This window comes from Bufo gargarizans, chromosome 3 (genome assembly GCF_014858855.1).
Source record: "Bufo gargarizans isolate SCDJY-AF-19 chromosome 3, ASM1485885v1, whole genome shotgun sequence".
NCBI classification, from domain to species: domain Eukaryota; kingdom Metazoa; phylum Chordata; class Amphibia; order Anura; family Bufonidae; genus Bufo; species Bufo gargarizans.
Genome location: NC_058082.1, coordinates 298527911 through 299616396, shown reverse-complemented (window position 1 = coordinate 299616396; position 1088486 = coordinate 298527911). Strand labels below are relative to the sequence as shown.

At 42.7% G+C, this 1088486-nt stretch overlaps 2 protein-coding genes across 16 annotated transcripts in view; both read right to left on the bottom strand.

Moving 5' to 3' along the window:
- Nucleotides 1-210294, bottom strand: part of COL16A1 (collagen type XVI alpha 1 chain) — a 226071-nt gene extending 15777 nt beyond the window's left edge. The window contains exons 1-70 of one of the 7 annotated variants that reach the window (XM_044286553.1): nucleotides 210100-210294; nucleotides 190765-190873; nucleotides 185026-185094; nucleotides 158460-158577; nucleotides 156485-156608; nucleotides 155476-155751; nucleotides 155301-155381; nucleotides 141207-141350; nucleotides 110824-110868; nucleotides 106258-106293; nucleotides 98110-98136; nucleotides 72793-72855; nucleotides 71944-71985; nucleotides 71711-71755; nucleotides 69126-69170; nucleotides 68976-69038; nucleotides 68394-68438; nucleotides 56957-57052; nucleotides 55861-55899; nucleotides 55215-55259; nucleotides 52340-52375; nucleotides 52143-52256; nucleotides 51561-51596; nucleotides 50052-50087; nucleotides 48562-48642; nucleotides 47006-47050; nucleotides 42589-42624; nucleotides 41589-41642; nucleotides 41366-41485; nucleotides 40831-40866; nucleotides 40300-40407; nucleotides 39179-39301; nucleotides 39054-39107; nucleotides 36826-36867; nucleotides 36649-36684; nucleotides 36284-36328; nucleotides 35430-35498; nucleotides 32506-32559; nucleotides 32071-32097; nucleotides 31301-31342; nucleotides 30807-30848; nucleotides 27974-28027; nucleotides 23919-23972; nucleotides 23642-23680; nucleotides 23360-23467; nucleotides 21112-21138; nucleotides 20932-21003; nucleotides 20809-20853; nucleotides 20058-20102; nucleotides 15752-15805; nucleotides 13269-13322; nucleotides 12978-13031; nucleotides 12104-12148; nucleotides 11967-12020; nucleotides 10151-10186; nucleotides 9101-9163; nucleotides 5985-6056; nucleotides 5849-5902; nucleotides 4656-4700; nucleotides 4476-4520; nucleotides 4316-4369; nucleotides 4175-4228; nucleotides 4042-4092; nucleotides 3870-3959; nucleotides 3234-3269; nucleotides 2447-2491; nucleotides 2177-2368; nucleotides 1778-1844; nucleotides 1494-1670; nucleotides 918-995 (exon numbers count right to left, since the gene is read on the bottom strand). In XM_044286553.1, coding sequence (XP_044142488.1) covers nucleotides 918-995; nucleotides 1494-1670; nucleotides 1778-1844; nucleotides 2177-2368; nucleotides 2447-2491; nucleotides 3234-3269; nucleotides 3870-3959; nucleotides 4042-4092; nucleotides 4175-4228; nucleotides 4316-4369; nucleotides 4476-4520; nucleotides 4656-4700; nucleotides 5849-5902; nucleotides 5985-6056; nucleotides 9101-9163; nucleotides 10151-10186; nucleotides 11967-12020; nucleotides 12104-12148; nucleotides 12978-13031; nucleotides 13269-13322; nucleotides 15752-15805; nucleotides 20058-20102; nucleotides 20809-20853; nucleotides 20932-21003; nucleotides 21112-21138; nucleotides 23360-23467; nucleotides 23642-23680; nucleotides 23919-23972; nucleotides 27974-28027; nucleotides 30807-30848; nucleotides 31301-31342; nucleotides 32071-32097; nucleotides 32506-32559; nucleotides 35430-35498; nucleotides 36284-36328; nucleotides 36649-36684; nucleotides 36826-36867; nucleotides 39054-39107; nucleotides 39179-39301; nucleotides 40300-40407; nucleotides 40831-40866; nucleotides 41366-41485; nucleotides 41589-41642; nucleotides 42589-42624; nucleotides 47006-47050; nucleotides 48562-48642; nucleotides 50052-50087; nucleotides 51561-51596; nucleotides 52143-52256; nucleotides 52340-52375; nucleotides 55215-55259; nucleotides 55861-55899; nucleotides 56957-57052; nucleotides 68394-68438; nucleotides 68976-69038; nucleotides 69126-69170; nucleotides 71711-71755; nucleotides 71944-71985; nucleotides 72793-72855; nucleotides 98110-98136; nucleotides 106258-106293; nucleotides 110824-110868; nucleotides 141207-141350; nucleotides 155301-155381; nucleotides 155476-155751; nucleotides 156485-156608; nucleotides 158460-158577; nucleotides 185026-185094; nucleotides 190765-190843 — 4582 coding nt within the window. In that variant the 5' untranslated portion in view covers nucleotides 190844-190873; nucleotides 210100-210294. Of the gene's footprint in view, nucleotides 1-917; nucleotides 996-1493; nucleotides 1671-1777; nucleotides 1845-2176; nucleotides 2369-2446; nucleotides 2492-3233; nucleotides 3270-3869; nucleotides 3960-4041; nucleotides 4093-4174; nucleotides 4229-4315; nucleotides 4370-4475; nucleotides 4521-4655; nucleotides 4701-5848; nucleotides 5903-5984; nucleotides 6057-9100; nucleotides 9164-10150; nucleotides 10187-11966; nucleotides 12021-12103; nucleotides 12149-12977; nucleotides 13032-13268; nucleotides 13323-15751; nucleotides 15806-20057; nucleotides 20103-20808; nucleotides 20854-20931; nucleotides 21004-21111; nucleotides 21139-23359; nucleotides 23468-23641; nucleotides 23681-23918; nucleotides 23973-27973; nucleotides 28028-30806; nucleotides 30849-31300; nucleotides 31343-32070; nucleotides 32098-32505; nucleotides 32560-35429; nucleotides 35499-36283; nucleotides 36329-36648; nucleotides 36685-36825; nucleotides 36868-39053; nucleotides 39108-39178; nucleotides 39302-40299; nucleotides 40408-40830; nucleotides 40867-41365; nucleotides 41486-41588; nucleotides 41643-42588; nucleotides 42625-47005; nucleotides 47051-48561; nucleotides 48643-50051; nucleotides 50088-51560; nucleotides 51597-52142; nucleotides 52257-52339; nucleotides 52376-55214; nucleotides 55260-55860; nucleotides 55900-56956; nucleotides 57053-68393; nucleotides 68439-68975; nucleotides 69039-69125; nucleotides 69171-71710; nucleotides 71756-71943; nucleotides 71986-72792; nucleotides 72856-98109; nucleotides 98137-106257; nucleotides 106294-110823; nucleotides 110869-141206; nucleotides 141351-155300; nucleotides 155382-155475; nucleotides 155752-156484; nucleotides 156609-158459; nucleotides 158578-185025; nucleotides 185095-190764; nucleotides 190874-208588; nucleotides 208726-210099 lie in introns of those variants that run through there. The other 6 variants (XM_044286551.1, XM_044286552.1, XM_044286554.1 and 3 more) reach the window with 6 other exon arrangements.
- A 282201-nt stretch (nucleotides 210295-492495) lies between these two features.
- On the bottom strand, nucleotides 492496-1001676 carry ADGRB2 (adhesion G protein-coupled receptor B2). 9 transcript variants are annotated; one of them, XM_044285131.1, is made up of 30 exons: nucleotides 1001261-1001676; nucleotides 829751-829864; nucleotides 764780-765518; nucleotides 678328-678414; nucleotides 648773-648937; nucleotides 618315-618479; nucleotides 617260-617424; nucleotides 613951-614052; nucleotides 613579-613685; nucleotides 558013-558207; nucleotides 553607-553675; nucleotides 551114-551222; nucleotides 546249-546395; nucleotides 545991-546169; nucleotides 545753-545796; nucleotides 540039-540165; nucleotides 536048-536151; nucleotides 530828-530930; nucleotides 524510-524660; nucleotides 520116-520185; nucleotides 519796-519862; nucleotides 514441-514526; nucleotides 505686-505857; nucleotides 502607-502702; nucleotides 500866-500944; nucleotides 498989-499626; nucleotides 498637-498708; nucleotides 498388-498483; nucleotides 495103-495159; nucleotides 492496-493303 (listed from the first exon to the last, which is right to left on the bottom strand). In XM_044285131.1, exons 3-30 carry the CDS (start codon nucleotides 765501-765503, stop codon nucleotides 493142-493144), a joined length of 4338 nt encoding a protein of 1445 aa, XP_044141066.1. In that variant the 5' UTR covers nucleotides 765504-765518; nucleotides 829751-829864; nucleotides 1001261-1001676; the 3' UTR covers nucleotides 492496-493141. The 9 variants fall into 9 exon arrangements, with proteins under 9 accessions (XP_044141066.1, XP_044141064.1, XP_044141067.1 ...); XM_044285129.1 differs by lacking the exon at nucleotides 1001261-1001676 and adding an exon at nucleotides 955762-956074; XM_044285132.1 differs by lacking the exon at nucleotides 829751-829864.
- Between the last annotated feature and the right edge of the window lie 86810 nt (nucleotides 1001677-1088486).

Genomic DNA, 1088486 nt, shown 5'->3' with positions numbered 1-1088486 from the left:
TTATACTGCCCTGGCAATTTAGGGGCCCAAATGTGTGAGAAGTACTTTGCAATCAAAATGTGTAAAAAATGGCCTGTGAAATCCGAAAGGTGCTCTTTGGAATGTTTGCCCCTTTGCCCACCTAGGCTGCAAAAAAGTGTCACACATCTGGTATCGCCGTACTCAGGAGAAGTTGGGCAATGTGTTTTGGGGTGTCATTTTACATATACCCATGCTGGGTGAGATAAATATCTTGGTCAAATGCCAATTTTGTATAAAAAAATTTGAAAAGTTGTCTTTTGCCAAGATAAAATTTATATATGGATGTTGTTTTTTTTGCAACATTTTACAGCTGAAAGTAAAAAATGTCATTTTTTTGCAAAAAAATCGTTAAATTTCGATTAATAACAAAAAAAGTAAAAATGTCAGCAGCAATGAAATACCACCAAATGAAAGCTCTATTAGTGAGAAGAAAAGGAGGTAAAATTCATTTGGGTGGTAAGTTGCATGACCGAGCAAAAAACGGTGAAAGTAGTGTAGTGCAGAAGTGTAAAAAGTGGCCTGTTCATCAAGGGGGTTTTAGCTAGCGGGGTTAAAGTCGTTAACGGTGCTGGCGTCACGACAAATAACACCAAGGGACCCAGCCGCCACAAGCACCCTAAACGCCGCTGCCACCAAGGGCACCTCAACCTCCATCTAGGCTGGTGCTTCCCTACCACAGAGCGTGCCCCGGAGGATTTCGTGCTGTCTTCCTCAACACTGTGCTGCCAGCGCAGGGAGGCTTTCTGCTAACCGCGAGTAAACCGATGAACTGTGTGATTATTTGGCCCCTCATCGGCCCACCGTGCACCTCACTTGTTGCCCCTGCGGTTCTGGCTGGCTGCACATACAGTTTGTTGTGAATTATTTACTTTTTCCGTCCAGCAAAATAATAGTACCTGGTGGCCCGGGTGGACCCACGTCGCCCATGATGCCAACGCCATTCACACCTTTATCTCCCTTTGGTCCTGGTTCACCTAGAATAATTAAAAATGTGTACAATTAATTGAATATGCATGAAACCTAATAGTTTTGCCAAATAAAAATATGATTGTTACCCTTAATCGTATGTAAAATATACATATATATATATATATATATATATATATAAGCAATAGCTTGGATGCAGACAGCAGAAACTGTGTCTTGTCCCTGGAAGTAGGGTTCCTACCCCTTCACATATAGCTCAAAATTACTCCAGTGACACAAATAAATCTTCTTGAAAGTGATTGTTTTATTTTCATGTGACTAAGTTGTGACGTTTCGTTACGTCACAACTTAGTCGCATGAAAATAAAACAATCACTTTCAAGAAGATTTATTTGTGTCACTGGAGTAATTTTGATATATATATATATATATATATACATATATATATATATATATATATATATATATATGATATTAAATTCAGGTTTATGAGAACAAGATATATTTTAGATCTATATCAATTCAATATATACATAATTAACATACCTCTCATTCCAGGGACTCCTGGTCTTCCTTCACGTCCAATCTGACCTGGAGATCCTGGTCCTCCTGGCATACCTGGCCTACCTGGTGTTCCATCCTTTCCAGGAGGACCTGGTCTTCCCGGCATGGCAGCCATTTCTACTGGCATCTGCATTCGTGTGGTATAATAAGCCATCCGTTCTAGTAAAACAACCAGCATTTGCATGATATAGAAAGGTTTTGCTTTTAATCACTATGAATAATGACTGAAAGATAGTCTCCTTGTCAACATGCAGATTAGACCATACCGTCAAAGAGTCTCAGCATCTCCTGTCGAATCATTCTTTTAATTTCATCATAATTGATAGGGTCTGGCTATAAATAGGAAATAGTAGAGTTTATTATTCACAGGGAAATGAGAAGTAGCGTAAGAGAAGTTAATGGCCACATTCAGTAGTGTTTTATGACTCATGGCCTATTTTTGCAATAAGCCACCAATGTGTAATTGGTGGGAGTTTGACCCCAGGGACCCCACAAATCAGGAGAACAAAGCAAGTGCCCTCAATGCAGTGGCCACACAGTGCTAGACTTATCTATGTGGCATTGTCCATTTAATTGCTCGGAGCTTAGCTGAAGTACCAGATGTAGCTTAAATTGCCTGTGTGTTGATTAGTCGCTGGCCTACAATCCGACAAGCTATTGCTTACCGTTATTCCAGGTGATCCTGGAATTCCTGGAGGACCAGGTTGTCCAGGAGGACCACTAGATCCTCTCTCTCCAGGAGGTCCTCTAGGGCCAACAACTCCTGCAGGTAAACTCTTTCCATAACCATTTCCAGGTGGTCCAGGTCTTCCTCTCTCACCTTGAGGGCCTGCTGGACCTGAAGCTCCACTTTCACCCTAAAATAAAATTGTAAAAGAATTTAAACATGTATCCAAATGCAGTGCCAAACATGATACACGTCAGACACATCTTACCTTTTCTCCTGGAGTTCCAGGAATACCAGATTTACCAGGAGAGCCCTATTGAAGAAACAAAAAACAAAGATACAAAACTATATGATTTACTGGCGAAACGGCGTTGGGTCAGGAGTCGGCCGAGAGATCTTTGCACCACTCAGGGTATGTTTAATCTTGTCCTTGTACTTTAACCCCAATCTCTACAATTGCCTCCTTTGCACTATGTTTGGGGCGTTGCTGTCATGAGGTATGCTTTTTTAGCTAGCATTCTTTTTTCCCTGTTGTTATTTTCGTGCACTGATCTCCTGGCCTCTCCTTGGGTCCTGCTCCTCATCTGTGTTTCCTGCCTTGTGCTGCCTTCTTTTATCATGCATGTATGTATTGTTTATATATTTTTTATAATAAAGTCTTTTGGATTTTCATATATACGAAAGTCAGCTTCATTTTTTGGTGATTATTATGACTCCTTGGGGGTCAGTTTTTTCGATTTATTCGATATTTATTCTGTCCGGTTAATATTGGTTGACCACAACATGTATGCACAAAGCACGTACATGCACTTTAAACTTTAAACTCATATAGTCCTTCTCCTCCCCTCTTCTGTCCATTTGGATAGAACTGTCAGAATCAAGTTACAATAGTCATAATAAGCTTGGTATTTTAAAGGGCATGAGAGGACAAGGGAAGGCAGAACCTCCAGATGCTCTCATTGTGTCCCTTCCATATCCCTACCTAAATGGGCAAGTGCCCCACCTACTCCCTAGCCATATTCCTGCATATAGTTTAAAGTACATACATTACATACCTCTTTACCTGGTAACCCATCTGCTCCAGTTTCACCCTAATGAAAACAAATAAATATTTTTGTCATGTGTACTTAACATTACCTTGACTTTGCTCTATTAAAGGGAAGCTGTCATCAGTTTTATGTTGGCCTATCTAAGGGCAACATAAACTAGTGACAAAGAGCCTGATTGAAACACTGGCTCACTTAATTTTTCTGGTCCAGTCATTTTCTCTAATACTTGCAGTGGGACTCAAGTGATTGAGTCTCCATATTAATAAGCTCTGGCTCTCCTTGTCTTCCTGTGGAAGATTGGCAGCTTTCTTTCTACACCTTATATAGGAAGAACGCTGCCAATCAGCGATGAGAGGAAGGTGGGGCGGTGAGAGCTGGAAGCTCATATATTGCATTGAGCAGACTCTAGCGCTTGGGTCCTGATGGAGCTTATCACTAAAGATTTTAAGAAAATTACTTGGCCGGAAAAAAAAAAGTTTGTGAAGTGACCCAGTGTTTCAGTGAGGGTCTCTGTCACTAGTTTATGCTGCCCTCAGGTAGGGCTGCACGAAAGTGGTGATTTCCTTTACCACAAATTAAAGATTCACAACCTATACTGCTCACAAATCGCTGGATGATAATTGTAATCATTGTGATACTCACAACAGGGCCAGGATGTCCTGGAGTTCCTGGCTCTCCAGGAAGACCCATCAAACCTCTCTCACCAGGGGATCCTCGTTCACCCTTCAAACCCTAGAAAGAAAAAAATGAAATAGTGAAGACTAACATACAGATTTTTACATTGTCTAAAGATAAAGCAGTCCTAAGACCTTACCAGTCCTGGAAGTCCTGGGTTGCCTGGTTGTCCTGGGCTTCCTGCAGCTCCCTAGAAGTAAAGTTGAAAATGCTACATAAAATGGAGATTATAAGTGTGTATATTGCCTTGGAAATGATATTGGGTTACTTACTAAGTGACCTGGAGGACCTGGACGTCCCTGTGGACCCATTGGACCAGGATCACCCTAGAAACAATTTATATTTATAGCATTTTTCACAATAATAGATCACCTACAGCTTTTAGAAGCTGATGAATTAAGTTGCAAGCTTACCTCTGCTCCTGGCCTTCCTGGGGTTCCTTGAGGTCCAGAAGGCCCACAGTCTCCCTGAAACAGAGATTGACAAATGAAAATGTGTTTATTACGGTAGGTAAAATAAATGTGTAGTTATATTCAGATCTATAATGATAATTAATACTGTGAATAATTGTACCTTTGCTCCTGGCAGGCCCATGTGTCCTGGTTGTCCTTTAAATCCCTATAATAGGTTTAACAAGATTATTATAAATTTATGGAACACAATTATGTACAAATACTAAAATGACCTATAAAATGGAGCTGATATTTCTATCAGATAACAAAGTTACAAACTTGGGATTATGCTTTAACTCACCGGAATGCCCTTATGTCCATGAAGACCTGGAGTACCTGGTTCACCCTGTAAATAAAAGACAAGACAAAATTTTAAAAGCAACTTGTGTTTAAATAGGAAATCACTTAAATTTTAGCTTCAAACCACAAAAAGAATTACACACAGGTCTAAACTTTATCAAATAATGTTTTTGCTATTAGCACCAAATGTTCTATAAATATGAGCAGGGCCAGGATATGGTGCGTGTAGGATAGGTGACCCCCTATGGCGCCATCAGAGACTTCAGGTAAGGGTGCACAAAGTAATGATTTAAAATATGCTGCTCCTTTACATTTTTAATACAGTGGTGCAGACACAGGCCCAGATTTACTAATCCTATAGATCAGTGTTCCTCAACTCCAGTCCTCAGGACCAACCTGCCGGTCATGTTTTCAGGATTTCCTTAGTTTTGGGCAGGTGATATAAGTAGTGTCAATGCATCAGGACTTACCACAGGTTTTCATTCTGTGGGATATTCTCAAATCATGACAAGCTGGTGGGCCCTGGGGACTGGAGTTGAGGAACACTGCTATAGATGGCATCTAGACCTGCACCAGATTTATCACAGCGGCTCAGGTCAGATGGTATATGTGGTGCAGGGATAGACGCTTTCGTCAATCTCTATACCAACTATTGGTTGGCTTACTTTAAGACAGAATTGTACGCCAGAACTGTGGTGCAAATTTGGTGCAAAATGGTGCATCTTAGACCATGCCCCTTTCTATTGAAGCACCATTTTTTTTTATAAGTCTGAAAAAAGTGTAGGAAAAGACAAATTAGAAAATCTGCCCCACTGTGTACAAGTGGCTCAAAAAGCTGCAGGCGTAAAGAACAATTCTCAGGCACCAATGGCAGAATAGCAGCGCAATGCTGAACCTACAGTCTCCTCAATTAAGTTGTATCTGACACCATAATAAAGGAGAAGCATGCAGGAAGTCAGAATAAAATGGGTCAACTATACAGACATGCAAGTCATCATGTATATGTAAATAGGGCCAAATGGGCACGCTACTGGGAAAATTTGGGGTGATATTTGTCAATATGACATTTATCATGAGGAATCTTGGGGATTGAGATAGCAATATTCTGCTTTGCACACCAAGAGAGCTTCTCAATCCTCTTAATATGAGTGATAGAATTCATTTTACAACTATACATTTTAATCTGATACATACCCTTGAGCCAGGTTTCCCATCTTTTCCATCTAGACCCTCAATGCCAGGTGGACCCTATATATATTAATACATAATTATATTAATGGTATTCTAGTACATCACACATTCATTCTCTAAGAAACACCTGTATTTATACCTGTATTCCGGGGGACCCTGGAGGTCCAGGTGGACCACTTAGTCCAGGAGAACCACGTTGTCCCTCTGAACCCTTTACAAAGATAAGAGCATAAGAAAACAACATAACGCCATGAGTTTGAAAACAATAAAATAAAACCTTTACACAACACTGGATATAATGTACTGCATAACTCTCTATAATCCAACATAATTCGTTTTACATATCCATATTCAACAGTTGGTTTGAAGGGGTTGTTTCCTTTTTAAGGCTACTTTCACACTAGCGTTCGTCGGTCCGCTCGTGAGCTCCGTTTGAAGGGGCTCACGAGCGGACCCGAACGCAGCCGTCCAGCCCTGATGCAGTCTGAATGGAGTGGATCCGCTCAGACTGCATCAGTCTGGCGGCGTTCAGCCTCCGCTCCGCTCGCCTCCGCACGGACAGGCGGACAGCTGAACGCTGCTTGCAGCGTTCGGGTGTCCGCCTGGCCGTGCGGAGGCGTGCGGATCCGTCCAGACTTACAATGTAAGTCAATGGGGACGGATCCGTTTGAAGATGCCACAATGTGGCTCAATCTTCAAGCGGATCCGTCCCCCATTGACTTTACATTGAAAGTCTGGACGGATCCGTCCGAGGCTATTTTCACACTTAGCTTTTTTTTTGCCATTTTAATGCAGACGGATCCGTTCTGAACGGAGCCTCCGTCTGCATTATTATGAGCGGATCCGTTCAGAACGGATCCGCCCGAACGCTAGTGTGAAAGTAGCCTTAGAACACTGCCTGTGAGCAAGAGTGCTCTGTACCTGACCTGTCCATGTATTGCATGTCCATTCATAAACCACTGCAAGTAAAATGATTGGCCAAATGTGCCTTCTACCAGACTCAAGGGTTTGAGAATGCTTAGTGATAACCAGATAATGGTCAATCGGCTTTGGTTGGACAGATTAGGAATAACCATGGCTAGACTTACTCATGTTTACTGTAAATGCAATTAATTGAATGATAGGTAACAGAAATGTATATTACATCTGTCTAAGGATATTCTCACAGCTGTCAAAGTGCACAGGCATATACATCAGGAGCTGTCAATTAGTGGTTAGGGGGCAATAAGCCGAGAAGAGTTTGGGAGGTTGGGCAAGCTTCATGCTCATGCATACAGTGTACAATTATTTTCTGTACTTTCTTCTTGGTTCTTATTCTTGGCAATATTTTCATGCCATTTGATATAATGGCTCAGCAGACCTGTCAGGATAATATGCTGTTTTTAAATAGTGAAGCATATTTTCAGAACAGATTCGCTTTAGCAACACATTTTATGCATAATGCAGATAATAGTTCTAATGTCCTTTTATTTCTATGATGTATTTAAGTAAGTCAAAGCTGAATTAATGAAAGTATAGCCCTGAAGTGATTGTATGTTAGATAAAGCAGTGTTTTGTTACTGAGAAATGAGCTCTATAATAACTTTATGCATTTTTTAAATGTTATTTGCAAGTTCACATTCATAAATAAATAAAAAATGTTTTTAAAAGGGTTCTCACCTGTCTACTGCTGCTCCGTTCCCAGCCACTTCCAATCCCCGGAAGACCAGGAAGTGGCTTGGTCCCGATAACAGGTCTCAGTGGTCACTTCTGCTTGAACGCTGTGAATTTAGTGTTTAAGCAGATGTGACCGTTGAGGCCTGTGATTGAGCACATCATCAGCCATGAGTGGCTCTTCCAAATGGATTGTGGCTTGACAGGACAGTATCTTTACTGCAACCAAACTTGAAAAAGAAGCCCTAGAGCTCTGATATGCGTTGCCTAACTGAAGTTTTAGCCTTTAATAAAGAAGTTTCTTCACCCACCCAATGGTCCTGTCACTGCACCAACAAATAGCTGTTCAGCATCATACCATTATGGTCTAACCATCTAACGTTTTTTCCTAGCAAAGGTCGGAGATGGAGGGGAACCATTTATGTGTTTTCACAGGTGTGGCGGTATACTGGTAGATAATTTTATATGAATTTTCTTACATTAAATGGGAATGCCCATGTGATCTAAGTTATTAGAGGGGTGTAAAGTGAGGTGAGAGGGTTCGTAGATGATGGGACATATGTTTGACCTATGTGCAAATCAACTTAATTTTTCACTAGGGTCAGAATTTTAGAAATGCTTGCAAATTTAGGGAAAACTCTAATTCCACATGGACAAAAGTATTTACACCTGTAAAGATCCTGTGTGTAGATGCGAGAAATCTCCAGAAGATTAACCATCACTGCAGCATTCCATCAATATGGGCTTTATAGCAAAGTGGCCATAAAGAAGCCTCTCCTCAGTAAAAGACACATGAAAATGCACCAGGGATTTACAAAAAAAGCACCTAAAGGACTGTGAAAATCAAGATTCCCTGGCCTGATTAAACCAAGATTAAACTTTTTGGCCTGAGATCTAAGGGAAACCAGACACTGCTCATCACCTGCCCAATACTATCCCTACAGTGAAGCATGGTGGTCTCATCGTCATGCTGTGGGGGTGTTTTTCAGTGGCTGGAACAGGGAGACTGGTCTGGGTTGAGGGAAAGCTAAAAGGAGCAAAGTACAGTGATATTCTTAAGAAAACTTTAGGCTCTGGTCCTCAGACTGGACCGAAGGTTCGCCTACCAACAAGACCCTGTGACACTAAGCACACAGCCAAGACAACAGAGGAGTGACTTAGGGATAACTCTGTGTATGTCCTTGAGTGGCCCAGCCAGAGCCCTGACTTGAATTAAACATCTATGGAGAGACCTAAAAATGGCTGTCCACTGACGGTCCCCATCCAACCTGATCTGCAGAGATGAATGGCAGAAAATACCCAAATCCAGATGTGCAACCTTGTGTCATCATACCCAAGAAGACTGAAGCCAAAGGGGCTTTAACTAAGTGCTGAGTAAAAGGTCTGAATACTTATGTCAATGCAATATTTTAGATCTTCCTTTTCAATAAATTAGCAAATATTTCTAACATTCTGTTTTCACTTACTCATTATGGAATATTGAGCACCGAATGATGGGGGGAAAAATTATATATATTTTTTTTATTTTAGCAACATAACAAAATGTTAAAAAAATTAAAGGGTCTGAAGACTTTCCAAATGCATTATATGAGTAAAACTTACCTTCTCAGCAAGTGGCCCAGGTGGTCCTGCTGAGCCTGGTTTTCCTGGAAATCCGGGGGGTCCCTGAAATTAGGATATAATTAGATATCTTGATCTCATAGTCACAAATACAATACAAATACCATACTAGTTCCTGGGTGCCCAGTCAAATTAATAAGAAATTACTTTACATCAAAGGGTATTAGAAATGTATAAAAAGGGAATACACCGCAATATGCAGTATAAATATTTTACCACCATAAACTCTTTTAAAAGGAATCTGTAAGCAGTTTTGACCGTGTCAAACTGCTGACAGCACTAGGTAAGGGCTGTACAGAACAGTTAAAACATACCCTTTATGGAGCTTTTCTTATCTGGAGTAGTGTTAATATGAAGTTTTATTCTGCTAGATTCTGCTATTGCATGTGCCCAAGGCAGAGTTTAACTGTGAAGTGCTCTCTGAATTGCGTTTCAAACCCTCCCTGAGGGGAAGGACTGTGAACCAGCTCAGTTCAGAGGGCAAAGTGCATTTCACAAGCCTCACCTTGGGCACTTACAGAAACAGAATCTGGCAAAAGAAAAAAACTATATTCACAAAAAGGTAAAATTAAAGATATGCTATGCTATTTAGTTTGTACTGCTCTCCCCAGCCTCTACCTAGTGCTGTCAACAGTTTAGCATGGTCAGAAGTGCTTACAGACTCCCTTTAAATAGACACTAAAATCCACTGTTCACTATATATGAACAGTCAGGGCATGTTCACATCTGCTTTGGAGACTTCATTCGATGGCCCTCTTTTTCAAATTCTATACAAAATTTAGAAAAAATTCCTTTTCTTTGCTAAAAAAAATAGGCTCCTATAAGAAAACTGAATGGGCCCCATTATAGTCAATGGTTTCAATCTGTCAATCTTTTTTGACTTCTTTGAGTCAATTATGTGCCACATCCAAGACTTCAGTTATTTTCTTTGTTATGCTCCTCTAATGGAGCAAAACAACGGTAATCATAATGCTGGTCTGAACTCAGCCTTACAGACCTATTAGAAAAACAAGTTTATTTGTAATTACTTACTTGAAGCCCGGGGAGTCCAGGTGGACCTGGGAATCCCTGTGATTACAAAGAAAGAGATAAGCTACAGTAAAATTTATTGTGAATGACTTGTCATAATCCTCATACCCATTCTAAAATTGCCCTTATCAATGCTAAGAGTTTGTGGTTAGCAGGTGAGACCCCAGGGAGAATATCTGAAAATGTCTGGAATAAAGGTTAATGAAATATGTTGCATACTGGACTAGCTATATGTATGTAATGATATGATATAATTTATTGAGATTAGGGCTGCATGGATGCAGATATGCTGGGACATTGCATGGTGCATTTGTAGCCTTGTTTTGTAAAACTTAGATCAAATCCAAAAAGAGTGGCAGGTTTTGTTTTTGACGGTGGTTGTGGACCCACTGTACCAACCAACCAGCTAGGCTTTGGGCTAACCCTAATGACGTTATCCTGGCAGTTCCCAAGTATTCACCCTTTAACCACTGTACAGGGATCTGGACTTTGCTGTGGGGGAACTACCAGGCCACTACCTCCTAAGATATTCCCATTGCTGCTGACACATTGGGGCCAGAGACATTGGTGCGAAGCAGGAATGAGGCAATATGTGTAGTGAAAGCAGACGGCAATGGAGTAATATGGTTAACAGGCTAAGGTCAGGACAGGTGGTTAGAAGTCAGGGTCAGTTGTCAGGCAGGAGTACAGAACACAGGTAGTCAGGCAGAAATTCACACCTTTGCTGGTATCTAGACTAGGAAGATAAAGTAATCAAGGACTGACAGACATAGGCTGGGGTCCGAACTGGACATGCATGTGCTGGTCCTTTTAGAGGCCAGGAGCGAGCGTGCAAAGGAACAGGCCAGGAGGCCTGCAACAGGATTCATTGGTAGCACCAGCGACCGGAACTGGCGCCAAATAGGGAGAAACAGAGTGTGGACCCGGACTGTCAAACAGAAGGAGAAGCAGGCTGAGTAAGTAGTGTGCCCATGCCCACTAGGAGAAGCAGGACAGCGGTGGGCAAAGGATGCCAGTGACACAGGTATAAAGCTCTAATCCCAGTTTTTTTTAAACATTGTAGGAAAATGTAACTGTTATGTGAAGAGGAAAATTTGGTCAGAACATGTACTTCAACAGTGTTGAAGATAATGGATATACATGCCAGTTAAGAGATAGCTAAACAATGAGACAACATGAGATAAAGATGGCAGGCACTACTAGAATGTAAGATTTAAAATAAAGATTTAAAGGGGTTTTCCCACAAACACTAGGGACCCCAGTGTTCGCCAGACTCATGGTCTCAGAGTTGCAGCTGTGCGCATATGTAACCACCACTTATATGGGACTGAAGAAACTAGAAGCAAGCACTTTCTTCATCAATCCAATAGAATTGAATTGGACGGTGGCCATTGCATGTGGTTTACTGCTCTATTCACATAGGAATTTAGAGACCTCCATTCTCATGATCACAGAGGTTGGAACCCCCATGGATCATATTCTTATGGGATAAGTGTCTCTCCTCACTGCTGAAGATAGAAATGGACAAATAAAGTTTATATTAAAGCCATCTTCATTTTCATCTTCAACAGTGGGGAGAGACTCAACTAACCCTTCTAACTCCTCGTTTTAGAAATGGGCAGAGGTCTCAACTCTCAAACCCCATCCAACAAAACATTAATATGTCTCTGTGATCTATCAAATGTTTTTGTCAAATATAGTTACTCTTTAAATAAACATTGAGATCACATTATGTCTATCTTAGCACACAATAGTGCAACATATCCAGTACAAAAAAAGACAATAGAGGGGCAAACCATTCAATGTAGCAGCTACTTACCTGATCACCTTTCTCTCCAGAGTTTCCTGAGAGTCCTCTTTCTCCTCTTGGTCCCTGAACAAGTATATTACAGTCCTGTCACATATTTGATTATTATTTGCAAGCACATGAAAATAAAATTAGAATTAAGATCTTACCGCTGGTCCAGCAGGCCCAGGAATGCCAGGAATACCAGGAGGACCCTTATGTTTTAAAAAGGAAAAAAAATTATAAAGATGTAATATTTTTTAAAATGCTTGGAAAATATTCCTAAAAGAATATACAGAAATTTAATAAGAAATAGAGATGAGCAAATCCACTCTAAACGGACCAAATTCATGACAAATTTTCTCAAAGCTTGGGTTTCCAGTGAACCCGATTTTTGGAGGATTTGTCCCGCATAAATCTCACAAAATCGCAACCACCATTTTACAGGCCAGAAGATAAAGATAAAGAAGTGATAAAGGCAACTTCCACCAAAATGGGATCATTTTTGGATCATTTTGTACCCAATTTATTCGGACCAAATTGAACTGCACTCTGTGTGCTGTCCGTATCCTTTGCTCCGTTCCGTGGCCCCGCTAAAAAAATATAACATGTCCTATTCTTGTCCGCGCTTATTATAGGCTGTCCGTGCCGTTCCGCAAATTGCGGAACGCGCACGGACACCATCCGTGTTTTGCAGACCGCAAAACACACCACGGTCGTGTGTATGAGGCCTATCTCTAATAAGAAATCAAGTAAAAGTAGTTACTGAGATACAATGCTCCAGTGCAATGTCTTATTCGTACAAGCATGCACGTGCATAACAACACTTAACTTTTTTTACAGATTTGACAGAGCTCTAACAAAAACTATATTCAGTTGCCATCTGTTATAAAGAGTCTATGAATATAGTCAAATTTACCTCCAGATAATGCACCTAACTTGATTGCATATACTGCCATTTGTGTGTAAAACATCAAGCGAATATTAGGGAGGTCTTGTCTGTAAATTTAAACAAATCTGTACAGCATCATCATAATAACTTACCGATTCTCCTTTTTCTCCTGCTGGTCCAGTGTATCCTCGTTCACCCTTACTACCCTGAAAAGCATAAGTTGGGTGCATTCAGCCATATAACACCACATGAGAATATATTTTTTACCTGATGCACTAAAATCCCAACATAATGTCTTGACTTGACATTTTATCTTGGCACTGTCTAAATGAAAATTATTAGTAGTAATGTTGCATAAAACAAAATATATAACCTTGCAATTTACATATGGATCGAGACATGTTAGGACAAAATGTGACTGTTTTATGGTTTTATCTACTTACAGGAAGTCCTGGCGGGCCCAAACTTCCAGGATATCCAGGAAGACCAGGGGGTCCCTAAATTAATAAAAGAAGCAAACGTAAGCCTCATGCAGATGTCCGTGGAACATGGTCCGTGAGATACCGGACTAGCATCCTCCTGAGTGCAGGAGCGCACAGCGTCATTGGTTGCTATGACGCCGTGCGCTTCGTTCCCCCGCTGCTGTACAGTAATACACTGGTATGATCTATACGAGTGTATTTCTGTACAGCAGTGGCGGCATGAAGCGCATGGCATCATAGCAACCAATGACGCCATACGCTCCTGCACTCAGGAGGATGCCAGTCCGGTTTCTCACAGACCGTGTTCCACGGTCTGCATGAGGCTTTACACAAGTATCTGAGTGTGCCTTAATAAAACAAAAAAGTGTTCCTTATACATTTTATGAGATTTTATGAGAGAAATATAATTTATATTCGTCAATTTTTTGATGGGCTATGAAGTGCTAAGTGATGTATCAGACCCAAAATGCATAAATTATGAGGGAACAGTCACTGTGGGTCCAAACAAGGGGTATCTTTCTGGCAAGTGTTTGTTGTGATTTTACCCCCTCTCCCTCTATCTGTACAGCTTTTCTTTCTCTTCTTCTGTCCAGTTATGCAGCTCTAGAGATTTAAGATATGGTCACACGTTTGGGTTTCCTGATAAAGTTTTGGAAGCCAAAACCAGGAGTGGATTATAAAAGTAAAGAAAGTAATAAAGAGGTATTCCAGAAGTTTGAAACTGATGACCTATCCTCTGAATAGGTCATCAGTATCTGATCGGTGGGGTCTGCTGTTTGAAAGGCACCAGTGCTTACAGTAGCACTGTGGCCTTTTCTCAGCAAACTAAGCACAGCACCGTACATTGTATAGCAGCTGTGTTTAGTATCGCAGCTCAGCTCCATTCACTTCAATGGGATTGAGCTGCACCTAGGCCATGTGACCGATGAACATGACGTCACTTGGCCTAGGGAAGGCTGTGAGAAGGTCGAGACTCTACTATGAGCATCAGTTTCTTCTCAAACAGCTGATTGGCAGGGGACCTGGGTGTCAGACCCCCACCGATCAGATACTGATGACTTATCCAGAGGATAGGTCAGTGTGAAATTCCCAGAAAACCCCTTTAAGCACAGATATGACTTCTCCTTCCGGAATTCACTCCTGGTTTTGACTTCTGCATCTTTGCTCTTTGTAAAGTGAGTTGTATATTTTGCATATAGGCAGCTTTCTATACCACTAGTTGCAGCTTTACTGTAGTTTGTTTTTATTATGTAAACCTCAAATATATTTTTCTGTTCATAGCATTTAAATTCTTAAATGCTATATACACCCTCGGAGGCAAATTTTTGTTTATGATTGCATTTTACTCATTTTTGGCTAAAAATCATATTTTTAATTGGTCTTTATTAGAAATAGTCAGCCATTTTGCCACCAATGGTTAACAGTTTATTTTTTTTGTGTAACTGGTACTTTCACTTTGTGCTGGTAATCGAATAATCCTTATCTCTAAACTACTAAGAGGTCATTAACACTAATTTAAGCCACATTCTTGTCAGTAAGATAAGGATTGAGCTTTGAGGAGTGTTTATAATGTCAGAGAGCAGAGATAAGGAGCCCGTCAGCTCCCCAACTGACTGAAAAGAGAGAAAATCCAGAGGCTGCTACCAAAGCATCTCAGCTATGTACACAAAAAAGGATTACATATTTTTAATAAAGACTAATTGGAAAAATGATTTTTATCTCAAAATAAGTACAATGCAATAATAATAAAAATAGCCCTCAAAGGTGTTCATAGCCTTTAATGTCAAATATAATGTTGACTTTTTTAATCTCTTTGTATGTTTATAAAAAAAATCTAAAGTTAATAAAACTTTTACTGCAAAAAAATATGGGGACACCCCTTGTTAACATAGATAAGCATCATAGTAACTTAAATGGATGATAACAAATGTTACAGATTTTTGGCTTGTTACCTCTATAATGTAAATTATTGATGCTAGTAAAGTACTACTTTGCAATAAAAAAATGATAGGTACATAAAATTAAGTATTTCGATATTTGCAGTATTTAAATAGCAATCATGTAAGGCTTATTCAAGCAGTGCATCCTTTTCAAAATCCAAACAATAAAAATGTTTTATTACTTTAATTAGGTTCAGAGTTTTGGAGACGGTACTTTGCATAAACATAATCATAAATGATCTGGCATGTGAAATGTGAAAAAATGCCAGTATACACATGAAACCCACATCATTACAATCTCAAGACTACAATTTCACCTTTATACTGGTGTGAATACTTTCTTTAGTCGTTTCCCTTTATTTTTAAAAATACTGGCATTTTGGTCAGTATTTGTAAGCCAAAACCAAGAGTGAAACCTACAGAGAAGTTTTGGACTTTCTCTTGGATTTGGCATACAGGTTCTGATACAAAATGCTGACCAAAATCCTGTCAGTAATGTCTTACCTGCTCTCCTTTTTCTCCATAAGGCCCAGGTGGTCCTCTTTCCCCTTGCATACCCTTTAAAAATAAAATAAATATAGTATATATTTATTTCTGATGATTTTTCCTAGAAGTAAACCCCAGATAATACCATTAATCTGGAGCTTATTTCCCAGTGTTTGGAGCAGAATTAAAGTGGTTCTCCGGGCTTTTAATATTGATAACCTATCCTCAGGATAAGTCATCAATATCAGAACGGCTGGAGTCCGGCACCCCCTCCGATCAGCTGTTTGAAGAGGAGGTGCGCGCCGTGCCAGCGCTGCCTCCTCTTGACTATTTACCTACTCGCCGTCGCCTCTGCAGCGGTGAGCAGGTGTAATTACAACTAAGACGTCCCATTCATTTCAATGGGACGGATCGCTCCTATACAAGTGTATGGGAATGATCCGTCCCATTGGAATGAATGGGACGGTTAGGTGTAATCACACCTGCTCACCGCTGCAGATGCGACGGCAAGAAGGTAAACAGTGAAGAGGAGGCAGCGCTGGCACGGCACGCACCTCCTCTTCAAACAGCTGATCGACGGGGATGTCGGGTGTCGGACTCCCGCCATTCTGATATTGATGACCTATCCTGAGGTCATCAATATTAAAAGCCCGGAGGACCACTTTAATACTTACCCATTTTCCATGGTTAGGGGAGGGTACCTTACCTGGAAATTTGATTTTGATATTGACACTTGCTTACAATGACACATGATTTTAATCAAGTGTAGGTGTTCTATATGTCACAATATTTTTTTAAACTTAGAAGAAAACTTTTATAACAATTTGAAGAATGCACCTTCAAGTGGAAGATATTCTGGTATTTGGTACAGCTATGTATTGTCATTTTCATCTTAATAAAAAGTCAAGATTAGCATCAGGCTAATTATTGGTTAAATAGGTGAGAAGTTAGAGATTCAACCAGAGAAGAATATCAGTAACACAAGTGCGGGGTTGTACACTGTACATAACACCAGTTACAGTTACAAAAGGATGGAGGGATATGTATCAGGCTATACTTAATTGGGGTAGATAGCATATTATGTTTTAGAATATTTAAGTCCTGGTGCCCAACAACAGCTGTAAGCTGTTTCAATCAAATATAATATTGGAATGATTCAAATATATTCCTACAGATGCACTTTTGAGTTCTACATGACATATACATGAAAGTCATTGAGTTAGAACTCCTAGAACAGATTAATTAAATATCCATCTGCCAATGGTTTTTAGGCAGGTGTTATCATAGCCCGTTTGCTTGATACAGACCCCGGATATATGGTACAGTAAAAGCTACACCAAAGATGGCACAATGAAGGAATCCCATTCACCAAAAACAGATGCAGAAACAGCTAGGTTAGGTCAACAAACACATGTAGAATTGACTAGGACAATAAGACATTGGGCTCACAGGGACACATAACATGGGAGGACAGGATGGTGCTATAACATTACAGTAGTGACATAATGCTTAGCAAAATGATATATAGGTGGGGTAGGACGTTCATGGGGACATACAATGTACTGTAGATACAGTATGTAGTGGCCGAATCTGGCCCTCATGGTCTACCAGCAGATCTCACATAGGCTACTAGGTACAGTAATACATCTGGGCATTTTCTATTTGTCTAAGAAGCCCATACTCTATAGTGATGTTGAGGACCAAATCTATGGCCATTACAGGATCCTGAATGAAACTTCATACAAATCCATACAAAAAATTGTGGGTAATATGGAAAAACATTACTAAAAAGTAGCAATAGAAAACCTGACACATTGAAAATAGTACACCTCAACATTGAAATTGCAACACCAAGAAGAATAAGCAAAGTTTATGCAAATCGAGGAAGTAGCTGGTGTTGTTAAGATCTGCAGATGATTACATTTTCAAGCACCTGGCTCCAATCTGTCATATGTGGAAAGGGCATAATAGCCAAATTGAAAGCAAAGTTTTATACCCACATGAAACCTCAAAAATCAGATCAAGTTGTGTGGGATGATTGTGCAATGCCTCCTGTTCATCAACATGTCAGTTATCATCACTTGTCGCAAAGTGAGAGGGACAGAACCCTTGAACTGAAAAACCTTGGTTTATCACTCAGGCAGAGCATTATACGCCTTGACTGAGATGTCATCACTGTTCAATGGGGCATCTCCTAGTGTTTGGGAGAACTAACTAACTCACTCGAATGACAGAAAAAGGTCCACAGAGGCGACACTCTGCATGGATAGATCGTCTAATTAGAAGAATGGTGCATAGTGATCCATTCCGTACTGCAAGTGAAATTGGATGTCACATTCCAAGCCTAGGGCTACAAGCATTGTCTACACAAACTATTCTAAGGTTTTTGCATGACATCAGGCTATGAGCCAGACATCCAGCAACAGCTGATCCATTGACCTCATAATCCACTTCAGCAATGAGTCACAGTTTTGTCTTGGACACAGTGATAGCTTGGTCTGGAAACCATATGGTCAGTGCCATTAAGAGGCCTTCACAAAATAACATCATACTGGTCCTACTGCCAGGATTATGGTGTGGGGTGGCATAATTTACAATAGCCAGACCCTGTAGTCTTCATTTTAGATACCATGACATCTCAGCGTTATATTGATTTGGTCATGGAACCAGTGGAACAACCATTTCTTTAAAGTGTCCCATGCATTGTTTTTAACAGGACAACACCAGGTCACATAGTGCTCATGCTACTGTGAGCAGCCTTTGTGTCCTAAATGTAATACGATGGCCTGCAGCATCTCAAGACTTGTCTCCCATCAAGCACATCTTTCTTGATCTTGATGATTTGCATGCCCAGGTGCATTAAGCATTGCAGAACATTTCTCAGAAAACGATTAATAATCACATTAATAGCATGCCAAGGTGTTTGTAAATTTGTGTATTTCTGTGCGTTTTGCTCAGATTCGATACTGAATAAACTGGGATGTTTGGAATATTTTAAGGGTAATTTATGAAAGCTTTTATGCCACCATTGTGGCGTGAAAAGGTTGCTAATTATGGCAAGCCAAATATGCACCATAATTTTACGTTTCTTGACACTTTTCTAAACTGTCAATGAAAAGGGACCGGGCTTTTCAGGAGGGAGTGGGGCTTAGTACAGCCTGACGGATTTAATTTAACTTATTCCAGAAACCGGTATAAGTTATAGCTCAAGTATACTTCAGCCCCTGGCTGGTGTACATTTGAGTTCTTGATGCATGGAGTGCCAGAGATGCAAACAGGCATTTGCCTTTTAATAAACTAGGCGCATCTTATTCCAGCGAAGGGTGATCAAAACTGGCGTATGGGAATACCATCCTTGATAAATTGCCCTCTTTGTTTCCATTTTTTTATCTTTTGCATATCATTAACATATCTTTTGATCCTGTGATTTCCATAATTCCACACATTTTCCTCCCTGGTGTTGCAATGTCAATGTTGAGGAGTGCAAATACGATCTGCAGAAAGCATGTTATAGATCAGAAGTAGCTGAATAGTTTTGATATTTAGATTTGTGGGAAGAGATTCAGTATAACAGTAGAGTATATCTGCTAATAATGGGTGTAGGATTCCAGTGGTCCGTCCTACTAAAGGATCGACAGCCTTCCCTCTATTACTATGTATATAGAGATAGCTGTTAGTCACTTAGTAGGACCTCCCACTGGGCTCCTAATTCCAGAGTTAGGAGATAAATGTTTTGCTGAACCTTTTCCCACAAAACTATAAATCAATCTGCTCAGCTCTTCCTGCACTATAACATGCTGCCTGCAGACTGGACTGCACTTTCATTGTGATGGCTTCTGTTCTGTAGATCCCATCTGAAACCTTCAGTGGAAATCTAAAACTCATCATGAAGTTCAAATTTCTAATACTCCCGATTTATGTAAATGGCTTGGCTAGCTTTTAAAACCACTATGTGTAGACTGTTACACAAAAACATTCTTACATCTCTGATCTACTTATAATACCTTATCCGTTCTTGTATTGTTTCTTGCTATTCAGTTCTTTATCTACACACACCTACTTGTACCTCCAATATAAGCAGACAAAATAGAATGGGAATGTGGCAGTTTGAGAAGATTTTCAGACAAAGATGGTGAATTTTGAAACACAAGGGAAAACGATTGTCTCACAAGTGATAAGACTTTGGGCACATAAGGGATGAAATTTGAAGTCGCATCAAGGGTGGCACAAGAGGTGAGCTTATTGGCACAGCATTGGTGAAGTTATGTGCATTGGGAATTGAGGATAAGCGAGCGAGCAGGTGGGATGAGAGTTATATTCTTACAGGTAGTCCGGGGGAGCCAGGAGAGCCTGGGAAACCTGGGAGCCCCTGAGGGAAAAAATAGGGGTATCACAATCCAAAAGCCACTGTCATTGGAAGGAGGAACAAGAGAACCCTGTTTCCAAGAAAGTGACACAACCTAACCCTCTGAAGAGAGGAGCATCAACACTATTATTAATACTGTTAGCGTTGTTAAATGTTACATTTTGAACTTGATAGCATATTTTCCTAAAGAAATAACCCAGATAACATTATTTAGCAATTTTCATGTATGATTTCATAAGATTTCTCATATTCTCTCAGTTATTCTGTCTGCAAACAACTCACATCAGTGACCCAATGTGATCTGGCATCAATACTAGAGAAACACACTGTCTAATAAAATATTTGCATTATAATCTGCTCAAAATAGTAGAGTCTAGAGAAAATTGAAAATACAATTAAAGGCTTATTGAGGAAATATTCAATCTTGTTTTCCTTTAAAGAGCTCGATGGCTTCTCTTAAGGTGGGAAAAGCAAAATGCTGCACATGAGCTGTGTGGATTAATCTTTACCTGATCTTTTATGAAGTGGAACAGCTGTCAAAAGAAGATGCTTTCGAGGGAGTATGAGGCAACAAACATAAATGTGCATATCTCATGATCTCTCCAATGTTGAACAAGCAGTTCATTCATATTTCTCAATGCTACCACAATAGCATTATATGTGAAAAGTATTTCCATTTGTTGTATGTTGGTAAAATGTGATTACTTACTGGTGGTCCTGGAGGGCCAGGAAATCCTCTTGCACCTGGAGATCCCTGACAGAGACAAATCAAAGAAAGAGATTAAGAAGATTCTACAAATATGTCATCTACAACAAAGTGCCGATTCCTTACCTCTTCACCCTTTACACCAGGTAATCCTGGGTTACCTGGGTGGCCTGTACATCCAGAATCGGGTTCATCTCCCTAAAGTGTGGAATATTTTGAGATTTTTGTGTGGCCTCTGGATTAAATAATATAATGTATGTATGGCACAGGTAGCTGATCAAAAATAGTACTCAGTAAAATTCTTACCACTTCCTCATTCTTCTCCGAAAGGCACTACAAAGTGCAAAAACAAGTATTAGGAAGATTATTTCATAGAAAGGAAACACATATTATAGGGTTAATTTAATTAGTTTACAACCACGGACACTTGTAACACAAAAAGCTCATAACAGCATTGTCTTTAAACATAGAAGGGCATTTATTAAATCTGCTATGGCAGTTTTGTGGCATAAAAATGTTGCAAGTGATGTCCACGTGGAACATTTGGTACATATTTTTGTGACATTTGGTCAAATTGTGCATCATTTGGTGAGCCTCACCAGTTTCAGAAGTGGTATAAAAAGTAGGTTAGGATTTCAGATTAGAACACCTTTAAGTCTCCTTTATGATGTGCGAAAAAGGTTGCATCTCTACATCAAGCAGCCTCCTGGTGTTATTTTACAGACATAGGTGTACACCACATTGCTCTTGCGCCAAATATATTATTACTGTGTTCCATTTCATAAATTTGGTGCACCCTCACAATGAAAAGACAGACTAAAACTGGAGACCAAAACCACCACAAATGATAAATTCCCCCGATAATCTTTAAAGATCCAATGCTTGGTTAGATGGGTACTATACAGAAAATCTGTGTGCTTGTTATTTTTTAGCTTCAAGAGTAGTATTACTGAAATTTAATTAAAAAACCATACCATAGTAATACCACATACAAGCGTCATAGTTTAGACAGAGAGAAGGGACTGAACAGTATATACATTACTATCATTCATTTATTCAAAGTTACATTGCTTGGACAATTGGACAATAGTCATTTGTTGCAACATTAACAAACACCTTTAGAAACAATGTACTAAAGCAACATGGCATATATTACATCTGTTATGCACATATATAGCTGCAATACACAAACACAGCTACAACTCCTTCTGAAATGCCATATAACCCTGTCACACATCCACACCACTTTATCATACAGCCCACTCTTTGTCTTAAAGTCGTACTAACCAATGCCAGTTTATTATTTCTCTGGAATGTGAGGCTGGAAATGTGAGACTAATGCACAGTTCTGCCACTTGAATACATATTTAAAGTAAGGGCACAAAATGCATTTTAAAGGGTATGAGCACAACTGCGCTAGGAATGTTTCTGAAATATTGATTTATGTATCTTGAGAAAATAAAGATCATCATATATTTTGTATGTATATGGGGAGCTCACAACTCTCTGCCAACAGATGTTATCAAGGAGAGAAGGATCAGGAGAAGTGAATTTTGTCTTCTAATCCTTTTCTTTTCCCAAGAGGTAATCCGCCGTCAGAAGTGAATGGCAGTGTCTCTCTCTTTTCTCCCCATTGACAACATATTCACACTCAGCCAAAGTGCATGGCGGAGTTGGGAGAGAGAGCTGATGGTGCACCAATTGGGGCAAGCCTGTCCATGGTGCACTGAAGGCCTTATTTGCATTAAAATTTAAGGAAGCATTTCTCCGGATTTGCAAAAAAAAAAAAGATATGGTTATTTTTCAGGGCACCTACCCTACATAGCCATTTTCACAGTGTCTCATACTGGATGATGTATTGGGACAATGATTAGACATTTTTGTCTAAATTTACATCACCTTTTCGGTTGGCTTACTTTGCAGCGAAAGTTTGAGCCACAATTTTGGCATTTAAGCGTACTCTCTCTCCCTCTCCCTGCTCTCAATACTGTGTGCCTCTGTTTTATACTTTTCCACAATGCTACAAATATTATAGCTGTGATTTTTGTGCAAAAATGAAGCTCACAAGTCTCTTTGATGATCTGGCCAGAACTACAAAGGAAAGCACCCAAACCTACAGTACTCCTCACTGTTGGGTCCTGGCTCCTTCAATCCCTGGCCATGGCTACCTCATTAGGGTCCCAACAGTCAACAGCTGCTTGATGCCTCAGAAGCCAGTGGCTGGTGGCCTGTCCCCCCTATGTCACGTGACTAGTTGACATGACGCAAGAGGGTCAGATCACTGCTGCGGTCAGTCATTGGCTGCAGCAGCGTCAACCTGGATGCTAACAACAAGAAGGCTGGAGTTTGAAGGAGTCGGGACCCAGTGGTGAGGAGCAAATAAGTGTGCTTCCCTTTTCAGGTCTGACCAGAGGGAGAGGATTTGTAAGAAAAACAAACAAAAGGTGGCCAACCTTTTTAAAGTTAAATGCATTCTGGGCATACCTCATAAAATTCCTCTCAATGTCAAGCATCAACAGAAGCAAATCACACAAACCCTCTCACATCTGCATACCCTCTCACAGTCCTCTGCTCCAGGAATCCCAGGTTTGCCTTGTTCTCCTTTTTCTCCTTTCATGGCGATGGGAGTGTTCTGCCCATTGGCACAGTCCCCACAAATATTCTGTATGAAGCAGGGCGATATCAGATAAACTAGATCACCCCTATAAAGTGTCTGGTCCTTTGTTCCAAGGATTTCCCACTAGACACACAAACTTCAAAAACAGGCCACTAAATCAAATTAAACCTTTGTTGTAGTCTCACATTCTTTTTTTGTCTTTCCCTATGATATCCTCACCTTTAGGATATCAATGGTTCTCTCTGCAGCCAGGGCTTCCTATGAAAGAAAAGAAGTCGGTTAGATATTTGTATGGGAGGTCTAAGACACATGGGACACACATAACTGCACAGTCACCCTGCAAAGCAAAATGGCACGATGGCAACACCAGAAAAGTGGAGGGAAGATGTGTACATGTCACAGCTGCCCTACTTCTTCTGTGTGACAGGGGTTAGGGGAACATGTAGAGAGCGTGGCACTGACACACAGCAGAAGCACACCAGCGCTCTATACCTACCAGTTCTCCTGGCAATCCAGGTCGTCCTGGCATACCATTTTGTCCGGGCAAACCCTACAGTCAAGGAAGAAATCTGGGGCTAAAGCATGTGCCATCATCTGCAATGTGTGCCTCCCATACATCCATAACAACGTACTACCAATTCCAAGAACAAAGTGCTAGAAGGACACACAAGGCAGAAATGAAGGGGAACATTGCTGCCCCCATATTTAGGTGACAGGCACTGCATATGTTCTAAAATACTTGCAAATCTCTACTCTGAAAGGAAAAGTATATGCTATGCAGAGATTGAGGAACTGTGTCATTAAGTCCTTGAGTTATACTAGAAAAACCACAAACATGTGTGGTGAGGGCTTGAGCTAGCCATAGACATTAGATAGGTGTCAGCCGAAAGCTCTTTTGGCTTATAGCTGTACATGCCATTCACTCCTTACACATATACTCTTGGAACAGCCAAGTGTGCATGTGTTCTGATTGGGGTGAGGGGAAGAAGCCATTGCCAGACACCGAGGCAGCTTAGTGAGAACGAAATTAACGGGCATGATGAAATGCAACAGCCAGCACCTTCTTTCCTCCATCTGCCATCGGAGAAAGTCAGAATATCACCATACAACTAATATGGTTGGCTGGTCACAGAATAATCAGCAGCTAACAGTACTCTAATGTGTATGGCCAGCTTTACATTGTAACTGTGTACAATTCTTTGGATATTCTGTTGTCCTTAGTGTACACAGTTTGCATATTTTCATATAAAGTGCCACTCAAAGAGGTTCTGCACTTTGTTTAAACTGATGATCTATCCTCTGGATAGATCATCAGCATCTGATCAGCGGGGGTCCGAAACCCGGGACGCCCGCCGATCAGCTGTTTGAGAAGGCAGCGGCGCGGCCTTCTCACTGTTTACCGCAGGCCCATTGACGTCACGACTAGTATCACTGGCCTGGGTGCGGCTAAGCTCCGTTCCCTTGAATGGAGCTTAGCCCCTGCCCAGGCCAGTTTATACAAGTTGTGACGTCACTCGGCCAGCGGTAAACAGTGAGAAGGGACCAGGCGCTGCTGGAGCGCCGCTGCCTTCCCAAACAGCTGATCAGCGGGGTCCCGGGTGTCGGACCCCCGCCGATCAGATGCTGATGATCTATCCAGATGATCGATCATCAGTTAAAACAAAGTGCAGAACCCCTTTAATGTTCTCACTACTTTTACTTAATGGTGTAGCGTAGATGAACAAATACGCTTCATTGTATTCATGTTACGAAGCGAACTGATACCTTTTCTGAAATACACCTCTATGCACATTACAGGTGCATCTCATTAAATTTTAATTTAATTTATTTAAGTAATTCAGTTCAAAAAGTGAAATTCACATGTTATATAAATTAATTATACACAGTGATCTATTTCAAGCTTTTATTTCTTTTAATGTTTATGATTATGCTTTACAGCTAATAAAAACCCATAAGTCAGTATCTCTGAAAATTTGAATATTGTGAAAAATGTCAATATTGTAGACTCATGGTGTCACACTCTGATCAACTAATTAACACGAACACCTGCAGAAGTTTTTTAAGCCTTTAAATGGTCCTCAGACTGGTTCAGTAAGCTACACAATCATGGGAAAGACTACTGACTTGACAGCTGTCCATAAGACAGTCATTGACAAAAGGGTCATTGCTAAAGAAGCTGGCTGTTCAGAGTACTGTATCCAAGCATATTAATGGAAAGTTGAGTGGAAGAAAAAAGTGTGGTAGAAAAAGCTGCACAGGAACTGTGGTCTTCAAAGGATTGTCAAGAAAAGGCCATTCAAGAATTTGGTGGAGAATCACAAGGAGTGAACAGTCGCTGGAGGCAGTGCTTCAAGAGACACCACACACAGATGTATCCAGAACATGGGCTACAACTGTTGCATTCCTTGTGTCAAGCCACTCATGGCCCAGGACAACGTGAGAAGTGTTCTATTTTTAGATGAAAACAAATTTTTCATTTTCCAAATCAAGTTACCAGAGTCTGGAGGAAGAGGCACACAATCCAAGTTGCTTGGGGTCCAAATGTGAAGACACCACAGTCACAGTCCAAAGTTAGCGCAGTTGCCTACCAGGAAATTTTAGAGCACTTCATGTTTCGTTTGCTAACAAGCTTTATGGAGACACTGATTCCACTTTCCAGCAGCACTTGGCACCTGCCACACTGTCAAAACTACCAATACCTGATTAGTGTTGATCACGAATATTCTAATCGCAAATATTTAAAGCAAATATTGGCACTTTGAAAATTCGCGAATATCTAGATTTTTTTTCATCAGTTCCAATGATCCATCACTGCTTCTTGCTTGTGGGCCAATGAGAAGGCTGCAATATCTTTGACTTTCGGATTAGTGTTGATTGAAAATTTTTGCATTGCAAATTTTTTTTATTGAACATTTTTATTATGAATTTTCTGATTGCCGATTTTCACAATCAAGAAAATTATGACTGGAGATCACGAATTATCGAATTTGCGAATTTATGGCGAATATTCACCCAAAAATTCACTAAATATTTTTTTTCATTGGTTTTATATAATATTGTAGTTTTCTAAGATACTAACTTTTGGGTTTTCATAAGCTATAAGCTTGAACTAGATTACTCTGTATGTAATGAATCTACTGTATATAACATATGAGTTTCACTTTTTGAATTTAATTACTGCAGTAAATTAACTTTTTGATGATATTCTAATTTATTGGGATACATCTGTATACTATAATTCATAGCCTCTTTATATAGACAAAACTGTTTTTTTTTTGTGATAATGATAAGAACAGATTAGGGGTATCAAAACTGGTGCAAAGGAAAACTGGCTTAATTCTCTGTGGCAACAAGTGTTGAGCAAATCGGGTTTCAGATTGCTGTATACAAACCCGATTCTTTAAAGAAATTCGTTAAGAATATCGGCACCATCCTACTGTAAAATGTATGGCCTCCGTGGAAGTCTTTCCGAAGTTTCTGCAAATATCGCAAGACTTACTTTGTCTCGCCTCTATTATGTGTCACATTTTTTCTTTGCATAAATTACTCTATAAAAATACTAATCCAAACTCGGCTTTGTGCCTTAATAACTTTGTGTCTCATTTCTTCTTTTTAAAAGAATCGGGTTAGGATACAGCAACCAATGCGATTCCATTTTTCATTTTCCAAAGGACATCTGAAAATTAAAAGGTGGGATCTGATTGATTGCTATGGGCCACTGAGCCAGTATTCCCTTACACCAGTTTTGCTAAATCTCCCCATTATCTTTACACTAGGCACTCACGCCCAAATTCCAAAACCTGTACATTTTGGAGTGACTGCAGCAAACCTCAACATCTCTGTTCCCTCTATGTTACACTGAAAAAGGTCCGGGATGATAAGATTTGTAGTTTTTGTTAGGTAACTCACATTAGAGAGCCTGTGTGACACAGGGAAACCCTGTGGCCACAGGTAAATTTTTAAAAGAGGTTCTTTAAGGTTGACAGCAATCTCTTTGATCCCCCACTATTTTGCCACGGAAAGAAGAATAACTAGTAACAATAGGAATATCTCTGTCATTGAAAAGCACAGGGCTAACCAAAGAACCCCACGACAAACAGTTCTTCTCAGCTACTGGATATTGGAGTTAACTGCAGTCAAAACGTTAATTTTTGGGTTGAATTAGGCTTAAATATAAGCATATGTATGGTGCTAGTGCATTTTTTTTGCCATGCAAACATTATTTTTTCAGATGTATTTGCCTTTATAGGCTAAAATTTAGGAGGATTCTTTGGTAGTTACATCACAGCTCTAGCTTATTCTATAATATCCACCTAAATTAGGCAGTCTAGGCATTCGCTTAAACTCACCTGCAAATGGGCATGCAAAGTCATGCATCCTGGTGATATCTTCTGTATTATATCTATTCAGGACCCTGTGTGTTCAATATCTATTTCATGCTGGCTGGAAAATGTTACTAATCATAGTATCATCATCATAAAATTCCCAGTATGGATTTTGAAGGGGGACTCAGTGCTTTCCCTTCCTTCCTAAATTAAGAATACGGCTCACCTGGTGACCGGGTAATCCAGGAGAACCGGGAGGTCCGGGTGGTCCTGGTGGTCCCTGAAACAAAGCAGATATTTAACAGAAAACATATATGAGTAGACTGCAGACATCTGTGGATTGATATACAAAAACAGATCAAGCACATTGGAGATGTCCAGATTCCCCTACAATGCATTGTTCTCAAAGTCTTTAGTACCCTACAAATTCGTAGCAATTTTGTTTAGTCATGAAATGAGATCTACATTGCATGTTGGTCAGTAAATGGAGATCAAAGCTGCTGAGATGTGAATTCTAGTGTAATCGCTTCTGTAAAGTAACAAACCATTTTTTGCACTAAATGAAGGGCAGTATGGACAGTTTTGTAGGAGGTGCAGGCATGGCTTGAGCGACGAATGCTGTAATATAGAGCAATGGCAATTTATCTTATTTATCTTATTTTTTTAAATGAGCCATGAAATCTATTACACAAATAACTAAGTGCCCCAATGACTGCATTGGTGGCTACTGGAAAGATATCATTAGAATTATATATACAGGTAAAACTAGAAAAATTAGAATATCGTGCAAAATTTCATTTATTTCAGTAATGCAACTTAAAAGGTGAAACTAATATATGAGATAGACTCATTACATGCAAAGTAAGATATTTCAAGCCTTTATTTGTTATAATTTGGATGATTATGGCTCAGCTTATGAAACCCCAAATTCACAATCTCAGAAAATTAGAATATTACATGAAATCAATAAAAAAAAGGATGTTAAATAGAAAAATGTAGGACCTCTGAAAAGTATAATCATGCATATGTACTCAGTGATTGGTTTGGGCCCCTTTTGCATCAATTACTGCCTCAATGTGGTGTGACATGGATGCTATCAGCCTATGGCACTGCTGAGGTGTTATGGAAGACCAGGATGCTTCAATAGCGGCCTTCAGCTCTTCTGCATTGTTCAGTCTCATGTCTCTCATCTTTCTCTTGCCAATGCCCCATAGATACTCTATGGGGTTCAGGTCAGGTGAGTTTGCTGGCCAATCAAACACAGTAATCCCATGGTCATTGAACCAGGTTTTGGTACTTTTGGCAGTGTGGGCAGATGCCAAGTCCTGCTGGAAAATGAAGTTACCATCTCCATAAAGCTTGTCTGCAGAAGGAACCATGAAGTGCTTCAAAATCTCCTGGTAGAGGGCTGCGTTGACTCTGGACTTAATGAAACACAGTGGATCAACACCAACAGATGACATGGCTCCCCAAATCAACACAGACTGTGGAAACTTCACACTGGACTTTAGGCATCTTGCATTGTATGCCTCTCCATTCTTCCTCCAGACTCTGGGTCCTTGGTTTTCAAATGAGATGCAAAAGTTTCTCTCATCAGAAAATAGGACCTCGGAGGACCACTGAGCAACAGACCAGTTCTTTTTTTCTTTAGCCCAGGTAAGACACTTCTGACGTTGTTTGTTGTTCAGGAGAGGCTTGACAAGAGGAATGCAACATTTGAAGCCCATGTCCAGGATCCGTCTGTGTGTGATGGCTCTAGATGCACTAACTCCAGCCTCAGTCCACTCCTTGTGAAAGTCTCCAACACTTTTGAATGGCCTTTACCTGACAATCCTCTCCAGGCTGCGGTCATCCCTGCTGCTTGTGCACCTTTTTCTTCCACACAAGTCCCTTCCACATAACTTTCTATTAATGTGCTTTAATACAGCACTTTGGGAACATCCAACTTCTTTTGCAATTACCTTTTGAGGCTTTCCCTCCTTATGGAGGGTGTCAATGATGGTTTTCTGCACAACTGTCAGTTCAGCAGTCTTTCCCATGATTGTGATTCCTACTGAACCAGACTGAGAGACAATTTAAAGGCTCGGGAACCCTTTGCAGGTGTTATGGATTAATTATCTGACTAGAGTGTGACACTTTGAGCCTAGAATATTGAACCTTTTCACAATATTCTAATTTTCTGAGATTGTGAATTTGGGGTTTTCATAAGCTGTAAGCCATAATCATCCAAATTATGACAAATAAAGGCTTGAAATATGTTTATGTTACCTTTTAAAGGGGTTGTCCAGGTTCAGAGCTGAACCTGGACATATCCCCATTTTCACCCCGGCAGCCCCCCTGACATGAGCATCGGAGCAGTTCATGCTCCGATGCTCTCCTTTGCCCTGCGCTAAATCGCGCAGGGCAAAGGCATTTTTCTGAGTTCCGGTGACATACCGGGCTCTCTATGGGGCTGACAGGCAGCCCGGTGACGTCACCGGCACTGATGGGCGGGATTTGGCTCTGCCCTAGCCAGTAAAACGGCTAGGGCAGAGCTAAAGCCCGCCCCTCAGAGCCGGTGACGTCACCGAACACACTGCTGGGCGGAAGTTACCGCCCGGCCGTGTGTTATTGAAAACACAAGAGCCTGTGCCCTGCGCGATCTAGCGCAGGGCACGGGAGCGTATCGGAGCATGAGATGCTCCGATGCCAGGCTCAGGAGGGCTGCCGGGGTGAAAATAAGGGTATGTCCGGGTTCAGCTCTGAACCCGGACAACCCCTTTAAGTTGCATTACTAAAATAAATAAACTTTTGCATGATAATCCAATTATTATTATTTTTTATTTTTTTTCAAGCATGACAATACAGAATATCCTTCATACTCATAGATGGAACTTTAACTTAATTTCCAAAAAGTTCCTAGATTTAAATAAAAAAAATGTATTAAATACATATGGCTATAGGTTAATGGCTGTTAACAATGATTTTAAAAGTTAAAAAGAACCGGTAACAAAAAAGGAGAACATTAATCAATAAAACACAATTGTGCAACAAAAAAAAAAATGCAAAAGAAAACAGACCTGAATTCCATAACGCCAGAAATCACCATTCTCAGCATTACCCTGGGGGAAAAAACAAACTGGGTCAGGCTGGAAGGGAACTACATGCTTACTCACACATCAGTGAGTCACGGACATGTGCTTTCCGTATTCTCCATGAACAGCACATGGATCCATTGATTCTAACGTGTTTATTCACACATCCAACGGAGACATGCATCACTTTGGTCCATGATGTGGACCAAACACGTCCACTAAAGTCTAAGGGTCTGTTAAAACCACTGATAGAACACGGATGGCATCTGTATTCTGCCAGTTTCAAATGCTCTAGAAAATCCTATTTTCAGCCTAGCAGTAAACGTGGTAAAGGCATGACTCACAGAGCATGACAAACGGACATACGTACCAAAAACTGACCCTTCGCAAATGACAAACTGACAGTCTCGTCAGAGACATCATCACGGACACACACATTTTAATATGTTCTTAGATGTATATTAATAGTGAAAAATTACCATCCATGATCCAGGAGGACACGCACATACTCCCGCTTCCCCCTAAAATTAGACAAACATTTAGCTGTGAAAATCAAATACATGGTCCAGGTGAAATTTGTCTGTGTATGGTTTATGCTTGAGCTATGGCATATCTACAGAGTTATTGATGAACTAAGAGTCAATAAACCAATAATGCAACAGCAATGATCCCATTACACGTAATACATACAGTAAGTACAGCCTTTTATTTTACAAAAACTTCAATATATGCATAAAAGATGTACAATATAGATTTCACAGGTCCTGCACCAACATTTTCTTTGTCAGGACCAGTCCTAACTAGTAGAAAACATCCTATTAAAAGGCACAGCATAACAATAAAGGTGGAGATTGGTCAAAACTGGTGTAAAGAAAAACGTAGTTGCCCATAGCAACCAATCAGATTCTACCTTTCATTTTCCAGAGGAGTTCTGAAGAATGAAAGGTGGAATCTGATCGGTTCCCAAGGGCAATTACACCAGTTTCAATACATTTCCCAGATAGTACTAGCAATACTAGCCTCTTTTCACACTATATCGTGGCTTCCTCTAATAATAGGGCATGCCAGTTATGTCTAATTGTTTTTTTAAATGGGTACTGGAGAATATTGATGGACACTAATGACTTCAATGTGTTCTGTCAGGGTTCTAGTATAATTTATGGCAAAAATACCAGAAACCTCAATAACACCAATGTAAATGGAGCCGTATTTCTTCTCTCCGCGTGATTATAAATAAAAATGGACTTACTTTTTCACCTCTGTCTCCCTTGTCACCCTAGAAAGGAAAAAAATTAGAAGTAATTTATATGATAAACTATAAAAAGCATAATGAGAATGTGATGATACCCCAAAGATGAATCTACATTTTTATTCAGCGTTTTTGTGTTAATAGTATGACCCTTTGAATGGTATGGCTAACTGTATCGTAGCAGCACTTTTACAAGTACAAGGTTGCATTGTAGAAGAAGAACCATGGGACTGTTCATTGAGAAGAACAACAATCTAAAGCTGTTTGTTCTGCACAATTAGTAATGTAACATCACATAAAGGCCGAAGAGTTTTTCTGAGAGCATCCATGGTCTAGGTTCTAGGAGGTCAGTCCTTATGCCTACCAGTGGGTCAAGGGTCTTGACAGCAGAAAGAAAAAAAAAGTTAATGAAAAATCTTTAGGTCTATAACTTACTGTTCTACCATTACTTCCTGGGTATCCTGGTTTGCCTGATGTTCCATCCTGTCCCTGTTGGGTAAAAAACATATTTAACTAATGTTTGTCGCTAGCGCTTCTTTAGCCCAAATATATAAAATATACAAACTTCTCAATCCAAAGAAAATACCATGAGAAAGTAATAGTGAATGTCATTACCTTACATTTTTTTTTTTACATATAGATATTACTTAGCTTAAAAAGGCAAGTTCATAAAGTTCAACTTTTGTCAAGTCAAAAAGTATATTGTTCAGTGTTAGGCTACTTTCACACTCGCGTTTGGTGCAGATCCGTCATGGATCTGCACAGACAGATCGGTTCAGATAATACAATCGTATGCATCCGTTCAGAACGGATCAGTTTGTATTATCTTTAACATACCCATGGCGTCCGTCTTGAACACCATTGAAAGTCAATGGAGTACGGATCCGTTTTCTATTGTGCCAGATTGTGTCAATGAAAACGGACCCGTCCCAATTGACTTACCTTGTGTGCCAGGACGGATCCGCTTGGCTCTGTTTCGTGAGACGGACACCAAAATGCTGTAAGCATCGTTTTGGTGTCCGCCTCCAAAGCAGAATGGAGGCGGAACGGAGGCAAACTGATGCATTCTGAGAGGATCCTTTTCCATTCAGAATGCATTAGGGCAAAAGTGCCCTGAACGGATCTCACAAACGGAAAGCCAAAACGCCAGTGTGAAAGTAGACTTAGATTACTTATCACTCGTCTCGATACCTTTTGTGTCTGGAAATACTCATCTAACAATTTTTAGAATGCTGACATGATATCTGTCATTACTGCTTCTTGTGGTAGGACCACTTTGACTAATAATTGTAAGAAACATTATGTTGTGTCCAAAATGCCTTTCTTCCACATGTAAAAAATATACTCTTTTCTTTTATATTGTTCTAGAAACATTTTTAACTGCACTGTAATTCATCCCAACATTTTTCTTTTGGACCTTATCTTCATTTAAAAAAATGTCCTAATCTGAAGCACCCATTCATGAAAATAAGATGGTCACACATTTACTCTACAAGCGGTTACCTACAGTAACAGGACAGTCTCTATACTTTATAAACAGTTGCCGGTAGTAAAACGACAGTCTCTATATGGAACAAGTGGCTGCAACTGGTAACACGACTGTCTCTATCCTCAGCAACAGTAACAGGACAGTCTTTATATTCTCTGGCACAATCTTGGTTACTTCTGCCTGACAGTTTCTCTTAGTAACAGGTCAGCTTCTTTCTGCAGTGTACTTACAGGAGGTGTAACAGACAGTTACCACTAGCAACAAAGGCCACAGTGCGTCTCACGGTATGCATTGGCAGGGCCACCATACAAAATCCTCACTACAAGTACAGTGGGTTATTGCGGGGCCTAGCACCCTGATTAGGTCACAGGTTGTGGGAACCAGCTAACTCCACAGTATCAGGTTTGGGCCTACCACGTAACAGTCTCCAGGCCAGAGGTGGTCTGAAACAACTTATGTTATCTAGGGCAATCTCCTCTTTGTGGACAGGCATCCACTCAGGTCGCCCAGTCAATTGCAGCAGTCCAGAGTGGGTTTAGGCTGCGATCCTTAACCCCCGATCAATCTCAAGGTCTATTCCTCTCTCAGCAATCCTCAGTGATCCTCCTCACTAGAAACCAGTTAGCAGCAGATGTACTCTCTAAAAACTGACTACAATCTGGTGTTAGCTTCTCCATTTTATGACCTAGCCCCACCTAGAATGCTGCATCCAACATGTGCCGACCCATACAGTCTTAAATCTACACATCTCTATCATGTGACTATTTGTAATGGAAGTACAAAGTGGAAAGTTGCATCCACCAGTAGTCAAAGAACTAGACATAAACTTGCATCTAGTGAGTAGACTTGGGGGAGATTAATCATAGGTAGTGTAAAGGAAAAAAACTGGCTTAGTTGCCTATAGCAACCAATCAAATTCCATCTTTCTTTGATACATCTCCCCCATTGTATTTAAAATGATTTGTCATTAATGTGGGGCTCGGACCTCTGGGACTTAAGCATTTAGTAGAACTACAGAACCTGTTAACTTATAATGCTATACAAACAGAAGTGACCATGTAGCTCACTATATGTCATCAATTTGGTCCCAGATAGACCATTTAAAGGGAACCTGTCATCAACTATATGCTGACCTTACTGAGGGCAGCATAAAATAGTGACAGAAATGCTGATCTCAGCGGTGTGTCACTCATGAGCTAATAGTAAGTGGTTGCGGATAACCAGCATCATAATCATTGCAGCCCAGGCCTTGAAGAGTCAAATCTACCTGAGAAGAGTCATGGTTATTCATAATCTCCTGCCCTCTCACCCATCTCCTAGAGAGATAGGGAGAAAACTAGGTAGAAGACTGTCAATCATCAGCAGGTGGGCAGGAGAGCAGGAAGTCATGAATAGCCATGCCTCTTCTCAGGTGGCCGGGACTCTTTTCCAGGCCCAATCTGCAATGATTGTCATGTTGGTTCGCGGCAACCACTTACTTTTTACTTATAAATGTCTCTACTTTATTCTGCCGTTAGAATGGGCAGCATAAAGTTTATGACAGGTTCCCTTTAAATGTCCAATATCAAACCAAAGCAGGGGCGGACATACAATGTGTACAACCTGTGCAGCTGCACAGGGGTCCAGTAAGTAAGGGGGTGCTTCCACCCTAAAAACTTTTATTCCCTTTATTAGATTGTAGGTAACGGACTGCATAATTGATCTCCATGACTCATAGTAACTGGTGGATTGTAAGAGAGACATAAGGAAGATTTGTGTAATGCACTGTTGGAGATAAAAAGGCCCATATAGCATTCCTGCATGGGGGCCCTCTGCTGTCTATGAACCAAAGGTTTACATTACATTACATATTATTATCCTTTGTACTTACCGGGGGTCCCATGGCTCCTAGGCCAGGCATTCCAGGAGCTCCTGTCGCTCCTTTTTGTCCAGTATTTCCCTGCAGAATTTATTCTCCATTAATTTAGTTCCAAGACAGCAAAATATTTTGTTTCATTTCTTATGTTATTATTATGTTATATTGCTTTAGTCATAATGTTTTCACATATTACATATGGATATAAAGGAATGGTTCAGCATCAGGCATAGGATATTTAAACATTGTGGGTTGTGAGATTTTATATTTTTGCATCAGCAGAAAATTTGAATAGCTGAAATGGGAAGATCAGCTGCTAAGAAAGTACATTAACATATAGAAAGAAAAAAAAGGGGGGGCAGTCAGCACATCCCAATGCGCAGGTGCACGTTGCCGTGGCTGAAAACACAAAGTAAAAAATACAATGCAACAGCACTCTGCAAACCAAATAAAGTACAAAAAAGTATTCTAATGCTAATGCTATGCTTATTATGTAAATTAGAGATGCTTGGCAAATACATTTTGTACAAAATTATTTGGGCCCGTCTGCTACACGTCAAGGCGTATAAGACGGGAACCTAACACTAAGTTTTACCTGTTATGTGCCTTGACGGCTACCATACAATTCAGGGGGTGTATTTGCCAAGCATCCCTAATTTACATGATAAGCATAGCATTAGAATACTTTTTTGTACTTTATTTGGTTTGCAGAGAGCTGTTGCATTGTATTTTTTACATTTACCTATGGATCCCTTATCAATACTAATTATTTTAGTGGGTTTTTAACCTTGCTACATTTTATAATAGAATCCAAATAATCTAGCATTTAATCAATTTCCTGTCTAGCATAATTTTGACTCCATACTCACCTTATCACCTTTAAGGCCAGTAGGACCTTGGGGGCCTTGTGGTCCCTGTAATTATAATTACAACATACATCATTGGCAAAACGATGTATACATTTAATCAATACATTAATAAATCATGGTCGAGTCATTCGCACATGACTGCAATCTGTGATACTATATAGCTATACTCAAGACCCCATACTGTACCGCAGCATGCCTCTGATTGTACATGGAGGCTTATGATAGTTTCTTCTCATGGGTTAGTTGCAAATCTGCAGGAAAATAACTCTGTGTGTATCTCTGTACTTGCAGACAGAGGTGCAATATGGATTCCTGAATATGACCATGTGCATGAATCCTACATTCAAGGTGTGCATAATACTCACAGTTTTTCCAGGTAGGCCAAAATCTCCTTTTTCTCCCTAAGAAATAGACCCAGTTGTTGTCAGTATTTATATCTGATTATGAATACTATACTTTCTGACCATTTACTGTTCTTTAATAATAAAATGAAATATTTGTTTCTGCAAATTATTTTAAAAAGTGGTAGTTTTTATACTTGCCGGTGGCCCTCTTTTTCCTTCTCCTGGAGGCCCTGGGTCTCCCTAGATGGGAAAACACGTGATACTTATATAAAGACATAAAAATACCAATGCAAAATCCCAAAAGTAAAAAACTGTCTTAGGATACCTGCACACAAGTGTAGGTAAACGCATATAAAATCCACACACATATTTCTGTGTGGATTTCTGTGCGTTTCTACACTGAAATCTGCAATTTATAACAGCGTTTTTTTGGTGCAGATTTGATATGGTTTTTCCCCAGTGATCTTGGTCACATGACAGGTTGACATTTTTTTCCACAGAAATTTCTATGGGAAAATGCCTATAAAAATGCCACACCCAGAACATTCTGTGATTAAAAAAAGAAAAAATATATAAAATGTGCATAATATTTTTGGGGGTTCATGGGTTTTATTTATTTCCTCAACTGAGCCAAAGCTAAAGATTATTGGACAGCAAGGCCAAGTATATTTGTAAGCCCCACCACAATCTGTCCAGTAATTCTCAGTATGTGGCACATCTGCATTAGCTCCACCACTTTTGAGGTCCACTTCCGGGAACAATCCTGAAAAAGCTATTACAGGTTTATGGGCACCATCAGACCAGTGGGAGGAAACCAAAATAATTGGAGAAAACCCATATATACATGAGAAACATAGAAACATAGAATGTGTCGGCAGATAAGAACCATTTGGCCCATCTAGTCTGCCCAATATACTAAATACTACGGATAGCCCCTGGCCCTATCTTATATGAAGGATGGCCTTATGCCTATCCCATGTATGCTTAAACTCCTCCACTGTATTTGCAGCTACCACTTCTGCAGGAAGGCTATTCCATGCATCCACTACTCTCTCAGTAAAGTAATACTTCCTGATATTACTTTTAAACCTTTGCCCCTCTCATTTAAAACTATATCCTCTTGTGGTAGTTTTTCTTCTTTTAAATATTCTCTCCTCTTTTACCTTGTTGATTCCCTTTATGTATTTAAAAGTTTCTATCATCACCTCTGTCTCGTCTTTCTTCCAAGCTATACATGTTAAGGTCCTTTAATCTTTCCTGGTAAGTTTTATTCTGCAATCCATGTACCAGTTTAGTAGCTCTTCTCTGAACTCTCTCCAAAGTATCAATATCCTTCTGGAGATATGGTCTCCAGTACTGAGCACAATACTCCAAATGAGGTCTCACTAGTGCTCTGTAGAGCGGCATGAGCACCTCCCTCTTTCTACTGGTAATGCCTCTCCCTATACACCCAAGCATTCTGCTAGCATTTCCTGCTGCTCTATGACATTGTCTGCCTACCTTTAAGTCTTCTGAAATAATGACCCCTAAATCCCTTTCCTCAGATAATGAGGTTAGGACTGTATCACTGATTTTATATTCTGCTCTTGGGTTTTTACGCCCCAGGTGCATTATCTTGCACTTATCAACATTAAATTTTAGTTGCCAGATTTTTGACCATTCCTCTAGTTTTCCTAAGTCCTTTTCCATTTGGTGTATCCCTCCAGGAACATCAACCCTGTTACAAATCTTTGTGTCGTCAGCAAAAAGACACACCTTACCATTGAGGCCTTCTGCAATTTCGCTGATAAAGATATTAAACAATATGGGTCCCAGAACAGATCCCTGAGGTACCCCACTGGTAACAAGACCATGGTCTGAATATACTCCATTGACTACAACCCTCTGTTGTCTGTCCCTCAGCCACTGCCTAGTCTGTCCCTCAGCCACATTTAGACTTTATGAAATCCTTTGTCTGATTTGAACCCTGGATCATAGTGCTGTAGGGCAATAGTGCTAACAACTCAGCCACTTCTTGTAGAATATAATGGAGCAGATTTATCATAGCCTGACAAAGCATACCAGACTATGATAACCAGGTGTGCTGCCAGATGCTGTGCCTAATTTATGATGAGGTGTACACCTTGTCATAAATTAGGCGTAGCATCCAGCAGTCTGTGCACCTGAACTTAAAAAACACGCCTGAACACTGGCATAGAAGATGTGAATGTGGCGGAGCCACTGGCCCCACCCCTCCCTCTCCGTGCCCCCTTTTTGGGAAAGTGGCAAAGTTGAGAAACTGGATTTGTGTAAAAAAATTTGTGCAAGTACCGTTGAAAAAGTGGCAATTTTAATGATAAATGCGGGCCATACGGTGCTATAAGCTATAAAAAATATAGAATAGCTGAAGAAAAGTGAGAAACTGCAAGGGTCAGTTTGTAACTTACATGGGCTCCCTTTATTCCAGGTGGACCCTGAACACCACGTAAACCAGGCTGACCCTAAAAAAAAGACTATATTAGGAGCAATGTACAGTGAGGTATTGCAGATATTTGAATGCAGTGTAACTTACAGGCCTTCCTGTCTGTCCCACTCCTGGAGGTCCTTGATCTCCTTTGGCACCAGGATTTCCAGGTATGCCAATAACATCTGAAAGTTCACTTATTTTTACTGGACAGGTGTCACAGGCATCTCCCTGTAAAGGATGTGATAGTGCTGGATCAATATGTATCTATTTAATAGTCTAACAGCTATACAATAATCTTTCAGGCTACATTCACATCTCCGTTAAGGAGATCTGGCTGCCTGATCCGGCACAAATGCCAGCCGTCACCTGGAGAAAAAATCATTCCGGCTGAAATCAGGCATTTATGCCCGAAAATGGCCGGATCACTGCCGGACCTTATTGTGAAGTACAGCATCCAGCAGACTGCTGTATGCCAGAAGAGCCTGCTAGATCTCCTAATGGAGATGTGAACGTAGCCATACTTGAGTGAATGGGTCTGAGCTGCAATACCAGAAACAGTCAGTGAAAAAGAATGGTGCCGATCTAGGAAAACAAAATCTGAATGTATTTTTGTAATCTTGAAACCACTTTCATTGTGACAACACTGTGTAGACAGAATGCTATCAATTACTAAAACTGGAACTGTGTAGGTAATTACAAGTACAGCAGTATCATCAAGTATCATTCTCCTGAAAGTTTTTGTCAGTAATCTGCCTTATGGAAACGCACTCTACAATGTATGATTTATCTGATCTGGGGTAGATTGGCTGGCGTGTTTTTTGTAAGGAAAAAAGGACTTTATACACATGTTGCATGTTTGCAATAAATTAGACAACCCCAGCAAAAGGGGAAAATATGATTCACAAGGAAAACATGCAGGATCCTCAGAAGATACTTGATGGAGAAAACGAGTGTCATGGTGGGAGGTGATGTTTAGGCAATACTACTGTAGGTGTATAACTATTGTTGATCCACAGTGTGGAGATCCATCTTTGGGCACTGAATTTGAATATGCATAAAAGGCCACCTCATGCTTTTTACATATTGAACACTTTCAAATACATATTTTAGAGACCGTTTATAACATTTTCTAAATGTCCACCATGCAAGACACAACGTAATTCTCCTTATCAAAGGACAACTGAAATAATTTTGTGGTCTGTGGCTGTGCTGTAATACATGCTCACCTTTTCACCTTTAAAGCCAAAAGGCCCCTGGATTCCGGGTTCACCGGGCAAACCTGGTACACCTGCTTCTCCTGGTATGCCTGAATCTCCTTGAGAGCCAGCCTCACCCTGTTTTACAATGAAATATTATGATATAACAGTTTAGGACTATTAACAGGACTCAATTAAAGCTCAACTAAAGGTGTCCATACACAGAAGTAAATAAAGTTGTCTGAACTCGACAATTTTGATTCAAGTGATTGACTGCTCTTGTATATGGGGGTTTACCAAATCTCCCCGACAGATAATGAAAGATGGAGCACATTGAACTAAACACCTGATCCTTTTGTTCTCAAGGGAGAAAGGCTGCCACCTGAGGTGTCTTGCAGCAGTTTACTCACCTTTCCCCAGTGAGAACATATGCATGCTCAACTAAGTGTATGACGGAGTGGATAACTACAGCAGACAACCATTGAAGGTGTGTGGGCACCTTAAGCGCTTTTTAATAGTGGTCTGGTAATTTCCATCTTTCTTGCAATTTTGAAGACTTACCTTTTGTCCTTTCATGCCAGGCCCACCTGGAATACCCTGGAGATTAAACACATAATGGACCAGTCAAAATAACAGTTTCAAATATATAGTTAAGGGTTTTTCCGGCAGTAGAATATCGATGACCTATCCTCAAGATAGGTCTTCAATATCTGATTGGTGGGAGTCCAACTACTGAAACAACCACCAAATGTTTTAAGAGGCCATGGCGCTCCGGTTACTGCTGTGGTTTCTTCCTAGGCCACTGACGACACGTTCCTCAGTCACAAGGCCTATTTTCAGCTGAGTCACATTCAAGTGAATTGAGTTAGGCTGCAATCTGAAGAGCAACTGAATCGCTTACTGGGTGTTGAATGTTGGACCCCCACTGATCTGATATTGATGACCTATCCTGAAGATAGGTCATCAGTATTCTACTCTCAGATAAATCCTTCAATGTACAGAACAGACTAAAATGATTTCAGAGAAAACCATATGAACAAGTCATCATATTTTCATGAGTTGTACACCAATTGGTGCATGACATTTCTGTACTTACATTTTTCCCTGGTAATCCAATCCCAGGTTCCCCTGGCTCTCCTTTCTGTGCTGGGATTTCAAAAGTAGTCTCATGCTGTACTTGTTCAGCTAGAACTGGACATATGGTGCAAGATTCTCCCTGCAATGGGAAACAGATTAATGAGTGAGATAGAACCATGCTCTATAAGGACAGACATCTAGAACATACTGTAATAGCCATGCATAAATGAATATTTTCTAACCTTTTCTCCTTTTGGTCCAGAAGGCCCTGTATTCCCCAGTCCTCCTATTGGTCCCTGTGGGATACTCAAAGTACTAAAGTTATTGATTTTTAACACAGTGATTAATATAGGCCTTTATGTTAAAAGTTCCTTAGTGAATACTAAAGTACTGCAGACCAATGGAGCAATCAACCGCTATAATGTATGAATAATGTATTAATTCTTTTACTCTGGTGTTTTTTTTTGGCCTACACTTTTTGTGACATTTTTTATGGCCTTATTTGCACACAGTGCTCCAGATTTACTAATCCTAAAGATGGCATAAGCTTAGACAGCTGTGTAGATCTGCACCAAAAATCATATAGGCTCAGGCTGAATGATCTCTCTGACTCCATACCAACCAACTAATAGTTAGCTTACTTTGAGAGAGACTTTTATGCCAGAATTGTGGTGCAAAATACACATCTTAGGCCTGCCCCTTCCCATGATGCCCCACCCCTTTCTGCTAAACCCCACCTCTTTATCGAGCATTTCTGAAAAAAGTTTTGAAACTCTAGATACACTAAATTGCTCCAATTTGTGCCCCTTTTTAGACAGAATTTCGGCACAAACACATTAGTAAATCTGAACCACTGTGTCTGACCACTAGCATTTTCTTCATGGCATTTTTCCCCTTCAAAGAAGGTGTTGGCAAAATGCATGAAAAAAAAAATACAATAAAAAAATGGCAAAAGGTATAGCATGTTGTGTTTTTTGTAAGAAGCAAGAAAGATAAAAATATGCCACCTAAAATCCAGGAGCAAGGAGCAAAAAGAAAAAAAAGATTGTGTGTCCTGGTATTTCATATTTCTCATAGACCTTCAGACCTGGTGTTTTTGAAGCAAAATAAAAGGTTTAAAAACACAAGGGCAAACAAATGTCACAAAAAATGCTAAAGTGCAGAAAAACACCACTTAAAAACCAGGTCCCCTAAATGTGCACTTATTTCATGCATGAATTAGCTATGCAAGGTTCTACTCACTGCTATCCCAGCTGGCCCTTGTTCACCACGATCTCCCTATGAACAGAATTTCAAAGCATCACACATATAAATGAGTTGATCAATGCGTTAGAGACAACTTCACTGCACTAATAATACAGAACCGCTAAACTTCTGCTTCCAATTTATTTTGCAATTAGTTTGCCTAAATTAAATAACCAAGTAATACAATTAATAGAGAAACTTTCCCAAAGATTCTAATTACACAAATTGTACATAATGGTGAGTTAAGAGATAGCTGTAATGTTCTCATCATTATTACAAGATTTGCACATAGACTACTAATGCCCGAACTTCACTACCAAGAAGAGTGATTATTGTCCAAGAGTTAAAGAAATTAAACTAGCTGCAGGAAAAGTTCTAAAATAATAAACTATAAAATAAAATAATACTCATTAAATCCCCTGCCGTCCCAGTGCCAATGTTCCTGTGGACACTGCCAGTCTTACTTTCCTGGAGCGGTGACATGTCAGCCTGGCTGTAGCCATTAATCTTGCTTGTTATAGCATGTAAACCTGAGGCCAGTGATTGGCTGTCAGGGTCAAATGCCGATTTAGCACATCAATGCTCCAGGAAAATTAAGGAAAACATAGTCCGTTGGGGACCACCGGAGCTGTAGCACTGAAGCGGCAGAGGATTTAACAGATGAGTATTGTTTGTGTTTTCATTTTTAAAAACTCTCAGACAACCCCTTAAATACAGAGCTATATCAAAAGATTGGGATTACACGTACATAATTAGTATATAAAATATTCCTGTACATGGTCATTAGACAAGAGATAGCTGTAGTATAATGATTGCCTTGAGTCATAAGGATAAACCATGTATGCAACCTCAAGGTGACTGGCACACACACTAATCTGGTTATAAGGCCAAAAAGTATATTGTATATATTAGTAGTAGTGTGTATTAATCAAATAGTAGGAAATAGAAAACCAATATATAAAACTCAATAAGTTACCATATAATATCACTAGTAGAGTGGGTAAATGACATCAAAACATAAGTAAAAAATATAAATTTGTGGGGTCCTCGCAATAAGAATCAAGATAAAAAGTATCTAAATAGTCTATTAAGGGTACTTTCACACTAGCGTTATTCTTTTCCGGCATAGAGTTCCATCCTAGGGGCTCAATACCAGAAAGAACTGATCAGTTTTAGCCCCATGCATTCTGAATGTAGAGCAATCCGTTCTGGATGTCTTCAGTTCAGGCTTTTTGCCTTTTCACGACGGATATAATACCGCAGCATGCTGTGGTTTTATCTCCGTCCAAAATTACGGAACACTTGCCGGAATGTCGGATCTGGGATTTTTTCCTATTAACATGCATTAATGGCGAATCCGGCCCCCATGTTCCGGCAAAATGGAACCGGCATTGCGGTCTGCGTATGCTCAGACCGCAAAAAATTTGAAAAAAATTAATGCCGTATTCGTTTTTCCAGATGACACCGGAGAGACGGATCCGGCATTTCAATGCATTTGTCATACAGATCAGGATCCTGATCTGTCTGACAAATGCCATCAGTTTGCATGTGATTTGACGGATCCGGCAGGCAGTTCCGGCGACGGAATCCTCTGCCACAAGTGTGAAAGTACCCTAAGAATCCATATAAAATCCAAAAAAGTCCATGCAAAGCTGGGGTTGTATGTTAACAAGATGATGGAATCACATGTATGGATGTGAATATACCAATTAAATATTGCTTACTGCCATATATCAAAGCAGCTGTTTAATTGGAGATATTTGTTGGCACGGTGGACTATAGTTTGCACTCTCCTTATGGCCATTAGATTTACATGTTACGGAAGCCAGTGATGAGACTCAGCAGAACAGTCTTGCTCTGCAAGCGCCCAGGTTGATATGTTAGATATATTTGCTTGCCAGCACTATGGATAAGACGTATTAATATAGTTTTCACTCTCTTTCTGGCTATTATATTCACATATTATGGAAACCAGTGATGTAACTCAGCAGAACAGTCTTGCGATACGAGCGCCTTACTACTGGTTTGCGGGTGTTCGGCGTGCAGCTGGTGAAGTTAGCGTCTGACTCATACATCTTATCCACAGTGTCGGCAAGCAAATCTAATGTATCCACCTAGGAAAGACTGTTTTGCTAAGTCTCACTACTGGCTTCCGTAACATATAAATGTAATGGCCATACGGAGAGTGCAAACTATAGTCCACAGTGCTGGCAGACAAATATCTCAGATTAATCAGCTGTATGGCAATAAGAAATATTGAATTAGTATATTCACATCCATACATGTGATTCAATCATATTGTTAATATACAATCCTTAATAGACTATTTAGCTACTTTTTATCTTGATTCTTAAGGCCCATGCACACAACGGTATTTTCTTTCCGCGTCCGTTCCGTTTTTTGCCGACTGTATACAGAACTATTCATTTCAATGTGTCCGTAAAAAAAGACGGCAGTTACTCTGTGCGCATTCCATTTCCGTATGTCCTAAAAAAATAGAACATGTCCCATTATTTTCCGCATTATGGACAAGCATGTTTTAATAGGGGCCAGCTGTTCCGTTCTGCAAAATACGGAATGCACAGGGACATCATCCGTATTTTTTGCGGATCTGTGTTTTGCGGACTGCAAAATACATATGGTTGTGTGCATGAGCCCTTATTGCGAGGGCCCCACAAATTTATATTTTTTACTTCTGTTTTGATGTAATTTACCAACTCTACTAGTAATATTATATGGTAACTAATTAAGTTTTATACACTGCCTGTCCATCTGGATTTAACTAAGCAAATAGTTATGAGCCTCCTATTAGATAATTACTGCGATTATCATTACAGCTGGCAACAAGTTATTTAACCCCAACTGGTGCAATGAGTTGCTTCTCATTTCTTAAACAACTATGTCGAAAGACACATCTCGTGGTCGTGGAAAAGATATCAGTCTGTTTGAGAAGGGTCAAATCATTGGCATGCATCAAGCAAAGAAAAAATCTAAGGAGGTTGCAGAAACTACTAAAATTGGGTTAAAAACTAGAAGGATAGTGGGGACCCATTGTATTCGAGGAAGAAATGTGGTGGGAAAAAAATCCTGAATGATCGTGATCGGGGATCACTTAAACGTTTGGTAAAATCAAATCGAAGAAAAACAACAGTAGAACTCAGGGCTATGTTTAATAGTGAAAGTAAGAGCATTTCCACAATCACAATGTGAAGGGAACTCAAGGGATTGGGACTGAACAGCTGTGTAGCCGTAATAAAACCACTAATCGGTGAGGCAAACCAGAATTAAGGCTTCAATTTGCTAGGGAGCATAAATATTGGTCTCTGGAGCGATGGAAGAAGGTCATGTGGTCTGATGAGTCCAGATTTACCCTGTTCCAGAGTGATGGGCGCATCAGGGTAAGAAGAGAGGCAGATGAAGTGATGCACCCATCATGCCTAGTGCCTACTGTACAAGCCTGGGGTTGCTGCAGTTGGTCAGGTCTAGGTTCAGCAACAGTATGTGCTCCAAGAATGTGGTCAGCTGACTACCTGAACATACTGAATGACCAGGTTATTCCATCAATGGATTTTTTCTTCCATGATGGCACGGGCATATTCCAGGATGTCAATGCCATGATTTATCAGGCTCAAATTGTGAAAGAGTGGATCAGGGAGCATGAGACATCATTTTCACACATGGATTGGCCACCACAGTGTCCAGACCTTAACCACATTGAGAATCTTTGGAATGTGCTGGAGAAGGCTTTGCGCAGCAGTCAAGACTCTACCATCATCAATGCAAGATCTTGGTGAAAAATTTATGCTACACTGGATGGAAATAAATCTTGTGACATTGCAGAAGCTTATCGAAACAATGCCACAGCGAATGCATGCCGTGATCAAACCTAAAGGCGGTCCAACGAGTGTGTGACCTTTTTTATTGGTGGCGACTTTTTTTTGGGACAGTGTATATATATCAGTGATTTTATTGCTGTTTTTCTATTTTCTGCTATTTGATTAATAAACACTACTACAAATATACACAATATACTTTTTGGCCTTTTTAACCGGACTAGTGTGTGTGCCAGCCATCTTGGCGTTTGAAATAACCTTTTGTATGGTCTCACGGATGACCATTAAGACTGAGCACCTGCTATTATCCACAATATAACAGTTTTATCCATATATTCAATCTTGGCAAAGGGACCAAGTCGATAGGATTGAATTCCATGAAAGGCACTGAGCTAATGAATTACATGGCCCATGATTAATAGGTGCAAGTTAGAGAGACATATACTATTCTTGTATGGGAGTTCTCTGCTGTTCAACCTGCCTCAATCAATATGTCCATGATCAGATAAATCAGAAACTTCCACTTTATAATATATGCCACTATATGGTGTTTAACAATTGATGTTGTACATTTATAGTACCTTTTCTCCTTTTGTTCCAGATGGCCCAGTTGCACCAGGCACCCCCTGTTTCAAAAACAGATTGATTTAGACTTGGGTTAGTCACATATATTGCCATACTACTGGAGAGCTGCACCATGCTCAGCTATGTGTTCTTGAGAGATGCAGCTTGGAGGCTATATCATGCAGGCACAAATGTAGCAGAACTTAATTGGTCGTGTAACTATAGACATTATGCAACATAGTAAAATAGAAATTCACTGAGTTAATAAAGACTCATTGCAGGTAGTTTACCAAGCCATGTATGCTGGTTTTCATAAGGTTTTGGCATGTTCCATTTTTGTGCAAAAATTAGCAATTTTTGAAATTTTTACACTGCCCTTGCCACTTTGAGAAGTGTGAAAGTGAGTGTGGCAAGTGGGTAAGATCTGTAGACAAAAGTGTTATTTTTAAAGTATGCCAAATTTGTCATACAACGTGCGACATTTGCTAATTTTGAGCAAATTACGTCAAGACCTACTCAGCCAAAGCTGACTACAAAAATTCCCGTCCTGATGACTCTCCACCATTATCTTTACCACTTGCATGAAAATAAATGTTGGCAAATTACAAAATTTGCTCTGATATATCTTTGAACAGTATCTAGAAAGGATAGTGAGAGAAAGCTGTCAATCATCCTGTGTGGGCGGGGTAAGGCAGGACTCTCACTGCCTCCTAGGAGTCCTGTCGACATTTACTCTTTACTCAGAAAGCCTACTTCAATTCACATAAACCTGTATATTATGGAGCTTGGCTTCTCTCCTTCTGTCATATCCCTCTCTCAGATAAGGCAGCAGAAATAATCTGACAGGTTCACTTTACAAATAATATAAAGATTTGGTGATGGAAGGCAGGTCTGATTTGAATTTTTAGTTTTGCAATTGAATCTGATTGTAAGTTATTCATGATCATTATAGTGATTTATGAGATAGCATTAACCCTCTGTAGGAATATTACATTACTCATTTTCCAAACAGTCATGTAGACAGCTACCTTTTTTTCTGTTTTCAAACTGTCTATCAGTGATGGTTTAACGTCTTTTTCATTTCACAAATGCAGTATAACCAACCAAAGAAGATCATCTCTTTGGTTGAGTCTGCATTCTAACTCGCCAACTTAAGAATAATTTATTAATGGAAATGTGTCACCAGGATCTTGGACTACTATCTGCAGTAGTACATGAGTACTGCAGATAAGGAGTCCATATTGCTATTTTTTTTTTCTACTGCCCCATTTCCCTGATGTCAGTGTTTAAAGCTGTGTTGAAATACACTGTTGGGACTGCTGTGCATGCGCACAAGAGTCCTCTACATTGTGTTAGCACAACAGTCCAGACTGTGCATTTCAGCGCAGCTTTGAGTGCTGACAGTGGAGTAACAGGGGGCAAAAAAATAATAATGGAAAGTGTAGATCTGGACTCCTTATGTGCACTCCTACTCATAATACTTCAGATAATAGTCCAGAATTGTTGTGACAGATTCCCTTTAAGAATGCAATCAAAATGTGTTCACATTAAAAATACAAAAAGAGTTACAAACCGGTAGACCAGTTAGACCAGATATGCCACTTTGTATACCATGTGGGTTTGAAATTGCTGGGCAATTGGTACATGACTCCCCCTGAAACAGAAAGATAAGAGTGCAAACTGTTTGAGATCGTGGAGATATAAAGCAAAAGCATAGAAAGACTGAACTTGAAAGGGATGTTCTATAAGAAGACTAGATAAGATAATTATTTTAACTTATATTTCAACTTAGCTCTATAATGTAATATACACATGTAGAAGGGAACTGCATTTTTATGTGGCTGCCATAAATAGGCCCACATTATCTTTCTTCATAGTTGGTATAGTTAGTACAGCAGGATTTGTATACCCTATGGATGCTGCAATAAATGGAAAATTAAAGTAATATTCCAGTGAGAAACATTTATCACCTACCCCCCCCCCCTTCCATATACTTCACATGTATCATGTATGTGGTACAGAGGATTTTTTACCAAGTAGCAGTCATGCATATACACTGCTGCTCCATGCAATCTGTATGGGAGTTACATAAACAGCTGACTCTCACAGAGTTTGTTTGGCATGGCAGTGCGTCCACTTGACTGTCACTTCACACAAACTTCAGGGTCATAAGGCTGGAAGGGATAGGGATCCAAAAGATTGATAAGAGATACCAGCGATCGGCTCACCACTAATTCATTGCACATCCAGTGGATAGTTGATAAATACCCCTTTAATGAAAATGGAGAAATGACTCCGGGAAATAACTGACAAAAGCACTTTCTCCCAGGAACAAGAGAGTGACAGGAGGATGCACACAGAGCCTGTATGCACTATATAGTGTACTAACATTAAATCCCCTGCCCTCTGCTCACTCTGCCTCAGTCTACACAGCAAAGCTGACAAGTAAGCTGCTGGAAGTAGATCGGTGTGTGTTGCTACAGTTAAATTCTTAAAAATATATTTAAAATAAAATAAAATATGATGATTTAAATAATACAGAATTTCATTGTTTCTTGATACATTTCCATTTATAGGCGTTGTTTCATCTGTGCAATCCTCATTTAATTTTCAGCTTCCACCACGACAGGCTGATTGGGTGGGAGGGGGTTTCTCTTGATAGAAGTAGTGTACAGCTGGCAAACTTGTGCATGTACAATACAATAGACTGCTAAGCTGTAACAGGAGCTGAGATCTTAGTAATGTCAGTGAGCTCCATTATTTGGAACAGCTTACATTTGGCTCTTAATCTTGCATCTAATCCTCAGCCAGTTAGTCCTCAGCCAGGCTTAGTTTAACTGACCACAAATTTCTAGCCAAAAAGAAAATCATTCAATGCATTTTGACCAAACCTGTAATTTTTTGTAATGTAACATACTGTACTATTTAGTTGGGCTCTTTGTGTTCTCACGAGTCAACAAAGATTGCATAGCACAGTCGCTTAGTTACTTTTATGCTGACAGAATCACATTTTTCATTCATTTTTGTAACCCAATTGATATAAGACAATATTTAACATCTTACCTTTTCACCCTTCAATCCATTCATTCCTGGGGTTCCCTGTATTCAAACAAGATGGAAAGACTTAATGTATTATGCTGATTGTTTACATTATTAAAAATAGTCTCATAAAATAGCTAAACTTTTTGTGCACATTTGAAGAGATTAAAGAATAGGACCCTTTCAAATGCCGTAAAAAATCATTATTGCAAGTGCTAATTTCTAAGAATAGGCCCAAATAGGGTACAATAGCTAGTGGGTGAAGTGGACATGTCTCCAAAGTCCTGTATATATCTGGTGGTGTCTGACATCATAGAGCAGAACCGGTCATATATCAGTACCAGCACTTCCACACGTTGTATTTAACATGGGAATACTGTATATTCAAGTGCATCCAATGAACCAGATTCACTATTGACACTGTGCCTCGATTTAATATCTACAACTTTGACAAGGGGGTTTGGCAGTAGCGGGGAAGGGAGTGTGGCCTAAAATGTAACTTTGTGTGTCAAAATGTGCCAAAATTTCTGTCAGAAAAATCTAAAAGAAGCTCAGACCTTTAGACAGTCTATAGCTGATCAGTTTCATCATACAACCTGTGCCATTGTTATAATTCTAGCATATTTAAAGACTTGGCAGGGGGAATATATAATTGTGGTATGCCAGAAGACGTAGAATAGTCACAATTTTTGGTGCAAGTGACTTTTTTGTCAAAATCTGTGACTCTTTACCTTTTCTATCACCCTTGTCACTTTTACAAAAAGTAGATGGGGCCTCCATGGGCCACATTAAAAAATGTGTGCACCAGAAAACTGGCACACATTACATCTGAAATCTACTCCAGCTCCTTGTTGGTGTAGAGTTCATTTTCTGGTGCATGAACTTCCCAAGGATGCATGAAATTTATTAAGAGACGTACCACTTAAGTTTATTTCACTGTATGCCAACAACATTTCTTATTAATGGGGTTGTCCGGATTCCTACAATGATGACCTATCCTGAGGATACGGCATCAATATTTGAAACCAGACAACCCATTTAAAAAGTCCTTTAAATTAGCATGTATTTTTGTTAAATCTACAACAGGGTAAGATCAGCTACTCTAGCTCCCGGCTAAATGACTCAAGGTTTGTGTATCTATCTCACCTAACTATATTTTACTTGCATTTTTTTTCAGATGCTTTTTTTTGTATAGAAAAGTCTGTGGGAAAAGACCTGAAAAAATGCCACATCTAGAACATGCTGTGATTTAAAAAAAAAAAAAAAACACGGAAGGACAAAAAAAATCACTGCCAGGTCTTAAAATGTCATTCCAAAAAGGCTGCTTGTAGGATGCTTTATAATTTCCTAATGGCCAGCATGTAACATCTGGTTGCAGCGTTTTTACTCCAGATATTACATTATAAGAATAATTTTGTGACAGTGTAGCGCCATTACAGTATGACACCATAACTATGAAGGTCTACTTGCACAATAGAAAATATGCAAGACTGAATTGATTGTTAGTCCTTCTCTAAGTCATGCCAGGTATACCTGTTCACCTTTTGGTCCTGATTCACCTTCCGGTCCCTGCAGAAAGAAAAATATGTCAGACGTATGATGGGCTATTTAAACCTCTATGAGTCCCTAAACATTTACAGAATTATGTAACTGGTCTTTCGTTTAATTTTTGACATCTTGGTCTACACCTGTCATCGACTACTTCAACCAAAACTTCAAGATTGCTCCCATTGCTCCTAGAGGCTCATTTGCATATATTAAAACTTCATTTTTCCCAGCAATGTGGGCACATATGAATATGGGACTGCCTGCCCAATTTGCTATAATTTATGCCAGGATCTAGCTGGCATAGATTTGGCTTTCTAGCGTGTGGTGGGCCAGAGATGCACCTAATTTATTAAGAGGCACCTCTTAGATAAAAGCTAAAAATCATCATATCTTGGGAACGTTGTAACCTACAAAGATAAATAAGGTATCTTTTAACTCAGCACGATCAACCCTACCTGGTTTAATAGGATTGGTCCTGCTGACAGAGACTCCTTACGCCCAATGATCAGCAATGGATGTTCATTAAACATTACTATATGAATTAGCCATTCTGTATTCATTACTCACTGGTTTTCCTGGCTCTCCAATTCCAGGGCTACCCTTCTGCCCTTTAATACCTGGCACATTGATAACCTGTGTGCCATCAGATTTGATCGTTGGACAAATTTCACATTGATCACCCTGCAACAAACAAAACATATCAGTTCTCACTTTGTATTCTTACTGCAATAAAATAACTAGAGGTAAGGCAGATGCCAGCTCACCTTTTCTCCCTTCAGTCCAGGGATTCCTGGTTTTCCCTGTAAAAAATAAAAAAATAACACTACAGACAAATTCAACTTTTGTTTTTATAAAAAACAAAAAAAAGTTAAAACAAAACATATACATAGACATCCGTTTGTAGCAAATCTAAAAGTATACATCTGTCTCAGTGAATGAAATGGGAGAAAGGTACAGTCCTGAGACTATACAGAACTATTTGATATATGGATACAAATTTAGAGTACATAAAAATAATATGCTGTGTGCAATTCTATACAGTTTTTTACACACATACTTCAAGACACTTTATTACTCTCAATGGCCAAAAAACTGTCACCTATACACTGCCAAACATAAAAACAGAATACACACAGCCATAAAACACCTTCTAGAAAAAGCTGCGAGTCTACTGTGTCCTGCCTTAAACCATAGTTCACTATTACATTTTAGTTTATTTACAACCTTGTGTATATTTTGCTTTATGCCTTATTCAGCTGGCTGTACTAGAGCCTTATGTGTATTTAGTTCTGAAGATAGGATTTATTATTGCCCGGACAATGCTGGTCAACCTTTCCCTCCATTCTTCTCTCTTCTTCCCTTAAGTATTTTTGTGTGAAATTTGATCATCAGAATATGTTACTATGTTTAATTGTTTTCATATTTTTTATATTATTTTTATATTTTTTTATGTTTTTTAATGTCAAGGACACAAGTCTAGCTTGTCTTTTTTTTTTCTTTTTTTGGTCTCAGTATTTCAAAAGCCAAAACCTTTCTTTATTTTTCTGATTACATAACATATGCAGGACAAATTTTTCTTTTGATGGCACCATTTTGGGGTACATCAGGTGAATTGTGTAACTTTTCAAACATTTTTAGGTCGACTGTGTGAAAAAGAAAAACAATGCAATTCCCATTGTTTTTATGGTTTCATTTTTTAGGATGTTTAGTGCATGGTAATAATGACATTTAATTTTTTTTCTATAGGTTAGTAATGGAGATATCACTTTTAAATGGTTGTGTTATGTTTAAAAAAAATAAAAAATATTGTGAAACCAATATTTTTTTTAGTTTTCTGATAACCTAGCTGTGTGAGGCCTAATTTTTTTTAGCAGGGTGAACTAATGTTTTTATTGATACCATATTTTGGGATACATTGGGTCTTTTTTTTTTTAGCATTTTTGGGGGAGGGAGGGAAAATACAGTTTCATTAAACTGGCACATGAAACATATACAGCAGACAAATTAGGCTGGGACAACACACTGGCGGATAAATTTTGTAAACTGGATTCTTTAAAACATAACCTTTACTTGGTCATTTAAAATATATTTCACACTGGGTGAGAGACAAAAATAACAAAAACAACCTCCACTATATCACATAAAACCAATGAATACGTGAAAAAATGGGTGGATCTCACCTCATCCGAGCAGGATCCACAATCGCAGAGGGTGGTCCTGGCAGTTGGTGGTGCCTGTGACCGGTGTGACCAGGGTGCTGAATTCGTTATGGCAGTATTAAGCCTCCTACTCAACCCTATTCTGGCTTTCCTGCGTACCTAGGGGTAGGGGGCTGTTCTTATCACCTGCCTACCACACATGGAGCACCCGCCCCGATAGGGGCGACCCCACACCGAACCTTACCCTCGGTATGGGTCTAGTGTTCTATATAACCCTATTACAATGCCCTACATGCCAAGTTTCCATCTTTTATTACAGACATCATCAGGGGACTTCACATGTATTCAAGGGTGATCAGAGATCAGGGTGGTTTTAGCCTCCAATCAATCAGAGATCAGGGTGGTTTTCGCCTCCAATCAGTAGGATAGTTGGTGACTCTTATCCTCTCTGGAACATGGGAAGTGTCCCATGTCAGTACATGTCTCACCCAAACTAACAATGATCTCACATGGCTCACCCAGATCATTGTTAGTTTGGGTGAGACATGTACTGACATGGGACACTTCCCATGTTCCAGAGAGGATAAGAGTCACCAACTATCCTACTGATTGGAGGCGAAAACCACCCTGATCTCTGATTGATTGGAGGCTAAAACCACCCTGATCTCTGATCACCCTTGAATACATGTGAAGTCCCCTGATGATGTCTGTAATAAAAGATGGAAACATGGCATGTAGGGCATTGTAATAGGGTTATATAGAACACTAGACCCATACCGAGGGTAAGGTTCGGTGTGGGGTCGCCCCTGTCGGGGCGGGTGCTCCATGTGTGGTAGGCAGGTGATAAGAACAGCCCCCTACCCCTAGGTAGGCAGGAAAGCCAGAATAGGGTTGAGTAGGAGGCTTAATACTGCCATCACGAATTCAGCACCCTGGTCACACCGGTCACAGGCACCACCAACTGCCAGGACCACCCTCTGCGATTGTGGATCCTGCTCGGATGAGGTGAGATCCACCCATTTTTTCACGTATTCATTGGTTTTATGTGATATAGTGGAGGTTGTTTTTGTTATTTTTGTCTCTCACCCAGTGTGAAATATATTTTAAATGACCAAGTAAAGGTTATGTTTTAAAGAATCCAGTTTACAAAATGTATCCGTATATTTTGGGTGTAAATAGATACCACCACATTTGTACTGTAAGTGGCGGTATAATATAATTTTTGGTACAAAGGGACAACACACTGACTAGCCTATCTGTATAAGTCATATTTTTACTGCAACTCTGAAAATAAAATCAATCAATTGCTATGGATGGAATCCCTTATTTGTCTTTTGCACCTCTTTTTAATGATGGTAAAATTGAAACATTAACTTTTAGTGGCGGATGGTTGCGATAACATGTATTCTCCTTAGCAATTGTATCAGTTGTAAATTATTTATAAGTGCATCATAGTATAAATGGCATTAGGCATACTGACTGGTTTTCCCACAGATCCATCTTTGCCTGGAGTTCCTGGTTGACCCTGGGGGTGGAAAAGAAAATGATTGGTGTTAAAATACCAATATGAGCTATATAAGTCACCATTCTGTAATTACTTTGTTCAAAATGGCCCAGGGAGTCCTCCTTCCTCCCCTCCCTTCTGCTGGTGCTACTTTATGCTACTGCACCTTTCACTACTTGGACCGAAGTTTACTGTCCAAGACCTCATAACAACCTTTGTCTGGCCCTATGGCTGTTACCTTGTTTGGGGAACCGTGGTCAGTGTATTGTAGAATTAAGCTAAGATTTTAAGAACCTGTATTGACTGTCTCTATGAAAATGTACCCCATGTCTTACATTTAGAGTATATCACCTATCTAGATCCTATCTATCTATCTATCTATCTATCTATCTATCTATCTATCTATCTATCTATCTATCTATCTATCTATCTATCTATCTATCTATCTATCTATCTTATATCTATCTATCTATCTATCTATCTATCTATCTATCTATCTATCTTATATCTATCTATCTATCTCATATCTATCTATCTATCTCTCTCTATCTATCTTATATCTATCTATCTATCTATCTATCTATCATCCGTCTGTCACTTTACAAATGTTGCAGGCTCTTACGTTCTCTCCTGAAAGACCAGGTGGACCACCAGGATTACCCTAAAATGATAAAAATAAGGATAAACAAGTTTACTAGTAAGATAAAATGTGAATATTTAAGTTTTTACATTTCAGAACATGTGCAAATGTAAGGCTTGTATTTCCTGTTCTCTCATAGGAACTGAAAGACAAAAATCCCAGCAGGGCTGGATCCGTAACATAACAGATACCAGCACCAGACAGAGTCCATTGAATATAATTGGGACCATCAGGTTTCTCTAATGGTGTCTTTTTTACACGATCTGAAAAAAAATACTGTAACTATTGTAGTACTGAATTTACCAGAAAATCCACGCGCATGTAGTTTTATATTATTTAGTTCAGACAATGTTCACATCTGAGTTTCAGTTCTGTGATTTGGTCAGTGTTTATATAACTTATGATGGCAAGAACAGTGCAGCATGTGGCATTAGGCCTCATTCACACGTCCATGACAACATCAGTGACAAGATGGTCAGTGTTTCATGTCTGTGAAGAATCCATGTTTTGTCCGCATGTCTGTTTTATGCCCTCTGTGTGTCATTTCCAAGCAACAATCCATGGAATAGAGATGCAACACGGATGCCATCCATGTTTTGTCACTGACCCATAGACTATACTGGGGGTGAGGGATTCATGATTACAGACAAAAATAGAGCATGCATCTGTGACGTAACCCCGACTCCATGGATGGTGAAAATTCATAGATGTGTGAATTAACACATTAAAATCAGTGGGTACTTGTGCTGTCTGTGGAGAACAAGGTCTTGAATAGAAACTATAGCAAATGCATGAATAGAACCTTTGCCTTCTACAAATATAGTATGGGAATAGATTACTTGCTTTTATTAAACAACATATTGATCAACTCTAATATTTGCACAATTAAACTTTTTACTTATTTTAGAAACCCCATAGATCTCAGAATTATCAGGTCTTCAAAGACCAAATGGCACTCTTGATCAAGACATGCAGACTACAATCCTATCTGTCAACACTGAAGGATTGGGTGGATTATACCATGGCTTGATATCAACAGAGGATTGTCTTCAGCTTCCAGAAGTATTAAAAAACTCACCGGTTTGCCTGGTATTCCAACTCCTGGAAGTCCAGGTTTTCCTGGAGGTCCTGGTTCTCCTGCAAGGCCTTCAGGACCTACTATTCCAGATTCTCCCTACAACAAAACAATCAAATAACAAACTTCATGATTTAAGAAATGGCTAACAAGTTTCAACTAACTTACAATATCTATATAAAAAAACAAATAAATGGAAAATATAATATATATATATATATATATATATATATATATATATATAGTGAAATTCGCTCTGGTAGGCAGGTTAGTGGACGCAGTATAGAGGCAACAAAGTCTTTGAATTAAACAGTTCAGTGTTTATTCACACATTAAGTAAATGACAAAATAAAAAGTCAGTTTTAAGGAAAACAGTCACCTTGTGATTCTGGTGTTTGTTCACACCATGCAGCAAAGAATAAGTCCTTGGACAAAGCAGAATCCACCTGCTTTCACACCAATAAGGTAGCAGGCTTTAATCCAGGCCCAAACTCCCAGGTCCCAACACAGAGACTGACAGAGCTCAACTGTCAGAGAGGAGTAATCCACACCACCTGACAGTGCTGCCTGTGTTTTATAGCCCAAAACCAAGACCCAGCCTGGAACGTGGGTAGTAGTCACCCACCCAGCACTTTGACTGCTCCCAGTAAGAGCCGTTACGGATCACCTATTACAGCCATACTAAACAGCAACTGCTCTTACTTCGCCAAAGCCAGGAACCTCGGTGACACATATTCATCATCCACAATCATCCCTTGAACCCCCCTACAAAATATATATATATATATATATATATATATATATATATATTATATATACACAATATTGCATTCATGTATTTCTTTTCAATTTTCCCCATTTATTATGTTGTACAATTGGAACAGTTATATATGGATGTAATCAGTAACCAAGAAAAAATTTAACATTAAAGCCAACTTAATGATCGTGTCTATAAATTATAGACACCCCCCCCCCCAATGTTCATGAAGTGAAAGGTGAATGACAACCACGAGTCATAGAAAAAGACTTATAGCTAAGCTTTCATTCACTGTATTAATGATTATGGGGCAGAATTATGTAGAATGTTTAAAAGAAATGCTACCTTTGCTGTCTATATATCAAAATAATTACATGGCCATGATCCAGTGCATGTCTGTTTTAGGAGGGTTGCTATTCCACCCTGCCAAGCCCAAGCTGGTCAATCTGTCTGTGGACTGGATGCCATCACTGAGCAAATCAGGTTTCTGGCTCAGTGTCTAATTCTAGAGTTAGGCGTGGGACTTAAGCCCTGTGCTCAATGTTTTCCTTGCCTGTGATTTTTTCCTGGCTTCTGTGAGATTTGTGCTCAGAATAGTTCTGCATTTCTGTTGGACTTTCCTGTGTATTGACCTCCACTAGATTTTGGATTTACCCACTGACTACTGATTAGGCTGTAACTGTTTCTCCTGGCTTTAACTTCTTAGATTGTTTCTGGTTTAAAGGGTAACTGTCATATATATATTTATTTGCTAGTTTATTAGAGCTAGGCATGTATACCTGAGTTAGTCTGTCAATGATTGTCAAAAGATCTGTAATTACCTTATAATAACAGCTTTCATTAATGTCCTCTGTCCCTTTCCACTGCTCCCTTAACCACTTCAACCCCGCTAGCTGAAACCCCCTTAATGACCAGGCCACTTTTTACACTTCTGCACTACACTACTTTCACCGTTTATTGCTCGGTCATGCAACTTACCACCCAAATGAATTTTACCTCCTTTTCTTCTCACTAATAGAGCTTTCATTTGGTGGTATTTCATTGCTGCTGACATTTTTCCTTTTTTTGTTATTAATCGAAATTTAACGATTTTTTTGCAAAAAAATGACATTTTTCACTTTCAGCTGTAAAATTTTGCAAAAAACCCGACATCCATATATACATTTTTTGCTAAATTTATTGTTCTACATGTCTTTGATTAAAAAAAAATGTTTGGGCAAAAAAAAAATAATGGTTTGGGTAAAAGTTATAGCGTTTACAAACTATGGTACAAAAATGTGAATTTCCGCTTTTTGAAGCAGCTCTGACTTTCTGAGCACCTGTCATGTTTCCTGAGGTTCTACAATGCCCAGACAGTAGAAACCCCCCACAAATGACCCCATTTCGGAAAGTAGACACCCTAAGGTATTCACTGATGGGCATAGTGAGTTCATAGAACTTTTTATTTTTTGTCACAAGTTAGCGGAAAATGATGATTTTTTTTTTTCTTACAAAGTCTCATATTCCACTAACTTGTGACAAAAAATAAAAACTTCCATGAACTCACTATGCCCATCAAAAAATACTTTGGGGTGTCTTCTTTCCAAAATGGGGTCACTTGTGGCGTAGTTATACTGCCCTGGCAATTTAGGGGCCCATATGTGTGAGAAGTAGTTTGCAATCAAAATCTGTAAAAAATGACCGGTGAAATACGAAAGGTGCACTTTGGAATGTGGGTCCCTTTGCCCACCTAGGCTGCAAAAAAGTGTCACACATCTGGTATCGCCGTACTCAGGAGAAGTTGGGGAATGTGTTTTGGCGTGTCATTTTACATATACCCATGCTGGGTGAGAGAAATATCTTGGCAAAAGACAACTTTTCCCATTTTTTTTATACAAAGTTGGCATTTGACCAAGATATTTATCTCACCCAGCATGGTTATATGTAAAATGACACCCCAAAACACATTCCCCAACTTCTCCTGAGTACGGCGATACCAGATGTGTGACACTTTTTTGCAGCCAAGGTGGGCAAAGGGGCACATATTCCAAAGTGCACCTTTAGGATTTCGCAGGCCATTTTTTACACATTTTGATTTCAAGCTACTTCTCACACATATGGGCCCCTAAATTGCCAGGGCAGTATAACTACGCCACAAGTGACCCCATTTTGGAAAGAAGACACCCCAAGCTATTCCGTGAGGGGCATGGCGAGTTCCTAGAATTTTTTATTTTTTGTCACAAGTTAGCGGAAAATGATGATTTTTTTAATTTATTTTTTCCTTAGAAAGTCTCATATTCCACTAACTTGCGACAAAAAATAAAAAATTCTAGGAACTCGCCATGCGCCTCACGGAATACCTTGGGGTGTCTTCTTTCCAAAATGGGGTCACTTGTGGCGTAGTTATACTGCCCTGGCAATTTAGGGGCCCTAATGTGTGAGAAGTAGTTTGCAATCAAAATGTGTAAAAAATGGCCTGCGAAATCCGAAAGGTGCTCTTTGGAATGTGTGCCCCTTTTCCCACCTAGGCTGCAATAAAGTGTCACACATCTGGTATCGCCGTACTCAGGAGAAGTTGGGGAATGTGTTTTGGGGTGTCATTTTACATATACCCATGCTGGGTCAGAGAAATATCTTGGCAAAAGACAACTTTTCCCATTTTTTTATACAAAGTTGGCATTTGACCAAGATATTTATCTCACCCAGCATGGGTATATGTAAAATGACACCCCAAAACACATTTGCCAACTTCTCCTGAGTACGGCGATACCACATGTGTGACACTTTTTTGCAGCCTAGATGCGGGTGAGAGAAATATCTTGGCAAAAGACAACTTTTCCCATTTTTTTATACAAAGTTGGCATTTGACACTTTTTTGCAGCCTAGATGCGGGTGAGAGAAATATCTTGGCAAAAGACAACTTTTTTGCAGCCTAGATGCGTAAAGCGGCCCAAATTCCTTTTAGGAGGGCATTTTTAGACATTTGGATCCCAGACTTCTTCTCGCGCTTTCGGGCCCCTAAAAAGCCGGGGCAGTATAAATACCCCACATGTGACCCCATTTTGGAAAGAAGACACCCCAAGGTATTCAATGAGGGGCATGGCGAGTTCATATAATTATTATTTTTTGGCACAAGTTAGCGGAAATAGTTTTTTTTTTTTTTGTATTTTCTCACAAAGTCTCCCTTTCCGCTAACTTGGGACAAAAATTTAAATCTTTCATGGACTCAATATGCCCCTCACGGAATACCTTGGGGTGTCTTCTTTCCGAAATGGGGTAACATGTGGGGTATTTATACTGCCCTGGCATTTTAGGGGCCCTAAAGCGTGAGAAGAAAACTGGAATATAAATGTCTAAAAATTTTTACGCATTTGGATTCCGTGAGGGGTATGGTGAGTTCATGTGAGATTTTATTTTTTGACACAAGTTAGTGGAATATGAGACTTAGTAAGAAAAAAAAACAAAACAAAAAAAAAATTTCCGCTAACTTGGGCCCAAAAAATGTCTGAATGGAGCCTTACAGGGGGTGATCAATGACAGGGGGGTGATCAGGGAGTCTATATGGGGTGATCACCCCCTGTCACCCCCCTGTCATTGATCACCCCCCCTGTAAGGCTCCATTCAGACGTCTGTATGATTTTTACGGATCCACGGATACATGGATCGGATCCGCAAAACGCATACGGACGTCTGAATGGAGCCTTACAGGGGGGTGATCAATGACAGGGGGGTGATCAGGGAGTCTATATGGGTGATCACCCCCCTGTCATTGATCACCCCCCTGTAAGGCTCCATTTAGACGTCCGTATGTGTTTTGCGGATCCGTTCCATGTATCCGTGGATCCATAAAAATCATACGGACATCTGAATGGAGCCTTTACAGGGGGGTGATCAATGACAAGGGGGTGATCAATGACAGGGGGGTGATTAGGGAATCTATATGGGTGATCACCCGCCTGTCATTGATCACCCCCCTGTAAGGCTCCATTCAGACGTCCGTATGTGTTTTGCGGATCCGATCCATGTATCCGTGGATCCGTAAAAATCATACGGACGTCTGAACGGAGCCTGACAGGGGGGTGATCAATGACAGGGGGGTGATCAATGACAGGGGGGTGATCAGGGAGTCTATATGGGGTGATCAGGGGTTCATAAGAGGTTAATAAGTGACAGGGGGGTGTAGTGTAGTGTAGTGTTTTGTGGTACTTTACACAGCTACCTGTGTCCTCTGGTGGTCGATCCAAACAAAAGGGACCACCAGAGGACCAGGTAGCAGGTATATTAGACGCTGTTATCAAAACAGCGTCTAATATACCTGTTAGGGGTTAAAAAAAATCGCATCTCCAGCCTGCCAGCGAACGATCGCCGCTGGCAGGCTGGAGATCCTGTCTCTTACTTTCAGTTCCTGTGAACGCGCGCGCCTGTGTGCGCGCGTTCACAGGAAGTCTCGGCTCTCGCGAGATGACGTGCCGGCACGTCACTCTGCGCAGAGCTGCCGCCTCCGGACCGCAGATCTGCCTTAGGCGGTCCAGAGGCGGTTAAAAGACTGTTGCTATGGCTTGTCTGTCTTCCAACTTGATGTAAACAGAAGACAGAGGGGCGGTCCTTCACACTGCATGGCTGCATTAAGCTTCAGAGTGAGGAGGCATGTCACTCAGTAATCCAATCCGATTGGCTGGCAGGGAGCTGCTGGTTACAGCAAGTGTGTATGGGAAGTGAGGGAAAGCAGTTTTGGCCTCACAAAAGCCATCTTGAGAAGGTCCTCATATTGTAAATGTTTAAACAACCGTAACTAAAGGAAAAACTCAAGGAAAACAGTGGTATGTGAAGAAACTAAAGATTGCTTTATGCATAATGCTGCTCCAGCAGTAACATATTCTGAAATGTATTTTTTGATGAAAAAATGACAGTTACCCTTTAACCCATTGTTTGCAATTTTGGCTTCTATGACCTCCTGGCTCTGACCAGTTTAACATTTCTGCTACCTGTCAACTCGCACCTGCTTTCTGTCACATTAGGGCTGTTTTACATGAGTGAGTCCATTGAGGGAATCAAACTCTGTTGTAAGTGCGATCCTCCATTCTGGACTTGCAGGAGCGCATGGTCACTATGATTTTGAAGAAGTAAGGTCAAGCAGAGGAACATAGCATTATAAATAATGATAATGCTGTGCACTCCTTCAAGTCCAGAATGGAGGATCACAACACACAGAGCATGGTTCCGGCAATGACTCGCTCATGTGAAAAAGTTTTTAATCTACAGACATATAATGGGTTGCTAGCAGCCAAGTCTGTTCAGCCTTGTGGCAGGCTCCAGTAAAAAACTTGGAGTAGCCTTAGATCTACTAACCAGAGTAGTAAAGAAAGATAGGTCACAGATTTTTTCGTAAAAATTTGCTTAGATCCGAATTTGTTTGCGGTGAATCGCGCTATAAAACGTCTATTTCCGGGCTGCAGAGAGCCTTTAGAGGGGTATAGAACACTGTGCCTTGCAATAACACGCATAGGGAGTCTGCTGTCGTAGTGAAATAATACTGTAAGTCAGTATGACATGCAGATGACAGGGCAGTCACAGGGCCAAAACTGACCAAATAACTGAAGTATCAACTCAGCCTTACAGGTAGATGTTAGCGTCAAGAAGAAATGCACTCCTTTTACACCCCCGTCAGCTGATTCCACATAGATGTCTACAGAACCTGTTCTATTAAACACTTACACAAGTAGAGCTCACTGAAAGAGTGGAGAGGGTGTCAGCAGTAAGTTTGTGTTGACATCACTGATTAATTTTCCCCATTCTCTGATCCGTCAGAACAATCACCCACAAAAAATGGATCCTGTCTGTGGAGCATTTGCTTAATAATCCATCAGTATTGCTAATGCCCCCAAAACAGGAGTGGATTTAAAACATAGATGACACATGAATGGAAAATTTGCATGTCTTCTTTGTTTTCTACCCACTCTGCTTTTGGCTAACAAATCATAAACCTATTCTGATGGGACCATACAGGCCTTACAGCTGCTACACAGACAGGATCTGTTGTGCGTCTCATTTTTCCTTCCTTCTGACAGATCAGAAAAAAGGTCAAATAAATGATGATGTCAGTCAGACCAAAAGCCATCAGTCATGAAGTGGGGAGGGTGGAAACAGCATGAGAAGTCAACAGAGTGGACCTATGACATAGTGGTGAGGTGAAATCAGCATGAGGAGACCACAGAGCGGCCCAATGACAGGGTCTGGAGGTGGAAGCAGTATGAGGAGGCCACCGAGTGACACAATGACAGATTCTGTAGGTGGCGGCAGCAGCATCAGCAGCAGTAGAAGGCGACCGAGTGGCACAATGACCGAGTCTGGAGTTGGCAGCAGCATGAGGAAGCCTCAGAATGGCACAATGACAGAGTGGGGAGGTGGCAGCTGCATGAGTATGCCACAGAGTGGCACAATTACAGAGTCTGGAGGTGTCGGCAGCAGCAGCATCAGGAGGAGGCCACAGAGTGGCACAATGACAGAGTCTGGAGGTGGCAGCAGCATGAGTAGGTCACAGAGAAGCACAAAGACAGTCTAGAGGTGTCGGCAGCAGCAGCATCAAGAGGAGGCCACAGAGTGGCACAATTACAGAGTCTGAATGTGACAGCAGCATGAGAAGGCCACAGAGTGGCACAATGACAGAGTCTAGAGGTGGCAGCAGCAGCATCAGGCTACAGAGTGGCACATTGACAGAGTCTGTAGTTGGCAGCAGCATGAGGAAGCCACAGAGTGGCACAATGACAGAGTCTGGAGGTGGCAGCTACATGAGTAGGCCACAGAGTGGCACAAAGACAGTCTAGAGGTGTCATCAGCAGCATCAAGAGGAGGCCACAGAGTGGCACAGAGGTGGCCACAGAGTCTGGAGGTGGCAGCAGCATGAGTAGGCTACAGAGTGGCACAATGAAAGAGTCTGAATGTGGCAGCAGCATGAGAAGGCCACAGAGTGGCACAATGACAGAGTCTGGAGGTGGCAGCAGCATTAGTAGGCTACAGAGTGGCACAATGAAAGAGTCTGAATGTGGCAGCAGCATGAGAAGGCCACAGAGTGGCACAATGACAGAGTCGAGAGGTGGCAGCAGCAGCATCAGGCTACAGAGTGGCACCTTGACAGAGTCTGTAGTTGGCAGCAGCATGAGGAAGCCACAGAGTGGCACAATGACAGAGTCTGGAGGTGGCAGCTGCATGAGTAGGCCACAGAGTGTCATCAGCAGCAGCATCAAGAGGAGGCCACAGAGTGGCACAATGAAAGAGTCTGAATGTGACAGCAGCATGAGAAGGCCACAGAGTGGCACTCTGAGAGTATAGAGGTGTCAGCAGCAGCAGCAGCATCAGGAGAAGGCCACAGAGTGGCACAATGACAGAGTCTGGAGGTGGCAGCAGCATGAGTAGGCCACAGAGTGGCACACTGAGAGTGTAGAGGTGTCAGCAGCAGCAGCATCAGGAGGAGGCCACAGAGTGGCACAATGACATTGTCTGGAGGTGCCGGCAGCAGCAGCATCAGGAGGAGGCCACAGAGTGGCACAATGACAGAGTCTGGAGGTGTCTGCAGCATCAGGAGGAGGCCACAGAGTGGCACAATTACAGAGTCTGGAGTTTGCAGCAGCATGAGGAAGCCACAGAGTGGCACAATGACAGAGTCTGGAGGTGGCAGCAGCAGCAGCAGCAGCAGCAGCATCAGGAGGAGGCCACAAAGTGGCATAATGACAGAGTCTGGAGGTGGCAGCAGCAGCATCAGGCCACAAAGTTGCACAATAACAGAGTCTGGAGGTGACTGCAGCATGAGTAGGCTACAGAGTGGCACAATTAAAGAGTCTGAATGTGGCAGCAGCATGAGAAGGCCACAGAGTGGCACAATGACAGAGTCTAGAGGTGGCAGCAGCAGCATGAGAAGGCCACAGAGTGGCACAATGACAGAGTCTAGAGGTGGCAGCAGCAGCATCAGGCCACAGAGTGGCACATTGACAGAGTCTGTAGTTGGCAGCAGCATGAGGAAGCCACAAAGTGGCACAATGACAGAGTCTGGAGGTGGTAGCAGCATGAATAGGCCACAGAGTGGCACAAAGACAGTCTAGAGGTTTCGGCAGCAGCAGCATCAAGAGGAGGCCACAGAGTGGCACAATGAAAGAGTCTGAATGTGACAGCAGCATGAGAAGGCCACAGAATGGCACAATGACAGAGTCTAGAGGTGGAAGCAGCAGCATCAGGCCACAGAGTGGCACATTGACAGAGTCTGGAGTTGGCAGCAGCATAAGGAAGCCACAGAGTGGCACAATGACAGAGTCTGGAGGTGGCAGCAGCATGAGTAGGCCACAGAGTGGCACAATGACAAAATCTTGAGGTGGCAGCAGCATGAGTAGGCCACAGAGTGGCACAATGACAGAGTGTGGAGGTGGCAGCAGCATGAGGAGGCCACAGAATTGTACAATGACAGAGTCCGAAAGTGTCGGCAGCAGCAGCATCAGGAAGAGGCCACAGTGTTGAACAATGACAGAGTCTGGAGGTTGCAGCAGCATGAGGAAGCCACAGAATGGCACAATGATAGAGTATTGATCGACCAAGATACTTCTGGGGGAGCCTGCCTGGCATGAACAGGCCTCTAGTAGCTACAGACAATGAGAAGACAAAGCGTCAAGATAGCTTTGAGCTCATAAGAGTCGCAAAGTTCATCAAGATACGTCACTAAAGATTTTACCGCATTTTCTTTTTTTCTGATGCCAGAGCTACTGCAGACAACTGATTGGCAGGGTGCATAGTGTCGGTCCCTTACCAATCAGATCAGAAGTGTAGGCCATCCTGGAAAACTCCTTTAAAGTTGTTGTCTCACAAGGATGGCTAGTGTCTCCAGCTGTTGTAAAGCTACAATTCCCACCATGCCCTGCTGTAGGCTGATAGCTGTAGGCAGTCTGGACATGCTGGGAGTTGTGATTTTGCAGCGACTGGAGAGCCACAGGATGGCCTTCTTTACCCTATTAGGGAAAAAAAAATAATATGATTTTACCGCATATAACCATAGCGCTAACCACTGAATTAATTTTGTTTTCGACCGACATACTTTAATAAAGATTTTACTGCATATAACCGCAGCGCTGACCAGTAAATTCATTTTATTTTTCAACCAAAATACTTCACTAAAGATTTGACCACATATAACTGCAGCGCTGAACGTTGTATACAATTAGTTTTTCCACCGAAATACGTCAATAAAGAGTTTACCACATATAACTACAGCGCTGAACGCTGACTAAGATTTGTTTTTCCACTGAAATACATCACAAAAGATTTTACCCCATATAACTGCAGCGCTGAACGCTGAATACAATTAGTTTTTTGACCCAAATAAGTCACAAAATATTTTACCGCATTTTACTACAGAGCTGAACGCTGAGTACAATTTGTTTTTCGACCGAAATCCTTCCATAAAGATTTTACAACATATAACTACAGCACTGAACACTGAATACAATTTGTTTTTCCACCTAAATACCTCAATAAAGATTTTCCCACATATAACTGCAGAGTTGAACACTGAGTACAATTTGTTTTTCCACCGAAATACGTCACAAAAGATTTTACCACATATAACTGCAGCCCTGAACTCTGAATAAAGCCATGCTTTCAACACACATAACTGCAGAAATAAATGCACCAGTGAAGTGCCCATATATTTTTCAGATCTGTATAATAGCTATTTAGAACCCCAAATAATCTTTATCTGCACTTGTAAATCGCTTTTCTATCCCTGTCCCTAGCGCCTTCTGACGTCTCTCCCTGCACTAAGATGCTTTGGAATGATCCTCCCCATCCTTTCCCTGCACTTGTAAATCGCTTTTATGGCACTGTTCTTAGCGCTTTCTGACGTCTCTCCCTGCACTAAGATGCTGTGGAATGATTCCTCCCTATCCTTTCCCTGCACTTATAAATCACTTTTATGGCACTGTTCTTAGCGCTTTCTGACGTCTCTCCCTGCACTAAGATGCTGTGAAATGATTCCTCCCTATTCTTTCCCTGCACTATGAGGTTTTTCCAATTACTTTCCCTAGCGCCTTCTCACATCTGTCCCTGCACTCAGAACGCTTGAAAATGTCTCACTCTAAGAAGACTGCCTTATTTATACATTACAGGGCTGGCTGCATGCATGGAATTATGGGTCAGCCCGCCTTCCCAGAGTTCCTTGCCCCATGTCCTCACATGTGTAGCCTCCATTTTAGGAAAAATTTTGATTCGTTACCACGAAGCGCGAGGAAATTCGCATTAGTTGTGAATCAAATTTTTCTGAAATTCAGATCGAATTCCACTTTGTCTGATTCAATTCGCTCATCTCTAGTCACAGATTTGGAATTTTGTGCCGGACGGTGACCCTGTACCATAGCGATAATTTTTCAAAAGCGGAAAACTAAATGAAGCTGTGCTTTGATTAGTATCTACCGTATGCCTCCCACCCCCCAGCTATTCCCCATATGGATTAAGGATTACTTACAGTACATGTGACATTCTGTCATAATGACATGTACTTCTACATATGACCACCTCTACAATCAGTAGTTATGGCCAGAACATATACAGTATACTTTACAATCAGTATGTAAGTGTATAGTATGTGACATGTATCACATATTATCTTCGCCATATAGATTCACAAATTCTTAGCACATGAGCATCACAAATTTAACTAACACTTACCTTTTGCCCTTTTGGTCCCACCACACAGATTTCACCTGGTTTTCCCTAGATTAATAAGAATAAAAGTTCAATATGTACTGTCATTTTAGCATATGCACTATGTTATGGTATTGTTTAAAGGGAACCTTTAGCAGGTCTGCCTATTATATTTGATTACCTTAGTAGATAATCCATATACTGTACAATGCAAAGATTAGATTTCTATAAAACCCGATTCTCCTGAGATGGAGCATATCTGTAAAATATGTCCTTGACTTCACTCTAATGTCATGACATAACATGTCTCTGTTTATGCATTATTTCTCTTACTAATGTTTTAAATATTTTTATTCCCTGCTGAACTTGTACTTTCCAGCACCTGCCTCTTGTACCAAGACTGTGCCCAATGCTGCCCAAGACTGGCAAAGTAATGACAGTTCTGTTGAAATCCTCTGCCCTGACAGTGCCCTCACAAAGTTGTTTTAGTTACTAATGCAACATTTCCCAACAAAAACGCTTCAAAATGTAATATTTTCAAATATAAGTGTGCTGGATGGAGATGATTAATAAGAAAAAAGTGTAAAAAAGATGCATGATACTTACATCTCGTCCTGGATAACCAGCTGTTCCTTTCAGTCCAGTGTCTCCTATTTCACCCTTTTGTCCCTAAGTGGCATTAGAACAGTTATTATTTTACCGGCTGGAAGCTGACATACTGTATAATATATCTGTATGGCGATAAATGCAGCTTACTTTTTCCCCGTGTGGCCCAGATGGTCCTTCATATCCTCTCGGACCCTGTTTGCAATAAGATAATTAATGCCACGTGATAGCAAACACTAGATGTTATCCTGCTCTTTAGACAACCAAAAATTTGTCATTTAAAAATCAATATTTATGGATTCCACCCCAAGGCTATCACTGACTGTAAGTCTCCAGGATAATTTCTGTGATCAGAGGTAGTAGTCATCACTGTCATTGATAGTGATAAATGTAGAAAGTCATGGTCAAGAGATTGTGACATCTTTAGTCAGAGAGAATTTCAACCACTATAACATTTTATATTTGAAAAGGGCACTAAGAGGCAAGGGTTACAAGATGTTCAAGTTTATCTATGCGTAAAGATGACTTTCAGGAATAGAAAACGTATTTACGTATGATAGTGCCAACCTGGCCCAGAGAATGAGATGCGAGATACGACTGACTTAGACACATGGCATTATCTTATAAATGTGTCTTATTTATTAATAAGACATTTCAGAAATATAGCGCCCATAATGCTAAAAATGTTTTAATAGTACCAAAAACAGCATGAACTCCATCATTAAAGGGTTGATGCTATATTAACAGAATATGCCATAAATGTGTAAAAGGTGCTTCTGAGACACATATCGAGAGTTCCCATGGCCATCATCACTAATTTGCACCAGCCATTTTTCTCTCCCCTGTGGATGGGGAAAGCATCCATTGTGAATCAATGAACAATGGTTAGCCAAACGTTCATGTGTTCTGAATAGGAAGATGGGAATGAGGTGTCTGGCAGTGGTTTATTGCCCTTGGGAACAAAAGTGTTGGACATTTTGAAATTGTATGATCCTTCTTTCCCCTTAAATCTGCAGCACGCAAAAGCTGAGACACACCCATACACACTGGGCTGTCTGAAAATCAGATCATCTGGGGTTTTAGCTCATGGTCAGCTGGTCACAAATTAGAATATGGGTCCATATGCTATGGATGTAAAGTACTGAGCATATGAATTAGTGTTGCAAAAATGCCATGAGTATGCACTGTGCAGATATGAAGATATGCAATGGCTTTTCTAATTTGCAACAAGCCCAGAATTTCTGGATAGGCCACAAATTCTCAACAGTATTGTTCTTACAACTAAAAGGAAAGATGCCAATAGTAATTTTTTTTGCGCCTATTATTACAGTAAATATCTAATACATGTGCACCTTCTAAGTTAACCTAGACTTTAAAGTCATTGTACTTTCACACAATTTCATTTCATTTGAAGCTAGCTGAGATACTGAGCCTGATAAAACAGTGTGATTTTCACCTCCTTATCTGTTCTGTGAGCTCTAGAGCTGAAAACTAACATAGTCGGACGTAAGGGAACGAAGATCACAGCAGCACAGTGCTCTCAGATTACACAGAAGGGAGACGCCCACTACTTGTGAGAGAAGTGCATCTAGCTGTGCAGCTGAAACAGTGAACGGCTGAAAAGAACATTAGGGAAGCCCAAAAAGAAACATCATTTCACAGTTATGATTGTTTAAAGAATCACAGCCTTTATGTAAACCTTTTTGAAAACTCAGATACGCTGTAAGTACAATGCAAGAATAATCATTTGCTGAATGCCTTCGCTATTTTATTCTCTGTGTGAATATCTATTGTGGCTCTTTCAGCTTGATGCTTGCTATGCATGTACAGTGGCTGACTGCATAATTGATCTCATAATTGATGAAATTCTCCATCGTAAGATTTTCTGTTCATTTAGCACAGTTTAATACTAGAGACATCCTTCAACCATGAGTAGACCCTTAAATGTATTGTCCCTAGCTTGTGTCTTGTATAATTCTCTGCATGTGTTACTTTTAAATTTTGATATGGAGTTTCCCTAGAGCTTACCCTTTGCATTGCAAAGGGTGAAATCTGCACTGAAAATCTGCAAACAAGTAACATGCTGCAGATTTCGAAATCCATGCTGCAGGTCAATTTCTGAGCAGAAAATCTCTGCACCATGTAGATGAGATGTTGAAAATCTCATCAACTCAGTTGGTACTGTATTACACTGTGGATTCTCTGCAGGAAAGTCTGCATGGAAAATCAGTGTGTAATATGGACCACGTGCATGTAGCCTAGGAACTCTTCCATTGAAATAATAAAGCACAGTTTTCTTCTCCATTTCACTATTTGCTCTCATCTATGTCGGCTACGCCATTTTACAGCAAAAGAAAACTGTGTGGCATCTATTTTTTTTTCTGTAAAAACGACATGGAGAGAACAAAGCCAGTCTGCAGGTCGCCCTAAAACGGACTTATATGGAGTCAATTGTAATTTCCAGGAGCCGGAAAAGCTTGTTAAATGCAATGCACACTAGACTGAGAAAAGGCTACATTTCAGGTCCCTAGGATATGATCATAGTGTAGATAAATGCTATTTCAAAGAATGCTGCTTTTAAGAAAAGTTTGTACTGAAAATGCATTCAGGAGACATTGTTACAGAATCTTTATTCTGCAATTTGAGAAGAATATAACTTCCAGAAAAGCAGAACTGGCTTAGCCGAAAATTGCAGAAAGTGAATGACCACTTTAGGGTTAATGTGACAGGCTCACCTCCATTCCTCGTTCGCCCTTTTCCCCCTTTACACCTTCGGCACACTGAGAAGAAAAAATTGGTTACATTTACACTGTTCTGATATTAAGAAGAAGCCATTACACTATTCCATTGTCCGCTTATAGAACTTATTTCTTATGTGACTGACACTGGGATGAGATTGCTTCTCCTAAAATCTCCACAGTGTATCTCTATAGTGTATCTGCAGATTTGTACCTTGTCTCGTACCTACCTGTAGAGGTCCATCCGCTGATGTCCGGATGCAATCTGCTCCCTATAATGAAAAAAGAGGTTTACGAATAAAATAAGGAATAAAATGTTGTCTCTAGAATTAGGCTCTGTTCAGATCTGGGTGCATGGAGCCCTTCTGGTACACTGAACATATCAGTAAGTGTGCTTTTGGCATACACCGGGCCGCTATATAATAACAACCCCATTTTCACTGCGTAGAAGAAGAATCTGCTGCACTTTTCTATACAGAGGGATTCAGCAAATAATGTATACATCTCGGTATATAATTATTTTTTGTTATTGGCAACATATGCCTCTGTATACCTACAGTATATGATACATTCTGTCGGTGGTATATGTCGAAGGATACTACTAGTGTATACCTCCACAGAAAGAAAAAAGTGAAGTCTGAACAGGCCATTGAGACATTTGTCATGACTCATGAGAGAGATCAAAAATACGTTGCAAACATACATAGTCCAAAAAACAGACCCAGAAATAGCCACAGCAACCAACATTATTGATATTAGTTCTTGGTGGATAGGTGCATTTATACATACACAGACTTGTTAGTGAAAAAAGAAGGATGGAACCAGCTTCCCATAAAAAAACTTTTTCTTTATTCTTGTTGCGGTAAAATGACATACATGGACACCAAATAAATCTTAGTCCTTATTCATGTCAGAGCAATGTGTAATTGAAAATCTTTTCTTTTTAAAGCAAAAAGACCCAACCCCCATGCTGATTACCTATTCCCGACACCTGAGTGAAGGGAGGAGGAAAAAAGACTTGTTAGTGTACGGTACAATAATTATGAGCAAGGAATAAAATCTGTCTGACTGCTACTCACCCGTACTCCTTTCTCTCCTTTTGGTCCATAGGCCCCAGTCTGTCCACTTTCCCCTTTAAGACCCTGTGATGAAGCAACAGTTATCATGAGTGCTAAGATTCAAGATATTTATATAAACGGCATTTCAAGCCCTGTGTTATGGGAATTTATGTTGCCTTTCAACTGCAAAATGAATGGTAGATATTTTTTGAGTTTATTGGTGCACACCCACTGTACCAGCCAACCAGTTTGGCTTAGGGCTAATTCTAAGGGTGTTCCCCTGGAAGTCCTCCAGTATTCACCAGTTAACCCCTATACAGGGATCTGGACTTTGCTGCAGGGAAGCCACCAGGCAGCTATCTCTTGAGATAGATCTGGTGTGGTTGGCGGCTGACCCACGGGGTCAGAGACACCAGTGAGAAGCACTAAGGGGTCAGGCAATATGCATAGTCTGGAGACAGGCCAAGGTCAGGGCAGGCAACATACAAGCATATGGCTGCTTTCAGACGAGCAAGTTGCACACTCCGGACACGGAGCGTGAGTATGCAGCATCTTCTGAACTCAAAGTACTGCCGGGGTCGCATAGCATTATATTGTGTTATGATGCTATGTAACCCTTAAAGTTCTGGAACATATTGGACAATACTGACATAATGCTGTCAGTTTTATCCAATACATTCTAAACCCTGGCAGTGCTGGAAGGTCAGGACGGGATAGGCTGCATACTCACGCTCTGAGTCCGGAGTGTACAACTGGCTCGTGTGAAAGCAGCCTATCTGTGTGACAAGTCCAAGGTCAAAGCAGGCAGCAATAGGGCAAGGTCAGGGCAGGCAGCTAGAAGTCAAATTTGGTAGTCAAGCAGGAGTACGGTACATGGGCAGTCAAACAGAGAAGCCACCTTTGCTGTTTACTAGAGCCTAGGAAACCTAAAGTGTAGACACCCTCCCACTGGGGAGAAGGTGCCTTTAGTATCCAGGGACTGCCAGCCATAGGCTGGGGAAGAAATTGGTCGTTTTCACTGGCCAGGAGTGAGCACATGCTCTAAGGAACAGGTCGGAAGGCCTATACAATAGGATGCAGGCCGCAGCCTGCAGCATTCACTGAAGATGCTGGTGGAACGAACCAGCAACGGCTGGGGAGGACAAGAGAACAGACCCTGACTGGTGGATGAGAGGGGAAACTGGCTGGGTGAGTAGCGCACTGCTTGTGCCCGTAGGGAGAAGCGGTACAGGACACCAACGCAACAGTGCCTATGCACTACACCTGAGCACTACCCTGGATACAGCAAGTTTATATTCAGAGATCTTAATATTTACCTTACTTACAGGCATAGGTGAAAACAGATGAACAGATACTGGGGGACATTACTGGGGAACATTTATCAATAATGGCATATTTTGCGGTAGAAGGTGGTGATTTGTTTATCAAATGGTGAATGCTATTTTTAAAATGTGTCTTTTGTAATTGCAGGCTAATAATCATTTTATAAACAAATGCAATTTTTTTTTACGAAAAAGTGTTAAAATGCGACAATGCATCTGTGCTCAACTGATTTTGAACATTCGACTACTTTAATGCCGATATGAGACATTTAATTGGTAAAATTGCAACTTTTTGAATAAAAGTCGCATCTATTTCATCTTCTGTGCGCCTTTTTAACAATTAACACTACCACAGAAGCAAGCTTAATCTACCACTACAGTTTGCACCTTTTAAGTCAAACATAACGTAAGTTAATAAATGAGGTATAATATACCCCTATTTTGTAGACCAGTCTACTTTGACATTCAGAAACACTTTTCTGGCGTGTTTCATTGTTTCTGGTGAAAAATACGGAGGAAACAGTTGATATATTTGGTGTTATTTAATAATGCCATTATTTTTTATGCATCTTACACCATAATTCTGGCACAGCATGTAATGTAAATGTCCCCTATTGTGTTGGCCAGCTTACCAATGCCAAATTGCAATGTATGATCCACTGTGTTGGACTGGAGCAGGTTACATAGTGCTAGCTGGTGGTCTTCTGGAGGCAAGCACAAAGCCTTAGTTAACTGTGGTCATGTCTTCTGCAGGCAAGCAGAAAGTCTAGGGAAGAGTGGCCACCCCTCTCAGGGCCGTCTTTAATATTGATTGGACCCTGGGCAAAAATTTACTTGGGCCCCCTGGATCCCGCCTTCCCACACTTTAGCAGGCAATCACGCCCTCCACCACAACACACACACACACAAAATCCACACATCTGGTAGAGTACAGTGAATGACTGTAAATACTTCCAGTTCTGAAGACTCCAGCGGCTCAGGATCAGTGCTCTGGGCAGCTGGGCTCAGGCTGGAAGTGGGCACCGCTCTGCAGGAAGGAGACCAGGGCTCGGCTCACACTAGTGTTACAATGCACCCCAGCACCCCACAGTATGCAGTATAGCACCCTATAGTATACAGCACCACACAGTATGCAGTATAGCACCCCACACTATACAGTACCCCACAGTATATAGTAGAGCAGTATAGCAGCCCACAGTATACAGCACCCCACAGTATACAACACCTCACAGTATACAACACCTCACAGTATAGCACCTCACCGTATACAGCACCCCAAACTATACACGATACAGCCCCCCACTCTATACAGTACAGCAGTATAGCACTCCACACTCTACAGCACCGACAGTATACAGTACAAAGACCCCCACAGTATACAGTACAGCAGTATAGCACTCTACAATATACAGCCCCCCACACTATACAGGCCCCCCACACTATACAGGCCCCCCCCACAGTATACAGGCCCCCCCCCACAGTATACAGGCCCCCACAGTATACAGCCCCCCACACAGTATAAAGCCCCCCACACAGTATAAAGCCCCCTACACAGTATACAGACCCCCACACAGTATACAGCCTCCCACACTATACAGGCCCCCCCACTATACAGCCCTCCCAGTATACAGGCCCCCCACAGTATACAGCCCCCCCACACTATACAGGCCCCCCCACAGTATACAGGCCCCCCACAGTATACAGCCCCCCCACAGTATACAGGCCCCCACAGTATACAGGCCCCCACACAGTATACAGACCCCCACAGTATACAGCTCCCCACACAGTATACAGCCCACCACACAGTATACAGCCCCCCCACAGTATACAGACCCCCCACAGTATACAGGCCCCCCACAGTATACAGCCCCCCACAGTATACAGGCCCCCACACAGTATACATCACCCCACTATACAGTAATTTACAGTATATTAACATAACAGCCCCAGTCACCTTTTTCTGATGTAATCTTCACACAAAAAAGCTCCACAGTTAACTTCTGCAACACTCCTGGTAGGGCCTGTGATGACCTCATAGCCATGTGACCAGTAATATTGCTAGGTTACTGGTCACATGGTGATGATGTCATCTAAGGTCCTAGATCAGAGCTCTAACACAGTACGATGCCTGGACTCAGTGCCGGCAGGCATGGCATGGCAGCACCCCCTGTGTAGCTGACAGCATGACACCCGGGGCAGTGGCTAGCAGGGCTCAAGAGGCAGCTGCCTTGGGCCCCCCAGGAGCAACTGGGCCCGGGGCAGCTGCCCCTTTTGCCCCTTGGTAAAGACGGCCCTGACCCCTCTGTGATGTGTCTAACAATTTATGGAGAGCATGCAGCATGGATACTGAAAGTTCTTGCTGCTATATAATTTTTTCAGGAGAAGATAACACATTAGATTAACTACATTGCATCTGCTTCTTTATTTTATTTTTAAATGAAGCTAGGATAAACTTTAGCTAGAGAGATTTTGGGCTTGCTAGGGATGAGCGAACCCATGGAAGTTATGGTTCGCCGGGTTCGGCCGAACTTCAGGTCAAAGTTCGGGGTCAGGACCTGAACTTGGCCCGAACTTGACTCCGAACCCGGAACCCATTAAAGTCAGTAGGGACCCGAACTTCACTTTATTATTTTCCGTAATAACATGATTTTCCGTAATAACATGGTTATAACAGAAAATAATAGCATTCTTAAAGGGACACTGACAGGCCCAATAACCATAATTAGCTGTATATATGTATGTACAGGTCTTCTAATGTGCATTAAAAACATATAAGTATCCCCCCTGTCCACATTATGTATACAGTTAACTCACGTTTTATAACCTGAACTAATCGCTGTTCTTTCTGCCCAAGGGGCGGGTTTTCAGCTTCTCTTGCGCCCAGCCAGCATCAGCCCAACAGCCGTTTTTGAAGCGCCGCCCAGCTGATAAATATTCACTTAGCTGGCCGGCTTCTGCAGTCCCCGACCATCCGAGATCCGGCGCATGCCCAATAGAAAGCTATGGGTGCCGGGCGCATGCGCAGAAGCGCGCCCGGCACCCATAGCTTTCTATTGAGCATGCGCCGGATCTCGGAAGGTCAGGGACAGCAGAAGCCGCCCAGCGAAGTGAATATTGATGAGCTGGGCAGCGCTTCAAAAACGTCTGTTGGGCTGATGCTGGCTGGGCGCAAGAGAAGCTGAAAACCCGCCCCTTGGGCAGAAAGAACAGCGATTAGTTCAGGTTATAAAACGTGAGTTAACTGTATACATAATGTGGACAGGGGGGATACTTATATGTTTTTAATGCACATTAGAAAGAACAGCGATTAGTTCAGGTTATAAAACGTGAGTTAACTGTATACATAATGTGGACAGGGGGATACTTATATGTTTTTAATGCACATTAGAAGACCTGTACATACATATATACAGCTAATTATGGTTATTGGGCCTGTCAGTGTCCCTTTAAGACAGAATGCTAAATAAAATGGCCATTGAGGGGTTACACCCCTATCATTCTCTAAGGCTACTTTCACACTAGCGGCACGGACCTCCGGCAGGCTGTTCCGTCGGGTGAACTGCCTGCCGGATCTGTCCTGCCACTAGTGACAGTGCGCGCTCCGTCCCCACTGACTATAATGGGGGCGGTGCGGAGTTCCGGCGAGGCACGGCAGCGCACGACGAGAGGCTGCCGGAATAAATGTCGGACATGTCGTAGTTTTATTCCGGCAGCCTCTCGCCGTGCGCTGCCGTGCCTCGCCAGAACTCCGCCCCCATTATAGTCAATGGGGACGGAGCAGCAGTCCGGAGGCACACGGTCACTAGCGGCAGGACGGATCCGGCAGGCTGTTCATCCGACGGAACAGCCTGCCGGAGGTCCGTGCCGCTAGTGTGAAAGTAGCCTAAATATAAAAGTTAGGAGCACTATGAGCCAGTCTCCAGTGAGCGCTGCTTGCTCCTTGCTTTAGCAGCTGGTGGGGTCTCAGGACTTGAACCTACACTGATCAAAACCTTTGATATACCACTATGATAAATCAAGCACAGTTATTCTTTAACTGGTGATTCCCTACTATGATGCTATCATTGTAATAAACTATTGTGAACTATAAGACGCACTTTTTTACAAGAAAAAAAATCTGCAGTCAGGGTGGTTCAGCAGTGGCATACCTCCCTGACATCGGCAGAGCGCTCATACAGGGCTTTGCTTGATTAAAGAGAGAGCTTTCTCTCTCTCCTGCCTGACACTGATCGCAGTGTGGCAGGTAAAAAGGTTGAATGGTCATCAAGCATGTGGAAGGTACTGTTGGAAACACAGCCCTCTCTCTCTTGCAGGTTTTCACAATGCAGTAAAGAAGCCAACAGCTCTGATTGATTACAGCTGAAGGACTGTGTAGCAAAGCTGGGTTTTTCATGTGTGTATGCAGCAGAGCTGTGTGGGTGTATAATGTGCATACTGTGGAGCTGTGTGTGTGTATAATGTGCGTCCTGCAGAGCTGTGTGTATGTATTATGTGCATATTGCAGAACTGTCTGTGTGTACTTGTATAATGTCATGATGATGGAGAGTAAAAAAAATACCTAAAAAAATGTATACTTTAGCAGAACAAGCATGATGGGACACTACACAGCAATAACAGGAAGCACATGTACTTGGATAGCTACATTTAATGAGATGACCACATGCACCATTGCTGTTTCTTTCAGTGATCAGCAGATGTCACCCTAAGGCCTCATGCACACGACCGTTGTTTTATTCCGTGCCCGTTGTTCAGTTTTTCGTGATTTTCTGCTGACCCGTTGACTTTCAATGGGTCAGTTTAAAACTCGGCTAATGCACTGCTTGTCATCCGCGTCCGTGATCCGTGGTTCCAGTCCGTCAAAAAAATATAACCTGTCCTATTTTTTTCACGGAAAACGGTTCGCGGACCCACTCAAGTCAATGGGACCGCTAAAAAACACGGAGGCACACAAGATTGTCATCCGCGTCCGTGCATCCGTGTCCGTTTTTTTCCTATCATTTGCATGGCAAACCTGTCTTAGATTTTTTTTAACTTTCCTTCATGTCTGGTGATCCTCCAAAAATAAAGGAAGACACACGGAAACAAAAACTGAAACGGATCACGGAACAACGGAACCCCATTTTGCGGAACGGAACACAACAACGGTCGTGTGCATGAGGCCTTAGGCTAACAGTAGCTGACCAAAATGTTTAACCTCTTCTAATCTAGACTCCAAGGTTAGTCACCTTGACCCCTCTACTTTATTTAACCATCAGGGAAGGTTGAATAAGTAGAAAATTATTTTTTTCTAATTTCCTGTTGTCTAATCCTGGGCTGCATCTTAAGAGTCTGAAAAAGATGGTAAATAATTAAGGTTAGGTCCACATGGGATGGAAACGCTATGGATTTAACTGTAGGTTTGCACAGGTAAAATCCACATTGGATTACAAAACCATGTTAACAAACCTCATCCACATTCTGGAATTTTTCCACATGAAAATTGACCTGTAGCAATGATTTTTAAATCACCAACTTCTCTGTTTTCAATTTCACTCCTCTTAGGGTACTTTTACACTTGCGTTTTTTCTTTTCCGGCACTGAGTTCTGTCCTAGGGGCTCAATACCGGAAAATAACTGATCAGTTTTATCCCCATGCATTCTGAATGTAGAGCAATCCGTTCAGGATGCATCAGGATGTCTTCAGTTCAGTCTTTTTGACTGATCAGGACGGAGATAAAACCGCAGCATGCTATGGTTTTATCTCCGGCCAAAAAAACGGAACACTTGCCTGATTGCCAGATCCGGCATTTTTTTTCCAAAGGAATGTATTAGTGCCGGATCCGTCCTTCAAAATACCACAATGACAGATCCGACCTTCCGGTCTGTGCATTTCAATGAATTTGTAAGATGGATCAATATCCTGATCAGTCTTACAAATGCCATCAGTTGGCATACGTTTTGCCGGAACTGCTTGCCGGATCACTCTGCCGCAAGTGTGAAAGTAGCCTTAATCTAGTGGGGGGAAATCTAAAGTGAAAACACAGCATGTGGATTTGTTATGGATTTGTGGTGAAATTGGCAAGCTGATTTGCAGCTGAAAAATCCACTGCATGTGGACCCTACTGTAAGGGTTCCCAATGGAACCAGCAGTTCCTCTTGGCCTGACCACCAAATCAGTTATGTTCTCTAAGATGTCCTATTTACTATTACCTTTCATGAAAATCACAGTTGGAACCCCTGATACAGCACACAACATACAGTAATTGCCATCATAGATGATAATTATAAGCAGGAGCTAAACTAGTACAAGGTGGGGCTCCATAGCTAACTTTTGATTGCTCCACTCCCTTGGCTGATCCTTTTGCCGCTGCTTGTTTACAAGCAGCAGAGGTACACAAGTGTATAGTGTGTATGTGTATAGTGTCTCCTTTGTACCCTGTGAATAGTGTCTCCTGCTTGCTGTGTCCCCTCTATATAGTTCCTCCTACCTCCTGTACCCCCTGTATACAGTGTCTCCTGCCTGCTGTGCCCCCTGTGTATAGTACCTCCTGCCAGTTGTGCCCTCCTGTACCTCCTGTATATAGTGTCTACTGACTCCTGGGTCACCTGTATATACTGCATTCTGCTCTCTTTCCTGTGCCCCCTGTATATGGTACATACTGCCTGCTGTGCCTCTCCCTGTGCCCCATGTTATATAGTGATTCTTGCCTGATGTGCCCCCTCTATGGAATGCCTCCTGCCTGCTGTGCCCACAAGGATGTAGTGTCTCCTGCCTGCTCTTACCCCTGTAGATAGTGCTTCTCGTCTGCTCTGCCACACACACACACACTTGATTACTGTACATACTGACCTGTCCCCAGTATCATGATGATCATCAATGATGCAGGCCTGATCTTTTCTGGCCAGGTCTGCTCCTGCACAACTTATCAGGTGGTGTGATAACATCATTACACCACCTTCATTGCAGAAGAGTGTTGAATCAATGGTTCCCATGTCCCTCCAGTGCTGCCAGCTGAGGACGCAGATACAACTGAGTTTAGGGGCCCCGGAAACAAGATGAATAGATCTGGTGACCAGGTGCCTCCGAGAGGGGGCCCAAAACACTTGGCTCCTTCCCTCCTTGCGCTATCCCATGGCCAGCCCCTGCTGACTCCCCTCTCCTGATCACAGGTCAGGAGATCAGTCACTACCTCTGGGCCCAGGGTAACCTACCTGTGGCAGGTACTAATGTCACCAATAAGTGACAAGGAGCAGCAGGACTGTGGGAGGCACAAATTATTTTCTGTGGGGCCTGGGTTGTTGTACGGTAGTTCTGCCACTGTTAAGTTGAGTGGAGAATGTTGGCCAACCAGGGTTCCATGGAAAGATGTGGTCCCCCATTGCCCAGTTAGGGATTTCTTAGCTCCACTTTAAATTCTGAGAATAAAGTGTTGGCCTTCAGCTTGTTCAATTACTCTTGGCATGGTAGGGGCAACATGTCTGAGCAATTTCATGCTTTCTCTACCTTCACACTGTCTCTGATCATAGAGTGGTGCAAAATAAACATTGAGCTAAATCTGTTTAGCAATCTGAAAATCCCGGATATAGCTGCAGATTGAGTTTAGATTCTGAGCATTCACAGAATTGGTTGAATTTAGAACAAAATGATGCAATGATAAAAAATAATCTGATATAATCACTGCTGGATTTTACCATAGCTACTGCATTTCAGAGCAAAAGTATCCAGCCAAAGCATTCATCTTTAACCCTTCATACAAGGTTTTAGTGCATAATGCAGTCTGACATGATTGGATATTGAGCTGGCTTCAGATACGAGAAGAAGACTGTACAAGACTAGACAGACATAACTCATCGACTGGATGGTCACCTGACATGCTGACACTTGGGACAAGAGTTGGCAGTCGTGGAAACAACTTATCCTCAAGATATAATTTTGTTGGCAGTCGCGGCAATAACTTATCTCCAACATATAATTCACATGTGGCTTGGTTTTGCTCCTGATGGAAACTCTTAGCAATAAAATGTCATAATGAATTGAATAAACATAGGCGAATATTCTCCTTAATCAGGCACAGATTTGATTAAGTTTTAGGTTTGAACTTGCTTTAAAAAAAAGAAAAAAGTCCCCTTGCTTAAAGGGAGTCTGTCACCTACTTTGAGCGTTTAACACTACTCATATTACGTTATAGCACAAATAGTACCTATTTGTGTCTTTCCACAAGATGAAAAAAAAAAAACACTTTATAAAGATATGCAGATTAGGTTCCGCAAGTGCTCAGGCCCCTTTCTGATGTGTCGGCATAACCTCACCCCTTAGAGACCTCTCTGCCCTGCTCTCCTCTCTTAATTCATCCTCATTCTCTGGCTCAGATCTCATTTGAGTGCCGGTCACCACTGGGCCCGCGCATGTGCACTGTTAAGATCAGTGCCTCTGCCCATATTGGGCCGAGCAGTGCGCATGCGCGGGCCCAGTGGTGACTGGCGCACGCATGAAATCTAAGCCAGAGGAGGAGGATGAATTAGGAGAGGAGGGCGGGCCAGAGGACTCCAAGGGGAGCGGTTATGCCGACACATCAGAGAGGGGGCTGGGCACTTGCAGCCATAATGCTGCCCTTGGGCACTTGCGGGATCTAATCTGCATATCTTTATAAAGTGTTTTTTTCAGCTTGTAGACGTTTGAAAGACACAATACAGGAACTATTTTTATGTTGGGCAACTGTGCTATAATGTGATATGAGCGGTGTAAAATGCTCAAAGTATGTGACAGACCCCCTTTAATGTTTCAATACTATTCCTTTGAACCCATTGAGTTAATATAAGGTTACTAGATTTTATCACAATTCTTCTTTTATATCAGAGTTAGGCCTCACATGTCCTTGTCTGTGATGACAAGATAGTCAGTGGTACATGTCTGTGAAGGATCCGAATTTGGCCTGTGAGTCATTTTTTGCCCTCTGTGTGTTATCTGTATTCCACTGCTAGGCTGAAAATTACTTTCCAGAGCATCTCCTACCAATGCAGGTTGGACAGGCCCACCAGGCACCAGAGTACCAGAAGATCTTCCGGTGGGCCCAAGCTCTCTCAATAATAAAACAAGGCTGTTAAAGTCCTATTTACACAGAGGGTGGGCCCTCAGAATCATTTCCTCTGGTGGGCCCAAAGGACTTCAGTCTGACACTGCACCAATGGTTCATGAAAACCACTGACCCATAGACTATAATGTACGTAAGGGATCGGTAATCACAGACAAAATAGGGCATGCTTCCTTGTCCATGCTTCACCATGTACCTGTGGCCTGTGGAAAACCACTGTTGTGTGAATACACACATTAAAGTCAATGGATATATGAGTGATCAATATAGACCATGGACAGCACCAGTATGCGATTCAGTGACAAGTGAAAGAGACCTTATGTGTTTTCTCCCATTTGGGCACCTGGTATTTTTATTAAGACATATTAGTTATAAAGGTCACATTTCATCAAAAGAAAAATGTTTCATTACTTTGACCCCATTACACAATGTTCATCAACTGAGAATCTGGGGATCGCTTCATTTATAATATTGGATGAAAATGTGTACAATGTAATGATTGTAGCAAAAAGTTGTCTCTCACATCCAAGTATATACATGGGTAAACTGCACATACAGTTAGGTCTATATATATATATATTTGGACAGAGATAACATTTTTCTAATTTTTGTTAGAAATGGATTTTGAACAAAACAATTCAGACGCAGTTGAAGTTCAAACTTTCAGCTTTAATTCAGTGGGTTGAACAAAATGATTGCATAAAAATGTGAGGAACTAAAGCCTTTTTTAAACGCAATCCCTTCATTTTGTGGGCTCAAAAGTAATTGGACAAATTAAATAATTGTAAATTAAATGTTAATTTCTAATGGTTGAAAACCCTTTGCTGGCAATGACTGCCTGAAGTCTTGAGCTCATGGACATCACCAGACGCTGTGTTTCCTCCTTTTTAATGCTCTGCCAGGCCTTTACTGCAGCGGTTTTCAGTTGCTGTTTGTTTGTGGGTGTTTCTATCTGAAGTTTAGTCTTTAACAAGTGAAATGCATGCTCTAGAGGGTTCAGATCAGGTGACTGACTCGGACATTCAAGAACATTCCACTTTTTTGCTTTAACCCCTTCAAGACACAGCCTTATTTCACCTTAAGGACCAGGTCATTTTTTGCAAATCTGACCAGTGTCACTTTAAGTGCTGATAACGTTAAAACACTTTGACTTATCCAGGCCGTTCTGAGATTGTTTTTTCGTCACATATTGTACTTCATGACACTGGAAAAATTAAGTCCCAAAATTAATTTTTTTTGCATAAAAAAATACCAAATTTACCCCAAATTTGGAAAAATTTGCAAATTTCAAAGTTTCAGTTTCTCTACTTCTGTAATACATAGTAATACCCCCAAAAATTGTGATGACTTTACATTCCCCATATGTGTACTTCATGTTTGAATTATTTTGGGAATGATATTTTATTTTTTGGGGATGTTACAAGGCTTAGAAGTTTAGAAGCAAATCTTGAAATTTTTCAGAAATCCAATTTTTAGGGACCACTACAGGTCTGAAGTCACTTTGCGAGGCTTACATAATAGAAACCACCCAAAAATGACCCTATTCTATAAACTACACCCCTCAAGGTATTCAAAACTGATTTTACAAACTTTGTTAACCCTTTAGGTTTTGCACAGGAGTTATTGGCAAATGGGGATGAAATTTGAGAATTTCATTTTTTTGCCTAATTTTCCATTTTAACCAATTTTTTACACTAACAAAGCAAGGGTTAACATCCAAACAAGACTGTATCTTTATTGCCCTGACTCTGCCGTTTACAGAAACACCCCATATGTGGCCGTAAACTACTGTACGGGCACACAGCGGGGCGTAGAGTGAAAGGTGCGCCGTATGGTTTTTGGAAGGCAGGTTTTGCTGGACTGGTTTATTTACACCATGTGCCATTTGAAGCCCCCTGATGCACCCCTAGAGCAGAAACTCCCTAAAAGTGACCCCATCTAAGAAAGTACACCCCTCAAGGTATTCAAAACTGATTTTACAAACTTCGTTAACCCTTTAGGTGTTGCACAAGAGTTATTGGCAAATGGGGATGAAATTTGAGAATTTCATTTTTTTGCCTAATTTTCAATTTTAACCCATTTTTTCCACTAACAAAGCAAGGGTTAACATCCAAACAAGACTGTATCTTTATTGCCCTGACTCTGCCGTTTACAGAAACACCCCATATGTGGCCGTAAACTACTGTACGGGCACACAGCGGGGCGTAGAGTGAAAGGTGCGCCGTATGGTTTTTGGAAGCCAGATTTTGCTGGACAGTTTTTTTGACACCATGTCCCATTTGAAGCCCCCTGATGCACCCCTAGAGCAGAAACTCCCTAAAAGTGACCCCATCTAAGAAACTACACCCCTCAAGGTATTCAAAACTGATTTTACAAACTTTGTTAACCCTTTAGGTGTTGCACAAGAGTTATTGGCAAATGGGGATGAAATTTGAGAATTTCATTTTTTTGCCTAATTTTCAATTTTAACCCATTTTTTCCACTAACAAAGCAAGGGTTAACAGCCAAACAAGACTGTATCTTTATTGCCCTGACTCTGCTGTTTACAGAAACGCCCCATATGTGGCCGTAAACTACTGTACGGGCACACAGCGGGGCGTAGAGTGAAAGGTGCGCCGTGTGGTTTTTGGAAGCCAGATTTTGCTGGACAGTTTTTTTGACACCATGTCCCATTTGAAGCCCCCTGATGTAGAAACTCCAAAAAAGTGACCCCATTTTAGAAACTACGGGATAGGGTGGCAGTTTTGTTGGTACTAGTTTAGGGTACATATGATTTTTGGTTGCTCTATATTACACTTTTTGTGCGGCAAGGTAACAAGAAATAGCTTTTTTGGCATCGTTTTTTTTATTGTTATTTACAACATTCATCTGACAGGTTAGATCATGTGGTAATTTTATAGAGCAGGTTGTCACGGACGCGGCGATACCTAATATGTATACATTTTTTTTATTTATGTAAGTTTTATACAATGATTTCATTTTTAAAACAATTTTTTTTTTTCGTTTCTCCATAGTCTAAGAGCCATAGTTTTTACAGTTTTGGGGCGATTATCTTAAGAAGGGTCTCATTTTTTGCGAGATGAGATGACGGTTTGATTGGCACTATGTTGGGGTGCATATGACTTTTTGATCGCTTGCTATTACACTTTTTGTGACTTAAGATGACAAAAAATTGCTTTTTCTACACCGTTTTTATTTTTATTTTTTTACGGTGGTCACCTGAGGGGTTAGGTCATGTGATATTTTTATAGAGCCAGTCGATACGGACGCGGCGATACCTAATATGTATACTTTTTTTATTTATATAAGTTTTACACAATGATTTCATTTTTGAAACAAAAAAAATGATGTTTTAGTGTTTCCATAGTCTAAGAGCCATAGTTTTTTCAGTTTTTGGGCGATTATCTTAAGTAGGGTCTCATTTTTTGCGGGATGAGATGACGGTTTGATTGTTACAATTTTGGAGTACATGCGACTTTTTTGATCACTTTTATTATCTTTTTTGGGGAAGTAAGGTGGGCAAAATTTCAATTTCATCATAGTTTTTTATTTTTTATTTTTATGGCGTTCACCGTTCGGGAAAAGTAACATGACCGTTTTATAGATCAGGTCGTTACGGACGCGGCGATACCAAACATGTGTAGGGAATTTTATTTTTCTCATGTTTAATCAGTGATAAATGTGTTTTTTGATTTTTACTTTTTTTTACTTTTTTCACTTTTTTTTTTGACCCAGACCCACTTGGTTCTTGAAGATCCAGTGGGTCTGATGTCTGTATAATACAGTACAGTACAATATATATTGCACTGTACTATATTTTACTTACACTGAACAGATCTATGCTTTCAGCATAGATCTGTTCAGCACCATGGACAGCAGGACGCCTGAGAGGCGTCCTGTTGCCATGGGAACCTTCCCCGTCTGCTCAGTTATGTTCAGAACTGCGCAGACGGGGAAGGGTAAGGACGGGGCTCTGGGGGGGCTGTCTGGGAGCTCTCTCCCTCTCCATCGGGGGGCTGCAAAGGTACAGCAGCCCTCCGATGGGAGAGGGAGGGAGCTCCCTGAGCTGTTAACCTTTTCCATACCACGGTCCGTACGGACCGCGGTATGGAAAGGGTTAAACGGCTGACATCGCATCACCGATGTCAGCCGTTTATACCAGGGTGCCAGCAATGTGCTGGCACCCTGGTATACCCACTAGACACCAACGATGATTATAATGGGAGGCGGGCGGGGGATCGCGATCCCGCCTGCCGCACCGCCCGCCTCCCGCAACTGCCACACCGCCCCGCACCGGCCCCGCACCGCCCACAAACCGCCCCCTGCACCCCGCCACATAAATGGAATTCAGGGGTGCAGGGGGGGTAAAAAAATCGATTTGGGGCAATTTTTAGGTTTCTGATCCCTGCGGTCAGGGACCGCAGGGATCAGAAACGACATAAAGCGATCGCCGATAGGGGGGGGTGCCGAAACTACCCGATCGCCGATACGGGGGTCACAGGACCCCCCTCGGCATTGAGCCTGAGTGCCTGGCTGTGTGTAACAGCCGGCACTCAGCGCTGTCACCATGTCTGCAGACATGGTGACAGTTTTATGCCATGACGAGTATACTAGTCATGGAGCGCTAAGTAGCAGTGCTCCATGACTAGTATACATGTGATAGGTACAGTATATTGTCACACTCTCCTTCTCTGATCGCTTCCCTGACAGGAATGGGGACGATCAGAGAAGGAGAGGCACACAGTCCCTCCCTAACCCCCCTTACCTGCCCCGATGCGCTGCGATTGGTCCCTCTGCAGTATTGGACCAATCACAGCGATCGTGGGCGGGTCAGGGGGCCAATACATCTCCTTCCGGCTTCTAGGGTTGCCTAGCAACCCCAGCACGCCGGCTTCACTGAATCTTCAGCGCTCAGGTCCCTGCGCTGACAGTAAAGCCGATCACGTACATGCACGTGGGGATGCGGTGAGGCACCACATTCCCCCACGTACATGTACGTGATGTTGCGTGAAGGGGTTAATAAACTCTTGGTTGCTTTGGCTTTATGTTTTGGGTCATTATCCATCTGGATTATGAAACACAGACCAATCAGTTTGGCTGGATTTGAGTACACAGCATGTCTCTGAAAACCCCAGAATTCATCCGGCTGCTTCTGTCCTGTGTCACATCATCAATAAACACCAGGGACCCAGTGCCACTGGCAGCCATGCATGCCCAAGCCATCACACTGCATCTGCCGTGTTTTACAGATGATGTGGTATGCTTTGTACCATGCCTTCCATACTTTTTTCCCCATCATTCTGGTAGAGGTTGATCTTGGTTTCATCTGTCCAAAGAATGTTCTTCCAAAAGTGTGCTGGTTTTTAAGATGTTTTTTTAGCAAAGTCCAATCCAGCCTTCTTATCCTTGAGGCTTATGAGTGGCTTCCACCGTGCAGTGAACCCTCTGTATTTACTTTCATGCAGTCTTCTCTTTATGGTAGATTTGGATATTGATATGCCCATATCCTGGAGAGTGTTGTTCACTTGGTTGGCTGTTGTGAAGGGGTTTCTCTTCACCATGGTAATTATTCTGCGATCATCGACCACTGTTGTCTTCAGTGGGCGTCCAGGTCTTTTTGCATTGTTGAAGTCACTAGTGATTTCTTTCTTTCTCAGGGTGTACCAAACTGTAGATTTTGCCACTCCTAATAGTGTAGCAATTTCTCGGATGTTTTTTTTCTGTTTTCGCAGATGAAGGATGGCTTGTTTCACCTGCATCGAGAGAGCTCCTTTGACCGCATGTTTACTTCTCAGCAAAATCTTCAAAATGCAAGCACCACATCTCAAATCAACTCCAGGCCTTTTATGTGCTTAATTGAGAATGAAATAATGAAGAAATTGCCCACACCTGCCCATGAAACAGCCTTTGACTCAATTGTCCGATTACTTTTGGTCCCTTTAAAAACAGGGTGCCACATGTAAAGGAACTGAAACTCCTAAACCCTTCATCCAATTTTTATGTGGATACCCTCAAATGAAATCTAAAAGTCTGGACTTTATGTTCATGTCCATTTTATAACTATAACTTGAATATGTTTTAGTAAACAGGTAATAAAAACTAAATTTGTGTCAGTGTCCAAATATATATGGACCTAACTGTATATCCAGAAGTCACGTACCAACTAAGAGTGGGAGACATGAAAGGGCAAAAATGCCAACTTATGCTCTCAGGTAGTGACATTGTACAAGGGAACAATAAACACCAGGGAACAAGGAAACAAACTTTTGTGGCTGAACCTACTATATTAAACTTCTAGGTGGAAAATGTTTTTCTTATTTTTGCCCAGTTTCCCCATATACAAAGCTTACAAAATTGAAAAAATATTCTTGGGAATTTCATATGCTGATCTTAGTCCAAACTGCTGGAGAAAGATGCAACAAATTTATTAAGAGGCAATTTCGTGCATTGGGGACCACAATTTGTGGTCCACAATGTATGTGCAACATCTATATGAATTCCACAGAGGATCCTGACCCATTCTACTTGAATGGGTCTGTGATCTGTCCGCACCGCAAAAAATAGAACATGTTCTATTTTTTTGCGGCAAGGAGGCACAAAGAGAAACCCTGTTAATGTATACGTTTTTTACAATGTAACTCTATGGTGACAGATGCCACTGTATGGCATCTGTCTGTGGCATCCGTTAAGGTATACATTTTTTTGTATATGTTATATCTCCATGGCCTTCATATCCCCCCCCCCCCCATGATGTTGATTTCAGAACAGTCGTGAGATGAAGTTGCTAATATGTACTAAAAAAATGTCACTGGAAATGTCCTTTTAATAAATTTGGCACATTTTTGTCTGCTAATGTGGCAGAAAATCAAGTTTACACAAGTTATGAGACGGTTTAGACATTCTAAGCTTTTTATTAGGGTACTTTGACACTTGTGTTGTGAGAATACCATTTGTAGATGGAACCAAATGCGGATCCGTCTCACAAATGCATTGCAATACCGGATCCATCTCTCTGGTGTCATCTGGAAAAACTGATACGATATATATATATATATTTATATTTTTAAAGGTCTGTGCATGCGCAGACCGGGAAACCGGATCCGTTTTGCCGAAAAACTTGGTGACGGATCCGGCATTAATGCATTTCAATGGAAATTAATGCCGGATCCGGCCTTCCGTCAAGTGTTCCGGAATTTTGGCCAAATACCGTAAGAGTGACTGAACTGAAGACATCCTGACGCATACTGAACAGATTGCGCTCCATTCAGAATGCATTAGGATAAAACGGAAGCGTTTTTTTTCCGGTATTGAGCCCCTGGGACGGAACTCAATTCCGGAAAACTTTAACACAAGTGTGAAAGTACCCTTAAAGTGGCCAGGGTGACTTACAAATGAGTCACACATTTTGCAGGAAACGGTTTTATCAGAAATATTTCATCGCTATTTTTTAATGCAGCTATTCTAAAATAGATATTTAGATAATGCTGACCTTGGTTATGATGGGGTTAAGCTGCCGATAAACTGTAGTCATAAATACTCCCATTAATCATATTGATTTATAGTCATACGCTGAGACCCCAACAATTCTGAGAACTGGCTGGATTTTGTCCCATTCACAGTACGAGTTGGCAGCACATGTGTAGCCTTCCCTTTTGAAATGAATGAGAGTTACGGTAACTGCTGAGACACAGGATTTGGACCCTCACCAGTTTTTGTTTTATGGCCTCTCTTGTGATGGGATAACCCCTTTAACTCTTACAATCTTCCACATTAAGAAAAGAATCAGATGGAAAATCTTTCCCAAATATTTTTTTTCCCTGAGAGCAGACATCTGAGTGTGTCTAGAATACACTGAAAGGAATTTGTAGTGTAGGCGAGTTTCACTCATGATATCATAACCACGCCATTACCGGTTGGAACAAGATAATGGCCCTCGTTTATCTACAAGGTCTAAAGGTAGAATTGGCCTTGTTGCCCATAGCAACCAATCAGAGCTCAGCTTGTACTAATTTAACTGCTCTGGTAAAATGAAAGCTATGCTACGATTGGTAGCTTTTAGTTTCTCTTTTAGACAGTTTTGATAAATCTGACAAATCCATTTTTGGGGGGAAAATTTGGCACCATGCAACGCATAAGGTGAAATCAGCAGCAAAATTCTTGCCAAATCCACAACAGAAATGTAGTCCTGTGTGACCACACCTTTAAGACGGATCTGTCATCATACTATGCCTTCAACTTTAATGGTACAGCCACAGGAATAAATTCAAAAAAGAGAAGTCGTATCTGTCCCTTATGCTATCTTTTCTTTTATAATCCACTTCTGATTTTGGCTTCCAAAACTGCATTCAGAAACCTGACCATGTGGTCTTACTCTAAGGGTAGCATTGTAAGAAGACAGGTTGAGACCAAACAGTGCTTCCAAAAAATGTAGTGAAATTCTGGTTCACTTTATACATAATGAGATCTCTCCCCCCTTTTACCAGGGATTGACACAGTGCCATTTTGACTAATAGGAGGGTGAACCTGTCCGTTAAATAGGGCAGCATAGTCTAATGACAGATCCACCTTTTACACGTATGGCTGTCAGGCACGCTGCGGTATTTTTTTGCAGATTCCACTTATAACATCACTGTGTTAAAGGGGCTGTCCAATTAAGACATCTTATCCTCTTCACAGTATAGGGGATATATATGGTTGACGGGGGTCCGACCACTGGGGCCTATGCTCATCCCGAGAATGGGAGCCTGTGCTCCAATTTTAAATGGAGTGACAGTCACGATTGCCCACTGCCACTCGATTCAGCTCAATGGGGCTGCCTGAGGTAGACTTGTGATTGTACTCAGCTATCTCCAGCAGTCCCATATAGTTGAATGGAGTGGTAAATATACACGCATGTCTGCCACTTCTTTCAAATAGGGAGAATGGGCTCCTGTTTTTATGATCAGCGGGGGTCTCTGCCGATCAGACACTTATCCTCTATACTTTAAATAGGGATAAGTTGTCTTAATGGGACCACCACTTTAAAATATGGCTTTATGCGCTCATAGGAATCTATAGATACAGGACCTGACCAGGGCAAGGTTAATTAACAACTTTATTTACAAATGCCTAAGTAGGCAATAGAACCTATCTTGGCCCGGGTACAAGTTAATACTTCACTTTTATTATAATATTTATTAAAATACGTCGCTGAATGTGGACGTGAAACACAACTTGATTGGTTATAGACAAAGAACCAAATGTGCTACTAAGGTGTTAAAAACACAGTCTCCAATCCACTGTTAGGGGTGATGATTTAGTCAGTTGGAGGGGATGTGCACAATCACTCACTCCAAGGGCTAAAGTCTAAGATGCTGTTTAACAGCTAACTATTGATGCAGACATTGCCAACTACTGTATACTGCAGCTGCCCGTTACCCCTGAAGAAGCCAGAGATACTGGCAAAACATGTCGGGGGGCAGTTTTAGTTTTTAACTAGCGGTCGTGTTTCCACTGTTAGGAGTCAAACAGTAGTCCGGCTGGATCACTGGTACCTCCCTGATGTAACAAGGAGTTGGCATATACAGTAATTGGCAACGTCTGCATCAATAGTTAGCTGTTAAGCAGCATCTTAGGCTTTATAGTGGGCTGATGCATCAAGTTCTCCCACCATCTTATGACAATAGTTAATAATCAGTTATAGTTGCTAACTAGCCAAGTTGGCAACAATAGCAGCAGATGTGGCACGGCAAGAACTTGCCTCTTTAGCCCTTGGAGTGAGTGATTGTGCACATCCCCTCCAACTGACTAAATCATCACCCCTAACAGTGGATTGGAGACTGTGTTTTTAACACCTTAGTAGCACATTTGGTTCTTTGTCTATAACCAATCAAGTTGTGATTCACGTCCACATTCAGCGACGTATTTTAATAAATATTATAATAAAAGTGAAGTATTAACTTGTACCCGGGCCAAGATAGGTTCTATTGCCTACTTAGGCATTTGTAAATAAAGTTGTATGCGCTCATAGGGTAACATTACCAATGTATTTGGGAACTATATTACATGGAACTTGTATGGATCACAACTATCCGTGTAGGTAGGTAAGAACTGCCTCATAGCAGGACTCCAGACTTCTCATGGTATTTTAGACTATTTCCAAAATTTGACCTACAATCTATGTTTTTTTTTTTACCAGTGAAGCTCTTGTGAAACTCGTAGTTTCCTTTACATAGCAATATAAAAGATAAGTAGAGCAGGATTAAATTAGACAAGGCATTGATGCAGGGAGAATAATATGGGAATGTCCTAACTCCCATCAACAAACCTTTAAACGCATCGGAGAAAACTGTATGCCATCCATCATCTATATTGGTCCACACAATTCACATAATATAATATTTGGGCTGTAATGTAATGATGCTCGAGAAAGGCTCAATGCACTAAAGTCAAAACATTTCATTATATAAATTGTGTGGACCAATAAAGATCATTCATGGATTGTGTGCTGTCATCTCCAGTGCATGTCTGAAGATTTCTTGCTGCTGTTACAGACGTATATTTGAAATATTACAGTTTTTAATACGAATATGTTTCTCCTAAATCATGGATGTGGTTGGATTTGCAATGGACGTGGTAAAATATGGTAAAAATGACAAACCAAAATGATGAGAATCACATTTAAATGTGCCAATGTTTAATTCACTGGGCAAACTTATTGCATTTGGCTTTTACACAACTTGATGCGAGTGTACTGACATGAGGATAGCTTCTTAAGGAAGTGTGACCTACATCATGCACTTCCCAATGAGAAGAATGGCAGGCAGATCCAGAACAGGCTCCACATTGATTTTAGTGCAGGAAATGCACCAAATCTACATGGAAAACCAACTGGGGGGATTTATCAAAACTGGCGTAAAGGAAAACTGGCTTCTCTGATACCAACCTATGGTTAGAATGGATGAAGTACAGTGCAACTTCAGTAAATAAAAGCAATTGTTATACAGGTCCTTCTAAAAAAATTAGCATATTGTGATAAAGTTCATTATTTTCTGTAATGTACTGATAAACATTAGACTTTGATATATTTTAGATTCATTACACAGCAACTGAAGTAGTTCAAGCCTTTTATTGTTTTAATATTGATGATTTTGGCATACAGCTCATGAAAACCCCAAATTCCTATCTAAAAAAATTAGCATATTTCATCTGACCAATAAAAGAAAAGTGTTTTTAATACAAAAAAAGTCAACCTTCAAATAATTCTGTTCAGTTATGCACTCAATACTTGGTCGGGAATCCTTTTGCAGAAATGACTGCTTCAATGCGGCGTGGCATGGAGGCAATCAGCCTGTGGCACTGCTGAGGTGTTATGGAGGCCCAGGATGCTTCGATAGCGGCCTTAAGCTCATCCAGAGTGTTGGGTCTTGCGTCTCTCAACTTTCTCTTCCCAATATCCCACAGATTCTCTATGGGGTTCAGGTCAGGAGAGTTGGCAGGCCAATTGAGCACAGTAATACCATGGTCAGTAAACCATTTACCAGTGGTTTTGGCACTGTGAGCAGGTGCCAGGTCGTGCTGAAAAATGAAATCTTCATCTCCATAAAGCTTTTCAGCAGATGGAAGCATGAAGTGCTCCAAAATCTCCTGATAGCTAGCTGCATTGACCCTGCCCTTGATAAAACACAGTGGACCAACACCAGCAGCTGACATGGCACCCCAGACCATCACTGACTGTGGGTACTTGACACTGGACTTCAGGCATTTTGGCATTTCCCTCTCCCCAGTCTTCCTCCAGACTCTGGCACCTTGATTTCCGAATGACATGCAACAGTCCAGTGCTGCTTCTCTGTAGCCCAGGTCAGGCGCTTCTGCCGCTGTTTCTGGTTCAAAAGTGGCTTGACCTGGGGAATGCGGCACCTGTAGCCCATTTCCTGCACACGCCTGTACACGGTGGCTCTGGATGTTTCTACTCCAGACTCAGTCCACTGCTTCCGCAGGTCCCCCAAGGTCTGGAATCGGTCCTTCTCCACAATCTTCCTCAGGGTCCGGTCACCTCTTCTCTTTGTGCAGCGTTTTCTGCCACACTTTTTCCTTCCCACAGACTTCCCACTGAGGTGCCTTGATACAGCACTCTGGGAACAGCCTATTCGTTCAGAAATTTCTTTATGTGTCTTACCCTCTTGCTTGAGGGTGTCAATGATGGCCTTCTGGACAGCAGTCAGGTCGGCAGTCTTACCCATGATTGCGGTTTTGAGTAATGAACCAGGCTGGGAGTTTTTAAAAGCCTCAGGAATCTTTTGCAGGTGTTTAGAGTTAATTAGTTGATTCAGATGATTAGGTTAATAGCTTGTTTAGAGAACCTTTTCATGATATGCTAATTTTTAGAGATAGGAATTTGGGGTTTTCATGAGCTGTATGCCAAAATCATCAATATTAAAACAATAAAAGGCTTGAACTACTTTGGTTGGTGTGTAATGAATCTAAAATATATGAAAGTCTAGTGTTTATCAGTACATTACAGAAAATAATGAACTTTATCACAATATGCTATTTTTTTTAGAAGGACCTGTATATGTGGGACCGCTAAGCCTCACCTAGGTACTGTGCCCTTAATATTGCCCTCTAGTGTTGAGGAATGTTTTTTGCAATTATTCTCAAATTCATCTAGTAACTAGTCTGCATGTGAAGAATGGAAGCAAAAATACCCACTTCTCATAAAAACTCCCCGCCCTGGTGCAGGTATACATATCTATCCTGGTAACTATACCTGCCACAGAGGGGGAGATCAAGGAAGATCCCTGGGTAATTTCGCTGAAGGATACTGTGCAACTTACAGTGAAACAGATACCTCCCTCACACAGAATCAAGTATACTCAATTGGAGATGTATATTGGATCTGTGGTGATGGAAAGATAAGTTCTAGACTAGAGGGTTCCTGAAAAGGTGAATGTGCCCTTGCTAAAGCCATCATGAACATACACATCTTCACTGAAAATGAAAAAGACTCCAACACACATATACGCAACCGTCGTGCCCTCCCAAAAGGTAGCTTCGACCCACACGTGTATATTGATGCAATCAGGGTCCCAAGAGGGGTCCCTGATGAATTCAAGGTCAGAGGTCAGGTGGCAGCAGGATTTGAATCCATAATTCCCCACATAACAATCAACAAAAATGTAGACTGGATCAACTATATTTACTATAATCAACAAAGGTTTGTAAACTACAACAGGGATGCGTTACAGGCAGATTCCATTATGACATTTCAAAACCACATGGTACTCGATATGATACTTTCAGAATGAGGTGGTGTCTGTAAGGTATTGACGGACCCCTCATCCTGCTGCACAACAACACCGGCCCTAATGGTAAGGTCACACTGGCAATTTAGAAACTCGAGGATTTATCAATAAAGCTCAAAAGAAACTCAGGTATCGATAACCCTTGGGATCAGTATTTTGGCTGGTTCACTAACTGGAAACAGGCACTTGTACAGTTGAGAATTATTATCCTGATAATTATTATAGTAATAGCAATAGTTGCAACATGTATCATACCATGTGTACGGAAACTGATAATGAAAGGAGTATCAAATATGTCATTTTATGAGACTCTGCTGCCTAATCCTGAAGACAACTCACATGAAGGATATAGAAAATATCTGGTGGTATATAGGGAAAAGGGCAAGGGTAAGAACCATATTATCTAAGAAATTTGGTTCTAAGAGGGGATTGAAGGGAAATGTGACTCCATCTTGTCTTCTCTTACATGTACAGAATTGTTATAATATCTCACCCACGCACTGTTTCACATCCCCCCGCTGTGAGTTAGGTTTCCTTATCTGTCCCAGGACAGATTCTGGGAATATCCTAGAACTAGAACAAATGTTCTGTTTCATTCAGGGTAATTCGGCACAACTGCGTAGATTCTTATATGTGACGTATTACATACCATAAAAGGATGTTCCGGTAGTATCTGTATGAGCAGCAATGTTTATCTTTTATGATTGGTTTAACTCTGTTGTTATGCAAACTTTTCTACTGCCTATTTAAGGCCAAGCTATAGCATAATAAAGTTAGAGTGTTTCTCAGTGCTGTGTCTATTATTGCCAACTGAGAAACATCTCTCCTGATATCAGTGTCTCAAACCAAGGTTGTCATAGAGGTCCAGAAAGGTCCAAATCCTTTCAGTTACCAGTCCTGTTCCTGTATCCAACCAAACCCATGATGCACTTTTCCTTTCTCTTCCACAGATCCTGCACCGCCCCCAACAACTACCAGCTAGTTTATAGCCCCTACCAAAAAGCTAGTTACAGAGACTCTCCCCTATCATGGACATATCATAGGAAATAGGAAAGAGCTACATGGACATGGCCATATGACCACAGCCAAGAAAGGACGATAGAAGCAAAAAAATTGATAAAAGAAATACATTACAAAATGACAGCCACTTGATTATTTTAAAGGATGTTGATGCACACCGTAAAACCCCTTTAACGTCTCCTACTTATCTGAAGGGTAGCAATAAGACAGTGGTCGGACTATAGCATGTAAGTCACACATTTAAACATACAGGCCCAGATTTACTAATCCTCTAGACGGAGTAGATTTAGACAAGCTGTCTAGAGCTGCACCAGATTTATCAAAGGGCCTAAGGCTGAATGATAAATTTGGTGCATGGATAGACACTTTTTTCTAGATCTATACCAACTATTGGTTGGCTTTGTGACATAGCTTTACACCAGAATTGTTGAGCCATTTTGTTGCAGTCACATCTTAGACTATGCTAAACACCACCCATTCCTGTTAAGCTCTACCCCTTGTGGAGCCAGTTGGAAGAAAGTGTAGAAGTCCTAGTTGTGCCAAATTGAGACAACTTTGCATCAAGGTGCAGACCCAGTGTATGGACCACAGTGTGAAGAATGTATTTCAATAAGCAAATTTATTTCTACTTCATAGACTTACCCTGGGGCCTTGTGGTCCAGCGGTGACCTGTTCAAAAATATAAAAATACAATTTAGAAGGTACTTATGAATCTAGGTTCTAGAGTGATAGCATGGGGTGCTTTTAAACTTTTTACTTTCTGAGGGAAAATGTGAGATAGAGATATGGACAGACTTGAGTGGAGTGTTTAGCTATCAAAATGCCGCCCACTAAAGTCATAGAAAGTTGCAGCCTAAGGCCTGATGCTCACAACTGTAGTTTGGGTCCGCATTTCATCCATGTGCTGTCCACATCCATATGGCATTTCCGCAAATTATAGTACATGCCCAATTCTTCTACGTTTTGCGGACAAGAATAGTCAATTCTAGCATTAAATTGTGTAATGCACATGGCCGTATTTTGCGGATCTGTGGTTTGTGGACTGAAAAACTGATATGATCGTGTGCTTAAAGAAAAGTTCTCATCAGAGGTCATAGTTTGTGATACTAAGACTACTTTCACACTTGCATTTACATTTTCCGGTATTGAGATCTGGCAGAGGATCTCAATACAGGAGAAAAACACTTCCATTTGGTCCCCCTTTATTGTCAATGGGGACAAAACTGAACTGAATGGAATGTAGTGCACCAGAATGTATTCCGTTCTGTTTGGTTGCATTCCCATACCGGACAGAAAACCGCTGCAAGCTGCGGTTTTTCTTCCGTCATGGGATGTGGAGAAAAATGGACACAATAGAAAACGGATCCGCCCCCCCCCCCCATTGACTTTCAATGGTGTTCTTGACGGATCAGTCATTGTTTTGTTAAAGATAATACAACCGGATCCATTTATAACTGATGCAGACGGTTTTATTATCGGTAACGGAAGTGTTTTTGCTGATCCCTGCCAGATCAGGCAAAAACCGCAAGTGTGAATGTAGCCTTAGTTCTCATTGTTTATAGTAATGAAATAATACAAATGTAATAAAGGAAAGTGGCAACAATACAAAAGGCATAAAGTATCAAACTTATATTAAACAACTGTGTACTGTGAGCATATCCAAGACTGGGAGCACATAACAGCCACACTGCTGTATGCTATTATATTTGAATCAGCCTTTCTTATCTTGTTTCTTGCTTTGCCTATTTATTTCCTTGGTCTCTTCCACCTGGTATCATCTGCCCTCTATCAAAACTCAAACAAGCAGAAAAACAAGTAGAATTGGACGGGCTGAGACATGAGACTTGTATCCAGCTCCAGTATTCTACATTAAAAGCTGTCAGGCATTTCTGGAAGTCTGATATAGTCTTGTAATAATGAATAACATTGTTATTTCCTTCACAGGGATGTCTGGATAAGCTCCCTAGCTTTCAGGCTTAATACCCAAGAGATGACCCTAACTCTAATTAAGGATGCACCCCTTTCCCTGAACTACAGGTATGTATAGGGTTTGCACCTGAAAACAAATGCACAGCTGCTTTGGTTCTAGCATTTTTTCCATCTTAACTCATGTAATGAATAAATTCATGTTCGGCTGTGATTCCAAAAAGCATCTACAGCTGCTGCTTGTCCTATTACTTTCATACAGGATGTTTTCCTTCACATTAAAACACTTCTATCCAGACCATCATAGCATTATGATTTCCCTGTTACACGGGCTGATGCCGGGCCAATATCGAGCACCATTTGCCTATGTAGCTTGTAGCTGAGCTGGCAGTTGACAGAACTATGGGAAGTGTTGTGGCTGTAGCTCGTAAACAACATGGTGCCCCAGGGGCACAAGGTATGAAGAGAGCAGTCCGAAGAAGTTCAGAGGTACATTATTATAATCGGTAGGAGTGCAAACATGTTTTAGATATTTTTATGATCCTGCAAAACCCCCTTGAGGCTGGTTTAAAATGTTCAATTATTAACCTGACCAATCTTAATGATAATTGGCTATTGTAAATGAAGAGACCAATGACAAACTATAACACTTTATAATAACCGGAATCGGTCAAATAGGTTGAACCGCACTCCTTAAGAATTGAAGGTGCCTACGGGACATATGGGAATCTAGGAGTATGTGATCGGTCTACCGTGACGTAAACCACACTTCCTCCTGCTGATGAAGATGCATTCAGTACCTCCTTTAGCCTGCACCTTGTAGATACTTGAAGAGATACCAACATTCAAATATTGTTCCACCTCTCTGCCTATAGCAATCCTTCTGGATCCTGGCACTTGGTTTAACCCTGCCTTTCCTTGTTTGTAAACTTTAGCCACCCCTTTGCCTATAATTTTACTATGGTGCTACTATTTTCTCACCTTAGTGGCCTGTCTACGTTTTATATAGCAATCACTGGCGTACCGCCCATATAGGCAGACTAGGCAGTTGCTATGGGGCCAGTGAGTGTGAAGGGCCCGGCCAGGCTAAATGCCCCCCCCCCCCTTTCTGACCTAAATGCACAGCTCGCTGCCTCCTGGCCCCTGCAGCTGTTGCCATCTGCCCAAGATGCCGAGCTGGTCAATAAGCAGAGAGATGCTGTGTTCCCTGCTCTGCTTAGCGTCTAGCATCATTACAGCAGCAGAGCTCCGTTACAGAGAGGGGGCCCGGTAAGTTCAGAAGAGCTTCACGGCTCTAACCTCCTCCTCGTGTCATGATACTAGTGGAATACTGCTGGAATCTAATGGCAGGAACAAGGCCTAAACACAGGAAGCACTGGAGTCTTAAACAAGAGGTAGCAGGAATACAGATGAAGGCAAGGATCCAGACGAGAAGTCAAGAGGAAAACCAGCGAGTGGTCGGCAGGTGTCCAGGAGAAGCAGGGTAAACCGCAAGGAGAAGGAACAAACCAGAGAGCAAGTTCCAAGCGAGAGGACTGCACAAGCAGGAGCTAAAACACAATACTCAAGTAACTTGAGAGGCCATGGCTCCAGTGCAGTTTCTAGGTAAAATTTCTCTCAGGGCGAGTGTCAAAAAAACTCTCCCCCCCCCCCTCACAACTGCTCGATGAAATAAGTGTCTCCCCATTGTAAAAAATGTGGAACCACATTGCACGGACGGTCACAGTGACGCACCCAGTGACCCACTGTCCCATAGACTCAGGCTCTCACTCACAGCAGGCTTCTTTCTCAGCACTGCTCCGGGCGGGCGGTAACAGACAGGCAGGCAGTGCGGGCGGCGGTGCTCACCTCACTCACTGTACGTCACGCAGTGCGTGAGGTACAGTGAGTGAGCGCCGCCGCCCGCACTGCCTGCCTGTGGGGGGACATTATTTTTAATAAGGATCACTATGGACATTATTTAGAATGGAGGCTGCTGTGGATGTCATTATAACTGTATAATGTCTGATAGGCCTAGTCCTGAGTTATATTACCCTGCCCTGTATAATAATGTACCCTGATACCCCTTAGTTATATTACTCCAGCGGTTGTAATTAATGCCCCCCCCCCCATTGTAATTAATGCCTCCCCAGACCATCACTTGCCTCACAGCAGGCATCAGCACTGCTCAGGGGCTCAGGGCGGGCGGTAACAGGCAGGCAGTGCGGCGCTCACTCACTCACTGTATGTCACACGCCTGCGCCGCCTAGTGGGAGGAGCAGGCGCGTGACGTCAGTAAGTGCTGCCCGCACTGTCTGAAGAGTGAGAGGACTCGGCACTCGGGCGCAGGTCAGGCGAGATGTCAGAGGGAGGGAGCCAGGGCGCACTGCCGAGAAACGACAAGAGGGCGCCCCTGCCGGCGCCCCCCTTCTGACAGCGCCCCGAGCGGCCGACCGTCCCGCCCACCCCTAGAAACGGCCCTGCATGGCTCACAGCTTATGATATCAGGAAATTAGAATATTACATGAAAACAATAAAAAAAGGATGTTAAATAGAAAAATGTAGGACCTCTGAAAAGTATAATCATGTATATGTATTCAGTATTTGGTTTGGGCTTTTTTGCATCAATTACTGCCTCAATGCGGCGTGGCATTGATGCTATCAGCCTATGGCACTGCTGAGGTGTTATGGAAGACCAGGATGCTTCAATAGCAGTTCATACTGTGTGGGGGCACAAGGTGACATTATACTGTATGGGGGCAGCCACAAGGAGACATTATACTGTATGGGGGCAGCCACAAGGTGACATTATACTGTATGGGGGCAGCCACAAGGAGACGTTATACTGTGTGGGGGCACAAGGTGACATTATACTGTATGGGGCAGCCACAAGGAGACGTTATACTGTATGGGGGCAGCCACAAGGTGACAATATACTGTGGGGGGCAGCTACAAGGAGACGTTATACTGTGTGGGGGCACAAGGTGACATTATACTGTATGGGGCAGCCACAAGGAGACATTATACTGTATGGGGGCAGCCACAAGGTGACAATATACTGTGGGGGACAGCCACAAGGAGACATTATACTGTATGAGCGCCACAAAGAGACGTTATACTGTATGGGGCAGCCACAAGGTGACATTATACTGTATGGGGGCCACAAAGAGACGTTATACTGTATGGGGCAGCCACAAGGTGACATTATACTGTATGGGGGCCACAAAGACGTTATACTGTATGGGGCAGCCACAAGGTGACATTATACTGTATGGGGGCCACAAAGACGTTATACTGTATGTGGCAGCCACAAGGTGACATTATACTGTATAGGGGCCACAAAGAGACATTATACTGTGTGGGGCAGCCACAAGGTGACATTATACTGTGGGGGGCAGCCACAAGGAGACATTATACTGCATGAGGGCAGCCACAAGGAGATGTTATACTGTGTAGGGGCACAAGGTGACATTATACTATATGGGTCAGCCACAAGGTGACATTATACTATATGGGGCAGCCACAAGAAGACGTTATACTGTATGGGGCAGCCACAAGGAGACGTTATACTGTATGGGGCAGCCACAAGGAGAGATTATACTGTGTGGGGAAGCCACAAGGAGACATTATACTGTATGGGGCAGCCACAAGGAGACGTTATACTGTATGGGGGCCACAAGGAGATGTTATACTGTATAGGGCAGCCACAAGGAGTCATTATACTGTATGGGGGCAGCCACAAGGAGACATTATACTGTATGGGGGCAGCCACAAGGTGACATTATACTGTGTAGGCAGCCACAAGGAGGCGTTATACTGTATAGGGGCCACAAGGAGAGATTATAATGTATGGGGGCCACAAGGAGACATTATACTGTATGGGGCAGCCACAATGAGACGTTATACTGCATGGGGGCCACAAGGAGACGTTATACTGTATGGGGCAGCCACAAGGAGACATTATACTGTATGGGGGCAGCCACAAGGTGACATTATACTGTGTGGAGGCACAAGGTGATATTATACTGTATGGGGGCCACAAGGAACCATTATACTGTATGAACAAGTTTTGACCCCCCCCCCCCCTCAGCATAATAATGTCATGTTGCTCATGTATGGTGGACTCACGAGGGCTCATTATTCCCTAATGCCTGCTATTATAGATCCGTGTGCAGCCTGCAGGCAGGAAGGAAGGACCAGGCCACAGAAGACAGACAGACATGGCACCTTTCTGTATGACACCCGGGCTGTTTCTATTCTATGTTTAAGGTCTCGTCTCTCTCATTCCTCGCAGGCCAAACTCTGTATGTGGAGTTGGAGAGACTTTTCCCGCCTGGCGGTTGTGCTCGCCTCTGCTGTTATATGATTCCGACATCGGTGGGCGGAGACATAATTATGGGGAACTAGGAGGAGCCGCGGCGGCCGCTGCGGGCAGTAATGTGGTTGTGAGTACTGTTATGCAGGATGCAGGGGTTGGCGGACACAGATTTAGAAGCTGTCAGCGCACATGTGACTGCTTCTATGACGTCACAAAATACCGCGGTTATTAGGAAACATATCGCTGACACCGGTTTACCGCTCAACCTTACCTCAGACTCATATCGAACCATCGATCAACATGGCCATTTCACTGGTAAAATACCTTTATTGGTTGTCTAGTAGCTCCTCTGCGATACTACATGTACTGTCTACTGTCTGTGCTGGGATGAGCTGCTCCTTTGGAGACCAATTGAGCAGTGCCTTCATTTTATTTTTCTAATACATGTATGTATATAATATGTAAGACTACTACGACTTTCTACTTACAATGGTTGTCCCGGAACCAATTAATATTGCAACTTAAGGGATTACTGTAAACGCATGAGCATTCAGTTCTCAGAGATGTGTTTGCCAGATATTTGCTCACTTTTTAATAACCATTTTCTTTCCGCTACCTGTGAGGACCACCCTGATGAAAATGACCATCAGATCCTTGGCCATGAGTTTTCAAACTACTGATCATTTGTCAATAGATTGCGGTGTGTAAACGGCTCTTTAGGCTAAATTTGTTAGTTTTTTTTGTTAAAAATGAAAGATCAGGGGTCAGTTTTATGAAAACTATTTAACAGAAAAAGATTTTTGTGTTCCCCATAGCAATCATTCACTCTGGTTGCTATGAGCAAGAAACACAGTTTTTCTTTTGGACAGTTTGATAAATAAATGAGATGGCCCAGCAGAAGCTGTAATGGAGCCATGATGTGTGCTCTAACAGGCATATGGTAGATCAATCCACAAATAACTAAAAACTAAAAAAGAAAAATGTGGCATATTGGTCAGCTTTAAAATATCACTTGTCCATACCCTTACACACATTAAAACAGATAGGTGGAGTTTTATTAAAATTGGTGTAAAGGGAAATGTTTAGTTGCCCATAGCAACCAATCAGATTTCACCTTTCATTTTCCAAATAAGTTCTGAAAAATGAAAGGTGAAATCTGATTGGTTGAGATGGGCAACTAAGCCAGTTTCTCTTTACACCAGCTTTGATAAATATCCCCCATTAGCAGTCCGGCGTTGGGGGGGGGGGGGGGGACTAAGGGGCCCCCTTCTTCAGCGCTGCTCTTCAGCTGAACGTCCGTGGAAGCAAACGGGAGGACTTTACAATGCAGTGTAAGGTCCCCCTCCCTAATATACATATAAGAGAAATCATTACCCTAGTGCTGACAGGACCTGCGATAATGTCAGATGCAGGAGGCGGAGCTGAACAGAGAAAAGTGGATGAAGGACCTGCAATGACCTCACCATCATATGACCAGAACAGGAGGCAGAGCTCAGCAGTCCAGTAAAGTAATGAAGAAGAAGACCAGCCATGCATGTGAAGAAGTATGGATTCAATGTAACTGCCAGGGAAATGCTGGGAGTTGTAGTCCTCTCCTCTTATACCTCCTGTTATGTAATATCATAGTACATTACAAGTGGAGGTATGAGTAGAGGACTACAACTCTCAGCATGTCCAGGCCATTATTATAAAATACCAGGGTACATTACAACACCCTGGATATGCTGGGAGTTGTATACCTCCTCTTGTAATGTACTCTGATATTACATAAAAACGGCTTGGACATGCTGGGAGTTGTAGTCCCATCCTCTTATACGTCCCCCTGTAATGTGCTCTGATATTAAATAATAGACATGCTGGGATTTATAGTCCTTTCCTGTTATACCTCCTGCAGTAATGTGCTCTGAATTAGGGCCAGAACGATGGATAGGGGAGGGTAGTCATCTGCCTAGGGTGCCACTTCGCTACCCATAAAGGGGAACACAATCATGGTGGTCCAACTTCACAAGCCTCAGGCCACTAGGCCTCAAGCCTGTGAGGCGTTAGAACAGAGCAAGAAGCCGAAATGACATCACTGCAACCTCCTGCTCTGGGTCTTGCATGATGATGTCATCACGTGAAACCCAGAGCAGGAGTGGTGATGTCATTGGGACCGCATGCATCAGGACGCAGCAACACAAGCCACAGATAAAACTGTGGTCTGCATTGCAGGCAGCGGTGGGGAAACAGGAGGCACGTGCCGTCTCTCTTCCTGCTCTGCTGCTGTAGGTCTATGGGATGGCAGCAGTGAACAGCACACGCCGTCTCCTCAAACAGCTGATCGGCAGGGTGTCGGACATCGGACTGTGTTTTTAGCACATTATTACAATATGTGGGACCCCCCTTTTGATTTTGCCCAGGTCCACATTTTGTCTAAAACTGGCCCTGTCCATTGCTTACAAAGTCTAAAACATTACTTTAATGTGACCTTTGGCCTGAATTGTTAAACGCTGATATTACCTTCTGGTTATTAGGTAAATCCTGTTTGATCCAATTGCATATTGAGTTAGTGCTAACTAGGTACTTACATTAGGTTCTGGAAGTCGAAATGCACATGATGCACACTGTATAAAAAGAAAAAAAAGGTTAGTCAAAAATAGTCATAGCTATGATGTGTTACAGTTTAAAAGAACCCAAAGCAAAAGTGGAATCCTCAGCTAATTGACATTGGTTGAATATCCTAGTGATACGCCACCAATGTCTGATATGGGCCAACCCCTTTAAGGTGCAAAATGAACTTATTATGCATTGTACAATGTACATAGAGGAAAGAGGGCCCTTACAATATTTCAAACCCCCCCTTAGGCCCCATGCACACAACCGCATTTTTGGTCCGCATTTTTTGAGGATCGGACCTATTCATTTCAATGGGGCCGCAAAAAATGTGGACAGCACACCATCTATATCCGTTCGGCGCCGCTGCAAAAAAGATAGCACATGTACTATTATTGTTTTTGCGTTGGAGTTATAGGAGTTTTAAAAAAATGGCGGCATGCACTCGGCCGGTATCCATGTTTTGCAGATCTGCTATTTGCAAGCTGCAAAACGGATACGGTCATGTGCATTTCACCTTATGATGCTTGATATTGCCAACCAGGGCCGCCGGGCCTGGTGCTTGCTTGCCTGCACCACCCTCTGCAATTCACCATCCTTGCAATTCCCTCCTTACATTTTTTTGATAACATTGCCTATGGAGAAGGATGTCCTTTACATGTTCTCACTACAACAGGATGGGAACCAACCATGAGTCCTCTCCAGGGTCTCATCTCAGGGATGAAACAAGCTGTTTGTTTCAGAATATTCCCCATGACCGCTGGTGCTGGAAGTTACGCATGATAGCTATTGGATGGACAATCTATCATTTACAGCCCCATGTTGCACTTTTCTTCACCAATCCGTAGTGTTCTTATTTATATGGTGAAACACTGATTGGTAAAAAAATTTAAACAAAACACTACTTTAAAAAAACAATTATTACATTGTGGCTCCCTATCATTCATACTCATTGTCCCATCCCTGATTCCCCTAGACAGATTATTGGTTCCTTCACAAATAGGGTCCTTGTGTGATCCAAAAATGCTAAGTGTATGTTCACACTGTGGATTATAACATGGCATAAACAACCATGGTTTCTGCTGCGGTTGCTCACTTTGGATGCCAAGTACCTGCTCTCAGCGTACGTGTATTGAGTGGAACTAAATTGTGAATGTACACCAGTTACGGCTTCAAGCACTGTGCCAAGGAGGGACATGTTACTTCTTGCCATGGTCTTGGCTTTAAACCGGCGGTTGCACAAACTGCAGAACTTTATCGCAGACATCACTGAGCCCTGCCAAAATTCTGGGGGCATAACCCGCCACATGAGCATCTCATTAGTGTTAGGGCATGTTCACACATCTAGGATTCTTTCTATCCATGGTGGAATATGCTTAACATGTCAATATATATGACTGCAAATATAAAAGATTCATCCAAGCTATTCTTCTGCCTCAAAATGCTCTTTATTAAAATGTGCAGAATTGTAACTAAAAGTAAGGCTTCGTTCACATCACCGTTCAGCATTTCCGCTCCTGCATGCACAACTTTTGTCTCCGCTCCAAAATCTTCTTCTGAGCGGAAACCTAACAGACCCCATTATAGTCTATGGGGCCCGTGGGCTCCGTTCGGCTCAGTTATGTGCCGAATTCGTCCTTTCCGTTTTCTTGCCCCGAGAATGGAAAAGCTGAACGGTGATGTGAACGAAGTCTAATCTAAACAGATTGCAGTGTCCAAATGTAATCAAGAATATAGAGTTTACTGAAACAGTAATCATCAGAAATTAGAGAAACAATGGAATTGTGCCAATGGCTATTTGTGCCAGAGTTGGTTTCCGCGTGAATAAACTATTGTATTTATAATTACTTTTTGGACTTCACAATTTATCTTTTTGTTCCAAAGGTGATGCTTTCGGTAATAATGTTTGATGTCATGACATGTGTTCTGCTGCATTGTGTCTTTGTAAAGAGAAACAAGATAAAATGGTGACGGCTTCAAAAAGAAAATGTTCTGTACTGCACATAGAGCAGACCACACAAGGGAAAGACTGCATCTGTCCGTTATTGATGGCTCTGCTGCTACAGTTGGATGACAACTGGTGAGGGTGGTACAATGCTAGCATATTGATGGCCTAACCTCAGGATAGGTTATCAGTATCAGACACCTCCTGCCGATCAGCTGTTTGAAGAGGCTGCTGCGCTTGTGTGACCGCCACATCCTCCTTGCTGTTTAACTGCATGCTGTCTAAATTGTAGCGATAATGCAGTGTAACTTCAACTGCGTGCCCCTTTCAAGCGAACAGAACTGCACCGCTGCTATTATCTAGCCAGCATTCAGTTAAACAGTAAAGAAGTTGCAGTGCTGGTACAAGTGCCGCTACCTCTTCAAACAGCTGATCGGCGGGGGTGCCAGAAGTCGTACTCCCTCCGATCTGATATTGATGACCTAAACTGAGAATAGGTCATCAATACTGTAACACTGCACAACCCCTTTAATTCTCAGTGGTGACCTGCCTCAGCCAGATTAGCTGAAAGGGCATTTCCAGTTTTTTCCTGTGTGTCAAGCTGGGAACAGAAAGTAAAGAGCAGCATGGAAACGGACAGCATCAGAATGGGGGGTAGTTGTTGGTTTAGTGATTCATGATTCGATTTTTAACCTATTCTTTCCTTTTTCTTGCAACGGAAAAAATAACACTCTTTTAAATCTCATTATAAGATGCATAAGCTGTAACGCCTGTGGGTAGGGACAGACATGGACTGTGATCCCTAACCTAGAACCCGGCCCACTTTCCCTACCTACTTGCAGTGCAAGCCCTAGGTAGCAAGACCGTAACTGGTCAATAGTCCCTATTCTACTAAGGTGCAGAGACAGACAAACACAAAGAAGACAAACAACACACAGACAGAGTCGTACGTAACTGGGTCAGAACCATGAGGATAACACAGTACAAAATGAGACAGAGAGTGGTGAAAAGACGAACCGAGGTCAGAACCAGACGGAATGCAGTGTACAAATCACGAGAGACAGGATGTGGTCAAAGAACGAGCTGAGGTCAAAAATACGAGGAATTCAAATCAGCACAGGAACAAGAACCAGGAACCTACCTAGTGAGCTTAAATAGGACTATCACTGGCACTGGTGTATGGCCAGGAAGAAGTTTAAACAGAGCACTGAGTCCCTGGATCAGCACTTGATAGGTGCTCCATTAGTCAGAAATTCTAGCACACAGGAATAGAGCGGCTGAGCAATCAGCCCACTGATTCCCCCCCCCCCCCCCCCGTGTCACACACCCGCTGCAGGGAGAAACGGAGCATTGCATCTTGTTAGTAAGGATGCAGTTGCATCACTAGGGTGCCTGGCTTAGCAGCACGTCTCTCCCGGCGTGACTGTGCCGAGGATCTTGCCACTGCAGCTTGGACAGGTAAGTTTATGAAATAAGTTTTAGTTTAGTCTATATAACACCAATATTTTCAATATATTCACTGTACAGAGATTGTCATCACTTACTGTTCCCATTTAGACTCACTGTCCCTAAGACCCTACAGCTGCATGGCAATAGGTCTAATAGTGCTAGAATGCAGGCGGTATTACACAGGGTGGCAATATATAACTATATAGTTTATGAACTGTTCACATGCTACTGTGGTGAAAGTGTGTCACGAGTTTGCAGCATTGCAAAAATGACTTGAAAATTGTGGGGCACCACGTGCCATTGATGCGAGAGATAAACATATTGGAAAATGTATTGGAACATTGTGGAAGAAAAACATTTATTTCCGGAAACCAGAATACTCCTTGAAAGAACCTGCCCTGACATTGTTTGTTTCAGTAACTACATGTACTTGTATCCTCCTTGTAATAACAGTTTTGGAGCATCTATTTTCTCATGACTCTGTGATGTGTCATTCCTTTATTATTCCTGCTGCATGTTATGAATGAATTACTAGTGTACTGAGCCCTGGAGGATTGGTGTGGTGGAAATGCAGTTTTTAAGATTGAGGCCAGAAGTGAACGTGTAACAGTTTATTTTCCTAAGTGCAGCATATAACTTTTGGTACATTCAATAGCAACGGGCTCCAAGTGCAATTTCTGGAACCAGTAAGGAATATGGAGGCAGGTTGGATGGCTGCAATTTAACCCTTTTGGGTGTAGATATACACTATATGGTAATTTGGGTGATAGGTGTCTTAGGTGTAGTCCCTCACCTTCCAGCAGTGTCTTTGATGGAGGTGTTGAGTTGTTAACTCTGCTGTCTGTCTGCTGTTTCTCTCAAGTATTTGATTGAGGATCATTTTAGTTGTTTTCTCTCCTCACTGTTTCTGGACAGGAACTCGCCCTCCTGGCAGAAAGTGGGACCAGCCTAGTCCTACCAAGAGGGGAGGAACAGGGTGGTTAGCCCTGCTACTGCCAACCATTTGGCAACCATTACCTTACTGGAACTAACGGCCAAAACATGAACAATACATAATGATAACTGTTTGCTGATTGCTGTAACTCTCTTTACAAAGGTCTTTATGATTGTATTGCCTGAATTCTGCATTTGGAATTGTAATACTCACCTCTGGAGGTAGGTCTACATGCATCCCTGATGAAATCTTCTTCCCCTACAAATGAAAAGAGAAGATATTAAAATATATTTCCGATGGACCCAGCTAACATGGCGCATGGCATAACACAGGAGTAGGCAACCTCCAGCACTCCAGCTGTTGTAAAACTACAACTCCCAACATGCATTCTTGCTTTACTCTCATATAGAAATGAATGGAGCATGCTGGGAATTGTAGTTTCACAACAGCTGGACTACCAAAGGTTGCTGATCCTTGGTATAGCTGATGAAAAGCAGTCTGTGGATGGAGTAGTAGTCTGTGTGGGATGATAGCATTTCATTCACTATGTTTTTTGAGGAAGCTCACGATATAAAATATTTTTCATTCCTTTGTTATACTTCATCTCTATTTAGGAATGATTTGTGCCCACACACAAGGAACAAAATGTCCATTCTTCTCCTTTCTTGGATGCTGTCTACTTGCTAAGAAGCACTACTCCTTTCCTCTGGTTTTATAACACTCTCCCGTCTGTTGTCAATTCCGATCTCTTCTTCTGTATTTTTGGCAGAGATTGACAATGGAAAATATGATCTATTGAACCAAGTCGCATAAATGGGGCTTCTTCGACAATATTAAACACAGATTTCCTGCTCTCAGACTATTACAGAGAATTACAATTTCTATTTTGTAAGCTCCTCTCCGATGATTTATGGATGCAATTTCGATACTGATAAATGTAATCTATATAGTGGATATCATTTACAACTAGAGAGTTATATTTCATGTAAAGCCCTGAACTATGATGGATATCGGACTATGGAATCACAGAATCATCACTTCTAGCAGCCTTTTCCTAAAAATGGCTTTCACTGATTATAAATACTTTCTAGATATTTTTTCTTTTTAAAATCTGTATTACACAATCAATCTAATACATAAAAAAAAACGGAGAAAGTGAAATAATATAACCCCACTCCCATCTAGGAGAAAGGGAGAAAAGAGAAGGAAGGAAAAACTGATTACAAATAAATGCAATATATAATATAGAAATTAACCAGTATACTTGATATACTGTATGTTTATTGGGTCTCAAAGGATGTAAGATCATGTGGCTATTGTTGTGCTGTAGACCCTTCCTATGGCATGTGTTCCAGAGGTGGCACGCGGGCCATATTTTACTGGCATGCTGACTGCGACCCTACACCGCTGCTGCACTGCAATCATCTTTGCCAATGCCACCATGGCTTTATAGTCTTGTCAACATTTACGCCCAGCCCGCCACCACCACTGCCTTCACCTAGTAGACAGATGTGCCACACGCTAGGCATGTCTGCCCACCAAAGAGGAGCTGGAAAGGAGAGTGGGACTGTCTTCTATGGCACTATGCCATTCCACTCAGCGCTGCCTTTGTAGCTGCTGCTGCCTGCTTCAGCCCTGCTTGTCTCTTTGTTTGGTTCCTGCAAGTCTCCCTCAGCACTGCCACAATCTTAAAAAGTATGTAATGGACTTGTGGGGGAGAGTTGGAAGGAGGATGGTGAGGCTAAATGTGATTGCTGGAGGAGATGGTGGGGATGGTTACTATGTGGGACGAGTCCAAAAGAAAAAATGGATTCCAGCTCCTCATAAAAGGTAATATTTATTGGCTTTGGATTAAAAAACAGACATCATGAAGGTAGACAGAAAAAATAATTCACAGTGACGCGTTTCGGGCTCCTTAATTACTGCCCTTCATCATGATATGTTATGATGAAGGGCAGTAATTAAGGAGCCCGAAACACGTCACTGTGAATTATTTTTTCTGTCTACCTTGATGATGTCTGGTTTTCAATCCGAAGACAATAAATATTAGATTTTATGAGGAGCTGGAATCCATTTTTAATTTTCAAGTTTCAACGTGGCTGCGTTCAGGTCAAGCAATTCTGTGTCTCCTCGCATGTGACCAGGTAAGCGCTGCAGCTTTTTTCTACTTATGTGGGACGAGTGTATGAAGATCAGTGTATGAGGATCAGAATATGGGAACCAATGTATGGAGGATCAGTATATGGGAACTGTTGTATGGGAGATCAATGTATAGGGGACAAGTATATGGGGACCATTGTCTGAGGGACCAGTATACGGGCCCCCCCCAACCATATGCTTACTAACAGTGAAGAGTAATGGCAGTCCTCTCCCACCACTGTTAGTAAGTGTCTGGTTCATGAGGGAAATTCCTATATATACTGGCCCTTGATACACTGGTCCCCAATATAGTGATTCCAAATAATCTAGCCGCTTAGATTGATTCAGAAGAGCAGTGACATGTATATTTATTTAAGCCATATATTTGCTGGAAGGCCATGTCATGAGGCTGTTTGAAATGTGGAAAGGATTCATGTCCAAACTTAAAGTTTGTGTGAAGGACACAGACAGGAGGCACTCCACTATTTCAAGCACTTAAGAGAGCTTTTGCATTTGTCATTCAGTCAACATATCTAACTGTACATGAAAAAGGCTAGAGTCAGCATTTCCAAAGAGATTCCAAGATTTTCAGAGATATGGTCCAATGTTTTTATTTCTTTTGTGTCCAGACAAGCTTAATATGAAAGACATGGACCTGTCAGTTTTTGAATAGATTAATATAATGATGATATTGAAATGCAACAGATTTTGTGAGCTGTGCATATCACTTGAAACATCCAAAGAAAACACACGGTCCTGTTAGACATCACTTCCAGAGAAGTTTGAAGAAAATTACATTTGCAATGCTGTCACTCCTTGGGTCAATATATTTGCCGAGCAACTCTCACAAATGAAAGCCATCATGAAGCAGGCTTACTGCAGAACTATGTTCTGCTCAGTCACATCGTATCAACCACAGATGGATCTTCTATGCAAAGAAAGCCAGGAACAAGGGTCACACTGAATGGTAAATTTTACTGATTATTTGGTTCATGTCACACACAGTTTTTGTTATATGACTTTCCTGTATTAGATGACACACTGAGAACTTAAAGGGGTTGTGCCAAGTTTAGAAGTTATCCCCTAACAATAAAGGGGTAACTAACAGATCAGTGGGGTAACCACCACTGGGACATCCACAAATCCTGAGAACTAGGGTCCTATTCCACCAATCTGATGGAGTGGCGAGTTGAGCATGTGCCCAGCCACTCCATTCATTCTCTATGGGACTGCCAGAGTTAGCTGAGTACAGCATTCAGCATAGAGAATGAATTGAGCAGAAAGACTCATGCTCGACTTGCCTCTCCATCAGATCTGGGGAACTGGACCCCTGTTCTCTGAATCGGTGGGGGTTCCAGAAGTTGGACGCCCAGTTATAAGTTTCTTATCCCCTATCCTGTAGATAAGGGATAACTTCTAAACTTGGCACAACTAGTGATGAGGGGCTAGGGTAATATTCAAATTTGCTATATTTCACGAAAATTTGGGCAAATATTCACCATATATTTGCAAATTTGAGAATTTGCGATTATTTTCTTGATTGCTAAAATCGGCAATGTAATATGTGCGTATTGCACACGCAATACAGATGTGGGTCACTGTAGCTACATTTTTCAAGCTGCTAGAAGTTTCCTGAGACTGAAGAAAATGGTTGGCACAGCAGAACATTACAATAGCTTTATATGCAGATAGAGTGCTCCAATATATTCGCGATTGCGCAAATCAGCAATTAATGATGCTCATATTTTTGCGCAATACGTGCATCATTTTAGCAGGTCTGACTACATATTACTGAATAATGCAAGTATTCTCACACTACCTAACACCCTGCACTGGAAACTATCAGCTACACTATATCACGATCGAACCTACACTGACTATCTCCCACTAACTATCTGTAATATATATATAATCTAACTAACTTACTAACTATCTAATGTAATTAAACAGTAAAGCACAGAGCACAGCAATGACACTGCTGTCTCTCTCAGAACTCCATAAAACTACAGAAAATGGCGGTTTCTTATATAGTAAGGGGTAGTCAACTTTCCTATTGGTTGCTAGGGATGTTGCTAAGCTCAGACAAAGACATTGCAGCCTTCTCATTGGCCCACAAGCTAGAAGCAGGAAGGTTACTGATGAAAAAAAAAAACTACAATATTCGAGAATACGAATATATAGCACTATATTCTAAATATTCACGAATTCTCGAAGTGGCGATATTCGCTGTTAAAATTCACAATTCGAATATATGCACCCAACACTAGGCACAACCCCTTTAAAGGGAATTTGTCTTCAGTTTTATGGTGTCCTAACTTTATTTAATTGACCCACCCATTTTGATAAAATGTTGTACTGAACAGCTCCAGCGCATGCCCATGATTCATGATATTCATGAGCTCCTGAGTATGCTGATCCCTGATTTTAGTTATTCTAGGTTCATTAGCAAACATACTGAAATATCCTTGTGACACCTATAGGAAGGTACAGGGGGTCATCATTGATGGTAGGTATGTGTCACCGAGGTTCCTGGCCTCTGTGAAGGAAGAGCCAGTATTTTCATGTGTCAACGCCAGTTAATGCTGATTGACACTTTGCTATTTAGTATGGCTGTAAATAGCTGATCTGGGGCGGCTCTTACTGGGAGTAGTCAAAGTGCTGGGTGGGTGACTACTCCCCACATTCCAGGCCGGGTCTTGGCAGGCTTATAAAAACCGCCAGCACTGTCAGGTGGTGTGGGTTACCTCCCTCTGATAGTGGAGCTCTGGAGATCTCTGTGCTGAGGTCTGAAGACCGTGTGTCAGGTGAGCAGGCTGCCTTAAAGCCTGCAAGTGGACTTTCTGCGGCTGAGCCGGGTGTGAACTGACACCCAGGATACCAGGTGAACTTTATTTCGTTTTTCTGTGTGTGAACAAGCAGCAAGCCTGAAAAGTGACTAGTGTGTTATGTTATAAGTGTGAATAAACACAGAAGAGTGATTTACAACCTGGTCCTTTGCCTCTATACTGCATCCGCTAACCTGCCTACCAGAGCGAATCCCCACACACCACAGAATTTTATTTTACATACACATGCAACATCACTTACAGCAACTACAAACAAATGGGTACATACAAGAAACCGTTAAAGCGGTACATAAATACAGTGTAGAAAAAAACATATTGCAGGTATGCTATTGAAGATAGACTACTTTCACACTTGCGGCAGAGTGATCCGGCAAACAGTTCCGTAACCGAAACTGCCTGCCGGATCCGGCAATTTGCATGCAAACGGAAAGCATTTGTAGACGGATCCGGATCCGTCTTACAAATGCATTGCAAGAATGGATCCGTCTCTCCGTATTTCATCCGGAGAAACGGATCAGTTATATATTTTTTTCACATTTTTAACGGTCTGCGCATGCAGTGCCGGAAAAGAAAAACGCTAGAAAGTACCCTTAGAAACACAATATGCATAATTTCATAACTCAGATTAATTTCCTGCGGATAGGCCATCAATATAAAAATATCAGAAAACCAGGTGAAGGGAATAACATTGAATATCATGTGACAATGGCACCTGCTAATTATTGGGTTATATTAGAAAGCAAGTGAACTTTCAGTTCTTGAAATTGATGCATTAAAAATAGCTAAAATGGATCAATGTGAGGATCTAAGTGACCCTGACAAAGGCCAAATTGCGGCTAAACGTGGCCAGATTATCTCCAAAACAGTAGATCTTGTGGACTATTCCCTGGTATGCACTGGTTAGTACCTACCAGAAGTGGTGCAGGGAAGGACAACTGGTAAAATGAAAGCAGTGTCAAGGCTGACTGCTCCATGTGGGGGACAAAGACTGGCCTGTCTGATCCTATACTACAGAAGAGCTACTGTAGCAGGAATTGCTAATAAGAGCAATGCTAGCTATGACACAAATGTGAATCGCAGGTTGTGTTTACAGCTACTAGTTTTAATGTTAAAGGGAACATGTCACCATGAAAATGCAATGTAAGCTAAAGGCAGCATGTTATAGAGCAGGAGGAGCTGAGCAGACCGATATATATTTTTATAGGAAATAATTAAGTAAAACCTGTAATTCATGCATTCAAACTCCTGCTCATTCTGGAATTTGAGGTCAAGGAGGCGGTCCTATCAGTGATTGACAGCTCTCTCTGTATACACAGTCATAGAGGGGAGGCTGTCTATCACTGATAGGACCTACTCCTTCACTTCAAAGCCCGGAATGAGCAGGAATTTAAATGTATGAATTACAAATTTTACTGAATCTTTTCCCCATAAAACTATACATCAATCTGCCCAGCTTCCCCTGCTCTATCACATGCTGACTGCAGCTCAGGCACCATGTTCAACATGACAGGTTCCCTTTAAAGGGGTTGCACCATCTGGACATTTTTGTCATTTATAGAGGATATTCCATAAATAGTCTGTATGGTTTAGATTCCATTTTGATGCCGTGAATGTAGGGCAGGCTGTACATGCAGCTTTCTCCAGTCACTGCTATTGGAAATCCAAAAATTGCCTTATAAGTGGCCTACTCCACATTCACTTCAGTGCCCAATGGTTCTTGAGATTGTATCTGGTACCAAAGCTGGGACCTCCACCTATCGGGTACGTATTGTCCAGATGGGACAACCCCTTTAAGGCTGATGAGTGAATATACTGTACATGTTGATAAAGGAGAATAGGACCCACTTATTTTTTCAATTGGTGGAATCCTAGCTGAGACTTACACACAAATACAACCTTCATGATATGTTCTCTGGCCAGTTTCCCACGAGCATTTTAATCTGGAAAATAGTGTTGCATTTTCTGGACAAACCTATGATGCTATGAGTTTTAACCCGGCCATCAGTCTATTGTCTCCTAGTCACAATAAACGTTTTTTATCCCCTTTGGCCCCTTAACTCATTATCAGGTACATGTATGTATGGAGTGGCCTGCTGCTTCAGATATCGGTTAAATAATACAGCAGACACCCGGCTGGGAACGGCAATCACAAACCTCGTCATTTAACCCCTTAGATGCCAAAATCAACTGCGATCATTACATCTGTGAGGTTAGGCAGAGGAATATGGCTTCCTCTGCCTTATAATCAGAGCCCCCGCAGTGAAATCATGGGGCTCCGATTGGTTTCCATGACAGTCTGGGGCCCGCTGAGGCTTCTCAAGGCTGTCACAGTAATCTGTCTGCTGAGTTATGCATGAGGCATAGGTCAGTAGATAGAGTGGCAAATTCTCTCTATTAGGGAGAATAGGACAAGGGATCAAAAGATCCCAGGTTCTAGCTCCCTAAGGGGGTTAAAAGTTTAAATAACCCCCTTTCCAAATTTTACATATAAAAATAAACAATAAAAATAAATAAATATATTAGATTTCACCATGTCCAAAAAATGTCTGAACTATTACAGTATAAAAATATTTTTTATGTATGTTGTACTCTGTAATGAAAAAATAAATAAATACACTTTTCGCCATTTAGCCACTTTGTTCCCCCCAGAAAATTGAATAACAGTGATCAAAAAGTCATACGTACACAAAAAATGGTACCAATAAAAACTACAGTTCGTTCTGCAAAAATAAATAAATTAAATAAAAAATTAAAAAGTTATGGCTGTCAGAAAATGGTGACACAAAGAAATGTTTGATTATTTTAAAAATAGTAAAACGAAATAAAAACTATACAAGTTTGCTATCGAATTGACTTGTAGAATAAGGAAGTCATGTCATTTTTAGCAGTAATGTCAAAACCCAAAACACCTTGGAGAATTTTTTTTTCCAATTTCACCCCCACAAAGAATTTTTTTCCCGTTTTCCAGTACAATATATCATAAATTAAATGGTGCCATTAAAAAATACAACTTGTCCTGCAAAAAATAAGACCCTATATGGCTATGTGAACGGAACATTAAAAAAGTTATGGCTCTTGCAAAGTGGGGAGGAAAAAACGAAAATGCAAAAACGAAAAAGGTCTTGGTCTTGAAGGGGTTAAGTCGAGTCCTGAATTAGCGCATGGTTTCCTATAACTACAGTTGCAGCCAAATTAAATTTTCATGATAAAAACTTGATAGTGACAAGAATTCTATTCACATGTCAGGCACTTTAGATGTGAACGCAGTATGTGGGTTGAATCTGCAAACTATTAACCAGCCAAAAAGGAACCAAATGAACAATTATGCAGTTATTATATAACATACTAATTATCTCCTGGTGCTGAGAAGTGTCACATTTCTTTATACATGTAACTGTGCTTTATAAAAGGCATCACATTGGAAGAAAATTTGAATTCTTGTATTTATAACGATGTCTACTGTTTTTCCCTCATTTTCCTTCTCACATATTACAGGAATATACTAGCCAATTTTTCCTCCAGCAATCAATGCCTCTCCTGTGAGATTGGAGAAAATATCCTCAGCTGGACCGTGGTCCAGTCCTTTCCAAATTGTTCTATGTTCCAAGAATGAATGAAAACAGTGTTTAGTAGTAACATTTATAATTTCTACATGATACTTATTACATTTGAATACTGTTTGGGTGGATGGGCATTAATATTTTATCTTTTAATATCAGAGACTTTCTTCAGACACTACAAATAGGGGTCAGCAATTTCAAGCATTCCAACTGGCATACTACAACTTCCAGTATGCACACTTGCTCAGCTGTTCTCAGAATTCAATACATGCCCAGATTGGCAATCTGGCCAAACGTGGGCTGTGCTTTAGGTCACTGTTTGGGCCACCCTTTAGGTCACTATGTGGATTACTCAGCCTGTGCCTGCTAAACTGGCCATTGGCAGTTCCAAGTTCTGGGGATGCCTACCCCAGCAATGCACACAATATTGGCTGTGTGCAGTAGACACAATGCTCCCAAGGTCCTGGGAACTAGGGCCCAAAGATGTCTCAGCAGCAAATCACGGTTGTCTGGAGAAACTATCATGGTAGTTTTGGTCGGATGGAGTAGAAAGCTAAGAGAGAATCAGAGGAGACATCACTTTCACAGTAGGTCACTGGATTTATAGATGCTCTGTCACATCTCATGAAATTTCTGTCCTAAGTATTTATATTACCCATGAGACAACAGTTCAAGAATATCTTTAAAGGGGTTCTCTGGAAATTAAGAAAATAAAAATACTAAAATATTACTTAATTATAAATACCTTGCATTAGTTATAATGGCTCGTTTTGCCTAGGGAGCAATGATTAGGAGGAATAAAATGGCCGCTATACTATTAGTACACACAAAACCTGTCCTAATCACACAGCAGGACAAGTTACTTCACAACACTGAGGTTAAGAGCTGCCTCATCCTCCTCTCTGCTCTGCTTGGTAGGGACTATGATCCTGAATATAGTTTAATATGATCTTCAGGTGAATCTCTGTAGGAATGGAGCTCATGAGGAGAAATGAAGTACAGTGAGGGTGAGCAGTGAGCAGCAGTCTCCATTACCACAGTCTGTCCTGTCCGTCATCTGTACTTCATGTCTCCCCATGAACTCACATTTCCACCGAGATTCAGCTGAAGATCTTATCAGCTGTATTTGGGTGTATTCCGCTGTCCTAATCATCCTGTTGTCACTCTTTGGTTTGGGAGGGAAACCCCACACCGAGCATAGGAGGGAAGGAGGGGGGAACAGGGAATCGGGCCTGAAAACTAGGGAAGGAAGATGGACACCTCCTAGCAAAACCCTAACCAAAATCCTTACTGACTATCAGTATGAACAGACCCCAGAGGTAGGTGTGTTCATACAAATGAATACCTAGAGTCCTATCTAGCCCTATAGGACCCTGGTACTAATGTCAGGCACGAGACTACCTGTTCCTCCAAAAGTAAGGACGAACAGGAGTCTCCTTCAGGCCTAATACAAACAACAGGGAAATGCAACACACCGAACCCAAACAAAATACAAAAAGGAAAGGAAACACTTAACTTCAAAGGAGCAATGGAAGCACCAGGAACTCTGCCAAGATCCACACACCAGAAATCCACACTGAAACTGAAGCTATAAACTGCACAGCATTGTGGGAGAAGCAACAATAAATAAGGAAGGTTAAATGACCACATTAGCAACACCTGAGGCAAGGGGTGTGGCCATTACCAGAAACAACACACTATTGATCCACAAGAAAAACCTGTCAGATCAAACCACGTGTTGCCAGTCTCACCAATCTCCTGCCACCTGTTGCAGGAACGTCCGTTTTTGTGTGTATGAACAGGACAACTGCCATTATAGTTCTCCTAATGATTGCTCCCTAGATAAAACAAGTCATTATAACTAATCAAAGGTGCTTGAGAATGTATTTATAATGAAGTCATATTTAAAGGGGTCGACCACTTTCTGGCTACTTGTAACCAATGTGCATATAAGATGACTACATGACACTTACTAATACATACTTTGTTGATATTCTGTACATTTTGCTATATTTCATAAGCCATGTCCCCTTGTAAGGCAAATTTTATCTGTCCTATCCATGAAATTGCTGCTGATGGAGGGTCATGTGACCAGGCAAATAACTTCCATGTGATGTCTCTTCTATTCAAACACACTGCGCATGCACGAAATTTCCTGCAAGTACAGATAGCAGGTACAGTGTATTTGAATGGAGGAGACATCTCATGGAGGTGATTTGCCTGGTCACGTGACTCTCCATTAGCAGCCATTTTATGGACAGGATCTCTGTGCAGACAGCACAAAAGAGTTGGCAAACAAGGAGGTATATCTTATGAAATATAGAAAATAGCTCAGAATTTCAACAAAGGGTATATTAGTAAGTGCCATACATTCCTCTTACAAGCACATTGGTCAACAGTAACCAGAAAGTGGCCAACCTCTTTAAGTATTTTCATTTTCTTAATTCCTGGCAAACTCCATTAAGTAGATTTCCATTTTGTGATGTTCTTTTGTTAGTCATCCTGGAAATATTCATTGTCCATGGACAATTTTGTGATGCAACTGTTTTAACTCCAGTACACAACAATGCTTTTGGTTACGTGTAATCATTCAATAGTTAAAATAAATCAGTAGTGCTACAGAACGTGTAGCCCAGGCCTAACTGACAACTGGATGTTACTATAGCTCTTGTCAATAGGATGTGACACTACAAAAGGGTTATGTCAGTGATGATAAGATACTTATTACTGGGTTGGAGAAGCAGACTGGTAACGCCAATATCAATTTGTACAATTCTAGGCAGAATAACAGGGGAACTGCATAACAAAATGCTCCGGGATTATAATTTTATGGGGAATACTCGCTCAAACTTACATGTTTGGGGAGGTGACCAGTCCTCAAATTGTCATGTATACCGCCTGTGACTGTGTCTGTTCAGTGCTATTTTCTCTAGTGTAGCCTGCAGCGTGTTGATACTCTGTATGTATGGCCTGCGTGTGTAGTACCCCAGACGTAGGGGTACTACAAATTGTTTATTATGTTGTGTATTTTACTGTCTGTTCCTGGCCGTTTCTATCCTTAAGGAAAGGTTGGCAGGAACAGGGTTAATCACTTGTAATAGCCAGAGGAAGTTCACAGTGATACTACACTTCATGAGGGCCAACACTACTCCTATCTTCTACATTGGCTCCTCAGGAGGTTGCTGCAGGTGTATGGACCTGGTATCCTTTTGTCCTATATATGGTCACTGTTTGGTGGTATTATTGGTTAGGTTTGTGCTTATATAGTGGATGTGTACATTGAGTGTGGCTACACAGTGATACTGTGATAGCTGTCCTCAACATATTAGGCCACTTTCACATAGTCAGCGTTTGATCAGGGATTTCCATCAGTGATTGTGAACCAAAACCAGGAGTGGAGACTACACAGTGATACCGGGATACACATTTGCAACAGGCCACCTCCCCCCAGGGCCCTCTATATTGCGTCCCAGGTTTAGTAGGAATGCCGAGTGGTTTGGTGCCGCCTATATGTCTGTTTATGTGTGTCACGGTGCTCCTACCTGGACACTGCTGGACCCCAGGCTTTGGCTCTGAAGCAATAAATAGGGGAAATAATTAAGGGATTTGAAAGAATAACTTGATTCCAGACCTTGGGATGAAGTTCAATGGCAGCTTTACTTGAATAAACGTTTCTTCAAACAGTTTTTTTTAGGCTTTGTCTTGGTTCCAGCAGGCTTTAGCATGAACTGGCAGGCAAACTTAACTCTGCTTTATCTCTTTCTCTCTGCTGTACTGACAGGCTAGCTTAGTAACTTTTATTTCTTCTTTATGCTGCACTCCACTCTTTATTCTGACTTAGTTTCAGCCAAGGAACTATTCTCCTGGCTCCTGAGGCTTCCAAGCTTCTGCCTCCATGGCCAACAGAGCTTAGGGTGCTCTGGCTGGCGTGGGCACATCAGGTAGTGATGTGTCTCTGTACTCCCTTCCCCTGTCTAGGGAAGACTAGAACTAACTGGGAACTTCTGCTAAGTTAAGTTAACTGGTAAGTTCCATTCTCTCCAACTATAGCTCTGCCATTTGCACTGCCACCTGCTGGTGAACCAGGCACATTAGATGTAATAAACAGTTGCATAACAATAATAGAATTGCACAATGTAGAGGACCTGGACAAAAATACATCTGGTGGCATTTAGGTTAGACCATAAAAGACACTATCAGGGTGCAGGAGTGATAAATGCAGTGTCCCACTAGTGTACGTGGGCACTGCAAAAGCTTATTATGTCATATGTTATATCATGCTGTATTTCATTCTTATGTGAAACTCCTGTTACCAGGTTGTCAGTTGCACTACACACATTATTCTAGGCTCTAGGCGCCTTTGTATCAAGGTGAAGGATTTATTAGCTTTCGGCAGCCTCACCTTTATTTTAGGGACAGATAAGATATCTGTTACATCACTTGTGTGTAGAAGATAAAGACTTGAACTACCTCTACTGAGACTGAAGCAAGGCAAAGAGCTGAATATCAGTGAGTACACAACTACGTACGATAGCCTGGGACATAACTACATGTACAGCCTGTTACTGGGATTTACCACATCCAATCTGCATGTTCATAAGAGACTGTTTTATAACTGGATATAAACTGTTATCAAGAACCTGGTTACAGTAAAGTTCTCAGTTGGATTCAAATCTGCCTCATTCTTCTATCTCCATACTGCTACCACTCTCATCATCTTGCATCATCAAGGTGCTGGCGTCACGACACTACCTAAGTCAGGGGCCCTGCCGCACAAGCACTCAGAAACCTAATCACCATCAAGGGCACCTTGATCATCATCTGGCCGGTGTCCCCTGTAATAGAGCGTGCCCCAGAGAACAGTAATGGCCAGTTCGCAGTGTTCGCCTGCGAACACATGCGGGCTGCCATCTTGACGCCTAAGTCCGGCGATGCACAGGTAAGCGAAATCAAATGCGGTCAGCGGGAGCAGTACCGAAAACAGCCCGATGAAGGCCCCGGCGGCTGGAACTGCCTGCTCCTGCTGACCGCATTTGATTTCAGACCGGCTCGCGGCACAGGCACAGGTAAGGGCTTACCTGTGCATCGCCGGACTTGTGTGTCAAGATTAGTGTTGATCACGAATATTCAAATTGCTAATTCTTATTGCGAATATCGGCACTTCGAGAATTTGCGAATATTTAGAATATCTCTAAATATATTCGTAATTGCGAATATTAGATTTTTTTGAAAATACCAGTTCATGCAAATTTGTATGCAAATTTTATGGAAATTTTCGCAATCACGAATTCGCGAATATATGGCGAATATATGGCGAATATTCACCCGAATATTCTCGAAATATCGCAAATTCGAATATTGCCCCTGCCGCTCATCACTAGTCAAGATGGCAGTCCGCATGTGTTCGCAGGCGAACACTGCGAACTGGCCATCACTGCCGGAGAATCTAGTGCTGTTCTCCCCTTCACTGCACTGCTGGCCCAACGAGGCATCTGCTAACTGTGAGTAACCGATGAACTGGTGTAACTTTCGGCCCACCGTGAACCTCACGTGTTCTACCCTGCGGACTGGCACATTGCATAACACCACTCTGGGGAGTTACACATTGCATGGGGGTGATATTATATGTGGGCTGGAGGGTTTGAGTGCCAATGCTGCTTTTAAGTCCCAGTCTGGCACTGCTCTCATAGAAATGAAGGGTGCATACTGGAAAATGTAGCTTCACAACAGCTAGACAGTTGGAGGTTGTTCACTGCTGCTATAACCCTCACACTCCCTTATGTTGCAGTTTTCAAATGGAAACTATTAAAAGAGATATACATGGGAATGCCAGTTTCAGAGAGTTCTTGTGTCTCCATACTATAGAGTTGGTCCTGGCAGATAATAGCTGCAGTACCCCAGACTGGGGGGGTATCTGCAAAGTTTGGTTCGGTATGTAATGTTTGTAATGTTATGTCATGTTTGCACTGTACACCAGCAGGTGAGGTATAGTTGGCATATGGATGGGGCTAACCACCCCATTCCTCCCCTCTTGGTAGGAGTGGGCTGGTCCTGATTCCTTTCAAGATGGGGATTCTTAGCTAGGACAGGGTGCTGTGAGAAGCATATGCTATTGCCCCTAGCTCATTTGTGAGACCACTCTACTTCAGAGAGACTGAAGGATCCAAAAAGTACAGATCTCTTCAAAACTAAAGCTTTACAGTCATTAACCAGCAACCACAGCTATCCAGACTTTGCTGCAGGTGAGGGACTACAGCTCAGACACCCATCACGTAGATCACATCCAGGCTAGACCAACTCATAAAAGGCTGTATTACACAGTTGACACCTACAGCCACAAGTACTAACTTACAGCTGTAAGTTCAGGAGAGAGACATCAAAAATATAACATACCAGAGGTGCCATCATCCATCACTTTACCACCCACAATAACTCAATATCTGGGAAGGGAAATTGCACTGTATATAACTACTGCTGGATGTACTACAACTTCATTTTTGCACTTAGTAAAGAGAGACTTATATTCTTCTACTTCTGGCAACTGTGTAGGGGACCACCCCTTTGACAAGGGGAATGGCAACACCCAGTCAATTTGTTCATAAAATTCTAGCAGGAATAACAGAGGAATGGTACAATGCAGGGTTATGAAAATATACTCTAGAATTTAAATTTCTTCAGGAAGTACTCTCTAATACAGACAGACATATCAGAAAAATTTACAGCTCTTCTTTAAATTAAGCTTTTTTGGCATTAGTGTGTACATTAAACGCAGGAAATGACTTTTCTTTAAAGGATAGCTTTACCAATCTCATTACAATTTTTCAGAGCCTTTACTAGCTGGAATTGTTTAAAGCTACAGCTCTGCAGCTTATAAAATACTAAATACATATTTCAACTTTTTTATGAGACTGGTATACAACTTTTACTGACAAGTAACACATTTGTCATTCAAAACATAATTCTAAATACATTAGCTTATTGACCATGCAATGATATAATTATCCAGCAATCCTTCGGTTCCCATGGAACATTAACTAACTAACTCAAGGTGATGTCCAAAACGGCTGGGTGATGCTTGTTATTGCATTAAAATACAGCTTATGGGCTGTTAGCAGGGGGAGGAAGAGGACAGTCATGCACAGATTACTCTGCAGAGCTGTCTCGTTTCCTCTCACTGGCGTCAGGGCCGGAAAGGCAAACGTGTACATTTTTTTTATCATATTGGTCTAGTCCAGACACAAACAGACTCAAACCAAGACAAATACTCAAATGCCATAAATCTATAAAATGCCAAGAAGTAAACTCGATAGTCTGCAGTTCCATGGTTGGTCTGCAGAGGATGCACGGAAGTTGGGAATTTCTATCACAATGTGCATGTGTACTGATACAATACTATATACCAGAGCCTCAGACATCATTTTATCATTTTTTTTTATCTCTTGAGGTACAGAGATGCCAGGAATTATTCAATCATCCTATCCGGCTCGTTTGTTTCCTTCCCCCTGGCCAGTTTATTAAAATGTGTTCTCAAGCACTCAAGACAAATGAATCCTGCATCGTCAGCACCCATTCAGATCAGTGAGTGGTGGATTCCCTTCCAAGTTCCAACCTTCTCACCACTAATGGTTTTTGAGGTTTGCATAAAAGTTTTTTTTTGTTAGCCACATAAATCCCTCACTTTTATATCATCGCTCTTTCACCCTTCCTTTCATTTTACTTCCATACTTATTTTTGATATTCCGTGTCTCTTGATGCTGCATAGAATCCCACACAGCACCATGTTCCACACACAAGGAAAAAGAATGAGGAAAAGGATCAGGAAATTAAGCCAACAAGCTCTAGAAGAGAACTGCTTAATCTGTGCAACACTTCCTAGAAATATATGCACCATCCCGCATACAGTATATGTGCTCCTTGTTTTAACTGCTAATTTGATAACAACAGGGTGCTACCTATAGATCATCTCAGGTACAGGCTATGTACAACTATTTTTTAATTATTGCATTGTACTCATTTTGACATAAAAATCATTTTTTTAATTGGTCTTTGTTAAAAATGTTGAGCCCCTTTCTCTGTACAGCTTCGAGAGTCTCTAGTAGCAGGCTCTGTGATTTTACTATTTTCTGTCAGGCAGCTCAGCTAACGGCTCCTTATCTCTGATCTCCTAAACAACCATTACAGCTCAATTCTTATTTTACTGATAAGATGGCTTAAATTAGTTTTTAAGACCTTTTAGAAATTTAGAGATTAGATTTAGCACAAAATGAAAGTACGATTCAAACAGCTAGACAAACAGTAATCCTTTTGTGACAGAAAAGCTGAATATTTTTAATAAAGATCAATAAAAAAAAAGATTTTTAACCCAAAATGAGTAAAATGCAATCATAAAAAAAATGTGCCAAAGGTGTACATAGCCATTAAAGGGAATGTACCACCTATAATTTTTTTCTGCCTGTTAAAACCAAATAGAGATGCATATCCTTTTTTTTTTTTTTGCATATTTTTTTTAATTCTATTTCCTAAACATGATTATGCGGGCTGCCCTCTTTCCTGAGCTGTTGTTAAAGGGGTTTTCTGAGATTTTTATACTGATAGCCTATTCGCAGAATAGGTAATCATATCTGATCGGCGAGGGTTCGACACCCGGGCTTTAGTAAGTGATTGTAAACTCATCTATGTTCCGTCCGTGAAATGGTCCACACTCTGATGGCGTCCATGTGCTGTTTGTTTTTCTCACCAATATGTTGACTTGAATGGGTGAGCATAGCAGGAGAATCGGACCAAACTCATGCATGCAAATTTTCTCTGCATGGAAAGATAGTCCGTGAAGAAAACTGAACATGTGAATTGGTCCTTTGACTAAAATGCTTTAGTGTTTAGCCCATGGGCTGTCTGTTCATGGATGGGAACACTGCTCATCTAAATAAACTCCGAAGGAGTACCTCTGTGATACTTTTTTTGGGAACATCTACAGCATACATTGTTAGGAGTGATATCTGTGAGTGACATTTTTGTAAGAGGACATCTGTCAGTCACTGCTATGAGATGTTTGTAGACGACACTGTTACAAGGAAAAATGGTGACTGGCAATGTTATTAATGCTTTTAAAGGGGTTTTCCCCTAGTAATATATTGATGACCTATATTCAGGATATAGGTCACTCCTTGGACCCTTAATGATCAGCTGTTTGAAGAGGCTCTGGTGAGCGCTCCTCACAGCTTACCAGACACAGTGCTCTACATTGGATAGCAACTGTGTTCAGTATTGCAGCCCAGGCCCATTCATGTGAATGAGACTAGACTGCAAATAGGACATATGACCAATGAATATGACTTTATTAGTCTAATAAGAGGCTGCAACGCTCCCCGGAGCAACAGCCTCTTCAACCAGCTGATCAGTGGGAATCCCAGAAGTCAGACACCTACTGATCCGATAATGATTACCTATCCTGAAGACAGGCCATCAGTATTGAAGTCCCAGAAAACCCCTTTAACTGTTAAGGCATACACAAATATAGGAGATACAGGGAGAATACTGCTTCTCTGATTGATAGACACGATGATGAGAGGTTGCTATAGATAGAAATATGGTACATTATCAATGTCAGATACCTGGACAACTGAGTGACTGGGGGTCTCATGATTTGATCACATGACTGACCCCATGTTTAGAACCCTTCACACGGGCAGTGATCAGGTATGAGGAAGTCCATTCCCACTCCTTGCCCGCTTGTTTGCTGCATTTAAATGTACCATCAGCATTTCTGTATGTGGATAAATGATGGTTACTACATACAGTTTCAGTGTTTGTCCCATACCTGCTTACACAGGGCGATGTGCTGCCAACGAAACATGCAATCACCTGACAAACAAACGTTTCCTCATTTCTTGGGTGATCTGTGGCATCTTTTCACCAGCCATTTATTAGGAACAAATGTTCATATGAATGAATGTTGCCCTGATCCTTGGCTCATATAAAAAAAATCCTTATTCCTACTCATGATAAAAAAATAAAATAAAAAATAAAAACCCCAAAACATATTTGGTACTACAACAATGATAGTAACTCTTATTTTTCATACTGCAGGGTTCATTAAAAGAAATGATGGATATGTTCTTTTCCCCACATATTCAACCCCCCCAAACAAAAAAAATCAGCTAATCAATTATATATACCCTAAAATAGTGCCAATATAAAAGGCCAATTGGAGAACAACAATTAAAAAATAAAAAACAAAAAAAGGTTGTCTGGTCACGTGATGGACAGTACATGTTTTGTTTCAGGGTATGACCACAAGTAGCAGGCACAAGTAAGATATGGCTGGGCCGTGCAGACATGCTGTGTGGGAGGATTCAAAGATTCATTGTTAATGGCCACAAAATTTGCAGGTATGGCCATTAAAGCGGTTATCCAACAGTAGAAATAACCCCTCCCCACACAATGCCCAGGCCTCTCCTGTAGACGATACTTACCCAGTCTCCGGCTCCAGTATCCCCCTGGAACCCTGCAACGGCCGCTGCTGCATCTCCCTGTTGCCAGTTTTGATCCGCGTGATGGGAAGATGCAGCAGTTGCCGTTGCAGCATTCCAGAGGGACACGGGAGTCGGGGACTGGGTAAGTATCTTCTATAGGAGGGGCATTGTGGGTGGTATTTCTTCTAAATCCGTTAAGGCTCTGCTCATTAATGGAACCATGATTTTGTGCTTAAAAACAATTTTACTTGCAAAACCAAACGACCGTTTGCAATCAGTTTAAACACATCTCCACCCCCCAATGGCGTCTACATGTGTCCTTGCCCTCTAAACCAGGGATGGCGAACCTGCGACTCTCCAAGCTGTTGTAAAACTACAATTCCCACCATGCCTTGCTGTAGGCTGATAGTTGTAGGCAGTCTGGGCATGCTGGGAGTTGTAGTTTTGTAACAGCTGGAGAGCCGCAGTTGGCCATCCCTGCTCTAAACCCTATCTTGCAACAAGTGGAGCACCAGATCACATTTTCACAACCTGAAGTAAACAATGATGATCCCATTCAACGACAGCAAACAGACAACCTGAAAACCAGGAGTAATTGATACAACCAAAGGTCTGCACAACCTTTTCTTATACAACGAATATATTTGCTGAGACTATAATGCCCCTACATTGCGGTAAATGTATAATGTGGCAGACTGCGTGCTTCCTGTGGATTTTTTATGCCAGAGACCATTTTAAATATATTAACAAATCGAGCCAATTTAAATAACTTTTTTTTATGTGTCCATCACTGATAAAATCGCTCAAGGCTTTCTTCACCATTTAATTTCCCCTTTATTACTAGCTGCATTAACTAAATGGAGCATTGTAAGGAGTTACTATGACATGTGTCTGGGGATAAAGTGCTTTTCACATGCAGGGTTTGGTTTTTCTAGTTACGGGAGCGGGTGACATCAGTGTTCAGTATATAAGATCTGCTATTTCTACTAATAATAATCTATTTATTATTCCATATGGAAAAGCTTAGTAAATTTGTTTAAAATGAAAAAGGTATTAGTATTGTCTCATTGATTACTAGGAATCCTACTTTCCTCCTACTAAGGGCTCATGCACACGAACATATTTTCATTCGGTGTCCATTTTTTTTGCAGACTTTATGCGGAACCATTCATTTCAATGGGTCCAGAAAAAAATACGGAAGTTACTCCGTGTGCATTCCGTTTCCGTATGTCCGTATTTCTGTTCTGCAAAAAAATAGAGAATGTCCTATTATTGTCCGCATTACGGACAAGGATAGTACTATTCTATTAGAGGCCAGCTGTTCCGTTCCGCAAAATACGGAATGCACATGGATGTCATCCATACTTTTTGTAGATCCGTTTTTTGCAGACCGCAAAATACATACGGTCGTGTGCATGAGCCCTAAGGTGTTGTAAGGCTGAAGAAAACTAACATGGCATAGATGGCCTGATGTCCAGAAATCTCTCAGCTGTGTATGGGAAGTAATCCGGTATATAGGGTATGGGAAATTAGTTATATGGTATATTGGGGTGAGAAAGGATTTGTGACCTAGACACAACACTGATATTTTGTAATTACGGTAATTTATGGAAAAACAAAGGAGGGATATAGAGAAGTAGACTGCCTGCAGGAACATCAGCTGAGAAGCAGTTTTAAAGGGGCATTCCCAAATTAGGCATTTATAGCTTATCCACAAGATACAACCTAAATGATTGATAGTTAGGGTCCTACCTCTGAGATCTGAATATATGTGAATATATGTGGATATGCTATAAATATCTGAGTTGGGAACAACCCTTTAACAACAGAATGAAAATATAGAACTTAATTTAAATATAATACTAGCAAAACCATTAACAGATTTATTTAACCAATCACTGGCAACAGGAGTCATCCCAGAAGATTGGAAATTAGCAAATGTTGTGCCCATTCACAAGAAAGATAGTACGGAGGAATCGGGCAACTATAGGCCAGTAAGGCCTGACATCAATAGTAGGGAAATTAATGGAAACCATACTTAAGGAGAGGATTGTGGAACATCTAAAATCCCATGGATTGAAAGATGAAAAACAGCATGGGTTTACTTCAGGGAGATCATGTCAAACTAATCTTATTGATTTTTTTGATTGGGTGACTAAAACAATAGATGGCGGAGGTGCAGTAGACATCGCTTATCTAGACTTCAGTAAGGCTTTCGATACTGTCCCACACAGAAGGCTTATCAATAAATTGCAGTCTTTGGGCTTGGACTCCCATATTGTTGAATGGATTAGGCAGTGGCTGAGGGACAGACAACAGAGGGTTGTAGTCAATGGAGTATATTCAGACCAAGGTCTTGTTACCAGTGGGGTACCTCAGGGATCTGTTCTGGGACCCATATTGCTTAATATCTTTATCAGCGAAATTGCAGAAGGCCTCGATGGTAAGGTGTGTCTTTTTGCTGATGACACAAAGATTTGTAACAGGGTTGATGTTCCTGGAGGGATACACCAAATGGAAAAGGATTTAGGAAAACTAGAGGAATGGTCAAAAATCTGGCAACTAAAATTTAATGTGGATAAGTGCAAAATAATGCACCTGGGGTGTAAAAACCCAAGAGCAGAATATAAAATCAGTGATACAGTCCTAACCTCAGTATCTGAGGAAAGGGATTTAGGGGTCATTATTTCAGAAGACTTAAAGGTAGGCAGACAATGTCATAGAGCAGCAGGAAATGCTAGCAGAATGCTTGGGTATAAGGGAGAGGCATTACTAGTAGAAAGAGGGAGGTGCTCATGCCGCTCTACAGAGCACTAGTGAGACCTCATTTGGAGTATTGTGCTCAGTACTGGAGACCATATCTCCAGAAGGATATTGATACTTTGGAGAGAGTTCAGAGAGGAGCTACTAAACTGGTACATGGATTGCAGGATAAAACCTACCAGGAAAGATTAAAGGACCTTAACATGTATAGCTTGGAAGAAAGACGAGACAGAGGGGATATGATAGAAACTTTTAAATACATAAAGGGAATCAACAAGGTAAAAGAGGAGAGAATATTTAAAAGAAGAAAAACTGCTACAAGAGGACATAGTTTTAAATTAGCGGGGCAAAGGTTTAAAAGTAATATCAGGAAGTATTACTTTACTGAGAGAGTAGTGGATGCATGGAATAGCCTTCCTGCAGAAGTGGTAGCTGCAAATACAGTGGAGGAGTTTAAGCATGCATGGGATAGGCATAAGTGAAACACAGTGAAACACTGTAGAAGGCATACAGTACAGTTAAAATGTTTTAAAGTAGAGAGGCGCTTTTAGGCCAAAATAAGTACAATGCAATAATGAAAAAAAAAGCTCCAAGGATGTCTATAGCCTTAAGGTGCCTTCAATATTTGACAGCTGAATGCACATTGTTTTTCCTGACTCCCCCATACACATGTTCTTCGCCACACGAGCATGTATTCTCAATGTATTCTTATCACAGGGACAATAAGTGGTGGCCTATTGTCACTGTGAACAAAAAGACTGACTGTTGAAGTCCAATGTGCCCAATCTTTCTTTGCTTCAATGCCATCTATCAAGTGATTTAGGAGGCCTCAATACACATAAGATACATGTCTAGTCCCTACAAAATTTCCAGGCTAAGCCAACTTTAGTTTAAGGGGGCTTGATATAGTTGAAACAATATCAGAAGATGAGATAAAGTAGTGTACTACACTTATAGGCTACACAAAAAGTTCCCAATGCAGTACAAACTTTTGCTCCGTCAATTTACTCTGGCAAACTAGTGTTGTTTCATGTCATGATAACTTTCAAATGTGTGAATAGGTAAATGCCAGAAGCAGCGAGACATTCTGAAAAGGCGACATGTCACATAAGCGAGACATTCTGAAAAGGCGACATGTCACATAAGCGAGACATTCTGAAAAGGCGACATGTCACATAGTGTCGCCCCTGCCTCTAAAATGTGCGCTCTTTCACACACCACTTATCTGAGTAGCTGCTGTGCACATTCAGCGGTCGGCTATTTCCCTCACACAGAGCTGGCAGATGACTCAAATACTGAACAATCAAAGGGAAGGAAGGGTCTGTGTAAATCATCAATGGCAGACTGGCACATTGACAGAGGGAAACTTGGCAGGCTCCCACTAGATAAGGAGTGATCAATGGAAAGCATCCAGAAACACATAGGAACAAGGTGTAAGATTCATGCAAATGTCCTTGCACGCAATCTGTCTGGTCTTGTGCCGATAACATTCACATCACGTTGTTTAACTAAATGGATGCCATTTTGAAATCCAGTACATGGCAGCTATAACTGCAATATCAACTGATATTAAGAAGGTGCCATATAAGCATGTGAACATGGAGAGCAATGTTGGTTTGGGACCACAGTTATGCACATTCTGCAGGAAATTATTTCTGATCTTTTTTTCTTCATATACCGTATACCACACACATATTCCACTGCGCTTTACAGAGGGTATCATCACTCCCATTGGGGTTCACAACCCAAATTCTAAAGTAACCTCTCAGTATTTTCTTGAAGCATGGGATGAAAGTGGAGAACCTGGAGGAAACCCACACAAGAGAGGGCTAAATTACAACTCCAAGCAGATGTTGCCTTTTGGTGTGATTCAAACCCAGGACTCCAATGCTGCAAGGTAACAGTGCCACCCACGCAGTCACCAGCTTGTAGGTGGCACAGATATTTATAGATGTATGGGGTTTACATGTTTCTAGGATTTCTAGATTTATACAGACTTCACAAATGAGAATTTGTGGCTCAGTCTACGTAGATTCTATTATGTAATTGACCTACCAACTATGTTTTCAGGGTAGAGTTGTACAGATGGAGGGACAAATGAGCATGGGCACCATTTGCTTGTATGAGAAATGGCAGTAAAGGTGACACTTATTTAAAGAGAACCTGTCACCATGAAATTGCAGACATCATTTAGGGGAAATAATTCAACATAGATTGTATTTTTATTGAAATCTTTGCTCATTCTGAACTTAGGAGTCACGTAGGTGGTCTTATCAGTGATTGACAGTGTTCCTCCCACAAATGTGCGTACAAAGATTGCTGTCAGTCACTGAAGCATAGAAAGACTAGTTACACAGATTTTTCCCTTAAAATTAGTATATATTAATCTAAAATAATCATTTCTGAAGATAGTTGTAATTTTGTAATGTGTCTTTTACCTTAATGCTAGTAAGCTCTGTTCTGGGGTGGGGTCACATGACCATGTCCATACAGCTCTTTCTTATTTCCTGCGATGTTACGTCCATGTGCATGCCAGTGATAGGGGAGTGTCTATGTAACTAGCTGGGCGGAAGGAGCTATAAACTATCACGGCATTGTTATGGGCGGTGCTAGAGCTGTGGCAGAGAAATAAGTGCATCATGGGTTTGGTTGGATACAGCAGCAGGAAGTGCTACATACAGGATGAAAACAAACCAGAGGGATTGGTTTACATTGTGAAAACGGGTCAGGAGAGTCCAAATTGAAAAAGAAAAGCATGGGGAAGATGTACACGAAGTAAGCAACTACATGAGCATACATGTTAAATAGTAATTCTGGAAAAATCACTTTAAGCAACATTCCAGAGAACAAGGGATAATGAAGGTCATCTAAAGAGTTAATAAGACAGAACAAAAGTTAATTTTTGTTCATCGTTTAGCCATTTTTTATGAACTACAACTAGTCTTACATATATCAGACCTTTGAACCTCACTTCCCTATTTAGGTAAGGGCCCATGCAGACGGCCGTAGTGCTTTGCTGATCCGCAAAACACGGAAACAGGCTGTGTGCGTTCCGTAATTTGCGGACTGCACATAGCCGCAACCATAATAGAAAATGACTATTCTTGTCCACAATTGTGGACAAGAATAGGACATGTTCTATCTTTTCAGCAGAGCCCGGAACAGAACTACGGATGCGGTCAGCACACTCTGTGCTGTCCGCATCTTTTGTGGCCCTATTGAAATGAAGGGGTCCGAAACCGTTCCGCAAAATTCTGAATTCTGAATGAGCTAAACCTAGAGCTGTTGTCCTGGCAATTCACTGGAATACACTCTTTAACCCCTGTACAGGGATCTGAACTTTTCTACAGGGAACCAAACAGGCCGCTGCTGCTTGGTGTAGTCCTGTTGTAGATGGCAACTGAACCATGGGGTCAGAGAGATTGGTGCAAAGCACTGAGGGAGCAGGCAAAAGGTGTAGTCTGAATACACTCCAAGGTCAGGACAGGCTGAATATGTGTGTAATCCAGATGGCAATTCCAAGGTCTAGGTAGAGGCAGAATCGGTAGTCAGCCAAAGTACGCTACTAGGGTAGTCAGACAAGAGATTACACCTTTGCTGGTTACTAGACACTAGAAATTCCAATACTTAGGCAGGGAGGTGGATCCATAGCCCAGTTAAATAGGGAGGCTGAACAGCACCTTAATCAGCAGCTGCACAAAGAGCGAGAGGAAAGGATTAACTCTTGCAGTACTGAAAGGAAGTTCACTGAGCACTGGTTTCAATACACATAGGGAGAGAGGAGCAACGCCTGTGCCTGCTCTAGACACCAGGACAGTGGCAGGCCCGAACTTCTGGTGTGACAATAGTGTACTGTCCACAACTTTATACATCTGATCAGAGGTGCAGTCCACAATGCAAGTCACAGTACATCGGTACAACAATATTGTTCATACGTTGTCTAGATGGAGTTCAAGTCACAACCATGTTTTTTGGTTTATTGTTCCATGCGATAAATGCTGCCATATGCAAATGTCCAAATAAACAGGATGTTAAAGCATTTCAGTAGTCGGCAGGCTTGGAACATGCGAATATCATGTGGTTCTGCTTTTCAGTTAGTGAAGAATGATGTGATGACAATATGTATGATCTTTATAACATGTTTTCTTTTCATTCATATATGGTATTGTGTCTACTATATTGTGTCTTCTGTATGTTTCCCACAATTATATAAAATATAATTTTAAATGTATTACATTTTGAAGACAGAAAGAAGAAAAAAGTTCATTTTCACAAAAAATAGCTGCATTTTCAGCAAAATTAAATCTAATGTTCTAAGGGTATAATGAATATTACCAGATATGTGTCACTTGGCCAAATTCATGGAAATCTGAACGTCACATTCATCAATGTCTTTTTGCCACAATAGTGGAGTAAAAAGGTGCACACCATATTTGTGCTACAATTTGTGACTTTTAGGTGCACCTGCCACTTTTCTAAAGGAAATGGGGCTAGTGGGAAGGGCGGAACTTCAAACGGCTTGCCAGATTTACTATAACTTACACCAGAAACTCGAGTAAGTTATAGCTGAAGACTATGCCAGACCCCAGCTGGAGTAGACTTCAGTATTTGGCTTATGAAATGCCAGAGATGTGACTTATTTATTAAGAGGCATCTGCCTCTTAATAAATTAAATGCATCACACTCTGGCAAACAGGGATCAAGATTAGGATATTGGGAAGCCAGTGTCATGGACGTTCCTGCAACAGGTAGCAGGAGATCTGTGAGATTGGCAACACGTGGTTTGATCTGACAGGTTCCCCTGTGGATCAATAGGCGTCTGTGTTGTTTATGTTATGGCCACACTCCTTGTCTCAGGTGTTGCTAATGTGATCATTTAATCTTCCTTATTTACAGTTGCTTCTCCCACAGTGCTTTGCGGTTAATAGCTTCAGTTTCAGTTTTGGATTGTTGGTGTGTGGATCTCGGCAGAGTTTCTGGTGCTTGTATTGCTCCTTTGAGGTTAAGTCTTTCCTTTCCCTTTTGTATTTTGTTTGGGTTCTGTGTGTTGCATTTCCCTATTGTTTGTATTAGGCCTGAGGGAGACTCCTGTTCGTTCTTCCTTTTAAAGCAACAGGTAGTCTTGTCCCTTCCATTAGTACCAGGGTCCTATAGGGCTAGATAGGACTCTAGGTACTGGTGTGTATAAACACACCTACCTCTGGGGTCTGTTCATACTGATAGTCTGGATTTTGGTTAGGGTTTTACTAGGAGGTGTCCTTCTTTCTTCCTTAGTTCTCAGGCCTGATTCCTGTCACCCCTTCCCTCTTGCTCGGTGTGGTGTTTCCCTCCCACACTGGAGCGTGACAGCTGGTCTTGATAAATGTCCCTCAATCCCTTGATGTGATATTACAGTAAAATGTATGGCCTCATTTATTTATGGCTTTGTTGTATACAGACTGTACCTCACTAAGTCCTCAATTTCAGATGTATTTTCCCAAACTGTTCTGGAAAAGTAAAAACTGGGATATGATAGGTTACTACGAACAGCAAAGACAGATTTATTACTGGACTGTTTTAATAATTGAGGTCCACAGTAGAACTTATTTATTAAAGACCGGCCTTGTACTTCAGTCTTTGATATCCCTTGTGCCATCGGATAAAGTACTTAATTTATGGTGGGACGCATGCCTTCTCATGAAATAAGTGCATCTTCTGGCAGTCTACGTGCCTGGATTGAAATCTACTATAGCTGGTAGCTGGACTAGATTTCAATCATCATTTCCGCTGGTAAACTAGCCTAAATTATAGTAAATGTGACTGATTGCACTGCCAACATCACACCCGTGTCACTCCCTCTTTTTAGAAAGTGTCGATGGTGGCATAGGAACGCCATTTGCCCCGAAATTTAGGTGCAATGTTGTCTATAAAGTCACAAATCTGAGGTTTGCTATTGGACAGTATTTTGCTTCTCTGTATTTATTCTGAAAAGAGATTGTTTTAAAGATATATTAGAGGGCATCCATAATAATAGGGTTGTCCTCAGGAGAGATCATTAATATCAGATCAATGAGGGTCCAACTCTCGGGACCCCCCATTGATCAGCTGTTGATATTGCTAAAGTGAGAATGATGCCATTGTGAAAAAAAAATGATTCCAAATCAATATCTGCATATAGAGTAGTTATTCTTGTAGTGATGTAACTTACCCCAATCCCACATTAATTTACAGGTTTTTTTAAGCCTCAAAAGTAAGAAGTCTGTGAGCAGGATACTTAACAGGTTTTTTTTTTTTTTTTTTTTTTTTTTTAATTTAAGTAAAGCATGATTATAGTATGTATTTAAAGATCAAGGGAAAAGAAATGTGTTTAAGGAGATGAAAACTGAATTTTCAAAGACTAGAAGTAGGAAATAAAAAAGTGACATTTGGGAAATTTGCAAAGCATTAAGCATACTGTGCTCAATAAAACCACTCCTTGCTTCTATTTGAGTCCCTAATGCATAAAAAGAGCTACTTCGGATTAATCAATACCATCTTCTCTCACAATCAAGTGCATTAAACTACTTGGAAAATATTTATACAGTACTGTTCTGGTAAACCCCTGACAACATATCAACGATTAAGAATTTTGGAGTGAAATTCTATTTCAGTTTTAAACTTTAAAAATGTATTTCCTCCGTAAAATTTGATAAAAAATAAATCTGCAAGGCAATCTGTTGCATAATTTGTTCTCAATCCATAAATCTGGAACATAAGTAGCTACAAAAATAGCTCCTAATAATGTTATCAAATACATATGTTCAGTTCCAAAAATTGATCTTATCAAAAATTCATCTGCAAGTCAATCTGCTGTATTATTTCTGTATACATGCAACTTATGTCCTCTTGTATAAAATATCTACTTGTAATGGTACCAGATGCATATGCACAATTTCAAGAATGTTATGTTTTGATACTTTAGTGGGTGATGGTGATATGGTTCTGCAACCCTCTTGAAACCACCAGCAGGGAGACAGGACTGGTGTTTATAAAGTATTGTGCATTCATTGTTTTCAGTATATGTTCTGGAGCCATTCATGAGCTCAGCATTTCCTAAATGGCTATGAGTTATTTAATCATGGACAACTCCTGCAACAAGGTCTGCCATTTTCTGGCTAAAGTTGGACAGATTCATTATCCTCATTTCTGTCATCAAGGGTTGTGCATGATTTACCACTACTTTTAATAACTCTTTTTATATTAGGATAGTTTTACAGAAGCGTTAAAATAATCTGTCCTCTACCCGAACAGCCTGCCAAAGTTCATCGTATCCAGCATTGTCGAATACTACCTTTCTCCGTCAGACCCCATTGACTATAATGGGACCCGGCATGGAACTGGCCTGTTTCTAGCATTAGTGCTGGGATTTGGCCATCCAAAAAACGTTGCTTGCAGCAGTATTTGTCCAGCTAAATCTCGGCACTAATCTTAGAAACAGGTTGGATTACTACCGGGTCCCATTATAGTCAATGGGGCACGGAGGTGCACCAGCCACTTCAGGCTATTCTGGATGTGATGAACTCTGGCAAGCTGTTCCTCTACTGGAACAGCCTGCCGAATCATTTAGTGCTAGTGTGAAACTGGCCTAAGCCAACTTTAAATTAAGATGGCCAATCTCAGCAGGACAAGTTGGCAAGCTGCCATGTGGCTTCTTGGTTTTCAACATGCCAATCATTTTCTTCTCAAGGAAGATAAGCAGCCACCAAAGGAAGGAGTCTGACAACTTCTTCCCCTCTATTAAGAATGCATACACATTCAGACGAGGTGAGCATGTATCGGAGGGTTGGGTGATCAGAGGGACGATAATTTGGCCAACGGCTATCTAAATTACTGTGGCCAGTCTTAGGGTTCATTGTTTCTTTGTTCTAAAATTAAGAATAAAAAAAAAAAATCTTTCATGTATCTGACAATTTGGTACAATATAATGTCAAATTTTACAAGAAACAGCAGTATATTTTGTGTTCATTTTTATATTGGGTTGCAATACTAAAAGTTCTCCACAAGTGAGTTTTATATATTTTTTCTAGAACTGCTGAATAATTTAGAACGAAATATGGTGCCACTGTTAACAGATTATGGTGGTTTTATACATAGTGTTATTTGAAACTTGCATTTTTTTCTTCCAAAAACACTAACATTTAGCTGTAAGCGAATCATGAAATTTATAATGCACCAATACAGTGTTTTTGTGGCATTTTTTTCTTCAAATTTTTTACCTTGTATGCAATAATGTACTCTATGAATAAATACAAAATAAAAATAGCCAAAATATGCTTGTAAAAAACGAATTAAATTCATGGCTTCTTTCACGCCAAAATAAACCACCACTACAAAAAAAGCTATGTGTATAGGATGCCATAGAGGAATTTCTCTGTATTAAACATGATACATACATTATACCAGTAACAGCCTTCTATATATATTCATAGGCCCCATTCAGTGGCATAGCTAGAAATGACTGGGCCCCACAGCTATTTTTTTATGGGGCCCCCCTCCCCCAGTAATTTTTTCACAACCCCTTTCTTTCATGCCGCCTCCATTCCTGTGGCTAGTAAAGATCGCTCTCTCAGACCAGGGCCGGCAGCTGTTCCATCCGTTTTATACACTGTCTATACTGCCACTATATATAATTTCATTGTGTAATACTGTTGAGGGGGCCCTGACCAAATCTTTTAGTCCTCCTCCTCCTCCTGGATGGGCCCCTTCTAGGTCAGGGCCCCAAAGCAGCCGCTTCCCCTGCTTCCCCTATAGTTATGCCCCTGGCCCGATTTCTGGCAGACAGACATCCTTTTTCTTACCGTTTTCATCAATGAATCCTCCAGGCAGAAGCATCGTGTCAAACTCTCCTGCTTGGATTTTGTAGGTATTTCAATCAAGTTGGTATTCTGTGCATTCTCAACACCTTCTACATTGCGCCTTGTCTTTGGAGCTTCAGGGTTGCACTGTATTATATGTGAAAAATGGAATTAGATAAAATGATTATTTAGGCCTTATCCACACGTCAATCATTCAAGAATGTGTGCTGTCCGTGTCCTCCGCGGACAGCACACGTACCTATCAATTTCAATGTGTGTATTCACACATCCGTGTTTTAGCACGGAAGCATGTCTACTTTTTATGGATCCATCACACCCATTATAGTATATAGGTCCCTGAAAAACACAAATCCAACGTGGACGTCATCCGTGTTTTACAGCCTATTTATAGTTAATTTTCAACACATGGACCAAACACGGATCCTTCATGAAAATCCTCACGGATAAATCACTGACTATTAGGGATGAGCGAACTCGAACTGTATAGTTCGGGTTCGTACCGAATTTTGGGGTGTCCGTGACACGGACCCGAACCCGGACATTTTCGTAAAAGTCCGGGTTCGGGTTCGGTGTTCGTCGCTTTCTTCGCGCTTTTGTGACGCTTTCTTGGCGCTTTTTGAAAGGCTGCAAAGCAGCCAATCAACAAGCGTCATACTACTTGCCCCAAGAGGCCATCACAGCCATGCCTACTATTGGCATGGCTGTGATTGGCCAGAGCACCATGTGACCCAGCCTCTATTTAAGCTGGAGTCACATAGCGCCGCCCGTCACTCTGCTCTGATTAGCGTAGGGAGAGGTTGCGGCTGCGACAGTAGGGCGAGATTAGGCAGATTAACTCCTCCAAAGGACTTGATTAACTGATCGATCTGCAGCTGTGGATCATTGAGCTGCTGATCCTCAATTGCTCACTGTTTTTAGGCTGCACAGACCGTTTGTCAGTCTCATTTTTCTGGGGTGATCGGCGGCCATTTTGTGTCTTGTGGTGCGCCAGCACAAGCTGCGACCAAGTGCATTTAACCCTCAATGGTGTGGTTGTTTTTTGGCTAAAGCCTACATCAGGGTGAAGCTGTCACACCAAGTGCATTTAACCAGCAATAGTCTGTTCATTTTTTGGCCATATACAAAATCAGGGGCAAGCTGCGCCTGTCACCAAGTGCATTTAACCCTCAATGGTGTGGTTGTTTTTTGGCTAAAGCCTACATCAGGGTGAAGCTGTCACACCAAGTGCATTTAACCAGCAATAGTCTGTTCATTTTTTGGCCATATACAAAATCAGGGGCAAGCTGCGCCTGTCACCAAGTGCATTTAACCCTCAATGGTGTGGTTGTTTTTTGGCTAAAGCCTACATCAGGGTGAAGCTGTCACACCAAGTGCATTTAACCAGCAATAGTCTGTTCATTTTTTGGCCATATACAAAATCAGGGGCAAGCTGCGCCTGTCACCAAGTGCATTTAACCCTCAATGGTGTGGTTGTTTTTTGGCTAAAGCCTACATCAGGGTGAAGCTGTCACACCAAGTGCATTTAACCAGCAATAGTCTGTTCATTTTTTGGCCATATCCCAGTCTAATTCTGTCACTAAATCCATACCGGTCACCCAGCGCCTAAATACTAGGCCTCAAATTTATATCCAGCTAAATCTGTCCCTAGTGCTGTAGCTGGGCGAGTTATTTAGTGTCCGTTCAAGCACATTTCTTGTTCTGGGTTGAAATACAATTCCCAATTTAGCAATTTCATAATTTAGTGGTTCCTGCTATATCAGAGCTCTTTGAAATCTATCCCAAAAAGGGTATATAATATTGAAGGTGCACATAGGGTCATTCAGAGTAACTTCACACACACCCGCTACTGTGTATTTCCAAGTCTAATTCTGTCACTAAATCCATACCGGTGACCCAGCGCCTAAATACTAGGCCTCAAATTTAATTCCCTCTAAATCTCTCGTTACCCACCGCTGTACTGTTGTTGCTGGGCAAGATATTTAGTGTCCGTCAAAGCACATTTTTTGTTCTGGGTTGAAGTACAATTCCCAATTTAGCAATTTCATAATTTAGTGGTTTCTGCTATATCAGAGCTATTTGAAATCTATCCCAAAAAGGGTATATAATATTGAAGGTGCACATAGGGTCATTCAGAATAACTTCACACACACCCGCTACTGTGTATTTCCAAGTCTAATTCTGTCACTAAACCCATACCTGTCACCCAGCGCCTAAATACTAGGCCTCAAATTTAAATCCCTCTAAATCTCTCGTTACCGTTGTCCTGTTGTAGCTGGGAAAGTTATTTAGTGCCCGTCAAAGCACATTTTTTGTTCTGGGTTGAAGTACAATTCCCAATTTAGCAATTTCATAATTTAGTGGTTCCTGCTATATCAGAGCTATTTGAAATCTATCCCAAAAAGGGTATATAATATTGAAGGTGCACATAGGGTCATTCAGAATAACTTCACACACACCCGCTACTGTGTATTTCCAAGTCTAATTCTGTCACTAAATCCATACCTGTGACCCAGCGCCTAAATACTAGGCCTCAAATTTAATTCCCTCTAAATCTCTCGTTACCCCGCTGTACTGTTGTAGCTGGGCAAGATATTTAGTGTCCGTCAAAGCACATTTTTTGTTCTGGGTTGAAGTACAATTCCCAATTTAGCAATTTCATAATTTAGTGGTTTCTGCTATATCAGAGCTATTTGAAATCTATCCCTAAAAGGGTATATAATATTGAAGGTGCACATAGGGTCATTCAGAATAACTTCACACACACCCGCTACTGTGTATTTCCAAGTCTAATTCTGTCACTAAATCCATACCTGTCACCCAGCGCCTAAATACTAGGCCTCAAATTTATATCCAGCTAAATCTGTCCCTAGTGCTGTAGCTGGGCGAGTTATTTAGTGTCCGTTCAAGCACATTTCTTGTTCTGGGTTGAAATACAATTCCCAATTTAGCAATTTCATAATTTAGTGGTTCCTGCTATATCAGAGCTCTTTGAAATCTATCCCAAAAAGGGTATATAATATTGAAGGTGCACATAGGGTCATTCAGAGTAACTTCACACACACCCGCTACTGTGTATTTCCAAGTCTAATTCTGTCACTAAATCCATACCGGTGACCCAGCGCCTAAATACTAGGCCTCAAATTTAATTCCCTCTAAATCTCTCGTTACCCACCGCTGTACTGTTGTTGCTGGGCAAGATATTTAGTGTCCGTCAAAGCACATTTTTTGTTCTGGGTTGAAGTACAATTCCCAATTTAGCAATTTCATAATTTAGTGGTTTCTGCTATATCAGAGCTATTTGAAATCTATCCCAAAAAGGGTATATAATATTGAAGGTGCACATAGGGTCATTCAGAATAACTTCACACACACCCGCTACTGTGTATTTCCAAGTCTAATTCTGTCACTAAACCCATACCTGTCACCCAGCGCCTAAATACTAGGCCTCAAATTTAAATCCCTCTAAATCTCTCGTTACCGTTGTCCTGTTGTAGCTGGGAAAGTTATTTAGTGCCCGTCAAAGCACATTTTTTGTTCTGGGTTGAAGTACAATTCCCAATTTAGCAATTTCATAATTTAGTGGTTTCTGCTATATCAGAGCTATTTGAAATCTATCCCTAAAAGGGTATATAATATTGAAGGTGCACATAGGGTCATTCAGAATAACTTCACACACACCCGCTACTGTGTATTTCCAAGTCTAATTCTGTCACTAAATCCATACCGGTGACCCAGCGCCTAAATACTAGGCCTCAAATTTAATTCCCTCTAAATCTCTCGTTACCCACCGCTGTACTGTTGTTGCTGGGCAAGATATTTAGTGTCCGTCAAAGCACATTTTTTGTTCTGGGTTGAAGTACAATTCCCAATTTAGCAATTTCATAATTTAGTGGTTTCTGCTATATCAGAGCTATTTGAAATCTATCCCTAAAAGGGTATATAATATTCAAGGTGCACATTGGGTCATTCAGAATAACTTCACACACACACGCTTCTGTGCATTTCCAAGTCTAATTCTGTCACTAAATCCATACCGGTCACCCAGCGCCTAAATACTAGGCCTCAAATTTATATCCCGCTGAATTTGAATACAATACATTGGGCCAAATAATATATTTGTTGTTGTGGTGAACCATAACAATGAGAAAAACATCTAGTAAGGGACGCGGACGTGGACATGGTCGTGGTGGTGTTAGTGGACCCTCTGGTGCTGGGAGAGGACGTGGCCGTTCTGCCACATCCACACGTCCTAGTGTACCAACTACCTCAGGTCCCAGTAGCCGCCAGAATTTACAGCGATATATGGTGGGGCCCAATGCCGTTCTAAGGATGGTAAGGCCTGAGCAGGTACAGGCATTAGTCAATTGGGTGGCCGACAGTGGATCCAGCACGTTCACATTATCTCCCACCCAGTCTTCTGCAGAAAGCGCACAGATGGCGCCTGAAAACCAACCCCATCAGTCTGTCACATCACCCCCATGCATACCAGGGAAACTGTCTCAGCCTCAAGTTATGCAGCAGTCTCTTATGCTGTTTGAAGACTCCGCTGGCAGGGTTTCCCAAGGGCATCCACCTAGCCCTTCCCCAGCGGTGAAAGACATAGAATGCACTGACGCACAACCACTTATGTTTCCTGATGATGAGGACATGGGAATACCACCTCAGCATGTCTCTGATGATGACGAAACACAGGTGCCAACTGCTGCGTCTTTCTGCAGTGTGCAGACTGAACAGGAGGTCAGGGATCAAGACTGGGTGGAAGACGATGCAGGGGACGATGAGGTCCTAGACCCCACATGGAATGAAGGTCGTGCCACTGACTTTCACAGTTCGGAGGAAGAGGCAGTGGTGAGACCGAGCCAACAGCGTAGCAAAAGAGGGAGCAGTGGGCAAAAGCAGAACACCCGCCGCCAAGAGACTCCGCCTGCTACTGACCGCCGCCATCTGGGACCGAGCACCCCAAAGGCAGCTTCAAGGAGTTCCCTGGCATGGCACTTCTTCAAACAATGTGCTGACGACAAGACCCGAGTGGTTTGCACGCTGTGCCATCAGAGCCTGAAGCGAGGCATTAACGTTCTGAACCTGAGCACAACCTGCATGACCAGGCACCTGCATGCAAAGCATGAACTGCAGTGGAGTAAACACCTTAAAACCAAGGAAGTCACTCAGGCTCCCCCTGCTACCTCTTCTGCTGCTGCCGCCTCGGCCTATTCTGCTGCTGCCGCCTCGGCCTCTTCCTCCGCCTCTGGAGGAACGTTGGCACCTGCCGCCCAGCAAACAGGGGATGTACCACCAACACCACCACCACCACCACCTCCGTCACCAAGCGTCTCAACCATGTCACACGCCAGCGTTCAGCTCTCCATCTCACAAACATTTGATAGAAAGCGTAAATTCCCACCTAGCCACCCTCGATCCCTGGCCCTGAATGCCAGCATTTCTAAACTACTGGCCTATGAAATGCTGTCATTTAGGCTGGTGGACACAGACAGCTTCAAACAGCTCATGTCGCTTGCTGTCCCACAGTATGTTGTTCCCAGCCGGCACTACTTCTCCAAGAGAGCCGTGCCTTCCCTGCACAACCAAGTATCCCATAAAATCAAGTGTGCACTGCGCAACGCCATCTGTAGCAAGGTCCACCTAACCACAGATACGTGGACCAGTAAGCACGGCCAGGGACGCTATATCTCCCTAACTGCACACTGGGTAAATGTAGTGGCAGCTGGGCCCCAGGCGGAGAGCTGTTTGGCGCACGTCCTTCCGCCGCCAAGGATCGCAGGGCAACATTCTTTGCCTCCTGTTGCCACCTCCTCCTTCTCGGCTTCCTCCTCCTCTTCTTCCACCTGCTCATCCAGTCAGCCACACACCTTCACCACCAACTTCAGCACAGCCCGGGGTAAACGTCAGCAGGCCATTCTGAAACTCATATGTTTGGGGGACAGGCCCCACACCGCACAGGAGTTGTGGCGGGGTATAGAACAACAGACCGACGAGTGGTTGCTGCCGGTGAGCCTCAAGCCCGGCCTGGTGGTGTGTGATAATGGGCGAAATCTCGTTGCAGCTCTGGGACTAGCCAATTTGACGCACATCCCTTGCTTGGCGCATGTGCTGAATTTGGTGGTGCAGAAGTTCATTCACAACTACCCCGACATGTCAGAGCTGCTGCATAAAGTGCGGGCCGTCTGTTCGCGCTTCCGGCGTTCACATCCTGCTGCTGCTCGCCTGTCTGCGCTACAGCGTAACTTCGGCCTTCCCGCTCACCGCCTCATATGCGACGTGCCCACCAGGTGGAACTCCACCTTGCACATGCTGGACAGACTGTGCGAGCAGCAGCAGGCCATAGTGGAGTTTCAGCTGCAGCACGCACGGGTCAGTCGCACTACAGAACAGCACCACTTCACCACCAATGACTGGGCCTCCATGCGAGACCTGTGTGCCCTGTTGCGCTGTTTCGAGTACTCCACCAACATGGCCAGTGGCGATGACACCGTTATCAGCGTTACAATACCACTTCTATGTCTCCTTGAGAAAACACTTAGGGCGATGATGGAAGAGGAGGTGGCCCAGGAGGAGGAGGAGGAGGAGGAGGAAGAGGGGTCATTTTTAGCACTTTCAGGCCAGTCTCTTCGAAGTGACTCAGAGGGAGGTTTTTGGCAACAGCAGAGGCCAGGTACAAATGTGGCCAGCCAGGGCCCACTACTGGAGGACGAGGAGGACGAGGATGAGGAGGAGGTGGAGGAGGATGAGGATGAAGCATGGTCACAGCGGGGTGGCACCCAACGCAGCTCGGGTCCATCACTGGTGCGTGGCTGGGGGGAAAGGCAGGACGATGACGATACGCCTCCCACAGAGGACAGCTTGTCCTTATCCCTGGGCAGCCTGGCACACATGAGCGACTACATGCTGCAGTGCCTGCGCAACGACAGCAGAGTTGCCCACATTTTAACCTGTGCGGACTACTGGGTTGCCACCCTGCTGGATCCACGCTACAAAGACAATGTGCCCACCTTACTTCCTGCACTGGAGCGTGATAGGAAGATGCGCGAGTACAAGCGCACGTTGGTAGACACGCTACTGAGAGCATTCCCAAATGTCACAGGGGAACAAGTGGAAGCCCAAGGCCAAGGCAGAGGAGGAGCAAGAGGTCGCCAAGGCAGCTGTGTCACGGCCAGCTCCTCTGAGGGCAGGGTTAGCATGGCAGAGATGTGGAAAACTTTTGTCAACACGCCACAGCTAACTGCACCACCACCTGATACGCAACGTGTTAGCAGGAGGCAACATTTCACTAACATGGTGGAACAGTACGTGTGCACACCCCTCCACGTACTGACTGATGGTTCGGCCCCATTCAACTTCTGGGTCTCTAAATTGTCCACGTGGCCAGAGCTAGCCTTTTATGCCTTGGAGGTGCTGGCCTGCCCGGCAGCCAGCGTTTTGTCTGAACGTGTATTCAGCACGGCAGGGGGCGTCATTACAGACAAACGCAGCCGCCTGTCTACAGCCAATGTGGACAAGCTGACGTTCATAAAAATGAACCAGGCATGGATCCCACAGGACCTGTCCGTCCCTTGTCCAGATTAGACATTAACTACCTCCCCATAACCATATATTATTGGACTCCAGGGCACTTCCTCATTCAATCCTATTTTTATTTTCATTTTACCATTATATTGCGAGGCTACCCAAAGTTGAATGAACCTCTCCTCTGCCTGTGTGCTAGGCCTAAATATATGCCAATGGACTGTTGCAGTGGTGGGTGACGTGAAGCCTCATTCTCTGCTATGACATGCAGACTGATTCTCTGCTGACATGAAGCCAGATCCTCTGTTACGGGAGCTCTCTCCTCTGCCTGGGTGCTGGGCCTAAATTTATGACAATTGACTGTTGCAGTGGTGGGTGACGTGAAGCCTGATTCTCTGCTATGATATGAAGACTGATTCTCTGCTGACATGAAGCCAGATTGTCTGTTACGGGACCTTTCTCCTCTGCCTGGGTTCTGGGCCTAAATTTATGAAAATTGACTGTTGCAGTGGTGGGTGACGTGAAGCCTGATTCTCTGCTATGATATGAAGACTGATTCTCTGCTGACATGAAGCCAGATTGTCTGTTACGGGACCTTTCTCCTCTGCCTGGGTTCTGGGCCTAAATTTATGACAATGGACTGTTGCAGTGGTGGCTGACGTGAAGCCTGATTCTCTGCTATGACATGCAGACTGATTCTCTGCTGTCATGAAGCCAGATTGTCTGTTACGGGACCTCTCTGCTCTGCCTGTGTGCTAGGCCTAAATATATGCCAATGGACTGTTGCAGTGGTGGCTGACGTGAAGCCTCATTCTCTGCTATGACATGCAGACTAATTCTCTGCTGACATGAAGCCAGATTGTCTGTTACGGGACCTCTCTCCTCTGCCTGGGTGCTGGGCCTAAATTTATGACAATGGACTGTTGCAGTGGTGGCTGACGTGAAGCCTGATTCTCTGCTATGACATGCAGACTAATTCTCTGCTGACATGAAGCCAGATTGTCTGTTACGGGACCTCTCTCCTCTGCCTGGGTGCTGGGCCTAAATATATGCCAATGGACTGTTGCAGTGGTGGCTGACGTGAAGCCTCATTCTCTGCTATGACATGCAGACTAATTCTCTGCTGTCATGAAGCCAGATTGTCTGTTACGGGACCTCTCTGCTCTGCCTGTGTGCTAGGCCTAAATATATGCCAATGGACTGTTGCAGTGGTGGGTGACGTGAAGCCTCATTCTCTGCTATGACATGCAGACTGATTCTCTGCTGACATGAAGCCAGATTGTCTGTTACGGGACCTCTCTGCTCTGCCTGTGTGCTAGGCCTAAATATATGCCAATGGACTGTTGCAGTGGTGGGTGACGTGAAGCCTCATTCTCTGCTATGACATGCAGACTGATTCTCTGCTGACATGAAGCCAGATTGTCTGTTACGGGACCTCTCTGCTCTGCCTGTGTGCTAGGCCTAAATATATGCCAATGGACTGTTGCAGTGGTGGGTGACGTGAAGCCTCATTCTCTGCTATGACATGCAGACTGATTCTCTGCTGACATGAAGCCAGATTGTCTGTTACGGGACCTCTCTGCTCTGCCTGTGTGCTAGGCCTAAATATATGCCAATGGACTGTTGCAGTGGTGGGTGACGTGAAGCCTCATTCTCTGCTATGACATGCAGACTGATTCTCTGCTGACATGAAGCCAGATCCTCTGTTACGGGAGCTCTCTCCTCTGCCTGGGTGCTGGGCCTAAATTTATGACAATTGACTGTTGCAGTGGTGGGTGACGTGAAGCCTGATTCTCTGCTATGATATGAAGACTGATTCTCTGCTGACATGAAGCCAGATTGTCTGTTACGGGACCTTTCTCCTCTGCCTGGGTTCTGGGCCTAAATTTATGAAAATTGACTCTTACAGTGGTGGGTGACGTGAAGCCTGATTCTCTGCTATGATATGAAGACTGATTCTCTGCTGACATGAAGCCAGATTCTCTGTTACGGGACCTCTCTCCTCTGCCTGGGTGCTGGGTAGTGTTGAGCGCGAATATTCGAAAAGCAAATTTTTTTCGCGAATATCGCAACTTCGCGATTTCGCGAATATTTCGAATATAGTGCTATATATTCGTAAAAACGAATATTCGTTTTTTGTTTCCCCCCCCCCCCCCACAAAATTACAGTACACATATAATTGATTGTTTCCCAAAGGTCCAACAGCTCAGATCTTACTCACATTGCCTAGAAAGTGATTGAGGCGCGAATCTTCGTAAGGCGATTTTATTAGCGCACATGCGAATATCGGCACGTCCCAGAACAGAGGCAAAGGGCTTTGCATTCATACATTAGTGAATTGAGTTGCGAATCTTCGTAAGGCGATTTTATTAGCGCACATGCGAATATCTACACTTGTCCCAGAACAGAGGCAAAGGGCTTTGCATTCATACATTAGTGATTGAATTGAGCTGCGAATCTTCGTAAGGCGATTTTATTAGCGCACATGCGAATATCGGCACGTCCCAGAACAGAGGCAAAGGGCTTTGCATTCATACATTAGTGAATTGAGTTGCGAATCTTCGTAAGGCGATTTTATTAGCGCACATGCGAATATCTACACTTGTCCCAGAACAGAGGCAAAGGGCTTTGCATTCATACATTAGTGATTGAATTGAGCTGCGAATCTTCGTAAGGCGATTTTATTAACGCAAATGCAAATATCTACACTTGTCCCCAGAACAGAGAGGCAAAGGCCTGTGCATTCATATAGTATAGCACCATATTCGCGAATACGTAGAACTTCGTAAAATTCGATTTACGAATATTCGTATTTTTTATTTTACTTTCCACCTTACAGATTACATTGATCTGTACTCTGTCAACTACTGTCATCACCCCCCACTGTATCTCGATTGATTCCCAAAAGTCTCACATTCCCTAGAAAGTGATTGAGGTGCGAATCTTCGTAAGGCGATTTTATTAGCGCACATGCGAATATCTACACTTGTCCCAGAACAGAGGCAAAGGGCATTGCATTCATACATTAGTGATTGAATTGAGTTGCGAATCTTCGTAAGGCGATTTCATTAGCGCACATGTGAATTTTGCATAGCATATGTATTATGCGATAATTCGAATTATCGCATATGCGAAATAATAACGAATTTGAATAATCGCGAATATTTTACGAATATTCTTTCGAATATTCACAAAATTTCGCGAATTCGAATATGGGACATGCCGCTCAACACTAGTGCTGGGCCTAAATTTATGACAATGGACTGTTGCAGTGGTGGGTGACGTGAAGCCTGATTCTCTGCTATGACATGCAGACTGATTCTCTGCTGACATGAAGCCAGATTGTCTGTTACGGGACCTCTCTCCTCTGCCTGGGTGCTGGGCCTAAATATATGCCAATGGACTGTTGCAGTGGTGGCTGACGTGAAGCCTCATTCTCTGCTATGACATGCAGACTAATTCTCTGCTGACATGAAGACAGATTCTCTGTTACGGGACCTCTCTCCTCTGCCTGGGTGCCGGGGCCTAAATATCTGAGAATGGACTGTTCCAGTGGTGGCTGACGTGAAGCCTCATTCTCTGCTATGACATGCAGACTAATTCTCTGCTGACATGAAGACAGATTCTCTGTTACGGGACCTCCCTCCTCTGCCTGGGTGCTGGGCCTAAATATATGCCAATGGACTGTTGCAGTGGTGGCTGACGTGAAGCCTCATTCTCTGCTATGACATGCAGACTAATTCTCTGCTGACATGAAGACAGATTCTCTGTTACGGGACCTCCCTCCTCTGCCTGGGTGCTGGGCCTAAATATATGCCAATGGACTGTTGCAGTGGTGGCTGACGTGAAGCCTCATTCTCTGCTATGACATGCAGACTGATTCTCTGCTGACATGAAGCCAGATTCTCTGTTACGGGACCTCTCTCCTCTGCCTGTGTGTGTGCTGGGCCTAAATATATGCCAATGGACTGTTGCAGTGGTGGCTGACGTGAAGCCTCATTCTCTGCTATGACATGCAGACTGATTCTCTGCTGACATGAAGCCAGATTCTCTGTTACGGGACCTCTCTCCTCTGCCTGTGTGTGTGCTGGGCCTAAATATATGCCAATGGACTGTTGCAGTGGTGGCTGACGTGAAGCCTCATTCTCTGCTATGACATGCAGACTAATTCTCTGCTGACATGAAGACAGATTCTCTGTTACGGGACCTCCCTCCTCTGCCTGGGTGCTGGGCCTAAATATATGCCAATGGACTGTTGCAGTGGTGGCTGACGTGAAGCCTCATTCTCTGCTATGACATGCAGACTGATTCTCTGCTGACATGAAGCCAGATTCTCTGTTACGGGACCTCTCTCCTCTGCCTGTGTGTGTGCTGGGCCTAAATATATGCCAATGGACTGTTGCAGTGGTGGCTGACGTGAAGCCTCATTCTCTGCTATGACATGCAGACTGATTCTCTGCTGACATGAAGCCAGATTCTCTGTTACGGGACCTCTCTCCTCTGCCTGTGTGTGTGCTGGGCCTAAATATATGCCAATGGACTGTTGCAGTGGTGGCTGACGTGAAGCCTCATTCTCTGCTATGACATGCAGACTAATTCTCTGCTGACATGAAGACAGATTCTCTGTTACGGGACCTCCCTCCTCTGCCTGGGTGCTGGGCCTAAATATATGCCAATGGACTGTTGCAGTGGTGGCTGACGTGAAGCCTCATTCTCTGCTATGACATGCAGACTAATTCTCTGCTGACATGAAGACAGATTCTCTGTTACGGGACCTCTCTCCTCTGCCTGGGTGCCGGGGCCTAAATATCTGAGAATGGACTGTTCCAGTGGTGGGTGACGGGAAGCCAGATTCTCTGCTATGGAACCTCTCTCCAATTGATTTTGGTTAATTTTTATTTATTTAATTTTTATTTTAATTCATTTCCCTATCCACATTTGTTTGCAGGGGATTTACCTACATGTTGCTGCCTTTTGCAGCCCTCTAGCTCTTTCCTGGGCTGTTTTACAGCCTTTTTAGTGCCGAAAAGTTCGGGTCCCCATTGACTTCAATGGGGTTCGGGTTCGGGACGAAGTTCGGATCGGGTTCGGATCCCGAACCCGAACATTTCCGGGATGTTCGGCCGAACTTCTCGAACCCGAACATCCAGGTGTTCGCTCAACTCTACTGACTATCTTATCACGGATTTCATCACGGACATGTGAGTCTTTAGTTATCCATGTATATGCTTACCTAATGTGGAATGGCCCATAGCTAACAGATTCCCCTTTAAATCCCTTCAACAGATATGTAATAACTTCTCCAGAGCTGATTCAATCATTGTGGGTGAAGGTTCCAGGAGACAATATTCTACGTTGTCAAACCCCCAAAACATGTAGAGCTATTAGCAGTGAACATTTGTACCAAAATGTTGGTTTAGATTGGACACGGATACTGTCACTTTGTACTGATAACAAAAAAGACTTAGAAGATTCCAGTTTGTCAGTGAGTAATTATTCTATTACAAAGTGCAAAGTGTACGATGCAGATGCCATCCATCTTGCTAAGATTTGAGTCAAATGACCATGGGTACCAGCCACGAGCAATACTAAATACTGACAGCCTTATCTTGGGATTTCTGAGAAACAAATGTGTTTGCTGGGCAGTCCGTAGTCCAGGTTCTCTTCTCTTGGCAGGTCTCTCCCTATATTCAAATAGGTGTAGAGTACCTGTTGAAGGGACTAGTCCAATGCCGAAATGCGTTGTGTACAAAATTAATAAACATATAGAAGAAATGCGCTTTCTGAATCCATTGTTGGGTAGCAGCGCCTATTCAAGGTTCCTTTTTCCTACATTTATCTGTATACACAAATAGAGGGGGAGCTGTCCCTCCGAGCTAGGCAGGGAGAAGCTGGCAGATGCTTCTCCGTTTTCCCTGTCACCAACTGCTTTTAAAACTATATTTTCTCTAGAATGATGTATTATTTTATTTCAATTTATTTTAATCGTTTATAGAATGACAACATATTCCATAGCTCTGTGCACAGATTGCGCTTCACTGTTTTGGAGAAAACACTGGGTAGAATTTATTCATGCTCGATGGTGGTGTAGAAAACTGGCAAATTTTGGTGCAAGTCCCATTTTTGCACAAACAATTACAACTTTACTGGATGAGAGGGGTGGGACCTATGCAACTAATCAAATTTAACAATACTTTCTGCAGAAAACTGGTGTAAATGACACTGGAAATCTAAGACAGCTCCTTGCTGGCATATATTTAATATTCTGAAGCATAGACCTTCTGAACTGCCCCAAAATTATTAAGAAGCACGTGCATCTTAATAATTTTGGTGCATCTTATAATAAGTTTATATTAGGCTGACGGAAGCCTGTCAGTATTTTATACTCCCCTAGCAGCATGAAACTGCAATATTTTTTCAATTTCCTGCCAATGGTGTCCACAACAAGTTACAGTATAGTCTCAAGTTCAAGCATTGTGAAAACATTGCCAAATTCCTTTATTTCATATTAGCAACATACTGTTATGATGCACAGATAATATGATTCATACTTACACCGGTGGGAAGGATCTCACAGCATCCTTCTTGCATTGCCATTTTCGGATCACAGTATATAAGAAGTTTCTGGATGTCAAACTACATAAGAAAGTAGGAAAAAAGGAAAATAGACAGCATGAAGCAAGTATGACATACAATTCTACAATTAAAATCTTTCTATAGGAAAACTTACTTGGACTGGTTCTCCTTTCACCATGTCCAGCCCTATAAAGGCATGTCCTTCAATGTTGATGGGTCTCCTTGGCTCAATGGGTTTACTTGATATAAAACTGCAGTCAATATGAATGGATACTACCGTCTCTTGTACACTCAATACAATCTTGTGCCATTGGTTGTCAAACAATGAATACACTCCATGTCCAGTGAATGTGCAACCTACATATTCTACATCACGACCGCTGGCACGAAATTCTAGGCTTCTGTCCTTGCCATTGAGACCTAAAGAGAGCTACAGAAGATTTACATGAAGAGGTTGACTGCCATTGCAAAAAATAAAATGCATCATATTTCGCATAGGCAAAAAATAAAAGTGATAAAAAAAAGTCAAGCGAATTAGCAGCAATGGTTCTTAGATAGAACAGGTTATATCATATTAGACCCATCTCATATAGCTGTAATGTCGCTCCATTATAAGGTCCATAATGGAGCGAGATCTCCACCTGTTCTCCTGAACAAGCCTTAGATCACCATAGGGTTCTGTGATGATTAAAGTGAAGGAGAAGTGGAGGTGAAGCTATTATGGATGCAAAAGACAGGTGTTAAAATGTGATTAAATTACAGTCGTCTCAAAATACTGGCCTTATAATAATTTCTAATATTTCTACATATTTCAGTTTTCATGAGCATGCATAAATTACATTATGATAAAGTATAAGCCTCTGTTCACATCTGCATTAGTCAATTCTGTTGTTCTGCCCCATCACAGAAGCAGAACAACTAAATTGACGGCATAGTCAGATCATCTCTCCTCAGACCCCATTGACGGTTTCCGTCAGGTTTCAGTAAGGATGTCTGTCATTTTGCAGGAAAAGGTAGTGCTGAATGATCCTAACTAATCAAATAACAAATTCCTAATATAAATAATATATTTGCATTGGAAATAAAAGTGAATGGCTCTCTTTACAATAAGTGCTGTCTTATAGAAAGGCCGTGGATATGGTCATGGACAAGAAAGATGGTACCTGTGGGTATCCCAGATGGTCGCTGATTTGAAATAAGTACCAGTCTTCATCAGTTGTTTGCTTCTTTATCAACAAAGTCATGACTATGGTGAACTCATGAGGTAATCCATGTGGAAACACTTGTCTGCCATAAGACAAATAATGCGCCATGTTAGCAATATTTCTAAGGTGATGAACTTTTGGGGCTCCTATTTAGGATGCCACTTGTACAAAGTATCTGACAAAAAAGCTTAATGAAATACTATTAAATGAGTGTAGCCAACAAGGAGCCAAGTTAAATGCAAGGGCACACTGTGTACACATCTCTACTTGCAGAAGATGTAATGAGTGACCTGTTAAGATTTATAGTCATGGGTCTCTGCTGAATCTCCATTAAGAGATCAAAACTTCTTCTACTAAACAAGTAAGATCTAAAATACGAAAAGTGCAGACAGTTTGCACAATGCTGACGTTTTTTTGGAAAGGATAGCCAGGGATGGTGGTTTAATTACAGCTTAGAGAATAGTTAATTACGCTTGCAATCTCATTATGATGTTGAGAGAATTTGGCTCTAACTAGGCCTCCTGCCTTTGGGGAATTCTCAAATTTATTGCAGCCACTCCTGGCAACGAAAGGGTTGCCGTGTGTGACGGTAATTCCTGATTATAATAATAATGCAGTCGCTTTAGAGAGGAACTTAGGCCATTGTGCACAAGCATTAATTGGAATGCAGTTTTATGGTTCTATCTGGTAGTTCCATATTGTGGTCCAGAAATATATGATCACCTATAGGACGCAAGTCACAGTCTACTGTGAAGGCTAATATCAGCAGATAGTTCAGTTCATTTCTGTATGGTTGGTCTCTTAAAAAAGTAACACAGTCATATGACACTAGTGGTAATACACTTTTTTGGATTAATTCACTTAGTAAATATATGATATACATATATGATCATATGAAATACTTCATAAAATCATAGGACAGTGATGGCATCAAACTCATGTGGGTTTTGTTGCTGATCAGCAGCAAAATCCATGGTGGATTTTCCGTACCAAAAGATGTCCCATGTGATCACAACATCCTATGACTGTGATGGCTAACCTTTGGCACTCCAGCTGTGGTAAAACTACGACTCCCAGCATGCTCTATTCATTTCTTTGGAGTTCTGAGAACAGCCAAGCAAGTGTGCATCTTGGGGGTCGTAGTTTTACCACAGCTGGAGTGCCGGAGGTTAGCCATCACAGTCATAGGATGTTGTGATCACATGAGACGTCTTTTGGTACGGCAAATCTACCATGGATTTTGCTGCTGATCAGCAACAAAACCCACATGAGTTTGATGCAGATTTTGCTATAGATTTGATTCTTGGTGGAATTCGGAACATAAATTAACAAGCTGCAGATTTTAAATCCTGACCACAGGTTGATTTACGCTGTGGATTTTTTCTGTAAAATTTTCGTCCACTTTGATGGTACTGTAATATGCTGAAGATTTACTGCCTGTAGATGTACTCATAATGTTACATACAATTTTCATGATGTTTTCACAAAAAAACAAGAATGCATATTTTCACTAGAAAACTGAGTTTTTATGAGTCTAGGCTCCTTCGAACCCTATTCATCTATCCAAAGCCATCTGGGAAAACTGCCAAGTTTAAAAAAAATAATAAAAGCTTGCAGTTCTCTGTTGCGTAATGAGTTGGAAAGGTGCCTGGCCTGATACTGCGCCCAAGGCTCACTTTCCAGGATTAGGAAGGGTTTTACGAGTCGCTGAAATCGCTGCCTTCAGGGTGTACACTTTAAGATCAATCTCAAAAGTTGTTATATCACACCAGGGTAATAGAGGTGGCATTTGATTAAGTCCATCTCAGACAGTTGCAGTGGATAGGATTTGATTCCAAGTTGACTAGTACTATTAAACGCACAAGAGGAAATATTACTAAAAGTCTGGGGATGATACAGAAATAAATTAGATCTATCCAAATGTTGGGCTCACCCTGTCTTTTCCACAAGGCGAGTTTCTCCAAGTCGCATGATCAGAGGTCCTTTGGGGTTCCGAATCTTCTTTATAGAACTCATTTTCTGGAGAGAAAATCTCTTGATCAAATTGAACCCTGCGTGAGAAGTTATAAAAGGTTATTTTGCACATTTTAATATCTTAGTTTTTCTCTTGATTAGTTAACATTTTCTTAAATTTGGAAGCAATTATCTCTTTGTGTTGTTGTAGTGTTATATGAGCCACATTTAGCTGTAGGAGACGTGCAATCAGCATGTGTCTGGTTACATTACTAACATGAATTAATGTCTCTCTGCAGGCTGTACATGTCAAGACAATGCTGCACTCCCCTCACGATATTGCTCCTATTTATCAGAGTTACAAGAGATGTGCCTAGTGCACATAATACTAAGGCAAATGCAAAATAAACTGTGCATAAAGCTATCTGCTCTAAAACTGTAATTACTGACTGGGAACTAAAAGGTTTAAAGAACATAACTAAAATATGAAGCCCTTAATGCTTTTCTGTGTGGCCCTCAGCATGAGGGGCAATCATAATGCATAGTTTGCCTGTTCTGTTCAATCTTTTAATGCCAAGCATGATAGGGAAATATGGGGCAGACATTTGGATATAATAATTTTAACTGATGTAGTCTGCTCCTGGGTATGCCAGTTGGAATGTGTGAAGTAGCTAGCACTGTATCTTCTGACAAGGCATACATATAGAGATATGACGCAAGCCAATAAACAATGCCACATTGTACTTGTTGATGTTCAGCAGCACTTTTCTAAGCAGTGTCCCACACTGTAGTCATATTGCATTTCAACTATTAGAAGTAGGGATTAGATCTAAAGCTTGGGCCACCACATCTGGATATGTGACAATATCACTTCATGTGACCATGTCACTGTAAAGGTGACCAGAGCTCTAAGTTCAGTTCTTGCCAAAAATGCCACCAATCAGTGGTCCACTACATCTATAATGTTCATCTACTAACTACTTTACTGCTTTACCATGCTTTTTGAACTTTCCGGTAACATCACAAATTATCTTGAAGTACAAGCACCTTTCTGTTCTCCACTACTGCTTTCTCTAGATGTCTTCTTCAGAATCCCATTGAACCATGGCAGAAGCTCTTTTATGCTATGAATCCCTTTTGATTTGCAATTGCCTTTCACGACATTTGATGTACACATGGCGGAAGGTTTATGGGGTGGGCTCCATAAGTGACGAGTGCCAGCTGTGTTATACAGCTGAAACCCACCCACAGTGAGCGGGATCAAAGATAACTCTGTCCTAGTCATTTGTCCATTCAGATGTCTCAGTCAATACAGGCTGTGAGTTAGGAGTGGTTAGCCTGTCTGTGGCCTCCATACGCACTTCCTGTGACGCAATCCCAAGGTGCCAAGCGATTGTCATGACAGCTGGCCCAGAAGGTTGCCTAGTCACTACTTCTATTATTATTAAGTTAAAAATATATATAATATAAAAAATTATAAATTCAAATAAACCCTTTTCCGATTTATCATATAAAAAATTAAAAGTAAGCATATTGCCATGTCTTTAAATGTCTGAGTGCAGCATTATCTTGACATGAACTACTAAAATATTTTTTTTCACTCCTGCACAGTGAACTCTGCCCAAAAATTAAATCCAGTACCAGAATTGATGTTTTTTTTTTATTGTGCCCCGCCAAAAAACAAAATAAAAAATTATCAATCGCCCCAAAATCTACAGCTCACCCTGCAAAAAATAAGCTGTCACTCAGCTTTACCAATGAAAAAACTGGGCCCTTGTCTACTTTGATTGCCATAATGGTGCTATGTCTGATGACACAAGAAAGTTTGCCATTTTTACATGTATACTGAACCTCTGTAAAAACATATTCCTAAAAACAATAGTCATTACTAGAGATTTTGGAAAATTTGATTCGGTAACTTCACTGAAATTAGCCAAGAAATTAGATTTATTACTAATTAATTTGTCACAAATCGCTATAATCAGGTATACCCAGGAAAAACTTGCCTTATGCCTCATTCACACGTCAGTGATTTCTATCCGTGATTGTGAGCCAAAACCAGGCGCGGCTCTAAACACAGAACAGGTACAATTCTTTCCATCATACCTCATTCTGTGTAGCTCCACTCCTGGTTTTGGTTCACAGTCTCTGATGGAAATCACTGACATGTGAACAAGGCTTTAGGGTACGGCCACAAAGATTGGCCGTGATGAAGGCGGGTTGCGGCCATGCTGCAGTGAAAAACCGCGTAGCCAATTTGCCCGCAGCTGCCTATCATTTAATAATAAAGACCGCACTGTGTAGTCATTCTCCATTGTTAATGGCTGTCCTGCACCTTTATACAGGGGCTGTTGCTGGTATGGGGTTTGGCTGGTTAGGTGACGGGAAAATGGGGTTCATTTATGACCAGATATATACCATGGTGCGGCAGAATCTGCGACTTATTCCCCGCTCATGGCAGGTCTAAAAACGTTAGACTGCCAGCTATAGTCTAAAACACTAATCTTAATAACTGTGGCTCGATATGCGTATTATTGCTGTTCTGGCCTGCAATCTCCTGCAGGTTGAGAGTAAACAGAATATTAATCAACTCTGGCATACCTACTTCTCCAACCACAGCGCTCTCCTGTACTACAGGTGGGAGCCCTTCTTCTGCTCTCTGCTTTTCCTCCTTTTCCACATCATCTAAACTCAATGAGAATATGTCATCAGGAACATCCAGCTCCTCCTCTCTCTGCATCTTGCTGACTTTTCTAGGACATGGAGACTTTGAAGGATGATTTGGAATAATTAAAGGCAGCAAAAGATGAGGGTGGTCATCATTAAGACCTGCCCCCCCTAAGGGGTGCAGACTGGATGGTATTGGTTGGCACGCTGGCACTAGATTAATAAAGGCTTCCATCTTATTGGTATTGAATTACATTTATGGCTGAATTAGGAAAAGACGAATAAAACTTACACAACATAAGTCTTCCTGCACTCTCCAATATCCTTTATTAATCTTTTTTAGTGTCCCTAGCACACGAGCGCCTGCCATGTCTCTCCCTAAACTCAGCTCACAGTGAAATAGCGGCGACTGCGCGGGATGAGACTTTTATAGGGCTGTGACATCACAGGGGATGGCTATCTGCAGATTTGCTGGCTGCACGGCATGATCTCATGTTCCCAGGCTTCTTACTTTCACTTTGTAACACGTGCAGCCACCTTTTTAGCAAAAAACTGATTTGTTACCATGAAGAAGGATTTGTTGCGAATCAGAGTTTTCCTAAACTTAGAATAGAATTCTGCTTTGAATGCTTTGTTTCGCTCAACCCTAGGCGTGATGCCTAGGGGACACCGCAACAAATGTGTCATGGTCACAATAAAATTTTCCAACCAGTTCATACCCCATTCACACAGTTGATGACTTTAATTCTATAAATGGTGTCTGTTAAATTATAAATTATAATAACTTTAGTCATGGTAATAAATCATAGCTTGTGTGCATAGATTTAACATGAAAAAAAAAAGAAAAAGAAAATTCTAGTTTCTTATTAAAATTACTGCAATGAATAAATTATATTTATACCACATGTATGCATAAAGGGAGTCTTTCACTTCCAAAATTAGTTATAAAGTAAGCATACTACCATATACTGTAGAATAGGTGCCCCGAAACATAACTAGACCTTTCTTATGAAAATTTGTTTCTGTATTCTGGAGAAATTAGTATTTTTATGCATATAGCGCTTTTGGTGCACCATAGGTGGGGCTGGTGCTTCCTTTGCATTTTCTCTACAGGCTCTGAAATCGGAAAGAGTGTCAATCAAACAGGACAGAGAGGCACTGGCAGAGCATTAGTGTATGACGCAAACAATCCAGCTCATGATGCACCAAATACCATACTTGCATAAAAATAAAAAAGTGCATTTCTTTGGATTAGAGGACCAGATTATCACAAGAAAGCTATAGTTATGTTTCGGGGCACCTACCCTACATGAGAAACTGATTGTGGAGGTGGCAGGTTCAATTTAAGCAATCCTTAATTAGTAGAGTTGCTATAGTATAGTATAGTATAGTAAGAGACATCTTCTTATTCTTGGTTTATGGTTAATCTAATTATCCTATTGCCATTTCCTTCAGTTGGGTAGGGTTTAAATGTGAAGTACCGCAGACCAGGGTACTTAAAACTGTTCTTGTTTTTTAATGCTATTTTATGTTATTTAATGTTATCTGTTCTGTTAAGGCTTTGTAATGTACCAGTATATCCCTGTATGGGTCTTTTATGGTTAACTATCCTGACTCCGCCCTTCAGTATGTTAGGCGTGAGCTTAGGTCTGCTCCTAGCTCAGTCAGTCAGTCTAGTGTGTGAAGAGGTAGAGGAGGAATTATTAGAAGCTGCTTGTGCACCACTCCTCACTGTTCTGAGCCAAAGTTCCAGGGAATCACCATCTATGAGGATTATATACTTAAATGAAAGACCTCCCCATTTATACAGTACTCCAGAAGGAGAGTGAGATAAAGAAAAGAACCAAAAAGGTCAAGAATCTGAATGGCTGAGCATTGGAGTCAGTAAGGTATTTGCTGATCAAGGCTGATAGACTTTACTTCAGTGAGATGGACATTGCTAAAACACCCTTCACACTTGGACACAGTCTGGCCCACCATATCTTAATTCTGTAGCCATCAGTTGGAAATTACAGCCACCATTACAAGAGTAATATTACCTGTCATAGGTTCTGCAAACAGAGAGAGACTTTGGAGGGACAGAGGAAGGAGTACTATAATTTTCATCCTTCCTTGTTGTTATTTGAGAAGCCTTGTACTGTGAACTATTTCGAACTATGTTTTGATACCATTGGATGTACTACAACTCTCATTCAGCCCTTTAGTCAAGAGAGACATTTATTTTTTATATCCAGGCTAGTTATTGACCCCTGCACAATACGCCGGCCATTGCACCTTACACCTACCTTGCACCCACACGTATAACATGAAGGAAACCCCCAGGGAGAAAAGGGTGCATCCTCTTCTCAACTTCTCCTGAGCTGGCACAAGTGATTCTTTTTATAGCGTATTTGTTAAGTAATAATGTATGAAACTTTCTAATATAGTTTGTGCTTCAGATTCTTGACATTTCCTCTGCTTGCAGTCAATAGAGACATGTTGCTTTTAGGCCACTTTACACAGGCCAATGTTTGTCCCCAAAAAATTTCCTGTGTAAATGTGCCACCGATCATCGTTTTTGAGCAACAGATTTTCTTTTGTAAACAGAGTTATGCTGCCCTTAAATAATGACTCTCTGTGGACATAAGCAATCACAGGAGGTGTCACTCATCCTCATACACCAGAGGTGATAGCTTCATGCAAATGCTGCTCTCATCTCCTTTGATGAGCAGGCAATTATTTGGAATGAATTGCCTGCTGTGTTGGGCCCTGTAAAGGGGCCTTTACATCCAATAGTTGAAAAATTACCTTGATCATGTCTAACATTGCTTATTAAAGTGGAAACTCTGATTCACTTAGCATGTGCCAGCAGCAGATGATGAATATGGGCATTCAGCCTCTGAATACTTAGAAATGCAAAAAAATAAAAGCAAATAGTAAAGTTTGTAAAATAAATAAATATGCCGTGAATCATCAGTGAAACATCAAAGAATATTTGTAATGGTATTGGCAGCAAAATCTCTTCCACATACGCAAATAATGATAGGACTGATGTAAACACAAAGGCCCTTGTCTTTTACTAAATTGTAACATAATTAAATGAGGGTGGCCAGTTTTAGAAAAAGAAAAGAGAATGATGTAACCAAGGCTCTGGTCACACTGCAATTATGGGTTTGTCAGCAGTATATCTTTAGGAAAATACGGATTTAAACGTATACTGTGACATATCCATAACTTTATATGGGCTGCACATACACTGCCTGTCCCCAAAAAAGTCGCCACCAAAAAAAAAAGGTCACACACTAATATTCTATTGGACCGCCTTTAGCTTTGATTACAGCACGCATTTGCTGTGGCATTGTTTCGATAAGCTTCTGCGATGTCACAAGATTTATTTTCATCCAGTGTTGCATTCATTTTTCACCAAGATCTTGCATTGATGATGGTGGAGTCTGACTGCTGCGTAAAGCCTTCTCCAGCACATCCCAAAGATTCTCAATGGGGTTAAGGTCTGGACTCTGTGGTGGCCAATCCATGTGTGAAAATGATGCCTCATGCTCCCTGAACCACTCTTTCACAATTTGAGCCCGATAAATCCTGGCATTGTCATTTTGGAATATGCCCGTGCCATCAGGGAAGAAAAAATCCAGTGATGGAATAACCTGGTCATTCAGTATGTTCAGGTAATCAGCTGACCTCATTCTTGGAGCACATACTGTTGCTAAACCTAGACCTGACCAACTGCAGCAACCCCAGATCATAGCACTGCCCCCACAGGCTTGTACAGTAAGCACTAGGCATGATCACTCTGGAACAGGCTAAATCTTGACTCATCAGACCACATGACCTTCTTCCATTGCTCCAGAGTCCAATCTTTATGCTCCCTAGCAAATTGAAGCCTTATTTTTTCTGGTTTGCCTCACTGATTAGTGGTTTTCTTACGGCTACACAGCTGTTCAGTCCCAATCACTTGAGTTCCCTTCGCATTGTGCATGTGGAAATGCTCTTACTTTCACTATTAAACATAGCCCTGAGTTCTACTGTTATTTTTCTTTGATTTGATTTCACCAAACGTTTAAGTGATCGCCGATCACGATCATTCAGGTTTTTTTTCCCGCCACATTTCTTCTTCGAATACGATGGGTCCCCACTATCCTTCCAGTTTTTATTAATGCGTTGGACAGTTCTTAACCCAATTTTAGTAGTTTATGCAATCTCCTTAGATGTTTTCTCTGCTTGATGCATGCCAATGATTTGACCCTTCTCAAACAGACTAACATCTTTTCCACGACCACGAGATGTGTCTTTCGACATGGTTGTTTAAGAAATGAGAAGCAACTCATTGCACCAGTTGTGGTTAAATAACTTGTTGCCAGCTGAAAGATAATTGCCCATGCAGTAATTTTCCAATTGGAGGCTCATACCTATTTGCTTAGTTAAATCCAGGTGGCAACTTTTTTTTGGGACAGGCAGTGTATATCAAAAGTGTCCATTTGCTATACGTTTAGCGCATAAACAGCTATAGTGTTTTTTCTGCATTGAATAGTGCAGCTTTCACCTGAGGGGGCATATAATATTTTTATAGAGAAGGTTGTTATGGACGTGGCGATAACTAATATGTCTATCATTTTTATTTTTGTTAAGTTTTACACAGTGAAAGCATTTTTGAACAGAATAAAATCTTGTTTTTGTGCTGTTATTTTCTGAGAGCCCTATTTTTTTGTAATTTTTGGGCGATTGTCTTAGATAGGGGCTCATTTTTTGCAGGATGAGATGACGGTTTGATTGGTAACATTTTGGGCTAAATACACCTTTTTGATCGCTTGGTGGTACACTTTTTGTGAAGCAAGGTGACACGAAAATGGCTGTTTTGACACCGTTTAAATTTTTTTGTTTTACGGCGTTCACTTGACGGGGTAGATCATGTGATATTTTTATAGAGCAGGCTGTTACGGATGTGACGATACCCAATGTGTCTATTATGTTTATTTTTGTTAAGTCTTACACAGTGAAAGCCTTTTTGAACAGAATAAAATGTTGTTTTTGTGTTGCCATTTTCTGGGAGCCATTCATTTTTTATTTTTTGGGCCGATTGTCTTACGTAGGGTCTCATTTTTTGCGGGATTAGATGACGGGATTAGTATTGAGCTAAATACGCCTTTTTGATCTCTTGGTGATACACTTTTTGTGAGGCAAGGTGACCAGAAAATGGCTGTTTTGGCACTGTTTTACGGGGTAGATCATGTGATATTTTTATAGAGCCGGTCGATACAGACGCAGCGATACCTAATATGTCTACTTTTCTCTTTTTCTCTATTTTTTTTTCAATTTTTTTTTACTTTCTCTTGGGAAAAGGATGCTATTTTTTTTTTTTACTTGAAACCTTACTTTTTTTTTTCAAACTTTATTTTTTTTACATCTTTTTTCACTTTTTTTTTTTGTCCCACTCTGGGACTTCCACCTTTGGGGGTCTGATCCTCTTTTCAATGCATTACAATACTTCACTGATTCATGTTCTGGGACAGATGCTGCTAAATATGGCTGGCCAGGGGACAGGAGACGTGGTGACAACACGGCCAGATGAGCCCTGTGGGGGCCAAACTAAACGAGGAGGAGAAGAAGGACAATCGAGCACAAGCAGTGTGTAGAGAAATGGCAGTTTTTTCTACACAGGTGACAGGAGAGGAGGAGCAGGAGGAGCCGGAGGAGCTACAGGGCGATGAGGAAGACGAGGCAGAGGACCCAGACACACCGTGGCAGTATGCAGTGGAGATGGAGGCAGGGAGTCCCTCCGAGACACTTGCTCAAATGGCCCTGTGGCTTGCATAGTGACAGTCGAATTGTCACCATTCGGCAAAGGGATGACTACTGGCTCTCCACCATGTTAGACCCTTGCTACTGGTCCAAAATGGGGGCCTTTTTTTACACCCGCTGAGAGGGAGGACAAACTGAACTACTATTGAGACATCATATGTAGTCAGTTGGCCGCTGCCTATGTGCGCCATCGCCCGTCCTCATGCAGGTATGACTGGGGGGGCCCTCTGCACCCACGTTCCACTGCCATGGCTGCTGGGGGGCAGTGGAACGTGGGCACAGGGGTTGGGAAGGGGTTTAGGGGACAAGAGCAGTACCAGCTCCATCAGCAGCAACTTAAGTCTAGAGTCACTGATGAGCAGTTTCCCTCACCCACCTACTGAAGAAACTACTCACCAGCAGCAGCAGCTAGACATAGAGCAGAACCTGAACCAGCAGGTTGTGGCATACTTGGAGTGCACCCTGCCATCCCACATCAAAGATCCACTGGACTACTGGGCAGCCGAACTTGATTTGTGGCTGCAACTGGCCGAGTTTGCCCTGGACAAGCTTTCCTGCCCAGCCAGCAGTGTGGCATCAGAGCGGGTGTTTAGTGCGGTGGGGGCCATAGTTACCCCAAGGAAAACTCACCTGTCCACCCAAAATGTGGAGAAACTGACCTTTGTGAAGATGAATTAGGCATGGATCAGCCAGGATTTTCAAAAACCAGTGCCTGATGCATCAGACTAGATCATCCATGACGCCTCACTTACACTTAAACAAAAGAGACCTGTTTCTTCTGGCTGCCTGCTTCAGCTACTATTATAATGCTGATGCTACACCTGCTGCCTGGTGCTCCTACAGCCATCCACCATCTTCAGCTGGTACTGGTATTGCCCCCCACCTCCTCACTATGTCACTGGACCACTCTGTGGTCTCCTTAAGCTGCTGCCACCTCACCACTATGTCACTGGGCCACTCTGTGGTCTCCTCATGCTGCTGCCACCTCACTACTATGTCACTGGGCCACTCTGTGGTCTCCTCATGCTGCTGCCACCTCACTACTATGTCACTGGGCCACTCTGTGGTCTACTCATGCTGCTGCCACCTCAACACTCTGTCACTGGTCCACTCTGTAAACTTCTCATGCTGTTATCACCCTCCCCACTCCATTTCTGGGATACTATTTTGTCTTTTTGGCCTGGTTCACATCATCACATCACCACTATGTCACTGGGTCACTCTGTGGTCTCCTGATGCTGCTGCCACATCATCACTCTGTGCTCTACCCATGCTGCTGCAACCTAACCACTCTGTGGTCTCCTCATGCTGCTGCCACCTCACCACTACATCACTGGGCCACTCTGTAGTCTCCTCATGCTGCTTCGACCTCACCACTAAGTCATTGGGCCACTCTGTGGTCTCCTCATGCTGCTGCCACCTCAACACTATGTGACTGGGCCATTCTGTGGTCTCCTCATGCTGCTGCCACCTCACCACTCTGTCACTTGGCCACTCTGTGGACTTCTCATGCTGTTCCAACCCTCCCCACTCCATGACTGGGACACTATTTTGTCTTTTTGGCCTGGTTCACATTATCATTTACTTGATTCTTCTTCTGATCTGTCAAAAGGAAGGAAAAATGAGAGGCACAACTGATCCTGTCTATGTAGCAGCTATAAGGCCTGTATGACATAGTCCCTATTTTGCATCAGAATTGGCTTATTATTTAGTACCCAATACAGGAGTGCGCACAAAACACAGAAGACATGCAAAGATTCCATTCACGTGTCATCTCTGTTTTGGATCCACTACTGTTTTTTTTTTGGGCTTTAGCATTATTGATGGATTACTGACCAAATGCTGACCAATTGAAGGCGGATGCTCAACAGACAGGATCTGTTTTTTGGGGGTTATTGTTCTGACAGATAAGAGGAAGGGCAAAATAATCAGTGACGTCAACACAAACTTACTGCTGACACCCTCTCCACTCTGTCGGGGGGGGGGGGGGCTCTACTTGTATAAGCGTTTTATAGAACAGGTTCTGCAGACATCTATGTGGAATCAGCTGACGATAGTGTAAAAGTAGTGCACTCTTTCATGCTATAGTAGGATATTTGACCTCTGCATGGTTCTTTATACCTGGCTCTAACATTGACCTGTAAGGCTGAGTTCACACTTGAGTTATTTGTTCAGTTTTGGCCCGTAATTGACCAAATGAGTGAAGTGTGAAGTGATTCTTAGAACGACGCCTGTCATACTAACTCACAGTATTGTTTCGCTACCACAGCAGACTCCCTATGCGTGTTACTGCAAGGCACAGTGTTCTACACCACTTTACAGGCTCTTTGCAGCCTGGAAATAGATGTTTTTTCATGCGATTTGCCACAAATAAATTTGGATCAAATAGAATCTTTTTGGAAAAAATTTGGCGAATCGACCGAATCAAATTTTGCTCATCTCTAATCATAATCTCACTGTATGGAAGGAACTCTCTGAAACAAGATGTTTGTGATGGTTGATCTAGTGTAAACGTTTAAGATGGCATTCAAAGCCTTTTTTGAATGCAACAATATTGCAGGTTATAGGCACTAGATTGCTGGAGATGTGATCCAGACATTTAGTTTAGGGATGAGATTTATTAAAATCAGCATTGTGTACACCAAGAGACCGCAACACAACTGTTTACCTGCATGGTGTCGACATTGCAGTGGCTATGCTGTGTAATTACAGTCCCTTTGTTCTATTCAAGTAGATAGATCATTAATATGGGAAAACAACCCCTTTAATAATTGGGGTGCATGTCAAGCCGCCTTTGCACCAGAACTAAAATCTAGTTTTCTAGTTAAAAAAGCCTCCATGGAGGTCCCACCCATAACTCTATTTCTCCTGCCAAGTTTTTGGAAATGTGGTAAGACTGTTAGAGAAAGCTAAAGCAAATTTTGTTGCAAACTGGCACTTGGGCAAAATTTGCAACATTGCTACATTAGGAAATCTGTGCAGAGACAAAAAAAAGTCCCCACAAGTCCTTTGTGGTCCCCTGACTATGAACCCAACTTATATGTGTTACACTGAACCAAATTACAAGTAGAGACCGGAATTAAATAAGATAAAAAAGATGCATCACTGAAATGTAATTCCAACCAGAACAAATACTTCTCCAATCACTTTGTTATTTTATGCTTGGCTTACTCCATTATAACGGGATTATGTTAAAACATGTTAAAATATTAGAACATTACTTTTTTGTTTTGCATAGTAATAACTGCATTAAACATTTTGAATCTAACTCTTTGACTCTATTTACACTGCTGTAATCATGGGGCAGAAGCTGTTCCAGTGCCGCACTGCAAACACTGCTGAAAAATATGCTGCACTTTCTTTGGTTAAGGTCATTTTTTTCATAGAAACAGTTCTGGTCATACAGTTTGTACATGCAATTTTAATACAAGTTTTCCCTAAAGGGAAGGGTAAAGTCACAGCAAACTACAACAAAGTTGTGACTTAAACATGAAGTAATAGTAAATAACTAAATAAAAAAATAAAAAAAATAAAAAAAACCTCATTCAATATCAAGAAAATCTTGCCGTTCTCATGCACTTTGTGAATGTGATCCGATTCACTACAGTTCAGTGCTTTACTCCTACAGTGAATGTAAATGCCTCAGTATGTACTTTGTACTATGAATAGTATTCCTTGATATACATCTCATAACCAAAGTGAGAAGGTCATATTAGTGAATAGAGATGGCCTTGCGGTTTGCCTGGCGGTCATTTCACAGCGATCTTTGCTCGTTCACGATTTGCAGAACGGGCGAACATATGGCGATGCCCGCCAGCGCCGTATTCTTTTACATTGTAAAGAACTTTGACCCATGACACATCCATCAGGTGGTACAGGACAGCCAATTGAGACTTTTCAGCAAATGGACATACCCCCTACCTTATAAATAAACCAGATCTGGCCGCCATTTTACATTCAGTCTTTTGCCAGTGTAGGGAGAGGTTGCTGTGTGGAGAAGGGACAGACTGTTAGGGACCCTAAACGCTAGCTAATAGGGCTACAAAAGTCCTTTTAAGGACAAGTATAGGTGTGCTATCGATACATGTGACATACTGAGGGTGTAATATACTCATATTATACTTTCTAACACAGTATATTATAGTGCATTTGTATAGTGCAGCAGTTGTGTGCGGTTCTGCTGCGATAATGCAGTTAGATAGAGGGACAAACGCTATTGGAACAAATAATTTCGACTGGTGTGATTTACCAGTTGCCCCCCCAAAAAATGATTGAAGCAGGGGACTTATATACCAATAATATAGTACAGTCGTGGCCAAAAGTTTTGAGAATGACACAAATATTAGTTTTCACAAAGTTTGCTGCTAAGCTGCTTTTAGATCTTTGTTTCAGTTGTTTCTGTGATGTAGTGAAATATAATTACACCACTTCATACGTTTCAAAGGCTTTTATTGACATTGCATGACATTTATGCAAAGAGTCAGTATTTGCAGTGTTGGCCCTTCTTTTTCAGGACCTCTGCAATTCGACTGGGCATGCTCTCAATCAACTTCTGGGCCAATTCCTGACTGATAGCAACCCATTCTTTCATAATCACTTCTTGGAGTTTGTCAGAATTAGTGGGTTTTTGTTTGTCCACCCGCCTCTTGAGGATTGACCGCAAGTTCTCAATGGGATTAAGATCTGAGGAGTTTCCAGGACATGGACCCAAAATGTCAACGTTTTGGTCCCCGAGCCACTTAGTTATCACTTTTGCCTTATGGCACGGTGATAAAAACTTACTTTTGCCTTATGGCACGGTATAAAAACTTAAGCAGCAACTTTTCTAATTTCCAATATTTATGTAATTCTCAAAAATAATTTCTACTGGTGTGATATACCAGTTGCCCACCCAAAAAAGTGAAAAAAAAAGTGGGCTACAGTAAAATTCTTATTCAGTGACTGCATAATGTACCGTGAGCCACATAATCACAATTTGTTTTATGTCAGGTGAATGCCTAATTTTTAAGGCCTGTACTCCTGTGGCCTAAAATAAAAGATTTCTAGGCTCCAACAGGGCACATTTCAGAAAATTTCCCTTTAAGACGCATTAAAATGTCCCCTGATTAAGATACATATTTTTGGGGAATTTTTGCCATTGATCCCCATCTGGTATGTCACTGTCCATGTTGTGGGACTATTTGTGCACTTCTACTAAGTATTTGGTGGCTGCAAATATGAGCTGAAGTTTTTCAGGTTCGCCTGCCTTTAAAGTGAATGGGGCCCGCCGCGAACTTGCGGTTCGCAAACATTTGATCGCGCTCGTGAACCGTCCCGGCCGATGTTCTTCCATCAGTATTAGTGAAGTGTATGATCTTGGACTACCGCCACTAATTTTTATAATAAATGGGCTCTATAGATTGCTTATGTGCTTCGGCACTACTCATAGTTTTCTGATGAAAATCAACATTCTATGATGGAGCATAACAACAGAAATGATTTGCGGTGGTGTAGCAGCAATGTGAACGAACCCTGAGAAAATGGACATTTAAACCATACTAAAAACAAATGGAATTGTAGGAGCCTTAGGCCCCTTTCACATGAGCGAGTATTCCGCGCGGGTGCAATGCGTGATGCAAATGCATTGCGCCCGCACTGAATCCGGACCCATTCATTTCAATGGGTCTGTGTACATGAGCGTTAGTTTTCACGCATCACTTGTGCGTTGTGTGAAAATCGCAGCATGTTCTATATTCTGCTATTTTCACGCAATGCTGGCCCCATAGAAGTAAATGGGGCTGAGTGAAAATTTCATCTGCAAGCAAGTGCGGATGTGATATGTTTTTCACAGATGGTTCCTAAGAGATGTTGTTTGTATACCTTCAGTTTTTATCATGCGCTTGCAAAACGCATTAAATCGCATTGCACCCACACAATAACAACTAAACTCAATCGCAGGCAAAACTGAATGAACATGCTTGCGAAATCACGCATTTTTCACTAAACACATCCACAATGCATCCGGACCTATTCCACTCATGCTCATCTGCAAGGGGCCTTAGTGTACCTCTAGAGGCATTATCAGGAATTTACCCAGCAAATATACAGTTTGTGGCTGTGCTCGGAGGGTTGCCGTGTTGACCAGTCAAGCCCTGTCTAGCCAACCTATCAGTGAGGTTTAGCATCCAATACCAAAGCTAGGCATGGGATTTAAATTGTATCTAACCTTTTAACAAAATTTGCATTAATCAATAGTACCCTATGTATACATGAGGAATAACACTATTTCTGACTATTTTATGACTTGTGTCTGGAATTTTAGTAGTTTTCTCCTCTGTTTTCTAGATCTTTAGTTTTTAGCTCTCTCAGAGATGATGGGTGGAGACTAGCTCCTATTCACTGCACACAGAAAGTAAAGGAGAGTCTGTTTCATAACTTTTTCTCTCAGAAGCAGCCCCAAGATCATTGAGGACATTTCAGAGAGGTACTAACCTGTACTAGTGTCAATATAGCACTTGGATTAAGATAGTAACTGTCTAGTTAGCTGTGCATTTTCTCTGATTGTGTGTCTCACTCATTTCCTGCTCACTCCTCCCGTTCCCCTATCCATAGACTTGTATGGGATGATGTAATCTGATCCTTCAGTGTACAGAAAGCCATCCTGTTCTCACCAAGATGGATTTCTCATGAATTTCAGGGACAAATTCATTTTACAAAAAGGTGAGAGGAAGAAAGAGCTGCTAACTCTAGAACAAGGTTTTTTTTTTCTGATAAGAAATATTACAAAGTTTCTTATGGTTGTTTGTACAATTGATTTCTGCAAAGTTGTGTGAAAAGTTAATGACAATTTAAGACTGCTACTCAGCAATTGCATTGCCTGTGTTTGTGCTCTTTGGCTTCTTCATTTTGTGCTACTCACCACTACTGCATCTTGACACCTGGTATGTGACTGTGACTTGCCTTCTGAACTAACCTCTTGTCTGCTGAATTGGCTTCTACTGATTCTTCTGGTATTCTGACAGTGGGCAGTTTATCGATTAACCTCTTGTCTGCTGTTTTGGCACTATTTGTCTTTCCTGATCATTCTCATAGGTCTTCTTCTAGTAAGCTCTTTTTTCTAGTTTTCTGCTTCCTTACTCTGCAGATGTAACCTGGCTACCCATGCAGCGGACTCTGGTGAAGAACCTAGGAGGAGTATTAGCTTCCTACCAACCAGTGTGGTTATGGAAGACTGGTAGCAGTTTCTGATCTTACTGGCTGTGGTTTCTGACAGTGACCATAGTGTTTACTTTAAGGCATACAGAAGTTTTTCTGTTGAATTCCATGTCTTGTGAAAAATGGTTGTGATTCATAAAAGGGTTTCATTTATTTCACGTTTGAATGAGAATGAAAATGGTGAAAGATATATACAAGTGCCACTGTCAACTTAGCCTTCCAGGGCATTTTGTAAATCAAATCCAAGGAAGTAACCTCGATAAGAACATCCAAATATCTGACAGCAGGCAACCAACAACAATGAAATGCATGAGATCGCAATTCATTTCTGCTACAGAACACAAGAATGATTTTTTCATTTTATTTCAATCTAAATATGCCCGATGAACCAGGATAAGGATGCTTCATGATCCATATTACTAAGTATCTTTTATAACCAGCTGCAGAATATTTCAATTGTGCTTTAAATGTATATAGTGCAGAAAAGAGATTGGAACATAAGTAGAAAAATGTGTACTACTGCTTGACATCTTATTACTATTTTCTTGGCGTCAAAAATTTGTGCCGAGTGGCATAAACCTACGGAGATAATGATCTACAGCAAGGCTAAAAAACACAGTTAAGAGCCAGCCGCAGGCTGCAAATAATGTTGTTGGTTAGCAGAGAACACTCGCTTTTGCAATGATACATACATCACAGCATGTCACTTTCCAGACACCTACAAATAAGCTGCTGGGATTCCTACAGAACATTTGCAAGAGAAAAAGCTAAAATGAAGAAAATCAGACACAGAGCGGATAAAACTCTGGTTTAATTTCTTGGGACATGCAGACAATTTAGAGATAGCAAATGGAGGAAAATGGAACAACCTCTGCTGTGCTGATATCTGGCATATCACATAACAATGACGATAGCAAACAGGCACTTCTTGACAAACAGACCTTGACAAACACACTGCATTATATCACTGTAAGGGCTGTATTAGACACCCCAATGCTGCAAACAATTGTTGGGAGGGAAGCAGAGAACATTGCTGCTATTACATGCAGCAATGTCCTCCACAGCATGGGGAGGAGCGATCGCTATGCCATTGCTCCTCCCCATGCAGGGCAGTGGTATGCTTGTGGCAGATTGTGGTTACACAGCATGATCTGCCGCTGGAAAATCTAGATCTTTCAGCATCGGGCAACCAGAGGCAGTATTAGACTCCCAGATGATCGCTAACAGATGAGCGCAAAAGAACATCTATAGGAATGCTCCTTAGAGATTATCAGGCAGAAAATCTGCCTGTCTAATATACTCTTAAGTTGCAGGAGGATGACAATTACCCTCAGGCAGTAGTCACAATTAATTGAGTTTTCTGAGTGTTTAATGTCGATAACCCATTCTCGAGATAGGTCACAAATACCTGATTGGTGGGGGTCTGACACCGAAAACCTCTGCCAATGAACTGTTTAACCACTTCAGCCCCCCTAGCTTAAACCCCTTAATGACCAGACCACTTTTTACACTTCTGCACTACACTACTTTCACGGTTTATTGCTCGGTCATACAACTTACCACCCAAATGAATTTTACCTCCTTTTCTTCTCACTAATAGAGCTTTCATTTGGTGGTATTTCATTGCTGCTGACATTTTTACTTTTTTTTTATATTAATCAAAATTGACCGAAATTTTTGCAACAAAAAATGACATTTTTCACTTTCTGTTGTAAGATTTTTCAAATAAAACTACATTTCTATATAAATTTTTCTCTAAATGTATTGTTCTACATGTCTTTGATAAAAAAAAAAATGCAATAAGTGTATATTTATTGGTATGGGTAAAAGTTATAGCGTTTACAAACTATGGTGCAAAGAAATTAATTTACGCACTTTGACTTTCTGAGCACCTGTCATGTTTCCTGAGGTTCTACAATGCCCAGACAGTAGAAACACCCTACAAATGACCCCATTTCGGAAAGTAGATACCCTAAGGTATTCGCTGATGGGCATAGTGAGTTCATGGCAATTTTTATTTTTTGTCACAAGTTAGCGGAAATTGAATTTTTATTTACTTTTTTTTTCCTTACAAAGTCTCATATTCCACTAACTTATGACAAAAAATAAAATTTTACATGAACTCGCCATGCCCCTCACGTAATACCTTGGGGTGTCTTCTTTCCAAAATGGGGTCACATGTGGGGTATTTATACTGCCCTGGCATTTTAGGGGCCCTAAAGCGTGAGAAGTAGTTTGGAATCCAAATGCGTAAAAAATGCCCTGTGAAATCCTAAAAGTACTCATTGGAATTTGGGCCCCTTTGCGCACCTAGGCTGCAAAAAAGTGTCACACATGTGGTATCGCCGTACTCATAAGAAGTAGGGCAATGTGTTTTGGGGTGTATTTTTACATATACCCATGCGGGGTGAGATAAATATCTCTGTAAAAGACAATTTTTCCAATTTTTTTATACAAAGTTGTCATTTTACAGAGATATTTCTCTCACCCAGCATGGGTATATGTAAAAATACACCCCATACCACATTGCCCTACTTCTCCTGAGTACGGCGATACCACATGTGTGACACTTTTTTGCAGCCTAGGTGCGCAAAGGGGCCCAAATTCCAATGAGTACCTTTTAGGAGGGCATTTTTAGGCATTTGGATTCCAAACTACTTCTCACGCTTTAGGGCCCCTAAAATGCCAGGGCAGTGTAAATACCCCACATGTGACCCCATTTTGGAAAGAAGACACCACAAGGTATTCTGTGAGGGGCATGGTGAGTTCATAGAAGTATATTTTTTTGGGCACAAGTTAGTGGAAAATGTTTTTTTTTTTCTTACAAAGTCTCATATTCCACTAACTTGTGACAAAAAATAAAATTTTACATGAACTCACCATGCCCCTTACGGAATACCTTGGGGTGTCTTATTTCCAAAATGGGGTAACATTTGGGATATTTATACTGCCCTGGCATTTTAGGGGCCCTAAAGCGTGAGAAGAAGTCTGGGATCCAAATGTCTAAAAATGCCCTCCTAAAAGGTACTCATTGGAATTTGGGCCCCTTTGCGCACCTAGGCTGCAAAAAAATGTCACACATGTGGTATCGCCATACTCAGGAAAAGTAGGGCAATGTGTTTTGGGGTGTATTTTTACATATACCCATGCTGTGTGTGAGAAATATCTCTGTAAATGACAACTTTTTACATTTTTTTATACAAAGTTGTCAATTTACTGAGATATTTCTCTCACCCAGCATGGGTATATGTAAAAATACACCCCAAAACACATGTGTGACACTTTTTTGCAGCCAAGATGCGCAAAGGGGCCCAAATTCCAATGAGTACCTTTAGGATTTCACAGGGCATTTTTACGCATTTGGATTCCGTGAGGGGTATTGTGAGTTCATGTAAGATTTTATTTTTTGTCACAAGTTAGTGGAATATGAGACTTTGTAAGAAAAAACAAACAAAAAAAATTAAAAATCAATTTCCGCTAACTTGTGCCAAAAAAAAAAATCTTTTATGAACTCGCCATGGGCTCAAAAGTGATCTTTATAGCGCCGCAGTGATTTTACAGTGTTTTTGCAGTGAACAGAAAAAAAAATTCTGTCACTGCGGTGGGGCGGACTGAACGCAAGTGTGCGCACAAGATCAGGCCTAATCGGGCGAACACTGCGTTTTTTGTAGAGCCTATAGAACATGTCCTATTCTTGTCCTCAATTGTGGACAAGAAAAGGCATTTTCTATATAGTTCTGGCAATGTGTGGATCCGCAAAATGCAGAAAGCACATTGCCAATGTCCGTGTTTTGCGGATCCGTGGATCAGCAAGACACATACGGGTGTCTGAATGGAGCCTTACAGGGGGGTGATCAATGACAGGGGGGTGATCAGGGAGTCTATATGGGGTGATCAGGGGTTAATAAGGGGTTAATAAGTGATGGGGGGGTGTAGTGTGCTGCTTAGTGCTACTTACAGAGCTGCCTGTGTCCTCTGGTGGTCGATCCAAGCAAAAGGGACCACCAGAGGACCAGGTAGCAGGTATATTAGACGCTGTTAACAAAACAGCGTCTAATATACCTTTTTTGATGTGACAATTTTAACATCTACAGCCTGCCAGAAAATGATCATCGCTGGCAGGCTGTAGTATAACTTCCGAGCAGCGCATCGCTGTGAACGCGCACGTGATGACACGCCGGTGCGTCAATGAGGAACAACCCGGACGCCCGCAGGATGCATCCCTGCGTTAGGTGGTCGGGAGAAGGTTAAGGAGGCTACGGCACTTCGGTGAGTGTAAAGGCCCCCTCAAAGCTTTTCAAGCACAGTACCATCCACTGGATAGCGACCGTACTTGGTACTGCAGCTCAGTCCCATTCACTTGAATGGGATTGAGCTGTATCTAGGCCATGTGATCTGTGAACATGACTTCAATGGCCTAGGAAGAGGAATCCTTGCCAATCACCTTCAAACAGCAGGGGTTTCGGGAGTCAGACCCCACTGATCAGATATTAAACACTCCATTCACTTGAATGGGACTGGGCTGCATCTAGGCCAGGGATCAGCAACCTCTGGCACTCCAGGGTTTCTTAAACTACAACTCCATGAATGCTCCGTTAACTTTTATAGGAATTAGAACAGCCAAGGATGTTTGCATGCTGGAAGTTGTAGTTTAATAGCAGCTGGAATGTCGAAGGTTGCTGATTCCTCATCTAGGCCATGTGACCTATGAACGTGTCCTCAATGGCTTAGGAAGAGGCACCTCTGCCAATCAGCTTCAAACAGTAAGGGTGTCGGGAGTCAGACCCTCACTAATCAGACATTGATGACCTATCCTGAGGATAGATCATCAGTATTAAACATCCAATTCACTTGAATGGGATTGACCTGCATCAAAGGCCTCCCAAAGCTTATTAAGCACAGTACCATCCACTGGATTGCGACTGTGCTTGGTACTGCAGCTCAGTCCCATTCACTTGAATGGGACTGAGCTGCATCTAGGCCATGTGACCTATGAGCATGACTTCAATGGCCTAGGAAGAGGAATCCCTGCCGATCACCTTCAGACAGCAGGGGTTTTGGGAGTCAGACCCCCACTGATCATATAATGATGACCTATCCTGAAGATAGGTCATCAATATTAAATACTCAATTCACTTGAATGGGACTGAGCTGCATCTAAGCCAGGGATCAGCAACATCAGCTTCAAACACTAAGAGTGTCAGGAGTCAGACCCCCACTGATCAGATATTGATGAGCTATCCTGAGGATAGTTCATCAGTATTAAACATCCAATTCACTTGAATGAGAGAGCTGCGTCTAGGCCATGTAACCTATGAACATGATGTCAATGGCCTAGGAGGAGGCACCCCTACCGATCAGTTTCAAACAGCGGGGGTATCAAGAGTCAGACCCCCACAAATCAGATTTGGGGCCCTCTGCTGTGTTATGCAGGCACACAGGAATAAAATGCTACAACAGTACAATGGTATGACTAAAAGCGTGTATATTGAAACTCTTATGAAGCTCATCTGCTGGAGCCATTTAAACTATTATACTGGAAAAATTATATTATAAGGAATTCCTTACTATACATCTTTACAAAAGGAATCAATACAGATAATACTGAATACCGTATTTACTGTTGCAGACTGTACCCTCATTTATCTTACTGCACTAGAGGGGAACCACATAGAATTTGACTGGCCAAGGTGGAGTGACTTGGTGGCACCACCCTCCCCATCTATACCCACTTTTCACTCCAGTTCTCCGCTTAACTAAATTACAATGATCTCATAACTGTGTAACAATGTTGATTGTTCACAAGAATTCATAAATGGGCTCAACCTATTTTAGTTACCTTTTCTAACTACAGTGTCTCTTGGACTTGCATTAGGGTATAATTGTATAACAACCGGAAGTCGGTCACAAGAAAAATAAGTCCACAACTACTGTTCTAGCAGCAATGAAAGAAAGTAGAAACACAGGTCCCAGAATATACTGGTACAATAAGAAAAGCCTGGACTATGATACAAGAGTCCGGAAACAAATGTAGAGAGCTTTCACTATAACCAGCAACAATGCACAGAAACTCTGAATATTTGAAGGAAGGCCATCCAATCAAAAACATCTCTGTAAATTTAGCAAAAAAGCTAAATTTAGCCAACTAAGTGAGGCCATAGGCCTAACTAACTGGGACAAAGTCCTCAAAAATAAAAATACAGCCACAAAATGGGATATCTTTAAAAGCATCCTAAAATCTCATTGTGAGAGGTACATACCGTATGGGAATAAAAGGTTAAGGAACAAAAATAAAGCAATGTGGATAAATAGAACTGTAAAGAAAGCATATAAAACACTAAAACAGGAGGGTAGCATGGAAGCACTGAAAAACTATAAGGAAAAAAATAGAACATGTAAAAAACGAATAAAAGCAGCCAAACTAGAGACCGAGAGATTAATTGCCAAAGAGAGTAAAATTAACCCTAAAATGTTCTTCAATTATATAAATGTTAAAAAGTATAAATCTGAAGGTGTCGGCCCTTTAAAGAGTAATGAGGGGGGAGTCGCAGAGAGCGACGAGGGGAAAGCAAAACTGTTAAATATTTTTTTCTCCAATGTATTCACTGAGGAAAATAAACTGTCAGATGACATGCCGAATGTAAAAATAAATTCCCCATTAAAAGTGTCCTGTCTGACCCAGGAAGAAGTACATCAGTGACTTAAGATTAAAATAGACAAATCGCCAGGACTGGATGGCATACACCCCCATATCCTAAGGGAATTAAGTAATGTCATAGCCAGACCCTTGTTTCTGATATTTGCGGACTCTATACTGACAGGGAATGTCCCACAGGATTGGCGCATAGCAAATGTAGTGCCAATATTCAAAAAGGGTCCAAAAACAGAACCTGGAAACTATAGGCCGGTAAGTTTAACATCTGTTGTGGGTAAACTGTTTGAAGGTTAGAGCATCTCAACGGAAATAAGCAAATAACGCCATATCAACATGGCTTCATGAGGGATCGGTCATGTAAAACTAATTTAATCAGTTTCTATGAGGAGGTAAGTTCTAGACTTGACAGCGGCGAATCAATGGATGTCGTGTATCTGGACTTCTCCAAAGCATTTGACACTGTACCACATAAAAGGTTAGTATATAAAATGAGAATGCTCGGACTGGGAGAAAACATCTGTATGTGGGTAAGTAACTGGCTGAGTGATAGAAAACAGAGGGTGGTTATTAACGGTACACACTCAGATTGGGTCACTGTCACTAGTGGGGTACCTCAGGGGTCAGTATTGGGTCCTATTCTCTTCAATATTTGTATTAATGATCTTGTAGAAGGCTTGCATAGTAAAGGGAGATTTAATTACTATGTATAAATATATCAGGGGTCAGTACAGAGATCTCTCCCATCATCTATTTATCCCCAGGACTGTAACTGTGACGAGGGGACGTCCTCTGCATCTGGAGGAAAGAAGGTTAGTACACAAACATAGAAGAGGGTTCTTTACGGTAAGAGCAGTGAGACTATGGAACTCTCTGCCTGAGGAGGTGGTGATGGTGAGTACAATAAAGGAATTCAAGAGGGGCCTGGATGTGTTTCTGGAGCGTAATAATATTACAGGCTATAGCTACTAGAGAGGGGTCGTTGATCCAGGGAGTTATTCTGATTGCCTGATTGGAGTCGGGAAGGAATTTTTCCCCCCTTAAGTGGGGAGAATTGGCTTCTACCTCACAGTTTTTTTTGCCTTCCTCTGGATCAACTTGCAGGATGACAGGCCGAACTGGATGGACAGATGTCTTTTTTCGGCCTTATGTACTATGTTACTATGTAAATTAACCAGGCAAAGCAAGTTGATGAAATGAATAAGATTCAGGTGTAAGGCAGTTGCCTAGCTGCGAGGCAGCAAGGAATTTGTTGTTTCTTGTAACATTTAGGCAATAGGTTTATAGTAGCAAACAGCTTGTAACACAATTTCTAACATATTAAACTGTTCCAAATAAAGACCTCATTCTAAATATCTGTCCTCAACAGATCTGCAAAATGTGATGTACCAACTGTTTAGTCAATCTGTGGCCAAGGCCTATAGAAATAGGTGGATCACAGACTGATGCTGCTCAGATTGTAATATTATACAGTGGAAATGACAAATCTCCTTCAGACTCTCTGCCTTCATAAGAAATGTCAACTGCCACTATACATGAGCAGGATATATGACTGGCAGCAAAGCAAGATGCTGGTATTTAATGTCAGTGGGCATTCCTTTTCCTTAATCGTAAGCTGAAGTAGGGCTTCCTGCTGGCATGTAGAAAAGAACCCTAGATGCCATCTGCCTCCGAGGTAATGAACGCCAATTACAGATAGTACAGTATAAGGAGTCAGCAGGACTTCCAAGCTCAGTGCATCCGAGCCTCTTTGAAAATGGAGTCCAGCTGGCTAGGTCTCATCATTTGCCAGCAGTGAACTGAATGGTCTTAGGTACCTGCCTGTTATCCAAGGCTGTGGAAAACTATGGAATCAGGCGCCTATCTAAGGCTGTTATTGAAGAAGTTTCCTTTCACTTTACTAACAGACAACCGCTTGACTATAACAGTGCTGTGACATCACTAATCCTAGCAAAGGGCCCAATCTTTAAACCTTGTACAGCTTGAAAATAAAAGATGGGTTTTGCTAATTTTGTTAATGTATTGTAATTTTCTTGAGTTTCATGCATAATTTTGTATTTAAGATCTTCATCTACATATCTGTAATACAGCACTCACAGAATTGTATGGGCTTTTCTGCCATACATCTGATTTTCACACTGAGGCACATTGAAAAATACAGGGGCTCAACCAGTGTCGGACTGGGAACCCTAGGGCCCACCAGTGGAAGTGACTTTGGGGGTCCACCCTACAGTTGCATGCAAATATTGCTAGTTCATTGTTAGGCCTTTATGACACAGCAATTTTACACGGAATTCCAGGACACATGACTTTTTAAATAGTAAAACCACTATCATTACATGTTTTTTTTATTGCATGAACAGTGGAGTTTAAATAACATTATTAAAAAGATTTGTATATATTATTTCATATTTTACTCATTTTGGACTGTAAAAGCGTGTTTTGTGGAGAAAGAGTAATTTTTTTGTCTTAGACCTCATGCACACAATTGTGGTCCCCAATGCACGGGCAACATCCGTGCAGCGGGCCGGACCCATTTAACTTGAATGGGTCCGTGGTCAGGCCGCACCGCAAAAAAATATGACATGCCGGAACAACGGAAAGAAACACCATTCCGCGTCTCCGGAATTGAGGACCCATTCAAGCGAATGGGTCCGCATCCATGATGTGGGGTGCACACGGCCGGCAGCCGTGGATTGCCGACCCGCCGTGTGCATGAGGCCATAACCTTATTTTTCAGCACACTGATCCCACACTGCTCCTTTACTGATGGTCACAAGGACTCCGCTGGTCCCTACGTCCTGGGACTCCTTTGATTGACTGAGCAGGCATTTCCTGACATTTCCTGTGTGTGGACACAGGACCAGAAAGTAGAAACCAGCGTAGACCCTGTAAGTGGTGGAATGGAGCAGTGAGGTTAGTGTCATTTCTTATTTATGACTCTGAGCCCTTTGTCATTTTTTATCTGCTTGACCAGGTCATCAGTTTTCAATGTAAAATCATATAACAACTATAAAAGGGAGATCTCCTCATGAAGCTACTGGTTTGTCTGCTTCGGATTTTTTAACTCTGCTGCACTGATTGTGGATACAAATTCATCTCCAAGGGTAAAGTCCTTTATTATTCTTGGGATATTCTGTGTTCTGTATTTTTTTGTATTTTTTTTGTATGCCTTTGTGGCACTTTAGAGATGGCACATTTTCATAAATCAATTATGAGCTTTACAGTTTGTGTATTAGGCTACTTTCACACTGGCGTTTTGGCTTTCCGTTTTTGAGATCCGTTCAGGGCTCTCACAAGCAGTCCAAAACGGATCAGTTTTGCCCTAATGCATTCTGAATGGAAAAAGATCCGCTCAGAATGCATCAGTTTACCTCCGTTCTGTCTCCATTCCGCTTTGGAGGCTGACACCAAAACACTGCTTGCAACTTTTTGGTGTCCGTCTGACGAAACTGAGCCAAACGGATCAGTCCTGACACACAATGTAAGTCAATGGGGACGGATCCGTTTTCTATGACACAATATGGCACAATATAAAACGGATTCGTCCTCTATTGACTTTCAATGGTGTTCAAGACAGATCTGTCTTGGCTATATTAAAGATAATGCAAACGGATCCGTTCTGAACGGATGCAGACGTTTGTATTATTTGAACGGCTCCGTCTGTGCAGATCCATGACGGATCCGCACCAAACGCGAGTTTGAAAGTAGCCTTACATACATATTCAGTATAACACATTATTATTATTATTTTGATTTCTTGATTGAATTCCCAGCATATCTCAGTTTATGAAGCCCAGTATTTAGAGTATCTTCTCATATGCCTACTGATTATTATGTTGAGCTGTTAATGAGGGTTCTCATACATAATTGTTGAAGCTTGCATATGTGATTCTCACCTAAGAGGTTATTTTATCATCTCAAACATATTACTTTCTCTGTACATTAAAATTGAGGCTACACCAGACTCTGGCCACAACTCATGCGACCAAAGACTGACTGGCAATTTGCTGTGACCACGACCCCATAATTACAAAAAAAAATTCTAGAGTTGCAGTCACATCCTTTGGTTGCACAATGCTTATAGCAGCCAAAGTTGCAAAGTAGCGCCAGCCTAAAAGCTTACTAAGGCCACTTTCACACGCCAATATTAGTTTAGTATGTTACATCAATATTTGTAACCCTAAACAAGGAGTGAGTCCAAAATATGGAAGACGTGCCAATTTTATTTTCTACATACCTGTGTTGTTTTCATTTCCATCTCCTACTGTGCTGATTCCTTCGCTTAGTAAGTTTGGGCACTGATTATCTGTAAAATACCACAGTCAAATGTCTCATTATTTCCTAATCTTGTAGGATATACAAATTCTGTATATAGTAGAAAATACCTTAAAGGTGTTATCCCATCTTAGACAATAGGGGCATATTGCTAGGATATGCCCCCATTGTCTGATAGGTGCGGGTCCCACGTCTGGGATCCACACCTACAAGGAGAACGGAACGTAGATATTTTAGGAGGGCGCACCTCGCATGCGCAGCCGCCCTCCATTCATTTCTATGGAGCTGCCGAAAATCGTCTAATTCCGTCGGTCCCATAGAAATGAATAGGATCGGTGGCCGCGCATGCGCTCCCATTCACTTCAATAGGAGAAGTGGGGAAACCCGAGATCCTACAGCCACAACTCTCCTCGGCTTCGTTCTCCTTGTAGGGACGGGTCCCAGACGTGAGACCCGCACCTATCAGACAATGGGGGCATATCCTAGCGATATGCCCCCATTGTCTAAGATGGGATAACCCCTTTAAGCAGTATCAGTTTCTAACAAGTATCTATGTCTGAGCCATACTTCATTGTATATAAATGTAGCACAAGTAGATCTCTGCAATCTGCTTTACATATACCAAAAAGTTGTATATAAGTCCTCATATTGATGTCCATTTAACCCTAAAACTATGTTGCCACATCAAATGTTCAAAAGCACCCATGCTCTTGTCACTCATGTCCTTCATATTATGGTATTGCACATATTGTAGCACTGTCATTGACTTCCACAGCATTAGAAAATGATAATGATTAATAGTCATTGGAATCTATAAAGAATGGTAATATTCAAATGTCCTGTAACTTCCCTGAGAAAGGGAGTCTGTCAGCAGCACTTTTGACCATGCTAAACTGCTGACAGTATTAGGTAGGGGCTTGGGAGGGCAGTAAAAACATACCTCTTGTAGAACTTTTCTCATCAGGACAGGCTTCACTGTGAAGTGCTTTCTGCATTGACCTGCTACACAGTCCCTCCCCTTAGCTGTAGTAGTCTCCTAGTTGGATGTTACAGCTGCCACTCAGAGCAGAGAGGAGGGGCTATGAAGCAGCTCAATGTAGAGAGTGTATCACGCTGAAGCCCCATAAAACTTCATAATCACACTACTTCTGATGAGAAAAGCTTCAAAAAATGTATTTTTGTATGGCTCACCCAAGCCCATACCTTGTGCTGTCAATGGTTTAGCATGGTCAAAACTTCTGACAGATTTCCTTTTAATGAGCATATTCTGTTACATTAGCAAATATTTCCCAAATGTACAAAAAATATTTTCTGATGATATCATTATATTAGGGAATTGTTATTTCAATAACTCTGAATACACTTGAGACGACCCATAAAAGGCATGTTAACAATACAATAAAATTGCAAATAAAATGGTAGAAGATACATTTTCATTACACATAATAAGGAAAAAGCTGTCCATAAAGAGTGAAGGATGTAAATTCAAGACCCAAATCTCTCATCTGTTACAATAGATAGTTAACTGCATCTATTTATATATATTTATATACTCATAAAGGACAACTTTTCAACGCACTCACAATAGACTGGTGATTGAGCCAAAATATTTTCTTTTGGTACAACGTGTGTTTGACTGAACTGAATTAGCTCATGGACTTGGGTGGTGTTAGAAAAAAACGGACTCCTTCAACTCTAGTGTATCTGTGACTGCTCTCTCAGCCTCCTTAGTTACCTTAGTTAGTCGTTCAACATATATTTATATAAAGGCCTACAGTTCTTCATTAAAGGGGTTGTCTGAGATTTTGATATTAATATTGTGATGATCACAATCTGATCGTTGGGGGTCAGACTCCAAGAACCCAGTCTGATCAGAAGTTTGAATGGGCTGCTGTGGCCTCTTCCTAGCCCAGTAAAGTCATGTTCTTGAATATAGTGGCCTAGGTGCAGCTCCGTCCTATTCAAGTAAGAAAGCCTGAGCTGCAATACCAAGCACAGCTGCTATACAATATACAGTGCTGTGCTTGATTATCTGTGAGGAGGCCACAGTGCTCACCAGAATATCATGGCCTCTTCAAACAGTTGACTGTGGGGGTCCTGGGAGTCAGACCCCCATCAATCACATATTGATGACCTATCCTGAGGATAGGTCATCAATATTAAAGTCTCTAAGAATCACTTTAAGTGACCTTCTGTGTATCTTCTGGTCTTCTGTTTGGGTCACTGGAGTTGGACACCCACCAATCAGATACTGAGGATAGGCCATCTGTATTAAACACTCAGAAAAAAACTTTAAAATTGGAACTGCAGGTCAGTTTCGGCATGGATTTTATCTGTAGTTTGTGGATGATACCCATTATCCACAGCGAGAAACAGTGGGGGTGATAGTGGTCTTGTATTATCTATTTGCACATACCAGAAATAACCACTAAAGCGAAAGTCACCCCCTACTTTTACACTTCTCCTTGGGGGTGATTAGGGTGATTAACCTTGTCAGTGTGCCTGAACCAATTAAAGTTGCATTATTTATGAGCCATACAGGCAGCATCAATATTAACAGCACAGCTGACCAGGGCAGCTGGTAAAGGCCAGGATCCACAGGCTCCCCTCTTTCACATTTACAGTTGTGCTTGGAATTCGGTAGCCTGATCCAGCAGAGGATCAGGCTACCTAAGCTCACCATATATAGATTGACTATAATGGGAGCCAGCAAATATTAGGCTGCCCATAGGCAAATTTACTGAGATTCGTCTGGACAAAACCTCTGCATGCAATTTTTTTTGTCCGGGCGATTCCTGGAATCTATGCCGGAAAATAGCTGGATCTCCACCGGATCCCATTATAAACAATGGGGATACAGCGTTACACGGTCGTATCTGGCAATGACGAATATGATGAGCTCCAGTAGCCTGATCCTCTGCCGGATCAGGCTACCAGATTCCAAATGCAACCGTGAAGGGGGCCTCAATTAATCTGTCTCAGACTGCCTCAGCTTACACTGCACTGGCGGTGCAGTTGGGTACTAAACTAATACAGCACCCATTTTTACTGTGATCTGAACTAAGCAAGCCCACACTGCTAGTTCTACAGTGGGTGCATCATCAGAAGAGGGAGATACGTGTGGTACACAATATGTAGAAGCAGTGTACCACTTATGCTCTATGGTCAACTACTGGCGCTAGGATGGCCGTACACGGCAGCAAGAATGTGGGTATATAAAGGGAAAGTTCCTCCCCTCAGCTGACATGAAAAGAGGAGCAGACCAATAGGGAGTAAAGGTGTGTACAGTGCCACGCCCCCTACCAGTAGAGCTCCACTTATCAAAGTAATAGACCGCCGAGCAGGCGGTAGATTTTTCTTGCCTGAATGAATTTAAAGAGTTTCTGGCTACTTTACTAATTCTATGGAGAACATTCTGAATTTTGCCTGTTCACATTCTGCTTTACAGAATTTTTCCTGTAAATTGTTCTCTAAATTAGAAATTGTTCTCTAAATTGGGACATAGAGAATTCTTTCCTTTGATAGATATGTGCTTATGTGATAAACAGCTTGGCTCTGTTCGCAATGTCGTCATTGCTTCTGTTTTACAAGATCCAGGACGGATACAACAGATATGTTATGTTCTTTTATGACCCATTAAATCCAGTTACTGTTTTTCTGCCGTCTGCAAATGTGAAGAGAGGTAGTGTAGGAGATAAATGTGAATCATATAAGCTTTTAGCATTTGATTTGTTACATTTTTACTAAATTTACAAAGTTTGTACAAGGAAACTTACATTAGTAAGTGCCCTGTATTAACTGTGTGGACATGATAAATGCCATTTGCTGAAGTAAGACAACCTTTTTAAGGTTAAGAAGTGTTTTTTAGACCATTGAGAGACTTTGAAAGAACCTTGAGTTGGGTGGTGACATGGGATGTAACATTGTCAAATTGCATCATATCTTGCCCTACCCAGTGGTCTATCTTCAATAGAGGCAGACCATGTGACTGCTATTCTGCGAATCTGTGATTTAGAGCTATATAGGGGAGATGTTGTCTGGCATAAATATATTGTCTAATGTGCTGTTTAGAATGAGCGCCCTATTTTTTGAAACATGTGTTCTACTTAAAGTGGCTGAGGCAAAGGGTAACAATTTTTAATAAAAATTTCTAATGAATAAAAAAATATATAATGTAAATCCCTCAGAAATCTAGGGTGTTGCACTTTGCGTTCTGCATTCCTTGGTGTGTTTGACTCATGTGTACTGGCAAACAAGGTGGGCAAATTTTTCAGTGGGGCCCCCAGGTCCCTCTGGTCCTACCCTAAGCATTATCACCTACATCTGTAAACAGGATTGATTTATTGTGGCTGTGACATGATGGGGCCATAGCCTTACTTTAATGCTCAATTATACCATAGATGATACAAGCTAAAATAACAAGCACACTGTGCCATTGATGTAGGTGTATGACACGCCTCTTGAAATTGTCACCTTTCCTGCATTCCCCATGACATATCAATTCTGGGGTATCTATTTCTTATAACTGTATGTTGTGCCATTCCTTTATTATTCCTACTAGAAGTTAATGGCTGTTATCATTTGGGGGGTGCTAACAGTCAGACATTGGCTGCACTGATTAGATAGTGTCATGTGCAAGTCTCCCCCCAACTGGTAACAGGCAGTTGGACTTTAATTGTTGACAGCTGGCAATATAGTCATAAACTTCAAATAGTGTCTAACTGCCTGAAGGACGGTTAAAATAAAATAAAAATGTAAACTTTAATCAAAATTACCAATTAAAAATTGTCGAACCTCTCCTTTGATTCTCATGTAGAGACAGACAGATTGTGGAACTATTTAAATAGTGGAATGGAGCAAATATTATCCGCTATTTGTGTCCACAATTACGTAAATAGGGTACCGACACGGCGTATAGAGATTAATCATTCAGTGTCGTACCTAACTGCAAGTACGTACATAGCCAGTCACACGTTTATACTGCAAAACCTGACCCAATGTGAATTAGGGTCATATAGCGGCTGGTCGTGTACGTCTCACTAAGCAAGTCTCTGCTATCACGCCGGATCATTCTGTGGGAGCACCAGTTACTGAGTAGAGGGTCCCTTTTTAGTCAGACTCCTCATTCCCATATAGTTGGAGCATAGCAGGACAGTTAGCCACCAACTTGTGACACCTAAACTCAATTCTCTCAGCCTGCTCAACACGTTTCTGTGTCCCTTTTTTTTGGGGACACTTCATCAGGAGCATGGCATTCAAGTCTGAGAGGTGGTAATCTAACTATCAGCCTTTTGGAGATCATTTCATCTTCAATTTGCTTACCTGTTCACAGTAACAGTAATTATGATCAGGCGTGCCCAAACTTTTGCATGCCACTTTATATAAACACAAGCCGAAGCAGAAATATAGAATAGACATAAGTGAGCATAATAGTGTCTTAAAGGGTTGTACAGGCTCAGAAAAACATGGCTGACCTTTTACCCCCAGGAATAGCAGCAGACCTGTCCATAGGCTGTGCCCAGTATTGCTGCTCAGTTCCATTAATGTGAGTGGGACAGACCAACAATACTACACACAACCTGTGAAAAGGTATGACACTGTTTTTTGAAGAAAGCAGACATGTTTTTATGACTCCTGTACAACCCTATATATGCCCCTATATTGACTGAAGCATGTATATTAGGCAATATTGGTGCATTACCTGTCTGAGGTAGGATTCCTCCACTGCTGTACAATATGCTGCTGATCAAGTAAATCGCAGATATCCAGAAAATCCACATGTTTGCGGTGAATGAATGTGATTAGCCCTACTAGATCAAAAATGGAAAAAAAGATTTACCACATTAGATTTATTAGCACCACAGATCTGCAAATAATAATTCACTGTGATCTTGAAAGTAAAGCTGGCATGCACATTGAAATTGCCTTATTTTTTTTTATCAAGGTCTTGTATGATGTAACTACAATGAGCTGAGTTGTGCTTTTCCCAGCTGTTGCTGGAAGCATAAGGGACGAGCTGTAGTTTTTACCATTTTTGCATACACACACCTTTTGGATTGCTTTTTATTCAATAATAAAGCTCACCATAATGCCCCCAGTAATAATAATTATCCTTATAATGTGACAGCAGAAAAATGCCCCCTAATATGTGCCAGTACAAAAAAAATCATGCCGAATAAAAAAAACCCCCACTAACACTTAACTCCATGCTTCTGGCAGGCATGCGATGCAGGCCTCTTCTGGCGCTGTACGCACTGTGACGTCATTGCGCTGCCTGCTCTGGCCTCTTAAAGGCCTAGTGTCTGCAGCCTATCAGAGGAATGGGGAAGGGAGATGCCTCTCTCCTGCTCTGCCACACCATCCAGCTTTCACAATGGAAGCGCTCATTTCCCACAGCCCTGCTGCCACCGCTGCTGCTCTTTTTTAACCACCCGAGGCGAATGCCTCACATAGCCTAATTGGCAGTGCTGCCCAGGCCCTTGCCCGAGTATGCCGGGTGCTGACAGCAGCCCTGGTGCAGGGTATTGTAGCTTCATCCTTTTCACTTGAATGGGACAAAGCTGTTATATCCTGCACAGCTGCTACTAATTCGACAGCATGCATGTAGAAAGACCTATGTAAGCAATGAAGAAACCACAGCAAGTACTGCAGCAAACAGCTGATTGGTGGGGTGCAGAGAGCTGGACCCCACCAATGAAATATTGATGGCCTATGTGGAGGATAGACCATCAATATTCTAATATTGTAAAACCACTTTAAGTTTATTTAGGGTTGCATTACAATCTGGAATTAAAGTGAATTAAAATTTAGATTTTATGTAATGGACCTGACAAAATAGTCCAAATTATTTAAAAAGAATAAAAAAATACCTTAGTTAACAACAATCAACTGAAAATTGTGAGAGCAAATGTATTCACCCCCTTTAATATGAAATCCCTAAATAACGTGCAGTACAACCAATTATCTTCCAAAGTCACTATTAATTAAGTTGTCCCCCCCATATGCAATCAAAGTGTCACAAGATCTGTCACATCTGTCAGAAAGGCCTCTGAGTCTGCAGCACTGCTAAGCAAGCAGCATGAAGACCAAGGAGTTCTCCAAACAAGGTAGAGTCCAGGTTATGGAGAAATAAAGATCAGGATTGATTTATATTTAAAAAAATCCAAATTCTGAACATCCCACAGAGCACCATTAAACACATTAAAACAAAATGGAAAGAATATGGCACAACTACAAATCTGACAAGAGAAGACCACCCACCAAAGCTCACAGAGGAGGGCATTAGTCAAAGATTCAACAAAGACACCAAAGTTAACACTGAAAGAGCTAAAAAAGATCCACAGTGGAGATTAAAGTATCTACCCATAGGACTATAAACCGTAGACTGGGGCTCTACAGAAGAGTGGCCAGAATTAAGCCCTTGCCTAACGAAAACCTGTTTTGATTTCGATGCAAGAAAGCTGTGACAGACTCCCCAAAGACATAGAAAAAGGTTCTCTGGTCAAATAAAACTAGACTAGAACACTAGTTTGGATTGAATGCAATATGAATGGCAGTAAATACAGGGTAATTACTGAGGGAAAGCCTATTGCAGTCTGCCAGAAATTTACAACTGGGATGGAGGTTCACCTTCCAGAGGGACAATGACCCTAAACGTACTGTTAACACTACCCTGGAGTGGTTTAAAGGGGTTATGTCACAAAACATATTCTACATTTTTCAAACCAGTACCTAAATCTGAATACTTTTGTAATTGCATGAAATAAAAAAAGGTGTATAGCCAGTGAGCTATTCAATAAAATGTATCTGTAAAGCACCACCTACTGTTTGTTCTTTTTCTTATTTTTTTGTCCGTCTCACTGAGTTGGTCGAATGTGCTCAGTTTAAATCTTTAACTGCCACCAGCCATATGTTCTGTTAGAAGCACTGACAGTTAGGCCTCTTTCACAAGGGCGTCGTGTGTGAGGGCCGGATAGGAAGCGGTTGCGTCTTGGGAAAATGCACAATTTTTCCAAGCTAGTGCAAAGCGTTTTAATGTGTTTTGCACGTGCGTGAGAAAAATCGGCATGTTTGGTACCCAAACCCGGACTTCTTCACAGAAGTTCGGGTTTGGGTTAGGTGTTGTGTAGATTTTATTACTTTCCCTCATAACATGGTTATAAGGGAAAACAATAGCATTCTTAATACAGAATGCAAAGTAAATTAATAATAATTAAACTCACCTTATCCACTTGTTTGCGCAGCCCGACTTCTCTTCTGTCTTCTTCTTTGATGCCCAGGAGGAAAAGGACCTGTGGTTACGTCACTGCGCTCATCACATGGTCCGTCACATGATCCAGCAACAAAATAGAGCATGCTGCGATTTTCATGCAACGCACAAGTAATGCGTTATAATCACCGCTCATGTGCACAGTCCCATAGAAATTCAGTGCGCGTGCAATGCGTTCACCTCACGCATTGCACCCACGCGGAAATCTCGCTCATGTGAAAGAGGCCTTACAGGGCGAGAGCTGCAGCAAAAAGATTCTCCCCCTGAGCTGCCACGCTGAAGATAATCTAGCATGACCCCTTTAAGGGGAAAGATTTACAATATTTCCTGCATTATAAGACACTTTTTTCTTGCAAAAGTGTGGGGGGGGGGGGGGGAATGGCAGTATGTCTTAAATGCGAATACTAATGAGCTCTTCTGTTATGGAAGCACTCATTAGTACGGAATTACAGTAGGACCGGGAAGTAGCCAATATATTGGGTGCTGGTTTTACTCACTGCTCCCTGGTCTCTGGGTGCTGTGCTGTGCGGTTTTATGACAGTGTACCGTGTTAGGATGTAGTGCACAAGTGTGCACTATGGTGTGACATTGTGTGACGTCAGGTCACATTGCAGCGCTGAAGGAAGAACATCTTTGATCTCCTGAGCAGGAGAAATTCATTTTTATTTATTTGTTTGTCTGATCTGAGGTCTGGTGAAGATTGGGGGTCTGATATGAGGTCTGATAAAGATTAGGGGTCTGATATGAGGTCTTATGAAGATTAGGGGTCTGATATGAGGTCTGATGAAGATTGGGGGTTAGATCTGAGGTCTGATCAAGATTAGGGGTCTGATCTGAGGTTTAATAATGACTGGAGTCTGATCTGAAGTCTGATTTAAAAAAAAATTGTTCTTATAATCCTCCTCTAAAACCTAGGTGCGTCCTATGGTCCAGTGCATCTCATGGTGCAGGAAATATGGTAAATGTTATAGTATGGCCTAGTCAAAGCACATAATAATAATATATAAATCCACGGCACACTCGAGTAGTAGTTAGTAGTAAAGAAATATTTTATTGTAATGTCCAACACCAACTTGAGTGTAGTATAACTAAAGAGCAGGGCCAACGTTTCGGTCCAATCTGACCTTGATCACGGCCTATAGTCAATACAGAAATATTTATATACAGTGGAGGAAATAATTATTTGACCCCTCACTGATTTTGTAAGTTTGTCCAATGACAAAGAAATGAAAAGTCTCAGAACAGTATCATTTCAATGGTAGGTTTATTGTAACAGTGGCAGATAGCACATCAAAAGGAAAATCGAAAAAATAACTTTAAATAAAAGATAGCAACTGATTTGCATTTCATTGAGTGAAATAAGTATTTGAACCCTCTAACAAAAAAAGACTTAATACCTGGTGGAAAAACCCTTGTTTGCAAGCACAGAGGTCAAACGTTTCTTGTAATTGATGACCAAGTTTGCGCACATTTTAGGAGGAATGTTGGTCCACTCCTCTTTGCAGATCATCTCTAAATCCCTAAGGTTTCGAGGCTGTCTCTGTGCAACTCTGAGCTTGAGCTCCCTCCATAGGTTTTCGATTGGATTAAGGTCCGGAGACTGACTAGGCCACTCCATGACCTTAATGTGCTTCTTCTTGAGCCACTCCTTTGTTGCCTTTGCTGTATGTTTTGGGTCATTGTCGTGCTGGAACACCCATCCACGACCCATTTTCAGTTTCCTGGCAGAGGGAAGGAGGTTGTCGCTCAGGATTTCACGATACATGGCTCCGTCCATTTTCCCGTTTATGCGAATAAGTTGTCCTGTGCCCTTAGCAGAAAAACACCCCCAAAGCAAAATGTTTCCACCCCCATGCTTGACGGTGGGGACGGTGTTTTGGGGGTCATAGGCAGCATTTTTCTTCCTCCAAACACAGCGAGTTGAGTTAATGCCAAAGAGCTCTATTTTGGTCTCATCAGACCACAGCACCTTCTCCCAGTCACTCTCTGAATCATTCAGGTGTTCATTGGCAAACTTCAGACGGGCCTGCACATGTGCCTTCCTGAGCAGGGGGACCTTGCGAGCCCTGCAGGATTTTAATCCATTGCGGTGTAATGTGTTTCCAATGGTTTTCTTGGTGACTGTGGTCCCTGCTAATTTGAGGTCATTAACTAACTCCTCCCGTGTAGTTCTAGGATGCTTTTTCACCTTTCTCAGAACCATTGACACCCCACGAGGTGAGATCTTGCGTGGAGCCCCAGAGTGAGGTCGATTGATGGTCATTTTGTGCTCCTTCCATTTTCGAACAATCGCACCAACAGTTGTCACCTTCTCTCCCAGCTTCTTGCTAATGGTTTTGTAGCCCATTCCAGCCTTGTGCAGGTCTACAATTTTGTCTCTGACATCCTTGGACAGCTCTTTGGTCTTTCCCATGTTGGAGAGTTTGGAGTCTGCTTGATTGATTGATTCTGTGGACAGGTGTCTTTTATACAGGTGACTAGTTAAGACAGGTGTCCTTAATGAGGGTGACTAATTGAGTAGAAGTGTCTAACCACTCTGTGGGAGCCAGAACTCTTAATGGTTGGTAGGGGTTCAAATACTTATTTCACTCAATGAAATGCAAATCAGTTGCTATCTTTTATTTAAAGTTAGATACAAATAAAAATGACGTGAGGGGCACACCTGCACCTAGAAATCACATGGAAGGTCAGCCAAAACGTATGTGTAACAATAATTTTATTAAACACACTATATGTACAGATTGTATATAAATATAAAATGAGGATCCTCAACTTTCACATAAATCAATAAGTAAATATAAAAATTAAAATATCTGTGCAACAATTTAAATTAGATTAAATGGTGCAGACTTGTTAGATGTCAAATGCACAAAGATAGAGGCGCACTGACTCTGTTTAAAGTTCTGACTATGGTCAGTGGTAGTATCCAATCTTGATTGAAAAAGTTTTCACAGCTTGTGTGACTTGCTTTGCTGAAAACCCGCTCTATGTAGCTGGTATATAGTCTAATAATGCCGCACCTGTGTGGCCGGTAAAGGTGTTTGTATGAACAGTCTTTATAGTGAGGTTTTTTCACAGCCCGTATCTCTGAAACTGTTATTAAACCGTACTTAATGTACCCACATTACTCACTGTTCTGATGCGGTACAATACCCGATCCTCCGTGCTTAGCGTAGCGTCCCACGTGTTACAGCATCGGTGGTCTGGGTTCCGGTCTGTTCTTTTTAACTGACGGGCGGATTATTAGGACAGAGTAAGCAGTGATTGAGACGCCGGGGTCAAACGTATTTGGGACCCGATGTAAATTTCGGCGTTGTTTAGTGTCTTTGATTCAAGGCACTTTGCCACTTCACCGCTTATATTCCTTTCTGTCCAATGTGTGGATAAGCGCTTCCGGAAGTTCTGTAGTGGTGCGCAGGTAAATCCGCTGCGGCTTTTTTCCTTTTTGGTTGAGACTTGTTACCAAGTCTCAACCAAAAAGGAAAAAAGCCGCAGCGGATTTACCTGCGCACCACTACAGAACTTCCGGAAGCGCTTATCCACACATTGGACAGAAAGGAATATAAGCGGTGAAGTGGCAAAGTGCCTTGAATCAAAGACACTAAACAACGCCGAAATTTACATCGGGTCCCAAATACGTTTGACCCCGGCGTCTCAATCACTGCTTACTCTGTCCTAATAATCCGCCCGTCAGTTAAAAAGAACAGACCGGAACCCAGACCACCGATGCTGTAACACGTGGGACGCTACGCTAAGCACGGAGGATCGGGTATTGTACCGCATCAGAACAGTGAGTAATGTGGGTACATTAAGTACGGTTTAATAACAGTTTCAGAGATACGGGCTGTGAAAAAACCTCACTATAAAGACTGTTCATACAAACACCTTTACCGGCCACACAGGTGCGGCATTATTAGACTATATACCAGCTACATAGAGCGGGTTTTCAGCAAAGCAAGTCACACAAGCTGTGAAAACTTTTTCAATCAAGATTGGATACTACCACTGACCATAGTCAGAACTTTAAACAGAGTCAGTGCGCCTCTATCTTTGTGCATTTGACATCTAACAAGTCTGCACCATTTAATCTAATTTAAATTGTTGCACAGATATTTTAATTTTTATATTTACTTATTGATTTATGTGAAAGTTGAGGATCCTCATTTTATATTTATATACAATCTGTACATATAGTGTGTTTAATAAAATTATTGTTACACATACGTTTTGGCTGACCTTCCATGTGATTTCTAGGTGCAGGTGTGCCCCTCACGTCATTTTTATTTGTATCTAACTATTCTGAAAGATTGGGGATATCTTTTTTTGGGGGAGCACCCTCGCGTTGTGATTGATAGAGTGAGCCAACCCATCTATTTAAACTTTTATTTAAAGTTATTTTTTCGATTTTCCTTTTGATGTGCTATCTGCCACTGTTACAATAAACCTACCATTGAAATGATACTGTTCTGAGACTTTTCATTTCTTTGTCATTGGACAAACTTACAAAATCAGTGAGGGGTCAAATAATTATTTCCTCCACTGTATAACATCAGTCAGTTGTTGGGTCACAATAATCAAATATAAGATATAAGATAAAGCAAAGAAAATCCACATAGGAACAAGGTTCATAAATAATCGCTAGTGGGAATTAGTCTACCCAAAGGTGGAAAAATGAACTCACAAGGTGAGAGTGAGTCAAAGCCATATCAAACAGCAATATTTTAAATAAAGGTTTTTAGCCACAAGATTTAATTCTATATAAATTTAGTTTTAAATAAGATATGGATGACTAGCTGTCAACCCTGTAGGACAAATTATCAACCATGGTGTAGTCAGACAGACAATAGATGTACTATAAAGCAAACAGCCTAAAGATATCTAATCTTATACAGGAAACAGTAATATGCAACAAAAGGGCTATATGCAGAGCTACATGGGAAAATGACATTTTGACTAGGGCCCAAGATGCAAGTCAACAAAAGATTTAAAGAAATGGTCATATTCTTACCTATATGCTGTGGAAACAATGTATGCTCGTTGGTGGTATAGAAGAAACTGAGACCGTGCGATCTATTTATAATGGGTCAACTCGTGGAGAGTGGCGTCTGACGTCATTGATCGGCGTCTAGTATGTATGGGAAGCGCAAAGCGCACAGTTAGGGCGTCATAGCTGAGCGTCTGGTTGTAAGATGGAACGCACAGTGGCAAAAATCCAATTTGCGCATGTGCATAAATTATTCTTTAGTATCGTCCGCCGGAGCGCCCATGTTTACAGGACATCAGGTATATATAGTATAGACATGGGAGAGACACATTATGAATCGGCGTCTGGTGTGTGAGCGAAACGCAAGGCGCTCGGATAGGGCGTCATAGCTGAGCGTCTGGTTGTAAGATGGAACGCACAGTGGCAAAATTACAATTTGCGCATGCGCATGAATTATTCATTAATATCGTACACCGGAGCGCACATGTTTCCAGGGCATCAGGTATATTAATATACATTTTGAAACAAGTACAAACACTATAGACATAGAGGGTAATGAGAGAGACAGGTTGATGGAATAATGATAAGACGATCAAGATCGGCATATAGTTGAATTTGAGAGTATTATTCATCACAAATTGTTGGTTTGGATAATGTAAATCATCACAATGCTTGCATCTTGAATTTTGACATCGACGAACTAAGTAACCAGTCTCAATCCTCATTGATCTCATAGGGTGTCTGGATTAGTTACAAGGTTAGATATGACACAAATTAATATATGTTAATGTGAAATAATGAATATCTAAGAATAGTATATAGTAGTACAATTATCAATAGAGAAAAAACCGATTGAATAACTAAAGGCAGTTATGGCCATCCGCAGAATTATATTCATCAATATTAGCAAAATATCATAGTAGCAATCATGAGAATTCTATTCGGATGGCATTCATATTGTTCCCTAATTATTATTATATAGTAGTAAATAGCATCAGTTAGTTGTAGAATAAATCTAGCAAGAATTAGTATATATTAGGAACAAAATATATTTATGGGCCTACCTAGACCTATGTATCAGCGCGTCTAGATAGGAACAAGATAAAAAGGAGATAAAAAAGACATATGGTTATTAAAGACAAATGCAGTCAAGGGCCTAGTTCAAAGATATATCAATATGGATATTATATTAATTGTACAGAAACATCAAATCAATAAATCAAATTCACGATTTAATCCATATGGTGTAATGGTCTTAAGTTCATAAATCCAGAAGGACTCTCTCTTCCGTAATAGAAGTTTACGGTTGCCTCCACGCCTTGGCATTGGTACATGATCTACCAATGCCAAGGCGTGGAGGCAACCGTAAACTTCTATTACGGAAGAGAGAGTCCTTCTGGATTTATGAACTTAAGACCATTACACCATATGGATTAAATCGTGAATTTGATTTATTGATTTGATGTTTCTGTACAATTAATATAATATCCATATTGATATATCTTTGAACTAGGCCCTTGACTGCATTTGTCTTTAATAACCATATGTCTTTTTTATCTCCTTTTTATCTTGTTCCTATCTAGACGCGCTGATACATAGGTCTAGGTAGGCCCATAAATATATTTTGTTCCTAATATATACTAATTCTTGCTAGATTTATTCTACAACTAACTGATGCTATTTACTACTATATAATAATAATTAGGGAACAATATGAATGCCATCCGAATAGAATTCTCATGATTGCTACTATGATATTTTGCTAATATTGATGAATATAATTCTGCGGATGGCCATAACTGCCTTTAGTTATTCAATCGGTTTTTTCTCTATTGATAATTGTACTACTATATACTATTCTTAGATATTCATTATTTCACATTAACATATATTAATTTGTGTCATATCTAACCTTGTAACTAATCCAGACACCCTATGAGATCAATGAGGATTGAGACTGGTTACTTAGTTCGTCGATGTCAAAATTCAAGATGCAAGCATTGTGATGATTTACATTATCCAAACCAACAATTTGTGATGAATAATACTCTCAAATTCAACTATATGCCGATCTTGATCGTCTTATCATTATTCCATCAACCTGTCTCTCTCATTACCCTCTATGTCTATAGTGTTTGTACTTGTTTCAAAATGTATATTAATATACCTGATGCCCTGGAAACATGTGCGCTCCGGTGTACGATATTAATGAATAATTCATGCGCATGCGCAAATTGTAATTTTGCCACTGTGCGTTCCATCTTACAACCAGACGCTCAGCTATGACGCCCTATCCGAGCGCCTTGCGTTTCGCTCACACACCAGACGCCGATTCATAATGTGTCTCTCCCATGTCTATACTATATATACCTGATGTCCTGTAAACATGGGCGCTCCGGCGGACGATACTAAAGAATAATTTATGCACATGCGCAAATTGGATTTTTGCCACTGTGCGTTCCATCTTACAACCAGACGCTCAGCTATGACGCCCTAACTGTGCGCTTTGCGCTTCACATACATACTAGACGCCGATCGATGACGTCAGACGCCACTCTCCACGAGTTGACCCATTATAAATAGATCGCACGGTTCTCAGTTTCCTTCTATACCACCAACGAGCATACATTGTTTCCACAGCATATAGGTAAGAATATGACCATTTCTTTAAATCTCTTGTTGACTTGCATCTTGGGCCCTAGTCAAAATGTCATTTTCCCATGTAGCTCTGCATATATCCCTTTTGTTGCATATTACTGTTTCCTGTATAAGATTAGATATCTTTAGGCTGTTTGCTTTATAGTACATCTATTGTCTGTCTGACTACACCATGGTTGATAATTTGCCCTACAGGGTTGACTAGCTAGTCATCCATATCTTATTTAAAACTAAATTTATATAGAATTAAATCTTGTGGCTAAAAACCCTTATTTAAAATATTGCTAGTTTGATATGGCTTTGACTCACTCTCACCTTGTGAGTTCATTTTTCCACCTTTGGGTAGACTAATTCCCACTAGCGATTATTTATGAACCTTGTTCCTATGTGGATTTTCTTTGCTTTATCTTATATCTTATATTTGATTATTGTGACCCAACAACTGACTGATGTTATATATAAATATTTCTGTATTGACTATAGGCCGTGATCAAGGTCAGATTGGACCGAAACGTTGGCCCTGCTCTTTAGTTATACTACACTCAAGTTGGTGTTGGACATTACAATAAAATATTTCTTTACTACTAACTACTACTCGAGTGTGCCGTGGATTTATATATTATTTGATACTGGCATTAACAGCCTCTCCACTGAGCACCTCCCAATTGGAGTACATACTCCTTTATTTTTGACGGAGTGCCTTCCAATCTTTTTGATACTAGTCAAAGCACAGACCTTAATCCAATTGAGAATCTGTAGCATGACTTGAAGACTACTGTACACAACACAGCCCTTCTAAGTTGAAAAAATTGCAGCAGTTTTACCTTGAACAATAGTCACAGAATCAAGTGTCTAGATTTGCTAAGCCACATACTCCAACAGACTTACAGCTGTGACGACGCATCAAAAGGTGGGTCGACAAAGCATTGACTTTCAGTGGGTGAATACATATGCACATTCAATTTCTCTGTTTTAAATATTGTTTGTGTCACAGTTAAAAAAATATTTTTTACCTTGAAAGTGATAGGCATGCTGTGTAAGTCAAATGGTACAAACCCCCCAAAAATTAATTTTAATTCCAGGTAGTAATGCAAAAAAAAAAAAACACCAAGAGGGTGAATACTTTTTCAAGGCATTGTAAAGCCTGTATTAGGCTGCGTTCACATTTCAGTTATTTCGATCAGTTATTGTGAGCCAAAACCAGCAATGAAGCCTTCACAGAGATCAGATGTAATTATTTGATCTGCGCCTGTTCTGTGTTTTTGACCCAGACCTGGTTTTGGCTCACAATAACTGATGGAAAAAAAGTGTGAACGCAGCCTTACACCTCCTTTCTGCAGATAATCGCTAATGAGCGTTCGTAGTAATATTCATTAGCGATCATCTGGCAGTCGTTCGTTCATCAGGCCATCCAAGTCTTTTGACAGGTTAAAAAAAATCTATGTTTGCAGCCAGTAGATCGTGGTGTCTAATCACGGTCTGCTGCTGGCAAGCAATGATTCAGTATAGGGAATTACACACATTATAATGCTATGATTGAATCTCCATTTTTCTCCACAACAAAACGTAGCTTGCTACCATCTTTTAGATTGCATGAAAGGCTCTAAGATCTTGCATGGGGGCCCTGTACTGTCTGTGCCCACCCCTGGAACCTTACAGGTATTCTGCAGGGGAACAGACTGCAAGACGCAGAAATGACTCCATAGTACACCTGGGAGAGACAAATTCCAGTGTGGTATCTTATAATGTTCTCATCTAGGCCTGAGGCTGTAGAAAGGAATGTGCAGGAAATAAATTGGATCAGAATTCCTTGTATAGTTTCCATCTGTAGTCACCGGTATGAGTTACATCTTAATGAGTTTTAGGTATAGAAAGTATATATATATACAGGGAGTCTGTGAAATGAACAATTTTCTGTGTCACTAGGTGATGAGCTTGTCCTGACAGATCTCTCCCACAGATTTAACAGGGACATGCAGGTAAATACATGCTAGGAATCCTAGCTACACATGTGGACCTACAAAATACCCCAGGCCCTGGGCGTATGACCTTTACTCATAAAACAAAGGAAATGCATAACAAGGTAATAGATCAGCTAAAAAGTACTGCTAAGCTTATACAGTTACTAAGGGAGGACTTAAAGTTTTCACTTTAAAAGGACTGAATTCACCCGCATAAAGTGTGCAGCAATCTTAAAGGGGTTTTCTGAGTGTTTTACACTGATGACTTATCCTCAAGATCTGATCGATGTAGGTCTCACTCCCACCGCCATGGTCACATGCACCGCTCCAGCCAATGACTTCCGCGATGATGTGGCTACAAGTAGCATGTCACCACTGAAGCCAGTCATTGGCTAGAGCAATGCGTGTGACCATACCCATGCCTCACTAGATGTAAGCAGTGTGGGGACCGGGTACGACATTCGTGCTTGAAAATCACTATAACTAGAACACCCGGTTAATCTATATATAGAAGAAGGACGTATATATGTATGTATGCATGTGTGTATGTATGTATGTATGTATGTGTGTATGTTCCGCAATCACTCAATAACGCAACCATTGATTTCAACGAAACTTGGCATACACATCCCTTGCTACCTGGAAAGAAATCTTGTGGGGGTCTCAGCTCCCTAGTAGGTACCGTTCCTTAGATATTCCCCAAAAATGACCTGCATTAGCCAATACAAGCCTGCAAGTCTTTCTCTTCATATCCCAACTGCCATACACACAGTCACATGTCCCTTATCAGCCAATAGAAACTCGCAGGCCCTTAGGGTCCATTCACACATCTGTAGTATATTGTGGATCCGCAAATTGAGGATCCGCAATACACCCGGCCGGCAATCCCCATAGAGCTGCCTATTCTTGTCCGCAGTAGAACAAGAATAGGACATGTTCAATTTTTTTGCGGAGCCGCGGCCCGGAAGTTCGGGGCCGAAGCCCGGAAGTTCGGTGCCACTCTCCGGAAATGCGGAGAGCAAATAGTGTGCTCTCCGCATCTCTTCCGTCCCCATAGAGAATGAATGGGTCCGCACCCATTCTCGATTTTGCAGAACGGATGCGGACCCATTTGCGGACCTGTGAATGGACCCTTTGTCTGCACATACACACAGTTTTACTCCAAGTTTCCATAACAACTCAGCCATTTTTCTTCACTGCTGTAGGTCAGCTTTAGGCTAGGGCTACACGAAAATAAATCACACGACACATAGGACACAACTACGCTGCTACATGCATCCATGTCGTGTCGCTGTTAAAGGAGCGGGCACTGTGGAGTTCACTGTTAAGGGGGCAGGGGCCACTATTGAAGGGGCAGCTGCTGTGGAGGGCACTGTTAAAGGGGTGGGCACTGTTTACTTCATTGTTATAGGGGCGGGCACTGTGGAGGTCACTGTTAAGGGGGCGGGCACTGTGGAGGTCACTGTTGAAGGGGCGGGTACTGTGGAGGTCACTGTTACAGGGGCGGGCACTGTGGAGGTCACTGTTAAAGGGACGGGCACTGTTGAGGTCATTGTTAAAGGGGCGGGCACTGTTGTGGTCACTGTTAAAGGGGCGGGCACTATGGAGGTCACTGTTAAGAGGGCAGGCACTGTGAAGGTCACTGTTAAAGGAGCGAGCACTGTGGAGGTCACTGTTAAAGGGGTGGGAACAGTGGAGGTCACTGTTAAAGGGGTGGGCACTGTGGAGATCACTGTTAAAGGGGCAGGCACTATGGAGGTCACTGTTAAAGGGGTGGGCACCGTGGAAGTCAATGCTAAAGGGGTGGGCACTGTGGAGGTCACCGTTAAAGGGATGGGGTACTGTGGAGGTCACTGTTAAAGGGGTGGGGACTGTGGAGGTCACTGTTAAAGGGTCGGGAACTGTGGAGGTCACTGGTAAAGGGGCGGGCACTGTGTAGGTCACTGTTAAAGGGGCAGGCACTGTGAAGGTCACTGTTAAAGGGGAAAGCACTGTGGAGGTCACCGTTAAAGGGATGGTGTACTGTGGAGGTCACTGTTAAAGGGGTGGGGTACTGTGGGGGGGTCAGTGTTAAGGGGTGAGGGGCTGTGGAGTTCACTGTTAAAGGAGCGGGGTGCTGTAGAGGTCACTGTTAGGGTCCATTCACACGTCCGTGGTGTATTGCGGATCTGCAAATTGCGGATCCTCAATACACCCGGCCAGCACCCCCCCCCCATAGAACTGCCTATTCTTGTACACAATTGCAGACAAAAATAGGACATGTTTTATTTTTTTTGCGGAGCCACATCCCGGAAGTTCGTGGCCGCGCTCTGAAAATGCAGATGCATTCCGTTCTGCCCTATTGAGAATGAATGGGTCCGCACCCGTTCCCGATATTGCGGAACGGATGCGGACCCATTTGCGGATGTGTAAATGGACCCTTATGGGGGATACTGTCGATATCTTTTAACGACACACACGAACATTAAGTGAAATAGATGAAATATACCTGTGCGAAGCCGGGTCCTTCTTCTAGTATCAATCATAAATGCAGAGATGTATGAGGTAAAGTAGTAATAATGCAGATAGATATTCTGGACTTCCTGTCAGTAATCCAATTCTGGAACACTATATTTAGGGGCCAATGATTGGCCAAAAGGAATCTCCCTTTCATTGGCCTGATGCTCAGCATAAAAATGATATTTTTTTTGGCAGTACATCACCCTGTGTAACCAAGGGATATCCTGGTGACAATTTGAAAACTGTACAGTGGATGAACAATCATATCAGTGATCATTTGTCCCCCAATCAGGTATTTTATTGAGCTGTGTAAAAAAAATCCTAGGGCTCATTCACACGGCCGTTGTTTGGCTGTTCAGTGCAATGGGGGCCACAATCTGCTATCCCCAATGCACTGCTGACAGCTATCACTCCTGATCATTTCATGTACATGTCTGCTCGGCTTGGCCATGCAAACATGTCTTCTCAGTAGCAAGAGGGGCAGGAAGTTGCTGCTAGTGAACAAAAGAAAATCCAACTGACTGCTTCTTATCTTCCTGGTCCCACCAGTTGTATGGCCACCTTTAGCCACTTCTTAAGCTGAAATGACTGATAACAGAGCACTAGATTGTATTCAACTGCATAGCAAATGGAAACACTAGTGTCTAGTTTATATTTTATAAAGAACTAGCAGAAGGACACAGCTTCTCACGGGTATATTTAATCTATTTCGTTTAATGTTTGTGTATGTCATTAAAAGATATCAATAGTTTCCACTATAACAGTGTTATCCACAGTGCCCTGCCCCTTTAAAGCTGACCTACAGCAGTGAAGAAAATTGTCTGGGTTGTTATGGAAACCTGGTGTGGAACTGTGTGTATATGGACACTAAGGGTCTACGAGCTTCTATTGGCTGATAAGGGTCATGTGACTAGCCTCCTATTGGCTAATGCATTTTTTGGGAATATCTTAAGCAGGGATGTCCTTTTGAACAGCTCACTCTCAGACAGCAGCACTGTGCTGTCTGAATGTGAGCTACAGGGAGAAAGTCACAGTCCTTCCCACCCCTGCAGCTGACAGAAGTTGATCTTTAGGATACTAGAGGACGACCACCTGAATCAGACAAAGAATTAGTGTAATAAGTGGTCAAAATTAAAACTTAACATTTAATAGGTACAATTAGAAGATTGGTCCCAAGATATGACGATACATAAACAAAAAACAGAAGCAACGCGGCGGGTTGCCACACGGAAAGGCTGGTACCCTATAGCGAGTCAAATACTTAAAAGAGATGCTCGGCGGCACCAAAAAATAACCGCCTGGTCCTACCACTCAGATGAAAGGCTTCTGGGTCCACAATTGTCCGGCTGGTGTTGATGGATGTGCACACCGTTGTGCTGGCAATTGCGTGATGCAGGGTGGTCTGTAGTGCTGGCTGGCCCTAGTGATACCCTGGAGCCCTACACTGGCCTATGTGACCGGATGGTGGTAAACCGCCACCAGTCACCTACAGGAACCTCACCCTGGAATTTGTGCGCCCTAGAAGGCCCTCGCTTACCTGGTCCCGAAGTTGATCTTTACCTTCATTCTTTCAATCCCTGTCGGCTGAGGTGTAGAGGAGGTGTGGCCTAACTGGATTGGGGGCATGGCTTAGTGGGTTCTGAGGTCAGGGTTTTTAAGTCCGTCTTTTAAGGGTGGACTGAATGGCCACTCTACCTTCCCTCTGAACTCTCACCTCTCACCTCCACAGCACTCTACTCCCTTAACAGTGTCATCCACAGCGCCCTGCCCCTTTAAAGCTGACCTACAGCAGTGAAGAAAAATGGCTTGGTTGTTAAGGAAACCTGGTGTAAAATTGTGTGGAGACTAAGGATCTGCGAGCTTCTATTGGCTGATAAGGGACATGTGACCGTGTGTATGGCAGTTGGGATATGAAGAGAAAGACCTGCAGGCTTCTATTGGCTAATGTAGGTCATGTGATGTGCCATATTTTCATTTTTGGGGAATATCTCAGGAACTGTACGTGCTAGAGAGCTGTGACCTCCACAAGATTTCTTTCCAGGTAGCAAGGGATGTGTATACCAAGTTTCGTTGAAATCGATGGTTGCGTTTTTAAGTGATTGTGGAACATGCATACATATATATATACGTCCTTCTTTATATATATAGATAGAGGCTAGTGTCTCAGGCAGAGGTTTTATGAAGAATACCGGGATTTTACATATTGCATATTGGTCATTTTATCAAGTATGTGTCATTCTGGCTCAAATTTACCGGTACACTGCAATTAAATTGAATTGATTATATAAACTTTCCTGAAGGACCTTGGTCATCCAAAAGTTAGAGGCATTCTTTTATATCTAGCAAGTGAATGTTTACTTTGAAGCAAGATATTTTATATTATCTCATTTTTATTTGCAGGGAATTCCAATATCTTTCTGTGAAATACCGCTGAGTTTACTGTACAGAGCCCAGAGATATTAGCAGCAGAAGGGGAGAAAGGTCCCGCAATAGACAATGTGGTCTAGAACTGAGGAATATCAAATATCCTGAGTCTGCTCCCTCCCTTAAACTGCTGAAACTTTAAGGTTTCCTTAAAATCATTGAGTTGGCAGGTCTGATGTAATTATTTTAGCAGGGGCTGTTTCCATAGGAGGATCTCCAGAAGAGGCACACAAAAGGCTATTCTGCAGGGCTCTGCTATACTTATTAGCAACTGTTCTCTATAGAAAATACTATGCTGTTATACAGTTTAGATAATATTAATTGTACTATAAAACATATAGTGATTTACCGACCAGTGATCCGGACACTATGTAATATGTAAGGGCTTCTGCAAACAATATAAGTGGATGCATGTAGAATAGTAGCTATCATCAATATGATTGAGAAAGGGAACTGTAGCAGTGTATGTACTACGCTACTGTACTATATATATATAGATAGAGGCTAGTGTCTCAGGCAGGGGTTTTATGCATAATACCGGGATTATACATATTGCATATTGGTCATTTTGTCAAGTAATGTCAGGGAGTCTCTATCATCAAGGGCTTCCCCTGTTGCAGCTTTTTATCTGATGTCCTGAGGTTTAACATCTACAACCAAGTCAGCAGATGCTGCCAAGTGCAAGCATGGTCATCTACTAGTACCGGGGCCACACATCATTCAGACTCACCGTCTTGTGGGGCTGACCTTCCTCAGATACAGGATTTTGGATCCATGTTGCAAAAAAAAGTTTGAAGCGGAGCGATATTTCCCCTCTGTGCTGAAACTTCACTCAGAGACTCAGTCTTCCCTTCCCCTCCTGTCTCCTCCTCCTTTCTCAAACTTACTTTCCTCCCCTCTTCTCCCAAACTTTCATCCCCCTCCTCATCTCACTATCTTTCAATCTGTCCATCTGGCTCCCTCTTGGTTTTTCTTTTATCTCTCATTCCACTGCTTTCTTTAGTTGTCCTTCACTTATACCAGTGTGTTCTTTGTCTCCAAGGACAACATAAGATAAGTTTTCCTTCTTTTTCTTAATAAGCACTATGCTAGGAGGAGTAAAAGAAATGTATCAACAATTTACAACAAAGTGAAAATGTCCATACCATGCAGTGTCTGGAGATAGGTCTACTGTGCTGACCCTATGGATTCCTGCACAGTGTCATAGGCACTCCATGTGCCATTGTTTGGCACTTCTCCAAGTCACAGCGGGGGAGATTCATCAAAACTGGTGTAGAGGAAAACTGGCTTAGTTGCCTATAGCAACCAATCAGATTGCACCTTTTATATTTTAAAGGAGCTTTGAAAAAATAAAAGGAGTAATCTGATTGGTTGCTATGAACAACAAAATCGGTTTTCCTTTACACCAGTTTTTATAAATCTCCGCTGTATTCTTTCCCAGAAGCAATGCTATGGGAGATTAACTCACTAAGAAAGTATGTAAACATAGGACATGCCATAATATTGTTTTTGATTAGGGAATCCATGAGAAATATAAATGAGATATAGCTAGGGCCCATAGACCTGACTACAAACAGATCCATAATAATGTTTTGTTCACGAGCCCTAGGACTAGTGAAACACTGAAGAAAAGTACTGGGGACAATCTGCAATGCCTGATGATATAAGGTTAATATAAATGATTGTATGCTGTCACGTTCTTCCCTCAGAAATCTAACAAGACAGACAGATTAGAAGACTTGAAGGGGTTGTTCAGGAATAAGACTTAAAGAGGACCTTTTACTAGAATAAAAAATCTAAACTAACTATACAGACATGGAGAGCGGCACCCAGGGATCTCCCTGCACTTACTATTATCCCTGGGCGCCGCTCCATTCTCCCGGTATAGGCTCTGGTATCTTCATATGTTCGGCTTAACTGGGTGGAGCCTGCCGGCGTTTCATTCTCCCAGGCTATAGCGCTGGCCAATCGCAGCGCTCAGCTCATAGCCTGAGATAAAAAAAACTCTCAGGCTATGAGCTGAGCACTGCGGAGAAGGGAGACGCCGGCAGGCTCCACCCAGTTGAGCCGAACATAAGAAGACACCGGAACCTATACCGGGAGAACGGAGCGGCGCCCAGGGATAATAGTGCAGGGAGATCCCTGGGTGCCGCTCTCCATGTCTGTAGGATTAGTTTACATTTTTTATTCTAGTGAAAGGTGTCAATAGCCTGCCTCAGTAAGCAAAAGATTCATACCTACCTGTTCCCCGCCGCTTCATACTTCAACCATAGATTAGATGCGTCCATCTTCCAGGCCCTGGCTTTTTTATTCCGCTGCTGCAGTCAATGACTGGCTTCAGCAGTGACGTGTCCACCTGGTATGCTTTCTTCTAGTGCAGCATGGCCATGTGTCACGGCTGGGAGGTAGTTTGCCGTGACACTTTCGCCGTGCATACTGGTTGCCGATGGCAATGTGTTGTTTTGCATGCGTATGTGCTTTCCCTTTTAGGCTGTTGCACTTCCTTTCTGGTGTGCACGGGGTTAAGGTGTGAGCAAGGTAGAGCTGGGTGCGGTCTCAGGTCTCTTCATATAGTGTTGCTGTGAGACTGAGATCATTGTTACGTTTGCCTTTGTGTGAGAAGGAGCTTGCTCCTTTCCTGGATGCTTTGTGAGGGCCATCCTAGTATGACATACCAGCATCGCGGCGAAAGTGTCAATGCAAACTACCTCCAAGCCATGACACTAAAAAAAGGTATGAATCGGTGTCAGCACGTCCCTCCAAAACTGCCGCCAGCACACCAGGACCACAACAAGGCCCCCTGGCAGCCGGTCACCGAACAGTCAGGAGAAATCGTACTGAACACTGCATCCAACTCAGAAACAATTCCCACTCCAGATCGCTGCCAGCAAACATTCCCCAACTAGCACACAACCAGTACACCAAAGGAATGCTGTGAGCACCACGACCCTAGATAGGAACCACAGAAAACTGGACGAGGGGACGCACCAACACAAGCAACGGTTCAACCATGGCAACCACCAGTTACCATGAACCACGCTGTTAATGGTAATTCCCTTTCGCCCTCCCTCTGGAGGAAAAGCATGTACGCCGAAAAGGATGGCGATACATGCTGCACCCTCTTACAAAGGTAATAAACTGTGGAGCCTCAGCTTGACACCGATGTCATCTGCGATGTCTTCCCCTTGTTTCTATTCCTTTACTATCCTCACTTCTCACTTGTTGTTTTGAGAATGATGTGTTATATACAGGGTGTTTGTTGTATGTCATTTGGTGTTCCATGTCTGGTCTATTTGGTGTTTGTAGTCCAGCATGGTTGTTTGACATTTCCCCTGTTTGTTTGTACCACCGGAAGGGGGTCCCTGGGATTCCCTGGTGGGGGAACTACAACTCAGTTAAGCAGCGCTGTCTGGGTCCGCCATGCATCTTGCGGCATGGTGGTCCAGGCAGTTACTACTGCTCCTGTGTTTGGTGTTGGTACTGAGTCCAGATTTGTGTGTTTGGGCTTCAGTGCTTTTCACAGGATCCAGTGGTTGTGGTGCAGACAACTCATTCATTTTAGTTGTTGTGGGAAGGTAAGCGACGTTGTGGTCCTGTGGTCTGTTGTCATTCTGCCACAGGACACTTACCTGACGCGTTTGTTCTCTGCTTTCTGTCTGTTCCTTTCCTTGCACCTAGGCCTACTGGAGACTCCGGTTCATCCGATTTGTGGATGAACTGGTCGTCTCCTTTTCCTGACCTTTATCCCAGGGATCATCAGGGCCAGTTAGGGTCCGAGGTTCCGGTGCATGAGCCCTCCTACCATCTCGGTTTGCTCATGCGGTTAGGAGGTCAGGGCTAGGATGAGGGTGGTGTTAGGAGGTGACCTGCTCCCCTTATACCGGTATCCAGGCCTAGTTGTATTCCTGTATCCCACCTCATTGTATGGTGCAGAGTTTTCCCCACTCCCCACCGTGACACCATGATTACATGATATGTTGCAGTCAATGATTGGCTTCAGCAGTGACTTGTCTACCTGGTATGTTTTCTTCTGGTGCAGCATGGCCATGGTTACATGCCATGCTACTGTCAATGACTGGCTTTAGCAGTGATATGTCAAGCCTGTATGTTCTCTTCTGGTGCACCATTTGGGCATGGTTGCATGCTGTGCTGAAGTCAATGACTGGCTTCAGCAGTAATGTGCCCACCTGGTATGTTTTCTTTAGGGGCATAATGGGAATCGTTACATTCTCTGCTGCAGCCAATAACTGGCTTCAGCAGACATTTGTTGATAAGTCAAGAAAGCAAGCCAAAGACTAGAAGATAGACACACTGGGGCCATTGCAGAGGACAAATGTTAGGGAGCAGGTAAGTATGAATCTTTTGCTTACTGAGTTAGGCAGCATTATGTAAAAACTTCTTATTTTTCGGGCAACCCCTTTAAAGGTGGTCGTTCACCTTAGATGTGTTTTTTTCAATAGGGGGGAGGTATTAAAGCACTATAACACTGCTCTGGCATAAGCTTATCTCCTGTGGGAACAAATAATCAGGCATTTTTCACTCCAACATGTACAATGCAATTCAGCATCTGCTATTGGGGAAGATTCAGGATATCGCAATACACATTAGTTTGTCGACCATTCCAAAATCACTAGATTCATCCAACTTACATATAATGTATATGGACGCCTTTAGTTTTCAATTTATGTAGTATTGACTAAAGAAACACAGATGAAAACTGACACATTGTTATGCACAGTGCAGTGCCTGAGGGGGTGGGGGATCAAATTTAAATAACACGAAAAGGAGAATCCCTGTGTCCTAATTCTTCAGGGCCTGCACTATGCATGTAAGTGTGTTAAAATGGTTGTCTTAAAGAGATGGTCCCAAGATTGAATATTAATTTAAAATGATTCAGAGTGAAAAACGAATTACTTTAGTACTTTAGTTACAAAAATGCTCCACTTTAATATACTTGGTGTTCAGTCTGTATAGTAATGGGCACATTTTGCTATTCAGCTGAAAGAGCAGATTACACGTGCTGAGTTGAATCCTTGCCATCGGATCTTCTTGTAGAAACCGTGACAGTTACTGGACGAGAACTACAGCAGAAGGATATGCCTCCTGAGCTGTGATAGGGAGAGAGCTGTAGGAGAAAAAACACTCCCCTTGAGCTCTGATAGGGAGATAGCTGCAGCATAATTCACACTCCCCTTGAGCTCTGATAGGGAGATAGCTGCAGCATAATTCACACTCCCCTTGAGCTGTCAGAGGGAGAGAGCTGTGGCAGAATTGACACTCCCCTTGAGCTGTCATAGGGAGAGAGCTGTAGCAGAATTGACACTCCCCTTGAGCTCTGATAGGGAGAGAGCTGTAGCAGAATTGACACTCCCCTTGAGCTCTGATAGGGAGAGAGCTGTAGCAGAATTGACACTCCCCTTGAGCTCTGATAGGGAGAGAGCTGTAGCAGAATTGACACTCCCCTTGAGCTGTGATAGGGAGAGAGCTGTAGCAGAATTGACACTCCCCTTGAGCTGTCATAGGGAGAGAGCTGCAGCAGAATTGACACTCCCCTTAAGCTCTGATAGGGAGAGAGCTGTAGCAGAATTGACACTCCCCTTGTTTTGACAGTAACTGGTTGGTCTACAGTGCAGATCCTTTATCAGATTATGGCAACTGAAAAAAAAAACTGATCTGTGGCACAGCTGCTCCTTTCTGAATACAGCCATATTCAAGAGATAACTGTTGGCCAAATGCTTGTGAGCTTGTGTTGTAAATGGGAGAGGGGAGAAAGCTATTGCCAGACACTCTTGAATGTCAACCGTGGGGATCCGCTCTGGTAGGCAGTGGTAGCGAGTGCAGTATAGAGGCAACACAGACCAGTCTTGGTGTAAAACACGATGCTTTGTTTATTCACACGGTGCAGTTCATTGGGAGGGTGGTCAGACACAACAGCAAAATAATAGTTGAGACACAGCAAGTCCCTGCTGCAGGCTACTTGAGGCCTGTTTCCGTCACATAAAACAAAGTCTATTTTAAGCCAGGAGTAATGTCACCTTTTTCTCCTTTGTGAAGTAAGTCCATGGGTCCTGCTTCTAGCCACAGGACACGGATCCCTCCTGGCTTCAGCTGCGGGTTCCCGCACACTCCTTTACAGGCCTCAGCACACAGCCCAGCTCACCTCCACTTTTCACTCACCCAGCCAGAGAACACAGAAGCTTCACCTTGCGCACCCCACCCTTTTTGCTGGTCGGGTTTTAACCCTTCCCTGCAAAACCTGGTCTGGACCGTGGGGAGACAGGCACCCGCCCGCATATCTGCCTGCTCGGATCTGCTGTGTTAACAGCATAACTGCTGCAAAATGCACAACCGGTGACAAGTACCTCCCGTCTACCACCACCCCAGGTACTATCCTACACAACTTATTTTCTTGAAAACAAAAGGATCAGACATGTTATATACAAGATGCCCAACCCTTCTCTTGCCTGTTTTTTCCTCAAAAGAAAAGGGTTTGGTACCATATTAGCCAGTAGTGAGAAGTCTTGATGTTCTCCAAAAGAGAAACAATATAAAATATTGCAATTAATCGCTAACCAAAACACATGACGTTATAAGGCAAGGTTTGGAGACTCTGAAGACTCCTTCAAGCCAGGAATGAAAAAATCTCTAAAGAAACATGGATATACACAGGAATGAACCTCTCCATCCATGTTTCTTTAGAGATTTTTTTCATACATCTTTACGGCCTTTTCACACAGGCTGATGATCAGGAACATACATTTGTATGTTTTTGTTGGCAATTTTACGCACTTTTGCTTTTTTAGTGACTTTTTAAAAATAATTCTTTATTTAATCAAATATTTTGAAGTACCCAAGTGACAAATCAATACACTTTCTGTGTATTAAAGGGGTTATCCAACCCCTGAAATGCCCCCCCCCCCCCCCCCCCATATGCCCGGGCCCCTCACACACAATGTACTTATCTCGCTCCCCGGCACCCGCATCACTGCTGAAGCCCACACTGCCACCTCTGCTTCTCCCTGTGCACAGATGAAAACATTAAGTACATTGTGTGTGAGGGGCCCGGGAATATGGGGGGCATTTCAGAGTTTGGATAACTCCTTTAATAAGCAGAAAGCGTATTGTGAGAACAACCACTGCCATAGAGAAAAATAAAGCGAAGAAAAAATAAGCCAAAATATAGAATAACAAACAAAATTGGCACACATAGTAAAGCATGGGGTCATATAATACATATTAAAATCCACATTAAAGTAAGTTAATGGGTTCACATCACGTTTTTGTCATATGCTTAACAAACACAAAAAAAGTATTTATTAACGATGCCTCAGACAGATGCCATACTGTGGCATCCATCACCATAGAGTTCCACGGTAAAAAAAAATAAAAAATGTGTTAACGTATATATTTTTTTTGCAGGACTGTTTCCATCCTGGGAAGTCCAGCAAAAAACATATAAGTTAATGTATACTTTTTTTGTTTTTAGAATGGTGCACTATGGTGATGGATTCCACAGTATGGCATCTGTCTGAGGCATCCACATAAAAAATATGACAAAAAGTGATGTGAACCCACTGGGAGTATGTGGTAGGCTATACAGCAACTGAAAGGATCAAGGAACTGTGCAGGTGACGCTACTTATTGGGGAGGGGTGGGAAAGAGATAATTAAAAGGGTCTGAATTAAGACAGGAAACTCATAGTTTCAGGAATTTGTGCATCTGAGCTGGATGATACGTGTGATGCAGAGATAGACAATTTTTTTTCTACTCTATGCCAACTATTGCTTGGCTTAATTTGAGATATTTTTGCGCCAGAATTGTGGCAACATTTTGGAGCAAAATGATGCATCTTAGGACCCAACTCCTTTCTCACAAAGCTCTGCGCCCTTTCCATTAAGCGCCACCCATTGTGGAACATATTTGAAAAATAGTATAGAAACCCTATATGAGCCAAATTTTTCCAAATTGCATCAATTTGTATCGCTTTTTTTGATTTTCGACAGTGATAAATTAGTAAATCTGGGCCACTGTGAGAAGAAAAGTCCACAAAAAGGTCGCAAAAAATGCAGGTGACAAAAAACCCACATACATTTGTTCTGGTGTTTTTACAGGTCCCCCAAAATGCCAGTATTGTGTAAATTTGTGTGCGTAGGGACCATTTATGTGGCATTAAAAATGGTTCTTTGTTGCCAGCCAATGAAAAGTGTATGGGGACGAATATTCATATTACTGATTGTTCATCCTCAAACTTAAAATTGCTTCACATTAATGTTCATTACTGCTTGATACTGGGCAGAATATCTTACTTTTTCCATTTATTGGAGATTAAAAGGGGAAAACAAACAAACACAACTCTTTGGAGAGCAGGTACTACTGTACCATGCCGACATAAATCTTCTCTAAGCAGTAGGTATTTGTTTCTACTCACTTATGTGAGGATATTCACCCAATTCACATCCATCCAGGCAGCAAAATGCAGTGTTCGCGGTAAGTATAAATCCACTTTCTACTCACTTTATACACTGTGCCATACAGTGTATTTAAAGAACAGGAATACAATCCAGAATTTGCAACGCGTTTCGGGGTTCTCCCTTTTGTCAGGCATAGTAAACATATGTACATTCCTTCATTTATAGTCAAGTTCACTGCTCTTTCTCCTACGTGTCTATTCTCTGTTCAACAGGAAGTAACATAACGGAACTTTTTTTCTTCGAGGTGCAGTCACTATCAAATATTTAAAATGTTTATCAAAGCATACCCACTATTACATTCAAAAAATAAATGTTAAAATTTAAATGTAAGTGGATATATTTTGATACAAATTTTAAAAGTTTGACAGTGACTGTACCTCTGAGGAAAAAAGCTTCATCAGTATAACTAACAGCGTTGTCCCACAGAAGATTAGCTGTGTGTCCTTTGTGTCTTTATTCCATGTCCAGGAAAAGCATTTTTACTCCCAAGTGCCCAGCTGAACGGGCTTTGCTGTTCCAGGTGCCCAAAGCAAAGCAAGCCTGGTGAGCTGAGCACTAGTGGTTCCATTCTCCATGCACTTTGTGTAACTGTCACACCTGGCCTTGACTTCTCCTAGTCTCAGCGCAGGTGCAGTACAGGAGAAAGGCTCATCAGGATGTTCTCCCCTGAAGTACACGGCAAAGGAGAGAGATTATGAGAAGTCAGGGGCAAGCGTGAACATGTTTACACTGCTTGGCCCTGCAGTGGGAGTCGCAGCAACAGGGCGATCGGAGCCACTAGGAGTAACAGGAGCGCCCCCATTGCTCCTAGAGGCTTATTTGAATATAAGTTCAGTTTTCCCAGAAATAAAGTGAAAAATGGGGATGGGACCAAGACTGCTAGCTTCTGCTGACCTGTGCACAGGACTGGAACTAAAATGCAGGCCTGGCATTTTAAAACAGACAGGCCCACTTGTGTGGTGAATGTGAAATATGTGCCCCCTAAAGTGATTATGCTTCCTGCGTTCCCAACCACAGTACCACTTGCAGTAATAATGCACCCCTAAAGTACCCCCAATAGTAATAATGTCCCCTAAAGTGTTCCTAATAGTAAAAAGGCCCCTTTATAGTGTCCACTTAGTTAAAATATACCCCTATAGTGACCCCAGTAGTAATAATATCTCCTTGTAGTGCCCCACTACATATAACATACCCCTGTATTGCCCCAGTACTTTTGTCTTATTGTCCATAAGTAGTACCCCCAGTATATATAATGTATTGCCCGAGTACGTATAATGTCCCCAAGTAGTGCCCCCACTATATATAAAGTCCCTCTGTAGTGCCCCCAGTACATATAATGCCCCCCTGTATTGCCACAGTACTTAAAATGTCCCCTGTATTGGTTCCCATGCCCCGCCATGCTATTCAACTGTATCACCATTCTGAGGACAGTGATACAGTTGTATCTGAGGCGGAAACTATTTTCTGTGCCCTGGGCAAAACATATGGGGCGCAAGCCAGATGTGTTAGCCTAGTGACACCTGAGGTGGTGGCCCACTCTGGCACCGGCCCATCTGGTATTTGCCAGAATGTTGCAGGTCAGCCTGTTTCACTGCAGTCATTCCGGAGACAGAAGCCCTTTAACTGTGGATTTAAAAAAAATATAATAATAAATCTTTCCAGGGCAGTTCACATTGTGTATTGCGGATGATTTTTGCACAGAAAGCAGTAGCAAACACTGGCTTTTCTATCACAAATACAGCTATGCTCGCTTCCTTCTGCATGCTGACTTAGCACATTCTCACTTGTCTTCCAGAACAAACATTTGTGATGTGACAACTATTTGTGGAAATGAAATTCTACTGTGATGTGTCTAGGCCAACTGACAACTCATCAACTGGAAGCCAACACCAAACATACTGTACATACACTGATGCTAATTGGAAACATGGAGAATATTTACCCTGGAAAATCGGATAACTAGATATATTCTTGAAAAGAAAAAAAACCCTCTCTCTCTCTCTCTCTCTCTCTCTATATATATATATACACTGCCTGTCCAAAAAAAAAATTCGCCACCTGGATTTAACTAAGCAAATAGGTATGAGCCTTATATTGGATAATTACTGCATGGGCGATTATCTATCAGCTGGCAACAAGTTATTTAACCCCAACTGGTGCAATGAGTTGCTTCTCATTTCTTAAACAACCATGTCAAAAGGCACATCTGGTGGTCGTGGAAAATATGTTAGTCTGTTTGACAAGGGTCAAATCATTGGCATGCATCAAGCAGAGAAAACATCTAAGGCGATTGCAGAAACTACTAAAATTGGGTTAAGAACTGTCCAACGCATTATTAAAAACTAGAAGGATAGTGGGGACCCATCATATTCGAGGAAGAAATGTGGCGGGAAAATAATCCAGAATGATCGTGATCGGCGATCACTTAAACGTTTGGTGAAATCAAATTGAAGAAAAACAGTAGAACTCAGGACTATGTTTAATAGTGAAAGTAAGAGCATTTCCACACGCACAATGCAAAGGGAACTCAAGGGATTGGGGCTGAACAGCTGTGTAGCCGTAAGAAAACCACTAATCAGTGAGGCAAAGCAGAAAAAAGGGTTTAAATTGCTAGGGAGCATAAAGATTGGACTCTGGAGCAATGGAAGAAGGTCATGTGGACTGATGAGTCCAGATTTACCCTGTTCCAGAGTAATGGGTGCATCAGGGTAAGAAGAGAGGCAGATTAAGTGATGCACCCATCATGCCTAGTGCCAACTGTACAAGCCTGTGAGGGCAGTGCTATGATCTGGAGTTGCTGCAGTTGGTCAGGTCTAGGTTCAGCAACAGTATATGCTCCAAGAATGAGGTCAGCTGACTACCTGAACATACTGAATGACCAGGTTATTCCATCAATGGATTTTTTCTTCCCTGATGGCACGGGCATATTCCAAGATGACAATGCCAGGGCTCAAATTGTGAAAGAGTGGTTCAGGGAGCATGAGGCATCATTTTTACACATGGATTGGCCACCACAGAGTCCAGACCTTCACCCCATTGAGAATCTTTGGGATGTGCGTGCCGTAATCAAAGTTAAAGGCTGTCCAATTTTTTGGACAGTCAGTGTGTATATATGTATACACTCACCTAAAGTATTATTAGGAACACCATACTAATACGGTGTTGGACCCCCTTTTGCCTTCAGAACTGCCTTATTTCTACGTGGCATTGATTCAACAAGGTGCTGATAGCATTCTTTAGAAATGTTGGCCCATATTGATAGGATAGCATCTTGCAGTTGATGGAGATTTGAGGGATGCACATCCAGGGCACAAAGCTCCCGTTCCACCACATCCCAAAGATGCTCTATTGGGTTGAGATCTGGTGACTGTGGGGGCAATTTTAGTACAGTGAACTCATTGTCATGTTCAAGAAACCAATTTGAAATGATTTGAGCTTTGTAACATGGTGCATTATCCTGCTGGAAGTAGCCATCAGAGGATGGGTACATGGTGGTTTGGAAGTAATGGACATGATCAGAAACAATGCTCAGGTAGCCCGTGGCATTTAAACGATGGCCAATTGGCACTAAGGGGCCTAAAGTGTGCCCAGAAAACATCCCCCACACCATTACACCACCACCACCAGCCTGCACAGTGGTAACAAGGCATGATGGATACATGTTCTCATTCTGTTTACGCCAAATTCGGACTCTACCATTTGAATGTCTCAACAGAAATCGAGACTCATCTGACCAGGCAACATTTTTTCAGTCTTCAACAGTCCAATTTTGATGAGCTCGTGCAAATTGTAGCTTCTTTTTCCTATTTGTAGTGGAGATGAGTGGTACCCGGTGGGGTCTTCTGCTGTTGTAGCCCACCCGCCTCAAGGATGTGCGTGTTGTGGCTTCACAAATGCTTTGCTGCATACCTCGGTTGTAACGAGTGGTTATTTCAGTCAACGTTGCTCTTCTATCAGCTTTAATCAGTCGGCCCATTCTCCTCTGACCTCTAGCATCAATAAGGCATTTTCGCCTACAGGACTTCCGCATACTGGATGTTTTTCCCTTTTTACACCATTCTTTGTAAACCCTAGAAATGGTTGTGTGTGAAAATCCCAGTAACTGAACAGATTGTGAAATACTCATACCGGCCCGTCTGGCACCAACAACCATGCCACGCTCAAAATTGCTTAAATCACCTTTCTTTCCCATTCTGACAACCCTACATGCATTGTAGCAACTGCCATGTGATTGGTTGACTAGATAATCGCATTCATGAGAAATAGAACAGGTGTTCCTAATAATTCTTTAGGTGAGTGTATATATATATATATATATATATATATATATACACACACTCACCTAAAGAATTATTAGGAACACCTGTTCTATTTCTCATTAATGCGATTATCTAGTCAACCAATCACATGGCAGTTGCTTCAATGCATGTAGGGTTGTGGTCCTGGTCAAGACAATCTCCTGAACTCCAAACTGAATGTCAGAATGGGAAAGAAAGGTGATTTAAGCAATTTTGAGCGTGGCATGGTTGTTGGTGCCAGACGGGCCGGTCTGAGTATTACACAATCTGCTCAGTTACTGGGATTTACACACACAACCATTTCCAGGGTTTACAAAGAATGGTGTGAAAAGGGAAAAACATCCAGTATGCGGCAGTCCTGAGGGCAAAAATGCCTTGTTGATGCTAGAGGTCAGACGAGAATGGGCCGACTGATTAAAGCTGATAGAAGAGCAACGTTGACTGAAATAACCACTCGTTACAACAGAGGTATGCAGCAAAGCATTTGTGAAGCCACAACACGCACAACCTTGAGGCGGATGGGCTACAACAGCAGAAGACCCCACTGGGTACCACTCATCTCCACTACAAATAGGAAAAAGAGGCTACAATTTTCACAAGCTCATCAAAATTGGACTGTTGAAGACTGGAAAAATGTTGCCTGGTCTGATGAGTCTCGATTTCTGTTGAGACATTCAAATGGTAGAGTCCGAATTTGGCGTAAACAGAATGAGAACATGTATCCATCATGCCTTGTTACCACTGTGCAGGCTGGTGGTGTAATGGTGTGGGGGATGTTTTCTGGGCACACTTTAGGCCCCTTAGTGCCAATTGGCCATCGTTTAAATGCCACGGGCTACCTGAGCATTTTTTCTGACCATGTCCATCCCTTCATGACCACCATGTACCCACCCATGTACTCCTCTGATGGCTACTTCCAGCAGGATAATGCACCATGTCACAAAGCTCGAATCATTTCGAATCAGATCTCAACCCAATAGAGCATCTTGGGATGAGGTGGAACGGGAGCTTCGCGCCCTGGATGTGCATCCCTCAAATCTCCATCAACTGCAAGATGCTATCCTATCAATATGGGCCAACATTTCTAAAGAATGCTATCAGCACCTTGTTGAAGCAATGCCACGTAGAATTAAGGCAGTTCTGAAGGCAAAAGGGGGTCCAACACCGTATTAGTATGATGTTCCTAATAATTCTTTAGGTGAGTGTATATACACACACACACATACATATACACACCAAACACACACACAAAACTATATTTATTTTCAGATTTTTCAAATGTTTTTTTATTAAACTGTTGTGCTGTGGAAGCTTGAAGTTTGCACAGATAAAATATGTTGCCCTAACAATTGTCTTATAATTGATCAGCTTTTCTGTATAAAATAAATCCTAATTCAAGTACTATTGATCATAATGTGAATCTTAGCATGTGTTCACACAGTCAGTGTTTCATCAGTGATTGTGAGCCAAGACCAAAATGGAGCCTAGAGATAAGGTATAATGGAAAATATTGTTCTGTGCTTAGAGCCACGCCTGGTTTTGGCTTACAATCACCGATGGAAATCACTGACCGAACACTCTGTGAATAAGGCATTTGGCTGGGTTCACATCATGATATGTAAGGACTCTATACTGACAGGGAGTGTTCCACAGGATTGAGGCTTAGCAAATGTAGTGGCAATATTCAAAAAGGGTCCAAAAACAGAGCCCGGAGAGTATAGGCCGGTAAGTTTAACATCTGTCATGGGTAGACTGAAGGTTTTCTAAGAGATGTTATTATGGAGTGCCTCAATGCAAATAAGCAAATAACGCCATATCAGCATGGCTTCATGAGGGATCGGTCATGTCAAACTTTTTTGTTAGTTTTTTGTTAGAAGGTAAGTTCTAGACTTGACAGCGGCGAATCAATGGATGTCGTATATTGGGACTTCTCCAAAGCATTTGACACTGTACCGCATAAAAGGTTAGTATATAAAATGAGAATGCTCGGACTGGGAGAAAATGTCTGTATTTGGGTAAGTACCTGGCTCAATGATAGAAAACAGAGGGTGGTTATTAACGGTACACACTTAGATTGGGTCACTGTCACTAGTGGAGTACCTCAGGGGTCAGTATTGGGCCCTATTCTCTTCAATATATTTATTAATGATCTTGTAGAAGGCTTGCACAGTAAAATATCAATTTTCACAGATGACACTAAACTGTGTAAAGTAATTAACACTGAAGAGGACAGTATACAGCTACAGAGCGATCTGGATAGATTGGAGGCTTGGACAGATAAGTGGCAGATGAGGTTTAACACTGATAAAAGTAAGGTTATGTACATGGGAAGGAATAATGCAAGCCACCAGTACATACTAAATGGTAAAACACTGGGTAACACTAACATGGAAAAGGACTTAGGAATTATAGTGAACAGCAAACTAAGCTGTAGAAACCAGTGTCAGTCAGCTGCCGCCAAGGCCAATAAGATAATGGGTTGCAAAAGAGGCATAGATGCCCGTGATGAGAACACAGGGGAAGATTTATCAAACTGGTGTAAAGTCGAACTGGCTTAGCAGATTCGACCTTTCCTTTTTCACAGCTCCTTTGGAAAATAAATGGTGGAATCTGCTATGGGCAATTAGGCCAGTTCTACTTTACACCAGTTTGATAAATCTTCCCCATAGTCCTAAAACTTTACAAATCACTAGTCAGACCACACATGGAGTACTGTGTACAGTTCTGTGCTCCTGTGAACAAGGCAGACATAGCAGAGCTGGAGAGGGTTCAGAGGAGGGCAACTAAAGTAATAACTGGAATGGGGCAACTACAGTACCCTGAAAGATTATCAACATTAGGGTTATTCACGTTAGAAAAAAGACGACTGAGGGGAGATCTAATAACTATGTATAAATATTTCAGGGGTCAGTGCAGAGATCTATCCCATCATCTATTTATCCCCAGGACTGTGACTGTGATGACTGTGATGAGGGGACATCCTCTGTGTCTAGAGGAAAGAAGGTTTCTACATAAACCTGTGTCCTTTCCATGAAATAAAGAAAAGTGTCTGCTGCTGAGTAAAAGTTGAGCTCTGTTCAACATTTCCCCCTGTGGTGGTTATTCTGTCACTTTGCCCCCAGATCTGAACCCTATGTGGAAGAAAGTGCTGCTAAGCCTGCTCTGTCATGACTTTACAGGAGCATTATTGGATTAACTTACAGAAAATGAAAACTGTGTCATGTCATGTAGGCACTGCTTTGGCAAATCAATCCCTTAAAACTAAGCATTAGAGCAAAACAAGAGAAGTCACAGAGAGAGTAATAAACTCTATGACAGAGCTACAGAGTTTAATGGGTTATGCAGATTTACTAAAAGTTTGAAAATAAACTGAGTAATACCCACCTTACCAAACCTCCTCTGCTCCCTTTCCTTTGGACCCCTGCCAGTCTCTGTATTTTGGTGGGCATTACTTAGATCACAATGGAAGACAGTGATTGGCTGCAGTGGCTATATGTTTATGTCAAAATGTCATCACTAGAGGCCAGGATCCAGAGATTGGTGTGGGACCAATAAATGTGTTGCATGTGATAAAGTATTACTCAGGTTATTATTTTATAGCATTTTAAACCTTTGGAAGCAAAAATAAATAAATAAAAATATGGGGCCTAGATAACCCCTGAAAAGAGGTTATGTGAGATCTGCTAATATTTGTCAGGTAGCAAAAAACTTTGGTCATCATTAAAATGTCTTGTTGGTCCAACAGTGCTCTCCAGTCCCCATTGCTGATCCCCGCTGGGCCTGTGGTGATTGTTTCTCATTCATATGTCAGCTGAAGCCAATCACGTGAGCATGAATGGTACGTGAATGGTACGCTGAAGCCAATCACGTGAGGATGAATGGTACGTGACTAGTGAGGCCAGTGGCTGGTTGCAGTGGTCACAAGAATGAATGGCACATGGCAACTGCAGGCCATAGGAAATTGGAGTGGCGGAAAACAGAGCAAAGGCATGAGTTAGGATTTTCTTTAGTTTTACTGAGTTCTCTGCTCCATGCAAACTTTTAACAAATCTTTTAGAACCCTATTAAGTGGCTGAGACTGCAGTGAAGATGTACTAGTCAACTATATCAAGAGCTATGCATACAATTGGGATGTAGGATGGCTAGGTCTAGTAAGACGCCATTATGGTAGACAAAACACCTCAAAGCTTGTCTGTAATTATTAGAGTAATTAATTTAATAGAATACTGTTTTATGGTGCATTTAGACAAAAAATGGAGCCTTTCTGGCAAAGTTCAAAATTAGCTGTGGGGTGCAAACCTAACTTCAAGGATTCTGTCAGGATTTAGGCCCATATTCTATAACTAAATCTTGACAGAATACATTGACATTCTGAGAACTAATGATATGGATGAGGTATATTATACACAATTCACACTCATAGGAGAAAAAAACACATGGAATAATAAAAACACTGCAGATTTTAAAATAAAATCTAGCCAAACAAGAATTGGGTTCATTGAATTACAAATGTGCTAATATGGTTAAAGAAATATGTGTAGTAGAAATCAGAGTTTTAGATAAATTGTGTTATGGATTTTCTAAAAAAATAATAGTCAAGGTGGATTTACCTAAACATGGCCTAGTACCAGACTGAACACTATCAAAAACCATGAAGTATGGCATGCAAACCTCTCCTCATTGTGGACTAGAAATGTTGGTAATACTGAAAGATGGGTGGATAGTGCAAAATACATGGAGATCATGTAGACAATCTACTTCAGTCTACTAAAATGCTAGGGCTTGGGAGAAAGTCCCCCTTTCAGCATTACAATGATCCCAAACACAAGGCTGAAGGAGTGGTCAAACAACAAAAAGGTGAAAGTTCTGAATGGCCAAATCAATGTCAATTTGGTGCACTTGTGCTGTCAATTAAGGGGTATTCCCATCTGGGACGTTGATGGCATATCACCAGAATAGGCCATGAATTTAAAATAAGTGCAAGTCTCCTCTAGGACCCACTCCTATCTCCAGAATAAGGCCCCAAAGTGAAGGGAGATAAATAACGCAGGTACAGCCACCCTCCATAAACTTCTAAAAAACAGCTGAGAGAGGTATTTTTGGAAGTCCAATCATGAATGCAGTGGTGGCTTTGCTTGCATGGTTTGCTCTCCCTTCGCTGCTGTGGAACTTCTTCAAATAACTGGGCACACTCGTTTGGCTATATTCAGAACTTCCGCAGCAGTGAATGGTGAGGAGGCGGTGCATGCACGTTGTGCTCTCCGTTCACTTTAGTGATCTGTTCTGGAGATAGGAGCAATTCCCAGAGGTGGAACCCACACCTAGCGCTATGCCATAAATGTCCCAGATGGGACAACCTCTTTAAATTCTAAAACTACAAAAGAAAGCTATCTACAACAGTTTTTAATAAATGTGCTTCAAAGCATACACTTATCCCACATCCTACATTGTTGCTTGTAAGTCAACACACTTTCTCTACTGCATCTGCAATTCCTTAGATCAGCCCTCAGGGAGTGGATTTTAAAGCAGACTATAATACAGAGTTAATCGCACTTTTTATGTCAGCTATATTAGAATATCTGAATACTAAGTTCCATATGGCCATGTTACACTGGGGATTAGCACAAATACACAAATAAAGAGTCTACAGAGCATGATGAATATATCATATTTATGAAGTCCATATTGTCCTCTTGTATCAAATTGACTCAGCAGAGTTAAAGCCCACCCTTTAGTCAAAAGTAAAAATTGACTATGTGCGACAAATATACTGTATACTCAACATGGCTGGTGCCAGGCTCATGAACGATGCTGACTCTGTCCCAGAGCCCCATTTGCCACGCTTTCAGATTTATCTTTGTAGAGCTTTCTCAGGAAGTCTGAGACACGCCATCCTACTTTCTACCACCCCCACCCCAGCCTCCAACATAATGGTTGTCACCAACTGTTTCCAGATTCCTGAAAGGCAAATTGGCCTAGTTATGCAGTTACGTGTATCTTAGGTATAAAAAGCTGGTCATAACCATATACCTATACAGTAGAAGTGATTGCCATTAAAGACTATCCTCTAGGAGAATTAATTTAAAAAAAAACAACCATAAAAATGTCTCCATAATACTCAATTACCATATATCTGATACAAATCCATTATACCTATACAAACGATATACGGTAGATGTCCAAAATAATAACAATAAATACAACTAATTTCATATACCCCAAAAAATAAGGCCATAGCAGTATATAATAAAAATAGTTAAAAACAGAAAAAACGGTGGGTCATTTTGCTGCAAAGGTTATCACATCACAAAGAAATTGTATGAATACACACTGTCCAATAGCCAGAAGCCGCATTAAATGTATAGGTTGCTTTTTATTGTTATTATTTGGACTGATATATCATTTGTAGGTGTAATTAATTTGAAAGAGTCCCCCATCACAACATAAAATCTACATAAAATAACTCCAATAAGTATAGGTCATTCAAACTTATACTTATTCAAGTTATTTTATGTAGAAATGCTCTTTCCTGGGTTTATTGTATTCAGAATGCTTCGACATATGTGTCCAAAAAGTTCTGTATATTCTCCGACCGTATCCATTTCTGTGGTCCAGAAATTGTGGATCCGCTTTTGTGGAACGGAATGCCAGCCCTATGATAGAAATGTCTATTCTTGTCTGCGATTGTGGACAAGAATAGGACATATTCTATCTTTGAACAGAGGTATAGATGCGGACAGCACACCGTGGCCCCATTGAAATAAATGGGTCCGCATCTGTCCCGTAAAATTGTGGAACATATGCAGACACAATTATTATACGGTCGTCCGAATGAGCCCTAAACTGAATTTCTACCCTTAATCTAAATATGTCCAACATTCTGTACTGATTCATTTCTTGAAGATGACCTTTCCTGACATGTCTGTTTATTGTGCAATAACAATTCTGGAGCATCTTGTCTCATAACTCTATGTTGTTCCATTCCTCAGTCATTGCTCCTAGAAGTTTATTAATGAATCTAAAAATGGGCGTTACCAGTTGGGGTGTGTCCCTGCATAGTCTGACACTGTCCAATCAGTGCTGCCAGAGTCCGAATTAGCAGGGACATCCCCTCAACTAAAAACACTTCAGTTGCAGATTCTTTAATAAACCCAAATCCCCAAGCAAGTGTTGATTTCAACTAGATGTGTATCCTCAGAATGCAGTTCCAACTGAAAACTAGTGTTGAGCGTGAATATTCGAATATCGAATTTTTTTCGAGAATATCGGCACTTCGCTAAGTCGCGAATATTTCGAATATAGTGATCTAAATTCGATATTTCGAATATTCTTTTTTTTTTTTTATTGTTATATTTTTTTCTTTCCCACTTCCCTAAAGTTGTTCTTACCTGTCCTTTGGATTCCTGGCTTCCTGGCTGCTCCAGTCAGTGCCCGTTGCCGCTTCTGCCGACTTCCGCGCTCATGGAGCGTCCCCATCACCATGGGAACGTCTCCATATACTAGAATGTACTGTCGGATTTGAGAATTACGTTGAAATCGCAATTCGATTTTTTCAAGTTATAATAATCGAATTTCGATTTTAACTTAGAACTGCTATATTCCATATTAGGCTAGAAGTAACGAATATGGAATATAGCAGTGCTAAGCTAAAATCGAAATTCGATTATTATAACTTTAATTAATCGCATTGCTATTTCAATTGGCGAGTAGACTTTAAGTTAAAATCGAAATTCGATTATTTAAATCGCATATTAATCGCGATAACAAGAATAATGACGAATATTCGATTTCGACGAATATAAAACGAATATTCTATCGAATATTTGCGAATTTCGTCGAAATCGAATATGGCACCTGCCGCTCATCACTACTGAAAACTATGGTGGAGCAGACAGCCTTTGGATCCCTGCTCTTCCATCTGCAACATGCTGCTTTAGGCCTGTAGCCTGCCAGAGGTCAGGTTCATGTAGAGGACATAAGCCTGCCCAATGACGTCACTGCATAGCATCGCCGGCTGTGGGCTGAGGACAGTAGGAAGAGGCAATGGACAGCTTGTCTAGCCACTTGCCTTGTGAATGGGGTTAGGTGAGTTTTAGGGGCATTGCTACTGTATAGGGACCATTACTATTGTATGGGCACACAAAAAAGGGGCATTACTACTGTATACATGCCAATGAGGGCATTACCCCAGAGTGACTACTGCAAAGGGTTTATTAATGTAATGTCATTTTACTGAGTTTAATGTTGTGGTTTGTTATGTGTGTGTACTTAAAGGGGTTTTCCCACAAAATATATTCTACAGTTTTCAAACCAGCACCTGGATCTGAATACTTTTGTTATTGCATACGCACTGAGTTATTCATTAAAATGCATCTGTATAGCACCACCTGCTGTTTGTTATTTTTCTTATTTCTTTGTCCTGCTCACTGAGATGGCCGCACATGCTCAGTTTCATCTTTCAACTGCCTCCTGAGCTGAAATAGGGAGAGCATGGACACGCCCCCTGAGCTGCAGCAAAAAAGACACTCCCCTCGAGCTGCCAACTTTATATAAATCTAGTAGAGCAATGAATGGATCCATGTGAGGTACAGAGCTGGTTCTAGCTTTGTTAGAAAGTTGTTGTTGTGTACTATGTACTATGATTTTAAAAGGCCATTGGCAACCTGTCCTATAACATGAGTAGGACTGCTTACCTTCACTTGCAATGCTGTCAAGGAGGGTAAAGTTTAGGGCCTCACTACACACTATACCCTGGCACTTGCATGTATTACATATTGGTGAGTTTTCCTGTCAGACTGCTGTCACGGTGGGGAGTGGGAAAAAAAAAACCACCGTACAATGTCAGGTATAAAGGGGAAGAAAATAGGCCAGGACACCGAGATCAGGGAGCAGGTCACCTCCTAAAGTGTCCCCAATCCTCACCCTAACTCCTCACTGTATGAGCGGACCTGGATGGTAGGGCGGCTCATACCAGGATACCTATGGGCCTGAGTCGCCATTATAATCCCTCACATAGGAGCAGGGGAGAGATGACCTGTTCTTCCCAGACAGGGATGAATAGGAGTCTCAAATGGCCTAGCAGGGAAAGGAAAAGACCATATGCAGCAACAGAGTCGGCAGGTAAGAACACCAGAAACACACTTACCTGCCGCAGCCACCACGACTGGAACCCATGCTTAAGTACAGATGCCCACACACCAAATAGGACACCGTACAGACAACACACACACACACAAGTATCCAGCACTCCTGATACTGCCTGGACCCCATGCTGCAAGGATCACGGCACCCTTAGGCAGCACTGCATACAGACTTATGGTTCACCCCTCCGGGAAACCAGCCCCCTCACGGAGGTACAACACAAACAGGGAAAATGTCTTGCACACATGCAGGGACAAACACCAACAACATCCCAGACATGAAACAACAAGCAAGACGTATAACAAACCCTGAACAAAAACCCACACCAAACATACAGCAAGTGAGGTTGGGTACATAGAGGATAAAAGGGAGACAAAGGAATGACATTGCAGATGACATCGATGTCCTACAAGGTGGCCCTCAAGCGCTGGGCAGATAGAACACCCTGGACTGGAGCCGAGCTCCAGCACAACAACAGCTGAAGTACAACTGACTCTAGCCAGGAAGCCACAGGAGATAAAACCCAAGTGACCACACCCAGTCAGGGAGTTAACCCTTACAGCACCAGACAGGGGACGGCTACAACTTAAAGGGGAAGTGCACACACCAGCCAACACGCAATACGTTGCCACTGGGAATAGCATTCGTGGTAACCATGTCACGGCGCACACAGCCAAAGCCAAGACACTGCCACCACATGCCATAACAACAACACGTTGCCACAGGCAACCACAAGCATGGCACAAGTGTCATGGCACACACAGCAAAGGCTGTGACAACTGCTCAGCCATGATGACATATCACAGGCATGATCACATCATTACCATCTATTGTAGAGCAGGGTAAAGTGTAGTGAGGCCCCTCACCTCCTTAGGAAGCTGGGAAACTAGAGGGATCTGTCCCGGGTTAGAGTAGTCTAAGTTTAGTGGAGCTGCAGTGAAGACCTATATATACAAGCTCCACAAAGCTAGGCCCAAGTTCTGAGAATTGCAGAGTCTGAGACGTCAAGCCAAAGAAGCTACTTCACTACCAGAGTACTCCAGAGAAAAGGCGGTTAGAAAATCTAGAACCCACAAAGCCATGCATCTGATTTAGACAGCAATGTATTGTGCACATTTATGATAGAGAGACCTTACTACTGTGGAAATAAACATTGCTAAAGCATCCCCCACACTTTAAGATGGATTGGCCACCTCTTTCTAAATTTTTTGCACTCCTCAGTCTGGGAACTGTAGAATAATTTAATGAGAACCTCACTGAATGCCTGTGGTTCTGCCGAGAGACTTTAGAGAGGTGGAAATAGGAGTACTCCATCACTGTTCCTGCCCATGTGCTGCTACTGGGAAAGGATTGCACTGTGATTTGCACCTTTCCTTCTTGCTGCCGAATATATTACTACTTCCATTCTGCACTTTAAGTAAAGAGAGACTTATTTATTGACACCAACTGGAGTGGTTATTGACTTCTACATTCCCTGGCCTTTTCACCTGCTCTCCTGCCTTGCACCCAGATAAACACATCAAAGGCACCCCAACTAAGACAAGGCAGGAACCCCAAATTCAGGCAGAGCACCAGAGGAAGAAAGAGTATGCACTCCTGTCACTGGTCAGTCACAGGAAGAATCAAAGGGGGAGCTTGCCGAGGTCGCTGGGGGATCACAAAGGGTGGACATTACTTTTGTATGGGGGCACAGTGGGGAGTTTAATACTGTATGTGCCCCCTATATAGCAGCATTGCAGCTATATAGGGGAACAAATTGGATATTATTATTCACAGGGGAACAACAGAAGACCCTTACTATGGTATAAAGGAACAATGGGGAGACATTATTTTTATATGGGGACATTATATATAAAAAATGGCAAAGGGAAGCTGTGAGGAATATGGATTATTATTTAATGTCAGCCATGTTCCCACACCAGCCATCTGCTGTCAGATAGCAGAGGTAGTGAACTCCACAGGGGGGCCCTGCTTCCAAGCCCAGCCAAATGGCAGAGAGCTTCTAGCAGGCCATCCTTGTTTACAATTTCTCGCCTCCATTCAGATTACACAGATCCTGCAGGAAAGCTTCCCTGCATGGGGTCTAGGCCATTCCCCAGTTCAATGAACATTATAAGACATCATGGAAGCGGCGATTCATAAGGAATTATGAATTGCCCGCCCATCACAGACATAAACCAGATACATATTTGTGTCCCTCTGGCCACAATGAACAGGTCCATGGTCATAGTTTGGTGGTGGAATGCCAGGGAGGGAAGAAATACATATCTCCCCACAGAAACCAAATAATGGTACCATGCTTGAACTTTACTGGTAGCCAGAACCCAGGCAGATCCATTGGTCCCAGAACCACCTCCCTGCGACATTCTGGTCTGGAGCCATGATCCCTAATCAATTTTGTGGCTCATTTGCTGCCTGCCCCAGAAGAGGGGGACTGGACTCCTCCCAGAGGCCGGGAGGGGAGGGGCCGGCTACAGGTCAAAAGGCTTGTGCCAGCAAGTGGGCATGTTTTTTTTCTGAAGGAGGGCTCACACTGCATATGTGTTTGGAAGGGACCAGGAAACGGCTGACATCACTGCCTCCTATATGACTGCAGCCAAGCCTTACAGAAACCCGTTATTCATCACCACCCAAAGGACTCATCCATCTGGTAAACTGACTTTTGTTCTGCTTAACCCTGTTGTACCACGTCATCTGTATTTACCACTCAGACCACTGTATATATTTTTCTGTGTATATTGTATTATGTCTAGTGAGCCCTTAAGGCAATTAAATATATAATTTAATCTTGTGCTGTCTGGTATCTCGATCACGAATCCCCACGTTCGTGTTTCAGCCAAGTTACTATACGCTACTGCGGGTTGGTTTCTCACCCTATATAATCTCGTTAGTGGCCCGGGCTTATATCAAACGAGAAGCTGGTGGCAGTCTTCCCGGGCTGAGGAAGCGCTGTTTCACTGGGACAGTGAAAAGGCTCCCTCAGCTTGTTGCCTCTCTGTGCCCATGTGGTTAGGAGGAGTCTGTGAACACTGTACCAAGCTGACCTTACCTGCTCCTCAGGGACTGCGTAACGTCACGCCTTCGTAACCAGTGACTATACCATATCTCGCTGGCTCTACGTATTTGACGTCCGACGTCAGTTGGGGTACGGTATTTGTCACGGAGGCACTGCCACAAATGAACACACAAAGGAAAATTATTACTGTGTGGAGCACAAAAAGGGGGCATTTTTATAATTTGGGTCGCTAAGGATAGAAAGTGTAGAGGCAGGGAGGGCGCAAGGGAGCAAATAGCCAAAGAAGTTTGTGTGTTACATTCTGCAGACATGAAGAAGTTTTGTCTGGAAGAAATATTCTTGGTGGTCTAGGCCAGATGGAGAAGAAAAACAAAAGTGAATGATTCTCATCAGAGAGGATGTCACTAAATGTATATGTACTGTAATCACTTATATGGTCTGCAGGGCTCATGCAGAACTTGTATTTTCCACTATATGGTCACTGTATGGTGGTAATACAGATGTTAGTACAGTGATTTTATTTAGTTTTAGTATGGTTGCAATGTTCAGTCCCTTTTGTTTTAAATTTTTTTGTGGGGGCATACTGTATATTCTTTTAGACTGTAGCTATGCCACTGGGTCTTGTGTAGGGTGGTGACTGGGGGGTAAAGCAAGTTCAAAATGTGTCCTAGGGCTCTAATTACACCTATTGCAAAAGCGCATGTTTCATTTTGTTGGTGTGTTTTTGGTAGTTTTGTCTGATTGACTTCAGAGGTAATAAATTCAGAGAAAAATATATTTGTAAATTTCAGTGATTCGCAGATCACGAGAATGGGGGTCCCGTTCCCCTATAATGATTGAGCAGCAGGTCGTGCATGTGCACTGCCACTCATTCATTCTCTATGGCACAGCCGGAGATAGCCAAGAGCAACACTTACAGTCAGGTCCATAAATATTGGTACATCAGCGCAATTCTAAGATTTTTGGCTCTATACACAACCACAATGAATTTAAAATTAAACGAACTAGGTGTGCTTTAACTGCAGAATGTCAGCTTTAATTTGAGGGTATTTACATCCAAATCAGGTGAATGGTGTAGGAATTACAACAGTTTGCCTATGTGCCTCCCACTTGTTAAGGGACCAAAAGTAATGGGACAATTTGCTTCTCAGCTGTTCCATGGCTGGCCAGGTGTGTGTTATTCCCTCATTATTCCAATTACAATGAGCAGATAAAAGGTCCAGAGTTAATTTCAAGTGTGCTATTTGCATTTGGAATCTGTTGCTGTCAACTTTCAAGATCAGATCCAAATAGCTATCACTATCAGTGAAGCAAGCCATCATTAGGCTGAAAAAACAAAACAAACCCATCAGAGAGATGGCAAAAACAATAGGCATGGAACTCACCGGTAAGCTCAGCAACACCAAAAGACCCAGAAGACCACAGAAAACAACTGTGGTGGATGACGGAAGAATGATTTCCCTAGTGAAGAAAACACCCTTTACAACAGTTGGCCAGATCAAGAACACTCACCAGGAGGTAGGTGTATGTGTATCAAAGTCAATAATCAAGAGAAGACTTCACCAGAGTGAATACGGATGGTTCACCACAAGATGTAAACCATTGGTGAGCCTCAAAAACAGGAAGGCCAGATTAGAGTTTGCCAAACGACATCTAAAAAGCCTTCACAATTCTGGAACAACATCATATGAACAGATGAGACCAAGATCAACTTGTACCAGAGTGATGGGAAGAGAAGAGTATGGAGAAGGAAAGGAACTACTCATGATCCTAAGCATACCACCTCATCAGTGAAGCATGGTGGTGGTAGTGTCATGGCGTGGGCATGTATGGCTGCCAATGGAACTGGTTCTCTTGTATTTATTGATGATGTGACTGCTGACAAAAACAGGAGGATGAATTCTGAAGTGTTTCGGACAATATTATCTGCCCATATTCAGCCAAATGCTTCAGAACTCATTGGACGGCGCTTCACAGTGCAGATGGACAATGACCCAAAGCATACTGCAAAAGAAACCAAAGAGTTTTTTAAGAGGAAAAAGTGGAATGTTATGCAATGGCCAAGTCAATCATCTGACCTGAATCTGATTGAGCATGCATTTCACTTGCTGAAGACAAAACTGAAGGGAAAATGCCCCAAGAATAAGCAGGAACTGAAGACAGTTGCAGTAGAGGCGTAGCAGAGCATTACCAGTGATAAAACCCAGCGTCTGGTGATGTCTATGTGTTCCAGACTTCAGGCTGTAATTGACTGCAAAGGATTTGCAACCAAGTATTAAAAAGTGAAAGTTTGATTTATGATTATTATTCTGTCCCATTGCTTTTGGTCCCTTAACAAGTGGGAGGCACATATGCAAACTGTTGTAATTCCTACACCGTTCACCTTATTTAGATGTAAATACCCTCAAATTAAAGCTGACAGTCTGCAGTTAAAGCACATCTTGTTCGTTTTATTTCAAATCCATCGTGGTGGTGTATAGAGCCAAAAATGTTAGAATTGTGTCGATGTCCCAATATTTATGGATCTGACTGTAGCTATCTCCGGTGTTCCCATAGAGAATTAATTGAAGAGCAGTGCACATGCACAACCTTCTGCTCCATCAGAATAGGGGAACAGGACCCCCATTCTCATCAATAGTGGGGGTCCCAGTGGTCAGACCTCCAGCTATCAGCTACTTATCCGCCATTCAGTGGATACAACACCTTTAGGGTCCATTCACACGTCCGTTTTTTCTTTCCTGATCTGTTCCGTTTTTTGCGGAACAGATCAGGACCAGATCTGGACCCAATTCATTTTCAATGGGTCCTGGAAAAAATCAGACAGCACAATGTGTGCTGTCCGTTTCCGTTGTTCCGTTCCGCATGTCCGTTTAAATATAAAACATGTCCTATTCTTTTCCGCAAAATTCGGATCCGCAAAAAACGGAAGACATTCGGATGTCATTCCGTATGTCATCCATTTTATGTGGAATCCGTTCCTGGAAACACATAACAAATTTTTTTTTTCAATTTTTTTTCAAAGAAATCCAAACAACTTTATTTGATTATTGAAATTTATACATGTTTCCGTTTTTTGCGGATCCGCAAAAAACGGATGACATACGGATGACATACGGAAACATTTTCAGGAACAACGGATCCGCAAAAAACGGACCGAAAATCGGGATATAGGAAAATACTGACGTGTGAATGTAGCCTTAAGGCTGGGTTCACACTTGAGCGTTGCGCAAACGCGCGTTTTACGCGCGTTTTTGACGCGCATTTTTATGCGCGTTTTTGTAATAGTAAACGCGCGTTTGACGCGCGTTTGTGTGATTCACTACAGTGTCCTATGGCCACAAACGCCCCAAAAGTCGCTCATGTACTTTTTGGAGCGTCGGGCGTTTTACAGCGCGATCGTACGCGCTGTAAAACGCCCAAGTGTGAACCATTCCCATAGGGAATCATTGGTTTCTCCTTGTTGAGCGTTTTACAGCGCGTAGGAACGCGCTGTAAAACGCTCAGGTGTGAACCCAGCCTAAGTGCTAATAGTGCAGCTCTCAGCAGCAGCACTACTCCTAATGAGGAGCTGTATAACATTTTATTCATGTAATAGACAAACTGTAGATTTTCTCTAATCCTTTGTTTTTCGTTTTCCAGGCACCTGGCATATGTTTACAATCCTTTCCATGTGGGGCATACAGCAAAAGACAGTGTAAACTCTGTATGGCACGCAGATCACAGTTCTTAAGGTATGGTTCCCATGGTGCTTGCATAAAACTAACAGCCGTGAAGTTCTTAAATGTTGTCACGCTACACAAGTTGTGTTTTACTTAGCGCCACAGTACTGTACATCGTACTGTAATGTGATTACGAAGAGACTTAAAAGTGAGAGCTAAGCATCAGCATTACCTTCATGGAAAATCGTCAGATCCCGTCCTTCAGATCTGTATAATTTGGACATGCCATGTATACAACCTTTGCAGTAGCACAGAAGTCATCTATGAAAATAACAATTTGCAATGTTTATTAAAGTGACAAACAAAGTTCTTCTTTAGATACATTTGAGTCAGATTTACTAATCCTGTCTAAACTGAGATCTGCCAGATTTATCGCAGTGGCTGATGCTGGATGATAAAGTTGGTATAAATCTAGATTGTATAGTCTCAGATTATACAACCTATTCGTTGGCTGACTTTGCACCAGAATTTTGCACAAAAGTTCCAGCACAGTTTTGGCGCAGTGTCAAAATTTAAAGGGGTTATCCCATAATTATTGTAAAAAATTAAAACTCAGACATCATTTATTACATGATAATTTCTTTCTGATGGTCCGTTCAGACAGCTGTATGTGTTTCTTTTTGGTCTGCAAATTGCTGAACGCACGTTGCCAGTCCTATTGTAGACATGCCTATTCTTGCCTGCAATTTTAAGTGGGGCAGCGGAACGGAAATACAGATGCAGACAGCACCATATGCTGTTTTTCCTGTGGCTAAAATTCTTCTTCACCTGCATTCAGTAGTGGATTGACCTGCTCAGTAGCTTACTCTACTCTCTTCCTCTGCTCACTGCAGGTATAGTGATCTTGGCCTGCAGATACATAGTTGTAACATACAGTGCACACTTTTTCTCCCCATAAGAACCTAAGCAGCAATGTGTTGAGTCAATAGGTATATGGGCATAGAAACATGTCTCAGAGTCTCTGTATTTTTCATCTCCACAGTAATATTCTCCAAACTACTGGTTTAGTTTTGCCTCTCCAAGCATTTCTGACTGATGGGACAATGCTGACCTCTGCCCCCTCTTCTGGAAGGCTACTGAAAGAGCTTTAGACACTCCTCTCATCTCACAGATGTCCTTCCTCTTACATGTATGAGTTAACCCCCAATCCCTAACCACGTAGACAGCTCTTAATAATGAAACCCTCAGTTTCCAATGATCATGTTTCGACAGATCTGAAAAACGCAAATCTGTTATGCTAAAGTTTGACATTGTATGATAAGTGAAAGGAGTGGCTTGGCTAAAAATTAAGACTAGAAACAGGAATATGTGTGTGATAGAGGATTTTCCCCTCAACTTTACACCTATTCTAGCTTTCTGTTCTGCCTGTGACTCAAATACACATCTTCCTCCATTATGGGCTCCTGACTGTTTACATCTCAGCCGAAGATGTTGGCAGAAGCTATAGCTCTTTTGGACAGCTCAGATACTCACCCCTCCCTATGTCTGCTTCAGGGCCCCCTCTGTGTCTAGATCCAGATGTTTTTTACGCATTAGATTATTCTCTATAAACTTCCAGCTATGATGTCAAGGGGTTTGTGGATGAAAGCTGGTTCAGTAAAGTATCCCAGCGTGGCACTAGTTTACTGCTCCAAATTTGTTTCTTTGTTAAAAAAATTAATCTTAAATATATGAAAAGACATTCACTATTAAAACTGCACATACAGTGCAATATAACAGTAATTGCTAGAAATGTGTTGAGTAACTACAGCACTTGTCCTAATTCTACCTCCTCTCCCTGGCTTCCTTAGTTTGCCGAGCTCAATGTGAATGTGTGACATAATCTTATATGCTTTCCAGTTATTACTCTATCCTGGCCTTCATGTTTCCATTTCTGGAACTATAAATAGAAGGCCAAATTCAAACTGAGGGTTCTCTTACATTTCTTTACCAAGTGAAAATATAGCATTAACTAATGTACAGTTCAGATCTACATAAAGCAACATAATTGCTCATCTTTGTGAATATTTGTGCATTTTTTTCTCAATTACAGCAGTATCTCAAAATGCAATGATCTCAGGATACAAAATTTTCATGGGCAATCGTAAGTTGAAACAAGACTCAACATACAATGCGTCAGACTCAGATCCAACAATATTGGTTGTCTAGTAGCTCCTCTTTGCAGTACAGCGGAGCACTACATGTCCTGTACTGCCCTCTGTCTGTGCCAGGATGAGCTGCTCCTTTGGAATGTCAGGTGAGAGTGTCTCGATTTAAGTTTTCTGGTACATTGGTTAACTATACATTAGCCTTAAGAAGCATCTGTCCTCATCACAGAAAGGGATTTACAGCTTCCAGTATTTATTGCTGGCTGTTATATGTATGCTTGTCTTCTTCATTTTCTCTTATATTGGGGCATTGAAACCAGTTGTTTCAACTGAGTTGGACTCTAGTTACAATGGTTTCAACATAGAATGGCCATCCCAGAACCAATTAGTATTGTAACTTGAGGGTCCACTGTAGTTTAGTGAGATTATTAGGTATATTATAAAGAACAATTCTGCATCCCAATATTTTATACCTGTCTGGGACGAATTCAGTAGCCAAAGTTTCAGTGCATTTGGAAAGTCTTAAGACCCTTTTTTTTAAGTTGTGGCCTTGTGCTAAATAAAAAAAAAAAAAAAAAAAAAAAAAAAAGCTTTTTCCCCATTATTCTGTACTCAATTCCCTATGAGAAAGTGAAAACAGATTTTTAGAAATATTTGCTTATTTGTTAGCAAAAACTAAAATCTTGCATTGACTTAAGTATTCAGACCCTTTATTCAGGACTTAGGGTCCATTCACACATCTGCATAATGGGTCTGCATCTGTTCCGCAATTTTCCATGGTCCCACAAAAAAATAGGGCATGTTCTATTCTTGTCCGCAGCCACCAACAAGAATAGGCATTTCTATCATAGTGCCGGCCATGGTTGATCCGCAAAATGTGGAACACACATGGCCGATGTCTGTGTTTTGCGGTTTCAAAATTTGCGGACTGCAAAACAGTTGCGGACATGTTAATTTACCCTTAGTTTAAGCATGTTTGGCTTCTTTGGTATGACGCCACAAGGTTTGGACACCCGAATTTGGCTTTTTTCTGCATTTTTTCCCAGCAGTTCTTCTCAAGCTTTGTCAGGTTGGATGGGAACTGTTGATGGACAGCCATTTTCAGGTTTCTCCAGAGATGTTTGATAAGGTTCAAGTTAGGTCTCTGGCTGGGCCACTCAAAGACATTCACAGCTATCCGTAAAAAAAACTCCTGCAATGACTTGGCTGCGTGCTTAAGGTCATTGCCTTGTTAGAAGATTATTCTTCATCCCAATCTGAGGTCCAGGGCTCTCTGGATCATGTTTTCATTAAGAACTCTGATCGGTCTACCTGTCTCACCTGCTGAAAAACAACCCCCAGCATGATTCGGTCACCACGATGCTTCACTGTATTGGACATGTGTTCAGCAGTTTCCTCTAGACATTGCGCTTAGATTTAAAGCTAACATGTTCAGTCTTGGTTTCATCAGAGTAGGGAATCTTGATTCTTACAGCCCTAAAGTCCTTTAGATTTTTTGAAAACTTCTTTCTGGCCACTCTGCTATAAAGTTCAGATTGATGAAATGCTGCATGGATGGTTGACTTTGGACGTTTCTTCCATCTGCACAAAGGATCATTGGAACTCAGCCAAAGTGACCATTGGTTTCTTGGTCACTACTCTTACCAAAGCCCTTCTCCCCTGATTACCAGTTTGGTGGGGTGGCCAGCTCTAGAAAGAGTCATGGCTGGCTCCAAAAAATGTTTGAATTATGGAGGCTACTGTGCTTTTGGGAACTTTTAGTACAGCAGAATATTTTTGTATCGTTGTCAAGATTTGTGCCTCTCCACAATTATGTCTCTGAATTCCACAGTTCCTGTTCCTCCTTATTGCATGGTTTTTGCTTTGATATGCTTTGTCAGCTCTGGGAACTTATACAGGTGTGTCTTTACAAATAATATTCAATAAAATGAATTTACCACAGGTCGACTCCAATTAAGGTGTATAAATATCTCAAGGATGATCACAAGAAATAGAGGCCCCCAAGCTAAATTTCAAGTGTCATAGCAATTTTTCCTTTTTTTTCTAAAATTCTGCTTTCACTTTTTCAGTATGGGGTATTGAGTGCAGATTGATGGGGAAAAACTTGATTTTTTAGATCTTTGCACAATGTCGCAACATATAATGTGAACAAATTGAAAGGGTCTGAAGACTTTTCAAATGCATTGCATATATATTGGATGTGGTTGAAGCTCCCATGGACTTGGCTACTAGGGCCTAATTAAGTATAGGACTAATATTTATAGGTGCCACAGTGTACTAGTGTACTAGAGTCTTACCTGTTTACAGCTGTAGCTAGAGTCAGCTTATTATTGGCCACCTATTTTTTGACCAAATATTGGCGACATTCTGATGATCACCAAGTTACCATGTTCTCCCTAGTTCTCTTTGATAATCACCTGGAATTCTATTTTATAGGTTGAAATATCAAGGGGTTAGTATTCTTATTTCTAGAAGTATCCCCTGGGAATTGACTCAGACCCTTTTGCGATAAAGTACATCTGACTTCTCTCACAGTTTTTATTTCCCAATACCCAATACACCAGAGTTCTTTTTACTACAGTTATCGGACCTTCCGATCCTTCTTCGCAAATCTATCGTAAGACACAGTAAATGCTGCTCGTTCCTGCATATCAGCTTTGTGGTTATCCCCTTCTCCACCTTCTGTGTCTCAATGGGTTCACAAAGTAGAGGTTATCCAGAGGATGGATGAGCTCACTGACTCCCTTAGGCATACTCATGAGGCATTTATAAAATCATGGACCCCTTGCATCCTATATCAAAGTAAAGTGGAGTACCAGTTTTTACTGGCTTTGTTGGCATACTGGACCTCCATGATGGAGGTCTTTCTACTAGTGTTGGGCATTAATATTTGAATATCGAATATTAATTGTGAATATCGACACTTCAAGAATTCGCAAATATTTAGAATGTAGTGATATATATTGATAATTTCGAATATTCTAGATTTTGATTTTCAACAGTAATCTCCCTTCCTACTTGTGTGCCAATGAGAATGCTGCAATATCTTTGTCTGAGCTTAGCAACATCCCTAGCAACCAATGGGAAAGCAGCCTACCCCTTACTATATAAGAACCTCCCCAGCAGCCCTTGTATGCAGTATTTTGCAGATCTGAGAGAGACCGCAGTGTCATTGCTGTGCTCTGTGCTTTCCTGCATCATCATTACATTAGATAGTACGTTAGCTTATATATATATAATACAGATAGTTAGTGGGAGATAGTCAGTGTAGGTTAGATAGCGATATAGTGTAGCTGATAGTGTAGGTTTTGCTGTCCATACATACATACAGACATAGCACTGTGATGTCACAAGTTCACAACAATACTTAGTGCTCCAAACACTAATAAGTAGTCAGACCTGTTAAAATGTGAAGTTGCACATATTGCGGCAAAATATTTGAATTATTAGTGCAAATTTCGCAATCGCAAATATATTGGAGCACTCTATCTGCATATAAAGCTATTGTAATGTTCTGCCGTGCCAACCATTTTCTCCAGTCTCAGGAAACTGTAAGCAGCTTGAAAAATGTAGCTACAGGTGACCCACGCCTGTATTTCGAGCGCATTGCACGAATATTACATTGGCGATTTTTCATGATCAAGAAAATAATCTCGAATTCATGAATTCTCGAATATATGACGAATATTCTACCAAATATTCGCGAAATATCGCAAATTCGAATATTGCACCTGCCGCTCATCACTAGTATCTACTAAGGCCAATGGTTACTACACGAAGGATCTCCCAGTTCTCATGCAGATGATAGCAATATATTCAGTGATTTTTCCTTTTGTTCTCTATATCTTTATGCTTGTAATCTAACTGTGTACTTCAGTGATAAGACATTTTGATCAGGTGATTCACTTATGTTTGTCACTCCCCTACGTCATTTTAATGTTTGGTTTTCATATGTTTTTATCGTCCTTTGTTAAAGGACTTCTGTCAGCAGAAACATGGGCATTAACCTGGCTGATATTAGCAATGTACTAATGGCATCTGAACATAATTATCTTAGTCCTATCTTACTACGTGCAGCTGTTATTGAGAAAAGATGCAGATCACAGTCCACCCTCTCCTCTTCAGTCATGTTTCTAGCTTCTGTAGCCTATAGCAACACAGATACATTTAGAGTGTAAACTAGATCCCTAAATAAATTTAGACTTTTGGCCACACCTCTTAATTAATTAAAGGGGTTATTCAATTTCTCAACATCTCCCCAATGTGTCGGGTTCCTCACAGGTAATATACTTACCCCGCTCCCTTTGCTGCTCCTGGTCTCTGCACCGCCGCTGCTGCTTCTCCTTGTACACAGATGAAAACATCCGGTGGGAGGAGCAGCCAATGGCAGGCGGGGATGGCGACGAGCCTCCCTAGCATCGCGGGTGACGCTATGGAGGCGCAGGCAGTGGGGAGTGGTGTAAGTATATTACCTGTGAGGGGCCGGCACATGGGGTGGGCTGTTTGTGAAATTGGAAAACCCCTTTAAAGACCCTAATACAGACCCCTTAATTAATTCAGACTACAGACTATAGTAATGAATCTTCAATCTTCAAGCCATTTATTTGGGGGAACAGATGGAGGAACTTTGACCACTTACTTTGTTTGACTTTGTGGGAGCTATGGCAGGGTATACTTTTCAGGAGCTGTCCTGAGACTCTTTAAGCAGAGGATGCAGCTTTGGTGTATCCTAGTGCGCCTAGGAGTAAGTCCACTGCAGATGGGGGATGGAGTCTAATAGCTATCCACAAATTTGGGTCATCTCCCAGGCAAGGGGAAGTCTTTTTCCTCTGCCGTTGTTCCTCCTTGCTGCCAAGGTATCATTGGAGGTTATCTATTAAAAATATACAATAGATGGCAGGTGATAAGTAGGGTTGAGCGAATCAACTTCGGATATTTCATCCGAAATCGATTCGCTCATCCCTAGTGATGAACAAACTTACCCCTATTCACTGTCTCCATGGCAGCATTTTCCTATGTTATTTTAAATCATTAATTAGGATGTACAAGTTGCTTTTAAGGGATTTCAACATGCTATCAAATACATGGTCTGTACGTGATATGAAAATCACAATACTCTTCAATCTCTTGATTTTATTAGAAAAATACTTGTTCAAAAAATGAACAAATTGTAAAGCACTTTCAATACGTACACATCAGGTAATCAGGTCCTGTGGTTTTACCTTAATGAGAATTAAGATTGTTGAAAGAGGATACATGATTAGTAAAACCTTAGAATAAATTTGCATTATATCTGGAGTTTTAGATTGGAATTAATTTGTAGAATTTACATTAAAACAGAAAATGAAATTTAATAATTAAATACAATATGCTGTATAGTTCTAAGTTAACATTTGCTGAACAATAGAAACTCCTAGGGTACTTTCACACTAGCGGCAGGACGGATCCGACAGACTGTTCACCCTGTCGGATCCGTCCTGCCGCTATTTCGCCATGCCACCGGACCGCCTCTCCGTCCCCATTGACTATAATGGAGACGGGGCAGAGCTCCGGCGCAGCACGACAGTTGGCCGCCGGACTAAAAAGTCGGACATGTAGTACTTTTAGTCATACTTTTTTATATTTTTCAAGACATTGTTTGGAGGTACAGATTTTTTTTAAACTGCAGATATAACATTTTTATTTAGTTTTTTTTCTCAGTATTTTGTTGTTTTATTATATTATTTTTTGCATTTTTTTAAATCCCATTGTAGGATTACTATCTTAGAACTTTATATCTAACTTATAATGGGTTAGCATACAGGTGAAATATTGTGCAAAAGTTCATTTATTTCAGTAAAGCAACTTAAAGGTGAAACTAATATATGAGATAGACTCATTATATGCAAAGCAAGATATTTCAAGCCTTTATTTGTTATAATTTGGATGATTATGGCTTACAGCTTATAAAACCCCAAAGTCACAATCACAAACAATTAGAATATTACATGAAATCAATAAAAAAGGAAGTTAAATAGAAAAATGTAGGACCTCTAAAAAGTATAATCATGCATATGTACTCAGTGATTGGTTTGGGCCCCTTTTGCATCAATGACTGCCTCAATGGGCGTGGCATAGATGCTATCATCCTATGGCACTGCTGAGGTGTTATGGAAGACCAGATTGCTTCAATAGCAGCCTTCAGCTCTTCTGCATTGTTCGGTCTCATGTCTCATCTTTCTCATGGCAATGCCCCATAGATTCTCTATGGGGTTCAGGTAAGGCGAGTTTGCTGGCCAATCAAGCACAGTAATCCCATGGTCATTGAATCAGGTTTTGATACTTTTGGCAGTGTGGGCAGGTGCCAAGTCCTGCTGGAAAATGAAGTCACCATCTCCATAAGGCTACGTCTACACGACGACATTTTTTCGACAGATAGGGCACAACTACACTGCAACATTTGTAGCGTAACATTTTGTTGCACCAATGTTGCGCAATAATTTTTATAATGGCAGTCTATGGTGTCGCACTGCAACATGCAACATGCTGCGACTGCGACACAACAGTCGCAGAAAAATCCATCTCGAATTGATTTTCTGCGATTGTTGCGTCGCAGTTGCAGCATGTTGCATGTTGCAGTGCAACACCATAGACTGCCATTAAAAAATTGTCGCGCAATGTTAGTGCAACAAAATGTCACGCGACAAATGTCGTCGTGTAGACGTAGCCTAAAGCTTGTCTGTGGAAGGAAGCATGAAGTGCTCCAAAATCTACTGGTAGACGGCTATATTGACTCTGGACTTAATGAAGCACAGTGGACCAACAACAGCAGAAGACATGGCTCCCCAAATCAGCACAGACTGTGGAAACTTCACACTGGCCTTCAAGCATCTTGCATTGTATGCCTCTCCATTCTTCCTCCAGACTCTGGGTCCTTGGTTTCCAAATGAGATGCAAAAGTTGCTCTCATCAGAAAAGAGGACTTGGGACCACTAAGCAACAGACCAGTTATTTTTTTCTTTAGCCCAGGTAAGACACTTCTGACGTTGTTTGTTGTTAAGGGGAGGCTTGACAAGAGGAATACATTTGAAGCCCATGTCCAGGATCTGTCTGTGTGTGGTGGCTGCACTAACTCCAGCCTCAGTCCACTCCTTGTGAAAGTTCCCAACACTTTTGAATGGCCTTTTCCTGACAATCCTCTCCAGGCTGCGGTCATTCCTGCTGCTTGTGCACCTTTTTCTTCCACACAAGTCCCTTCCACATAACTTTCTATTAATGTGCTTTGATACAGCACTTTGGGAACATCCAACTTCTTTTGCAATTACCTTTTGAGGCTTTCCCTCTTTATCGAAAGTGTCATTGATGGTTTTCTGCACAACTGTCAGGTTAGCAGTCTTTCCCATGATTGTGATTCCTACTGAACCAGACTGAAAGACAATTTAAAGGCTCAGGAACCCTTTGCAGGTGTTTTGAAATGACTAGAGTGTGACACTTTGAGCCTAGAATATTGAACCTTTTCACAATATTCTAATATTCAGAGATTGTGAATTTGGGGTTTTCATAAGCCTTAAGCCGTAATCATCCAAATGATGACAAATAAAGGCTTGAAATATCTTGCTTTGCATGTAATGAGTCTATCTCATATATTAGTTTCATCTTTTAAGTTGCATTACTGAAATAAATGAACTTTTGCACAATATTAAAATTTTTCGAGTTTCACCTGTATGTGTCCTAACGGCAAGTTTACTCAACAGACAGCCCTTGGGTCCATTGTTAGTGCTTAGGGCTGAATGAAGATTGCTCCCTCCAGTCTCCAATTTGGTCATCGGGAAATCTGGTGACTTAGCCGTAGGGGGGATCATGCCATGGTATGGACATCGGCAATCAAATGGTTAACAGCTGGGATTGGATCTTCCAACTCTGGCTGCAAAGCAGAAGCCTGCATGAAGAACTTCAGCTATTAGTAACAGCTGATTCTTAGCACAGGAGTGTTTACAGAGCCCCCCCACTGCAGTAACGCCAAAAGATCTTGCTGCCGACTGAGGCCCTGCACTGCTCCCCATTAAATGACAGTGGGTAGTCATTAAGGGGTTAAATAAGGTTAGAAAAACATGGCTTCTTTCTTCCAGGAACAACAGAACAGAACTCCTGTCTATGTGTTGTAGTAGTATTGCAGCTCAGCAACATTGAGGTGAAATCTGCCAAGCTGAAATACTATATATAACCTGTGGGCAGGAGTAGCATTGTTTTGAAAATAAATAGATATGTACAACCTCATTGAAGCCTAAGGCATTGCTCAAATTTACATTTTTCATGGAGGTGTGTTATCCACATTTTCCAAAGACAGCACACATACCCATTGATTTTAATGTGTTTGTTCACCCATCAGTGTGTGGACCAAAAACACACCCACTGAAAAAACCACTAACACAACCCTGATAGTTTCCGTGTTCTGTCAGTGTTTCACTGACCACTCGTGGAAGTGCAGTGCCCCGGTTTGGGGTGGTCCAAGGGTATGCTGGGTCCTCAAGACACGTCGAGGTGTCACCAGGTGTTGCTGCTCTCTGGAAGGGATGTAAAGGAATGGTGCAATGGGTAATAAAGGCGTTGTAATGGGAAATAAGTCCAGAGAGTCAGGATCTGCAGTAAACCAGTATGATTCTTTACTTGAGGAACTCAAGTGCAAAACAATACAGGGAAAGCACTGTGCTGGCTCTCCAGTCTCTCTGTGGACAGAAGAATGGTTTATGATGAGGAAAGGCCTAAGCTAGCTGTCCCTCTTTCTCAGAAGGCTAGTACCCTGGATAAAGGTCGCCCAGGGTCTATAGCTCAGTTGTCCAGCTGGCTTATTGGTCAATGAGCTGATAAATGCAGTTCTGTAGCTTAGCATCCCCATCTCAGCGTCTTTCCTGGCCAATCATGCAGACCAGCAGAGAGTCTTCTACTAAACACTGGTTCCTATCTGCAGACCACTAAGGGCTCTAATCTTATATACAGTTAAGGCTACTTTCACATTAATGTTTTTAATTCAGCTATTGAGAACCGTCATAGGATCTCAAAAGTGGAAGAAAACGCTTCAGTTTTGTCCCCATTAATTGTCAATGGGGACAAAACTGAACTGAACGAAACCAAATGCACCAAAATGCATTCCGTTCCATTCGGTTGCGCTCCCATCACGGAAAGAATAACACTGCAAGCAGCATTTTTCTGTCCGCGATATGGTGCTATTCTCTGACACAATAGAAAATGGATCCTGTCCCCCATTGAATTTCAATGGTGTTCATGACGGATCTGTCATGGCTATAGAAGACATAATACAACTGGATCCGTTCATGACGGATGCATGCGGTTGTATTATGGTAACGGAAGCATTTTTCAGATCCATGATGGATGTGCAAAAAACTTTAATGTAAAAGTAGCCTTATAAGTGAACTAGAACCTTCCTGTGGAGAAGCACAGCCTAAACAGAATCATTGTTACAATTTATGTCTATCTTAGATTTGTATAGAGCATCAAAGCAGGTCTGTGCAGGTCTATTTGAATAAATAAGCAGTTTTTACAAGCATAAACATGTCTTCAGACATGGAGTAAAATCAGAAGGTCAGTGTATCTTTTTTTTCTCCAACTTTGCTCAGGTAGAAAGTAAAAAAGTCTCTAAGTATTAGCTAGCTGTGCATGAACCCTTTCCACAGTGCAGTACAACCATAGTTTTGTAACAGTGCAAATGAACAGATTATATTACAATGAACATATAAATGCAGTGCAACTCTATAAAACATGATAAGTGTACACAACATCATAAATTACAGTGTGTTAACCCTTCGAAATACAATAAAGTAAGGAGTTGATGACGTTTCATTGTAATAAGGGCAAATGTCCACAAATGTCCATATTCCAGAGTACTCTTGCTCCAGGGCACTACAGATGAAATTAATTTTCAGCTGAGCAGTGTCTAGAGAATATGACAGGGCAAAAAACGGACACACAGACCAAACAGAGATTCTTCACAGATCAAACATGGAAGGATTTTCCATAGAGGTTAAACAGACACAGAATTGTGAACAAGGCCCAACTCCACCCAAACTATGAAAATTAAGCTTCTTTCTACAGTAAGCCGCAATAACAAATTCCCTGCTCTCATATCATAGCCACAGGGATCCAGGAAGCTAAGATACCTGTATGGGTAGTAGTTTGGTGAGGATTTCACATTGTTGAACTGTTTAAACTGTTCTGTTCCTGTTCTTTGTGAAACAGTATTTATTTGTGTTTTTATTATAGAGGATCTCACAAAAGTGAGTACACCCCTTACATTTTTTGTAAATATTTTATTATATCAATACCCTTTTCATGGGACAACACTAAAGAACTCTTTGAAACAATGTAAATTAGTCAATGTACAGCTTGTATAACAGTGTAAATGTAGTGTGCTCTCAAAATAACTCAACACACAGCTATTAATGTCTAAACCGCTGACAACAAAAGTAAGTACACCCCTAAAGGAAAATGGCCAAATTGTGCCCAATTAGCTATTTTCCCTCCCCGGTGTCATGTGGCTCAGGTGTGAATGGGGAGCAGGTGTGTTAAATTTGGTGTTATTGGTTTCACACTGTCTCATAATGGTCACTGGAAGTTCAACATGGCACCTCATGGCAAAGAACTCTCTGAGGATCTGAAAAAAGAATTGTTGTTCTACATAAAGATGGCTTAGGCTATAAGAAGATTGCCAACACCCTGAAAATGAGCTGCAGCACAGTGGCCAAGACCATACAGCGGTTTACCAAGATAGGTTCCACTCAGAACAGGCCTCACCATGGTCAACCAAAGAAGTTGAATGCATGTGCTCAGTGTCATATTCAGACATATGAGTTCTGCCAGCATTGTTGTAGAGGTTAAACTTATTTGGATCAGATGGTGTCAAGTGTGTGTGGCGGCAACCAGGTGAGGAGTACAAAGACAAGTATGTCTTGCCTATAGTCAAGTATGGTGGTAGGAGTGTCATGGTTTGGGGCTGCATGAGTGCTGCCGGCTGTAGGGATCATTGAGGGAACCATGAATGCCAACATGTACTGTGACATACTAAAGCAGAGCATGATCCCCTCCCTTTGGAAACTGGGCCACAGGTCAGTAACGACCCCAAACATACCTCCAAGTGACCACTTCTTTGCTAAAGAAACTGAGGGTAGAGGTGCTGGATTGGCCAAGCATGTCTCCAGACATAAACCTTATTGAGCATCTGTGGGGCATCCTCAAATGAAAGGTGGAGGAACACAAGTCTCTAACATTCACCAGCTAAGTGATGTCGTCATGGAAAAGTAGAAGAGGATTTTAGTGGCAACCTGTAAAGCTCTAGTGAACTCCATGCCCAAGAGAGTTAAGGCAGTGCTGGAAAATAATGGTGGCCATGCAAAATATTGACACTTTTGGCACAATTTAGTCATTTTTACTTAGTGGTGTACTCACTTTTGTTGCCAGCGGTTTATACATAAATGGCTGGGTGTTGAGCTATTTTGAGGGCACGTTAAATTTACATGTTATACAAGCTGTGCACTGAATACTTTACATTGTAAAGTGTCATGCCTTCAGTGTTGTCCCATGAAAAGGTAGAATAAAATACAAAAATGTGAGGGGTATAATCACTTTTGTCACTACTCTCCTTCCTGGTGCCTCTTTTCTCAAGATTGTTTTTAAAGTGCTGTTCCTTTGATATTGGTCAAAGACATTTATAATATATTGACAATTAGGGGTTACCAGCTGGGAGAGTGTCCCTACATAATCTGATGTCCAGGAATGGCAACAACCTGTTGTCAAATTTATTCATAAATTTCCAGCAGTAATAACCGATAATCAGCACAGTGTAGGGTTCTAAGGAAAGAAAAGAACAGTTATTTTACATCATAGTACTATAACATTTATTTTAAATGGAAGAAGAAAACAAGTTATAACATGATTTTAAATTGCTGCAGGGATGTCTTGGAATTGCTAGTATTTTCCGAATGCCCTTTGTTAGAAAAATAAGCATGTACAAAAAATATTTGAAACTACCCACTTATCAGCTGAAGATCAATCTCATCTTCATATGCCTTTTTTGCCTTGAAGACCCAGCATTTTTTCTGTTTTTGCCACACTTGTATAATTTTTTTGTTCATAACACAAGTACACGCTGATCATGCCCCTATGTAACAGTCATGAACACACACACACACACTGACAGGGGGGAGGGAGTAACCACTGCGCTCCACCCTCGCCCCTGACCCTGCCTACTTGCCTCGCAATTCCTAATGACAAGGGACAACTAGATGGCAGTCCCTAACTTGGTGTAAGTGCAGGGAGGACGAACAGACAACAAACAGAACAAATACGGACCGAGTCAAAACCAGGGAGGCAGCGCAGTACAAAGGAACAAGCAGAGAATGGTCAGGAGAAAGGCGAGGTTGTTTACCAGGAGCAGCTAGAAGTACCGTACCAAAGGAGTAACCAGGGATCGTCTGGAGCAGGCCAGGATCAGGAACCAGGAAAGCAATACAGCACAGCATTAACAGACAGGGAGACGTTGGATAAACAGCAGGTAAATACACTAGGAATCTAAGGAGACACAGGTGGAACCTGAATAACAGGCAATCTGTGGCCAGCAGATTGCCTGCTTAAATAGGGTGCCAGAGGGGTCATATGATGTGGCCCGCGTCACATGATTCCACACAGACTACACAGCTGAGTGATCAGCTCGGCGCTCAGCCCTAAAACCATTTGCATCAATGCACATAGACGCACGGGGGGCGAGCATAGTATTATCAGGAGCACGGACGACGCCAGATGCGCTTATGATCCGCGCGTGCTCCCGACGTGCCCGCCTCCTAGACCGCCCAGTGACACCCTAGTTATATAGGCTGAGGTTATATGCGAGGCCTGGCTGGGGTAACAATATACAATAACAACTTATGGCAGGTTTAACAAAAGGGTCATAAAACTGCCAGTAATAAGCACATAAAAATGTAACTCACATGTTGATAATAATCACAAACTCTTAAAGGTATACTAGACGGGCACATTTTCTGCCTGATGATCGCTAACGAGCTTTCATATGAACACTTATTAGCGATCATTTTGCAGTGTAATACTGATGCCAATTGCACGATGAATGAGGAAACGCTTGTTCATCAGGCAATCCAAATTTTTCAGCATGCTGAAAGATCAGGATTTGCTGGCGGCAGTTTGTACTGTCTAATTATGATCTGCCTCCGAAAAACCACTGTACAGCATAGGGAAAAGTGACGGCAAAGCAATTGCTCTTCCCCCTATTACATGTTGCTGCATGTAATAGCAGCGGTCTCCTCAGCAAGTGAGCAGACGATTGCCTAGAGGGAACACTACCCCCCCCCCCACAATCGTTTACATGATCGGGGAGTCTAATACACCCTTTAGGCCTTATTCGCACATCAGTGTTTGTTCAATGAGTTCTGTGTTTTTGACCTGCACCTGGTTTTGACTCACAATCACTGATGCGAATCAGCTCTTGCACTTCAAATAACATTTTAGCACAACTTTTAGCTAGCTGTTAATAACACATCTACTACAACTGCAGCCATGCAATAAACCTAGTCCAACTATTGGGAACGAGTTGCCGTGGATGTTGGCGTACTTTCAGGAACTGTTGGTGTACTTTAACCCGTAGAGGACCCGCGCCGTACATGTACGGCACAGATGTCTGTGACTTAAGGACCAGCGCAGTACATGTAAGGCGCTGTGATCGGGCGGGTGCAGAAGATGTGCCACCCGATCCGTGGCAGGGGTCCTGCAGTCACTTATAGCCAGACCCCTGCTGCATGCACCGGCATCAGTGAAATCACCGATGCCGGCGCATTAACCCTTGATGTGCCGCGGTCAGCGCTGACCACGGCACATGTGATGTCCTTGCGGGTATCGGAGCTGTCATCGGGTCCCCGTGCTGCTGTGACGGGAACCCGATGGCATGGACGGCAGCCCGATGCCTTCCTTAGGCATCGTGGCTGCCTTCTTGGAGAGCCTGTGAGATCCAGCCCCCTGGATCTCACAGGCAAGCAGGCTGTAAGCGTATCACAGTGGTAATACACTTGCAGCCAATGCATCACAATTCAGAAGTATTGTGATGCATTGTTAAGGTGATCAGACCCCAAAAGTCCCAGAGTGGGAGAAAAAATTAAGTGTAAAAAAAAGTTTTACAAAAATCTTTTACGTTTCAAGTAAAACAAAAGTGTCCTTTTCCCAAAATAAAGTCAAATGTTTTTTTTTAAAGATAGGGAAAAAAGAAAATTAGGTATCGCAGCATCCGTATCGACTGGCTCTATAAAAATATCACATGACCTAACCCCTCAAATGAACACCGTCAAAAAAAAAACGGTGCTAAAAAAACAATTTTTTTGTCACCTTACATCACAAAAAGTGCAACACCAAGCAATCAAAAAGGCGTATGCCCCCCCCCCCCAAATAGTACCAATCTAACCATTACCTCATCCTGCAAAAAATGATACCCTAACTAAGACAATCGCCCAAAAAATAAAAAAAAACTATCGCTCTCAGACTATGGAGACACTAAAACACATAGAATAGTACCAATCTAACCGTCACCTCATCCCTCAAATTAGCCCTTGCCTAAGACAATCGCCCAAAAAATAAAAAAAATATGGCTCTCAGACTATGGAGACACTAAAACATGTAGACATACTAGGTATTCCCACATACGTAACGACCTGCTATATAAAAATATCACATGACCTAACCCCTCAGGTGAACAATGTAATAAAAATAAAATAAAAACGGTGTAAAAAAAGCCCTTTTTTGTCACCTTACATCACAAAAAGTGTACTACCAAGCGATCAAAAAGGTCATACACTCCCCAAAATCATACCAATAAAACAGTCATCTCATCCCGCAAAAAATGAGACCCAACCTAGGACAATCTTCCAAAAAAAAATAAAAAAAATATCGCTCTCAGAATATGCATAAAGCATGATTTTTTTGTTTAAAAAATGCTGTTATCGTGTAAAACTTAAGTATATAAAAAAGCATATATATTAGGTATTGCCGCATCCATAACAACCTGCTCTATAAAAATACCACATGACCTAACCCCTCAGGTGAACACCATAAAAAAACAAACAAACATTTTTTGTCACCTTACATCACAAAAAGTGTAATAGCAAGCGAGCAAAAAGTCATATGCACCCCAATATAGTGTCAATCAAACCGTCATCTCATCCCTCAAAAATTATACCCTACTTAAGACAATCGCCCAAAAACAAAAAAATAAAAAATATGGCTCTCAGAATATGGAGACACTAAAACATGATTTTTTTTGTTTAAAAAATTATATCATTGTGTAAAACTTACAAAAATAAAAAAGTAGACATATTAGGTATCGCCGTGTCCATAAAAAAAATTCGGAAAAATTTCAAGATTTGCTTCTAAACTTCTAAGCCTTCTAACGTCCCCAAAAAATAAAATAGCATTCACAAAATGATCCAAACATGAAGTAGACAAAAATGATATCATTGTGTAAAACTTACAAAAATAAAAACGTAGACATATTAGGTATCGCCGTGTCCATAAAAAAAATTCTGAAAAATTTCTAGATTTGCTTCTAAACTTCTAAGCCTTCTAACGTCCCCAAAAATTTTTATGGCATTCACAAAATGATCCAAACATGAAGTAGACAAATAGGGAAATTAAAGTAATAACTATTTTTTGAGGAATTACTATTATAAAAGTAGAGAAATTGAAACTTGGAAATTTGGTAATTTTTCAAAATTTTGGGTAAATTTAGCATTTTTTTCATAAATGAAAATAAATTATTTTGACTCAATTTTACCACCGTCATGAAGTACAATGTGTGACGAGAAAACAATCTCAGAATGTCCTGGATAAGTGAAAGCGCTTTAAAGTTATCACCACATAAAGTGACACATGTCATATTTGCAAAAAGTGGCCTGGTCCTTAAGGTTAAAAATGGCAGGGTCCTGAAGGGGTTAATATTGTGAACACCGCAAAGCCCTGTTGACAACAGTTCTCTCACTAACTTCTCAACAGCAAAACAACAAGTCTCAGCAATGTCTACTTACTCCTTATTGCAGCAATTACAGTTGTTACACTGTGATGAAGCTTGGTGCTACTGTGTTTAGGCCAGTGGCTGGAGGTGCATTCAACTGTATCTCCATCCTCAGGATGGTAATTTTGTGCTACACTGTGGTATTTGATTTTGCTGGGGTGGTATTTTGTGTTGCACTATGGTATTATGGCCGGTCTACTTTTTTTGTCCCTGCCTACTTGTTTTGCTCTTGCCTTCTGTCAATTTAGACCGGCTACAACATAGAGCCACTTTTTGATTTTTTCCAGGGCCACTTTAAGTTCCCAGTCTGCCCCCTTTATTGTACTTTAAAGAGGTTGTCTGAGACCTAAAAAACATGTTCAGGGGGCTGGTCATGATATAAAAAAAACGACTTGCCTCATAAGCCCCAACTCCTATCCGAACCACTTCTAGTCAAGGTGTGCATTCTCAGTGGGCATGTGACATTCCTGCCACATCACTGTTCAGTTCATTGATTGGCTGGCAATAGTGATATGTATGAAGACAGCATGTCACACTTCTGGTCCAGCAGGAACACGAAGTGGAGACAAAAATGGAAATGGGAACAGTGTGACCAGGTTGATCTTGAATAACCCCTTAAAGTGCAATGGGCAAAAAATATTTTTCTGCCATTGTGTTTTTCCTCTTAATTCACCAAACATTTTGGTAGACCATGTAAAATACACACACAGCTGCTGGAACATCCTTTAGGGTACAAATTAGGGTATCTTTGGGTCACTTTGTTAGGCCCAGGGTTGTCCCTTAAAACTATCATTCTCAACAATCTCTGGGGTTGACAATCAGCTGGTAAAGATACTGTACCTCCCCCTATCCCTTGTGATGCTGCAATTGGTATTAATTGCAGTATCACAAGGGTTAAGCAGTGGCATATTTACATCAATAGTGTTAAGGGATTAATCATCTAGACTAGTGGTTTACAGTTTCTTTGGTCTAAAATTAGGTGTTTATTTCTGAATTTATTTTTTATAGTACACAGTTTTTCTCCTACATGGGCATAGACTTAAAGTGCCTCTGTCATTTCAAGTAACGTTTTAGATTAAGTTATCGTGTCTGTACATGAGAAATAACTATTTGTAGCTATTATATGACTTGTATCCTGCATTTATAAGCCATTTTCCCCTCTGTAGGCTTCAGATCTAATTATAATTTTCCCCTGAACTCAGCCCAGAGTGGTTGCAGACTAACTGTTGTAATGTCTCCCATACACAGCACATAGAGAAGAGAGAATCTTGCATCTCTATCTCTGTAAAATAACCTAAGATGCAGAACAGCATGGAGGATATTTTACAGCAGTAATGAACAATGTTCTACAACTATAACATTCAGGGTAACCAAGTAGATGCAGCAGAAGAATCTCTGCATGTCTGTGTCTCTTTGGTCAAAAGAAAAAGGAAAAAGTCTGGTACCGTGTTAGCCAATAGTCAACTGCGTCTCTTTGCAACTGCTTCCTCCTTCTTCTCCACCTGCCCTCTTCACGAGCAGCAGCTGCAATCTAATCCATCACTGAAGCTGAAAATTGCTCTCACTGCTTTTCTAAAGACAAATTTTACCAGTGAATTGGGAGTGAAGAGGCAATGTAGAAGGGGAAATTCTATTCATAGATGGGGAAAAATTCTAAATGATGTTTATGTTTAAAACGTAAAATTCTGGCAGCATGCAGTCTCCAGGGCAATTTGCATAAATGTTAACATAAATTTGTTTTCCCTTAGTCCCAACAGCAGCACAAGTGGGAAATTCTCCCCTGTGAAACTGGTAGGACAGGTGGAATTTTTATTGATAAAAATTTACTACCAAGCTAATTAAACAATTAACCCACCCCTATAAAGGGAAGCCCGCCCCTCTGCCAGCGCTTTATCACCAGGTACACAAACAAAAACTGGGTGGGAAATTTGTGTGCTGCTGTTAGGACTCAGGGAAAACTAATTTACGTTAAAATTAACGCTTCCCTTTCATCCTAACCAGCAGCTCAAGTGAGACCTAGCAAGGAGCAAAACAGACAAATTGGGAGGGTCCCACAGCTTTCTTTTTTTTTTCTTTTTTTTAGGAGAGGGCGGAATTCAGAATGGTACATTCAAACGCCACTCGCTCAGAGCGCCTATAATCTAGGCAGTGATGCTTAATAAAGTTGCTGTGGGAGCTCCAAGAAGCTGCAGCACAGATTTGTTCTAGCGTAACCAAACTTTTCTCTGCATACGAAGTAGATACTGCCTTTGTAGTGTGGGCAGTGACAAAGGATGGAGGAGCCAACCCCTGAGCTAGAAAGGCTTCATGGATTGCCTCTTTTACCCATCTACTCAAAGAGGGTTTAGAGGCTTTTAGACCTTTGCTTTTCCCTGAAAAGGACAGCAGGAGGTGTTCGGATCTTCTGAAGTCCACAGTTCTGTTCAGGTAGATTCTGAGATTTCTTGAAATGTCCAAGGAATTGAGGGCTTCCTCCTCCGGAGATGAGGGAGAGGGACATAAAACCGGTAAGGTGATGATCTGGTTAGTATTCCTGAATGATGGCACCTTGGGGCAAAAGTCGGTAGAAACTTCAACAGGACTCTGTCCTGGAGGAAGAGGGTGTAAGGATCAGCGGCAGCCAAGGCCTTAAGTTCTCCAATCCTCTTGGCCGAAGTTATGGCCAATAGGAATGTGACCTTTAAAGATAAAAATGTAAGGTCTATATTTTCCAAGGGTTCAAAGGGGGAGAGGATAACCCCTTCAGAACAACAGATAAATCCCTTTCAGGAATAGGTCTCAGGATTCTAGGTTTTAATCTTTCGGCTCCTTTGAGGAACCTCCTGAGTAGGGGGTCTTGAGCTAAAGGTTTGCCTCCCACTAGGCGGCGCAGGCGCATGACGTCAGTGAGTAAGCGCCGCCCGCCCGCACTGCCTGCTGTTACCGGAGCTAAGACAGAGTAAGGTATCCAGTAAAGAGATCAGCAATGATTAAAGTTAAAGTTACTGATTATTTTATAAATGTACTCCTTTGAGCGTCGGGGAGGGGGATCTGTGGATGGCACTGTTTAGGGGAGGGGGATCTGTGGATGGCACTGTTTAGGGGAGGGGGATCTGTGGATGGCACTGTTTAGGGGACGGGGATCTGTGGATGGCACTGTTTAGGGGAGGGGATCTGTGAATGGCATTGTTTAGGGGAGAGGGATCTGTGGATGGCACTGTTAAAGTTACTGATTAGTTTATAAATGTACTGTGAGCACCGTGGCCCTATATATTCGAACCCCCAGGCAAGCGTCCTTGTCACCATGGGAACGCCTGGGGGTTAGAATATACCATCGGATTTGAGTTTTTACGCTCTCACTGAGAGCGTGAAAACTCAGATCCGATGGTATATTCTAACCCCCAGGCAAGCGTCCCCGTCACCATGGGAACGCTTGGGGGTTAGAATATACCAGTCCATCGGATCTTCTGAGTATACCGGCATATAAGACGGATGGGACAAGGGGCAAACAAGGCATTTTGCTGCCCCATTGGCAAGTGCCGCCCTAGGCAAATGCCTTGTTTGCCTTGTGATAGATACGCCACTGCCTGTGTCCTAATACACTAGGTCCTGCGTTAGTTGGAGTCTCCAATATATGCCCTGACTCATCTTCATGAGCTGGGTGAACCAAGACCTCTTCGGCCAGAATGGTATTATCGCAATGACCGGGGTCTGGTCTTGTTTGATTTTTGTCAATACCCTTGGTATCGTGGAAATTGGAGGGAATATGTAAGCCAGCCTGAACCTCCATGTTATGGACAGAGCAGTCTATCGCCAGAAGATTGTCCTCCTTGTAGAGGGAGCAGAATTTGTCCACCTTGGCGTTCAACCGGGTCGCCATCAAGTCGATCTCTGGAGTACCCCACCGGAGAGTGATCTGGGTGAAGACGTCTCTGTTCAGTGACCATTCGCCTGGAAATGGCAGACCCCGACTTAGCTGATCTGCAACTATGTTGAGATTCCCTCTGATGTGAACAGCCGAAAGGTGGGATAGACTGGTTTCTGCCCAAGAAAGAATTAGACCAACTTCCTGAAGGAGAGGTTGAGATCTTGTGCCCCCCTGTCTGTTGATGTAAGCAACTACGGTCATACAGTCCGAGCGGAGTTTCACCACTTTCCCACGGATAAGAGGAGCAAAATGATAGAGAGCAAGATGCACTGCTGTCAATTCTCTCAGATTGGACAAGAGAAGCCTCTCCTGAAGACTCCATGCACCTTGTACTGGATTCTCTTCCAGATGTGCTCCCCAACCTAGAAGGGAGGCGTCTGTGGTCAACGTGATCCAATGAGATTGAATCAAGGACCTCCCATATGATAGGTTCCTCCACCATCTGAGGGAGGAACGGACTTCGGCTGACACGGAGTGAGTTTTGTCCAAACCCTTGGGGTTGCGATTCCAGACTGCAAACACTTCTTCCTGAAGTGGACGTAGATGCCATAGGGCCCAAGGAACTGCTTCCGCAGATCCTAACATGTGGCCTAACATCTTCATGAGAGTTCTGATGGACACCCGCCGAGGTACCATGAGGAACTGCACGGCTCTTATCACTCGATCCTTCCTCTCTGGAGAGAGAGAGTCATCCGTTCGGAGTCCACAATAAAACCCATGAACATGCTGGAGGTAGACGGAATTATCTCCGATTTTTCCCAATTTATGAGCCAGCCCAAGTGCTGGAGAGACTGAAGAGCCAGCTGAAGATGAGATAAAAGAACGTCTAGAGTAGCGGCTTTTAGAAGCCAGTCGTCTAGGTATGGCACGATCACTAGCCCTTGAAGCCTGAGTTGGGTGACAACCGGAGCCACAACCTTGGTGAAGGTGTGGGGAGCGGAAGAAATGCCAAAGGGCAGCACAGCAAACTGGTAATGTTTTACCACCCCTCTTATGGAGACTGCAACTCTTAAAAACCTCCTGTGATCTGGGTGAATGGGGATGTGAAGGTATGCATCTTTCAGATCTATGGTGATCATTAGAGCCACTGGATTTAGGATACTGATTAGTGATCGAATGTTCTCCATTCTGAAGTGCTTTCATCTTTTGAACCGATATAGGTAACGCAGGTCTATAATCATGCTCGAATCGCCTGACGGCTTCGGGACTAGAAAAATGGGGGAGTATACTCCCAGCCCTTGTTCGTGAGTAGGGACCTTCTCTAGGGCCCTCTTCTGTACATATCGACTGTTTGACCTGGGTTAGGGTTTTGGTCAGAACAAACTTTTCTGGGGGGGGGGGGGGGGGAGGGGACAGAAAATCTATCTTGTACCGAAACATAATTTTATCTAGGACCTACTGGTCTGGAATGTCCTGCAGCCAGGCCTGCTGAAATAAACCTAGGCCGCCTCCAACCAGAGGAGAACTGAAACTTGGAGCATCGCACAGACGGCCTGGAGGGGATAGTGTAGGGTAAGCGGGAGAATCATAGGTCAGCTTTACAGTCTTTCCCACGACCGCGACCCCGTCCACGTCTGGACAATTCTTGGTATCTCTGGGATCTGGAGGAGCTCTGGGTTGTTGAACTTCTGGCCCTACTCCGGCCACGAAAGGATTGTTGGGGGAGGGACTTCCCCTTTTTGTCTGCAAGGCTCTTTCTGAGTCTTTCTGGTTTATATGGTAAGCCACAAAGATTAAACTTGGAGGCGTTATCGTGCCTTTAGCGGCTAACTTAAGGTGCTGTGTGGAGGCAATTCCTAGGAGTAAAGTTTTGAACTGGTCTAGCACATCAATTCTGGAAACGCCAGGATCCAGGTCCGACTGGATTCTGAGAATGCGGGACCGAACAAAATCTGCGACCTCTGAGGAAGCAACTGCAACCGAAGCAGAGACTGTAGCTGCAGAATAGCTGCGTCTCAGAGTACATTCAGCCCTGCGATCTGATGTATCCTGAAGGTTGCTTCCATCATCAGAAGGAACTAAGGTCCTTTTAGATAACTTGGAGCTCACCATATCGACCTTGGACCGGACCCTTTTCAGGATACTTCCATTCTGTTAGCATTAGTTTCCTTAAGTTTATGTCAACTTTAAAGGCCCTTTGCACCCTAGAGGTGGACGGTGGAGCACCCCTTGCTCAACATCGTGATCCCTTGATTGGATGGAGTGTAAACGTTTTTGCGTCTTCTCAGCAGGAAAAAGATAAGCAGCATCTTCTTCATCCGAAGAGGAGGAACGGTCTGCCACATAAATTATGTCTTCCATCATTGGTGCAGGACCTGGCGAGGATACTCTGGCCCTTTTAGGAGAAAGGGCACTTTTGAGTTCCATAACGGAATTCCCCATAAATTTCTTCATCCATCCGAACATGTCACCCATCGTGGGTTGTGTCTGGGGAGGAATGCATAAAGGACACCTATTATATTCATAGGATTCCGGCATCGGCACAAGTTAGGTGCTTCTGTTTATGGGAGGATTTCCAATGCTGATCGCCATTCGGAGACGCCATCTGAAAGAAAGAGACTTGAAGTGTGAGCAAGCACAGAACAAGCTAGGTTCTAACTCAATGCAGGGCAGAGGGGAGAGTCTGGTGTCTGCCAGCGCTTTTATAGCTGACAGACCCCGCCTAGCATGGCCCTGCCCCCCCTCGCCGGAAGTGACCCACGGTGACTACCTTATAATTTAATTAAAACTAAAAAGGTCTTCCCATATAGGGTATGCTATACCCACTAGGTTTAAGAACCTGAAAAAGGGGTACGCGCAGCAGAAACTATGCCTTTGAATACACCGAGCGCCGACCCGGAAGTCGTCATCTGATGCACTTCTGGGTTATGCCACGTGCGCGTGAACGCCAGAGCGACGGTCCTAGGGGCACAAGGCAGGAGGCAAGTGTCCTTTACAGCACGAACCGCCGGGCAAGACACATCGCCATTACCGGAGGTGCCAGAACTGTAGCCAATGCCCAACTAGACGCACCATCCAGGACCGAGGCGGCAAAACGCCACATCCCCGGCCAGGAAAGTAAAGAGAGGACAAAAGGTCCAAAAGGTAACAGGCAGCTCTGCCTGAACCTGTCCTATGTTCACAGGACAGAGAAAAAAGCACTGGCAGGAGGGCGGGCGTCCCTTTATAGGGGTGGGTTAATTGTTTAATTAGCTTGGTAGTAAATTTTTATCAATAAAAATTCCACCTGTCCTACCAGTTTCAAAGGGGAGACCTTCCCACTTGTGCTGCTGGTTAGAACGAAAGGTAAGTGTATGTTTGAGTTAGGTACATTAGACCTCTGCACCATAATAATGCAGAAAGAAGACCAACAGCGACCCACATACCAAAACTTAACCCGTAGTATACCAATAAGTATTGTGGCTGAATAAGGGGGTCAGCTCCAAAATATCCTGGTACAAGCTCCCAGGCAGAGGAAAAGACTTAAACAAATAATGGAGCTCAAAAAGTACGCATAAAAAGTATAGTATTTTATTAGTCACAAAATATATAAAACAAATGTCACATTAAAAGGAAAGGTGGCAGAGGAAAACACCATCCTGGCAGCACACAGAAAGAATATGAGAGTAAATTGCAAAATCATACATAAAAAGTTGTTTTGTGTATATTGTGTATAATATGTGTGTATTGTGTATATTATGTGTATATTAACAATCTTCGTACAGTACTGTGGAATACATTTCAGTTATAAAAGTAACAAAAAATTAATTAGGGAAGTCTGCAAAACATATGGATCCCCTCTAAATGTGAGCGTTTATGTGCATTTTCAGCTTTTTTTTCAGCTTTTTTTTTTTCAGCTTTAAAATACTTCCCTATAAAACGAGCTCCCATTGCTTAAATGTGCATGTAGAGCGTTCAGAGCGTTCCGATGGTTCTTAAAAATGGGGGTATTGGGGCGTGGCCAACAGCCAAGATGGCTGGACGCATGTGAGAGTAGCTCCGAGGCTTGATCTACAGACCGGGATAAATCCTGCTGACTTTTAAAATCCATTAAAAGCTTAAATAAACTCCTTGCTGAGCCCTGCAGCAGATAAGAATCGGCGCATAGTGGACTCACCCTGCAGAGTGCATGGAGGAAGCCGCACTGGAGCTGAGACGAGTGGACCACGTGGGAGGCAGAGACGGAAGACTTGCGGTGCGCTCGGCGCAGCAGACCCTGTAGGGAGAAAGCAAAGGGAAGTGAAGGGAGGTGAGCAGAGATGGTGGGCAGGAGACCTGCAGTTGAAGATGAGAGAGAGAGCCCGGCCACACACGCGGGCACCCTCAGCACAAAACACACAAATAAAGTGCAACTGTGATATTTTTTTTCTGGATTCAAGTGGAGTCCATGATGGAGTCCTTGCTAATAAAACACAGAGTGGGGCTCAAAACAAAAACAGGAAGAGAAGTCCTCTCAAAACAACGGCAGCTCCTGCTCCATATAAATGCTTGGCATATGGCCTACTTAATTGTAGGGATCTGGACTGGACGACACATCTGTAGGGATTGGACTTCCAGAATACCATGAATCAGGGGAATATCCTTCTGGTTTTCCCTCCATTATCAGCTGTTTAGGAGTGGATGGCAAATTCAACTTCTTTCTCAGCTCTTCAAAAATAGGAGATCCCTCCTTTTTACTGCTGTAATCCAGCGCAACTGCAGGGTTAATCCTGGCTACAGGTTTTGAGTCCACTGAAGGATTTCTCATTAGCGATGGACTTGCTGGTTCACCTCTGTAGGTTGGAATGTTGAATTCCTGATGCTGTTGTACAGCCAGCTGTTGGAACAAAGCTGCACAGTCCTCCGCAGATGCACTTAGGCCTTTTGGTTTTGGCCTCTTTCTCCTAACACGTTCCCTCTGGGGTTTGGGTTCAGTTGCTGGGTCTTTAGTAACGATGGCAGGTTGCCAGAGTATGTTAGTGCCTGCAAATCCAGTGGCATAATGATTTTGGGTGCTAGGCGGCACATATTTTGCAGCAGGCCGCACGGGGGCAGTAGAAGGTTCCTGTTCAAGATCCTCCTCGGACTAAGAGTCTTTAGCAAGCTCCTGGGTCTCCGTGGGCTGTCCTGGTCGACGTACTGCAGTAGAGTATGGTCCACGTGTACCTTCTGCAGGTATGAACTCTACCGTCTCGTTGACGTACAGGCTATGAAGCCAACAAGGGAGCTCCTTCCTATTTACAGACTGGCTATTGACATAATAGTCTCTGTCTGTTTCCATATCTCAGATAAACCCGAATCCTTGCTGCTTACAGAAGCTAAGAACTCGGCCCAATCTCTGTACCGGAACCGGGAAGTCCTCCAGCAACTTGCGGGTCAGGCCCTCATTGTACCTCTTACAGGCGTGTGTGCACGGGAATCGAGCCAACTTGATTTCCGCTGACAACTTGGCCCAAAGTTCGGCCTGCTCAGTAGTAGGCCACGCTAGTGTGGGAAATCTGTATCCAGACCAGACCTTTCGGCACATATCTGAGCCCGATTTCGCGTCAGTACTCCAATTGGGTCTGGTGGTTGGGTGACACACGATAATGGAGTTAATGCAAGTGAGGGTTCAACAGTCTCTTGCGTAATAGGATATTCATGAGTGGCTGCATTTTTGTCAAAACATACAACAGGTGGGCACATTGATATTCCACACAGGGTTCCACCCATTTTGTTTTATGGAAGAATTTTTTATAAAACAGAGGAGGCGGTGCTGCGTTTGCATATAGGATCGGCCTCCCAGAATTGATACAGCAACAGGTAGGAAGGGCCGGCCGGTCAATTTTGCATAAACTAGGTTTTCCTGCTCTTCAGGGGGTGTCACTAACTTATCCACAGTGATAGTGCAGTATTTTTTTTTCAAACAAGAAGGCCTCCGGTGGCCATTTTAAGTGCATAGAAACAGTCCATTCAATTACAGAAAGCCGTTATATCTGATTTTCTCACTTTTGACACTGCGATTTTAATGCTGAAGACTGGTATGACACTTCCATGCAACTTCCAAACACTTTAAACAGTTCTGTGGCCCAACACAGCGTGCAATAAGTAAAAGTCTCTCAATAAAGCAAAGGGGCTTATTCTCATGCGACACTCTTTCAAATAAGGCGCAGGGGTTAATATCCTGTTCGTGATGCCAAAATTCAGATGTGGTGTGCCAGAACCGCAGGGGCGACACATGAGGTGCACGGTGGGCCGATAAGGGCCAGTAATAATACAGTTCATCCGTTTACTCACGGTTAGCAGAAAGCCTCCCTGGGCCGGCAGCACAGTGATGAGGAAGACAGCATGAAATCCTCCAGGGCACACTCTGTGGTAGGGAAGCACCAGCCTAGATGGAGGTTGAGGTGCCCTTGATGACGGCGGTGTTCAGGGTGCTTGTGGCGGCTGGGTCCCTTGGTGGTATTTGTCGTGACGCCAGTACCATTTATGGTGGTACAACCAGTTGTAGTGGTCGTATTGAAGAATGATGTAGACAGTGGTAGGATACAACTCACAACTTTTACTGTAGCTGGTTTTAGTTACAGCATATACATCCAGACAGAATACAGTCTCTTGATATTTAGAGGAATTCTGTTGATCCACTATTAAAAGGTTTGGCTAAGTTCTGACTCAGGTTGTGGTTCAGTAGTACTCTTCTTGGGTATGCTTAGTCCTATCATTTCTGTATCTTCCAAGCTCTTGAACAGGTAGCTAATCTGTCTTCTACACTTTATGGTGAGGCTGCCTGTAGCTAGATTGTCCTCTATCATGTGTAAAGGTGCCCATTAAGCCTTAGGTTGTGGCTGTTATCGACGATGTCTCTTTGCTTGGTGTTCTTCCAGTGACGCAACTCTATCCTCTGGTTGTAGGATGAAAGGAACTAAGAGGACCACAGGAGGAAAACTCTCTCCTGCTCCTCATACCTTGGCACTACCACATTGCTGCTTCTGACTTCACTCACTACTCTGTGATGTGGAGTCTCAACTGAACTGAATCAACTTCACTAGCAACCAACTCCCACCAACAACAACCCACACTAGGCCTGACTAAGGTATTTATAGACTGAGTGCTATCCCCCTCTAGTGGTGGGATGTATAAAACACACCTAACCAGCCTATGAACAGGGATACAACAGGTGATGTAATGCAGAATGACATGCAACACAGTAATGCAGTTTTTAAGTAATTTTGCAGTTCCCAGGTGTACTTAATGGGATGCTGCACATACAGGCTACTATTCTGATATAACAATGAGGCTGCAAAAAACACAGAGTGCCGCTGAAAAATTGCGCAAATTATCTAGACAACCAGATGAGGGCGTGCAGTCACCACTCCCGCAAAGGAATGTGCACACCAGAGCAGGTACAGCATCAGATCCATCAGTCCAGATAGCTGCCTCTGAGGAGGACCATGAAGAGCTCACTCTTAAACAAGTATCAGCTCAGGTCCTGGAAGCCATTACCGCATGTAAGACATCACTCACAGGGAAATTGGATGAAGTCAAGATTGACTTGGGACTATTGCGCCAAGACCTGCATAACCTACGAGAAAGAGTCTAACACACTGAGGAGTGTATATCACGTATAGTAGATGCAACTGCCACTGTTCCCAGATCCATATCTGATCTTAATACCAAAGCGGAGCTCTGGAAGCAAAAAGCAGATGACCTGGAAAATAGGCTCCGGAGAAATAACATCAGAATTATCGGTTTGCCAGAGCAGAGGGTCGCACACTGGATGAGTTTATAGAGAAATGAATGAAAGAAGTTTTTCCAGATTCAAACTTCTCTCCGGAATATGCGGTAGAAAGGGCTCACAGAGTACCAGGAAAGCCTCCCCAACCGGGGCATGCTTGCAAGATTTCTCAATTGCAAAGATAGGGACAAGATACTACTCACCATCGTAGGCAGAGGCATCCTGGTCTAACTGGCCTATAGTCTGGATTAGGAAGACACTCCAGACCTAAAACTACACTTACAGAAAGCATACCGCTAGGAAATTTAGGTTGTTGTTTTTCTGGTTTTATGACACTTATGTCTTATCAGTTAGTTACAGTTATTCGTGTAGCCCTGTTGCATATCAAAACACCCACTGCAATATGTTCCACTCCTGATAAGGCATGTCTGCCCTGGATTCCATGGCTGAGTTAAAAATCTTATTGTGGAACGTTAGGGGACTAGGTACGCCACAAAAGAGATCTATGGTGCTTGCCTTTATTAGAAACTCTAACCCACAAATTTTGTGTCTACAAAAGACACCTCTTATCGCCAACACCTCTCGGGTCCTACAGAAGCCTTGGATACAGTGGGCCGCACATTCTTATAACACCTCTTCTTCAAGAGGGGTATCTCTGTTAATATACAAACAATTATGCTGGGAGGTAAAAGACCTAGCTATTGATCCAGAAGGCAGATATGTCTTTGTTCCCTCTCTAATTGACAATGTACAATACGCTTTATTAGGAATTTATAACCCTCCCCCCGGCTCTATGCATGTTTTACATTTAGCGGCTACCTTTGCAGCTACCTTCCCACATGCTAAAGTAATCTGCATGGGAGACCTAAATATGATGTTAGACCCTTCTTTAGACCGCTTTGAAGATTCGGCAGTTCCAACAGGTGCAGGGAGTCCCTCGCGACTTAACATGTTTCTAACTGAACTCAGATGGTTTGACCTTTGGAGAGCCAAATTTCACAGAGATAGGGTATACTTATGCCATAGACGAAAAATCAAGGATACCCCAGTGGCTAAACACGTCCACAACTCTCACAACGGCCATTGCCGTCTCTCATTCATGGCCATTGATAAAGTGAATCCACCAACAAGAGGGGGAGACTGGGATAGACTAATCCTACAGAGGGAAGCTAGATGGATATTTGACCTTAAGACTATGGCCCCCTTAGGACTTAACAAGCAGTTAAATTTTGGCTGTTTTTTGTAATGAACCATCTCTCCACTAATAGTCCCCGCCCTCCCATTAGTTACATGCACCCCGATCTATTAGGGGGCACAATAAGGGGTATCTTATCACCCCTAGTATTTAATGAAAGCTACTTGTATAGTCCTTTCCCACGCCCCCTTCCCGTCCCCTTGCCCTTCCCTCCCCCTCCCCTGATTAATGTTATTGAATGCTCATATTTATAAATCTTGTGCCTTTTTGGCTTTTAATCATAGGAGCATCTCTCTAACTGTTAATCTGCATATAATGCTGTATTAATTTCTAAAGGGGCGCAAGCTATTATGCTTGCTCCCTAACAGCTGATCCGGACGTCTGAGCACTCCTGGCGTCGGTCAGTTGCTTAGCAGCAGGCGCTACATCTAGTCCTTCTCCCGACCGCCCCACGTGACCGGACCTTGCGCTGCGCTCCACGGCTTGGTGCGGTGCGGTCCACGGTCCATGGCCGCGCCTGCCGATGGGACGTAGCGTCCCGATCACGTGACCGGACCATCCCACCCCCAGAGGCGGTCACTTGACAAAGGGCGCGCGTTCTGCTGCTTAAATACAGCATCCTCATGGCAATTCGGTGTGCAGCTGACAACATCAGATCAGCTGCCCCAGAGGCGCCCCTCTATAAAGAATCTGTGGGGTCCTCCTTTTCTTCAGGACCATCAATGTCCTTTCTATCAATCCTATGGATCCACTGATCTAAGGTATGTCCCTGTTCTATTCCTTTTTCTTTCCCCAATACATGTGAACTCCTCTTTTTTCCAATCCTCATGTTAAATACATTTTTCCTTGCAGGATTATTTTTGCGCATTGTTGGATCTCTTCCCCTGATGATTTATCACTTGAAACGTGACACGTTGGAAACCATCCTATAGGGCATTACTAGGGATACCCGCCCGATTTTAGGGTAAGGTATCCGGACAGGGCCGCCCCTTGCGGGGTAGGAACTCTGTGTAGACAGGCAGGTGAACAGTAGCTTTGCCCCCTCCCCATTCAGGGCTTACTAGGGACAACGGTTCCCTGTATCAGTCTACATCTTGAATTTACCATCAGCTACATCTAACTCTCGGCCCAGACGCGGTATTATTTCCACCACACCAGGCTGATCCCTATCAGGGGGCATCTGAACGGTAAGACTGTTCCATACATTTAGCCATATTTCAAGTATTTGTTTGTGGCACTTTATATATTTTATCTAAATTAACAGTAAAAGTTTTATTTTAAGCTCTCCCAAATTCTCTATTGTTCATTATACTTATGCCATAGTGATGGTCACAACTCCTTAACCCGGATAGACTATATCTTGGGCAATGGGACAGTGATGTTAAATCTCCACACTGTATCATACTTACCTAGGGGGATATCAGATCACTTGCCGATACTAGGCATTCTGATACATAGTGCCCCCTCGGTGATGTATAGAATGAACATACATAAGTTCTGGCTGAACCTATTGGGCGCAGCGGACGGGACTCCATATCACCTAAAGGAGTTTTTGGAAACACATGTAGATGAGCCCAATCTGGCCCTTGTATGGGACACCTTGAAAACGTTTCTTCGCGGGTCCTTATACTCTAGAATATCTTACATTAAAAAAGGTACTAAACGCTTAGAAATGGAGTTGGAATCTCAGTGTGCCACACTAGAGCAGCAATATATACACCATCCGACAGACGCTAACAAGAATGCTTGGCTCCAAGCAGGTAGACAATATTTAACGATACTTAAGGATAAAGCACACAGGAAACAGTTTTTTTTTTTTTAAACAGACAGCATTTGAGCTGGGTAACCAGTCAGCTAAACTACTGGCTCAGCTAATCCACCATAACTCACCCTCTTCAACAATCTTAGCAGTTATAAGTTCTGTAGGACAAAACCTCTGCACGCCAGAAGAAATTATACACACTTTTACATACCTTTACCAAAATCTATATCAATCCAGCATAGCAAAATCTGAAACAGAGATAGTCACGTATTTAGAAGGCATATCCCTCCCCAAACTCACCTCAACATAAAGTGCCCAATTAGACCAACCAATTTCCCTGGAGGAAATATTACAAGCCATATCTGACCTCAATAACAGGAAATCTCCTGGCCTAGACGTGCTTCCCAAAGAAGTATATGCCAAATATGTGGAGGTATTGGCCTCTCAATTGTTGTCCACCCTCCAATCAGCCCTGAAAATGGGGCGTTTGCCCGACTCGTTCATGGAGGCCACTATTATACTTTTACTCAAGCCTGATAAAGATCCCCTAGAGTGTGGCTCTTACAGACCCGTAGCATTGCTAAATGTGGACTACAAAATCCTGACCAGAATTCTGGCCACTCGCCTAAATCAGGTAATCCTGTCACTGGTCCATCAGGACCAAACGGGATTTATGCCAGGAAAATCCACTACTGAGAATATCAGACAGATTCAGGTGGTTACACAGGTGGGCTATTCCCTAAATGCAGACTGGGCCTTGGCCTCATTAGATGCCGCCAAGGCAATCGATTCTATAGAATGGCCCTATTTGTTTAGCTGCCTGCAGAGTTTTGGGTTTGGTCCACAGTTCCTCAGATGGATTTCTATTCTATACAGCAACCCGATAAGCAGACTACTGATAAATGGAGAACTATCAGCTAGCTTCCCATTATACAGAGGAACGAGACAGGGCTGCCCCTTGTCACTGCTCCTGTTTACCCTGGCGGTTGAGACGTGGGCAATTAGGATGAGAAGCAGTAACAACATAACTGGAGTGAAAATGGGAGAGTGGGAGATCCATATAGGATTATATGCTGATGATATGATTTTGTATTTATCCTCACCTGATACATCCCTTATCAACGCAGTGGCTTTGGTGAACAAATTTGGGGAGTTCTCGGTTCTCAAAATTAACTGGGACAAATCAATTTTTATACCTCTGGGCAGGGCGGATTGGACAGGCCCTCCCAATGTGGATCGGCTAAAGGTAGTGGACACATTCAAATATCTAGGAGTAAATATTACTAAAAGACATTCCCAGGCCCTGCCACTTAATGTGTACCTCTTAATTGATCACATACGGAACAAGCTTCAAAGCTGGAAGACATTGCCTATCTCAGTGGCAGGACGTTCTCAACTTAATTAAAATGATTATACTCCCCAAGGCTCTCTATACTATTCAACACTCATAAGTACATGTACCCAAATTGGTGTTTAAAGAAATAGATTCACTTACCAGAGTATTTATTTGGGGCAGATCCCACGCTAAACTAAGCTTAAACACACTAAAACTTCCAAAAACAGAGGGAGGCATGACGCTATCAGACTACTACATATATTACCTGGCGGGCCAACTGCGGCTCACTAAAACTTGGTACACAACAGAGGACTTACCCACCTAGGAGTACTTTTTAAAAATACTTCCTAAACTGTCACACATTATGGTCAGTTCTGGAAATGCCCCCTAAATTCCAGAAATCATTGCTGCCGCTGCAAAAACTGGCTCAAAGCACCTGGAAAGAGGCTAAATCACTGTCCCAATTTACTGGGGTCATTTCCGATATACCGCTGTGGGTCAATCAATCTTTGCCATATACCCAGGTGGTTATGGGGGCAGACAGATGGCAATCGGTGGGGGTTAAAACCCTTGGAGATATACAGTTGCAAGAAAAAGTATGTGAACCCTTTGGAATGATATGGATTTCTGCACAAATTGGTCATAAAATGTGATCTGATCTTCATCTAAGTCACAACAATAGACAATCACAGCCTGCTTAAACTAATAACACACAAAGAATTAAATGTTTATTAAACACACCATGTAAACATTCACAGTGCAGGTGGAAAAAGTATGTGAACCCTTGGATTTAATAACTGGTTGAACCTCCTTTGGCAGCAATAACTTCAACCAAACGTTTCCTGTAGTTGGAGATCAGACGTGCACAACAGTCAGGAGTAATTCTTGACCATTCCTCTTTACAGAACTGTTTCAGTTCAGCAATATTCTTGGGATGTCTGGTGTGAATCGCTTTCTTGAGGTCATGCCACAGCATCTCAATCGGGTTGAGGTCAGGACTCTGACTGGGCCACTCCAGAAGGCGTATTTTCATCTCTTTAAGCCATTCTGTTGTTGATTTACTTCTATGCTTTGGGTCGTTGTCCTGTTGCAACACCCATCTTCTGTTGAGCTTCAGTTGGTGGACAGATGGCCTTAAGTTCTCATGCAAAATGTCTTGATAAACTTGGGAATTCATTTTTCCTTCGATGATAGCAATCCGTCCAGGCCCAGATGCAGCAAAGCAGCCCCAAACAATGATGCCTCCACCACCATACTTCACAGTGGGGATAAGGTTTTGATGTTGGTGTGCTGTGCCTCTTTTTCTCCACACATAGTTTCTTCCAAACAACTCAACTTTGATTTCATCTGTCCACAGAATATTTTGCCAGTACTGCTATGGAACACCCAGGTGCTCTTGTGCAAACTGTAAACATGCAGCAATGGTTTTTTTAAACAGCAGTGGTTTCCTCCGTGGTATCCTCTCATGAAATCCATTCTTGTTTAGTGTTTTACGTATCGTAGATTCGCTAACAGGGATGTTAGCATATGCCAGAGACTTTTGTAAGTCTTTAGCTGACACTCTAGGATTCTTCTTCACTCACTGAGCAGTCTGTGCTGTGCTCTTGCAGTCGTCTTTACAGGACGGCCACTCCTAGGGAGAGTAGCAGCAGTGCTGAACTTTCTCCATTTATAGACAATTTGTCTTACCGTGGACTGATGAACAGCAAGGCTTTTGGAGATACTTTTATAACCCTTTTCAGCTTTATGCAAGTCAACAATTCTTAATCATAGGTCTTCTGAGAGCTCTCTTGTGCGAGGCATCATTCACATCAGGCAATGCTTCTTGTGAAAAGCAAACCAAGAACTGGTGTGTGTTTTTTATAGGGCAGGGCAGCTGTAACCATTAACTCCAATCTCATCTCATTGATTGGACTCCTGTTGGCTGACACCTCACTCCAATTAGCTTTTGAAGATGTCATTAATCTAGGGGGTTTACATACTTTTTCCACCTGCACTGTGAATGTTTACATGATGTGTTCAATAAAAACATGGTAACATTTAATTATATGTGTGTTATTAGTTTAAGCAGACTGTGATTGTCTATTGTTGTGACTTAGATGAAGATCAGATCACATTTTGTGACCAATTTGTGCAGAAATCCTTATCATTCCAAAGGGTTCACATACTTTTTCTTACAACTGTATATGATCAAGGAGTATTAATGACATTCGAAGCACTATTACAAAACTACATCCCCTGTACCCACTTTTTTTCGTACCTACAGCTTAGATCGGCCATACAGAGTAAACTCCCACATACTAGCACCACGGTCTCTAAGTACCCACTTATAGGAATCGTCAAAACCCAGGGCCCCAGAGGACTAGTATCAGCTATACATTCACATCTAGTACAGCAAAGGTCAGTGCCAGCCCCCTCATGGTAATAGACAAATGGAAAATAATAATACCCACACTTACAGAAGAATCCATAATGGTTTTATTGGAATCACATTTACAAGTGTCACCAGCAGTCAATAACAAATTATTATCCATCAAGCTTATCTCACACCAACTAGGCTATATAGAATGGGTAGAGCACCATCCACAGCATGTCCACTTTGCGGAGAACTGGAGGCAGACTTCTGGCATATCATGTGGAGATGCAGCCCAACTGCCAAATTTTGGAAGGATGTGACTGCCTTTCTTTCCAACCTAATGCCGGTTCAGGTAGCTTGCATGCCTGAGGTTTGTCTGCTGGGAATACTAAATGAAGATAGCTGGGATCATTACATGACTAGTGATGAGCGGCAGGGGTCATATTCAAATTTGCAATATTTTGTGAATATTTTGTAGATTATTCGTAGAAAATTCACGAATTTGAATATTCGTTATATTAAAAAAAAATTTAGTCAAAAAATCAGCAATGTAATGATCAATACAGTGGGCCAAAAAGAATAGTCTTTTTTTATAATATTCGTAATTTTTTTCCATCTGAAGTCACGATTTTTCCCTGCTTAAGTTGCTTGACATGCAACTTAAGCAGGGAGGAATCATAACGTCAGATGTAAAAAAATGACAAATATTCTAAAAAACAAATATATAGCACTATATTCTATAGTGCTGTGTATTCCTTTTTGACCCACGCCTGTATTGATCGCGTAATATTTGCATTTTACGCGATCATTACATTGCCGATTTTTTTTGTAAAAAAAAGGAGAATATTTGAAAAACGAATATATAGCACTAAATTCGAAATAATCGCGAATTCTCGAAGTTGCGATAATCGCAATGAATATTCGTAATTCAAATATTCGCACTCAACTCTTTACATGACTACATTTTTTACGGGAATCACTATTTATGGCACGTAAGTAATACATTTACACATAAATGTATTACTTTGAGATGGTATAACCCCATTGCACCGACCTTGTCCATGTGGAAATTACATATAAACCAGATCCTACCATATATGGTGTTGGTGTATAAACACTGTAATAAACCTCAAAAATTTTATAAGGTTTGGGGCATATGATGTGGGTCATCTCTCCCTATGTACTCCTCCTCGAGACTGCGGCAAGCTTTATCAACGGCTCGAGGATCCATGGTTTAGACAGTCTAGTGGGGCTACCTGATTGTAATGTATAATGTAAAGTCAGCCAAGAAACAAGGAATTCACAATTGGGCAGTGGGTGTGTGAAGTAATTGACAAAAAAAAATCTTTATTTTGATCTGTATTATGACATGTAACAGGAATGTATGTGTAGTGTCACACTAGGTAAATGTGGGCACTACACAAGGGTCAATTGGGCCACGTTGTTCTCCACCTCCTGTGGGACAGTGGCATGGTATTTAGCAGTCCATTTTAATGTGTATTGCTATGCTTTTATGTGTATTTTTCCCTGTAATGTGTGTATCAGGCCTATCAGGGTGTAGTTCCTCCTCCTAGACAGTAGAGGGAGCTAGGGAGCCCCTAGTATAAATAGTTAGGTCCTGTGTAGGGAAAGGGTCTGTGTAGTCAGGAGTCTGTGGAGAGACAGAAGAGAGTGTGCACTTCAGCAGAGAGGAGCTGAGGGCCACCTCCTGACATGCAGCTAGACGGCCCAGGCTTCTAGTTGCCACCAGGGGAAGAAGTTACCTCCTGAGAAACCTGCATTTCCCACACCAAAGTGCAGAGCAGAAGAGAAACCAGCCAACCTGAGGGCTGAAGGGCAGAAGGATCTTACTTAATGCAAGAATATGTATATACCTGAGGAAGTTTTGATGACCAAGGATAAAGCCAGCATTAGGGCATACGGGCCTTGGGATAAAGACAGACAGGAGTTCTGAGGAATAGTGCACAGGATTTCTGAGGAAAGGTGCAGCCTGATCTGTAAGTGTTTTAACCCTCTGAGTATCTTGCAAGAACATTGTGCCTGCCATTTGTAAAAGCCTGCTTATAATTGCTACTGCCATGTGGAACTGTACCTAGCATGTACAAAGTTGACTGTTTCCAGTAAAAGGAAGTTTTGGTTCACCACAACATCGTGTTCCTCAATTATTCCTATCATTAATCGGTGTGCCACCGTTAGCAGCACTGGCATCACGAACTTAAAGGGATCTTGCCACCGGCACTTTAAACCTGCAACATCCAGGGCACCTCACCTACCACCGGCCTGGTCCCTATATACAGAGAGTGCCCCAGAGGATCCAAGTGCCAGCCTCTCCATCACTGCTGTACGCCTGCCCAGGGTCTCCCACAAACTGTGAGCAACCAAGAGCAACCCTCGTTTGCCTATTAACCGTGACCTCACCATCGCAATACCCTGCAGGGCTGCATACTGCATATGATGTCAATGTTACTCCTATTCTGTTAAAAAAATAGTTTAACCCCTTAAGGACACAGCCTTATTACACCTTAGGACCAGGCCATTTTTTGCAAATCTGACCAGTGTCACTTTAAGTGCTGATAACTTTAAAACGCTTTGACTTATCCAGGCTATTCTGAGATAGTTTTTTCGTCACATATTGTACTTCATGACACTGGTAAAATAAAGTCAAAAAAATTATTTTTTTTGCACCAGAAAATACCTAATATAACAAAGATTTTAAAAAATTAGCAAATTTCTAAGTTTCAGTTTCTCTACTTCTGTAATACATAGTAATACCCCCAAAAATTGTGATGACTTTACATTCCCCATATGTCTACTTCATGTTTGAATTATTTTGGGAATTATATTTTTAGAAGCAAATCTTGAAATTTTTCAGAAATTTTCAAAAACTCAATTTTTAGGGACCAGTTCAGGTCTGAAGTCACTTTGCGAGGCTTACATAATAGAAACCACCCAAAAATGACCCCATCTAAGAAACTACACCCCTCAAGGTATTCAAAACTGATTTTATATACGTTGTTAAGTCTTTAGGTGTTGCACAAGAATTATTGGCAAATGGGGATGAAATTTGAGAATTTCATTTTTTTGTCTAATATTTCATTTTAACCCATTTTTTCCACTAACAAAGCAAGGGTTAACAGCCAAACAAGACTGTATCTTTATTGCCCTGACTCTGCCGTTTACAGAAACACCCAATATGTGGCTGTAAACTACTGTACGGCCACACAGCAGGGCGTAGAGTGAAAGGTGCGCCGTTTGGTTTTTGGAGGGCTGATTTTTATGGACCGGTTTATTTACACCGTGTCCTGTTTCAACCCCCCTGATGCACCCCTGGAGTAGAACTCCCTAAAAGTGACCCCATTTTGGAAACTACGGGATAAGGTGGCATTTTTTGGGGGACTATTTTTAGGGTAAATATGATTTTTGGTTGCTCTATATTACATTTTTGTGAGGCAAGGTTACCAAAAATTGAAATTCTGAAATTTCATCTCCATTTGCCATTAACTGTTGAGGAACAACTATAGGGTTAATAAAGTTTGTATAATCAGTTTTGAATACCTTGAGGGGTGTAGTTTCTTAGATGGGGTCACTTTTAGGGAGTTTTTACTCTAGAGGGGCTTCAGGGGGCTTCAAAAGAGATATGGTGTCAATAAAAAAGGCCATCAAAATCGGCCTTCCAGAAACCATGTCGGTCCTTTCCTTTTGCGGCCTCCCTTTTACTGATACAGCAGTTTACGACCACAAACTTTTTTTTAACCGTGTTAATCTGGGGGGTTAGGTCATGGGATATTTTTAGAGAGGAGATTCGTACGGACGCGGCAATACCTAATAAGTCAACTTTTTTTTTTACAATTATTTAGGTTTTTGACTATATTATCTTTTTTGATACAAATTCTTTTTGGGGTATCTCTAAAGTCTAAGTGTCATTTTTTTTATTTTATTTTATCCAATTATCTTATGTGGGGGCTCATTTTTTGCAGGATGAGCGGACGGTTTTATTGGCACTATTTTGGGGGGGCTATATGACTTTTTGATCGCTTGCTATTAAACTTTTTGTTATGGAAGGTGACCAAAAGTGCTGTATATGGTCATATAGTGGTGACAGACTCCCAAAAAAAAAAAAAAGGGTGCATTTCAGAACATGCCATATTAAATCATATGGGCTTCCTGTCTGTGATCCCATTGAAGATTACTATAGTCAGCCTTCTGAGCCTTACGTGGCTGCCTACAGAGAACAATAGATATAACAAGAGAACCTACAGACGTGGCTGTCTACAGAGAACCATAAATAGAACAAGAAGGCTTTGTCTCTTCCTGAAATTCTCCACGTGGAGTCCTTCCCTAGTTGTTGAGTTTCTTCCTGCAGAAGACAATAATGAGCACCAGATGCCCCTCCACGTCACTACAAGCCAGCATATGAGAATTAACCATCTCCTCTCACTGACTATGGATTGTCAATGAGTAAAATGTGGTCTTTAGCTTCACTATTAAGTCATAATTTATAAATTACATCACCCAATTGATTGCTGTCTTTCACAATGCACATTATCTTTTTCTGTATATACAACCTGGTAAGCAATTTCCAGAAATCACCCTGTTTGTAAATCACCGCATGGTTGAAATATGTTGTACATTTTCTTGTCATATTGCTAGGGTAGCAGGTGAGGAGACATATGGCAAAAAAGTACTATTACTGTAAATTACCCACTAAGGAAGAAAAAGAAACCTCATGAATGAAACATGCTGTAATTCCGGAAGATTCTTAAGAGATAAAAATAGCAAGAGGCTGCGGGGTATAACCTAGGGAATCACCTGGCTTCATGCAAGACGTAGAGATCCTTCTGGCCAGAAAGGAAATTTTGTCCTTCACGAACAAAGTAATTCATTGGCAGCTTCTTCTGAGTCTCCCAAGAGGCAAATGGCTGTGCCTGAAATACAGTAATCACAGCTGGTATCTTCTGTGCTTGCAACCATGGCTATACACGCATAGTACACACAAGTCAGCATTCAAGCATGGCTTTACATCACACACCCTGTTAACTTTTTATATCCAACTGCACTAAAATCCTTGAAGATTGATTTAGTGACATCATTTATAGAACTTATATCATCAATCAAAGGCATATAAGGTCTGTGTAAATATTCAGTGCGTTGGAGGCATTTAAAATGAGCACGTTTTTAGAGGTGAGCGAATTTCTTGAAATCTGTTTTGGTAACAGGCCAATTCTACACATACTTCAGTGGAAAAGAGATGTGCAGGTCACTTCTCCTTCCAAAAAGACAGGAGTGGTGAATGTATCCATATTACATTTCTCAGAATAAGACATTCAAGTCAAGTTCTCCTTCCAACAGAAAACAAGAAGTTGAGTGGCTTTTGTATGGGTCTTGGGGATACAGTTTTTTTTTTTTTGTGAGACCATCTAGTATGCATTAGGAGTATTGTAGTCCAGCCAATGCTGCATTATGTTTCTGGAAAACATATATGCAGATTAGAATATCTTCTACTGGCATCAGAAAGACTTAGGGCCAGATTTATCACGACTCTGACAGCTCACTCCACTTTAACATATGGCTAAAGTCAGTTTTAGCCAAGTCAGATTTATGATCGGCCCTTTAAGACTGTAATAAATGTGGTTTGACGGTAGCAGTTTATCCGTCAGTAAGCAGCTTTACAAAAGTCGCACGTTTTTATGAAAAAGTCGCACGTTTTTATGAAAAAGTCACATGTTCTATTAAAAAGTCTCATAAGATAAGCATGGTCCTCACTGGAGTGAAATTGCGACTTTTTTGCGACTTTTTAAATAGTCCCAATAGTAAATCTTTCTAGAGAATTATTTACATAAGAAAACACGCCCACTTTCAGAAAACTGGCCAGCATAGTGCAGAGCAGAAAAAAGTCGCACATTTTTGCGCAGTTTAAGCGATTGCGCAAAAATTTGCGACTTTTTCACTACATTATTCTGACTTGAGCTAATGATAAATCTGGCCCTTAGAGTTTTTCTCTTTCTGTAAGAAAATACAATTTGAATATCGTTCCTAGTATGTAAAAGCAAAGATTAAAGAGTTTGAGGCAACCACCAGAGGAAAAATTGATTATGAAAAAGCACTGAATGAACAATTAGAGGCTACCAGTGGGGAACATCTTATTATGAAAAAGCACTAATTGAACAGATCAAGGCTACCATCAGGGAAAAATCTTATTATGAAAAAACACTGCTACCACTAGGGGAAACTCTTAATATAAAAAGACACTCAGTTTTCTTGTCCTCTTAGAAGGAGAACTGTCTTGGACATCTCTTTTCCAGTGAAGTATTAAGTGTGGGTGTCTGTCTCTCTCTGTATCACAAGAAATTTGGCTTCATAAGAATCCAAATTTTGGGGGAAATTTGGGAAAAATTCCGAATCGGTAGACTTGTTTTGCTTATCTCTAGATTGTTTATCTCTACATTTCACAATGGGTTTCCTAAAGGATACATGGATAATAATGACATTAGGAAACATGTAATATTTTAGGCCTTTTAGGAATAACTGTGACAATAGAATATTAGAATATAGAATATGTCCTTCCTGACACAGAATTATACAATAATGAGCAGAGCTGACAAGTAGAGTTGAGCGAACCCCAACTGTAAAGTTTGGGTTTGTACTGAACTTTAGTGTTTTTTGTATCCGGACCCGAACCCGTATATTTTCGTAAAAGTTCATGTTCGAGTTCAGTGTTCGGGCAGCCAATCAACAAGCGTTTAACTAGTGTGCCCTTATAAGCCATCACAGCCATGCCTACTAATGGCATGGCTGTGATTGGCCAATTTCAGCATGTGACCCAGCCTCTATATAAGGTGGAGTCACGTAGTGCCACACGTCACTCTGCTCTTACTAGTTGTAGGGATAGGATGCTGCGACTGTGAGGGAGAGATTAGGAAAGACTCTGATATCTGCACTTGGTGTGAAGTCAGCGATCTACAGCGTTTTTTGTTTTGGGGGTGCAATGCAACATTTTTGTACCCTGCCCTGAGCCCAGTGAGACTGAAAAAAAAGGTTAAATCCGCCTGTTAGTTAGGTGGGCGTCGGCGGACATTTTGTGCAACAGCAGTGCACCAGCAATGCATATGTGCCAGGGACAATCATTTAATCCTATTCTTGTAGTTCAGTGTCCGACATATACCCATTTTTAAAGTGCACCTGCACTGCATATGTACCAGGGGAAGGGAAAATAATACCATCTGTGAGTTCAGGGACACAGGGGGTGACATATCTCCATTTTTTCTGTAAAGTACCCCTGTGCTGCATTTCTGAGAGTGAAATATAATCAGTTAAATCCATCTGTTCCATTGTGGTGTGACATATTTACATTTTTTGTTGTGAAGTACCTCTGAGGCCTGCACTGCATATGTGACAGGCAGGCAGATAAATTCAGCAAATCCATCTGTTCCATTGTAGGGGTGACATATCCACATTTTTTTTTAAGTAAAAACCCCCTGTACTTAATTTGTGAGAATTAAATATAATCTCAGTTAAAACCATCTGTTTCATTTATGGTTAAAAAAAAAAGTTTTTTTGGGGGGCAATAAAGTACCTTTTTAACCTGTACTGCATTTCTCACAGTCTAATAAAACCGCCAAATACTGCAGTTACATTTTTTGGTGAAAAATTCCAATTTTTGTTGCTGTAAAGTACATTTGCGGCCTACGCTGCATTCCTGTCAGTCAAATAAAACCATTAAATAGAGCTGTTACATTTTTGGGCTTCAAATACCATTTTTAGGTGTAAAGTACCCCAAAAAACTTTTTGGGGGAGCAATAAAGTACCTTTTTGCCCTGTGCTGCATTTCTGGTAGTTAAAGAAATACAGTTAAATCCATCTGTTTCATTGTGTGTGAGAATTTTTTTTTGGGGGGCAATAAAGTACCTTTGCTGCCTTCACTGCATAGCAGACCAGGCAATAAGTTTAAAAAACTTGTCTGTTCCATTGTTGGGTGACATTAACCCATTTTTCCCATCCAAAAACCCCTGCTCTGCTTAGGTGACAGGGACCTAAATTTCTAAAATTCATCTGTTCCATTGTTGGGTGACATTAACCCATTTTGGCCGTCAAAAAACCCTGCTCTGCATTGTTCACAAGGAACTTAATTTAGTAAAAACGTCTGTGACTACAGTTGGTGCCCGCAAAAAATGTGTCAAACAAGGGACGTGGCCCTGGCCATGGTGCTGCTGGAGCTCCTGTTGCAGGGAGAGGACATGGTCAATCTGTGCCAGCTACACACCCACGTGAAACACCTTCCTCAGGTGTGAGTAGGCGACAGAACCTTCAGCGTTATTTGGTAGGGCCGAATGCGGCTCTACGAATGGTGAGGCCAGAACAAGTACAGGCGATAATAGATGACAATAGGCTGACAGTGCCTCCAGTTCCTTCACATTGTCTACCACCCAGTCCCCTGCTAAAAGATCAGAGTTGGCACCTGCAGCCCATGGCCATCTGTCTTTCACCTCACTCCCTTGCAAATCAGCCAAGCAGTCTGAGCACCAAGTCATGCAGCAGTCTCTTCTGCTTTTTGATGACTCTGCTGGCAGGGTTTCCCAGGGCCATCCACATAGCCCTGCCCCAGAAGTGGATGAGATTCAGTGCACCGATGCCCAACCACTTATGTTTCAGGATGAGTACATGGGAGGACCACCGCAGCACGTCTCTGATAATGACGAAACACAGGTGCCAAACGATGTGGCTTTCTGCAGTCTACAGACCGACAAGGAGGGCAGGGGTGAATACTGGGTGGAAGATAATGTGGAGAACGATGAGGTCCTCGACCCCACATGGAATCATGGTCATGCGAGCGACCTGTTTAGTTCGGAGGAAGAGGCGGTGGTCGCACAGAACCACCAGCACAGCAAAAGAGGGAGCTGGGTGCAAAAGCGGAGCGGCTGTCCCCTAGACAGTACGCCTGATACTGCCCACCGCAGCAAGGGACCAAGCACACCAAAGCCAGCTCCAAGGAGTTCCCTGGCGTGGCAGTTCTTCAGACAGTGTGCTGACGACAAGACACGAGTGCGAAAGAGGAAGTACCCCCCTACCCACACGCGATCCCTGGCCCTGATTGCCAGCATTTCCTGGCCTTTGAAATGCTGTAATTTCGTCTGGTAAACACAGACAGTTTTAAGAATCTGAAGGCGCTGGCTGACCCACAGTATGTTTTGCCCAGCCTCCTCTACTTTTCCAGGCGAGCCAACCAAGTGGGGGACAAAATTAGGTGTACACTGCGCAACGCCATCTGTGGCAAGGTGCACCTCTCTACGGATACGTGGACCAGTAAGCACGGTCAGGGACGTTATTTCTCCCTAACAGCACACTGGGTAAATGCAGTGGCGGCCGGGCCTGAGGCGCAGTTTGGCGCATGTCCTTCCACCACCGAGGATTGCAGGGCATTTTTCTTTGCCTCATGTTGCTTTCTCCTCCTACTCCGCTTCCTCATCCTCTACAGCCTCCTCATCTGGTCAGCGTAACACCTTCTCCACCAACTTCAGCACAGCCAGGGGTAAACGACAGCAGGCAGTTTTGAAAGTTATCTGTTTGGGGGACAACCCCCACAGCACGCAGGAGCTGTGGACGGGCATGGAACAACAGACCAATGAGTGGTTGGTGTCAGTGAGCCTCAAGCCCGGTCTGGTGGTTTGCGATAATTGGCGAAATCTCGTAGCGGCTCTGGGCCAAGCCGGTTTGACGCACATCCCTTGCCTGGCACATGTGTTGAATTAGGTGGTGCATAAATTCCTGAAAAATGACCCTAATATGTCAGAGCTGCTGCAGAAAATGCGGGACGTCTATGCGTGCTTTCGGTGTTCTCACCCTGCTGCTGCCCGCCTGATTGCGCTGCAGTGTAACTTTGGCCTTCCTGCTCACCGCCTCAAATGCGACGTGTCCACAAGGTGGAACTCCACCTTGCACATGCTGGCCAGACTGCAGCACGCACGGGTGAGTCGCTCTGTCGAACAGCACCACTTCACCACCAATGAGTGTGCCTCCATGGGAGACCTGTGTGCCTTGTTGCGCTGTTTTGAGTACTCCACCAACATGGACACTGCCGATGACGCTGTTCTCAGCGTTACTATTCCACTTCTATGTCTCCTTGAAAAAACGCTTTGGGTGATGATGGAAGAGGATGTGGCACAGGAGGAGGAGGAGTAAGAGGGATCATTTCATAGGGTTTCCGGCCAGTCATTCACAAGTAGCTCTGAGGGTGGGTTCCTGCACCAACATACGCCAGGTACACAATTGTCCAGCCAGGGCACAGTTCTGGAGGATGAGGAGGTCGAGGATGAGGAAGAGGAGATGGCGGAGGAGGAACTGTGTTTACAGCAGGGTGGCACCCAAACCAGCTCATGGGCATCACTGGTGCGTGGCTGGGGGGATACAGAGGACACAGACTATACACCTACCACAGAGGACAGCTTGTCGTTGCCTCTGGGCAGCCTGGCACACATGAGTGATTACAGGGTCAGCTCACCTGCAGGCCTGCAACTCATGCTGCATTGCTTTGAAGTAGTAGCCGTAGCTGTTTATCAGGCTCCCTCTCTGAAATCGAACAATGATTCCCCTTTACCGGTGGTCACTATGTTAGGCGCATAAAAGAACATCGAAAGTTGATAGGGAAGATATCCAATTCGTGGACATCACAGGGACGTGCGATCAGGCAGAAATTATCTAGAGTCAACAAAGCTACAGCAGCAGGGCCTCTCCTGTATAACGTTCCCTCATCCAAAATACTGCAGTGACATTCCCTGTAATTTTTTATTACTCATTCCAAAACCAGGGCATCTTAAGAGTCCTGTATTGTTATTTATCGTCACTACCTCCCCGAGTCAGGAGTGGGTAATTGCTTGCACCTCCTGCCTTCCTTAGATTTTTCTGCTTTAATAACTTGTCCCACCATCTCCACCCAATCAGATTTCAGCCATTGACCTCCCTTAGATGTGATATCCCTTTCTCAGGCTCCCTCTCCGGCATGAAACCCTGATTCCCCGTTACCCATAATCACCATGGTAGGCGCAGAAAAGAACATCAAAAGTTGATAGTGAAGATATCCAATTGGAATGTGGACATCACAGGGACATGCGATCAGGCAGAAGTTATCTAGAGTCAACAAAGCGGCAGCAGGGCCTCTCCTGTATAACGTTTCCTCATCCAAAATACCGCAGTGACATTCCCTGTAATTTTTTATTACTCATTCCAATAACAGGGCATCTTAAGATGCCTTTATTGTTATTTATCGTCACTACTTCCTCGAGTCAGGAGTGGGTAATTGCTGTGCGCCTCCTGCCTTCCTTCGATTTTTCTGCTTTAATGACTTGTCCCACCATCTCCACCCAATCAGTTATTGACCTCCCTTGGATGTGGTATCCCTTTCTCAGGCTCCCTCTCCGGCATGGAACCCTGATTCCCCGTTACCCATAATCACCATGGTAGGCGCAGAAAAGAACATTGATTGTTGATAGGGAAGATATCCAATTGGATTGTGGACGTCACGGACACGTGCGACATGGTGGAGCAGTATGTGTGCACACACATACACGTACTCACTGATGGGTCTGCCCCCTTTAACTTCTGGGTCTCCAAATAGGGCACATGGCCTGAGCTTGCCCTTTACACCTTGGAGGTGCTGGCCTGCCCTGCAGCCAGTGTATTGTCTGAACGTTTGTTTAGCGCGGCAGGAGGGGGTTATCACAGACAAGCGCAGCCGCGATTCCACAGCTAATGTGGACAAGCTCACATTTACTAAAATGAACCAGGCAGGGATCCCACAGGACTTGTACCTTGTGCAGTATAGAAATGTATACTGGCCTCACTCAGCCATTGTTGTACTCCAGTGCACTTTCTCGTTGTTTTATTTTTTATATTTCCCAATGTTTTGGGGTCTACCCAAATTTAAAAAAAACAAAAAAAATAATAAAATAAAATAAAAAAACTGTGTTGGCTACCTCCTCCTCCTCCACTGCCGCTTCCACCTACACCACCACATCCACCCCCCCCCCAACCTCCATATGGACCTCATCCTCCTAGATCAAGATTATTATTTTTTATTTTTACGTATTTTATGTTATGCACTTGCCATGCTCTTAACCACATTTTGCTGCCTTTCCATTACTTTTTAGAGCCATTTAAGTGCTCCAAAGTTCGGGTCCCCAGTGACTTCAATGGGGTTCGGGGTCAAGTTCGGGTCCCGAACTCAATCTTTTTTGCGAAGTTTGGCCGAACCCGCCAAACCCAAACTTCCAGGTGTCCACTCAACTCTACTGACAAGGGCAAAATAAGTCACAGAGACTCATTGGTAATGTTGGAAAGATATGGGAATGACTTCAGATCATGACAAGATTCCCTGTATTATTTCCTCTTCACCTTTTTTGTCACTTCACTTCCTCCAAAAATGGAATAAAAATAATCAAAAAGTCTCACACACCTCAAAATGGTATTTATTAATAGTATAGATTGACCCTCAAAAATTAACCTTCACACCATAGACGTTTTAATTTTATTTATTTTAATTTTGGGAAAGGGGGTGATTTAGATATTTATATATATATTTTTTTTTCAAAAAGGGCATCTGTCAGCAGATTTGCATCTATTAAACGGGCTGACCTGTTACATGTGCACTTGGCAGCTGAAAGCATCTGTGCTGGTCCCATGTTCATATGTTCCCGAATTGCTGAGAAAAATTATGTTTTAATAAATGAGCCTCTGGGGGTAATGGGCGTGTTGAGGCAGTTGCAGAGCCCTTTACTCCTAGAGGTTCATTTGCATATATTGATACATCATTTTTCTCAGCCATGTTGGCACATATGAACATCAGACCGACACAGATGTCTTCAGATGCCAAGTGCACATGCAACAGGTCAGCCAGTTTTATAGGTACAAATCTGCTGACAGATGTCCTTTAAAAAGAAAGTCACGAGTGGGGATATATCACTATCTGGGGGTCAGTGTGTGGATACAGTCAATATAATAGATGTCTGTAGTAAAAACTATGATGCAACGTGCTTAAAGAGGTCCATATCTCCTGTCCTGGGAGGATTATCATCTTGCAAATGTTTCCAGATTTTGTATTATAATGTTTTTTGAAAGCTAAGACCAACAACAGTTTTCTAAAGTTCTGTATGATTTGCACAATGAGCACACAGGGGACAGAGTGGTGACACACAGGGGACTGAATATCATGCATGGAACAGAGTAGTATCATACCCAGGGGACTGTGATGGCATTTAATGGACAGTGATGTCATATCAAGGGATCAAAGTGGTGCCTTGAGCTTCCTCTGCTTAACCGCAGCTGGCGTCACATTTACTTGCTCTATAAGAGGGACATATTTCGTAGAAACCTTCTAAGGTGCAAGGGATACCCCAGACCCGGCCCTGTGGGTGCGTTGCATCATTTGAAATTAAAACGTTAAAAACTGTGTTCCATAAAGAACAGGATTCGTGAAACGTTAAAAACTGTGTTATGGAAAAAGTGAAGCGAGCACTCGCTCTATGGCAATACTCAGATTTATTAATATAAAATGCTTGTTAATTGCACTTAAAATACAATAAAACACAATGGTTAAAACCCTAAATAAAATAAAATGGAACTGTAATAAGGTCGACCTTGATATATCACTGAAATTCACATTTGTTGCATGGGAACTTGATTGAGCATATAAAACTTGCTAATACATACACATCTTCCAATGGTGTCCAAATAAGTGATAAAATAAAGATAAAGTGATAAATTATTAAAGTAGTGAGTTTTAAATAAAGTCCATAATAATAAATGGTGATAATTGGTGCGTAGGTGAAGAGGGCACCTATTGGAGTTGTGTGTCAATGCACGCTATTCAGTTTGTGTTGCTTCCTGTAGCAGCCAAAAATGTCCAGATCACTCAATAAGTTATGGACCGCAACAGGCAGTATGATCCGTTGGAGAAGTTCAACTATTCAAAGATAGTCTGATTCGACTCATCGACTGGAGTCTTACCTCTGTCTCGAGGATACAAACAATCTTACCTCCGAATAAAGAGGTTGCTGGTTTCGAACGCTGGAAAAGACTGCTAGGCTCACCGCTGCGTCTTCACGGCTTTGCAGGAACTGACAGTCCAACCCGGTATCGCGATAGTACGAGTGAGACTTGCGTCCGGTCTCAGTACTTACTCAGATGATTAGAGCTGTTTCGCTGATTGTCCGGTACCAGGTTCTTAAATGAATATTTCACTTTGTTGCATGGCCATGCAAAGTCCTTTGCAAGGAGGTCTGAACGGAGTGTCTGATAGCCCAGACGCGTTTCGGGATATTACTAATCCCTTCCTCAGTGGTATGATACCACTGAGGAAGGGATTAGTAATATCCCGAAACGCGTCTGGGCTATCAGACACTCCGTTCAGACCTCCTTGCAAAGGACTTTGCATGGCCATGCAACAAAGTGAAATATTCATTTAAGAACCTGGTACCGGACAATCAGCGAAACAGCTCTAATCATCTGAGTAAGTACTGAGACCGGACGCAAGTCTCACTCGTACTATCGCGATACCGGGTTGGACTGTCAGTTCCTGCAAAGCCGTGAAGACGCAGCGGTGAGCCTAGCAGTCTTTTCCAGCATTCGAAACCAGCAACCTCTTTATTCGGAGGTAAGATTGTTTGTATCCTCGAGACAGAGGTAAGACTCCAGTCGATGAGTCGAATCAGACTATCTTTGAATAGTTGAACTTCTCCAACGGATCATACTGCCTGTTGCGGTCCATAACTTATTGAGTGATCTGGACATTTTTGGCTGCTACAGGAAGCAACACAAACTGAATAGCGTGCATTGACACACAACTCCAATAGGTGCCCTCTTCACCTACGCACCAATTATCACCATTTATTATTATGGACTTTATTTAAAACTCACTACTTTAATAATTTATCACTTTATCTTTATTTTATCACTTATTTGGACACCATTGGAAGATGTGTATGTATTAGCAAGTTTTATATGCTCAATCAAGTTCCCATGCAACAAATGTGAATTTCAGTGATATATCAAGGTCGACCTTATTACAGTTCCATTTTATTTTATTTAGGGTTTTAACCATTGTGTTTTATTGTATTTTAAGTGCAATTAACAAGCATTTTATATTAATAAATCTGAGTATTGCCATAGAGCGAGTGCTCGCTTCACTTTTTCCATAATTCCTATTACATTAAGGTAGGGCGTCCTTAATTCTTAGTTTGAAGCACCGTGCCACCCACCAGCATCAGTGAGCCACTCCATTCAGTTAAACCAAGTTAAAAACTGTGTGCCATAAAAAACAGGATTTCGTGCAATGTTTAAAAACTGTGTGCCATTGAGAACAGGATACTGACAAAACCATACTGTGTGCTGCATACTGTTATACTAAGAAACAGGAGTCAAACAACAAAATTGTGTGCCTACCAACTTTATTTACCTGTTGGATTTATAAATCTGTTGAAAGTGACTTTAATAACTTTGTTGAGGAGTGACTGGCGCACAACGCTGCGTGCCGGCACCCAAAGAGTTAAATTGCCATTTTTACAGTCTGTGGCACAGCATCTTCTTCATGCCCAGAGGCGCGAAACTACAGGAATGCCCCTCGCTGAAACGCGAAAACTTAGCCCTGCCTACAGGGAACCACTTTCCATTTATGAAAGAGGAAAGTACGAACTCCGCCTCTGAAGATCCACCTTCATTTCCTGTTTTAGCCCATGAAACAGATCACAAGATGGCGACTGTGGGACACTAGGAGGAGACTACCCCAACATCTAGTCTAGTCAGACGCCTAGTCAGAGTAACCGAGCTGACTTAAAAGAGTCTCTCGAGGAGATTCGTCTCCAACAGCTTGTGCACGGAGCAGCGAAAGAGGTGCCTGCAAGCTCCACGCTGGCTGGTGCAGTGGGGACAGCCGGAGATCCTACTCCGCTGCCCAGAGGAAGTGAGCCACCCAAGAAGAGCGAGGAGGGCAACGCTTTCAACCCCATGGTGCCCCAAAGCGTTACGGCCTATGCGACCTCCGCGTGGGATTACCGGAAGGTCGTGGAGGACTGGCTCGTCGGCCTGCTTGAATGGCCTGACCGAATGATCCTGAGACTGGGAACCGTGGTCTAGTTCTCCGTGGAGCGTGGCTCTGGATTCGTCTGGGATGACGGGACCAGAACGGAGTACTTTGTGAATCGCCGTTCGGTGAAGCGCCCACACCTTCCTCAGGCCCGGCATAGCCTCTACCAGGGGGACCAAGTAGAGTTCACACCTATTAACTCTGAGAAAGGCTCCTTTGTCACCTGGGTGAACTGGCTACAGAAGCCGATGGTCCCGTCTGCCCCGGAAGTATGGGAAGAGGATCCCTATTGCTGTGGCGAATGTCGGGGCCTTGCAAGAGATGGCGGGAGGAGTGTTCCGCTACAGGGAGTGTCCTCAACCAGAGCCAGATTCCTGGATTGCCGCCACCACCAACATGCCAGGTGGGTTGCGTCTCCACATTCATCGGCTCTTTCAAGCCCAAGACTGTCTAGCAGTTGCCTTGGAAGATGACCGCAGCCCCAGAGGATCTTCTTCCAGCACCTTTGCAACCTAAGGTCTTGGACCCCTTCCAAATGGCCGGAGCATCTGCTCCTTCTAAGCAAAAAGTCGCAGCCATGGTCCAGAGTGTCACTACCCAATCATTATCGGATCCAGACACTGGAGGCCAGTGGTGCTCCACTACTCAAGCCAGAATGGACTACAGGCGGCAGGAGAGACCCCTGATGTCTTTCTCCAGTTCCAGTAGCGAGGAGGATTTCTAGTCCCTCATCTAAAGAGCTGGACTATCTCTACAAAGAAAAACTGAACTTACTTTGGGAGCCACGGTGTGGACTGCATCTGAGAGGTGAGGGCCAGTTGGCTTTGTTTTAAGTGTTTTTATATTCCAGGTTGCCCTGTTTAACCCTCATCCTCTGACCACATGCAGTTAGGGCTCCCCCCAACTACCTCCAAGTTGCGCTCAATAGCGCCACCTACCTTTATTCCCCCACTTTTCAGGTTATTTGGGAGCCTGTTGCTATTGGGTCTCATGACCTGTGCTGCTACATTATTACCCATGTGGATTACAAATGACTCTACTACCCATGTGGATTACAAATGACTATGTACCTTGTGGATTACAACTAATGACATTGTTCCAATGGATTACCATTATTTCCCTTGGATTACAAAAAACTTTTATTGCACTTTAAGGTGACAGTGTAATGCACTTTGTCTTCAAGAACAGAAGAAAAAGAGTGATTTATTTGCACTACTTTATTGCACTTTTCGCATTATTAAAAATGTGCCTTTTATATTTGCACTAACCGTTTTACCTTTTCAGCAACGTTCAAGAAATGTCCCTAATGTATGCATTCTTTTACAGGTGCCGCAATATGTTATTTTATGCACTTATTGTACAACTTATACAGCTTATCATCTTAGCCATGTGGTCAGCACCTTACTTCATTGCTCACAATGGACTGCCTCTGAGTGCGTCTGGTACGTTCCAAGCACATCCTATATTTTATTGCTCAATAATGTTTGCCTCTGAGTACAATTTGAACTAATGGTTCTAAACCAAGTGGTATCGTGCTAAGTTAAGTTAGTACATGTACAGCTGTAGTAGAGTTAACACTCATGCTTTATGAGATGTGTTATCTAAACTAAATGCGTTAAGCAAACACCTTCAGTTGCTTTTCAATGGCTTTTGTTTCAAGATAACATGATGAGTTAAGAAATTAGAGTTTAGAGTTTGAGTGTTAACCTTGCTACATCTGTAGAACTAATGGTTATAGACCAAGTGGTTATGTTCCAAGCAAACTTAACACCATTAATGGTGATCAGCTGCTATTATCTCTGGAGTTGTAGGAGAAAATGTTCCTCCTCCTAATTTACTGAATTATTGGAGTGTTTCCAAGTGTGTCCGGTCAGTCCTCCTAGTTTGATATGTCCTAAGGCTGTAGGCCCCTCCTTATGGAAAAATATTTGTTACCTGTTCCAATCATCAAGGTGACAAAACCTAAAGCATAATTAGACCTTGTTGCCAGAAGGGATCCCGGATGATGCCACCCTTCTATCTGCGGGTGTTTTCATTGCATAGTGGTGGGTTGATGGAGTGAAGTCACGCCTGTGCAGTCTTTGGTATTAGTGGCCCAATACACAAAGTAAAATCTGTAATGATCACTTAATGCACACCTGTTTGGTTATCTGGTTATACCTGAGAGGGAAATTGTTGTGCGACACCCTACCCATTTGGGCAGAGAGACCTTGTGGTAGCCGTTGCCGTCGCTAGGTCGGATGGTAACATATGTCAGACCTCATATGTGTGTCTGTGCTGCAGCATGTTATTTAGTATTGATATCCTTAGAGCATATATATATATACTGTATATATATTTACCTCTACCCAGAGCACAAGTCGAAGGCAACTTGCCTTTAAGTATGGGGGAATGTAATGACCCGGAGTGCCGTTACTATTTCTTTTGGCGCCTTGCTACCATTTCCATGTGCTAATTTATATCACCTAATGTATTTTCTATAATGTGCATATTTATTCCTGAAACTGTTAGGTTTAAGTGTAATAACCTGGTCCACCAGCAGATGGTGGCAGCTACATTGGTAGTATTAGCCTTCCCTGGAGAGGAACCTTCTGGTTCCTCCCAGCCCTCTCTAGTGAGGAAGGAGTTAGTAAGTTAGTGAGCAGTCTCTAGTCCACCCTCCTTAGGGAGAGGTTGTGTGCTGGCTAGCAGAGCACTGCCTGCTCTGCTAGGCCCAGAGGCCCTGCCTCTGAAGTCTACGTGGTTGCTTGTCCCCTCCTGGGCTCACATTGCCTCCTTCCAAGCTGAGCTGAAACTTGAGGTACTCTAAAGCCAGGACAAGAAGTTCCTAGGATAAAAGTAAGAGACAGACTACAGATAACTTAAGTTCCAGCAGAAGAGGAAGAGTTTCCTATTTATCCAGCCAAGCATTGCAAATCTGACAGAGCTACCGCATATCAGAGCTGAGATTGTTGCACAGAAGTATTTGCCTGCCAAAGTTAAGCCAATACCTGCTGATGACCAAGATACTGTTTGGAAACTGTTTGGATTACCAATTTATGCCAAGTAAAAGCAACTGTTCAACGTTACTACAGTCTGGACTCCACTTATTCCACTTGTTCATCGTCCAAGTTCAACTACCCCTTTTGCACTGCTTCGTACCACATCACGTCTGGAATGCATGGATATCCAGGTAGGAACACCGTGACACATGTACATAACATCTACAGAGACTGTAGGCCACCCTGCACCACTCTGGCAATCCTACGTCCGGGTACCAACATTACCATCTACAAAGGGAGCCTTGAGCTTCCGCTGCTTAACCGCAGCTGGCGTCACATTTACTGGTTCTATAAGAGGGACATATTTCGTAGAAACCTCCTAAGGGACAAGGGGTACTCCAGACGCAACCCTGTGGGTGCATTGCACTAGCTCAGCCTGTACTCACCACTCCCTGGTCTTCCTTCAGGCAGGGTGCTGCATGTATAATTACTACATACAGCATCGGGACGTAGCACATGCACTATGACCCGATGCAATCAGGTTACAGTGCAGCATTGGACAAGAGAAGGCCAGGAATCGATGAGTGCAGGAGAGACTGCTGGATCTGCAGATTGGCAGCAGAGCAGGATAGGTAAATTAATGTATTCATTTTATCTTGATGGTGGTCTTATCGGAGCTCTGATGGGAGTCTGATCTGAGCTCTGGTGGAAGTCTGTTGAATATTGGGCTAAATTCAATAGTAAATCTGCCCTGATGCTTCTATTGTTGTGTAGTAAATAGCCAAAGGCACGTCAATATCTGTATCTCATTATCTCAATTGAATATGAATTTGGTGGTCCATAATTTTTTTGTGCTAAGAGTCTTTACACTAGAACATTGCTGTATGGAGTTGCATACATTCAACCCACATAAGTGAGGTCTGGCACTAAAACCCAGGATCGCAGGTGACTTTTCAGCTTACCTAGTGGATGTTTGATTGGGTGGTGCTTAGGCTATGTGCACTCTAAATGTAAGTTCTTGCACATCAAGCTTGGCAAGCTATTTGTGCCGAAATATATCTAATTGTACAGTATGTGAGGACAATCTGAGCAAGGCAACAATATGCCATCTAAACTATTGTCACAAAGTTAGGAACACACAATTCTCTAGAGCAGGGATGGCCAACCTGTGGCTCTCCAGCTGTTGTAAAACTACAACTCCCACCATGCCCTGTTGTAGGCTCATAGCTGTAGGCAGTCTGGGCATGCTGGGAGTTGTAGTTTTGCAACATCTGGAGAGCCTCAGGTTGGCCATCCCTGCTCTAGAGTGCCAACTGGATAATGATGAATCAAGATTTCTCTTTAATAGAACGACAGTAGGCCATTCCTAAAGCCTACCTACACGTTCAGGTGACTTTTTTTTAAATAAGCTCTTGTGGGTAGCAGTGTTTCTCCTCTGCAGGCTCCGTCTCTAATTCTCAGTTCTTCCTGACCTATGGTGTCGCCCACAGACTGCACACAGAGAAAAAAAAAGATGTGCTTAAAGCATTTACTATTAGTTCCAACCTCTGTGTTTGTGCCTGTGTCTATCTAAATGTAGCTTATTCCTCCTCCCCGTTTCTTCTCCTTAGACTTTTATGGGCAGCTGCAAATGTAATGTAAGAAGTTGTAGTATCAGACAATAGATTGCTATTGTGTAGATGACCAACTCCGCCTCATCATGCTTCACTCTATTCAATTGGCCTTAAGAAAACTGCCTTTTCTTCTTTTTCCTCCTATCTCTTGAACCTTCTTTTAGTGTAATATGTGCTTCCGCTACTTCTCTTCCTCTTACTGTTGGGGCTGCTTAAGGTTCAGTTCTTGATCGTCTTTTCTTTTCCTCTCTACACTGCCCCTATCAGACAGACTATTAGTAGATTTGGTTTACAGCATCATCTCTTTACTGCCGACATCCAATTATATACTTGATCCCATTTCTTCACCCCCTGCACTTCTACAAAACACCAGTGATGTCCGCTGTCTCTAACATCATGTTTTTTCTCTCTGAAATAGAATTTTTTAAATACGGAACTTCTTGTGCTTTCTGTCTACTAACGTATCTGAACCTGATAATTCTATATCAGTGTGTGGTTTGACCATAACTCCTAGGCAGAATGTCCATGTCTTGGAGTTATGTTTCACGCTGATCTTTCCTTCACCCCATATATTGAATCACTTGCCTGCTTATGCCACCTGCAGCACAACATGTATATTCTTGCTCTGGAAACAACAAAAACTATCATTATTGTCCTGATCCATTCTCATCTTGATTACTGTAACTAATTGCTAATTGGTCTTCCTTTCTACAAACTCACTGCTCTCCAATCTGTCCTCAATGGTTTCATTGCTCCAATGCGTCCACCATGTGTCAGTCACTACCATGATTGCCCATATAGTATAGGGTTCAATTTAAACTTCTCAATCTCATCTTCAAAACTCTCCACAGTGCTGCATCTCCATACTCATCGCTATAATCTCACCCATTGTTCTTCTTTCTGCCTATGTTTTACATCTAACATCTTCCATCATTCGAGCCTCTCATTCCCATCTCCAAGACTTCTCCGGGCAGCAATAGTTCTCGGGAATTTTCATCAAATCTATCAAATATTTCACGTGCATCTTTAAACCAAACACTTCTGTCTGGAAACTGTTACTACTCCACATCCCTACTGGAGCAAGTTTGGAATAAAACAAATTAACATAGCTATCCACACCCACTTTCTGACTCACTTTTCAAAACCCGAATGAATGGCTTAAAAATAGAAAAAGTAAACATTTTTTGTACAAGTAACCCCAAAAAGTCGCAAACCCATATATTGTGACTTTTTAAAGCCAGAATTCTGTAGTGCAGACCTCAATGAATTCCCCCCCATGTCTGTTACATCTAGTGCTACTTTTGGTCCTGACTCCTAGTTATCTCCTAGTTAGACTCTGCTTTCCTGGTGACAAATCCTGGCTCCATTGCTGTCCACCCCACAGCTTAAACTTCACTATTGCTGACAAAAAACAGAGTAGGGAAATCTCCGTAAGGGTTAAAATGATGGGACCCCTTAGACTTCACACCCCAGCTTAGCCAGCATCAAATGGACGACTTAGAAGGTCTATTGTGGAACATGATGATAACAGCTATTCCCTTCTTCCTTTATTTCCACTCTCTTAATCACCATCCTCAGTGACTAGTGGGAGGTCATCTTACAGATGTTACAGACTTCCCCTCTTTGAATGGAGTGGTGGTGTGCAAGCATGACCACTGCTCTGTTCACTGTCTATGGCACTGCTTGGATATCAATGGCAGATTCTTAGAGGTGAATAGGGCAGTGGTCATGCATGCACACTGATTCCTTTACATTCTCTCATTCTCATAAACTGTGGGGGCCCAAGTAATAATATATTTATCACCTATTCTGTGGATAGGTGATAAATATTAGTGGATAACCCCTTTAAAGGCTGTATTACCTGCAACACAAATACACTTAGCAGGTATTTCCCCTAACCGACCTCCTTGACCACAATTATAAATGTTATGATGGTGCATGATCAGAACACATTTGTGCATATTTGTATCTCTACAGATCCCATTGTTTTTGCATTTCATTTGTATACTACATACTCGAACCAAATCAATGTAGTACCATTTGTGAGCCTACTCAGCAGCTACTTGAGAAAATGTGTAGGAGCACTTTGACTATTATAAGAGTCCTAGAAACACTGGCTATTTACTTTGTCAGGAGACTCATTCATTAAAACAATTTATCATAAAGTTCATACTGCGTTGCCCTAATATGCCCTTTCCCAATACCGCTATCTTAAGCACATCCTCGTCCACACAATGTGTTTTCCACATTTCTTCTCACCAGCTTTGATCTACTCTTTTCCTCTCGCTCTCTCTCTTTGTCTTCTGTTTCTATTTTGAGGTTATAATTAAAAGCTGCATATTGCCTTGATACGTGCTTAGTAGTGCAGACGTTCTCCGCTTGTCTCTTATCGCCCCTCCTGTTGACTAGAATTTGGGTTGGCTGTCCCTCTGCACTTTCCCTTTTGGAGCCACATTGACAGAATACCATCTAATTAAACATACTGTATGCAGAATCAAGAGATCAGGCTTCACTCAAACCCGATGGGGTTACACTGCTGTGTCAAAAAAGGACTGAAACACACAATCTTAAGAAGGCTTTAGATGCATTGTACTTTATTTGTGAACCTGTGCAAAAAAAAAAAAAAGCTTTGTGAGACAAAAAACACATTTTCTTTAAATCCCATGTCATCATATGATTTAATGGAGCCTGTTTATTGGAATAAATTATACAAGTTCTTTTAGTAATTCAATACATCATTGTCATTGATTATTAATTGCTTCTTGTTAAAAAGTGGGTCTCTGGAGCTCTTGTAATATGCAATATGTTATAAATCAAAGTGAGAAAGATGAGTTAGAAATAGGTGTGTAAACCTTTAAAGCGTTAAAGTTAAATTCAAAAGTGATTGATCTGCACTAATGCTGACTTGGGGTTTTATCTTTAATGCATGTGTTATGTCCATTTCCACCATTTAAAGACCAACCAGAGATCTGCGGAAGCAGATGAATTTCTGTAATGTCTCGTTTTCCTCAATTCAATCAACAAAAATAAGACATCAATATACAGTATATAGAATGAATCTAGTCTTCCCCTTCTCCTGCAGTTTCTGAAATAGTCACATGGCCAGTAGCCACAATGCCAGGATGCTGTTGCTTTCATTGATTAACCCCTTCAATGCAGTGGTAGTTACATCTTGGGCTTTTGTAGTCTTTAAATGCTATGGGCACCTTTGACAAAAGAGCCCATAAGAAGCTTCTTCTCACTTGTACTGACAGCTACTGAAGTTGAGGAGTGTGTGATTCGCCTTGGCATGCAGAGTTTGCTATGCGGGCTCTTACTTGTACACATCCTAGGTGATTATACATCGATAAACTGCATTGTGAGTGAGCTGCCCTCGTTGGATGTTTTCCCACTTCTCCACTTACTGATCTGCAGTGTACAATATTCTCCCTCTCCCTGCTGCTATCTCTAAGAAGGAAAGAGCATAGAGAGCATCAGAAACAGGAGCAGTGCTCTGAAATACTTATGTCAGATGCTGCAGCACAAGGTGAACTACTAGCTAGTGATGATCGAGCACCAAAGTATTCGGGTGTTTGGCCCAAACACATTGCTATATTCGTGTGCTCGGACGAGCACCCGAGTATAATGGAAGTCAATGGGAGACAACCAGGCACCCCCTGCTCTGAAGAGGGGAGGGTGCCTGGTCCATTGTAAAAGGTCAGAACGTGACAGAAACACCACCGAAATGGATCGGGAACAGCATGGGGACGATGTCTGGATGCATCTTGGACTCCCAGGTCGCTGCTGGGAACCATGTTGTACGCCACTTTTACAGACTGACAAAAATACGCACAAACACAAAACTCCCCCCAAAAATTAATTTTACAGGAAAAATTGTTAGGAAACATTTTTTCCTGTATATTCAATTGTATATAAAGTGCAAGTGCTGCAAAAAATTACAAGCAAGAGGCACTCCGAAACAACCTGTATATCACATAAAGGGGGGCTTCATTCACATTGTGGTACAATTTTTAAGGCAGTGGGACTCCTACACTCATAAACCCTATGCACTAAGTAAAAGGGCTGCCAAAAATTGCAAGGAACCGGCACTCCAAAACACCCTTTGTTACACATGGGAGGGCATCATACACACCCTTGAAAAATTATGATTGATGACCTGCTGGTGACCCTCAAAAATATTTGGAGCAAGGGCCTGCTGATCTGACCATCTAAAACCTTAGGGGTGAGGGCCTGCTGCCGCATTGGTGACTCTAGATAACCTCTGGGCGATTGCACGTCCCCGTGATGGCGACGATCCATTTTGATGTCTGCCCTATCAACTTTCGATGTTCTTTTCTGCGCCTACCATGGTGATCACAGGTAACAGGGAATCAGGGTTCGATGCTGGAGAGGGAGCTTGAGAAAGGGATACCACATTCAAGGGAGGTCAATGGCGGAAATCTGATTGGCTGTTGTTGCCTTGCCCCTTTTTTTTTCTATTTGTGAACTACCCAGAAGGGGGTGGGTCAAGTTATTAAAGCAGAAGAATCCAAGGAAGGCAGCAGGCACGCAGAAATTACCCACTCCCAATTGGGGGAGGTAGTGATAGTAAATAACAATACAGTACTTCTAAACGGCCCTGTTATAATTATAAGGATCTATTGGAGGGCCAGTCTCGTGCCAGCAGCCAACTTCCTCCCAGCCTCCACAACGTTCACCCAGTGTGCCGCTTGCAGCCGCTTTGTTGACTCTAGATAACTTCTAGGCGATCGCACGTCCCCGCGACAGCGACAATCTATTTGGATGTCTGCCCTATCAACTTTGGAGCCATTTTTTAACAAGGACCTTCTGGTATAGCACCGTTTTGCTAGTTATCTTTGTAGAAGGGTCGAGAAGGGTGAACAACCAGTAATCCGTGTTGTCTAAAATGCGTATAACGTGCAAGTCGTGGGAAAGGAAGCCTAACAAAAAATCAGCCATGTGTGCCAAAGTACCAACAGACAAGACTGCGCTGTCATCATCAGAATGTGAGCTGACCCTGTAAAAGATTGTGGGTGAGGGCCTGCAGATGAGCTGACCCTGTAAAACATTATATGCGAGGGCCTGCAGTTGAGCTGACCCTGTAAAACATTATATGCGAGGGCCTGCAGGTGAGCTGACCCTGTAAAACATTATATGCGAGGGCCTGCAGGAGCTGACCCTGTAAAACATTATATGCGAGTGCCTGCCGCTGAGCTGACCCTTTAAAACATTAGGGGCGAGGGCCTGCTGGTGAGCTGACACTCTAAAACATTATATGCGAGTGCCTGCTGATGAGCTGATGCTATAAAACATAATATATGAGTGCCTGCAGGTGAGCTGACGCTCTAAAACATTATATGTGAGTGCATGCTGTTCAAATGACGCTCTAAAACACTATATGCAAGTGCATGCTGTACAGCTGATGCTCTAAAACATTATTTTCAAGTGCATGTTGTTTAGCTGATGCTCTAAAACATTATTAGAGACTGCCTTTAGGTGAGCTGACACTCTAAAACATTATATGCGAGTGCATGCTGTATAGCTGATGCTCTAAAACATTATATGCGAGTGCATGCTGTTCAGCTGACCCTATAAAAAAAATTGAGTTGAGGGCCTGCAGTTGAGCTGACCCTATTAAAAAATTTGAGTGGAGGGAATATATACAATCTTGATGATGAGGAGGAGGAGGAGGAGAAAACAAGATTCAACCATATACTCTTTTTTTTGTGGTGGAAAAGGTGCATGGGAATACACTGCAGTAGATTGAGTATATTATAAATGATAGATTGAAATTATGTTCATCATCAGCTCAGCTCTCCTCTGGTGGAGTTGAGAAGTCAGGGGCAATCCAGGCCTTGTTCATTTTTATCTGAGTCAACTTGTCAGCATTGCCAGTGGACAAGCGAATACGCTTATCTGTTATAATGCCACCAGCAGCACTAAATACACGCTCAGACAAAATGCTGGCGGCAGGGCAGGCCAGCACCTCCAAGGCATAGAGTGCAAGTTTGTGCCACATGTCCAGCTTGGACACCCAGTAGTTGTAAGGCACTGAGGGATCATTCAGGACGCTGACACGGTCTGCTATGTATTCCTTCACCATCTTCCAAAACTTTTGCCTCCTTGTACTACTAGGCTGCGCTTCAGGGTGAGGTTGCTGGCGGGGTGTCATGAAAGTGTCCCATGCCTTGGAGAGTGTTGCCCTGCCTTTGTTGAAACTGCTGTGTGTTCCCCTTGTCTCCCTTCTTCGGTTGCCTAGGGAAGTACAGACTCTGCCGGCCGCGTTGTCAGATGAAAACTTTGGAGCAATCTCTCAACAAGTACCTTCTGGTATTACTCCGTTTTACTCGCCCTCTCCACCACAAGAATTAGAGATGAGAGTTTCTCTTTGTAGCGGGAGTCAAGAAGGGTGAACACCCAGTAATATGTGTTATTTAAAATGCGTATAACGCGAAGGTTGCGGGAAAGGCAGCCTAACATTAAGTCAGCTATGTGTGCCAGACTACCAACAGGCAAGACGTCAATGTTGACATCAGGATGACTCTCCATCTCCTCATTCTCCTCCTCCACTTCTGCCCATCCACGCTGAACAGATGAAATTAAAGTTCCATGGGTACTACCCTCTGGAGCAGAGGCAACTGTCTCCAGCTCCTCCCTCTCCTCTTCATGGTCCAATTCGAGCTGAGAAGACAAACTGTGGGTGGTCTGGCTATCACCCTGTGTAATGTCCCCATTTCCTATTCTGCCACATTCAGAGCGTCGTCCTTAATAGTGATGAGCGGCAGGGGCAATATTCGAATTTGCAATATTTAGCGAATATTTGGTAGAATATTCGTCATATATTCGCAAATTCAGATTATTTTCTTGATCGCGAAAAATCGGCAATGTAATAGTCACGTAATGCATGAATGCGAAATACAGGCATGGGTCACTGTTGCTACATTTTTCAAGCTGCTAGAAGTTTCCTGAGACTGGAGAAAATGGTTGGCACAGCAGAACATTACAATAGCTTTATTTGCTGATAGAGTGCTCCAATATACTCGTTATTGCAAAATCGGCACTAATGATGCGAATAATTTGGCGCAATACATGCAACTTTACATTTTAACAGGTCTGACTACTTATTAGTGATTGATGCACTAAGTATTGTTGTGAACTTGTGACATCACAGCACCATGTCTGTAGCATGTATGTCTGTAGCATGTATTTATGGACAGCAGAACCTGCTACACTATTTCACTATCTAACCTACACTGACTATCTCCCACTAACTATCTGCATTATGTATATATAAGCTTCATTATGAATTAATTTGCCACGAAGCGCATTAAATCAGGTCTATTCCGGCCTGCAGTTAAACTTTAGGGAGACTGTATCTCAGTGTACATCACTGTGCATTGCAGCAACATGCATAGCTATTCCTTTCTGGTAGCGAAACAGTTTCTGTGCGTCAGAATGACAGGCAGGTCACATATAGACAAAGCAGATGTGAGTCATACCCACAAAACAGGTGCAGATCTATTCTTGATACCTAATCAGAGAGTAGGCTAGTCTCCTGAATTTGCCTCACAATAAGCGATGGAAATAACTGACCAAATAACAGAAGTGGGAATGTTAGCGTCAGGTCAAATTTTTCTGCATGGACTTAACCGTGCAGAGACCTAAAATTCAAGGAATAGCCCCATGACGGTGGGGAGATTGTCAGCAGTAAGGCGGTGTTCACATCACTCTTTATTTTTCCGTTCTTCTGATCCCTTAGAAGAACAGCCCAAAAAACAGGATCCTGACGTTTGAGCATCCGCCTTCATACTGTCAGTATTTGGTCAGCATTTGATCAGTAAGTGTAAGGCAAAAACAGGAATGGGTTCCGAAACAGAGATAAAATGTAATGGAAATATTTGCATCTGTTTGGTGTTTTGGGCCTACTCCTGCTTTTGGCTCGATCCTGATGCAAAATACTAACCGTGTGATTGAGGCCTCATGCTCAATTTGCATGAGTTTTGGCCATTTCCAGCTGAAATCAGTTTTATTATAATGTAAAAGAAGTCCTGTATGCAGGAATTTGATGGACTTTATCACACAGTCAGTATTTGGTCAGCTTTTTGTATCAGTATTTGATCATGATTTTGAAGCCAAATCCCTCAGAAGAACAGCCCATAAAAACAGGATCCTGTAGTTTGAGCATCCGCCTTCATACCATCAGTATTTGTTTGTTCACAGAGTACCACCTATTATAAAACGTAGCCTTTAATAAATGATGTAGAAAAAACAACCCCACAAATAACACAAAAAGAAAAAAGAAAAGAACAACAATGCATAGAGAGGATTAGCATTGAATACACATACCGTCAGTATTTGGTTAGCATTTGATCAGTATTGGTAAGGCAAAAACAGGAGTGGGTCAAAAACAGAGATAACATGTGATGGAAATATTTGCATTTTTGTGTTTTGGACCGAATCCTGCTTCCAAATTATGATCAAATTCTGATGAAAAATACTGACATTGTGATAGAGGCCTTATGGACGCTCAAACGACAGGACCTGTTTTTTTCTTTTTGTTTTTCTGTTCTTCTGATGGATCAGAAAAACAGAAAAATAAATGGTGATGTCAACACAGCCAAACAGGGCCCTGTAACAGACTGGTGAGAGTGGCAACAGCATGAAGAGTCAGAATAGAGGCCCATAACACAGTGGAGAGGGTGGCAACAGCATAAAGAGTCACAATAGTGTCCCTGTAATAGAGTGGTGCGGGTGGCACTAGCATAAAGAGTGACAATAGTGGCCCCGGACCAGACTGGGGAGGTTGGTAACAGCATGAAGAGTCACAATAGTGGCCCCAGAACAGAGTGGGGAGGTGGCAGGAGGGCAACAGCAGTAGCATTAAAAGCATAAGATGGTGAAAGATCACAGTAGGAGCAGATTACAGTAGAGACAGCAGGTGTGTGGCATCAGGCGGGTGCCAGCAGCACGTAGCACGTGGGCAGAAGTAACAGGCCATTTGTCACAATGTTCTGGTGTGGCAGCACACCACAGTCAGATCATTACTGACAGAATTATCTAGTCTGTTGCATCAGGTACTGGTTTCTGGAAATCCTGGTTGATCCAGGCCTGACTAACCTTTATAAGATTGGCGTAACCTTGCCACACGCCGCACTAAACACTTGCTCTGATGCCACACTACTGGCCAGGCAGGAAAGCTTTCCCAGGGCAAGCTCGGCCAGTTGCGACCACATTTCAAGTTTGGCTTCCCAGTAGTCCAGGGGATCTTGGATCTGGGGTGACAGGGTGCAGGCCAAATATGCAACCACCTGCTGGTTTAAGTTCTGCTCCATGTCCTGCTGCTGGCTGGTTTCTTCAGTAGGTGGCTGAATAAAACTCCTCATCAGAGACTCAAGACTTAAGTTGATGCTGATGGAGCTGGTGCTGATCATGCCTACCATCCTGCAGCAGTCTTGGCAGTGGAGTGTGAATTCAGAGGATCCCCCGGTTAGACCTTTGTGAAGATAGGCGATGGTGCACGTAGGCAGCGACCAACTGAATACAAAGCATGTCTCAATAGTAGTTGAGTATTTCATACCTCTCAGAAGGTATAAAAAAGGCCCCCATTTTTGACTGGTAGCGAGGGTCTAACATTGTGGACAGCCAGTAGTCCTCCCTCTGCCAAATGGTGATAATGCAGCTGTCAATACGCATGCAACTCAGCATGCATCTGGCCATTTGCGCAAGACACTTGGAGGGACTCCCTGCCTCCATCTCCACTGCATATCGCAATGGTGTGTCGGGGTCATTTGCATTATCTTTATCATCGCCCTCTGGCTCCTCCTGCTCATCTCCTGTCGCTTGGGCAGAAAAATCACCTAGTTCAGCATAGAATTCCTGGGTATTTATGTCCAACTGGTGAGGCACCACTTCTCCTGTCCCCTTGCCAGTCAGATTTATCAGCATACCCTCCAGGACTTGAAGGAGTGGAATGACTTCATTCATCCTATAGTTCTGGCTAATGACAAATAAAATGGCTTTCTCAAACGGCCTGAGCGAACAGTAGGTGTCGCGCATGATCTGCCACTGTCTAATATCAAAGTTAAACTAGGGAGTAGTCCTGTACGTATGCATCATCAAGAAATTGATAACCGGTTTCATCTTCTCATACAGTTGGTCCAATATGTGGAGACTGCGGTTCCAACATATGGAAACATTGCATATGAGGCAATGTAGGGGAACACTGTTCTGTCTTTGCAGGTCAAGGAGGGTGTGTTTTGCACAGTAAGAGTTGCTGAAGTGCATGCACAGTTTCCTTGACATTTTTAAGATGTCTTGCATTTAGGTGGAAGACTTCAGGAATCAGGTGACAACCAGATTGAAGATGTGTGCCATGCAGGGCGCAGAGGTCAGCCCTCCCTAACGCAGCACAGAAAGAATGTTCTTCCAGTTATCAGTGACTATGGTTCCTTTCGATTTCTTGGTTTGTGACGTGGAGCAGTTCCTCCCCGGTGTGACTCACCCCGGCTGACAAGTTGCAGGACCGCGTGAAAATGCCGTGCTTTGAATAGGTGGTATGCAAGAGGACCACTCTGAACTATGCCTATAGAGGAGCCTGAGGATAAGGCATAGAAATCCCACAATTACAGCACGGAGGCGGCATTGCCATCCTGGCCTAGTTGTGGGTGTACCTGAGCCGGAACCACATTTACCCAGTAGGCTGTAAAATACATATCTTGTCCTTGATCATAGTTACAGCTCCACATATCAGTGCTGGCATGAACTGTACCAGACGCCAAAAGGCTCAAGGGCAGGCCTACCTTCTGCCCAACATATGTGTGCAGGGATAGTACAGCTTTTTTTTTTGACAAGAAATGATGGCTTGGGACTCTCCACCCTGAGTGGGCACAAGCCATCAGTTCTCTGAATTGTTCAAAGTCCACTATATGGAAAGGGAGGTACTGTAGTACCAGCAACTTGGCCAGGTACACATTCAGCTTCTGTGCTGTTGTATAAGTGCAGTTATACTGTTGTCTATTTGCAATCGCCTTGGTGAACGTTTGCTGGCAAAACATGTGCTCCCACACAACTGTCATCATCGCTAGTTGCAGGCCTAAGTTAGGATGCAACGAACCTCACTTCCAACTCTGTGTTGATCTGTAGCTACTGACTGTCCTCACTAAGCTTACTGTCCTCGCTGAAATGTGGAGCAGAGCAGCAAAAGAAAGAGGCAGTTGCAGGACAGGTGAGGGCACAGAGATTGTTCCTAGGCCATGCAAACTAAATATGGTATCAGAGGAACCCACTGATTCCTGGCTGTGCTTAACTGTTATCACCTGAGATTATGTTAAAGAGCAAGTCAACCATTCCAGTGCAGCTGAATTGTTGGTCAAAACACAACAGCTGGATGACAGTGGCAACTCTGGATGCTGCTATTACCACCCCTTCTTCTGCCTGATGCACTGCAAGTCTATGTATAACAGGACAGATTAAGTATTATTGGTGCAGCAGGTGAACTAGATAAACATGCCTATATATTAGACCGCGTGTTGACATAGAGCCTGACACATAAGTGTATGTACAACAGAACAGATTAAGTATTAATTAACAGATTAAGTATTAATGGCGCAGCAAGTGGATAAACGTGCCTATGTTATAGACCGCCTGTTGACAATGAGTCTGATGCACAGTAAGTCTATGTGTAACTGAACATATTAATTATTAATGGCGCAGTAGTGAACTAGGTAAACTCACCTATACATTAGACGGCCTGTTGAGACTAAGTCTGATGCATAGTAAGTCTATGTATAACAGAACAGATTAAGTATAAATAGCGCAGCAGATGTACTAAATAAACACGGCTATACATTAGACCACCTGTTCACAATGAGCCTGATGCACAGTAAGTCTATGTATAACAGAAAAGATAAAGTATTAATGGTGCTGCAGATGAACTAGGTAAACATACCAATACAATAGACTGCCTGTTGGCAATGAGTCTTATGCACAGTAAGTATATGTATAACAGAACAGCTTAAGAATCAATGGTGCAGGAGGTGAACAAGATGCACAGGACGATTACACTTAGCCTGCACTGTCCCTGCAGTCACTGTCCCTTTGCCCTCCCTACAGTGTCTAAAAACCTCTCCCTATGATCTCCCTACACTGTCCCTGCACTATCCCTATCCAATATTCTGAAACTAAAAGCTTGCTAAAACAGTGTCCCTAGCGCTTGCCAAGTCTCTCTCTATGCTCAGTTCACAGTGAAATGGCGATGACCACTTGTAATGAGGGTTTGATAGGGCTGAGACACCACAGGGGATGCTATCTGCTGATTGGCTGGCTGCACAGCATTATGGGCTTCTTACATTAGTTTTGTAACATGTACAGCTGCCATTTTAGAAAAAAACACAAAGCGTGAGGAAATTTTGAATTGTGGGAAATTGATTTTTGCCTGAAATTCAGATGAAAGTCTATTTCTTTCACTTTGATTTGCTCAACATTAGAAATTTGAGTTAAGAGTGTGTTATATGTATATATATATATATATATATATATATATATATCCATAACAAAGGTCAGGCAGCACTCCTTAATATGCAGCTGAAGCTGTAGCGGTGCCCGCAGTGATCCCTCGATCCAGGACCAGTAATGTAACTCAGAAAAATCAGAAAAATTTGCAATTTATTCACACATGTCAGCAAAGACAACGTTTCGGTTCTCTCACAGAACCTTTTTCAAGTCAAGTGAACATTAAAAGTGCATATGTGCATATATAAATACATCATCACATGGTGACTAATTAATTCAACAGCCAATATGGCAAGAGATGTTGCCATATTAAGAAAAAGAACCCAAGGTGAAATTTTCACTAAACCAAATATCACGGTACAGGAAATGTCTGCGCTTGAGAGTTTGTCCAGTAACCCCGATCTCACCATCAAGTCTGCGGACAAGGGTGGTGGGATCGTGGTTATGGACACCTCTCGGTATATACAGGAAATACAAAGGCAATTGGGTGAACCTGGTGTCTATGAACTATTGGTCAGGGACCCCAGATTCGATATTGCCAGGAAAATTGATGCACATTTAACAGCCGCAGTACAGGATGGGACCATTGATAAACAACTTAAAGAGTTTTTGGTGGTGAAGTCTCCGGTTACACCCACTATATATGTATTGCCAAAGATACATAAAAGGTTGGTCGACCCTCCGGGACGGCCAATAATTTCGGGCAGGAATTCGATTCTGTCGAATATAAATGTTTTTTTGGATAAAATACTTAGGGAGTATGCTATGGGTGCTAAATCATACATTAGGGACACCGGAGACTTCATCACCAAGATTAAAGGAACGAGGGTTCCGAAAGGGGCGATTTTGGCATCTTTTGACATAGTGTCATTGTACACTTCTATTAACCATGAAAAGGGCCTGTCGGCTGTGGCTGAGATGTTACAACATTCTGATTATTCCGCCCCAGCACGACAGTTTGTATTGACATTGATGGAGCTGTCTTTGAGGAACAATTATTTTGTGTTCCAGGGACAGTTTTATTTGCAAACGATGGGCGCGGCGATGGGGTCCAACGCCGCGCCCACCTATGCAAATATTTTTGTGCGGTCATTTGAGGAACGTCTTGTCTATGTATCTCCCCACTTCAACCAAGTTTTGACGTGGTGGAGGTACATAGACGATATTTTCCTCATTTGGGGTGGCACTATGGATCAGATGATGGACTTTCACGTATTTTTGAACTCTCTAGATAGGGAGATCCAATTTACGTTAACGGCATCGGCTGACCGTGTGCAGTACCTAGATACACAGGTATATATTGAGGATGATCAGTTGCATATGGATTTGAATATTAAATCCACGGATAAGAATACATTATTGCATTTTACAAGTGGCCACCCACGGAGGATGGTGGATTCTTTGCCGTTCAGTCAGTTACTCCGGGTACGGAGAATAGTTGATAAGGAAGAGAACATGAATTTGGCAATGAACAAGATGGAACAAGCCTTTGTTGATAGGGGGTACCCTAGAAGGCTAGTGAAAAAACATGCGGATAGAGCAAGAGAAACTTCAAGAGAGGAGCTGTTGGCCCCCAAACAGAGACAGGCGAACGATAGATTGCCTTTTATATCATCATACAATGAGTTGAGTCCTAATATTGAAAAGATAGTGAGGCGCCATTGGGGGCTACTGAGTAGTGGACATCCGAATATTGCAGCCTTTAAGAATCCGCCTATGATGGCATATAAAAGAGCAGGGAACATTAGGGACAAGGTTGTACACTCCAGAGTACCTGAAAAGGGACAATTAAGACAGACGTTTTTTAAGACAAGGCGCACGGGCTCCTTCCCGTGTCTGGGATGTGTGAACTGTAAACTGATGGTGAAAGGATCAGGGTTTACGCATCCAGACACGGGAGAGATCTTTAACATAAGGCATTATCTCACCTGTGATTCGTCATGGGTGATATATGTATTATGGTGTCCTTGCAAAAGGCTATATGTCGGTGAAACGACATGTGATTTAAAGACCAGGTTGAATAAACATAGACACTCCATCAGGAGTAAAAGAACTGATTTGCCTGTATCGAAACATTTTGTGGAAAAAAAATCACAAGGAGAGTGACTTGAGATTTATGGTCATTGACCACGTTAAACCTTTGGTGAGAGGAGGGGATCGATTAAATATATTAAAGAAAACCGAGCTCAGGTGGATCTTTCGGTTAGATACTTTGAAACCAAAAGGGTTAAACGTTGAATTTAGGGTAACAGGAGAAATGGTCAGTTAATCTCAAGTTCACAGTCCTGTGATTTGATGTGCATTGCATACTGTATATAGTGAATTAATAGAAGCTACGGATATGTTCATGTTAAACATGTGGCTTAATTGCTTGTAGGCATTGTTTAAATTGTTATTTTGACTGTTGCCCACATCGGATTATAAGTTTGGAGAAGAACTATGGAAAAACAGAGGTGTAATATTTTGCCCAGATGAGTGCCCTAATTTAAAATGGCGGCTACAGACCAGTGATGGGGCTCGGTGCGACTGGCGCAGCTCAATGTCGCACGCAGCGCGTGCGGGGATGGTGCTGACGCGGCCGATCGAGCGTCATCATATGGGACTCCGCCCAGACGTGACGCAGGGTGGTTATGTATGGCGTCACGAGGGAAGAAGGATTGACACATGCGCAGTGGGGAGTAGCAGACGCGGAAGAGTGGCGCGAGCCTCCATACAAGTGAAGACGCCTTTTCCTATATTTCTCTCCATAACTTGCTCTGAGAAGGTACTACAGTCATGATTTTAATTGCACTGTTCACTTTATTATATGCACCTGTACGCATTGATGAGGATTTCAATGAATTATATGTTTTTAAAATCTCACCTACATGCATTTAGGATAGATTGGTATCCATGTTAACATTTGGAATTGACCACATGAATTGTAGCTTACCCCTAAGGGGAGTGCACTGCTATTGCATTGGCTGTTGAATTAATTAGTCACCATGTGATGATGTATTTATATATGCACATATGCACTTTTAATGTTCACTTGACTTGAAAAAGGTTCTGTGAGAGAACCGAAACGTTGTCTTTGCTGACATGTGTGAATAAATTGCACATTTTTCTACTTTAAGGAGTGCCGCAGATTTTTCTGTGTTATATATATATATATATATATATATATAAAAAGAAAAAATCCAGCGGGAGCATCAACCTAGGTGTGGGTGCACTATCCGGCGTAGGGTAGCGGCAATACCCTGAGTATTGTAGAAGCGAAATAATCCGGAATGCACTCCAAAGTAGACGTGAAATAAATGGTTTATTCACCCATAAAAATGGCAAAACTTGCGACGTTTCGGCTCACAAGAGCCTTCCTCAAGCATGGAAGCAGTGAAAGTGTGGGTATATAAAAGACATTTCATTAATGTGAAGCCAATCAAATAGAAGTTGCAATTAATATCCAATTACATACATCTGTTATAGACATCCAAAGTGCATGTGCATCAAATGACATGTGTCATATAATCTATATTCTCGGAATAAAGATCCTTTTATATAAAAATAATGCCAGTGAAGATCATAATAAAAACATGGTCTCTTTTCCTATTACTCCGGTTATATATATATATTGCCGAAAGTCCACAAAAGTCTTGTGGATCCCCCCGGCCGCCCCATCGTATCGGGATCTGATTCGGTGTTCAGCAGAATAGCCATTTTTTTGGATAAATTGTTAAGGGAGTTCTCGACGGCTGGTCGATCATATATTAAAGACACAGGTGAATTTTTACAACAGCTGAGAAGTATTGATGTTAATAATGTACAAAATTTAACTCTCGTGTCCTTTGATGTTGTATCATTATACACATCAATAGGACATGAAAAGGGTATTTCTGCAGTCAATAAATTTTTGGACAATTCGCCCCTCACACAAAACGCCAAGTACTTCATTAACAACATGTTGAGATTGATCTTAGAGAAAAATTACTTCTTGTTCCAAGATACCTTTTATAATCAGAAGCATGGCGTTGCGATGGGATCAAATGTGGCCCCAACGTACGCCAATATATACATGCGCCATATGGAGGAGGACTTTATCTATGTATCCCACCACTTTCAGCATGTTCTGAGGTGGTAGAGATACATCGATGACGTCTTCCTCCTGTGGACCGGCACTGAGCCTCAATTGATTGATTTTCACTCCTATTTAAATAGCATTGATGTGGATTTGCAATACACTATATCTTTCTCAAAAACACAATTGTCGTTTTTGGACACCAATGTTCGATTGATTAATGGCTCCATCCACACGGGTCTGTACATCAAGACAACTGACAGAAATACACTCTTGCGGTTTGAAAGCAATCATCCGCGTAGCTTAGTCAAGCATTTACCTTATTCACAGTTTTTACGCACAAAGCGTATTGTATCAGATCCGACTGAATTTGTTGCCACTTTGGAGATGATGGCAGATAAATTCAAGGAACGGGGCTATCCCCGTCGACTGTTGAATAAACATAAAAATAAAATTCTACATACCAATACTGAGATTGCTCCCATTGCCACTCAGAAAATACGTAGGATACCTTTTATGTCCACATTTTGCGATCACAGAGTGGCGATAGGACGTATTTTGAGGGACAATTGGAGCATTTTGAGCAGATCCATTCAGGATGTACCTGAGTTTAGACTCCCCCCACTTATGTCTTACCGCAAAAACAAAAACATCAAAGACCATCTAGTGAGGGCAGATGTTGGCCCCAAGAAGGTCAGTACACAGCGGACATTGGCACCTTTGGGTCTTGGATGTTTTCCTTGCCTCAACTGTGTAAATTGCCGTTACATTTGCAAATCCAAATCCTTCATACATCCAGTTACACATCAAGAAATTCCTATTAAATTTCATCTAACGTGTTCATCATCATATGTAATTTACGTATTGGCCTGTCCATGCAATTTAATCTACGTTGGGGAAACAACAACAGAATTAAAACTGAGACTAAACAATCACAGAAATTCTATTAGAAAAAAACGCACCGATTTACCTGTGGCCAGACATTTTGGATCCCTCCAACATAGTGAACGTGATCTGAGATGCTGGATCGTTGACCAGATTACGCTCCCTAGGAGAGGAGGTGATCGCTCAGCAATACTCAAGAAGAGAGAATTGCGTTGGATCTACGATCTAGATAGCTTATACCCTAGAGGCCTCAATGTTGAGTTCAGGTGAGAGTCCTGAGATTTGAGGTTCGCTCCCCCTTCTACCCATGTGCAATCGGCCTTTCTCTGAAATGTATAACTGTGCAGGAGAACTGTGAAAGATTAATATATAATTGTAATATAGTTTATACAAATAATAACATATGCATTCTTCTTTCTCTTTGCCTTTTAGAACATTTTAATACACCTGGTGCTGGATGCGGATCCATGAATTGTGCCCGTTGGAGACAATGGATATCAGAGTGCACGTCCTGGTTCTCTTCTATATGCGCTAATCCAGATCTATAATTTTTATTTACAGACGTAGATCTTTCACCATTGTTTGGCTGTGATGCTGTCCCTTATCCAGGGATGATCTCCCTGTAGCTGGTCTTTTGTCAGTGGTTTGGCCATTGATGTCGATGTGGTACATGGAAGTGTCCCCTGTCAACACCTCTGGCCCCCTGGTTCGGTATCCCCCTCGGCAGGGTGGGATCCCTATCCATCCACTGACATATGTAGGAGATCCCTACTACAGCTACTCACCCGATGTGGACGATATCAGGTACAGCATACACCAGTATATTATACGAATGTGCAGGGCAATTTGCCCTCAACCAAGATGGCGATTTCTGGGCGATACCATAGAACGCATGCGTCTGCAACATGACTCATAAGATGACGTCCTGCTGGACATGCGCATTGAAGAGACAGAGACGCCAAACCAACACTACGGTCTATGTGGGCGCTATTGCTTCATCTGGTGCTATTTCTGTGATACGCATCCCTCCTCATATCACTGTTTTTATTATGATCTTCACTGGCATTATTTTTATATAAAAGGATCTTTATTCCGAGAATATAGATTATATGACACATGTCATTTGATGCACATGCACTTTGGATGTCTATAACAGATGTATGTAATTGGATGTTAATTGCAACTTCTATTTGATTGGCTTCACATTAATGAAATGTAGAGTTGAGCGAACACCTGGATGTTCGGGTTCGAGAAGTTCGGCCGAACATCCCGGAAATGTTCGGGTTCGGGATCCGAACCCGATCCGAACTTCGTCCCGAACCCGAACCCCATTGAAGTCAATGGGGACCCGAACTTTTCGGCACTAAAACGGCTGTAAAACAGCCCAGGAAAGGGCTAGAGGGCTGCAAAAGGCAGCAACATGTAGGTAAATCCCCTGCAAACAAATGTGGATAGGGAAATTAATTAAAATAAAAATTAAATAAATAAAAATTAACCAAAATCAATTGGAGAGAGGTTCCATAGCAGAGAATCTGGCTTCCCGTCACCCACCACTGGAACAGTCCATTCTCAGATATTTAGGCCCCGGCACCCAGGCAGAGGAGAGAGGTCCCGTAACAGACAATCTGGCTTCATGTCAGCAGAGAATCAGTCTTCATGTCATAGCAGAGAATCAGGCTTCACGTCACCCACCACTGTAAGAGTCCATTTTCATAAATTTAGGCCCAGCACCCAGGCAGAGGAGAGAGGTCCCGTAACAGACAATCTGGCTTCATGTCAGCAGAGAATCAGTCTTCATATCATAGCAGAGAATCTGGCTTCCCGTTACCCACCACTGGAACAGTCCATTCTCAGATATTTAGGCCCCGGCACCCAGGCAGAGGAGAGAGGTCCCGTAACAGACAATCTGGCTTCATGTCAGCAGAGAATCAGTCTTCATATCATAGCAGAGAATCAGGCTTCACGTCAGCCACCAATGCAACAGTCCATTGTCAGATATTTAGGCCCAGCACCCAGGCAGAGGAGAGAGGTCCCGTAACAGACAATCTGGCTTCATGTCAGCAGAGAATCAGTCTGCATGTCATAGCAGAGAATGAGGCTTCACGTCACCCACCACTGCAACAGTCCATTTTCATAAATTTAGGCCCAGCACCCAGGCAGAGGAGAGAGGTCCCGCAACAGAGGATCTGGCTTCATGTCAGCAGAGAATCAGTCTGCATGTCATAGCAGAGAATCAGGCTTCACGTCAGCCACCACTGCAACAGTCCATTGTCATAAATTCAGGCCCAGCACCCAGGCAGAGGAGAGAGGTCCCGTAACAGACAATCTGGCTTCATGTCACCAGAGAATCAGTCTGCATGTCATAGCAGAGAATGAGGCTTCACGTCAGCCACCACTGCAACAATCCATTGGCATATATTTAGGCCTAGCACACAGGCAGAGGAGAGGTTCATTCAACTTTGGGTAGCCTTGCAATATAATGGTAAAATGAAAATAAAAATAGGATTGAATGAGGAAGTGCCCTGGAGTCCAATAATATATGGTTATGGGGAGGTAGTTAATGTCTAATCTGGACAAGGGACGGACAGGTCCTGTGGGATCCATGCCTGGTTCATTTTTATGAACGTCAGCTTGTCCACATTGGCTGTAGACAGGCGGCTGCGTTTGTCTGTAATGACGCCCCCTGCCGTGCTGAATACACGTTCAGACAAAACGCTGGCTGCCGGGCAGGCCAGCACCTCCAAGGCATAAAAGGCTAGCTCTGGCCACGTGGACAATTTAGAGACCCAGAAGTTGAATGGGGCCGAACCATCAGTCAGTACGTGGAGGGGTGTGCACACGTACTGTTCCACCATGTTAGTGAAATGTTGCCTCCTGCTAACACGTTGCGTATCAGGTGGTGGTGCAGTTAGCTGTGGCGTGTTGACAAAAGTTTTCCACATCTCTGCCATGCTAACCCTGCCCTCAGAGGAGCTGGCCGTGACACAGCTGCCTTGGCGACCTCTTGCTCCTCCTCTGCCTTGGCCTTGGGCTTCCACTTGTTCCCCTGTGACATTTGGGAATGCTCTCAGTAGCGCGTCTACCAACGTGCGCTTGTACTCGCGCATCTTCCTATCACGCTCAAGTGCAGGAAGTAAGGTGGGCACATTGTCTTTGTAGCGTGGATCCAGCAGGGTGGCAACCCAGTAGTCCGCACAGGTTAAAATGTGGGCAACTCTGCTGTCGTTGCGCAGGCACTGCAGCATGTAGTCGCTCATGTGTGCCAGGCTGCCCAGGGGTAAGGACAAGCTGTCCTCTGTGGGAGGCGTATCGTCATCGTCCTGCCTTTCCCCCCAGCCACGCACCAGTGATGGACCCGAGCTGCGTTGGGTGCCACCCCGCTGTGACCATGCTTCATCCTCATCCTCCTCCACCTCCTCCTCATCCTCGTCCTCCTCGTCCTCCAGTAGTGGGCCCTGGCTGGCCACATTTGTACCTGGCCTCTGCTGTTGCCAAAAACCTCCCTCTGAGTCACTTCGAAGAGACTGGCCTGAAAGTGCTAAAAATGACCCCTCTTCCTCCTCCTCCTCCTCCTCCTCCTCCTGGGCCACCTCCTCTTCCATCATCGCCCTAAGTGTTTTCTCAAGGAGACATAGAAGTGGTATTGTAACGCTGATAACGGTGTCATCGCCACTGGCCATGTTGGTGGAGTACTCGAAACAGCGCAACAGGGCACACAGGTCTCGCATGGAGGCCCAGTCATTGGTGGTGAAGTGGTGCTGTTCTGTAGTGCGACTGACCCGTGCGTGCTGCAGCTGAAACTCCACTATGGCCTGCTGCTGCTCGCACAGTCTGTCCAGCATGTGCAAGGTGGAGTTCCACCTGGTGGGCACGTCGCATATGAGGCGGTGAGCGGGAAGGCCGAAGTTACGCTGTAGCGCAGACAGGCGAGCAGCGGCAGGATGTGAACGCCGGAAGCGCGAACAGACGGCCCGCACTTTATGCAGCAGCTCTGACATGTCGGGGTAGTTGTGAATGAACTTCTGCACCACCAAATTCAGCACATGCGCCAAGCAAGGGATGTGCGTCAAATTGGCTAGTCCCAGAGCTGCAACGAGATTTCGCCCATTATCACACACCACCAGGCCGGGCTTGAGGCTCACCGGCAGCAACCACTCGTCGGTCTGTTGTTCAATACCCCGCCACAACTCCTGTGCGGTGTGGGGCCTGTCCCCCAAACATATGAGTTTCAGAATGGCCTGCTGACGTTTACCCCGGGCTGTGCTGAAGTTGGTGGTGAAGGTGTGTGGCTGACTGGATGAGCAGGTGGAAGAAGAGGAGGAGGAAGCCGAGAAGGAGGAGGTGGCAACAGGAGGCAAAGAATGTTGCCCTGCGATCCTTGGCGGCGGAAGGACGTGCGCCAAACAGCTCTCCGCCTGGGGCCCAGCTGCCACTACATTTACCCAGTGTGCAGTTAGGGAGATATAGCGTCCCTGGCCGTGCTTACTGGTCCACGTATCTGTGGTTAGGTGGACCTTGCTACAGATGGCGTTGCGCAGTGCACACTTGATTTTATCGGATACTTGGTTGTGCAGGGAAGGCACGGCTCTCTTGGAGAAGTAGTGCCGGCTGGGAACAACATACTGTGGGACAGCAAGCGACATGAGCTGTTTGAAGCTGTCTGTGTCCACCAGCCTAAATGACAGCATTTCATAGGCCAGTAGTTTAGAAATGCTGGCATTCAGGGCCAGGGATCGAGGGTGGCTAGGGAATTTACGCTTTCTATCAAATGTTTGTGAGATGGAGAGCTGAACGCTGGCGTGTGACATGGTTGAGACGCTTGGTGACGGAGGTGGTGGTGGTGGTGTTGGTGGTACATCCCCTGTTTGCTGGGCGGCAGGTGCCAACGTTCCTCCAGAGGCGGAGGAAGAGGCCGAGGCGGCAGCAGCAGAATAGGCCGAGGCGGCAGCAGCAGAAGAGGTAGCAGGGGGAGCCTGAGTGACTTCCTTGGTTTTAAGGTGTTTACTCCACTGCAGTTCATGCTTTGCATGCAGGTGCCTGGTCATGCAGGTTGTGCTCAGGTTCAGAACGTTAATGCCTCGCTTCAGGCTCTGATGGCACAGCGTGCAAACCACTCGGGTCTTGTCGTCAGCACATTGTTTGAAGAAGTGCCATGCCAGGGAACTCCTTGAAGCTGCCTTTGGGGTGCTCGGTCCCAGATGGCGGCGGTCAGTAGCAGGCGGAGTCTCTTGGCGGCGGGTGTTCTGCTTTTGCCCACTGCTCCCTCTTTTGCTACGCTGTTGGCTCGGTCTCACCACTGCCTCTTCCTCCGAACTGTGAAAGTCAGTGGCACGACCTTCATTCCATGTGGGGTCTAGGACCTCATCGTCCCCTGCATCGTCTTCCACCCAGTCTTGATCCCTGACCTCCTGTTCAGTCTGCACACTGCAGAAAGACGCAGCAGTTGGCACCTGTGTTTCGTCATCATCAGAGACATGCTGAGGTGGTATTCCCATGTCCTCATCATCAGGAAACATAAGTGGTTGTGCGTCAGTGCATTCTATGTCTTTCACCGCTGGGGAAGGGCTAGGTGGATGCCCTTGGGAAACCCTGCCAGCGGAGTCTTCAAACAGCATAAGAGACTGCTGCATAACTTGAGGCTGAGACAGTTTCCCTGGTATGCATGGGGGTGATGTGACAGACTGATGGGGTTGGTTTTCAGGCGCCATCTGTGCGCTTTCTGCAGAAGACTGGGTGGGAGATAATGTGAACGTGCTGGATCCACTGTCGGCCACCCAATTGACTAATGCCTGTACCTGCTCAGGCCTTACCATCCTTAGAACGGCATTGGGCCCCACCATATATCGCTGTAAATTCTGGCGGCTACTGGGACCTGAGGTAGTTGGTACACTAGGACGTGTGGATGTGGCAGAACGGCCACGTCCTCTCCCAGCACCAGAGGGTCCACTAACACCACCACGACCATGTCCACGTCCGCGTCCCTTACTAGATGTTTTTCTCATTGTTATGGTTCACCACAACAACAAATATATTATTTGGCCCAATGTATTGTATTCAAATTCAGCGGGATATAAATTTGAGGCCTAGTATTTAGGCGCTGGGTGACCGGTATGGATTTAGTGACAGAATTAGACTTGGAAATGCACAGAAGCGTGTGTGTGAAGTTATTCTGAATGACCCTATGTGCACCTTGAATATTATATACCCTTTTTGGGATAGATTTCAAATAGCTCTGATATAGCAGGAACCACTAAATTATGAAATTGCTAAATTGGGAATTGTATTTCAACCCAGAACAAAAAATGTGCTTTGACGGACACTAAATATCTTGCCCAGCAACAACAGTACAGCGGTAACGAGAGATTTAGCAGGATATAAATTTGAGGCCTAGTATTTAGGCGCTGGGTGACAGGTATGGGTTTAGTGACAGAATTAGACTTGGAAATACACAGTAGCGGGTGTGTGTGAAGTTATTCTGAATGACCCAATGTGCACCTTGAATATTATATACCCTTTTAGGGATAGATTTCAAATAGCTCTGATATAGCAGAAACCACTAAATTATGAAATTGCTAAATTGGGAATTGTATTTCAACCCAGAACAAAAAATGTGCTTTGACGGACACTAAATATCTTGCCCAGCAACAACAGTACAGCGGTAACGAGAGATTTAGCAGGATATAAATTTGAGGCCTAGTATTTAGGCGCTGGGTGACAGGTATGGGTTTAGTGACAGAATTAGACTTGGAAATACACAGTAGCGGGTGTGTGTGAAGTTATTCTGAATGACCCAATGTGCACCTTGAATATTATATACCCTTTTAGGGATAGATTTCAAATAGCTCTGATATAGCAGAAACCACTAAATTATGAAATTGCTAAATTGGGAATTGTATTTCAACCCAGAACAAAAAATGTGCTTTGACGGACACTAAATATCTTGCCCAGCAACAACAGTACAGCGGTAACGAGAGATTTAGCAGGATATAAATTTGAGGCCTAGTATTTAGGCGCTGGGTGACAGGTATGGGTTTAGTGACAGAATTAGACTTGGAAATACACAGTAGCGGGTGTGTGTGAAGTTATTCTGAATGACCCAATGTGCACCTTGAATATTATATACCCTTTTAGGGATAGATTTCAAATAGCTCTGATATAGCAGAAACCACTAAATTATGAAATTGCTAAATTGGGAATTGTATTTCAACCCAGAACAAAAAATGTGCTTTGACGGACACTAAATAACTTTCCCAGCTACAACAGGACAGCGGTAACGAGAGATTTAGCAGGATATAAATTTGAGGCCTAGTATTTAGGCGCTGGGTGACAGGTATGGGTTTAGTGACAGAATTAGACTTGGAAATACACAGTAGCGGGTGTGTGTGAAGTTATTCTGAATGACCCAATGTGCACCTTGAATATTATATACCCTTTTAGGGATAGATTTCAAATAGCTCTGATATAGCAGAAACCACTAAATTATGAAATTGCTAAATTGGGAATTGTACTTCAACCCAGAACAAAAAATGTGCTTTGACGGACACTAAATAACTTTCCCAGCTACAACAGGACAGCGGTAACGAGAGATTTAGCAGGATATAAATTTGAGGCCTAGTATTTAGGCGCTGGGTGACAGGTATGGGTTTAGTGACAGAATTAGACTTGGAAATACACAGTAGCGGGTGTGTGTGAAGTTATTCTGAATGACCCAATGTGCACCTTGAATATTATATACCCTTTTAGGGATAGATTTCAAATAGCTCTGATATAGCAGAAACCACTAAATTATGAAATTGCTAAATTGGGAATTGTACTTCAACCCAGAACAAAAAATGTGCTTTGACGGACACTAAATAACTTTCCCAGCTACAACAGGACAGCGGTAACGAGAGATTTAGCGGGATATAAATTTGAGGCCTAGTATTTAGGCGCTGGGTGACAGGTATGGGTTTAGTGACAGAATTAGACTTGGAAATACACAGTAGCGGGTGTGTGTGAAGTTATTCTGAATGACCCTATGTGCACCTTCAATATGATCTACCCTTTTAGGGATAGATTTCAAATAGCTCTGATATAGCAGAAACCACTAAATTATGAAATTGCTAAATTGGGAATTGTATTTCAACCCAGAACAAAAAATGTGCTTTGACGGACACTAAATAACTTTCCCAGCTACAACAGGACAGCGGTAACGAGAGATTTAGCAGGATATAAATTTGAGGCCTAGTATTTAGGCGCTGGGTGACAGGTATGGGTTTAGTGACAGAATTAGACTTGAAAATACACAGTAGCGGGTGTGTGTGAAGTTATTCTGAATGACCCAATGTGCACCTTGAATATTATATACCCTTTTAGGGATAGATTTCAAATAGCTCTGATATAGCAGAAACCACTAAATTATGAAATTGCTAAATTGGGAATTGTACTTCAACCCAGAACAAAAAATGTGCTTTGACGGACACTAAATATCTTTCCAAGCAACAACAGTACAGCGGTAACGAGAGATTTAGCAGGATATAAATTTGAGGCCTAGTATTTAGGCGCTGGGTGACAGGTATGGGTTTAGTGACAGAATTAGACTTGGAAATACACAGTAGCGGGTGTGTGTGAAGTTATTCTGAATGACCCAATGTGCACCTTGAATATTATATACCCTTTTAGGGATAGATTTCAAATAGCTCTGATATAGCAGAAACCACTAAATTATGAAATTGCTAAATTGGGAATTGTACTTCAACCCAGAACAAAAAATGTGCTTTGACGGACACTAAATAACTTTCCCAGCTACAACAGGACAGCGGTAACGAGAGATTTAGCGGGATATAAATTTGAGGCCTAGTATTTAGGCGCTGGGTGACAGGTATGGGTTTAGTGACAGAATTAGACTTGGAAATACACAGTAGCGGGTGTGTGTGAAGTTATTCTGAATGACCCTATGTGCACCTTCAATATGATCTACCCTTTTAGGGATAGATTTCAAATAGCTCTGATATAGCAGAAACCACTAAATTATGAAATTGCTAAATTGGGAATTGTATTTCAACCCAGAACAAAAAATGTGCTTTGACGGACACTAAATAACTTTCCCAGCTACAACAGGACAGCGGTAACGAGAGATTTAGCAGGATATAAATTTGAGGCCTAGTATTTAGGCGCTGGGTGACAGGTATGGGTTTAGTGACAGAATTAGACTTGAAAATACACAGTAGCGGGTGTGTGTGAAGTTATTCTGAATGACCCAATGTGCACCTTGAATATTATATACCCTTTTAGGGATAGATTTCAAATAGCTCTGATATAGCAGAAACCACTAAATTATGAAATTGCTAAATTGGGAATTGTACTTCAACCCAGAACAAAAAATGTGCTTTGACGGACACTAAATAACTTTCCCAGCTACAACAGGACAGCGGTAACGAGAGATTTAGCAGGATATAAATTTGAGGCCTAGTATTTAGGCGCTGGGTGACAGGTATGGGTTTAGTGACAGAATTAGACTTGAAAATACACAGTAGCGGGTGTGTGTGAAGTTATTCTGAATGACCCAATGTGCACCTTGAATATTATATACCCTTTTAGGGATAGATTTCAAATAGCTCTGATATAGCAGAAACCACTAAATTATGAAATTGCTAAATTGGGAATTGTACTTCAACCCAGAACAAAAAATGTGCTTTGACGGACACTAAATAACTTTCCCAGCTACAACAGGACAGCGGTAACGAGAGATTTAGCGGGATATAAATTTGAGGCCTAGTATTTAGGCGCTGGGTGACCGGTATGGATTTAGTGACAGAATTAGACTGGGATATGGCCAAAAAATAACCACACTATTGCTGGTTAAATGCACTTGGTGACGGGCGCAGCTTGCCCCTGATGTAGTATATGGCCAAAAAATGAACAGACTATTGCTGGTTAAATGCACTTGGTGTCACAGCTTGACCAACCACACTACTGAGGGTTAAATGCACTTGGTGACGGGCGCAGCTTGCCCCTGATGTAGTATATGGCCAAAAAATAAACAGACTATTGCTGGTTAAATGCACTTGGTGTGACAGCTTCACCCTGATGTAGGCTTTAGCCAGAAAACAACCACACCATTGAGGGTTAAATGCACTTGGTGACAGGCGCAGCTTGCCCCTGATTTTGTATATGGCCAAAAAATGAACAGACTATTGCTGGTTAAATGCACTTGGTGTGACAGCTTCACCCTGATGTAGGCTTTAGCCAAAAAACAACCACACCATTGAGGGTTAAATGCACTTGGTGACAGGCGCAGCTTGCCCCTGATTTTGTATATGGCCAAAAAATGAACAGACTATTGCTGGTTAAATGCACTTGGTGTGACAGCTTCACCCTGATGTAGGCTTTAGCCAAAAAACAACCACACCATTGAGGGTTAAATGCACTTGGTGACAGGCGCAGCTTGCCCCTGATTTTGTATATGGCCAAAAAATGAACAGACTATTGCTGGTTAAATGCACTTGGTGTGACAGCTTCACCCTGATGTAGGCTTTAGCCAAAAAACAACCACACCATTGAGGGTTAAATGCACTTGGTGACAGGCGCAGCTTGCCCCTGATTTTGTATATGGCCAAAAAATGAACAGACTATTGCTGGTTAAATGCACTTGGTGTGACAGCTTCACCCTGATGTAGGCTTTAGCCAAAAAACAACCACACCATTGAGGGTTAAATGCACTTGGTCGCAGCTTGTGCTGGCGCACCACAAGACACAAAATGGCCGCCGATCACCCCAGAAAAATGTGACTGACAAACGGTCTGGGCAGCCTAAAAACAGTGAGCAATTGAGGATCAGCAGCTCAATGATCCACAGCTGCAGATCGATCAGTTAATCAAGTCCTTTGGAGGAGTTAATCTGCCTAATCTCGCCCTACTGTCGCAGCCGCAACCTCTCCCTACGCTAATCAGAGCAGAGTGACGGGCGGCGCTATGTGACTCCAGCTTAAATAGAGGCTGGGTCACATGGTGCTCTGGCCAATCACAGCCATGCCAATAGTAGGCATGGCTGTGATGGCCTCTTGGGGCAAGTAGTATGACGCTTGTTGATTGGCTGCTTTGCAGCCTTTCAAAAAGCGCCAAGAAAGCGTCACAAAAGCGCCAAGAAAGCGACGAACACCGAACCCGAACCCGGACTTTTACGAAAATGTCCGGGTTCGGGTCCGTGTCACGGACACCCCAAAATTCGGTACGAACCCGAACTATACAGTTCGAGTTCGCTCATCCCTAATGAAATGTCTTTTATATACCCGCACTTTCACTGCTTCTATGCTTGAGGAAGGCTCTTGTGAGCCGAAACGTCGCAAGTTGTGCCATTTTTATGGGTGAATAAACCATTTATTTCACGTCTACTTTGGAGTGCATTCCGGATTCTTTCGCTTCTATATATATATATATATATATTATTTATTTTTTTTTTTATAGAAATTCCCTTCGGAGATTCTAACTTGCATTTTGCTTATTAGGAGCTCAAAGGGAATTGAGAATGCTAAGTATAAGGGCAAGTTTACAATAGGGCAATAGCATATTATACTATAGCATATTCTGCGGCAGAAATTGCCGCAGTTTCAGTTTGAATGCCGGAGACCCGCTCTTGGCTTAGCCCCAGCGGCCACTCACCACAGTTTCCAGTGCTGTCCATATGGACATAGCACCAAGAAAGGACATGTCTTTTTGATGCAGATTTCCCCATAAATTCCACTTTGTAAACGGGGCCTAAGGCGAGTTTCACACGGGCATATTATTGGTACATTATGCGTATGTGGATGAAATAATGTGTGGATGAATTTGCCTAATACAATACTGGGTTTATAACTGCTATGGATTTCATCTTTCTTGGACTGCCAGAGAAGAGCCTGAAGCTGTTGACTAGCCCCGTCCACGGAAACAGGCTATAAAAGCAAGTGAAGTTCTCTTTTTGGTGAACAGAGCAGTACTCAAACTTATTATTATTTTCGGATGGACAAGCTCCATCTGATATAGCACAAATCTATCCCACATCTCTTGACTCTTAATTAACTTTTATAGTAAACACAAACTCTACTGATCAGCCATATCCGGGATCTATAATTAATAGAGATGAGCGAATCGAAGCTGACCAAGTGGAATTCATTCAGAATTTCAGGAAAAATTCGATTCGCGCCGAATGCGAATTTCCTCGTGGTTCGTTGCACTTATCTGTGGAAAAGTCTTTTGTGTAAAAGTAGAAAAAAATTAGGGCGTAATTGCCGTTCAGTGGTGCAGTGGGATATTTTACCGCCCAGTTTGCCGTGTATTACTGGTGAAGTAAAAATATATTTGCCGTTCATCATTGCACTTATATTTTGAAAAGCCTTTTGTGTAAAAATAGAAAGAAATTAGGGCCCAATTGCCGTTCAGCGGTGTAGTGAGATATTTTTACAGCCCAGTTTGCAGTGTATATACTGTGTATATATTCGCTGTCCTGCTTTTCACTTATCTGTTGAAAAGCCTGTTGTGTTCTGTAAAAGTGTAAAAAAAACTAAGGCCTAATTGCCCTTGTGCGGTGCAGTGCTATACTCTAAAGCCAAGTTTGCCGTGTATGACTGGCGAAATAAAAATATATTCGCCGTTCATCGTTGCACTTATCTGTTGAAAAGCCTTTTGTGTAAAAATAGAAAAAAAATTAGGGCCTAATTGCCGTTCAGAGGTGCAGTTATTTGTGGTGAAGCACTTTTTGCGGGATGGACCGAATTCCGTAGTGGTGACATTTTTTATAAGAAACAGGCTTTTCTTGGGAAAATTGATGGGTGATAATAGACTTTCTTCTGTATGAACCGAATGCTATTATCCTTTCTTTGGTATCCTTTTGCGGTATGGACTGAATTACATTGTTGTGGGTCCTGGAGTAAGCATAATGAAGACGCTGATTACAACACACCAGCAGACTTTACCATCTATTCACAATTAAATCAAGCAGCTTCACTATGTTTTCATGTTTTTATCTGCTCCGTCTGCATTCGATCTCCACAGCACACAAGACATGACAGGAGAGCCTCTGCTTTGCAGTCCAAGTCCAGTTTCTTCAGATCAGGAGTTCCATTAGAATTGTGTGTAACAATCTTGCTCCCTGTGCAAAGCCATAACAAAAGTACTCTGTAGGCATACACATCAGAGGAAGCTGAAGCTGGTTGCTCCAATTTTAATTCAGGAGCAGTAAATAGCGAGAAGCAAATAGAGGTGGCTGAACTCTGCTGCTCTGTATCTCTTGTGAAGTCAATGTCTCATACTATGCCCCTCTCGCAATTTATAGCAAATACATTATTTTCATGTAGAGATCCAAGAATTATGTTGGAGGCATGTAGTGTATGCAAGCTATGTGTGACCCCTCTCAATTAAGGGCCTACTTGCCGTTTAGCGGTGCAGTTATATGTGGTAAACCCTTTTTGCGGTGACATTTTTTATGTGACCCTGGCTTTTTGGGGGGAAAATATAAGGGTGAATGTACACCTCCTTTTGCAGTATGGATCGGCGTACTTAGTGGTGAAATTCTTTATGTGACACTGTCTTTTTTTCGGAAAATGTATGGGTGAATGTACACCTCCTTTTGCAGTATGGATCGGCCTTCTTAGTGGTAAATTCTTTATGTGACACAGGCTTTTTTTCGAAAAATGTATGGGTGAATGTACACCTCCTTTTGCGGTATGGGCCAGCTTACTTAGTGGTGAAATTATTTATGTGACACTGGATTTTTTTGGGGAAAATGTATGGGTGAATGTACACCTCCTTTTGCGGTATGCACGGTCGTACATAGTGATGAAATTCTTTATGTGACACTGGCTTTTTTCAGAAGATGTATGGGTGACTGTACACCTCCTTTTGCGGCAGTGTTGAACAAGTTGGTTTAAATTTCAAAGTAAACTTAACTGCTCTGTATCTCTTGTGAAGCCAATGTCTCCAAATATGCCCCTCTTGCAATTTACACCAAATACATTATTTTCATGTAGAGATCCAAGAATTATGTTGGAGGCATATAGTGTATGCAAGCCATGTGCGACCCCTCTCATTACTCTCACGCTGTTCTGCACCAGTGATGAGCGGCAGGGGTCATATTCGAATTCGTGATATTTCACGAATATTTTGTAGAATATTCATCGAATATTCGTCATATTCTACATTCTTTTTTTTTTACTCAAAAATTGTCAAGGTAATGATCGCGTAATATGCAAATATTACTTAATCAATACAGGCGTGGAAAACAAATATATAGCACTATAGAATATATAGAATTATATTCAATATGGTGCTATATATTCGTATTTTAGAATATTCGTCATTTTTTTCCGTCTGAAGTGAACACTGAACCCTGCTTAAGTTGCTTGTGGGCTAATGACTCATTAACCTACAAGCAAGCAGCAGGGAGGAATCATGTGTTCAGATGGAAAAAATGATGAATATTTGATATAACGAATATATAGCCCTATATTCTAAATATTCGCAAATTCTTGAAGTGGCGATATTCGAGATAAAATTTTGCTTTTCGAATATTCATGTTCAACACTGTTCTACACCGGGTTTGCCTGGGCGAATGGAGTCACACAGGGGAGGAACTGCTCAGTGTCCTTTATCAAGAAATAGAATCCTGGCTTTCTCCGTGACAACTCAAAATCGGAATGCTGACTGACAACGCGAAGAACATGGTGTTGGCGCTGCGTCAAGGAGGGCTGAGACATGCGCCCTGCTTGGCACACGTTTTCAATCTGGCTGTCAAGCGGCTCCTGAAGTCTTCCACCCATCTGCAAGACATCCTAAAAATGGCCAGGAAAATTTGCATGCACTTCAGCCACTCGTACACGGCAAAGCACACCCTCCTTGTGCTGCAGTTGCAGAACGGCATTCCCCAACATAGGCTGATATGCAACGTTTCTAACTATTGGAATTCCACCCTCCATATGTTGGACCGACTGTAAGAACAGAGCAAGGCCATAAACTATTTCTTGATGATCCAAGCGGACAGGAGTAGTCCCCTGTGTAACTTCAATGTCAGCCAGTGGCAGCTCATGCGTGACACTTGCCAGTTTGCTCAGGCCCTTTGAGGAGGTCACGTTATTTGTCAGTCACCAGGACTATGAGATGAATGATGTTATTCCACTGCTTCATGTCCTGGAACAGATGCTGGTAAATCTGTCTGGTCAGACGTGACGCCTAGAAAGATGGCGGCAGAGTTTGATACATTTGTCTGTCAATATCTCTGTTTACAGTCAGTGAACGGGAACATCCTTTATTGCAAGGACATGCAAACACCAACCGATGAGGTGTTAACCGCCAGAAGTAGGTCATCGGCAGGAAGGAGCAGTCATTTTCACAACAAGAGGTATCCTTCCTGGAAGTCTGACCTCTGCACGTCGACGGTCTGCATTGCGAAGCATGTCAAAAAAATTAAAAATCCTGCAGTGCACCCCCTTGGAGAAAACTCTTGATTCGGCACAGGCTGCTTTGCTCCTTCAAAAACAATGGACTCTGTACAGCGTGACACCGTTGTATAATTTTCTCATACACCAGACTGAAATTGTATTCCAAGTACCATTGTCGAAGCGCTCATCTCCATATTTATCTGTATCGCCGTCTCCAGGACAGCGATACAGATGAATGGTATGGAGGAGCAGGGGAGAGACGTCTCCCTTGCCTGTTCCTCTGATAGGCTACAGGCCTAGTGCCTGTAGCCTATCAGAGGCCAGTGCAGGCGGTGAAATGACATCATCGCGCCTCCTGAGCCGTACAGAGTGGGACACAAGCCCGAAGAGGCCTGCATCGTATCACTGACAGCAGCATAAGATAAGTATATGTGTTTATTGTTTTTATAATTTATAGTATACTGTGGCAAGAAGGGGGGTGGAGGCCCTGTATACTGGCACAATATGGATTGGTACTATTGAGAAGAGGGGAAGCACTATGGGGGCCACTATGGAGAAGAGGGGAAGCACTATGGGGGCCCTATATACTGCCAAAATAAGGGGGGGGCACTATGGAGAAGAGGGGGAAGCACTATGGGGCCACTATGGAGAAGAGGGGAAGCACTCTGGGGGCCCTATATACTGGCACAATATGAAGGGACACTATGGAGAAGAGGGGAAGCACTATGGGGGCACTATATACTGGCACATTATAGGGGGCACTATCGTTGCCCACTATCGTTGCCCTAAGTTTCTATTCTGCAAATTGCAACAACAAAGCTAACTCCAGACTTTGATACCTTAGCAAAAAGGGGAGACCAACAACACTGTTCCACTAAAATTGAAGGTGAGTTATACATACTATGTTATGAAATAAATACATTGCATAAAAGTTTTGTACAATAACTCTTCTTATGCTTTTCTACCTTGAATTAAACTAAACCTTTAATGTTATGAAATTTAAATAGAATTTTTATTAATTCACAGAAACGCCCCATCCATCTACTCTTGGTCCGGCCCCCGGTTCCAATACATTAATCCATTGTGGCCCACGAGTCAAAAAGTTTGCCCACCTCTGGTCTAGCCATTGAAGTGGGAACAGAGCTGAACCTAAAAGCTAAATTTTCCTGTTTACCTGGACTCAAAGGAAAGGACAGAGATCCACTGGCTGTGCTCATACAGATTTCATCAAAGCCTCCACTCACCAAGGCAAGATCAGAGGGCCGGATTGTGTGAACAAGTTGGTTCTGCGGGACGTACACAGAGGACGATCTATTGGAGGTGTTAACAAAGACATTTACTAGCCTCACGCTCTTCCTATATAACGGCTCTGAGGCGCTCACGGCTATCGTAGGGACATGGTTCCAAAGAAACTTTGACTGTTGTTTGGGTAAGCTGGTGATCAGTTCTCAGGATCTTATCTTGTCTAGCAGCGATGTGGACCGAGTATGACGTGTCTGGATCAGAGCTTGTTTTCTCTGTGCCCGTCGAACATAGAAACATGGAAACATAGAATGTGTCGGCAGATAAGAACCATTTGGCCCATCTAGTCTGCCCAATATATCTGAATCCTATGAATAGTCCCTGGCCCTATCTTATATGAAGGATAGCCTTATGCCTATCCCATGCATGCTTAAACTCCTTCACTGTATTTGCAGCTACCACTTCTGCAGGAAGGCTATTCCATGCATCCACTACTCTCTCAGTAAAGTAATACTTCCTTATATTACTTTTAAACCTTTGCCCCTCTAATTTAAAACTGTGTCCTCTTGTGGTAGTTTTTCTTCTTTTAAATATGCTCTCCTCCTTTACCGAGTTGATTCCCTTTATGTATTTAAAAGTTTCTATCATATCCCCTCTGTCTCTTCTTTCTTCCAAGCTATACATATTAAGGTCCTTTAACCTTTCCTGGTAAGTTTTATCCTGCAATCCATGTACTAGTTTAGTAGCTCTTCTCTGAACTCTCTCTAGAGTATCTATATCCTTCTGGAGATATGGCCTCCAGTACTGCGCACAATACTCCAAGTGAGGTCTCACCAGTGTTCTGTACAGCGGCATAAGCACTTCACTCTTTCTACTGCTTATACCTCTCCCTATACATCCAAGCATTCTGCTGGCATTTCGTGTTGCTCTATTACATTGTCTTCCCACCTTTAAGTCTTCTGAAATAATTACTCCTAAATCCCTTTCCTCAGATACTGAGGTCAGGACTGTGTCAAATATTCTATATTCTGCCCTTGGGTTTTTATGCCCCAGGTGCATTATCTTGCACTTATCCACATTCAATTTCAGTTGCCAGAGTTCTGACCATTCTTCTAGTTTTCCTAAATCCTTTTCCATTTGCCGTTTCCCTCCAGGAACATCAACCATGCAAACCTCGGACATGGACATTTCTTATGCCATCCACACAGAGGACTTCAAGACTTTATGGAATTATATTCATAAATCAAAGGACGAAGTCACATTGGAGGAAGTGGTCAATTTATTCCAATGTCTTTGCTCACATTTCTTCAGTCACTTTAGAATCCACTTAACAGCAACCTAGCTCGTCACAGAATTAGCTGGAGTTGGCTTGTTTGCTGGACTGTCCTCCAGTTATCAGCCATAACACCATACATTTCTTGAGCCATATGCATTACCATGGAGGTCACCCCGACACTGGTCATCAATCCATTCTTGTTGATTAAGCACTTTGTTTTCTAGTTTGTCTTTTACATCTTGTGGTTTTGCACCTTCTAAGTTGTATTTTATGTGTGTTAATATCCTGTTTGTTAAATAAACGTTGTTTTTTCTCCCCCTTTCAAAAAAAGAATTGGCTTGTGATTTGGTAGCCAAAAGCAGGAGTGGTTACAAAACACAGAAGACTTGCAGCTATTCCATTCATGTTCCGTTCAGAGTCATCCCTGTTTTGGATCCACCCCAGTTTTTTTGGGCATTAGCAATAATAATGGATTACTGACCAAATGCTGACTGAGTGAAGGCGGATGCTCCACAGACAGGATCAGTTTTTTGTGGGTTATTGTTCTGACGGATCAGAGGAAGGGCAAAATAATCAGTGACGTCAACACAAACTCACTGCTGACACCCTCTCCACTCTGTCACGGGGGTTCTACTTGTATAAGCGTTTAATAGAACAGGGTCTGTAGACATCTATGTGGAATCATCTGATGATGACGGTGCAAAAGGAGTGCACTTCTTCTTGGCACTAACATCGACCTGTAAGGCTGAGTTCACACTTGAGTTATTTGTTCAGTTTTGGCCCTGTGACTGTCCAAATAAGTGAAGTGTGCAGTGATTCGAAGTGCGACGCCAGTCATGTGCATGTCATACGGACTCGCAGTATTATTTCAATACCAAAGCAGACTCCCTATGCGTGTTACTGCAAGGCACAGTGTTCTACACCACTATAAACCACTATAAAGGCTCTCTGCAGCCGGGAAATATAATTTTTTTAATGTAATTTGCCGCAAATGTATTTGGATCAAACCAAATAAAATAAAATAAATTGGCGAACCGGTGAATCGAATTTTTGAAAAATTTGCTCATCTCTAATAATTAATGGCTAAAAACTGAAATGGTTTATTCATTAGAAATGTAACTTGGGTAGTTCATTGATGTTGCAATACGGATCTAAAAAGGAGCAACAGATAGAGATTGAGAAACATCCTATAAACACATGGCTCCCTCATTCCAGGAATGTGTTGTCCCTTTACTACTCCCCCTTCCACACACGAATTTCATCACATTCTGCGACACAGGGCTAAGAGATTCCAGATGTTGGGGCCATTGTGTGATAAACAGAAGGTAAAACACTCTAGAGCAGCAAGACTGAAAGGCCAAAAACAGCAGCTGGATGGAGGGTCCAGAGCTGAGAAGATAAAAAACAGAACCTGGGAGAAGGAGACACCCAGAAGTGTCAGTACTATGGTAGATTACTGTGTATCAGGGTGATTTGTAGTCACTATTTGTGCTCACTGGAGCTAAATTATTCTCTTATTTTTTACAAAATTTTGAAATGCCATCAATTTGTAGCTGTAGGGGAATACACTGTGTACATGAAGTTGTGTTAACAGGTAGTAAACAATACACAGAGCTCAGATTTTCAAAGAGGAAAGAAAGTTTATGCACATAGAAAGCTATTTTCTAGTCACTGTGTGGAAGTGCAGCACAAGGTGGTCGCTTCCACTTGGCATGAGCAGACCTGCTGAATGGATTCAATGGGCCAGATATATCATTAGGCAAAGTCACTTTTGTGGAGTGGAAAAGTCGCAAAAAAGTCCCAAAGGCTAAAACTGCGCACAAATTTGCGACTTTTTTCTGCTCTGCACTATGCTCGCCAGTTTTCTGAAAGTGGGCGTGTTTTCGTATGTAAATGAATCTCTAGACAGATTTACTATTGGGACTTTTTTAAAAAGTCGCAAAAAAGTCGCAACTTCACTCCAGTGAGGACCATGCTTATCTTATGAGACTTTTTAATAGAACATGCGACTTTTTCATAAAAACGTGCGACTTTTGTAAAGCTGCTTACTGACGGATAAACTGCTACCGTCAAACCACATTTATTACAGTCTTAAAGGGGCGATCATAAATCTGACTTGGCTAAAACAGACTTTAGCCATATGTGAAAGTGGAGTGAGCTGTCAGAGTCATGATAAATCTGGCCCAATATGTTTGGCTGGGAGTACTACAAGCAGGGGAAGTATCTGGTAAAGGAGTATTACTACCACAAACACAAACAACATCTAATATGTGCCTCTCGCTACAATTAGTACATTGAAATGTTAAAAGGAACCTGACACATTGTTTATGCAGTCCTATCTATGGGCAGTATGGTGGAGCGCAGGAGGAGCTGAGCAGAATGATGTAGTCAGTATAAGTTATAGTTCAAGTATTTATGCTTAGGAGTTCAGTGGGTGGTCCTACATGAAATATCTCTGTATGCACTGGTCTTATAGGGAGGACTGTCAGTCACTAAGCAGGACCATCTAGAGGACTCCTAAGAGTTGAATGAGCAGGGATTAATATATTAGAGATAAATCGATTGTAAACTAATATGATTCTTCTGCCCAACGAATCTGAAGGATTTAGTCTGAATCATGTAAAAACAATGACATTTTATTGTTACTATTGGTAGGGAAAACCATGAGGGAGGAAGAAAACTGAGGATCATGTGACATTGGGAGCAAGTGGATGGGGTTGTCCTGATTTTTTAACAGTGAGCAGAAAGATCCCTATGATGATCGAGAAGATGCACCATACTGTGTTCTGACCTGGAAGGAGTGTGTCTTGCAGTGTCTGACAAACAAAAGAAAACTTATAGACACAAGTCACTAATGTAGTGTGACACACCACTATACAGAGAGATATTATTGTGTAGATTTTAGGAAATTTGATCAGGGAAAGCTTTGAGGGAGTGAGGGGCTGGTCAAACTGTGCTTAACATGACTGCTTACTGCTGCAGCAGCTGAACTTGGCAGTTCTGCATTTCAAAACCGTCTGCAAGCAAAAAATCATTTTTTTTCTGCATATGAACAGGCAGACAGTGTTTTTTTTAAACCTCTGGTTTCTACATAGTGCCAGCACAGTACAACCAATAGCATTCTGCTGCAAACATTGAGCAATTGTTAATAAACATGTTGCTTTATGGCAAAAACATTTTATGCCAATAATGCCATTTTGATACCCATGTTATTGAACACATAGGAGGGAATTTATCATCTCTCGTGCACCAGAAAAGTCACTTTAAAATGTCTCAAACTGTGACAAGTGCCTCTTTTTACCATACTGGACACTTTTCCGAAATGGGGCATGGCAAGGATGGGAAAGTGGTGTGGCTAACAACCAAGACAAATATTTCAATATATCTTCATTTACTAGCGCAAATAAGACCAGAAATCTATAGTAGCTCTGTGCTGTTGTAGATTTCTGTTTACGCAGAGGATGTGCTTAATTTATGATAAGGTGTACTGTATGTCTTCTTATAAATTTGGTTTATCCTTAGCATGGAAGATATCTAGACTGGCACAGAAAGCACCGGTCTTGATAAATCTCCCCCATAGTTTAAAGATATTTTACCGCAAACACTTCATGATTATATCCATGTTAGAGGAACATTACTGCTCAGAACATGTGGTTCATAAACATTTTAGTACAAAATGTCATTATTGAACCAGTGATATTAAACTGCTATCACTGCATAATTCCTAAAGTAAATGGTCTATACCAGGGTCATTTAATTGTAGTATCATGTATTAATCTTTGTGTACAAAACCTGTGACTTTTCATTTATAGGAAACCAGTGACTTTTCATTTAAAGGTTTCATAATGAAAGACCTATGCCTTATTCTATCAGAGTCAGAATGTTGGTAGTAGGAGCAGTAGCAGCACCAGCCATCCAGCCAGTAGTAGTAGTAGTAGGCCACAGTTCTTTTTGGATTCCAAAAGGCGCAACATTATTATTAACGACAAAGAGGATGAGATTGTGGACTGGATGGATTACTCCTCCCTAAATGACAGCAGTATGACGCCATGCCTTGGAGCCAGGGGTCACAGTATTTCTTCTGCTCCTACTCTTTGCAACCCCAGAGAAAGCTTTCAGCTGCATCCTCTCTGCCTTCAGTGCCTCCCTAGTGTGGCGTCTTCTTTTTTCCTAAGAAGAGGCAAATAAACCCCAATATGCACTACAGAAAATACTTCAGAGTCTCTCTGCTGATGACTTGTGTGACAACAGTCTGCATTTGGACTACCATAAAGAGGAGGCAAGGGACCACATGTATAGCCATGTTGGTAGTGGTGGTAGTAGTGGCACCTGTAGCCAAGATGATGGCAGTATGGGAAGTGGTAATGACAGTGGCACTTGGGGCAAAATATAGAGCAGGGAATTTGGAGGGGGCCAAGGAGCCCACAATGATATATCACAGTGGTGTGGAGGGTGAGGATGATTATGATGATGATTGTGTGTTAGACAGGACCTGTGAGCTAGATAAAGGTGAGGAGAAGGTGACATCAGAGGAGGAGGGTAGTGGTTGCAGTGGTGGCAATAATGAGGAGAGGCAATGTATGGCCAGAACCTCCCAAAAGACTGCCAGGGCCAAATTCTCCTCAGGAACTGGTGAAGTCGCTGATACTGTGGGTGAAGGCTCAAAACCTAAGCCAAGCTCAGTTGTCACTAGCTCTGTACAGTGTGTGAGAATATCTTCCATCTGGCAGTTTTTCTCCACACTGTCGGAAAACTAAAGTATTCCTGTGTGCAAGATCTGTAGGTTTGAAATAAAGGTGAAACTCAAAAAATTTGAATATCGTGCAAAGTTCATTTAATTCAGTAATGCAACTTAAAATGTGAAACTAATATATGAGATAAACTCATTACATGCAAAGTGAGATATTTCAAGCCTTTATTTGTTATAATTTGGATGATTCTGGCTTACAGCTTATGAAACCCCAAAGTCACAATTTTGAGGTACCCTTTGCTCAGGGGGTATGGACTAATTAGCTGACTAGAGTGTGACACTTTCAGCCTAGAATATTGAACCTTTTCACAATATTCTAATTTTAAGTTGCATTAATGTAACTCCTTTTAAGTTGCATTACTGAAATAAATGAACTTTTGCACAATATTCAAATTTTTCGAGTTTCACCTGAAAGCTGTGGGTGTTCAAACACAAACATAGGCACCACAGCTCTATTGCAGTACATGATGTGGCATGACCACCTACTGTGGAAAAATAGAAGTGGCTGTCAGCTAGTGAAGCAATTGTGTCCTCCTTCCCCTGGTCTCCTTTGTGGCAGCCAGGCCGCATTCACATGCAGTGCAATGTTCTTGTCATAGTCATCATCAGTAACTGCTTCTCCCACTTAGACTACTACTGCTCATTCTCTGCTCCATTGTTAATCATTGATAATGGAATGTGTAGCCAGGAAACAACTCTACACACCCAGCAATCTACAAGTGCATAGGCTTAACTTCCACCTTGCCAAGTTGCTGCTGGTGCTGTCACTGCGTTACCACTTAGTGGATTCTGCTGCCTTTAGGGATCTGATACTGTGTGCTGAAAGATACCTAGACACCATTATAAAAAAAAAAAAAAAACATCCCCGCCTTGTACTTTCATGTGGCTTAGAACGTGGGCTGCTCCTTGCAATTTTCTGTGTCCGGCAAGGTGCAAGGTAACTGCCTGTAGCAGCTGTTACAGGCAGGGACAGTACATGTTTTTCTCTGCCCACTGGGTCAATGTTTTGTGCTGCAGTGGCAAGGCAGAAATACAGCAAGAAGGCCAGGTCCTCCTCCTGTATCGAACAGCAGCAGGGCCAAGCATCACTCCCACATCCCCTCCCACCTATCATATGTGTAAAGGAAAGGATTGTCATGCCGTTTTATTAGAGCTGATCGGCCTTGGTGAGAATAGCCACACAACTGATCAGTTGATAAAGTGCATGAAGCAGCAAACTTCCCACTATCTGTCTTCCCACCAACTCAAACTGGTCAAGGTGGCCTGCGAAATGGCAGAAACATCATGGCTGTACAGCATGTTGCAGGGGCGTGTGTTTGTTGCTGGATTAAGGTAGTAGTACGCACGGTTCTGATACTCCCTGGGCCTTGCAACGAAATGAAGGGTGCACCTGTTTTTCCTTTTAGGTCATTTCCTGATGTCAGGGTTCTTCTATGTGATGGTGTTTAGGAGTGCCCTTGGTGTTTGTGGTTGCCATAAGGTGCAAGTCTGTTTTCCCTGGAGGAGCCAGGTTTGATACAACAAATCCACTGTACTTTACTGAAGCAGTTCAATAGGTGTCTCACACAAGCACTATATTAAATAAATGTAGTCTTTACATCTGACATTTGCAATTCTTAAAGGGATTCTGTCACCAGTTTTTGACCCCCACATTCAAAAATATGGTTATGTGCATGGAGCCCTTGTGATTCCTAATGTGGTCTTATAAGCTAAATCTGTAGGCTCATTTAGTGTAAAAAACGTTTTATCTAACCTGTCAGTCATCTCGGTAAGGTGCCCAGGGGGTTGCTCATGTCTTCCAGATGCTGCCCGCACCCGCCGCCGTTGGTGCCCAGCTCCTCCTTTGCTGTCATCAGCACCGCCTCAGAATCATTTGCTACTCCTCCGGCTCTCCCTCACTCCCCCCTCCTTCTTCTCTAACATCCCGCGCGTGCGGGAGCCTTCAGGTCATCGGGAGGTTGAGCGAAGTGCCGGCGCATGCGCACTTCGCTCAGTGAAGCCGAACGGAGAAGTCCGCACGGGCGCATCAGGCACAGGCCTGTGCGCACACGCGGGATCTTAGAGAAGAAGGAGGGGGGAGTGAGGGAGAGCCGGAGGAGTAGCAAATGATTCTGAGGCGGCGCTGATGACAGCAAAGGAGGAGCTGGGCACCAACGGCGGCGGGTGCGGGCAGCATCTGGAAGACATGAGCAACCCCCTGGGCACCTTACCGAGATGAATGACAGGTTAGATAAAACGTTTTTTACACTAAATGAGCCTACAGATTTAGCTTATAAGACCACATTAGGAATCACAAGGGCTCCATGCACATAACCATATTTTTGAATGTGGGGGTCAAAAACTGGTGACAGAATCCCTTTAAGGCTGTACAGAGGTCCTTTTCTGTCCCTTTTATATGATGAAGAACTTGAAGCTTGCTCTCACCACATGCAGAGGTGTCTGTAGCCATAGTGTAAATGTGTTTATCCTTCTCTGTCAAAATGTTGTGTACTCATCTGCAGCTCACACTAGAATGAAGTGCACTTCCTCCTCGAGAGGAAGGGTTGCTGCTAGCTTTGCCTAGACACTAGGGAACCTCTCACACTCTCTCTCCATACACAGCCTATAGGAAATATAATACTTGAATAAAATGCATGAAATACAGTGACATTAACACTTTAACCACTTGCAGTTGGTATACTGCAGCTGCACTGCATTTGGAAGAAATAACACATGGTCCTTGCATGGCACATGTGATCAATTTGTTGCGCAACACCATTTGAAAAAATATACTGTCTTGCAGATAGTGCTGTCCTTGTCCAGGAGACTGTCCTTGCATTTCAACCATTCTTAATGTTGCAAGGAACACCTTTCTGGACTTGCAGCGCTTGATCTGTGACGTTCCAAATCACTAGAATTTAACCGTGCATATGCTACAGTGTCTGTACAAGCAGTGTAAAGTGGCGACTGATTTAATCATGCACCAGACCACGTCAGCACGGAGCCTGTTTTGTTTCAAGCAGTGGCAGCTCATCAGAGCCACCTGCATACTCAGATCCTTTAAAGGGATTCTGTCACCTCCCCTAAGCCAAAAAACAATTTTAAAGCAGCCATGAAGCACAGCTTACCTGGATTAGGCTGTGCTCTTTTATCTTGAAATCCGTCCAGCAGTTACTGCAAAAAACGACTTTGATTGATATGTAAATGTGTCCTGAAGGTGCCCAGAGGGGCGTTTTGTTCATCTTAGAGAGCCCAGTACCGCCCCTCTTACAGTGCCCAGCCCGCCTTCCTTGCACTGTCTAACCGCCGCCCCCAGCCTGCCACAGCCTCTCCTCCCCCTCCTCCCCCTCCCTCACGCCGAACGAAGTCTCGCACAGGCGCAGTACCCACTGAGGGCTGCGCCTGTGCGATCAGCAGGAGACTGAGGGCAGCAGCTTCATCCTTGTCACTGGGCATGCGCTGAGCCCAGTGACGTCCGATGCTCGCTCTTCCCTCAGTCAGCAGGGAAGAGCGAGCATCGGACGTCACTGGGCTCGGCGCATGCCCAGTGACGAAGATGAAGCTGCTGCCCTCAGTCTCCTGCTGATCGCACAGGCGCAGCCCTCAGTGGGTACTGCGCCTGTGCGAGACTTCGTTCGGCGTGAGGGAGGGGGAGGAGAGGGAGGAGAGGCTGTGGCAGGCTGGGGGCGGCGGTTAGACAGTACAAGGAAGGCGGGCTGGGCACTGTAAGAGGGGCGGTACTGGGCTCTCTAAGATGAACAAAACGCCCCTCTGGGCACCTTCAGGACACATTTACATATCAATCAAAGTCGTTTTTTGCAGTAACTGCTGGACGGATTTCAAGATAAAAGAGCACAGCCTAATCCAGGTAAGCTGTGCTCCATGGCTGCTTTAAAATCGTTTTTTGGCTGAGGGGAGGTGACAGAATCCCTTTAAAGAGATCATCAGATTTGTCAATAGAGACAACTGAGGCATCAACAATATCTTCCCCTTGATATTTATCTCAGAGCAAACGCTCACGGATGAAGAACAGCTAACTCATTTTGATGGCTGCCCTGTAGCTGTTGGGGACATGGAGAAAGTCCCATGGACGAGGAGGATGAGGATAAGGAGCTACTACTGGAGGAGGAGTTGTGGTGAAGGAAGAGCAGGAGGCTGTTGTTGATGATGATGATGACACCAATCACAATGACCAATTCTCTCAGTGGGGGGGAAGGGGGGGTAGATGCAGTGTCTCACTATGTGTTATATGTGGGCACTTTAAACTTTTAATCTGTCATATTTAATGTATTGTGGTATCAAGCTGTAATTCCTATCATCAGGCTGTTAGTAGTGTCTTTACATCTATTCGCACCACTTATATATATAGTCTGGGGTTAGCCAATAAAGATGGTTAGAAATGGACTTCACTAGCAACAGTGACGGGGAGGAACTTAAAGGTACCTGGACACAACTGGATGATTAGTGCTCAGAATTGTCCTTTACCACATGCCTCTATAGACATAGTGGACTTGAACCTTTCCAGAGAGAATCCTGCATAAATAATGTAGCAGAGGGTTTGCCTGCCACGAGGGAGAACGCCCTTATTGGATTGCTCAACATAAAGTAAGACGTTTATTATATTCAGTACCTGAGTGCTAGAGCGTGGACATAGCATAGAAAGATGTAGAAGGAAGGACAACTCCTCAACTTACAATTGCCAAGTCTGTTATAAGGAAAACAGCTGAACCAATATTTTGATTTATCGCTTTACTATATACATGAACTGTACTGGCTACCTGAAGACAAGTGATTTAGTAAAAGTTCTGTTCTTTACTACAACTGATTTTTCATCCTTTCTACCAACTTCATTTGCACCTTACGGTGCTGGCGTCACAAACACGGGGGCCTAGCCACCGAAGCACCTTATGCATACCAATTACCATCAAGGGCACCTCAACTTTCATCTGGCTGGTGTTCCCTGCAATAGAGAGTGCCCTGGAAGAATTAGTGCTGACCTCCCTTCCACTGCACGCCGACCCAGGGAGCTACAGAAAAGTGAGTACAACTACTGCACCCATTTGGCACACCACCACCATAACACTCACTACACCCCTGTGGCCCAGTCATCACACAGAGACTGAAACAAATGGGTCCTCAGGCACACTGGCCAAAATGGCAAACTGTATGCTTGCTTGCTTACATAATGACAGCCATATCCTTACCATCAAACAATCTGATGATTACTGGATAGACATGCTTTTAGACCCTCAGTATCAAAGCAAAATGGGGGAATGTTTTCCTGTGCTGAAAGGGAGTCCAAATTACTTTATTACCAGGAAACACTGGGTACGCAGATTGCTGCAGCTTTCAGGAAGCAGATGCCTACCGCTTTAGTGTCTGTCCCAGAGGTCCCTCTCCATCCGCTGCATACAGACATACCGCCTCAACGTCCAGGTTCAGCTCTATCTCTACTTTGGCCTTTTTCCTGTGCATACTGTTTTTGCTGACCCCATGGATTTTTGGGCAGGCAGATTGAAACAGTGGCCTGAAGTGGCCCAGTATGCACACTCTGTTCTGTTTTATCCATCCTCCAGTGTCATCTCAGAGAGGGTTTTCAGTGCGGCAGGGGGCATCCAAATGGAAAAAGTCCTCCGCCAGTGTACAAAATATCACTGTAAAATAAATAAGGCATGAATCCATGAGGATTTTCACACTCCTCCAGCTGAGGCTGATAAATAGATTTGCCCTTGGTGATGTTGACCCATAATGCCACTGCCACTGTCAGTCTGCCAACCACCATGTTACATACCATATGGCTGCTGCTGCCTCCACTGCCCAGCTGCTACTTCCTGCTACTATACTACTGCCACTTCCATTACCCCTACTGCAACTACCATTACTGCTACACAACAACCACCACCACTAGTACTACCCTGAAAAAGCCTCACACTCCTCTACTGTCTTGTCTGTTGCATGCTGTGCTGCTACTGCTGGTAACACTATTGCGACCGCATGCCACAATTAATCTATCCTTTCTACATCCACACTGTACCACTGCTGCTCACAATTAGAAGGGAGACATTTTTCAGGCTCGTTAAGTACAAGCCACTGTTTCTTCTGAAATCACAGAATAGAAAAACACCCCTCAAAAACAACTTTTATTAATATGATTGAAAGGATCAAAACGTGATTTTCCCTAATACATCCCTAAAAAACTGTTCTTGCCTAGGGAGCGGAATCGCCGCCCTGAAAATAGCGATCCAACTGTCTTCAAAACTGTCCCTGTCTCACCCTAATCTGTTAGGACAGACATAGAGTGGGGTCACAAAAAGTGTGGAGTGTGGTCAACAAAGGTAGTTCATAACTGCACACCAATTATGTGGTCACAATCGTGAATATATGAAAATCACAGGCCACACCAAGGAGGGATACAGACAAAGATACCGTAATGTAATACAAGACAAAAATGAAACAACTGTACTGATATAAATATATCATGATAGGTCCAAAGTGTTTTGCCCCATGTATGCAACCACGGAATTCATCGGGGGCACAATCACTGAAATGTCTAAGACAAAGAGCAAAAAGGATGCCAAACTGTGGATATTATATGTATATAATTGTATGTCATGGTCTAATTCTGGAATGTTACATGTAATATACTGTTGCTGGGTTGACAGAGAAGTGATAGTATCTTAAAATAAGTGGTTGATGTACCAAAATCCTATTGCCTATAAAAATGTCAGGCCAAGAGGGATATAAAGAATACTTAAAGGGGTTGCGCTTGCAAAAAAACAAACAAAACTCACATGAATCTGCAATGCAACCCCCATCAATTGGTTTATCCAAAAAGTTGAATTTCTTTCTTTTTGGATTTGTTAAAAAATACCCTAAGTTTGATGTGTTTAAAAAAGTTTTATTGGTCAATCTTGTTTTTAAAACAGTCAATGCCTGAGGTGGGGCAGAAAGAAAGGCCCCTATTGAGGAGTTTTAACTCCTGGGTGAGATCAATGGAAGAAATATTTACCACCAAGGATGCATCCTCCATTATTGTTTCATTAATCTGGTCTGTGTTTCTGGTTGTGATGTCGGAGCTCTGTTGCCTAGTGGAGGTTTTCTCGAGCGTGTGATCCTCATTTTGTCCCTTCCTGTGTCTCCGGTGCTTTCGTCCACCGCTCCTGGGGCATCTTGATGTCCTAAAAAACTATTGAGATTTAAGACAATCAATGGTGTTTCCCCCCCAACGTAGGGGTTGTGATCATGAACGTTTATTAAAGAGACTGGAACTCAAGTGAATCTTTGAACTAGATACAATGGAACCGAAAGGTCTTAACCAGGAGTTTAAGGTTGGCTTCCTCTTCTGAGTTCCCTTTCACCTATGTACTTTCTGCTACTGTTTGCTGTTATTGCCCAGCGTTAGCTGTGTTTTTCGTGTTTTTTATGATCTTCTTTTGTCTGCTTTACTTTAGGCAGTACCACATTCACGCTGATAGAGACACACCACGATGGAGGGATTAAACCCAAAGCCATTTGCTATTTATAATGCCTTGGAGGACTGTCTGATTTTCGGGACAATTTTTCTTGGTATATGATGCCGCTATAGATCTGTGATTATTAAGGAACCTTGGTACTGTTGTAAGATATTCCTTCATATCTTGACTCTTGTGATAGCACTATGTGTAATTTCTCATAGAAAAATTTGGGATTAGAACCCTACAGCCGAGGTGGGCATTTTCTCCTTTTTTGGGAATAATTTAGGGTGACCGATTGGAAAGAGTGGATGGTCCACTAAATGGGGACCACCCACATTTCCTATTTTAGTGATCGCCTGACCACTATCATAGGGGTATAATGTACTCCTAGGCTGCGCCCGAATGTATGTTGACCGGATCTTAAACCTGGATAGGTCTTTCCCCCATAATAGGGTTGGAACACCACCATAGGCAGCATGTTGACCGGTCAGTGCGAGGTAACTAACAAGCCCCCATGCCAGGGATAAATATCACAGGACATTTGGTACACTCAAGATTGGTCACAACGTATGATTGCCAGCAGTCTCACTTTGGCCCCTTTCTCCTATAGTTACTATATACTCCCTTAGCTGTGGTTCACCCCTCTATTCACTGCTTTCACAGGGGCCATATTTATCAGTATGCAATTAATAATCATTTTTGTTCTAAAATCCTTGACAGATATCAAGCAGCACAGATCTATGTATATTTTATACTATAAATATGCCCAGAATCCTCAGAGACCACCATATATTAACTGTAGGCAATGTCCACTCTGATCAAGTAGACCTCCAGTTTGCTAATACATTCTATGGCCTGAACAGAAGGGAGCTTCTTACACTGCTTAGCAACGGGCTGTCTTGCACATGTGCAGTAGGTAACACAGAGGTTCTTCACCTCCCATCTGAACATACATATTATCACAAGCATGGGGCAACATGTATTAGAGCACTACAGCCAGTTTCTTCACACTGGTGCTTGATAGTATTATAGAATGTGACATCTTATGGACATGGCTCTGAGTGGATATTGAATATTTGGCCATTTTTAATTGTTATTGTTTTGGTATTTCTAAGCGGGAAGACACCCGCTCCTTCCCAAATGTGGTGCGAATGCCCTGTAGACACAAGGGAATGTGGTATGTAATAATTATTTCTATGTATTCTATATGATGCCTTCTTTATTAGAGCAAGCACAATATTGTTTTGTATGTGAGTTTACAATGGAATTTAAACTGACACACAGGTGATACCATGGGTGGGTGGGGCTAACCCATTTAGGGCGGTCCCTTACCCTCATTTGCTATTAGGTTTATACACTGTTGTAATACACTTGCTTGAAAAAGACTCCTGGGAGTCGAAACGTCACACAGTTGGTCAATAAAACCTCTTTTGAGGAAGCTGAGTGCTGCAGTCATTCATCCCTTCTACAAATTGCTTGGAGCGCAGCAGGCTAGGACTCGACACCGCGGGCACCGCCACCATTGGAATCTACCATTTTGGACTGAGTGAGTAATGCTGTCTTACCTTTGGATTAAGGCGCTATAAAACAGAGCGCATGAAAGGGACTGCATGCATGGTTTCAGTGTCTCTGATTTCTTCTGACAATTAACACATGTATAAATAAAGGCAGGCATTCTGCCCCCATTAACGCATAATTTTTGGACCCTTTTGCAGAACAAGCCACTGTTTCTTATGACAGTAACATGTGTGTATTCCCAATAACTCACTCTTTTCCCCATAACACATCTTCCCCCAATAAGGGACACTTGAAAGCTTTGTAATAAGACAAAGTTTAACACAATCAACAGTGCAGTATGTTTTTAAACATGCTGTTCATACTGTCAAACATACATTTGACCATAGCTATATATGTCAGTGTCACTCTGACAATATTTGCTATTGCTATCATTGAGTTCAAGTACTTAGAGAGTGGGGGGAAGAGAAAGAGCAAAAATGTATAAAAAATTAAAAAGGGGTCATAGCTTTAAAAAAAATAGTCCTAGAAGACATAAGAGTGTCATATACTATTTTCAGGCCAACTGGAGCAATTTGATTCGTATAGAATCGACTTGGGTCCAAATCAATTTATTTTTATTTTTTACTGCTGAATCGGACTCAAACCAGATTTCAAGAAATTAGTTTATGTCTACTATATACCAATCTACTCAGTGTCTTCTGCTCTATACTTACTTTCTTCCCTGTATAGACATGCTATATGATATTGTAACATAAGTTGGTGCCCAACAATAGTTGTGTTGTGTTTTTATTCTTGTATTATCACAAACTAATTCAAATTTTTATTCCCCTTTTTTTTTAGCTGGCATTCCATGTGAAAATCTTACTCAGGTCCATCAGCTCTTCCGATTGCGCCTGCGCTGAACTTGATAGTTTTTTGATAGTTGGTCCCTCTATTACTCCTCCTGGAAAACATAATGACTGCTGCGAGCATCTCAGGGGTGAGTTTTATACCTTTTGGTTGGTTGAAACTGATGATTATAATCATGGGGTGTGCACCCTATATCCGCTATATGGGATTGTCATGTAAATAATGACCCCTGGATATTGCAGGGGTGCGACCCTCTTGGCACTATAATGCAGACAGGTTTAACACTGTACGCTACCTGCACGGTGTGCATGGAGAAACTGAGCCGAGACCCCTTGTCTCATGGATTGAGGGTCAGCCAATTGCTGATCCTGTCCATTTATAGGTCATGGCACTTTTAGAGGACTCATTAAATGACTGGGGGTTGTCTAATGACGATACCAGTCAGATTAAGATCCCCTTCTACAATATATTTCAGCACTCAACTACCTGTTTAGTTCCCCGTTAGCTTGATTGCAGCTATTTATATTGTTCATTAAAATCCTAACCCGCAGGAGCATGGGGGTTCCTTTTGCGTCTTTTTGCTTCTAGCTACAGTGGCTTTTAGCTAGGATTGGGGAGCGATTCAGCTTTCTATAGGTCGCTCCCTTGTCCTAGCAACAATAGATGTTATCAATCTCTCTTTTTTAAATTGGTTATGTGTGCTCCAGTAGCGTGCTGCAGATTTTTATATATACCTATTTCGCGCTGGGACCTATGGCCAGGATCTCTATCTGTGAGCACATCACCCATCTTAATTTTATTTTTCTTATTCCCATGCTGGGATTTGTAGTGCTGCTTATCATTCAACTTCCTTAAAGTCTCTTTCAGCCATATTATTCACATTCAGTTTCAGCAGCACGGCTAGATGCATTTCTCTCACAAGCAGTGGGCATCTCCCGTCTCTTGAATGTGCCACTACTGTATGCAGTAACCTCACTTTCCTTACTGCCCTTTATGTGTGTTTTATTATAGGGAGCTCAGAAAGCTGATAAGGATAGATAAATCACATTACAGAAAAGCAGGAGACTCCTATGATGTTTAGAAGCCGGGTAGAAGCAGTTGTTTTTATCAGGCTCACAATCTCAGCTAGCTCTGACATGCCCCCACTACCTATCAGCAATCTTCTGAGTCTCTGTTACCACAGACAGTGAACTACAAGTTAGATGGAAGTGAGACCCCTAGTGGCCATTACTTTATAGCTTTTTTTCCAGATGGATGCAGACATATTTTTTTTTTAAAGTGATTAAAAAAAATTCTAGTCACACTGTTCTCTATTAAATTAAATGAAATTGTGGGAAAATACAGTCATTCTTAAAACTTTAGCTTTTTTATTTTATTAAGAATTCAGTCAATGCCATTTTGGTGCAGACATCTGAATCTACTGTTAACACACCAAGTTAACTGTAAAAACTATGGCAGTGGCTGATTTCGGGTTTAATACGTACCCCACCCCATATGAAACACATTAGTAAAATGCTACATGTTTCCAAGTTTTAAATACAATATGCAAATTAGTTATATTTGCTTTACCCCAGAGGCACTCTCCACATAGAGAAATATGTTCCCGAAGCCCTATGTATTATAAGATATCATAGTGACATACATACAATAATGGGGCATATAGGTACTGAAGGGAGATTTATCAAAACTGGTGTAAATGATAACTGACTTAGTTGTTCATAGCAACGGTGGGATTTGTGATAGCCCTGCCCATTGTTGGCCCAGGACAGCACACATTTGCAGGGACTATCTCTGAAAATCAGGGACAGTCCCAGTAAATTTGGGACAGTTGGCAACTATGATTTTAACATGTTGTTATTGGAGCCAGGTAAATGGACATTGGCTGGAAACTCGGGAGGTGTAGAGTAGGAAAGGGATTGGTAAGTAACCTGTATATCCTTCTTGTTTTCCCCTGGGTGCCCTTCTCTCATTCCCAAAACACAAAAGGTATGTGATTTACATATGAATGCACACTATTCAGTGTATTTACATATAAATTCATGATAATATTATTTTTTAATAATAATAATAATAATAATAATAATAATAAGGTCTTGGCATCAGTCTGGTGTTTGGGAAGAGATCAGTCTGGCTGCTGCCTGCAGGACAGGTCAGAGAGTTTAGTGAAGACCAATGACGAATGAATCAGAATTAAAAATGAAAATATGAGCTTTGCTCCTTTCCTGTAAAGATCGTGCTGTGATCCTTTTTGCTGATCTATGTGGTTTATCTGAAGATTGAGATTGTTTTTTGTATAAATATATATATATATATATATATATATACAGTACAGACCAAAAGTTTGGACACACCTTCTCATTCAAAGAGTTTTCTTTATTTTCATGACTATGAAAATTGTAGATTCACACTGAAGGCATCAAAACTATGAATTAACACATGTGGAATTATATACATAACAAAAAAGTGTGAAACAACTGAAAATATGTCATATTCTAAGTTCTTCAAAGTAGCCACCTTTTGCTTTGATTACTGCTTTGCACACTCTTGGCATTCTCTTGATGAGCTTCAAGAGGTAGTCACCTGAAATGGTTTTCACTTCACAGGTGTGCCCTGTCAGGTTTAATAAATGGGATTTCTTGCCTTATAAATGGGGTTGGGACCATCAGTTGCGTTGTGGAGAAGTCAGGTGGATACACAGCTGATAGTCCTACTGAATAGACTGTTAGAATTTGTATTATGGCAAGAAAAAAGCAGCTAAGTAAAGAAAAATGAGTGGCCATCTTTACTTTAAGAAATGAAGGTCAGTCAGTCCGAAAAATTGGGAAAACTTTGAAAGTGTCCCCAAGTGCAGTCACAAAAACCATCAAGCGCTACAAACAAATTGGCTCACATGCGGACCGCCCCAGGAAAGGAAGACCAAGAGTCACCTCTGCTGCAGAGGATAAGTTCATCCGAGTCGCCAGCCTCAGAAATCGCAGGTTAACAGCAGCTCAGATTAGAGACCAGGTCAATGCCACACAGAGTTCTAGCAGCAGACACATCTCTAGAACAACTGTTAAGAGGAGACTGTGTGAATCAGGTCTTCATGGTAGAATATCTGCTAGGAAACCACTGCTAAGGACAGACAACAAGCAGAAGAGACTTGTTTGGGCTAAAGAACACAAGGAATGGACATTAGACCAGTGGAAATCTGTGCTTTGGATTGATGAGTCCAAATTTGAGATCTTTGGTTCCAACCACGTGTCTTTGTGCGACGCAGAAAAGGTGAACGGATGGACTCTACATGCCTGGTTCCCACCGTTAAGCATGGAGGAGGAGGTGTGATGGTGTGGGGGTGCTTTGCTAGTGACACTGTTGGGGATTTATTCAAAATTGAAGGCATACTGAACCAGCATGGCTACCACAGCATCTTGCAGCGGCATGCTATTCCATCCGGTTAGTTGGAACATCATTTATTTTTCAACAAGACAATGACCCCAAACACACCTCCAGGCTGTGTAAGGGCTATTTGACCATGAAGGAGAGTGATGGGGTGCTGCGCCAGATCACCTGGCCTCCACAGTCACCGGACCTGAACCCAATCGAGATGGTTTGGGGTGAGCTGGACCGCAGAGTGAAGGCAAAAGTGCCAACAAGTGCTAAGCATCTCTGGGAACTCCTTCAAGACTGTTGGAAGACCATTTCAGGTGACTACCTCTTGAAGCTCATCAAGAGAATGCCAAGAGCGTGCAAAGCAGTAATCAAAGCAAAAGGTGGCTACTTTGAAGAACCTAGAATATGACATATTTTTAGTTGTTTCACACTTTTTTGTTATGTATATAATTCCACATGTGTTTATCTACAATTTTCATAGTCATGAAAATAAAGAAAACTCTTTGAATGAGAAGGTGTGTCCAAACTTTTGGTCTGTACTGTATATATATTGTATATATTTCTATATATATACAAACCGGATTCCCAAAAAGTTGGGACACTATACAAATCGTGAATAAAAACTGAATGCAATGATGTGGAGATGGCAAATGTCAATATTTTATTTGTAATAGAACGTAGATGACAGATCAAACGTTTAATCCGAGTAAATGTATCATTTTAAAAGAAAAATAAGTTGATTCAAAATTTCACGGTGTCAACAAATCCCAAAAAAGTTGGGACAAGTAGCAATAAGAGGCTGGAAAAAGTAAATTTGAGCATAACGAAGAGCTGGAAGACAAATTAACACTAATTAGGTCAATTGGCAACATGATTGGGTATAAAAAGAGCTTCTCAGAGTGGCAGCGTCTCTCAGAAGCTAAGATGGGTAGAGAATCACCAATTCCCACAATGTTGCGCAGAAAGATAGTGGAGCAATATCAGAAAGGTGTTACCCAGCGAAAAATTGCAAAGACTTTGCATCTATCATCATCAACTGTGCATAACATCATCCGAAGATTCAGAGAATCTGGAACAATCTCTGTGCGTAAGGGTCAAGGCCGTAAAGCCATACTGGATGCCCGTGATCTCCGGGCCCTTAAACGACACTGCACCACAAACAGGAATGCTACTGTAAAGGAAATCACAGAATAGGCTCAGGAATACTTCCAGAAACCATTGTCAGTGAACACAATCCACCGTGCCATCCGCCGTTGCCAGCTGAAACTCTACAGTGCAAAGAAGAAGCCATTTCTAAGCAAGATCCACAAGCTCAGGCGTTTTCACTGGGCCAGGGATCATTTAAAATGGAGTGTGGCAAAATGGAAGACTGTTCTGTGGTCAGACGAGTCACGATTCAAAGTTCTTTTTGGAAATCTGGGACGCCATATCATCCGGTCCAAAGAGGACAAGGACAACCCAAGTTGTTATCAACGCTCAGTTCAGAAGCCTGCATCTCTGATGGTATGGGGTTGCATGAGTGCCTGTGGCATGGGCAGCTTGCATGTCTGAAAAGGCACCATCAATGCAGAAAAATATATTCAGGTTCTAGAACAACATATGCTCCCATCCAGATGTCATCTCTTTCAGGGAAGACCCTGCATTTTTCAACAAGATAATGCCAGACCACATTCTGCATCAATCACAACATCATGGCTGCGTAGGAGAAGGATCCGGGTACTGAAATGGCCAGTCTGCAGTCCAGATCTTTCACCTATAGAGAACATTTGGCGCATCATAAAGAGGAAGGTGCAACAACTGGTCTCCTCGGTCCCCAGACGTCTGTTGAGTGTTGTAAGAAGAAGGGGAGATGCCACACAGTGGTGAAAATGGCCTTGTCCCACCTTTTGGGGATTTGTTGACACCATGAAATTCTGATTCAACATATTTTTCCCTTAAAATGGTACATTTTCTCAGTTTAAACTTTTGTTCCGTGATTTATGTTCTATTCTGAATAAAATATTAGAAGTTGGCACCTCCACATCATTGCATTCAGTATTTATTCACAATTTGTATAGTGTCCCAACTTTTTTGGAATCTGGTTTGTACATTATATATATGAGTATATATACTGTATATACATAGTGTGGCAGTGTAGCTGCCACAGTGGCATACTGGGGTCCAGGGGCGGACTGGCAACTTTAAGTGGCCCTTGAAAAAATTCTAAAAGTAGCCCTGTTTTGTAGTCGGGTCCATATTGATGGAAGGCAGAGACAGAAATACCATATTGTGGCACATTATACCACCTCAACAGAGCTAAATACCACAGTCCATCACAAAATACTGCTGGCAGAAACAAAATGCATCCCCCAAAACTTCCACTGGCCGGCCGTGAGAAAGGGAAATTTCCTTGTAAGGTCTATGGCCAATCCGCCCTTGTTGGGGTCAGTTAAGTGGTGTATCTCACGCAGAGAAAGCTGTGTGAGATCAAGAAAGTCTGGGAAAAAGGGTTTTCCCTCTCTGTTCATCAGCTAGACTGTTAACAAGGGGTAATCAGCAGCCAGCAGAGGATCCCAGTGAAATGTGAGCTGAGCTCTTTCAGCAGGGCTCCCAGTCTGGGGAAGAAGCAGGCTGTGCCAAGGCAGGGCTACAGAATGGAAGTACGGATATGGGCAGCACTTGGTGTGCTGTTCGCATGTTTTTTAGCCCCGTTGAAATCAGAGAGACCTGAAGTGCTATAAGGACCACAGCCAATACTTAGGCAATTGGTATAGAACACCATGAGGAAAATGGCTAAGGAGGATGACTTTGAAGCTTACCTGGGCATATTTGAAAGAATTACGGGGAGAGAGAGTGAGACACCTGGAGGCCGTGGACTCTGATAAAAGTGAACTTGTTTGCTGCTAAAAAGACTGCTGTAAAAGTCTGCTACCATGGGTCTCATGGAGGAATATATCATACGGTTGTGGCTATTGTTGAGCGAATCAAAGTTGATAAGGTGGAATTTGATCCAAATTTCAGGAAATATTTGATTCATCATAAAGTCGAATTTCCTTGCTCTTGATGGTAACAAATCAATTTTATTCAAAATTGGCTGCTGCTCATGTTACAAAGAGGGATCGCCCATAATGCCATGCAGATAACCAATCAGCAGATAGCCACCCCAGTGTTTAGGAAAGCCTTTATTCACCAAAAATTACTAGAAGAGCAGTTCAGGGACAGCTAAGAGATAGTGTAGGGATATAATAGGGAGGCTTTATCTACACTATGGGGAATAGAGCTGGGACCAGTGTAAAGCCTGGCTAATAGGAGCTATTCTATTACACCTTGCTGCTCTAATTGAGGGTAAAAAGCATTCTAATTTTTGGGTTTCACGTTCTTTTATACATAACAAATTCCATTAATCATTGATTTTGTTATTGGGGTGAAATTGCTGTCTGATACTACTGATTGGGGGGTTGACATTCTTTTATATATAAGTAAATCGGTTAATCCTTGATTGTCTAATTGGGATGAAATTTAAGCCTGATACTACTGTTTTTTGGGTTGTTCACATTCTTTTATATAAAAGTAAATCTATTAATCCTTGATTGTATAAATAGGGTGAAATTGTAGCCTGATACTACAGATTTTGGGGTGTTCGCGATCCTTTATACATAATTCAATCCGTTAACCCCTTCAGGACACAGCCATTTTTCACCTTCAGGATGCAGCCTTATTTTGCAAATCTGACATGTGTCACGTTATGTGGTAATAGCTTTTACTTATCCAGGCCATTCTGAGATTGTTTTCCCGTCACATATTGTACTTCATGACAGTGGCAAAATTGAGTCAAAATATTTAATTTTTATTTATAAAAAAATTCAAAAATTACCAAAAATTTAGAAAAATTTCCAAATTTCCAAATTTAAAGTTCTCTACTTTTATAATCAATAGTAATACCTCCAAAAATAGTTATTACTTTACATTCCCCATATGTCTACTTCATGTTTGGATTATTTTGAAAATTAAATTTTATTTTTTGGGAATGTTAGAAGGCTTAGAAGTTTAGAAGCAAATTTCCGAATTTCCAAAACCCAATTTTTTCAGGATCAGTTCAGATATGAAGTCACTTTCTGGGGCTTACATATTAGAAACCACCCATAAATCACCCCTCAAGGTATTCAAAACTGATTTTACAAACTTTGTTAACCCTTTAGGTGTTCCACAAGAATTAAAGGAAAATGTAGATTAAATATCAGAATTTCACCCCGATTCTGCAGTTTACAGAAACACCCCATATATGGTCGTAAACTGCTGTCCGGGCACACGGCAGGGCACAGAAGAAAAGGAACGCAATATGGTTTTTGGAAGGCAGATTTCACTGGGATATTTTTAAGTTGCCATGCCACATTTGAAGACCCCCTGATGCACCCCTAGAGTAGAAACTCCCAAAAAAGACCCCATTTTGAAAACTATAGGATAAGGTGGCAGTTTTTTTGGTACTATTTTAGGGTACATATGATTTTTGGTTACTCTATATTACACTTTTTTAGAGGCAAGGTAAAATAAAAATAGCTGTTTTGGCACCGTTTTTATTTTTTGTTATTTACAATGTTCATCTGACAAGTTAGATCATGTGCTATTTTTATAGAGCAGGTTGTTACGGACGTGGCAAGACCAAATATGACTTGTTTGTTTCAGTTTTACATAATAAAGCATTTTCTAGTGTCTCCATATTCTGAAAGCCATAGTTTTTATTTTTTGGGCAACTGTCTTATGTAGGGGCTTATTTCTTTCGGTATGAGATGACGGTTTGATTGGTACTATTTTAGGGTGCATATGACTTTTTGATCATTTGGTATTACACTTTTTGTGATGTAAGGTGTCAAAAAATTGCGTTTTTGACACACTTTTTATTATTATTTTCTTTTACGGTGTTCACCTGAGGGGTTAGTACATGTGACATTTTTATAGAGCAGGTTCTTATGGACGTGGCGATACCTAATATGTATACTTTTTTTATTTATTTAAGTTTTACACAATAACAGCATTTTTTAAATAAAAAAAATAAAAATAAATCATGCTTTGTGCATATTCTGAGAGTGATAGTTTTTTTTTTTTTTTTTTGGAAGATTGTCCTAGGTAGGGTCTCATTTTTTGCGGGATGATATGACTGTTTTAGGCCTCGTTCACAATTCAGTGTTTGGTCAGTGATTTCCATCAGTGATTTGTGAGCCAAAACCAGAAGTGGAGCCTCCACAGACATGAGGTAGAAGGGAAAAATCTGCTCCTGTTCTGTGTTTAGAGTTGCACCTAGTTTTGGCTCACAAATCACTGATGGAAATCACTGACCAAACACTGAAGTGTGAACGAGGCCTTATGGGTATGATTTTGGGGAGTGTATGACTTTTTGATTGCTTGGTATTACACTTTTTGTGATGTAAGGTGACAAAAAAGGGCTTTTTTTACACCGTTTTTATTTTATTTTTATTACATTGTTCACCTGATGGGTTAGGTCATGTGATATTTTTATATAGAAGGTCGTTACATATGTGGGAATACCTAATATGTCTACTTTTTTTACATTTAACACAATAATAAGCATTTTCTAAGCAAAAAATCATGTTTTAGTGTCTCCATAGTCTGAGAGCCATAGTTTTTTTATTTTTTGGGCGATTGTCTTAGGCAAGGGCAAATTTTTTTAGGGATGAGGTGACAGTTAGATTGGTACTATTCTGGGCGGCATCCACCTTTTTGATCGCTTAGTGTTGCACTTTTAGTGATGTAAGTCGACAAAAAATGTTTTTTATAGCACAGTTTTTATTTTAATTTTTTTAGGGTTAGGTCATGTGATATTTTTATAGAGCCAGTAGAAACGGACACGGTGATACCTAATATGTTTACTTTTCTTATTTTCCCTATTTACAATTTTTTTTAACTTTATTTTGGGAAAAGTTTATTTTTCTTTGTTACTTGAAACTTTTATTTTTTTATTATAAAAAAACACTTTTTTTTTACTTTTTATGTGTCACACTTTGGGACTTCATTTTTTCAGGGTTTAATCCCTGTTTCAATTCATTACAATACATTATGTATTGTACTGAATTGAGCTGTCAGTGTCTTACACAGTAAGACGCGGACAGTTGCCTAGGAGACCCAGCCTGCGTAAGGCATCGGGGCTGCCATGGCAACCATTGGCTCCCTGCCAGCGCAGCGCGGGAGGCTGATGCAATCAGAGGCATCCCCCTCCCTCTGTAAACCCTGCACGTGCCGCGGTCAGTGCTGACCGCGGCATGTAAATGGGTTAATCAGCTGGCATCACCGCATACAGCGATGCCGGTGGAAGCAGCAGAGCCCAGCTATCAGTAACAGGGGACCACAAGCACCACGTTTTCCCACGTACATGTACGTGATTTTGTGGTAGGGGTTAATCCTTGAGTTTTTAATTAGGGTGAAATTGTGGCCTGATACTACACATTTTAGGGTGTTCATGTTCTTCTATATATAAGTAAATCCGTTAATCCTTAATTGTGTAATTGGGGTGAAACTGTCACCTGATACTACAGATTTTGGGGGCTTCACGTTCTTTTACACATAAGTAATTTAGTTAATGCTTAATTGTGCAATTAGGGTAAAATTGTGGCTTGATAATACTAATTTTTGGGTATTCATTTTCTTTTATACATAACTAAATCAATTCATCATTGATTCTAAGGTGAAATTGCAGTCTAATACTACAGATTTTTGGGGGTTCACGTTTGTTTATACATTAGTAAATTTATTTATCCTTGTTTCTGGGGTAAAATTGCGCCCTGACACTACTGCTATTTTACACTTACAGTTACTGATACAGTACAGTATATCCGACAGACAGGTTGCAGGTCTTCTAAGGTAATGGACAGTGGCAAAAATGTTTCTGCAGCTGGCAAAAGTAGCAGAAGAAGAAAGGGGTAGTAACAGCAGAGCTGCCAGTGCTGCCAGAACTGGCAGTGTCATCCAGCAGTCGTGTTTTGACCAGCAACCCCGCTGTCCTTGAATGACTCGGTCTTCAACATCCCATCAACTGACATCAGACTCCCCCAGCCAGGAGTCGTGGGTTCCTCTGACACCACTCTTAGTTGGCATGGCCCAAGAACAAGATCTGTGCCCCCACCTGCTAGGACCTGCCTATTTCATCTTCTGTTCTATCTGCTCGGGAAGTATTGTATGCTGTCGGCTCTGCTCTGCTTTTCAGTGCTTATAAGCAAATTGACACAGTCAAGCTACTGCCCAGCCAAGATGTGGCGAAGAGATCAGCTGCTTCCTCCAGTAGGCGGGCATGTAGTGACGATGAGAGTCAAGTGGGAGCAGGTGTTGCGAGCAGTCAGGCATGTGGCCCTGAGACTGGTGAGAGTGACATCAGTTACGTACAGACAGTAGTGGATGATGATGTAGCCGATCACATATGGGAGCCGGGTGAAGAGGGGTCTTCAACATCATCATCATTGTATGAGAGTGGCATCTTGCTTGTGAGACAGTGGATGAGCCAGCAGGGTGGTAGCATGGCCTTGAGTCAACAGGGTGGCAGCAGTGTGAGGTTTAGAGCCATACGTTCCCAGGGTAGACTGTCTGCCAATCAGGAGTCTACCTGTCCGGAATCAACTAGCAGTGCACAGCTTCATAGAGGCTGTGGCAGCAAGCAGTCAGCACGTAGTCATGGGGGGAAAATACCATACTCGCTGGTGTAGGAATTTTTCAAGTCGCTGGAAGATGTCAGCATGCTCGTTTGTAGAATCTGTGGGCAGAAGGTGAAGCGTGGCCAGGGTGCAAATGTTGGCACCACGGCCGTGCATCGGCACTTGAAGCGTCACCATAAAGTGGCCTGGGAAAACCGTGACGCTAATGTTGTTGTACAGCCTGAGGCAGCAACTGCTGCATCTCCCAGTGGCCCACACCCATTCTTCAGCAGTCAAGGCTCCACCACCTCAGCAGAAGGGAGCTGTGTTTCCTTCCCATCATCTACTGGTCCTGATGCTCCTCCTCCTCATACAGTGGGATGCGAAAGGGCAACCTTGTTAATCGTCATGATTTTCCTGTATAAATCGTTGGTTGTTAGGATAAAAAATGTCAGTTAAATATATCATATAGGAGACACACACAGTGATATTTGAGAAGTGAAATGAAGTTTATTGGATATGCAGAAAGTGTGCTATAATTGTTTAAACAAAATTAGGCAGGTGCATAAATGTGGGCACTGTTGTCATTTTATTGATTCCAAAACCTTTAGAACTAATTATTGGAACTCAAATTGGCTTGGTAAGCTCAGTGACCCCTGACCTACATACACAGGTGAATCCAATTAGGAGAAAGAGTATTTAAGGGGGTCAACTGTAAGTTTCCCTCCTCTTTTAATTTTCTCTGAAGAGTAGCAACATGGGGTTCTCAAAACAACTCTCAAATGACCTGAAGACAAAGATTGTTCACCATCATGGTTTAGGGGAAGGATACAGAAAGCTGTCTCAGAGATTTCAGCTGTCTGTTTCCACAGTTAGGAACATATTGAGGAAATGGAAGACCACAGGCTCAGTTCAAGTTATGATGATAGCAGAAGAAAAAAGCACCGCGGCACTCACCACTGGTCACAAAGTTGCTGCTTGCAGTTTATTTTTCAAATACACATCGTGGATGCGGACAGGACACAGGTGAATGGACAGGCTACAGCTGTTTCGCGCTGTGTTGCTTTTGAATGGTGAGTGCCGCGGTGCTTTTTTCTTCTGCTATCATCATAACTACTATATCACTGACAGAGCACCACCGTGAAGGTTCAGGATCCAAGAGTAGCAGTGCCGGTTGTGTTCTTTTCTCTCATTCCCTCAGTTCAAGTTAAGGCTCGAAGTGGCAGACCAAGAAAAATCTCGGATAGACAGAAGCGACGAATGGTGAGAACAGTCAGAGTCAACCCACAGACCAGCACCAAAGACCTACAACATCATCTTGCTGCAGATGGAGTCACTGTGCATCGTTCAACCACTCGGCGCACTTTACACAAGTAGATGCTGTATGCGAGAGTGATGCAGAGGAAGCCTTTTCTCCGCCCACAGCACAAAAAGTGGCACTTGAGGTGGGCTAAAGCACATGTGGACAAGCCAGCTTCATTTTGGAATAAGGTGCTGTGGACTGATGAAACTAAAATGGAGTTATTTGGCCATAACAAGGGGCGTTATGCATGGAAGAAAAAGAACACAGCATTCCAAGAAAAACACCTGCTACCTACAGTAAAATATGGTGGTGGTTCTATCATGCTGTGGGGCTGTGTGGCCAGTGCAGGGACTGGGAATCTTGTCAAAGTTGAGGGACGCATGGATTCCACTCAGTATCAGCAGGAATCAGTGACAAAGCTGAAGCTGCGCCGGGGCTGGATCTTTCAACAAGACAACGACCCTAAACACTGCTCAAAATCCATTAAGGCATTTATGCAGAGGAACAAGTACAACGTTCTGGAATGGCCATCTCAGTCCCCAGACCTGAATATAATTGAAAATCTGTGGTGTGACTTAAAAAGAGCTGTCCATGCTCTGAAGCCATCAAAGCTGAATGAACTAAAGATCTTTTGTAAAGAGGAATGGTCCAAAATACCTTCAACCAGAATCCAGACTCTCATTGGAACCTACAGGAAGCGTTTAGAGGCTGTAATTTCTGCAAAAGGAGGATCTACTAAATATTGATTTCATTTCTTTTTTGTGGTGCCCAAATTTATGCACCTGCCTAATTTTGTTTAAACAATTATAGCACACTTTCAGTATATCCAATAAACTTCATTTCACTTCTCAAATATCACTGTGTGTGTCTCCTATATGATATATTTAACTGACATTTTTTATCGTAACAACCAACGTTTTATACAGGAAAATCATGACGATTAACAAGGTTGCCCAAACTTTCGCATCCCACTGTAACTCATTTTGCCAGCAACTGATCACCGAGGCGATTGCAAAAAGACTAACAGTATGCCTGCACTCATCCAACGGTGCAGAAGCAGTCCTTCCCTTTCCACGTGGTTGACTCTGCACCTTTCAGAGAACTGATGGCTTATGCCGAGCCAATATGGAGAGTCCCAAGCCATCATTACCTCTCCAAAAAGGCTGTACCAGCCCTGCACACGTATGTTGAATAGAAGGTGGACTAGTCCTTGAGCCTGTCAGTGTCGGAGCTGTAACTACGGTCAAGGACAATATATGTGCTGTTCCAGCATTTATTTCTTCCATTTAAGATTAATGGCTGTTTTCATGTTATCATATCATTACCATGTTATGTAATGCTGCCACCCTGTGGTCATTCTTGTTATATGTTTCGTGAATGTATGATATAATTCCCATTTGCCTTTGCCCTCTGTCTACTCCTCCCTTTTGGTGACATCACATCCTGTTCTCTCTGTTCCTGTGTGCTTCTTCTTCTGCAGCAGACTTGGTGAGAGCATTCATTTTGACCTCTAATGTCCACCATGTGTCTTTGCTCAAGGTAAATTCAATAAATTACCAAACACCTCCATTGTATTCTCCTCACTGGATTATCACATGCAACTGGTAACACGACCTAATGGATTATTAGTGAGTTCAGCTGTCTACCATTGCTTGTACAGAGATTACCACTCACAACCAGTCAGAGACTTCTCTAACGTATATCTGTGGCAGAATAGTCAAAACGAAGCCTAAATCTACAGTCTTTGGATGTCTACACGCAATCTCCAAGCAAGCTTAGAGCTGTCCGCCATCTTGCATGCATGTGGCTTCATAAGCACAGTGAGTAAGCTGAAATCCTTTCTTAAAGAGACAGTACCACTTAAACAGGAATAACAGGTCCACAAGAGGCTCGTGGATATCTCGGTCACTGAACATACGGAAACTCACCCTGCTCCCAAAAACTCAGATATACAGGAAGCAGAGTCCATGTTCACTGAAGAACAAACTGTACGATCTAAACGTGTTATCAAACCAACACAAAAGATTAGAGAGAATTTTAAGGCAACCAAAGAAGAGTTTAGTGACAATTTAAATGACTTATGGCAAAGAACTGAATACTATATAGCATCTCTTTCACGCTATAACAATGATGCACCAAAGTTAACCACAGTGTTGAATCATCTGCAAAGTATATCACCTTTCTGAACGATTCCAATTTTGATGATGCTTCGGAAGAGTTGAGAGAGAGAAAGAATCTCATCCAAAAGAAGGGTGCCTTAGTACAAGACACTAAGAGCAAGGCAGAACTCCGCATCGCACACTTGTAGGAGGTGAGATCCCATCGATCAACTTCAACCAAATATACGCTTTCATCTTCCAAAACCTCTCGTTCCGGAGGGTCGGCGTTACATGACAAGATTATAGAGATCCGGGCAGAATCAGAGGTAGCCAGTGTAAGAAGTTCCTTTGAAGGAGGCTGAGATCGCAAAGAAGAGAGCAGAAAAGGAGGCTGAGTTCGCAAAGAAGAGAGCAGAAATGGAGGCTGAGATCGCAAAGAAAAGAGCAGAAAAGGAGGCTGAGTTTACAAAGAAGAGAGCAGAAATGGAGGCTGAGATCGCAAAAAAGGAGGCAGAAATGGCAAAGAAGAAAGCAGAAATGGTGCAGATGGAGGGAAAGGCAGAAGCCCAACTAAAAATTCTCCAAACAGAAAGGGAAGAAGCAGCTACCATAGCTAAACTGAAGGTCTTCGAGCAAGCATTAGGCCAAGGTACCGACCTAGACTGTTTCATCCCAGGAGAAGTGGAAGACCCAGCTGACCGCACTGCCAGATATGTGCTAAGGCAATCATCGTTTACTCCTCCTGCTAAATCACATGTACCAACGCCACTTCTAAATCACCAACTGGGTGAATCCACAGAGCACCAGATATCTTCATCCACCGATAATAAGGTAATCTCTAGAGCAGTTCATGCAGGCCACTCAGAGGAAGGTCTCACTGCAGCATGGGAGAGACTTGAACAGACCTATGGTAGTTCTAAAGCTACAGAAAGTGCCTTATTCAAGAGACATCAAGCCTTCCCAAAGATAACTAGCAAGGTCAATCGAAAAGCTCTGAGCGAGCTACTAAAGGAATTAGAATTGGCTAAAATGGACCCAGATCTGTCAGGACTGAGTTACCTTTATACTTGCCCATGGTGTCAATCCAGTTGTGTCAAAACTACCACACAGCATGCAAGAAAAATGGGCAGACCAGGGCTCCAGATACAAGTGAGAACACAATGTGTCTTTTCCCTCTTTCTCTTATTTTTCCAGATTCATCAGTGACCAAGTTCGGAAGAAGAATGATTCCAGCTTTGACTTCACTGAATCCACTCTACCTGCTTCATCCTCATGCTCAAAGTATTACAACACAACAAGTAAACGTAGAGACTTAAGGGGAACAGTATCTGTTAAGAAAACAAACGTCCCACTTAATGCAACCTCCACTACTAGAAAGGACACCCCCGTCCTTAAAGAAAAGGACCCTAATCGCATGTGCCCTATCCACAAAAGACCTCATCCTTTAAAAGAATGTTGTGGGCTTAGGACAAAGACCTTGCATGAACGCAGAGAGACACTCAAAGAGCTTGGAGTGTGTTACAAGTGTTGTGCTTCATCAAATCATATGGCAAAAGACTGTAAAGCTATCATCAGGTGTGCAGAATGAAGCAGTGACAAGAATGTTACATCAATGCATCCTACTTTGCCTCCAGACAACACACCATCTCAAGCCGCAACCAACACAGTTGCACTTTATGGCGGGAGCCACCGGCTCAAGAACTAGCTACAACGACTATCACCTCTTCCTATATGAAAATATGTGGCAAGGAGACCGGTTCCAAGTGCTGTGCAAAAGTAGGTATGGTCAACTTCTATCCAGAAGGGCAATCTGAAAAGGCCACCAGAATGTACGCCATTATAGATGAACAAAGCAATAGGTCTCTGGTGAAACCTAAATTCTTTGAGATCTTCGGCAGCAACACCATACACCCTAAACACTTGTTCTGGTCGTGTAGAGACACTGGATACCTTATCTCCTCCATTAAAGGGAATATTCATATACCCTTGCCAACGTTAATTGAATGCCACCAGATACCTGATGAAAGAGATGAACTTCCTACTCCAGAAGCTGCATACCATCATTCCCACTTGAAACATCTAGCTAGTGAGATTCCTCCTATGGACATGAATGCTGACGTCCTACTCTTGCTCGGGAGAGACATTATGAGGGCCCACAAGGTGCAGCAACAATGCAACGGTCCTGACAACGCCCCATTGCAGCCAGCCAGTAGCGCAGGGGCAACACGTGAGGTGCACGGTGGACCGATGAGGGCCCAAATAATAACACACAGTTCATCAGTTTACTCACGGTTAGCAGAAAGCCTCCCTGAGGTGGACATCACGCTCTGTGTAGGGAAGCATCAGCCAAGATGGCGATTGAGGTGCCCTTGATGTTAGGGGTGCTTAGGGTGCTTGTTGCAGCTGAGTCCCTTGATGGTTTTTGTCGTGACGCCAGTACCGTTAATGGTGGTACAACCAATATTGGTAATAATGAGGTAGACAGTGGTGAAATGCAACTCACAACTTTTACTTTTGATGTCTTTGGTTGCAGCAGTAGGCAAATACAGTATATATAAAAATATATCACATACACTTTCTCTTTATGGTAGATGTGTTACGGCCAAAATGGTTATTAGAGAATGATCTCACATTAGGGCAGAAAGTCCATACCTAAAATGGGGTATAAAACATGTATAAGAACCCCTTTGAGGTTTAGGTTTGGTGTCAGGATCTCTGGTAACAATGGCGGGTTGCCAAAGGATGTTGGTTTCTGCAAAACCAGTGGCCTATTGGTTCTATGTAGTACTGGGTGGTATATACTTGGCATCAGGCCGCACGGGGGCGGTAGAAAGTTTCTTTTCTGACTTTTCCTGAGTCTTGAGTAGGCTCCTGGGACTCTGTAGGTTGTCCTGGCCTGCGGACTGTAGTGGCATAGGGCCCACGTGTACCCTCTGCAGGGGTGAACTCGACCACTTCTCCAATATATAAGCTATGTGGCCATGAGGGAAGTTCTTTCCTTTTTACGGACCGATGGTTCACATAGTACTCACGATCTGTTGACAAATCGTAGATGAATCCGAATCCCCTCTGCTTGCAAAAATCCATCACTCGGCCCAGTTTGTGTACTGGTACCGGGAAATCCTTTACCGGTGCCTCGCACAGTCTGCGGGTAAGTCCCTCATTATAATGCTTGCAAGCATGATTGCGCAGGAGTCGGGTAGACTTTATTTCTGCAATTTTGCATTTCAGGTGCAGAGCGCTCTTGTCTCTCGGCCATGCTGCTCCGGCACTTTGCTTCTCTCTCTCTACAGCAATTGGCGCTTCTGCTTCTAACGTGCGCATGCACGTCAGGCTCTTCCAAAGTTCTAGGCCTGCCTCCCAGGTCTATTTGAATGACAGGAGCGGCACAACTATTATCCACCACACGAGGGGTGGTCTCAGCGAGTCGGACTTTCGGCACAATACTGGTCAGTACTTTAATTGGGTTTGGTTGTTCAGTAACACACAATACTGGAGCAGTCTTTTGGGTATAAAGATGTTCATAGGGGACTGTATCTGTGTCTGCGCTTTTGTCCCAACATTTAACAGGTAGGCACACTGATATGCCACACATAGTTCCACCCATTTTGTTTCTATGGGAGGACTCTTCATCGGGCACAGAAGGCGGTGCTGCGTTTGCATACAGGGCTGGCCTTTTAGAAACCACACAGTAAAGGTAGGATGGGCTTAAAGGTGCGGCACAATATTTTCCCGCTCGTCAGGAGGTGTCGCCAACTTGTACACAGTGATGACGCAGTATTTCTTTTTAAACAAGAGCTCCGGCGGCCATATTAATTGCATAGAAACCGTCTATTCACTGACAGCAAGCAGTTATAGTGACACACTGCGATTTTTATGCTGGGGCCTAGTATAGTATTTCCATATACTTTCCAAACAGTTTAAACAGTTCTGTAGCCCAAAACAGCACACAATAAGCAAAAGTCTCTCAATCAAGTAAAGGGGCTTATTCACATGAAAAGTTATGCAGCCAGCCAGTAGCACAGGGGCAACACGTGAGGTGCACGGTGGACCGATGAGGGGCCAAATAATAACACACAGTTCATCAGTTTACTCACGGTTAGCATAAAGCCTCCCTGGGCTGGCAGCATAGTGTTAAGGGTGGACAGCACGAAATCCTCCGGGGCACGCTCTGTGTAGGGAAGCATCAGCCAAGATGGTGGTTGAGGTGCCCTTGATGTTAGGGGTGCTTTGGGTGCTTGTTGCAGCTGAGTCCCTTGATGGTTTTTGTCGTGACGCCAGTACCGTTAATGGTGGTACAACCAATAGTGGTAATAATGAGGTAGACAGTGGTGAAATGCAACTCACAACTTTTACTTTTGATGTCTTTGGTTGCAGCAGTACAAAAATGCAGTTTCTTGATGGTACAGAGTTGATTCTGCAAATCCACTGTTTCTAGACTTTTCAGATTTTTAGTTTTGAGCAGCGGGTTAGGTGTACCTTGTTCCTATTGATATGCTGGATCCTATTCCTTGTCTTTCCCTACAAGCTGTATATTTAGACAAGAAAACTCAACTGTCTCTCAGAAGTTTGGTGTGGCTGCCAGAAGCTATAAATCCTCCACCATGCAAAGGTGTCTGTGGCCCTCAATAATGGCTCTTATCGCCGATGATTCCTTAGGAAAGCTTGTTTCTTTTCCAGGGGGGCAAACTCTTCTCCTACTTTTCAGAGATGCAAGTCCATAGTCCGGCCACAAAAGGAAAACGCTCTTCTGCGCCTCACATCTGAGTATCACCTCCTGGCGAAGTTGGCTCTACTCACTAATCTGTGTCATGGAGTCTTCACTCTACTAATCTGATCTGACCTCCTCAGATCTGCTCTCTTCTGAACTACATTTTCTTATCTCTCATCTAAACTCCCTCCTGGTCTCAACTGACTAACTAGGCCTGACCTAGGTATATATATAAGACCTGAACTTTATCCCCATCTAGTGGTGGGATGTATAAATTACACCTAATCTGCCTGTTAACAGGGATTTTGCAGATACAATAGTACAATCTAGTACTGTTGACAAGGTAAAAAGTGCTTTTAAGCAGTGCCCACACACATGTAGTGGGACGCTGCACCATATGCACAGAGACTCGACTTAGGCTGGGTGATTGTGGGCCTATGTATGTATAAATAAGAGCCACAAACCATCTCAAGTGAACTCCTTCAAAGCTTTTGTGCTCAAAAATGGTCGCACAACTCACTTTAAGGCATTTGCTCATCATTACGAGGTAAAGGAAAAGCTTTCTAACCTTCTTAAGGCACCAGACCTCATTCCTACCCTTTATGACAACTTAGGAAGATCAGTGTTTTGTACAACACCAGAAGACAACAGATTGGCCTTGTCCATAGATGACAAAAAAGTTTATTAAAATAACGGACAATGTATTCTTCAAAGTTGCATCTAACCACTGGGTTGCACCTTTACCTTTCGGTGCTGTAAGAGCCAGACTTCCTGCCAACCGGGAACAGGCACTATCCAGATTCATCTTCTTGCAACGTACGTAAAAAAACAAGCCTGAAATGAAAGAGCCGGCTCCACCTTTGCAAGAGCATGAAGAATGCAGGTACCTTCCCCCCTTTGGAGTATATCACCCACGGAAACCAAACCAGATAAGAGTGGTATTCGACTCAAGTGCCAAACATAATGGCGTATCTCTGAACGACGTTCCTCTAACCGGTCCAAACCTGAACAATAATCTGATAGGAGTACTTATGAGATTCAGTGGAAGCCATATATCTGCTCAAAAGGACACAAGGTATGCTTTCAAAATCTTGTTTGAGGTTACATAAAATCGCCTCTAACTGTGCTGTTGTAATGAAAGCCTTCCAGCCCAGTGATCATGCCACAGAATTCAGATACTTGAATCTAGGGATAGACAATTCACCAGTACAGAGAAGTCTGGGTTTGAGGTGGGACTTATCAAATCACTCCCTTGGGTTTCAAGTTAGCTGTGCAGATAAACCATTTAGTAAACTGGGAGTTCTCTCAATGGTGAACATCTTATATGATCCCCTGGGATTTGAAGCACCTTTGACTGTACAAAGCAAATTCCTGTTAAGACAGTTTTCAGAGTCTATTTCGGACTGGGATGCTCCACAGCCCTTTGACAAACAGCAAAATGGGAGTTTTGGAAGGAATGCCTGCATGCATTAGACAGGATTCACATACCATGATGCTACACTCCAACATCCCTTACAACGACTCGGAGGAAAGAAATCCACATATTCTCAGATGTGTCTACTGAAGCTATCGCAGCTGTTGCTTATTTAAAGGTAATAGACTAATGCAATGAAGCTCATGTTGGATTTCTGTTTGGAAAGTCTAAATTAGCTACGAAACCCGAGCACATCATTTCTAGGCTCGAACTTTGTGGGACTGTACTAGCTGTAGAGATTCCAGACTTTATACAGCATGAGCTAGATATTCATGTGGATGACATTCAATTTTACACAGTAAAAAAAACTGTAAGGTTGTTCTGGGTTATATATAAAACCAGTCAAAACGCTTCTATGTATATGTCAGTCACCGCATTGAAAGGATTAGAAGGTCCTCTAAACCTGAACAGTGGCACTATGTTCCAGCTTACCTCAATCCCGTGGATTGCGCCACCAGACCAGCATCTGTTATAGTCTCTGCAAACTTTTCTTGGTTAACAGGCCCAGAGTTTTTGCTGAACCAGAGTAAAGAAACTCCTACTCAAGACGTCTTCGGTCTCCAAGACCCTCATAAAGATCCAGAGATTCACTCTGAAGTTAGTACCCTTGTCACCAAGTCTGAAAAGAGGGCTGGCTTGGGCTGTCATCGCTTTGAATCCTTCTCCAGATGGTCAAGGCTCGTTCACATCATTGCAAGGTTAGTCCACATTGTACAGTGGGCCGTTCTCAGAACTGCCTGCACCTGGAGACCGCATTTAATTTCAGACCGGCTCGCGTACAGGCACAGGTAAGGACTTACCTGTGCCTCGCCGGACTTGTCAGTTAAGATGGCAGATCGCATGTGTTCGCGGGTGAACACTGAGAATTGGCCATCTCTACTGACAAATATAACACTGAATGTTACAGTTGGCATGTGTGCCATAAACCTCTCACTGCAGAAGATATTGTCCTAAGTGAGTTGCTTGTGATATGTAACGTACAGCAGAGTGCTTTTCACATAATACTGAAATGTATACATGACAAGCAAGATAATCCAATCCAAGCAGCCCCAATGTAAACTTGAAACCAGTAATTGACAATCACGGCATGCTGAGGGTTGGTCGTCGCCTAAACAAGGCTAAGTTAGAGATTTCAGAAAGGAATCCCCTCATTATTCCTGCCAATCACCATGTTACTACACTGCTGATACGGCATTATCATGATAGGACAAGCAACTAACTACCATTTTCTTATGTTGGTCTGGATGTCTTCGGGCCATGGACAGTCACTGCACGAAAGACCAGAGGTGGTCATGCAGACAGCAAACAATGGGCAGTGTTGTTTACATGCTTAAGTGTATGTGCTATACACATTGAAGTAATAGAATCCATGAACGCTTCTAGTTTCATCAATGCTTTAAGACGATTTGTCCCCATCAGAGGACCAGTAAAGCAAATAAGATCCGACTGTGGAACCAACTTCATAGGCGCTTGCTGAGAATTGCAAATCAACTCTAAGCCAGTTCAAGACTAATTGGCCAACAATAGTTGTACATGGATCTTTAACCCCCATCATGCCTCTCGTATGGGCGGTTCATGGGAAAGAATGATAGGCATCACCCGCAAAATATTGGACTCTATGCTAATAGACTCAAACTTCTCAAGGCTCACCCATGAGACTGACCACCTTCCTAGCTGAGGTATCTGCTACTGTCAACGCAAGACCTCTTGTACCTGTATCTATGGACCCAGAATCCCCTGCCATTCTCACTCCAGCAGCTCTTCTCACTCAGAAGTTTGGATCTGTTCATAATCCACCTGAAGAGTCTTTTTCTAGTAACCTATATAAAAAATGGTTGAAACACGTTCAACATCTGGCCAACTGTTTCTGGAGCAGGTGGAAAAAAAAGTACTTAACCCTTCTTCAATAGTGATGAGCGGGAGGTGCCATATTCGATTTCGCAATATTTCGAGAATATTCGATTGAATATTTGTCTTATATTCGTCGAAATCTAATATTTGTCATTTTGTCTATTATTTGTCTATTATTATTATTTTGTCAAATAATATACGATTTAATTATTCGCGTATTGCGATTTTTCTTTTGACAGTATAAGGCAACATTCCTATGACATTGACTATGGCTAGGCTAATATGTGTATTTTATGAATATTCATAATATTGCTCTAACTTCGTCTTTTAGAATATTACAAATATTCTAAAAGACGAAGTTAGAGCAATATTACGAATATTTGTAAAATACACATATAGATTGTAATTTAGTTAATATAGTGCCATAACCTTTTTTTTTTAGTCTAATTTTTTTTTGCCTCTTCTGAACTTCAGTTTTGGAAAATATATACACTATTAAAAAAATTACTATAGCACTATATTAGCTAAATTGCAGTCTATATGTGTATTTTGCGAATTTTCGTAATTTATGTGTACTGTTATTCCACTTTGGCATACTGCTCCCCGACAAGCGTCCCCATAACCATGGGAACGCCTGTGCGTTAGAATATACCATCGGATCTGAGCTTTCACGATCTCAGGGAAAACTCAGATCCGATTGGTATTTTCTAACCCACAGGCGTTCTCATGGTGACAGGGACACTTGTCGGGGAGGAGTATGCGAACAACTGTACAGATAGGAAAAAAATAATGCCAAAATTATAAATAACAAATATATTCACTATATTGCTATGTATTCGTTTTTTAGAATATTGGTCATTTTATTTTCCATATGAAAACATGACTTCTCCCTGGTTAAGTTGCTTGTGGGCCAATGGCTTATTGACCCACAAGCAAGAAGCAGGGAGAAATCATATTTTCAGATGAAAAAAAAAAATAAAAAATTCGATTTCGCGAACATATAGAACTATATTCGAAATTTTCGCGAAATCTCGAAGTTACGATATTTGAGAAAAAAATTTGCAATTAGAATATTCGCGCTCAACACTATTCTTCAAGGACATAGGAGTGGCATCAGGTCAAGCCAAACTTACAAATAGGAGATCTTGTTCTCATGAAAGACCAGAAGGTGGAAAGAAATTCCTGGCCCATGGGTCTCATCTCAAAAATCTTCGCCAGTGAATATGGCAAGGTCTGTAAGGTAGGAGTGAACATCGCAAAACAAGGCGATCTCAAGTCCTTCAACAGCCCTGCAACTGAAATTGTTCTCCTCTTACCCATTGAGAAATTATTTCTTCTACCTTGAGGAACTTGTAAGAACTTTTCTTCCATTTAGTCGTCCATCTCTGGACTATTCCTAAAATTCCAGACATTGGACTGTTCCTGTTCACCCATTCTAGTTTACTGTGTTTTCTTTATTGCCTTTTGTCTTTCAGATTCCAGTATTCTCATGGAACATCATATGGACATTCATGTTTAGTATATAGTGTGAAATCCTAAGATTTCAGACGGGGAGTGTGCTGTTCCAGCATTTATTTCTTCCATTTAAGATTAATGGCTGTATTTGTGCTATCATATCATTACCATGTTATGTAATGCTGCCACACTGTGGTCATTCCAATATAATTTCCATTTGCCTTTGCTCTCTGTCTACTCCTCCCTTTTGGTGACATCACATCCTGTTCTCTCTGTTCCTGTGTGCTTCTTCTTCTGCAGCAGACTTAGAGCTGGTGAGAGCATTTGTTTTGTTCTCCATGTGTCTTTGCTCAAGGTAAATAAATCTCCACAGTCCCTTTAGAGATCCTCGGGATATATATTCAAAATGTTATATTGGTCTCTGAGACCAAAAAAATCCCTTTAGGGATCCCTATTAACAGTTAAAAATGTAACTTTATTATTAATGATATATACTCACACACATAGATTAGAGAAAGAACAAGGAAAGTTAAAACTCTCAGTTGTAAGGAGTTGTGAGGCACAATTGAATAGACCCGGTTGCCTGGTTTTTGCAACCTTTTATAACTGTGTATTTTTATATGGCTAGATACAATGATGTCTCTTATATCATAGCGTAGAGGCTGTTGGTGTGCAGCAAACAAGCCTTTATTTGAGATTCACTTGGAATTCTCACTCAACGTTTAACACTTGTACTGTATGCTTAATTTTATTTTTATTTGGGGTGCACTACAGAGAGCCTTTATTTCAGGCCTCCCTGGCTCAGTTATTGTTATACTGTAATCTACAGATTCTCGTCAGTCCCCTATTTGGATAGTTGGTATCAGTACTTCAATTATTCAGATTGGCTACAATGTTGCCTCTATTTATATCATAGAGGTCAGTGTAGCCATATCTCTGCGCCAATACACTGCTAAACGTTCCTGTCCCTGCTATGCAGGATGCCTGACACTAGGTGTTGCTATTCACACCATTCACTGCCTCACTGTGCCTCGCTATGCTTCTCTAACGTCTCCGTATCTACTGGCCGAAGTATCCTCTCACTCACTTAACAAGCTGCCTAAAAACAGGATCACATAACTACACCCCTCCCGACATGTTTCGCCGCTGTTGCGGCTTCGTCAGGGGATGCGGGGTATACGTGCGCGCGCGCTCGTGCAGACCTCCCTTTATACATTCCAGAGACCCACCCCTCCAAGTGATCCAACCAATCCGGCCCGTGCACGTGACCTCGGGCCCGGTGTCAGTTGGATGACGCATATTCTAGGCGCTTCTCCTTCTCGGTCTCAGGTTGATGACGTCCGGTCTCACATCAATGACGTCGGGCAGTGTTTACATGATCGAGCTGTCATGGTATGAATGAAGATTTTGCAGAATGCACCGGATGCATCACTCAATTCTAACAGTGGTAAACTTATTTTATGCGATCAATGTCTATAGTTTCCACTATATACACTGATAGAAGTGCAAATATAAGTCAGTTATTATAGTTGATAATTTTGACCCAATTGGTCTGTCCTATTATTTTCAGGTGAATAAATATACCATTATTTACACATTTAGGTCAGGGTAATGTGAAATCCTGCCTTAGATGTTAATTATTGATTTCATTGAGAAGACTTATTTTTATATATTTATTTTTCTATTTAATTTTAATTTTTTCCTTTTATTTGTCATTTTCACTATATTAAGTCTATCTTTTATGGACATGATATCATTCCCTAGTTTGTAATTTGGTTGATTTTATTTGATTTTTAGAATTTAGAGTTAATATTAGTTATTGTTCATACGTCATATAAATAGGTAGGGTAGGTATATCATTAGGGCCAGTAATTATTGATTAGGATTGAGTGGACCCTGAGATCCATAGGTGATTCCTGAGGGTGAGTGGGTACATTTCTGGGAATATTGGGGGGGTCACTATTCTTTGTTTCTTCTCCTTTGTGTTATTTGTCTTTATTAAATAAATATTTATTTTTGTTATTTCATGTGCTAGACTCGTTAGATGAAGGCTGTATATGAAAAGCTTTCATTCAGGCCTCCTGGACTCAGGGTCTGTAGTCTTTGAATCCACCTGGCTTCTTCTTGTAGAAGTTTAATATCCAGATTTCCACTCCTGGGTCCCAGGGTCTTTTTTGTCAGTCCCCAGAATTTGAGAACTTCAATGTTTCCCCCATGGGCGTATGTGATATGCCTATAGAGGGACGTATCCTTTCCTGTATTTATTGCACCGATGTGTCCAGATATTCTTCGCCTTAATTCCTGTGTGGTTTTACCCACATACAGTTTTGGGCAATTACACGATGCAATATAGATAATTCCGCTACTGCAGCAATTAAAATAATCTCTGATTGTATATTCACGTCCATCTGAGGGATTTCTGAATTTTCTTACTCTAGGTAGGTACTTACAAAACGTACAATTACCACATGGGAAGGAGCCGACAATACTGGATTTTAACCAGGTTTTGTTTGTTATTTCATTTGCAGGTAGAAAACTGTGAACCAGTTTGTCCTTTAGATTTGGTCCCCTTCTATATGTAACACTGGGATATGATGATAAAACAGGTCTTAATTAGAGTTGAGCGAACACCTGGATGTTCGGGTTCGAGAAGTTCGGCCGAACTTCCCGGAAATGTTCGGGTTCGGGATCCGAACCCGATCCGAACTTCGTCCCGAACCCGAACCCCATTGAAGTCAATGGGGACCCGAACTTTTCGGTACTAAAAAGGCTGTAAAACAGCCCAGGAAAGGGCTAGAGGGCTGCAAAAGGCAGCAACATGTAGGTAAATCCCCTGCAAACAAATGTGGATAGGTAAATGAATAAAAATAAAAATTAAATAAATAAAAATTAACCAAAATCAATTAGAGAGAGGTCCCATAGCAGAGAATCTGGCTTCACGTCACCCACCACTGGAACAGTCCATTCTCAGATATTTAGGCCCCGGCACCCAGGCAGAGGAGAGAGGTCCCGTAACAGAGAATCTGTCTTCATGTCAGCAGAGAATCAGTCTGCATGTCATAGCAGAGAATCAGGCTTCACGTCAGCCACCACTGCAACAGTCCATTGTCATAAATTTAGGCCAAGCACCCAGGCAGAGGAGAGAGGTCCCGTAACAGACAATCTGGCGTCATGTCAGCAGAGAATCAGTCTTCATATCATAGCAGAGAATCAGGCTTCACGTCAGCCACCAATGCAACAGTCCATTGTCAGATATTTAGGCCCAGCACCCAGGCAGAGGAGAGAGGTCCCATAACAGACAATCAGGCTTCACGTCAGCCACCAGTGCAACAGTCCATTGGCATATATTTAGGCCCAGCACCCAGGCAGAGGAGAGAGGTCCCGTAACAGAGAATCTGGCTTCATGTCAGCAGAGAATCAGTCTGCATGTCATAGCAGAGAATCAGGCTTCACGTCAGCCACCACTGCAACAGTCCATTGTCATAAATTTAGGCCAAGCACCCAGGCAGAGGAGAGAGGTCCCAGTAACAGACAATCTGGCTTCATGTCAGCAGAGAATCAGTCTTCATATCATAGCAGAGAATCAGGCTTCACGTCACCCACCACTGGAACAGTCCATTCTCAGATATTTAGGCCCCGGCACCCAGGCAGAGGAGAGAGGTCCCGTAACAGAGAATCTGTCTTCATGTCAGCAGAGAATCAGTCTGCATGTCATAGCAGAGAATCAGGCTTCACGTCAGCCACCAATGCAACAGTCCATTGTCAGATATTTAGGCCCAGCACCCAGGCAGAGGAGAGAGGTCCCGTAACAGACAATCTGGCTTCATGTTAGCAGAGAATCAGTCTTCATATCATAGCAGAGAATCAGGCTTCACGTCACCCACCACTGTAAGAGTCCATTTTCATAAATTTAGGCCCAGCACCCAGACAGAGGAGAGAGGTCCTGTAACAGACAATCTGGCTTCATGTCAGCAGAGAATCAGTCTTCATATCATAGCAGAGAATCAGGCTTCACGTCAGCCACCAATGCAACAGTCCATTGTCAGATATTTAGGCCCAGCACCCAGGCAGAGGAGAGAGGTCCCGTAACAGACAATCAGGCTTCACGTCAGCCACCAGTGCAACAGTCCATTGGCATATATTTAGGCCCAGCACCCAGGCAGAGGAGAGAGGTCCCGTAACAGAGAATCTGGCTTCATGTCAGCAGAGAATCAGTCTGCATGTCATAGCAGAGAATCAGGCTTCACGTCAGCCACCACTGCAACAGTCCATTGTCATAAATTTAGGCCCAGCACCCAGGCAGAGGAGAGAGGTCCCGTAACAGACAATCTGGCTTCATGTCAGCAGAGAATCAGTCTTCATATCATAGCAGAGAATCAGGCTTCACGTCACCCACCACTGTAAGAGTCCATTTTCATAAATTTAGGCCCAGCACCCAGGCAGAGGAGAGAGGTCCCGTAACAGACAATCTGGCTTAGTGTCAGCAGAGAATCAGTCTTCATGTCATAGCAGAGAATCAGGCTTCACGTCACCCACCACTGTAAGAGTCCATTTTCATAAATTTAGGCCCAGCACCCAGGCAGAGGAGAGAGGTCCCGTAACAGACAATCTGGCTTCATGTCAGCAGAGAATCAGTCTTCATATCATAGCAGAGAATCAGGCTTCACGTCAGCCACCAATGCAACAGTCCATTGTCAGATATTTAGGCCCAGCACCCAGGCAGAGGACAGAGGTCCCGTAACAGACAATCAGGCTTCACGTCAGCCACCAGTGCAACAGTCCATTGGCATATATTTAGGCCCAGCACCCAGGCAGAGGAGAGAGGTCCCGTAACAGAGAATCTGGCTTCATGTCAGCAGAGAATTAGTCTGCATGTCATAGCAGAGAATCAGGCTTCACGTCACCCAACATTGGAACAGTCCATTGGCATATATTTAGGCCCCGGCACCCAGACAGAGGAGAGGTTAATTCAAATTTGGGTAGCCTCGCAATATAATGGTAAAATGAAAATAAAAATAGGATTGAATGAGGAAGTGCCCTGGAGTACAATAATATATGGTTAAGGGGAGGTAGTTAATGTCTAATCTGGACAAGGGACGGACAGGTCCTGTGGGATCCATGCCTGGTTCATTTTTATGAACGTCAGCTTGTCCACATTGGCTGTAGACAGGCGGCTGCGTTTGTCTGTAATGACACCCCCTGCCGTGCTGAATACACGTTCAGACAAAACGCTGGCCGCCGGGCAGGCCAGCACCTCCAAGGCATAAAAGGCTAGCTCTGGCCACGTGGACAATTTAGAGACCCAGTAGTTGAATGGGGCCGAACCATCAGTCAGTACGTGGAGGGGTGTGCACACGTACTGTTCCACCATGTTAGTGAAATGTTGCCTCCTGCTAACACGTTGCGTATCAGGTGGTGGTGCAGTTAGCTGTGGCGTGTTGACAAAACTTTTCCACATCTCTGCCATGCTAACCCTGCCCTCAGAGGAGCTGGCCGTGACACAGCTGCCTTGGCGACCTCTTGCTCCTCCTCAGCCTTGGCCTTGGGCTTCCAGTTGTTCCCCTGTGACATTTGGGAATTCTCTCAGTAGCGCGTCTACCAACGTACGCTTGTACTCGCGCATCTTCCTATCACGCTCCAGTGCAGGAAGTAAGGTGGGCACATTGTCTTTGTAGCGTGGATCCAGCAGGGTGGCAACCCAGTAGTCCGCACACGTTAAAATGTGGGCAACTCTGCTGTCGTTGCGCAGGCACTGCAGCATGTAGTCGCTCATGTGTGCCAGGCTGCCCAGGGGTAAGGACAAGCTGTCCTCTGTGGGAGGCGTATCGTCATCGTCCTGCCTTTCCCCCCAGCAACGCACCAGTGATGGACCCGAGTTGCGTTGGGTGCCACCCCGCTGTGACCATGCTTCATCCTCATCCTCCTCCACCTCCTCCTCATCCTCGTCCTCCAGTAGTGGGCCCTGGCTGGCCACATTTGTACCTGGCCTCTGCTGTTGCCAAAAACCTCCCTCTGAGTCACTTCGAAGAGACTGGCCTGAAAGTGCTAAAAATGACCCCTCTTCCTCCTCCTCCTCCTCCTCCTCCTCCCCCTGGGCCACCTCCTCTTCCATCATCGCCCTAAGTGTTTTCTCAAGGAGACATAGAAGTGGTATTGTAACGCTGATAACGGCGTCATCGCCACTGGCCATGTTGGTGGAGTACTCGAAACAGCGCAAAAGGGCACACAGGTCTCGCATGGAGGCCCAGTCATTGGTGGTGAAGTGGTGCTGTTCTGTAGTGCGACTGACCCGTGCGTGCTGCAGCTGAAACTCCACTATGGCCTGCTGCTGCTCGCACAGTCTGTCCAGCATGTGCAAGGTGGAGTTCCACCTGGTGGGCACGTCGCATATGAGGCGGTGAGCGGGAAGGCCGAAGTTACGCTGTAGCGCAGACAGGCGAGCAGCAGCAGGATGTGAACGCTGAAAGCGCGAACAGACGGCCCGCACTTTATGCAGCAGCTCTGACATGTCGGGGTAGTTGTGAATGAACTTCTGCACCACCAAATTCAGCACATGCGCCAAGCAAGGGATGTGCGTCAAACTGGCTAGTCCCAGAGCTGCAACGAGATTTCGCCCATTATCACACACCACCAGGCCGGGCTTGAGGCTCACCGGCAGCAACCACTCGTCGGTCTGTTGTTCTATACAACTCCTGTGCGGTGTAGGGCCTGTCCCCCAAACATATGAGTTTCAGAATGGCCTGCTGACGTTTACCCCGGGCTGTGCTGAAGTTGGTGGTGAAGGTGTGTGGCTGACTAGATGAGCAGGTGGAAGAAGAGGAGGAGGAAGTCGAGTAGGAGGAGGTGGCAACAGGAGGCAAAGAATGTTGCCCTGTGATCCTTGGCGGCGGAAGGACGTGCGCCAAACAGCTCTCCGCCTGGGGCCCAGCTGCCACTACATTTACCCAGTGTGCAGTTAGGGAGATATAGCGTCCCTGGCCGTGCTTACTGGTCCACGTATCTGTGGTTAGGTGGACCTTGCCACAGATGGCGTTGCGCAGTGCACACTTGATTTTATCGGATACTTGGTTGTGCAGGGAAGGCACGGCTCTCTTGGAGAAGTAGTGCTGGCTGGGAACAACATACTGTGGGACAGCAAGCGACATGAGCTGTTTGAAGCTGTCTGTGTCCACCAGCCTAAATGACAGCATTTCATAGGCCAGTAGTTTAGAAATGCTGGCATTCAGGGCCAGGGATCGAGGGTGGCTAGGTGGGAATTTACGCTTTCTCTCAAATGTTTGTGAGATGGAGAGCTGAACGCTGCCGTGTGACATGGTTGAGATGCTTGGTGACGGAGGTGGTGGTGGTGTTGGTGGTACATCCCCTGTTTGCTGGGCGGCAGGTGCCAACGTTCCTCAAGAGGCGGAGGAAGAGGCCGAGGCGGCAGCAGCAGAAGAGGCCGAGGCGGCAGCAGCAGAAGAGGCCGAGGCGGCAGCAGCAGAAGAGGCCGAGGCGGCAGCAGCAGAAGAGGTAGCAGGGGGAGCCTGAGTGACTTCCTTGGTTTTAAGGTGTTTACTCCACTGCAGTTCATGCTTTGCATGCAGGTGCCTGGTCATGCAGGTTGTGCTAAGGTTCAGAACGTTAATGCCTCGCTTCAGGCTCTGATGGCACAGCGTGCAAACCACTCGGGTCTTGTCGTCAGCACATTGTTTGAAGAAGTGCCATGCCAGGGAACTCCTTGAAGCTGCCTTTGGGGTGCTCGGTCCAAGATGGCGGCGGTCTGTAGCAGGCGGAGTCTCTTGGCGGTGGGTGTTCTGCTTTTGCCCACTGCTCCCTCTTTTGCTACGCTGTTGGCTCGGTCTCACCACTGCCTCTTCCTCCGAACTGTGAAAGTCAGTGGCACGACCTTCATTCCATGTGGGGTCTAGGACCTCATCGTCCCCTGCATCGTCTTCCACCCAGTCTTGATCCCTGACCTCCTGTTCAGTCTGCACACTGCAGAAAGACGCAGCAGTTGGCACCTGTGTTTCGTCATCATCAGAGACATGCTGAGGTGGTATTCCCATGTCCTCATCATCAGGAAACATAAGTGGTTGTGCGTCAGTGCATTCTATGTCTTTCACCGCTGGGGAAGGGCTAGGTGGATGCCCTTGGGAAACCCTGCCAGCGGAGTCTTCAAACAGCATAAGAGACTGCTGCATAACTTTAGGCTGAGACAGTTTCCCTGGTATGCATGGGGGTGATGTGACAGACTGATGGGGTTGGTTTTCAGGCGCCATCTGTGCGCTTTCTGCAGAAGACTGGGTGGGAGATAATGTGAACGTGCTGGATCCACTGTCGGCCACCCAATTGACTAATGCCTGTACCTGCTCAGGCCTTACCATCCTTAGAACGGCATTGGGCCCCACCATATATCGCTGTAAATTCTGGCGGCTACTGGGACCTGAGGTAGTTGGTACACTAGGACGTGTGGATGTGGCAGAACGGCCACGTCCTCTCCCAGCACCAGAGGGTCCACTAACACCACCACGACCATGTCCACGTCCGCGTCCCTTACTAGATGTTTTCCTCATTGTTATCGTTCACCACAACAACAAAAATATTATTTGGCCCAATGTATTGTATTCAAATTCAGCTGAATATAAATTTGAGGCCTAGTATTTAGGCGCTGGGTGACCGGTATGGATTTACTGACAGAATTAGACTTGGAAATGCACAGTAGCGTGTGTGTGAAGTTATTCTGAATGACCCTATGTGCACCTTGAATATTATATACCCTTTTAGGGATAGATTTCAAATAGCTCTGATATACAAACCGGATTCCAAAAAAGTTGGGACACTATACAAATCGTGGATAAAAACTGAATGCAATGATGTGGAGGTGCCAACTTCTAATATTTTATTCAGAATAGAACATAAATCACAGACCAAAAGTTTAAACTGAGAAAATGTACCATTTTAAGGGAAAAATATGTTGAATCAGAATTTCATGGTGTCAACAAATCCCCAAAAAGTTGGGACAAGGCCATTTTCACCACTGTGTGGCATCTCCCCTTCTTCTTACAACACCCAACAGACGTCTGGGGACCGAGGAGACCAGTTCCTCAAGTTTAGAAATAGAAATGCTCGACCATTCTTGTCTAATACAGGCCTCTTAACTGTTCAATCGTCTTGGGCCTTCTTTGTTGCACCTTCCTCTTTATGATGCGCCAAATGTTCTCTATATGTGAAAGATCTGGACTGCAGACTGGCCATTTCAGTACCCGGATCCTTCTCCTACGCAGCCATGATGTTGTGATTGAAGCAGAATGTGGTCTGGCATTATCTTGTTGAAAAATGCAGGGTCTTCCCTGAAAGAGATGACATCTGGATGGGAGCATATGTTGTTCTAGAACCTGAATATATTTTTCTGCATTGATGGTGCCTTTCCAGACATGCAATCTGCCCATGCCACACGCACTCATGCAACCCCATACCATCAGAGATGCAGGCTTCTGAACTGAGCGTTGATAACAACTTGGGTTGTCCTTGTCCTTTTTGGTCCAGATGACATGGCGTCCCAGATTTCCAAAAAGAACTTTGAATCGTGACTCGTCTGACCACAGAACAGTCTTCCATTTTGCCACACTCCATTTTAAATGATCCCTGGCCCAGTGAAAACGCCTGAGCTTGTGGATCTGGCTTAGAAATGGCTTCTTCTTTGCACTGTAGAGTTTCAGCTGGCAACGGCGGATGGCACGGTGGATTGTGTTCACTGACAATGGTTTCTGGAAGTATTCCTGAGCCCATTCTGTGATTTCCTTTTCAGTATCATTCCTGTTTGTGGTGCAGTGTCGTTTAAGGGCCCGGAGATCACGGGCATCCAGTATGGTTTTACCGCCTTGACCCTTACACACAGAGATTGTTCCAGATTCTCTGAATCTTCGAAAGATGTTATGCACAGTTGATGATGATAGATGCAAAGTCTTTGCAATTTTTCGCTGGGTAACACCTTTCTGATATTGCTCCTCTATCTTTCTGCGCAACATTGTGGGAATTAGTGATCCTCTACCCATCTTGGCTTCTGAGAGACACTGCCACTCTGAGAAGCTCTTTTTATACCCAATCATGTTGCCAATTGACCTAATTAGTGTTAATTGGTCTTCCAGCTCTTCGTTATGCTCAAATTTACTTTTTCCAGCCTCTTATTGCTACTTGTCCCAACTTTTTTGGGATTTGTTGACACCGTGAAAATTTGAATCAACGTATTTTTCCTTTAAAATGATACATTTACTTGGATTAAACGTTTGATCTGTCATCTACGTTCTATTGCAAATAAAATATTGACATTTGCCATCTCCACATCATTGCATTCAGTTTTTATTCACAATTTGTTTGGTGTCCCAACTTTTTGGGAATCCGGTTTGTAGCAGAAACCACTAAATTATGAAATTGCTAAATTGTGAATTGTATTTCAACCCAGAACAAAAAATGTGCTTTGACGGACACTAAATAACTTGCCCAGCCAGAACAGTACAGCGGTAACAACAGATTTAGCGGGATATAAATTTGAGGCCTAGTATTTAGGCGCTGGGTGACCGGTATGGATTTACTGACAGAATTAAAATTGGAAATGCACAGTAGCGTGTGTGTGAAGTTATTCTGAATGACCCTATGTGCACCTTGAATATTATATACCCTTTTAGGGATAGATTTCAAATAGCTCTGATACAGCAGAAACCACTAAATTATGAAATTGCTAAATTGTGAATTGTATTTCAACCCAGAACAAAAAATGTGCTTTGACGGACACTAAATAACTTGCCCAGCCACAACAGTACAGCGGTAACGACAGATTTAGCGGGATATAAATTTGAGGCCTAGTATTTAGGCGCTGGGTGACCGGTATGGATTTACTGACAGAATTAGACTGGGATATGGCCAAAAAATAACCACACTATTGCTGGTTAAATGCACTTGGTGTGACAGCTTGACCAACCACACTACTGAGGGTTAAATGCACTTGGTGACAGGCGCAGCTTGCCCCTGATGTAGTATATGGCCAAAAAATGAACAGACTATTGTGGTTAAATGCACTTGGTGTGACAGCTTGACCAACCACACTACTGAGGGTTAAATGCACTTGGTGACGGGCGCAGCTTGCCCCTGATGTAGTATATGGCCAAAAAATGAACAGACTATTGCTGGTTAAATGCACTTGGTGTGACAGCTTGACCAACCACACTACTGAGGGTTAAATGCACTTGGTGACGGGCGCAGCTTGCCCCTGATGTAGTATATGGCCAAAAAATGAATAGACTATTGCTGGTTAAATGCACTTGGTGTGACAGCTTGACCAACCACACTACTGAGGGTTAAATGCACTTGGTGACGGGCGCAGCTTGCCCCTGATGTAGTATATGGCCAAAAAATGAACAGACTATTGCTGGTTAAATGCACTTGGTGTGACAGCTTGACCAACCACACTACTGAGGGTTAAATGCACTTGGTGACGGGCGCAGCTTGCCCCTGATGTTGTATATGGCCAAAAAATGAACAGACTATTGCTGGTTAAATGCACTTGGTGTGACAGCTTGACCAACCACACTACTGAGGGTTAAATGCACTTGGTGACGGGCGCAGCTTGCCCCTGATGTAGTATATGGCCAAAAAATGAACAGACTATTGCTGGTTAAATGCACTTGGTGTGACAGCTTCACCCTGATGTAGGCTTTAGCCAAAAAACAACCACACCATTGAGGGTTAAATGCACTTGGTGACAGGCGCAGCTTGCCCCTGATGTAGTATATGGCCAAAAAATGAACAGACTATTGCTGGTTAAATGCACTTGGTGTGACAGCTTCACCCTGATGTAGGCTTTAGCCAAAAACAACCACACCATTGAGGGTTAAATGCACTTGGTGACAGGCGCAGCTTGCCCCTGATGTAGTATATGGCCAAAAAATAAACAGACTATTGCTGGTTAAATGCACTTGGTGTGACAGCTTCACCCTGATGTAGGCTTTAGCCAAAAAACAACCACACCATTGAGGGTTAAATGCACTTGGTCGCAGCTTGTGCTGGCGCACCACAAGACACAAAATGGCCGCCGATCACCCCAGAAAAAAGTGACTGACAAACGGTCTGGGCAGCCTAAAAACAGTGAGCAATTGAGTATCAGCAGCTCAATGACCCACAGCTGCAGATCGATCAATAATCAAGTCCTTTGGAGGAGTTAATCTGCCTAATCTCGCCCTACTGTCGCAGCCGCAACCTCTCCCTACGCTAATCAGAGCAGAGTGACGGGCGGCGCTATGTGACTCCAGCCTAAATAGAGGCTGGGTCACATGGTGCTCTGGCCAATCACAGCCATGCCAATAGTAGGCATGGTTGTGACGGCCTCTTGGGGCAAGTAGTATGACGCTTGTTGATTGGCTGCTTTGCAGCCTTTCAAAAAGCGCCAAGAAAGCGTCACAAAAGCGCCAAGAAAGCGACGAACACCGAACCCGAACACGGACTTTTACGAAAATGTCCGGGTTCGGGTCCGTGTCACGGACACCCCAAAATTCGGTACGAACCCGAACTATACAGTTCGAGTTCGCTCATCCCTAGTCTTAATTCATCATCGCTGGTAAGTATCCTCCAGTGCTTTTTCAAAATTTTCATTATTTGTTGATTATTTTCAAATAATGAAAATTTTGAAAAAGCACTGGAGGATACTTACCAGCGATGATGAATTAAGACCTGTTTTATCATCATATCCCAGTGTTACATATAGAAGGGGACCAAATCTAAAGGACATACTGGTTCACAGTTTTCTACCTGCAAATGAAATAACAAACAAAACCTGGTTAAAATCCAGTATTGTCGGCTCCTTCCCATGTGGTAATTGTACGTTTTGTAAGTACCTACCTAGAGTAAAAAAATTCAGAAATCCCTCAGATGGACGTGAATATACAATCAGAGATTATTTTAATTGCTGCAGTAGCGGAATTATCTATATTGCATCGTGTAATTGCCCAAAACTGTATGTGGGTAAAACCACACAGGAATTAAGGCGAAGAATATCTGGACACATCGGTGCAATAAATACAGGAAAGGATACGTCCCTCTATAGGCATATCACATACGCCCATGGGGGAAACATTGAAGTTCTCAAATTCTGGGGACTGACAAAAAAGACCCTGGGACCCAGGAGTGGAAATCTGGATATTAAACTTCTACAAGAAGAAGCCAGGTGGATTCAAAGACTACAGACCCTGAGTCCAGGAGGCCTGAATGAAGGCTTTTCATATACAGCCTTCATCTAACGAGTCTAGCACATGAAATAACAAAAATAAATATTTATTTAATAAAGACAAATAACACAAAGGAGAAGAAACAAAGAATAGTGACCCCCCCAATATTCCCAGAAATGTACCCACTCACCCTCAGGAATCACCTATGGATCTCAGGGTCCACTCAATCCTAATCAATAATTACTGGCCCTAATGATATACCTACCCTACCTATTTATATGACGTATGAACAATAACTAATATTAACTCTAAATTCTAAAAATCGAATAAAATCAACCAAATTACAAACTAGGGAATGATATCATGTCCATAAAAGATAGACTTAATATAGTGAAAATGACAAATAAAAGGAAAAAATTAAAATTAAATAGAAAAATAAATATATAAAAATAAGTCTTCTCAATGAAATCAATAATTAACATCTAAGGCAGGATTTCACATTACCCTGACCTAAATGTGTAAATAATGGTATATTTATTCACCTGAAAATAATAGGACAGACCAATTGGGTCAAAATTATCAACTATAATAACTGACTTATATTTGCACTTCTATCAGTGTATATAGTGGAAACTATAGACATCGATCGCATAAAATAAGTTTACCACTGTTAGAATTGAGTGATGCATCCGGTGCATTCTGCAAAATCTTCATTCATACCATGACAGCTCGATCATGTAAACACTGCCCGACGTCATTGATGTGAGACCGGACGTCATCAACCTGAGACCGAGAAGGAGAAGCGCCTAGAATATGCGTCATCCAACTGACACCGGGCCCGAGGTCACGTGCACGGGCCGGATTGGTTGGATCACTTGGAGGGGTGGGTCTCTGGAATGTATAAAGGGAGGTCTGCACGAGCGCGCGCGCACGTATACCCCGCATCCCCTGACGAAGCCACAACAGCGGCGAAACATGTCGGGAGGGGTGTAGTTATGCGATCCTGTTTTTAGGCAGCTTGTTAAGTGAGTGAGAGGATACTTCGGCCAGTAGATACGGAGACGTTAGAGAAGCATAGCGAGGCACAGTGAGGCAGTGAATGGTGTGAATAGCAACACCTAGTGTCAGGCATCCTGCATAGCAGGGACAGGAACGTTTAGCAGTGTATTGGCGCAGAGATATGGCTACACTGACCTCTATGATATAAATAGAGGCAACATTGTAGCCAATCTGAATAATTGAAGTACTGATACCAACTATCCAAATAGGGGACTGACGAGAATCTGTAAATTACAGTATAACAATAACTGAGCCAGGGAGGCCTGAAATAAAGGCTCTCTGTAGTGCACCCCAAATAAAATTAAGCATACAGTACAAGTGTTAAACATTGAGTGAGAATTCCAAGTGAATCTCAAATAAAGGCTTGTTTGCTGCACACCAACAGCCTCTACGCTATGATATAAGAGACATCATTGTATCTAGCCATATAAAAAGACACAGTTATAATAGGTTGCAAAAACCAGGCAACCGGGTCTATTCAATTGTGCCTCACAACTCCTTACAACTGAGAGTTTTAACTTTCCTTGTTCTTTCTCTAATCTATGTGTGTGAGTATATTTGCTCAAGGTAAATTCAATAAATTACCAAATCATCTCCATTGTATTGTCCTTACTGGATTATCACATACAACTGGTACCATGACCTAATGGGATATTAGTGAGTTCAGCTGTCTACCATTACTTGTACAGAGATTACCACTCACAAGAGACTTCTCTAACGTACATATGTGGCAGAATAATATATGTCCTTTATAGCACACTGGGTAAATGTGGTTCCTGCTCAGCCACACTAGCAACTTGGCCAAGTGACGGCACTGCTGCCTCCGCATTCTGAAGCTGCGAGTCTTGCGACAATGTCCTCCTCTGCCTTCTCATTCTCAACCTTGTCCTAAGCCTCCACTGCAGGCACAATTCGGGGTGCTCCTCCAGTATACCACCTATACAGAGCAAGGTGGTGTCACTCTCTTCTGCACCTGGTTTGCCTGGGTGAACGGAGTCACACCGGGGAAAAACTGCTCTATGTCCTTCAAGAGGAAATCGAATCCTGTCTCTCTCTCCTCGCAAACTGAACATCGGAACCATGGTTACCGATAATGGGAAGAACATTGTGTTCACACTCAGATTCCCAATTGTGGGAATCGCTGTGGGGGAAATGACATGTCCTATTCTGTTACTTATTTCGGACGAGAATAGTTACCATATTTTTCGCCGTATAAGACGCACTTTTTTCCCCCCAAAAGTGGGGGGAAAATAGCAGTGCGTCTTATACGGCGAATGTAGCTGATTTTGCCCAGTTTTCAATGATACACCCGCGGCGGGTGTATCAGCTGTGAGGGAGGAGGGGCTGGGGGCCGGCATCTGCATTAATAATGACAGCGGGGCCCGTGCAGTCACTATTCTACTACACGGGCCCCGCTCACTGTATAATCATATCTATCTAATAGTTAATTGTTGTATGCATGTAATCGCATAATGAGCGCTAATGAGCGCTGTGTATTACCGTACTTAAAACTAGCAGCGCTCGCCGTTCGGAGCAGAGAGGAGGCAGGAGGCAGGCCGGGAGGACGGGCGCTTGCAGCGTGAGTCATACGTCACGCGCCTGCACCGCCCACTTATGAATGAAGCAGGCGGCGCAGGCGCGTGACGTATGACTCACGCTGCAAGTGCCCGTCCTCCCGGCCTGCCTCCTGCCTCCTCTCTGCTCCGAGCGGCGAGCGCTTCTAGTTTTAAGTACGGTAATACACAGCGCTCATTAGCGCTCATTATGCGATTACATGCATACAACAATTAACTATTAGAGAGATATGATTATACAGTGAGCGGGGCCCGTGTAGTAGAATAGTCACTGCACGGGCCCCGCTGTCATTATTAAAGCAGATGCGACCCCCACCCCCTGTATTGAGGGTCATTCACTACAGGGACACTTATGGAGGGGATCTGTGGATGACACATAGCATAAGATGCTATATATGTGTCATACACAGATCCCCCATAAGTGTCACCCACAGATCCCCCATAAGTGTCACCCACAGATCCCCCATAAGTGTCACCCACAGATCCCCCATAAGTGTCACCCACAGATCCCCCATAAGTGTCACCCACAGATCCCCCATAACAGTGCGTCACCCACAGACCACAATTAGTTCAAAACCCACCAAAAGTGCACCTTTTGGTTCAAAATATTTTTTTTCTTATTTTCCTCCTCAAAAACCTAGTCTTATAGGCCGGTGCGTCTTATACGGCGAAAAATACGGTATTTCTAGTGGGAGTGAGAAAAATGTGGAGCAAACACTGAAGGGATCTGTATTCAGCAGTTCTGTAGATTGCGGGATGAAATATGAATACAGTCATGTGCATGAGGCTGTGTGCGCTATCCTCTGTATGCTTGGATGGAGAAGATCCTATTAGGACCCTAAGAGATCCATTCTTAATCCCTACATCACTTTAAAGCAAAAGAAGCATCTAAGTGTGACTCAAAGGGGAAAGGAAATGTTCACTAGTATTTTCTTAGGAATGGTTTCTCTTTTTCTTAAAAACACTCCAGTCCTCCTTTTGATCTTAAAACATGTAAGGCTACTTTCACACTAGCGTTTTGGCTTTCCGTTTGTGAGGATCAGTTTTGCTCTATTGCATTCTAAATGGAAAGGGATCCGCTCAGAACGCATCAGTTTGCCTCCAATCAGTCTCCATTCCAGTCTGGAGGCGGACACCAGAACGCTGCCTGCTTGACGAAACTGAGACAAACGTATCCGTCCTGGCACACAATGTAAGTCAATAGGCGGATCAGTTTTCTCTGACACAATCTGGCACAATGGAAAACAGATCCGTCTCCCATTGACTTTCAATGGAGTTCATGACGGATCCGTCTTGGCTATGTTACAGATAATACAAACGGATCCATTCATGACGGATGCTTGCGGTTGTATTATTGTAATGTTTATTATCCGTTTTTGCAGATCCATGACGAATCCGCCCAAAACACGAGTGTGAAAGTAGCCTAAGGGAATACAATCTCCCAAATGTGAAGTAAAAGGGAATGTATTTTGGGGATAGACAGAAGCTGCATGCTTCTCAGAAATGAGAAATTCCTGTGGCAGTTGCATGCAATGTAACAGAACACATGTAATCACTGCAGTATCACTGTGTGTTATGTGCTGGTTGGTGTGATTGTAAATAGTTAAGGCTGCGTGCAGCCTGTAATTGTGGGTGGAGCGACCTACCCTATTTAACCCCTCTGGTGCAAGCAGGAGGGCACCCGTTCTTTGCCTTTGCAGCACCTGTGCCTGACGTCACTTCCGGTCGCGTCTTCAGTCTTGTCGTCACTCCGCATCTCGGTTCGTGCAGCCAGCCGCATCGCCTCCCGCAAGTATCACCGCTCTGCGGCCCGGGCAGGTGCACCTGCCACCGGCACTTCGTGTTCCCCCGTTTCAGCCCGGTCTGTAGCTCCAGGCTGACTCCCGGCATCGCGACTGCTGCCGCAGCGTGCATCGCCCTGACGCCTCCCCCCCTCCAGTTACTGGGCCCTCCGGCGCATGCGCCGCAAGTTGGTGCGGCGCAGCTGGGTGAGAGCGAGGGGGGCAGGCGGGGACGGCTCTACAGGTATGAATGCTGGAGTAATGGTTTTGGCGCTACCCGGCGATTCCTTGCAGACGCCTGCAAGCCGATCTGAAGTCATGAAGCTTGCATGCAATTTATACGTATAATCATGTTGATATATCAATCCTGTTTTCTACACACTGGATGCATGTACTTTTGGTTTGGACCTTCCGATCAGTGGCTCATCTGTCGGCCGGTTCTGGGTGGTGGTGCCTGCAAGGGTAGGTTAGCGCCATGGCGTTCATGCCGTCTTCCTGCCTATGTTCCCAGTGCGGGGTCCCGAGCGGCAGGACCAGCAGCACTACCGCCCGGTCTCCAGGGGGCACCGCTTCTCCGTGCGAACGTGTCGCCGGCTGACTGCCTGCTGTTGGCATGCTGCCCATTAACCCCCGCACTGCTGAAAAAAAAAAAAAAGAAAAAAGGGGGAATCTTGGATTTAAAGCCAGATGCAGGCCCCGGTCACCCTGGGCTCCTGCCAATCACGCCATTGCGTTCATCATCTTCACCCCCTGGGTGTCTGGGGGCTGTCATATTCCTTGAGTTTAGGGGTCAGGTTCCCTGAGGCCTTGCGGTGGTGCGGCAGCCTTAAGTCATCCAGGGGTTCTATCTTCCCTGAATCGCTCAGGTATAACGTCTTTCCTGATACCGCTCAAATATCATATGTTTCCCGATCCGCTCAGATGTCATGTCATCCCTGTCACCTCTAGGTGTCACTGGTTCCCTGATTCGCTCAGGTGTAATGTCGCCCGGAATTCGCTCAGGTGTAATGTATTCCCTGAATCGCTCAGGTGGAAAGTCGTCTCTAAATCGCTCAGATGCAATGTTGTCCCTGAATCACTCAATGTGACGTTTTCCTGTATTGCCCAGGTGTCATGTCTTCCCTGAATCGCTCAGGTATAATGTCTTCCCCGAATCACTCAGGTGTAAAGGTCTTCCTTGAATCGCTCAGGTGTAAATGGCTTCCCTGAATCGCTCAGGTGTAATGTCTTCCCTGAATCGCTCAGGTGTAATGTCTTCCCTGAATCGCCCAGGTGTAATGTCTTCCCTGAATCGCTCAGGTGTAATGTCTTCCCTGAATCACTCAGTTGTATTGTTTCCCTGAATCGCTCAGGTGTAATGTCTCCCTGAATCGCTCAGGTGTAATGTCTCCCTGAATCGCTCAGGTGTAATATCTTCCCTGAATCGCTCAGGTGTAATGTCTCCCTGAATCACTCAGGTGTAATGTCTTCCCTGAATCGCTCAGGTTCATGTATTTACCTGAATCACTCGGGTTTTATGTTTCCAGAATCGCCCGGGTTCATGTTTTCTGGATCGCTCAGGTTTATGTAGGTGCCCAAGTCTCTCAGGTTTTAAGTTTTTCCCTGAATCGCTCAGGTCAGGTATTTTTTCTGAATCGCTCAGGTTTAGGTATTTCCCTGAATTGCTCAGGTTTTGTATTTTCCTGTCTCTTTCAGGTTGCCGGTATTTCCAGGTGGTATGTTTTTCCTGATTCACCCAGGTTATGTATTTCCCTGAATCACTCAGGTTTGTATTTTCCTGTCTCTTTCAGGTTGGCGGTATTTCCAGGTTGTGTGTATTTTCTTGATTCACTCAGGTTACGTATTCCCTGAATCGCTCAGGTCTTTCTTCCCACAGGTTGTTCGCATTTGCCTGAATAGCTCAGGTCTTTTTCCCGCTGGTTGTTCGCATTTGCCTGATTCGCTCAGGTCTTTTTCCCACATGTGGTACACATTTGCCTGAATCGCTCAGGTCTTCTTCCCACAGGTTGTTCGCATTTGCCTGAATCGCTCAGGTCTTTTCCCACTGGTGGTACACATTTTCCTGAATCACTCTGGATCCGTTATATTTGCCTGAAATGCTCTGGGTTTTTTCCAGCAGTATCCAGTGGCTCCTGTTTACCCGGTTCAGGTTCCGCATGTTTGAATCCCTGATTGCATTGGATCTGGGTGCTTCACGGGGGTTTGGACATGGTCATCCATTATCATGACAATTTTTGTTACATCAGGTATTGTACTCTGCTCCCACTCAAGCGGCATTCTCCTGTTCTTTGCTATGTCATGGTTTTGCTCAGTCTCACCTGGGCAGTCTGCACCCTGATTCCTGATCATCAAGGGACCTCAGGGCGTCCCCTCGGGCTGGGCTAGTTGCTCCAGCTTTTCGCCAGGCTTGAGGCCCCCGTGGCAGCCGCCAAACTGGCTAAGATCCAGGCCGCCGTTTCTTCCACGGCTTCTTCCAGGGTCCTGTCCAAGTGGGAGCTCCAGTCCCTGTTAAGGTTCCTCAGCTGTGCATTTACGATCATGCCCAGGGCAGGTCTGTCACTCCCAGTCTCAGTCTCCCAAAAAAACAAAACACCCTTCCTCGGGGGGAGGTGGACGAGGTCACGTTTTCATGGCTTTTATAGCCCATTGCCACACGCACCGCCACCTGTCATTTAACACCATCGAGCTGTATTTGGCCGGCATTCAACACCATCGGATGCTCAGCGAACCCTCTGCCAAATCCATTTCGTATCAGGCCATCAAAGCCACCCTCAGGGTTAGCGCGGCGGTCCAGGTGTGCAGGCAACCCGTGTCAGGCGAGCTTTCCGCAGATTGTACCCTAGACGGTCTCCCTTTTGGGCACTCAGCAAGCATCATCACCAAAGCAGCCATGTACCTAGGGTTCTATGGGTTCTTAGACCCGGGGAGTTCACCTGCGGCACAGTCAACCGAGCGACCCTGCTCAGGCGACATTCGGTCCACCTTATACTGTCCATCCCAGCCACCAAGTCCAATCAGGCTGGTCCTCCCACCGAGGTAGAGTTCTTCCCTATGGCCAACTGTTGGTGTCCCGGCAAGGCGCTCCAAGAGCTTCTGGCCTCACTCCAGTCTCCCGCGTTAGATGACCCGTTGCTCCCATTTAACGGTAGGCCCCCCTTCTTCGGCCCAGTTTTGTCTCCAATAGCCGCACCCTGGCGGCTGGGTTGGGGTTCAACCCTAGCACGATATCCGGGCACTCCTACCGTATCTATGCACAAAGCTTGGTTCTGTTACTGTATGCATGCACAGGTTTGGTTCTGTTACTGTATCTTTGCCAAGGCTTGGTTCTTACTGTATCTATGCACAGAGCTTGGTTCTGTTATATCTATGCACAGAGTTTTGTTCTGTTACTGTCTATGCACAGAGCTTGGTTCTGTTATCATATCTATGCACAGAGCTTGGTTCTGTTACCGTATCTATGCACAGAGCTTGGTTCTGTTACCGTATCTATGCACATAGTTTGGTTTTGTTGCCATCTCTATGCCCAGAGCTTGGTTCTGTTATCGTATCTAGGCACAGAGCTTGGTTCTGTTATCGTATCTATGCACAGAGCTCGGTTTGGTTATCGTATCTAGGCACAGAGCTTGGTTCTGTTACTGTATCTATGCCCAGAGCTGGGTTCTGTTATCGTATCTAGGCACAGAGCTTGGTTCTGTTACTGTATCTATGCACAGAGCTTGGTTCTGTTACTGTATCTATGCACAGAGCTTGGTTCTGTTACTGTATCTATGCACAGAGCTTGGTTCTGTTACTGTCTCTATGTACACAGCTTGGTTCTGTTATTGTATCTATGCACAGAGCTTGGTTCTTACTGTATCTATGCACAGAGCTTGGTTCTTACTGTATCTATACATACAGCTTGGTTCTGTTACTGTATCTATACACACAGCTTGGTTCTGTTACTGTATCTATGCACACAGCTTGGTTCTGTTACTGTATCTATGCACAGAACTTGGTTCTTACTGTATCTATACATACAGCTTGGTTCTGTTACTGTATCTATACACACAGCTTGGTTCTGTTACTGTATGTATGCACAAAGCTCGGTTCTGTTACTGTATCTATGCACAGAGCTTGGTTCTGTTACTGTATCTATACATACAGCTTGGTTCTGTTACTGAATCTATACACACAGCTTGGTTCTGTTACTGTATCTAAGCACAGAGCTTGGTTCTGTTACTGTATCTATGCACAGAGCTTGGTTCTGTTACTGTATCTATGCACAGAGCTTGGTTCTTACTGTATCTATGCACAGAGCTCTGTTCTGTTATCGTATCTTTTCACAGAGCTTGGTTCTGTTACCGTCGCTATGCATACAGCTGGGTTCTGTTATCATATGTAGGCACAGAGATTGGTTCTGTAATTGTATCTAGGCACAGAGCTTGGTTCTGTTACTGTATCTATGCACAGAGCTTGGTTCTGTTACTGTATCTATGCACACAGCTTGGTTCTGTTATTGTATCTGTGCACAGAGCTTGGTTCTTACTGTATCTATGCACAGAGCTTGGTTTTGTTACTGTATCTATACATACAGCTTGGTTCTGTTACTGTATCTATACACACAGCTTGGTTCTGTTACTGTATCTATGCACAGAGCTTGGATCTGTTATCGTATCTATGCACAGAGCTTGGTTCTTACTGTATCTATGCACAGAGCTTGGTTCTGTTACTGTATCTAGGCACAGAGCTTGGTTCTGTTATCATATCTATGCACAGATCTTGGTTCTGTTATCGTATGTAGGCACAGAGCTTGGTTCTGTTATCGTATGTAGGCACAGAACTTGTTCTGTTATCGTATCTAGGCACAGAGCTTGGTTCTGTTATCGTATCTTTTCACAGAGCTTGGTTCTGTTACCGTCACTATGCACAGAGCTTGGTTCTGTTACTGTATCTATACACACAGCTTGGTTCTGTTACTGTATCTAGGCCCAGAGCTTGGTTCTGTTACTGTATCTATGCACACAGCTTGGTTCTGTTATTGTATCTAGGCACAGAGCTTGGTTCTGTTATCGTATCTTTTCACAGAGCTTGGTTCTGTTACCGTCGCTATGCACAGAGCTTGGTTCTGTTACTGTATCTATGCACAGAGCTTGGTTCTGTTATCGTATCTATGCACAGAGCTTGGTTCTATTATTGTATCTATGCACAGAGCTTGGTTCTGTTACTGTATCTATGCACAGAGCTTGGTTCTGTTACTGTATCTATACACACAGCTTGGTTCTGTTACTGTATCTATACACACAGCTTGGTTCTGTTACTGTATCTATGCACACAGCTTGGTTCTGTTATTGTATCTATGCACAGAGCTTGGTTCTGTTATCGTATCTTTTCACAGAGCTTGGTTCTGTTACCGTCACTATGCATACAGCTGGGTTCTGTTATCATATCTATGCACAGAGCTTGGTTCTGTTATCGTATCTATGCACAGAGCTTGGTTCTATTATTGTATCTATGCACAGAGCTTGGTTCTGTTACTGTATCTATGCACAGAGCTTGGTTCTGTTACTGTATCTATACACACAGCTTGGTTCTGTTACTGTATCTATACACACAGCTTGGTTCTGTTACTGTATCTATGCACACAGCTTGGTTCTGTTATTGTATCTATGCACAGAGCTTGGTTCTGTTATCGTATCTTTTCACAGAGCTTGGTTCTGTTACCGTCACTATGCATACAGCTGGGTACTGTTATCATATCTATGCACAGAGCTTGGTTCTGTTATCGTATCTAGGCACAGAGCTTGGTTCTGTTATCGTATGTATGCACAGAGCTTGGTTCTGTTATCGTATGTAGGCACAGAACTTGGTTCTGTTATTGTATCTAGGCACAGAGCTTGGTTCTGTTACCGTCGCTATGCACAGAGCTTGGTTCTGTTACTGTATCTATGCACAGAGCTTGGTTCTGTTACTGTATCTATGCACAGAGCTTGGTTCTGTTACTGTATTTATGCACAGAGCTTGGTTCTGTTACTGTATCTATGCACAGAGCTTGGTTCTGTTACTGTATCTATGCACAGAGCTTGGTTCTGTTATTGTATCTATGCACAGAGCTTGGTACTGTTACCGTCTCTATGCACAGAGCTTGGTTCTGTTATCGTATCTTTTCACAGAGCTTGGTTCTGTTACCGTCACTATGCATACAGCTGGGTTCTGTTATCATATCTATGCACAGAGCTTGGTTCTGTTATCGTATCTAGGCACAGAGCTTGGTTCTGTTATCGTATGTAGGCACAGAGATTGGTTCTGTTATTGTATCTAGGCACAGAGATTGGTTCTGTTATCGTATCTATGCACAGAGCTTGGATCTGTTATCGTATCTATGCACAGAGCTTGGTTCTGTTATCGTATGTAGGCACAGAGCTTGGTTCTGTTATCGTATGTAGGCACAGAACTTGGTTCTGTTATTGTATCTAGGCACAGAGCTTGGTTCTGTTACCGTCGCTATGCACAGAGCTTGGTTCTGTTACTGTATCTATGCACAGAGCTTGGTTCTGTTACTGTATCTATGCACAGAGCTTGGTTCTGTTACTGTATTTATGCACAGAGCTTGGTTCTGTTACTGTATCTATGCACAGAGCTTGGTTCTGTTACTGTATCTATGCACAGAGCTTGGTTCTGTTATTGTATCTATGCACAGAGCTTGGTACTGTTACCGTCTCTATGCACAGAGCTTGGTTCTGTTATCGTATCTTTTCACAGAGCTTGGTTCTGTTACCGTCACTATGCATACAGCTGGGTTCTGTTATCATATCTATGCACAGAGCTTGGTTCTGTTATCGTATCTAGGCACAGAGCTTGGTTCTGTTATCATATGTAGGCACAGAGATTGGTTCTGTTATTGTATCTAGGCACAGAGATTGGTTCTGTTATTGTATCTATGCACAGAGCTTGGATCTGTTATCGTATCTATGCACAGAGCTTGGTTCTGTTATCGTATGTAGGCACAGAGCTTGGTTCTGTTATCGTATGTAGGCACAGAACTTGGTTCTGTTATTGTATCTAGGCACAGAGCTTGGTTCTGTTATCGTATCTAGGCACAGAGCTTGGTTCTGTTACCGTCGCTATGCACAGAGCTTGGTTCTGTTACTGTATCTATGCACAGAGCTTGGTTCTGTTGCTGTATCTATGCACAGAGCTTGATTCTGTTACTGTATCTATGCACAGAGCTTGGTTCTGTTACTGTATCTATGCACAGAGCTCTGTTCTGTTATCATATCTTTTCACGGAGCTTGGTTCTGTTACCGTCGCTATGCATACAGCTGGGTTCTGTTATTGTATCTATGCCCAGAGCTTGGTTCTGTTATCGTATCTATGCACAGAGCTTGGTTCTGTAATTGTATCTAGGCACAGAGCTTGGTTCTGTTACTGCATCTATGCACAGAGCTTGGTTCTGTTATCATATCTAGGCACAGAGCTTGGTTCTGTTACTGTATCTATGCACAGAGCTTGGTTCTGTTACTGTATCTATGCACACAGCTTGGTTCTGTTATTGTATCTATGCACAGAGCTTGGTTCTTACTGTATCTATACATACAGCTTGGTTCTGTTACTGTATCTATACACACAGCTTGGTTCTGTTACTGTATCTATGCACACAGCTTGGTTCTGTTACTGTATCTATGCACAGAACTTGGTTCTTACTGTATCTATACATACAGCTTGGTTCTGTTACTGTATCTATACACACAGCTTGGTTCTGTTACTGTATGTATGCACAAAGCTCAGTTCTGTTACTGTATCTATGCACAAAGCTTGGTTCTGTTACTGTATCTATACATACAGCTTGGTTCTGTTACTGAATCTATACACACAGCTTGGTTCTGTTACTGTATCTAAGCACAGAGCTTGGTTCTGTTACTGTATCTATGCACAGAGCTTGGTTCTGTTACTGTATCTATGCACAGAGCTTGGTTCTTACTGTATCTATGCACAGAGCTCTGTTCTGTTATCGTATCTTTTCACAGAGCTTGGTTCTGTTACCGTCGCTATGCATACAGCTGGGTTCTGTTATCATATGTAGGCACAGAGATTGGTTCCGTAATTGTATCTAGGCACAGAGCTTGGTTCTGTTACTGTATCTATGCACAGAGCTTGGTTCTGTTACTGTATCTATGCACACAGCTTGGTTCTGTTATTGTATCTGTGCACAGAGCTTGGTTCTTACTGTATCTATGCACAGAGCTTGGTTTTGTTACTGTATCTATACATACAGCTTGGTTCTGTTACTGTATCTATACACACAGCTTGGTTCTGTTACTGTATCTATGCACAGAGCTTGGATCTGTTATCGTATCTATGCACAGAGCTTGGTTCTTACTGTATCTATGCACAGAGCTTGGTTCTGTTACTGTATCTAGGCACAGAGCTTGGTTCTGTTATCATATCTATGCACAGATCTTGGTTCTGTTATCGTATGTAGGCACAGAGCTTGGTTCTGTTATCGTATGTAGGCACAGAACTTGTTCTGTTATCGTATCTAGGCACAGAGCTTGGTTCTGTTATCGTATCTTTTCACAGAGCTTGGTTCTGTTACCGTCACTATGCACAGAGCTTGGTTCTGTTACTGTATCTATACACACAGCTTGGTTCTGTTACTGTATCTAGGCCCAGAGCTTGGTTCTGTTACTGTATCTATGCACACAGCTTGGTTCTGTTATTGTATCTAGGCACAGAGCTTGGTTCTGTTATCGTATCTTTTCACAGAGCTTGGTTCTGTTACCGTCGCTATGCACAGAGCTTGGTTCTGTTACTGTATCTATGCACAGAGCTTGGTTCTGTTATCATATCTATGCACAGAGCTTGGTTCTATTATTGTATCTATGCACAGAGCTTGGTTCTGTTACTGTATCTATGCACACAGCTTGGTTCTGTTATTGTATCTATGCACAGAGCTTGGTTCTGTTATCGTATCTTTTCACAGAGCTTGGTTCTGTTACCGTCACTATGCATACAGCTGGGTTCTGTTATCATATCTATGCACAGAGCTTGGTTCTGTTATCGTATCTAGGCACAGAGCTTGGTTCTGTTATCATATGTAGGCACAGAGATTGGTTCTGTTATTGTATCTAGGCACAGAGATTGGTTCTGTTATCGTATCTATGCACAGAGCTTGGATCTGTTATCGTATCTATGCACAGAGCTTGGTTCTGTTATCGTATGTAGGCACAGAGCTTGGTTCTGTTATCGTATGTAGGCACAGAGATTGGTTCTGTTATTGTATCTAGGCACAGAGATTGGTTCTGTTATCGTATCTATGCACAGAGCTTGGATCTGTTATCGTATCTATGCACAGAGCTTGGTTCTGTTATCGTATGTAGGCACAGAGCTTGGTTCTGTTATCGTATGTAGGCACAGAACTTGGTTCTGTTATTGTATCTAGGCACAGAGCTTGGTTCTGTTACCGTCGCTATGCACAGAGCTTGGTTCTGTTACTGTATCTATGCACAGAGCTTGGTTCTGTTACTGTATCTATGCACAGAGCTTGGTTCTGTTACTGTATTTATGCACAGAGCTTGGTTCTGTTACTGTATCTATGCACAGAGCTTGGTTCTGTTACTGTATCTATGCACAGAGCTTGGTTCTGTTATTGTATCTATGCACAGAGCTTGGTACTGTTACCGTCTCTATGCACAGAGCTTGGTTCTGTTATCGTATCTTTTCACAGAGCTTGGTTCTGTTACCGTCACTATGCATACAGCTGGGTTCTGTTATCATATCTATGCACAGAGCTTGGTTCTGTTATCGTATCTAGGCACAGAGCTTGGTTCTGTTATCGTATGTAGGCACAGAGATTGGTTCTGTTATTGTATCTAGGCACAGAGATTGGTTCTGTTATCGTATCTATGCACAGAGCTTGGATCTGTTATCGTATCTATGCACAGAGCTTGGTTCTGTTATCGTATGTAGGCACAGAGCTTGGTTCTGTTATCGTATGTAGGCACAGAACTTGGTTCTGTTATTGTATCTAGGCACAGAGCTTGGTTCTGTTATCGTATCTAGGCACAGAGCTTGGTTCTGTTACCGTCGCTATGCACAGAGCTTGGTTCTGTTACTGTATCTATGCACAGAGCTTGGTTCTGTTACTGTATCTATGCACAGAGCTTGATTCTGTTACTGTATCTATGCACAGAGCTTGGTTCTGTTACTGTATCTATGCACAGAGCTCTGTTCTGTTATCATATCTTTTCACGGAGCTTGGTTCTGTTACCGTCGCTATGCATACAGCTGGGTTCTGTTATTGTATCTATGCCCAGAGCTTGGTTCTGTTATCGTATCTATGCACAGAGCTTGGTTCTGTAATTGTATCTAGGCACAGAGCTTGGTTCTGTTACTGTATCTATGCACAGAGCTTGGTTCTGTTATCATATCTAGGCACAGAGCATAGTTCTGTTATCGTATCTATGCACAGAGCTTGGTTCTTTTATCATATCTATGCACAGAGCTTGGTTCTGTTATCATATGTAGGCACAGAACTTGGTTCTGTTATCGTATGTAGGCACAGAACTTGGTTCTGTTATTGTATCTAGGCACAGAGCTTGGTTCTGTTATCGTATGTAGGCACAGAACTTGGTTCTGTTATTGTATCTAGGCACAGAGCTTGGTTCTTTTTTCGTATCTTTTCACAGAGCTTGGTTCTGTTACTGTATCTATGCACAGAGCTTGGTTCTGTTATCGAATCTATGCACAGAGCTTGGTTCTGTGATTGTATCTATGCACAGAGCTTGGTTCTGTTATCGTATCCATGCACAGAGCTTGGTTCTGTTATCGTATCTATGCACAGAGCTTGGTTCCGTTACTGTATCTATGCACACAGCTTGGTTCTGTTATTGTATCTATGCACAGAGCTTGGTTCTGTTATCGTATCTTTGCACAGAGCTTGGTTCTGTTATTGTATCTATGCACAGAGCTTGGTTCTTACTGTATCTATGCACAGAGCTCTGTTCTGTTATCGTATCTTTTCACAGAGCTTGGTTCTGTTACCGTCGCTATGCATACAGCTGGGTTCTGTTATCATATCTAGGCACAGAGCTTGGTTCTGTTATCATATCTATGCACAGATCTTGGTTCTGTTATCGTATCTAGGCACAGAGCTTGGTTCTGTTATCGTATGTAGGCACAGAGCTTGGTTCTGTTATCGTATCTATGCACAGATCTTGGTTCTATTATCGTATGTAGGCACAGAGCTTGGTTCTGTTATCGTATGTAAGCACAGAGCTTGGTTCTGTTATTGTATCTAGGCACAGAGCTTGGTTCTATTATCGTATCTTTTCACAGAGCTTGGATCTGTTACCGTCGCTATGCACAGAGCTTGGTTCTGTTACTGTCTATGCACAGAGCTTGGTTCTGTTACTGTCTATGCACAGAGATTGGTTCTGTTATCATATCTATGCATAGAGCTTGGTTCTGTTATTGTATCTAGGCACAGAGCTTGGTTCTGTTATCGTATCTTTTCACAGAGCTTGGTTCTGTTACCGTCGCTATGCACAGAGCTTGGTTCTGTTACTGTCTATGCACAGAGATTGGTTCTGTTATCATATCTATGCATAGAGCTTGGTTCTGTTATCATATCTATGCATAGAGCTTGGTTCTGTTATTGTATCTAGGCACAGAGCTTGGTTCTCTTATCGTATCTAGTTACAGAGCTTGGTTCTGTTGACTTATTCAAGTACAAAGCTTAGTTATGATGCCATCTGTTAGTGTATGATAGTTCAGAGAATGGTTGTGTTAGCATTTCTTAGTGCTCAGCTTGGTTCAGATAATGTATGTTAGTACTGAGCTTGGTTCTATTACTGGGTCTAAGTACTTGGCTCTTCTGCCATATCTATGTTTAAAGCTTATCTCTGTTACCATAATATCTGAGCATATCTTATTGCTGAGCTTAGTTTTACTAACAAACACTGGGGCTATATTGCTGTTTCTTCCTATATGCCCCATCCCCCCCCCAAAGAGTTAATAACATTTAAACAAGCCCTCATATGGCTTCATCAACACAAAAATAAAAAAGTTATAGCTCTTACACTGCATGGGCGGTGTTATCCTTAAGAGGAAGCAGTGCTCATACGAGTGCAATCTCTTCTTCAAACAGCTGATTAGCGGGGATGCCGGGAATCAAACCCCCACCGATCAGATATTGATGACCTATCCTGAGGATAGGTCATCAATATGTTCTGGCTGCACAAACCCTTTAAGGCCCAGAATGGGCTTGTTGCTAAGGCATTATATATTTATATATTAAGCACAGTACTATGTAAATGGGAGCATGACACCCTTGGACAGACAAAGGGATATATACGAAGTGTGGTCTAAAAATTGGGAGGAATCCAGTGTGTTCTGCCCATCAGTGTTAGGGAAAATTATTCTAGATCACATCTGCCTTAGGCCAAATGCACACGGCCATGTTCCGCGGCCGAGTGCGGTCCGTGGTATGCCGGGCTGGATTCCTGTTCAGAGCAGGAGCGCACGGCGTCATTGGTTGCTATGACCCCGTGCGCTTTCTGCTGCCACCGTAGTACAGTAGTACACTGGTATAGACGGCGGCAGCAGGAAGCGCACAGCGCCATGGCAACTAATGCCGCCGTGCGGTCCTGCTCTGAACAGGAATCCAGCCCGGCATACCACGGACCGCTCTCTGCCGCGGAACACGGCCGTGTGCATTCGGCCTTAGTTTTAGTATTTCTGTAGTGATTAATGTAGATATAGCACCAGCTAGTGGTGTTAAATTGTATTGCACTTTGGTTTTCTTGTTACAAAGACTGCTGCATTGTGGGTGGTGCAAAGCATTGTGGGAGTGCAAAGCATACTGGGAAAGAGAAGTCTCCAGGACACAGTACAGAGCTGTCCTCCCGCATATCTCCTTTTTAAGCATCACCATGCTGGTAAAACTATATCTGGTGAGAGATCTATCTTTGTTTCAGGGACATTATGTTAAGCAGAGCTGTTCAGCTAGTTATCACTGTTACTCAGGGAGTTATAACTGTTAGGTGTTAGACATGAAGTCCTATGTTAGGCAGCCATTTTACCACGTGCTTCAGTGTTATGCAAATGTTATAGTACATGCTATGCTATATACCTATTCATGTTATTTGTATTCTTATAGTTTTACCAATCGATCAATCAACCAATCAAATGCTCCTGTTTACCAATAAACAAGTTAGACTACAAAGAACAGTCCTCTTATTTGGAAGACAGGAATGGTTTATGCTGAATGTCAGACTGCACACTGTGTGAACGTGTATGAAGACAGAACACAGTGTGTTAGGTAATGTGTATTTAGTCTCCTGAGATGCATGACCATGTTTTTATATTACTTTCTCAAAGTCATCCTTTTCAACGGTTAACCAAGCAGATATGATCTACTGTAAAAAAAAAAAAAAAAATACAAATAGGGCAGAAACCAGTAGCTGAAGTATTGTTTGTTTCAACACTAAATACTATCTTTCCATCGTTGGTAGAAATTGAGTGCTGTTCTCAGTAGGTGCCTAATCACTTGTGAAAAAAAAAAAAAGAAACAATCAATCTTTCTGAAGAGTGTAATCTTTTTTGCAATTTCCGACAAGCTGTATCTTCAATATTGTATTGCTATTGAAAAAGAAACATAGATATGTATGTATGTGCTTGATAGTGGCCCCTTTCTCAATTTCCACTTATGCGCATGTGTTCAGGTTTCTGGGTGCAGTTTTGGGAGTCTAAATTAGGAGTGAATTGTAAAAGCATTACAGATAGATACGACTTTTCATTTTTGAATTCACTCCTGGCTTTGGCCTCCAAAACTGCATGCAGAAGCCTGTGTGGTTGCACCCTAATGCTGATGACCGTTCATATTTAAAAGCAGAAAATCAAGTATGTACATGGCAGCTCAACTACTGTGTTGGCTAAATTTAAAAGTTTTATCTTCTGCCTGTAAAGTCTTATATTTCACCAGGTATGATAATCAGCAAGGTTTTTATGCCATCAAAAAATGACAGATATTTTTTTAAATTGCTATGACCACTGGATGAACACTTGCATGGCAAATTTAATTTAAATCATAGCCTCAACATATTTTAATAGGAAAAGTTGAACAGTGAAGATTCTTATTTAACCGCTTGCCGCCACGCTAACGCCGAAAGGCGTCATCGCGGCGGCTCTCCCAGGTCACACTAACGCCAATAGGCGTCATCTCGCGTGAGCCGAGACTTCCTGTGAACGCGCGCACGCAGGCGCGCGCGCTCACAGGAACGGAAGGTAAGCGAGTGGATCTCCAGCCTGCCAGCAGCGATCGCTCGCTGGCAGGCTGGAGATGTGATTTTTTTAACCCCTAACAGGTATATTAGACGCTGTTTTGATAACAGCGTCTAATATACCTGCTACCTGGTCCTCTGGTGGTCCCTTTTGTTAGGATCGACCACCAGAGGACTCAGGCAGCTCACTAAATTAGCACCAAACACCACTACACTACACTACACCCCCCCTGTCACTTATTAACCCTTTATAAACCCCTGATCAGCCCATATAGACTCCCTGATCACCCCCCTGTCATTGATCACCCCCCTGTCATTGATCACCCCCCTGTAAGGCTCCATTCAGAGGTCCGTATGATTTTTACGGATCCACGGATACATGGATCGGATCCGCAAAACGCATACGGACATCTGAATGGAGCCTTACAGGGGGGTGATCAATGACAAGGGGGTGATCACGCATATAGACTTCCTGATCACTTCCCTGTCATTGATCACCCCCCTGTCATTGATCACCCCCCTGTAAGGCTCCATTCAGACGTCCGTATGATTTTTACGGATCCACTGATACATGGATCGGATCCGCAAAACACATGCGGATGTCTGAATGGAGCCTTACAGGGGGGTGATCAATGACAGAGGGGTGATCACCCATATAGACTCCCTGATCACCTCCGTCATTGATCACCCCCCTGTAAGGCTCCATTCAGACGTCCGTATGATTTTTACGGATCCACGGATACATGGATCGGATCCGCAAAACGCATACAGACGTCTGAATGGAGCCTTACAGGGGGGTGATTAGTGACAGGGGGGTGATCACCCCATATACACTCCCTGATCACCCCCTGTCATTGATCACCCCCCTGTAAGGCTCCATTCAGACGTCCGTATGATTTTTTACGGATCCACAGATACATGGATCGGATCCGCAAAACACATCGGACGTCTGAATGGATCCTTACAGGGGGGTGATCAATGACAGAGGGGTGATCACCCATATAGACTCCCTGATCACCTCCGTCACTGATCACCCCCCTGTAAGGCTCCATTCAGACGTCCGCATGTGTTTTGCGGATCCGATCCATGTATCCGTGGATCCGTAAAAAATCATACAGACGTCACATTCCGTGAGGGGCATGGCGAGTTCCTAGAATTTTTTATTTTTTGTCACAAGTTAGTGGAAAATGATGATTTTTTTTTTTCCTTACAAAGTCTCATATTCCACTAACTTGTGACAAAAAATAAAAAATTCCAGGAACTCGCCATGCCCCTCACGGAATACCTTGGGGTGTCTTCTTTCCAAAATGGGGTCACTTGTGGGGTAGTTATACTGCCCTGGCAATTTAGGGGCCCTAATGTGTGGTTAGTAGTTTGAAATCAAAATCTGTAAAAAATGGCCGGTGAAATCCTAAAGGTGCTCTAAGGAATGTGGGCCCCTTTGCCCACCTAGGCTGCAAAAAAGTGTCACACATCTGGTATCGCCGTACATCTGGTATCGCCGGAGAAGTTGGGCAATGTGTTTTGGGGTGTCATTTTACATATACCCATGCTGGGTGATATAAATATCTTGGTCAAATGCCAACTGTGTATATATGTAAAATGACACCCCAAAACACATTCCCCAACTTCTCCTGAGTACGGCGATACCAGATGTGTGTCACTTTTTTGCAGCCTAGGTGGGCAAAGGGGCCCACATTCCAAAGAGCACCTTTCGGATTTCACAGGCCATTTTTTACACATTTTGATTTCAAACTACTAACCACACATTAGGGCCCCTAGAATGCCAGGGCAGTATAACTACCCCACAAGTGACCCCATTTTGGAAAGAAGACACCCCAAGGTATTTCGTGATGGGCATAGTGAGTTCATGGAAGTTTTTATTTTTTGTCACAAGTTAGTGGAATATGAGACTTTGTAAGAAAAAAAAAATAATAATAATAAATCATCATTTTCCGCTAACTTGTGACAAAAAATAAAAAGTTCTATGAACTCACTATGCCCATCAGCGAATACCTTAGGGTGTCTACTTTCCGAAATGGGGTCATTTGTGGGGTGTTTGTACTGTCTGGGCATTGTAGAACCTCAGGAAACATGACAGGTGCTCAGAAAGTCAGAGCTGCTTCAAAAAGCGGAAATTCACATTTTTGTACCATAGTTTGTAAACGCTATAACTTTTACCCAAACCATTTTTTTTTTACCCAAACATTTTTTTTATTCAAAGACATGTAGAACAATAAATTTTGTGAAAAATTTATATATGGATGTCGTTTTTTTTGCAAAATTTTACAACTGAAAGTGAAAAATGTCTTTTTTGCAAAAAAATCGTTAAATTTCGATTAATAACAAAAAAAGTAAAAATGTCAGCAGCAATGAAATACCACCAAATGAAAGCTCTATTAGTGAGAAGAAAAGGAGGTAAAATTAATTTGGGTGGTAAGTTGCATGACCGAGCAATAAACCGCTAAAGTTGTGGAGTGCCGATTTGTAAAAAAGGGCCTGGTCACTAGGGGGGTATAAACCTGTGGTCCTTAAGTGGTTAATAAGTTTAGAAACAATAATGCAGGTCATTTGCACAGCAGCGCAGTAGTCCATGCAATGACAGATTACTAAATTAGATAGTTGATTGAGTTGATGGCATATCTGGCAGAAAAACATTTGGTGTATGCTAAGGATGAGCAAACCAGTTCGTAACGAACTTTGCTATTTTTCGGATGCCAGACGGACCCGAATTCTGGGTTTGTTTCAGACTAATCCACTAAAACTGCGCATAGAGCTACAAACCAGATTCCAAAAAAGTTGGGACACTATACAAATTGTGAATAAAAACTGAAGGCAATGATGTGGAGGTGCCAACTTCTAATATTTTATTCAGAATAGAACATAAATTACGGAGCAAAAGTTTAAACTGAGAAAATGTACCATTTTAAGGGAAAAATATGTTGAATCAGAATTTCATGGTGTCAACAAATCCCCAAAAAGTTGGGACAAGGCCATTTTCACCACTGTGTGGCATCTCCCCTTCTTCTTACAACACTCAACAGACGTCTGGGGACCAAGGAGACCAGTTTCTCAAGTTTAGAAATAGGAATGCTCACCCATTCTTGTCTAATAGAGGCCTCTAACTGTTCAATCGTCTTGGGCCTTCTTTGTTGCACCTTCCTCTTTATGATGCGCCAAATGTTCTCTATAGGTGAAAGATCTGGACTGCAGACTGGCCATTTCAGTACCCGGATCCTTCTCCTAAGCAGCCATGATGTTGTGATTGATGCAGAATGTGGTCTGGCATTATCTTGTTGAAAAATGCAGGGTCTTCTCTGAAAGAGATGATGTCTGAATGGGAGCATATGTTGTTCTAGAACCTTTCCAGACATGCAAGCTGCCCATGCCACACGCACTCATGCAACCCCATACCATCAGAGATGCAGGCTTCTGAACTGAGCGTTGATAACAACTTGGGTTGTCCTTGTCCTTTTTGGTCCGGATGACATGGCGTCCCAGATTTCCAAAAAGAACTTTGAATCGTGACTCGTCTGACCACAGAACAGTCTTCCATTTTGCCACACTCCATTTTAAATGATCCCTGGCCCAGTGAAAACGCCTGAGCTTGTGGATCTTGCTTAAAAATGGCTTCTTCTTTGCACTGTAGAGTTTCAGCTGGCAACGGCGGATGGCATGGTGGATTGTGTTCACTGACAATGGTTTCTGGAAGTATTCCGGAGCCTATTCTGTGATTTCCTTTACAGTAGCATTCCTGTTTGTGGTGCAGTGTCGTTTAAGGGCCCGGAGATCACAGGCATCCAGTATGGTTTTACGGCCTTAAACCCTTACGCACAGAGATTGTTCCAGATTCTCTGAATCTTCGGATGATTATATGCACAGTTGATGATGATAGATGCAAAGTCTTTGCAATTTTTCGCTGGGTAACACCTTTCTGATATTGCTCCACTATCTTTCTGCGCAACATTGTGGGAATTGGTGATCCTCTACCGATCTTGGCTTCTGAGAGACACTGCCACTCTGAGAAGCTCTTTTTATACCCAATCATGTTGCCTAATTAGTGTTAATTGGTCTTCCAGCTCTTCGTTATGCTCAAATTTACTTTTTCCAGCCTCTTATTGCTACTTGTCCCAACTTTTTGGGGATTTGTTGACACTGTGAAAATTTGAATCAACGTATTTTTCCTTTAAAATGATACATTTACTCGGATTAAATGTTTGATCTGTCATCTACTTTCTATTACAAATAAAATATTGACATTTGCCATCTCCACATCATTGCATTCAGTTTTTATTCACACTTTGTTTAGTGTCCCAACTTTTTGGGAATCCGGTTTGTATTTTAGGGCACTAAAAAAGCACTAGGAAGGAAGAAGAAGGGTTCTCACATGACCCTGAGAGAAAGTGTGTGTGTGTGGAAAGAGGGGGAGCATTCTCTGATTGGCTCCCAGGCTGACAGACAGCCTGGAGGAGCCAATTAGTGCTGCAGCGGGCAGGGAGTTGGCCTAGTAGAACAAGCAGAACACCATTCTGTGTCAGGGTGAAGAGGATAAAAAGAGTAAAAAAGTACAACTAAGTGTACTGGGGGCACCAAATTACTGCCAATGGACAAGTAAAGCATGGACTACAAAGTGAAATTGTCAGCCATTGATAACGGAATGCATAGCCAGGAAACAACTCTACGTTCCCAGCAATCTGTTGGTGTGCAAGATTAATTTCCACCTGGCTAAGTTACTGACAGTGTAGTTGCTGACACCATTTAGTCAAGGCTCTCTGCCATTCTCGCTGTGTGGCAAGGTTTATGCCACGGTGGACACCTGGAGCAGGTCTTATGGGCAGGAACAGTACATGTCTTTCACAGCCCACTGGGTCATTGTTTTTGCCAGTAGGGGTGAGGCAGCACCCCAGTGATGAGGCCAGGTCCTTTTGACCCCTCCACAATTGTGTCAGTCTGGCTCCCACACCTGGCACTTATCCTCCTCCTCTTCATCCTCCATGGGCACATTCCTGTCCGAGTGGCAAGGCAAGGTGGTCAGCGACAATAGATGCAATATCCTGGCCACCTGGAACCTGGGCGAAATAACACCTGCTTCCTGCATGGTGCACCTAGTAAGTAAATACAATGTCTTACGCAAGTTGCTGGCAAAGTCCAGGAGACTTTCTAAGCTCTTCAGCTACTCAGCCTTACATGGCGAGTGACAGAATGGCTATACCGCTTATTCCTCGATGTGCCACCTCAATGGAATTCGACATTGCAAATACTCGAGTGTCTGTACGAGCAACGCAAAGCCGTGAACAATTTTGTCAGAAAGCCTCAGTAGCAGGGAGCATGTGTTGCTTAGAGGTCAGGCAGCCTACTCGAGACACCTGTTGAAGAGGCCGCAAAAGTTTGCCAGCAGGGACAACTGCAGCATGAATGACGTCATCGCTCTCATATATATCTTAGAACAGATGCTGATGCTCATGCATCAGGGGACCATGGTGGAAGAAGAGCAGCTGACGTATCTTGCTGTCCGCCCTGTAGCTGTTGGGGACACACAAAGAGAATGAAGGAGGATGAGGAGATGCAAGAGTAGTGGGAGGAGTAGGAGGAGATGGAGGAGCAAGAGGGCGATGATGAGGATGGCATCGGCCAAGACACCCAAACGTCTCAGTGGGGGGCAGAGGCAGAAAGAACTGGCTTCTTGTGCATGCTGGCCAGAATGGCCACCTGTATGCTCAATTGCTTACGCAGTGACAGGCATTCCATTGACATCAAGCAGTTTGATTACTGGATAGCCATGCTTTTAGGCCCAAAATTGTGTTTTCTTCTGGCAGAAAGGGAGGACAAATTACATTACCAGGAAACACTGTGTAACTGTGTATGCAGCTTGCCACATCTTACGGCGAGCAGGCGCCTGCCGCCAACATGTCTGAAAGGGAGATCCTCCGGTCACCCTTCCCTCCCCCTGCTGTCTTGAGCAGCAGGAGCCATAGCAGTAGCAGCAGCTGTCATTTCAGTTTCCTAAACATGATGGAGCAGTTTTCCACATGCTGAGGCCAGTAAGCAAGCCGACTGCTGCCACCTTAATGCCCAGGTTTAGGCCTACCTAAACTATGGCCAGTCTCTGTCACATACCCAGTTCCCTGACCCCATGGATTTTTGGACAGGCAGACTGGAACAGTGGCCTAAATTGGCATGCTCTCTATCTTCTTTCTTGTCCTGCCTGGTGTGTCATTTCAGAGAGGGCTTTCAGTGCCGCGGGGGGGGGGGGGGGGGGGGGCGTGGTGACACCCAAACAGACCTAGTTGTCCTCCGCCAGTGTCCAAAACATCACTGTTGTCAAAATAAACCAGCCAGGATTTTCACACTCCTCTATCTGATCCAATGTATAGACCTCGCCTAGCTGTCAGTGCCCCATCTTGCCACTGTTGCTGTCTGTTTGCCTGACTGCCATCTCATTTTGTACGGCTGCTGCAGCCTGCATCATGCCACTAATGCCTCAATCATTTGTTTACGTTAATACAGTTTCCACACAATTGAAATTCTATATTTTTTTTATTCTTTTGGGAGGGGTGTTTTAATTTCTTTATGCAGCATAAATGTACCTTATTAATTACTGCATCAATGCGGACATTTTCTCACAGTCCAGGCAATCGAATTCCGAGGAATAGACCTCTCCTTGCTGCCGGTGCCCCATCTTGCCACCGTTGCTGTCTGTTTGTCTGCCTAACTACCATCGTGTTCTGTATGGCTGCTGCAAGCTGCAGACTGCATAATGCCACTAATGCCTCTCAATTGTCAGTTTACGTGTACTGTATTCAGTTTGCACATGGTTGACATTTTTTACATTTTTTTTTGGGGTGGAGGGGTTACATTTCTTTAAGCAGCATAAATGTACGTTATTACTGCATTAATACTGACATTTTCTCTGATTCCGGATGAATAGACCTCAACTCGCCGGCGCGGCCCATCTTGCCACTGTTCTGTCTGTCTGCCTGCCTACCATGTTCTGTATAGCTGCTGCAGCCTGTATAATGCCACTAATGCTTAAATCGTACGTTTACGTGTATTCAGTTTCCAAACGGTTGAAATGTTAAAAAAAAGTTGGGGGAATACATTTCTTTAAGCAGCATACATACATGATTACTGCATTAATACCGACATTTTCTCACAGCTTAGGCTGATTCTGGGTGACTAGACCTCATTTCGCCACTGTTGCCCCATCTTGTCACTGTTGCTGTCTATCTGTCTACCATCACTGTGTATTTTTTTTTATTTTTATCTCATAACACCATGTGTGTTTTTAACATCATCTACCCGTAAGAAGAGACAATTTTTGGAGCCTGTGGAATATGAAAAAGCATGAGACATGTGCCGGCGCGGTGTGATATTAAACACGCTGTATGTTAACACCATCAAATGTGCGTTTATCCATAGCTATGTATGTCAGAGTCACTCAAACATCATTTACTATTGCTGTCATCGTATTCCAGAGCTTGGGGAGGGAAAAAAAATTCATAAAAGATAAATGAAAAGAGATACCTTTCCTAAAAGTTGTCACCACCAGACATCTGAGAAGCTCTGACAGATGCCTTTCAGAACCTCCTCCTTGAGCTTCCTTTGTTTTGCTTTCAGTTCCTCATCTCGTTAGCCTCTCTCAGCTGTCATGTAGTTGGACTGATTGCATCCCTTTAAATTCCTCCCCATAGTGCATTAGTGTGCAGTTTATACAACTTCCTGGAGTGTGTGTGCATGCTGATCCTATTTCCCAGTCTTCTACAAGTTAAGTGTTCTGCATTCTTTTGTGTTTTTCTGTTTGCTGGATCCCAGGTGACCCTGACTCCCTCCGTGTCTAGTGTAGGGAGCCGGTGGTCGTGTCCCCTCACTATTATAGGGTGTTCAGGTGTTATACAGTCGAGGTACGAGGATATGCGATCATCTACCATTGGGATTTTCGCATAGGCTGAGCAGTCAGGGAGAGTGCCAGGTCTGATGCAGGGGTCTCCTTTTTTGTTCCTTAGTTTTGGATCCAATGAGTCATATATTCATTTTGTGTTGTCTTGTTTCCTGTACACCTTCCGTGACAAAAGTAGGAGGATAGAGAGGGTTGTATACCAACTTTCAGGGCATTTGGAGCAACTTCTGTTTGACCCGAATCAAACTTTTTTAAAAATTCCGGAAACTGGACCTGAAACAAATCTCGACCGACTCGCTTATCTCAAGTGCAGTGTGAGAAATTAGCAGTTCTGTAATACTGCATCCAAACTGACAAATAATGTGTACAATACCTCTGTATGAACAAGGTAGTTGTATTGAGGTACTGCAGGGCTTCACAGTTTTAATGGCTGCCGTATTACGACTGTGTGAGCTGTAATTTAAGGTACTTGTGTGCATGAGCACATATTGTTGGAAAAGTGATAATATGGTATGTCACTGCTAATTTCAAGATAACATTAATGAGAATGAATGCATATGTACAGCAAACACCCTGATGGATAGGTTTCCATTATTATGATTGCAATTGAGACTCCCAGTAAACATCCACACTGTAGTACTCTCATCATGGAGTTTATTTAGGTTCAGTTAAGGATACAGTGACAGATAACACATAAAGATCAAAATGGCATTACTCTAATCACAAGCATATTTTACTGGAAATGGATAATTACTTTATATCTACACAGCCAAAAGCTTTGCTTCAAGAGAAAATGCATTCCCAGACAAAAGGGGACAACATTTCTGACGTAATCAGCATTCTGCTGCCATAAATTCCCGTGTGTGAGTGTGATTATGTATCGTAATCTCTGGAAAAAAGTCGAATCAAATCTAATATTTAAATAAAAATAATTATTAAACATGGACGTTCAAATATATTAAATTTATCAGTCAGAAGTTGCAGATGGATAGAAGACCACAAGAGAAATTGTACTCCAAGGACATGAAAACATTCACAAAGGTTCCATTAATACAAGGAGATTGATAAGTTTGTCCTTTACTTCAACCTTTGTCAAGAACCACAAAGGTCATCAAGATTGACGAAATTTCAGAGAAAAAAAATATTATGTATATGTACTCAAACAGGAATACATCATATATGTATATTCCTCAACATTGACATTGCAACACCAAGAAGGACAAGCTGTTTGGTTATGCAAATGGAGGAAGTAGCAGCTGTCGCTAAGATCTGCAGATCATCAACTCCAATCTGTGCCATGTGGGAGTAGCAAAATAGCCAGATCGAAATCAAAGATTTTTAGCCACATGAAACCCCAAAATTATATCAAGTTGTGTGATAGTTCAATGCCTCCTGTTAATCGATGTGCCAGTAATCAGCAGTTGTCACAAACTGAGCGGGCCGGATTCCTTGAAATGAGACCTTGGTTTCTTACTTTGGCAGATAGCTACGTGCTTAGGCTAAGATGTGGGCACTGTTTAAAGTTGTGTGTCCTTGTTGGGGGAACAAGGACACTTAGGTGCTAACAGCTCGGCGTTACATTGATTTGGTTGCGGAGCCTTTTCCAAGCGGATAACTCTAGCCTGTGTGTTCCTCGTGCCACCCTGATTGACCTGTACATGTTACCATGGCCTTCAGCTTCTCTAGACCTGTGTCCCATCTAGCATATCTGGGATGTCATTGGTTGGCAATTGCAAAAGGGATCTGCCAACAGATTGCGTGCCCAAGCGCATTCAGCAAATATATACAGTCCCGATCAAAAGTTTAAGACCACTTGAAAAATTGCAAAAATCATATTTTACATTGTTGGATCTTAACAAGGTTCCAAGTAGAGCTTCAACATGCAACAAGAAGAAATGAGAGTGAGACAAAACATTTTTTGAGCATTCAATTACCGTATTTTTCGCTTTATAAGACGCACTTTTTTCCCCCAAAAGAGGGGGGAAATGACAGTGCGTCTTATAAAACGATGGTTGACTTTTTTTTACAGGGCTGACACTGATATATCGCCGGCCGCTATGCTGCACGGCCGGCGATACATCAGTCACAGTGCGGGGGGGGGGGGGGGGAGGAGGGGCTGGAAGCAACAGTCACTGTATTACATCGGGCCCCGCGCACAGAAGTCTCTTTGTATGTAAAATCTATCATTAATCCTTTATCAATCGCTCTCCTTTTAATAAACTAGCCTAATCCCCTGCATCAGTACTCACTATGAATGTAGCGTGTGGTCCCTCCGGCGCATGACTTCATCCTGCTCCCGCTTCATTAATGAAGTGGAAGGAGCGTGACGTCAGTCACACGCCGGCCGGACCGCACTCTGCATTCATAGTGAGTACCGATGCAGGCGATTAGTCTAGTTTATCAAAAGGAGAGCGATTGAGAGGATTAATGAAAGATTTTACATACAAAGAGACTTCTGTGCACGGGGCCCGGTGTAATACAGTGACTGCATCGGGCCCCCGCTGTGAGTTGCCTCCAGCCCCTCGTCCCTCCCCGCCTGATGTATCGCCGGCCACACTGTGCAGCATAGCGGCCGGCGATATATCGGTGTCAGCTAGTTTATCAAAAGGAGAGCGATTGATTCAGGATTAAAGAAAGATTTTACATACAAAGAATAAAGTACTGTAATGTTGTGAAACATAGGGCCATGAGAGGGACCAGCATAAGATGCTATATGTGTGTCACCCACACATATAGCATCTTATGCTGGCCCCCCTCATGGTCCTATGTGTCACAGCACACATCCCCCATAACAGTGCGTCATCCACAGAACCCCTCATAACAGTGCGTCATCCACAGATTCCCCATAACAGTGCGTCATCCCCAGACCATTAGTTCAAAATCCACCAAAAGCACATCTTTTGGTTCAAAATATTTTTTTTCTTATTTTCCTCCTCAAAAACCTAGGTGCGTCTTATAAAGCGAAAAATACGGTAATTAAAAATAACTATTAAACTGAAACAGGCTGTTTTTCAGCTGATCCAAATTTTAGGAACACATGCCTTTAAAAGGCCAAATCTGTGCAAAGATGTGGATTCATTGTCATTTTCTGTCAGGTAGTCACACGTTGTGATGGCAAAGGCAAAAAAACTCTCCCTTTTTTAACGTGGTCGGGTTGTTGAACTGCATATGCAGAGTCTCTCACAGCGCGCCATCGCTGCTGAGGTGGGACGCAGTAAGACAGTCATTTGGAATTTCTTAAATGATCCTGAGTGTTATGGAACAAAAAAGTGGAAGACCCAAAAAAAGTTCACCAGCACTGAGCCGGAGGATCCAATTGGTTGTCTGTCAAGACACTGGGCGATCCTCAACCCAAATTAAGGCCTTTACTGGTGCTGACTGCAGCCCCATAACCATCAGATGGCATCTGAGACTGAAGGGCTTCAAAAACAAAAAAGTCTTCAAAAACCTTGTCTCCTTGAACGCCACAGAACAGCTCGTTTGGACTTTGCAAGAGAGCACCAAACATGGGACATTCAAAGGTGGAAGAATGTTTTATTCGCTGATGAGAAAAAATGTAACCTTGTTGGTCCTGATGGTTTACAACGTTACTGGCATGACAAGCAGATCCCACCTGAGATGTTTTCTACGCGCCACAGTGGAGGGGGCACCATAATGGTCTGAGGTGCTTTTTCCTTTCAGTGGAACAATGGAGCTTCAGGAAGTGCAGGGGCATCAAACGGCCGCTGGCTATGTCCAGATGTTGCAGAGAGCATTCCTCATGACTGAGGGCCCTCGTTTGTGTAGTAACGACTGGGTTTTTCAACAGGACAATGCTACAGTACACAATGCCCGCAGGACAAGGGACTTCTTCCAGGAGAATAACATCACTCTTTTGGCCCATCCTGCGTTTTCCCCTGATCTAAATCCAATTAAGAACCTTTGGGGATGGATGGCAAGGGAAGTTTACAAAAATGGACAACAGTTCCAGACAGTAGATGGCCTTCGTGTGGCCGTCTTCACCACTTGGAGAAATGTTCCCACTCACCTCATGGAAACGCCTGCATCAAGCATGCGGAAACGAATTTTGGAAGTGATAAACAATAACGGCAGAGCTATTCATTACGGAGTTCATGTTTGGAAGTTGGATATCTGTTTTGGGGGGGTTTATTTTATTTTTTTGGGAGGTGTGGTCCTAAACTTTTGATCAGCTGAAAAACAGCCTGTTTCAGTTTATTCGTTGTTTTAATTAAATTGAATGCTCAAAAAATGTTTTGTCTCACTCCCATTTCTTCTTGTTGTATGTTGAAGCTCTACTTGGAACCTTGTTAAGATCCAGCCATGCTAAATATGATTTTTTTTTGCCATTTTTCAAGTGGTCTTAAACTTTTGATCAGGACTGTATTAACCCTTTGGCATTACCTGGACAAAAATGTTATGTGAACACAGCCTAATTCACTTATTCCATCCCTAAATTGCCCTTGTATTCCTCCTACATGTATTTGCTTACAAATGCATCTACTACCATACTGTGTATTACTCCTAGTTTGCATTTAATTTTAAATAGCATTGTGTTTGCAGAGTCAACAAAAAAATCTACCTACTGTATGTCCTTATGCAGCGCCCGGACACCCTAGGGGCCATCTAGTGAGTGCGTACTGTTGATGATAAGCCGAGTAGGGGTAGTAATACTCACAGTTAAGTTGTCCCATGGGCCTGCGTTCAGGGGAAGACAGCACTAAATCCTCCGGGGCACTCTCTATTGCAGGGAACACCAGCCAGAAGGAAGTTGAGGTGCCCTTGATAGTAATTGGGTAACGTTTAGGGTGCTTTGGTGGCTGGGCCCCTGTGTTTGTGACGCCAGCACCGCAAAGTGCAATGAGGAGATGAAATGTAATGATGAGGGAGGCCGTAGTTGAACCAAACAGGAACTTTGCTTGTCAGTTGTAGTCTTGCAGTAAATAGCAATTGATAGCAGTACTTTGTATTACTTGAAGTTGACATAGATGGTAACGCTGCAAATCCCAATTAACAGGTTAACTGGTTAGTACCAGAGGAGCCATATTATTGCAAGACTAAAAAGCCTAAAAACCTACATACTACACCTCACAGAGCCTGTTAATTGGGATTTGCAGCTATTAGTATGTCTCCCTCATGACAGGCAAACTCTCTGCTCCATTCTTTAAAAAGGTTGTCAGAACTATGGTCCATAAAGAAATGATAACTCACAACTTTGTACTTAGTTGCCAGGCTGTGAGCAGGTGCTTTTAGGCTTCTCCCGGTCACTAGGTGCTGTGGAGTCCATAAACTGGGACTGCTCTAATCTCCACAAGTAGATTAACTCCTGGGGCAAGGCCCAGGAAAAAAGACAGTCTGTCTTCTAGACTCCTCACTCCTCCCTCAACTCCTCTCCTATCTAACTTCCTGTGGCTGACCTATATATATAATGTTATACTGACCTCTAGTGTTGGTAGTGTGTAATGCATTTTAACAGCCTGTGATAGGAATTTAGCAGCATTTACAGTGGAAATTAGTCATTTATGCAAAATCACATGAAAGGGCATATAGCAATTTGGAGTGGCCCTTACTCATGTATGTTGGACATGGTTTTATGGAATTAAAAGCTAGACATTTTCTAAAGCAGAGCATCCCCCAGCTGGGAAAGAAGCTTAAAGGGGTGTCTCACATCAGCAAAAAAATATTTCATGTAGGGAAAGTTAATACAAGACACTTACTAATTTATTGTGATTGTTCATATTGCCTCCTTTGCTGGTGTGATTTATTTTTCCATCACATTATACATTGCTTCTATCCCGGATTACAGCCACCCTGGAATCCAGCAACGATGACCATTCATGCACACTACAGGAAAACGCTCTTGGCCTTTTTATGGTTGTACCAATTTCTGGTTTAGTAACATAATAAACTAATTTCTAATATACAAGTAATGTTTTAGTGGGTTCAGGAGAAGATTAAAAATAAAAAATAAACTCATTTTTAATTTTGCCGTGAACTTTAGCCAGTGGGAAGGGCCAGGACAGTACAAAAATATTAAAAAGCCCTTATCTACAGTGTTGACATTTTCCAGCAGGTGGTCGTGCCTTCTTTTTAGGGTCCAGATTGGGGCCTGTTTTAAAGGGCTTGCCTGGGCAATAAAATTACTCGCCTTAGGTGATCATTTCTAGCATGTTGAGTCATCAGGAGGCAGAGGTGATCAATTAGGTCGGCATGATTTTTATTTTTATTTTTTACTGGACAGCAAATTTAACCGCTTTACGTCCGCCCATAGGATATAAACGTCCTATGGGTGGACCTCTATTTCTGAACGGACGTTTCTGAACGTCCTTTCAGAAACAGCAGCTGCACGCTAATCGTGCAGCTGCTGATCGGGTTGCCCGCTGTCAGTGACAGCAGGGCAACCCAGAGATAAGGCAGGGACAGTGCCCAGGTGTCCCTGCCTTCCGGATCGCTGCAGACACAGCGCTCACCGAGCGCTGTGTCTGCAGAGCAGGGACCGGAGCTGCAGGAGCTGTGTGAGGTCTCTCACAGACCTCGATCAGCCCTGCTCTGAGGCTGTACAGCGCAGAATCACGCTGTACAGCCTCTCTGGGGGGTGCATTTCTTCTGTAACTGGGGCTACTATGTCAGCCCCAGTTACAGGAGAAATCAATAGTGGAAAAAAAAAGAAAAAGTGAAGCAAATGTCCCCCAGAGGTCTTGTATGACCTTATGGGGGACGAAAAGTGTAAAAAAAAATAAATAAATAAATAAAGGGTTGAAAAAAATAAAATAAAAAAAAGTTTCACATGTAAAAATAAAAAGGTCCCCAAGTAAGGAATAAAAAAAAAAATTAAAAATAGAAAAAATAAAATAAAATAGACATATTTGGTATTGCCACGTCCGTAAAAACCAGCTCTATAAAAATATCACATGAGCTAACCCCTCGGGTGAACACTGTAAAAAACAAAACAAAAAAACTGTGTCAAAACAAGCAATTTTTGTCACCTTGCATCACAAAATATGCAACACCAAGTGATCAAAAATGCGTATGTCCCACAAAATGGTACCAATAAAACTGTCACCTCATCCCGCAAAAAATGAGCCCCTACATAAGAAAATCTCTCAAAAAATAAAAAAACTATAGCTCTTAGAACATGGAGACAGTAAAACATCATTTTTTGGTTTCAAAAATGCTATTATTGTGTTAAAGTGAAACAAATAAAAAAAGTATACATATTAGGTATTGCCGCATCCGTAAAAACCAGCTCTATAAAAATATCACATGAGCTAACCCCTCAGATGAACACCGTAAAAAAAAAAAAAAAACTGTGTCAAAACAAGCAATTTTTGTCACCTTGCATCACAAAAGCTGCAACACCAAGTGATCAAAAACGCGTATGTCCCACAAAATGGTACCAATAAGACAGTCACCTCATCCCGCAAAAAATGAGCCCCTACATAAGAAAATCTCTCAAAAAATAAAAAAAACTATAGCTATCAGAACATGGACACATTAAAACATAATTTTTTTGTTTAAAAAATGCTATTATTGTGTAAAACTTTAATAAATGAGAAAAAGTATACATATTAGGTATCGCCACGTCCGTAACAATCTGCTCTATAAAAATGTCACTTGACTGAACCCCTCAGGTGAACGCTGTAAAAATAAATAAATAGAAACTGTGCTAAAACAACCAATTTTTTGGTCACCTTGCCCCATAAAGTGTTATAATGACTGATCAAAAAATCATATGTTCCCAAAAATAGTACTAATAAAACTGGCACCTTATCCCCTAATTTCCAAAATGGGGTCACTTCTTGGGAGTTTCTACTGTAAGGGTGCATCAGGGGGCTTCAAATGGGACATGGCATCTAAAAACCATGTGGAGTTCCTTTCCCTCCGCGCCCTGCCGTGTGCCCGTACAGCAGTTTATGACCACATGTGGGGTGTTTCTGTAAACCGCAGAATCTGGGTAATAAATATTCAGTTTTGTTTGGCTGTTAACCATCGATGTGTTAAAGAAAAAATTGGATTAAAATGGAAAATCTGCCCAAAAAGTGAAATTTAAAAATTTGATCTCCATTTTCCTTTAATTCTTGTGGAACGCATAAAGGGTTAACAAAGTTTGTAAAATCAGTTTTGAGTAACTTGAGGGGTGTAGTTTCTACAATGGGGTCATTTATGGGGGTATCCACTATGTAGGCCCCACAAAGTGACTTCAGACCTGAACTGGTCCTTATAAAGTGGGTTTTGGCAATTTTCTTAAAAATTTGAAGAATTTCTTCTAAACTTCTAAGCCTTCTAACGTCCTAAAAAAAAAAGAAAATGACATTTCCAAAATGATGCCAACATAAAGTAGACATATGGGGAATGTTAAGTAATAAATATTTTATGAGGTATCACTTTCTGTTTTAAAAGCAGAGAAATTGAAATTTAGAAAATTGCGAATTTTTCAAATTTTTGGGTAAATTTGGGATGTTTTCATAAATAAAGGTGAAATATTTTGACTCAAATTTATGACTATCATGAAGTACAATGTGTCACGAGAAAACAATCTCTGAATGACTTGGATAAATAAAGGCGTTCCAAAGTTATTACCACATAAAGTGAGATATGTCAGTTTTGCAAAATTAGGCCTGGTCAGGAAGGGGGCAAATGGCCCAGATGGGAAGTGGTTAAGAGAACCTAGTGTTATCTGGAAGTAAGGTAACAATGAACTGATCCTGGGTCCAAATTTGCTAGTAATGAGGAATGATATGCTTCAATCTATTAAGCTATTATACAAAATCCAAAAAGGGATATCCAACCTGTTTGGTATGGTATTATTTCCTCTTGCTTGTCAAAGAGGTATTATTTATCCAAATATACAGTTAATCAATGGCAAGCATGTTGAGCAATACCTTTACTATCTGATATGTTTTCCAAAAATCCTACCATATTTTTCGCACTATAAGACACACCTGCCCATAAGACACACCTAGGTGTCAGACCTCATTTCAGACGCCAATGTTAATAAGACCCTCAATCAGACCTCAGCTCAGACCCCAATATGACCCCAATCTTAAATCAGAGCCCCAATATGAATAAGAATCCCCCATTCAGAACTCAAATCAGAACCCCAATGTGAATGGCCTCCAGATCTCAGATAACAGCCTCATTATGAATAAACCCCCCATTCAGATCTCAGATCAGACCCCTAAATGTGAATGATGCCCAGACCTTAGTACAGATCTCCTTGCTCAAAGCAAATTAAATAAACAATCCACTTACCTCTACTGTTCCAGACGCTGCCACCTCCGCTCCCAGGATCCAGTTCCATCTCTTCCCGCCGCGTGCTCTGCTGTAACCCGATGCACACAGCATGAGGTCACAGAGCGCTGACGCCCTCATGCTGCGGCAGAGGACCAGAAAATGGCGAGTATAGAGCCCGTGGAGCGCTGCATTCACCACTTCCGGGTCCTCTTGTACTTCCATAAGGGAAGCACTCATTAGTATTCACCCTATAAGATGCACTGGCATTTTCTCCACACTTTGGGGTGTAAAAAAGTGCATCTTATGGGGCGAGAAGTACTGTAATTTTTCGTAAAGTCTGCCTTTTCTTAATTCCCATTGCTTAGTATAAATCCACTGCTTCTAGCAGTATTCTGGATGAGGCCGTTGTTTTTTTTCTCAGAGCAGTATAGTTAAAGCGGCTCTGTCACCAGGATCAACCCTACTAAAGCAGGCATACTGCCTGGTAGGGCTCATGCTGATTAAAACTATACCTTTCTTTTGTCTGTACTTTAAACGGCAGCAGTTTGTATTCATATACAAATGAGCTATTCAAGCACTCAGAGGCGGGGCTGAATATTGTGAGCACTGCTAGGTAACGCCCCCTGTGCTCTGCACACACCCCTCCCCTTGACTGACAGGGCTGGACATCCGGCTGAGGGCAGAGCTGTGTCCTGGCTTATACATATCTCCTGTATATATGTGTATTATACACACTCTGCACTATGGCTTCATCACACCGAGATCTGCTTAGAAAGATGATGTACAAAATACAGCTGTGTTCACAGGCACAATGGATGATTATGAAGACACCTGTGTGGTGAGTTACTAAGCATAGAAAACTATGTAACTCTATGTGGTAATGCTATAGCTTAGTGGTATAGTGATCTGCCTTGAATATATATATTTTTCTCCCACCCGTATAGTGGAAAGAAATATAAAATCAAGGGCTATTACACCTGCAGGTCACGGGATGTAATTTATGTCATCCAGTGCCCCTGCAGCCTTATTTATGTTGGGGAGACCACTATGGAGATTAGAGAGCGTATTAACAAACATAAGAGTACTATACGCAAGATGAACATGGATAAGCCCGTTGCGAAACATTTCGTGGATGCGGGGCACTCTGTCAACCAGCTCCGCTTCAGGGTCATTGACAGTGTGGGGCCACTACGGAGAGGGGGCGATAGAGACACGATATTAAGGAAGAAGGAACTTAAATGGATTTACACACTCAAATCTTTACAGCCATTTGGATTAAACCTTGAGTTTAATGTGGCAGGTATTAGTTAAACATTATACTTACTTTCCATACACTCGATTTCATGTCCCTCCTCTGTAGTGGCATTTTTTGCTTTTTTCTTTTAATTATGTGTACTTATCACACCGTTTTATAGCACCATAATGATTACTATGGCTTTTTCCACACATGCCTGCATATGGTATATCACTCACTAATGTGATTGTACACTTAGTGAGAACGCTGGTTGTGATTGACACCCAGTGGCTCTTACCTTTCCAGTATGTCTTTTTATACCCCTTTTGTGCATACATGCCCTATATATCCCTTTATTCTATCTTGGCGTCAGTGGTGCAGATGATGCGCTTTGATATGCTCTATTACTGTGCTCTCCAAGGAGCGTTGTTTGCACGCTGTTATATGTTATAGTGGTGCGATTGCCCTTTGTACACGCCCCTATTTTTGATCCTCATGCATATTCCAATCTGGAGCGCCAGGTGGGAGTGGTCTTGTGACGCTTGCCGACCGCCGCCTGATGATATATGCGGCTCAGTTTGGACTATGCGTTTGGATTTATCTAGGTGCGACATAGGCATGCTGCCTAGTGGTGGCGTGTTCGTTGACGTGGTGCGATCGCCTCCTATGCACAGTCCCACTTTAACCCTCATGCATACTCCACTCTGGAATGCCAGGTGGGAGTGGTCTTGTGACGTTTGTCGGCCGCCGCCTGATGATGCTGCCCAGCGTGGACTTTGTGTTTGGATTCATCTGGGTACGTCACACGTGCGCTGCCTAGCAGTCGCGCATGTGATGACGTAAGCGGACATGCGCATTACCGGCCATGGGACGCTGGATGGATGGAGAAATTCTCTGGGTGATGGCCTCAAGTGGGTATGTTCTGTGACAGCTGGTTCATGTGTTTGAGTATGTTGATTACCTATACAGGTGTATTATATATAAATCTTTAATCTTATTGGTTGCTTAGCGGTGTGGGCGGATTTACTATGTGCTATTTATAGGCTGTGGTTTTAACTGATTAATATGCTTGACAAAGGCTATGCTTAGCCGAAACGTTGCTGCAAACTGCTCGGTATGACCTGTTATGAGGAGTGTTCCTAAATAAAGAAGCTTTTTGGTGAGACGCTGCTGTCGCCTTCCATTTCTACTACATGTCATTGGACCGCTTTGGATCTGCGATCTCCTGCTCAGCTGTTGCGCTATCACCATTTTGTGCTCTCCAGACGCCGCACGTGTTGCTGCTCCTGAACACATTTATTTTACCTGCCTTGAATATAGACATCCCTGGTTGTTGGTATGTTTTGTTTGTTTTCTATTTTTTTATTTTTTATTTAAAACCATATCAAAAGGTTTTAGTTATTTTTATATGAGTAAAAACGCAGACTCTCCAGCCGTTTAACATACAAAAGAAAGGTATAGTTTTAATAAGCATGATCAGCCCTACCAGGCAGTATGTCTGCTTTAGGCCTCTTTCACACTGGCGTGTGCAGTCCGTAGTGCTTCCGTAGGGTTCCGTTCCGTGGTTCTGTTCCGCACCATTCCACATCTCCGGATTTGCGGACCCATTCAAGTGAATGGGTCCGCATCCGTGATGCGGAATGCTCACTGAACGGCTCCCGTGTATTGCGGCCGCAATACGTCAACAAGCGGCACACTCCAGTGTGAAAGAAGCCTTAATAGGGTTGATCCTGGTAACAGAGCCTCTTTAAGTTTGATCCATGTTGCTTTACGACATACCACTATATGATTTTGTCCTTTTTCTTTATACCCTTGTTATGGATTAAGAAAATATCCAGTACTATAATTTAACACATGTGACAGGAAAGCTAATGTCTTAACGTATAAATAATAGCACCTTGACACCTCTAAGCTGAGGATGTTAGTGCAGTCTTTTTTATTTTTTTATTACTACCGGTTTGGGGACAATAGTCTATCTTTATCTCCTGGTTGACTTCCAATCTGTCTCGCAGCACCTTTATGAAATCATAGAGGTGAAAATAGAGTTTTAAAAGATTGATTCCCAAGGAGAGCTCTCTTTTACTGATATAAAACCCTTCACTAGAATTATTCTATTTTCACTGCTCTACACAAACTACATATAGTTTATTGATTTTATGAAATGTACCACTAGGAGGAAACACACTTAAAATCTTCTTGGTTTCAAACCGTGTTTGGGTGTTTGTCTTTGTTAAGCACCTGTATTTTTCCAGTATATTTAGTATTTAACCTTTCCAGTATGTGAAACGATCTTTGTCACAAACTGCATTGTTACTCACTTCTTGGCTGACTGGGTGCCTTTTTGACTCATTTGGCCCATTCAGGTCTGCTCTATGAATTCAATTCTTCTTTTCTGGCTATAAAGCAGCACCGCTATGTCTTTATGTTATTAGAGTTGAGCGAATCAGGTTTAGAGTGCTATATCTGAACCCAATTCTTTTCAAAACCACGTTAAGAATATATAGGCTCAGTCTTACTATAAAATGTATGGCCTTCTCAGAGGTCTTTCCGAAGTTTCAGCAAATTTCGTGCAACTTGCTTCGTCTTGCCTCTATCACGTGTCACTCCATTTATTCACAGAAATTACTGTATCGAAATACGAAGCTGCCTCATTAGCCGAGTTCAGCTTAATAATTTTATAGAGTATTTGTTATGTCTGAACTTCTAAGCCATACCCTGCTATACCAACAAAGCAGTGGTTAAACTCTTCCCTCGTTTTAAGTTCTGCTGCAATGCTGTTTCTATTATGGTAATCAAGATCTGCTATAAATATCCAGCAAGTTCCGTCATTGATTGCCTCCGGCGTTATGTACATTTCAGTACATAGTGTAATCCTGGATGGACCCATCTGGTCCTCTCTTCTCGTGGATGTTGCCCCAAGCCACCCTGTTCCAAGTTTGCTTCTAGTTGTTACTGACATTTGTTATACTACGGGCTATTCATATCTATGGTCTGCCTTGTCCCTTGGTTACTAGGTTTGACTCTTGAACTGCTTGTCTATATTATCAACCGTGTCCGACTTTGTCTATGCTCCAGTTCCTGTGTCTACACCCCAGCATTAGTGATGAGCGGCAGGGGCAATATTTGAATTCGCAATATTTGAATTCGCAATATTTTGCAAATATTTTGTAGAATATTCGTTATATATTCGCGAATTTGCGAATTTGTGATTATTTTCTTCATTGCGAAAATCGGCAATGTAATATTCGCGTAATGTGCATGCAATACAGACGTGGGTCACTTTTGCTACATTTTTCAAGCTGCTATAAGTTTCCTGAGACTGGAGAAAATGGTTGGCACAGCAGAACATTACAATAGCTTTATATGCAGATAGAGTGCTCCAATATATTTGCTATTGCGCTAATCGGTGCTAATGATGCAAATATTTTGGCGCAATACGTGAAACTTCACATTTTATTAGGTCTGAGTAGATATTACTGATTGGTGCACTAAGTATTGTTGTGACATCACAGCACTATGTCTGTAGCATGTATGGACAGCTACACTATATCAAGATATAACCTACACTGACTATCTCCCACTAACTATCTGTATTATATATATATATATATATATATATATATATATATATATATAAAAAAGAGAAAAAAGGAAAGCAGCACACAAAATTATGTGTGGGTGCAAAAAAATCCTCCAACGAGACCTGTGACCAAGATCCCAACTGTAGATAAATGGTAGAAATGAAGGCAGCACTCCAGTAAATGGTGAAAAGTGGACGATTTATTCACTCATCAGCTCAGCGACGTTTCAGCTCTCACTATGGAGCCTTTTTCCAGCTGAGTAACATGTGCCAAATTACATCTATATATAGTGCAGGTAATTGATATTGTACAAATTGGTATAAAACATAATAAAGTGCAAATGCATGTATATTACAACCATATCGTCAAATTGATCAATGTGACAAGGTAATTCAAAAATCACAGCGTTATCGATACAGTAATAAATGTTTCATAAGGTGAAAAACCAGTACAAAATGACAAAAAACATCATAATTAATAATTACAAGTGATCAGTGAACATGTGTTAGATATAAAAAATTAAAACCTTTCGAATGTATCACAGCAGGCACGGTGAACATGGTTGGAGCTTGTTGGCGTCCGGAAAGGAACAAGGCGCATGCGCCGTTCACACCACTATCGCGAGATTCGCAGTGAAAGTATGAGAGGTAAAAAACCACAACAAAGATGGCCACTTTGGAACATAACTTCAGGGCGCATGCGTGTGCCGAAACACCGCCCATATGATTTTGACAGATAGTATCATAGTATATGAGCGCCGCAGAGAAAAGCAGAAAGAGCTGATCCAGACATCAGGGGCCGGCGGGTCAACGTCGGTCACCGATGGGATATCTGTATTTGCATGACGACACGGTTACCACACCGTCATCATCAAGCAATCCAGAATCACAGCATATCCGCTCCAAAATCCTCATAACAGTGTGGCGGAATCTGTATACATAAACCACCACCATCTGCCAGAGGAACATGGAAAAACTGCATCAGGGCTCAAAATGTATCAATATCATCAATACAATATTTATATAATAGGCCAGCAACTGTCAGCGCAGTGTAGCCCAAGTCCCAAGAGGGGCTGAGGCTGTACCAAATCTGACAGCGGCCGCTCCAGAATATCAATTATAGATACCAAAAGGTAAAAAAAGGAGTAAGTAGAGAAGGGTCGCCAACAAGAATCCTACAATCATCGCCATGTGTGAGCATTCGTAAGTAGTATTTCAGAATCATATCCTACAGAAAAAAGGAACAAGAAGAAAATATTTCAATTAATGTATAGCACATATAATTCTCCCAATACGTTATCAAACAATTGGAGAAAACAGCACGAAACGTGATTAGACAATCCTAAATTCTACATTTAGGCCATGTGGCTTGAGGGTACCAAGTGTGTAGATCCAAAAGAGCTCACGTTTTTTTAAAAGTTTAACTCGATCACCACCTCGCCTGGAGAGAGATATTTGCTCCAAGATCCTAAAACGAAGGTCATTCTGTGTATGTTTGGCTTCGGTAAAGTGCTTAGATACAGGGAGATCCATTTTTTGTTTTCTAATGGAAAATCTATGTTGGTTAAGTCGAGTCTTGACGTCCCATGTGGTCTCCCCGACATATAGGAGGCCACATGGGCACGTCAGTAAATAAACAACATAAGAAGAATCACATGTTAGGTACTGTCTGATCTTAAACCTCTGCCCTGAAGTGGGATGCACAAAGGAGTCACCTTTCTGCATCAATTTACAATTGATGCAGTTATAGCAGGGATAACACCCTTTCCGGGTAGAACCAAAATAACTTTCACATGTCTCCCTGTTGGAACCAATATCTGATCTAACTAATCTATCTCCTAAATTGGGACTCCGTCGATATGAACATAGGGGTGGTAGCTTGAACTCTTGTACTTTATCAAAATTGCTGGTGAGAATTCGCCAATGCTTTTTAATTATAGCAGCAATCTTGCCACTATTTGTGCTGAATTCTGAAACAAAAGGAATTCGGGCCTGGGGGTTTTTGTGTTTATTTAATCCACCTCTAATGGCATCTGTGGTGAGTGGTTTAACTCTATTGATCTGGTCATGAATCAATTTCTTTGGGTACCCACGTGACTGAAATTTGGACCCCATTTCCTGCAATCTTCTATCTATTGTAGCAGGATTTTGGACAATTTTTTTGACCCTCAAAAGCTGACTAAAAGGAAGGGACCTAATCATGGGTTTAGGATGATGACTATCATAACGTAATAGCGTATTTTTGTCTGTCGGTTTCACATATAGATCCGTTACCAATTTATCATTATGAATGCTGACTTGGGTGTCCAAGAATTGCAAAGAGGTCATTGAATGCACCAATGTAAATTTGACACTAGGGTCAATTGTATTCAAGAAGTTGTGGAATGCGATGAGGTCCTCCGTGGCGCCGACCCAAACCAGGAAAATATCATCAATGTAACGCCACCACCCCAGTACATGGCTGAAGTGGTGGCTCACATAGACGAAAGATTCCTCAAGATGTGACATGTAAAGATTTGCATAGGTCGGCGCCACGTTGGACCCCATCGCAGTTCCACGTAACTGTAAAAAGAAGTCATCCTGAAATAGGAAATAATTCCTAGTCAGGATGAACCTCAGCAGAGAAATCAAGAAACGTTGGCAAATGGTACTATAATCGGTTTTGTGTAAAACCTATTCAATAGCCTGTAGGCCCAATTTATGCTCAATGGAGGTATAAAGGCTTACAACGTCAAAAGACGCCAATAGTGCCCCCTTTGGAATACACAGACCATCAATTTTAATTAAAAAATCACTTGTGTCTTGGACATATGATTTGGCAGATTTAGCAAAAGGACACAAAATCCTATCAAGAAAAATGGCAACCCTACAAAACAATGAGTCCATCCCCGCGACGATAGGGCGCCCTGGGGGTGAAGTCAATGATTTGTGTATTTTGGGGAGGGTATACAAAATCGGTGTGGCCGGTTTATCACAGTACAGGTAGGTAAAAATCTTTTCATCAATGATATATATATACGCTAACTAACTATCTAATGTAATGAGTGGAAAGCACAGAGCACAGCAATGACACTGCTGTCTCTCTCAGAACTTTAAAAAACTGCAGAAAATGGCTGCTGGGGAGGTTCTTATATAGTAAGGGGTGGGCAACTTTCCTATTGGTTGCTAGGGATGTTGCTAAGCTGTGACAAAGACATTGCAGCCTCCTCATTGGCCCTCAAGCAAGAATGGAGGTTACTGATCATTTCAGTTACTTATCTTGTTAACTCAGGTGAGAATGTTGACAAGCACAAGGCTGGAGATCATTATGTCAGGCTGATTGGGTTAAAATGGCAGACTTGACCTGTTAAAAGGAGGGTGATGCTTGAAATCATTGTTCTTCCATTGTTAACCATGGTGACCTGCAAAGAAATGCGTGCAGTCATCATTGTGTTGCATAAAAATGGCTTCACAGGCAAGGATATTGTGGCTATTAAGATTGCACCTCAATCAACAATTTATAGGATCATCAAGAACTTCAAGGAAAGAGGTTAAATTCTTGTTAAGAAGGCTTCAGGGCGTCCAAGAAAGTCCAGCAAGCGCCAGGATCGTCTCGTAAAGAGGATTCAGCTGCGGGATCGGAGTGCCATCAGTGCAGAGCTTGCTCAGGAATGGCAGCAGGCAGGTGTGAGCGCATCTGCACGCACAGTGAGGCGAAGACTTTTGAAAGATGGCCTGGTGTCAAGAAAGGCAGCAAAGAAGCCACTTCACTCCAAAAAAAACATCAGGGACAGATTGATCTTCTGCAGAAAATCTGGTGAATGGACTGCTGAGGACTGGGGCAAAGTCATATTCTCCGATTGTTTGGGGCATCAGGAAAAAGGCTTGTCCGGAGAAGAAAAGGTGAGCGCTACCATCAGTCCTGTGTCATGCCAACAGTAAAGCATCCCGAGACTATTCATGTGTGGGGTTGCTTCTCATCCAAGGGAGTGGGCTCACTCATAATTTTGCCCAAAAACACAGCCATGAATAAAGAATGGTACCAAAACACCCTCCAACAGCAACTTCTTCCAACAATCCAACAACAGTTTGGTGAAGAACAATGCATTTTTCAGCAAGGTAAAAGTGATAACTAAGTGGCTCGGGGACCAAAACGTTGACATTTTGGGTCCATGGCCTGGAAACTCCCAAGATCTTAATCCCATTGAGAACTTGTGGTCAATCCTCAAGAGGCGGGTGGACAAACAAAAACCCACTAATTCTGACAATCCAAGAAGTGATTATGAAAGAATGGGTTGCTATCAGTCAGTAATTGGCCCAGAAGTTGATTGAGAGCATGCCCAGTCGAATTGCAGAGGTCCTGAAAAAGAAGGGCCAACACTGCAAATACTGACTCTTTACATAAATGTCATGTAATTGTCGATAAAAGCCTTTGAAACGTATGAAGTGCGTGTAATTATATTTCACTACATCACAGAAACAACTGAAACAAAGATCTAAAAGCAGTTTAGCAGCAAACTTTGTGAAAACTAATATTTGTGTCATTCTCAAAACTTTTGGCCACGACTGTACACCTGTTCTGTGCTTTTGACCCGCACCTACTTTTGACTCCTAGTATGTATGGGACCTTCTTACTCTCCCCCAACAGAATATGTTAGAAGAAAGAAGGACCAAGGTTTTGGATTTTTGCTTGGAAGGTAAGCTGCCCTGTCAGCAAGATCAACCCTATTAAACCAGTCATACTGTCTGATAGGGTTGATTCTGCTGATTTAAAATAAAAATAAATGAACTTGTGCAACAAAAGATATTTATTCTTCATGTAAATGGGTACTTCAGTGCACCAAGTAGGGTGGCCAGCACAGGAACACTGAGCTGCTGATGAGCTTTGATGGGCTACACCCTGCCCCTGGGTGCACTGAAGCCCTCATTAACTTAAAGAAGTATTTTTCTTGGGAAAGCACATCCGATTTTCACAGTACAGGTATCATTTTAATCATCAGGGTTAACCCCACTAGGTAGTATGCCCGGTTTTTAAAGATTGACCCTTCTGACAGGTGCTCTTTAAGGTCAATAGCCAATTAGCTTTCATGCAGTGAAATCTGGTACCCTAGATTGTCTAATGTGGTCTTGTGAGGTCACCATGGAAAATACATCATAGTGGGCAGAACATTTCTGTATGTCCATGAGTTTAGTCTTTTTCAAAACTGTGTCCACTTCCACATTTTCCAACAAGTTTCTACCTAATATGATGCCTAGGCACAAAAAATTTGGCAAAACCGGATGGCATTTAACTTGTATATGTTGTTTTCACTGACCCATAGACTATAACGTGGGATTTGTAATTACAGACAACAAATAGGGCATACTAGTGTCATTGATGTGTGAATACACACTTTAAAGTCAATGGATTCATGAGTGGTTCGTGGAGACCACAGCCAGCTCATGTCCATAAGTCACTGACGTGTGAAAGAGGCCTAGCAGGTGCAGAGCTTGTATTTGCTTTTTAAGTGTATGGTATTAGGGATACTGCAGATAGCACACACAAAGCATTTTCTCAGAATGCCAAAACTGTCTCTTCTAAGTTATTGGTAAATCTGTCTGTACTTCAATAAAAAAGCCAAAGGGGGCAACCTTTTTTTTAATAAATGATCTACACTTAGTGATCACTGGGTCATAGAGAGAAGTGAAAAGGACTGTTGGTTGACCTAAGAAAGGAAAGGAATATATCAGGACAGGGTTGACAGTGCACTGAATGCAATAATGCCTTCAGCCACATTCAGTGCATTTGTAGCAAAACTGGCAGATTTTTTCCTCCCAAGTGAGTATGATTAAGGCGCTTTTACAAGATGATAAGGTCAGGGGCGTAACTACCATAGCGGCAGACAGGGGCGTCGTTAGGTCAAAACATTCAGGGCTTAACCCCTGGATGTTTTGTCCAGTGCCCAGAATGTTATGCTGGTAGCATTTTTTTTTATTTATTTGGCTATTTCAGGGCCCTTTAATATTGATTGGACCTGGGCAACCCACCACAGATCATCCCCCCCACCCCCCTTGTACTTGTTCCGCTGATCCGCTACTTGCGCGGGCATGAGTTTGTTCAGGGGTCTCGCGGGATCACGTGTCGCAGGGATTGTAAGTAGCGGATCAGCGGAACAAGTATAAAGGGGATGCGGGGATGATCTTTGGGGTTGCCCAGGGTCCACTCCCATCAATATTAAATGGCCCAAGCAAAATTTCTGCAGTGGTGAGGAAATGAAACATAACAGATATTGGAAAGTTACCTAATGTTGTATTATACATGCTGTGAAGATACGAGATGTGCAGCACCTGAAACTACGGATACTGGAAGCCTGTGCTAGCATTTCTCCTGCGGTGTTGCTATCAGTGTGTGAAGAGTGGGAGAAGAGGGTTGCATTGACAATCCAACACAATGGGCAGCACATTGAACACATTTTATAAGTGGTCAGAAACTTGTAAATAACTCATGAAAGAATAAAGTTACGTTAAAACCAAGCAGACCATTGTTTTTCTTGTGAAATTCCCAATAAGTTTGATGTGTAACATGACCCTCTTCCTATTGAAAAAACAAAAGTTGGATTCAAAATGGCCGCCATGGTCACCACCCATCTTGAAAAGTTTCCTCCCTCACATATACTAATGTGCCACATAAGGAAGTTAATATCACCAACCATTCCCATTTTATTAAGGTGTATCCATATAAATGGCCCACCCTGTATAATGACTGCAGTCTGCAGTACTGCTCTTCATTTGCGTAAACCAGAACACCCCTTTAAATTTGCCTTTAATGTGCAATTTCAACACAGTGGGCTTGTGCCCCGGATGTTTTCAGACCCTAGCAATGCCCCTGGCGACAGACCATGGGGCCCAAGGCAAGAGGGGGCCCAGTTAGGATCATCTCTTCGTCTACTGGGGGTGAAAACTTGGTCAGGACTCTACCCTCTCAAGGAACAACTTTTAGCAAACGAAGCAGTGGAAAAAATGGTCCAAGGGTTATTGAAAGGGGTTTAGGAGTAAACCCTTCTGTCCTATGTGGGGGGCCTGGTTTGATCCTTGCCATGGGGTACTTACTTCTCTATGTACACTACAAGATAAGGGGTGGCCTCACCTCAGCAAGTGGCATTTCTCATGTAGAGAAATTTAATAGAAGGCACTTACTAATGTATTGTGTTTGTCCATATTGCATCCTCTGCTGGCTTGATTCATTTTTTTATCACATTATACACTTCTTGTTTCCATGGTTATGACCACCTTGCAATCTAGCGTAGGTGGTTGTGCTTGCACACTATAGGAAAAAGCGCCGGCCTATGCACACTCCCGCGTTCCTGGCCACCAGAAAGGCCAGTGCTTTTTCCTATAGTGTGTAAGCATAACCCTTGAATGGAAACAAGAAGTGCATAATGAAGTAGAAAAATGAATCCAGCCAGCAAAGGAACCTATATAAACAATCACAATCCATTAGTAAGTGCCTTGTAGTAACTTTTTCTACACGATAAATGCCTTTTTCAGTGACACAGCCCCTGATGTTATACAGTGATACAGAGCTGATGTTAAAGGGGTTTTCCGGGATTTTAATATTGAGACCTATCATTAATATCAGATTGGCGGGGGTCTAGTACCCAGCACCCCTGACGATAAGCTGTTTGAAGAGAAGGCTGGACTCTGTCCAAGTGCAGCCTTCCCTTCAGTGTTTACCTGCTCGCCGTCGACATCGCAGTGGTGAGCAGGTGCAATTACAAGAAGCCGTTCAATTCACTTCAATGAGATGGCTCTTTCCTATTCAAGTGCATAGGAACGAGCCGTCTCATAGAAGTGAATAGGACAGCTTGTAATTACACCTGCTCACCTTTGTGATGAGCAGATAAACAAAGGGAATGCCGCGGTTGCACAAAGCGCGGCCTTCTCTTTAACTGGCTGATCGGTAGGGGTGTCGTGCCCCGGCAATCTGATATTGATGACCTATCACTACGAAAATCCCAGAAAACCTCTTTAATCTATGATGCTATTCACACATATATAAAATACCTGCACGTTTTAAAAATGCAACATGTGCTATTTGCATCCATATTGTGGAAAGATAAAACCCATTAAAGTTTAGAGAGAGTGTTCAAAATAGGAATTCATCCAAGTGATATGTCATCTACACTGTATTAATATCTCATCAGTATTCCATAATTTCAGAGAGTCTGTCTTCAGATTCCATTTTCTATCTGAAAGGTAGCCATCAATATTGTAATACGATGCCCTACTGATGACACATTGATGATGATGTATTGTGGATCGACATCACATACATTTCCAAATACCCTTGTGCAAAAGAAGCTTTTGCAGGGGCAGCCAGCACTAGACATTACAGTAAGAGATTCACATTTTAACACAATATTATAATTATCACAAAATTCGATCCCAAATATTTTTGTGCAAATCACACCGGAACACTCAAGATATAAATATCTCCTTCAATAAATAAGAGTAAAAAACTTTAATTATCTATGAATATTTATTAATATGTCATAATTAAAACATATAAATTGATACAAAATAGCAGGGAATACAATAGATTAATGCCACTTTAAAATGCCTCATTATTCCATATTGTAACATGACTAATCAGAACCTAAAATCCACACCACTGTGACACTATTAATATAATGATAACAGCGGGCACCAGGGAATTGTGAGGGTCAGAATGCAATTAACATGAAGTAATCATATGCCTAAGGCTAGCTGCTTGTAACTGGGTAACCCCTTTTCTAGTCAAAAAGGGCAAGGATAAGGTTATGTGAAATGTGTCGGAAAACATACCTAAAGTGCTGTAGTGCTGGTGGCAATATTCCTCAACGCGCGTTTCACATCCTAAGCTTCGTCAGCAGGAGTGGTCTAATCGGGGATTCACCTATCATTTAAAAGGAGCCTGAGCCAATCAAATGTTCGCTATCAAGACATGTGACTAATTGCTGAGGATCGCCATATAGCGACGCATGATGAAATACTAATGATACTAGTCGTGATGTCACTGGGCCTGCGGTAAACAGTGAGTAGGCCGCGGCGTTGCTGCCTTCTCAAACAGCTGATCGTCAGGGGTACCGGGTATCGGACCCCCACCAATCAGATGCTGATGATCTATCCAGAGGATAGATTATCAGTTTAAACAAACTGCAGAACTCTCTTTAAGGAATGTTTTTACTTGTATTTATTGGAGGAAATATAATTGAATACTCGAACATTTCTAAATTTCTTATAAAGATTGCATATAAATGTAGGGACTTTCTCTACAGGCGTTAGAAAAAAAATAATCATAAAACACTTACAAAACTGACCACTAGGTGGCAATGTGTGCCTATGAAAATAAAATATTCAGAAAAAATTCTGATGAGGTGGAACTACCACCATACTTAGCAATGCTGCTGTCTTATTTGTCTAAGAATAAACTGCTAGATCAAATCTGCCTCCATGCACGTATGAAATCCAGCTTTAATGTAACACATTTGCTGTGTCTTTCCACCACTGTCAATACATGCCATGCTGAATAGAGAGAAACAGCGGTGAAAACAAACACACGAGAGATAAACAATTTCTTATTTCGTTTTGTACTCTATTGGCCACATTTTTCAAAAAATGTGATCCTACCACAATCAAATATGTTCCAATTGCTCTGAAAATTTGTATATAACATAATAAGATCTCCTAGTACCAGAGCAAAAAAAAAAGTCCTAGAAGAGAGACCCATATGTAACACTTCACTGGAAAATAAATGGGCAAGACAGCTCTTCCAAAAGGAAACGGAGTGTCCCTGTACTACACTTCTCTGAATGAGACATGCAGGAATGTTCTATTTCTAAAAGGAATGGGAAACTGATTGTCTCAAGTGAATATTGCCCTGGTTAGTTGAGTGGCCTTTGTCAGGTTCTTGGGGGTACTCATTAGAGAGATCACTTAGTATGCGCGAGAAGTATTGTAGTCTAGCTAAAACTTGTCTGGGGAAAAAAATATAAGAAAATTAGGACATCTGACTTCTGCTGGCTAAGAGAGGCTTAGTGTTCTTCTCTTTTTGGAAGGAAAGCTAATTTTGATATCTTTCCCAGAAAGGTATGCAAATTAGCTTTACTTCCAAAAAGAAAATAACACTAAGCCTGCATATATTTTATCCAGAAATGCAGAGCAATGTTGGCTGGACTACAATACTCCTTACATAAACTAGGTGGTCTCCATAGTACGAAGGAGCACCCATGAGAATGTGTCAAAGGCCAGTTAGCTTTCCTTCCAAAAAGGAGAAGAAAATTGCTCTGGTTAGCTATCTTGGATGTCTCATTCAGAAAAGTGTCATGTGGAGGAATACTCTTTGTGGAGGAAGTTTCTAGTGCAGTATTACATATGGGTCTGTCTCTCATCTGTTGATAATCATATGAAATTTGGGATGAATTCTCAACTCCAAATAACACATATCTGGGAAGGGTATGTCTACATGTAGGAGCTCTCTGTACACAGATTATAATCACATCAATCCCTTTCCCCAATCTGAATTACTATTAGTGCACAGATCCAATTTCATAGGCAAACAATTAAAGGGAACCTGTCACTATGAAAATACAATTTAAATTAGGAGTATTGTAGTCCAGCTAATATTAATGACCTTGCCACAGGATAGGTCAATGATATCTTATTGGTGCGGTCTGGTGGCAGCTGTTTGTAGAGGCCACAGTGCTCCGGTGAGCATCTCTTCATAGGCTTGTCATGTTCTTTGGTCACATGGCCAATGTATAGCTCAGTCCCAATTAAATGAATGGCCTGCCATCCTAAGAGCTGAGAGGCGGGGATCGCCAAAGCCTTCTGAAACAGCTGATCGCGCAGATGCTGGAAATCGGACCCCTGCTGATCTGATATTGAAGACCCATCCTGAGGATACGTAGGTCCTCCTGTTGCCCTGATAAAATCTGAACCCAAGAGCTCAGCACTCTGCTTATGGGTTGACATTCACAACACATTTTGCAATGATGCACAAAATCCATACAGCAACGTCCTTTCACAAACCTCTCAGGCGCCATCTGATTGATATTTTTTACATACCCCATCAAACGATACAGAATAGTAGATTAAAAAAAAGGGCAAAAAATGTCATCTCACTTTTACATCTTTTTATTTCACTTGTGACTCCAGCTCCACAGTAGTGAGGATCATTATGCAGAGCAAAGTCTTCCTCTTCAAGAGGCAAAGATTTACATTGTAATTCAAATATTCTAATCCGCACAGCACTGGGTAAAATGGCATTTCAGCGAGTACAAAGCGTCCCTCCCCGACTGAACACAGCCAAATGAAAGCCTTCACCCTTTCTAGCCCAGAGCCTGTGATGTTTCTCTGCCTGCTTGCATTTATAAAGTTAGTAAAGGAACTGCCAAAATAGAAGCCCAGATGGTGAATTACTGATTCATACATGGCATAATGGGAGCAAACCTCTGCACACCCACTCCTGCCACCATGTCTAAGTGAAAGGCAGACAATGCCAGCCGGAGCGTTGCAGTGGCAGGTGTCCCAGACACAACGGAAATGAATGGGCAAACTGCAGACTGTTGGCATGTGCATGAAAGAATAAAGGGTCAAGAGCCCTGATTACTGTTCCCTCTAAGCCGTACCATCTGAAAATGACAGTGTTAAAAAGGCAGATTGCGAAAGCTCTCATTAGAACGTTGTTTTAACTCTCCCTTTCCAAAGAGCACAGCTTCCAATCATTTCTGGTCCCTAATGAGACCAGTCTGCGACAAAAAATGGGAGGGTGCTTGATGGGCAGAGCCCTGCAGGCTGCTTCATTCATGGTACTCTCCTTTTCACCTCACGTCCCTCTCATTACTGTGTCGCAAATCCAATCTTCACAAACACACCACAACACAGGGTTATGGCTCCTCAGTAAATTACTTGAGCTACCGCATAGTGAGCAAATTAGTCTAAGGATCGCTATCAGTAAAGTGACGTCTGTGGTCCATATTCTTAGTACTGTATGCCTCCTCCATGTCTGAACTAATTCTGTGGTTGCCATACTCAACACGGTGTGCTCCAGCTGTGCTGAGCTCTGAACATGGGATGGGACGTGTTAATGGAGCACATCAGAGGATGGAGAAGGCAGGTGCTGGGTAACATACAGTATCTACAGGTAAAAATTAAACATGCCTCCCAAGTGTCCCTCTTTTGGAGGGCAAATTTCTTTTTGACGCAAGTCCCTCTGTCCCTCTTTGCTTCTTAAATGTCCCTCTTTTTGACCCAGGAAATTAATGTGCATGAATAAATGTTGTAAATTGATCCAGAAGCAAATCTGTTTCCTACCTGTATATTAGACCTTCCCATTTATATCTATTATATAATTATTTTATATACTGTATACTATACTATATATATATATATATATATATATATATATATACAGTACAGACAAAAAGTTTGGACACACCTTCTCATTCAAAGAGTTTTCTTTATTTTCATGACTATGAAAATTGTAGATTCACACTGAAGGCATCAAAACTATGAATTAACATTCATTAACTGAAAATATGTCATATTCTAGGTTCTTCAAAGTAGCCACCTTTTGCTTTGATTACTGCTTTGCACACTCTTGGCATTCTCTTGATGAGCTTCAAGAGGTAGTCACCTGAAATGGTTTTCACTTCACAGGTGTGCCCTGTCAGGTTTAATAAGTGGGATTTCTTGCCTTATAAATGGGGTTGGGACCATCAGTTGCGTTGTGGAGAAGTCAGGTGGATACACAGCTGATAGTTCTACTGAATAGACTGTTAGAATTTGTATTATGGCAAGAAAAAAGCAGCTAAGTAAAGAAAAACTAGTGGCCATCATTACTTTAAGAAATGAAGGTCAGTCAGTCCGAAAAATTGGGAAAACTTTGAAAGTGTCCCCAAGTCACAAAAACCATCAAGCGCTACAAAGAAACTGGCTCACATGCGGACCGCCCCAGGAAAGGAAGACCAAGAGTCACCTCTGCTGCGGAGGATAAGTTCATCCGAGTCACCAGCCTCAGAAATCGCAGGTTAACAGCAGCTCAGATTAGAGACCAGGTCAATGCCACACAGAGTTCTAGCAGCAGAAACATCTCTAGAACAACTGTTAAGAGGAGACTGTGTGAATCAGGCCTTCATGGTAGAATATCTGCTAGGAAACCACTGCTAAGGACAGGCAACAAGCAGAAGAGACTTGTTTGGGCTAAAGAACACAAGGAATGGACATTAGACCAGTGGAAATCTGTGCTTTGGTCTGATGAGTCCAAATTTTAGATCTTTGGTTCCAACCACCGTGTCTTTGTGCGACGCAGAAAAGGTGAACGGATGGACTCTACATGCCTGGTTCCCACCGTGAAGCATGGAGGAGGAGGTGTGATGGTGTGGGGGTGCTTTGCTGGTGACACTGTTGGGGATTTATTCAAAATTGAAGGCATACTGAACCAGCATGGCTACCACAGCTTCTTGCAGCGGCATGCTATTCCATCCGGTTTGCGTTTAGTTGGACCATCAGACAATGACCCCAAACACACCTCCAGGCTGTGTAAGGGCTATTTGCCCTTACACAGTCACCGGACCTGAACCCAATCGAGATGGTTTGGGGTGAGCTGGACCGCAGAGTGAAAGCAAAAGGGCCAACAAGTGCTAAGCATCTCTGGGAACTCCTTCAAGACTGTTGGAAGACCATTTCAGGTGACTACCTCTTGAAGCTCATCAAGAGAATGCCAAGAGTGTGCAAAGCAGTAATCAAAGCAAAAGGTGGCTACTTTGAAAAACTTAGAATATGATATATTTTCAGTTGTTTCACACTTTTTTGTTATGTATATAATCCCACATGCGTTAATTCATAGTTTTGATGCCTTCAGTGTGAATCTACAATTTTCATGTCATGAAAATAAAGAAAACTCTTTGAATGAGAAGGTGTGTCCAAACTTTTGGTCTGTACTGTGTATATACAGTGTATGTGTGTGTATATATATATTCAATATTTGGTTGACTGGGTCCCAAAGCAAATTTTTTATTGAGGCCACCCCCCTAGGGAACTTCCTCGCAACCACCCTCCTCTTGTGCAACCCCCACTCCGGTGGCTAGTCAAAATCGCTCTCTCAGACCAGGCCAAACAGCCGCTGGCCCTGACAATAAAATCTTTTAGTCTTCCTCCTGGGTGGGCCCCTTCAGAGTTTGGGCCCCAAAGCAGCCGCTTCCCCTATAGCTACTCCCCTGTTTGGTACAATTTGGAGTATTCCTGTGCAAGAAAAAAGCTGTTCTAGTGGCAACTTATGGATTTTCTCTACTTTTATTTTGAGGTACCACACCTCCTACTTCTGCCTCAACATGGCCTCAAAAGGCTGTAATGCTGTTCAGACCAGTGATTGGATCTTACACACAAAGCCGCAACTGTCCCTCTTTGTCCATCCAAAAAGTTTGCATGAAAATAGATATGCATAATGGACATCACTTCCTTGGTGAATTTTTTTTCTGCTTTACATTTAGGGTGGTTTCATGCAGTTTAAAAAAAAAAACAAAAAAAAAACAAAAAAAAAACACCACTGTGAGTTTTGATGCAGTTATTTTTTTTATCCAAAGGAAATGGTTTCAAAAGGAATGGGAGTTATGAAATAAATAGCTATACCTCTCGTTCCTTCTGGATCTACTTCTGGCTTTGGTCCAAAAAACGGCATCAAAAATGGCAGTGGTATTTTTTCCCCAAAAACATTGAAGGAGATTTACTAAGACTGGTGCTTTTAGATTAAAAAGTGTGCTACAATAAAATGTGCAAAATATATTAAGAGGCACAGGCCTTGTAATACATTTAGCACATTTTCTGGCTTTCCATATGCCAGAAACTGAACCCAACACTACACTGAGTTATGGCTACTGCATGTAAATTTCAGCTATAATTTATGCCAGTTTCCGGCATAAATTGTAGTAAATCGATGGGATGCCTTGCACCCCGCCACAAAGCCTCTCCCATTTTCTTACCACTTTGAAAAAGTGTCGAAGCTCAAAAAGTTGCAAATCATGACACTGTTATGGTGTGCTCCATAAACTGTTGTGCCATAAACCAGTTTTCCCCACTGGGAGTCTCTTGTGTTGTGTCTTTCACTGTTTGACCAGGCTAGTTCAGAGAAATGTAATGATACCCAGGGGCATAGGTATAGGGGGTGCAGAGGTAGCAGTCACTACTGGGCACAGGAGCCTGAGGGGCCCAAAGACCCTTGTGCCGCATAAGGAGACACCAGTACTATAGAAATTTACACCTCTGCCTGGAGAGAAGGGGTTAGATCAAGAATTTGGCATGAAAGGAGGGTTCCGTTTCAATTTTTGCATTAGGCAGCAAATAGGCTATGTGCTTCCCTGCCCCTGGACATAAAGCACTGAGGGAAGGGGGGCCCAAGATGAAATCTTGCACCAGGGCCCATGAGCTTTTATATACGTACCTGATGATAACGTTCACTTAGCAATCCATTGCCTTTGTCTGAAGTAGTTTATCAGTACAGCGACATGGTCAGGTCTCCTGATTCCAAAACCAGGAGTGGATTAAAAAAAAGATTAAAGTCATACCTGTCCTTTTATACATACTCTCCTTTTATCATCCATGCTGGATTTTGGCTTCTAAAACTGCATGCAGAAACCTGACCATGTGGCCGTACCCTTAATCAATGTGCAAATTAGTGGTTAAGTCCACCGATGGTGGGCCCAAGCCACTCCACACACCCTTGCTCCACCTGCTTCCTTTGCAGCTCCTCCCTTTCCTTCTTCATTGACAGGGTGGTCAAGTTTCGGTATAGTCTTCTCACCTGCCCCCATCAATCAATAGGTAGATGGAGAGGCTGGTAGAGGAAGCAGGAGGAGCAAAGGTGTGTGGAGTGGCTCACACCCACCCTCGATGTACTTAACTTCTCATTTTCATAAGGATTAAACATACATTTTCTCCATAAAGGGGCAAAGGATCTGTAAGTGAAAAGCGTTGTTACATTGAACTGAACTAGGAGTACCTGGTTGAATAGAGAGGGTGAGGGCCGGATGCGTTCAGGGTGCATTGCGGGAAACCCGTGCAAGTAGACACGCAATTGCAGTTAGTTTTGTCTGCGCTTTGCATGCGCGTGAGAAAAAAACATGTTATAATGGAAAATAATAAAGTAAATGGGGACCCGGGTCGCTCATCCCTTGTCTCGTTAGCAACCATGTGTGAAAATCGCATCGCATCCGCACTTGCTTGCGGATGCTATGCGATTTTTACGCAGCCCCATTCATTTCTATGGGTCCTGCGTTGCATGAAAAACGCAAAATATAGAACATGCTGCGATTTTCACGCAACGCACAAGTGATGCGTGAAAAACATTGCTCATCTACACAGCCCCATTGAAATGAATGGGTCAGGTTTCAGTGCGGGTGCAATGCATGTGAAAGGGGCCTAAGGGTGTGTTCAAACTAGCGTTAGGGATTCCGTTATGGCTTTCCATTATAACATGGTTATAACGGAAAATAACGGAATCCATAAGACGGAAGGACAGATCCGTTCTTCTGCCCATAGACTTGTATTATGACGGAATGCAAAACGGAAGCCTTTAAAAGGCATTCTGTTTGCTCTCTGTCCTAATAGAAGTCTATGTGAATCAAAACGGATCCGTCTGGGTCCCGTTATGCCTGGTTCTTGCATAACTGGACCCAGACGGATCTGTTATGCTTTCCCATAGACTTCTCTTTCCCATGCCTTTTAAAGACTTCCGTTTTGCATTCTGTCTGGGAATTCCGTTATTTTCCATTATAACCATGTTATAACAGAAAGCCATAAGAGAATCCCTAACGCTAGTGGGAACCCACACTTAGCGGTTACTGTCTCCCAATCATGACACAGGCTTAGATTGAGGCATGGCTAATTTGGTACAATGTCTCTTTAATGGCAACAGGTAAATATAACAGTGCCTTAAAGAGGCAACAATTCACTCTCCCTTCGGCATGCACTGCATCAGCTCTCTGGGCATCGACGCTTTGTTTTTTTGCATTCTCAGGGTGGCAGCAAAGAACATGGTTGAATCTGCAGTTATCACTACCACTCTCTCTTCGTGTAGCATATTACTGCACAATCTGTACAATCTGAAAACAGCCCTGCAGTATGCTGTACCTTGTGACGCATGGTATTTCACGCAGTCTCTCACACAGGGTTGCTTGCAGGCAGCAGTCTGACTATTGAAGCACCCTGGAAGCAGCCTTGGCTGATTCCAGTATGCACAGACTACTCAGCTCCCCTGTGATACTTAGCTTTGGCCCTATCTCTACCTTGAGGTGTTGTTTATGACTATTATTAGTGTTAAGCGAATCAAAGTATCCGAAGTGGACTTTGATCTAATTTCAGGAAAAACTCCATGGTAACAAATCAATTTTTCCTAAAATGGTGGCTGAAAGTAAAAAAATGACACTCACTTCATCCACTTGTTTGCAGAGAGGCTGTCCGCTCCCGTCTTGATTGAAGAAAGCCCGCCAAAGGACCAGCGATTTTTTTTTTAACCCCTGAGCAGCTGAATGTGAGTCACAGATGTTGTGATCAGCGTTGAATGTGGTATCTGAGGGGTTAAATGACAGAGGGCGGCGTAATCGCCGTTCCCCGTCATTGCGCCCGCTCCATACAAGTGAAAACTATTTGTGATGAAGTAATTGAACTAATTGAATTTATTGTCAAACTTTGGCGAAGCTGTTGAAACAATTTTTTTTAAACTTTGCTCATCTGTAATTAGTACTAATCACCTCCACTTGCTAGCTAGACACATGACTATTGCTGGCTTTGTTTCCAACAGCAACTTTCCAGCTTACTTTTCAATCTCCCTGCCTGCTACAGGACCTACAGGACCTGAATAATTAAGTGAAATTAATTCAGGTGATCAAAAGGATCCACACATATTATCCAATAATATTCATGCAGTTGGCCAGTAACATTGCAGCATAGCACCAGCGCTGCTTGCAACACACACATTTACAGTGCAGTATCTTCAAATGTCTTCAGTGCAGCTCATATGCAACATCCATCATCTCCTGCCCAAGGAATATAACTAACACAGAATAGTCACGTGCTGTCACAGACTACCTATGACATTTCCCACCATTATTCATCTATGTCTATAGCCTGTGCACACAAGACAATCTACCCCCTTGTAAAGTGCTTTACCTTGTGGTAACCTAGCTGGTATTTCCTCAGCGGCATACAGTATTGCACATATGCAACATATAAGATTACATATAAAACATGCCTATCTTACACTATTGCAAGCTACATGGCACATCCTGCATGCTGCCTCCATCGAGTAAAGTATTGATAGACACACTGATTTTACTAGTCTTTCACTCACCTGTGAATGTACAGCACATAAAGGCGTTGTCTCACTTCGGTAAGTTGCATTTATCATGTAGAGAAAGTTAATACAAGCTACTTACTAATATATTGTTATTATCCATATTGCCTCCTTTGCTGGCTGGATTGATTTTTCCATCACATTATACACCGCTCGTTTCCATGGTTACAGACCACCCTGCAATCCAGCAGTGGTGGTCGTGCTTGCACACTATAGGAAAAAGTGTCAGCCTCTCTGGTGGCCGGGACCATCGAAGTGCACATAGGCTAGTGCTTTTTCCTATAGTGTGCAAGTACGACCACTGCTGATGGATTGCAGGGTGGTCATAACCATGGAAACGAGAAGTGTATAATGTGATGGAAAAATCAATCCAGCTCGCAAAGGAAGCAAAATGGATAATAACAATATATTAGTAAGTGACTTGTATTAACTTTCTCTACATGATAAATGCCACTTACTGAAGTAACACAACCCCTTTAAGAATTTAAGGTTATGACTGACATGAGTCATATACTGCCAAAGAGTCGGGTTTATTCATGATTTGACCCTATCCCTAAAAGAAAGAACTGCTGATCATTGGCAGTTCGGGCAGTTAGAGCAGCGGTGGCAGCCCATGACTCTTCTTGGGCATTGCCAGCATTAATCTATAAAAAATGTAAATTCTCGGCAACCGCTCTACATTAGCAGCTGATTGATAGAATGCTGAAATCAATGAGCGCAGAAGAAAGGAGGTGACAGGATCTTTTAAAGTGCAGGGAGATATAGTGCAATATATAAATAGCAAGCAGGTAAAGGCATAGCAACACTCACGTAAAGGCTTAATCAGACAAGTGATACTCTTGTCCATATGCCGACCGAGCAAAGAATGGACAGCGCATGGACTGAACCCTGACACAATATAGTCAATGGGCCAATTCCCATGTCTGATGTTCTGTATGGACCATTGGTTTCTACAGAGTAAGTTGCCGCATTCACTACTATGGTCCGATTGTCATGTAGGATTTGCCTATTTCAAGTGAATGGGTCCATGAGAAAAGATCACAGACGTCATCCATCTGTTTATGGGATCAGGAACACATTGCTCATCTAAATGAGCCCTAACACTACAACAGTTCAACTTCATGGAATGGCCACCGCAGCATGGTAAAACTGTAACCCATAGCAACTATGAAATTTAGGATATAGCTCTTCTTTGTAAGAGAGAGTACTTTTCAAATTCTCATAGAGAAAGCCACGGGAAAACACATAAAAAACACATCACCAAGAGCACGCCGCATTTTGTAAAAAATAAAACATGGGAACCATAAATGAAGAAGAAGCCCAAAATTTTACAGTCCATTTTATACTCACCTATTGGCTTACAACTAACATCTAGCTGCAGAGTTTTCTGACAAAGAAAAAAAACTACGAAAATGCTGCAAAATGCTGCATTTTTTGAACCAACAAAAAAGCTTCATTCGCATTTTTTTATTTGGAGCGGTTTTGGTGGTAAGAAATGCCTTGCATTTTTAAAGTTTGTATTTTTTACCATGGTTTAGCAGTTTTCTTTAGCATTTCTCATTTTTTATTGTCCAATTTTAGAAAGGCATGAAAAAAGCAGCAAAATAATGATTAAAAAGCAAAATGGCAAAAAAAAAAGACTGCAGACTGTTTAAAACCAGTCTAAAGTGAAAATGCAGACAAAGGAAAACCCATCTTCTGACATTGCAGACATAATTTGAAGATCCTTGATCCTAGTGCAAAACTTGTAACATGACCACCAGCAACTATGTGCCATTGTTAATACTGATGTATTTTCATGTGGTAGACGGGCCTTTCCTGGTGGGGCTGCCTTTGCATTCTTTATATTGTAGCTATGTCATGTCTCACATGTTAAACAGGTCAGAAAATGTCATTATTAAATGTATGAGATGGCAGAGCCAGAACTGCATTGAAATTCTCTGACGCAACATTGTTTTGAGTGGTCTGACTTCTTTGTACTAACTGCTTCCAACGCTATTTTATGGGAAGCTTGTTAAAGGGGTTGTCCCACAAAAAAATATTCTACAGTTTTTAAACCAGCACCTGGATCTGAATTCTTTTGAAATTGCATGTAATTAAAAATTTAGCACAGCCACTCTGTTATTCAATAAAATGTATCTGTACAGCGCCACCTGCTGTTTGTTCTTTTTCTTATTTCTTTGTCCTGCTCACTGAGAAGGCCGCACATGCTCAGTTTCATCCTTAAACTGTCTCCTGAGCTGTGATAGGGAGAGCATGGACACGCCTCCTGAGCTGCAGTAGTAAAGACACTCCCCTTGAGCTGTCAGCTTGAGACTGTCATGTACTATATGATCTCTGATTTATTTTTTTACATTAGTCATGGGATAACCCCTTTAACACGTTTGTGTGTTCTAGAAAGCACTGGGAACCCAAAGTCCTCCCAGACAACATATCAACTGGAAGCTGATGTTGTAATGCTCCTAAGCCTGTATGGGGGCATGTCTGACAATTGAGAACATTTCTGTTCAGACCAGCAGGTATCACTTTCCAAATATCCCTTTTCTGCATAATACCACATATAGCACAAGATCACTTTCTGTTTTTCAACCTTGTGGTTTCGATCCCATAGCAAAAGTGGAATGGCAAGAAACTGAAAAAAAAAACTAGAGGCATGAATACTAAGCATGCTTAATATACTTCTCAGGAGCTTGGTGGTGTCACAAGCTGCACTCCAGAAGGATGGTGGTGTATATTGATTATGTGTTGCCAGAGTGAATCCAATACCTTACGAAGAATGATGACTTCTGAAGTTACATTGTCTAGTTCAGCAGTTATTTTTATTATTTTGTTGATTTCGACTTTGGAAATTGATGACTAGATAGAAGGCAAAACTAAATTGGACCATGCAAGATGGAAAAGCTTAGTATACTATGCTTTTGCATCCTTCTTCCCCCCAAAATATACTGTATGTTCGTGTTGTGATGAACACCGTTTTATATATGTACACAGCCAGCATAGTTTAGTATTGAACCATTCTGTAATGCCTCGTTTAGTGCCCTGGAGCAAGGGAACTTTGGACTGTGGACGTTTGTGGACATTTGCTCCTATTGCTACTATGCAAAGCCATTAATTCCCTACTTTATTGCACTTTAAAAGGTTAACTTGCACAGTGATTTATGCTATTGTGTGCACTTATACTGTTTCATATTGTTAAACTGCATTTTATATGTTTATTGTAATATATCCTGTTCATTTGCAATGTTATTGCACTGTATGTGCACTGTGGAAAGAGTCATGCACAGCCAGCTAGTACTGAAAGACTTTGGGACTTTTTATCTATGCACTGAGAAATTAGAAATCCTCCATAGTTACTATAAGGCCTCTTTCACACGGGCGTTGCGGGAAAATGTGCGGGTGCGTTACGGGAACGCCTGCGATTTTTCTGCGCGAGTCCAAAACATTGTAATGCGTTTTGCACTCGCGTGAAAAAAATCGCGCATGTTTGGTTCCCAAACCCGAACTTTTTCACAGAAGTTCGGGCTTGGGATCGTTGTTCTGTAGATTGTATTATTTCCCCTTATAACATGGTTATAAGGGAAAATAATAGCATTCTGAATACAGAATGGATAGTAAAATAGCGCTGGAGGGGTTAAAAAAATAAATAAATGATTTAACTCACCTTAGTCCACTTGATCGCGTAGCCGGCATCTCCTTCTGTCTCCTTTGCTGAACAGAACCTGGGGTGAGCATTCATTACATGAACAGGACCTGTGATGACGTCACTCCGGTCATCACATGTTCCATCACATGATCTTTTACCATGGTGATGGATCATGTGATGACTGACGTCACCAAAGGTCCTTGTTGCTACAAAAAGCTAAGATGAAGACAGGAGATGCCGGGCTACGCGAACAAGTGGACTAAGGTGAGTTAAATTATTATTTTTATTTTTTAACCCCTCCAGCGCTATTTACCTATGCATTCTGTATTCAGAATGCTATTATTTTACCTTATAACTATGTTATAAAGGAAAATAATAATGATCGGGTCTCCATCCCGATCGTCTCCTAGCAACCGTGCGTGAAAATCGCACCGCATCCGCACTTGCTTGCGGATGCTTGCGATTTTTAACGCAATCCCCTTCATTTCTATGGGGCCTGCGTTACGTGAAAAATGCAGAATATAGAGCATGCTGCGATTTTCACGCGACGCACAAGTGATGCGTGAAAATCACCGCTCAAGTGAACAGCCCCATAGAAATGAATGGGTCGGTATTCAGTGCGGGTGCAAAGCGTTCAACTCACTCATCGCATCCGCACGGAATACTCGCCTGTGTGAAAGGGGCTTAAGGGACTTTGCAAAGTTTAAAGGGGAAAAACAGATACCCTCACCCTTTGACTCTCTGGTTTTAGCTCAGGTTCTGCAGAAATAAGCAATCGCCAGTTTTGGCTTTGACCAGCTCAAGGGTTCAGCATCATAGCGCTGTTCATTAAATGAATAGCTCCCTTCACAGATGCAAAGGAATGGATGAACCTCACTGGATATTAAAGAGATTGACCCATCTCACACATTGGTAGCATATCGCTAGGACATGCCACCAATGTCTGATAGGTGAGAGTCCAACCTCTGTGATCCACCCCCATCTTTAGAACTGGGTCCCCAAAGTAAACAAGGGCACACAGCACAAGAGTGGCCACCCTCCATTCACTTCTATGGGAGCGCCAAGATAGCTGCTTGCACCGTGCGCTCTCCATTAACTTCTTTCGGAAATAGTTTGTTTGTGTGAGCTCACCTCCACTCCATTTTATCCAGACGGCAGCGCGAGTGTTTATTCATTGTTTTTGTTCACTTCTTTCGGAAATAGTTTAGCTCCCACACTCGGATTGTTCCAGAACTCTCATAGAAGTGAATGGAGAGCTTGTTCTAGAGATATCTGCAGGTCCCAGAAATGGCGATATGCCACTATGTAAGTTGGGCCAACCCATTTAAACGTTATTCAAACAGTAAAGCAAATGGCCATTAGATGTTATAAAAAGGGCCCATACAGGGACCATACGCTGAGCAATACAATCAGATAAAGCTTAGTATTACTTGGCTGGTAAGCATTGAGATGTTATTTGTAACACGTAATGTGACATGGCTGTGACATAAGGATCAGCCAGGCTGCCACTCTAGTGCCTGTCAGCGTTTTCTATGACATGTCATGTTTTCATTCAATTACTTCCATGCCTGCAGATAGTTTGTACATGTGGCAGAACTGTCGAGAGAAAAGGCTGCACTGTAAATACAGCACTTGTTTCATGACTACGCTACGTATTTTCTGCTACAAACTTAAAAAATCTTACTAACTTACTGTCATTGTTCCCAAAGCAACCAATCAGAACCCCAATTTCTGTTTCAAACCTGTACTGAAAACATGACAGCTGGAATCTGATTGGCTGGTATGGGCAACACTGAATTTTTATACGATGGAGAGTTCCAACTACTTTGTAAGATGACCGCCATAGCTTTGGAATTTATTTCCGCCACTTTTCTTCTTAGAAAAGTGCCACAAAAAAGCCCATGCCAGGCTGAAAGAACAAGTGAAGCAGTTGATTAGAGGGGCGGCTGAGGCACCTACTTCGCCTCAGCCTTCTTCATTATGGGCACGCCTTAGTCCAGAGCTATCCCCCCTCGGGCTCAGCGCCACAGACGGATCCCTTCTCAGGACCCTTCACGCCTGTGGGCGGCGGGTATACTTGTAGCCCGTGTGCCCAGGCGTGGAAGGAATCCGGCGAGTAGGCGGAGCCCGCGAGGAGACCATTCCAGGTCTCCCCATTCAGCAGTCAGCCACACCATGGAAGCAGGAGCAGAACGGCAGTTCCCCTTACAGGACAGAGAGAGGAAGGGGCCCCTCGGCGCGAGGATGATGGTGGAAACGGGGCTGCCGCAGGCCATGTGGTAGGAGGTGTCAGGCCCCAGTCTTCTTCGCGGCAGAAGTTGGTAGGCTCCACCTCTCCTGAGTGAAGATGCCGACTTCAACGTCCCTGGTTTCAGCCCAGCCAGGGGACATCGCTTGGAGGTCATTTCGCCTGGATCAGCGCAGAGGACTGGACAGCAGGAGGCGGGATCTACGGCTGATGGGGTCACAGCACCCAGGCAGCCAGGTGAGATGCTCTGGGGCACTTTAGCTCAGTTGGTGGCTAGTTCGGGTAGTGGGGGGGTTGGGGGCCCCCAGGCGGATTTGGGTAGAGGGATAGGGCAGTTGTTGGGTGGTTTAGCGGGAGTGTTAGCAAGTTGGAGCATGGGAGGGGCGTCCCAATTGCCGGCGTGGGGTATGGGGATTAGGTGCGGCTATCTTAGGTTTACAGGGTAAACCCGGGGTCGGTCCAAACGCAGGTGGGTGGTTCCGGAAAAGAGGAAGCAGTGAGGTTGGATGCTGAAGCAAAAGGAGAAGTCTATGTTTAGGTGAGGGAACGGAATCGGAAAGGGGAGTACGTAGATATATTTTCCCTTCTCCCCTTGGAAAAGTTTAATTTAGATAGAATTAGGAAGGATGAGGGTAAGTAACAGGTCGAAGAAAAGCATAGATATACAGCGGACGTTCCCGAACTGGTTACAGGCGCGATATTAGCAAGCACGCGGTATTTCAGTGGAAGTAGGCAAAAAGGGGGTGATGTTAATAGAAAAGGGGGAGACGCAGGTTTATCTGGAAAGGATGGAACCGTATCTTGATAGGTACCCAGATAAGAGGGCTGCAAATTTGTTGTGGGAGGGGTTTTCGGATCCCGTTTGTTCCGTCTGGTGCAGTGTCAGTTAAAAAGAATTTGCGTTCGGTGTTAGAGCATCTGGATGTATTTCGGGAAAAATAAAAAAAAAGAGGTCCGTTTTTGGAACCACCACTAGTGGATTTGCATTTGTCGCCATTTGGGGTGGTCCCAAAAAAGGAGTTGAATAACTTTCGCCTTATTCATCATCTGTCTTTTCCGAAGGGGTCGTTGGTCAATGATGGTATTGATCCGGCTTTATGTTCAGTGGTCTATACCTCATTTGATGAGGCGGTGGCGTGGGTTAGAAAGTTCGGTGAAGGGGCGTTACTGGTGAGGACGGATATTGAGGCAGCGTTTAGGTTATTGCTAGTGCATCTAGATAGTTTGCATCTGTTGGGGTGTTTTTGGGATGGGGGAAGTTCGGGGATCGTTGTTTGTTTCATGGGTTGTTCTCAGTCATGCACGTGTTTTGAGACGTTCGGCTCATTTCTGGAGTGGGCGGTAGTAGATGCGACTGCATGTAAATCCATCATTTACTATTTAGATGATTTCCTATGTATTGGCCCCCTGGACTCGAAAGTTTTTTCAATGTTGCTGCACACGTTGGGCATGCTGTTCAATTAGTTTGGGGTTCCCCTGGCGACAGAAAAGACGGTGGGTCCGACAACGGGATTGAGTTTTTTTGGGATAGTGATTGATACTTGTTCGGATGGAATGTTGGTTGCCCCTGGATAAGCTGCGTGAGCTTCAGTCGCTCCTGGGAAAACTCAATTTTGCGTGCTGGATTATGCCCATGGGTAGGATTTTTAGTAGAAGGTTAGCGGGGACGATGGCGTGTATAGTGGCAACACATCTTTACATTAGGTTAGGTCGGGAATTGAGGGCAGATTTTCAGGTATAATGGTTGTTCGCCTTTTATGGATGAAGTGGTGGATTCGTTTGATTTTGAGCTTTTTTCTGATGCGGCAGGGGGTTGTGGTTATGGTGTTTACTGCGGAGGTCAATGGTGTGCGGGTTGATAGCCAGATAGTTGGGTAAGAGAAGGTTGGGTGAAGAATTTGGCACCATTGGAACTTTTCCCTATTGTAAAGCGGTAAGGTTGTGGGGGGATTTCCGTAAACAGGAAGGTTTGTTTCCATTGTTACAATTTGGGTGTGGTTCAGGCAATTAATGGTCTGTCGGCCTTCTCACCGTTAGTGCTATGGCTGTTTTGGAGGCTGGTATTGGAGTGTCTGTCACTCAATAAGTGGGTGGTGGTGGAGCATGTACCCGGAGTCGACAACTGTAATACAGATGTTCTGGCTCCAGAGGCAGAGGAGGTTGGGCTGGACTGCCCGAGTTGCCTATGGGACCTTCTGGAGTAGTCGGGCTCATCCGGTCATCATTGGCGCCCGGTACGTGGAAGACATACGGAAAAGCTTGGGAAGCTTGGAGGGCTAGGTTGGGTGTTGGGAATGATGATTTGGAGATATTGTTGTTGCTGTTTATTGGCAATTATAGGGAAGAGGGATGGTCAGTGTCAAAAATGAACAGTTGTATTGCGGGGTTAGCTTTTGGTTTTAAGTTTAGCAAAATGACGGATTTCACTAAGTCTTTTTTAGTCGCAAGGGCGTTGAAAGGCTGGCGTCGGCTGCATGCGGGGGAGGACGATCGGCGGCCGGTGTCGTTTGCCTTACTTCTGAGGTTGGGGGAACAGCTGGAAGGGGTTTGTAGTTAGTTATGGGAGCTACGTCTGTTTCATCTTGCTTTCCCACTAGCATTTTTTGGGGCATTGCGTTTACGGGAACTGTAACTAGTAGAGTGGTTGGGTTGTTTAGGGATGATATGGATATATTGCCAGATCGAGTGAAATTTCTTATTAGGAGATAAAAAACGGATGTAGAAGGAAGAGGGCACAGGGTAGTGCTGTTTACAATTCCGGGCTGCTCAATGTGTCCGGTACATTGTATGCGGGAGTATGGAGCCGAAGTACATGGGGAAGTTTCTCCTTTGTTGGTGCAAGGTGATGGTTCTTTTCTTTCCCATTTCCAATTTACAGCAATTTTCAGGAGGTGTTTGGCTCAGTTGGGGGTAGGGAAAGCAGGCTATTCTAGTCATTCCTTCAAAATTGGGGCTGCAATGGAGGCTAGTCGTTGGGGGTTGGGGGACGAGGTGATAAAACGAATCGGAAGATGGTAATCCATTCGTTTTTGGTCATATATCCATCCGGAGTGGCTGTAATAAAATAGTTAATACAAAAAATAATATTAAGAATAAATTGATGTTCGGGTAAGTGTACTTCCATCAGGGTTGCTTCTTGGTGTTTTGTGTTTTCTCTCGTTGCAGGTTTGGATATAGCATTAGTATGGATTTTAGGACACTCATATGTCTTCTGGGAAGCCATTCGGGCAGCGGTTCAGCCGGATGGTCAGCAGCTTGGGTTTGCGCGTTTAGTAGCAGTGGTAAGATGGTTGGGTTGTAGGGGAATAGTGTGGGGCAGGGTCTTGCCTCAGATTCACAGGTTTGTCAAGATAGATAGGGCTCCAGACGTGTTGGTGTTGCATGTAGGTGGCAACGATTTGGGGGCACAGCCTTTTTGGTAATTAGTGAGGGATATCAAATTTGATTTACTTAGGTTGTGGGCGTTGTTTCCTAGGCTCATGACTGTTTGGTCAGATATAGTTCCGCAGAAGGTGTGGCAGGGTGCCCAATCGGTAGAGGCTTTGAATAGGGCTTGGGTGAAGGTTAACCAGGCAATCGGGTGCTTTATGGCCAGGAATGGGGCGGTTGCGGTGAGGCACGCGGAACTTGAAAAAGGTGTTGTGAGTTTCTGGTGGGCTGATGGCATTCACCTGAATACAGTAGGGCTGGACATGTGGTGTCTGGCCCTACAGGATGGCATTGAGACTGCTTTACAGGTGTGGAGGGACGCGCAGGCTGCATGTCAATCCTGCGCGGTTGTGGCGGTGGGAGGTCATTGGAGTTGGTCAGATTCTCAGGTAGGGAGGATGGAAGGGCTCCACGGTTGGGTGGCTGGACTCCCATGGTTTGCGGTCGGTTGTGGCTGAATTTTGGGAGCCATCAGTGGTGCCTCTGAGCTGGCGCTCAACGGCTGGAGGCAAGATGGCTCACCCCAGCGGGGTAACTCTTTTGTTTGGGGCTTAAAGGACCTCCCCCGTTATTTGATAAGTATATGTATACATATGTTACATATGTTAATTTATGGTATTAAATAAAGTTTAAGTATATATGTATATTTTATGTTAATAAAATGGTTGCTGTGTCCGATTGAATCCAATCTGGTGTCCGTGTCTTATTAGGGGTTGGTTAGGTCCAGGAGGTGTGGTTTGAGGAGGAATGGGTGGGGCTGATGTAGAAGGTAAGTTAAGTAGTGGAGGGGTCGAGCGGAAGGTAACTAATACCTCAGTCAAGTAATGGCCGGACCGGGGGCGGGAGCCTTTAGGGGAGGCTTTCATGAATTGGTTCAGGGAGACCCCAGGGGTTAGGGATTGGCCAGTTCAATTTAAGGGGGCGGGTATTGGGGGGTTAAATAGGCAGGATTGGAGAAGAAAATGGCCATTTTGGTGAGAAAACAAGAAGTCTAACCCACCCACCCTGTTTTAAGGAGGTTTCTTCATAACGTTTGAGGAAGGAGGGGTCCAAGTTAAGCAGTGGTGCAGGGTTTGTGGGGCTGGGTGATGCTGGTTTTGCAATTTGTCACGGCGGCTGTGGCGGTGGGAGGTCCTTGGAGTTGATGAGATTCTCAGGTGGGGAGGATGGGAGGGCTCCACGGTTGGGGCTGGACTCCTATGGTTGGCGGTCAGTTGTGGCAGAATTTTGGGGGCCATCAGTGGTGCCTCTGAGCTGGCGCTCAACGGCTGGAGGCAAGAAGGCTCATCGTGGCAGGGTAACTCTTTTGTTTTGGGCTTTAAAGACCTCCACCGTTATTTGATATAGTATATGTTATACATATGTTATGGTATTAAATAAAGGTTAAGTATATATGTATATTTTATGTTAATAAAACAGCTGCTGTGGCCGATTTAATCCAATCTGGAGTCCGTTTCTTATTAGGGGTTGGTTAGGTCTGGGAGGTGTGGCTTGAGGAGGCATGGGTGAGGCTGATGTAGAAGGTAAGTTAAGTAGTGGAGGGGTCGAGTGGAAGGTAACCAATACCTCCATCATGTGTCGCCCAACAGGGAGTATTGTGATACATTCATTGTGCCTCATTGAAGAATATGTTGTCTTTATTCAAATAGTAGAAAAACGGATGAGACTGAACCTCACAGTAATAAATGTACCGAAAAGCCCTGTACAAACGAGCAATAATAGCTACATCATACCACCCTGTTTGTGGTCCCTACAGAAAAGAAAATGTTCGTTTTCAGGCGTTTCTGTACAGGGAAGCTGTGATTCCCCAGGGGGAGAGCATGGAAAAATCAGAGTGTTTGTTAATTGGAGACTTTTCCATAAAGAATCTGGCACCACTGCATGTAATGATCAATGCATGAGCAGGACCTTCTCCTGGAGAGAGGGAGAGACATGTTTGGGCTGATCTAATTATAGAAAACAAAGAAGAACCCTTGGATAATACAATTACATGATTTTCAAAGAACTCCTAAGAATGAAAGACAGGAATACATTAATCACCACTTCAATTTATCAATCTTACTGGAAAAGCAAACCTGATTAGTGCGTATTAATATCGCAGTTCCATATTCTGGCTACACAATTCTACAGTGCATATAATTAATACCCTAGAGACCTGCACAATTCCACAGAGGCCATGTTCATCTGCTGAATAGCACTCACAAAATTAACTCTTTCACACTCTGGTCTGCAATCGAGAGAGGAAAAGAAATACATCTGCCTGAGAATCTAAGGCCTTATTCACACATCTGCGTCCATTTTCTGCCCATGAAAAAAGGTTTTGATCTCTGACAATATCTGTGTCTGTTTTTATTGCTACATTTTTCATCCGCTCTTCACGTGCACTGTTAGGCCAAAAAGAGAAATCCCAGGGAGTCTGTTAGCAATGGTCCATGAAAAACGGACTCAAGATGGAAGGCATTTTTCATAGACCTGTAGACTTTAATAGTCGTCTTTGTTCCAGAAATAAGACCGAAGCAGGGCATGCCTCCATTTTTTTCTTTGGGCCAAAAATCTACAGAAATATACAAATGTCTGAATATAGCCTTTTATGGATCTAGACAGTACACATATAGCCATTAACTTCAATAGATCTAGATAGTAGACATCTGTGATTCACTGGAATTTTAACAAGCCCTAACATACAGTATGCATTTAGTTTTTTTTTTCACGTTTTTATTGAACATTTTAACATTCAGTTATTTCAGGATAGTAGAAAGGATCAAGGAGTGCCAAACAGTAAGTAGTTCATACAGTAGATTCATAGCAGACCTTATCTTATACAATCCATATATCTTGTAATAGGAACTGCAAAAGTTGTCCACACTTGAATATCCTAAAGTACTTAGCACCCATATAGATACTGTAGAAAGGGACAAAAACGGGGTAGAGTAGGACAAACCAACGGAAGCATTAATACAGTTGCAGTGGTACATCTTCTCTCATATAAAGTCTATCTATGAAATATATTCCCAGGAGTCTTATCTTGACATTCTTGTGACAAATTTGTGAAACAGGGATCTCCCTACATGTTACCTGCTCTACAATCATCTATCCAAGATTGATGAGTGGATCCTGTTATTGCACTCTCCTCTGATACCAGATTATTGTGCCAAAACAGTTCTCAATGGATTGACATAATAGAAATAAAGCACTGCCAAACATGGCAAAAACATTCCACTCTTCTTTCCTAAAGGGTTACTATACTTTTTAGTAAAGGACATCAAGAAGGACATTAGAAGTTTAGATCTGTGGGTGTCTGAGCACTGAGACCTCAACAAATATCTAGATTGAGGGGAGAGAAACACTTACAGTAACATTACAAGAGAGGAAGAAAGGTGGACTCAATAAAAAGTCATGGGCAAACATAATGGATCCGTCTGGTTTGCGTTATGCAGGACAGAAAACAAAGTCCTGTCGACAGGACTTTGTTTTCCATCCTGCATAACAGAAATTAGACGGATCCGTTATGTTTGCCCATAGACTTCTATTATGAAGGATCAAAACAGAATGCCTCTTAAAGGCTGCCATTTTGCATTCCGTCTGGGCATTCCGTTATATTCTGTTATAAACTAAACCTACCATTGTATAATGGAATGCCATAACGCAAGTGCGAACCCACCTTAAGCTAGTTTTCCTTTCCACAATTTTCTTCACTTTAGGGGGGAAAAAATTCCTTCACAACTCCAATCAGGCAATCAGAATACCTCTCTGGATCAACGACCCCTCTCTAGTAGCTATAGCCTGTAATATTATTACGCTCCAGAAATACATCCAGGCCCCTCTTGAATTCCTTTATTGTACTCACCATCATCACCTCCTCAGGCAGAGAGTTCCATAGTCTCACTGCTCTTACCGTAAAGAATCCTTTTCTATGTTTGTGTACAAACCTTCTTTCCTCCAGACGCAGAGGATGTCCCCTCGTCACAGTCCTGGGGATAAATAGATGATGGGAGAGATCTCTGGACTGACCCCTGATATATTTATACATAGTTATTAGATCTCCCCTCAGTCGTCTTTTTTCTAAAGTGAATAATCCTAATTTTGATAATCTTTCAGGGTACTGTAGTTGCCCCATTCCAGTTATTACTTTAGTTGCCCTCCTCTGGACCCTCTCCAGCTCTGCTATGTCTGCCTTGTTTACAGGAGCCCAGACGTGTACACAGTACTCCATGTGTGGTCTGACTAGTGATTTGTAAAGTGGTAGGACTATGTTCTCATCACGGGCATCTATGCCCCTTTTGATGCAACCCATCATCTTATTGGCCTTGGCAGCAGCTGCCTGACACTGTTTTTTGCAGCTTAGTTTGCGGTTCACCAAAATTCCTAGATACTTTTCCATGTCAGTGTTACCCAGTGTTTTACCATTTAGAATGTACGTGTGACTTGCATTATTCCTTCCCATGTGCATAACCTTATATTTGTCAGTAATAAACCTCATCTGCCACTTATCTGCCTAAGCCTCCAATCTATCCAGATCCCTCTGTAGCAGTATATTGTCCTCTTCTGTGTTAATTACTTTACACAGTTTAGTGTCATCTGCAAAAATTTATATTTTACTGTGCAAGCCTTCAACAAGTTCATTAATATATTGAAGAGAATAGGGCCCAATACTGACCCCTGAGGTATTCCACTAGTGACAGTGACCCAATCTGAGTGTGTACCGTTAATAACCACTCTCTGTTTTCTATCACTGAGCCAGTTACTTACCCACATACAGACATTTTCCCCTAGTCCAAGCATTCTCATTTTATATACTAACCTTTTATGTGTTACAGTGTCAAATGCTTTTGAGAAGTCCAGATATAACATATCCATTAATTCGCCGCAGTCAAGTCTAGAACTTTCCTCCTCATAGAAACTGATTAAAATAGTTTGACATGACCAATCCCTCATGAAGCCATGGTGATATGGTGTTATTTGCTTATTTTCATTGAGGTACTCCAAGATAGTATCTCTTAGAAAACCTTCAAACAGTTTACCCCCTACAGATGTTAAACTTACCGGCCTATCGTTTCCGGGCTCTGTTTTTGGACCCTTTTTGAATATTGGCACCACATTGGCTATGCGCCAATCCTGTGGAACACTCCCTGTCATTATAGAGTCCTTAAATATCAGAAAAAAGGGCCTGGCCATGACATTAATTAATTCTCTTAGGATACAGGGGGTATGCCATCTGGTCCTGGCGATTTGTCTATTTTAATCTTTTTAAGATGCCACTGTACTTCTTCCTGGGTCAGACAGGGCACTTTTAATTGGGAATTTACTTTTACATTATGCATTTCATCTGACAGTTTATTTTTTCAGTGAATACAGTGGAGAAAAATATTTAATGGTTATGCTAATATTCCTGGCAGCTACAATGCTTATTGTAGTTTATAGATGAGTGTTAAGCATTGTTGACCCCTTTTCCACAAAATCTATGCAAATGTCTCAATTGTAGGTTCCTGTGTGCAACTGGACTTATATATTCATTGTGTAAGTTGCAAAAAAATTCAATGAACATTTTTTAAAATATAATACATTTTATTAAGTATAGTCACAAGTTATTAACACATTGGGTGCATGTTTGGTATCCTCATTACCATATACAGATGTATCCGAGCTAATATTTACTCTGAGAACAAGAGTCACAGTGTTATCTCATGACAAAAGCCATTGAAATGCATTGAAAAAGTTAAATAACATTTTCTTGCCATTGTTTACTTAACGTGTTAAAAGGGTTGACCACATTCTGGTTACTGTTGACCAATGTGTTTTTTATATGATTATATGGCACTAAGGCTACTTTCACACTTGCGTTCGCAGCGGATCCGTCTGGTATTTGTACAGACGGATCCGCTCCTATAATGCAAACGATGGGATCCGTTCAGACGGAACCGTCTGCATTATATTTTACTAAAAAAGTCTATGGTACAATTTGTATTCAGACGGATCCGTCCAGACTTTACATTGAAAGTCAATGGGGGGCGGATCCGTTTGAAAAATGCACCATATTGTGTCACCTTCGAACGGATCTGCCCCCATTGACTTCCATTGTAAATCTGGACGGATCCGTTTGCCTCCGCGCGGCCAGGCGGACACCCGAACGCTGTATCCGCCTGCTGAGCAGAGCGGAGGACATACGGTGCCAAACTGATGCATTCTGAGCGGATCCGCATCCACTCAGAATGCATTAGGGCTGGACGGATCCGTTTGGGGCCGCTTGTGAGAGCCTTCAAACGGAACTCACAAGCGGAGCCCCGAATGCTAATGTGAAAGTAGCCTTACTAATCTAGTCTTTGTTGAAATTCTGCACCATTTTCAATATTTCATCAGACATGCCACCTTGTTTACAAAGTATTTTGTGCTATCCACACAGAGGTCCTGTCCATAAAATGGCTGCTGATGTCTCCTCCATTCAAATACACTGTACCTGCCTTCTGCGCTTGTTCTGTTGAATTTTAGAGCAGATGTAGTGTGTTTGAGTGAAGGAAGCATCACATGAAACTTGGCATGCATTTGTATTCAGCCTCCCAAGTCAATACTTTGTAAGACCACCTTTCACTGCAATTACAGCTGCAAGTTTTTTGGGGTATGTATCTACCAGTTTTGCACATCTAAAGGCTGAATGTTTACAAAATAAATCAAGCTCAGTCAGATTGAATGAAGAACATCTGTGACCAGAAATTTTCAAATCTTACCACAGATTCTCAATGGGATTTAGGTCTGGACTTTGACTGGGCCATTCTAACACATGAATGTGCATGACTAGGGTCATTGTCCTGCTAGAAGGTGAATCTTAGCCCCAGTCTCAAGTCTTTTGCTGCTTCTAAGAAGAATTCCTCCAGATTGCCCTGTGTTTAGCTCCATCCATCTTCCCATCAACTCTGTATACTGTAGCGTTTAGCATTTTGTCACGGTCGTATTGTTGTTGGACCGTGACGTGGTTGCCGTGCAGACTGGTTGCCCGGGGCAACGTGTAGTTTGCGCTTTGCACGAACACTTCCCCTCTAAGGTGTGCATCCATGCTGTTTGGAGAGCGAGGGGTTAATCTTCTAGCTAGTGGGGATTTAGGTGTGTCCTGGGTGTGGCCATGATGTGGATATTACCTGTGGCTTCCTGGCTGGAGTCTGTTGTAGTCCAGCCTTGTTTAGTGATAGAATTCTGCTCCTTTTCTGGGTGATTCTGCCCAGTCCTTGAGGGCCACCTTGTTGGACATAAATTGTCTCCCTTTTGTATGATCCTTATACCCTACCTCACTTGTTGAATGTTAGGTGTGGGTTTATGTTCAGGGTGTGTTGTACGTCTTGATTGTTGTTGCATGTCTGGGCTGTTGTTGGTGTTTGTCCCTGCATGTATGTAAGACATTTTCCCTGTGTGTTGTGTCCTCCGGAAGAGGGTTGGTTTCCCGGAGGGGTGAACCACTAGCCTGTATGCAGCGCTGCCTGGGGCTGACATACACCTTGCAGCATGGGGGTCCTGGCAGAGTCTGGTGTACTGAAAACCTGTGCGAGTTGCTGGTACGGCGTCCTGTTTGGTGTTAGGGCTCCTGTACGTAAGCACGGGTTCCAGTAGTAGAGACTTCGGCCGGTAAGCATGTTGTCTTGTGTTCCTACCTGCTGATCCTCTTGCTGTGTATGGTCTCTCCTTTTCCCTGCGATTAGGTCTTTTAAGACTCTTGTTCTTCCGTGTCTTGGATGAGCAGGACGTCTCCCCCCTGCTCCTATTTGAGGGATTATCAGGGCGACTCAGGGTCCCACGTTTCCAGGGTCTGAGCCGTCCTACCATCGGGATCTGCTCATACGGTGAGGAGTTAGGGAGAGGATTAGGGTCGCTATAGGAGGTGATCTGCTTCCCTTTTCCTGGCTTCTTGGCCTACCAGCTTTCTCCTATCCCTTTACATTGTACGGTGAGGGGTTTCCCCCACTCCTCACCGTGTCACATTTAGGCCAAAACGTTCAAGTTTGGTCTCATCTGAATAGTGCACCTTTGTTCCACATATTTGACCCATACATAGTTTGTGGCAAACTGCAAACGGGACTTATGTCTTGCTTTCAAAAATGGCTTTCTTCTTACCACTCTTCCATAAAGAGCAGATTTTTGGAGTACATGACTAATAGTTGTCCTGAGTTGTGGATCTCTGCAGCTCCTCCAGACTGACCATGGGCCTCTTGGCTGCTTCTCTAATTAGTGCTCTCCTTGCCTGGGCTGTCAGTTTATGTGGACGGTCATGTCTTGGTAGGTTTGTAGTTGTGCCATACTCCTTCCATTTTCGGTTGATGGATTGAACAGTGCTCCATGGGATATTTTTTTTTTATAAACTAACCATACTTTACACTTCTCCACAAATTTATACCTGACCTGTCTGTTGTTCCTTGGTTTTCATAATAATCTTATGATAATAATCTTTATTTATAGTGCCAACATATTCCGCAGTGCTTAACAATTAGGGATTCATGAACAAACAGTCATAAATAACACAGTTAAAGACAATTCAATAATTAGAACAAGAGTAATATGGGCCTTGCACGTAAGAGCTTACAATCTCTGAGGGGAAAAGGGTGACACTAAAGGTAAAAGTCCTTGTTTTGTACAATGGTCCAGCCATCTTGGGAAAATAGAGGAGTATATATAAAGCTGCATGAGCCAGTCACCAGTCGTTATCTGTAGTGCTTTTTGGTGCATGAGTGCGGTGGAGAGTTTAGTGGAGGATCAGATTCAGAAAATGATGATTAATGGACTATATATGAAGAGGAGTTAGATCAGGCGATGTGATAGGCCACCCTAAAAAGATGTGCTTTTAGGGAGTGCCTAAAAGTTTGTGTATTGTGATTTAACCTAATTTCTTGGGATAGGGCATTCCAGAGAACTGGTGCAGCTCGGGAGAAGTCTTGGAGACAGGAGTGAGAGGTTCAGATTATCGTGGATGTCAGTTGTCATTTCAAGAGCTTAGAGCAGTGGTCAGCAACCTTCGGCACTCCAGATGTGGTGAAACTACAACTCCCAGCATGCTCCAATCACTTCTATGGGAGTTTTGAAAACAGCTAAGCAAGTGTGCATGCTGGGAGTCGAAGTTTCACCACAGCTGGAGTGCCGAAGGTTGCTGATCCCTGGCTTAGAGCATGGGTAGGGTGGTAGACAGAGATGAGGGAAGAGATACAGGGGGGTGCAGCACCGTGGAGAGTTTTGTAGGTGAGAAGAAGCAGTTTAAATTGGATTCTGTACTGTATGGGCAACCAGTGCAATGACTGGTATAGAGTGGAGGCACCGGAATAGCAGTTAGGGTCCGTTCACACGTCCGTAATTTGGGTCCCCATTTGTTCCGCAATTTGCGGACCCATGCACTTCCAATGGAGCTGGAACTGATGCAAATCCGCATTTCCGGGATCTACATCTGTTTTTTCGTCATCTGCAATTCCGTTCCTGAAAAAAAATAGAACATGTCCTATTCTTGTCCGCGGACTAGAAAAGGCATTTTCTATTATAGTGTTTGTGATGTGCGGTCCACAAATTGTGGATCGCATATTGCAAGTGTCTGTGTTTTGCAGATCCGCAATTTGCAGATCCGCAAAACACTTACGGACATGTGAATGGACCCTTAGGCCTAGTTCACATGAACGTATGGCTTTTATAGTTTTTAGCGGTCCGTTTTCCACGGATCCGTTGTTCCGTTTTTGAGTTCCGTTGTGTTTCCGTTTCTGTTCCGTTTTTCTGTATGGCATATACAGTATACAGTAATTACATAGAAAAAATTGGGCTGGGCATAACATTTTCAATAGATGGTTCAGCAAAAACGGAACAGATACGGAAGACATACGGATGCATTTCCGTATGTGTTCCGTTTTTTTTGCGGACCCATTGACTTTAATGGAGCCATGGAAGGTGATTTGCTGATGTTCTATCTTTCAACGGAACGGAAAAACGGAATGCATACGGAACACATTCAGTTTTTTTTTGCGGAACCATTGAAATGAATGGTTCTGTATACGGACCGTATACGGAACACAAAAAAACGGCCCGTACACTCGCAAAAAAAACGTTCGTGTGAACTAGGCCTTAGACAGATAGGTGACCCTGGCTGCTGTATTAAGAATATATTGGAGAGGGGAAAGTCTGGTGAGGAGAAGACCAATTAATAGTGGGTTACAGTAATCGATGCGGGAATGGATCAGGGCAACAATGAGAGTTTTTTGTTGTTTCCATAGAGAGAAAGGGAAGGATTTCATGATGCTGTTTGATCACTAAAATGACAGATAATAAAAAAAATGTAAAAATACAACACACCACAGCTTCTAGCCCCCGGCAACCATAACCCATACATCCCCGATACCAAAATGTAAAAAAAGTATTTTAGTTACACATTGTGCTATTAACAAAAAAAGATAAAACATGTGAGAAATAGATAATTTATATAACTGACAGTGAAAAATGACACATGCGGCCAATTTTTTCTTACTCTATTTTAACGGACTGTGAATTGTTCTATTTTGTCTATGCTCAGGTCCTGACAGCCCACCCTATAGTTGAAGGGGACAATTTTTAATGGCAATTTTTCAGAAAGTTATCTGTGAAAAACACTCTAATAAAAAACTGACAGTTAAACAGTTTTGAACAGCCATTTTTATTTTACTGTTGTGTGAATGTACCCTAAATGGCCTGGTCTTGAGCTGGTTAACACGTTAAGGACCCAGGACGAGAATTTTCATCCTAAAAGGCCGGTACAAAGTGCCCCAGGACGAACATTCTCGTCCTGCGGTCCTTCCTCCCCCACGTGTGCGGTGCCGCGATCAGCAGCAGAGATCCCTGCTACATCCACCAGCATCGGAGATAACGCCGATGTCAGTGGATTAACCCCTCATATGCCGCGGTCAGCACTGACCGCAGCATATTGGAGGTTTGCGCTCCCTTACATCATCCATCGGGTCCCCGTGCTGCTGTGGCGGGGACTTGATGGTTGCCAAGGCAGCCCCAAGCCATTCCAAGGCTTGGAGCCCGGCATGTATGGAGGCCTAAGAGGCCCAGCCCCCAGGCAACTGTTAGTGTCTGACAGTGTAAGACACTAACAGTTCAATACAGCACAATACAGATGTATTGTGCTGCATTGAAACAGGGATCAGACCCTGTAATGCTGAAGTCCCAGAGTGGGACAAATAGTAAAGTGCAAAAATAAAGTTTTACCAAAAAAATGAAAAGTTTCAAGTAAAAAAAAAAAAGCATCCGTTTCCCCAAATAAAGTAAAAAAAAATGGGAAAAAAAGAAAAGTAGGCATATTAGGTATCGCCGTGTCCGTATCGACCAGCTCTATAAAAATATCACATGATCTAACCCCTCAGGTTAACACTGTCCCCCAAAAAATAATTAAAACTGCTAAAAAAGCTATTTTTTGTCACCTTGCATCACTAAAAGTGCAACACCAAGCGATCAAAAAGGCGTATGCCCCCCAAAATAGTACCAATCCAACCATCACCTCATCCCGCAAAAAATGAGCCTCTACTTAAGACAATCGCCTAAAAAATTAAATTAAATTAAAAACTATAGCTCTCAGACTATGGAGACACTAAAACATGATTTTTTTTTGTTTCAAAAATGCTATTATTGTGTTAAATGTAGACATATTAGGTATCACCGCATCTGTAACAACCTGCTCTATAAAAATACCACATGACCTAACCCCTCAGGTGAACGCTGTAAAAAAATTTATAAATAAAAACGGTTTCAAAAGCTATTTTTTGTCACCTCCCATCACAAAAAGTGTAATAGCAAGCAATCAAAAAGTCATACACACCCACAATAGTGCCAATCAAACTGTCACCTTATCCTGCAAAAAATTAGCCCTAAACCTAAGACAATCGCCCCAAAAAAAAAAAAAATATGGCTCTCAGACAAAAGTGTAATATAGTGCAACCAAAAATCGTATGTACCGCAAAATAGTACCAATAAAACTGCCACCTTATCCCGTAGTTTCCAAAATGGGGTAATTTTTTGGGAGTTTCTACTCTAGGTGTGCATCAGGGGGTCTTCAAATGTGACACAGCAGCTTAAAATTATTCCAGAGAAATCTGCCTTCCAAAAACCATCTGGCGTTCCTTTCCTTCTGCACCCTGCCGTGTGGCCGTACAGCAGTTTACGACCACATATAGGGTGTTTTTGTAAACTAAAGAATGAGGGTAATAAATATTGAGTTGTGTTTGGCTGTTACTGGAAAAAATTGATTAAAATGGAAAATCTGCCCAAAAAGTTAAATTCTGAAATTCCATCTCCATTTTCCATTAACTCTTGTGGATCACCTAAAGGGGTAACAAAGTTTGTAAAATCAGTTTTGAATACCTTGAGATGTGTAGTTTCTAAAATGGGATCACTTCTACTCTAAGGGTGCATCAGTGTTGCTTCAAATGGGACATGGTGTCAAAAAACCAGTCCATCAAAATCTGCCTTCTAAAAACCATATGGCATTCCTTTCCTTCTGCGCCCTGCTGTGTGCCCGTACAGCAGTTTACGACCCCATATATGGTGTTTCTGTAAACTACAGAATTAGGGTAATAAGTAATGATTTGTGCTTAGCTGTTAACCCTTGCTTTGTTACTGGAAAAAATGGATTAAAATGGAAAATCTGCCAAAAAAAGTGAAATTCTGAAATACCATCTCCATTTTCCATTAATTCTTGTGAATCACCTAAAGGGTTAACACATTTTGTAAAACCAGTTTTAAATACCTTGAAGGGTGTAGTTTCTAAAATGGGGTCATTTTTAGGTGGTTTCTATTATGTAAGCCTCATCTGAAAAATTTCAAGATTTGCTTCTAAACTTTTAAGCCTTTTAACGTCCCAAAAAAATAAAATGGCATTCACAAAATGATCCAAACATGAAGTAGACATATGGGGAATGTAAAGTAATAACTATTTTTTGAGTTATTACTATCTATTATAAAAGTAGAGAATTTGAAATTTGGAAATTTGCTAATTTTTCCAACTTTTTGGTAAATTTGGTATTTTTTTTATAAATAAAAATTAATCTTTTTGACTCAATTTTACCATTATCTTGAAGTACAATATGTGACGAGAAAACAGTCTCAGAATGGCCTGGATAAGTTAAAGCATTTTAAAGTTATTACCACATTAAGTGACACATGTCAGATTTGCCAAAAATGGCCTGATCCTTAAGGTGAAAAATGGCCGTGTCCTTAAAGGTGTTAAGAGTGGATTTTGTGTTGTCAAAATCCCTTTAAAAAGTAAAACGAAAAAGAGTATAGGACCCAACCAAAATATTTGATAATCCTGCTTCTTTCAAATCTTGGTGATTTCAGATTAAATCTATATGCTGTATATGATCATTGACCAAAAAAATGTACGCACCCAAATAGAAAGTTGTGTCTTAGGCAGGTATGTAAATGAAAACAGATTGATCAAACTGGTCTAAAGTCGAACTGGCTTAGTTGCCCATAGCAACAAATCACATTCCATCTTTCATTACTTCTAGCTCCTGTAGAAAATGAAAGGTGGAATCTGATTGGTTTGAATCGACCAGTTTGATAAATCTCCCCCTGAGTCTTTCAGTAAGATGGTAAAAAAGTGCTTCCCACCAGCTGCCTTATGAAATAGATAAGGATCCGCTCAGAATGCATCAGTTTGCCTCCGTTCCATCTTCATTCCGCTTTGGAGGTGGACACCAAAACGCTGCTTGCAGCGTTTTCGTGTCCGTCTGCCGAAACTGAGCCAAACAGATCCGTCCTGGCACACAATGTAAGTCAATGGGGACGGATCCGTTTTCTATGACACAATCTGGCACACTTTCAATGGTGTTCAAGACAGATCTGTCTTGGCTATGTTAAAGATCCGTTCTGAACGGATGCAGACGGTTGTATTATCTGAACGAATCCGTCTGTGCAGATCCATGATGGATCCGCACCAAACACGAGTGTGAAAGTAGCCTTAGCCTGCCCGGTCACCAGATTTATCTCAAATTGGCCATTTAAGGGACCAGATGGGATGTCAACTTTGGCAACCTACGAGTGTGTGTAATGATCCAGAGTGCCATTACCACTTCCACACCCCACTAAAGTCTCCTATGGTCTAATATAATGTCAACTTCTGTATTTATTGCAGGTCCGTCACAATGTGCATATCTATTTATTTAAAGGAAGAAGAAAGGAACTTCCCTCGGCGCAAGGAACCAACCAGATACGAATGGCGTATCTTCAGAAGTATTTATTGCAAACTCACTACGCGTTTCGGGGACAAAATACCCATGGCGGCCACGTGATGTCCGCCCTCCCTGAGTGCCGAGCCTCCCTTCACGCCGGCCTAGGAGCGCCACGTCGCCTGGCAATAGCCTACTTCACCAGTCACATGATCGGACCCGCGATCATGTGACCCAGGGTGACGCAGATTTTCCTCTGAAGCGATGCATGTGACCATTTGTGTATATATACCCAGTATGTTTGTTCAACTGTTATGCAACATTATTCACCCGATGAAGGGGATTTTGTCCCCAAAAACGCGTAGTGAGTTTGCAATAAATACCTCTAAAGATACGCCATTCGCATCTGGTTGGTTCCTTGTGCCGAGGGATGTTCCCTTCCTCCACTTTACATTACATTAATTCTCCGTGTGGGCCTTGGCACGCTCATCTGAGGACACCTACATCCGTGTCCTCCGAAGGACCAACCAGCCATAGAAACCTTTATCTAACTGGTACAAAAAGATATGACCCAATTTAAGAAAGACTTACGTATAGGCAAATATAAATTCACACACAATCTCAACACTACAGAGAGACAAGCTCTTTCTACCATCCTGAATAGGAAAGATCTTATCTTCAAACCGGCAGACAAGGGTGGGGCCATTGTGATCATGGACAAACAAAAGTACATTGACGAAATTAATCGTCAACTCAGTGAGGAAACAGTTTATTCAAAATTACCTAGGGACCCAACGAAACATATCTCGGAGAAGGTACAAACAATATTGCAACAATATCAGTCCCTGGGGGTGATTGACGATACAATGACAATTCTTTTGACCAAATCCAATCCCATAATACCAGTCATATACATACTACGCCCCTTCTGAAGAAGCTGAGCGAAACGCGCGTCAGGGGGGCGCTCACCAAGATCCCAAGGTTGGTTCCCCTTTACTTCATCTTATGTGTGCTTTCCATGCTGGTTGTGACTTTTTTATGTGCTGGATGCATGTTGCATGTTATTAAGTCGCTGTTGGGGATAATTATCCACACACTGCATCCATTCACACTTATAATACAGCTAGCATGGTAACAATTGTATTATTACTTAAAGCCCACGTTCCCATCTGGCCTGTGTATTAGATAATTCATCTCACTTCAGCCATTAGGCTCACTCAGACTAGCAGGTGACGTGCGCTTAGGGGATAGATCCACATTGTGTAACCTTGGTGGGGCGCTGATCCGCAGTGCTGCCACATTACTGCTGCTACTCATCATATTTATTATTGTCTATTGTTTTGTCCTTTATGTAATGAATTAATAAAATATTTTGTGATTTACGTACATGTGTGTTGTTGTTTATTGGATTTATTATATACTACCAAAGGTCCACAAAAATCTCCACAGCCCTCCTGACCAACCAATAGTGTCTTCCACTGATTCAATTCTCCCCCCCCCCCCATCCATCCTTCTAGAGAAAGTTCTAACTCCTTTTATTAAAGACACAAAATCCTTTTTACTGGACACCTCTGCTTTTCTGACATTACTTGATGGTTTGCCTTCACTGTCTCCTGACACTGTACTTGTCACCTGGGATGTCACTAGCTTATACACTTCCATCCAACACCAGAAAGGGCTAACGGCAGTCCACAGATTACTCACCTCACATAACCATGATCCCAATCTGATAAACTTCTACATGGATCTTTTGGAACTGGTTTTGACTAACAAATTTCTTTCTCTTTGAGGATCACTTTTACTTGCAGAGACAGGGGACCGTGATGGGATCCAACGTGGCGCCTCCTTACACAAATTGCTATATGTCAGATTTCGAAGATACACATATATATCCACATGCAGATTTCCATAAAGTATTGATATGGAAACGATACATAGATGACATTTTTTGCGTATGGGGCAGCACGTTGGATTCTCTATTGCGGTTCCACACATTCCTGAACTCTGTATACCCTGAATTACAATTTACGATGCACTACCATACTAACAAGATTAGCTTTCTTGACCCCATGGTCACCAAACAATCCAATGGTTCGCTGATGACAGACTTATATCGTAAACCTACAGATGGGAACAATTTGTTACATTTCTCCAGTTTTCATTCCTCCAATACAAAGAAGTCACTCCCACACCCCAGTTTGGGGGTGCACGCCGTATAGTCAAAACTGATCCTTTACACCAACTCAGATTGATGGAAATGAAAGAGCGCTTTTTGGAGCGGGGATACTCACCACGTCTCCTCCATAATTCAGATAAACCAAGAACACACATACGTAAAGAGAGCACAGGGACTACAAAGAGAATACCTTTTGTCTACACATTCCACCTGAGTGTTAAAAAAATGGTCAACAGTATAACAAATGATTGGTCCATCCTGAAGAGGTCATACCCACAGGTTGAGGAATTTAACAATCCAATACTATGCTGCACACGTCGCCCTAGAAACTTGAGGGATGTATTGGTAAAAGCAGATTTAGGCCCATAAACATCCATACCGAGACAGACTTTTTTTGCACAGACAGAAGTTAGGCACATTCCCTTGTGTTCACTGCCTACAATGTTCCAATGTATTAAAAGGGGCATATTTCTACCATCCTTTATCTGGCAAAAGCTTCCCTGTTCGAGGATACTTTACATGTGACTCCTCTTATGTAGTATATCTTCTCAAATGTCCCTGTGGGAAGGCGCACATAGGTGAGACAACCCAGAAGATTCGGCACAAATCCACCATACGACGCAAGAACTTATTACTCCCAGTTCCGGCACATTTTGAATCCGCTGGCCATAATCTCGCACAGCTGAAATATCAGGTTATTGAACATGTTAAGCCACTTAGGAGAGGAGGTGACAGAGCGAGGCTACTCAAGACAACGGAAGCGTACTGGATCCATAAGCTAGACACTCTTGAGCCAAAAGGACTCAACAGGGAATATGAGATTCAGGGACTTTTGTGATTTAATCCATAACAATAATAATCTAACAATGACAATCACACAATGTGAATTTATTGCATACTGTGTCCTCCTTTTGCTTTATGCTCAGTAAATATTGATTTGTAATCGATGCACAATACGACACGATACCTCTCTATTACCTCCATTCTTACGCTCTTCCTTTCACCTTCCAGCTGAGGTATTTCTGTATCCCATACTTTTTCATTGGATATATTGCTTTATATCTGTATTCTTACTCCTTTCCTCTCAGCCCCTACCTGAGGGATTTACATATTCCATCATCCTCTATATGGTTATACTAACACATTTCGATTGTATATAGCTGCAACATGCCCTTTACATTTTGACATATACATATATTCCATATTTTCTATCTGGTTGATGTAGTTCTATTGTGTAGCACGTCATCTATATTTTACATACACACATATGTCATATGTTTTATTTGATTGATAGTTTATATTCACACTAACATATATATTCTCTCTTGTGCTTTTAGATATAGCCTGGTGCCGAATATAGTATCCTTTTTATCATAGTAGGTATGTACATCATAGACATAGAATCCAATTTCCTATTTTGGTCACAGTTTTTGCTTTCTGTCATTAATATTATATAATCTTTATTGGCAGAGCTTACTATTCAAAATGGATTGATATCGCCCCTCTACCTATTTCGCATGGTGTGCATTAAGATCGGGGACGGGATGGCCTCCTACTTCGTTCCCAAAGCAAGGCTTGGCACACATTCTTAATATGCGCATGCGCTAGATTTATACATCTTCTGGCCTAACATTTTGAAGTGAGGCTTGGCACGCAATCCTGCGACTCTGGGCATGCGCGGCATCCGGAACACTTCCGGTCCATGCTCTATATTAGATCTCAACAACGATCACCTCGCAGGTGTCACTATAACCACTACAGCATTGAATCTGTGGTTCCTGTAACTATGCCCGCCATCTGAACAGTCCCTCTAGCGGTACCAGGTACTTATATAGATTTCCAACTATCCAAAACAGTTAGTTATGTGATCCTAATTACCAGTGTAGTCTGAATATATGCCAATTTTATCTACCCTGATCTTGTCTCTCCTGTTACCTTATGTTCTTCTCCTTTTGAGGTTTTGGTATGTAGTATTTTGACATCAATGGGATTGTTATGTCATATTTTATATTGCTGCATCCACCTCTGTGTCACTCTGTATATACAGACCTATGTTTTTAGAACTGTTCTATTATGGATAATGGATTTTGATATATCTAATATGCTCATATACATCAAGTTAGTCCTCTTTTCTTTAACGGCGTATTTGTCTAGATACTTAGTTGACTGATTTAAGTCTTTAAGTTGATTCTCCGGACCTATAAACATAGGATTTTCATATGTATGTAATATTATGTAAATATGTCTTATACCACTATCATGATGATATATAATATATCCTTTTTGTATATTATTTTCCTTATGTGTATCACAATCTGATGAAGGCCGGATTGTGGCTGAAATGTCACTTATATATTTTTTACCGCATTTCTGATTAAAGGAAATTTATCACATCGCATAAACTGGAGTTTATATTCTTCTTGATACAATGGGGTGGGAACCCAACTTCCAGTAGCATACTTACAACCGGGTGCCACAAAGTTTTCTCTTCAATCCATATCTATTTATTGCAACTGATATGTTCAATTGTAATGTGCCTGGTTCACCAGAGGTGGCAGCAAACATGGCAGTGCTAATTTTGCAGAGGATGGAAACCTTCTTTCCATTCTACACTCCCTCTCTAAGAGGAGGAGGAGACTAGTTAGTTAGAGTCAGTAGAGAGTACCTGCTACTAAAGGGAGAAGCAGGTCCACGTCCCTGCTGGACGTGCCTTGCCTAAGCCAGCTAGAGCACCTTCAGCTCTGCTGGATGTGGAGGTCACAGCTTGGAGCCTCTGAAGCCAGGAGCAAAGTTCCCTGGATTAATCTAGAGTCAGACTACAGAGAGAGAAGTTGCAGCCTAAAGCAAAAAGCAAAGACTCCATTTGAGCATGTCAGCACAGCAGAGCCAGAGAACAACAGATGTAGCAAAGTTGAGTGTGTTTGCCTGCCGGAGTTGATGCTAACGCCTGCTGGAACCAAGATAAAGTCTGTAAACTGTTGGAGAAACGTTTATTCAAGTAAAGCTGATATTAAACTTCACACAAGGTCTGGACTCAGTCTATTACGTTTCTTTTGCTCCTAACGGTGCCGGCGTCACGAACACCAGGGATCCTGCTGCCAAGGCACCTTAACAAAAACCCATTCCACTCATGGCACCTCAAACACCATCTGGCTGGATTCCCTGGACGAACAGAGAGTGCCCTGAAGGAACTGGTGCCGTCCTTACCTTCACTGCACGCCGGCCCAGGGAGGCTCTGCTAACCGTGAGTAAATCAACTAATACCCCCATTGGCCCACCATGCCTTATGTGTTGCCCCTGCAGACCCGGTCGCTGCATGTGCAGGATCTACAGGCCCAGCAGCAACATTTGTGGGCAAATGTGCCACAGAATACCATACGAAACCTGTATGCCTCCATGTCCAACCGTATGTCCTCTTGTATCCAGTGTAGCCCAACACGGTACTAGAGCCTCCTTTCAACTGTACAGTATAAACTATATACTATATATATTCCAGTCTACTATTGTAATCATGCAGATATCTCTTTATTATATTCACACATAGAAAGTTGATTCCATTCCAACAACTCCTTCTTGGGTGCGTTATTTTTTAATGTTAATGAGTGTATATTGCTTTCACTGTTCATTTTCAATTCAGTTAACATAAAATTACTCCCTTAACCCCAAAGTTCTCAGACTATCTAACTCCTTATTTAATTCTTATATTCATCCTGCCCCAGGATACCTCATTCAATGCCTTCTCATGTGCTTTATGTATATACAGGTCCTTCTCAAAATATTAGCATATTGTGATAAAGTTCATTATTTTCTGTAATGTACTGATAAACATTAGACTTTCATATATTTTAGATTCATTACACACCAACTGAAGTAGTTCAAGCCTTTTATTGTTTTAATATTGATGATTTTGGCATACAGCTCATAAAAACCCAAATTTCCTATCTCAAAAAATTAGCATATCATGAAAAGGTTCTCTAAACGAGCTATTAACCTAATCATCTGAATCAACTAATTAACTCTAAACACCTGCAAAAGATTCCTGAGGCTTTTAAAAACTCCCAGCCTGGTTCATTACTCAAAAACGCAATCATGGGTAAGACTGCCGACCTGACTGCTGTCCAGAAGGCCATCATCGACACCCTCAAGCAAGAGGGTAAGACACAGAAAGAAATTTCTGAACGAATAGGCTGTTCCCAGAGTGCTGTATCAAGGCACCTCAGTGGGAAGTCTGTGGGAAGGAAAAAGTGTGGCAGAAAACGCTGCACAACGAGAAGAGGTGACCGGACCCTGAGGATAATTGTGGAGAAGGACCGATTCCAGACCTTGGGGGACCTGCGGAAGCAGTGGACTGAGTCTGGAGTGGAAACATCCAGAGCTACCGTGTACAGGTGTGTGCAGGAAATGGGCTACAGGTGCCACATTCCCCAGGTCAAGCCACTTTTGAACCAGAAACAGCGGCATAAGCGCCTTACCTGGGCTACAGAGAAGCAGCACTGGACTGTTGCATGTCATTCGGAAATCAAGGTGCCAGAGTCTGGAGGAAGACTGGGGAGAGGGAAATGCCAAAATGCCTGAAGTCCAGTGTCAAGTACCCACAGTCAGTGATGGTCTGGGGTGCCATGTCAGCTGCTGGTGTTGGTCCACTGTGTTTTATCAAGGGCAGGGTCAATGCAGCTAGCTATCAGGAGATTTTGGAGCACTTCATGGTTCCATCTGCTGAAAAGCTTTATGGAGATGAAGATTTCATTTTTCAGCACGACCTGGCACCTGCTCACAGTGCCAAAACCACTGGTAAATGGTTTATTGACCATGGTATTACTGTGCTCAATTGGCCTTCCAACTCTCCTGACCTGAACCCCATAGAGAATCTGTGGGATATTGGGAAGAGAAAGTTGAGAGACGCAAGACCCAACACTCTGGATGAGCTTAAGGCCGCTATCGAAGCATCCTGGGCCTCCATAACACCTCAGCAGTGCCACAGGCTGATTGCCTCCATGCCACGCCGCATTGAAGCAGTCATTTCTGCAAAAGGATTCCCGACCAAGTATTGAGTGCATAACTGAACATAATTATTTGAAGGTTGACTTTTTTTTGTATTAAAAACACTTTTCTTTTATTGGTCGGATGAAATATGCTAATTTTTTTAGATAGGAATTTTGGGTTTTCATGAGCTGTATGCCAAAATCATCAATATTAAAACAATAAAAGGCTTGAACTACTTCAGTTGGTGTGTAATGAATCTAAAATATATGAAAGTCTAATGTTTATCAGTACATTACAGAAAATAATGAACTTTATCACAATATGCTAATTTTTTGAGAAGGACCTGTATATATATATATATATATATATATATATATATATATATATATATACACACTTCCAGATATAAAACAAACGTCCTGCACAGAACGTCAGATCCAATTTCACTCATCTTTGGATACTGCTACAAGAACTGACCCGGAACTAATACAAACAGATGGGAGCCTCCATTAGGCTCTGTATGCTCCCCTCTCTCGCTACCTAATATTACTCTGTATGTGATGCGCAGCCAGAGGATATTCAGCCTGCTACTGCTACCAGCTGCTGGCTGCACAGGGAGCCATGCTGCACAAGCACTTACTCCCACCTTTCCATTAATTTAACCTCAAAAGATAGCAGGCTGCTAGATTAACCTTTTACAATGTTGTTGAAAAGTAAAATTCAAAAGAAGATATATTATAGTGGTCATCGTCATGTGGCAAGACTATGGAATGGCCATAGGGCTAAGGATAAAAACAATTCAGAGATAAAAGGTTAGACATCTGAGATAGCTATAATAGTGTAACTGGGAGCAGCACACAAAGTACATGAGGTTTTCTGGGTTTTTGCTACTTATTTAGGTTTAAGGATAATTTAATGAAAAAGTAAGCAACTTTCTAATACACCTCAAGTTTTCAAGATCTCTGCTTGTTTTTAGTGAATGAAACATTTTTATTTATATCCAAAACCTAAACACGTGCTAAAAATGTTCTGCTTTAGGGCTCATGCACACGCCATAACTTAATGGGTCCACAAATCGCAGGTCTACAAAACATGTCGCCATTTTCTTTTAGTCCTGCAGAAATGTCCTATCCTTGTCCGCAAAACGGACAAGAATAGGACATGTTCTATTTTTTGCGGTGCCGCAGAATAGACTTACGAATGCACATGGGTCTGCATCCATTCTGCAAAAAACGTGGATTGGATGCAGACCAAAGCTATGGCCATATGCATGAACTCTTAGGCCTTGTGCACTAATAGACTACAATATGGGTCCATAAGCTCAACTACTGTGTATGTGTAGACAGTAAGCACAGTAATCTTTCCTAGAAGCAATGCTTCTAAGGAAGGAAACCTAATTAGTAAGCCATGCATTCCGTATGAATCTGGAAAAAAATAATACCATGCTCCATTAATGCCGTATATAGGGAGCCTTTAGAGAAGAATAGCTCCATGGAGCACTGTACACAGACACATACACATGGATGCCAGATGCATTAGGCCTTATGGCACATATGTTACCTAAAGCACAGTTGTATTTGGGGTAACACAATAGTTAGCAATGGTCCCTATTAGCTTTAATATATTATAACATGCGCATTCGATGCCAACATAACATTGTAAGTAACACAGAATAGGTTTGCATGTCACATATCGTACTGTATTTCTTAGAAGGACCTAAAACATTTTATAGTTTTGGCTGTTACATCTTGATATTGGCATTTTAATTGTCCTAGATTACCTAAATGGCTTAAAAAGATGTTAAGACAAGGAATACCAAGATTTAACATAGCAATTATATGCTCTTAAATTGTATAAAGGATACCAGTGGGTGCTAATCCCTAAAACTGATTTAGTGGTCTGCTTTACTCCCCTGCCAGGCTTTTAGGAAGATAAATTTACTTTAGTCTGCAATGCAAAATACCAGTACAGAAAAGCTGACATGCAAATGAACAAAAAGTTCCATAGACAGAAGATACATTTCCCTACTATTATTTTTCTATCTCCGGGGTTATACTAGGCTTGGAATGGCCCACAGGGGAATAGGTGAATTCCGTGGTGGGCCCCTGGCAAAGGTAGGCCCTCAGTTCCCAAGCACAGCATCTCTGAGATTTCGAGCCTAGGTTGAGTTGTTATAACATGGGGCTAAAGCAAGACTCAGTATTAACAATATGGCTATGTAGCCCTTGTATCTTCAATGCAGTGCAAGGCAAGACTACCCACTGTCTCTTCGCTTTGGTGGTGGAGCCTTTATCCGCCTATACTAGAGATTAGCCGTACATGGAGGGGTTTAGGTATGAGGGAGAAGAGAACTTTGCTTTATCAAGATGATAAAATGTTGGTACCTTTCATATATCCAAAAATGCTAAACACTTCCATCTAGTTAGTGAATACAAAAAATAATCTGCATATAGATTCAGAGAAATAATGTGCATCAATCTATACAGCAGGTTGAGAAGTGGGAGAACATCAAGTATAGATTTAGTTTACCTTGGTCTCCCAGCATGTCACCCGTACACTTTTGGTTCAGCGGTCAGATATCCAAACTAATATCAGGAAGTATATCTGGCTCTGTGGCGAAAATAACCTCGCCACTGGGTTTTGGAGGGGCCTGTTTGCCAGCCTCCTGCCTCAGGATTATGGTCCATATACTACCTTTGAAGGAGAAGGTAGACCGGCCGCACAGCCTAAATCTGTGGAACTGTTTGTGACTTCCAAATGTGACTTCCATGGAATTCGGGAACCCCTGCTCGGATCTGCGTGATTTTTGGATATGTTGTTCACCCAGATCAGAGCTATCCATGGATGTATAAATTATGGGGATATGTGGGGTTTTGAGGTGGTTTCTGTGTTTTCAGGAAAAATGTGTGTTTTCTGCCTGTGAGTGATTAAGTTAGCCCATTATGTTTGGTAATTGTATCACAGGCAGAGCCCATTGTGTTTTGGTAATTGTATTTTGTTGATTGCGTGAAAGACAATGCCTATTCTGTTATTGATTGCGTCACAGACAATGCCATTGTGTTTGAATGTATAGTTTTTGTGTTTAAACTGTAAAACTGTACAAGATTGGCTGCTATGTTATGTCCTCAGTTCCTAACCAGGCCCACGGGGGTGGTACCCTTGTTGGAAAATGTGTATATAAGTCAATGCTTGTGTGTTTAATAAAGAGTTCCTGTTTTACCCTTCATCATGTTGAGGCTTGTGTTTGGGTAACTGATCGACACTGGGGATTGCTATACGCTAAAGATTTGCTATACTCCCCTGGCTATAACTTCTAGCTCTTGTAAGAGCTGTTCCCGTTCCTGGTTCCTGTGGTGGTTACGGTGTTGAGTGGAGTGCTTAGAGTCCTCAGGAAGCACTAGGAGCATCCATCAATGGAGGTACCCAGTCGGGGTGCCAGGAGATCTGTTACAGGCTCTATAAAAGATCGGGTCTTAAAAGATCAGGGGCGCAAGCCCCAAGGCACATGCCTACCCCTGAAAACAAATATAATACACTGTATATACTATAATATATACTGTACGTGTATATATAATCTTCAAGCGCCAAGACCTCCCCATAGCACATAATACTAACACCACCACTACCAAATGCCACAATACAGCATAAATTAGACCACTACAGCCACATTACAGTTCCCCCTAATAATAGACACACATTTCCCCTATAATACACAAAGAAGATACACAGCTCCTTTATTCACAGCATATACTGCATGAACAGTATACACAGCTCCTCTGCTCACAGAATATACATCTCCTACGCTCACAGTACAGGTGAAACTAAAAAAATTTGAATATATTGTGCAAAGTTCATTTATTTCAGTAATGCAACTTAAAAGGTGAAACTAATACATGAGATAGACTCATTACATGCAAAGTGAGATATTTCAAGCCTTTATTTGTTATAACTTGGATGATTATGGCTTACAGTTTATGAAACCCCAAAGTCTCAATTTTGAGGTAACCTTTGCTCAGGGGGTATATATTAATTAGCTGACTAGAGTGTGACACTTTGAGCCTAGAATATTGAACCTTTTCACAAAATTCTAATTTTAAGTTGCATGACTGAAATAAATGAACTTTTGCACAATATTCTAATTTTTCGAGTTTCCCCTGAATATACACATCTCCTCCGCTCACAGTATATACACAGCTCCTCCGCTCACAGTATATACACAGCTCCTCCGCTCACAGTATATACACAGCTCCTCCGCTCACAGTATATACACAGCTCCTCCACTCACAGTATATACACAGCTCCTCCGCTCACAGTATATACACAGCAGCTCCTACACTCACAGTATATACAGTACATCTCCTCCGCTCAAAGTATATACACAGCATCTCCTCCGCTCACAGTATATACACAGCATCTCCTCCGCTCACAGTATATACACAGCATCTCCTCCGCTCACAGTATATACACAGCATCTCCTCCGCTCACAGTATATAAAAAGCTTCTCCACTCACAGTATATACACAGCATCTCCTCCACTTTCAGTACATATACAGCCTCTCCTAGCAGTATATACATAGGCTCCCCAAGCAGTATATACACACCCTCTCCTTGCAGTATATACATAGGCTCTTCTAGCAGTATATGGATAGTTTTTTTTTTTTATACATACTATTTAGCAAAGATACAGGTCCCATAAGCACACTGTCCTATACATGGATGGTGGTTAACTTACATGAAGCTGTCCTGCAGTGGTAAAACACCTCTCTGCTGTTCCATATTGTCAGGTTGGTAGTGGCTGCTGCTGGGCTGGCAGAGGCCATTTTCATAATACCTTTCCAGCAGTGGAGACCTGAACAGCTGGAGCAGGACAGACAGCAGTAGCTCTGGAATCTGCTTGTCCTGTCTGAATCTCCTGCAGGGCTGGGTCTAGTCCTCTGCTGCTAGGCCTGAGTGAGGGGCGGGGCTAAACACAAGCTCCGCTTCCTGCTCTGATACTGAGACACCAGTGCGGGGCTGCTGGCTGTTCTCACTGCACTTTAGTCATGCACACAATGAGAGCCGCTCCCTACAAGTTTAAACGGTTTCTGTCAGCAGGAAAATGGTTATTAACCTGGCTGACATTAGTGATGTACTAATGTCAGCTGAACATAACTATATTAGTGCCACCTCCCTGCGTGCCGCTGTTATTGCGAATAAATTACTTTTATAATATGCAAATGAGCCTCTAGGTGCAGGGGGGGGGGGGCGTTGATCCTGCTCCTAGAGGCTCCGTTCTCCCAACTCTGGCTGCACCCTGCTACACTTGATTGACAGGGCCAGGCAGCATTGGTCTCCGCTTGCCGGCCTTGTCTCCTGTGGAAATCTTGCGCCTGCACCGTCCCATTCAGTATTCGGCGTAGGCGCAGTAAGTGAAGGACGCTCGCCGGCTGCCGGCTTCACTCACTGTGCCGAATACTGAACGGGACATCACAGGCGCGAGATTTACACAGGAGACAGGGCCGGCAAGCAGAGACTAACGGTGCCTGGCCCTGTCAATCTAGTGTAGCAGGGTGCTGCCAGAGGTGGGAGAACGGAGCCTCTAGGAGCAGGATCAACGCCCCCCCCCCTGCACCTAGAGGCTCATTTGCATATTATAAAAGTTATTTGTTCTCAATAACGGAGGCACGCAGTAAGGTGGCACTAATATAGTTATGTTCAGCTGATATTAGTACATCACTAACATCAGCCAGGTTAATAACCATTTTCCTGCTGACAGAAGCCTTTTAATGTGCGCCTGGCTGATGTGATTTGAGGCCCCACTGCAGCTCTGCACTGGTGGCTCAATATAACTATAAAAAGAAGCTGCCAGTGCAGTGAAAAATACAGCTATCGGCCATTGATTCGGGGCAATGTGCTTGTAATCCGGAGCCCAAGCCCAGAATCTACATGCCTAGCAATGCCGCTGTTTATAAAAATATTAACAGCATAGAATTACATAGGAATTCAATCACAATAGGGTCTCACGACCTATTGGAAAACTTAATCAGCCAATAATAATGAAATAGTACAATTTTTAATTATGTCAGCTCATGACTAAATTATGGTTAATCTTATGTACTTTCATGACTTTGAGTTAGTTTGTCATGCACAGATATTGTCTAGCAAATGCTATCGTCTTGATCCTTAATGCGGTTCTCAAATCTTCAGCGAGTATGGTAAGTGATTTCTTGTGCATGGGTAAAAGACCCAGAATGAGCTTGGAGCTGTTTCCCCTACTATTTAAATATAGAGGGATTGCAGTTCCAAACATTAGTGTTGTCACACTTGTGGTCAATGCCCTCCTTTCTTGCTTTCCTGTGCAGGTGCAGACGTTTCTCTACTCTTTACACTCTACCATATTTTGCCTGATTCCTTGGTGCTTCTCCCTGGTGTCTCTGACAACCATGGGTCAGCAGCCAAATACATGAGGACTACTCCAGGAGGTAGCGGCCTGGTTGGTCCCCTGTGGCGAAGTCCAGTTACCTGCACAGGGGTTAAAGGGTGAAAAACAGGTAACCACAAAGACAATGCCCTTCGGTTAAGTCAAATTGTCTAGCTGGCACAGTGGATGCACACCCACTTCCCATTACAAGAGTGTATTTTATAAGTGGGAAAATTTTAACACCTAGTGATGGCTAACCTCCGGCACTCCAGCTGTGGTAAAACTACAACTCCCAAGATGCAGACTTGCTTGGCTGTTCTCAGAACTTCAAAGAAATGAATGGAGCATTCTGGGAGTCGTAGTTTAACCACAGCTGGAGTGTCAGAGGTTAGACATCACTGACCTAATAGGATGGGGGAGGTGAGAGGTCCAAACGTATAAAAAAAAAAAAAAAACATTGCCTATCTTTCGGTTTGAGTTAACGGTGTAGGAGAAATTTTGTATGGAATGTTCTCAGTTCATTTATATGAGTTTATGATAATTAAATGAACATCAGAGCTGTTCTGCTATTTTAATTTTAAGATATTGATTTGCTCAACACATTGTTTTTGCTGATATTTGTTAGGTAACATATGTGCATGACTAATGAACTAAAGGGCGGATGACCACAACATCTTAATATATTTAGTTCCAGAATCTAGAGTGACAGTAATAAAAGACTGTAAGATTTACTTCCTTCTAGTCAATCTGATGTATTCAATATTGTACTGTTTGATTATTATTAGTTGATTAAAGGTTCCTAGGAGGTGTGAGTCCATATTGAAATTAGAATCCTCTGTAATTCTGTATTATTAATTTTGGTATAAAACAAGCTGTAATTCCAAAATAAAGTTAGATCAGAACAAAATCTACAGAGTGTAAAGAAAACTCATGCCTTCATAATCTCAATAATTTAGCAAATTCTGTGAGAGATTATTTTATATCCTTTTTTATTGGAGAATGGGATTGTTAACTTTTTGTATGGATAGTTTAACTTTTTTACATCATTCAACAAGAGCGGGATGTCACAAAACGAAGATTGGGGTTATCAGTGTTTCTCCCATATGGGAATATAAGTGATTTCATTTTAAAACACTTGAATGTGATGAATTTAGTGACATTTTATTTCTCCAATTTTCAATGGTTTGGAGATTAGGTTCGGCCAATTTAATGCAGGTGTAGTAGTAGTACTCAAACCGGTGACTGTAATCTTAAATAGAATAATAAATGTGTCTAAAATGAGATGTATCCCAATTTTGGCTCAAACAATGGGGCTTTTACCATAGTAAATGTGGGCAAGTGTAACTGTGTCATGATGGAGTCTGAGATGAGCGCAGTCATTGTGGAATAGAATAACAGATTACACGAGAGTACCAAGATCTGGGGTCAGCAATCTGGAAATGCCCAAAAATATTGTTCAAAGTGGTTGTCTTATGAAGACATTTCCTCTGCATATGCCCTAATAGGTCCTCTCTATGAGACAAAAAGGAAAGCTATTCTGTAACAGTGGCTCCGGCTCTGGCAGACTCGAGCAACCCATGTTTTAAATTGGCTGCCATTCATGTCTATGACCATCAAGTGATACTACAGTTATGGCTTACGACTTCTACTGCAAAGATCATCTGATTGCCAACCTGAAATAGTTCTGATGAGACAACCCCTTTAATGGGCATTATTTTGATAGCGATAAAGTATACTTCTAAGCAGACTGTGGGAAAACAACCGACTGAATGACACAAGTGGTTCTCCTCTACTGTGCAATTACATGCTGGCAATATCATTAATTACTTTTATGCCATATGCCAAAACAGATAGAAATCCCTTGGAAACTTATTTTTTTACATTCAAATACTAAATATTTCTCAATTATAAAAAGACAGATGTGTAATTGTGGGAGAAGTGTAATATCTGTCATCCTCCAAAGACCATCCACTCTACATGGTTTACTTGGTTTATCCTACACTTCATGCTATTCTTCAGACCTGCATATATCCTAAAACTGCTAGGGGACTTTTGGGCTTGTGTCATAATGGAAACAGTTATCACTATAATCTTCCATTAATAAAACGCACCAAAATTATGGATAAACCACAGGTGTGTATGAGTATCATACTCTTTCATGTAAACCTTTGCCATTTACTAAAATGTCAAAGCATTGAGACACTGTAATACTACTTCAGATTATTTTTTTATATGACTTGACTTATATATGATTTTTCATATATAAATCATTTAAATTGATTGTTGGGTTTGTAGAGATGTGATGCTAGTGCTTACGAATAGATATATATTTTATATACTGTAGGAGAGTCCCCGGAATAATAATGGACGGACGATACGTGCCACCAGAGGTCCTGGCCTCGGTGGAGTAAGAACCGGATCATTGCGGTTACAGCGGCGAATGCTGCTGGCGCAGCGTGTCCGAGCCGGTTCTTACTGGGAACAGGTAAAGAGTGGGGGGGTGCCTGTTCCCCACGGCCAGCCCAGGTTTTTGGTGGAGCTGGGCCTTTAAAGAACCCAGCCTGCTGATGATGGGGGTGGGGTGTGTCTTGCTGTGCTGGAGATTTACACAGACAGAGTCAGTGCTGGTGAAGGAGAGTCTGGGCGCAGCACACATTGAAGGACAGCCTGGGACCTGTGGTGCTACGAGCCGAAGGGGCTCTGGCCAAAGGGAGACAAAGGCAGGTAGCTTACAAGCCTGCAGAACTGCTGTGGTCTGTCCAAAACAAGGTGACTCAAACCTGCTGTTTATTTCCTATGGAAGGACTTTTGTTTTATGCACTATGTGAATATGCCCCTGTGTGGTCTGCACATTGCCCGTTATGCCTTTGGTGTGAATAAAGTCACGGTGTATCACAAAGACTGTCTGTGATTGCCTCAATACTGCCGCCGCTACCGTAGCCTACCACGAGCACATCCCCACAATACACTGAACAAAAATATAAATGCAACACTTTCGGTTTTGCTCCCATTTTGCATGAGCTGAACTCAAAGATCTGAAACATTTTCTACATACACAAAAGACCCATTACTCTCCAATATTGTTCACAAATCTGTCTAAATCTGTGTTAGTGAGCACTTCTCCTTTGCCGAGATAATCCATCCCTCCTCACAGGTGTGTCATATCAAGGTGCTGATTAGACAGCATGAAGATTGCACAGGTGTGGCTTAGACTGCCCACAATAAAAGACAACTCTGAAATGTGCAGTATGCTGACTGCAAGAATGTCTACCAGAGCTGTTGCCCATGCAATAAACGTTCATTTATCTACCACAAGCCGTATCCAAAGGCGTTTAAGAGAATTTGGCAGTACATCCAACTGGCCTCACATCCGCAGACCACGTGTAACCACATCCAGCATGTTCACCTCCATGATCGTCTGAGACCAGCCACCCGGACAGCTGCAGCAACAATCGGTTTGCATAACCAAAGAATTTCTGCACAAACTGTCTCAGGGAAGGTCATCTGCATGCTTGTCGTCCTCATCGGGGTCTGGACCTGACTGCAGTTCGTCGTCGTAACTGACTTGAGTTTGCAAATGCTCACATTTGATGGCGTCTGGCACATTGGAGAGGCGTTCTGTTCACAGATGAGTCCCGGTTTTCACTGTTCAGGGCAGATGGCAGACAGCGTGTGTGGCATCATGTGGGTGAGCGGTTTGCTGACGTCAACGTTGTGGATCAAGTGGCCCATGGTGGCGGTGGGGTTATGATATGGGCAGGCGTATGTTATGGACAACGAACACAGGTGCATTTTATTGATGGCATTTTGAATGCACAGTGATACCATGATTAGATCCTGAGGCCCATTGTTGTGCCATTAATCCACGACCATCACCTCATGTTGCCGCATGATAATGCACGGCCACATATTGCAAGGATCTGCATGCAATTCCTGGAACTGAAAACATCCCAGTTCTTGCATGGCCAACATACTCACCGGACATGTCACCCATTGAGCATGTTTGGGATGTTCTGGATCGGCATATACGACAGCGTGTTCCAGTTCAATGGTGGCCACACCAGATACAGATTGGTTTTCTGACACCCCCTCCCCAGTAAGGCAAAGCTGTGCACATTTCAGAGTGGCATTTTATTGTGCGCAGTCTAAGGCACACCTGTGCAATATTCATGCTGTATAATCAGCACCTTGATATGCCACACCTGTGAGGTGGGATGGATTATCTCGGCAAAAGAGGAAGTGCTCATTAACACAGATTTAGACAGATTTGTGAACAATATTTGAGAGTAATGGGTCTTTTGTGTATGTAAAAAAAATGTTTCAGATCTAAGTTCAGCTCATGCAAAATAGGAGCAAAACCGAAAGTGTTGCGTTTATATTTTTGTTCAGTGTATTTATACAGTGCATTCAGAAAGTCTTCAGACCCTTTCACATTTTTCACATTTTCTTATATTGTGGCATTGTGCTAAAATAAAATAAAAGTTCAAAATTTTCCCCACATCATTCTGCACTCAACGTCCCATAATGAGAAAGTAATAATAGAATTTAAGAAATCTTTGCTAATTTGCTGAAAAGGAAAAAATGTTAATATTGCTTTCACCTTTAGCAGCGATTACAGCCCCCTTTCTTCTTGGGTATAATGCCACAAGGTCTGCACACCCGGATTTGTGGATTTTCTGCCATTCTTCTCTGCAGGTCCTCTCAAGATTTGTCACTTTGGATGGGGACCATTGGTGGACACCCATTTTCAGGTCTCTCCAGAGATATTTCATTCAGTTCAAGTTAGGGCTCTGGCTGGGCCACTTAAGGGCATTCACAGAGTTGTCCCTAAGCTACTTCTGTGTTATCTTGACAGTGTGCTTTGTCATTGTCTTATTGGAAGGTAACCTTTAGCCTAGTCAAAGTCCAGAGCACACTGGGTCAGGTTTTCATTAAGAATTTGTCTTTACTCTGCTCCATTCAGCTTTCCTTCAATTCTGACTAGTATTCATAACCCAGCTGCTGAAAAGCACCCACAGCATGATGCTGCCACCATCATGCTTCACTAAAGGGATGGTATTGGGCAGGTGATGAGCACTGCCTAGTTTCCTCCAGTCTTGATGCTTAGAATTCACGTCTGAACAGGAGCCTCTGTTGCAGATTCTGTCGAAAGACCATCCAAAAAAGCCTTGTATGCAGCACTTTTTTGTCTGGTAAAAAGATAGATTCTGAAAGGAAACTGAATGGACCCAATCATTATTGTTGGAGTCTCTTCAGCTTCTTCCTTGTCAGTTAGGCTGGATATTCACTGTACTTTACCACTTGGCTATAATTCCCTGCCTGCATTCCTTACACACTGCACTGCAGACATCAGTGTGAGATATATGGAGTGCAGTGTGAGATGTATGCGGTGCAGTGTGTGATGTGTGTGATGTGTGTGGTGCAGTGTGTGATGTACAGTACAGACCAAAAGTTTGGACACACCTTCTCATTCAAAGAGTTTTCTTTATTTTCATGACTATGAAAATTGTAGATTCACACTGAAGGCATCAAAACTATGAATTAACATGTGGAATTATATACTTAACAAAAAAGTGTGAAACAACTGAAAATATGTCATATTCTAGGTTCTTCAAAGTAGCCACCTTTTGCTTTGATTACTGCTTTGCACACTCTTGGCATTCTCTTGATGAGCTTCAAGAGGTAGTCACCTGAAATGGTCTTCCAACAGTCTTGAAGGAGTTCCCAGAGATGCTTAGCACTTGTTGGCCCTTTTGCCTTCACTCTGCGGTCCAGCTCACCCCAAACCATCTCGATTGGGTTCAGGTCCGGTGACTGTGGAGGCCAGGTCATCAGGCGCAGCACCCCATCACTCTCCTTCATGGTAAAATAGCCTTTACACAGCCTGGAGGTGTGTTTGGGGTCATTGTCCTGTTGAAAAATAAATGATGGTCCAACTAAACGAAAACCGGATGGAATAGCATGCCGCTGCAAGATGCTGTGGTAGCCATGCTGGTTCAGTATGCCTTCAATTTTGAATAAATCCCCAACAGTGTCACCAGCAAAGCACCCCCACACCATCACACCTCCTCCTCCATGCTTCACGCAACCAGGCATGTAGAGTCCATCCGTTCACCTTTTCTCTGTCGCACAAAGACACGGTGGTTGGAGCCAAAGATCTTAAAATTTGGACTCATCAGACCAAAGCACAGATTTCCACTGGTCTAATGTCCATTCCTTGTGTTCTTTATCCCAAACAAGTCTCTTCTGCTTGGTTTCCTAGCAGATATCCTACCATGATGGCCTGATTCACACAGTCTCCTCTTAACAGTTGTTCTAGAGATGTGTCTGCTGCTAGAACTCTGTGTGGCATTGACCTGGTCTCTAATCTGAGCTGCTGTTAACCTGTGATTTCTGAGGGTGGTCACTCGGATGAACTTATCCTCCGCAGCAGAGGTGACTCTTGGTCTTCCTTTCCTGGGGCGGTCCGCATGTGAGCCAGTTTCTTTCTAGCGCTTGATGGTTTTTGAGACTGCACTTGGGGACACTTTCAAAGTTTTCCCAATTTTTCGGACTAACTAACCTTCATTTCTTAAAGTAATGATGGCCACTCGTTTTTCTTTACTTAGCTGCTTTTTTCTTGCCATAATACAAATTCTAACAGTCTATTCAGTAGGACTATTAGCTGTGTATCCACCTGACTTCTCCACAACGCAACTGATGGTCCCAATCCCATTTATAAGGCAAGAAATCCCACTTATTAAATCCTGACAGGGCACACCTGTGAAGTAAAAACCATTTCAGGTGACTACCTCTTGAAGCTCATCAAGAGAATGCCAAGGGTGTGCAAAGCAGTAATCAAAGCAAAAGGTGGCTACTTTGAAGAACCTAGAATATGACATATTTTCAGTTGTTTCACACTTTTTTGTTATGTATGTAATTCCACATGTGTTAATTCATAGTTTTGATACCTTCAGTGTGAATCTACAATTTTCATAGTCATGAAAATAAAGAAAACTCTTTGAATGAGAAGGTGTGTCCAAACTTTTGGTCTGTACTGTATGTAGTGCAGTGTGTGGTGCAGTGTATGGTGCAGTGTGTGATGTATGTAATGCAGTGTGTGATGATCAGTGTGCATTACACACTGCTGTCACCTTGATGTCCGGGCTGTAGTTTTTCACCACTGAGGAGTCCTCTTCAGCTCCTTGCTCTCCTTACTATAGAAACTCCTTGGGAGCTAAACCCTCCTCCTTTCAGCTGCTGCTAGCCTCCCCTGCTGCAGGGCGCTGTATCACTCCGACAGCCGCCAAAACCAACCAATAGCAAAGCTTATTGCTGTGAGGAGCTTTGATATTGGTTATTGCAGGTACAGGCAGCATCACTGCATTGCCCGTAACTTTCACAGTGTGCCCTGCGCTGATGAAAGGCAGGGAAAAGTATTGGTATGCCTTAGACTTTTTTCAGGGAGTAAAATGCATTGAATTTACCCTTGAATTTACCACAGGTAGACTCCAATTAAGGTGTAGAAATGTCTCAAAGATGATCAGGAGAACTGGACCCCCCTTCCCAACCTAAATTTCAAGTGTCATAGCAAAGGGTCTGAATATTTATGTCCATGTGGAATTTTAGTTTTTACTTTTTAATAAATTTGTAAAGTATTTCTAAAATTCGTTTTTCACTTTCTCATTATAGGGTATTAAGTGCCATTTGATGCGGGGAAATGGGGAAACTTTTATTTTTTTATAATTTTAGCACAAGACCACAACATAACTAAACACTGTCCAAATAAACTGTGTGTGTGTGTGTGTATATATATATATATATATATATATATATATATATACAGACGTGGACAAAATTGTTGGTACCCTTTGGTCAATGAAAGAAAAAGTCACAATGGTCACAGAAATAACTTTAATCTGACAAAAGTAATAATAAATTAAAATTCTATAAATGTTAACCAATGAAAGTCAGACATTGTTTTTCAACCATGCTTCAACAGAATTATGTAAAAAAATAAACTCATGAAACAGGCATGGACAAAAATGATGGTACCCCTAACTTAATATTTTGTTGCGCAACCTTTTGAGGCAATCACTGCAATCAAACGCTTCCTGTAACTGTCAATGAGACATCTGCACCTCTCAGCAGGTATTTTGGCCCACTCCTCATGAGCAAACTGCTCCAGTTGTGTCCGGTTTGAAGGGTGCCTTTTCCAGACTGCATGTTTCAGCTCCTTCCAAAGATGCTCAATAGGATTGAGGTCAGGGCTCATAGAAGGCCACTTTAGAATAGTCCAATTTTTTCCTCTTAGCCATTCTTGGGTGTTTTTAGCGGTGTGTTTTGGGTCATTGTCCTGTTGCAAGACCCATGACCTGCGACTGAGACCAAGCTTTCTGACACTGGCTAGTACATTTCTCTCTAGAATTCCTTGATAGTCTTGAGATTTCATTGTACCCTGCACAGATTCAAGACACCCTGTGCCAGACGCAGCAAAGCAGCCCCAGAACATAACAGAGCCTCCTCCATGTTTCACAGTAGGGACAGTGTTCTTTTCTTGATATGCTTCATTTTTTCGTCTGTGAACATACAGCTGATGTGCCTTGGCAAAAACTTCGATTTTTGTCTCATCTGTCCACAGGACATTCTCCCAGAAGCTTTGTGGCTTGTCAACATGTAGTTTGGCATATTCCAGTCTTGCTTTTTTATGATTCGTTTTCAACAATGGTGTCCTCCTTGGTCGTCTCCCATGTAGTCCACTTTGGCTCAAACAACGACGGATGGTGCGATCTGACACTGATGTTCCTTGAGCATGAAGTTCACCTTGAATCTCTTTAGAAGTCTTTCTAGGCTCTTTTGTTACCATTCGGATTATCCGTCTCTTAGATTTGTCATCAATTTTCCTCCTGCGGCCACGTCCAGGGAGGTTGGCTACAGTCCCATGGATCTTAAACTTATGAATAATATGTGCAACTGTACTCACAGGAACATCTAGTTGCTTGGAGATGGTCTTATAGCCTTTACCTTTAACATGCTTGTCTATAATTTTCTTTCTGATCTCTTGAGACAGCTCTTTCCTTTGCTTCCTCTGGTCCATGTCGAGTGTGGTACACACCATATCACCAAACAACACAGTGATTACCTGGAGCCATATATATAGGCCCAATGGCTGATTACAAGGTTGTAGACACCTGTGATGCTAATTAGTGGACACACCTTGAATTAACATGTCCCTTTGGTCACATTATGTTCTGTGTTTTCTAGGGGTACCATCATTTTTGTCCATGCCTGTTTCATGAGTTTATTTTTTTACATAATTCTGTTGAAGCATGGTTGAAAAACAATGTCTGACTTTCATTGGTTAACATTTATAGAATTTTAATTTATTATTACTTTTGTCAGATTAAAGTTATTTCTGTGACCATTGTGACTTTTTCTTTCATTGACCAAAGGGTACCAACAATTTTGTCCACGTCTGTATATATATGAAAACCGGACAGCACTCTAAGTAAAAGACAAGTGGTATTTATTCACCCATGTGTAAGGCAACGTTTCAGCTCATACAAAGAGCCTTTTTCAAGGCTTTAAAAGGGCTCTTTGTATGAGCTGAAACGTTGCCTTACCACATGGGTAAATAAATACCACTTGTCTTTTACTTGGAGTGCTGTCCGGTTTTCCTATCTATTTTTACGGGGTAAGCAGCTACACCCTTGGACCTAGCACCCGCCATTTTTTCTGTCTAGTGCCGCTATCGTGTTCTACTATATATATATATATATATATATATATATATATATATGGTAGGAAGGTGCTTCCTACTATATATATATATATAGTAGGAAGGTATGTGTCACCAAGATTCCTGGCCTCGGTTAGGTAATAGCCGGTAATTTTAATTGTCAGCGGCAGTTAGCGCTGACTGGCACTATTTGTTATTTAGTATGGCTGTAGAGCCGATCCGGGCCAGCTCTTACTGGGAGCAGCCAAAGTGCAGAGTGGGTTTCTTCTCCCCATGCTCCAGGCCAGGTTTTGGCTGGGATATAAAAACCCAGCCAGCAGTCTCAGCTGTGTGGATTATCCTCCATTTCACAGTGAAGCTGTGGAGACGCTGTGGTTTTGGGATCTGCATGAGGTGTGCCGTGCTAAAGGGCTGAGAGCCGCATTGCTGGAAAACAGGCCCCCTGCTGTCGATGGCTGATGAAAAACTGCTAACCAGGTGAACGTTTGTGTTCTGTGGACTTTCCATGGTGTGAACATACACCAATACTGTGAACTGTTATTTTGTTTTGCCTTTTGTGTGAATAAACACGGAACTATTTAAGTTAAAGACTTTGTGATTGCCTCTATACTGTGTCCGCTAAGCTGCCTACCAGAGCAAATACCCACTATATATATATATATATATATATATATATATATATAGAGAGAGAGAGAGAATTTATGTATATAGTTAGCGCCCAGACAGGCACCTAGTGGACGTGGGTAAATAAACTCCTGTTTTTGCACTTTATTCAAGTTGGTTTTTAATTTTTTGGTCTTTCTTTATTTTTTGTTTACACTGACATATATAGTTATGAGTAAACGCATGGTTAACAGTGTTAACAAACAATGGGGGTAATTTACTATCAGATTTATGCCCGTTTTCTGCCTTATATCTATTGAAGATTGCAGCGCAAAGGTTACTTGCTGTGCAATCAGGACTAGAAAAGGGTGTGTGTCGTGGACGAGCCAACAGGACCATCTCAATTATCATTTTCTACAACTGTTTTAGGCGTGGAAAATGGTCTAAATTAAATCAAGCAAAGAAGCTGGCTTAAATTTAGACCGCTCTTGGATGTGCCAAAATTAAGTAGAGACCAGCGCCTCTTCATAACTTTGGCGGATCCACCGCCAGCACAGGGGTTATTAAGACTGGTGTCTAAAATGCTGGTCTTAATAAATGACCCCCAATGTGTGTAAAAACAAACCGTGCCATTGCATGTGTTATGCTTTTTGATATTAGAAACCTTCCAAAAATTGTTCCTTATCGGGGGGCAGTTTAAACATACATGGTGTTATAAAATAAAATAAAAACATGGCTTATTTAGACCAAGTATCCAAACACTATGCTTAATGTGGGAAGATCAGACTGCCCCTGTTTATACATGTACATACACACACATGTAAATTCCATAAGAAACAGTGGCTTGTTCTGAACAAGTGACCAAAAATTACTTGTTAACTGGGGCAGAATGCCTTCCCATATTTATACACACATGTATTAATAGTCAGAAGAAACAGTGGGTTGTTCTGAAGTTGAACAAGCCTGGAAAAAAAATCTGTTTATTTGGAAGCAGCAGCAGTACAGTGTAAATTCAGAAAGGGTAAGGTCTGTAGGGGTAATAGTGGCAGCAGCAGTAGTAGTAGTAGAAGTTGCAGCACAGCATGGAACTGACAAGGCAGTAAGTAGATGTGTGTGCAGCTTTGATGGGGTAGTATTAATAGTAATGGTAGCTGTCTAGGGGTAATGATAGTGGCAGTAAGGGTAAAGGAAAGTGGCAGTAGGGGGATTAAGAGCAGAGAGTGGTGGTGGCAAAAGCAGCAGCCATACAGTACAGAACATAATGCTAGACAGGCAAACAGAGGCAGTGGTATGATGGGGCACCATCAGTAATGGCAGAACTTTTTATTAGCCTCTGGCTGTAGGTGTGTGAAAATCCTCATGGATCCATGTCTGATTCATTTTGACAAAAGTGATGTTTTGTACACTGGCAGAGGACAACTTTGTCGTTTGAGTGTGACAATGCCACCAGACAAACTGAGAAAATTCTGACCACTGTTCCAGTCTGCCTGCTCAGAAGTCCATGGAGTCAGGGAAAACAATATGAGCTGGAGAGAGGCCACAGTCCAGGTACGACTGAACCTGGTTGTTTCAGTGGTACGCTTCTGTTTTCTTATTTGAGTCAGCCTAGCATGGCACATGAAAAAACTGCTTCACCATGTTCATGAGACTGAACTGGCTGCGGCTTCTGCTGCTTGTGGTGGTAGCAGAGGAGTTGTGAGATAGGTGACTTGGTGGGGATGGAGAGGGGCCCCCTGGTCAGACACATAGGCAGCAGGCGGCAAGATGCATACACAACATATTCCAGTAATAAAGCAATTTGGCCTCCCTTTCTGTAACAGGAAAACATTCCCCCATTTTGATTCGATAGTGAGGATCTAAAAGCATGCCTATCCAGTAATCATCAGATTCCTTGATGGTAAGTATACACCTGTCAGTACGTAAGCAAGGAAGCATACAGCTTGCCATGTTTGCCAGTCTGCCCAAGAACCAGTTCTTTCTTGCTGTGCCCACATTGGTATTATGATGATGATGATAATTGGTTATCATGGAAAGTGTCATAGTCATCATTATCAGCCTCCTGCTTAGGTGGTGTGGTGCATGACAACATCCTTTACTGCTTTACACTGCTCATACAGACGCTCTAGAATATGCAAGATGGAATTCCAGTGAGTTGGAATGTCACAGATTAATTGGTGCAATGGTTCTGTCGCTGCTAGTCTAGGAGGGCATTCCTTCCAACATAAGAATAGCTTAAATGCCAGAACAACAAACTTTGAGAGTATGAAACGACGTGGGGTAAATTATGCTACTGAAATGGGCGCATAGAGAGAGCGGATATGGCGAGAAGAAATTTTCAGACTGGAACTGATGACCCCCTAGTGCTATCATTGTGGTTACACTCCAGCATTAATAAATATGCCCCACATCTTTGGATAATAAATATTACCAGCACGGCCCATATTAATTGGACTTGACATTACAAAACTTTGAGAGATACCTCAGACGGGGGCAAGAGTGCTCCATCGCCCCGCGGGGCTGCCACACCAGACCAGATGTGATGGGTGGGTGGGGGATAAGGGAGGGGGGAAGTGGGTTCTTTTTTTTTTTGTGTTTTTGGGGGTAGAGTTGATGAGCCTTGATATGTGTCAAAGAAATTATATTAATGTTAGGATAACCTCGGATATAGATGTTCTTATATACATGTATGTCGTTATAATATGGAAGTGACATATTGTTTTAAATGTATTGACATATGTATTGTTATATGTGCTCATCTCTCTATGACTTGGTATTTAAAAGAAAAATAATAAAAGATAAATGTATTGAAAAAAATAAATGCCAGAACAGTTTCCTGGACATGGCTAGCACCCTCTGCAAACCACTGTACTTTTTCAAAAAGCATTGAACAACTAAATTAATCATGTGTGCCATGCAGGAAGCATGTGTTATTTCTCCCAAATACAGTGTGACCACAATGTTTCTTGTCCAGTTGGAGTTGGTGGGGAGACTGACAGCTGAATGATTGCTGCTTCATGCACTTTAGCAAATTATTGGCTATGTGGCTACTCTCACTTGGACTGATCAGCTCTGGAAATGCTCTACTTTAGACATATGAAAGGAGGGAGGTTGAGCAATGCTCTGCCATGCTTCTGTTGGGTACAGAAGAATGTCCATGGAGGAGATCGTGGAGGAGGCGGAAAAGCAACTGGAGTGGGAACCAAACCAATACAAACATGAAGGTGTCAATAGGACCTGGCCTTGTTGCTGCGGTGCTAGTGAGCCATGAAAGACAAGTACTGTCCCTGCCCGTGACAGCTGCTCTAGGTGTCCATGATTGTGTACACCTTGCCGCATAGCGAGAATTGCAAGGAGTATCCCTCGTTTTTCGTCACGTGACAGTACAAGGAACGGATGCCTTTTTTTTTGAAATAATGGTGGCTAGGTATATTCCAGCAAGGCTCAGCGTACGCCATCAGTTTCAGATCTTGCACACAGTGATGATTTTGTCTTCTAGCAGTGTGGAAAAAACTGCCAGACAGGAGATATTCGCACTGAGCTAGCGGAAGCCAAGATTGGCTTACGCCTGGCATGTTTTAAGCCTTCACCCACATGAGCTGCATCACCAGTACCAGAGCTGATCATAATAAAAGCAGATCTGGCCCTGGTAGTTTTTTAGGAGGTTCTGGCCATACATTGCCTCTTCTCTTTATTGCCACCACTGTGACCATCAACCCTTCTCCTCTGATGTCACCTCCACCTTCTCAGCACCCTGATCTAGCTGCCAGGTCCTTGCCTTTTCTTAGGAAAAAAAAGAAGGCACTTCACTAGGAGTGGGCAGTGAAGACCGGAATTATGCAAATGAACGACTTATCTGAGGTTGCAACGAGGAGGAGCAGAAGGAATGCTGTGACCCTTGGCTCCAAGGCAGTGTCTGACTCAAAGGTGACATCCACATAATTCTGCTATGACTGAGAGGAGGAGTGATCTATCCAGTCCACAATCTCTTCCTCTTTGTCCTTAATAATGTGGTACTGATCGGAAACAAGGGAAAACAGTGGTCCACCTACTGCTGACTGGACAGCTAGTGCTGGTACTATTGATTACACTACTACACACATTCTGAATGTCAGATGATGAGGCATAGGTCTTTCATTTGCCACTCTTCTGCTTGCCAGACATTTTATTATGACACCTACATATAAATGAAAAGTCACGGGTTTTTGTACAAAGATTATTAAACAGTTCTAGCAAACTTACAAGTGTTTTTTCTGTCATTTAAAGACAGAGGCACAATTAAATGTCCTTCCCCTTCTGCAGACATCGTGCATGCTGGTATTGACAATTTGCAATAGTAATAATGCAGTTTTAGCAGTAAAATGCTTTTGCTGTAACACTAAAGGTATCTTGTAGGTGCTATACAACACCTTCAATAACACACGTATAATGCACTGAAATGCCCAATTACAAACGTTAAATAGAAACAGTTTTTAGAAAAAAAGAAGGCAATTCCTTAAAAAAGTTCTGTTACCAGGATCAACCCTATTAAACCAAACATACGTACTACCTGGTAGGTAAAAATTTGTTTTTTACCTTAAATCAATACCATTTTTTGTCTGTATGCTAAACAGCTGCAGAGATATCTGCGTTTTTATTAATATTCAAATGAGCAAGTTAGAGCACCAGAAAGCAGAGCTGAACCCTTTGAGCACGGGTTTGTAACACCCCCTGTTCTCTGCACACTCCCCCTTCCCCTTGATTAACAGGGCTAGACATCAGCATGCTGAGGGCAGAGCTGTGTCCTAGCATCTACATACAGTATCATATACTCTATGTACTATAGCTTTACCACACTAAAATATGCTCAGAAAGCTAATCTGCATATTACTGCTTTATTTACAAAATATATGATTATAAAGACACCAGTAATATGTGTTAGTTTCTAAGCATAGAAAACAACTCTTCTCTGTCTGAAAATGCTATAGCTTAGTGATAGGTGCTTATTTTTGCATGTGAGACCTACCAGGCAGCATGGTTTACTAGGGTTGACCCTGGTGACAGAGCCTGTTCATACAGAAAAATATGAGTTTCTTGCTGGATTCTGTAATGCAGAACTTGCCAGCAAGCTGCATGAAACAACTGGGACAGTGACCTCACTCTCTATGTTGAGCCTTTCCTGATAAAACTCTAAAATCTTTCCAATTATATCTCTATATTCTTTCACTATAATATCCCTATCGTGTCCCTAGTAACTGGCTTGTGTCTGCAATAGTTTTTTGGCAGACACTGCCACAACACTTCCTTTCAAACAAGTCTAGCCTGGAACTGAGCGGACCTGCCTGCCTACTGCCCATTGTCAGCCTCTGAGCCAATCGGGGAAACCCCCTTCCCCACTACCTCCCAGTAACATGTCATTCCTTCATCTTCTTCTTGCCTCCTATTTTCCCCACCAATTTTCATTGTAAAATGTCTGTTGGTCCCGTTTTTATGCAATTAGTCCGATATGAATGAAAAAACTTTGAATTTGTTTGGCAGATAATTTCTTATGAATTTTATAACAAATCTGGTTAGTTCAGAATCACTTCCATCTTCATATATATATATATATATATATATATATATATATATCATTATGGACTAATCCTCAAATCGAGAAATGAAAACAACTTACCTCATATCACGTTTCAAAAGATTTTTTTTTATTTTTTTTTCTCCTTTTTAAACAAATTCTAGGCATTTTTAAAACCCAGCACCACCTGACCCCCTTTCTCACTGACCTGTACTTCAGAAATCTCAGCAAGGAGTAAGATAGGCCAGTGCAGTCCAGTTTGACTGACCTTTTTAGATGTCCATCAAGCAAGGTAATGCCCATCATCCCTGCCTGAATATGGCGAAAGGCAGGGGAGAGGGGGGAGGCAATAAAACTGGAAGAAAATGGTCACTCGACAAGCAATGTCCAGGAAGCAGGACAGACAAAGTTGAGTGACAGAACAACATGTGTGTTTATAAAGAGAAAAAACAGCTTCTTGCTGTCTTGGACCTCCTTACATTAAAGTGAAAAAGTGATCCTGGATGAATATTCTTGAAATCAGATTGATGCATCTCCAGAGAGTTGCTCAGTCCATATATTGACCATCAATTACTGCTGACTTGTCTCATTTGGCATATATTCAAGTACATTTCCAGTGAGTACTCCATTAGCCAAGTGTAATCCTCTATGGGCTTAGACCAAACACACCATATTACTGGTTCCCTGGTGTGTCAGGATAATCAGATGGAGTCCAAGAGGTTAATAAAATTAATAGATAAAAGGGGAGATTGCCTTATACTTCAGTCTGATAATCCCCATCTGACATATCCATAGATACATGTGGAGGCTGATCCCAATCCACACAATGTAGGCCCAGGCGGTCATGGATCTGAGAAGAACGTACTCTGTAGCTGTCCCAAACCTTTTGATGAGGACCAGCTGGACTTGTCTTCTCCTGAAAAACAAATACCAAACAGAAGATATGATAAATTATACAAATGTATCTTTATAACAACAAAGGTGGCATAGTCCAGAATAGTCCATATCATTTTGTTCATCATTTTAACAATGGTAATCAATAGAATGGAAAGAAAATGTCCTGCTATGAATGATCTCACGGGTATATTGAGTTCCCTACATACATATCAATAGTGCAGTCTCCTCATGAGTATTTGTGGAGATCAGTGGGTGATCATCTAACATGAAGCCACATACAAGAACATAAATTACCTTATCTATGGATAAATGAGTTGTTTGTATGCCTCTGCATACAATAAATATATTTCTATGACTATGAACTGTGAAGACACTAGTCGAAGAATCAATGACTCAATAGATGAATTTGATGATAAATAGAACTGGAAGGAAATCAATGAATGAAACTACTTTTAGAATAAATGCATTTGACCTCAGGAAAATGACAGGTTAATCTGGCCCTGAATAAGTTAACGCTTGCATCCTTTTACAGGGACATCAATGGATAAAGCCAATTCAAAGAACGTTGTAGCTCACAAAGATGAATTAGACCTCTAGACAAAGACAGGTTAGTCTAACCGTGCATGCTAGTGGACTTTTTACTTAATATCTATACATTAACATATTAAATATAACAATATAATAAGCCAAAAAGAACAATTTTATTACAAATCCAATGGATCTATAGAACGACAGTAAAGTGTTGACAAATGAAGCCTTATGATAAATTTTCATGACCGTTTTAATATGGACTTCAGTACACATATACATCTACACATTTTACTGAAAAAAAATATTGTACTAAAGCTTTTTTTTTAATATGCAACTTCATAAAAACTTTATGCAGGCAAATTACAGACACAAAATACCTCATGGAATATGAGGGCAGTAGATCATTTCATAGTGGGTCTTCTATAATTGCTCTTTTTTGTAATTAAAGTAATCTCTGATTTGCATTAATATTTTATTATCTTCAGGAGACAGAAATTATACCAAACCACTAGCTGGAGCACAAAACCATTATTCTTCAGGTTTAACGCACTAGAAATGTTCTTAAAGAGGCTAATATTAACAATTACTCCATTAGATGCTGTTTGGTTGGTGTAATACAAGTGACTGATTTATGTTATCCATAGGACTGAATTTAGCTGCTACTATCAAGTTGACTTTCCATGGAATGTAATTCAAGGAATGTAATTAATTCTGGTAGTAACCATTGATCATCTACCATGTATGTCTCGAGTAGTTACAATAACTAGATATCTGCAGCAAATGGAGGATCTAAAAGGGACAAATGATATGTTTTTAAAGTGATGGCGCAGAGGGTAAAAAAAATATCTGCAAAGTCCTCAGAATAGGATTAAAAAATAAATAAAAGCAGCACACCTGGTGTTCCCATGCTGACGCTTCCCAAGTGCCCACTGGTCTCTACTACCTGACCCCATCAGCCAATTACTAACCATGGTGGTAACCTACCTCAACTAGTTTTTTTGGCTGAGGAAGCATCTCCAGGCATTTCCTGCATGTCAAGATGGTCCAGAATGCAAAAACCAGTGGAAACCTGGTAAGCACCAGGATAGCAGACGCAGGGGGTCAGTGAGGGTGAGCATGGCTTCTTTATTTTATTATCCCACTTTCCTGGGATAACCCTCGCAATTTACGATTTATGACTACTATAACATTACAGTTTGGGTTCTTGTGAATACAAATGTTTGTTACTATTGTGACACTATTAAAATATTACCTCTACTATTACCACTATTACAATATATTACTCACGCTGGCTGAGGTTCTTTCCATTGCTCCTCCTGAGGATATACTCCAACGTTTATCTCTCTGTATTACAAAGATGAGAAAAGAGGTGAGAACGTCAGGCATTAGAGGAGGCAAAGATACAGGGTTGATTACTGTGAAATCTACTATACTAACATGACCTATGCAACAGTACTCATATCAATGCTCGTTAACAAAGGCATGTTGTAAAAGAGAAATATACTACTAGAGTGAAAGCACAATATAATTAGCAAAGGCAGGAAGAGCCAAAAGCTGTGCCATTCAGGACTCATGCACAAGACCATATTCAGGATCTGTATCACATGGATAGTGAATATGATAGTAATACTTTTCAGTGAGGACTGTTATATCACAGAATTTTTATACAATAGTCCCTCAAGATACAATATGAATTGGTTCCGGGACAACCATTGTAAGTTGAAACCATTGTAACCTGAGACCTATAACTCTATGGAAAACAGGTAATTGGTTCCAAAACCCCAGAATATCATCCTAAAATAAGATAACTTTAAGATTAAAGGGAATTAGGCAACTAACTACTACAAATAAAGAAAGTCCTTACATGTATCTGCCAAAAAGAGCTGCTGAAAGTTGAATTATTTTTTTTCAATTTGTAGGAAGAGAACATCTTTACATTCAGATACAGTACAGTATCTAGGACTGTACAAGTGCATGGCAATAACAAAAAATAATTAACTTTCCCAACTGGTTCAGCACCCAGCTAGAGGAATGGCCATACTGGACTTAGTACTAACAATAGACCTAACAGAACAACAGATGTGCAGGTTGGAGGACATCTGGGAAATTGTGACCATTAAATAATAACCTTCCAATTGTCATTCAAAAGAGTGTTTCTTCAGGGAGGAACAAAAGCTAATGTCCTCAAAAATAAAAATGCAGCCACAAAATGGGATATTTTTAAAACCATCCTAAACTCTAATTGTGAGAGGTACATAACCTTATGGGAATAAAAGGGTAAGGAACAAGAAAAAAACTATATGGATAAACAGAAATGTAAAGGAAGCAATAAATGACACAAAGAAAGCATTTAAATCACTAAAACAGGAGGGAAGCGAGGAAGCCCTGAAAAATTATAATGAAAAAAATAGAATATGGTAAAGACAGATAAAAGCAGCCAAACTTGAGACAGTAAAACTAACCCTATTCAATTATATAAATGGCAAAAGGTATAAATCTGAAGGTTGCTGAAGGTTGGCCCTTTGCAGAGTGATGGGGGGGAAGGGGGGGGGGGGGTTGCAGACAGCAATGAAGAAAAAGCTAAGATATAAAATATTTTTTTTCTCCACTATATTCACTGCGGAAAATAAACTATCAGATGAAATGCAGCGTCTAAAAGCAAATTCCCTATTAAAAGTGGGCCTGTCTGACCCAGAAAGAAGTGCAGTGGCATCTTAAAAAGATTAAAATAGACAAATCACCGGGATCAGATGGCATACGCTCTCGTAAGTAATGTCATAGACAGACCCTTATTTCTGATATTTAAGGACTCTATATTGACAGGGAGCATTCCACAGGGTTGACGCTTAGCACATGTGGTGCCAATATTCAAAAAAGGGGTCAAAACCAGAGATCAGAAACTATAGGCCAGTAAGTGTAACATCTGTCATGGGTAAACTGTTTGATGGTTTTCTAAGAGATGCTGATTTGGAGTACCTCAATGAAAATAAGCGAATAACACTGTATCAGTATGGCTTCATGAGAGATCATCATGTCAAACTAATTTAATTTGTTTCTATGAGGTGGTAAGTTCTAGACTTGACCGGGGTAAGTCAATGGATGTCGTTTATCTTGGCTTCTCCAAATAATTTGATATTGTGCTTCATAAAATGAGAATGTTTGGACTGGGAGAAAATATGTGTATGTGGGTAAGTAAATGGCCTCAGTGATAGAAAACACAGGGTGGTTATTAATGGTACACTCAGATTGGCTCACTGTCACTAGTGGGGTACCTCAGGGGTCAGTATTGGGCCCTATTATCTTCAATATCATTATTAATGATCTTGTAGAATGCTTGCATAGTAAAATATAAATTTCTGCAGATGACACTAAACTGTGTAAAGTAATTAACACGGAAGAGGACAGTATACGGCTGCAGAGGGATCTGGATAGATTGGAGGCTTAGGCAGATAAGTGGCAGATGAGGTTTAATACTGACAAATGTACATACTAAATGGTAAACCACTGTGTTAAAAATGACATGGAAAAGGACTTAGGAATTTTAGTGGACAGCAAACTAAGCTGTAGAAACCAGTGTCAGGCAGCTGCTGCTAAGGCCAATAAGATAATGGGTTGCATCAAACGGAGCATAGATGCCCGTGATGAGAACATAGTCCTACCACTTTACAAATCACTAGTCAGACCACACATGCAGTACTGTGTAGAGATAGACAGATGTCTTGTCAGCCTTACAAACTATGTTACAGAACTATAACATGGAGCGATCCTCACCTGGTGTCCAAAGGAGCAAATTATTCTGGCACAGGTAAAAAGCAGTATAGGACATGTAGTACCACCACTGTACTGTAGAGAGGCGCTACTTGACAGCTAGTACACATGTTTTACCAGTGAAATGGCTAATTTGATTGGGTGGATCTTCTAGACAATCACATGAACCACGGATCAGCAGTTTGTGGTTTTTAGTTACAATGTTTCAACAAAGACCATTGTATCGTATGCTAAAAATATTGTATCTGGAGGCCACTGTAAATTATGGGCCACTGTATATTTCAGCATTCTTCTCCCCTGGAAGTAGTGGTTTAATTCTTCTAGGGGGGATACTCTGCAAGATACAGCACCCAATACAGAACAGTTCTGCCCAGTGCTGTATTGTGCACTGCATTAAAGTCTGAAATGGTTGTGTGCATGAGCCATAAGAGATTATCATGACTAGTGGAAAATAACGGACTGCAAACATGCAGATATATATTAAAAAGCTACTACTAAGCGCCATATGCTATGTGCTGCTTTCTGTACTTAGAGACATTTCATGCAAATATTCTGACATTTTCTCATGCTAAATTTTGAAGTAGATGACTGCAATTTATTGATGCTATGAATGATGTTTCATTGAACATGATATGACCTTGTGTACTCATAAATGACTCTTGACTCATAAAAGACATACTTCTTTGTGGAATAACCTAAACTCACTTTTTACTGGTCAAAAGTAAATGTGGAAAAAAAAAACTAATAATAAATAATGTTAAGTTCATCCTCTAGGCAGGTAGTGTGAACAAATTATTAGCGCACCTTTGCACTGGCATCCCGGTACCTTTCCAGTGTGTGGAACTTGCGGTTCAATTCATGATAAAGCTCTGAATGTCTCTTTCTTGTGTGCATCACTTTCTGCAAAAAGTCAACTATATCATTAACACACAGCCACTCAAACCTACCAACCCGTGTTACCACCATAGCTTAGATGTAATGGAAATTATCATGCAATGCAGATCCCAGTGCTACCATGCAGACATGGGATTGGGTGCAGGTAAAGGTGCTCACCTCAAAATCCATATCTGAGTATCTCAATCTCTTCCGCTGAGGGAGAAACACAGGGACAGGTTGATGTGGTTTCTATGTGAGGAGGAAGAGAGAAAGGGAGGAGAGGAGGAAGATGGATTGAGAGAGGGGAGAAAGGTGTACATACAAACATTGAGACTGAGAAGTGCGACAAGGAAGGACCATACTCAGAACAAGATTAAAAGGGATAAGATTTTAACAAAAGGGGAATGACAATGAAAAGGGAAAGAGGGCAATGACAGGAAAAGGGATCTTTTGGAGGAAGACACACTTGACATAAACAAGGCACTCAGGAAAAGCACACAAAACCTAAACGAGTTCTTCCACCTCTCACCTCAAGAGACCCAGCACTCAGAGATGCACCAGGCACCGTGCGGGGCATTGTACGACTCCTTTCATTCATCTCTGATGCCAGAATCTGCCGGACAGAGGGTGGTTGTTTAAACGGTAATCCATACTGATGATGTGCTGGAACATAGGGTGGGGTGAGGTTGATGTTAATGTGGTCCACTGACAGGAAATTAGGGAAACTATCCGTGTCGCCTTGCTGGCGCCCTTTTCCCAGTTCAGAAAGCTTCATGTTGAGTTTTCCTTGGTCCCGATTAAAAGGTTTCAGACTCAAAGTCCGTCTGGGGAGAACCATATACTCACTTTCCAGTGATGGTTCCTGAGGAGCATCCCCAAAGTCTAAAGGCCACAAATTTCCCTCTGGACACAAATATAGGGGGCCACGCTCCAAATTAATCTCTTTTTTTGGAAGAGATTCATTAAGCTCATTCACTTGGTTGTGGGTCATTTTGGGAACCTGCAAGAGAATGCCTCCTGGAGAGGAAAGGTTTCCAGGAAGGTGCGAGAAGCTGATGCCATCACCACCTTTGTGCAGCTTTAAGTCATCCTCATCATCTAAAGATATTCTGGATAGAGCTCCAGTCACACTAGAAGGGTGGCACGTGTTTAGTTCCTTAAAAAGAACTGAAACAAATAGAAAGAAAATTACACGAGTGCTTGATGAGTAATCTAAAAAAGCCTTTCTGGATGTCATCTACCAGTATTATCTTGTGGTTCATTCTCAATCATAGCTAAAGAATATAGGTCATTTGAAATAAAGTATATTGAGTAATTATCTGGCATACAGAGCAAAATTATTCTGGGATGTGGTGATTATACCCTCAAAATTATTTGAAGAGTGCAATATTTGCACTGATGAATGATTTACCTCTTTAATTAAAGGAGGCTGAAAATCACTACAAGAAGAGTACCTTATGAAACCACATGATGTTCCGCTGTGGAAATGAATTGTACAGCTGTCAGTATTATACTGATCATTATTCAGCTTTGGCTTCCCATACTGAAAGAACTGCTGAGTATAGTTTGATCAATTCCTAAGGGTTTTTTTCTGCCACATTTTTTCAGCTTTATCCTTGAATTACTGCCAAAAGCCTGAACTATAAATGACATTTGCCAAATAATTGTCAGGTACAATTAATTTTAATAGATTTTTATTGAACTTCATGGGGTTAAACAGCGAGTGGAATAGAGACTTGTAATAGACCAAACAGCTTTCTGGAGTTAGTAAGTATTTTAGCTTATAGGAATTTGTCAGTGTCTTAGGCTACTTTCACACTAGCGTTGTTTAAATCCGGCATTCAATTCTGACACTGGAACTGCCCACCGGATCCGGAAAAACATGTGAAAACGGATTACATTTGAAGCCTGATCAGGATTTTGATCACAATTAAAAAATGCATTGGAAAAAACGGATACGCCATTTATGGACTTTCATTTCTTTTTCAAATTTTTTAGGTTTAACATGCAAAAACCGGATCTGGTTTGACTGAACACACTGCGCTGGATCCGGCGTTAATGCAAGTCAATGGGAAAAAGGCCTGATCAGGCGTTGAGTCAAAGTGTTCAGGTTTTTTGGCCGGAGGTAAAAATACAGCATGCTACGGTTTTCTGAAAAGCCTGATCAGTCAAAAAGACTGAACTGAAGACATCCTGATGCATCCTGAACGGATTACTCTCCATTCAGAATGCATTAGGATAAAACTGATCAGTTCTTTTCCGGATTTGAGCCCCTAGGACGGAACTCAGCGCCGGAAAAGAAAAACGCTAGTGTGAAAGTACCCTCAACATGCCATCCCCATTACAAAGTCCCACACTGTCACATGGTGCTAAAGTAGACAGTCAGCAAACAGATATGGTGCTCACCAGTTTCTCCGTGTGCTGTGTACCACGATCCTTTCTCATCAGACTGGCAAGCCAAGTCCACATCCTTTTCAAAATCTGTCTATAAAAACGTAAATGAAACATTAGGGCAGAAAGTCATTGTCAACAACGAACAATTAAACACATTAATATATTTTTCGTGAAAATTTATCCATTTCTGGTGGGAACACAATGCATGTTACCGGGGTTCAAAACAACTTATATAACCTATATAACTATAGATTAACCAGGGAATGGAACCATAACCTCATTAGTGCAGTAAACTTAAATTCTTCTGAAACGTACAGTGAAAGTCATAAAAAAACTAATATTTTGCTTACCTTTATCCATACAATTGTGTTCTTTTTAATTACATGAAGGTTTAGTTAGTAGGCTTTCTACCAGTTCTTATATATGTTACTGCCCTAAATATAACTAAGATGGATGTATGTTGTAATCCAATGAATGACATATATGGAGACCCTGGGGTACCCTTTCCCATACAATGTCGTAGACATGCTGTACTGATGTTATGGAAATCCATGCAACCCTGACCATTGATGATAGACTAAGGTCTACATCCTCAGATATCACTATGGATTGTACTGTATTAAAATACACTTAAACGGGTTGTCTCACTTCAGCAAGTGGTATGAATAATGTAGAGAACTGTTGATACAAGCCCCTTTCTAATGTATTGTTAATGTCTATTTTGCTTCCTTTGCTGGCTGGATTCATTTTTACATTGCATTATACACTTCTTGTTTCCATGGTTACGGCCACCCTGCAAGCAAGCAGCAGTGGTCGTGCTTGCACAGCATAGTAAAAAGCGCAGGCCTTTCTGGTGGCCACAGGAGTGAGCATAGACCAGTGCTTTAACCTGCAATGTGCAAGCACGACCACCGCTGCTGGATTGCAGGGTGGTCGTAACCATATAAACTAGCAGTGTATAATGTGATGGAAAAATGAATCCAGCCAGCAAAGGAAGCAATATGGAAAATAACAATACATTACAAAGTGACTTGTATTAGTGACACTTTTAATTCAGCCTTTGGTGCAATGAGGCAGTCACCGTTGCTCTTGTTGTACCCAAGATCCACTTTTTTGTGTTACCAGCTCCTCCCCTCATTGGTTTGTTTGACAGGGCCAGGCAGTGGAAAAGCAATGAGGGTCTGCCACTGCTAGATTGTCCTACCTACCTCTGCTTGGTTGATAGGTCTCTCCTTATACACAAATAGGGAGCTGCATAAGGAGAAGCCAATGGGGAGCTGCTTTTATGTCTCTTCCTCCCATTCCCTACTCAGTGTTTTAGAGTTCAATATATTTGGTTTATAACCAGGAAGCCCGTCAGTATTTCATTCTGGCCCTGGTTCAGGAGGCATGGAGTGCCTGACAGGTTATCTCTAAAGTCTTGCAACATCAGACAAAAATATAGGCAGTTCTCCAAGTATACTGGACATCTGCTCTACCACGCCTGCTACACATAAAATACCAGGATTAGGCTTTATGAATACTTTGTAGAAAACCTATGGAGATTTTTGACTCATTCTGTGGATTTGTAAGGACTTATAGATACCAAAATTAAAAGCATATGTCTCCCACTGTAATTGGGACTAAAACTGGCCCAATCTTATGAAAAAAATCTCACCACATTGTGGTGGAAAAAAACTTGAAAATTGTGTTCAGATTTTTTCTTTCCCTCACTAGTCAATGCTATTTTCTAGTTTGCTGACATATGATTTACCATGATCTGGAGTTGACCATTTTTGCAGGAGTTTGGAGAATCTTCATTTTCGTCACTACGGCACCCACCCATTTGACATTTCACCACTTCTTGAACCTGTGAACACATGTAGAAAGACTACACTGAATAGAGGAATGTTATATCTCATCCACTTCTACGTCATCCCCTGAAAAGTAAAACCATGGTGATGGACCATGTGATTGGACCATGTGATGTGACGTCACCACAGGTCCTTTAGCCATCAGCTCATTATTAAAGAAGTAATAAGAGACCGGCAGCTACCCGATCAAGAGGAGAAGGTGAGTTAATTTTTTTTTTTTTAACCCTCAATTGACCACCTACTAAGCATTCTGTATGAAAGAATGCTATAATTTTCCCTTATAACCATGTTATAAGGGAAAATAATACAGTGAATAGACTGTCATCTTAGCAACCATGCGTGAAAATCGCACCGCATCCGCACTTGCTTGCGGATGCTTGCGATTTTCACTCAGCCCCATTCACTTCTATGGGGCCTGCATTGCATGATAAACGCACATTATAGAGCATGCTGCGATTTTCACGCAATGCATTAGTGATGCGTGAAAATTACAGCTTGTGTGCACAGCCCTATAGAAATGAATGCACATCACACATTGCACCCGTGCGGAAATCTCGCCTGTGTGAACTCAGCCTTAGGGTGCTGGCACACAGTGCAGTTCTGACATGCAGTTAGGATGCAGTTTTTTTATTGTAGCAAGCTGAAATTTATTAAATTATTCCCACAATGCAGAAGACCAGGGGTTAATGAGGCTGTTAGACTGGCTAAATTGAAAACTGCATCCTGAATGCATGTCAGAACTGCACGGTGTGCCAGCACCCTTAGTGCTACCTTTCTCCACCGTTGATTGTAGGGGGTCCCAGCAGGGGACAACTTTGTGATCTGCTTTTTGTAAAGGGACAAGTAAAAATTGTCCAAAGTAGAGAATCTCTTCTAGAAGAACAGGTAACCCTGGTGATGTCACCTATGTCACCTATGAATAGTAGGGCGTTTAGCTGTATAAAACAATGGACACATTGAGGTACATATAGGAATAATAGCCTTACAGCAAAAATTTAAATGGAAGCCCCCTACTCTTGAGACAAGAAGACACTGTGTCTGCTTTCCCTGCACCTCGCCCTATCCCCTGCAGCACAGACATTGTAGTACATTGGCCAGTTATTTCTCCACTGGTTGGTAATGTTTGGTGCCCATGGAAAGAAAGAGCCCTGGGCGAAGTCTCATAGATCATTCTGCCACTAATGATCATACTGTAGTGTGCTGGCACACTGGAATATTCTGCAAAATGGGCTGTTACTTCTAGCCACGGGCTGCTGCCACCATTCTGATACTGCCACTCGCCTGCTGCCTCTATTGCCATTCCTACAATGGGGCTTCTTGGCCTAGTGATATGTACATGTTAAGTTTTTAAAAGGATATGCATGCCACTGTGCCTTACTATCATACTGCTGTTGTTGGGTTCTGCTACTACTGTGATCTGCCACCATCTTGTGCTATATGCCATTGCTGCTGCCACCCTCCCTACTCTGTCATGGGACCGCTATTCTCACTGTTACTACCATTGCTGCTGCCCCCCTCCACTCTGTCATGGGGCCACTATTGTCACTGTTACTGCCACTGCCCCCCCACTCTGTCATGGGGCCACTATTGTCACTATTACTGCCACTGCTGCTGCCCCCCCACTCTGTCATGGGGCCACTATTGTCACTATTACTGCCACTGCCCCCCCCCAACTCTGTCATGGGGCCACTATTGTCACTGTTACTGCCACTGCTGCCACCCTCCCCCACTCTGTCATGGGGCCACCATTGTCACTGTTACTACCACTGCTGCTGCCCCCCCTCCCACTCTGTCATGGGGCCACTATTGTCACTGTTACTGCCACTGCTGCTGCCCCCCCTCCCACTCTGTCATGGGGCCACTATTGTCACTGTTACTGCCACTGCTGCTGCCCCCCCCCCACTCTGTCATGGGGCCACCATTGACACTGTTACTGCCACTGCTGCTGCCCCCCCTCCCACTCTGTCATGGGGCCACTATTGTCACTGTTACTGCCACTGCTGCTGCCCCCCCCCCCACTCTGTCATGGGGCCACTATTGTCACTGTTACTGCCACTGCTGCTGCCCCCCCCTCCCACTCTGTCATGGGGCCACTATTGTCACTGTTACTGCCACTGCTGTTGCCCCCCTTCCCACTCTGTCATGGGGCCACTATTGTCACTGCTGCTGCCCCCCCCCTCCCACTCTGTCATGGGGCCACTATTGTCACTGCTGCTTCCCCCCCCCTCCCACTCTGTCATGGGGCCACTATTGTCACTGTTACTGCCACTGCTGCTGCCCCCCCTCCCACTCTGTCATGGGGCCACTATTGTCACTGATGCTGCCCCCCCTCCCACTCTGTCATGGGGCCACTATTGTCACTGCTTGGCCGTGTTCACATCACCGTTTATTTTTTTGTTCTGATCTGTCAGTAGAATAGAAAAAAAAGAAATAAAAACCATCCTTCAGCTTGACTGAAGGGTGCTGCGTGCATTTATTTTTGTTTAACAGAAGGGATTAGCTGCTGCTGCCACCCTCCCCGCTCTGTCATGTAGCCACTATTGTCACTGCTGCTGCCACCCTCCCCGCTCTGTCATGTAGCCACTATTGTCACTGCTGCTGCCACCCTCCCCGCTCTGTCATGGGACCACTACTTGAATCTTGGTGCACTGCACAGTTATGTACACGGCAGCACAGAGTCTGGAGCTCAGCAGTATCCTCCACTCTCCCTCCACTCTCCCTGCAGTTTAATTTCCAAGCTTTTACCCAGATTGGGAAGTATATGATTAGGCAGATTGGAACGAATTGAATTCCTAGTCGAACTTTGGCGAAGCTGCAGAATCTAATTTTTCAAAACTTCGCTCATCTCTATTCATGATAAACCGAGACAGGATTGTGATGTTTTCTAAACCGTTAATTATTGGAAGCAACACAGCATGATTCATATTCAAGACATTAGTGTAAAGGAGAAAGTAAGGAGTATTGATGAAAAGTTCTCACCTCGCGGCGCAGGAAGCAGTGTACAGTAATGATCACACAGCCCTGAACAGAATTGAATACTGCAAAGAGGACTTGAAAGAGGATAGATCGACGGTCAGTCATTGCCAAAACTGCAGACATCCACGTGAGAGCAAGCAGAGGAAGGACCACGCAGGAGCTCCAGAGAGATGCCCTGTTTTAAGGGAGTGGAGACACGGTGCGAAAGAGGGGATAGAGAAAGAAAAGGGAAGAAGATATAGAAATAAGACAGTGGTGAAAAGAAAGGTATGAGGAAAGACATGAGTGGTTGAAAAGGGATAATAATAAAATAAGTGTGATGATTGGAAATAAATGTTATAAAACCAGAACCAAGAGCAATTTATAAAGAACATGTGCAACGTAACACAAGAAGAAAGGAGAAAGTATGGCGGAAAATGCAAAGTAAGAGCAAAAGGGAGAGAAAGGTTAAAGAAAATGGAAAGCCATGAAGAGCAAGCGAGTGGTCGGTAACACAATAAAATGCGCAGCAGCATGAAGGGAAATGCAAGGAGAGATAAAAGATCAAGAATCCCAGGTTAGGCGTGTGCAGATGCACTCCTCACAATTCTCTCTTGTGGAGCTTCTCTGACTGTATAAGTCTCCTCATCTGAGGGTGGGTTAGGGAGGTGGGGGGGAGGGTTACGGCACTTGTCACCATGGGTGACATGCAGATAAAAGGGTGGAGAAGGATGTTATATCTACAGATAAGTGGGTACGTGTGGGAGTACAAGAGACTGGGGACAGGCACATTAATTCAGGACTTCAGTACAGGAAAGACACCACGCTGTGCAGGTGACAAATGACATACAGTGAGTCCCATACCAGTCCATTGAGATACAACCCTTTATCTTTTCACGTGCATGCTGGCCAGGAACCCTTATTTCTGCTTCTATGAACAGTATAGTGCGGCAGCTGGAAATGTATGACTATGTCTGGAAAAGGCTTCACTATATGTGTATTACATGTAATGGGGCAAAAGGAGAAGAGAAAAGACTAACACAGCATTGTTGGCGGTAGCTGCAGATAGATTTGCGCTGGGCAGCACTCCACAAGTGGAACATATCAGCGGCAGGTTCCTGCAGGATATCTCAATTCTGCAACACCACATCACAAGCCAAGGCCATGCAGAATAGTGAGGATTACGTGGGAAAAATATGACAAAAGAACCAGAGGAGAAATAAAAATATTTTATAGCAAGATAAGGGATTGCAGAAGGTTGGGCCCAAAACATGAATGCAGATAGATCGGCAGATAAGTCGGGGTTTTTTTATACAGTAAAATTAAAAAGGTGATACAAAATAGCACAAAGGCACATAACGCATATTGTGTGTTTTCATGCAAAAAAGATGTCATTTTTTTATGCATGCATAAAAGAAGACACATTTACACATCAATATAAAATTCATCATACAGAATTCGAGTACATGGGGGGGGGGATGAAGGAGGTCAGGGAAAGACAGGAAGGAGCAGATATGAGGAGTACAGAGACAGAGGGGAAAAGCCACATGAGGTATGGAGGGCATACAAGAAAGAGGTAATAGAGCGAAGATGGGAGAGAGAAATAAAAGGAAGTGTTAGATCAGCTCTGGACTAGTAGGAAGGCAGAACCTGGTTAGCATGAGATGGATACAAGGAAGGGGAACCTCCATCACCTTTTACCCCACATTTTGTATTTTGGCTTCGCCCATCTGTGTCTCTCTCCAGATGATGTTCCCCCCATAGAACCAGTACTTGTCATCCAACCATATCTGGAGAGAAACGGCTATACTTTCTAGTATCGAATGCTGCTTTTTAGATTCATTGCAACTTTTTGAATGGCCTGGGATCTGTGACCCATGACTAGCAATTCACTGGAGGGGGGAATGGTACATTGCATCTACACAAAGCAACAAACATTAACACACACAAACACATGGACACAGGACACACATTTAACAATTACAATATACAGCTTTATGCCAGTGTGAATCTGCGGCAGTGTGATCTAAATATACCGCTGGAACATGCCCACCACATATCAGTAAGCGCGCCCACATCTTTTAATGCTGCTGGAAGTAATTGCTAGGCAGAAAATATGCACTGTGCTGGGCATGGTCCAGCCTGTTATCAATCAAATATGTGGTTGTCTCATCAAATGACATGCCAACCTGGTCCTACAGCTGGACATCTGCAGGTTTGGTTCATGTCTTTGAGCACTGTTAGTTGAAGAGGTTGTCTCGTGAAGACAAAACCTGTCTATATGCTATTGGGACACATGGATGTCATATTGGACGGTCCATCATCTCCTCTATAGGCCAGGAAGGAGAACTCCTATGGATGAGCGCCTTCCATTCTGGTGGACACTTGAGCCATCCTTGTATTACATGGACGGCCGTTCACACGTCACACTATATTTCTACAGCAGTCACCATTACAGGGGGAATACCTAGCTAGCTACTGACAAAATCAGCCATTAGAGGGATCAGGACCCAGGCTTCTGGTTGGAAAACACGCTTGGTTAACAGCTAAGGCTAAGATGTAGGCACTGTCATGTCTCAGGAGTATAGGAATGTATTTTTAAAGGGAACCTATCACCACCATAGACTCTTTGTAACTGTTTGCATAGCCATATAGCTCTGCTATATCAATGTGTAAATATACCTTTATGTCCAAATCCATGTTCTCTAACCCTCAAAAACATGTTTTACTTGATATGCTAATCAGGTTGATAATAGCCCTAGAAGCTGTACTTATTCATTGTGAAGTCCAGCCGTGCCCATCACCAGTGAGCCCCACTAGTCTTCTTCTTTCTTCCTTTCTTCGGTGACGTCATCATGCTCTCAGCTAAAATCTTGCGCAGGTGCTCGTTCACCTTTCTTTGTGGGCCCGCCTGTCCTGTAATCTTCATTAAAGGGGCTGTCCAGGTTCAGCGCTGAACCCGGACATACCCCCATTTTCACCCCCCCGGCCCCTCTAACATGAGCATTGGAGCATTTCATGCTGTGATGCTCTCGCTTGCCTTGCGCTGGCTCACGCAGGGCAAGGGTATGTTTGCTTATATTTTCACACTGCTAGGCAGAGGCTTCCACCTAACAGTGTTGCAGAGGATGTCACCAGCACTGATGGGCAGACTTTAGCGCTGCCTTAGCCTTTTAACAGGCAAGGACAGCGCTAAAGCCCACCCATCCGCCTCCACCTACCAGATCTCCATAAAAAGCCTTTGCTCTGTACGATTCAGCGCAGGACAAAGTTCATGCTCTGATGCTCATATCAGGGGGCTGCCTGGGTGAAACCTTAACCTAAACAACCCCTTTAACTGGACTGCGCATACACCAGGAGCCTGCATGATATTTTAGTCAGCAGCAGGATGTCACCACTGCTAGGAGAAGGAAAGAAGAAGTGTGGGGAGGAACGTGGCTCACTGCTAATGGACACAGCTGAGCTCCACATCAGATAAGTACAGCCCCATGGGCTCTTTTTAACCTAATTAGCATATCAATTTGGGGTTAGAGGACATGGGTTTGGACATACTTTTACACATGGCTATAGCAGAGGTATAGGTCTATGCAAACAGTTACAACTCTCCGACTCTACGGTGGTGGCAGATTTTCTTTGATGAACGCAGGCGGGTGGCTTTGTGCTAAAAACACTGCCAAGCGGTGAAGATTTCCTACATCGTAACATCAGTAGACAGAAATAGCCGCTGTTCTAATTAGAAACGCCAACACAAGGTTCTCACAGAGCTAACTTTATCACCATTTACTGGAAGAAGTTGGAAGGTGATAAGAATTAGAGTAATTAAAAGTGTTTTAAGGGACCTGATATAAAATAAGCCATACCTTTTATTGCAACTGTTATAGCTATATATTAACAGGCATTAAAAGCGTTTGAAAATGCATTATACCGTCAGCTATTTCCTTATTATGCTTGAAGTGAAACTGAATAGCGCCAGATTATGAAAATGCCTAAAACACCTTTAAATTAAGAAACTAGTCAATTACAAAAAAAATCTAACAAAAGCACCAAAACATGAGTATATTTGCTGTTATTTAAAATGCATCGCTCACCAAAAAGATGAATCACATGGGATCAGGAAAAAACGCATAGGCTAGATTTAGAAGGCCGTTCTCATTACTGTCCGCAAAACATGGACATCCGTATGATTTTTTTCCCCATTGACAGGAATGAATGAATTTCAGGTTGGAAAACAGAAAAGAATGGTGTATGCTGCGAGATTTTCTGCACGGATCAATGGTCCATGTGGAAACAGTCAAGCTGCGGCGGTTCGTGGGGTCGGCAGTGCTTACGGTGTCAAGTGGAGTGCTTGGAGCCCTTGGGAAGCAATAGGAGCATCCATCAACGGAGGTACCCAGTCAGGGTGCCAGGAGATCCGTTACAGTGGTGGCAGCAATGGGATGGCGTCCTAGTGCGAGGAGAAGCCGCTCGGAGACACCGTTCAGGATTTACAAAATTGAGGGCAACACTTGTCCCCATACAGCGTCCCTGGCTACAGCAGTATGGAACCAGTTTGTAACCAAACAGTGTCCCGACACGAGGAGGAGGACCTGATCGATCGGGATACAGTCCGGAAAGGCATATGGTTTAAGGCCCTGGAGGGCGTACAACGTCGGCGGGGCGAGAAACTCCCTAGCGAGGACCAGCGATGGCAGGCACGACTGGCCCTGCGGATGCCCCTCCTGGGAGAGCAGCCCCTGGAGGAGTGGGTGAAGGAGCTTGAGCTCCGGGTGCGACAGGAGCTGTGGCTGGAGAATGCCTACAAGGCGCTCTGGTGGTATACCGTTCGGCATACACCCTGGAAGGCGGAGCACAACAATCTGGAGGGTTATGTTTATGATGGCCCTGGCCTGTTGTGGGAGGCTTTCACAGAACTGGAGTTCGGGAGCACTACAGAGACCTGATTTTATGACATCTACGACTTCAGGGAGGGTATGAAAGATTGGGCTGACCCCAACGAGGTCTGCAGGAGAGTTAGGTGGCAGTCCCAGACTTAAATCCCTGAGGTACCCCCTACTTCACTACCAGGTAGGGAACCTGATAGACGGATTCTGGGGAGTCTCTCCACCGGCCCTACAGGGATGCTGGGTGGTCGGTCAAGATCCCCAACGGCAGCCGGTTTTTTTGGGAGTAGTGACAGTCAGTCCTGCTCCCCAGCGGCAACATGTTTTGCAGGGAGAGGACAGCATCGTCTCCCTTCCCCAGCGGCAGTGTACCTTGCAGGGAGAGGAGAGCATCGTCTCCCGTTCCCAGCGGCAGTGTACCTTGCAGGGAGAGGAGAGCAAAGTCTCCCTTCCCCAGTGGCAGTGTACTTTGCAGGGAGAGGAGAGAAAAGTCTCCCTTCCCAGCGGCAGTGTACCTTGCAGGGAGAGGAGACAACCGGACTCTTTCCCCAACTACAGGGGGGCAGCACCCCTAACTCCAATGGTGCAGATGGGACAGCGGTAACAGACCTACAGGGATGCTGGACAGCTGGTACAGATCCCCAACCAATCCCACAGGAATGCCAGGAGGAGGAGATACCGTAAGTGATCCCTCCTCTCCACAGCAGATCCGCAACCAGGTCCTGGGTGTAGGAGTCCCTGAACACATCCCAGCGGAAGAGATGGCATCTTGGAAGAGCACAATCGGCCTCTGCCCTCCCCTATCCTCTTGTCCAGAGCTTGACTCCCCACAGGCTACCCCAGCAAAAGCGCTGGCATCTGGGCAGAGCGCCGCTGGCCTCTGCCCTACCTGTCCCTTTGTTACAGGGAAGGACTACGCGCCAGTTTGCCCAGCTGAAGCGCTGTCACCAGGGCAAAGTACTGCTGATCTCTGCCCACAAAGCAACCTCCACTCCCAGCCAGGGAGCAACACAGAGACCAGAAGTACCAGTTACCAACACAACCTTGGTGGACTCACTGGACAGAGACAGGCTACCAAATTCAACAGGTCCAGTATTTGGTTGTGGGTGGGCTGCCAGACTAACACAGGTATCGACCATCATGAGGTCAGGTACCTGGTTAGTCTTCCCTGGAAGGGGGAAATGTCTGGCGGAAATAACCTCACCACTGGGTTTTGGAGGGGCCTGTTTTCCAGCCTCTTACCTCAGGATTATGGCCCATATACTAAAACTTTGAAGGAGAAGGTAGACCGTCCGCACAGCCTAAATCTGTGGAACTGTTTTGGGCAGGAAAGCCATGCTTGTGGATGGTAAAATGTGGCTTCCATGGAATTCGGGAACCCCTGCTCGGATCTGGGTGATGCATGTGATTGGCTAATGTAAAAACTCTCTCAGACTTCCACAAGGTCAACAGGGGAGTGTCCCCTGCTGGAAGACCTGCATGAAAGGCGGACATGTAGCCCCATTAAAGAGTTCCTGTTTTACCCTCAACATAGAGCCTCATCTCATGTGTGTGGGGAAAAGGCTGCATCTACACTGGGGAATGCTATACGCTGTATACTCCCCTGGCTATAATGACTGAGCTCTTTTAAGAGCTTGTTCCTGCATTGCTCTCTGAAGGAAGAGAGGTCCACCAACTAGAACCTGGAAGCAATGTTGTAGGTCCACAGTGTGTAGAAGACAGCAAGATCCCAACCAAGCAGCAGCGGTTTGTGGGGTTGGCAGTGCTTACGGTGTCAAGTCGAGTGCTTGGAGCCCTCGGGAAGCACTAGGAGCATCCATCAATGTAAGGTAGCCAGTCGGGGTGCCAGGAAATCCGTTACAAGTGACATATGAGTTGTGCCATATACTGTACATTAATTGGTGCAGCAGAATAACACATTGAGAATCAGGCTTTAAAGAGGACCTGTTACCTCATCTATTCTTATGACTCTAAGTTGTGCCAATCCTTTATTAATACTGCTCGAAGTTATGAATTAATAGTATGAGTCTGCAGGGGAGGCATGAGGTGGTTTTAGTCCTCAGTCCCCACGGTAGCTAGGACTGTGCAGTAGGCACAGTCCTCAAGTATTTCACATAGTAGGTTTTTTCCCAAAGGCTGAGTATAAAGGGTGTATTAGACTGCCAGATTTTCTGGCAGATGAACGCTAACGAGTGTTCCTATGGATGCTCGCTAACAATCGCCTGGCAGTCTAATACTGCCTCCAAATGCCTGATTAACATGCAAACGTTCTTTCATCAGGCATCAGGCTTAAAAATCACAATGGTGCCGGCAGCAGATCGCACTGTGTGATAGCGATCGCTCCTCCCCATGCCATGGAGAAAAACTTTGATTCGCAATAAATCCATATTTTTTTTAGGTTTTCCTAAAATGGTGGCTGCACGTGTTACAAAGTGAAGGTAAGAAGTCCGGGAATGCGAGATCACCCATAATGCCGTGCAGCCAGATAGCCATCCCCTGTGATGCCTTATAAAACCCTCATCCCGTGTGGTCTCCGCCATTGTCCTGTGAGCTGAGAATAGCGAGAGATGTGGCAAGCGTTCATGCGCTTGGGACACTGTTGCTGAAAATGATTAATACAAGAATATTGGAGAGGGAGACTGAAGGGCAAGTGTATGGCCATGTGCATCACGTTCTAGTGCACTGATATTCAGACCTAAGCTGTTATTTTATTGATACAGTTACTGCGCCTTAGTATTACAGTAACCCTTTAGCAGTGAACACTGGGGCACTGCATAGACTGCTAGTGGTTTGCAATGAAGGTCACATGATTGTTACCAGTTGGGGGGGGGGGGGGGGGTCCCTGGCAGCAATGACTTGATAGCAGAAAACTTTACATTTATTTCAGACTGCAGGTAATATATTTATAAACTTCTAGTAGAAATACTAAAGGAATGAGACAACATAGAGTCATGAGAATAGATGCTCCAAAACTGGTATTACATAATGCACGTAGTTTCTACAACAAACATGTCAGTAGAGTTTGCATGGCACTATCAACACCCAGTAATCTGTTCTTCAATATCTGAACAATAAAATGCTAGGGAGAAGGTAGACTCTACAGGGAAATTTCTTGGTGGGCCAATGCCTGTGGAGCCGTCTGAGACCTCCTCACGGCCACCAGCCGAGCACATAACAATCGGATGCTCTCAGAATTAAAGATTTCTGGAGAGCCCCGGTACGTCACCAGATCTCCAAAAAAAATGCCTTTGTCCTGCGCAATTTAGCACAGGACAAAGGAGAGCATTGGAGCATGAACTGCTCCGATGCTCATATCAGGGGCCTGCCGGGTGAAAATGGAGGGATGTCCGGGTTCAGCTCTGAACACGGACAACCCCTTTAATTAATGCTAGGAGCACCAGGTACATATGCACTTGGCTGGTGGCCACAGGCTCCTCCCTGAATTCAACTGCATTGCTCTCCTCAGGAAAGTGCTAAAGTTGAATACTGTGAATAAGATGATCGCTAACATACAAATTCAATCACTCATCAGCGATCATCTGCCGAAAAATCGGCAGGTGTAATACAGACTTAAGACTAAGCAATTGAGTTGGCAGGAGAAAAGTGCAGACCCCAGTCTGCAGTATGGAGGGTCTTCACTGTGCACATTTAGCACACACTACTTGATTAAAGTGCACTTATCTTATCAGGCGACTGATGCACTTTAACAATCAGTACAGATACACACCAGCATCAGAGGCAGACACTAACATTAGGAGGATACAAAAAAAATACCTCCAGTCAACACACACATTACAAAACAGACCCATAACGTAACACATGAAGGAATATGCCAGAACATATATAGGAGAATCAAAAATGCAGGTTAAAATGCTTTGCAAACAGAAAAATGCACTCACCCTGCCCTCTGCTTTTTGGATTTGTCCGATATACCATCCCGAGACATTAGCTTGTTGAAGACAATGATGCCAATCAGCATGTTCACCTATGAGACAGAAATCAGAATCTATGAGAACATGAGAAACTGGTCTACGTAAAAATATGCTGAAGAAATGTGCTGAAGAAATGTGTAGGGTAGGAAGGTATTGAAAAGTGATGCAAACTTGAGTCTGGTGAACATTTATATGTATATTGGTTGTATGGTTTAAGTAACCTTTCTTTACACTGCAGGTATCTATCAAATCAGCTAATCACAGTGGGACCCCGAATAATAGCTGGTAGGGGGATAAAATGGCATTATTCCCTTGACAGAGGTTCTCATGATAGAGAATAGCAGTGGTGCTCGCTTGAATTATTACAATCTATATCATTTAGTGTGGAGGGCACCACTACATGCTATTTAGACCATATGGAGGCACGCAGAGTCCCTTCGTATGCCACTGTATTGCACCATATTTCAGAAATATTCTGCCCAGGAGGCAATAGCTTTGTGAAGCAATTTTCGATAAAGAATGCCATATTTTTCTTTCGAACGATATGTAAACCGACAGAGAAAGCATCCATGTATAATCTAAAAAGTACAGTGCTATGGGCACATAGACTGCTATAAGTACCATATTACAGCTCCGTAAAATAGAGAAATAGTACACCCACGCGTACAAGCCCTAAGACTACATGGACAAGACTATGGACATAAAGAAAAAATTGTGACTACAGTTGTACGTAAATATTATATTTTACTATTTACAGCAAGGCACGCTCCACTTGTTTGTTGGCATACATGTACAAAACAATATAGCATCCATCCCAGTAATGTCTTATTGAAATGAATGGTTCCCATCCAGCAATTTAACGTAGCAAAGGTATAAAATTGCTTGTTTGCCCTACATGAACAAGACTATGGACATGAAGAAAAAATTATGACTACAGTTGTACATAAAGATTATATTTTACAATGTACAGCAAGGCACGCTCCACTTGTTTGTTGGCATACATGTACAAAACAATATAGCATCCACCCCAGTATGTCTTTATTGAAGTGAGTGGTTCCCATCCAGCAATTTAACGTAGCAAAGGTATAAAATTGCTTGTTTGCTCTACATGAACAAGACTATGGACATGAAGAAAAAATTATGACTACAGTTGTACATAAATATTATATTTTAATATTTACAGCAAGGCACGCTCCACTTGTTTGTTGGCATACATGTACAAAACAATATAGCATCCATCCCAGTATGTCTTTATTGAAGTGAGTGGTTCCCATCCAGCAATTTAACGTAGCAAAGGTATAAAATTGCTTGTTTGCCCTCACTGCTTTGCACATTTGACTTTTGATTTGGCCTTTGGCACATGTAAGACTTCCACTTTGTGGATTTGAACATAATTATAGATGTGGAGCTGCAGGATGTAAGGTCTGTATTCGCTAGTTTGCCAGTGTTCAGCCTTTGGAAGTCCTGAGCACTCATTTTTTCTCCTTTATTTGATCTGGTAATCATTTTGTATTGTAAAAATAATGAAGCTCATTTATGATAATTATTACAAACAATGGGTTACCCTCGCCATCGAGATCATTCACCGGCAACAGAAAACATACTGCTAGATGTCATGATGGCCTACATCATGCTTTCAGCTTTCACTAATGTGCAAGATCCTTAGTAAATAGTAATATATGTAAAGAGGTTGTGTCACAAAACATAGTCTATGTTTACCAAACCAGCACCTGCATCTGAATACATTTGTAATTGCATGTAATTAAAAATTAAGTATAACCAGTCATCTATTCAATAAAATGTATCTGTATAGCGCCACCTGCTGTGTGTTCTTTAAAAAAAAAAAAATGTTGTCCCTCTCACTGAGCTGGTTGAACGCACTCAGGCTGAATATAATCAAGCAGAGTAATTGGAGCAATGAATGTGGAGATCTCTGGACTAGTGTTGGGTGACCATGCTCGGCCGAACACTAATTTTACTCGAGCATCGCGATGCTCGGCACATCGCGGTGTTGGCTACGCAGCCAATAAACGTGCAGGTAAGTACTGCCATTAACTGGAATGCCGTAGCCATGTTGGCTACTGGCATTACAGTGATTAGCTGGCCGGAACGAGTCATCGGATGCTATATAACAACAAGGATCCAAAATATCAGTGACATTCAGTTTAATTTCTTTTGCCGCTGGTGACAGCGACATTATCTGCGCTATATCTCCTGTGTAACGTGTGCGCAGCCTATAAATACCTGTGACATCCAGTGTACTTTTTCTGTAGACGGTGTCCGCTGCGGACAGTTATATTACCTGCGTTACATCTTCTGTATAACGTTTGTGTATCCAAAATATCTGTGACATTCAGTCTAATTTTTTTGCTGCTGGTGGCAGCGACATTACCTGCGCTACATCTCCTGTATAACGTTTGTGTATCCAAAATATCTGTTACATTCAGTCTAATTTTTGGGCTGCTGGTGGCAGCGACATTACCTGCGCTACATCTCCTGTATAATGTTTGCCCATCCTAAATATCAATGATATTCATTCAGTGTAATTTTTTATTAGGCGGTGGTGACAGCGACATTACTTGCGCTATACCTCCTGTTTAACGTGTGCGCATCCTAAAAATATCTGTGACATTCTGTGTACTTTATTTGCGCATACACTTACAAAACCTGCGCTACTGTACATGTGACATACTTACAAGCATATATACCATTTAATATGTGCAAGGCGAGCAGTAAGGGACAGGGACGTGGCTGTGCTGCTGATGGTGCACGCAGAGGTTGCGGCCTTGGGGGCGGTGAAACTGTGCCTGCTGCCAGAGCACAAGAAACACATTCATCCAGGATACCTAGCTTCAAGTGCCAGTTTGCAGGGCGGCACAGGACACCACCCTGTCTTCCACAAAGTCCAGTCTCAGTAGCCAAGAGTCTGGTCAACAGAATTCTCACCCTGATACTCCTTCCACCCACCATGCAGAGTCTTGGCAAACAAGTGATCCCACACTCGGATATTCCGAGGAGCTGTTTTCATCACGATTTCTTAATTTGGGCTTCTCGCCAAGCCCGCTTGAAAAGGGACATAGGGAGATTTTGTGCCCAGATTCCCAAACTCTGGAGCATCCACAGTCGTAAGAAGATGGCGGTGGGGAACGGCAATTAGTGTTTCACGAAGTGGATGATGATAATGAGACACAGTTGCCAATAAGTCAACCGCAATTAGTGTCTCAAGAGGTTCATGATGAGGAGGATGAGACACAGTTGTCAATAACTGAGGCTGTTGTTAGGTCAACAAGTCAGTAAGATGACCAGAGTGAGGAAGTGGAAGAGCAGGTGCTGGATAATGAAGTCACTAACCCAACGTGGGAAGGTGTCAAGCCGAGCAAGGACAGCAGTACAGAGGGGGAGGAATCGGCAGCACCGCAACAGGCTGGAAGAGGCAGTGGGGTGGCAAAAGGGAGAAGGCGGGCCACACCTAACAGGCCCACAGCTGTTCTCCAGAGCACCCCTTGCGGCAATCTCCCTTGCCAAGGGGTAGGTGTTCTGCAGTCTGGCGCTTTTTTTAGGAAAGCGCCGACAATAAAAGAATTGTAATTTGCAACCTTTGCCCTAACAAAATGAGCAGGGGTGTAAACATTAGCAACCTCACCACCACCAGCATGATCCGCTACATGGTATCAAAGCACCCTAATAGGTGGGCCGAACGCCTGGGTCCATAACCAGTGTCTGCGGGTCACACAACTGCCTCCTCTTCCCCTGTGTTACGTGCTGGCCAATCCCCTGTCCAAGATGTAGGCCCGGATGCCTCCTGCTATGCACCTGGACCTTCGCAAGCACCATCAACTAGCACATCCTCTTCTGTGTCCCAGCGCAGCGTACAGATATCTATACCCCAGGCCTTTGAACACAAGCACAAATACCCTGCCACCCACAGACCCTAGCACTAAATGCACACCTTTCCAAATTGCTGGCCCTGGAAATGTTGCCATTTAGGCTTGTGGACACTGAGGGTTTCCGCCACCATGGCAGCGGCTGTCCTGCGGTACTCTATCCCCAGCTGCCAATAATTTTCACGATGTGCAGTCCCAGCCTTACACCAGCATGTGTCCCATAACATCACCCGTGCCCTGACGAATGCAGTTATTGGGAAGTTTTACTTAACCACTGACACATGGACAATTGCTTTTGGCCAGGGATGCTACATTTCCCTGACAGCACACTGGGTGAACGTTGTGGAGGCTGGGAGCGAGTCGTACCCTGGAATGGCACAGGTGTTATCGACGCCAAGGATTACGGGGCCCTTCTTCCGTCAGGGTTTCTGCCGCCACCTACGTTAGTGGCTGCAAACCCCTCTTCTCCTCCTCCACCTCCTTCTCCACTTCCACCTCTGAATTATCATCTTGCAGCACCAGTCAGCCACCAGTCAGTAGCTGGAAGCAGTGTTGCACTGCGGTGGGGAAGCGGTAACAGGCCGGGCTTAAACTGATCTGATTAGGTGACAAACAGCACACCGCCACAGAGCTGTGGCAGGGGATAAGGGACCAGACTGAGTTGTGACTCTCTCCCCTCAACCTAGAACCAGGCATGGTTGTGTCTGATAATGGCCGCAACTTGGTGGAGGCTTTGGAGCACAGCAATCTCAGACACATACCATGCCTAGCCCACGTGTTCAACCTAGTGGTTCAGCGGTTTCTCAAAACCTACCCCAATTTGCCTGAGCTACTGGTGAAGGTGGGCCGTGTGTGCCCATTTCCGCAAATCATCTACAGCTTCCGCCGGTCTGGCAACGCTGCAGCAGCGCTTGCAAATGCCAGCTCACCAACTGTTGTGCAACATGAGCATGCCCTGTTGGCCAGGCTTTATGAGCAGCAGTGGGCAGTAGCTGAATACCAGCTGCAACATGGTCGTCGTCTATCCAGTCAGCTTCCGCTCTTCACAAGCAGCGAGTGGGCATTGATGTCTGACTTCTGTGAGGTTTTACGCAACTTTGAGGAATCAACATAGATGGTGAGCGGCGATAATCAGCATAACCATCCCACTTCTGTGTCTACTTAAATGCTCGCTGCTCACAATTAAGGCGGACACTTTGCATGTGGAAGAGGTGGAAATGGGGGAATACAGTACACAGGGCGATAGCCAGACCACTTGAAAGGAGTGAATACTTGAAAGGAGTATTCACATCTTAGACAGTTATGGCATGCCATCAATGTCTGAGTCAGACCTGCATCTTAAGAAGGGGATTTTCTTGACTCCAACCCACATGGTGAGGTGGCCACCAGACGGTGATACAATTATAATGTGACATCAACAAAAAGCTACTGTACTTACCAGAACTATGACTGCTGCTGGTCCCACAAAGGCATAGAGTAGCCCCCCTTCCAGAGACAGCCAGCAACTGGAAATCACAGAAATAAAACATTGATAAATAGGTGAAATGTCAGAATTTAATGCAATTAGGCTATTTACTCTGTATTAGCATATTGTAAAAGGAACATGATCCTAAACGGGAAAGAAACATATGGTATAAAGGTCAGCTAAGGAAAGCAGTGATGTGGTAACCAGACATTCCACAAAGTAATTTGAACATAATTTTAAGCTAAGACACAATAATTATTACTGATGGAAACAGACATGAAGAAGCAACTTACTAATGGGGGGTCCCATATCCTTTTGTTCTAGTAAAGCCAACAGAAACTGCAACCACAAGAGCTGGTAACCCTAGGGAAGTGACCAAGTTATGAAGAAGTTATTATTGTAATTTTTATACATTTCTTTAATAACCAAATGTATTTACTTTTTTGCATGTTATTTATTCTTGCCGATTAAGGGAATTTTTTACTCTTCATCAGTGTACCCATGGTATGCCCTAACAAATATTATCACTGGGCCATGAGCTTCCCGTATAATACTTTACATAGGGAAAAACATCAGTGATTTTATCACCAGAGATCACAGTGGGGTAACAAAGAAAACATATCTAAGGGATTAAATGAAATAAGAGGTTTCTGTGATGTTGGATGTTGCTCAGGGAGTGCAGCTGTCAATCAACGTGTCTATGTGAATGATATATATCCATATATATCGATACAGTACTGTGCAAACCTTTTAGGCAAGTGTGGAAAAATGCTGCAAAGTAAGAATGCTTCCAGAAATAAAAGTGGTGTTAATAGTTTACTTTTATCAATAAAAAAAATGCTAAGTGAATGAACAAAGGAGAAATATAAATCAAATCAATATTTGGTGTGACCACCCTTTGCGTTCAAATCCTGCACACAGTTTTTGAAGGTAATTGGATCGGAGGTTGTTCCAAACATCTTGGAGAATTAACCACAGATCTTCTGTGGATGTAGTCTTGCTCAGATTCTTCTGTCTATTCATGTAATCCCAGACAGATTCAATAACGGTGAGATCAGGGCTCTGTGGTGGCCATATCATCACTTCAGGACTCCATGTTCTTCTTTACGCTGAAGATAGATAGTTCTTACTAACATGAACATATTCCAAATTTTGGCTCATCAGTCCAGATCAACTGCTGCTATTTTTCTGCACCTCAATTCCTATGTTTTCGTGCATAGTTGAGTTGCTTGGTTTTGTTTTCACTAAAATATGCATGAAAACATTTGGCTGTAAAAGAAGGCAGGTTGTTTGCCAAAGGGGGATAGCAGTACAGTAATAAGTGTCTGTAGGCAACAGTGAAACATGGTGGAGGTTCCTTACAAGTTTGGGGCTCATTTCAGCAAATGCAGGTGGTATTAAATCAGTATTATTGGTGTTCTCAATGCTGAGGAATACAGGCGAATACTTATCCATCATGCCGTACCATCAAGGAGGCAATTGATTGATTCACTCTGCAGCAGGACAACAACATGCATTACATGAAGTCACAGAAAAAAATGGGCAAACCTACAAATCTTCTACAAAAGTTCTAAGGTTAGTTCTCCAAGATGTTTAGAACAACCTCTCTGCCAAGTCCCTTGAAGCTGTTTTGATGGCAAAGGGCGGTCACACAAATTATTGATTCAATTTAAATTTCTATTGATCATTCATTTTGTATTTTTGATAAAAATAAACTAACACTGCTATTTCTGAGAGGATTTTGCCACACCTGCCTAAAACCTTTGAATTGTAATTATATCTCCTAAATGCTTGGACCCTTATTCATACTTGGTAAAAGAGTGCTGCCTTGCCCTTTTCCCAAAATAGATAGATAGACAGAAAGACAAGGACATACAATAAATAAATAGATAGCTAGATAAATAGATAGAAAGATATATAGATTAATAGATAGATAGAGCAGCATGGTAATTTAATTTGGTGCACAGTGGTGTATGAAGCTATGTTATTCAGTATGGTCTCAAGGCCTGAAGCTTACAAGGACAAGTTTGGCATTTGTTTGCTTCTTAGAAATGTGTGAGAATGTTAAAATATAGATTTCTATACTGTACCTTTGTTTGGTGTACAAATATATACTATACCTCAGATGAATAGGTAAAAACCGATGCGAATAGGACATGAAAGAAATAATTTGATTTCTAAAATGTGTCCATGAAAGTGACACAAAAGATTCTGTCATGTTGTCGCTGACAAGTTGGTGCCTGTTACATCTGTCATTTCATGTCACTGTAGGAATAACTTGTGCTTACAATGAAAATATAATTTTCATGTCTTGCCTAGTATCTCTACAGCAGCAGCTCATACTGCTGATGAGATCAGTGATTGACTGCAGTGTCATGTGCAGTATATTGGATGTTCATGGTTGCAGTCAAGAACATGACATCATGGCTGCAGTCAAGAACATGACGTCATGGCTGCAGTCAAGAACATGACGTCATGGCTGCAGTCAAGAACATGACATCATGGCTACAGTGTTCACAAGGATCAGCACAGCAGTACTGGAGTGGAAGGAGTTTAAAACAGTGAGCACAACTTTTTATTATTATTTTAACAAGCAATTTGCTTTAAATTTTTTTTTTACTTGGACAACCCCTTTAATTAATCAATTTGTACAGGTATTACCATCAATGAAGCAATAGGAGTTCAAACCTAATAAGTGTTAGGGAAGAATACAGTGGGGGGGATTTATCAAAACTTGCGCAAAGGGAAACTGGCTGGAGCAACTAGATTTCCCTACATTTTTAGAGCGCCTTTGGAAAATGAAAGGATCAATCGGTTGCTAGAGGCAGTTAGTTTTCCCTTGCACCAGATTTCATACCTCTACCCCAGCCAAAATCATGTGACATCAATGCAATATACGTATAACATATAGTATATACAATACAACATAAGATATACCATACATACAGTACAGACCAAAAGTCTGGACACACCTTCTCATTCAAAGAGTTTTCTTTATTTTCATGACTATGAAAATTGTAGATTCACACTGAAGGCATCAAAACTATGAATTAACACATGTGGAATTATATACATGACAAAAAAAGTGTGAAACAACTTAAAATATGTCATATTCTAGGTTCTTCAAAGTAGCCACCTTTTGCTTTGATTACTGCTTTGCACACGCTTGGCATTCTCTTGATGAGCTTCAAGAGGTAGTCACCTGAAATGGTTTTCACTTCACAGGTGTGCCCTGTCAGGTTTAATAAGTGGGATTTCTTGCCTTATAAATGGGGTTGGGACCATCAGTTGCGTTGAGGAGAAGTCAGGTGGATACACAGCTGATAGTCCTACTGAATAGACTGTTAGCTGCTTTTTTCTTGCCATAATACAAATTCTAAGTAAAGAAAAACGAGTGGCCATCATTACTTTAAGAAATGAAGGTCAGTCAGTCAGCCGGAAAAATTGGGAAAACTTTGAAAGTAAGGGCTATTTGACCATGAAGGAGAGTGATGGGGTGCTGCGCCAGATGACCTGGCCTCCACAGTCACCGGACCTGAACCCAATCGAGATGGTTTGGGGTGAGCTGGACCGCAGAGTGAAGGCAAAAGGGCCAACGAGTGCTAAGCATCTCTGGGAACTCCTTCAAGACTGTTGGAAGACCATTTCAGGTGACTACCTCTTGAAGCTCATCAAGAGAATGCCAAGAGTGTGCAAAGCAGTAATCAAAGCAAAAGGTGGCTACTTTGAAGAACCTAGAATATGACATAGTTTCAGTTGTTTCACACTTGTTTGTTATGTATATAATTCCACATGTGTTAATTCATAGTTTTGATGCCTTCATAGTTATGAAAATAAAGAAAACTCATTGAATGAGAAGGTGTGTCAAAACTTTTGGTCTGTACTGTATATCATACCGAAAGACCATATTCGGTTGGAGTTGTCCTTCAACCTTCACCCTAACAGTCATAGGGCCAGAGAATGCAAAAATTTGGTCTCCTGTATAGAGAGCTTGGAGAGTCTGTTTAATCACTGATTCAATTATTTACCCAACTAAAAATGTAGAACTATCAGGGTCAATTTCTCACTTAGTGCTTTGTAACAATTACTTAGTGAAAATATTCAGTGGTGATTACTTTGTGGTCATAGGCAGACAGCATAATAATCCTACATACAGCATTATACAGAGCAATGTACAGAGCTGTGCTTGGCTTGTTGTGACAAGGCCACAGCACTCATCCAGGGCCGCATCAGCCATGAGGTGAGATGAGAATCTTGCCTCAGGTCTCAGCTAACCTGCCTCTAAGGGCTCATGCACATGACCGCATGCCCTCCGAGACATACGGTCCGTGAGCAGGCCATATGTCCCGGAGCGGCATACATCGTGCAACTGGGAGCGCGCAGCATCATAGGTCACTATGATGCTTTTTGCATCGGGCCGCCCACGGGACTATTGTCCCGCACTCATATGATAGTAACCTATGATGCTGTGCGCTCCCGTGCGCACGATGTATGCCGCTCCGGGATATATGGCCTGCTCATGGACCGTATGTCTCGGAGGGCATGCGGTCATGTGCATGAGCCCTAAGGGTGCGGCAGTTTACAGCAGCCAAGTTCTCTGCATCAGGAGCCCCAGTTAAATCTTATTTTGAGTTAATATGTGCTATAAAATGCTTGCAGTAAAATGTAATATGGAAATTGCTCTTACCCCACCCCAGGCACAGAAAGCGTTTACGGACCAATCGTGTCCTCATTTGCCCAATGACAGCCAGGTAGGATTGCCAGGCTTCGGTTAGCACCCAACAAAAAGAGGAAAGAAAGAAAAAGTGCAAGAAAGCAGCGATCAAAGCACAGACAGCCTGCAGGAAGACAGGAAGAAGTATTTAGTACAGGACTACTTTACGTTTATTGGTTCATAGGCATTTTTCTTTGTCTATGCTTTTCAGCAAACCAAGCTGAAAGAGGAGCTATAGAATTCGTTTTCATTTAACTTAGGCCCACGGCTACTGCTCCAAATGTCCTTAATGTAATCTTAACATCCATCCATGTGAAACGTAATAGTCTCCCAATTCTACTACAGGCTAATAAAGTCATCTGTTTGTTTGGAGGATGTTTACTTCTATATTGTTCCCTTCAACTATAACAGTTGGGTAACTCCACCTTTAATTCATAATTACCCCACATTATTATTTTTTTAGATCAGTCCTGCTCCATTTTGGTTTAGAATAGTCGCAATCATTTGTTTTGAGTGCCTATACAATAGTCTATAAAACTCACTCAACATGGGAAAAAACTAATTTTGCCCAAGTATCTATTAAAGGGGATGTCCAGGATCAGACATGTGGATCTCCTCCACTCTTGTCCACAGATGTCTCTAGTATTGGAGACCAGAAATAGGAGACAAAAAGCAATTCCAGACATAACTCATGGACAAAAGTAGCATTGTGCTTGGAAAAATCTCAGAAAAACATTTTAATGATTACCTTCACCCTCTATTACAATTTTATATTAATTGCTTTGGAATGAGTAAGTATTACTCCAAGAGCTAGGCACAATAAGACTATCCTCAGAATAGGTCATCAATGTCTGATTGATGGATTCTGATGCCTGGCTGTGCTATGACCTCTTCTTAAGCCAGTGATCTCATGTTCATCAGACACATGGCCAATGTGCAGCTCAGTCTCATTCAATTGAATAGGCCTGGGTTACAATATTAAGCACAACTGCTATACAATGTATAGAGCTGTACTTGTTGTGTTGTGTACTTTGTTGTGAGGAGGCCACAGTGCTCATCCAGGGTGGCATCATCCATGAGGTGATTATGAGAATCTCACATCAGGTGGCGGCCGACCTGTCTGAGGAGGCGGCAATTTACAGTGGGGCACAGGAGCCTATTGTTTTTGTCCAAAACCATTCAGTCTCATAGGCCGCAGGCTACTAGGCCTGAAGTCTATGAGGGCATAGAATGGCACAGAAGGTCACAATGACATTACTGCAATGTCCTGTGGTGGGTTTCGGTCAGCATGATGACGGGGTAACGAATGCCTGTGTCGTGAAACAGATGTTTGTGATTTATCACACGGCCTGAGACCTGGTGCAGAAGGTCACAGAGATGTCCTGACAACCACCTGCGCTGGGATGCGGCTGACTACTCAGGCTATCGGTCTGAATGCAGACAGGAGCATGGAGTAGGACATAGATGAGGTTTTTTTTTAAATATAGTTATGCTGGCACTACAGTTGGCTCTACTGGGGGAGAGCACTTTATATAAAACTACTATGGGTCTTTGGGGGGGCATATACTATGGGTGACTACAGAGGCACATTATACTACGGGGGACTACAAGGGCAAATTATATTACAGATAGACTTACAGGGGCACATTATACTATGGATGGCTACATTATACTACAGGGGACTACATGGGTGCATTATACTACATGGGTAGTACAGGGGCACATTTACTACAGGGAATTATACTACGGGGCATTATACAACAGGGGGCATTATACTACAAGGGACTACAGTGGCACATTCTACTACAGGGGCATTATAATACAGGGGGACTACATGGGGGAGTGAGAGCATTAAACATACTAGCACTACAGGGGGGCCTTATAGTACAGGGGGACCACAGGGGTGGTGAAAGCATTAAAAATGCTAGCACTAAATGGTAGCATTATACTAAGGGAGGCACTACAATAGGGGAGAGGATTACATATACTAGCACTACATGGGGTATTATAATACAGGGGTCACTACAGGAGGTGAACATTATACATACTGGAAAGCTGGAGCACTACAAGGGGCATTATAATTTTGCGGGCACTACAGTGTGGCTTTATAAATACTGAGGTCATTAAAGGGGGCATTATAAATACTTGGAGCTACTACAGGGGGCATTATAAATAAGGAGGCAACTAAAAGGTATATTAGAACTACAGGGGACACTATAAGAGGCCTTATTATTACTGTGGGCTCCATAGGATAATAGAAAAGTGAGGAATCTAAGATGTCTGTGCGTAAACATTGCAGAGACAAGACACAGCTGAAAGAAGTTGTCAAGGTGGTCTGGTCTGAATAGAGAAGATGAGGAAGGAGAACATCTACATCAGACACCCACTGATCGGATATTGATGACCTATAATGAGGATAGGCCATTAATACTGAACTCCTGGAAAAGATTTAGGAAGAAAGGAGGTGATAGGGATCTAGTACTAAAGGTTTTGTGCCCATTATTACAGCATTAGAAATCTAGCCCTGTTTACAAAAGAATATGTACTATATGGAATCAATGATAACATATGTGTTAAACCAGTATGCTGATGGGCTAAACCAGACACAAGTCATATGAGTAATAAAAGGGCATTAGTACAATTACTCCTGCGAGTGGAATGCCCCAACTAGTACTGCCGGTAGAATTAGTGTAATAATCATATATACCTACGCAACACTCTGACCTTTCTAAGCTACTGTAAACTTGCAGTAATAATGATGTCCACAACAACCCCATTCATCTTTCTCCTTTTCTTTGTGCAATAAACAAAGACATTACACTCCTGACATATCGCCTCCCACTCCATTCCCAAATTGATTTCCCCTTCTAGCCCTCAGCACTGCGGATCTACTGTATAACCGGTGGCGTATTACCGAGCTTGTAACTTAATACAAGTATTGATTACAAAGCATTGGAAGAAGGAAATAAAAGCAAACCCAGAATACAAAAGATATGTAGGACAGGTGTGTGCGTTGAAAGAACGCAGTGCAGGCATGCTCAAAGCACAAGGTAGGTACATGCTATTTCTGGATAGAGCTAGCATAATAAAAGAAGAATAGCACTACCACCACTGCAGGGTAAATAGCTCATATAGGGTGCAAATGTATGGGGTCAAATATGGTTTTTTCTCAAGTTACCATTAGATTGACCAGTAATGCTAGTCAATGGATTGACAATGTCAGTGCCTTCTATAAATTCACATGAATTTTCTATTCTTCCAATCTGTCATCCATCAAATACGCCTACACTTGCAGCATTTACAGTTTTGCAGATGTTTGTCAATCAGACTGTCAGTTTTTGAAGCTGTTCAGGGAAATAGTCTTCTTTAGCTCTTCCCGAGTGTGTGCATGGCTTGTAGGGAATTTTCTTTAATTTTACCAGCTATACGCGTACCTCAAAAACAATAGTCTAGCTCAGGAGTCAGCGCCTGCTGTGCTATGGGAGTTTCAACAACAGCCACGCAAGAATGCAAGCTAGGAGTTGTAGTTTCACAATAGCTGGAGTTTGCTGGATCCTGCTCTAGATCCTTTCCTTGGCAAATTGTTGTTTCATAGCCTAGACAGGGTAGGACTACACGTTGTCACGTGTCACGCGACAGCAAGCTGAGGAAAAGCCATGCAACACCATAATACGTGCCACTTGCTTGCAACTTGCTGTCGCTCGACTATTTTAGCAGGCGAGTCAGATGTCACGGGTGACTTACATTAAAGTCACTTGAATGAACATGCGTCTTACGGCACAAAATCTGATATGCTGCGACTGTCATGTCGCGCTACACATGTCACCGCGTAGCCGTAAGCATACTTGTACTGTTCTAAAGGTTCCCCAAGTGAGGATCTGTGAGATGTCTGTTTCCTAAACAGCCGACTTCCCCCTCCTATGCATTTGCTTTTGGAGTTGTCACATTTTTGCTATCCTGTTATATCCAGCCTGCCCTCTTCTCAGCCGTGATAACACAATTACAAGGGTTTCTCTAATAACCAATTAGCATACACACAGTAATATAAGGTACCAAGTAGCAGCAGCCAAGTGTGGATGTGCCTGAAAAGCACGCCCACATGCAAGTGTTGGTGCAGTTTTCAAATTGACTGTCAGGATGAGTTTATAAAAGCACATAAAACATGCATCATAAAAAATACATTAAAAAAGACTTGTTTTTACCACTATTGTGTTAAATATGTTAAATCAATGGGGGTCATTTGCAAAGACTGGCTTTTATGCTGTTCTTCGTTTCCCCTCTGAGTTGTGGTAGCTTGTGCCTAATGTATGACAGGCATTGTGCGCCTGTCGACTAAAACTACTTCACTCCCTGAGTAGAGCAGGTTTATGCCAACATTTACACCTGTTTTTAGGCCTAAATGTTAGTCAATTTCCCGGGCCGATGTTGTGCCCCCCGGCGTGCCCCCATCACTACCTTACCATGCCCATGTGTGTGTCACCCATGTGACAAAACAATGTCGCACTGGCACTAAAATAGAAGCAAAAAGCGGTTGCCCTTTTTTATAGCTGTAAAAATGCATAAATTTTTATGTGTTTTTACAATGCATTTTGGTAAGTTTTTTACCAAAACTCAACACAACTGCAATGTGTAAACCCACATTGTTAATCGACTGATGAAAAATGGTTAATGGCTGCAAAGTTTCGCAAAACCATGTGACCATGAAGAATCAAGAATCAATTTTCAACACTCAATTTGGAAACTGTGCCAACTTGCACGTCAAAGCAGTTTTTAGCTGCGCTGTGTCTCGGCTACCTGACAACCGCAGCATGGGCCTTGCAGTCATTCATGAATAATAAATTATCAATCATGTTAAAGGGGGGTTACCATCTCAACATATATGGCATATTGCTAGGACAGCTGTGGGTCCCACCTCTGGAACCTACTCCTATCTCCAGAATAGGGCTACAGAAGAGAAGGGAGAGCAGCCACGCATGCGTGGCTATCCTCCATTAATTGCTATGAGAGTTCTGAAAATAGCCAAGGTTTGGCTTAGCTACTTCCAGTAGCCCCATGGCGGTGAATGCAGAAGTGGCTGCAGTTGCACTGCTTGATCTCCATGCACTGCTCTTGGACTTTTGAAAATAGCCAAGCATACCCATTCGGCTTTTTTTCGGAAGTCCAGTAGCACTGAGTAAAGAGAACACAGTGCATGTCCATTCTGAGGACAGAAGCGGGTCCTAGAGTTGGGACCCACACCTGTCTGACTTTTGTGGCATATCCTAGTTACATGATATAAATGTTGAGATGGTCAACTCTTTTAAGCTGTGGTAGTCATTTTTAACATTGGTAACACAGTATTTTTAAGAACAAAGAAAGTTCAAACTTTTTCCACATTCGTGTAGATTCAAGGCAAATTCTATAATTAAATATACTTAATACTTACAAGTTTTCCAAGATTTTAATACTGATGACCTATACTCAGGATAATGTAAAAAAGTTGAAGAGCAGCACCTCACCGACCAAACCAGAATGCACCAGCCCAACCACGGCCGCAGATCAGCAATCAAAACACGGTCACGGCAGCATCTCCGGTTCCATCTTTATTACTTGTACCAAAAAGAACGTGTACACAACAGCAGCAACGTTTCGGCTACATTGATTTGCTTGAGAAAAGCCACCATGTAGCCGAAACGTTGCTGCTGTTGTGTTCCCCTTTTTTTTTGGTACAAGTAATAAAGATGGAACCGTGTTTTGATTGCTATACTCAGGATAAGTCAGTGTCTGTCTGATCATTGGGGGTCCGACACACGGGACCTCTGGCAGGTACCGCTGCCCTCTCGCAGCTCACTTAGCATAGTACCATACATTGCAAATTGGCTGTGTCTGGTATCGCACACAGCCCCATTCACTTCTATGGGGCTGAGCTGCACCTAGGCCATGTGACAGATGAATATGTTGTCACTGGCCTAGGAAAAGCTGAGAGAAGACCACAGCACTACTGCTAGCACTGGTGTCTTCTCGAACAGCTGATCGGTGGGGGTACCTGGTGTCGACCCCACCGATCAGATACTGATGATCTATCCAGAGGAAAGGTCATCAGTATAAAAATCTTGGAAAAACTCTTTAAATCTCCAGTATCAATGGTGATATTACTAATAGTTATTATAGCCATATCATATTTTGGCATTCTAGGTAAACTGTCTGATACTTCAATTTTTACCAAACTGTTACAGAGTATTCTTTCTTAACCAGCTTTTCAATAAAGCTATTGAATTTGTAAAGCAGTCAGACACAATGAATTTTTCTCACTTTACTGAGAGCTTGTGATTGTCCCACCAGAATCAGAACGTTAGAAGCAAGAATGGACAAACAAAAATTGAGTAGGATGATTGAGCGCTCAGAACGAATGAATCTGGAATACAAAGCAGAGAAAATGCATTAAGACTCGTAACTTCACATTCAATCAGAACATGAGAAAATAGTTTTACGAATACAAGTGTAGTCATATAAAAGTCTTCTGGAACATAATAAAATGTCTGAGGGTAGGTGCAATGAGTTAAAACAAATGATCATATGACTTGTACATCACTTTTCAACAAAACTAAAACCTGCAAATATGTCACTCTAGTGAAATTACAGAATTTGATCTAGGAAGGAACCATGCATTGGTCAACAGGTTGGTCATTTGCTATCCACAGCAGGGCAAAACCCATTATGGACCATCATCTCCATGTCAGATATTCCAAGCATACATTTCATACTAAGCCTCATGCACATGGCAGCACACAGGGTGAAATACATGCTTCATGGTAGCTGTATGTAGGGTGGAATACCTCCATACATATGGCATCCAATGGGGCAAGCTACAATTTGTATCAGAATTGTACAGAATACAACATAAAAAGAGATATAGTGAGGTGTAGTAAGGGCCTAGATACTTCTATGAGTGATGTATTGCGGCTCCATACAAGTGGTTAAACAAAGCCATATTATGGCCGTATGCATGAGCCCTTTGCCCATGCCCTGGTATGTGAATGAGCAAATGTGAAGGAGTAGCATCTATATTTATTATTGGAAAATGTTTTTAAGATTTTTTTTACACAGCAAAAATGATGAAGTAGCTAATGACAATTGGTAGTACAGTCATTATCAGCAGTGATGGCCAGTTTGCCGTGTTCGCCAGCGAACACATGCGATCTGCCATCTTAACTGACAAGTCTGGCGAGGCACAGGTAAGTCCTTGCCTGTGCCTGTGTGCGAGCCGGCCTGAAATGAAATGCGGTCTCCGGGAGCAGGCAGTTCCCGGAGACTGCATTTCATTTTAGATCGGCTCGCGCACAGGCACAGGCAAGGACTTACCTGTGCCTCGCCGGACTTGTCAGTTAAGATGGCAGATCGCATGTTTTCGCTGGCGAACACGGCAAACTGGCCATCTCTAATTATCAGCGCTAAGAAAAAAAAAATGTCAGGTTGCAATACTCTGCAAGTTCTGCAGTCAGACCTGACTAAAGGACACATAGTGGTGGCACCAACATTATATCACCGTCAGAGAAGACACATTTTTACATTGCTTTTATGGATTATATGCAAAGATAAAAGAATATGAGTTTTATGCTTTCTAAGTATCAGCATTTTCCCTACATAAAGTATTGCACACAAATCAGCTATCTTGTTTATTTCATTTCCTGTCAGAATGGCCATTAAGTCCAAGTCATTCATTTTCTTAGCATCAGGAAAAAAAACTAAAAACGTTTATATAAAGGGAACCTGTCATCAATTTTATGCTGCCCATACTGACGGCAGAATAAAGTATACACAGGTGAGTTGATTTCAGCAGTCTGTGATTTATAAGTAAAAAATAAGTGGTTGCCAAGAACCAACATCACAATTATTGCAGACTGGGCCTGGAAAAGAGTCCTGGCCACCTGAGAAGAGTCCTGGTTATTCATGATCTCCTGCTCTCCTGCCCACCTGCTGATGACTGACAGTCTTCTACCTAGTTTTCTCTCTTTCTCTAGGAGAGAACTGCTAATCATCAGCAGATGGGTGAGGGGGCAGGAGATTATGAATAACTATGACTCTTCTCAAGTAGATTTCACTCTTTTCAAGGCCTGGGCTGCAATGATTATGATGCTGGTTCTCAGCAACCTCTTACTATTAGCTCATGAGTGACACACCGCTAAGATCAGCATTTCTGTCACTATTTTATGCTGCCCTCATTGAGGTTACCATAAAGTTGATGACAGGTTCCCTTTAAGAAAGAATCACACAGAAATCTCAATCACTTAATATATAAGGCAGCTTACTCCATCAAGTTCAGCTTTAGGAGTTGGTTCTCAACAAAGTAATTCTAGAGACATTTAAAGGCGATGTGTCACCTCTGGCAATCCCTATTAAATATAGTAATACATGTATAGAACACATGCCACTGACTCCAGATCAGTCATTGCATGTCGATACTCACCCCAATTTCCCACTATGTGCCCACAAAAAAGTAGTGGAATACATAGAGAAGACTTTTTCATTATGTGCACATGCACAGGAGTCCTCTCAATACATTCCATGGCTGGTTTGCGGGCATACAGCGGGAGAAGAGAGGCGTGTATCAAAATACAAATTACTGCGGCCTCTGTTCTCTACAGCTGCGCTTAGTAGGGCGTGCTGGAGGTGATAGATTCCCTTTAATGATATTGGAGTCTGGTCAGTTCATTGTTTTGAGAATATCAGCAGCTTCTTTGGTGGAAAGGTAGACCTTGATCGTCACAGCAGTTTGCTTGAGGTCATATCTTACTGTAGAAGTATTTGTTTACTAGAAGATATTCCATAATGCATAAAAGTTGTTTTGTGCCTATCGGCATTTGTGAGGCTGTCTATCAAAAACACACCACAAGTCATGAAGCTGTTGTACTGTACATCCCGAAATTTCCACTGAGAGTTGTAGACAGAGGCTTTCATTGCTTGATTGGCATGCATACCAATTGTATTGCTTCCAAAGATCCCAAATTTAGTTTCAACAGCTCATAAAACCTTAATCCATATCTCTGGCTCTTGGTTTCACTGTTCTAGTGTAGATTTTCTTCTTTTCCTCTTTGTGCTTCTATTTCCTTTTCTCAGTAATGTTTTTTTGACAGCTACACATCTTTTCATATCCATAATGTTGTGTTGTCTTCTCACAATTGATGGCCAGACAGAAACACAGATTTTTTTCAGATATGAAGCAATAATGCAGGAGAAGTGATGCTTTGAAATCAATGGTCAGACTCAGATTATTTGGTGAACAGATGAGAAGGGTTCTCTAGCGGAAGAGATGCTCTTTGAAGGCCAATAGAGGTGGGTCTTGAGCAAGGAACCCCTACTATTACATTTATATCCCTTACATGGCAGCTGCAAAAGTTGGTTAAATAAAAAGAAAACCCTGTAAAGTTGTTTTGCCAGTTAAGCATTTATCATGTAGAGAAAGTTAATACAAGGCTCTTACTAATGTATTATGATTGTCCATATTGCCTCCTTTGCTAGCTGGATTCATTTTTCCATCACATTGTACACTGGTTATTTCCATGGTTATGACCACCCTGCAATCCAGCAGCAGTGGCCGCGCTTGCACACTATAGGAAAGGGCGCCAGCCTCTGTGGTGGCTGGGACCGTGGGAGCTCCATAAGCTGGAGTTTTTTTCCTATCGTGTGCAAGAACAGCCATCACTGCTGGATCGCAGGGTAGTCCTAAACCATGGAAAACGAGGACTGTATAATGTGATGGAAAAGTAAATCCAGCCAGCAAAGGACGCAATATGGGTAATAACAATACATTAGTAAGTGGCTTGTATGAACTTCCTCTACATAATAATTGCCATTTGCTGAAGTGACAAAACCCCTTTAAGTATTATTTGACAGATACCATTTTAGTGGTCCACCAGGTCTTACAGTACATTAAGAAAATCTGTTGAAGGTATTTGTCAAATTTTCTCATAAATATGTTTTCTGCATTTTTTCCAACCCTGAAAAATGAATGACTTGTACTTGATGGTGGTTCCTGACTTTTGTATAGTACTAGAAGTGTGTGGCCAGGTGACAAAACAGCTACAATTATTTCTAAAATTGTTTCTAAGTGTTCAGAAGTTGTTGCATCAAGAAATGTATAAGTGAAGGCATTATGTTATGAAACTTTTTTTATCTTTTGACAGTAAGAATAAAGGATTGAATATTGACCATTTTGTAAAAAAAAATATTACTTCATCATGAATAGAACAAAAAAAAAACAAAAAAAAAACACCACAAATAATCATACTACTAAAAGCAGTAACAATAAAAGCCTAACTGGATTTTCTAGCTGACACATTTTTTTAAAAAAACTACTAAAAATGCTGAACAAAAATAAAAATGCGAAACTCACTTCAAGGATCTCCTGCAGCTCCATGCTGATGCTTCCCAGACCCCCTCCAGTCTCTCCTGCCTTGTCCACAGATGATGTCTCAACAAATGGGGATGTGACCACTGCAGCCAATTCATGGCTGGCTGCAGCAGTCACCCACTTCAGCCATTGATTTGCTGCAGCGATCACATGTCATCCTGGACCAGAAGGTAGAGAGCAGTGGGGAACCGGGCAGAATTGGAGAGGGGGAGACAGGTAACTGTGTGGTAAGTTTTTTTGTTTTGTTTTTTTCATTTTTTACAGCATACTTAATGGGCTCTGCACACAACAAAAAGCCAGAAGCAGCAGCATGAAAAGGAGATGGTCCCTACGCTGACACTCGGAAATGCCATTCTGTGCTGTTGAAATACTCCATTAGAATGGGCCCTAAAATATTACATCAATGTAGAAAAAGAAAAGTTTTGTCCAAGGGGGAACACCCACTTTTACAACTCAGTGACGTCAAAAGAAGGTAAAAACATAGGTACACTTTGGATATAATAATACATATTTTCTTGGGCTCCATTACAAATCTGATTTAGAACAACTACATTGAAAGTTAGAGAAGGTTTACAGTAGCAGGGTTGGGATAACTAAAGGACCATGAGACCTTCTACAAAATATTGGCAGCTTTTCCTCCTAGTAAGTGAAATAATATATGAAGACTGTTTAGATGCACTGATAATTCTAGCTTACAGTACATATAATGCACACTGTGTACATGTAGATGTTTCTAAATGTTTCTAAAACCAGATTGCTCTTAAAGATGTTTTACCATCACTGAAATTAATGGCACATCACTAGGCTTGGCAAGACCAATTGGAAATGAATGGCATATCCTAAGACTACGCCATCATTTGCTGCAAGGGGCAACCCTTTTAAAACATGTTCACTTTCATCCAAAAATGGTACTATTTACAAAGCCAGACATATACAGTGATGTCTACCCACCACTTGTGATAAATGAGATGTTTACTAGTACTCAGACAGTGCCACTGCCACCAGCACAGGCTTTATTATAACCTCCAGTCTGGTTAAGAAATTACACTAGGAATATAACTTCTCACCACTCTGGATGCCCCTTCATTTTGTAAGACCTTCCTATGTATGTTGTATCATACCTCCAAAATGCAGCATAAACAGCAAGAAGAATGAGCAAAGCCATGCAGGACACAGCACAGCCGATCATCAAGGGGACCGATGGAGAACCAGAGACATCCATTACCTGCAGAGAAAACAACATACAGTATAAAGGCATTGTTTATCAAGATTTTTTTCAGACTGACTTTTTTAGCAGAACACTAGGTTCAGAATCCACTTTGAGACATATTTATTTCACAAGATTTGATAAGATATTGCTGTATTGTAGCATAAACTACAGGAACAACAGGGGCTAAAACTAGATGTTCTCATTTGGAGTGCCTTTTCAGTTTGATATATATAGTACATAGTAATTTACGAATGAGTTCTGTGCGTCATATCATATTGCTCTTTTAGTGCAGAGCTACATGGTAATATGGGATGACTATTTTCTTTAAAAAGAATAAAATCACAAAAAAATTGTCAAAAAATGTCAACTGCCCATGTTTTATGGAAAATGAAGACTGAGTTAATTGACTGCCACAAGATGATATTTAATGGCTAAGGTGAATGGTCGTAGGTGCATGTAGTAACATACATGGTGCTGAGTCTCTGGTGTTGAATGCCAAGTTCCAAACCCAATTTTTATTGGCATAGTCCCTGGTTGTCCAAAATAATTTTTTCAAAACTAGCTCTATATATAATATTAATTACTTAACCAGACACACTTTTCACACAACTTTGCATAAATCAATAGTGACCACATGAAACTTTGTAATATGTCTTATCAGTAAGAAACGATTTGTCCTCATGTTATCAGTTTACCTTCCCCCCTTGCTAATTGCTTTTCACTTTAAACAATGCCTTAATCCCATCCAAGATAGACCAGCTCCGCAGGAGGATTATATTTCATTGCAAGTCTGTGGAGGGGGGGGGGGGGGCTAAGTGAGCAGGAGCCCACACAGACAAGCAGACTGCTGGAGCTACATGGGCTGAGACATACAGGTCAGTACCTCTCTGTAATGTCCTCTATGATGCTGGGGCTGCTTCTGAGTGCATAAGAGAAGGCTAGGAAGCAGATTCTCCTCTACTTTCTGTATGCGGTGGATGGTGGCCAGCCTCTACTCACCATCTCTGGGAGAACTGCAAACTAGACATACAACATGCATAGGGGAAAACTGCTAAAAATGCCACATACAAGTCATATAGTGGCCAGAAATAGTGTTATTCCTCATGTACACATACTGTACTCCTGATTAATGTAAGGTTTGCTGAAAGGTTATGTACGCTTTAAAACAATGCTCAGTAGTTTGTGGTATTTAGTTCTATGGGACTCAAACTGATGCCAAAGTGCCACTTCTGTCTTGATCTTCATTTTCTAACAAGATCAATCATTATTTATTGTTTCCTTACAGGATCCATATAGTTTTTTTTCTTACAGTATCCGTCATGTCTTTTTTTTTTCAATCATTGAGGTCAATGGATGGATTGCAAAGAATAAATAATGGAAACTGATGCAAATTTATATCCAGTATTTATTAGTTAATGTTGCAAATGTAAGAACCCAGCTTTAAAGAGGACCTCTCATGTCTGTTTTAGTAACTACGTATATTCCCTATGTAATAACTGTTCTGGAGCTTCTATTCTGATGGCTCTATGTTGTGTCATTACTCTGTTATTTCTACTAGAAGTTATAAATGCATTGGCAGCAGCTTGTAGTAAAGGTACAGATGGTTGTTACCAGTGTGTCTCTGCACAGTCTGACACCAGCAGCACTGACTGGGCGGAGTCAGACACACCCGCTACTGGTAACACCCAGCAGTACCTTTACTTCAGACTGCTGGCAATTTATTTGTAAACTTCTAGCATGAATAATACAGGAATGGTATAACAGAGTCATAAGAATATATGCTTCAGAGTTGGTATTATATGGGAAATGGCATGCAATTAGTTACTAAAACTGACATGTCAGGAGAGGTGACAGGTCCTCTTTAAGGCTTCATTCACATGTATGGCATAGGGTCCATTAGGGATCTCTGCCACAGACTCTAAAAAATGCTGGAATAAATTAGCACAGCTTGTTATTCTATTTTTAGAGTAAAATGACTGCCATCGTAAAAGAAACCAAATGGATCATCTTAGTCAATGGGATCCATCGTGCGCCATGGGTGTCCATCATGTGACAAATCCATTTTGGCTTCCATTCAATTTTTCTGTTTACATGAAAGAAGATATTACAGTTATAATTCAGTAGCTCTGTTTCTCCCTTTTTATTGATCACTGCCTTCTTTATCTGACAATCTATGCTATATAATGCTGACCATACAATGTGTGATTTTATGATTAATATGACAATAGGGCCTAGCATCAGGCTAAGCAAAGAGGACAAGTGAAGGACTGCGCCCTCTTAGACATTGTCATTGCTTTACTACATCTGTATGTTCTATCTGCTTTATGAAGACCTTTACGTTCTCACTCATATAAGCAAGTATGTTATTCACAAAACAAGCGTGATAACTGGACACTTGATATAAGATCTATTCACAATATAAAATGTCTGCATTATAGTACAGCATCAAACAGTCCACCCCTCCTTTTGGCTTCTATGGCCACCTTGCTATGATGTTGAAGGCTGCACACATATGGATCTAACCTGCCAAACTCCCAGACGAATATGACTCATTGCAGAAGGGATGGCAGATTAGAATGAATGATTTTTTTGAATGAGTTCATGCACTTTGTAATATTATGAAATACTAAACTTAGAAATGGGATTGAAGAAAAGGTGTTAGAGGGAATAAAGACAGAGAAGAATCTGTAATATACTCTAATTTCGGTTCTTAGCTGATCAACCACTCAATACGTTGGCAATGAACTCAATTAATTATCAAATAAGCAGATCAACCTCTCTGTAGGTGTCTTGCTTGCGATATCCTCTTATAGCTAATCAACTAAAGATTTCTATTGCCAAAGTGCTAAAACTTCTCTAAACATTTGTGACCTTGGGTTGGACCAATGCCTAGTCATCCATGAGGCAAACCCAGGAGAAAAGGTAGAGCTTCAGAGTATATCAACCCTAATTGCACCAGTAAACAATATGCATTAGCATTTAAGACAACTACATATGGAGAATTATGGTATAAAAGTATCACAAAAATGTATTCCATAGCAATAAAAACATAATGAAAATAACTGCTGAGAGGTTTTTTTAAATGAACTTGGAAGACAAGAAGACATACAAAGGAGGATACATCATACATAATAACTGCAGATGTACTGCTTTCTCTCCCAAAATAGGACATTTGGCTAGGGATAGATTTGAGTCAAATGGATGAATGAGTAGGAGGCACTTCCTATTTTAATGAGAGAATGTTATGCAATTATAGCTTAAGATGGAAATGATGGTTCCTCATAATAACTAGATATACATGTGATATGCCTTTTCTAAGACACAAACCTTCCATAGTCAAATGTAATAAAAGAAGAGTTCCAAAACGGTAAGCCTAAACCTAGTTTAGACAGGCACAGAGCAAACCTTAACAGAGACTATAAAAAAGGAAGATTGACACCAAGATTTAATGAAGTTTGGTGAATCTGTTATGAATATGTGTAATTCTTAACAGAATTCATTTCCCGCACATAATTTATCACAGGAATCCATTATTGCCTGGCCCACTCTATTTATAGTAGAGAACTCGCATAGTCAGCTATAAAATCTGCAGTAAGTGAAGTTGAAATATGTCCATGAATTTTAAAGGGGTTAAGTATGTAAGTAAAAATTATATGGCTATGCCATAATAGCATAATAGCATAGTAATATGCTACGTGCTAAAAGATGCTAGACAGAAAAAAGCATTGCAAATACAGAGAAAAGAATAGTAGCAATCACTACACAAAATGTAGTACATAAGCACAATGATCCATCAAAAAGAATAGGCCTCAGATTTGTTTTGAACATTGGCGTCGAAGTTCTCTCTCTAGTGAAACACTCATTGGCCTATTTTGTCCAAAATATGTTTTTTTTACACTTACCAACTCCTTGGGAAGCTGTGCCAACACTGCAAAGGTGGAGAGCTGGTTGCAAAGGCATTTGGTGTGGGATGGGTGGGTTGGTAGGGTCTGGCAGCTTTCAGTGTCCCAGCTCCCACTAGATGCATCACTGATGATCAGAAGAAGAAGAAGACGACATATGAAGTCAAAACCTGGAAAGGTACAGCTGGCAACATCACAGTGTTCTTGTACAAACAGTCAAGGATACTAGATAAGCTGTGCATATCTGGAGCAGGCACAGCAAGCCTGCATCACTTTGCTGGTGTCTTGAATCAGTGTGTGTGTGTGTGTGTGTGGGTGAAACCCAGGGAGAGAAGTGAGGCAGAGAAAGAAGGAGTGTGGGGGAGACAGAAAGACAAAATGAGGGGGAGAAACAATAGGGAGGATGATGAAGAAGAAGTAAACATGGCGAGGGGGAGAAGTGGAGAGAAATATGGTAATGACAGATGAATGTGCAGGGATGCAAACCGTGCAGTGGTATCGGATATGTGAAAATCACAGTCTAAAAGGGTAATGCAGGGGCAGAAAAAGGGAGAGCAGCTGGTAAAGCATCAGAGGAAGATAAAATATACTGCAAGTATAAGCAATGGGGAAAGATTACGTTATGCTGTAAGACATTATTCAATGGGGATTACACATGAAGAAGAGAAGACCAGAAGAAGAAAATTATATGGAGTACAGCTAAAAGGAACATGAACAAAGGGGATAATACTCTGTGGAGTGAGGAATGATGCTGCATCTAGGGCCTAGGCTTAGGGGGGTTTCCGAGGTTTAATCTGACATCAGGAAAATCCTCCAAACCTCTCTGTCACCCCTTCCCGTGTGCTCTTTTATCATACATCCCACAGCCTTCCCTAAAGCTTTAGAGAAAGTAGCTGAACCTGACACGTTCTACACGTATTTCTTGTAACTAAGAGACTTAGCACTCAGTGTTATAAGCACAGGTCTTCTTTTAAATACCACATGGTGAATGATTTAAAGCATACCTGTCAGGGGTGGACGGACCATAGACCTTACAGGAAAATCTCCCGGTGGGCCGATTCCCAGAGGACCACCTAAGCACTCCTCTTGGCCAAAAGCCAGGTACATAAAGATCTGATACTCTCAGTATTAATTAATTTAGGCAGTATTTTGTGCTGCACCGTGGTATCTGAGGCCACTTTTAGTTTTTTTCCAAGTCCACTTTAAATTTCCTGTCCACCCCTGGTTTACATAAAGAATAACACTATATCTGGCTATTATATGACTTTTGTTCTTCTTTTATCATCAGTTTTCCCCTCTGAAAGGGGAAATTGTCAATATACCCTGAACTCAGCATCAGGAGAGAGTAGAGACTGACTTCTATGGTGTCTCCCATTTATTGCACATACACTGCAGGACATTATGCAGCACTAATGAGAAGTACTGCTGTGAATCCAGCACTGGGGTGAGGCGAAACACTTAATAAAAGGTAGATACCAATGAGCAATAAAACACAACACCGGAATACGGTTGTACAACACAAATAGAACGCTAGTGTCAAAAATGAATAGCTCCTTGAAGGGAGAAACACAGGCACTCAGCATAAACACAGATATAATACAAAATGTATATCCAAAAATGTATCTTAAAAATATGTATCAAATAAATAGATGCATATATTGGCAAAGACAGACATAACCACATGGAGAGTGCACAAAACACGTCGGGACGTCAATTTCTAACATTGCAAGTAGTGGAAAAGGTGGGCTGGAAAAACAAGTATAAATAAATACAAAATCAAACCACGTGGCCCCCCCACCTAGATAAAAAACCATGATTCACAAAATATACACAATATAGACTCAGCTAGTGGCACCTCCTAGAGACCCGACATGTGTTTTGCGCTGAACCTAACGCGTTTTGTGCACTCTCCATGTGGTTGTGTCTGTCTTTGCCAATTTATGCATCTATTTATTCGCTTTATCAATTTCAATAAAGATCCATTTTTGGATATACATTTTGTATTATATCTGTGTATATGCTGAGTGCCTGGGTTTGTCCCATCTAGGAGCTACTTAATAAAGTTAGCAGGATACTATGTCTCTGCAGCTCTTTCTCTAGATATTCCCTCATCCCCCCACTCCCCTCTCCATAGACATCTACGGGCAGTAGTTGTCTCCATAGACTTCTATTGTGAGTAACTGTAACCTGATCTCTCAGTCAGTTGCTAAACTGCTGTCACTAAAGATAGATTTTAGAAGTGAATTGAGAGTGACTGATCAGTGCAGGAGAGGGTGAAGAGAATATGTGGCTGATAAGTGGAGAAAGGAGCATCTTCTTTTAATATATTACAGCTTTGTCTCATCTTCATTTGTACTATTGATTAAAAAATAAATAAATAAAAATAAAAGCCTAAAACAGTTACTCTACATATTTGAAACTACGAAAATGATGCGAGTAAGTACGCAATTGCAGTCAGTTTTGACTGCGATTGCATTCCGATGTTCAATTTTTATTGCGCGGGTGCAATGCGTTTTGCACGCGCGTAATACAAAACTGACTGTGGTACCCAGGCCCGAACCTCTTCACTGAAGTTCAGGTTTGGGATCGGTGTTCTGCATATTTTATTATTTTCCATTATAACATGGTTATAATGGAAAATAATAGCATTCTTTAATTCAGAATGCTAAGTAAAAGGTCCATTGTGGGGTTAAAATAAAAAAAATGTAACTCACCTCATCCACTTGAGCTCGTCTTCATTCTTCTTCTTCTTCGAGGACCTTGCTGGAAAAGGACCTTTGGTGACGTCAGCGCAAGTCCTGCTGAATGAAGACAGAAGATTCTTCTATCTTCATTTAGCAGGACCTGCGCTGACGTCACCGTCTCGCCACGTGGTGAGCACGATGACGTCAACATAGGTCCTTTTCCAGCCAGGTCTTGCAAGAAGAAGAAGAAAGAAGACAAGCCCGGCTACGCGAAGTGGATGAGGTTAGTTACATTTTTTTATTTATTTTTTAACCCCACAATGGACCTTTTACTTAGCATCCCTATTCATTTCTATGGGGCCTGCATTGCGTGAAAAACACAGAATATAGAACATGCTGCGCTCAGCTGAACAGCCCCATTGAAGTGAATGGGTCCGGATTCAGTGTGTTCGCCTCACGCATTGCATCCGCACGGAATTCTCGCCCGTGTGAAAAGGGCCTTAGGGCATCAGTTGTCTCCATAGACTTCTATGGGCAGTGGCTGTAACCCAATCCCTTAGTGAGTTGCTAACCTGTCTATACTGAAGACAGATTTTAAAAATGGATTGATAGTGATTGGTCAGGGTGAAAGCAAAAGGGAGGAAAAGAAGTTGTGGAGAAAGAGGCATTTTCCTTTAATAAGATATATTACAGTTTCTTATTTTCAAGTACTAGTGATTTACAAAAAATAAAAATACTAGTTTAAAGCTGTTCCCTTAATGTCTCTAGTATTTTTTTGCATTTCTTTTAACTGATTCAAGGGGTCTTGTCACAAAAATATTCACTACCTATACACATACAGGGTACACGATCTTCACATACATCACGAAATCTCTCCCCAGTCCTCTACGTTACTCTGGCAACCACAGCAGATGGAATGTAAGAATATAACATGCCAAGGATAAGGACTCTTACACCCCCACACATAAACACATCCACACCTTTTAATAGTCAGCCATGGATGTAGCAATCATCTACTAAGTGGCAAACTCACACCTGAATCAGTTCTATCGTGGTTAGAAGCACACATAGGAAATTGGCGTTAGCGAGACAGATTGACTAATACAAATGCTTTGTGGGCCCTTTGGAGCTGACAGAGTTGTTCTGTTTCATAAGCAGATTTTTTACAGATATCCTGACATTGTGAAGAAAGAAGAGGCAAACACTCAATGTATTCAAATAGCAAAAACTTTAGCAGCTGCAAAAAAGGCCTGTCACCATCTGCTTTACACAATAACAAATTAAATATGATTGTACGACATATTTTTTTTTAAGGCTCCTTTTTGTCTTTTCATGTCCTGTTTTCATGTCCTGTATGTTAATTAGACAAATCTCTTCCTCGCAAAGCAAGGAAATCAGCTGTGGTGGTCTTTTCATTCCCACTTACATAAACACAATGTAACTCTATAATGCTGATTGGTCAATGTTAAAAGAAACAAAAACAACTACAGCAGAAAAAAAAATAAAAAAAAATGCTCAACTCGACTTTCATTCTGAAGTAGTATAAGAAGTCAATACAGTTTCAGCACTTGCTGATCTGGACAGCTCCAGGTCCCAATGATACTCTACAATCTTCTATAGGTGGGGCTAACATACAGATTAAAATCTGCCATTATTTTATTAGCAGTGATTTTCTTTTTGTATTGAAGACACTTTTTGCATTGTCCCCAGCTAGGGGTGGGTTCACATCATGTTTTATGCTTCCGTTTGTTACAAAAAAAAAAAAAAAAAGGATACAAAAACACAGCACACCCTATTCTTGTATCCTGGACAGTCCGGTAAAATAAAAATGTATACTTTTTTTTTACAATGGTAAAAAAAAAACTACTTTTTTTTGTAATGGTAAAAAAAAAACTATCCTTTTTTTTACAATGGAACACTATGGTGAACAGGTGCCACTGCATGGCATCAGTCTGAGGCATCTGTTTAACGTATACATTTTTTGTATACGTTAAAAGGATGGGAAAACCCTGATGTGAACCCACCCTAAGTGACAACTCTCCACTACGGTAATGACTATAAAGGATACACAAACCACACTACAATTAGCTCTCATTTACAAGGTCACTACAATAGTTTATCTTATTGTGAACAGTTGTGAAAAAAAGACATTGTATTCGACTAAGGCCCCTTTCAGACAAGCGAGTGTCACGCTGTGGACTCGCAGCACAGCACCCGGACTGAACTTCCAGCAGCACTGCCGGGGTCGCATAGCATTATATTGATTTATGATTCTATGTAACCCTTACAGTTCTGGAATGTATTGGATAAGGCCCCATGCACACGGCCGTGTTTCACGGCCGTGTGCGGGCCGTGGAACCGCGGCCTGGATCCCTCCTGAGAGCAGGAGCGCACGGCGTCACTGGTTGCTATGACGCCGTGCGCTCCCTGCTGCCGCCGTAATACACTGGTATGATCTATACCAGTGTATTACTGTACTGTGCCGGCAGCAGGGAGCGCACGGCGTCATAGCAACCAGTGACGCCGTGCGCTCCTGCTCTCAGGAGGTATCCAGGCCGCGGTTCCACGGCCCGCACACGGCCGTGTGCATGGGGCCTAACACTGACAGCATTATGTCAGTGTTATCCAATACAATCCAGACCTCTAAGGGTTACATTATTACATAGCATCATAAATCAATGTAATGCTATGTAACCCCGGCAGTGCTGGGAGGTCAGGCCGGGAGCTGCGCTGCAGACTCGCAGCGTGACACACGCTCGTCTGCAAGGGGCCTAAAAGTAATAGCGACTGCTAGAATTCAACCGTTGATGCAATTCTACAAGACACGAGACATTGTAATAGAAAGTTTTGCAGGAAAGGAGATAAAATGTTTCAATTGTTTGGAATGCAAGAAAGGTTTCAATTATTTGCTGTCCAAAAATGTGGTATCCAGCATGTTTAAGAGACATGATCGAGGAACATTGTCATCTTTTTTTATTTATTTTTTCTTCTAGCATTAAATGAAATTCTGAAGTGATTGAGTGTACCAACCTTTTAGAATAATCCCAGACAGCACACTGGGGACTTGATGTGCCCTGTTAGATAAGAATATACCTTTCATTATAGGAAATATTTCCAGATTTAGGATGCATAAAGACATATAGTGCACAAAAAGATGTAAAACTAAGACAAAAAACACAACCTGGCAGCAAAGTCCAGAATAACAGCTATCACAGCCTGCCTTAGGGACAACATAGACTATATGATGAATGCGCTCGATAGTACTTACATTGATTATGTGTGATAATTCCACCACCGCTAGCTGCTCTACAGGTTTGGTGAGAGGACGGACAGTGACAGTCAGAACCTTTGAACTGACAGCTAGTGAATTACTCGGAGGAGGTAAGATGAGCCCCAGAGTGCGGTAAAGCACCGCACCAATCACAAAATATGCGGAGTCCTCTGTCTCTGCAGAGAGGATTAGAAAAGTCTATTATTGCATTCACATTCTGTATCACTTCCCATATACTGTATGTATCAAATTTACCTGCTTGGGGCAGAGTGAGAACTTCTTTGGGAATAAAAAGTTTATCTTCAGAGTTTCTAGCCCAGTCGTTCATCCCACGGCGACCCTTCATGGGGAAGTTTATATCACTGGAAACAGCTGAGACAGGTTCCCTCTGGATACTAATAACTGTGTGACATGTAACATGGGCATAAGATTCAAGGTATAGGACGTACACAATTATATAAAAAGTCTATTAAGAAAATAAAACTCAGCCTTAGGCCTCATTCACACGGCCGTTGCCCTGCCGTGGTCATATTGCGGCCCGCAAACAGTGGGTCCACAATATACGGACACCGGCATTTTAGACTGTAGTAATGTTTAACAGCAACTTACCTTGACATAAGGTACTCTGCTAGTAATGGCTGTTTTTAAACTATTTTATAACTAAAAAATAACTTGTATTTTATATATATATATATATATATATATATATAGTGTCCCTAAGTTCTTTTTTATTTTTCTAATATGTTTAGACCTTTCAATATTTCCAGTAGCCATAACCATTAAAACAACAAATCACCCGTGACCACTAATTGGCTTTGGAATATAATATATCAAACAAAACTGGTTGGACAAAGAAATTGCATAGTGTTGCATAATTTGATATCAATCCTGAGTAAGGATAGGCCATCAGTATTAAAATGTCGGAAAACCCTTTTAATGATCCTGCAGAGAGGTCATGAGAGAGCTGAGTATCTGCACACTTCTCTCTCTCTTGACTGACACCGATCTGTGTGATCACTGCAGTCAGGACAGGCTGAACAAGTAAGTGGAGCTGCAAGACCTTTAATGATGTCACCAGTGGAAGGGGCCAAACCTGGAAGAGCAGAAATGTGAGTTTTTATTAAAGGGGTTATCCAAGTTCTCAAACAGCTCCCCCATGTGCTGGGCCCCTCACAGGTAATATACTTCTCCCTGAACATGAATGAAAACATTTGGTGTCGGGAGGGGGGGGGGGGTAGCCAACGGCAGGCGGGGACGGGGGCGAGCCTCCCTAGCATCACGGGTGGCGCTAGGGAGGCTCGTCCCCGTCCCCGCCTGCCATAGACTGCTCCCCCCAACACCGAATGTTTCATCTTGCGCAGGGAGTGGGAAACGGGGTAAGTATATTACCTGTGAGGGGCCCGGCACATAGGGTGGCTGTTTGAGAACTTGGATAACCCCTTTGAAGAAGCAGTTCTACAAACATTTTTTTCTCTGAACTGATGTAATCTGTAGCGAAGTTAATCTTCTTACCGGTGACCATTTGTGACTTATTCTTTCCCTTCTGATCCTCAGCTCTGTCATGTGACCAACTCTCTAATCTCCAACTGACACAGGATAAAAAGTTTGTAACTTCTCTATTCATTCCTATGAGACTGACATTGAGGCTCCCATAGGAATACAGAGAGAAACTGACTTCCTGTCCACATATAAGATGAAGGAAAGTCAGTGATGGCCACATGACACAGCTGAGGATCAGAAGGGAGGTTATAACTCACAAATACAATCACTGGTAAGAAGATTACCATCACTGCAGTTTACATCATTGTTGTGCCTTTTCATACGTAAATGCATTGATATCCAATTCATTCTAGTCAAGATGGATGTTCATTGCCTTTAAGAGCCATGCTCGACTATAGTTACAATTTTGTATGTCTTGAGTAGGCCAAAGTAAGGTTGCAAAAAGGTTTCTACTCTTCAGTGTTATTCTTCTCATGAATGTACCAGTCTGAGAAGAATACTACTTGTCTACTTATAAATTTATGACAAGAGATAAAGATAAGCTCTATTCAGCTAGTGATAATTAACTATACAATTAGGTATTTATTAATGAAGCAAAATATATAATATGTATGTATTCATTTAATGAGCCTTAGTTAGTCCTTAGCATAAGACAATTAGTAGGACATATAATACATATATATATATTTTTTTATATGTTATGAAGACAACATTTATCCAGTTTACTATATATATTTCTGACTAGGAGAATATTTGTCTCTAAAAGAGTGTCTGTAAATATGTGTATTTTGTAACAATGAATCATATCTTTGGTATTTTTATGGTTAATTATTTTTATGACCATAATTAATAATTATTGATTGAATTATTACTTGCTGACATCATAGAAACATAGAATGTGTCGGCAGATAAGAACCATTTGGCCCACCTAGTCTGCCCAATATCATGTACCTTTTTAACAGATCAGAGAATAATTTTTTTTGTGATAGTGCTTCATTAAGGCTGAGACTAGAATAGAGTCTACCTTTTTATTAAAGGATATGCCTTGTCAAGAGTTAGTTGTGCAATTTCTTGCCTTTATCAATTTTTGTATTACATGTTTACTTATTTTAAGCTTAAAATAATTTTTGGGGTATTTATAAAAAAATTTCAGCAGCTGTCGTAAAGGGTTAACTTCTGCCTAGCTTTGAGATTCGTATTTTCATTTAGTGCTAATCATCTAATAACCCTTATCTTTAAATTATTAATAGTTAAAAACACGTATTTAGGCCAAATTCGTATCACTAAGATAAGAATTGAGCTATAATGAGTGTTTGTAAGGTCAGAGATTAGAGCCCTCACCTGAGCTGCCTGATGAAACACAATAAAAATACAGAACCTGCTACTAGAGAATCTCAAGGGTGTAAAGAGAAAGGGGCTCAAACTTTTTAATGAAGACCAGCTGAAAACATTAGTACAATGCAATAATAAGAAAATGACCCTAAAGGTGTCCATACCCTTTAATGAGGGCAAATATAGTTATGGGCAAATATGACACTCTAATAGCATCCAAAGAACATATGGGGTCATTTATCAAACTGGTGTAAAGTAGAACTGTTTATACTAGACTTATAATAGAAATGCTTATTCTTTACAGCGATTGCGGACAAGAATAGGAAGTACTCTATCTTTTTTGCGGGGCCGCGGATTGAAACTACGAATGCGGACAGCACATGGTGTGCTGCAGGAATCTTTTGCAGCCCATTGAAGATTGTGGAATGGATGTGGAACCAGAAATATGGTTTTGTGAATGGACCCTTAATGGGTTTTCCGAGATTTTTATACTGATGAGTTATCCTCAGGATAGGCCATCAGTATGTGATTGGTGGGGGTCCGACACCTGAGACCCCTGCCAATCAGCTGTTTGAGAAGGCACCAGCACTCCTGTGAGTGCCGCATCCTTCTTGGAGCTTAACAAGCACAGCACCATAATTGTACAGCAATTGTGCTTGGTATTGCAGCTCAGCCCCATTCAATTAATAGTGGTTGAGTTTTGCCTAGACCACGCAACAGATGAACGTGTCGTCACCAACATACTGATGACCTATCCAGAAGATAGCAACATTAGTTAGACTCTGTAAACTGTGGCCAATGTGTTCTCTCTGGAGATTATCAGTGCAAATGGGTGTCCCATTTATAAGATGACTCTCTTAAAGGGAGTCTGTCACCTAATTTGAACCAATATAACTAAGAGCATTGCCCCACAGAACTTTTATTCTGCTGAAAAACAGCTCCGAAGAGCCCAGCTCCGCTGAAAGTGCCCAAAGCAAACCAGACTGAAGAGGGGAGGGCTGCTGTAGCTGCTCTTATCTAGGGATTAGTAGCAGCTAGAAATATGAACATGACCTTGTTCGAAAGCTGGCATTCCAACCTTTAAAACCATTCCAGAATCACAGCATTATATACAATATATCAGAAGATATAGCTGTTAGAAATCGAGGCGGTTTTTACTTTCACTTTCAGCAGGGCACTTGGGAGCTGTTTTCTGTTAGTTATATTGGTGAAAATGAGGCGACAGACTCCCTTTAAAAAAAAGGGTAATACTGCATTTAAGCTCCATCGAAAGTAAAGAAGGGATGTGTAAGAGTTCAATGAGATATGCTATAAGCCACTTGTCAACTTTTATTTGAAGCAATATCTAGAGAGAAAAATAATGAAATTTGTTTCATAAGCCACAGAACATGAAGAGAACACTGAATATATTTGAAACAACTAAAATAAATGTCAAATTTTACAGTTTCAGGAGGGCAGCCTATATTAATCTCTGCCTAGTTTTCAAACTATAAAGCTGTGGGATGTGTACTGTGGGTAAATACTATGGGGGAGATTTAGCAAACTAGTGAAAAGTAGAAATAGTTTAGTTGCCCATAGCAACCAATCAGATTTCACCTTTCATTTTCCAAAGGAGCTGTCAAAAATGAAAGGTGGAATCCGATTGGTTGCTATGAGCAACTAAGCCAGTTCTACTTTACACCAGTTTGATAAATCTCCCCCTAGATTCTAATGAGTAAATATGTAGACTAGGGGTTCAGGACCTTTTCTAGTCCATGGCGCAGCCTGTCAGACTGAGTACATTCCAATGGCCTGAAAAAAAAACTAAAGGAATATTATATAGTAACATAGTAATATAGTTTGTAAGGCTTAAAAAAAAGAAATAGGTCCATTCAGTTCAGCCCAATATCCTGCAAGTTGATCTAGAGCAGGGATGCCCAACCTACAGCCCTACAGCTCTTCCAAAACTACAAAACTCCCAGCATGCTTGGACAACCTACAGCTATTAGGGCATGCTGGGAGTTGGGAGGGGCGCAGATTCGCATCCCTGATCTAGAGAAAGGGAAAAAAATCTGTGAGGTAGAATCGGCACTGTGAACCACATGTGGCTCCAAGGCCATAGTTTGTGCACCCTAGGTGTACACAAATGTCTTTGCGGTCATCTCCTATTGTTCAGTCAGTATAATTTTTTTTTTTCTTTTTAGAAACTAAAGAGATGCAAAAGCATAATCTTAGGTACTCACAAACACTCAGGCACGAGAAACAGTATTATGTAATATTACTTCATAAAAAAATAAGATCTCTCATACCCAGATTCTCTGTGACAATGATGGAACTCTGGAAAGGTTTTAGCGCATCTCCAACCAGGTGGATGTAATCTTCAAGCACCTTCATGAGGAGAACAGAGCCTGGGGCCACCTAAGAGACAGATGTTGCTTTCTTTAATTACACATCATGTTTTCCTCAGCAGATTAAGTTGAAATCACAAAAGAGCAAATTAACCTAATGGTTAAATAAAGTTCTACAAGAAATTTCTATTTATAAACCATGCTCCTTAAGGCTGTGAACATTCAAAATGAAAGACAAGTGTGCAAACAAGTACTGGTAAGTAAGGTTTCTTTTTCGTGTAAAAATGTGTAGCTGTAGACTTAGGATGAATTCAAAGGTCCTCAGCAGGATTGGCAGGTGAAGGCACAGGCGCCGTACAGAAGAGAACTGCTGGCGACCCTCTTTCCTGTACTGTCCCTGTGTGGGATAACGACGTGCACAGCGCAACGTGAGACTTTAGACAGGGCGAGGTGTGATCACATTTACAATGTCTGGCCCTGGTAATCAAAGTGGAGTGGGTGCAGCAGTTGCAGAGAGTAATGGCAACGCCCCCATTGCTCCTAGAGGCTCATTTGCATATATTTAAAATTCATTTTACTCAGCAATGCAGGTACATATGAACATGGGACCAAAACAGATACCTTCATATGCCAAGTGCAAATGCAACAGGTCAGCCAATATTAGGCTACTTTCACACTTGCGTTCAGAGCGGATCCGTCTGGGGTCTGCCCAGACAGATCCGCTCCTATAATGCAGACGATGGAATACATTCAGAACGGATCCGTCTGCATTATATTTTAGAAACAATTCTAAGTGTGAAAGCTTCGGACGGATCCGTCCAGACTTTACATTGAAAGTCAATGGGGGACGGATCCGTTTGAAAATTGAGTCATATAGTGTCAACTTCAAACGGATCCGTCCCCATTGACTTACATTATAAGTCTGGACGGATAAGTTTGTCTCCGCACGGCCAGGCGGACACCTGAACGCTGCAAGCTGAGCGGAGCGGAGGACAAACGGTGCCAGACTGAGGCATTCTGAGCGGATCCGCATCCACTCAGAATGCATTAGGGCAGTACGGATGCGTTCGGGGCCACTTGTGAGAGCCTTCAAACGGAACTCACAAGCGGAGCCCCAAACGCTAATGTGAAAGTAGCCTTATAGGTACAAATCTAATGACCAGTGATCCCATACTTGCTGAATGCACATTATTTTGTTGTTTGCTGTTCTATCTGGAACAGATATATCAAACTGGTGTAAAGGAAAACTGGCTTAGTTGCCCATAGCAACCAATCAGATTCCACCTTAGATTTTTCTAAGGAGCTCTGCAAAGTGAAAGCTGGAATCTGATTGGTTGCTATGGCCAACTAAGGCTTCATTCACATGTGCACTATCATTTTCTGTTCTTTTGCTCTGTTATAGGAGCAGAAGAACAGAAATAATGGAAGTGCTGGATTTGGCAAATAACTTACACAAATGGAAACTTAAAGATTGCATTGACTATAATGGGTCTATTCGATTACCGTTCGGGGGAAGATTTTTTAAAGGAGAAAAAGTCCTGAATGCATGACTTTTCTCTCCGCTATTTTTGACAAATTCTGCCTCCAATGAATATGTGAACATAGCCTTAGCCAGTTTTCCTTTAAACCAGTTTGATAGATCTCCCTCTTTGTCATTTTCACCACCCTTATAAGTAAGGTTACAAAATGTATGGTGAAATGAAAAACAGACTGCTTTTACTGTACCATGCAAGCAAATCCACTAAGATGACAAGGAAACCTTTGGTCTAGGAGCTTTACAGGAGATAGAGAATCGGTGATAACCCCTTACTTTAACCTCAACCACTGATATGAAGAAGGTTATGTCTTTAGCATTTGAATATATCTTCTGAGAAACTCGGAAGCATCTTGGTCCGATCTGGTATTCCTCAGTTCAACATATTTTCATTTTGCTAGAATACCAGTTTTTTTGTCCACAGGAATTAAACACATGTAGAATTTCTTTTCCTAGATCCCCCAATGACTAGCCGATTGCGGAGTCTCCCTGGTGATCAGAAGTTATTGGCAGGAGACAAGGGCTTTACATTTTATCCCACTGAAATCAACGGACCATACATTGACTAAATGCAAAGCATGCATGCAAACACTTTGGGTTTCTTCTTGCTGATATTACAGAACTATGCAAAAATAAAATCTACACTGTAACAAAAAACCTGAATGCAATGTTAGGTATACCCAAATCTAGAACTGCATAGCCTTCCAGAATTCTGCACGATTTAGACAGGACGACAGCAATGAAATAACCTTCCACTTCTCTTCCTGCACCTAATTGTATTGACAACATATTACATTGCACTGGTATATTATCCCCCGCTTGTCACAGAAACACACACGCACGCGCACACACATGCCGCCCACGCTACAGACAAACGTCACATATGCACAGCTCAATACCACATTGTCACTGCTCCCCACCTGCTGAGCGTCCTCCCACTTCTCTCTATTATCTGCATCCAGTATGTGGCTGACGGCTTGGAAAAACTTCTGTATATAAAGAGAGATTTCATGAGAAGGGAGAAGGAAGGATTATGCAAGAAGTAGATGGAGCAACATTTAAAGGCTGCAATACATAAATGAATGAATAAATGCACAGGCAATGTAAGTCAGCAAACGAGTCTTGATAAAAATCACAGTAATAAGGATATAAAATTCCATAACAAGATAAAATGAACAACATGTCAAAGAGATTCATGAGCAAGTTGTTGGAAATGAACCTGAAATGTCGTCACAGGTAAAACATATGTAGCAATACCATCCAGCTTAATAGAGAAATGCTATTATAGTTGCCCAAGAGCAAAAAACTAAAAGCAGTGCATTTCCGACATACAGAAAAAAAGGACCCAAAAACTTTTTCACAGCGCCTTTGGAAAATAAAAGGTGGAATCTGATTGGTTGCTATGGGCAACTAAGCCAGTTCTACTTTACACCAGTTTGATAAATCTCCCCCTCTATGGCCTTTTCAGATGACCGAGTTCCACGCTCCAGACTCGCAGTGTGAGTATGCGGCAGCTGCCGTCCTGACCTCTCAACATAAAGCTGTTAATCCAATACATTCTAGAACTCTAAGGCCTAGTTCACACGAACGTATGGCTTTTATAGTTTTTTGTGGTCCGTTTTTCAGTGATCCGTTGTTCTGTTTTTGAGTTCCGTTGTGTTTCTGTTTCCTTTCCGTTTTTCCGTACCATTTTTCCGTATACCATGTACAGTATGCAGTAATTACATAGAAAAAATTGGGCTGGGCTTAACATTTTCAATAGATGGTTCAGAAAAAACGGAACGGATACGGAAGACATACGGATGCATTTCCGTATGTGGTATCTTTTTTTTGCGGACCCATTGACTTGAATGGAGCCACAGAACGTGATTTGCGGGCAATAATAGGACATGTTCTATCTTTCAACGGAACGGAAAAACGGAAATACGGAAATCCATTTTTAATGCGGAACCATTGAAATGAATGGTTCCGTATATGGAACACAAAAAAACGGCCCATACACTCGCAAAAAAAAACGTTTGCGTGAACTAGGCCTAAGGGTTACATAGTACCATAAATCAGTATAATGCTATGCAATCCCGTCAGTGCTGGGAGGTCAGGACGGGAGCTGCTGCATACTCACGCTGCGAGTCTGAAAGGGGCCTATGCCTACTATTATGCATAAGGCACTGGAAAGTAGGGAACATCAGTTATCAGTCATCCAGTTCACATGAAAGGCTATGTGCCACAATGGGCATTTATCAGTTGATATAGGTGATAAAGGTCAGCTCATCGGACAGGTGGTCACAAGCCCCTTTTTTCCTCATTGCATGACTGTTGTGAGGAGGAGTTTAAATGCCATGCCAACTGCGGTTGAACACTGTGCTGGGACATGCCCTTAGAGTTGCGCAAATAGATTCATATGAATCGATTTGTCTCATCAAGCACTATGTGTGCTAGTTACGACCCGGACATTCAGTCAAAATTATAAAAAAGTCCTCCTCCTTACTCCAGGCTGGAAGGCTGGGCAAAGAATAGAGGTTAGTGCACTCAAAATGGGTGAAAGTGAAGTGTATGCAAATTTGCCATCACACACTGGGCTCCCACCCCCAGTGACTTCAGGCATCACAGGGTCACCACTCGTGGGGCACTTCTGCACCTTGGGCTTCCAAGCACATCTCAGCCCATGGCTTTGATCCAGCCATCCTCGGTCACCTACCAGATGGCATTATTGTCCAAAGGCGTCCATCCTAGGGACAACTGCGTGGTTCTACATCCTGGCCACAACTCTAGACCAGCAGGACCTGATGAGAACATATACTATACTTGATCTTAGCCAAAAGGCCAAACATACTTAAAATCAATGTCAAGATAATAAACGCTGCAGTATAGGCTATACGTACACAATGAGGCCCCGGCAGCGCGATCCCCATGTAGCTCACTGTTAATTGCCACAGGCTGTACCTGTAATTGCCGGTCGGTACCTGAACATGGTATTTCAATCAAATAGCATGTATAAGCACGGCCTGGCAAGTAGAGGTGCAGCCTTGCAATTAGTGGTGAGCCGCATGTGGACTATGCTGCCGGGGCCCCATCATATACGGTCAGCCTTACCGTAGCCTCAGAAACAGCAACTGACTGAAATAAGGAGGGTGAGAGTATTACACAGCTTGACCTGACTTAAAAATGAGTGGGAGAGATGAAAAAAGCAAGCTGGGATACCATGGAAACCCTCGTGGCATTTTTCCCACACTAAATCAGATATAAAACTTTGAGTTTTAGAAGATGTAACCTAAAGCTGACCACATATGGTGCCATTTTTGGAGGATTTAAAGATCTTGCTATAATGATAAGAGATAATTATTTCAGACTGCTGTTTCAAGTTCAAATATTTCCTTTTCTATTGCTGTAAATGGATATTAAAATGTGTGGCGCTGCATACAAAACAGATGGTCATTCATTAGAAAGAGGCAAAAATCACAGGTAACGATTACATAATTAACGATGGAAACGTTGCATGTTCTTGAATCAGGAGAGACATCATGCTATATGCCTGCACGCAAACAAAAAGGGGCTAATCGCAGCAGAAGACTATTTTACTCAGAGGTGGACAAGGCGATGGATGGATTATTGAACAAGATATTGGGCAAAAGGAGGAGAGAAGAAAAAAATACAGTTACGATATAAAAAAATATAGAGAGTGAAAACGGAATGTGGAGGATTAAGAAAAGAGGGCAAGCGAATAATGAGAGAGCAGACTGCACAGCACTGTGTGCCGGCCGTAATACCACATTATACACAACATGAGCTCTGTTAACAAGCAGAAGAGCTTTTTATGTGTGTGCTACAACTCACTGTGACAGCACTTACAGGCTCTGTCTGAATGTTACGCATGAAAATACAAGCCTGCTTCTGCAGCAGAAGTCAAGGTAAAATGTGTAACAGGAGGACATGGCGAGCCATTAAGAGAAAGAAGCAGGGGTCTAGATTATCATTTACATGAACGAAATGGAGGAACATGCAAGGGACGGAATCAATGCGGGTTATGGGTAAAAGCTCAACCCAATCACATTTTAAAGTGAAGTCACTCAACTCTAAATGAATGGAATTCAACCCCAATTTTGCAAGTGGCATCTACAGTGATCAAGTAGTTCAGTGCTTAAGGGCTTAAATTGTGTTGTATACAATACTTGTATCCCAAAGGCTGACAGACAGTTGCTGGGTCTGGGCTTGTCCCACCCCCTGGGGCCAGGAGCTGGAGCTAGGGAGTGTGCGGCTAGCATCCGATGTGTGAGAAGCTGCTGGAGAGAAACAGTCAAAAGGGATACAACGACCCTGCAAGCTAAACCAGCCAAATAACAGCCAAAACTAGTGCCAGCCTCTGAGAGAAAGGACATTGAACTTACTGAAGGTTGAAGGCCATTACAAAAGGGAAAGTTCAGGGACCAATACATCAGCGATGGTAATGTATGAAAGTAGGCTGTGGACTTCACTGCATTTGGTTGGGGAAAAGCATCAGGCACCCTACCCTTTTTGAGACAGTCTGGCCATCGGTTAAAGACTACACTCCACAGTTGGGCATTGTAGTGCTACCTTGAAAGTAAAAATTCATTGTGAGAGAGACTTTTCACTACTTGACTTGTCTGTATGTATAATCTGTCTAAATTGCTTCAGTAAACAATTGGCACTCCTCCCCAATATTCCGAGGGAGCCCTACCTTGCACCCTAAAGCCCACCAACACCAAGGGCATTCCATCTACCACCAGGCAGGAGATCTGCCTCAAAAGGAGGAAAGTTTGTGCTATTCCCAACACTTCACAGTCCAGGGAGTGCCAAAGTGAGGACTGCTGTTGTGACTACTACTACTCCTCCTATGAATTTATGGTGATTCACTTTGGGCACATTTTGGGGAGAGACAGTCAGTAAGAGTGTGAGAAACCAAATGGAGCCTTTTCGATTCAGGTAGAAGCAATTTGGATCCAAAATGAATCGACCGCAAGGTTCAGCCAAATCAAACCCAAATTGAAATTTCAGTGATTCACTTATATCTACATTCACCAGCTTTCTAAACTAAATTTCCTTGCTTGTTTAACCTTTCTATGATTTGAATAGTATGAATTGTATTAGTTAATGAGAATTGACTCCCATTAACTATATAATTATTGCTATTTAATAATGGAGGAAACTTCTACAATACTGGCTTATTCACATGAACCCATCAGTGAATCCTCTAGGCTATCAACAATGTTCAACAAAGGTCTGTGAATATAACTGACTCAGGTTTAGTAGCCAGTTTGTGTCAATAGAATGCTTTCCCCCTATTTTATATTCCAGTATGTACACTTACCTGAATGTCTTCAAAGGATGGTATATAGGTTGCTCTTTTATAAGTATCAGTTACATTGCGCAAGATCTCAACACAGAAAAGAAGATCTCCACTGTAGTAATTCTTGGTTGACACCAACTCCAGCATGCTCCGTACAACCAGTGTCATCCCTTGCCCTGCCAATAAGCGCTGACCTTTTGCCAAATGTTCACGAAGCTGTTGGACAAAACAGAATAATTATAGATTAAAAATAAAATAAAATAACTCACTTTAAAGGGGTTATCTGAGAATGGTAACTACATTCCATACGGCCAGGTACAATGTAAAAAAACTAAACGAAAAACACCTTTTAAAGTATTCCAGGTCCAATGCTAAGCTTCCTAGGCTTTGCTGGGCCAAAAGTGTGATGACACGTTAACATATACGTCACAGTTGTAGGCCAATCAATAGCCTCAGCAGTGACATGTGCAGGAGCGACACATGATAGCTAAAGTTTAGAGGCCATGTGCCATTCATGATGCATCACTGAAAGGCTTGCAACAGTGGCATGCATGTTTAACTGACATCACACTAGCAGGGGCTGGCAAAGACAGGAGCTTGACCCAGGACAAGGAATATGTTGACCAGATGAGTGTCTTTTTTAAATTTTAAATTATTCTGTGTTTGGTCCTTTGGAATTTGGAACAACTCTGCACTGCTTTTTATTGCTCATTTGTTTCCTGTAAAGTGTAAAATTAAGCAACTTTCTAAACAATCTTCCTTAAAATAATTCCCATTTTGCTGCTGTAGAGTATGTGGAAACTCTTCACATAGCTAACATAGTCAGAAAGCACACAATCCACAAATACAGCAAGGGACCCCCTCTCCCTTCTCCACCTTTTCCCACACGAAAAAAGGCTTAAACCAAAGGCGCATTTAGACGGTAGTCAATTGTCGCGAAGGAACAGCTTCTCATTAAGTGGAGGTGAAGCACTGCATTTACATGCAGCAATCACCTCCACAGTATAAGAACGAGAGATTGCTATTGCGATCACTCGCCCTCATACAGCTGCATTGTTTCTGGGCAGCAGATCGCTGTTTGGACAGAATGATCTAATGCCCAGAAATGATCATTTACTTGCAAGCACTAATGATCATTTCAACCAATGAATGAGTGTTTTACTCATTTAATGGGTGATCGGTTGCACCTTTAGACAGGCAGATTGTTGGAAACGAACGTTCATTCCTAATAATCTACCAGAATATCACCCCATCTAAATCCACCTTAAAGAGAACCTGTCACCACAATGTTCAAAATAATCTGAAGGCACCGGGTTATAGATCAGGAGTAGCCGAGAAGATTGATATATATTTTTGTGGGAAAAGATTCAATAAAACTTGTAATTTACACACTGACACATTTATGTATTTGCTTTTTTGCAGTCCTGTGAAAAACTATTAGTACAGGAGGGAGGTGTTATCAGTGACTAATAGCAATGTGTGCATAAGTGTACATAAGAGATAGCTATCAGTCACTGATAACACCTCCCTCCTGTACTAATGGTTATTCACAGGGCTGCAAAAAAAGCTAAGAAATAAATGTATAAATTACAGGTTTTACTGAATCTTTTCTCACAAAATAAATAAATGTATATATATATATATATATATATATATATATACACACATACACACACACACACACACACACACACACACACACACACTATAATGGGATCTCCACAGCAGTCCTTCCCCTTAACTTTGACCTTCACAGCAGCCCGCCCCTTTAACAGTGAGCTTCACAGCACCCCAATCCCTCGACAGTGACCTCCTCAGGGGCCGCCCTCTTAACAGTGACCTATACAGTACCCTGCCCCTTAACATTGACCTCCATAGGGGACCGTCCCCTTATCTGTGACCTCCACTGTTCCCTGCCCCCTTAACAGAGACCTCTACAGCACCCATCCCTTTAACAGTGGCTGCAACAGTACCCCGTTCCCTTAACAGTGACCTCCACAGCGGCCTGCCTCCTTAACATTAACATCCACAGTGAATGCCCCTTTAACAGTGACCTCCACAACACCCGCCCCTTTAACAGTGACCTCCACAGCACCCGCCCCTTTAACAGTGACCTCCACAGCGCCCTGCCCCTTTAAGGCTAGGGTGACCAGTCGTTTGGTCGCTCATAAAGAAGACAAAAAGACAGACAAACAGAAACTCATTTTTATATATGTAAGAGACTAGCAGAAGGACTCGGTTTTGCATGGGTATATTTCATGTACCTCATTTAATGTTTGTGTGTGTCGTTAAAAGATAGACAGTATTCCCCATAACAGTGACCTCTACAGCACCCTTCCTCCTTAATACTTAACTCCACAGCCCCCCATCCCTTAACACTGACCCCCTCACAGTGCCGCACCTTCTTAAAATGGGATCTCCACAGCAGCCCATCCCCTTAACTTTGACCTTCACAGCAGCCTGCCCCTTTAAAAGTGAGTTTCAAAGCAGCCAACTCCTTTGACAGTAACCTCCTCAGGAGTCTTCCCCCTTAATAGTGACCTATACAGCACCCCGCCCATTAAAACTGACCTCCATAGCGGACCATCCCCTTATCTGCAACCTCCACTGTTCCCTGCCCCATTAACAGAGACCTCCACAGCACCTGTCCCTTTAACAGTGACTGCCACAGTATCCCGTTCCATTAACAGTGACCTCCACAGTAACCTGCTCCCTTAACAGTGACCTCACAGTACCCTGCTGACTTAACAGGGACCTTCACAGCAGCTGCCCCTTTAATAGTGGCCCCTGCCCCCTTAACAGTGACCTCCACAGCGGCTTGCCCCCTTAACAGTAACATCCACAGTGAACGCACCTTTAACAGTGACATCCACAGTGCTCTCCCTATTGACAGTGACCTCCACAGCGGCCTGCCCCCTTAACAGTAACATCCACAGTGAACGCCCCTTTAACAGTAACCTTCACAGTTCCCGTCCCTTTAACAGTGACCTCCACAGAAGCTGCCCCTTTAAGGCTAGGGCTACACATAACGACATGATAGGCATGATATAATGATAGGCTATGGTGTTGCACTGTGACATGCTGCGACTGCGACACAACAGTCGCAAAAAATCCATCCAAGATGGTAGGTCCTAGAGTGCTGGGACCCAGTCTAAAACATTCCCGGACACCTGATGTACCTGTGTGCCAAATTTGGTGACGATCGCTCCAGTCATTTGGTCGCACGTAAAGAACAGACAGACAGAAATTCATTTTTATGATATAAGATATACAAAAATATAGACAGTTTCCCCCATAACAATGACTTTTACAGTGACTGCCCCTTTAACAGTGACTTTCACAGTGACCACTCCTTTAACAGTGACCACCCCTTTAACAGTGACTTTCACAGTGACCGCCCCTTTAACAGTGACTTTCACAGTGACTGCCCCTTTAACAGTGACTTTCACAGTGACCACCCCTTTAACAGTGACTTTCACAGTGACCACTCCTTTAACAGTGACCACCCCTTTAACAGTGACTTTCACAGTGACTGCCCCTTTAACAGTGACTTTCACAGCGACCGCCCCTTTAACAGTGACTTTCACAGTGACCACTCCTTTAACAGTGACCACCCCTTTAACAGTGACTTTCACAGTGACCGCCCCTTTAACAGTGACTTTCAGTGACCTCCCCTTTAACAGTGACTTTTACAGTGACCGCCCTTTTAACAGTGACTTTCACAGTGGCCGCCCCTTTAACAGTGACTTTCACAGTGACCGCCCATTTAACAGTGACCGCCCCTTTAAGAGTGACTTTCACAGTGACAGTCTCTTTAACAGTGACTTTCACAGTGACCGCCCCTTTAACAGTGACTTTCACAGTGATCGCCCCTTTAACAGTGACTTTCACAGTGAACGCCCCTTTAACAGTGACTTTCATAGTGCCCGCCCCTTTAACAGGGACCTTCATAGCGCCCGCCCCTTTAATAACAGTTACCTCCACAGCGCCCGCCCATTTAATAACAGTGACCTCCACAGTGCCCATCCCTTTAATAACAGTGACCTCCACAGTGACCTCCCCTTTAAGCAGTAAAGAAAAATGGCTGGGTTTTTTTTAAATCCTGGAGTAAAACAGTTTTTATTGCAGTTGGGATTTGAAGAAAAAGACTTGCAGGCTTATATTGACTAATGTGGGTCATTTTTTGGGAATATCTTATGAACGGTACATCCTAAAGCACTACGATCTCTCCAGTCATTTGGTCGCACGTAAAGAACAGACAGACAGAAATTCATTTTTACGATATAAAAATGATAAAAAATATAGACAGTTTCCCCCATAACAATGACTTTTACAGTGACCGCCACTTTAACAGTGACTTTCACAGTGACCACTCCTTTAACAGTTACCACCCCTTTAACAGTGACTTTCACAGTGACCGCCCCTTTAACAGTGACTTTCACAGTGAACGCCCCTTTAGCAGTGACTTTCACAGTGAACGCCCCTTTAGCAGTGACTTTCACAGTGATTGCCCCTTTAACAGTGACTTTCATAGTGCCGCCCCTTTAACAGTTACCTCCACAGCGCCCGCCGATTTAATAACAGTGACCTCCACAGTGCCCATCCCTTTAATAACAGTGGCCTCCACAGTGACCTCCCCTTTAAGCAGTAAAGAAAAATGGCTGGGTTTTTATGAAAACCTGGAGTAAAACTGTGTTTATTGCAGTTGGGATTTGAAGAAAAAGACTTGCAGGCTTATATTGACTAATGTGGGTCATTTTTTGGGAATATCTCAGGAACGGTACATCCTAAAGCACTGAGACCCGGTCTAAAACCTTCCCGGACACCTGATGTAGCTGTGTGCCAAATTTGGTGAAGATCGGTCCAGTCGTTTGGTCGCACATAAAGAACGTACAGACAGACAGATGTCTAGACAGACAGTCAGAAATTTATTTTTATATATATAAGATACTAGCAGAAGGACCCGGCTTCGCACGGGTATATTTCATCTATTTCATTTTATGTTTCCGTGTGTCGTAAAAAGATATTGAGTTTCCCCCATAACAGTGACTTCTACAGTACCCGCTTCTTTAACAATGACCTTCACAGTGCCCGTTCCTTTAACATTGTACTCCACAGTGCCTTCCCCTTTAACAATGAACTTCACAGTGCCCGCTTTTTTAACAGTGCCCGCCCCTTTAATAGTGCCCTGCCCCTTTAACAGTGACTTCCACAGTGCCCGTCCCTTTAACAGAGACCTCCACAGTGCCTGCCCCTTTAAAAATGACATTCACAGTGACTGCCCCTTTAACAGTGACTTTCACAGTGACCGCCCCTTTAACAAGATATACATATATATATATATATATATATAATCAATCTGCTCAGCTTCTTATGCTCCATAACATGGAGCTGTCAGATTGCATTGGATTTTAAGAACAGGCTGCAAACTGAATATCAAGGAATGAAGGAAATTCAGTGCAACTACCTATCTATCTGTCTGTCTACTATCTATCTGTCTGTCTATTATCTATCTGTCTGTCTATTATCTATCTGTCTGTCTACTATCTATCTATCTACTATCTATCTGTCTGTCTACTATCTATCTGTCTGTCTATTATCTATCTGTCTGTCTATTATCTATCTATCTATTATCTATCTGTCTGTCTATTATCTATCTATCTATTATCTATCTGTCTGTCTATTATCTATCTATCTAATCTCATTATCTATCTGTCTCATATCTATCTATCTATTATCTATCTGTCTGTCTATTATCTATCTATCTATTATCTATCTGTCTGTCTATTATCTATCTATCTATTATCTATCTGTCTGTCTATTATCTATCTATCTATTATCTATCTGTCTGTCTATTATCTATCTATCTAATCTCATTATCTATCTGTCTCATATCTATCTAATATCTATCTCCTATATAACTACCTATCATCATCTGTATGTCTTTATTCCTAAATGATCCATTACAAAAACTCCTGACAATTTTTCCCCCCCTAAAAATACTTTAACTGCAAGGGTCTTTGGCCCATCGTGTGGAGCAGTAGTAAACCCTGCCAGTTCTGTGCAAGCACTTTGTATGGTTCTAAATTCGGAACAAACTCTGATTCTGCGTTAAATTTGGCTCAGTAAATTGCTAGGCCTTTTTATGCGAACTGATTAATGAGGCTCAGGTTAACTTGCAAAAAGTGCCAAGTCTGGTAACAGACCAAAACACCAGCACAGAATGAATTACACTGATGTCCTCATAAATTGAGAAATTAGCATACTTTCTAGCCATCGTGAAGCATCTCTGTAACTATCCGCCTGCAGAAGTGTGATTACAATCAATACAATCTCCTCTTTTCAAGCAGTGACAGATTTATATTATAGGAGACTGCAGACTTAGAACTTTTGCCATGTTAAACCTTGGCCACCAGCTGACCCCACTACAAACGACGCCAATTCATTTCAACATTCAGAGAAGTTGTATTTCGGCCTTGTCCAATAACCTAGAGGAACCTGATGGAGACAACCACGTCAGCCCTGTGCCCCACAACGATATGCCTATCATGTATTGGAAATCCAGCCATATTGCTAGACTGAAGCAGAATACTCAAAATGCCTCCAAAGCATGGCTTTCAGAAGTGGAGAGCAAGGAAAACATTTCATTTCGCAATAACATTTTGGTCCATCTCTATTTTTGATTTAAAAAAAGCATGATGGAAAATAATGCATTGTTTGGTCTGGAATGACCAATGAACGCCGTAACATGAAAGTATAAAGCACCCTCTAAGGCAGGAGAGCAGACCATTGCATGTTAATGGGATAATTTGATAAGACAAAGGAACAATCATCCATTCTGCTGTGCTGCATTACCATAATCCCACTCGCTCGACCAAGATGAATCCAGTGCAGGTTGGGATAATGTCCTAGAGCAGGGGTGCACAACCTTTTTTGGTCTGGGGGCCGCATTGTCACATCGTTCTATTTCAAGGGGCCGCAAATGTTGATCGGCACTCATCTGTCTATTACACAAGCCAGTGCAAAGTGACTGGGGAGGAGTGATCGCTGCCACAGTCGTGCTGCAGATAATCGGACATCTTTCATCCTGATAAATAATGCAAATCAGCCGACAAATGAGCAATTCCTTGATAATCGACTGATCAGCTGCACGATTATACCAGCCAGATATAAGATATGAGTGCTCCTATGAACACTTGTTCCCAGTAATTGTCCCAAATATCGTGCTGCGGCATAGCCCCCTGGAACCGAAGAGTTATACTTACTTGCTCCCCGCCTCTCTAGTTCTTCGAATTGCCTCAGCTGTTTACACCTGGCAGTGCATGGATATGGTCATACACCACTCCAGAGAATGACTGGCTTAGGCGGTGATGTGGCCACAAGCAGCGTGTCACTGCTGAAGCCAGACATTGACTGGAGCCGTGCAAGTGACCATGGCCATGCACTGTCAGGTGTAACCAGAGCAGGACCCGGAAGATCGAGGCAGCGGGGGCAGTGCAGAGGACCAGAGCGGAGTAGAGCAGTTAATTATGAATTTTCTGTTTCAGAGGCCATGCTGCAGGAACTTGTTAAAAATCATTTTTTACCAGAAAAGTGGCGACATTTCCTTCCATCCTGCCTCCTATTTATAAATCAGCGTTTTCCTTCACTGCAGAGGACGGAGCTCACTGGTTATCACCATCTCCTGCCAATCCAGTTATAGGCGCCCTGCAGTAACCAGTAAGCACATTACCTTGCTAGTGGGGAAGGCGCCTATTGGTTAACGCTTGAATGACCAGGCCCGTAAAGGCCTTAAGGACCAAACACTTTTTTGTGATTTAGCGCGCGTGGTGGTTCAAATGGTTGTAACTATCTTATTTGTTGGACTACCAAAATAATTTTTGCAACAATTTTTATTTGGGGGAAACTGTACAAAACGTTTTTAAAAAGTATATTTTTTTCAAACTATAGCTCCTTATTCTTTAAATATGCAAACTGACACCAAAATAAATTATTATAATTGGTTCTCTATTTTGTGTAGGCCGTTTTGCTATATAATATGAAAAGTTTCACGTGAATGGGGCGGTAATGGTGACGGTTTTGATTGGTGTGGGTGTTTTTTCTTTTATGTATCTTTTTTTTTTTACTTAATATATTTCTGCTACATAATATGTCCCCCAAGAGGTCATAAAAAGACTTTAGGGCACACGGTCACTTTTTAAAATTTTGCACTTTTTCATAAAAAGACTGTGGTGGGACAGTGAACACTCTTTTATTAAGCACTTTTTCCTTTTTATTTAATTTTTTAATTTATTTTGTTTTCAAATTTTTTTGAATAATTTTTTAACTTTTTTTATATATATTTTTTTTTACCACATAATTTGTCCCCAAGAGGTCACTGAAAGACCTTTGGGAGACAATAAGTGACTTTTTTTTGTACTATTACCACTGTAGCTGGATCATCCAAAGGAGCCCCAGTTTTAGGGAAACCAGCCTGCTGCGGAGCCTTTGTACCAGGGCAGCGCTCCTCTGTTCCCGAGACACCCAGCGATCACATGATCGCTGGGTCCACACTGCAGAGTGCTCATAGAAGAGAAGGAAGAAGCGCTAATAAAGCGCTTTGGTCTTCTCCTCAGCTTCCCCGCTCTCACTAATAGCCGGGGACCCTTTCTGCTCCTGCTACAGTAGAGGAGCAAAACCTGTGATCCATCTGCTGTGCGGCGCTCTGTGCAGAAACACAGCTGATTGCAGGATCAGCTGTGTTTCTGCCCAGCAGGGCGGGGGCCGCAAACCATGGCTCTGGGGGCCGCATGCGGCCCGCGGGCCGCAGGTTGTGCACCCCTGTCCTAGAGCAACCTGTAAAATGTCTGGTCCTGCCTTCCAGAGGGATACTGAGGTCTACTGTTCCCAAATTAAGGCCTAGAATAGACTCATCTGGAGCATAATGACATAAATACCATAGCAAGGACCATGGCCCAGTAAGCCAAGTTTCAAATTCAAGAATTTGTGATAATTTTTGGATTTTACATTTTCTTTGATGTGTCCTATCATGAAATTATGGTTGAACTTAAACTGGGGTGCTGGACGCATACTGACTATTAGATATTTAAGTCTGCAGGCCAGCCCTGTATACCTGTGCACAAGTCAGCCATGTGCTTGGAGTATGGCCATGCTGCAGTAATGACGGGGTCGGGATTCTAGCATCTCATTTCCCAATAGAAGTCAATGGGAAAATAGGTTTCTGAAACAGATCTGGCATTTTCAAAGCTGTGATGACTACTGGGGATGAGCAAATCGACTTCAGATGAAACATCCAAAGTCGATTCGAATAAACTTTGTTAGAATACTGTACGGAGCGAGCGCTCCATACAGAATTAGAATGTATTGGCTCCTATGAGCCGAAGTTATTACTTCGCGAAGTCTCCCGACACTTCAGGTAATAACTTCATGAATTAATTTCTACAGTAAAAAACCTTTTTACCAAACTCAGGTTTGGTTCCAAGGTAACACTGCAGAACCTTATAATACCACTAAGCTGCTGCATAACCTCATAATACATACCTCAGCTGCTGCAGAACCTCATAATACCACATAAGTTGCTGCAGAACATTACAATACACACCTCAGCTGCTGCAGAACTTCAAAATACAAAACTTAGCTGCTGCAGTACCTAATCTGCTGCATAACCTCTTAATCAGTGATGGTCAGTTCGCAGTGTTTGCCAACGAACACATGCGGGCTGCCATCTTGACTCACCCGTCCGGCGATGCATAGGTAAGCCCTTACCTGTGCCTGTGCCGGGAGCCGGTCTGAAATCGGTCTGAAATCGGAACTGCCTGCTCCCGGTGGCCGCATTTGATTTCAGACCGGCTCCCGCCACAGGTAAGGGCTTACCTGTGCATCGCTGGACGGGTGAGTCAAGATGGCAGCCCACATATTTTAACACATTACAAAACCAATAACTGCAATAGTACCCTATGTACTTACACTATGTAAACATATGCAATCTGCAAACCGCCCAGGACACATGTTACATACCTGCACACACCCAAAAAACTGTGATTACCATACACACTCTACAAACCTTTATACACACAGTATAGCCATACACACTCTACAAACCTGTATACACACAGTATATCCATACACGCTCTACAAACCTGTATACACACAGTATATCCATACACACTCTACAAACCTGTATACACACAGTATATCCATACACACTCTACAAACCTGTATACACCAGTATATCCATACACACTCTACAAACCTGTATACACACAGTATATCCATATGCATTCTAAAAACCTGTATACATACAGTATAGCCATACACACTCTACAAACCTTTATACACACAGAATATCCATACACACTCTACAAACCTGTATACACACAGTATATCCATATGCATTCTAAAAACCTGTATACATACAGTATAGCCATACAGACTCTACAAACCTTTATACACACAGAATATCCATACACACTCTACAAACCTTTATACACACAGTATATCCATACACACTCTACAAACCTTTATACACACAGAATATCCATACACACTCTACAAACCTGTATACACGCAGTATATCTATACACACTCTACAAACCTGTATACACACAGTATAGCCATACACACTCTACAAACCTGTATACACACAGTATATCCATACACACTCTACAAACCTGTATACACCAGTATATCCATACACACTCTACAAACCTGTATACACACAGTATATCCATACACACTCTACAAACCTTTATACACACAGAATATCCATACACACTCTACAAACCTGTATACACGCAGTATATCTATACACACTCTACAAACCTGTATACACACAGTATATCCATACACACTCTACAAACCTGTATACACACAGTATATCCATACACACTGTACAAACCTGTATACACACAGTATATCCATACACACTCTACAAACCTGTATACACACAGTATATCCATACACACTCTACAAACCTGTATACACACAGTATATCCATACACACTCTACAAACCTGTATACACGCAGTATATCCATACACACTCTACAAACCTGTATACATACAGTATATCCATACACACTCTACAAACCTGTATACACGCAGTATATCCGTGAACATTCTACAAACCTGTATACATACAGTATATCCATGCACACTCTACAAACCTGTATACATACAGTATATCCATGCACACTCTACAAACCTGTATACACGCAGTATATCGATACACACTCTACAAACCTGTATACACACAGTATATCCATACACACTCTACAAACCTGTATACATACAGTATATCCATACACACTCTACAAACCTGTATACACACAGTATATCCATACACACTCTACAAACCTGTATACACACAGTATATCCATACACACTCTACAAACCTGTATACATGCAGTATAGCCATACACACTCTACAAACATGTATACATGCAGTATATCCATACACATTCTACAAACCTGTATACACGCAGTATATCCATACACACTCTACAAACCTGTATACATGCAGTATATCCATACATACTCTACAAACCTGTATACATGCAGTATATCCATACACACTCTACAAACCTGTATACACACAGTATAGCCATACACACTCTACAAACATGTATACATGCAGTATAGCCATACACACTCTACAAACATGTATACATGCAGTATATCCATACACATTCTACAAACCTGTATACATGCAGTATATCCATACACACTCTACAAACCTGTATACATGCAGTATATCCATACACACTCTACAAACCTGTATACATGCAGTATATCCATACACACTCTACAAACCTGTATACACACAGTATATCCATACACACTCTACAAACCTGTATACATACAGTATATCCATACACACTCTACAAACCTGTATACATACAGTATATCCATACACACTCTACAAACCTGTATACACACAGTATATCCATACACATTCTACAAACCTGTATACACACAGTATATCCATACACACTCTACAAACCTGTACACACACAGTATATCTATACACATTCTACAAACCTGTATACACACACAGTATTTCCATATACACTCTACAAACCTGTATACACACAGTATATCCATGCGCATTCTAAAAACCTTTATACACACAGTATATCCAAACACATTCTATAAACCTGTATACACACAGTATATCCATACACAGTCTTTAAAGGGAACCTGTCACCTCCAAAGACCATCTCAAGCCACCGGCAGTACCTGACAGTAGCCAGCATCGTGTTTCCGCCGGTAATTTTCTTCCTGAAGGCCGATGCGGCTAAAGCTCAGAAAACGTTCTTTTATCCCCTGGCGGCGCGCTTCTCTAGTCATGCTTGAAGTGAAGGGGGCAGTGGCCTCCTTGCTTCCAGTCAATATAACCACACCCCCTTCCCTGCCCCTTCGCTGGGGTTCTGCAGTTTTTTTAAACTGATGATCTATCCTCTGGATAGATCATCAGCATCTGGTCGGCGGGGGTCCGACACCCGGGACCCCTGACGATCAGCTGTTTGAGAAGGCAGCGGCGCTGGCAGTAGTGCCGCGGCCTTCTCGCTGTTTATCGCAAGGCCAGTGATGTCATGACTAGTATCAATGGCCTGGGTGCGGCTAAGCTCCATTCAAATGAACAAAGCTTAGTCCCGCCCAGGCCATTGCTACTTTATTTCTTTTTTTACTAAACTGCACTCCTTACTGCTAAAGTTGCATGTGGCTCTAGCTGAGTGCCTTCTTTTGCCTACCCCTTGTCCCAGCTCTGACTGCAACTGATTGACCACACTGCTGAATGCATGGAGTGTACTACTAAGTAGCCGGTTGCAGTAAATGTTTAACATATTTTACCACTATTTGAATTTATTCAAAATGCTAAAAAACTGGGAAAATTCACAATAGTTAAAAAAGCAGCAGTCCATAAACAGTCACCCTCATGTGCCAAGACTAAAATATATATATATATATATATATATATATATATATATGTGTATTATAAAAAAAAGTCTACACACCCCTGTTAAAATGTCAGGGTTTTTTTGCTGTAAAAAAATGAGACAAAGATAAATCATTTCAGAACTTTTCCCACCTCTAATGTGACCTATAAACTGTACCACTCAATTGAAAAATAAACTGAAATCTTTTTGGCGGAGGGACGAAAACAAAAAAAAATTATGTGGTTGCATAAGTGTGCAAACCCTCTTATAACTGGTGATGTAGCTGTGTTCAGAATTAAGCAATCACATTCAAAATCCTGTTAAATAGGAGTCAGCATACACCTGCCATCATTTAACCACTTCAGCCCCGCTAGGTGAAACCCCCTTCATGACCAGGCCACTTTTTACACTTCGGCACTACACTCCTTTCACCGTTTATCACTCGGTCATGCAACTTACCACCCAAATGAATTTTACCTCCTTTTCTTCTCACTAATAGAGCTTTCATTTGGTGGTATTTTATTGCTGCTGACATTTTTACTTTTTTTGTTATTAATCAAAATGTAACGATTTTTTTGCAAAAAAATGACATTTTTCACTTTCAGCTGTGAAATTTTGCAAAAAAAACGACATCCATATATAAATTTTTCGCTAAATTTATAGTTCTACATGTCTTTGATTAAAAAAAAATGTTTGGGCAAAAAAAAAAAGATGGTTTGGGTAAAAGTTATAGCATTTACAAACTATGGTACAAAAAAGTGAATTTCCGCTTTTTGAAACGGCTCTGATTTTCTGAGCACCTGTCATGTTTCCTGAGGTTCTATAATGCCCAGACAGTAGAAAACCCCCACAAATGACCCCATTTCGGAAAGTAGACACCCTAAGGTATTCGCTGATGGGCATAGTGAGTTCATAGAACTTTTTATTTTTTGTCACAAGTTAGCGGAAAATGATGATGATTTTTATTTTATTTTTTTTCTTACAAAGTCTCATATTGCACTAACTTGCGACAAAAAATAAAAAATTCTAGGAACTCACCATGCCCCTCACAGAATACCTTGGGGTGTCTTCTTTCCAAAATGGGGTCACTTGTGGGGTAGTTATACTGCCCTGGCAATTTAGGGGCCCAAATGTGTGAGTTCTCCTGAGTACGGCGATACCACATGTGTGACACTTTATTGCAGCCTAGGTGGGCAAAGGGGCGCATATTCCAAAGTGCACCTTTCGGATTTCACCGGTCATTTTTTACAGATTTTGATTGCAAAGTACTTCTCACACATATGGGCCCCTAAATTGCCAGGGCAGTATAACTACGCCACAAGTGACCCCATTTTGGAAAGAAGACATCCCAAGGTATTCCGTGAGGGGCACGGCGAGTTCCTAGAATTTTTTATTTTTTGTCACAAGTTAGCGGAAAATGATGATTTTTTTTTTTCTCTTTTTTCCTTACAAAGTCTCATATTCCACTAACTTGCGACAAAAAATAAAAAATTCTAGGAACTCGCCATGCCCCTCACGGAATACCTTGGGGTGTCTTCTTTCCAAAATGGGGTCACTTGTGGCGTAGTTATACTGCCCTGGCAATTTAGGGGCCCATATGTGTGAGAAGTACTTTGCAATCAAAATCTGTAAAAAATGACCGGTGAAATCCGAAAGGTGCACTTTGGAATATGCGCCCCTTTGCCCACCTTGGCATCAAAAAAGTGTCACACATCTGGTATCGCCGTACTCAGGAGAAGTTGGGGAATGTGTTTTGGGGTGTCATTTTACATATACCCATGCTGGGTGAGAGAAATATCTTGGCAAACGACAACTTTTCCCATTTTTTTATACAAAGTTGGCATTTGACCAAGATATTTTTCTCACCCAGCATGGGTATATGTAAAATGACACCCCAAAACACATTCCCCAACTTCTCCTGAGTACGGCGATACCAGATGTGTCACACTTTTTTGCTGCCAAGGTGGGCAAAGGGGCACATATTCCAAAGTGCACCTTTCGGATTTTGCAGGCCATTTTTTACACATTTTGATTGCAAAGTTCTTCTCACACATATGGGCCCCTAAATTGCCAGGGCAGTATAACTACGCCACAAGTGACCCCATTTTGGAAAGAAGACACCCTAAGGTATTCCGTGAGGGGCACTGCGAGTTCCTAGAATTTTTATTTTTTTTTGTCACAAGTTAGCGGAAAATGATGATGTTTTTTTTTTTTGTTTTTTTTCTTACAAAGTCTCATATTCAACTAAATTGCGACAAAAAATAAAAAATTCTAGGAACTCACCATGCCCCTCACAGAATACCTTGGGGTGTCTTCTTTCCAAAATGGGGTCACTTGTGGGGTAGTTATACTGCCCTGGCAATTTAGGGGCCCATATGTGTGAGAAGTACTTTGCAATCAAAATGTGTAAAAAATGGCCTGCAAAATCCGAAAGGTGCACTTTGGAATATGTGCCCCTTTGCCCACCTTGGCATCAAAAAAGTGTCACACATCTGGTATCGCCGTACTCAGGAGAAGTTGGGGAATGTGTTTTGGGGTGCCATTTTACATATACCCATGCTGGGTGAGAGAAATATGTTGGCAAAAGACAACTTTTCCCATTTTTTTATACAAAGTTGGCATTTGACCAAGATATTTATCTCACCCAGCATGGGTATATGTAGAATGACACCCCAAAACACATTCCCCAGCTTCTCCTGAGTACGGTGATACCAGATGTGTCCCACTTTTTTGCAGCCTAGATGCGCAAAGGTGCCCAAATTCCTTTTAGGAGGGCATTTTTAGACATTTGGATCCCAGACTTCTTCTCACGCTTTAGGGCCCCTAAAAAGCCAGGGCAGTATAAATACCCCACATGTGACCCCACTTTGGAAAGAAGACACCCCAAGGTATCCAATGAGGGGCCTGGCAAGTTCATAGAATTTTTTTTTTTTCGCATAAGTTAGCGGAAAATGATTTTTTTTTGTTTTTTCTCACAAAGTCTCATCTTCCGCTAACTTAGGACAAAAATTTCAATCTTTCATGGACTCAATATGCCCCTCAGCAAATACCTTGGGGTGTCTTCTTTCCAAAATGGGGTCAGTTGTGGGGTGTTTGTACTGCCCTGGCATTTGAGGGTCTCCGCAATCATTACATGTATGGCCAGCATTAGGAGTTTCTGCTATCCTCCTTATATTGAGCATACAGGTAATGAGAATTTTTTTTCCGTTCAGCCTCTGGGCTGAAAGAAAAAAATGAACGGCACAGATTTCTTCATTCGCATCGATCAATGTGGATGAAAAAATCTCTGCCAAAAAAAAAAATGGAGGGGAAAGGCGTCTGCCAGGACATAGGAGCTCCGCCCTACATCCATACCCACTTAGCTCGTATGCCCTGGCAAACCAGATTTCTCCATTCGCATCAATCGATGTGGATGAATAAATCATTGCCGGGATTTTTTTTTTTATATATATATATATATATATACAAAGTGCTTGCCAAAGCATAGGAACGCCGCCTCCTCCTCAGCTCGTATGCCTCGGCAAACGTATCTGTCACTGCAGAGGAGAAAATCCCGTCTTGCAGCGCCGCATACACCGACTTGCGTGTAATCTGACAGCAGCGCAATGCTTCTGTCAGAATGCACATCGGTGCTGCAGCTGGTCGATCGGTTGGTCCACCTGGAAGGTAAAGAAAAAAAAAAAAAAAAAAAACAGGCCACAACGCAATAATTTTATTAACTTTGGAACAGAACATGTAACTTTAACTTTTGGAACTAAACATTAACCTGTTTGCTTACCTGTTTTTTTTTTTTGTTGTTTTTACCTTTATAGAACAAACCTCTCCTTCCCCATGGGACAATGTGCAAAGCGCAAATCGCCCAAAGATGTGGCGAAGTGCGTTATGCACTTTGTCCCATGTGAAAGGAGACGTTTGCAGCAGCTGTGAGTGAATGGGCCCTAATAGCCCTGTGTGCCTATCCTGGTGAGATGATCCCTATGCTAATAGTGTACCTGTGAGTGGTACTTCCGGAAACACTCTCCAAAGCATAGGGCAGGGTGGTCCGGACAGTCAGGACAGAAATAGCGGGTGTCACGCCTTATTCCACTCCTGCTACAGACACGACATTTTTTTCGGGGTGGCGGTCGGTTTGAGGTACCAGCAACGACACTGGGGAAGTGTCGCTCGTGTAGACGGCTAACTACACTGGTGGATGGGGCCACGGAACCTCCTGGATACAGGAGGTTCGCGATGATCTCTTCCTGAAATTTGAGGAAGGATCCAGTTCTCCCAGCCTTACTGTAGAGAACAAAACTATTGTACAGAGCCAATTGAATTAAATATACAGACACCTTCTTATACCAGCGTCTGGTGCGTCGGGAAACTAAATACGGAGCCAACATCTGGTCATTGAAGTCGACCCCTCCCATGTGGAGGTTATAGTCGTGGACTGAGAGGGGCTTTTCAATGACACGGGTTGCTCGCTCAATTTGTATTGTCGTGTCTGCGTGAATGGAGGAGAGCATGTAAACGTCACGCTTGTCTCTCCATTTCACCGCGAGCAGTTCTTCGTTACACAGTGCGGCCCTCTGCCCCCTTGCAAGACGGGTGCTAACGAGCCGTTGGGGGAAGCCCGCGCGACTAGTTCGCACGGTACCACAGGCGCCAATCCGTTCTAGAAACAAATGCCTAAAGAGGGCCACACTTGTGTAGAAATTGTCCACATAAAGATGGTACCCCTTGCTGAATAAGGGTGACACCAAGTCCCAAACTGTCTTCCCACTGCTCCCCAGGTAGTCAGGGCAACCGACCGGCTCCAGGGTCTGATCTTTTCCCTCATAGACCCGAAATTTGTGGGTATAGCCTGTGGCCCTTTCACAGAGCTTATACAATTTGACCCCATACCGGGCGCGCTTGCTTGGGATGTATTGTTTGAAGCCAAGGCGCCCGGTAAAATGTATAAGGGACTCGTCTACGCAGATGTTTTGCTCTGGGGTATAAATATCTGCAAATTTCAGGTTGAAATGGTCTATGAGGGGCCGAATTTTGTGGAGCCGGTCAAAAGCAGGGTGGCCCCTGGGACGGGAGGTGCTGTTATCACTAAAGTGCAGGAAACGCAGGATGGTCTCAAATCGTGTCCTGGACATAGCAGCAGAGAACATGGGCATGTGATGAATTGGGTTCGTGGACCAATATGACCGCAATTCATGCTTTTTTGTCAGGCCCATGTTGAGGAGGAGGCCCAGAAAAGTTTTAATTTCGGAAACTTGGACTGGTTTCCACCGGAAAGGCTGGGCATAAGAGCTTCCCGGGTTAGCGGTTATAAATTGTGTGGCATATCTGTTTGTTTCGGCCACAACTAAGTCTAAAAGCTCCGCAGTCAAGAACAGCTCAAAAAATCCCAGGGCCGAACCGATCTGAGCTGTCTCAACCCGAACTCCAGACTGGGCAGTGAAAGGGAAAACTACGGGTGCGGCTGAAGTTGGGGACTGCCAATCAGGGTTTGCCAGCACCTCTGGGATTCTAGGGGCTCTACGGGCACGTCTTTGCGGTGGCTGCGACGGGGTCACTACTGCACGTGCCACCGTACCAGCTTCAACTGCCCTTCTGGTGCTCGCTACTTCACCAGGTTGTACAGCAGTGCTGGTACTAGGTCCAGGAAGGGTTGGGCTGCTGGTGTATGCCTCACCACGTAATCCGACAGCACCAGCCCCACTCTGCTGCTCTTGAAGCGGATCCTGCGCAACCTGTGGTCTAGCGACACGGGGCCGGGTACGCCTGCTGCTATCAGGGACCTCAACCTCCTCGTCCGAACTTTGGGTCAGAGAGCCACTGCTTTCTACAGGTTCGTATTCTGACCCGCTGGATTCATCAGATGAGGGTTCCCACTCCTCATCCGACTGGGTCAGAAGCCTGTAGGCCTCTTCAGAGGAATACCCCCTGTTAGACATGTGGGCAACTAAATTTAGGGGTATTCCCTGAGACTACCCAAGAAAAAAAAGGCAAGCCTGTCTTACAAAGGGGAGGCTAGCGAAGTACCGGAGGCCGCTGCGGTTGATAAAAAATATCAAAACTGATTGTTTTATCGCCGCAGTGCGTGTAAAGTGAATGTGCAGTGATCAAAAAAAAATATTTTTTTTGTCACTGCGGTGGGGCGGGCGTGGGCGAACGCACGTGTGGGCGAACGATCAGGCCTGATCGGGCAAACACTGCGTTTTGGGTGGAGGGCGAACTAAAGTGACACTAGTACTATTATAGATCTGACCGTGATCAGTTTTGATCACTTTCAGATACTATAAAAGTACAAATGCTGATTAGCGATACGCTAATCAGCGAATAACGGACTGCGGTGCGGTGGGCTGGGCGCTAACTGATCGCTAACTACCTAACCAAGGGACCTAAACTATACCTAAAACCTAACGGTCAATACCAGTGAAAAAAAAAAGTGACAGTTTGCACTGATCACTTTTTTTCCTTTTCACTAGTGATTGACAGGGGCAAGAAGGGGTGATCAAAGGGTTAATTGGGTGCTGGGAGGTGATCTGGGGGCTAAGTGTACTGTAGTGGGTACTCACAGTAATGATGTGCTCCTCTGCTCCTCTCCTGGAACCAACCGACCAAAAGAAGGAGCAGAGGAGCACAGCAGCCATATAACCCCATCATATTTACTAATATGTGGGGTTAAATGGCTGCTGATTGGATTTTTTGAAAATCATCAACCTGCCAGCCAATGATCGTGGCCGGCAGGTTGATGACGAACTTCTTCTTTGAATTTTGCCGGCCCGCGATGCGCATGCGCGGGCCGGCATACCCGGAAATCTCGCGTCTCGCGAGAGGACGCATCGGCGCGTCCACTCAGAAGAGCACGACCGCCGCGAAGACGCAATCCTGCGTACGGCGGTCGTGAGGAAGTTAAAGTGCCTCTGATTAACCCCAAATAAAGTTCAGCTGCTCTAGTTGGTCTTTCCTGAAATTTTCTTAGTCGCACCCCACAGCAAAATAATGGTCCACAGAGAGCTTCCAAAGCATCAGAGGGATCTCATTGTTAAAAGGTATCAGTCAGGAGGAGGGTACAAAAGAATCTCCAAGGCATTAGATATACCATGGAACACAGTGAAGACAGTCATCATCAAGTGGAGAAAATATAGCACAACAGTTACATTACCAAGAACTGGACGTCCCTCCAATTGATGAAAAGACGAGAAGAAAACTGGTCTGGGAGACTACCAAGAGACCTACAGCAACATTAAAGGAGCTGCAGGAATATCTGTCCAGTACTGGCTGTGTGGTACATGTGACAGCAATCTCCCATATTCTTCATATGTCTGGGCTATGGGGTAGAGCGGCAAGACGAAAGCCTTTTCTTACGAAGAAAAACATCCAAGCCAGGCTACATTTTGCAAAAACACATCTGAAGTCTCCCAAAAGCATGTGGGAAAAGGTGTTATGGCCCGATGAAACCAAGGTTGAACCTTTTGGCCATAATTCCAAAAGATATGTTTGGTGCAAAAACAACACTGCACATCACCAAAGGAACACCATACCCACAGTGAAGCATAGTGGTGGCAGCATCATGCCAAGGGGCTGTTTTTCTTCAGCTGGAACTGGGGCCTTAGTTAAAGGGGTTGTCCGGGTTCAGAGCTGAACCCGGACATACCCTTATTTTCACCCCGGCAGCCCTCCTGAGCCTGGCATCGGAGCATCTCATGCTCCGATGCGCTCCCGTACCCTGCGCTAGATCGCGCAGGGCACAGGCTCTTGTGTTTTCAATAACACACTGCCGGGCGGTAACTTCCGCCCAGCAGTGTGTTCGGTGACGTCACCGGCTCTGAGGGGCGGGCTTTAGCTCTGCCCTAGCCGTTTTACTGGCTAGGGCAGAGCCAAATCCCGCCCATCAGTGCCGGTGACGTCACCGGGCTGCCTGTCAGCCCCATAGAGAGCTCGGTATGTCACCGGAACTCAGAAAAATGCCTTTGCCCTGCGCGATTTAGCGCAGGGCAAAGGAGAGCATCGGAGCATGAACTGCTCCGATGCTCATGTCAGGGGGGCTGCCGGGGTGAAAATGGAGGGATGTCCAGGTTCAGCTCTGAACCTGGACAACCCCTTTAAGCTAGAGGGAATTATGAACAATTCCAAATACCAGTCAATATTGGCACAAAACCTTCAGGCTTCTGCTAGAAAGCTGAACATGAAGAAGAACTTCCTCTTTCATCATGACAACGACCCAAAGCATACATCCAAATCAACAAAGGAATGGCTTTACCAGAAGAAGATTAAAGTTTTGGAATGGCCCAGCCAGAGCCCAGAACTGAATCCGATTGAAAATCTGTGGGGTGATCTGAAGAGGGCTGTGCACAGGAGATGCCCTCGCAATCTGACAGATTTGGAGTGTTTTTGCAAAGCAGAGTGGGCAAATCTTGCCAAGTCAAAATGTGCCATGCTGATAGACTCATACCCAAAAAGACTGAGTGCTGTAATAAAATCAAAAGGTGCTTCAACAAAGTATTAGTTTAAGGGTGTGCACACTTATGCAACCATATTATTTTATTTTTATATTTTTTCTTCCCTCCACCTAAAATATTTCAGTTTGTTTTTCAATTGAGTTGTACAGTTTATAGGTCACATTAAAGGTGGAAAAAGTTCTGAAATGATTTATCTTTGTCTCATTTTTTTAGATCACAGAAACCTGACATTTTAACAGGGGTGTGTAGACTTTTTAGATCCACGCTATATAATATATTTTTTTTTATTCTGTAATTTTTTTTAAGTAAAATGAATTTTTACACCAAATAAATGGTGTTATTAATTGCACCATAAGCAACTGTCTACTCTTATTCAACCCTGGGTAGAAGTTAGAACATGAGTAAGCAGGATTTTAATTAAATAGCACAACCAGACTACCGTCCTGTAATATTTCTCCCCAGTTTGAGTTAGAATTTTTAATCAAACCCCACAGAGACCTCTTTGCATATGCAAAACTGGTCATTACGCTAGCCCTGTATTTGTTTCATAGTCCAGACTGCAGTGAATGCTGACAATGGCCAGTCAGGATCATTTGGCAGCCATCAATGTAACAGTTCAATTAACAGTGCACAAAATTACTCTGTAAGCTTTTTCTAGTCTTTGGGAGAGGAGTAACCCTTTAGCGTCTGCTGTAAGATATTAAATACCATATAAGACCTTCAGTTGCTGTTTTGCGTTGCTTGCCATTTGGCACTGCACTAGGGACTCACTTGAAAGGGGTCACCTTGATGTGGTGAGTGGGCTTATGCATTTTGATCAAAAAGTATACAAAGTACCTTCTATGCTGTTTATAAACTATGCTGAGAAACATTAGGTCAATGCATGTGGATGTGTGAGCCAAGCTTTTTTCTTTTTACCCATGAAGGACTGTTTGCTTTGTACTAGCTTGTACCTGAGACCCTCTATCTAGGGTCTATGTAATAAGCTGTCCTAACTCTATCATAACTCTATGATGCTAAACAGTAACGGAGATGGTACTCTAAAAAATGTCACATTCTTTTCATTAGAATAATAACTTGAAAGGTCGCATTCACACCCACACGCCATGACTCATCTTGTATGCATTTACCAGTCTAAAGTTCAATAATGATGGCCTATCCTCAATGTCTGATCGGTGGAGGGTCTAAATCTCGGCACCCCCATGGTCAGCGGTTTGTAAAGGCCACTGTGCTTCAGTTAGTACCACTTTATCTTCCTAGGACAGTGACGTCAAATGTCCTATGCAGGGATGTCTTTTACGCGGGGCAAAAGGGGCAGCTGCTAGCTACTGGAGGACCTTTCATGGGTCCATACTTTATTAACTAAGTAGCAGGACAAGTAGGGCATACATGGGGGATGTCCCTGCACTTACTATTATTTCTGGGTGCCTCTCCGTTGCACCGCTGTGGCCCCCGTTACATTCTCCTGCACTGTTTGCTAGGTAACAGCATCGAAACACCAGGGAGGAGACATCAGATTTTCTCCCTGGGCGTTCCTTCTCCCTGGCTGTAGAGCTGTCCAGTCGCAGCGCAGAACGTCACATTCAGGGAGAAGGAGAGGTTTTTTTTCTCCCTGTGATGTTCTGCCCTGCGATTGGACAGCGCTACAGGCAGGGAGAAGGAACGCACACAGAGAAAAGCTGATGTCTCCTCCCTGGTGTTCCGATGCTGTTACTTAGCATACAGCGCGGGAGACTGTAACGGGGGCCACAGCGGTGCAACAAAGCGGCGCCCAGAAATAAGAGTAAGTGCAGGGAGATCCCCCATGTATGCCCTAAATGTCCTGCTACTTGGTTAATAAAGTATGGACCCATAAATGCGGCAACGGAACTTGTGTTCTCCCTCTTGCCCAGGGTCCAATCAATATTAAAGGCGGCCCTGGTCCTATATGCAATTCTGCCCCATTCAAGTGAATGGGTCTGAGCTACAAAACCAAGCACAGCTGTTATAGTATGTATGGAACTGTGCTTGATATGTTGTGAGGAGCACCTTGGCCGCTAATCGGTGGCGGTGCCAGGAGTCAGACCCCCATTGATCGTATATTGATGACCTTTCCTTAGGATATTGTAAGTCATCAATATTCTACTCCCAAAAATCCTTTAACTTATTCATGATTGTTTCGCTCCTCAGTCTGAGTTTTATTTATATGTTCAGGCTTTTTGCAGGTTTAAATCATATACATGGTTCATACTGTTCATGCATTTATACTTTTTTAATACACATTATTCCGCAGCCTAAACACGCTTCATTCTGGAGTAACAGGATCCTTAAATTGTCACAAAAAAATCTAAAGAAATCCAGCATTCAGTAGAGGACACTCTAAATCCAGACTTTATTAGATATCCTCCTTAAAGAAGCACTCAAGCACACAAAACCTTTTATTCTCTGGCCCATTAGAAAAGTAGATGTTGTAAACTGTAGTGAGGGTAATCATCTTACCGGTGACTGTGTTTGTGAGTTATAACCTCTCTTCTGATCCTCAGTTGTGTCATGTGACTATCTCTCTGCCTCTCTAACTGACACAGGACAGGAAGTCAGATTCTCCATACATTCCTATGAGACTGACATTGAGGCTCCCATGGGAATACAGAGAAACTGGCTTTCTACCAATGCATAAAATGATGTGTTATTTGGAGAGTCAGAGTGTTGGTGACATGACACAGCTGAGGATCAGAAGGGAGGTTATAACCCCTAACTCACTAATATAGTCACTAGTAAGAAAATTACCTTCACTACAGATTACATAATGTACGTACCTTTCTAACAGGTCAGAGAATAACATTTTTGTGGGAGTGCTTCTTTAAAATCCATGTGACATAAGACAAAAAAACTACAGCTTACGCATTTCAAGCATCACAGTGCCCTTAGTCATGACCTGCGATTTCTAGTTTTCTAATCTACATGCAGAACCAGACTATACACAACTTCATTCTGTAGTAACAGGATCCTTACATATTAAACAGAGGACACATTATTGAGACTGCCATGGAAACCTAAAACTTGTACAGATCTAGCAAACACTAAGGGAACTGCCACAGCACACTATGCTTGTTAATGTAATGCGCTTACGCTATTTCCGCCATGCAACCAGCATCAGTCACTTTGTATTAAGATCAATAATATGCTACGTATAGTATAGATCCAAATGGCTCACTACAATAATAGCATAGCAGAATGTGCTAGCTTATCAAAATATTCATCAGAATGTGTACGCTCATACTTCTAGACATCCATGATCAGTTGTACTCTAGTTCATCCACATGACTATGACCAGGTATATACTCACATATCCATATACAGAAATGGCCTTTATGTGTGGCAGATGGGCCCAAATAATTTTGTACAAAATGTATTTGCCAAGAATCTCAAATTTACTAAATGAGCGTAGCATTAGCACCAGAATATTTTCTATTACTATGGCATTATTGTACTTTATTTGTGTTTACAGAGTGCTGTTGCATTGTGTTTTTCTTCTTCGTGTTTCTAGCCATGGAGGCGTGCACCTGCACATTGGGATGTTCTGACTGACCCTCTTTTTTTTGCACCCACACAACTAGGCTCACTGTTGACTGACTAGAATATGACCTCTTAGTTCATGGTGAAGCCAGGGCCTCACCAGCACACAAATACTATAGTGCAGCACTATATGTATATATATATAGCGTAGAGACATGTGGTGCTACACTGATAGCACAGTGTTCTGGTGATGACTTAATGTTTTCTACATCTGTATTGTGAGAGCCAAGTCAGAGGTCATGTCTATCTTTCTGTTCCCTCTCCCCCTCATACTGCGTCACGAAAACACTGAATTATAAACCTTTAAGAGAGTTGAAAAGTTTTGCAACACCTCTGAAACAAATAGCTATCCTTTGACAATTTGTGCTCAACATTGTTCTACTGCTATGTGGTACTATTGACCTGGCTTAACTGTTCCACTGTTATATGACTGTGTGTGGGGTGGAGAGCACCAGCAATGTGGTGACGTGGCACCTCATGTATATGACACATATGTTATGCCTTTATTTTGCTGTGTGTGATAAACCATGTTGTTATGTATTTAAGCTCCACCTGGGTATATCCCAACCTGCCCTGGAACACCCACATCTGGGCAAGGTTTACACAAGACCCATCCATTTCTGGCAAGGTGAAGCTAAATTCTCAATGATTATCTCTGAAAATGTGTCACAATCCTGGTACATTTTTATTTAAACATCATAAATACATACCATGTATAGCCGAAAAACATTTAAAATCAAACCCACCTGGGGTTTGCCCAATGTGCAACCACCCACTCACTGTCCCCCGAAAGCAGAGCATGTAAACAGAAAGGTTGGCACACAAATATTCAATAGGCAAGGTTAGTCAGTCAAGCCTAAGATAAGTGCAAAAAAAAAAGAAAGAAAAGTAAATAAATAAAAAATATATATATGTATACGGTATATATATAATTTGTGGTCAGGGCTATCTAAGAAAGACGAGCCCCTGGACAACCCCCCCCCCCCCCCCAACTACCTAACTAACTGGACTAAGCGGCTTGATTTGTGTCATAACCGCTGCGTAGGAGGGACACCTAAACGAGCCCAAAACACCACAACTGCGGAGTAGCAAGTTTATTACCAACAGTAACACATAACCAACTTCTGAAACGCCGACAACATCTCACGTTTAGGCTGCGGTATGTATCTATTAAAATAAGTAACCTGAGTGGGGGAACCTGTCTGAGAAGTCTTGGTAACTGGCAACGACAACACGAAACCGTCAGGAGTCCCACTCAACTGGCTGAGGCTGAAGAACCTGCTATTAGTGGTAGTACGAGTGAATTCGCCGGGTCTCAAAGCCATAAAATGCAAGGTAGACAGCAGCTTTGAGCACCAGACTAAGGAGGACCCCAAAAGGGTCTCTATCCAACATATCGGACAAGTCTCAAAAGCCTTCTCTAAACCCCTCAAGGCGGCTTTTATGACATGGGCGGAAAACAAGGACCCCCTATCAGGATAACTAAGGGTGGTGAAATGTTGAACCCCGGACAGTGTTATAAGCGCGCATTCTGAGTGACAGTAGCCAATGAATGCCAATATATATGCTACAAAACTAACATCCCTTTGTGGATATTTATCTTGAAACTTGCAGAATAACTTCCAACCTAGCCGTATTAACTGACAGTCACCTGGCTACTAGGCAGTGTGCCGTATCCAGATGACGAGTTAGTCCAGAACTAGTGCCGCGTAGGGAGGAACTATGGCCCCTATGTCGTCTGCTTCTGGCATGACCTGCGAAAAAAGGGAGAAGTTAGCCCGTGACAACGCATCAGCCGCCACGTTCTGTCAGCCTCGGACATGGGAGCAGCAGTAATGAAAATTAGATAGCAGAGAGAGCTTAACTAGATGTCTCGCGAGAGACATAATGTAAGGTGATTTAGACCTCCTTTTTGTTAAAATATCCACAGTGGATGAATTATCTGAAATAAACACGAGTGTGGAATTGGCCCACAAGCTACCCCACACATACGCAGCCACCACAATAGGGTATAATTCAAACAGAGCAGACGTCTGCAGAAAATTCAGAACCTGCCTAACTGCATTGGGCTATATACCCGCCAACCAGTGGGTGCCAAAAATGGCAGCAAAACCATAACCAGCTGCCGCGTCAGAAAAGACCATGGGAGATATATTACCGGTGGCGGGTATGAAAAAATAAACCCTGTTCCAGTGGCTCAGAAAATGGTCCCACATGGCCAGGTCTGCCATGGCCTCTGCATCTAAGTGCACTGAGCTATCCTGATGCGCTGCCTCGGGAAGGAAGGCCTACAACCGGTTAATAAAGGACCTACCCTGGGGAATAATATGCATCGCAAAGTTTAACATGCCCAATAGTGACTATAAATCTGCCTTTGTTGTCACCCACACTACGGTGAACTTGTGAATGACCTCCTTGATCCTGACTAACTTATCTTCTGGCAGTCTAGTTAACATATTATCAGAGTCCAACACAATCCCTAGAAAAGTGATAACAGATGAAGGGCCTTTGACCTTCTTAGGTGACACCGGCACACCTAGCTGAGAATAAACTGCCAACAAAGTTTCGAGTCCCTGCGGTGTACCGTCTGGGGATGCAATCAATAAAAAGTCATCCAGGTAGTGGATAACATGTTCGCTGTGGAACTTGGACTTTAGGATCCAATGCTGGGCCTGAGCAAACTGATCAAATAACCAAGGGCTACTCTTGGAGCCAAAAGTTAACTTCGTGGCAAAATAATACAAATCCCTCCATTTAATACCATGCCATTGCCAGAGCGCAGGCATGATGGGAAGGAGTTTAAAAGCATCAGATATGTCAGCCTTGGATAGGTGGGTGCCCACCTCTTCAGACGGGATAAGGGAGTTTAAACTAGCGATATGAGACCAGTGTGGGGCCGATAGATCATAAATCAGTGTTTCTTTCTTGCTAAACTTGCCGGTAACTACCCCTATCGGGCTGATCCTCCACCGTTCAAACAGCGACGCGGTGAAGGGCCCTATAAGAAACCCCTTCTGAACCTCAGTCTGTAATAACTTGTCAACTGACTTTGCTCTCTCGGCAGACTGCAAGTTTCTACACTCATGCGTGACCTCAGGCAGCACAACCAATCCCCTGTGGAAACCTGCCACGAAACCTGTGACCAGGAAGTTAACAAACTCGGGACCTAGCAGACATGACTGTAAATAATCAGTTTTAACGACACTCATGTACGCTTTGTCTGACTTTAATGTACACACTACCTTAGGATGAGCTCTGAAACAATTGATACACACATGGAGCAGACGACATTGACCGTAGTTGCATGCTGCGAAGTTGAAGTTGTTACAAATCTGGGATCTCCCTAAAAATTTGAAAGGGCGACCTAATTTATCGACCGTGCCGGTACCCTTGAGAGCATCCGACGGGCCAGCTGAAGGGGCTCTGGGGGCTGTCTCTGCACAGACGGCAGAAAGATGACACTACTTGGTCATATGTAATATAGATTGGTACAAAGAACACGCCGGTGCTTTAAACCCTGCGAAATGTCTGCAGAAGAGCTCAGTGTCAATATTAGCCCAATTTGTAGTAAATTGAAACTGACTGAGTGCTGCTGCAGCTTTGCAGAAAAAGAACAATGATAATCACAGAACGTAGCACCACCATACTTATACCCCAAATCAGTAACCCTGTAAATATACAGATCCAACTCTTCTCTCCTATCTGGGCGGACAGAACAGATGACATCTCTATACAGGCTGTATGCCAAAATGAATTCTGGAATTGTTAACTTCTTATTAAGCCTGTGATCGCGGCTCCTAAGAACCACGGAAACATCACCACATGCAATAACTTTGTTATCAGATATGTCTCTGGTAGCAATAAGCAAGGACGCCAGATTCACATCTCTGCCCTCAAGAATGTCCTTCTTGACATTTTCCGGAATAAAATGTGCCAGTGTGATGTTGGGCACGGAGGACACGATACCTGAGGAACCTGCATTGGACGTGGAAGCGACTGGAATGTCCTGGGCAGGATTAGCAGCAGTAGCACCTCGAGACTCTACAGTCTGCAGCCTGGCTTGACAATGTCAAGTTGTTGACCATCACATGCAGTTGGGTGAGAGAAGTCTGCAATGTAGCCATCGACACTTCGTCCTGACGAGGACCCGCTGTATCCGCCACCAGTAAGCGGTACAGCTCTGCTTTTCTCACCGAGGCCGAGAAAGGTATGCCCCTTTTTAACAGCTCCGATGTGAGCCTGAAAATGGTCCAACTCCGGAGTTATGGAACACTGCCCCCCTCCGACATCCTGGTGGCATTCGTTCTCGTTCAAGGAGGCTTCAACGATATCGGACGCGTTTGACATGTCTAAACTAGGACAACAACAGAAATCAGGACAACTGCAGGTGCGTGAACCACCACCACCGATAGAACGATCACCAAGGTGGCTGGGGAAATCGAGAGGCATGCATGCACCCCGAGCCGACTGTGGAGACCAAAACCTCAACAGAAGGCCTCAAGGAGGTGGAAACGTGCAAACCTAGGCCAGCCCTGTGACCATGCGGCTAAACCGTGACCCACCCCTGAGCGTGACATTTAGCTCGTGCAAATCACATGCCAAAAGAATAATAATTATTAATTCTTTTGTCAGGTGCACGTAATGAAAGAGAAGTGCCAATGCATGGCAACCACCAGCAGGCGAAGAAACTTACCAGAACCCTGGTGAAAAACAAGCTAAATACGACGGAAATAGAGGGTCCGAACCTGCCAATGATTTATAGAAGATTGTGTAAGTAACGATGACACAAAACCTTTGCTTAACGTCCACCAAGCTAATACACAAATATATATATGTCCTCCTGTATTTACTACCTGGTCCCATGGAAATAGCCGACAAAGGGAGGGAAAGCTGACCTACAACAAGAAAATTGCTATTATAGCCCCATTGCAGCATGACCATGTAACAGAACCACTACAAAAACCAAGCAAACCTAAGGGTCTCTACTAAATTGAACTGAACGTAGTAAGGGCCCCCTGGAAGCTGTTGCCACACAAGGATGCAGACCTATGCCAGGAGCATGCCCACCAGAACACACAGAAAACAAGTGAAGACCAGCATTAATCTTAACAAGCTCCCCTCCCCCCACCCCACCCCCTACCACTCTAGGAGCACGGCGGCCTGTGCAATACTTTGTAAAGAAACCGAGACGGAGTCCAGCTGACTCCTGAGCCCTGACGACACTTCCACGCGGGGAGCCGACGGGCTGCCAGGCAGGAAGGTACCAGTGTGGTGCTGCTCCTCACCTAAGGAGCCGGGCACCGCCGTCCGGACTGGACCGTACTGACGCTGCCGAAGGTAGCAGCAACTTACCTGAACCAAGCAGCAGCAGTAGAGGACGACTCCTAAGGTCAGAGCCACTGATGACTCGCTAAGCTAATGAGTTCAGCTGTCGCACATTAACGCCTGCTCTGATGCAGAACGTGGGGGAGGACACCTGGTCTGTTAATGAAGGCTCCAGGCGCCCCTCCCACAAACACAGGCCAATAAATTGGCCTTAACACATATATATTATATTACTCTGATTAGGGTGATTGCACATTGAGCAACCCCCAGGTGTGTTTCATTTAAAAAAAATAATATGTTTTTGGGCTATTTATGGTATCAATTTATTATGTTTAAATAAAGTTAGTATATTATTGTTATTAATTTTTGGTGTCCACACGCTTATATTGGGTATGGCAGTGTAGCACCCATTTGGTTGGCTTCTACTATCTGGGGTTGTGCACTCACTTGTAGTTTTCAAATCCAGGTAAATTTGGGACTGCTGGCAACTACGTGATTGCAGTGAGACTCCAACAAGGTATTTAAATAATGCATGTACCACAGTGGGTTAAACTTGCTGACTATTACTGCCAGCCAGGCATATGCTGTATATTGTGAATGGTGATGTCACAGGTAGACTGTGTACTAGGAATAACATCCGTGTGAGTCATTTATTCTCGTACAGAATGGCGATGGGAGCTGCAGTAATGAACAGTGGAACTGCACTGTGAGTGATGTTAAACGCTCTCATATTATAAACACATATGACAGTAAATCATCTACCTTAACCAATCCAATCCAGCTCCCTCACGGTTGTGTCACCCCTTCCCCTGCTATTGAACCCATAAATAGTAATCTGGGAATTAATTAAATAAAATTACTCAAAATATTTAAGTATTTATTATATATTCCCAAATACCTTACATTAGTTATAATGGCTCGATTTGTCTATGGATTTATAAAATGGCCGCCACTATTAATACACACAAAACCTGTCCTAATCACATAGCAGGACAAGTTACTTCACAACACTGAGCTAAAGAGCTGCCTCATCCTCCTCTCTGCTCTGCTTATCAGGGATTATGATCCTGAATACAGTTTGATATGGTATTCAGATGAATCTCTGTAGGAATGGAGTTTATGAGGAGACATGAAGTACAGAGAGAACTGTGGAGATTTGGTTGATGAGCAGCAGCACTTGCATGTAGTCTCCATTACCACAGTCTGTCCTGTCCGTGCTCTCTGTACTTCATGTCTCCTCATAAACTCCATTCCCACAGAGATTCAGCTGAAGATCTTATCTCATCTTCTCTGTATTCAGGATCATAATCTCTGACAAGCAGAATAGAGAGGAGGATGAGGCAGCACTTTACCTCAGTGTTCTGAAGTAACTTGTCCTGCTGTGTGATTAGGACAGATTTTGTGTGTACTAATAGGACGGCGGGCAATTTATTTTCCCAAATGATTGCCCCGAGATAAAATGAGTGATTAAAACTAATGTAAGGTATTTGGGAATTTATAATAAAGTAATATTTAAGTATTTTTAGTCATTATATTTTATTAATTCACAAAGTTTTTGTCACTTTATCTTCACTATTAGATAACCTTTTTCGATATGTCATGGATCCACTGTGTCAGGGTACACCTTTTGGCTTCCAGCAATATAATGTGTACAATATCATTATGAAGAATATCTACCAAACCCATCAAGAGATTCATATGAACTAAATATAAAGAAGGATCTTCAATTTTGGTGCCCACTATCCGATAAAGGATTGATGCAACTTATTTCCAAAAGCCCCCTATCTGCGGGCTCTCCCAAAATGCATGATACATCATGGCCCCAGGAAAGCTATACTTGGTACACTCTTTTATACCCTGGAATATATTTTTCAAAGGAGTAGATTAAAAACGTAATATTCCCCTTGAACCCTCCAGGTATCAGAAACTATAATCTTTCTCACCCTTGTATATCCTGACATCATTCTAAAGAATATCTCTTCCATTTATAGATCTGAGTTTAACATTTCTTTCCATTTACTGGCTGAAGCCAGACTCTATACTGTTCTTTCACCTGAACTTGGTTATCTGATGCATGACTGCCATCAACAATTTTGCAGCTGGTACATACAGGTGACTGAAGCCTGATGGAGAGACAGTCCATGATTGATCTACAACCAAACAATTAAGTTAAAAGGCTAACTATATACAATACAAATAATGTTTAGGTAAGATACCAAAAGTTGTCTGAACTTACCACGGACAATGTCATATAACTGATGTGATATTCAAGGCTTTTACTGCCAGTTCTGTGTAGCAAGTTCCTTTACTGTATAAACACAGGTGCCCATTAGGACCTCGTAATGTGTACCTGCAGAGTTCAGAAGGAAAGCACTGGTATGGAAAGGACCAGGTGCACTGTGTGGTAGTTAGAGAGCAAGTGCAGGATTAGGAGGGTCACCTCAACTGGAACACCACCCAAGAGACCTAGTTACAGGTCAGATCAATGAGATCCCGAGCATAGGGTCATGGCAATGCAGAACATAGCTGGACTATATAAGATAATGGCACATCCAAAAATATACAATTGAAATAGATTTTATTAAAGCCATAAAAAGACATACACTTTAAAATATAGAGGAAGAAGGTTGTGACCAGCAATACATGTGGGGGCACACCCCCTTTGGCCAGACTCCCCATTATATGTTATTGGTATGTTATGTACTTACAGTATCTGAACTTTTCCAATTGTGTTCATATATCTTAAATTTCACCATTGGGGTTTATTTGAGTGTTCCGCCTTGGTTTTTAATTCTTATTTTGAACATGATCTGCATCATTATGTTGGGGCTTATTGGGTCCCACATGTAGAGGGGTTGGGGGGGGGGGGGGTCATTATTGTATGCAATATTTAAAGTGTATATCTTTTTAGTGTCTTTAAGAAAAGATATAAAAAATTAATATTTTCGGATTTGCGACGGTCTTCTGTAGTTCAGATTTGTTTTAGTTTTCTTTAAACCTGTTTATTGGCTATTGATATAACGCTCCATCTTTGTGTGCCGATCCATTCTCTTTTGTTTTGGGTTTACTCTCAGCACAGAGGACATTGCACATGGATGCTGGCCATAAGACATAAAACACTACTGACCATAATTACCAGTCTTTGGATGGCACTCACTGGTTTTTCATTTCTTTGATATATGACCATTTTCATGTTGTGAATAGAAATGCAGTTTACATAGATAAATACACCAACCAGTTGAAACCTTAAATCCACTATATTGTTTAAGTCTCCCTTGTACCTCCAAAACAGCTCCAACCCATCATGGTATGGAGTCTACAAGACTTCTAAAGGTGCCCTATGGTACCTGGCACCACGATTTTAGCATCAGATCCACTAAGTCCTGTAAGGAGCATACACAACAATATAGTTATCCTATGGAATCTACAGGTTCTTATGGAATACACTATGTATAGTAGATGCCGCACTCCAAATACAGCTGCTATCACTCCATAAATAGGCATTCTTGTTTTTGATCAGGAAACACATTTTAAAGATTATCAACCACATACAGGCTTTTATCAAGTCCACTGAAGCATTTAAAAATCAGTTCCAACCTAATCTAAAAAAAAAGCTGCTCTCTGTTCTTCTCGGGGAAGTAAAACACAACACATTGTTTCGCTACCCTCCATCTGGCTAATTGTACTCAATCAGTGGTTGTTACACTATAGACCCTATCATCTTAAGACAGGGAAGCCTGGCTGAGCGATATAACTCTTGCCTATGTGCTGCTTTAATGACATGTAACAGCTATCATTACAATATCCAACTTTAACCCTTTATGTTCCAATGATAAATGAATTCCTGTAGTATATCCAAAAGTATTCTTACACTACTATTGGAGAAGTAGCATGGTTCCACAACAGTGTATATGAGGTATGAAAACCTAATACTTCCAGCACTACCACTTTCCTGAGACTGGTAGAGGTCCTAGCTACCAGATCCTGACCTACAGTATCTGCTATTATACTGGTACTAGATGATGACTTTGGCTGGAAAAAGCAACTCATGACCGAAGACTAATGTGTTAGCACTGCCTGTATCACAAGTGATGGACAGTAACTTGCAACGCGCAAGTTATCGTAACCCAAAAGTTGCAAAAAATCCAACACTGCTGGATTTTTTGTGACTGTTGTGTTGCAGGTGCTTCAACTTATGAATCAAAATGCCACCTCATTCACTTTTGTTGTATGTGATAAAGCGTGTGCAACATTCCTTGGTTGCATGATGCATCATGCAGTCAAAGCAATTGTGAAGTCCCAGTTCTATGGCTTCCAAGTTAGGAAAATTCCTTATTCTGTGTCAGGAACAGTCTTAAGTTAGATGACGCCTTGTCCAGAATGTGTTTTTGGCTACATGAATCCTACCACTAACTCTATGGAAAAATATATGGTATTATATTGTCACAATCAGACAGCTGAGAAGCTCTGACAGAAGCCTTTCAGAACCTCCTCCTTGAGTTTCTTTGTTGTGATGTTCAGTTCCTCATCTCGTTAGCCTCTCTCAGCTGTCATGTGGTTGGACTGATTGCATCCCTTTAAATTCCACCCCATAATGCATTACTGGGCGGCTTATACTACTTCCTGGAGTGTGTGTGCATGCTGATCTTGTTTTCCAGTCTGCTACAAAGTTAAGTGCTGAACATTTATCTGTTATTCTCTGCTGGATCCCAGGTGACCCTGACTCCCTCCGTGTCTGGTGTAGGGAGCCGGTGGTCGTGTCCCCTCACTATTGTAGGGTGTTCAGGGGTTATATAGTCGAGGTACGTGGATATGCAACCATCCACCTCTGGGATCGTTGCATAGGCTGAGCAGCCAGGGAAAGTCTCAGGTCTTGTGCAGGGGTCTCCCTTATGGTTCCTTAGCTTTGGATCCAGTGAGTCATATATGCATGTTGCTTTGTCTTGTTTCCTGTACACCGTCCGTGACATTTATATGACTATTCCTGCATAAAATTTCTACAAAATACAACACACACAAAGTTACAGTTTTTATATATACGGATCAAACCACAAAGGTCCGAAACATGTAGACTCTGTATCTGGAGATTGGATTTTAACCTGAACTAATACAATAAAGAACGTCACTTTTATGGACAAGCTGGACTCTTTCTATTTCTTGTATTGCTCCGGTGCTGAGTTCCCAGCAATGTCTGTATATTGTTAGTAAGCAGGAAAATGCTATAGGTGAAGTCCAGTTATGACAGCTACTATCTAGCTGCAATCATCTCACAAAGTAGGGAAAACATATCAAAACTTGTAAAAGGGGAAAGAGATGTGTTTCCCATATCAGTGGCATACATAGAGAAGTAAGGTCCCCATAGCAAGGATCAACCCAGGCCCCCCCCCCCACCCCCCCACCCCCCCCCCCCCCACCCCCACAGGACAGAAGGGTTTCCGCTTAAACCCCTTTCAATAACCCTTGGGCCATTTTTTCCACTGCCTTGTTTGCTAAAAGTTGTTCCTTTAGAGGGTAGAGTCCTGACCAAGTTTTCACCTCGAGTAGAAAAGGAGATAATCCCAACTAAGACAAGGCCCCCTCTTGCCCTGGGCCCCATAGCAGTTGCATAGTCTGCCGCTATGGTAGTTACGCCTCCGTCCCATATCAACCAGATTACTTCCTAAAACAGAAAGAACCTAAAACTAGTCAGGTGGTGCATCAGTTACTTTATTGTGATTGGCTGCTTGGGGTCCTGTAAGGCGAGATCCTTTAGCTGGGTCTGTAGGGGTAGCCAGTCACCAGTGAATCCAGGCTGAAGAGGTCAGTATTTATGGCACATTTGTACTGTTTTATTAGATGTGATACTTGTTAACGTGAAATGGATAGACTGAATTGATATACTGTATAGGTTCTTGAATACTTTTTTTTAGTTTGATATGGAACATTTGCTGTACCTGTATGATCATGTTCTTAAAGTATAACAGTCATATTTTTTTTTTGGGAGTATTGGATTGTGGTGATTAATATCTCCTTGGTGGCCCTATTTCAACTTTTCACTGTGTACTCAATTACCCCTTAATTCCACAGTTTTGTTCCCTCTACTACCTATTTTTATCTGTGCTTAAAATCAGGTTGCTATGCAGGGTCCGTCCTCTGTGTTGAAGGACAAGAAGCACAGCGTGCAAGGTCAGATTACTGACAGCCAGGGACTGTGTGTAAATGATTAAAGCCAGGTCCTCCCCAGCAGCTGATAACAGTGCCTGGGCTGTGTGCACTTCTCCCTGTCCCTGCGCTTGGCAGACGCTCCCTCACTCAGCAGACTAGGACAATGCAGAGTCGAAGCAGCGCAGACCAGGGAAGGGAGATCTGCTGTCTGCTCAGTGTATAAATGAAAGCAACATGTGGTAAGAAGACCCCTTTGTGCTGCAGGAGATTAACTCTTTAGGGGGGAGGGCTCTGGTTACTGACACTTTTGGGGGGCTATTGTTACTGGCTAGTGAGGGCAGGTGGGATTAGCCTCAGGGTGAGGGCAGTGGCGGCCATCTTAACTGAATAGTGAAATTGCAGTTTTATGCAGACTGGTTGCTAAGGGCTGAATCTTATTAAATATGGGGTAAGTCAGTCTAATAGTAACTGATTCTGGAATATCATGTTATTAGTAACTACATATATGAAAATTGAAATTAGGGTCTAAGTGTGACAGTTATCCTTTAAGGCTACTTTCACACTTGCGTTTGTAATTCCGGTATTGAGATCCAGCAATACAACAATTAAAGGAATCCGTTTTAATTTTCCACATCAGGATGCATCCGTTCCATTAGAATGCATTTGTGTGAAATCAAAACGGAAAAATACGGATCAGTTACTACATAGATTGAAAGTCAATGGGTGACGGATCCAGGGTTTTAGGCTCCTAAAAAAAACCTGATCTGTCACAATTGACTTACATTGTTTCCAGCGCTAAATCTTTTTTTCCCGTTTTTATGACCGGACACAAAACGCAATGCTGCCGGAATAGAAGACATCCTGATGCATCCTGAACGGATCTCTTTCCATTCAGAATGCACGGGAACAAAACTGATTTATTTTTTTCCGGTATTAAAATCATCTTCCAGATCTCAATACTGGAAAACAACAACACAAGTGTGAAAGAAGCCTTACATAATCTCTTCATCCCATAATAGTCTCTATTCTCTTAATTGCTATTTTGGTGTTTAATAAGCACGTATGAGTGTCCAGTCCCATTTTATTTCCCGTAGCTGACTTATTTAATATGTATCAGCCACATCTCCTGACTGCGCATTTCATTTAACAACCTGACTTCACCACACTGCAGTAATATGTTTATAACTACAGAGGCATAGAGATATATAATCTAGCCCCAGCAAGCTTGCTACATCTTCAGCTATGTGGACTTCCTCTTCCTTTATCATATTTACTATGGTTTCACCTTCACGGAAGGGTAAAAAGCTGCAGTGTTGAACTAATCTGAAAACAAAAAAAAAGACTGACTACAAGATTCCCTCTAACAATTTGGAAAGTCACATTCATAGATCTGCTGCCAAAACAGAAGTGTTAACCACAGATCTCTATGACACAGAACTGTAATAAATCTAAGTAAGGTCAGGGAAAGGTTTGTCAAGTGTGTTTATTGCACGACTTCCACTCCAGCTGCGCAGTGTCAGCGCTCCCACATTATGCACATCTCTATTCACCCCCCCCATCCCCACCTTAACAAGAGATGATTTACTTCTGGGATACGGCGGCGACATTGACCTTTCCATAGCTTGGAGGCGGGCAGTGACGCATGGAGAGGGGCGAGATACAAACGCCTGCGGCTGTTCCCGCTAATGAGAAGCTAATTGGTGGTGTGCGCGAGAATAAAAAGCAATGTCGTTTTAGCCTGACTATGCCTCTCCCACGCCTGGCATGCATGCCAAGCCTGTCACCGGAACTAATGGGTCTTTAACGATAATAGGGGTCCCGGTGCACAGAACCCCATCCTGCCGGGAAGGGGGGGGGGGTTTGATGGTGATCTGTAGATCTGAGAATGGCATATTGTTTAATGCAGTCATTAGGAAAGAACAGAGTTTAGCTGCTGCAGGACGGATCTGATCTTGTTTCATCCACTAATCTGTATTGAATGGAGGGAATGATACTGAAACTCAGCCCTTCCTCCCCTCTGGGTTATAATAGCGGGAGGTGTAGAGGAGAGGCGTTATAGAGAGAGACAGAGAAAGAAAGAATTTCTCTGAAAATGAAGACTACAAAAGAGACTGCCAAGACCTGCAGAAAGAATGCCATGTTTAGCCTGGGTGAGAGATAGAAGGGAGAGAAACTGAAAACAAGTAAAAATCAGCAACTAAGGGGTTACTGAAGAGGAAATGGCAGATATAGGCGCAGCGCAGCTTGACGATATAGTAAAGGAGAAGGAGCCTGCGTGGAAAAATATATACGGATATGAAACAGAGTGCAAAAGAGACAGAGAAATTAATACTGATACATGATTGACATAAAACACAGGAAAAAGTAAAATCATATAAATGAAAGCAGGCATATTACAATCACGCTTCCGACAGGACATTCAACGCCAATCCACTCTTGTCAGTTGCTTATAACTTAGGGGAATATGCTCAGAATTAAAACAAAGGAATTTGGCAGCTTTCTAGAGATCTGTCCAATTCAGAATTTCTGTTCTCTTGTACCATCAAATTTCATCAACTGGATTCTGAGAAGCAAAACTCATAAAAAATCAATTTTACTGAAATTAAGACCTTTTTTTAACTCATGGATTCTGCCAATATACTTGAATGGGTTTTGACAAGCACAGAGCCTACCAGAAGCAGAACCTTCCATAAAACTGCATAATCTTAGAAAGTTACGTGACTTACTTTCTGCAAGGGCAATGAACGGTGTCACCAGACATTACTCAGCCTCTAACTCTAAGCCGGGTACCCAAATTCTGAACTCAAGATGTAGAACTAGTTATAGGCCACTGACTATATTAATAAACTTATCATCTATTGCAAGAGAAGACAACCTTAACCTATCTATAGATATTTATTCCAGCATTTTTTTTTTTACTCTATTGGGATCCGGTTCCTAAAAAAGGAAGGGTTCCTGAGGAAGGGCTGCCATCTACTGGTTTCTTGTAAGTTTCAATTTTGGATAATGAAGACTGAATTAATGGTAAACTACAATATCTTAAACAGGCTCTGTTGTCATTTTTTTTCTAATAATCATAATCTTTTAAGGATATTACAGTGTAATTTCCTTGCACAACTGTCTCTGCTATATACAATTTTTCCCAAACTGTTGTAAAAATTCCTCCTTGTTATTGGGGTAGGGCAATGGCTGACAGGGTCATGCTTACAGGTGACAGTACATAGGTAAAAGAAAAACACATGTTACAAGAGAGGTATACAATTGTGCATATGTGAATGAATGAACAGCATATCAGTCAATTAAATGGATGGACTACAGAAGCAGAAGATCACACAGGCAGTGGCGTACTAAGGGGGGGGGGGGGGGCGGGCCGCCCCGGGTGCCACTCACAAGGGGGGTGCTGACGCCGGAGTCACCCGCCCCCGGCTCCATCCACTGCGGCGACCGTGCGACGCGACTCGGCGCCAGGCGCCGGCTTCGGTCCAGTGGAAGAAGGATTATTGCGGCGGCAGGCGGCGCGCAACATGACGTGACGACGTCACGACGCTGACGCCGCGCCGCCGCCTTCACGGATCAGAAGGATCCCATCCATGATCCAGCTATTATACCAGCGCAGCGGTCGGACGGCCGGACGGCGGGGGGCATCATCAAAATAAATGTGAGACACACACAAGTAAAGTTAAGTAAATAATTGTGTAATTAAGGGGGGGGGGGGGTCGGGGTGTACCGTGTAATTAAGGTGGGGAGGGAGGGGGTGTAATTAAGGGGGGGGGTTTGTTATTAAGGGGAGAAGAGAGGGTGTAATTAAGGGGGGGGGGTGCAGGATTTGTTCATTTTATTGATGGGGATTTGGATTTTTTTTCTTTTTGGTGCAGATGGAAAGTGATTTTTTTTAAGGGGGTGCAGGCCAATAAAATGAACAAATCCTGCACCCCCCCCCTTAATTACACCCTCTCTTCTCCCCTTAATTACACACCCTCCCGTAATAACACCACCCCTTAATTACAACGGAAGGTAAGCGAGTGGATCTCCAGCCTGCCAGCGGCGATCGCTCGCTGGCAGGCTGGAGATGTGATTTTTTTTAACCCCTAACAGGTATATTAGACGCTGTTTTGATAACAGCGTCTAATATACCTGCTACCTGGTCCTCTGGTGGTCCCTTTTGTTTGGATCGACCACCAGAGGACTCAGGCAGCTCTGTAAAGTACAACAAAACACCACTACACTACAACCCCCCCTGTCACTTATTAACCCCTTTTGAACCACTGATCACCCCTGATCACCCCATTAGACTCCCTGATCACCCCCCTGTCATTGATCACCCCCCTGTAAGGCTCCATTCAGAGGACCGTATGATTTTTACGGATCCACTGATACATGGATCGGAGCCGCAACACACTTGCGGATGTCTGAATGGAGCCTTACAGGGGGGTGATCAATGACAGAGGGGTGATCACCCATATACACTCCCTGATCACCCCCTGTCATTGATCACCCCCCTGTAAGGCTCCATTCAGAGGTCCGTATGTGTTTTGCGGATCCGATCCATGTATCCATGGATCCGTAAAAATCATACGGACGTCTGAATGGAGCCTTTCAGGCGGGTGATCACCCATATAGACTCCCTGATCACCTCCGTCATTGATCACCCCCCTGTAAGGCTCCATTCAGACGTCCGTATGATTTTTACGGATCCACTGATACATGGATCGGATCCGCAAAACACATGCGGACGTCTGAATGGAGCCTTACAGGGGGGTGATCAATGACGGAGGTGATCAGGTAGTCTATATGGGTGATCACCCCTCTGTCATTGATCACCCCCCTGTAAGGCTCCATTCAGATGTCCACATGTGTTTTGCGGATCCGAAAATTTGTAAAAATATTATTGAAAACATTGAAAAAAGTTGGTGCATGTTTTCTTAACTTTCTTGGGGGGGGGGGGGGGGGGGGGGGGGTGCCAAACAAAGGGTTCGCCCCGGGTGCCAAATGCTCTAGGTACGCCCCTGCACACAGGCATCTATTAGTGTTAAGCGAGCATGCTCGGCACATCGCAATGTTTGGCCAAATACTGTGTATGCTCGAGCACAAAGAAAATCAATGGGGGGACCCAAGCATTAAACAGGCACCCCCTGCTCTGAAGAAGAGATTGTTTACAGAAAGACGTTAGAAATTGATGAAAACACCACTGAAATGGTTTGAAAACAGCATGGGAAGGATGTCTGGATGCATCTTGGACTGCTATTACCTATGACCTACAATAGACAACCACACAAAGGCTATATGCCAAAAGCTGGGTATGTGCAATCTAACAATCTATCCATGAGACAGATACAATCAGCACACCTTACAATGGCAGTGTTGTGCACTATGAGACAAAACCAGCTCTCATCTGACTGAGAGCCAGTAAGCCTCAAAGTTGCTTCATAACTGTTGGATGGCTTGGGTGGACCTGCACATCTAGATCATTATCATTAGGGTGACAAAAAGTTTTTTGATTGTCCTAACATAATATTCAATAACCTTTCTATACAGTTTTGTAATGTAAATTCATTTGCATAATTGTGGACATATGCAAATTAGCTGAAGCTGCTTGTTTTTCAGCTGAAACACCATTTGCATAGAAAATTCACTATAAAAATTTGCAATTAGAATATTCGCGATCAACACTACTCATGAACAGCTCCATCTATTGATTTCATAGTCTCATGACAAGACTATGAATCCAATAGATGGAGCTGTTCATGATTCATGAACCGTGGCATCTGTTGGTTTTGTGGTCTTTTTTTTTTATACATTTTATTAGGTTTTGATATAATTTGCACATTTACATTTAAAGGTACATATTGGATCAAATTACAGGTCATATTCCTTTTTCACAGATATGTGCAGCGAAAACAAAGATAAAACACATATAAACAGTGCCATAACCCTTTCCCTAGGTAAAGAGAAGAAAAAGTTCTGCAACGGCGCAAATCCACCAGTATGACCAGTCTTATATAGATTATTTTTGTTTTTAATTGGAAACAACGCGTTTCGGGGATGAAACACTCCCCTTCATCAGGTTACATATATACATAGCAAGTATTACATTATTTATAGGTAAATAACTCCAAAAAAACCGCCAAAAACGATGTACCTGGGTGACACCCCTTGTGGGAGGAGTTATCACCAGGTATCATCTGCATTTACAATATTTCAAATACCATTAAATAATTGTGACTGTGAACAGTTTATATATAAAAATCGCATGGGTCTTGTGTCAAAATTCTTTGTAGATCATATTTTCTTTCTGTGGGTCAGACACATTGAGTATCGCTCCCGGTCATGTGATCACTGGTATTAGTGTCGCATGACTCGGGAGTCCGGAAGTCTGTGCTGGCGTGATGCCGCTCGCTAGTATAGGGCGGAAGTGGAGAGGCCCTGGTCGCTTCAGACTGCGCATGTCTGCGCTGGCCGGCGGCTTGGATCTCTCACAGGATGATGGCCGCACTCTGCTCGCTCAAGCTGCGCATGCCCGTGCTAGCCGGCAGCTAGGATGTCACATGATCGTATCTTTGCGATCATGTGACCTACCCCACTTATCGTTCTGGTCTATGGGATACTGAGGATCTATTTCTAGAGCTGGATCGAGCTAGTTTAGAAAAATGTATGAAACATGAATAAATCAATGGAAATGTTTAAATAACCATTAGGGGTAATGATAAGAAAGAAATAGTAGATTTCTGTATGTCTCCAGTAGAGGTAATTGTATATATAAATACATGTATATACAGCAGGTATATCAGTAAATGCATTTATAGAAGTATATATATATTATGATAATAAATTGATAATAAAATTAGATAGATCCTTATATATATTTAATAAATAAAGCATGAATTAGATATGTATATAAAAATGTATAAAAAATCCTTATCAAATGTGAGATTCCAAAAAAAAAAAAAAAAGATTTTTCATAAAAAAAAAAAAGGTGAAATCACATACAGTCATGTGAAAAAATTAGGACACCCTTTGAAAGCATGTGGTTTTTTGTAACATTTTTAATAAAAGGTTATTTCATCTCCGTTTCAACAATACAGAGAGATTAAAGTAATCCAACTAAACAAAGAAAACTGAAGAAAAGTCTTTTCAAGATCTTCTGTAAATGTCATTCTACAAAAATGCCTATTCTAACTGAGGAAAAAGATAGGACACCCTCACATGTATTCCCTCTTAAATTGGCTCAGATCTCACACAGGTATATCACACCAGGTGCACATAATTAGTAGATCGTTACTCTGCATGTTGAATGAGGCTTGCCCTATTTAAACCTCAGACATTTAGTTTGGTGTGCTCCTGACTGTTGAAGTGAGAGTGAGCACCATGGTGAGAGCAAAAGAGCTGTCAGAGGACTTCAGAAAAAAGATTGTAGCAGCCTATGAGTCTGGGAAGGGATTTAAAAAGATCTCAAAAGATTTTGAAATCAGCCATTCCACTGTCCGGAAGATAGTCTACAAGTGGAGGGCTTTCAAAACAACTGCCAACATGCCCAGGACTGGTCGCCCCAGCAAGTTCACCCCAAGAGCAGACCGCAAGATGCTAAAAGAGGTCTCCAAAAACCCTAAAGTGTCATCTCGAGAACTACAGCAGGCTCTGGCTACTGTTGATGTAGAAGTACATGCCTCTACAATCAGAAAGAGACTGTACAAGTTTAACTTGCATGGGAGGTGTGCAAGGAGGAAACCTTTGCTTTCCAAGAGAAACATCGAGGCCAGACTGACATTTGCCAGAGATAAAGTTGACAAAGACCAGGACTTCTGGAATAATGTTCTTTGGACAGATGAGTCCAAAATTGAATTATTTGGACACAACAGCAGAGGACATGTTTGGCGTAAACCAAACACAGCATTCCAAGAAAAGAACCTCATACCAACTGTGAAGCATGGAGGTGGAAGTGTCATGGTTTGGGGCTGCTTTGCTGCAGCAGGACCTGGTCAGCTCACCATCATAGAATCCACGATGAATTCTACTGTGTATCAGAAGGTGCTTGAAGAACATGTGAGACCATCAGTTAGAAAATTAAAGCTGAAGCGGAACTGGACCATGCAACATGACAATGACCCAAAACATACTAGTAAATCAACCAAAGATTGGCTGAAAAAGAAGAAATGGAGAGTCCTGGAATGGCCAAGTCAAAGTCCAGATTTGAATCCCATTGAGATGCTGTGGGGTGACTTGAAAAGGGCTGTACGTGCAAGAAACCCCTCAAACATCTCACAGCTGAAAAAGTTCTGCATTGAGGAGTGGGGTAAAATTTCCTCAGACCGATGTCGAAGACTGGTAGATGGCTACAAGAACCGTCTCACTGCAGTTATTTCAGCCAAAGGAGGTAACACTCGCTATTAGGGTCAAGGGTGTCCTATCTTTTTCCTCAGTTAGAATAGGCATTTTTGTAGAATGACATTTACAGAAGATCTTGAAAAGACTTTTCTTCAGTTTTCTTTGTTTAGTTGGATTACTTTAATCTCTCTGTATTGTTGAAACGGAGATGAAATAACCTTTTATTAAAAATGTTACAAAAAACCACATGCTTTCAAAGGGTGTCCTAATTTTTTCACATGACTGTAAAAGACTATATAAAAAAAAATATAAAAAAACTATAAAAAAATATATATATAAATAAAAAAAAATATATATATATAGAAAGAAGAAAAAAAAAAAAAAAGAAAAAATATATATATATATAAAAAAGAAAGAAAAAAAAAATATATATAATAATTTAAAAGGTGTATAGAGGTAAGGATAGATAGGTAAATAAATAAATAAATATCCCCATTATAAATTAATTTCAAACGCCTCATTCAGACCATACGGGTTCAAACTATTGATTTTAAAAATCCAATACATCTCTCGACGTCTGATGTACTGGGCGTCTGTTTGGAGATGTAATGGAATATGTTCAATAGGTGTTATAGTGAACCCCGTTGGGTTCCCTTCATGGTGTTCTGCTGCATGTCTGGACACACTGTGTTTCATATACTTTTTTCGGATTTTTGAACGCTGTGTGTTAAAACGTTTGCGTAGAGTTTGTATTGTACGGCCCACATATTGTAGGTGGCAGGGGCACTCCAGTAAATAAATAACATGATTCGAGTTGCAGGTCAAGTGGGATTGAATTTCGAATGATTCCCCAGTGCTCTTACTATTAAAAGATGAACGTTGATAGATATTGGTGCAACAGAGGCATCTCGAATGGCCACATTTAAAACTCCCTTTCGGAGCATCACTCTCTTTTTCATTGTTGGGGTAATGTGTTGTAGATCTCATTTTGCTGGGGGCCAGTATATTTTTAAGGGTTTTGGCTCTTCTGTACGTGAATTTCGGATTTTCCGGAATGATTTGATTGATGGAGACGTGATGGGTGAAGTATTTTTAAGATGGGAAACTGAACCTAGTTTACTGGGCGTGAGTAGGGGAGTATGAAACTCTAGTTTGGAGGAATTTGGTTTGGAAATGGGGGTCCCTTTGCTGTCATAGGGTATCTTGGGGGAATAGTTACTAGAGGGTCTCTCTGTATTGTTAGGAATATCCTTGGTGTTAGACAGAATAAATTTCTCCTGTGATGGAATTGTAGGGTTTTGTGGTTCCCTGTATATATATTTGGGTGCAGACCTAGATGGAGGATTTTTATGGTTCTGATTGGACCTGTTCTTATATGTATGATTGTTTCTGTAAGTGTAGTTATTACGGGGTTTCCGCTCCTGTTGATTCTGATGGGTGGAGGGTACAATGGAAGCTCTCTCATCTATGAGGGAACCAGTGGTCTCAGCATTATATGTGACCGATGTATTGTAGTGCACAGTTTTTTGAGTTTTTTGAAAAGCCCCAAAACAGTAGATATCACTCATTTTTTTCATCCGCTGGGCCGGAAACCCACCAAAAGAAAAAACCTAGAAGAGGATGCTGAGCAGGCAAAAATAAAATCAAAAAGAAAAACATAAACATGAGATATGACACGGACTTAGGACTCGATTGTACTACTGTCTTCCTAAACAATGACTCCGAAATGCCTCCAGAACAAAAAACCTTTATCACTAAAGGCATGGAATTTATTCTCACCCACAACGTTTTTTCCTTTCAGGAGCAGACCTATAAACAGATACGAGGCACCGCTATGGGGACGCGTTTCGCGCCAAGCTTCGCGAATCTGTTTATGGGCAGATTTGAAGAACATTTTGTATACCAAACTAAGTTCTGGCAGAAAAACATTATTTACTTCAAAAGATATATCGATGATTTGATCTTCATTTGGGACGGTGAACAGTCAACTATAGAAGAATTTATGTCTCACCTAAACACCAACAATTGGGGTATTAAGTTTACAGGCACATACGACAGAACAAAAACAGAATTTTTAGATCTAGAGCTCTTCATCCAAAACAATAAAATCCAAACACAAACCTTCTTTAAAAAGGTGGATAGCAATAGCTATCTGGATTTTAGTAGTACACACTATAGAAAGTGGAAGACAAATGTCCCCTTTAGCCAGTTCAAACGGATCCGTAGGAATTGCACACTAGACTCAGATTTCAGTTCACAATGCAATATTTTGACATCTCGCTTCAATCAAAAAGGGTATCCTAGCAACATCATTTCAGGAGCCAGAGAAAAAGTGAACAAACTAACCCAACTTGAAAGTCTAGCCCCCTCCAGAAAAAGTGATGACAAAAAGAACGACAACAAAGACGATACCCATTCATACTGTTTTAATTTTATAACAACATACAACCAAAACCACAATGCCATCAAGACAACTCTGGGGAAATACTGGCATATCCTCAAAAGAGATCCAATACTGAGTCAAATCATTCCGGAAAATCCGAAATTCACGTACAGAAGAGCCAAAACCCTTAAAAATATACTGGCCCCCAGCAAAATGAGATCTACAACACATTACCCCAACAATGAAAAAGAGAGTGATGCTCCGAAAGGGAGTTTTAAATGTGGCCATTCGAGATGCCTCTGTTGCACCAATATCTATCAACGTTCATCTTTTAGTAGTAAGAGCACTGGGGAATCATTCGAAATTCAATCCCACTTGACCTGCAACTCGAATCATGTTATTTATTTACTGGAGTGCCCCTGCCACCTACAATATGTGGGCCGTACAATACAAACTCTACGCAAACGTTTTAACACACAGCGTTCAAAAATCCGAAAAAAGTATATGAAACACAGTGTGTCCAGACATGCAGCAGAACACCATGAAGGGAACCCAACGGGGTTCACTATAACACCTATTGAACATATTCCATTACATCTCCAAACAGACGCCCAGTACATCAGACGTCGAGAGATGTATTGGATTTTTAAAATCAATAGTTTGAACCCGTATGGTCTGAATGAGGCATTTGAAATTAATTTATAATGGGGATATTTCTTTATTTATTTACCTATCTATCCTTACCTCTATACACCTTTTAAATTATTATTATTATTTTTTTTCTTTCTTTTTTATATATATATATATATATTTTTCTTTCTTTTTTTTTTCTTCTTTCTATATATATATTTTTTTATTTTTTTTTATTTATATATATATTTTTTTATAGTTTTTTTATATATTTTTTTATATAGTCTTTTATGTGATTTCACCTTTTTTTTTTTAATGAAAAATCTTTTTTTTTTTTTTGGAATCTCACATTTGATAAGGATTTTTTATACATTTTTATATACATATCTAATTCATGCTTTATTTATTAAATATATATAAGGATCTATCTAATTTTATTATCAATTTATTATCATAATATATATATACTTCTATAAATGCATTTACTGATATACCTGCTGTATATACATGTATTTATATATACAATTACCTCTACTGGAGACATACAGAAATCTACTATTTCTTTCTTATCATTACCCCTAATGGTTATTTAAACATTTCCATTGATTTATTCATGTTTCATACATTTTTCTAAACTAGCTCGATCCAGCTCTAGAAATAGATCCTCAGTATCCCATAGACCAGAACGATAAGTGGGGTAGGTCACATGATCGCAAAGATACGATCATGTGACATCCTAGCTGCCGGCTAGCACGGGCATGCGCAGCTTGAGCGAGCAGAGTGCGGCCATCATCCTGTGAGAGATCCAAGCCGCCGGCCAGCGCAGACATGCGCAGTCTGAAGCGACCAGGGCCTCTCCACTTCCGCCCTATACTAGCGAGCGGCATCACGCCAGCACAGACTTCCGGACTCCCGAGTCATGTGACACTAATACCAGTGATCACATGACCGGGAGCAATACTCAATGTGTCTGACCCACAGAAAGAAAATATGATCTACAAAGAATTTTGACACAAGACCCATGCGATTTTTATATTTAAACTGTTCACAGTCACAATTATTTAATGGTATTTGAAATATTGTAAATGCAGATGATACCTGGTGATAACTCCTCCCACAAGGGGTGTCACCCAGGTACATCGTTTTTGGCGGGTTTTTTTGGAGTTATTTACCTATAAATAATGTAATACTTGCTATGTATATATGTAACCTGATGAAGGGGAGTGTTTCATCCCCGAAACGCGTTGTTTCCAATTAAAAACAAAAATAATCTATTTAAGACTGGTCATACTGGTGGATTTGCGCCGATGCAGAACTTTTTCTTCTCTTTACCTACGAATTCTTTTGGAGGGACTGGACATCCCAGCCAAAAGATCCCAAAAATCTGCGGCTGCAACCCTGGTTCAAATGGTCTTATTTTTATCAAGTTTACAGTAGCGTTGTGCCTGCCTGAGCACAACCCTATAAGGTGAGTTTGGATATTTCTCACTCTGATATCCCTATCTGGTGTTTTGAACATACTACCCTATTGTGCGCTCCTTTTTCTCTTCTTTCCCTTGTTTCCGAGGGAAATTTAGATTTGTCCGTGCTTCATATAACCCTTTCCCTAAACATTTCCCTCCCCCTAACCCTCCCACCTTCTATACAGGTGATGTAGCTTAAAGTTTTCTTTTTATTATAGGTATTCCTGGAGCTGTACAGTGTCTCATTTTGGAGTTCATGTGGCTTTATTGTCATGCAGTCTCATGGTAGTGCTTCCTCATGTAAGGATTGATGATGCTTTATAAGTTGATGATGCTTATGACAAGACTATGAATCCAATAGATGGCGCAGTTCATGACTCATGAACAGCGCCTTCTATTGGTTTTATAGTCTTATGACAAGACTATGAATCCAATAAATGGTGCTGTTCATGAGTAGTGTAGATCGCGAATATTGTAATCGCGAATTTTTATCGCATGTCTTTCCCATAGGACCATGTTTATGCAAATGAGTTTACATGAAAAAACTGTATCGAAAGGTTATTGAATATTATGTCAGGACAATCAAAAAACTTTTTGTCACCCTAATAATAATGATCTAGGTGTGCAGGTCCACCCAAGCCATCCAACAAATATGAAGCAACTTTGAGGGTTACTGGCTCTCAGTCAGATGAGAGCTGGTTTTGAATGTCTCAAAGTCCACAAGGCTGCCATTGTAAGGTATGCTGACTGCATCTGTCTCATGGATTTATTGTTGGCTTGCACATACCCGGCTATTAGCATATAGACTTTGTGTGGTTGTCTATTGTATGTCATAGGTAATAGGAGTCCAAGATGCATCCAGATGTCCTCCCCATGCTATTGTCAAACCATTTTGGTGGTGTTTTCATCAATTTCTAACCTTTTTCTGTAAACTAGACACCCTCTTTTTTTAAGAGCAGGGGGTGTCTGGTTTAATGCTTGGGTTCTCCCTTTGACTTCTATTGTGCTTGGGTACATGGTAGAGCACCCTAGCATCCCGATGTGTTTGGCCTGAGCACTTTGGTGCTCGATCAACACCAGCATCTATAATAATCAGCTAAGAGGCTGCAATGAGAAGATATTTGAGTAGGCAGTTAAAGATTTACCCCTGAGCTGTTGACTTCTGATACCTCATGCAGATGGTAGATTCAGAAGATGGTCTGCAGTAACTCCTAAGAGAATCAATATGGACTCCTCTGGTGATACTGTTTATCTCCTTTCCATGTGATATGCCATTGGTTTTCCTGGCAATTATTGTCTCCTAAGGACTACTGCTGTTGTTTATCACTCTAAAACCTTCCCTAGCTGTCAACATTTAACTGTTTTTGCCTGCTCCTGCATTTTAAGTCAGGCATAGACAGACAAGTTATCACCAAGCTCCACTCCACTTACCCACATTTGTTGTATGGCCTGTCCCACTGTATAAGAGTTGTGTGGCTTGTCCCACTCCATAAGAGTCAGGTCAATCTCTGCATATGTCCGAATGAGCAAGTCAGCTGTTTTTCACCACTTAGAGCCTTATCTGCCCAAGTTCTAAGGTACAGATTATATTGTTCATGCTTAATGGTCAACTTCTAATGTTATACATACTTACGTCATCTTTGTTCAACTGTATTATTCTCACCCAGGAACTCAGTTGCTCCATGCCCCCCCCCCCCGCCTTCCCCCTTGAACCTCTGGGGTCTCATACAACACTCTTTTCTCTCATGCATTATGAGTACACTTATTTCATACAATATTAAAGATTTAAATTCAGCTGTCAAACGCAGACAAATCCTACAACATTTGAAAAAGAATCACGCCAATCTTTTGCTGTTACAGGAAACCTATTTCCTACCCTCCAAAACTCCTTAGTTCGATAGACATTATTTCAACCACTGGTTTCACGCCTTTGATCTAAATAAAGGCTTTAAGGTAGTATCCATCAATTCAATTAGTTACCTCCCACTCAGAACCAGGTGATAGATTTCTCTTTCTCTAAGGAAAGCTCAACAATGCACTAATAACCCTGGCCAACATATATGCAACTAAAACTGGTCAACCACCTCAGGCTCTACACCACAATCTCTCTAATAGGTAGCTTCATGCGGAGAAGTGGAGAAAAATCAGACCTGTAATGTAATAATAATTTTTATTGTCCTGATGAAGGGGGATGTTCTGCCCCCGAAACGCGTAGACCTTCATTAATAAAAAGATTACCTTTATTGGTACCTTCTGAGTAATAAGTTCTTCCTGCATCAGCACCACCCAGAATGGTCTGATTTTTCTCCACTTCTCCGCACGTATGTTATCCTGATAACCGTAACTACGGCAAGGGATACAGACCAGGGGCAGCAGATGCAGTCTTCTCTTCTCCCGTGAACTGGATGAGTGATCATCCAGAAAAGCGATTCGGAGGCGTTGTGACCTATCACAACTCCATTCGGTTTTCCTATACCTATACGAGGTGCTGCCTCCTCTCTTCCTTTTTTTCCCTTTTATATAATAGGCAGCTTCAGTGAGAGAGAGCACTAATTGTGGGAGGAGACTTAAATGTCGAGCCCTGAAACATATTAAGTTCCCAAAAATGTTATCCCTTGCTGACACCTGGCATTTCCTACGACCCAATGGTAGAGATTACACTTACTATTCTACTCCCCATAATTCATATCACAGACTGGACAATGTTCATCGCTCATCTTTTACTACCACAAACCCAGAGAGCTCATACTGTCTCTTGTATTCACTTGAATCACTCCCCAATAGAAATTATCCTGAAAAATTCCCCCCTTGGCCCTGGCAAGCTTCCCTGGCATCTAAATGAAACCCTGCTCTTAATCACCTCCAGTCAGGCAAAAACATCCAACTCTTTATTACATGCTTTTAATTGAACTCTTTTTGAGGCATTCCTATACCAGTAATTTGGGCAGCACATAAAGCTCCAATAAGAGTGGAGTTTATCTCCATCTGTTCTAACCAAAAAAGGTTAGAGAGTCACAAATCTGTATCCACCAATTGGAGATCACAGAATTAGAACAAACAATGTTTGAACAAACAAAGCAATTTGTGGACAGCACATGTCACCGCTATCATAGAAAATGCCTATTCTTGTCTGCAATAGTGGACAAGAATAGGACATGTTCTATTTTTTTTTTGCGGGGTCGCGGAACAGAACTACGGATGCGGACAGCCCATGGGCATGGCATGGAAGAAGAAGGGGACCGCCCGGCAGGCCCGTCCTATTCATAATTTTCTACCCATGTTTTAGAAGTAAAACATGGTCTAAATGTAAGCCAGCAAGGAGCCTGGCTTACATTTGGACTGTTGCTGGATATGCTGAAGCGATATAGAGGCCGGCGCCTCTTCATAATTTCGGTTTTAGTGGTTATTAAGAACAACGTCTAAAACGCCAGTCTTAATAAATGACCACCGTTGCGTTCACAGCTCTTATCTTCTGCAGCACTACATTCTTCATCCTATTGTGAAAAATTATCTAATTGAAATGTTACTTTGTTCTTAAAGGGGTTGTGTCATCTCACCGTTGCTAAAGTGAGCTGAGACACCCTATTGACCACCAGCAGGCTGGTAAACAGCAGAGTGCTCTGGCGCTCCACTGCTTCAGTAGCTCTCATTGCTGTACTGAAATAATGTAGCACAGTAAGCTATACTGTCTCCCTAACTCAGAAACAACATAGCTTGCTGTGCTACGCTGTTTCAGTAGCTCTCATGCGCGGCAATGAGAGCTACTGAAGCCGTGGAGTGCCAGAGCACTCGGCTGTTTCCTGTCTTAGAGGTGGTCAAAACTGTGTCTCATCTCGCCTTAGTAACAGCGAGATGAGACAGCCCCTTTAATGATATTACTAATGTGGCACCTGCATCTCCTCTGTTTAGTTTTTTTGTGTGTTGTTAGAAATGTAATAAAAATATAAATGAAAAGAAAAAGGTGTACAGTACAAGAATGTAAGCATACATTTTACTACAGCTTACTCGAGATGTTGCTAATCATGTTCTCCCTTTATGGCATAGTTTATATATCTTTAACTTGCTTCTTAAAACAAGAAAAAATGACATGCCACAAATCATGTCCCATCTGACTGGGATACCACAAACATCACAATTAATTTATGTTGTTTTTAAGTTAGTGACTTGTACAGTTACTAGATCTCAATCCAGTAAAGCAACTCTGGGATATGGCATCATCGGCATCATGAGTCATACAACATGCCATTTCATAATATACTGTAACTTTTCTAGTGCTAGTATAATACCTACAAAGATAGTGAGTATTAACACCCAAACGTGGATCGGAACATAACATATAAAGGACAGCAATAGTACTTGCTTAAAGTGTAATTGTCATTTTCATTTTATTTTAGTAATGTATAGGGACAGTGATACTGACTATTTTTGTAATATACTTTAATTACTAAAATCGTACATTTCTGTTAGAAAAATAGCTGCAAAGGGACCCATTTTGAGCCTTAGCAATGCTCCTCTGTCCTCTGTTTACATAACACAGTCAGTGTAGAGCGTGTCTCCACAGTTATGTGAACAGAAGACAGAGGAGCGTTGCTAGGGCTCAAAATGGGTCACTTTACAGGTATTTTTCTAACAGAAATGTACAATTTCAGTAATTAAAGTACATTACTAAAATTGTCAGAATCACTGTCCCTATACATTACAAAAATAAAAAGAAAATGACAGTTACACTTTAAGCATGTACTATTGCTGTCCTTTATATGTTATGTTCCAATCCACGTTTGGGTTTTAATACTCACTATCTTTGTAGGTATTATACTAGCACTAGAAAAGTATGCCTACTAAAGTAACAGCTCAAGGAGCCCATAGGCAGAAAAGCAAAGTCATCTACTGTAAATTTATCGGAAGCTGCTGACTATCTTTCTTTTCTTTTCAAAATGTGTTTATTGTTTTCAAAGTAAGGTAGAATAAACAGCGCAACAGAGGAAATAAACTTATGGTGTCAGTGCATAAGGTCATTACGGCCGAAATAAAGCCGAAAGTAGTGCAAACTGGTACATAAATGAATTGTTACAATGCTCAATAAAGTAAGCTGAGTTACGGAAATTTTGTCGTAACAGGTCTCGACACTCATCTTACTGCATGTGTTGTGGGTGTGCTGACTCTGGCATCATCAAGCACATTAAATTTAGGAATTCCAAATCATTTGTTCTTTTGGGAGATAAAGTCATGAACATGAGTTGGATTTTCCCCATTCCTGCTTATTTTCTCCAAGGTTACATAAATTGTTCACACACCCATATGGTAATGTCTGTAAAAGGCGGAATTACACTTGATCCTTAGATGGCAACAAGATACTCTTGAGGTTTTAAAGGATTGTCCAAGATTTTTATTTATTTTTAAGAGGCAGAGAACAGAAAAGAAAATGAAATGAAAAGAAAATTACACTCTCCTTTTAAATGTCCCACACTGCTGCTCCAGTCTCTGCCACTCCGATCCCCACTGAACCTGCAGTGTTCATGTGACATTCATCATGTATGTGGCCACTGCAGCCAATAACTGACCTCAGCAGTCACAAGTGCATGAATAGCAGGCGACAGCTGCAGGCCCATGATCAAAGTAGCAAGAATCAGAGCGACAGCATGGGAGCATTAGAACATTTAGAAGGTGGGTGTAAAAAAATTATTATCAATGTTTTTCTGTAGTTTTTATTTATCACATTTTCTATGAGGATATGTCAGATGTTTCAGAGCATTACGCATCAACAATTTATAATGAAGTACAATACTTTGGTTAATTTCAGCTTTGTTGAAATCAGCAGGAAACTGATTTTGCTGCAGATTTACTACCAATTTGCAGCAAAATCTGTGTCAATCCCCCCCCCCCCCACCCCCCCACAAACCTGAACGTACCCTTAAAGTTTTCTGTCATTTGTTTGGTTACTCAAACTCTCCCCGCTCTCAGCTTAGAGATATACTTGTACTTAAGCCAAGGAATAATTTATGCACAATATTCATTATACAGCAACAAGATGTCCTCCTCCAAAATCACTGTGAACCCTTTGATATTTAATCTAACAAAATAAGACTGAAATGAAGAGATACACCATTGCCTACTGATATAATCCACTAAAATGAAAGCACCAAATCATCCTGAGACATTAAAAACAACCAAATGTTTCACACACTTGATCAAACAAATAGTGCATCTGCCCTGTGTGTAGTCTCATGTGCATAGTCAACAGTGGCAAGCATTCTGTCTGCAAAGAGCTTCATCTTGTAAGCCAAAGCCAAGCTAAGTTAATAATGACAGACTGGCATACAGAATTCTGGTTTCTTGTAAATAAATGACATGCAAATAATGTGGTAAAGTAAGAAGAACTTGTAATTACTGCAAGATGAAGATATCTGTAGTCATGGGAAACGCAACGGGCAAAACTCGGAGAACTCCAGTAGGCAACACCCTGGGGACTGAGCAGACAGCGACGACTTGCTGATCCTGCAAGAGGATATAGAGATCACTAAGTTAAGCAAGAAGAGAGAGCACACACTGAGAGACAAAGTCAGAGATGACAGAAGGTGGAACAAAAAACCTTATCGGGAAGAAAACAAATGAGAAGAAAGCAGCCTTAAACAAAAATACAAGTAAAAAGGTGGATTAAAGTAAAATAAACCTAGGAGAAACAATAGAACATTCAAACGAAACAGACAAGACTGGAAAAATACAGCAAGGTTTTGACAAGGTGTGATCAAGTGCAACTGACCTGTGGCATTTGGAGGACACTTGTTGTACACAATTTCGCCTGCAGCTGTTTTCTTCCAGGTCATAGATGAGACATACTCATCTTTACACATTTCGTGTAATGCTGTGAAGAAGGAAAGTGCTATCATGAAATAACCGGTTATAAAGTCAACTAAGACCTACCTGCCCAGCCCACCCTTACTTCACAGATCTCTCAAAGGCTGAAGATGAGATCTCACAGCTTCCAGTCATGTTATACACCTTGTGATCTGCCCAAGGATACTAAGCAGAGTGTGATGGCATGACCTTTCTTTGTTGACCTCACAGTAGTTGGAGTAATATGTGTAAATAGCAAGCTGTGACCTTCCCATGAAACAAGAACAATCATTGCTTTTAGTAAGCCCACTAGCCTGTGAGCAAAAGCCCACAGAGGAAGCTGGCATGCCGAGAGGATGAAAGGAGGACAAGAGAGGAATAAAGAAACAAAAGCAGAAAGAGCATGTGGAGAATAAGATGAGACGTGTAAGAGGCCTGGTTTTGGAGGTGAAGAGGTGGTGGTGAACAAAAATTGCAGTCAAGATGGGATACAAAGCAAGGAAAAGGCCGGAGGAGTACAGAAGAGTGTATGTGCCACCTCAACTTGACAATTCATTCTATAGTGGACTCATAAGCACGGTCTCATGAACTAGCATTTTGGGACCTACCCTTAAGTGTATGACATTGAAAATATAAACCTTATAAGTTAAGACTTTCAATTATAAGAGCTATAAAGTTATAAGATAAAAAATCTGACTTGCAAAACAGAATTCTTCTTAGTGATTAAGGGCAGAGGAAGAGTATGCACTATTTCAGGTGTGATTATAAGGATCCTTTCGTGCATATTGTTTTAATATGATACGTCCATGTTCTAGCTGAAGGTTTCAAAATGTAACAATTGTGAATATAATTTAGCATATTTTAAGTGGTATATTATGTACCTAAAACTACCATCTGCTGTATTATGTATCTAAAACCTACCATCTGCCATATAACGCCAGGCATTCACAAAGTAATTTATATGCTAATACAACAATAAATTACATATATAAATATTGTAACTATTTCTACAAGAGTCGGAACGACCAGTAAAAAATAATACCATCATGCAGTAGCGTATATAGCAACTTTGAAGTGGTTCATGAACTCAACCATTGGCTGCTATTTTTTTTTTTTTAACTTTGCCAAATTTGATTTCCAGTCGTATCAAAAGAAAAATTGCTTGCCATTATAGCAAAGTTATTCAGGGCCTTACTGAATAAAAATTCCTTAAAGCTACTGGAATCCAACATAACAATCTTTCAATTTTATAACCCGCTATATGTATTGGGGGTTACAAACACAATAATCAATTATATTTCAGTAGCACAAATTTTGACAAATTAATATTTTTGCGATGTTCTGCATAAGGATTACAATTTTTGAAGAAACCTAGTACCCATTTACCTATGCACAGAAAAACATATGTACAGTGGATATAAAAAGTACACACACCCCTGTTAAAATGCCAGAATTTTGTCATATAAAAAATGTGACCAAGACAAATTATTTCAGATTTGAAGCGGTATTCCCATCTGAGATATTGCTAGGATATGCCTCTATTGGCTGATAGGTGCGGGTCCCACCTCTGGGACCTGCACCTACACCAAGAACAGAGCGGGAAAGGTAGTGGTCGTAGAACCCCGGGTTTTCTGGAGTCCGGCAACCGCCACTCACTCTCCCCTTAAAAGTGAATGGGAGCTCACCACGCATGCGCGGCTGACGCTTCCATTCATTTCTATGGGGCCGACAGAAATAGCCGACCCATAATAATTCTATTAAAAAACACGCTGAAATAATTTAGAGGGGGGAATAAAAATAACAAAACCAAAGTCATATGGTTGCATAAGTGTGAACACCCTGTTATAATTGGGGATGTCGTTGTGTTCAGAATTAGCCAATCACATTTAAATTATGTTAAATTGTAGTCAGTACACAGCTGTCATCATTTAAAGTGAATCTGATTAACCCCATATTAACCCTGTTCTACCAGGATTTTTCTGACATTTCCTTATAGTTGCATTTTACAGCAAAAGCCATGGTATATAAACAGTTTACATCACATCAAAGCGATATTATTGTTGAAACATATTAGTTAGGAAAAGAGTACAAAAACTCAGAAAAGACAGTCAACAAGAAGTGGATAAAATTTGGCACAATAGTGACAATCCCAAGAACTGAATTAAAAACAAGTAGAAGGCTTGTGGGGCTTGGAGGCTGCCAAGTGGGAGCTGCAGGAATTTCTGGCAAGCCCTGGTTGTGTACTGCATGTGACATATTCTTCTTATGTCTGGGCTGTGGGGTAGGTTGGCAAGATGGAAGCCTTTCCTTACAAAGAAAAAATCCAACCCTGACTATTTTTTGCCAAAACCTACATCAAGTCTGCCAAAAGCATGTGGGAAAATGTATTATGGTCTGATAAGACTAAGATTGAACATTTCGGTCATAATTCCAAAAGGTATGTTTGCAGCAAAGCCAACACTTCGTATCACCAAAAGAACACCATACCCACAGTGAAACATGGTGGAGGCAGCATTATGCCAAATATCAGTCAATTTTGGCACAAAACCTTCAGGTCTCTGCTAAACAGCTAGGGATGAAGATGAATTTCACCTTTCAGCATGACAACAATGGAAGGCCTACCTCCACATAAAAAAATAAAAAATGCCTTTGCCAGAAGATTTTTGGGTTTTGGAATGGCCCAGCCAGAGCCCAGACCTGAATCCAATTGAAAATTTGTGGGTTGACCTGAAGAGGGCTGTGTACAAGAGATGCCCTCTCAATCTGACAGAGTTGGAGAGCTTTTGCAAGAGAGAGTGTGCAACTCTAGAAGTGCCATGCTGATAGATTTCTACCATAAAATTACTTAACAAAAGCATTAGTTTAAGGATCTGCATATTTATGCAACCACATTTAGTTCTTTATTTTTATTTCCCCCCCTATAAGATTTCAGTTTGTTTTTCAAATGAATTGTACAGATTATAGGTGACATTTAAGGTGGTAAAAAGTTCTGAAATAATTCTTCTTGGTCTGATTTTTTATATGACAAAAAATAGCATTTTAACAGGGGTGCAAAGACTTTTTTTAATTCAATATATGATCACCTATCATGTAAGGCATGGGTGTATTGTACATATATGCAAATATTTGAGTATGTTTTATGATATGCCTATTTCACTCAGAAGGAGGTAAGCCCTAAATGGGTTAAAATTGGCACCTCCACTCAGCACACACAGGAGATGTATTGGGTGGATACCTGGGCATTTCTTTTCACTGCACGTCCTGACCTCGTCCCCGGAGCCCTCGCATGGATATCCTTGTAATCCTGTTCCCTGACACATCCGGTAGCGTCGCTGCCAGCCACTGTCACATGTTTTGGAGCACAAGCTCCAATGATTCCACGGGCCCCATTTTCCATCCCCTAGAGAGTGTGAAGGGGCAGGAAGCAGAGGAAAGTATAAAGAAAAAGGAACACAAAAGGGTATAAAAAGAGGGGAAGGGGCAGAGGAAAGTTAAAAAGGGTAAGAGGTGAAAGATTAGAGAATGTAGCAAAATATGGAGAGATGACAAAAAAATGAATAAAAGGGAGCATAAATTAGGAAATAAGGAGTGACTAAAGAGAAAAAAGACCAAAGTATGAGGTGTAAAGAAAAAAATCCAAGGAATGTTTAAAGCTACAGTAAAAAGGTATAGATAGAGGCCATAAAATGGAGGTAAGGTAAGTGATGTGTAGTGGGGAAAATATAGAGTTCCTGTACCTAAAACACTAGTTACATTTAAAAAAAGGGAGTGAATGAATAAAACTACTGTAGTAAAGAAAAACAGCATATCTGAAAATAGTACTGAAAACCTGGATGGCATGTAACAGAATGAGGCAGAGAGCCAGATGCACATAATGTGGGATGAGAGAGCAGTTAATGTTGGGTTCTGTAATCAGAGAAAGATGGCAGAGATAAAGATAGAAGGAAAGGCTATAAAGAGATTTCAAAAAAAAAAAATAGGCTAGATGATCAGATATGAACTACCTGCTAAGTCAACAGCGGGCATACTAGTAGTAATAACGGAAAAACTTCAGGACGGATTGTGTATCATCACATTTTTAGTAGGAATAAAACTGAAAATGTACTGGCCCTAATTCTGCTGCTTCCATCATGAAGACCACCTTTTCTACTCAAAAATATTATGCAAAAGATTTATAATGGCCAGACGTCATTTTATATAAAAAAAAATGCCCTTTATGGCACCAATTGAAAAGGTAAACAAGCATAGAAACAGGTACACTGGTCTGTCCATCCGCCGGTCTTCAATTACCTGGACAATTGGGATTACTGCACTCCCTGGTGTCTGTTTGCTGCCCCCTGCACTCTCCGCCTGCTTGGCTTGTGTTGCTGCACTCTCTTTTCCTTTGTTGGGTTCCGTTTGAACATGTTACAGAGCATCTTTCCCACGGGCCCCAGTCCAGCCATATCCCTTCCACTGAAAGAGAGAGAGAGCAATGCAGAATGAACTTAGTAACCTCCAACAAACAGACCAGCTGTGCCTATTCCCACTGGAAATAAATGCACCAAGCCCCATGCAATAAATAATATTTATTGTGCAATTGCATCTTCTAAGTGGAACCTCATAAACATCTTAAAGCAAGAAATCTTCTAAGCTCAGTGGGGACATCCCTTGACAAGGACAGAAGGAGGAAGCAACCTTTCAAGCGAATGAGATGAATTAATCATGGGCACATAGGTAGCCAGAGATAGATGGGGTCAGGGTCCTGGAACAGTGGCTCTTAACCCTTTTTGACTGCCGCGTAAGAAATTCATTGCCCTGTACTGCTCTTCTGATCTCAGAGTCCTCCGACAAGTGACAAAATACAATGTCTAGGGACCAGAACACATGGTCTGTGAATTAGACAGTAATGATAGAAATATAGACTGTTATAGCAGAGGAAAACCTCTTGTCCGACCTAACCTGCAAGCCGCGTCCCCTCCTGCTATGAAGAAAGTGCTATTTAACCATTTAAAGGCCAGGCCTGAAAAGACCTTAATGACCAGATACTTTCTCATGATTTAGTGCAAATGGTGGTTTAACAATTTTTCTATTTGTTGGCCTGACAAAATAATGTAGGAAATGTTTTTACATTAAAACCTTTGTTTTTTTTGAGAATTTGTTTTATTTTTCATTTTGGAAAATTGCAAAAATTACGAAATAAATCATTTTGTTTTTAATCTATAGCTTTTATTTTTTAAGTATGCAAACTGACACCATTTTTAAAGTGGGTTCTCTATTTTGCATCAGTCATTTTGATATACAGTGGATATAAAAAGTCTACACACCCCTGTTAAAATGTGAGGTTTCTATGCTGTAAAAAAATGAGATAAAGATAAATCATTTCAGAACTTTTTCCACCTTTAATGTGACCTATAAACTGTACAACTCAATTGAAAAACAAACTGAAATCTTTTAGGTTTAGGGGGAAAAAATAATAATAATAATAATAATGATGTGGTTGCATAAGTGTGCACACCCTCTTATAACTAGGGATGAAGCTGTGTTCAGAATTAAGCAATCACATTCAAAATCATGTTAAATAGGAGTCAGCATACACCTGCCATCATTTAAAGTGCCTCTGATTAACCCCAAATAAAGTTCAGCTGCTCTAGTTGGTCTTTCCTGAAATTTTCTTAGTCGCATCCCACAGCAAAAGCCTGGGTTTACAGAGAGCTTCCAAAGCATCAGGGAGATCTCATTGGTAAAACGTATCAGTCAGAAGAAGGGTACAAAAGAATTTCCAAGGCATTAGATATACCATGGAACACAGTGAAGACAGTCATCATCAAGTGGAGAAAGTATGGCACAATAGTGACATTACCAAGAACTGGACGTCCCTCCAAAATTGATGAAAAGACAAGAAGAAAACTGGTCTGGGAGTCTACCAAGAGGCCTACAGAAACATTAAAGGAGCTGCAGGAATATCTGGCAAGTACTGGCTGTATGGTACATGTGACAACAATCTCCCCGTATTCTTCATATGTCTGGGCTATGGGGGTAGAGTGTCAAGACGAAAGCTTTTTCTTATGAAGAAAACCTCCAAGCCAGGCTACATTTTGCAAAAACTCATCTAAGGTGTCCCAAAAGCATGTGGGAAAAGGTCTAATAAGGTCTGATAAGGTTTAACTTTTTTGCCATAATTCCAAAAGCTATGTTTGGCGCAAAAACAACACTGAACATCATCAAAAGAACACCATACCCACAGTGAAACATGGTGGTGGCAGCATCATGCTTTGGGCTGCTTTTCTGCAGCTGGAACTGGGGCCTTAGTAAAGCTAGAGGGAATTATGAACAGTTCCAAATACCAGTCAATATTGGCACAAAACCTTAAGGCTTCTGCTAGAGAGCTGAACATTAAGAAGAACTTCGTCTTTCAGCATGACAACGACCCAAAGCATACATCCAAATCAACAAAGGAATGGCTTCACCAGAAGAAGATTAAGGGTCCATTCACACGTCCGTTGATTCTTTCCTGATCTGTTCCATTTTTTGCGGAACAGATCTGGACCAGTTCTGTACCCATTCATTTTCAATGGGTCCTGAAAAAAAACAGACATCTCAATGTCAGATTTTTTTTCAGGACCCATTGAAAATAAATGGGTACAGAACTGGTCCAGATCTGTTCCGCAAAAAACGGAACAGATCAGGAAAGAAACAACGGACGGGTGAATGGACCCTAAAGTTTTGGAATGGCCCAGCCAGAGCCCAGACCTGAATCTGATTGAAAATCCGTGGGGTGATCTGAAGAGGGCTGTGCACAGGAGATGCCCTCGCAATCTGACAGATTTGGAGTGTTTTTGCAAAGTCAAAATGTGCCATGCTGATAGACTCATACCCAAAAAGACAGAGTGCTGCAATAAAATCAAAAGGTGCTTCAACAAATTATTAGTTTAAGGGTGTGCACACTTATGCAACCATATTTTATTTTAATATTTTTTATTCTCTCTACCTAAAAGATTTCAGTTTGTTTTTCAATTGAGTTGAACACTTTATAGGTCACATTAAAGGTGGAAAAAGTTCTGAAATGATTTTCAGAAACCTGACATTTTAACAGGGGTGTGTAGACTTTTTATATCCACTGTATATTATGTATAGTTTAGCATTTTTTTCTTTTAGTCTTATCATATATTTTTTACCTAATTGTTAATGTATTTTTGGTACATAATATATCCCCCAAGAGGACCTCTGGGGACACTGCCACCTTTTTTTTGCACTTTTCCACTGTAACTGGGGCATCCAAAGGTGACCCAGCTTCTAGGGGGGAAAAGCCTCCCTTGGGGGTATTTTACAAGGCACAGCTCTTCAGGGTCTGCTAAGACCCAGCAGCTCTGCTCCTGAGACAGGTCCTATAGAGAAATCGTATAGCTGCTTCCTCTATTTACTGCATAGCGCTCAGTGAGCACTATGCACAGAGTACAGAAGAAGGTAGAAGCAGTAATATATACTTTACCCCCTTAAGGGGTTTTCAAAGATTTTAATACTAATGACCTATCCTCAGGATAGGTCATCAATATCTGATCGGTAGGGGTTCGACACACGGGACACCTGCTGATCAGCTATTTAAGACGGCACAAACACTCCTGTAAGTGTAGCAGCCTTCTTAAAGCTTAACCCAGGCCAGTGACCACATGTTTATCTGTCATGCGGGCTAGGCACATCTCATCCCCATAGAAGTGAACGGGGATGAGCTGTGAGACCAAGCACAACCGCTATACTATATATGGCGGTGTGCTTGGTAAGCTGCAAGAAGGCTGTGGCACTCACAGGAGAACCAGTAGTTTCTCAAACAGCAAATCGCAGGGGTCCTGGTTGTCGGCCCCCCACCGATCAGATACTGGATAGGTCATTAGTAGTGTTGGTCGAGCACCAAAGTGATCGTGTGCTTGGGCACTTTGGTAGAGTAGAACACTTCCCGATGCTCGGGTGCTCTGTAGCACAATGGAAGTCAATGGGAGAACCAGAGCATTAAACCAGGCACTCCCTGCTCTGAAGAGGGGAGGGTGTCGGGACTCTAGTTCGGCTTAGGAGTCCCTGCTCTGATTCCATATATAGCTATGTCCATATATGGAGTCAGTGCTTGGGGACACCCAGAGTAGTTAAATCTAATTTTGCCTCTATTCCTGAAAAGTTTCTGGCAGGATTCAAACTCACAACCTTCTACATTACAGCCAAGAATCTTAACTACTACACTATAGAGCTGCATGGCCAGTTACTAAACAAACAAAACAAAACAAAAAAAACACTAGTCATCAGTATTAAAATCTCAGAAAATCCTTTTAAGTACTCGGCCAATTTTCATTTTTGTGTTTTTAGTCCCTGCCTTCCCGGAGCCTTAACTTTTTAATTTTTCCATTTACATAGCCATATAAGGGCTCTAACACATTGCTTTAGCTGCTTTTGTGGTCCACAAATTGCGTATCTGTAAATCACAGATACTGGCTGCGTGAGTTCCGCATTTTTCAGACCACAACGTCCTCTATAGAACTGTCCTATCTTTGTCAGTAATATGGACAAGAATAAGACAGGTTCTATTTTCTTGCAGGACCCTTGGAACGGACATACGGATGCAGACAGCACATGGTTTGCTGTCCCCATCTTTTGCAGCCCCATTGAAGTGAATGGGTCCACATCTGACCCATAAAAAATACGGATCGGATGCAGATTAAAACAACGGTTGTGTGCATGAACCCTAGGGGCTGGTTTTTCGCAGTTAGAAAGTTGAAAGTTGTACTGTACAGTTAGAAAGTTGTACTGTACTTTCTAACAGCACTATTTTATATTGCATATGATATAGTGGAATGGAATCGCAATTGGTTTAACTTTAAGTGTTCCTTTGTGATAAAACTGACCTATAACCTTCATTCTACAGGTCAGTACAATTACACTAATATCTCTTAACCACCTCAGCCCCCCTAGCTTAAACACCCTTAATGACCAGACTACTTTTTACAATTCTGCACTACACTACTTTCACCGTTTATTGCTCGGTCATAGAACTTACCACCCAAATGAATTTCACCTCCTTTTCTTCACACTGATAGAGCTTTCATTTGGTGGTATTTCATTGCTGCTGACATTTTAACTTTTTTGTTATTAATCGAAATTTAACTATTGTTTTGCAAAAAAATGACATTTTTCACTTTCAGTTGTAAAATTTAGCAAAAAAACCGACATCCAAATATAAATTTTTCGCTAAATTTATTGTTCTACATGTCTTTGATAAAAAAAAATGTTTGGGCCAAAAAAAAAAAATGGTTTGGGTAAAAGTTATAGCGTTTACAAACTATGGTACAAAAATGTGACTTTCTGAGCACCTGTCATGTTTTCTGAGATTCTACAATGCCCAGACAGTAGAAAACCCCCACAAATGCCCCCATTTCGGAAAGTAGACACTCTAAGGTATTCGCTGATGGGCATAGTGAGTTCATAGAACTTTTTATTTTTTGTCACAAGTTAGCGGAAAATGATGAATTTTTTATTTTTATTTTTTCCTTACAAAGTCTCATATTCCACTAACTTGTGACAAAAAATAAAAACTTCCATGAATTCACTATGCCCATCATGAAATACCTTGGAATGTCTTCTTTCCAAAATGGGGTCACTTGTGGGGTAGTTATACTGCCCTGGCATTTTAGGGGCCCAAATGCGTACGAAGTAGTTTGAAATCAAAATCTGTAAAAAATAGCCTTTGAAATCCGAAAGGTGCTCTTTGGAATGTGGGCCCCTTTGTCCACCTAGGCTGCAAAAAAGTGTCACACATGTGGTATCACCGTACTCAGGAGAATTTGGGGAATGTGTTTTGGGGTGTCATTTTACATATACCCATGCTGGGTGAGAGAAATATCTTGGTCAAATGCCAACTTTGTATAAAAAAAATGGGAAAAGTTGTCTTTTGCCGAGATATTTATCTCACCCAGCATGGGTATATGTAAAATAACACCCCAAAACACATTCCCCAACTTCTCCTGAGTACGGTGATACCACATGTGTGACACTTTTTTGCAGCCTAGGTGGACAAAGGGGCCCACATTCCAAAGAGCACCTTTCGGATTTCAAAGGCTATTTTTTACAGATTTTGATTTCAAACTACTTCGTACGCATTTGGGCCCCTAAAATGCCAGGGCAGTATAACTACCCCACAAGTGACCCCATTTTGGAAAGAAGACACCCCAAGGTATTTCGTGATGGGCAGAGTGAGTTCATGGAAATTTATATTTTTTGTCACAAGTTAGTAGAATATGAGACTTTGTAAGAAAAAATAAATCATAATTTTCCGCTAACTTGTGACAAAAAATACAAATTCTAGAAACTCGCCATGCCCCTCACGGAATACCTTGGGGTGTCTTCTTTCTAAAATGGGGTCACTTGTGGGGTAGTTATACTGCCCTGGCATTTTAGGGGCCCAAATGCGTGCAAAGTAGTTTGAAATCAAAATCTGTAAAAAATGGCCTGTGAAATCCGAAAGGTGCTCTTTGGAATGTGGGCCCATTTGCCCACTTAGGCTGCAAAAAAGTGTCACACATCTGGTATCGCCGGACTCAGAAGAAGTAGGGCAATGTGTTTTGGTGTGTCTTTTTACATATACCCATGCTGGGTGAGAGAAATATCTCGGCAAAAGACAACTTTTCCCATTTTTTTATACAAAGTTGATATTTATCTCACCCAGCATGAGGATATGTAAAAAAACACCCAAAAACACATTCCCCAACTTCTCCTGAGTACGGCGATACCACATGTGTGACACTTTTTTGCAGCCTAGATGCGCAAAGGGGCCCAAATTCCTTTTAGGAGGGCATTTTTAGACATTTGGATCCCAGACTTCTTCTCACGCTTTAGGGCCCCTAAAATGCCAGGGCAGTATAAATACCCCACATGTGACCCCATTTTGGAAAGAAGACACCCCAAGGTATTTAATGAGGGGCATGGCGAGTTCATAGAATTATATTTTTTTTTGGCACAAGTTAGAGGAAATTGATTTTATTCTTTTTTTTTCTCACAAAGTCTACCTTTTCGCTAACTTGGCACAAGAATTTCAATCTTTCATGGACTCAATATGCCCCTCACGGAATACCTTGGGGTGTCTTCTTTCCGAAATGGGGTCACATGTGGGGTATTTATACTGCCCTGGCATTTTAGGGGCCGTAAAGCATGAGAAGAAGTCTGGAATATAAATGTCTAAAAATTTTTACGCATTTGGATTCCGTGAGGGGTATGGTGAGTTCATGTGAGATTTTATTTTTTGACACAAACTAGTGGAATATGAGACTTTGCAAGAAAAAAAAAAAAATCAATTTCCGCTAACTTGTGCCAATTTTTTTTCTGAATGGAGCCTTCCAGGGGGGTGATCAATGCCAGGGGGGGTGATCAGGGAGTCTATATGGGGTGATCACCACCCTGTCATTGATCACCCCCTTGTAAGGCTCCATTCAGACGTCCGTATGTGTTTTGCGGATCCGCAAAACACATACGGACGTCTGAATGGAGCCTTACAGGGGGGTGATCAATGACAGGGGGGTGATCACCCCATATAGACTCCCTGATCACCCCCCTGTCATTGATCACCCCCCTGGAAGGCTCCATTCAGAGGTTCGTATGTGTTTTGCGGATCCACGGATCCATGGATCGGATCCGCAAAACACATACAGACGTCTGAATGGAGCCTTACAGGGGGGTGATCAATGACAGGGGGATGATCAATGACAGGGGGTGATCAGGGAGTCTATATGGGGTGATCATCCCCCTGTCATTGATCACCCCCCTGTAAGGCTCCATTCAGACGTCCGTATGTGTTTTGCGGATCCGATCCATGGATCCGTAAAACACATACGGACATCTGAATGGAGCCTTACAGGGGGGTGATCAATGACAGGGGGGTGATAAATGACAGGGGGGTGATCAGGGAGTCTATATGGGGTGATCTGGTGTTCATAAGGGGTTAATAAGTGACAGGGGGGGTGTACTGTAGTGTGGTGCTTGGTGCTACTTATTACAGAGCTGCCTGTGTCCTCTGGTGGTCGATCCAAGCAAAAGGGACCACCAGAGAACCAGGTAGCAGGTATATTAGACGCTGTTATCAAAACAGCGTCTAATATACCTATTAGGGGTTAAAAAAAATCGCATCTACAGCCTGCCAGCGAACGATCGCCGCTGGCAGGCTGTAGATCCACTCGCGAGATGACACATAGATGTGTGACTCTGCCTGGGACAGCCGCCTCCGGAACGCGATCCTGCGTTAGGCGGTCCGGAGGCGGTTAAGGACCATATTTTACCTTAAGGACCAGGCCATTTTTTGCAAATCTGACATGTGTCACTTTATGTGGTGATAACTTTAAAACGCCTTTACTTATCCAGGCCATTCTAAGATTCTTTTCTCGTCACATATTGTACTTCATGACAGTGGTCAAAATTGACTCAAAAAAATTCATTTTTATTTATAAAAAAAATTAAAAATCAATTTAAAAAATTTCCAAATTTAAGCTTCTCTACTTTCTTCTACTTATAATAGATAGTAATACCTCCAAAAATTGTTATAACTTTACATTCCCCATATGTCTACTTAATGTTTGGATCATTTTGTGAATGCCATTTTATTTTTTGGGGACCTTAGAAGGCTTAGAAGTTTAGAAGCAAATCTTGAAATTTTTCAGAAAATTTCCAAAACCCACTTTTTAAGGACCTGTTCAGGTATGAAGTCACTTTGTGAGGATTACATAATAGAAACCATCCAAAAAATGACCCTATTTTAGAAACTACACCCTCAAGGTATTCAAAACTGATTTTACAAATTTGTTAACCCTTTAGGTGTTCCACAAGAATTCATGGAAAATAGAGATGAAATTTCAGAATTTCACTTTTTGGGCAGATTTTCCATTTTATTCCATTTTTTTCCAGTAACAAAGCAAGGGTTAACAGCCAAACAAAACTCAATATTTATTACCCTGATTTTGAAGTTTACAGAAACACCCTATATGTGGTCGTAAACCGCTGTATGGGCACACGGCAGGGCGCAGAAGGAAAGGAACGCCATATCAGAAGGAAAGGAACACCATATGGTTTTTGGAAGGCAGATTTTGCTGGACTGGTTTTTTGACACCATGTCCCATTTGAAACCCCCCTCATGTACCCCTAGAGTAGAAATTCCAAAAAAGTGACCCCATTTTGGAAACTACAGGATAAGGTGGCAGTTTTGTTGGTACTATTTTAGGGTACATATGATTTTTGGTTGCTCTATATTACACTTTTTGTGAGGCAAGGTAACAAAAAATAGCTGTTTTGGAACCGCTTTTATTTTTGTTATTTACAACGTTCATCTGACAGGTTAGATCATGTGGTATTTTTATAGAGCAGGTTGTTACAGACGCGACAATACCAAATCGCGACAATACCAAATATAACTACTTTTTGGGGTTGTTTGTTTCAGTTTTACATAATAAAGCATTTTTGAGAAAAAAGATCTTTTAGTGTCTCCACATTCTGAAAGCCGTTGGTTTTTTTATTTTTTGGGCGACTTTCTTATGTAGGGGCTCATTTTTTTTCGGTATGAGATAATGGTTTGATTGGTACTATTTTAGGGTGCATATGACTATTTTATCGCTTGGAATTACACTTTTTGTGATGTAAGGTGACAAAACATGGCTTTTTGAAACACTTTTTTAATTTTTTTTATGGTGTGCACCTGAGGGGTTAGGTCATGTGATATTTTTATACAGCAGGTTCTTACGGATGTGGCAATACCTAATATGTTAACTTTTTTTTTCTTTATTTAAGTTTTACACAAAAACAGCAGTTTTGAAACAAAAAAAATATAATTTCAATGTCTCCATAGTCTGAGAGCCATAGATTTTTTTTTTTCAGGGCGAATGTCTTAGTTAGGGTGCAATTTTTGCGGGATGAGATGAAGGCTTGATTGGTACTATTTTGGGGTGCATATGACTTTGATTTATTATTTTTTTTTTTTTTTACGGTGTTCATCTGAGGGGTTAGGTCATGTGGTATTTTTATAGAGCAGGTTGTTACGGACGCAGCGATACCTAATATGTATACTTTTTTATTTACTTACGTTTTACACAATAACAGGACTTTTTAAACCAAAAAAAGATGTTTTAGTATCTCCATATTCTGAGAGCCATAGTTTTTTTATTTTTTAGGTGATTGTCTTAGGTAGGGGCTTATTTTTTGTGGGATAAGGTGGCGGTTAGATTCATACTATTTTGGGGGGCATACGCCTTTTTGATCGCTTGGTGTTGCACTTTTAGTGATGTAAGGTGACAAAAAAAGTTTTTTTTAGCACAGTTTTTATTTTATTTTTTTGACGTAGTTCATCTGAGGGGTTAGGTCATGTACAATTTAATAGAGCCGGTTGACACGGACGCGGCGATACCTAATATGTCTACTTTTCCCTATTTTTTACTTTTTTTTACGCTTTTTCTTTTGAAACTTACATTTTTTTGTTAAACTTAATTTTTTAACTTTTTGTAACTTATTTTGTCCCACTCTGAGACTTCAACTTTTGGGGGTCTAATCCCCTTTACAATACTGAATGTAATACACTTACAGCTTCCTGCCTGTGAGATCTAGGGGGCTGGATCACACAGACTGTCACGGAAGGCAGCCACGATGCCGAAGGAAGGCATCGGGCTGCCTTCCCTGCCATCGGATCCCCGTCACAGCAGCGTAGGGACCTGATGGCTGCTTCCTCCCTGCAGCGCCGACCGCTGCACATCAAGGGTTAATGCGCCAGCATTGGTGATTTCACCGATGCTGGCGCATGCAGCAGGGGTCCGGCTATCAGTGACTGCCAGACCCCTGCCGCTGATCGGGCGGGCGCATCTCCTGCAGCCGCACATTCACCGCGCCGTACATGTATGGCGCTGGTCCTCAAGTCACGGACATCTGCGCCGTACATAAGCGGGTCCTGAAGGGGTTAATACTTAAAAATAATAACTTAAAATATATTTTTTTTCTTTGCATTGTGATATCCTGACCCCCATAACATTTCTATGTGTATGACTACAGAGGTATTTAAGGGTTCATTTTTTGCTGTGGGATTTGATGCTTTTATTGATACCATTTTAGAGTGTGTATGACTTTTTAATCACTTTTTATTACATTTTTGGGGGAGGTGAAGCAACGTTAAAACGACAAATCGACCATCTTGATTTTTTTTTAAATTCATTACAGGGTTCACCATATGGGTTAAATGTGTATATATTTTATTACTGCAGGTGTTTGGAGATGTGGCTATTCCTGTGATGATTATTTTTTTATTGTTTATTTTATTTATTATTTTAAATATATCTTGTATTATATATATATATATTTTACTGTTTTACTTTTTTTTAAAACTTTTTTTAAGTCACTCTTTCTATGAGACTTGAATTACCAATTGTAGCCTATGGGAGACTCGCTATGTTGCTGTGGCATGCTTCGAATCCTTCAGGCGATAGCAATCAAACGGCTCCCTCAATCTTGGCGTGGGGGAGCAGTTGGGTTTCACTACACAGATTCCATGGTCACAATTGACAACACCATCTGAGGTGAGAAATGTCCATGATCAACATTATCACCTATCAAAGACATTACCTCTGGGTGTCTGCTGTGTAAAGCAGCAGGCACCCTGCGGCTACAGGGCCCACTCGGCTACATGGTGGCTGTCCTGAAGAGTCTGTAACAAGGAAATTCACTGTGAATTCAGGTACAGTGCCTTGTAGGGCCCAACTGATTATAATAAAACTTTTCACTTAGCAATCCATTGTTTCAATCTGGAGAAATACTACTTTTAACCCATATGCAAATGAGCAATAAGTGCCCGGAGGCCAGGCACAAGCTCTCTGTGACCCATTACTCCAGAACCAGACAATATAAGTATGACCTTGTCTCTCAAAAAGAAGAGACAGAAGAAGCATGAAGAGTAAGGGTGCAGAGTGGCTTGGGCCCATCCGCGGTGCACTTAGAGGTTGTCCGGGTTCAGAGCTGAACCCGAACATAACCCCTCCTTCACTCATTCAGCATGAATTAGTGGAGCCTCCGCTTAGCAGTTACAATGCAAAAAAAACACAGGGCAAGGGGGAGCATAGGATCGCGAAATGCTCTGATGCTCCACTCATTCATGATGAATGAAGGAACAAGGGGTTATGTCCAGGTTCAGCTCCGAACCCGGACAACCCCTTTAACTGCTCATTTGCATATGGATTAAAGGTACTTGAAGCTAAGTGAAAGATATCACTACATTCAGCAAAGCCAGACTTTCAAGACATTGGGGGTCATTTACTATGAGTAGCGTTTTAGACGCCGGTCATAATAATCTCTGTGCACCGGCCTCTACATAACTTTGGTGCATTCACCGCCAGTCTAAATCTACGCCAGCTTCCTTGCTGGCGTAGATTTAGAACATTTTCTATGCCTAAAACAGGCGTAGAAAATGATAGATGATACCGCCTGCTGGCCCGCCCCCTTTTTTTTAGACCAGGTGTGTGTCACAGATTTCAGTGCGAATAACCTTTGTGCCGAAATTTGCGACGGATATACACCAGAAAACTGGCTTATATCTAAATGATCCCCATTGTTCGTGGTTTAGCAGTGAATTTGATGGTGATAGACCCACTTTAGCACAGTGTGTATTGAATATATATGTTTATATCACACATATGTAGATTTTTATAGACAACCTATTGAATCCTGAATCAACCATTGCACACACACAGACTCACCTCTCACTAATCTGTATGCCCGAGCATCTTGTAACAATTACAGAAACTTGGCTCATCTCTCACTATCATAACTAGGATGTCTCCTGTGGAATAATGTGGATCTCTTTGATTTATGTGGATATTCACCCTCAATCTATTTCTCTTTATGGGCTCCCGTATGACTTTCCAAACCTGCCCACAATAATGTTTGACCTTAATCTGTATATTGTCTCCTCGGGTACTTAAACACATTTATCATGTTGAACTTTATGTGCAGTGGAAAACTCTCCAAAGTGTATCTGGGGCACCATTGCTGAGCCTCCAGACTAACCCTTTATGAGCTGCAGAGCATGGGAAGACCTTCCGAAAAATCAAGCGTGAGAATAGAATCTTTTTAGTTTCTTTTACACTGATCATTTTTACAGTTATGTATTATCATATTTCTTTCAATAGTCCTCTGCACAGCATTTTGGTGATGCATTGTATATAGTGATATGTATGCATGTTTAGGTGATTAACCCCCTTATGACCAAGCGCCGTACATGTATGGCATGGGAATAAAGCTCCTGCAATCTAGCAGAAGCAAATCCGATCCCTGGCTGTCAGCAACAGTCGAGGACCCTAAGCAAAACACATAAGCAGTTTATTATACATTGTGTTACATAGTAACATAGTTAATACGGTTGAAGAAAGACATACGTCCATCAAGTTCAACCAAGGGATAGGTGGGGACACGAATCCCAGAAGGAAGTGTGGGGATTTGCTCTGGAAGGCAGCTTAGCGGACACAGTACAGAGGCAAAAGCAAGGTTGTAAAGCAAAGTTCAGTGTTTTATTCACACAATAGGAAAAACAAGCCAAAAGTAACAGTGTTCAGTTTTGGTGCCTGTTCACACCACACAAAGTCCACAGTGCAAAAACCTTCACCTGGTCAGTAGTTTTCCACCCGCAGTCCACAGCAGGCTTTAAAGGCCTGTTTCCCCAGCTCTCAAGACACAGACTCCACAGCTTCTCTGTCCTGGAGGATAATCCACACCAGCTGAACGTGCTGGCTGGGTTCTTTGGCTGCTCCCAATAAGAACCGGCCCGGATCGGCTTTACAGCCATACTAACAGCTGAAGTGTCAGACTGCAACTGCAAAACTGACACTTCAGGGAAAAAAACGGTTCTTACTTCACCGAGGCCAGGAACCTCGGTGACACGTATCTTCCGTCAATGACAGCCCCTTGTTCCTTCTTACTGAAGTGAGACTCAGATTTCTACACGTTTTCATAAGCATCGTCTAAACCCTTTTTGAAACTGTCCACTGTTCCTGCTGTGACCACGTACTGAGAAAGTTTATTCCACTGATTCACAGTTCTTACAGTAAAGAAGCTTTGACGCTTCTGGAGACTGAACTTTTTCTTTTTCAGTCGGAGGCAGTGCCCCCTTGTCTTTAGAGCACATTTTACATGGAACAGCTTTTCGCCGTATTTTTTGTATGGCCCATTTATATACTTAATCAGGTCCCCTCTTAGACGTCTCTTCTCAAGACTAAATAAATTCAATTCTTTTAATCTATCTTCATAACTAAGACCCTCCATGCCTCATATAATTTTAGTCGCTATCCTCTGTACTTTTTCCAGCTGCAGTGCATCCTTTTTATGTACTGGTGCCCGGAACTGAACTACATATTACAGATGAGGCCGCACCAACGCTTTGTAAAGTGGTAATATCACATCCCTGCCCCGCGAGTCCATGCCTTGTTTAATGCATGACAATATCCTGGTGGCCTTAGAAGTAGCTGATTGACATTGTATGCTGTAATTTAATCTACCATCCACAAGGACACCCAGATCCTTCTCTATAAGTGACTCTCCCAGTGTTACATCACCTAGGACATATAAAGCACAGAGATTATTGCTACCAAGATTCAGAACTTTACATTTGTCCACATTGAACCTCATTTGCCAAGTTGATACCCAATCACTCAGAGTGTTCAAGTCAGCTTGTAGTTTGTGGACATCTTACATAGACTGTACAGTTCTACACAGCTTAGTGTCATCTGCAAAATTAGATATGGTGCTATTTATCCCGTCCTCAATATCATTAATAAATTAAATAATAAAAGGCCCAGTACTGAACCTTGGGGTACACCACTTATAACCTCGGACCATTCTGAATAGGAACCATTGACCACAACTCTCTGGACACGGTCCTTCAGACAGTTTTCAATCCAATTACAAACTATACTATACTAAAAAAAAAAAAAATATTGTGTGTGCCTTTTGTGACATGTAGGGCACTTTTAAGGTTAATATTTTTGCATTTTTTTGTCTTATTTGGACTGTACATAAAAAACAACAAAATGTTTTAACAAAATGCGTTATAAATTTCCTTTCGGTCATTTTGATGCATATATTTGGGTAATAAGAAGGGGTATGGGTGCAGTTTGGGTGCAGTTTGCGTTAGTGGACCTGAAATGATATTTCTTTTTATAGTTTCACTTGATATTTATTGATTGTATTTTTAACAAATGTATGTATATTTTTTACATTGATATATTTTATTTATGTTATGTATCACTAAGGAGGCCATAACAGGTCTCTGGGAACATCATACCTTTTAAGTATTTTAAATCTTTAGTTTTTAACCAGTTACTGATGAAAGGAGCCCTGTAACCTTAGTTACTGGTAGAGCTAGTCTTGGTTTGCTAAGCAAGCAGAGGGCACTCAATACACGTGACTAGTGATACTATTGGCAGGTCTAGTAGGGACAGCAGCCCTGCCAAGACTGAAGAACACTTGTTGAGTAATCTTGGGTTACTCCTTCATTCAAAACATTAGCAGTTCTTTCATATTCTTGAGTCATCAGCCTTCGACTGTGCAATATATTTTCATCTGCATTTGAGGCTATATATATATATATATATATATATATATATATATATATATATATTAATATCTTAGGGAAATAGGAAATAGCCATAGCCAACAATGGCATTTGTGGAGACTAGGACCAATAAAAAGAGCTTTATACTCAAAGATGCACATTTTTCTGGTTTTATTTGAAATACGCCTTAGGGCTTTAATTCATTTTGATCCATATGTTTTTAAAAGGGTAAATGGCTCTGAAAAATTAAACAACAGTATTATAGCTATCGTGTATATTATATTAAAGCTATTTATGACATTTTTAAGAATCATTTGAAACGTAATGGGGGAGATTTATCAAAGCTGGCATTTCTAACACCAGTCTTGATCGCGAGATGTGCCAATATCATTATGCTAATAATTCTAACATAACTTGGCTGGTGTGTGTTCCAGAATCTTAGCTGGGAGCTGGTTGTACGTTTCAAGCATTATTTGCACCAGAAAACTAGTGTAAGTAAAGGCAAATATGTTGGGCTGATTAGGCTATGCACCACTTAAAATAGATTTAGATAAAACCGGCAAGTGTCTGCAAAAAGTCACAAATTTTCTAGCAAAATAGGGCTTTTAGCACTACTGTTCTGGAATAGAGGATATTATAATCTCATATGTACTGCTTATTTTATATGATTATTTCTGTTTATCATTTTCTGTCTATTTCACTATATATATGTAACCCCTGCAGAGAAAGCAGATGCTGTCGATTACATGCAGGGACTCACAGCAGCAGGTATTAGTGCTGATTCCTCGGAGGTGAAGTGGACTGAAAATCCCATGAGCAGCCAAAAGCAAGGGGACCAGGGAAAAAAGCTAAGGAAGGAAGAGAACAGGAATAGCAGCCATCTTAGAGACAGCAGCATGGCCAGGAGATAGAGAGACTGATATCTCCTCAGACAGAAGTGTGCCCAGCTTCTGTGCAGATATTACATCACAGTCTTGACAGCTCCTGTGTTTCCTGCATTAACCGTGCTGCTGCTGCATTAACCCTACAGCACAGTCCTGACAGCTTCTGTGTTTCCAGTGCGAGAAGGGAAAGCTCAGCTGCTGCACTAACCCTACAGCAAATCCTAGACAGCTCCTGTGTTTCCAGTGCGAGAAGGGAAAGTTTAACAACTGCACTAACCTTACAGCACAGCCCAGACAGCTCCTGTGTTTCCAGTGCGAGAAGGGAAAGCTCAGCTGCTGCACTAACCCTACAGCACAGCCTAGACAGCTCCTGTGTTTCCAGTGCAAGAAGGGAAAGCTCAGCTGCTGCACTAACCCTACAGCACAGCCCAGACAGCTCCTGTGTTTCCAGTGCGAGAAGCGAAAGCTCAGCAGCTGCACTAACCCTACAGCACAGCCTAGACAGCTCCTGTGTTTCCAGTGCGAGAAGCGAAAGCTCAGCAGCTGCACTAACCCTACAGCACAACCCAGACAGCTCCTGTGTTTCCAGTGCAAGAAGGGAAAGCTCAGCTGCTGCACTAACCCTACAGCACAGCCCAGACAGCTCCTGTGTTTCCAGTGCAAGAAGGGAAAGCTCAGCTGCTGCACTAACCCTACAGCACAACCCAGACAGCTCCTGTGTTTCCAGTATGAGAAGGGAAAGCTCAGCAGCTGCACTAACCCTACAGCACAGCCCAGACAGCTCCTGTGTTTCCAGTGCGAGAAGCGAAAGCTCAGCAGCTGCACTAACCCTACAGCACAGCCTAGACAGCTCCTGTGTTTCCAGTATGAGAAGGGAAAGCTCAGCTGCTGCATTAACCCTACAGCACAGCCCAGACAGCTCCTGTGTTTCCAGTGCGAGAAGCGAAAGCTCAGCTGCTGCACTAACCCTACAGCACAGCCCAGACAGCTCCTGTGTTTCCAATGTAAGAAGGGAAAGCACTGCCATCCAAGCTTCTGAATTTCCCAGACAGGACAATCATAAGTACACCAAAATTAGCGTGCCAACATTTTTTGCAATCGGCACCAACGATCGGACTGGGTTAATTGCTAGACGGTAGGGTATAGTAAGCTGAGTGCTAGGAGTAGATAGTTGGGAAGTGCATACTGTCTTTATCTCCCTAAGGAGAGTGTGATCACAATCATTGTTTACTGTTACAGTTGGCCAGGGGGTTATCTTAGACAGAATTGCAATCTGTACTTAGTTCCTTTTATTGCATTTCTTCACCATTGTTCACCCTTTCCCAAATAAATCTGTGGATCAGTTAACTCCTTCCTGGGGTGAGTGTGTACTGAGCTGGGCAGGGGTTTCCCAAGTCAGCCCCTGCCAGAAGAGTAAGACCCTCCTGCTATCCAATAGAGCTCATGTCAAAGTGAGTTGAAAAGCACCGTACACACTGCCTACCGAGAGTTGCCCAAAGTGGTGATTATATATATATATATATATATATATATATATATATATATATAAACGCACTGTATATAATGCAGATGGGGGATGAGTATAAAAGTATGGCCATGCAATCAGGTTTCCTGATGCAGTTTTGGAAGCCTTTATCAGGAATGGATCCTAAAAGGAGAGAAAATATAAAGGACAGATATGACTTCCCCTCTTTTTTTAATTCACTCCTGGTTTTGGCTTCAAAAACTGCATGCAGAAACCTGACCATGTGGCCATATCCCAATAGTTCACTGCAGGAACATGTATACCACTAAAGTCAACACCGCTAAGTCTATTTTCCCCCGATAATTTATTCTATACTTCATGATTCGAACGCGGTTCGCCGCACTTCTACCTAGTATTCATGACAGATGTTAAGATGTGCACGAATGCACCGTAAGTGCACGTCATACTACATGACGCATGCTTGTTTGACAGACATGAACACATTTTCTCCTTCTTTACATATTCCATGTGAAGGAGATAGAACATTTTGGAACAGTGCGTTACTTGGCTGCACATCACTGCCACATGATCACACCCTTAATTGCGGCAATGATGTGAATGTCGGTACGCTTTTTCGCAAATGTAATACATCAACATGGCAGATTTGCTTTTGAACGGTTACCTCATCGGAGAGGATTTACATGGCAGCATAATGGTGATCTGCTTGACTGGATGAGAATAATGTACAGTGCTTATAAGTTGGAAAGAGGCATCCCCAATGCATAGACTAATGTGTGTACAGTAATGGTCATAATCATTCACTATTTATTCACTAATTACACATCAATAATCATGTCACATTTTGCACAAAGAAACCTCCTAAATACGCCAGATATGCCGACATACTGTATTTCACATTGAAAGCTGTTGAGCGAAAATTGATGAACTGAGCCTGGAAACAGCGGCTGCTTATTGTAGGTGCATTACATAAAGCAGGCAGACAATTAGCTGTAAGTAAAGCACAGCGTGACAAATGAAACAACAGCATCCTCTGAGCGCTGTCTCAGTAATACAGAGTGATATGGGCACCACTACTGAAGACCCAGGGGAGTCACTATAATTCATAGGGCCCCATAACAAAATAAGATGGGGCCCCCACCACCTAGTGTAAGGAAATGAAAGGGGTTGTCCCAACAATATTCTACATTTTTCAAACCAGAATCTGAATCTGGATCATTTTGTAATTGCATATAATTAACAATTTATTATACCCACTGAGTTATTCACTGAAATCTATCTGTATAGCGCCACCTGCTGTTTGCGCTTTTTATAATTTCTCTGTCCTGCTCACTGAGATGGAAGCACTTCAGCTCAGTTCTATCCTAGGAAGGACACGCCTCCTGAGAAAAGGCACATCCCCTAAACTGACAGCTTGAAATCCATTTAGCAGTGACACTGGAGAAATGCTTGGGGGTATTTCTGGATCCACGTGAGGTACAGGGCTAGTTCTAAGTTTGCTGGAAAAGAGATTACTGTGTGCTATATGACAAATGATATTAACAAAGGGCATGGTAACATCCAGTTGTTATTTCATGTTATTTCCAGGAGGAATAACAGAGGCATACCCTAACTCACCTCTATAAAAAGGTGATCCATAGAGAGAACAATCATGTACTATAAAACAAGCCTAAGAGGGAAAGTAAATTATCTTTTGGAGAATTGTAGAAATTGCAGGGATTGTGTCGGACCTGCAATCATGGCATCTATCAGGGTTTTCATCAAGCTTTCCAGTATTCTTTGGCTCTGAGTGTACTTTCCTGTGATAGAAAAAATAGGATACTTTAAAGCTGTCACAGTTCTGCTACAAATGCTAAAATTCCATGACGCTTGTGTGATCAGGGACTAAGCTGCTTTATTTTCCCTAGTTTTATTTGGAGATGCAGGACTGCCGGGATTTCATGAATTTTAATTTCACTCTGCAAGTCAGCAATGCAGAGACTGTTAGTATCACGGCTCATACTCACAGTCTATGAACAGACTGTTGTTGTTTTCTGGTATTGAGATCCGGCAGAGGATCTCAATACCGGAAAAAACTTTTCTGTTTAGCCCTCGTGCATTCTGAATGGAAAGAGATCCGTTCAGGAGGCATCAGGATGTCTACCGTTCCAGCAGCATTGCGTTTTGTGACCAGACACAAAACTGCTGCAAGCATAAAAAATTGATCCGTCACCATTGACTTACATTGTTTTCAGTGCCGGATCCATTTTTGCAGGAGCCTAAAAAAACTGATCCGTCACTCATTGACTTTCAATGTATTTAGTGACGGATCCATATTATTTCCATTTTTATTTCACACAAACGCATCCTAACGAAACAGATGCATCTTGATGTGTGAAATAAAAATGGATTCTTTTAATTAACAACGCAAGTGTGAAAGTAGCCTTCGCTAAGAGACAGGGGGTCCCATGTTTTTTGATCCATCAAACAAACAAAAACATGGGTAGCCGCTGAAAACTAAACATTCCCATTGTGGTTCCCCAGTGAAAGCTGATGGCAAGGACTTCTAGCATTAAGCCATAAAAACTGTCCTAGAGTTTCCTATTATGTATCCCTTAAATGGTCACTTTAATTATATACAACTTTACATAAATCAATAACTAGTACAGGAGAATATAAGAAACTTTGTAATATACCTTATCAGAGAAAAAGGCCTTTTCCTGAATTTAGCACCTGTTTATCCTCCTTTCTATGAAATTTATGAGAAATCTGTCCTGTGAAAACAAGATGGGCTGCCTGCTCTCTGAAGGATCAGATTAAATCATCCCATTAAAGTCTGTGGGGAGTGGAGGGGGAGGGAGTGGGAGGAAGTGTACAGAGTCCAGACAACAAAGGGATGATTCAGTAGCTAATAGTAAGTGTTAATTTCACTCAAGTGCTTTGTTCACATCTATACTGCTTAGTACTTATCTGTAATGTCCTATATGGTGCTTCTCAGTGATTCTGTGTGAACGAGAGACAGTTAGGATGCAGAATCCGCTGTCTTCGTGTGCATTTTATGGGCAGACATTTTAAGCAGCTGGTCTCCCACCAGCTCAGGAACAACTGAGAATTACACATGCAGCATGCAAAGGAGAAAACTGCAAAAACAATAGCATCTGCTTAACCTATTCAGATTGGGTATGCTTTAGGTATGCCAAGTGCCAGGTTTACAACAAACAGTAGTTAACAAGCAAATGACATTTTTGAGGCATTCTGTGACATTTACAAAGCTCCTACAAAAGCTCTTACTTAACATCACTATAGACCTGGAGTAAGAAGGAGCCAAAAACCCCTGACAACTCTGAATGAAAGGACCCTGTAGAAATGTCATGCAGCTGGTGAATGGCCAATTCATGTTCATATTCTGCCTGTCGAACACTTTGTAGTTTACCTGAAAGCAGCTTATAAAACATGTCTTGCTCTCCTCACTCAGTTATATAGTGCATTGTATATTATCAGTGAGTGACACATTGTCACATTGGCACTAATAATAACAATAATGTATCACAGATATCTTGTAACTTAAACATAGAATCTGATGCTACGCTGATAAAATCTGCATTTGCCACAGTGCAGTGGAGGAGCATTGGTGTGTATATGATAAATCTAAAGATATAGGCCTCAGGAACATGGCAGAACACTCAGCAATCATCTCCATCGTATGGGGACAAGCGAACGATTCAGCGATTATTTGTCCCCCTAGAAAATCACTGTACAAGCGCAGCAGATCACTACCTGTACACCATGATCTGCTGCGCAGGAACAATGATTTTGCGCGCCGACGGCCCAACACAACCACCCGTTGAGCGTTTGCTCATTCCTTGGGTGACTGCTAGAAACTTTTACATGGTGAGATTATCGTGAGTGAGGGTTTCTACGAATGGGCTTCCCCGATCATCTGTCAGATGTAAAAGGTCCCTAAGTGTCTGCATAGAGCTTGATCTGGTGATTTATATTCTGGGAAACCTTCAGTAGAAATCCCCAGGAATTATGAAATGCAGCTCTGGGCTATAATAAAGGCTGTAAACCAGCATCACAGGAGATGTGCACCACAAGTACCATAAGTAATCATTTCTTTTTAGATACATTGATCCACCATGCACATTATATACTGTCTTATATATTTAGCCATGAGTTGCATGTTGAGCTACAAGAAAAGAATAAGATATGCATTGCTGGATTAACCTTTTCTTCCCCAGGATTGTCTTTGATATCATCTTAGATTGTTGGATTTAACTTGATCCGTTTTATATGAATGTTCAACATTTTGACCTTGTGGGTCCTTATCTTTTCTACAGGATTTAGTGCTACATTCATTATAGTTTATTTTACTGAAATGACACTTGGTAGTGGTTCGTGGTCACTCTTGGTGTATGCTAAGTCACTCCAAAGGACTTGTCCATTCCTACATAGCTCCAGCCTTCAATCTCTCCTGCACTGCTTTGAACCGTTACCCTCTGCATCGCATTGACTGTAAGTTGTTTTTTTGCCATCGGCCTTATTGCTGCCAAGTGTAATGAAGGGTTGTCACTGCTCATTGCACTGGATTTTTCATCTGCATTTGAAATATTCAACAGGCTGTAACATTTCAAAACACTTCCTCTCCCTTGGCATTTGCAAGGGTCCTTTAACGCGGGCAGGAAAGGTAACGGTAATGAGTTGCTGACGACGATAACAGCTTGTTGATACGCGCTCATTTAGGAACCTTCACATGGGCAGATAATTTGCTGAGTGAACGGCCACATGAACATGAGTGAATCGATTCTAATGACGACCAGACACTGCTCCGAAGCCGATCTTCCGCGCTTGCTCTCCTAATCAAAGCAGCGGTGCTGGCATGAAATTGTCAGGGCTGGGCTAAATATCTAGCACTGTCAATCTAGTGGCAGGTGGGCGCCTCATCCCTCGCAGGTAAAGAAGCCCCGCTTATGAGACGAATTGATTGTTAGAATCGATTTGCTTATCTCTAGGTCAGATCATACATCGTGTCGGCAGCACATCCTCTTTACAGTGGGGCACATGTGCTGCCAACAACAAGTAGTTTTCATGCTGGCATAAAAGTTCTGATCAGCCATCAAACAAGCTTGTCATTTGTTGGCTGACCGGCCTGTATAAGAAACCTCTTCAACAGTCTGTGTGCTGTGTTTTCTTCATTGCATCCCGACTTCCTAATTGGACATTTAGGGGGTCATTTATTAAGACCGTCATTTTAGACGCCAGTCTTAATATCCCCTATACCTGGCAGTGGATATAATATGTAGATAATTTTCTATGCCTAAGCCCCTTCGCCGCCCATGCCACACTCACTTTTTTAGACCTGGCGTGAGTGAGGAAAAGTCACAGATTGTGGAGCAAATAACCTTTGCACGGCAATCTGCACCAGAAATACACCTAATGTTGGTGTATTTCTGATTAGTAAATGACCCCCTTAGGGTCACTGGATGGTCTACTATTTCCTCACTTCTTATTCTTTTAGAATTCTGCATGACTCTGTCTCCAGACAGGGCGGCACTGCCAATTAGGCGAGGTGAGGCAATCACTTCAGGTGGCCCTGGAGATAAGTGGGGGCCACGGCAGGGCTGAGGGAAATGAGCGCTTCCATTGTGGAAGCACTCATCTCTCTATATTCAGCTGTATCACCGTCCTCAGGAGAGCAATACAACTGTAGGCTGCAGCGGGGCACAGGAGCCTCGTCTCCCTGACCCGCTCTTTCTGATCAAGCCTCGTGCCTGTAGCCTATCAGAGGCCGCGCAGTCAGCGCGATGACGTCATTATCATCTCGCCGCCTGAGCCAGGCAGCATACAGCGCTGGATGAGGCCTGCATCGCATTGCTGAAAGTGCCATGGAGGTAAGTATGTGTGTTTATTTTTTTTTATTTGACACCCTGCAGTTTGGTCAAATTGAGAAAGGGGGAAAAGAGCATTATGGGGGCATCTACTGGGGGACAATATAAGTGAACTTTATTTAGCACAGATTATGGGGGGCACTATATAGTAGAATTTTATTCTGGCACAGATTATGGGGGGCACAATATAGAGGAATTTTATTCTGCTGCAGATTATGGGGGCACTACAAAGGGGAATTTTATTCTGTCACAGATTATGGGGGGCACAATATAGAGGAATTTTATTCTGCCACAGATTATGGGGGCACTACAAAGGGGAATTTTATTCCGTCACAGATTATGGGGGCACTATATAGGGGAATTTTATTCTGACACAGATTATGGGGGCACTATATAGGGGAATTTTATTCAGGCACACATTTTATGGGGGCACTATATAGGGAAATTTTATTCTGGCATAGATTGTGGGGGGCACTATATAAGGGAGTTTTATTCTGGCACAGATTATGGGGGCAATATGGGGGAATCTACTGGGGGCACTATATAGAAGTATTTTATACTGGCACACATTGTAGGGGAAATATGGGGACATTATATCTACTGGGGGCACTAAGAGGGGGTATTTTTGTACTGGCACACACAAGGCAGTATTGACACATGTTATGGGGGGCACTATTAGGACATTGGCTATAGTGGGGCCACTAAGAGGGGATATTTTATGCACTGGGATACAGTAAGGGCATTGGCACACGTTATGGGGGCACTATGGGGACATTGGCTATACTGGGGTCACTAAGAGGGGGTATTTTATGTACTGGCACAAAGTAGGGACATTGGCACATGTTATGGGGCACTATGGGGAAACTGGTTCTATTAGGAGCACAGAGGAGGTATTTTTTGTATTACGGGGGCATTTATTTTGTACTGGCACACATTATGGGGCATTATTTTGTACTGGCACACATTATGGGACATTATTTTGTACTGGCACACATTATGGGGGCATTATTTTGTACTGGCACCCATTATAAGGGGCATTTATATGCTGTAGTATAGTATTGGGGAGCACAGTGGGCACAGTACTGGGGGTGACAGGATGGGATGTTCAGAAGGTGAGAGGATGATGGAAAAATAGGAAACTAAGATGTATGTCAATCTCTGCAGAGATGAGACATGGCTTAAAGAAAGCATCATGATGGTCTGGTCTCAAAGGAGAAGATGAGGAAAGATAACGTCTACATTAGAGGAGGCATCAGTGGATGTAAGAGGTATGTGCCGCTGTATTACCCTGCATGTTTTGTAGCACTGTATATAATGTAAGGAGGGAAAATGTTAGGTTTAGAATTTGGCATGGGGATGGGGGTGGGGTTTTGCTGTTTGAATTTTTGCCTCAGGCAGCAGAAAGGCTAGGTGCACCCCTCTCTCCAGATAACCATGTTTTCCCTCCTCCCTTCTCATATACAGTACGGATGGTATCTGACCCACCTCTCCATCATTTGTACCTGTGTTATAGATAAATCTGTATCACTCGTGCATAGACAGTCATAGGTCTCGTACATGGCTGGGAAGGTGATGGAGGAACTATCCTTTGCCTCAATCACCTCTTCGCCACCAGCTATTTACCATCTATTTAAGCTTATTTTATTTCTGCTAGCTAATAACAAATGGCAGTGATGATGCGGGATTCTGGCTCATGTTGCCAGTCATACAGTAAATTGCAAATCCTTTTTGTATTATAATGTGACAGCGAATTTACTAGTCCTAAAATTTTCATGCACTTCTGTTCTGGACGTTTGATTCATCTCTCCTGATATATCTGTTTTAGTAATAACCGGGCTCATTTATTAAGACCACCATTTTCCACACAGGTCTTAAAGGGGTTGTCCAGGCTTTTACTATTGATGACCTGTCCTCAGGCAAGTTAATCAACATCGGAGAGGTAGGTGTCCAGCACCCGGCACCCCCGCTGATCAGCTGAATGTGGAGATGGTGCTCGCAGTATTCACACGCCGTCTCCTTCTATCTTCCAGTTAACCACTGCTGTCTTTGCCATAGACAGCAGAAGCTGACAGGAAGAGAGAAGGAAGATGGAAAGTAAGCACTACACGCGCTGTTTCCTCATACAGCTGATTGGCGGGTGCTGGACACCTGCCTCTCTGATGTTGATTAACTTGCCTGAGGATAGGTCATCAATAGTAAATACCCAGACAACCCCTTTATGTGTGTATGTACTGCTGGAAGCGCCAAAGTTATGTGAAGGTGCAGGCCTCTTCATAACTTTGGCGCTCCGTCCAGCAGGACGTGTGACAGCTTTAACTCTACACCAGCTCTCTTGCTGGCGTAGATTTAGGCCATTTTCTATGGCAAAAACCGGCACAGAAAATGATGAATGAGACAGGTCTGTCGGCTCGCCCACACCATGTCCCCTTTTCTCGATTTGTTGTAAAAGTGGCTGGGAAAAGTTGCAGATTTTGCCACAAAATGGCATGCGACAAAATCTACAACTGATATACTGTACACTACAAAAGTGGAGTATATCATTTCATAAATGAGCTTCTTGTATTCTCCAGGGAATAATTCTGTAGTGTTTCTTCCTAAAACTCAGCTTTGTTCCATTCCTCTGTTACTCCTTCTATATTTCCGAATAAATTGACAACTGGGTGTTACCATTTTCTTTGTCAAGGTGTGTGTTTCTACAAAAGTCTGAAAGTGATTGGATATTGTGAGATATAGTCCATGGAAAAAGGGGGGACGGGACGGACCCCTGACTGGTAACATACAGTTTTCAATTTAGTCATAAACCTCTATTAGGAATAACAGAGGAATAACACAACACAGACAGAATTATTTCATGGGGAATACACTTATTTTCTAAAACAGGTATGGTGACAGGTCCTCTTTAAGACTGTATATTCTAATGATGGGAATAGTATACCATACTCATGATTTTTCTATTAAAGAGCAAATGTGCAAGAAAAGGAAATGGAAAGTAAATGTGTTAGTCTTTCTGCCATTCCCCACCTGCGGAGCCAGAACCAGGAACAGGAGAGAAGCACGACCAGAACAGTGTCCGAATAGCCGTGTCATGGGGTCAGAGAATTCTGCTCCACCCCCTCCAGCCTCCCCCTGCTGTCGCAGTTCAGTGATCTATGGTTTATCCGTACTTTATCAGGCAGTAAATACCTTTGAAGTAAAACTTATTTTTCATGTTTTTTTGTGGTGTGTTCACTGTTCCATTCTCTGTGTATTTGATGTTTATAGCTGAGGGGTTCCTTTTGCATAGTACTGGGGTTGAGGTGAGGAGATGTTGGCTTACGTTTTGTATGTACAATTTTAAATGTTCTGTTTTTTTCCTGTGAAATAAAGCTTTTGTATACTCAAATACATTTCGGTGTGCCCTTGTCCTTTTCCACACTTCTCGTTTTTAGGTATATGTTTGTTGTATGTGTGGTTGCTGCAGCATCAAGATAATCGTAGGTGGTGGTGCCCGACTTTAGAGTGATCAATGATCAGTGGAGGTGAGTAATAAAACTTTTTCTTATATTTTTAACACTTTCTGACTCATATTCTCTGTATATATATATATATATATATATATATATATATATATATATATATATATATAGTGGTAATGTGTATAGGAAAGTAGTGGAGAAAGTGTATATCTCACCCAGGTTCCTTAGCTGGGTGACATAGCAGAAATCCAGAAGGAGGCATTTGCTTCAGCAGAGCATAGTTTGCTGGAGCTCTTTGTTTAGTTTATATGGGATGGATTTCTTTGGACTGGGAGATAGGTTTGGTAGTGGGATTTCCCAGTCCACACCCCTCCATTACATGTTTTCCCCCAGCCTGAGGTGATCCCAGGTGAGACCTGCTGGGATCATCTCTGGGGTATAAAGCAGACCTCAGAATACCAGTCTGGGGGAATGAAGCCTGGAGGGCTGACCTGTGTGGTTAGAGCTTGGTGACTGGCTGCCTGTGAGACTGAGTGAAGCCTGACCTTCCCTGGTATGAACAGGATTCTATAGGTGAGACAGGAACCGCCTGAGTATTATGTAGAGCCCAGACGGGCAGGTATTTATTTTGTTTTATGTTAAGTTATGCTATGCTAGTGCTGTAACTTCACCTCTCTGAGTGACGCAATAACTTGGATGCTAATCTGTTATGCTGAAGTGACCAAATAAAGCACGATTTGGACTTTGAAACTGTTGTCTCTGTGAAAATCTGTCATTGTCAACCCTACTGTGAGTACAGATCCCTACAATATATTATATATATATATATATATATATATATATATATATATATATATATATATATATATTAACTGTAGAAGCAAGCAGCACTCCAACACATAATAAAGTGAAAAAAAGAAAGAGCCTTTCTCAAGCCTTGAGAAAGGCTCTGGTATAGAGCCGAAACGTCGCAACACTATATGGGTGAATAAACTTTCTTTTTTTTCACTTTATTATGTTTTGGAGTGCTGCTAGCTTCTACAATTTATATATTGGGTAAGCTTGTCTCCATTGATTTCTGCACCCGGTTTAGATTTTTTATTTTGCAATTTAAGTCGGTGCTGCCTCTTGTTTTTCTTTTTTGTATATATATATATATATATATATATATATATATATATATATTTATACCCTCACTTCACACTTTACACCATCCACTGGTATTGTGGCCATGTTGCCCCAGCGTTATAGCATATGGCAAGACCTCCAGATGCTGCCACCACCCTATATAACATCACAATAAGTACAGCTCTGGACACTGTTGCCCCCCTCACACACAACAAAACCCGAAAAAATGAACAGACAACGTTGGCACACCAACCTGACCAAAAAACTCAGACAAGCTTCCAGGACTGCTGAGCGGCGATGGAAGAATTCCAATTCTAAAGATCATTTCACCGCATACAAGCAATCCCTCCTCATATTCAAATCCTCACTCGCTGATGCAAAACAGGCCTACTTCTCATCTCACATATCTTCCCTAAACAACTTTTTAACACTTTTAACTCCCTTCTCCGTCCTCCAGTGCCCCCACCCTCTCCTCTCATCTCAGCTGAGGGCTTTGCCAAATACTTCAAACAAAAGATAGTCAACATCAAAGAAAGCTTCAGTACACAGTCCCCACGGACCCTCTACACAACTGCTCAGTCCTCTTCTCCCAAAACCCGCTTCTCCACCATCACAGAAGAAAAACTCTCCACTCCACTCTCCAGATCTCATGTGACCACCTGTTCACTTCACCCAATCCCATCCCACCTTATTCCTAACCTCACCACAGTGTTTATCCCAGCCCTAACTCTTCAACCTATCATTAACCTCTGGTGTCTTCCCCTCTGCTTTTAAACTCACTACCATTACACCCCTCCTCAAAAAAACTTCACTTGACCCATCTGCTTTGTCCAGTTATCGCCCCGTATCACTTCTTCAGTATGCCTCAAAGCTACTTGAACAACATGTCCATTCAAAACTGTCCTCTCACCTCTCCTCCTGTTCCCTCTCTGGCTTCTGACCCCACCACTCGACTGAGACTGCCCTTACCAAAGTCACCAATGACCTACTAACAGCCAAAACCAAGAAACAATACTCTGTCCTCCTTCTCCTTGACCTGTCCTCGGCCTTAGACACTGTTGACCACTCCCTTTTGTTGCAAACTCTCTCATCTCTTGTCATCACTGATCTGGCCCTCTCCTGGATCACATCATACCTCACAGAACGGACATTTTGTGTCTCCCACTCGCGCACCACCTCCTCGTCTCATTCCCTCTCTGTTGGTGTCCCGCAAGGCTCTGTCCTAGGACCCATGCTCTTCTCTATCTACACTTTTGGCTTGGGACAGCTCATAGAGTCCCATGGCTTTCAGTATCACTCTTATGCTGACGACACACAAATCTACCTCTCTGGTCCAGATATCACCACCTTACTATCAAGAATCCCACAATGTCTATCTTCTATCATCCTTCTTCGCCTTTCGCTTTCTAAAACTTAACATGGATAAAACAGAATTCATCATCTTTCCCCCATCTTGCTCAACCCCCCCAACAGACCTATTATGATCAATGGCTGCACACTATCCCTGGTCAACCAAGTCTGCTGCCTTGGAGTGACCTTGGATTCTGCCCTTTCCTTCCGACCGCACATCCAAGCCCTTTCCACCACCTGCTGCCTCCAACTCAAAAACATCTCCCGCATCCGACCTTTCCTTAACTACTAGACTACTGCAACAGTCTCCTCTGTGGCCTTCTATCTAGCCCTCTCGAACCCCTCCAATCTATCCTCAACTCTGCAGTCCGACTTATTCACCTCTCGCCCTATTACTCCTCTGCCTCTCCCTTCTGCCAATCCCTTCACTGGCTCCCCATTGCCCAGCGAATTCACTTCAAAGTACTAACAAATACATACAAGGCCGTCCATAACCTGTTCCCTTGCTACATCTCGGAGCTAATTTCCTGATACATCACCACACGCACTCTCCGATCCTCACAAGACCTCCTTCTCTCCTCTCCTCTTATCACCTCTTCCCACAATCGCCTCCAAGATTTCTCCCGCGCATCCCCCGAACTCGCTACCCTAACATATCAGACTCTCACCTACAGTGGAATCCTTCAAAAGAAACCTGAAAACCCACCTCTTCAGACAAGCCTACAACCAGTGACCCTGCGGCCTCTATACCGCCATGACCAACTTCATCCGCACCTACTGTGTCCTTCTCCCATACCATGTAGATTGTAAGCCCTCACGGGCAGAGCCCTCTCTCCTTCTGTACCAGTTTGTAACTCGTCTTGTTCATGCTTAGTGTAAATGTCTGTATTATGTATGTATACCTCTTCTCATATGTACAGCGCTATGGAATGAATGGTGCTTTAATAATAAATAATAATAACATTTTATGTATTTTGTAAAAGGTAAAAGAGCTGTGTATACCAGGGCAAGTAGCTGTGTTGTTGCAATTCCGTGTCTCCCTCAGTGGACCACTGCACAACGTTCCATATGGAGATGACACACAGGAGCGGGTGCGTACTTGAGTGCCTAGACCACATGTCGTTGAGCAAACTCCCCACTGTGACCATCCTTCAGCAGCAGGATCACCTGAAACAGCAAAGAGAATCCAGGGTTAACACTTGGCAGAGTGATGCACCTAACAAGCATAATCCCATCTTTGTCAAAGTGTGACATTTGTAGATTAATAATAAGGTACACGGTTTAATCCCTTTTTCTGTATTATTCCGCTAACTGCCACTGTGATAAAGCATTTTGCTAAGGCCAACATTTTGTCACAGGTAGATTTTATGGCGTGTCTATCTTAATTAGTGAGGCTGACAATCTGCTTTATTCCTTCCCCCTTACGTTGCATTCCCTAAATACCTAGATAGTCTGAACAGCCTTTACGAAAATACACACAACCCGCACCAATCATATTGCCAGTCTGGGGTACCATAGGAGAATTACACAACAACGGCTTAGAGTGTGCCAAGGATAAGACAATGGCGAAATCCCCTCCTTATGTGGGTGGAATACATTCATTCTCCGAGAATAGAAATGTGTGCGGAGGCACACACACGAACAAACACACACAAAACACACAAAGCTCTGACATAAGGGCATCATTAGCAGGCACATAAATATTCATATAATCAGGCTCCCTTTCCCTTGCCTTCTGTCATAAGCGTACTTGGACTTCATCAATCTCCAGCCGAATAGAAGAAGTGGATTCATAAATCAGAAGGACTGGGACCACTTTGTGTTGGAATCATGACCAGAAAAATGCTGAATAAATAAGTTCGAACCGTAGAATAAATAGATTATTTTCCTCCGTTCATGCTCATTCTCATGGCCCTCCAGAAAAATAGGAAACACATATATTCTACAAATGATTTGGTGCATAAAGACAGGGAGAAGGTTCAATTTATATGTCGCATTCCCAGCCTGAAAAAGGTATTTCCCCTGTCTGCCAATCTAGAGAATAATGTAGGTGCCAAAAATAAAGCGGAAAACAAATAACGGGAGTGTGGAAGCCTGCATGCAGGACCCATGGGGTGTACCAGTGTGACAGGTCATTTTTTAGAAGAGGACGCAAGGAGCTGAGGAAAACTAAAGAGTCAATTCTCATGCTATCTACCGGGCAACTCCGTCTACAAGTCACCCATAGCACAGGGATGAACGATTTATCAATTAAACAGACCATTATTTTTATCGCACTCATTTTTGGATAAAGCTAGCTAATACGTTTCTGAGCACAATCCAGCAATTGGAAATACACTGAAGACTACCATTAAAAATAATATATCATGATTAGAGTTGAGCGAACACCTGGATGTTCGGGTTCGAGAAGTTCGGCCGAACATCCCGGAAATGTTCGGGTTCGGGATCCGAACCCGATCCGAACTTCGTCCCGAACCCGAACCCCATTGAAGTCAATGGGGACCCGAACTTTTCGGCACTAAAAAGGCTGTAAAACAGCCCAGGAAAGAGCTAGAGGGCTGCAAAAGGCAGCAACATGTAGGTAAATCCCCTGCAAACAAATGTGGATAGGGAAATGAATTAAAATAAAAATAAAATAAATAAAAATTAACCAAAATCAATTGGAGAGAGGTTCCATAGCAGAGAATCTGGCTTCCCGTCACCCACCACTGGAACAGTTTATTCTCAGATATTTAGGCCCCGGCACCCAGGCAGAGGAGAGAGGTCCCGTAACAGAGAATCTGTCTTCATGTCAGCAGAGAATTAGTCTGCATGTCATAGCAGAGAATGAGGCTTCACGTCAGCCACCACTGCAACAGTCCATTGGCATATATTTAGGCCCAGCACCCAGGCAGAGGAGGGAGGTCCCGTAACAGAGAATCTGTCTTCATGTCAGCAGAGAATTAGTCTGCATGTCATAGCAGAGAATGAGGCTTCACGTCAGCCACCACTGCAACAGTCCATTGGCATATATTTAGGCCCAGCACACACACAGGCAGAGGAGAGAGGTCCCGTAACAGAGAATCTGGCTTCATGTCAGCAGAGAATCAGTCTGCATGTCATAGCAGAGAATGAGGCTTCACGTCAGCCACCACTGCAACAGTCCATTGGCATATATTTAGGCCCAGCACACACACAGGCAGAGGAGAGAGGTCCCGTAACAGAGGATCTGGCTTCATGTCAGCAGAGAATCAGTCTGCATGTCATAGCAGAGAATCAGGCTTCACGTCAGCCACCACTGCAACAGTCCATTGTCATAAATTTAGGCCCAGCACCCAGGCAGAGGAGAGAGGTCCCGTAACAGACAATCTGGCTTCATGTCAGCAGAGAATTAGTCTGCATGTCATAGCAGAGAATGAGGCTTCACGTCAGCCACCACTGCAACAGTCCATTGGCATATATTTAGGCCTAGCACACAGGCAGAGGAGAGAGGTCCCGTAACAGACAATCTGGCTTCATGTCAGCAGAGAATCAGTCTGCATGTCATAGCAGAGAATGAGGCTTCACGTCACCCACCACTGCAACAGTCCATTGGCATATATTTAGGCCTAGCACACAGGCAGAGCAGAGAGGTCCCGTAACAAACAATCTGGCTTCATGACAGCAGAGAATCAGTCTGCATGTCATAGCAGAGAATGAGGCTTCACGTCACCCACCACTGCAACAGTCCATTGGCATATATTTAGGCCTAGCACACAGGCAGAGCAGAGAGGTCCCGTAACAGACGATCTGGCTTCATGTCAGCAGAGAATCAGTCTGCATGTCATAGCAGAGAATGAGGCTTCACGTCAGCCACCACTGCAACAGTCCATTGGCATATATTTAGGCCCAGCACACACACAGGCAGAGGAGAGAGGTCCCGTAACAGAGAATCTGTCTTCATGTCAGCAGAGAATTAGTCTGCATGTCATAGCAGAGAATCAGGCTTCACGTCAGCCACCACTGCAACAGTCCATTGGCATATATTTAGGCCTAGCACACAGGCAGAGGAGAGAGGTCCCGTAACAGACAATCTGGCTTCATGTCAGCAGAGAATCAGTCTGCATGTCATAGCAGAGAATGAGGCTTCACGTCAGCCACCACTGCAACAGTCCATTGGCATATATTTAGGCCTAGCACACAGGCAGAGCAGAGAGGTCCCGTAACAGACAATCAGGCTTCATGACAGCAGAGAATCAGTCTGCATGTCATAGCAGAGAATGAGGCTTCACGTCACCCACCACTGCAACAGTCCATTGGCATATATTTAGGCCTAGCACACAGGCAGAGCAGAGAGGTCCCGTAACAGACAATCTGGCTTCATGTCAGCAGAGAATCAGTCTGCATGTCATAGCAGAGAATGAGGCTTCACGTCAGCCACCACTGCAACAGTCCATTGGCATATATTTAGGCCCAGCACACACACAGGCAGAGGAGAGAGGTCCCGTAACAGAGAATCTGTCTTCATGTCAGCAGAGAATTAGTCTGCATGTCATAGCAGAGAATCAGGCTTCACGTCAGCCACCACTGCAACAGTCCATTGGCATATATTTAGGCCTAGCACACAGGCAGAGGAGAGAGGTCCCGTAACAGACAATCTGGCTTCATGTCAGCAGAGAATCAGTCTGCATGTCATAGCAGAGAATGAGGCTTCACGTCAGCCACCACTGCAACAGTCCATTGGCATATATTTAGGCCTAGCACACAGGCAGAGCAGAGAGGTCCCGTAACAGACAATCTGGCTTCATGACAGCAGAGAATCAGTCTGCATGTCATAGCAGAGAATGAGGCTTCACGTCACCCACCACTGCAACAGTCCATTGGCATATATTTAGGCCTAGCACACAGGCAGAGCAGAGAGGTCCCGTAACAGACGATCTGGCTTCATGTCAGCAGAGAATTAGTCTGCATGTCATAGCAGAGAATGAGGCTTCACGTCAGCCACCACTGCAACAGTCCATTGGCATATATTTAGGCCCAGCACACACACAGGCAGAGGAGAGAGGTCCCGTAACAGAGAATCTGTCTTCATGTCAGCAGAGAATTAGTCTGCATGTCATAGCAGAGAATCAGGCTTCACGTCACCCACCACTGCAACAGTCCATTGGCATATATTTAGGCCCAGCACCCAGGCAGAGGAGGGAGGTCCCGTAACAGAGAATCTGTCTTCATGTCAGCAGAGAATTAGTCTGCATGTCATAGCAGAGAATGAGGCTTCACGTCACCCACCACTGCAACAGTCCATTGGCATATATTTAGGCCTAGCACACAGGCAGAGGAGAGGTTCATTCAACTTTGGGTAGCCTCGCAATATAATGGTAAAATGAAAATAAAAATAGGATTGAATGAGGAAGTGCCCTGGAGTCCAATAATATATGGTTATGGGGAGGTAGTTAATGTCTAATCTGGACAAGGGACGGACAGGTCCTGTGGGATCCATGCCTGGTTCATTTTTATGAACGTCAGCTTGTCCACATTGGCTGTAGACAGGCGGCTGCGTTTGTCTGTAATGACGCCCCCTGCCGTGCTGAATACACGTTCAGACAAAACGCTGGCTGCCGGGCAGGCCAGCACCTCCAAGGCATAAAAGGCTAGCTCTGGCCACGTGGACAATTTAGAGACCCAGAAGTTGAATGGGGCCGAACCATCAGTCAGTACGTGGAGGGGTGTGCACACGTACTGTTCCACCATGTTAGTGAAATGTTGCCTCCTGCTAACACGTTGCGTATCAGGTGGTGGTGCAGTTAGCTGTGGCGTGTTGACAAAAGTTTTCCACATCTCTGCCATGCTAACCCTGCCCTCAGAGGAGCTGGCCGTGACACAGCTGCCTTGGCGACCTCTTGCTCCTCCTCTGCCTTGGCCTTGGGCTTCCACTTGTTCCCCTGTGACATTTGGGAATGCTCTCAGTAGCGCGTCTACCAACGTGCGCTTGTACTCGCGCATCTTCCTATCATGCTCCAGTGCAGGAAGTAAGGTGGGCACATTGTCTTTGTAGCGTGGATCCAGCAGGGTGGCAACCCAGTAGTCCGCACAGGTTAAAATGTGGGCAACTCTGCTGTCGTTGCGCAGGCACTGCAGCATGTAGTCGCTCATGTGTGCCAGGCTGCCCAGGGGTAAGGACAAGCTGTCCTCTGTGGGAGGCGTATCGTCATCGTCCTGCCTTTCCCCCCAGCCACGCACCAGTGATGGACCCGAGCTGCGTTGGGTGCCACCCCGCTGTGACCATGCTTCATCCTCATCCTCCTCCACCTCCTCCTCATCCTCGTCCTCCTCGTCCTCCAGTAGTGGGCCCTGGCTGGCCACATTTGTACCTGGCCTCTGCTGTTGCCAAAAACCTCCCTCTGAGTCACTTCGAAGAGACTGGCCTGAAAGTGCTAAAAATGACCCCTCTTCCTCCTCCTCCTCCTCCTCCTGGGCCACCTCCTCTTCCATCATCGCCCTAAGTGTTTTCTCAAGGAGACATAGAAGTGGTATTGTAACGCTGATAACGGTGTCATCGCCACTGGCCATGTTGGTGGAGTACTCGAAACAGCGCAACAGGGCACACAGGTCTCGCATGGAGGCCCAGTCATTGGTGGTGAAGTGGTGCTGTTCTGTAGTGCGACTGACCCGTGCGTGCTGCAGCTGAAACTCCACTATGGCCTGCTGCTGCTCGCACAGTCTGTCCAGCATGTGCAAGGTGGAGTTCCACCTGGTGGGCACGTCGCATATGAGGCGGTGAGCGGGAAGGCCGAAGTTACGCTGTAGCGCAGACAGGCGAGCAGCAGCAGGATGTGAACGCCGGAAGCGCGAACAGACGGCCCGCACTTTATGCAGCAGCTCTGACATGTCGGGGTAGTTGTGAATGAACTTCTGCACCACCAAATTCAGCACATGCGCCAAGCAAGGGATGTGCGTCAAATTGGCTAGTCCCAGAGCTGCAACGAGATTTCGCCCATTATCACACACCACCAGGCCGGGCTTGAGGCTCACCGGCAGCAACCACTCGTCGGTCTGTTGTTCTATACCCCGCCACAACTCCTGTGCGGTGTGGGGCCTGTCCCCCAAACATATGAGTTTCAGAATGGCCTGCTGACGTTTACCCCGGGCTGTGCTGAAGTTGGTGGTGAAGGTGTGTGGCTGACTGGATGAGCAGGTGGAAGAAGAGGAGGAGGAAGCCGAGAAGGAGGAGGTGGCAACAGGAGGCAAAGAATGTTGCCCTGCGATCCTTGGCGGCGGAAGGACGTGCGCCAAACAGCTCTCCGCCTGGGGCCCAGCTGCCACTACATTTACCCAGTGTGCAGTTAGGGAGATATAGCGTCCCTGGCCGTGCTTACTGGTCCACGTATCTGTGGTTAGGTGGACCTTGCCACAGATGGCGTTGCGCAGTGCACACTTGATTTTATCGGATACTTGGTTGTGCAGGGAAGGCACGGCTCTCTTGGAGAAGTAGTGCCGGCTGGGAACAACATACTGTGGGACAGCAAGCGACATGAGCTGTTTGAAGCTGTCTGTGTCCACCAGCCTAAATGACAGCATTTCATAGGCCAGTAGTTTAGAAATGCTGGCATTCAGGGCCAGGGATCGAGGGTGGCTAGGTGGGAATTTACGCTTTCTATCAAATGTTTGTGAGATGGAGAGCTGAACGCTGGCGTGTGACATGGTTGAGACGCTTGGTGACGGAGGTGGTGGTGGTGGTGTTGGTGGTACATCCCCTGTTTGCTGGGCGGCAGGTGCCAACGTTCCTCCAGAGGCGGAGGAAGAGGCCGAGGCGGCAGCAGCAGAATAGGCCGAGGCGGCAGCAGCAGAAGAGGTAGCAGGGGGAGCCTGAGTGACTTCCTTGGTTTTAAGGTGTTTACTCCACTGCAGTTCATGCTTTGCATGCAGGTGCCTGGTCATGCAGGTTGTGCTCAGGTTCAGAACGTTAATGCCTCGCTTCAGGCTCTGATGGCACAGCGTGCAAACCACTCGGGTCTTGTCGTCAGCACATTGTTTGAAGAAGTGCCATGCCAGGGAACTCCTTGAAGCTGCCTTTGGGGTGCTCGGTCCCAGATGGCGGCGGTCAGTAGCAGGCGGAGTCTCTTGGCGGCGGGTGTTCTGCTTTTGCCCACTGCTCCCTCTTTTGCTACGCTGTTGGCTCGGTCTCACCACTGCCTCTTCCTCCGAACTGTGAAAGTCAGTGGCACGACCTTCATTCCATGTGGGGTCTAGGACCTCATCGTCCCCTGCATCGTCTTCCACCCAGTCTTGATCCCTGACCTCCTGTTCAGTCTGCACACTGCAGAAAGACGCAGCAGTTGGCACCTGTGTTTCGTCATCATCAGAGACATGCTGAGGTGGTATTCCCATGTCCTCATCATCAGGAAACATAAGTGGTTGTGCGTCAGTGCATTCTATGTCTTTCACCGCTGGGGAAGGGCTAGGTGGATGCCCTTGGGAAACCCTGCCAGCGGAGTCTTCAAACAGCATAAGAGACTGCTGCATAACTTGAGGCTGAGACAGTTTCCCTGGTATGCATGGGGGTGATGTGACAGACTGATGGGGTTGGTTTTCAGGCGCCATCTGTGCGCTTTCTGCAGAAGACTGGGTGGGAGATAATGTGAACGTGCTGGATCCACTGTCGGCCACCCAATTGACTAATGCCTGTACCTGCTCAGGCCTTACCATCCTTAGAACGGCATTGGGCCCCACCATATATCGCTGTAAATTCTGGCGGCTACTGGGACCTGAGGTAGTTGGTACACTAGGACGTGTGGATGTGGCAGAACGGCCACGTCCTCTCCCAGCACCAGAGGGTCCACTAACACCACCACGACCATGTCCACGTCCGCGTCCCTTACTAGATGTTTTTCTCATTGTTATGGTTCACCACAACAACAAATATATTATTTGGCCCAATGTATTGTATTCAAATTCAGCGGGATATAAATTTGAGGCCTAGTATTTAGGCGCTGGGTGACCGGTATGGATTTAGTGACAGAATTAGACTTGGAAATGCACAGAAGCGTGTGTGTGAAGTTATTCTGAATGACCCTATGTGCACCTTCAATATGATCTACCCTTTTAGGGATAGATTTCAAATAGCTCTGATATAGCAGAAACGACTAAATTATGAAATTGCTAAATTGGGAATTGTATTTCAACCCAGAACAAAAAATGTGCTTTGACGGACACTAAATAACTTTCCCAGCCACAACAGGACAGCGGTAACGAGAGATTTAGCGGGATATAAATTTGAGGCCTAGTATTTAGGCGCTGGGTGACAGGTATGGGTTTAGTGCCAGAATTAGACTTGGAAATACACAGTAGCGGGTGTGTGTGAAGTTATTCTGAATGACCCAATGTGCACCTTGAATATTATATACCCTTTTAGGGATAGATTTCAAATAGCTCTGATATAGCAGAAACCACTAAATTATGAAATTGCTAAATTGGGAATTGTATTTCAACCCAGAACAAGAAATGTGCTTGAACGGACACTAAATAACTCGCCCAGCTACAGCACTAGGGACAGATTTAGCGGGATATAAATTTGAGGCCTAGTATTTAGGCGCTGGGTGACAGGTATGGGTTTAGTGCCAGAATTAGACTTGGAAATACACAGTAGCGGGTGTGTGTGAAGTTATTCTGAATGACCCAATGTGCACCTTGAATATTATATACCCTTTTAGGGATAGATTTCAAATAGCTCTGATATAGCAGAAACCACTAAATTATGAAATTGCTAAATTGGGAATTGTATTTCAACCCAGAACAAGAAATGTGCTTGAACGGACACTAAATAACTCGCCCAGCTACAGCACTAGGGACAGATTTAGCGGGATATAAATTTGAGGCCTAGTATTTAGGCGCTGGGTGACAGGTATGGGTTTAGTGCCAGAATTAGACTTGGAAATACACAGTAGCGGGTGTGTGTGAAGTTATTCTGAATGACCCAATGTGCACCTTGAATATTATATACCCTTTTAGGGATAGATTTCAAATAGCTCTGATATAGCAGAAACCACTAAATTATGAAATTGCTAAATTGGGAATTGTATTTCAACCCAGAACAAGAAATGTGCTTGAACGGACACTAAATAACTCGCCCAGCTACAGCACTAGGGACAGATTTAGCGGGATATAAATTTGAGGCCTAGTATTTAGGCGCTGGGTGACAGGTATGGGTTTAGTGCCAGAATTAGACTTGGAAATACACAGTAGCGGGTGTGTGTGAAGTTATTCTGAATGACCCAATGTGCACCTTGAATATTATATACCCTTTTAGGGATAGATTTCAAATAGCTCTGATATAGCAGAAACCACTAAATTATGAAATTGCTAAATTGGGAATTGTATTTCAACCCAGAACAAGAAATGTGCTTGAACGGACACTAAATAACTCGCCCAGCTACAGCACTAGGGACAGATTTAGCGGGATATAAATTTGAGGCCTAGTATTTAGGCGCTGGGTGACAGGTATGGGTTTAGTGCCAGAATTAGACTTGGAAATACACAGTAGCGGGTGTGTGTGAAGTTATTCTGAATGACCCAATGTGCACCTTGAATATTATATACCCTTTTAGGGATAGATTTCAAATAGCTCTGATATAGCAGAAACCACTAAATTATGAAATTGCTAAATTGGGAATTGTATTTCAACCCAGAACAAGAAATGTGCTTGAACGGACACTAAATAACTCGCCCAGCTACAGCACTAGGGACAGATTTAGCGGGATATAAATTTGAGGCCTAGTATTTAGGCGCTGGGTGACAGGTATGGGTTTAGTGCCAGAATTAGACTTGGAAATACACAGTAGCGGGTGTGTGTGAAGTTATTCTGAATGACCCAATGTGCACCTTGAATATTATATACCCTTTTAGGGATAGATTTCAAATAGCTCTGATATAGCAGAAACCACTAAATTATGAAATTGCTAAATTGGGAATTGTATTTCAACCCAGAACAAGAAATGTGCTTGAACGGACACTAAATAACTCGCCCAGCTACAGCACTAAGGACAGATTTAGCGGGATATAAATTTGAGGCCTAGTATTTAGGCGCTGGGTGACAGGTATGGGTTTAGTGCCAGAATTAGACTTGGAAATACACAGTAGCGGGTGTGTGTGAAGTTATTCTGAATGACCCAATGTGCACCTTGAATATTATATACCCTTTTAGGGATAGATTTCAAATAGCTCTGATATAGCAGAAACCACTAAATTATGAAATTGCTAAATTGGGAATTGTATTTCAACCCAGAACAAGAAATGTGCTTGAACGGACACTAAATAACTCGCCCAGCTACAGCACTAGGGACAGATTTAGCTGGATATAAATTTGAGGCCTAGTATTTAGGCGCTGGGTGACAGGTATGGGTTTAGTGCCAGAATTAGACTTGGAAATACACAGTAGCGGGTGTGTGTGAAGTTATTCTGAATGACCCAATGTGCACCTTGAATATTATATACCCTTTTAGGGATAGATTTCAAATAGCTCTGATATAGCAGAAACCACTAAATTATGAAATTGCTAAATTGGGAATTGTATTTTAACCCAGAACAAGAAATGTGCTTGAACGGACACTAAATAACTCGCCCAGCTACAGCACTAAGGACAGATTTAGCGGGATATAAATTTGAGGCCTAGTATTTAGGCGCTGGGTGACCGGTATGGATTTAGTGACAGAATTAGACTGGGATATGGCCAAAAAATAAACAGACTATTGCTGGTTAAATGCACTTGGTGTGACAGCTTCACCCTGATGTAGGCTTTAGCCAAAAAACAACCACACCATTGAGGGTTAAATGCACTTGGTGACAGGCGCAGCTTGCCCCTGATTTAGTATATGGCCAAAAAATGAACAGACTATTGCTGGTTAAATGCACTTGGTGTGACAGCTTCACCCTGATGTAGGCTTTAGCCAAAAAACAACCACACCATTGAGGGTTAAATGCACTTGGTGACAGGCGCAGCTTGCCCCTGATTTTGTATATGGCCAAAAAATGAACAGACTATTGCTGGTTAAATGCACTTGGTGTGACAGCTTCACCCTGATGTAGGCTTTAGCCAAAAAACAACCACACCATTGAGGGTTAAATGCACTTGGTCGCAGCTTGTGCTGGCGCACCACAAGACACAAAATGGCCGCCGATCACCCCAGAAAAATGTGACTGACAAACGGTCTGGGCAGCCTAAAAACAGTGAGCAATTGAGGATCAGCAGCTCAATGATCCACAGCTGCAGATCGATCAGTTAATCAAGTCCTTTGGAGGAGTTAATCTGCCTAATCTCGCCCTACTGTCGCAGCCGCAACCTCTCCCTACGCTAATCAGAGCAGAGTGACGGGCGGCGCTATGTGACTCCAGCTTAAATAGAGGCTGGGTCACATGGTGCTCTGGCCAATCACAGCCATGCCAATAGTAGGCATGGCTGTGATGGCCTCTTGGGGCAAGTAGTATGACGCTTGTTGATTGGCTGCTTTGCAGCCTTTCAAAAAGCGCCAAGAAAGCGTCACAAAAGCGCGAAGAAAGCGACGAACACCGAACCCGAACCCGGACTTTTACGAAAATGTCCGGGTTCGGGTCCGTGTCACGGACACCCCAAAATTCGGTACGAACCCGAACTATACAGTTCGAGTTCGCTCATCCCTAATCATGATATTCAGATAGGACAATAGGCTCTGACATAGTTATCATGCAGTGCTTGTTTCTCTAGAAAACCCAGTGGAGACGTCAAATATGCTGTTCTGATGATACCATGAACTAATGGTCAAGGCTTTGCTGTAGAAGAAGACCTCTGAGCTCTCCTGACTTGTCTGTTTTAGCAAATAATTGTATTTTTCCATGAAAAAGTGTTCCACTGTTATTCCTACTAGACATTTATAAATAAATTGAAAAGTGGGTGTTTCCTTCTGTGCTGACCATGTCAGACTATAGTATGTAGGGAATTACCCTTTTGACAAGGGGAATGGATACACCCAGTAGTCTATTTAGTCATGAATGTACAGGAGGTATAACAGAGGAATGGCACAGCACAGAGTTCTCTGAATAAATGCTCACAAATGGCTATTTCATGTCCTATACAATTATTTTGTAAAACAAAAATGTTAGGACAGCTGGCAGGTCCCTCTTAAAGTATTATGAGTTTAAAGCTAGGGCTTGGGACAAGTGAGGTGACTGCTGGTGGACATCCATCATCTGACTTTCAGGATATGTTTCATTTCTTTGAGATTCCTCTATAAAAGATGTGTAGGATTAAAGGGGATATGCCATGACTGATGTAAAAAATGAAAATAAGATATATTACAGTACATGAAAATCTGCTTCTAACAAAACTAGAACCAGCCCTGTATCTCACATGGACCCTGAGCTCCCTCCATTCAATGCTCCAATTGTTCTGCTAGTTTCTTTTCAGTCTGGCAGGGGTGTCTCTTTAAGGGGGCATGTTCTTCTGCTACAGCTCTCTACCTGTAGCTCTCACAGATCTAACAGTAGATATGGCTATTGGCAGTTGTAGGATAGATCTGAGCCAGTGGCGTACCTCTAAGGGCTCTTTCACACGAGCGGATGCCATGTGGGTAAGAATGCCAAGCCCCGCACCGGACAGCAGAGACAAGGAGCATTAACATAATTGATAATGCTCTTTGCCTCTCTGTGATCTTTTTACTACAAAATCACGGTGACAACTTTATCTCACTGTGATTTTGTAGTAAAAAGGTACCCGCACAGCATCCGCTCGTGTGAAAGAGCCCTAATAGAAGCAGACCACACAGGTACTATGGGGCGAATGGAGGAAGGGGGCCCGAAGTGTGAAAACCTAGCAAGCTGAGCAGAAGGACCTGCAATGATATCATCAGCATGTGATCAGGGCAGCCATACAGAGTCAGTAGTTTTACAGCTGAAGGACCTGTGATGATGTCATCGTTATGTGACCAGGGCAGGGAGATGGAGCTCAGTGTTGGAGAGGAAAATATAGAGAAACTGCATGGGGAGAAACTTCTGTGTGTCTGGAGCAAAGGTCAGTGGTGTCCTGGGATAACCCATACCATCCTTATATTGGGAGTTGTAATTTTGTCCTACTGTATCCCACTTCATGTAATGTTCACTGATGCCCTACAATAACAGTCTGGGCATGCTGGGAATTGTAATTCTCTCCTCTTATACCCTCTCCCTGTAATGTCAACTTGTGTTCCATAATAACAGTCAAGACATGCTGGAAGTTATAGTTCTCTCTTTTTTTTTTACCATTCCATGTACTGCCCACTAATTTTCACCTGTTTACACTGCTGGCCGTAGTCCCCAGCAGACTGTTTCGGCAGAGAACGACCTGCAGGAGCTCTCCAGATCCGGCATTGCTGGAGGTTACCGGTATGCCCGAGGGCCCGATTGTACCCAGAGAGCTCCAGCAGGCTGTAGTCTGCCGAAAGAGTTTGCTGGAGCAGTGTGAAACAGGCCTAAACTGGTCCTCATGAGACTTGTAGTTCTCTTTACATTTATATAATGCTCTGCAGCATATTGGGCTTTGTTCCCACCTGCACTAGTGACGTTCACTGTTCTGCTCTGTTATAGGAGCACAACAATGAAAATCACGGTAGTGCCGGATCTGGCGCATCCAGACATGGAGACCCAATTCGATCACGGTAGTGCCGGATCTGGCGCATCCAGACATGGAGACCCAATTCAGATTCTTGCTATGGGGCCAAAGTATTTTTATGTACACCCCTGATCTGAGCCTGTGCGACTACCTCAGTAGGTGGACATGCACATTACTGTACAGATTAAACACCAGGACGCTATTATAATGATGTAAAGAATCTTTGACAACTGGACCATTTTTGTCAAAAAGTAAATTACAGTAATTAGTTTTTATGCTGAATTATATTAAAATGACATTTAGTGGCACTATTCCTTTAACCATAAGGGGTCATATATTGTACAGCTTACACGATGTGACTACTGTACAAAGCTGTGCGATGACTTGTACAATGTGTGTGGGGGGTCCCATGTATAAGCTGAGTTTGCATAAGGAGAGTTGAATTTTTAATACTCATACAGTAAAAGTTTATTTTTTATAAGTAACAGTATTAACTGGGTTTTCTATAAATAATGATTTTTTTGGGTACATGCCCCCAGCCTGCCTCTATAAACAGAAGATTCATACTTCCCTGCTCCTCCGTTCCTCTGTGCTGCCTCCCGCATGTCCATGTTCTGCCACAGCATGGGCATGGTCACATGCTTCACTGGAGCCCAAGACTGGCTTCAGTGGTGATGTGCTGCTTGAGGCCATATCACTGCTGAAGCCAGTCATAGGCTGCAGCAGAGCATGTAAATATACCCATGCTGCAGCGGATGTATACATCACACAGGGACTAGAACATGGACAAGGAATTAACAAAAAACAGCAACTTTGGTTTGGCATTCTTTAATTTTTATTTTTGCAATGTTCACTGTACAGGATAAATATTGTGATTATGTTAATGTACAAGTAATTATGGATGCAGTAATAACAATTCTGCATCGTTTTTAAAGTCTTTTTTCAAACTTTTTTTTTTTACATAACTGTAATAAAAAAATTCAAAAAAATTAGTTGTTTTTACTTGATTTTTCCCCCATTTTCTTTAACCTTCATAGGGGGGCAGATGGAGTGAGAGAGGGATAGTCACTTAGATGCAGCAGTTAGGATCAGACCTCTGTTTCCGGCAGTGAGAGCAGGGTGCAAGCTGTATAATACAAGTGATGGTGCAGCCACAGCTCCTGTTCTATCACAGTGCTTTAATTTAATGTTCCTCACTGAGCATTAGCTGAGTGTTAAAATGTGTAGGTTTAAAAGTTCAGCCAAAGGGTTTGTTTGTTGCCTGTTAACATGGAGATACAAGTCTGTATAGAAATTGTAGAAGCGAAATGATTGGAAATTTTTGCAAACTATACCAAAATTTTGATGCAGTCATATCATCGCACCTGCTGCGTCTAGCCACCAGACTGAAGCAAACCTTGGGGTCTAAGGGTGCTCTGGAGACACTGCAGGCAGTCAGACATCTCCATTGTTGCTGGCAGGTAGTGGTCTGCTCCTAGGCCTGAATAGCTTTGGAGGATCATGGACTCCTGTCTCTGTTAGTGGGTCCTTTCATCTTTGTCCTCTCAGTGCCTCCTGGTTACATTGCATCAATGACATGACATGTGACCTGGTGGCCTGAAGGAGAGTGGATGGCAGTCTGCATGGACCAGTCTGAGGCTGTGCTAGGGAATGAGTTACACCTGGGGGGCTCTGTATTTAGAAAAGATTTGGATGCACTAAGGGGCATATTTATCAAGATTGGCGTTTTAGAAGCCGGTCTTAATAAAGCCCTATACCTGACGGCGGATCAGCCGAAGTTATGAAGAGGCGCAGGCCTCTCCATAACTTCAGCGCACCCAGCATCAGTTCTAAATGTAAGACGGCTTCCTTGCTGTCTTACATTTAGACCTTTTTCTACACCTGAAACAGGTGCAGAGAATGGTGAGTAAGACCTACCGGCCCGTCCCCTTTCTCGCCTACAATTTTAGCACTGGCGTGTGTGGGGGGGAAGCCGCTTAGCCTGGTTAATTGCGCCGCCATCTGTGCCTGAAATATGCCTAATATAGGCGTATTTCAGTATAATAAATTACCCCCTAAGTGTGAAGGGCACTTAGGTGGCATCAAACTGTAGGAAAAGGCACTAAGGGGATATTACACTGTGTGGGAAGGAAGGTGCTAAGAGGGCGTCATGCTGTGTGAGGACCATAAGAGGCCATCACTAGGGGCATCTTCACTATGTAGTGGAGACTAACGGGGCAACATTACTGTGAATGTGGACTTCGGGGTGAGGTTTGCTGTCAGAGGGCACTAACTGGGCATCTTGTGGAGGCTCATCATCACTTTTTGTGGGGCATAACAGGGACGGGGATTGGGCTGGGTTGAGGTGTGGCTTTATGTATATACTGTATTGCCAGGATTTTTCAATCTTTGCTTTCTTCACAGTTGGGAAGTATGCCTACATATGTAGTCTGGCAGTAATACTGGCTACATACTGTTTCCTTCTTGTTTTCTGTTCTTCATAAAAAATGGGTTTCTGAATGTCTGCATTAAACCCATACATTCTGCAAGCTTGCAAATAACAGTCTTTTCCCACAGTAGGATCATGGCGGCTATTACGGTATCTCAACCGAAAAGTGAACATCTGACCTTTTGTTTTGTGGGTTAAGGAATGCAACATGACTTATACAATATAATGAGATATTTGACCTGAACATGTACCCCCTTCATGTTCCATCAGCAGGCAAAAGGTCAGCAGCTCATTTCTGCATTATTAAATGCTAAAACTAACCAAGGCTGTATAACCTTAGGCAATTACCACCCTTGCACCTACAGTATTTTTATATCTCGTGGGTTCCTGTCACTCACTCTCCTTAACTCCTGTCATAGCAGCATGTCAGTCTATAATTTCTAACTCTCCAGTTGATGCAGTTCTGCATTGGTTTAGCATTTGACTTGTAAATCACACTTTAAGTGCAATGTGATGACCTAACAGCAAGCAGTCCTAGCATCTTGTGCCAGCAAAATCTATGCAATAACCCAGAGAGAGTTCTGCCTTTTATGCATTTTATACAATCAATCCAAATGAGAGCTGAATATTTGGGTTTGGTGCCCGCTCTTTGTCAGCTTTTTAGGTAGGGAATGGAAAAACTATTTATTAGTCATGGTTACATTAAATTTTCCTGCAATTTCTATATAAAATCCTCTTGATATCTTCTTTACTTTAGTCTCAATTTAATCTTATATTTGACCTCTTGCAGACATTTATGTAATAATCTAATGTGCAATGGGTAGGCAACAAGTTTATGTTTTAAAGGGTTTGTCCGGGTTCAGACCTGAACCCGGACATACCCATATTTTCACCCAGGCAGCCCACCTGATGTTAGCATTGGAGCATCTCATGCTCCGATGCGCTCCCTAACCCTGCGCTAGATCACGCAGGGCAAGGGCTCTTTTGTTTACAATAACACACTGTCTGGCAGAGGCTTCCGCCCGGCAGTGTGTTTGGTGACATCACGGGCTCTGATGGGCGGGCTTTAGCACTGCCCTAGCCGTTTTACTGGCTAGGGCAGCACTAAAGCCTGCCCATCAGTACCGGTGACGTCACCGGGCTTCCTGGCAGCCCCATGAAGAGCCCGGTTTGTCACGGGAACTCCTGAAAATGCCTTTGCCCTGCGCGATTTAGCGCAGGGTAAAGGAGAGCATCGGAGCATGAACTGCAGTCTGGGGGGCTGCCTGTGTGAAAATGGAGGTATGTCCGGTTTAAGCTATGAACCCGGACAACCCTTTAAGAGTTTATCCAGTTCTGAACACCGTTATACAATTTATATAATCTACATAAGAAGTTTAGCAACTGTGTACTGCATTTCATATTTACCACTGAACCATAATTATGGCATCTGTTTGGCTTGCGCAGTTATGCTGGTTGTCCCTGGAAACAGTCGACAAGCAGTTGAAAATTTTATAGGGCATTTCTACTGTGCCTGGTGTAAAGACGTTACGTTCTAGAACACAAATCATCACTGCATGCTTTGAGAAGACACTAAGCCAGCAAGGAAAGCAGGAAAATGTTGGCTCTTAAATGTGGAATTGTGAATACAATTCTAGAATATAATACAGACTGTAACTCAGAATAATTATAGATTAATTATATATCTAATATATAAAGCTGAGTGTATACATTTATGTATGTCTGCTAAAGGAATCTGCTCCGTTGCATTTACAATCACTAAATTTGGCACACAGGTACATCAGGTGCCCGGGAGACGGTCTCAGCTCTCTAGCACGTACCGTTCCTGAGATATTCCCAAAAAATGCAAATATGGCACCATCACATATACATAGTTACATAGTTGATACAGTTGAAAAAAGACATAAGTCCATCAAGTTCAACCAAGGGATAGGTGGGGACACGAATCCCAGAAGGAAGTGAGACTCAGATTTCTACACATATTCATAAGCATTAATGTTGTTTACTTTTAAGAAATCATCTAAACCCTTTTTAAAACTGTCCACTGTTCCTGCTGTGACCACGTCCTGAGAAAGTCTATTCCACAGATTCACAGTTCTTACAGTAAAGAAGCTTTGACGCTTCTGGAGACTGTACTTTTTCTTCTCTAGTCGGAGGAATTTGACATGGAACAGTTTTTCACCGTATTTTTGGTATGGCCCATTTATATATTTGTATAGGTTAATCATGTCCCCCCTTAGACGTCTCTTCTCAAGACTAAATAAATTCAATTATTTTAATCTTTCAATAACCTACATTAGCCAAAAGAAGTCTGCAGATCTTTCTCCTCATATCCCAACTGCCATACACACGATCACATGACCCTTATCAGCCAATAAAAGCTTGCAGTGCTGTGCTGTGGAGGTCACAGTTAAGGGGGCAGGCTGCTGTGGAGGTCACAGTTAAGGGGACAGTCTGCTATGTAGGTCAGCGTTAAGGGGCAGAGTTCTGTAGTGGCTACTGTTAAAGGGGCGGAGTGTTGTGGAAATCACTGTTAAGAAGATGAGTTACTGTGGAGGTCACTAATAAAGGGGCGGCCACTATGGAGGTCACTGTTAAATGGGCGGGCCGCTGTGGAGGTCACTGTTAAGGGGGTGGGATGCTGTGAAGGTCTCTGTTAAGGGGGCAGGGAACGGCGCAGGTCACAGTTAAGGGGGTACGGTGCTGTGGAGGTCACATTTTGAGGGAACGGTCTTATGATGTCAAAATGTGAACAGCACGATGAGGAGGACTGTTTAAATATCAATTTCAACTAAACCAGGAAATTTATTGGGTGATTCATGGTTCAAACACCTGTTGTGAATTTTCCCGTTAATCTCCTTGTTAGAAAACAGCAAGTTGTGCAAAAAGTGCTGAAACCTTAAACAGTTGGACATGTGCGTTCAAAAGTTTAGACAAGTCCACATTAAGTTCACCTGTAAAGGTTAGAGTGCATTTTAGGTTCATCCTGAAATTTCACCCACGAAACAAATTTCCATAACTTTTTGTGAGTAGTGTATATTCTACTTAGTAGAACAAGGGCCCTAATTTAGAGATGATCAAGCTTTTTGAAATTCATTTTGTGACTGATTTGTCAAATTTATTTTTTATTTGATCTGTGGCTGAATTAAATCCACACAATCGTATATGCTCTGATTGACCGGAACATTTTTATATGACACTCTGAGGTTACTGTACCTAGGACTCAGACTTTTTATATCTGGTCATTTTCTCTTTATTATATATTTATTTTTACAAATGTTTGCTCTTTCTCTCCCTCAGTTAAGTTCTTAAAATAATGACAACAATAGCATATAATATCAAAGGAACACTGACATACACTCACCTAAAGAACTATTAGGAACACCATACTAATATGGTGTTGGACCCCCTTTTGCCTTCAGAACTGCCTTAATTCTACGTGGCATTGATTCAACAAGGTGCTGATAGCATTCTTTAGAAATGTTGGCCCATATTGATATGATAGCATCTTGCAGTTGATAGAGATTTGAGGGATGCACATCCAGGGTACGAAGCTCCCGTTCCACCACATCCCAAAGATGCTCTATTGGGTTGAGATCTGATGACTGTGGGGGCCATTTTAGTACAGTGAACTCATTGTCATGTTCAAGAAACCAATTTGAAATGATTCAAGCTTTGTGACATGGTGCATTATCCTGCTGGAAGTAGCCACCAGAGGATGGTACATGGTGGTCATGAAGGGATGGACATGGTCAGAAACAATGCTCAGGTAGCCCGTGGCATTTAAACGATGGCCAATTGGCACTAAGGGGCCTAAAGTGTGCCCAGAAAACATCCCCCACACCATTACACCACCACCACCAGCCTGCACAGTGGTAACAAGGCATGATGGATACATGTTCTCATTCTGTTTACACCAAATTTGGACTCTACCATTTGAATGTCTCAACAGAAATCGAGACTCATCAGACCAGGCAACATTTTACCAGTCTTCATCAGTCCAATTTTGGTGAGCTCGTGCAAATTGTAGCCTCTTTTTTCTATTTGTAGTAGAGATGAGTGGTACCCGGTGGGGTCTTCTGCTGTTGTAGCCCACCGTTTGGAGCTCAGGAGATTGTCTCGACCAGGACCACAACCCTACATGCATTGAAGCAACTGCCATGTGATTGGTTGACTAGATAATCGCATTAATGAGAAATAGAACAGGTTTTCCTAATAATTCTTTAGGTGAGTGTATATAGGTATGGATAAATTCATGGTTGATGGTGTTAACAAACAGTGTGTTTAAAAATACACTGTGCTGTCGAATTTGCTATAATTTTCATATTAGAAACTTTCCAAAAATTGCCCCTTATCGGGGACAGGTGGTGTTTAAACACACACAGTGTTATCGGGAAAAAAATGTGGCTTGTTGGGACAAGGCATCGAAAAATTATGCCTTAATAAGGGCAAGCCTGGAAAAATTCACAATTTTATTTGGGAGCAGCAGTAGTAATCTGTGGATGTGGAAAGGGTAAGGATTGTAGGGGTAATAGAGGCAGCAATAGTAGTGGCAGCAGTAGCAGCACAGCATGCAGGGCCGGTTCTAGGTGAAATGGGGCCCTGGGGCGAAAAACAATAAGGGCCCCCCCCCATGACACTTGATGATTTTTACAGAAGAAACTGTATATTTTGGGGCACAGTGTAGAGGTATACTGTATATTGTGAGGCACAGTGTAGAGGTATACTGTATATTGTGTGGCACAGTGTAGAGGTATACTGTATATTGTGTGGCACAGTGTAGAGGTATACTGTATATTGTGTGGCACAGTGTAGCGGTATACTGTATATTGTGGGGCACATTGTAGAGGTATACTGTATATTGTGTGGCACAGTGTAGCGGTATACTGTATATTGTGTGGCACAGTGTAGCGGTATACTGTATATTGTGTGGCACAGTGTAGAGGTATACTGTATATTGTGTGGCACAGTGTAGAGGTATGCTGTATATTGTGGGGCACAGTGTAGCGGTATACTGTACATTGTGTGGCACAGTGTAGAGAGGTATACTGTATATTGTGTGGCACAGTGTAGAGGTATACTGTATATTGTGTGGCACAGTGTAGCGGTATACTGTATATTGTGGGGCACAGTGTAGAGGTATACTGTATATTGTGGGGCCCAGTATAATAAACATTGAGTGCACCCCCCAGTATAATAAACATTGAGTGCGCCCCCCCAGTATAATAAACATTGAGTGCGCCCCCCAGTATAATAAACATTGAGTGCGCCCCCCCAGTATAATAAACATTGAGTGCCCCCCCAGTATAACATTGAGTGCGCCCCCCAGTATAATAAACATTGAGTGCGCCCCCCCCAGTATAATAAACATTGAGTGCGCCCCCCCCAGTATAATAAACATTGAGTGCGCCCCCCAGTATAATAAACATTGAGTGCGCCCCCCCAGTATAATAAACATTGAGTGCCCCCCCAGTATAATAAACATTGAGTGCCCCCCCCCAGTATAATAAACATTGAGTGCCCCCCCCAGTATAATAAACATTGAGTGCGCCCCCCAGTATAATAAACATTGAGTGCGCCCCCCCAGTATAATAAACATTGAGTGCCCCCCCAGTATAACATTGAGTGCGCCCCCCAGTATAATAAACATTGAGTGCGCCCCCCCAGTATAATAAACATTGAGTGCGCCCCCCCAGTATAATAAACATTGAGTGCGCCCCCCCAGTATAATAAACATTGAGTGCCCCCCCAGTATAACATTGAGTGCGCCCCCCAGTATAATAAACATTGAGTGCGCCCCCCCCAGTATAATAAACATTGAGTGCGCCCCCCCCAGTATAATAAACATTGAGTGCGCCCCCCCAGTATAATAAACATTGAGTGCGCCCCCCCAGTATAATAAACATTGAGTGCCCCCCCCAGTATAATAAACATTGAGTGCCCCCCCCCAGTATAATAAACATTGAGTGCCCCCCCAGTATAATAAACATTGAGTGCCCCCCCAGTATAATAAACATTGAGTGCCCCCCCAGTATAATAAACATTGAGTGCCCCCCCAGTATAATAAACATTGAGTGCCCCCCCCCCAGTATAATAAACATTGAGTGCCCCCCCAGTATAATAAACATTGAGTGCCCCCCCCAGTATAATAAACATTCAGTGCCCCCCCAGTATAATAAACATTCAGTGCCCCCCCCCAGTATAATAAACATTCAGTGCCCCCCCCCTAGTGTAATATACATTGGTGGCACAGTGGGCCCCCCCAGTATAATAAACATTGAGTGCCCCCCCAGTATAACATTGAGTGCGCCCCCCAGTATAATAAACATTGAGTGCGCCCCCCAGTATAATAAACATTGAGTGCGCCCCCCCAGTATAATAAACATTGAGTGCGCCCCCCCAGTATAATAAACATTGAGTGCCCCCCCAGTATAACATTGAGTGCGCCCCCCAGTATAATAAACATTGAGTGCGCCCCCCCAGTATAATAAACATTGAGTGCGCCCCCCCCAGTATAATAAACATTGAGTGCGCCCCCCCAGTATAATAAACATTGAGTGCGCCCCCCCAGTATAATAAACATTGAGTGCCCCCCCCAGTATAATAAACATTGAGTGCCCCCCCCAGTATAATAAACATTGAGTGCCCCCCCAGTATAATAAACATTGAGTGCGCCCCCCAGTATAATAAACATTGAGTGCGCCCCCCCAGTATAATAAACATTGAGTGCCCCCCCAGTATAACATTGAGTGCGCCCCCCAGTATAATAAACATTGAGTGCGCCCCCCCAGTATAATAAACATTGAGTGCGCCCCCCCAGTATAATAAACATTGAGTGCGCCCCCCAGTATAATAAACATTGAGTGCCCCCCCAGTATAACATTGAGTGCGCCCCCCAGTATAATAAACATTGAGTGCGCCCCCCCCAGTATAATAAACATTGAGTGCGCCCCCCCCAGTATAATAAACATTGAGTGCGCCCCCCCAGTATAATAAACATTGAGTGCGCCCCCCCAGTATAATAAACATTGAGTGCGCCCCCCCAGTATAATAAACATTGAGTGCCCCCCCCAGTATAATAAACATTGAGTGCCCCCCCCAGTATAATAAACATTGAGTGCCCCCCCAGTATAATAAACATTGAGTGCCCCCCCAGTATAATAAACATTGAGTGCCCCCCCAGTATAATAAACATTGAGTGCCCCCCCAGTATAATAAACATTGAGTGCCCCCCCAGTATAATAAACATTGAGTGCCCCCCCCAGTATAATAAACATTGAGTGCCCCCCCAGTATAATAAACATTCAGTGCCCCCCCCCCAGTATAATAAACATTCAGTGCCCCCCCCCCTAGTGTAATATACATTGGTGGCACAGTGGGCAGTGCCAATGAGGGTTAAAAAATAAAAATAAAAAATTAACTCACCTCCACCAATTGATCGCGCAGCTGCTGGTCTCCTGTTCTTTCTTTAGGACCTGTCAAAGGACCTGTGGTGACATCACTGTAGTCATGACATGGTACATCATATGATCCATCACCATGGTAATGGACCATGTGATTAGCTCAGTGACGTCACCACAGGTCCTGAAGCAAGAACAGGAGACCGGCAGCTACACGATCAATTGGAGGAGGTGAGTTAATTTTTTATTTATTTTTTTAACCCTCATTGGCACTTCCCACTGCGCCACCAATGTTTATTATACTGGGGGGGGGCCTCACTCAATGTTTATTAAACTGGGGGGGGGGCCCACTCAATGTTTATTATACTGGGGGGGGGGCGGGGCGGGGCGCACTGCGCCACCAATGTTAATACAAATGCAGGAGGTGGGTGCCGGAGTGAAATAGCCGGCACCCGACCTCTATGATAGGGGGCTGCGATCAGCGGCAGTTAACCCCTAAGGTGCCGCTCCCTGTCATAGAAGTCGGGTGCTGGCTATTTGATTCCGGCACCCGACTCCTGTATTTGTATTACAGGTCAGTTTTCATCATTGGTGGCGCAGTTGCCACAGCCCCTCCCCTCCTCCTCCCATGTCTCTTCTTATTGGCGGAGGCGACAGCAGCAGCACTGGGGGGAGGGAGAGAGCCCGCCCCCGCCCCCTCCCCCTCCTCTATGGAAGCTCCGACGCCGCCCCTGCCTATATAGTTAGTTGCGGGGCGGCGCGGGGGCCCCTAAGGACTTGGGGGCCCGGGGGCAATTGCCCCCCTTGCCTCTATGGAAGCGCCGGCCCTGACAGCATGGAACAGACAAGGCAGCAAGAGGATGTGGACATTTTGAGTTGGTGGTAGTAATCGTAGTAGGGATGGCTTTGTATATGTAATAGTAGTGGCAGTAGAAGTAATGGAAGTGGCCTTAGGGGATTTAGAGGGGGAGTAGCAGCCGCTGTGGTGGGGGCAGCAGTCATTGGAACAGAACATGATGGTAGGCAGGCAGGCAGCAGCAGTTGCATGATGGGGCCAGTGATAAATAGCCACCATCAGCAATCGCAGATCTAATCATTAGCCTCAGCTGAAGGATCTATGCCTGATTCATTTTGGGTGTGATAACACCACAGGCAGCACTGAAAACCCTCTGTAAGATGACACTGAAGGGGGGACAAGACAGTACTACAAGAGCAAAATGGGCCAGTTTCAGCCACTGTCAAAATATGGCTGTGTTACGGTCCGGTTCACTGTAACAGTTGTGGCAGTGTAGGCTGGTTGCATGCCCTCTCGTGTACTGGCTGCAGGCTGACTCCTGTGTATGCTGGTTTCTTGGGGCTGCGTGCTGGCTGCAGTGTCTTGTGTGAATTATGCCTGTGAATGTGTATACTCCCTGTGTCTGCATCTCTTTGCTGTTCTTGTAAGTGTTGCTGTGAAGGCTGGCTGCAGGCTCTCTCGCGTACTGGTTTCAGACTGGCACTTGTGTATGCTGGTTGCTTGGGGCTGCGTGCTGGCTGCTGTGTTGTGTGTGAACTGTTGCCTGTGTTTGTGACTCCTAGTCCATATCCCTGTGGTTCCTGTCACCGGTGCCGTGCAGGCTGGCTGCATGCGCTTTGTGTACTGGCTGTGGGTGTTCCCATGTATGTTGGATCTGCGATGTGTGCTGGCTGCGGCATTGTGTATGAATTGTGGTCCGTATCATTTGTTTTGTGCTACTTGTTTATCCTGGTTCTGATGGGGTTAACTTACCCTGGTCTGTTCCTGGGTGTGTCTTAACAGGTGCCCTCCCTGTGAGCTGTTGGGCTAGTGGTCAGTCTGTCTTTTGCCTTGCTGGGTGTAGCCCCTTGCTGCTGACCCAGGGGGTTTTGCCATCTGCCCTTCTTTGTGGTGTCCCTGGTAAAGTGGTGTTGTTGGTGTTGATGTTATAGCCTTGCCTCATCTTCTGTACCTGTTCTTTGCATGTAGTGGCCAAGTGTACCGGAACCTTTCCGGAGGTGCGACCAGTGAGCCCATGGCCCAGTTGATCCCCACCACCAGGGGCTCTGTGAAGAACCGGGCTCACTGGCTCTTTGCCCTCCTGGGTTTTGCCTCTGGTCTGCCTGTGCACTTGATTCTGTGGTAGTTCTACCATTATTGCCTAATCTGCATATAAACACTGTCATGTTCATTTATTATATGTTTAATAAAGGTCCCTGGTCTGCATCTGCGCTTGTCCTGTTTTCAAGGCGTTCTGGAGTTCTGCCCTGGTCCTCCGGAATGTGACAGCCTGCCCATAAGTCAATGGAGTCAGGGAACACAGTATGTGCCAGGAAAAGCCACAGTCATTTAAAAATACGAGACAATTTTAAACAATTTTTTTTTTTATTGACAGCTGGGCAGAAGTACAAATATCATACAGTAGAATTTTGGTGAAGGTGCAGAATTGTGCTACATTTCCACAATGACAAGACACCTTCCTGGCAAAAAGTCCAATGGATGGCATAACTTAGAATTCAGTTTTGAGACAATTATTACCAGTGCTTATCTGGCAATGCCATACAAAAGAATGTGTGCTGGTCTTGTGGAGAAAAACTGCAATATGGGAGATACTTAGGCTCCATTCACATGTCCGTAACATGTTTTGCGGATCCACTGATCCGCAAAACACGAACACGGCAATGTGCGTTCTGCAAAATGCGGACCACACATCGCTGGCACTAATAGAATATGCCTATTCTTGTCCGCATTTCTGAGAGCATGTGGGGCAAAGCTGATACCAGTAAACTCACAAGTGCAATTTTATTATGTGCTGCATTACGGTGAATTCAACCTAATAGAAACTACCGAATTGGATACCATATATAAGGAACGGATGAACAGTCCCCCACTCACTGATGTGAGGAAGTTTGGGGACTTACTATTACCTCGATTAACGGTGGAATTATTCTGGATCATATTAAGCTTAACAATGAATAATAATAAATCGGAGTGCTCCAGCACAAAACTTTACTTAATCAGAGACTTTACTACGTCACTGATCTGGCCTCTTTCCCGGTTCAACTACATCCCGGTCACGTGTGTAGGATACTAGATGAGACAGCGCAAACAGCCGCACCTTGGTATCTAGGCGACGCGCATCACCGGACTCCACGTGGGACGCCGAGGCCTTGTCCAGATAAGGCTGCAAACGACAACAAATCTGAAGAAGCTACGTAGGGGAAAATATCGAGAGGTAAGCAATTTTAGATGCCAAAGAAGACGTGGGACGCCACGTGAAGGCTACCTTAGAATACCCACCCCGCACGTAAGTTCCGTTGACAGACTCCCTCTGATACAATACTAATCAACAGGAGGGTTATCTGTGCTTTTATTGAATACGATTTTAACTTGATACCAGCAGTATATTAAGACTTGTACTTGGGACTAGCAATATAATCTCGGATCAGCTATAACCCGAAATTTACAAGTTTGCCAGCGAATATCACAAAAATGGTTAGTATTTAACTTTTACTAATGGAAGGACTATATGTGCCAGATTGACTCATTCTAACAGTCACCTGGTTTTACTATCTTTTATGTCCATCTATTTATTAGTATTTGGGACCACTACCTATTGCTTAATTATCCTACTATTTATTATTTTTATTATATTATTATTATTATTTATTTTTGTATTACCTGCAATTTATAGAAATACATCGAATTTATTGATTACTCAGTATTATCTGTACTTATTGCTACAACTAATATGTGACTCCAAATCAGAGAGTGCCTGCTACCACACATTTCTTTCAAAAATAGGACATGTTCTATTTTTTCGGGAAGTGCGGGTCCGCACATTGTGCGTCCCCATAGAAATGAATGGGCCCGCAATTCCGTTCCACAAAATGCGGAACGAAATTGTGGAACGAAATAGTGGCTAGCGGCAGCATCTGTGCCCACAGTATTGGCAGCATCATCAGTTCCCGAGCTGACCACAATAGATGCAGATCTGGCCCTGCCAGTTCTTTTGGAAGTTTTGGACATACAGTATGTTGCCTCTGCTCTTTATTGCAGCCATGGCCTCCTCTATACTCCTCTGTTGTCTCCACCTCACCAATCTGGCTCCCAGGTCTTGTATAACACACAATCATCATCATAATCCTTACCCTCCATGCCAAGACTGCAATGGCTACAAATGCCACTAATCCTACTACCATCATCAACACAGCTATGTACGGTTTCACCTGCCTTCACCAGAACCTCTTCCTCATTATGATAATCTGCTGCCTGTTGGAAGTGTTGGAGAACTGTGACATACTACTACTACTGGCTGGATGGCTGGTGCTGCTACTGATGCTACTGCAGTACTACCCACATTATGTCTCTTGGATGACGAGGCATCAGCCTTTTCTTTTGCAGTCTTCTGTTTGCCAGACATTTTAATATGAAGCATATATAAGTGTAAAGTCACAGGTTTGGTACACAGATTAATAAACAGAACTAGCAGCACAGTGTTTTTTTTCCTGGAATTTAAAGACAGAGGAGGAATTAAATGTCCCTCCCCCTCTACAAACACAATGCACACTGGTATTGAAAATTTACACATTTACACATGCTGTATTACATCTCTAGGTGTGCACAGAATGGCATTTCTTCCTCCTCGTCCTGCCCTCCACCCAATTCGCTGATCAGGCTGCTTGTCAGCTTCTGAGACAATCAGTGCAATCATGTGATCCTCCATCATAATATTTCCTGTCGTTTTTGCCTACTAGTCTCCACAGTAAGGCTACTTTCACACTTGCGTTTGGTGCCGATCCGTCATGGATCTGCACAAACGCATTCATTCAGATAATACAACCATATGCATCCGTTCAGAACAGATCCATTTGTATTATCTTTAACATAGCCAAAATGGATCTGTCTTGAACACCACTGAAAGTCAATGGGGGACGGATCTGTTTTCTATTGTGCCATATTGTGTCAGTGAAAACGTTTGGCTCAGTTTCGTCAGACGGACACCAAAACACTGCAAGCAGAGTTTTGGTGTCCGCCTCCAAAGCGGAATGGAGGCGGAACTGTGGCAAACTGATGCATTCTGAGCATATCATTATCCATTCAGAATGTATTAAGGGCAAAACTGATCCGTTTTGGACCGCTTGTGAGATCCCTATTTTAAGTGATGTCTTCCTTCAACATCTTTTGTTCTTCAGCAGTTCTTCTAAATTGTGTTTTATTACCCACCATTAGTGTCACCAGTTTACTTAGCCTAGATACTGTGCATGGTGCACTGGGAGGTCGCCTTGCCGACTAGTCATGCCAAGCTGGTCAATCAGCTTCCTGGCTCAGCGTTCAATCCCAGAGCTAAGCGGGGGATTTAAGACTGCAACTCAGCAATTGCCATTACCTGTTATTTTGTTATACTGGCTTCTGCTACTCAGTACTGCTGCATTTGAACTGGTATCTGACTAAGGCTTGTTGTCTGCATTAAGCCCTTGGCCGCTGATTTGGTTTCCACTATTTTTCCTGGTATTTTAAATGCGTCGTGTTTCTGGATTAACCCCTTTCCCACTGTTTTGGCTTTATGCATCTCTCCTGGTCTTGACCCTGCTTTCTACTACTTTGCATGCCTGGCCAAGTCTAGTTCTAGCGAGGTTGCACCAGTTTTCTGCCAGTTTTATGCTACCTATTCTACAGATGTAACCTGGTTCCTAGCAGCCAAATCTATCTGGACTTGTGGCAGACTGGTGAAGATTCCTACCAACCAGAGTGGTTACGAAAGACTAGTAACTGTTTCTGAGTTGCTGGCTGTGGTTCTGGATGGTGACCATAGTAGTTCCTCACAATTACATCTTATTGCAGCTATTTTCATTATAAAGTAAGCAATTATTGTATTCTTTAGCCATTTAATTCCATTATTTTTAATGGAATCCCTAATGTAAATGTTTTACATATTAATACTTGTAATATTTATACTGTTATTATGATTCCATGGCTTGTCATCAACATATTTTACTTGACATACTCTATCAACAGGTGATTGTTTATCTGGAGATCTAATTCACTTCTCATTGAATTGCATGTAATGTATCTAGGGTTTTAAATACATATTTCTATTCATAAGGTTATGACAATTGTTGAAGACTTGAAATAAAATATGAATCGTAGACTTTGTCTCACCTGTCTGTGCCATGTATACAGCAGGCTCATCTGCAGATCGTGGCCTCTGGGTTTTGACCTTCTGATTCTCTTCCTGTTCATCTTCACCTTAAAAGGGAAAAAAAAACAGTCAGTGACTAAGATCTCATACTATATTATACTAACAAAACTTGAAACTCACAAACACTGAGATGCAACGTTTGTAGAATCATAGGGAACGAAATATCATTTGACAGCTCTGCTATGCAATTTTAGCATCTTATGAATACAGATATCTTAAAACAGAAATTCAAATGTAAGTAATCTACCAAATTACTGACCTTGAATAGAAAATTATTGTCCCTTAGTTAATTAAGAGACTTACGGTACTTTAATACCTTCAGGAGATGTATCTACCAGTGATCCAGTGAACCTTGTCATGAGTTTGACCACAAAGTGTCGACAAGGACACTGTACTATGATCAAAGGAAATTCCAGAAGATGTGAGAAAAAAACTGATGACGTATTTTAATTTCAAAAGGGTTACCAAAGGTCTGAAACGCCACTGAACCATAGTGAGAACCATTATCTGCATGTGTTCTCAGTAGTAAGAGGGGAGAAAGCCACAGCCAGACTCCTCTGGCAGCAGCTTATTGCCTCAAATGGATTAGGAAGTTGAAATCAAATTGTCCACCCCATATCATTCCCCAAATCTACGTGTCTTAATCATGCTCAAAATCTGCATGTTTGGTCGGCATACGTATAATGTGTATGGCCAGCTGAAAGTCATTATTATTCAACAGGTTGATTGTCATGAACAGAGAGCTCTGATAACCACCCATACTATATGGTAAAACAAAATGGGACAGATTTATCATTTCCCGGCGGTGTATGTCCGGCTATGATAACCAGGCGCGCTACCAGGTGCTGCTCCTGATTTATGATAAGGCACACTCCTTGTCACAGATTAAGCTCTGCATCCGGAAGTCCATGTGCCTGAACAGAAATCTACACCGGTCCCTGGCTGGCTTAGATTTCTATGTTCTTCTATATCAGAAAATTGCCACAGAAAATGATAAATGTGATCCCGCCCCCTCTTTAGGAGAGCGCCAAGGCCGGGAGAGAAACGGCACTTGCACCAAAATTTTAGTGCAAGTGCCATTAAAAAAGTTGCAAATGAGCAGTTTGTGATTTTTTCATGCCACAAAAAGTGTCATATTCAAATGATAAATTTGTTCTCTCATACAAATGCCAACAGCAGGAAGACCTGCAAACAGACTGTTGTCTTAGGTGGGTGTCAGGAAGCTCTGTCCTTAACAACCAGTCCATCCGAATAATAATCATGCTATTAACTCAGTAAGAATTACAATAAACTGCTATTACAAGGTATGATAAAACTATGTGCCTTATAATACAAGAACAAGCTAGGTCATTAATATCAGGAGACTGGAAAACTCTTTTAAGCCGATTTTCACATTATCTCTGTTGTAAATGCAGTATTTTGGATGCTAAATGCAGGTGCTGACCTTCTTAACATAAGGAGAGAATGATGTCCTAATTATTCTACAATGACCTGGTAAATGCAATAAAGGACCCATTGTTATTCTGATAACTCTGTTCTGTTATTCTCTAACAACCACTATCTAAGAATTTCAACTGATTACAAATTATTTTAGTACCATAGACATAGAAAATTTTGTTACAAAGATTTATCCCTGGATGTATAGTATAAAAAATTCCCAGCTTAAAGGGGTTGTCTGGCTTTGGGGCCGACAATCTCTATGGTCGGGACTTGTTCCCCTGAACATAACAGTTCTGGCCCATTGGGTTTGTCAGCTCCAAAGCTGGACAATTTCATTTAAAGGGTTGTCTCACTTCAGCAAATAGCATTTATCATGTAATGAAAATCAATACAAGACACTTCCTAATGTATTGTGATTGTCCATATTCCTTCCTTTGCTTGATTCATTTTTTTCTTCACAATATACACTGCTCGTTCCATGGTTTCAACCACCCTGCACTCCAGCAGTGGTGTCCCTGCTTGCACACTATCGAAAAAAGCACCAGCCTATGTGAGCTCCCACGGTCCCAGCCACCAGAGGCCGGCACTTTTTCCTATAGTGTGTAAGCACGGCCTCCACTGCTGGTTTGCAGGGTGGTATGTAACCATGGAAACGGGCAGTGTATAATGTGATGGAAAAATGAATCCAGCCAGCAAAGGAGACAATATGGACAATCATAATACATTAGTAAGTGGATTGTATTTACTTTCTCTACATGATAAATGCCACTTGCCAAAGTAACGCAACCCCTATAAGACTTGTTTGCACACAAGGTCACTAAGGAACAATTCCCTATCTCTTTTCCCTCCATTATACTTTCTGTGTGAGTCAAAATGGGCAGAAATGCAGAATTCCTCAACTTCTGCACTTCAGTGTTCTGGCTTTAAAAAGTTGCAAAATAGGGCTTTTACAATTTTTAGGACTTATTTGTGCAAAGATATGAAACGTTTTACATTTTTACATGAATTACTACAGTTCTGAATATTGGATGGACTAGTGGGCGTGGTTTGCTAAAAGATCTGGAGCCAATTTGGGGTGCTGACCTAGTTTTTTTTTCACTACTTTGTTGGGGCAAATCCTAGAAGTGATGGAAGTCTACCGATCTCGGTAACATTTCCTTTGGTAAATCTGTTGATGAATGCATCACTCCAATAGGGAGGGGGGGAGAGGCATAAACAACTACAGCAGCATTTCTAGACAAGTGCTATAAATTTGGCACAAATTACGTCAATGGAAACTCAAGATAAACTAACTTCAAATGTTATCCTCATGATACATTCCACCCAGCGCATCTGTACATTGAGGTGTTAAGGTGCACAAACAGTAGCTGTTGCTGCCATGGGTACAGAGACTAAATACATCTTTTATACACTTTTCCTTGGACTTCCTATAAAAATATGAAACTACTTCTGAAAGTACATATTGCTCACATCATAGTGTAAATCAATGCTCAAACAATGTCCCCATACATTCCTAAATAATACAACAAAAATTGGGCAAATAATACGGACATACACTGCCACCATTCAGTTTCAATATCATCATAGCATATGACACTTAAAAGTTGCCAAAATGGCCCAAATAAACGCCTATACTGTACTGAAATTCTTGAGTCATAAAGTAGTAACATAAAACCCCAGTGTCCTCACAGCTGAAGTTACCACATGTGCAATAGATTTCTTCCCATATACTGTCATAAGTCAGTATTTGTCTCCTCTGTACTTCACAATCAAGGATTGAAACGTGTAGGTGCGAGGCTTAATACGGCAGACCTTAACGTACGTTTCTTTTTCTTAATTGGTTAGAAACATTGAACAAGCTATTCTAATCAGTTCTTCATTTCATACTTCCTAAATGTTGATTAAACTGAGTTTGCCATCAAAAGAAAAATAACGCTAATTTTGATTGATTTCCCCCTTTAATAGTACGTGTAAACCACAGAGCATTGCTTGCTAAGCCCTGCATGATAGAGTAAATCTGCCCCCTTCTGGATAAATCCTAATTAGCTAATAGCTAGATGCACAAATAAAGAACACAATTCATGTATCTCACTTTACATTCTAGTCTTCAACGTGCAGCCTTCAGGACAGAGCCCTAGATGTATGTTTTCTGGTGCAAAACATGAATCATTTCCCCTTCTGGGTATAATGCTTGTGTGATTAAATATGCAAGGTACGTCTTCCACTGGGAAGATGAAGCTAAAACCGCGCTGCTCTGGATCTATACGAGTTTGAGATTTTTGTCTGTATGGAGGTGAAATATATCTTTTCACCTTAGGTACTGTCAAGGACATAAATTGAGTGCACAGAGCACAGACAATGAGGAATAGTTTTTAAACCAGTATCTAAGTAATAGAGTGATACCATAGAAATCAACTGGACAATAAAAGTCATTTTTCCAAAGCCAATTTAAACCTAAAACTAGTCGCTTGCTATGGAAAGCATTAGTCCTCTGAGATAAATGTTTACTTCTAGCACATTCTTGCCAATCAGAGAGATTTTGCCCACCGTGTTTGTAGGTTTAAACCATGTAGTTCCACCTTTCTGGGAGGGAAAGCTCTGCCTCTAATGCCATCAGATGTAAGGCAGCTATCCAATAAGTCAATGTTCAGCTCTTAAAATAAGCCCTGAGACATGACTTTGATATTAAATAAGCCAGCACCTCATCTGTAGACAGCTGTTTCGGGGGTTATTGCCCATCATCAGCGCAGAACAGAAAGTACTGGCTTAACTGGGTGAGAGGCCTGTGTCCAGGTAACGTTCCACCTTTCTATTACTATTGTCATACCCCATGACCATTTCTGGTCCCACCCATCACTAACCAGCCATAAAATTACGTTAGCAGTACACCATTTAAGTCAAGTAAATTGTGAGGTGGGGTCTCCCTGGATTAGACGTTCAGACTTTACAGTTTTTTCTGCAGATCCTACAGATTAGATTGATATTTTGGGGAAGTTGGAGGCAAAGTCAACACCTTAAACTCCTCTTCAAACTATTCTTTAAACCATCCCTGAATAATCTTTTCAATGTTCAGGGCTCATTATCCTACTGAAATAAGCCACTGTCTCTTTTAGCCATTGCCAGGAAGGAGTTTATTTAGTCTGCAACAATGTTACGTGGTACCTATGAATGTAACATCCATATGAATGACAGGATCCAAAGTGTCCCCGCAGAACATTGCCCAGAGCATCATAACCTTTCCACTGGCTTTCCTTCTTCCGTTAGTAAGATATGAACATTCACCCACATGCTATGAAATAAAACATCAGATTGGGACACCCTCTCCCATTCCACCATGGTCCAGTTCTAATTCTTACTCACTGTAGGCACTTTTTTGTTGGTGGAAGGACATCAACATGGGCCCTCTGACCAGTCTGCAGCTATTCAGCCCATTAAACAACATGGTGAGATGCACTGTGTGTTCTCACAGCACTGTGGGAAGAAGACCAGGGAGGGTGAGTGAATCTGCCGAGTGGCAGTGTCATCCTGAGCTGGAGTGGTAAGTTTATTTTATTTTTTAAACGTCTGATCTGGGAGCTCGATCTGAGGATAGTGCAGGCTGGGGGGGGGGGGGGGTGGAGTTTAGTTAGAGGTTGGGGGCTGTTCTGAAGCTGATGCAGGCTGGGAGGGTCTGATATAAGCTGATCTGAGGCTGATGGAGGATGAGGGGGTCTGATCTGAGGCTAATGGAGACGGAGGGGGTCTGATCTGAGGCTGGGAGGTCTGATGGGGGTCTGATCTGAGTCTGATATAGGCTGGGGGGATCTGATGGGAGACTGATCTGAGGCTGATGGAGGTGGGGGGCTGATCTGAGGCTGAGAAAGGGACAGAGGCAAGGATGGTTGCAAAGGCAGAGGCAGTGGCAAGGAGAATGGAAGCTGGGTGAACCGCTCTCTGGACCCTCCTGGCATGAGCTTGGCTGCCATTAATGCCAAGATATAAAGAAGTAAATATATAATATTCTCAACTTAAAAATTAGACTGCTATATTTGGTCAAAATGGGGCCTGCAAATTTTTAACCTAAGAGTTTTGTATGACCCACGAAATATCCAAATGGCCGTCGCCAGCAAAAAGGTTCCCCACCCCTGGTGTAAACAATTGCTTTCTTGTAGTATCAATTCAACAAACATTAAAAAAGTGAAGTGTAGTGACTATACAACAGTGTCCGCCAGTACAATATATTGTGTCAGCTACATCTCAGTTAATTCAAAAACCATCCAATACCTAGTGAGCTAGTTCCTTCCCACACAGTCTGTAAGTTATATGCTATTACCCTATTACAGGCTACTGTCTAATAACTTCTTCTTCCTGCAAAAGACAACTCCATGGTGTTAAAGGAGTTATCCCATGGTTAATGTGAAAAATGAAAATCAGGCATCATATAGAACATGCGTCGTGCATGGAAAAAAGAGCGTTTTATTATTTTTAATAAATACACGTATAAAAAATTTTAATGGTAAAAAAATCTTAGGTCTAAAAATGGCGTACTCCTAGTAATATAAAATGTGCATAATATACTATCAAATGCATGTACAGTAAAATACACAAGTAAAAATCCACAATTAGAATGTCCAAATAGGATGTTAATAATATAGGAAAAAACTTATAGACCTATTGGAGGTAGGTTTAGGTATCAAGTCTCAAGTCCAAAGATGTCACAAGGAGGACAGGTATAAGTGAGAAGTGGGGGTCCCCTTTAGGGGATATGGTGATGTTCAATTCAATCTGGTTTTGCCCAGGTGTAAATGTAACTCTCAATGAATCACAAAAGAAACTACTGAACAAAATGGACAAATTCAATGCATATATAGGAATAGAGAAATTCGTGAGAAAACTCTGCCTAAAAAAATATTTCATTAAGAATCCAATATCCATAGACAATTCCCAAACATCAATATATAATCATACAGACCTAAAAATAAAATCCGTAAAATACCCAAAACAAGAAATGGGACATGATATCGCCACATTTCGGAAATGCATAGAGTCAGACATTAGGAAAATGAACTTAAACAAAACACATTTCAATATGACTAAGAGAGAGATGCACGCGATAAGACAACTACAATCGACCCAGAATCTTATTATACGACCAGCAGACAAAGGGGGGGCAATTGTCTTACAAAATACAGAAGACTACACCATAGAATGCAAGAGACAACTAACAGATCTTGAATCATATACTACCCTCAGAAAAGACCCGACAGAACAATTCCATAAGGAACTAGTAACACTGACACAAGCAGGTAGAGAAAAGGGCATCCTGAATGAACAAGAAGCTACATTCATAACCAACGCACAGAACAGAATCCCCATCTTTTATTGTCTACCAAAGATCCATAAAAATCCAACCCATCCACCTGGTAGACCGATAATCTCAGGAATCGGATCCCTCACCTCCAACCTTTCCCAGTACATAGACAGACTACTACAGCCCACGGTCAAAATAATCCCATCCTACATCAAGGATACAACAGACATAGTGAGAACACTGGAACAGGTAGAATATCAAAAACACTGGCTCCTATGTACAATGGATGTAAACTCACTCTACACTATCATTGACCACAACCACGGTACTACCGCCCTGAGAGAACAATTGAATCACTATCAAACTTTACACATAGATCAGATTAACTTTCTGGTAGAGAGTGTACTTTTCATCCTTACCCATAACTATTTTATGTTTGACTCAGTATTCTACCTACAACAACGCGGTACCGCCATGGGTACCAGGTTCGCCCCCAGCTATGCTAACATCTTCATGGCACAGTGGGAACAGGATTTTATCACGCCACTGCTGGGGACGAGCCTGGTACTATGGCGAAGATATATAGATGACATCATCTTCATCTGGAGCGACACTAGGGACAAACTAAATGAATTTTTGGAGGACATTAACACAAATGATAGGAATATAACACTTACCACGAACATAAGCGAGATACAAGTAGAATTTCTTGACCTATTGATTCAGACAACAGATAACAAACTTCACTGTAGCACATATCAAAAGCCAGTGATGAAGAACAACTTTATTCTACATTCAAGCTGCCACCTTCCTAGCTGGCTACTAAATATCCCGACAAGTCAGTTTAGACGATTAAAGAGAAACTGTACACTAGAGAGCCAGTTTGAAATAGAGGCAGAAAGTTTAAAGACACAATTCCTAGTTAAGAATTATCCAAAGACAATAATAGATAGATCATTAGACAGAGTAAGGTCAATGGACAGAACAACATTCTTTGACCAAACCACAACAAACAAGACTACAAAAGAAGAAACTCCACGAATTATCTTACCATACAATGCCCATTATAAGAAACTAGAGAAGAGCATCCACAAAAATTGGCACCATATTCTGAGAGACAAAGTCATCGGTCAACTATTACCAGATAAACCGCAGATCACTTACACTAGAGCCCCAAATCTTGGACTTAAAGTAGCACCAACAATAAAAAAGATTACAACTAAACCTAACCCAAGTTGGTTAACATTGCAAGGTATTTTTAGATGCGGAAAATGCTACAATTGCAAGATCACTAACTTTCCGAGAAAAACGACCACAGTAAATGCAACCTATAGCACATACATACATCAAATCCGGGAACATCTCTCATGCCACTCCAGTAATGTGATCTATGTCCTACAATGCCCCTGTGCTAAGCAATACATTGGACGCACAAAAAGACTTCTCAAAACAAGAATAGCAGAGCACATATCAAATATTAAAAAAGGTTACGAATTACACTCTGTCTCCAGACATTATAAAGAAAAACATAATTGTGACCCATCATCACTCACTTATGCAGCTATATTAAGAATCACACGCCAATGGAGAGGCGGTAACCACATAGCTGCAATGTCTAGATCAGAGTCTAGAAAAATATTTGAGTTCAATACAATGATCCCAAAAGGACTTAACGCGGAGATGGAAATATTTGGGTTTCTATAATTAGGACCCTACACCGCAGATTGACCATTTGGGCGGGGCGCCCCCCCCTGGGATCAGGGATCGTAGTCCGGCTGTTTACCAGCATTCCGACCCCTCCTCCCGGGTGGGCCCCTCCCCCTCAGTCTACTATCAATTCCTACTATTACTCCTACTATTTTCCACTGTTCTTCCTCTACCAACACCCTCTCCACATCTAAAGCAACAACTTGAGTATACCTACACACCACAATACAGGTAGTAATCTCCCCAATAAAATTAACAATACTCAATTGAAGAACACCCGGATCTCTGATGTCCTCTGAATGTGTATATATGCAACTAGGGAACCATAATATATAGGAACCTATCTCTAGTACAACACACCCCAGTTCATCAATCCAAACTTGTAATATGTCCAACAGTGTTGATGTCATCCCCAACCTGTAGTTCTTACACTTATACTTACTTTTTATCTTTTATCCTATTATAATATATGTATTCCTCTACAAACCGATGATGAGTGTTTATTTATATGAGAGTATATAGACACATACGAAGATATATGGATTTTATGGTTTTTTATTCTCATTTTAAAATACAAACATCATGAACCACACAAGGATATACAATATGGCTGGATCTGGTCAGTTTTTTCACATGTATCACAGCATTCCACCTGAATCCTATTCCTTCCACTTTCAAGGCCAGGACAAGTGTTCCTAAACACCAAGAATCAAGGTCCATGACCACGCCCCCATAATCCCAATTGGATCCAATTAGGACCATATATATAGAACAAAAAAAGAGAAGCTACCCATTCCCACTGAAGAAGGAGCAGTAAGCATCCGAAATGCGTATGGGGTACTTTGAGGTAGTCATACTCATACAAAGCTAGCTAAAAGGATCCTAAAAACTGCAAGAGCTCCGGAGTATCTTTAACTTTTGAAAAAAGCCGCAGCCTCCCATTCCCGCCATCGGACACCACGTGCAACGCCGATGAGAATCGAGCAGGAGAGTCAGCGAGCGCGAGTGACGTCACCGGAAGTGACGAACAGCTATAGCAGCTGATAGAGAGAACACACAGCCCCATGAGCGGGAGCAACGCACGTGGAAACCACCCGCCCGCCAGGAGCCGCTTACCAACCTACCCCTGATCCATAGGAGGGTAACGTACTTGCTGAATTAGCAACTCTTATAATACTATTATCGCTGGATAACTGTGAACACAATCACTAACTGGAGGTGAACACCTCATTTATTTGAAACAAAGTGCGCAAAACCAGATTGAATTGAACATCACCATATCCCCTAAAGGGGACCCCCACTTCTCACTTATACATGTCCTCCTTGTGACATCTTTGGACTTGAGACTTGATACCTAAACCTACCTCCAATAGGTCTATAAGTTTTTTCCTATATTATTACCATCCTATTTGGACATTCTAATTATGGATTTTTACTTGTGTATTTTACTGTACATGCATTTGATAGTATATTATGCACATTTTATATTACTAGGAGTACGCCATTTTTAGACCTAAGATTTTTTTACCATTACAAATTTTTATACGTGTATTTATTAAAAATAATAAAACACTCTTTTTTCCATGCACGACCTATGATTAGAGTGCCGTCCCTATACTTTATCCTTTAATCCCTCACATACAAGCGTTGGGTACGCTTTGTTTTGGATAGAGCACCTTACTCCATCTTTTGGGCTATAGTGAGCCGCCCTATATTTATTTCTCTAATCATATAGAACATGACAATCTCTTTCTAACAAAGCTCAAACCAACCCTGTACCTCACATGGATCCAGAGATCTCCCGAATCCTTGTTCTACTAGATTTATATCAAGCTGGCAGCCTAAGGGGAGTGTCTTTTCTGATGTACCTTTTCGCACCGTTCAGTACTCGGCGCAGGCGCGGTGAGGAAGCTGGCAGCCTGCGAGCATCTTTCCCTCACCGCGCCTGCGCCGAATGCTGAACGGCGCAACATTTCACTAGAGCACAGGGCTGGCAGACAGATGCAAGCGCTGCCTGGCCCTGTCAATCAGGACTTGGAGGGAGGCGACAAAGGTGGGAGAACGGAGCCTCTAGGATTAGGAACAACGCCCATCCTGCTCCTAGAGGCTAATTAGCATATAATAAAAGTTATATTTCTGGAGTAACGGGGGCATAGATAAAAGTAGGAATAGACTAGTTAGGTTTAGCTGACATTAGCACATCGCTAACGTCAGCTAGTTTAATAGGGTTAAATCTGGTGACAGAAACCCTTTAAAGAGCTTGAAAGAGGTTGGATAAAGTCATAACAGACTGGGACTCTCATACATGACTTTTTAGGGAAATTGGGGCACTTTTGATTCAAACTAAATTTATTTGAACTGAATCAAATCCAGCGATCAATTCAACCAAATCGGACCCCAAATACATTTTGAGACATTTGTTACGCCTACACTATAGAGAGCTAAGGTTCCTAGATACAGCTATACTGATTTCCCAGTCAAATGCCAGTGAAATGCAGTGGGTACAGATTATATTATGTTATTGCCTAGCCAATTCTCTGATATATTCTATGGGTTCACCAAAATGAATTCAGAGCCCTTGTTTCTGAAATAGCAAACTTTAACATTCAGATGTTTTGGAGTATGCTCTCTGATTCCCTCCCATCGAGTCCCTGAAGTCCCCTTGCAAAAATGACATGCTCGGGCTTCTAGCTGTCCTGTTTCTTGAGCAGATTTTGCCGCTATTGCTGAATACTGTAATTATTAATAATCTGATGTGTCAGGCGCCATTGTTTTGAAACAAACACGTCTCACTATGCAAATTTTATCGTTTCATTATTGGAATGTTAAAAAAGGCTAATTAAATGTGCTCGTGGACATGTTATCCTAGCGGGTGAAGTGAATATATCCTACACAAACGCAGGAAGGGTATGAGGTAAGGGGGAAGCTGCAAGCCAGATACCACACAGTCATCATTATATTGCTACTGGGTGGTCCTGTCACCTCCTGGAATCCTCCCAAACTCTTAGTGAGATGCAGGTTCTCAGCGCCCCCCCATCAGTCCCCGTGTCTCTTCCATCCCTGCGTTGCTCTGGTAACCAAGATTCCGGCTCCCCACACATTCACAAAGAATAGAAATGACTGTGTGCCCTGAACACATGAATACATTGAGAGCACTCCAAGGCACACATATACTGAATTCCAGCACATATTATCGACACACACCGTCCCTTCATGTGCTGATTATAGGATATTCAAGTATATTACGTGGCCAAGGCTCTTTCCCCTGGCTGTTTTCTGTAGGGCTGGCTATGATTTTGAAAGCAATCTGTCTCATTTTTGGTGTACGGAGTGATAATAGCTCTTTCTGAAACCTGTCGTGACTTTATTCAATGGACAATAATTCTTGCAGTGATAAATATTTCTGTCATTAGACAGGTCCTATCATTGCATGTGAACACAGTTGTTTTTAGCTGTCGGCAAAGGAATCAATGACCTCCCATTCTCCAACTCTGATCAATGTTAGAATGGAATCATTTGTATCATGGCAGAAAATCACTGGGTGTAAATGCTCTTTGTACAATCAACCTCAGTCTTCAGAAGAATCGGATCTCTGCAGGACCTTAAGGTGTAAACTCAGCCTTATATCAATAAAATGAAGGTGTTTATGATATTAATGTATACAAAGAATAGCTAGATCCACATTTCACTTTACCTTCTGTCGCCACTGTCATGACAAACAATGGCATCTCCTTAAAGGGGTTTTCCAGGATTTTGGGTTTTGGATATGCTCATGTGGTTGCTTACCTCATGTACATCTTCCCCATACTTTTTCTTTTCCAGTTTGGATTCACCTAATGCATTTATACCATGTAAACAAATCCCTCTGATTTGTTTCCATTTTGTATATACCGCTTCCTGTGCTGCCCCTAACAATTTTAGTTTATAGCTCCTTCCACCCAGCTGGTGATGTAGACATGCTCGTATCCCTGACATGGCCATGGACATAATATCACAGGAAATAAGAAAGAGCTGCATGGACATGATCGTGTGACCACAGCCCAGAACAGCAGATATGAACAATAAAATAAGGTAAAAAAAAATACATTACAAAATTTAAAGGATGTTGATACAAACTATAAATCCACTTTGAGGTTATGTTAACAGTATGTTATCCATGCACATTTGGCATATATATATATATATATATATATATATATATATATATATATATTAAGAAAAATCCTCAACAAATCCTCAAGAAATATCCAAAAACAAAAACAGAGCCTGGAAATTATAGGCCGGTAAATTTAACATCTGTTGTGGGTAAACTGTTTGAAGGTTTTCTAAGAGATGCTATCTTAGAGCATCTCAACGGAAATAAGCAAATAACATCATATCAGCATGGCTTAATGAGGGATCGGTCATGTAAAACTAATTTAATCAGTTTCTATGAGGAGGTAAGTTCTAGACTTGACAGCGGCGAATCAATGGATGTTGTGTATCTGGACTTCTCCAAAGCATTTGACACTGTACCACATAAAAGGTTAGTATATAAAATGAGAATGCTCGGACTGGGAGAAAACGTCTGTATGTGGGTAAGTAATTGTCTCAGTAATAGAAAACAGAGGGTGGTTATTAATGGTACATACTCAGATTGGGTGACTGTCACTAGTGGAATACCTCAGGGGTTATTATTGGGGCATATTCTCTTCAATATATTTATTAATGATCTTGTAGAAGGCTTGCACAGTAAAATATACATTTTTACAGATGACACTAAACTGTGTAAAGTAATTAACACTGAAGAGGACAATATACAGCTACAGATGGATCCGAATAGATTGGAGGCTTGGGCAGATAAGTGGCAGATGAGGTTTAACACTGACATATGTAAGGTTATGCACATAGGAAGGAATAATGCAAATCACAAGTACAGTACAGACCAAAAGTTTGGACACACCTTCTCATTCAAAGAGTTTTCTTAATTTCCATGACTATGAAAATTGTAGAGTCACATTGAAGGCATCAAAACTATGAATTAACACATGTGGAATTATATACATAACAAAAAGTGTGAAACAACTAAAAATATGTCATATTCTAGGTTCTTCAAAGTAGCCACCTTTTGCTTTGATTACTGCTGATTACTTCACAGGTGTGCCCTGTCAGGTTTAATAAGTGGGATTTCTTGCCTTATAAATGGGATTGGGACCATCAGTTGCGTTGTGGAGAAGTCAGGTGGATACACAGCTGATAGTCCTACTGAATAGACTGTTAGAATTTGTATTATGGCAAGAAAAAAGCAGCTAAGTAAAGAAAAACGAGTGGCCATCATTACTTTAAGAAATGAAGGTCAGCCAGTCCGAAAAATTGGGAAAACTTTGAAAGTGTCCCTAAGTGCAGTCACAAAAACCATCAAGCGCTACAAAGAAACTGGCTCACATGTGGACCGCCCCAGGAAAGGAAGACCAAGAGTCACCTCTGCTGCGGAGGATAAGTTCATCCGAGTCACCAGCCTCAGAAATCGCTGGTTAACAGCAGCTCAGATTAGAGACCAGGTCAATGCCACACAGAGTTCTAGCAGCAGACACATCTCTAGAACAACTGTTAAGAGGAGACTGTGTGAATCAGGCCTTCATGGTAGAATATCTGCTAGGAAACCACTGCTAAGGACAGGCAACAAGCAGAAGAGACCTGTTTGGGCTAAAGAACACAAGGAATGGACATTAGACCAGTGGAAATCTGTGCTTTGGTCTGATGAGTCCAAATTTGAGATCTTTGGTTCCAACCACCGTGTCTTTGTGCGACGCAGAAAAGGTGAACGGATGGACTCTACATGCCTGGTTCCCACCGTGAAGCATGGAGGAGGAGATGTGATGGTGTGGGGAGCTTTGCTGGTGACACTGTTGGGGATTTATTCAAAATTGAAGGCATACTGAACCAGCATGGCTACCACAGCATCTTGCAGCTTTGCGTTTAGTTGGACCATCATTTATTTTTCAAATAGGACAATGACCCCAAACACACCTCCAGGCTGTGTAAGGGCTATTTGACCATGAAGGAGAGTGATGGGGTGCTGCGCCAGATGACCTGGCCTCCACAGTCACCGGACCTGAACCCAATCGAGATGGTTTGGGGTTAGCTGGACTGCAGAGTGAAGGCAAAAGGGCCAACAAGTGCTAAGCATCTCTGGGAACGCCTTCAAGACTGTTGGAAGACCATTTCAGGTAACTACCTCTTGAAGATCATCAAGAGAATGCCAAGAGTGTGCAAAGCAGTAATCAAAGCAAAAGGTGGCTACTTCGAAGAACCTAGAATATGACATATTTTCAGTTGTTTCACACTTTTTTGTTATGTATATAATTCAACATGTGTTAATTCATAGTTTTGATGCCTTCAGTATGAATCTACAATTTTCATAGTCATGAAAATAAAGAAAACTCTTTGAATGAGAAGGTGTGTCCAAACTTTTGGTCTGTACTGTACATACTAAATGGCAAAACACTGGGTAACACTTACATGGAAAAGGACCTAGGAATTTTAATAAACAGCAAACTAAGCTGTAGAAACCAGTGTCAGGCAGCTGCTGCCAAGGCCAATAAAATAATGGGTTGCATCAAAAGGGGCATAGATGCCTATGATGAGAACATAGTCCTACCACTTTACAAATCACTAGTCAGACCACACATCGAGTACTGTGTACAGTTCTGGGTTCCTGTAAACAAGGCAAACATAACAGAGCTGGAGAGAGTTAAGAGGAGGGCAACTAAAGTAATAACTGGAATGGGGCATCCTCTGCCCAACTGACGAGGGGACATCCTCTGCGTCTGGAGGAAAGAAGGTTTGTACACAAACATAGAAGAGGATTCTTTACGGTAAGAGCAGTGAAACTCTCTGCCTGAGGACGTGGTGATGGTGAGTTCACTAAAAGAGTTCAAGAGGGGCCTGGATGTATTTCTGGAGGGTAATAATATTACAGGTTATAGCTACTAGAGAGGGGCTGTTGATCCAGGGAGTTATTCTGATTGCCTGATTGGAGTCTGGAAGAAATTCTTTCCCTCTTATGTGATTTTACCTTCCTCTGGATAAAATTGCTGGATAACAGGCCGAACTGTATGGACAAATGTCTTTTTTTGGCCTTATATACTATATTACTATGACATATACATCTATTAGTCATATATACAGTGGAATGCAAAACTTTGGGCACCCATGGTTAAAATTACTGTTACTGTGAACAAGTTGAAGATTAAATTATCTCCAAAATGCTTTAAGTTAAAGATGAAATGTACTTTTCAACATTTTAGGTACCTTGCAAAAGTATGGTAACTCAAGGAGATTTGAGTGTTCAGAGCTCAGGCCTTAAATGGCCTGTTGGGGTTCACAATCATCATGAGAAAAAGCCAGGTGATGAAAATTTCAAAGCTTTATAAATACCCAGACTTCTCTAAATTTGTCCAAAAAAACTGCAGTCATGGGTTCTTCTTAGCAGCTACCTAACATTCTGAGAATTAAAATGTTTTGAGACACACAAAGCAGGGGAAGGCTATAAGAAGATAGTAAAGTGTTTTCAGGTTGCCATTTCCTTTGTGCAAAATGTAAAAGAAATGGAAGTTAACAGTAACAGTGGAGGTCAAGAAAAGGTCTGGAAGACCAAGAAAAATTTCAGAGACAGCTGCTTGTAGGATTTCTAGAAAGTCAAATCAGAACCCCTGCTTAATTGCAAAAGACCTTCAGGAAGATTTAGAAGACTCTAGAGTGGTGGTTCATTGTTCTACTCTTCAACTACATCGGCACAAATATTGCCTTCATGAAAGAATAATCAGAAGAAAACCTCTCCTGCATCCTCACTACAAAATTATGCGTCAGAAGTTTGCAAAAGAGCATCTAAATAAGCCTGAGGCATTTTGGAAACAAGTATTGTGGACCAATGAGGTTGGGGGGGATCTATCATTATTTGGGGTTGTGTTACAGCCAAAGGCACAGAGAACATTTTGTGGGTAGAGGGAAGAATGGATTCAATGGAATTCCAGTAAATTCTGGAAGCAAACATGACGCCAACTGTAAAAAAGGTGAGGTTGAAAAGAGGATGGCTTCTACAAATGGATAATGATCCTAAACATACCTCAAAATCCACATTAGACTACTTCAAAAGGCACCAACTGAAGGTTTTACCATGGCCCACACAGTCCCTCGATCTGAACATCATTGAAAATCTGTGGATAGACCTCAAAATAGCAGTGCATTCAAGACAGCCCAGAAATCTCACAGAACTGGAAGACATTTGCAAGGAAGAATGGATGAAAATCCCTCAAGCAAGAATTGAAAGACTCTTGGCTGGCTACAAAATGTATTTCCAATCTGTGTTACTTGCCAAAGGGGGTACTATTAGGTGCTAACCATGCAGGGTGTCCAAAGTTCTGCTTTGGGCTTTTTTCCTTTTTTGTTATTTTGAAAATGTAAAAGATGAAAATGAAAAAATATTTTTTGCCTGAAATACAATGGGAATCTTTATGGCTTTTGGAGATAATTTCATCTTCAACTTGCTAAACTGTTCATGGTAACAGTCATTTTTAATAGGAGTGTCTAAACTTTTGCAGGCCACTGTATCACCAAAACCCCTGACAAGTGGAGTGAATAACATTGATATCTTGTGATAATACCACCTGTCAAGTGGTGCAAGATCAGGAATTGGTCAACTGTAAGGAGCTGAGCAACTTTGACAAGAGCCAAATTATGGTGGCTCAGAATTGATTAGTGCATCTACAAAATGGCAGGTTTTGTGGGGTGTTGCTGGAATGCACTTACTATTGCAGAAACTGATGATAAATTTAATCCTGGTTTTGACAGAAAGTCCAGATTACACAGTGCATTGCAGATTGCTCCATATGGGGCTGCATAACTGCCAATGGGTCAGAGTGCCCATGTGGATCCCTGTCTACTGCCAAAAGCAGCCACAAAGTTTTATCATCAGAACTGGACCATGGAGCAATGGAAATAGATGGTCGGGTCTGATGAATCACATTTTCTTTTACATCTTGTGGATAGCTAATTGTTAATGTGTTGCTCACCCAGAGAACACATGGTACCAGGATGCACTATGGAGGAAGGCATGCTTGTGGAGGCAGTGTAAGGCTCTGGGCAATATTTTGCTAGAATACCTTGTCTCCTTGCATTCATATTGACACATACTATCTATCTAAACGTTGTTGCAGACCAAGTACTCCCGTTATCACAATTGTATTTCCTAATGTCAGTGTTCTCTTTCAATATGATAATGCGCCATGCCACATTGCAATTTTTTTTTCAGGAATGGTTTGAGGAACATGACAAACAGTTGATGGTTTGGACTCCAAATTCCCCAGGTCTCAATATGGCTAAGCATTTGCACAATGTGTTGGAAAGATAAGTATAATACATGAAGGCCCCATTTCACAACTTACAGAAGTGACAAGACAGCTTCAGAGGTCTCATGGAGTCCATGATTCGGGTCAGAGCTGTTTTGGCTGCACGAGAGCGACTTACACAATGTTAAGCAGTGGTTTTTATGTATGGCTGGAAAGTCTATGCCAATTTTATAGGCCAAGTTGCATATTTGGTGGATTGATTCCAGGTGGTATACAGGATTTTTTATGCAGGATCACCTTACATGGAAATTCTAGTCATTCTAGACTTAGTACAGTGAAATAAAATGTATGTTGATGCAAAGTGGGCAAGCATGTGCCCAACATGCCCCATAGATGTATTTGCTGTATACATTTTCAGGATATGTTGATCATGGTGTAAAGATATATATAAATATATATATATATATATATATATATATATTTGTGTGTGTGTTTTCTATAGCTTCTACCTAGAAGCCTCAAAAGGCAACAGTTAATCAATAATTAAATAGGGAAATTACCGTATTTTTCGCTTTATAAGACGCACTTTGTCCCGCAAAAGTGGGGGGGAAATGGCCATGCGTCTTATAAAGCAAATACTAGTGAGCACTTTCATTATGGAAGCGCTCACTAGTATGGTTTAGGTGCTGGAGTAGGGAGTGAAGCGCTACAAGCGCTTGTACTCACCCTCCCAGTCTTCATTCCTGTGGCCAGCGCTGCACTATCCTGGCCGCGTACACTATGACCTGATGTTGCACGCAGTCAGGTGACAGAGCAGCGCAGACCTGGAAGATGGGGGAGGTGGCCGGAGGTGGGTCTGATGGGGGTCTCACTATGGGCTGATATAAGGTCTGATGGAGGTCTCACTATGTGGGCTGATATAAGGTCTGATGGGGGTCTCACTATGGTTTGATATAAGGTCTGATGGGGGTCTCACTATGGGCTGATATAAGATCTGATGAGGTTCTGACATGAATAGCTGATGTGATGTCCTGATATCGGGGCCTGATCTGATGTCCTGATATTTATGGGGGCCTGATCTAATGTCCTGATATTTATGGGGGCCCGATATGATGTCCTGATATTTATGGGGGTCTGATCTGATGTCCTGATATTTATGGGGTTCTGATCTGAGGTTCTGATATGAGGTCTGATGAAAAATATTTTTTTTCTTATTTTCCTCCTCTTAAACCTGGGGTGCATCTTATCATTGGGTGCGTCTTATAAAGCGAAAAAATACGGTAGATGCAGGGAATAATGAATAATGAAGGACAGAAGGACAACACTTCTTCCAGGAACTGCCTAATATCAGTTATCACATGCAGTAAGTCCTGTCCTGATGAAAACATTTATGATATCAATAACGCTATCTATGTACGGCTGGTACAGCACCTAGTGTCTTACTATACCCCTAATATAACCTACTATTTATTACTCTTGAGAACAAAGAATATGTAAAGTAAACCGATGCCCAGCCATTGGTAGCTATGCCTACTTTACTATATGGGTAAAGTTCAATATGACATCAATATACTAGATCTTTAACCCCTTAAAGACTAGGCCTATTTTCAATTTTGCATTTTATATTTTTCCTTCCCGTGTTATAATAGCCATAACTTTTTTATTTTTCTGTCCACATAGCCATATGATGGCTTATTTTTGTGAGACAAGATGCATTTTAATGTATCATGTCTTCAATTGGAAAATTGGAAAAAAAATATATTTCTGGGGTAAAATTGAAGTAAAATATTTCACCAAGGTTTTTGGGGTTTTGACGTCATAGTGTTCAATAAAATTGACATGACATCTTTATTCCCCAGCTCAATATGATTATGGCGATACCAAACTTCCATTATTTTTGTTTTATTACTTTAAAAAAAATATGCTTGTATAAGCTCTTGTTCTTTGTGAAACAAACTAGTTTTTATTTATACCATTTATGTGGTATATACGACTTTTTGATCACTGTTATTCAATTTTTTTTGGGGGGGGGGACAAAGTGATTAAAGAATGTAAATCGTGTGTGTTTTTTTTCCTTATGGCGCTCATGGTGCAGGAAACTTTTTTTATATTTTAATAGTTCAGACATTTTCAGATGTGGCGATACCTAGCATGTTTATTTATTATATATTTTTATATGTAAACTTTTAATATTTTTTATATCTTTTAATCTTAATAACTATTTGCCCCCCTAGGGGCTAGAACCTGGGATCTTTTGATCCCTTATCCTATTTACCCTAATTGAGATTTATTAGGGTGAATGAGGATTTTGATGTGCTCTCTGCTGAGCCGTGCCTTGTGCACAGCTTAACAGTGAGGTTACTATGACAGCCCTGGGAAGTCTTGGCAGGTCCCAGATGTAACAGATTGGAGCCCCGCGATTTCTCTGTAGGGGCTCCGATCGGAAGACAGAGGAAGCCACATCCCTCTGCCTTACCTCACAGGCATCACGGTGTCTGACGGGTTAAATAATTACGTTTGGCATGATCATCATTCCCCGTCATTGCGGCTGGGTGCCTGTTGTATTATAATGGCCGGCATCCGCTGTGTATGGAGCAGGCTTACTGCAGCAGCCCGCTCGATACAACTGTGGGTGCATAATGCCGTACATGTACGACATTATGTGTTAAGGTGTTAAGATAATAGCCAACGCCCAACTTGTGAAGGTGAACATTTTTTTCCAGAAATGTATTCAAATCCAGTTTCTATACATACAGTACAAAATGTTTAAAGTCCTGCCCTGCAGGATCAATTAAATTTTATTTTAAATTATTGCACATTTAAATAAAAATTTCCGTGAGGGCATTATCACATTCTGCATTCTAGAATTCTGGATTCAAAATGTCACAAACTAGAGCTTCATGATTTTTTTAGCTTATTTGTCATTTTTACACGAGACACTCCTAATTTTTAAAAGGTGGGTGGATAAATGGCTGTGGTTAGCCCGTCGAGCTGATTTAAGCCAGATTTATCAACTTCACCTTTTTAAAAAGTCCAAAAAATTGATGCAGTAAAAGGATGGCGTAGAAGGTAGGGTAACATCTCTTGAAACGGAAGTGTGATACTAAACTTACCTATTTTATGGAATACTGCATGACACTTAGTAATTTGACACAAACTCCTGCAATACTGCAATCCCACTCATTAAAAATTTCCCCCTTAGAATCCCCAAAAATTTACTAAAATCCCAAATTTAAGAAGACAGAAATTGAGAGTCATTCCATATACCTGTGACTTTAGGTTATTTGCTTTTTTCCAGAAATCAAGGCCAGATAACTGCCTATTTGTTTCCTAACACTTCATAATTAGGGATGAGCGAACTCGAACTGTATAGTTCGGGTTCGTACCGAATTTTGGGGTGTCCGTGACACGGACCCGAACCCGGACATTTTCGTAAAAGTCCGGGTTCGGGTTCGGTGTTCGTCGCTTTCTTCGCGCTTTTGTGACGCTTTCTTGGCGCTTTTTGAAAGGCTGCAAAGCAGCCAATCAACAAGCGTCATACTACTTGCCCCAAGAGGCCATCACAGCCATGCCTACTATTGGCATGGCTGTGATTGGCCAGAGCACCATGTGACCCAGCCTCTATTTAAGCTGGAGTCACATAGCGCCGCCCGTCACTCTGCTCTGATTAGCGTAGGGAGAGGTTGCGGCTGCGACAGTAGGGCGAGATTAGGCAGATTAACTCCTCCAAAGGACTTGATTAACTGATCGATCTGCAGCTGTGGATCATTGAGCTGCTGATCCTCAATTGCTCACTGTTTTTAGGCTGCACAGACCGTTTGTCAGTCTCATTTTTCTGGGGTGATCGGCGGCCATTTTGTGTCTTGTGGTGCGCCAGCACAAGCTGCGACCAAGTGCATTTAACCCTCAATGGTGTGGTTGTTTTTTGGCTAAAGCCTACATCAGGGTGAAGCTGTCACACCAAGTGCATTTAACCAGCAATAGTCTGTTCATTTTTTGGCCATATACAAAATCAGGGGCAAGCTGCGCCTGTCACCAAGTGCATTTAACCCTCAATGGTGTGGTTGTTTTTTGGCTAAAGCCTACATCAGGGTGAAGCTGTCACACCAAGTGCATTTAACCAGCAATAGTCTGTTCATTTTTTGGCCATATACAAAATCAGGGGCAAGCTGCGCCTGTCACCAAGTGCATTTAACCCTCAATGGTGTGGTTGTTTTTTGGCTAAAGCCTACATCAGGGTGAAGCTGTCACACCAAGTGCATTTAACCAGCAATAGTCTGTTCATTTTTTGGCCATATACAAAATCAGGGGCAAGCTGCGCCTGTCACCAAGTGCATTTAACCCTCAATGGTGTGGTTGTTTTTTGGCTAAAGCCTACATCAGGGTGAAGCTGTCACACCAAGTGCATTTAACCAGCAATAGTCTGTTCATTTTTTGGCCATATCCCAGTCTAATTCTGTCACTAAATCCATACCGGTCACCCAGCGCCTAAATACTAGGCCTCAAATTTATATCCAGCTAAATCTGTCCCTAGTGCTGTAGCTGGGCGAGTTATTTAGTGTCCGTTCAAGCACATTTCTTGTTCTGGGTTGAAATACAATTCCCAATTTAGCAATTTCATAATTTAGTGGTTCCTGCTATATCAGAGCTATTTGAAATCTATCCCAAAAAGGGTATATAATATTGAAGGTGCACATTGGGTCATTCAGAATAACTTCACACACACCCGCTACTGTGTATTTCCAAGTCTAATTCTGTCACTAAACCCATACCTGTCACCCAGCGCCTAAATACTAGGCCTCAAATTTAAATCCCTCTAAATCTCTCGTTACCCACCGCTGTACTGTTGTTGCTGGGCAAGATATTTAGTGTCCGTCAAAGCACATTTTTTGTTCTGGGTTGAAGTACAATTCCCAATTTAGCAATTTCATAATTTAGTGGTTTCTGCTATATCAGAGCTATTTGAAATCTATCCCTAAAAGGGTATATAATATTGAAGGTGCACATAGGGTCATTCAGAATAACTTCACACACACGCTTCTGTGCATTTCCAAGTCTAATTCTGTCACTAAATCCATACCGGTGACCCAGCGCCTAAATACTAGGCCTCAAATTTAAATCCCTCTAAATCTCTCGTTACCCACCACTGTACTGTTGTTGCTGGGCAAGATATTTAGTGTCCGTCAAAGCACATTTTTTGTTCTGGGTTGAAGTACAATTCCCAATTTAGCAATTTCATAATTTAGTGGTTTCTGCTATATCAGAGCTATTTGAAATCTATCCCTAAAAGGGTATATAATATTGAAGGTGCACATAGGGTCATTCAGAATAACTTCACACACACGCTTCTGTGCATTTCCAAGTCTAATTCTGTCACTAAATCCATACCGGTGACCCAGCGCCTAAATACTAGGCCTCAAATTTAAATCCCTCTAAATCTCTCGTTACCCACCGCTGTACTGTTGTTGCTGGGCAAGATATTTAGTGTCCGTCAAAGCACATTTTTTGTTCTGGGTTGAAGTACAATTCCCAATTTAGCAATTTCATAATTTAGTGGTTTCTGCTATATCAGAGCTATTTGAAATCTATCCCTAAAAGGGTATATAATATTGAAGGTGCACATAGGGTCATTCAGAATAACTTCACACACACGCTTCTGTGCATTTCCAAGTCTAATTCTGTCACTAAATCCATACCGGTGACCCAGCGACTAAATACTAGGCCTCAAATTTAAATCCCTCTAAATCTCTCGTTACCCACCGCTGTACTGTTGTTGCTGGGCAAGATATTTAGTGTCCGTCAAAGCACATTTTTTGTTCTGGGTTGAAGTACAATTCCCAATTTAGCAATTTCATAATTTAGTGGTTCCTGCTATATCAGAGCTATTTGAAATCTATCCCAAAAAGGGTATATAATATTGAAGGTGCACATTGGGTCATTCAGAATAACTTCACACACACCGGCTACTGTGTATTTCCAAGTCTAATTCTGTCACTAAACCCATACCTGTCACCCAGCGCCTAAATACTAGGCCTCAAATTTAAATCCCTCTAAATCTCTCGTTACCCACCGCTGTACTGTTGTTGCTGGGCAAGATATTTAGTGTCCGTCAAAGCACATTTTTTGTTCTGGGTTGAAGTACAATTCCCAATTTAGCAATTTCATAATTTAGTGGTTTCTGCTATATCAGAGCTATTTGAAATCTATCCCTAAAAGGGTATATAATATTGAAGGTGCACATAGGGTCATTCAGAATAACTTCACACACACGCTTCTGTGCATTTCCAAGTCTAATTCTGTCACTAAATCCATACCGGTGACCCAGCGCCTAAATACTAGGCCTCAAATTTAAATCCCTCTAAATCTCTCGTTACCCACCGCTGTACTGTTGTTGCTGGGCAAGATATTTAGTGTCCGTCAAAGCACATTTTTTGTTCTGGGTTGAAGTACAATTCCCAATTTAGCAATTTCATAATTTAGTGGTTTCTGCTATATCAGAGCTATTTGAAATCTATCCCTAAAAGGGTATATAATATTGAAGGTGCACATAGGGTCATTCAGAATAACTTCACACACACGCTTCTGTGCATTTCCAAGTCTAATTCTGTCACTAAATCCATACCGGTGACCCAGCGCCTAAATACTAGGCCTCAAATTTAAATCCCTCTAAATCTCTCGTTACCCACCGCTGTACTGTTGTTGCTGGGCAAGATATTTAGTGTCCGTCAAAGCACATTTTTTGTTCTGGGTTGAAGTACAATTCCCAATTTAGCAATTTCATAATTTAGTGGTTCCTGCTATATCAGAGCTATTTGAAATCTATCCCAAAAAGGGTATATAATATTGAAGGTGCACATTGGGTCATTCAGAATAACTTCACACACACCCGCTACTGTGTATTTCCAAGTCTAATTCTGTCACTAAACCCATACCTGTCACCCAGCGCCTAAATACTAGGCCTCAAATTTAAATCCCTCTAAATCTCTCGTTACCGCTGTACTGTTGTAGCTGGGAAAGTTATTTAGTGCCCGTCAAAGCACATTTTTTGTTCTGGGTTGAAGTACAATTCCCAATTTAGCAATTTCATAATTTAGTGGTTCCTGCTATATCAGAGCTATTTGAAATCTATCCCAAAAAGGGTATATAATATTCAAGGTGCACATTGGGTCATTCAGAATAACTTCACACACACGCTTCTGTGCATTTCCAAGTCTAATTCTGTCACTAAATCCATACCGGTCACCCAGCGCCTAAATACTAGGCCTCAAATTTATATCCCGCTGAATTTGAATACAATACATTGGGCCAAATAATATATTTGTTGTTGTGGTGAACCATAACAATGAGAAAAACATCTAGTAAGGGACGCGGACGTGGACATGGTCGTGGTGGTGTTAGTGGACCCTCTGGTGCTGGGAGAGGACGTGGCCGTTCTGCCACATCCACACGTCCTAGTGTACCAACTACCTCAGGTCCCAGTAGCCGCCAGAATTTACAGCGATATATGGTGGGGCCCAATGCCGTTCTAAGGATGGTAAGGCCTGAGCAGGTACAGGCATTAGTCAATTGGGTGGCCGACAGTGGATCCAGCACGTTCACATTATCTCCCACCCAGTCTTCTGCAGAAAGCGCACAGATGGCGCCTGAAAACCAACCCCATCAGTCTGTCACATCACCCCCATGCATACCAGGGAAACTGTCTCAGCCTCAAGTTATGCAGCAGTCTCTTATGCTGTTTGAAGACTCCGCTGGCAGGGTTTCCCAAGGGCATCCACCTAGCCCTTCCCCAGCGGTGAAAGACATAGAATGCACTGACGCACAACCACTTATGTTTCCTGATGATGAGGACATGGGAATACCACCTCAGCATGTCTCTGATGATGACGAAACACAGGTGCCAACTGCTGCGTCTTTCTGCAGTGTGCAGACTGAACAGGAGGTCAGGGATCAAGACTGGGTGGAAGACGATGCAGGGGACGATGAGGTCCTAGACCCCACATGGAATGAAGGTCGTGCCACTGACTTTCACAGTTCGGAGGAAGAGGCAGTGGTGAGACCGAGCCAACAGCGTAGCAAAAGAGGGAGCAGTGGGCAAAAGCAGAACACCCGCCGCCAAGAGACTCCGCCTGCTACTGACCGCCGCCATCTGGGACCGAGCACCCCAAAGGCAGCTTCAAGGAGTTCCCTGGCATGGCACTTCTTCAAACAATGTGCTGACGACAAGACCCGAGTGGTTTGCACGCTGTGCCATCAGAGCCTGAAGCGAGGCATTAACGTTCTGAACCTGAGCACAACCTGCATGACCAGGCACCTGCATGCAAAGCATGAACTGCAGTGGAGTAAACACCTTAAAACCAAGGAAGTCACTCAGGCTCCCCCTGCTACCTCTTCTGCTGCTGCCGCCTCGGCCTATTCTGCTGCTGCCGCCTCGGCCTCTTCCTCCGCCTCTGGAGGAACGTTGGCACCTGCCGCCCAGCAAACAGGGGATGTACCACCAACACCACCACCACCACCTCCGTCACCAAGCGTCTCAACCATGTCACACGCCAGCGTTCAGCTCTCCATCTCACAAACATTTGATAGAAAGCGTAAATTCCCACCTAGCCACCCTCGATCCCTGGCCCTGAATGCCAGCATTTCTAAACTACTGGCCTATGAAATGCTGTCATTTAGGCTGGTGGACACAGACAGCTTCAAACAGCTCATGTCGCTTGCTGTCCCACAGTATGTTGTTCCCAGCCGGCACTACTTCTCCAAGAGAGCCGTGCCTTCCCTGCACAACCAAGTATCCGATAAAATCAAGTGTGCACTGCGCAACGCCATCTGTAGCAAGGTCCACCTAACCACAGATACGTGGACCAGTAAGCACGGCCAGGGACGCTATATCTCCCTAACTGCACACTGGGTAAATGTAGTGGCAGCTGGGCCCCAGGCGGAGAGCTGTTTGGCGCACGTCCTGCCGCCGCCAAGGATCGCAGGGCAACATTCTTTGCCTCCTGTTGCCACCTCCTCCTTCTCGGCTTCCTCCTCCTCTTCTTCCACCTGCTCATCCAGTCAGCCACACACCTTCACCACCAACTTCAGCACAGCCCGGGGTAAACGTCAGCAGGCCATTCTGAAACTCATATGTTTGGGGGACAGGCCCCACACCGCACAGGAGTTGTGGCGGGGTATTGAACAACAGACCGACGAGTGGTTGCTGCCGGTGAGCCTCAAGCCCGGCCTGGTGGTGTGTGATAATGGGCGAAATCTCGTTGCAGCTCTGGGACTAGCCAATTTGACGCACATCCCTTGCTTGGCGCATGTGCTGAATTTGGTGGTGCAGAAGTTCATTCACAACTACCCCGACATGTCAGAGCTGCTGCATAAAGTGCGGGCCGTCTGTTCGCGCTTCCGGCGTTCACATCCTGCCGCTGCTCGCCTGTCTGCGCTACAGCGTAACTTCGGCCTTCCCGCTCACCGCCTCATATGCGACGTGCCCACCAGGTGGAACTCCACCTTGCACATGCTGGACAGACTGTGCGAGCAGCAGCAGGCCATAGTGGAGTTTCAGCTGCAGCACGCACGGGTCAGTCGCACTACAGAACAGCACCACTTCACCACCAATGACTGGGCCTCCATGCGAGACCTGTGTGCCCTGTTGCGCTGTTTCGAGTACTCCACCAACATGGCCAGTGGCGATGACACCGTTATCAGCGTTACAATACCACTTCTATGTCTCCTTGAGAAAACACTTAGGGCGATGATGGAACAGGAGGTGGCCCAGGAGGAGGAGGAGGAGGATGAGGAAGAGGGGTCATTTTTAGCACTTTCAGGCCAGTCTCTTCGAAGTGACTCAGAGGGAGGTTTTTTGCAACAGCAGAGGCCAGGTACAAATGTGGCCAGCCAGGGCCCACTACTGGAGGACGAGGAGGACGAGGATGAGGAGGAGGTGGAGGAGGATGAGGATGAAGCATGGTCACAGCGGGGTGGCACCCAACGCAGCTCGGGTCCATCACTGGTGCGTGGCTGGGGGGAAAGGCAGGACGATGACGATACGCCTCCCACAGAGGACAGCTTGTCCTTACCCCTGGGCAGCCTGGCACACATGAGCGACTACATGCTGCAGTGCCTGCGCAACGACAGCAGAGTTGCCCACATTTTAACCTGTGCGGACTACTGGGTTGCCACCCTGCTGGATCCACGCTACAAAGACAATGTGCCCACCTTACTTCCTGCACTGGAGCGTGATAGGAAGATGCGCGAGTACAAGCGCACGTTGGTAGACGCGCTACTGAGAGCATTCCCAAATGTCACAGGGGAACAAGTGGAAGCCCAAGGCCAAGGCAGAGGAGGAGCAAGAGGTCGCCAAGGCAGCTGTGTCACGGCCAGCTCCTCTGAGGGCAGGGTTAGCATGGCAGAGATGTGGAAAACTTTTGTCAACACGCCACAGCTAACTGCACCACCACCTGATACGCAACGTGTTAGCAGGAGGCAACATTTCACTAACATGGTGGAACAGTACGTGTGCACACCCCTCCACGTACTGACTGATGGTTCGGCCCCATTCAACTTCTGGGTCTCTAAATTGTCCACGTGGCCAGAGCTAGCCTTTTATGCCTTGGAGGTGCTGGCCTGCCCGGCAGCCAGCGTTTTGTCTGAACGTGTATTCAGCACGGCAGGGGGCGTCATTACAGACAAACGCAGCCGCCTGTCTACAGCCAATGTGGACAAGCTGACGTTCATAAAAATGAACCAGGCATGGATCCCACAGGACCTGTCCGTCCCTTGTCCAGATTAGACATTAACTACCTCCCCATAACCATATATTATTGGACTCCAGGGCACTTCCTCATTCAATCCTATTTTTATTTTCATTTTCCCTATATATTGCGATGCTACCCAAAGTTGAATGAACCTCTCCTCTGCCTGTGTGCTAGGCCTAAATATATGCCAATGGACTGTTGCAGTGGTGGCTGACATGAAGCCTGATTCTCTGCTATGACATGCAGACTAATTCTCTGCTGACATGAAGCCAGATTGTCTGTTACGGGACCTCTCTCCTCTGCCTGGGTGCTGGGCCTAAATTTATGACAATGGACTGTTGCAGTGGTGGCTGACGTGAAGCCTGATTCTCTGCTATGACATGCAGACTGATTCTCTGCTGACATGAAGCCAGATCGTCTGTTACGGGACCTCTCTGCTCTGCCTGTGTGCTAGGCCTAAATATATGCCAATGGACTGTTGCAGTGGTGGGTGACGTGAAGCCTCATTCTCTGCTATGACATGCAGACTGATTCTCTGCTGACATGAAGCCAGATTGTCTGTTACGGGACCTCTCTGCTCTGCCTGTGTGCTAGGCCTAAATATATGCCAATGGACTGTTGCAGTGGTGGGTGACGTGAAGCCTCATTCTCTGCTATGACATGCAGACTGATTCTCTGCTGTCATGAAGCCAGATTGTCTGTTACGGGACCTCTCTGCTCTGCCTGTGTGCTAGGCCTAAATATATGCCAATGGACTGTTGCAGTGGTGGGTGACGTGAAGCCTCATTCTCTGCTATGACATGCAGACTGATTCTCTGCTGACATGAAGCCAGATTGTCTGTTACGGGACCTCTCTGCTCTGCCTGTGTGCTAGGCCTAAATATATGCCAATGGACTGTTGCAGTGGTGGGTGACGTGAAGCCTCATTCTCTGCTATGACATGCAGACTGATTCTCTGCTGACATGAAGCCAGATTGTCTGTTACGGGACCTCTCTGCTCTGCCTGTGTGCTAGGCCTAAATATATGCCAATGGACTGTTGCAGTGGTGGGTGACGTGAAGCCTCATTCTCTGCTATGACATGCAGACTGATTCTCTGCTGTCATGAAGCCAGATTGTCTGTTACGGGACCTCTCTGCTCTGCCTGTGTGCTAGGCCTAAATATATGCCAATGGACTGTTGCAGTGGTGGGTGACGTGAAGCCTCATTCTCTGCTATGACATGCAGACTAATTCTCTGCTGACATGAAGACAGATTCTCTGTTACGGGACCTCTCTCCTCTGCCTGTGTGTGTGCTGGGCCTAAATATATGCCAATGGACTGTTGCAGTGGTGGCTGACGTGAAGCCTCATTCTCTGCTATGACATGCAGACTGATTCTCTGCTGACATGAAGCCAGATTCTCTGTTACGGGACCTCTCTCCTCTGCCTGTGTGTGTGCTGGGCCTAAATATATGCCAATGGACTGTTGCAGTGGTGGCTGACGTGAAGCCTCATTCTCTGCTATGACATGCAGACTGATTCTCTGCTGACATGAAGCCAGATTCTCTGTTACGGGACCTCTCTCCTCTGCCTGTGTGCTAGGCCTAAATATATGCCAATGGACTGTTGCAGTGGTGGCTGACGTGAAGCCTCATTCTCTGCTATGACATGCAGACTAATTCTCTGCTGACATGAAGACAGATTCTCTGTTACGGGACCTCTCTCCTCTGCCTGGGTGCCGGGGCCTAAATATCTGAGAATGGACTGTTCCAGTGGTGGGTGACGGGAAGCCAGATTCTCTGCTATGGAACCTCTCTCCAATTGATTTTGGTTAATTTTTATTTATTTAATTTTTATTTTAATTAATTTCCCTATCCACATTTGTTTGCAGGGGATTTACCTACATGTTGCTGCCTTTTGCAGCCCTCTAGCCCTTTCCTGGGCTGTTTTACAGCCGTTTTAGTGCCGAAAAGTTCGGGTCCCCATTGACTTCAATGGGGTTCGGGTTCGGGACGAAGTTCGGATCGGGTTCGGATCCCGAACCCGAACATTTCCGGGATGTTCGGCCGAACTTCTCGAACCCGAACATCCAGGTGTTCGCTCAACTCTATTCATAATTTAATTTATAATATAATTGCCACATAATAACACTATTAATAATACTAGCTACAGTTGTCTTTAGTAGCAGGTTGTATACACTATAATGTAATGTGTAAACTGGTATATCAGGCTTTGGCATGGGCGTAACTATAGTCATAGCAGCCATAGCAGTTGTCACAGCACTTGCTATGGGGCCCAGAGATTGAAGGGGCCCAATCAGGTGCAAGATGTGGGTTTTCTGATGTATTGAGCTAGTATACATAACTATAATTTTTGCTAATTATGCTGCTGTTTTAATTTTCATACACTAGGTGGTGGGCACCCCATCATATATTGCTATAGGGCCCTAAGAATTATAGTTAAACTCTTGGGCTTTGGTATCACCAGACAATTTTTTGCAGAAAGACAGATGGTAAAAATTGGAACAAATACATACATGCAAAGTATACAAACAGGGATTACCAAATTTTTTGCCACATAAGATGCATTTCCCCCCAAAAAAAGTCAGGGGGAAATGCCCCTGCATCTTATGGGGTGAATAATAATGAGCACTTCCATTATGGAAGCACTCATTAGTACCGGAGGACCGGGAAGCGGTAAAGGCTCTGTACTCACAGCTTCCTGGTCCTCGGCTGTCGGCTGTGCTGTGGCTGCACACAGCGGTTTACAGCACAGCTAGTGGCAGGATTAAGAGCATTGCGCTCTAAGTGAGGAGTGGTGGCGTCTGGAACAGGAGACGGAGAGGTTAGTGGATTTTTTTTAAGTTCTCTGTGGCATGGTGGCATGGGGGCTCATAATGGGGCTGATGAGACACATGGGGGCTCATATGGGGACTGATTAGAGGCATGGGGGTTATATGGGGGCTGATAAAAGGCATGAGGGCTCATATGGTGGCTAAGAGGCATGGGGGCTTATATGGGGGTTGATGAGAGGCATGAGGGCTCATATGGGGGTTGATGAAAGGCATGAGGGCTCATATGGGGGTTGATAAGAGTCATGGGGCTCACGAGAGGCATGTGGGCTCATATGGGGGCTGATGACAGGCATGGGGGCTGATGAGATGCATATGGGGCTAATGAGAGGCATGGGGCTCTTATCTGAGGTATGATTGGGGGTCTTTAACATTGTGGTCTGATCTAAAGTCTTATTAACATTGGGGGTCTGATTGGGGCTGTGAGCTGAGGTCTGATTAACATTGGGGGTCTGACTGCTGGTCTGATGAAACATTTTTTCTTCTTATTGTCCTCCTCTAATACCTAGGTGAATCTTATAGGGCGAAAAAATACGGTATGAATTTTTAAATTCAACCCATTGATGTTTATGGGCTAAAAGCTGTACCCATATTGATTTTAACATGGAAGAGGAATACAGATTTTTTTTAAATGCATGTATAAAAGAATGGAAATAGGATATTTAATTAATATTTAAACTTATTGGAAACATTTTTACACTGAAAAAACAAAAATATATCCACATACATTAACAGACCTAATTCTTAAAATCAACACATCAGATGTGATTTTTAGGAAGACTGGTTGCCAAGTCCAGAACCCCAAATCAGGGTACTTGCAAACAGTTATTGTTATGAAATATTATTGAGTGTTATTTGATCTGTTATTGCTATGTAATGTACCAGCATACAGTATCTCTATATGGATCAGTTGGGATTAATAATCCTGCCACTGCCTCTGCAGGATGTTAGGTGTGGGACCTGGATCCACTCTTATCTCAGTCTACAGTTAGGAGAGGAAGTGAGAGGATGCTATATTTGCTCAATTCACAAAGTACTAGGCCAAAGTTCCGGAGAATCACCACCTCTGATAATTATCTACTGAGAGAAAGACCTCACTACCTTTACAGTACTTTGGGAAAACAGAGAAAAAGAACCAAGAAGGTCCAGATTGTACATGGTTGAGCATTGGAGTCAGTAGTATTTGCTGCTTAAGCCAGATAAAGACTTTACTGTAGTGAGAGAGACTTTGCTAAAATTCCCTTCCACACTTTGACATGGTCTTGGTTAACCATATCTCAATCCTGTACCCCTCCATTGGGAATTACAGCCTCCATCGCCGGCCTTAGATTTTGGAGAGACAGACATTGGGAAGATTGAAGGAAGGGGTGCTACAATACGCATTCTGGCCTATTTTCATACATTACTATTTGGAAAGATTTACCTATTTATCCAAGTGCAGGAATAAGTGAGTCTACACGCTGCAAGGGGTGGGCAGGACATGTCTTATGTCGCTCCCAGGGCCACCTCAACAAGTAGCCATGCCCTGCGTAAGGCAAACCTCCAAAAGCTGCCCAAGATACCAGAGCGTATGCCTTGCCAAGAACAGGTAGGACATGTGTGTCCTGAGTTCCTCATTTTAGGGGGGTACTGCACCTTCAGCTGTACCATTTCTACAAAAAGCTTTAAAAGAAGAAGGAAGCCTTGCCTAGGATAGGTACGAACAGCCTGTCACTTGAAGCTTTGCCTACCAGAATGAAACTACAGCCCAGCAATAGCAAGCATGCACATCTCTGAGCTCCTCACTTAGGAAGTTTCAGATGCTCAATAGAAGCATTTTCTTGGGACAGTTTCCTCAGACATATAACCAAGGCCAGTCGCCAGAAGTCGCTGACCAGAAGATTCTCAAGCCAGAAGAGGGCCAGACAGATATCATAGGCATAAGACTCCTGAGTATGGAATGATCACCACCACTTCTGTCTCCGGCAAGAGAAGTACGATTGGAAGTGAAGCCAGATCAGGGGCCTATGTTGTTTGTTATCTTTGCCCGTCAAATCATCCCTCCTGGGGCTCAGGGCGTTGCTCCGCGGAACGCAGGCAGAGAAGCTACAAGGTATTCTGTGATGCCACATCTTTGTGCATACTCTGTCATGACTGGATCCTGACTAATAAGGCCAGATGTCTTAGCAGGGTTTGCTACCAGGTCAACCACGGGCATAGCAGCTAATGCCACAGAAAGCCATAGATCCTTCTGAGCCTCTGTGAGTTCCATGAGCCAGTTCAAACTCTAGCTTGCGGTAGAGTCAGAGTTGTCAGCCTGGTTAGACCCTTGGGTGAGAAGCTTTGCTCAGCCTGGGGTGCTGTTGCCTCCTGTCACCACTTTGGGGGATGGCAATACGGTGATTGTCAGTACAGTCATTTCTACACTACCGGGTTGGGTCAGTCTTATGCTACACCATGGAAAGTTCTAGAGGGTCAGAGTTAAGAATTGGATGAGCCCTGCCAGCATGTCTTCACTAGACAAATGTGTAAAACCTTTAGTCCTGTTTTGTCTGCAGATGATCAGCCTACAGCTATACCAAGTTCTGCCACAAGATGACGTCAAACCTCCATCTTGACATCTGCTGAAGCTGCAGCCTTTGCAGTCAGCAGAGCTACAGCATGCAAGACCAGCCCTGAGGATCCATCAGTTAAAGATCCAGCTGCTGTACCTGAATCCGTAGGTTCCAACCAGGCCTGATACTGTTACGGCTGCTGACCAGATGGAGCCACCAGAGAATGCAACTAGGTTGATTGACTGGGCCCCTGTTTTTTTTTCTAGTGTTGTGACCCTATGTAGCATACCCTAGTGCCTCTTCACCTTTAAGGGACTCCACATTTGCATTATCCTCGTTGTGCACACATTGCACATTCTCCATGAATTTGTCAAGCTCTTTCACAAGTATACATATACATATATCCAAATATTATTTTATGGTGCACTAGTGCTTGAATGAGTAGCCTATGGCACAATTAATATACCAATCCGCCATTGTCTTGCTGTGCACCTATCAGAACTACAATGTTGTATTAAAATATATGTGAATCGCGTTTAAACACAGGAAAGTAACAATTAACAAGAAATGTCTACTAATTTCATTAGTTATCCTACTTCTTACTTGACCGGAAAACAGGCACTAAACAATTTTACAAAAAAATGAAAAATATCAAAAACATGTACTTTTTTCAACATTTCTTGTCACATATGCAGAGTATTGGAATACATGTTATATGCCAGCCACCCACGCACCTTCTTCACTCCTACACAAGCTCATACAAAGACATCCCTCTGCCTACACACTGTAACCAGATTGTTCCATGCCAGAGACAAACGCACATCCTGTCCTTAGAAAATGATAAAAAAGAATTAGAGAAAGCTGAATGCCAGTGGTCATTATCAATTCATTGATTCTTCTATTATCAGTAGATGAAGGGTTAGAGGGACATCCGGCCTCCTTCTCTTTCTCTCTTCATTTTTCTAACAAGTTCTAATGAGCATAAAAAGCCTAAAAATGTAGCTGAATGATTGGTACTGTTGATGTTACTAGTAATCAGGAGGTTTCATAGGAATACATGTTATATGGCTCTATCTAATTAGTGAATGTGGTTAATTCTGGAGATGATGTTGGACAACCTGTGGCCCTCTTCCATTGCTCTTTGAGCTCTGCTGAACATTAGCAATAAACAATGGTGCGTCGAAGATGCAAGTCAGTACCCCACTCCCTTTATTATGGGTGCATCTAATATGTACAAAGAAAAGCCATTGATTTCTTCACTGACCTGTACAGTGTTGGACAGGAAAAGATGAAGTTCCATAAATGGTGACTAAATGACTGTCTGCTCCAATACAAACTCAAGTGTTACAAGAAGATGGAGGAAGAAGGGAAGATTATGTGTCATAAAGCGATGTTCTCAGGCTGACAGGAGATCTTACAGGAAATTTCGAAAGAAAGTGCTAAAAGTGAATGATATGGACAGCTGAATGCAGTGTGCCCTCCTATTCACCTGCATTTAACACCTCCCGAGGCATCAGGAGTTGAGCCATGCAATGTCTTACCGCATTGTGGCAAACAGCATCTAACCTCTTCAACACATGGACCCTATACTGAAGGAAAGCTTTATGTCAGACAGTATTAGTATGTATAGAACAGAGGAGAACAAGTTGTTTCCAGTATGCGTTCTATGGTGACTGCATTGTGCACTGGATATTTAGGTCTGCTATCTAATATACACCAATACATAGAATATTAATAAAACATTCTGGTTCATGCATGCAACTGAACTGTTCTCTGAGGGTTTAAAGGGGTTGTCCCATGACAAACACAACCCCTAGCCACAGGATAGGGGATACTGTAAGTGATCAGTGGGGGTATGACCACTGGGCCCCCTGGTGATCGCTAGAATGGAGGCCCATGTTGCTCTGCTTTACTGGACTGCTAGAGTTAGCCGAGTACATGGCCATCTCTGGCAGTCCCATAGAGTTGAATGGAGCAGCACTGCATTCAAATGGGGGAAAAAGGCCCCTATTCTAGTGATTGGCGGGGGGCCCCAGTGGTCAGACCCCTGCCAATTAGACACTTACCCCCTCTTCTATTGATAGAAGATGAGTTGTTGTAATAGAACAACACATTTAAAGGGGTATTCCAGCAGTTACGTAGTGATGACCTATCCTAGGGATCTGATCAATGAGGGCTTTACTCCTGGCACCTCTGCAGATCCGCTTTTTGAAGAGGCTATAGAGCTTTGCTTAGAATTGCACTTCAATCTTTTCCCCTTGAGTAAGACAGAGTTGCACAAGACCATGTGACAGATGGACTTGACGATATAGGCTTAGAGAGTGACTGTATCATTCACCCAAGCAATAATGGCCCCTCCAACAGCTAATCAGCAGGGTGTCAGGAGCTGAACCCTCACTATTCGGCCTAGCAGAACCTTAGGTGTGGGTTGGCCCCACCCCTAACCTTGGATTTGTCTAGACTGGAGTTCAGAGAATGGAAATTGTGGCCTCATCTTAGGCCTCACGCTTTGGAGACTGATCAATCTCTACATAATCTAAAGAAGAAGAGAAAAAATAAGACAAAGGAAAGAATTGGAAAACCGCATGGCTGAGCAATGAAGTCAGTAAAGTAGCCTGCTACCAAAAGATGCTAAAACTTTACTGCAGTTAGGTTAAGACACCCTTCACACCTGGACCCAGGGAACATTACAGGCAACATTGCAAGTTACTATTGCAAAGTTTCTACTGGAAGAGACTTGAGAAAGACAGAGAGGGAAGAGGGCCATAACTCTCATCCTTGCCTAAATCCATACACTGTTATTGGGGAAGAATTGCAACTATGTATGCTATCATTGGATGTACTACTACTCTTATTTTGCACTTCAGTTAAGAGAGACATTTATTCTGTTAAATCTGGCCTGGTGACTGCCTCCTGCACTATACACCAACCATTACACTCTACCTGTCCTACCTTGCATCCATACAAACATTACGGGAGCCTCAGAATCAGGGGAGAGCCTCTGGGGAAGGAAGGGTGCGCCTTTTTATTACTGCATGGCCCAAGGGAGCAATGGTGAGAGGAAAGCCATTGTGATTGTCTGTACGCCAGGACCACTACCACTCAAATCCTCCTGGGCCTGCTGCACATCAATACCGATCAAGGGGATCCAAACTCCAGGTCCCCTACCATTAGGGATGAGCGAACTCGAACTGTATAGTTCGGGTTCGTACCGAATTTTGGGGTGTCCGTGACACGGACCCGAACCCGGACATTTTCGTAAAAGTCCGGGTTCGGGTTCGGTGTTCGTCGCTTTCTTCGCGCTTTTGTGACGCTTTCTTGGCGCTTTTTGAAAGGCTGCAAAGCAGCCAATCAACAAGCGTCATACTACTTGCCCCAAGAGGCCATCACAGCCATGCCTACTATTGGCATGGCTGTGATTGGCCAGAGCACCATGTGACCCAGCCTCTATTTAAGCTGGAGTCACATAGCGCCGCCCGTCACTCTGCTCTGATTAGCGTAGGGAGAGGTTGCGGCTGCGACAGTAGGGCGAGATTAGGCAGATTAACTCCTCCAAAGGACTTGATTAACTGATCGATCTGCAGCTGTGGATCATTGAGCTGCTGATCCTCAATTGCTCACTGTTTTTAGGCTGCCCAGACCGTTTGTCAGTCACATTTTTCTGGGGTGATCGGCAGCCATTTTGTGTCTTGTGGTGCGCCAGCACAAGCTGCGACCAAGTGCATTTAACCCTCAATGGTGTGGTTGTTTTTTGGCTAAAGCCTACATCAGGGTGAAGCTGTCACACCAAGTGCATTTAACCAGCAATAGTCTGTTCATTTTTTGGCCATATACAAAATCAGGGGCAAGCTGCGCCTGTCACCAAGTGCATTTAACCCTCAATGGTGTGGTTGTTTTTTGGCTAAAGCCTACATCAGGGTGAAGCTGTCACACCAAGTGCATTTAACCAGCAATAGTCTGTTCATTTTTTGGCCATATACTAAATCAGGGGCAAGCTGCGCCTGTCACCAAGTGCATTTAACCCTCAATGGTGTGGTTGTTTTTTGGCTAAAGCCTACATCAGGGTGAAGCTGTCACACCAAGTGCATTTAACCAGCAATAGTCTGTTTATTTTTTGGCCATATCCCAGTCTAATTCTGTCACTAAATCCATACCGGTCACCCAGCGCCTAAATACTAGGCCTCAAATTTATATCCCGCTAAATCTGTCCTTAGTGCTGTAGCTGGGCGAGTTATTTAGTGTCCGTTCAAGCACATTTCTTGTTCTGGGTTGAAATACAATTCCCAATTTAGCAATTTCATAATTTAGTGGTTTCTGCTATATCAGAGCTATTTGAAATCTATCCCTAAAAGGGTATATAATATTCAAGGTGCACATTGGGTCATTCAGAATAACTTCACACACACCCGCTACTGTGTATTTCCAAGTCTAATTCTGGCACTAAACCCATACCTGTCACCCAGCGCCTAAATACTAGGCCTCAAATTTATATCCAGCTAAATCTGTCCCTAGTGCTGTAGCTGGGCGAGTTATTTAGTGTCCGTTCAAGCACATTTCTTGTTCTGGGTTGAAATACAATTCCCAATTTAGCAATTTCATAATTTAGTGGTTTCTGCTATATCAGAGCTATTTGAAATCTATCCCTAAAAGGGTATATAATATTCAAGGTGCACATTGGGTCATTCAGAATAACTTCACACACACCCGCTACTGTGTATTTCCAAGTCTAATTCTGGCACTAAACCCATACCTGTCACCCAGCGCCTAAATACTAGGCCTCAAATTTATATCCCGCTAAATCTGTCCTTAGTGCTGTAGCTGGGCGAGTTATTTAGTGTCCGTTCAAGCACATTTCTTGTTCTGGGTTGAAATACAATTCCCAATTTAGCAATTTCATAATTTAGTGGTTTCTGCTATATCAGAGCTATTTGAAATCTATCCCTAAAAGGGTATATAATATTCAAGGTGCACATTGGGTCATTCAGAATAACTTCACACACACCCGCTACTGTGTATTTCCAAGTCTAATTCTGGCACTAAACCCATACCTGTCACCCAGCGCCTAAATACTAGGCCTCAAATTTATATCCCGCTAAATCTGTCCCTAGTGCTGTAGCTGGGCGAGTTATTTAGTGTCCGTTCAAGCACATTTCTTGTTCTGGGTTGAAATACAATTCCCAATTTAGCAATTTCATAATTTAGTGGTTTCTGCTATATCAGAGCTATTTGAAATCTATCCCTAAAAGGGTATATAATATTCAAGGTGCACATTGGGTCATTCAGAATAACTTCACACACACCCGCTACTGTGTATTTCCAAGTCTAATTCTGGCACTAAACCCATACCTGTCACCCAGCGCCTAAATACTAGGCCTCAAATTTATATCCAGCTAAATCTGTCCCTAGTGCTGTAGCTGGGCGAGTTATTTAGTGTCCGTTCAAGCACATTTCTTGTTCTGGGTTGAAATACAATTCCCAATTTAGCAATTTCATAATTTAGTGGTTTCTGCTATATCAGAGCTATTTGAAATCTATCCCTAAAAGGGTATATAATATTCAAGGTGCACATTGGGTCATTCAGAATAACTTCACACACACCCGCTACTGTGTATTTCCAAGTCTAATTCTGGCACTAAACCCATACCTGTCACCCAGCGCCTAAATACTAGGCCTCAAATTTATATCCCGCTAAATCTGTCCTTAGTGCTGTAGCTGGGCGAGTTATTTAGTGTCCGTTCAAGCACATTTCTTGTTCTGGGTTGAAATACAATTCCCAATTTAGCAATTTCATAATTTAGTGGTTTCTGCTATATCAGAGCTATTTGAAATCTATCCCTAAAAGGGTATATAATATTCAAGGTGCACATTGGGTCATTCAGAATAACTTCACACACACCCGCTACTGTGTATTTCCAAGTCTAATTCTGGCACTAAACCCATACCTGTCACCCAGCGCCTAAATACTAGGCCTCAAATTTATATCCAGCTAAATCTGTCCCTAGTGCTGTAGCTGGGCGAGTTATTTAGTGTCCGTTCAAGCACATTTCTTGTTCTGGGTTGAAATACAATTCCCAATTTAGCAATTTCATAATTTAGTGGTTTCTGCTATATCAGAGCTATTTGAAATCTATCCCTAAAAGGGTATATAATATTCAAGGTGCACATTGGGTCATTCAGAATAACTTCACACACACCCGCTACTGTGTATTTCCAAGTCTAATTCTGGCACTAAACCCATACCTGTCACCCAGCGCCTAAATACTAGGCCTCAAATTTATATCCCGCTAAATCTGTCCTTAGTGCTGTAGCTGGGCGAGTTATTTAGTGTCCGTTCAAGCACATTTCTTGTTCTGGGTTGAAATACAATTCCCAATTTAGCAATTTCATAATTTAGTGGTTTCTGCTATATCAGAGCTATTTGAAATCTATCCCTAAAAGGGTATATAATATTCAAGGTGCACATTGGGTCATTCAGAATAACTTCACACACACCCGCTACTGTGTATTTCCAAGTCTAATTCTGGCACTAAACCCATACCTGTCACCCAGCGCCTAAATACTAGGCCTCAAATTTATATCCCGCTAAATCTGTCCCTAGTGCTGTAGCTGGGCGAGTTATTTAGTGTCCGTTCAAGCACATTTCTTGTTCTGGGTTGAAATACAATTCCCAATTTAGCAATTTCATAATTTAGTGGTTTCTGCTATATCAGAGCTATTTGAAATCTATCCCTAAAAGGGTATATAATATTCAAGGTGCACATTGGGTCATTCAGAATAACTTCACACACACCCGCTACTGTGTATTTCCAAGTCTAATTCTGGCACTAAACCCATACCTGTCACCCAGCGCCTAAATACTAGGCCTCAAATTTATATCCAGCTAAATCTGTCCCTAGTGCTGTAGCTGGGCGAGTTATTTAGTGTCCGTTCAAGCACATTTCTTGTTCTGGGTTGAAATACAATTCCCAATTTAGCAATTTCATAATTTAGTGGTTTCTGCTATATCAGAGCTATTTGAAATCTATCCCTAAAAGGGTATATAATATTCAAGGTGCACATTGGGTCATTCAGAATAACTTCACACACACCCGCTACTGTGTATTTCCAAGTCTAATTCTGGCACTAAACCCATACCTGTCACCCAGCGCCTAAATACTAGGCCTCAAATTTATATCCCGCTAAATCTGTCCTTAGTGCTGTAGCTGGGCGAGTTATTTAGTGTCCGTTCAAGCACATTTCTTGTTCTGGGTTGAAATACAATTCCCAATTTAGCAATTTCATAATTTAGTGGTTTCTGCTATATCAGAGCTATTTGAAATCTATCCCTAAAAGGGTATATAATATTCAAGGTGCACATTGGGTCATTCAGAATAACTTCACACACACCCGCTACTGTGTATTTCCAAGTCTAATTCTGGCACTAAACCCATACCTGTCACCCAGCGCCTAAATACTAGGCCTCAAATTTATATCCCGCTAAATCTGTCCCTAGTGCTGTAGCTGGGCGAGTTATTTAGTGTCCGTTCAAGCACATTTCTTGTTCTGGGTTGAAATACAATTCCCAATTTAGCAATTTCATAATTTAGTGGTTTCTGCTATATCAGAGCTATTTGAAATCTATCCCTAAAAGGGTATATAATATTCAAGGTGCACATAGGGTCATTCAGAATAACTTCACACACCCGCTACTGTGCATTTCCAAATCTAATTCTGTCACTAAACCCATACCTGTCACCCAGCGCCTAAATACTAGGCCTCAAATTTATATCCCGCTGAATTTGAATACAATACATTGGGCCAAATAATATATTTGTTGTTGTGGTGAACCATAACAATGAGAAAAACATCTAGTAAGGGACGCGGACGTGGACATGGTCGTGGTGGTGTTAGTGGACCCTCTGGTGCTGGGAGAGGACGTGGCCGTTCTGCCACATCCACACGTCCTAGTGTACCAACTACCTCAGGTCCCAGTAGCCGCCAGAATTTACAGCGATATATGGTGGGGCCCAATGCCGTTCTAAGGATGGTAAGGCCTGAGCAGGTACAGGCATTAGTCAATTGGGTGGCCGACAGTGGATCCAGCACGTTCACATTATCTCCCACCCAGTCTTCTGCAGAAAGCGCACAGATGGCGCCTGAAAACCAACCCCATCAGTCTGTCACATCACCCCCATGCATACCAGGGAAACTGTCTCAGCCTCAAGTTATGCAGCAGTCTCTTATGCTGTTTGAAGACTCCGCTGGCAGGGTTTCCCAAGGGCATCCACCTAGCCCTTCCCCAGCGGTGAAAGACATAGAATGCACTGACGCACAACCACTTATGTTTCCTGATGATGAGGACATGGGAATACCACCTCAGCATGTCTCTGATGATGACGAAACACAGGTGCCAACTGCTGCGTCTTTCTGCAGTGTGCAGACTGAACAGGAGGTCAGGGATCAAGACTGGGTGGAAGACGATGCAGGGGACGATGAGGTCCTAGACCCCACATGGAATGAAGGTCGTGCCACTGACTTTCACAGTTCGGAGGAAGAGGCAGTGGTGAGACCGAGCCAACAGCGTAGCAAAAGAGGGAGCAGTGGGCAAAAGCAGAACACCCGCCGCCAAGAGACTCCGCCTGCTACTGACCGCCGCCATCTGGGACCGAGCACCCCAAAGGCAGCTTCAAGGAGTTCCCTGGCATGGCACTTCTTCAAACAATGTGCTGACGACAAGACCCGAGTGGTTTGCACGCTGTGCCATCAGAGCCTGAAGCGAGGCATTAACGTTCTGAACCTGAGCACAACCTGCATGACCAGGCACCTGCATGCAAAGCATGAACTGCAGTGGAGTAAACACCTTAAAACCAAGGAAGTCACTCAGGCTCCCCCTGCTACCTCTTCTGCTGCTGCCGCCTCGGCCTATTCTGCTGCTGCCGCCTCGGCCTCTTCCTCCGCCTCTGGAGGAACGTTGGCACCTGCCGCCCAGCAAACAGGGGATGTACCACCAACACCACCACCACCACCTCCGTCACCAAGCGTCTCAACCATGTCACACGCCAGCGTTCAGCTCTCCATCTCACAAACATTTGATAGAAAGCGTAAATTCCCACCTAGCCACCCTCGATCCCTGGCCCTGAATGCCAGCATTTCTAAACTACTGGCCTATGAAATGCTGTCATTTAGGCTGGTGGACACAGACAGCTTCAAACAGCTCATGTCGCTTGCTGTCCCACAGTATGTTGTTCCCAGCCGGCACTACTTCTCCAAGAGAGCCGTGCCTTCCCTGCACAACCAAGTATCCGATAAAATCAAGTGTGCACTGCGCAACACCATCTGTGGCAAGGTCCACCTAACCACAGATACGTGGACCAGTAAGCACGGCCAGGGACGCTATATCTCCCTAACTGCACACTGGGTAAATGTAGTGGCAGCTGGGCCCCAGGCGGAGAGCTGTTTGGCGCACGTCCTTCCGCCGCCAAGGATCGCAGGGCAACATTCTTTGCCTCCTGTTGCCACCTCCTCCTTCTCGGCTTCCTCCTCCTCTTCTTCCACCTGCTCATCCAGTCAGCCACACACCTTCACCACCAACTTCAGCACAGCCCGGGGTAAACGTCAGCAGGCCATTCTGAAACTCATATGTTTGGGGGACAGGCCCCACACCGCACAGGAGTTGTGGCGGGGTATAGAACAACAGACCGACGAGTGGTTGCTGCCGGTGAGCCTCAAGCCCGGCCTGGTGGTGTGTGATAATGGGCGAAATCTCGTTGCAGCTCTGGGACTAGCCAATTTGACGCACATCCCTTGCTTGGCGCATGTGCTGAATTTGGTGGTGCAGAAGTTCATTCACAACTACCCCGACATGTCAGAGCTGCTGCATAAAGTGCGGGCCGTCTGTTCGCGCTTCCGGCGTTCACATCCTGCTGCTGCTCGCCTGTCTGCGCTACAGCGTAACTTCAGCCTTCCCGCTCACCGCTTCATATGCAACGTGCCCACCAGGTGGAACTCCACCTTGCACATGCTGGACAGACTGTGCGAGCAGCAGCAGGCCATAGTGGAGTTTCAGCTGCAGCACGCACGGGTCAGTCGCACTACAGAACAGCACCACTTCACCACCAATGACTGGGCCTCCATGCGAGACCTGTGTGCCCTGTTGCGCTGTTTCGAGTACTCCACCAACATGGCCAGTGGCGATGACACCGTTATCAGCGTTACAATACCACTTCTATGTCTCCTTGAGAAAACACTTAGGGCGATGATGGAAGAGGAGGTGGCCCAGGAGGAGGAGGAGGAGGAGGAGGAAGAGGGGTCATTTTTAGCACTTTCAGGCCAGTCTCTTCGAAGTGACTCAGAGGGAGGTTTTTGGCAACAGCAGAGGCCAGGTACAAATGTGGCCAGCCAGGGCCCACTACTGGAGGACGAGGAGGACGAGGATGAGGAGGAGGTGGAGGAGGATGAGGATGAAGCATGGTCACAGCGGGGTGGCACCCAACGCAGCTCGGGTCCATCACTGGTGCGTGGCTGGGGGGAAAGGCAGGACGATGACGATACGCCTCCCACAGAGGACAGCTTGTCCTTACCCCTGGGCAGCCTGGCACACATGAGCGACTACATGCTGCAGTGCCTGCGCAACGACAGCAGAGTTGCCCACATTTTAACCTGTGCGGACTACTGGGTTGCCACCCTGCTGGATCCACGCTACAAAGACAATGTGCCCACCTTACTTCCTGCACTGGAGCGTGATAGGAAGATGCGCGAGTACAAGCGCACGTTGGTAGACGCGCTACTGAGAGCATTCCCAAATGTCACAGGGGAACAAGTGGAAGCCCAAGGCCAAGGCAGAGGAGGAGCAAGAGGTCGCCAAGGCAGCTGTGTCACGGCCAGCTCCTCTGAGGGCAGGGTTAGCATGGCAGAGATGTGGAAAACTTTTGTCAACACGCCACAGCTAACTGCACCACCACCTGATACGCAACGTGTTAGCAGGAGGCAACATTTCACTAACATGGTGGAACAGTACGTGTGCACACCCCTCCACGTACTGACTGATGGTTCGGCCCCATTCAACTTCTGGGTCTCTAAATTGTCCACGTGGCCAGAGCTAGCCTTTTATGCCTTGGAGGTGCTGGCCTGCCCGGCAGCCAGCGTTTTGTCTGAACGTGTATTCAGCACGGCAGGGGGCGTCATTACAGACAAACGCAGCCGCCTGTCTACAGCCAATGTGGACAAGCTGACGTTCATAAAAATGAACCAGGCATGGATCCCACAGGACCTGTCCGTCCCTTGTCCAGATTAGACATTAACTACCTCCCCATAACCATATATTATTGGACTCCAGGGCACTTCCTCATTCAATCCTATTTTTATTTTCATTTTACCATTATATTGCGAGGCTACCCAAAGTTGAATGAACCTCTCCTCTGCCTGTGTGCTAGGCCTAAATATATGCCAATGGACTGTTGCAGTGGTGGCTGACGTGAAGCCTCATTCTCTGCTATGACATGCAGACTGATTCTCTGCTGACATGAAGACAGATTCTCTGTTACGGGACCTCCCTCCTCTGCCTGGGTGCTGGGCCTAAATATATGCCAATGGACTGTTGCAGTGGTGGCTGACATGAAGCCTGATTCTCTGCTATGACATGCAGACTAATTCTCTGCTGACATGAAGCCAGATTGTCTGTTACGGGACCTCTCTCCTCTGCCTGGGTGCTGGGCCTAAATTTATGACAATGGACTGTTGCAGTGGTGGCTGACGTGAAGCCTGATTCTCTGCTATGACATGCAGACTGATTCTCTGCTGACATGAAGCCAGATTGTCTGTTACGGGACCTCTCTGCTCTGCCTGTGTGCTAGGCCTAAATATATGCCAATGGACTGTTGCAGTGGTGGCTGACGTGAAGCCTCATTCTCTGCTATGACATGCAGACTGATTCTCTGCTGACATGAAGCCAGATTGTCTGTTACGGGACCTCTCTGCTCTGCCTGTGTGCTAGGCCTAAATATATGCCAATGGACTGTTGCAGTGGTGGGTGACGTGAAGCCTCATTCTCTGCTATGACATGCAGACTGATTCTCTGCTGACATGAAGCCAGATTCTCTGTTACGGGACCTCTCTCCTCTGCCTGTGTGTGTGCTGGGCCTAAATATATGCCAATGGACTGTTGCAGTGGTGGCTGACGTGAAGCCTGATTCTCTGCTATGACATGCAGACTGATTCTCTGCTGACATGAAGCCAGATTGTCTGTTACGGGACCTCTCTCCTCTGCCTGTGTGTGTGCTGGGCCTAAATATATGCCAATGGACTGTTGCAGTGGTGGCTGACGTGAAGCCTCATTCTCTGCTATGACATGCAGACTAATTCTCTGCTGACATGAAGACAGATTCTCTGTTACGGGACCTCTCTCCTCTGCCTGGGTGCCGGGGCCTAAATATCTGAGAATGGACTGTTCCAGTGGTGGGTGACGGGAAGCCAGATTCTCTGCTATGGAACCTCTCTCCAATTGATTTTGGTTAATTTTTATTTATTTAATTTTTATTTTAATTCATTTCCCTATCCACATTTGTTTGCAGGGGATTTACCTACATGTTGCTGCCTTTTGCAGCCCTCTAGCTCTTTCCTGGGCTGTTTTACAGCCTTTTTAGTGCCGAAAAGTTCGGGTCCCCATTGACTTCAATGGGGTTCGGGTTCGGGACGAAGTTCGGATCGGGTTCGGATCCCGAACCCGAACATTTCCGGGATGTTCGGCCGAACTTCTCGAACCCGAACATCCAGGTTTTCGCTCAACTCTACCTACCATTCATCACAGTGAAGTATCTATGCTGAGTAAGATGGAAGCTTTACGATCCCAATATGCCAGACGGCTTACAAAACCCTTGACTTTAGCCGCTTTAACCCTTCATATCTCAGGCTGTGTAGGTATCTAGCAGTCTTAGCTTGAAAACAAGACCAGTATTGCAGAATTATCTACTGTACATGAGAAGACATACCCCTTTAGAAACAAGACCAGGAGTGATAGCATGCTTTCACTCCCGGCCCAATTTCTAAAGGCTGTATATCCCTACCTATTGCAGCGGCAATCTAACTGCAGCAGTGACATATATGGGAGAGTTTTTCCAATTTTAATATGACTGTTGGGGGGTTAATAGCCTGGCAACAGACACAGAAACATATAAGATGGAATAGCCCATTGCTCTTTCCCTTTCTATTGTTTGCTTCTATAACCACATGTAGATTAACTACCATGGAGAAGGATTACCTGCATAGTCATCTGTGTAGATATTACCTATATGTAAGCATCAGCTTCATACTGGTAGTTTAATAAAATGGGGGATGCCAGGCTGATAGATACCTACAGTATGTGCAAAAGTCAGACTTTCTTGTCTGTACAACAATGTTCTTGTACATTTCTTTAACCTGATCTTGCATTAGTATGGACAGCTGACACTGAAACCCTTATCTTCGTGTCATGGTTCCATTCCACCATGTGTTACATTCCCGTAAAAAGTCTGGTGGATCAGGTGAGATGATTTTCACTGTGGTATCTAATCTCTACTCATTATTTCCCTGCTTATCAATTAATAAAAACTGACTTTTCCCAAGATGACAAAGCCTTATGGATCTTTAGAAACACTGTCTTCTTTATAATCTTCTGGAAGACATTCCTGTTTGTTTGCACTTTGATTTTTATCAGAACATTGTCGAAAAGAGGCATTTTTATAATAAAAAAACCTCCGCACTTATGGATTCCTGCAGATTTCAGACTGATAGGGATCAATTATTGTTGTTTGTCAGAAATACTGTTTGTGCAAAGTACGTTCCAGTCTGCTACACTGCACAATAAGATAATCCAAATAAACTCATTTATTCTTAGATATATTCTTCAAATACAAATTCACCTACATTTTCTATCCACTTTGAAAGCATAAGAAGTATGACCTCCAAACACCATAGACCCTGGTCCTTTACATAAATATGGTAGAAAGAGTGCATAAAATGCATTTACAATACATTTTATGGAGAGGTTCTCAATACAATACATGTGCACATGGTGCCCGATGCCATGGTGCCCGATGCCCACATTGCCAACACACACTTGATGACTGTATTTGTAGAAATTCTAGGCTTTGCTATTGTTATTGTGCAATACATAGTCATTAAACTGTCTTCCTCAGTATACAATACTTTTTATGCATAATATAATCATGGGTAAAAAAAAAATTGTCTTGCATGTAGTAAAATTTTAAGTGAAACCCAATATTAAGAATATTTCACTAGTTTTCCCCCCAAAAGAGCAGAATGCAAAATAGGAGAGGATGCATAATACATATTTATGGGAGCCGACAGCCCCTGTTACTATCCTGTCCTGAAACAATGTGATAAGGAATATGGCTATTTGTGCTGTTCTTTGAAGAAAACAGAGCCTGGGCACACTTACCACAGCACATATCATGAAACAGTGGTCTATATAATCCCATATTAATACTGATAATATGAAGAGGCACACCCAGAAATTTGACCTGGGAAACAACTATACAGCTGCACTGGTGCTTGAAAGTTTATGAACTCTTGAGAATTTTCTGCATACATTTGACCTAAAACTATATCAAAAAGTAGATAAAGATAATGAAATCAAACAAATAAGTCAAACATATTAGACTTTATTTCTTCATGTATTTGAAGAAAATGATCCAACATTACATGTCTGTAAGTGGCAAAAGTATGTGGACCTTTTCTTCCAGTATCTGGTATGACGCCATGGTGCAGCAATAACTGCAACTAAACAATTCCAGTAATTGTTGATTAGTCCTGCACATCGACTTGGAGGAAATTTAGCACATTTAACCATTCAAAACAGCTTCAACTGTTGGTGGAATTGCACTTATGAACTGCTCATCGAAAGGTCCTTCCACAACATTTCTATTGGATTAAGATCAAGACTTTGACCATTCCAAAACGTTAAACTTTATTCTTCTTTAACCATTTGTAGAACAACTTGTGAGCTTAGGGTCGTTGTCTTGTTGCATGATCCATGCTCCCTCGAGATACAGCTCACGGACAGATGTCCTAACATTTTCCTTTAGAATTTGCTGGTATAATTCAGAATTCATTGCTCCATCAATGATGGCAAGCTATCCTGGTCCAGATACAGCAAAACCGGCCCAAACTATGATACTATCATAACCTGCTTTACAGATGGGATCAGGTTTTTATGCTGAAATGCAGTGTTTTCCTTTCTCCTTAACATTTCTCATTTCAACCATAAAGCTTTATTTTGGTGCCATCCATCTACAAACATAGCTTTCTGGCTTGTCCAGGTAATCTTTAGCAAGCCGCAGATGGGCAGCAATTAGCTTTTTGACAGCAGAGGCTTTCTCCTTGTAATCTTGTCATGCCATTGTTGTTCAGTATCTCCTGAAGGTGTACTCATGAACATTAACATTAGCTAATGGGATAATGGCCTTTAGTTTCTTAGAGGTTATCTTGGGTTCCTTTTACTATTACACACCTTGCACTTGGCATGATCTTTGTTGGTTGACCACACCTGCAGAAGGTAATAATGGTCTTGAATTTCCTCCATCTGTACACAATCACACTGTGGATTGGTGGAGTCAAAACTCTTTAGAGATGGTTTTGAAACCAGTCTGATGAGCGTCAGCAACTCTTCTTCTGAGTTCCTCAGAAGTTCAAAAGTTCATGCCATGATACACTTACACAAACAAGATCAGACTGATCTTTAAAGAGGACCTTTCATCGGTCCAAACATTGTGTACTAAGTATCATGATCTGTAGAGCGGCGCCCAGGGATCTCACTGTACTCACTATTATCCCTGGGTGCCGCTCCGTTCTCCTGCTATGCCCTCCGGTATGTTCGGTCACTTGGTTATAGTAGGCGAAGACTTAGGGGACTTGGTTATAGTAGGAGGAGACTGCCCTTGTTCTCCTGGGCATCTCCTTCTCCCAGGCTGTAGCGCTGGCCAATCGCAGCGCAGAGCTCACAGCCTGGGAGTTCTGCGCTGCGATTGGCCAGCTCTACAGCCTGGGAGAAGGAGACGCCCAGGAGAACAAGGGCAGTCTCCTCGTACTATAACCAAGTAACCGAACATACCGGAGGGCATAGCAGGAGAACGGAGCAGTGCCCAGGCATAATAGTAAGTGCAGTGAGATCTCTGGGCGCCGCTCTACAGATCATGACACTTAGTTCACAATGTTTGGACAGATGAAAGGTCCTCTTTAAATAAAACAGGTTGCCCAGCCACACCTGATTGTCATTCCATTGATTGATAACACAACTCTAATTAATTTCACCTTCAAATGATTTGCTAATGCCCAAGATTCACATACTTTTAGCTTTTACAGACATGTGATATTGGATCATATTCCTCAATAAATAAATGACAGTCTAATTTTTGACTTGCTTTACTTTATTGACTTGTGTGAAAATCTAAAGTAGTTTTAAGTCAAATTTATGCAGAAATATAGAAAATTCTGAAGGGTTCACAAACTTACAACTGTACTTAAGGGGTAATAACTAAAAAAACATTCCTACCAGTTGTGTGATCCTTAAAGGGGTTGTGTCATCTCAGACAATGGGGGCATATTGATAGGATATGCCCCCATTGTCTTACAGGTGCGAGTCCCGCACCTCTATTGGGAATAGAGCCATGCAAGGTGGTGGCTGGAGGACTCTGGTCTGGCCACCATCAATAGCTCTCCCCATAGAAGTGAATGGGAGCGCACCGCGCATGACAGGCCATCGCTTCTATTCACTCTTATGGGTCTGACGGAAACAGCCGAGCCAGCACTCAGCTATTTTCAGCGGCCCAATAGAAAATTAATGGAGGATTGCCTGTGTGCTCTCCACCACTTTTGGGGCTCCGTTCTCGATATAGGTGTGGCTCTCAGAGGTTGGACCCACACCTGTAAGACAATGGGGGCATATCCTAGTGACATGTCCCCATCATCTGTGATGAGACAATCTCTTAAAGGTTAATGCTGCCTCAACAGTGAGATGCACAGGTGCCCTTCCAGTGCCCCTCCACAGTGAAATCCATGTGCCACCTCAAACACATGATCTCTTCAACACTGCTAATCACATGCCGCTTTCAACAGTGCCATCCACAGGATCTCTACAGCCATGTGCAAGTTCAATAGAGGCCACTATATGCCCCCTGAACTATGCAGTCCGCAGACCCAACTTACAATGCCATAATTTAGGACATGCAGCCTGGGATTTAGGGGACAGATTCTGATCACCACTTTCACGAGCACTGTTCCCTCCAAGCTGTGTGTTCTGGAAATGAGTTAAAAATACCAAATCATACATTCAGGCGGGCTGTCATCAGGCTCATTAAGCCTAATTAGTATATTGTTTTAATTCTCTCCTTTACAGAATGCATGGCATAGAGCGAATACTAGCCACCAATGCTACAGTGTCTACAAATACCACCTTTGGTGAAAGTATGTTTAGATTACTTTGAATAATCTTGCCATTAACAGGTATACTTTGTCTGCAACAATCTCTAGGTTGGTACAGTAAAATGTGTCCACATAACTGTCAGGACCCAAGCAGAATATTGTCCAGATCATCACGCTGCTTCCAATAGGCCATGTCCTCCCCAGCTAAGCAATTCACATGCGTCTGACTGTTCATATAATGAAAAAGAAAATGTGATTAATCAGGCCAGGCCACCTTCTTCTGTTGCACTGCTGTCCAGTTTAGATGCTCACATGACCATTTTAGTCAATGCACTCTGACCAACCTACAACTATGCAGCCTTAACAAGCTTTGGTGCATAGTGTGTTCTGACAACTTTCTATCATAGGCAACATTGATATTGTCAGCAATTTGAGTTACAGTAGCTCTTTTGTAGGATCTGACGAGACAACCAGGGAAGGGCCATCTCTTTCTGTCGTTCTGAAATAATGTTAGTGATGATGACATGGACTTATACTGATATCATGTTGCTCCCTCTTACAAAGCACTTCTCTTTTATGGGGCTGGTACACAGCTTGTTGTGTGACTCTGTAATGTGACTTCCGCAAGCAGCCTTCTACACAGTTTTTTCTCTTTAGAAAGTTCTTCCTCTCTTAATAGAGCAGGATTTGGTGGCCAGCTGTCCCCACCTAGGTCTGTAGACATCTCTGTTTCTATTTCTATATCTAGGACACACCAGGGACTGTAGTGTAGGCTCAACACCTAGACACACAAAACCTAGACACTGTAGCACAGGGATCAGTAGCCTTCGGCATTCCAGCTGCTACAAGACCCTGCAATTCCCAGCATGCTCTGTTCACGTCTGTGGAATTTGATAATAGCTGAGAAAGTGTATGCTGGGAGTTGTAGTTTCACAACAGCTGGAGTGCTGGAGTTTGCTGAGCACTGCTCTAGAATAGAATCTTTGCCTGCAGGAAGAGTGCAGCTTCTCTGGGTGTTGCAATATGTCAAACTGTAATATTTATAAGCAAATTTTAGAATTATTTGGTGAATTTACTAAAAGAATTCGAGAGGGGCTTGGATGAATTTCTGGAGAGTAATAATATTATAAGCTATATCTACTAGAGTGGGGTTGTTGATCCAGGGAGTTATTCTAATTGCCTGATTGGAGTCGGGAAGGAATTTTTTCCCCTAAAGTGAGGAAAAAAGTAAGGGAAATTGGGTTCTACGTCACAGGGGTGATTTTTTGCCTTCCTCTGGATCAACTTGCAGGATAACAGGCCGAACTGGATGGACAAATGTATTTTTTTTATCCTTATAAAATATGCCATCAGCAGCGTGTCCACCAGCGTGAGCTTGTACTCGCGCATCTTCCGATCACTTCCCAGTGACGGAATTAAGGACGGCACATTGTCCTTGTAGCGGAGATTCAGCAGAGTGGCCACCCAGTAATCAACACTGGTTAGAATGTGGGCAACTCGGTGGTCGTTGCGCAGGCACTGCAGCATGTATTTGCTCATGTGTGCCAGGCTGCCCAGAGGCAACAACGTGCTGTCCTCTGTGGGAGGTGTATGGTCTGTGTCCTCTGTATCCCCCCAGCCACGCTCCAGTGATGCCCATGAGCTGCATTGGGTGCCACCCTGCTGTGAACATGGTTACTCCTCTTCATCATCCTCCTCCTCCTCCAGAACTGTGTACTGGCTGGACAGTTGTGTACCTGTCCTCTGTTGGTGCAGGAATCCACCCTCTGAGCCACTAGTAAATGACTGGCCTGATAACCGTGGAAATGATCACTCTTCCTCCTGTGCCACATACTTTTTATATCATCGCCCAAAGCGATTTTTCAAGGAGACACAGAATTGGAATAGTAACGCTGAGGACGGCGTCATTGGCACTAGCCATGTTGGTGGAGTACTCGAAACAGCGCAACACGGCACACACATCCCACATGAAGGCCCACTCGTTGGTGGTGAAATGCTCGTTGGTGGTGAAATGCTGCTGTTCTGCAGAGTGACTCACCCGTGTGTGCTGTGGATGAAACTCCACTATCGCCTGCTGTTTCTCGCACAGTCTCTCCAGCATGTGCAAGGTAGAGTTCCAGCTTGTGCGCACGTCGCATATGAGGTGGTGAGCGGGAAGGCCGAAGTTACGCTACAGCGCAGTCAGGTGAGCAGCAGCAGGGTGAGAACGCCAAAAGCGCGCACATATGGCCCGCACTTTCTGCAGCAGCTCTGAATATCGGAGTAATTTTACACCATCAGGCCTGGCTTGAGGCTCAGTGGCACCAAGAACTCATGGGTCTGTTGTTCCATGCCTATTCACAGCTCCTGTGAGGTTTTTCCCCCAAACAGATGAAATTCAAAACAGCCTTCTGTCGTTTCCCCCTGGCTGTGCTGAAGTTGGCGGTGCAGGTGCTACGCTCACCGGATGAGGAGGCGGTAGAGGAGGAAGCAACAGGAGGCAGCCAGAAACATCCTACAATCCTAGGTGGCGGAAGGACATGCACCAAACTGCTATCCGCCTCAGGCCCAGCCGCCACTGCATTTACTCAGAGTGCAGTTAGAGAGATATAATGTCCCTGCCTGTGCTTACTGGTCCACGCATCGGTGGTTATGTGTACTTTGCCACAGATGGCACTGCGTAGTGCACACCTGATTCTGTCCGCCACATGGTTGTGCAGGGCAGGGATGGCTCGCCTGGAAAAGTAGTGGCGGCTGGGAACCACGTACTGTGGGACAGCCACCACCATAATGTTTTTAAAAGTCTCCGTCTCCACCAGACAGGATGACTGCATTTCAAAGGCCAGAAATTTCAGCATTCAGGGCCAGGGATCGCTGGTGGGTAGAAGGGTACTTCCTCTTTCTCTCCAGTGTTTTGGGGATGGACAGCTGAACACTTTCATGGGACAGTGTAGTGACTGTGACGGTGGTGGAGGTATTGCTGCCACATCCTCTGTTTGCAGGGTTGCAGGTGCCACTGTCACTCCAGAGGGGAAGGAAGAGGCTGAGACTGCAGAAGAAGAGGGACAAGGAGGAACCTGAGATATCTTGTGGTTTTTGAGGTGTGTACTCCACTTCAGCTCGTGCTTTGCATTTAAATGCCTGGTCATGCAGGTGGTGCTAGTCATGCAGGTGGTGCTCAGGTTTAGAACATTTATGCCTCGCTTCAGGCTCCGATTGCACAGCGTGCAAACCCCTTGTGTCTTGTCGACAGCACATTGTCTGAAGAACTGCCAAGCCAGGGAACTCGTTGGAGCTGGCTTTGGTGTCCTCAGTCCTTGGGTGGGTAGTAGCAGGCATACTGGCTAGGGGATGGCCACTTTGCTTTTGCACTCTGCTCCCTCTTTAGCTGTGCGGCTGGCTCTGTGTGAGCACCACCTCTTCCTCCGAACTGCACACGTCACTCGCATGACCTTGATTCCATGCGGGGTCTAGGACCTCATTAACCTCCACCCACTCTTCACTCTGCCCTCCTTGCCAGTCTTCACACTGCAGAAAGCAGAAGAAGTTGGCACCTGTGTTTCATCATCATCAGAGACGTGCTGCGGTGGTTCTCCCATGTCCACATCCTGAAACATAAGTGGTTGGGCATCAATGCAATCTTTTCCACTTCTGGGGCAGGGCTAGGTGGATGGCCCACGGAAACCCTGCCAGCAGAGTCATCAAAAAGCATAAGAGACTGCTGCATGACTTGGGGCTCAGACTGATTGGTTTGCAAGGTGGTGAGGTGAAAGACAGATGCCCATGGGCTTCAGGTGCCAACTCTGTGCTTTCAGCAGGGGACCAGATGGGAGACAATGTGAAGGAACTGGAGAAACTGTCAGCCACCCAATCTACTACCGCCTCTACTTCTTCTGGCCTCACCATTCATAAACCGGTATTCGGGCCTTTAAAATAGGCGTTCTGTTGCCTACGTGCACCTGAGGAAGGTGTTTCATTTGAGCATGTAGTTGGCACAGATCACGTCCTATCCCTGCAACAGGAGCGCCACTAACACCAGCAGAACCACAACCAGGGCCACGTCCCTTATTTTATACTCTCCTCATTCTTTGAGGTCACCCACTGAACTAACAGACAAATTAACTATCTTCATTTTCCTGTCATGTATGCAGTGCAGGTGTACCTTACAGCAAAAATGGGTATATGTCACCCACCGAACTAACAGACGGATTAACTATATTAATTTCCTTGTCACGGATACAGTGCTGGTGTACCTCACACCAAAAATGGGTATATGTCACCCACTGAACCAACAGACAGATTATTACATTTTTGTGTCAGCGGTACAAAGATGGTGTATTGCACCTACAAAAAAATTACTATAGGTCACCCACAGAATAAATAGCCAAATGAGATTCCTAACACTCTCCCTCACTTCAGCTGCCTGCTTCCTGTCCCTGCACTACTCAGAGCTGATAGGCGGTGCTACACGTGATCCAGCTTGTATAGAGGCTGGGTCACATGATGCATCGGCCAATCACAGCCATGCTATTACTAGGCATGACTGTGATGGCTTCTAAGTGCCCACAGCTTAAAAGCTTGTTGAATGGCTACCCTGCAGCCTTTCAACAAGCTTTATTAAATGCCCGAACACCGAACTCGAACCAGAACCCTTGCTGCAAAGTTTGGTACAGACACAAACTTTGCAGTTCGGGTTCGCTCAACACCAATTATGATCCTGAATATAACCGATAAGATCTTCAGCTGAATCTCTGTAGAAATGGAGTTCATGAGAAGACTTGAAGTACAGAGAGGGGGGAGGTGTGGCTTATTGGCAGCAGCACTTGTATGCAGTCTCCATTACCACAGCCCCACATTACCACAGTCTGTCATGTCCATCCTTTGTACTTCAGGTCTCCTTCTGAACTCCATTCCCACAGAGATTCAGCTTAATATCTTATTAGCTATATTCAGTATAATCTCTGAAAGTAGAGCAGGAGGCTGAGGCAGCTCTTTAGCTCAGTGTTCTGAAGTAACGTGTCCTCCTGTATGATTAGGACAGGTTTTTTGTGTACTGATAGGACGGCGGCCATTTTATTTCTCCTAATGATTGCTCCCTAGACAAAACAAGCCATTATAACTAATGAAAGGTATTTTGGAATACATTTCTAATAAAGTAATATTTAAGTATTTTCATTTTGTTAATTACCAGATAACCCATATAAGGTATTAGAGCTGGAGTCACAGTCTCTAGCCCAATGATGTAACCACAGTTACAGCCTGATAAACCCTACAGTAACTTAAAATACATCAATACTAAAAGATGGAGTAAGTGGTCGCATAGGTTTACACATCTCAATGATTAGTATTATATATATTTCTGCTGCATGTTATTGAAGTACTTCAAAATGCAACCAAAATTATTTGAAATATGTTTTTAAAAAATCATACAGATCTTACCATTATGAAACCCAGGTATTGAGATAAAGTAAAGTTTTGAGAAATATTTTGCAAGAAGCCATACAGTGAATGGTCCATTGAGTTCAGTATTTCACAGATGAATGATTTAACTACACACGTTGTTTTCATAAAAAATGGATCTGGTGGATCTTTAGAAAAAGAAAAATGCTATTCAGTTTTGTTAAAAGTTCACAAAAAGTACTAGGAAAATATCTGTTAATCTATTACATTAATGTGTTATTCCTGATTGTCAGCTTTTAAACCTGCATAGAAAAGCTCCATTTAAGAGGCATTAGGCAATTGTAGCCTACAGAAAGATCCAACAATAATTCACAAGGTCACATCATTTTTTCCACTATTCTCCTAAAGTGATGGAGAAAAATACATTTAAGAAAAGAAGATTACTCTTGTCATGGACAAGGCCAACCAGCAGTATTTTTATACCTTTTAAATACCTTTTTAACTCCTTCACCCACTATTATAGTGTCATCACAAACACCTAGATGACATAATTGCAGAAAACTATTCTACTGTTAAAGGAAATTGCAGGTTTTATGTAAAAAATGCTTAATCAGTGTAAAAATGAAAAGTTCTACTGCTTTCTACAATTCTTTGTTTCAATTTGTCGTTTTTTCCCCGCGGGTGCAATGCGTGGAGCCCCACTCCAATAGTAATCTTTGGTTTTTTAACAATGCCCATAAAAGGTCATCATCTCAGGCCTCATGCACACAACAGTTGTTGTGTTCCGTTCTGCAAAATGGGGTTCCGTTGTTCCGTGATCCGTTTTTGTTTCCATGTGTCTTCCTTTGGAGGACCACCAGACATAAAGGAAAGTGAAAAAAAGTCTAAGACAGGTTTGCCATGCAAATGATAGGAAAAAAACGGACATGGACGCACGGACACGGATGACAATCTTGTCTGCCTCCGCCTCAATGGGTCCGCAGAAAATCACGGCACAACGGACACGGAATAAAACAACAGTCGTGTGCATGAGGCCTCTGCTGCATTTACTGGGGTCCAACCTAGGGGTCTAGCATAAGGTGATGTGGGGTTCTGGGAAATAGATTGCTTGGGCGTATAAATTTTTGGGGTTACCATCAAATTTATTAAATCTTCTGAGAAAAAGATCTTTATAAATTCAGTTTCAGTGAAGCCCGCGCAATCTATCTGAATTCATGAGCTGCCCACAAACTCAGGGGGTAGGGTCCATATGGGGTCACTCTGGGGGTCTGTCTCCACTGCTAACCTGGGGCTCCTTCTAGAGGGTCCCTCATCACCGGATGATGATGATGAGGGGGTAGAGGAAAGTGGCATCCTCTTCTCCCACACTGGCCTACTCAGTATCAGAGGCAAGCATGGCGTTTGCCTCTTCAGCTGAGTAAACTCCTTGGGACGGATGAACCACTTTTATTTTATTGGGGAGTAATGTGTGCAATTTGTAAAGCTTTATTTAGTGCAAGGTGTGTATGAGGTGCTTGCTTGTAATAAATTGGAAAATAAATTTAGGAGAAAAAAAGGAGAACAAAAATTTGCAAAACTAAATTTATTCTTTTCTGCACAAAAAGAAGTCTCTTCTGCACAAAAAAAAGTCTCTTCTGCACAAAAACAAAATGGGGAAAACTGAGCAGACGCTTAGTGGTTGCAAAATGCATGCACGCAGATGGTGCGTTCGTGCAAAAACCTAAACTGACACTAACTGATTTATATATATAACTAACTACCTACCACTAACTGCAACTCTTTTTTCCCACCAAAAAAAGTAAAAAAATTAATAAAATAAAAAATGAGCAGACTACTTATCGGTGCTCTGCAGCACACACACACACGCACACAGATAGTGCATGTGTGCAAAAACTTAAACTGACACTAACTAAAATTGATATATGTATGTAAGTGTATATATATATATATATATATATATATATAACTACATACCACTAACTGCAGGTCTTTTTTCACAGAAGAAAAACTCCACAAAAATGTGTTGATGTAAATGAGCGTACAAGTTATCGGTGATCTGCCGCACACATGCACACAGATCGTGCGTGCGTGCAAAAACTGTAGTATAAAAATTCACTACAGTGGCTAAAAAGTGAACACTGGCTAAAAATTTTACTTATATCTATATATATAAAAATATAGGGCTCTATATATTTTTATATAAACCCCTAACTACAGTTTCTTCTTTTTGACCCCAAAAAAAGAAAAAATTGGCAAAAAAAAGAACAGATGTAAAAAAAAAGCGCAAAAAATAATCCGCAGGTGCTGATCAGGCAGGTATGCAATGAACATCACTTGGCGGTTGCAGCTCGCACGCAGAAAAAGTTGTGCAGAACTGGAAAATTGTAAAAAAATGAATAAGCAAACAAAAGAAAATCGCACAGGCAAAATGGCGTTTGTAAAAAAAGGACGGGGGTGATGGAGGGGGATGAGAAGGGACAGGAACGGAGGGTGGTTTAGGGATCTAGAACTGCTGCAAAAAAAAATAAAAAATCACTGCAGCAGTTCCAGATGTTCTTCTTTTCTTCTTTACAGGAACAGTTGAAGTCACAGTGTTGGTGCACCACAAGTCCCAGCAAGCCAACCAGCAGCACAGAGGGGCACAGAACCTCTCTGCATGCAGTCACCAGCTGGAATGGCTGCATGCAGGGAAGTTCAGCCCTTTCCTGTGCAGATGTAGCGCTGCCATTGGCTGGAGAGTTGTTCCAGCCAATAGCAGGGGACCCCAAACACTGGTGTCCCCTGCCTGACCCAGGGGGCGACAGGTGCTGACAAGTTCGGCACCAATCACCTCTGTACAAACCCTGTTCCACCCCCCTTCAGCTTCCTGGATGAATGAAAAATCATCCGGAGCTGCGATTGGCCGGTCTGCAGAAATCGGCCAATCGCAGCAATTGATGTTACAAAAAGCTCCCTGTACCCCTAGGGAAGAGGGCTGCCTGACGTCCTAAGCAGCCATCGTCACCCGGTCACCAAGCTATTTTGCTCAGGGACCGGGTGAACACTGCGCCGTAGCTGTACTGCGCTGGTATTTTGTATCTAGTTCGCAGCTTTTATTACATGGGGCATGCAAGTAGCTATTTAAACAGGCCTGTCAGGAGTGGTGACAGGTCCTGTTTAATGCAGAGTGATTGATCAGATTAGGCTGGATTCGCACCATATTTATGCCACACAGTTCTATGCATTTTATACTGCAAAAAAATACTGCTACAACATGATGTCTTTTCAAGTGCATACTGTTGCCATTGACCACCATTGGCAAAAATCTGTATATGCAGGGGCTAGTATTGGGCACTTTGGCTCTGTGTCCCTGATCTCCGGGCAACCACCACTTTCAACTGCATTTGCATCCACAGGACACATATACAGGAATTACTGATACACATTGGCTCTTCATTCTGGCTCATAGAAGAAGGTCCCATATGGCACACGGATAAGGGTTGTCTTCATGAGACAACCCCTTTAAGTCACTAAAAGGCTACAGTCAGCAGATTCCCTAAGTATAAAGCATGTTATACTGTGACTCAGTACTATCTGCTGGTGCCACTGATATGTCAATGATATGATACCCCAGTAAAGCCAATCCCCCGTGCAGCTTAACAGCTCTTGTAATAACATTTAATGTCTTAAAGTTCTGGGCTCCTAACTAAATGTCAGATCTAATTATCAGAGTTTCTAAGATTGTCCTGGAGAGATATGCACCCTCTTTGCATCCTCCAGAGCTGGCAGGGCAGCTCCAACTCCTTTCAGATGCGGCAGATTTCATTAAAATTCCCAACTGTGATCAGGCATAACAACAGTCTGCCTCCCTTACACTATCCAGCATTCATTTGTGGGTTACAATATTACGTATAGATCATCCACATGGCAAACATACCATGTCTTCTCTGATTATGGCATTAGTCACACTCACACCATAGTAATATGTGACATGGGATTCCTTGACTGTTCGGCTTCATCACTAACATGCACATTAGACATAAGCATACTGCAGTCACTGCAGAGGCTGTCTGTTTCATTACATCTTGGTGAAAGAAAGGTTGCATCACTGTGCTATGATTGAAGGTGGCAAGACCTGCTTTTATGTACTATGGCAGTAGCAAGACACAGGGTTGACGTCACATTTGGCTTTCATAATTAGTTTTGCGCCACTCTGTGACTTTAATTAGGAAATACAAGATTTCACACAGTTGACTGATTCATGACTGGACCAGTTGATTACCATTTAAAAAGATTTTTCCAGACTTTCAAGACTGGGAATTAAGAAAATGAAAATACTTAAATATTACTTTATTATAAATGACATGTTCTGTCTAGGGAGAACCCCTTTAGAGAGCTTTCCACTTTATTATATTGATGACCTATCCTCAGGATAGGTCATCAATATCAGATCGGTGGGGGGCCGACTCCCGACTCCTCCGCCAATCAGCTGTTAGAAGAGGAGGCAGCACTGGTATGAGCGCTGCCTTCTCTTCCCTGTTTACCTGCTCGCCATCGCAACTGCAGCTGTGAGCCGGTGTTATTACATCTCAGCCTCCTCTTCAAACAGCTGATCGGCGGGGTGCTGAGAGTCGGCCACCTATCCTAGGTCATCAATATAAAAAAAAAACAGCCCCTTTAAGAATTGATGATCTATCTCTAGGTTAGGTCATTAATAACAGATTAGTGGGGATCAGACTCCCAGGAACCCCCATGATCAGCTGTTAGAAGGAGCCATGGCGCACCAGAAGATTGGTGGTAGCGGCACAGGGGGGATGGAGAGACTGCTTCCTTCATCCCTGTGCTGCTGAGGGAACATGAGTATCGAAAAAATGGAAGTCCCGGTGTCATATCGATACCAGAACAAAAGTATTGATTGGGTATCAAAATTTTGATACCCGCAGCAACAACCCTAGTCCACAGCCAACGTGGACAAGGTCACGTTCATTAAAATGAACCAGGCATGGATTCCACAAGACTTGTCCGTACCTGCAGCACACTTTCTCTTTGTTTTCTTTTTTACAGGGAGTGCAGAATTATTAGGCAAGTTGTATTTTTGAGGATTAATTTTATTATTGAACAACAACCATGTTCTCAATGAACCCAAAAAACTCATTAATATCAAAGCTGAATATTTTTGGAAGTAGTTTTTAGTTTGTTTTTAGTTTTAGCTATTTTAGGGGGATATCTGTGTGTGCAGGTGACTATTACTGTGCATAATTATTAGGCAACTTAACAAAAAACAAATATATACCCATTTCAATTATTTATTTTTACCAGTGAAACCAATATAACATCTCAACATTCACAAATATACATTTCTGACATTCAAAAACAAAACAAAAACAAATCAGTGACCAATATAGCCACCTTTCTTTGCAAGGACACTCAAAAGCCTGCCATCCATGGATTCTGTCAGTGTTTTGATCTGTTCACCATCAACATTGCGTGCAGCAGCAACCACAGCCTCCCAGACACTGTTCAGAGAGGTGTACTGTTTTCCCTCCTTGTAAATCTCACATTTGATGATGGACCACAGGTTCTCAATGGGGTTCAGATCAGGTGAACAAGGAGGCCATGTCATTAGATTTTCTTCTTTTATACCCTTTCTTGCCAGCCACACTGTGGAGTACTTGGACGCTTGTGATGGAGCATTGTCCTGCATGAAAATCATGTTTTTCTTGAAGGATGCAGACTTCTTCCTGTACCACTGCTTGAAGAAGGTGTCTTCCAGAAACTGGCAGTAGGACTGGGAGTTGAGCTTGACTCCATCCTCAACCCGAAAAGGCCCCACAAGCTCATCTTTGATCATACCAGCCCAAACCAGTACTCCACCTCCACCTTGCTGGCGTCGGAGTCGGACTGGAGCTCTCTGCCCTTTACCAATCCAGCCACGGGCCCATCCATCTGGCCCATCAAGACTCACTCTCATTTCATCAGTCCATAAAACCTTTGAAAAATCAGTCTTGAGATATTTCTTGGCCCAGTCTTGACGTTTCAGCTTGTGTGTCTTGTTCAGTGGTGGTCGTCTTTCAGCCTTTCTTACCTTGGCCATGTCTCTGAGTATTGCACGCCTTGTGCTTTTGGGCACTCCAGTGATGTTGCAGCTCTGAAATATGGCCAAACTGGTGGCAAGTGGCATCTTGGCAGCTGCAAGCTTGACTTTTCTCAGTTCATGGGCAGTTATTTTGCGCCTTGGTTTTTCCACACACTTCTTGCGACCCTGTTGACTATTTTGAATGAAACGCTTGATTGTTCGATGATCACGCTTCAGAAGCTTTGCAATTTTAAGAGTGCTGCATCCCTCTGCAAGATATCTCACTATTTTTGACTTTTCTGAGCCTGTCAAGTCCTTCTTTTGACCCATTTTGCCAAAGGAAAGGAAGTTGCCTAATAATTATGCACACCTGATATAGGTTGTTGATGTCATTAGACCACACCCCTTCTCATTACAGAGATGCACATCACCTAATATGCTTAATTGGTAGTAGGCTTTCAAGCCTATACAGCTTGGAGTAAGACAACATGCATAAAGAGAATGATGTGGTCAAAATACTCATTTGCCTAATAATGCTGCACTCCCTGTATATTTCCCAATGTTTTGGGGTCTTCCCAAATTTATAAAAAAAATAATAATAATAAAAATCTGCTCCACCCCCTACTCCACTTTGACCTCTGCCTCCTAAGTTTAAGATCATTATTTTTTAACTTTTTAAAAATTCTATGTTATTTTAATTCATTTCACTATCCACATTTGTTTGCAGGGCAATTGTTCTGCTCTTACCCCTATTTTGCTGCCTTTTTCAGCCCTCTAGCCCTTTCTATGACTTTTTTTAGAGCCATTTTAGTGCCCCAAAGTTAGGGTCCCCATTGACTTCAAAGGGGTTAGGGTTCAGGGTCAAGTTCAGGTCCCGAACCCGAACTTTGCGGAAAAGTTCGGTCAAACACAGTGAACCCGAACTTCCAGGTGTTCGCTCAACCCTAATGATCAAATTTATGTAATTGAATTCAAGTGATGCATATTAATGTTTGTCTTCCAATGTGTTACTACTGCACTGCAGAAGAAAAAGGGGCTAATGTTATCTAGCTGTAGCTGAATGCCTATGTTCATACTTCCACTTTAATCTTACTACATATTATGTACATTCTAAAAAAAAAATATTCCAATTAACAATATATATATATATATTCAAACATATCAATGTGAATCCATTCCCTACTGAATACAATTAGAATATGAATTACAGTCTAAATATTAAACAAATTTACTATTCTGGTATACATTATGCAGGACAGAAAACAAAGTCCTGTCAACAGGGGTATGTTTTCTGTCCTGCATAATGGAAACCAGACGGATCTGTTATGTTTGCCCATAGACTTCTTTTATGGTGGATCAAAACGTCATGAAGGCGTTTTGCATTCCGCCTACAAATTCCGTTATATTCCGTTATTAATAGAACCCATAAAGGAATACCCTAACACAGATGCAAAGCCGCCCTTACTGTGGCATGCTAAATTATTTGCTTACAGTGACATTTTCTAATGTATCCACCCTTCCTTTATCTCAAATTTGGCTAAGAGCTCACTATTTATGGTAAAACAATGGCAGCAAAACCCTTGACAGACTGCAATTCAAAACAGAACCACTGGATGGTCACACAAAAACACATATAGCATAGTTAATTTGTGACACAGTATCGCAAAATTGTCGCTATTTTTAATATAGAGTAGGGACGGTGATGTTAAACATTTTTCTAATATATCGCTGCTAGTTTAATTCTCTTCCCTGGCCTTCTTTCTTAGTTAGTTACTGCAGGGAAGACAGCGGGGATCAGGCCTACCAGCGCTTAGAGACGACATTAAGTGTACAGTAACATACTTGCTAAGCGTTGCTCTCTTCCCTGCGCTTAGTACGAGAAGAGAACTAAACTAGCATAGCTGCCAAGTCAGATAGGCAGCGAGATGGCAGTGATAGTGAGGGCACATATACATAGTTTGGGACTGGGGTAGTGACAAGATGCAGTCTGGAAACCTCTGTATTTTATACACAGGTGTCTTCAGCGCTCAGTAGAACTCTGAAGACTGAAGATGGCATCTTGGCAATGCTCAGTTAGAGCTTTTACACCCTGTTTTCTAGTACAAAGAAACATCTTTGGCCTCATGCACCTTGGGATTAAAGATGAGCAAAGTTTAGAAAAATTTGATTCAGGACAGTTCAAATTTGATTTGTGCCAAATTAAGTTGTCACAAATCGCTATAAACCAGGTATACCCAGGCCACTTTGCCTAATCATATTCTTTTTACTTGGTGGCCCAATCTCAGTGTGAAGGCTTGGAAATTAACACTTTCCTGACCGCCGACAGCAAACTTATTGTCACGGAAGGTGTACAGGAAACAAGACCATGCAAAATGAATATATGACTCACTGGATCCAAAACTAAGGAACAAAAGGGAGACCCCTGCATCAGACCTGGCTCTCTCCCTGTCTGCTCAGCCTATGCAAAAATCCCAATGGTGGATGATCACATATCCATGTACCTCGACTATATACCACCTGAACACCCTACAATAGTGAGGGGACACGACCACCGGCTCCCTACACTAGACACGGAGGGAGTCAGGGTCACCTGGGATCCAGCAAACTGAAAATCACAAATAAATGTACAGCACTTATCTTGTAGAAGGCTGGAAGATAGGATCAGCATGCACACACACTCCAGGAAGTTGTATAGGCCGCACACTAATGCATTATGGGGAGGAATTTAAAGGGATGCAATCAGTCCAACTACATGACAGCTGAGAGAGGCTAACGAGATGAGGAACTGAAATTCAAAACAAAGAAAACTCAAGGAGGAGGTTCTGAAAGGCTTCTGTCAGAGCTTCTCAGCTGTCTGGTTGTGACAGTACCCCTCCCTCTACGAGTGGACTCCAGACACTCAGAGCCCACCTTCTCAGGATGGGACCTATGGAAAGCCCTGATGAGACGAGTGGCCTTAATGTCCGTCACTGGGACCCACATCCTCTCCTGAGGACCATAACCCTCCCAATGAACGAGGTACTGGAGAGAACCGCGGACAAGACGAGAATCCACAATCCTAGAGACCTGAAATTCAAGATTCCCATCAACCATAATCGGAGGAGGAGGCAAAGGCGAGGGTACAATGGGTTGAACATAAGGTTTCAATAAGGACTTATGAAAAACATTATGGATCTTCCAAGTCTGAGGAAGATCAAGACGGTAGGCAACAGGATTGATGACAGACAGGATTTTGTAAGGCCCAATAAACCTAGGACCCAACTTCCAGGAGGGAACCTTCAATTTGATATTCTTGGTAGACAACCACACCAGATCACCAACATTCAGGTCCGGACCAGGCACACGTCTCTTATCTGCCACACGCTTATATCTCTCACTCATGCTCTTTAGATTATCCTGAATCTTTTGCCAAATAGAAGACAAAGACAAGGAGACTCTGTCCTCATCAGGTAAACCAGAAGACCCCTCTCCCGAGAAAGTCCCAAACTGCGGATGAAACCCATATGCACCAAAAAATTGTGACTTATCAGAGGACTCCTGACGACGGTTATTTAAAGCAAACTCAGCAAGGGACAAAAAAGAACACCAATCCTCCTGATTCTCCGCCACAAAACAGCGCAGATATGTCTCCAGATTCTGATTGAAGCGCTCTGTCTGGCCATTCGACTGCGGGTGGAAAGCAGAAGAGAATGACAACCGAACCCCCAAGCGAGAACAGAAAGCCTTCCAGAATCTGGAAACAAACTGCGTGCCCCTATCAGAGACTATGTCTGAAGGAACACCATGCAATTTGACAATGTGATCAATAAATGCCTGCGCCAGCGTCTTAGCATTGGGCAAACCAGGAAAAGGGATGAAATGCACCATTTTGCTAAAACGGTCCACCACCACCAGAATCACAGTCTTCCCTGAGGAACGAGGCAGGTCCGTTATGAAGTCCATGGACAGATGTGTCCAAGGACGGGAAGGAATGGGTAAGGGAAGGAGAGGACCTGATGGCCGTGAATGAGGGACTTTGGCACGAGCGCAAGTCTCGCAGGCTGCCACAAAACCCTCAACCTACTTACGAAGCGCAGGCCACCAGAATCTCCGAGCGATGAGATCCACTGTAGCTCTTGCCCCCGGGTGCCCAGCATGGACCGTATCGAGGTGTTCCTTAAAAATCTTGTGTCTTAAAGTGAGAGGCAAAAACAACCTCCCAGGAGGACAAAGATCAGGAGCCTCTGACTGGGCTGCCTGCACCTCTGCCTCCAATTCAGGAAAAAGAGCAGAGACCACCACACCTTCAGCCAAAATGAGACCCGGGTCTTCAAAATTCCCACCTCCCGGAAAACAACGTGACAGGGCATCTGCCTTCACATTCTTAACCCCAGGGCGGAACGTGACAACAAAATTAAACCTTGAAAAGAACAAAGACCATCTGGCCTGTCTCGGGTTCAGACGCTTGGCTGACTCCAAGTAGGCCAGATTTTTATGGTCAGTAAACACGGTAATAGGATGTCTGGCTCCCTCTAGCCAATGGCGCCATTCCTCAAAAGCCAACTTGATGGCCAACAATTCCCTATCTCCCACATCGTAATTTCTCTCTGCAGAGGAGAGATTCTTCGAGAAAAAAGGCACACGGTTGCCATTTGGCAGGAGAGGAACCTTGAGACAAGACCGCACCCACACCCACCTCAGAAGCATCAACCTCAACTATGAAGGGTAGAGAAATATCAGGTTGTACCAAGATGGGAGCGGAAGCAAAACTCTCCTTGATATTAGAAAAGGCCTTACGCGCCTCTACCGACCAGGAAGAAAAATCTACCCCCTTTCTGGTCATATCAGTGAGTGGTTTAACAATAGAGGAATAATTCAAAATAAACTTCCTGTAATAATTGGCAAAGCCCAAAAAATGCATCAGCGCCTTCTGATTCTCAGGAAGCTCCCACTCAAGCACAGCACGGACCTTCTCGGGGTCCATGCGAAAACCAGAAGCGGAGAGAAGAAACCCCAGAAATTGAATTTCTGGAACCGCAAACACACATTTTTCCAGTTTCGCGTATAATTTGTTCTCCCGCAGGATGAGCAAGACCTGACGTAAGTGTTCCTTATGAGTTTTGAAATCAGGAGAAAAAATCAAAATGTCATCCAAATACACTAATACAAATTTTCCCATTAAATGATAAAAAAAATGCTGTTCACGAAATCCTGAAAAACGGCTAGGGCATTCATCAAACCAAAAGGCATAACCAAATTCTCAAAATGGCCCTCAGGGGTATTGAAGGCCGTCTTCCATCCGTCTCCTTCTCTGACCCTGACCAGGTTGTATGCCCCTCTTAGATCTAACTTGGAAAATACTTTAGCCCCAACAATCTGGTTAAACAGGTCCGGGATCAGAGGAAGCGGATAATTGTCACGAATAGTGATACTGTTCAGCTCCCTGAAATCCAGACAAGGTCTTAAAGAACCATCTTTTTTCTTAACAAAGAAAAAAACAGCGGCAACAGGTGACTTCGAGGGTCGTATGTGTCCTTTTCTCAGACTCTCAGAGATATAAGCACGCATAGCGACCCTTTCAGGTTGGGAGAGGTTGTATAAACGAGATTTAGGCAGCTTGGCGTCTGGGATGAGATTAATAGGGCAATCGTACTCTCTGTGCGGGGGCAAATCCTGAACTCCACTCTCAGAGAAGACATCCGAAAATTCAGAGAGAAAAGATGTCTTAGTAGAAACCTCAGAAACAGATGTCGTGAGGCAATTCTCTCTGCAAAAGTCACTCAAACCATTTATTTGCCTCGCTTGCCAATCAATGGTGGGGTTATGTTTAGTGAGCCAGGGTAGCCCCAACACAAGAGGAGTAGGTAATCCGCTAAGGACGAAACATGACACATCCTCAACATGAGCATCACTCACAATTAAACGAATATTGTGAACTATGCCCTTTAATGATTTCTGAGAAAGGGGAGCGGAATCAATAGCAAAAACAGGAATATCCTTTCCCAAAGTGCACACCTGGAAACCATGAGTTATCGCAAAATGATTATCAATGAGATTGACAGCTGCTCCACTATCTACAAAAATCTCACAAAAAATGTTCTTGCTCTCTAGCGCCACCCTGGCAGGCAGGGAACTACAAGCAAACGGAAAACCTTCAATTTCCACCTCAACCCTGCCAATAGTAACAGATGGAACATTTTTAAAAGATTTTTTACTTTTTGTTTCTTTATTACTCCCAGAAAACTGCCTGAATCTCCTAGAGGGACAAACATTTGCCAAATGATTTATACCTCCACAACAAAAACAAACCTTCCCATGTGGGCTGAATCTTCTATTGTCAGAGGCAATCAACCCCAGCTGCATGGGCTCCTGCTCAGAAGGGGCTGACAGCGACTGAGACCCCTGCGCATAGAATGAGACTGCTGCACTGTCCTGGGACTGAGTATGACAGGAAGGAGAGATCGCTCCTCTCTCTCTAAGACACCTGTCAATACGAACGGCCTGAGACATAGCACAGTCCAAGGAGATAGGCCTCTCATGAAAGGCAAATGCATCTTTCAATCCCTCTGAAAGACCATGGCAAAATTGACTTCGGAGTGCAGCATCATTCCAACCAGTATCAGCTGCCCATCTCCGAAATTCTGAGCAGTATATCTCTGCGGATTGTTTACCCTGGCATAACAGACGTAGTCTAGACTCAGCCAAAGCAACACGATCCGGATCATCATATATCTGACCCAGGGCTAAAAAGAAATCATCCACTGAACGGAGGGGCCGTGCCCCCACCGGCAGCGAAGAGGCCCACGACTGAGCGTTACCCCTGAGCAGTGATATAATGATCCCCACCCTCCGTTCCTCATCACCAGAGGAATGGGGAAGAAGGCGAAAATGGAGTTTGCAAGCCTCTCTGAAACGCACAAAATTCTCACTACCCCCGGAGAACGTATCCGGGAGCGAGATCTTAGGCTCAGAACAAACTCCATGAACGCAAGCTGAACCGGTCACTAGAAACTGAGAAAGAGTCTTACGGAGATCAGCTACCTCCAATGAAAGACCCTGGAAACGTTCAGTCAAAAGTGAAACCGGATCCATGCTTGAGATGGTTTTGGCGGCTTATAATGTCACGGAAGGTGTACAGGAAACAAGACCATGCAAAATGAATATATGACTCACTGGATCCAAAACTAAGGAACAAAAGGGAGACCCCTGCATCAGACCTGGCTCTCTCCCTGTCTGCTCAGCCAATGCAAAAATCCCAATGGTGGATGATCGCATATCCACGTACCTCGACTATATACCACCTGAACACCCTACAATAGTGAGGGGACACGACCACCGGCTCCCTACACTAGACACGGAGGGAGTCAGGGTCACCTGGGATCCAGCAAACAGAAAATCACAAATAAATGTACAGCACTTATCTTGTAGAAGGCTGGAAGATAGGATCAGCATGCACACACACTCCAGGAAGTTGTATAAGCCGCACACTAATGCATTATGGGGAGGACTTTAAAGGGATGCAATCAGTCCAACTACATGACAGCTGAGAGAGGCTAACGAGATGAGGAACTGAAATTCAAAACAAAGAAAAATCAAGGAGGAGGTTCTGAAAGGCTTCTGTCAGAGCTTCTCAGCTGTCTGGTTGTGACACTTACGTCGGCAGCTGGGCATTTAGAAATGGTGTGTTCAGTGGGCACCATGGCCGCCGGGTGTCTGCTGTTTTAAAGAGCAGATACCCGGCACTAATGTTCATGACTGGGAGTAATGGCGGTCGCTGACTTTTAACCTTATAGATGCCATGGTCATCCGGGTGTGCTGGGGCTCCCCCCGGAAATGATTGGGGTAGCTGGAGCATGTATGCAGCAGCCCCTATCTTCCAGTCTGATGGTACCAGAGATGGTACACAGCAATGAGATGGGAAAACCTTCCGCAAAGCAATAAAATTGAGGGATCCACAACAGGGATGACCATAATACCATGTGAATACCTCCATAAGGTCCGGGATCCCTCCCTACTATGAACCTAGAGGTATTTTGCTTTTAAAATTATGAGGGTTAAACCAGATGCTGAACATGGTGGACGGATCAAACATGGCTGATGTATTATTGCAGCAACACTGTCCCTAGCGCATGAGCGTTTGCCACTTCTCCATGGCAGAACCCACAAAGAATCAGGGTTTTATAGGGCTGTGACATCACAGGGGATGGCTACCGGAGGATTGGGTCATATCACAATCCCGGGCCTCTTACTTTCACTTTGTAACAAGTGCAGCTGCCATTTTAAGAAAAACTGATTTATTACAATGAAGCTCGAGGAAATTCTGAATTATGTGGTTTAAATTTTTTCCTAAGCTTCGGACCAAATTCTGCTTCCGATACTTCGATTTGCTCAACACTACTTGGGATATGTTGAGCTAAAAGGAAAGAAAAGAAACATATGTAATGTACTTTATATTGTACATACTATATAAAGATGAAGATGTCAATAGGTAAATAATGTTTAGCTAATACAACTACATAAATTGGAGACTTAGAGTTAGGTTATTTTAGTGGAATTTGCCTCTTTGCCCATTTTTTCAACATAATGGGGAGATGGCGAAATTATTGGCCATTTTTTTAAACATTTTGTTGCTCAAAAAGGCTGATTGCATTTTCAACTAAGATTTATCTTTTCAAGTCAGCCTAACATTTCCTATGTTATCCTATGGTTACTGCTATAAATAGTACCTTTTATGTTTGAGAAATGATTTATAGTGCTTTACACATCAAACATATGTTTTCAATATTGGGAGAAGGAATTTTTTTAGGAGGAACAACAAAGAATAACCTGATCTGGTGAGAAAAAAAAAGTTGTGACATTAAGTTAGGAAATAAACAAGCACCAATCAAAATAGCTTCTTAGTAAATAGAGCTTCTCTTTCCATCAAAGAGTTGCAGTACTCCCAACTTTCTTCACCATTTTAGGCAATATCTTTGAAGTCCATCTCCTGCTTGCTCTGTATAACTTTTTAAGAAACCTTGAATTGTTAGCAATATATGGTACTTTTGCCTTTTTTCACAAATACTCTTACATGCTTGTAACAGAGGAAAGCTTGTGAAAACCTCACATTCTTCACAATTAATGGGGTTATTTGGCATGACCAGGTCTATTTCATACACCTACCATATGATGTAGAGAAATTTCCATCACTAAAGCACAGCTACTGTAAGCTCAGGGGTGGGATTCAAATTTTTTACAACAGGTTCCCTACTCAATAGTGGACAAGCAGCATCACAAAACATGTTTACATATACATACAATATATATATGCAACACACATACACATACACTCACCTAAATAATTATTAGGAACACCATACTAATATGGTGTTGGATCCCCTTTTGCCTTCAGAACTGCCTTAATTCTACGTGGCATTGATTCAACAAGGTGCTGATAGCATTCTTTAGAAATGTTGGCCCATATTGATAGGATAGCATCTTGCAGTTGATGGAGATTTGAGGGATGCACATCCAGGGCACGAAGCTCCCGTTCCACCACATCCCAAAGATGCTCTATTGGGTTGAGATCTGGTGACTATGGGGGCCATTTTAGTACAGTGAACTCATTGTCATGTTCAAGAAACCATGTTAGCGATGTGTTTGACAACAAGCTTGACAACAATGTGTAAGGATTATATGTACTCTGGTTTAGTCAACTGCATTATGAACAATTTCTTAATTCAATATGCTACTACTGGAATACATTATAAAATGCAAGCAATTCCCAGTATCAGTATGTATGACCTCAAAAGAGCATTCCATACAGGTACAGGTAGATCCATAGATATTTGGACAGAGACAACATTTTTCTAATTTTTGTTCTGTACATTACCACAATTTTATACAAAACAATTCAGATGCAGTTAAAGTTCAGACTTTCAGCTTTAATTCAGTGGGTTGAACAAAATGATTGCATAAAAATGTGAGGAACTAAAGCATTTTTAAACTAAATCCCTTCATTTCAGGGGCTCAAAAATAATCAGACAAATTCAATAATTGTAAATAAAATGTTAATTTCCAGGCGCTGTGTTTCCTCCTTTTTAATGCTCTGCCAGGCCTTTACTGCAGCGGTTTTCAGTTGCTGTTTGTTTGTGGGCCTTTCTGTCTGAAGTTTAGTCTTGCGCATGCTTTATTGGGTTCAGATCAGGTGACTGACTTGGCCATTCAAAAATATTCCACTTCTTTGATTGAATAAACTCCTGGCTTTATGTTTTAGGTCATTGTCCATCTGTATTATGAAATGCCGACCAATCAGTTTGGCTGGATTTGAGCACACAGTTTGTCTCTGAAAACCCCAGAATTCATCCGGCTGCTTCTGTCCTGTGTCACATCATCAATAAACACCAGGGACCCAGTGCCACTGGCAGCCATGCATGCCCAAGCCATCACACTGCCTCCGCCGTGTTTTACAGACGATGTGGTATGCTTTGGATCATGAGCTGTACTATGCCTTTCCCATACTTTTTTCTTTCCATCATTCTGGTAGAGGTTGATCTTGGTTTCATCTGTACAATGAATGTTCTTCAAGAAGTGTGCTGGTTTTTTAAGATGTTTTTTTTTTTTTAGCAAAGTCCAATCTAGCCTTCTTATTCTTGAGGCTTATGAGTGGCTTGCAACGTGCAGTGAACCCTCTGTATTTACTTTCATGCAGTCTTCTCTTTATGGTAGATTTGGATATTGATACGCCCATATCCTGGAGAGTGTTGTTCACTTGGTTGGCTGTTGTGAAGGGGTTTCTCTTCACCATGGTAATTATTCTGCGACCATCCACCACTGTTGTCTTCCATGGGCACCCAGGTCTTTTTGCATTGTTGAGGTCACCAGTGATTTATTTCTTTCTCAGGATGTACCAAACTGTAGATTTTGCCACTCCTAATAGTGTACAAATTTCTCGGATGGGTTTTTTCTGTTTTCGCAGATGAAGGATGGCTTGTTTCACCTGCATGGAGAGCTCCTTTGACCGCATGTTTACTTATCAGCAAAATTTTCAAAATGCAAGCACCACACCTCAAGTCAACTCCGGGCCTTTTATGTGCTTAATTGAGAATGAAGGAATTGCCCACACCTGCCCATAAAACAGCCTTTGAGTCAATTGTCCAATTACTTTTGTTCCCTTTAAAAACAGGGCGCCACATGTAAAGGAGCTGAAACTCCTAAACCCTTCATCCAATTTTAATGTGCATACCCTCAAATGAAAGCTAAAAGTCTGGACTTTATTCCCATGTCTATTATATAACTATAACTTGAATATGTTTTAGCAAACAGGTAATAAAAATTAAATTTGCGTCAGTGTCCAAATATATATATGGACCTAACTGTACCTTCAGAATAAGGCTGAGTTCATACTTAATTTATTTGGTCAGTTATTGTGAGCCAAAACCAGGAGCAGGTAAAAAAAAAAACAGGAGCCAATCTTTACATTATACCTGATCTTTGAGTAGACTTCACTACTGGTTTTGGCTCACAATAACTGATGGAAATAACTGATCAAATAACTGAAGTGTGAACTAATACAGACATCTTAATACTGTAAACTGACCTGTGATAGAGATGATGCTGTTGGGCATTGTGGCAGCCAATGAGATATCCATTCACAGGATATAGGCTACTGTAAAGGGCACCTGTAGGGAATTGGATATATAATAATCTACAGACCTGAAGTCATATTACTAGCGTCCATTAAAGGGTTTATCCGACTTCCTAGATTTTAAATACCCAAACCTAACAGGACCTGTTGAGGGAAGTGAACTTACTTGCTTCCCGATGCTGTTATGGCTCTGTGGGTCTACCACTGTCTTCACGTTGCTTCACCACATGTAAACGCCCATACACAGCTGAAGTGGCATGTCACTGCCAGTCAGTTATTGGCTGCAGTGGGGCACATGACCCTGTCCATGTCAGAAATGCACATGCCAGGACCGAAATGTAGTGAAGACAGCGAAGGACCCACGAAGCCGGAAATGAGAATTGGGGAACGTGTATGTGTGATTCACTCGACTGGTCCCACTGGGTGGGGCGGTATTAAAAAAAAAAAACTATATGAAGTTGGACAACTCCTTTAAGTTTGTAAAAGAAGCGATTACCTAATAATGTTATTACATACTTGTGTGAATTTTATCACACCTCTAGCATCTTCATTCAGTCTGGGTTTATCGCTGCCTTTGGAGTTATCATTGGGGACTGCGGTGGGAAAGTGATTTAGGAATCTATATACATTGCACCTCACAGAAAATACATGGAACTGCCGTAAAGGTCTCTACTTATCTCTGTATGACTCTACGATGAAATGATTTGATCTAACATGCCTGTGACGTGCCTCATAATTACACTGCTGTGTGACCAACGCAAGATAAACTGGCGCTGCATAATTCCCCAGTCTGTCTTCCTCCCCCATACCCCGTCCTCGCCGTAAACTTGCAAGTGTCAATCAGTCCTCATTCTCTAAAATGTCACAAATGACTGTTTTTGCCATAAAACTGGGTGCATGACATAATAAAAATCAGTTAACTGGTGCATTCTCCAAATGGTGCACTTTATGGCATTTTTAGACATTTCTCCTTTATGTAGTTTGATAGATAAGCCCCTCAGGATCTTTTAGTGTTTCTGGCTTGAACGGCAGCAGCGGCTTTCGATTGCAGCACATCCTATTACAACTGATACAAAAAAAAAGGAGGCTGAGTGAAGATTTGCTCATTCTCTGTTCCTCCTGCAAGGCTCAGGGCTCTGCAGGTAGCTAATAAAATGTTATTAATAAAGTCAGTCCAGGCGATGTGTCAGCTGGGAGGGGAGAGGAGCCTGTTGCTTTTATAAAGCCTGTAGTTATTGCTGCAGCTGCCGTACTCGCTTGGTCTTGCATTTTATCATGTCCTAGGCGGAATTACTACGTTTCTGGGCCAGTTAAGAAATCGGTCTGGTTACCTGCCCACGCTGATGCCTGCTCATTCTTAAGGGCTAGGGAGAATGAGATGACCTGTCTAGCTTTCATGTTGAAGTGCATTTTAAATGGAAGCTGAATATATTCAACAAAGGTTTGTGACCCCCATCTCCTTTACATTTCTGAACCAGACGCCCATCTACCCGCCACTGACTCTAGGAAAATTACATCCATCTGAAATGAGTTCCATAGGTAAGGAGCAACGGATATATATTACTGCCAGCGGGGAGTGTGGCAGCCATGTGTGTTAAAGTAATCCAGTAACTAGTCAGAATACAAAGCAGGGCGCACGCGTCACTTGAAATAAGTCATTCCTGCCACATGGAAATAACAGAAAATAATGGGGAGACTGCAATAATACGGGGACGGCAAAATAAAAATCTGTGTAAGAAATGGAAAGAACAGTTAGCGATCGCGCTTTAAATGAGAGGAAGGAGCGGGCTGCAGAGGAGGGAGACAGCAGAGTGAAAATTAAATAAGAGTAACAAACACTTGAGCTGATCTACTGTGCACAGCGGAAATGGATTTCAGATTTATTCGCTGAAATTTCCCATGAAGACATTAAGCTCCTCGGCTGAACACTCAAGTGCAATAAAAAGGGAAAGAAGGAAAGGAAAAAAAAAAGAAAGAAAAAGGAAACGTTGAGGAAAAGCATCTATGATCGGCGCTGAGCCCCGAGCTGCACGGCATGCCACCAATTATAGTAGCCCCATGCCATGAAAACAATGTTTCACTTCACAATTAATCTGTCGGACGTTTCTGACCAGTTACTGCAAATGTAAGACCAGGAGAGAACCATTATAGAGTGAACTCGCTGGTAGACTGCGTTGTGGTGTCCATTTTAGGTACCTCCCCTTTATGTGAGATAAAAAATGCGGACTGGCAGACTATGGCCTACTCTTCCTCACATAGTAAGCATAATTCTTATAACATGCATGGGGAACATGCTGTGCTTTAGAGAGAAAATGGCATAGTGTAGTCAGGACCTTAAAGGGAGTCTGTCAGCTCCAAAACACCCCCCAAACTAGAATAGGTGGTGTATAGTGTAAGTGATGCTGAGTCCTGTTATGTCATTTTTATCTTCATACTCACTTGCACTCTAATACTGTGCTGCTACAAACCAGCAGTGAGATGCATTGTGAGAGGACTCTCATGCCACACAGAGGAGTCCTCTCAATGCATTTTGCTGCTGGTTTATGGGACCACAGAGTCACAATGCAAGTGAGTATAAAAATAAAAATTGCACAATTGGACTCAACATCACTTACACTATACACCAACTATTCTAGTTCTCTTTAATAGTCCAGTGGGTGGTCTTAGTTAATGCTATCTCTGTATGCATGCTTATACAGAGAAGGCAATCAATGAGTGCAAGTGCCCGCTTTACTCTTAAAGTGTAACTGCCCACATTTTTTAATTTTTTTTATTTTTTTTGCTAATGTCTGGGGACAGAGATCAAGAACATTTTTCTAATATACTTTATTTAGGGAAATTATTTATAGTAGAAAATTTTGGAGAAATGTCCCTTAGCAGCGCTCTCTCAAGTGAGCGTTACTAAGGGGCATTCGTCTTAGTAACGCTAGTGCTGCACTGACTAGGAGGACGGGCTGGGCATCTGCCCTCACTGCTCACTTATATAGTACTGTATATAAGGACAGTTATAGTACATTACGGTCCCTATATAAAGTAAAAGCGCTTCCCCCTGCCTCCCTACATTGCCAGTAGGCAGTGCTTACTGCTCACTTAGGCTTCTCTCCCGGTGGCTGGTTCATTACACAGCTCGCCAGGAGTACAGAAGAAGAGCTCATTGTACCTAAATATACAAATATATATTTCATGTATAGTTATTACTGTACTGTCCCTGCTACTATATGAGGGAGCAGTGAGGGCAGCTCCCATCCCAGCCTGTCCTCCTAGTCAGTGCAGCACTGTGCTGTTAGGAAGACGAATGCTCACTTGAGAGAGCGCTGCTAAGGGACATTTCTCCAAAATTTTCTACTATAAATAAACAATTTGCCTAAATAAAGTATATTAGAAAAATGTTCTCTATCTCTGTCCCTAGAAATTAGCAAAAAATTGGGCAGTTACACTTAAAAGGGGTTATCCAATCCCATAAACTGCCCCCCCCCCCCACACATTCTGGGCCCCCCACACTGAATATACTTATCGCGGTCCCGACTCCCTGCTCCGCTCCCGACACCGCTACTGCTGCTTCTCCCCGTGCCCAGATGAAAACATCCGGTGTCGGGGAGGAGCGGCTAATGGCAGGTGGTGACGGGGATGAGCCTCCCTAGCATCGCGGGTGACGCTATAGAGGCTCGTCCCTGTCCCCACCTGCCATTGGCTGCTACCCCTCGACACTGGATGCTTTCATCCGTGCGAGGGGAGAAGCAGGTGACGCTCTGGGGACTAGGAGTGGTGCAGGGAGCGGGGACCCATGTAAGTATATTCAGTGTGGGGGGCCCAGCATATGGGGGGGGCAGTTTATAGGATTGGATAATTCCTCTAAGGCCAGAATGAGCAGGGGAATTGGTCAATAAATTACAAGTTATACTGAATCTTTATCACACAAACCTGTATATATCTGCTCAGTGCCTCCTGGCCTACAACATAAAGTCCATAGATCCAATAGCATTTTCAAAGCGAAAAGGTTTAAAACATAAAGACATGAATAGGTTTCGTATTAGGGATCATAAATCACTTTTGAAACAAACATGCACTCTGCACCAATTTTGTAAAAACTGATCTTTGCAGTCTTCCACCTTTAGATACCATTGATGTCAGGGGTGGACTGACATAGACCCTACCAGGAAACTACCTGGTGAGCTGAGGCCCAGGGTCCAACAGAGCCCTTCTTACAACCACCAGCCTTTAATGGAGTGTCAGGTACCTATATACCCGGCCTGTGGCCGCAGGTGTCCTCCTGAATTCAACTGTATTGCTGTCCTCATGACAGTGACACAGCTGAATACTGCATTAGGGTACAGTTTTCGATGGCTCCCTGTCGCGCCGTTCACCTTCATACCTAAGCTATTCACTAGGTCTGAAGGCTATGAGCAAGTGTATGAATGGTTCAGTCTATGATGACATCATAGCATCTACCCAAGTCGGGATGCAGGCATCTCAGACGGCAAGCCACAAGACGCCAGTGGTCTACACCACAGACAGTGGCCATGAATAAGACTCAGGTGTATATTTTATTACAGGGGGCACTTTAGGGGCATTACTTGGTCTGCTTTAAGGTGTGTTTTTATTATTATTGGGGGCACAATAGATGACATTTTTAGTACTGGGGGCTCTATAGGTGGCATAATATTGCTTGGGTACAGCACAGGGCGTTATTATTATTATTAGGGGCATTATATGGTGGCATAATTAATACTGAAGCACTATAGGAAGGATAACTTCATAAATATCACTGCTCCTAAATTTAGAGGCAAATTATGTATGTTTGTTTTTTGCTGCCCTCGCCACTTTCCTGAAAGCAGGAGTGACAAGAGATTTGGTGTTGGTGGAGCCCTCTTCCATTGTGCAATTATTATCACTTGTGTCTGTTTTCTGGCCTAAATGGTGACTGAAATCTATGCCAGCTACGATCTGCTGTAGTTTTCATTCTTGGTGCATGGAGTGCCAGAGGATGTGCTTAATTTATGACGAGCTGTGCGCCACGTCATAAATTAGGCGCATCCCCCTGCAGCATAGGCGATATCAAGACCGAAGTAGTACACGTCAGTCTTTGATAAATGGCTCCCACAGTGTGTGAAAAATGGCCAGAAATGTCCAACATGAGTCTGATCCTAAGGATTGCAATTACCTGTTAATTACCAGTTAAAATGATATATTTTATGTGAAAATTTTACATATTGATAAAAAGTGTATAATTTATGGGTGGATTAAATTACTGTAGATGTAAAAATTACACATTTTCTTATTGATTAAAATTGAAGGCCATGTAACGCTCCGGGGTTATTAATTCTGTCACTCTGGTACTAATCTCAAATGAAGGTTTTCCAAGATACTCTTTACAAACCACACCATTAACAACACAATAATAACAAAATGGAGGCATGTTACTGGGCTCAAGTTGTCCAAATGATACCCACCTTTTGGTCTGAAGCTGAACCTTCCTGCTCTTATCGCCCCCACATGCCATTGACACATAATACTGAGAGCTCTCTTTTACATCCTTGTAGATGTCATGACTATAGCGGGATGTAATGAATGGCAGGGGACTGGGTATCCTTTAACGGGAGAGGCGGAGAAAAAAAATAAAAAATTCACTATTTTGACAAATTTTTTATATATTGGTTCCCTGGACAACTATACATGACCGTAATGATCTCCATTCCATGGACCCTTTTAGGCAATGTGCATTACAAATCCATATCTGTCTTGGCACGCCTTCTCAATGGAAACATGTTCACAGGACATTTTAATGATTATTGGATAATAAAAATTCAGAGCAGAATCTTTGAAAACTGTTACAAATATGCCAAAATAATGAAACAGAGAAAGCATTTGGGAAATAGGATCCCTGGGTTGCTTGCAATGACTGTTGCTTGAATAATATGGCACACAAGATGATTTCCGCTCCAGATAACCCATTGTTATATTTCACCACAATGTGATTAGAGAAGATGCCAAATTCATCATTCCTGTGCAAATTGTGTATTTTGAGATTAAAAAGTGTTAATATAAATGACAAGTTATTTGTACGCACTCAATAATAGCTGATGTGATTAACCTTCATTTCATTTCCTAGACCTTATTACACAAGCAAGTTAATCTACTTCTATGTGCGGAGATGATGGTACTGTAACCCTTTACATCGCCTCGGCAGGTGGCTTACATATAAGATAAAGCTGGCCGCTGCCATAATTTGATTTGGGCATTGTTCTTACACAAAAGGCATTTTCATACACAGGAGTTGCACCATGAAGTCATGCTGGGTCTATAACATAAAGTATACATATTTTACCAGATAGCAAATGCCACACACCCTGCATGATATAGAAACAAATCACTTGTGTCATCATGCCATAATACAAATCACAGGGCTGCACCTAAATGCTATACATAGAACCGATCAATACACGAGCGCAGACGCAGGACACTTTATTCAATAAATGCCATGAATATATGGAGACAAAACGAGTTAAAAAAGGACACCATCCCAGGATCACCAAAATACTGTATGACTTATATTAGGGCAGATTTATTAATATTTTATACCAGTTTTGAGGTATAAAAAAGTAGCAAATTATGGTGCATGCCAAATATAAGACATAATATACAAATAGGCATAATCATTTTTGCCAAAATTAGGTTGAAGCACTAAACTTTATTAGGTATATATTAAAAAGATAGACCGGAGGGATCTATAGATCACATACCAAGAGAAAAGAAAAGAAAAAAGTGTTGCTAATGACCTAAAGTCAACTACACATTATAGCTGAGCACTTGGTCCTACAACCCAAACTGCCTGCTGTGGTGCTTTATGACAGATGAGGGACCAGTGGCTACTAAATGTTGTATACACTGCACACAAATGCACACTGTGCTTTTATAAATTAATTTTATTAATATAATAGAATGATTTAGTTTTGATAATGTTTAATATATATATATATATATATATAGCACTTGAAGGGCAAAGGGGCTTTTGGAGGATAAATATGCTAATTTATCCAGAGATGGGAAACCTGCATCAGAGTCAACTGGATGCAACCAGCTTCTGTTTGAATCTATTAACACAGATTAATCGTGCAAGCTTTGACATAACTTGACATATGGCTGACCTGTAATCTATAGAACATAAGGCAAAACCATAACTGCAATCATTGCAAATCTAGCAACAGAACTACATACAGTAGAACATAGTCTACAATAATAAGGTTTCCTATAGGCATAAATTATTTGAATAATAAAAATAATAAGTGGCATATTACAAAGTGCCGGTAAAATTGAGATTTAGCAGTAATACAAACTGGTGCAAGTGCCACCAGCCCAGGAGATTACCGGGTAAACAAAGTCACAGTCAAAGACCAACATAAAGTCTAGATTAATTGTATCCATGAACATATACAACCATGAGTCCATAATTCAGTGCATCAGTCTATACCAGGCATGCTCAACCTGCGGCCCTCTAGCTGTTGTAAAACTTCATGCCTTGCTGTTGGCTGATAGCTGTAGGCATGATGGGAGTTGTAGTTTTGCAACAGCTGATGGGCCGCAGGTTGAGCATCCCTGGTATATACAGACCATTCCAGAAGTCTAGCTAGAAACGCATTAAAATAATTACTTGGGTGTCTCTTAAAACACACACACAGACAATATGACTTTTTTCATTCCACTAATGGCTAGGTTCAAGATGGCGTTTAGTTGCACTTTTATGGTGCCATTTGGAAAAAGGACTGGGCCAAAAACACTGCTGTACATAGGCGTGCGCAGGCATATGGGGGCTAATGAGGCATATGGGGGGCTTATGAGAGGCATAATGGGGGCTAATGAGGCATGAGGGCTGATAATGAGGGCTAATGGCATAAAGGCTATATATATATATATATATATATATATAAAATATAATAAATGGCAGCACCAACCTTGGAATATATTGATATATTGGAGATTGGGTGCAAGCTCCAGTGGGAATAGCGTCCCAGGATAATATCAATGAAAAACAGAGCAGCACTCCAGTAAGGTGAAAAAAAGAAAGCTGTTTATTCACCCAGTGGTGACGCAACGTTTCGGCTCCAACATGAAGCCTAGGCTTGAGAAAGGCTTCATGTTGGAGCCGAAACGTCACGTCACCACTGGGTGAATAAACAGCTTTCTTTTTTTCACCTTACTGGAGTGCTGCTCTGTTTTTCATTGATATATATATATATATATAAATATATTATACACATACATACATACACACACGCGCACGGTGTTTGTGCTTTAGGGTGCACACCCTAATGCAATAGGCTGCGCATGCCTATGCTGCTGTCTATAATGGAGAATACAGGCTTAATGAGCTGTTGGAAGCAAATGCAGATAGTGACCCAAAATATTTGATAAGGAACCACAGATGGGGTCCATAGAATCACTCTGAACTTGAGGCAAATAGATTGAAATAGTATCAGAGGTTCTTAATAAGTGAGAGTAGAAACACATATAAATGGCTGACAGCATTGGAGGATTATAGGTTGCGCTGGAGATGGAGACAAAAACTTTATGAAATATGCTTGTCATTTTAGACTTCCAGCAAGCTATTGAAACACACCACCTCTGATCTATACCCCACTTGTAGCTTCACTCAACAAGTAAATGAAATACAAAGGACAGCTATATAATTTTCTAGTATGCATCTATGAGGTTGTGAACTTGAGAGCCAGAAGAGCACAATTGGTGGTCAGAGATAAGAAACATCAACAAAAGCCTGGACGCCCAAACATATAAACCAAAGTAAAATTATTATGGTCACAAAAGCCAACTGATTTGATGATGACATTTTATCTAAGAGCAACAACAGCGGCTTTGATGTTTGCTATAATTATTTTTTCTGTCTCTCTTGCAAAAGCATAAATCTATGGACATTTATCTTTTTATATTGTAGCTTCTGTACCTGTATTCATAATTTAATATTACAATCTCTCAGTACAGCAGACTTGTAGAGCACATTAACTTCTACAAACGGTTACACAGGATACTGAAAAGTTCATCCTCTTCATGTTCCTATACTAAATAAGCTACTCTGTAGTTGACCACATGGGGGTATGGGGGAGAGTTACTAAGTTAAATGCTCCAGAATTATGATATTTCGCACCTTTTCAACAAGAAGTGTGGCTTGGTGGGAAAATGGCCTGATCTATTAATAAATGGAACATGTCTAAGATGTGCCCATTAATGCCAAAACGCACCAACATTTGCCACAAACTTTTGGCACAAAGGAAGCCAAACAGTAGGTGATATAAAGATCAAAGTGCATCATCTAGCATGAGCCACTTAGCTGAATTTGGCGCATCTATAGACTGTCTGGTTTTACACAGTTTAACAGTCTTAATCTTATTAGGATGAGTACATTTGCCTAATACGTTGTTTTTTGTTTTTTTTTGCTTGGCTTATAGTACTTGTATTGAAAAATATAGTGAACTACACTTTTTAATATGGTTTATAAACTAAGCATACCTTCATTTTCCAGGTAAATGTAGGTCCAATGGACACTCTTTTGGTTGATGTCTGTTCAATAGAACTCTTACATGTGTATTTGCTAAGCATAGTGCCCAAATTTAGTGTGAACCTAGCCTAATAACATTTAATACACAATACAGAGTGATGGTCATACAATTGAGATATATATATATATATATACAGTCATGTGAAAAAATTAGGACACCCTTTGAAAGCATGTGGTTTTTTGTAACATTTTTAATAAAAGGTTATTTCATCTCCGTTTCAACAATACAGAGAGATTAAAGTAATCCGACTAAACAAAGAAAACTGAAGAAAAGTCTTTTCAAGATCTTCTGTAAATGTCATTCTACAAAAATGCCTATTCTAACTGAGGAAAAAGATAGGACACCCTTGCCCCTAATAGCAAGTGTTACCTCCTTTGGCTGAAATAACTGCAGTGAGACGGTTCTTGTAGCCATCTACCAGTCTTCGACATCGGTCTGAGGAAATTTTACCCCACTCCTCAATGCAGAACTTTTTCAGCTGTGAGATGTTTGAGGGGTTTCTTGCACGTACAGCCCTTTTCAAGTCACCCCACAGCATCTCAATGGGATTCAAATCTGGACTTTGACTTGGCCATTCCAGGACTCTCCATTTCTTCTTTTTCAGCCAATCTTTGGTTGATTTACTAGTATGTTTTGGGTCATTGTCATGTTGCATGGTCCAGTTCCGCTTCAGCTTTAATTTTCTAACTGATGGTCTCACATGTTCTTCAAGCACCTTCTGATACACAGTAGAATTCATCGTGGATTCTATGATGGTGAGCTGACCAGGTCCTGCTGCAGCAAAGCAGCCCCAAACCATGACACTTCCACCTCCATGCTTCACAGTTGGTATGAGGTTCTTTTCTTGGAATGCTGTGTTTGGTTTACGCCAAACATGTCCTCTGCTGTTGTGTCCAAATAATTCAATTTTGGACTCATCTGTCCAAAGAACATTATTCCAGAAGTCCTGGTCTTTGTCAACTTTATCTCTGGCAAATGTCAGTCTGGCCTCGATGTTTCTCTTGGAAAGCAAAGGTTTCCTCCTTGCACACCTCCCATGCAAGTTAAACTTGTACAGTCTCTTTCTGATTGTAGAGGCATGTACTTCTACATCAACAGTAGCCAGAGCCTGCTGTAGTTCTCGAGATGACACTTTAGGGTTTTTGGAGACCTCTTTTAGCATCTTGCGGTCTGCTCTTGGGGTGAACTTGCTGGGGCGACCAGTCCTGGGCATGTTGGCAGTTGTTTTGAAAGCCCTCCACTTGTAGACTATCTTCCGGACAGTGGAATGGCTGATTTCAAAATCTTTTGAGATCTTTTTAAATCCCTTCCCAGACTCATAGGCTGCTACAATCTTTTTTCTGAAGTCCTCTGACAGCTCTTTTGCTCTCACCATGGTGCTCACTCTCACTTCAACAGTCAGGAGCACACCAAACTAAATGTCTGAGGTTTAAATAGGGCAAGCCTCATTCAACATGCAGAGTAACGATCTACTAATTATGTGCACCTGGTGTGATATACCTGTGTGAGATCTGAGCCAATTTAAGAGGGAATACATGTGAGGGTGTCCTATCTTTTTCCTCAGTTAGAATAGGCATTTTTGTAGAATGACATTTACAGAAGATCTTGAAAAGACTTTTCTTCAGTTTTCTTTGTTTAGTTGGATTACTTTAATCTCTCTGTATTGTTGAAACGGAGATGAAATAACCTTTTATTAAAAATGTTACAAAAAACCACATGCTTTCAAAGGGTGTCCTAATTTTTTCACATGACTGTATATATATATAGTGACTGGTTTTAAACTTATTACTGGTTACTATGGATTATTTGTAACTTTAGAGTTCATATGTGGCATTCATAATATGTAACTATATGTCCTTGAATCATCCTATTGTTAAAAATGCAATTTCTGGGTCAACTGGGTAACAGTTAATATGGACAGCACCACAGCTAGATCTATCTATCTGTATATCTATCTATCATAGTGCCCTGGAGCAAAGTTACTTTGGCCTATAGACATTTGTGGACATTTGCCCCTATTGCTACTACTGTAGGCAAGGCCATCAACTAATTGCATGCTATTCACTTACAATATTACATACATTAACACTTACATGCTAATGGCATAATTTAAAGGGGTCTGCAGTTTGTTCAAACTGATGATCTATACTCATGTGATCGGCAGGGGTCCCTGTTTGAGAAGGCAGCGGCGCTCCAGCAGCGCCGCGGCCTTCTCACTGTTTACCGCTGGCCCAGTGACGTCATGATTAGTATCAACTGGCCTGGGCGGGTATAAGCTCTGTTCACTTGAATGGAGCTTAGCCGCGCCCAGGCCAGTTGATACTAGTCATGACGTCACTGGGCCTGCAGTAAACAGTGAGAAGGCTGCGGTGCTCCTGGAACGCCGCTGCCTTCTCAAACAGCTGATCGGTGGGGGTCCCGGGTGTCGGACCCCCGCCGATCAGATGCTGATAATCTATCCAGAGGATAGATCATCAGTTTTAACAAACTGCAGAACCCCTTTGATGGCTCACAAGAAACTTAAATTGACTTACCATAAGGTACTGGGCGGGGATATGCCTCATTGTTGCTTCCTGGGAGTAGTTGTGTAACGCAGCAGTCACTGTTATGTCCTGCAGGAACAATGGAATTGGAGACTGTGTCATTCCGCCCCCGGGCTGCAGTTTCAGGGCAGGTGCAGCCAGTCTGTGTTAATCCACAACGTACACCCCAGTCATGAGCTCGCAAGCACTCCTCGAACCATCGGCACAGTACACCACAGGCAAAGAGGCTAGAGTTATCATGGTTGACCAAGAGAACCTCCACAAAGCGGAAACTCAGGATTGAGTCAGGCAGTAGCTGAATGGAAAGGGGTTGCTCAGACAAGCAAATCCGAAGGAAGTTTTTGTCAAAGTGAGAGAAAGTAAAAGGTGATCCAGAGTGGCAAAGTTCACGAGCTTGTTCTGCTCCTTCCTCAGGACGGTTGCAAGTGTGGTTGGGGAGATAATGATCCAATGGCTGCACCATGGGGGATAAATGAGAGCACACTTGCTCCTCGTGTGTGAACTTCAGGTACAATGTGTATTTTGTTGGGTCTGGGTTCTCCAGGGTCCAGGAGCAGCCAGGTGAGAAAACAGGAAACAGGTCCTTAAGAGAGAATGCTCCGTAGAGAACTCCAGAGGCCAAAGCCGAGCATGTGCTCGGTGTGGGGTGAGAACCCCAAGAGCACAAGACAAGAGACGATATCACAGATAGTAAGAGGGGACAAGCAGTGTTCATCCTATGACATGGGCCCTATAAAAAGAAGGGTAGGTATAAGTTTAGAAATGTCTTATTCACAGAGTTTCAACAATGTATGCATTTTGAGCAACAGGTTCAGAAGTCAGTGACATAATTAAATCTTCACTTGGGTTTTTATCCAAGATTGAAAAAGTATATCATGAAGGTTATGCACCTCAACACAATACAACACCTAGTACCCCAAATCTCATGTGCAAATTGACATGATTTCATACTATATAGAACTGAGATATATATGTGTATAACATTTGCATAACTTATAAGTAGCATACACAAAAATGAATCATTTCTTTAAAGGGGTTGTCCGGGTTCAGAGCTGAACCCGGACATACCCTTATTTTCACCCCGGCAGCCCCCCTGAGCCTAGCATCGGAGCATCTCATGCTCCGATGCGCTCCAGTGCCCTGCGCTAGATCGTGCAGGGCACGGGCTCTTGTGTTTTCAATAACACACTGCCGGGCGGTAACTTCCGCCCAGCGGTGTGTTCGGTGACGTCACCGGCTCTGAGGGGCGGGCTTTAGCTCTGCCCTAGCCGTTTTACTGGCTAGGGCAGAGCCAAATCCCGCCCATCAGTGCCGGTGACGTCACCGGGGTTCCTGTCAGCCCCATGGAGAGCCCGGTACGTCACCGGAACTCTGAAAAATGCCTTTGCCCTGCGCGATTTAGCGCAGGGCAAAGGAGAGCATCGGAGCATGAACTGCTCCGATGCTCATGTCAGGGGGGCTGCTGGGGTGAAAATGGAGGGCTGTCAAGGTTCAGCTCTGAACCTGGACAACCCCTTTAAAAGGATTGTCTGATCTTCAGAATTTGGTTGCATCTATTAAGGCATATGTAATACCGTAACAGGTGCCCCTGCTTGAAATCCCCTCTAACAATAGGCATTTCTCACTCATTTGGATGGACATAAAAATCTGTTGTTTGAAAGGGATCTTAGAATTTAAACCCATGGAGACCAGCGCAAATGTTGGACTAAAGGGGTTTACCTACCAACTAGATTTGAAAAGAAAAAAAAATAAATAGCTTAGAATACTATAAAATAATAAAAGAACACAAAAAATATTCTCAGTTCCTACGCCAACACTTCTTTGGTCCTCTTCCAGTCTTTGTTCTTCCTGCTGCAGTTTAGACACATTGACACTGTAGCCAATCACTGGCCACATTGGTGACCTCAGTGGAGTAACACGTGCCAGAACAGGAAGTAGAGAGACTGGTGACCTGGAAGCAGCAGCCCAAGAGATGTTTTCCTGTGCATGAAGCTTAGATTGTTATACAAGAACAGAAGTAATACCTTACTAATCCCCTGCTGCTCCTGTGCTGCTGCTTCCAGGTTGAATTTTAGGAACAAAGTCACCAAAGACATAAAAATACATGAAAATAGAAATACATGTCCCATTAGAGTGAACCTCTGCCGCTTGACACCGTTTTGTTTTTAGATTCAAGCTTTTGTGCTGATAACATTCATAGTGTAGCTTTATAGGGATCAAAGCTCTAACTAACTGTTTTAGAATTTCCTGTTCACACAAGCATTGACTTAAAAGGCTATAGCAACCACCATTTGGGAGCGCTCATGCAGATGTTTTATTGAGTTCAAATAGAGCTGTTTAAATGAGACCATTCTTCTGCATTGGTAAGTTCTTAAAGGGGTTCTCCAGGAATTAAGAAAATAAAATTACTGAAAATAATTAAATATTGCTTTATCATAAACATATTCCCAAATACCTTTCTTAATTATAATGGCTTGTTTTGTCTGGAAAGCAATCATTATGAGAAATAAAATGGCTGCCATCCTATTAGTACAGACAAAACCTGTCCTAATCACACAGGAAGACAAATTACTTCAATGAATACAGATGATAAGATCTCCAGCTGAATCTCTGTAGGAATGGAGTTCATGAGGAGACATGAAGTACAGAGATGAGGTGGAGATGTGGATAATGGAGGTGGAGATGTGGATAATGCACTTGTATGCAGTCTTCATTATCACAGCCCCATGTAACAACAGTCTGTCCTGTCCATCCTCTCTGTACTTCATGTCTCCTCATCAACTCCATTCCTACGGAGATTAAGCTAAAGATCTTATCACCTGTATTCAGGATCATAATAACTGACAAGTAGAGCAGAGAGGAGGATGAGGCAGCTCTTTAGCTCAGTGCTGTGAAGTAAGGCTGAGTTCACACATCAGTTATTTCCATCAGTTATTGTGAACCAAAGCCAGGTGTGGGTCAAAAACACAGGAGCAGATCTTTTCATTACACCTGATCAACGAATAGGCTTCACTGCTGGTTTTGGCTCACAATAACTGATGAAAATAACTGATCAAATAACTGAAGTGTGAACTCAGTCTGACTTGTCCTCCTGTGTGATTAGGACAGGTTTTATGTGTACTAATAGAATGGTGGCCATTTTATTTCCCCAAATGATTTCTTCCCAGAAAAAAAGCCATTATAAGTAATGAAAGGTCTTTGGGAATATATTTATAATAAAGTAATATTTAAGTATTTTCAATTTCCTAATTTCTGGAGAACCAATTTAAAAGGGTATTTCATGATTTTAATATTGAGGATTTATCATTAGGATCATCAATATCAGATTAGTGGGGGTCTGACAATTGGAAGCCCCACCAATTAGCTTTTTCAGAATAGCTCTCTTGCTTAAAGGGGTTATCCAATGACTAATGTAAAAAATGATAATCAGATATCATACAGTAGATGCTAACCTCTTTTTAACAAAGCTAGAACCAGCCCTGTACCTCACATGGATCCAGAGATCTTCTCATTCACTGCTCTGCTAGAGTTATATCAAGCTGACAGCTCAAGGGGAGGGTCTTTACTGCTGCAGCTCAGGAGGCGTGTCTCAGATCCCCCTATCACAGCTCAGGAGGCGTGTCTCAGATCCCCCTATCACAGCTCAGGAGGCAGTTGAAGGATGAAACTGAGCATGTCCGGCCATCTCAGTGAACAAGTAAAAAAAAACAGCAGGTGGCGGTATACAAACACATTTTATTGAATAACTCAACGGCTATGCTAATTTTTTAATTACATGCAATTACAAAAGCATTCAGATCCAGTCTCACCAAACTGCACAGGTCTGTCCATTGTGCAGTGGACAGAGCTGGTAACCGCAGCGCTATTCCCACTGGTAACCACAAAGCTAATGGAGCTAACTTTTGGCGCCAGAGCTACTCTGAAACTTCCGATCGGCAGGGTGTCAGACCCCTGACAATCATGTACAGTATTAATGGCCAATCTTGGAAATATTGAAATCCTGGAATATCCATTTAAGGTTTAAATTGCTCATTTTCAACTCCTGTCATCATCTGTATTGTGTTATACAGCATATTGGGTGTTTTTGAGTTTGTATTACCTTGCTGCACAACCCAAATGTTCTTCAACTATCCAAGAATTTGATGATTTTTTTTTAATAAGATTAAATTGTTCAAGTGTTCAGGCAGCAAAGCATCCACACGCCATTACACTAACAGTATCATGAGATGTTGCTGCTGCGGACTGCTGCATTTGCTTTGTACCAGACAGACCAGAATGATCTTTTGAAGTTGCTTCCTTTTAATGGTCCCTGATAGGAATGCAGACGCTAGGAAGTCATGCACTTTCTTGGGTGTTTTGTGAATTACCTAATGAGTTGTCATGGCAGTTACTTTGCTGGACACTCCTGGGAATATTCACTCCTGTCTCCTTCATTTGGAGATAACAACCTTCATGCTTTTCCAGAGCTCTACTACTACTTTTCGTACTGAAACGTTTAAATTTCAAAATTTGCAGTTTCGATACAAAACCTATTGAGATGTCTAAAAGCTAAGTTTGCTAAGAAAATGAAAATATCAAAAACTGATATCATATAACACTCTACATGTACCTATGTATTCTTGCAAGGGCAAGTTATTAAAGGGGTCTCTCACTTCAGCAAATGATATTTATTATGTACAGAAAGGTAATACAAGGCTCTTACTAATGTATTGTGATTGTCCATATTGTCTCTATGTTTACATCGCATTATGCACTGCTTGTTCTCAGGGGTTATGGCTTCTGCCGCAGCGCAGTTACAAGGTGGCTGGGATGGAAGCTTCTGCGTATCCATGCCTATACATACTTCCATGATCCCGATCACCAGAGAGACCTGCACCTTTTCTTATAGTGTGCAAGCACGGCCACCACTGCTGGATTGCAGGGTGGTCGAAACCCCTGAATAAGAGCAGTGTATAATGTGATGGAAAAATGAATCAAGACAGAAAAGGAAGCAATATGGACAATCACAATACATTAGTGGGAGTTTAGTAAGTGCCTTGTATTTATTTTCTCTACATGATAAATGCCACTGGCTGAAGTGTGACAATCACTTTAAGGCCTCATGCACACGACAGTTGTTTTTCTCGGCCTCCGTTACTTTTTTTTTGCGGATAAGATGGGGATACATTCATTTCAGTGGATCAGCAAAAAAATGCTGATAGTTCATCCGCTTGTGTTCCGTGTCCGTGTTTCCCTTCAGCCAAAAAAATAGTGCATGTCCTACTTTTTTCACATTTGCGGACAAGGATAGGTATTTATTACAAGGGATCTGTGGGAAAAAAATGGATCCTCAAAAAAAACGGATGCCGCATCGGTTTTTTTTTTGCGGACGCACAAAATGTGCATGAGGCCTAAGTTTGAGGAACAGTTACGTTTTCTCAAGGGTGATATGGATGTTGGATAATATTTTGTGCAGTGTGTGTTTATTGGAGTCCCTATATTTAATATGATTTTTTTTTCAAAGGTTGAAAGCCAGGAGACATCTTGATAGGGGCACATTTTGCCACTATAGTTCACACATTTCTGCTTATCTAGACACCTTTGAAAAGATAAACCAGTTTTCCTTAATTTAATCTTGTTTTCCTCACAGTTACATCATAGATTTTCATGTCAATTACAGAAAGAAGTGAAAAAAAGCCTCTGGTTTTACTGTCAAGGGCAAATAAGGTTTGGTTTGGTTAAGTGTGTGATTTCAGAAAGGTATGTAGAATGATCTGGTTTTTACGTGGAGACAAAAGCAGAGTTCACCAGGAATAATACCAGTCAGAGTAATTCAAGGCACATTGCCTCATGCCTACAAATGCAGGGACTATGGGTCAATATTTGCACTTGGTGAACAAACTATTTCATTGTAAATGGTACATACTCAAAATGGGATAAAATCAGCTAAATGGAAAAGCGTAGTGTACTGCACTTTCGCATCCTTTTTCTCCTAATGTATACTATAAACATACGGCAAAAACTTAATGTTAACCCAGCCAAAGCTGTAGCTAAGAGGATATTTACACAGGCAATGATCGGGCACAAATGTACACATATCACCAATGACCCAACAAAGTAAAAATGGGTTAATCGCATATTTATGCAGCATTAAAAATCATTGGTTGTTATCACCTCATGGGATCAAGGGATGTGATCATGTGATCAAGGGATGTGCTGGAGACATTAATGAAACTGTATGTGCTGTGGGGTTTCGCTCTGGTAGATAGGGTAAGCGGGGACAGTACAGAGGCAAAGTACAAGTTCTTAGCTCAAAGCGTCAGTGTTTATTCACACTTGAAGCAATTGCATAAAACAGCACGTAACTTTGCAATCTTGTTAATTCGCACACAATGGAAATTTCATATAACACAAGTCACCTTGCCGGCAGTTCTGCCTCCATTAGTCCACAGCAGGCTTTAGGGGGCCTGTTTCCCCAGCATGCGGCTCTCAGCCCTCCAGCACGGCACAAAGCCTCAGATCCCAAAAACAGAGACCTCTCTGCTGAGCCCAGCTGCCTATTTAAGGACAGCCAGGTGCTGCCAAAACCCAAACCAGAGTTTAAGTATTTGACTAGGGATGAGCGAACTCGAACTGTATAGTTCGGGTTCGTACCGAATTTTGGGGTGTCCGTGACACGGACCCGAACCCGGACATTTTCGTAAAAGTCCGGGTTCGGGTTCGGTGTTCGTCGCTTTCTTGGCGCTTTTGTGACGCTTTCTTGGCGCTTTTTGAAAGGCTGCAAAGCAGCCAATCAACAAGCGTCATACTACTTGCCCCAAGAGGCCATCACAGCCATGCCTACTATTGGCATGGCTGTGATTGGCCAGAGCACCATGTGACCCAGCCTCTATTTAAGCTGGAGTCACATAGCGCCGCCCGTCACTCTGCTCTGATTAGCGTAGGGAGAGGTTGCGGCTGCGACAGTAGGGCGAGATTAGGCAGATTAACTCCTCCAAAGGACTTGATTAACTGATCGATCTGCAGCTGTGGATCATTGAGCTGCTGATCCTCAATTGCTCACTGTTTTTAGGCTGCACAGACCGTTTGTCAGTCTCATTTTTCTGGGGTGATCGGCGGCCATTTTGTGTCTTGTGGTGCGCCAGCACAAGCTGCGACCAAGTGCATTTAACCCTCAATGGTGTGGTTGTTTTTTGGCTAAAGCCTACATCAGGGTGAAGCTGTCACACCAAGTGCATTTAACCAGCAATAGTCTGTTCATTTTTTGGCCATATACAAAATCAGGGGCAAGCTGCGCCTGTCACCAAGTGCATTTAACCCTCAATGGTGTGGTTGTTTTTTGGCTAAAGCCTACATCAGGGTGAAGCTGTGACACCAAGTGCATTTAACCAGCAATAGTCTGTTCATTTTTTGGCCATATACAAAATCAGGGGCAAGCTGCGCCTGTCACCAAGTGCATTTAACCCTCAATGGTGTGGTTGTTTTTTGGCTAAAGCCTACATCAGGGTGAAGCTGTCACACCAAGTGCATTTAACCAGCAATAGTCTGTTCATTTTTTGGCCATATACAAAATCAGGGGCAAGCTGCGCCTGTCACCAAGTGCATTTAACCCTCAATGGTGTGGTTGTTTTTTGGCTAAAGCCTACATCAGGGTGAAGCTGTCACACCAAGTGCATTTAACCAGCAATAGTCTGTTTATTTTTTGGCCATATCCCAGTCTAATTCTGTCACTAAATCCATACCGGTCACCCAGCGCCTAAATACTAGGCCTCAAATTTATATCCAGCTAAATCTGTCCCTAGTGCTGTAGCTGGGCGAGTTATTTAGTGTCCGTTCAAGCACATTTCTTGTTCTGGGTTGAAATACAATTCCCAATTTAGCAATTTCATAATTTAGTGGTTCCTGCTATATCAGAGCTATTTGAAATCTATCCCAAAAAGGGTATATAATATTGAAGGTGCACATTGGGTCATTCAGAATAACTTCACACACACCCGCTACTGTGTATTTCCAAGTCTAATTCTGTCACTAAACCCATACCTGTCACCCAGCGCCTAAATACTAGGCCTCAAATTTAAATCCCTCTAAATCTCTCGTTACCGCTGTACTGTTGTTGCTGGGCAAGATATTTAGTGTCCGTCAAAGCACATTTTTTGTTCTGGGTTGAAGTACAATTCCCAATTTAGCAATTTCATAATTTAGTGGTTCCTGCTATATCAGAGCTATTTGGAATCTATCCCTAAAAGGGTATATAATATTGAAGGTGCACATTGGGTCATTCAGAATAACTTCACACACACCCGCTACTGTGTATTTCCAAGTCTAATTCTGTCACTAAACCCATACCTGTCACCCAGCGCCTAAATACTAGGCCTCAAATTTAAATCCCTCTAAATCTCTCGTTACCGCTGTACTGTTGTTGCTGGGCAAGATATTTAGTGTCCGTCAAAGCACATTTTTTGTTCTGGGTTGAAGTACAATTCCCAATTTAGCAATTTCATAATTTAGTGGTTCCTGCTATATCAGAGCTATTTGGAATCTATCCCTAAAAGGGTATATAATATTGAAGGTGCACATTGGGTCATTCAGAATAACTTCACACACACCCGCTACTGTGTATTTCCAAGTCTAATTCTGTCACTAAACCCATACCTGTCACCCAGCGCCTAAATACTAGGCCTCAAATTTAAATCCCTCTAAATCTCTCGTTACCGCTGTACTGTTGTTGCTGGGCAAGATATTTAGTGTCCGTCAAAGCACATTTTTTGTTCTGGGTTGAAGTACAATTCCCAATTTAGCAATTTCATAATTTAGTGGTTTCTGCTATATCAGAGCTATTTGAAATCTATCCCTAAAAGGGTATATAATATTGAAGGTGCACATAGGGTCATTCAGAATAACTTCACACACACGCTTCTGTGCATTTCCAAGTCTAATTCTGTCACTAAATCCATACCGGTGACCCAGCGCCTAAATACTAGGCCTCAAATTTAAATCCCTCTAAATCTCTCGTTACCCACCGCTGTACTGTTGTTGCTGGGCAAGATATTTAGTGTCCGTCAAAGCACATTTTTTGTTCTGGGTTGAAGTACAATTCCCAATTTAGCAATTTCATAATTTAGTGGTTTCTGCTATATCAGAGCTATTTGAAATCTATCCCTAAAAGGGTATATAATATTGAAGGTGCACATAGGGTCATTCAGAATAACTTCACACACACGCTTCTGTGCATTTCCAAGTCTAATTCTGTCACTAAATCCATACCGGTGACCCAGCGCCTAAATACTAGGCCTCAAATTTAAATCCCTCTAAATCTCTCGTTACCCACCGCTGTACTGTTGTTGCTGGGCAAGATATTTAGTGTCCGTCAAAGCACATTTTTTGTTCTGGGTTGAAGTACAATTCCCAATTTAGCAATTTCATAATTTAGTGGTTTCTGCTATATCAGAGCTATTTGAAATCTATCCCTAAAAGGGTATATAATATTGAAGGTGCACATAGGGTCATTCAGAATAACTTCACACACACGCTTCTGTGCATTTCCAAGTCTAATTCTGTCACTAAATCCATACCGGTGACCCAGCGCCTAAATACTAGGCCTCAAATTTAAATCCCTCTAAATCTCTCGTTACCCACCGCTGTACTGTTGTTGCTGGGCAAGATATTTAGTGTCCGTCAAAGCACATTTTTTGTTCTGGGTTGAAGTACAATTCCCAATTTAGCAATTTCATAATTTAGTGGTTTCTGCTATATCAGAGCTATTTGAAATCTATCCCTAAAAGGGTATATAATATTGAAGGTGCACATAGGGTCATTCAGAATAACTTCACACACACGCTTCTGTGCATTTCCAAGTCTAATTCTGTCACTAAATCCATACCGGTGACCCAGCGCCTAAATACTAGGCCTCAAATTTATATCCCGCTAAATCTCTCGTTACCGCTGTACTGTTGTTGCTGGGCAAGATATTTAGTGTCCGTCAAAGCACATTTTTTGTTCTGGGTTGAAGTACAATTCCCAATTTAGCAATTTCATAATTTAGTGGTTCCTGCTATATCAGAGCTATTTGAAATCTATCCCAAAAAGGGTATATAATATTGAAGGTGCACATTGGGTCATTCAGAATAACTTCACACACACCCGCTACTGTGTATTTCCAAGTCTAATTCTGTCACTAAACCCATACCTGTCACCCAGCGCCTAAATACTAGGCCTCAAATTTAAATCCCTCTAAATCTCTCGTTACCGCTGTCCTGTTGTAGCTGGGAAAGTTATTTAGTGCCCGTCAAAGCACATTTTTTGTTCTGGGTTGAAGTACAATTCCCAATTTAGCAATTTCATAATTTAGTGGTTCCTGCTATATCAGAGCTATTTGAAATCTATCCCAAAAAGGGTATATAATATTCAAGGTGCACATTGGGTCATTCAGAATAACTTCACACACACGCTTCTGTGCATTTCCAAGTCTAATTCTGTCACTAAATCCATACCGGTCACCCAGCGCCTAAATACTAGGCCTCAAATTTATATCCCGCTGAATTTGAATACAATACATTGGGCCAAATAATATATTTGTTGTTGTGGTGAACCATAACAATGAGAAAAACATCTAGTAAGGGACGCGGACGTGGACATGGTCGTGGTGGTGTTAGTGGACCCTCTGGTGCTGGGAGAGGACGTGGCCGTTCTGCCACATCCACACGTCCTAGTGTACCAACTACCTCAGGTCCCAGTAGCCGCCAGAATTTACAGCGATATATGGTGGGGCCCAATGCCGTTCTAAGGATGGTAAGGCCTGAGCAGGTACAGGCATTAGTCAATTGGGTGGCCGACAGTGGATCCAGCACGTTCACATTATCTCCCACCCAGTCTTCTGCAGAAAGCGCACAGATGGCGCCTGAAAACCAACCCCATCAGTCTGTCACATCACCCCCATGCATACCAGGGAAACTGTCTCAGCCTCAAGTTATGCAGCAGTCTCTTATGCTGTTTGAAGACTCCGCTGGCAGGGTTTCCCAAGGGCATCCACCTAGCCCTTCCCCAGCGGTGAAAGACATAGAATGCACTGACGCACAACCACTTATGTTTCCTGATGATGAGGACATGGGAATACCACCTCAGCATGTCTCTGATGATGACGAAACACAGGTGCCAACTGCTGCGTCTTTCTGCAGTGTGCAGACTGAACAGGAGGTCAGGGATCAAGACTGGGTGGAAGACGATGCAGGGGACGATGAGGTCCTAGACCCCACATGGAATGAAGGTCGTGCCACTGACTTTCACAGTTCGGAGGAAGAGGCAGTGGTGAGACCGAGCCAACAGCGTAGCAAAAGAGGGAGCAGTGGGCAAAAGCAGAACACCCGCCGCCAAGAGACTCCGCCTGCTACTGACCGCCGCCATCTGGGACCGAGCACCCCAAAGGCAGCTTCAAGGAGTTCCCTGGCATGGCACTTCTTCAAACAATGTGCTGACGACAAGACCCGAGTGGTTTGCACGCTGTGCCATCAGAGCCTGAAGCGAGGCATTAACGTTCTGAACCTGAGCACAACCTGCATGACCAGGCACCTGCATGCAAAGCATGAACTGCAGTGGAGTAAACACCTTAAAACCAAGGAAGTCACTCAGGCTCCCCCTGCTACCTCTTCTGCTGCTGCCGCCTCGGCCTATTCTGCTGCTGCCGCCTCGGCCTCTTCCTCCGCCTCTGGAGGAACGTTGGCACCTGCCGCCCAGCAAACAGGGGATGTACCACCAACACCACCACCACCACCTCCGTCACCAAGCGTCTCAACCATGTCACACGCCAGCGTTCAGCTCTCCATCTCACAAACATTTGATAGAAAGCGTAAATTCCCACCTAGCCACCCTCGATCCCTGGCCCTGAATGCCAGCATTTCTAAACTACTGGCCTATGAAATGCTGTCATTTAGGCTGGTGGACACAGACAGCTTCAAACAGCTCATGTCGCTTGCTGTCCCACAGTATGTTGTTCCCAGCCGGCACTACTTCTCCAAGAGAGCCGTGCCTTCCCTGCACAACCAAGTATCCGATAAAATCAAGTGTGCACTGCGCAACGCCATCTGTAGCAAGGTCCACCTAACCACAGATACGTGGACCAGTAAGCACGGCCAGGGACGCTATATCTCCCTAACTGCACACTGGGTAAATGTAGTGGCAGCTGGGCCCCAGGCGGAGAGCTGTTTGGCGCACGTCCTGCCGCCGCCAAGGATCGCAGGGCAACATTCTTTGCCTCCTGTTGCCACCTCCTCCTTCTCGGCTTCCTCCTCCTCTTCTTCCACCTGCTCATCCAGTCAGCCACACACCTTCACCACCAACTTCAGCACAGCCCGGGGTAAACGTCAGCAGGCCATTCTGAAACTCATATGTTTGGGGGACAGGCCCCACACCGCACAGGAGTTGTGGCGGGGTATTGAACAACAGACCGACGAGTGGTTGCTGCCGGTGAGCCTCAAGCCCGGCCTGGTGGTGTGTGATAATGGGCGAAATCTCGTTGCAGCTCTGGGACTAGCCAATTTGACGCACATCCCTTGCTTGGCGCATGTGCTGAATTTGGTGGTGCAGAAGTTCATTCACAACTACCCCGACATGTCAGAGCTGCTGCATAAAGTGCGGGCCGTCTGTTCGCGCTTCCGGCGTTCACATCCTGCCGCTGCTCGCCTGTCTGCGCTACAGCGTAACTTCGGCCTTCCCGCTCACCGCCTCATATGCGACGTGCCCACCAGGTGGAACTCCACCTTGCACATGCTGGACAGACTGTGCGAGCAGCAGCAGGCCATAGTGGAGTTTCAGCTGCAGCACGCACGGGTCAGTCGCACTACAGAACAGCACCACTTCACCACCAATGACTGGGCCTCCATGCGAGACCTGTGTGCCCTGTTGCGCTGTTTCGAGTACTCCACCAACATGGCCAGTGGCGATGACACCGTTATCAGCGTTACAATACCACTTCTATGTCTCCTTGAGAAAACACTTAGGGCGATGATGGAACAGGAGGTGGCCCAGGAGGAGGAGGAGGAGGATGAGGAAGAGGGGTCATTTTTAGCACTTTCAGGCCAGTCTCTTCGAAGTGACTCAGAGGGAGGTTTTTTGCAACAGCAGAGGCCAGGTACAAATGTGGCCAGCCAGGGCCCACTACTGGAGGACGAGGAGGACGAGGATGAGGAGGAGGTGGAGGAGGATGAGGATGAAGCATGGTCACAGCGGGGTGGCACCCAACGCAGCTCGGGTCCATCACTGGTGCGTGGCTGGGGGGAAAGGCAGGACGATGACGATACGCCTCCCACAGAGGACAGCTTGTCCTTACCCCTGGGCAGCCTGGCACACATGAGCGACTACATGCTGCAGTGCCTGCGCAACGACAGCAGAGTTGCCCACATTTTAACCTGTGCGGACTACTGGGTTGCCACCCTGCTGGATCCACGCTACAAAGACAATGTGCCCACCTTACTTCCTGCACTGGAGCGTGATAGGAAGATGCGCGAGTACAAGCGCACGTTGGTAGACGCGCTACTGAGAGCATTCCCAAATGTCACAGGGGAACAAGTGGAAGCCCAAGGCCAAGGCAGAGGAGGAGCAAGAGGTCGCCAAGGCAGCTGTGTCACGGCCAGCTCCTCTGAGGGCAGGGTTAGCATGGCAGAGATGTGGAAAACTTTTGTCAACACGCCACAGCTAACTGCACCACCACCTGATACGCAACGTGTTAGCAGGAGGCAACATTTCACTAACATGGTGGAACAGTACGTGTGCACACCCCTCCACGTACTGACTGATGGTTCGGCCCCATTCAACTTCTGGGTCTCTAAATTGTCCACGTGGCCAGAGCTAGCCTTTTATGCCTTGGAGGTGCTGGCCTGCCCGGCAGCCAGCGTTTTGTCTGAACGTGTATTCAGCACGGCAGGGGGCGTCATTACAGACAAACGCAGCCGCCTGTCTACAGCCAATGTGGACAAGCTGACGTTCATAAAAATGAACCAGGCATGGATCCCACAGGACCTGTCCGTCCCTTGTCCAGATTAGACATTAACTACCTCCCCATAACCATATATTATTGGACTCCAGGGCACTTCCTCATTCAATCCTATTTTTATTTTCATTTTACCATTATATTGCGATGCTACCCAAAGTTGAATGAACCTCTCCTCTGCCTGTGTGCTAGGCCTAAATATATGCCAATGGACTGTTGCAGTGGTGGCTGACATGAAGCCTGATTCTCTGCTATGACATGCAGACTAATTCTCTGCTGACATGAAGCCAGATTGTCTGTTACGGGACCTCTCTCCTCTGCCTGGGTGCTGGGCCTAAATTTATGACAATGGACTGTTGCAGTGGTGGCTGACGTGAAGCCTGATTCTCTGCTATGACATGCAGACTGATTCTCTGCTGACATGAAGCCAGATCCTCTGTTACGGGACCTCTCTCCTCTGCCTGGGTGCTGGGCCTAAATTTATGACAATGGACTGTTGCAGTGGTGGCTGACGTGAAGCCTGATTCTCTGCTATGACATGCAGACTGATTCTCTGCTGACATGAAGCCAGATCCTCTTTTACGGGACCTCTCTCCTCTGCCTGGGTGCTGGGCCTAAATTTATGACAATGGACTGTTGCAGTGGTGGCTGACGTGAAGCCTGATTCTCTGCTATGACATGCAGACTGATTCTCTGCTGTCATGAAGCCAGATTGTCTGTTACGGGACCTTTCTCCTCTACCTGGGTTCTGGGCCTAAATTTATGAAAATTGACTCTTACAGTGGTGGGTGACGTGAAGCCTGATTCTCTGCTATGATATGAAGACTGATTCTCTGCTGACATGAAGCCAGATTGTCTGTTACGGGACCTTTCTCCTCTGCCTGGGTTCTGGGCCTAAATTTATGAAAATTGACTCTTACAGTGGTGGGTGACGTGAAGCCTGATTCTCTGCTATGATATGAAGACTGATTCTCTGCTGACATGAAGCCAGATTGTCTGTTACGGGACCTTTCTCCTCTGCCTGGGTTCTGGGCCTAAATTTATGAAAATTGACTCTTACAGTGGTGGGTGACGTGAAGCCTGATTCTCTGCTATGATATGAAGACTGATTCTCTGCTGACATGAAGCCAGATTGTCTGTTACGGGACCTTTCTCCTCTGCCTGGGTTCTGGGCCTAAATTTATGAAAATTGACTCTTACAGTGGTGGGTGACGTGAAGCCTGATTCTCTGCTATGATATGAAGACTGATTCTCTGCTGACATGAAGCCAGATTGTCTGTTACGGGACCTTTCTCCTCTGCCTGGGTTCTGGGCCTAAATTTATGAAAATTGACTCTTACAGTGGTGGGTGACGTGAAGCCTGATTCTCTGCTATGATATGAAGACTGATTCTCTGCTGACATGAAGCCAGATTGTCTGTTACGGGACCTTTCTCCTCTGCCTGGGTTCTGGGCCTAAATTTATGAAAATTGACTCTTACAGTGGTGGGTGACGTGAAGCCTGATTCTCTGCTATGATATGAAGACTGATTCTCTGCTGACATGAAGCCAGATTGTCTGTTACGGGACCTTTCTCCTCTGCCTGGGTTCTGGGCCTAAATTTATGAAAATTGACTCTTACAGTGGTGGGTGACGTGAAGCCTGATTCTCTGCTATGATATGAAGACTGATTCTCTGCTGACATGAAGCCAGATTCTCTGTTACGGGACCTCTCTCCTCTGCCTGGGTGCTGGGCCTAAATTTATGACAATGGACTGTTGCAGTGGTGGCTGACGTGAAGCCTGATTCTCTGCTATGACATGCAGACTGATTCTCTGCTGACATGAAGCCAGATTCTCTGTTACGGGACCTCTCTCCTCTGCCTGTGTGTGTGCTGGGCCTAAATATATGCCAATGGACTGTTGCAGTGGTGGCTGACGTGAAGCCTCATTCTCTGCTATGACATGCAGACTAATTCTCTGCTGACATGAAGACAGATTCTCTGTTACGGGACCTCTCTCCTCTGCCTGGGTGCCGGGGCCTAAATATCTGAGAATGGACTGTTCCAGTGGTGGGTGACGGGAAGCCAGATTCTCTGCTATGGAACCTCTCTCCAATTGATTTTGGTTAATTTTTATTTATTTAATTTTTATTTTAATTCATTTCCCTATCCACATTTGTTTGCAGGGGATTTACCTACATGTTGCTGCCTTTTGCAGCCCTCTAGCTCTTTCCTGGGCTGTTTTACAGCCTTTTTAGTGCCGAAAAGTTCGGGTCCCCATTGACTTCAATGGGGTTCGGGTTCGGGACGAAGTTCGGATCGGGTTCGGATCCCGAACCCGAACATTTCCGGGATGTTCGGCCGAACTTCTCGAACCCGAACATCCAGGTGTTCGCTCAACTCTATATTTGACCTCACCTGGCTGGAAACCAGCCCAGCCGCACATGCTGGAAGGAAAATACCTGCCTTGCAAGACACAACCCCTCACTGTTTCACAGTGCCCACATGATGGCATTAACAATTGTTCGGGCACATACAGGGCTGATGATCGCACCGTCCATCTGCTATCCGCCAATCAATCTGCCCATGAAAAAAGACCCTAAGATTTACTAAGCTTTAGGCCTCATGCACACGACCGTTTTTTTTTAAGGTCCGCAAAAACGGGGTCTGTAGGTCCGTGATCCATGACCGTTTTTTCGTCCGTGGGTCTTCCTTGTTTTTTGGAGGATCCACGGACATGAAAAATGAAAAAAAAATCAAAGTCAAGTTTGCCATTGAAATGATAGGAAAAAACACGGACGTGGATGACAATCTTGTGTGCATCCGTGATTTCACGGCCAGGAAACACGGATCACGGATGCGGCTGCCAAAGGTGCATTTTCCGATTTTTCTACGGACCCATTGAAAGTCAATGGGTCCACTAAAAAAAACGTAAAACGGCACAATGGCCACGGATGCACACAACGGTCGTGTGCATGAGGCCTTAGAGGAATAAAAGTATAAAAAAAATCCCAGTTACACTGACAAACATAACCACTCAATGTAATGACTGAACTCTGTTTCAAAACCTGCTGTACTTCCACAGTCTGTCACTTACAAGTACCATACATCATTATCACACTTACATGTACCATGCATGCACACGCTATACAGTACCATTACACATAAAGCTCATCTGCATATTGGATTCTGTTCGGTTTGTGGCATGACAGACACCAATGATGCCTGATGGGCCCTGTTGGGTCCTGCTATCTGGGTAAGCTGTCCAGATGCACAAACAAGTAATAAGATGGGAAGACATCGACTTATCATTCATGTGTAGAGACAAGTGTGTGAGCACATTCATTCAGGTTTCTCGGTATAACTGTAGTCATATGAGGAGAAGTAATTTTCCATCTTAAAATATGTATTTTAATGCACCACTTCAGATATTGCAATATTAAAATTATAGTGAAATGAAGACCCACAGTTATGACATCCACTGCTCCTTGGAGACTCGAGAGACAAAAAAATATATGGTAACTGCAAAAACCATTACATATTCCAAAAGAGGCAATTGTGTGGATGAACAAAATGAGTTTAATAGACTTTTTTACTCCCAGTATACCCGGATTATGTCCGTCGAGATATTGTCTAGTATTTGACAAGCATAGAGTCATTGGATCTAACATTAGTTAGCTATGTCTTCTACTCTCAACTTCCTTCTCTAATGCATGTTCTCATATTTTAAACAGCTATTCCCATTACAAACATTGATGGAATATTACTAGGAAAGATCTTCAGAGAGGATCCAGGTACCAGGACCCCATGATTCTGGAATGATGGACAGACAGGACTTCTTTAACTCTGGACTCAGCACTCACAACCATTTGCTGTGCAGGGAACTAAAACACAACCATATTCACTTGAATTGTGCTGTGTTGCAGTTACAGAAGGTGTACAGAAGGTGTTGCAGTGCTGAGAAATATGGTGGAAGTGCCACGGTGCCCCTTTACTTTCAGGATCAGTGGAAGTCCCAGCTGTTGGACCCTCTCCAACTAGAAAAATAATGTTATATCCAAGCAATATGCCATCAGCCTCAGATTGTTTTTCTTTTATTACGCTGCTTGACCTTCTAAATATGTTTTGTGTAATTTGTGGTGAGCTGTCTTAGTGGGTATATAAGGTGTGTGATAGGCCGTCTGTAAAAGGGCGATTTATCAAAGTTCAATAAGGGATGATTATTGGCTTTTGGGCCAAGGGTGCAGCTTGTGAACTGTTCACGTGCTTGCTGTGGTGAAAGTGTATCTTGAGTGGACAAATGGCACCATTGTGAATAAGTGACATGGAAACTGCAGAGCACTGCGTGCCATTGATGTAACAGGTGAACGTCAGCTATGAAGGAGTGCAAGGGCAGACCGACACATTGCAGTGGAGCAGATCACTGCCAGAATGAACCAAGGGGCTACCAGTTGTGTGTATAAAACAACAGTTCAACAAACCTTACTGCATATGAGGTTCCGAAGCAGTTGGATAGTCACTGCACCTCTCCTAATGAAGTGGCATTTGCAGAATAGGTTTCAATTTTCTTAGTAGTATCGGAATTGGGCCTCCGCTAATTGGCAAAGAGTTGCTTTCTCTAATGAGTCATGTTTTCTGATTCATCGAACAGATGGATGTTGGCATGTCAGGTAAGACATAATAATAATGTGACTCAACTGTGCAATATTCCTATCTAAATAATTATCATGTTTTGAATAATAACCCAATTTATAGTTCTTGGTTGATCTATAAATGACCCAATTTTTATTTAAAACAATAAAACAATTCATAACAATTAAAGAAGAGACCAAAGTAGCAACAAAAATGTATCCATATCAAGTTTTCTATCCAGCCAGACACCATTCTGCAAACACAATGGGGAATTTATCATGCCCTGCACTCCACAAAGTTGAAACATAGGGCTTTGTTACTTTTTGGGGTCACTAATTCAAAAATGCTGCTAGTTTTTGCATTTCTACAAGACTCACTCCAGTGTTTTAAAGTGAGTGGGAAATTGGATGTGGTTTGGTATGTTAATGAGTTTGGCAATGATTTGCCACGACAACAAAAAAAATGGTGCAACAAAAATTTGCAAACTTACTCTAGTAGAGGGGTGGTGTAAAACAAACTAGAGTAGCAGTTCTACACAAATATTTTAGGTTTAAAGATGCATCATATTTAACAGACACTATATCAAGAATTTACCCAGCCAAGATGCTTTGTATGGCTGTGCTGGAAGGATTGCCATGCTGACCAGCCAAACCCTGCCCATTGACTTATCAGTGAGGTTGGAAGTCAAGTCAATAAGGTTCCTGACTCAGCGTCCAATCCCAGAGCTAGGTGGGGGAGTTAAGGCTGGGTTTTGCTTCTGTGCTGCTTCTAGCGAGCCTTCACAAGTTTTCAGCTACCTTACTCTGCAGATGTAACCTGGGTCCCTAGCAGCCAAATTCATGCTTGTAGTGGGCACTAGTAAAGAACAGGGGTAGTCTTAGCTTAACACCAAGCTGAGTGGTTAAGGAAGTGGTTAAGGAAGACTGACTGCAGTTTATAAGATTACTGGCCATGGCTCCAGACAGCGATCATAGCATTTTCTTACACAATGTGTGACGTGACAAATTTGGCAAAACGTATAACAATGCAGACTCAAGCAAAACTGACTTCAAATATTAATTTCAAATATTACTTTCATGACAACCCTCCCTCAGATGTTGATTACAATTGCTGTATGCCAAAATGCTTTTCTCCTGTAATTATAAGATGCTACAAAGAGATTTTCAAGTATATGAAAAATGAAATATGAATTGTATTACGACTGTTGTTAACTGAGTTATTCATCTAAGGTCAATTTGTGTGTTTGGAGATGCTGTGAATATAAGATATCATAAGGCTCAATAACCTCTATTTTATGTATTGCTCATATTTTCATGGTCATTATGTAAGTGCTCTTAAACTGTACCTTTATAATGTGTGATTTGTATATGTATAGACTTGTAAGGCTATAGATTGTTACTTTTGATGGAACGCCATGACCTCTGAATTATAAACTACATTCTAAAAGCAAAAATCCACAGTTATTCCTCCTAAATGGTTGATGATTTAAAGAGATACTGTGAATGAATATAAATAATCTGTTTATTAATAAATATACAGTTTGTCAGGTTTGAACTTGTAATTAAAACCCTTACTGCACAGAGATATTAATTAGCCAAATAAAAAATTCCTATCATAAGAAGACTCTCAGAGCAGCAATTTGGGTGGCCATCATCTTAAGAATAATCATAATAATTCTTATTAATTATTATCCTGAAAAGCAATCTGACCCAAGAGTGCAACAGTTCATGCTACTATGCTCATAACATCTCTTGATGTGATGTTACTTTTCTGTAGTCAGAGAGGTTTCTATAATGAAGCCAGATTTAAGCATCCTTCTTACAAATGCAAAAAAAGCATGTAAAAGGATAAACGGCCTAGAGACCTCAGTTAGGAGGAAATATTAAAAGCTAAGTTTGCTACATCTTAAATGGCCCATGGTAAAATACAGTGAACAGCTGTTCACTTTCAGAAGGTCAACTCAAATGAGAGCAGTCTCTTCAACTAGAGGAGGTTCAGTCTATGGCAAAAACAAAACAAAACCCTTTCTTGGTTCTTACTGCAAGAACTGCCGATATATGCTGCCCAGCAACTTGCTTTAATAGACAAAACTGATCCGAATGTATCTAAATTTATGAAGAAATAACATTATGAAAAAATGTTATAAAATGACTTAGTAGAATATTAATCCAATCTGATCCTCTCTTGAAATTGCAATGGAAGGATATCCTTTTGAGGGCAATTTGGCCTATAGCTTATAAAGGATTCCATCTTATTTCCTTCCCTAATCCACCATCCATTTGCCAAGTATAATTTATGTTCTTGTACAATCACGCTAACTATGTAAGCATGTAGCATTTCATAATCAGCAACCTGTGTCATTCATTTTGCTGTTGAACAAGCCAAAGGGCAGACAGACAACACTGAAAATATGGTTCACCATCAAACATGGTGTATGCAGTATGTTGGATTCCTCTGTTGTTTTGCCAACATTTCAGAGTATAAACTATGATGCTGTCACAAAGATCACATTGTAATTATTCATAGCTGCAAGCCAGGCAGAAAAAGATCTGAATTCTTAAGAAAAATCTGGTGCTTTTCTGAATTTTAACAGCAGAGACACTCACTAGAATTTCATGTTGATTACTGAAAACTTGCTTGCTACCTCCAAAGCAGAAATACTGCTTGAAGATGGTCCAAGAGAAGTTGTTTCTGCTTGCAAAGCAAAGTGCCAACAAGTTCACAAGTCCTTCCTGCAAGTGCCGGCTGTGAGCCCAAACTCTTTTGGCACTTGTTTATGCTAACGTTCCACCACTGTCTCCTCTGGGGGATTCGGGTGAGAATAAGGAACAGACATTTAGTTATTTGTGCTCTGGAGCATGGAGAATCAATTCCATGCACGTCGCTGTCACAAGCTCAGGTGAGAAAATGAATACTCTAAGACCACTACAGATAATTTATCACCTGGGTGAATCTTTCATTACAAATGCCCTTTCCATAGATCTCCTCCTCCCGTCTCATTGCCTTGTTCTCGCCTCTCCTCCCCTGTCAGACTGGAGTAACAGCTGTCAGCTCTGGCGTGAATCTGCCTTTTCTTTGATCCCTTTCAACTTAAGCATCATCTTTTCCCGTCTTGGGGACATCTAGGAAAATGACATGCAGTGTTATAAATAAAACACCAAACAAAAGGAAACAGCCATGGTCCCTACTGGAATATGGCCCTCTTTATAGCCCCGAAGAGTGAATTAAATAAGGGAGCATGAGGCTTTATGAGAAAGAGGACTATGTATGTGAGAGGAATGGTAAAGAGCTATTTTATTCATGCAAAGTGTACAATAACCTGTCTTCTTCCAGTACCGTCTATAGCCATCAGATTCTACAACGCTGGAGGGACACTATCACATCAAGAGAGCTCAGACGGCATTGACAAGAACGTCAATAAGACAGAGAAGTTGACTGCATATAAAAACACTTGGCCCACCTCATCTGCTTTTTTCCCTACATGACATAAACTGTATGCCTTTACAGTTTTTTTCTTAAAGTGACTCAGACCCCAGAAAACTAGGAGCAGTAATATTTTCATGTATTCATTAACCTATATAGACATCAAGATTTTCTTCAGAAGGTCTACTAAAGATAATAGATGTAGAACACAACATAAAAGCCATATTCCTATTTGCTCTACTAAGATGTAGCTTATATTATTTTCAATTCCATTTTATTGAGATTTGTATTGCATCCCATCAAGTAAACTAAGACATACAGTATAATGCAGTATGGTATGTATGGCAGGTTAGCAAATTTGTCTAAGTCACGGAATGAAATTGAAATAAGCAGAGACAAGTCACAGCCTATTTAGGTGTATATATCAAAATGAAATAAAACCTAATCAGAGAAAACATGCAGGATAGGAGACATCTGGATTGATTAAATAAGAGTATCATATCTATCTGAGGATATAGAGTAACATATAAAAGCTAGTTGCACCAGTAGGCAATAAAAAGAAAATAATTTTCAATTATTCATTAAATACATAGCTGACTACCTCAATCTCTGAGCCATATCAAAACGATATAGTTTAAAGATCTGCTCATAAAGTTGGTTAGAGCTAATGCCCAAATTAATACACAATGAGGCAGATTTTTTAGAACTGTCTAAATAGAAAACTCTTTCTTGCCCATGGCAACCAATCACAGGGCAGCTTACATTTTTAATAGCCCTACATGGAATGCATACTGTGTGGTGATTAGTTGCTATGGGCAACCAAGTAATTTTCTTTTAGACAGTTTCATAAAACTAGCCCAAAATCTATAAGTGGAATGGGGTGAGAGGCAGCGAGTAAGTCAGCCATGTGCCACAGAAAAAAGGGAAACACAGAACCCTTCCCAGGAGCTACTGGGGAGGGGAATGCTGTAATATGACAGAATCTTGAGATGGTACATAACTTGAAAAAGAGACAAGAGGCTGCAAAAAGTCTTAATGTCACCTGCAGAAATAAGTACTCTGCAATAAGAAGAAGTAGACAATGATGGATCCACAACAGGGCCGACGCTTCCATATAGGCAATGGGGGCAATTGCCACCGGGCCCCCAAGTCCTTAGGGGTTCCCAAGCCCACCACCCGACACCGGTGACGGCCTGCAACTAACGGCAGGTCACAGGGAGATCTCCATAGTCATCTGCATCGCCGTCCTCAGGACAGCGATACAGATAGCTGTGCTGTGGGGCAGGGGAGGGAGAGGCGTCTCCCTTCACTGTTCCTCTGATAGGCTGCTGGCACAAGGCCCGCAGGCTATCAGAGGCTGACGTCACCGTGGCGCCTGAGCCGTACAGCGAGGGACACAGGACAGAAGAGGCCTGCATCTCATCGCTGTGTGATGGAGGTAAGTATAAGTGTTTTTTTGTTTTTGTTTTTATACCGGACTATCTGTTACTGCCAAACAGGGTGAGTGGGAGGCACTTGATACTGGCACATGGGGGTGGGGGTGGGGGGGGGTGGCACTTGATACTGGCACATGGGGGGTTGGCACTTGAAATGGAACATGGGGGGGTTTGGCACTTGATACTGGCACATGGGGGGTTTGGCACTTGATACTGGCACATGGGGGGGTTTGGCACTTGATAATGGCACATGGGGAATTGGCACTAGATACTGGCACATGGGGGGTTGGCACTTGATACTGGCACATGGGGGGGGGTTGACACTTGATACTGGGACATGGGGAGTTTGGCACTTGATACTGGAACATGGGGGCGTTGGCACTTGATACTGGCACATGGGGGGTTGGTACTTGCTACTGGCACATGGAGGTTTGGCACTTGTTACTGGCACATAGGGGCATAGAGAGGCACTTGTTACTGGCACATGGGGGGGCATGTAGAGGCACTTGTTACTGGCACATGAGGGGGATAGAGGCACTTGTTACTGGCACATGGGGGGTGGAAGAGAGGCACTTGTCACTGGCACATGGGGGGGTAGAAGAGAGGCACTTGATACTGGAACATTATTATGGGGAACTATGAGGGGCTCTGTGTGGTACTAGCATTGTCTGTTTCTGCAGTATAGTATTGGGGAGCATAGTGGCACAGTATTGGGGGTAGTAGGATGATTTGTCCAGAAGATGGGAGCATGGTGGAAAAGTAATAAACTAAGATTTTTTTGGTCAAACTGCAGAGACGGAAAATGGCGACAAAATGGTGGTCTGGTCTGAAGGTCTGAAAGGAGAAGACGAGGACAGAGAACATCTACATCAAAGGAGACGTAACTGGATGCAAGAGGTATGTGGCACTGTATTTCTGTAGTGATGGGGGGACGTTAAAGTCAGCAAGTGTCATGTGGGGGGGCCTTATTGTTTTTCACCCCAGGGCCACATTTCACCTAGAACTGGCCCTGATCCACAAAATATCAGTCCACAAGATATCAATCAAGCCTGGATAGCCAGCAGAGTATTTAAATCCTGATGTCTGTAATGAACAGTTGGTAGTGGAGGTATCCCAATGGGTGCTGGAATATCTTTCAAGAACAAGAATCAGAGAAACATGCTGGGTACTTGGAGGATTCCTTAACAGGGTTTTCCTAGAATGAAATACTGATGACCTATTCTCTTGATTGGTCATTAGTATCTTATCAGTGGGGGTCCAACCCCCGGGACCCCCACCAATCAGTTGTTTGAGAAGGCATCAGTGCTCCTGTGAGTGCCATGGTCTTCTCCATGTTCACCAAGTGCAGCGCCGCACATTGTATATGGACTGTATTTAGTATGATAGCTCAGCCTCATTCACTTTTTTGGGGCTGAGCTGCACCTAGGCCATGTGACTTGTGAATGTGTCGCCACTCAGCCTAAGGAAAGATGCAAGACGACTGCAGCCTTGAACAGCGGATTGGCAGGAGTCCCGGGTTTTGAGCCCCCATGGATCAGATTGTTATGACCTATTCAGAGGATAGGTTATCAGTATTTAAGTCTCTGAAAACCCCTTCAAAGGAACAATAAATAAATAAAAATGAACAAAAATTAAAAACCAATATTTCAGCTATTACTTCCTTAATTCCCTCCTTCCTTTGTCCCTTTGTTTAAATAACTTGCGCCAGTGGAGTAGAAAATCGGACCCTTTTTTTTGGCGCTGAAGCAGATGAGCTTGGGACCAGAATAATATTGATGAAGAAAGGAATTTTATTCTAGAGATCACATCACATTTTATGTATATGTATAAGCTTTTATTGTCCTGATGAAGGGGGCTGTTCGCCCCAGAAACGAGTTGACTTTGAATAAAATTCCTTTCTTCATCAATATTATCCTGGTCCCAAGCTCATCTGCTTCAGCGACAAAAAAAAGGGTCCGATTTTCTACTCCACTGACGCATCTACTCATCCCAGAAACCGCAACCCACGGTGAGGGTCAAGGACCTGGCTGTAGCAGCAGATTTTTTCCCAAATGCTGAACGGGATTGTTTTTCAGCAAAGCGAAATATAGGTGTTGTGACTCACAACCCTAAAGGGTAAGCGCAATTTATGTAAAAATCGCTATAACTATACATAACGGTATCACACACGGGGCGCTGCCTTCCGCTCTCCTTTTTTCTTTCTCTTCTTTTGTTTAAATAACTTGTCACACTAACTTGTCACACAACTTTGCATAAATCAATAGGACAAGTGACCATAAGAAACTTTGTAATATGTCTTATCAGAGAGAAATGTCTAGTTCTTATCACCTGTTTACCTCTCCTCCTTGCAAATAGCTTTTCACTTTGAAAAATGTCTTATACCGGTCCAGGATTAGAGCATCTCTACAGGAGGATCATATTATACATGTCAATGCAAGTCTATGGAATGGTGAAGGAGGAGTGAGCAGTAGCAGAGAGAGAGAGAGAGAGACACACACACACACACATACAGTATAAGCAAACTGCACAGCTAGAAGGGAAGCTTATACAGTGGAGGAAATAATTATTTGACCCCTCACTGATTTTGTAAGTTTGTCCAATGACAAAGAAATGAAAAGTCTCAGAACAGTATCATTTCAATGGTAGGTTTATTGTAACAGTGGCAGATAGCACATCAAAAGGAAAATCGAAAAAATAACTTTAAATAAAAGATAGCAACTGATTTGCATTTCATTGAGTGAAATAAGTATTTGAACCCTCTAACAAAAAAAGACTTAATACTTGGTGGAAAAACCCTTGTTTGCAAGCACAGAGGTCAAACGTTTCTTGTAATTGATGACCAAGTTTGCGCACATTTTAGGAGGAATGTTGGTCCACTCCTCTTTGCAGATCATCTCTAAATCCCTAAGGTTTCGAGGCTGTCTCTGTGCAACTCTGAGCTTGAGCTCCCTCCATAGGTTTTCGATTGGATTAAGGTCCGGAGACTGACTAGGCCACTCCATGACCTTAATGTGCTTCTTCTTGAGCCACTCCTTTGTTGCCTTTGCTGTATGTTTTGGGTCATTGTCGTGCTGGAACACCCATCCACGACCCATTTTCAGTTTCCTGGCAGAGGGAAGGAGGTTGTCGCTCAGGATTTCACGATACATGGCTCCGTCCATTTTCCCGTTTATGCGAATAAGTTGTCCTGTGCCCTTAGCAGAAAAACACCCCCAAAGCAAAATGTTTCCACCCCCATGCTTGACGGTGGGGACGGTGTTTTGGGGGTCATAGGCAGCATTTTTCTTCCTCCAAACACAGCGAGTTGAGTTAATGCCAAAGAGCTCTATTTTGGTCTCATCAGACCACAGCACCTTCTCCCAGTCACTCTCTGAATCATTCAGGTGTTCATTGGCAAACTTCAGACGGGCCTGCACATGTGCCTTCCTGAGCAGGGGGACCTTGCGAGCCCTGCAGGATTTTAATCCATTGCGGTGTAATGTGTTTCCAATGGTTTTCTTGGTGACTGTGGTCCCTGCTAATTTGAGGTCATTAACTAACTCCTCCCGTGTAGTTCTAGGATGCTTTTTCACCTTTCTCAGAACCATTGACACCCCACGAGGTGAGATCTTGCGTGGAGCCCCAGAGCGAGGTCGATTGATGGTCATTTTGTGCTCCTTCCATTTTCGAACAATCGCACCAACAGTTGTCACCTTCTCTCCCAGCTTCTTGCTAATGGTTTTGTAGCCCATTCCAGCCTTGTGCAGGTCTACAATTTTGTCTCTGACATCCTTGGACAGCTCTTTGGTCTTTCCCATGTTGGAGAGTCTGGAGTTTGCTTGATTGATTGATTCTGTGGACAGGTGTCTTTTATACAGGTGACTAGTTAAGACAGGTGTCCTTAATGAGGGTGACTAATTGAGTAGAAGTGTCTAACCACTCTGTGGGAGCCAGAACTCTTAATGGTTGGTAGGGGTTCAAATACTTATTTCACTCAATGAAATGCAAATCAGTTGCTATCTTTTATTTAAAGTTATTTTTTCGATTTTCCTTTTGATGTGCTATCTGCCACTGTTACAATAAACCTACCATTGAAATGTAACTGTTCTGAGACTTTTCATTTCTTTGTCATTGGACAAACTTACAAAATCAGTGAGGGGTCAAATAATTATTTCCTCCACTGTATCTCAGCACAAGTACTTTAGTCATAACCACACAGGTCAGTACCTTTATGTAATGTTCTTCGTGATCTTGAGGATGCTACTGAGTGCATGAGAGAAGGTTGGGAAGCAGATTCTTCTCTACTTTCTATGTGCAGTGGATGGCAGCTAGTCTTCACCCACTATCTCTGAGAGAATTGCTAACTAGACAACCAGCATTTACAGAGAAAAACTGCTAAAAATGCCAGATACAAATGATATAATGGCCTGAAATGTTAGAAGTGTTATTTCCCATGTACACAAACTGATTATTGAAAGGATTGTTGAAAGGTTAAGTTCGCTTAAGCTATGAGATACAAATACATTTTCTCCTAGAAAAATGTGACCCAGCTATGTACCTTTTTTCCAGGCTAGAGATTTTCTGGTGTGTCTGCAGTAGGACAAAAATGAAACAGTTCATTAGGGTATTAACCTCTGATAGCAGGCCTCTAGCAGCCAGAGTCCAGCTTTCATTTTGTTTGGAGCCCTGTGTGGAATAAAAGCTGTGCTGAGATCAGTTGATATGGGCAACACACAGTTTTCCTCTTAGATACAAACCTCAGAAATCTTCAGCTAGAATACATTGTTGGACAGGCTCCAGTGAAGTACTTGCCAAGGTGCAGAAAGGGTCTATATGAAGCAATTAACATGAAAGCAAGTAACATGTGTGAATAATACATTTTCTAAAAAGTGTATGTAAGGCAGAAATGGCACTGTTGACCAGCATGGTGTCATGGTCTTACCTCCTTGCTGTTCCCTTCGTTTGACATGTGCTGGCGGCCATCTTGGTTTCTGGGTTTTCTTGTAGCCTCCCACCCTGCGGCTCCTCCTTCCCACTGGGAGGAGCTGGATGCCTAGCTCATATATATAGGAGGTCTGTGGCTTCAGTTCCTTGCTTGGTCCTCCTGTGTTCACATGCTTCCAAGACTGCTGCTGCTTCTGGTTCCTGATTCCGGCTTCGTCTGACTACCCCGTTGGTTCCTGATTCCGGCTTCGTCTGACTACCCCGTTGGTTCCTGATTCCGGCTTCGTCTGACTACCCCGTTGGTTCCTGATTCCGGCTTCGTCTGACTACCCCGTTGGTTCCTGTTCCTGGCTTCGTCTGACTACCCTTCTGGTTCCTGACCTCTGTCTCCGCAAGACCCTGCTTCGGTTTAGCCATCCGTTCGGACTTTGCTACGGCTTGCTCTTCAATAAAACCTTCTTATTTTCCACTTATCTCTTGTTGTACGTCTGGTTCATGGTTCCATGACATTAGGACCAAGCCATGAATTCTGACGGTACAGGGCCACCCTCGCTACCTACGCTGGTTGCCAGACTTGATCAGCAGGATCACCTGTTGGGTCGGTTCGCTGTGGCGTTGCAAACCCTGCTTGAACGCACGGCTCATTTAGCTTCCGTTGCCGATGGGTCGGTTGTCGCTCCTGGGCCCGCTCCTACTGCCGCTCCGGTTGTTGCGCCAGAGTCTACCCTGACACCTGTTGCTGCGCCTGTGGGGTTTCAGGGTATGATCGGTTCTGCCCCCCTTCCACAGCGCTTTGGGGGAGAGCCAACTCAGTGCCGAGGTTTCCTTAACCAGGTGGGCATTTACTTCGAGTTGCTGCCACATGCCTTTCCTACTGAGAGATCAAGGGTGGGCTTCTTGATCTCGCTGCTCTCGGACAAGGCCTTGGCCTGGGCCAGCCCTTTATGGGAGAACAACAATCCGGTGGTTGCCGAGTTTTCCGGTTTTGTTGCTTCTCTTCGGAATGTATTCGATGTGCCGGCTCGTGCTGCCTCTTCTGCGAAGCTCCTTATGTCCATCAGACAGGGTTCACGATCCGTAGCTGAATACGCCATTGAGTTTCGTACCCTGGCAGCAGAGGTGGGCTGGAATAATGAGGCTCTGGTCGCTGCTTTCTCTCATGGTCTCTCGGATGCCTTGAAGGATGAGGTTGCAGCTAAGGACCTACCAGTGGAGCTCGAGTCTCTTATTTCTTTCCTGATTTTGATTGACACCAGACTCAGGGAGAGACCTTCCTTTAAGGAGAGCCTGCGGAGGTCTCCTAACAGATTGGCGCCTACGTTTGCTGTCCCACCCGTGCCTCCCTCTCCTCCCACGCCTCCTGGGGATGACTTGTCTGGGGGTGAACCCATGCAGCGGGGGTTTGCTCGCCTGTCTGAGGGGGAGAGGGTACTCCGGAGACGCGAGGGCCGATGCATGTACTGTGGTCTCGGTGGGCATTTTCGGTTGGCATGTCCGAACCGTCCGGGAGAACGCTCGCACCTGAGGTCCTGTCGGGGGCAGATCTTGGGTGGAGTCTCCTCGTCCCCGGTTTCCCGTGTTGACAAACCACTGATCACGGTTGTCCTCTCCTGGGTCGGGGGCTCGGTGACGACCCAGGCGTTGGTGGACTCTGGTGCTGGTGGTTTGTTCATTGATAGAGTGTTCGTTGCCGCCAATTCCATTCCTCTGCAGCCTCGAGGTTCCCCACTGGCTCTTGAGGCGATAGACGGCAGACCCCTTCTGCCGCCACACGTGACTCATGAGACCCTTCCAGTGGGGATGGCCATTGGTGCCGTTCACAGAGAGTCGGTCTGTCTCCAGGTTATTTCGTCTCCACACTACTCGGTGGTCTTGGGGTACCCCTGGCTCCAGAAGCATAATCCGACTTTCGATTGGAGATCGGTCGAGATCCTCTCGTGGTCACCGCAGTGTGGGGCTAGTTGCATCCATGGGCCTGTCAAGTTGCTGTGTACTTCCTCGGACTCTCTGTTGCCTCCTGAATACGAAGAGTACCGGGATGTATTCGATAAGGTGCGCGCGGTTGCCCTACCTCCGCACCGCCCATACGATTGTGCCATAGAGTTACAATCCGGTGCCGTTCCTCCTCGTGGCAAAGTCTATCCACTGTCGGTAGCGGAGAATGAGGCCATGGAGGAGTACGTGAGGGAGGCGCTTTCACGCGGACACATTCGCAAATCCTCGTCCCCGGCAGGGGCTGGATTTTTCTTTGTGAAAAAGAAGGGCGGCGAGTTGAGGCCTTGCATCGATTACAGGGGTCTCAATCGCATCACGATCAAGAACGCTTACCCGATACCCTTGATTTCCGAGCTGTTCGATCGCCTCAAAGGGGCCACGGTCTTTACCAAACTCGACCTGAGGGCGGCATATAACCTGGTAAGGATCAAGGCGGGCGATGAGTGGAAGACCGCGTTTAACACCAGGACCGGTCATTATGAATCCTTGGTTATGCCCTTTGGGTTGTGCAATGCGCCCGCAGTCTTCCAGGAATTCATCAACGATGTTTTCCGTGACCTGTTGCAGCAGTGTGTGGTGGTCTATTTGGATGACATCTTGGTATATTCTGCATCCATGGAGGCCCACATTCTGGATGTCAGACGAGTGTTGCAACGCTTACGAGAGAACAAGCTGTTCGGTAAGCTTGAGAAATGCGAATTTCACCGATCCCAGGTAACCTTCTTAGGTTACATCATTTCCGCTGAGGGGTTCTCCATGGATCCTGAGAAGGTTTCGGCTGTCTTACAGTGGCCCCAGCCCAGTGGGCTTCGTGCCCTGCAGCGCTTTTTGGGCTTCGCCAATTATTATCGGAAGTTCATCAGGGACTTTTCCATGCTAGCCAAGCCTCTCACGGATCTGACCAGGAAGGGCAGTAATCCGCAGGTCTGGCCGCTCGAGGCCATCCGAGCTTTTGAGGCTCTAAAGTCCGCCTTTGTGTCGGCTCCGATTCTGTCGCATCCCAACCCTGGGTTGCCTTTTGTCCTCGAGGTGGACGCGTCTGAGACGGGAGTAGGCGCCCTCCTGTCTCAGCGTAGAACACCAGAGGGTCCTCTGCTTCCTTGTGGGTTTTACTCCCGGAAACTGTCTTCCGCGGAGTGCAACTATCAGATTGGTGACAGGGAGTTATTGGCCATCGTGCAGGCCCTTAAAGAATGGAGGCACTTGCTCGAGGGCTCGGTGGTTCCGGTTCTCATCCTGACGGACCACAAGAATCTGACCTACCTTTCTGAGGCCAAGAGATTGACACCACGTCAGGCCAGATGGGCTCTGTTCTTGTCACGTTTTAATTACGTGGTCTCCTACCTACCCGGCTCCAAGAACATCAGAGCGGATGCCTTATCACGGCAGTACTCCGAGCTGTCCGGGGAGGAGTCGATTCCGACTACGGTCATACCCCCGAATCAGATCCTGGCCGCTATTCGCACCAGCCTGACTTCTCCTCTGGGTGAGCAGATTTTGGCGGCTCAATCTGGTGCTCCCTCTGGGAGACCCAACGGCAGATGTTTTGTGCCTGAGGAGTTGCGCACTCGGTTGTTGCGAACCTACCATAACTCCAAGGCCGCGGGGCACCCTGGAAAGAATCAGCTGTCCTGGGCGGTTTCACGTCTGTTCTGGTGGCCTTCTCTACGTTCCGACATCGCCGCATATGTAGCGGCATGCTCCGTTTGTGCCCAGAGTAAGTCCCCTCGGCACCTTCCGTTGGGCCTTTTGCAACCCATAGCCACCGGGGAGCGTCCATGGTCACACCTGGGGATGGATTTCATTGTGGACCTCCCTGCATCCCGAGGCCATACGGTCATTCTCATGATTGTGGATCGGTTTTCCAAAATGTGCCACTGTGTTCCTCTCAAGAAGTTACCCTCTGCACAAGAGTTGGCCTCGATTTTTGCCAGGGAGGTCTTCCGGTTGCACGGTTTGCCCAAGGAGATTGTGTCGGATCGGGGGAGTCAGTTTGTGTCCAGGTTCTGGCGCGCCTTTTGCTCCCAGTTGGGGATTCATCTCTCTTTCTCCTCGGCCTACCACCCTCAGTCCAATGGGGCCGCAGAACGATCCAATCAGGCCTTGGAGCAATTCCTTCGTTGCTATGTCTCCGATCACCAAGACAATTGGGTTGACCTCCTGCCTTGGGCTGAGTTTGCCAGGAACACGGCGGTGAACTCTTCCTCTGGGACGTCTCCCTTCATGGCCAATTATGGGTTCCAACCTGCCGTGTTACCGGAGGTATTCTCTCCCCAGGATATTCCGGCTGTGGAGGATCACCTTTCCGTCCTACGTGCTTCTTGGGTACAGATCCAGAGGTCCCTTGAGGTCTCTGCGCAGCGCCAGAAACTCCAGGCTGATCGCAGACGAGCGCCCGCTCCTTCCTACCAGGTCGGAGACCGCGTATGGTTGTCCACCCGCAACCTCAACCTTCGAGTGCCCACTCCCAAGCTGGCGCCTCGCTTTGTTGGTCCCTTCCGAGTGCTTCGCAGGGTAAACCCGGTAGCCTATGCCCTTGCGCTTCCTCCTGGCATGCGGATCTCCAACGTGTTTCATGTCTCCCTGTTGAAGCCACTGGTGTGTAATCGTTTCACTTCCTCGATTCCTCGGCCTCGTCCGGTCCAAGTGGGCAATCGTGAGGAGTATGAGGTGAGCAATATCCTGGACTCACGCCTGGTCCGCGGCCGGGTGCAGTTTTTGGTCCATTGGCGTGGTTATGGTCCAGAGGAGCGTTCCTGGGTTCCCTCCGCAGATGTCCATGCTCCTGTCTTGCTCCGAGCCTTCCACGCACGCTTCCCTCAGAAACCGTTCCTTACTCCGCGGAGGAGGGGCCCTTGAGGGGGAGGTACTGTCATGGTCTTACCTCCTTGCTGTTCCCTTCGTTTGACATGTGCTGGCGGCCATCTTGGTTTCTGGGTTTTCTTGTAGCCTCCCACCCTGCGGCTCCTCCTTCCCACTGGGAGGAGCTGGATGCCTAGCTCATATATATAGGAGGTCTGTGGCTTCAGTTCCTTGCTTGGTCCTCCTGTGTTCACATGCTTCCAAGACTGCTGCTGCTTCTGGTTCCTGATTCCGGCTTCGTCTGACTACCCCGTTGGTTCCTGATTCCGGCTTCGTCTGACTACCCCGTTGGTTCCTGATTCCGGCTTCGTCTGACTACCCCGTTGGTTCCTGATTCCGGCTTCGTCTGACTACCCCGTTGGTTCCTGTTCCTGGCTTCGTCTGACTACCCTTCTGGTTCCTGACCTCTGTCTCCGCAAGACCCTGCTTCGGTTTAGCCATCCGTTCGGACTTTGCTACGGCTTGCTCTTCAATAAAACCTTCTTATTTTCCACTTATCTCTTGTTGTACGTCTGGTTCATGGTTCCATGACACATGGCCCACAAAAATCTCCAGATGACTTAGTCAAAGAACAAAATTTACCATCCAGAAATCATCTTTGAGATGGTAGGGCAAATATTACTGCACTGAAACTGGTTACAAATCGAAAAGCAGACCTATTTCAGTAAAATTAAGCCAATAAAAACAAACTTTTATTCAACATTCTATACAATCAATCCCAAAATCCAAATACATAGATGAAAAACACCAGAAACAACACTGGGTCCATCATACCAGTAGTACTGTACAAATTACTATTGCAAACAAGTGAAGCAATTATGGGGCCAGAAGACTACAAGAGACTAGGGGGATATTGCTACTGTCTACAAACCATATACACCTTAAAAAAACACAAGGCACCTAACATGAAATGGTGGTCAAGTCTCTGAAATGCGGCATGGTTGACTGGCTTTAAATGAGTATCACATACAGTATGACGCAGAGTTTGCATATTTGTCTGCTTGTCTTATACAGAATGTTTACCAAAGCAGTCCTTGAGTGGAAACCATGGATATGTTTGCTTTTCTATGTGTTCGCTTTGCAGCTGATCTTCAAAATGTAGGCACAAGCAACAATTGCCGAAACAATCTGAAAGCCCTTAGAATTAAGCTTTGTTTGAAGACCACTTAATGGTAGGAAAATGTATTAGAAGAAATGCCCTTATATAATGCATTTATTAGAACTCAGTTCTTTGCGGTGACAGCTTAACGCACCTAGTTGATCAGTTAGGATCTCAACTGCGGAAGCAATGGATATCCACTATTATCCCACCACCCTTGTGTTTGGCTGTGGGATTCGCGGTTACTCAGTATGTACCCCAAGCGTCACTCTCAGTCTTAGGCGGAGAGTTTGGGGTAACAAAATCATTTACCGCTATCCATCTAATTAGTTTTACTGATGGTAAGGAGGGACTCTCAGAATTACAGGAGTCACAAGTTAGTATAAGCTTGTGCAACGTTCAGAGTTAGCATCTAGTATGCAATAGCTTCAGAGTTAGTATATAGCATGTCCTCAGTTTAGTATATAGTATGCCATAGGTTCAAGGTTAGTATATAGCATGTCCTCAGTTTAGTATATAGTATGCCATAGGTTAAGAGTTAATATAGCATGTCCATAGTTTAGTATATATAGAAACCACGGCACTCAATATTAGATTATCAAAATTAGTTCATTTATTAATTGTCCATCCCAGGTAGGATCATTTATAATGCAAATGGCCATTTGCATTATAAATGATCCTACCTGGGATGGACAATTAATAAATGAACTAATTTTGATAATCTAATATTGAGTGCCGTGGTTTCTATATATTTCGATTGACCTTTTCCACTGAGCACCAACAGCGACACATAAGGAGTGCCATCCACTATAATTCTTCATAGTTTAGTATACACTATGCAGTAGGTTCAGAGTTAGTATAGCATGTCCTCAGTTTGGTATATACTATGCAGTAGGTTCAGAGTTTGTATAGCATGTCCACAGTTTGGTATATACTATGCAGTAGGTTCAGAGTTAGTATAGAATGTCCACAGTTTGGTATACACTATGCAGTAGGTTCAGAGTTAGTATAGCATGTCCACAGTTTAGTATACACTATGCAGTAGGTTCACTCTGAGTTCCAGGACATTAATCAGAGCAGGTAACCGGCATATACTTGCGGTTAGTTGGTCCTGGCTAGAAAGCCAGTGGCAAGAAGGTAGACAGTCCTTCACGATGTAGATAGGCATCCAGGTTTGGATATGTGGACAGAGTCTTCAGATACCATGGAGCTAGCAGGGTGCGCACTCCATTAGTGGAACACCCTGCTTAGCACCTGTCTTCAATTTAAGGGCTGAATGGTAGGTGGGCGGAGTCACAGAAGGCCCGGCAGCCACTGCGTTCCACGCTGGAGCGCAAGCCAGCGTAACAACACAGGCGGTCGCTGCGTTCCACTCTGGAACGCAAGCCAGCGTATCATCGCAGACGGCCGGTGCGTTCCACGCTGGAGGGCAAGCCAGCGTATCGTCACAGGGAGCCGCTGCGGTACAGGCTGTATTGTTACAGACAGTGGCAAGGAAATCACATCCCTATCACTCTCCTGCAGGTACTCCCTGTAGAAAGCAGGCAATATTTAGGGTAGGCGGTACTGAAAGAATGATATTTAGAATGGATGGATTCTTCTAACTGTACCTTCAGACAACAAGCACTCCACTACGTTCTTTACTAAAATTGCTTCTGGAGTGATACTACTATACTGAATATGTAGATTGGTTCTCTTCCTAAAGTGAAAGGAAGGTGTCTCTGTAATGGCATCTAAGCAGCTGTCTTTCTCTTGGAAGAGAGCTAATTTGCATAAAATGTTTTGTAGGGACTCCCACTGGCACTTTCTATTAAGAAAACCTACTATTATGTTGGGAAATTCTTGATAATAAAAATCCTAAATCATCCTTGATCGCAAAGGAAACAATTTAAATCTGTATGGGATTTACAAATCTAATAACAAATTAAAAGGGTTATCCTGGAAAAGATAATGATGACTTATCCTCAGGATAGGTAATTATTATCACATCAGCGGGGGTCCAAGTCCAGGAATCCCCGCCGAGCAGGTGTTTCAGGGAGGTGGTGAGTGATGCAGGCTCCATGGACAGTGCCGTACATCATATAGTGCTTGGTATTGCAGCTCAGCCCCATTTACTTGATTGCAACTAGTCCATGTGACCGCTATACGGTGATGTCACAGGCCTAGGAAGAGTCTGCGGCACTCAAGGCCTGTTCTAACAGCTGATCGGCAGGAGTCCTGGGTGCCCCACTCTCGCAGATCTGATACTAATAATTACCTATCCTGAAGATGTCATAAATATCTTTTACTGGATAACCCCATTAATGTTAGATTCTTTGAAGTATCTCTAAATCAGCATTTTCCTAAGATGTAGCCATAGGTGTATGCTTCTAGAACATATACTTTTAAAAAGACATCAATACAATCGAGAAAAAAAAATCAGAGGGACACTCCATAGCTTAAGATCACCAGGATAAAAGGACAGGGATTGTCAATGCTGTATGTGCTCATCTGAGCTAGTTGTGCTGAGGTTTTGGTGCTGGTCTGGTGGCAGACACCGCCATCCAGGTGTAGAAGTACTTAGGAGATATCTGGAGCAGCGGTGCTTGCTTAGATGATTCTAATCAAAGAAGGACTGATCTATGGCCTGACGATGTCATCGAGATGAGGAAACTCGTTACCAAAATAAAGCAAATTTGACCTTTAATGCTGCTTTTATTTAAACTGTCTCCTGTCTACTTCGGCATAAAAACAATCAATACATAAGTCAATTTATGTTTGACTCTTCAGTCCTAAGAGTATTAGGAGGAACAAATATGGGTTATGCTCCATTGATTATTGGCTTTTACATTCCACATTTAAGAGTTTGGTAACAATTGCTTATCATTCCCAATTTGCATAAGATTTCATTTTTCTACCAGGCATTGCAAATGAATTACAGCCAGAGAAAATCATTGTTTATGTAGACCCTGGAGAAAAGGAACTACATAATGAACTTTAGTGAATCATCCACATACAGATACCTATATTCTTTACGTCAAGGAAACAGTTTTGATCTAAACTGTGCCAAGCACGTCATAGAGAACAAACATTGTCCGCGTTTCCTTAATGTACACGATTGTACATTCTGAATTTTGTGATTTAATTAGGAAGGCTTACCATTCCCAGCTTCGCATTATGAGCATCTTATTGTCTATAATACACTTTATGACTGTACTAGAGCAACTGAAGAAAAGGATGAGATTCACTTTAGACCCTATGCGTACTGCTTAAGTGAGCAGAAAGCAAGGGCAGACTATGTGATGACAGACTACAATTGACTCGCGTCTATTAGTATTAATTATGTGATATCCGGGGACAGAAACTCTAAATGATACAATCTTAAAAGACTTTAGCTTTTTCTCAATGTTTTAAAAAATGTAACAGAGTTTCACAATGTTAATGTTAAAAATGGTCAATGTTCTCTCTAGGTAGATTGGATGCTACTGGACGTTGCCACTGAAATCTGAAAATTACCAGCATCCACCATTTTATCCAGTATCTGTGCTTAACGTGACTGTAGACCAAATGGTGTTAAAACAAAAATAGAAAAGAATATCCAAGATAAAGAGTCATTCCGTCCTACCTGGGAATGGCAGTACCCATGGCTAATTTGGCTAAAGACATGAAAGCCAATTGGACAGAACACGTCATTCATTTACTGAGGACACAATATTTCCTTTACTAAAGACCGCAAGCAAAGATTAATGCAGATGCTGGCCAAAAGAATTTCTGCTCGAAAAAAAATATTAAAGTTCCATCTGCTCAGTTTTTGTTTGGACAGAGAATTCATTTGGAGCTCAGAAATCTGAAGATTGCTGGCCACCTTGGCCAAATTGGAAACTAGCTGAAAATATCATTTTCATTTGTGTTGTTAGTTATAATTACATTTAATGGTTTTATATGTATCCTTCATATCACACCGTATCAAATGAAGGTAAAATGGATCAGAGAAATTATTTTAGTTTTATATTTACTGCAGGGGATATTCAATAGAATAAACAAAGCAACGACCCCTCTTCTGCTATGTTTTGAAGTTTTCCTGCACACTACCCATAGCCTTGTGTTTGAGCATGTTTAAAGAGGTTTTTCCAAGTTTTTTAACTGATGACCTAACCTCTGGCTAGGTCATCAGTATCTGATTAGTGGTGGTCCGACATCAGGGACCCCGCCGATAAGCTGTTTGAGAAGGCACAGCCTTATCGCAGCTTTGCCTTGACCGTGTGACATCATGTTCATCAGTCACATGGCCTAGGCACAGCTCAGCCCCATTAAGGCCAAATTGGACCCGAATCAAATTTAAAGAAATTTGCTCATCTCTGACAATGATATAATCCAGCGTTATGAAGATTGTAAGAGTACTTATCACATCCTGATGAATAACAGAAGTGTTGAATTCTTACTATAATAGATACATAAAGAGAGCAGATAGGTCCTCTATAGATCATTTGTGCATTCATCAGTCATTGAACTGGAAAGGTAACTACCCTTTACATGTAAAATGCTTGTGTCCTCTCTAGTGGCAAAAAACGTATAATTATATACCAGTAGTCTACATAATTGTGAAATCTAAACCAAAAAATTCATTAAACCTTACCATGTAAAAGTAGTCCCACAATGGAACGCTAATCTACAATGAAAGAAGATAATACTATAAGGAGTAGGAAAAAAAAGATATTGAAGTATATCAGTATACAAATCTAAGTCTTCCGCCGCTGTCCTGTTTTCCCGGGCAGGCGTGGGTGTCACTCCACTCACCCGGTGCTTATTGGGACTAGTGACTAGTGACCTTCCTGGAGTAAATCCTTCCCTCTTGCTCTCTGTCTACCTGCTGGCTAAGGTGCTCATCGGCCTTCCTATTTATTTGGGTTGGTGGTTCCAACCCCTTGCCTTAGCTTTAGGTTTTCTAGTGTCTAGTAAGTAGTGAAGGTGTGATCTCTTGTCTGACTACCTGTGTACCGTACCTAGCCTGACAACAGATTCGGCAGCTTGCCGTTCCGTGGGAATTCCGCATCACGGATGCGGACCCATTCACTTCAATGGGTCTGCAAATCCGGAGATGCAGAATGGTGCGGGACGGAAGAACGGAACGGAACCCTACGGGAGCACTACGGAGTGCTTCCATGGGGTTTCGTCCCGTACTTCCGTTCCGCAAAAAGATAGAACATGTCCTTTTTGTGGAGCGGCTGGATCGCGGACCCATTAAAGTGAATGGGTCCGCAATCCGCTGCGGCCGCCCCACGGACGGTGTTCGTGCATTGCGGCCCGCAGCACGACCACGGGGCGCACACGTTCGTGTGCAGGAGGCCTTACTGGACTATAATAATTTGGGCCATCACAATATACAATGTTTTATATAAGCTGCGGTAGGACTTGTCTATAATGTGTATTACATTGATGCTCACCATCAAGTATGCTTCCTAGCATATTGGATGAATGGTAGCATGACTGTAGACGAAGATGAGTCACAGAAACCAGAGGGGAAATTCCAAAATCTACTTCTCAACCAAATGTAGTGGAATAGTTCACAAAGTTGTTAACATCACAAGGGATTCCTCAACATGCAGAGATTCCGTTAATTGGGATAAAGTAAGACTTCTTCACAGATGTTGTTAGCTGATAATCCTTCAAGAACACATATCTAGGGCTCCCTGATGGGCATATAAATTGAAGGTAACAACATCAGACGTATCCCAAGATGCAGTTGTAAGAGTTTTATAACCTGATAAATCCTGGTGGGTTTGAGTCTAGGTTTTGGTGGGTTGTGAATGAGTTTTTAGTAGGGTTTTATGATGTTGCTAATAGCAAGCTCTGTGACTTCTACCAGGTGAACAGCCAGAATATCTTATATAAATCAAACACCCGCAGATTCTGACAAAGTGAAAATTTGCAATACCCCATATGTCAGATGGAACAGAATCATATAATATATGCTGTTATGATGAATATGTGAAAGATATGCACAAATGGGAAAAGGTACAACCGAATGTAAATTTTCTGAATATTCCAGGTCACCCAAGAATTTCATGACCATATACAACCAGAACATAGTTATTGCTGGAAATACAAGCCACAGCTGATGCAGAACTTTAGGAAAAACATACGTTTTCTGAATAAACAACATTCATTTATTTAAAATAAAGCAGCTGAGGCTGGTACAGTGCCAGTCACAGCATGCTCTCCATATAGTGCCATGTTTCCCAGTCAGTGGCCACATGTAGTTCTCTGATTCCTGTATGTGGCTCCTCAGATGTTAGCAGCTGCAGATACTATTGTGCACTAGCGGCACCAAAGACGTTATAGCATTACTAAAACTTGGTAACTGGGTCAAAACCTTACCATTGCCATTTAAAGGAATATTCCCATCTCAGACATTGATGGCATATCACTAGGCTATGCCATCAATGTCAGATAGGTGTGGGTCCCACCTCTCGGACCTACCCCTATCTCTAGAATGGGCCACCGAAAGTGAAGGAGAGCGCACGGCGCAAACAAGGCCACCACGCGTTCACTGATATAGAAGTTCCGAAAATAGCTAAGCCAGCACTTGGCTAATAGTGGTGAAAGGAGAGGTGACCATGCATGCACTGTGCTCTTTCCATTCACTTCTATGTGACTTCTGAAAATAGTTGAGTGTGCTTGCTTGGCTATTTCAGAACACCTAAAGAAGTGAGCCCGATGTGCATGTGCAGTGCACTCTCCTGCACTTTGGGGGAAGGGGGGGCATTCTGGAGACAGCGATATACCATCAATGTCTGGGATGGATTTAGGAATCATATCACTTGGTCTTACATTTAATTGCATTTTTATGTTTTCTTTTAGGGTTCAGCATGACTCAACGCAACATGTATTTAAAGTGTTCCCCAACCTTAAAAGTGTCCACAATATCCTACCATTACAAACCACAGGGCTGCCCGTTGCCAGATGCAATGCCCCTCACATACTTAATCACAATGTTCTTCTTATCCTCAATAAATACTGTACTTAAATATAGCAATAGCTGTGGTGGCTCACTCCTAATTCGCTCTGATGTGGTGCTTCAAACCCAAAGAAGAGGGAACACCCAACCCTCTGGATAGTGGGTAAATGTATATAGTTGAAATGGGCGAGCACTCATACATTCGGCATCCAATTGAAATATAAAAGTTTAATCAGCATGGAATATATAAAATTCACATAAAATATTAAAATGCTATCTGTAAATTGAAAACAAAAATTAAAAACAAAACAATACAAATGGTTGTGTTGTTTTCAATGCATATCACAATGAGCACATAAGAAAATCGCATGAAAAAAATCGCACATGAAAAAGATCGCACTTGCTGCTTCTAATCTTCCCAAGCCACTTCAGGCAATTTCAATCTGTGACCATGTTATTGCGAAATATATATATAAACCAATGTTCCTGTGTACTGGAGTCACAGTTTTGTAGTCGCCCAATATAAATGATAAAGTCACAGAAAAGTCGCACTTGAATGTTTCCCGATAGGTCGTATCACATTGCTCATGTATATTGCTCGTAAAAAGTCTTTCCTTAATCTCCAATTTCGCTGCTGCAAAAAAATGCTTTAAAGGACTTTAAAGTTATTTTCTTACCTCCTTCCTAATATGTAATTCGGAAATTTTCCGGTGGCTTGGCGAGGGCGAGCGGAGAGTTATCGGCGTCTCGCGTCGCACTCCAGCCAAAGCAGCATAGGTCTCGCGAGAGTACACGTGTTTTTCAACCCCGATGTTACCTTAGTTGCTGTATGTTCGGATGCTGGGAACGGAGGTGTTGTAATTATTCCTTCCTTTCTGCTTTATTTCTTCAAAGTTCTTTCTGTATGGCCATACAGTTCTTTTTGGGGGACTTTATCGCGGGTGCATCCACCTTACTGCCAGACGCGTTTTGGGATATTGCGCTATCCCTTCCTCAGTGGTCAGGTGTTACCCGCCATGCCTCCATCTTTTATATTATCTCTAATTGGATCCAAATTCCAAAAACCTGGTTCTCGGGATTTTCCTCAACTGAAAGAGGAATTGTAATATCCATGCGTTTTGTTTGCGATACTTATTGCGTTTTTATTTGGTATATGAATAAAGAATAATGCTCTATGACACTATGATATTACATCTGGGTTATCTTGTCACTCATTTACGAATTGCATGTACGGTTGTGTGTATATCTACACTCACCTAAAGAATTATTAGGAACACCATACTGATACGGTGTTTGACCCCCTTTTGCCTTCAGAACTGCCTTAATTCTACGTGGCATTGATTCAACAAGGTGCTGATAGCATTCTTTAGAAATGTTGGCCCATATCGATAGGATAGCATCTTGCAGTTGATGGAGATTTGAGGGATGCACATCCAGGGCACGAAGCTCCAGTTCCACCACATCCCAAAGATGCTCTATTGGGTTGAGATCTGGTGACTATGGGGGCCATTTTAGTACAGTGAACTCATTGTCATGTTCAAGAAACCAATTTTAAATGATTCGAGCTTTGTGACATGGTGCATTATCCTGCTGGAAGTAGCCATCAGAGGATGGGTACATGGTGGTCATGAAGGGATGGACATGGTCAGAAACAATGCTCAGGTAGCCCGTGGCATTTAAACGATGGCCAATTGGCACTAAGGAGCCTAAAGTGTGGCCAGAAAACATCCCCCACACCATTAGGCCTCATGCACACAACAGTTTATTTTCACGGTCCGCAAAAACGGGGCCCGTAGGTCCGTGATCCGTGACCGTTTTTTCGTCCGTGGGTCTTCCTTGATTTTTGGAGGATCCACGGACATGAAAAAAATGTTGTTTTGGTGTCCGCCTGGCCGTGCGGAGCCAAACGGATCCGTCCTGAATTACAATGCAAGTCAATGGGGACAGATCCGTTTGACGTTGACACAATATGGTGCCATTTCAAACGGATCCGTCCCCATTGACTTTCAATGTAAAGTCTGGAGTTCTTTTATACCATCGGATTGGAGTTTTCTCCAATCCGATGGTATATTTTAACTTGAAGCGTCCCCATCACCATGGGAACGCCTCTATGTTAGAATATACTGTCGGATATGAGCTACATCGTGAAACTCAGATCCGACCGTATATTCTAACACAGAGGCGTTCCCATGGTGATGGGGACGCTTCTAGTTAGAATATACTACAAACTGTGTACAAGACTGCCCCCTGCTGCCTGGCAGCACCCGATCTCTTACAGGGGGCCGTGATCAGCACAATTAACTCCTCAGGTGCCGCACCTGAAGGGGTTAATTGTACTATCATATCCCCCTGTAAGAGATCAGGGCTGCCAGGCAGCAGGGGGCAGACCCCCCCTCCCCAGTTTGAATATCATTGGTGGCCAGTGCGCCCCCCCCTCCCTCCCTCTATTGTAAGAAATCGTTGGTGGCACAGTGTGCGCCCCCCATCGCCCCCCCTTCCTCCCTCTATTGTAATAAATCGTTGGTGGCACAGTGTGCGCCCCCCATCGGCCCCCCCTCCCTCTATAGCAGTAACAACATTGGTGGCCAGTGTGCGCCCCCCCCCCCCCGATCATTGGTGGCAGCGTAGTTCCGATCGGAGTCCCAGTTTATTCGCTGGGGCTCCGATCGGTAACCATGGCAACCAGGAAGCTACTGCAGCCCTGGTTGCCATGGTTACTTAGTAATAGTACAATAGTAGAAGATTCATACTTACCTGCTTGCTGCTGCGATGTCTGGGACCGGCCGGGAGCTCCTCCTACTGGTAAGTGACAATTCATTTAGCAATGCGCCGCACAGACCTGTCACTTACCAGCAGGTGGAGCTCCCGGCCGGACACAGACATCGCAGCAGCAAGCAGGTAACTATGAATCTTCTACTATTGTACTATTGCTAAGTAACCATGGCAACCAGGACTGCAGTAGCGTCCTGGTTGCCATGGTTACCGATCGGAGCCCCAGCTATTAAACTGGGACTCCGATCGGAACTCCGCTGCCACCAATGATCGGGGGGGGGGGGGGAGATGGGAGGCCGCACACTGGCCACCAATGTTGTTAATGCTATATAGGGAGGGGGGGCCGATGGGGGGCGCACACTGTGCCACCAACGATTTATTACAATAGATGGAGGAAGGGGGGGCCCGATGGGGGGCGCACACTGTGCCACCAACGATTTATTACAATAGAGAGAGGAAGGGGGGGCCCGATGGGGGGCGCACACTGGCCACCAAGCTATTATTACAATAGAGGGAGGGGGGGGGCCGCACTGGCCACCAATGATATTCAAACTGGGGAGGGGGGGGTCTGCCCCCTGCTGCCTGGCAGCCCTGATCTCTTACAGGGGGATATGATAGTACAATTAACCCCTTCAGGTGCCGCACCTGAAGGGGTTAATTGTGCTGATCACAGCCCCCTGTAAGAGATCGGGTGCTGCCAGGCAGCAGGGGGCAATCTTGTACACAGTTTGTAGTGTATTCTAACTAGAAGCGTCCCCATCACCATGGGAACGCCTCTGTGTTAGAATATACTGTCGGATATGAGTTTTCACGAAGTGAAAACTTAGATCTGAAAAAGCTTTTATGCAGACGGATCTTCGGATCCGTCTGTATGAAAGCAACCAACGGCCACGGATCACGGACACGGATGCCAATCTTGTGTGCATCCGTGTTCTTTCACGGACCCATTGACTTGAATGGGTCCGTGAACCGTTGTCCGTCAAAAAAATAGGACAGGTCCTATTTTTTTGACGGACAGGATACACGGATCACGGCCTCGGCTGCAAAACGGTGCATTTTCTGATTTTTCCAGGGACCCATTGAAAGTCAATGGGTCCGCGAAAAGAAAAACGGAAAATGGCACAACGGCCACGGATGCACACAACGGTCGTGTGCATGAGGCCTTACACCACCACCACCAGCCTGCACAGTGGTAACAAGGCATGATGGATACATGTTCTCATTCTGTTTACGCCAAATTCGGACTCTACCATTTGAATGTCTCAACAGAAATTGAGACTCAACAGAAATTGAGACTCAACATTTTTGCAGTTTTCAACAGTCCAATTTTGGTGAGCTCGTGCAAATTGTAGCCTCTTTTTCCTATTTGTAGTGGAGATGAGTGGTACCCGGTGGGGTCTTCTGCTGTTGTAGCCCATCCGCCTCATGGTTGGGCTTCACAAATGCTTCGTTGCACACCTCGGTTGTAACGAGTGGTTATTTCAGTCAACGTTGCTCTTCTATCAGCTTGAATCAGTCGGCCCATTCTCCTCTGACCTCTAGCATCAACAAGGAATTTTCGCCCACAGGACTGCCGCATACTGGATGTTTTTCCCTTTTCACACCATTCTATGTAAACCCTAGAAATGGTTGTGCGTGAAAATCCCAGTAACTGAGCAGATTGTGAAATACTCAGACCGGCCCGTCTGGCACCAACAACCATGCCATGCTCAAAATTGCTTAAATCATCTTTCTCTCCCATTTTGACATTCAGTTTGGAGTTCAGGAGATTGTCTTGACCAGGACCACAACCCTACATGCATTGAAGCAACTGCCATGTGATTGGTTGACTAGATAATCGCATTAATGAGAATTAGAAAATGTTCCTAATAATTCTTTAGGTGAGTGTATATCCATTGTGTATACAGCGATGAATACTTTTTATGTATGCTATTAATATGATGAATAATAATCTATGTTTTTGACTATTAGCAACCATAGATTTAAATTCCATTACATACAGTGGATTACCGCATTAGGAGGATCATTCAGCCCAAAAAATGTACATATACAAAAAAAACGCAATAAGTATCGCAAACAAAACGCATGGATATTTCAATTCCTTTGAGTTGAGGAAAATCCCGAGAACCAGGTTTTTCTAATTTGGATCCAATTAGAGATAATATAAAAGATGGAGGCATGGCGGGTAACACCTGACCACTGAGGAAGGGATAGCGCAATATCCCAAAACGCATCTGGCAGTAAGGTGGATGCACCCGCGATAAAGTCCTCCAAAAAGAACTGTATGGCCATACAGAAAGAACTTTGAAGAAATAAAGCAGAAAGGAAGGAATAATTACAACACCTCCGTTCCCAGCATCCGAACATACAGCAACTAAGGTAACATCGTGGTTAAAAAACACGTGTACTCTCGTGAGACCTATGCTGCTTTGGCTGGAGGAGTGCGACGCGAGACGCCGATAACTCTCCTCTCCGCTCGCCCCTCGCCAAGCCACCAGAAAATTTCCGAATTACATATAAGGAAGGAGGTAAGAAAATAACTTTAAAGTCCTGTAAAGCCTTTTTATGCAGCAGCGAAATTGGAGATTAAGGAAAGACTTTTTACGAGCAATATACATGCGCAATGTAATACGGCCTATCGGGAAACATTCAAGTGCGACTTTTCTGTGACTTTATCATTTATATTGGGCGACTACAATACTGTGACTCCAGTACACAGGAACATTGGTTTAGATATACAGGTCCTTCTCAAAAAATTAGCATATTGTGATAAAGTTCATTATTTTCTGTAATGTACTGATAAACATTAGACTTTCATATATTTTAGATTCATTACACACCAACTGAAGTAGTTCAAGCCTTTTATTGTTTTAATATTGATGATTTTGGCATACAGCTCATGAAAACCCAAAATTCCTATCTCAAAAAATTAGCATATCATGAAAAGGTTCTCTAAACGAGCTATTAACCTAATCATCTGAATCAACTAATTATCTCTAAACACCTGCAAAAGATTCCTGAGGCTTTTAAAAACTCCCAGCCTGGTTCATTACTCAAAACCGCAATCATGGGTAAGACTGCCGACCTGACTGCTGTCCAGAAGGCCATCATTGACACCCTCAAGCAAGAGGGTAAGACACAGAAAGAAATTTCTGAAGAAATAGGCTGTTCCCAGAGTGCTGTATCAAGGCACCTCAGTGGGAAGTCTGTGGGAAGGAAAAAGTGTGGCAGAAAACGCTGCACAACGAGAAGAGGTGACCGGACCCTGAGGAAGATTGTGGAGAAGGACCGATTCCAGACCTTGGGGGACCTGTGGAAGCAGTGGACTGAGTCTGGAGTAGAAACATCCAGAGCCACCGTGTACAGGCGTGTGCAGGAAATGGGCTACAGGTGCCGCATTCCCCAGGTCAAGCCACTTTTGAACCAGAAACAGCGGCAGAAGCGCCTGACCTGGGCTACAGAGAAGCAGCACTGGACTGTTGCTCAGTGATCCAAAGTACTTTTTTCGGATGAAAGCAAATTTTGCATGTCATTCAGAAATCAAGGTGCCAGAGTCTGGAGGAAGACTGGGGAGAGGGAAATGCCAAAATGCCTGAAGTCCAGTGTCAAGTACCCACAGTCAGTGATGGTCTGGGGTGCCATGTCAGCTGCTGGTGTTGGTCCACTGTGTTTTATCAAGGGCAGGGTCAATGCAGTTAGCTATCAGGAGATTTTGGAGCACTTCATGCTTCCATCTGTTGAAATGCTTTATGGAGATGAAGATTTCATTTTTCTGCACGACCTGGCACCTGCTCACAGTGCCAAAACCACTGGTAAATGGTTTACTGACCATGGTATTACTGTTCTCAATTGGCCTGCCAACTCTCCTGACCTGAACCCCATAGAGAATCTGTGGGATATTGGGAAGAGAAAGTTGAGAGACGCAAGACCCAACACTCTGGATGAGCTTAAGGCCGCTATCGAAGCATCCTGGGCCTCCATAACACCTCAGCAGTGCCACAGGCTGATTGCCTCCATGCCACGCCGCATTGAAGCAGTCATTTCTGCAAAAGGATTCCCGACCAAGTATTGAGTGCATAACTGAACATAATTATTTGAAGGTTGACTTTTTTTGTATTAAAAACACTTTTCTTTTATTGGTCGGATGAAATATGCTAATTTTTTGAGATAGGAAATTTGGGTTTTCATGAGCTGTATGCCAAAATCATCAATATTAAAACAATAAAAGGCTTGAACTACTTCAGTTGGTGTGTAATGAATCTAAAATATATGAAAGTCTAATGTTTATCAGTACATTACAGAAAATAATGAACTTTATCACAATATGCTAATTTTTTGAGAAGGACCTGTATATATATATTTCGCAATAACATGGTCACAGATTGAAATTGCCTGAAGTGGTTTGGGAAAATTAGAAGCAGCAAGTGCGATCTTTTTCATGTGCGATTTCTTTTAAGCGATTTTCTTATGTGCTCATTGTGATATGCATTGAAAACAACACAACCATTTGTATTGTTTTGTTTTAAATTTTAAATTTTTGTTTTCAATTTACAGATTTTAATATTTTATGTGAATTTTATATATTCCATGCTGATTAAACTTTTATATTTCAATTGGATGCCGAATGTATGAGTGCTCGCCCATTTCAACTATATACAAATACTGTACTTCACAATCATTCCCTCACTTCATCCATGGCCATTCACATATACCTTTCTTGTCATGTTAAGGATTCAAAGAGAATGAGACAGCAGTGTTGCTTGTCTCTGTGCAATTAAGTTCTGACTTGTGACATCAGAATATTTGAATTTTATTCCTGTATTACTACATATTACTCAATGAAAACATATTTATCTGGCTATAAATAACTAGCAGATAGCCTGTCCCAGGACAGTGACTGTAATTTGAAATGCATCAGAGTCCCTGATCCAGGACAATGACTGCAATCTATATTTAGAGACGTCTAGGTTCACAAAATTACTTAGAGGAATTAGGAATAATAGTTATACTGCAAAGGTATGAGCCATTTCGAATACACAAAATGCCCAGGACAAACTGACCTGAAAGTCCCTTTGGCCTCTTTCAGACGGGCGTTGCGGGAAAATGTGCAGGTGCGTTGCGGGAACACCCCCGATTTTTCCGTGTAAGTGCAAAATATTGTAATGCGTTTTGCACTCGCGTGAGAAAAATCGCGCGTGTTTGGTACCCAAACCCGAACTTCTTCACAGAAGTTCGAGCTTGGGATCAGTGTTCTGTAGATTGTATTATTTTCCCTTATAACATGGTTATAAGGGAAAATAATAGCGTTCTAAATACAGAATGCATAGTAAAATAGCGCTGGAGGGGTTAAAAAAATAATAATAATTTAACTCACCTTAGTCCACTTGTTCGCGCAGCCCGGCATCTCCTTCTGTCTTCATCTTAGCTTTGTGTAGCAACAAGGACCTTTGGTGATGTCACTCCGGTCATCACATGATCCATCACCATGGTAAAAGATCATGTGATGGATCATGTGATGACTGTGACGTCACCAAAGGTCTTTGTTGCTACACACAGCTAAGATGAAGACAGAAGGAGATGCCGGGCTGCGCGAACAAGTGGACTAAGGTGAGTTAAATTATTTATATTTTTTTAACCCCTCCAGTGCCATTGTACTATGCATTCTATATTCATGTTATAAGGGAAAATAATAATGATCAGGTCCCCATCCCGATCGTCTCCTAGCAACCGTGCATGAAAATCGCACCGCATCCGCACTTGCTTGCGGATGCTTGCAATTTTCACGCAACCCCATTCACTTATATGGGGCCTGCGTTGCGTGGATTATCACACCACAACGCACAAAGAGGAGCATGCTGTGATTTTCACGCAACGCATAAGTGATATGTGAAAATCGCAGCTCATGTGAACAGCCCCATAGAAATAAATGGGTCGGGATTCAGTGCGACTCACGCATCGCATCCGCGCGGAATACTCGCCTTTGTCTGTTGCTCCACTGGCCTACATTCATAGACACTGGTGGAATCCACCCCCTCCTCCCCCCCGCTTGGCCAGTAGGAGCCGCTTGGCACAGGAGCCATTTAGCATGGGCCACACTTCAATGTGGATGCTGAATGCAGTAGGAACTGCTGTGCATAAAAGCCAGTGAGCACTGCCCCCCTGGCTTGGTATCACCCACATCACCCTGTACAGCGCTTCCATGTGGGCGCTGAATGCAGCAAGAGAGGCTGGCCAGGGGTTGGTGAAGCAGGAGTAGCTGAGTCAATAACACAGGCTATGTAGCCAGAGTTGCTTTCCGTTGCACTGCTGAACGCAGGGCACAGGGCACAGTGGATTGAGTTTGGATGAGATGGTCTCCACCCCCTGCCCCCCAGCCACTTGGTACTGCCCACATCATGCTGTACATTCCGGTATAGCACTTCGATGTGGGCATTGACGATGGGTGTGAGTGGGTGGCACAGTATTGTTTTTCCTCAACCCCCACCCATCGGCTGGGGAGTGCAGGAAACAGTGTCCTCTACATTATAAACAATAAGGCGTCAAGTCCCCCTTTATTGGCCCACATATATGCCATATTTTCCGGATATAAGATGCACTTGACTATAAGACGCAATACAGTTTTGCACAACAGAAAATTAGAAATAAATATTTTCTACTAATTAAACCTGCCCTGGTGATTTAATGATGTGGCGAGGTCAAGGTCAGTAAAGTACACACACAGCACTGCTGCATACACACCAGAAAAACAAAGCACTGCTACACGTCTGACATACACACACAGCACAGGTGCATACACCTTATGACAAACACTGCTCTGTAGCACAGTCAGGGGCGTACCACCAATGAGGCGATGTGAGAAGAATGCCTCAGGCAGCACTATCTAGGAAAAGGTGGAGGGGCAGCGGCAGGGCAATGGTTATAGCACTGTTACCTGATTAACGCTTCCATTGTGAAAGCACTCATCTCTCTTTATTCAACTGTTGTGGCAGGGCATGGAAGCAATATCTCCCTGCCCTGCCGTTCCTTCAGATAGGCTATCATCATCATCACACTGCCTGAGCCAGGACTGGAAGAGGCCTGTGTCCTGCACCTCATCCTGATAGCAGCATGGAAGTAAGTATTTGAGTTTGTTAATTTTCTTTGGCAACATGTCATTGGGCCTTTATGGGGGGGGTCAGTATTATAACTAGGAGGGCACTCTGAGGACACTGGTTCTATTAGGCCACTTACTGTAAAAGGGCATTTTTGATACACGTTATAAGGGGCACATTATAAGGGGTATTTTTTCTACACATTTTTCTGCCACATATTAAAAGGGGTGCACTGGGGGACATTGTGTCTACTGGAGACACTAAAAGGGGGTATTTTTTTTGTACTAGCACATGTTATAAGGGGACATTTTTTCAAACTGGCACACATCTTTTGTCTTGATGGACTTATGTCTTTTTTAAACCGTATTAACTACAGTATGTAACTGTATTGGCACACATTATAAGGGACATTTTTTGTACTGACACTCATTATAAAGGGTAATTTTTGTACTGGCACACATTATGAGGGGGCATTTTTTGTACTGGAGCACATTATAAGGGGACATTTTTTGTACTAGGTATCATTATAAGTGGGAATTTTTTTACTGGCAGACATTATAAGGGGGCATTTATTCTACGGTTACACTTTATACGTTGACCTTTTTTGTACTGGCACACATTATAAGGAGTCATTTTTGGTACTGATACACATCATAAGGAGGTATTTTGTACTGGCACACATTATAAGGAGTCATTTTTGGTACTGACACACATTATAAGGAGGTATTTTGTACTGGCACACATCATAAAGCGGTATTTGTGCACTGGCAAACATTATGAGGGGGTATTTTTTGCACTGGCAAACATTATAAAGGGATATTATTTCTACTGGCATACATCATAAGGGGAATTATTACTACTGGAGAGGTTTATTATGGTGGGCTTTATTACTACTGGGGGACTATGGGGAACATGATTACTAGTATGGGCACTATTACTTTTGGGCAACAATGGAAAACATTATTATTGGGCACACTATTACCACTAAGTATTACCACTAGGAGAGAATTACTATTATTGGTGGGACTTTTGGGAGCATTATTACTGTACAGGGCACCCTGGGAAGTTTTATTTTTGAGGGCACTGTTTGCCAATAATTATTGAAGAGAGCACTATCTTTGTGGTACTAGTAGCTCTGCTACATATACATTTCTCTCCCTCTCTCTCTCACACACACACATATACACACACACACTATTATCTTTATTAAAAGATTACATTTCTCTACATTTACACCTCAGAATTCTCTTTCTGGCTCCTCCTGTTTGTGAAATCAGCAAAGGGAGTCGGGCAGGGAGAGAGAGAAGTGTGCTCTCTTCAATTAAAAGAATCCCTGCACAATCTATTGACTAGTTGCATAAAACAATCCCCTGAAAAAACAGGAAGATATGGAGGCATGGAAAGGAGTATGACTGCAGGATCAGACTACTTAAGACTTGATTCAAGAGAGCAGAAGATTTTGTAAACAATATTATTTGCTTTAATTTTTATTCAAGGTGCATTCAAGCATAAAAAAATGTTGGATGATAAAGTGTATTTTTTTTTATTTATTTTTTTTAGGGGAGGGGGGTAATATATAGCCTAAATGAATTAATTTAACTACTCCATTGCCCATGTCAGAAGAATGTATTTATTTTTTACACAGATCAGGAATGTTGGGGTCTAATTTAAGTCTACTGGAGGATTGTAATAGCTGCTTACAGAATAAATTAGTAGCGGTTCACGGTTCACAGGGCTGTGAAGAGCGGTGCTGTTAATGAGCATATTAGATAACAATTAATGCACACTAATAGCCTGCATTTTACCATCCACACAGTAGTATGAAATTGCAGGAAGACATGATGCCACAATTATTAGACTGAACTAGTTTTATTAGCTGATATGCACTTGCTTTTGCTATTATTCAGTACGCAGTTTTGCTGTGTCTTCTGGAGAATTGGATCAAAGGATAAAAATGGTTTGTCAGTTTTCCTCTTAGCGCAGGTTGCCCTGGGGTCTAAATGTGGCCCCCTGGGCTGCATGCTGTACTTGTATGGATCACGCTCTGTTCAGAAAGATTTCCTCTATGCTAACCATGTTCTGCTGATCTCACAGAAAAACTGAGAGAAATGCCTAGTTAATGGTCCCATTGATTTAAAGGTACTTTCTGAAGACAAAAATTTTGGCTTCAGTCAGTCTCCGTATTGTTAGTATATTTTTGTGGATTTCATAGTGTAGACTGCTATGCTTTATTCCTCAATTTAAAAAACAGAAAACTTGATGTTTTGTTATTTAAAAAAGAAAGCAAAACAGAAAGTTTTATACTTTCCGATAATCAGAAACAAACTGTTAAAAGGGTTGTCCAGGGTTTAGATATTGATGTCCTATCCTCAGGATAGGCCATCAATATGAAATCAGTTGGTGTAGCTCCGGTGACAGAATTACATATTTCTGTCTATTGTGTAGTGGAAAGGGCTAGTAAATGCAGCGTTGCGCCCATGCACTAAAATGACCTGCTCCGGCCAATAAACGACGTTTAGAGCTACAGTATGTAGTTCCAAGGCCAACTTTCAACACCGGTCCTACAAGGCAACGGCTAAGAGGCAGCAGGGTCCCCCGCCGGAACAGCCTGCCAGATCCGTGCTAACGCTAGCCCACCATGCCGCTGGAAGTCCGCTCCAGCCCTATTTACTATAATGAGAGGTCTGGCCACAGCATGGCAATCATGCCGAGAGGCGGCTGGACAAAAACTACAACATGCTGTGGTTTTTGTCCGGCCGCCCCTCGGCTTGTTTGCCAGGTTGCGGCTGGACCTACGGCCTGCACCCATTATAGTGGGCTAGAGCTAGCATGGATCTGGCAGGCTGCTCCCCCGTCGGACCCTGATGCCGCCAGTGTGAATGTAGCCTGATCTGTGAGGAGGGTGGGGTTTAGAACTCTTGCCAATCTGATATTGATGGCCTATCCTAAGAAAAGGCAATCAATATTAAAATCCTGGAAACCCCTTTAATGTGTACAGAGCCTGAAGGCCATGTTACCCATACCCTAGGTAGCCTTAGTCTAGAGAACTTTGCACCAGATTTTTCCTGTATCAAAGGCAACAGGCAATAATGACAGTTTATTTAAGGTTCAGCCCTGTAAAATTACAAGGACCAGAGTAACAAAGTGAAAGCTAATTTTTTACCATTTGACTATAATCACAGCATGACTTTCCCCGATGAGGCTTGGTAAAGTATATGTCTTTTATACTGTAAATTGCAAATGAAAAGCGTAAGAACACAATGCGGCGTGCTTCACACAATGAAACATATTACGTTATTTAAATATTTATATTGCCATCTGGTAATGAGAAAAGGCTGTTAACAGAATATGCAGACTTCAGCCTTATCTCTTCTAACCTCTGGGAGAGCATCACTTTTCCATCTGATAAATTTTTATTCAACTTGTGCCGTTAGATTTGTGCTGTGGTCAGGGAGACACTACTTCCCCATTACTAGCAGACGTTACAGATAAGTCATGTTTAAAGGGGTGTTCTTACCCAGACAGCTCCAGCATGATCAGATGATTGCCATGGGTCCAGCATTTGTTCCCAGCAATTAGATGTTATCATTGGGAGAAGCTGCGTCTGTCCACTGATTTCCCTCAGGTTGCAGGAGAAATGTGGCATTGTCAGCTCCAAAACGAGTGGCTATCCCTGTAATGCATAGATGGGCTGCTATAACAGATGTACATTCTGACTCATAAAGGGAGGTCCTAAGTTCTAAAACAGGGGTTGTATTTACAATCCTTTCACTGTTTAAAGGGGTTTCCGGTAGTACAATATTGATAGGCTATCTTCAGGATAAATAATCAGGATCTGATGGGTGGGCGCTGACTCCCGGCACCCTCCAACAATCAGCTCCAGCTCCAGTGAGAGCACACCAAGTACAGCGCCTTACATTGGATAGTGGCTATGCTTGGTATTGCAGCTCAGACCCATTCTGTTAAGTGGAACTGAGCAGCACATAGCCCATGTGACTGATGGAGAGTGACATCACTGGCCTGGGAAGAGGCTGCAGTGGTCACCTAGAATGTAAAACTTGCTGCACCATTTTATATTTTTGGCGAGGGTTTTGGCCAGCTGTCCGAATGTTTCGGTGGCTGAATGGCAGATGCCCAGGATTCATAAGCTGCCGAGCACCCAAGAAATAAGACACATGACATAAAAAAATGCTAACTTTCTGTACACAGTGTAATGTAAAAATGAAAATCAAACATCATATAGTACATGACAATGTAACAAAACTAGAACCAGCCCTGTACCCAGGGGCAGATTGGCCATAGACCTAACAGGGAAATTTCCCGGTGGGCCGATGGCCAGGGGGCCGCCTAAGCCCTCCTCACAGCCGGCCAGTAGACGTTTTTGGGGATGTATTTTGTGCTGCTGGCAGTATTTTGTTATGGACTGTGGTATTTGGCTCTGTTGGGGTGGTATAATATAGTATTGTCAGCCCTGCCATCCATCAATTTGGACCCGACTACAAAACAGGGCCACTTTTAGTATTTTTTCAAGGCCCACTTTAAGTTCCCAGTCTGCCCCTGCCTGTACCTAACATGGACCCAGAGATGTCCCCATTCGTGTCTCAGCTTTCCCTATCACAGCTCAGGAGGCGTGTCCTTTCTGCTGTAGCTCTCTCTCTATCACAGCTCAGGAGGCAGTTGAAAGATAAAACTGAGCATGTGCGGCCATCTCAGTGAGCAGGACAAATAAATAAGAAAAAACTAATAAACAGCAGGTGGCGCTATACAGATACAGTTTATTGAATAAATCAGTGTCCATGCTAGATTTTTAATCATATGCAATTACAAAAGTATTCAGATCCGGAGGCTGGTTTGAACACTCTAGAAACATTTTTGTGGGACAACCCCTTTAACTAGAGCTGTGCATAGAAAATAAGTGTACTGCTACTCCTTCTATTGGTCACAGTGGTCAAGTGACTGATTATGTGGTTGCCAGCGTTCAAGCATACAGAGGCAGCTGCTTGGTCCAAATAGACTCAGCAGAGACCTAGCAGTGACTTTGCCACTAAACAGGGCGCCTGGTCCTAAAACTGGACCTTATTAGTCTAAACTAATCTGTTCATTCACAGCCATAGATCAAACAAGTTCAGTGTCCTAACAATAGTATTCCAGTGAGTAAGGGCTTATGCACACGACTATATGTATTATGTGGTCCACAAAACGCAGATCCACAAAATACGGATCAAGGCCATGCGACGTCCATGTGGCATCCATTTTTTTTGTGGACCCATTGACTTTAATGGGTCCATAGCTTGCATTTTGCAACCAAAAATTAGACATTTTTCTATGTTTTGTTCCACAAAAGGAGTTTAGGAAATTCCTCGCACACATGTGAAATAGAGAAAAAAAGCTCGTACAACACCATTGTTTCCCATCTGGAAATTCCATTCTTTGATTTTTAAGGCTACTTTCACATTAGTGTTTTTAATTCCGCTATTGAAATCCGTCATAGGACAGTTTTGTCCCCATTCATTGACAATGGGGACAGAACTGAACGAAACGGAATGCATAAAAACAGAAAAACGCTGCACGCAGACACACAATGTAAGTCAATGGGGATGGATCCGTTTTCTCTGACACAATAGAAAACAGATCCGTCTCCCATTGACTTTCAATGGTCTTCAAGACAGATCCGTCATGGCTATAGAAGACATAATACAACCGGATACGTATTAACATAGTAACGGAAGCGTTTTTGCCGATCCAAAAAAACGCTAATGTGAAAGTAGCCTAAGCTGCGCTGGCGAAAAACTGCACAACAGAATTCAGGTTTCATAACAGCATATCTCACTGCAGTATGGGACGCCTAAAACAAAAACAAAAAAACTTAATTTAATACCTATATAAAAAAAGGGGAGAACTAAAACTCTGCTTACTAAACACTAATCAGTTGTGCTCAAGCAATGTAGCCATTTTGAAGGTCTCAGCCCTGGGCTCAAACTGTTGTTTGCAAGACACCTATCAGTGTATCAATGTATAATACATGGGCCCTAGGCTCACTAATTACAGTTAAATAAGCACCTCTCAGTTGTGCCCATTAAGCTCAAGCAATGTAACTATTTCAATGTATCAGCCATTGGGTTTAATTGCTGTTTGTAAGCCACATCTCAGTTGTGCTCAAACAGTATAACAATTCATAATATATCAGCCCTAAGCTGACTGATTGCTTCTAACTAAGCACATCTCAATTGTGCCAAACCAGTATATGCATTTGTGGTGTCTCGGCCCATAAAATGCCATGCAATTTAACAATGTGATCAACAAACGCTTGCGCCAGTGTCTTAGCATTGGGTAACCCAGAAAAGGGAATGAAATGCGCCATTTTGCTAAAACGGTCCACTACTGCCAGAATCACAGTCTTCCCCAAGGAACGAGGCAGTTCCGTAATGAAGTCCATTGACAGATGCGTCCAAGGACGGGAAGAAATTGGTAACGGGAGGAGAGAACCCGATGGCCGTGAATGAGGGACCTTGGCACGAGCGCAGGTCTCGCAGGCTGCCACAAAACCCTCAACCGTCTTACGAAGAGCCGGCCACCAGAATCTCCGAGCAATGAGATCCACTGTGGCTCTGCTCCCCGGGTGCCCAGCAAGGACAGTATCGTGGTGCTCCTTAAAAACCTTGTGTCGTAAAGCGAGAGGCACAAACAACCTCCCAGGGGAACAAAGATCAGGAGCCTCTGCCTGGGCTGCCTGAACCTCTGCTTCCAAATCAGGATAAAGAGCAGAGACGACCACCCCTTCAGCCAAAATGGGACCCGGGTCTTCAAAGTTCCCCCCTCCTGGAAAACAACGTGACAGGGAATCCGCCTTCACATTTTTAACCCCAGGGCGGAACGTAACAACAAAATTAAACCTAGAGAAGAACAAAGACCATCTGGCCTGTCTCGCGTTCAGACGCTTGGCCGATTCCAAGTAGGCCAGATTCTTATGGTCTGTAAACACAGTAATAGGGTGTCTGGCACCCTCTAACCAATGGCGCTATTCCTCAAAAGCTAATTTGATGGCCAACAACTCCCTATCTCCCACATCGTAATTTCTCTTTGCAGAGGAGAGTTTCCTTGAGAAAAAGACACACAGTCGCCATTTGGCAGGAGAGGGACCCTGAGATAAGACCGCACCCACACCCACCTCTGAAGCGTCCACCTCAACAATAAAAGGTAGAGAGACATAAGGTTGTACTAAAATGGGAGCGGAAGCAAAACTCTCTTTGATACTAGAAAAGGCTTTAAGCGCATCTACCGACCACAAATAAAAATCTACCCCCTTTCTAGTCATATCAGAGAGTGGCTTAACAACAGAGGAATAATTCAAAATTAACTTTCTGTAATAATTGGCAAAAACCAAAAACCGCATCAGCGCCTTCTGATTCTCAGGAAGCTCCCAATCAAGCACAGCGGGGACCTTCTCAGGGTCCATGCGAAAACCAGAAGTGGAGAGAAGAAAACCAAGAAATTGAATCTCGGGAACCGCAAACACACATTTTTCCGGTTTAGCGTACAATTTATTATCCTGCAGAATCAGCAAGACCTGACGTAGGTGGTCTCGATGAGTCTTGAAATCAGGAGAAAAAATCTAAATGTCATCCAGATACACCAGTACAAATTTCCCCATTAAATGCTGAAAAATGCTGTTCACAAAATGTTGTAAGACGGCCGGTGCATTCATCAAACCAAAAGGCATAACCAAATTCTTGAAATGACCCTCAGGGGTATTGAAGGCCGTCTTCCATTCGTCTTCTTCCCTGACCCTGACTAGGTTGTATGCCCTCTTAAATCCAACTTAGAAAAAAACCTTAGCCCCAACAATCTGGTTAAACAGGTCCGGGATCAGAGGAAGCGGATATGGGTCACGAATCGTGATACAGTTCAGCTCTCTGAAATTCAGACAAGGTCTTAAAGAACCATCTTTTTTCTTAACAAACAAAAAAAAAACAGCGACAACAGGTGACTTCGAGGGTCGGATGTGTCCCTTTCTCAGGCTCTCAGAGATATAAGTACGCATAGTGACTCTTTCAGGTTGGGAGAGATTGTATAAACGTAATTTGGGCAGTTTGGCGCCTGGGATGAGATTAATAGGACTCCCGGTGCGGGGGAAACTCCTGGACACCACTCTCGGAAAACACACCAAAAAATTCTGGGAGAAAAGACGGCACAGTCTTGGTAGAAACCTCTGAAAAAGACGCTGTGAAGCAATTCTCTCTGCAAAACTCACTCCAACCATTTATTTGCCTTGCTTGCCAATCAATGGTGGGGTTATGTTTAGTAAGCCAGGGTAGCCCCAACACTAGAGGAGTAGGTAATCCGCTTAAGATGAAACATGACATATCCTCAACATGAGCGTCACCCACAGTCAAACGGATATTGTGAACAATGCCCTTTAACAATCTTTGAGAAAGTGGAGCGGAATCGATAGCAAAAACAGGTATATCCTTTTCCAAAGTGCATACCTGGAAACCATGCGTTATTGCAAATTGATTATCAATAAGATTGACAGCTGCTCCACAATCTCACAAACAATGTTGCTGTCTAGCGCCACCCTGGCAGGTAGGAGAAAACGGGAACTACAAGTAAATGGCAAACCTTCAATTTCCACGTCAACCTTGCCAATAGTAGCAAATGGAAAGTTTTTAGAGGTTTTTCTTGTTTGTTTTTCTTTTATTACCCTCAGAAAACTCCATGAATTTCTTAGAGGGGCAAACATTTGCCAAATGATTTATACCCCCACAACAGAAACAAACCCTCCTCTGAGAGCTGAATCCTCTACTATCAGAGGCTGCATGTCCTTGGACTGAATATGACAGGAAGGAGTAGTCTCCTCTCTCTGTCTAAGACGCCTGTCAATACGAACAGCTAGAGACATGGCAGATTCTAACGAGGCTGGTCTCTCATGAAAAGCAAATGCATCTTTCAATCTTTACAAAAGACCATGGCAAAATTGACTTTGGAGTGCAGCATCATTCCAACCAGTATCAGCTGCCCATCTTCGAAATTCTGAACAATATATCTCTGCGGACTGTTTACCCTGGCATAAAAGACGCAGTTTAGATTCAGTCAGAGCAATACGATCCGGGTCATCATATATCTGCCCCAGGGCTAAAAAAAATTCATCCACCGATCGGAGGGGCCGTGCCCCGACTGGCGGCGAAGGGGCCCAAGACTGATCGTTATCCCTGAACAGCGAGATGATGATCCCCACCCTCTACTCCTCATCACCAGAGGAATGGGGAAGTAGGTGAAAATGGAGTTTGCAAGCCTCTCTAAAGCGAACAAAATTCTCACTACCCCCGGAGAACGTATCCGGAAGCGAGATCTTAGGCTTGGAACAAACTCTATGAACGCCAGCAGAACCGGTCACCTGAAACTGAGACAGTTTTACGGAGATCTGCTTCCTCCAGCTAAAGACCCTGCATGCGGTCAATCAAGGCTGAAACCGGATCCATGCTTAAGACGGGTATGGCGGTTTATAATGTCATGGATGGTGTTGCAGAAAGCTGGAACTTATAAATAAACATCCGACTGGCTTGATCCCAAACTAAGGAGCATATGGGTGATCCCTATAAAATCCCTAGAGCTCTCCCTGACTGCTATGCCCATGCAAAGGTCTTTATGGTAGACGATTGCATGTCCACGTACCTCATACTATGTTACACCTGAAAACCCTATAATAGTGAGGGGACACGACCACCGGCTCCCTGCACTTAATACGGACAGAGTCAGGGTCACCTAGAATCAAGCCAGCAAGGAAACACAAATAAAGGAAACAGACTTATCTGAGGAATCAGCAGAAGCAGCATCTAGCAGTTAACACAATCCAAGAAGAAGTATAAACCGCAAAGTGAGGCAGAATAGGAGGGAATATAAAGGGAGACAATTAGTGTTTTACGTTTGAATTAGTGTAAATAGGTGATAGCTGGGAGAAGGAAAGGAGATGACAAAGTGAAACCAAAACAAAGAACTTCATGTAGGTAGAGAAGAACATCTAACAGACCTTCTCACAGAAGTGGCGGTGCCAACAGCATCTTAAAGTAAAACAACATCTTCGCTAAAACAAGTATACCAATTCAGTTTTGAGTATACTAATGGCATTTTTGCCGTAAAATGCTCTTGCAACTTTGTTGTAACTGAACGGTATCTTGCAGTAATACAATTCGTTTAAAAACTCATGCTATCTTTAATTAATACAATTCATTTAATAACACAGCTATATTAATGGCGCAATTGCAATGAGTTCACCAACATGGGTATATTGATGCACCTCAGCGTGCTGAAAACACAGTAAACTGAGGATTTTAGGGAAAAATTAGGCAATTGCTCAGCATTTGCAGCAGAATTTATGCTACTAGGGTGCTGGCAATAAGCCCACAAAATGTAGAAACGGGTGGCTGTCCATATGCAGAAAAAGTGAGTTTGTGGCAGGATAGAACTTGATCTATGGAAGTACACAACTGAGAGTAACTAGTCCCTCACTCTCTATGCTAAGCTTTTTCTAATAAAACCTTAAAAACTACCCAATTATATAGTCCTGTCTCTCCTATAGTATGTCACTAGAGCAGCTAGATTACTGGCTTGTGTCTTCTCTGCAACAGTTTTTTGGTAGACACAAGCTCTCAGGTCGAACATGAAACACAGAATGGTGTTCTACTGCATTATCAGCAGCAGGACATGCCAGAAATCTGCCCATGATTGGCTGATTAGTCTGATTGTCAACCTCTGAGTCAATGAGGACAAGTCCCTGTTCTCCTCCCAGGATCATGCGATCCTTCATCTTTTTCCTTCCTGTCGTTCTCCCCATTAATTTCTACAGTAAATTGGCCCTGGGCGCCGTTTAAACTCAATTCATCCAAAATTCTGCAAAACGCGGAAACTTCAGATTTATTTGGCAGACAAATTAATGTGAAATTTCGAACAAATCTTATTAGCATCGATTCACTCATCTCTAGTGCAGAGATAAATATGTGTCTAGGTTTTCCACGTACAATTCTTATTCTCCTCATCTACGGTGCTTCAATGTCTAGGTACTCACAAATAAACTGGAAGATTAGAAATAGATGCATCAACAATATACAATATATTCCCTCCTCATAAGTCCTTCTTCTTGCCCCAGAATAAAATGGGGGAAAACAGACAAATCTTCATAGGATAAAGAAGAAAAACCTACAGTGACCTCATCTGATTGTTCATCAAATCGACCAGCTTTTAATTAAACCTCCTGCTTGTGTCTTTCAAGGTTCTGTCAGGGCTGATGGCGTGGAGCGGAGACGTGATGGGAGCAGAGAGGGGTGGAGGAGGAGGGAGAAGAGTTGATGTAGAAGGCAGAAGGAACTGTCTGTAGGTTTAATGGATGCAAAGTGTTTCTTCGCGCTTGTCTCTCTGTGCCTCATTTGCTAAAGGTATTTCAATGTCTAGGCAGCAATTCAAGTGTTTTTAAATGGCTGACATTCACGGGGGGTAACGTGTTAGTTTCCACAGGCCTACGTCTGAGTACACATGTCAGCTTCCGATCGCCACACTCCGAATGCTCCCAGCCTGGTTTAGTCCTTATTCACAACCTCTCAGTTACAGCTGAGTACATTGGGATTTGATCTGTTGCGGCTTGGATCTCGCAGCTCACATCAGCGTAGCACATGCAGGGTGTAAAGAGCTGGGACGAGTCATGTTAAGAAATGCCCTCAGTGCTGAGATTGTAAGCTCTTGTGGTGCATTTCCAGGAGATACAGCTGTAAGGATGACACTATGTAATTGGATTCTCTTGGCAGAACCTGCATTTAATATTGTAAGATTTGGTCTTGTGGTTGTAAATGGGATTAACTACAGAGAGAGTAGAACATGACAACAGATAACGCCGCACAGGATGGCATTTTACTAGGTGCTTTAAATCCACTTTGATTCTTGTGCTTCTGTTATTTTCAGTATGGCCTACTGCATGAGTATTGCTAGGTCTCCCTGCCGGCACACTCAGTACTTAACAAGATCCAAACAGAAAGAGAGAAGAATTATAGGAATTTTGAAATACGTGTAAGGCTATCCAACATAGTAAATATGAAAGGCCAGTTAAGAACCGCAAAACAGGAGAGTATTGTTGTATTAACAAAAATATAGTATTGCTTTATGCAACAGCTCCATGCTAGGAGACCAGCATAAAGTAACAGTATACACCACAATGCTCACATGATTGCCCTTCCAAAAGATCATAATTTATAGTTAGATCATACTAGCAAAAAAAAATCTTATTCTCAGTTCTGCTTTTGACCAAATGTACAGCAGTTTTATTTGAACAGGGCAGCTATAGAGCGATATATAGTTACAAACCCTCATGGGGGGGAGGGGTAACAGTAACTGGTCTGTACTTCTAAAATGAAGGACAACCACGTTATTAAATTCAGAAATTTCTCTGTAAGAAAGGAAATATGAGTAAAATGTATATATGTAACTGTTTCTTAGTGTGAGGCTGTCTCTGTAACGTTGAGGGATAATCCCTCTATGACTGCGTTATTGCCAGCAATCGGGCTGTGGTTGTCGGCGGGGTTCATGGAGGTGTCCCCCTCTGACACTCGCAGCCCCATGGTCTGGTGTCCCTCCCGACAGGTTGGGATCCCGGTCCAGATGCTGGCATATGTAGGAGATCCCTACCGCGGTCATATATTTCGTTCAGTAAACATTCTGTTCAGCCAACATTTATGTAATAAATATGAACGGAACCATAGGGCATGTTTCCCTTAAGTAAAATGGCGGTTTTAGGTTGGCTTGACAGAACGCATGCACTCTACCTTTGCACTGTGACTCATACGATGATGCTAGTCTGGACATGTGCAATGAAGAGATGGAGACGCTCAATGAACGCGATGGTATATGCGGGCCCCATGGCTACCTAAGGTCGAATTTCTATGATCCCCATTCACCACATTGTCACTTTTCTAATTGATATAAAGTTTTGTATAGGTCTTATTCTACACAAAGGGATATTATCCCGAAGTTGTAGATCGTACGGCACTGGTCACTTTATGCACATGCACTTTGTTTATTTACTTGTATCAGATGTATGTAATCTAATTTGATTAGAAACCACACCTTGATTGGTGGGACACTTTTGAAATGCCTTTATATGTCTCCACTTTCACTGTTTCTATGCTTGAGGAAGGCTCTTGTGAGCCGAAACGTCGCAAGATTTGCCACATTATGGGTGAATAAAATCCTTTGTTTTCACCGCTATTCCAGAGCGCAGTCCTACTTCTTTTGCCTATATCTATCTATATATATATATATATATATATATGTATATATAGGAAATAGATGTTCGACTCACCTTTGGGAGCCCCACCTATATCCAGAAAGGGTGTGTCCAACCCTGCCCCGCCTGATGAGGTAGCCAATGCCCACCATATCTGAATGGAGAGATTGGCACACAAGCATGCTCAGCCCATAGAACTGAATGGAGAGAACTATTCCATTCATGCTCCACCTGGACGACAGGCCTAATGACAGGTTTGGGAGACAATGCTGATTCTTGACTTCCCTGGTGGTTGAGTGTTGCTAATAGTCCATCTGTATAGTCAAATGTCAGTGCCCATTCACCTCAGCATCAAGTAGCTGATGGACAGTCAGCTATAATCATGTGTGATTAGTGTTAATAGCAGTGACCCACCAGAGGAAGACAGGCCAAAGCATCATAATTACACACCAACTAGTGAGACAATCGTGGTGTTACGTACCTAGAGTTTTTCAAATTACAGGGGACGATAAGGATATTATGATTTTTTTCATGCCTCTTTCTTATGGAATATATATTGGCTAATTTAGTCTATGCTTATTCTTACTTTGGGTTGCTTTTTTAAAATTGATTGAATCCGAATATGTGACAGATGCCTTCGGTTTTAATCCATTTGATCACTGCCATTTTCAGAGAGTAGACTGGTGCAGCAGGCTGCTATCTGCAAAACAACAGAGTGGAGTCTAACTGATAGCATTAGATTAATAGTGACATAAATGCAAACGTTTCCCTAAGTGTAATGTAAAAACAACAGAAATGAATAATGTAGTAAAATAGACAACATCCATCTAATCCTTCCTCGTTTTAACAGGCGGCTGTTCAGGGTTGCTTCGCACTCTGCAGACATTTCTGAATGGGGCTGAGTTACCCGCAGGCACAGGAACCTCTGAAAGCCCATTCAAATGGAGAAATTCATTTTCACTCACAGGGATTTCTGCAACACGTGAAGGCACCCAGTACCGAAGAGTTGCAGCACAGTTCCCTTACTTTGCAGTTTTTGGCTACGACATATCTGCACCTTGGCCATCTGTCTTTAGCCTTACCCTTAAAGGGCATCTGTCAGCAGATTTGTACCTATGACACTGTCTGACCTGTTACATGTACGCTTGGCAGCTAAAGGCATCTGTGTTGGTCCCATGTTCATATGTGCCCGCACTGCTGAGAAAAATTATGTTTTAATATACCATATTTTTCGCCCCATAAGACGCACTCCGCCCTCCCCCCAAAGTGGGGGGAAAGTGCCCCTGCGTCTTAATGGGGCGAATGCTGGCAATTTACATCTCAGTCTGCGATGCTGCAGCATTGCAGCTTGCAATGTATTAGTAAGAAGGGAGGAGGGACCGCTTCATTCATAAAGTAGGCGGAGCTGGCACGTGACCTCCGTGAGTTACGGCCGCCCGGCCTGCCTGCTAGCTGCTAGTGGTTACTACAGGAGCGTGACATTTGTACCGGTAAGTACGGTACACATGGGGAGCGCATCATTATTCAGTTTAGATCTGATGATTAACACTACATATAATACAGTACATACTGAGCGGCGGGGACAGAGTACAGTGCCTGCACTGCCCCGCCGCTCTCCCTGCCTACTACAGCCCCTCCCTAGGAATCTGTGGATAAGATAATGATGGGGGGGTCTGGGGATGGCATTATTATGGGGGGATCTGTGGATGGGACTGTTATGGGGGGATCTGTGGATGACAGATATAGCAGTGTCATGCACAGATCCACCACCCCATAACAATGCTATCCACAGATTCCCCCATCATAATGCCTTGAAGAGATTCCCCCCCCACCATCATGATGCCATCCACAGATCCCCCCCACCATCATAATGCCATCCACAGCTCCCCCATAACAGTGCCATCCACAGATCCTCCACATAACAGTGCCATCCACAAATACCCCACCCCATAACAGTGCATCATCCACAGATCCCCCATAATAGTGTCATGCACAGACCGCCATTAGTTTAAACCCATCAAAAGCACACCTTTTGGTTAAAAAAATAGTTTTTCTTATTTTCCTCCTCAAAAACCTAGGTACGTCTTATGGGCGAAAAATACGGTCTGAAAATGAGCCTCTAGGAACAACAGGCAACTTGCCTTTACACTTAGAGGCTCTGCTCTCTCTGCAACTGCTGCTCTGCATTTTAATTGACAGGTCCTTACAGGACAGCACGTTTACACTGCCTGGCCCTGTCAAAGTGCAGAGGGTGCAGCATTTGCAAACAGAGTAACAGCAACGCCCCCATTGCTCTTGGAGGCTTATTTGCATACATTAAAATATCATTTTTCTCAGCAATTCGGGCACATATGGACATAGGACCAGCACAGATGCATTCAGCTGCCAAGTGCACGTGTAACAGGTCAGCCAGTTTCACAGTTGAAAGATACCCTTTAATACTTCTCCAAGATTTCTACACCGGTGCAGATGGTTTTGACTCTGTCACAGAGCATATCAAGGTAGAATGTATACTGATCACATATGACATTCATGTCACAATATGCTTGCTTCATGAATATATACACAGATATGGCCCAACAGAAAAGAATATTTGATACCGAAAAATGCAGGTAAAAAAAATATGTTATAACCAATATCATGTCCTGAGGAAGTCTATTCCACAAAATCACAGTTCTTACAGTAAAGAAGCTTTGACGCTTCCAGAGACTGAACTTTTTCCTCTCCAGTCGGAGGCAGTGCCCCCTTGTCTTTTGATGGCATTTAACATGGAACAGTTTTTCACCGTATTTTTTGTATGGTCCATTTATATATTTGTATAGGTTAATCATGTCCCCCCTTAGACGTCTCTTCTCAAGACTAAATAAATTCAATTATTTTCATCTTTCTTCATAACTAAGACCCTCCATGCCTTTTAACAGTTTAGTCGCTCTCCTCTGTACTTTTTCCAGCTGTAGTGCAGCCTTTCTATGGACTGGTGCCCAGAACTGAACTGCATATTCCAGATGAGGCCGCACCAACGCTTTGTAAAGTGGTAATATCACATCCCTGCCCCGCGAGTCCATGCCTCGTTTAATGGCTGACAATATCCTGGTGGCCTTAGAAGCAGCTGACTGACATTGTATACTGTTATTTAATCTACCATCTACAAGGACACCCAAATCCTTCTCTATAAGTGACTCTCCCAGTGTTACATCCCCTAGGACATATGATGCACGGAGATTATTACTACAAAGATGCAGAACTTTACATTTGTCCACATTGAATCTCATATGCCAAGTTGATGCCCAATCACTCAGAGTGTCCAAGTCAGCTTGTAGTTTATGGACATCTTCCATAGACTGTACAGTACTGCACAGCTTAGTGTCATCTACCTTTCCCTTTTGGTTTAAGGCATCCTGAGATGAATGGTGTGAGATACCCCACTTTTTATTTAAAAAAAAAAAACGGTTAGAGTAACACAAAAAGTTTTAGTTTTTTTTCCAAAGCTGCTCTTTCCATTTCATTCATCTAGAGATATCTCGAGCCAAGAGGAAAAGTAACTATTAGTTCCAAGTTCAGCTTCAGGTATGGACCTGGTAATTGACATTGTGCAATATCAGCGTGCAGATTTATCTGGTTCTCCAGTCAATTATTCCAGGTCTATTATAAAGGGGTTATCCAAGTTCATAATTTTTTATTTTCTTTTTTTAACTCTCCACTTGAAGGGATCTGTTGAGGGAGCATAGTTACCTGTTCCTAGCTCTGGGTGTCCACCACTGTCTTTACTGCATCTTGGTCCCTGCATGTAAACTTCTGGCGTGAACGGGAACAAGAGTGCCACTGCAGCTAATGACTGGATGTAACGTTGACATGTCCCCAAGTGGCATGTCACTGCTGGGACACATGCCATCTGGGATCACTGCTGAGAACAATCATGCTGGCTGTTTAGATGTGGGGACCAGAGAACAGTGAACAGTTGTGGACCCAAGGAGTCGAAGCACTGCCGAGCAGGTAAGAATGCTTCCTTCAAGAACCCTTTTAAGGGTTTTTGCAATGAGAGGGGGGATTCTGAAAAAAAGGTCTAGGTTTTTGGAGTTATAGCAAACCCTGTAGTGGCGATGGATACCAATTGGTTTTTAGACAGAAGATACTGAACATTAATGGTATTCACCTACCATTTTTTAAATATCTTCAATTCATGTACTTTTTACAGCAACCTTGCATAATATAACTCCCAGAAAGATGAGCCTTAACAAGCCATTGCCTGCTTTAGCATATTCTACATACAGTAGGTGGAAAAAATAATCCAGATCAACTTAAATCTATTCAAAAGTAAAAGAAAAAAAGGAAAAAAGAGAGAAAGCCAGAGTAAGACGAAAGCTCAGCGACCATCACTGAAAGAGGTTCGAACTAAACTGAAACAAATCTTACCTAAAGGAAAACGTGTTTCAATTGAAATCACAGTAGTTTCTTTTTTCTACTGTTTGAAAGAATTTTTATCTGTTATAAGGGATAATGCATCTCTTGTAATAGTCTTTTGGATTTTCATGTATAATGCCTGTGTACACCAGGTCAAAGGCTTCCGAATGTTGGCCTACTGAGTTATAAATTTAGCATGACCTGAGAAGGTGGCAACTCTTCTCAGTGAAAGCCTATTCATCCATACATCAGATGAAAGATGCCCATACTGCAGTAAGATTGTGGTGGTACAGGGCATTCCAAGGTTTGACTCTGACCAGGCATAATATCTGAATTAAATGAAAAGTTTTTTTTTTACATATACATTTTAGTAAACTGATTACTTTAACCCACTAACACCATAGGCACCTTTCATTCCTATTACCTACATTAAAGGGGGTATTCTGGATTCAGTAAATAAAGTTTTTTCTCTGTATCTTAAAAAATTCTACAATTTTCCAAAATACTTTCTATATCGATTAGGGATCGACCGAATATCGGTTTTATCGATATTATCGGCCGATATTAAGGATTTTGAACGTTATTGGTATCGGCATCTATCTATTTTGCCGATATACCGATAAGCGTATGGGGAACAAGGATCACGCTGCTGTCAGCGCTCTCCGTGTTCCCTCAGCAGCACAGGAGAGAAGGAAGCAGTGTCTCTCCCCCCTGTGCTACTGCCACCAATGAGAGGAGGGAGGACAAGAGGAGGGGGGGGGGGGCTGTGGCCACAGCGCCACCAATGAAGATTACTCTCTCATTTAATCATATACAGGAGGCGGGAGCTGCTGCAGAATCACATAGCCGGCTCCCGACCTCTATGAGCAGTAGCTGCAATCCACGGTAGTTAACCCCTCAGGTGTCGCGGATCGCAGCTACCGCTCATAGAGGTCGGGAGCTGGCTATGTGATTCTGCAGCCAGCTCCCGCCTCCTGTATATGAATTAATGAGAGACTTATCTTCACTGGTGGCACAGTGCGCCCCCCCAACACCAGTATCAGACCTTGGTGGCGCAGTGCGCCCCCCCCAAACCCAGTATTAATCATTGGTGGCACAGTGCGCCCCCCAAACCCAGTATTAATCATTGGTGGCGCAGTGCGCACCCCCACCGAAACCCAGTATTAATCATTGGTGGCAGTGGCCACAGGGTCTCCTCTCCCCTCCCTCCTCATTGGTGGTGCAGTGACAGTTCCGATTGGAGCCCCAGCAGTGCAATCACGAGGCTCCGATCGGTTACCATGGACGCTACTGAAGCCCTGGCTGCCATAGTCAGCTCCCTGCTGCCATGTGCACAAAGCACAGAGCAGCAGGGACAGTGTGAAGTCCTATTCACCCTGATGGATCTCTATCAGGGTGAATAGGACAAGGGTTCTAGTCCCTAAGGGGGCTAATAGTTAGTAAAAAAAAAAAAAAAAAAACACACCAAAATATTAATTTCTAAATGAAAAAGAAATATTTACAAAAAAATTAACTACACGTTAACAATAAACATTCATTTTCAGCAGATTTGAGTAGGAATTTATTTATTTTTTTCAAAAATGAAAATTTACTGAATATCGGTATAAATTATTGGCTATCGACCGGAAAGTTCACAGAATATAGGTATCGGCCCTAAAAAATCTATATCGGTCGATCCCTAATATCAATTGTCCATGCACTCATTCAATAGAAACCTTCCATTTTGTACTTTCAGGGTACGGTATATAAACCTCTGCTGGTCATGTGATGGTCAGACAGGTGCATGACTAATTACAGTTAGGTATAATGAGCTCAGCACCTGTGTGTCTAAGTGGGAGTAAAAAAATGAGGATTTCAATTGAATGAGGTTTTGGAAGGATCATGAAAAATTATACATAAAGTTGAGGGTAAAAATGTATAACTTTTTATTATACAATGAATGAGTGTTATTTGATAAAATCAGGAAACCCCTTTAATCGATAAATCATTTTATAAAATGTTTCTAAACTGGATATTTTTATGCTGATTGTCCTAAGGATAAACACTTTTGTTACTATACTAATGGAATGAAGCCAAAAAATCTCCAGATATATTTTCCATGTGGGATATTCTCTTCCTATTCCTGGCCCCAGATGACTCTAGTGGGTTTGCAGAACATTTGTCCGTGATTGATGCTGACATGAGAGGTTTTTAAGGTATAGCGTGTGTGTAGCGCTCAGTTAATTAATGGCTAATTGCCTTCTAATATAATTAATCCTTGAATTTTGAATAGTCAGTGGTCTTCAAAGATGGACCTATGTTAGACTGAGACTTCAGAGCTCTAAAAGACTGCCAAGGTGAATGCTTCCTCCTGGAAGGATTTAAACTGGAAAAATGCAAAAGATAACTGGTTTTCCAATACAATTAAATATATATTAATTATTTCTGTGAATTTTTATGATAGTATGAAATATTTTTTACACAATATTTCTAGTTTCAAATGAAATTATATATGTTGTATGATATAACTAACATTTTGGTAGAATTTGCCACATTGCATGATATTCATGAAATCTGGGTCTTTGCTTGTGCCATCCATAAGATGACATAATCCCATAATCATATGGTAAAGGAGTTTTCTTAGTGTCTCATACTGATGACCTATCCCTGGGATGTGATTGGTGAGCATCCAACGCATGGCAGCCCGCGATCAGCTGTTTGAAGAGGCTGGAGCACTCTGGTTAGCCCCATGGCCTCTTCCTAGGCCAGTGATGTCATGTTCATTGGTCACACAGCCTATGTGCAGGTTAGTCCCATTCAAGTGAATAGGGCTGAGCTGCGACACTAAGCACAGCCGCTGTACAATGGGCGGCACTGTGTTTGGTATGCTGCCTTGAGGTTGCGGCACACACCTCTTCAAACAGCTGACTGGTGCTGGGAGTCAGACTCCGACTGATCACATACTGATGATCTATCCTGAGAATAGGTCATCAGTATAAAATACTCAGAAAACCCATTTAATTTCCCCTGTTTATTTGTCCTGTATACATACTGTGCCATATACACATTTTACTCAACATTTTAAGTTTATATCAAATAAAGTTATTCATTCAGATCCATCCCAACCTTCTCCAAAAAATTTCTTTCAGCCAATTAACTCACAGTACAAGTTTTTTCCTAGTTAGTTAAAAGACAAACAACTAAACATAGGAAGTAATGTATACATGACCAAGAACAATTAAGACGTACTTTGAGCTGAGATTGCCTTTATGCAATGAGTGACACATAGGCGTGCGGGTGTTCACACACACAAAGCAAGATTCTGTGCAATGACACTCCACCTGCCTCTTGTTGCAAGGAGCCAAATCTCGAAGCTGAAGAGATGCAGGTGCTTGGGAACATCCTAAGGAGAGAGCCGTCAGCTCAATACGCTTGCTCATTTGGAACCAATTATGCGTTGCAGTTGTATTACTTTTTAATGAGATTTATTGCACCGTATGGAGATTACTGGCCCACGTGTAAATCATTTAATGGAACGGCAGCATGTGTGTGAGTCTCCTGGGAGACACCATCTCTTTGCAGAAACAGAATACTGATAAAAAGGCATGCACCTCTGAGAAATAACACTACCTGCTCTGGGGTCCACCAGACCTATCAATCACAGTCAATAGCTCCACACTTTCCCCAGTCTCACAGGTCTGCTGCCTTGGGATAAAACTGGATTTGGTCTGTCATACTGCACATCCAAGACCTTACCAACTCCTGCTTCCTCCAACTCAAAAACATTTCTCAGATCTGCACTTTCCTCAACCCTGAATCAATACAAAAATGCTAGTGAATGTCCTCATCATCTCCCACTTAGACTACTGCAACATTCTTCATAGCAGCCTCCCATCTAACACTCTTGTGCCCTCCCAATGAATCCTCAATTCTCTTGCTCGGCTATTTACTTTGCCCCTTATTTCTAGTATTGAGCGAACTCGAACTGTAAAGTTTGGGTCCGTACCGAAATTTACGATTTTTGGAAACCGGAGCCGAACTTTGCCGTAAAAGTTTGGGTTCGAGTTCAGGCATTTAATTAAGATTGTTGAAAGGCGCAGGGCAGCCAATCAGCAAGCTTTTAAGCTGTGTGCCTTTAGAAGCCATCACAGCCATGCCTGGCATGGCTGTGATTGGCCGGTGCATCATGTGACCCAGCCTCTGAAACTCCAGTCTCTCCAGCATGTGCAAGGTGGAGTTCCACCCTGTGGGCACGTCGCATATGAGGCGGTAAGCAGGAAGGCGGAAGTTACGCTGCAGCGCAGACAGTCCTGCATGCACAACTTTTGTCTCCGCTCCAAAATCATCTTCTGGTACGGCGCAGGCACGAGATTTGGAACGCAGACAGGGCCAGCCGAAGGAGGAGAGCGCGCGCTGGCCCTGTCAATCAACAGGAGGAGGGAGCATTTTATTGAAAGGAGGATGCGGCGGCTACCAGCAAGCAACCGCCCTACTTGCTGATAGAGAGGTAATTAACATATTATAAAAGTGCGGTTTTTAAAGAAACTAAGCCACAGAAAAATGTAAGAGCACTATATATTGAATAATCGCACTATAAGGATTTTAATTAGCCCAAAAATGAAAAATGACTTTTGGGGGGTGACAGAAGCCCTTTAAGGGGAAACATGTAAATGTGTTGGAATGGCCTAGTCACAGCCCAGATCTCAATCCAATAGAAAATCTGTGGTCAAACTTAAAGGGAACCTGTCACCTGGATTTTGGGTATAGAGCTCAGGACATGGGTTGCTAGATGGCCGCTAGCACATCCGCAATACCCAGTCCCCATAGCTCTGTGTGCTTTTATTGTGTATAAAAAACGATTTGATACATATGCAAATTAACCGGAGATGAGTCAGAACTTGAAAATATGACTCTTCTCTGGTCACACAAGTAAGATATGACTCTTTTATGTTAATTTGCATATGTATCAAATCGTTTTTTTTTTCACAATAAAAGCACACAGAGCTATGGGGACTGGATATTGCGGTTGTGCTAGTGGGCATCTAGCAACCCATGTCCTCAGCTCTATACACAAAATCCCGGTGACAGGTTCCCTTTAAGCTACTTTCACACCTGCATTTAGGTGCAGATCTGTCTTGTATCTGCACAGACGGATCCGCACCTATAATGCAAACACTTGTATCCGTTCAGAACGGATCCGTTTGCATTACAATGAACAATTTTTTTTTCATGATAATGCAAACGGATCAGTTTTGACTTACATTGAAAGTCAATGGGAGGCGGATCCGTTTTCAATTACACCATATTGTGTCAGTAAAAACGGATCCGTCCCCATTGACTTAGGCCTCTTTCACACTACAGTATGTTGCATTCAGTGTTTTGCGTTCCGTTTTTCACGGATCCGTTGTTCCGTTTTTTGCTTCCGTTGTGGTTCCGTTTCCGTTCCGTTGTTCCGTTCCGTTTTTCCGTATGGCAAATACAGTATACAGTAATTTCATATTAAAAATTGGGCTGGGCATAACATTTTCAATTGATGGTTCCGCAAAAAACGGAACGGATACGGAAGACATACGGATGCATTTCCGTATGTGTTCCGTTTTTTTTGCGGCCCCATTGACTTGAATGGAGCCACGGACTGTGATTCTCAGCCAAATATAGGACATGTTCTATCTTTTCAACGGAACGGAAAAACGGAAATACGGAAACGGAATGCATACGGAACACATTCCGTTTTTTTGCGGAACCATTGAAATGAATGGTTCCGTATACGGACCGTATACGGAACGCAAAAAACGGACCGTATACGGAAAGCAAAAAACTGTAGTGTGAAAGAGGCCTTACATTGTAGGTCAGGATGGATCCGTTTGGCTCAGTTTCGCTGCAAGCAGCGTTTTGGTGTCCGCCTCCAGAGCGGAATGGAGGCTGAACAGAGCCAAACTGATGCATTCTGAGCGGATCCTTATCCATTCAGAATGCATTGGGGCTGAACTGATCCATTTGGGGCCGCTTGTGAGAGCCCTGAAACGGATCTCACAGGCGGACCCAGAAACGCCAGTGTGAAAGTAGCCTTAAAGATTGCTGTTCACAAGCGCAAACCATCCAACTTGAAGGAGCTGGAGAAGTTTTGCAAGGAGGAATGGGCAAAAATCCCACTGGTAAGATGTGCCAAGCTCATAGAGACTTATCCAAAGTGACTTGGAGCTGTGATTGCCACAAAAGGTGGCTCTACAAAGTATTGACTTTAGGGGGGTGAATAGTTATGTACATTGACTTTTTTTTATTTTGTCCTGTTTGTTGTTTGATTCACAATAAAAAATAAATAAATAAACATCTTCAAAGTTGTGGGCATGTTCTGTAAATTAACTGATGCAAATCCTCAAACAATCCATGTTAATTCCAGGTTGTGAGGCACCAAAACACGAAAGAAGTCAATGGGGGTGAATACTTTTGCAAGGCACTGTAAGTACAAGTAAAATAAACTTCCCTATGCTTGTGGTACTCAACTCTTAGAAGAGCTGTGATGAAACTCTGTATATGTGACCTGATGTACTCTGCTCCATATTGTCACCATATTGCTTTCAGAAGTGACACAACAACAAGCCAAAAATATGGAAGATCCGTAATCTCTAGGGTAAGCCCACAGCTTCCTCCAATTTCATTTTTCATTAATCTTTCCCACTCTTGACCTAACACCTATAAATTACATATCCTGAGATTGGAAATTACACTTTTTTTTGTACAGCAGCTACGAGGTCTGTGAGGGGTCTTTCGGGTGACATTTGTAGTTAAAGATTAGCTTCGCCAATGTGTAGATCTTTTACAGTACATGAGTGAAAATAATTTGTAGATTTAGACTGAAGTAGAAATGCACAGCACAGCAAATCTTCTCCATCTGTTTGTCCTTGTCAGCAAAGATATGACCAGCTCCACAACAACTGCCAACCTGTTTCATCTCTATGCTAATTGTACCCAAATTCACTCACCCCCCTCCCCTGACCCGTCACCCATTGCTCAACCAGCGTAGCATACTGTCTTTCATCCATCTCTGACAAAACAAAATGCAGGAAACCAAAGATCGTTTATCCAGCCATATCAGGAAAGTAGACCTGGAGGGGAAAACAATGCATATGCCTCGGGTGTAGAGTGAATGTATATTTGTATGTTATGTATTCAGCGCCATCTCGCTACAGCCCGTGCTTAACCCACGTCCCTATGAGTGCTTGGTTGAATGCGTTATAAGTAGTTGCCATAGCAACATTTTGTGGACTTTGTCAGGCTGAATGCTGATACATTTCGCACCGTAGTATTGTTACATTACTCTAGAGAAGAATTCCTTCACTAGTTTTCTCACCGTGGAGGAATAAACATATTCCCAACAAGTTGTTTTATGTGCATTCCCACAGATGCAGTGCAAGTAAACGGGCTGAATTCTTAGAAACGCAGTGGAATTTTTTTTACATTAAAATAAGCCAGTATGATACAGTTTGTTTGGTGGTTACAAAGGACTGTTTGGTGGCCAGAGTCCAGCACATTCATGGAGAAAAATGGATTTGGTGTAGTTGAGAGTAAAATATAAAATACTGAAGGGCTGGGAAAGTATGAAAAAGAACTAGCCAGGCACAATGCTACTAATTTCCATTTGCCAATGAGTACATATAATTAGTAGTGTTGGTCGAGCCAAAGTGCTCAGGTGCTCGAGTAGAACACTTCCCAATGCTCGGGTGCTCTATAGAGCACCCAAGCACAATGGAAGTCAATAGGAGACCTGAGCATTAAACCAGGCACCCCCTGCTCTGAAGAGGGGAGGGTGTCGGGACTCTAGTTCAGCTTAGGAGTCCCTGCTCTGACTCCATATATAGCTATGTCCATATATGGAGTCAGTGATTTGGGACACCCAATGTATTCAAATCTAATTTAGCCTCTATTTCTGAAAAGTTTCTGGCGGGATTTGAACTCACAACTAGAGTTGAGCGAACACCTGGATGTTCGGGTTCGAGAAGTTCGGCCGAACATCCCGGAAATGTTCGGGTTCGGGATCCGAACCCGATCCGAACTTCGTCCCGAACCCGAACCCCATTGAAGTCAATGGGGACCCGAACTTTTCGGCACTAAAAAGGCTGTAAAACAGCCCAGGAAAGAGCTAGAGGGCTGCAAAAGGCAGCAACATGTAGGTAAATCCCCTGCAAACAAATGTGGATAGGGAAATGAATTAAAATAAAAATTAAATAAATAAAAATTAACCAAAATCAATTGGAGAGAGGTTCCATAGCAGAGAATCTGGCTTCCCGTCACCCACCACTGGAACAGTCCATTCTCAGATATTTAGGCCCCGGCACCCAGGCAGAGGAGAGAGGTCCCGTAACAGAGAATCTGTCTTCATGTCAGCAGAGAATTAGTCTGCATGTCATAGCAGAGAATGAGGCTTCACGTCAGCCACCACTGCAACAGTCCATTGGCATATATTTAGGCCCAGCACACACACAGGCAGAGGAGAGAGGTCCCGTAACAGAGAATCTGGCTTCATGTCAGCAGAGAATCAGTCTGCATGTCATAGCAGAGAATCAGGCTTCACGTCAGCCACCACTGCAACAGTCCATTGTCATAAATTTAGGCCCAGCACCCAGGCAGAGGAGAGAGGTCCCGTAACAGAGAATCTGGCTTCATGTCAGCAGAGAATCAGTCTTCATATCATAGCAGAGAATCAGGCTTCACGTCACCCACCACTGTAAGAGTCAATTTTCATAAATTTAGGCCCAGAACCCAGGCAGAGGAGAAAGGTCCCGTAACAGACAATCTGGCTTCATGTCAGCAGAGAATCAGTCTTCATATCATAGCAGAGAATCAGGCTTCACGTCACCCACCACTGTAAGAGTCAATTTTCATAAATTTAGGCCCAGAACCCAGGCAGAGGAGAAAGGTCCCGTAACAGACAATCTGGCTTCATGTCAGCAGAGAATCAGTCTTCATATCATAGCAGAGAATCAGGCTTCACGTCACCCACCACTGTAAGAGTCAATTTTCATAAATTTAGGCCCAGAACCCAGGCAGAGGAGAAAGGTCCCGTAACAGACAATCTGGCTTCATGTCAGCAGAGAATCAGTCTTCATATCATAGCAGAGAATCAGGCTTCACGTCACCCACCACTGTAAGAGTCAATTTTCATAAATTTAGGCCCAGAACCCAGGCAGAGGAGAAAGGTCCCGTAACAGACAATCTGGCTTCATGTCAGCAGAGAATCAGTCTTCATATCATAGCAGAGAATCAGGCTTCACGTCACCCACCACTGTAAGAGTCAATTTTCATAAATTTAGGCCCAGAACCCAGGTAGAGGAGAAAGGTCCCGTAACAGACAATCTGGCTTCATGACAGCAGAGAATCAGTCTGCATGTCATAGCAGAGAATCAGGCTTCACGTCAGCCACCACTGCAACAGTCCATTGTCATAAATTTAGGCCCAGCACCCAGGCAGAGGAGAGAGGTCCCGTAACAGAGGATCTGGCTTCATGTCAGCAGAGAATCAGTCTGCATGTCATAGCAGAGAATGAGGCTTCACGTCAGCCACCACTGCAACAGTCCATTGGCATATATTTAGGCCCAGCACACACACAGGCAGAGGAGAGAGGTCCCGTAACAGACAATCTGGCTTCATGTCAGCAGAGAATTAGTCTGCATGTCATAGCAGAGAATGAGGCTTCACGTCACCCACCACTGCAACAGTCCATTGGCATATATTCAGGCCCAGCACCCAGGCAGAGGAGAGAGGTCCCGTAACAGAGGATCTGGCTTCATGTCAGCAGAGAATCAGTCTGCATGTCATAGCAGAGAATCAGGCTTCACGTCAGCCACCACTGCAACAGTCCATTGTCATAAATTTAGGCCCAGCACCCAGGCAGAGGAGAGAGGTCCCGTAACAGAGGATCTGGCTTCATGTCAGCAGAGAATCAGTCTGCATGTCATAGCAGAGAATCAGGCTTCACGTCAGCCACCACTGCAACAGTCCATTGTCATAAATTTAGGCCCAGCACCCAGGCAGAGGAGAGAGGTCCCGTAACAGACAATCTGGCTTCATGTCAGCAGAGAATTAGTCTGCATGTCATAGCAGAGAATCAGGCTTCATGTCAGCCACCACTGCAACAGTCCATTGGCATATATTTAGGCCTAGCACACAGGCAGAGGAGAGGTTCATTCAACTTTGGGTAGCATCGCAATATAATGGTAAAATGAAAATAAAAATAGGATTGAATGAGGAAGTGCCCTGGAGTCCAATAATATATGGTTATGGGGAGGTAGTTAATGTCTAATCTGGACAAGGGACGGACAGGTCCTGTGGGATCCATGCCTGGTTCATTTTTATGAACGTCAGCTTGTCCACATTGGCTGTAGACAGGCGGCTGCGTTTGTCTGTAATGACGCCCCCTGCCGTGCTGAATACACGTTCAGACAAAACGCTGGCTGCCGGGCAGGCCAGCACCTCCAAGGCATAAAAGGCTAGCTCTGGCCACGTGGACAATTTAGAGACCCAGAAGTTGAATGGGGCCGAACCATCAGTCAGTACGTGGAGGGGTGTGCACACGTACTGTTCCACCATGTTAGTGAAATGTTGCCTCCTGCTAACACGTTGCGTATCAGGTGGTGGTGCAGTTAGCTGTGGCGTGTTGACAAAAGTTTTCCACATCTCTGCCATGCTAACCCTGCCCTCAGAGGAGCTGGCCGTGACACAGCTGCCTTGGCGACCTCTTGCTCCTCCTCTGCCTTGGCCTTGGGCTTCCACTTGTTCCCCTGTGACATTTGGGAATGCTCTCAGTAGCGCGTCTACCAACGTGCGCTTGTACTCGCGCATCTTCCTATCACGCTCCAGTGCAGGAAGTAAGGTGGGCACATTGTCTTTGTAGCGTGGATCCAGCAGGGTGGCAACCCAGTAGTCCGCACAGGTTAAAATGTGGGCAACTCTGCTGTCGTTGCGCAGGCACTGCAGCATGTAGTCGCTCATGTGTGCCAGGCTGCCCAGGGGTAAGGACAAGCTGTCCTCTGTGGGAGGCGTATCGTCATCGTCCTGCCTTTCCCCCCAGCCACGCACCAGTGATGGACCCGAGCTGCGTTGGGTGCCACCCCGCTGTGACCATGCTTCATCCTCATCCTCCTCCACCTCCTCCTCATCCTCGTCCTCCTCGTCCTCCAGTAGTGGGCCCTGGCTGGCCACATTTGTACCTGGCCTCTGCTGTTGCAAAAAACCTCCCTCTGAGTCACTTCGAAGAGACTGGCCTGAAAGTGCTAAAAATGACCCCTCTTCCTCATCCTCCTCCTCCTCCTCCTGGGCCACCTCCTGTTCCATCATCGCCCTAAGTGTTTTCTCAAGGAGACATAGAAGTGGTATTGTAACGCTGATAACGGTGTCATCGCCACTGGCCATGTTGGTGGAGTACTCGAAACAGCCCAACAGGGCACACAGGTCTCGCATGGAGGCCCAGTCATTGGTGGTGAAGTGGTGCTGTTCTGTAGTGCGACTGACCCGTGCGTGCTGCAGCTGAAACTCCACTATGGCCTGCTGCTGCTCGCACAGTCTGTCCAGCATGTGCAAGGTGGAGTTCCACCTGGTGGGCACGTCGCATATGAGGCGGTGAGCGGGAAGGCCGAAGTTACGCTGTAGCGCAGACAGGCGAGCAGCGGCAGGATGTGAACGCCGGAAGCGCGAACAGACGGCCCGCACTTTATGCAGCAGCTCTGACATGTCGGGGTAGTTGTGAATGAACTTCTGCACCACCAAATTCAGCACATGCGCCAAGCAAGGGATGTGCGTCAAATTGGCTAGTCCCAGAGCTGCAACGAGATTTCGCCCATTATCACACACCACCAGGCCGGGCTTGAGGCTCACCGGCAGCAACCACTCGTCGGTCTGTTGTTCAATACCCCGCCACAACTCCTGTGCGGTGTGGGGCCTGTCCCCCAAACATATGAGTTTCAGAATGGCCTGCTGACGTTTACCCCGGGCTGTGCTGAAGTTGGTGGTGAAGGTGTGTGGCTGACTGGATGAGCAGGTGGAAGAAGAGGAGGAGGAAGCCGAGAAGGAGGAGGTGGCAACAGGAGGCAAAGAATGTTGCCCTGCGATCCTTGGCGGCGGCAGGACGTGCGCCAAACAGCTCTCCGCCTGGGGCCCAGCTGCCACTACATTTACCCAGTGTGCAGTTAGGGAGATATAGCGTCCCTGGCCATGCTTACTGGTCCACGTATCTGTGGTTAGGTGGACCTTGCTACAGATGGCGTTGCGCAGTGCACACTTGATTTTATCGGATACTTGGTTGTGCAGGGAAGGCACGGCTCTCTTGGAGAAGTAGTGCCGGCTGGGAACAACATACTGTGGGACAGCAAGCGACATGAGCTGTTTGAAGCTGTCTGTGTCCACCAGCCTAAATGACAGCATTTCATAGGCCAGTAGTTTAGAAATGCTGGCATTCAGGGCCAGGGATCGAGGGTGGCTAGGTGGGAATTTACGCTTTCTATCAAATGTTTGTGAGATGGAGAGCTGAACGCTGGCGTGTGACATGGTTGAGACGCTTGGTGACGGAGGTGGTGGTGGTGGTGTTGGTGGTACATCCCCTGTTTGCTGGGCGGCAGGTGCCAACGTTCCTCCAGAGGCGGAGGAAGAGGCCGAGGCGGCAGCAGCAGAATAGGCCGAGGCGGCAGCAGCAGAAGAGGTAGCAGGGGGAGCCTGAGTGACTTCCTTGGTTTTAAGGTGTTTACTCCACTGCAGTTCATGCTTTGCATGCAGGTGCCTGGTCATGCAGGTTGTGCTCAGGTTCAGAACGTTAATGCCTCGCTTCAGGCTCTGATGGCACAGCGTGCAAACCACTCGGGTCTTGTCGTCAGCACATTGTTTGAAGAAGTGCCATGCCAGGGAACTCCTTGAAGCTGCCTTTGGGGTGCTCGGTCCCAGATGGCGGCGGTCAGTAGCAGGCGGAGTCTCTTGGCGGCGGGTGTTCTGCTTTTGCCCACTGCTCCCTCTTTTGCTACGCTGTTGGCTCGGTCTCACCACTGCCTCTTCCTCCGAACTGTGAAAGTCAGTGGCACGACCTTCATTCCATGTGGGGTCTAGGACCTCATCGTCCCCTGCATCGTCTTCCACCCAGTCTTGATCCCTGACCTCCTGTTCAGTCTGCACACTGCAGAAAGACGCAGCAGTTGGCACCTGTGTTTCGTCATCATCAGAGACATGCTGAGGTGGTATTCCCATGTCCTCATCATCAGGAAACATAAGTGGTTGTGCGTCAGTGCATTCTATGTCTTTCACCGCTGGGGAAGGGCTAGGTGGATGCCCTTGGGAAACCCTGCCAGCGGAGTCTTCAAACAGCATAAGAGACTGCTGCATAACTTGAGGCTGAGACAGTTTCCCTGGTATGCATGGGGGTGATGTGACAGACTGATGGGGTTGGTTTTCAGGCGCCATCTGTGCGCTTTCTGCAGAAGACTGGGTGGGAGATAATGTGAACGTGCTGGATCCACTGTCGGCCACCCAATTGACTAATGCCTGTACCTGCTCAGGCCTTACCATCCTTAGAACGGCATTGGGCCCCACCATATATCGCTGTAAATTCTGGCGGCTACTGGGACCTGAGGTAGTTGGTACACTAGGACGTGTGGATGTGGCAGAACGGCCACGTCCTCTCCCAGCACCAGAGGGTCCACTAACACCACCACGACCATGTCCACGTCCGCGTCCCTTACTAGATGTTTTTCTCATTGTTATGGTTCACCACAACAACAAATATATTATTTGGCCCAATGTATTGTATTCAAATTCAGCGGGATATAAATTTGAGGCCTAGTATTTAGGCGCTGGGTGACCGGTATGGATTTAGTGACAGAATTAGACTTGGAAATGCACAGAAGCGTGTGTGTGAAGTTATTCTGAATGACCCAATGTGCACCTTGAATATTATATACCCTTTTTGGGATAGATTTCAAATAGCTCTGATATAGCAGGAACCACTAAATTATGAAATTGCTAAATTGGGAATTGTACTTCAACCCAGAACAAAAAATGTGCTTTGACGGGCACTAAATAACTTTCCCAGCTACAACAGGACAGCGGTAACGAGAGATTTAGAGGGATTTAAATTTGAGGCCTAGTATTTAGGCGCTGGGTGACAGGTATGGGTTTAGTGACAGAATTAGACTTGGAAATACACAGTAGCGGGTGTGTGTGAAGTTATTCTGAATGACCCAATGTGCACCTTCAATATTATATACCCTTTTTGGGATAGATTTCAAATAGCTCTGATATAGCAGGAACCACTAAATTATGAAATTGCTAAATTGGGAATTGTACTTCAACCCAGAACAAAAAATGTGCTTTGACGGACACTAAATAACTTTCCCAGCTACAACAGGACAGCGGTAACGAGAGATTTAGAGGGATTTAAATTTGAGGCCTAGTATTTAGGCGCTGGGTGACAGGTATGGGTTTAGTGACAGAATTAGACTTGGAAATGCACAGAAGCGTGTGTGTGAAGTTATTCTGAATGACCCTATGTGCACCTTCAATATTATATACCCTTTTAGGGATAGATTTCAAATAGCTCTGATATAGCAGAAACCACTAAATTATGAAATTGCTAAATTGGGAATTGTACTTCAACCCAGAACAAAAAATGTGCTTTGACGGACACTAAATATCTTGCCCAGCAACAACAGTACAGCGGTGGGTAACGAGAGATTTAGAGGGATTTAAATTTGAGGCCTAGTATTTAGGCGCTGGGTCACCGGTATGGATTTAGTGACAGAATTAGACTTGGAAATGCACAGAAGCGTGTGTGTGAAGTTATTCTGAATGACCCTATGTGCACCTTCAATATTATATACCCTTTTAGGGATAGATTTCAAATAGCTCTGATATAGCAGAAACCACTAAATTATGAAATTGCTAAATTGGGAATTGTACTTCAACCCAGAACAAAAAATGTGCTTTGACGGACACTAAATATCTTGCCCAGCAACAACAGTACAGCGGTGGGTAACGAGAGATTTAGAGGGATTTAAATTTGAGGCCTAGTATTTAGGCGCTGGGTCACCGGTATGGATTTAGTGACAGAATTAGACTTGGAAATGCACAGAAGCGTGTGTGTGAAGTTATTCTGAATGACCCTATGTGCACCTTCAATATTATATACCCTTTTAGGGATAGATTTCAAATAGCTCTGATATAGCAGAAACCACTAAATTATGAAATTGCTAAATTGGGAATTGTACTTCAACCCAGAACAAAAAATGTGCTTTGACGGACACTAAATATCTTGCCCAGCAACAACAGTACAGCGGTGGGTAACGAGAGATTTAGAGGGATTTAAATTTGAGGCCTAGTATTTAGGCGCTGGGTCACCGGTATGGATTTAGTGACAGAATTAGACTTGGAAATGCACAGAAGCGTGTGTGTGAAGTTATTCTGAATGACCCTATGTGCACCTTCAATATTATATACCCTTTTAGGGATAGATTTCAAATAGCTCTGATATAGCAGAAACCACTAAATTATGAAATTGCTAAATTGGGAATTGTACTTCAACCCAGAACAAAAAATGTGCTTTGACGGACACTAAATATCTTGCCCAGCAACAACAGTACAGCGGTGGGTAACGAGAGATTTAGAGGGATTTAAATTTGAGGCCTAGTATTTAGGCGCTGGGTCACCGGTATGGATTTAGTGACAGAATTAGACTTGGAAATGCACAGAAGCGTGTGTGTGAAGTTATTCTGAATGACCCTATGTGCACCTTCAATATTATATACCCTTTTAGGGATAGATTTCAAATAGCTCTGATATAGCAGAAACCACTAAATTATGAAATTGCTAAATTGGGAATTGTACTTCAACCCAGAACAAAAAATGTGCTTTGACGGACACTAAATATCTTGCCCAGCAACAACAGTACAGCGGTGGGTAACGAGAGATTTAGAGGGATTTAAATTTGAGGCCTAGTATTTAGGCGCTGGGTCACCGGTATGGATTTAGTGACAGAATTAGACTTGGAAATGCACAGAAGCGTGTGTGTGAAGTTATTCTGAATGACCCTATGTGCACCTTCAATATTATATACCCTTTTAGGGATAGATTTCAAATAGCTCTGATATAGCAGAAACCACTAAATTATGAAATTGCTAAATTGGGAATTGTACTTCAACCCAGAACAAAAAATGTGCTTTGACGGACACTAAATATCTTGCCCAGCAACAACAGTACAGCGGTGGGTAACGAGAGATTTAGAGGGATTTAAATTTGAGGCCTAGTATTTAGGCGCTGGGTCACCGGTATGGATTTAGTGACAGAATTAGACTTGGAAATGCACAGAAGCGTGTGTGTGAAGTTATTCTGAATGACCCTATGTGCACCTTCAATATTATATACCCTTTTAGGGATAGATTTCAAATAGCTCTGATATAGCAGAAACCACTAAATTATGAAATTGCTAAATTGGGAATTGTACTTCAACCCAGAACAAAAAATGTGCTTTGACGGACACTAAATATCTTGCCCAGCAACAACAGTACAGCGGTGGGTAACGAGAGATTTAGAGGGATTTAAATTTGAGGCCTAGTATTTAGGCGCTGGGTCACCGGTATGGATTTAGTGACAGAATTAGACTTGGAAATGCACAGAAGCGTGTGTGTGAAGTTATTCTGAATGACCCTATGTGCACCTTCAATATTATATACCCTTTTAGGGATAGATTTCAAATAGCTCTGATATAGCAGAAACCACTAAATTATGAAATTGCTAAATTGGGAATTGTACTTCAACCCAGAACAAAAAATGTGCTTTGACGGACACTAAATATCTTGCCCAGCAACAACAGTACAGCGGTAACGAGAGATTTAGAGGGATTTAAATTTGAGGCCTAGTATTTAGGCGCTGGGTGACAGGTATGGGTTTAGTGACAGAATTAGACTTGGAAATACACAGTAGCGGGTGTGTGTGAAGTTATTCTGAATGACCCAATGTGCACCTTCAATATTATATACCCTTTTAGGGATAGATTCCAAATAGCTCTGATATAGCAGGAACCACTAAATTATGAAATTGCTAAATTGGGAATTGTACTTCAACCCAGAACAAAAAATGTGCTTTGACGGACACTAAATATCTTGCCCAGCAACAACAGTACAGCGGTAACGAGAGATTTAGAGGGATTTAAATTTGAGGCCTAGTATTTAGGCGCTGGGTGACAGGTATGGGTTTAGTGACAGAATTAGACTTGGAAATACACAGTAGCGGGTGTGTGTGAAGTTATTCTGAATCACCCAATGTGCACCTTCAATATTATATACCCTTTTAGGGATAGATTCCAAATAGCTCTGATATAGCAGGAACCACTAAATTATGAAATTGCTAAATTGGGAATTGTACTTCAACCCAGAACAAAAAATGTGCTTTGACGGACACTAAATATCTTGCCCAGCAACAACAGTACAGCGGTGGGTAACGAGAGATTTAGAGGGAATTAAATTTGAGGCCTAGTATTTAGGCGCTGGGTGACAGGTATGGGTTTAGTGACAGAATTAGACTTGGAAATACACAGTAGCGGGTGTGTGTGAAGTTATTCTGAATGACCCAATGTGCACCTTCAATATTATATACCCTTTTTGGGATAGATTTCAAATAGCTCTGATATAGCAGGAACCACTAAATTATGAAATTGCTAAATTGGGAATTGTATTTCAACCCAGAACAAGAAATGTGCTTGAACGGACACTAAATAACTCGCCCAGCTACAGCACTAGGGACAGATTTAGCTGGATATAAATTTGAGGCCTAGTATTTAGGCGCTGGGTGACCGGTATGGATTTAGTGACAGAATTAGACTGGGATATGGCCAAAAAATAAACAGACTATTGCTGGTTAAATGCACTTGGTGTGACAGCTTCACCCTGATGTAGGCTTTAGCCAAAAAACAACCACACCATTGAGGGTTAAATGCACTTGGTGACAGGCGCAGCTTGCCCCTGATTTTGTATATGGCCAAAAAATGAACAGACTATTGCTGGTTAAATGCACTTGGTGTGACAGCTTCACCCTGATGTAGGCTTTAGCCAAAAAACAACCACACCATTGAGGGTTAAATGCACTTGGTGACAGGCGCAGCTTGCCCCTGATTTTGTATATGGCCAAAAAATGAACAGACTATTGCTGGTTAAATGCACTTGGTGTCACAGCTTCACCCTGATGTAGGCTTTAGCCAAAAAACAACCACACCATTGAGGGTTAAATGCACTTGGTGACAGGCGCAGCTTGCCCCTGATTTTGTATATGGCCAAAAAATGAACAGACTATTGCTGGTTAAATGCACTTGGTGTGACAGCTTCACCCTGATGTAGGCTTTAGCCAAAAAACAACCACACCATTGAGGGTTAAATGCACTTGGTCGCAGCTTGTGCTGGCGCACCACAAGACACAAAATGGCCGCCGATCACCCCAGAAAAATGAGACTGACAAACGGTCTGTGCAGCCTAAAAACAGTGAGCAATTGAGGATCAGCAGCTCAATGATCCACAGCTGCAGATCGATCAGTTAATCAAGTCCTTTGGAGGAGTTAATCTGCCTAATCTCGCCCTACTGTCGCAGCCGCAACCTCTCCCTACGCTAATCAGAGCAGAGTGACGGGCGGCGCTATGTGACTCTAGCTTAAATAGAGGCTGGGTCACATGGTGCTCTGGCCAATCACAGCCATGCCAATAGTAGGCATGGCTGTGATGGCCTCTTGGGGCAAGTAGTATGACGCTTGTTGATTGGCTGCTTTGCAGCCTTTCAAAAAGCGCCAAGAAAGCGTCACAAAAGCGCCAAGAAAGCGACGAACACCGAACCCGAACCCGGACTTTTACGAAAATGTCCGGGTTCGGGTCCGTGTCACGGACACCCCAAAATTCGGTACGAACCCGAACTATACAGTTCGAGTTCGCTCATCCCTACTCACAACCTTATACATTACAGCCAAAAATCTTAACCACTACACTATACAGCTGCATGACTACTTACATAAACAAAAAAAAATAAGAGACTTCTGCTGTATAGGAATACTAACTAGTAGTTAGTGTTCCTATACAGCAGAAGTCTCATATATATATATATATATATATATATATATATACACAAACCGGATTCCAAAAAAGTTGGGACACTATACAAATAGTGAATAAATACTGAATGCAATGATGTGGAGGTGCCAACTTCTAATATTTTATTCAGAATAGAACATAAATCACGGAACAAAAGTTTAAACTGAGAAAATGTACCATTTTAAGGGGAAAATATGTTGAATCAGAATTTCATGGTGTCAACAAATCCCCAAAAAGTTGGGACAAGGCCATTTTCACCACTGTGTAGCATTTCCCCTTCTTCTTACAACACTCAACAGACGTCTGGGGACCGAGGAGACCAGTTTCTCAAGCTTAGAAATAGGAATGCTCTCCCATTCTTGTCTAATACAGGCCTCTAACTGTTCAATCGTCTTGGGCCTTCTTTGCTGCACCTTCCTCTTTATGATGCGCCAAATGTTCTCTATAGGTGAAAGATCTGAACTGCAGACTGGCCATTTCAGTACGCGGATCCTTCTCCTACGCAGCCATGATGTTGTGATTGATGCAGAATGTGGTCTGGCATTATCTTGTTGAAAAATGCAGGGTCTTCCCTGAAAGAGATGACGTCTGGATGGGAGCATATGTTGTTCTAGAACCTGAATATATTTTTCTGCATTGATGGTGCCTTTCCAGACATGCAAGCTGCCCATGCCACACGCACTCATGCAACCCCATACCATCAGAGATGCAGGCTTCTGAACTGAGCGTTGATAACAACTTGGGTTGTCCTTGTCCTCTTTGGTCCGGATGACATGGCGTCCCAGATTTCCAAAAAGAACTTCGAATCGTGACTCGTCTGACCACAGAACAGTCTTCCATTTTGCCACACTCCATTTTAAATTATCCCTGGCCCAGTGAAAACGCCTGAGCTTGTGGATCTTGCTTAGAAATGGCTTCTTCTTTGCACTGTAGAGTTTCAGCTGGCAACGGCGGATGGCACGGTGGATTGTGTTCACTGACAATGGTTTCTGGAAGTATTCCTGAGCCCATTCTGTGATTTCCTTTACAGTAGCATTCCTGTTTGTGGTGCAGTGTCGTTTAAAGGCCTGGAGATCACAGGCATCCAGTATGGTTTTACGGCCTTGACCCTTACGCACAGAGATTGTTCCAGATTCTCTGAATCTTCGGATGATGTTATGCAGAGTTGATGATGATAGATGCAATGTCTTTGCAATTTTTCGCTGGGTAACACCTTTTTGATATTGCTCCACTATCTTTCTGCGCAACCTTGTGGGAATTGGTGATCCTCTACCCATCTTGGCTTCTGAGAGACACTGCCACTCTGAGAAGCTCTTTTTATATCCAATCATGTTGCCAATTGACCTAATTAGTGTTAATTGGTCTTCCAGCTCTTCGTTATGCTCAAATTTACTTTTTTCAGCCTCTTATTGCTACTTGTCCCAACTTTTTGGGGATTTGTTGACACCGTGAAAATTTGAATCAACGTATTTTTCCTTTAAAATGATACATTTACTCGGATTAAACGTTTGATCTGTCATCTACGTTCTAGTACAAATAAAATATTGACATTTGCCATCTCCACATCATTGCATTCAGTTTTTATTCACAATTTGTTTAGTGTCCCAACTTTTTGGGAATCCAGTTTGTATATATATATATATATATATATATATATATATATAAAAATATATATTTTATTTTTTTATTATTTTTTTATTTTTTGTAGTAAATGACCATCCAGCTCTATAGTGTAGTGGTTAACATTCTGGGCTGTGATGTAGAAGCTTGTGAGTTTGATTCCCGTCAGAAATAGAGGCTACATTTAATTTAAACATATACATCAGTTTTTAGCCATACTATATTTACATATATTATTATATATTTAGAATATATAATATATTATAATATATGTAAGTATATTATGGCTAAAACATCAGTAGAAGTTTCACACATAGTATGCATTCATATATCAGAAGTATGATTTTATCTATACATATATACACCGTATTTTTCGCTTTATAAGACGCACCTGATGATAAGACGCACCTAGGTTTGTGAGGAGGAAAATAAGAAAGAAATATTTTGAACCAAAAAGTGTGCTTTTGGTTGGTTTTGACCTAATGGTGGTCTGTGGTTGACACTATTATGGGGGATGTGTAGATGACACTGTTATGGAGTGGATCTGTGGATGATGCACTGTTATGGGGGCATCTGTGGATGACACTGTTATGGGGATCTGTGGATGATGCACTGTTATAGGGGCATCTGTGGATGACACTATTATGGGGATCTGTGGATGTCACTGTCATGGGGGATCTGTGGATGAGGCATTGTTATGAGGGATCTGTGGATGACACTTATGTGATTATAATACCGATCATCCTAAAGAATACTCTGATGTACTGTAGGCACTATACATTGGTGTATTCTCAAGGATGAGGGGAGTTATAGTCAGATTAAATATAAACACTATCCAGGGGCTGTTCTGTAATTGGCATGTGTTTATATTAAATATGACTATAACCCCCCTCATCCATAGGAATCCACTTATATACTGCAGTACATGGGTGGACTCCTATGGATGAGGGGGGTTATAGTCATATTTAATATAAACACATGTCAATTACAGAACAGTCCCTGGACAGTGCTTATATTAAATATGACTAGCTGGAGGAGGGGACAGGGGGGAAAAGCTGCGGGCCCCGGTCTCGAGTGCGCACCGGACGCACGGTCTTGCTAAGGAAGCGCGGGCTGGAGGCAGAAGCCTTCAGTGAAGCCACCTGCCCACCCAATAGTTTAATGGCAGGCTCAGGAGCTGTTAGTGAGAGCTCCTGAGCCACCTAACTTCTGTCGCATTTATTTTATAAGATGCAGTGACTTTTTCCCTCCACTTTGGAGGGGAAAAAAGTGCGTCTTATAAAACAAAAAATACGATATATATATATATATATATATATATATATATATATTTGTAATTACACATTTTTTACAATTACTAAAATAAATATAAAATATATAAATTTAATTTAGCCTCTATTTCGGAAAAATGTATGATGGAATTTGAACTCACAACCTTCTACATTACAGCCAAGAATCTTAACCACTATACTATAGAGCTGCATGGCCATTACTAAAAAAACAAAAATATTAGCCACAGTGGGCTAAGTTAACTAATCAGGACTGCACTGTTTATTCAGTCTTCATTGTTAATAGCCCTGAGGTACTCACAAACCTGTGCAACCATTAACAAAGAAGACCAAACAAACAGTGTGGTCCTAATTGGAAAATTTGAGCTCGCTGCAGCTCATACAGTCACATGGGACTTGGCCGTGTTACAACTGTAGAATGGCCGCAAATCTGACCTAGGGGAAAATCTAGGAATTTTTATGTTCTTCCCTTGTTTGCATGTTTCCTTGTTTTCGCCAACTCTCCAATAACATATTGGTATGTTAATTGGCTTAATATTAGCCCTAGAAGGTATGTACAGTATGTGTATGAAAAGGAAATTTAGATTGTGAGCCCCATTGAGGGCAGGGGCTGATGAAAATGATAACAACATGCTTGACCGAAGCTGTCTGTGGGTTGAAACACTGAGGAGATGTTGGAGGCATCAATAAAGGTGTACGTTTTTTCAGAGCATTAAAGAGTATAATGCTTGCCTATTTCTGGTGGTCCCATACAGAATTATATGGTGGGAGGGCGCATGCTCAAACTTTTGCTCAATCAGATTAAGAGAATGGTAATCCTGTTCTGGGGATAGATAGGGGTCCGGGAGGTAGGACCCCCAACCATCAGATAGTTATCCCCTATTCTGTGGATAGGGGATAACTTGCAAACTTGGCACAACTCCTTTAAGGGATCATCCACCCATAAATTAATAAAGTAAATGATTTGTAATATCTCACCCACAAGCTGTGTACATTTTCTGTGTATATAATGTGTATTTAAATCCACAGCATGTCAGTTGCTCAACTGATTTCCAAGGGGAAGTCAACATCTGCAACTAGCCTAATTAAGGTTTGCAAGAAAAAAAAAAAATCTTAAAAAAAAAAAGCACTATACTCACCTCCCTTGGTTCTTTCATGTCTGTACCAAAAAGCCGCGTGCATTCTGCATTTTATGGAACATCCGTCCCATAATAGAACAGTACTGTCCTATTTTATTTAGGGGACAAGGTGACTAAAAATGTCGATTAGCGCTTTTTTTTTTCTGATACGGCGTTCACCGCATAAGAGATATTCTTTAATAGTTTGGACTTTTTCGGGTGAAGCGATACCTATTATGTTTATTTATTTATTGTTTATATATATTATGTAGAATTGGGAAAGGGAGTGATTTAAACTTTTAATATTTTGGTGTTTTTTTATTTTTTTATTTAATAACTATTAGCCCCCCCACCCCCAACACCCTAGAACCCTTGTCCAATTCACACTAATAGAGCTGGATGAGGATGAGTAGGATTTTACACTGTCCCTGCTACCCTGTGCACACAGCTGCAGGGAGTTTACCATGACAGCCAGGGATGGCTTCAGCAGCATCCTGGCTGTCATGGTAAACAATCAGAGCCCCGCCATTTCACTGCTAGGGTTCCGATTGGAAGCTGCCACTGCCACCAATGAAGATACTGAGGTGGAGGGGAGTGGATCCTGTGGCCACTGCCACCAATAAATATAATACTTGGGGGGAGGCCGCTGTGCCACCAATTATTATAATACTGGGATTGGGGGGGATGCACTGCGCCACCAATGAATATAATTAAACCATTGATAGGCTGCGGGTGATGCCCGTATCGCATACCCGGCCTCTATGACAGGGTGCTGCGATCCCCATCAATTAACCCCTCAGATGCGGTTCAGCTGATCACCATGCCCTGTCATAGAGGCCAGGTGCACCCCTACATTTTTATTAATGGTTTAATTACATTTATTGGTGGCGCAGTGACCACCTCCCCTCCTCCTAAGTACTATTTGTTCATTGGTGGCAGTGGCAGCCATGTCACAGTGGGGAGGAAGAGGGGGACTGCCTCCTCCACTGTGCTGCTAAGGAGAACATGGCACGCACTGAGAGCCGCGCATGCCATGTCCTCTAACTGATACTAGTCTGCGCAGTAGTGCAGCCTACTATCGTGAAATAGCAAATCCTGCTATTGGATCGATCCGGGTCTAAAAGTATTGATTGGGTATCGATAGTTCGATACACGGTGCAACCCTAACCCCAACACAGTCTACACAACTTAGACCTTATCTTTTCAACATCCACACTGTACTTCGGCTGCTCTCAAATAAAAGGGAGGATCTTTTCAAGCTTTTGTAAAACAGGCCATTGTTTCTTCTGGTACTCTAACACTTGTGTGTGCCTCAAAAAGGAACAATTTTTGGAAGCTTTCTATTATGAAAAATAACAAATGCAGCGGGGAAGTGGGTTTTTAAACTGGCTGTTTGTTAACATCGTTAACCAGGCGTTTAAAGGGGTTGTCCAAGTTATATTTATTGATGACCTATCCTCAGGATAGGTTATCAATATCAGATCGGCTGGGGTCCGACACCCGGCACCTCCGCCGATCAGCTGTTTGAAGAGAAGGCGCACGCCGTGCCAGCGCTGCCTCCTCTTCATTGTTTACCTGCTCGCCATTGCATCTGCAGCGGTGAGCAAGTGTAATTACACCCCAGCCGTCCCATTCATTTCAGTGGTACAGATCGCTTCTATACACTTGTATAGGAGCGATCCGTACCATTGAAATGAATGGGACGGCTGGGGTGTAATTACACTTGCTCGCCGCTGCAAATGCAACGGCGAGCAGGTAAACAATGAAGAGGAGGCAGCGCTGGCACGCCGCGCGCCTTCTCTTCAAACAGCTGATCGGCGAGGGTGCCGGGTGTCGGACTCCAGCCGATCTGATATTGATGACCTATCCTGAGGATAGGTTATCAATGAATATAACTTGGACAACCCCTTTAACCATAGCTTTATATGTCAGTTATTTTTTATTCCACTCATTGTGTTAAAGTGCTTAAAAGGGTGCAGGGGTGGGGGGTAAAAATTTGAAAAACAAAATTGAGAAAACCAATAACATAAAATCAGAGTTCTAGGAGACCGAGTGTCATATTTTCTGGGCAATTGGAGCACTTTTGATTCATGTAGAATCTGATTAGACACAAATAAAATTATTTTACAAATTTGACGAATCTGACACGAAACAAAATTTCAAGAAGTTCGCTCATCTCTAGATCCTATCTATACCCAACTGACTGATGTCTAGATCTTTCATAGCTCAGCTAAGGTTTTGATGGTAACATGAAAAGAAAATATGCGTCCTTTATTTGTCTATTTTTAGGTTGCTACCATAATTACTTGCAGACTTTTCTTAGATATAGATGTATTTGGAAAACTGGTTGACAACATATGTAGCCAGTCTTCCATGCTTCCAGCAATATATCAGATAGGCAATATGCAAATAGGCCATAAAAGCACCCCGACTTTCTAATTAAGAGGTATAACTAAGAAATAGCTAAGCATCACATTAAGGGTCCTTACACACACAAATTTTGCATGGCATTTTTTACCAGTAAAAAAGCATCAGAATAGCTGCAGGCATCTTTTGGCCATCTGCATTTTTTTGACATGCAGTGTATTTTGCAAACATTGGCCCAGATTTACTAATTGGGTTTCTAGACTTTTTTCCGACATGCTCAACAAGGAGAGCAGAGCTACATGTGATAAGAGCTGTGGCCTAAGATGCACCATTTTGTGCCACAATTGTGGTGTACAAATATGTCTCAAAGTTAACCAACCAATAGTTGGTATAGAGTGTATTTCTGAACCACATTTATCATCCAGCCTGAGCCCCTGTGATACATCTGGTGCAGGTCTAGACTTTAGGGGAAATTTATCAAAAACTGGATTAGTTGCCCATAGCAACCAAACAGATTCCACATTTGGAAAATGAAAGGATTGATCTGATTGATTGCTATGGGCAACTAAACCAGTTTTCCTTTACACCAGTCTTGGTAAATCTCCCTCATTCTGTCTAAATTTATGCCATATTTAGGATTAGCAAATCTGGACCTGTGTGTTTGGCACTGTTTCTTCTATAGAGAAAGTTATGTGAAAAGCCACAAAAAACACCAAGAGCAAGAAAGACAAAAGCACCACCCAATGAACAAAAATGTAAGAAGTAAAAACACTTGGATGTCCTGCATTTCATATTTTCCATAGACCTTCAGCTAATAACTGGAGCAGACATTGAAAATGCAAAAAAAATAAAAATAAAATGTAGATGCAAAAAAAAAAGCCACTGATAACGTGTGAACCCGCCCTCAAAGCAGCATAAGCTTGCAGACTTTTGAAGATGTAATTTTTACCATATGGAAGAATAGAATGAATATCTGAAAAATAGGTCTATTCCCAGATCCACAAGAACAAGACAGTCGGACTACTCTCTGGCCTACTTCAGAATGGAATGTATAAGAGAGAAGAGATCTTTCACTCAACTATTGCCCCCAACCTTCCTAAAAATGGCCACTGACCATGCATGAACAGCAGATTCAATAAAGGATAGGGAGACGTGCCACTGCCAATCACCAGAACAATATATTTAGAATATGGCAAAAACTAACATGCCAGCCCCCATAGACATTAGCTAGCACCTGCCCCACATATACCTAATGTACATGGGTAACCTTAGATTTTTCTATATCAGATTATTGCACAGTTCGTGGTATAAAAATATCATTTTCAGATAAAGGTCTGTGTAGACATTGAGCCAGTAAGGTATGCTGAGAGATGTTAGATATAGATTCAGCAGAATTATAAATGCAGTGCTGGCAACAGTATATAACTCAGGATCAATAATACCGTACATTGCCACAGTTATACAATTTCAGATTTTAGAAACAAAGTTACACATTAAGGTACTATTTAAAACAAATGGCGAGAGCATATTTGCTATCAAAGTAAAACAAATCTAAACTAAGATTCAAATAATAATTCAAAGTAATGCTATTCTCACTTGGCCTTGTTATATAGTCATAGAACCTCTTTGAAAGATTTTGAAATCCATCATAATGACGTTATTCTTTTCTTGACCAGACTGTCTAAAGAGTTATCATTTAAAGGATCATTCCCTTCGGATGACCTCTTACTACTAGCCACATTCAACAATGAGCAAATCGTGAGCGGTCTTAGTGCTGTGATCAGCCACGATCAGCTTTAACCACCAAGGATAGCTGTGTTTGGTAGGAGTGGTCACTGAAGTAACACTACCCCTGCAGGTGAAAGAAAGCATTACAAAGCACCTCCTGAATTTTATGGTTTTATCCATGTAATGTGCAAGATAAGCTAGTCCCTATTCCTATTAAGCATTACAAAAGAGGGCAACCACTTCAAAGAGCATCTGTCTGCTTGATCAACTCAAGTAAGTTAGATATACTGCCTGTTAGGGTTGGCCATGCCCTCTGTCTTTTAGCATTCATTGCACTGTATTCGAGAAATTAGTACTTGTATTATCATGCTAATTAGGTGCTCAAAGCTCACAGTGGTAGGCCTAGCCCCTCGGAGCACCACTTCACCACATCCTTCCCCCCTGCGTCATTCCATCCCATTAAGTGACAATGCCAGGCATCTTCAAAGGGCTCCTACCTGTTCCTGAAATCTCATGAGCATTCAATTGCCACTTGAGCATTTCAGATCTAATTAGTCAGGACATCCGAATGATCTCTATTGGACATGCACCAATTGAACTCTCAACATAGTCTCATTTGGCTCTATTGCTCAGTGAGAGGAAGGAAGTGGTTAAGGTGGAATGACAGAGGGCTTATCACTCAGCATGATCAACCCTAACAGGCAGCATGCCTGAGTTAATAGGGTTGGTTATTGTGCCAAATATTTCTTAGGTCTCCTGCACACGACCGTAGGTGTACTGCGGACAGCATTTGCGGATCCGCAATACACGGGCGGCATTCCGCATCATAGATGAGGACCGATCTACTTTAATGGGTCCGCAAATCCGAAGGTGCGGAATGGTGCAGAACGGAAGCATGGTACGGAACCCTATGAAAGCACTACAGAGTGCTTCTGTGGGGGTCTTGTCCCGTACTTCTGTTTCGCAAAAAGATAGAACATGTCCTATCTTTTTGCAGAACAGCCGGATCGTGAACCGCGGTCGGTGCTCGTGCATTGCGGCCCGCAGCACGGCCACATTCGTGTGCAGGAGGCCTTAAGGATTTGAAATAATGTATGTCATAAAGAAGCTCATAATGAAAAATATAAAAAAAGATATGACATAAAAATAGTAATCTTAGAAACAAGGAGGACTAAAGAATGGAGAAGGCAATATAAACAGGAAAGTAGAATTAAGGAACATGACAGTCTCCAAGGAGGATTAGATGGGGAATTTGAGCTGAAGGAATTGATAATAAAACATTGACAATTTAGAGAAAAGGTCACGTGAAAGTGATAGAAGAATGCTTTGAGTAGAGGTATTTATTGGGAAGGTCAGCATGGGGCTCTCAGCACACAGAAAGGCCCGTGTTATCACTCTACACAGCTCGAAAATACATTTCATTTGCTTCTCTCTCTGTTCTTCCCGTTGCAGTCTGGGATTTCTTGTGCAACTAAGCTGGGTTAAAAGTGGCCTAAAAAAACCTCCCTTTTGTTATTTTTATCATTATGTATCAGTGCGGGAGACCACAGACTTGATAATCACTGCTCATTCTGTGAAAATTCAATCAATAGCATAATAGTATAAATTCATTGGGGGAACAAAATGTGAGCACTTTCCTGTCTGATGTTGTGCGATGATTTTCAGTTTGTAACCGTGACTTAATAGCATTACATTATCGATTGCATTCTTCACATCTTTACAGTCCCCGTTTTTTTTTTTTTCTGCTTTCCCACAGCGCTTTTGTATTCTGGGGGTAACCTACTCTACGGAATTTTTTGTTACTCAGAATTATCAATTTATTAGTTATCAACTAAGGCTCTGTGAGCTGCATAGATTCTTAGGAGTCCACAGCTGGCCATAGAGCCTTTCCTGGAAGATAATGCAGGTTTCAACCATGTTAGCCAATCATGTAATTTGTGTCAGATTATATTATTTCCAGTGGAGATAAGCAGCGCCAAATGTGTCTTGTTGCTGCTTACGTTAGCCCTCCCTTTGATTTAGTAAAATATCCTGCATGGTCAGCCAAGACAAATCTGGTAATCATACTAATCAGCTCTAATAATGAGTATAGTGTCTGTGGTCATACCCCATTTATGCCTACATGATCTGGAGATTTAAGAAAATGCCTAAAAAAATACTTTATTGCTCATGGCAACCAATTACAGCACAGCATTAATTTCATATCCTGGTCTTCAAAAAATGAAAGCAGCCCCTTAATTTCTATGCAATTTAGGAATGACTATGGCAAAAATGCCAATTTAGGCCTTCTATAATCTGCTGATTCTGGATGTTGAGATTCTTTTGTAATAGTAAACAAACGGTCAAGTTGCATATGCATACTTACTGTGACGAAACGAACCTTACAGCCCTGCCTGACGTCGTTACTACGTTGGGATTACGCGATACGGTCTCTTCACTTTCACCAAGACATGGCATTCCACAACCCCTGGGGGTACGTAAGGTCCTCTTGGCACAGGGAGTCATGGGGAGTGAGAGAGGGTGGCCCATGCGACCTCCAGCAAGGCACAACACTCGTTCATATCCTTGGCAGGCTGAGAGAGCCCTTTCATTGCCCCAGTGAAACAGAGCTCTGCCAGCCTGGTAGACTGCCACCAGTTCTTCATTAGAAATAAGCTTGGTCCGATTACAGGATTATATCGGGCCAGAAACCAACTTCGGGTATTAAAGTCCTTGATCCTGGATACAACACACCACTCGTACCCAACCCTCAACTCTCCCCCCTCCCTCTCCCTCACCCCCCTCCCTCACTCCCCTTTCCCATCTACTCATTACTACATGTTCATCATTATGTTATAGAACGAGCACTGTTGCATATCAACCTGTCATAATTGTTCTTGATTTCTTCTACATAGATACAATGTAAACAGTCTCTTATTTTATTATAAAAACTAATAAAAAGAGAATTGAAAAGAAAAAGTAGCAGTAGTGGCAGCTTTGGCTCAGTAGGAATAATAATATGGCAGTAGGGGGATCATCAGCGGGAAGTATCAGCTTCAGTGGTGGCAGCACCAGCAGCCATACTATACAGAACATTATGGTAGACAGGCAGACAGCAACAGTGAGGTGATGAGGCTGGCAGTAAATAGCCGCCATCAACAATGCCAGATCTATTCATTGTCCCCAGCCGGAGATGTGTGAAAATCCTCATGGATCCATGCCTCATTATTTTAGACAAAAGTGATGTTTTGTACACTCTGAGATGACACTGGAGGCTTGCAAACTCTGCCATTTACATCCACCATTACAATATGCTACCCAAGGGGTCCAGCAACATGGTAAGTGCCTAAAAAGGCAACAGTCCACATAGGACTGAACCTGGTTGTCTAAGTGGTATGTCTCTATTTGTTGATTTGAGTTAGGCTGGAGAAGCGCTTGAAAAAACTGCCCCAGCATGTTGGTGATACTGAACTGGCTGTGGTGGCAGAGGTGGGTAAGTCAGTGGGGAGCAGAGAGGAGTCTCCTGGTCAGATATGCAGGAGGAAAGCACCTGTTCACTGAAAACTGTGGCAAGTGGCATACACAGTGTTTGGTGGCGATAAAGCAATTTGGCTTCCCCTTTTCGCCAACAGGAAAACATGTCCCCATTTTGTTTTTATAGCAAGGGTCTAAAAGCATGGCTATCCAGTAGTCATCAGATTGCTTGATGCTAACGATACACCTGATAGTATGTACTGAGGAAAACAAACAGCTTGCCAGACCTTGCCCGAGGACTCAATTCTTTCCAGCTCTGCCTCCACTGCAATAATTGGTTGTCATGTCATCGTCATCAGCCTCCTGCTCCTCCACTACCTATTCCTCCTCCAGTGGTGGCCTCTCAACCTCCACCTCTATTTTATCCTCCATGGGGCTTGGTTAATGTAAGTCCACAACAGCTATAGCAGCCAGCAAGATGCAAAAGCTGTTCTTCCGTCATCCCCTGTTGCATGAGTGTGAGCATGTGCTCTAATATAAATATCAGGGGAATGATATCGTTGATCAAGGGTCTCAGCGTGTGACACGCACCTCTGATTAGATGCCACTGCCTGACCTCAAAACAACACATGCTTCCTCCTTGGTGGCCTGGTGCATGATGAAATCATTCACTGCATTACGCTGCTAAAATAAAATGCTAAACTAAATATATCACGTGTGTCATTCAGGAAGCATATGCTATTTCCCCCAAATCCAGTGTGGCCACGATGTTCCTGCCATTGTTCTGACCACCTTGCCCAGTTAGAATTTGCTGTGAGATGGTCAGTGGGATGTCTGGTGTTGATGCACGTTAGTAACTGATGGGCTGTTTGGCTACTCTTGTTCAGGCTGATCATCTGTAACACAGCATGGCAACATTTTACTTTACACATAGAATAGGAGGGAGGAGGAGCAACACGTATGCTTCTGTTTGGGACGGGAGAATGTCTGTCCATAGAAAAGTATGTATACTTTATGGAGGTGGTGGATAAGCGCATCCTGTGGGACCCAGACCAACACAAACATGGAGCTGTCAATAGGACCTGGCCTCGTTGGTGCCCCTTGTTGGTGCGGTTCTGCATCGCCTGCTGCAAAAAAACATTGACTCAGTGGGCCGTGAAAGACATGTACTCTACCTTCTGAGCCAATCTGGGCGAGCCCTCCTCCCCTGTCCTCATGCAAAATGATTGTTCCTGGGCAGCAGAGTGCTGTTAGACAGGGCAATTCTGCTGCCCGTTAACACTGACTGAGGTGTCTGTACCTCTGATCATTTCACCCGATGAACAAGCGTTTTGCTTGTTTATCAGGTGATTTATGTCACCTTTAGATGGGCAGATTATTGGGAACGAGCATTTACAGGAATGTTCATTCCCGATAATCGGCCCGATTATTGGGCCGTGTAAATCCAGCTTTACCTACTAAGTCCAAGTCTACATAGGCCAAAAATCATCATAGCAGTAGATATCACAGGTAGGATTTGATTAGTCCAAGGCAAGCTCATTCAGTCCTCACTGCCTATACGATTTTAGCAGAAGCAGTTGTCTGCCTGAATACAGAGGACACAGTGTGAACTCCTAGAGAGATGTGCAATAAGGTGTGCAAGCTACTAATTAGTTTAACTCTACCTATGTACATAACAATGACAGCTTAGAAGGAGAGAAAATGAATGACATTTTGAAAAAGATTCATTATGCCATGTCCATAACTGCACAGCCAGGATGTATCCCTGTGACACTGCCTTATTAATGCATGGGTATGGAACAATATGGTTGAAGTCTTGTGGAGCTAAAAGAGTTATTATGAAATGCCAATAGAAAATAAGAGCTCCAGTTATTACTAAGAGCTTGTTAGCAATGAGCAGGGATAGGTAATTGATTCTTAAATCCACCAGGATTCCACAGCTTGTGTCAAGACTGCCGCAACGCATGTCTGACCCAACAGACTTCAGAATCGTAATATATCCAATATAATTAGAATAAGGCGGTATATTTGGGCTAACATATGCCAGTGATATATATATGCAATAATGGCCCATCCTCCAATTCCCTACACTATCTCATTAAAGGTGAGCCAACAGGTGTGATTCCACCTTAGAGCTGGGACCAAATTAAAGAGACTGTCATATTTGGGTCACGATGACCTTCTAGAAGCACAGTCCTCAAAGAGAAATAAAGGGTACTTACATATTCCTTAGTAAGCTATTTATTAAGATTCTGGCAATGTTACAAACACAATCAGATATAAAACGAATGCCCTGCTTTATTTTGTTAATGCACGACTTGGTTAGTTTTTACGAGACAAAGCTGCTGAATATGTGAATACCATTTTATATACTATTATTTTCATTATCGCTAAAGCTATTCAAAGGTCTCAATACCTTCACTTCTATAAGTATTATGAGGCAATTGAAAGAAAGCCTTAAAGAATACCTGTCACATTTGGCTTCATTAACATTCTACATAGAGCCTTTTTAACATATTTATTTAGAGGCTTTGCAAATGTACAAAAAGAGTAATAAGATTATAATAAAAAAGCATAATAAAACTCAGCACAGCAGAAGACTAACTGGAACTCCAGTATAAAGCCACGTTGACTGCGCATAATTGCATTATAGGTAATATAAAAAAGGGGTTGCCCCAAATTAACGGCCCCTCACCCTGTAAGGATGCTTCTGTTTTCGGACTTTAGGAGGGCATAACAAGTTTTAGCTTCAACCTCTCTTTATTGGTTAATTGTGGAACCAGGGTAATTCTTGGTAACATTATTGACAAACACTGGGTATTCATTACTACTGTATACTGACATACAGGAATATACTGTACCTGTAGGAGAGTTGCATGTGGGCCTTGCATCTCGAAAGAGCCTCTATGGCACATAAGAGACACATCACATGGCGCACATAATGATCAGAGGCCCTGGCACAGATTTTCCACCATGCAGTGGCTGCCATAGTATTACATGGTACTAAGAGATCAGCAAATTGATTTGAAATCACACAAATGGCTGCTGCTATTTTAAAGATCAGAAGACAGAAAAGAGGCATCTTCCACCAAAAAGGAATAAACTTTTTTTTTTTTAAACCATTAGTGCAGTGTGTTATTAAACAGGCTGCTTGTTACCATCCTACTATCATCTGTTTACCCATAGCCATACACTTGTTTCACTATCAATCTAACATTACTAATGCTATCTTGGTGTTGGAGAGCCTGAGATGGGATGGATACAGGCCTAGGAGACCTCAGAGTGTCATACGCAATTTTTCAAGGCAATTGGGGCACTTTTTATTCCAAGAGAATTTAGAACGAATTTAATCAGACGGTTAATTCAACTGAATCAGACTCAAAATGAATTTTAGTAGTTTCGCCCATCTCTACATGGTATCCACTGAAATTAGTGGCCAATTGGAAGCCTTTCTAGTAAGCTAATAATGCCTATAGATGCGCTTGGTCCTAATGGGGGCAACCCTTATAAGTCACACCTCTTCTGTAGGATGAGTTAACCTGTGCAGTGTAATAATCTAGTTGGTTAGGATGTTAACCCTCTACAAATTGAAAAATGCTTTGTATATCACAGTATGTGAAGAAAAGGAGGTAGATCATTTGAAAGCGGTATTATGTAATATTCATTCACTTTATATCTCCAAGTACCAACATGCAAATAACACTCTCTCCGCACTTGTACTCAGTTGGCAAAATTCTACACCTTTGAAGGAACTAGTTGTATTCTTCCCACTTCTAGATGATTCCCACAAGTGTTTGAAGATTTCAGGATGTAAGGATTTCACAAGACTGCATCTCTCTTCTGTGAAATTATCTTTTGACCAGAGAAATGTCATGATGACGGTTTTGGGACGTCGAACTCCCAATGCCCTAGTAAAAGTTCACCTCTTAAAGGATAACTATCATCAATCTTTTAATGTTTTTGTGTAAAGCTAAAGATAATTGATCTTGGGAGAGACATGCATCATTTTAATTACATGATTTCTGATGAATATCCTTTTCTTGAAGTAATTGTAAGTGGCACTGTCAGGAGAACAGAAGTCGTAACAAATATAATGAAAAAATTCTCTAATGAACACCATTTCTACAATTATGTTATGCATAGTGAGATGTCTTATGATGATAGGTCTTCCTCCTGAACTTAGTTAAACCATCACAAATTTTATTAAAGGGATTGTCTAGACCTGAAAATGCCATCTAATTGCTATGCTATGACAAAAAAGAATTGTAAACGTAGGCAGGATATTCTTAAAGAAAGCTGATATTTCCAAAGACTTATCCCCTATCCACATATCAAGGGGGGGGGGGGTCTACTGGGGCTACTAAAGATCATGAAAATGGGGGCTGCATGTTCCAACCGTTTGATTGTGCGCTGCTGCTCCATTCAACTCCAAGGGACTGCCGGAGAAAGCCAAGTAGAAGTGCTCAGCCATCTCTGGCAGCCCCATAGAGTTGACTGGAAGAGATAGCCGAGCTATCAGCTACATACATCAAGAGGTTTTCCATATGCTTTAGCTCTCTTTATATCATTTCTATAAAACATACTTTTATTTAATATGATCCAGTTCTTATAGGGGTCGGCCACTTTCCTATATTGAGATAGGTCATCAATATCAAATTGGCTGGGGTCCAATTTCCAGCACCCCCGCCGATCAGTTGTATAAAGAGAATGTTGCACTCCTGTGTGCACTGTATTCTCTTCACTGTGACCAATTTTCCCAGGTGAAGTAGCTTATGGTTTCCAATATTATAGCTTTAGGATAGGTCATCAATATCAGATGGGTTGGGGTCTGACTCCTGGCACCCTGGCTAATCCGGAAGAGAATGCAGGAAGAGTATGCAGCGATTCTGCGAGTGTTGCTTTCTCTTCTCTGTTTACCTCCTTGTCGTCGACATTGCAGCGGTGAGCAGTGTAATTACAACTCCTACGTCCTATTCACTTTGATAGGATGGATCTGCCCCACTGTTTGGGGATGGCTCATCCAACTGCAACCTGAGATCTAAGAACACTTGGCTACTGCCATAACCTCAGCTTAGTCTGCGCCTGGGGCATCATCATGTTTTCAAGGTCTTGGAACTAGAAAGAATAACTGGGAAAAATAATTGAGACAATTAACGACTCAGTTTTATTACTACTTATTGATTCTATCTTTTTATCTGGCAAGAATGGCAAAGCACCTTTAAATCATTTTATATAATTAGATCTAAATATCCAGATAAATTGTGCTGCTATTTTAAATATTACTTATACAGAGTAGGCAATCAGTTTATCTTCTACCATTGCCTGGCAGGTTTCTGAAAAGCTTTTCTATTGATGAGATTTTTTTTTGTTTCTTGCTGCTGTGTTATCCTGAGTTAAATTTGCAACAAAATCTGCACTGTAAGTCTTTTCTTGCCCCATGAATATTACCAAATCAGAGGACGTGTGGTGTGCATCCATAATAAGGCACAGACAATACTGTTCCTCTGATTTTTAAGGATCCATGTTTTTTTTTTCTTTAGGCTACTGTAAAATTATCTGTGATACAAAAAATACATTACAGAGGTATTCTTGCGGGAGGCACTTTATGTACAATAGCGCTCCTACTCACACTTTCATTGTGGCTTGTGTTCATAACAGAAGCCACACAGCTCTGTCAGATCCTTTTTGCATTGAATACCACCGATTCTTAACAAACCCTGTTTTTTTAGAATCGGATCCATTGGGTTCCGCCATGAAGTGCTTCCTTTTGATTGGAAACATAGCGCTGCATGAAGCACTATTTTTCCTGTTAAATATCTGTGTTGGAGCCTCCAATGCAGATGTTATCAGAGCCTTATATTGTGAAAATGATGAAGATAGGTCATCAGTATGTGATCTGATGGGGCTGAGCTGCGCCTAGGCCTGTGACTGATGAACGTGTCATCACAAGGCTTAGTAAAGGTTGGAGAAGGCAGCTGCGCTGATCAGCTGGGGTCCCAAGAGTCGAATCCCCACCGATCAAATACTGAGGACCTTTCTAGAGGAAGGCTACTTTCACACTAGCTGGATACGGCAGGGTCCAGCAAAAACGATTCAGTTACTGATAATACAACCATCTGCATCCGTTATGAATGGATCTAGTTGTATTATCTGTAACATAGCCAAGACGGATCTGTCATGACCTCCATTGAAAGTCAATGGAGGATGGATCCATTTTCTATTGAGTCAGATTGTGTCTGAGAAAACTGATCCGTCCCCATTGACTTGCATTGTGGGTCATGATCCATTTTGCTCCGCATCCTAGGACGGAAAGCAAACTGCAGCAGTGAGTGCGTTCCCTGACGACGCGCCAGTGCCCGGATTCATGGCTCTCATATAGGCCGCAGGCTGGTTTAGTCCTTACCCAGTCTGCGGCCTGCATGAGTTAATGGTGGGGAAGGAAGCCTATGGCTCTCTGCTCCCCCTTTGTTTGGTCAGAAACTGTTTAACAGTGTCAGCCCAGGCCCCGTCGACCTGGTGTCCCCTTGCAATGTAGCGCCTGGGGCATCCACCCCACCGCTTACCTAGGCTTCCCCACTGTTGAAGGGCTTAATTAATGCAAGAAATAGTGTAACTATAGAGGATGCAGCTGATACAGTTGTGACTAGGATCCATAGCCCACAGGCCACGCTGCCACATTAGGCCCTCCGTGACATACACAAGATCCTGAAGCTGGCCAGTGTCAAGACATTGTGGGTGGCTGTGCATACAAGATCTTGACAATAGCAACAGAACCAGTGTACAAGGCTCTGAAGGCAGGGAAAGCCTGGAACGGGATTGATGTAAGTCAATTATTATTATTTTTTATCTGGGTTCTGATTAATTTTGGGTCTGATTTAGGGTCCTATCCTGGGGAATTAGAGGTCTAATCTGGGGTCTCATTAATTTAATGTCTGGGTTCTGAGTTAAAGGGGTTGTCCCAAGAAATTAAATATTGTACAGATTTCAAACCAGCACCTGGATCTGAATACATTTGTAATTGCATGTAATTAAACATTTAGTATAGCCACTGAGTTACTCAATAAAATTTATCGGTATACTACCACCTGCTGTTTGTTCTTTTTTTATTTCTTCATCCTACTCACTGAGAAGGCCGCACATGCTCAGTTTCATCTTTGAATGCCTCCTGAGCTGTGACAGGGAGAGCTGAGACACGCCTCCTGAGCTGTGATAGAGAGAACTGAGACACGCCTCCTGAGCTGTGATAAAGAGAGCATTGACACGCCCCCTTAGCAGAAAAGACACTCCCCTTGAGCTGCCAGCTTGATATAAATTGAGCAGAGCAATGAATGTGGAGATCTCTGGATCCATGTGAGGTACAGTGTTGGTTCTAAAAAGAAGTTGTCATGCACTATATATTGTTGGGTTTTCGTTTTTTACATTAGTCATGGGATAACCACTTTAAAAAGTTAGAGGTCTGAATTAATTTTTAATTAAGTTTTAATTTTTGGGGGGCGAGGAAGTCTGATGTCCCTCATGCACACTTTGCATTTTTGTTTTCTGTAACGTAGCCTACAAGTTTGCTGTCCCCCCTTAATTTCACAAAGAACTGATTAATACCTGGAGGGGGGACCAAATGTTTAGCATATGGCCCACCAATGTTTAGTTATGCCCCTAAATGTGGCATTTAGCTGAGCCTAAACACTAGCATCCCTTAGTTCACTTTCAGTTAGGCTTATTTTCTATATCAAAGTCCATATTGAAAATAGGGTTGATTGCTCATTGTTTTTGTGTCGGCTTTAGGTATTTTTAATGTTTTTTCAAGTGTATTATATTGATTGTATTAAATCATTAAACAGTTTGCTGTGCTTGCATTTTTCCCATTAGCTGCTGTAATTAGAAAGGGCTTCCATATGACAATGGAAATTGAAATCCATTGAGTGTCGGATTGCAGTCCAGTCCAAGTCTTTGACAAGGGCGATTGCCACAAACCTTTTCTTCGCAGGCTGCCCGCATATGCCACTGATACAGCATGCCTGCTCACCGGAGGAATTCAACACAGCTAAGAATGATTTAGGATAAACTGCCTCTTCAGAACTTGCAGGGTGTTGAGCAAATTTCTCCTTGTGGAAAATGTGCTGTCATATCACAAGCTTGCTCAGTGACAGGATGGGAATACTGCCAGGCATAGGTGACTTGTCATATCACACAGTACAGAATAGGCAAAGGGGAAACTGCCATCTGTAAAAGCACATAAAAAGTGGTAAGCAGATTTGCTCATACCTGAAAGGCACTGAAGTGCATATGTTTAAAATGTACATGACCAAGAAAGAGAAAATACTTCTCTATGGTATAAAATGAATATCCGTAACACTATACAGAATGCTTGACTTCTACTGAAATATTTGGATAATGTTGGATAAATCAGATATTTGGATAAAATGTACTGTAGATTGATTATTTAAAGGCTATGGGCACCTTTGGAGGCAATTTTCTTTTATGATTGAATTTGACTTATTTTGGACAAAAAATCTTTTTTTCAATTGGTCTTTTTTTTAATATATTGTGCCATTCTGTCATAAAGGGTTAACAGTTTTTCTAGCTGTGTGACTGGTACTTTCACTTTCACTTTATGCCGGTCATCTAATAAACCTTATCTCTAAATTACTAAGCGGTCATAAACACTTATTTAAGCCACAGTCTTATCAGTAAGATAAGGATTGAGCTTTAATGAGTATTTATAATGTCAGAGAGCAGAGATAAGGAGCCTGTCAGCTCCTCAACTGACGGAAAAGAGAGAAAATCCACAGGCTTTAGTAGGGCATCTCAGCTATGTACACAAAAAAGGGTTCCATATTTGTAATAAAGACCAATTTTAAAAATTATTTTTGGCTCAAAATGAATACAACATAATATTTAAATAAATGTGCCCCCAAAGGTGTACATAGCCTTTAGTTAATGACCCTGGATAACAAGATAGAAGTCCTGGAGCATTTTTTTTACAGACCAGTGTTTTGCAAGGCTTTAATTCCTCTGCTACTGGAGGAAGCACCTAATTTATGATGCACACACTTTGACATAAATTAGGCACATCCTTCGGCAGACTCGGGCTAAACTGAAATCTATGGCGGTTCTGAACTGCTATAGATTTCATGTCTTTTTTTACACCAGATAAGTGTTCCAGACCTGCTGCTTCACCTTGCTCCCTTTTTGGGAAAATGTTGAGGTCGGTATAGAAACACTTTGGCCTAGATTTAGGTGCAACAGCATTTAAAAAGTTGCAAAAAGGAGGTTTGCAACTTTTTATATGCCAGAAAACTGGTGTGGCGTGGGGGGGAGGGAGGTGTTAATGATAAATTCCCCCAATTGTTTCTAAAACAATTACAAATAATATAGCCATTTGTTCATATTCTGAGCAGATCCTGAGGTGCACACCAGGAGTCAAAATTGCAAAACTATTACATCACCTATCTCCTACCACTTCTGACACTTACCCGGTCTCCTCTTCCAGGAAATGTCTGGCAATGTCTGCCTGCTTGGCCAATCACTGGTTGAGGCAGGTCACCGCTCTGGCCTGTGATTGGCTGAAAAGGCATTCCCTTCCATTTCCTGGGTGTAAAGCTGGGACCGGGAAGAGGAGACCAGTGGGGAACGGTAAGCATTTGGGCAGATTATTGAGGCGAGTAATGGTTCTTTTTTTAACCAATTCTGCTCATACACAAAAAAATGCATCCCACCAGACACCTCCTTGGACTCGACTCTCATATTTTTTTCCTCACTTGAGCACCAGGGGGTACACAGTGACATGCCATTCAATCTTGGGTCTATGTTATTTCTGAAAACAAATTTAATGGCAGAAATACAGATGTAGTAGGTGCCAGCTTCTCTACTGATGTCTGCCAGCATCTAATTATCATCGCCGTGTGATGCTCTAATGTGAAACCATTGCTGCGTGATGCTAAATGAAAAGCAATGTGTCTAGCACCGAAACAAATTTTCCTACCGATGCCACCCGATAGCGTAGCATTTAAACATTGCTGTAGCATCTGTTGACACTCTGAGTGCTTCTTGGGGTATGGCCACACGGTCAGGTTTCTGCACGCAGCTTTGGAAGCCAAAACCAGCAATGAATTTAAAAAAGAGAAGTTGTATCTGTCCTTTCTCTCCTTTTATGATCTACTCCTGATTTTGGCTTCCAAAGTTGCCTCAGGAAACCTGACTGTGTGGACGTACCCTTATAGAAAGAAAAGGGGGAGGCTGTTAAAAGGATATTCCCATCACAGACAATGGGGGCATATTACTAGGATGTGTCCCCATTGTCTGATAGGTGCGGGCACCACCTCTGGGACACGCACCTACTCTGAAAACTGAGCGGGGAGAGTGGTGGCTGCAGGACCCAGGGTTTCCTGATGTAAGGCCACCGCCAAGCGCTCTCCCAATACAAGTAAATGGGAGCACACCAGCGGTCATCGCTCCCATTCATTTCTATGGGGTCAATGAAAAAAGCCAAGCCAGAGCTCGACTATTTTTGGCGGCCCCATAGAAATGAATAGAGGGATGCTGCACATGCACAGTGCACCCTGCACCACCTTTCCCCGCTTTGTTCTCGGTGTAGGTGCACCTATCAGACAATAGGGGCATATCCTAGGACAGTGATGGCGAACCTATGGAACGGGTGACTGAGGCAGCACTCAGAGCCCTCTCTGTGGGCACCCGCACGCTGGAGAAGGTCTATGTTGTATCATTCTGCCTTAGACTTTTCCTGCCATTCATCAGCGCAGGGCGCACTATAAACAGCACAGGCAGCGCACTGAATGTAGGCAAGCTATTATAGCTAAATAATAAAGTGCATGGAGAATATACTATATTGGGCTGTAGTGTTCAGGGTAAATTACCGTGTTGGCACTTTGCGATAAATAAGTGGGTTTTGGGTTGCAGTTTGGGCACTCGGTCTGTAAAAGGTTCACCACCACTGTCCTAGGATATGTCCCCATTGTCTGAGATGGGAAAACCCCTTTAAGCTAGGAAATGTTATGTGCGCAGGACCAAATTTAGCACAAGGTGTCGTGTCGAACTGCTGACAACTGTATATATTACTCTATCTAAGCTGTGCAGTCCTGATCTGTCCATACACATGGCCCAGAAAGGTACAGATTTTACAATACACTAGAATAAACCTTCAAGCCATGTACGAGGTCAAGCCAAGAAACTGTATTTAATATAATCTGCTGTCCATGCATTGTCAATAGTGTCATAGGACATCAGCGCCAGGGGCAGAAATAAACAGCTGAATGTTTCTGCAAAAAAAAAATGCCATTCATGCGAGTGGCTGAAAAAATTCTGGTTATTGCTACGGATGAGCGAGGTTTTGGAAAATTTGATTCGGCTGCTTTGCTGAATTTCACAAAAAATCTGCTTTGTGACGAATTACTTTGTCACGAAGCGCATATGTTTGTAAGTAGCGGGTGCAATGACAGGGAGCAGCGATAGCGCCGCTCCCCATCATTGTACTCCTCAGATGCCACGTTCATACATGATCACAGTAAGGCCCCATGCACATGACCGTTGTTCAGGTCCGCATCCAAGCAGCAGTTTTGGCGGCTCGGATGCGGACCCATTCACTTCAATGTGCTGTCCGCATCCGTTGCTCAGTGGTCCGCAAAGACAATATAACCTGTCCTATTCTTGTCTGTTTTGCGGACAAGAATAGGCAGTTATATCAATGGCTGTCCGTGCCGTTCCGCAATTTGCGGACCGTAAAAAACACACAACGGTTGTCTGCATGTAGCCTAAATGAGAGCAATAATATACAGGGAGTGCAGAATTATTAGGCAAGTTGTATTTTTGAGGATTAATTTTATTATTGAACAACAACCATGTTCTCAATGAACCCAAAAAACTCATTAATATCAAAGCTGAATATTTTTGGAAGTAGTTTTTAGTTTGTTTTTAGTTTTAGCTATTTTAGGGGGATATCTGTGTGTGCAGGTGACTATTACTGTGCATAATTATTAGGCAACTTAACAAAAAACAAATATATACCCAATTTAATTATTTATTTTTACCAGTGAAACCAATATAACATCTCAACATTCACAAATATACATTTCTGACATTCAAAAACAAAACAAAAACAAATCAGTGACCAATATAGCCACCTTTCTTTGCAAGGACACTCAAAAGCCTGCCATCCATGGATTCTGTCAGTGTTTTGATCTGTTCACCATCAACATTGCGTGCAGCAGCAACCACAGCCTCCCAGACACTGTTCAGAGAGGTGTACTGTTTTCCCTCCTTGTAAATCTCACATTTGATGATGGACCACAGGTTCTCAATGGGGTTCAGATCAGGTGAACAAGGAGGCCATGTCATTAGATTTTCTTCTTTTATACCCTTTCTTGCCAGCCACGCTGTGGAGTACTTGGACGCGTGTGATGGAGCATTGTCCTGCATGAAAATCATGTTTTTCTTACCTTGCAGACTTCTTCCTGTACCACTGCTTGAAGAAGGTGTCTTCCAAAAACTGGCAGTAGGACTGGGAGTTGAGCTTGACTCCATCCTCAACCCAAAAAGGCCGGCCCCACAAGCTCATCTTTGATGATACCAGCCCAAACCAGTACTCCACCTCCACCTTGCTGGCGTCTGAGTCGGACTGGAGCTCTCTGCCCTTTACCAATCCAGCCATCTGGCCCATCAAGACTCACTCTCATTTCATCAGTCCATAAAACCTTAGAAAAATCAGTCTTGAGATATTTCTTGGCCCAGTCTTGATGTTTCAGCTTGTGTGTCTTGTTCAGTGGTGGTCGTCTTTCAGCCTTTCTTACCTTGGCCATGTCTCTGAGTATTGCACACCTTGTGCTTTTGGGCACTCCAGTGATGTTGCAGCTCCGAAATATGGCCAAACTGGTGGCAAGTGGCATCTTGGCAGCTGCACGCTTGACTTTTCTCAGTTCATGGGCAGTTATATAACGCTTGATTATTTTGCGCCTTGGTTTTTCCACACGCTTCTTGCGACCCTGTTGACTATTTTGAATGAAACGCTTGATTGTTCGATGATCACGCTTCAGAAGCTTTGCAATTTTAAGAGTGCTGCATCCCTCTGCAAGATATCTCACTATTTTTGACTTTTCTGAGCCTGTCAAGTCCTTCTTTTGACCCATTTTGCCAAAGGAAAGGAAGTTGCCTAATAATTATGCACACCTGATATAGGGTGTTAATGTCATTAGACCACACCCCTTCTCATTACAGAGATGCACATCACCTAATATGCTTAATTGGTAGTAGGCTTTCGAGCCTATACAGCTTGGAGTAAGACAACATGCATAAAGAGGATGATGTGGTCAAAATACTCATTTGCTTAATAATTCTGCACGTAGTGTAGTGTAAAACTAACTGGAAAAAAATGTTTTAAATCATACTTACCGCCTCCATTTGCTTGCGACCGTCCGGCCACCGCCATCTTGCTTGAAGATCTTGAATAAAATCTTATGCGTCGTCATGCCGGACAACGTGGTGACATCATATGTCACTACGCACGGGATTTTGGCCGAGATCTTCATTCAAGCGGCCAACAGCCCGTTGCGAACAAATGGAGGCGGTAAGTATGATTTTATTTTTTTACACTTTTTTAGGTACCACGAAGCAAGAGGAAATTTGGCTTTGCGGCTAATTGAATTTATCATGAAATTCAGATCGAATTCGACTTTGTTGCATTTGATTCGCTCATCTCTAGTTATGGCACTATAAAAATTTTACATACTTTTTTTATAATTGATTTTTTTATCCAATATTCTCAATTGAGGAATATAATGTATTGAGACTTGCACCAGTTTTCTGGTATAAAAAAAGTCTATCATTTTGGTTTTGTGCGCTATTATTTTTCCTATTTTGCATATGGGCAGGGGTGAAGCTTCCCACAGCCCGACAGATATGCTATAATTGACGCCAGTCTTAATAAATTCCCCCCATAGTGTTTAAACCTGACATGATTTCCTCTTCTTGATGAGCGTGTTAACGTTCCTCTTGTTATCATGTTGTCCATCACCTTGCATTGCTCTGAAAAACTGTTACTCCTAATTGACTCATCACATATTAATTGAGAAAGCTGTAAAATTATTTCAAAAAGTGGGGCTCTCTAAGGAACTGTTAGCAATGACTGCCTGCTCCGCGCATAGTAACCCAGGCCACGCTCATGTATGTAAAGTAACATGTACTAAATCTGGTTTTGCCGTTTCTAAATTTTTAATAGGAAGTCATATAGATACCTCACATCAGTATTACATGGTATCATAAAGGGTTTTCGGTGACTTCACTACGGGTGAAACGTTCCTATTGCATCAACTGGCATCTGTGGTCACATTGTTGCATTGTAATTCTAATGTCGGCGCAGTCTGCATGGAGACCTATTGCACATGAACAACGGAGAATTTGAAGGGCAGTGTAAGTATATTTCAGTGGAGGACAGCTTTACGGTGTTTTCAGGAATCCTATTTAAATGTAAATCTGCACTGTATATCTCTGGTCATGTGCAAATATGAGGAAGCAGAGTGAGCTGCAACCACTCGTGAAGCAACAGTTTACCAGCCAAACTGTCCATCTAGCCAACCTCTAAAAAAAGCACTCTTTATACATCTATTGGAGAGTTACACTTTAAAACGGGAAATGGGGAGGCTCGTCCCCGCCACGGCCTGCTAGTGGTAACCCGATGCAGCGGGAGCCGTGCGGGGAGCAGGAGCTACGCGGGTGCTGGGGAGCGGGGTAAGTATCATCTACAGAACAGACCAAAAGTTTGGACACACCTTCTCATTCAAAGAGTTTTCTTTATTTTCATGACTATGAAAATTGTGGATTCACACTGAAGGCATCAAAACTATGAATTAACACATGTTTTGATGCCACCTTTTGCTTTGATTACTGCTTTGCACACTCTTGGCATTCTCTTGATGAGCTTCAAGATGTAATCACCTGAAATGGTCTTCCAACAGTCTTGAAGGCGTTCCCAGAGATGCTTAGCACTTGTTGGCCGTTTTGCCTTCACTCTGCGGTCCAGCTCACCCCAAACCATCTTGATTGGGTTCAGGTCCGGTGTCTGTGGAGGCCAGGTCATCTGGCGCAGCACCCCATCACTCTCCTTCATGGTCAAATAGCCCTTACGCAGCCTGGAGGTGTGTTTGGGGTCATTGTCCTGTTGAAAAATAAATGATGGTCCAACTAAACGCAAACCAGATGTAATGGCATGCCGCTGCAAGATGCTGTGGTAACCATGCTGGTTCAGTATGCCTTCAATTTTGAATAAATCCCCAACAGTTTCACCAGCAAAGCACCCCCACACCATCACACCTTCTCCTCCATGCTTCACGGTGGGAACCAGGCATGTAGAGTCCATCCGTTCACCTTTTTTTGCGTCGCACAAAGACACGGTGGTTGGAACCAAAGATCTAAAATTTGGACTCATCAGACCAAAGCACAGATTTCCACTGGTCTAATGTCCATTCCTTGTGTTCTTTAGCCCAAACACGTCTCTTCTGCTTGTTGCCTGTCCTTAGCAGTGGTTTCCTAGCAGATATTCTACCATGAAGACCTGATTCACACAGTCTCCTCTTAACAGTTGTTCTAGAGATGTGTCTGCTGCTAGAACTCTGTGTGGCATTGACCTGGTCTCTAATCTGAGCTGCTGTTAACCTGCGATTTCTGAGGCTGGTGACTCGGATGAACTTATCCTCTGCAGCAGTGGTGACTCTTGGTCTTCCTTTCCTGGGGCAGTCTGCATGTGAGCCAGTTTCTTTGTAGTGCTTGATGGTTTTTGTGACTGCACTTGGGGACATTTTCAAAGTTTTCCCAATTTTTTTCGGACTGACTGACCTTCATATCTTAAAGTAATGATGGCCACTCGTTTTTCTTTACTTAGCTGCTTTTTTCTTGCCATAATACAAATTCTAACAGACTATTCAGTAGGACTATCAGCTGTGTATCCACCTGTCTTCTCCACAATGCAACTGATGGTCCCAACCCCATTTATAAGGCAAGAAATCCCACTTATTAAACCTGACAGGGCACACCTGTGAAGTGAAAACCATTTCAGGTGACTACCTCTTGAAGCTCATCAAGAGAATGCCAAGAGTGTGCAAAGCAGTAATCAAAGCAAAAGGTGGCTACTTTGAAGAACCTAGAATATGACATATTTTCAGTTGTTTCACACTTTTTTGTTTTTTTGTTATGTGTATAATTCCACATGTGTTAATTCATAGTTTTGATGCCTTCAGTGTGAATCCACAATTTTCATAGTCATGAAAATAAAGAAAACTCTTTGAATGAGAAGGTGTGTCCAAACTTTTGGTCTGTACTGTATATGAGGGGCCCGGGCATTGGGGGCATGTTTTACACATTAGATTACCCCATTAAAGTGTTTTTTCACATACATATACATATCTATATAATCTATCGATCTATCTCATATCTATCTATCTCATAACTATGTACTATGAACTTTGCACATATCTCATAACTATCTATCTATCTATGTAAAAATCTATTTAAGATCTATCTATCTGTCTCATATCTATCTATCTATCTATCTATCTATCCATCTATTTATCTATCTCATATCTATCTATCTCAGATCTATCTATCTATCTCATTTCTATCTATCTATCTATTTATGTATCTCATATCTATCTATCTCAGATCTATCTATCTATCTATCTATCTATCTATCTATCTATCGTATAACTATCTTACTAATATCTATCTATCTATGTAATATTTATCCAATATCTATCTATAACTATCTATCTATCTAATATGTATCAATATAATCTGTCTGAGGGTACTTTCACACTTGCATTGTTGGATTCCGGCAGGCAGTTCCATTGCTGGAATTGCCTGCCGGATCCGGAAATTCGTATGCAAACGGATAGCATTTGTTTCCGGACGCGGATCCGAATGACAAATGCATTGAAACACCAGATCCGTTTCTCAGATCCGGTATTTTTCCCCCCACATCTTTTAAGGTCTGCGCGTGCGCAGATCGGGAAACCGGATCCGGTTTTCTGGAACACTTGGTACCGATCCAGCATTAATACATTTCAATGGAAATAATGCCGGATCTGGCATTCCGGCAAGTGTTCCGTAACTTTGGCCGTAGAAAATACCGCAGCCTGCTGTGGTATTTTCTCTGGCCAAATACCGTAAAAGGACTGAACTGAAGACATCCTGGTGCATACTGAACGGATTGCTCTCCATTCAGAATGCATTAGGACAAAACTGAAGTGTTTTTTTCCGGTATTCAGCCCCTGTGACGGAACTCAATACCGGAAAACTTTAACGCTAGTGTGAAAGTATAATATCTACAGTCATGTGAAGAAATTGGGACACCCTTTGAAAGCATGTGGTTTTTTGTAACATTTTTAATAAAAGGTTATTTCATCTCCGTTTCAACAATACAGAGAGATTAAAGTAATCCAACTAAACAAAGAAAACTGAAGAAAAGTCTTTTCAAGATCTTCTGTAAATGTCATTCTACAAAAATGCCTATTCTAACTGAGGAAAAAGATAGGACACCCTTGCCCCTAATAGCGAGTGTTACCTCCTTTGGCTGAAATAACTGCAGTGAGACGGTTCTTGTAGCCATCTACCAGTCTTCGACATCGGTCTGAGGAAATTTTACCCCACTCCTCAATGCAGAACTTTTTCAGCTGTGAGATGTTTGAGGGGTTTCTTGCACGTACAGCCCTTTTCAAGTCACCCCACAGCATCTCAATGGGATTCAAATCTGGACTTTGACTTGGCCATTCCAGGACTCTCCATTTCTTCTTTTTCAGCCAATCTTTGGTTGATTTACTAGTATGTTTTGGGTACGCATAGTGACTCTTTCAGGTTGGGAGAGATTGTATATACGTAATTTTGGCAGTTTGGCGCCTGGGATGAGATTAATAGGGCAGTCGTACTCCAGGTGCGGGGGAAACTCCTGGACACCACTCTCGGAAAACACATCAAAAAATTCAGAGAGAAAAGATGGCACAGTCTTGGTAGAAACCTCTGAAAAAGACGCGGTGAAGCAATTCTCTCTGCAAAACTCACTCCAACCATTTATTTGCCTTGCTTGCCAATCAATGGTGGGGTTATGTTTAGTAAGCCAGGGTAGCCCCAACACTAGAGGAGTAGGTAATCCGCTTAAGATGAAACATGACATATCCTCAACATGAGCGTCACCCACAGTCAAACGGATATTGTGAACTATGCCCTTTAACAATCTTTGAGAAAGTGGAGCGGAATCAATAGCAAAAACAGGTATAGCCTTTTCCAAAGTGCATACCTGGAAACCATGCGTTATTGCAAATTGATTATCAATAAGATTGACAGCTGCTCCACTATCTACAAAAATCTCACAAACAATGTTGCTGTCTAGCGCCACCCTGGCAGGTAGGAGAAAACGGGAACTACAAGTAAATGGCAAACCTTCAATTTCCACGTCAACCTTGCCAATAGTAGCAAATGGAAAGTTTTTAGAGGGTTTTTTTGTTTGTTTTTCTTTTATTACCCTCAGAAAACTCCATGAATTTCTTAGAGGGGCAAACATTTGCCAAATGATTTATACCCCCACAACAGAAACAAACCCTCCTCTGAGAGCTGAATCCTCTACTATCAGAGGCTGCATGTCCTTGGACTGAATATGACAGGAAGGAGTAGTCTCCTCTCTCTGTCTAAGATGCCTGTCAATACGAACAGCTAGAGACATGGCAGATTCTAACGAGGCTGGTCTCTCATGAAAAGCAAATGCATCTTTCAATCTTTACAAAAGACCATGGCAAAATTGACTTCGGAGTGCAGCATTATTCCAACCAGTATCAGCTGCCCATCTCCGAAATTCTGAACAATATATCTCTGCGGACTGTTTACCCTGGCATAAAAGACGCAGTTTAGATTCAGTCAGAGCAATACGATCCGGGTCATCATATATCTGCCCCAGGGCTAAAAAAAATTCATCCACCGATCGGAGGGGCCATGCACCGACCGGTGGCAAAAAGGCCCAAGACTGAGCGTTATCCCTGAACAGCGAGATGATGATCCCCACCCTCTGCTCCTTATCACCTTATCTATTTATCTATCTATTATCTATCTATCCAATATCTGTCTATATAATATGTATCTATCTAATATGTCTGATATTTATCTAACCTCATATCTAATCAAATCAAATCAAATCAGCTTTATTGGCAGGACTAAATACATTTTAGCATTGCCAAAGCAAGTGGGAAATAATTGGGTAGGGTTGGGGGATGGGGGCATATACAGGGTGGGGGTATAGGTGTCCATGGTATATCAGGCTCCTCAGTCTATTGCAGGCAGTAATATATTGTGCTGCTGTGGCCGCTGAGTTCTCCTCTTTCCCCAGCAGTATGGAGAGTTTCTCTTCCTCCTCCATGGAGATGAAGTCTGGGCAGAGATCAGACAGTCTCCTGAAGTGAGTCTCCCTCACTGCTGAGGGGCACCGCAGCAGGAAATGAGCCTCATCCTCCACAGCCTCCTGGTCGCACTGCTGGCACAGCCTGCTCTCCCTGGGCATGTACCTCTGTCGGTGACGCCCGGATTCAATGAGCAGGCTGTGGGCGCTCAGTCTGTACCGGCTCAGGATCTGTCAGTCTCTTGTATTGGGGAGTTTCTCCAGATATGGGGGGCAGTTTGTACTCCCTCTGCAGGCTCTAGTATACTGTCAGCTTCTGGGATGTTCTTATGTCGTTCCTCCAGATGCTAATATACTCCTCTTTGTACTTGTGTATCGTCCCCTGGATTTCGTCCTTTGTCAGGCTATATTGGTTGGTGGCTTGGGCAGGCTGGGTTTGGGTGACTTGTTGCAGGGTGCTTTGTCTTTCTGGGGCTTCTTGGTGTAGCAAGGCTTTGTGATGGTAGGAGCTGGGACTGCTGCTATGCAGATTGGCTCTGAATGATAGTGCCCTCTTCTGGACAGCAAAGTAGAGTGGGAATCTGCCCAGTTCTGCTCGACAGGCGCTGTTTGAGGTACTCCTGTGGACCTGGAGAAAGTGTTTGCAGAGTTCTAGGTGGAATAGTTCTGTTGGCCCACTTTGCCCGGTCTGGGTATATGTCTGGGCCCCAGACTTCGCTGCCATATAAAAGGATTGGGATGATGATCAGGGCCGGTGCAAGGATTTTTGCCAACACAAGCGAAGCTACATTTTGGCGCCCCCCCCCCCCCCCACACACTCTTCTCCTCTCTGTGGTCCTGGTATCTTCTCTCTGCTTCAGACAATGGCTGGTTTAAGGACCATATTTTTCGCCCTCTAAGACACACTTAGGTTTTAGAGGAGGATAATAAGACCTCAGATCAGAACTCTATGTCAGACATCATCCCCCAGCCATCAGCCCCCAATGTCAGCCATCAGATCCCCCATGTCACATTTCTCCCCCTCCATGTCACATTTTTCCGCCCTCCCCCAGGGTGTGCCCTAAGGCGGCTGCTTGGTCTGCCTTATGGTAGCACCGGCCCTGATGATGATGGTGTCAAGGATTTTAAGCCAGACGGTCACTGGTGCTTTAAGATGCCTGATACAGATGCCTTCTGATGGCATAGAAGGTTTTGCTTGCCTTGTCTTTCAGTGTTTCCATGGCTTTCTTAAAACTCCCTGATTGGCTGATATCTAGGCCCAGGTAGGTGTATCTATCTATCTATCTATCTATCTATCTACAGTATCTATCTATCTATCTATCTATCTATCTATCTATCTATCTATCTATCTATCTATCTACAGTATCTATCTATCTATCTATCTACAGTATCTATCTATCTAATAACTATCTATCTAATATCTATCCAATAGCTATCTATCTACAGTATCATCTATCTATCTAATATCTATCTATGTAATATATATACAATATCTATCTACCGTACCATCTATTTATCTATCTAATATCTATCTATCTATGTAATATATATACAATATCTATCTATCTACTGTATCATCTATCTATCTACCGTACCATCTATTTATCTATCTAATATCTATCTATGTAATATATATACAATATCTATCTATCTACCGTATCATCTATCTACCGTACCATCTATTTATCTATCTAATATCTATCTATCTATCTATCTATGTAATATATATACAATATCTATCTATCTACCGTATCATCTATCTATCTATCTACCTTACCATCTATTTTTATCTCACTATCTATCTAATATCTATCATATCTCATTATCATCTATCTATCTAATATCTATCATATCTCATTATCATCTATCTATCTATCTATCTATATATCTAATATTGATCCAATATCTATCTGTCTATCCAATATCTATCTATCTTACATACAGTATATACTCTCCCTATTTCAGTGTTGCTGTATCATGTATAACACTGTTCTGTTTCAGATCCGTTACAGATTTCCATCCCTTGTGTTAAACCCGTCCACATGAACCGTGTAATTCGGAGAGTTGCGTGCTCCACAGTGACCAGTGCACAGATCAGCATCAGGCCATTAGAGATTTGAGGAACCCAGTGGCAGATAACAATGTAGCGCAGGAAGATGCACAGCGACCTGGCCATTGCAAATGGTGTTCAGAGCAGATTTAGATGCAGTGTGAACAAAGCAGCATAAGTGACGTTCTGTGAGTGTGGTCTGGCACTTTACATTATGATCATCAGCAGTGTGTGACAGTTTAACGGGCCCCCCTGACGAGGGAGGGGTGTTTTTTCAAGCTGAAGGTTGTACACATATACTGTCACTTTGATATGTAGGTCTGGGGATGAAATGGAGTGTTTAGGAGACTAAGAAATGTGATCTAATCCAATGTCTGACGGTGCAAGCTAGCTGTTTAGCTGTAACAGGTGACAATTGGTGGCACTGAGGGGGTGGGATGAAAGAGATAATGACAAACACTAAGGGAGGAACGAAAGGCAAAGATCTGTCTGCATCAGCATTTGAGTCCAAAGACGCTGACAGCCCTGTGTGCTCTATTACCAGCAGTGATCTCCTCCTCAGTATACGGAGGAGCCATCGTCATACCATTGCTCTTCCCTATACTGGATAACTATTTGCTGGCAGCAGAACGTGATTAGACACCAGGATCTGCCGCCTGAAAATAATGATTTTTTTAACCTGTCAAAAGATTTGGATTACCCGATGAAAGAGCGGCAGTATTACACTGCAAGATATCGTTACTATGAACACTCGTTAGCGAAATTGGCAGATGTAATACACCCTTAGGCCCCATGCACACGGCCGTTGTTCACGGCCGTGTGCATGGGGCCTTAAGCTGCAAAGTCTGTGTTCAGTGTGATAATGAAGCATCTAGGAGTCCACTGTACTATTTCTCCAAGTTTAGGAGTCTGGGACATGTATTGAGGGGCAGGGCCAGCGTTAGGGGGGGCAAACTGGGCAATTGCCCAGGGACCCCGATCCTCTAAGGGGCCCCCTGCTTCAGTTCCACCCCGCCCGGCAGATTGCAGGTTGAACAGTTGGGACTCCAGAGTGGGGAATTTCCCAGCTTGGGAGTCCCTGCTCTGACTCCATATATGCATATGTTCATAGATGGAGTCAGTGTTATAAACATGAAAGGATTGTCATTATGCTTAGGGAAACCCTGTGTGTATCAATTTAATTTAGACTCTATTTTTGATATGTCTCTGTGGGGGTTTGAACTCACAACCTTTTACATTAAGGGCAAGAACCGTAACCACTGGGCTATAAGAAAACTGGAAAACTCATAGAAGTTTCTCTTGCATAATACAAGATAAACTTTTATGCTGTCTTTAACAGAAGAGAAACTTCTATGATGTTTTTCAGCACAGACACAGCATTGAGCTCTATAGTTAAGGTTCTTGCCCTTCACGTAGAAGGTTGTGTGTTCAAATCCCTACAGAAACTTTTTAAAGATATAGGCTAAATAAAACTTTAATACACAGGGTGTTCCCAACAGTGAAAATTTTATTTTATTGAGAAAAAAATGGAGCAAAACGTAAAATATGATCAAATAACACCCATATTAACCCACACCAACCTTTTTAACTTGTGTAACCAGTATTTTTTGTTGGGAAAGGTGGCAACCCTAACAGCCCCCCCCCTCCCCCACTCCGGATCTCTATAGGTCTGCTCACTGCAGCAAGCTAAGCCTAATCAAAAATAAAAAAATATTTTCATCGCGATATTCTGACCGTCATAACTTTTTTATAGTTATGTCCACGGAGATGTGTGGGGGCTAATTTTTTGCGGACAATCTGTCATTTTTGACAATACCATTTGGGCTGTGTATCACTTTTTATTCAATTGTCTTGGGAGATAAAGTGATAGGAAAAAAAACTCGAAACAGGCTTTTTTACATTTTTTTCTGTTATGCTATTCACCATATGGGCTACCTTTTAAAAAAAAATATTTTAATAGTATAGGTGCTTTTGCATGCTGGGATGGGGGTGATTAACATTTTTATGCTTTTTTATATTTTCAAACCTTTTTTTTTTTTTTTTTAACATTTTGTTAAGTCCCCCAAGTGGGCCACAACTTACAATCATCAGATCTAAATTGCTCCATTATTCTGTATAGAAATCACTTTATCACAGTTCAGTGCTGCCATCTATTGGCCTGAACTGGGATATACTGACAACGAGCCTGGAAGCCTAGTACAGGCTGCGACTCATTTTTAGAACAGGGTGCTTTCCCTGATCTCTTCTGGGGCAAAGCGCGCCTGAAGAGGAATCCCACGCTTCCGGTTTTTTACACTCTCAAATGCCGTGAGTGAGAGGCAACTCATTGCTGTGAGGGGAGGGGGCATGTGGTGTATTATGGGGCTATGAGGGTGAAGAACTTGTGTGAGGAGCTTTATGGGGTGTAAATCTGTGAGGAAGCGCCGGAATCGACAGAATGTAACTGTGTTGTTAGTACATTATTACAAGATTTGGGGCCCCACATTTTATCTAAAACTGGCCCTGTTGTGGGGGATTGATCTTTGGAATCTATGCCTCTTAATCCAGCCAGCTTGGGAAGGGGGGTGTTCATGATGACAGATTCTCTTTAGAGACTACCAGCAGATCTTCACATATTCTTTCTGTACAATCTAGATGTTGGATGACTAAGAATGAAAAACAGAAGCTGCCATGAATATCATACAAATATCTGAAAGATAAGGCCTCGTGCACACGACCGTATCTGCTTTGCTGTCTGTAAATTGCGGATCTGCAAAATATAGATATGGGCTGAGTGCGTTCTGCAATTTCTTGTTCCACACGTCCCACCCTATGTTAAAAATGCCTATTCTTGTCTGCAAAATGCATGTTCTCCGTTTTTGTGGGAAGGCAGAACAGACATGGTGTGCTGTCCGCATTTTTTGCTGCCCCCTTAAAATGAATGGGTCCACATCCAATCTGCTCATATGAACAGGGCCTAACTTACATTTGAAAAAACATTCACCACGTACACTATGTGAAAAGTAATGGGCAGTACACTGGAGAACTGAATGTCTTTCTTCACCGGTACTTACCGTAATATATTTTGCAGGATTAAATTGCTTTTTTCCCATCGTTATTAAGTCGCTATTCACTGTAAAAACTGAACTACCCACACACTGAAAGCTGTAAATGAGAAGAGATAAAAAGGAGGGAATGAAGAAAAAGGAGATAAAGGAAGGGTACAAGGTAATTGCTGTGGGGTGGGGGCAGCCTACATTGGTAGCACAGGACCGTACGTAGAGGCAGTAGGCATACTATAGCATACAAACAGTACGAACATGTCTGAAGACCTATCTAGATAGGCTGTCCGATATTTAATTGACCTGATTTATTTTAATAGGCCACATAAGGCACTGAAAATTGAGGGGCAGTCCATTTCTGCAATAATGGTCTTAGCGGCTATTAAAATATTTGTGATCAGTCTGTTGGGTAATATTTTGGGGGAAGGTTCAAGATATAAATCACAATTTTCTGAAAAGAGGGCATAGGGTCGACCTATAATATGAGGTACAATGTTCTGGATGCGACCAAGACTATGATGTTCAACTGTCAAGCGCAGATGTCTCAGGTGAGTTGGTTTTATTGCGAGTTGGGAGAAGGTTCAAGATAGATTACAAAGATTACAATTTTAAATTAAAAATGCCTAAAAATTTCCTGAAAAGAGGGCATAGGGTTGACCTGTAGTATAAGGAACAATGTTCTGGATGCGCTCAAAACTATGATGTTCAACTGTCAAGCGCAGATGTTTCAGGTGAGTTGGTTTTATTGCAACGTATCTGACGACAGAACCCCTTTAAAGGGAGTCTGTTACCAACAACCTCCATATCCCACTGTTTGCATAGACACATAGCTGTAGTTCACCTGATTAGCCCCTTCCTAACCAACCAATTTTCCCCAATTTTTTTTTTCATTTTTGCTATGTTCACATAGACATATGCGGGCTTGTTTTTTTGCAGAATAAGTTACACTTTCTTAGGGCACCATTTAATATTGATACAATGCAGTGGGAAGCTGGGAAAAAATCCCCAATGGGATGGAATTGGAAAAAAATTCAATTTCGCCAAAGTTTTATGGGTTTTGTGTTTAAGGTGTTGCCTATGTGGTAAAACTGACCGTACCCTTCATTCAGCGGGTCAGTAAAATTACAGTGATACCATATTAATACTGTAGTTTTTCTTATGTTTTAATATTTAAAAAAATAAGAACTGTGTGAGGGCTCATTTTATGCCAGGCTCATTTTGTGTAGTCTTTATTGATACCAGTTTGAAGTGTGACTTTTTGATCACATTTTGTTCAATTTATTTCGGAAGGTAAAGTGAAACAAAAAAGGGTGAATTGTCCATTTTGATATGTTTTTCTGTTACACTATTTATCATATTGGATAAATATGTTTTATATTTTGATAGTACGGGTATTTTGGAATGCCACAATGCTAATTATTATTATTATTTTTTGTTTATTTACAGGGGGTTGATTAGAATCTTTATATTTTTAATTTTTGTTTGCATTTTTTAAAAACTTTTTTCACTTTAGGGGACTTGAACATGTGATCGACTAATCGCTTCTCCCATATACGGCAATAATGTAACAGTGCACTCTGCTGCAGATTCAATATGCTCCATAGGCAGCGCTCCATAGGACCTTTACTATGACAGTCCTTGGAGCCTTCAGAGAGCCTGAGATTGCCATTGCAGCTCCCTCTATCTCACCATGGTGGAGCCATTTGGTCCCCAGAAGTGCAGCACTCCTGGGATTACACTGCTCAGATGCCATGATCACAATTGACAATGGAATCTGAGCTTCTGAGTGGGCGCCATCTTTAAAGACCAAACATCTACCATACATATACATTCATCGAATGTATACAGAGCGTGCTGTATTGTTGCCTTTTCTACAACACTTCTAAGAAACAAATGGGTATTATTTAGTGGTGCATTTTCCTGCCAGACTTCTATTGATTTATTTGTACATAACGTTGTAGCAAATAAAATGGATTATTTTGCTACAAAATAAAACATTTCCCTTTCCAATCCTCACAGAATACAGTATTTCTGTGTGGAAACGATCAGCTCACTGCCATGGATTGCTGGGATATGAGCTTCCTTTTTGGTCAAAATCAATGCACATAATTCCCAGCCTAAGGGCTCGTTCACACAAACGTTTTTGCGTTCCATATACGGGCCGTTTTTTGAGTTCCGTACACGGTCCATATACGGAACCATTCATTTCAATGGTTCTGCAAAAAAAAACTGAATGTACTCCGTATGCATTCCGTTTACATATTTCCATTTTTCCATTCTGTTCAAAGATAGAACATGTCCTATTATTGCCCGCAAATCATGTTGCGTGGCTCCATTCAAGTCAATGGGTCCCCCCAAAAAAACGGAACACATACGGAATGTACTCCGTATGTCTTTCGTATCCGTTCCTTTTTTGTGGAACCATCTATCGAAAATGTTATGCCAGCTCAATTTTTTCTATGTAATTACTGGATACTGTATATGCCATACGGAAAAACGGAATGGAAAAACGGAATGGAGCCGGAAACACTACTGAAACAAAAAAAAGAAAGAAAAACGAATCCGTTAAAAATGGCCCGCAAAACACTGAAAAAGCCATATGGTAGTGTGAACAAGCCTTAACTGATACAACCATTGAATATAATAATCTCTTGATTTGTTTCCAGATTCCTTGTTCTCTGTGTTGAAAAAAAGACAATATTGTCATCCAGACAGCAATGCCCTGGTTGACAGTACTCCGAAAACGACTCTATCATCAAGGCTTGGGTTCGGTAAGAGGCATGAAGTATAAGATTGTGTATTTTTATGTCTAAATACTTGTATGGAGCATCTGAATGCTGTCAGAAATGTAATTCAGCTGAAACACAAAGTCTGGATTTGAGTTCCTTTTCAATCGGAGTCATTTCTATAGTGTTAAGAATCATTTGCTGTTCTTTACTTCTCAGCTACATAACCACAATGACTTTCTGTTCTTATTTACAAGAAAAGATCTCATGTCAGGTACAGAGGACAGCTTTTTACATAATACTATGTCTTTGGGCAAACAAGCATTAAAGTAGAAATACTGCTGTCTTTCAGAAACAGGGCTGCACCTGTCCGCGGGTTGTGCGTAATAATGCACTTCAACTCTATTGAAGTGAATAAGACTGAGCTGCAATGCCGCACACAACCTGTGGACAGGTGTGGCACTGTTTGTGGAAAGAAGCAGGCGTTTTTTCTAATCTTGGGCAAATCCCTTTAATGTGGCATAGTGTTTGGTGCTAATCTACTTACATTAGTTTCCTCGAAGCAGTCTGCCTTACCGTCACATATGTACAGTATGTAGGTGTGCACACATGCCCATGTTTACCTTGCTATATGCGTTTGAGACTGGTAAATCTAGAGTTTTCTAGAGTTTTCACATTCTGATGACTACAACTCTTAATATGTGTAAAATGAGAGAGTTGCATACTGACAATAGTCACCAGCAGAGCTGCCATTAATACATTTGGATATTGCACAATCTTTATGTCTTCACATGCCTTAAAGGGAACCTGTCACCGGGATTTTGTGTATAGAGCTGAGGACATGGGTTTCTAGATGGCCGCTAGCACATCCGCAATACCCAGTCCCCATAGCTCTGTGCTTTTACAAACCGATTTGATCCATATGCAAATTACCCTGAGATGTGTCCTGTATGTGAGACGGGTCCAGCGTGAAGGAGTCCAGCACTACCCCGCATCCTCTAAATCTCCTCCTTGCTCCCCGACGTCAGACAGCCAGAGCGCCGTAATCTCGCGATGCACGAGCTAGCGCATGCGCAGTGTCCTCATAGTGTTCCATCCCTGTGCTGGCACCAGCCTCAGAGAAGGAACAGCACATGTGCTAGCTCGCGCATCACGAGATTACGGCACTCTGGCTGGCTGACGTCGGGGAGCAAGGAGGAGATTCTAAGGATGCGGGGCGGTGCTGGGCTCCTTCACGCTGGACTCATCTCACGTACAGGACACATCTCAGGGTAATTTGCATATGGATCAAATCGTTTTTTTCCCACAATAAAAGCACACAGAGCTATGGGGACTGGGTATTGCGGATGTGCTAGCGGCCATCTAGCAACCCATGTCCTCAGCTCTATACACACAATCCCGGTGACAGGTTCCCTTTAACATTTAACGCAATGTAATTAGGATAGACTGGCCAAGGAGCATTTCTTGGACTTGGATGTCCATTATGGGACAGTCATTGGCTGCCACAAAGCATGTGACCATGCCTACGCACTGGCGGAGGAAAACAGCGTGGGGACCGGAAGATGGACAAAGTAGAGGAGGACTGAAGAAGCAGCGCGGAGCAGGTAAATATGGATCTGCTGTTTCAGGCGGCAGGCTGCAGGAACTTGCTTAAAAATTAATATTACTAGAAAACTCCTTTAAATGTGGGCTTACATCCTGGGCAATAGCAGTAACATTGTGCAAATAACACAAGAGAAAAGGAGAAAAGTTGTTAATTGCCTCTATGGCATCAATGGACTCCTTTTTCTCGTGACACGTGTTTTTTGTGACTTATGTATTGATTTTTGCATCTTAATAGTGCTGAAACAAGCAGGTATTGGCTCTTTAGTCTGGATAGAATAAAAAAAACACACAACAAATGACTTTGTATAATAGGAATCGGAAAAAGAGTGAGACTAACTGCTTTTTTTGTAATATATAAACTTTCTAATGGAAAGATATTTAAAGTGCCTCTGACATATGATAAGGAGGGTTAGACTAGTAGGAGATCCAGAGTTTTTGGGGCCATATACTGCGGGATGCAGACGAAGAAGCCTTTTTGGAAAAGACTGGTGAGCTGCTGTCTGTCCTTGGACTGCTCTCTAGTCAAACAGCATCACACAGTATGTTCTAAGAAATTGACAGACAAGGCTTTCCTCCAACTGCTTCTATGAAATGTCCTTTCTAGTTAGATGCCAGACACAATATACTTAACCCCCCACTTTTTTTTTTTAAGGAGACTTTATAGAGACAGCTGTTTAAATTGTCCCTATTTCATGGCAGAAGCTTTGTAAATGAGTCAATATATAATCTCATGGTTGCAACTGAGGGCAAGTGAGGAAGTGCCAGTACTGAAAGCTGGGTTGCTTATTTAATGTGCGATTTGCTAAACGCCTATAATGTAATGGTGTTTTCTCGCTGCATCATTTTCTGGCAGAGGAAGAAGTCAACCCTAGGATTGTGCCTATGTCATAGTGATAAGTTCTCAGTATACTGGAATGTAACCCAAGAGCTACAACCCGAGAAATGGTTGTGCCCCACTCCATCCATTTCTCCCCTCATCACCCTTTACATATACAATCTGCTATATTATTGCACTATATATATATATATATATATATAAAATAAATGAAGACACCGCAGCACATCCGTTGGTAAAATAGAAAGTGAGGACCTTTATTCACCCATGCAACGTTTCGGTCTGCTTGCTGGTACCTTTCTCAAGCTTGAGAAAGGTCCCAGCAAGCGGACCAAAACGTTGCATGGGTGAATAAAGGTCCTCACTTTCTTTTTTGCGGTGTCTTCATTTATTTTGTATTATACACCTTGGTAAGGTGTTATTATCGCTGGCACCCAATCATCTACCACAAGGTGTGCTGCCCTGAACTTCTGTTTTTATATATATATATATATATATATATATATATATCTTGTCTTTGGCGGATATCTATGTGTATTTTCTCAAATCAAGGTGTAGACCAGTAAAATATGGAAAATAGTCATACAGCTCCTCAATTTCCCTTTAAAAGTAGAAATGTTAAATTGAGATCACAATTTCCTGGCAAGCCACTTGAATTTACAGGGAGAAATCAGCATTGATCATGCAAAGCATCAGAACAGATGGACCATAAATATGCTGTTTGAACTTCTAATCTGAATCTCTTTTAGTTTGGGCAGGAATTTAGAGGTATAATTATGTCTTCCTAGGGTTCATTATTGTGCAAAGCAATTGTTTTGATGTTCCAACACAAATTTAATGTCTATAGCTGTGAAAAAATAATAGGGATTAAGTGGAGGAGAATGGGGCAACATGTACCGACACGCAAAAGCCATATCTAGGAACCCTATTTCTACATTAGTCTTAAATGGAAACTTCATGATCCCTCCATATATAAACAGTCCCTTCTTTTGCCTTAGGCCTCATGCACACAACCGTTGTTTGTGTCCGCATCCGAGCCGCCATTTTGCAGTCTCGGATGCAAACCCATTCATTTCAATGAGGCCGCAAAAGATGCGGACAGCACTCCGTTGCTCCCTTCCGTGGCCCCGCTAAAAAATATAACATGTCCTGTTCTTGTCCACGCTTTGCGGACAAGAATAGGCATTATATTGACGGCCGACCGTTCCGTTCCGATAATTGCGCAAGGCATACGCGCGGCTTCCGTTTTTTGCAGATCTGCGATTTGCGGACCGCCAAAAACGGCACGGTCGTGTGCATGAGGCCTTGGTGGAAGTTTGTCACCTGTCAGTCTCATTTCTTATTGGGTTTTTTGAAGTTTCTAACCATTCAATCCACACTCTAATAGACATTTATCTTTGTACTGAGATAGTCAAGGGATTTTCGTAGAAACAGCAGCTAATCTGCAGAAACAGAACTGTACAATAAAGCAGGACTGCTCAAATATTTTCTTCTGCCAAAGTCAATGGTGACATCCATGCCAAAAGAGGAATATGTAAGGAACCGGCAGTGGTACACTGCCCCATACCAACAACAGAATAGTTCCAATTTTGCCAGGACAATCCTGCGAACCAGACCACAAAACTGGCAAACTATACCTAAAGGTGGGTATTTGGAGTTGTTCCTTGGCCAGGGCTTAATGTTCTAATTTTGGCTATTTAAATGTCGGTAAGAATGCAACAGTAACCTTAATATCAATGTTTCCCTAGCGTCATAGTCTCCAGTCACCTTCTTCTCACTGAATATTCTTCTCCAAGGAGGAAGTAAACATCTAACTTCCTGTTCCTGTGCCAAACTGTGTAGGAAAACATCTTGAATGAAGCTATCTGTAATTGAAAGAAATTGTCTGCTGGGACAGTGAAGTCTTCTCTGAAAGTTGGTTTGTCCTTGGACTTGCAATGTCTAGGAAGCAACCCAGGCCTGATCAAAAACTGCAATGCATTTTACACATGGGAAACTCAACTCATAGTTTAAGAAGACCTAGTTTAAAGCATGGGAGGGGGACAAGGCAGAAGTCTACATTTCTAGAATAATAGATGGTGAAAGGTAAAAGGATGGAACTGTGTAACTACTGACCAGTAAGTTTAACATCTGTGGTATGTAAAATATTCTGAGCCGCAGAACTAAATACAGCTGAATAATCAGATATCTCATCATCAGCATGGATGCATGCAAAACAAGTCCTGCCTAACCAACATGCTGGGTTTCTATGAGGAGGTAAGTGCAAATGCGGATGTTGGTCATGCTACAAGTCTGGTATATCTGGGTTTTGCAAAAGCATTTTGTACAGTACCACAGAGGAGACTTGTGCTGAAACAACAAGGGACTAGGGGACAATATATGAATATGGGTAAAGAATTGGTTAAGGGACAGAAAACAAAGAGTTGTTCTAAATGGTGCATATTTAAAATGAGAAAAAGTCAGCAGTGTGTCAGCACAAGGACCAGGGTAAGGCCCAATTCTCTTTAATCTCTTTATCAATGATCTTGTAAATAGGATTGACAGTAAAAGTGTCTGTTTTTGGTGATGACACAAATAGTACAGAAAGACCTAGATAAGGCTTGCTTCACATTTGTGTTTGACGACCCGGCAGGCTGTTCCGGCCGGGAGCAGCCTGCCGGATCTGGTATTGCTGGATGCTACCAGAATGCCATCTGGCCCCATTAGCTATAATAGGATCCGGCAGTGATCTGGGCACGACAAACGTTTAGAGAATCGGCCGCGCGCGCAGCAGTTTTTGTCCGCCCGATTCCCTGCCAGAACAGCCTGCCGGCAGTGTGAAACAGGCCTAAGCTGATAGCATGGGCAAGAACGTGGCAGATGGATTTTAATGCTGATAAATGTAGGGTAATGAGTCTAGGCCACAGTTATCATATGGCTACACACACATAAATGGAATAAAATGGGGGACAACAGAACTAGAAAAGGACCTGGCTATTCTGATTATAAGTTAACTAAGCACCGGTACTCAATGTCAGGCAGCAGCAGCAAAAGCAAATAAGATTCCAGGGTGTATAAAACGAAATAAAAACCTGTGATTCCAATGTAATGTTACCCTTTATAAATCTTTTGTAAGAGTATGGGATTTAGTTTTGAAAAGGGTTCCTAGATGGGTGACCAGAAGAATAAATGGCATGGAAGATCTCAGTCATAATGACAGACTTAAAAATGTAGGTTTGTTCAGCTTGGAAAAAAGACACCTTAGAGGAGATCTTCTTTATAGGCATAAATACATGTGAGGTCAATACAAAGAACTGACACATGATTTGTTCATTCGAAAGGACTTTACAAAGAACTAGGGAATATCCTTTACATGTAGACAAAATGTGATTTAGATACTCAAAGGGTTCTTTACAGTTAGAGTAGTCAGACCACAGAATGCCCTACCCCAAGAAGTACTGTAGTAATGGCATATAATAGGGGCTAGATGCTTATAGAATAGCGAACGGCATTGAGAAATATAATTAGTCTAACAATTGATATCATATAGTTGGTCTAAGAAAGGTTGAACTTGAAGAACCTATGTCTTTTCTCAACCTATGTATCTACCTGAGAATCCCACTCGACAGTACACCCGTGATCATAGCTTTTACTTACTAGAGTAAGAAAGCAGCAATAAATCAATAAATAAATTAGGGTGGGGTTTGATTATTGTACTACATACCTACTACTTTACCCTCATCTACTGTATCCTTCTCCCATCCCTTGTATGTAGATTGTAGGCCGCTGTGAGCAGGGTCCTCTCTCCTTCTGTATCAGTTTGTAACTCGTCCTGTTCATGTCTGTTGTACTTGTTCTTTTATTATGTATGTATATCCCTTATCATGTGTACAGCGCTATGGAAAGTATGGTGCTTTAATAATAAATAATAATACCAATATTTTTGGGGCATTCTTCCATTGCATTTTAGTGTATGCCTAAAAAAGCACAGCAAAAAAAAAAAAAAACATTGTAACGGAAGCCTCAAAGAAAATAAATAGCATGTACACATAATTCATCATCCAAGCACTGCCTTACATATAACTTTTTTAAAATCAGTGTTGGACATCTGCTGTAAGGTATAATACTATGTGGTATTTTCATTTGTAAGTAATAAAAGTGGAGCCCTTTTCACCAGCTAACTGAATCTAAAAGTCAGGAAAAGGTTAAATAGGGTCTGAATAAGTATGTGCAAAGGATGACACCGTCCCCACATGTACATAAAAGGCGCAGTAATAATGTGTACAGGTATAATGGATATGGCAAAAAAAAACGTATTCACAGACAAAAAGGAGGATGCTATTATAAATAATGTAGAGGGCAAGGGACATAAGGAGCTTATGCAGCAGTATGATGGATATGGGATATATATGAAAAAGAAAGAAATGGGAATTGATGTGCCATGGCTAGGGTCATGCCGAATCAATATAGGGAAATGTATGGCCAGACAGCTTGTGTGACAGGTACTTTGCAGTCACTGGAGGAATAGGCACACACTCTGCTTGGCTCCCTTTGCCATTGTCTCTCGTGTTCCTCCTGTGCTCGGCAAATGTTTGCATACTGATGTTGCAGGTCTCTGTGTGTGCTCTGTGAACAGAAGAGAACTAGACAATTTCCTAGCGATCCTATCATTGGCAACTTACAACCACAGGAGATTTTCCTCCAACTCTGTTTTTTGTATTCTTCTAGTTTTGTTTTGGATGTTGTTTTATTATTGCAGCTGCATTTATCCTGCTGTTTATTCTGTTACCCTAATCTTGAGGGTTTTCTAAAGGAACATTGTACAATTGATATTCTAATGTGCCCACGATTTCGAATAAACATGGCGATTTTACTATAAGCAGAAAGGTAATGGAAAAAGATGGATGAATGTGTAAGCCTATTGTTATTTAAAGTTACATAAGCCAGAAGCCGGAGAGCTAAAGCTGGGTTATGAGCATAAGAAGATGAAGAACATAGTCAGAATTGTATACTTCAGTGCGAATGCCAATGGCGTTTTGATGTGTTAGACCTATGAAGATACACCATGGGGGAAATGAACAAAAACATCACATGAGCAACTATTTCAGGCTTTTTATAAATTCTGCAAAATAAGAAGCAGATATTTTATGTAAAAGCTCCTTAAAATGAATGTCTCATGTGTCACATAACTGTATCTTCAATTCATAAGAAATGTAGCATCCTTCTAAAACAAGGTCTCAATTGCAGTTATTTATTGATGACTGGTTGACAAGACTGGAGTCATCCATCAGGGTGGTATCTTGAAAGCAAATTTTTTTTCTAAGGAAAATAGAAAGATAGATAAATAGACAGATAGCAGATAGAAAGATGGATGGATAGATAGATAATAGACGGATATACAGAGAGACAGATAGTAGATAGAAAGATGAATAGATACAGTCAGGTCCATAACTATTGGGACATCGACACAATTCTAACATTTTCGGCCCTATACACCACCACAATGGATTTGAAATGAAATGAACAAGATGTGCTTTAACTGCAGACTGTCAGCTTTGAGGGTATTTACATCCAAATCAGGTGAACGGTGTAGGAATGTTGCTGTCAACTATCAAGATCAGATCCAAAGAGCTGTCACTATCAGCGAAGCAAGCCATCATTAGGCTGAAAAAACACAACAAACCCATCAGAGAGATCGCAAAAACATTAGGCGTGGCCAAAACAACTGATCCTAAGCATACCACCTCATCAGTGAAGCATAGTGGTGGTAGTGTCATGGCGTGGGCATGTATGGCTGCCAATGGAACTGGTTCTCTTGTATTTATTGATGATGTGACTGCTGACAAAAGCAGCAGGATGCATTCTGAAGTGTTTCGGGCAATATTATCTGCTCATATTCAGCCAAATGCTTCAGAACTCATTGGACGGCGCTTCACAGTGCAGATGGACAATGACCCAAAGCATACTGCAAAAGCAACCAAGGGAAAGAAGTGGAATGTTCTGCAATGGCCAAGTCAATCACCTGACCTGAATCCGATTGAGCATGCATTTCACTTGCTGAAGACAAAACTGAAGGGAAAATGCCCAAAGAACAAGCAGGAACTGAAGACAGTTGCAGTAGAGACCTGGCAGATCATCACAAGGGATGAAACCCAGCGTCTGATGACGTCTATACGTTCCAGACTTCAGGCTGTAATTGACTGCAAAGGACTTGCAACCAAGTATTAAAAAGTGAAAGTTTGATTTATGATTATTATTATGTCCCATTACTTTTGGTCCCTTAACAAGTGGGAGGCACATATGCAAACTGTTGTAATTCCTACACCGTTCACCTGATTTGGATGTAAATATCCTCAAATTAAAGCTGACGGTCTGCAGGTAAAGCACATCTTGTTAGTTTCATTTCAAATCCATTGTGGTGGTGTACAGAGCCGAAAATGTTAGAATTGTGTTGATGTCCCAATATTTATGGACCTGACTGTATATACTGTAGATAGATAAACAGATAGATAGATAGACACATAGCAGAAAGATAGATAGATAGATAATAGATAAATAGATATATAGATAACTGTGCCAACTATCCAGTTTGGCTTTGGGCTAAATTTATGGGCATCTGGTCTTCACTGCAGGGGAACCACCAGGACGTTACCTCTTGGAATAGTCCTGGAGTAGTTGCCAGCTGACCTACTGGGGTCGGAGACAATGGTGCACTGAAGGAGGATGAGATAGTCAGGAGATAGGCTGGGATCAGGGCAGGCAGCGTTTGTGCTTATCCATAAAAATAATCCAAGGCCGATAGAGTTTAAACATATCCTTAAAACGAATCGGAGGTTAGGGCAGGCAGCAGAGGATCAGGTTCGGTAAACAGGCAGCGTTCATACACGGGTAGACAGCCAAAGCTCAGGCAAAGGGGTGGAACAAAGTGCCCAGAATAAATAGATGGGTTGGGCAACACCATAGTCAGCAGCTGAACAGAAAGCAAGAAGGTTAAATGAAAATGCAAAATAATCTGCAGGGAGCATGTTATAGAGCACTAGGGGCTAAACAGAATGATGTATAGTTTTTTGGGGAAAATATGCTGCAAAACTTGTATTTCAGCATTCAGAACAGCCTTCCCCCTATGTGTACACAGAGATAGCTGTCAATCACTGATAGGACTGAGCTCCTTGACTTCAAGGCCCAGATGAGCAGGAACCGAAATTAATACATTACAAGTTTTACTTAATCTTTTCCCACAAACGACATGCCAATGTGCTCAGTTCCTCCTGCTCTATAACATGCTGTCTGCCTAATGGCTGTTTTTAATTAGGGGAAATAATCACACATTGTCACTGCAAAATCAAATGAAATTATATTCAGTTTCATTATTTTCAATGGACTGAAGAGATGCAACCAAAGCCAGATGCCTTAGTTTGTGTAGTCTGATTCCATGTAAAACAACTGGCACTAGCATACCATATGCAGTACCGTCAATGCTTACACATACCGCAGCTGAGCCATTCACAAGGGAGACAAGCAGCGGCGTCATATACACGTTTGTAACAACCTGATTATTACAAGGACGCGTCACCAAGGTCATGTTGAAAGAAGAGCTTTATCCATGTACAGATTCACTTTAAATGCTGCCATCTCCACCTTCAGTTCCAGAAACACGTACAGTACTCAGTATTCAGGTCCCATCTGCTTCTTCTATACACCTCCTCATGCTTGTAAAGATGCCAGTAACATCCCTTTGGCCAGCAGCAATAAGCGGCTTCATAAGTACAAGGAGCAGTGCCGCTGCTGCCTATCTGGAGGATGGAAATAGCTGAGCTCTAGGTTATTATCACATCTGTACTTACAGACCCAGCACTATTCTCTGGATCAACTGTCCTAAGAAAATTTGGGGGGCCATGTATTAAAACTAGTGCAGCATTTCCGCTCATGGCAGCTGACCAGATGCTTCCTTTCATTTTCTAAACTCCACTTGTGCATTAAATAAATGAAATCTGACAGGTTGCCATGAGCTGCACCATTATTCTTATCTGCTCCTTTTCTATAGTGTACATGACCGCCTCTTGATTCTACAGAACTCGAGTACCTAGAATGAACTAGACATTCTAAGAGTGTCCAAAAGCCACCTCAGCATTGGAGCAAATTACTACTACAGGTCGCTTTCAATAAGTCCTTATATTAGCTGAAAATTAAAGACGCTTTCCCAGATTTTGATATCTTCAGGTCTTCAATCAGATGCACCTCCACCAATCAGCTGTTTGAAGAGTCTATGGTGCTCCAGAGAGCGCTGTGGCCTCTTCCTAGGCCAGTGATCTCACGGTCATCGGTCACGTGGTCTAGATGCAGCTCAGTCCTATTCAACTGAATGGAGCTGAGTTGCAAAATTAAGCGCAGCCGTTATCCAATGGACAGCTGCAAGGAGACTGCAGTGTACACCACAGCCTCCTGAAAAAGCTCACTGGTGGAGGTCCTCTTTGTCAGACCATCCGCCGATCTGACATTGATAACCTGTCCTGAAGATAGGCCATCAACATCAGAATCTTGGAAAACCCCTTTTTAAATAACCAGGGCTATCGTGGTTGTGCTGCTTTCTGATCTTAAGATTTTTGTAAGCTGCTCTGAAAACCTTATCTCTTGAAAATGAAATCTCCAAGCTATCAATAGCAACAGTTCAGATTTCAGCTGCCATTGTTCCAGTGCAGATACCTTCCACATTTCCTGCTTTTCAGAATTGTGATACATTTGTTTATTTATTTATCTCAATGTATTATTAGTTATGTAAATATTGTAGAGATTGATACATAAGGCATAGTGCTGTATGGAGACGTTACTGTCATTGTAGGAGAGCGTTAACTCCAACAGGGAACGCTGGGAAAGAAAACTGCATGTGAACAGACTACTGAGCATCTCTGCAGTAATGTCAGCGTGTCATTAACAAGCTACACAAAAACAGCAAGCTCTTAGCATTTTTGCAAACTTGAACGAAATAAACAAATAGGTATATAACACTGTATATCCACTGCTGTGTCAGGCGTAACCACAGCCTCCATACATATATGCAGGCTGAAAAGGCACAAAGCATGTTGTTCCAAATAGCCCTACACAAGATTATTACTGCAGTGCTTTAAAATTTTCATGTGCATTATAAATATTTATAGGGTGCTGGGGTTTCTCCTCCACTGTTGCGCATTTCCCGGGAGAGATCTAATAAATTAATACAGCAACCCCCCCCCCCCCCTCCCTTTTTCCCTCTGACACTCAGAGAAGTTCAAAGCTGTCACATAATTCTCAGGATAAACTGTACCCACCTCCCAGACACTAAGCTGAAAGGCACAGATATGTCCTGCAGCTGATTCAGTGTCTACAGAGCATTGCATCCCAGCCATCGATGTAGCAGTTGTAATCATACTGGACATACTGTAGATTATGAGCTTTCATTTGTATCACCGTTATTATTGTCTGTTACATGAGAAAATCAGACATCTAGTATAGTTATTTAGGGTTCAGTCACATCTCTGGTAGAGCAGAGGAAGAGACTACCGGGGTACACCATAGCCAGACACTGCTGGATCCCTAGTCACTAGAATTAAAGTGAAATTGTGCTGCATGCAGTGCTACTTCTCTGGCAGAAAGCAGGCATTATCTACTGATTCATTGCCAGGTTTGGTTCACAATAACTGTACTGTAATCTGCAACTTACATAAAAAAAATATCAATTTTGCAATGTATAAAAGGGAATTATTCAATCTGCTCAGATTTTCTCATTGGCTATTTAACTCATATGTAGTAATATGATGCATACCACCAAGGCGGACTCTTCTGTGTCACACAACCACCAGGATGCACCGGGACACCCACTAGAATGATGTACCGCAAACTCCCAACTAGACCAACAGAACTTGTGACTTGCCAAATAACAAAAAAAAAGTGTTGTGCTGGCCGATAGATCCTGAGAGTAACGTGTCCGTCACATATATTGCTGACCTATCAGACAATTACTTATCCACACCTCCAGTGAACCATTGGAGACCAGTTGCCATTTTCTACCAGACACCAGATACTCGCAGTAGTGCTGACCGCCAGGGAGACGATGCGAAATGTTCTAATCAACCCCGGTCCCCGGAACAGTGGATGCTGCATATATAAACCAAAAATCTGTCCTGAACAGACCCTGCTCACATTGCTTTTGGGTTTGATACGATGTAACTATATAAATATGAGAGCAGCCTAGATAAGAGCTCAGCCAGAACGCTGGGACAGAAGAGAAAGTGGAGCTGTCATTGCTGTTTGCTTTAGGAAAGATCTGAATACATTTATTTTACAAGCTCATAATGATAGAAATAGGAATGTGTGGGACTAGAAATAAAATGCAGTACCGCACTTTTATCATTTGAAAACCACTGAAGAGCTTTCTTCAGTACATCCAAAGAATGAAACAGTCAAAATTGTCAGAAAAGATGCCACTTTAAATTTTCTATTAACTCTATGAAATTATTATTCTACTTCTTTAGTTTTGAACTTCAAAGTGTTTTCCAACACATTAATCATACCTCAATAGTTTATCCCTAACTAGCAGTTTTAAGGACCTAGTCTGTCCTAAAAACTGTATTCATTCTAAATATATATATATGTATATGCTTTTCTGTACTGAAGTAAAAGTTAGCATGAAGAGTTTTAACAATATTGTTGCACATTGTATTCAATAGGTTATCAACGAGACCTACAGTAGTATGAGAATAAAGGAGTATTGCCTTTATTGAACCAAAACTTGGTACTTTTAGTAGATGCTATTCAAAGGGATTATCCATAACTAATAAAGGCCTCCCGGAGTGGCCAACCCACGGTGGGGATCATACTCAGTCATGATTAAGAACACGTTTGTTCGAAACGCGTAGACGATCATTTGGAACACTGAGATGATGCTCTCACTGTATGGATCTGTACTATATTGAATAAAGGAACCCTCATCTCTTCATTCTTACAAATTGACGGTCTTACCAAGGCATTCCGTGCATCAGGGAAGTCTATTCAAGGGATAGAGGCCGCAGGTGAGCTGGATATTGTCCACAATTCGGGGATCATACTTACCTGGTCCCTGCTCTTCCTCTCCATGCAGCACTGAAAACAATCTCTGTTGACAAGGAGATACGTAACCACTGCAGCCCTTGCTCCCCTTGTGTCACGTGGAGACTACCAGTACTGTTCACATTCTAGGCCAGGTTGCTGACGGACATTTTAAGTCTTTCCCAGAAAACCCCTTTAAAGGGGTTGGCCCATGAAAGACATTCTAGGTTTTTCAAACTAGCACCTGGATCTGAATACTTTTGTAATTTCATGTAATTAAACATTGTGTATAAATACTGAGTTATTCAATAAAAGTTGTCTGTATAATACCTCCTGCACTTTTTTTATTTTCCTTATTTCTCTGTCCCCATTTGTAATATATCTTAGGTGGTTGCACATGCTCAGTTTCCATCCTTCAATTGCCATAAGTCATATCTACTAGTAGAAGCTGTGACAATTACAGGGAGATAGCTGTAGCAGAAAGGACACATCCCCAAGATAGGAGGCACCCCCACAGTAATATGTAATATGAGAACTGCTTTGGACAACACTCATACAATATTCTGCAATGATGTGCAACCTGTCAATCTATAGTTTAAAAAGCTCCGATATCAAACTGCATATTGACAACCTATCCCATTAATTTATTTTAACCCACTGAGCCAAATATTAAAAAAAAAAAATATCTGCAGGCATCCCTTTTAATACAACAGGCAATAATAAAATAGCTGGTTGTTACTTGGCTGCACAGAAGTTGTGCATACCCCTTTTCTGACATCACTTTCTGCTCTACTGCTATTGGCCAAAGAGGCACCTCACAAACTTCCTGCTCTACCGATCCCCTGCATGAACTCTCATAATACTGAGAGCAGTTTCAGCCTCTGTACTGCCACTGAAGGATCTGTGGGTCTAAGTAGAATACATAGAGCAACTAGATCGCCACAGCAATATACATGCCAGATGCAGAGATTAAGCCTCGCTCCGGATCCCTGCACGGCCGCTGCTGGATCTCGCCGTCACCCACGATGCTAGGGAGGCTCGTTACCTTCGTGGCCTGCTATTGGCTGCTCCCCCCGATATGCAGGGACCCGGAGCAATGTGGGTGCAGGGGAGCAGGTAAGTTTACTGTATACACTGAGCCCGGGAATTGGAGGGGTCATTAAAGGGGTTGGATAACCACTTTAAGGGGGAAATTTATCATGAGGGGAAATTTTGAAGTCAGTTTTGCTTGAGTCTGCATTGGAGGACTTTATGCCACATTTATCAAATGTCTCAAGTTACGTGATAAATTTGTGCTATCCTTAGACCTAACACTTTTGTCTAGAGAAGCTACTCCAGTTTTCCTACTCCATCCTCCTCCTGGAGTGAGATTGCAACTTTTTTTTTTTTTTTTTTTTAAACAGCTGCTGAGTAATACAAGTAACATGAAGCCATTTAGATATTGAGATATACAGCACCCTGGAAACTTTCATATAAAGGGTTCTTTCTGGTAGGAAAATATTCTTGACCTATCCTTAGGATAAAGATGATTGTCGAAGATGCTAGGAGTCCCACCGAACATATATTGATAACCTATGCTAAGGATAGGCCATCAATATTAAACTCTCTTTTACGGGAGAAGACATTGGTAAGTAATGTGACCAGAGTAGGTCCATTTTACTAAGTATGAAATTTGCCCATACAACAATATTTCGTTTCTTAGCAGTGATCTTCCTTATATCAGAGTAATTTTGATAAAAGAGCATGAAAGCTAAGGTGAAATAGAATTCCTTGTGCCTCTGGCAGCACAGGTAGACTGCTTTCTCTCCACCAAGGCAGGACATTAGCAGGCATTTGACGCTAATAAAGGGAGCACTTAAGACAATTATAAAATGAAATATTCTCTAATTGACAATAGGCATATCATCCCCTTGTTTGCCTATTGAACTTAAAGTGCACATTTACACAGTACAATCAATGTCATGATGATGACAACACTATCGCTAGCTGGGTGTCGGATAAGGTCATCTGAAAGACGCTGTGCAGTAGATATTTTTGGCACTGGCAAAGCAGCTGCTCATGAAGAACACCTATATGTCCCATGGGTATTTGTTTATCTAGTTTTGCCTGAATGGGCCCATGATGATAATTCACGAGAACAACATTTCATAGGATTCTAGCATTCTCTGCATGGGACTGGGTGCTGGGGGAAGGCGAGAGTGGGTGACTGAAGCTGGTGTCACGAGGCACTTGGTAGAAACAGAAAATAATTAAATCTCATCAAAGAAGTTGAAATCCTCCACTCTATTTTTATACTGCCCCTATACATATGAAACAATTGATAAAGGTCATACGGAGTGACTGACAAAGGGGTGATGACATTTCCCGGTGGCATATGTCTCTCTGCTCATTACCAGGTATGTTGAAACGCACCATTCTTTTCATGCAGCTCCTCGAGAGGCACACACACGCCTTACACGCTAATGACACTGATGCTACGTGGCACTTGTATCTTGCAGCGCTGATGACTGTCACAGACTAGGGTTCTTTCGCCCGGCACAGCTACATCCCTTTTCTCAGCCTGCAGCAGTTCAGCTTTGTGATATCATCTTCAAACAGCCCCCGTGAGGTTCATTTCCAGAAGGCGGTCTTGCATTAAAGCAACAGCTTGGATAGGCTGCACTTCAAAACCAGCCAAACGCACTAAAGTTTACGAACTGGCGAATAAAAAAACGTAAACATGGCATCTGCCCTGTCATCCCTTAACAATGACTGTGACTGAGGCTTACTTTGCAAGGAGTTGGCAACCTTTTGCGATCATGCCCTACATCCATCCGCTGGGAATCTTGCACATCTGGTGCCAGGCAAAGGTCACTTACTTATGTCTTCTTGTTTCCAGAAGCATATGTTCTGCTGGCATGCTTGAGCCTCAGGTCTTGGCACCAGCGGGCATGGCTCGCTGTCAATATGCACAAAGCTGTTTATCTCAGAACTTATATGGGTGATACTTAAAATAGAATGCCATCAGTACCGGAAAACTCCAGCGACAGAACATATATACAGTATGTATATTTCATGTATCCAGTATAGCAGTCCTTTCAAGTGTGACTTTAGGTGTCAAGGACATTGGGGCTGCTGAAAAAGTGGCATATAAAATCTTTGCTGTGGTGATGCCCACAAATCCATTGTGGTGTCTCTCTTATGCCCCCCTTTCTTTTCCAAATACTGAAGCTGGTGCAGTGCTGTAAAAGTTTCATCATGATACTGGGTAATGCGTAATTAAATAAATGGGGGAATTATTAACATTAAACATAAGCAAATTTCTTGAAATTTGTTTTGGGTCCGATTTGCACAAATCAGTTGTCAGATTCTATTTGGGCACGGATCTGAATCATAAGGGCTCCAATTGCCCTGCAGAATTGTGTATGACACTCTGAGGACTCCTGTATTTGTATCCCATCCCTTTCAAGCTCTTTATCTCCAATACAGGATTAGTAATGTCAATGTGAAGAGTAAATGGGTGGTCATTCCCTGTGGGACCCAGAGGTCAGACCCCTAGTGATCAGTTATTTCTTATCCTACGGATAGGATATAACTTTGACACTTATATGCATACTGACTGTCAGTATATGTAAGGTGTATTTTCCAAAAGACTATTATTTACCCAAATTTTTATATACCGACTAATTATTAAAACATCACCAAATAAAAAAAGTTATGAATAGTCAGGCTGGCCAGTTAGACTGGCTTCCTCAGGGGGTTGGGCAGGGCCTGCACGATCCCCTGAGAACGCCAGCCTGACTGATGAAACAATTCGGGGGGCAGAATTTTTTTTCTTTTTTGCTCAGTGTTAGCAAATAAGATACTAAGTAGCGATATTGATCAATAACTAGACCTCTGAAAGTATGTGGCACAACTGATCATTTTAAACTCACTTAAATTCATAACTTGTTTTATTTTGGACACAATAAAAATGATGTTTTAATAATTAGTCGGTATATGAAAAATAGGGTGATTACTTGTAAATAAAAACGTAGAAACTTGGCACAAACCCTTTAAAGGGGTTCTCTGAGATTTTTTTTTTTTTACTGATGACCTATCCTCTGTATAGGTCATCAGTATCTGATCGGTGGGGGTCCGACACCCGGGAAGTTAATGGGGATGAGCTGCAATATCAAGCACAGCCGCTATACAATGTACGGAGCTGTGCTTGATAAGCTGCAAGACAGCAGCGGTGCTCACAGGAGTACTGTTGCCTTCTCAAAACAGATGAACGGTGGGGGTCCGGGATATTGAACTCCTAATGATCAGATACTGATGACCTATCCCGAAAATTTGGAAAACCCTTTTAATGACCTAATTTGCCTCCAAGATCACGTTTCACTCCTGGTTGTATTTGCTACTGATGCACATAATTCTCTGGTTAGCTTGTGGATCCTGTCTGTAGTGACTGAAGGCAGCAGCAGAAATGAGAAAGGGGAGACTGAGGGGCCATTGCAGCCTAAAGAGTAGGGACAGTAAAAAGTGGGTTGCCTCGGTGCAGAAGAGAAAGATCTCACACATCGAGACAGAAATGGAGAATGTGTTGTACACTGCAATTTGATGGCACCCAAATAACAGTGCAATACAGTTTTCTAAATAATAATGTTTTATGGTGGGAGATAAGTGAATTGATTCGAAACAAATAAAATTTGTTACAAATTTCTGGAGAAAAAAAAATCTGTGCCAATGATTCAGAATTTTTGGGGATTCATCCTGCACAAATCTTACAAAATGGCAGCTGCTAGAAGATAGAAGACAGAGAAGTAGGCATCTTCCACCAAGGGATCATTTTTGGATTGTTTTTAAATTTAAACACAGTGCAATGTGTTATTAAACCGGCTACCATCCATTTACCCATATGTATCATTGTCACGTGACATTAACAATGCTGTCTTGGTGTTATTAGGGTACTTTTTATTTGAACTGAATTTATTCAGATCGATTTAAATCTGATGGCTGGTTTAAGTGAACTGGATCCAAAACTAATTTTTGGGAAATTCGCTCATCTCCATTTATCGTGCCATCACCATACACTGTAAAAAATATATTGTAGAGTACACAAAGCACAGTGCTAAAATGAAACTAACATAAAATGATCAAATAAGAGCTCCATGCAAAATGAATCAAATATTACCATACAATGTCTATGTAACTGTAGTTGGCTACAAAGATGGGGCGCTATTCTGCGCACCGCTGTTGCACCTGTACAGTATATGCAGCATGTATCAACACCTCTCACTGGGCTTTAAAGGGAATCTGTTAGCGCATGCCAACGAGTGCATATATCCAAGAGCTTCTGGCGGATCCGCAGAATACGGATGCGGTTCGTGTGCATCCCGCAATCTTTGCAGAACCCACTGTAAAAGTGCCTATTCTTGCCTTCAAAACGGATAAGCATAGGACAGGTTGCATAATTTGCGACACTGATGCAGGCAGCACAGAGACAACATCCGTGTGCTGTCAGGTTTTTTTTGCGGACCCATAGCAATTAATGGGTCCGTGTGTGATCTGCAAAAAATGCGGCTTGCATGCGGACCAAAATACAGTCGGGTGCATGAGGCCTTACTTCTGAGCGAGGAACCTACATACTGATATGATTTTCACTGAGATCCAAATCCCACGGCTGCTTACAGTTCGCCAGGCTGTCTGTAATTTACTGTGCTTTCATAAATTAATACAAGGGTCAAATGGGTTTTATACTTTCATAACCTGGATAAAGGAGAGCCAGCCAAGTGACCAAGGCTGCCCAATCCATTTTTCTATAAATTTAGTGGAATCGTTCTGCCGTTCAGAGAGATTGTTATACGTGACCTCCTGTGACACATCATGATTAGCGGGATCTGGCTTTCCTCTTGTATTCGCATACAGCGCAGAAGACCATCCTTCTCGCTGACTTTAAGATGAATGCGTTCCTGTACAATTTCTCTCAGCTTCAAAGGCTCCGTCTCTTGTATAATTGCTGTTTACTGTGTCAGTGTAAACAAGAGACGCACAAAAAATGTAAATTCCTAGAATGGGAGTTTTTTCATTTCCAGAAGTGTGCATTTCTCAGGGTGACGGCACGTACAGGGAGACGAAAGTACCGGAAAATAAAGCGGCGCAGCAAGAGGGAGGAATAATCTTTTTTTTATTACAGGTCCTATAACTCTGCGTCCAACATGCAATGAGATAAAGTGAACTGTGTATAGGACAGTAATTCATCTTTTATATCAGGGGCAGATTCACACTGCTTTGTCCCTAGTTCCTGGCAGCTAATTTACAGACCTGCTTATACTAAAGGATGAACTTTTGAACAAGATTATGATCTTTCTTCTATCTCATAGATTTGGTAGTATTTCCGCGCGTTTTCATTACCAGCTTCTCAGTGATACAGGGATTTATGGATGGATGTATAATACAATGTGTGCAAGAAACTAGATGGATTTTTTTTTTATAGTCCCCATCCTCCAATATCTATGTTTTGAGTCCGGTGTTTTATAGATAAAAATTCACCTTTTCTTAATGTCAGGCCATTTTTTATTATCCGGTGCTCTATAGTAAAACTTATATTATGGCATCATTGTAATAGATCTTTATATAAGGAGTCTTCTGTGAGTTCAATATTGCGGGCCCATCCTCAGGATAAGTCATCAATAGGGAAGAGTGATCCCGTGGAAGTTTGGGTTTGCCGGGTTCCGCCGAACTTCACGTCAAAGTTTGGCTTCGGGGCCCGAACTTGACCCTGAACCAGAACCCCTTGAAGTCAATGGGGACCCAAACTTCACTTTATTATTTTCTGGTAAACCATGGTTATATCGGAAAATAATATAATTCTTAAGACAGAATGCAAAACAATGTGGCTATTTAGGGGTTAAAAAACAACAAAAAACAACTCACCTCATCCACTTGATCGCGCTGCAGCAGCTTCTTCTATCCTCACTGAACAGGACCTGCCAAATGACCTGCGTTGTGCGCGATGACATCACTGCGCTCTCCCACGTGGTGACGTCATCACGCATATCGCAGGTCCTTTGGCAGGTCCTGTTCAGTGAGGATAGAAAAATCTGCTGCAGTGCAATCAAGTGGATGAGGCAAGGTTTTTTTTTTTTTATTACCCCTAAATGGCCATATTTTTGGGCATTCTATCTTTAGAATGCTATTGTTTTCCAATATAACCATGTTATAACGGAAAAAATTAAAATCACCTGAACAGCAAACCTGAACCCGGACTTCAGTGAAAAAGTCTGGGTTCGGGTCCGGGTATCCGAACTTGTAAAGTTCAATATGAACCCGAAATTTGCAGTTATTTGCTGTCAAGTGAATGGACCTGGAATGCAATACCAAGCACAGCTGCTATGCAATTTATGGAGCTGTGCTTGGTATGCTGTGAGGAGTCTGTGGCGCTCACTGAAGTGCCACAGCCTCCTCAAACAGCTGATAGGAAGGGGTGGCAGGAGTTAGTCCACCACCGATCAGATAATGATGAGATACCCTAAGAATAGGCCATCAATATTGAACGCCTAGAAAACCCCTTTATGAGTTTGCATCTTGTGCTGTGTTTAACTGATTTGTTTGCAAAAATATTTATTCTTTATGTCACCTTCTATACATAGGCTTTGGCTCTGGATACCTCAGTAATACCAAAAACTGTCTACAGTATTCACACAAGCAGCTACCATGCTTCCTGATGGGTTCCAGGTAGGAGCATATTTTTACTTCATGTACACATAAAAAATGGACTGAATCAGTGCAGACAGGATAACACATCAGTGAAGATATATTACAATTTACAAAGATGCAAGATTTTACATTTCTTGAATATAAAATAGATAGCTAAGTCAATAATGTTTCCTAGGAACACACTGTCAATAAAGTGCAGTGATTTACCACCCTAGAATAGGCTAGATTAATCAAGGATTATCCTGGAAGCTGAAGATTCTCTCTGCTGATTCCAGGATTCTTCTCCACTATCCCTATACAATATTTTACATCTGTGTGATCTAGGTTTCTAGTATATTCCCTAAATTTATACAAATCCTATATTAAATAGAAACCCCGATCCTGGAGCTACAAAATGTTGCAATATGATGTTGAGGAGAATTGTGGAATTACGGTACTTTCACACTAGTGTTTTTTCTTTTCCGGGAAGTAATCATCACCTATAGGCACTGACTGATATATCATTTGAGAGTTAATGACTGGACAAATGACTTGACATGAATACAAACGTCTAACTGACAACAAGGTTCTTACCCCTATTGGGATATTTGGTGGAACAATCACATGCAACTGCAACATGTATTTTACCATACACCTGTAATTAGGAACGCTATACTATAGGAACTATACATAGACAGTGTATACACAAGGCTGTTTTTACCATGTAGGTTTAACCCCTTAAGGACTCAGCCCTATTTCACCTTAAGGACTTGGCCATTTTTTGCAAATCTGACCAGTGTCAATTTAAGTGCTCATAACTTTAAAACGCTTTGACTTACCCAGGCCGTTCTGAGATTGTTTTTTCGTCACATATTGTACTTCATAACACTGCTAAAATTGGGTCAAAAAAGTTAATTTTTTTGCATAAAAAAATACAATTTTTACCAAAAATTTCGAAAAATTTGCAAATTTCAAAGTTTCAGTTTCTATACTTCTGTAATACATAGTAATACCCCCAAAAATTGCGATGATTTTACATTCCCCATATGACTACTTCATGTTTGTAGAATTTTGGGAATGATATTTTATTTTTTGGGGATGTTACAAGGCTTAGAAGTTTAGAAGCAAATTTTGAAATTTTTCAGAAATCTTCAAAATCCCACTTTTTATAGACCAGTTCAGGTTTGAAGTCATATTGTGGGGCTTAGATAATAGCAACCTCCCAAAAATGACCCCATTCTAGAAACTACACCCCTCAAGGTATTCAAAACTGTTTTTTCAAACTTTATTAACCCTTTAGGTGTTCCACAAGAGTTAATGGCAGATGGAGAAACAATTTCGAAATTTCTATTTTTTGGAAAATTTTCCAATATAATCAATTTTTTCCAGGAGTAAAACAAGGGTTAACTGCCAAACAAAACTCAAAATGGGTTGCCCTGATTCTGTAGTTTGCAGAAACACCCCATATGTGGTCGTAAACTACTGTTTGGCCGAACGGGAGCACATAGAAGGAGGGGAACACCATATGGGTTTTGGAAGGCAGATTTTGCAGGACTGGTTTTGTTTATACCATGTCCCATTTCAAGCCCCCTGTTGCACCCCTAGAATAGAAATTTCAAAAAAGTGACTCCATCTAAGAAAGTACACCCCTCAAGGTATTCAAAACTGGGTTTAGAAACTTTGTTAACCCTTTAGGTGTTCCACAAGAGTTAATGGCAGATGGAGAAACAATTTTGAAATGTCTATTTTTTGGAAAATTTTCCAATATAATCAATTTTTTCCAGGAGTAAAACAAGGGTTAACTGCCAAACAAAACTCAAAATGGGTTCCCCTGATTCTGTTGTTTGCAGAAACACCCCATATGTGGTTGTAAACTACTGTTTGGCCGAACAGGAGCACATAGAAGGAGGGGAACACCATATGGGTTTTGGAAGGCAGATTTTGCAGGACTGGTTTTGTTTATACCATGTCCCATTTCAAGCCCCCTGTTGCACCCCTAGAATAGAAATTTCAAAAAAAGTGACTCCATCTAAGAAAGTACACCCCTCAAGGTATTCAAAACTGGGTTTACAAACTTTGTTAACCCTTTAGGTGTTTCACAAGAGTTAATGGCAGATGGAGAAACAATTTTGAAATGTCTATTTTTTGGAAAATTTTCCAATATAATCAATTTTTTCCAGGAGTAAAACAAGGGTTAACTGCCAAACAAAACTCAAAATGGGTTGCCCTGATTCTGTAGTTTGCAGAAACACCCCATATGTGGTTGTAAACTACTGTTTGGCCGAACAGGAGCACATAGAAGGAGGGGAACACCATATGGGTTTTGGAAGGCAGATTTTGCAGGACTGGTTTTGTTTATACCATGTCCCATTTCAAGCCCCCTGTTGCACCCCTAAAATAGAAATTTCAAAAAAGTGACTCCATCTAAGAAAGTACACCCCTCAAGGTATTCAAAACTGGGTTTACAAACTTTGTTAACCCTTTAGGTGTTCCACAAGAGTTAATGGCAGATGGAGAAACAATTTTGAAATTTCTATTTTTTGGAAAATTTTCCAATTTAATCCTTACTTTATTACTGGAAAAAATGGGTTAACAGCCAAACAAAACTCAAAATGAGTTGGGGGGGCTGGTGGTGGTGGGGGGCTGGTAGGGGGGGCAAGTGGCAGGGGGGAGGCTGGGGTCTGATAGATGGATCAAAAAAGTTAGGAATAAAAGTTTTTTTTTTTTTTCTAACTTTTCCCTTCTTTCCCTGCCTAACGGTGCCTCTCCCTCACTGACCCTAACCTACCTGGGTGGCGATGGGTGCAGGAGGGTGATGGATGGCCATTAGGGGGACACAGGAGCTGGTGCTGGACGATGCTGCCGGGTGCTCGTGCAGAACAGGAAGAGGAGGGGAGAGAGGAGCGCAGGAAGTTTGAATCTCGCGCCTCTCTCCCCTGCACCAATCAGCACCCTGGACAGCAGTGTTCAGCACCAGGGCCAGCACCGCCTCCTCAAATCCTCGGACTGAGATTGGTGGTGTATAATTACGCCACCGATCGCAGTCTTTTTCCGGTTCATCGGGTCACAGGACACCCGAATGGACCGGAAACGCAGAAAACCGCAGGTCTGAATTGACCTGCGGTTTTCTGCGATCGCCGATACGGGGGGGTCAAATGACCCCCCCCGCGTTGTTACGGGATGCCGGCTGAATGATTTCAGCCGGCATCCCGTTCCGATTAACCCCCGCGGCGCCGGAATACCGATTTAAAGTTAGGACGTACCGGTACGCCCTGAGTCCTTAAGGACTCGGGAAATAGGGCGTACCGATACGCCCTGCGTCCTTAAGGGGTTAATGAGGCATGTGGCATGAAGTTCTAATTCATTGCTTAGAGAGCTGTTGATTCTCCATTATGGATTCTTAATAGCAGCAAGTGAATGGAGCAATGGACGGAGTTTATGAGTATATTTGGTAAAAAATACTACATATATAAAACATAAATAAATAAATTTTTGAAATACTTAATAAGTTTGCTGTTGCAAGCCAGTAAATTTAGGTTTTAATGAGCCCCTATTCGCTTTATTCTGCTATTGCTACTTGAATCTGCAAATGGCTGCAGTGACATTAAACAGGAAGGTAACATCCAGGGAATCGAGCGGAACAGCCAGGGGTTTGGAGCTAAGGAGTTGGAAGCCAGCGCCGGGAAGCAGGTCAGTATGTTTCCGTTCGCAGTTCTACCCAGTAAGGGGGTTTGCCAAAAAAACAAACAAACCAAAAGTGCACAACCCCTTTAATGTGCTATAATTCTTGCAATGGGCATAAAATACTGGGCTACATTCCTTAAACCACATTGGTTATACATTTTAGAGTATTTGGTGCTTATCTCGACAAGGGGGTGTGGCTTAAGACAAAATGGATGTGGCTTAGTGGGAAAGGGGCATGGATAACAATGCAAAATGTGTGTCAACATTCTGGAGCAAAAGTAGTGTAAAGTTAGACAAATGTGTCTAAAGATGCACCAACTTTGTCATCTAGCCTGAGCCACTGATAAGTTTGGCACATCTTAAGACTGTCTAGTCTAAGGCTACTTTCACACTAGCGTTTTTCCTGGATCCGACAGGGTTCAGCAAAAAATGCTTCTGTTACTGCTAATACAACCATCTGCATCCATTATGAACGGATCCGGTTGTATTATCTTTAACATAGCCAAGACGGATCCATCATAAACTCCATTTAAAGTCAATGGGGGACGGATCAGTTTTCTATTGTGTCAGATTGTGACAGAGAAAACGGATCCGTCCCCATTGACTTGCATTGGGGGTCATGCCCATCTTGCTCCGCATCCCAGGACGTAAAGCAAACCGCAGCATGTTGCGGTTTGCTCTCCGGTCTGGGAACTAAACGGAACGGAATGCATTTTGGAGCGTTCAGTTCTGTTTTGTCCCCACTGACAATGACTGGGGACAAAACTGAAGCGTTTTTTTCCGGTATTGAGCACCTATGACGGAACTTAATACAGGAAAACGTAAACGCTAGTGTGAAAGTGGCCTAAGTTTACACTGTCTTAACGTTAAACAGGATTACTAAATCTGACCCTTTTTTTGCTAGTTTTAATGACAATTTTTTATTGTCCATCAGCTCCATTGAGTCAGACCTGTTATTTTTGGTAGCTGAGTGGACCAGTCTTCCACACTATTCTATCCACGCCTTTTAACTGATGGTATTATACGTGACACTGTGAGACCATTCCTGCTGTCACAGCACTCACTCTTGTAAAATGGATTTTTCTATTTTGGGAAGCCCCTTAAAAGAGGATTTCTAGGATTTACATATTGATGACCTATCAGGATAGGTCATCAATATGAGATCGGCAGGGGTCTGAGAAGTCAGTTGTACAAAGAGGCCATAGTACTCTGTGAGTGCTTAGGTCTCTTCCTAAGGCATGTGATGTCAAGTTCATTGGTCACATGGCCTAGGTTAGGGATGACAACCTGCGGCCCTCCAGCTGTTGCAAAACTACAACTCCCAGCATCCCAAGGTAGTGTTTTCAGAAATACTACCAGTGCCAAGAGTGTCACGAGAGAGACAACGGGAGCTTAGGAAGTTAAATAAGTGGCTCAGAAGCTGGTGCAGGAAGGAAGGGTTTGGGTTCATGGAGAACTGGACTGACTTCTCGGTCAGTTGCAGGCTCTACAGTAGGGACAGGCTGCACCTTAATGGTGAGTGTGCAACTGCCCTGGCTGAAAAAATGGTTAGATGGCTGGACGAGCTTTTAAACTAGGATCTGGGGGAAGGGTGGGGGGTCATAATAATAAAGGGTAGATAGTGTAGATAGAGTGGGATATAGCAGGTGACAGTGGGGATTTAGCGGGGACTGGGGTTAGCGAGAAAAGTGGGGTGAAGACTGGGCAGAACTATACACTGATGAAAAATAGAACTGCTGGTAACAAGAACCTGTTACATACAAACATCAACCAAGGTAACCCAAAAATCTCAGATATTCATTTTACAGGTAATAGTAATTTAAAATGTATTTTCACAAATGCCCGAAGTCTAGCTAGCAAAATGGGGAGCTGGAGGCTATGGTACTAGAAGAACACATAGATGTAGTTGGTGTGGCTGAGACATGGTTGGACTCTTCGCATGACTGGGCTGTTAATATTGAGGGCTTTACACTATTTAGGAAAGACAGGGTCAATAGAAAAGGTGGTGGCGTGTGCCTGTATGTGAGGGGTGATCTGAAGACAAGGGAGAAAGAGGCAATTGTGGGTGCGGATGGTAAGGATATGGAAACCTTATGGGTAGAAGTCCAAAGGGATATAAACACTGAAAAAATAATACTTGGTGTAATCTATAGACCCCCTAACATCATAGTGGGAATAGAAACGCAACTGTATAACCAAATAGAGCGAGCTGCACAGGCTGGTACAGTGGTCATAATGAAAGATTTTAGCTTCCCAGACATTGACTGGGGTCATAGTTCTGCCTCAACCGCAACGGGGAGAAGATTCCTGAACTTGCTGCAGGACCACTTTATGGGCCAGTTTGTAAAAGCTCCCACTAGGGGCAATGCGCTGTTGAATCTGGTCATTTCTAATAATTCATAACTTGTTGGTAATGTTACTGTTCGAGAAACACTAGGTAACAGTGACCACAATATAATTATATTGCCCCTAAACTATAAGAAGCAAACTCTGTAAGGCAGAGCAAAGACACAGAATAAAAAAACAAAAAACTAATTTCCTTGGGTTGAGGGCAGCATTTCAGGGCATAGATTGGGAGCAGCTACTGTCACATAATAATACAGAGGATAAATGGGAGAGCTTTAAATCCACATTGAGTAATTGCACACAAAAAAAAAAAAAAATATTCATTTAGGTAACAAGTATAAATGGCTAAAATTAAACCCCCCATAGCTTACAGCTACTCTAAAAAGGACAATAAAAGACAAAAAAGGGCATTTAAAAATACAAATCTGAGGGGACAGCGGTCATGGTCGTGACTCCTGAACCGCAAGCAGTCTTGGTTTTCTTGTCAATCACAGGTGAGGGCTGAAGTATGTTGCCTCACCTGTGGTTTCCGCTGGCAACATTGTTTATGTGGCAGCAAAGCAGCCTGAGCTGTGCTAGGCAGCTCGCTGCAATGTGCATGCGGTTGCACCTGGCAACCTCTCTTTATAGGTGTGCCTTTTATCGGTGTGCACGGGGTGTTACATGTTTTGTGTGCACTTTCCCCTTTAAGTGGTTGTCTTCCCTTCCCTGGTGTGAGAAGGGTTAATTCCTTCCTAGTGTGTGTGCACTGGGTGTGTCTGAGTGTGGGTGTGGCTACATGGGCTTTAAAACCTCAGTTGAGACCTGATGTCTGAGGGGTACTCCAGCCTTGTAGTAAGCTGGAGGCGCCCTCCTGGTCTCTAATACAAACTGCCAGTGGGGGCCACCCTTCTGGTCATAAATAATACCTTGTCTGATGTTATATAGATATGTAGCTGTGTATGTGGTTGCTTGTTTATTGCACCTTATGGTTTCCTGGTTTCCCGTGTGATGTGTGGTGTGTGCTGTGTCTGTTATTGCTGAATTGATGAAGAGAAGAGAGTGTCGCGGTATACTATGAATATTTTATATGAAAACGTGTAGAAATCGGAGTCTCACTTACTTCTGGGATTCGCATCCCCACCTATCCCTTGGTTGAACTTGATGGACTTATAGTTTTTTTTCAACCGTATTAACTATGTAACTACCAGAGAACCCATTTAATTTTAAAGATGTTTTGCTCAAAAGCCTGTGATTAGTAAGGTATTACTCAGCTTGTTATTTTACACCATTCTGAGGTTTTACAACTGCTTCAACACATTTACACTTAGCTTTTATATTATGTGCACTTAAAAAAAAAACTTTTGTGATTTCTAGGAATCCAAAGAAGTGATGATGTGGATGGGCCTCATTTTTCCAATTCCTTATGAGCTTTGACTGATATCACTGTAGAAATCTATGTAAATAAAATTGCATAGGATACTAACAATACAAAAATACTGAACAACTTCTTTCCAAGTTCTTTGTGTCCTGATTTTAGCAGGACCTATATATTCTATATAAAACATGTACTATGTCAGTGCCAAACATCGAACCAAAGAAAACACCACTGAGAATAGTAATAGCACAGCCAGGATGAAGCATCGATATTGCCAATCAATTCACGTCACCTATAACAAATTGGCACAATACGTCTCAGCCGTTAGAAAATCTAGTTTTGTGTAACAGGTTCATTCCTTATAAGAATTGTGGGTTTTAACCATCAGTTAATAATGGAAACATTTCAGTTACATACTTCGTTCCATAATTTATTCATCATTGTTATAATCTGTAAAACAACTAATAATGTTGTCCAGTTGTAGTGTCCCACTAGGTAGGGGTGGGCACTACACAAGGGTCAATGGGGTCACGTGTTACTCCTGCTCACAAGGGACAGTGATGTTATATTCATTTAATGTGTTTTCACATGTGTTGTTTCCCCTGTTATATGCTCAGCAGGCCTATTGGGGTGTAGTTAGACATCCTAGACACTAGAGGGAGATAGGGAGCCCCTAGTATAAATGTCCAGGCCCAGACAGAGAGGGGTGAGGTCTGTAGTCAGGAGTCTGTGGAGACAGAAGTGAGAAGGCACCAGCCAGAGATATGCTGAGGGCCTCCTCCTGACATGCAGCTTGACAGTCCAGGCTTCTAGTTACCACCAGGAGGCTAGTGAAGGAGTACAGCCTGCCTGGAAACCATTAATCCAACAACCACAGAAGAAGTAACCCCAGTAGTAGGGATGAACCTCCTGGGAGAAACCTGCAGCTTCCCTCACAACAGGAACAATACAACCAGCTCAGATAAGTAAGCTGGTGGGCAGAGGTACTATAAGATAAAAGCAAGGGTCAATACGGGAGGAAGATTTATTACCAAGGATTAAAGCCAGCATTTAGGCATCCGGGCCTTGGGATCCAGCCAGCTAGCATAGCTGTGGGGATAGAGCAGCCTTGTCTGCGAAGCATTAACTGTTTACCCTCCAAGTATCTTGCATGATTATTACCTGCCATTATTGAGAAATAAGCCTGCTGTGGCATCTATGATATAAGGGACTGCATAATCAACTGTCTGTATAAAGTTGGACTGTTTTCCAAGTAAAAGCAACGTTTGGTTCACCATACCACCTGTGTACCTCAATTACTACTGCTATAAATCGGTGTGCCACCGTTACAGGCACTGGCGTCATGATCCTTAAAGGGACCTTGCCCCAGGCACTCAAAATACCTGCAACATCCAGGGCACCTCACACACCATCAGGCTTGGTCCCTACAAACAGAGTGTGCCCCCAGAGGAACTTGTGTCTACCTCTCCTTCACTGCCACATGCCTGCCCAGGGTTCTCCTCCAAAAAGTGAGTAACCCTTGATTGCCCATAACCGTGACCTCACTATTGCAATACCCTGCAGGTCTGGCGTGCTGCACAGTTATGCCGCAGTATAAGCAAAGGAGATAGAGTTTAAGAAAACTGGGTGGCAACCCTAAGACCCCTTTCACACGGGCGAGTTTTCCGCGCGGGTGCAATGCGTGAGTTAAACGCATTGCACCCACACTGAATCCGGACCCATTCATTTCTATGGGGCGGTGCACATGAGCGGTGATTTTCACGCATCACTTGTGCAATGCGTGAAAATCGCAGCAAGCTCTATTTTGTGCGTTTTTCACACAACGCAGGCCCCATAGAAGGGAATGGGGCTGCGTGAAAATCGCAAGCATCCGCAAGCAAGTGCGGATGCAGTGCGATTTTCACGCACAGTTGCTAGGAGACTATTAGGATGGGGACCCGATCATTATTATTTCCCCTTATAACATAAGTCCAGGTTTGGGTTCAAGGTTGTGTAGATTGTATTATTTCCCCTTATAACATGGATATAAGGGAAAATAATAGCATTCTGAATACAGAATGCTAAGTAAAATAGGGCTGGAAGGGTTAAAAAAAAGAAAAAATAATTTAACTCACCTTAATCCACTTGTTCGCACAGCCGGCATCTCTTCTGTCTTCATCTGTGAGGAATAGGACCTTTGATGACGTCACTACGCTCAGCACATGGTCCATCACATGGCCCATCACCGTGGTGATGGATCATGTGATGGACCATGTGATGAATGCAGTGACGTCATCAACGGTCCTATTCCTCACAAATGAAGACAGAAGAGATGCCGGCTGCGCGAACAAGTTTTTTATCACGCGAGTGCAAAACACATTTCACCCGCGTGATAAAACCTAAACAACGGAACGCAATCGCAGTCAAAACTGACTGCAATTGTGTACCTACTCGCGCAGGTTTTCTGCAACGCATCTGGACCTTATCTGGACACGCTCGTGTGAAAGAGGCCTAAGGGAGCTGACGTGACAATAATAGGCTCCAAGCACACAGTGTTTAAGCCTTCCGTTTATGTGTATGAAGGCCTGTGCTGGATGCCATACAGTAGAGTCTATCACCCAAAGGGTGAAAAAAAAAAATGATGTATACCAAATGGTACAAGAATTTTAGAAAGCCCTCTGTATAGAGAAGTCCAGTCTGGCTTAATCGCTGTCTGCATGTACAGATACTTTGCTTTTGATGTCAAAGTATTTCTTCTATGATTTATAGGGTTGTGAAAAGAGGCTTGGAATCATTAACCCCTTAAAGACCAGGCCAAATTTTGTCTTTGCGTTTTCATTTTTGTTCCCTGAGTTTCCGTTGCCATAACATTTTTATTTTTCTGTTCATATAGCCATATCAGGGCTTATATTTTGCAGGATAAGTTGTACTTTGTAATGGAACCATTTTATTGAAATTGGGAAAAAAAAAAATATTCTTCCATAGTTTTGTACAATATGCACTATTATGACCCACCTAACTTTTTTATAGTTATGTTTTTTCTTTTTTTTTTTTGGGCGGGGGCATATGTAATTTTTATTGATACCATTTTGGAGTGTGTATGACTTTTTGATAACTTTTATTCAAATTTTATTCGGAGGAGAAGAAAACAAAAAGGTTAATCAGCCATTTTGATTATTTTTCCTGTTACGCTGGTAACTGTATGGGATAAATACGCTTATATTTCAATAGTTCGAGTATTTTGGAACACGGCAAAGCCAATGATCTTTATTTTTATTGTACATTTAGTTTTAGTTTTAACATGGGAAAGAGTGTGATTTGAATTTTTATATTATTTTGATACTTTTAAAACTTTTATTCTTTTCTTACACTTATTTTAAGTCCACATAGGGATTTAACATTGCAGCCTATGGGAGATTTAATGGGTTCCTATAGGAACTTCAGTGTGGCAGGCTTTGGGGCCTTCAGAAGGCCCAAGGCCTCTACAGGAACCAAAAAGCTCCCTCGATCTTGGCGTGGGAGAGCCATTCGGGCCACAGGAACACATCGCTCTTGGGGTTTCACCACTCAGATGCAATGGTTGCATTTGACCACGGCTTCTGAGGGATTAATTATCTGTGTGGCACAGCAAGTCAATCGGCACTCATTACCTACATTTATATACAGCAGTTATCTTTAGTATGGGCGAATGCTTGGTAAGACAACCATTTATCCCTATACTCTTTTCATTTGTCTGCAGCTTATCTCCACATCATTTACACAGGAAGATGTGCTGGTTAGTGATGAAGGCATAGGCATTATTAGTTTTTGCGATATTTCACGTATTTTTCGCATAATATTCGCAATAAATTAGCAAATTCTAGAATTTGTGATCTCTAGTCATTAATTTCTCGATTGCACAAATCGGCACTAATGATGCGCATATTTTTTTGTGCAATACATGCAACTTCACATTTTATCACAGCACTATGTCTGTAGCATGTATGTATGGGCATACACGTAAACACAAAAGTGGGAGACCACTATCCGGCGCTGCAGGCATATAGATGAGTCTTCAGGTTTTATAATGATTTTTTATTTAGGTCAACGCGTTTCAAGGGCGGAGTGCCCCCTTCGTCAGGACAATTCACAGAACTGTGAATTGTCCTGACGAAGGGGGCACTCCGCCCTTGAAACGCGTTGACCTAAATAAAAAATCATTATAAAACCTGAAGACTCATCTATATGCCTGCAGCGCCGGATAGTGGTCTCCCACTTTTGTGTTTACGTGTATACTAATTGTTCCTGGAACTATCGAGACAGGAAGAGGCCCAGGCAGCAGCACGGCATCCCCTTAAAGCTGGTGGGGATAGATACCAGCCAAAGCATCTACAGCTGTTGTGACTCTTCACAACAGCATCTGGTAAGCGAATTACGCACTTAATATTATATTATTTATAAGACGATACCACACATGAGGCGCTGTGTTTTTTTCTTCGTTTTTTTTCTTCTTTTCTTGTCTATGTATGTATGGGCAGCAGAGAAACAGTAATTCCTATCACACTACCTAACACCCTGTACTGGAACCTATCAGCTACACTATATCACTATCTAACCACTGACTATCTCCCACTAACTATCTGTATTATATATATATATGAGCTAACTATCTAATGAAATTGGATAAGGAATAGGATCCAGATGAAAGCACATAGCACAGCAATGACACTGCTTTCTCTCTCTCTCATAATTGCCCAAAAAAATAAAAAATGCAGAAAATGGCTGCTGGGGAGTTTCTTATATAGTAACGGGTAGGCAACTTTCCTATTGGTTGCTAGGGATATTGCTGAGCTCAGACAAAGACATTGCAGCCTCCTCATTGGCCCACAAGCAAGAAGTGAGGTTACTGATGAAAGAAAATCCAGAATATTCACGATTATGAATATATAGCAGCACTATATTCTACATCTTCAAAGTGCCGATATTCGCAATAAAAATGTGCTATTAGAATATTCGCGATCAACACTAGTGCTGGTGACAATCATTTATAATGCTGTATAAAAGATGCTCCCGACAAACAAGTTTTTGCCCATTTGTCAGGTGATCGACTGTGTGTTTACTAACAGCAATGATCGGGCAAACATAAGTGATGTTCATAAATGTTCTTTGCCAATCATTGGCAAAGGGAAAAGGGCCTAAGAAGATGACTAGAATGATGGGTATTATCTGTGAAAACAAGTTCACTCCAAGACCCTTAGACTCTACTAAAGATGGCACAAATAAGTTGTATTTTTTTTTTTACAACCATGATGGACAGCAAAGCCATGTGCTTCTGCATAAGGGTGAAGGACCCAACTCCAGTTAGCCAATAAGGCAACCAAACCCTACTGTTGCAATTATGTTAAGAGTCTCTGCATAAGCCTTCTTCCGCTCATTTAGCCAGTTTCAAACTTATCAGGTTCTATTGATAGCTTCAAAAGGAAAGTGTCATCATAAAATGACCTATGGTTCAAGTAAAATTTTTATGTTAAACATATTTTAAGATTTTTTAGTTATGTTATTTTTTATTTTTCATGTCACTATATTTAAAAAGAAAATCCTACAGGGGATTGGGCAATGGGCGATGGTATCCAGTTATGCCGTATACGGTAATTCTGGTGGTCTGTTCCTCTGCCGGAACTGACCACCAGATTACCTTTAGCATTGATTTGAACATACCCTTACTGATATAGACACCTGTAATATTACACTGGATGCTTTTTTCCTGGTACATTTCCCCATATGTCCTACAATGCACAGATCAGGTACATAGTTTAATAAAACACCTATTACTTAAAGGGTAACTGTCCAATTTTTTTATTTATTTTTTGCTAGTTTATTAGAGCTAGGGCTTGTCTGTCTCTCAACTTATTGTAAACAGAAGACAGGGGCGGTCCTTCACACTGCATGCCTGCATTAGGTTTCAGAGTGAGGAGGAGTGTCTCTCAGTAATCCAATCTGATTGGCTGGCAGGGAGCTGCTGGCTACAGCAAGTGTGTATGGGAAGTGAGGGAAAGCAGTTTTGGCCTCAGAGAACTGGCAGAGGAGCCATCTTGAGAAGGTCCTCATATTGTAATAATTTCAACAGCTGTAACTAAGGGATAAACTCAAGGAAAACAGTGGTATGTGAAGAAACTAAAGATTGCTTTATGCATAATGCTGCTGCAGCAGTAGCATATGCTAAAATTGATTTTTTTTTTTTTATGAAAACATGACGGTTACCCTTTAACAGTGATTTCCATGTAATTTTGTAGCACAATTTAGATTTTCTGTAGTTCTGGAGTCCAGTAGTGCCCTTCAGATGAGTGATCCACCTGCTGTTTTAGTGCGCAGTAGCAACAGCCTCTTCCTGTCTATTGCTACATCTCCATCCTGCAGGAGCAATTTATCACTAGTAGGGATGAGCGAACTCGAACTGTATAGTTCGGGTTCGTACCGAATTTTGGGGTGTCCGTGACACGGACCCGAACCCGGACATTTTCGTAAAAGTCCGGGTTCGGGTTCGGTGTTCGTCGCTTTCTTCGCGCTTTTGTGACGCTTTCTTGGCGCTTTTTGAAAGGCTGCAAAGCAGCCAATCAACAAGCGTCATACTACTTGCCCCAAGAGGCCATCACAGCCATGCCTACTATTGGCATGGCTGTGATTGGCCAGAGCACCATGTGACCCAGCCTCTATTTAAGCTGGAGTCACATAGCGCCGCCCGTCACTCTGCTCTGATTAGCGTAGGGAGAGGTTGCGGCTGCGACAGTAGGGCGAGATTAGGCAGATTAACTCCTCCAAAGGACTTGATTAACTGATCGATCTGCAGCTGTGGATCATTGAGCTGCTGATCCTCAATTGCTCACTGTTTTTAGGCTGCACAGACCGTTTGTCAGTCTCATTTTTCTGGGGTGATCGGCGGCCATTTTGTGTCTTGTGGTGCGCCAGCACAAGCTGCGACCAAGTGCATTTAACCCTCAATGGTGTGGTTGTTTTTTGGCTAAAGCCTACATCAGGGTGAAGCTGTCACACCAAGTGCATTTAACCAGCAATAGTCTGTTCATTTTTTGGCCATATACAAAATCAGGGGCAAGCTGCGCCTGTCACCAAGTGCATTTAACCCTCAATGGTGTGGTTGTTTTTTGGCTAAAGCCTACATCAGGGTGAAGCTGTCACACCAAGTGCATTTAACCAGCAATAGTCTGTTCATTTTTTGGCCATATACAAAATCAGGGGCAAGCTGCGCCTGTCACCAAGTGCATTTAACCCTCAATGGTGTGGTTGTTTTTTGGCTAAAGCCTACATCAGGGTGAAGCTGTCACACCAAGTGCATTTAACCAGCAATAGTCTGTTCATTTTTTGGCCATATACAAAATCAGGGGCAAGCTGCGCCTGTCACCAAGTGCATTTAACCCTCAATGGTGTGGTTGTTTTTTGGCTAAAGCCTACATCAGGGTGAAGCTGTCACACCAAGTGCATTTAACCAGCAATAGTCTGTTCATTTTTTGGCCATATCCCAGTCTAATTCTGTCACTAAATCCATACCGGTCACCCAGCGCCTAAATACTAGGCCTCAAATTTATATCCAGCTAAATCTGTCCCTAGTGCTGTAGCTGGGCGAGTTATTTAGTGTCCGTTCAAGCACATTTCTTGTTCTGGGTTGAAATACAATTCCCAATTTAGCAATTTCATAATTTAGTGGTTCCTGCTATATCAGAGCTCTTTGAAATCTATCCCAAAAAGGGTATATAATATTGAAGGTGCACATAGGGTCATTCAGAGTAACTTCACACACACCCGCTACTGTGTATTTCCAAGTCTAATTCTGTCACTAAATCCATACCGGTGACCCAGCGCCTAAATACTAGGCCTCAAATTTAATTCCCTCTAAATCTCTCGTTACCCACCGCTGTACTGTTGTTGCTGGGCAAGATATTTAGTGTCCGTCAAAGCACATTTTTTGTTCTGGGTTGAAGTACAATTCCCAATTTAGCAATTTCATAATTTAGTGGTTTCTGCTATATCAGAGCTATTTGAAATCTATCCCAAAAAGGGTATATAATATTGAAGGTGCACATAGGGTCATTCAGAATAACTTCACACACACCCGCTACTGTGTATTTCCAAGTCTAATTCTGTCACTAAACCCATACCTGTCACCCAGCGCCTAAATACTAGGCCTCAAATTTAAATCCCTCTAAATCTCTCGTTACCGTTGTCCTGTTGTAGCTGGGAAAGTTATTTAGTGCCCGTCAAAGCACATTTTTTGTTCTGGGTTGAAGTACAATTCCCAATTTAGCAATTTCATAATTTAGTGGTTCCTGCTATATCAGAGCTATTTGAAATCTATCCCAAAAAGGGTATATAATATTGAAGGTGCACATAGGGTCATTCAGAATAACTTCACACACACCCGCTACTGTGTATTTCCAAGTCTAATTCTGTCACTAAATCCATACCGGTGACCCAGCGCCTAAATACTAGGCCTCAAATTTAATTCCCTCTAAATCTCTCGTTACCCACCGCTGTACTGTTGTTGCTGGGCAAGATATTTAGTGTCCGTCAAAGCACATTTTTTGTTCTGGGTTGAAGTACAATTCCCAATTTAGCAATTTCATAATTTAGTGGTTTCTGCTATATCAGAGCTATTTGAAATCTATCCCTAAAAGGGTATATAATATTGAAGGTGCACATAGGGTCATTCAGAATAACTTCACACACACCCGCTACTGTGTATTTCCAAGTCTAATTCTGTCACTAAACCCATACCTGTCACCCAGCGCCTAAATACTAGGCCTCAAATTTATATCCAGCTAAATCTGTCCCTAGTGCTGTAGCTGGGCGAGTTATTTAGTGTCCGTTCAAGCACATTTCTTGTTCTGGGTTGAAATACAATTCTCAATTTAGCAATTTCATAATTTAGTGGTTCCTGCTATATCAGAGCTCTTTGAAATCTATCCCAAAAAGGGTATATAATATTGAAGGTGCACATAGGGTCATTCAGAGTAACTTCACACACACCCGCTACTGTGTATTTCCAAGTCTAATTCTGTCACTAAATCCATACCGGTGACCCAGCGCCTAAATACTAGGCCTCAAATTTAATTCCCTCTAAATCTCTCGTTACCCACCGCTGTACTGTTGTTGCTGGGCAAGATATTTAGTGTCCGTCAAAGCACATTTTTTGTTCTGGGTTGAAGTACAATTCCCAATTTAGCAATTTCATAATTTAGTGGTTTCTGCTATATCAGAGCTATTTGAAATCTATCCCTAAAAGGGTATATAATATTGAAGGTGCACATAGGGTCATTCAGAATAACTTCACACACACGCTTCTGTGCATTTCCAAGTCTAATTCTGTCACTAAATCCATACCGGTGACCCAGCGCCTAAATACTAGGCCTCAAATTTAAATCCCTCTAAATCTCTCGTTACCCACCGCTGTACTGTTGTTGCTGGGCAAGATATTTAGTGTCCGTCAAAGCACATTTTTTGTTCTGGGTTGAAGTACAATTCCCAATTTAGCAATTTCATAATTTAGTGGTTTCTGCTATATCAGAGCTATTTGAAATCTATCCCTAAAAGGGTATATAATATTGAAGGTGCACATAGGGTCATTCAGAATAACTTCACACACACGCTTCTGTGCATTTCCAAGTCTAATTCTGTCACTAAATCCATACCGGTGACCCAGCGCCTAAATACTAGGCCTCAAATTTAAATCCCTCTAAATCTCTCGTTACCCACCGCTGTACTGTTGTTGCTGGGCAAGATATTTAGTGTCCGTCAAAGCACATTTTTTGTTCTGGGTTGAAGTACAATTCCCAATTTAGCAATTTCATAATTTAGTGGTTTCTGCTATATCAGAGCTATTTGAAATCTATCCCTAAAAGGGTATATAATATTGAAGGTGCACATAGGGTCATTCAGAATAACTTCACACACACGCTTCTGTGCATTTCCAAGTCTAATTCTGTCACTAAATCCATACCGGTGACCCAGCGCCTAAATACTAGGCCTCAAATTTAAATCCCTCTAAATCTCTCGTTACCCACCGCTGTACTGTTGTTGCTGGGCAAGATATTTAGTGTCCGTCAAAGCACATTTTTTGTTCTGGGTTGAAGTACAATTCCCAATTTAGCAATTTCATAATTTAGTGGTTTCTGCTATATCAGAGCTATTTGAAATCTATCCCTAAAAGGGTATATAATATTGAAGGTGCACATAGGGTCATTCAGAATAACTTCACACACACCCGCTACTGTGTATTTCCAAGTCTAATTCTGTCACTAAATCCATACCGGTGACCCAGCGCCTAAATACTAGGCCTCAAATTTAATTCCCTCTAAATCTCTCGTTACCCACCGGTGTACTGTTGTTGCTGGGCAAGATATTTAGTGTCCGTCAAAGCACATTTTTTGTTCTGGGTTGAAGTACAATTCCCAATTTAGCAATTTCATAATTTAGTGGTTTCTGCTATATCAGAGCTATTTGAAATCTATCCCTAAAAGGGTATATAATATTGAAGGTGCACATAGGGTCATTCAGAATAACTTCACACACACGCTTCTGTGCATTTCCAAGTCTAATTCTGTCACTAAATCCATACCGGTGACCCAGCGCCTAAATACTAGGCCTCAAATTTAAATCCCTCTAAATCTCTCGTTACCCACCACTGTACTGTTGTTGCTGGGCAAGATATTTAGTGTCCGTCAAAGCACATTTTTTGTTCTGGGTTGAAGTACAATTCCCAATTTCGCAATTTCATAATTTAGTGGTTTCTGCTATATCAGAGCTATTTGAAATCTATCCCTAAAAGGGTATATAATATTGAAGGTGCACATAGGGTCATTCAGAATAACTTCACACACACGCTTCTGTGCATTTCCAAGTCTAATTCTGTCACTAAATCCATACCGGTGACCCAGCGCCTAAATACTAGGCCTCAAATTTAAATCCCTCTAAATCTCTCGTTACCCACCGCTGTACTGTTGTTGCTGGGCAAGATATTTAGTGTCCGTCAAAGCACATTTTTTGTTCTGGGTTGAAGTACAATTCCCAATTTAGCAATTTCATAATTTAGTGGTTTCTGCTATATCAGAGCTATTTGAAATCTATCCCTAAAAGGGTATATAATATTGAAGGTGCACATAGGGTCATTCAGAATAACTTCACACACACGCTTCTGTGCATTTCCAAGTCTAATTCTGTCACTAAATCCATACCGGTGACCCAGCGCCTAAATACTAGGCCTCAAATTTAAATCCCTCTAAATCTCTCGTTACCCACCGCTGTACTGTTGTTGCTGGGCAAGATATTTAGTGTCCGTCAAAGCACATTTTTTGTTCTGGGTTGAAGTACAATTCCCAATTTAGCAATTTCATAATTTAGTGGTTTCTGCTATATCAGAGCTATTTGAAATCTATCCCTAAAAGGGTATATAATATTGAAGGTGCACATAGGGTCATTCAGAATAACTTCACACACACGCTTCTGTGCATTTCCAAGTCTAATTCTGTCACTAAATCCATACCGGTCACCCAGCGCCTAAATACTAGGCCTCAAATTTATATCCCGCTGAATTTGAATACAATACATTGGGCCAAATAATATATTTGTTGTTGTGGTGAACCATAACAATGAGAAAAACATCTAGTAAGGGACGCGGACGTGGACATGGTCGTGGTGGTGTTAGTGGACCCTCTGGTGCTGGGAGAGGACGTGGCCGTTCTGCCACATCCACACGTCCTAGTGTACCAACTACCTCAGGTCCCAGTAGCCGCCAGAATTTACAGCGATATATGGTGGGGCCCAATGCCGTTCTAAGGATGGTAAGGCCTGAGCAGGTACAGGCATTAGTCAATTGGGTGGCCGACAGTGGATCCAGCACGTTCACATTATCTCCCACCCAGTCTTCTGCAGAAAGCGCACAGATGGCGCCTGAAAACCAACCCCATCAGTCTGTCACATCACCCCCATGCATACCAGGGAAACTGTCTCAGCCTCAAGTTATGCAGCAGTCTCTTATGCTGTTTGAAGACTCCGCTGGCAGGGTTTCCCAAGGGCATCCACCTAGCCCTTCCCCAGCGGTGAAAGACATAGAATGCACTGACGCACAACCACTTATGTTTCCTGATGATGAGGACATGGGAATACCACCTCAGCATGTCTCTGATGATGACGAAACACAGGTGCCAACTGCTGCGTCTTTCTGCAGTGTGCAGACTGAACAGGAGGTCAGGGATCAAGACTGGGTGGAAGACGATGCAGGGGACGATGAGGTCCTAGACCCCACATGGAATGAAGGTCGTGCCACTGACTTTCACAGTTCGGAGGAAGAGGCAGTGGTGAGACCGAGCCAACAGCGTAGCAAAAGAGGGAGCAGTGGGCAAAAGCAGAACACCCGCCGCCAAGAGACTCCGCCTGCTACTGACCGCCGCCATCTGGGACCGAGCACCCCAAAGGCAGCTTCAAGGAGTTCCCTGGCATGGCACTTCTTCAAACAATGTGCTGACGACAAGACCCGAGTGGTTTGCACGCTGTGCCATCAGAGCCTGAAGCGAGGCATTAACGTTCTGAACCTGAGCACAACCTGCATGACCAGGCACCTGCATGCAAAGCATGAACTGCAGTGGAGTAAACACCTTAAAACCAAGGAAGTCACTCAGGCTCCCCCTGCTACCTCTTCTGCTGCTGCCGCCTCGGCCTATTCTGCTGCTGCCGCCTCGGCCTCTTCCTCCGCCTCTGGAGGAACGTTGGCACCTGCCGCCCAGCAAACAGGGGATGTACCACCAACACCACCACCACCACCTCCGTCACCAAGCGTCTCAACCATGTCACACGCCAGCGTTCAGCTCTCCATCTCACAAACATTTGATAGAAAGCGTAAATTCCCACCTAGCCACCCTCGATCCCTGGCCCTGAATGCCAGCATTTCTAAACTACTGGCCTATGAAATGCTGTCATTTAGGCTGGTGGACACAGACAGCTTCAAACAGCTCATGTCGCTTGCTGTCCCACAGTATGTTGTTCCCAGCCGGCACTACTTCTCCAAGAGAGCCGTGCCTTCCCTGCACAACCAAGTATCCCATAAAATCAAGTGTGCACTGCGCAACGCCATCTGTAGCAAGGTCCACCTAACCACAGATACGTGGACCAGTAAGCACGGCCAGGGACGCTATATCTCCCTAACTGCACACTGGGTAAATGTAGTGGCAGCTGGGCCCCAGGCGGAGAGCTGTTTGGCGCACGTCCTGCCGCCGCCAAGGATCGCAGGGCAACATTCTTTGCCTCCTGTTGCCACCTCCTCCTTCTCGGCTTCCTCCTCCTCTTCTTCCACCTGCTCATCCAGTCAGCCACACACCTTCACCACCAACTTCAGCACAGCCCGGGGTAAACGTCAGCAGGCCATTCTGAAACTCATATGTTTGGGGGACAGGCCCCACACCGCACAGGAGTTGTGGCGGGGTATTGAACAACAGACCGACGAGTGGTTGCTGCCGGTGAGCCTCAAGCCCGGCCTGGTGGTGTGTGATAATGGGCGAAATCTCGTTGCAGCTCTGGGACTAGCCAATTTGACGCACATCCCTTGCTTGGCGCATGTGCTGAATTTGGTGGTGCAGAAGTTCATTCACAACTACCCCGACATGTCAGAGCTGCTGCATAAAGTGCGGGCCGTCTGTTCGCGCTTCCGGCGTTCACATCCTGCCGCTGCTCGCCTGTCTGCGCTACAGCGTAACTTCGGCCTTCCCGCTCACCGCCTCATATGCGACGTGCCCACCAGGTGGAACTCCACCTTGCACATGCTGGACAGACTGTGCGAGCAGCAGCAGGCCATAGTGGAGTTTCAGCTGCAGCACGCACGGGTCAGTCGCACTACAGAACAGCACCACTTCACCACCAATGACTGGGCCTCCATGCGAGACCTGTGTGCCCTGTTGCGCTGTTTCGAGTACTCCACCAACATGGCCAGTGGCGATGACACCGTTATCAGCGTTACAATACCACTTCTATGTCTCCTTGAGAAAACACTTAGGGCGATGATGGAACAGGAGGTGGCCCAGGAGGAGGAGGAGGAGGATGAGGAAGAGGGGTCATTTTTAGCACTTTCAGGCCAGTCTCTTCGAAGTGACTCAGAGGGAGGTTTTTTGCAACAGCAGAGGCCAGGTACAAATGTGGCCAGCCAGGGCCCACTACTGGAGGACGAGGAGGACGAGGATGAGGAGGAGGTGGAGGAGGATGAGGATGAAGCATGGTCACAGCGGGGTGGCACCCAACGCAGCTCGGGTCCATCACTGGTGCGTGGCTGGGGGGAAAGGCAGGACGATGACGATACGCCTCCCACAGAGGACAGCTTGTCCTTACCCCTGGGCAGCCTGGCACACATGAGCGACTACATGCTGCAGTGCCTGCGCAACGACAGCAGAGTTGCCCACATTTTAACCTGTGCGGACTACTGGGTTGCCACCCTGCTGGATCCACGCTACAAAGACAATGTGCCCACCTTACTTCCTGCACTGGAGCGTGATAGGAAGATGCGCGAGTACAAGCGCACGTTGGTAGACGCGCTACTGAGAGCATTCCCAAATGTCACAGGGGAACAAGTGGAAGCCCAAGGCCAAGGCAGAGGAGGAGCAAGAGGTCGCCAAGGCAGCTGTGTCACGGCCAGCTCCTCTGAGGGCAGGGTTAGCATGGCAGAGATGTGGAAAACTTTTGTCAACACGCCACAGCTAACTGCACCACCACCTGATACGCAACGTGTTAGCAGGAGGCAACATTTCACTAACATGGTGGAACAGTACGTGTGCACACCCCTCCACGTACTGACTGATGGTTCGGCCCCATTCAACTTCTGGGTCTCTAAATTGTCCACGTGGCCAGAGCTAGCCTTTTATGCCTTGGAGGTGCTGGCCTGCCCGGCAGCCAGCGTTTTGTCTGAACGTGTATTCAGCACGGCAGGGGGCGTCATTACAGACAAACGCAGCCGCCTGTCTACAGCCAATGTGGACAAGCTGACGTTCATAAAAATGAACCAGGCATGGATCCCACAGGACCTGTCCGTCCCTTGTCCAGATTAGACATTAACTACCTCCCCATAACCATATATTATTGGACTCCAGGGCACTTCCTCATTCAATCCTATTTTTATTTTCATTTTACCATTATATTGCGATGCTACCCAAAGTTGAATGAACCTCTCCTCTGCCTGTGTGCTAGGCCTAAATATATGCCAATGGACTGTTGCAGTGGTGGCTGACATGAAGCCTGATTCTCTGCTATGACATGCAGACTAATTCTCTGCTGACATGAAGCCAGATTGTCTGTTACGGGACCTCTCTCCTCTGCCTGGGTGCTGGGCCTAAATTTATGACCATGGACTGTTGCAGTGGTGGCTGACGTGAAGCCTGATTCTCTGCTATGACATGCAGACTGATTCTCTGCTGACATGAAGCCAGATCGTCTGTTACGGGACCTCTCTGCTCTGCCTGTGTGCTAGGCCTAAATATATGCCAATGGACTGTTGCAGTGGTGGGTGACGTGAAGCCTCATTCTCTGCTATGACATGCAGACTGATTCTCTGCTGACATGAAGCCAGATTGTCTGTTACGGGACCTCTCTGCTCTGCCTGTGTGCTAGGCCTAAATATATGCCAATGGACTGTTGCAGTGGTGGGTGACGTGAAGCCTCATTCTCTGCTATGACATGCAGACTGATTCTCTGCTGTCATGAAGCCAGATTGTCTGTTACGGGACCTCTCTGCTCTGCCTGTGTGCTAGGCCTAAATATATGCCAATGGACTGTTGCAGTGGTGGGTGACGTGAAGCCTCATTCTCTGCTATGACATGCAGACTGATTCTCTGCTGACATGAAGCCAGATTGTCTGTTACGGGACCTCTCTGCTCTGCCTGTGTGCTAGGCCTAAATATATGCCAATGGACTGTTGCAGTGGTGGGTGACGTGAAGCCTCATTCTCTGCTATGACATGCAGACTGATTCTCTGCTGACATGAAGCCAGATCCTCTGTTACGGGAGCTCTCTCCTCTGCCTGGGTGCTGGGCCTAAATTTATGACAATTGACTGTTGCAGTGGTGGGTGACGTGAAGCCTGATTCTCTGCTATGATATGAAGACTGATTCTCTGCTGACATGAAGCCAGATTGTCTGTTACGGGACCTTTCTCCTCTGCCTGGGTTCTGGGCCTAAATTTATGAAAATTGACTCTTACAGTGGTGGGTGACGTGAAGCCTGATTCTAGGCTATGATATGAAGACTGATTCTCTGCTGACATGAAGCCAGATTGTCTGTTACGGGACCTTTCTCCTCTGCCTGGGTTCTGGGCCTAAATTTATGAAAATTGACTCTTACAGTGGTGGGTGACGTGAAGCCTGATTCTCTGCTATGATATGAAGACTGATTCTCTGCTGACATGAAGCCAGATTCTCTGTTACGGGACCTCTCTCCTCTGCCTGGGTGCTGGGCCTAAATTTATGACCATGGACTGTTGCAGTGGTGGCTGACGTGAAGCCTGATTCTCTGCTATGACATGCAGACTGATTCTCTGCTGTCATGAAGCCAGATTGTCTGTTACGGGACCTCTCTGCTCTGCCTGTGTGCTAGGCCTAAATATATGCCAATGGACTGTTGCAGTGGTGGCTGACGTGAAGCCTCATTCTCTGCTATGACATGCAGACTAATTCTCTGCTGACATGAAGCCAGATTGTCTGTTACGGGACCTCTCTCCTCTGCCTGGGTGCTGGGCCTAAATTTATGACAATGGACTGTTGCAGTGGTGGCTGACGTGAAGCCTGATTCTCTGCTATGACATGCAGACTAATTCTCTGCTGACATGAAGCCAGATTGTCTGTTACGGGACCTCTCTCCTCTGCCTGGGTGCTGGGCCTAAATATATGCCAATGGACTGTTGCAGTGGTGGCTGACGTGAAGCCTCATTCTCTGCTATGACATGCAGACTAATTCTCTGCTGTCATGAAGCCAGATTGTCTGTTACGGGACCTCTCTGCTCTGCCTGTGTGCTAGGCCTAAATATATGCCAATGGACTGTTGCAGTGGTGGCTGACGTGAAGCCTCATTCTCTGCTATGACATGCAGACTAATTCTCTGCTGACATGAAGCCAGATTGTCTGTTACGGGACCTCTCTCCTCTGCCTGGGTGCTGGGCCTAAATTTATGACAATGGACTGTTGCAGTGGTGGCTGACGTGAAGCCTGATTCTCTGCTATGACATGCAGACTAATTCTCTGCTGACATGAAGCCAGATTGTCTGTTACGGGACCTCTCTCCTCTGCCTGGGTGCTGGGCCTAAATATATGCCAATGGACTGTTGCAGTGGTGGCTGACGTGAAGCCTCATTCTCTGCTATGACATGCAGACTAATTCTCTGCTGTCATGAAGCCAGATTGTCTGTTACGGGACCTCTCTGCTCTGCCTGTGTGCTAGGCCTAAATATATGCCAATGGACTGTTGCAGTGGTGGGTGACGTGAAGCCTCATTCTCTGCTATGACATGCAGACTGATTCTCTGCTGACATGAAGCCAGATTGTCTGTTACGGGACCTCTCTGCTCTGCCTGTGTGCTAGGCCTAAATATATGCCAATGGACTGTTGCAGTGGTGGGTGACGTGAAGCCTCATTCTCTGCTATGACATGCAGACTGATTCTCTGCTGACATGAAGCCAGATTCTCTGTTACGGGACCTCTCTCCTCTGCCTGTGTGTGTGCTGGGCCTAAATATATGCCAATGGACTGTTGCAGTGGTGGGTGACGTGAAGCCTCATTCTCTGCTATGACATGCAGACTGATTCTCTGCTGACATGAAGCCAGATTCTCTGTTACGGGACCTCTCTCCTCTGCCTGTGTGTGTGCTGGGCCTAAATATATGCCAATGGACTGTTGCAGTGGTGGCTGACGTGAAGCCTCATTCTCTGCTATGACATGCAGACTAATTCTCTGCTGACATGAAGACAGATTCTCTGTTACGGGACCTCCCTCCTCTGCCTGTGTGCTAGGCCTAAATATATGCCAATGGACTGTTGCAGTGGTGGCTGACGTGAAGCCTCATTCTCTGCTATGACATGCAGACTAATTCTCTGCTGACATGAAGACAGATTCTCTGTTACGGGACCTCTCTCCTCTGCCTGGGTGCCGGGGCCTAAATATCTGAGAATGGACTGTTCCAGTGGTGGGTGACGGGAAGCCAGATTCTCTGCTATGGAACCTCTCTCCAATTGATTTTGGTTAATTTTTATTTATTTAATTTTTATTTTAATTCATTTCCCTATCCACATTTGTTTGCAGGGGATTTACCTACATGTTGCTGCCTTTTGCAGCCCTCTAGCTCTTTCCTGGGCTGTTTTACAGCCTTTTTAGTGCCGAAAAGTTCGGGTCCCCATTGACTTCAATGGGGTTCGGGTTCGGGACGAAGTTCGGATCGGGTTCGGATCCCGAACCCGAACATTTCCGGGATGTTCGGCCGAACTTCTCGAACCCGAACATCCAGGTGTTCGCTCAACTCTAATCACTAGAGATTACACACTGTGAAAACATGATGAAACATTTAGAAGGTCATGTATCAAATGTGCTGTAACCAGAATAGTGGAGTGTTTTCGCCTGTTTTGTTAGTGGATTAAGCATTTGAGATAAATTTATGAAATATTTGCACCACTTTTAAGATGTTTTGTGCAATGACCAGTAGTTTACATTTACTACCAGAGACGATGTTTTTTGTGTGTGTGAGGGAGATTGGGGCTAAATTTTTAGCCAGATATATCATTGCACATTTTGCTACAAAAAGTTGCAAGTGTACTGCAGGCCACTGGTGGCGTACAAAGTGATGGAAACTTTGTAATAAATATGATTAGACTTTAGACAGAAAAATCTAAAGGCAACCCATGACAGACACTCCAAAAAAATGAGAGCAAAAATTGTGTGTTAATACATTTCCCCCTTAGCTTTGATTTCCCAACAATTTATCTCTTGCGATAGATCACTGCAGCAAAACCTAGGTGTAGCCCTAACCTAAGGGTGCCTTCACGTGGCACATTTTGTCAGTTTATGCAGCAGCCCCATTAAGTTGAATGGAACTGATTTTCAGTCGCAGAATTTTCTACCACAAAATCTGCCGTGTGTAAAGGCACCCTAAGGCAGTATGATCAAGCCGACCTCTACCAATTCCCAGGTGTCTATATTGAAGGGGGGGGGGGGGGGGTGAAGATCACTAATAGGTCAGGCCCCTATATACTGTGGAGTCACAGTGGCCAAATGTATGATTACAGGCTCTCTGGGGCTGATGTACTCATGCTAATAGTAAGACAAGTACAGTATAAACTGTACCAGTTATATCATAGTGGCTGATGCTGGATGATAAAGTTTGTGTATCTTCAGACTGTCCAGTCTAAGGGCTCATTTACACAACCGTGGTTTGGTTCCACACCCGAGCTGCATTTTTTGCTGTTCGAGTGCGGACCCATTTACTTCAATGGGGCCGCAAAAGATGCGGATAGCACTCCGCGTGCTGTCCGCATCCGTTGCTCCGTTCCGTGGGCCCGCAAAAATTATCCTATTTGTCCGTTTTGCGGATAAGAATAGGCATTTCTATAAACGGCCATCCGTCCCGTTCCACAAATTGCAGAAGGCACACGGGTGCATCCGTGTTTTGCGGATCCGCAATCTGCGGACCCCAAGACATGGCACGTTTGTGTGAACAAGCCCTAAGGCTACTTTCACACTTGTGCTATTCCTTTCCGCTATTGAGATCTGTCAGTTATAAACTAGGTTTAAAACGTTTAGAACGCTTGATACATGCTTTGCACTGCATTTATGACAGTTCTATTTTATTTTATTTTTAGTGCATATTGTACCAAAAATTACTGGCACATTTTCAATAGTAAATCTTCCCTGCAGTGAACAGTTTTCCAGTACTGTATATCCAGCAGATACCCTCTTTCCAGCCAAAAAGAGAACGGGAAATGATGGTTTCCTTACATTGTTACCCATGTCATTTAAAACTGTTTGTGGGAGTTTTCCATTGCATCTCGCTTTCAAAATGGCCTGAATCCTTTCACTTTTTTAAATTTCTTTCACTGTTAACCACCCTTGAAAGAGACATATCCAAAAACACAACAGGACATAGTCATTACACAGCCGGAAAAATGTATCAATATTGCAGATCAATTCACTCCACTGCCTTCTGCCTGATCCCTCTTGTGCATAGCAAGTTGTCACAATGCATTTCTCAGCTTTGCCCATTTAGTACATCTACAGCGTGAAGCTCCTGGTTAATTGCTTAAAAGCATACCTGAGCTTTTAGAAAATCTAGCGTAGAAAACAATTAAGGACAACATTTTTCAGTGCTTATTTTTCCATTGTGAATATAAGTCGACTGTCAAAAGATTTTTGCACAATAAAGATTGTCTTCAAAATCTGTGAATGATGGCTGAAGAATAATTGTTCTGAACTGATGACACTGCAAATAGCTATCAATATTTTACAGGTTTCCAACAGTTTGCAAGTCTGTGCCCATTTGCAAATGAGAAAGATGGGCAAAATGAATGCCTTCTGACATACCTGAACAGTATATGTATCGTTATAGATACAATATATTACTTGCTCCCTTGTTTCAATAGCGACCAGCAGAAGTATGAATGCAGCTCTGGACTATGCAGTTCAATATGAAGCATAGAATTTATAGTTATTTAACTTTTTATGCATATTGATTGAAGATTTTTTTGTTTTTCTGTAGTTAGGAAAATGGCTCCAAAGCTTCCTGAAATAGTAAAATAATAAACATAGCCACATGCTCACCTGCCCCACACAACTTTTCCTGTTAAACCTTGACAATAAAGGGGTTGCTTATATATATATATATATATATATATATATATATTGCATGAGACTACATGCACACGACGATGGCTGTTTTCAGAACCATTGCAGTCTATGGAGCTATTCACATGGCCATTTTTTTAACGGTCAGGGAATAGCGGCTGTCAAAAAATTGGACATGTCCTATTTTGGCCATTTTCAGGGCCTGACAGACCTCATTGAAATCAATGGAACTGTTTTTATCAGCCATTTAGAGAGGATTGCATCCGTCTAACGGCCTAATTCAGGTACACTAGTGCAAAATGGTTAAAAGTAATAATGTCTGACATAGTGGCCCCAGCAGTAATAATGTTCCCCATGGTGGCCCATAATGTCCCCCATAGTGGCCCCAGCAGTAATAATGCCTCCCATAGTGGCCCAGTTGTAATGTATCTTTTTAGCAAAAAAAAAATATTAAAATCATTCATCTCATCCACTTGCACGTGCAGAGGCAGTCGCTCCTCTCTTGATTGAAAAGGACCTGCGCTTAGAGTGATGACATCACCATGTGATCATGATCGGCGAACGCAGTGATGTCATCATGTTTAGCGCAGGTCCTTTTCAATCAAGAGAGGAGCTACTGCCTCCGCATGTGCAAGTGGATGAGGTGAGTGATTTTTTTTTTTTACTATATATTGTATTTGAGACTGCGTTGTCATTATATTAAAGCGAACCTGTCACCATAAAAATTCAGTGTAAGCTTCAGTCAGCGTGTTATAGAGCAGTAGGAGCTGAGCAGATTGATATGTAGTTTTGTAGAAAAAGATTTAGTAAAACCTGCAAGTTATACATTTATATCCATACTGAATTTGGGCTTTGAAGTGAAGGAGGAGGACCTATCAGTGATTGACAGCCTCCCCTCTATGACTGTGTATACAGAGACAACTGTCAATCAGTGATAGGACCGCCTCCTTGATGACAAAGCCAGAATGAGCAGGAATTTAAATGTATAAATTACAAGTTTACAGACTCTTCCATAAATGTGCTCAGCTCCTTCTGCTCTATAACATGCTGCCTAAAGCTCAGACGCCATGTTCAATGTGACTGGTTCTCTTTAATTTTCTGTACACCAGATGCCATATTGTGATAATATATCTTGCCCACTCAGATCTCTTAAAGGCAATTATTCTTTCAATGTAAGGAATCCTATCATTTTGGGCATCTCTTTTTATTATCCTAATGAGTTACTGAATATATTACTATAGTATTTTAATTTGAAGTGTTAAGGCTCTATACGAGGATCTACACAACTACACTCTAAATGAGGCCATTCTTCTGCAGGTTATGATTGGACTGCTCAATCCCTATCAATAATGTCCAATCAGACAGGCTTTCTTCCTAATTTTGCTGATTGAGAAATATTCATATCTGTTCATTAAAGCAAGAATAGGGGCATTTCGCTGAGTATCAGTCAATTTATGCAGTGTGATGCCTTCCATGCCTTGTAAGTCTATATCTTTGGCACATAACACAGTCTCATTTTGGTGATTTAGAGCAGGTACTGGCAGAAATGTGACTAGTTTTATATGAGAACACATAGATCACTTCATCCCACCCATCATGCAGGACGAAAAAGATGTTCTTTCTCGAGACAAGGGATTTTGGCATGCCAATAAGTGCACAGAGGCATAACCCATATTGTATAGAACTTGTCTGTCTGCTCTGCTCTTTCTTTTTTTTTGCCCTTCATAAGTGACACCAAGTCAGAAAAACACTGAAAATCTCTGTTAGCCATATGAGCAGTAGCTCTGTCTTCTGATCAGTCTGTGTCTATATGTAAAGCTCCCCCTCCCTTAGTTAGCTGTCCCTGTCAACCAATCATATAGTAATTTAACAACCAAACCCAACTAGCCACCCTACAGAGGTGACTGTTTCCGCAAAGCTTTACCAGTCGCAACAAAGTTGATAGTTTGTAATCCAATTCAAGATGTCATAAATACATGGACCATTTTACATTTATTTTAATCTATAATAGTTAAATCTTTAGAAATATAAAACACACATTTAATAAAAAGATCACAATCTCAAATAAAATCAGAAGCAAACATTGGTAGAAAATAAACTAACCAACAGCTAACCATGATATCATCAAGAAGGGGAGTAAGTGCTTCCAAGACATCTCCCTCCCAAACTGTAAGCATAGGCAAGGTCCTCTCCTCCCCTGTATCTTTCGGTTAAAGAGTTGCTAAACTATCAAACTGACTAAAACTAAATTTTCTAATATACTCTATTAAAGGATTTTACAGTTTCCCTAGCAAAATATCACTCTTTGGAATCAGTATACGTCAGTGGTGTATGTATTCCACATCAAAGCTGCAGCAAGCGGTGGTCCTGCCTGTGCCCCCCGTCGATCTTGGTTAAATTCATGCACTTGAGAGCTTTCAAGGTACAAGGTACCAATGTGCTATGCCAGGATGAGGGCCAGGCAGGAGCAGCCCTCGGTGTGGCCCCACAGTGCATTATGTACACACGTACACCCATAGTGTACGAAAGTAAAGATTCTAAAGCTTGATAGACACCTGAACTTCAGGTGCCTATTATGCTAGATAGCACAAAGGGGACGATGTAGTGTGACGCCCAAAATACTCAGCCCAGCTATAATTCAAGAAAAAGAACCCTCACAGAAGAGGGGAAATTAGTAAAAGTTAAGTTTTAATACTTTCCCCTCTTCTTTGAGGGTTCTTTTTCTTGACTATTATGCTGGAAAAACGGCAAAATCCTTTAATAAAGTATATTACAAAAGAAAAATTCAGGACAATTGGGACATTTTTTAATAAAGCTGACTAACTGTTTATACTTTAATACATGGATGGATATTATGCTTGATGTTATGCCAGCCTTGAGAAAGTGTCTTTGCTCTCCTGCTATTTCCTCCCGTCCTATTTTTTTGTACAGTTTGGATTATATACAAGAAGGCTTTTTATGGTGAGTGCCATGTTTTCATTTTCTAATTGTGGATCGACTTGGTTTCTTTTATATTATGTATGTATGCCCCTGTTCAGATGTACAGCCCATACTATGGGCTCTTGAATAGAGTGCCCAAGACCCAGTAGTCCCATCCCCTCTTCTATTGGGTGCACAAGCCTGTGCAGTACTCTCTTACTGAGAGGGTGTCACTGAAGGGGAACAAACAACAGACCATTCTGTCCTTGTTGACTAAACCCAGCATCCTAAAGGGGAGCCCATTTTGAGCTTTGCTATGTCCAGTTAAAGTACATGAATAAAGCAATAGATGTGTTCCTGCCTTGCAATACATTTTCTGCAGTATTGTTAATGTATCGCTTCCATCCAGAGCATCCAGGAATGAGGTATGTGTGCAGACAAAGTGTTCCTGTTTGAGTACTCTCACATGTGGAAGATCTGTTCTTGGTTGTTTCTGCAGCAAGTACATTCAGATAAATTGGACACAGAAGGAAAAGTCAGACCATGTGTAATACCTCTCTTGAAACAGAAAAGTGCATTATGTCTCAAGAATACTTTAATAAATAAACCAAGCAGAAAAAAAACCCTGTTACGTCAGTAGTTAAATTTGCTATGTCTGCCCATTCCTCTGCTTATCTAAAATAACTTTTTATGTTGCTGGATAGCCTCTTGCACATAGTCTTTTACTTCTAGTCTCTTGAGGTAGGAATAACAGTCAAAAGCTTCTGACATGGAGGACGTTGATTATTTTCCAGAATGCCGGTTGAGCACTAAGTCTGTGTTCTCTGGACCTGTTCAAGTAAATCAAATGAGCAGCTAAATTCCCACACAACTTTTTTTTTTTCTTCTGCCTCGTTTCACATACTTGATTTTTAAACTCCATTTGTTTTTTATTTCTTCACATCAAGAGTTGTCAAAGCCGTTACAAACAGGTCTCTGTGTGGTTATTCCTTTCTCAAACTGACATTTAGTAGTACTCTTACTACTTGGCCTATGGTATTTGCTACTATTTGCCATTTCAGTACATCTTGTGTATTATGCTTTGAGCAGACTTTGTATATGTCCCTATCTTAATGAGGTCTTCAACATGCCATTTGTAATAGGGAGCAGTGTTTGATGCTGAGCAAAATGTGATGTCCTCTGTATTATGTGGTTGCATTACTTTAAAGTTTCTTGTTTTGCCTGAAATAAATCACATTGGTGATAACACTGCTATAATGATGCTTATAGAAAACATCTGTCACACTGAAGTGATGACAAGTGGTGCTGTAAGTGACAAAGATAACTTGAAAGTAAAATGCTGTTTGATAGAAGCAGGCCCTTGAAATGCAACGTCATGAAATTGAGCTTTCCAGACTACACACAGTAATTTACAATAATATATAATAATCTGAAAATGAATTGAAATATCTCAAACAAAATATGCAAACTGTACTATCTGTCATTTGTATGTGATATACACATTTCTTGTTAGGCTGATATACCTTGAAATTGAGACCTTGAGGCTACAACTGATCTGGCACTGACTAAAGTAAGGTGTGGAGTCTAAGGGATTTATCTATTCTTCACCATGGACTTATCTTGTTGGATATGTCCCTGACTGTAGTCCTCAGAGTATCACTGGTTGTAGGGTGCGGCAAACATGCCAAAAGTGAAGCATAGTCAAATAGAGCCATAGATCAAAACCAGTTTGTGAAAATCCAGAAGGAGCAAAGACAGAGTCAGGGTTCACTCCAGGAGTCATAACCAGTAAATACATACAATAACAACAATCCAAAGAATAAGGGCAATGGGGTCATTTATTAAAAGTCTACAGTTTTCTGGCATAGAGAAGTCACAAATTTCTGTACAAGTTGCATTCCGTGGCAAAATGCTTTAATTTTCTAATTTTAATTTTGGACACCCTCACCAGCCTTGTGGCACGAGTGGGCTGGTCTGACTTCTTGTCTAGAGGGGGAGTTCTAGTCTAGTCAGTGAGTAAGGAGAGAAAAAGCAAGTCTTGTGCTCCTGCTCCTTAGGCCTCAGAGTCCAATGACTAACAGTTCTCTGAAAGAGTTACTACTTCTGCTACTGAAAGAGCAAGAGAGAGGGAAAGACAAGAATTTGAAATCTGTATGGCTAAAGCATAGGAGTCAGGATTTCAGCTATTAAAGATTTTGCTGCTTGTGAGGGACAACCATTTAGACACCCATCATCCTTAACCACATCCATGTGGACACTACAGCCACAATTGCCAGATTACAGCTGCTAGCCAGAGATTCAAGCGAGAGAGACTTTAGCAAAATAGCATACTAAGAGTGGCATTACTTGCCACTTTGCCAAACTTCACACCTCGCCATCTGGGAAAAGGATTTGCACTGTGTACAGATTATTGTTGGATGTACTACAACTCCTATGTTGCACTCAAGAAAAAGAGAAATGGATTCTTCTACCTCTGGCCTGGTTTCCTGACTCCTACCACACCATACTCTGGCCATTGCACTACTACACCTCCTGCTAGGAACCCGTACAACCACTAACATCAAGGGGGTCCAAATCTACCATCAGACAGGAGCCCCTACTACAGGGAGTGCCCCAAGGGAAGAAAGGGTGAACCTTCCTCTTACTGCAGCTGCCTAAGGGAGCAACGCCTGAGAGAAACTGTGACACATTCTATAGTCAGAGCCACTACCACTCTCATCCTCCGCTCCGGCTCCTCAAGGGGTAGCTGCAATTGCATCAGAAATGTATGAAAGATCCCTGCTGGCATAAAGTTAATTGTCTGGTACATCAGATGCCAGCATATTTTATTTTTTTATTAATAAGACTGGCATAAGAAAGACCAGTGTTAATAAATCCCCCCATCCCCAATGTCTGCCTGCAAACTAATGATCAGACGATGAGTGAGAGACCTGGCTGGAGTTAAAAAGCAGTTGGTGATGACATCATTAGACGCAGCATCGGAGTAAGCACTGTGTTGCATAGCAACAGAGCACAGCAACTGGGAGAGAAGGAAAAACAATATTTTGCTGCAGCATTATGGTGTGGTCATACAGGAGGGACAGAACGACATAAGATCCTGGACAAGCATGTCCCATTTCTCTGGTATGTTAAGAGGAGGACTTTTTTTTCTAATTTGAAATCACCTTTTCAGTAATACAGCATTATCCTTCATGATCTAATCTAATACTATGTTTAGCTCCTTCTACTAGCCTGATCCATTTTGCATCCCTTCCTGGTGGTATTCAAAAAAGCTCAAAAGAAACTTATAGTTGCATTGTTCTCAATGGTCACTTGGGACTAGTCACATGCAACCTCCAGATCACTATAATATGATTATTACATGGTATTATGGAACCAGTACAGTAATGTGAAAAAGTATTTGTTCCCTTCACAATCTCTTATAGTTTTGCATATTTGTCCAAGTTAAATGTTTCAGCTGATCAACCTACTTTTAATATTAGATAAAGGCAACCAACATTCAAAAATTGTGTTCTGCCCTACTGTTCCCTATGTGAAAAAGTATTTGTCCCCTTGGCTACTAAATAAACCAGAAAAACAAAAAAGACCAAGGCTGTCCCAAAGGGAAATGGAAAACAGTGGCCACCTAATATAGCCACAAAGGACACCCGTAGTTTGTAACTCGGTACAAGCTCCCGAGTGAAATAGATAAATAAACCAGTTAACCAAATTCAGCTGACAATTGAGTTCAATTTCATTAGCCATTGCAAAGAATGATTACAGGCCATTTAGGTCTAAACATTACTTTATTAGAACCTGTCTGGCAATGTGAAGCAAACTATAAGGTCTCAAAAAGCAGCACATGATGTCTAAAGAGATTCAAAGACAAATGTGAAAAAAAGTCAGTGGAATCTACCAGTCTGGAAAGGGTTACAAAACCATTGCTAGGACTCCAGCAAACCACAGTGAGAGTCATTATCCACAAATGGAGAAAACTTGGAACAGTGGTGAATCTTCCCCGGAGCGGCCTGCCTCCCAAAACTTAGATTGACAAATCATCCAGGAGGTCACAAAAGTATCCAATCATCTAAAGACTGCAGTCTTCGATTACCTCAATTAAGGTCTATGTAGACAATTCCACAATTAAGAAAGACACTGGGTACAATAGTATCTATGGGAGAGTTGCAAGGCGCAAACCACTGATAACCAAAAAGAACCCAAAGGCGTGTTTCGCATTTGCAAACAATAAAAAAATAGATGACCCCCGTTTTGGGATAATATTTTGTGGACTGATGGGTCAAGGACTGAACTTTTTGGAAGACATGAAGAAATGATTTGATCTCTATGATGCTTATTTCACTACATTGTGCTTTGTGAATGTTTTCTGGTGTTTTTGGCAATCCACACAGTTATAACTCGAAATTCTTCAAATTTGTAAATCTGTATGTCTTGACATTTGCAACGCCCCAGAGTGGCATTACCACTTTTTCACCCCGCTACTATCTCTAACGGGCTAATATAATGTCATCTTGTATATTTATTTCAGGTCCACTACACGGTGCATTCCTATTTCTAATGTAACTGTTATGTTCAAATGTAATGTACCTGGTTCACTAGCAGGTGACAGCAAACACGGCAGAGCAACAATTAGGTAGAATGGAGCTTCCCATTCCATTCTAACCCCCCTCTGTGGTGGAGTGGGATTGTCCCACTTCCTGCAGGAAGGGTGGGGACCAGAGTTAGTGAGTTCCAGCTTACCTTGTGCCCACGCCAGCCAGAGCGCCCTAAGCTCTGCTGGGCATGGAGGCCAAAGCTTCACTTCCTGTGTTTCATGGGTTGGATCATGTGACCTCGCCAACCAATCCTAGCCCTCCTGCACATAGATAAGTGGCTCAGCTCCCTTCCCAGATTCCTCAGTGTCAAGGTCCTTGTGTCCTGCTAAGGTTCCTGATATCCACTTGTGTTCCTGACTCATACTTGTGTTCCTGGACTCTGCTACCTGTTTGATCCCTGCCTGCTTGCCTTGCCTCTCCTGTTGCCGATCCGGATTGCCTGATCTGTACCTGTGCTGCCTGCCCTGATCTATTGCCTGTCTGACTTCACCTCTGCCTTATCCTTCGGTCCTGCACTGTTGCTCCGGGTTGCCTGCTGACAACGCCTGTACCTCTGGTACCTTTCTCAGGAACCTCCTGGTCCGCCTGCACCAGCTGCCTCGTGTGCCTATCCTCCTCAAGAGGTAGTGATCTGGTGTTCCTCTCGGGAAAATCTATCCCCACCATCAGAGGTACGTGAAGATAGAAGGGTTCACTTAGACAACACGTGGCACAGTGGGTTCACACCTACTGGTTCGCGACAAAGGAATACTGCAAATCTGGTTGCAGCAATCGAATTATGGGAAAATGATTGTATTCTTTGATATGCTTCATGACCCCCTTTCTATTGAAAAAAATTGCCCTTGATCCAATATGGTGGCTTTCAAGATGGTGGGCATGTTCCAGACATAGCCTAAAAGATAGGCCCCCTCACCCATTACTTGCTGGGGTATTCAGATATTTCATTGAAATAAAAAGGTGTCCTGCAACTTTTGACTCACCTTGTATTTATGTATCACAATGCAGCGTACTGTAATGAGACACATAGCAGGAGGAAAGGGAGTGTAGCAAGTAGCACTGCAAGGGAATGACCTCTGGGTTCTAATTTTCTATTTTTCTCGGAAGTCACCATGGCGCATAATTTTTTTTTTGTGATATAAAAACACTATACATTTCACATATGAAAGGATATTTTTAAGATGATGTGCATATGCCAAGAAAGAGTTTACAAGAAAAAATGCAGAGACCGTGCTACAGGCTGTGTCTTTTTCACAAATCCCAGTATTGTTATCCACCTCAATTCAAATTACTGTCTTACGTTTTCAGTCCTTCTAAGCTGTGAATGACTGGAGTACACTTAATAAGCTTACAGGTAAGAAGAAAGGCGCACTTCTGAAAAATGAAAGCACAAGCACAGGCTTTTCTTAAATATTAGGTATTTTATAATGTGCCAGTGAAATCCAAAAGTTAACTACTTATACTCTGTATAAACTATGCAAATAAATGTGTAGCTACTTAGGTGCCTAAAAAAGGGCAAGTAGAAAAAGTTTATTTTAGATTCAAAAGGTGAATTTATTAACCCCTTGATGCTGATTTTCCGTTTTTTCATTTTCATTTTGCTTGTTTCGTTGTACTTTATAAAGGCACCATTTAATATTGCATAGGATGTAGCTGGAAGCTGAAATTAAAAAAGACAATACTGCCACAGTTCTATGGGTTTTCTTTTTACAATATTCACTATGCTGTAAAACTGACATGCTCTTTTTTTATAAAAAATGTTGTGGGAGCTAAAGTGACGAAAAAAAGGGCGAGTCAACCATTTTGTCTTTTTTCCCCCTATTTTACCATTTGCCATATGGGCAATGCCCATTTTGTGTATTTTTTTATTGTTTATCCATTTTAAGGCGGTGATTTAAATTTTTATATTTTTTATCGTTTTAAAAAATATATATATATATTTTTTTACAGTTTTTAATAGTTCCCATAGTGAACTTAAATAAGCAATCGCTAGATTGCTTCTCTCATAGACACCAATGGATTAGCATTGGGGTCTATGAGACTTACACTGTATTCTTATGGAGCCCAGCCAAAGGCGGGATCATCTGATCTTCAGGTTTTTGCTTTTCCAGATACCTAGGGACCTAGGCCGCCTTCCCCTGATGGGAAATCGGATGCCTGGCTGTTCTATCAGCGCTCCGATCTCCCCTTGGAGGAAGGCCCCCAGCTTCCCAACTACGTTTCTTACTACCTTTCAATATTCTCCAACTACGTTTCTATTTTATTCATGTTGAACCAGATACAATACGATGTGGGCTGCCTTCCCCTGACAGGAAATTGGATGCCAAGCTGTGTTACCAGCGCTTCGATCTCCTCTTGGAGGAAGGCTTCCACCTATCTAGAATATTGTCTAGAAACAAAAATGTTTAGAACCATCTACTAGTTCCTACTTCCCCACGATTCGTATGCACTCCGCCACTTTTGTTTTTATTGCATCTTTATTCAATTCTTATTTGTAATTGTATTTTTATTGCATTCTAGTTTTCATTCAATCTGGTTATTTATTACATTTTATTACATTCCTGTGCATGTTTTTATCATATTATTTATTTGTATTGTCGCCATTTTGGTTCTCACTATATACTATATATGCTTATTTGTATTGTCGCCATTTTGGTTCTCACCATATACTATATATGCTTATTTGTATTGTTGCCATTATGGTTCTCACCATAGACTATGTATGCTATATATAAAACAACAATCTTATCGTTTGAACTAGGATATACACTGAAAAAATTGTGTAATTACCTCCATTATCCTACAAATAGACCTCAAATGGAAGTTCACCTTATAGAACTACACACAAAGGATGTAAATGACATTTCTCTACAAGAAAATCGCAATACCATGGAAAAACACACCAGAATCACACCAAAAACGCATAGGTTTTTTTTTTTTGGGGGGGAGAAGTTGCAAATATACATGATATACACAACATATAAACTAAATCTGTAAGATTACAAAAGGAAAGAGATATTAATGCATAATCCGCTGATCCAATACGTGTTTTGGTAATAACCACGATTCCAGATTTTCGGAACAACCACTTGTCCTAGATGACTATAAAAAGGGAGACTACGAATCAGCAGGTAACCACTGAGGAAGGAGCAAGGTGTACTCCGAAACACATTTGGCTTTAGACCCACAATTGTGGACTACTCCCACCACTTCACAATTATGGATATTTAGTAGAAACGACTGTAACATAATCTAACAAAATCTGTATACAGACACCACCATAGAATGTTCCTCCCGATGTCTTATTGATGGTAGGATCGCAAGCGCAAGATCGCAGACGTAGTGCCAGCACACGTAACAATCTTGAACTTCAAACCACGGAATCACGTGAGACGCTCAACGCGAACAGCACAGAGCGGCAGAACCGGCAGACAGGGCTCCGGCGACCCTCGATTCTCCAAGAGAGAGGTAAAGAATAACATTTCCATGTACCCAGCTGCACACGTGGGACGCCACGGAGTAGCGGTGGGCAGTAATACCTACTAACCCTGACTAACAGCGAGAGGAAGGTGAGCGATACTTTGAAGTAATATCTACTATATCTATTGGATGCTAACATACCTATCAAGTCTACCAAATATAATATATCACCTTATCACTTCTTAACAGTTTGCTAACAACCTTGTAACCCTTAAAGAGGACCTTTCACTACTGTACAAACTAAAAACTAACTAGATCAGTGGGCAGAGCGGTGCCCAGGGGTCCCCCTGCACTTACTAGTATGCCTGGGCGCCCCTCCGTTCGCCCGGTATAGGCTCCGGTGTCTGCGCTCCCTCTGACTGATTTTTTGTAGGAGGCGTGTCCCTTGCTGCACTGCTGGCCAATCGCAGCGCACAGCTCATAGCCAGGCTATGAGCTGTGCGCTGCGATTGGCCAGCAGTGCAGCAAGGGACACGCCTCCTACAAAACTTGCCCCAGGTCCAACTAAACCACGCCCCTTACCTGATTAGGCCACACCCACTCCCACTCTGCCGATGGGGATGAAAAAAGAAGGTAAAAATCAACTTCTGTCAGCTGCATGGGTGGAAGGGAGGGTGACTTTCTCCCTGCAGGTCACACTCAGCACAGTGCTGTCTGACAGTAAGCTGTTCAAAAGGACATCCCTGGACAGGGAGTATGAAAGCCGGACTGTCTGGCCAAGAACCCAACCTCTGGCCACCCTAGGGGCAGGTTGCTGTGGAGGTCACAGTTAAGGGGCCAGTTCGCTATGGAGGTCAGTGTTAAGTGGCAGATTGCTGTAGAGGTCACTGTTAAGGGGACAGGGTGTTGTGGAAATCCCTGTTAAGGAGATGGAGTACTGTGGAGGTCACTAATAAAGGGGCGGCCGCTATGGAGGTCACTGTTAAGGGGGCGACATGCTGTGGAGGTCACTGTTAAAGGGACGGGCGCTGTGGAGGTCTCTATTAAGGGGGCAGGGAACGGTTGAGGTCACAGCTAAGGGGACGGTCCGCTATGGAGGTCAGTGTTAAGGGGCGGGGTGCTGTAGAGGTTACTGTTAAGGAGACGGGGTGTTGTGGAGGTCACATTGTAAGGGAACAGAGCTCTGTGAGGTCACTGTTAAGGCAGCAGGGTACAGTAGAGGTCACTGTTAAGGGAGCGGGGTACTGTGGAGGTCACTGTTAAAGGGGCAGTCACTGTGGAGGTCTCTGTAAGAAGGGTCGGGAATGGTGGAGGTCAGTTAAGGGGACTGTAACCTATGGTCAGTGTTAAGGGACAGGTGCTGTAGAGGTCACTATTAAGGGGCGGGCCCCTGTGGAGGTCATTGTCAAGGAGGTGAGGTGCTGTGGAACCCACTGTTAAAGGGGCAGGCTGCTGTGAAGGTCAAAGTTAAGGGTGTGGGCTGCTGTGGAAGGTCCCATTTTCAGGAGATGGGGCACTGTGGGGGGATCAGTGTTAAGGGGTGGAGTCCTTCAGCTAGTTATATTATATTGATGATTTTTATATACTGATAAAACGAGTGCACATATTGTGAAACAAGGTGATGAAAGACAGCATTGGTAAAGTTTGGCCAATTACTGTGTGCAGTAAAACCGCATTAAATAAACATACGTCATAGGTCACATTCACACTAGCACGAAAATAGGTATAATGCACTGTTCAGAAAACAGAATGTTAGTCCAGCAACAGTTCAGAAGTAAAATGTTCCTTTATTAAAACATCATTTACATCGACAAACAGTCCTCAAGGTGCCTTTGCTTACAAGTTTTTAACACGTTCAGCATCCTCAGCCTGACTACGGACACTGAAAGCACAAGCGGAGGCACTTTGAAGACTGTGGATATTAATGATGTCTGAGACATTGGTGGCATATCGCAATGTCCGATAGGTGTGGGTCCCACCTCTGGTACCCGCACTTCTCTCCAGAACGGGACTCCTGAAGTGAGCGGAGAGCAGCCACATATGCACGGCCGCCCTCTATTCATTTCTATGGGACTGCCGAAAATAGCCGAGCAGCCGCGCATTCGCTGGATGTGTTCACCGTAAAGTTATGGGACCACAGTGTAAATAGCACACATTATAATTATCCTGCCATTCCAGTGAGAAAAAGTTACATACCGGTATATATTATTTTACCTCTGACATGCCATTAACCTAAAAAAAAAAGTAATTTCATTGTAAGAGCAGATCTTAGGATTTATATAGTGCGCATATTCATAAGAAGATCATAGCCCATGTATCTAACTCTCCGGCTATTCTTCCTGAGTACAAGCCAGCTACCTGTCGTCAGTGCACCTGCCAGAATAATGGTAAGACACAATTATGCTCTGGAACCTATTTTAATGACTTTCTTTTCAAAGAGGACAACAGGACATGGCTGCCTCCTGCAAACACCAAAGCTCTTCATTTTCAAACACCGGGACCTTGTTACTGAGCGGAAACTTTCCACACCCCGGCCGTGCTATTAATCCTATACTCCATCTATTATTACAGTAAAACATGATAAAATGTTACATTATTAAATGAAGTCAAGACCGTTGCTAACTAGACAGGCCGCTTTCCGTTTTGTCGGTCTGCCGAGATATTAAGTATATGGTATTAGTAGGGACATATCGACCATTATCTTCATGTGGCAGTGAATTCAATAGGGCAGCAGGGTCAAGAAATTACTAGGTAATGTAAGAAATGTGGTGATGGATTTTCTGTGTCCACGCAACAGGCAAAACTAAGCTAAGTCACTTTTTCCCAGTGCATGGACCCGGCTTACAGCAACCTAGATGATTGCTGCCAGGACTGCTGCTCGGCGGACATGGTGGATTTGGCTTGGTTCCACTCATTTTGCAGGTTTGGAGATTGGGCTGGTACTTGACTCGACTTGACTACATTATAGTCAGTGGGGACGGAGCGGCAGTCCGGAGGCACACGTTCATTAGCGGCAGGACGGATCCGACAGGCTGTTCACCTGACCGAACAGCCTGCCGGAGGTCCGCGCCGCTAGTGTGAAAGTAGCCTAAGTGCATATTTTAAAGGGCTTCTGTCACCCCACTAAACCTTTTTATTTTTTTTGCTTACTTAAAATCCCTACACTGCGATTTATGCCTACATAATCTAATTAATCATTTTGGTCCTGTAGATTTTGTTTAAAACATGCTTTTAAAATATACAAATTACCTTGCTACCAGCAAGTAGGGCGGCTACTTGCTGGTAGCAGCCGCATCCTCCGATCCTAAAGACGCCCCCTCCGCATTGTGATTGACAGGGCCAGGGAACGGAATCGTCCTCTGCTGGCCCTGCCTGTTTGCATTCAAAATCTGGCGCCTGCACCGCGGCCGTACCTGTCTTCAATCGGCGCAGGCGCACTGAGAGGCGGCCCCTCGCTCGGCTGCTCCATCCTCAATGCGCCTGCGCCGGGTGTAGATGTGACGTCATCGGCGCAGGTGCATTGAGGATGGAGCGGCCAAGCGAGCGGCCGCCTCTCAGTGCGCCTGCGCCGATTGAAGACAGGTACGGCCGCGGAGGGGGCGTCTTTAGGATCGGAGGATGCGGCTGCTACCAGCAAGTAGCCGCCCTACTTGCTGGTAGCAAGGTAATTTGTATATTTTAAAAGCATGTTTTAAACAAAATCTACTGGACCAAAATGATTAATTAGCTTATGTAGGCATAAATCGCAGTGTAGGGATTATAAGTAAGCAAAAAAAAAAAAAAAAGGTTTAGTGGGGTGACAGAAGCCCTTTAATTATACTTTAATTCAGGATTTCTGGTGGCTGAATACCAATATATTATACTTGTTAACTGACGGTCAATACATTTTAATATTTGAGTCAGATGCTTTTGCAGAATAGCAGGTGGATCTGAAGTGGTTGCTTGGGGTGGGCCCCTTAATCTTCTCTTTTTTGTATTATACTTTTACATCTATATATTCCTACACAGGTAGTAAACTGAAAAAGGAATCTGACAGACAGATATAAATAACACAATGAAGAATTGAGCCTACCAAGACAGAAGTGCATTACGTTGACACGTATAGCTTGAAGTCAGTGACAAGAAATGGTTGCTGGGAGCTTCTTCTGGGCACAATATCCTCTTCAGCTACTCTGGTCTCTCCCCAAAGCTCATCATTATAGTTTCCGTCGAGTTCTATGCTGAAAATAACGACACGTAGCAGAGCCTGCCTGCATTTTCCTCAATGCTATTATTATTCTCCTCCGAAAGACAGCGTGATTTCTTGTGATCTTCAAGACAGAATGCACCTTAGCTGCTCAGTATAGTATCTTGCCCAGCAGTATCATCCGTTCCCTTGGATCTCTTTCATCTGCTCTAGAGAGGTCCCTGTTCACAGTACACCTAGTCCTAAGCCTTGTTTTATTTGCCCGGACCCCCTGCAGAGGACACATTCTCAGCTATGCTATGTCAACGCAGATACGCTTTGCAGACGTAAACCTTGCAGAGCAAGCCTCGGCATGACAAGTGTCATAGCACGGGATGCCTTTCTGAGTCAATCATAGGGAAACAGTTTCCTCTGTGTGGTCATGATAAGGAAAAGAAAAAACGTAAATCTTCCCCTCGTCTGATATTGTGCACAGAAATAGATTTCTCTTAGGCCTACTGCACACGACCATTTTTTAGACGTCCTGCACATACTCCGTATTTCCGTTTTTCCGTTCAGTTGAAGGATAGAACATGTCCTATTATTGCCCGCCAATCACGTTCCGTGGCTCTATTCAAGTCAATGGGTCCGCAAAAAAAAGGAACACATACGGAAATGCATCCGTATGTCTTCCGTATCCGTTCCGTTTTTGCGGAACCATCTATTGAAAATGTTATGCCCAGCCCGATTTTTTTCTATGTAATTACTGTATACTGTACATGCCATACGGAAAAACAGAAAGGAAACGGAAACACAACGGAAATAAAAGAACGGAACAACGGATTCGTGAAAAACAGACTGCAAAACACTGAAAAAGCCATACGGTTGTGTGAAAGAGGGCTTATCTGGACTTTTTGTCTTACAAACATAAAACATAACTTGTAGTGGGTGGTAATGACTGGATTTCCATGTAATCTTAGAAAGGGATGCAGTGCCACTACAATGTTTTCTTGAATTTTTGAAAATTTAACAAAAAAATAAAAAATTTGCTTGGAAAATAGATATATTAGGAGCAAGTGGTGAGATGATTATAACGCTATTTTAAAGTGGATCTGTCATATCTGTTTTAGTAACTGTATCCCCCATGAAACTCTAAACCGTTCCTCTGCTATTCCTCCTAGACATGGATAAATGGAGGCCTGCCCCTACACAGTCAGTTGTGACAGACTTAGGCTGGGTTCACACGCGCTGTAAAACGCTCAACAAGGAGAAACTAATTATTCCCTATGGGAATGGTTCTCACCTGAGCGTTTTACAGCGCGTACGATCGCGCTGTAAAACGCCCGACGCCCCAAGAAGTACATGTACGGTACAATCGCGCATACAGAGCGCTCCTTTCAGAACGCTCAGGTGTGAACCCAGCGTCACAGTATGTAGGGCCCCACCCTTTGACAAGGGAATGGCAGCACACAAATGTCAATGTATTCATACATTTTGCGTGGAAATATCACATTAACGGCACAACACCGATTTCTAAGAAAAACGGATATGGCCGTGTTTAAGCGGCCTAGTTGCAGAAACATGGTGGACGGGCATGCAAAATGGCCTCCAGATGATGTATGTGTATGACTCCTACTGTTTGTAATGTGAAGATGCTACAGAAAAAAAAACACGTATGTGCGCTATTATATACGCCTACTAAATACCCTTCCAATAGTACCCCTTGATGATAAAACAGAGGTATATACTGCACACTAAGGGTTAAATTTGTCCTTCTGCAGCTACCTCCTCTCACTTTTGCCAATGGCCATGCTGCTTCTCTTGGGAGGCATAACTGACATTGGCGCAGTGTAAAATGGCCTTGTTGTGTAATGGCTAATACTATAATGTGAAGGAGCAGCAAAAGGAGAACTGGCTTATCATAATAACGGCACATTAGGGTGAGAAACTTATAGGTTACTTTCACACGACAGATTTTATTTTTCAGCGCTTTTTATTAAATGTTTTTTAAGCTTTTTTTTAACCAATGGGTATTTAATTCATTACAAAACTGCATTTTCAGCAGGTGGTTTTTACGCAGATCTGCATTTAAAAAAACGCCCTGAAAAAAACACAGGAAAAGCGCAGAAACGTACAGAACGTTTTTTTTACGTTTCTCATTCATTTCAATGCAAGATACAGTGATTCTTTTTTTCGATGCTTCTTTTAGAGGGAACACTGCTTACTTATAATGTACAGTATTTGTATGCACCACAGTATTGTATTTTCATAGTTTCCTCATCCATTATAAAAAAAATATATAATGTATGCTGCGCATAGACAAACTATTGTTAACTACTTCCATCAATATAATGGTTAATGTCTCAGAAATCTCTCTGGTAAAATAATTTCAGGGCAAAAACATGAGCTAATGGCTGTCTACGCATGTAGACTAATGGTGTCTCTGGTACGGCGCAGACTAACTTAATGACCCTATTGAAAACAGTCAATAATAATGCGCAGGAAATAAAATACTCTACTCCCTACTTTATGGATACAAGTAAAACAGAATTGGTACAAAGATGGCATAATCTAGGGAGCATTACCGATAAGCAGAAGCAGTTACAGTGGTTGCCCTCAACAATGCCCTAAACCACAGAATCCCGTTCTGCATCATATAGCGGCGACATTTACAGCAAACTGAAGAAACTACAGATACAGAATAATGACATGCATTCAAATAAACCACTCAAGTCACAACAGATACATTACACTGTAATGTATGGATTTTTTGGGAGTTTGGGGTAGCAATTAGCAAAATGAAGTGTATGTCATCACGCTATACTGCCTTGTTGAAGGGTCACCTAATATGGGGACGGATTGCTCCCCTACAAGCTCACATGGCACAAAAAATAATGTGCCATTTGGATAACATAACCTAATATAGAATACAAAGTTATGAGCCTGTGGTAATCATGAGGTTCTCCCGCTAGTGATTGATGGGCTGCAGCATATACAGTATCTGCGTGACTGCCAAAGTGAGCGGAGAGCAGCCGCGCATGCGCAGCCACTATCTATTCGTTTCTATAGGATTGATCAAAATAGCCGAACGCTGGCTCGGCTATCTCCAGTGTTGCCATAGAACCACATGTGTGGTGCGCTCTAGAACAAGCGTGGTGCGCTCTCCTTCACTTTTGGGGGGCCTGTTCTGGAGATAGGTCTCAGAAGTAGGACCCACAACTATATGACTTTGATGGCATATTCTAGCAATACAACCCCTTTAAGGGTACGTCAAGGCCTATATTAGTAGACTTCCATATACAAAGACACCGAAACACTTATATGTGTAAGGCAAGTCCCATATCTATGCTATCTATGGACTGACAGGGACAGACATGAGGGTTAGGTGTGGGGGGTTGTAGAAGATGACAAGACAGTCTCACAGAGACAATGACATGGACAAGGGAGGGGGATGTAAAATACAAATGAACTTTCCTATATTATTTCTGTCAACTTTTATGAAGACTGGAAATAAAAAATCCATTTTTGTACAACATCTTCCTGGTATATTCCTCGATCTAAATAACACATACGCTACATTTGTGAAAGGATAAGCAACTATTTTACTTTTTTCTGAAGATTTTACTTGTGCCAGCCAGCCCCATTCTGCTAAGCCATGCCCTTTCCATTTAACCACGCCTACTCATCAAGGAGGGCGCAAAAAATGCCCAAAGTACATAATAATTAAACATTCTTCTATTATTTTATATTCTATCTTTATCATTCTATGTTACTTTTTTTTTAAATGACAATAAATTGTCATGAGGAGGGACCGGTAAAGGGCAGTCTTGCTAAGAGGAATTTTTTACCTTTAAGCTACACTCTCTTTTCTAAGAAGGCACAAAAGTGTCTAAAACATAATAAATAAAAAATAAAGTTAATGTTATTTTACATTAGTAAGGGTACTTTCACAGTAGCGTTATTCTTTTCCGGCATAGAGTTCTGTCCTAGGGGCTCAATACCGGAAAAGAACTGATCAGTCATATCCCCATGCATTCTGAATGTAGAGCAATCCGTTCTGGATGTATCAGGATGTCTTCAGTTCAGTCTTTTTGCCTTTTCAGGACGGAGATAATACGCAGCATGCTACGGTTTTATCTCCGTCCAAAACTCTGGAACACTTGCCGGAATGCCGGATCCGCCATTTTTTCCCATTGAAATGCATTAATGCCGGATCCGGCCCCGAGCCGCATGCTCAGACTGCAAAAAATGTGAAAATAAATAAATGCCGGAACTGTTTTTCCAGATGACACCGGAGAGACGGATCCGGCTTTTTTAATGCATTTGTCATACAGATCAGGATCCTGATCCGTCTGACAAATGCCATCAGTTTGCATGCGTTTTGACAGATCCAGCAGGCAGTTCCGGCGAATCCGGCGAATCCTCTGCCGCAAGTGTGAAAATACCCTAAGAAAATGACAGTAGGAGAGAAGGGTAAAGTGAAATCTTCCCATTAAATGTTCTGCACACACTGTGTTCTAAGCAGTGCTATGAATTGCATCAGTCAAATGTACAGTCAGAGGACTGACATATTACAGTGCTTCATCTGTTGGCTACTTCAGTTCTCATTATTAAAGGGGCCGACCCACGGAAAATATTTAACAGTTTTCAAACCAGCTCCTGGATCTGAATACTTTTTGTAATTGCATGTAACTAAAAATGTATTATAGCTACCAAGTTATTCAATGATATTCCTCTGTACAGCGCCACCCGCTGTTTGTTCTTTTTCTCATTTCTGCGTCCTGCTCACTGAGAAGGCCGCACATGCTCAGTTCTATCCTTCAACTGCCACCAGCTGCAGCAGACAGGATACTCCCTCTGAGAAAGGCCATGCCCCCTAAATCTAACAGAACAATTTGGAGCGATGAATGGGGAGATCTCTGGATCCATGTGAGGTACAGGGCTGGTACATTGTCATGTACTATATGATGTCTGATTTTTATTTTATTTTTTTCATAGCATAACCCCTTTAAAACAACTTAAACAATGAACTGGATATCATTTCATACAGGACATATGTAGAACTGATGTCGCTGGAAACATATCTGAACTACCAAAGGAAAAGTACTTGCAGCCATATTTCTTCACTATTCTCTTGTAAATAACACAGCTCTCTTTCATTCTCTTTAATAATTCAGCATATTGTTGGACTTTTATAGTTTTTCTTACCTGCTGCTCACTCACATGGTCAGTGCATATGGCTGTCATAAAAAGAAGTCATTACCGACACTGTAACTTCTGTTTTGCCTTTTTTCTTCACTGTAATGCCATCTAACTTACACATCATTTAATTTTATTGCAAGCAGAAATGTAGGTATAGTGCAGCCTTTATTATAACAATCATTGTATTATAGTGTACAAGTGAGCAGCTATCAGTGGCATACCAAGTCACTGTTACAGCACCCGGGGGAAGGGGAACCCAATGCTGCACTCAATTGTCTCTTCCCAACAGGAAAGCACTACATTGCAGTCAATGGTAACTGTATACATTCCTATGCAATAAGCCCCCCTAGTGATGGTATACAGAGGCAGTAGACACAAATGTATTTCTGCCAGTTGTCTGGTGATTCAGGCAGAGGCTGTTCAGAATGAGTGTCATATTTTTGAAACACCCATTTTCCAACATAGGAGTTGGATAAAGTGGGTGATGCTGAAGGTGACTTTTTTTAATAACATTTTTTTATTGTATTAATATTTTTTTCACTTGATAAAAATAGAAGCTTATTCATCAGAAATCTGGGATGTTACGCTCTCTGTTCTGCGTTGCTTAGGAGTGCTTGATGTACTGGAAAACTGGGTGGGGCAGGGGGCCCACATAAGGTTTTGCTATGGGGTCCTTTAAGGTCTGTGTATCCCCATGGCAGCTACTGTTGTCTTAGATGAAGTACAAGCCTGTGAAGTTATATTGTGAGTGCTATGCTGTGTTTAGTCTCTATTACTAGGGATTAATCATCTTCAAGATGTGTATTCAGATGCAAACACAATGATAAAGTCTATCCACATTATAAACTGGACCAGTGATGTAAAAACCAACAGTTCGAGTAAACATTTGCAGCTCAAGGCCTGTTCATTTTTTAACCCTGGTTTCAACAAATTGGCAGTTGAGAACCACTACAAAGAGCACTAGTACTGTAGCCCCTCTGTAATCTATCGTTAGCACAGCAGCCATCCTCATCATCCTCACTGATGCCCATCTTGTGAAAGTCACCTCACTGTTTGCTGAATTCAGTTTAAACTTCTCACTAGGGACGAGCGAAGCGAGCTTCAGTTACTACATCCAAAGCTGCTTTGCTGAAAAAAATAGTTTTAATGCTGTACAGAGATCTGTCTCCATACAGTATGAAAGTGTATGGGCTCCGAGGAACCAAAGTTAGTTATTCACGAAGTCGTGAAAGACTTCGTTAAATAATTTCGGTAGTTGATTTTTAAAGTGGAAAAACACTTTTAAACTTGGAACTGAACTCGGCTTTGGTACTGAGGTACCAATCGGAACCGAAGCCAAGTTCGGTTACAAGTTGTAAAGTGGATGTAGTAACTGAAGCGTGCTTCGCTCATCCCTACTTCTTATGCCTCATTTACACGTCAGTGTTGTGTCAGTGATTTTGAGCCAAAACCAAGTGCGGCTCTAAACACAGAACAGGTGCAGATATTTCCCTTATATCTTATGTCTTTGGAGGTTCCTGGTTTTGGCTCATAATCACTGATGGAAAATACTGACCAAAACACTGACGTGTAAATGAGGCTTTACTCTCACCCACAAAACTTTCCACAGTCCGGCAACCCCAATATTTCCTAAAGCTCATAAAGCTTTATATCTACTCCCCTATTTTATTATAATGTCTGGACTAGTGTTGATCGAGCACCAAAGTGCTCGGGTAGAACACTTTGCAATGCTCGGGTGCTCAACAGAGCACAATGGAAGTCAGTGGGAGAAACCGAGCATTAAACCAGGCACCTCCTGCTCTGAAGAGTAGAGGGTGCTGGGTCCCACTGAGGTCTATGCAGAAGATTGCTGTACAGTGAGGGAATCCCCCAGTGTGGGTCTGTGGCTTAGGAGTCCCTGCTCTGACTCCATATATAGCTATGCCCATATATGGAGTCAGTGCTTGGGGACACTCAGTGTATTTAAATCTGATTTAGTCTCTATTTCTGAAATGTTTCTGCCAGGATTTTAACTTAAAACCTTCTACATTAGAGGCAAGGACTTTAACCACTCAGCTATGAAGCTGAACAATAAACTATGTCAGAAAAACCTCATAGTAATTTGTCATGTAGTAAGTATTCCTTTACAGAAGAAGTATCATTTCATATTTCAGTGCAGGTTAACATGTAGCTGTATAGCATAGTGGTTACAGTGCTTGGCTTTCATACTCTGATATATAAATGCATAATATGTGGGAAACTACTACTGATGTTTTTAGCCATAATATATTTACATATATTATAATATATTATATATTCTAAATATATAATAATACATGTAAATATATTATGGCTAAAAGCCAAGAACCTTAACCACTACGCTATACAGCTACATGTTAACCTGCAGTAAAATATGAAATGATACTTCTTCTGTAAAGGAATACTTACTACATGACAAATTACTATGAGGTTTTTCTGACAAAGTTTATCATTCAGCTTTATAAGTTCTGATAGTTTTTATGTATCACTAGAACTTTGAACATATTGATAAGCCTGCTTTTCTGTATAGAATAATAAGCACATTGAATATGATGAAGTATTATACAACATAAATTGAAACAATAAAGAGGGGAAAAAAAGAATCCAAAGTCCTCCATTTTTTTTCCTTTCCAAAATTGTAGAACAATAAATAAATGGCTGGATTGTGTACAGAAGATTATTACATTGACATTAAAGGTATTTGAAAATGTAATTAAGTGGCTTTCTTCGAACCTTAGGATTTACCATCAAATAGTATGCTTGTTTTCATTGGAGTGAGGAGAAGCAATAAAAGGAACAGGACAGACAAGGTAATTACCTTGTGCTGAGATGCTTGTTATCCTCCACTCATTTGCAGGTTTTCTTGTTATAAAGAAGACAAAAATAAAATAAGTATTTGCTTCAAAATGTAGGATATATTAAAGGGGTTATCCGGGATTTTGATATTGATAGACAAACCTTAGGATAGATCATCAATATCAGATTGGCAGGGGTCCGACACCCAGGAGCCCCCTGCTTTTTGAAGAAGTTGATGCGCTCAATGCAGCCTCCTCACGACTTACCAAGCACAGCACCATCGATTGGATAGTAGCTGTACTTGGTATTGCAGCTTACTTGAAGGGGACTGAGCTGTGCCTAGCTGTGACTAATGTTTGGTGACGTTACTGGCCTAAGAAGAGGCCTAAAGTCATCAATATTGAGATCCTGGATAGCCCATTTAAAGGGGTTGTCCAGTGATACCCACCTCTAAAACTGCACAGAACAACGCTATACACCACCCATTTGTGCTGGTGATGTCACCAGGCTCCCTGGAAGTGGAAGTCTCCGCCTAGCATACTGATGTGAGGCCCGGTATATCACCGAGTCACAACAAACAGACCTTGCCCTGCGTGAAGCAGCGGAAGGCAAGGGGAGCTTCGGAGCAAGGAAGTGCTCCAATGCTCTACTCGTACATAGTAAAGGAGTGAAGGGGAGATTATATCGGGGTTCAGACCTGAACCTGGACAATCCTTTTAAGGTAAAATAATGGATAATGCGCAACAATAGTTGTGTATGCTTCACTAGCCTCCAAAATTAGACAAGGAGAAATGGTGGCAGTTCTTGTATTCCAGTAATGCCAACTATGGAGACAACAGGAGGTAGTGTCTAATAGGAAATGTTCAATATCTTCCATACCCTAACCCCTGGACAGATCTAGAAGTCGGGTTCAAAAGATAGGAGTCAGTAATTTTAACTTGACTGGAAACACACAACCTGGTTGAAAACCAGTTGTTGTGTTAAAAAAAAAGACGCAAAAGAAATATCCAGCAAATAGTCTTACACATTTCTTCAGGTTTTGTCCCTCACAGAAGTAAGAATTAAGTTTCCCTTAATCATAGTCAGAGCGAGCAAAAGTGTCTATAGTTAGTCAAGGTGCGCCGCTCAGCACAGACAGGAGGACAGCATCAAGGCACTGACGATCACTCCACCTCGAGCATTTAGTGCTGGGTACCATTCCCTTTGGCTACCCACAGCCATATTTGCTTTCTGGGCCCCTGAACAAGCAGAGAGATGTTTATTCCTGTTTCCATGACACTATGATGGCATCAAAGGGTGCTGTGCGGCTTATTCAAATGAGGTGTTTGGAGTACACATATTTTTTAGGAAATCTTGGGTTAGACCAAAAACACATCACATGAATATTATATTGTGGCAATAAATCAAAAAGAATCACAATTCTTAACTGATTGCCAGTCTTTTATTCTGCTGTGATATGAAAGGCCTTCCCTAGACGTGAGCATTACAAAATCAATACCGGAGTGCCGACTGATCTACACACAAGCATGCATTCATTTTTTACGTCACTTCCTGTGCAGAGCTCTCCAAAAAAGCCCCAAAAAATAAAATAAAATAAACTCAGAAAAAAGTGACGCATTGTGTAAGGAAGGGGCAAAAAAAACGATGACTTTTTAAGGATTAAAAACGTCAGCAATTGAGCCAAGCAATGCTATAGACAGGGCATACTGCAATTTTCCAAAACATGTCATGGCCGAAGTGAAGAAAACTGCCAAAAAATCTAAACAAAAGAAAAACATGTTTGGAGTACACTTCACAGTTTCCATAGACTTACAGACATTTGAAGGTAGTGTTTTTTTTATTTATTTATTAAAGAAGTACACAGAAAACCACAAAAACTGTGAAAATCAGGAGAAACTTTGAAAAAAAAAATTGTGAAACCAGCGTAAATTGAACATCTTGAGAAAGGGACTTCATGGTCCCTCATTCCCCTGAATTGGACCCCATGCCTTCTCTGCAAATCATAGTGTGAGGCAATGAACTGTCAGTAATTCTGTTAAATTTCTGTGTGAAAGATCCTGGAAGGGCAGTAGTGAATGCACAGTATAGTGTATGCTGAAATGAATGGATCGCAGGTCCTTGAGGGCAGTTTTAGTCAGATGGGAAGAGGAAAAATGTGTTTTATACAGCCCTTACTAAATCACATTTGGTACCTATCCTGGTGTCTTCTTGTTCTGTTCAATGGAAATATACTTTTTATATAACAGAAGAAAAACAAAAAAGTGAAAATAGCAGATGCGAGTTAATTCACAGTGACAAGTGCAATTCATAACAGGCAGGCATCCTTGTCAAACGAAGTCTAGGGGAACTAACCTGAATCTGTCATGTATTGTCTATTGATTATCCAGTCTAGACCCTGGCATTGAACCCTGACTGCAAACCATTCCATTCTGACTTGTGACCCAAGCAAAGGATGGTTAGCTCTGCTGAAGTGCTGATTATTCAATGGTAATTAGTAATTACCATGCAAATCCATTCATCCATAGGTCAGTGCTTGTCTGGGTGTCAGGGAAAAAGATTGATTCGTGTAGGCATGCTATGATCAGGCAGTCTGCCCAAGATGCTTCCAAACTAGTCCCAAGTACACCAAGGAGACCTACGCTTTCAAAGTCGCCTCTCATCAACATCACAAAAACATAAAGATCACACAAATCAAGATTATTTCAAGTGCTATTAGCAGAAGGGCAGCTATTCAGCAGACTGCTGATGAGGTCAGTCTTAAAGAGGAAGAGCCATTGATGTGAAAAGGCCCAAAGGATGTCAGATTTCCGATCATAATAAAGTCAAGAGGCAATTCAGAGAATATGTTGTCTCACCGAGTCCCACCTCACCTAGTAGAATTCACCAAAATAAAAATATACTAACATAATGGGTTACAGGAAAAAGATCTGGAATGCAACAACTGTGAAGCCATTCTGGGTGAGGAAGTGCCCTTGGGGTGCCAAAGATATAAACACAGCTTTGGGTCCGCTAAGCAGCGAGAGATAATGAAAGAGGTTATGTGGGGATACCGTAGCATTTATTAGGAAACTCCTATTTTATAGCGCCATTGAAATGAGCACTTATTATGTGTAGCAGTGAATTATACCTCTACTTTCCCTGCAGCACAGTATGACTGAAGCAAGCTCCTTTCCATTTACAGATTAAGATTTTTAATCCATCCATCACTTTCCACTATGTCATAAGCCTTATTTACAGTGTTTTAATTAATAAATGCACAAGTAGCACAAACAATAAAAAGAAACTAAAGAAACATTTAAGCAAGACAAACGATAAAAAACAAACCAACGTGACATTTCTGGCGCAAGCCAGCTCGTTAACCAAACAGAAGCTAATTAATCCATCCAATAAATAAAAAAAAACACAAAGAAAACAAAATGTTCTCATTATTTCACAGCTGCCGTCACTACATTAATTTCCCCCGTTCCTATTCCAAAGCTATCTACAAGTTTCTGTGCTGAAAAAAAAACCTCCTTCCTGCCATCATCATTAAAAGGGAAAAAACACGACAAAAAAACTCTTAACAGTAATGGCATAAAAAGCGGTTTCCATTAAATAATAAAATGCTTTGAGTGCATTTCATGCTCATGTTAGATGCAGGATGGATAGAACTGAAAACTGCAACCTTCCATTAAAGCAAACAAATAATCCTATGAATAGCTAGCCATTTACAGGTAAAACTAAGTCAATTGAAGCTCAGTAATCCAGCAAATATATTGTATGTTTATTGTCAATCTATTCCTTAAGTAGCTCACACTCGATTGGCTTCTTGAGGAGGGCAAGGTATTCCCCAAGCTCTGCTGTGTAGCTGAAACTAAGTATTTCTTCTAAAATCCAACAATTTTCAGCCATTGTTAATTAATTGCAAAACTGCTACCAGAGAATTGAAAGAAAGTATACTGTTTAAATGCCTGTTTATGCATCTGGCTGAAGAATAATAAATGAGTTTTCTACATTTAGGAGCACTGTATGGCCTTCTAAATTTGCGTTCTTGGAAATTACACAGCACACGGTAACATTAAGAACTGATAAAGACTTCACACACATAGCACAAGAACCTATACAGGTCCTTCTCAAAAAATAAGCATATTGTGATAAAGTTCATTATTTTCTGTAATGTACTGATAAACATTAGACTTTCATATATTTTAGATTCATTACACACCAACTGAAATAGTTCAAGCCTTTTATTGTTTTAATATTGATGATTTTGGCATACAGCTCATGAAAACCCAAATTTCCTATCTCAAAAAATTAGCATATTTCATCCGACCAATAAAAGAAAAGTATTTTTAATACAAAAAAAGTCAACCTTCAAATAATTATGTTCAGTTATGCACTCAATACTTGGTCGGGAATCCTTTTGCAGAAATGACTGCTTCAATGCGGCGTGGCATGGCGGCGTGGCATGGAGGCAATCAGCCTGTGGCACTGCTGAGGTGTTATGGAGGCCCAGGATGCTTCGATAGCGGCCTAAGGCTGGTTTCACACGGGCGTTGCGGAAAAATGTGCGGGTGCGTTGCGGAAACACCCGCGATTTTTCCGCGCGAGTGCAAAACATTGTAATGCGTTTTGCACTCGCGTGAGAAAAATCGCGCATGTTTGGTACCCAAACCCGAACTTCTTCACAGAAGTTCGGGCTTGGGATTGATGTTCTGAAGATTCTATTATTTTCCCTTATAACATGGTTATAAGGGAAAATAATAGCATTCTGAATACAGAATGCTTAGTATAATAGCGCTGGAAGGGTTAAAAAAAAATAAAAACGTTAACTCACCTTATCCCCATGATCGTGTAGTTCCCGGTCGGTCTCTTCTTTAGCTGTGGGCTTGGGCTGAATGACCTTTGGTGATGTCAGATCACATGCTCCAATCACATGGTCCATCACCATGGTGATGGAGCATGTGATCTGACATCACCACAGGTCCTTTAGTCACAGCTAAAGAAGAGACCGACCGGGAACTAGGCGATCATGGGGATAAGGTGAGTTAACTTTTTTTTTTTTTTTAACCCTCCCAGCACTATTATACTAAGCATTCTGTAGTCAGAATGCTATTATTTTCCCTTATAACCATGTTATAAGGGAAAATAATACAGTGAATAGACTGTCACCTAGAACCCATGCGTGAAAATCGCACCGCATCCGCACTTGCTTGCGGATGCTTGCGATTTTCACGCAACCCCATTCATTTCTATGGGACCTGCGTTACGTGAAAAACGCAGAATATAGAACATGCTGCGATTTTCACGCAACGCATAAGTGTTGCGTGAAAATCACCGCTCATGTGAACAGCCCCATAGAAATGAATGGGTCAGGATTCAGTGCGGATGCAATGCGTTCAACTCACGCATCGCACCCGCACGGAAATCTCGCCCGTGTGAAAGGGGCCTTAAGCTCATCCAGAGTGTTGGGTCTTGTGTCTCTCAACTTTCTCTTCCCAATATCCCACAGATTCTCTATGGGGTTCAGGTCAGGAGAGTTGGCAGGCCAATTGAGCACAGTAATACCATGGTCAGTAAACCATTTACCAGTGGTTTTGGCACTGTGAGCAGATGCCAGGTCGTGCTGAAAAATGAAATCTTCATCTCCATAAAGCTTTTCAGAAGATGGAAGCATGAAGTGCTCCAAAATCTCCTGATAGCTAGCTGCATTGACCCTGCCCTTGATAAAACACAGTGGACCAACACCAGCAGCTGACATGGCACCCCAGACCATCACTGACTGTGGGTACTTGACACTGGACTTCAGGCATTTTGGCATTTCCCTCTCCCCAGTCTTCCTCCAGACTCTGGCACCTTGATTTCCGAATGACATGCAACAGTCCAGTGCTGCTTCTCTGTAGCCCAGGTCAGGCGCTTCTGCCTCTGTTTCTGGTTCAAAAGTGGCTTGACCTGGGGAATGCGGCACCTGTAGCCCATTTCCTGCACACGCCTGTACACGGTGGCTCTGGATGTTTCTACTCCAGACTCAGTCCACTGCTTCCGCAGGTCCCCCAAGGTCTGGAATCGGTCCTTCTCCACAATCTTCCTCAGGGTCCGGTCACCTCTTCTCGTTGTGCAGCGTTTTCTGCCACACTTTTTCCTTCCCACAGACTTCCCACTGAGATGCCTTGATACAGCACTCTGGGAACAGCCTATTCGTTCAGAAATTTATTTCTGTGTCTTACCCTCTTGCTTGAGGGTATCAATGATGGCCTTCTGGACAGCAGTCAGGTCGGCAGTCTTACCCATGATTGCGGTTTTGAGTAATGAACCAGGCTGGGAATTTTTAAAAGCCTCAGGAATCTTTTGCAGGTGTTTAGAGTTAATTAGTTGATTCAGATGATTAGGTCAATAGCTCGTTTAGAGAACCTTTCCATGATATGCTAATTTTTTGAGATAGGAATTTTGGGTTTTCATGAGCTGTATGCCAAAATCATCAATATTAAAACAATAAAAGGCTTGAACTACTTCAGTTGGTGTGTAATGAATCTAAAATATATGAAAGTCTAATGTTTATCAGTACATTACTGAAAATAATGAACTTTATCACAATATGCAAATTTTTTGAGAAGGACCTGTATATGTAAATGGTGCAACCCTCACAGTTTTCTGAATGGTTCTTTGTACCATGCTGAGAAACCTGCAGCATTCTCCACTGGTGTCCATCTTCCATTGGAGACATATTTATTGAAATAAATGGGAAAAAAATCCACGCACCTGGGCGTCTGGCATCACTATACTGGACAAAGGACCTTGGCAGGTCCATCATAGGACATATACCCTTCTCCAGTATCATGTTGTCCTTTATATAGACCTACTTTATGCCTCATTATGGAGTTTAAAACATCCAAAATGTCCCGCGTATTTTAAATGATCACAAAGCGGTGTTTTTTAGGGATTCGATCTGACTTTTGTGAAGGAAAAACAAATATCACACAATTAGCAAGACCAAACTTCTGGAGTGCAGTTCAGACTTCTTCATATATTGGGCCACCGTCACCAGTGATGTGCCACTGGGGAGTTAGTATTGGGCCCTCTTTGTTTTTATATATTTATTAATGACCTTGTAGAGGGCTTATGTAGTAAAATTTGCAGATGACTCTAAGTGAAAACACGAGGTGTGTGGGTGGGGTGGGGGAATTATATAATATTGCAAAGAGATATAGGAACGCTTGAGGCTTAGGCAGAGAAATGGTAAATGAAGTTCAAGGTGGATAAATGTAAGGTATGAGAAAAGTGTAAAATGATATAGTAAAACAGTGGGTAAACTGCCACTGGAACAGCCTTGGAAATATTGGTGGACAGCCGACAGAACTTTAGTCACCATTGGTAGGCAGTTGTTGCCGAAGCCAATAAAATAATAGGGTGCATTAAAGATGCTCATCACAAGAACATAGCCAAAGGGAACCTGTCAACAACTATATGCTGACCTCACTGAGGGCAGCATAAACTAGTGACAGAAATGCTGATGTCAGCGCTGTGTCAATCATGAGCTAATAGTAAGTGGTTGCTGATAACCAGCATCATAATCATTGCAGCCCAGGCCTTGAAAAGAGTCAAATCTACTTGAGAAGAGTCCTGGTTATCCATAATCTCCTGCTCTCCCCATCCATCTGCTGATGATTGGCAGTTCTCTCCTAGACAGAAAGGGAGAAAACTAGGTAGAAGACTCAATCATCTGCAGGTGGGCAGGGAGAGCAGAAAGTCATGAATAACCAGGACTCTTCACAGGTGGCCATGACTCTTTTTAAGGCTTGGGCTGCAATGATTATGATGTTGGTTCTCGGCAACCACTTACTTTTAACTTTTAAATCACAGACCGCTGAAATCAACTCACCTGTCTCTACTTTATTCTGCCGTTAGTATGGGCAGCAAAAAGTTGATGACAGGTTCCCTTTAACCCATATATAAATCACTAGTCAGACCACACATGGAATATTCTGTACCATTTTGGCCATTTGTGTATAAGAAGAACTAAAAGGGGTGCAGAGGTGGGTGACCAAGGTAATTAAGGGAACTGGTGGCTTTACAAATATATCAATGGGCAGTACAGTGATCTTGCTAAAAATCTTTTCATACCAAAACCTGTAACTATAACACATGGGCATCCTCTACATTTAGAGGAAAAATGTTTTACCATCATCAAAAATGGAGAGTCTTAACTGTTGGTTGTTGTTCATATAATCATTAAGTTATTGGTATTAAGCATGGACTTGCTGGGTTCTCCAAAGCTAAAAACACAGTTAGTAGCTTCTGCCTTCTGTTCCTAATAAATGAGTGTTCTGAATATTGCCACCATCTCTATTAAGAGTTTCCTAACATTTTTGGAAATTACCTTTCTAAACCAGGCACACATCTTCTTGCCGAGTGTGCGGTCTCTGAATATGGGTGTAAGGTAGTCAGGTGCAAAAAAATAGTGTAGGGACAAATAATGGTCCTTTAACACATGGCAGTTCTTTGGGCAATTATTAGTAACAAACACCATGTTCCCAATAACTGCCCTATAATTTTAAGTGACAGCTAAAAGAATCAATCACCAATGCAAGACGGTTTGTATAGTGATAGCAGGCACCTTTACACAGGGCATGCTCCTCCCTGATAATTCACCAAATGGTTGATCCATGTAAAAAGACCTTTAGGCAGGGCTGCTGGTGGAAAAAAATTAAAGAAATAGATTTTATTGGTTTTTATTGGTGTCCAATTAATTAAGGATGACTGATAAAAGTGAGCCTCAACTGTGTAAGATTTTATATTTTCTGTACATTACCTTTTTATGGACATATTTTAGATGTTGATATTAGGTCTTGATGCTTGCTACTTTACAGCTCACATTACCATTCTACGTGTGGTCATACCTGCCATCATTTGAGTGGCAACAAATGCTCTTTACCAATCTTTTCAGATTTGTTTTGCTCATAAAGCAATTTTTATCAGGTTATTTACTGAGACTTATAAAATATGCAGTAAAACCATGGCAACCAGTCATACATTTGCTTTAACTTTCAGTAGACAAAGTAAAGCTGATGGCACTTACCTCATGTGATTTTAACTGAGATTGTCAGACCCTTCTAAACAACTCTACCACCTGGATGTAACAAGTCCCACCAATAACCTTGCTGATGTGTCTTGTTCAGCAGAGATTGAAGACTGTACCCCTTACCACTTTTCATTACTAGTGGCAGTGATGTAGGAAATTCAGAGGTGCCATGGAAGGTGCGAGGAGCCGCAAGGGAAGCGTTGTGCTGTACTTCCGGGCCCCACTTTGCACTGCGTGTAGTGTAAGGACATAGTTCACATGGGCACACACTATGACCAGAAGACCAGCGAGCAGTGAGTGAGCGGCAACGCTATCCGATGCAAGCGTTTTTTTTACTGATTTGATCTGAGGTCTGATGGGGGTCTGATCTGAGGCTAATGGGGTCTGATATGAGGCTAATGGCATCTGATCTGAGGCTAATGGGGTATGATCTGAGACTGACGGGGTCTGATCTGAGGCTGATGGGGTATGATATGATGCTGATGGGGTATGATATGAGGCTGATGGCATTTGTTCTGAGGCTGATTGAAGGGTCTGATCTGAGGCTGATGGGGTCTGTTCTGAGGCTGATGTGGTCTGATCTGAGGCCAATGGGGTCTAATATGAGGCTGATGAAGTCTGCTCTGAGGCTGATGGGTTCTAATCTGAGGCTAATGGGGTCTGATCTGAGAACAATGGGATCTGATATGAGGCAGATGGGGGTCCAATTTGAGGTTGATGGGTGTCCCATCTGAGGCTAATGAGGGGCAGATCTGAGGCTGATAAAGCTTAGGGGAGCTTGTGGGTCTGATTGTGTAGTCTGATCAGAGGTCTGATGAAAAAAGGGGGTCTGATTTTGGGGTTGGATCAGAGGTCGGATGAAAAATATTTATTTTTCTAATGCTCCAAATATTTCTTATCCTCCAAAACATACTTACCTGTCATCAAAGAGAAACAGAAACAAGTAACATTACTGATATTCCTTTAAAGCAAGAGGGCATTCAGCCTATAAGCTCAATCAACAAGCTGCAACGTATTTAACATGCACATAGTGTAACCATGCTCTCGTTCTCTGGGTGAGATGTGAAGCTGTTCAACTGGCACAATGAGGACAGAGTGTAAGGTTATTTTAAAATGTATTGTTTAACCATAAGTCACGGTGCCTGCACCTGAAAAATCTGGGAAACAGCGGGATCCAGTGCATGGAAGATTGACTGATAAGCTGTCAAACTGAATCCTCCTCTCTCTTGTGCTAAGCATGGGCTGGATGTTGTGCAAACCTCTTCTATAGCAATAATGTGCTCACATAATAGAACACTATCCCACATCCTCATACAAAGCCCATTCAGACAGGTGAATGCAGAACAGCCAGGTTCCCACACGCATAGAGCTAAGAGAGGGCGAGGGGGGATGGTTTACATACATAGCAAGTGTTCTTAGCATACTTTCCAACATTCAAGAGTCTTGCAAGGGCTGTGTGTGTGTGTGTGTGTGGGGGGGGGGGGGGGGGGACTGCTTGGGGGGTTTCAAGATCCACGCAAGTTTCAACATTGATAATAATCAGCCCTCACAATTTTATGCATAATGTGTAAGAAAAGAATGACGAGGCTTATCCTTTTTTGAAGTAATGAAAGGATGGAAATCTGTTAATACCATATTATTAATTGTGAGCATTATGATGGGATAGTATGTGGGAGTTATATTCTTCTAAACAGGCTTCTTAGGAATAAATTTCAATGGCACAATAACCACTGATAGCAGCTCATGCGTGTCAAAGTAGATGGGCCCAGGGACATGAGCAGGAAAAGAACTGTGTACATATATCATGTGCACTGCTTTTATTCTAGTAGGGCCTCACCAGCTAAGACATGGCAGCACTTGGGGACAAACTGAAGTCCACGACAAAATTGACTAAAATGTGCATTAAAGGAGTTAATGATGTTGCTGCAACCAGCAAAAGATCATCTCCTATCAAAAATAACTTCCCATGTGCATCTTGGGGGTCTAATCTATGAACATTTAAAGGGGTTGTCCAGGTTCAGAGCTGAACCTGGACATACCTCCATTTTCACCCAGGCAGCCCCCCTGACATGAGCATCGGAGCAGTTCATGCTCCGATGCTCTCCTTTGCCCTGCGCTAAATTGCACAGGGCAAAGGCATTTTTCTGAGTTCCGGTGACGTACCGGGGCTCTCTATGGGGCTGACAGGAACCCTGGTGACGTCACCGGCACTGATGGGCGGGATTTGGCTCTGCCCTAGCCAGTAAAATGGCTAGGGCAGAGCTTAAGCCCGCCCCTCAGAGCCGGTGACGTCACCGAACACACTGCTGGGCGGAAGTTACCGCCCGGCAGTGTGTTATTGAAAACAAAAGAGCCCGTGCCCTGCGCGATCTAGCGCAGGGCACTGGAGCGCATTGGAGCATGAGATGCTCCGATGTTAGGCTCAGGGGGGCTGCCGGGGTGAAAATAAGGGTATGTCCGGGTTCAGTTCTGAACCCGGACAACCCCTTTAACATGTGTGCTATTAGATTATGGCCCATGTTGTAGATTTAACATGTGCACTAGTGCACTGGGGTCCAGTCTACTCAACTCGAGCCCCTCCCTCCATTTTTTTCTGTGAGCGCCACAGTCTCTTCCTAGGCGACATGACATCACATTTATCGTTCATGTGGCCTAGGTGAAGCTCAATCCCATCTGAGTGATTGGGGCTGAGCTGCAATACCAATCACAGTGCTATCAAATGGATAGCGCTGTTCTTGGTAAGGAGCAAAGAGGCTGCAGCGCTCACTGGAACATCGCGGTCTCCTCAAACCAGGAGTCTGACCCCCACCATCTCATAACTCTCTGGGTACAGATGTCATAGATGTTCCCTGCAGTCCTATGTAACACCTGTAATGCCCCAGAGTGGCATTACTACTTCTGAACCTCACTACTGTCTTTACTGATTAACCTCATGTCATCATGTGTATTTATTTCAGGTCCAAACACTGCATTTCCTATTTTGCAACTGTGGTGTTCAAATGTAATATGCCTGTTTCACCAGCAAGTGGCAGCAAATACGGCAGAGCTACAGTTAGGTAGAATAGAGCTTTCCATTCCATTCTAACCCCCCTCTGTGGAGGATGGACGAGTCCCACTTCCTGCAGGAAAGGTGGGTACCAGATTTTAGTTAGTCTAGCTTACCCCCTGCTAGGGGAAGGAAGCAAGTGCTGGAAACGTCTCTGCTGGACTTGCCCAGGCCAAGCAAAGCCAAACCAGCCAGAGAACCTTAGGCTCTGCTGGAGACGGAGGCCACAGTTTGGAGCCTCAGGAGCCAGGAGGAGATTTCCCTGGCCTAATTAAGAGGCAGACTAAAAAAAGAGAGAAGTTGCAGCATAAAGAAGAAGCTGAGTTATACAGCCAGCCTGTCAGCACAGCAGAGCCAGAGAGCAACAGATGTAATAGAGTTGAGTTTGCCTGCCAGAGTTTAATGCTAAATCCTGCTGGGACCAAGACCAAGTTTGTAAACCGTTTTGGAGAAACATTTACCAAAGCAAAGCTGCTATTCAACTTCATCACAAGGTCTGCACTCAATTATTTCTTCAAATCCCTCAATTACTCCCCCCTTTTACTGCTTCTGTACCAACGCCTGGGGTCCAGCTGTATCCAGGTAGAAGCACTGTGACACAAACAATAAGGGACATTTTAAGCCACCCTATACCACTCGGCCATTCCTACACTTAGGTACCACCACCTTATTACTAAAAGGGGCCCTGGCCGTTCGCCTCTCCGTTGCACACCTCACATAACACAGTGAATAATTGTTACATAGGACTGCAGGGAACATCTACTACGTTATCTGTACACAGAAAGTTATCACTGTTATCTGGGCTATTACAAACTTGCCAAATTTAAAATACATATGATTATAATAAAAAAAGACTTAGAGGAGAAGATGAGACACAGGTCCCAGTAGTGAGCCAGCACTACATATAGGAGAATACAGCACCACATACCTCTTACGTACAGTGACATCTCCTGTCATATAGACCTTCTCTTTCCTCTTCTCCTGCCTCTGACCCATCCCCCATCCTGGTGTCCCAACAATGTCACCCTTCTGCCACTTCCAATACTGTGCCCACTGTGCTCCTCAATGTCCCAGGTACAATACTGCTAAAAAAAAAATTGTGACCCCAGTAGATATAATTAGTGTCATTTATCAAACTGGTGTAAATTAGAACTGGCTTAGTTGCCCATAGCAGCCAATCAGATTCCACCTGTCATTTTCCAAAGAAGATGTCAAAAATGAAAGGAGGAATCTGATTGGTTGCTATAGGCAACTAAGCCAGTTCTACTTTACACCAATTCGATAAACTATCCAAAAGGTCCCTATAGTGTCTACAGTAATTATAATGCCCCCTAGAGTGCCCCCAGTAATAATAACACCCTATATTGTTCTACAGGTAATAATGCTTGAATAGTGTACTGTCATGGATGGTGTAACAGAAAACAAGAAGTTACAAATAAGGATCCGACTGGCTTGATCCAAAACTAAGAAACAAAAGGGTGACCCCTATTAAAGCCCTGAAGCTCTCCCTGTCTTCTAAGCCCATGCAAAGATCTCAGTGATAGAAGGTTGCATGTCCATGTACCTAGACTGAATTACAGCTGCAAACCCTATAATAGTGACACGACCACCAGCTCCCTGCACTTAATACGGAGGGAGTCAGGGTCCAAGCCAACAGGAAAACAACAAATACAGAAATAGACTTATCTGAAAACCCAGCTGTAGCAACTTCTAGCAGAGAACACAATCCAGGATGCAATATAAACCGCAAGGTGAGGCAGTATGGGGAGGAGATATATAGGGAGGCAATCACTGCTAATAGATGACAGCTGGGAGAGGGAGGAGAGATGTCAAAACGAAAGCAAAACAAAAGAAGATCATGCAGGAGGTACTGAAGAACGTCTATCAGAACTTCTCAAAGATCTGGTAGTGACATGTACCCAAAAATAATGTCCCTTAATATGTCCTGTAATAGAAATGCTCCTACAGTTCCTCCCCAAGAGCAACGTTCCCCACACTGCCCCATATAGTAATTTCCCCACACTGCCCCCATGTAGTAGATTGCCCCCACATTGCCCCTTTGAAGTAGTTTAACCCCACACTGCCCCACTAAGTAATTTTCCCCCACTTAGTAATTTGCCCCCACTGTCCCTACAGTAATATGTCCTCCTCTGCCCCCCAAAGTTGGCACACACACAAATAAAAAACAACTAAAGGATAATACCTGTGTCCAGGATGGTGAGGCAGGAGCGCGTACATCAAACCCCTGCCACCCGGTACAGGCGAGTGATGACATCAACGCTCGTTATGTCGCCACGCACGCCTGTGCCAGGCTTTTACTACCACATAGGCCTGAGGCTTACTAGGCCTGAAGCCTGTGGCAGTGATAGGCAGCGGGGAAGGGAACTATGTGTTCCCGTGCCCCACCGCAGTATGTGGGCAGTATCCCGGCTGCCGACACGAACGCCCATATTATAATCCGCCATTGCAGCTAATATACATGTATATATGTGTACAAATGTATCACATGTACTAATGCAGAGGTCCACAATCTACAGTATGCCTAGCCTAAGAGCCTGAGCTGTGGTTGTCAAGAAGTTTTTCCCACATGCTTTGTTCCTATAGAGCAGCCCCACCTTCCTTTGTTCCTTAAAGTGTAATTGTCATTTCAGTTATTTTTCAGAATAAGCTGCCTTGTACAGGAGAAATAACACTATTTCTGACCATTATATGACTTCTCTGTAATCCCGTTTTTTATGAGCTTGTGAAAAGAGACTAGCTGGGATCATCTCTGCCCCATACACTGGACATGGAGACACACAGAACTCTTCTTCAGCACATTGTCAGGAGCAGTCACAGTAATGGAGGACATTGCACAGCAGAAATGAGCAGTTAAGATGGTAATCAAGCAGTGAACTGAGACAAAAATAACTTAGAAACCAGCAGCTCTCTGTCAGTCCCTCTTACGGTCCATTCACACGTCCGCAAACGGGTCCGCATACGTTCCACAATATCGGGAACGGGTGCGGATACATTCATTCTCTATAGGGCCGGAAGAGATGCTTAGAGCACATAACTTCACGGCCCTGAACTTCCGGTCTTCGGCCCGTGGCTCGGCAAAAAATAGAACATGTCATATTCTTGTCCGCAATTGCGGACAAGAATAGGCAGTTCTATGGGGGGTGCCGGCCGGGTTTATATTGGATCCGCAATACACTATGGACATATGTGTCCAACAGCCTTTCCCTCCTTTCTCTTCCTCCTCCCCTCTCTATAGACCTCAATGTAATCTGATCCTTCAGTCAGTAGGCAGCCTGTCTTCACTGAAAACAACCTGTCTTCACAATAGAGGAATCTGAAAATTGAATTGATCATTAGCTGAGAGGGGGAAGCAAGAGAAGGGAAGAAATCATCTTTTTCTAATTAGATACATTCCAAAGTTTTTTATATTCACTTGAACTATTCTTTTATGGAAAGTGAGAGCAGAGTGATGGTATATCTATGTGTATCTATGTAACCCACATTTTTATTAGAGTAATGTTGTTTGGCAATGCGTCTATCCTTCTTGTTCTCTGCAAGATTTCTACAAAACTATTTGCTTTAGGAAAATGCTGAAAATATTGCAGCATGGTAAACCGAGTAGATGATGTTTATCTTCTATCAGTTTCATTTATTTCTAGGTTTTCTGTGTGTTCCTTAAAGTTGTATTGTGTGGCAGAATTAAAGGGGTTGTCTGAGACCTGAAAAAAAATGGCAGGGTGAGAAAGCACCGAGGACGGGAGATGCTTTGCAGGAACAAGGACAGACCAGGTAAGTGGGGGTTTATTTTAAAGGGTAACTGTCATATTTTTTTTATTTGCTAGTTTATTAGAGCTAGGCATGTATATCTGAGTTATGATTGCCAAAAGATCTGTAATTACCTTACAATAACAGCTTTCATTAATGTCCTCTGTCCCTTTCCACTGCTCCCTTAAAAGACCGTTACTAGGTCTTGTCTGTCTCCAAACTTAATGTAAACGGAAGACAGGGGCGGTCCTTCACACTGCATGGCTGCATTAGGCTTCAGAGTGAGGAGGCGTGTCTCTCAGTACTCCAATCTGATTGGCTGGCAGGGAGCTGCTGGCTACGGCAAGTGTGTATGGGAAGTGAGGGAAAGAAGTTTTGGCCTCAGAGAACTGGCAGAGGAGCCATCTTGAGAAGGTCCTCATATTGTAAATGTTTAAACAGTCGTAACTAAGGGAAAAACTCAAGGAAAACAGTGGTATGTGAAGAAACTTTAAGGTTGCTTTATGCATAATGCTGCTGCAGCAGTAACATATGCTAAAATAGATTTTTTTAATGAAAACATGACAGTTACCCTTTAAATTCTTACACTATACTATCTCAGTTTTTTTCAGGTCTCGAACAACCTTTGTAATTTTACCATGGTACTAATGGTACTGTGCATGACAACATCAATTGAACTGTGGATGGCAGAATTAATGAACTACTAAAGAGCGGCAATAATTGAACTGTTTTTGGCATTAAATACCAGCAATAAATAAGTACTGGGTACAGTATTAATGGAACATGAAATTGGAGCATTAACTAAGCACTATATTGAGGTACTAAATAGACATTGTATGGTGATAATAAATGGGAGAAAATTGTGAACCTGAATATTACTGATGAATGATATGCTGTGTAATCTGTTGTCTGCTGAAGAACATAGTTTTGGGGATATATGATTCATATTTTTTGACTAGGAGATACTCAGCTTGAAAAACTTCAGAAACATTTTACAAGGGGGATGCAGTCCGGGCCAGGTAGAAACATTAAGATGCAGAAAAAATCCAGTGAACATGATGTAACCAGAAGGAAAATAGAGGGTTATGTGAAGTGACTGTTACTGCGATCTAAATATAGGGACCATTCAGGTAACAACATTATATTCGGAAATGGGTGAGAAAACGTTGAGTAAAATTGGACAACCACTTTTGAAGGGGTTTTCCCTCTTCAAAATATTGATGACCTATCCTTAGGATAGGCCATTAGGATAGGCCATTAATATCAGATTAGTAGGGGTCCATCTACATAGTAGCGGCAGTGTAGGATAATTACAGCCTTGTCCCATTGAAGAGGCTGCAGCACTTGCACAGCTTATCGGCAGTAGTGCCAAGAGTTGGATTGCCACCAAACAGATACTAATGGAGTATCTGGAGAATAAAACGGAGGCAATATATTTGAGTGACAGATGCACTTTAAAAATACCAGTTTAATAGGTAGAGAAGATAGAGCTCGCTTTTCATAAAATATGTTCTCGTTTATAGTTTGATGACATAAGTTTAGTTTTCAGATTCTTTGTACCTTTCTGGGCACAATTCCTTCAAGGTAAAGATCTATCCAAGAAAAACAGAAAAGCAGACCTGTTATACGCCATGACGATAAAATAAAGATGTCAGACTGCTAACACACAGTCATGCTTTAACGTTGGTTATATATTTAGTAAATGTAAAATGTATAATCTTTAGTACGATATTTAGCATCATTCCATGTTTTGTGTTGTTTGCACAGATTTTGTCAATTTTTGTTTCCCTTGCGCAGTGCGGAACAAAAATCAGCTGCTCCTTGTAAACTGTCACCAAGCTTGGCTTGGATTAGCTAATGGATCCTAACTGTGACTATTTCTATGGTATTGTGTCGCCTTATACACCAGGTTGCTTACTGACACATAGATATGACGTACATTCTGGAGGGCAGGGATTAGCAACCTTTGGCACTCTAGCTGTTCAGAAACTACAACTCCTAGAATGCTTCATTTACTTCTGTGGAAGTTAGAGCAGTCGAGCATGTTTGTATGCTGGGAGTTCTAGTTTCAGAACAGCCAAAGTGCCCAAGGTTGCTATTCCCTGCTATAAGGTATATTGTTCACATATTCATTTGGATGGATAAAATAAATCACTACTACTCAATATAAGTATTGGAGTGCCGTGGTATTTTTGTCCTAAGAATTATGTACCACTGAGCACCACTATACTTACCTGGAGTGCCGACCAACCCTTAATTTAGTAAGGTATATTCAGTGTCAGTCCCAATTAGTGGCAAAAAAACACAAAACAGGCATGGGCGACCCTAAGAGCTCATACACCCGGTGGAAGATAATGGTAATACAGCTGTAGATACTTAGTATCTCTATTTTACCTCCGGATTCTACCATTTGAAATTCCATAGTAATTCAACAGAAAAAAAAAATCACTACGGTACATAGTTACATAGTTGATACGGTTGAAAAAAGACATAAGTCCATCAAGTTCAACCAAGGGATAGGTGGGGACACGAATCCCAGAAGGAAGTGAGATTTCTGCACGTTTTCATGAGCATTTATGTTTTTTACTTTTAAGAATTCATCTAAACCCTTTTTAAAACTGTCCACTGTTCCTGCTGTGACCACGTCCTGAGGAAGTCTATTCCACAGCTTCACAGTTCTTACAGTAAAGAAGCTTTGACGCTTCTGGAGACTGAACTTTTTCCTCCCCAGTCGGAGGCAGTGCCCCCTTGTCTTTTAAGCACATTTCACCTGGAACTGTTTTTCACCATATTTTTTTGTATGGTCCATTTATATATTTGTATAGGTTAATCATGTCCCCCCTTAGACGTCTCTTCTCAAGACTAAATACATTCAATTATTTTAATCTTTCTTCATAACTAAGACCCTCCATGCCCCTTATTAGCTTAGTCGCTCTCCTCTGTACTTTTTCCAGCTGTAGTGCTGCCTTTCTATGGACTGGTGCCCAGAACTAAACTGCATATTCCAAATGAGGCCGCACCAACGCTTTGTAAAGTGGTAGTATTACATCCCTGCCCAGCGAGTCCATGTCTCGTTTAATGCATGACAATATCCTGGTGGCCTTAGAAGCAGCTAATTGACATTGTATGCTGTAATTTAATCTACCATCTACAAGGACACTCAGATCCTTCTCTATAAGTGACTCTCCCAGTGTTACGTCACCTAGGACATATGAAGCACAGCGATTATTACTACCAAGATGCAGAACTTTACATTTATCCACATTGAACCTAATTTGCCAAGTTGATGCCCAATCACTCTGCAAAAATAGAAATAGTGCTATTAATCCCGTCCTCGATATCATTAATAAATACATTTAATAATAGAGGGTCCAGCACTGAACCTTGGGGTCACCACTTATAACCTCAGACCATTCTGAATAGGAATCATTGACCACAACTCTCTGGACACGGTCCTTCAGCCAGTTTTCAATCCAATTACAAACTATACTTTTATAGATCTTACTTTACCTGTTATAAACATCTATGAGGGACAGTATCAAAAGCCTTTGCAAAATCCAGAAACACTACATCCACAGCCGCCCCTCTGTCCAGGCTACTACTTACCTCCTCATAAAAACAAATCAGGTTAGTCTGACAACTTCTGTCCTTGGTAAACCCATGTTGGTTATCACTTATAATATTATTTATCGTCACATACTCCTGTATATAGTCCCTTAAGAGTCCTTCAAACATTTTTCCCACAGCAGAAGTTAAACTAACTGGTCCATAATTACCTGTGAAGGACCTAGATCCTTTTTTGAATATGGGCACCACATTTGCCTTGCGCCAATCACTTGGCACTGTAGCAGTACCTAGAGAATCTATAAAAATTATAAACAGGGGCACAGCAATGACTGAACTGAGCTCTTTAAGCACTCTTAGGTGTAATCCATCTAGACCTGGAGCCTTGTTCCATCAGATTCCATATGTATGGAGGCCTTCCCTTCATCCACAAAGAACCAAAAACAGACAATTTTCATAGCAACATCAAGGAGACTACTCTCTGCCGATGATGATGGCATTTATCATTAGAATAAAAAAACTATTAGAATGAATGAGCATGTCACAGTTGTCGACCTCTATTGTTAAAATAATGGAAAAGAATTAAAGGAACGTAGCGAAAATGCTAGTCCGATGGGAGCCTTGATGGTCCCATCTACAAAATCAATTCAGCATCCCGTATTAAATCAAAGTTTGAGATTTTGGAATTTTTATGTGTCCATGTGAGTACAAGATCAGTACTGAAAAAGATAAAAGAGACGCTCCTGAAATAGCACAGTGCCTTTAATGTCAAGCAGTATCCACGGCTGCATGGATTTACTGAAGAAATATCATTTCAAACAAATCTACTGTAATTGATTTTTTTTTTACTATGTAACTAAATTGATGGATCAACTCTAGATAGAAGCTCCGCAAACAGCAAAGAAGCTTTTGATAATTTAAATCATACACTGTTTGGGCCTATATAAAAAAAAAATTTGAGCGCACTATTGGCTGAAGATAAATTGCAACCTGTGACAATCGATACACCAAACTCATTATTAGGAGGGTATGTATTATCTACGAGACCGCGGGTGACCATTTAAACGTCACTGTTGGCTAGGTATCTGAAGAAAGTTTAAGGAATTTTCCATGCTTAGTATTTGGTTAAAAGTAGCAAATCTGCAAAACTGGTATGTTGTTCCTTTTAATTACAGCAATAAAACAAAGCTTTGTAGACGCAACAAATTAGCAATCGGTTCTACTGCAACACTGCCGCCATAATGATTCACAATAATGACTAATAGGAATGATTACCAGTCTGTACTGGTGCTGTATAAATAATGTGAACTACATTAATGGGGTTATCCAGCTTTTTTAAGTGATGGCCTATCTTCAGGATAGGCCAATACTAGCTCATCAGCAGGAATCTAGCACCCTGTACTCCCGCTGATCAGCAGTTCTGTGTAGCACTGTCATTGGAAATCAGTGCTGGAGTTACATTGCTCATCACTGGAGCGCTGCCCCATTGACCTCTTTAGCTATTCAGCCTTACTACAGTTATAGGTATAGCTATCATTTTTGTGTTTGTGTAACATAAACTCTATACCTATTTTATGTTGTATTCAAAGCGATCAGGGTCGCACTGCAGTCAGGGGCCCCTCAGCTTCATTAATATTCACCTCAGTGCAGTCAATATTAATCAAGCTGTCCTGGATATGGGTTTGCGAGGGGTCCTCTCCGAGCATATAGACTTGTTACTAAAGAAATTACAAGTCCGTTTCAGGATTTGGCAGTGTGCTGTTACTTGTGGTCCTTGTATGCTTTTACATTGCAGCCGTGGTAGCTTACACCTGAACCCCCTTTTTATACATAGTTTGGAGATGCTCGTCTATCTGTCCTTTACATTGTACATTTGGGGCAGTGGCCTCCCCTATTTAGACCATGCACTCCCACCCATCTGCCTAGTGCTTCTAATCACAGTATCACATAGCTGAATTCTACATTGCCCTTAATTTTAAATGCCAAAAGCCAAAGAGAGAGTCAAGTCTTTTAGTGTAGCTTCCGTCTGGTAGATGCCGCCTTGGGTACATGGACCCAATTTTGATCAAAAATATGCAGAAAGAGATTCTAATTTTCATATAGTAAGTATAGCATCTTTGCAATTAAACTTTATTCATGTTTCCAGTGTTTATATATGTCTTTGCACATGGCAGAGTGTTGTTACTTGTAGCCCATCTTTGCTTTTGCATTGCAGCCCTGGTAGATTGCACCCGAACACACTTTTTATAGTTTGAAGGTGCTGGTCTAACCTTTTTTTACATCGTATTGGGATTTATGCCTCAAACCTTCTGTATGGCAGCTAGAAGAGGTACCATTACACTACAGACCTGTCCAGTTGGAAGGACTGAATTTTCTGTGCTCTAAAAGCTATTTTGTTCACCGGTATACTTTTTAAGGAAATTTAAAGAGAATCTGTCACCAGTGAGCTCCCTCTCATAATGTTTACATAGACACATTTTGCTGATTCCAGGCTCCATCCCCAAGTTATGATACTTTTTTCTTAATAAAATTTGCACCCAAGCTTCACTCATTTCTGTGTCTAGCCCCTCCATGGCTGTTTGATTGAAAATGCAAGCAGTGGCAAAGCAGCCAGAGAGGGGATGGCCACAGAAATGAGCGGAGCTTGGGTTCAAAAAGAGCAATGGTGATGCCCTTGTTGCACCAAAGGCCTAATATGCATATTAAGAAAAAGTATCATAACTTAAAGTATTAAACAGTTGTTGTGGAAATTTTATTATGCATTTTATCTTAGGATGTTTTATAGATTGTCATCATGTCTCTCAAACTTCTGTTCAGTTTTTACAAAAGAAAAAGAAGGAGAAGGACCTCCACTAGAAAGGATGACTATTAAATCGTTTGATGCATGTGTCTTTACAGAGGAAGATGTTCTAAGTTTGCTGTCTAAAGTGAAGACAAATAAGTCACAGGGGCCTGATGAGATACACCCAAAATTATTAAAAGAGCTTAGTGGTGAGCTGGCAAAACCGTTAACAGATTTATTTAACCAATCATTAGTAACAGGAGTCGTCCCGGAAGATTGGAAATTGGCAAATGTCGTGCCCATTCACAAGAAAGGTAGTAAGGAGGAATCGAGCAACTATAGACCAGTGAGTCTGACATCAATAGTAGGCAAATTAATGGAAACCCTATTAAAGGATAGGATTGTGGAACATCTAAAATCCCATAGATTGCAAGATGAAAAACAGCATGGGTTTACTTCAGGGAGATCATGTCAAACTCTTAGAGATTTTTTTGACTGGGTGACTAAAATAATAGACGGTGGAGGTGCAGTAGACATCGCATATCTAGATTTTAGTAAGGCTTTTGACACTGTCCCACATAGAAGACTTATCAATAAACTGCAGTCATTGAGCATGGACTCCCATATTGTTGAGTGGATTAGGCAGTGGCTGAGTGACAGACAACAGAGGGTTGTAGTCAATGGAGAACATTCAAAACAAGGTCATGTTACCAGTGGGATTCCACAGGGATCTGTACTGGGACCAATTTTGTTTAATATCTTCATAAGTGATATTGCAAAAGGCCTCGATGGTAAGGTTTGTCTTTTTGCTGATGACACAAAGATATGTAACAGGGTTGATGTTCCTGGAGGGAAAAGGATTTAGGAAAACTAGAAGAATGGTCAGAACTCTGGCAACTGAAATTTAATGTGGATAAGTGCAAGATAATGCACCTGGGGCGTAAAAACCCAAGGGCAGAATATAGAATATTTGACACAGTCCTGACCTCAGTATCTGAGGAAAGGGATTTAGGAGTAATTATTTCAGAAGACTTAAAGGTAGGCAGACAATGTAATAAAGCAGCATGAAATGCCAGCAGAATGCTTGGATGTATAGGGAGAGGTATAAGCAGTAGAAAGAGTGAAGTGCTTATGCCGCTGTACAGAACACTGGTGAGACCTCACTTGGAGTATTGTGCGCAGTACTGGAGGCCATATCTCCAGAAGGATATAGATACTCTAGAGAGAGTTCAGAGAAGAGCTACTAAACTAGTACATGGATTGCAGGATAAAACTTACCAGGAAAGGTTAAAAGACCTTAATATGTATAGCTTGGAAGAAAGAAGAGACCGAGGGGATATGATAGAAACTTTTAAATACATAAAGGGAATCAACTCGGTAAAGGAGGAGAGCATATTTAAAAGAAGAAAAACTACCACAAGAGGACACAGTTTTAAATTAGAGGGGCAAAGGTTTAAAAGTAATATAAGGAAGTATTACTTTACTGAGAGAGTAGTGGATGCATGGAATAGCCTTCCTGCAGAAGTGGTAGCGGCAAATACAGTGAAGGAGTTTAAGCATGCATGGGATAGGCATAAGGCTATCCTTCATATAAGATAGGGCCAGGGACTATTCATAGGATTCAGATATATTGGGCAGACTAGATGGGCCAAATGGTTCTTATCTGCCGACACATTCTATGTTTCTATGTTTCTATGGTAATGGTAGAATATTGTATACATGTGTTTGTATGGGGTGTGTCCATTGTCTGCACAGCCACATTGGCTGCCCCTCCCTGTCCTTTGATATGTCATCACTTCCTGTATCCTTGTCTTGGGCCAGCCCCTTTTACACCTTTTGTTTTAGTCAATAAAGGACGCACTGGGCATGGAGGAGAAAGGAGTTGCTCAGAATTGAATCAAGATGGTAGCATTTGTGTGGTTCTCTGTCTGTAGCTGATGGAGGATGGAGTTGCCTTTTCCTTACACTAACTTTGATGCGAGCTGATTACAACTATTAATATTTTTACCACAACACAGTGAACCACAGCTATGTGTCTATGGAAACAGTTTGATTGGGAGGTTGCTGGAGACAGACTTCCTTTAAATAAATAGTATATTACTGAACTGAAGGAAAAACAATTGCACCATAAATAATGTGTTCACTATATTATACAGCTTATTATGATTATAGGGATAAATACTGGTTTGTGATATTTCATGCTAAGTATGTTACAAAAACTGTAATGTTTTTTTGGGCAACTATAACATTGCAAAAAATGGTAACTTTTACCATAAAGGAAAAAAAATGGGAAAGGAAAAATTATATTTTTCGCCATAACTCTTACTGTAGATTACTTTATATGTCTTTGAACCCCAAACCTTCTGTACAGTAAACACCAGCCCTACCAACTTCTCTATAGAAAAGTTCTGCTCTAAAGACGGGATTTTTTATGCCTAGTTTTATTACTGTTTTCTTCAGAAGCACAATAGTGAAAAAACTGTTACACTGTAGCTTTTGAAGCACAGAAAACTATGCCTTACCACAGAGTAGTGATATAGACTACTGCTAATTTTATTGCTTGCTATACAGAAGGCCTGGGGTTCAAATCCCACTGAGAAATGGCTATTTTTACAAAAAGTTATGGAATCTGACTTTCCAGCTTTTTTCTTTTATGGTAAATGTTACAGTTTTCTGCAAAGTTAATGTTACAAATAAACTATGGAGCACAAACTATTACAATATATGTACTTACAATGAACAAATCACAAGACAGTATTTGGTATACCTATAACAAATAACCCATATAATATAGTGAACACATTATTTAAGGTGATCAGTAAACAGCAAAATTAATGGCACAATTTTTCCCCTCTTCATTTAAGCCGAAAAATGTATAGAAATTAAAATCTTATTGATGTGTATGGAAAAATGTTCTGATGCAAAAAAAAATAATATAATATTTGAGAAGGGCCAGGGGGGAGTGGGGGAGGCCACACAGTTTGCCTGATGGCAGCCTGAAAGTGTCAGCTTATTGGACCATATTTTATTTATTTATTTATTTTATATATTTTCAATGGAATTCATTACCTTTTTAAACCCCATTCCCAAAGTTCATTCCCATAGTACACTGCTCACATGGTGACTACCCCCTGTATATTTCTTAACTAATGATAGCCATAAATCATAATGTACCCCTAGTGTCTAGCTGGAAACCTCTGATATTTTCATGGAAAAGATGCTCTGGTCTCCAGAGGATATCTGCTTATAGAGCTCTGACACCAGAGGAAATACAGTAAAGCAGAAAAAACGTCCACACCAAAATTGTAGTAAATACATCTTTACAAACTGAAGAAATATATTTCACAAAAATTGCAGAATAAAATAAGACTTCTATATTTTGGGTTAAATAAAAAGTAAGTGAATAAATTGAATATTTGCCAATGATGGTCTCTCTAAAGGCAGAGTCTATAGAATGGAAGATTACATAAGGATCGCTCTCTAAAAATGAATAAAGTGAAGGCTACAATGATGAATGTTCACTTCAGATTTTCGGCGTAGACCAGTAGTGCTGCATGGCAGAGACTGTTACACGGCTAAAAACTGAGTGTCAAATCAGAGGGCATGCAATTTATCATCATGCTGCCTTTTACAACTCCAAAGTGCTTCCTGAACTTACCACGACCCAAATATCTATCCAGAGTAGGGTGATGCGACATGTGACGACCACTGATTTTTAGGAAGCAAATTGTCTATTGGTGTACTACATATTAGTGGTAACATAGACACATTTACAAGACCTGACATAATGAACATCAAGAGAAGTAATGTATATATAATATATAATGTAAGAATTACTGTACGTAATGCTGCATTTTTCCTAACATTATAAGGCACACGGACCTGCGACTAGACCTGCCATAGTTCACACATGACAGTTTTAGAAAGTGTTCATGTTGTGCACCATGTTCTGTGCCAAGAACATACATCTGACAGAAAATGAACAATTGTGAACGACCGATACCATTAATTCCTAATGAGATGCTATAACCCTGTGAATATTTTGTTGAGCCAACTTGGCTGCCACCGGTGTAAGTCAGCAACTGATATCTGGCAAACATGAGATAAGACTTCTCCTGCAGTTACTAGGTCCAACTTTCATGTAATAATTAATTTTAAATATAAAACGTTGGGAGAAAAGAAAAAATAAAGCGGCACTGTCTGGATCCAATTACTAAGCAGAGATATTAGAGGCTAATAAAAGGGTGATATTGTGGTGCTCAACTCTAAGCAAAGTCAAATATACAGTAAATGTACATCTGAAGAGGAAAAAATTGTGGTATTCATCAGTCCTTAAAATATAACCTTCGTCGCTCCAGAATAAAAATCTGCGGGAGGAGAACAGCCGAAAGTGGGCAAAAGCCATTTTGTGTGGAACACACTTCCTCTGGCTCTGAGGTGAGAATAATTGTGTTCCATGTGAAATGGCTGTTTTTCTTCTTTGGATGGACAAAGTTATTATTATTGAAATATGAAGAGCACAGATACTTTCACCCTAAGTAAGCAATTTCTAAGCACAATAAGCCTCCAGAATCACAACAAAAGTAGACAAAAATGTTAAGACACCTTTGCACAGATTTTTTTTATGTTCAATTGCTTCCTAAATCCAAAATTAAGCAACTTACTAAACAGCCTTAATTAAAGCCTTAATGTCCTACTATTTTTCTTTTGCAGATTATGTGTCCTATACCCAAATGGTGACATAAACCCATCAGAGCACCTTCCCTGCTTCTGACAACTCTCTCTGCTCTTCCCCTCCCTTTTCTCAGCATTAGGCCACATGCACACAGCTGTTTGCATCTGCATCCGAGCCTCCGTTTTGGCGACTCGGATGCGGACCCATTCACTTCAATAGGGCCGCAAAAGATGCGGACAGCACTCCTTGTGCTGTCCGCATCCGTTGCTCCATTCTGTGGCCCCTCAAAAAAATAGAACATATCCTATTCTTGTCCGTTTTGCGGACAAGAATAGGCATGTCTACAATGGGCCGTCCGCTCCGTTCTGCAAACTGCAGAAGGCACACGAGGTTTGTGGACTGCAAAATACGGCACGATCGTGTGCATGAGGCCTTAGAAGTAGAAGCAGAAGGTTTCATGCAACAGATCAAAGGGAGTAGAGATGGGGCAACCATCCCAGCTACACAGATAAGAAATGCCCAGACAAGGCAGTTGAAATGGGGGGATAACCAGATGTGCTGCGTAGAAGTCCAGTTAGAAAATCAGAGAACCCACAGCAGAGGAAGCTGAACCAGACACTTCTCAGCAACAATGACTTGTCAGTACAAGTAAGGCAACATCTCTCATGTGCTGTTGAATTGAAATCAGACCAGGAATGAAGAAATTAAGCTGTGCTGGTATATGAGAGCTAGTGAAGACAGCAGCATCCTGGCCACACAGACCTCACATCCAGCATGTATTACTGGGAAGGAATATTGCCAAATAAAAACAAGTCTAAAACCAGGAGTGGGGTTGCGAACTTAATATCAGGGGGTCTAAATATGAATGAAGGAATGAAGATTGCATCTTGAAACTTTAATTTTTACTCAAGGTAACCACTATCATGTCATTAGCCTTTAAACCTAAAACATTTGAATGTTTTCAAGGTCAGCTCACATTTACTGGATTATGGTCAACCGCTCATTTTATTTCTGTTTGCCACATTAAAGCCACATATGTCAACGGCCCTTTAAAGGCACAATAAAAAGAAGAAAACAACAATAGCATTTCAAGGTTCTGGCTATATCCATTATAAAACAAACGAGTGATTAACCCCTTCTGAGGAGAGCTCTTAGCATCTTGTATGAGCTGCAGCAGGACACTGAACTGAATCAACAGCAGTCATGTACTATATTGTAAGTTAAAGTATAACATAGTACTTTCAAATCCAGTATATTAACGGTTTGATATTCATGGAATGAAGATGAGTGCTGGAAATATTGCCTGGAGTAGTGTTACACTGAAAATTCATGCACAGCATTACAACTACCTACTGTATGAAATGCAAAGTAGAAAGGTACTAGCCCACTCTGCAGAGAATGCCTGAGTACTACAGCCAGCAGACTAGGAAACACGTTTTAGACTTTTTATATATCACAGGATGCATATGATCACATAAACATTTTATTTTCCAACAGAAATAATTTTCTTCTCTTCTGCTAAAGTGGCTGAGCGCTTTAACGATTTGTCCATATTCTCACAGTAATTAACATAATCGATTCATGTCACACAGGCCGTGATAAAAGCTATTACATGTAACTGTGTATTAACCAAGCAGACCTGCCGGTATACTGTATGTCCAGCACAATTACCAATACTCTGAAATACATTGAGCTTCACAGATCCTAACTTCTGGCTTTGAAATGTCGCAAAATAGGACTTTGTGACCTTTTGGTGCAACATTTTTCATATTTACGTCGCTCAATCAGGTTTTCAAAAGAGAGTTAGAGAGTAGATTGTAGCTAACTGTGTTACTGCAGTTAACCTTAGCTTTATCATTTTGACATTTTCGAAAAATTGAAAAATAAAAGTTGAAAACTCTCTCCAGTAGGGGGTGGTGTAGAGAAAAACTGGAGTTAGAAATGTACCAAATTTTAACAAGCAATGTGCAACATTGATAATTATAATGCAAATTAAGGCTTATTTCACATTTGCAGTAAGTATGTCTGGCAGGCTTTTCCGGCAGGATCCATGAACACCTGTCACTACCAAGATTCAGTCTGGCCCTATTCACTATAATGGGGACTGGAGGAGATGAGCCCGCTACCTGGCAAATATGCAGAAAACTGCTGCGTGAAGCGGTATTTGTCCGGCCCCTCCTTGGCATATTTGCCGGGTTGTGGCCAGATCTCCGCCGGCCACCATTATAGTGAATAGGGCTGGCCTGGTATCTCGGCAGCATGCAGTAGCGCCTGGTTTTCATGGATCCAGCAGGCTGTCCCCGGCCAGAACAGCCTGCCGCATCTGCATGCCTTAGTCGATGCAGACTCAAGCAAAACTGAATATCAAATATAACCCTCATGATAAATTCCCCCCAAAATGTTTAGGTTCGGTTCACGTTAGGTGTTATTTACTAGAGATCGGCGCACAATTTTAATAAATTTGTCACATTTTTTGATGTCTGTACACCAGAAACTGAAATCTACTCCTCCTAGGGCTTGAGAAGATTTCAGTAAAAATTTTCACAAGTTTTCTGATGTAAATTATAGCAAATGTGTCGGGCCACAGTGGTCCCACCCCTTCTACTAACCGCCACTCACTTTTTTAAAACATGGCAATAATTGCGAAAAAAACACAAAAAGTCATCAGTTTTTTGTTCAAAAAGCCCTTTACACCACATTTTTGCCTTGGTGAATAAAGCCTTGGTGAATTGCCCCCATAGAGTTTGAATTAAAGGGGTAATCCGACCCCTAAAATGCCCCCCAGCGATGCTTTGGAGACTCGGTCCTATCAATGCCTCCCACCGCCATCAATATCAGACCGGCAGGGGTCCGACACCCGGCACCCCTGCTGATCAGCTGGTTTTAAGAGAAAGCCACGCTCCGTGCCAGCGCAGCCTTCCCTTCATTGTTGACATTGCAGCGGTTATAAGGTGTAATTACAAGCCGTACCATTCACTTCTATAGATTGGCTCTTTCTTAGAAACTTGAATAGTCCCATTGAAGTGAATGGAACGGCTTCTTGTAATTACACCTGCTCACCGCTGTGATGTCGACGGCGAGCAGGTAAACAATGAAGGGAAGGCTGTGCTCTCACGGAGCTCTTCCCATGTGTCGGACCCTGCCAATCTGATACTGATGACCTATCCTGGGGATAATTTATCAATATTAAAATCCCGGAAAACCCTTTTAAGTGGGCTGGTTCATGAAAAACAGTTACCACCTGTCCAAAGGATCGGTAATAAAAGGCATGATTGTTAGGGGTTCTGACTGCTGGAACCCCTATTGTTCATGAAAACCGTGTCCTAGTGTCACGGCCATGGCCATGGTCGTGGCTCCTGAACTGCCTGCTGTTGTCTGCGGTTTGGTTGCTTGTTCAATCACAGGTGAGGGCCGCTAGTTTGTTGCCTCACTTGTGGTTGCCGCTGGCAACATTAGGTATGTGGTAGTACAGCAGCTGGAGCTGGTTGCTAGGCTGCTCGCTGTCATAGCAGGCGGTTGTCTCTGGCAACTTGTGTGATAGGTGTGCACTTTCCATGTTTGGTGTGCACGGGGTTGTTTGTGTGTTCACTTCCCCTTTAAGTTGCTGACTTCCCTTGTCTGGTGTAGGAAGGGTTAAATCCCTTCTGTGTGTGTGAGCACTGGGTGTGTCTGTGTATGGGTGTGACTACATGGGCTATAAAGCCTCAGTTAAAATCAGTAGTCTGAGGGGTACTCCAGCCTTGTTTGTAAGCTGGAGGCACCCTCCTGGTCCCTTATACCATCTGCCAGTGAGAGCCACCCTTGTGGTCATAAATGTTATATGTGATGTTAAGTTTATGTCACACATGATGTTATGAAGGTGTGTTTATTAGCTTTATTTCCTGTTTTATTCATGAAAACCTCCTACTTCTAGACGCTGCTCATATATCTTATTAGGTAATGTATGTCTCCATTGAGCACTGAGATTGCACAAGGGTATCCTAATCAGTTATACCAATTCTTCAGCAATGCAAGGAGAACTAGAAGAGAACAATAGGACCACTCGTTTAGCTTCCGGATAACAACAATAATCTGCAAAAACATACAAAAAAAACATAAACATCATACAAATATTAGTTGATTATGTTGTTGCCAATGTCAATCACAGGTAAATGAATCTCACTTTTCACTTGCTGAATGATTTGCGAACACTATAGGCCTTAGTACAATGTCTGATATATCAGTCCTGAGAGAAAACAAGCCTTGATAGGCTCTGTGTATACAGGGAAAAGACAACGGACATGGACGAGACCTGTCAGACTCCGCTGACCTATAATGGAGTCTGTCGAGATCTGTTGAGGTGTTCTGCCGTTTTGACAGGAAACATGGTACTATATGCCAGTGTTTCCCAACCAGTGTGCCTCCAGCTGTTGCAAAACTACAACTCCCAGCATGCCCGCACAGCCAAAGGCAGTCCAGGAATGCTGTGAGTTGTAGTTTTGCAACAGCTGGAGGCACACTGGTTGGGAAACACTGGCATATAGTACCATGTTTCCTGTCAAAACGGCAGAACACCTCAACAGATCTCGGGTTGGGAAACACTGCTATATGCAACAAGGCCACAGATGTGTACAGAGCCTGTCCATGGTAAATAATCAGAGGTTTGTTTCCATTGACACAGTATTGATATATGATGCCGCCATTAAGTCCTAACAACACTATGTATAAAATGGTGGGGTGTAGTGCCCAAATAACAATGCTATATCATTCCCAAATAATGCCAGCGTCCAGACTACATAAAACCACCAAACTTACCAAAATATCAGCCCCATATAGCACCTACACACATTATACACATTCTAGTTCTATAAAGCACTCAAATAATATTGCTTTACAGTGTCAAAATCATTGCGCCATACAGTGCTACAAAATACTGCCGTATGGTGGTCACTCATAAAGACCTTAAAGGGGTGTACAGGAGTAGCAAAACATGTCCGCTTCTTCTGGAAACAGCATCACACCAGGTTGTGTCAGGTGGACATGTGTGGTACTGTTTGTAGAAGAAAGCAGCCATGTCTTTAAATTACAGTATTATACAGAATCCCAATGAAACCACCATAAATAATTAATAGCATCACAGGGGTTCTCTGGGAAAGATTTAAAATGGCCGCCAGCAACCTGTCCTAGAATGTGAGCAGGACTGGCTGTCTACACTTGCAGAGCTGCCTTGGAGAAGGGGGGTGAGGCTCACTACACTCTGGTACTTGCTTATATTACATATTGATGAGTTTTCCTATCAGGCTGCTCAGCCATGATGGCATATCATAGGCAGGTCCACATCATTACCATCTATGGTAGAGCAATTGTCACCGACAGTTCTGTGAGAAGGTCTGGTAGACGTCCTTCTCTACCTCTTACATGATGTTCTTTGTTTTGGTTTCACTTTCTCATCTCCTTCTCCCAGGTGTCACCTATTTAGACTAATCGTCTCCCTTTATATTCCCTCCCATACTGCCTCACTTTGCGGTGTATACTACTTCCTGGATAAAGTATTCACTGCTGGAGGCTGCTGCTGCTGTTTACTCAGATAAGTCTTTTCATGTATTGTGTTTCCTTGCTGGCTTGATTCTAGGTGACCCTGACTCCATCCGTATTAAGTGCAGGGATCCGGTGGTCATGTCCCCTCACTATTATAGGGTTTTCAGGTGCCACACAGTCTTAGGTACGTGGGCATGCAGTCGTCTACCATTGAGACCCTTGCATGGGCATAGCAGTCAGGGAGAGCTCTTAGGGTTTTATAGGGCTCAGCTATATGCTCCTTAGTTTGGGATCAAGCCAGTCGGACGTTTATTCATAAGTTCCAGCTATCTGCAACATCATCCGTGACAGCAATGTAGTGAGGCCCTGCCCCATCACACCCCCCAGGGAGCTCTGCAAGTGTAGGCAGCCAGTCCTGCTTTTAGGACAGGTTGCTGGAGGCCATTTTAAATAATTCCCGAAGAACCCCATTAAATAATCCCCATTAAAATGCACTGTACCAGGTAATATCACTGTACAACATGATAACCTGCCATGTATACACACCACCCCGTATACATACCGCTGATTTATGCAAGGGTACTTTCACACTAGCGTTAAAGTTTTCAGGTATTGAGTTTTGTCATAGGGGCTCAATACCGGCAAAAAACGCATCAGTTTTGTCCTAATGCATTCTGAATGGAGAGCAATCTGTTCAGTATGCATCAGGATGTCTTCAGTTCAGTCACTCTTACAGTATTTGGCCAGAGAAAATACCGCACATGCTGCAGTATTTTCTCGGGCCAAAATTCCGGAACACTTGCCGGAATGCCGGAGCCGGCATTCATTTCCATTGAAATGTATTAATTCCAGATCCGGTACCAAGTGTTCAGGAAATTGCCGCATTGACGGATCCAGTTTTCCGGTCTGCGCATGCGGCAACCTTTAAAAATGTGAAAAAATATATATACCGGATCCGTTTTTCCAGATGACACCGGAGAGACGGATCCGGTATTTTAATGCATTTGTCAGACAGATCCGGATCTGGAAACAAATGATACTCATTTGCATACAGATTTCCGGATCCGGAAGGCAGTTCCGGCAACGGAACTGCCTGCCGGATTCTTCTAACGCTAGTGTGAAAGTACCCTAAATTACACACAGCAGATGTCATAATACAATACCTAAAAGCAATAAATGCAAATACCCTCCTGAAGTAATCTGATACCAAGAGCCTAGATTATGGTACCACCCCTTCCAGATACACAGATATACACACTAACGTCTCTATAGGCGCTATTGCTGCCTGGGAGTGTTTAATATGCAGGATAGGTCATCAGAATCTGATTGGTGGGGGTCCAACTCCTGACGCTCCCACCGCTATGTGACTAGGCTGCAGCACTCCGTGGAGCCCCAAGGCCTCTTTCGAGGCCAGTGATGTCATGTGTCACGGGATGAGAGAAAGCGACCGCGAAACACGTGTCAGGATTAGGACTACATTGGTCTGTATACTTTATACAATTGTCTCCTGCATGCATTGATCTATACTTTGGCACTTTGCGCTTTATTTATATGTTTTTTTTGGGTGGGATTTATGTCATCCCCTTATATCTACAGGAGCATCCTACTTTGATGTATTATGTATAGTGGTCCTGTGGGCATTTTTCCTGGGAATGTAATGCTGCTAATATATATACCGGTATATATTTATGCAATTTTATTTTTGTAAATGTATTAGTCTAATAAAATCTGTTATCTTTTGTACTATATATTTGCTGCTGTTTTTCTTTGGGGTTAATTGGCCTAGGAAGAGGCTGCAGCGCTCATTGGAGTGCCGCAGCCTCGTCACACAGCTGATTGGTGGGGCTGCCGGGAGTCAGACCCCCACCAATCAGATCCTGACGACCTATCCTGAACACTCAGGAAACCCCTTTACGTCATTTCTAAGCTTTGAGATGGTTCCCATGTGCATTTCCATGTGTGAGGCCTACGGTATTTGGCTTCAGTCAGGTGGCACTTCCATCTTAGTACTGGAGTTGTAAGTACATAAGTATGTACGTACATGAGAAGAGGTTCTGGGCTGCTGGCATCTAACCAGGTGGTGTATTGGAGGAGCAGGGGAAGAGGAGAAGGAGGGTGAGGTCCAAAAAATGAGCTAATCCTTTGTTAACAATTTTAAATTCTGGAGGACAGCCCTATTCCGCATGAACCAGGTGGCCCAGGTTGATCAGCTATGCAGTACAAGGAGTTGGGGGGGATACAGAGAGAGAAGAAATGAAAAGGATAGGATACTGTCACACAGCCAGGCCATATCTGTAATTTATAGAGCCCTTCTGTTTAAAATAAACCAAATTAGCGCCATGATGTCCCAGAAGTTCTCCATGTGCATTCAGCCGCTCGGTCCGAGCCACAGTAGCTCCACAAAGCAAGCTCAGCACTACCGAAGGTAATAAATCTCGGCACGTTGGGGGAGTTAGTAAAATGAATACAGGTCCACATTAATAAATGCACCAAATGCAAATGGACAAAGAGGAGCTGGTCCAAGGAGTTTATAGGTGTTGTATGGAAATCAGGGGGAGATTAATGAAGCTAGCACATTGCATACTTATGATGTTTACAGGAGCCATAAACATGTCTGAATTTAATGGGCATGGAGTTCGATTCCAGATGGCTCTTCCTGAACCGTACAGTAACTGCAAATAACAGCCTTTTTAGGTACAGGATGGTGATATGATGGACAGTAAACCCAAGGAACGGTGCAAACCAAGTAGATATCCAGAATGGAGCTGGGCCATTCTAGATACACTGCTGATCTTCCTTAGCTGAGATCTTATATAACCTGGTTCTTCTGGCAATGCTTTCTTCTACCTGCACGTGACCCGAACCACTAGCTGGATATGTCTGCTCTGGCGCTAGGGCAACATCCTTTTAGGAAGAAAATATTTTTATGGGCAACATCAAATGTCTATTCTCCCTGGTGCCTAGTCCTTCAAGCATCGGTTCTCCATGAAATCATGGCCGGTCATCAATCAGTCATACCCCTTTAATTGAAGCCACTCCAGAGGCAGATGATCTTGCTGGGTGAAGTAACTGCTGGCTGCTCAGTTCTACTGCAGCGGCCACTACAGGCGAAATGTAGTATTACACGTGACTGTTGAAATGAATGGCCATCTGGACTGAGTGGGGATGCTGCTTGTTGGTAGCCCCCTGTTTTGGCTCATGCAAGATGTCCCCATTTCCAATATTCACGTGGAAACAGGTTGTGGTGATGAGACAACCCCTTTAACCATTGCCATGGTAGCACATATGCAATGACCTCGAATGATGCATTTTAAAGCACAGTTATTACTGGAATACTATAATACTTTGGTCGGCACATTAGATGTCACCATAAAAGGCCTCCAATGTAAGACAATTACCCTTTGGCGACCTCATCTTAATTATTCTTTCTTCACAGTAAAATAAGGATGAAGTCAGGTTTCCTTTGTCGGCAGCAATTATGTGGAAGTTTCGCTGGCAGAACAGAAGTAGATCTAGATGCCAGTCCCCACCATACAGCTTTACTTATGTGGGTGAAAGACCTTGGATGGATAAAAGCTTCCATTAATGAACTGTGCTGGGGACCTGCTGCCCATTACCAGACACTAAGGAGAGAAATGTCCAAAGCATTTGTTCAGACCAGACTACAGGAGTCAGCCTCGTGTGTGAGGAGAATGGCGACACTGCAGAATCATCATCCCCACCATCCAGATAATTCTCAGAACATGGGACTGGAGGAGGCGATCCCATCAAGAGCAGCAGCCAGCTGATTCCTGGATGGAGAAGGGGTGAACCGACAGGACAACCAGAAAAAGATGGATAGACAGACAGACAGATCTTAGATATGAGAAGAATAGATGGATAGGTAGACGTGAGAAGACTAGATAGATAGAGAAGTAGATAGACAGCTAGATATTAGATATGAGAAGAATAGATGGATGGATGGATAGATAGATAGATAGATAGATAGATAGATAGATAGATATGAGATAGATAGATAATAGATAGATAGACAGCTAGATATAAGATATGAGAAGAATAGATAGCTAAATAGAAGATAGATTAGATGGATAGATAGATAGATAGATAGATGAAGAATATATGGATAGATAGATAGATAGATAGATAGATAGGAGATAGATAGAAGATAGATAGATATAAGATCGATACCGTAGATACACAGATAGACAGAAGGGAGATCAATAGATAGAGATAATAAATAGATAGACAGATAGACAGATAGATAGACAGATAGATAGTAAATGGATGGATATATGATGGACATGATATAGGCAGACAGTTAGGGGAGTACTAGATGATCAGTAGTTAGATATGTTTTAGATAGATAGAATGACAGATAGTAAAATGGATAGATATATGACATACGTGATATAGGCAGACGGATGGAAAGATGATCAGTAGATACCTGAAATAGACAGATAGATAGATGGGGGAGCAATACGATGGATGGATAGATAGATAGATAGATAGATAGATAGATAGATAGGGCATGGGGAGGTGGAATGCCAGAGATGGATGGGCACAGAGGCCACTGACAGGTCACACTTCCAGCCATGGGGAGAGAACTATCAAGCATTAGGGCTGAGCTCTTCTGGAGCCCATTCTGGAGAAGTGCTATACAATCTCCGCATCCTCCGCACTTTCCCCGGAGCAGCTGTGACGGAGGAGGCAGCGCAATGTGCCGGAGGCCACCAGCCCCGCTCCACATGCATGTGTGCCACCAGAGTGAGGAGCTGCCCATATGACACCAGTGCCCAGAGCCAGGCTGACCCGCCACGTGATGGAGACCATGACGGAGCTCAGCGCTCACAGCCCCTGCCACGGACACACGACTACCTGCCCGCAGCCGCCAGCAGCCACGGACACACGACTACCTGCCCGCAGCCGCCAGCAGCCACGGACACACGACTACCTGCCCGCAGCCGTCAGCAGCCCCGCTCTTACCTGGTCGCTGTTAGCAGTACTTTCTAGAGGGGGAGGCTTTGTCCTGCCGCCTGGGATGTCCCATGACCCGGGGTGTCTGCCCGTGCTCTGCTGTCACATCTCCCCGGATAAGTTTAGTCCTCGTGCTGTCAGGACCCGCCGGCTGTGAGGAGGCGGACGGCTCCCTGTCTACCGCAGGAGGCTAGTGCATGATGGAGCATTCCATGTGTGGATCGTCTCCTCCATCTCTCGGCGGTGCAGCCCTCCTCCTCCTCTCTCTGCTGCCCCCCGCACTCCTCTCAGTGCCTCCTCCTTAACTCCGCGCTCAGCTCCAGCCTTCACTCACTTCCATCTCTGGGGTCTTCCAGTTCCTGTGCCCCCAGTTCAGCCTCTCCTCCACAGTATACTAGGTGCCAGGTGATGGAGGTTGGGTACAGTCTGACCCTCTACAGGATTGCTGCGTCCACCCCCCAGGGCACGATGTAGTGTGCCAGCTGTGCCCGCCTCACTGCCTGATGCCAGTCACCGTGCTGTGATGGCTGATGAGGGTAGAGTGAGGCCCTGTGTGTCCAGCCCTGGCAGCTGTGCCCTCTCTCTGTGTACCAGGCTCAGTGTATCTTCTCCTCCATCTCTCCTCCTCCCTCAGTCTTTCCCTCTCTATCTGCTCCCCCACACACTCCCTCTCTCAGTGCCTCCTCCTTAACTCTGCCATTCTCTCCATCTTTTGGGGTTTTTCTCCTGTCCCTGCTCTTCAGCTCCGCTTTTTCTGCCCTGTATCATCGTGTGAGCCAACCATTCCACTCCTGGACCCCCCTGACTCTCCCTGATCCCAGCACGGAGATCTGTCTGGCTCATAGCAGAGGGGGGAAAAAGCGGGCACAGCTCCACTCAAGAGGGCACCATCCAGGGTGCATTGACACCACCGTAACTCTGGGTTCACATCCGTACCCCAAAATGCCAACCCATTCATTTCAATGGGGCCGCAAAAGCTGCTGACTGCATCCCTTGTTCTGCACCCATTGTTCCGCAGCCCCGCCAACAATATAGAGCGTGCATTTTCGATATAGCGCCAGCCATGTGTGGTCCGCAAAATGCAGAACCGGAAAACACGGTCATGTGAATGCACCGTAAATGTTGCAATGCTGTACCCAGAAGCAAACATTTGTGGCTCATTCATTTTTTATGTATTTTCAAGCCAGCCCATAACATAAACTACTATCAAAGCAGGATTATAATCAAGTGAAGACATTAACCCTTTCTACCCCGGGACAGTTTTCACCTTCCTGCCCAGGCCATTTTATGCAAATCCGCCATGTGTCACTTTATTTGGTAATAACTTTAAAGGTACTTTCACACTAGCGTTTTTGTTTTCCGGTATGGAGTTCCGTCCTAGGGGCTCAATAGCGGAAAATAACTGATCCGTTTTATCCTAACGCATTCTGAATGGAGAGCAATCTGTTCAGGATGCCTCAGTTCAGTCCCTATTACGTTTTTTTTAGACTGAGAAAATACCGCAGCATGCTGCAGTTTTCTCTCCAGCAAAAAATCCTGAACACTTGCCGGAATGCCGGATCCGGCATTAATTTCCATTGAAGTGTATTAGTGCCGGATCCGGCATTAAGTGTTTCTGCTAAAACTGAATGGAATTGCCTGCCGGAATACTCTGCTGCAAGTAGGGTTGTTGCGGGTATCGAAATTTCGATACCCAATCAATACTTTTGTATCGATACCAGGATTTCCATTTTTTCGATACTGGGCTGCGCTGACAGCAGCGCGCTCATGTTCTCAGCAGCACAGGGGAGAAGGAATGCCCAGGAGAGAAGCTGATGTCTCCTCCCCATTGCTCCGATAGTAATTAGCATACAGAGCAGGAGACTGTAATCGGGGCACAGCGGGCGAACGGAGCGGCGCCCAGGAATAATAGTAGGTGCAGGGAGATCCCTGGGAGCCGCTGTACATGTCCTGCTAACTTTACTAAGTCCAAACCCATGAAAGGTCGTCTTTAACTTTTAATACAGGAGGCGGGTGTCGGCAGCAGACTCACATAGCCGGCACCCTGCCCCTGACAGGGAGCTGCGATCAGCGGCAGTTAACCCCTCAGGTGCGGCACCTGAGGGGTTAACTCAAAGTGACCTCAGTTCCGGTCTGAAGTCGCTTTGTGCGGCACCTGAGGGGTTAACTGCCGCTGATTTGCTGTCAGTACCCGCCTCCTTTATTGAAGGTTAATTATCATTGGTGGCGCAGCACCCCCTCCCCCTCAACCCCCCCAGTATTAAAATCATTGGTGGCAGTGGCCACAGGGTCCCCTCCCCTTCTCATTGGTGGCAGTGGCAGCTTCTGATCGGAGCCCCAGCAGTGTAATCCTGGGGCTCCGATCGGTTACCATGGCAGCCAGGACACTACTGAAGCCCTGGCTGCCATAGTCAGCTCCCTGCTGCTGTGTGTACTATGCACAGGGCAGCAGGGAGAGTGTGAGATCCTATTCACCCTAATAGAGCTCTATTAGGGTGAATAGGACAAGGGATGAAAAAATCACAGGTTCTAGCCCCTAAGGGGGGAAATAGTTATTTAATAAAAAGTAAAAAAAAAAAAACACCAAAATATTAAGTATAAACAATAAATAAACATATCACATATCGCCATGTCCGAAAAAGTCCAAACTATTAAAATAGAAAAAAATCTATGCGGTGTATACGCCGGAACAGAAAAAAAAATGCGCGATTCGCCTTTTTTTTAAAATGCGGAATGCACGTGGCTTTTTTGGTTTATTTTTTTAGCGTGGTAACGAATGGTATCGAGTATCACAATACTTTTTTATAGTATCAAAATCAAATAAAAAATTTGCTATCGCAACAACTCTAGCCGCAAGTGTGAAAGTACCCTAAAACGCTTTTACTGATCCAGGCCATTCTGAGATTGTTTGTTCGTCACATAAAGTACTTCATGACAGTGGTAAAATTGAGTCAAAAAATGTCATTTTTATTCATAAAAAAATACCAAATTGAAAATTTTTCAAAACTCACTTTTTAAAGACCAGTTCAGGTCTGAAGTCACTTTGTGAGGCTTACATAATAGAAACCACCCATAAATGGCCCCATTTTAGAAACTAGACGCCTCAAGGTATTCAAAACTGATTTTACAAACGTTCTTAACCCTTTAGGTGTCCCACAAGAATTAATGGAAAATGGAGATAACATTTCAAAATGTAACTTTTTGGGCAGATTTTCCTTTTTAATCCATTTTTTTCCGCTAACAAAGCAAGGATTAACAGCCAAACAAAACTCAATGTTTATTGCCCGGATTCTGTAGTTTACAGAAATACCCTATATGTGGTCGTAAACTGCTGTACAGGCACACGGCAGGGCGCAGAAGGAAAGGAACGCCATATGGTTTTTGGAAGGCTTTGTGCTGATTAACTTGTTTTTAGCGCTCACAATTGTACCTGCTGCTTGCATGTTTTTAATCCATGTCATCAATTCACGGGCGCACGATAGTGGCTGGCGGCGCCGGCCGCCCCCCTGTCCGCCTGTATAAAGCGCATGTGTGCGCGATGACGTATTCAGCGGCCTGAGGAAGCGCGATCCCACGCGCGAAACGGCCGTCGCCGCTTGCAACATTGTGTCCGGCCCTGGATCCTTCATGCTGTCTTCTAAGGAAGTCTGAATAAAGAGGTTATTAGTGTTCCGGTGAGTGCCGCAACTTTGTTACATCTTCTCTTCGCATTGTAAGTTTAAGCTGCCATGTCACATTTGAAGACCCCCTGATGCACCCCTAGAGTAGAAACTCCAAAGAAATGTTAATACTATTTTTGTTCTATATTACACTTTTTGTGAGGCAAGGTAACAAAAAATAACTGTTTTGGCACTGTTTTTATTTTTTGTTATTTACGGTGTTCATCTGATAGGTTAGATCATGTGCTATTTTTATAGAGCAGGTTGTTACGGACACAACAATACCAAATATGACTACTTTTTCTGTTTGTTTTTTTCAGTTTTACATAATAAAGCATTATTTTCTTTTAAATGATTTTTTAGTGTCTCCATATTCTGAAAGCCATAGTTTAAAAAAAAAAAATTGGCGACTGTCATACTTTTTGTGATGTAAAGTGGCTTTCTTGACACTTTTTTTTTACAGTGTTTATCTGAGTGGTTAGGTCATGTGATATTTTTATAGAGCAGTTTATTATGAACGCGGCAATACCTAATATGTCTACTTTTTCTTTTTTATTTATTTATTTCACTTTAGCACAATAATAGCAGTTTTGAAGAAAAAAAAATCATATTTTAGTGACTCCATTGTCTGAGAGTGATACCTTTTTTTTTTTTGACATATTGTATTAGGTAGGGTCTAATTTTTTTACAAGATGAGGTGACGGTTAGATTGGTACTATTTGGGGGCGCATGCACCTTTTTGATTGCTTGGTGTTGCAATTTTTGTGATGTAAAGTGACAAAAAAATTGCTTTTTTTACACTGTTTTATTATTATTATTTTTTATGGTGTTCATCTGAGGGGTTAGTTCATGTGATATTTGTATACAGCAGGTTCTTATGGATGCGGCGATACCTAATATGTCTACTTTTTTATTATAAAAGTTTTACACAATAACAGCATTTTTGAAACAAAAAAAAAAATCATGTTTTAGTGTCTCCACAGTCTGAGAGCCATATATTTTTTTGGGGGCGATTGTCTTAGGTAGGGCTCATTTTTTGTGGGATGAGGTGACGGTTAGATTTGTGATATTTTGGGGGGCATATTTTGGTGTTGCACTTTTAGTGATGTAAGGTGACAAAAAAATGTTTTTTTAACACAGTTTTTATTTTATTTTTTTGACAGGTGTTTACCTGAGGGGTTAGGTCATGTGATATTTTTATAGAGCTGGTCGATCCGGACGCGGCAATACCTAATATGTCTACTTTTCTTTTTTTCCCAATTTTTTTAACTTTATTTTGATAAAACTTTATTTTTTTTGTAAAACTTTATTTTTTTAACTTTTATTTAACTTTTTTTTTTTTGTCCCACTCTAGGACTTCAACTTTTGGGGGTCAGATCCACTTTACAATGCATCACAATACTTCTGTAGTGTGATGCATTGGCTGTAAGTGTATTACCAGAGTAATACACTTACAGCCTGCTTCCTGTGAGATGCAGGGGGCTAGATCTCACAGGGTTACATGGAAGGCAGCCACGATGCCTAAAGAAGGCATTGGGCTGCCTTCCCTGCCATTAGGTCCCCGTTACAGCAGCGCAGGGGCCCGATGGATGCTCGGATCCCCACACAGACATTGCGCGTGCCACGGTCAGCGCTGACAGCGGCACATCAAGGGTTATTGTGTTTTCACCGATGCCGTTGCATACAGCAGGGGTCCAGCTATCAGAGACTTCCGAACCCCGCCGCTGATCGGGTAGGTGCAGGAGCTGCAGTAATAGTAGCGCTCAGTAAATAGTACGACGCTGGTCGGCAAGTCATGTCCCGCTGCTTCCGTACTATTACGGCACCGGGCAAGAAGGGTTCAAAGGGGTTTCCCAGACTCCTTATACATACTGAAGATATGTTTTCAGGATATCTCATTGATTGGTGGAAGTCACCCCGCTCCTCTACCGATTAGTTCTTCCCTACAGTCTCCAGTGCCAGAGCCAGCTTCTGAATGGAGCAGGACGTACAGCGCTATTCAAAGTGTAGTGGCTGTGCTGGGTTACTGCAGCTCAGCTTCCACTTAAGTGAATGGGAATGAGCTGCAGTAACCCGGCATGGCCACTACACTTTGAACAGCGCTGTACGTCCTGCTCCATTCAAGAGCTAGTTCTAGCACTAGTGACTGCAGGGAAGAACTGATCAGTGGAGGAGCTAATCAGATAGTAATGAGCTAGCCTGAGGACAGGTCATCAGTATCAGGAGCCTGGTAAGCCCTTTTAAAACATAACTTTTACTACGTGAATGAAAAATAGCCATATACAAGACAATCACAGAGTAAGGCCTCATGCACATGACCATTGTGTGCATCCGTGGCCGTTGTGCCGTTTTCAGTTTTTTTTTGCGGACCCATTGACTTTCAATGGGTCCGTGGAAAAATCGGAAAATGCACCGTTTTGCAGCCGAGACCGTGATCTGTGTATCCTGTCCGTCAAAAAAATATGGCCTGTCCTATTTTTTTGACGGACAACGGTTCACGGACCCATTCAAGTCAATGGGTCCGTGAAAGAACACGGATGCACACAAGATTGGCATCCGTGGCCGTAGGTTACTTTCATACAGACGGATCCGAAGATCCGTCTGCATAAAAGCTTTTTCAGATCTAAGTTTTCACTTCGTGAAAACTCATATCCGACAGTACAGGTCCTTCTAAAAAAATTAGCATATTGTGATAAAGTTCATTATCTTCTGTAATGTACTGATAAACATTAGACTTTCATATATTTTAGATTCATTACACACCAACTGAAGTAGTTCAAGCCTTTTATTGTTTTAATATTGATGATTTTGGCATACAGCTCATGAAAACCCAAATTTCCTATCTCAAAAAATTTGCATATTTCATCCGACTAATAAAAGAAAAGTGTTTTTAATACAAAAAAAGTCAACCTTCAAATAATTATGTTCAGTTATGCACTCAACACTTGGTTGGGAATCCTTTTGCAGAAATGACTGCTTCAATGCGGCGTGGCATGGAGGCAATCAGCCTGTGGCACTGCTGACGTGTTATGGAGGCCCAGGATGCTTCGATAGCGGCCTTAAGCTCATCCAGAGTGTTGGGTCTTGCGTCTCTCAACTTTCTTTTCCCAATATCCCACAGATTCTCTATGGTGTTCAGGTCAGGAGAGTTGGCAGGCCAATTGAGCACAGTAATACCATGGTCAGTAAACCATTTACCAGTGGTTTTGGCACTGTGAGCAGGTGCCAGGTCGTGCTGAAAAATGAAATCCTCATCTCCATAAAGCTTTTCAGCAGATGGAAGCATGAAGTGCTCCAAAATCTCCTGATAGCTAGCTGCATTGACCCTGCCCTTGATAAAACACAGTGGACCAACACCAGCAGCTGACATGGCACCCCAGACCATCACTGACTGTGGGTACTTGACACTGGACTTCAGGCATTTTGGCATTTCCCTCTCCCCAGTCTTCCTCCAGACTCTGGCACCTTGATTTCCCAATGACATGCAAAATTTGCTTTCATCCGAAAAAAGTACTTTGGACCACTGAGCAACAGTCTAGTGCTGCTTCTCTGTAGCCCAGGTCAGGCGCTTCTGCCGCTGTTTCTGGTTCAAAAGTGGCTTGACCTGGGGAATGCGGCACCTGTAGCCCATTTCCTGCACACGCCTGTACATGGTGGCTTTGGATGTTTCTACTCCAGACTCAGTCCACTGCTTCCGCAGGTCCCCCAAGGTCTGGAATCAGTCCTTCTCCACAATCTTCCTCAGGGTCCGGTCACCTCTTCTCGTTGTGCAGCGTTTTCTGCCACACTTTTTCCTTCCCACAGACTTCCCACTGAGGTGCCTTGATACAGCACTCTGGGAACAGCCTTTTTGTTCAGAAATTTCTTTCTGTGTCTTACCCTCTTGCTTGAGGGTGTCAATGATGGCCTTCTGGACAGCAGTCAGGTCGGCAGTCTTACCCATGATTGCGGTTTTGAGTAATGAACCAGGCTGGGAGTTTTTAAGAGCCTCAGGGATCTTTTGCAGGTGTTTAGAGTTAATTAGTTGATTCAGATGGAAGGGGGCGCACACTGTGCCACCAACAAATTATTACAATAGAGGGAGGAAGGGGGGGCGGGGGGGGGGGGTGCACACTGTGCCACCAACAAATGATTACAATAGAGGGAGGAAGGGGGGGGCAGGGGGCCGCACACTGTGCCACCAACCTATTATTACAATAGAGGGAGGGGGGGCCGCATGGTGAGGCGTTCCCATGGTGATGGGGATGCTTCAAGTTAAAATATACCATCGGATTGGAGAAAACTCTGATCCGATGGTATAAAAGGGACTCCAGACTTTAAATTGAAAGTCAATGGGGACGGATCCGTTTGAAATGGCACCATATTGTGTCAACGTCAAACGGATCCATCCCCATTGACTTGCATTGTAATTCAGGACGGATCCGTTTGGCTCCGCACGGCCAGGCGGACCCAAAACGACTTTTTTTTCATGTCCGTGGATCCTCCAAAAATCAAGGAAGACCCACGGACGAAAAAACGGTCACGGATCACGGACCTACGGACCCCGTTTTTGCGGACCATGAAAAAATACTGTTGTGTGCATGAGGCCTAACAGTACTTGCTTACAACTCATCTGAAGTATTAAAAATGTGTAAGGTGAGGAGGTCAAAACAATAGCTTCCATACTACTATTATGCAAAGCATAATTCGAATACTAAATTAGGGCTCATTCAGACAACTGTATGTGTTTTGCGGAACCGCAAAACACGGATACCGGCAAAATGCAGAACACACATGGCCAGCCCTATGATAGAAATGCCTGTTCTTCTTTTTTGGAGGGTTGCGGAACAGAAGTACAGATGTGGACAGCATACGGTGTCCTGTCCGCATCTTTTGCGCCACATTGAAATGAATGGGTCCGCATCCGTTCCGCAAAACGGATGTGGACACATAAATGCAGTCATGTGAATGAGCCCTTACTCTTACGAAGGACATGTTCTTATCTAGGGAAAGTACAGTACATGCTATACTGCAGGAGGTCGGTGTCAGAACAAAATATGCCTGTTATAACACCCATTGCTTATCCGTTTATGAGATTTGTGAGTACATTATATTGAGTACAGAAGATATGCTGACACATTATAGGTCACATATTTACACTGCACATGTCTATAATGCTTATGGGTTATGGTTGGTGATGAGCGAAGTTTTTTTTAAATTTGATTTAGCTGCGTCACCAAATTTTACAATAAAATTTGCTTTGTGACCGATTGCTTCGTCACAAAGGGCATTTCTTGGTAAGTAGTGGGTGCACTGACAGGGAGTGGCGATTGTGCCGCTCCCCATCATTGTACCTCTCAGATGGCGCGTTCATCACTGATTGAGGCATCTAAGTTTAATATTAAAGTGTACAATAAAAAAATAATAATTATTAAATCATACTTACTACATACATTTGATCGCGAAGAGCTGGCCGCTGAAGGAAGAAGATGTGATAGAAGAGGCCCTAAAACCTCAGGGTAGAACTCAAGCATTGGAAGCCCTGAAAGAGTGACTTTGAGAGACTGACAGTCCTTAGACCATGGTTAAGAAATGGTTCAAAGTTGGCTGATGGAAACTCATGGTGGACACGTCAGAGAGATATTGAGGAGTCATCCCTAGCTATGACTTACAGAAACGATTGCTTCTTTAACCTCCCTGGCGGTATTCCCCAGCGTGACTCGGGGTTAATTTTCGCTGCCAGGAACAGTAACCCCGATTCACGCTTGGGGTAACATTGCAGAGTCCCTTCACCTTATGCCGGCGATCTAGCGATGTCCTCCGCTGTGATCGCCGGCGAGAGCGCCAGCCGGCATCTGACTTCCTGGTTCCATTCCCTGCGAGCGGAACTGGACGGGAAATTCAAATAAATATAAACATAAAAAATGACACACACACATAAAAAAGGCTATACATTGTAATTTGAGAGGATTACGCTGTATAACCTCAGATCTGACATTTGATTACTGTACAGTGCCCCTTGCCTGCCATTTTACTTTCATTTGTGCCCATAAAATATTTATAACATGGCATCAAAAAAGCGCTACTTTACTACAAAAGCGCTTTTGGACCAGTTGAGTGACACGGAGATGCTCGCAGAACTGAGCGACAGTGAGTTGTGGGGAGATTTGTCGTCTGACACTGATCTGGCAAGTGACAACGGCGATGATCCTGCACCTGACCTCAGCCATGTGCGTACTTGGTGCCCTATTGACTGCGATACGGACCAGGTAGCTCCCCCCCAAGATTCCCGTTGACTGGATCACCTGGGATGAAGGTAGATGTTGAGTGTGACAACCCTCTGGCATACCTGCAATTATTCCTCACCGCTACGCTGCATGCCACGTTTTCCAGAAGCAGAAAGTGGGAACCGGTGACCAAAGAGGACATGTGGCAGTTTCTGGGACTAATCATTCTTCAGGGGGTGATGGGGAAACCGCTCCAGAAATGGTACTGGACCACCAATAAGTTACTGACCACTCAATTTTTTGGCACCGTGATGTCCGAATACCGGTTTTCCCTCATCATGAAGTATTTCCACTTCACAAACAATGAAGAATTTGATCAGGCCACACATCCTGCGCCCAAACTAAAAAAAATCTTGGAGGTATGGCAAATTATTGTGACCAATTTCCAGCGGACCTACGTGCCAGAAAGGGACGTCAGCGTAGATGAAAGTTTGATGGCCTACAAGGGACGCCTAAGCTGGATACAGTACATTGCATCCAAAAGAGCGCGGTTTGGCATCCTACATGCTCTGCGAGTCATCCACTGGGTACATCTGGAATTCGGTCATTTACACCGGTAAAAGCAAGAAGTTCAACCCCGCCTTTGGAATGCATATATCCTGCACAGAGCAAAGAGTGACAAGCCTCTTGTTCATTCTGACTTTATATGGAAAGTGGTTGAGCGGATTTTTGTCAACCACCAGACGCCATCAGTAGCTGTGAACGGACCTGGACGTCGTGCTGTTGACGTTGTCAACCCAGAACGCCTGACTGGTCGTCACTTTATCGACTTCATCCTGCCAACCGCAAAAAAGGCAGCACCTACCAGGATGTGCGTGGTTTGCTGCTCAAAGAGAGATGGCAATGGAAAGAAAGTCTGAAAAGAAACCAGGTTCCATTGTCGTGATTGTGATGTCGGACTTTGTGCAGTCCCATGTTTCAAAATTTATCACACTCAGGATGTTTATAAAATTTTCTTTGACAAATTTCATTATTTTTTATTTCATTATAAAAAATAACTATATTATTTTTTAGATTATCATTCATGATTTTGTGTTTGAAACTTTATCACATCTGGGATGTCTACTAAAGTCTTGTTTGGTCAGGTTTAAGTAAGTAAATACTAAGAATTGCAAGCCTACTATACATAACACCAAACAGCAAGGTCAGAACGGCCTAGATAGCAGACAATTCACCAAAACAACCATCCTTCTTCTCTCACTGGGCAAAATGTCTTCGAGTGCATTGTAGAGGCATGTCTAGCAGTCAGCATACTCTCACCAAGAGGTACACTACCCAAATGTAGCCTCTGAGAGACTTTTTATAGGGCAGCAGTAAAAGTGTGTTTATGCCCTCTTGTGGCAAAACTTAGTGTCTAAATAGACCACACCTGCACCCAATTTACATATCTCCCTGAGACATAGCTACATGAGTTTTTCAGTAATCCAACATTTCTCCTAGGTGCATTATTTTTTGGGCATTGGATATATTAAAACTTACATGGATTGTCCCATCCTGCTGTTTCCAGGGCAAGATCAGACTAAGGCCCCCTGCACACGAACGTGTGCGCCCCGTGGTCGTGGTGCGGCCCGCACAAATGCGGGCCGCAATGCACGAGCACAGTCCATGGGGCAGCGGATTGCGGACCCATTAACTTGAATGGGTCCGCGATCCGGCTGTTCCGCAAAAAGATAGGACATGTTCTATCTTTTTGCAGAACGGAAGTACGGGAGGAAACCCCACGGAAGCACTCCGTAGGGTTCCGTTCCATGCTTCCATTCCGCATCTCGGGATTTGCGGACCCATTCAAGTGAATGGGTCCGCATCCGTGATGCGGAATGCCCACGTAACGGCACCCGTGTATTGCGGATCTGCAAATGCGGTCGGCAATACGGCAACGGGAAGCACACGTTCGTGTGCAGGGGGCCTAAGTGTTGGTCCCAAGTGACTGGGCTTATGGAAACAGCATAGCAGTCCAGCTTCTCACTACATCATAAGCAATATTTAATGGTGCCATTAGATAGTGCAACTTGACCTGCAAAAAATCAAGCCCTGATATTGCTATGTGAATAAAAAATTCAAAAGTTATGGCTCCAGAAGGGAATAAAAAATTAAATGAAAAAATAAAAACAGAAAATGTCTGCATTAGGCCTCATGCACACAGCCGTTGTTTTTCCCTTCAATGGGGCCGCAAAGAGGCAGACAGCCCTCCGTGTGCTGTCCGCATCCGTTGCTCCGTTCCGTAGCCCTGCAAAAAAAATATAACATGTCCTATTCTTGTCCGTTATGCGGACAAGAATAGGCTTTTCTACAATGGGCCGCCTGTTCCGTTCCGCAATTTGCGGAAGGCACACGGGCGGATTCCTTGTTTTGTGGATCCGCAATTTGCGGACCGCAAAAAACAGAACGGTCGTTTGCATGAGGCCTTAGGAAGTGGTTTGCCAAATACTATGGGGCCAGATCTCAGTAATGCAGGGCAGTTGAATAAATAATTAAAGCACTACAATCAGGGAGCAAGTTCCTGTAAGCACATGTACTTCTCCTCACATTGCTTTAACCCCCCCCCACGGTTTATGTTTTTAGCACTTTAGATGGGTTGTAACTAGAAGTATTGCTATGCTTAGTGATAACAACGCTATTGTATGTATTGATGATTGTAGGTCTTCTATGTGGATACTTTCTTATCTTTCTGCACACATGCTATGATTATAGACAGATTTTGAGATGATCCCATGTTGAGTCACAAAAGATTGGATTGTTTAGAGGGCTTTAAGGTTTTAGTGACTTAACCCATGTTTGCCACGGTCAGTGACACCGATGACCGTGGTTCTAATAATTTGTAGTCAAAATCAGTGTTCCATGAACAAAACCATGAAAGAGATTCTTAGTCACAGACCATTAGATGCCTAATAACTGGGTGCAATAGCATTTATTGAGCAGTTCCTTGAAGTCCTAATTCCTAATAAGATGCTGTGTGTGAAAATGTTAGGCCCCTTGCAGACGATCGTTGCGAATGCCTTCAGTGAAAAACATGCGATTTTGCAAACAAAGTCATTCAGTTTTGTCTGTGATCGCTTTCAGTTGTTCAGTTTTTATTGAGCGGGTTCAATGCGATTTAATGCGTTTTGGACGTGCATGATAAAAAAACTGAAGGTATACAAACAACATCTCTTAACAACCATCCGTGAAAAACGCATCGCATCCGCACTTGCTCCATTTACTTCTATGGGGCCAGAATAGAACATGCTGCGATTTTCACGTAACGCACAAGTGATGGCACAAGTGATGCGTTAAAACAAACGCACATGTACACCGCCCCATTGAAATGAATGGGTCCGGATTCCGTGCATCACGCAGCCTGCGATGTACCGTACACAAGCAATGCGCCGCACATTTTGCGTTCTTCCCCCATCTTGGGGGTGGGGGGAAATGTGTCTTATGGGGAGAAAAATACGGTATATATTTCAAAGGTTAATACAGTCCTGAACATAAGTTTAAGACCACTTGAAAAATGGCAAAAAAATCATATTTAGCATGGCTGGATTTTAACAAGGTTCCAAGTAGAGCTTCAACATGCAACAAGAAGAAATGGGAGTGAGACAAAACATTTTTTGAGCATTCAAATAATTGAAAATAACGATTAAACTGAAACAGTAATTTTAGGACCACATGCCTTTAAAAGTCCAAATCTGTGCAAAGATGTGGATTCATTGTCATTTTCTGTCAGGTAGTCACATGTTGTGATGGCAAAGGCAAAAAAAATCTCCCTTTTTGAACGTGGTCGGGTTGTTGAACTGCATAAGCAGGGTCTCTCACAGCGCGCCATCGCTGCTGAGGTGGGACACAGTAAGACAATCATTTGGAATTTCTTAAATGATCCTGAGGGTTATGGAACAAAAAAGTCAAGTGGAAGACCCAAAAAAAATTTAATCAGCACTGAGCCGGAGGATCCAATTGGCTGTCCGTCAAGACACTGGACAATCCTTGACCCAAATTAAGGCCCTTACTGGTGCTGACTGACCATCAGAAGGCATCTGAGACTGAAGGGCTTCAAAAACAAAAAACGTCTTCAAAGACCTCGTCTCCTTGAACGCCACAGAACTGCTCGTTTGGACTTTGCAAGAGAGCACCTAACATGGGACATTCAAAGGTGGAAGAAAGTTTTATTCTTTGATGGGCAAAAATTTAACCTTGATGGTCCTGGTGGTTTCCAACGTTACTGGCATGACAAGCAGATCCCACCTGAGATGTTTTCTACGCGCCACAGAGGAGGGGGCGCCATAATGGTCTGGGGTGCTTTTTCCTTCAGTGGAACAATGGAGCTTCAGGAAGTGCAGGGGCGTCAAACGGCCGCTGACTATGTCCAGATGTTGCAGGGAGCATTCCTCACGACTGAGGGCCCTCGTCTGTGTGGTAACAACTGGGTTTTTCAACAGGACAATGCTACAGTAAACAATGCCCGAAGGACAAGGGACTTCTTTCAGGAGAATAACATCACTCTTTTGGCCCATCCTGCGTGTTCTTCTGATCTAAATCCAATTGAGAACCTTTGGGTATGGATGGCAAGGGAAGTTTACAAAAATGGACAACAGTTCCAGACAGTAGATGGCCTTCGTCTTCACCACTTGGAGAAATGTTCCCACTCACCTCATGGAAACGCTTGCATCAAGCATGCCAAACTTTGGAAGTGATAAACAATAACGGCGGAGCTACTCATTACTGAGTTCATGTTGGGAAGTTGGATTCTGCTTTGGGGGGGTTTAGTTTTTATTTGGAGGTGTGGTCCTAAACTTTTTAACAGCGGAAAAACAGCCTGTTTCAGTTTATTCGTTGTTTTCATTAAATTGAATGCTCAAAAAATGTTTTGTCTCACTCCCATTTCTTCTTGTTGCATGTTGAAGCTCTACTTGGAACATTGTTAAGATCCAGCCATGCTAGCCTTGTCAGCCAGCCTTGCCATTTTTCAAGTGGTCTTAAACTACTACTACCCTAACACAGCCCACATATCTACTTGCTGCCTTGTCTGTTCTATGCTGTGCTGCTACTGCTGCCACTACTATTGCTGTCACTATTACCTCTAAACACCTTACCCTTTCCACATCCACACTAGAAGGCCTCATGCACACAACCGTTTTTTTTTAAGGTCCGCAAAAACGGGGTCCGTAGGTCCGTGATCCGTGTCCGATTTTTCTTCCGTGGGTCTTCCTTGATTTTTGGAGGATCCACCGACATGGAGAAAAAATCGTTTTGGTGTCCACCTGGCCGTGCGGACCCAAACGGATCCGTCCTGATTTACAATGCAAGTCAATGGGGACGGATCCGTTTGACGTTGACACAATATGGTGCAATTGCAAATGGATCCGTCCCCCATTGACTTTCAATGTAAAGTCAGGAGTCCCTATTATACCATCGGATCAGAGTTTTCTCCAATCCGATAGTATATTTTAACTTGAAGCGTCCCCATCACCATGGGAACGCCTCTATGTTAGAATATACTGTCGGATATGAGTTAGACTGTGAAACTCAGATCCGACAGTATATTCTAACACAGAGGCGTTCCCATGGTGATGGGGACGCTTCAAGCTAGAATATACTAAGAACTGTGTACATGACTGCCCCCTGCTGCCTGGCAGCACCCAATCTCTTACAGGGGGCTGTGATCAGCACAATTAACCACTCAGGTGCCGCACCTGAGGGGGGTTAATTGTGCGTATCATAGTCCCCTGTAAGAGATCAGGGGCAGCCAGGCAGCAGGGGGCAGACCCCCCTCCCTCCCCAGTTTTAATTTCATTGGTGGCCAGTGCGGCCCCCCGGCCCCCACTCTACTGTATTCGTTTCATTGGTGGCCAGTGTGCGGCCCCCCCGGAGCCCCCTCTCTCCCTCTATTGTATTAGTTTCATTGGTGGCCAGAGTGTGGCCTCCCCCCTCGATCATTGGTGGCAGCGGAGAGTTCCGATCGAAATCCCAGTTTAATCGCTGGGGCTCCGATCAGTAACCATGGCAGCCAGGACGCTACTGGCTGTTTCACACTTTTTTGTTATGTATATAATTCCACATGTGTTAATTCATAGTTTTGATGCCTTCAGTGTGAATCTACAATTTTCATAGTCATGAAAATAAAGAAAACTCTTTGAATGAGAAGGTGTGTCCAAACTTTTGGTCTGTACTGTATATATATTTAATATGTACACATATTACAGATTTTTTGCTTGATTTTTTTTTTATCCATGCATCAGGAGGATGGTCTTATTTAATTATTGACAGCTTTTCCAGTTTGTGTGTGTTGAAGAGGTCATCTTTTAGACTTAGAATTCCAGAGTAAGCAGAGCTTTAAATCAGTATATCTCAGCTGGTCATACTAATGAGATAGCTGTCAGGAAAACATTTGTTTAGCCGACAGCTACTTCGCCAACTCCTCCATAAACATGCATGCGTGGCTCACGTGAGAGTGCATGTTTATTTCAATCAGGAGAAGGGAATTAACCGTTGCTAGACTTCTTTGGCAGTGATTTATCTCTCATATAGTAGATAAAAATAGTCATTGTTCTTGTGGGAGATGTGATCCTACTTTCTCTTATCTGCCTTTTTGGCGATTGTAAGGAGGTCCCATGCACAGAGGAGGTCCCATAGTTGTCCAAAGCCACTGTAATTGGCAGCTTTGGCTTACTTTTATGTAGTGTGTATGGCACATTTTAAAGAGTATCTGTCATCAGGAAATTCAAACCAGCTGCAATGTCTTGTAGGACTATCTCAGCTGAATGTATTGATACGGTTCAATGCACTTCTAAGGCCTCTTTCTCACGGGCGTGTGCGCCCCGTTGTCGTATTGCGGACCGTATTTGCAGATCAAGTGAATGGGTCCAAGATCCACTGCGGCTGCCCCACAGACTGCGGGCCGCAGCACGACCACGGGACGCACATGCCCGTGGGAAAGAGGCCTAATCCATATGCACATGAACTGTTAAGTGCACCAAGGGATGGTCCTGTTACATTCAGCTGAGCTAGCCCTACAAGGCATTGGGCCTGCCTTAGGGTACTTTCACACTAGCATTATTCTTTTCCGGTATTGAAATCCAGCAAAGGGTCTCAATACTGGAAAAAACGCATCAGTTTTGTCCCAATGCATTCTGAATGGATCCATTCAGTATGCATCAGGATGGCTTCCATTCTACCCCTTGTACGGTATTTGACCGGACAAAATCTCAGAACACTACCGCACTTGCCGGATCCGGCATTAATTTCCATTGAAATGTATTAATGCTGGATTTGGCACCAAATGTTCTGGAAATACCAAGGTTTTACGGTCTGCGCATGCGCAGTTCTTTCTAGCTTTGAAAAAGTAAATACCGGATCCATTATTCCAGAACTGACTGCAGGATTCTTCTAACACTAGTGTGAAAGTAGCCTTAAAGGGATTCTGTAACCTCTTTTTAACCTATAGAGATGCGGACATGCTCGGCTAGATCGCCGCTAGCATGTCCGCAATATACCTGTCCCATAGCTCTGTGGGGTTTAATTGAGTGTAAAAAATGATTTTATATATATGTCAATCAGCCTGGTAAGGAGCCCAAGGGGCTGTACTAACCGTTCTGGAGCCCAGCCATGCCCCCTGTGAAGGAGCCCAGCACCGCCTCTATCCACGAATCTCCTCCTTGCTCACAAAGTCAGATTGCCGTAATCTCGCGATGCGCAAGCTCACGCATGCCCAGTGCCGGGATGGTGTTCCTTCCGTGTGCAGCCTCAGGGAAGGAACTGCGCATGTGCGAGCTCACGCACCGCAAGGTTACAGCAATCTGACTTTGTGAACAAAGAGGAGATTCCTGGTTACAGCCGGCGCTTGGCTCCTTCTCAGGGGGGCATATCTGGGCTCCAGAACGGTTAGTACAGCCCCTTGGGCTCCTTACCAGGCTGATCATGCTAGCGGCGATCTAGCCGTGCATGTCCGCATCTCCATAGGGTAAAAAGAGGTGACAGAATCCCTTTAACTATGAATTTCCTGGTGACAGAATCCCTTTAATCTTTTCTCACAAAATTATATGCCACAAACTCAGCTTCTTCTGGTCTATAGTATGCTATTGGATCATACTTAACTGAACAGAAGTTTAGCAAAATGGAAGTTATAAGTATCACTAACATTCTTACATTTTTGCAATTGGAAACATGTCTGCCATCATGTCCACCTCTTTATGTCACATATCTATACTCAGAACTATAGATATGTCTGCCATCATGTCCACCTCTTTATGTCACATATCTATACTCAGAACTATAGATATGTCTGCCATCATGTCCACCTCTTTATGTCACATATCGATAGTTCTGAGTGCTGCTAAGAGCATTTGCACATATATGTTAATGACTGATATAAGGAGTGCTTTTACTAGGTTGATTGTTTAGTAGTGATGAGCGGGAGGTGCCATATTCGATTTTGCGATATTTCGCGAATATTCGATTGAATATTCGTTGAAATCAAATATTCGTCATTATTCTATTTGTCGCAAATAATATGAGATTTAATTATTCGCGTATTGCAAATTTATTTATTTTTCAACTGTATAAGTCAACTTTCCTATTGGTTGGCTATGGGTATAGCTAATATGTGTGTTTTCCAAATATTCGCTATATTGCTATAACTTCGTTTTTTAGAATATGACGAATATTCTAAAAAACAAAGTTATAGCAATATAGTGAATATTCGTAAAATGCACATATAGACTGTAATTTAGCTAATGTAGTGCTATAATCTTTTTTTATAGTCTAATTTTTTTTGTCTCTCTTCTGAACTTCAGATTTGGAAAAAATGTACACAATTGAAAAAAAATACTATAGCACTATCTAAGCTAAATGTTTATTTTACGAATATTTGCTATATTGCTATAACTGAAATTTTTATAATATTACGAATATTATAAAAAACAAAGTTATAGCAATATAGCGAATATATAAAAAAGTTTCAATTTCTCTACTTCTATAATAGATAGTAATACCTCTATAAATAGTTATTACTTTACATTCCCCATATGTCTACTTCATGTTTGGATCATTTTGGGAATGATATTTTATTTTTTGGGGATGTTACAAGGCTTAGAAGTTTAGAAGCAAATACCCAATTTTTAGGGACCAGTTCAGGTCTGAAGTCACTTTGCGAGGCTTACATAATAGAAAACACTCAAAAATGACCCCATTCTAGAAACTACACCCCTCAAGGTATTCAAAACTGATTTTACAAACTTTGTTAACCCTTCATGTGTTGTACAAGAGTTATTGGCAAATTGGAATGAAATTTAAGAATTTCATTTTTTGGGCAAATTTTCCATTTTAACCCATTTTTTCCACTAACAAAGCAGGGGGGTAACAGCCAAACAAGACTGTATCTTTATTGCACTGACTCTGCCGTTTACAGAAACACCGCGTATGTGGTCGTACACTACTGTACGGCTACATGGCGGGGCGTAGAGGGAAAGGAGTGCTGTGTGGTTTTTAGAGGGCTGATTTTTATGGACCGGTTTATTTACATTGTGTCCTGTTTCAACCCCCCTGATGCACCCCTGAAGTAGAAACTCACTAAAAGTGACCCCATTTTGGAAACTACGGGATTAGGTGGCAGTTTTGTTGGGACTATTTTTAGGGTACAAATGAGTTTTGGTTGCTCTATATTACATTTTTGTGAGGCAGGGTTACCAAAAATGTAAATTCTGAAATTTCATCTCCATTTTCCATTAACTGTTGAACACCTAAAGGGTTAATAAAGTTTGTAAAATCAGTTTTGAATACCTTGAGGGTGTAGTTTCTTAGATTGGGTCACTTTTATGGAGTTTTTACTCTAGAGGTGCATCAGGGGGGCTTCAAAAGGGACATGGTGTCAATAAAAAAAGCCATCAAGCACGGCCTTCCAGAAACCATGTCGGTCCCTTCCTTTTGCGCCTCTCTTTCATTGATACAGCAGTTTACGACCACAAATGTGGTGTTTCTGTAAACTGCAGTATCAGGGTAATAAATATAAAGTTTTGTTTGGTTGTTAACCCTTGCTTTGTTACCGGAAAAAACGGATTTAAATGGAAAAGTGCCAAAAATAGCTATTTTGGCACCGTTTAAAAAAATTTGGGGGACCGTGTTAATCTGCGGGGTTAGGTCATGGGGTATTTTTATAGAGGAGATTCTTACAGACGTGGTGATACCTAATAAGTCTACTTTTATATACAATTATTTAGGTTTTAGACTATATTATCCTTTTTGATATCCTTTTTTGTATCTCTAAAGTCTAAGAGTAATTTTTTTTGTTTTTTAGCCGATTATCTTATGTGGGGGCTCATTTTTTGCGGGATGAGAGGACGGTTTTATTGGCACTATTTTGGGGGCTATATGACTTTTTGATCGCTTGCTATTAAACTTTTTGTTACGTAAGGTGACAAAAAAAAAATTTTTGCACCGTTTTTTTTTGGACCATGTTAATCTGGGGGGGTTAGGTCATGGGGTATTTTTATAGAGGAGATTATTACCGACGCGGATATACCTAATTTGTATACTTTTTAAAAATTATTTTAGTTTTTACATTTTTTTGGGGTGTCTCAAGTCTGAGAACCATAGTTTTTTTTTATCCGATTGTCAGTGGCTACATTGGGATATAAATTTAGTACTCCATGGAAGTGTGGTACTCCCTGAAGCAACCAATAATGCAGAGGCCCGGATGATCGGGGCACGTGTCACATTGAGTAGTGGTGTCCTTCCGTATCCCAATCCTGTGACACACTCTGCACCTTTTTTGGGTTCGTCCCTTCTTTCCAGTATGGGGGACCACACCTGGAATGTGTTGGCCAGGGACTATCCAGGGTGCCTCTAGTTCCCGAGGTACTCCGGCCTGCTCTTTCCCGGTCCGAAAAGATCACGGCCTTAAGGACTGCCTCATAGAACTGAAGGAATGTTCCTGTGTTGCCAGCACTCCGGGACAGAACAAAAGAGTTGTACATGGCAACCTGCACCAAGTAGACCGCAACTTTTTTGTGCCATGCCCGGGTTTTGCGCATGGCATTATATGGCTTGAGGACTTGATCAGAGAGATCAACTCCTCCCATATACCGATTGTAGTCGACGATACAATCGGTCTTGAGGACCGTTGCCGCGGTACCTAACACAGGGACAGGGGTGATGCCGTTACCATGAATTGTGGACAATACAAGGACATCCCTCTTGTCCTTATATCTGACCAGCAACAGGTTTCCAGTGGTAAGGGCATGAGTCTCACCCTTGGGGATAGGTACCTGGAGGGGGTGGGCAGGGAGGCTGCGTTGATTTTTCCGCACGGTCCCACAAGCGGCCGTGGATCTGGCGGCGAGGGACTGAAACAAGGGGATACTAGTATAAAAGTTATCCACGTAAAGGTGGTAACCCTTATCTAGCAGTGGGTGCAAAAGGTCCCACACAAGTTTCCTGCTAACACCCAAAGTGGGGGGACATTCTGGGGGTTGAATACGGGAATCTCGCCCCTCGTACACACAAAACTTGTAAGTGTACCCTGAGGTACTCTCACAAAATTTGTACAGCTTCACGCCATACCTCGCCCGCTTTGAGGGAACATACTGGCTGAAAATGAGTCTCCCCTTGAACGCAATGAGAGACTCATCAACCGTGACCTCCCTTCCAGGTACATAGGCCTGTACAAATTTGGCCCCAAAGTGATCGATGACCGGCCGTATCTTATACAGACGGTCATAGGCAGGATCACCTCGGGAGGGACATGCTGCATTATCTAAATAATGCAAGCATTTCCGGATGGCCTCAAACCAGGAGTGTGTCATGGCCGTACTGTAAAGTGGGGTCTGGTAGAGGATGTCCCCACTCCAGTAATGCCTGACACTGGGTTTCTTGACTAGGCCCATATGCAGTATGAGGCCCCAAAATGTCCTCATCTCGGCTACACTGACTGGCGTCCAACCACCGGGCCTAGCCAAAAAGGAGCCTGGGTGTTGAGCAACAAACTGTTGGGCTTACAGGTTCATCTGTTCCACCATTAGCTTTACCAGTTGGTCACAGAAAAAATTCCTAAAAAAATAATATTCAGTGAAGCCCACTGTGGAAATCTGGATTCCTAGTTGGCCTACAAAATCAGGAATCACGGGCTCAAATCGCTCTGGGGTACACCAGACAAGTTCACCGGCAGGGGGCTCCGGTGGATTTAACTGGTGGGCCGGAAAACTAGTACGAGCCCCAGAGCAGCTCGTACTAGGGTGGACCACAGGGTCCCTAACATGGCGGTCCCCTTGCTCCGCCTGGCGGCGTCTCTGCTGCCTTGGGGCTCATCATCATCGCTAGATGATAAGGAGGACGCGGATGACAACAGGAAAGTGGGGTCATCCTCGTCCTCACTGGGACTCTCGGACTCGGAGGCAAGCTGGGCGTATGCCTCCTCGGCCGAGAACATCCGGCGGGCCATAGGGGAGTGTGTGTCTGCGTGTGTATGTGCATGCATGTAAATCTTTATTTGGAGTGCGTGTGTGTGGGGCACGGGTGTTCACGTACTCACCCTAAGCCAAACAGACAACAAAAAAAAGACTAACTAAAAAAAGGGGGGAAAAAGTAAAAAGAATAAATCTAAACCGCCGATCAACCCCTCCGAAGTTGATCAGCGGTGGGGTGTGCAATGCGCTAACAGTGGCCGGACGCTAAGAGTGCCGGCCACAGTCAGCATATGCACAAAATAAAATATAAAAAACAACTGCCTGCGCCCCAAAAAAGTTTGGGGGGGGCAGGGGGGCAAGCAGCAGCACCCCTGGGGGGTCTAGGGTACACAGCTATGCTGTGGACCCCAGACACCCTACTTAGGGTGATGCAAGAAAACTTTTTTTTACAACTAACTTTCCCTTTATTTTTCCTGCCTAGCCCAACCTTTCCCTATACTTTCCCTATACTTTCCCTATACTTTCCCTAATTTACTGCTGATAAAGATGGGGTGCTGGGGCACAGATCGGGTCCTGGGGGCAAGGATGGGTGCTGGGGCACAGATGGGGTTGAGATCCACACGTGCAGGCAGTGCTCCTCTCTCCTTGGGCTCCGGACACAAAAGGAGGAGGAGATTCATTTGAATCTCCAGCTGGCCCGCCCTCCTACCAATCAGAGGCGATCCTGAGAGGTGATGTCACCGTCACCTCTCAGGATCGCAGGATGGTGATTGGTGGGGTAAAATCACACCACCGATCACCATTCTGTTCCGGGTAATTGGGTCCTCAGAGACCCAAATAACCCGGAAATGCAGAAAACCGCAGGTCTGAATTGACCTGCGGTTTTCTGCGATCGCCGACATGGAGGGGTCACAGGACGAGGATGATATCTAAAAAGAAAGCACTGTAATTTAGGTGCCTGTAAATAAAGGGTGGCACACCTTCTCATTCTGCATTGCTAATATTCCTGTTTAATTTCCATTTTAGTACTATGCAAATGTACAGACTCTTGACTGAATATAGAATTATTTCTGGAAGTTAACTAGTAACACAATTGTTTTGACTTGCGTTCATGATCTGCAGCTCCTAAAGCAGCTTTCTGAGAAAGAGCCACAAATTCTCCAGTGACAGGTGACAACGTCACATTAGCAAGATGAATAATGTGTCACATTTGTTTCTGAAACTGTTACGCTGACATGACATTTTGCTGCATTACGATAACAATGTTATCTCAGCAAGAAGGGCCCAAGAGGGGTCATGCCTCATTATGTCTTTTAGAAGTAAATAGGTGGTCCCTGCGCTGTGGTAGGAGTGACAGGAGGTGCCTGTTTAAGGTCCGTTGAAAGGTCTTGATTTGCAAGAGACAACAGGATTTGAGAGCTGTATAAATCCTAGAGAAAGGAAGATTATCTTGCACATTTTAAAAGAATGAGCAACACAATAAATTCTCATTGGCTTTTAATGACACTAAAATCCCCTGATCTTGTCATCCTCTAGATTTCTTTGTTGTCCCAGAGTCTCATATCTTCATAACCTAGAAAAAAATGCTACTTGGTGACGACCTTTAAGCAGGATAATCTGTGAACTCATGGGAGAGATTAAACTAACTGTAATAAGATGGAAAGCTATCGCTGATGGAGAGTAAAACCTCTGCTTGCTCCATGCTACTCTAAGGGCCATTACTTTTCCGATCTCATTTCTAGTACGCGCTTTAATAAATATGATCTACTGGTACTTATTTTGAAATATCTATAAAATAATATTGGCTTGTAATGTGTTTCTGTATAGATATAGGCAGAGATGCTTTAGTATAGGGATGCCCAACCTGCAGCCCCCCAGCTATTGCAGAACTACAACTCTCAGCATGCCAGGACAGCCTTAAGCTATCAGCCTACAGCCGGGCATAGTGGGAGTTGTAGTTTTACAACATCTGGAGGGCCGCAGGTTGGGAATCCCTGCTTTAGTACATTTGATGGCCGCTTAGTAACGATTCAGATAGTATTTTACACATGTTAAGAGTGGAACATAAAATATATATATTTATTTGCATTAGCTAACGTAAACATACATGAGAAGATTATAGTCTTGATTTAGAGGGCAAAGTCAAAGCTCTCTTAAAGGTTTGGATGGGTCTTTAATTTAAATGTGCTTGAGCTCGGTGGAATAATCTTACTGCTTCTATTAGATTCTTGGATAGGTTCACATTTCAATCTAAAGCCAGAGTCGGAAGGGAAAGTTTAAATCAGTAAAACATAAATCAGCTTATAGAATATTATAGAAATGTTCCTCAGGAGTGCCATGGGGCAATCTATTTAGTAGGCATCTTCGTTTTAATAGCTTGAACTCTCTTGTTTGTAGGTCCCCAAAGGAATCATGCAATCACCATTAAATAGGATTTCCACCCAAAACATTAAAGCATCTCTCCAGTCCAGAACTAAAACTTGACTATTTGAAATATCTGGTTCAATCTGCTATAATTATAGTGCCTCACAAAATGGCTTGCCAATGGTGCTGCTCTCATTAAGTCTCAGACATGTTTCCCTCCCATCCACTGCCCTGGGATGTTATTGTTGGTGCATTTCATGGAAATGGAAGGAGGGAGAAGTGTCCTAGGCTTGTTGAGCATCATTGGCAAGTCTAGGATTCTGGTAGTCATTTAGTGAGGATGGGCTTGAGGGACCAGATCTCGTCAACGGCACCATAATTCCAGCAGAGGGTACCAGTTATAAGACAATTTTAGCTGAAGTCTGGAAGGTCTCTTTAACAAGCCTGCATATTAACAAGGCAAAATTGAAAGCAGTTACCAAAGTTTGTTAATTATTTATTTTGCATGTACAGAGATATTTTCCTATTTTTTCTGTCTGCTGATTCTGCTAAACAGGGCAGAAACTAGAAATCATCTGTCATGTCCATTTCATATTTAGTCAGTGTCTAGATGCTGATTCTGTGACATTCAATATGGCTGCATTCCAGTGGTCATAGTTGGAAACAAATATATTACTAGCAGGCAAACTGTTTGGGAATCTTCTTTGGATGGTTATTTTCACCATAAGTATATCTAGCATATTCATAGTACATACCGTAAATGTTGTCATATACTGTGTAATGGAAAATGACTGTGCAAGCGCATCTACTTCTCCTATGGAGAATGCAGGCACAGGATCTCTTTTTCTAGATCAATTTCTTTCCTGGTGGTTAAACTCACACTGCTCAAGCATTTATAGAGTATCATCTTAATATGCCATAAATATTTTTCATGGGAAAATTCCTAAAAAGGTTAAAAAAATTACGCGGACCTTCATTCTCCTGAAAGGAAGGCATCCTAGAAGTACAAACCGGATTCCCAAAAAGTTGGGACACTAAACAAATTGTGAATAAAAACTGAATGCAATGATGTGGAGATGGCAAATGTCAATATTTTATTTGTAATAGAACGTAGATGACAGATCAAACGTTTAATCCGAGTAAATGTATCATTTTAAAGAAAAAATACGTTGATTCAAATTTTTACGGTGTCAACAAATCCCAAAAAAGTTGGGACAAGTAGCAATAAGAGGCTGGAAAAAGTAAATTTGAGCATAACGAAGAGCTGGAAGACCAATTAACACTAATTAGGTCAATTGGCAACATGATTGGGTATAAAAAGAGCTTCTCAGAGTGGCAGTGTCTCTCAGAAGCCAAGATGGGTAGAGGCTCACCAATTCCCACAATGTTGCGCAGAAAGATAGTGGAGCAATATCAGAAAGGTGTTACCCAGCGAAAAATTGCAAAGACTTTGCATCTATCATCATCAACTGTGCATAACATCATCCGAAGATTCAGAGAATCTGGAACAATCTCTGTGCGTAAGGGTCAAGGCCGTAAAACCATACTGGATGCCCGTGATCTCCGGGCCCTTAAACGACACTGCACCACAAACAGGAATGCTACTGTAAAGGAAATCACAGAATGGGCTCAGGAATACTTCCAGAAACCATTGTCAGTGAACACAATCCACCGTTCCATCCGCCGTTGCCAGCTGAAACTCTACAGTGCACAGAAGAAGCCATTTCTAAGCAAGATCCACAAGCTCAGGCGTTTTCACTGGGCCAGGGATAATTTAAAATGGAGTGTGGCAAAATGGAAGACTGTTCTGTGGTCAGACGAGTCACGATTCGAAGTTCTTTTTGGAAATCTGGGACGCCATGTCATCCGGACCAAAGAGGACAAGGACAACCCAAGTTGTTATCAACTCTCAGTTCAGAAGCCTGCATCTCTGATGGTATGGGGTTGCATGAGTGCGTGTGGCATGGGCAGCTTGCATGTCTGGAAAGGCACCATCAAAGCAGAAAAATATATTCAGGTTCTAGAACAACATATGCTCCCATCCAGACGTCATCTCTTTTACGGAAGACCCTGCATTTTTCAACAAGATAATGCCAGACCACATTCTGCATCAATCACAACATCATGGCTGCGTAGGAGAATGGTCCGGGTACTGAAATGGCCAGTCTGCAGTCCAGATCTTTCACCTATAGAGAACATTTGGCGCATCATAAAGAGGAAGGTGCAACAAAGAAGGCCCAAGACGATTGAACAGTTAGAGGCCTGTATTAGACAAGAATGGGAGAGCATTCCTATTTCTAAACTTGAGAAACTGGTCTCCTCGGTCCCCAGACGTCTGTTGAGTGTTGTAAGAAGAAGGGGAAATGCTACACAGTGGTGAAAATGGCCTTGTCCCAACTTTTTTGGGATTTGTTGACACCATGAAATTCTGATTCAACATATTTTTCCCTTAACCACTTCAGCCCCGCTAGGTGAAACCCCCTTCATGACCAGGCCACTTTTTACACTTCGGCACTACACTCCTTTCACCGTTTATCGCTCGGTCATGCAACTTACCACCCAAATGAATTTTACCTCCTTTTCTTCTCACTAATGGAGCTTTCATTTGGTGGTATTTTATTGCTGCTGACATTTTTACTTTTTTTGTTATTAATCATAATATAACGATTTTTTTGCAAAAAAATGACATTTTTCACTTTCAGCTGTGAAATTTTGCAAAAAAAACGACATCCATATATAAATTTTTCGCTAAATTTATAGTTCTACATGTCTGATAAAAAAAAAATGTTTGGGCAAAAAAAAAATGGTTTGGGTAAAAGTTATAGCATTTACAAACTATGGTACAAAAATGTGAATTTCCGCTTTTTGAAACGGCTCTGATTTTCTGAGCACCTGTCATGTTTCCTGAGGTTCTACAATGCCCAAACAGTATAACTACCCCACAAATGACCCCATTTCGGAAAGTAGACACCCTAAGGTATTCGCTGATGGGCATAGTGAGTTCATAGAACTTTTTATTTTTTGTCACAAGTTAGCGGAAAATGATGATGATTTTTTTTTTTTTTTTTTTTTTTCTTACAAAGTCTCATATTCCACTAACTTGCGACAAAAAATAAAAAATTCTAGGAACTCGCCATGCCCCTCACAGAATACCTTGGGGTGTCTTCTTTCCAAAATGGGGTCACTTGTGGCGTAGTTATACTGCCCTGGCAATTTAGGGGCCCAAATGTGTGAGAAGAACTTTGCAATCAAAATGTGTAAGAAATGACCGGTGAAATCCGAAAGGTGCACTTTGGAATATGCGCCCCTTTGCCCACCTTGGCAGCAAAAAAGTGTCACACATGTGGTATCGCCGTACTCAGGAGAAGTTGGGGAATGTGTTTTGGGGTGTCATTTTACATATACCCATGCTGGGTGAGAGAAATATCTTGGCAAAAGACAACTTTTCCCATTTTTTTATACAAAGTTGGCATTTGACCAAGATATTTTTCTCACCCAGCATGGGTATATGTAAAATGACACCCCAAAACACATTCCCCAACTTCTCCTGAGTACGGCGATACCAGATGTGTCACACTTTTTTGCTGCCAAGGTGGGCAAAGGGGCACATATTCCAAAGTGCACCTTTCGGATTTTGCAGGGCATTTTTTACACATTTTGATTGCAAGGTACTTCTCACACATTTGGGCCCCTAAATTGCCAGGGCAGTATAACTACGCCACAAGTGACCCCATTTTGGAAAGAAGACACCCCAAGGTATTCCGTGAAGGGCACGGCGAGTTCCTAGAATTTTTTATTTTTTGTCACAAGTTAGCGGAAAATGATGATTTTTTTTTTTTCTCTTTTTTCCTTACAAAGTCTCATATTCCACTAACTTGCGACAAAAAATAAAAAATTCTAGGAACTCGCCATGCCCCTCACGGAATACCTTGGGGTGTCTTATTTCCAAAATGGGGTCACTTGTGGCGTAGTTATACTGCCCTGGCAATTTAGGGGCCCATATGTGTGAGAAGTACTTTGCAATCAAAATCTGTAAAAAATGACCGGTGAAATACGAAAGGTGCACTTTGGAATATGCGCCCCTTTGCCCACCTTGGCATCAAAAAAGTGTGACACATCTGGTATCGCCGTACTCAGGAGAAGTTGGGGAATGTGTTTTGGGGTGTCATTTTACATATACCCATGCTGGGTGAGAGAAATATCTTGGCAAACGACAACTTTTCCCATTTTTTTATACAAAGTTGGCATTTGACCAAGATATTTTTCTCACCCAGCATGGGTATATGTAAAATGACACCCCAAAACACATTCCCCAACTTCTCCTGAGTACGGCGATACCAGATGTGTCACACTTTTTTGCTGCCAAGGTGGGCAAAGGGGCACATATTCCAAAGTGCACCTTTTGGATTTTGCAGGGCATTTTTTACACATTTTGATTGCAAGGTACTTCTCACACATTTGGGCCCCTAAATTGCCAGGGCAGTATAACTACGCCACAAGTGACCCCATTTTGGAAAGAAGACACCCCAAGGTATTCCGTGAAGGGCACGGCGAGTTCCTAGAATTTTTTATTTTTTGTCACAAGTTAGCGGAAAATGATGATTTTTTTTTTTTCTCTTTTTTCCTTACAAAGTCTCATATTCCACTAACTTGCGACAAAAAATAAAAAATTCTAGGAACTCGCCATGCCCCTCACGGAATACCTTGGGGTGTCTTCTTTCCAAAATGGGGTCACTTGTGGCGTAGTTATACTGCCCTGGCAATTTAGGGGCCCATATGTGTGAGAAGTACTTTGCAATCAAAATCTGTAAAAAATGACCGGTGAAATACGAAAGGTGCACTTTGGAATATGCGCCCCTTTGCCCACCTTGGCATCAAAAAAGTGTCACACATCTGGTATCGCCGTACTCAGGAGAAGTTGGGGAATGTGTTTTGGGGTGTCATTTTACATATACCCATGCTGGGTGAGGGAAATATCTTGGCAAACGACAACTTTTCCCATTTTTTTATACAAAGTTGGCATTTGACCAAGATATTTTTCTCACCCAGCATGGGTATATGTAAAATGACACCCCAAAACACATTCCCCAACTTCTTCTGAGTACGGCGATACCAGATGTGTCACACTTTTTTGCAGCCTAGATGCGCAAAGGGGCCCAAATTCCTTTTAGGAGGGCATTTTTAGACATTTGGATCCCAGACTTCTTCTCACGCTTTAGGGCCCCTAAAAAGCCAGGGCAGTATAAATACCCCACATGTGACCCCACTTTGGAAAGAAGACACCCCAAGGTATCCAATGAGGGGCCTGGCAAGTTCATAGAATTTTTTTTTTTTTCGCATAAGTTAGCGGAAATTGATTTTTTTTTGTTTTTTCTCACAAAGTCTCACTTTCCGCTAACTTAGGACAAAAATTTCAATCTTTCATGGACTCAATATGCCCCTCAGCAAATACCTTGGGGTGTCTTCTTTCCAAAATGGGGTCAGTTGTGGGGTGTTTGTACTGCCCTGGCATTTGAGGGTCTCCGCAATCATTACATGTATGGCCAGCATTAGGAGTTTCTGCTATTCTCCTTATATTGAGCATACAGGTAATGAGATTTTTTTTTCCGTTCAGCCTCTGGGCTGAAAGAAAAAAATGAACGGCACAGATTTCTTCATTCGCATCGATCAATGTGGATGAAAAAATCTCTGCCCAAAAAAAAAAATGGAGGGGAAAGGCGTCTGCCAGGACATAGGAGCTCCGCCCTACATCCATACCCACTTAGCTCGTATGCCCTGGCAAACCAGATTTCTCCATTCGCATCAATCGATGTGGATGAATAAATCATTGCCGGGATTTTTTTTTTTTATATATATATATATATATATACAAAATGCTTGCCAAAGCATAGGAACGCCGCCTCCTCCTCAGCTCGTATGCCTTGGCAAACGTATCTGTCACTGCAGAGGAGAAAATCCCGTCTTGCAGCGCCGCATACACCGACTTGCGTGTAATCTGACAGCAGCGCAATGCTTCTGTCAGAATGCACATCGGTGCTGCAGCTAGTAGATCGGTTGGTCCACCTGGAAGGTAAAAAGACAAAAAAAAAAGAAAAAACCAGGCCACAACGCAATAATTTTATTAACTTTGGAACAGAACATGTAACTTTAACTTTTGGAACTAAACATTAACCTGTTTGCTTACCTGTTTTTTTTTTTTTTTTTTTTTTACCTTTATAGAACAAACCTCTCCTTCCCCATGGGTCAATGTGCAAAGCGCAAATCGCCCAAAGATGTGGCGAAGTTTATGCACTTTGTCCCATGTGAAAGGAGACGTTTGCAGCAGCTGTGAGTGAATGGGCCCTAATAGCCCTGTGTGCCTATCCTGGTGAGATGTGATCCCTATGCTAGGTGTACCTGTGTGTGGTACTTTCGGAAACACTCCCCTAAGCATAGGGCAGGGTGGTCGGGACAGTCAGGACAGAAATAACGGGTGTCACGCCTTATTCCACTCCTGCTACAGACACAACATTTTTTTCGGGGTGGCGGTCGGTTTGAGGTACCAGCAACGACACTGGGGAAGTGTCGCTCGTGTAGACGGCTAACTACACTGGTGGATGGGGCCACGGAACCTCCTGGATACAGGAGGTTTGCGATGATCTCTTCCTGAAATTTGAGGAAGGATCCAGTTCTCCCAGCCTTACTGTAGAGAACAAAACTATTGTACAGAGCCAATTGAATTAAATATACAGACACCTTCTTATACCAGCGTCTGGTGCGTCGGGAAACTAAATACGGAGCCAACATCTGGTCATTGAAGTCGACCCCTCCCATGTGGAGGTTATAGTCGTGGACTGAGAGGGGCTTTTCAATGACACGGGTTGCTCGCTCAATTTGGATTGTCGTGTCTGCGTGAATGGAGGAGAGCATGTAAACGTCACGCTTGTCTCTCCATTTCACCGCGAGCAGTTCTTCGTTACACAGTGCGGCCCTCTGCCCCCTTGCAAGACGGGTGGTAACGAGCCGTTGGGGGAAGCCCGCGCGACTAGTTCGCGCGGTACCACAGGCGCCAATCCGTTCTAGGAACAAATGCCTAAAGAGGGCCACACTTGTGTAAAAATTGTCCACATAAAGATGGTACCCCTTGCCGAATAAGGGTGACACCAAGTCCCAAACTGTCTTCCCACTGCTCCCCAGGTAGTCAGGGCAACCGACCGGCTCCAGGGTCTGATCTTTTCCCTCATAGACCCGAAATTTGTGGGTATAGCCTGTGGCCCTTTCACAGAGCTTATACAATTTGACCCCATACCGGGCGCGCTTGCTTGGGATGTATTGTTTGAAGCCAAGGCGCCCGGTAAAATGTATTAGGGACTCGTCTATGCAGATGTTTTGCTCAGGGGTATACAAATCTGCAAATTTCTGGTTGAAATGGTCTATGAGGGGCCGAATTTTGTGGAGCCGGTCAAAAGCAGGGTGGCCCCTGGGACGGGAGGCGGTGTTGTCGCTAAAGTGCAGGAAACGCAGGATGACCTCAAATCGTGTCCTGGACATAGCAGCAGAGAACATGGGCATGTGATGAATTGGGTTCGTGGACCAATATGACCGCAATTCATGTTTTTTTGTCAGGCCCATGTTGAGGAGGAGGCCCAGAAAAGTTTTAAATTCGGAAACTTGGACTGGTTTCCACCGGAAAGGCTGGGCATAAAAGCTTTCCGGGTTAGCGGTGATAAATTGTGTGGCATACCGGTTTGTCTCTGCCACGACTAAGTCTAAAAGCTCCGCAGTCAAGAACAGCTCAAAAAATCCCAGGGCCGAACCGATCTGAGCCGTCTCAACCCGAACTCCAGACTGGGCGGTGAAAGGGAAAACTACGGGTGCGGCTGAAGTTGGGGACTGCCAATCAGGGTTTGCCAGCACCTCTGGGATTCTAGGGGCTCTACGGGCACGTCTTTGCGGTGGCTGCGACGGGGTCACTACTGCACGTGCCACCGTACCAGCTTCAACTGCCCTTCTGGTGCTCGCTACTTCACCAGGTTGTACGGCAGTGCTGGTACTAGGTCCAGGAAGGGCTGGGCTGCTGGTGTATGCCTCACCACGTAATCCGACAGCACCAGCCCCACTCTGCTGCTCTTGAAGCGGATCCTGCGCAACCTGCGGTCTAGCGACACGGGGCCGGGTACGCCTGGTGCTATCAGGGACCTCAGCCTCCTCGTCCGAACTTTGGGTCAGAGAGCCACTGCTTTCTACAGGTTCGTATTCTGACCCGCTGGATTCATCAGATGAGGGTTCCCACTCCTCATCCGACTGGGTCAGAAGCCTGTAGGCCTCTTCAGAGGAATACCCCCTGTTTGACATGTGGGCAACTAAATTTAGGGGTATTCCCTGAGACTACCCAAGAAAAAAAAAGCAAGCCTGTCTTACAAAGGGGAGGCTAGCGAAGTACCGGAGGCTGCTGCGGTTGATAAAAAATATCAAAACTGATTTTTTTTATCGCCGCAGTGCGTGTAAAGTGAATGTGCAGTGATCAAAAAAAAAAAATTTTTTTGTCACTGCGGTGGGGCGGGTGTGGGCGAACGCACGTGTGGGCGACCGATCAGGCCTGATCGGGCAAACACTGCGTTTTGGATGAAGGGCGAACTAAAGTGACACTAGTACTATTATAGATCTGACCGTGATCAGTTTTGATGACTTTCAGATACTATAAAAGTACAAATGCTGATTAGCGATACGCTAATCAGCGAATAACGGACTGCGGTGCGGTGGGCTGGGCGCTAACTACCTAACCAAGGGACCTAAACTATACCTAAAACCTAACGGTCAATAACAGTGAAAAAAAAAAGTGACAGTTTGCACTGATCACTTTTTTCCTTTCACTAGTGATTGACAGGGGGGGATTTTGGAAGGAGAAAATACCGCAGCATGCTGCAATTTTCTCTCCTGCCAAAAATACTAAATATTTGCTGGAATGCCGGATCCGGCATTAATTTACATTGAAGTGTATTAGTGGTGGATCCGGCATTAAGTGTTTCGGCAAAATGGATCCGGCTTTCGGCATGCGCAGACCTTTAAAAATGCAAAAAAAAATGAATACCGGATCCGTTTTTACGGATGATATCGGAGAGCCAGATCCGGTATTTTAATGCATTTGTCAGACGGATTCATCTGACAAATGCCATTAGTTTGCGTCCAGACTGCCTAACGGAATCCTCTGCCGCAAGTGTGAAAGTACCTTAAGTACAAATTAGAGTTTAGAGCTCTAGTCACATGGTACACCCTAGGTCCTCTGCTCTGCTTCCCTGAATCAAGTGGAAGTGGAAGTAGCCAAGAAACAGAGCAGAGAATCATCAAAACTCTAAGGCCTCTTTCACACGGGCGTCGCGTGTGAGGGCCGGATAGGATGTGGGTGCATTGCGGGAAAATGCAAGATTTTTCTGCGCGGGTGCAAAGCGTTTTAATGCGTTTTGCACGCGCGTGAGAAAAAAATCGGCATGTTTGGTACCCAGACCCAAACCCGGACTTCTTCGCAGAAGTTTGGGTTTGGGATCGGTGTTGTGTAAATTTTATTATTTTTCCTTATAACATGGGTATAAGGGAAAATAATAGCATTCTGAATACAGAATGCTAAGTAAATTAGGGATGGAGGGGTTAAATTTTGTTTTTTTAAATTAAACTCACCTCATCCACTTGTTCACGCAGCCCGGCCTGTCTTCTTTCTTCTTCTTTGATGACTTAGGAGAAAAAGGACCTTTGGTGACGTCACTGTGCTCATCACATGGCGCCTAAGGCCTCTTTTACACGGGTCTTCCGCGCGAGTGCAATGCGTGAGGTGAACGCATTGCACCTGCACTGAATCTGGACCCATTCATTTCTATGGGGCTGTTATGGGCCATGTGATGAGCGTGGAGCCATCTGATGAGTGCAGTGACGTCACCAAAGGTCCTTTTCCTCCCAGGCCCTCAAAGAAGAAGGAAGAAGACAAGCCGGGCTGCGTGAACAAGTGGATGAGGTGAGTTTAATATATATTTTTTTTAACCCCTTCATCTCTAATTTACTTTGCATTCTGTATTAAGAATGCTATTATTTTCCCTTATAACCATGTTATAAGGGAAAATAATAAAATTTAAATAACACCGATCCCAAACCTGAACTTCTGTGAAGAAGTCCGGGTCTGGGTACCAAACATGCCGTTAAAATGCTTTTGCACTCGTGTGGAAAAATTGTGCATTTTCCCGCGATGCACCCGCATCCTATCCGGCCCTCACACGCGACGCCCATGTGAAAGAGGCCTAATTTGCATGTAAGCCCTAATTTGCATATGTAAAAACATTTATTTCTCTGAAATGCAGAAAGGGATCAGGGGAAGAAAGTTATGTGTTTAATCAGCACGGCCAGCCTACCAGTCATCATGGCTGGTTTAATCTGGTGGATCCTGCTGACAGATTTGGTCATGGATTATGGAAGCAAATGTGGCACATATTTTACCCATTGCATTGCAATTGATGAAAATCCAAAATCTAAATCTCCAAAAACATGAAGCCACATATACAATATAAATACATCCTTTATTTCATTATAAAAAATCTAGTTAAAAATCTCACAAATAGGGCTCATGAACACGACCGTTATTTTGCGGTCCGTTTTTCACGGATCCGTTGTTCTGTATCTGAGGTTTTTTTTTCTCTGATTTAAGTCTTCTGTTCTGTTATAGCACAAAAAATATCCGTGTGGTTTCCGTATTTGATCTGTTTTTTGTGGACCGGAAACAGTAATTTATTAATCACCAAACACATGAGCAATATGGGCTGGCCATAGCATTTCTACAGTATGGATCCGCAAAATACGGATGACATACGGATGTGTTCAGTGTGCGTTCTGCATTTTTCGCGGACCCATTGACTTGAATGGGGCCTCGGAATGTGATTTGTGGACAATAATAGGACGGACATGCACTACTTTTTTTGCAGAACGGCCATGTGGACAAACGGAAATGGAATGCACACGGAGTAACTTCAGTATTTTCTACAGTCCTATTGAAGTGAATGGTCCCGCATACGGTCCGCAAAAAAAATATGGAAACGGAAGGCATATGGAGAACCTTAATTTTTTTTTGCGGATCCATTGAAATGAATGGTTCCGTATACGGTCCGTATAGATGGAACGCAAAAAAACGGAACGTAAACTGAAAAAGAAAACGTTCATGTGCAAGAGGCCTAACACAAAGTTCAATGAGCTAACATAATTCCTTGAGTGATAAAATTTTACTCTAAACTTGGATATGCTGTCGCTATAAAGTGCCACATGTAAGTAAATAATCCATAACAAAAGTTATAGACTATAGGAATTATGTTAGCCCATTGAACTTTGTGTTAATCATACTGGCCTGGAGTCCATACTGCATATTTGCGAGATTTTTAACTTGATTTTTTAATGATGAAGTAAAGGATGTATTTATATTGTATGTGTGGCGTCATGTTTTTGACGATTTGTATATTCACACCACACAGATTCCTATTTACATTTTTAGTGTTCGAAAATGCAAAATCTGCAACAGATATGTCATACTGCAGTGAACCCTAGGTTTTTAAGTTCTTGCGAATGAGTTATCTTAAAACCCATTTGCTTCAGGTACTGTATGCAGATTATGCTGCGGAAATTCTACCACAAATATGCTATGCTAGGAATAAACAGTGTTGGTGGTATCTCCGAATGCAATAGATTTTTATCATGCCATATATGCCAACATGACCCAGGGTCAAATTATTCATAAGAACATTTTTTGTGTAAGCTTATGGATTTGCGGCTGTTAAAACCTGATCAATGTTCCCCACTCTGCTGACATTGACCATAGTAGTTATAATAAATAACTTACGGGTATATGGAGAGAGAAAGAGAGAGCGAGATTGTAGTAATACCAGGACCTACATCTCCATATAAAAAGTCTGTCTGCTAGTATCCCCATAGGTTGGAAAATATGCTTCTCTGGTTACTTCAGTTGCTTATTATTGCATAATGCCCTTCTTATACTGTAGTTTATCTGTATTTCTTCTGCTTACATGAAAGATATTATGATCCTGCTTCTTTTACTTGTTTGTTAAGTGGAATTCTTAATATCTAATTGGCAGCAGAATTGCCAACACTCGCCTGATACAGTCTGTCTACAGATGGGTTTCTTTCATGCTCAAGAAGTGGCTTAGAGACCTTACTTTCCCACGGCCTATTAAGAATCTTCTCTTGATATATATAGTAATATGAAAGAGTATGTGATGTATGTGACGTCATTACTTTTGGACAGCAGGAGCCAGAACCTGCAGGCACCAGTGATGAGATATTTATGTGATTGCTATAGCTAATTTCATAATGTTATAAACCTTCCTTCTCATTGCCTTATTTATGCGAAGGGAAGCATGGTCCATATATTTCTGTAACTGAACCTGTTATAGAGTTATATTAATAAAAAATAAAAAATATATAAATTTAATGATATTAAAGCAGGCTAGATATTATTGAAATATATATATAAAAGTCAAAAAAGTGGGCAGCACTCCATAAGATAAAAAAGTACAAAAAATGTTATTTACCCAAACAGGACATGCAACGTTTCGGCTCTATACTGGAGGCACTTCTTGAGAAAGGCTCCAGCACAGAGCCGAAACATTGCATGTCCTGTGTGGGTAAATAAAGATTTTTGTACTTTTTTTTATCTTATGGAGTGCTGCCCACTTTTTTTACTTTTATGCATTGAACTTGCTATATCCTCACTGAGCCAGTTGCACCCCCTTGTTTTCTTTAGAGACAGTGCTGCCACTTTTTTTTTCTTATATATATATATATATATATATATATATATATATATGTGTATATATTAAAAATACAAGTTGTGCATGTTTCCAACTGAATGATAGCAAACTGTGATCTTGTGAACCATTGAGAAGTGAGGTTTTTTTTGGAGTTTGATATTGATGGTCTTTCCTCAGAATAGGAAGAGGGGGGGGGGGTGTCTCCTGGCACCAATTATTATTATTATTTTTTTTTATAATAGTGGTGTAAACACTTTAGTAAATTCCCCTCTTTGTGTTTTACAGGGGTTTTCCGGGAGCTTGATATTAAAGGATTTTTCTGAGATTTTGATACTGAACACTCTCAGCAGGATAGGTCTCCAGTATCTGATCAGCTGTTTGAGTAGTCACCAGCGCTCCTGAGAGCACCACGGTCTTCTCCGTACTTACCAAGCACAGAGCCATATATTGCATAGCGGATGTGTTTGTTATCACCCTCAGCCCCATTCACTCCAGTGGGGCTGAGCACGATACCAAGCAGAGCCACTATACAATGTACGGTGCTGTGCTTGATATGCTGCGAGAGGGCTGCGGTGCTCACAGGAGCGCTGGTGCCTACTTAAACAGCTGATCGGTGGGGTTCCGGGTGTCATACCCCTACCAATAAGGTACTGATGACCTATCCTGAGGATAGGTCATCAGTATTAAAATCCCAGAAAACCCCTTTTATGGCTTATCCTCAGGATAGGTCAGCAATATTTAATTGGTGGGAGTCCATTACCCAGCAACCTTGCCAAAAAGTTGGTTAAATAGGCTCAGTGCTACAGTAAGTGCTGGTGCCTGCTCCTAGGCCAGTGACATCATGTTCATTGGTCACAATGACTATTTGCAGCTCAGTCCCATTCAAGAGAGTGGGCTTGGGCTGCAATACCAAACACAGCGGCTTTACAATGTATGATGTTGTGGTTGTTAAGCCGTTAGAAAGCAGCAGAGCTCACCAGAGAGTTACAACCTCTTCAAACAGCTCATCGGTGAGGTTGCTGGGTATAGGACTCCACCAATCAGATATTGATGATCTATCTTTAGGATAAGCCATCAATATCAAACTCCCAGAAAACATTTTAAAACAGAAAGAGGGACATTTACAAAACTGTTTAAGCCACTATTGTGGTTTAAAAAAGTCGCAAATTATGGTGCACACCATACTTGCTCCATAACTTCAGACTTTTGGAGTTTCTCTCCATTTTGGGAAATGAAGGGAGGGGGGTTTTGTATGACCTGCTAGATTTCTATAACTTACATCAGAAATTGGCATAAATTATAGCTGAAGTCTATGCCAGCCCCTAGCTGGTGCAGTTTATGTATTTCCAAAAATCCAAAAATGAATCCTTTAGCTTTATTGATCATATATTAAGGCCTGTGGAGAGAGATATTCTTGGTAAGAGAGATGAGGACAAGCTAAACTGCAGATTCCCCACTCCACAGGTCCAACAACAGCTCCATCTGCTTCTACAGTATGTACCAAATACCCAGAGATTCTATAGAGTAAAGTTTTGGTGACTATTAAAGGGAATTAATCATCATAAAATGAATAGAGAGGAGCAAATCGAAGCTGACAAAGTGGAATTCTATCCGAAGAATTATTTGATTTGCACTGAATCTGAATTTCCTCATGCTTCAAATTTTTTCCTAAAATGGCTGCTGCATATGTTAGAACATGGAGCAAGGGACTCTGGAAAAGTGGGGTCACCCACAATGCCATGCATGCAGTCAATCAGCAGCCAGCCAGCCCTGTGATGTCACAGCCCTTTAAATAGCCTCAGCGATTTTGGTTTCAGCCATTTTCCAGTGTACTTAGTGCAGGGAGAGACGTCAGCGGGTGCTAGGGACAGTCCTAGGAAAGACTAGAAAACTTATATTTTGCTCAATAGATATTCAGGGAAAGATCATTAGAAGTGTAGGGAAAGGAAAGGGAGGAATCATTCTACAGTATTGAAGCAGAACAGGGTTCAATAGGTTGTTTACAGCCTGGGTAACACGAACAATCCTATTACACCTTGTTGCACTGACTGGGGATCCAAATTGCCATTATACTGCTGCTCATTTCAGGTTTGCAATACCTCTGTTATTGGGGGTTGTTATTGGGGTCTTAGCCCTTGTGCGGTGCAGTTATATATACGTTATAAAGCCTTTTCTTGTTGTGCATTAGTGGGGACTAAAAAAAGGGGCTTATTAGCCGTTGTGTGGTAAAGTGAGAAAATTAAATCCCTTTTTGGCGTGTATTAGTGGCAAAAAAACAACAACTTTATTTGCCGTTCATGGCCACAGTAATATGTTCTAAAGTCTTTTTTTTGGCGTGTATTAGTAGGGGAAAAGAAAAAGGACTTATTAGCCATTGTGTGGTGAAGTGGGAAAATCGCAGCCTTTTTTGGTGTGTATTAGTGGCAAAAAAAAACTATTTGTCATTCACGACTGCAGTTATATATTCTAAATCCCTTTTTTTGCGTGTATTAGTGGGAAAAAAGAAAAATGACTTAGGCTACTTTCACACTTGCGCTTGATCGGATCCGTTCTGAGCGGATCCGATCATATTAATGCAGATGGAGGCTCCGTTCAGTACGGATCCGTCTGCATTAATAACTTAGAAAAATTTCTAAGTCTGAAAGTAGCCTGAGCGGATCCGTTCAGACTTTCAATGTAAAGTCAATGGGGGACGGATCCGCTTGAAGATTGAGCCATATGGTGTCATCTTCAAGCGGATCCGTTCCCATTGACTTACATTGTAAAGTCTGAACGGATCCGCTCGCCTCCGCACGGCCAGGCGGACAGCTGAACGCTGCAAGCAGCGCTCAGCTGTCCGCCTGGCCGTGCGGAGGCGAGCGGAGCGGAGGCTGAACGCCGCCAGACTGATGCAGTCTGAGCGGATCCGCTCCATTCAGACTGCATCAGGGCTGGACGGAGGCGTTCGGGTCCGCTCGTGAGCTCCTTCAAACGGAGCTCACGAGCAGACCGACGAACGCAAGTGTGAAAGTAGCCTAATTAGTCATTGTGTGGTAAAGTGGGAAAATGACAACCCTTTTTGGTGTGTATTAGTGGCCAAAAAAAGTATTATTTACCGTTCACAGCTGCAGTTATATGCTCTAAAGCCTCTTTTTGGCATGTATTAGTGGGGGGAAAAAGGGGCTTATTAGCCGTTGTGAGAAAATGACAGCCCTTTTTGGTGTGCATTAGTGGCAAAAAATATAATTATTTGCCATTCACGGCCGCAGTTATATGTTCTAAATTTTTTTTTTTACGTGTATTAGTGTGGAAAAAGAAAAAGAGCTTATTAGTAGAGTTGAGCGAACCGAAACTAAAGATTGGGTTCATACCGAACTTTTGGTTTTTTGGCACACGGACGCGAACCTGAACATTTACGTAAAAGTTCGGGTTTGGGTTCAGTGTTCGGCGCTTTCTTGGCGCTTTTTGAAAGGCTGCACAGCAGCCAATCAACAAGCGTCATACTACTTGCCCCAAAAGACCACAGCCATACCTACTATTGGCATGGCTGTGATTGGCCAACTGCAGCATGTGACCCAGCCTCTATTTAAGCTGCAGTCATGTAGCGGAGCCCGTCACTCTGCTTGGATTAGTGTAGGGAGAGGCTGCAGCTGCTGTGAGGGAGAGATCAGGGAGAAATCTTATCAAGAACTGCTTTTAATACTCAGCGATCTACAGCAAATGTGTTTTGTGGGTGCAGTGCACAATTATTTTAAGCCTGCCCTGAGCCAACTACTGCTGAAAACGGCAGCCATTTTATGCAACGATAGTGCACCAGCACAGGCTATCTGCATGTCTGCAAGTCCAGAAATACAGCTTTTTGCTTACTGGGGTTAAAAAAAACACTTTTTTTCATATAGTGATAGGATTAGACGTGCATAAGTGAGTGTCACATTTAGGCCAGAAATACATCTTTTTGCTTACTGGGGTGAAAAACCCTATAATATATTGCACATCTGGGATTAGACATGCATAAGTGAATGTCACATTTAGGCCAGAAATACATCTTTTTGCTTACTGGGGTGAAAAAACCCTCTAATATACTGCACATCTGGGATTAGACGTGCATAAGTGAGTGTCACATTTAGGCCAGAAATACATCTTTTTGGTTACTGCGGTTAAAAAACCCTCTAATATACTGCACATCTGGGATTAGACGTGCATAAGTGACTGTCACATTTAGTTCAGAAATACATCTTTTTGGTTACTGCGGTGAAAAAACCTCTAATATACTGCACATCTGGGATTAGACATGCATAAGTAACTGTCACATTTAGGCCAGAAATACGGCTTTGTGCTTACTGGGGTGAAAAAACCCTCTAATAAACTGCACATCTGGGATTAGACGTGCATAAGTGAATGTCACATTTAGGCCAAAAATACATCTTTTTGCTTACTGGGGTGAAAAAAGCCTCTGATATACTGCACTTCTGGGATTAGACATGCATAAGTAACTGTCACATTTAGGCCAGAAATACATCTTTTTGCTTACTGGGGTGAAAAAACCCTCTAATATACTCCACATCTGGGATTAGAAGTGCATAAGTGACTGTTACATTTAGGCCAGAAATACGGCTTTTTGGTTACTGGGGTGAAAAAAACCATCTGATATATACTGCACATCTGGGATTAGACTTGCATAAGTGACTGTCAAATTTAGGCCAGAAATACGGCTTTTTGGTAACTGGTGTGAAAAAACTCTGATATATACTGCACATCTGGGATTAGACGTGCATAAGTGAGTGTCACATTTTGGCCAGAAATACATTTTTTTGGTTACTGGGGTGAAAAAACCCTCTGATATATACTGCACATCTGGGATTAGACGTGCATAAGTGAGTGTCACATTTAGGCCAGAAATACGGCTTTTTGGTTACTGGGGTGAAAAAACCCTCTAATATACTGCACATCTGGGATTAGACATGCATAAGTGAATGTCACATTTAGGCCAAAAATACATCTTTTTGCTTACTGGGGTGAAAAAACCCTATAATATACTGCACATCTGGGATTAGACATGCATAAGTGAGTGTCACATTTAGGCCAGAAATACATCTTTTTGCTTACTGGGGTGAAAAAACCCTCTAATATACTGCACATCTGGGATTAGACGTGCATAAGTGAGTGTCACATTTAGGCCAGAAATACATCTTTTTGGTTACTGCGGTTAAAAAACCCTCTAATATACTGCACATCTGGGATTAGACGTGCATAAGTGACTGTCACATTTAGTTCAGAAATACATCTTTTTGGTTACTGCGGTGAAAAAAACCTCTAATATACTGCACATCTGGGATTAGACATGCATAAGTAACTGTCACATTTAGGCCAGAAATACGGCTTTGTGCTTACTGGGGTGAAAAAACCCTCTAATAAACTGCACATCTGGGATTAGACGTGCATAAGTGAATGTCACATTTAGGCCAAAAATACATCTTTTTGCTTACTGGGGTGAAAAAAGCCTCTGATATACTACACTTCTGGGATTAGACATGCATAAGTAACTGTCACATTTAGGCCAGAAATACATCTTTTTGCTTACTGGGGTGAAAAAACCCTCTAATATACTCCACATCTGGGATTAGAAGTGCATAAGTGACTGTTACATTTAGGCCAGAAATACGGCTTTTTGGTTACTGGGGTGAAAAAACCATCTGATATATACTGCACATCTGGGATTAGACTTGCATAAGTGACTGTCAAATTTAGGCCAGAAATACGGCTTTTTGGTAACTGCTGTGAAAAAACTCTGATATATACTGCACATCTGGGATTAGACGTGCATAAGTGAGTGTCACATTTTGGCCAGAAATACATTTTTTTGGTTACTGGGGTGAAAAAACCCTCTGATATATACTGCACATCTGGGATTAGACGTGCATAAGTGAGTGTCACATTTAGGCCAGAAATACGGCTTTTTGGTTACTGGGGTGAAAAAACCCTATAATATACTGCACATCTGGGATTAGACATGCATAAGTGAGTGTCACATTTAGGCCAGAAATACGGCTTTGTGCTTACTGGGGTGAAAAAACCCTCTAATATACTGCACATCTGGGATTAGACATGCATAAGTGAATGTCACATTTAGGCCAAAAATACATCTTTTTGCTTACTGGGGTGAAAAAACCCTATAATATACTGCACATCTGGGATTAGACATGCATAAGTGAGTGTCACATTTAGTCCAGAAATACATCTTTTTGCTTACTGGGGTGAAAAAACCCTCTAATATACTGCACATCTGGGATTAGACATGCATAAGTAACTGTCACATTTAGGCCAGAAATACGTCTTTTTGCTTACTGGGGTAAAAAAAAAACCTCTAATATACTCCACATCTGGGATTAGAAGTGCATAAGTGACTGTTACATTTAGGCCAGAAATACAGCTTTTTGGTTACTGGGGTGAAAAAAAACCATCTGATATATACTGCACATCTGGGATTAGACTTGCATAAGTGACTGTCAAATTTAGGCCAGAAATACGGCTTTTTGGTAACTGGTGTGAAAAAACTCTCATATATACTGCACATCTGGGATTAGACGTGCATAAGTGACTGTCACATTTAGGCCAGAAATACGTTTTTTTGGTTACTGGGGTGAAAAAACCCTCTGATATATACTGCACATCTGGGATTAGACGTGCATAAGTGAGTGTCCCATTTAGGCCAGAAATACGGCTTTTTGGTTACTGGGGTGAAAAAAACCTCTGATATACTGTATACTGCACATCTGGGATTAGACGTGCATAAGTGAATGTCACATTTAGGCCAAAAATACATATTTTTGCTTACTGGGGTGAAAAAAGCCTCTGATATACTGCACATCTGGGATTAGACATGCATAAGTAACTGTCACATTTAGGCCAGAAATACGTCTTTTTGCTTACTGGGGTAAAAAAAAAAACCCTCTAATATACTCCACATCTGGGATTAGAAGTGCATAAGTGACTGTTACATTTAGGCCAGAAATACAGCTTTTTGGTTACTGGGGTGAAAAAAAACCATCTGATATATACTGCACATCTGGGATTAGACTTGCATAAGTGACTGTCAAATTTAGGCCAGAAATACGGCTTTTTGGTAACTGGTGTGAAAAAACTCTCATATATACTGCACATCTGGGATTAGACGTGCATAAGTGACTGTCACATTTAGGCCAGAAATACGTTTTTTTGGTTACTGGGGTGAAAAAACCCTCTGATATATACTGCACATCTGGGATTAGACGTGCATAAGTGAGTGTCCCATTTAGGCCAGAAATACGGCTTTTTGGTTACTGGGGTGAAAAAAACCTCTGATATACTGTATACTGCACATCTGGGATTAGACGTGCATAAGTGACTGTGACATTTAGTGAGTGTCACATTTAGGCCAGAAATACATCTTTTTGCTTACTGGGGTGAAAAAACCCTATAATATATTGCACATCTGGGATTAGACATGCATAAGTGAGTGTATCATTTAGGCCAGAAATACGGCTTTGTGCTTACTGGGGTGAAAAAACCCTCTAATATACTGCACATCTGGGATTAGACATGCATAAGTGAATGTCACATTTAGGCCAAAAATACATCTTTTTGCTTACTGGGGTGAAAAAACCCTATAATATACTGCACATCTGGGATTAGACATGCATAAGTGAGTGTCACATTTAGGCCAGAAATACATCTTTTTGCTTACTGGGGTGAAAAAACCCTCTAATATACTGCACATCTGGGATTAGACGTGCATAAGTGAGTGTCACATTTAGGCCAGAAATACATCTTTTTGGTTACTGCGGTTAAAAAACCCTCTAATATACTGCACATCTGGGATTAGACGTGCATAAGTGACTGTCACATTTAGTTCAGAAATACATATTTTTGGTTACTGCAGTGAAAAAACCTTCTAATATACTGCACATCTTGGATTAGACATGCATAAGTGACTGTCACATTTAGGCCAGAAATACGGCTTTGTGCTTACTGGGGTGAAAAAAACATCTGATATATACTGCACATCTGGGATTAGACTTGCATAAGTGACTGTCAAATTTAGGCCAGAAATACGGCTTTTTGGTAACTGGTGTGAAAAACTCTGATATATACTGCACATCTGGGATTAGACGTGCATAAGTGACTGTCACATTTAGGCCAGAAATACGTTTTTTTGGTTACTGGGGTGAAAAAACCCTCTGACATATACTGCACATCTTGGATTAGACGTGCATAAGTGAGTGTCCCATTTAGGCCAGAAATACGGCTTTTTGGTTACTGGGGTGAAAAAAACCTCTGATATACTGTAAACTGCACATCTGTGATTAGACGTGCATAAGTGACTGTGACATTTAGGCCAGAAATATGACTTTTTGGTTACTGGGGTGAAAAAACCCTCTGATATACTGCACATCTTGGATTAGACATGCATAAGTGACTGTCACATTTAGGCCAGAAATACAGCTTTGTGCTTACTGGGGTGAAAAAACCCTCTAATATACTGCATATCTGGGAATAGACATGCATAAGTGACTGTCACATTTAGGCCAGAAATATGGCTTTTTGGTTGCTGAGGTGAAAAAACCCTTTAATATACTGCACATCTGGGATTAGACGTGCATAAGTGACTGTCACATTTAGGCCAGAAAAATGGCTTTTTGGTTACTGGGGTGAAAAAAATCCTCTCATATATACTGCACATCTGGGATGAGACATGCATAGGTGACTGTCACATTTAGGCCAGAATTACGGCTTTTTGGTTACTGGGGTGAAAAAACCCTCTGATATACTGCACATCTGGGATTAGACATGCATAAGTGACTGTCACATTTAGGCCAGAAATATGGCTTTTTGGTTGCTGAGGTGAAAAAACCCTTTAATATACTGCACATCTGGGATTAGACATGCATAAGTGACTGTCACATTTAGGCCAGAAAAATGGCTTTTTGGTTACTGGGGTGAAAAAACCCTCTGATATACTGCACATCTTGGATTAGACATGCATAAGTGACTGTCACATTTAGGCCAGAAAAATGGCTTTTTGGTTACTGGGGTGAAAAAACCCTCTGATATACTGCACATCTTGGATTAGACATGCATAAGTGACTGTCACATTTAGGCCAGAAATATGGCTTTTTGGTTGCTGAGGTGAAAAAACCCTTTAATATACTGCACATCTGGGATTAGACATGCATAAGTGACTGTCACATTTAGGCCAGAAAAATGGCTTTTTGGTTACTGGGGTGAAAAAACCCTCTGATATACTGCACATCTTGGATTAGACATGCATAAGTGACTGTCACATTTAGGCCAGAAATACAGCTTTGTGCTTACTGGGGTGAAAAAACCCTCTAATATACTGCACATCTGGGAATAGACATGCATAAGTGACTGTCACATTTAGGCCAGAAATATGGCTTTTTGGTTGCTGAGGTGAAAAAACCCTTTAATATACTGCACATCTGGGATTAGACATGCATAAGTGACTGTCACATTTAGGCCAGAAAAATGGCTTTTTGGTTACTGGGGTGAAAAAACCCTCTGATATACTGCACATCTTGGATTAGACATGCATAAGTGACTGTCACATTTAGGCCAGAAATACAGCTTTATGCTTACTGGGGTGAAAAAACCCTCTAATATACTGCACATCTGGGAATAGACATGCATAAGTGACTGTCACATTTAGGCCAGAAATACGGCTTTTTGGTTACTGGGGTGAAAAACCCCTCTGATATATACTGCATATCTGGGATTAGACATGCATAAGTGACTGTCACATTTAGGTAAAAAATACGGCTTTGTGCTTACTGGGGTGAAAAAAACCACTAATATATTGCAAATCTGGGATTAGACGTGCATAAATGACTGTCACATTTAGGCCAGAAATACGGCTTTTTGATTACTGGGTTGAAAAAACCCTCTGATATATACTGCACATCTTGGATTAGACATGAATAAGTGACTGTCACATTTAGGCCAGAAATATGGCTTTTTGGTTACTGGGGTGAAAAAACCCTCTGATATACTGCACATCTGGGATTAGACGTGCATAAGTGACTGTCACATTTAGGCCAGAAATACAGCTTTTTGGTTACTGGGGTGAAAAAACCCTCTGATATATACTCCACATCTGGGATTAGACATGCATAAATGACTGTCACATTTAGGCCAGAAATACGGCATTTTGGTAACTGGAGTGAAAAACCCTCTGACATATACTGCACTTCTGGGATTAGACATGCATAAGTGACTGTCACATTTAGGCCAGAAATACGGCTTTTTGGTAACTGGGGTTAAAAAACCCTCTGATATATACTGCACATCTGGAATTTGACGTGCATAAGTGACTGTCACATTTAGGCCAGAAATACGGCTTTTTGGTAACTGGGGTGAAAAAAACCTCTGATATACTGCATTTCTGGGATTAGACGTGCATAAGTGACTGTCACATTTAGGCCAGAAATACGGCTTTTTGGTTACTGGGGTGAAAAATCCCTGTAATATACTGCACATCTGGGATTAGAAATGCATAAGTGACTGTCACATTTAGGCCAGATATACAGCTTTGTGCCTACTTGGGTGAAAAAACCCTCTGATATACTGCACATCTGGGATTAGACATGCATAAGTTACTGTGAAATTTAGACCACAAATACCGCTGTCATATAAAGTTTAAAAAAAAAATTGAGTGCAATACCCTACATCAGGGTTTTTATTGGCGGTTATTTATTTTTAACAGACTTAACCACTTTTTACTTTGCTTTGTGAACGCTAACTATGAGGCAAACATCTAATAAGGGACGCGGTCGTGGTGGTGGTGTTGGTGGAGCCTATGGTGCAGGCAGAGGACGTGGCCGTTCTGCCACAGCTACACGTCCTACTGAAACTACTACCTCAGGTCCCAGTAGCCGCCAGAATCTACAGCGATATTTGGTCAGGCCTAATGCCATTCTAAGGATGGCAAGGCCTGAGCAAGTACAGGCGCTAGTCAATTGGGTGGCTGACAGTGGATCCAGCACGTTCACATTATCTCCAACCCAGTCTTCTGCACAGGTGGCGCCTGAAACCCATGCCCATCAGTCTGTCACATCACTACCGTGCATATCGGCGAACCTGTCTGAGCCTCAAGTCATGCAGCAGTCTCTTATGCTGTTTGAAGAATCTGCTGGCAGGGTTTCCCAAGGGCATCCACCTAGCCCTTCCCCAGGGGTGGAAGACATAGAATGCACTGACGCACAACCACTTATGTTTCCTGATGAGGACATGGGAATACCACCTCAGCACGTCTCTGATGATGACGAAACACAACTGCTGCGTCTTTCTGCAGTGTGCAGATCGAAAAGGATGTCAGGGAGGGAGACTGGGTGGAAGACGAGGCAGGGGACGATGAGATCCTAGACCCCACATGGAATAAAGATCGTGCCACTGACTTTCAGAGTTTGGAGGAAGAGGCAGTGGTGAGACCGAGCCAACAGCGTAGCAAAATCGGGAGCAGGGTGCAAAAGCAGAGCAGCTGTCGCCAAAACAGTTTGCCTGCTACAGGCCACCGTCACCAGGGACCGAGCACACCAAAGGCAGCTTCAAGGAGTTCCCTGGCATGGCACTTCTTTACACAATGTGCTGACGACAAGACCCTAGTGGTTTGCATGCTGTGCCATCTGAGCCTGAAGCGAGGCATTAACGTTCTGAACCTTAGCACTACCTGCATGACCAGGCATCTGCATGCGAGACATGAACTGCAGTGGAGTAAGCACCTTCAAAACCAAGAAAGGGCTCAGGCCCCTCCTGCTCCCTCTTCTGCTTCTGCCTCGGTCTTTTCCTCCACCTTTGGAGGAACGTTGCCACCTGCCGCCCAGCAAACAGAGGATGTGCCACCAACAACACCACCTCCGTCACCAAGCATGTCCACCATGTCACACCGAAGCGTTCAGCTCTCCATTTCACAAACCTTTGATAGAAAAGTAAATTCCCAAATGCCAGCATTTCTAAACTACTGGCCTTTGAAATGCTGTCATTCAGGCTGGTGGAGACGGACAGCTTCAAACTGCTCATGTTGCTTGCTGTCCCACAGCACGTCGTTCCCAGCCGCCACTACTTCTCCAGCAGAGTCGTGCCCTCCCTGCACAACCAAGTATCGGATAAAATCAAGTGTGCACTGTGCAATGCCATCTGTGGCAAGGTCCACCTAACCACAGATACGTGGACCAATAAGCACGGCCAGGGACGCTATATCTCCTTAACTGCACACTGGGTAAATGTAGTGGCTGCTGGGCCCCAGGCGGAGAGCTGTTTGGCACACATCCTTCTGCAGCCAAGGATCGTAGGGCATCATTATTTGCCTCCTGTTGCCTCCTCTTCCTACTCGGCTTCACCACCAACTTCAGCACAGCCAGGGGTAAACGTCAGCAGGCCGTTCTGAAACTGATGTGTTTGGGGAACAGGCCCCACACCGCGCAGGAGTTGTGGCGGGGTATAGAACAACAGACCAACGAGTGGTTGCTGCCATTGAGCCTCAAGCCCAGCCTGGTGGTGTGCGATAATGGGCGAAATCTCGTTGTAGCTCTGGGACTAGCCGGTTTGACGCAGTTTGGTGGTGCAGAAATTCATTCACAACTACCCCGACATGTCAGAGCTGCTGCTTAAAGTGCGGGTGTCACGAGGGTGTCAAGAGCCACGCCTGACTCCGTTGTACCCGGGGTCAGGAGGTCGCAGCGGTTGGCTGCACGCTCTATGTCAGATAGGGAAGTTTCCTTATTGTAGCTTTCTGGGTTTGCTTTACAAACCTTTTTGGCTCACTCAGGGATCCGTAGCTCCTTCTCTCAGCTGTTCCTTGTCCAGCACTCCCAATACTCCTTATATTCCCCTCTCACACTTCTCTGGTTGCCATACTGGGTGGCCACCCTGCTGAATCCCCATTACAAAGACAATGTGCAGTCCTTAATTCCCTCACTGGAGCGTGATAGGAAGATGCACGACTACAGGCGCACGCTGGTAGATGCGCTTCTGAGAGTATTCCCGACTGACGCCGGAGGACAAGTGGAAGCACAAGGCGAAGGCAGGGGAGGAGGAAGAGGTCGCCAACACAGCTGTGTCAGCGCCAGCACCTCAGAAGGCAGGGTTAGCATGGCCGACATGTGGAAAAGCTTAGTCACCTCGCCGCAACAACCGGCCCCAACTGCTGATATGGAGCGTGTTAGCAGGAGGCAGCATTTGAACAACATGGTGGAACAGTACCTGTGCATACGCCTACACATACTGACTGATGGTTCTGCCCCATTCAAATAAAACTTTGTAATATGTAGAGGATACGGTCGGCACTGCTGTATGTGTGGGATTTAATTTGGTGCTGCACTGATCGAATGTGAGTAGAGGTGGTGCTCAGCATAAAAAACAAGTAGTATTTGCAACAAAGGAGAGAAAAGAAAAAAGAATGTGGCACACACCAAAAAATACTTTTTGCCAGGCTTGAAAAAGCGCAACAAAGTGTGAAACGGCTGTTGCCTTCTAGCTGTGTTTTGCCCGCATGACGCTGACCTTTTTATGTGAATAAAGCCTCATTCACACATCAGTGTTTTGGTCAGTAATTTCCATCAGTGATTGTGAGCCAAAACCAGGAGTCGAGCCTCCACAGACATAGGGTATAATGGAAAGATCTGCACCTGTTCTATGTTTAGAGCCGGACCTGGTTTTGGTTTAAAATCACTGATAGAAATCACTGACGAAACACGGACTGTGTGAATGAGGTATAAAGCTGCAAAGAGTATTTTTTGGTGAGTGCCGTATTCTTTTTTCTTTTCTCTCCTTTCTTGCAAAAAAAACATTATTTGCCGTTCTCAGTTATATGTTCTAAACTTTTTTTTGGCGTGTATTAGTGGTGAAAAAAGGGGCTTATAAGCTGTCGTGTGGTGAAGTGAGAAAATTTAAGCCCTTTTTGTCATTTATTAGTGGCAAAAAAAAACTTAATTTGCCATTCACGGCTGCAGTTATATGTTCTAAAGCCTTTTTTGGGCGTGTTTTAGTGGGGGAGGGGGGATGGGCTTATTAGCTGTTGTGTGGTGAAGTGAGAAAATTACATACAGCCCTTTTTGGCATGTATTAATTTCCTTTTTGTTAACTTATTTTATACTAACAGTATGTCAGACAGAAAAGTGACAGGCTCTGCACAGGGTAGGGGCACAGGCCTAAATGTTTTTGGCGCAGGCAGAGGTCGCAGCAGAGTAAGGGGCCGTGGCAGCAGGGGTCACTTGGAAAGGCCTGAGCTTCCAGTGTCAGCTAGCGGTCGTGTCTTGAGCAGCAATCCAGCGGTTCTTGAATGGTTGACTCGATCTTTGACTTCGGACACCCCCAGCCAAGATTCGGTGGGTTCATCAGACACAACCCTTAGTTGGCATGGCCCGGGAGCAGGCACTGTGCCCTCACCTGTCCTCCACCTGCCTCTGTCCTTTTCTGTTCCCTCAGCCAGAGAGTGTTGTATGCTGTGGGCTCAGCTCCACTATACAGCGAGGACGAGCTCCTAGGGGACAGTCAGCAGCTACTGCCCAGCCAAGATCCGGAGGAGACATCTGCCGCTTACTCCAGTAGACGGGCAAGTAGTGATGAGGAGAGTGGCGTGGGAGCTGGTGTTGCGAGCGGTCAGGCTCCTGGCTCAGAGACTGTTGAGGACATCAGTGACGTGCAGACAGTACTAAATGATTATGTAGCCGATCGCAATTAGTAGCCGGGTGAAGAAGGGGCTTCATCATCATCGGAAAAAAATGGTGGCAGCTTGCGCTTGAGGAAGCGGGGGAGCCAGCAAGTCGCTAGCGTGGCCGGTAGAGATAAGCACATTTTTTTTTTTTATTCAATTTGCCGGTTCGACGATTATTTGTAAAAATTTTATTTGATCCGAATAAATTTGCGGTGAATTATGTTATAAAACGGCTATAACATGCATACAGAGTCTACTTTGTTAGTGAAATAATACTGTGAGTCCATATGACATGCAAATGACAGGCATCACACTTATAATCACTGCATACTTCACTTATGTGAGCAGTCACGGGGCCAAAACTGACCAAATAAATCAAGCATAACCTCAGCCTTACAGGTCAATGTTAGCACCAAGAAGAAGCACACTCCTTTTACACCATCGTCAGCTGATTCCACATAGATGTCTACAAAACCTGTTCGGGTAAACGCTTATACAAGTAGAGCCCCCTGACAGAGTGGAGAGGGTGTCAGCAGTAAGTATGTTTTGATGTCACTAATTATTTTGTCCTTCCTCTGATCCGTCAGAACAATAACCCACAAAAAATGGATCCTGCCTGTGGACCACCCGCCTTCACTCGGTCAGCATTTGGTCAGTAATGCATCAGTATTGCTAATGCCAAAAAAAAAAAAAAAACAGGAGTGGATCCAAAACAGAGATGACACATGAACGGAAGTAGTTGCATGTCTTCTGTGTTTTGTACACACTCCTGCTTTTGGCTACCAAATCATAAGACAATTCTGACGGGACCATACAGGCCTTACAGCTGCTACACAGACAGGATCCGTTGTGCGTCTCATTTTTCCTTCCTTCTGACAGATTAGAAGACAGGTTAAATAAATGACAATGTCAGCCAAGCCAAAAAAGGCAAAATAGTGGCCCAGTCATTAAGTGGGGAGGGTGGGTACAGCATGGGAAGTCCACAGAGTGGTCCTATGACATAGTGGTGAGATGGAAGCAGCATGAGAAGGCCACATAGTGGCCCAATGACAGAGTCTGTAGGTGGCGGCAGTATCAGGAGGCTATGAGTGGCACAATGACAGAGTGTGGTGGTGGCGGCAGCATCAGGAGGCCACAGAGTGGCTAGGTGACAGAGTCTGAAGGTGGCGGCAGCATCAGGAGACCACAGAGTGGCACAATGATAGAGTCTGAAGGTGGCGGCAGCATCAGGAGACCACAGAGTGGCACAATGACAGAGTCTGAAGGTGGTGGCAGCATCAGAAAGAATGAGGAGACCACAGAGTAGCCCAAGGAAGGAGTTTGGAGGTGGCAGCAGCATGAGAGGGCCACAGAGTGGCCCAATGACAGAGTCTGAATGTGGCGGCAGCATCAGGAGGCCACAGAGTGGCACAAAGACAGAGTCTGAAGGTGGCGGCAGCATCAGGAGACCACAGAGTGACCCATTGACAGAGTCTAAATGTGGCAGCAGCATGAGGAGGCCACAGAGTGGCATGATGACAGAGTATGGAGGTGGCGGCAGCATCAGGAAGCCACAGAGTGGCACAAAGACAGAGTCTGAAGGTGGCGGCAGCATCAGGAGACCACAGAGTGACCCATTGACAGAGTCTAAATGTGGCAGCAGCATGAGGAGGCCACAGAGTGGCATGATGACAGAGTATGGAGGTGGCGGCAGCATCAGAAAGCCATAGAGTGGCACAATGACAGAGTCTGAAGGTGGTGGCAGCATCAGGAGACCACAGAGTGACCCATTGACAGAGTCTAAATGTGGCAGCAGCATGAGGAGGCCACAGAGTGGCATGATGACAGAGTGTGGAGGTGGCGGCAGGAGCAGCATCAGGAGGAGGCCACAGAGTGGCCCATTCAGAGTCTGGAGGTGGCGGCAGCATCAGGAGGCCACAGAGTGGCCCTGTGACATAGTGTGGAGGTGGGTGGCAATACCAGTACCCAATGAAGATGGTGGGTGAAAGAACAAACACTTGGCATCAGATGTGTGGCATCAGGCAGGTAGCAGCATCAGAATAGTAGCAGAGGCAGGTAGCCAGAAGAAATCGGTCTCTTTTGTTGGTGTTGGTGTGGCACCATGGATGATCTAGTCTGATGCATCAGGCATTGGTGGGTGGAAATCCTGGCTGATCCACACCTGATTCATCTTGACAAAGGTCAGTCTCTCCACATTTTGGGTGGACAGGAGAGTTCTCCTTGGGGTAACTATGGCCCCCGCCACACTAAACACCTGCTCTGATGCCACACTACTGGCCGGGGAGGACAGCTTTTCCAGGGCAAACTCGGACACCATTCCAGTTTGGCTGCCCAGTAGTCCAGCGGATATTCAATGATGGCTGGCTGGGTGCACTCCAAGTATGCCACCACCTGCAGGTTCTGCTCTATGTCTAGCTGCTGGTGAGTAGTTTCTTCACTATGCGGGTAAAGAAAGCTGCTAATCAGCGACTCAGGCTGCTGGTGATGGAGCTGATACTGCTCCTTCCTCCCCCAGATAGGCAGCGCTCAACTGACTACATAGGATGTCTCTATAGTAGTTCAGTTTGTCCTCCCTCTCAGCGGGTGTAAAAAAGGCCCCCATTTTGGACTGGTTGCGAGGGTCTAACATGCTGGAGAGTCAGAAAGTCAGAAGTCATCCCTCTGCCGAATGGTGACAATTTGGCTGTCATTATGCATGCAAGTGAGCATGCACTGGGCCATTTGTGCAAGTGACTCGAAAGGGACTTCCTGCCGCCATCTCCACTAGATACTGTCACGGTGTGTCTGGAAGCAGGCGTGGATCAGCCAGGATTTCCACCCACCAATGCCTGATGCATCAGATTTGACCATCCATGCTGCATCTTGCTACCTGCTTCAGCTACTATTCTGATGCCACACATCTGATGCCAAGTGCTCCTTCTTACACCCACCATCATGAGCGGGTACTGTTATTTCCACCCACTTCCCCACTCTGTCACTGGATCACTCTGTGGTGTTATCTAGATAGGAACCCGCTATCTAGATAACACAACCGAGTAGCTTTCCCTTCGGAGAGGCTAGGGTAAGTTTTTGCAGTGTTTGAAAACAGGCATATGGCTAGAGAAATGACTTGGAGGTCATTTATTATATATCTATATACAATACAAATTATCACGATGCACAGTAATTATAACACAATAATCAAGGAAAGTATAGTCCAATAAACAAAAGGGAGAAAAGAAAGAAAATACTTAGTTTCCGCAGAAAAGATGTCCGTTGGTGAAATAGTCCGTTGCAGGGATAAAGTCCAAGAAGCCTTTGTCCAGTGTAATATGCCTTCAGCCCACAGGTTCTCTGGCTGAGGCCCTTTTCAGGTGTTGTTAAAGTGGAGAACTCCTTTAGCAGATTCTAGGTCTTTGTTATAAAGGGTCCTAGAATCAAGGCGGGGAATTGAGAGTCCGCCTGCTGGGCAGGCTGTATTCCTGAGGTGAATGTCAGTTCTGAAATATGGCATGTGCCATATCGCGGGATGTCTCCGCTGTACACAAGTAACAAGCACATATTCACATTCCCCACAAAATATGGAGTTCAGGGATACCAAATATTATTATTATAACTGGTTCTATGATGGGGTAACACCATAACTTTACCTGGGTACATCTTAGAGTTATGTTTGTCCTATGTAAACGTCCAGTGAATTCTGAGTGACACGATGATGTAATTTTTACGTCCGTAAGATGCATGGGCTCTCTTAAAAAGGTAAAAATCATATCTCAGATTCATGTTGCAGTCTGGGAAACCTTGGTGCCGGCCTGTCTGCAGCAAGCCAGCTTACAGACCCCTTATGGCAGCGACACCAAATGTCTCCCCCCCAGGTGCAGTCTTCACACCTAGCTGTGATATCTCTGCAGACAGGGAAGTTCTTTTGTCAACCTGAGGAAGCCAGCTGTAATTGCGTTATCTGCTGGGCATCTATTGACTGACTTGAACAAAAGGACTATGTTGTTCTCTGGGTACAACAGAAGGACAGAAGGAGATGCTCTGAATAATCAAATTGTAGGTTCTGGGGCCTAGGGAAATAATTACTGTGTAATAGACCTACTGATCAATAAGGCAGAGTAATATTGATAATATTGGGAGGACAGTTCAATATTCTCGCGGATCATCCGTGACAGGTGCCACTATGTGGTCTGTACAAATAACTTTATTGAAGTTACCTGCTGATCTGTCACTGTAATCCTGTCTGTTATGATATCACCTCTGTCTATAGATAAGACAGGATCCACTATTCACAATAGGTGATTGTCAAAGCTCCTCTATTCTTTCCTTGTACAATAGGTCACTGAGCATGCCTAGAAAACTCTCCCATAGAAGTCAATGAGGTCCCTCAGGTCCATTGTGTCTATGGCCCATGTGGCTGATGTAAAGTATTTTTTATTTTTTTTATTCTTTTTAAATGCTGTTAAGAGCAGCTCAGGCAAGATGGCCGCCCTCATAATCATGTTGGCAAATCAGAAAATAAAACCAGATTAGAAAAAAGGATATGTGTTGCTATCTGGTTTTAACTTGGTCAGACATTTCCTTTAATGTTGGCTGTGAGGTGTGGTTGTAACTTGTGACTAACACTACATGCAGTGTGAAAGATAGTCTAGATTCGGTCTACAGAAGCAATGAAACTGATATATGACTTGCACATATTTTTTTTATACAGCTACTAGACAAGATTGACAACTTAATTGTTACTGCAGCTCACTCTTCCCTTCTTTTAGGTATATGTCATATATAACATAAGTCTTCACGTCATGGGGTTAAACCTGATTGTAGATAAATGTTACACGTTACCCTGGATAGTCGCTTTATTTCCTGCCATGCCCACTTGTTCCTATCTTTTTATTTTATTTCAAGGCTTCCTAGGTAGGAGCACAAATCACATTTATTGTATATTTCTCAATAAAACCTGTGTTAGAAAAAGATTAATTTGAGATTTCCGGGCTCACAAATCAAAAATATATAAATCTTGTTCAGGCAGCTTACAATCTAATTTTTGTTTCTTGTATGGTAGAAAAACACATAATTTTAATGCCTTTTTGTAAGAAGAACGTTTTTTTCACAATATAGTTGATAGGTTATTAATGTATTCTTTAACCTGATTTTTCCTCAAATGTACATAAAAGTTCAAAATACATAAAGTGTATATCTTTATGAATGTTCAAAGATGTACAATTATATATATTTTTTTAAAGCATGTATATTAGAAAAAATATCATATAGAACCACTTTGTAATTGGTCTGTTCAACAATTCAGCCCTATACATTGCGAACAGGGGAATAAAATCAGGGACATAGCCAGACTTGCCATCTCTATTTTGAGTTGGAGCTGAATGGACCACACTTATGAGCTCAAGAGACATTCCTTGTGGTACTGTCATATGGTGCCATCTCTATAAGTCAGTTAAATTATTGGCATTCTAGAAGCATCTTGGCCAGCTATGTGTGCTTTGAAAAGGTCTATGAGAAACAGATATGCAAGTCTTAGTTCATACAGTATTTTGTAATTCCAGATATAGACTACAATATCATAAAACACAACCAGCATTAGAATCTGGAATGGTGATGGTACACTTCACCATGGGCAGTCTGACAGAGAATTCAAATTTTCGTTATTGTCAATAGGACACTTTTGCCCTCAAAGCACAGTAATAAAAGTCCAGTTTGGTGTAAAAGGATCAATTAGTAGGGAGCTTTCATGATTTTAAGCACTGAAGAAACAGTTCCAATACAGATGTTTCTTCCAGTATTGTGATAACAGTTTGAGGAAGGCAAAGTCCTATCTGAACGAAAGGTTGATTTTGAAGAACTTGCCTGTTGCCGTAGGGTAGGAGCAGAGCTTCAAAATCCATATCCCATAGACCATGGCAATCATAAAATGTCTCTTTCATGTGTTTCCATTTCCTGGCCCAAAATCCACATGTGTGGCAAATCCTGATATTATCCACATATTTTTTTTATCAACAATGTGGATTGTATGGATTTTATAGGCTCCATTGAAAATAGGTGGAGGGATTCCACCTGGAATCTGCTCAAATAAAAGACTTGCAAATAATTTTGTTCTCCGTATGACTAATTGTTATCTGGAAAATGTAAGGAGTGGAGTTTCCATTGACGTGAATGAAATATGGATTGTTAAAGCATTTCATGCAGATTTCAGAGGGGAACATACATTTCTGAATAATAAGAATGGAAAAAGTCACAGCACTTCATAAAGGCAGTAGGTCTTTATTCACATAAATAGGTACAGCTATTCTTCAACCCTACTAAGTCCTTCCAACCTTAAAAAAAAGACCTAGCAGAAAATATTGCTGTACCTATTCATGTGAATAAAGACTTGTTGCTTACATGAAATAATGTGACATTTTCTTGTAATTGTATTGACAGTCTGTCGAACCAGGACCTTGGATCCCTGGCACCTGAATATTCACATATAACTACCCAAGAACTAGAGGAAGGTTTGCTGCTAAGTATTGTTTCTTTGGTTACTAATAAGAAAGCTATCTAGGTGTATTTTTAGGGGCTGTCATTTAGGATGGATCGTCCAAGTAGGTAGGGACAGTGATGTGGGTGTAAGGACAGGGCTGCGCTATTCCCTACCTGACATGACAATATCAGAGCAAAAACCAAGCCATGATGAAAAAAATAAAATGCCTATAGAGCTCAGCTCTGATAGTTCCCAATAGCACAGTAACCTAAATTATTCTTAAATGAAAGAAGTTTGGAACAACCAGGACTCTTCCAAAACCTAAATTCAGTTGATTGAACTTGATTGAAAAGACACATCACTGTCTATATAAGGTCTCAAAGCTGAACAATACCTATCACAGCAAAAAAACAAAACCAGGGGAAAATAACTGCCTGTAGAACTCAGAGACAGGATTGTGTGCAGGCACAAATCTGGAGAAGGGTAGAAAAAATTTCTGCTGAACTAAATATTTCCAAGAGCAGTTTTCTCCAAAATTCGTAAATGGAAGAAGTTTGCAACAACCAGGACTCTTCCTAGAGCTGGCCGTCCCACCAATCTAAGAAATTGGGGGAGAAGGGCCTTGGTAAGAGATGTGACCAAGAACCCAATGGTTACTCTGGCTGAGCTCCAAAGATCCTGTGTGCAGGTAGGAGAATCTTCCAGAAGGTCAAGTATCACAGCAGTACTCCACTAATCTGAGCTTTATTGTAGAGTGACCAGAAAGAAGCCTCTCCTCAGTAAAAGACAGATAAAAACTTTGCAAAAAAGGAACTCTCAGACTGTGAGAAACAAGATTCTCAGGTCTGATAAAATCAAGATTGAACTTGTTTAACTCAATTATGAGCTTCATGTTTGGTGGAAACCAGGCACTACCCACTAACATTCCTACGGTGAAGCATTGTGGTAGCAGCATCATGATGTGGAGTGTTTTTTAGCTGCTGGGACAGGGAGAATGGTCAGAGTTGAGGGAAAGCTGAATGTATCAAAGTGCAAAAATATTTTTAAAGAAAATCTAAATGCTTTGGACCTCAGACTTCCAGCAAGACAATGACCCTAAGCAAGACAAGACAACACAGGAGTGGCTTAAGGACAACTATGTGAATGTCCTTGAGTCACCTAGCCAAAGCCCTGACTTAAAGAGAAAAACTCCCTAAACTAGAGTAAGCAGTATATAGTGTAAGTGATGCTGAGTCCGATTATGTAATTTATATTTTCATACCCACTTGCATTCCATCACTGTGCTCCGACAAACCAGCAGTAAAATGCATAGAGAGGATTCCCATGCCCACGCACATAATGGAGAGTACTCAAAGAGGAGTCCTCTGAATGTATTTTACCTCTGGTTTGTGGGACCACAGTGTCGGAATGCAAGTGAGTATGACCATAAAAATTATATCATCAGACTCAGCATCACTTAAACTATTCACCACATTTTCTAGTTTTGGAGCTAAAAGATTCCCTTTAAACCAAATCAAACATCTCTGGAGAGATCTGAAAATGTCTATCTGCCAACAATTCCCATCCATTTGCAGTGAATGGCAGAAAATCCCCAAATCCAGATATGCAAACCTTGTGGCATTGTCCCCAAGAAGACTCCAGGCTGTAACCATTGTAAAAGGTGCTTCAACTAAGTATTGAGTAAAGGGTCTGAAATTCTGAGTACTTAAGCCAATGTAATATTTTAGTTTTTCCTTTTCAATAAATTAGCAAAGATTTATAAAATCCTTTTATCATTATGGGATGTTGAGTGCAATGAGCTTTACTTGTGACCTGGATCTGGATCTCTAGCAAATGTTAAGTACTATTCTAGAAGCCCCTAGTAGATATTTTCAATAATCAGAATATTGATGGAGCATTTGGAGATATGGGACCGTGTATCTTTCCCATACATGTCAGGTCCATTCTCATCTAATAATGTAGAGATTAAGTGTGGATTTTAGGGATATAAAGTGTGTAGGACTTTTTGATTTATTGCACAGTATGAAAGATAGAAAATCATGCATTAATTGAAGATGTGATTTACACTGTCATTCACTAACATTGTTGTACATATTGTAGTATGTAGTACTTTTCCCCATCTATATGGAGTAACATAGTTAGGGCCAGCTCTACCATAAGGCAGACCAAGCGGCTGCCTTCCTTAGGGCGCACCCTGGGGCAGTGCGGAAAAATGAACCTTTTATTTATTTTTTTATCACTTACTTGTGAGTTACATTGATCTTTACATTGATTTTGGTTTGTTTGTTTTTTAATTGTGCCTTTTATCTTACTTAATTTTAAGCCATATTTACATAAAACATGAAAACCTCTCTACTTTCACATGCCGAACTATTGGAGCAATTTAGCGTCTGCATTACGGCTGCAACAAACAGACAACAATGGGTGAACTGAACCATAGAGTTCAACTTCTGGGACGGGAGGGAGGGGGAGGGCGCCAAAATGTACTATTGTTGGCAAAAATCCTTGCACCAGCCCTGAACATAGTAACATAGTATATAAGGCCGAAAAAAAAGACATTTGTCCATCCAGTTCAGCCTGTTATCCTGCAAGTTGATCCAGAGGAAGGCAAAAAACTAACAAAACTGTGAGGTAGAAGCCAATTTTCCCCCACTTACGTGGAAAAATATTCCTTCCTGACTCCAATCAGGCAATCAGAATAACTCCCTGGATCAACAACCCCTCTCTAGTAGCTATAGCCTGTAATATTATTACACTCCAGAAATACGTCCAGGCCCCTCTTGAATTCCTTTATTGTACTCACCATCACCACCTCCTCAGGCAGAGAGTTCCATAGTCTCACTGCTCTTACCGTAAAGAATCCTCTTCTATGTTTGTGTACAAACCTTTTTTCCTCCAGACGCAGAGGATGTCCCCTCGTCACAGTCACCGTCCTGGGGATAAATAGCTGATGGGATAGATCTCTGTACTGTCCCCTGATATATTTATACATAGTAATTAGATCTCCCCTCAGTCGTCTTTTTTCTAAAGTGAAAAACCCTAATGTTGATAATCTTTCAGGGTACTGTAGTTGCCCCATTCCAGTTATTACTTTAGTTGCCCTCCTCTGAACTCTCTCCGGCTCTGCTATGTCTGCCTTGTTCACAGGAGCCCAGAACTGTACACAGTACTCCATGACTGGTCTGACTAGTGATTTGTAAAGTGGTAGGACTATGTTCTCATCATGGGCATCTATGCCCCTTTTGATACAACCCATTATCTTATTGGCCTTGGCAGCAGCTGCCTGACACTGTTTTTTACAGCTTAGTTTGCTGTTTATTAAAATTCCTAGATCCATTTCCATTTCAGTGTTACCAAATGTTTTTATTTCAATTTAGTATGTACGGGTTGCATTATTCCTTCCCATGTGCATAACCTTACATTGTTAAACCTCATCTGCCTCTTATCTGCCCAAGCCTCCAATCTATCCAGATCACTCTGTAGTAGTATACTGTCCTCTTCAGTGTTACTTACTTTACACAGTTTAGTGTCATCTGCGAAAATTGATATTTTACTATGCAAGCCTTCTACAAGATCATTAATAAATATGTTGAAGAGAATAGGGCCCTATACTGACCCCTGAGGTACTTCACTAGTGACAGCGACCCAATCTGAGTGTGTACCATTAATAACCACCCTCTGTTTTCAATTACTTACCCACATACAGACGTTTTCTCCCAGTCCAAGCATTCTTATTTTATAAACTATCCTTTTATGCGGTACAGTGTCAGATGCTTTGGAGAAGTCCAGACATACGACATCCATTGATTCGCTGCTGTCAAGTCTAGAACTTACCTCATAGAAACTTATGAAATTAGTTTGACATGACCGATCCCTCATGAAGCCATGCTGATATGTCGTTATTTGCTTGTTTTCATTGAGGTCCTCCAAGATAGCATCTCTTAGAAAACCTTCAAACAGTTTACCCACAACAGATGTTAAACCTATTGGTCTATAATTTCCAGGGTCTGTTTTTGCACCCTTTTGAATATTGGCACAACATTTGCTATGCGCCAATCCTGTGGAACACTCCCTGTCAGTATAGAATCTGTAAATATCAGAAATAAGGGTCTGGCTATGACATTACTTATTTCTCTTAGGATACGGGGGTGTATGTCATCCGGTCCTGGCGATTTGTCTATTTTAATCTTTTTAAGTCACTGTTGTACTTCTTCCTGGGTCAGACAGTGCACTTTTAATGGGGAATTTACTTTTACATTCTGCATTTCATCTGACAATTTATTTTCCTCAGTGAATACAGTGGAGAAAAAAATATTTAATAGCTTTGCTTTCTCCTCGTCGCTCTCTGCAACTTCCCCCTCATTGCTCTGTAGAGGGCAGACACCTTCAGATTTATACTTTTTACCATTTATATAATTGAAGAACATTTTAGGGTTAGTTTTGCTCTCTTTGGCAATTAATCTCTCGGTCTCTACAGGGAGTGCAGAATTATTAGGCAAGTCGTATTTTTGAGGATTAATTTTATTATTGAACAACAACCATGTTCTCAATAAACCCAAAAAACTCATTAATATCAAAGCTGAATATTTTAGGAAGTAGTTTTTAGTTTGTTTTTAGTTTTAGCTATTTTAGGGGGATATCTGTGTGTGCAGGTGACTATTACTGTGCATAATTATTAGGCAACTTAACAAAAAACAAATATATACCCATTTCAATTATTTATTTTTACCAGTGAAACCAATATAACATCTCAACATTCACAAATATACATTTCTGACATTCAAAAACAAAACAAAAACAAATCAGTGACCAATATAGCCACCTTTCTTTGCAAGGACACTCAAAAGCTTGCCATCCATGGATTCTGTCAGTGTTTTGATCTGTTCACCATCAACATTGCGTGCAGCAGCAACCACAGCCTCCCAGACACTGTTCAGAGAGGTGTACTGTTTTCCCTCCTTGTAAATCTCACATTTGATGATGGACCACAGGTTCTCAATGGGGCTCAGATCAGGTGAACAAGGAGGCCATGTCATTAGATTTTCTTCTTTTATACCCTTTCTTGCCAGCCACGCTGTGGAGTACTTGGACGCGTGTGATGGAGCATTGTCCTGCATGAAAATCATGTTTTTCTTGAAGGATGCAGACTTCTTCCTGTACCACTGCTTGAAGAAGGTGTCTTCCAGAAACTGGCAGTAGGACTGGGAGTTGAGCTTGACTCCATCCTCAACCCGAAAAGGCCCCACAAGCTCATCTTTGATGATACCAGCCCAAACCAGTACTCCACCTCCACCTTGCTGGCGTCTGAGTCGGACTGGAGCTCTCTGCCCTTTACCAATCCAGCCACGGCCCATCCATCTGGCCCATCAAGACTCACTCTCATTTCATCAGTCCATAAAACCTTAGAAAAATCAGTCTTGAGATATTTCCAGTCTTGACGTTTCAGCTTGTGTGTCTTGTTCAGTGGTGGTCGTCTTTCAGCCTTTCTTACCTTGGCCATGTCTCTGAGTATTGCACACCTTGTGCTTTTGGGCACTCCAGTGATGTTGCAGCTCTGAAATATGGCCAAACTGGTGGCAAGTGGCATCTTGGCAGCTGCACGCTTGACTTTTCTCAGTTCATGGGCAGTTATTTTGCGCCTTGGTTTTTCCACACGCTTCTTGCGACCCTGTTGACTATTTTGAATGAAACGCTTGATTGTTCGATGATCACGCTTCAGAAGCTTTGCAATCCCTCTGCAAGATATCTCACTATTTTTGCCTTTTCTGAGCCTGTCAAGTCCTTCTTTTGACCCATTTTGCCAAAGGAAAGGAAGTTGCCTAATAATTATGCACACCTGATATAGGGTGTTGATGTCATTAGACCACACCCCTTCTCATTACAGAGATGCACATCACCTAATATGCTTAATTGGTAGTAGGCTTTCGAGCCTATACAGCTTGGAGTAAGACAACAAGAGGATGATGTGGTCAAAATACTAATTTGCCTAATAATTCTGCAGTCCCTGTAGTTTAGTGGCTTATATTTGTTTTTTATATATTCTTTTTTTTTCCTTATAGCTTTTCAGTGCTTCCTCACTACCCTCCTGTTTTAGTGATATAAATGCTTTCTTTTAATCATTTATTGCTTTCTTTACAGTTATATTGATCCACATTGGTTTCTTCTTGTTCCTTAACCCTTTATTCCTATAAGGTATGCACCTCTCACAATTAGATTTTAGGATGCTTTTAAAAATTTCCCATTTTGTTGATGTATTTTTATTTTTGAGGACTTTGTCCTAGTTAGTTACGCCTATGGCCTCTCTTAGTTGGCTAAATTTAGCTTTTTTGAAGTTTGGTATTTTTGTTCCTCCATGTAGAAACGCTCGTTTTAAGGATAATTGGAAGGTTATTTCTTTATGGTCAGTATTTCCCAGGTGTCCCCCAACCTGTTGTTCTGTCAGGTCTATTGGTTAATACTAAGTCCAGTATGGCCACCCCTCTAGTCGGGTTCTGAACCAGTTGGGAAAGGTAATTGTCTCTGGTTATTGCCAAGAACCTGTTTTCTTTATGAGATGTACAGGTTTCAGTTTCCCAGTCTATATCTGGGTAGTTAACAATCTCATTATGATCTGCTGCCTCATCTATCTCGTTTAGTAGTAGATTTTCTGTGGACTCCGGTATATTAGGTGGTTTATAATAAACTCCTATTAGTAATTTATTATTATTTTTGCCTCCATTTATTTCTACCCACAGTGACTCCACATGTTCATGTCCCTCACTTATATCTTCTCGGACTGTGGGCTTTAGACAGGGATCAGTTATTCCTACTATGTCATAGTTCTCCTCACACATCACTAATTCCAGCTCCCCAGTTTTATTAGTCAGGCTTCTGGCATTAGTATACATACATTTGAGAGATTTATGTATATTTTTTACCCTACACCTTTCCTACTGAACTGTTTTAGTCCCTCCTTCCATTCCTCCCCCCAGTCCCACTACCTTGCCCCCGGTCTCTATCTACACTATCTTCCCATCATATAATGTAATTACCTTCCCCCTCAGTCCCTAGTTTAAACACTCCTCCAACCTTCTAGCCATCTTTCCACCCAACATAGTTGCCCCTTCCCCATTGAGGTGCAGCCCATCCCTACGCTAGAGCCCGTAGCTGACAGACAAGTCGGCCCAGTTCTCCAGGAATCCAAACCCCGCCTTCCTACACCAGTTCTTGAGCCATTTGTTAACCTCTCTAATCTCCTGCTGCCTTTCTTGTGTGGCTCGTGGTACAGGCAGTATTTCGGAAAACACTATCTTTGAGGTCTTTGCCCTAAGCTTTTGACCTAAATCCCTAAAATCATTTTTAAGGACTCTCCACCTTTCTCTAACTTTGTCATTGGTTCCGATATGGACCATGACCGCTGGATCTTCTCCAGCCTCTCCCAGTAATCTGCCAACCCGATCCGCGATGTGTTGAACTCTAGCGACAGGGAGACAACACACTGTTCGCCGATTACGTTCTTTGTGACAGAGTGCCCTTTCTGTACCCCTAATAATAGAGTCTCCCACTACCAGCACCTGTCTGCCCTGCCCTGCTCTCCTGGTCCCCTGCTTACTGGAACTGACATTCCCCTGACTGGCAGAGGAAGTGTCCGTTTCAGCAGTGTTGTCCCTGAACCGACATCGCCCTCATCTGACAACCGTGCAAACTTGTTGGGGTGTGACAGATCAGGGCTAGCCTCCCTGGCACCCTTACCTCTACCCTGCTTTGTAACGGTTACCCAGCTAGCTACCTCACTTTCCTCAGCCTCCTCGCTTTAACCCTCCCCCTCATCTACCCCATAGAGTACTTGCTCAGTGTGCAGCAAACTCTTTTCCAAATTGTTAACTCCTCTCAGTGTTGAAACTCACCCGTTTAGATTTGCGATTTCAAACAGGTAATTTGCTCACATTTTGAACAATGATATACACCCTCTAATGGCTGTTCTAGGACTGCATACATCAGACAAGATGTGCACTGGACTGTGCTGTCAATTATGGAACACATACTAGATGGGGATTACACAACGAAAGCAAAAATACAATATAATGCAGTAATAAGAAACTGATTTACTGCAGTCCCCCACTGAAGTCACTTAATCTAAAGTCGCACACTTATACAGACACACACCTAAATCAAACACGCAACGCGCAAACTCGCGTTATATGCCTGCTTATATAAATGGAGATCTCAAAACCAGCCTGTTTTGTTTCCTCTGGATTCAAAGGACTGGGCTGCCCTCAAGGCTGGCTTTTTACCATCTCCTAATTAGACAGCCACACCCTAGTTACACACCCTGGAGAAAAAAATCACAGTATAAGTTATCACAGTATACTCTCAGCTGCTTTGTAATGAACCTTGCAGCAGAAGCAAGTCACAGTGTACAATACAGTCAGGCACAGCCACTCAGCAATAGCTCTCAGATACTCCCTCACTTAGGGTCCATTCACACATCCGTGTGTGTTTTGCACGGACATCGGCGATGTGCGTTCCGCATCCACATCCCACTTGTGGATGTGCGTTCCGCATCCACATCCCACTTAATATAAATGCCTATTCTTGTCCGCAATTGCGGACAAGAATAGGACATGTTCTATTTTTTTCGGGAACGGAATTGCGGACCCGGTAGTGCGGATCCGCAATTTCCGATTTGGGCAGCACATCGTGCTACCCCATAGAAATGAATGGGTCCGCAATTCTGTTCCACAAAATGCAGAACAAAATTGCGGACGCGCAAATTTAATCTACACAAACACACACTTACACAAACACACACTTACACAAACACACAAATCAAACACGCGACGCGCAAACTTGCGTTATATGCCTGCTTATATAAATGGAGCTCTCAAATCCAATCTGTTTCGTTTCCTCTGGACTCAAAAAGGTAGGAGTATAGCATACATGCAATTAATGCAAAATTCAATGTGTTCAAATACAGGGATGCAACATGTCAGCTCTGGGAAGCCTTTTCCAAGCATGCTTGAAAACGGCTCCCTAAGTCAAAATGTTGTATCACTGCAGTAAAGGACTTATTGACCTTTGCATCATTTGAGTTCTGAGCTCCCTTTTTAGACTTTTATTGCATATCTTTACAAATATGAGTGAGTCTGACCAAATCTACTAGGGGGCCTTGCACCACAGAAATAGAAGTGTTGTTCAAATGTATTTGATATTATGGATATTATTTCTAGTTAATATAATTTGAGTATGGTGATTAAGTTATAGTATATGTGGCCTCACGAGCTGTCTAAATACAAGTCAAAAGAGGAACTTGCAGAGTTCCTCCAGAGTGCCCATAGTACCAGCATATTAGCTACAGTACTAGCAAGAGAGTCTTAAGTACTGCCACAGTGCGTCCAATAACAGCCAAAAGAAGAAAGTAAAATCAAAAGAAAGAAATATATAGTCTGTTTTTCGTTTCTTTTCTTGCTCTATACAGCACTACAGAACAAGTTAAAAAGGTTTTATGCAGTCATTCCAGGCAAATGAGAAAATATAAAAAATGGTGGTTTAAGGTCCCTTTGTGTGTGTGTATATATATATATATATATATATATATTTATATATATATATAATTATGTAAAGCTGAGTGTATGTGTGTGTGTATGTATGTATGTCCGCTAAAGAAATCCGTACCATTGCATTTACAATCACGAAATTTGGCACACAGGTACATCAGGTGTCCGGGAAGTTTTCAGACCGGGTTTCAGCTCTCTAGCCCTTACTATTTCTGAGATATTAAAAAAAAAAAAAATGCATTAACCAATAGAAGCTTGGTCACATGATCTTATCAGCCAGTAGAACCTTGCAGGTCCTTAGTCTCCACATACACACAGTTTTAAACTAGGTTTCCATAACAACCAAGCCACTTATCTTTACTGCTGTAGGTCAGCTTTAAAGGGGCAGGGCTCTGTTGATGACACTGTTAAAGGAGCGGAGTGCTGTGGAGGCCACAGTAAAGGGGGTAGTTAGGGTGGCCATTCAGGCCACCCTCAAAAGATGGACTTAAAAACCCTGCCCTCAGGTCCCACTAAGCCACGCCATGACCCTGTTAGACCATGCCCCCTCCCACTCCGCAGGGTTGGGAGGGAGGGTGACTTTCTCCCTGCAGGTCACGCTCAGACAGCACAGTGCTGCTGTCTGGGAGTAAGCTATTCAAAAGGACATCCCTGTGCCGGACGCAGGACAGGGAGTCTGAAAGCGCATACTATCCGCCCTAAAACTGGACCTCTGGCCACCCTAGGGGCAGCCTGTTGTGGAGGTTACAGTTAAGGGGACGGTCCGTTATGGAGGTCAGTGTTACGGGCAGATTGCTGTAGAGGTCACTGTTAAGGGGGCGTGGTGTTGTGGAGATCACTGAAGACAGGGTACTGTGGAGGTCACTAATAAAGGGGTGGCCGCTGTGGAGGTCACTGTTAAGGGGGCAGGATGCTGTGGAGGTCACTGTTAAGGTGGTGAGCGCTGTGGAGGTCTCTGTTAAGGGGCAGGGAATGGTGGAGGTCACAGTTAAGGGGCGGGGTGCTGTAGAGGGCACTGTTAACGGGGCTGGGTGTTGTAAAGGTCAAATTTTAAGGGAACGGAGCTCTGTGTAGGTCACTGTTAAAAGAGGTTACTAATAAAGGGGCGGCCGCTGTGGAGGTCACTGTTGAAGGGGAGGGCGCTGTGGATGTTACTGTTAAGGGGGCAGGCCGCTGTGGAGGTCACTGTTAAAAGGGCGGGCACTGTGGAGGTCACTGTTAAGGGAGGAGGGGACTGTGGAGGCCACTATTAAAGGGGCAGCAGTCTACTGTGAGGTCACTGTTAAGGCAGCAGGGTACTGTGATGTCACTGTTAAGGGAGCGGGGTACAGTGGAGGTCACTATTAAGGGAGCGGGGTGCATACTGTGGCAGTCACTGTTAAAGGGGCAGTCACTGAGGAGGTCTCTGTTAAGGGGGCCGGGAATGTTGGAGGTCACAGTTAAGGGAACTATAGCCTATGGTTAGTGTTAAGGGGCGAGTGCTGTAGAGGTCACTATTAAGGGGGCTGGCCCCTGTGTGAGGTCACTGTCAAGGGGGTGGGGTGCTGTGGAAATCGCTGTTAAAGGGGCAGGCTGCTGTGAAGGTCAAAGTTAAGGGGGTGGGCTGCTGTGGAGATCCCATTTTAGGGAGACAGCGCACTGTAGGGGTCAGTGGTATCTTTTAACAACACACACAAACATTAAATGAAATAGATGAAATATACCCATGCGAAGCCGTACCCTTGAGTTAAAATATATATATTTATATACATATATATATATATTTACACCCTGTTCCAAATTATATTTTTCTCATTTACCTAAATAATTGATGTATATAACAGTCAGTATAATTCTTATGTTATCAACCATTAAGAGTACAATTCAAATTTTATTGAAGATACCTCCTAATCATACTTTTAACAACATTTTAACTTTTTAAACATTTTAACAGGTCACATTACATTTAACACAGGACCCCTTATTTGATAGCAGCTTCACAAGTCTTGCATCCATTGAACTTGTGAGTTTTTGGACAGTTTCTACTTCAATTTGTTTGCAAGATGTCAGAATAGCCTCCCAGAGCTGCTGTTTGGATGTAAACTTCCTCCCACCCTCATAGATCTTTTGCTTGAGGATGCTCCAAAGGTTCTCAATAGGATTGAGGTCAGGGTAGGATGGAGGCCACACCATGACTTTCTCTCCTTTCACCCCCATAGCAGCTATTGATGCAGAGGTATTCTTTGCAGCATGAGATGGTGCATTGTCATGCATGAAGATGATTCTATTATGGAAAGCATGGTTCTTCCTTCTGTGCCAGGGAAGAAAGTGGATAGTCAGAAACTTCACATACTTTGCAAAGGTCATCTTTACACCTTCGGGGACCCTAAAGGGACCGATCAGCACTCGTCCCATGATTCCGGCCCAAAACACGACTCCACCACCGCCTTGCTGATGTTGCACCCTTGTTGGAACAGGGTGGCCGTTCACCAACCATCCACTACTCCAACCATCTGGACCATCCAGGGTTGCACGGCACTTATCAGTGAACAGGACTGTTTGAAAATTAGTCTTCATGTATTTTTCTGCCCTATGCAGCCGTTTCTGCTTGTGAGCATTGGTTAGTGGTGGCCGAATAGAAGGTTTATGCACAGTTGCAAGACTCTGGAGGACTCTACGCCTTGATTTCTGTGGGACTCCAGATGCACCACTAGCTTCAAATATCTGTTTGCTGCCATGTAATGGTATTTTAGCAGCTGCCCTCTTTATCCGATGCATGGATCTGGCAGAAATCTTCCTCAATGTGTCTTTATCTGCCCTAACCCATCTGTCCAAGGCATTGAATTATTTATCTCTCTTCGGCAGCAGAAAGATCCTCTTTTTCCCCAATTTTGCTTTAAAATGGTGCTCTACTTAATAATGTGGAACACCTTCCTTTAGTAGTTTTTCCTTAAAGTGAATCTGTTACCTAGTTTAAGCATATTAAACTGTTACCATTGCAATGTTCAATAAACTACCTTCATTCCAGCAAGGGTCTTCTTTCTTTTATTCATGTTGTCATTTAGATAAAGAAGCGATTTTTTAGATATGCTAATGAACCTTCAAGATGCCCAGAGGGGCGTTATTCCTCTCCTCTAGAGTCCAGTAACACCCCCCTGCAGTTCCCAGCCCGCCTTCATTTCAAGCCCAGTAAGCCTCCTCATAAATGAATTTACTCCCACAGCCGAGCCGAACAGCGCCGCCATCTCCGCTACGTCATATAATTTATTCAACAGACGAACCTTGCGTCCTCCTTTCTTGCCCATGAAATCTCTCTTTAAATTGCCCGTGAAATCTCCCTTTTAATTGGGCTCAATTGCCAATCTAATTATCACAGGTGTCCAAGATTGTTTTCAGTGATCAAAAGAGCCCTGAGACACAATGCCATCCATGAGTTAAACTGAAAAACTAAATATTTAATCTTTGTGACACTTAAATATAATTTGTATAATAATTTGTAACAGGGTGTATATATATATATATATATATATATATATAGTAAGAAGGAACAAGGAGCCGTCTTTGACGGAAGATACGTGTCACCGAGGTTCCTGGCCTCGGTGAGGTAAGAACCGGGTTTTTTCCTGAAGTGTCAGGTCTGTAGTGCAATCTGACACTTCAACTGTTAGAATGGCTGTAAAGCAAATCCGGGCCGGTTCTTATTGGGAGCAGCCAAAGAGCAGGGTGGGTGGCTGTTCCCCACGGTTCCAGGCCGGGTTTTGGCTGGAATATAAAAAACCCAGCCAGCATGTTCAGGTGGTGGATTATCCTCCATGACGGAGGAGCTGAGGAGTCTGTGGTTTGGAGATACTGAGGGATCTGTTTGTGTGAGCCATAGGCTGGGGAAACAGGCCACTAAAGACTGCTGCGGACTCTGGGTGAAAATCATCTGCTGACCAGGTGACGTCTTTTTTGCACTGTGAACTTTGTGTGGTGTGAACAGGCACCAAGACTGAACACTTTCTTTTGGCTTGTTTTCTTGCTATGTGTGAATAAACACTGAACTTTGATTTAAACCTTGTTTTTGCCTCTGTACTGCGTCCGCTTACCCTGCCTACCAAAGCGAATCCCCATAATATATATATATATATATATATATGAGTTTCTGTCTGTCTGTTCTTTATGTGTGACCAAATAACTGGACTGATCTTCACCAAATTTGGCACACAGGCACACAGGTACATCAGGTGTCCGGGAAGGTTTTAGACTCGTTCTCAGCTCTCTAGGACATATCGTCCCTGAGATATTCCCAAAAAATGACCCACATTAGCCAATACAAGCCTGCAAGTCTTTCTCTTCAAATCCCAACTGCCATAAATACAGTTTTACTCCAGGTTTCCAAAACAACCCAGCCATTTTTCTTTACTGCTTAAAGGGGCGGGCACTGTGGAGGTAACTCTTTTTAAAGGGCTGGGCAGAGTGGAGGTCACTGTTATTAAAGTGGCGGGCACTGTGGAGGTCACTGTTATTAAATAGGCGGGCACTGTGGAAGTCACTGCAATTAAAGGTGGGGGCGCTATGAAGGTCCCTGTTAAAGGGGTGGGCACTGTAAAAGTCACTGTTAAAGGGGCGGTCACTGTTAAAGTCACTGTTAAAGGGGCGGTAACTGTTAAAGGGGCAATCACTGTGAAAGTCACTGTTAAATGGGCAGTCATTGTGAAAGTTTTTGTTAAAGGGGCGGTCACTGTGAAAGTACTGTTAAAGGGGCGATCACTGTGAAAGTCACTGTTAAAGGGACGGTCACTGTGAAAGTCACTGTTAAAGGGGCCTAACCGATCAGGGGCGTGGCTTAGCAGGGCCTGGGGGCGGGCTATTTTGAGGGTGGACCCATTGTGGCAGGAGGCGTGTCTTGGCTCCTTCCTGCAAGTGTGACGCCCCTCTGGGCACCGTACTGGCTCATTTGCAAATCAAATAAACTAGATTTTCAGAGGATAAAAACATCTATTGCTGGAAAAAGGCACATCTAGAAATAAGGTACTAACTGCTATTAGGCCATGGCTTTACTTCAATAGCAATTATACTGGTGACAGATTTCCTTTAAAGCTCACCTACAGCAGTGAAGATAAATGGCTGGGTTGTTATGGAAACCTGAAGTAAAACTGTATGTGGAGGCTCAAGGACCTGAGAGCTAGCTTCTATTGGCTGATAAGGGTCATGTGACCAAGCTTCTATTGGATAATTCAAATTTTTGGGAATATCTCAGGAATGGTACGTCCTGGAGAACTGAAACCTGATGTACCTGTGTGCCAAATTTTGTGATTGTAAATGCGACGGTGTGTAATCCTTTAGTGGACATACACACACACACACACACATACACAGCTTTATAATATATATATATATATATATATATATATATATATATTTCAGTTGCAGTCATATTATGTGATATCAAATTGTTAAATCCATTGTTTTGTCTCCTTTTCCAGAACAGTAATTTCCTTCCTGGAGACAATTGTATATACCCTCAAGACTAATCAAGAGTAGACTGTGAGGAAATCAACTGTTGGAAGGAACTGCCCATTGCTCTTTAGAACCTCTTCAGATTATATTCTGCAGTCTTAATTTTGACATTTTGAGATGCAGTAACTGAAATTTCCATTACAGAGAAACATACATCTGCATATTTAACAATCCTTGAAACACCACTCTCTATCCTTCCATTAAAGGGGTTCCCAAGTTATTTTATTTATTTATTTCATAAATTTATAACTAAGCAAATATAAGGGGTCAAAAGACCTGTGTGTAATGTCAACTTCTCTCCCTGCTCTGATGACATTCCGTGCACGAGTCTGAGGGAGCAGGTCTGCCTCTGTGCACAAAACCTCACAGTGAAGGCTGTGCTGCTGGTCATGCCCCCTGCACTGCCCTATCAGATGGCTTAGCTGTCTGCCCTGTGTCTCCCCTTGTAACTGGATTCTTCGGGGAAAGTTTAACCCCTTCTACCATCAGTAGCATAGATTCAGGGTTGGAGGCTCTGCCTCAGGTACTGACCAGCTGCAGGGTTTCCTCTTCTCCAGGCTTTGCAAACACACACAGAGCTGATAAGGACTGGAGGAGTTCTCTCCTCTGTACTTTTCTGCTGGCTGTGAAGAAGTGTCTGCAGAGCATTACACAAGAAAAGGTAGGGAGAAGATCCTGTCTGTATCAGCAATGTCATTGTACTGTACAGCTGGAACTTGTAGTCCAACACATACAACAAAAGTATCCCAGTAGTCAGACTGCAGGCAGGGCAGCAATCTTATTCACTCCCTTTGCAGAGCAGAGGGAGGGGAAAGGCAGTCTTTGTTGACACCCACAAATATTAATGAAGAAAACCTCACAGATTGTTGTTACACATCCCAACAGCTCTGCAACTACAAGTAAACAAAGGGCCAGAACAGGACTAGGGAAATTAGTAAATATCAATTTTTTGGCCTAAAACTTGCTTAGCTTATGTATATATTGTTGACCAACAGATTTAGAGTTATCAGTCCTGGAAGATACCCTGGTTCCTTAAGCTGTATTTGATTTGGTACTGAGAAAGTTAGGATGTAGAGTGTAATGCAGCACGTGTGGACCCACTGTGCCATTGAATGGATAGGACTTAGGGCTGCTCCTGAGGGTGTTGTCTAAGTGGTCCCCTGGTATTTATGCCTTCACCCCTCACTGAAGTCAGGATAGGCAAAATGTATGCTCTACAATAATGAGGCAGAGGTCAGAGCTGGAGGCACAGAGTCAATACAGTGATCAGTCAGAAGTTAGGACAGATGGCACAGGGTCAATATGAATAACAGGCAGAGGTCAGGCATAGGGGGTTAGAATACAAAATATGTACACTTTTGCAGGGATTAGACACACTGAGAAACTTTTGCTTAGACTTCTTCCTATAGGGATGACACCATATATCCTCCAGAAAATGCTATAATATGTTGAGGACAGATTAGATAATGCACACAATGGCCATTTAAGAGCCAAGAAGAGCATGTTTGCATGCCCTATGAGAGTGGGCATCATCCAGAGCAGAAGAAAGGAGATGGGAACAAGTCACAAGTTGCCTCCAGCATGGTGCAGCAAGAGGGGTGAGTACTCGGACGGCCACGCTAGGAGATACTGGCTGACGCAGACAGCGGTATTAAACAATGTAATGAATATTGTCATTCTTATCCTTTAACTCCTGAAAGGAGGTATGAACTTTCACAGATGGATTTCCAGGTTGTGATACTCAAATTAGTCACTGTTTGATGGCAGGTGCACTCTAATACAGATTTTGTAGTGAAGCCACAAACTTAGCCAGAGATAGTCAACAGAATACCAATCAGGATGTAGCAAGCTGGAGGATAAGATAGAATTGTAGTTAGACGATAGGCCATGAGTTGATACCAGAAGTGTAACCTCAAAAATAAGCTGACAGGAACATACAAGATCAAGGTCTAAATCAGACACATCCATGTCAGCTGGACTGATATTATCTGTGGTGCTGGTTGCAATGGCAACCCAAAGTAATAGCCAACTTATAAGAGCAGGGAACAGGAGGTGTTCAGTCAGCACAGGGTCAGTGGTAAGGGGCAGGGGGCCATGAGCAAACGGCAGAAGCATTCTAAACAGAGACATTTGGTAGCCTAACAGTTGGTCGTGGTCAGTGGATGGAACTGCATTCATCCATGACAACTCACGGCAGGAGCCAGCCAAGGTGAGTAACAACTGTGTTTTTCTTTAGGAATGTAGAGTAATATGCCTAGGATATGCCTAGGATTTTGCTCTAACCAGAGAAATCCAATTTTTTTTGTATCTTACAATGTGAAACCAGAGACCTGCTGGGAAATACTGTATTATACATTTATAATTTAGTTAAGCTCTGTTTAACATCAAGTATCAAGGCTACCATATCTGAGTTTTCCATTAGAGATCAAAATGAATGCCTTCAAAGCCAGTAGGAACCTGACATAATGGAGGCTAATTAAAGCCAGCTGAGATGCCATTAATATTGATTGGGGCGACAACATTTTTCCAGATTTCAGTAAATTATTGATTTATGTTGGAATTGTGAATATGATAATGTTATATATTGCTGGCAGAGTAAATTCTGCATGCCAGGGTATTGTCAACAATTTAGTTTTCTCCATTGTTCCTAAGTAAACTAGTACTTTATAACTTCTGTCTAACTTTCTTCTGCTTATATGTGTTGGTTTATAAGTTTAAATAATTGTGAGTCCTGAGCCCATTGGTTTTACTTGCATTTTACTAGAAGCTTAGATGAAATTATTATAAAGAGTCTACATTCTGTTGCTGATGAAACAGAAAGGTTTATGGTCATTTTGGCCTTCTGAGAAGCTATGTAATCACAAATGATTTCCAGAATTTTTATTTTTTTTTGCAAATTTGACAACCCACTGCCAGTTTACAAAGATGCTCAAACTTCACCGGGAGTCAGGTTTCATAAATAATTATTTATGAAGAAGCCTATTTCCACTTTCAGCAAAAATATATCTGTAACATGCTGTACATATTTTATGTTCTCCCAATCTATTCCTCTGACAGCTCATTTAAATACCTTGACCCTTTTCGGAATTTTATGTGCTTCATTGCAACCATCGTGCAGTTATAAGGAAATCTCATGATTGACCCAACACTGATGCACATCTTCTTGAGAAGAAATAAACATGTGACAAATAAAACTGATTTTATAATGACATAGTCAAATCCATAAGTCTCCATAGTTAGAAATTACAGTACGGTCACGGTCAGGCCTCTGAATAAGGAGCGAACCCAGTGCTACACTATTTGATTTGGCTTAGGGCTTAATCGGTGTCATGTTCCTATCATGCACGGAACACATCCAGGCACAGTAACAGTAGCAGTATTAGTGATGTTGTGGCAGAGGTCGAAGAGGAACATTGGCGGTCTGGTAATTGGCCAACGACCTATTACCATAGTCTTCTAACAACCTCATATGTATTGTGAATAGTTTTCAGGACCACACATACATACTACACACTATTACAGTATATGGTCAATCTTAATCTAGTGTGTGAAAGGTCAGGTAAAAAGCAATGGCATGTCCCCCAGGCAGGCATATGGAGAAGGACAGGATGAGAATGTCTGGAGGCTTTGTCTTCCCCTTCTTTCTCTTGCCGGGAGAGGGAGGTGGAAGGAGTGCAGACAGCAGCTCTGGTGGAGCACAACAGGCCCTGTTCCCTGCACATCAAGGCCCCTTCTCCACTGCTGGAGTAACAACTCTGCAGCAGAAGCAAGTATGTGCATGTATATGTATATGTGTGTTGATTTGTGCAATGTACATGCATATGTGTGTAATGTACAGTATATGCATACGATTGTGTGTCTAATACATATAAAAAAAAAAATGCTTAATGTGCAGATGTACATTCACATATACTGTATATCTGTTATAGACAGCAAGCCAGTGTCACCTTATCTTCTTCCTCTTTGTTTTTAGTGCCAGAAAAACTCAGAAAGATGAAAGATCCAGCGAGGAGGCATTTTATAGACAGAATTGTAAGAGGGTAGGAATGTCTAAATTCCGCAATGCTAAAGAGAGCATGTATCCTTTAGATAAAATTCTTTTGGTATGAATTTAAACCTTTTTAGGTTGCTGCTCCATCTATTGTAACAGTTGAAATGTCAAGTGCAACATACCAGATTGCTGAGGAGTATGCCAGTATTGCATAGAGTATGTTATGGTATTTTATTTATTGCACGCTATTTCATCCTCCAACATTTAAGCGTGTGATTTACCTTGCATTCTTGTTTGATACGCATATGTACTGTGCCATTTAGTTGATGTAAGACCACAGCAAGACAAAATGGAAATACCATGTTCTGGTACCATGATGAAAAGCTATGAAGGGTAAAGTACTTTAAAAAGGTGTTGCACTAACGTGGGTGTGCACAAGGCCTGAACATAGCTGTATGCCGGTGGGGAAGGTTGCAGGCAGCCTTGAATGGCTCCATTCTGTGGAAGTCATATTACCTCTGACAGAATGGGATATACTGTGGAACACACTGTTGATGTTGTACTGAACTGTACGATAAATGAATTGCGTTGCAACAGGGGTGCACCTAGCCTTTCTGCTGCCTGAGACAAAAATTGAAATGTCCCCCCCCCTTTCCCAATGCCAATTCCTTAACCTAACCCCTTCCCTTAAGCCGATGTCCCTTTGGCTGGCCCCCTCTTGCCCCTACCTGGTCCTGCCTGAGGTGATCGCCTCACCTGGCCTCATTGGTGGTGCACCCCTGCGCTGCGACATGAAGATACTGCACTGTATATGTGTATGTTAACAGCACTGTGGTTATGCTGCTATCTCGAGGTCAATAGTGTAATTTCTGTTGGATAAGATGACTTTAGATGCATAGGACCTTTGGTCATATGATCTAATTATGCATGTCATCAAATAATAATGAGATCAGATGTCAGTGATATGAAAACTAGTAGACCTAGAGTCAGTAGCACACAGCACGGAGAGAAAAAAGGCTGGGAGTCTGCTGAGGAGGAGAGAGAGAAATATAAGGTGCCTTTACACTTCCCTCAGTTCAGGCAGTGCAAGTGCCGATGGATGTTTACACCAGCCTGATGCAAACAGAATGCGAGAGGAACATGTTCTACCGCAGTCATTCCTCCCTCATTCTGTTCAATTCATTTTCGGAAGCACATCTCTAATTACACTGGGAGATGTGCTGCCTATAATCTGATGAAAGATGCCAATCAGTGATGGCCAAGTTTGATCTTGTTCATTGGCTGATCAGCTGCTCGATTATATGATCCAATTACCGCAAATAAGCATTCCTGGAGTCCCCTCTTAAAATAGAACATCATAATGATTAATAATGCTGTGTGTCCCTGCTCAACATCATCTGTAATGAGTTGTATTGTCATAATGCTGTCAGTACAATTGAGTACATCTGAGGTCTGGCAGGCACAAACAGTATTATGAATCACTATAATGCCAAACCGGCCTTACTCTGCATGCTAGTTAGCTAGAACATGGAGGTGAGTGTTTCTTTTCAACTGGTATACCAGCTCAGGACCTAGATATGGGAAGAGAGTCACCAACAGAAGGGTACCCGGAGCAGAGATAGTGATTTGCGCTTCCTAGCCCACTCAGCGTCAAAACATATATTTTCTGTAAGCTCTGACCCCACTTGCAGCATCACTGGCATCATTGACATTGAAAGGGTTAATGGTTGGCTTGTAGAATTCAAGTCTGACAGTTAGTGAATGACAGTGCAGTAGGTTAGCCATGTCTCACTATACAAGACATGACCTCAAAAGGCCAGTCCCATCTTTGCTACAACCGGAAGCTCAAGTATCACCTTGTGAAGGGTTCTCCCGTGTTGACATCTCAGAATGTGTGTATATACAGTATATATGTATGTGTTTGTAATTTGTGTACTTACTGTATGTGAGCAGTTTGTGTACAGTATATACACATATTTAATATGTGTAAAGTATGTGTGCTGAATAGTAGTATATATGAGTGTAGTTGGTGTTTTATAGCAGTACTATGTGTATGTGGTATAGCAGTATGTTTGTTACATTGTATCTTGAGATGGAAACAACTTATGTGGGTTGTAAGTGTGTGTGGGTGTGTGTATGTGGGTGAGGTGGGGGCTGCCTGTGTGTAGAAATTCTCAGCTACAGCACTGATTGCAGGCACTAGCATGGGTTTAGCATTTTATTAGAAATCGCTTATTAGCTCCTGTAGAGGTTTACTGCAAAATTGTCTTAATTTTGTTCATAGGAGAAGCATGCATATCTAGTTAAGAAAAAAATAGATTTGACAAATAGATCTCATATTCTTTTTTTCCACTTCCCTGTGTGTACTTAGAAAGAAAGGCTTAATAGCATGGTTGTGTATTAGGAGAAAGGCTAACATGACATGAATTAGGAATAACATATAGCGTACATACAAGGGGAGAAAATAATGTGAGAAAAGTAGTAAAATACCATTTCTCGGCGTAAGTAATGCTTATCATAAAATAAGTCCTGGGAGAGAACTGTGTTTATATGTGGTTAGGGGAAGATAGCATGCAATTTTAAAGTGTATGGGTTAATGTTTGAGGCATAGTAGAATTTTAACCATCCAGTGTTTTATTATGTTTTTTAAGTCATTTAATACAATTGCCTTTAGCTTTTATACTGCACATATTTTATTCTAGTTATGGCAGCTTAGCAGCTTAAATTCCTTTGTCACCATGGCAATGTGACATAAAGTCATATAGACATATGCTTTTTATTTATAGAAGTGCTTTTAAAATAATATACAACATTCAATTCATTTCCAAGGACAAATTGACATGCACATTATGTAAGGACAAATAATATCAAACTATATACAGTAAAATTGCCTCTATATGGCATATGTGGCAACGTGAATAGTGATGGGTGCAGTAAAGTCCCGGGGAAGCATGAAAAAGGGGTGTTGTTTGCACCAGGAGCGTGTCACCAAGGGGCCCGGCCTTGATGGAGTAAAAGCCCTAGACTAAGCTAGTTGGTGGACACCAAGCTACTTAGCTTAGCTGGCTCCTGCTAGTCCAGGGTGGGCTTTTACTGGGAACAGGCAATGTGTTGGGCGGGTGCCTGTTCCCCATGCTCCAGGATTTTGGAATATGCCCATGTCCAGGGATGCTATTTAATCCTGTTGCTGGACTTGGGTGTGGCTCCCAGTCTGGGAAAGGAGCAGGCTGTGTCGAGGCCTGTGGGAGCCGGGACCCTCTAACCCTGTGTGTGGGGCAGTGGCGTACCGCCAATATAGGCAGACCACGCTGTTGCTATGAGGCCCTCGGCACAGGGGGGCCCAAAGCGCATGGAAGGCCCCGCCCCCTCGTTTGCTCTGCACACTTAATTAATTAGATAATATGCGATCTTGTGTATTCTTCCGAACTGCCTTCCCCCTCACCCGTTGCAGCCACTGACCAATCATTGACCTGAAGGACTGGGACTCTGGGCTGCAGGCGTGCTGCATTTCACACTGGCCAATCAGCGCAAGACAGCGCAAAGAGACAGCTGCTGATTGGCCAGTGTATTGCTGGGATGGCACAGGCAGCAGGAGCGGACGCCTGCAAACTAGACACAGAGCAGCGACTCAGGGATCCTTCCTCGCTGCCCACCTGGCTGAAGACTGGTCATCTGCCCTGGCGACAGCAAGTGCAGTGGCACTAGTGAGTGCAGCCCCTGGCCCAGACTGAAGGACCGTTTCTGACCAAACAGGGGGGGGGGGGGGGCTCATAGAGGACAGTCTGCTTTCCTCCTACTCTGTCCTCTATGAGCCTCCCCCCTGAGTCCCTATGAGCCTCTGAGTCCCCCCCAACCCCTAATGCCTCCCAAAATGCCCAGGGGGGGGATAGGAGGATAACACAATGTCATCTATGAGCCCCCCCCAGGTCCTCTATGAGCCCCCAACCCCTAATGTCCCTAAAATGCCCAGGGGGGAGGAGTAGGAGGAAAGCACACTGTCCTCAATGAGCTTCCCCCCCCCCCGAGTCCTCTATGAGCCCCCCCCAACCCCTAATGCCCCCCATTCCTCCAAAATACCCAGGGGGGAGAGTAGGAGGAAAGCACGGTGGCTATGTGCACACTCAGCATCAGCAGCAAGGAGTTAAAGGGGTTTGGGCAGTGGCGTACTGCAACCGTTTGGGGTAAGAGAAGGGATGACAAAATGGCGCTGGTAGCAAAGAGGTTAAGATGTGGGGGATGGCCTACGTCTGGCTTTAGCACAGTGGACACAGGCAGGAGGAGCGATGTGTATGCGGGCTCCTGCCCTGCACTCGTTCAGCTGTGCTCACATACATATTGCTCCCTGTGTCCACTGTCCTGTGCCCACTTTACCCAAGCAGACAGGCAGAAGCAGTGATGTGATCATATTTATTGTATGTATGTATGTGTCTGTCCCTGTCCCTGTGTTTGTGTCATCATCACCATGCCCACAGTGTTCCTATGTCTTGACGCATAAGGACGTTCTGTGCGGGGCAAGATAAAGAAGAAGGAAGAGGAGGCAGAGACGCCAGCATGGAGTCCGTGGGAGAGGCACAGGAGGCACACTAAGGACACAGGTAACACTACCACATGGTCTACACTAGTGTTTTCTGTGGTTTTGCATAGGACTGCAGGTAACACTACCACATTATCAGCACTAGTGCTATCTGTGGTTTTATATAGGACTGCAGGTAACACTACTACATTTTCGGTAATCAGAGAGCCATCACTGTTATCTGTATTCACAGAGCTATCACTGTGTTATTTGTGGTGTTACATAGGACTACAGGTAACATCTACTACATTATCTGTACTGAGAGAGTTATCACTGTGTTATTTGTAATGTTACATAGGACTGCAGATAAAACTTTTATGGAATATCCACAGGAGTCCCATAGATTCAGATACCACAGGACTTTGTTCCTACGGCATTCCCTTTGCCGCAAAACTGACCTGTGCCCTTCATTCTCTGGGTCCGTATCAATACGTACAAACGTATGTATACATTTCTTTATTGGCAAATGGGGGTGTGGCAGGGGAGGAGCCAGAACAGGAGGTGGGATGGGACAGGAGGTGGGATGGGACAGGGGTGGGTAGTGGGTGGGGTTTGGGGGCCCAATTCAGATTCTTGCTATGGGGCCCAGTAATTTCTATGTACGCCCCTGGTGTGGGGTAAGCACTAGTGATGTGTTTTAGGGAGCTGGGTGGTAGACCCAGATCCCAATAGAGAGGGAAAGACCGTTTAGTCAGTGGCCAGATGCCTGAGGATTTATGTTTTGATTTATGTTTTGGTTACTGTTTTGTGCTGATGTGCTTGAAAATTAAGCATTGTTTGGACTTCAATCTGGTGTCCGTAGCGAAGTCTGAGAGAATGACCCCCGGATAAGAGACGATTCCTTACACATATCATGGATATACTGTTTGATTTTATCTATTTTATCTATCTTTTTTAAATCTATCTATCTATCTATCTATCTATCTATCTATCTATCTATCATCTATTTATTATGTGTTCTTGCATAGCAAGACCACATACTATTATCTCACATATATATTATTATTATGTGTTCTTGCATAGCAAGACCACATACTATTATCTCACATATATATTATTATGTGTTCTTGCATAGCAAGACCACATACTATTATCTCACATATATATTATTATGTGTTCTTGCATAGCAAGACCACATAATGTTATCTCACATATATATTATTATGTGTTCTTGCATAGCAAGACCACATAATGTTATCTCACATATATATTATTATTATGTGTTCTTGCATAGCAAGACCACATACTATTATCTCACATATATATTATTATTATTATTATTATTATGTGTTCTTGCATAGCAAGACCACATACTATTATCTCACATATATATTCTTATTCTTATTATGTGTTCTTGCATAGCAAGACCACATACTATTATCTCACATATATATTATTATTATTATTATTATTATTATTATAGCCAAATTTGCCACCCTAACTCCTCCCACAGTTTTTACACTACATAGACAAAAATTTACCAAAACGTGCAGATTGTACCCGATCGGATTGCTATTACTTTGTGGAGCGATCCCACCCCCGGGGCCCCCGTGGCGGGCCCCGGAAGCCCCCTTTTTTCCCATAGACTTTGACAGGGTAAATTTTCAAATCGCTCCCACTCGCCAGGCTTTGACGCTAAAGTCACCAAACTTGGGTCACTTAGTCATGGAGTCAACCCGAAAATTTTGGGCACATTTCGGGGACCCCAAAAAGTGGGCGGGGCCATACAGAACCAATCAAAATCTCCCCATTGACTTTAATGAGAACTTCAAATTGCTACTCCTCCCACATTTTTAGGAGTACAAATTCCAGACTTTGCAGACTTGGTCGGCACCCACCCGAGTACCTTGCTTTTGCTTTGTTACCCGATCCCACCCTCCGGGCCCCTGGGACAGGGCCCCCAAAATCCATGTTTTTCCCATTGACTTTGACAGGGACAATTTTCAAATCTCTCCCAGTCGCACAGATTTTAAACTAAAGTCACCAAACTTGGGTCACTTAGTCATGGGGTCAACCTGAAAATTTCTGTCACATTTTGGGGGACATTAAAAAGTGGGCGGAGCTACAAACCACCAATCAGATTTTCCCTATTGACTTCAATGAGAAACTTTTAAATTGCTGTCATTCTCACAGTATTTAAGCCAGAATACCCAAACTAGGCACCGTAGGTCATTGGGTGACTGGGGTAAAAAAAAATTAAAAAGTGGGCGGGGTCTACAACGGCCAATCAAATTTCAGCCATTTGTTTAAATGGGAAAAATTCAAACTGCCGCTGCTCTTAGACTGTTAATGGCAGGGTTCCCGAAACTTGGCACAGTTGGTCACTGGAGGACTGTGCCAATGTATATCTCATTTTAGGGATGCTAAAAAGTGGGCGGAGCCACAAACAACCAATCAGATTTTCCCTATTGACTTCTATAAGAAACCTTTAAACAGCTGTCATTCTCACAGCACCCAAACTCGGCAGGGTGGGTCAGTGTGAGACAAAGGTCAAAATTTATAAAAGTGGGCAGAGTCTACACTCCACCCAGTTACTCCGCCCACTCCAGTTGTAAGCTACTGGTGGAGGCAAGAACACATCACACAATTTCCCCAGAAATTGTACCTTTTCTAGTTCTTATTATTATAGCCAAATTTGCCACCCTAACTCCTCCCACAGTTTTTACACTACATAGACAAAAATTTACCAAAACGTGCAGATTGTGCCCGATCGGATTGCTATTACTTTGTGGAGCGATCCCACCCCCGGGGCCCCCGTGGCGGGCCCCGGAAGCCCCCTTTTTTCCCATAGACTTTGACAGGGTAAATTTTCAAATCGCTCCCACTCGCCAGGCTTTGACGCTAAAGTCACCAAACTTGGGTCACTTAGTCATGGAGTCAACCCGAAAACTTTGGGCACATTTCGGGGACCCCAAAAAGTGGGCGGGGCCACACAGAACCAATCAAAATCTCCCCATTGACTTTAATGAGACCTTCAAATTGCTACTTCTCCCACATTTTTAGGAGTACAAATTCCAAACTTTGCAGACTTGGTCGGCACCCACCCAAGTACCTTGCTTTTGCTTTGTTACCCGATCCCACCCTCCGGGCCCCTGGGACAGGGCCCCCAAAATCCACGTTTTTCCCATTGACTTTGACAGGGACAATTTTCAAATCTCTCCCAGTCGCACAGATTTTAAACTAAAGTCACCAAACTTGGGTCACTTAGTCATGGGGTCAACCTGAAAATTTCTGTCACATTTTGGGGGACATTAAAAAGTGGGCGGAGCTACAAACCACCAATCAGATTTTCCCTATTGACTTCAATGAGAAACTTTTAAATTGCTGTCATTCTCACAGTATTTAAGCCAGAATACCCAAACTAGGCACCGTAGGTCATTGGGTGACTGGGGTCAAAAAAAATTAAAAAGTGGGCGGGGTCTACAACGGCCAATCAAATTTCAGCCATTTGTTTAAATGGGAAAAATTCAAACTGCCGCTGCTCTTAGACTGTTAATGGCAGGGTTCCCGAAACTTGGCACAGTTGGTCACTGGAGGACTGTGCCAATGTATATCTCATTTTGGGGATGCTAAAAAGTGGGCGGAGCCACAAACAACCAATCAGATTTTCCCTATTGACTTCTATAAGAAACCTTTAAACAGCTGTCATTCTCACAGCACCCAAACTCGGCAGGGTGGGTCAGTGTGAGACAAAGGTCAAAATTTATAAAAGTGGGCGGAGTCTACACTCCACCCAGTTACTCCGCCCACTCCAGTTGTAAGCTACTGGTGGAGGCAAGAACACATCACACAATTTCCCCAGAAATTGTACCTTTTCTAGTTTATTATTATGTGTTCTTGCATAGCAAGACCACATATTGTTATCTCACATATATATTATTATTATTCTTATTCTTCTTATTCTTATTATAGCCAAATTTGCCACCCTAACTCCTCCCACAGTTTTTACACTACATAGACAAAAATTTACCAAAACGTGCAGATTGTACCCGATCGGATTGCTATTACTTTGTGGAGCGATCCCACCCCCGGGGCCCCCGTGGCGGGCCCCGGAAGCCCCCTTTTTTCCCATAGACTTTGACAGGGTACATTTTCAAATCGCTCCCACTCGCCAGGCTTTGACGCTAAAGTCACCAAACTTGGGTCACTTAGTCATGGAGTCAACCCGAAAATTTTGGGCACATTTCGGGGACCCCAAAAAGTGGGCGGGGCCACACAGAACCAATCAAAATCTCCCCATTGACTTTAATGAGACCTTCAAATTGCTACTTCTCCCACATTTTTAGGAGTACAAATTCCAAACTTTGCAGACTTGGTCGGCACCCACCCAAGTACCTTGCTTTTGCTTTGTTACCCGATCCCACCCTCCGGGCCCCTGGGACAGGGCCCCCAAAATCCACGTTTTTCCCATTGACTTTGACAGGGACAATTTTCAAATCTCTCCCAGTCGCACAGATTTTAAACTAAAGTCACCAAACTTGGGTCACTTAGTCATGGGGTCAACCTGAAAATTTCTGTCACATTTTGGGGGACATTAAAAAGTGGGCGGAGCTACAAACCACCAATCAGATTTTCCCTATTGACTTCAATGAGAAACTTTTAAATTGCTGTCATTCTCACAGTATTTAAGCCAGAATACCCAAACTAGGCACCGTAGGTCATTGGGTGACTGGGGTAAAAAAAAATTAAAAAGTGGGCGGGGTCTACAACGGCCAATCAAATTTCAGCCATTTGTTTAAATGGGAAAAATTCAAACTGCCGCTGCTCTTAGACTGTTAATGGCAGGGTTCCCGAAACTTGGCACAGTTGGTCACTGGAGGACTGTGCCAATGTATATCTCATTTTGGGGATGCTAAAAAGTGGGCGGAGCCACAAACAACCAATCAGATTTTCCCTATTGACTTCAATAAGAAACCTTTAAACAGCTGTCATTCTCACAGCACCCAAACTCGGCAGGGTGGGTCAGTGTGAGACAAAGGTCAAAATTTATAAAAGTGGGCGGAGTCTACACTCCACCCAGTTACTCCGCCCACTCCAGTTGTAAGCTACTGGTGGAGGCAAGAACACATCACACA

Bases quoted from the DNA above. Each gene is read 5' to 3' on its own strand.
- ADGRB2 (XM_044285128.1), bottom strand. The intron at 613,686-613,950 runs GTCAGTTGCACT...ATCCTCTTGCAG, and splicing joins GTGTCCTCCAAATGCCACAG to GATCAGCAAGTCGTCGCTGT. The intron at 495,160-498,387 runs GTGCGCTAATAA...TTTGTAATACAG, and splicing joins ACCGGGATGCCAGTGCAAAG to AGAGATAAACGTTGGAGTAT.